Source organism: Chiloscyllium punctatum, chromosome 17 (assembly GCF_047496795.1).
Source record: "Chiloscyllium punctatum isolate Juve2018m chromosome 17, sChiPun1.3, whole genome shotgun sequence".
Lineage (NCBI taxonomy): Eukaryota > Metazoa > Chordata > Chondrichthyes > Orectolobiformes > Hemiscylliidae > Chiloscyllium > Chiloscyllium punctatum.
In genome coordinates this window covers 49955931-51062296 of record NC_092755.1, presented here as the reverse complement: position 1 = coordinate 51062296, position 1106366 = coordinate 49955931, and the positions used below count along the sequence as shown (strand labels likewise).

At 42.0% G+C, this 1106366-nt stretch overlaps 7 protein-coding genes, 1 long non-coding RNA gene and 5 other non-coding genes across 19 annotated transcripts; 8 read left to right on the top strand and 5 right to left on the bottom strand.

Moving 5' to 3' along the window:
• Window positions 1-62137: 62137 nt before the first annotated feature.
• On the bottom strand, window positions 62138-123651 carry rab35b (RAB35, member RAS oncogene family b). Of its 2 annotated transcripts, XM_072587107.1 has the most exons (6): window positions 123473-123651; window positions 102522-102572; window positions 98186-98309; window positions 68786-68910; window positions 64468-64592; window positions 62138-64375 (listed from the first exon to the last, which is right to left on the bottom strand). In XM_072587107.1, exons 1-6 carry the CDS (start codon window positions 123522-123524, stop codon window positions 64247-64249), a joined length of 606 nt encoding a protein of 201 aa, XP_072443208.1. In that variant the 5' UTR covers window positions 123525-123651; the 3' UTR covers window positions 62138-64246. The 2 variants fall into 2 exon arrangements, with proteins under 2 accessions (XP_072443208.1, XP_072443209.1); XM_072587108.1 differs by lacking the exon at window positions 64468-64592.
• Window positions 123652-133648: 9997 nt separating this feature from the next.
• gcn1 (GCN1 activator of EIF2AK4) lies at window positions 133649-260782 on the bottom strand. Of its 2 annotated transcripts, XM_072587104.1 has the most exons (58): window positions 260723-260782; window positions 249991-250093; window positions 248541-248604; window positions 244907-245038; window positions 243038-243146; window positions 240352-240450; window positions 239335-239469; window positions 238167-238235; window positions 236718-236826; window positions 234303-234377; window positions 233899-234027; window positions 232232-232282; window positions 227872-227970; window positions 225788-225961; window positions 223060-223212; window positions 221896-221988; window positions 219012-219075; window positions 218305-218464; window positions 217184-217373; window positions 211934-212058; window positions 208520-208698; window positions 206499-206592; window positions 205936-206049; window positions 201067-201265; window positions 199614-199769; window positions 199053-199231; window positions 195490-195570; window positions 191472-191615; window positions 189394-189521; window positions 188471-188660; window positions 187696-187766; window positions 185980-186145; window positions 185204-185398; window positions 183989-184235; window positions 182220-182341; window positions 181846-181960; window positions 180673-180852; window positions 175611-175831; window positions 175248-175316; window positions 174747-174885; window positions 172952-173148; window positions 170854-170996; window positions 168601-168718; window positions 167168-167383; window positions 162494-162658; window positions 161093-161254; window positions 160297-160389; window positions 156083-156226; window positions 155422-155691; window positions 155016-155129; window positions 153732-153962; window positions 147870-148063; window positions 146806-146920; window positions 146444-146540; window positions 142712-142860; window positions 135708-135815; window positions 135026-135244; window positions 133649-134079 (listed from the first exon to the last, which is right to left on the bottom strand). In XM_072587104.1, exons 1-58 carry the CDS (start codon window positions 260738-260740, stop codon window positions 133954-133956), a joined length of 8001 nt encoding a protein of 2666 aa, XP_072443205.1. In that variant the 5' UTR covers window positions 260741-260782; the 3' UTR covers window positions 133649-133953. The 2 variants fall into 2 exon arrangements, with proteins under 2 accessions (XP_072443205.1, XP_072443206.1); XM_072587105.1 differs by lacking the exon at window positions 260723-260782 and having other exon boundaries at window positions 248581-248604.
• Window positions 260783-270141: 9359 nt separating this feature from the next.
• LOC140487686 (phospholipase A2, minor isoenzyme-like) lies at window positions 270142-283483 on the top strand. The gene is made up of 4 exons (XM_072586957.1): window positions 270142-270350; window positions 273656-273812; window positions 276820-276947; window positions 283334-283483. The coding sequence occupies exons 1-4, from the start codon at window positions 270317-270319 to the stop codon at window positions 283453-283455; spliced, it is 441 nt and encodes a 146-aa protein (XP_072443058.1). The 5' UTR covers window positions 270142-270316; the 3' UTR covers window positions 283456-283483.
• A 9343-nt stretch (window positions 283484-292826) lies between these two features.
• Window positions 292827-312997, top strand: LOC140487643 (phospholipase A2, minor isoenzyme-like). The gene is made up of 5 exons (XM_072586930.1): window positions 292827-292860; window positions 303137-303299; window positions 308987-309111; window positions 312688-312774; window positions 312879-312997. Exons 1-5 carry the CDS (start codon window positions 292827-292829, stop codon window positions 312995-312997), a joined length of 528 nt encoding a protein of 175 aa, XP_072443031.1.
• A 21923-nt stretch (window positions 312998-334920) lies between these two features.
• rab36 (RAB36, member RAS oncogene family) lies at window positions 334921-406999 on the bottom strand. 5 transcript variants are annotated; one of them, XR_011962945.1, is made up of 11 exons: window positions 379539-379700; window positions 373829-373920; window positions 371452-371517; window positions 370623-370724; window positions 368879-368943; window positions 368735-368786; window positions 362309-362390; window positions 347060-347150; window positions 337703-337822; window positions 336707-336854; window positions 334921-335727 (listed from the first exon to the last, which is right to left on the bottom strand). XR_011962945.1 is itself a non-coding variant. In XM_072587102.1 (11 exons), exons 2-11 carry the CDS (start codon window positions 379280-379282, stop codon window positions 336790-336792), a joined length of 801 nt encoding a protein of 266 aa, XP_072443203.1. In that variant the 5' UTR covers window positions 379283-379325; window positions 406981-406999; the 3' UTR covers window positions 336631-336789. The 5 variants fall into 5 exon arrangements, 4 of the variants coding, with proteins under 4 accessions (XP_072443203.1, XP_072443202.1, XP_072443204.1 ...); XM_072587102.1 differs by lacking the exons at window positions 334921-335727; window positions 379539-379700 and adding exons at window positions 379217-379325; window positions 406981-406999 and having other exon boundaries at window positions 336631-336854; XM_072587101.1 differs by lacking the exons at window positions 334921-335727; window positions 379539-379700 and adding exons at window positions 379217-379325; window positions 397997-398177 and having other exon boundaries at window positions 336631-336854.
• A 64-nt stretch (window positions 407000-407063) lies between these two features.
• rsph14 (radial spoke head 14 homolog) lies at window positions 407064-1078837 on the top strand. Its single transcript, XM_072587099.1, has 6 exons — window positions 407064-407359; window positions 424945-425047; window positions 454937-455055; window positions 1049087-1049312; window positions 1058606-1058742; window positions 1077816-1078837. Exons 1-6 carry the CDS (start codon window positions 407161-407163, stop codon window positions 1078052-1078054), a joined length of 1023 nt encoding a protein of 340 aa, XP_072443200.1. The 5' UTR covers window positions 407064-407160; the 3' UTR covers window positions 1078055-1078837.
• Window positions 522626-786060, bottom strand: gnaz (guanine nucleotide binding protein (G protein), alpha z polypeptide). The gene is made up of 3 exons (XM_072587097.1): window positions 785688-786060; window positions 697412-698628; window positions 522626-525427 (listed from the first exon to the last, which is right to left on the bottom strand). Exons 2-3 carry the CDS (start codon window positions 698132-698134, stop codon window positions 525083-525085), a joined length of 1068 nt encoding a protein of 355 aa, XP_072443198.1. The 5' UTR covers window positions 698135-698628; window positions 785688-786060; the 3' UTR covers window positions 522626-525082.
• On the bottom strand, window positions 959122-992736 carry LOC140487818 (uncharacterized). Its single transcript, XR_011962946.1, has 3 exons — window positions 992526-992736; window positions 963393-963517; window positions 959122-960346 (listed from the first exon to the last, which is right to left on the bottom strand). It is a non-coding gene; the product is annotated as an uncharacterized lncRNA (long non-coding RNA).
• Window positions 1078838-1094944: 16107 nt separating the features above from the next.
• Window positions 1094945-1095064, top strand: trnal-caa (transfer RNA leucine (anticodon CAA)). Its single transcript has 2 exons — window positions 1094945-1094982; window positions 1095019-1095064. It is a non-coding gene; the product is annotated as a tRNA-Leu (tRNA).
• A 1487-nt stretch (window positions 1095065-1096551) lies between these two features.
• Window positions 1096552-1096671, top strand: trnal-caa (transfer RNA leucine (anticodon CAA)). The gene is made up of 2 exons: window positions 1096552-1096589; window positions 1096626-1096671. It is a non-coding gene; the product is annotated as a tRNA-Leu (tRNA).
• Window positions 1096672-1098244: 1573 nt separating this feature from the next.
• On the top strand, window positions 1098245-1098364 carry trnal-uaa (transfer RNA leucine (anticodon UAA)). The gene is made up of 2 exons: window positions 1098245-1098282; window positions 1098319-1098364. It is a non-coding gene; the product is annotated as a tRNA-Leu (tRNA).
• Window positions 1098365-1099925: 1561 nt separating this feature from the next.
• trnal-uaa (transfer RNA leucine (anticodon UAA)) lies at window positions 1099926-1100045 on the top strand. Its single transcript has 2 exons — window positions 1099926-1099963; window positions 1100000-1100045. It is a non-coding gene; the product is annotated as a tRNA-Leu (tRNA).
• Window positions 1100046-1103743: 3698 nt separating this feature from the next.
• On the top strand, window positions 1103744-1103863 carry trnal-caa (transfer RNA leucine (anticodon CAA)). The gene is made up of 2 exons: window positions 1103744-1103781; window positions 1103818-1103863. It is a non-coding gene; the product is annotated as a tRNA-Leu (tRNA).
• Window positions 1103864-1106366: the final 2503 nt, after the last annotated feature.

Here is a 1106366-nt window from a genome sequence, read left to right as displayed (position 1 = left end):
GAATCCACCTTTTTTTGATATGACTACTAACTCTATTCTGAATAATTGTTTCGAGAATCTTCCCAATAATGAAGTCAAACTGGTTCAAATTCAACTTGGTAAATATTGAGCAATAATTCAGATGTCATGTGGTCATGAAAGTGGATTTGTGAAATGGACAGCTATCTGACAAATGTGAAGTGATCCACTGTGGAAGAAACAATATGGAGAGGCAACATAATCAAAATTTTAAGGGTCATGCAAGAGCAGAGTATTCTGGGTTTGTGCATTCACAATTTTTTAAAGATTGTAGAGTAAATTGATAAGCCTGTTCAGAAAGCATTTGGGATACTAAGTAAATATTGATTGCAAAAACCAGGAAGTCTTTACCTTTGCAAACCTCTGGTTCAGCTCCAGTTAGAACTATTGTTACAATTCTGAACACTGGACTTTAGGAAAAATGATATAGTCTTAGTGATGAGGTGGAGGTGCTGGTGTTGATCTGGGGTGGACAAAATAAAATGTCACGCAACACCAGGTTATAGTCCAACAGGTTTATTTAAAATCACAAAGTTTTGGAGCAACACTCCTTTGTCAGGTACAGTGAGAGAGGCCTCACCGAGACAGGGTTTCTCGGCAGAGAGATCAAAGGATTGTGCAATTGATGTAATGGAGTGAACAAACCTAAAATGACTGAGGGAAAACTCCTTTGGAAAAGAGATGCAAGTTTCAATTGATTAAGATGCAAATTCAGAATCTGTTTCAAATCACTGCCCCAAGATAATTATATTGTACAATTCAGTGTCAGACCTGAGAAGGTTGGGAAGTTGGGCAGATCTGATTCACTGGGATATAGATACACTGGCAGACACAAAGATGTCTTGTGGACACACAGAATGAGAAATACCAGAATAAATTCAAGGGGATAACATCAAAATGTTAAACAGGAAACACAACTTAAACATCTTCACAGTTTCAGAAACATCAATGACTTGCTGACTTTCCTTAAATATTTAGGTTATTGTCATGAAACTGATTCCAAACTGTTTCCATTTTATTTATTTTCACTTTTTTCTTCAATGTCTTGAGAACATTGATTAATATGTTTTTGCAAAGTGACTCAGAAGTTTTTCCCTGGTAGGGAAGCACATCACTCATCAGATTACACATTCATAATCGCTCAATTGGGATGAACTTCAAGCTTGAGTCAGAAGATGTTGACTTCAAATTTTATCCAAGGACCTAAGCACTTAGGGCATGATGCACAGTAGGAGGTGATAGCCTACAATTGAGATAATAAACTGATATAATGTCTGTCTTTTCTGGCCGTGATGTGTTGGTGGATTTAAAAGAAGAGCAAGGAATTCTCTCATGTTCTGGTTAACTCTGCTCACTCAGCCAACACCAACAGAAAACAGGCTAACTATTTATTTCATTTGCTGCTTGTGAGTTGACATAGTTACTTACAGGGTGAAGAGTTCACTGTCTCATTCACTGGCACATGTGGGGAAAACTGGGATATGAGCAAGCACAAGAATGTGCTGGGGACAGAGAGATGGACAAACATACGATCAGCAGGGTTGAGCACAGAATCATAAAATTGTTACAGCATAGAAAGAGGCCATTCTGTCCAACATGTTTGCGCTGACTCTCCAAAGGAGCAATATACCTCGTGCTACCTTCTGACTTCTTAGAATCATAGAATTCCTACAGTGCAAAAAGAGGCCATTCAGCCTAACCAGTCTGTACAGACCCACCAAAGAGCATGCCACTCATTTTTTTTTACCATGGCTAATCCACCTAGCATACACATCCCTGGACACTTTAGCATGTCCAATATACCTGTGCTGCATATCTTTGGACTGTGGGAGGAAACCAGAGCACCCAACAGAAACCTCAAGGAGACACAGGAAGAATGCACAGTCTCCATAAAGAACCCAGGTCCATGGTATTGTGAGGCAGCAGGGCTAACCACTGTGCCACTCACTTATCTTTTTCTTGTTCAGCTTCAGGTTCATGGAGAAAACTCTGTACAGCAGTCATACTAGATTTTGAATAAAAACCAAAAGAACTGTGGATACTGTAAATCAAACAAAAGCAGAAGTTGCTGGAAACGTTCAGCAGGTCTGGCAGTCTGTGAAGAGAAATCAAAGTTAACATTTTGGGTCAGATGATGCTTCCTCAGAGCTGCTTCACTTACCAGTAATCATCCTTTGCTTTGAAGGTAGTTGTTATGACACGGGTAAACACCGCCCCCCCCCCCCCCCCCCCCACTTAATTTAAACCAGCAACACAGAAAAGATTTATCCTGTGCAGTAATCTGTGAAAATTTGAGAGAGGTCAAGAGCTATTTAAAGTAAAAATTAACAACTTTATAATTAACTAACAACTATTTACAACTCCTTCCTCTAACCTATCTTTTATTTTCTACTTTCCTGTCTATAATAATAGTCTGACAAAACCCCCAAGGAAGATTTACCAAAAGTTCAAATTTCAAAACCAGGCAGCTGTCGAATCCTCCCTCTGTAGATTTTCTTCTTCTTAGGGATTTCTGTTTCACAGGTCATTGATAGATAAAGGTACCTTTAAGAGAGCTGAATTTTGGGTAGTCTGTACATGCTGCTGGCTTGACAGTTCTCCCCCAACTGTTCAATTTGTTTAATATTTATACCACAAAGCATTGGATTGTTTCGTTGATTTTAATATTGTCAACATACTAAATTCAAACTTGATTTTGGGGTATAATATAAACTGATTGGCCAAATTTGAATTTGTTTTTTTGTCTCACAGCAACTCAGCCAGTGCTAGCTGCTGGACTAAATGCTAGATTGTAAATTCTCCAGCTCTCTGTGTGCTTGCTTAGTCCTTCACTCTCTTAAAAGTACAGTACACTTATACACCTTCACAACACTTACCCCCTTACGAAAAAAATGAACCATCATAATGAAAAGATGGCTTCACTTTTTTTCTATTCCTTAAACGCATTACCCTAACATACAGATAAATTTAATCTAAGTTCACTGTAACTTCTTCCCACACATTGGATAGATGCATCTTATCAGTTAAAACCGCGATAACGCATCTGTGATTTCATTTTTATGACCACAACATCTACGATTTTTAAATTAAAAGTCTGTAACATAAGACTCCAATGAAATAGTCTCATATTCTTGTCTTTAAAGCATTCTAAGAATGTAAGAGGATTGTGATTCACGTACACAAGCATCTCCAACACATTGTTCATGACATGCACATTAAAATGTTGTAAGGCCAGTACCAAACTCAAACTCAATCGTGGAGTATTTCTTCTGCTGGATGTTGAGTTTCTTCAAAAAGTAACCAACTGGCAGTTCAATCTCATCCTCATCTTCCTGTAAGAGTACAGCTCCAACTCTAATGTCACTAGCATTGATGGCATCTTTAAAAGTTTTGAAAAGTTTGGTGTAGCTAAAACTAGTTTGGTGGTTAATATTGATTTCAAACAATCGAATGCCTCCTGGTATTGTTCTGTCCATCGAAACTTTGTATTCTTCTTCAGCAAATCGTTTAACAGTGCCATGATACTACTGAAGTTTGGAACAAACTTCCGATAGAATCTGCTGAGTCCTATGAACCAAAGCACCTCTTTCTTCGAATTGGTCATGGAAATTCCTCTATGGCCTTCGTCTTTGTGTTCCATACGGTCAACCTTCCATGACCATGTTATGTCCCAAGAACGTCATATCTGCTTTTGCAAATTCAGTTTTATTTAAGTTTATTACCAGTTTTGCTTCTCATAGTCATACAAAGAGCTCTGCCAACTGTACCATGTGATCTTTCCAGGTCTTACTAAAGATCACTATATTGTCTAAATAGACTGCACAGTTTGTTAACCCAGCCACAACTCTGTTCACTCTGTTTATGGGTCTTTGGAATGTAGCCAGTGTGTTCTTGATTCCAAAGGAAAATCACTTTAAATAGATGTAGCCCATTTGGGGTTACAAACGCAGAAATTTCTTTTGCTGTCTTGGCTAAAGGTACCTGCCACTCACCATGCATTAAGTCCAACTCTGTGATGTAACTTGCTTGTCCGACTTTGTCAACACAGTCCTCCAATCTAGGAATTGAATATGAGTCCGATTTTGTAACGGCATTGACTATCTGATAATCCCCACAGAATTGTTGACTCCCATCCGTTTGGGAAGTAAGATAATCGGCGAACTCCACTCACTCTGGCTTGGTTCGATGATACCCTCGAGCATGGCCTCCACCTCCTTCTGGATCTATCTGGCTTTGAAAGGATTAAGCCAATAGAGGTGTTGTTTTATAGGAGCAGTATTCCCTATGTCTGCTTCATGTACAATAACATTAGTCCTCCCCATCTGATTCTTTCATATGTCCTTATACTGCAGTAACAAATCTTTCACCTGCATTCTACGCTCTTGAGACACATAGCTTACTAACCTATCTCACTCCTCAAGGACTTCTTCATTTTTTAATCTATTTTGAGGCACATCAAAATCCACATCATCTGGATTTGATTCCTCACTCTGTGGGGCAGTAACTAACACCACTTTCTTCGGTTCTTTCTCTCTTGTATAATATGGTTTCAAAACGTCCACATAACATACCCAATACCTTTTATTTCTATCTGGCATTGTTACTAGATAGTTCACCTGACTGAATTTTTTCTCAATTTGATAGAGACTGCTAAACCTCGCTTTTAAGGAATCTCCTATCACTGGTTACAGTACTAACACGTCATCCCCTCTGGAAAACATCAGAGTGTCAGAGCTTTTATCTGCCACCTGCTTCATACAATGCTGTGCCCTCTTTAGATGCTATTTAGCTAACTCACCTACTCTATTTAATCTCTCCCTCACCTCTGATACATAATCTAATACATAATCCGACTTTGGTCCTGTCAATGTTTCTTTAATTTTAAAGGGTCCAAATATTAACTCAAACTGTGTAGGTTTGTTTGGGGCATCTCTAATGGAAAACAGTACGAATGGGATACCTTTATCCCAATCATTCGGTAATCCTGACAGTACGCTGTCAACATGGTCTTCAAGGTCTGATGCCACCTTTCTAAAGCTCGCTGGAATTCAGGATGATACGCACTGGATTTAAAGTGCTGCATGCCTAAGATATCCATAACCTCCTTAAACAGCCTAGCAGTAAAATTTGACCCTTGGTCCGATTGAATCTCTCTGGATAGCCCATACTGTGTGAAGAAAGCTACAACTCTTCTACTACCCTTGTTACCTTGGTACTCATAATGGAATTGCCTCCGAAAATCTGGTAGATAGTTCCATTATGGTTAACAAGTACTGGTTCCCACTTTTAGTTCTTGGGAGGGGACCTACACAATCAATTATAACCTGTGTGAAAGGAATTGGCAACAAAGATGCTGGTTTTACTACAGCCTGTGACTTACCTACCATTTGGCATGTGTGACACATATGGCAACTGTTAACCACACCCTTATGCATTCCAGGCCAATAAAAATGTTTTTGTACCATAGCCTGAGTCTTTCATACCCCTAAGTGACCTGCTACAGGTAGTTCATGTGTTAGCCGTAACACTTCCTGTCTGTATGCTACCAACAACACAATCTCGTGTACTTCGGCCCATTTCTCCTCTGCACTGACCTGCCATGGTCTCCATTTCCGTCTTAGGATTCTATCTTATAGCTAATTACCCTCTGGAATATTCTCTACCTCCTTTTTGGAGTATGCAACCACATACATATCTTTTATTGTCATGTCTCACTGTTGCAAGCCTCTTAGCCTTTCAGGAGTAAACACTTCTGTCTGACCCTCTGCCTGTTCAGGTTTTTCCTGCACCATTACATCAAACAGGGTGTCTGCTAACTGAACCTCAACTCCTTCATCTTTCTCTTTACTTTTTACTTCGTGCTATGACTTTTGATTGTGGGATCTGGTTACCACACAATCTGGGAAAATACCAGGATGTTTCTGTTTTAATCCCTCAGTGTCTTTTCTTCCTTGGGCTTCTCCACAACAGGGGGTGTCACCCTCACCTTGGATCCTACCAAACCATTCCCAAGAACAAACTGAATTCCTGGAATTGACACTCTGTCAATCACTCCGACTGCAACTTCCCCAGTCTTAAGTCGGTACTCCAACCTGATCTTACATAGGAGAATGCTAATTTCTGTCCATTTATCCCACAAATTACCACACTCTTGGGTAACAGATCAGAAAGAGTGCATATTCGCTCATCCCTCACTATCAACGACTGGTTAGATCCTGTATTTCTCAAAATTATCTTCTCCCCCTTCTCCCCCTGTTCTTTCCAAGTAAACTCTACCCACAGAGGTGAATTCTTTGTAGAGATCAGGTGCTAACTCCATACTCAGCCTGCTTAGGCTGTGCACTCTCCTGCAGCTCCTCGGCTCTTTTTGGGGTCTGCTTTACTACCTTCACTTATGCCACGGGATTTTCCCACAGTTCCTTTCTTTAACTTGGTAGTGTGGAAGAGCAGAGGGATCTTGGTGTCCATGTACACAGATCTCTGAAAGTTGCCACCCAGGTAAATAGTGCAGTGAGGAAGGCATATGGCGTACTGGCTTTTATTGGTAGAGGAATTGAGTTCCGGAGTCCTGAGGTCATGCTACAGTTGTATAAGACTCTGGTGCGGCCGCATCTGGAATATTGTGTGCAGTTTTGGTCGCCATACTATAGGAAGGATGTGGAGGCACTGGAACGGGTGCAGAGGAAGTTTACCAGGATGTTGCCTGGTATGGTAGGAAGATCCTATGAGGAAAGGCTGAGGCACTTGGGGTTGTTTTCATTGGAGAAAAGAAGGTTTAGGGGTGACTTGATAGAGGTGTACAAGATGATTAGGGGGTTAGATAGGGTTGACAGTGAGAACCTTTTTCCACGTATGGAGTCAGCTATTACAAGGGGGCATAGCTTTAAATTAAGGGGGGGTAGATATAGGACTGATGTTAGGGGTAGGTTCTTCACTCAGCGAGTCGTAAGTTCATGGAATGCCCTGCCAGTAGCAGTGGTGGACTCTCCCTCTTTATGGGTATTTAAGCAGGCATTGGATAGGTATATGGAGGATAGTGGGTTAGTGTAGGTTAGGTGGGCTTTGATCGGTGCAACATCGAGGGCCGAAGGGCCTGTACTGCGCTGTATTCTTCTATGTTCTATGTTAACAACCAGCATTGCGACTTTACATGTCTCACTTTACCGCAGTGGAAACACGAGGTATTTCACCTCCTTTCCAACCTCTTGGGCTTGTTTTCTTTCCTGTGGTAAATTCACCAGTGCTGTCTACTTTTGGTTTTGGAGTGTAGGATCTCACCTTCTCCCAACTTCTACCCATCACAGGACAAAATTCTGGCTGGACCCTTGTCTTAGGCACAAACGTGTTTTCATCTGCTAATTGTGCTGTTCTTCTCACTTCCTGAACTTGCTGTTCTTTCACGTGAATTCTTACCATCTCTGGAAGTGATTTTTTAAAAGTTCCTCCAGCAGAATAATCTCTTGTAGAGCCTCAAGGGTCCTATCTATTTTCAAAGCACCCACCTATCCATCAAAATTACTATGTTTAATTTTTTTGATTTCAACATAAGTCTGATCTGGTTTCTCCTTTATGTGTCTGAACCACTGTCTATATGCTTCTGGTACCAATTCATAAGCACTTAAAATAGCTTGTTTGACCTCTTCATAATCTCTTGACCCCTCATCTGACAGAGCAGCAAATATGTCACTAGCTCTGCCTCCCAGAATTACCCATAAATCCTCAGACCACTCCATCTGCCTCGCCAATTTTTCAATAAACATCTTTCTCATCAAAATGTGGAAGAGTTTTGACATATTTGTATATCTCACTACCATCTCTTTTCATCTCCATCCTGCTGACTTGACTTTGCTTACTAAGTTGCAACTTCTCAAGTTCAAATTCTTTCTCTTTTTGTCTCTCCCTTCTTATCTCTCTCCTTGCTGAATTAAAACCTTCTCTCTTTTTCCTCTCTCTCTCCTCTCTTGGCGTCTCTTTTATTTATCTTTTATAACTCCATTCTCCTCAATTATAATTTAAGTTTTCCTACCTCTACTGTACTTGTCTGTTTCTCTAACAGACCTAAGTGTTTGAGTAACTCCTTTGTAATTTCAACTTTACTTTAGATATGGAGGTGCCAGTGTTAGGCTGGGGTGTACAAAGTTAAAAATCACACAACACCAGGTTATAATCCAGCAAGTATATTTGAAAGCACTAGCTTTCAGAGCGCTGCTTCTTCATCAGGTAGTTTTGGCCTTTTGTCCTTGGTTAAACCCAAATCTAACTTCTTTGCTAATTCTAAAATTATGGCCATTTTCTTTCCTTCTAAACTTCTTTGGCAAATTTGAGAATCATCTTCAAATCCCAGACCTCTTCAGCAATTTTAAGTGCCATTTCTCTCTCTTCTAATTTAATCAACAGCAAGTCACCGAAATTAAACAAATTATCTCACCTATTTTTTATTTAAAGATCTAGGACACTAACCTGTAAGTGTTTAAATATGCTGGGAGTTTTTGTACCCCCAAATGTATTCAAATGTGTCTAAACCAGTTCAAATCCTGACGGCGAGCCCCCAAACTATTATGACATGGGTAAACCCCAATTCCACCGCCCACTTACTTTAAATCAGCAACACAGAAAAGATTTATCCCATGCAGTAATCTGTGAAAATTTGAAAGGCCAAAAACTATTTAAAGCAAAAATCAACAACTTTATTTCTTAAAGTATAATAGAGAATAATTAACTAACAACTATTTCCAACTCCTTCCTCTAACCTACCTTTTACTTTCCCTTCTATAATACTAATGCAATAAAACCCCCAAATAAGATTTTCAAAATCAGGCAGCTGTCGAATCTTCCCTTTGTATATTCCTCTGTAGATTTTCTTCTTCTTAGAGATTTCTGTTTCACAGGTCATTGATAGATAAAGATACATTTCAGAGAGTTGTATTTCGGGTAGCCTGTACATGATGGTGGCTTGGCAGTTCTCCCCCAACTGTTCAATTTGTTTATACTTTTCAATATTTATACCCCAAAGCATCGGATCATTTCATTGGGTTTTAATATTGTCAATATGCTAAATTCGAATTTGATTGGAGGTTGGTATTTTGGGGTATAATTTAAACTGATTGGCCAAATTCAAATTTGATTTTTTTTTGTCTCACAGCAACTCAGCCCGTGTTAGTTGCTGGACCAAATGTTACATTGTAAATTCTCCAGCACTCTCTGTGCTTGCTAAGTCCTTTACTCTCTTAAAGGTACAATACACTCCTACACCTTCATGGCAGTAATGAAAATATTTGCATTTCAAGTTATGCCAGAATCCCGTTGATGGTTGTTATGCAGTATTAAGATCTTTTTGAAGCTTCAAACACTGAGCTCTTTGGAGAAAATATTCTTACAGTTTTCCAGGTTTGTTTTACTGGCACCATACTGCGCATCTTTTAGCTTCTTGTTTACTCCCTTGTTTTCCAGCTCTTCTATCTTGCCTTTCAGGCTGGCCATAAGTCAGACATTCAATCCTGTAACATGTTGTTATTCTCCTGCAAATTGCATCTGCAACTCTTAGCTTGCAACCCCAGCTCTCAAGACAACATTCTGTCCTGTGCTGTGACTTTATTGAAACTGGCTGCAACTGGTGCTTCATGGTACAGGTCAAATAATTATAGCATGCTGGGTTACACATTGGTGTAGATTGTGCTTCTATCCCAAACACTGATGGTTGATTACCTTGGTGTTTCAATTCTTTGCTGGTGTACTAAAACCCAGATCAGAATTTACAAAGTGACAAAAGAAAGCACTCACTGACTGGGTGCAGCAACATTAACAATTATAATCTGGGACCCTGCATCTACTGGGATGAAGTAAGCATAATGTTGCTGTATGATTTTTTTCTAGTAAGCAAGTGCTTATGCTGTGTCTGTACATGATATAGGAATGTGTGATGTCAACATGCACAGTGAAGAAAAACATATTCCAAGTTATCCCATTATCTACCTCTCCAAAGCCAGTGGAGACAAGTTAAATGAAGCAGCTATTTTATGGGCAACAAATATTTCTTGATCATATACTTATAGGCTGTAGGAAAGCATCCAAGGAGCAGGAGAATCGACGTTTCAGGCATGAGCCCTTCTTCAGGCTCATGCCTGAAACGTCGATTCTCCTGCTCCTTGGATGCTGTCTGACCTGCTGAGCTTTTCCAGCAACACAATTTCAGCTCTGATCTCCAGCATCTGCAGTCCTCACTTTCTCCTAGGCTGTAGAAAAGCCAAAGCATCATATCCCAACACCAATTTCAGCCATGATATACATAAGTTGGATTGATAAAAATAATTCCTAATTTTTCCTGATTCCTCAGATCAATGCAGGTAAGATAAATTCTCGAGTAACAACCTCTATAGACTACTCTGTATTGTCATTTTAACCACAGCCTAGTTTAGTTTAGAATTCTCTCTCTCCTCTTAGAGGTAAACATGTTGTGGGTTCAAGTCCATTCCAACTGTGGAGCACACCTTTGAAACTGACAATACTACTTTACTGAGGGAATACTGTAATATCACAGTTGCCACCTTTAAGTTGAATTAGATTTTAAGTTAGGGCCCATTTGTCTAACAAGTAGTTAGATACAAGAGCAGGGAATTCTCCTAATATTGTGGCAAATGCTCCTCCTTCACTATCAAACAAACAATTAATGGATAATTTGTTTTTTAAGGAATCCTGTTGAATAAATTGAATCTCACTGTTGCTTACCTGACAACCACTTCAAAAGAGAATTCATTGGAACTGAAGTGCTTGAGGACACAATAAACTGCTTCTCCCATCATTCTCATTTCCTTAACTGTATCAGCTCTCACATACCTTATCCTTGTCTTGAAATTCAGGTAAGCTCCTTTTTTAACTCACATTGAATCTGCCTACTTTTATACATCTGTAAGATTTTACTTCATGGTAACAGAAATCAATAGGAGACTTAAACTCTGTATAAATATCCACAAAGTCAAAAACAAATGATAAAATAGGAACCCCTAGGTTCATTTGTGACCCAGGTTCAGTAATATTGCAGTTGAGTAAAAATGTATATCCAAGTCCTCCTAGAAAGACTAGAATGCAAAATATAGGCTGGGTTTCTAGTGCTATTAAGAAATGTTATATTTCACCAATGCTTTTCTCAATCTTCCTCATTGCACCTATACTGTTCTATATCTTCCTTACTGCACCCTATATCCTTGAAGCTTCCTATAGAGCGAATCTTCTCTACAGGATGAGCAAGAATCTGCTCAACTCAAGTTGCCTCGGTTCCAGATCCAAGACCACCCCAAACTCAGTCATCAAGCTGCAACATACGATATTCACATGAAAATGCATGAGAAAACAGGCTTTAGGCTCAACATCTAGAAGAGATCAGTCCTCTATCAGATCGCTCCCGCTGTCCAACAAGTCCTTTTAGCGAGGGAAAACATCTATGATGAAATTGAGCATTGTCTTCAAGTAGCCTTTGAGGACAAAGACCTCAAACCTGGCAACAACCTCATTGTCAACAGAGCAGTAGTGTTCACTGCCCTTCTGTATGTAATAAAGACATGGACAATGTAGACATCTACAAAAAAATCATCAATAATGCCCACACAAAAGCTTGCAAATCCAAAAGCAGGTTGGGCACTTCAACATCGGTATCCTTTCAGGACAACATTTCATTCGAGTCACTGGTTTCTATTGGTAATTAGCTGTGATGGGCAGGCCACGTCAGATGTCCGCCACAAGACTCTCAAAACAAGTTATTTACTCTGAGCTCTGTTCCAGCAAACAGTAGAAGAAGGTAGAGAAAATGGTTCAAAGATGTCCTCAAAGGTTCTCTGAATAAATGCAGAATCCCCATCGACTCATGGGAGTCTTTTACCAAGGTTACCCAAACTGGAGAAGAATACCTGCAAAGGTACCAACCATCTCAAGCATCTCGAACAGGCCCAGGTGTAGCCTCAGTGCAAACAGTAGGAGAATGTGGAAACCAAAGCATTCACCCACTACTTCCTCCAACACCTCCCCCTAGTGGCAGGAAGTGCAGATCTAACATTGAGCTGTTCATCTCAGGACTCACAACTCTAGAGTTATCATCCAGTAAGGGGCTGCCTAAAAAAAGAATGTGAATACTCTTGCAGCTGAGCAAGAAGGTTGTGTGTTCACGTCCCACTCCATAGACTAGAGTGCAAAACTAGGTAAATGATCCTATGTTAGAAGTGACATCTTTCAAATAGGACACTAAACTGAGATCCTGATTTCCCTTTCAGATCATAACAAAGTTGAAAAGTCGGAGGGGTGTCCTACCCAATAATCTGGACAATACTTGTCTATTCAAACACCACAAATCTCCCAGATTATCTGGATGTTGCTATATTTTTAATGGTAGTTCGTTATATAAAATTGGCTGTTGCATTTTCTACAGCTAAGTAAACTTAAAAGTATACCAGTAGTTGTAAAGAGTTTTGTGTATGTTCTGAGATTGTGAAAAATGAGATATCAATTGTGAGTTTGATATTTTTCTTTCTTATGAAATAACAAAGATCAAAAGCATGGGTCTGTTAAATGTATTATCAATTTGTTCAGGAAACAGGACCCCAGTAAAATGCTACTTGTCAGTTATAGTTCAATAGCCAAAAGCTACCTCTATGTGAACAGTTCCCCCTTAATAACCAAGTGATGGTGGGGGATGGAGAGTGAGTAATTGTATTGGCCACACTGCTGCTACTGTTTACTTTGGCTCAATAAGCACTTGCTAGACCCGTTGGGCTTTTACAATAATATAACATCTTTAATGGTTAATATTTTGGTGAATTACAACAAGTTTTGGACTCTCAATTGTTAAGTTGCTTCTCTAGGAACAGAGGACTTGAAGATAATACCCAGTTAATTTACACACAGTAAAAACCCGCAAATAACAAGAGATAAATAACCATGATTGTTTTTGTAGACTTTGCAGAATAAATATCAACTAGACGTCATTAAGGTTTAACATAAAAGGATATTTGAGGAAATATATCAATAAAAAGCTTATGCATTTTCCTAAGCAGGCAGCTTCATTTCTCTGGAATAGACATCAACCTGAAAGCAGGTGAGAAAATATTTCCTTCACCCATTTCAGATGACACTGAATTTGCAAGTCATTAGTCCAATGACCTGATAAAGGTACTATATTCAGAGGTTTACTAACAAACCAGCATTGATTTTCAGTCTGCATTTCGTTTGGCTGCAGATTCTGCTCTAAAGGTGGAACTTTGTGCTGTTCCCGGTAGCAGGAAGTAAGATGAGCAAGGGTAATTAATTGCATGGGAGACCAGATCCCATGGCGGAATAGATTTTTGCAAGTTGATCTTGACAAGTGTCAAAAATCCCTTTTATTCACATGTTGATCTTATGCATGCTCATTTAAATGCCAACTCACTGAAATTAATTTTCAATTATTATTTATTCTTTCGTGGGATAAAAGTATCACTGGACCAACACTTGTAGTTCATCTCCAATGACCTTTGAACTCAGTAGCTAGGACAAACCAGAGGGCAATGTAAGAGTCAGTTACATTGCTATGGGGAGTGACATGTAGGCTGGACCGGGTAAAAATGGCAGATGTCCCCAAGTGACATAGCATCATAGATATAGACAGCATGGAAACTAATGCTTTGGTCCAATTCATCCATGTCAACCAGATATTCTAAACTGAACTAGTCCCATTTTCCAGCATGTGGCCAATATCCCTCTAAGCCCTTCCTATTCAAGTACCCATCCACCACCTGCTGTGTGAGCAAGTTGCCTCTCAGGACCTTTTAAATCTTTCTACCTCTCACCTCTCACTAACACCAGGTGGCCATGGTGAAGTAGGCAGCATATGGGCTCCTGTGCCCAGACTTGTCCTCTTTGTCTGCATGTTTTTTCTTTTTCTTTTCCTTCTAACCCTTCTTTTTCCTCAAATTTACCTGACAAAGAGCTCTTCGGCAGGAGGCAGCTTTGATGAGCTCCAGAGTGGCAATGGCATCTTCAGAGGCAACACGGCTACAGAGTCGAATGGTTGACCTGTGAAGCAGGACTCTCGTTTCCATGTGAAGTGGCCCCCCTGGTGGCATCATGGCATGCCTGGAAGCCCAGAGCAGGACTCTGGCAGCGGCATGGCTTGGGCTGGAAAGTCTGAGTGGGATGCTGGTGGCAGCACAATGTCAGCTGGGAGGCTCAGAGCAATACTCTGGCAGTAGCATGCTATAACCCTGGAGAAGGAAAAGTTGAATTCTCTTTAAGTTATTTTTTTAAATTTCATTCTAAGTTAATGTGAATGGCACCTATGTATGGGTGACAGTACACATTTTTCACCATATTTTATATTGAATACACTTGATAATAAAGGATATTCTATATTCTGAAACCTATGCCCTCTAGTTTTGGACTAGATTACCCTGAGAAAGAGATCTTGGCTATTCACCCTAACCTTGCCTCTCATGATTTTATGAACCTCTATAAGGTCACCCCTCAACCTCCGACACTGCAGAGAAAAAAAGCCCCAGCCTCTCCCAATAGTTCAAACCTTCCCAATCCCAGCAACATCCTTGTGAATCTTTTCTGAACCCTTTCAAGTTTCACAACATCTTTCTTATGGCAGGGAGACCAGAATTGAGCACAGTATTCTAAAAGTGGCCTAGCCAATATCCTGTCAAGCCCACAACACGACATCCGAACTCCTATACTCAGTGCACTGACCGATGAAGACATGTGCAAAACATAAGACTATAAGACATAGCAGTGGAAATCAGGCCATTCAGCCCATCAAATCTACTCTGCCATTTAATCATGGCTGATGGGCATTTCAACTCCACTTACACCCACTCTCCCCGTAGCCCTTAATTTCTTGCGAGATCAAGAATTTATCAATCTCTGCCTTGAAGACATTCAACGTCCCAGCCTCCACTGCAGTCTGTGGCAATGAATTCCACAGGCCCACCACTATCTGGCTGAAGAAATGTCTCCTCATTTCTGTTCTAGACTGACCCCCCTCTAATTCTAAGGTTGTGCCCACGTGTCCTACTCTCCCTGCCTAATGGAAACAACTTTCAAGCGCCCACTCTTTCTATGCCATGCATTATCTTGTAAGTTTCTATTAGATCTCCCTTCGACCTTCTAAACTCTAATGAATACAATCCCAAGATCCTCACCCATTCATCATATGTTAGGCCTACCATTCCAGGGATCATCCGTGTGAATCTCCGCTGGACACGCTCCGGTGCCAGTATGTCCTTCCTGATGCGTGGGGCCCAAAATTGGACACAGTATTCTAAATGGGGCCCAACTAGAGCTTTATAAAGTCTCAGAAGCACTTCGCTGCTTTTATATTCTAACCCTCTTGCGATAAATGATGACATGACATTTGCTTTCTTAATCATGGACTCAGCCTACAAGTTAACTTTCAGGGAATCCTGGATGAGCACTCCTAGATCCCTTTGTACTTTGTTTTATGAATTTTCTTACCGTTTACAAAATTGTCCATGCCTGTATTCTTTTTTTCAAAATGTAAGACCTCGCATTTGCTCACGTTGAATTTAATCAGCATTTCCTGGACCACTCTCCTAAACTGTCTAAATCTTTCTGCAACCTCCCCACCTGTCTGTCCACCTAACTTAATATCATTGGCAAACTTTGCCAGTGTGAGCCCAGTCCCTTCATCAAGATCATTAATATATAAAGTGAACATCTGCAGTCTCAACACTGAACCCTGTGGGATACCACTCATCACCGGCTGCCATTCTGAAAAAGAATCTTTTATCCCAACTCTCTGCCTTCTGTCAGACAGCCAATCCTCAATCCATGCTAGTAGCTCACCTCAAACACCATGGGCCCTCACCTTATTCAGCAGCCTCTCATGAGGCACCTTATCAAAGGCCTTTTGGAAGTCTAGATAGATACCTGGTCTAACTTACTTGTTACCTCTTCAAAGAATTCTAACAGGCACGACCTCCCTTTACTAAATCCATGCTGACTTGTTCTAATCCAACTCTTCACTTTCAAGAATTTAGAAATCTCATACTTAATGCTGGATTCTAGAATTTTACCAACAACCAAGTCTAGGCTAATCGGCCTATAATTTTCCATCTTTTGTCTTGATCCTTTCTTGAACAAGGGGGTTACAACAACGATTTTCCAATCATCTGGGACTTTCCCTGACTGCAGTGATTTTTGAAAGATCACAACCAATGCCTCCGCTATTTCCTCAGCCACCTCCCTCAGAACTCTAGGATGTAGCCCATTGGGGCTGGGAAATTTATCAATTTTTAGACCTTTAAGCTTTTCTAACACTTTCTCTTTTGTAATGGCTACTATACTCAACTCTGCCCCCTGACTCTCCTTAATTGTTGGCATATTACTCATGTCTTCCACTGTGAAGACTGACACAAAGTACTTGTTATGTTCTTCAGCTTTTCCTAACATCGCAGCACTAGCCTTCCTGCATCAATTTGGAGTGGCCTAATGTCTACTTTTGCAGGTAGGATGAGTCATTGGTGTACTCCATGAGCTTTCTAAAGGCAAATCCATGTAATTATGAGTCATTGACATGAGAACTATCCTCAGGTGTGTTTTTCTGTTTATGGAAGAGGCCACAGGGCAACAATTTTGCTGCATAACTCAGCAAATCCCAGCAAGGTTGGCAGCTGGAGTAAAATGTGAGATGAAAGGTGTTTGCTGTCTAAGGGATAAATGTAAGGAGAACTGCAAAGAAAATACTGAACAGATTGATCCCTGACATTTGGCCACATCTATTATCATATGGATATGAGGCCATGACATGTAAACCCTGCAGTTCTACTAGCTATGGTACAGTGAGGTGTTGCTGGACTGTGAGGCCACCTTTGTGCCTGTCATACCTCCTGTGAGGAGGAAGCAAACAAACAGGCTGATGCAATGCTTCTGCTTGCAATGAGTCACCTGCATGGGTGACTTTAATCATGGCATCAGGACCTTTGGTGGTGAGAGGAAAAAGCAAAGTCATGGACTTTATCCCCACCACTGCTGCAAGATTTGCCAAGCCCATGTATGCTGAAATCAATTGAAGACTGTATAATTGCATGAGCAAAGTCAAATTACCCCTGAGCAGAAGTGGCACTGACTTCCATTCTCAACACAAGCTTACACTGTATAATCGAAGATATCGCCCAAAGTAGATAATCAGATAGAAATGTACTGCTATCTGTATTTGTGAAAATACAGTAAAATGTGCATAAGTTGTCACAAAAACAGCACCATTTAATTACATAAAATATATATTGATAGAAATGAGACAGAGTTAAGACAAATATCATTTTTTGTTCATTCCATGGCCTCTTGGTTTCATGAACCAGCCGCCACAAGGAGTGAGGCCTTCTCCAACTTAGGAGGAGCGGGTCCTGTCCAGCTGCTGAGGACCAAGGGCCTATCAAAACTGCAGAGGATTGTGGCCTGTTGAAACTGCTAAAGTATGGGATTGATGAGAATTTAATTGCTTTGTGTAAAATATTCCTTTCCTGTCGCCAAACTGTTGCCAATGCTACAGACAAACCAAAGGGGTTTGCCATGTGCTGAACAGAGGCAATGCTCAAACATTACTGCCAGAGGATATGTTGTGTATAACGGTACAACATTAATAATCAGTTACATTTTAATCCGAAAATCTAAAATATTTGTTTTCTCATTTAATGTAACATTGTCTCTCTGTGAAAATCAAGTATTAGTTAACCGATTACAGATTTGTACAGAGTGCTTAGTGGCGTTACCACTATGTTTCTGTGAATTTATTTGCATATAAACATTGAACAGTACAGTATGGTACAGGCCCTTTGGCCCTTGATGTTGTGCCAACCTTTTATCCTACTCTTAAGATCAGAGTAACCTACATACCCTTCATTTTACTATTTTCCATGTGCCAATTCAAGAGTCGCTTAAATGTCCCTAACGTATCTGGCGCTACTACCACTGCTGGCAGTGCATTCCGCGCACCCATCACTCTGTGTAAAGAACCTACCTCTGACATCTCCCCTAAACCTTCTTCCAATCACCTTAAAATGATGCCACCTTGTGATAGCCATTTCCACCCTGAGAAAAAATCTCTGACTATCCACTCCATCCATGTCTCTCATCATCTTGTACATCTCTATCAAGTTACCTCTCATTCTTCTTCGCTCCGATGAGAAAAGCCCGAGATCCATCAACCTTTCTTCATAAGACATGCCCTCCAGTCCAGGCAGCATCCTGGTATATCTCATCTACACCCTCTCTAAAGCTTCCACATCTTTCTGATAATGAGGTGACCAGAACTGAGCACAGTATTCCAAGTGTGGCCTAACCAGGGCTCTATAGAGCTGCAGAAAACCTCACAGCTCTTAAACTCAATCTCCTGCTAATGAAAGTCAATATATTATATGCCTTCTTAACAACCTTATCAACTTGGGTGGCTACTTTGAGGGATCTATGGACAAGGATCCCAAGATCCCTCTGTTTCTCCACACTGCCAAGAATCTTGCCTTTAACCATGTATTCTGCATTCAAATTCAACCTTCCAAAGTGAATTACTTCACAACTTTCAAGGTTGAACTCCATCTGCCACTTCTCAGCCCAGGTCTGCATCCTGTCAATGTCCTGTTGCAACCTACAGTAGCCCTCCACACTATCCACAACTCCATCAACCTTCTTGTTATTGGCAAACTTACCAACCCACCCTTCCACTTCCTCACCCAAGTCATTTATAAAAATCACAAAGAGCAGAGGTCCCAGAACTGATCCCTGTGGAACACACTGGTCACCAAGCTCCAGGCTGAATAATTTCCACCTACCACCACTGTCTGTCTTCTATGGGCCAGCCAATTCTGTATTCAGACAGCTAGATTTCCCTGTATCCCATGCCTCCATGAACCTTATCAAACGCCTTGCTAAAATCCATGTACACCACATCCACTGGTCTACCATCTTCAATGTGTTTTGTCACATCCTCAAAGAATTCAATAAGGTTTGTGAGACATGACCTGCCCCTCACAAAGCCTTTGCTGACTACGTCTAATCAAACTATGATTAATCATAAATGCTGTCTCTCAGAATCCTCTCCAATAAGATGTAAAACTGACTGGTCTGTAATTCCCAGGATTATCCCAATTCCCTTTCTTGAACATGGGAATAACATTTGCCACCCTCCAATCATCTGACATTAGTCCAGTGGACAATGAAGAAGCAAAGATCATTGCCAAAAGTGCAGCAATTTCTTCCCTTTTTTCCTGTAGTAACCTAGGGTTAATCCCATCTGGTCCAGGGGATTTATCTTTCCTCGTGTATTTCAAAATTTTCAGCACATCCTTCTTCTTAACATCAACCTTTTCGAGCATATCAGTTTGTTTCACGATGTCCTCAGAAACGTCAAGGGCCCTTTCAGTAGTGAATACTGAAGCAAAGTATTCATTAAGGACCTCCCTTACCTCCTCTAACTCCAGACTCAAGTTTCCTCCACGCTCCCTAATTGGCTCTACCCTCACCTGACCATCCTCTTGTTCCTCCCATAAATGTAGAATGCTTTAGGATTTTTCTTAATCCAACCTGCTAAAGCTTTTTTATTCCCCCTTCTAGCTCTCCTGAGTCTATTCTTCAGTTCCTTCCGGGCTACCTTGTAATCCTCTAAAACACTGTCTGATCCTTGCCTCCTCAACCTTAAGTAAGCTTCCTTCTTCCTCTTGACTAGGTGTTCCATATCCCTTGTCACCCAAGGTTCCTTCACCCTACTATTCCTTCCTTGCCTCAGTGGGACAAACCTGTCCAGCATTATCACCAGTGCTCCCTAAACAACCTCCACATTTCTGAGATGCATTTCCCTGAGAACATTTATTCCCAATTTAGGCTTCCCAGTTCTTGCCTAATAGCATTGTAATTCCCCCACTCCCCTAATTAAATACTTTCCCATAACATCTGCTCCTTCCGTCTCCACGAATATAGTAAAGGCCAGGGGGTTGTGATCACTATCACTGAAATAGTCTCCCACTGAGAAATCTGACACCTGGCATGGTTTGTTGCCAAGCACCAAATCTAATATGGCCTCCTGACATTTTCAGAAACTGCTTGTGCATGATAACGTTGTGCATCATATTCTCCTCAACTGTTACTCTTATCCAGTACACAGCAATGAGTTATATCATGGCCAAAATAGGGGTTAGATCTTCCAGGCCTACCAGAGCTTTTCAAAGAATGGGTGGGAGAACCTAATTGGGCAAGAGTCAAAAATTCTGTCTCCTGACAGCAAGTTAAAGTTTTGATGTTAAGTTCTAGAACATTTTAGGTGGATCTGTTTTCTTGATCTTCATTGAAAGGAACCTTTTTTGCATTCCTATATGTCAGGAATAATCATTGACACCCCATCCTGCTGGAATTACATTTACATGTGCAATCTTGTTCACTAAAAATGAGAAACACCTGTTCATAAATCTAACCATATATTCTTGACGTGTACCTGGCAGGGTAGACTGCTTTCACCAAGCTGCAGTGAATAAAAGCTTATTCACTAACTTGTTTCCCACATAACCAAGCCATTTCTTTGTGCAAACACTTGCATTGCAAGGGGTGAAGTCTGATCAGGTCAGCCAGCATGAGAAGTCTTGGTCATATGTAACTTGTAAGGGATGAAGCCTCTCCATGTTGATCAGCTCTTGAGAAGTCACAGTCATTTGTAGTCTGCCTCTTGTAGTTAAACACTGGCAGAGTAAGGGGTAAAACCTCTGTGTTCAACAGTTCATGAGAAGTCTCAGTCATATGTAACCTGCTCTCTTAGTTAAATGCTTTTATTGGTAGGACACCAGCTGGCCCAAGAGAGGTACTCACATAGCAAACTTACCTAAGGCAGGCAAGCAGGATTCAACATAAAAGAGGAATCAACTTAAATGTTGGATTAACCTAAAAGAGAATCAGTTTAAAAGGGGGATTAATCAAAAAAGTTGTGTGGTTTGGGGGGAGGGGGGGGGGGGGAGGGGAAACCACTTAAAAGGAGATTTGCAGAAAAGATGGATAAAAAGATGGGCTGGTTGGAAATGAAAGGTAAGGAATGTAATTTAAAGGGCATGATTGTCAGAGGCACTGGACACTGGGGAATGGATGGAGCAAACTAGGATGCAGAGGAGACAGTAACTCATTGGGGGGAAAGGAAGGATGACAGCTGCACACTAAGGATGTGGAACAATAAGAGGTATTTAAGTATGATGGAAATGGAGAAAAGTGGTGGAACTGAATAGTCCCTGTCACCCATAAGCCAGCTTTAGAGATGATGTGTGTGCTTGGGGATGGATGTTGCAGACAGGGTACAGAGCAGGTTTGTCATTCACTGTTGTTGAGAGTGTCTGTTGGTATTTATAAATACGGGCAGCCTTTCAGGAGCTAAGATGGGATATGAACAACTGTCCATTCATAATAAATTTAGCACAACATCAGGAACTTGGAGAATTCTTTGCTTGAAAAACTTCTAAAGGCCCGACATCTGGTCAATAAACTAAAATTCAAAACTGAAGGATTTTCTAACACAGCATCACTTGAAAGATTGAAGGCTGCTTTATTTGTTAGCTTGGAAGGCATTACAGAGGTTCAGTGTGTACTGTACAAGCAGGCAATTTTTTTTTTGATTGCACATCATTCTGAATTATTTATATTAAGTTTCCCTGCAATTTTTTAGGTGATCATTACTCACCATACTCAATCTCTTTATGCCCTTTACTGTGATTTTATTCATGACTTTCTTGCTTTCCTTCTTGGTCACTAGTTTCCATTCCTTGGAAATCATCACATCCATGTTCAGACAACTTGTGTCTTATTTAAGAAGAGTGAGAGAGATAAACTAGGAAATTATGGGTCTAAAAACCTACTGTTAGGTGTGGGGAAGTTACAAGAATCTATTTTTAGAGGTACAATACTGATCATTTGCACGAATATAAGCTGATCATAGAGAGAGAGATTACATGGACTTGTAAAGAGCAAGTCATGTCTAATGAACAAGTTGAATTTTTTGAGGAGGATGCTAATATGGTAGACAAGGGAGTATCTGTGGATATTATTTATGTGGACTTCCGAAAGTATTTAAAAAGGTTTTACATAAAATGTTGTTAACAAAGATGGGACTACACTAAACAAAGGTAATCTGTTCATGGATGGAGAATTGATTCTGGAGTAGGAAAGAAGGAATATGGTTAATGAATATATATTCGAATGAACACGCTGTGACTAGTGGTATTCCCCAGATTTCAATACTTACACCTGAGCTTTTCATTGGATTTATAAACGATTTAAATGCAGGAACAGGGAGACAATGATCCAAATTTGATATTACCAAGGTAGGTGTCAAAATGAATAGAATAGCATAGAGCAGAAAATTCAAAAGGGGATGATAGGATATGCCTGTCCCCTCTCTTTATTCCACCAGTATCTTCAATCAAAGGATCACCCACTGCCATTTCTGCAATCTCCAGGACAATGCAACCATCAAACACATCTTCTCCTTCCCTCCCCTGTCAGCCTTTTAAAGGAACCATTCGTAGAGTCACACAACTTGGAAACAAACCTTTTGGTCCAACTCCAGTTTCCGGCAAGATGTTGGCAGAGTAAGACTCTCCTGCTGGAGCTCCTCCGCTCTGCCTGTTCTTTTTCTTTCTATTTTTTTCTTCCTCTCTTTTTCCCACTGTTAGCCCCGGAGGTGAATCCTGGAGCAGCAGCAGGCGTGAGGAGTGAGTGCTGGAGCAGCATGGGCAGTGAGTCCCTGATCAGCATGGGAGCAAGTCCTGGAACAGTGCACAAGCAGCGAGTCCCAGAACAGCATGGGCTGTGAGCCCTGGAGCAGCACACAGGCGGGGAATCCTGGAGGAGCATGGGCTCTGGTCCTGGGACTTGCCTTGGAGCAGCTGAGTGCTGGTATGGAGTGGACTGGTGGTTCGGAGTGGAACGGGGAAGACTGCTGGATTAGGGTCTGGTATGGGCAGTCAGACCACGTGTGGAGATCCTGTGCTGAGCTACTCCAACGTAATGTTTATTTGAATTTTTTTTAACCTGACTATAATGTCAATCCTTTAATGATGTCTTATTTCTAATTTTATTTTTTATTCCTCTTTTGTATCCAAGATTTGTATCTAGATACTTGTACCTAAGGTGGCGCCAGAAGAGGCAGACACTACAAAAGCTTTTCATTGTACTTCTACAATGGAGTACACGTGACAATAAAGGATATTCTATTCTAAACAAACTGGTCCACGCTGACCAAGTTTCCCAAACTAAACTAGTCCCACTTGTTTGTGTTTGGTCCATATTCCTCTAAACCTTTCCTATTCATGTACCTTCCCAAATGTCTTTTAAATGTTGTAAATGTACCTGCATTTACCACTTCCTCTGACAGTTCATTGCACATAGAACCACCCTCTGTGTGAAAAAGTTGCCCGCCAGGTCCCTTTTAAATCTTTCTCTTCTCACCTTAAAAATACGCCCCTACTTTGGAACTCCCCCAACCTTTGCTATTCACCTTATCTATGTCCCTTATGATTTTATAAATCTCCATAAATCTTTAATACCGATATTCCAGTGAAAAACATCTCAGCCTATCCAGCGTATTCTTATAACTCAAACTTTTTTTTAACTTTCAAAAATATACTTTATTCATAAAAAATATTTTGATGATCTGTACAATTGGTCATGCCATACATACGTCAACATCTTTGCATACAGAGATTGAGTAATAATTCATATATATAGATCTGTATGTTTACTTTCCATATGTTTAGCTGAGGTGTCAGCGGAGCCCACTTACTGCGTGGGCCCCCTGTTCTTTGGCAGGCAGACATTACACGGTGGTCTTTCCCCACCGCGCATTGGTGGCAGCTGCCCCAAGCTTCAGCGCAACCCACAACACGTAGTCCTGGACCTTGGAATGTACCGGTCTGCAACACTCAGTCGGGGTCAGCTCCTTCAGCTGGAAGATCAACAAGTTTTGGACAGACCAAAGAGCGTCTTTGACTGAGTTGATGATCCTCCAGGCACAGTTGATGTTCATCTCGGTGTGAGTCGTGGGGAACAGGCCGTAGAGCATGGAGTCCCGCATCATGGAGCTGCTCAGGACGAACCTCGACAAACACCACTGCATTCATCTCCAGACTTCCTTTGCGTAGGTACATTCCAGAAGGAGGTGTGTGACAGTCTCGTCCCCTCCGCAGCTGCTTCGAGGGCAGCGTGCGGTGCGGCTAAGAGTCCGGGCGTGCATAAAGGATCTCACAGGCAGAGCCCTTCTCACCACCAGCCAAGCCATGTCTTGGTGCTTGTTGGAAAGTTCTGGCGATGAGGCATTCTGCCAAATGACTTAGACAATCTGCTCAGGGAACTGCTCGACAGGATCCGCCCTCTCCTTTTCCCGAAGGGACTCAAGGACACTACGTGCTGACCACTTCCTGATGGACTTGTGGTCAAAAGTGCTTTTCTTCATAAATTTCTCTACAAAGAACAGGTGATATGGAATGGTCCAACTACTTGGAGCGTTCCGCGGCAGCGAGGCCAGGCCCATCCTTCGCAACACCGGGGATAGGTAGAGCCTCAGTACGTAGTGACACTTTGTGTTGTGTACCGGGGATCCAGCCACACACAAAGGTGGCCATCAGGGTGTGGGTGACATTGGGTGTGTTTTTTCCCCCATTGCCCAGAGATTTGTACATCGAGTCCCTTCGGACCCTGGCCATCTTTGATCTCCATACAAAATGGAAGATGGCCCGGGTGACTGCGACGGCACAGGTTCTGGGAATAGGCCAGACCTGTGTCACATATAACAACAGTGACAGTGCCTCACAGCTGATGACCAGGTTTTTACCCACGATGATGAGCGATTGTAGCTTCCATCTGCCTAGTTTCTGCCTCACATTTTTGATATGCTCTCCCCAAGACTTGGCGCACGCCCCAGCCCCTCCGAACCAAATACCCAGCACCTTCAGGTGGTCAGTCCTGACGGTGAAGGGGATGGAGGATTGGTTGGCCCAGTTCCTGAAGAGCATGGCCTCACTCTTGCTTCGGTTGACCTTGGCTCCCGAGATCCGTTTGAACTGGTCACATATGCACAATACTCTGTGCACGGACAGTGGATCTGAGCAGAAAACGGCGACATCATCCATGTACAGGGAGGCCTTAACCTGTAGGCCCCCGCTGCCAGAATAGTCACCCCTCTCAGGCTCGCATCCTTCCTGATGGACTAGGCAAATGGCTCTATACAGCACACAAACAAGGCAGGAGAGAGAGGGCAGCCCTGCCTGACTCCAAATTTGACTGGGAAACTGTCTGATTCCCACCCATTGATGGAGACTGCACTGACAATGTTGGTGTAGAGCAATCTGATCCAATTGCAGATTCCCTCCCCAAAGCCCATTTTGGAGAGAACATCTCTCATATACATGTGTGATATCCTGTCAAAGGCTTTCTCCTGGTCCAGGCTGATGAGGCAGGTGTCCAGCCCCCTGTCCTGCACGTAGGCGATTGTATCCCTGAGGAGTGCGAGACTCTCAGCGATCTTTCTGCCTGGTTTGGTCAGGGTGGATCACTGAACCCAGAGCAGACCTGACCTGGTTGGCAATGATCTTGCCAAGATTTTGTAATCTGCATTTAATAGTGAGATTGGTCTCCAATTTCTGATTTCCTCCCTCACCCCCTTCCGCTTGTAGAATGAGGGTGATGATGCCTTTCCTCATGGATTCACTCATGGTGCAAATAGAGCTGAGTATGGTGAAATCATCAATGAACATTCCCACATGACTTTATGTTATTTGTTGATGCCAAAACATTGAATGTATTCAAGAGGCAGCTAGATATAGCATTTGGGATGAATGGGATGAAAGGTTATGGAAAGAAAGCAGGATTAGGCTATTGAGTTGGACGATCAGCCATGATCATGATGAATGGCAGAGCAAGCTCAAAGGGCTGAATGGCCTCATCCTGCTCCTATCTTCTATGTTTCTTACAATGGAGGAAAAATCATTAATTGAGCAGCTGAAGATGGTTGAGCGAAGGACACTACCCTGAGGAGCTCCTGCTGAGATATCCTGGGGCAAAGATGATTGACCTTCAACAACTGCAACCATTTTCCTTGGTACCAGGCAGTAGTCCAAACAGTGAAAAGCTTTCCCTTGATCCTGTTGATTTCAATTACATTCAGGCTTTTTCATGAAAGAGTCAGTGAAATGCTGCCTTACTGTCAGAAACAATCACTCTGACTCCCCTCTCAAATTCAGCTCTTTAAAAACATAGAAAATAGTAGCAAGAGTATGCCCTTTGGCCTTTTGCCATTCAGCCTGATCCACCTGTCATTATAATCATAACTGATCATTCAACTCAATCGCCTGTTCCTGACCTTCTCTCATATAATTTGAACCCTTAATTCCAAGTGCTAAATTCAATTCCTTCTTGAATCATACAATGTTTGGGCCTCAACTGCTTTCTATGGTATTGAATTCCACAGGATCCCTATTCTCTGTGTGAATAAATTTCTCATAATTTCAGTCCCAGATGGGTTACCCAATATTGTTAAACAGTGACCACTGATTCTAGACACCCCAGTCATCAGGAACACCCTCCTTGCATCTACCCTGTCTAGTATTGTTAGAAGTTTATAGGTTTCAATGAGATCCACCCTCATTTTTGTGAACACCAGCAAATATTATCTTAACTGATTCAACCTTTTCTCATATGTTAGTCCTGCCATCCTAGAAATCAACCTGGTAAACCATGACTGCAATCCCTTTGTAGCAAGAGCATCCTTCCTCAGATAAAGAAAACCAAAATTGCACACGGTATTCCAGGTCTAGTCTCACCAAGGCTCTGTATAATTGCAGCCACACATCCATACTCCTATACACAAAACCTCTTGCTATGAAGGCCTTCTTTAGCTTTGGATTAGTGGTGCTGGAAGAGCACAGCAGTTCAGGCAGCATCTGAGGAGCAGCAAAATTCTTTAGCACCTGCTGCACCTGAATGCTTACCTTTAGCTGCTAGTGCACAAGGACACCCAGATTTAATTGCACATGTTTGGATTAAGGGATGAGGTTTGGAATTAAGTGGCCCTGCTGGAACCCAATGTGTGCATTGATTAGTTGGTTGTTGTGAAGCTGCTTGAAAGCATTGTAAAAAAAACTCTATAACTTTGATTGAGAGTAGACTGATGGGAGCATAACTGGCTGTATCAGATCTGTTCTCACCTTTGTAGACTAGATAAAGATGGGCAATTTTTCAAATTGCCTGTTCCCCAATCTTTGCTGTTACAGGAACAGAGACAATCTGCATGTGAGTTACATGGTCAGAGTTAGAGATAGATAACTGTGACTGAGTTACATTTATAGAAATAGGTAGGTGGGAGTGGATTACAAGGATAGTAACAGACAGCTGAGCTTGAGTTACAGGGATGTTGTGATGATAACGACACTTTTAAGAGGTGTATTTTATCCCTTTTTTTTAAAAGAGAGGTTTTATGTCAGAGGTGTCACGCTATCTGTTGAAAGCCTTAATGGCTTGGTTTTTTTTAAAGTTGGAACAATAGGAGCAGCCAGAATGGATGGGCCAAGTTCCCAAAGAACCAAGGAATTTTTAGTTAAAATGTCTTCAGTAGCAGTTGCTGATTCTTGAAGCTAGGTGGAAGCTACAGTATATCACTCCCTGCTTCTTTCTCTCTCTCTGTCTCAGTTTTTCTCTTGATGTTTTTCCTCCTTGACTGGAGAATTGCCTCTGAGACAATTTGTTTTTCTGAACTTGCCTTTGTCAAGGGTGTGTTTATGGGACATTACAATATTGGAAAAGTTACTGTTTAGTAATGAAATAAGCAATTAATTTGTTAAGTTCTCCCATAAAATTAAGTTATTCCAATTTCTTCTTTCTTTTGTTGTACTTTAACTATAATATATGAATAAAGTGTGTTTTGTTTCAAATTTGATGGTCTGACCAATCAAATTGCATAAGAAACCGTTAGGATCTAAGCTATCTTCTTAAGATATTTTGAGGGAGTTTGTCTGATCATAACAATAGACATAGATGATTAGGAGTGAATTATTTTGAAATTAGTGCATTCTGCCAGTGTGATTGCTCAAGTGCCTAAAGTCGTTAAATCATAGAATCTGTAGAGTGTGGAAACACGTTCACATGAACCTTCTGAAGATTATCCCAGCCAGACCCATTCCCCTACTTTACACTTCTCCTGACTAATGCACCTAATCTACACATCCCTGAACACTATGGGCAATTTATCATGGCCAATTCTAATGCACCTAACCTACACATCTTTGAACAGTATCAGGAAACTGGAGCACCCACAGGGAGAATGTGCAAACTCTACACAGACAGTTGCCCTTGGCTGAAATCGAACCTGGGTCCTTGGTGCTGTGAGGCAGCATCACTAACCACTGAGCCCATTGTGCTGTACCCCCCAGGTAACTTCTAGTATCATAGGGCTTATTTTAAGACATGTCAATGAGGATTGGCAATATTGTCATTTGCTTGATGCCTATGGTTTTATGGAAGTTGAAAACTGTCTGAAAATTGATAATCAGTCTGGGAGTCCTGTACCTGGAAAGATTTACCAGTGCTTAACTTCCAACCCATATCTAGAATAGAAATCTAATATCCCATAGATAATCCAGAAAGAGAAAATTTTCAAATAACACAATCCATCACCACTAAATATTGCCACAGGATATTGATGATTTATAAATGTACAAAGTGGTGTGTCTTACGTGTGCCTACATTTGATGTAGTAATAGCAACAGCAAGCACTTCCTGCAGTTAACTTTTCAAAATACCTCATACCCTTTCCTAGTTTTAATTCAAAAGTACTCAAATTTTGCAATTCTGAGTTACAGTGACTAAAGCAGATATATCACAGAAATCATGAAACTAAAATGAGGATTAGGCTAATGGGGATATATGATTCAGATACTCATCTAGTAGTACTGAGAAATGTCAAATGTTCACCACCCATTCTCAGCGGACATGAAGAAGCAATATAAAGAGAGGCTAGGGCCCGTACCTAATGCAGTACACTGATAACCAGTAGCAGCAAGACAAAACTTGCACACATTGGCCAATATTTCTGATCTTTGGGTCTCCCAAGTATAGTCCTGAAGACTAAGGTAAGGCAGCTTATTATTGCGTTGAGGTGATCTAACTGTACTTTTCAGAGCTTTGATGAGAGATTAAGAGAAGGCTTTCTGTTGTGGTGAAGGGTTTAATTGTCAGGGGTCTACTTGTATCAAAGTTTTTCCTTTTTCCTTCTGACCTCATGCTTTCCTATTTGAGGTTCTGTGGTGCCCAGCCAGATATAAATTGACAAGCAACTTTGATTAAAAATAATCTCTCTCACCTGAGAAATTACATTGAATTGGAATACTCAACTTCATTTGCTAGCCTAGCCAGCAATGTGGACAATAGAAAGAAGGTGCCAACATTTGGAAAGACTGTGTGTATTTTTGACTTTGCTGCTATAAAAGCATTAACTGGTGTCACTGTGTTAAACTTCTGACAGTTAGTTGGTGAAGGAGGAAATCAGAAGTCAATCTTTATTCAGGTTTTAGATTATTTACCAAGTGAAACATTGCAAATACAATTCCAAACTCTAAGTCAATTACCAGTATCAATTAATAACTCTTTATACTATTATGCTCTGTTTGGTAAAGTTGATAAGAATCATATGAGAAATGCTGTATAAACATTATGGTTTATGAGGTTTCTGCACACAGATATTCCCTTTTGCAAATAATGGGCAATGTTGGAAGGCTTACGTAGAATTGTATTATGAGCTCTCTTTCCATTGTCAACAATATCCTAGAGTGGGACTTGAATCTGGACTTTCTGACACAGAGGAAAGGATGCTATCCACTAATCTCTTTTAAATTAGAACAGCAATGCATTCGTCCATAATGATGTATTGAAACATCCGAGAGGTAAACCACCTGAAAATTTGGCAGAGGTGGGACATATTCTCAAGTCACTATTCAATTAATGTCCCCACCTATACACATCTGAACTTAATGTATGCAATTAACATACATATTGGTATTGAGGGATCTGTAGCTGACTCCACCACTTCTTTCTGCACCACCGCAGAAACGTCTAGCCCATGCTACTGAGATCACATGACACATTTTAGGACAAAGCTGTGTTATTTACTGGGATTTAACCCTGTGATGGTATATGGGATGTATTATTAAAGTTATTTTAAATCATGACAAGATCTGGAAAGATTGGAAGAAACATGGCTGAGCATGAGAAATAACCTTATTAGATTGTATTTTTACCATACTGTATCATTTGAAGGCTATTCTTTGGATAATTTATGGTTTTGTACGAGTAAAGATAGGATTGTAATTTAGTATACGTGACTTTTATATATTTTAATTAACTTATTTTAGAGTTTGGATTTTGAATTGGTGTCAAATGGGCTTTGGTCTGTGTGTATGAGGGTTTAATGATTAACTGATCAGTATTTCTGGAGTCTGTTTTTTTATACCAGTAAGAGAGAAAGAGAGCTCCTGATGTAATAATGGGCATTTGAAGAGTTTTAGGAGTAAACAGAGTAAATACCGAAGAGCATTAGAGTTGAGAGTGTGGTGCTAGAAAAGCACAGCAGGTCAGACAGCATCCAAGGAGCAGGAAAATCAACATTTTGGGCAAAAGCCCTTCATCAGGAATGAACAGCGTTAGCCTGATTGAAGAATTGGGGATTGATTTATTTTGTTACTTAGGGATAAACCCACAGCTTGAAAAGCTTTTACTTTTCAGTTTTGCATTGGGTCCTGGTTGAAGTTGAATGTATGAAGCAGTGAAAATTAGGAAAATGGTTCCCTTAGTGCAAGGATTTTAGTTGAAAGCTCCAGATCAGAAGTATTTGGTCAGAACCCAGAAGGGAATATTTGAAGTGAAGGGAATTTAAGTTATGTGACTAATCAAGAAAAAGCCTATTAAACTCGCAAGACTATGAATTAGAAGCAGCAGTTAAATCAAAACTATATTTTTGATGCAAAAGGGAACTCTCTGGTATTTGAGTACTATAAAGTGATGATATCGGGATAGTATTTACTGCGTGTTTTGAAATCTTTCAAGCTGTGTTTTATGTAAATAGTTTGGGTATTCTATCTTATCTTCATTTTGTTTCAGTCAAACTTCTATTTTATTGTTAAAACAAAATATGCCATTTTGTATGTTTGTGTTTCCATGAAAGACCACCTTATCAATAAAATGAGTGTGACCTATGAAGCCAGACTTCAGTCTGAGATCTATTTTGTCAAGTAATAACATCAGCTGGGATCATGACAGCACCCAGGGTTCCTAATTGACAAGGAGATGAAATAACCATTAGCTTCAGTATAAACATGCTCAGTATTCAGCAATAGCTCAGTGGCATAACTGCAAAGCTCCACTGGTTATGATCTTTCGATGTTCCTAAATTCTACAATCATCCAAATGGATTAGCAGTTAGCAAAAATAGTGGTATTGCTATTTCTATAGAGGTGTTGCATTTGCTAACTTCTAATCCACTGGGATGACTGTAGAATCTAGGGAATTTTGGAAGATCATAACCAGTGGAGTTTTGCAGTACAGCAGATTATTATAACTGTGGAAAGATATAAAAGAAACCTAAGGGGCAACTTTTTCACGCAGAGGGTGGTACGTGTATGGAATGAGCTGCCAGAGGATGTGGTAGAGGCTGGTATAATTGTAACATTTAAGAGGCATTTGGATGGATATATGAATAGGAAGGGTTTGGAGGGATATGGGCCGGGTGCTGGCAGGTGGGACTAGATTGGGTTGGACTATCTGGTTGGCATAGATGGGTTGGACCGAAGGGTCTGTTTCCATGCTGTACATCTCTATGACTCTATGAGAATCTTTGGAATTCAAAGGTTTTGGATGTACTCCATCTTTGAATATATTTAAGGCTGAGAAGACAGACATTTGATCTCTCAGGGAATCAGGAATATGGGAAGCAAGGAAGAAAGTGAAGTAGAAGATGATTGTATTAAAGGTTAGAGCAAATTCTAGGGACCAGATCTCTGGGTAGCGTCAATAGATTTCTGATGTTAGTACCACATTGCAGGGATCAGAAACTATGCCAAGGATTCACCTACAGACTGTCATGTGTCTCAGAAAAGAAATTCTAAAAATCAACAGACATGGATCAAAGCGTAGCCAGAAAACAATATTCTGAGTCACTGGAGTTTGATCTAACAGTTATTTTTAAGAAGTGATCCTGAATTTGAGGTTTCTTCTGTAAAGTGGTTGTATTGTAGTGAATCTCTCCCTTTAAAGATCGTCATTCATCAAGAGATCTAGCTCCTTTGTCATAAGCAACCAAATTTCCTTGTAGATAAAAGAAAGTTGAAAGGTAACAGCTTCCAAGTGGGGCATGGATAGGATAAATAGACAAAGTCTTTTCCCTGGAGTCGGGGTGTCCAGAACTAGAGGGCATAGGTTTAGGGTGAGAGAGGAAAGATGTAAAAGAGACCTAAGGGGCAACATTTTCATGCAGAGGGTGGTACGTGTATGGAATGAGCTCCAGAGGAAGTGGTGGAGGCTGGTACAATTGCAACATTTAAGAGGCATTTGGATGGGTATATGAATAGGAAGGGTTTGGAGGGATATGGGCCGGGTGCTGGCAGGTGGGACTAGATTAGGTTGGGATATCCGGTCGGCATGGACGGATTGGGCCGAAGGGTCTGTTTCCGTGCTGTACATCTCCAAGACTCTGTGATTCTAAATGGCTTGACAGGGTAAATGTGAACCAGGAATAGAACCAATAAGCAAACCCCAACCAAAACTGCCAGTGAAAACTGGGAAGAATGTATTGGCTTAAAGAGTTGAGTAAATATTGATCATGAAAAGGGTGGAGAATGGCAGGTCAGCTATGAAAAGGGACAGTTGAACACCATATAAGTTTATGATATTTGAGTTGCTAAAACTGTTAAAATATCATTGATGGGAGCAGTAGATCATACTGGAATTGTGGGAATGGAGTTAAACTCTTATACTCCATTTGCTTTTGGGTTGAGGATGGGTCTTGAAACTAAAGGAAATAACAAAATCTTGCATTTGCAGCTTTGAAGACAGAGAAAGGAAGTGGCTCTAGAAATAATGGATGAATTGATGGTCATCTTCCAGGAGTCTATAGATTCTGGAACAGTCCCTGCAGATTGGAGGGTAGCTAATGTCACTCCAATATTCAAAAGGGATGTAGAGAAAAAATAGAGAATTATAGACCAGTAAGCCTAACACCGGTAGAAGGGAAAATTCTCGAATCCATTATCAAAGACTTCAAGTGAAACATTTAAAAAACAGTGACAGGATCAGACAGAGTCAGCATGGATTTGTGAAGGGGAAATCATGCTTGACAAATCTGTTGAATTTTATGAAGTTGTAACTAGTAGAGTTGACAAGGGGGAGCCAGTCAACGTGGTATATTTGGATTTTCAGAAAGCGTTTGACAAAGAAATTATTGTGCAAGATTAAAGCACATGGGAATTGGGGAAAGTGTATTGAGATGGATAGAAGATTGGTTGGCAGAGAGGAAACAACGAGTAGGGATTCATGGGTCCTTTTCAAATTGACAGGCAGTAACTAGTGGGATGCCACAGGGATCAGTGCTGGGACCTCAGCTATTCATAATATATATTAATGATTTGGATGGGGGAACAAAACGTAACACCTCAAACTTTGTAGATGAAACCAGGTTGGGTGGGAGGGTGAACTGTTATGGGGATGCAGAGATCCTTCAGCATGATCTGGACAGATTGGGTGAATGGGCAAATCAGTGGCAGATGCAGTATAATTTGGATAAATGTGAGGTTATTCACTTTGGAAGCAAAAATAAGGTGGCAGATTACTACCTGAGTGGCTGTACATTGGGAGAGGGGAGTGTGCAGTGGGACCTGAGTATCCTTGTGCACCATTCGCTGAAGGTGAGCATATAGGTGCAGCAGGTGGTGAAGAAGGCAAATGGTATGTTGGCTTTCACTGAGAGAGGTTGAGTACAGGAGCAGGGATGTGTTGTTGCAGTTATTCAGGGCCTTGGTAAGGCCACATCAAGAATAATGTGTACAACTCTGATCTCCTCTTCTGATGAAGGATGCTCTTGCTCTTTGGTGGATGTGGAAGGCTCCTTTAGGGTCTTGGATAGAGGTGAGGGAGGTGGTGTGGGCATAGGTTTTACAGTTTCTGCGGTGGTAGGGGAAAGTGCCAGGAAGGGAGGGTGGGTTGTAGGGGGGCGTGGACCTGACCAGGTAGTCACGGAGGGAACGGTCTTTGCAGAAGGCGGAAAGGGGTGGGGAGGGAAATATATCCCTGGTGGTGGGGTCTGTTTGGAGGTGGCAGAAATGTCGGCGAATGATTTGGTTTATGCGAACGTTGGTAGGGTGGAAGGTGAGCACCAGGGGCGTTCTGTCCTTGTTACGTTTGGAGGGGTGGGGTCTGAGGGCGGAGGTGTGGGATGTGGATGAGATGCGTTGGAGGGCATCTTTAACCACGTGGGAAGGGAAATTGTGGTCTCTAAAGAAGGAGGCCATCTGGTGTGTTCTGTGGTGGAACTGGTCCTCCTGGGAACAGATACGGCGGAGGTGGAGGATTTGGGAATACGGGATGGCATTTGTGCAAGAGGTAGGGTGGAAAGAGGTGTAATCCGGGTAGCTGTAGGAGTCGGTGGGTTTGTAAAAAATGTCAGTGTCAAGTCGGTCATCATTAATGGAGATGGAGAGGTCCAGGAATGGGAGGGAGGTGTCAGAGATGGTCCAGGTAAATTTAAGGTCAGGGTGGAATGTGTTGGTGAAGTTGATGAATTGCTCAACCTCCTCGCGGGAGCACGAGGTGGTGCCGATGCAGTCATCAATGTAGCGGAGGAAGAGGTGGGGAGTGGTGCCGGTGTAATTAAGGAAGATCAACTGCTCTATGTAGCCAACAAAGAGACAGGCATAGCTGGGGCCCATACACGTGCCCATGGCTACCCCTTTGGTCTGGAGGAAGTGGGAGGATTCAAAGGAGAAATTGTTAAGGGTGAGGACCAGTTAGGCCAAATGAATGAGAGTGTCGGTGGAAGGGTACTGTTGGGGACGTCTGGAGAGGAAAAAACAGAGGGCTTGGAGGCCCTGGTCATGGCGGATGGAGGTGTAGAGGGATTGGATATCCATGGTGAAGATGAGGCGTTGGGGGCTGGGGAAACGGAAGTCTTGGAGGAGGTGGAGGGCGTGGGTGGTGTCTCGAACATATGTGGGGAGTTCCTGGACTAGGGGGGAATAGGACAGTGTCGAGGGAGGTAGAGATGAGTTCAGTGGGGCAGGAGCATGCTGAGACAATGGGTCGGCCAGGCTGGTCAGGCTTGTGCATCTTGGGAAGGAGGTAGAACCGGGCAGTGCGGGGTTCCTGGACTATGAGGTGGGAAGCTATGGGTGGGAGATCTCCTGAGGTGATGAGGTTCTGTATGGTCTGGGAGATGATGGTTTGGTGGTGGGGTCATGGTCGAGGGGGCAGTAGGAAGAGGTGTCCTCGAGTTGGTGTTTGGCTTCAGCGGTGTAGAGGTCAGTGCGCCAGTGCGCCCCCTTTATCCGCTGGCTTGATGGGGAGGTTGGCGGTGTAGAGGTCAGTCCCCAGCGTTGAAGGTCCTGCCTTATTTTCTCTAATAAGTGTACGTAATTGGCTTTATATAGCTGACCAAATACTGGAGTAATAAAAATACTTAAGTACAGAAAACCTTCTAGTGACTATCGTAAGGGAAAGCAAGATCCGTCCGGTAAATTGGATATACTGGCAAGGCCTCCCACTGGCATAGCCTCAGTTTTCATAAAATTGATTTTGTAACCGGAGAACATACTGAATAGAGTGACCACTTGAATTAAGCAGGGCCCGATCCAACCCTTGAAGCTGTTATATTAGGGTCAGTTCGTATAGCTTCCGCTAGTGGTTCAATCACTAGCGTAAATAATATTGGTGAGAGAGGACATCCCTGGCGACAGCCCCTGCCAATGCTAAAGCTATCTGAACTTAAACTGTTGGTGATCACCGCTGTTTTGGGATTATATAATACTGAAACCCCTTTAGTAAAGACTTCTCCAACACCGAACCTTTCCAACGTACAAAAAAGATATGGCCTTTCTACCCGTTCAAATGCCTTCTCTGCATCCACGGAGACAACCAAACCTGTTGGCAGGCTTATATCATATTTAAGATCCTTCTCATGTTATTAGTTGACCTGCAACCCTTTATAAATCCCATCTGGTCCTCTTTTATAATGAATGGTAAAACCCTCTCCACTCTTAAAATTCTTTCAAAAACGTTAGCATTAAAATCCACATTTAACAAGGATATGGGTCTATATGAAGAGCAGTCTTCTGGGGCCTTTCCCTTCTTAAGAATGAGAGAAATATTTGCTTCTCTCAACAAAGGTGGGGAGGTAGCCCTGACTATGTGAGTAATTATACATATTGAGGAGTGGCCTGGCCAGCTCCCCTATAAATTCTTTATAGAACTCAACCTGGAATCTGTCTGGCCCAGCTGCTTTACCACTCTGAAGCTATCTAACCGCATCCTGTACTTCCTGGGTTGTCAAGGGGGCATTCAAGATCGATGCCTGCTCTGAGGTTAGGCCCGGAAGGGCCAAATGTTTAAAGAAAGACTCCATCTTCCCAGTTCTATCCTCTCAGTCCTGCGACTTATACACTTCAGAAAGTTCTATTTGAAGGCTGTATTGATCTTTTTATGGTCACTAGTCAGGGTACCAGCACTTTCTGTAATGGACATAATGGCTTGGGGAGTCTTTTTCTTTCTGGCAAGGTACACTAGATATCTGCCAGGCTTGTCACTGTATTCAAATAATCTCTACTTCGTGAATAATATTTCCCTCTTTGCAGTTTGGATAAGTGCGGTATTCAAGGCTGCCCTAAGAGCTGTGATCCTCTGTAGCTTAGTAATGGAGGGCCTATCAACATACGCAATTTCAGCTGCCTTCAGGTGGGCCTTGAGTAGGCGCTGTTGCTCTCCCTTTGGACTCTTCCAGGTCACAGAATATGAGATGACCAAGCTTTGCACATATGCCTCAGTGGTCTCCCACATCAAAGGGTTACCTAGCCGTACCAGAGTTAAGATCCAGAAGGTTTTGAATTCCTGCGAAAAGTACTTTATAAACTTGCTATCCTTCAATAAGAAAGGATCCAAACGCGAATGGCGGGGGCCTATCCCATCATCCCTAGTCTTGACTACCATATATACTGCGGCATGATCAGAAATAGTTATATTGCCTATTTGACAAGACAGTATCGAATTCAAAAGGGGGGGGGGGGGGGGGGGGGGGGGCAAAAAACATAGCAATTCTGGTATGGCACTTGTGTGGGTGAGAATAGAAAGTAAAGTCTCTAGCCTGAGGATGAAGACACCTCCACCCCTCTACTAGTCCTAGGTCCTTGTTCAGATCCACTCGTTGCCTAGATCTCAGAGATATACCTGCAGTGCTCCTAGGTATCTTATCCACCTCTGGGTCAATCATACATTGTATAGCTGACCCCAAAAGCCATTAACTTAGAGAACACTTCCGTTACAAATTTAAAGGGTGTGCCGGGGACAATAAAGATTCAAAAGCCCGTATTCCTCTCCGTATATTAGGGCTTTGATCAATATATACCGTCCAGACTCATCTTTGATCTGGCTTAACATTTGGAAAGGAAGATTCTTCCGAATAAGAATGGCTACTCTCCTACTTTTTGAGCTGAAAGATGAAAAGAATGCCAGATCAAACCCACCCTGTTGTAGCTCAGAGTGTTCCTTATCAAGTAGCTGTGTCTCCTGTAAGAGAGCTATATCAACCCTTTCCTTTTTAAAGCTTGATAATATCTTTTTCCTTTTGATTGGCGAATGGCTCCCCTTGACATTCCAGGTGCACCACCTAAGCGAATGGCTAGCTATGATTGTCCAGACAAGCCCAAGATGCCTCAGGAGGAAGAACCCCACCCAAAAGACATTGAGTAAAGACCATAGAAAATTCACATTAAAAAAATGTTTTAAACATTTGAATCAATACAATTAAGAACTACTCCTATAGTTGGGGCGGTATGGGTGGCACAATGGTTAGCACTGTTGCCTCACACCGCCAGAGACCCGGGATCAATTCCCGCCTCAGATGACTCTCTGTGCAGAGTTTGCACGTTCTCTCAGTGTCTGTGTGGGTTTCCTCCGAGTGCTCTGATTTTCTCCCACAATCCAAAAAAAAAAGTGTGCAGGTTAGGTGAATTGGCCATGTTAAATTGCCCGTAGTGTTAGGTGAAGGGGTCTGGGTGGGTTGTGCTTCGATGGGTCGGTGTGGCCTTGCTGGGCTGAAGGACCTGTTTCCACACCAAGTAATCTAATCTAACCTAAAAAATAACACAAAACATATTTAAGATGAGACTGTCGCCCTTGCTCCCAGGGGGCATTACTACCTACCAATAACCCCACCATAACCTCAACCTCTCTCAGCTAGGGCCCTGCCCTCAGCCCAGGCATTACAAAATGGAGCAAATAAATTCAAGTGTCTTATAAAACAGGAGTTAAAAGTGAGTGACCCACCCCATAGCCTGGACACGTTTAATAAAAACAATACAAAACAGAAATATATAAAGTTACAAAATTACAATCCCAACAAGTATTAGGCAACTAAATAAGAAAACCCCATTCTAGAAAAAACCTCCCCCACAAATCAGATAAGCTGCACAAGCTATAAAAAGGAGTAAAGAACTAGCTTCCCCCCCCCCCCCGCCCACCCCCCCCCGCCCCCGCCCGCCCCCCCCCCTGCCCCCCCCCCCTGCCCCCCCCCCCCCCGCCCCCCCCCCCCCGCCCGCCCCCCCCCCCCCCCGCCCCGCCCCCCCCCCTGCCCCCCCCCTGCCCCCCCCGCCCCCCCCCTGCCCCCCCCCTGCCCCCCCCCGCCCCCCCCCCCCCCCCCCCCCCCCCCGCCCCCCCCCCCCCCCCCCCCTTCTCTCTCCCTTCCTGGGCCCATATACCCTCTTTGGATGCTCATGGGGAAAAAAAAAAATTCCAATATCCTCACTTTCTGCAGTAGGAAAATATTTTAGTGCGTTGGGTTTCTGGAACTGCACCCTCTATACATACACGCACATATAGCAGAGGTCTGTTGGGTTGGCATGGGCTTATTATGGAACAAATCCCTTTGAACTTTTTCAAGAATAAGGTGCACCGAAAACAGAAATTTTAAAAATAATATCTAGCAACCCTTTTTGGACTACTTGGATGCAGATTTGTCTGCCATTTTAACTAGGACTTTTGTGTAGCCAAGACGTCTGCTTCAATGGACTTGATGTCTTTGAAGGAAGAACTCTAACTATTCTGTTTGCAATTGTTAGTGCTCTCAGAGGTCAAAAGCTAATGTTTTGTTGTGCTGAGCTGTTTTGCGTGTTTATTTATTCATTAAACTACCTTTATTGATTTGTCTGTTTTGCATATGGGTGTAATTGGGTTTTGATTGTATCATCATTGTTTTTTTTCTTTATTTTGTTGTTATATGTATAGAGAATAACGTTTGCTGGTGTTGTAATTTATCTTGCTTTTTAAAAAAAAATTTGGTTTTGTAAGAAAGAAAAATTTAATAAAAAATATCTATAAAGAAGTATTTGGTCAAACACGCAATGTGTGGCTGGAGAAAGGCTATGCTGGATTGGGTAGAGATTAACAGGTTTTGTTCCCAGAGGGAAACTGAATCAGTTGTAATTATTACAATAATCTGGAAGTCCGGGTTGGTTTCTCTACATCCACAGCCAGCCCTTAAATTAGCAGACTCTATTCAATTCAATTCCAGCAATTATGGTATTGGGATTGAAGATTTACTTGACTATGATGCGTTGGCATGGTGGCTCAGTGGATAGCACTGCTGTCCAATGCACCAGGGATTCAGGTTCGATTCCAGGCTTAGGCAACTGTCTGGAGAATGTGCAAACTCCCTACAGTGGCTGTGGGGTTTCTGCAGGGTGCTCTAATTTCCACTTACAGTCCACAGTTGTGCAGCTTATATGGCTTGGCCATGTTAAATTGCCCCAGTGTAAAGGGATATGCAGGTTAGCCATGGTAAATGTGGGGGGGACTTGGGTCTGCATGGGATGCTCCCCAGAGGGTTGGTGCTGACCCGAACAGCCTACTTCAGCACTTAAAAGTCCTTATGGTATACAAGGGAGTAGAATCTCTGTAGAGATCTGGTAATAACTTTAGAAAAATCTGGAGAAACATTCTAACATTTCAGCAACTCACCAAGACTTCAACTGTATCCTCCTAACATGCAACCTCGAATTTATAAGATAATTAAAATCGACAGTCACATAACACCACTACTCGGTGTGAGATCACTTCTAAAGTCCACACCATCTAACTTGGAACTAAATCACTGTACCTTAACTATCAAAATACTGTGACTAACTTTACTAACTGCATAATGATTATATTTATACCACGTAATCTGTAGCAGTTCAAAGAGGCAGCTCACCACCAGCTTCTCTGGGGCAGTTAGGGATTGGCAATAAATGCTGGCCTAGCCAGCAATGCCTATGTTCCAATCACTGCAGACTTTGCCTGTTAGCCTGGGTCAGTGCAGTGGAAGCCTATAGTCCAGGCATTGGAAATGAAAACTGGAGAAAAACACTTGTTCCAGGCTTTATCTAATTTATTTAATTTATAAATCTAATTTATTTCTGAACTCAAAAGAAACATTCACACATTAAATGTTGGCACAGACGTTAAGGTTGGTTTGTGGATATTGTGATACTCAAAATTTTGTAGCAGATGTTTTCACTACAGGGTGAGGGTAATGGTATGGGACATGAGCTGAAAGCACAAAGCAGAACTAAGACTTCCTCCACATGCTCATTTTTCTGCAGGAGCACATTTTTAGTTTCCCACTGCAAAAGTCCACTTCAAACAGTGTAGGAAATAATGGACACTCCCTTTATCCATTGTCTTTACTGTGACTCAGTCATACAGACTACTGTGACAACGAGCATTTCTCATTCTTCTAACATAGTAAAACATTTGATGGAGCAAACTTTGATTCAAGCACAAAGATACAAGAACTGGCAACTGCTGTTACAATATAACACAATAATATCAATGTATTTTCTTTACAGTAATGACTTTGATGCCAGTCGGACACCCCAGCACACTGCAGCCATTCATCCGGTTTCATCAATAATATCTACGATCCCCACTATGCTGCTGTTAATCTGGCCATCAAGTTACCAGTGCTGAGGCACATACATGATGGCAGAGCGCTCTTGGATTATGAAAACGTGTTGGTTGCCTGTCTGTCTCCACGCCAACATCTTGTGATCTAATACTGGCTTGGACCAGAGATCAGACTGCTGTCTGGGAACTTTTCTGTGGCAACATTTAAATGAAACTGGCGACTCCTAGTCAGCCAAAATGAAACTGCTTTGATGTGGGAATGTGATACAATATATCCTACATCTGAGTTCAAATGCAGAGGCCAGAGGCCATTCAATCCAAGTGATCTTTGCTGGTATTTATATTTCAACCAAGCCTCCTCAAACCAGAGATTCTCCCATCCTGCATGTCCTTCTGTTCCTTTCTTGCTCATGTACTTACCCAACTTTCTCTTTAATTTTTAAATTTATATACCTAGTATTTGATGCTTTTAAATTAATTTTGCAATTGTGACTTTACCTGCCTTGTCTAATTACTTGGATTTGAAGTTTTTGTTTGAAAAAAAAATTTAAATCTGTTGAATTGGTACTTCACACTCTTACCTGACCAGGTATTGGATACAGAGGTCAGTACACTTAAGCTAATGTTACGTAAAGTGCTCAAAGAAGAGGTCAGAAACAAAATTGGCATCTCCTCCAAAAAGCTATTGAGGCTTTAGAGTCAGCTAAAAATCTCAAATCAAAGTGAGTGTTGAACTTTTGAGAAAGTGGAGAGAAGTGGTACACAGGTGGGTGAGCGGAGACTGGTCGAATATCTGTAGAATGTCTGTCTGCACATGGGAGCTCATCCCACGGGAATGGCAACAGCATTGCACCAGACAGGATCCAGAAATTAGGACATTATCATAACTCACTTTAGAGAATGAAATAAACAGCAACAGGCATAAACTAAGTCAATAAAACAAGGCTGACAGAATAAACTGGCAGAAGGTACTGCAAATGAGGTGGGCAGCAACTGAGCTTTTAAGGAATTGGAACAGAAAGCCAGGGTCCAACTTCAATGCCAAATTGTCCATGTCTGTGATACAGTATTTGCAGATAGCTGATGATAAGCCAAGAGATAAGTATTAGGTAAGGTGCTAATGAGAAGTGTGAATTGTCGATTGAGTTGGCAATGAAGCAAAGATCCCGGATTCTGCAGGATCAAGGGTTGGGTATGTTGGTTGGGGAGGGGGTTCACAGTTTAAAAAAAAAAGAGGAGGGAGGCTCACCACAAATTGAAATTGTTAAACTAAAATGCGAGTTCTGAAGGCTGTAAGGTATGTCAGCTGAAGATTCCTCCAGCTTGCACTGAGCTTCAGTGGAGCACTGCAGCAGGTTGGAGAAAGACAGGTTTGAATGTGGATGCTAACACTAGATATTGAAAATAACTGGGATTTTTCAGAAGGTCCCTCAGCCATTACCCTATTACACTTTGCACTGTTGTTATGGACTAGGCCAGATTACTCAAAACATTCTTAAACAGGCAGCCCAGACTGTAACTTCGCAATTTGTTTCAGTGAGCGTACAGTGAAAATTACCTGGAGTAAGTTAGCTCGGTTGACTACCAGGTTTTAAAACAGAAAAATTTATTTGCAAAGTTATAGAATGAAACAAAGAATATGACATAGAATACCCACAGACCTCAGTCTATTCAAGCTAGACTTAATTATGCTGTTCTGAAAATACACAATGGTCCAAATAAACAAACCCCTCAAACAGAATGAAAACAAAACAAAGGCCTACAGGTTGAAGTTAGAAGGGCAGAAGGAGAGAGATTCTAGCAGCCGGTTTCCACACAGCCCACTGCTGAACTGAACAAAACAAGACATCAGCTTTCAGGACTGACCGCGCTCCTTTCGTTATACAGGTTACTTCTAAATCATGAAAGCTGTGGCCTAAAGTCTCAACTGTTTACGAATAAACAAAAAGCCTCGCAGTAAACCCTTTCATCTCTGTACCAAATCAGTCGATTCGGAGCCCAGACTGCTTTACGACCCTTCTGAGAAATAATCCAGTAAAGAAACACAGCATCCTTGAGAAAACGGAACAGCTTTTAGAGGAAAACAAAAGGACCAGCTTTGTGAAAGCACGGACGTTGTGCTAGTAGTGCTGTCTTACTAGTTGATGCCCTGGATCCCAATGCAAAACATAACAGGCAAGTCCATTCATGGAGCTAAATAGATTAAACCTCCAAGCTTTTTGCACCTTTTTTGCTGCTTAATGAAATTCCAGCATGTGGTATTTTAGGTGTTAGAGATTATTTCCTCCAATTCCAGGAACAACAATTACTGTTTTATATGCTGTTACATTGTTTTGGAACATTGGAGAAAAAAAAAGTCAAAACAACAGCAGTTTTAAAAATGGAGAAGGAAGCACATGAGGAGGGAGAGACAGTGACAGGGAGGGGAGGGAGGGAGGGACAGTGACAGGGAGGGAGAGACGGAGAGACAGTGACAGGGAGGGAGGGAGGAACCAACCCACATTGCTAACTGACAGAGTTAGCAGTTCCTGTCTTTGGTGTTGAATTCATGTATCACTGGACATCGGAATGAGTTTGGGAAAATTAACAGTGGAATGCACATGATCTTGGAGGAACCTGTTGGGAGAGGTCACAGCACAGAAACAGTTAAGTGGATGTTTTAAGTGTGGTCTTAAAATAAGTCTGCAATAGGGAGTGGGTTCTTTCTTGAGCTATGTCTCTTGATTAAACTTAAAATATAAGCCATAAGTTTTCATTTAACCTGGAGCAGTGTTTTTTTTAAGAGGAATAAGTCAGTGCTATTTTCTGGGTCTGTGGATTGAAAGAAGCAAAAATAGCCCATAGTAATATGCTCCTCTTGTTGGATGTGGGAGATTAGGGAGAGTTTACGGGTTACTGAGTATTATATCTGCAATAAATCCGCTGGTTGCGAATCTTAACAGATCAAATGGATCGATTGGAGAGGCAGTTAGAGGCAATGAGGAAGTTACAAGAGCAAGGGGGTGTGATGGATGGTAGTTATAGGAAGGGGGGAAAAGTCTCAGATATAGTCACATAGATGGTTAACTCCAGAAAAGGCAAGAAAGATAGGCAGTTAGTACAGAAGTCTGCTGTGGGTATCCCTATTTCAAACAAGTATGCAGTTTTAGAAAATTTCGGGGGTGATGGACTCTCAGGAGAATGTAGCACGCACAGCCAAGTTTCAGGTATTGAGACTAGATCTAATGTAATGAGAGGTACGTCAGGTTCCAGGCGATCTTAGGGGACTCTCTAGTCAGAGGTACAGATAGACGTTTCTGTGGCCAGCAGTGAAAAATCAATGGTGTGTTGCTTCCCTGTTGCCAGGATCAAGGATGTCTCAGAGAGGGTGCAGAATGTTCTCCGGCAGGGGGGGGGGGGGGGGGGAAAGAAGGGCCAGCAAGAGGTCATTGTCCACATTGGAACCAATGACATAGGAAGGGAAAAGGTTGAGATTCTGAAGGGTGATTACAGAGAATTAGGCAGAAATTTTAAAGGGAGGTTCTTAAGAGTAGTAATATCTGGATTACTCCCAGTGAGGAGCAAGAATAGGAGGATAGAGCAGATGAATGCATGGTTGAGGAGCTGGTGTATGGGAGAAGGATTCACATTGGAAGCTGTTTTGGGGTATAAGTGACCTGCACAAGAAGGACAGATTGCACCGAAATTGGAAGGGGACTAATATACTGTCAGGGAGATTTGCAGGAGCTGCTCAGGAGGAATTAAACTAAGGTGGGGGGTGTGGGTGGGGCCCAGGGAGATAGTGAGGAAAGAGATCAATCTGAGACTGGTACAGTTGAGAACAAAGGCAAGTCAAACAGTCAGAGCAGGCAGGGACAAAGCAGAGAACAAGGTAGGACTAATATAAACTACATTTATTTCGATGCAAGGGGCCTAACAGGGAAGGCAGATGAACTCAGGGCATGGTTAGGAACATGGGACTAGGATATCATAGCAATTACAGAAACATGGCTCAGGGATGGGCAGGACTGGCAGCTTAATGTTCCAGGATACAAATGATACAGGAAGGACAGAAAGGGAGGCAAGAGAGGAGGGGGAGTGGCATTTTTGGTAAGGGATAGCATTACAGCTGTGCTGAGGGAGGATATTCTTGGAAATACATCCAGGGAAGTTATTTGGGTGGAACTGACAAATAAGAAAGGGATGATCACCTTATTAGGATTGTATTATAGACCCCCTAATAGTCAGAGGGAAATTGAGAAACAAATTTGTAAGGAGATCTCAGCTATCTGTAAGAATAATAGGGTGATTATGGTAGGGGATTTTAACTTTCCAAACAGACTGGGACTGCCATTGTGTTAAGGGTTTAGATGGAGAGGAATTTGTTAAGTCAGTACAAGAAAATTTTCTGATTCAGGTGCAAAACATGACCTGCTCTTGGGAAATAAGGCATGGAAAATAAAGAGCATGAAGGCATGGGAAGGGTTAAAGCATGAAGACCACTGGCAATCTGTGGTCTGGGGAAGGCAGGAGGGGATAACCACAGTGGAACATTCTTACACCAATTAGCAGAGTATGGTTAAGGCTGAAAGGTCACTATGGCGAGATGAGATAACAGTTAGTAGAGCTAGTTTCCCTGTTGAGGGTCATTATGGCAGGATTGGGACCACAAATATTTGAGACATGACATTAAAATATCTAATTAATAGTTAGTAGAGTTAGCTTGAGACAGGAGACTATTGCAATGGATGGAATAGCTAAATATCTATCATGACAGGTTAGTCTGGAATGGAAGATCACTGTAGCAGAGGTGATAATAAATATCCTACCGTATCATTAGAATAACATTAAGTTAATAACATAAAAAGATAATGGGAACTAACATCACTGGTTTATTGTGTAGCTAGAGTGTGGTACTTTGATTAATATAGTTGCACATGCTGATAAGCTAACAGAAACATGATAAAAAAAGAGAAAAAAACCACAGACCCTGAGGTTCGTGGGCATTCAAGAATCTGCTTTCTCAGTGTCACGGTTTTTTGTTTGCAAATAAAAGACCTTCTTCTTGAAGAACTTTCTGCGTCTCCTGGTGATTCTCTACATTTTCTCCACAACAAAGACAGGGCAGGTGACGGCGGTGTCAGTGGGGGAGCACTTTCTCCACAACAAAGACAGGGCAGGTGACGGAGGTGTCAGTGGGGGAGCACTTTCTCCACAACAAAGACAGGGCAGGTGACGGAGGTGTCAGTGGGGGAGCACTTTCTCCACAACAAAGACAGGGCAGGTGACGGAGGTGTCAGTGGGGGAGCACTTTGGGGTTAGAGACTGTAATTCTATTCGCTTTAAAAACAGTGATGGAAAAAGATAGACCAGAACTAAAAGTTGAAATAGTTCTAAATTGGAGGAAGGCCAATTTTGATGGTATTGGGCAACTTTCTAAAGCTGACTGGGGGCAGATGTTCACAGGTAAAGGAACAGCTAGAAAATGAAGCCTTCAGAAAGGAGATAACAAGAATCCAGAGATAGTATATTCCTGTTAGGATGATAGGGAAGGCTGGTAGGTGTTGGGAATGCCGGATGACTAAAGAAATTGAAAGTTTGGTTAAGAAAAGGAAGGAAGCATATGTCATGTATAGACAGGATAGATCAAATGAATCCTTAGAGTACAAAGGAAGGAGGAGTATTCTTAAGAGGGAAATCAGGAGGGCAAAAAGGGGACATGAGATAGCAAACAGAATTAAGGAGAATCCAAAGGGTTTTTACAAATACATTCAGGACAAAAGGATAACTAAGGGCAGTTTAAGGCCCCTCAAAGATCAGCAATGCGGCCATTGTGCAGGAGATGAGGGAGATACTAAACGAGCATTGTGCGTCAATGTTTACTGTGAAAAAGGTCATGGAAGATATAGACTGCCAGGAAATAGATGGTGACATCATGAAAAATGTCCATATTACACAGGAGGAAGTGCTGGAGGTTTTGAATTACATAAACGCGGATAACTCTCCAGGACCTGATCAGGTGTACCCTGGAACTCTGTGGGAAGCGATTGCTGGGCCCCATGCTGAGATATTTGTATCATAGATAGTCACAGGTGAGGTGCCCCAAGACTGGAGGCTGGCAAACGTGGTGCCACTGTTAAGATAGGTGGAAGGACAAGTCCAGGAACTATAGACCAGTGAGCCTGACGTTGGTGACAGGCAAGTTTAATAGAATAGAATCCCTATAATATGGAAATAGCCCCCTGTGGCCCAACAAATTCACACCAACCCTCCAAAGAGTATCCCATCCAGACCTATTCCCCTACCCTATTATTCTACATCTCCCCTGACTAATGCACCTAACCTACACGTCCTTGAACACTATGGGCAATTTAGCTTGGCCAATTCACCTAAACTGCACATCTTTGGGCGGTGGGAGGAAATTGGAGTACGCGGAGGAAACCCATGCAGATACAGGGAGAACGTGCAAACTCCACACTGACAGTCATCCAAGGCTGGAATCGAACCCCGGTCCCTGGCACTGTGAGGCAGCAGTGCTACCCACTGAGCCACCGTGAATCCTGAGGGACAAGATGTACATGTATTTGGAAAGGCAAGGATTAGGGATAGTCAACATGGCTTTGTGCATGGGAAATCATGTCTCACAAACTGGATTAAGTTTTTTGAAGTCATAACAAAGAGGATTGATGGGGGTGAGAAGTAGATGTGATCTAGATGGACTTCAGTAAGGCGTTCGACAAGGTTCCCCATGGGAGACTGGTTAACCAGGTTAGATCTCATGGAATACAGGGAGAACTAGCCATTTGGACACTGAACTGGCTCAAAAGGTAGAAGACACAGGGTAGTGGTGGTGGAGGGTTGTTTTACAGATTGGAGGCCTGTGATCAATGGAGTGCCACAAGGATCGGTCCTGGGTCTACTACTTTTCATCATTTATATAAATGATGTGGTTGTGAGCATAAGAGGTATACCTAGTAAGTTTGCAGTTGACACCAAAATTGGAGGTGTAGTGGGCAGTGAAGAAGGTTACCTCAGATTACAATGGAATCTTGATCAGATGGGCCAATGGGCTGAGGAGTTTAATTTAGATAAGTGTGAGGTGCTGCATTTTGGGAAAGCAAATCTTAGCAGGACTTAAGATCCTTAATGGTAAGGTCCTAGAGAGTGTTGCTGAACAAAGAGACCTTGGAGTGCAAGTTCATAACTCTTTGAAAGTGGAGTCACAGGCAGATAGGATAGTGAAGGCCGTGTTTGGTATGCTTTCCCTTATTGGTCAGAGTATTGAGTACAGGAGCTGTGAGGTTATGTTATGGCTGTACAGGACATTTTGTTGGAATATTGTGTGCAATTCTGGTCTCCTGCTTATCAGAGAGATATTGCGAAACTTGAAGGGATTCAGAAAAGATTTACAAGGATGTTGCCAGGGTTGGAGGATTTCAGCTATAGCGAGAGGTTGAATAACCTGGGGCTGTTTTCCCTGGAGCATCAGAGGCTGAGGGGTGACCTTATAGAGGTTAGGGCATAGGTTTAGGGTGAGAAGGGAAAGATATAAGAGAGGCCTAAGGGGCAACCTTTTTACACAGGGGATGGTAGGTGTATGGAATTAGCTGCCAAAGTGGTGGAGGCTAGTACAATTACAACATTTAAAGGCATCCGGATAGTATATGAATAGGAAGGGTTTAGAGGGCTAAAGGGCCAAGTGCCTGCAGGTGGGACTAGATTGGGTTGGAATAGCTGGTCGGCATGGACGGGTTGGACCAAAGGGTCTGATTCTGTGCTATACATTTCTATGATGCTGAGTGGCACATAGTGCATTACTGCCACCAGCTGGTGGCTACCTGCACTTGCAGCAGGCTGTCCAACTCAATATTAAAATAATCGGTGAAAATTGTTTTGAAAAACTAAACCGCAATGGCCTTTGAACGTATAATGACTGCAATTTCACCTACCCTTGTCAATGAACACACGGAGTAGCAATTTACTGAAGGCAAGTGTAAAGGGATGAAGCCAAACAGAGTGGAGAGTGTGGTACTGGAAAAGCACAGCAGGTCAGGCAGTATCCGAGCAGCAGGAGAATTGACATTTTAGGCATAAGCCTTTCATCAGGAATGAGGCTTGTGGGCCGGCGGGGGGTGCTGAGAGATAAATTGGGGTGGTGGGGTGGCTGGAGAAGGTAGCAGAGAGTGAGAGTTAGATGAAGGTGGGGGGGGGGGGGGGGGGAGAAGGCGATAGGTCGGAGAGGAGGGTGGAGTGGATGGATGGGTGGGAAAGGTGATGGACAGGTCAGGAGGGCAGTGTCAAGTTGGAGGCTTGGGACTGGGATAATTTGGGTAGAGGGAACATGAGGAAAATGTTGAAATCCACATTGATCCTGTGTGGTTGCAGGGTCCCAAGGCGGAATGTGAGGGGTTCTTCCTTCAGACGTCAGTTAGTAAGGGTTTGGCGATGGAGGAAGCCCAAGACCTGCATGTCCTTGATGGAGTGAGAGAGGGAGTTGAAGTGTTCAGCTATGGGGGGAGTGGGGTTGGTTGATGCGGGTGTCCCAGAGATGTTCTCTGGGATGATCCACAAGTAGGCAACCTGTCTCCCGGATGTAGAGGAGACCACACTTGGTGCAGCTGATACAGTCAATGACATTGGTGGCGGCATAGGTAAATTTTCTGTCTGATGTGGAAGGATCCTTTGAGACCTTGGATGGAGGAGAGGCAAGTGGTGTGGGCACAGGTTTGCACTTCCTGAGGTGACAAGGCTCCAGGAGTGGGATGTGGGCTGGTGGGGGGTGGTGAGGTGTGGACCTGACAAGGGAGTCATGGAGGGAATGGTCTCACCGGAATGCTGATAGAGATGGGAAAGGGGATATCTTTCTGGTGGTGAGGTGCGTTTGTCGGTGGCAAAGGATGATGCGATGGTGGGGTGGAAAGTGAGGACCAGGGGAGTGATGTCTTTGTTGCGTTGGGAGGGGGGAGAAAAGGGCAGTGGTGCGGGAAGTGCAGATGTGCTGGAGGTCATTGTCGACCATGTAGGAAGGGAAGTTGCAACCTTGGAAGGAGGCGGCCATCTGGAAATTTCCAAGGTGGAATTGGTCTTCCTGGGAACAGATGCTGCAGAGGCAGACAGATAGGGAATATGGGATGACTTTTTTTTAAAGAAAATAGGGTGGGAGGTGGGGTGGTCTAGGTAGCTGTGGGAGTCGGTGGGCTTGTAGTAGATGTCTGTGGTTAGTTGGTCGCTGGAGATGGAGAGGGAATTGTCCAGGTGAATTTGAGGTCGGGTAGAAGGTGTTGGTAAAGTTGATGTACTGTTCAACCTCCTTGTGGGAGCATGAGGCGACACCGATACAGTCATCAACTTAGAGGAGGAACAGGTGGGGAGTGGTGCTGGTGTAACTGGGGAAGATGGACTGTTCCACATACTCGACAAAGGGGCAGGCTAGCTGGGTCTCATGCGGGTGCCCATAGCTACCCCTTTGGTTTGGAGGAAGTGGGAGGATTGGAAGGAGAAGTTGTTAAAGACTGAGTAGAGGAACGCTTTGGAAGGCTGGTTCCACACCTTACTTTACATTGCCAATTAAGTCTCTTGTGTTCACAGCATTCCAAACATAACCTATTCCTTTTAATTGGTCGCAAATCAGGGAATCCCATTAGTGGGAACGTTTTACCTATTTCGGGGTGCTTCAAGAACATTTATTTTAAAAACACACAAAAAAAAACTTAGCTTTACTCCAGGGAGGCTCCTGCTGCAACTGAAGAGTGGAACAGTTACTTGGGAATATAAAGTGCTGGAGAAACTCAGCAGATTTGGCAGCATCTGTGGAGAGAATAACAGAATTAACACTAAAATTCTCGTCACTTTGTCAATCTAGTGTCAGCCAAATTAAGAGTGTCCTGCCCAGCACATTTACTGATTTTGGAGTGATTAGTACTTCGATGTTGGGCCTTTCAGCTTGGAGGAAGCTTTTTTTCTTGACTCTGGGTTTCACTGGAAAGTCATGGAACATTCACATGGAACATTTCACTGGAACATTCATGGTCCTTCTCCAGTGCATGGAGAAGCCTCCTGTCAACTTAAATCATGAGGACTATAGAATTAGTTCATCACAAAGTTATAATAAGAAAGTCCTTCGGGATTTTACAAATCACTTTACAGCCAAAAATAATTTGAGCTCAAAGTTTAAACATAGGAATCAACAGCCAATCCAAACTCTGCCAAATCTATGAAAAAGCCATAAACTAAAAATAGATTATTCTGGTTAAGTCATTTGAGGGATACCAGGTCCCCTCTTCTGTGACACTCAAACTTGCAGCAGAGAAAAACAAATTGGGCAGTTGCACCTGTTTCACAGTTTCACTCTTTGATTGAGCAAATTTCTTTAGTCTCACGTGGTTTTAGTTTGCAACACCAAATTTGAGGGAACAGGAGTATGCCATTTAACTAGAGCATGGCACATCATCTACTTCAATGCCAATACCCATAATATCCCATAGTCCTCAAAATGCCCCATCTCTAGAAAATGACTAAATAGCTAACATCTGTGAAAATGGTAATGAAATGAGCTATGTTGTTTCACATTGAACATTCCAAACATCACAAACTCAGTGAATGAATTCCACTTTACAAAAGACTGGGATTAACCACTAAAAAAGGCACAGGACTCAGGGAAGATATTATTAAACTGGAAAGAGGACAGAAGAAATTTACAAGGATGTTGGCAGGACTCAATGGTTTGAGTTATAGGGAGAGGTTGGACAGGCTAGAGCGTTTTTCTTTACAGCGCAGGAGATTGAAGGGGGATCTTATAGCAGTGTATAAGATCATGAGAGGCATGGATAGGGGGAATGCATGCACTCAATCTTTTTCCCAGGGTTGGGAAATTGAAGACTAGTAGGCATCAGTTTAAGCTTAGAGGAGAAAGAATAAAAGGGAACCTTAAGGACAACTTTTTTTTTTACACACAGAGGGTGGTACGCATATGGGATGAGCTACCACTGGAAGTGGTTGAGGTGGGTACATTAACAACATTTAAGAGATGTTTGAACAAATACATGGATAGGAAAGGTTTGGAGGAATATGGGCCAAGTGCTGGGAAATGGGGTTAGCATGGATGGACATTTTAGTTGGCATGGACCAGTTGGGGCTGAAGGGCCTTTCTCCATGCTGCAGAACTCTTTGAAGACGCAAGGAGGTTTTGAATTTCTAAAAGTTAGTATTGGCAATGGCAAGCAGTGAGCTGATACCGGGGCAAGACTCAAGTTTTCAGATGCAGCCTTTAAAATTTCCAACTTCTTGTCCTTGTTCAAAGTGGAACCTTTGCTTGGCAATTGGTGACAAGGGCTTTTACCACAGAGTTAGGAGAATGGAACGGAGCTCAGTGAATTTGGAATGATTGGTCAGAGAAGAAATGGTCAAGATGGTTCCAGTACTTCATTAAACCAACAATAGACAAATATTTTTAGGTGATGTCGACAAAAGGCAGTTGTAAGTTTAGCAATTAGCTACCACAGACAATATGGGCTGAATGATCATTTCGGCGCTCTGGCTTATGTTTTGTCTTCGGAACTACCCAGTAAGGACTAGGAGAAGACAAATCAGCTTTAAACACTGGGAGTTTTGGAGTAGATACATATGTAGGGGAGATGGTAGTGATGTGGTCACATCATTGGACTAGCAATTCAGAGGATCAGGCTAACGCTTGGGGGCATGGGCTCAAAATCCATCATGGCAACTGATGGAACTGAATTCCATTGATAATTCTGGAATTGAAAACTAGCCATTAGTTTCATGGTAAAACAGTTTTTAAAAATCGTAGATTATTGCAATGACCCACCTGGATCACTAATATAGTGTAGGAAGGAAATCTGTCTGTCTGTCTTATCTTGTCTGCAACATAATTCCATTCCCACTACAATGTGGTTGACTCTTAGCCCTCTACAATGGTCTGGGCAAGCCAAGCAGCTTGAGGGCAATGAAGGATGGGGGACAAATTTTTCCAATGACTCCCACGTCCCTTGGAAGAATAAAGAGGGTCAGATGGAGTTGCTGTGCATTAAGTAGGCTGAAATGGAGTGGATTGTCCAGCCTTTCAGGGGACAAAAAGGAGAAACCCAAGAGATGTAGACTGATCCAACAGGGTGCAAGCCAAGATTGGCAGCAAAAAAAGTTCAAGGATGAAGAGTGCTGTAGGGGAGTGATGAACAATTGAAAATAGAGTTTCTGAGGGAGAACTCAGATGGTGACAGGGTAGAGAAGTTGAGAAGAGATAAAACTCATTCAAGTAATGGTGACAGCATAATGCAAACCGATTAGATTAGATTACTTACAGTGTGGAAACAGGCCCTTCGGCCCAACAAGTCCACACCGCCCCGCCGAAGCGCAACCCACACATACCCCTACATCTACCCCTTCCCTAACACTACGGGCAATTTAACATGGCCAATTCACCTGACCTGCACATCTTTGGACTGTGGGAGGAAACCGGAGCACCCGGAGGAAACCCACGCAGACACAGGGAGAATGTGCAAACTCCACACAGTCAGTCGCCTGAGGCGGGAATTGAACCCGGGTCTCTGGCGCTGTGAGGCAGCAGTGCTAACCACTGTGCCACCATGCCGCCCTTAACAGAAGGTCAGACCAAAACTTTGTTTTTCAGACCTAACTGTTAAAGAATGTTCAAGATTTTTTTGCTTCATCTGAAAAGGTAAAGATGTCATCACACCACTGGACCAAAAGGTTGCGCTCTCATTGGAGAAGGACAACAGAGTGTAACCTGATGGTCTCCATGCCTCAGATAATGAAGTGAACAATCCTTCTGAGAAGGACAATCGTTCATGGTAACCTCAACCAATGCAGAATTGAAGGCATACTGCTGGATGTTAGTCTGCATCACACACCAGCTGTCCAGATAATAGTTAACTGACCCTTTCTCAGGGAGACAGGCAGGCAGGGAAACAGAGACAGTGTCTGCGTGTGTATGGGGGTAGGGGGTGGAACAACAGTGTTCGGCAAAAATATAAAAATGTTGGCTAGCCACAGGAGGAACAGTGTGGTCAATTCTCCCCCAAACCCCAACACCACAGCAGATTTACCTTCCTCCTTGCAGCAGTTCAACGCAGCAACTCACCACTAAGGGTGAGCAGTAGATTCTGGTCCAGCTGACATTGCCCACGCCCCTCTAATAATAAATAAATAAAATTCTGGGCACTGAACTTTAGGAATGATGTCAAAATCTTGGAGATATTGCAGAAAGTTATCCTTTGAAATTAAGTAAAATGTCTAGCTTCCACTGGCAGATGGCTCAGGCACCAGAGAAAACAGAAATATTGGCAAAAAAGGACCAGAGGAGACATGAGAAAATAATTGTACAAAAAGCAACACAATCTGGAAAGGACTGCTTGAAAAAAGTGTGGTGGAAGAAGTTAGTTAAAAATCAGAAGAGAATCAGAAAAATACTTGAAGAAAAATAACGATTCAGATAAGAAGTGATGAGAGCTTAAATTATTTTTCCTCTATTAAAGATGCAGCCCAATAAGCCAAATGGTTGCAAATTTTGTACGATTCAATGATACATTCATCACTGAAGTTGACAAAAGCCCTTCGGCCCATCGCCCCTACATTGGAATTAGAATAGTTATGTTGTTTTTGCCCATTTTGCAGCACTTAGCCCATAACCTTGAATGCCTTGGCATTGCAAGTGCACATCTAAATACTTCTTCAATATTGAGTGTCTCTCTTACAGGCAATGGCTTCGACATTTCCACCACTGAGTGAAAAAGATTTAAAGATACAGGGCAGTAGGTTTAGAGGATAAACTACACCCTATGGTCATTGATCCCTTCACCAATGGCGAAGTTTCTTCCTGTCTCTATCTCTCAATTTTATACATCTCAATCTCCTTTAAGAAAACCAAATCTAGACTGACCAATCTCTCTTCATAACTAAAACACTCCAGCCCAGGCAACATCCTGGTAAATCTCCTCAGCACTCTCTCAGACGTGATTCCAGAACTGCACAACCAGTTGGGAATGGTGATGGATAATTAAACAACACATTGGAGGCGGCACAAATATTCCCAACCTCAATGATGGAGGAGCCCAACACATCCGTGGAAAAGATAAGGCTGAAGCATTTGCAGCAATATCTTCGGCTAAGTGTATGATGCATCTCAACCTCCTCCAGTGGTCCTCAGCATTGCAGATGGCAGAGTTTAATTCATTCCATATGACATCAATGGAGGGAGTGGAGACTGCAAATGTTATAGGCTCTGATAACATTTCAGCAATAATACTGAAGACTTGTGCTTCAGAACTTGCTGCTCCCCTAGCCAAACTCTTCCAGTACAGTTACAACATTGTTATCTATCCAACAATGTAGAAAATTGCCCAGGTATGTCCTGTACATAAAAAGCAGAACAAATCCAGCCTGGCCAAGTGCTGCCCCATCAATCTATGCTCAATCCTCAGTAAAGTGATGGAAGAGTCACCAACAGGGTTATCAAGCAGCATCTGCTCAGCAATAACCTGCTTAGTGATGCCCAGTTTAGGTTCCGCCAGGGCCACTCAGCTCCTGACCTTATTGCAGCCTTGGTTCAAATATGGACAAAAAAAAAAGAGCTGAATTCCAGAGGGGAGGTAAAAGTGACATCAAGGTTGCATTTGACTGAATATAGCATCAAGGAGCCCTAGCAAAACTGGAATCCATGAGTATTATGGGGCAAACTCTTTGCTGGTTAGAGTCATAACTGTCACATTGGAAGGTGGTCATGGTTGGTGGAGTTCAGACATCTCAATCCAGAACATTTCTGCAGGAGTTACTCAGAATAGTATCCTAGGCCCAACCATCTTTAGCTGCTTCATCAATGACCCTCCCTCCATAAAAGGTTAAAAGTGCAACAAAATCTAGACAACATCCAGGCTTGGGTTGACAAGTGGCAAGTAACATTGATGCCACACAAGTGCCAGGCAATGACCACTTCCAACAACCACCTAACCACTACCCCTTGATGTTAACTGTTACCACTGACTCCCCAACTATCAACATCCTGGGGGTTACTACCATTGGTCAGAAACCAAACTGGACCCACCAAACATTGGTTTCAAGAGCAGGTCAGAAGCTAGGAAGAATATTGCAAGTAACGCAGCTCTTTACTCCCCAAAGCCGGTCCACCATCTACAAGGTGAAAGTCAGGAGATAGAATACTTCCTACTTGCCTAGATGGATACAGCTCAACACCACTCAAGAAGCTGGATACCATCCAAGAAAAAGCAGCTTGCTTCATTGGCACTACGTTCATAAACATCCCCTCCTTCCACCACTAAGGCACAGGATCAGCAGTGTGGAGTGCAGAAATTCAAAGATCCTCAGACAGCAACTTCCAAACCCACAATAACTTCCATCTGGAAGAACGATGGCAGCAGGTACATGGGAATCCCACCACCTGCAAGTTCCCCTCCAAACCACTCACCATCCGGACTTGGAAATATATCACTGTCCCTCCTCTGCTGCTGGGTCAAAATTCTGGAAATTCCCTCCCTCAGGACGTTGTGCGTCAACCTACTGGTTGACTGCAGCAGTTCAAGGAGGCAGCTCACCACCACGTTCTCAAGTATAACTAGGGATGGGCAATACATGGTGGACAGCCACAAATTATTAAAAAGCTTGTAGCCCAAGGATCCTTGACAAGTGAGCTATTTAATAGTATGTACCAATCATGTGCATTGCAAGAAAAAGATTGCGAATTATTTAATATTATTTCCCCGAGTATTAGAACCTAAATATTAGACTTCCCTAGCTGGTGTTAGGGATAAAAGATGTTGGACAGCATCTTAAATTACCACTACTAGGGAAAATTGGGATATACAAACCTAATTTGGGGCTATAGTATATCAGGGTCTAACTCAACAGCTAAACATCACTCACCTTTGCTGTAAGCCACCTTGCACCTACGAGACTAAAAAGCAATTTGCTTCCTTAGAGAGTCTGGTGAACATGAAAGAGTTAAGTTTTGCAATCAGCTTTGCTTTCTGCTGCAAGGATATTTGATGTGGCACAGGCTGGTGGATGCAGGAACATGGTAATAGTCAGTTATTGCCCCAAATGTGCAAGGTGGTGGTGAAAAGTGCTTTATTTTTCATATTGGTAAGATGTAACAAGTTGTGTACCTTAATGATCAGTGTGCTGGGACCTTAACTCTTTACAATTTATAAAAATGACCCCAATGATTGGACAGAAGGTATAGTTAGCAAATTTGTTGATTTGAGATAGGCGAGAAGGCAAGTTGAGAAGATGGTGTAGGGAGGCTACAAAAAAAAATTACAGACAGCTTAAGAGCACACAGATGTGACAAATTGAATATAATCTGAGAAAATGTGAAATTGTCCGCTGTTGCAGGAAAAAACAACATTGGATCTAAATGGGGAGAGATTAGAGCGCTCTGGGATGCTGGGTGTCCTAGCGCACAAGGGATAAAAATGTTCGTATGCAGGTAATTAGGAAAGCTAATACAACATAATTTATCCTGTGGGGAATGGAATACAGAAGTAGAGAGGTTATGTTTCAGACATAACAGGTCACTTGTGAGACCTCATCTGTATACAGTCTATAGTACTGATCACCTTATTTAAGGAGAATGAATGCAAATATGTTGGAAGCAACTTAGAGAAGGTTTAACAGATTAATACCTGGAATGTGCAGGTTATATTATGAGGAAACGTTGAGCAGACCAGGCTTTTAAAACTAGTGGAAGTTCAGAAGAGGAGGTGAATTGGTTGAAACATACAAGATGTTGAGGAATCTTGAAAAGTTGGACGTGGAGATATTGGTTATATAATGGGAGAATCCACAGCTAGGAGGTCACCATTTAAAATTTAGGGGGCATGCATTTAAAACAGACTAGATGATTTCCTTCCCCACCCCCCAGTCAGAAGGTTGAGTTCTTTGGATCTCTTCCTTAAAAATATGGTGGAAGAGGAGTCCTTGAACTTTCTTCACTGTAAAGGTGGAAAGACCGTTGGAAAGCAAAGAGGGTGAAAGGTTATCAAGAGTAAGCAGGAACAAGGGTTTATAGTTACAAATAGATCAGTCATTATCTTATTAAATGACTTATATGCCTGGTTTGTAGATTTGCCCTCTGGTTCCGAGGAATGGTGCATTCTCCTAAATCTTTCAATGTAACAAAGACAATTGGGCAGCTTGGACACAAATTTGTATACATCTTCCTTGACTCGTGAATGCCAATTCAATCATAGTAAAATGCTTTTAAAATTAATTAGATGCTTGACGCTCTTTAGAAGGCCTTCAGAAATGCTGCGAATTCCCTTGAAATAGTCTTTCCTAAGACTGCAATTAGATTTCACTAATCCTATATTTTATTCTTCTCTCATGCTGTCTGCTCTGAAGCCCACACTGGAGTCAGAGACATTTTGCAAACAAACTTACATCAGAGAACCAAGTTGATTAGCAAAATTTGCACTAGTTCCAAACCATTTGATTTTACTATTAACTTGTTACCAACTCATGTGAAGAGATACATACATCATTCAGCTGCAAACACACTGAAAAAGATGGTACCAAGAGAACTCACCACGCTTCAAACCCAAGACTACTACAATTTAGAAGGACAAGGGCAGCAGATACGCTGGCACACCACCCCACCTGCAAGCTCTGTCAAGCCACTCTAGACTTGGGAGACAAATTGCTGTTCCTTTAGAGTCACTGGGTCAAAATCCTGGAATTCTCTCCAGGATTTGTTGGTGTCTTTCACCAAATGGACTGCAACGGTTTGAGAGGTGGCACTCTCTCAACACTCCCTTCATGGGCAACTAGGCAATTAAATGCTGGCCGATACTCACTAATAGGATGTGGGCAATAAGAAAGGGAATCCAAAACAAGATGCACAGTAAAGGCACACACACACAGGGTTACATAAGATGAGATTGCTGTATAAGTCTAGATGACCACCCAAAATGACTGAAGTCAACCTGCCTGTGCACTTCCAAGTTAATTTACATATTACACTGTCATCACCATGCATTCCCAGCAGCGGTATAAGTTATCGGTTCAGCAGGATGTCAACAGCCACGAGACACCAGCAACTTAAAAACCCAATAAAATGACACACATAGTACACAGAAGTTTTAAACCTGGTGTGTGTTTTAGGTGAAAATAAACAAATCTTTAAGCCTTCCTAAAACCGTACAATGAAACAAATATGAGACAGGAAAAAAAAACCAAGAGACTTGACAATGCAAGAGATGCACATGACATGAACACTGTCACATGATAGAGGACATGCATTTTCCAATGCTGCCCATGCACTTCTAGAGGGAACATGCAAATTTAACCAAGGTTCATTTACACAAGACAGAGAAGCATAGTCGCAGCCCTTGTTTATTCCCAACAGGTAGCAGGCAAACCCTACTGTTTATCATTTCCCAGATGTTAATTATCAGACTAGTGCTTAAGCTGTTTTAGGGCTATTTTGACCAGTTCAGCTGATGTCAGCTTTCACCTCCATCCACCCCCATGCTCCAACCACTAGGCCCTGCGTTGCTCATTTTAGTTTAAAAATAGCGAGACTTTTGGACCAAAAGTCAGCTGATACATTTGCTTGTGACACATCCTTTACTAAAAAGTGTTAAATTTCTGGAAAACCGGTAAAGTCACAAACAGTAACAATTCAGGAACTCAAAAATTGAATAGCAGCACGTGTGTGAAAGTTGCTTGCGTGAGTCATGGACCTAAAGCAATATTCCTCACTGAGTGGCAACTTAGGAATTATTTTATGAACTCACCTTAGAAGTCCATCAAATGTTATAGTATTTAATGGTAAGTTGGGTATTTACTTCAACATACCTGCAGTAGATAGTGGGGCCTGTTCTTGTAAGTAGATTATCCTATGTCAATTTTAATTATTGTCAAAGTACAATTAACACCTGGCCACAAATATTTTGTGGGCACACAATACAAATCTGAAGTATGGTAATAAATACAGAAATGACATGCAGATGTTTGAAGAATTCATTTACATGGAAAACACTATACATTTAGAAATAACTGTAGACAGCAAATGCAAAACCACATGCACACTCAAACAGTTGCAAACCTGACCATATTACAAGTCCCATATACAGGAATAAGGAAATGGAGTTACCACCTTGATTCCTGATGAAGGGCTCCTGCCCGAAACGTCGATTTTTCTGCTCCTCGGATGCTGCCTGACCTGCTGTCCAGCACCACTCTAATCTTACCACCTTGAAGGGCAACTAGGGATTGGAATAAACCCTGGCCTGGCAGCAATGTCCACATACTCTGAATGAATTAAAGGAGTAAGTTAAGCACATGTACCAGGTGCACCAATGGATACAGACAAAGCACACAATATGCAAAGATTACAATCCTTGAAAGTTTGTTGGGTGCAGTTTATGTTGATTCACAAATACCTTTTTGTTGTGCTGTACCTGTGGGGGAATGCTTGTGAGCAGCCTGTGCATGATTGCTATATATGCACACAGCTTAAAAGGAATCACTTAAAACAAGAAATAGCTTATGTGTAAGGCATCTACACAATGTTAATGACAATATAAACACAGACATAAAGAAAAGGTTTCAGTTAACAGTTTCCAGAGTGCTTGTATGTATTCAGATGTGCACACACACATGCAAATACAGTAATGAGTTGTGCTCACAACCATGAATTGGGAACATGTACAATATACATTAATTTGTGGTGTATATGCAAGAGTCAAATAAGGCTGGAGTTTAAGAATATGCAAATACATTTATCAAGCACAACTCTTGCACATACAAAGCATCAATAAAAAGATTTTTTTTTAAAATCAACCTGTTTGGATGAATTATGATACCGCTGGAGCAGCTCGGACTGAAATTGGGTCTTCTGGCTCAGAGTTACATTCCCATTGCACCACGAGACTCCTCATCAGTAATAAATACATAGATACACAAACAATGCATCCACGCTCTAACAAAGTTTGTGTACCAGTCTCTGAAGACTGGAACAAAGTATGCCCACTTGGGGTCTTCATGTACAAGATTTTTGAATCAGAATCCCTACAGTGGGGAAGCAGCTCGCTGCCTGAACTGCTGTGCTCTTCCAGCACCACTAATCCAGTAAGCAGGCTTTTCAGCCTATCGCATCCACACCAACCATCCCAACAGCACCCCAACAAGATCCACCCCTCTCATCCTGTCCCTGTAACCCTGACTACTTCAAGAAAATTACAGAATGAGGCAGCCATTTGGCCTATTATTCCGGTGTCCGCTCTGAGTGATTCAATTAGTCCCATTCTGCTGATGATTCCCTCAAAGCCTTGCAAATTTTTCCATTTCCAAGTTCATCACATTGCATACACCACTTTCAGACAGTGTAATTCAGATTATAATGCAACTAATTTTCTTTTCTCTGCTGGTCACCTCAGGTTGTTTTATCAATTACGGTCAATCTGTGCTGTGTGATTACAGAATCTTCTGCCATCTCATTTCTTCAAAATCCTTCATGATTCTTGAACATAATGAAATCTTCAGTTCAACTCTCTGAAGAAAAAGAGCACCACCCGAGTTTCATTTCTAATTTCTCCCCAAAAATAAAGCCTTTCACCCAGTTACTATTCTAATAAATCTCTGCAAACTCAAAGACAGATGTCCTTCCTAAAGTGTGGTGCTCAGGTATTGGCCATAGTGGTCCAAGTAAGGAATTCAATACCTAAACATCTCAGTTACTTAGCAACAAATTCACTTTTGCACTTGCCCAGGCATCTTAGGGCAAATAACTGCAGAGGTATAAAGCAAGTTGAAGAAAATTAGCAGACACCCATAACCATGCTGTGTGTGGATGGAAGTTACACATACAGGAAGTGCACACGCACTCAGGTAAGCACATCCCACATGCATGTGGCACGATAAGGGTATGTGAGGAACATAGGACATTGCAGCTTGCACCACATTTTGCAACAATTTCCGTGTTTTAATACATAATTGTCATTACGAACAGTTGCATAACCAAATGCCACAAGATTTCAGATATTAAGGTACATCTTTGAACAGAAGGGATTCCACAATAACACCTTGCAAAGTAGGTCTTCTCTTTTGATGTCCACTGTGTAGACAAAGAGTACATTTTCTTTAAAACTGTCAGTAAACAGTAATTTTTTTAAAATAATAGTTATTTAAGTTGCTTTTATTCAACAGCCTGTTAAAAAATATTGGCATCCACTATTCCCAATCAAGTACTTGCCTGGTTAGGTACACAGTTTTGAACCAAGGTAGAACTCCCAGTGCAGCGACCAATGAGGCTTCAACCTCCCTCCAGTTAGCCCTTTCCATTCCCCACACTGGCAAACCACATGACACAAATCTTTTCATTTAATAATAATTAGCAGTCAATTTTGGGCAGTTTTGTGTTGCAGATTCCACCCATTCAGATTGCACTGTGAACTCAAATCCAGTGTTCATCCACCTCCCCAGCAGGATTGGCTGACTTTCCACGCAGATCAGGTGATAATGGGTCAGTATATATTTTGTGGGGTGCCGTGTTCAAAGCTATTAAATATTGGTGCTGGGGAAAAATGACTTTCCTTTCAGTGACTGTGTCAACATTAAACAGATCAGGTTGGATACAAAGTACAGCTCTCCATATTTCTCCCTCTAGCGCTCCAAACTCCGGTAACAGCAAAGGCAGAGCAAAGCTCCCTCGATTCTGCTCCAGTCTTAGCACAGCAATCCACATTTCAAGTTGGCCATTTTAACTATTTCCCAGCCAATTGGTGGCTTCGCAGGCTAGAGCTGCAAAACTAATGAAGCAGTAGGGCTGGACCAATGTAAAATGGATTGGGGTTGCCAGAAATCTCTCCACACAAGGCCCCTCAGACCTCGCAGTACAAATTTTGACTCCAGCCATGTGGTCTAGGTATAAACTCTTGTTCCAGTGGCGAAAGACCATTGGACAAGCTAGAGACGAAAAATATGCATTTCAGTATGCAATAACCCCCATGTTGTAATGTGTGCAGTTATTGTGTGGTGGGACTCAGACTTTGTGCTGTTTGCAGTGAGACACCATCACAAATCAATCACCTGCTTCCAGGCTGAAGGACTGAGGTTTAAACACAAACCAAGTTAACATACATGATCAACAAGCTTTTTAAAAACCATGTTCATTCACCTTGCTTTTTTAAATTTTAAACGTCTCCCCCCACCCCCCCCTCCCCCAGTTTATACTTCTCCCCATCTGTTATAGAAAAAGGCTAGTTACTATTCCACACAAGGTAAATGCCAACCAAAATTTCTGGACCCCCTTTCAGTATAAATAGCAGAGTAGTTAGTTAATTAATTGATGGTAAAAAAAAAGTTCAAACGCAAAAAGGGACTCTTGAATACCATTCATAAAACACCTAGTCCAGTGGTGAGCCCTCGCCCCTTCATCTCTTCAAAACGGTTAGCTTAAACTCCCCCTCCACCATCAGCCCCAAACAAACTATAAATCAGGTAATGTCAAGGGGAATCAAATGCAGGGAACAATAAGGGAATGGAAGGAGCAAGTGGCGTTATGTCAATGTTAGTCAGTAGCTTGATTCAAAGAATTCTGCTTTCTTAAAAATAAAAATAAGCGAAGAACGAAGGTGATTCATGATTTCTTGGCATCTGAAAGTATTAGGCAAAGCGTCGATGAAAACAAGTGGCATTAGAAGCTGAAAGGTGTAAGTCATGTGCAGGGTTTTTAAAACCCATGGGTGAGTCAAGTCACATGATCTTCGAGACACCCACACAAAATCAAACTGGAATGAGACGATCAAATCCAATCTTGGCACTGAGCTACATCGGCGCAGTCACTTTCATACAGGGTGAAAAATAATTCAGAAGCTGAAATCTGGGAGCAAAACCACTGAGCTGGCAAGATCCCACATCTGCTGTTGTACGTTATCCTTCCAGCCTGGGAGTGGGGATTGGGGGATGGTGTGTGGAAAGAAAAAAATGTCCATTTTTGACTTCATGATATACAAGTCCAAGTGAAAGGGACTGTTCATTGCAAAGAAGTCTTTTTTGTTGTTGTTCCTCGTTAGCAACACTTTCTCTTCTTTTTACTATTTTTGGATAGTTTGATGACATCATTCTGCTGCTGTTGCTGCTGTTTGGCTAAGTTCTCTTTCTTGGCCCGCAGAACTAGCTCCGTGATGCAGTTGAACATCTGTAAAAGGAACAGAGATGATGAGCCTGATGCACACGAGTGGAGCAGGACAAAGGAGAGCAGACAAGGAAAACAGACCAAAGGCAGCCTACCTCTTCAACGTTGAGGTTCTCCTTCGCACTAGTTTCAAAAAGCTGAATGCCCATCTGTTCTGCAAATTTCTGTGCGTCGTTGGTCTCCACCACTTTGCGAGCTGGGTCATCATTCTTGTTGCCAACTGAAATAGAAGCAAAAGCTCAAATCATTCCTGACAAAGGAAGCTACGCCGAGAATCATGCAGTGATGCAGGATTCAAAACACGCCTTATTGCCAGAGAACTCATTGCAAGTATCTGAACGAACAGTGAAGAATTCCAAAAAACATAAAATTGCTGGAGGAGCTCAGCAAGTGCAACAGCATTTGTGGAGAGAGAAACACAGAGTGTAAAGTTTCAAGCTCAATTCCACTTCTTCATAAATGGAAGGGGGATAGGAAAGTAATGGGCTTTATACTGTAGGAAATAGAGGAGCAAGTAATACAGATCGTCCCCTCTCCCGGCCTCCAACCCAATTAAACAAACATTCTAAAGACTACCATTGAGCAGAAACCAAAGCGGACTGTCAGTATAAATACAGTGGCTACACGAGCAGGTTACAGATGATGAATACTGCAGTATATAACTCACCACCTGACTCTCCAAAGCTTGTCCACCATCTACAAGGCACAAGTCAGGAGTGCGCCTGAATGGGTGCAGGTCCAACAACACTCAAGAAACTGGATACCATCCAGGACAAAGAAACCCACTTGATTGGCACATCCACAAACAAACATTCACTCCCTCCATGACTGATGCTCAAGTAGGATGTGTGTATACCATCTTCAAGAGGCACTGCAGAAATTCATCAAGGCTCCGGAGACAGCACCAACCAAACCCAGGACCACTTCCATTGAGAAAGACTGTACTTTTTGGGTTTCAATACTCAGATGTTTTTACTTTAAGATGCTATTTTTCAAAAAAAAAGTGGGCAAAGTTGAGGAAAGCAAGAGCTCTAAATGCCGCAAAACTCTAAAGCCAGTTCCAAGCTGTTTAGAAAAGAAAGAGTAGGTGTAAGGTTTGCACCTTTACTCTGCAAAAATCCATCACCACTACAGAAACAGCAAGTAGTAGCTACACTGCAATCACAGGCAAGATATATGTATGACTGGATTGGCTGAAAAAAATCAGAACAAGTCCAATCCCTCAAAGCCTCAATCTTCAACATCAAAGCTCGCATCAAAACCAGCAATGAGGACATCCAAACACACTGGCATGTGGGATAGTGGACCAGTTGCTGCGTAAAATGAGAACCTATCAACTTGGCATTTTCAGCAGAGATGCGGTGGACAGACTATGGACAAACTAGCTGTGAAGACATGATGATCCTGCATTTTATACAAGAACACTGTTCCAATCGAATTGGCCTCAATGGACATCAGTACGTTACTGTATCACAACGCACAGAAAGTCATTGTCGTGCAAGTTTAAGCACCACAACATAAAAGACACAAAAAGGTGGGCGTGTGTGAGAGAGAGTGAGAGAGAGGAAGTATTTTAGCAATTGATTGCAGGACACACTCCACCAGACAAACTCGAGCTAATTGACCAGTAACCTCAATGCTAAGCTTGATGACAACTAGCAAGGACTGAATAGTGATCGGGCCCCAGGAATCAACAAACTCACTCATTTCAAAACAAACATCTGTTGGTCTTTTGAAGCATCGATGTGTCCAGCAGTGGGAACACCTTAGTCAAACTCAAGGTCATTCACAAGTGACTTGGAGGTCGCCAGATGGCAACGCGCTGAACAGGACTGACTACATATTATTGAATGTAGGCCATCCCTACAAGATGTCAAGATGTTAACACAGGATCGTACTGCCACTTTCCGTTAGCCAAGATCCTCCTGAAGCTGAGGATAACCACAATCACAAAAGACAAGATGGCTATTTGCAATGCAGAATTTAAAAAGGATATGGATAGTTGAGCTGATCCTCTCCAACAAACCTGAAGCACTAGTGAGGACAATATTACATACAGTTGAGAACCTTCCAAAAAAAAAAAGGGTACGAGATGGAGAGTGCACAAGTTACCCATCAAGTTGAGAAGAACCAACAAGATTGATGGATCACCAAACCAACATGGAACTGGACTGATGAAAGCAAGCTCAAGAGCAGAAGGGCCCAGGAAAATATAGTGTCAAGCAAAGACAGTGCAATAAAGAGAAGTACAGAAAACTGGATAAAGCTGTGAAGAACTGCAAGAAAGGAAAAAAACCAAAGGTGGGCAATGCGATAAGAAAATGAGGGATGCATAAGCAGCAGAATGTTGGAATAACTTCAAGATGCTGTACAGGATCATTGTCTAGCTGTAGCTCCATGCGCAAATTCAATGACTGCACCTCACCAAGTGAAAGTCCGCCTGGGAGAAATGGCCCAAAATCATCCACAGAGCTACCGAGAGCCTGAAGAATAAGATACCTACAGGTAGAACTCCTGAAACATGATTAAAACACTTAACAGAACTCTCAGACCCAATTAACAAGACTTTGAGATGGATGACTGGACGAGGGGCAGAGGAAGACACAAAAAAAGGGGAAGATGGAAACTTCACTATAACCTTAGTCAGTGCAGGAAGTGAATCAACTCTGTTGGCATCACCCCCATCACAAAGCAACTGAACTAATCAAATTTCACATTGTATTCTCAAACAGAACGAGAACAGAAGTAAATAGTTGCCTTCGAGAGGAACAGGAAGGTTTCAGATTTCACAAATCACATATCATGTTGGGAGTCAATCTTTATGCATCATAGACCATTGCATAAAGCAATGGAAGCCACTCAATTAATTTCTAAAAGGCTTTCGATAGCATCTATCATCATTACTTTAGTACAACTCAAGATAGTATGGCATCCCAGAGTACTGTATGAACATATTCAAAACATTATCCCATATTTCAATTTCTGCATCCAGACCAGCATGGTCACCAAGGACTCCAACATCAGATGTACAATAGAAATGCATACTCTCGCATTCCTTTCCCTTCTGGTTCTTGATTTTATCATGAAGGCAGCATTACAGCAAATTTAGATTTGAACTATAAGGCAATAAGAGATGCAGATTTGGGCATATTGTGACAAGTCGACAGGCCTGGATTTCACAAATGACCATCAACCTGTTAGGTGACAAATCACACGCATTCCAAGGGGAGAGTAGTGGCACCAAATTTGGTCTATACACCAGCCAAGAGAAGATATTGATGACTGGATTGCAATAAGACCCTTCCATCATCTCTGGGGCAAACTAAGGGTGTCAATTCCTTCCCCTCTCTAGGGAGCAACATCTTTGGTAATGGAATTGTCGAAACCAGCATCCACAACATGCATCAACAAATCAACATTAGTTTTTTCGAAAGGTTCCAAGCAGTCTGGTCAACCAAAACCAAAAAGACAGCCATGAAACTGTAGCTCTACATGTCCATTGTTATTGTAACTATAAGATATGCTATTTCTCTTCAGTACAGCTGAAGGTCTTCCTTAAATATAACTTCACAAAGTCTTCTTTGGCCAACGCAGTAATCTTTTCCCATTTGTTAATAACCATTCAAGTGCCACTGCAGGGCATTCACCCAGTATACAAGATCTCTCCTGCCAGTCTGTTTGTCTGTCAAAATGTTGCACAAACACCTGTACCCATTCCTCAACACATCCATACAGGTGATGTCTCTCCAAGTACCGCCCAAGGTATTGGATAGGCAGTACTAATGGAAGCACTTTTGCGACAACTTTGTTCTCTTTAATTTCTCAGTGGCATAGTTTACGGTTAGAATAACAATGGACATGTAGAGCTGTGGTTTTATGGCTATCTTTATGGTGTTGATTGTCCAGACTGCATGGAGCCGTTGGAAAACCATTGTTGATTTATGTTAGAATATAGAATCACTACAGCGCGGAAATAGACGCTTCAGCGCAATCAGCCTTTTTGGTACTGCACTGTTTGTTGAAGACTCTTGTTCACCTGCAAAAAAGTGCACTTCTTTTAAAAGGGACCATTGATCAACTATGGCTTGTTTGTCTGGATTGAGGACTCTTGTGGCATGGCAGTGTCCCTACCCCCGGTTCAGAATGCCTGTGTTCAAGTTCTACCTGCATCAGAAGTATGTTATAAACAAGTCTCAATAGGGTGATTTAAAAAAATTATATAAATTTTAGATTTATGTGGGAGCACGGCCACATGTCAGTTAAAAGGGAATGCTGCTTAAGAGAGTGAAGATTGAGTGACAAACACTCATTACCTGATGGGTTAGGAATAAGATTGGCATGCAGAGTTAAGGGCTGAATCATCTGGTAATCTCCAGATGAGAGACTGGGACACAGTGGCAACTTTATACATACCTAGTATCCGACACACATCATCACAATTCTGGTTTATTTCATGTAACCATCGCTTGACGTTTACAAAGGATTCTGCACTGGTCACATCATATACTACTATAACCCCATGCGTGCCTCGGTAGTACCTGCCAAATAAGAAGAGGTAAAAATTACAAAGACGTGGATTGATTTTGATGCTGTCAATAAGCTCATACACCTTTGGTAGAGTCAATTTGAGGGTTCATATAGCCCTCACTTGCTCCTATTCCTTCTAGAGTCATAGAGGTTTACAGCATGGACATGCCGCACAGTTTTCACAATTAATCTAATCCTATTTGTGTTTGGTCCATATCCCTACATAACTAACCCATCCATACACCTGCCCAAATGTTTGTTAAAATGATAAAATTGTATTCTCCTCCACCACCGCCTGTGTTCATTTATATCCAAATGACAATAAAATGTAATATAGAGATTCAAATCTCATCTATCTTGAACTTCAACCCTTCAAACAAAACATAATCCAGACTGACATTGCAGTGTGGCGGGGGGGAGGGAGAGATGCAATATCAGAAATTTTATTTCACAGGCATGATGTTAAAGCCTCACATGCTGATATAAAAGATCCCATGTTTGAAGATCAGAGCTTGCCTCACGTCAAGGACAACATTTATTGCTCAGCACATTTCATCAATGCTGTTTGTGGGACTCTACTATTCTAAATGCCTTGCCTACTAGTATCACAACACTGAGGAGGGTTCAAAATGACTGAGACCTCTAAGTGCTTTGCAGCCTAAGTTGTGTAAGGCATTCTTGAATGCAAGTCTCTTCTTTAATATGAAAAGGCTCCAAACTAAATCAACACTTCTAATTCAGTTTCAAATTCCTTTTATTGGTTCTTACATTTTGTTTCAATACTGAAAAATTTTATTGACAGATTTCTTGATGGAATCTATGATAAAGCAAAATAATTACAGTACCTTAACTGTCATCATGGACATCTTGGGACAATACATAATCCTGCACTATGTCAGAGTTATGACAATGTCTGAACTTTACAAATCCCAGCAATCCAAAAGAAGGGGTAGACTAGCAAAGATTAGATTCTCTGCAGTGTGGAAACAGGGCCTTCAGCTCAACAAGTCCACACCGACCCTCAGAAGAGTAACCCACCTAGACCCATTTCCCTCTGACTGATGCACCTAACACTATGGGCAATTTAGCATTGCCAGTTCACCTGACCTGCACATCTTTGGACTGTGGGAGGAAACCGGAGGAAACCCACACAGACACAGGGAGAATGTCTGTGTGGAGTTGCACAGTCGCCAGGAGGCTGAAATTGAATCTGGAACCCTGGTGCTATGAGGCAGCAGTGCTAACCACTGAGCCACCATGCTGCCAGTAAGGGCACCCTTGAAATAAAGTTATGATACAAAGTGTCATATGCCTTGAACAAGGTTAAAGCAAGTATTTTTGACTTAGAAATCTATAAGTTGCTTTTGCTCAAGGATCTCAGCATATTCAGCTTCTGTACATTCTCAGCCTGAACAGCAGCAAGTAGACTGGAGGTATTTCTGTAATGGAGTTGCTGAAAGCACATACACCAGCCACTGTAGCAATGTTCAAATAGATGTGAACACCAGATGGCATGAAGGTTCACTGGTTAACACTGCTGCCATACCAGGGACCCGGGTTTGATTCCACCCTCAGGTGACTGACTAACTGGAATCTAGCACGCTCCGGTTTTCTCCCAAATCCAAAACATACAGATTAGGTGGGTTGGCCATGCTAAATTGCCCACTGTCCAGGACGTGCAGGTGAGGTGGTTTAGCCATGGGAAATGCAGGGATACAGGGATATGGTAGGGGGCTAGGTGGGATGGTTTATCGAAATCATAGAATCCCTACAGTTTGGGAACAGGCCCTTCGGCCCAGCAAGTTCACACCAACCCTCCAAAGAGCATCCTACCCAGCCTAACTACATTTATCCCCGACGAATGAACCTAACCTACACGTCCCTGAACACTATGGGCAATTTAGCACAGCCAATTAACCTAATCTGCACATCTTTGAATTGTGGGAGGAAACCCACGCAGACACACAGAATGTGCAAACTCCACACACAGTTCCCCGAGACTGCAATCGAACCAGGGTCCCTGGCGCTGTGAGGCAGCAGTGCTAACCACTGAGCCACCATGCTGCTCCAAGTGGGGAGTCTATGTCCTACTTCTACACTTTAGGGATTCTATGATTCTAGATGACTATATACTTGGATATGAGTCAGGTGTTAGTTTATACAAAGGTACAGAAGAGGACAGAGTATCCTTGAAATATTTTATATAATCCCAGCAATAGGAGCATCTCAGATGGTACTCTGGTATTGTGCATCATGGTACAATACTGACTCGTGCAAACCAAATGGCCCTAGAAATGGCTCTTGGTCAGTGCTGAGTTAGCTCATCTGCATGGAAGTGGCAGCAGAGAATCTGCAACGTCTATCAGTCAGTGCCCATAACTCAGGGAGCTTGTGTTGGTTTCAGGTTGCTTTCTTTTATATTAAAAAACGACCTAAAAAACAAATTTCAGCAAATTAAACAGATTAATGCTGATATGCTGCTGAAAGAAAAGAAAAAAGAGATTCTAATTAATTTTTCAGTAAGTAAGTGTTTACTGAAGTCTCCAAACAAGTTGAGGAAGGGAATCCCACTCTGCCACAGCTTGACTAAGTAATAATGAGTCATAGGGCAGCTGACTCACACTGCATGTGAGGAAAGAAACAAGGGTCTAATGTTGCACTGCTTAGCTGACAAGCAGGAATTAGCAATTCAGCCTCTTAAAGACTGTTCCACAGTATTAATTTGATCTTGTTTGCCTGTATCTTATCCATTGACATGTCTTTTAGACCACAAGATTGCAAAACATAGGAGCAGGAATAGTCTATTCAGCCCATCGAGTCTACTTCAATCATTTCAAACCACTGTTGATCAGATAATTTTTAGATTAGATTACTTACAGTGTGGAAAAATGCCCTTCGGCCCAACAAGTCCACACCAATCCTCCGAAGAGCAACCCACCCACACCCATTCCCCTACATTTACCCCTTCACCTAACATTACAGGCAATTTAACATAGCCAATTCACTTAACCTGCACATTTTTGGACCGTGGGAGGAAATCCTCGTAGACATGGGGAGAATTGCAAACTCCACACAGACATTTGCCTGAGGCGGGAATTAAACCCGGGTCTCTGACGCTGTGAGACAGCAGCGCTAACCACTTCTTAGGATAAATCAAGGTTACCACGTATTCACCATCTGCCATTTCTCGTATCATCCGCGAACCTACTGATCATCCCTCCTACTGTCAAATCTAAATTGTCTACATATATCACAAACAGCAAGGGCCCCACTGTACACGCACTTCCAGTAACAAAAACACTCAATCATCACTCTCTGGTTGGGTGACAGGAAGCAATTCGTCAAAGTTTCCTTGGATCCCATGGGCACTTCCTTTTACTATCAGTCTACCACACGGACCTTACCAAAAGCCTTGTAGAAATCCAAGTAGGTTACATCAAATGCGTTGCCTTCATTAGCGCACCTGGTTACCCCTTTAAAAACTCAGTCAAGTTGGTCAGATAGGACCTCTCCTTAACAAAACCATGCAGCCTATTCTTGGTAAATCCCTCCAAGTGCTGATTAATTCTGTTCTTCAGAATTGTTTCCAACAGTTCATCCATCACGGAGATTCGAATACCTGGTGTAGTTTTAGCAAGATTTGTTTAGTTTTATACTTCATTCCCTTTGAATGAAAAGTCAATGGAATATTGGCCTGCCCTGGTACCTGATTAACTCATATGCTGACTTGTTATTTATGAATGAGGGCTCCAAACTTCTTTGGAGCTATACCTATAACTTTCTCATTTAAATGATTGTCAGGGAGGATATGATCTGACTAAGTGCATAATCTCATTTTCCCACATGAGATTTCATCAACCAAAGTTTTTTTGCCCACTCACTTAACCTTATTTATATTCCTCTGCAGACTCCTCATCCTCAGGACATGCATTCCAATCCACTTGCTTCATCCACAAACTTAGCTTTAGTATACTCACAACCATCATCTAACTCGTCAATATATAAAATGATTATAGTACCACCACTGATCCTTGAGGCACTCCATTAGATACAGGTTACTTTATCTCCACTCCCTTCGATTAGTTAGCCAATCCTCTATCCATGCTAACTATACAAACTATACTAAGTAGCCTAATGCATGGTACTTTTCATAGAATCCCTACAGTGTGGAAACAGGCCATTTGGCCCAACAAGTCCACACCGACTCTCCAAAAAAAAAGTAACCCAGCCAGACCCATTCCCTACCCTATTATTCTACATTTCCCCTGACTAAATGTACCTAACCTAAACATCCCAAATTACTACGGGCAAAAGCCTTTTGGAAATTCAAATATATTTACATAAATGTCAGCTGTTCCTCTGTGCATCCTGATGAAGGCCTTGTGCTCGAACAGTCGACTCTCCCACTCCTCGTATGCTGCCTGATTGGCTGTGCTTTTCCAGCACCACACTTCTTGCCTCTGTATATCCTGCTTGGTATTTCCCGAAAATGGTTCAATAAAATATTACCCAGCACCTACGGGGTGGCACGGTGGCTTAGTGGTTAGCATTGCTGCCTCACAGTGCCAGGGACCCAGGTTCAATTCCCGCCTCGGGCGCCTGTGTGGAGTTTGCACATTCTCCCAGTGTCTGCTTTGGTTTCCTCCAGTCTCCTCCCACAATCCAAAGATGTGCAGGTTAGGTGAATTGGCCATGTTAAATTGCCCATAGTGTTAGGTATAGGGAAATGGGTCTGGGTGGGTTGCTCCCCTGGAGGGTCAGTGTGGGCGTGTTGGGCCGAAGGGCCTGTTTCCACACTGTAGGGAATCGAATCTAATCTAATCTATGGGACCAGGAGTGTACTGGTTGATCAAATATTCCAGAAAATCAGGTTTATAAGATCATGAGGAGCATGGATAAGATGAATAGACAAGGTCTTGCTCCAGGTTGGGTGAGTCCAGAACCAGAGGGCATAGATTTAGGGTGAGAGGGGGAAAAGATATAAAAAAAAAAGGGACCTAAGGGGCAAAGTTTTCACGCAGAGAGTGATGCGTGTATGGAATGAGGTGCCAGAGGAAGGGAAGGAGACTGGCATGATTACAACATTTAAAAGGCACCTGGATAGGTACATGAATAAGTAGTATTTAGATTGGTTTGGGCCACGTGCTGGCAAAATTAATTTAGGATATCTGGTTGACAAGGGCAAGGTGGACCGAAGGGTCTGTTTCTGTGCTGCACATCTCCATGGCTCTATGAGGTCCACAATCAATGTAAAAAGACAGAAAGTTATAGAAAATCCCCAGGATACTATGAAGTCACTCCTCAGCCTCTGATGGTCCAGGGAAAATAGCCCCAGCCTATTCAGCCTCTCATGATAGTTCAAAACACCCTCCCCACCAAAACCCTGGCAACATCCTTGTTCATCTTTTCTGAACCCTTCCAAGTTTCACAGCAAAGTTCGAAGTATTTAAGGAAAATTGACTTGAAACTGAATCAACTGTTGATAACCCTAACCCTATTGACAGAGGTAAAGACATTTAAAATAATAAAATCGGACAGAACAATAAAGAAAACTTTGTGGTATTTGAGGTACATAATGCTTGCCAATTCAAAGCAAAAAGCTCTGCTATTACATCTGTAAATGGACTCTACCAAGTTGGTAGAGTCTTTATATATCTTTTATATATTAAGCAAGCTGGCCTATATTTACCATTTTTCGTCTCTTGCTTTTTTGAAAAAGGGTGTTACATGGCAGTTTTCTAATCCTCTAGGACTTAAGAACATAAGGATTCTCGAAAGATCTCTACATTGCATGATAACCTCACTCCAGAAAAATACAACAACAATCACGAAGTTTTAATTAAACCCTAGCATCTACAACACCTTGTGGAAGAGATTTCCACCACTTTTCCAGATGAAATGCCTCTAGATTTCATTCTTGAACAGTCTAGTTCCAATTTTAAAGATTGTGCGCTATTATTCTGTACTCAACTGGACACAGAAAGGCTATGTATTTTAAAATGGTTTAGCTGAATTTTCACCAGATTGGTTAAGTGAAAGCTGGTATCATGCCAATAGTTCAATTTGGTATCTGAAAGACTGCACCTGCACTGACACGGATCATCCACAGGGTGCTGCTTCTGAATTTAACAATGGACATCATTTTTAAGATGCCTAGACTAAATGCTAAATAATGTAAGTGCACATCACCTAAGTCACAACCAGATTAGAAATGCATTCGAATTGTACAAGTATAGACCGATACTACAGTCTGTGCTCAGGGTGATGCCATCTTTCTGATGAGGACATTAAACTGAGACACCATCTCCGGTGGAAATAAAAGACCCCATACTTCAAAAAGAACAAGGCCAATAACTATCCTTCAACAAACAATACTAAAACAGATTGCCCTGTGTTACCATGCAGTTAATGGGAATTTGCTGTTTGTAGAATGCAGTGTTTTTTTTACAAACGTGACCATATTCCAAAAGTACTTTATTAGCTGTACAATAAGGTTGCCACAGAAATGTTAGACCTTTCTTTCAAGGCCTTCTTTTATCTACAAATTTATAATCACCAAAGGCACAAGTGATTAGAACCCAATCCTGAAGGAGCATAGTGTAGAAGAATTTTCAACGCAGACATTTCCACAGTGATCAAATTAAAAACATTTTGGTTCACAACTTTTGATCGCAATTAAAACTTCAACTTTTTTTAATCTAGTTTCCAATTAAGCATATCTCAGTAATCAAGAAACAAAACTGAGTTCACGGAGGAAACCACAAAGTCTGAGCATATATTCTGCACACCACCGATCTACATCATTTGGCACGTTCAATGAACAGAAAACCCGTCCTTGCAATCGACCACATTCATCACTAAATGGAGTCCAGACAAAACAACAGATCACTGCAGATAACTCTACACTGCAGAGGCCTCAAAAGTAAACTAAAACATTTGGGCGCACACACTGCAGGTATATCCTCAAAGTTAATGCCTGGACACAGCAGGAGTCTCCAGTATAAATTAGTTCTTGGACACAATGGAGGTCTGCATGTTGTTATCTGTCTCACCATTGACACATGGTGAATGTCACAAAATTATTGCATTTCTACGATAGATAAGAATCATACTTGGCTATTTATGGGTAGTATTGATGACTAACTTGATGATAATTGAGGAAGAGGACAGAGTCAATATTCAGTTTCCTGGTTTGACTGCACTGAAGTGTTGCACCCCACCCACTTTGCTTTCCCCACGAGGAAAGAGAGCTACAAGAATGATTTCTGTTTTAAAGAACCCCAGGTAACTTGATAATTTGAAAGATGGAGTTATTTATTTAGTTTACTTTGAGCAGCATAAATCCCTATCAGCTTGCCTCAAGTTTCTAAAATAAATATAAAGGGTTGGATAGCACCAATAAATTAGCACTGCTGCCTCACAGCATCATTGACTCAGGTTCAATTCCAACCAGAGGTGATTGTGTAGAGTTTGCACATTCTCCCTGCGTCTACATAGGTTTACTCCAGGTGCTCCGGTTTCCTCTCACGATCCAAAGACGTGCAAGTTAGATGAATTGGCCATGCTACGTTGCTCAGAGTGTTCAGGTATGTGTAGGTTATGTACATTAGTCAGAAGAAATGTACAAGTAGTAAGGTAGTGGAATGGATCTGGAGGAGATACTCTTCGGAAGGTCAGTGTAGACTCGTTTCCACACTGTAGGGATTCTATGAAATTATTCTAGATTAATAGTTTGGGAAGGACCAGGGATATGAGCCTGAAAAGTCATCTCATTTCTCATCTATTCCTCCTCTTGTGTAGTTCAGCCTTGAAGAATAGCAAGCTCCTGCCATGCGTTTCAAGCTGATGTAGTGAGTGTATCTTCAAGAGGGAGGCAAACCACCTCTGGACTGGGACAAAGATTACTTCATCTCAAAAAGAAGGAATTTAACATGCCATTTCCCTGGATTTATTTGGGTTGCCCAAATTTGGGGTGGTGGGCAAAAGGAATTTTCTAGGGATTTTTCCTACCTTCACTGCCCCTGGATTTTTGGATTCTTCAGGAAAACACTCCTTTTGTCAACAAGACGACATCTTCCAAGCCAATGTTTATATTAGAAGACTACACTATACACAATGGTGGGTAAAAACACAGCACTAGAGGAAGAATGGATTGCAGCTACAGATGAGTTATGATGAGTGAATAGTCTCAGTTTTTCCTTTTTTTATTAAGGAAACAGACAGAGGGTTAAATGCAGGTTTGACCTGGTTAGTACAGATTTTGGGGGAAGGTGGGATTAAAGCACAGAACAAGGAAGCAAAAGTTTTCCATGTACTTTCTGGTGTTTAACTAATCGGTTGAGGGTGGGTAGGCCTTGGAGAATCTGGGAACACATCACAAAGCAATTTGTTTGGCAATAGAAATACAAAGTCAAGACTTGGTGCAAGAAAAGCACAGCAGGTCAGGCAGCATCAGAGGAGCGAGAGAATCGCATTTCGGGCATAGGCCCTTCATCAGGAATGAATAGAAATACAAAGACCATGAAAATGAAACATAAAAAGGATAATGAACAAGAATTGTAAAAGGGATTTGAAAATAAACATACAGATAAAGGCTCATTTACTTGCAGTACTTGATAGCTTACTGTGCATATTGATAGGTGCTAATAAAAGGTTTTTATTTTGGTACCATGGAGGAGGTACCATAGACACAGATTACTCTTAGCTATGCTAGCAACCGGCAAGGATTCATTCTTTCTAATCTGTGTCTGACATACGTGAAAGCTGAACGAGGAAGTAAAAGGTTTGTGGCGACAGAGATGCAGAATCCTAACTTCAGTCACTTTTGAACAGGATTAATGTTACTGCAACTCAGAACGAACTACAAAGAATCTTAAGCAGTGAGTAAAAGAACTGAAAAGGAAGCAATAATAAATAACAGCAATCACTGTACCTATGATCTCTGGATTATAAGGATTTAAATTGTTACAAACCTGCTTTAATTTGGAAATGTACACCAAGGTTAGTACATACCTTTCTTCTTGCCCCAGTATTTCCCCAAAACCTTCTTTAAAAGTGAACTATACGAACTTAGACGTGTGAGTTGAATGGCCTGCTTCTGTGTTGTACATGTTACATCTGTTAGGACGAAAGCTCGGGTTTTCTTTTCAACAGATCCGGCTATTGTTCATCAGCTGACTTCACAGGCCACTGCACAGGCACAGGCCTCATTGTTCGCGAAATAACAACCTCTGACCCTATTCCTCAGGAATGAGAGGTTTCAATTTTACAAGCTGGCAGCTCTCAACAGTTAGCAGAGAAAGTGCCATGATATTGGAACCACATCCCATTGGATTTAAAAACTCACTTGTCTGTTGCAAAATTCAATATATTTGCCATATTTTGATTTTTACATAATGCTCAGCTAAACATTAGCCTTTACTGCAAGATACTAACAGAGGAAATAACTACTCAAATATTATGCATTGGAATCAGTAAAGGGCAGACAGTGGTGGTATGATTAAAGAAAAACAAAGGCTCAGTACTGCATAAAGCGGTCAGTCATCAATGGCACTGCAGTTCAAAACAATTTTAGGATCACTGTTCAAGTCATTAACTTGCAGAGTTCAGGCACTTAATGATAATATCAACAATAAATTGAGATTTAAAGAAAACTAATCTGGTGCTTCTGATGTCAGAAACACCTGATAACTTTTGCTCCTAGGAGGGACTGGCCAAGGGCCAGAAAATAGCCGTCACTTCCTGATAGCCTAACAGGACCAGGACCAGTGGCAAAACAACATACATGCTCAGTGGTAAAATTGGCACATGTACAGAGGTGGTACATGGTACTAAAAATATAAACAAGAGCTGGTAGCAAATTAGCATTTGCAAAAAGTGGTCATCAGCTCAGAGCAGGACATTTAGGAACCCCACATGTCTGCTTGAATGCTGCTGACATGCTATTCCAAGTATTAATAAAAGATTTTAAGCGAATCTTGAAAAGATAAAAGCAAATAAGATTTTGAAAAACAAAAGCAGGTCATATGCACATGCACTGAGTCTTTCTTAGCATGCTCGCTCAGTATTCTGAAAAAGGTCCCCTACAAGCCACTCACCATACTGACTTGGAAATACATCACCTCAAGTGTCAGTCAAACTCCTGGAACTCCTCTCAAATAGCATTTGTGGGTCTACCTACAATACATGGACTGCAATGGTTCAAAGCAGCAGCTCATCATCATCTTCAAGGTACAAGGGACAGGTCATGAATGCAGCCCCAGCCAACGACACCTGAGAATGTGTATAGGGTATAAGCAGGCAGGAAAAAAAAAAGTTGAGCTTTGAGTTTTGTGAAATAAGAGGTTCGGCTGAGCATGACTCAGATCAGATAAGCACTTAGTTAACAATGGGGTTCTGGAGGCAAGGGTAATGGGTTAACAAGGTGAAAAAGCAGTCTATAATGGAAGCATTCAGTATGCAAGGTCAGCTAACAATGGGAAAAATGTCCATTGTATGAATTCAGTTAACAAGGTTAAGAACATTTATTGTATAACAGTAAAGGGCTTGATCTCTGCTATTGATCCTTGTTGATTGTAATGGTCACCCAATTAATATGTATGTTGCCTTATCTAGATGCTCCTCCCTGTAAAATGACTATGTAGTTCACGGAGAAACTGTTGTTCCAGAGAAGACAGCGAACTCATGTTCTGATTGAGCCCTTCTCATTCCAGATGAAGGGCTTATGCCCGAAATGTCAATTCTCCTGCTCCCCGGATGCTGCGCTTTTCCAGCAATACACTTGTGTCTGATCATTTTGCTTCAACTGAGGGGCGAACGGGATGACACACCAACGTCCCACAGGTGAATAAAATAAAACCCCAACAGATGTCCAGAGATTGTTAAATGTGGAAACTGAACAAAGCTCATCTGTAAGGCTCAATCTCTGCTGGGTCACATAACTGATACCTGCAGACCAATTTCACATTTTCAAGTGGCCACTTGGCAATAATCTCTGCAGACATGTCTCCACAGATACACACATTTAATGAAGATGGCATCCCGGAGCAAGCTTTTACAAACCTATCATTTACATTTGTGCAGTATCCAAAAATATCCCTTTAAACAGTACACTAAAAATACTTTCCTCACAGGTTTAAGGGCAGTGTGATGTTAACACTTGGACTGCAAATAGAGGTAGCTCCAGGAAGGAGCTCTCATAAACACAGTTTAAAATGTAGTCAACTTCAATAACCTCTTCAGGTTTTCATCCCAATACTTCTGGTTTGGGACTAACTCCTTACTTTAAAGGTGACCTACTTTAACTACAAGCTCCCCTCCTTTGCAGCACAGTTCTTATACACCCATAGAACATAGAACATAGAACAATACAGCACAGAACAGGCCCTTCGGCCCACGATGTTGTGCCGAACTTCTATCGTAGATTAAGCACCCATCCATGTACCTATCCAAATGCCGCTTAAAGGTCGCCAATGATTCTGACTCTACCACTCCCACAGGCAGCGCATTCCATGCCCCCACCACTCTCTGGGTAAAGAACCCACCCCTGACATCTCCCCTATACCTTCCACCCTTCACCTTAAATTTATGTCCCCTTGTAACACTCTGTTGTACCCGGGGAAAAAGTTTCTGACTGTCTACTCTGTCTATTCCTCTGATCATCTTATAAACCTCTATCAAGTCACCCCTCATCCTTCGCCGTTCCAACGAGAAAAGGCCGAGAACTCTCAACCTATCCTCGTACGACCTACTCTCCATTCCAGGCAACATCCTGGTAAATCTTCTCTGCACCCTCTCCAAAGCTTCCACATCTTTCCTAAAGTGAGGTGGCCAGAACTGCACACAGTACTCCAACTGTGGCCTAACCAAAGTGCTGTACAGCTGCAACATCACTTCACGACTCTTGAATTCAATCCCTCTGCTAATGAACGATAATACTCCATAGGCCTTCTTACAAACTCTATCCACCTGAGTGGCAACCTTCAAAGATCTATGTACATAGACCCCAAGATCCCTCTGTTCCTCCACCTGACCAAGAACCCTACCATTAACCCTGTATTCCGCATTCTTATTTGTTCTTCCAAAATGGACAACCTCACACTTGGCAGGGTTGAACTCCATCTGCCACTCCTCAGCCCAGCTCTGCATCATATCTAAGTCCCTCTGCAGCCGACAACAGCCCTCCTCACTGTCCACAACTCCACCTATCTTTGTATCATCTGCAAATTTACTGACCCACCCTTCAACTCCCTCATCTAAGTCATTAATAAAAATTACAAACAGCAGAGGACCCAGAACTGATCCCTGCGGAACTCCACTTGTAACTGGGCTCCATGCTGAATATTTACCATCAACCACCACTCTCTGACTTCGACCGGTTAGCCAGTTTTCTATCCAATTGGCCAAATTTCCCACTATCCCATGCCTCCTGACTTTCCGCATAAGCCTACCATGGGGAACCTTATCAAATGCCTTACTAAAATCCATGTACACTACATCCACTGCTCTACCCTCATCCACATCCATCTTTCATCCAAAGGGCTTCATAGAACTGCCAAGCTCTTGGCGCTTTCTCCAAGATAAAACAACCTCAGCCTTGAAATTTCTAATTAAAAAAAATACACTAAGGGCTTAATTGCATACTTTGGGACTTTACAACCTAGCAAACAAAAGTCAATAAGGCTGCAAAGAGGGTCCCAAAATTATTATAAAAGAAATCACTATTGCTACAGAAAACTTAAAGTTACTTATTAACTTCAGACACAATGCACAATTACTAACCTAAAATTCAAAAGTCAACTTAAAATAAATGACAAGATTTGTGTGAATCAAACAGTTCACATCATATTTTACAACTCTAATGCACTAAATGATCAGGTAACAGCGAGATGTTTTGCTATCCACCATCTTGTTTTGACAAAATGAAAACCTCGCTATAAAATTAAGCCAAACAGTAGGGAAATCAAACAATGCTACGATAGAACAAGAACTTTTTAATCCCAGAATCCCTCACCTAAAATTTCATGTGCTTTACTATCCCAATTATTGGCACATTACAGATACCACATAGCATATAATTTAGGCAATTAAGTTGGCTGATATGGGCCTCACAGACTCTGCTGAGTGCATATATCCAATCGTAACTCTGATTGCCACCTTCATAGGATCTATTAAACATTAGCAAGACCAAAAATATACAAGTCATTCTGGTATGATGCGTACTTCATCAACATGAAATGGCTATGAAATGTGACGAATTGTGGATGCTGTTTGGCTATCACAATCTTCTACAGCGTGATTTTCAATAGTGTGAAGTTACAAAGGAATGCAACAGTTGCGTTATAGCAGAATGACTTATACAGATCAGCTAAAACCAGAAACTCCACACCCTTTCTTACTAATTTCAATTCCTACCCTGACAATACATACTGCCTCTCACCCACACTGAGCTTTGAAGCCAATATTCAGGCCATCTCCAAAAGTACCCACTTCTCTGCAAAAGTACCTCAGCCAAGCTCTCATCCATTTAGTCACTTTAAGGTTTGATTTATCTAATACTTCTCTCACTGCCCTCCAAGCCAATAAAAACTCAAAACTTATCTGAAATTCTACTGCCACATCATTTGCATACAAAATTTCTTATTTACTATCCTTGTTCTTATTGGCTCACTGTTTGATGCCAAAGGACCATTAAATAAATTTCCAATTTGAATTAACAACTTCGAAATGAAGATTTGCTGACTTCCCACTAGATGAGATGGGGAAGTAAAATTGGAAGTGGCAGTGAAGAAACTGCAGAACGATAAAAGCAAAGCACTAATTTGGAAAACGTAGGGGGTGATGGATTCTCAGGGGAACATAGCACGAAAAGCCAAGTTTCTGGTATTGAGACTGGCTCTAATGCAACGAAGGATATGCCGGCTTCCAAGAGATCAATTGTGTTAGGGGATTCTGTAATCAGAGGTACAGACAGACGTTTCTGTGGCCAGCAGAGAAAAAGCAGAAGAATGGTGTGTTGTTTCCTTGGTGCCAGGATCAAGGATGTCTCAGAGAGGGTGCAGAATGCTCTCATGGGGGAAGAGGGGCCAGCAGGCAGTCATTGTCCACATTGGAACCAATGATGCAGGAAGGGAAAAGGTTGAGATTCTGAAGGGAGATTACAGAGAGTTAGGCAGGAATTTAAAAAGGAGGTCCTCAAGGGTAGTAATATCTGGATTATTCCCAGTGCTACGAGCTAGTGAGGGCAGGAATAGGAGGATAGAGCAGATGAATGCATGGCTGAGGAGCTGGTGTATGGGAGAAGGATTCACATTTTTGGACCATTGGAATCTGTTCTGGGGTAGAAGTGACCTGTACAAGGAGGACGGATTGCACCTAAATTGGAAGGGAAATTTGCTAGAACTGCTTGGGAGGATTTAAACTCAATGTGGAGGGGGGGGTCACGTATAGACAGGATAGATTGAGTGAATCCTTAGAGTACAAAGAAAGTAGTATACTTAAAAGGAGTATACTTAAAAGGGAAATCAGGACGACAAAACGGGGACATGAGATAGCTTTGGCAAATAAAATTAAAAGGAGAATCCAAAAGGGTTTTTACAAATATGTTAAGGACAAAAGGGTAACTAGGGAGAGAATAGGGCCCCTCAAAGATCAGCAAGGTAGCCTTTGTGTGGAGCCACAGAAAAATGGGGGAGATACTAAATGAATATTTTGCATCAGTATTTACTGTGGAAAAGGATATGGAAGATATAGACTGCTGGGAAATAGATGGCGACATTGCAAAATGTCCAGATCACACAGAGGGGGAAGTGCTGGATGTCTTGAAATGGTTAAAAGTGGATAAATCCCCAGGACCTGATCAGGTGTACCCAAGAACTCTGTGGGAAGCTAGAGAAGTGATTGCTGGGCCTCTTGCTGAGATATTTGTATCATCGATAGTCACAGGTGAGGTGCCGGAAGACTCGAAGTTGGCAAACGTGGTGCCACTGTTTAAAAACGGTGATAAAGACAAGCCAGGGAACTATAGACCGGTGAGCCTGACCTCGGTGGTGGGCAAGTTGTTGGAGAGAATCCTGAGGGACAGGATGTACACTTATTTGGAAAGGCAAGGACTGATTTGGGATAGTCAACATGGCTTTGTGAGTGGGAAATCATGTCTCCAAACTTGATTGAGTTTTTTGAAGTAACAAAGATGATTGACGAGGACAAAGCAGTAGATGTGATCAATATGGATTTCAGTAAGGCGTTCAACAAGGTTCCCCATGGGAGACTGATTAGCAAGGTTAGATCTCATGGAATACAAGGAGAACTAACCATTTGGATACAGAACTGGCTCTAAGGTAGAAGACAGAGGGTGGTGGTGGAGGGTTGTTTTTCAGACTGGAGGCCTGTGACCAGTGGAGTGCCACAAGGATTGGTGCTGGGTCCACTACTTTTTGTCATTTACATAAATGATTTGGATGCGAGCATAAGAGGTACAGTTGGTAAGTTTGCAGATGACACCAAAATTGGATGTGTAGTGGATAGCAAGGGTTACCTTAGATTACAACAGGATCTGGACCAGATGGGCCAATGGGCTGAGAATTGGCAGATGGAGTTTAATTCAAATAAATGGGAGGTGCTGCATTTTGGGAAAGCTAATCTTAGCAGGACTTATACACTTAATGGTAAGGTCCTAGGGAGTGTTGCTGAATAAAGAGACCTTGGAGTGCAGGTTCATAGCTCCTTGAAGGTGGAGTCGTCGCAGGTAGATAGGATAGTGAAGAAGGCATTTGGTATGCTTTCCTTTATTGGTCAGAGTATTGAGTATAGGAGTTGGGAGGTCATGTTGCAACTATACAGGACATTGGTCAGGCCACTGTTGGAATATTGCATGCAATTCTGGTCTCCTTCCTATCGGAAAGATGTTGTGAAACTTGAAAGGGTTCAGAAAAGATTTACAAGGATGTTGCCAGGGTTGGAGGATCTGAACTACAGGGAGAGGCTGAACAGGCTGGGGGCTGTTTTCCCTGGAGCGGAGGCTGAGGGGTGACCTTATAGAGGATTACAAAATTATGAGGGGCATGGATAGGATAAATAGACAAAGTCTTTTCCCTGGGATCAGGAAGTCCAGAACTAAAGGGCATAGGTTTAGGGTGAGAGGGGAAAGATATAAAAGAGACCTAAGGGGCAGAGGGTGGTACATGTATGGAATGAGCTGCCAGAGGATGTGGTGGAGGCTGGCACAACTGCAACATTTAAGAGGCATCCGGATGGGTATATGAATAGGAAGGGTTTGGAGGGATATGGGCCGGGTGCTGGCAGGTGGGACTAGATTGGGTTAGGATATCTGGTCGGCATGGACTGAAGGGTTTGTTTCCATGCTGTACATCTCTATGATTCTATGACACTATGGATACTGGAAATCTGAAATAGTAATAATTCCTGGAGTAATTCAGTAGGCCTGGAATCTTCTGTCAAAAAAAAAGTTAAGTTGAGCCCAATATGACTCTTCTGGAAGCAGCATATGGGACTTAACACTTATTATCTGCCAGATTTATGGAAAGAGAGAGAGAAAAAAAGAGAAAGAGAAAGAGAAAGAGAAAGAGAAAGAGAAAGAGAAAGAGAAAGAGAAAGAGAAAGAGAAAGAGAAAGAGAAAGAGAAAGAGAGAGAGAGAAAGAGAGAAAGAGAGAGAGACTCCCAGTTGATTATAATCGTACTGCAAGGCTTCTTCCAAGGATGACCACCTTGAAGTTCTCCTCCTCCCTCGACAAGGATATCTGAGTCTCTCTCTCACCGCACCCCCCAGGATTCCTGATGAAGAGCTCATGCTCAAAATGTCGACTCTTCTACTCCTCAGATGCTGCCCGGCCAGTTGTGCTTTTCCAGCACCACGCTTTTCAACTCATCCTTCATAGTCAATAGGTCTAATGATTGCACATCAAATAAAATAGGGACAGGTCTGCAACTTCAATACTGCCTTTATAGCTCAAATCATCAGGGCTGAACACAAGGCAGTCAAAATAAAGCAAAAGCTCCAAGTTACGAAAAACAAAAACAAGTGTAACTTTTAGTTTTTTTGGCCCATAGGCAGCTTCTGTGAGGGAGTCTCATGGAGGGACAAAAAATTAGTTAAGAAGGAGTAGCAAAGATAAATCGAGACCAATATTATGTATGCTGTGAAAATGCATAATGGAAACATATGTTTCAATAAACAAGAGGAAATTTGAAAATGTTCTTCATAGAGATCTATTAATACATGGAAAGGACCATTGGAGTAGATGCAAAAATTAAGGAAATTAGGGTGTTGAAACGGGGCAAAATGTCATCCAGAACTAAAACAAAATGGGCTGAATGGCTTTCCCGATAATTAAAACAACCATTTTAAAAAAAAGTAATAATGTCACTTGTATTTTTTTTACAAAAGAAATACAATGGAAAGTGCTTAACGTGCTGTACCGTGGCACCTATTAATAACAAAAGGCATAGATAAGAGATAGAAAAAAACCAAGTCCATCTTAATTACCTGTGATCATAACACTAAAACAGATGGGGACTAAAACTGCCCTAATATTACTAACTGTTCCAATTGTCCTAGTGTTATTAAACATTCCAAGTATTATAAATCAGACAAGATGACTATGTCAATAAGAGCAAAATACTGTTGTTTCAAGAAATCTGAAGTAAAAAAACAAAAAAAATGCCAGAGAAACTCTGCTTTGGCAGCATCTCTAATGAGAGAAAGAGTCTACTATAACTACTCTTCTTTAGATTATCAGGCATGCATAACAACTATTCGCAAGGAAGATTCCTGCAATCTGAAACATGTTCTATTTTTTACAAATGAAGCAATCAAAACATTTTGCTGAGGCAATCCAAGATGGCAGCAATCTAGGAAGATTGCACTGCAGAGCACCTGTAGCCCAGTTTGCAGGATCCTCTGACTCAATTTCCTAATAGGTCCTTATAAAAGAGCTCTCAAAATCTCGTGAGATGTTGGGTTAGCAGATAGAGAAGCTGGCCCCTATTTCTATCATGCTGCAGAAGCACGAACAGCAGCTGGGAGACCTGGAGAAAAGGACAGATGAGGGAAAATGCGGAATCACAGTGGTGGAGGCTGATACCAATTCCTCCAAGGATAGGATGTAGGCCCTGGAGAGGCAAGTCCAAAATTTGCTTGAGCAGGCTGATGACCTAGAGAACAGGGCAGAAGAAAAATAAATTCAGATCAGCGGTCTACTGGAGGGAAAGTGAGCGGCATGTGGAATTTGTTGAGGACTGGTTGCCAAAATTCCTTATCTTGGAGGCTGGAATGTGAGGCTTGAAGATTAAGGGGGCTCGCTGGGTCAAGGCACGGAGGTCAAGTCTGGACCAACATACTCATCCTATTTTGATGCAGTTTCATTACTATAGAGATAAGGAGAGAATTGTGGAAGCTTCCAGAATCCAGGAGAAAGATCCCAAGACACTAGTTTACGAGGGCTCTAAGATCACGTCCGTGCAGACTTCTCAGCGGTGGTGATCTGGAAAAGAAATCCTATGACAGCATCAAGAAAAGACTGAGGGAGCTCAGGATCCAGTACGGAGGTATCCGGCGGTGCCTTGGATCACCTTAGATGGGTGTGTACATCTCTTTGACAAGTCGGAGACGAGACTTTGTGGACAAATTAACTTAATCTGAACAATTTAGTATGTACAAATAGTAGCATTGTTTGAGTATGTCTCTACTTTTGTTTAAATAGTCTGGTTGGGGCTTTCTTTTCCGTTCTTTTAAAATTGGTAATAATCTGGACTAAACTATGTTCGGAGGCAATTGAGATGTGGACTTTCAATTTCTAAATTCAATTATACCAAAAGGATGAATCAAGTACTTATGCTGAAAGAAACAAAAGGTTTCTTTGTTCACATTGTTATTCCATGGTGTATTTTCTTTCTTTTCTGCTAGTGTTTGTGGTGCAGCTCTAGCTAGAAGAGAAAATGGTTAGGATGGCTAGATGCCTACTTATGGGCAGTTTATGCCTGGTTCAGGTAATTAAATGGCAGCAGGATGGGAAGTTGGGTTTTGGGATGTGTAGGTGTCCCCTTTGGGCAGGGAGTGAGTTTCCCCATTCAGCGCCATTGGTGCTTTATATGTTGTTTTGTTTTCTGGTTTTTGTTGTACATAATCTTTGATAGCTCTGTAGGTTTGTTAACAGCTGTGATGGTTTTAGTTTATGTAGTTTTTACATTCGATGCATCTTGCGATACTAAGGCTCAACAATTTGTAAGTTGAGCTCCTCCTCTCTGAAATCAAAATGTTGCTGCAGAATGTTATGGCTAATGACTTGATTAAATGATGTACCCGAAATATCACCAATTAAGAGGAAAAATGTATTCTCAAGTCTTAGAAAGGAAAAGATGGATATTGCTTTATTACAGGAGACACACTTAGATGATAGGGAGCATTTGAAACTACAGCAGAATGGCTTTGATCGGGTTTACTTTTCATCTTTTAATACCAGAAGTGAGTAGCTATATTGGTTAAGAGGATTCTCCCATTTAAGTTACTAGAGTGTGTTAAAGACACACATAGGTTTGTAATCCTCAAAGCGCTGATAAATGGGAAGAATATGGTGTTTGGAATGTTAACTGCCCTCCAGCCCATCCCCTCAAATTTCTGGTAGCTGCGCTCTCTAAATTGATCAGACTAGATTCCTGGCATTTCATTATAGGAGGGCAAGATTTTAATTGTTGTGTGGAACCCACGGTAGACAGGTTTCTCAAAACCACCCCCCCACCCAATACCCTCTGTACAAACTAAACAATTAGCGGATCGGTGTGTGAAGTTAGGATTGGTGGATATGTGGAGGAGTCTCCACCTTACAGGCAGGGATTTTATGCTTTTTTCTTCCCCAATCCACACAGCTGTCACATCGGGATTGGTTTTTCTGACCCCTGTGGCAACCCTGCACTTGGTGGCATCTTGTACGATTGGTAATATAACTATCTCCGATCATGCTCCAGTGTACCTGTTGGTGAAGACTAATGACGCTCTAGTGGATTAGAGGCACTGGCTAATGGATCCCTAAGGATAATAAGCTTGTGGAGTACTTCTGTAAGAATGTCTAGGGCATTCCTAGATGTTAATTCAGGCTTGGTTAGTAGCCAGTTTGGGAAACTACCATAGCCTATGCCTAGGGGTTAGTTATCTCCTACTCCACAAGTAGGAAGCGGCAGAAGAGAGTGTGCAGCAACGTCTCCTTAAAGCACGGTTGAAGGCAGCTGAGAAGGCTTACTTTCACAGGCCCTCACTGGCCAAGCTACAGAGGATGACGGTGCTGCGGTCTGCATTGAATTCTGTGCTTACACAGACAGCAAAGAGGGAGCTTACTTTCCCAAAACAAACGGTTATATGAGCAGAGTGACAAACTGGACAAGTACATAACATATCTTGCCAGGAAAAGGAGTGCCCCTCAAGCACTGGCAAGGGTCTGGGAACCTAACATGTGACTGCAAAAAGATTAATGCAGCATTCCAGAGGTTTTACTGAATTATACCAATAGAAGGGTTGAGGAGAGGTAGGCCAAGAAAAAGTCCTTTTTCAGGGATCTGGAGCTCCCAGATGTGACCCCTGAACAAGAGTTTTTTTCCCCAATGCCCCCTTATCAGAGAAAGAGGTGCAGGAGACTGTGAAGCATCTGCAGAGTGGAAGGGTGTGCGGTCCTGATGGACCTCCCAGTGAATTCTATAAGGAATTTATAAGCATAATGTCAGGCCTGATGCTCAACATGCTCAACGACTTGTACAGTCATGATAGTCTCCCGCTATCACGAAGGGGCGCCAATATTTCACTTATTCTTAAAAAAGGGAAGGTTCCGGAGAACTGTGCTTCTTACAGGCCCATTTCATTGTTAAATATTGACTTTAAAATCCTCTCCACGACTCTTGCGTTAAGGCTGGAGACAGTGTTAACTTCTATTGTTAAAGACGACCAGACGGGCTTCATAAAGCGCCACAAATCCTTCAATAGTGTTAGGAGGCTGCTTAATTTAATTCAAGCTTGTCAACAACAGTCAACACAGGGATTGGTGATTTCTCTAGATGCAGAGAAGGCATTTGACTCAGTTGAGTGGCCATACCCTTTTTATGCTCTTGAGCAGTTTGGCTTGGGTGAAGCCTTTATAAGATAAGTAAAGATTCTCTACAGTGACCCTCTCACTGCAGTCGTTACCAATGGGGTATGATCCAGCAATTTTTAGGGGCAACAGACAGGACTGTCCTCTTTAGCCATTGCTTTTTACATTGGTGATTGAATCGCTGGTGGAGGCCATTCGTAGACATCCCAATAGGCTGCAGAAGTAGGGACAAAATTACACAAGATTTTGTTGTACGTGGACCATTTCCTCATTTTTTTGGCAAATCCAGCAGTTTTGACGCCTTGCCTGATACAATGCATCAGCTCATTTAGCACCTTTTCAGGGTACAAGATTAATTTTGCAAAATCAGAAGTCTTACAAAGCTACTAGGTGTTGAGGGCAAATCGCGATTCCCATTTATGTGATCATGGTTGGTGGTGGGGGAGGGTTATGTATTTGGGCATATTCATCACTCCAGTTCTTGAATGATTGTTTAAAGCTAATTTTGTTCAATTAATCAACAAAATCAAACTAGACCTTGAAAGATGGTCTCATGGTTAGGCCGGGTAGCTCTGATCAAGATGAATATTCTCTGTCTCCCCCCCCCCCCCCCAATTTGTTGTACCCTTACACTGTTGTTGTACAATCTCCCCTTGATTTTCGATAAGCAAATGTTCAAGAGACTGAACAGCTGGTTCAAATCTTTTATTTGGCATCATAAGCAGCCCCTTATTAAATTGGCTAAACTGCAACTGCCTCACAGACTGGAGGGAATGGATCTCCCAGACATGAAAAACTGTCAACTAAGCTCGCTTTTGTCTTACGTGAGTGATTAGAGGACCCTTTTTCAATATGGTTAGATATCGAAACCTCTCACCCAAAGTGTCCCCTTACTAGTTTGCTGTTTGTGAATAAAATGAGGACAGTTAAGGAATATTGCCATATCCCAATAGTTCTCAATACTGTTAAAGCATGGAGGGCAACTTGGCAGAAGGAAGGCAATGTTGGCAAAATATCTTTTCTTACACCTACAGTGGGTATGCCAGGTTTTCAGTTGGAGATGATGGATTCAGGAAGCCTACGGGTGTCTCTTGCATGGGTGATTTATTGGAGGGAGACACAATGATATCTTTTGATCAGTTAGCGTGGAATTACAAGCTATCTGGCTGGGACCGCTTACTTTTTTCAAGTTGGGAATTTTATTCAAAAAGACTGCACTTTTGACTGATCCCGACAAATCCGACAGAGAGGAGGGTGCTCAGTGCTAAGAGTACACTTTCTGTCAGCACTTTGTACCATCAAATGGGGGGGGGAAGAAATGCCCCCTCAGATGATTTTGATCGACTCTGCAGGGTGTGTGGAAGAGAGAACTAGGCATTGAAGTCTCCTCAGAGAGGTGGGAAGTTATTTGGGAAAATGCAACAAAGGTATCAATTTGCAATAGGGCCCATGCTTTACAGTTGAAGATTCTCCACAGGGTCGAGTTGGCTCCAGATAGTTTGTCAAAATTTAAACTAGGAGGTATCTTCAACATGCCAAGTGTAAAGTTAGTACGGGCACTCCAACCCATTGTCTCTGGTCCTGTGGTAGGCTTCAAACATACTCTAGCGCTGTGGCAGGTGAAATGGAGGGGATTTTGGGTGTAAGGGTGGAGAAGGACCAGATTGCTCTTCTCCTTGGCCAGCCCCAGTGTATTTCCTGTAAAAGCGCATAAAAAATAACTTTTCAGCATTTTCACCTTCTGTACAAGAAAGAATATCTTGCTAGGTTGGGTGCGTGAAAATCCCCCAGGGTTGGCATAAGATTGCTAGGGAGCATATCCCCTTGAATTTTCTTACAAGCATGGTACACCACAAAACTGAATATCTATAAGTGGGAGCCCTTTTAGGAATACCTGGACACAGGTTTGTTTGCCACACTAATAAGGGCTTTTATATAGCCGTAATGATTGTGCTTTACGAGTCCAATATCCAAGAGGGGGAACTGTGCACGTATGCTAAAATTAATGCTCTTGATATTAGAGTTAGTGTTTTGTTTTGCTGAGCTGCATTTTTATTTATTAGTTTGCTGTTAATTTATATATTTAGTTAAGTAATTAATTGGAGTTTTAAAATATTTTTATATTTATACATTTGAGTATTAGTCTTTTTGGCATTATTTGTATTGTTTTTGAACTTGCTGTCATATTTAAAAATCTATTTTTTAAAACTTTGCTAAAGTGGCAGCAGACACATTCCTACTTTCAGTTCAACTTGAAAAGAACTGAACCCAGCTCAGGCCCTAATGTACATGTACTTTACCATATACAACCAAACTGTGACTAATAATTACAGCCTGTGTTATTGAAATTTAAAGTAAACCTAACAGTTCAATGATTTTTAAAAACTAAATCTTCATTTGCTATTCTGGATAACTTTCTAACTCCATTCCTAGCCTGAACACTAATGTAGAAGATGAAGGGTCGGCCCAGCGACTGGCTGGAGTCAGCAGAATGCACGCCAGAGGAGAGTGAACTTCCTGTAACTGCACAAGTGTGGTTATCATCAGCGGATGTCTACGTTAGGGAGTGCCTTTGAACCCATTGTGGAAAATGAGAATGAAGTGTCTGCGAGTCTGATAACAGAAAGTGCTGAAACTCTTTTTGAAGCAACTAAATGGTAAGCTTATCATTTGCACTAAAATAGGAAAAATATGAAATAGGCCAATTAGAATTTGAATTACTCACCTCTGAATTACTGCATCTTGCCCAAGAGAGAAACTTAAATGCAAAAGAATGACAGAAAATAGTGCCCACTACCACCACAAATACACTGCATGAACACCAAGAAACTGATACCTCACTGCAAGATTAACTATGATCATCTTAGAGGACAGTTGTCTTCAATGCATTTTGATACTAATCAGCCTGAATTTGCAGGACCACATTTGTACGTAAGAACTTTTACACAAATTTCATCTAGGTTATCCATTTCCTCTTGCTAGATGAGACAGAGGAAGGCAGTAATCAGTATTCGTTATCTACAAGATATTTTGATACACATGCATTCTAATAATTCAGTAAATAGTTGTGAAAATGCTGCTTTCCATTTTTGTGTTATGACTATGTTCAAGCTACTTGAGTATATCAGATGGATTAATTCTGAACCAAAGAATGCCTCAAAGCTAGTTTAGAATGCCCTTAACTCCCCGTGTGATTGTTCAGTTACCTTTCTGCTGTTATTCTCCAGCAGGAGTTCAATGGTAGCACTCTTGCCTCAGTATGAAGAAGAGTTATTACGTTTCTATTTGTGTGATTGTGTCGTGGAACAGGACAACATTACAACAATCTCAACAATTCAAAAGTATTAATGAGCTGTCAATTGCTTTAGTACATATGGAGGTTCATGGCACTAAGATTTTGCTTTCCAGTTTTTATATTTTATTCCACAACTCCTATCAAAAGGCACAGCTAAACACACCTTTGTACAAGATCTTTGGTGGTGGGGTCCTTTTATAGGTGGCTTAAGTAGCTGAGGATGATGCGGTGTATACAGAGGTTGGTGGGATGGAAGGTGAGAACCAAGGCGGGTTCTGTCCCTGTTGCATTGAGAGGGGTGGGTTGAGGGCGAAAGTGCGGGAATTGGAGGAAATGCGCTGGAGGGCATCATCGGCCACGTGGGAGGGAAAATTGCAATCTCTGAAGGAGGAGGCCATCTGGAATTTTCTACGGTGGAATTGGTCATCCTGGGAACAGGTGCAACAGAGGTGGAGGAATTAGGAATAGGGGATGGTGTTTTTGCAGGAGATAGGGTGGGAGGTGGTTTAGTCTAGGTAGCTGTGGGAGTTGGTGGGCTTGTAATGGATGTCTATGGTTAGTCAGTCGTCTGAGACGGAGGTGTCCAGGATGAGGAGGGAGATGTCAGAGATGGTCCAGGTGAATTTGAGGTCAGGGTGAAAGGTGTTAGTGGTGAAGTTGATGAACCGTTCAACCTCCCTGTGGGAGCACGAGGTAGCACCGATACAGTCATCAACGTAGAGGAGGAACAAACAGGGGGTGGTGGCGGTGTAGCTGTGGAACATGGATTGTTCCACATATCCAGCAAACAGACAGGCATTGCTGGGTCCCATGGCTATCCCTTTGGTTTGGAGGAAGTGGGAAGATTGGAAGGAGAAGTTGTTAAGTAAACGTCAGGTAATGTGGAAGAAGGGGAAACTCCCCCTACATTCCTTATGAAGGGGTTATGTCCGAAACGTAGATTCTCCTACTCCTTGGATGCTGCTTGACCTGTGCTTTTCCAGCACCACACTCGTGATTCTGAGCTCCAGCATCTTCAGTCCTCACTTTCTCCTCCTGACTGGAGGGATGTTGCCATAAACAATGCACCAGGGAACAATAAATTGCCAAGCTGGAGTTAAATTCAAACCAGGCAAAAGTTAATCTTGATTGGTTTAGGCACTGCCATGGAAGAACACACTAAGGAATGACTGTCTCTCAGAACTGTGGGTTAGTTGAGAAAAACTGCAATGACAGACCCTGAGAGGGAATATATGCAAGTCTTATTGATAGTCTGAAGTGGGTTGTCCGTGTAATACTCAGCACATTCAGGGTTGTTTAGAATATTAACAGAAATTGCTGGAAAATTCAGCAGGCGTGGCAGCATCTGTGGGGAGAAACCACAGCTAACAAAGTATGCCAACCTCATTTTGAACATGTTGTTCAATTGCAGACTCAATGTTGGACACTTGACTTTCACAAGCTCAGAGTAGTTGAATACAGTCAGTCAATGTTCTGCCTGTTGCAAACTGCCAGAGACTGGTTTGATACGATCTGCCACAACAGGAATTCTTGTGATATCATGCCATAAAAGGATTCTAATATCATCTTTGTGGCTAGTTTCAGTAACAGTAACTATAATAACTATTAAAAATGCACATAGATCACTAATGGTCTTTAGTGAAAGAAAATTTGTCATCCTTATCTGGTTTGGTCTATATATGATTTTTGACTCATAGTAATGAGTGTGACTCTTGATTGCCCTCTGAAACGGCCTGGCAAGCCACTCAATTCAAATGTAATTAGGGATAAGCAACAAATTCTGATCTTGCCAGAGACATCCACAACCTATTAACGAATAAAATGATAACATACATGCTGTCACCAGTGAACACGCTTATAAAACTTTTACTCCAAAAACTGGCTACAAAAAAAATTACAAAAATACACCACTTTTTCTTTCAAACTGAGTGCCCCTGTCAGAAGGCACTTTTACAGATACTAGATTAGAGAGGTAGACAATGGAAACCGCAAACAGCAAATTTTAAAAAAGATGTCACAAAACAATGCTGGCAGCAGTTTGACTTGACTGTAAGAACTAGTTTCATTCTAACTTCAAATATCCTGTCCAGGTGAACTGCAGTGATGTCACAAAACCAAAGCCACAGTATGTTAGCGAATCAGGCGTTACAATGCTGAGATAAAGTAGGATGATATTCTAAATAAAAAGTGAATGCCACCCAACGCAATACAATGTCACCATTGTTTCAGATGACCATAGAGAAAGAGAAAAGAGAAAAAGTGAGGGGGATGGAGGGAGAGGAAAACAAGAGAGAAAAGAATGATAGCACGAGTGAGACAACTGGTGGTTTAACTGGAGGGTCACCATGCCTCAGGCCATAGATGAGGTTGTAAAGCAGAAACCAAATCCTTGTTAAAATAGATAAACCAACCATGATACAGTAAATATAACTATATGTACAGAAGACAAGACAAGACTAAGAGATCAAACAGTTCCTAATACAGTATGCAGAGCACAAAACTTCAAAATTAAGAGATTGATACAGACTGCAAGTTGAATGCATCATACGAAGATTCCACGAAGACATAGACCAATAGTCTCGCCAACTCAATTTTTTTTTTAAAACCTTAACACTCTTGAATTATAATCTTGTGTTGCTAAAATCTTATATCTGCTTATGAATGTCTGCAGAAGGAAATGCAGCTTGATTAAAGTATCTTATTTAGCTGACTCAGAGTCCAGAAGTGGCAGCATATCTCTCACGTTAGAGCTATGCCATTTGAGTAGTGACATCAGAAAGCATTTCTTCAAATAGTGGATATCAGTAGTCTCTCCCCAAAAAGCTAGAGACTAGATTAAATTATAAAATTTAATCATGGAAATTTATGATTTTTAGGCAAGAGTATTAAAAGGACTATGAAACCAAACACAGCAAGACAAAGTTAAAGATCTTTTTGACTGTTTTACTATTCTCACAGCACTGATCCCATCATGTTACATAATATCCATTATGGAGTACAAATGATTCTAGAGAGAGTTGCAGTATGAAAGTGCCAAGACTAGTGTACATAAAGCAATGGATTAGAACATTAAAATATTTCCAGGAATAAACTTTAAGAAGAGTTGATAGATATGAGCCATATGTATTCTGGAAAAGCTTCAATCCTCAACAAAAAAAAAAATCAGAAGCTATATATTCTTCAATCTCCATAATCTTCCCAATTGAAGATCATTGACCTAATAGAAGTCCATATATAAAAGTTCGAGGAAGGGTAACTCAACCTGAAACATTAACTGATTTCTCTCTACAGATGCTGCCAGATCTGCTGAGCTTTTCCAGCAATTTGTTTTAGCTTCTGACTTACAGCATCTGCAGTTCTTTGTTTTTAAAAATAAAAAGGTCCAGTTTTCACACAGTTTATTTAAAGATTATTTCTAGGTCACTGCAGAATACACAATATTCAACAAACTGCAAAACGTTTCTGCATTTATACACATTGGCTTTAAAAGAACTGGCTCGAAGGTAGAAGACAGAGGGTAGTGCTGCAGGGTTGTTTTTCCAGACTGGAGGCATGTGACCAGTGGAGTGCCACAAGGATTGGCGCTGGGTCCACTGCTTTTTGTCATTTATATAAAATGATTTGGATATGAACATAGGAGGTACAGTTAGTAAGACACCAAAATTGAAGGTGTACCGGACAGCGATGAAGGTTACCCCAGAGTGTAACAGGATCTTGATCAATGGGCTGAGGAGTGGCAGATGAAGTTTAATTTAGATAAATGCGAGGTGCTGCAGAGGAAGTCGTGGAGGTTAGTACAATTTGCAGCATTTAAAAAAAGGCATCTGGATGGGTATATGAATAGGAAGGATTTGGAGGGATATGGGCCAAGTGCTGGCAAATGGGATTAGGTTAGGATATCTGATTGGGATGGACAAGTTGGACCGAAGGGTCTGTTTCCATACTGTACATCTCTCGAGGTCTAAAGTGTTAGAACCCAAGCTAATAACTACTGGAAAGAATCAACTTGGAGCCTCAACACAGTCTTGTCATGTCTCTCAGTTCCAAAAATATAAGGAACGTATCAGGTGAATCTCTGGGAAGCGAGGGCGACAGTTTCTATCTGCTGCGTTTTATTTAGTCAGCCACAGAATCAGTTTTACCAGGTTATTCTCATTGCCATGGAAGGACAAGGTGACAGTTGAAATTGGGAAACAGATTTCCCACAGTACTCAGATCCTACTATACAGTTACCAAATTCTCACTAAAGACTGTCCATCACAAGCAAAGCATAATCAAGACGTGTCAGTTGATAAAAAGCAACTGCTTGGTTTTAATACGCACTTACGCTGAGCCTCTAATAGTTGCATACACCATTGGAACAGTTCCAATTTGGTCAAAAATCTCCAAACGTGTGAAAATGCACAAATAACAAGGCTGCAGAGGCAAGTGGCTGAGTATTCAATTGTAAGGGAACTTTTTCCTATGATTTAGGAATACAAATCACACTACATGTTCAGATAAGCTCACTGGCAACTGGCAAGGATCAAAACAAGATTCCCAAGAGCACCTATTGCATATTCAATCACATGCTCAAAACACTACAAGTAGTTTCTCTTGCCAGAAAGACAGGCTTTAACCATTTAAAAGCTTCCACGTGGAAATGGGCACACCCAACTTGTAAACTATGACAGAACTAATTGTTTCATCTCAAGAATTTTCTTGGGTTTTCTCTGCACAGTAAGCCAGACACAGACAGACAATCACACAATGATTCCCAAGCCTGTACTTTGGCCAGAGACTCTTCAACTAAAGTAAACAAATATGCTGTTGACTGCTCCATTAAATGGCCTTCAAATAAGAATTTCAGGAGCAAAAGATATTAGACATGAGATGAGATAAGTGAAAGGGGGACTCACGTGGAGGTGATGGTTCGAAATCGTTCTTGCCCAGCTGTATCCCAGATCTGCAATTTTACTTTCTCTCCATTGATTTCCACAGTTCTTATCTTAAAATCTACTCCTATCGTAGTAATATAGCTGCCTGTGAACATAAAAGGAAAAGCAGTATAATTGCTCAACATTAAGTACAAGGAGGAATGTTCTCACTTATGCAGTAAACAGAGATGGCCCTTAGCATGGAACGCAAACTAGCCTTGGGCAACACATTCTTAAATTTCAAAATAAACCTGAAGTGAGGAATTAGGCCTTTTATTCAGCCTCTTCAGAATGTGGCAGGATTTTTCATTAAGTGTTGAGTTTATATAAACGAGAGCTCCATTTTCCCCATGTACCGCACAGAACAGGCTTGAACCATTAAAAAATAACCAAAATTGGACTTCTGATAGCAAACCAAGGCAACAATCCACTGTGGCTACACAAAGAACCAGAAATAACTGAGCAGATACTAGGCTGGACATTATGTAGGGAGAGATATTCAGTTCACCTCAACATTTCCTGCCAATGTAGAGTTCCTCCCAGCAATAAGAACATGTTCCTCTATCTCAGCAGGCCAGAGAAATGGATGATCAGGAAGAGGAAGGAAATGCCAACATGGTGTATCTTTAGTCTGCATCTGTTAAAATTATCCAAAGATCTTTTGACTATATGATACAATTTCCAGAGAATGTGTACCAGGACTGACAAGACTCAAATGGAAGAGAGAAAAAAAAATTACTCCCCAAATATCAGCACAAACAATTAGGTATAGGAAGCATTGAGAAGAAACAATATAATACATCAAAGGATCACTTAACTCATTCTAGTACATTATAGTATTTGTTGTAAAAGCAGATTTTTCCTTTTTTGGGGAATGGTGTGGGGCCAAAAGGAAAAGAGAAGGGAGAAAATTGGCAAAAAAAGGATAAAATTACAAGTGACAGAATTCACTCAAAACTAAACCTATAATTGCCCCTTCCTGTACATTACAGACTCTGATGGAGGTGGTTTGTAAAAGCATACATCGTAGTTTCCTGCGTGTGGGAGTATAAAGCAGTGAGCAAGTGCTAGTATCAAAAACGCACTAATTGTACAGACTAATGTGCTTACAACATGACAATGTCAGTCATGTGTGACCTCTACAGTGCGAATGTGTGTTTAAGTGCGTCTCTAACTGAGGTCAAGCAATGTCGCAGCATGGTCTCAAGAGGAAGGTTAAGCTCATAGCCCAAACACTGATCAAGTAGCTATTAGTAAATTTCACTCACACAGTACAAGAGATTTGAATGCAGCAAGACCAGGTCTTGAACCAAGATCCCACCCTTCAGATACCCCATTCCAATAGCACAGGTAGTTAGATCTCCTGCTATACACAGTATTTTTAAAAAGTCAAACCTGTTCTCATTGTCATTTTCTAATCCTACATCAGAACGACTGCATTGCAAAAGTACTTGGATGAGCTGCAAAGAGCTTTCTGAGAAGTTTTTATATAGATGCAAGCACTTGTTTGGTGTTGGTTCATGTTCATTGATGACTGCACGTTTTAACATACTCAACTCAGACTTTGATCGCCACAGACAAGATTTAAAAAAAATCACAAAACACTAGGTTACAGCCCAACAGGTTTATTTGGAAGTACTAGCTTTCAGAACGCTGCTCCTTCATCAGGTAACTTCACCAACCCCAGTCCAACACCTGCACTTCCACATCAAGATTTAAAAGAAATAGAAGTCCTATCAGCCAGTTCAGGTGTGAAAGATCCCATGACAGTATTTCAGAAGAGAAGCAGTATGTTCTTTCAGTACTATTGCCAACACAATACCATCTTCCGCCTAGGTAGCCTACAGCCTGGAGGAGTCAATGTCTCCAATTTCAAATAACCTCCCTTCCCACCCCCCAACTCCCTTCCATTCCTCTGATCAAACCTTCCTTCCAGCTACCAACTGGATTAATTCCTTCTAATCGACCAACCAAGTCATACCCTGTATCTGTGTTTACCTCTCCCTATCTCACCACCCCACCCCCACCCCTCTTACACCCCAACCACAGTCGTGAAGAATGGTTACACCCAAAGCATTTACTTCTCCACCTCCTGATGCTGCCTGGCTTGCTGGGTTCTTCCATCAAAGTTTCACCTGCACATCCACTAATATCATTTATTGTATCCGTTGCTCCCGATGTGGTCTCCTCTACATTGGGGAGACTGGGCGCCTCCTAGCAGAGCGCTTTAGGGAACATCTCTGAGACACTCGCACCAATCAACCAAACCGCCCCGTGGCCCAACATTTCAACTCCCCCTCCCACGCTGCCAAGGACATGGAGGTCTTGGGCCTCCTTCACCGCCGCTCCCTCACCACCAGACGCCTGGAGGAAGAACGCCTCATCTTCCACCTCGGAACACTTCAACCCCAGGGCATCAATGTGGACTTCAACAGTTTCCTCATTTCCCCTTCCCCCACCTCATCCTAGTTTCAAACTTCCAGCTCAGTAACTGTCCCCTTGACTTGTCCGGACTTGTCCGACCTGCCTATCTTCTTTTCCACCTATCCACTCCACCCTCTCCTCCTTGACCTATCACCTTCATCTCCTCCCCCACTCACCCATTGTACTCTATGCTACTCTCTCCCCACCCCCACCCTCCTCTAGCTTATCTCTCCACGCTTCAGGCTCACTGCCTTTATTCCTGATGAAGGGCTTTTGCCCGAAACGTCGATTTCGCTGCTCGTTGGATGCTGCCTGAACTGCTGTGCTCTTCCAGCACCACTAATCCAGTCTTCCAGCTTCCTGCTTGTTTACCTAGGATTCCAGCATCTGCAGTTTTTGTCTCAATTACTCCTCAAACTGGCTTTCATCATCTCATGAATATCTGTGCTCCTTTCTGGCTTGTTACACATACTGTACTTTTTTTGAAAAAAAAGTATTTCAATGGCATTAATACCCTTGTAATGGAATGTTGTGATAATGAAAAGCATTCTAGAAAGTCTTCTTGTGTCATGCACGTTGTAAGAGATTCATTGTCAAAAATAAAATGGAACTACATAGAGAGGACAATGATGTGCGTGGATGGCTAACAAGTACTCACAGTAATTTAGAGTTCAAAGTTCCTGAGCTTTCTAAAAAAATTCTAAGGACAGCCACACCCAGCAAGTTAATTGTCACAAACTGGCATAAACTATGGGTTTCTCACTCAACGTACTTCCTCACAGTTGTGTACACACAAGTTTCATGTCACCAGGACAACTTAATTAGCTAGAAGCGATTGCAACTCAGTACAATAGCAGAAGTGAGTAGGTGATAATTTCAAAAGCATTGTAGCTCGAGAAGAATAAGGATCCAGCAATGGACTAGAGTGAGTGAATGCAATGGAAACTGATGAAACAATTTACTTTCCATGTCTTGATTACTCAGTTAAAGAACAAAAAAAAGAAAAGCACTTAGTTATATAGTGTCCCCAATGTCCCAAGAATTAGAAAGTATAATCACTTTTGTGACGTAGGAATCCCAGCAGCCAAATGGAGCACAATATGCACTAAATAGTAATGTGTAAATGACTAAATAATCTTTTTGTGTTACAGACTGACAGAAAAATAATGGCCAGGACAATCAAGCAGGATCAGATTCCTCTTCAGAATAGTACAGTGGTCATTTTTGTTTATCTAAGAAGGTAAACTGAGGTGTCTCAGTACTTTTTCTCCTCCATATTCTTTCATGGAACATGGACACGTCTGGCAAGATTAGACATATGCTGACCATCCCTAAATTGCCCAAAGACTGAAGAGCCTTGCTCAGCCACTTCAGAAGGCAGTTAAGAGTCAACCACATCGCTGTCTGGGAGTATAGAATTGCTTACAGATGAGAAAGAAATCCACTTTGAAAAAAAAGATTTAAATCAATGAAACGAATGAGATTTTTAAATTATGAAAAGATAGTAGACTAATGGCACAATTACTGAGACTAGCTTTATTTTCCAGATTCATTAACAGAATTTAAATGCTACCATCTGCAGTAGTGGGATTTGAACCCATGCACGTAGAGCATTAGTCTGAGTCTATAGCTCAGTGGCTTCATCACTACACTTCTGTTACACTAGAGAGTCTCAGCTTGTTTGCGAACTCAAGTTATAGTGCGACTTTAAATTCACATCTTGTTATTCAGAGAAGATGCATTACCATGAGCCATGGCTAGCAATAAACAGAGGACTAGGAAGAGAAAGACACTTTGTAAAACAAATCATGAGAACAGAATTGTTCCAAGATAAAACAGTACATAAATCAGCGAAATTCACAAATATCAACATTACATACAAAAGGGTGCTTACCAGAAAAGGTGTTATCTGCGAATCGCAGCAGCAGACTGCTTTTCCCCACACCTGCAAAGACAGAGCAGGACAGTCAAGAGGACAGTACTTGATCAAATCAAAACAGTACACTTACTGGAATGATAAATTCACTGATAAACCCTCATCCAATTACAATGTGGGAGAGGGCTGAAGCAAGATTACAAAAGGTTCAATACATCACAAGTGAAAACATACAAGTACATAGCTCAGCAAAAATAAACTTTACAATAACAAGCGTGAAAGGAAACTTCATTTTTGCACCATTTCCATGGTGACAAACACGTGCCATGAAAAAGCAAAATCTGGAAGTTGGCAATAGACGAGAGACAATGCTAATCAGCTGTGGACTGGCAGGGAGCACGTGCTGCAAATTATCCAAAAACCAGTATCCAAAAGGATGGATATCTAAGAGACAGTACAAAAAAAAAGTGCCTTTCCATTCTCAATAATAAGAGTGCTGTTTGGGACCTAATAAATGTTTTTTGCTAGTTTCAGGGGAGATTAAAACAGTGAGCCAACTACAAACAAATTATGCTCATGTAAAAGCATGAAGAGAATAACAAAAACAAAACAGTGGAAACACTCAGCAGGTTTGGCAGAACTTTTGGAGGAGGGTCAGTGGGCTGGAAATTTTAACTCTGCTTTCTCTCCGTAGATGCGGTCAGACTTCCTGAGTTTCTCCAGTAATTTATGTTTTTGTTTCACATTTCTAGCATCTACAGATTTTTGGTTTTTTTAAGAGAATGTCACAATGACATTTATTAAAAAGTGAAATAACGAGGTGCCATTTTCACAGCTCTCCCGTATGTGTTGAGTATTTGAAAACGTTTGGATTTCTCATGTAGGAGAAAACAGCTTAAATGTCATTCAATGCATGTGTGATTTCATAGTACTAATGTCTAAACATGAAAAACAATGGTAATGTAAAGCATTTTGGAAGGAAGGTCCTGGGAGTGCAGTAAAGCATTATAAATGCAAAATGCTGTCTAACAAACAAGCCGAGCAGTCACCTTGATTAAAAACAATAAAGTGTAACATCTCCAGCTCAGGAAAGAGAAGCCAAATCAAATCTCCAGGAAGTGCGTGCTTTATTTGCCAAAATGTAGACTAGAATTGAAATGGCTCATCACATAGGATGTGAACCTGCTATCACAACGATTTCCAGCATACACACATTTTTCACTTTGCCATTTTACCAAAAGGAAATCTCTTCAATCCAGGACCAACAAAATGATCCTTCGCCAGGGAATACTCATTGCTGTCACTTCTTTGAACTCACCCAAGTGTAATCACTGTTGCAGGTCAGAGAAAGTGGGGGCTGCAGATGCTGGAAATCAGAGTTGAAAAGTATGGTGCTAGAAAAGCACAGCCGGTCAGGTAGTATCCAAGGAGGAGGAGAATCGACGTTTCAGGCATAAGCCCTTCATAATGGCTGACGAAGGGCTTTTGCCTGAAACATCATTCTCCTGCTCCTTGGATGCTGCCTGACCGGCTGTGCTTCACTACCACAGGTTGCAAGTTTTTCACTTGTGCACTAGAAATTGTGTTTAATGTATATCAGTGGATAACAACAAGTCACAGAATCTGAATTGAAACCGCACAGATCACCTGACATCGATTTAGGCACTGGAACAGGCAGAGGCAGGGACAGTCTTGTCAACCCTGCAATGTCTTCCTTACTAAGGTCTGGAGGCTAGTGCCAAAATTGGTAGAACTGTCTCAGAGTAGTCAAGCAATAGCCTTACATAAATCACACACTCTTAGTCGTACCTTACAATGCCCCAGACACCACCACCAACACCCTTGGATATGTCCTTTCCCACCGGCAGGACAGACCCAGCAGAGGTGGCAGCACAGGGGTATACAGGTGTGAGAGTGTTGCCCTGGAAATCCTCAACATTGAGTCGATGAAGTCTTATGGCTTCAGGTTAAAACATGGTCAAGGAAAGCTCCTGCTGATTATCACGTACTGTCCTCCCAATGCTGATGATTCGGTACTCCATGCTGAACAACACTTGGGAGGGAACAGGGAGGATAGCAATGGAACAAACTGTACTCTGGATGGGGGATTTCAAATGTCCACCACCAAGAGTGGCTCAGCAACAATACTACTGATTGAGCTGCTCAGCTAGGTATGCAGGTGGTGGGGAGGGAACAAATGAACGAACAAAGAGAAAAAGAAAACATACCTGACTTTATCCTTACCAATCTGCTGGTTGCAGATGCATCTACCCACAACAGTGAGACTGACCACCGCACAGTCCTTGTGCAGACAAAGTCCTACCTTCACATTAAGAATAACCTTCATCATATTGTGTGGCACTATCACCGTACTAAATGGGACAGACTTTTGAACAGACTGGGCATCAGTGTCATTAACAGCACCAGAATTGTACTCTAGCACTAACTGTAATCTCAGTCCAGGATATTCCCCACTCAACCATTAGCATCTAGCCAGGGAATCAACCCTGGTTTAATGAAGCAGCACCAGGTATACCTGAAGATGAGGTGTCAACATGACAAGTTACCAAATGCGACTATTGACGGGCCAAACAGGGTAATTAACAAATGACAGACAGAGCTAAGCAATCCTACAATCAATGGATGTGATTTAAGCTCTGCAATCCTGCCACATCTAGTCACGAATGGTGGTGGATAATTAAACAGCTCACTGGAGGAGGTGGCTCCACAAATTTCCCCATCCTTAATGATGGAAGAACCCGGCACATCAGTGCAAAAGGAAAGGCTGAAGCTTCAGCAGCAACCTTCAGCCGGAAGGACTGAGTGGATGACCCATCTCAGCCTCCTTCAGTGGTCCCCAGCATTACAAATACCAGCTTCAATTCAATTCACTTTATGTGATATCAAGAAACGGTTGGAAACACTGGACGTGGCAAAGGCGATGGGCTCAGACAACATTTCAGCAATAGTACTAAGGCTTATGCTCCAGAACTTCCACTCCCCGAACCAAGCTCTTCCCATACACAGTTACAACACTGGTATCTACCTGACAATGCAGAAAATTCCCAGGTATGTCCTGTACATAAAAACCGGACAAATCCAACCCAACCAATTTACTGCCATGAGGAGAGACATGGAAGGTGTTATCACTGATACCAAGCAGTATCTGCTCAGTGATGTCCAGTTTGGGCTCTGCCAGGGAAGCAGCTCCTAATCTCAATACAGCCTTCGTTCAAACATGAACAAAAGAACTGAATTGCAGAGGTAAGGGGAGAGTACAGCCCTTGACAGCCAGACTGCATTCAACCAAGTGTGGCATCAAGGAGCCTAGCAAAACTAGAATCAATGAGTATTAGGGGCAACCTCTCCAGTGGTTGGATTCATACCTGGTATATAGAAAGATGGTGGTGGTTGTTGGAGGTCAGTCATCTCAGGCTCCAGGACATCTCTGCAACAGTTCATCAGAGTAAGGTCCTAGGCCCAACCATCTTCAGCTGCTTCACAATGACCTTCCCTCCATCATAAAGTCAGAAGTGGGAATGTTCACTGATTACTGCACAGTCTGCAGCGCCATTTGCAACATCTCATATAGTAAAGCAGCCCATGTTAAAATGCAACAAGATCTGGACAATATCCAGGCTTAGACTGACAAGTGGAAAGCAACATTCACACCAAAGCAAATGCCAGGCTCTGACCATCACTAATCTAACCATCACCCTTTGACATTCAATGGTGTTACCACTAGTAAATCCACCCCACTGGCAATGTCTTGAGGTTTACCATTGACCAAAAACTCAATTGGACTCACCACATAAACACAGTGGCCATGAAAGCAGAGACTAGGAATACTGGAACAAGTCAGTCACCTCCTAGTTCACCAAAACCTGTTCACTATCTACAAGGCCCAAGTCAGGAGTGGATGGAATGCTACCCACTTGCCTAAAGGAGTGCAATTCCAACAACACTCAAGAAGCCTTACACCATCCAGGACAAAACATCCTGCTCGATTAGCACTACTTCCACAAGCATTCACCAGAGACTCAGAAGTGTGTACTTATCTACAAGATGCACTGCAGAAATTCAAAGATCCTTAGACAGCATCTTCCAAACCCATGCCGACTTCCATCTAGAAGGGGAAAGTGCAGCAGATACATGGGAATACCAACACCTGCATGTTTCCATCCAAGCCACTAACCATCCTGACTTGGAAATATATTGCCATTCCTTCACTGTTGCTGGGTCAAATTCCTGGAATTCCCTCCCTAATAGCATTGTGGGTCAACCCACAGAAGGTGGATTGCAGCAGTTCGGGAAGATAGCTCACCACCACCTTCAAGGGCAACTAGGGACATGCAGTAAATGTTGGCCAGCAAATGAGCCCACATTCCACAAATAAAAAGAACAGACAGCTGCTTAACAGTGAACACTTAATATGACATTAAATAGATTCACTATTTCAAAATTACACAAGTTGCTAAGTTCGCGGTTGTTGGGACACAACAGACCGTGGATTAGATGTTGTAGCTAAGGACTTAAACAATAAAATCCGAAGTCGCAGAAGACAGACAATCAAAATATCAGCAACATTTTTACTAGCACAGAAAGTTAATCAGTTTATAGCAACTGAATCTTAAAATACAATTGTTCTCTTCAGACTTTTCCAATTCCAAATGCTCCGTTAACCATCATTTGCTCACAACAAGCCACAAGAAAATTTTAAACTAGATTAGGAAAAACACATTTCAAACAGCAGATATGCTCTGGGAAACTAATTATGTTGAGACTGGGCTTTCCCCATTTTAAAAATGTAAAATCAGGAGAAGAGTTCTGAACCCAAGATTTTCAACCGTGATAAGCTCATTCCATATCTTATTTTGTAAGAAAATAATCAAAACCATCATCATCAGCAGTCCCTTGCAGGCAAGGATGACTCTCTTCCACTCTCAGAAGTCCACTGACGGCTGTACAGATGATGCAGGTACCGCAGGCTTTATTGCACTTAAGAGTCATAGAGATGTACTGCACAGAAAACAGACCCTTTGGTCTAACTTGTCCATGCTGACCAGATATCCTTGGTTAATCTAGTACCATTTGCCAGCACTTGGTCTATATCCCTTTAAACCCTTCCTATTCATATTCCCATTCAGATCCTTTTAAGTGTTGTCATTGCACCAGCCTCCACCACTTCCTCTGGCAGCTCATTCCATACATACACCACCCCCTGCATGAAAATGTTGGCCCTTAGATCCTTTTTAAAAATCTTTCCCCTCTCACCTTAAACCTATGCTCTCTAGTTTTGGATTTCCCTACCCTGGGCAAAGGACCTTGGCTATTCACCCTAACCATGCCACTCATGATTTTATAAACCTCGCTGACATTTCAAGGAAAATAGCGCCAGCCTATTCAACTTCTCCCTGTAAAACAAACTCTTCAATCCTGGAAAAATCCCTGTCAAATCTTTTCTGAATCCTTTCAAGTTTCACAAAATCTTTCCTATAGCAGTAGGCCAGAATTGAACACAGTATTCCAAATGTGCCCTAATTAAAGTCCTGTGCAGCAGCAAAATGACCTCCCAAAACCTATACTCCATGTACTGACCAATAAAGGCAAGCATACCAGACACCCTCTTCACTACCCAGTCTACCCATGACTCCTCTTGCAAGGAACTAAGAATCTGCATCCCAAAAAGTTTCTTTGTTTGGCAACAATCTCCAGGTCCTAACCGTTAAACACACTAGTGCTGTCCTGATTTGCCCTTCCAAAATGCAGCACTTCACATTTATCTAACTTAAACTCCATCTGCCACTCCTCAACCCATCTGATCAAGGTCCCATTGTACGAAGGTAATCTTCACTGTTCACTTGACCAATTTTGGTGTCATTTGCAAATTTATTAAGCATACCTCCTATATTCATATCCAGGTCATTTAGATTAGACTCCCAGTGTGGAAACGGGCCCTTCGGCCCAACAAATCCACACTGACCCTCCGAAGAGTAACCCACCCAGACCCATTTCCCTCGGACTAATGCACCTAACACTGTGGGCAATTTAGCATGACCAATTTGCCTGACCTGCACATCTTTGGACCATGGGAGGAAACCGGAGCACCTGGAGGAAACCCACGCAGACACGGGGAGAATGTGCAAACCCCACAGAGACAGTCGCCAGAGGCTGGAATCGAACCTGGAACCCTGGTGCTGTGAGGCAGCAGTGCTAACCACTGAGCCACCGTGCCGCCCATAAATGACAAAAAGCAGTGGGCCCAGCAACAATCCTTGTGACACACCGGTCCAGTCTGAATAGTAACCCTCCATCACCATCCTGTCTCCCATCTTCAAACCAATTTTATATCCAAAAATAGCTAATTCTCCCTGTATTTTGTGATCTCACCTTGCTAATTAGTCTACCATATGGAAACTTGTCAAACACCTTGCTGAAGTCCATATAGATCAAATCCACTCTGCCCCTATCAATCCTCCCTTGTTACTTCATCAAAAAGTGAGTCATGATTCCCCACACATAAAGCCCTGTTGATTATCCCTAATCAGTCCATGCCTTTCCAAATAGACATAAATCCTGTCTCTCAGGATTCCCTCCAACAATATGCCCACCAATGGTACAAGGGTCTATAGTTTCCTGGTTATCACTTACCACCTTTCTTATACAATGGCATCACATTAGCCAACCTCCATTCTGCCACTACCACACCTGTGGTTATCAACAATACAGATATCTCAGCAAGGAGCTCAGCAATCACTTCCCTAGCTTCTCAAAAAGTTTAGGTACATCTCAGGGATTTATCCACCTTTACATGTTAAGACGTTTTGGCCTCATTTCCATTTAGCACCTCTGGAACATTTATCCATGTTAAAAGATATGAAAAGAGGCAGCAGAAAGGTCATCATCCAGAAACATTAATTCTGTTTTGCTCCACATATGCTGTCTGACCTGAACATTTACAACATTTTCTGTTCTTACTTGGTAGATGATATATAAAAATTACTTTCTTCACTGCCAAAACTAAGATTTAAATCTGGGCGTTGTGTGTGTGTGTAAAAATGGGCCTAACATGGGACAGATGGTGGTTGTGGGAAGGGGTATTCGTGTGGCAGCATGCTGGTTTTGCTATTTTCACAGGCGTCCACTTTATCCCCCATGTGAAAGTCTCGAGGTGGTTGATGCCTTCCCTGAAGCTCCTGCTCCACATTGGACAGTCTTGGGCCAGTGATTCCCAGGTGTCTGTGGAAATGCCACACTTTGCCAGTGAGACCTTGAAGGTATCAGTGAAGCACTTCCTCCATTTACCTGGGGGTCATCCAGCATTTCAAAGTGGGAGCACAGCACCTGCTTGGGGAGTCTAGTATCTGTGCCCAGCCCATTGTAGCCACCAAAAACACTAAATGGGGCGCAGATGAGTTAAAGGACGATGGAGGCTTTGTTTTGGTACTTGTACGTATTGATGAGGTTCATGTCTGAAGTATGCTTCAAAGGGTTGCTGCATCTTAACTTCTTTTGGCACAACCCTGAAGCAGCTGATGACAGTTTATAAACTCTGATTTTTAACGTTTTCTCCAAAAAAAAAGGGGCCATTAGTTTTGAAAATGTTCAGTGCTCTTTCTCGGAGGGTGAAAACATTAACATGCTGAAATGTACGTTGCTTACTTTGTGACGTTTCATTTGCTGACAGAGCTTGTTCTGCTCAAGATGCATTAGCTCCTTGTTGGTTAATGCTCTGTTGAAAGGCTCCAGCATCATCTTGAAGTTAATTTGATCCACTTCAGAATATCTTACTTGGTTGGCCATACCACCGTATTTGATTCAATTTGCTTACCGAAGCTGTAAACAGACTGAATGGCTTCAGAAGATCTTTCACCACACTGTTTTTGGTTAACCATTTCCCATATTTATTCACATGTCGCATCTAATTTTGTTTGAGATATTCATAGGATGAGAGTCTTTATCGCCCACCTGGAACTACCCTCGGAAGTAGTGGTGGGAGTTGCTTTCTGGACTGTAGTCCATGGGAGTGTACAGATACCCAAGGTGCTGTTTGGAGGGAGTTCCAAGATATTGACCCAATGACATTGAAGGAACAGTTCAAAGACAGGATGGTGTGTGGCTCTGATGAGAACCTGCAGGTGGTGCTCCCATACATCTGCTGCTTCATCCTTCTCAGTGGTAAATGTCAAGACTTTGGTACAGGCTATCGAGGGGCCATGGTGAATTGCTATGGTACATCTTGCAAATGGTGCACACTGCTGTTACTGTACAGTGCTGGAGGTAGTGAACTTTGATGGTGATGGATAGGGTGCCAATCAGTGTTGCTTTTCCCAGAAAGGTATTAACCTTGAGTATTGTTGGAACGGAAACTAGTAAAATCTAGTATGGGTAACTTTCATAGCACTTTGGCCATTAACCTTTGTGTTGTTTTTATTATTCTTGATGATGCAAACAGTTGTTAACAGAAGTCCAAGTGAACTTGTAATGTCTCCTGCATCATCACATCATAGCACTTCTAATATTGTATCTAGCCATCGTGCCAAATTTACTCACTTATTACAGGGCAAAATAATTAAGCAAAAAGCAATGGCAGCTAACATACCTTGAACAATTAGTGCATGTGCAGAATCTTGCTACTTGCGTGCCTTCTCAAAATACCCTGTGGACATGTACAGAATGTTGTACAAATTGAATAATATTTTTTAAGGACCTTCACAGACAACCTTCATTTAGTCCAGGACCTTACACTTCATCCACATCAAGAATATAGATCAATAATTTTGCTAACCATTTTGTAACAGTTGTAACTGGGATATGTGGAAAAAGTGTTAGTAATTTGTTAACTACTCAGTAATGAAACTAAGCTATTCAAAGTTACAAACAGGGTTTGATGTACATATATGTTACCTATGTCTATTAGTGGCAAGTATCATGCCCTTCATTCTTTAGTTGCTCAGCTTCCAAAAGCAGAGTTGTCGTCATTATCTACTGAAGGTGGCGACGAATCAAGGATAAATTACCCATCACTGCCACTTCAGACTTCTATGTTAACATGCGAGCAAGTAAATTCGGCAGTGGCTTTCAACACTTTATGAAAAAGATCCAGTTTAAAAAATACAGCCTATAATGGAGCATTACTCCGGTTAAAATGTTAATTTAATTTTGCTTCACTGTTGAGCTGGCCAGTTTTGGAAAAAGAATTAACCAACTGATGCCAGGGAAGTATTATTTACAATGGGCTTCAAATCAGAGTAACGAGTTTATAATGGTGTTACAGCCAAGGGTAGGATAGAGACAATATGCCAAGAGTTACAAAAATTCAATTCTACCGCTGAATAAGAATGTTAACTACTTCTATCCCCATAGATGCTGCCAGATCGGAATCTCTCCAGCTTGTTTTTATTTCATTTCTTGTCCTGGTTGTTTTTTTTTTGATGGTAGTTAATAGCAATCTTGGGGGATGCTGCTGTCAAAGCACTGGTTAGGTGCTGGGGTGCATCTAGCTGATAGCATAGCAATTGCGAATATTTAGGCCAATGCGTAAAGCACTAACAAACAAACAGCCATACACTGGACAGTGTTGGCACACTGAGATAAATGAGCAGAGTATTCTGATCTAAACTTTGCAGATGGCAAAGGTGCTTTGGGGAGTTAGAAGGAGAGCCAAGTCCCAGAACGTGGAAGTGGGGGCTTGGCAATGATAATGCCATTAAAATCACCAGGCAAGTGGTTTATATTCTCTCTTTAGATTATCTGTCTAATCTTCCTAGATTATAGGCTCATTAAGTCACTGAAACTTTTGTGGCAAAAATGTTGCTACTACTTGGCAGTCTAAGCCTGGATGTTGTCCAGGTCTTGCTGGATGCAGACACAGATTTCTGCAAATGGAGCTGACACTAAACAGCAGAAAGTATCCCAATTTCTGACTTGATGGAGAGAATGCCGTTGATTAAGCAGCTAAATATAGTTAGCAGAGGATGTCATGAAACATAACTTCAGCTACAATACCCTGCATTCATGACCACTAACTTCTAACTACCATAACTGTCATTTTTCTCCTTACCCCTTATTTCACAAATCTCCAGGGCATCTAATCCAGCCAAACGCTGCCTTACCAAAAGGCAATTATTCATTCTCATTTCACCTCACAAAGTTGGTTCTCTTGTTTGGATGGCAGTAGAGAAATCCAGAGCAAGTGGCGCTGGCAGAATCTAAGTCTAAATCTTGTGCATCAACAGAATTGCTACATGACCATTTTAGATGGAGGAAAAGCACTCGTCAAGATTGCCTCCTTTTTCTTTAAACCCCCAATCCACCTCATTCTGGTCCTCTTTCACTGCAGCTTAGAAGTTAGACACAATTTTCACTGTTGTTACCAGTTCCTCCTACAGCTGATCATAAGACAGCTATCATTCAAACTTGTTCCCACGCGCCAAACGAGAGAAGCATTAAACAATTAACCTCAAGACCATTTCAATGCCACCTCATTGGGAGTTCCTGTTCTGTTCCTGCGCACAATCCCTTTTTTTTGGATCTAACATGCAATGATTATGGTAATAAGGGAGGAAAGCAATTACTTGTGTGTTTGCATATTTCGGACATGTAGAAAGGTTTATGCCCGAAATGTCGATTCTCCTGCTCCTTGGATGCTGCCTGACCTGCTGCACTTTTCCAGCAACACATTTTTTCAGCTCTGATCTCCAGCATCTGCAGTCCTCACTTTCTCCTGTTTGCATATTTGGACAACACAAGTTATATTTAAACCACTTTTTAAAAAAAAAAGTGACATTATTCTGGCAGTTATGTCTTCCACAACATTTTCAGCTGAAATATGGTGTGCTTTAACAAACATTCCAAAGCATTTGAACTTCCTCACCTGCCTCAACCTCCCTTTGGGAGTATCCTACAAAATCTCATTCAAAATTAAATAAAACTAAAAAGTGACCTGCAACAGTCCAAGTCAAAACTGGAGGAAGCCAGCAGTGGAGTAACATTGCTGACCACTCAAAGAATGTGAACATTTTCCAAGCTGACTATGTGGGGGTTTACCTTGTCACTTTAAAAAAAAGTGAGATTTTTGAGTAATAACTAAAATAGGTTAACATTGCACCTTTTATTTTCAATTTGTGCTCCTCTCAAATGATCTTTTAGCCACTATTTTCCTGTTTTCCTTTGTCTCATACATTCACCGATAGTCCACTACTCAGGCTTCGTTTACCTGGTGTTCATTTTATTGAATCGCATCACTGAACTCTGAGGTCAGTCAGCTCAGTTGGCTAGACAGTTGGTTTGCAGCACAATCTATTAGAAATAAGGTGACTTCACCATTGCAAAATCCTTCCAGCTCACTCCAATTAAAATCCTGTCAATAACCTCTATTTTGCATTTCATAGAACATAGAACAATACAGCGCAGTACAGGCCCTTCGGCCCTCGATGTTGCGCCGACCGAAGCCTACCTAACCTGCACTAGCACAATAACCTCCATATGCTTATCCAATGCCCGCTTGAATGACCATAAAGAGGGAGAGTCCACCACTGATACTGGCAGGGCATTCCATGAACTCACAACCCGCTGAGTAAAGAATCTACCCCTAACATCTGTCCTATACCAACCTCCCCTTAATTTAAAGCTGTGTCCCCTAGTAACAGCTGACTCCATACGCGGAAAAAGGTTCTCACTATCAACCCTGTCTAAACCCCTAATCATCTTGTACACCTCTATCAAATCTCCCCTAAACCTTCTTTTCTCCAATGAGAACAGCCCCAAGTGCCTCAGCCTCTCCTCATACGATCTTCCTACCATGCCAGGCAACATCCTGGTAAACCTCCTCTGCACCCGTTCCAGTGCCTCCACATCCTTCCTATAGTATGGCGACCAAAACTATACACAATACTCCAGATAAGGCCGCACCAGAATCTTATACAACTGCAACATGACCTCAGGACTCTGGAACTTAATTCCTCTACCAATAAAGCCCAGTATGCCATATGCCTTCTTCACAGCACTATTTACCTGGGTGGCAACTTTCAGAGATCTGTGTACATGGACACCAAGATCCCGCTGCTCATCCACACTACCAAGTAGCCTACCATTAGCCCAGTAATCCATCTTCTTGTTACTCCTACCAAAGTGAATGACTTCACACTTAGCTACATTGAACTCCATTTCACTACAACACTGTGGCAGTGCCTGGCAGATTTATAATTTATTTTCATACCAGACCCCTACCCGACATTCAATACCTCAGGGCTGGTAAGTGACTTGTGACCAGGCCTCTAGACAGGATCAATTCTTTACAATCCCCGAAGCACTTGGCTCTTCCCTTGTATGATTTGAACAGAGGGACTGATTGCTAAACACGATTGTTAAACATGTTGATAACAAAAGATAGGTAGGAAAGTAAGTTGTGAAGGGGATGCAAGAAAAGGATTATAGATAGGTTAAGTAAGTAGGTTACAGGAGTACTCAGCAGGAGTACAATGAGGGAAAAGGCGATTTTGTGCACATTAACAAAGCAAACAAAAAAAACTTAAAGAGAGAGAAACGGTAGAACTGTGAGGTACAAAAGGAATCTGGGTGTCCTGGGACAAGAATCAAAAAAAGTTTAAGCAGGTATAACAAGTGGCAGGAATCAAACTGAACATCGTCATTTATTGCAAGGGTGATGGAATGTACAATTAGGGCCTTTTACTACAGTTGTAAAGAGTGCTTGGGAGACCATATTTAAAGTTGTGTTCCCAATCTTGGCCTCTTTACCCAAAAGAGCATTATACACAGTTCAGAGGAGGTTCAATCGACTGATCCCTGGGCTGAGGAGTTTATCTTAGGAGGAAAGGTTGGACAGGTTGGGCCTGCACCTGCTGGAGCCAAGATAACAGATCTTAAAAAAAAATTTGGAGTGAGCATTAATGACATAGTCATCAACGATTGCCCATCCCAAACTGAATCGGGTGCCATGCTAGGCCATTTTAGAGGACAGTTAAGAGCCAACCACATTGCTACAGATGTCAAGGCACAGCTATTTAAAGTAGAGAGATACTACAGAACAGATAATGATGGCAGATTTTCTTCCCTCGAGCACATCACTGAACATTAGTGATCTAATAGAAAAATAGAAGGTCCTATAGAAAATGAGAATCTGATGAATTAGTAATGCAGAATAAGACTATGGCAGATGAATTGAACAAATGTTTAGCATCAGTCTTCATGAGAGACAATACAAGCAGCATCCTGGAAATAAATGTACATCAGTAATTGAAAGACAGGGAGTAACTCAAGAAAATCACAATTATCAGGGAAGCAGAACTGAGTAAATTGTTGGAACTGCAAGTTTGCAAGACCCCAGGGCCTGGTGGATTTCATCCTCAGGTCTTTAAAATGTAGCTAGTGGAATAGTTGACATGATGGTTTCAATTTACCAACACTTATTAGATTTAAGGAAGTCTCCTTTAGATTGGAAAATTGCTAAAGTAATTCCTTTATTCAAAAAGAGAGGAGACAGAAAAACAGAAAATTACAGACCAGTTAGTTTAATATCTCCACTGGGGGAACATAGTTGAAACTAAAGACATTATAACAGAGCACTCGGATAAGTTCAAGGTAATCAGGCAAGTCAACATGGTTTTGTCAAAAGGAAATGTCTAATTTATTGTGTTCTTTGAAGGAGTAACTTGCATTGTGGAGAAAGGGCAACCAGTGGATATATTATACTTAAGAGTTCCAACAGGTACTTGAGATTGAAAGATTGTGGAAAATAAAAGCTCACGGTGTAGATGGATAGAAGATTGGCTGACTAAGAGTAGGAATAAGTGGATCTTTTCCAGATTAGAGGTTGGTGCCTCAAATCTTTACAACAATGATTCCAACAAACGACAAGTAAGAATGTGAAATGGACATACGGAACTTACAGAAGGAATATAGATAGATCACGTGTGGATAAAGATGTGGGAAGCAGAGAATAAATGTGAGTCTATTTCAACAAAAAGACATTTTAAAAATATTGTTTGTGCAGGGATTGCAATGCTCTGATATGCAGAGACATGGGTGTTTAATGCATGAATCACAAAGTTAATAGGCAGGTACAGCAACTAATCAGAAAAGTTAATGGAGTGCAGCTTTCTTTGTAAGGGAAATTGAATTCAAGGTGATAATGCTTCACTTATACAGGACATTAGTGAGGCCATATATGGAATATGGTGTACAGTACTGGTCACAGTACGTATGGGAAGGATGCTAATGTATTGGAAGCAATTCAGAGAAGCTTTACTAGACCTTGGAAGAAGTGGATTGCCTTATAAAGAAAGGCTAGGCTTGTATCCTCTGCAGTTTAGAAATGTCAATGATGACTTAATTGAAACTTATAGCTCTCGAGGGGGCTTGATTGGGTGGATGTGGACAATCTTCAGGTGCTAAACCCAAAAGTTTCCTGTCATCTAATTGTTGTTTTCAGATTATTCTCCTCCTGTTTTTAAATAGTGGCTATTCTGCACTCAGCTGGAGACAAAGGCATCCCTCCACACAAGATTAATCAAATGACTGACAATCTTTTCAGAATAAAACTTCTCATTTGGTTTTTTTTAATATATAACTAGCAAAACAGCCAATCCATCTCCAATCTACTTCTCCTGTCCCTGCTTCCAATAAAAGAACATTTGTTGCAGCTTTAACCATGAACCATGATGATCGAAAAACTCAATGCACTGGAGTTTCAACGTGTTTTAGATTTAAAGCCATATTGCAAAGCCTTTAGTTATTCAGCACGCATCATATATATTGCAATAGTGTTGATAGGAGTGCAAGAGGAGTAATCACAGGCAATTCCTGATGAAGAGCTTATGCTCGAAACACTCTCCTGCTGCTCGGATGCTGCCTGACTGGCTCTGCTTTTCCAGCAACACACTCTTCGACTTTGATCTTCAGCACCTGCAGTCATCACTTTCTTTCAGATTTATATACACTTCTATTCTGATGACAACTCACCTCAAATAGTTCCCATTGCCAGTGACAGGTCAGGCATTACCAGACATAGCTGTAGTACAGCTGAAATATAGCTTTTTCTCTGGAGTCCACTCACATTTGGAATGACTAGCTTGAACTGCGCCGATGCTCCTCCCCAACCTCCCATCCCTTCAAAAATTTAAGTAGATGTGACAACAATTTCCACCACGTCTACCCCATACTTTATTGAAACCCTGGCAACACAGTTACTGCATACTCTGCTGGATGGGTACAGAATTGCCATTTCAAACAAGAACTGTGTTTTAGACTTGAAATAGTATTGCTATCAGGATATGAGCTGCACTGCCAAGTCTGAATTCATTGGGGTGATGGGCATTCTTCTGTCATGGTTTGATAAATGCCATCTGCAAGTGAATGCAAGACTTGAAATCAAACTTGAAGTCATTGGTATGGCTCTGGAGTCAACATAGAGCTAGTCCAAGCAAGGACAGCAAGCAAGGTTCCTTCCCTACAGGTTCTTAGTGACCCAGTTGGGTTTTTTAACAACAGTTTCACTTCAGAAACACAAACTGAATTGAACCAGCTTCATTGATTTACATTAAAAAAAAATTCACCTTCTTAAATTGGCATGGTGGGATTGGAAAACATTCTCTATTATTAATTCAGTAACAATCACCAGCACTGAGCAAAGAGTTGCAGGATAAACTAGACAGTGTTTCAAATAAATTAATCTTGGCCCACAAAGCTGCATGGTAGCAAGTGTGCACGCTGTGTTTTACACTGCTTCAGGTTTAACAGGTCTTACAGTTTTACACGATTCAGAGCAAGCTGCTCACCAGAAACAGAATTTCCTGTAAAGGTTCACATCACTGGGGCATCAAGGTTCGTCACTGACCCCAATGAACTAAGATCAAACATTTCTGCAGAAGTTACAATATTCAAACAGTTTCAATAAAAGTTACAAATAATAGCAGTACACTATCCCTGCTCAACCTGTCTGTAGCCTTTACCACGGTTGACCACAACATCCTTCAAAGCCACTTGCTAGCTGAGTGGAACTGCTCTCATTTCATGTCATGACTTTAGTCAGAGAATCTTCTACAGTGGCTTCTCTTCTCGTGATATTACCTCAGGAGATGTCTAAAGGAGATGGCGCCTTACATGGCATGTCTCAGCGACAAGATAAAACAGAGTCAAGTTCCACAAGTATACTGCTAACATCAGCCTCTATCTCCTCTTCCCCCACTCCCCCCCCCCAAACCCCCAGCACTCACCCTCCCAAACCCTGCAAAATGGATAAAGTGACCAGACGGCTGGAGGAAGAACACCTTATCTTCCGCCACGGGACCCTCCAACCATACAGGATCAATGTGGATTTCAGCAGTTTTCTCATTCTCCTCCCCCCCCCCCCCACTTCCAACTTGGCACCACCCTCTTGAATGGGCCTACCTATTCATCTTCCTTCCCACCTATCTGCTCCACCCTGCTCTCTGACCTATCATTTTCACCCCCACCTTCAACTACCTACTGCAATCCCAGCTGCCTTCTCCCCAGCCCCACCCATTTATCTCTCAGACCCCCAGCCTACAAGCCCCAGGGCTTATGCCTGAAACGTCAAGTCTCCTGCTCCTCGGATGCTGCCTGACCGGCTGTGTTTTTCGAGCACAACACTCTTCAACCCTGGAAAATGTCTTGCTTGACAACTAGTTCTGGATAAGTTGAGATTTCCTCCATTTAACTATTAAAAGATTCTGGATGCAGGTTTGCTTGCTGAGCTGGAAGGTTCGTTTTCAGATTATGTTTCGTCACTATACTAGGTAACATCTGTGAACCTCCAGATGAAGCACTGGTGGCATGGCCCGCTTTCTATTTATGTGTTTAGGTTTCCTTGGATTGGTGATGTCATTTCTTGTTCTTTTTCTCAGGGGGTGGGAAATGGGATCCAAGTCAAATGTGTTTGTTGATAGAGTTCCAGAACTCTAATAATAAATTTACGATTAAATAAAAAGATCAAGAATTGGTGAGAAGTTCCCATCTCTGAAATATTTGACCATTCCTTGTGCACCTTTCATTACAAAAGTCAGTGCTCACTCTTTCTGCACAAGTAGTCTAATTTTAAGACTCTCTGAAACAGGGTGGATTGGTATTCTGGACATTCTCTCTCACTTGCTGACATCCTGCTGCTATCTCACACACACTGGGAAAAGATGGGGTTGGGGGTGATGTGTAAAACACAGATAACCCCTTAAACAAAAAGTTCTGAAAAAGGGTCACTGGACCTGAAACCTTAACGTCTCTTCACAGATACTGCTAGGCCTGTGGAACTTTTCCAGCAATCTCTTTTTGTTTCTGATTTACAGCAACTTCTTTCAGCTTTTATACACAGATGACCCCCAGGATGCCTTCACTGACACAAACTCTCTCAATATATGGACTCTTACAAACACCGACTCTACCATAGGAAGTCAAGGAAGCAGATCTACAGATTCCATTCCCAGGTCCCCTCAAACTCTGGCCTTGTCTTTTGACTCAACAGCTCAATGGTACTCAATCCACTGCTTTTACTGATCAAAATCAATTACCTAGACTTGGCTGCATAGAGCAGATTTTCAAAACATTTCAAGTGACAAAACTTGGATGTATATTCATCTATGGGAGGATAGTGATAAACAAGCTGGCAAAATGCATGGACACAGGCAGGCAAAATATAATGCAGGTAGACAAGATGGCATGAAGATGAGAAGAGGCAAAAACAAACTGAACTAAGGTAGTGTAGGAATAGAAATACATGGCAGTTAATACGTACAAATTGCTGATGGCAACAGGACACATGAGACAGCAGTTAACAAAAGGTGTTCAAGATCCTCAGTTTTAATAAATAAAGGCATAAAATCTGATGAACTTTCATATATACTGGCCCAGCATCAACTGCAAACACTTCAGAAAGGATTCAAAGACTAAGTGCAGACAAACATTTACAAGTATGGCTCCAAGGTTGAAGGACTATAATTAAGTGGATAGACTAGAGAAGCTGCATCTTTTCTCTTTAGCAGAGAGGATTCAGAAGAATTTGATACAGGTATTCAAAATCATGAGGAATCTAGACAGTAGAGAAGATAAACTGTCCCACTGATGGGAAATGGGATTAAAAGTTAAATGGTTGTTTTTGACTGGCTGGGCTGAAGGACCTTTCTTCTGTGCTATAGATCTCCATGACTCGATAGCAAAAGGAATTGAGTCTAAGAAGAAACCAATTTAAGCTGATTGTAATTTTGCTGTTGGTTCCTTTACCAAAGACTTTATTCCCCTCCCCAACACATCAAGTGGTTAGGATCTAGGTTGCAATTCCTAAGTGTGTAATGGAGGCAGATTCAACTGTGACATTCTAAAAAGGATCAGATGAATACAAAAGGAGAGAGAAAAAAAAAGGGGACAGTGAACTAAGCTGGAAGCTAGTTTGCAGGAAGTCAGGTCAGCTCATGACAAGTGGCATCACTCTCCACAGTAATGATTCCAGAATTCACTTATACTATTCCTGGTGTTGCTTATACTCATCAACATACAAGCACAATCATCAGTTTCTAACACTTACTGAGACTACCACACTTAACCCATATCCAGACTACTTTACAATTACTGTTGCGCACATAAACATACATAACCAAAATCCCTGTGTCAAAGTTCAACCAGTTGATCAGATATTTACACAATTCCCTCCCAGATCTCTCTCCTTTGTATACTGGCCCTATTTCTAGTCACACACCATGCTGGTATATCTGCTTCATCCCAAGGCACAACCCCAAGTCCCCTAACAGTCACTCCCCTCCCTTGCTTGCCTTTAACCATCTTTCCCCATGCCCCAACCCACAAACTCCTCCCTTACCTGTGCTCCCCCATCCCTGCTCTGTAGACTGCCCCCCTACCCACCCCAGCTGCCCACCTCCTCCTCACCCTCAGGTTACCTGAGCCTGCCTAACCCCTGAACCCCCCCCCAGCCTCTACCCTCAGGCTGCCCCCCCACCCCCTACCCTCAGGCTCCCCCCCCCCCCCTCCCCTACCCTCAGGCTCCCCCCCCCCCTCCCCTACCCCCTACCCTCAGGCTCCCTCCCCTCCCCTACTCTCTACCCTGAGGCTCCCCCCCCCCCCCCCCACTCCCCTACCCCCTACCCTCAGGCTCTCCCCCCCCACTCCCCTACCCTCTACCCTCAGGCTCCCCCCCCCTTCCCTCTACCCTCAGGCTCCCCCTCCCCTCCCCTCTACCCTCAGGCTCCCCCCCCCTCCACCCTCAGGCTCCCCCCCCCCTCCCCTCTACCCTCAGGCTCTTCCCCCCCCCCCCTCCCCTCTACCCTCAGGCTCTTCCCCCCCCCCTCCCCTCTGGCTCTTCCCCCACCCCTCCCCTCTACCCTCAGGCTCTTCCCCCCCCCATCCCCTCTACCCTCAGGCTCCCCCCACCTTCCCTCTACCCTCAGGCTCACCCCCCCTTCCCTCTACCCTCTACTCTCAGGCTCCCCCCCCCCTCCCCTACCCTCTACTCTCAGGCTCCCCCCCCCCCTCCCCTATCCTCTACCCTCAGGCTCCCCCCCCCCCCCCTCCCCTATCCTCTACCCTCAGGCTCCCCCCCCCCCCCCCTCCCCTATCCTCTACCCTCAGGCTCCCCCCCCCCCTCCCCTACCCTCTACCCTCAGGCTCCCCCCCCCCCCTCCCCTACCCTCTACCCTCAGGCTCCCCCCCCCCCCCCCTACCCTCTACCCTCAGGCTCCCCTCCCCTCCCCTCAGGCTCCCCCCCCCTCCCCTCAGGCTCCCCCCCCCTCCCCTACCCTCAAGCTTCCCCCCTCCCCTCCCCTACCCCCTACCCTCAGGCTCCCCCCCCCTCCAACTCCCCCCCCCTCCAACTCCCCCCCCCCTCCAACTCCCCCCCCCCTCCAACTCCCCCCCCCCCTCCCTTACCCTCAGGATCCCCCCCCCCACCCCTCCCCCTCCCCTACCCTCACCCTCAGGCTCCCCCCCCACCCCTCCCCCTCCCCTACCCTCAGGCTCCCCCCCCTCCCCTCAGGCTCCCCCCCCGCCCTCCCCTACCCCCTACCCTCAGGCTCCCCCCCCCCTCCCCTACCCTCAGGCTCTCTCCCCCCCCCCCCTCCCCTACCCTCAGGCTCTCCCCCCCCCCCCTACCCCACCCTCAGGCTCCCCCCCCCCCTACCCCCTACCCTCAGGCTCTCCCCCCCCCCCCCTACCCCCTACCCCCTACCCTCAGGCTCTCCCCCCCCCCCTACCCCCTACCCCCTACCCTCAGGCTCTCCCCCCCCCCCTACCCCCTACCCCCTACCCTCAGGCTCTCCCCCCCCCCCTACCCCCTACCCCCTACCCGCAGGCTCTCCCCCCCCCCCCCCTACCCCCTACCCCCTACCCTCAGGCTCTCCCCCCCCCCCTACCCCCTACCCCCTACCCTCAGGCTCTCCCCCCCCCCCCTACCCCCTACCCCCTACCCTCAGGCTCTCCCCCCCCCCCTACCCCCTACCCCCTACCCTCAGGCTCTCCCCCCCCCCCCTACCCCCTACCCCCTACCCTCAGGCTTCCCCCCCCCCCCTCCCCCCCTCCCCTCAGGCTCCCCCCCCCCCTCCCCCCTACCCTCAGGCTCCCCCCCCCCCTCCCCCCTACCCTCAGGCTCCCCCCCCCCCCCCTCCCCCCTACCCTCAGGCTCCCCCCCCCCCTCCCCCCTACCCTCAGGCTCCCCCCCTCCCCTACCCCCTACCCTCAGGCTCCCCCCCCCCCCTCCCCTACCCCCTACTTCAGGAGCTCAGTAATCTCCAGCCCGCCACCCCGGCTATTTTCTCGGCCCAAAAGTCAACTTCTGACAAAAGGAGGAGAGTGCCCGTGCGCTCGGCTGCGGCCTGGCTGCCTCTAGCTCCCCTTTCTCGGGCCGTGCGGACACCAGTATCGGGGCCTTGGGCCCGGCCTGTTTCCTGTCGCTGTCGCCGACGCCGCGCTCGGTTTCCCCGCCTGTTCCTTACCGCTGTCTCCGATGATGAGCAGCTTAAAGAGATGATCATAATCCCTGGCCATGACAGCGGCGCTGAGCGGACACCTCGCTCGGTTCAGTCTCTCAGTGGCGGCGCCGCTTCCTCCGGCTGTTTGTGCAGGGCGGCTGCGACTATCCGGCTCCCGCTAGGATCGGCTCTTTCCGGAACCTCTCGAGTACGATCCGCGAATACCCGCCCACCCGCCTTCCGGAAATAGCCCCGGCCCCCTTCATCTCGGCTTTTTCCGGCTCCGTCTCTCCGACGCTCAGGCGTTCGGCTCTTTCCGGCTCCGTCTCTCCGACGCTCAGGCGTTCGGCTCTTTCCGGCTCCGTCTCTCCGACGCTCAGGCGTTCGGCTCTTTCCGGCGACGATGTGCCCCGTAGGTTCGTTTTTTCCCTCTTCTGCTTGGCTTATTCCTGTGGGGTCTTGGAGCATCTGGCTGAGATACTGAGATTCCTGCTGGAAGTGATGTTTTCTGAGACTGTGATCTTTCCCAGGAAATCAGATGTGGGTTTTACGGTTACTCTGGAACACTGTAGGTCACTCATCCTACACAGACCCTGCTGGATTTCTGCAAGAGAAAAACCAGCTGGTTCCACTCCCAGTCCCACCACCTTGACCTTGTACCTCTGAAGCTATTTTCTCTTCAACTCCACTTCCAATTAACTTTTGAACTGAATCTGCTAACACCATCTTAAATGCAGGCAATGCAATCCATAAGAGACAGGAACAGATAGATGTTTGGCCCCTCAAATCTACTTTATGATACCCCTACTCATTAAGAATCTACCTATCTGAGTCTTACAAGGACTCTGCATCCACAGTACTCTGTGGCAAGGAACTTCAAAGATTCTCAACCCTCTGAGAGAAGAAATTACTCCTCACCTGAGGAGTAGCTTGGCACCCCTTCGTTCTGAAACTATACTCTCTGGCCCTCGACACTCTTATGAGGGAAACATGCTCCCAACAATTACCCTGTCAAGCCACCTAGAATAGAATAGAATGTGGAAGTGTGGAAACAGGCCATTTGGCCCAACAAGTCCACACTGACTCTGAAGAGCATCCCACCCAGACTCATCCCCCACAACCTATCTCTGCATTTCTCATGGCTAATCCACCTAACCTACACCTCCCTGGACACTATGGGCAATTTAGCATGGCCAGTCCACCTGATCTGTATGTCTTTGGACTGGAGAGGAAAACCCATGCAGACGGGAAGATTCAACAGGTATCTGGGGGCAAACTCTCCAGTGATTGGAATCATGGGTTGAGTGTGTGGTGCTGGAAAGGCACAGCAGGTCAGGCAGCATCCAAGGAGCAGGAAACTGATGAAGGGCTTGTGCCCAAAATATCAATTCTCCTGCTCCTCAGATGCTGCCTGACCTGCTGTGCTTTTCCAGCACCACACTCTAGACTCTGATCTCCAGCATCTGCAATTCTCAGTTTCTCCTAGGTGATTGGCATCATACCTGACACATAGGAAGATGGTTGTGATTGTTGGAGGTCAGTCACCTCAGCTCCAGCACACCTCTGCAGGAGTTCCTCAGGGTAGTGTCCTCAGCCCAACCATCTTCAGCTGCTTCATCAATGACCTTCCCTCCATCAGAAGGTCAGAACTGAGGATATTTGCTAATGACCGCACAATGTTCAGCACCACTCGCGACTCCTCATATACTGAAGCAGTCCATGTTCAAACACAAGATCTGGACAATATCTAGGCTCGGGCTGATAAGTGACAAATAACATTTATGCCACTCAAATGCCAGGCTATGACCATCACGAGTAAGAGACAATCTAACCACCACCCCTTGGCATTTAATGGTGTTACCGTCACTGAGTCCTACACTATCAACATCCTGGGGGTTATCATTGACCAGAAACTTAATTGGACACACCATGTAAACACAGTGGCTACAAGAGCAGGTCAGCAGTTCGGAAGACTACAGGAAGTAACTCACCTCCTGACTCCTCAAAGCCTGTCCACCATCTACAAGGCACAAGTCAAGAGTGTGATGGAATACTGCTCACTTGCCTGGATGAGCACAGCCCCACCAACACTCAAGAAGCTTGACACCATCCAGGACAAAGCAGCCTGCTTGATTGGCACCACATTCACAAGCATCCACTCCCTCCATCGGGATGCTCAGTAGCAGCAGTTTGTACTATCTACAAGATGCACAGTACTAATTCCCCAAAGATCCTCATACAGCACCTTCCAAACTCACAACCACTTCCATTTAGAAGGATAAGGGCAGCAGATATATGGGCACACCACCACCTTCAAGTTCCCCTTCAAGCTACTCACTATCCTGACTTGGAAATGTACCACTGATCCTTCACTGTAACTGTCCAGGTCAAAATCTTGGAATTCTCTCCTTAATAGCATTGCAGGTCAACCCACGGCGAGTGGACTGCAGTGGTTCAAGAAGGCTAACTACCACCTTCTCAAGGGCAACTAGGGATAGGCAAGAAATGCTGGCCAGCCAGGGATGCCCATATGCCACAAGATGAATAAAAATGTTTAAAAATGGGGAGAATGTACAAAATCTGTACAGTTACCTAAGGTTGGCATTGAACCCAGATCCCTAGTACTGTAAGGTAGCTGTGCTAACCACTAAATCAAAGAATCCTATATGTTTCAATAAGATCACCTCTCATTCTTCTAAAATCCAGTCACTAGAGTCCCAATCTGTTAATTTATACTCATAAGACCACTGCTCCATAACAGGGATCATCTTTCTGAACCTTCCGTCATCTGTCTCCAATGAAATAAAGTTGTTCCTTAAATAAGGGGACCAAAAATGCTCACAATTTGCCAAAATCTCCACCTCTGATGAAGAGTCATTGAGTGCATCCAATGTTAGCTTGCTCTCTCTCCTTGACTGCTGCCTGACTCATTGTGATCTCCAGCATTTGTTGTTTTCAGAACAATTCTCCAAATGTGGTTTCACCAGCTCCTTGTACAGTTACAGTCAGATTTCCCCACCCTTTATACTCCAACCCCCATGAAAAAACAGCCAACATTCAATTATCCTTCCTGACTTCCTGCCTCAGTTCTATGCTAACTTTTTTTGTACATAACTACCCCCAAATCCTTTACATTTCAACTTTCTGCCATTTTTCTCCATTTAAATAATACTATTCTTTTGTTCTCTCTTTCCATTTGAATAATGTCACATCTTCCCACATTACATTCCATTTGCCAAAGTTTTGCCCACTTATTTAACCTGTCAATATCTGTCTGTAAACTGTTTGTATCCTTCTCGCAATTTGCTTTTCCACCTATCTTTGTGTCTGCAAATTTGGCTGTATTGCATTTGCTTTGTTCCTCCAAGTCATTAATATATATTGCAAACAGTTGTATCCCCACTGGTTGCCGTGGAATCCCAGGTCACCAACCTGAAAAAGAACACTTTATTCTGTTTCCTATCCATTAGCCAATTCTCTATCCATGCTAATATACTTAAAGGTGTTTTAGACAATTTAGTTGAGTGCATACAATGTGGCTAAATGTGAATTGTGGATGTATAAAGGCATCTGGGTTTATTAATAAATAAGACAGGTAGATACAGCAATCAGTTGGGAAAGGCAGTGGTATACTAGTCCTCATTGCAAGCTGATTTGAGTTCAGAAGTAGGGACGTCTTCCTGTATTCTTATAGAAGCTTGGCAAGACCACACCTGGAGCATTGCGTGCAATTTTGGTTTCCCTATCTAAGAAACAATATAATTGACATAGAGGTAGTGCAGCAGAGGTTCACTAGACTGATACCAAACACAGAGGGATTGCCCTTTGAGGAGAGATTGGTACGATTGGGCCTGTATTCAGCACAGTTGAGAAGGATGACAGAGGATCTGATTGAAATGTATAAAATTCTAACAGCACTGTACAGAATAAATGCAGGGAGGATGCTTTCCCTGGTTAGGGGGTCAAGAACCATGCGAAACAGTCTCAGGTTAGAGGATTAGACAATTTTGGATTGAGATGAGGAGAAATATCTTCACTCAAATGTAGAGCACCTGTGAAATACTCTACCACAGAAAGCAGTGCAAGTTAAGTCACTGAAATATTCAAAAAAGATTTTCTGTTAGACTTTAAAAACATATGGGGCACGGGGAGAGAATAGGAATAAAGCATCGAGACAGGATCGTCATGAACATATTGAATGAGGATCAGGCTCCTATGTTTTGACATTAAGAGTGAATGGATCCTGTTTTCATTTGTTAAAATTGCTCAATCTTATGGTGCAGTGGTAGTGTCCCTCCTTGACCCAGTTCAAGTCCCACCTGTTCCAGGGATGTAATAAATCTCTGAACAGGTTGATTACAGTCACAGAGCAATGCAGCATAGAAACAGAACCTTCAGTCCAACTTGTCTATGCCGACCAGATATCCTAAATTTATCTAGTCCCATTTGCCAGCATTTGGCCCATATCCCTCTAATCTCTTCCTATTCATATAACCATCCAGATGCCTTTTAAATATTGCAATTGTTCCAGCCTCCATCACTTCATCTGGCAACTTGTTTCATACATGTACCACCCTCTGTGTGAAAAAGTTGCCCCTTAGGTCCCTTTTAAATCTTTCCCCTCTTATGTTACTCCTCTGCCCTCTAGTTTTGGACTCCCCTACCCTGGGGAAAAGACTTTGGCCGTTCACACTACCCATGCCTCTCATGATTTTATAAACTTCTAGAAGGTCACCCTTCAGCCTCCATTGCCTCAGGGAAAATAACCCTAGCCCATTCAGCCTCTCCCCAAAGCACAAACCCGCCAACCCCTGGCAAGACCTTTGCAAATCAGAGTCCTTTCAAGTTTCACAATATCCTTCCTATAGCTTTTCTAGCTTGGAGAAAATAACATATGGGTTGAAATACTATATTGTACATGTATTCTTCATTGAAATAAGATGTATTATAAAATAAATTATTAAATATAAAGTAAATACTATAGTCAGGAACTCCAGGATTAGAAAATATCAAAAACTTCTCACTATTCCAGGATTAACTCAGAATATTGAGATAACTCCAGTTTTGTTTTTGTGAACTGCACCCTTGAACTCCTCTTCCTTACCATTCCTCCCTATCCAGTCATAGACAGAGAATCAGGTTCTCTTCCCACTTCTGAAATGTCAGCTTTGGTATCTCCCTAGGGTCTACTCATGGTCTCCTCATACTTCAAATTCACACAGTCCTCGACAATAGCCTCCAAAACAAGCATCAGCTTTCACACACAAGCTGATTACATTCAAATATTAAGGAAGTATGAATTTTCATAATGCTTTTCACTATCATCACATGTTTACTCACTTTTGAGCTTTTCTCAACTATTTCTAAATTGCCACATTACCCATCAAATATATGAGCAGAAATTTCCTTCTATTAAATATTGAAAGAGTAAAGCTTTTTGTTTTTGGTCACCACTGCAAACCTGTTCCCTAATCACCGATTCCAGACTTTTACCTGGCAATTTTTCCTGACTTTGGTGCCATTTTTGACCTTGTGATGAACTTTTAATCACATTTCCATACCGTCACCAAGATTACTTATATCCACCTCTGCAAAGCATGACCTGGATGCATTCAAGCTGAGATAAACACTCATCTGTACATTGTGTTGTTTAAAAATAACCAAATTAAGGACTATAGATATTTCACTTCGAAAGATAAATTGGAATAATGAAGTTTGGACTACAATATTGCAGAGAATGAACTAGTCTTAGTCATATAACTTGAAGGAAAAAGTGTATTTTTTGGTCACTAATTGGTTACAAAAAAACATTTGTTTTTATTTTGAAAATACATTTTTGTACTTTTGTTTCTTTGAACAAAAAAGGATATGCCCAGCAATTTGTGGATTGGTTTAAGTACAGTTTATCATGGGCCCAAGAGCAATTTGGATATGGATAGAGTCATATAGAATCATACAAAACTGAAACAGACCCTACACCCAAAACCTCAACCTGAGCTACAAATCTTCTCAAAACTCACTCAGACCCTTCAGTCCAACCATTCAATGCCAAACATAAACCTAAACTAAACTAGTCCTACCTGCCTGCTCCTGGCCCATAGCCCTCCAAACCTTTCCTATTCATGTACTTATCTTTCAGTGTCTTTTAAACATTGGAACTATGCCCGCATCCACCATTTCCTCAGGAAGTTAATTCTACACGCAAACCACCCTCTGTTAGAACAAATGGCTCTCGTGTCTTTTTTAAATTTCTCTCCTCCTACCTTAACAATGTCCCCTACTCTTGAATCCCCCTATCCTAGTGAAACGATATCTACCACTAACTGTATCTATATCCCTCATGACTTTATTAACCACCTAAGGTTACCTCTCAACCTCCAACACTCCAGTGAAAGAAGTACCAGCCTACCCAGCCTTAAAATCCTGAAGCTAGTGAGTTAACTCCCCTTTTCTTGTGTGGAAACTTAGTAACTCAGATTTTGCAAAAAGATAGAACTACTGACCCAGGTGATGACCTAGGTACAAATGACTGGTGATTTGTTTGAGAATTGCTGCAGTTGACAACATGTTATCACTAGGTGAAAGCGAGGACTGCAGATGCTGGAGATCAGAGTCAAGATTAGAGTGGTGCTGGAAAAAGGCAGCATCCGAGGAGCAGGAAAATCTATGTTTCGGGCAAAAGCACTTCATCAGCAATGGTTCCTGCCCGAAACGTCAATTTTCCTGCTCCTCGGATGCTGCCTGACCCACTGTGTTTTTTCAGCACCATTCTAATCTTGAATGTTTTATCATTGCCATGAAACAAAAAAAATTCCCGTGAGAAAGTCACCTCATTCCATCTATCTTTATTTGGAATTTGATTAACAAACTTCAGGCTTTTTTGCCCCACAATATTCCTGGGGAAAAAAATGGTTTGTCTCATCTATCCCATGTGTGAATGAGTGTGCTTTCATTTTGGATTTAAAATCGGGATAGTTTAATTTTGCACTTTAATAATTTCTTTGCTACATTACAGAAAGTTTATCACAAACAAGCTTTTGTTTTGTTCAATGATGAAACCTCATCAGTTTAGATAGTGTCACAGTTAGGCATTAAAGAGACTAATATTTAAAATTTGTGATGTCAACTGGAATGGTGGGATATGATTTCCAGTGCACTATTCCCAGAGTTGTGACAATTATTACAAAAATTTCACTGACTCCACCCATTTGGACTCATCCAAAACCTTGCGCCTATGTCCTAATTCACATCAAGCCTCAGTCACCCATTACTGTTCTGACTTACATTGGATCCCAGTTAAACATTGCCTTAACCCTTTATAATTCTCATCCCCACTTTTAAAAATGTCTCCATAGCATAACCGTATTTCTGGAATCTTCTCTAGCCCTCTTAGATATCAACTCTCCATCAGTTCTAGCCTCTTGAATTCGCCCAATTTTATTTGCGGCACCACTGGTGGCATGTTTTCAGCTAACTGTCAAAGCTCCAGCATTTTCTTCCTGAACTACTTCACTTCTGTACATCCCTTTCTTCCTGTCAATTGCATCTTGACCAAGGTTTTAGCAAGCTACCGTAATGACAGACATTAAATTGGCATCACATATTGTTTGATAACACATTGCTAAAATAACAAATAATGTTTATATAATATTGCACAAAGTTATTCTTTGAAAGATGGTAATAAACTTTACAAACACCTTCCCCATCTTTACCGGAGTAAATCTGAGATAGTGCACGGAAAACCAAAATGCTGGAAACCAGTGGGTCAGGCAGCATCCACGGGGACAGCGCAAGCTACCATTTCAAGTCTGGATGACTCTTCATCAGAGCTGACATGAAGCATGGAGGAGGCAGCGCTTATGCAAAAGTGGGTGAGTGCTAGGGGAGAGAGGCTGCTGATAGGGCAAATTAAGTGATTGAAACAGGAGAATAGCAGAACAATACGTGTCTAACTGCCAAACTGGAAAGAACAGAATGCTGAAGAAAATCAGGTCTAGCAGTATTTGTGGAGAAATATATGTTTCAAGTCTGGTATGACTATTTCTCTGAGTATTCTGAAATAGTCATACTGGACTCAAAATGTTAACTGCTTCTCTCTCCAGATACTGCCAAACTGGCTGAGTTTCTCCAGCATTCTGTTTGTTGACTTCTTAATGGTTTATGGCACCTTGCTGCATGCAAATTGGCTCTGAAGTGATTTGGATGTCCCAAGACTGTAAAAGGCATTTATTTTCCTCGCTGTTATTTTGTTGGATTCATGTCAGTGGAGTGAAGTCTGTTGGAAGGTCAAGGCCAAAGATTTCTCAGATTAGTTGCTGTATTGTAAAGTCTATTTTGTTAGTGATGATTTTATTTTGGTCCATCATCCCTACCTTGTTTGGGGTTCGGTTAGTTCAGTTGGCTGGTTTACGAAGTGGAAAGACACCAATACCGTGGGTTCAGTTCCCGCACCAGGTGAGGTTACCATGGAGCTCTCAACCTCTCCTAAGGTATGGTGACCCTCAGTTTAATCTTAGTACCAGCTGTCTCTTTCTCTAATGAGAGCATCTTATAGGTCTCTGGGACTATGTTAACTTACCTTTTACTGGTTAGGTATGTAAATTAGATTAGACTGGACAGATTTTGCTATCATTTTTGCCATATTAGGTAAAGGAAATCCAACTCTCACAAGTTTTCATTATTTTCTTATTTGTTTCAGTAATTATTTTCTTGCCCTGACTTCATAAAGAGACAACTTAATTTATGGTGAAGATTAGATTAGATTCCCTCCAGTGTGGAAACAGGCACTTCAGTCCAACAAGTCCATACCAAACTTCCGAAGACCCATTCCCCTACCCTATTATTCATCCCTGACTAACACACCTAACACTATTTAGCATAACCAATTCACCTGACCTGCACATTTTTGGATTGTGGGAGGAAACCGGAGCACTCTGAGGAAACCCATGCAGACACAGGGAGAAAGTGCAAACTCCACACATACAGTCGCCCAGGGTGGGAATCGAACCTAGGTCCCTAGTGCTGTGAGGCAGCAGTGCTAATCACTGAGCCACTGTGCCATTAAATGTAAAAACTAGCAGCCAACCCATTCATCCAAAGATGTGTTAATTTTACAGTCAGAATGTAGTGGAATTTTGCAAGCAACACCTACGATTATATCATTGGAGATTGAATTTCCCTTTCCTGCATTGTGGCTGTTGAATCATCTGTGCAGTGGACAACAGGGAAAATTGGAAGAAAACAAATGGCCTAATTGCAGTCCTAAAAATGTGTTGCTAGAAAAGCGCAGCAGGTCAGGCAGCATCCAAGGAACAGGAGAATCGATGTTTCGGGCATAAGCCCTTCTGCAGGAATGAGGAAAGTGTGTCCAGCAGGCTAAGATAAAAGATAGGGAGGAGGGACTTGGGGGAGGGGTGTTGGAAATGCGATAGGTGGAAGGAGGTCAAGGTGAGGGTGATAGGCCGGAGTGGGGGTGGGGGCAGAGAGGTCAGGAAGAAGATTGCAGGTTAGGAAGGCGGTGCTGAGTTTGAGGGATTTGACTGAGACAAGGTGGGGGGAGGGGAAATGAGGAAACTGGAGAAATCTGAGTTCATCCCTTGTGGTTGGAGGGTTCCTAGGCGGAAGATGAGGCGCTCTTCCTCCAAGCGTCGTGTTGCTATGGTCTGGCGATGAAGGAGTCCAAGGACCTGCATGTCCTTGGTGGAGTGGGAGGGGGAGTTGAAGTGTTGGGCTACGGGGTGGTTGGGTTGGTTGGTCCGGGTGTCCCAGAGGTGTTATCTGAAACGTTCTGCAAGTAGGCGGCCTGTCTCCCCAATATAGAGGCCACATCGGGTGCAGCGGATGCAATAGTGGACCCAAAACACAGTCACAGCTGTATCCACACAGTCAATAGTATAGCCTGTACAAATTGGTCGAGTACTGATGATTGACTCCTTTTTGATTTAGCCAATAAATATTGGATATGCCCAGTATCAGAAGCAATGATCAGTTAGCCTGATCTAAACCCATTGATCATGTTACCCTTATTTATTGCCACATGTGTTGATACAAAACTGCAGTTAGGACAGATCCCATGGATTAGTTTCTCTTTGCTGACAGAAGACTATAGCCGTGTCCGTGCATATGCGTGCAAAAATAAGTTGAAGTGATTCCAGAACAGAGATCATTCACAGACCACAAAGGAAGTTGAGTACACAAGAGTCTGAGTCAGAGTCAAAGTTTTATTAAATCTTTATGTTTTTGAAGGCATGTGTGCTGTCACTCTCTGGTTCTTTAAATCCAGGTCCCTTGCACTACCATTAATACTTGCTACTGGAAACCCTTGTGTCATGACACCACCATGTCTTGGTTCACTTCTCTCACAAATTAAGTGCAGCAATGCTAACAGAGAATCATGTCCAATTCCAACAGCCCGCCGGAATGGTGACTGCACTTTCAAACAAATTAAAAATTAAAACTTTTCACGTGAAGATGGTTCGCCAAAAAAGCCATTCAATTCTTCAACGTCATGTCAGAATAGTGTCATCGACCTGTTCTGTTGAGTCTGCCTGTCCGGCAAGTTTCTTCAAAGACCGCCGATAGCTTTCAGCCAATAGATCCAGACTAGCAGTATCAAGAATTTTGGAAACATTCTAAATTTTAAGAAAAAAAAAGTAAGTTTCATTTTCAGTTTTAAGCATGTGTACCAGTGTACTGGCGAGACTGCAACTACAGTACTGTGTACAGTACTGGTCACCATAATTAAGGAAGGATGTTAATGTGTCGGAAGTGGTTATGGAAGATTTACAAGACTAATAGCTGGAATGAGTGGATTGGTTTATGAGGAAAGGCCACACCAGCTCGGCCTGTATCCTCTTGAATTTAGAAGGGTCAGAAGTCACTGGGGAATGCAAACTGAATTAATTAAATAAAATCAGGAATAAAAAAGATAGTAATAGCAATGCTGACCAAAGAGCCACCGGATTCATTGGTATCTTTTGGGAAATAGTTACCCAGCCTGGCCTGTCATTCCAGATTCCTTACTACCTTCTGAAATAGTCCAGGAAGCCACTCAGTTGTATTTTGGCTCTGTCACCAAGGGGAATTAGGAATGGTCAATAAAGGGTGACCTTGCCAAGAACACCCACATCCCACAAATAGACAAACCTTATTGTAACTTACATCTGCATTTCAGAGCAATATTGAAGATTTAAATTGGGTAGCAATATGCTGAAGACACTTAAGCCTTTTACCCTGGCTTCTGAATCCAGACTGAACATATTTTGAGGAGAAAGCCTTGTTAGGGTTAGGAAAGCTCTGCGTTGAAATCAGTGTTTTCCTGTCTAGAATGGCTGGTCATTGGAACGGACCTAGAACAGGGCTGCAAACCTTGAATCTGTCACTTTTGTCCAAAATCAAAGACCAATCAATGTGACAAAAAGGAAGTCTCATGTGACCAACTTGACCTAAAAGCAGAACCGTGACTCAGTGCATCACCATTAAAAAAGCATTTCAAAGAACACGTTGGAATCATTTGTAATTGCAAACACAAACAAAGCAATGATCCCCATATAAAATACTATTAAATATTCCACATACCTGATACAACTCTTCTCCTTCCCTTAACCTGAGCAAGCTGACTATGGCCTGCTCGCTGTATGCTCTGACACTGGTGTTTTTGTCTTTTGTATTATCGAGCAAAGCTTTCAGAATCGGTTTGATTGTCTGAGGGTCAAGTGGGTTCGAAGTTTCTTTATTCACTAACCAGACCATTTTCTCTGCAACTAATTTCATGTCACTTGATGAATTCTGTAAATTCTGTATGAGGAGAGTTAGTGGGTTATGTGCAAGATCAATAGACAAATAAACAGACAGAAGACCATTTTACACTATTTGTATTTATACCATCTTTGATATTCTATAAAGGTCTATAGTTAGCTTCCTGTTTCCAACTGCATGTTGCCCCTTGATGATAGCATTCCAAATTAGTCAGGTTTTTTCATATATGCTGACCCAAACTATCCATCACCATTTCACATGACTTCTCCACTGTTTGTGGAGTGTAATATTGCCTGTCTGATATCTAGGAAGAGATGAGGAAAAATTTCCTCCAACTAAGTATCGGGAATACCAAAACCATTGCATTTGATTTGTTCCATAATCCTCACTCCTCAGAAACTGAGTCAGAACTAGACAAGCATACTGATGAGGCTATCTACTTCCACCAATATCAACAGCAACCCTTCTGAATAATATTCTGACTAGGTGTGTTTAGGCTTACCTTCACCAGCAATGAGATGAGTTTTGGAGACACTGTTCCACCCTCAGCCTGAACTTGGTGTTTCATCAGGAAACCCATGGCTCGGATTCCACTTGTGGCAATGGGAATCTATAGCATAAAATAAAATGATGTTACACTTTTAATTTCATGATCAGATGAATATTAAATCTCTTGGTCTCTTGATCCTGATGACGTTTACCATAATGAATTGCAATATGCAAAAACAAAAAGATGTGCATTTCTTCAGATCCTTACTTTAAACAAATATTTCATTAACCTGTCTTGGAAAGTAAGAAACACCTCACACCCATGGAAACCACTGATCTCATTTCCTGGCTGTGAACAGCCAGAAATGCAAACAGACTCAAGCAAGGAGATTTGTTTGGAACAGGAGAGGATGTGAATTCAAACAGACATCAGAGAGAGAGAGAAAGCTGTGAATGAAAAGCAGCTGGTCCCATTGAGCATTCCATTCCACCATCAAACCAACCCCACCCCTAACATGAAACCTTTTACTGAGACAAGACATTCAAAAGGATAGTTAGAAGACACCCAAAGTCAAGGGGAAGGCAACACACTGATGTGTTAAATATTCTTCGACATTATGGAATTGTACAAGTATAATTATACCATAATTGGGACCTTATTGGGAAATAAAGCAGTTAACAATTCATTTTCTAGTGTTCTCTCAACAAGGATTTACTTGGTCCACCATGAGAAAACCACAAGTATCTAGTCCAGATGCTAAAGCGAACCTATCAGGTTATAGCTGGTCTGTGTATGCTGACTCATACAAATGTAAGATGGTCTCACAATCTGCTTCCAAATTGACGGTCATCACTTACTCCAAGTTGCCCTGTCAGGCCTTGATTTGTGACAGACCTCTAATACTACTGGCCAAGAACATCTTTCAAATGACGAGTTGTCAGAACAAATTCCTCAGCTGTATTGGAAGTGCATTACACAGAATGAGAAGTTATGCCATATTGGGAGGCAGAGGCATTTAGAAACCAGTTGCTAGAGAGAATTTGTTGCTCTCAAGTGTAAATCCTAAAGCCAGTATACAGAGGAACCCAGATTATCTGAATACCAAGTATCCAAAAATTGGATTATTGGAAAGGAGATCTTGAGGCCCTGATAGAAACATGCCATCAAAGACGTGTTTCCAACAGAGATCGTGTCTTTGTTTACAGTGATTAAACAGGCACCGTCTCCAAATGTCTGACTGCTCGCCCTCTCTCTCTCTCCCACACATTTTCCCTGGGGTGCTACAGAGGGGTGTCGGGGACAGGGCTCTGGGGGGCAGGTGGGGGCTCACGTGCTGTGTGTTGGGGGCAGGGTCTCGCACGCTATGTGCTTCTGCAGTCTCCTGAACGGGGAGCAGACTTTTAAAACTCCGGCCCCAGAGGAAAGACATTTAATCGATTATCTGAATGAAATAGTGCCCGCCTATCTTGTTCAGATAATTGAGGTTCCCCTGTAGACTGGTTATCTAGATATTGGTAAAATTTAGTGATGGGCTATGTTCAAAGGCTTGATACTTCAGCTGCTGGTTAAATTCTGGATCATAGAGAACAGGATTCATCGATGAGAGTAAATGCAATTAATGATAATTATAAATTAGGAGGTGAAAGGCCAAGAGAACTTGGTAAAGTTACAATAAATGGGGAAGTGATACCAAGTAACCTGATGAGCTTCAGGCTGATCCCTGGATCCTGAGGGATTTCATCTTAGGCTCTTAAAAAAGATGCCTAGTGAGGTGCAGATGTACTGATGTTCACTTTCCAAAATTCACTGGATTCTGGAAATATTACGCTGTTCAACAAAAGAAGCAGAAACCAGGAAACACTTATTGTGAGGAGGGTGTTAAAATCACTAAAGGGTTTTTGGTTGGGCAGTTAAAAAGAGCAAGGTAACCAAGAGGAGTCAGCATGGTTTTGTGAAATCATATTTAACTAGCCTATTAAAAAGTTCTTTAAAAAATGTTTATAGATTTCTTTAAAAAATCTATATAGATAAGATTATTTTGTACTGTACTTCAATTTCCAGAAGACATTTGACAAGGTGCTACATAAAAGGTTATTGTACAAAATAATAACTCACAGTATCTGGAGCATCATTTTACATGGATAGAAGATTGGCTGGCAGAAATCAGACAGTATACATCAACGGGTCTTTTTCTGATTGGCAAGATGAGACAAATGCAGCCCCCGCAGAGGTCTGAAGCTGGGGACAGGACCTGAGATGGGTTGGCTGCATCAGGGCCTCATAACAGTGGCCCTGAAGATCCAGGGTGACTGCTATGCTCAGGGGGTCAGTGGCAGAGGTCAGGGCCCTGAGCCAAGAGCAGAACTGGGGTCCATTATTCCTGACCCTGACTTAGGCTGGGTCCTCAGTTTTGTACCATTTATGACAATAACTTGGATGATGGGAATGAAGGCATTGGTAACCTGGAGATGACAGAAGATAGGTAGGAAAGTATATTGTGAAGAGAGAATAATGAGATTCCAGGTGGATTGGATAGGTCAGGTAAAAATCAGGCAGTTGGGAGTATAATGTGGGAGAATGTGAAGTTGTTCACTTTGACTGGGAGAATGAAAAGAAAAGTGGCATATTACTTAAAACAGGAGAATTTCAATGTCAAGGGATCTAGGTGTTGTAGTGCAGGGGTCACAAAGTTAGTATGCGGGGAGAGCAATTAAGGTGGCCAATGGAATTCCATCCTTTAATCCAATGGCTACTGAACGAATCTGACAGAAGATAAAAAAGTTTGAAAACACCTAACAACAGATTCAAGATCAGCTTCCTTCCGGCTGTTATCAGACATATGAACGGACTGCTCATATTATAGTTGATCTTTCTCTGCACCTTCTCTGTAGCTGTTACACCATAATCTGTGTTCTGTTCTATTACTCTGATGTATTTATGTAAGGTATGATTTGTCTGGTTCGCAAGCAAAACAATACTTTTGACTGTTTCTCAGCACATATGACCATGATAAATCAATTCAGAAAGTTATTACGTTTCAGTCATACGAGCATTGGTGAACCACATCTAGAATACGTATACCACTTTGGTCCCCTTAAGGAAGGTGTAAATGTGTTGGTAGCAGTTCAGAGGATATTTGCTAGAGTGACACCTGGAATGAGTGGTATGTCTTAGGAGGATATGTTGGACAGACTAGGCATATTTCTGCTGGAATTTAAAAGAGTGACTCAGTTGAAGAACCTAATTGTCTTGACAAAGTGGACAGAGAAAGGATGTTTGCTTTTGTGGGTGCATCCAGAACTAGGGGCACTATTTAAAAATTGCGTGTCACCCTTTTTGGATAAAGATGGGGAAAATTATTTCCTTTGAAGATTGTGCAACTTTGGAACCTCTTCCAGAAGGTAATAGAAACAGGGTTATTGAATATTTTTTAGATAGTTTTGTTCCCTTGCATGACAAGAATCCAAGGTTACCAAGACAAAATGGGAATGTGGGATTCAAAACACAAATCAGCCATGATGGTACTGAATGACAGATGAAGTGAATGGGCCCTAATGCCTTACTCCATTTGTTTGTGCAACTGAATCCCAATAGGAAAAGTAATCTTGTTAGATTTAAAACTCAGCTGTTATTGAGGGAGTTTAGAGTCTAGACTCAGTTTAGAGTATTGAGCTAGATTGGAGACTAAATACTTTTCATAAAAAAGCTTTTGCAAGATGGGTAATTGGGTTGTCTTGTAATTCTAAAAGTTACTAGATTTCGAAGTATTTAGATAGTTAAATTTTGCACTATATGGGAGAAGTTCAAGTTTGGTGGGCTAATGTGGATTTCTAGATGAATTACACTTGGATAAATGTCTTAAGTTGTGGTTATGCAAATTTGTGGTGGAATAGGAATTTGTTACATAAAGGAGATGGAGGGTTTCTAGAAGACACATACCAACAGTTGAGTCTCTCCACAGTTAGAGAAAGTGACAAAGAATAGATTAAAATGCACTGCCATCCCATTAGACCGAGAAACATGAAGCAATGCAGGAGAGAGAATACTTCCTTGGTAAAGGTTTCCAAAACTGAAATTTTTTTTATACTCAAGAATTTGAGAAGAGCAGCCAAAGGTAATATCATTCTGCCTTGGAAAAGATGTTGCCAATTGCAGAAACAACGATTGTGGAATATTCTTTAGGGAGAAGACAAATTCACCTCACGACCTGGGAAACTTCTTGGTAATCAACTTGTTTCTTTAAAGCCAATGATCGCTATTGAACATTGAATACATAATTGATTCAGTAATTCGTAACCAGATCAGCCTGGACCACACCAAGCACTCACTTTTAAGATAAATTCTCGTCACTGTGATCAAATTCCCCCATTATTTTGTCCCTCCTCATTCCTGTAACCTCCTTCAGATCTACAATTTGTAGAGAGCTCTACGTTCCTTGGGGCTATCCTGCATTCACGTTTCCCATATCACATCAGCTTGTGCTAAGGCTGTGCTCTGAATTTGCCTCCCAAGATTCATCCACCCCTCTCCTCATTTAAGGCATTCCTCAAAGAGTAACTTGCTTGAAAAAACATTTGGTGACAGTTTCCTCAGAGCCCATTTCTGTCTAATTATGCTCCCAGGGAAAATCCTCAGGATGTTTTACTACAATAAAGTTGCTGGTGCTAGCTTGTAACTTTAAAAGCAAATCCAAAACAACATGATGATTTTCAGGATGCGACAAGATAGCAGAAGTATTTGAAAGCATACAAGGGTTCAACAAGGGAATCAAATGATGCAGGAAAGAACAAGATTCAGTCATTTCAAAGCAGATTATACATCGCAAGTCTGGTCTGGGTGTTAATACACATCAAGATGGAGACTTCACAGCTCTATGGTCAGACTCAGACTTGTTTTTCAGATTCCCATTCAAGAGGATAGAAGAAATCCTAAAGGACTATTTGAGTAGCAGAGTACCTGACCACCTTAGTGCCCTGTCCATTGTTCTTCACTCAAACCAGTAACAAAGAATCAGACTTAACTAGGCGTTTTTTTTTGTTTGTGGAACTTTGCTGCATGGAAATAAATCATTAAACCAATGTGTATCAGAAATCCGTCTCTTGAGCATCCCTAATTTTAATTGTTTCATCCTAGTGGCTAGGCCTTCAGATACCTCAGCATTAATCATGCTCCCAGGGAAAATCCTCAGGATGTTTTACTACAACAAAGTTGCAAGTTGCTGGTGTTAGTTTGTAACTTTAAAATTAAATCCAAAACAACATGATGATTTTCAGGACACGACAAGACAGAAGTATTTGAAAAGCATCTCTGGAATTCTGTCCCTAAACATTTCTGGTTCACATCCCTCTTTTAAAACACTTTAAAACTCACCTCCGTGACCCAAGTTTTAGCTCATCTGCCTAATATCTTTTGTAGCTCAGTGTCCTACTTTGTTTTAGGATACTCCTGTGAAGTGTCTTGGACGTCTTATTACGTTAAAGGCAGTAAATAAATGCAACCTGTTGTTAACTAAACAATTTTTGGAAGGTTTAAATTAATACGGTAAAGAAAATGAAAAGAAAACTTGAGGAGACTGGGACATAGGATCGTGGACAATTTAAAAGAGTTAACCCAGATCATGATAGGTTGTAAAATGAACTTAGATAGAAGACAAAAGAGAGAAATTGGCAACAAAGGAATCTAAATTTAAATTTGTATTAATGTACAGAATATGCAATTGGGGAACCAAAAAACTTGCAGGAAATAAACAATGTCATGACATAATGGCAATAACTGAAATGTAATGGTGGCTGGGTCAGGATTAGGAAGTAAGTTGTTCGGAGTATAATAATTGGGCAGGAGAGGGATGGAAGTGGATGGATGATTGCTTTAGAAATCCTATCTCTGCACTAATAAGGTAAATTGGAAGGAGCAAAAGAACAATAAACATAGGCAGTCTAGATGTACATTACAAGTTGCAAACAATAAATTGGAGATGGAACATGAACAAATTTTTACTAAATGAGAAATACATACATCGGCAAAAAAAATATAATTGGCGAATTTAAGCAGCTAAAACCCGACTGGGATATGGAAAGTACAATGAAAACAAAGAGGCTATTTCTGGACTGTTTTCAGAATTGTATCCTCAGTCAATACGTTGCTATTCCAACAAAGAAGATACCTTGTTCTGGCTTAATAAAGTAAACCAAGTAGGTTTACTAAAATATTTTTGAGGACTGAATAACTATTATAAATTAAATCCAGCTCAAGAAAACAAAAACTTGCAAATCAAATGGAAAATTATTTTAAGAGGAGGAAGAAACCTTATCCATGTGAAACTAGAAGGAAAAATTGTATATGCATCAATGATGCTAAGTATTGAGACAAGGAATAGGGAAAGGTACAAATCTAAGTGCATCAAAAAAAATTGAATATCAGGTCAAAACAATGGTGTGACTTGCTCAAAATTTAAACTAAATAAATTAGCACTGGTAGGACACAACAGTGTAATACATGAAATTTAATAAAAAAATTTAAAATGCTAATAACATAAAACAATGAAAACTTAAAAAAACAGGAAAATTGTATATTATACACAGTAATTATATATAGCACTGTATAACATATTCTGGAAGAAAAAGGAGAAGGAAATAAAACAAACAACAAGATTTTAAATGAGGAACAGAAGGCCCTGAATATCCAGGTACACAAGTTATTATAAATTAAAGGAATTAAATTAAATAAATTATAACTGAAAGGAGAAAGAAAACACAATCCTTGAAATTATGTCTAAGACAAATATAATATGCGCAAAAAATTACTGTTGAAGTGTAATAGTCATGAAATTAGAACAGTGTGTGCAGATTTCAGCACCCAATTTAAACAAAGAAAATCAAATCAACGGGAAATATTCACCACTGATAACAGACGATGAAGAATTTGGGTTTTCTTCCCATTAGAGAAGCTACCAAGATGAACTGACTGAGGTCAAAGAGGATTTAACAAGCACAAAGTAAATGAGTAGTGCTGCTTACCCTGTCTGCTGTAGCACTGGCAATAATCATGTCCAGTACGCTGGTGTTGTATTCAGGTGTGCAGAGCTTGCTTGGGGCCACTTTCATTGCAACCGAGAGCGCTACACTTCTTCCATGCCTCACCATCCAATCAATACCTGATACATCAGCTGCAAAACAAAATTGTAATTTCAATAATGTGGCTCTCAGAAGAGTTACCCTGTGCCTAGCAGAAACATCTTTGGTTGACCGTCAGACACAAAAACAGCATCTGGAGTACACGATATTTACAAACGCAATGCTACATTTGACTTTAAATTGAGTATTCAATTTAGTCGCCTCTAGGATCTTTCCAAAGATGTACTACATCAATGTTTACAGCTTGTTTCAATCTAGCCAGGGGAGAATTTAACTTGTTTTTCCAAATTTACTCTTTAAAGCCAATTTGCCCATCCCTCATTGTTCTCAAGCTGAGTGACTTGTTGTCGGTGTGGAATTGAGAGATAGCCAAGCCAAACCAAGTAATTTATGTATATTGTGTAAAGTAGTAAGCCAGGTGGGTTTTTATGACTAGAGATAGTTTTATGTTCACTGTTGCTGAATGTAATTTTTAATAGCAAATTCTATTAATTGAATATAAATTTCACCAGTTGAGTTTGATGGGATTTGAACTTGTCTCCAGAATATTATTAATCTAGTGACAAAACTACAAGGTTGCCACACCCCTGTGGTTGCACCACTTGTTCAAAAATGGCCTGTTTTCCATTCATGGAGATATACAGACAGAAGAGTTGATTCCAGATGGCAGGTGATGGTGACTGCCCTTCACATCAGTGGGAATAGTGGAAAGATCTCTGTATTGGTTGGATTTATATCAAGCACAAAGGAAAATAACTGCTGTTGCTGGAAGTCAATAACATCACCCCAGGAGATCTGTGCAGGAGTTTCTCAGTCCTGTATTGTCCTTCGTGCAAACATCTTCAGGTGCTTCAATAGTGACCACCTCTCTATCACAAACTCAGGAGGTGGAATGACATTTCTGAATTCCCCCTCATTCAGTTTCATGGGATGGGGGGTTGGGAGTGGAGGTGGAGGCGGAGGCTTATCATTGACCAGTAATACTTGATGTGATTTTTCTTTGATTTGATAGCCAAGATTCTTTTTGCCTACATATGAGACTTGCAATTGAACTCTGTAGCATGTCAGTCCCTGAGTGCAACTGATATCTCAAATGGTGGTTAGAGCCTTAAAATAACCATTGGATGCAAGAATTGAGTGGCTGGATGCAGAGCTCCAATTCATCATTTTTTTAAATACGTAAATCCTAAGCTCTGAAATTCCCTCCCTAACCCTCCCCATTTTTTTGTGTACTTAGTTAAACCATACTTATTTCAGAGACCTGAAAGTTGTACTCTTAAAATTGAGGCAGTAGAGAGGATGCAGAGAAGATTTACAAGGATGATGTCAGCAAAACCTGCATATTCATATTAAGAAAGTGCATGTTCCCCATTCTTGGAAAAAGCAGGCGGAGGGGCTTACCTGATGAGCATGTTTAAAAGTGATCAAAAATTGGCATGGGATATTCTTCCGCTACAATTCTACATTCAGATATAGGTACATCGGCATAACAGATAGGGTGATGAAGACGGCGTTGGGCATGCTTGCCTTTATTGGTCAGTGCATTGAGTAGGGATGTCATGTTGCAGCTGTGCAGGACATTGATTAGACCACTTTTGGAATAGTGTGTTCAATTTTGGTCTCCCTCTCATAGGCAAGATGTTCTTCAACTTGAAAGGGTGTAGACAAGACTTAAAAGCATGTTGCTGCGATTGGAGGGTTTGAGCTACATGAAGAGGCTAAACAGGCTGGGGCTATTTTCCCTGGAACATCAGAGGCTGAGGGGTGACCTTATATAGAGGTTTATAAAGTCATGAGGGGCATGAATAGGTGAACAGCTAAGGTCTTTTTCCCAGGGGAGGGGAGCCCAAAACTACAGGACATTGATTTAAGGTGACAGGGGAAGAGATTTACAAGGAACCTGAGGGGCAAATTTTTCATGCACAGGGTAGTGAGCGTTTGGAGCGAGCTGCTGGAGGAAGTGGTGGAGGCTGGTACAAATACAACATTTAAAAGGCATCTGTGGGGTAGATGAATAGGGAGGGTTGAGAGAGATATGGGCCAAATGCTGTCAAATGGCACTAAATCAAGTTAAGAGATCTGGTCAGCATAGACAAGGCAGACAAAGGGTCTGTTTTCATGCTATACAAGTCTATTACTCTATGATATACATATACTCTTCACTGATCCTCGTCTTGCTGGTGGAACACAATAACTTTAAATAGTGACAGAATTGAACTTCTCAGTGTTGATATGAGGAAGATCATGCAGCATGATCCAAAAGTATAGATAATGAGGCAGAAAACCTTTGTTTCATCCGCACCTTTACTTTCAAACATGAAGTCATCACTTTCTCCTGAACACTTCTGGTGATCTTGAAGAACACAGATTTCCTTATTTCAGCACAATATTCAATATAATTCTACATATAATTTGATTCAAATGTTAAATGTTAAAGCTGTAAAATATTTTACAAATCTAGCTTTTGATAGAAAATGTGAGATAATGAACACTGTATCAAGAAAATAGGCAATACACTCATTTTAATTGTTTTGTAAGTGAGTGATAAGAGCACTACCAGAATTCCGCTTTCAGAAAGCAGAGGAGGTAACTTTGAAGAGTTGACTGAATTTCTTTCGGTAACTTTGTCCTTGCTCTCCAGTACAGAATTGGAGCATATTCTACAAGCAAAGATGATACGAGGAAAGATTTTTCGCAACTGCATAACATCCCAAAGCAATTTACAGCCAAATAAGTATGCTTGAAATAAAGTCACTGCTGTAATGCAGAAAATGCAGAAGTCAATTTGCATACAGCAAGCTCCTACAAACCCAAAGCTCCCAGCCTCATTCCTGATGAAGGTCTTTTGTCCCAAATGTTGATTTTCTTGGTCCTGGGATGCTGCCTGACCTGCTGTGCTTTTCCAGCACCACACTCTAAGCTCCTACACGGTTATATGATAATAATAATAATAATACATTTGCTTGCAAGGGTGAGCTGTGGAATGGAGTTTGGCCAGGCCACGAGTCTGAGCTCCTTACTCATTTTCTAATATCGCATTTCAGTGAGGGGGAAAGGGAATTGGGGAAAACAAAAATCAAGACTATACCAAGGTGGCATAAGTAGGATTTCACCAAATCTACAACATAACAAGATCTGTGGTTTTATTTATGCACCATATAAAGGTCTTCTCCTCTCAGGTCCTTTCATATAACCTCATCAGATTTCACCTCTTGTGCTCATCCAGTTTCCCCTTACATTCATGGATGCTATTTGCCTCAAACACTCTTTGGGGCAATGTAGCAAGTTTCATATACTAACCAGTCATTGGTAAATAAGTTACCAAATTTCCTACTGGATTTATTTGTGACTATATTGTTTAAGCCCAGAAGTATTTTCTTCACATTTCCCTTGTGAAGTCCACCATTTCATTAGCCCCGTAACTTCTTTTCTTAACCTACGAAGAAACAGCCCCAGTCAGCAGCAATTGAATAATCACTCAATTCTTGTTTTATCTGTGAATCTTTTTGGCACCTTCTCCAATAACTCTATACAGACCAGATGGTATACACTTAGCCAGTGTAGTCTAACCAATACTCAGATTGCACCACTGCAGTAATGTTGCGTATTACTTACCCAAAAGGTGATTTTTTAGAATAATACTGAGTTCATCATCTGGCAAGTATGCACACAGCTCCCCTAAACAACCAGCTGAGGCCATGCGTGTTGCATCCTGAGAAGAGGAGACAGGTCATTAGGAATTATATAAACTACAGGATAGCAAAAAATCAATTGCTGGTTACTCAGTCAGCAACATCAGAGCACGTGATTTGTCATATTTCTCATCCTTTGTAATGCGATATATTCAGCAGGTCACACTACTCTGAAACTGACTTTGAGGCCACACAAGTATCACTTTCGTGCAAGAGTAGATCACTTGGTCTATTTATTGCACAGTAGTGAGTGAATCTAAATATGTGAATGTACTGTTTCCATACCTCATCATGTCCCAACATTCCCAATAACAGAGTGGTGGTGTTTTTTCGGATTGTTCCATCTACCTTGGCACCAGCACCCTGAATAACAAAACGCAGTGCCTGAAGAAGGGTCTCTCTGAAAACAGAAATAATATTTGTAATAATGCAGACTAGCTGAACTCTGAAAATAAAACCTTCTCTGCTAACACTTACGTTCAGATAATCGGAAGATATATAAACCCTGAATAAACAGGATACCAATTGTTCCAATGGTCTTCATTAGAAGACAGCAGACAAAATACTCTTATGCAAGGGCTCAACTGTAACAGATTATCAGGACGATAACTAAGTGCTCTTCCTCATTTTTTTGTACATCATTGCTCACGCAAATAAATACTGTCACCTAACCAAACAGTGTCCTATAAGAACTTAACAACTTACAGCAATATAGATCCACAATTCATTTGTTCATCTCTCAGTCTCAATGTATCGATACACTCTATTTCAGATGACTACAAACTTGGATTTAGATTAGATTCCCTACAGTATAGAAATAGGCCCTATGGCCCAACAAGTCCACACCAACCCTCTGAAGAGTAACCCACCCAGACCCATTCCCCTACTCTACATTTCCCCCTGACTAATGCACCTAACACTATGGCCAATTTACCTGACCTGCACATCTTTAGATTGTGGGAGGAAACTGGAGCATCTGAAGGAAACCCACGCAGACACGGGAAGATTATGCAAACTCTGGAATCGAACCAGAGTCCCTGGTGCTGAGAGGCAGCAGTGCTAACCACTGCGCCACTATGCCGCCCCAGTGGCATGGGTTATTTTACAATTGCTCCAACATTTCAATTTACCTCTCTCCTTATCATATAGACACGTGCTCATGCACAATCCTAAATGTTTGTACTGATCTTGTATATAGTATCGGATGCTCAATAAAGGAGTGGCCTAGATGTCTTCACTTCTATTTGATTGGACATTTCAGGCTGCACAAGAAATCAGTTACACCTTGAGCAGTAATACAAATAAGGTTTCCAAAGGGACTCACTCTCCCTCTGATTTGTGATACATACCTCACACTAGAATCATCTGCGCTTCGCACAAGATTCAGAAGTTCAGTAAATAGCGGGTCCACCTTGGTGTGAATAATGATCAGATTCCCAAGAGCCTCTGCTGCTTTCAGGCGGACAGAACGATTTGTATCAGACAGCGCCTTTGTGAAAGTAGTTTGCAATTGTGGAAGGAAGGGCTTCAGGGCAATTCCCACCTACACACAGCAAAACAGAAAAAGAAACACGACAATTAAATGAAAGCTGGAAGTTGTACTCCAGTTAATATACTGATGGTGATTATTAGACTATGTTGTACAGGTAGCTCTTCTATAACGCGACGATTGTGTTCTTGTGCAACCCTGTGTTATAGAAAAATCGCGCTTTAGAAACAATGCTTGAAATGTCGGTGATGTAATCGTGTTACAGCCAACCCACGCTTTAAAGGTTCATGCTTTAGAAACAGTGTTCCCAATTCGTCAATCGCATTATAGCAAAGTCACGTTAACGATACGCAGGGAACGACCTGTACACCCTTCAAAGAAACTTTACAATGCTTCAGTACTAGCCAACATGTGAAAAGAAGAATGCTCAGTGGAGAATAAGATCATTGAGGAGCTGAAGACATCACAAAATCTGGAGGCTACTCTTTTTATTAAAGATGTTTTAACAGAGGATGGAAGAGGATCAGGAAATTATTCCCTGATGCTGGTGGAGACAGAATTCCTCATTAAATTTAAAACAAAAGATACTTTGGCATGCATTTTAAGTACCATAACCTACAGGACTACATACCAAGAGCTGAAAAGTAACATTTGACCGGATCTCTATGTGCAAGCTTGCATGGGAAAAGATCTGCAAAGTCACTGTGAAAGTGGGGTGTTTGTTAAGAAAGGCAGTGCAACTGTTATAACTCAGTCAGTGCACTCTGGTACCAGGGTTCCTTTGGCACCTGGAATCCCATTTTGGGAAGCCCTGTCTTACACTGTGTACTCTTATCCTGCAAAGAAATCTGTGCCATTTTATGAAGTGTGTTTTTGGAAATCAAACCTATAGCACATCTATAGATTCCCCATTATCTAGCTTGCTTGTTATTTCTTCAAAATCCAATAAATTAAACATGATGTCCCTTTCGTTAAAACACGTCACCTCTGCTGGATCACAATATAATTTTGTCAGCATTCTCCAAAATCTCCTTCATTATAACAGAGGTTAGGCCAACTCATTTACACTGTTTTGCTCCTTAACTCCCTTGTTTCTTGGCTCTATAAGTTACAGCTTAAAGAATCTGTTCCAAATACATCATTGGCCTCATTTTCCAGACTATCTTTGCCAATCTGACTTACCCAATCTCCATGAGGATTAAAGTTACCCATGATTATTGCAGTACCTTCTTCCAAACTCATTTATTTCTTCCTGTGTATCGTGCCCAATGGTGTAATTACTGTTAGGGGGTCACTGCCACAGTGAATGTTTACCTTTCCCGTTCCTTCTGTTTTCACAAACTAGCTTTTTCTCAAATATGACTTTTATTATACCATGAAGAGTGTTCTGGTGAGTCATATAACTAGGGTGGTCTAGGAGGCTTTAAACTAAATTGTTGGGCAGCAGGGATAATGTGAAGAGATGTAATAGCAACTAGGTAATAAAGCAGGGTAGTGATTTGGGAATGACAGCTAGAGTATGGCAGCGAGTATAAACTAAAGTGTGCACCACCAGACAAGGCCAGGAATTGCAAAACTACTACCGTGACAGAGCTAAAGTCTGGGTATTTTAACATGTTGAGCATACGTAACAAAATGGAAGAACTGTTATCAAAGGTCAAATTAAATATGTATGACTTGATAGCAATATAGAGGTACGGTTGCAGAGACCAAAGGTGAGACCTAAATATTGAAAGATATTTGACATCTAGAAGATGGGAAGCTAGTAAAAAGCGGTGGCAATTAAATTAATTAGTACATTAGTGAGTGAGCTCTAATTAAAGAAATACAATATCTTTAAAAAAAGGTGGATGGCTAGTGTAATCACTATGCAAACACCAGAGAACTTCTAACAATACAGGTCGTTCTGCTTTAATGCGCATTTCATTAATGCGAATGCACTATAACACGATTGACAAATTGTGGATACTATTTCTAAAGCACTAACTTTTAAAGTGTGTATTAGTTATAATGTGATTCCAACCCCATTAGTTTAAATGGTGCTGCTATTATGCAATTTTCTTATAACACGGGATTGCATCAGAATGGAACTACTGCATTATAGCAGAACCGAATGTATGTAAACTTTTTAAAAATGTCCTGTCAAATCTAATATATTTGATACAATTATTTGTGGTTGTACAATAAGTTTATATTAACGAGGTGAGGGAAGTGGAGTGGGAAGAATGTGTAATGATTCTGAATGATTACAATGTGAATGACAGGAGGTCATTGCTCCTCCATTCCTAAAAAAATGAGGGAGAGAGAATTGGGTCTTCAAGGCAAAAGCTAGAATGATTTAAGAACAGCAGGAGATAAAATGTAGTGTGGCATTTGCTGACTTGACATTAAAAAGAAAGCATGGAATATATTCCATGTACTTGAGCACACTCAGTTTGTTTGAAAGAATTGGATAAACATATAGATGACAATGGAATAGTGCAGGTTAGATGGGCTTTAGTTTGGTTTCACAGGTCGGTGCAACATCAAGGGCCTGTACTGTGCTGAAATGTTCTATGTTCTAAGTCAAAGACTGTCCTCTGCTGTTGTAGACTCCACAAATCAATGGTAACAAATGCAGCAATCTTTTAAGCTTTAGAATTTAATATTCTTATAAAAATGTATTTGTATGATACAATATAGTCAACATAATCTCAGAGAGAGACAGACAGACACAGAGACAGACAGGCAAGGAGACAATAGGCCAACTAGCTTGACATTTGTTGGATGGAATGTGTTAGAATTGATCATTAAACGGATTATAGCTCCAAACCTAAAGAGTTTCAAATTAGTCAAGAAGAGTCAGCATGTTTTGTTTTGAGAAAGAAGGTCTTGTTTAACCAGTTTATTGGAGATTTTAGAAGGAATACACAATGCAATGAAAGGGAAATCGAACCCACAGAGGTACAACTTTGGTTTTCCAGAAAACATTCAATGAAGCATTCAGCAAAGGTTATTGCAAAAAAAGTATCACAATATGGGAGGAACATGTTAAAATGGACAGAATATTGGCTAGCTTGCAGAAAATAGGGAATAAGTATGCATCAGTCTTCATTGAGTTGTCAGGATATGAGGAGTGGGTTCCCTCAAGAACCTGGGCTGGGGCCTCAACTTTTTACTATTTATATTGTAATGAAGAGAGTGAAAGACTTGGCAAGTACACCGAAGGCTGGAGAATTTACAAAGTAACATTTGATTCAGAACAAACAGCACTTGCTGAGTTGCTATGAGACAAAAATACAAATTTGAATTTAGCCAATCTGTTTAAATTGTACCTCGAAAAATATCAAACTCCAATCCAATTTGAATTTAGTATATTGAGCATTTTAAAAGCCAATGGCACAATCTAATGCTTTAGAGGTATAAGGCCGTGGAAAATTGAAAAGTTGAGAGGAGAACTGCCAAGCCCAGCATGTAAACAGATTGCTTGAAAAACAGCAATCTTAAAAGTACCTTTTCAATCAGTAACCTGTCATGCAGAAATTCCTAAGAAAAAGAAATGAAAACACAAAGATCTGAATAGAAACACGAAAACAGCCTGGTTTAGAGATAAGAAGTGTGGCTTTGTAAATCTCAATTGGGAGTTTTATCGGACTAATATATAGAAAGGAAGGTAAAAGATAGGTTAGAGGAAGAAATTGTAAATCGTGGTTAGTTAATTATTCTCTTTAGTTAATTATACTTTAGGAAATAAAGATGTTAACTTTTACTTTAAATAGTTCTTGGTCACTCGGATTTTTACAGATTACTGCACAGGATAAATCTTTTCTGTGTTGCTGGTGTAAATTAAGCAGGAGGGTTTACCCAGTGTCGTAACAACATCAATGACTTAGACGAGGCATGACTTAGCATGGCAGTTAAATTCACAGATGAGAACAACCTAGGAAGGAAAGTTTGTTGTGAAGGAGGCATAAAGAGCTTGAAGATAGAGATACTTGTTTGAGTGGCCAAAAATCTGGCAGATGGAGTGTGAAGAAAACAAGTGCTATGTTGGTCACTTTGGTAGGAAGAATGTAGAGTCATAGAAATGTACAGCACGGAAACAGACTCTTCAGTCCAACTCATCCATGCTAACCAGATATCCTAAATTAATAAGTCCCATTTGCCGACACTTGGTCCACATCCGTCTAAACCCTTTCAATTCATGTACCCATCCAGATACCTTTTAAATTTTGCATTTGTACCAGTCTCCTACCACTTTCTCTAGCAGTTCATTCCAAACACGCACCACCCTTTGCGTGAAAACGTTGCCCCTTAAGTCCCTTTTATATCTTTCCCCTCTCACCCTAGACCTATGCCCTCTAGTTATGAACACCCCCAACACAGGGAAAAGACTTTGTCTATTTATCCTATCCATGCCCCTCATGATCTTATAAACCTTTATAAGATCATCCCTCAGCATCCGACTATTCAGCCTCTCCCTATAACTCAAACCCTGGCAACATCCTTATAAATCTTTTCTGAACGCTTTCAAGTTTCACAGCATCCTTCCTATGGGTAGGAGACTAGGATTACACACAATATTCCAAAAGTGGCCTAACCAATGTCCGGTATGGCTGTAACATGACTTCCCAATCCCTATATTCAATGCACTGACCAATAAAGGAAAGAATACTAATCTCCTCCGTCACTATCCTATCCACCTGAACCTGTACTTTCAAGGAGCTATGAACCTGCACTCCAATGTCTCTTTGGTCAGCAATACACCCTAGAACTTACCATTAAGTGTATAAGTCCTGCCCTAATTTGCCTTTCCAAAATGCAGCACCTCACATTAAATTTCCAAATTAAAATGTCATTTGATCAAGATCCCGTTGTACTCTAAAAGCAGAGTATTATTTCAATGGAGAAAGACTGAGGAATTCCAGGGGGCAGAGGGATTTCAATGTTCCAGTGAACGAGTCACAAATAGTTAGTGTCATGCATGTACAGCACGTCATCAAAAAGGCTAACAGATGCTATCCTTTATTAAAAGGAGGACTGAACGTGAAAGAACATTGTGCTTCAGTTTTATAGGGCATTGTTGAAACCACATTTCAAATACTGTGTTCAATTTTGGTTTCCTTAAGGAAAAATGTAAAGCACTGGAGGTGGCTCATTAGATTAATTCTTAAAATGGAATTTATGAGGGTGGATTCAAAAGGCTGTACTTGTTTCTGCTGGAGTTTAGACGAGTGAGAGGTACATGACTCCAATATACAAGATTAGAGATTTATTATTCTCAAACAGGGTGGAGTACCTTTGGAACACTCTGCCTCAAAAGGTATGTGGGATCATTAAATAATTTTTTAAGGCTGACGTAGTAGATTTATGTCAGGCAAGGGAGTAAAGGTTAGAGGTTATTGGAGGGAAAGGGAATGTGCAATTCCAACAATCTGGATCTTACTGAATAGCAGAAGAGACTTGAAGGATTGAATGGTCTATTTCTGCTCATATGCAGCTCATACATCATTAATATCCTCTTTCATGTATTAGCTATAGTTTATCTTCCTGGTCCAAATATGGAATTTCTCATCATCCTCGGAAATATTCAAAAGTAACATTACTTGCTTTCTGTAACAGCTTCTTCATTTCTTATACCATAACAACAACAGCACATTGTCTCTCAACATATGGGATTAGGTGGTGACTAAAATGGGGAGGCGTATCGCACACACTCCGCATTTAAGACTCTTGTTTTTACCTTGCTAAGCAGCAAACTGAGGGTTTCTAAGAGAGCCACTTTCACATTCCAGCTGAACCGGTCACCTAGGATACGGATGAGAGGTCCAGTGATGTTAACTACAGACGGTCGCAGCGCCTCTGCGGATGTTAGCTTGATAACAAGGCCTAGGGCCTTAGCAGCCTCCTCTTTTTGCTCGGGGTTTCCTGTCAATACACCCTCTCTCAGAACAGGCAGGATCGAAGTAACACCCTGCAACAAAACATGATGTTGATTCGAGACAACGAACATTTATTTGCTACATCAGTACCCTGGTCATGCACTCAACTTATTTTAATTACATTTACCATATTTTACATGACCAAATGCCTCTCGTAGGATTTAAACATGGTACCCTGCATGATTTCGTGAGAATGAGTGCTAAAACATGACAGGATTGTATACTGAGATTTAACTAATCAGGAGGAAAATCACAGTAGTCTGATTCTTGAACATTCTGGCCATGAACCCCATCTCCAGTCTTTTCCCCTCTCAATGCCCTGTTCCTTGAAGTTATGTAAGCAGCTTCATTTTTGTATCAATTATCAATTCCAGGCCGCAGTTATCCTTGATTGATCTTTCTCCCCCTGCCAGATTCCATTCCAAAATATTGATGCAGTAACTCACAATTCCCCAAATTTCTCCACTTCTTTACATGTTAAGAATTTATTTCTGTGCAGCTTTCAGTAGATCCTGTTATTGTGCACTTCTCCAGTGCACACCAAATATATAGTGATAAGCAAACATTTCATTTGCATTCATTATTCTAGGAGAATTACCCACAGTATATCTGGAGTTAACTGAATACAGCCCATTTCCCATTCATCACTGTGGCTCATGGTTGCACTGTTGCCTCTGCATCATAGGTTCAAGACCCACTGCACGGCCATTAGTATGAAATCATGTCTGCGAAACTGAGTATTATACTGATAAAGTATTGTTTTACAAATGAGATGTTATTTGGATGTGTTGGTTGTTCTCTTAGATAAATTCTGAAGTCCTATTTTGAAGAATAGCAGTGAGCTTTGTTGTTTAACCCTCAATCTACTTCACAAAACAGATCAGTTTGCTCACGACCAGTGTTTGTGGCAGTGTGGCATATGCAAACCGGCTGTTGCATTTCCAACGTTTGTGACAGGGATGACTTTTTGTTGGCTGTAAAATATTTCTGGATGTCATAATATTGTGAGAGATGCTCTGTAAAGTTTCTATCTCATTTGCAATAATGGAATGCATTAACGTGACCCCAGCCATAAATTCGCTTACCTTCTTGGGAATGCAGAATCCCAGCAGATGTTCCCCTTTGGTCTCAGCAGCTGCTGCACGGATATCTCTGTGCAGATCATCCACAAGTGATAACTGGCTTCCAGCATCCAATTTCTATTGGGGGTGGGGGGAGAGAAAGAAAATTACATAAATTTAAAAGTGCTAGCCAGTGGAGATTTTCTTAAAATCCACAATAAAATGCCAAAGATATAGTGTCAGTAGAACTTATGATTTTAAATTAGGTTTTTCTTCATGGTGAATACTCCACTGGAATACTGAACGGACCCAGCAGTGTGCCAAAGGTGAATGATTAATTCTCTGGTCATTGATGTCCATTGTTAAACTTCAACACAATATAAATACCTCCGGGTTTAGCAGCTACCATCCACACAGAGACAGTTAGTACCTTGGTTATTGCATTCAAAGCATCCCAACTCTCATTCAGGACAGTCTCATCTGTGTCATTGAGCAATCTGATCAATCCAGACATCAGGTTCCTGACATGGGCAAAATAGTCAACTTTGGTCTTCGAACAGTAAGCGTTGATGATTGTTGCTGCAGCTTTGCGCATCCCAACATCTGGGTTCCTTGTTGCCTCCAGCAAATCCTCTAGGATGACCCTTTGACCAACCTCATCCCCCACAGACAGAATCACTGAGTGACAATTAGCCAGCTCCTACAGGAAAGGAAAATATCTCATTAGGTGGGATGATAAAATGTTGAGAGCTAACACAGGCACCAAAGGAAAAGGATAGGAAATGTATCAGCCTATCATGGGACTACATTATGAACAAATTCCTATAGCAACTGCTATGTTATTAAAGCTGTTTGATAAAATGGGTTAAACATGTGTGTTATTAATGGGGCTTTTTTTGAAACCTTTAGGCGGGATAATGATGTCCACACAAGAACCTTTAAAATAATTTTGCTATGCAACTGAATGTCTACATAAAGTAAGTCCCAGAACTTGCAGAACTGTGGCTCTATGGAAACAAGCCATGCATTTGCTATTCACTGACAGTGGCAGAAGATTGCACCATTTGTGTTATCTTCCTACTCTCTCTCACCTCTTCCTCTTCGCTGGTTCCCATCTTGTTCTTCAGTGCAGTCATCACTGCGGGCAGGATCACATTGAGGTGGCGAGTCAACGCATCGCCTGCCACCGAAGACAAGAAAGCTAGCACCCGGGTGTTAACTGGTGGCGTTATAAGCTGCAGAGAATAAGAGAAATGGGTGAATGAAAGAGACTTTTTTTGGTTGTGTAAGCTTCCAAACTACTGTCTGTCTGTACTGATAGGAATGGGAATGCCCAACTGTGCCAAGCTTTTATTAAATGCAGAAGTTTCTGGGTTGGAGTAGAGACAGGAATCTAGAATCATAAGAATGGATACAGCACAGAAGGATGTCCTTAGGCCCGACAACCTTTTACAATTTATATAAATCTCAGATGGAAAAACTGAAAACATAGTCCTAAATTTGTTGATGACAGATAGTTAGGAAAGTAGTGATGATGATAAAAGGAGGGTATATAGATTTGGACAGAGTAAGTGAGTAGGTAAAGACCTGGCAATTGAGTATAATGTGGTAAAATGTGAGATTGTCCATTTTGACAGGAATGCTTTTGTATAAATTATCTAAATAGTGAGAGATTACAGATTGTTGAGATGCAGAGAGACTTGGTGCCTGAATTTGTGAATCTTAAAAAAGGCTACTATGCACGCACAGAAAGTAATTAGGAAAGTTAACAGAATGTCATTGTTTAATGTCAGCAGAATTGAATACAACAAAAAGGAAGTTCTGGTTCAGCCAAATAAGGTATTGGTGAGACCAAATCTGAAGTACTGTGTACAGTATTGGTCTCCTTATTCAAGGAAGGATGTAAATGTACTGGAAACAATTTGCTAGGCCAACACCTCGAATAAGGGGAGTTTGTTGAATGGGGAAAGTTTGGACAGGTTAGGCTTATATCTGATGGAATTTAGAACATTATGAGGTGACTTGTAGAAAAAGCCAGAACTAAGGATCACTCAAGACAGAGAAAAAGAGTATATTTTTCTCAGAGTGAGGAGTATTGGCATTGTATTCCTGACAGTCAGTGGAAGGAGTGTCCTTGAATATTTTTAAGGAAGAGGGAATTAGATCATGGAGTCATAGAGATGTACAGCATGGAAACAGACCCTTTGGTCCAACTCGCCCATGCCGACCAGATATCCTAAACCTAACCTAGTCCCATTTGCCAGCACTTGGCCCATATCCTTTCCTATTCAAATACCCATCCAGACTCATTTTAAATGTGGTAATTGTACCAGCTTCCACTACTTTCTCTGGCAGTTTATACCAGACACACACCAACCTCTGCATGAAAATGTTGCCCCTTAGGTCCCTTTTATATCTTTCCCCTCTCACCCTAAACCTATGCCCTCTCGTTCTGGACTCTCCCACCCCAGGGAAGAGACTTTGTCTATTTATCCTATCCACACCCCTCATGATTTTATAAACCTCTATAAAGGTCGCCCCTTAGCCTCTGATGCACCAGGAAAAACAGCCTCAATCTATTTAGCTTCTCCCTATGGCTCAAATCTCCAACCCTGGCAACATCCTTGAAAATCTTTGAGCCCTTTCAAGTTTCACATCATCTTTCCGGTAGCAAGGAGACCAAAATTGTGTGCAATATTCCAAAAGTGAATGTCTTATAGCCTATAACTGCATATAGGAGAAAGTGAGGACTGCAGATGCTGTATATAGCCTAAGGAATGTCCTATACAGCCACAACATGACCGCACAACTCCTTTACTCAGCACTCTGACCAATAAAAGAAAGCATACCAAACGCCTTCTTCACTATCCTACCTACCTGCAACTCCACTTTCAAGGAGCGATGAACCTGCACTCCAAGGTCTCTGAGTTCAGCAATACTCCCAAGGACCTTTACCATTAAATGTATAATTCCTGCTCTGATTTGCTTTTCCAAAATGCAGCATCTTGCATTTATCTAAATTAATCTCCATCTGCCACTCCTCAGCCCACTGGCCCATCTGATCAAGATCCCATTGTACTCCAAGGTAACCTTCTTCGCTGTCCACATCTGGATAGTAGTAACAGGATAGGGTCAGAGTCAGCATGGATTTATGAAGGGAAAATCATGCTTGACTAATCTTCTGGAATTTTTTGAGGATGTAACTCTGAAGATGGACGAGGGAGATCCAGTAGATGTAGTGTACCTGGGCTTTCAGAAAGCTTTTGATAAAGTCCCACGTAGGAGGTTAGTGAGCAAAATTAGGGCGCATGGTATTGGGGGCAAAGTACTAACTTGGATTGAAAGTTGGTTGGCTGATAGGAAACAAAGAGTAGTGATAAACGGCTCCCTTTCGGAATGGCAGGCAGTGACCAGTGGAGTACCGCAGGGATCAGTACTGGGACCGCAGCTTTTTACAATATATGTTAATGATCTAGATGATGGTATTAGTAATAACATTAGCAAATTTGCTGATGATACTAAGCTGGGTGGAAGGGTGAAATGTGAGGAGGATGTTAGGAGATTATAGGGTGACCTGGACAGGTTAGGTGAGTGGTCAGATGCATGGCAGATGCAGTTTAATGTGGATAAATGTATGGTTACCCAATTTGGTGGCAAGAACAGGAAGGCAGATTACTACCTAAATGGAATTAATTTAGGTAAAGGGGCAGTACAAAGAGATCTGGGTGTTCTTGCACACCAGTCAATGAAGATAAGCATGCAGGTACAGCAGGTAGTGAAGAGGGCTAATAGTATGCTGGCCTTTATAACAAGAGGGATTGAGTATAGAAGTAAAGAGGTTCTTCTGCAGCTGTACAGGGCCCTGGTGAGACCACACCTCGAGTACTGTGTGCAGTTCTGGTCTCCAAATTTGAGGAAAGACATTCTGGCTATTGAGGGAGTGCAGTGTAGGTTCACAAGGTCAATTCCTGGAATGGCGGGACTATCTTACGCTGAAAGACTGGAGCGACTGGGCTTGTATACCCTTGAGTTTAAAAGGCAGAGAGGATCTGACTGAGACATGAGATTATTAAAGGATTGGATACTCTGGAGGCAGGAAACACGTTTCCGCTGATGGGTGAGTGCCGAACCAGAAGTCACAGCTTAAAAATACGGGGTAGACCATTTAGGTCAGAGATAAGGAGAAACTTTTTCACCCAGAGAGTGGTGGCTGTGTGGAATGCTCTGCCCCAGAGGGCAGTGGAGGCCCAGTCTCTGGATTCATTTAAGAAAGAGTTGGATAGAGCTCTCAAGGATAGTGGAATCAAGGGTTATGGAGATAAGGCAGGAACAGGATACTGATTAAGGATGATCAGCCATGATCATATTGAATGGTGGTGTAGGCTCGAAGGGCAGAATGGCCTACTCCTGCACCTATTGTCACTACACCTCCCATTTTGGTGTCATTGGCAAACTTACTGACTATATCTCCTATGTTCACATCCAAATTATTTAATCATTTATATAAATCACGAAAAGCAGTGGACCCAGAGCAATCCTTGTGGCACACCACTGGTCACAGGTCTCCAGTCTGAAAAGCTCCTTGATAAGAAGTGGCTAAAACATTATTGGGGGTCATCATAGAATCATACAACACAGAAGAAGCCTTTTGCCCACTGAGTCTGTAGCACCGAAACAAAACACTTCTACTAGTACAACTATCCTGCACCAGACCCATAGCCTCGACTGTTATGTATTTTTTTAAAAGGTTGAGAATTGGAGGAAATGTGGAGTAATCAGATTAGCCATGATTTTATTGAGCAGCAAGACAGGCTCAAGGGGTCAAGTGGTTTACTCCTCTTCATGCTGTGCTTGTTCATGTGTATTTGCTCTAGGAATGCACCCCGGTGCCAGCGGTTGTATGTGCACAATAAGTTTGGATACAGAACATCACCTGGGGACAATCTTTTAACCATCACTTCGCCAAAGCATTTTTAAGTTAACACTGCAGTATTTTCATTTTATTTTTGATTTTTTGCTGATGTGTGTTAGTTTATTTTAGAAAGGTAGTTATGTTTATACTCTCAGAAAGTTGCATGATATATGGTACTGAGGCTATTCCCAAAATTACTCTCCATCCGTTACTGATGGAGCTCGTATTTTCCATTCAGAAAATTTTATTTGTCAAAGATCTTGTACAGAATGTCCCTTTTGGTTATTTCTTTCACTGGATGGTCAAATGCACAGCAATATAAAGTACACTCTCAAAGCAGTAGTCTTGTTAAATGCCCAAGCTTTGTATTGTATTTATATACTGGCTATGTACCTTTGGCACTAGGTAGGGAAGAACAAAACGACTCTTCACTCCCATCACTTGCTTCAATCCATCCAGAGCAAAATCTGACATTTCCTCATTGTTCTGCAAAGAGCATGATAGTTAATGATCCAACTACAAATGCACACAATAATTTGCATTTATATAGCATCATACAATCCTTATAGTGCGGAAGCAGCTCATTTAGCCCGTTGAGTACACACCAACCCTCTGAACAGCACCCCACCCAAACCCAGACCCACTCCCACAGTCTTATCTCCATAACTCATCACTTCCCACAGCTAATCAACCTAATCTACACTTCCCTGGACACGATGGAAAATTTCACATGATCAATCCACCTGATCTGCACATTTGGACTGTGGGAGGAAACTGGAGCACTGGGAAAAAACCCACGCAGACAGGGGGAGAATGTGCAAACTTACTGAGGCACTGTGCCTTTAAAACTGAAACTGCCAAGGCAGTTTGTAGCAATTTTAAACAAAACCTGACACCAAGCAACAAAAGGAGACATTAGGAAAAACATTTGATTGTTTTATCAAATAGCTAGGTAAATGGAATGTAAGGAAGCTGACTAGGTTTGGGAACCCAACCAGTCAAAATGAACTCTTTAATACAGGTTACACGTAAGGCTCAGAACCTCATCCCAACATTTCACAGTCACCCAGTTTGTCCTGATCTTGTCATCTTTAAAACAAGAAGTCAGGGTGACTTGAGGACGCTTGGAGTTTGGTTTGAGATTTTAAAAGGAAATTCTAATCTAACGTCCTCTCCTCCAAACACTCACAAGCTGTTCCAGCAGGAATGGCAGAATGTCATCTAATGCCTGGTATCCAATTGTTGAGTGAAGCTGTTCAAAAGTCTTGGATGCAGCCTCTCGAACTTCTTCAAGTGGGTCACAGAGGGCCTTCCGTACTGTGGGAACGAGAGACTCGGAGAAGACAAGCACCTAGCATCAGAGGCAAAAACAGGCTGAATCAGCATAAATTAAACAATCAAATCAGAGCTAGGGTTAGTTGGTGAAAGCGGAGAGGATGGACACCACACTGCCGAGCCACTAAGTACATATCAAACATTCTACACCCTCAACTCCATCTCTTGCCAACACAGCTCTCTGCATTCATCTCTTCAATTTGCTTGTACTGCATTCACTTACTAATAGAAAACCATTTAAACTAGCACTTCCGCAGCTTTTCATCATTATTTGAAGTTAAATTAGCATTCTTTAATACATTAAACATTATATGCTCATTTACTTACACCAACAAAAAGGTTCTTAAGACACAGTGGTAGTGTCCCTACCTCTGAGCTAAGTGGTCCAGGTTCAAGTCCCACATATCCCGAAGGTGAGAAGGTTGATTAGAAAATATCTATACCAATGAAAACAGTTGTGTTTCTAGAGCAAATTTAACCTAGTAAAATATTACAAGGAACTTCGTAGAATTGACCAATCAAAAACGTTTTACTGAGGTATGAGGACTTATCTCTTTAAATCCTCTTTGGTCAAGTCTAAAGCTTATCTTAAAAGGAGTAAGAGGTAGTTTAGGGAGGAATTATAGTGGGTAGTGACTTTGATGGTAGAATGATTAAATTTGGGAATACACCACAGGCTAGAATTTAATGCTGTTTAAACAGGTTAAACAATGAATAGTTAAATGGAGCAAATTACTGCAGATACTGGACTCTATGAAAATAACAAATGTTGGAAATCACAGTGGGTCAGGCAGCATCCATGGAGAGAGAGCAAGTTAACACTTCAAATGTAGATGACTCTTCCTCATATCTGATGAAGAGTCATCTAGACTCAAAATGTTAGCTTACTCTCTCTCCACGGATGCTGCCTGACCCACGTATGATATCCAGCAATTATTGTCAATAGTTACATGGATTGTCATTCAAATCTAAGTCAACACTTGAGAGGAGAGATGAGAGTAGAGACCAAACAGGAAGAATGACAGGGGTGAGACAGCAATGGTTTTACTGGGGAGGTGGCGATGGTGTGATTGAGCAGGGTACCTGTTAGTGTGTAAAATACGTGCCTCAGATGACTCTTCCCCAGTTACTTTAGAAAATTCACTTATTACCTGCAAAGTCAACACTACTTCTGTAACCTGGAAGCTTCTAGATATGAAAGTGACACAGTATGACTGTGCAAGCTCAAAACTTCCAAGTACAATGAGTTACTTACCGCATCTTTGCTGGTTGACTTCATGATCTCACTGAGACCAATACAGACTCCCTGTCGCTCATCACTCTTGTCTGACTTTAGCCCTGCTTCCAAGATTGGAATGATCTCTGGCAAAATCTTTTCTCCCAGCTTTCGCACAAGATCACCCAGTGTCCTTGCAGCAATCTAGAGGGAGAAAGTTCATCAAACGTTTAGGAGGAAATCCTATTTGGTTTAAGATTTGACAGAAAATTTATACTTTAAACATAATGTGCTTTTCAGAATGGTTAAATATCCCTGTATAACCTACAATATATGGAGTACAAAGTGGCACATCCACAGGCTATACCAATAGACAACTAATTGAGCCTGTTTGTCATGGGCTTCTGGAATAATTTGATGTACAGGGTTGTGTGCAGGGACAGTGCCATTAACCTAATCATCTAACTGGCTCATAGTATAATAATTGTCTGTCATAGCTATGTTCTACAGTTTAGGACCTTTTTGATTGCTCAGATTCCAATACCATCCATAACTGAAACAGGTTGTAAGGTTATGTGAAATACATGTATCAACAGTAGCACCTAACATGGAGCAAATCAGAAGCCATTTTATTCACAGATACAAATTCTGAATGGGAATAGAGAATCACAGAAAAAGCTAAAAATAACTCAAATTTGGCAGCAGTGGAGAGAGAAACATTGTAAAATATTTCAGACTGATGAACTTCCATTGGAAAAAAATTGGATAGCAGGCAAAGTTGGCTCACACAATTAGCAATTTCATGTGTTCAATATTTTGGTTGATGAGAGAGAGCCGCATAGGCAAATAGAGTCACAGATATGTACATCACAGAAATAGATCCATGCCGGCCAGATATCCTAAATTAATCTCGGCCCATTTGCCAGCACTTGGCCCACATCACTGTATTCATATCCAAATGCCTTTTAAATGTTGCAATTGTACCAGCCTCCACCACTTCCTCTGGCAGCTCACTCCATACACGCACCACCCTCTGTGTGAAAAGGTTGCCCCTTAGATTCCTTTTAAATCTTCCTCCTCTCACCCTAGACCTATACCTTTTAGTTCTGGACTCCCCAACCCAGGGAAAAGACCTTGTCCACTTACCCCACATGATTTTATAAACTTCTATAAGGTCACGCCTCAGCCTCCAATGCGCCAGCCCCAGTCTATTCAGCCTCTCCCTACAGCTCAAACCCTCCAATCCTGGCAACATTCCTGTAAATCTTTTCTGAACCCTTTCAAGTTTCACAACATCCTTCCGATAGCAGGAAGACCAGAATTCCACACAATATTCCAAAAGCAGCCTAACCAATTTCCTGTACAGCCGCAACATGACCTCCCAACTCCTGTGGTCGATGCACTGACCAATAAAGGAAAGCGTACTAAATGCCTTCTTCATTACACTGAGACTCCACTTTCAAGGAGCTATGAACTTGTACTACAAGGTCTCTTTGTTCACCAGCACCCTCCAGGACCATTAAGTATGTAAGTCCTGCCCCTGATTTCCCTTACCAAAATACAGCATATCACATTTATCTAAATTAAACCTTCATTTGCCACTCCTCGGCTCATCTGATCAAGATCCCATTGTACTGTCGGTAACCTTATTTAAACAACTTTTTAAAATCAGACAAGACCAACTATGTAACACAGAAGTAAACATACCACCGTATGTCGACAAATTACTCAGTGCAGGACCAATGCCCTTTCAATTTATTGAGGTGCTTAAAGTTGGAATGAGATTATCATTCTGAAATGAGTAATAACTAAAAGGATGATGATCAATGTAATATTGCTCCAGTACAAGAGCATGACACCTGCTTATGGTGACTCATTTGTGTACTTGCTCATGTTTGCTTGTTGCTCGGTAGCACATTGCATTCATCTTTTTTTTAAAATCTTGCGTCAGTGTGACATCTTCACTCAACATCTGTTATAATTCTGCAATATTTCTCATGCCAAAATCATAGCCTGGATGCAGTCTGGTGGAGACAGTCACTGACAGATTGAAGAGTAGAGAAGCCAAATGCTAACTGCAGCTAGTGGCAATAGCTTCACTTGATAATTCAATCACCACCCTTGGATTTTGTGGTTTTTCAATTAGTTCTGGTCCTTTTTCTCTCAAAGCTCTCCCTAACCCTTTCAAATGCTTATTACACAGCCAGGATGGTACTTATTTAGACACCTATCGCAAAAGACAACATTCCATTGGCTGATACTGAATTTTGAGATATCTAATATCTGGATCTTTCTCCTTTGTTCCACTTCTAGTGTCAGGAAACCAATCAACAAGCAGTCAAATTATTCATTTGTCAGCCCTGACATTAGGTACTGCAGAAAACTGTTTGGTTATGGATACAGAGAAGGAGGGGTTTGTGTGGAACTTGGTCCTCCCTCACTCAATGAGTGTAAACATGTACTTTCTGACATAAGTCAATAGATAGCGAGCAGGAACTGTAATCCTGGTTCATTTTTTTCCAGCCAATCTGCTCAAAGGCTAATGATATCATCTCTATGTCATGGTTGAAACCAGCTTATTCATCACAAAGAAAGAAGAAGTGAACAGTACCAGAACTGACCAGTTCAGGTATTTAGTGGATTAACATAGTAAGCCCCAGCAGCAGCCTTATACATCTTCAGTTTATGTTGTTACGTTATTATCAGAAAGTCAGTTTCCAGGTAGAAACCTGGCTTGATAGTTAAAATCAGAACAAATCATAATATGATCTAAATGGTCTCTCGCTGAAATATAAACATATAGTGTTGCATATTTTGATTTAACAATTAAAGAGAAGTTCATTAACAAAAGAACAAAGATTAAATACATCAAGCTATTCTACTTATAATACAAATTTAAAGATGTTTAAACATACACAGTGAATGTGAAATACATCTCAAAATCTCAAAACACACCTTTAAAATTGCAAAAGAAACAAAACAGCTTTCGTATTGTGCCCAAAACGCACCCCTGGTACAGTACTCAAACATTGCTCATACAACGATTGCACTAGAGTCTCTGCATCCAATACCTCAGTCAAGCTTAATCACTTCTGACATCAATTTTTAGATTAGAACTGAAGATAGCTTCTTCCTGGATATATCAGTCACCTGCTTAAATGTACTCAACTTTAAGAAACCGATTCAAGGTTTTATTCCAATATTTCTGCTTTGGGACCAACATGAACTCTTAACTCCAAAGTAACCTAATTCACTATATATTCTTCACTTCTCAGGAGCATGGGTCTATCCAGTCATTCTATTCCCAGGACTTGGCTACTCAAAATTGAACCCCAAATTTCTCTGAGCTTCTGGTGCTTCTCTTAAGCTTGAAATAAAAGCACCAATCACGAGGACCTATTATTCACCTTGCGAACTGTAAAACAAGCTAAAATAAACAAATGTCCATCAGTTGTGCACAAACCATTCACTCTAACGCCTGGCCTCAAACAGTTTTGAAAGAAGTCATCATGACTTCAGAAATAATTACAAGTTAATTGTTAACTTCAGACACACAGAAAATTCACCAATTTTGGCTTAAAAACCAGAAACCTAAACTTACAATTTAAACAAAAAAAAAAGTCCACAATGTAATTGAGATATTGAAACTCTTTTTGGATATTTACATTTGGAGAGCTGACATATTTGTTATTCATTAAACCTTTACTGCTTGTTCAAAGAGAGACTCAAGATTCTCTAAGCCACCACTACAAGTCTCAATATCTACAGTTCAGAGACCACCTTATTTAAATTGTTTGTTTGGGGCTTAAATTCCAATAGCCTCAAAAGAGTCTCTCCTGACTGTTAAGTTTTAAACATTCACACAGTGCAAATACATGGTGACTGTCGTGTAAATACATCCTGCTTTCTTTCTTTTATAACTTAAATTATTTATTCAAAGTCCTCCTGACTGCAAAGATTCCCTTGATAACTAAGATTTTCTCGTTGTTCACTGGGCTCAATAACTATCCTGAAAGTGAAGAGCTCATTAATGTGGCCTCATGTTAATGAGACAGATATTTTCTGATATTTCCATTTAGACTGATTTTTCAAACAAACAAAATCACATTTATTTGAAAGAGGTTGAAGTTTGACTCAAATTTATTGTGTTGCAGCTTTATCACACATGGAGTTTGTGATTTGTGCTTCTTTGTTTGTGTCAGAGTTGGATTAGTGTTAAGTCTGGTGTCATGGCATGATTAAATCCTTTCCATCCAGTTCATGATTGTGTTCTGACTGGGTTACAATGCAGTGGGCATGGCAATAACCATGCAGAGTCATGAGCCATCTTTTTATGGAGAATTGCAGCTGAGGAAACAACTAATGTATTTGAATAAAGCATTAGAAGGAATTATTCTAGTTAATTTTAATGAATTTTAAAATGTACACAATGATTTCATGCTGTGGCTATTTTAAACAGTGTGTGTGTCAAATGCTTCTCTGCAAATCAATTTGATAACAGTTAAATAAACCTTGCTCTCCAATAAAAGGGGTGAGGGAATTACTTATAGAAGTTGCATTTGAAGATGGCAGGTTGTTAATACACCCATTTGGCTACCCCTCAAGTAAACTGGACGAGAGAAATTAAGCACATATCAATCTTTCTATAGATTTCCCTTCAGCATTCTTTGACCAGTTTAATCTAACTTTTGAGTGCAAAATATTCCAACTCACCGTCCTCTTGTCAGCACAGGTACTGGCCAAGAAACCCAGTAACAGAGTGAAGAGTGTTGGCAGGATTTCCCGCAGTGTTCGTGGTGTATTTGAAACAACAATCTTCCAGACGTGTAGTGAGGCTTGACGCACCACCAGCTGGGTGTCAGAACGACCCATGTAGAGACCAGCAAGCACACGATTTCGCCTCTCAAGACCAAGTGCACCAATAATAGCCTGAAAGTATTATCACCAGGTCAGATTCTATGTAAAACCCAAAACTGAATATTTTGCAAAGAAACAGGTAATTCTGCCCACTTGGCCTGCAGTTTTTATGCTTCATATTAGCTCTCATCTAGCTTTTTCTTATGTCATCAGCATAAGATTAGATTAGATTACATTACAGTGTGGAAACAGGCCCTTCAGCCCAACAAGTCCACACCGACCCGCCGAAGCACAACCCACCCATACCCCTACATTTACCCCTTACCTAACACTGCGGGCAATTTAGCATGGCCAATTCACCTGACCTGCACATCTTTGGACTGTGGGAGGAAACCGGAGGAAACCCACGCAGACACGGGGAGAATGTGCAAACTCCACACAGTCAGTCGACTGAGGCGGGAATTGAACCCAGGTCTCTGGCGCTGAGAGGCAGCAGTGCTAACCACTGTGCCACCGTGCCACCCTCTAGAGTCCTTCATATATTTATGTAGGTCCCTTTACATATATGTATGCTAGATGAATCAATAACTCCACGTTCATCATTTCCACATCTCTTTGGAAAAAGGTATTTCTCCTGAAAATTTTATTACATCAATTAGAAACAATGTTATAGTTGAGGATTAAAAAGAGAAAGGTCTGGCAGTATCTGTGGAGAGAGAAACAGAGTTAATGCTTTGAGTATGTTATGACTTCTTCAGAACATAACAGGTTTGAAATGTTGGTCTCGGTCTCTTTACAGATGCTGCCAGACTTGCCAAGCTTTTCCAGCATTTTTCTCTTTTACTGTAGTTGTGGATCCTAGTTTTGAACTGCCCATAAGCAGAAACATATTCGCTCAGCTTACCACATCAAATCCCTCCATAACTGTAACACTATCGACAGAATGATGCCTCAGCCTTCTGTTTTCCCTGAGAGAGAAGCATCAGCCTGTTCAGTTGTTGTATAGATAAGCTTACTTCTTTATGTCATTGAAGGGACATAACATCTGAGCAGGTTTGTTAAGTCAACAAAACCCTTGAAGCAGGTCCTCACGTTAAATCATTCCAAAGGTCCAGGACATGTTAAGTGGGTCTAAACCAACTTGATATTGGAAGGATTGACACTGAATGGTCAGTAAACAGAGGTTCATATTCTGAGCTAATATACGTCCAATTGTATTAATGGAAGATGCTGGACATTTATCAAAATGCATGCCCCAAACAGCAGCTGTGCCAATTTCAAGCCCTTACCTTATTGGACTGCGCAGTGCCAAAGTTGTCATCTTCTGAGGCAGTCTCTGTTGTCATTTTGCCAGTCACTCCTGAAACGTGGAAAAGCAAGTCTCCCAGCAGTTGGACTGAACTGAACCTAAAAACCAAACCAAAGAAGAATAAAACACCTTATATTACTAATTTGTTTAACACAATTCAGTCTTCACCACAAAAAAAAAGAAATAACAAGGAAATGGTGGAGATGGAGAAGAAAACTGGGGCCAAACGAGCACGTGGGCTTTACCCAGGGTTTACAAAAATCTTGTTCCAAAAGCAAGCTCTCAACATTGTTAAAGACACAGATATCAGTGATGTATTAGGAAACAAGAGAAATTGCACACGATCCAAATCTGACATAACCAAAGGGTTAGAACAGATGGAACATATTCAGTGATTGAAAAGAACTATACCAAAAGTAGGAAGGTTAACATATTTCCTTGTAATACAAATGAATCAAGGCAGTATTGAACAGGTGCTGACTCCAATCTCAACACTGGAGAGACAATTTCAAAGTGTCTGTGTTCTTCAACGTGCTCTTCAGTCACAGATGTCCTCCAAAGCCTACGCAGGAGGAGATGGGAGGCAGTCAGACTTTGACTGCCTTCATTCCAGCAGCAATGTTACACTTCAAAAGCATTGCACAATTTGCATATTGTCTTGAGGCTTCTAGTTCCGGAGTTTGAATTGCAGCTGGGCAACAGTCCCTTCTCCTTGCCAAGTAGGAGAATAGCAAAGTAAATTAGTGGTGACAGTTTTGACCTATCAGCCACAGCACAAATTAATGATGACAATTGCTCCTATGCTGGTTTTAACAGGCTTACCCCCAATGCTGGAATACACTAAAGCAACCGCAGAAGTTTCAAACAGTTGAATCTTTACAAGAAAGGGTATTAAGTCTTATCAGATACAGTGATCTGCACCTATCAAACTAACAGCCTACCTATATCACACAAGGAGAAGAGGCCTGATCAACTCAGATTCAGATACAAAATCAGCAGAATTTTTTCCTTGGCTGAGTTGATAGGAAAACTCCAACTTGAGCACATGTCCAGCTTATAGAGTAGTAGCAAATTATACAGATGCTGGAATCTGTACTGAAAATAAAAAATGTTGGACATCACAGCAGGTCAGGCAGTATCCATGGAGAGAAAGCAAGCTAACATTTTGAGTCTAGATGATTCTTCATTCGAGCTGTCAGCATTTCTTGTTTTCAGTTCAATTTAATGAAGTTTGCAAATGGAACCCATGGGAGGAACTCTTAAATGGATAACTCGATTATCATTTTTCCTCTTCCCACTGGATGATGAGTATTGTTTGTATTTCTATAATGAATAAATAATGTTCAGAAATCTGGGAACATGTCCTTTCAAATCTGTGCACCAAGAGTGAGAATGTCAGGTGAAAAGTGCAAGGTTACTTTTAGGCCACTAACTGGGGGGGGAGCTGGAATGCAAAAGGGAGGCTTCAAGTGTCAGATCTCATCTGCATCTCAGCACTGTATTCAAACTTGGACAGCACACGTCAAAGTCGTGACCTTTGGTGGTGCACATGAGATGTTGGGGCTTAAAGGATTAAGTTATTATGGCAAGGCATATAAGCAGCTTATTTCTTTGATTGACGTCCAGGCATTTGAAATATCAAAATAAAAGTAAAGTGTACGTCAGGAAAAGTTATACTTTCTGGTGAAGGAATCTAGAAGAATGGGACACGATCTTAAAATTAGAGCTGGTTAGTCAAGAGTGAAACCACATAGGACAACAGAAATCTCAAAAACTCTCTCCTCTGGATTATAGGACAAATGGAGCTCTCAAGGCCCAGAATGGGACAGATTTTTGTTTGATAAGGGTATCAAATGATGTGGACACAAGGTGAATAAATAGCTCTTACGGTACAGATAAGCCATGATTTAACTGGTTGGTAGAGTAAAGTCAAGGGGCTGAGTGGTCACTTTCTGTCCATAAATTCCCAGAAACAGTTATGGCACAGGAAACCTTGTCTCATTATTAAATAAGAAATGCACAGGGCATTTATTCATAACTTCCCAATTTGTAAACTTGTTCACCTTTAAACTGTCATGCACAAGCCGTACACAAGAATCATGGCCACTCCTCTCCATTTTCAAAACATCGTGAAATATGTATTTCCTTTATAGAAAGTATGATTTGAAATTAACAGTTACAATAAACTCTAACACAAGTGCTAGTCTAACATTAAGTACAAAATCCTTGATACCTGATCCGCCAGTTATCATCAAACAATCCCTGCTCCAGCTCTGGGAGCAGCAGTGCTATGGCAGTCTCTGCATACATGCTTATAATTCGCTGTCCAGCACGCAGGGCAGTATCACGAACAAATTCGTTCTCATCTGCAAGAGCCTATACAAAGCAATTTATATTAGTTAAAAATATATAAGACTTCACTGTCATTATCATCCTGCTGATACATTCATGCTGTAGTCTGTGCCTGACATTTGATCTCAACGCAACCACTTTTACACTTCAGCAGGAACTGGTTTCAACTTCTTGGCAAAACTAAGGAAGTGCTCATGTAACAGGTTCTCCTATTGTGCAGAATCACTGACGGCAAGATAATGCATGAACTCTTATGCATGGAGTAGAGCTGCTCCCCTGTGTGATACCATACCATCTCCCACAGACAATTCAAAATTTTTTATAAGGAGTTACACTGAAGTGCATGGACTGCTCAAACGTAGCAGTGACTTTAATTACAAAAAAACCCCACAGACCAGTGATGAAACAAGTGCCCACTTAATCTGTTGAAGGAGAGAGGAATGCTGGGCTGGACAATGACATCACTCCTTTTGTTTTTTTTTAAAATATACACAACAACCCAGAGACAGGATCATAACAGATCTTAAGTACACAGAAGATCTGCACAATTTTGCAATGTAACACTGAATCAATTTGGAAGCACTGCTGTCCAACAAGTGAGGGTGTAAACATTAACTTTCTCCCTGAAGCGGTCCTCATCTCTCTTCAGTACAGGTTAATACCTGCTAAAATGTGAAGCTTTTTTTTTGTAAAAGCGCAGCTTAAAATGTGAAGACAATTACCTTTTGAAGTTACCCAAAGAGGGCAGAAAAACAACTCAAAATGTGAATTTTTAAACAATCAAAACCAACAATGAGGTCATGAAAGATGTGAAAACTTTAAAAATCTGAACACTGCAAAGCAGGTTGAACATCTTAGTCAGCCTAACCCACTGGAAACTTTAAAAATCTGAACACTGCAAAGCAGGTTGAACATCTTAGTCAGCCTAACCCACTGGTCTTTGAGTATTAAAAAGCACCCATTCAGTAACTTCAAAAAGTATGCTCACGTTTTACAAAAAAAAAGTGTTTTCTCTCTTTAGATCAAATTAACCTGTGCTGTCTATGCAAGAGGCAAGTTTTAGATTAAAATGTCAAGTTACTTAAGTTACAACAATCATGGCTGAAATAATTGACCTCAATAAAGGATCATCCAACCACATTATGGACTTATCAAGAAATACACTGCAATGAAGGACATTTCTCTTTCGTCATAGTTCTTACTGAAGTATTAAAATCTAACTGCATGTTCACTCAAATATTCACCCACAAGTGAAGGGAATATGTTAAAAAGAGCGCAATAGTTCTCCTCCAGTCGTTGTTGACACTCATGCACCATTTGCTAACAGATGATGTAGGTAGGCCGCATTCATCTGCCTCCCTCAAAAGTATGGATTTAAGTAAAAAAAAAATCTTAGGACAAAGCCTTAATCAATTCAATCACTTCACCTCTTTCTCCCATGTAAACCAATGCAGCCCTCATAGCAAACTGATATATATTAACAAGCCTGAAGACCATGTATGATGGATGGCAAAACCAGCTGAACCAATATTTCCATTTTCCAACTTCCTCCCATAGTTGAATGCAACCCCTGATTGATGCTGCTTAAAGACCAGAATTTGCCTGAAAACAGCAGTGCTTTTAAATCTCCAAGTATTGACCTGGTGGGCTAAATAAGTTTTACACATTTCCTACAATGAAGGTAATTGATTTTTAGATACAGGTAAGATACTTACCTGGGATAAGTGCCGTGTCAGCGTGGGTTTCCTTCCACAGTCCAAAGATGTGCAGGTTAAGTGAATTGGTCATGCTAAATTGCCTGTAGTGTTAGGTGAAGGGGTAAATGTAGGGGGGTGGATTACTCTTCAGAGGGTTGGTGTGGACTTGTTGGGCCGAAGGGCCTGTTTCCACACTGTAAGTAATCTAATCTAATCTAATCTAAAAGTACAGATAGAACAAGGAATGGCAACTGTTTCATCAATTTAGAACTGGCATTTTACCTTCAGAATGCAAGGTATGATGGGTCCTACATATGCTGTGAACTTATTTCCAAAGGTCACAGGCAGGTAGATGAACATCATCATGTAACCGTCACGGACATGTGGGGCAATCTCCACCTTGCTGGCAGTGGCCACAATATCTGGCATGAGTTTTTCCAGCTTTTCAACTCCGAGTCCAGCCATTACTTCAGCCAGGCCTGAAATGCAAAAGGAAGGTATTAAAAACTTGATGGCTTTGCCTTCAGAATTTTGTGCAGTTTTATCATAGGATTTTAAATTGTATCTAGAGTTCCAACAATATGTTAAAAAGAGTATGAAAATTCACCAATCATACTGACAACAAGTTGAATGTTAAATTTCCCGAAGTTAGTGTGACCTTCCTGTGGCAATGTAAATGTTCGATTCTCAAATGACTGAAACTCAAAATGGAACACTGTTCCTGGACAACGATGCAGGGATGAACACTTCTGCACTAAAGCCTTAGTTCTCATATCACATTCTAAAGTTTATCTCAGGCTAGATAATGAGAGGTTTCCTGGGTTAGGAGTCTAGAACTAAGTCCCATGATAAAGGGTTGCTCATTTATGACAGTGATAATACAGTTATTGACTCAGCAGGTCATGAATATTTTAAGTTTTCTACCAAAGGCAGTAGATGCTCAGTCAATGAGCAAATTCAAGGCTGATATCAATTGATTCTCCTAGATTCCAAAAATCTATGGAAATAGGTATCGGACAGCAATGCGGAATTGAAGTCAAAGATCAATCATGACCTTACAGAGGGACACAGCAGCGTCATGAAGCTTTACAGGCCACTTCAGCATCTACTTTGTATGTTACATCCATAAGGAAGATCTTGTGTCAACAATGCTCAAGAATTCATCCATGACAACATTGTGGTGCCGAGTGAGAGGGGTGCAGAGAACTTCTAGCCTCTAGCCATTGCTGTATGTCAAGAATTGTTTAGCAAAACCATTGGGTCATGCATGAAAAGAAAGCAGACTGAATGTGCAGGGTAGATATATCAACATCACCTGTGTTCTTCCAGAGAAACAATAAAAGAGTGCTTGATGTGGGAGAGGGTCCAGCTAAGTACTTGTAGGGCTTGAAACCAGATGCTGATTGCATTTTATGTCAAGAACAAAAAATGCAGATGAATTGTCAACTGCCAGCATAAGCTTTGATTAATTGATAAAGCAGATTGAACCACTGCTGACCACCAAATCATAGCTCAAACATTTGAGAAATCTTTTCAAATAAAATATGGAATAATTCATGAGCAAAAAGCAAGATTGATGCAAGTTCAAGTCAAATTCTGTTCACTTCCTAATTGGAGACAAACTTCATGATGACAATTTAACAGAAAATTACCTGATAACTTAGATAAATGGGGATGGGGTGGGGAGGGAGGGACAGAGGGAGGAATACTGAGGGAGAAAGAATCGTGAAAATCTGAGAGAAACAGCAGGTGCTGAAAGTCAACTTTAGGAGGATGTCACAATGGCCTAAAGACAACCTCTTGGCCACAGGCACCAGACAAGCAGAACAAACCATTCTGTTCGCTAAAATAAACTTTTCAAAGTTTCTGTTCTATAAAATTGAGCTTTTCTGAAACAAAGTTCTTATAACATTGAACACAATTAAAGTTGGAAAGAAATTATTCGCAATTAACTGTTTCCTTGTCTGGCGTCAAGAAAATTACTGCTGACATGCCTTTGTACATGTGGCTGAAATATGGTCTCCAGTTAATCAGCTACTATAAGAACTTCCTCTTTTGGAAGTTCTGGCCTCCTCACCTTGGGCAGCACCAGATCGATCAACCGAGCTCTGCTCTGAAGCCAGCATCTCCATAAGCCAAGGTAGCAGGTCATCAAAACACGACTCGCCCATTCCTTTCACCATTGCCCCCAGAGCCTTTGCTGATACTGTACGAACCTGTCACATGACAGAACTGCATGAACTTGAGCACTAACTAAAACATTTCAAGTTTGTGCTTGATCTAACAGCATTAGTGTTTGCAAATTGAAAAAAGTATACAGGTTTAGTTGAAGCAACTACAATTCATCATGGCTCAGCATCAGACTGATGGGTCAGGGTCAGCCACTGAGAGCAGCTCCAAATGTTGGATGGCTTCAAAGTAGTCCTCGCTGTCAGCCATGAGCCAAGACAGATCAAATCCTCAGTTGCTAATGCTTCTATTTGTCACAAACAATATTTTTAACTGTTAGTCTGAAATTGGTTCCACGTCACTAAACAAAGCCAGGGTTAGGTTAACTGGAGACAGTAAATATTCTTACCTCTGGAACAGGGTCTAGCAGAGATAGCTTCAATCCAGGCATCACACTGGGCAGATATGGTGCAAGATCCTGGAATCATATCAATGGGAAGAAGTCAACAATTCTGATTTGATGATAAACCTCATTTCACTTATTCGTTAACCTTGGCACTTAACAGTGTCTCTCCCATCATGGCATGTAATGGTTGTGATTTGTTTTGGATTAACAGGTTAAAATCTATCTTGCAGCTCCAAGTATATATCTGACCGAGCCACTGGATTACACATGTCTATTGTGCTGTAATTAATTGAAATTAAATAATTTTCAATAATACAGGAGAATGAGGAAGGACATGTTCATCATCTGCAACATCACAAGCTTTACCTTCTGGTCAGTAAGGGAATACATATTCCCAATAATTTGAGCTGCCATCTTACGGGTATCGGTAGATCGATCCTGGAATGCTCTTTGTACAATGGGCATTATCAGAGCCAAAGACGGTGCATCAATAAAGTGGACAAATTTGGTATCAAGCAGAGTCTGAAGGCACAGCTGTGTCCGCCTGGATGGGTCCGTCAGAGCATCCAATAGAACAGGCGTGATTGCTGGATAAACAATTTAAAATATTACTTCAGTTCTGTGCATTGCTTTCATTAGAATGAGAAAGTTAAGCAAACTAAATTGCTCTTTATATAGTTCATAGTCACTAGTATTGAAAACATCAGACAAAGGACTGTATTTTGGGACAGGCACTACTCAACTATCAGACAAAAACAGAAAATCATCTTATTGTTAAACAAAAAAGTGCTGGTATACTCAGTAGGTCTGCCAGCATCCACCAGAGAAAGAGTTTGATCTTTCAGGTCAGTAACCTACCAAAAGGCAGGATGAAAGGTCACAATTGTGAAATAGTAACTTAATTTCTCTCTTCCCGAATGCTGCTAGGCTGGCTAAGCATTTCAGTTTAGATCTCCAGCATTGACAGTACTTTGTTTTTGTTCATGTTTAATAGATATAATCTTGCTTGTGGAAACTAAGTGCAGTTTCTGTTTATCCAACGGATTTAACACTCAACGCTGAGACACAGCCCTTTACAGCATCCACAGTTCTTTGTTTTCAAATCCACTGACTCCCACAGCTACCTTGACTACACCTTCCCCCACCCCTCATCCTGTAAAAATGCAATCCCTTACTCCCAATTCCTCCACCTCTGCTGTACCTGCTTGCAGGAGGAACAATTCTACCCCAGCTGTCCTCCTATTTCAAGGACCACAACTTCCCCTCCCATGCGATCAACAATGCCCTCTGTGATCAATGCATCTCTTCCACTTCCCGCACCTCCGCTCTCTAACCTCACCCCTCCAACTGCAACAAGGATGGAAGCCCCCTGCTTCTATCAGTCCTCACTTTCCACCCCACGAGTCTCCAGATTATCGCATTATCCTCTGCCGTTTTCGCTACCTAGAGTCAGACCCCCAGCACCAAAGATACATTTCCCTCCCTAGCCTATTGGCGGTCTGCAGAGACCATTGCCTCCGCAGCTCCCCTGTTGTTAGGTCCAAACCCCCCACCAAACCACCCTCCACCTTCCCCTGCAGCTGCATGAGTTGTAAAACCTGTGCCTTCATCTGCCCCCTAACCTCCGTCCAAGGCCTGAAAGGATCATTTCAAATCCAGCAGAGATTTTGTTGCACATCCATCCACCTCATCTACTGTGCCCATTGCTCTTGACGTTGTCGCCTCTACATTGGCGAGACCGTGCATCAACTTGCAGAGCAGTTCAGGGAATATCTCTGGTCTGCATGCACAGAACAACCCCACCTCCCTGTAGCCAACCACTTCAACTGCCTGAACTCTCACTCCCACAAGGGCATAGAAATCCTGGGCCTCCTACACACCAAATCAAAGCCACATACCAGTGGAGGAAGAGCACCTCACCTTCCACTTTGGGACCCTTCACCAGTTTCCAAATCTCACCAGCCCCCACCTCATCCTAGATCCAGCCCTCCAATTTGGCACCGCCCTGTTGACCTGTCCTATATGTTCATCTTCCTTCCCACCTATCCGCTCCACCCTCCCCACCGACCTATCACAATTACCTCCAATCTGCATCCACCTATCGCCTTCCCACCTACCTTCTCCCCAGCTCCACCCCCAACACCTATATATCTCTCAGCCCCCTTCCCATTCCACATTCTTGATGAAGGGCTTATGCCTGAAACATCAATTCTCCTGCTTCTTGGATGCTGCCTGACCTGCTGTGCTTTTCCAGAGCCACACTTTTCAACCTATCATGCTCTATGCCAAGTGATAAACACCTCCCTGGTCTAATTCCACTTTCCAGCATTTGGTCCATAGCTTTGCATGGTACAGCACTTGAGGTGCATATCCAGACACCCTTTAAATAGGTCCAGGGTTTCTGCCTCAACTACCCTGTCAGTCACTTTCTGAGTGAAACCATTTTGCATCATCTCTCTCTCATATTTCAATCAACTATTTTAAATCTGGCACCTAGTCTCATCTTTCTGTGTAGATAAATATGCCCTACCCATCCAGGCCCCTAAACCGAACACCTTCACATCTCAATCAGACCACCATTCAACCTTCTTTGTTACAAGGAGAATACCACAATTTATCGAAATTTTCCTCTCAGCTGCATTTTTCCAGGCCTGTCAAACAACTTCTTAAATCCCCTTTCCAGTGCAATTACATCCTTTCTGCAGTGAGATGACCAGAATTGCAGAGTCCTCAAAATGTGGCCTATCTACTGATTTGTACAGTAGCAACAAACGCTCTTTACTTTTATATTCTTTACTCATAAAAGAAAGGATTTCAAATGCTTTCTCAATTACCTTATTGACCAGCCCTGCTGCCTTCAGGGGTCGGTGAACATTCACTCCAAGGATCCTAATTTCCTCTACCCCTCCCAACATTCTCCTATTCATTGTCTATTTCTTTGCCTTGTTTGACCTCCCCAAAAGCATCACCTCACTTCTCTAGGTAGAATTTCATTTACCACTTCTATGCTTACCTGACCAGATCTGTGATTCCTTCCTGCAGTCTACACCTATCCTCTTCACTATCAACCACACGGCCAACTTTTGTGTCGTCTGCAAATTCTTTTCATTACCACTCTCCACTTTTACATCCAAATTGTTAATATACATTTCACAAAGCAGGGAACGTGGCACTGAACCCTCTGGCAAATTTGCCAATTGCAAAAGCTATCAACAATTGCCTCTTGTTTCCTGTCATTGGGCAATCTTGGATCTAGCTTGCTATGTTCCCATGGGCCTTGCTAAAATCTGTGTGGACCATGCCAACTGCACTACCCTGACCAATTCTCCCTGTTACTTCCTCCAATATTCAATCTAATCAGTCACTTAGTTCAAGCATGATCTTTCCTTAATAGGTCCTGCTGACTACTCTCCATGTTCTGTAAGCGACAATTTAAGTTGTTTACAAAATTGGTTCCAATAATTTGTTCTGAGGTTAAACTGGTTGGCCTGTTGTTATTAATAGGTTACTCACTCCTTTTTTAAACATGGATACAACACTAGCAGCCCTCCAATTACTCAGCACTGCATCTGTACTCTGTCAGAATTGAAAAATAACGACCAGACTTTGCACTGCTTCCTTCCTGTGCTTTCTCCACAATCTGAGATACACTGCACCTGGCCTTGCTGGTTAATACACTTTCAAGGATGCTTAATCCCCTGACACTCACTCATCCCCTACAATTAGCATATCCAATAATTTAGTTTTCCATCATAACTAAAACGTTTGTATTAGCTCTCTTTTGCGGAGACAGAGAAGCATCAACAAAAAACGACATCTGCCTCCAGATGTAGCTTACCCTTTTTGGTATTTTATGAGCATTATTCTTTCCTTACTCTTATCCTGATATGCTAATAAAACTTCTTTTGATTCTCTTTGACTTTGCTTGCCAAACTTTGTTTTTCTAAATTTCTTTCTGATTTCACCCTCCACCCAAATACATAAATGTTGATCTGTTCGCCGAGTTGGGAATTTGTGTTGCAAACGTTTCACAGGAGGCTCCCAAGCACTGAGGATGTCACCTAGACAGGGGACGAAAAGTTTGCAACACAAATTCCCAGCTCGCCGAAGAGAACCACAACAACGAGCACCCGAGCTACAAATCTTCTCCCAAACTTTGAACATAAATGTTGAGTAACAGATAGAAGAAATAGAGTTTTTTTTAAAAACCACACTGTGGTAGGGGTCTGGAACCCACTCCCTGGAAGGGTGGGAGAGACAGAAACTCTCATCATATTTAAAAGGTGCCTGGAACTGCAAACAAGCCTACAGACCAACAGCTGTAAGGTGGGAAAAGATAACGCTGTTGGCTGGTCAGACTGGATGGGGAGAATGGCCTCCTTCTACCCTGTGAATGCATAGGAATAGGAGTAGGCCATTCAGCGCCTCAAGCCTGTTCTGCCATTCAGTGATTTGTGGCCTAACTCCATATACCTGCCCTTTGGCCTATATCTCGTAATATCTTTGCTTAGACACAATTTATCTGTTTCCGATTTAAAATTACTAACTGATCCAGCATCTACTGTCACTAGTGGAAGAGAGTTCCAACCAACTGCCACCCTTTGTGCTTCCTAACATCTGTCTGAAATGGTCTGGCTCTTATTCTCAGACTATGCCCCCTAATTCTAGAATCCCTAACCAGTGCACATAGCTCATCTTTATCAACCTTTTCTATGATTCCATTTCTATTCGACACTTTGTGTAAAAAGAAAGATTGCCCAAATGTGTTAAGAACATTGCCAAAAGTGGAAGGGGGAAATTAATCACAAAATAAGATGTATTCCAAATTAGCCCAGTTAAGCAGTGCAAAGGGATGACACGACTTTCCCAAGATAACACCAACAATGCATAATGCACCAGATTATTCTAGGTAGGATGTAGTTCTGTATTTTTTAAACAAATTTGTTTTGCATTATGCATGAGAAAATTTTCCGGAGGGAATAGGGTATATAGTTTAAGAAATACAGTAAACTTTTATTAACCAGCACCTATGGGACCAGGAGTGTACTGGCTGATCAAAAGATCCACAGAATCAAATGTTAAAAACACACACTAAGTAATTGAGATGTAATGCAAGGGGTATTTACATCACTGTTATACTTTATTTCCAGTATAAATCACGTAAACTTTGCCTTAAAAAAACTTATGGGCAGAGAGCCTTCTCATTTGCACCCTCAACTGACTATGTGGATATTGTGGAGATAGCAATATGACAATAAACCTACAGTATTTGAGGTAGACACCCAGTATTTGAGGTATATAGTTTTTGCTGGTTTATTGAGACTGTCGGTTAGAACAAAGTTTGCAGTCTATAACCTGACGCCTAGTAGATGATGATTGACATGGGTCATCAATTTTCTACATTCAATGCCTTGCACAGCATACTCACCTAGGATCTCAGGGTTTCTGATGACTGAACCAATCTGCCGCAGGGCTTGTTGTCCTGCTTTCTGCACCTTCACATGAGAGTCAGTCAGCACTTCAGTCAGTTTAGGCACGATGCTTGGCAGGCAGGATGACAGCTGCTTGGGAGCACAGTATGCCATAGCACCCAGTAATTCCACAGAACCTAAAGGTACAGAAACAGACAGTTCAAGGGTGCATCTTGGCAAAGATTTGTCCAGCTACCAAAGTCATACAAGCTCAAACAGAACAAGTATGTTATTCATCTCAGATACAGATACCTTCAATACAGATTTGCATTTGGTGCACTAGGAAATTAAGATAGGAATATCATCTTAGACTCCAATAACTTAGGTGGGTTTTGGGAGATTGTGATTAGAAACGCATCCAGAAATTAGTCAATTTTAATTTCTAATCAGTTTAGAGTTACAAGACAGTAGGAAATAACAGAGAAATGGGTGGCATGGTGGCTCAGTAGCTATCACTGCTGCCTCACAGTGCCAGGGACCTGGGTTCAACTCCACACTCGGGCAACTGTCTGCGTGGAATTTGCATATTCTCCCAGCGTTTGTGTGGGTTTTCACCAAGTGCTCCGGGTTCCTCCAACAGTCTGAGATGTGCAGGTTAGGTGGACTGGCCATGCTGATGCCCAGTGTCCAAGGATGTGCAGGGTTGGTGGATTAGCCATGGAAAACTGAGGGTTACAGGAAGAGAGTGGGGGTGGGGTCAGTCTGGTTGGGAAGCTCTTCGGAGGGTTGGTGTGGATACAATGTGCCTAATAGCCTGCTTTCCATGCAGTGCAGATGCTATGGATCAATGAACTGCACATCACGCTGGCTGTCCTCTGTCGGCTGTTGGAGCCACTTCATGATCAGGAATGGATAGGAGCGTAGGGAGACCCAAGAGTTCCTTAGAGAGTCCAGAAGAACATTCCTAATGCTCCTGCTTCCACAGGAAAAGTAAAAAGATAACCTAACCATTTGGACTTCTTCTAGCTCGAAATCCAGCCAGACAGTCAGGTTAAAATTGCAAGTAGGGGGCAAATGACATCAAGTGACTCCAAGATTGATGCATAACCTGGACAACTTTAGCAGATCATCGGTCCAGTTCATGGCAAGCCAATAGAATTAAAGCAGCTCCTTAGTGTTTGGCCAAATACCTGCTTTAGTTCTCCAAGACTCCTCTTCTAGAGCAACCAGCAGTGAAGGCAATACTAGCTTCACACCATGGGCACTCAGATTACGCATGACTGCCTTTGCAGTGTCATCAGATGCCTGTAGAGAAAACAAGTTGCAGACATGGATATTAGTAACTTTGAAAGCTGCGGAGTAAAGCAACAGTAGAACCAAGTTATACCACTTCTCTATAGAGAAAACTGATGTTGTTTCATCTGTAACCTTTACATAGTTCATAAAAGTGCCTCAAATTAGGTCTGTATTTTGGATATTTAATCACACGAGCTATGCATAAAAATTGACAATTTACAGAAAGTCACTTTCATATAGCGTAGACATGAATACAATATGCACTGACCTCTCGGACATACTGGTTTCCATCCCCAAAACATAAGAGCAAGTGAGGGAGTATGTGTACTACGTACGGTTCGAAGAGTTTTCCCAGCATATTGCACAACATTTCAAAGGCAAAGAGAGCACCTACCAAGGAATTTGAAACAGAGTAAATGCTTCTGCCGGAAAAATACCAAAATAAGAAAGTGAAAAATAGGGACAAAAAGACGACAACGGATTGGGTGAAATACAGTTTAGCTTGCACTTGACTGTATTTAGCATTATCTATAAATTAAAGCTGGTTTTCAGGGATGTTGCCAAAGGCATTTACAAACAGTTCTTCTACAATGCGATGGTTGCGTCTTAGGCAAGCCCGTGTTATAGAGAAAAAAAAAAATCGCACAGTAGAAAGAGCACAAAGTGTTGGTGATGTAATTGCATTACAACCAACCAACATTTTAAAAGTTTGCATTTTAGAAACGTTCCCAATTCATCAATCTCGTTACTGTGAATTTGCATTGACAAAACTTAGGTTATCGCGTAACAACCTGTACAATTAACCCTATACTGAATCTGAAGAACTGAAGTTACTGCAGTGATACTGCTAAGTTAAGACCAAATACAACATAAATCTACTTTATTTAAGAGGGATCTTATCGCACAGTGGTAACGTCCCTACCTCTGGACAAATCCTATCAGTTCCAGATGTTTGTCATAATACTTTCTAATCAACTGATTCAGAGATTTTTTTTATGGGAAGCAATGGCCTAGAAATATTGTCACTAGTTTAATAATCCAAAGAAGTGTTCAAATCCCGGTGTTTTGGGGCCTTCCTGGTGCATGTAGTAGTATCCCTACCCCTCGACTGGGAGGCCCGGATTCAATTCCCACAAGAAGAGTGTATAACCACATTTTTGAACAGATTGATTAGAAAAATAAGTTAAATTTTATAAAATCTTCTTTGAGACGGAGTGCAAATATCCACTGACATTTAAGCACAGGAAGTGGCCATACTGACCATTGTGTCGGCCACTGTTAATTCCTCACTTCAGCCAGCCATTGTTGTGCCATTTATGAAGCATATTTCTCTAAAACCCTCTTTAACAATGATCAAACCAGTTTCAGCAGGAATTTACAGCAATGCAGTCCCATATTCTAACAACACTATATAAAGAAAATCTAACCCGCTTTTCAGGCTTCTACTGTTTGTTGGAAACATAGGATCCTTGTTACCAGCCAGCGTGACTCGGTTTTTGTTACCTGTTCTAAAGCTCCTTGGTAACTGAAATTTTTTTTTTTAAAAAGCAGTTCTCCACTCAAACATCTCTCCCTTTCCATTCAAAAATATAGTTACTGATCGATGGAACTTCATCAACAAACATAAATGCTATTGACACTGAATGTGTTCTAAAACTGGGGAATGATGCTGTGGAGAACACAAGAGATGGACTAAGCAAAGTAAAGTTACACACTGCTGCACCAAAAGGACAAAATGTTGGATTACATGATAAACACATGAAAATAAAAATGATTTCCCCAGTCAGCTTCCAGTGAGATTGCAGTCATTGGGCCAAACCTTTCTCAATAACGTCTCGTACACAACAGGAATGAAGAGATGACTGACCTCTGTATAGAGCAGTGCTGCTGTTACATGGATGTGAAGATGAGCAAGTGACAACATACTTGGAGCTAACGAGCTTGCAAAGACCTTTGATGTTGTGGGTATTGTTTCTATCACCTTGTTATTATTCAATACAGTTTTTAACTTTAGAAATAGACAGATGCTCATCTCACCTTCCCGCCTCCGGAAGTTCTTCTTGTCCTGAATGGCATCAGTTAACGTTACCATTATTTCCTGTTGCTTCAGGGAGAGAATGCCCAATCCTTTCACCAGCCCAGCCAGCCCATATGCTGCCCCCTTCCGCTCAGCATATTTATCTGACTCTAACAGCAGCTGCAGCAGCTTCTGAACCATTCCAGAGGCATCATCTTTGATGGCAGGAACCAGTGGTGGTAAACAGCTGGCAACTGACTCCTGAACCTGTTGCACCAAGAACATTCACTTCAGTCCGGAAAACTACATTAAACATTCCAAGAGGTTCAAAAAAAAGTGCGATGTTGGAAAAGCCCAGCCGGTCAGGCAGCATCTGAGGAGCAGTAGGTTGAAGAGCTTATCGACTCGCCTGCTCCTCGGATGCTGCCCGACTGGCTGTGCTTTTCGAGCACCCCACTTTTTGGCTCTGACCTCCAGCATCTGCAGTCCTCCCTTTGTCCGTTCCAAAAGGTTCTGCCACCAATACATCTCATACTTTCCACCAATAACTTCATTTTTAAAAGAAAAGCTCAGTTATATAAAATGGGTTGCTCCAAAAAGTATCTTTCATGACTTTGGTGGGTCCCAAAGCACTTTATAACCACTCCAGTACTTTTGAAATGAAACTAAAATACTGAACATGCTGGAAATCTGAAACAAAAACAGGAGAATGCGGAAAAAACTTAGAAGATCTGGCAGTATTTGTGAACTTCTGAAGAGGAGTTATGACAGACTTGAAATGTTAACTCTTTCTGTCTCTGCAGATACTGTCAGACCTGCTGAGTTTCTCTAGCATTCTCTGTTTTGTTTAAGTACTTCTGAAATATGGTCACTGACGTAGGAAACACAGGGGCAATTTGCACCATAGCAAGATTCCACAAATGATGCAACATCTGACAATAAATATCGATCAAGATACCAGTAAGAACGTCCATCTTTTCTTTGAAGAGTGTCAGGAGATCTTTTACACTCACCCAAAGACAAACTAGGCATTGTTTTCATGCTTTATTCAAAAGATGGCATGTGACAGTAGGGCATTCTCTCAGTATTACAGTGGTGCATTAGGCTAGATTATGTACTGCTGCCTCTCAATTAGGAGTTGAACCCAGGACTCTGGCAAGAATGCTACCGCTGAGCCCAGGACTATCCCACTGTCTGAGTATTTTTGAAAGCATTTTGATAGTTGAGCACATTACCTGTTGAGAAGGTGTGGAGAGAGCAGTGATGAGCTTTGCCACAATGGGTTTCACTTTGGGATCACTCTTGTCTAAATGCTTTGCCAGTGAACCCATGAGAATGACAACACTCTGTCTCACAGCATCATAGCTAGCATCGTTCGGTGCATTCCGCAGGAATTCTTCAAATACCGGGAGGAGTGAACTAACGTTATCCTAGGGGAGGAAGGTACAGTACAAGTGTTGGAAATGATTTGTGATTTGCTAGATTTCTGTTATATTGTAAACAGAACCAATAAACTAATTGTTAACATCCAAGAAGGTTTGCTCCGTGTTTAAATATTGAAAAATGACCACAGCAAATTCTACTGACAGCTAGATAATCATATCTTTTGAAAATGCAATGCTGGCTGAGATATAAATTTTGATCAGAGCTCCTCTGTTTTTCTTAAATAAGGTGATGGACAGATGGAGTGCTCTTTCACTATTACACTGGACTGTCAGCCTAGACTCGGGTTTAAGTCCCTGTAGTGGGATCTGAATCTACATCCTTCTGACGCAGAAATGAGAATTCTCCCAACTGAGCCACATCAAACAGTTGCTCCAAGTGCTCTTAATTTCCTGGCTTATGGCACCATTGCTGCCTACAACATTGCTGAGAAGTACCAGTTCTTAATACAAGACTCTAAACAGTAATTTGTTAAAAATTAATTATTCACCACAGGTTATACACAATTAAACTAGCATGACTCAAAAGCCACAAAAACAAAGCTATTTTGGAGAGCAGACAGACCTACCTTTCCATGGGTGTTCAGTGCAGACAGAGCTGCATCCAACATGCACTTCCTGACTTCTGGGTGACGGTCATTTAATGCTTCAGGTACAAAGAATTGGAACAGCAGCTTTATCTGCGATCCATCCAAATATTGGGAAAGATTGTTCAAAGCCAGAGCAATCCCACACCTTCAATATAAATATACTTTCATTATATAAACAGTATGAAACTGCCCTCACGTTTGCAATCCACTGACTAAAGTACTGTCAAACCACTTTAAGTAAATTTGCATAACTCCCCAAATGGAGAGGAGTTAAATGCAACTGGTGCAGAATTCTGACACAGAGACCAACGGGCCGAACTTGCACTGGTTATGATCATTGGTCTTGTAAAAGGGAAAATATGACCTCAACATGAACAGTCTACAGCTGCTCCTAAGTTTGTAATGCAAGTAAAAGGGCTCCTGTACTGCAGTGGTAATACCCAGGCCAGGCAGGGGACAAGTCTCACCCGCTCCAGAGGTGTGCTCTGACATATCTGAACAGGTTGATTACAGAGTCGGTCAGCCTGTGAAGCCTGGAGGGGGACTCTCGCATCTACATGGAGTAGGGACTCTGGTGGTGGCACAGCGTGGGCTGGTGTTGATCGGAGGGGGGATCCTGGTGTCAGCAGGGTGTGGGCTGGTGTTGATCGGAGGGGGGATCCTGGTGACGAGAGGCATGTGGGCTGGTGTTGATCGGAGCGGGGATCCTGGTGACGGCAAGGTGAGGGCTGGTGTTGATCAGAGTGGGGATCCTAGTGTCGGCACGGTATGGGCTGGTGTTGATCAGAGGGGGGATCCTGGTGACGAGAGGTGTGTGGGCTGGTGTTGATCAGTGTGGGGATCCTGGTGACGGCAAGGTGAGGGCTGGTGTTGATCAGAGTGGGGATCCTGGTGACGAGAGGCATGTGGGCTGGTGTTGATCGGAGCGGGGATCCTAGTGTCGGCACGGTATGGGCTGGTGTTGATCAGAGGGGGGATCCTAGTGTCGGCACGGTATGGGCTGGTGTTGATCGGAGTGGGCTCCTGGTGGTGGCACAGTGTGGGCTGGTGTTGATCAGAGCGGGGATCCTGATGAAGCCTGGAGTGGGACTGTAGCAATAGAGAAGGAAAACTTGGACTCCCTACGTTATCTGCATTTTTCATTTTATTTTAAGTTAAATGAGAATGGCATCTACACATAGCGACAGTACACGTTTCACTATTTTTATATTGAAATCACATGACAATAATTGATTCAATTCGATTCAAACTGACTCAATTTAATTCAATAAATTATTGAGAATTTAGCTCAGCAACAATAGTTTCTCCAGTCAAATATCTTATCCATGATGATTACCTTGCACATTAAAGAATAATCATTGGGTTACTGGAAGGAAGCATGTAGCAATGGAACTGATGACCTCCAAATCACACAGCATCTTTACTTGGGCACATGCTGTCATTGCACTAAGGCTGCTGCGTCAAAAAATCAAAGATCTCCCAATCCTAAGTAGGCTACTGATCACACAGTGTTAGGGGCAACAAAAAGTTAGCCCTCTCAGTGGCACTTACATTCCAAAGATTCTAAACGCAGCTCAAACTGAGCTCTCAGGGACAAGAGGGAGTTCAAGAAGGGGAGAATAGAGGGGGGCTTTGGAGGAAAAATATAGCATTTCATTTCAGCTAGCTTTTACCATCAAATTCTCAATACAGCACCTGGCTTCCCACTGATCAGGTGGAGATTCCGATATTACTCGACCAAGGGCATCTAAGACTGGCGGTGGCCTCTGAACAGAACAAAAACAATTAGTTCCTGGTAATTACTAATAAACCCAAGTACTACACAGGGAAATAATAAGTGTGCAAAGAGTGCAAGAAACATAGAAACAAGTGTTCCCAAACAGTTTCCTCCTGTATTTTACTGAACTAGAAAATAACATGCACTGCAGACAAATCCTAACAGTGAGGAGAGTTCCCACAACCTTAGACCTTTGTGCAAATGAATTGACATGGCTTAATCTTCTTTTGTGAAACTTTAAATCTTAATTCCTTGTTTTGTTCCACTTGCGATCATGTGTGCCTGATCAACACTTCTCTAATTTTAAAGAAATTAATTTGAAAGGATATTGGAAATTAACATAGGTCATTTAAACTTGTTCCTTGTGCTCCATTACATGGAACATACACTTTCTTCTTTGACTTGAGCTATTCCTTGACTGGCTACAAACTTTAACTCTTCAATATGTTGTCTGCTCCCCATTACACGAAGAACTAGCATCCTCTTTTAGCTTTGATCAAACCTATATAAGCTTCTACTGTTGCCAAGTTCTCTTCAGCATGCTCTGCAGAGCTAGCTACAAACATATCAACTGTTCCACTCATTCCTTTCCCTACTGTAAGTTAGTATTGATATAACTCCAGCAGTCTTGGCTTCAAATTTGCCCAAAAGCCTGGGCATCTTTTTCCCTGCACTTTTCCAAAGTGAACTTACGTAAAGCTTCTCCTGATAAATTTCAATCAGCTTGGCCATCACTTCGGCAGCCTGGGTCTGATACTGGGCCACGGCGTTAGACAGGGCTGCTGCTCCTGCTTGGCGGATGGCATCCTCGTGGTATATCACATCTTTAATCAGCAATGAACACAGGTTTGGCTGGAGCTCCAACCCCATTGTACTCCACAACCTAAAAAGATTACAAAGATGGATTAATGGACAAACAGAAAGGCAGACAGTGTATAGAGTTCTAAGTCAGATGTGGAAACAGGAAAGCTGTAGCTCCATTATTTCTTTTTGACAATTTAATGCTCTCTCAAAGGTATCAACACAAGCCAAAGAATTATACCATAGGTACCAGTTCCTTCCAGTACCTCACCAATGTCCAATTTTCGGGTGAGAGTTGTGGCTGAGTATTGGCGGGACACGTAATTGAAGGAAGCAGGACAGCCAATCTAATCTCCTCACCTCATCAACTGTCCTCTGACTCTCATATGACTAGATGGTGATCACAAGGAGCAGGAATGCTGCTATCTTTACAACCCACCCTGCTGTAGCCTATTGCTATGCTCTCAGTAAACTAACCCAAGTACAAATCTGCATTTCATTCAAGTCATTTCATGCATAGCTTAGTGGTGCATTCTCACTGCACACGTTATTATATTCTTTCAATTATTTACCACATGGCAGACAACAGTACTGAAATTAAAATAACCACTTTGTTAAAAGCAACACTTCACTTGTTATGCATTCTCAATTTATCTGAGGAAAAAGATATTAAATGGGTTTGACAATAACTGGAACTTTCAATTTCCTCTAATCATGCAAAGATATATCATTTAACAAACTAGACTATGAAGTTCACATTAACTTCCTCAAACTGTTAAATCGCCCAGTATTTCACAAATAAACTGATCCCTTACTGTTTAGCCTGCAATCTCGTCTCCTCGTCCACATCAAACTGGGAAACCCACAATCGGCGCAGTAAGTTCAATCCATTCTTCTCATCACTATCTGGGGTCGGCAACACCATGTTCATCTCCAACAGACCCTGCAAAACAACCAGAGACATAGGATAACTCCCATCATTTTGATAGCTAGTCTCTTTTGTCAAGAGAAATTGACTGACATTATCATTACATCATGCAAACACAGGCGATTACAGGAGTAGAACTTCACAGTGACTCGACAGCAGTTAGACTCACACGAGTGTGAGAAGAATGTGTTTTCCCAAGTGGCGGAGTCGTACCTGCAGATGAGATATTAAAGAGGGGTCACATTGCCTTCTTGGATGGACACAAAAGATTCCATTGTACCTTTTCAAAAAACAAACAGAGGAGCTCTTTTCTTATCACTCAACCAAAATCACTAACAGATTTTAATTAGGTATTCGCACATTTCTGTTTGAGGGACCTTGCTGTGAACCCATTGACTTCTAACTATATATGGGGTAACCAAAGTATTGCTTTAGATATAATGAGAGATCCTGCAGGCATTGAAAGGTGCAGTAGAAATGCACACTTTTCCTTCACTGCAGATAATCCAGCCAATCACAGAAAGAATCTGCCAGAGGAAGACACCAAAAACTTAAAAGCATGAACAAACTGGATGATACCCCCCTCAATTTTTTTAAATAGGGTTTGTTCTAAACAATGCCCCGAAAACTACAGACAGAATATAGTACTCAGTTGGAAATGCACTAAACACAAACAGCAGGTGAAAACTACTTCCAATTCAATGCAAGTAGGGAGGAATGTGAGATAGTGGTGGGTCTAAGATAACATCACAAATAACAAGACAATAAATTCAAAATCAGTAGAAAGGCACTCTCAAACTCAGACAAAAACATTTCTGGCCTCTCGTCCTTCCTCTCCTGTTGCCTCACTATTGGCAGTTGTGCTTTCAGCTTATTGGACCTCAATCTCTGGAATTCCTTCCCATAACTTTTCTGCTTCTTCACATGCTTCTGAAGACTTTCCCCAAAATCTGTGTGGCTCACCAGCGTTTGGTGACAATCCTAAATTCGCTTTTGACAGGGCTGTCATTTTAAAAGAACACCTTTGGCACCTTTTCTACAATGAACACCCTCTTAATATGTCCTGCATAAAGTTGTTGATGCAGAAAACAATGATAGAACAAGGACTGTACTAGATTTAGCTAAATAATCATATTAGAACATTCACTTTTAATAAAACAAGAATGTAAGGTCTTGGTGCTGCCTTGTCAACAGCTTTGAGTTTAACCTTGAATATACTGGCATATAATGAAGGTGATGCACAAGTAGAATGAATGTCAGAGAATTAAGATCATACCCACAGTAAGTAACCTAATATTTACCCTGACTCATTTACACTCCACAAATATAGATGCACCAAAATAGTACAATAGAAAATACGACAAGTCACTCTTACAAGCAAAGCAGTGCCAAGGCACTTGCTCCATCTTGTGAAGCCAGCAGTGATTACTCATGACACACTGCTCCAGACCACTGCCTTGGTGATGTCAAACAAAAGCAACGTACAGTTAGGCATACTTTAAAATAGAAATATGTGCAAAGCTGCTTCACAGAGGTGCAACCAAATCAAAACTGTCCGAGAGATTAGGAGAAGTGACCAAAAGCTTGGTTAAAGCACTGGATTGTATCTAAGGGCCTAGATATTGTTACTCTGCTTACACTTCAAAAGCACTTAAACAACTGAAGCACTTTGGATGTTGGTCTGTTTTGAAACAATAAGAGATTAAATGAGATGTTAAGGGTGGGAATACCAGATTGCTAGACCAAGACAGTCATTAAGGGTGACGGAACAAATATGGAGTTGGAGAATTCTTGGAAGACTCCACAGCAGGGGATAAGGAAGAGGTGAGGTGTGATTGGTAACTGAATGCCTTGATACAAACATACAATTCCAGACACTGTGAAACAAGGAACTAGTGCAGCAAGCCAACTCTTGACCCGTATCCATCTGCTACTTGATGGACATATTTATGGCAAATCTTTTACCCTTAGAGCAGCATCTCGCACTGCAGAACATGGTGACAGTAAAGCTTGCAACAAGACATCAATCTCCTCCTGTTCAGCGTATGCACACCCTTCCTCACCACTGCTGCTGGCACATAACGAAGTCAGTGTATTTGAAGATAGCACCTAGAAAAACAGACGCAATTTAAATATTTCTTAAATAATGGAGATCCAAATGCATTCTTTCAATTTACCTGTTGCTTTTCTGCAGCTATGAACCTCTGTGGCAATCATGTTACTTATTTTACACAAACAGTGCCTAAGAACGTGCAAACCTAGTATCAACACAGTTGCTCACTTAGCTTATTAATAACACACTTACTCAATGAGTCAAAGATCATGGGCTCAAATCTGACAACAGGAAGATTTACAGTAATATAGATTGACACCAAAGCAACACAGAGGGCAAGTGCAACACGATAACAGTTGCCGTTGTTTAAATGAGTTAAACTGGTGCCCTAAATAACCACTCAGCTGGATGCAAAATGCTCCAAGGCATCATTCAAAGAATAGCAGGATGCTCTTGGCAACCTTGTGAATAAATATCCCTCAACCACTATGAAGTAGATTATCTAGTTCCAAGTAACGCTTATTGGACTCGAAAGTCAACTCTTGTTCCTCTTGACACATTTGCTGCCAGACCTGCTGAGCTGAGCCTGTCTAACAGATCGGAGATTCTGGTTTCCTGTGTGGACGAGGGCAGATTCTGTGGAGAGTACAAGAGCTTGAGGAAAGACAAATACAGTTGTCAACAAGATAATACAATCAGGGGAAGAGACATTGTTCTGTGTGGCTAGGATCCCACAATCTGCCTGGTGCCTGGGTTATGGGAAGCTCATCCAGGCTGTAGAGTTACTTGGAATGGCAGAGGAAAGATCCAGTTGTCGTGGTCTATGTAGGTACTGACTACATCGGTAGAAAGAGACTTTTCCAAGGGAATATGAGCAGCTCAGGGCTCAATTAAAAACCAGAACCAAAAAAGGTAATCTTTGGATTACCATGTCAGCCACGAGCTAATTGTCAGATTCAATAAGGTTAAAGAAATAAACGTGTGGCTCAAAAATTGGTGTGGAGAAATGGGTTTGAAATCATGGTACATTGGCACTAGTCCTGGGGGAAGGAGGAAGCTTTTCCAATGGGATGGGCTCCAGCAAAAACCAGGCTGGATCCAGAGTCCTGACAAATTGCATATCTAAGGCTAGGGATAGGGCTTTATCAAAACAGTTAAAGGGGAGGAGGGCTCAGGAGAGCTTACTAAAGTTTTTGGAACAAGTCATAAGACAGAGTATGGGAAGGGTCAGAAATCTAATTTCAGGCAAAGCAGGTAAGGGGACAAATGAGAAATAGGGGCAGTCAATAAAGTACTGAGGGAGTTGTATTTATGTGCGCACAATATACGAAACAAGGTAAGTGAGCTTGTAGGGTAGACGGAAATTGGTGGATACAATGCTGTGGCACATCACAGAGACATGGCTGCAAGAGGACCAGTGCTGGAACTAAATATCCAAGGATATGTCTCCAATCAGGACAGGCAGATGAGCAGAAGGGATGGGATTATCTTGTTAGTAAGGAATCAAATTAAATCGATAGCAGGCTGGGATATAGGGTTAGCAAAATCTGTATGGGTAGAGTTGGGGAACTGCAAAGGACAAAACACCTCAATGGAAGTTATGTACAGGTTTCCTAGTAGTAATCAGGATGTTCAAGGTTTGTGTAAAGATGTGTCGCTTGGGTGCAAGTTGCTGTAGTTGTGGGTATGTTCGTTGAGCTGGGAAATTGATTTGGAAATGTTTCGTCCCCTGTCTAGGTGACATCTTCAATGCTTTGCAACCTTCTGTGAAGCACTGCTGAACTGTCTCTTCTGGAATTTATTTGGTTCCATTCCTGTTGTTTCCGGTTGCTCATTCTGGTGGCCGGTATATTGGGTCTAGGTCTATGTGTTTGTTGATGGAGTCTGTGGATGACTGCCTGTTCCCATTGTGTGCAAGACTAACATAATTTAGAAGATTCCATGCAAAGACTGCACAAAAGCACTATATAGGACAAACAGGCAGGCAACTAATAATCCTCATCCACGAACACTAACTAGCCACGATCAACTCCCCCTCATAGCTATATGTACAGATGACAAGGACCACAAATTCAACACAACCATCATAGGACAAGCTAAACAGAAGACAGCCAGAGAATTTCTACAAAGCATGGCACTCATTCACAGACTCCATTAACAAGCACATTGACCTAGACCCAACATACCGGCCACTACAATGCACAATCGGAACTGGCAACTGGAAGCAGCAGGAACCGAACCAAATAATTCCAGAAGACACAGTACAGCAGTACTTCACAGGAGGCTCCAAAGCTCTGAAGATGCCACCTAGACAAGGGACGAAATATCTGCAAATCAACTTCCCAGCTCGGCGAACATAACTACAACTACAGTAATCAGATTTTGGGGCAGAAAATTCATCTTGAGATAGAAAAAGTACGTAATGAAGACACGATTACAATAAACATGAGGTGACTTGAATTGGACTGAGAAAATCAGGTCGGCAATGGATCCCAAGAAAAGGAATTCGTGGAATGTCTACAAGATGGCTCATCTGGAGCAACTTATAGTAGAGTCAATTAGGGAATAGACAATTCTGGATTTGATATAGGAGGTGACAGACTTAATTAGGGAGCTTAATGTAAAAGAACCCCTGGGGGACAGTGACCATAATATGATAGAATTCACCTAACAGCTTGAGAGGGAGAAGGTTGAATCAGATTTACTGGTATTACACTTGAATAAAGGTAACTACAAAGACATGAGGGAGGCACTTGACCAGAGTTGATGGGAAGGGAAGTTGGTGGAGCAGCAACAGCAGGACTTCCAGGGGTTAATTTGGCGAGCACAGCAGAAACTCCTTCAGAAAGAAGAAATATCCTAAGGGAAACTAAGGGGAAGATGAGGCAACCATGGCTGACCAGTGAAGAGAGGGATAACATAAAAACAAAAGAAAAAGCACGCAATGCAATGATGATTAGTGGGAAGCCAGAAGATTGAGAAGCCTTTAAAAACCAGTAGAGGACAACTATAAACCAATAAGGGGGTGGTAGAAGATAAAACATGAGGGTACACTAATTATAATATAAAAGAATATTGCAAATATTTTTAGAAGAGATATAATAGGTATGAGAGAGGCAAGAATGAACATTAAATTCTTGGAAAATGAGGCTGGAGGAGGAGTAGAGGGCAACAAAGAAATAGCGGAGCAACTGTATGGGTACTCTGCATCAGTTTTATGGTAGAGAACACGAACAGCACACCAAAACTTCAAGAGTCAGGGCGGGGGAGGGGGGTGGGGGAGGGGGGGGGGGGGGTGTAGTGGCCATCACAAAGGAGAAGGTGCTGAGGAAGCTGAAAGGTTTGAAGACGGATGAATCACCCGGACCTGATGTACCACACCCCAGAGATCTAAAGTAAACAGCTGAGGAGATGGTGGCAGCGTTATTTCAGGAATCACTTTAGGGTCCCAATGAACTGGAAAAGGGCTAATGTTTAAGAAGGGAGGGAGGCTGAAGAGAGGAAATGGGGATTTACAACAGGCCAGGATGAAAAATCATAAACTATGAAAACGGAAACCTCATGGAGAAGAGTGAAAGGCAGCCAGAAATTCCAATTAAAGAAACCTTGATGAGATAAAGTGCAAATGCACTTCAAAAGTGTCCTCGGCAAAAGGGAGGTCTACAATGTTGGAGATTAGAGTCAAGTGCATGGTGCTGAAAAAGCACAGCAGGTCAGGCAGCATCCAAGGAGCAGGAGAATTGATGTTTTGGGCAAAAGCCCTTCATCATTCCTGCTCCTCTGATGCTGCCTGACCTGCTGTGCTTTTCTAGCACCACCCTTTCGACTTCAAAAAGTGTCCATCAGTAATAAAAACAAAATACACAGAATGAACAAATAAACATCAGTGTTATCCCTCACCTTACAAAAGGAGGGAGGAACAGATTTTACCTGGAGTCGTGGTGAACCTGTGGCAATTACTCTGGTCAGTAGCAGGAGCATCTCCATCCGTGGCAGCAGCTCAGGACCAGCCTGTCAAAACAACTCCGTTTCATTTCACTGCTCAAACACTCCATTTGCTATTAGTGATTGCCACGTAGCCATGATCTTCAGTCATGGACAGCTCTGGCACTCAGTCATAAAAATGTACAGCATGGAAACAGACCCCTCAATCGAATTCATCCATACCAACCAGATATCCTCAACTAATCTAATCTCTTCAGCCAGCACTCGGCCCACATCCCTCTAAACCCTTCCTATTCATTTATCCATCCAGATGCTTTTTAAATGTTGTTAAATGTACCAGCCTCCACAACTTCCTCTGGGATCTCATTCCATACATGCAACAGCCTGGATGAAAAGGTTGCCCCTTAGATCCCCTTTAAATCGTTCCCCCTCTCCCCTTAACCCTATGCTCTCCAGTTTTGGACTCACCCACCCTGGGGAAAAGACCTTGCCCAATCACTCTATCCACACGCCTCATGATTTTGTAAGGTCATCCTTCAGCCTCCGACGCTCCAAGGAAAACAGCCCCAGCCTGTTCAGCCTCTCCCTATAGCTCAAACCCTCCACCCTTGCAACATCTTTGTAAATCTTTTCTGAACCCTTTCAAGTTCACAACATCCTTCCTATAGGAGGGAGACTAGAATTGCACACAATATTCCAAAAGCAGCCTAACCAATGTCCTGTACAGCTGCAACAGGACCTTCCAACTCCTGTACTCAATACTCTGACCAATAAAGGAAAGCATACCAAGCACCTTCTTCACTATCTTACCTACCTGCAACTCCACTTTCGAGGAACTATGAACCTGAACTCCAAGGTGTCTGTTCAGCAACACTCTCCAGGACTTTACCATTAAGTGTATAAGTCCTGCCCTGATTTGCCTTTCCAAAATGTAGCACCTCACATTTATCTAAATTATAAACTCCATCCGCCACTCCTTGGCCATCAACTCATCTGATCAAGATCCCATTTAACTCTGAGGTAACCTTCTTTGCTGGTGTCTTCGACTATGTATTGTGGCACCCCCAGGCTTGCCACTAGGGCGTCAAGTCTGGTTGGCTGCACTTCAGCAAGTAGACAGCATACTCCAGATTTAGGTTTGCTATGCTTTGCCCACACAAACGGGCAGCTGTAGGGTTCTGTGGCACCCCACAGATCCTGGTAACCTGCCACAATAGCTCACTTGTCTTCATCAATCTTTGCTCAAATTATGCCATTTGTTCATTTGTCACATTCATCAAGTCCACACAATACGTCAAGTTCCAAAAACAGTTATTTCCTATTTACCTTTAAAATTCCTTTAATCTAACTTTTCTCCCTGAAATCCTTTCCTCTCTTCCATTGTTGGCTTCGCCATTTGCATTTTTAAGTAACTTTTCCCATGTTACCTTCCCTCTCATCATTATTTACTCTTTTCTTCCCTCATCAGCCCAATTCTTCCATTGACTTTTTTTCATTTGTTTTCAACACAATTAGCTCGGAGATAGAATCGACTCAAATTCATGGGACTGGTTGCCCTGTGAGTAAATGAGCTGGGGCAGACTCGGGTCAGTCCTAGGGCATCTCCAATGAAACACTGCATCATCTTACAAGCCCTCCCTCTCACTGAACACAAAATCAAGTGAGGCACAGTCAATGGACATTCCAGTTTCAGGCAAAGAGATCCAATCAAAATAGTGAGGGGTCAATTTTGGTAGAATCCTGATCTAAATGACTACTCAACTTTATCCTACAAATCTTTACTTCCCTGCATATCACTTCTGATGAAACCCTTGCCCCAAACAAAGAAATTACTTTCTGTCTAAAGGCTTGTAAGAAAGCCACATTCACATTAATAAGAGGATAACATTTCCATACTTTGCACATTTAGTACTCCATTCATTGGAATACAAATTGCATCGCACAGCTCTACCAGACATTGAGAAAGATTTGGGTTGCAAATGCCAAGTGGTAGTTATGGTCTTCAATCTGTTCCAGGGAATTCCTTCATGTTACCAGTATACAAGTGGACAGAACACATACTATATCTGTAGAGGAAAAACAACAAAAATGAATCTATTCATAGATTCCCTACTGTATGGAAGCAGGCTATTCGGCCCATCAAGTCTACACTGACCCTTTGAAAAGCATCCCACCCAGACCCCACCTTATCCCTGTAACCCTTCATTTCCCATGGCTAACCCATTTAGCCTGCACATCCCTGGTTATTATGGGCAATTTAGCATGGCCAATCCACCTTACCTGCACATCTTTGGACTGTGGCAGGACCTGGAGGAAACCCACGAAACAGGGGGAGAATGTGCAAACTTCACACTGCCTAAGGTTTAGAATCACACCTGGGTCCCTGGTTCTGTGAAGCAGCAGTGCTAACTACTGAGCTATTCCTTCACTTGTTTTCACTTTTAAAGATACTTTTGGTCAGAGACCCAGAAATCCCAAGACCGGGAATTCATCATGTTCCTAGAAGCAGGCAGAAGATGCTTTCACTTCTCAAATTCTTGCACGGCTACTGGTCAGCCCAAGTTCAAGCAAGTTTGGTTTGGAATCAGGCACGCCACTACAACGGAGGTTTGTCAGTGAACCCCACTATTCAGTCTGCTATCCCTGGAACAAGCCAGACAAGACCTAACAGAACACTGTCATCCAAATGTGCTCACTCCAGAAGTGGGGAGCCCTGGAGATGCTCTTTTCTGAGGTGTGTGAAAGTCCCGTTATTGAATATATTCAATGAGACAGAGATTGATAGATTTATAGGCATTAAATAGATCAAAGGAAATTGGGATTGTACGGAAAAATGACTGAGGTAAATCAACCTAACTTAGTTAAATGGGGTGAAATGGCCTACTCCTGCTCCTTTTTCCTATGTTTCTATGTTCCAAATATTCTAATTGCAACTTGGTATGGCAAAACGGTGAATACTGCAGCCAGAAGACCACCACACTGGAAGCAGCAAAAGCAAGGCTACACAACAATCCTAGAAATACCTGCTGACTAAGCAGATCACAGGGCCCGCTTATCACAGAATTCACCCCTCCTGGATTTTTTACACTAACTCAAATTTAATTGCAAATGGTACACCTCTTTAGTGTGGCAAAGTAACACCATAAATAGGTGCATGAATCATCTGTGTACGTGACTACACTCAGAATTTAAGGGATCCCAGTATATACTCAGCTCTCAGGTGAAGGAACTCAGCAAGTCTATCATGAGACAACAGCTTGCTCCAGAGGGAAAAAAAAGAGCTACCTTCTGACATCTAGTCTAGACGCAGTCTGACATAACTTGAAATTGTGATGTTGTCTTCCCCAACAGACTGAATGGGAATCAACAGAAACTCAGTTTGTTTCACAACTTTGTCAAACAATTTCAGTATCCAAAGTGTGCAGAGACATATCAACAACATTCTCCTGTTGAATAAAATAACAAGACAAGACAGTGGCTTTACAAAGTACAATGATAATACATTCTTATACAAGTCAAAGATTAATGGTCAAAAACACAAATATTACCTCATCTATCAATTGAGAGCTGTCAGTTGCTGATCTCAGCTGAGCATGCTCATTGATCACTTGGAGTGCCTGAATCAGCATCCCCTCCTTTTCTTCATTGTCATTGATTGTATCAGTCAAGACCATTTTTAAGAGGGGGAAGCAATAAGCAAATGCTGGAGCAGTGAGCGGTCTGACATCTGCAAGAAGCAATACAAACAGTAATATTCACTTAAAGGCAACCTTTCTAATATTTTAACTCCCAACAAAAAATATAAATGGAATTTCTTCAAACAACCAGAAACCACGAGTGCAAAGAAACATTGTCACAGCAACTAAACACAAATTGGAAACAAATCAACAAAGGAAGCAAAATAAAATGACTAAAAAGAAATCAAAATTCTGTAAAACAGAGCAAAATTCAACAAGCAGGTGATTTAAAGATTACATTGCGGAGTTTTCCAATGGGATTTTTAAATAAAGATTCAAATTCCCTCAAACCTGAACTCATCATAGTCAATGAGCAATAAGCACAAGGGATATGACAAGATGATGTAATTTCACTTCATTTGAATGACATACCAGCCTCAACCTTGCCTGTACGGTTCGCCACAGTAAGTGAACGCAGCAGACAGACAGCACGGGCGGTCGCAGTTAGAAGTTCTTCCTGGCACCAAGCTTCATCCAAATCACATGCAGGTTTCAATAGCCGAAGCGTCACATGGCCAATTAGGGAACCTAAATCATTGACAGAACATAAGGTCACCTTCTCATTGAATTATGCTTTCATGCTATACACCCAGTAGTGAAATGCATTCTCCCCAAGCAGCTACTTCAGCAGAATGCACATGCCTTTTATTAACTTGACTATTCCAAAGGCATATAAAGAAAATAGTTAGTTATTTTTGATGGTTAAGACCTAGACAAAAAGCTTATTCCTGGGAATCCACTTTGGGATACACTGCCTGAGAAAACCACCAATACTTTTCAAGAAATTTAGAGAAAATCCAATGTTATTGAATTGACTAAGATTTTTAGGTCAAGGGAGAAAAGCCTGTGAAAGGATTTTACGACACTGTCTTTGTGATTTAGTACAATACTTAAATGAAAAGACCCAGACTATTCGATGAATAGATACGGTTATGATTTTGAATGATACCGAAAGGATTAATGCATTTAGAATGCTTAAAAAATTGTACAGATCTGTTGCAGAATTTGATTGGCCTTGCTCCAGTTTAGCAAGGGATGATCCCTGGAATGGGCCTAACATACCACAAACAGCTGAGGATCATGGGATTGTATTCATTAGAGTTTAGAAGGTGGAGGTGAGATCTAATTGAAACCTACAAGATAACGCATGGCTTAGAAAAGGTGGAGCTGAAAATGTGTTGCTGGAAAAGCACAGCAGGTCAGGTAGCATCCAAGGAACAGGAGAATCGACATTTCGGGCTAGAAGGGCTTATGCTCGAAACGTCGATTCTCCTGCTCCTTGGATGCTGCGCTTTTCCAGCAACATATTTTCAGCTCTGATCTCCAGCATCTGCAGTCCTCACTTTCTCCTTAGAAAAGGTGGATGCTGGTAAGTTGTTTCCGTCAGCTGGGGAGCCTTAGAATGGGCACAGCCTTAGAATTAGTGGGGGTCAATTTAGAAGGGAAATGAGGAGACATTTCTTCAGCGAGAGTGTGTTGGGCCTGTGGAATTCATTGCCAACGAGGGCAGTGGAGGCTGGGACGTTAAATGTCTTCAAGGCAGAGACTGATAAATTCTTTATCGCGCAAGTAATTAAGGGCTATAGGGAGAGTGCGAGTAAGTGGAGTTGAAATGCCCATCAGCCATGATTAAATTGCAGAGTGGACTCGACGGGCTGAATGGCCTTATTTTCAGTCCTATGTCTTATGGTCTTAAGCACATGTTAAACTGCTCCATGGTTATCTACTTTCTGCTTGCCTCATGAGGCAGCAAATAATTCAAGAGACAACAAATGCACTGTACAATAACCAAAGTAGAGTTTAAAATCATGCAGCAGATAATTACCTAGGTTTTTTAGATCTGCTGGCAAGATACATGTACCCATTGCCAAGAAGGTATCCTTAAGCCTGGGAGCTACAAGTGGTGATTGGAAGAGTGGGAGGAATGAGCGGATCAGAGTAGGAATCTGCTGTGACAAACCAAGTGGGTTCTTTTTGATGATGGCATTCAGAACATTCAGAGCGGATTGCAAATCCTCATCCAACTGTGGGCAGACAACAGAACAGAACAGCATTTCTTTAATAATAGCTTATTTAGATACAGTCAAACATTAGGCAAATAATGACAATAAATTCCTTGCAATAAATGCCAAAATGCCATTTACCCTCCTTATTCCCTGCATACCTGGCTACTAGCTTTCTGTTATTCATGCACGAGGACACCCTGATCCTTTTGCACTGAAGCACTGTGAAGTTTCTCTGTTTAGATCATGGATATATGTTCCCTTTGTATTTGTCTGACCAAAGTGGATAACCTCATCCACATTAAACTCCATTTGCCAAATTTTGATCTGTTCACTTCACCTATTCATATCCATTTATAAATTTCTTCTGTTTACATTGCAACTAACTTTTCCACTATTTTAGTGTCAAATGCAAATTTGGCTATTGTACATTCTGTCCCTGCATCAAAGTCATTAATATAGATTGTAAATAGTTGGGGCCCAAGGACCAAACCCTGTGGCATCCCAGTAGTTACATCTTGCCAAACATATAAATACCCATTTATCCTAACTCTACTTTGTTGGTTATTCAAATGCCCCATCCAAGCTAATAAATTATCCCAACTCCATGTGATCTTAACTCATGTATTAGCAGTTTTTCACTGCATCTTATCAAGTGCCTTCTGAAAGTCCAGATATACTGTATCTGCAGAATCCCCTTTATTCACCTTGCATGTTACATCTTTGAAGAATTCCAGCAAATTAGAATTATCCTTCATGCCACTCTTTCTTGGGTTGCATTATGACTTTCCGAATATCCTGTCATTACTTCCTTCATAATGGATTCTAACAATTTCCCAATGATATAATGTTAACTAACTACTACTTAGTTTCCTACTTGCTGCCTCCCTCCCTTTTTGAAGAAGGGCATTATTTTTCCAACTCACTGACCTTTTTCACATCCAGGCAATTGTGGAATGTTGTAACCAAGGGATCCACTATCTCTGCTGCTTCCTTTAAGGACCTAGAATGTAGGCCAATGGGCTTTGGGGACTTTTTGTACTCCATTCTCTTGGAACGGAAGTTCAACATTCCACTTACCTTTCCAAATACCTGCTGAACTTGAACATTAGCTTTTTATGACTTAGGGACGAGAACCCCTAAACCTTTTTGTGCCATAATTTTCTGCAGTCTTTTTCCATTTAAATAAAATTCAGCTCCTCTATTCTTAATACCAAGTGCATAATATCACGTTTTCTCCAAATGATATTTTGCAAAGTTTAGCCTAACTTGCTTAGCCTGTCTTATTTCCCCGCAGATCCTTTATGTCATTCTCACCACTTGCTTGTCCACCTATTTTTGTGCCAATCACAAACGTGGCTATAGTACACTCTCTTCTGTCATCCAAGTCATTTATAAATATTGTAAATTACTGCAGCCATAGGACTGATCCCAACGTCACTCCACTAGTTACAGGTTGCCATCTTGAAAATGCTCTCCTTATCCCATTTGTCTGTTTTTGATCAGTGTATTAGAATAGATAGAGGTCTGATAACTATTTCCAGTTGCCTAAGGTGTGGAACCTTAAAAGCCTCTGGAAATCCAATTACATTCAGATCTACAACTTCCCCCTTCTTTTTGATCATGGTTATTACCACATCAAAGAACCTTAATATATTTATCAGACATTATTTTCCCTTCATGAAGCCAACTGACTTTACTTGATCATATTATGTATTTCTAAATGCTGTACTATTCCATTCTTTATATTGACACTTTCCCAGTGACAGATGTTAAACTAACTGGTCTATCGTTAACATTTTGTTTTGACTCAATTCCTTTTTGAATATGGATGGTACATTGGCAGTTTTCCAATCATCTGGAACTTTTCCAGAAGCTAAGGCTTCTTGGAAAATTACTACCTATGTATTTATGATCTCTGTAGCTACTTTTTTTTTAGATTCTAGGATGCATTCCATCAGGTCTAGGGGCCTTATTGGTCTATAGCCCCATTAATTTCCTTAGTTCATTTTCTTTAGTGATCATCATTGCACTTAGATTCCCTACAATGTGGAAACAGGCCCTTTGGCCCAACAAGTCCACTCTGACCCGCCGAAGCACAACCCACCCAGACCCATTCCCCTATATTTACCCCTTCTCCTAACACTACGGGCAATTTAGCATGGCCAATTCACCTAACCTGCACATTTTTGGATTGTGGGAGGAAACCGACGCAAACATGGGGAGAATATGCAAACTCCGCGCAGAGTGTCGCCTGAGGCGGGAATTGAACCCGGGTCTCTGGCGCTGTGAGGCAGCAATGCTAACTACTGTGCCACCATGCCGCCCACCATCAACTTGTGTAGTATGATTAGATTCTCTACAGTGTAGAAACAGGCCCTTCGGCCCAACCAGTCCACACCGACCCTCCGAAGAGTAACCCACCCAGACCCATTTCCCTCTGACTAATGCACCTAACACTACGGGCAATTTAGCATGGCCAATTCACCTGACCTGCACATCTTTGGACTGTGGGAGGAAACCCACGCAGACACAGGGAGAATGTGCAAACTCCACACAGACTGTCACCCGAGGCTGGAATTGAACCTGGGACCCTGGTGCTGTGAGGCAGCAGTGCTAACCACTGAGCTAAAATCTGGCACTTATTTCCTCTCTTCCTTCTGCTCCTTAAGTACTTAGTATTTTTGGAATGCTATTAGTGCCTTCTATCATGAAGATGGATGCAAAGTATACCTTCAACTCCTCTACTATTTCCTGCTTTCCCATTATTACTTCCTCAGTCTTATTCCCTCATGGGTTGATGTTCAGTTTGGTCCCCTATTCCTTTTTATATTTCTTTTCTTTATTCATTCACAGGATGAGTGCATTGCTGGCTTGTCAGCATTTCTTGTCCATCCCTAATTACCCAGAAGGCAGTTAAGCGTCAACCACGTTGCTGTGGGTCTGGAGTCACATGTAGATGGGTTTTTCCAACAATCAACAATTAGATTCTTAATTCCAGATATTTAGTGAGCTCAAATGCCACCATTTGCTGTGGTGGGATTCGAACCTGGGTGCTGAAGATGTTAACAGTCCAGCGATAATACCACTAGGCCATCACCTCCCTCTTTAGATATTTCAAGAAGCTCTTGCTGTCCATCTTGCAAGTTCACCCTCAAAGTTTATCAGCTTCCTCATTTTTCTTTGGTCTTCTTCGGTTTTTTTTCAAAACTCACCCAATGCTCAGGCTTACTATTAATTTTTGTCACATCGTACGTTTCTTCTTTTAATGTGGTGCTATCCTTCACTTCCCTGGTGAAAGGGTTTGCTCACCCCTTTCCTAGAATCCTTCTTTCTCACTGAGATAAATCCTTGTTGTAAGCCTTGAATATTGTCATTGTCATTACAACACTGCCATTGCCCCTCAACTATCTATGTTGCTGAACTCCTTTCTTAGTCCACTCCAGCAAGCTCTACACTCATTTCTTTGTAACCACCCCTGCTTATGTTTAGTACTAGTCACTTCCAAACCAAGTTTCTGCCATCTTATGGCCAATGTTTCCGAAGGAGTCTTTTACTCTGACATCATTTATTAAACCTGCCTTTTTACACACCCCTAGGTCCAAAATAATGAGATTCCTGGTTGGATCCACAACATATTGTTCTGGAAATCTACTTCGAGTACACGGTCTGAATTCTTCCTCATGGCTACCTCTGCCAATCTGACTTTTGCGATTTATTTGAATAGCATGGTGGCTCAGTGATTAGCACGGCTGCCTCACAGCACCAGGGTCCCAGGTTCGATTTCAGCCTCGGGCGACTGTCTGTGGGGAGTTTGCACATTCTCCCAGTGTCTGCGTGGATTTCCTCCGGGTGCTCCGGTTTCCTCCCACAGTCCAAAGATGTGCAGGTCAGGTGAATTGGCCATGCTAAATTGCCCATAGTGTTCGGTGCATTAGAGAGAAATGGGTCTGGGTGGGTTACACTTCTGAGGGTCAGTGTGGACTGGTTGGACCAAAGGGTCTGTTCCCACACTGTAGGGAATCTAATCTAATCATTAAAGTCACCCTTGTTTAATGCACATAGCAGCCTTTTGAAACAGTAGAGTGTTTAAAAAGGTTTTGACAGATGTTCTGACCTGGCTATAAAACCACAGTTTTAAAACAGACAACACAGACACAGTCTTCTCTTAACTTTGTCCTGTTTGGCAATTTAGTGCTTTAATGTTATAAAGTTATTGGTGCTGGAAATCTTGTTGAATGTTGAAAGATTGCTTTTTAAAAAAAACAATGTGCACTGCAGTGCCTGACCCAAATTGATGCCATTTTGGTGCAACCTCTCCTACTCTGACTTGAGCAGCTCCCAGCAGCCAGCCTTCCAACTTTTGACCATTGCCCATGACTTGTACCGGGGAACCTCCACTGCCCACTAGAGCTGTCACGCTGCAGATACCTCCTGAAGACTCCAGGTTTTTTTTTGAAGAAAGAAATCATGAGTAGAAAGCTCAATATAGCTCCAGTACTCTGTCATCCCACAATGTCAAATGTAATCACCATGTTGCCTCCCTAGAACTGATCACACGAATAGGGTGCATATGAATTAATTCCTTGCCTTTTGAGGAAACGAAAAATTATCCAAAATTAAACATTTTAGAACTAAAGTATCTGTAAAAGCAAGACTTTGGTTCTGGTGGTATTGGAGTTTCTCTGTACCTGCTGAAGTTGCTTCCTGATCATAGACTCTTTCTCCAGCTGACACTGCAGGAGTTCCTTCTGTTTGTTGCTCAGCTGCACCTCGTCCTTCAGACCTTTCTTCTTTTTAATCTCCTATCACAAATGGTTTTATTTTGAAACAATGTTAGAATGTGCAGTGACACACCAATTAATTACAAATGAAAGGTAGTCTATATTTAACAAGCTGCTTTTTAAAGCCACGAAATTTATAATTAGAACTGGATGTTAATAAAACACTTCCCACATATTCACAGTGTTTATTGTATCTGATATTTTGTCTGTTTGATATCAGCAAAATATCTCAGTGCAAGTCATAATAATGGAAAATTAACAAAACCTATTTCAGAGAGTTTATGAGAAATTGCGTTAAAAGTTGACAGCATTTTGAATTTGTTTTTGATATGAGGCCCTGGTTTATTCCAATGATGAATACAAATTCACATTGTAGGGTAGGCTTGTGAGAGGAAAGCAGAGTTATTTATGCTATGTAAAGAAAGAAAATTACATAGCAGGCTAAGAGTTATAAATAAATTGTTAATTACCTCCTTAAGTTCCATGTCAATGATTTGCTCCTTAAAGGAATAAGCTTTATTTTCCCGTTTCAGATTGGCTTTCTTTGTGGTTTCTTGCTGTGCACTAGTACAGAATAGAAAGAATCCTCAAAACTTACAAACACACAAATTGGCCAGAAGAAAAAGATCAACCATCAAAACATCTATTCCACAACCCATCCTGGGGGCTACCAGTTACCAGAAAATGGTACACATTGTTGCTACTGAGCGTCAATAACAGAGGATGTGAATGTAGTGCCAGTGAAGTGGCTGCTTTGTCTTAGATAGCATCAAGCTTCTTGCGTTGTTGCAGCTCAACCTATCCAGGTAAGTGGAGAATATTCCATCACATTCCTGACATGTGCCTTGTAGATGGTGGACATGCTTGGGGAGTTAGGAGGTTCTCAATGTGAGAGCAAATAAGCAAACCTCCAATTAATGTTAACCATGGAATTTGAGAACACATTTACAACACTGCAGACAAAATAAATCAAATATAACAAAATATTGATTTCTGTAATTGGTACAGTTTAAGTTTAGGCAGGACAAATGCATTCTTAAAACAAGCTTCTGCAAGCTGCATATGAGAGAAGTAAAAGGTTCTATCGTAGTCAGCCAATATAATAGACGCGAGGTGTTGTATTTTGGAAAGGCAAATCAGGTCCTGGGGAGCATTGCTGAACAAAGAGACCTTGGAATGCAGATTCACAGCTCCTTGACAGTGGAATCGCAGATAGATAGGATAATGAAAACGACGCTTTATTGGTCAGTGCATTGACTATAGGAGTTGGAAGGTTACGTTATGGCTGTACATGACATTGGTTACGCCACTTTTGGAATACTGCATGCGATTCCGGTTTCCCTCGTATAGGATGTTGTGAAACTTTAAAGGGCTCAGAAAAGATTTAGAAGGATATTATCAGGGTTGGAGGGATTTGAGCTTAGCGACAGGCTGAATTGGCTCAGGTTGTTTTCCCTGGAACGTTGCAGGCTGAGGGGTGACCTTATAAAATCATGAGGGACATGGATAGGATGAATGGAAAAGGCCTTTTCCCCAGAGTGGGGGAGTCCAGAATTAGAGGGCATAGGTTTAAGGTGAGAGGGGAAAGATGTAAAGGGGACCTAAGGGGCAACTCTTTCACACAGAGGGTGGTACGTGTATGGAATGAGCTGCCAGAGGAAATTGTGGAGGCTGGTACAATTACAATATTTAAAAACCATTTGGATTGGTATAGGAATAGGAAAGATTTGGAGGGACATGGGCAAAATGCTGGCAAAGGGGACTAGATTAATTTAGGATATCTGGTCAGCATGGACGGATTTGACTGAAGGGTCTATTTCCATGCTGTACAGCTCTATAACTCTATGTACCTGGCAGACTTAGCGCATTATTCAGAATAGTTTGTCCTGCATCAGTTCTCCACATTTCTATGCCTTTAAATAAAGTTGTTAGGGTTTTTGGGGCAAAGTGACAGTATTCCTTTCTCTGAACCAGTGGGCATGAGTTCAAGTCCCACCTGCTCCAGGAACATGAAAAAGCATCTCTGAAAGATACCTCAAACAAACATAGTTGTTTGGTGGACTGAACACCTTAAATGGAATGACAACAGGTAGACTGACTGGAAGACATAAATTATCCTTCTTTATTAAACTGTTCGAGCGAGATGCCCACAGGTTGACAGCAACAAACACTTCAAGGTGTGAACTGTTATATATTAGAGCAGCATTGCTCCTCAAAGAGGTAGAAGCAAACTCTGCAACCAAAAATAACAGCTGCACCAGCAACTTTTAAAGCAAATTGGGACAAAAGCCCAAGACTTTATTATTATACCTCACTTTACTCATGGCAAAGAAGAAAATGACATAAAACCTTGTTGAAATGGTTGTCAAGCACAGATATTGATTTCTAAAGGTCCATTCAATGTTACTTCCCTATCTACTTTGACAAACTCCTAATATTTTGTCCACACTGAGTAAGTATGTGAAATAATGACCTATCCATGATGACTTACATTTGGATGAGGGACTTGTCGTACAGCTCTCCCTCAGGAACCAGCATGATCTTATACTCCTCATTAGTCACTTGATGGAAAGCAGGATTTCCAAACATGCTTGCAACCAGGCCACTCACATGTGGCAATACAACTGATGAAGCAAAGACAGACATGGAGGCCACAGCATTTATAATGGCCTATGAAACAAGTAGAACAGTCAAATTAAACCTGTGCTTGCTGCCACCAAAAAATACTTTTTTTTTAAAACCAGAATTTATGCTTGATAACCATTTTCATTTAGTAACCATGTTCCTACAAACCCCCATTTCCTTTCTTCCCCAGCATTTGCAGTCTTCCTGGGCTCCAAGTTCCAATTTCTCTGCATAAGGCTCTACCTTTCCACCTCTTACGCCATAAGACACTGTGTAAAACCCACCTCTATGATCAAGCAGTTGGTCACTTGTCTGAATGCCTCCTTTGGCTCAGTGTCAACCTTATTTACATATTCTACAATTTATATTGTAAAGAACCATAGGACGTTTTGCTACATTAAAATTCCAAGTAAATGCAAATTTTTGCCGTAATGCTGAATACTGTTGTAACTTCCACATAAAGAATTGACTATTTTAGCAAATTGCTAGGTTAGATGACTTTCAAAAAGTATTAAGTAAAAGGACAAGGAAGTGTTAGGTTGATGACAATCTTTTGCTGGGAATAATTTTCTGTTTATAAGTTTGACTTACATGAATACTTCTTGCAAACCACTGCATAAAGAGCATTGCTTTTTTGTCAATCTTTCTGTTCAAAGATACAGGTTAAAAAGCAGGAGGAGGGGCAAAGTATACAGATGACCAAATTCAAAGTTGGAAATTAATAGGTTATCAATAAGTAACTCACCATGGCTCCTTTGACAGCATATTCAAACTGTCAGCCTCTACCACTTACAAGGACAGGGCAACTAAAACATGGGAACACTAAGTATTCCCTCCAAACCTCTCACCACCCTGACTTGGAACTATATCGCCGCTCTTTCACTGTTGCCAAATTAACTGCACTGTCTCCCTAAAAAGCACTGGGGTCTCCCGATGCTCCCTCCCTCTGGCAGCAGGTCAAGAAGGCAACTCACCCCCACCTTCTCCAGGGCAATTAGGAATGGGCAATAAATGCTCACCTTGCCAGCAACATCCACAATACACAATCAAATTTAACACTTTATTACATGTTAACTAGTCATTTCATTGATGTGCAGTTGGAGGGAATTGGTGTGTGTAAAACTGGCCAGGTCAAATCTGCACCACAGTGATTGCACATTAAAAAGTTATGAATTATCTGGGCTGTGTTGAGGACACAAAGGATAAGAGTCATACAGTCCTACAGCATAGAGTCAGGCCCCTTGGTCCAAACTAGTCCATGCCAGCCACGCTAACCCCATTTCCCTGCACTTGGCACATATCCATCTAAACCCTTCCTATCCATGTATTTGTCCAAATGTCTTTTAAATGTTGTTAATGTCCCCGCCTCGGCCACTTCCACTGGCAGCTTCTGTGTTTTAAAAAAAAATTGCCCCTCAGGTTCCCTTTTATTCTTTCCCCTCTAACCTTAAACTGATGCCCTCCAGTCCTCGATTCCCTAACCCTGGGGAAAAAGATTGAGTGCATTCACTCTATCCATGCCTCTCATGATCTTATACACTTCTATAAGATCCCCCCCTTCAGTCTCCTACCTCAAAAGAAAAAAGTCCTAGCTTGTCCAACCCCTCCATATAATTCAGACCCCCGAGTCCTGGCAATATCCTTGTAAATCTCTTCTGCACTCTTTCCAGTTTAATAACATCCTTCCTATAGCAAGGTGACCAAAAGTGAACACAATACGCAAGTGCGGCCACACAAATGTCCTGTGCAACTGCAACATAACTTCACAGCTTCTACGCTCAATGCCCTGGCTGATGAAGGCCAGTGTGTCAAAAGTCTTCTTCACTGCCCTGCCTAGCTGTGACTCCACTTTTAGAGAACTATGCACCTGAATTCCAAGGGCCTACTATGCATCATGAAACTCTGACCTTGGTTCGACTTTCAAAATGCAAGACCTCTCACAAATCTATATTAAACTCTATTTACCATTTCTCAGCCAACTCCCCCAGCTCATCAAGGTCCTGCTGCAATTTCTGATAACCTTGCTCACTGTTCATGATACTGCCTATTTCAGTGTCATTTGCAAACTTACTAACAGACAGTTCTAAATGATTCTTCTCCTGCCAACTTAAGAGTCAGTTAGGGCTTAGTGCCAAATGTTATCCTTGCTATAATGTCCCCAGGCAATGGGAAAAAAAAATGTACTGAGCCAGCAACTTCATATACTGTGAAAAGCATAATATGATGGACATTGTAAATTTGAAACAAAGAAAAAATGAAAAACACCCTCCAGGTTAGATAGCATCCATGGAGAGAGAAACAGAGTTAAGTCTGTGAGCTTTCTATCTGGGAAAATTTAATTATGTAAAAGGATGAAGAGTGGGTGGGACACAGACAAAACCAATGCCTGTGACCTAATATTTATGTCACTCAGGGATTAGTGATAATAGTATGGAAAAGAATTTGTCAGTACATAAAACACATAGATATTCCAATTTTAGTCAGTTTAATGAAATAGCATTCAATCGTATAAGAAAATTGAAATACTGGAACGAAGTTCTGAACATTCACTCTATTACTCTAAGTGATTGGGAAGTAAGGTAGAATGAATGGTGAAAAATTAGGTCAGAAATGCACAAGTTATTTAATACATCACTTATAACTCCTAAACTTACTCGTACAGAGAAAGAAGTTAAGAAAAAAGACCACACAATTTGCTGCAGGAAATCCTGACAGCCAAACAACCTTGAATCAATTGATGTTCTACACATTGGTAACCATGTTATGCTGATCCTGTCTGACTGCATTCAGTTAATGATTAGATTAGATTATCTACAGTGTGGAAACAGGCCCTTCGACTCAACAAGTTCACACCGACCCTTCAAAGAGTAACCTATCCAGACCTATTTCCCTCTGACTAATGTTATAGACAATTTAGCATGGTCAATTCACCTAACCTGCACATCTTTGGACTGTGGGAGAAAACCGGAACACCCAGAGGAAATCCACGTAGACACGAGGAGAATGCGCAAACTCCACAGACAGTCACCCGAATTGAACCCGGGTCCCTGGCGCTGTGAGGCAGCAATGCTAACCACTGAGCCACTGTGTCGTTCCCGCGGTTTCTATTTATGTTCCTGCTTCCAAATAGACCTGTTGGACTTTAATCTGGTGTTGTGATTTTTAACTTTGTACACCCCAGTCCAACACCTGCATCTTCAAATCTGGATTACTGGCATTTATAATATTTTTTTAAAAATTACAAAAAGAGTCAGACCACAAAACAGTCACATTTACTTACTTGGTTTTTGACAGACTGGGCGGTGACACTGGGCAGGATGTCACTCAGATGCTTTTTAACAAACTCAGCAGGGTCCAACTTCAGTCTGAGGAGAACAGCCAACCACAGTCCTGTTTGAGCAGCCTCTGCAAAACAAAAGTGTCAGTGTCATTGGGAACAGGCAAGAGAACCTGCCTGAAGGTGTGAATTATAAAGTCCAACTCATTTCACCTTCATATGAACTATGATCCTCCATACCGCAGAATAAGATCAGTTGCATTTGTATCCATACATACGGTAACTTCACCTATTTGTTCTCTGTACTCAAGTATATACTGCTGTACAGCCAAAAATCTATTTTCTTATGAATAAACTCAAGAAAATTCCAATAAGGAACCATCATTGTATAAACTGGGCCAAGAATAGGTCCAAAAGAAGAGCTGGCAATTCAACAACTCTGCTTAAGAACACAAACACACCATTATGTCTCTGAGCATTAGTCAACATTAAATAAAGAAGATTACAATTTAGTGATTTTATTTATGGTAACAGAACAGCCGAAGAAGAATCTAACTTAAACGGTACTGATATTTATGGATGAGACCCAAAAATCAATTCTCAGTGGGAGCAGCAAATCTACAGCAGCATTGCTAGCTTCAGCTAATTGAGAAACATAGAAACAAAATGGCTTTAACACTGGAACTCCGATCTAGTTTGTGAAGCTCAAAATCCAAAAAAGCCTCAAAAATGAGATCAACGTTTTAATAAATCTGAAAAGTAACTCAATCAATTGATTGTTGAGAGACCATAGCAGGAGTAGGGGAAGGGAGAGATAAGAAAAAGGAAACCAGGGTGTTCTTTAGGCTTTAAATACAATGAGATGAGAGGATATGGACAATTTTGATGAATGGAAATAGATATTATGGGTCGAGTTGTCAGCATTTGTTTATGCATTTCTTGAGGTTTACTGGGTTGCATGGTAGGGTTGTGACACTGGTATTCTCTATTGAAGGTATGTGCACAGAGTTCAAGCAGCTGGAGACTTAATAGGCTACCATCAAGGCCACCTCGCAAAATTGTTAGCCTTCACTGTCATTATTTCTCTGAAACTGACAGCAACTTTGAACTGACAAATAATTAAACATGAAAATCCAGAAAATACTGTGTAGCGATGCTTGCTATTCTTCTTTTATTGTTGTGGTTGTGTTCCACAACAACGAGCACCCGAGCTACAAATCTTCTCCCAAACATTGAATTCTTCTTTTATTTTTCTCAATTTTTGGTGGAGCTGCGAGTTGAGGTTAGGGCTACTTTGACCAACTGTATGCTTTAAACAAAAGCAAAATGTTTGTTGCTGCCCTGATCTAGAAGATAACGTAACTTTTAACCTGAGGAACACTATGGACAATTCAACACTGTATATTGCCATGTCCATGGGTGACAACTGGTTGAATGTGGAGTTGATCAATTGGGGCGGCACAGTGGCTAGCACTGCTGCCTCAGAGCCAGGGACCTGGGTTCAATTCTTTCCTCGGGCGACTGTCTGTGTGGAGTTTACACATTCTCCCAGCGTCTGTGTGGGTTTCCTCTGGGTGCTCCGGTTTCCTTCCACAGTCCAAAACTGTGCAGGTCAGGTAAATTGGTCATGCTAAATTGCTCTATAGTGTTAGGTGCATCAGTCAGGGATAAATACGGTGAATGGGTCTGGGTGGGTTACTCTTCGGAGGGTCGGAGTGGACTTGTTGGGCCAAAGGGCCTATTTCCATCCCCTAGGGGATCTAATCTGATCAATTGAGGGAGGAACAATGCTAACTATCCATAAACAGATAATATTGATTAAAGAAAGAAAAAGGAGGGAGTAAGCTGGTTTTGATCAGTTTTGGCATGTGCAGAATGATTTTTGGAAGCTTCAGGATTGGCTGCTAAGTTTTACTCTCTCTAGTTGTCTGGCCAGTTAAAGATTTGCTGAATGTTCTGAGAAAAGTATCCCTGTCTACAATAAATAGATATACTGAGCTGTCTACATTCATCAGTGGCTTTGAAATTAGATATATAGTTAGGTGCCTGTGCATTATCTCAGGATTTGAAAGCTTGGCATCCATGGCAAATCATAATTCTTTTCTTTTGCATTTATTCCTTAACTTTGTAAGTCTGCCTGTATGACAGTGGGGTTTTGATTAAAGAAGATTGGGTTTAGATTAAAGATATTAATTAGATTAGCTTATTATTTAACTTTATCCTGCTAAAGTTGCAGTTTTCGTAATAAATTGTTAATTTCTTTTTAAGGTATAAACATTGTGTCAAAAATCTATTATTCATAGAGTCTGGCTAGGAACAATTGGTCAAATTTTGAGGGTCACTGACCATGTCAATTTCATTGTGTTACTAATACATCGACAGGAAGGCTGATTTGATTTGCTTTCTTTTGGTCCTAACAATTATTAATGATTCTAACCTTCAACAGAGACTGTTGTTGAAATCCCTGTATACTACAATTAATTAGAAATCACCAAACTTTCAATATTCTCTAATAGCGACACACTGTATATACACTTGAAAAGACTATATCTTATTGAATGAGGCGTAATTGGATTTTGAATAGTTTACCAAGTTCACAATGTGCATGGATCTTATCCTGCATGATGACATTATTGCTGCTGGGACTCAAGAGATTCTCTTGACTTGGCCCAAGATTCAAACTAACATTGTGGTGTGAATTTTCTCTCACAGAGATCACTTGACTTTTGTGCGCAGCATTCATGGAAAGCTGTGCTCAATGCCATCATTTCAGTTTTGACTTTGATTGTAAGATCTGGGCTATTAAATGACAAAGATGGACAGCACGCAAACAGACCCTTCGGTCCAACTTGACCATACCGGTCAGATACCCTTAATTAATCTAGTCCCATTTGCCAACACTTGGCCCATATCTCTCTAAACCCTTCTTATTCATATACCCAGTCAGATGCCTTTTAAATGTTGCACTTGCACCAGCCTCTACCACTTCCGCAGGCAGCTCATCTCATACACGCACCACCCTTTGCGTCAAACAATAAAACCTGTTTCCCAGACTCTGCTATTGCTGAGAATACATACTGTTGTCAGGCAATATGACAAGTTCTGGAGTGACCAGCTCCTGCTTTTGAGCATCTCCACATGTTACATTGTTCCTGACCCGTGAGAATGTTCTGAAGATAGAAGGGATTTGGGTCTATGCATATACTATAATAAAATCTTGGCCTGAGTTTATACAACATGCAACATTACCCAGTTTATAATCGGTGTAAGCTTTTGTATGTAACAGCATTGTCTAATGTACAAATGTCATTGTCACTGTCTTGTCATATGTGGAACTGGGATTTGAGGTTTGTCCTCATCTCTCTGTAAAATGGTTGAATGGTAGGGTTTGGGGCTTAGCTTTGCTGCTCCTCTCCCTTTGTAAAATTGCTGTCTTGTGTGTACAGCTGTAAATGTTTTTTGTAAACTGTTTGTAATTTGTTTAATAAAAGAAACAGGAGATTCAAAAAAAATATAATCTGTGTCGCCATTGCTTATAAAAAAGTAAATGCTTAGACCAAATGCTTACCTGTTCCCTAGACCTGTTGTGCATGTGGAAACAAAATCAGCTTCCCACATTTTTCCTTCACCACTAAAAATGCCATCAGGACTACTGGCACAGGTCGAATTTTCAAGTGATTTTGAAATATTCTAACAGAGAAAATAAAATGTGTCGCAATGTGCGTATTTCACGCCATTAAAAAAAAACAAAGAACTGAAGATGCTGGAAATCAGAAACAAAATCAGAAATTGTTATAAAATCTCAGGTCTGGCAGCATCTGTGGAGAGAAAGCAGCGTTTTCTTTCTTCCCGGGATGTGGTGAGAACAGCTGTTTCAGGAATGTTGTATGTCACGTAGATACCTGTGATCCTGTGCGGATTCAAAATAGCAAGGATGAAACTTGAGACAGAATCCACATCGGGCAAATCTGAGCCAGAGGCAGTCACTGAGGAAGGTGATATGGCTGTGGAAGTGAGTTTTGTCAAGTTTGGGTTCTGAAGGAGGGTCACTGGACTTGAAACATTAACTCTGCTTTCTCTCCACACATGCCACAAGATCTGCTGAGTTTTTCCAGCAATTTATAATTTTGTTTCATGCCATAAAATTTATCTTTGGGGGTGATGTAATAATAATTGCTATCATTGAGTGGTTAATTATATTCAGATGGGTATTAACTAGGAAACCACCTCAGCTCACACAGAAATATATTACAGCTGGGAGGGTCTTGTGGTACAGAGTCAGGGTCAAAATCCCAAATTGCCTTGGAAGTATGCCATGGAATGTTGGAATAGGTTAATTAAAAAGTAATTAAACTATCATTTATAATTGGGACAGGATGAAGAAGGGACTCTCTTTTGTTGAACACAGTACAAAATATTTGAGACTATAAACAGAAGCTTGTAGGCGAATAGAGACTCCAGTATTCCTTTCACCAAGTGATAGAGTCTTGACACACAGTGAGAAGCATCATAATCTATGACAGATATCTCCAGTATCAACTTCTAACTGATGGGGCTATGAAATTTGATCCTTAAACAAATCCATCAAACAGTAAACATGGATGAGTCACCAAACCAAACAACTTGGGTACAAAAGTGAGGCCAAAACTAGTGAATGTGTAAATTTTTATACATTTAAAATTGTCACTCAGCTATCCTGCTAAGAATATAGCTCAGTAGAGAAAAGTCATGATCAAATAGATCCGTCAGTGAGAAAGAAATGAACTGTACAGAAAACAGCAATTAACATGGTTGGTATGCAGCAGAAATGCTACTGTAATTTCAGCAATCTATGGTAAATCAAGAGTCTGAAGCTATTACTGTCAGGTTAGTACTGGGAAAAGACACTTCAAATGTTAGCCCTTTTTCACTCTGGCTTAAAAACGTGAAAATTACTTGGTGAAAACTAAAGAATAATAAATTGCTTCCGCTGCTCAGTAAGACAGACAAAGGAGGCAAAAACAATTAGAATTACTCAAACAGCTATAGGGAAACAAATTCTTTGAACAGAGCATAGTTGAAATACAGAATTCATTGCCACAAACCAATAACATCAGAAGATGGGTATTAGACCAGATGGCTCTTAGAACAAATGCTGGCATAAACATCTTGGGAAGACTGTGTCAACTGCTTATATTTCACTTAACAAGCCAATGAAGTTTCAAGCAATAAAGTTAGTGACATGCTTCAGAACAATTTAAGACTTTCTTTTACCTATAGAAGGGTGATGTGCCACAAACACTATTTTTCTGGCCAATTTCTCAGCCTCGTTGACATCATTCTCCAATCCTGGGATACTTGTTATCACACATAATGCCTCTAGCAGCACTCTGGGTGGAACGTAGGACCTGCCGGCTTCTGTTGGTTCACCCGATTCAGTCACCAACCCCTCCTGAGGAAGAATCTAGTGGAAAGACATTATTTCTTTGATTTGTGTTTTAATGCAGTAAATTTGAGCTTTACCAGCAACATGACAGCATCCATGCAATTCACTACAGACCACTGTCAAAATAAGTATTGACATAATGTTAGTTTATAATAGCTACTCACATGTAGAGAGCTTTACAGGGCTCTCCACACTGCTCCATAATCTTTCAGGTAGTTAATGAATCAAAGAAAATATTCTTTCCTATCAAAGAATTTTCATCTGAAGGCCCAAATCTAGACATGAGTTTGCAATATATGAATGTCCAATATGTAGTAGTTAAAAAAACCCACAAAATGGAAGTTAATTTAGGTGAGTTTCATACCTAAATTTACATAAGACCCCAGGATCATCTAAACTATGATATATATATGCCTCAAGGAATCACCACTTCACGTTGTTGTTTTCTGGGGAGGTGGCATGGGAGGAGGAGTAAATTCTCTAGCACACATCTTTTGAGTTTATCTTGGGTGCGACAACTTTACTCTTACAATCAAAGGCATTCACTCAGTGGACTTATCAGTTGGTGCTCAAAGGTTAATTTTGGGGGCAGGCAAGAATTGACAGGAAATTATACACTTGATCTTATCAAATATAGAAAGAGTGGAGTATTTTATCCAGTATCACAGATAGTCACAAATCTATTAACATTGAAAATGGTTCAAGTGATCACTGTCAAGAGTGTGGTGCTGGAAAAGCACAGCAGGTCAGGCAGCATCCAAGGAACAGGAGAATCGATGTTTCGGGTGTAAGCCCTTCATCAGGGATTACTGTGGCTAGCTTGATTATACTAGCTTGAAGTGCAGAATTGCATGTCCTTTAGATTTTCAACTAATATTCCAAAATTGTTAAAAGAAGAGCATACCAGATGATCTATGTAAACTTGTCTTCACTAAAAGAAATGACAGACCTTGTGGGTGCTCAGAATGATTTGGAGCTCTTCCAGTAGCCCATATGCTAGCTTAACACCACCGAGAGATGACAGTAACTTCCTGACTGTCTGCTGAGCCTGTTTCCGAACTCGCCACGTTTTACTCAGCAGCACAACAACGAGGGCTTTGTGGTACATCCTGCAAATAGCAAAGATCACATAATTTGCAATGAAGGATGCATCACCTAGCATATTAACACACTCAAAATGATCTTAGAAGCAACTATAGCACAAAGATCAGATTACAACATAAATTTATGGGTTGTTACTTAAAACCTATGCTAATCACAAACTTTTATCTTAAGGAGCATTTCATGAAATTAAAAACAAGATTTCAGAAACAATTCAGTACAATTAAGTTTGAAAATGCATCTATTGGAGTTGCCAATTGATCACTGCGGGGTCTTGAGACATTTGATATAGCTTCAGAATCTACACTCATTCGACATACTCTTTATTCACCATTTTTTCAAATAGAAATGTCAACTGTGACTACACAAGATTGTGTGTGCGTATACATCGTGCCTGCTTTGGATGGAAGTAATTCACAGTTCCTTGAACATTTAGAAGTTCTGGACTTCTGTGTAGGAACACTCATTAACTTACTATCCAGCTACAGATATACAAACAGCTCACACTGGTGGACACAGAAGAATGCAACATGTGAAAGTGAAATTATTACGTACTGGCCCTTGATTTCTGGAAGGTCTAAAAGCAGTCTCTCAGTGAGTTGCAACACTGTGCAAAGAGCTGTGGAGCAAGGAAAAATAATCAATAATGTAAAATCAACACAGCTGCAAATACTTGGGTGCCCTCATGCATGAATCACACAAGGTTAGTATGCAGGCACAGTATGTAATTTGGAAAGCAAAGAACTAATTTATGACAAGGGGAGCTGAATACACAAGGAAGGAGGCTATTATCCAGTTATACAGAGTACTGGTGAGACAATCTAGAATACTGTACACATTAGTGATAACTATTTAAGAAATGAGATAAATACATTGGAAGCAGTTCAGAGGAGCTTTCTAGATACATACTTGGAATGGGTTGGTTGGTTTATGAGAAAAAGGTTAGACAGGCTGGGCCTGTATCGAGTGGCATTCAGAAGAGCAAGGTACAAATTCATGGAAACATACAAGATTGGCACAGCGGCTCAGTGGTTAGTACTGCTGCCTCACAGCACCAGGGTCCCAGGTTCAATTCCAGCCTTGGGTGACTGCCTGTGTGGAGTTTGCACACTGTCCCCGTGTCTGCGTGGGTTTCCTCAGGTCCTCCGGTTTCTTCCCACAGTCCAGGGTGAACATGGAGAGCCTTTTTTTTAAAAGGGTGGACAGGGAGAGTCTTTTTCAAAGTATGGTGATGGCAAGCATGAGGGAGCATAGTTTTAAATTGAGGGGTCATAGATATTGGACAGATGTCAGAGGTAGTTTATTTACTCAGAGAGTAGTAAGGGTATGGAATGCTTTGCCTGCAACGGTAGTAGATTCGCCAACTTTTAAGTACATTTAAGTCGTCATTGGACAAGCATATGGACATACATGGAATAGTGTAGTTTAGATGGGCTTTAGATTGGTATGATAGGTCGGCGCAACATCGAGGGCCTAAGGGCCTGTACTGTGCTGTAATGTTCTATGTTTGATGCGTGGATCCACAGATTCAATCAATAAGCACATCGACCTGGACCCAATATACCGACCACTGCAATGGAAAGCTGGAACTGACAACCGGAAGTGGCAGATTCAAACCACTACAAATGCAGGAGGAAAGATCACAGAAGCACTTCACAGGAGGCTCCCAAGCACTGAGGATGTCACCTAGACAGGGGACGAAACGTCTGCAATACGAACTCCCAGCTCGGCGAACAGAACCACAACAATGAGCACCCGAGCTACAAATCTTCTCACAAACTGGGAATCACTGCTTAAAAATCGGAGATTAGGCGAAAAGATAGTGGAGGTAGAATCCTTGAACAATTTTAAGGCAAAAATAGAAAGATTCTTATAAAGCAAGAGTTCAAAGATTATTGGGGTAGGCAGAATTCAGTTTTGAAGTTACAATCTGATCAGCCCTGATCTTTTTGAATGGCAGAGTAGGGATGAGGGGTTAAATGGTCTGCTCTTAATTCACACATTTGTATGTTTCATTTAGGCTGCAACTACTCTCTTGGAAATATGCATATAAAATATGTAGCTCTAATTTCAGAGAGTACTTTGGCGTACTTCAATTTGCACATTACTTATACCATTGAAGAAAGGTTTACCTCATTATGTTGTTTGAGGCAGTCAAAACAGGGAAACAAAAGGGGTACAAAGAAAGGTCTCAAAGGGAAGATAGGAGCTGCAAGGAGTTGAAAACAAATTTAATTTTTCTGAAAAGGAATGCTCACAATTAATTCCTTGTAAATTAACATAGTGTTTCTAGATTAAAGCTGCAGGAGCTGATGAGCTCCAATATGAGCCAAATGTGGATACTATCTGTTAAATACCTTGTGTGCACCCCGTAGGAGTTGCCCATTGAGAGTTTGCCCGTTACCTGCCATTAGTTTCATTACATTTCTCATCACTGATTTCAGTCATCATACCGTAGTGATTTATTTTCTAGTCTCAAATTCACTGTCTATCCCAAATGCACTGTAGTTTTTTTACCTGATCAGAAACATCATATGGACATATGTTTTGGAAGTCTAAAGGTCGAAGAGTGCCTGGTTGATGTGACATTCTCAAAGACAGCAAATCAGGTAAAAACCACTTTTTAAACTCATTAGTTCTCTAACTAAATTACTATTATAGAAGCGATACTCCATCAACATGCCTATTAGAATAGCTTTGAATGATTTTATGTTAGACTGTTGGGACTATTCAGTGTCAGTTTGAACATACGCTCCTATATTTACCAGCTTCTACTCTTGCAGAAGTTCAACAACACCTTCCAATTCTTACTTCATGTCAACCAGTTACAAGAACTTCAACACTCCATTAATGCCCAACCTACCCATAAATAAAACAATTTGATTGCATGACAACTCTACAAGCTTTTAAAACAGCATGCAAACTATTTCACCCTGATTACACAGGCAATCTCCCAGTAATAAACTGTACCCCTGTGTGGTGACACTATCAATTAACTCAGTATGATTTGCAACAATACAAATGCAAGTTGTTATTGTTATTTTCATGTGTTTGGACTGCTGGTTAAACAGAAATATGAATATGGCTCCTTCATAACTAAGAAATATGTTGGGCTGTGCAAAACCACCCTGTTATATTAAGTTATAGTTTCTGCAACTGTCTTTCAGCTTGCGTATCTGAGTAGTTTTGCAATGTGTCATTTTGCTGGATTCAGACAGAGAGAGAGAGAGAGAGAAGGGGATGGGTACAGCTCTTCTCAATTCACTTGAACACATGTTGGTTCCATTGTGGCATCACAATGGATTACTGAGGAGATGCTACCATGGTGGATCTGACTACTCATTTAATTGGCACAAACAGCAAAATATTAATACTGTTCAGAACTAACAGGACAGTGCAAGTAACTAAACATTGCTCATCATAAATTACAGGCACTCACCATCCTCAGAAGCAAGGGAAAGGAACTTTTCAGAGGCAAAAAATTGTTTCTTCTCATCTAGAACTAACGGCCAGAAAGTTGTCAACTTGGACTCTGGAAGTAAAGTTAACACAGCATAAATAACTTCCAGCTTAAAGCGATGTTCTTCTACAATTGTCTTCAATTACATTATCCTGACAAATGAAGTGCTGATTTAAAGATACCCAACATCCAGTGGAGTGGATTGTTAAGGTCCCTTTTCTATTTTACAATAAAATTTGGTTTCAGTAGCCCCAGTGTTAATCTTCTCTCTTTGCTTGATCGTTGATTCTTTGACCATTATGGGCACTTAAGTGTGTTACAGAAACAGAAGTGGACATGCTACTGAACAAAAAAACTCCTGAGGTGGTGACACAAACACAGTTGTTGCACAAAAGACCAAACATACGTAGTCACATCAATGGATTCCACTCCCTCAGTGGTGTGGGCAGCACGGTGGCAATGGTTGGTGCTGTGAGGCAACAGTGCTAGAGACCCAGGTTCAATTCCCGACTCAGGTGACTGACTGTGTGGAGTTTGCACGTTCTCCCCGTGTCTGCGTGGGGGTGCTCCGGTTTCCTCCCACAGTCCAAAGATGTGCAGGCCAGGTGAATTGGCCATGCTAAATTGCCTATAGTGTTAGGTAAAGGGGTAAATGTAGGGGAATGGGTGGGTTGCGCTTCGGTGGGTCGGTGTGGACTTGTTGGGCCGAAGGGCCTATTTCCACACTAAGTAATCTAATCTAATCTAATCTAAATTTGACTCTTCATCATTGCAGTATTAAGGGAGGCTGCAACTACTCTCTTGGAAATATGCAAATAAAATATGTAGCACAACATGAAGAAAAGCATGGGAACTCTGCCAATGCTCTGGTCAACATTTATGGTTCAACCAACATCATACAAATTGATTTCTATCAGTTCTGTTTCTGAAAGATGCTGTGTATCTCTACATTTAAACAGTGACTACACTTCAAAAAATAATATTGACTAAATCATTTTAGAACATGGTGGAGCTGTGAAATTGCTACATAAATGTAAATTCTTTGTTCAATATGAATTGTATCCAAAATAAACCACCTGTACAGAAAAAGGCTAGAATGCTAAATTCAGTTCTTGTGGTGCCAAAGATGAGGAATCTTCTTACCAACTGCTGTGTCCACTAAAGATAGTCTGCAGATCAGAACAGCAGCTGCAACACCTTCTGCTACGATGGGAATTTGGGTACTCTGTGAGGGCACCTTTTCGACAGTCTGCAGGAACAGCGGCAACAGTTCTAACGCTTGAAGTAAAGTGTCGCCTGATTGGGTGAAAAGATGATCACTCAACCGTGAATGAGAATGCAGTTGCTTATTTTATTTTTTTAAAGAACTATCAGACAGTGCAGGAGATCAGTGAAAATAACATGTTTAAGAAAACAATCCAAACCAACAGAAGGCACACACATAAATGCACCATAATGAGAAATATTACTAAACCATGTACACCTTTGTGACTTCAACTTTTAAATGAAGTTGAATTGTTATGCTCAAACAAAACAGCTTGAGAACCATTGAGAACAAATCTCTAGGAACTTGGTGTCTTTGAAAGGCTGTTGATTCCTTCTTCCCTTATTTGCACCAACATGTGAAAATCAATGTCTTCCAAAGATTTTGATGGAACTAAATAATCATGATCACTTCATAGGCCAGAGGAATATTAAGTGTAGCATTATTGTGCACACTTGAGTGCAGTAAGAAAGACTGAAGCAGCAAACAAAAAGGTTTGGTGAATAATTTGTTATCCATATAGTAATATGGCTACATTGAAGATTATGCACCAACATTTTTATAAAATGCTAAACAATGCCAGCTTAAGGCAAGAGGCCTATCCAATTGTGATAGTTTCTTCCATCACATTTTTGCAGGAGTAAAGTACTTGGCAATCTTGATATCTTTTTCACTTTTAAGAGGGCATAACTGTTATTTACTTGATTAGTAATTCAGAGTCCTAAAATAGTAACACAGAAAATGAACATAGAAATCCTTAAGGACTTAAATTCAGTTTACAAACCTAGAAATCAAAAGAAAAAAGTACTTTGAATGTTTTAGGCTTGTCATAAAAATGAACTTGGAACAAGACCTGCCATTCATACCTGGTCTGACATATACCACACCCACATTAATGTGACTTGACACTTCCCTTTCAGTAGCTTAGCAAGAAACTCAAGTTGCATGCCTATAATGGCTCAGTTGGCAGCACTCTCGCTTGCTTCTCAATGATTGTCGGATTCAGGTCCCACTCCAAGTTTTGATATTAAAATCGAGGCTTCAATGTAGCATGAGGAGGGCGGCATGGATGGTACTGTCATATTTTACGTAAGACGTTAAACAAAGGCCCTACTTCTTTCACAAGTGGATACTAATGCCTTCACAACACTATTTTGAACAGCAGGATTGTTAGTCCTGGTATCCCGATCAATATTTATTCCTTAATCTACATTACAAAAACAGCTCGGAAATTTCATTTTGCTGTCTGAATGTTTAGGGTGCACACATTGGCTAGAACATTGGCTATGTTTCAAAAGTATTTCAGTGGATATTGATAAAAGGTCGAAAAAGATGTTATACAAATGTAATAAAGCTACAAACAAAAAGGCATACAACTATTAGGGCAACAAGAGATAGAAACAAATGCTATCCTAAGTTAGAAAGTTCATTAAAGTTCCAAGTTATGAAATTGATAACTGCTCATTAATGAGTACAGTAACCTGTGCTTCAACTATATGTTCTGTCTGAAGGGTCAGTGGAAAGCCTGAGATTCTATATTCCACCTTAACGTGTTAAAACTTGTACCATATTCACACAATTGAGCGATTTGGGAAGCAGTGTTACAGCAACCTGCACCATTTGTGCCGCATTAAATAAAGATTTTTTTTGGCATCACTAGCAAGGTCAGCATTTCTGTTCATCCATAAAAGTTCTTGAACTTAACTACTTCTTGGGCCATTTTAGGGGGCAGTTAAGAATCAACCACATTGCCGTGGACCTTGACTCACATAGTAAAGATTGCCAGATAGGTTTGTTTTCCCACAAGTTCTATGGTCATCAATACGACCACTCGCCTTTGAGATTTTACTACTCAAATTTAAATTCCAGCAACTGGCGTGGTAGAATTTGAACCCATGCCCCTGGGGCATTAGCCTGGGCCTCTGGATTATCAGTCCAGTACTATTACTACTAGTCACCATCTCTCCACAGTACAGATGGAGCTAAGGAAGCTATAATTCTCATCCAGAAGGGGATTGGGTCATTGGTCCACTCTGGTCACTGAAGCCTGGTTTTCGGAACTGGTTTCCAGATTCTGCAGGGCTCTCCATGCTATTACTTGGCAGTGTATCTCAGTTAAGTGTATTTAAGCTCAGAGCCTCATTAAGTGCTGTCAGGCTCTGGTTGAGGCTAGAGAATCGAGTTTATAACGTCCTCCTTAGTGCCTGTTGATGTGAAAATAGAGAACGATTTCTACAGCCACAAGCAACTGTACAGAGGGTAGCACATCATCACTTGCTGTAAAAAAAAATCCATCAAGTTCTTTCATGTCACTTAGGAAAGGAAACTCCATACCCACAGCAATGTGACTGACTCTTAACTGCTTTCTGAAATGACCAAGCAAATGACTTAGTTCAATGGCAATTTGTGAAGGGCAGCAAATGCTGGCAGTGCAGGCTATGCCAAAGATTATAAAGACCATACAGACAATATAATTGTTGAGCACAAAATCACTTTAGACTCGACTACTGAACCCAGAAAAGGATTTCCAACCATCACATTATCAGGAGACATCAAGTGGCACCAACAGATGCAAACAAAAAGATTTTTTTATGCAACTATACTCACCACGGAATGAGACTAGCATACATTGCAGGTAAGCGTGTCTGATGGCAGACGTTGAGGTTTTCAGAGTGAAAGCCTTCTTGAACCATTCTATCAGTTTCTTGGGAATCTCAGTTGTGAACTTGCTGCACCAGAGTGCAAGGATGGAGATGGCATGAAGCAAAGTGCCCTCATGAACTTCAGGAAAACATAGACCATGTTGTAAATATAAGCTCAGATACATTAGATAGACTCTCCTACACTTAGAAAATCTATAACAGTTGCAAAGTCTATTCAACATTCCTGAAATGACTCCAAGGCTTTGAACTTCACTATCCAATAAAAATACCCATTCTAAAGTTTAAAATATTCAAGGCGAGATTCCTGACATCAGCCCTATACATTTTTCAGTTTGAAATCACACTCCTATCCTACTTGCTTCTCACGCGTCAGTCACCCAAGGGAGTTAGAGTGGAGTCTTCCATTTTTAAAAAAATCCCTTTTCAATAAGTCAAGGCAGTAGAAAAGCATGGCAGACAGACAGAGAGGATCTCAAATTTATTTCTTGAATTCTACGCTGCTCCACTGATGAAACCCAAGATACATGACGAGAAACTACTGCAGCAATGTATGCTTATGCAGAATGGTCACTAGAGAGAGACACAAACCAAGAAATGTAATCACATTATGTTTAGAATTGAAAATATATCGTTTGATACTTTATCGTTTCTTTGACTCTTTTGATTTGCAGAGAAATATAACTTCGTCAACAGGAACAGTTTATGAATTCTTCTGTACCAACTACCACTGGGCACTTTGTTGTCCATATTGGATTCTCTCCCTTTACTTCTAGTTTCTTTCAAGCCCCAATCCTATCTTCACAGTGGGGCAAACTACAGTAGAAGCGCATGCCTTAAGAGTTGACTATTTACTACAAATACCTTCATGTTCTAATGCTGTATGTGATAAGGAGCGTGGATTATGATTATCTGCAGATTTCTTTTGTGGAGAAAGTTCTTGGCCAACACATTTATGATCAATGCATTGCAAAATCACACATACAAAGCATTCAGCTTAATGTTGGTCACATCACACTGCAGAAAGGACACATGTGGATTGTACAGTGTCAAAAGAATAAAAACATAATTCACCCCAAATTACAAGGTGAGGAACTGTTGGGAATAATTAAACAAGCCACGAGCCACAAAATCTAAAGAATCACAATCAAACCAAAGTACTTCAGATAATGACATGATTCATCACCAAGATAAAAATAGAACATTGTTTGGAAGTCAAACGCATAGCACCAGAGGAAATAACTTTAAATTATTGAGGAAGAAATGTAAAAAAACATAGCCACCTGTTTCTATTCAGTCTCTCAAGCTTCTTCCATTACACTGTTTGACCATGATTGATCTGCATACTCCTCAATAATCTAACCCAACAAACAGACCTCATTTTTGAGATTTTCAGTGGTTTCTCCCAAACCACCAGCCTCAACCTCACTTTGGGCGAGTGAGTTCTTCTCCTGACATATCCAGTACTCCTGATGTGGAGTGTTTGCTGATTTTACTCCTGAACAGCCTGGCTATAATTATAAAGGTGACCGATAGTTCAGGGGTTCTTATTACAGAAGGAATAATTTCTCTTTCTATTCAGCCTCTCCATTTTTCAGCTTAGGCACCTCAAGCAGATCTTTGCGCAAGAAAGTATTGACAGAGGAACCTCGATTAACCAAATATCGGAATATCTGGCAAGATTTCAAGGTGCTGATGCTTGGCTAAACTATGGTATCCAGCATTTGATTATCCGGAATTTGAGCAACGGAACGAAATATTCCCCACCTGTGTCCTTCAGATAATCGAAGTTCCTCTGTATATGAAATAATGAGCAACACACTACGGAATAATATGCAACAGATAAGAATGGAGGAAAATACTGATGCATTCAAACTTAAGTTGGACTCTGAGCTACTAGTTTTAGGACATCAGAGGGGTGAGCTGAGGCATTCTTTTATCCCAAACTGTTCTTGCAAGTAAAAAGGATGCAAAAATTATTTTGCCAAATTTATAACAGCATTTGAGATTTAGAGAACTGAAGCCACTCACCTTCTTGTTGCAGGAAGGGGATGAAGAGCTCAGCGACTGTACCACTCAGGGTTTGACTTGAAATACCACCGACTGTATGGTGACTGCAGCTTCCAATGCCTGTGCAGAAGAACAACGTTTAATGAACACAACTCTACACATTCTGACAATACATGGAATATACAACACCTAACATACATTTTTAGACAAAACATTTGTGTTAAGAGCACAATATCTGCTGCCTTTATATTCAACATCCTATATGTTAAGGCCCCTAAGGAGCATATCATTCTGAAAAAAATGTTAAGAGATTCAAAAGCAACTGTGGATTGCAACAGGGGATACTGGAAGTCCATGCACAAAGGCAGGGAGTTCTCAGCTGACAGCAGCATTTACATTATAAAGGCTCTTTGGATCAAACAATTTTATTTATAAGTGTATACCTTCATGTGATGTGAGCTTCAGTGGCTGAACCAGCATTTACTGCCCATCCTGAAATACCCTAAGGAGGTGGCAGTGAGCTTCTTTTTTTGAACCACTGCAGTCCATGTGCGTGCAGGCACTCACAACATATTATTAGGGAGGGAGTTCCCGAATTTTGATCCAGTGATACTGAAAGAACGGTTTTATATTTCCAAACCAGAACATTAAGTGGCTTGGAGGGAACATACAGGTGGTGGTTTCCAATGCATCTGCTGTCCTTGACCGTCTAGATGGAAGCGTGGGGGGTGGGGGTGGTGTGTGTGTGTGTGTGTGTGTGTTGGGAAGGAGCTCTCAAAGAAACTTTGGTAAATTTCTGCATTACATCTTGTAATGGTTGCTGCCACTGAGCATCAGCAGTGGAGGGAATTAAGTGCTGCTTTGCTATAGATGGTGTCAAATTTCTTGTGTTGGAGTTGCACTCATCCAAGCAAAGGAGGAGAATTCCATCACATTCCTGATTTATGCCTTAGATGATGGATAGGCATTTGGAATTCAAGAGTAAGTTATTCGCTGCAGGGATCCTACACTATGACCTGCTCTTGCAGCCAATATTTATATGGTGAGTCCAGTTCAGTTTCTGGTCAATGCAGTATCCAGGATGTTGATAGTGGGTGAATTCAGCAAAGGCAATGCCACTGAATGTCAAGGATCAATGATTAGAATATTTGTTGCAGGTGGCCAATGCCCAGCATTGTGCACACAAATGATACTTGCCATATGACAGCCAAGCCTAAATTTTGCCCAGGTCTTATTGCATTTGAATCTGAACTGCTTCAGTACTTGAAGGTCATGAATGGTCCTGAACACTGTGCAATCATGTGCAACCATCCCCATCCTGATCTTATGATGAAGGGAAGGTTATTGATGGAGTAGCTGAAGATGGTTGAGACTAGGACACCCTGAGGAACTCCCTACTGAGATGTTCTGGAGCTGAGGAAAATGGCTTCCAACAACAACAATAACCAGCTTCCTTTGAGCTCAGTATGATTCAAACCAACAAAGAGCTTCCTCACTAATTCTCACGGATTCCAATTTTGCTAGGACTCTTTGTTGTCACACTTAGTCAAATCTGGCCTTAGAATCATAGTATCTCTACAGTGTGGGAAGAGACCCTTCAGCCCAACAAGTCCACAATGGCCCTCTGAAGAGTATCCCACCCAGACCCATTCCCCTACCCTATTATTCTACATTTCCCCCCAACTAAGGCACGTAACCTACACGTTCCTGAACACCATGGGCAATTTAGCACAGCCAATTCACCTGACCTGCACATCTTTGGACTGTGGGTGGAAATCAGAGCACCCAGAGGAAACCCACACAGACACAGGGAGAATGTCTGTGTGGAGTTTGCATAGTCGCCCGAGGCTGGAATCGAACCAGAGTGTCCGTGGCACTGTGAGATAGCAGTGCTAACCACTGAGCCACCATGCCACCTCCGTAGCCTTGATCGCACCTCTGGAGTTCAGCTCTTTAACTGCTTTGAACCAAAGCTGGAATGGGGTCAGGAGTGAAGTAAACTGTCAGTGAATAGATTATTGTTAAGTAAGTGCTGTTTTATAGCACTGTTGCCACCCAGTTCCATCACTTTACTTATGATTGAGAGGGGACTGATGGGGTGGTAGTTGGATTTGCTCTGCTTTGTGTGGATAATTATCTGCATCGCCGAGATGTCGCCACTGCTGTAGCTGTAATGGAACAACTTGGCTAGGGGTGTGACAAATTTTGGAGCACAAGCCTTCAGTAGCATTTTGTCAGAATGATGTCAAGGCCCAAGGCCTTTCCTGTTGTCAATACCTTTAATCATTTCTTGATTTCACATGGAGCGATAGTCCTACATCTATGATGCTATTGATTTCTGGAGGAGGCCAAGATTCACTCAGCATTTCAGGTTGAAGATGGATGCCTTTTCTTTTGCACTGACATGCCGGGCTCCTCCAGCATTGAAGGTGGGGAAATTTATACAGCCTCTTCCTCCAGTGAGTTATTTAAATGCCCATCTCCATCCTGATGTGGATACATCAAGACTGCAGAGCTTCGATTCTGAGGAAGGGTCACTTGACCTGAAATGTCAACTCTGATTTCTCTCCATCGATGCTATCAGACCAATTGAGCTTTTCCAGCAATTTGTTTTTTGTTCTGATCTAATTGGTCAGTTGTGGAATTGCTCAACCATGTCTATCATTTACTGCTTATGCTGCTTGGTATGCAAACTGCCAAATTGCAACTTCTCCTGGCCTGTCCTTCTGCACACTATATTGAACCAGGGATAATCCCATGTTGATGGCAATGGCAGAATGTGAGATATGCTAGGCATCATGTTACAAATTGTGATTGAGTCCAATTCTACTGATGATGGTCCACAGCATCTCATGGATGCCCAGTCTTGAATTGCTGGATCTGATTGAAATCTATCCCATTTAGCAGTGGTAGTGCTATGCATGACGGACAACAGCCACTGTGTGAAGACTGAACTTAGTCTTCACAAGATCTGTGCAGTAATAACTCCTACTGATACAGATGCACTTGTGGCAGGTAGACTGGGGAGGATGAGGTTAAGTAATATTTCTCTCCCTCTCATGTTGGTTCCATCACTGCTGCTACGTACCCAGTTCAGCAGCCATGTCTTTTAGAACTCAACCAGTTTGGTCAAAAGTAATGCTGCTAAGTCACACCTGGTGATGTAGCCTCCATCCAGAGTATGGATGTATGCCTTTGGAACCTTCATTTCCTCCTCCAAATAGTGTTCAACATAAATATCATCCAGGGTGGAGGGAAATCAGCAAGAAGATTCCTTGCCCATGTTTCACCTAATACCATGAGACTTCATGTGGTCCAGAGTCAACATTGAGGACTCCCAACTCCTTCCCACTTTATACCACTGTGCCATCACCTCTGATGGTTCGTCCTGCTGATGGGACGGGACATGCCCAGGGATGGTGGTGGTGCTGTCACAAGTACTACCTAAAAGGTACAACTGTATAGTATGATGATGTCAGTCTACGAGATAGCTACAATTTTGACATTAGTCCCCAGGTGAGGAGGACTTTGCAGGGTTGACTAGGCTGAATTGGCTATTGTTGTTTCTGGTACTGGGACAATGCCAGGTGATCTGTCTGTTGTTGAGACTTTTTAGTGCTGGATTCTAGGCCATTTCAGAGGACAGTGAAGACCAACCATATTGCTATGAACCTGAAATCACTTTCAGGACAGGTAACAACAACAAATTTCTTTCCCCAAAAGACATTAAGTAAACTAGATGGATTGACAATGGTTCCATGGTCATCATTAGACTTTTAATCCCAGACTTGCTTTAGAATTCAAATTACACCACCTGCTGAACCCTGATCCACAGAGCATTACTTGGCCTTCTGGGTTACGAGAAACAAGACCACTACATCATCTCCTCTCTCTTTCTCAAACGCTCATAATGAGTTCTAAAATAATATAACAATTAAACAAAAGGCTTGAATAAATTATGCAAAGTTTTTACAAAATGTTAACAGGAAGAATAACATCTTAAAACTAAACTAACAATTCAGGTTACTGACAGATTTGCCAGCATTTCATTGTTAGTACTCAGCAGGCTGAGACTTCGAAAGGTAGACCACAGCACTCACATTAGTGCCTCCTTGGTGTTGACAGAAAGCATTGCCTGCAGAGGTAAGTTGAACTCAAACTAATTTGTGAAAGAACCTTGGATAAAAATTTGCTCTGTACTCTCAGTGCAACAGAATTCTGAACTACTCTATTTGACTTCTATGTAGTTATGCACAAAAACACTCCAATTCAGGAAACAACGTCTCAGCAATATGTCCATTTTCTTCTACAATTACTAGAAACTGTATGCACAGGTTTCTGGTTTTCTTCAATTTTATTTCAAGTGATTTAAATCACCAACCTGACAGCACACTTATCTTCTGTGATACAGCAGTCAGCTTGCCCTCAGAACCTAGAGGAAAATATAAATGACAGTGAGAAGTTAGCAGCCATTACCAAGTATCTGTTCAATAAATATACATTTATAGAAGGCATTTAACAACCCAGAGGCCCAAGGTAATTAGTGAAGAATAAACTATTTTTGAAATGTAATCATGGCTCTAATGTCAGAAAATGCAGCAGCCAATTGTACAAACAATACCACAGCCAGCAATGTGATGAATGAACATGCAAACTGTTTGAGATTGTATTCAAGACACCAAAATAATTCTCTTGCTCCTCTCCACATATTACATTAGAATCTTTCACATCCACCTGAGGCGCAGGCATGATCTCACCCAGTTGTTACATCATACATTCAAGATATAGAATGCTTGTGTGTCTTCTCTGAGTGCCGAATTACAAGTTTCTCGCCAAATGCCCTCACACAGAATAGAAAACTGAAGATATCTGGAAATACTCTATCCAAAAAATTCTTCTTTCACTACCTGCAAACACAGGATACATTTTGTACGCAAGCAGATACACAGTGACATTCATTACCACTGGTAACATAATATACTTCATGGGCACAGACAACTTTGAATAAGAAGTTGTGTAATGAAGTGCATCGAGAAAGTGAGGAATTATCAGGGCCGTGTTAGGGAAAATACTGAGGGTGGAATGATATGGTTCTGCATGTTGTGTATGGTCATGAAGTGGAGGGGCAGCCGTCGTTGAAGTTGATTTTTAAAAAAAATTGCAAGAGTATTGGAATAATGACAAATTGGGGATGTACAAAATTTTAAAATGGTGTTAGTGTGCAGAAAACAGTGAAATAACCCACACACTGGAGTCAAAATATCAAAGACAACATTAGAAGGAATAGTAGACAAGAAATATTATAGCAAAAAGAAGAAAGGAAAAGGTCTTCAAAAATGCAGAATAAGTAGAGACTAAAGGAAAGAAATGGGAGGGCAAAAAAAAGGCAAAAACGAGCAACTTGCATTTAAAAAAAGAGACACCATGGGAAACTGCATGACAGAGTTTAAAATAAAACAAGAACAGGACTTGCAAAAACAAGGTGGTGACTGGGTTTGAAAATGGCAGGAATCAAAAAGTGAACTCGAAAGGAGTTCGATGAAACATATGATAAAATAAAGTACCACAGATTTGGATGTTTAAGAAAATAAATGGAGAAAGATATAGGCAGAATTGAGAATCAGGATTGAAAGTCTTGTACAGTGTTGCAAGACAAAAGGTAGTAAGGGATAAAACTGAGAAAAACAAACACAGATAGCAACAGAAATAAGGTGAATGATAACCCAAGCCCAGAAGCAGTAAGGCCAGAAAATCTTACTGGAAAAGAATTCAGCTGGACCTGAGCCCTTAGGCACGTTATGTTGAGAGCACCGTTATCACATGACCCTTTTGCGGCAATAAATGGTGCAAGGAATTTTGTGCTATTACAGCAGCACCTAACTATCATGTCAAATTAGACAGCCAAAATTAGTCTTACATTAAAATGAATGAGAAGGGACAAATGTGACATAAATAGCATAAGCGTTACTTCCCTTGTCAGGCACATACGCCTAGATAAAAATGCGCACACATTCAAAATTTCCTGGATTTCTGTTCCAAAAGACGTACCCCCAAGAATGGCAAAGAGATGTCTGACAAGAGATTCAGCAGCCGTCTGATCACTGCATTGATGGGTTAAGTTACGTAAAGCTGTAACAGCCTCGTCCATCAGTTGTGCATTGTTAGACTTCAATTGGCCTGTGGTAGGGAAAAGAAAGTAGTAAACCGGGATAATCAAATTGAAACAAATTTCCTGCAACAATCCAATGCTATAATTTAAAAAAAAATGCTTGTCTAATTAATTTATCCCTTTATGATTTAAAAAATATTTGGACAATGATCCAGAAATATACAAAATAATTACAAACAGATCACAATTAAATTTAACAATGTTGAAAATCTATGCAATTTTTTCATTTATTATTATAAGAAGAGAGGACAACTCATTACATAGCTCTCTATTTCACACTTACTTGCAAGGCCTTTGGCAATGTCCATTGCATACTGGCTAAGGTCAAGGGTTACTGAAGATAATAGGTAGGAGATCGCTGTGAAAAAAAAAGTCAATCAGTAATTGCCAAACAAAGAAAAATTCAATCCATCACTTCCCTCAGCAGTAGTTTCAGCAACAGTGTAGAAGTGAAAGAAAGACTTGCATTTATATACCACCTTTCATAACTGCAGGATGTCCCAAAGTGTTTCACACTTAAAGTACACCACATTGTGATTATGTATGAAAGACAACAGCAATTTACGCACAGCAAGCTCCTGGTAAACAAATTGCGACCACAAACAGATACTCTGTTTTTGTTGATTAAGTGATATCTGAAGGATACATATGAGCCAAGACATCAGGGAACACACCCTGATTAACCTTTAGTAAATAATACCTTGGGGTTTTGTGCATCATCATAAGGGAGCATCATAGCATTAACATTTCTGAAATAAGGAATATCCGACAACACAACATCCCCTTGGTACTACGTTGGAAGATCAACCTAGAGTTTAGGTTCACAATCTTCTGACCACTGGGGAGTGTGCAATTAACACAGCCATGATTGTTACATTATAAGGGTTACTTAAAACATCATGACACTGCATCACTTCAAACAACATGTGAAATTTTAACTCCTGGTCTATGCCAAGTTAGCTATCTTCCATGGATGTAATGGCATATTTTGATACGGGCCGCAGCCAATTATTCAACTCAAATCCTAATGCATACTGAATATGCCTTAAATTTAAATTTTCGATCCCCAATTTTTGCCCCCCCCACATTGCTGCACAACTTCTTACAAGAATGGGATCAGATGCCAGAACCATGGAGACTGGAGCTGTTTGCCCAAAACTATTATGGTGCTTCCACAAATTTACTTAGTGCTTTTTCTAGCAGGTCCAAAGCCTACTCAGGGATGCAGCTTGAAGTAACTCAGCAGTCGAGTCAAAGCCTCAGGCATCACAGCCAATGAAGCAATGTTGACCACTACCACCACTCACAGAACTTCCAGGCAATAATCCTAGACCTCTTAAACCCACTTCCAAAAATTAATGGTTTTCCTTCCATAGAACAATATTGACTCTTCCAAATCTCACAATGATTCTCTAAATACAGTAAAGTCCTCATTTGCATGTATGCGCTTCATGAATTTGCTTATTCATGTAATACTTACTGTACACCACTTTTGCCAAGTGAGAATCTAATCTTTCCTCTTTTAAACTTTGGATAGGTAAAGAAATTCATGAAGTAGAAGTGTGCACAATCACAGAGGATGGTGTTTGCTGTTTGTGAAAACCATTCATTGCGGCATTTGCCAGAAATGCATGCCGTGCATACAGCAGGACTTTAATGCATTCTGCTATAACCCCCTTAAAATGGATTCCAGCAATTTATCATGACTGATGTTAGGCTAACATAGCCTAGCTTTCTGCCTCTCTCTCTTTCCTTAAATAATGGTGTTGTGTTCACAACTTCTCGATTTGTTGAAACAATTGTAAAATCGAAGGAATTCTGAAAGAGTATAACCAATGTCAATACAATGTCTGTAGGCATTTCTTTTGAGATCCTTCAGTGCAGGCCATTCAAATCTTGGGAACTCGTCAGCTTTAGGTCTTAATACTTCCCACCTCCTTATTCCTGGTGCTGGCAATTATTTTAAATTCCACCCACTCTTTCAGCATTTGATTTTCTAATGTTTTTTAGGAAATTTCCTCAGTGAAGACAGACACAGATTACCTGTTCAAAGCCTCCGTGATTTCCTGGTTTTTGCAATATCAGTTGCCTGGACTTGCTCGCTACAGGATCAATACTAGTTTTAATTACTCTTTCTCCATTTAATTGTTGAAACAGATTAGCAGCTCGCTTTCTCTCATATTCTACTTCCACTTTGTAGTGTGTGACCGCTGCATGGAATCTTTCAGACAGTGGTATCTTGATGTGTCCGTTTTCAGCCTTTTAGGTGGTAACGGTTATAGATTTAGAGGCATGCTATTGATGATTTGCTGCAGTGCATGTTGTAGATGGTTCACACCATACACTGGCGCCAGAGACTGTGAATGTTGAAGTTGGTGGGTTGGGTGCCAGCCAAGTATATATTTTTTCTTGAATGGTGTCAAAATTCTTAGATGCAGTTGGAACTCCAGTGATTCAGGCAAATGGTGATCATTTCTGACTTGTGCTTTGTAGACACGGCCAGAGTTTAGCAAGTCAGATGAATTACACTCAGAATTTCCAGCTTGCAACCTGGTCTTGTAGCCAGTATTTGCATGGCTGGTCTAGTAAAGTTTCTGAGATACCAGAGGACTGATTATACTCAATAACTATAGCTAGAGAAGAGAAAGATTGGAAGCATAAAATATCAACAATGCAGGTCAACTTGCACCTCACTTACTTTCAATTACATTCTCTGGGCTACGCAGGATAGATTTATGCATAGTAGGGAGCAGAGAGCTCTTGAACTCTTCATGGGACACATGGCGAAGCAGTGGTTCACAGCGTTCCTGTGAAAGCAAAACAGGAAAGCACCTCCAGCATTCATTATTTGAGCATTAAATGAGACAAAATGTATATTTCTTTCATTATGTTATGTGGCCACATTTTAACTAGCACCACATTGAATTCCTTGGAATTAATCCTATTCCCAAACTGACTCAGTGAATCTTTCTAATAAGTAGAAAGATTCTACTTTTGTTACGTGACCAGAGCAGCAGTTTCAACCAACGTATCTACAGAGACCCTAAATGGACAACTGAACGGCAGAGAATGGTGTTATGACTCATTGAGATAGTGCTCTGGAAGTTGAATCCGGGCATTCCTGGAGTCGTCACAAAAGTAAAAAATGTTATAAAATATCTAAAGATCCCCTATTTACCTGACTTTCAGACCCAGACCGATACAAAGTGAAGTAAACAAGGATTACTATTTAATGAAAGTAATTAGCTGGGGTAAACAGCTATAAGCTGGACGGCACAGCGGCTAGCACTGCTGCCTCACAGCACCAGGAACCTAGCTATGGTTGCAGCCTTGGGCAACTGTGTGTGGAGTTTGTACATTCTCCCAGTGCCTGCATGGGTTTCCTCTGGGTGTTCCAGTTTCCTCCCACAATCCAAAGATTTGCAGGTTAGGTAAATTGGCCAAGCTGAATTGCCCACAGTGTTCAGGGATGTGCAGGTTAGGTGCATTTGTCAGGGCTAAAACATAGGGTAGGGGAATGGGTCTGAGTGGGTTACTGTGTGGAGGGTCAATCTGGACTTGTTGGGCCGAAGGGACTGTTTCCACACTGTACGCATTCTACGCACTAGAAGCTGTTAGCATTTAACACTAGCAATTAAAACTCCACCTTACACACACAGGCAAAAACACAGGAAAAATTGATTATTGGTCAGAGGAGATAAACTGGAAAGACAGTTCAATAGTCTTTCTTCCCATGTTCTGATGTTGAAATGACACTTATGATTCTTCTGCTGGATAACATGTTGTTTCAATAGTCCTTCTGTGGATGCTTTCACTTATTGGTAAGAGACAAAAGGTGACCAGTCCACATCTAAAATGTCTCTGACTTATCAGTCAAAAGTCACAACTTAAAACAACTGTTGCAGGAAAAATAACCAGTTTTCTTTGGGTTTACAGTAAGTTTTGTCTGCAGAGAACAGAGAGGCCACTCCTGAGTGGGTGAAGAACTGAACACTTTACTTTCTCTGTAACTTGGTCCCAGTTCCAAACTGCTCGTTGCTAAGAACCAGTCCACAGTTTTTCTTTTAAAACAAGGACTATAGAAACCATGTGCTCATTTTATTTAAATTCTTGTAAACTTTCTAAATGACTTTAAATTGCTGCTCACCAGAAGATATTTTGGAGGTTTGGTCTTGCTCATCAGCACCGTCTTCATGTAGAGATCTAACATCTGATTCTGTAAAACAGTTAAGAGGAGAAGCGGTCAGCCTTTGTCCAGGAAAATCGAATAATGCATCGATCATTTGGAAATTATCTCAATGTAGACAAGATGAACCTGTGGCACCAGTATAATGGCATCCCTTCAAGTTCAAAATGCCTTGGGACACACCAGTTGCATCACGCTGTGCTAGATGACATACCTACCTTGAAGGCAACAACGTACAGGCAATTTCCTTAAGTGCACCGGCCAAATTTTTGACAGGCCACACATACTTGGACGTAAGAGGGCCATTTGAATGCAATCTGTGATGTGATTTTCAGGATGCAGTGTAGCTTAGGGAAAACTACAGCTCAGATGTACCAGAATGATGCTGCAGCTGAATGGATATTTAAGGATGGCCAGGTGCAACCACTCGCTTGCACTCCCTTGAACACAGAATATTAAGAGATGATCTAATTGAGGTATTTACAATAAATGTTTTTTTAAATTGGCATGGTGGATTGAGAGAAAGCATTTCCTCTGGAGCATGGTGCATTAACTTAAAGGTTCAAGCTTGTTCATTCAGAAATAATGTCATGAAGCACTCCTTCAGACAAAGCAAGTGGACGTCTAAAACTCTTTCCTCTCCAAATCTATTTGAGTGCTAAAGGAAAACTAAAGTGAAATTGATTAAAAGTTAAAAAAAATTAAGCTAATGGAATTAAGGGATAAGTCAATTGAGAATTAACTGATTATCAACTGAAGAATCAGAGCTCTACAGTTCCTATAAAGCTCTCAATCATTAAAATCTCTTCAAATCCATTTAAGTTCCTAAAATCAAAGCAAAATACTGCAGATACTGGAAATCCTAAACAAAAAGTTCAGGTAACCTGCAGCAGCTGAGGAAAAGAGTTAGTGTTTTCTGTCAAATATAACTTCTTCACACATGTTTTTAACACTTTCTGCTTGTATTCCTGTCGAGACCTCTCTGCCCGCATTGGTTCAGCAGGATTAAGTCATTATTAATAAGGGGTAAGCTATGATTAAAATGGTTCCATAATGCAGAACCATTTTATCCAAAACATTACAGTGCAAAGTTCTCTAAAAATCTGGAAAGCAAAGATAGGTTAAATACCTTATGCTTGTTGATGGTGGCGATATCTTTCTGGTCTGTACAGTACTGCACTAAAACTCCTAGCATTGCTAAATGGAGTGGGTTTGGTTCCAGACTCACTGTTGTTGCCAAATACTGCTGTGCAAGATCTGGGTTCTGTGAAGAGAAGTAGAAGATAAAGGTAAAATGGATCAGGCACCAGATTGACAAGCCGCACAACGGATCTGTAGTGCTCAAGAATGCTCTCCCTTGTACAGATATTTGAGACTGGGACTAAGTGAACCAGTGCATTGCACATCCATTAGCAAGGTCAGATTTTGTTGGACTCATTTTAGAATTGAATCTCATACAGGGTGACTGGTTCCAGGCACTAGATGATGCAGCTGGATTATAAATGGGAGATAGTTTTCCTCATATGGCTGCCATCTTTCGAAAGAATCCCAAAAACATTATTTAATCATTTTCCTAACCTACTTTGCTATCTTCAACAACTTGTGCACATATACCTGCAGGTCTTGTTTTTCTGTGCTGCCTGAAGAACTGTATATGTTATTTATTATTATCATTGACAGTGAACTGCTTTGAAAAATCCTGAGCTTGTGAAGGATGCTATCTAATTGCAAGTCAGTGTTCTTTTCCACAATTCGAGAAAATTATCTCAGTGAAAACTGAACTCCAAATGTAACTATCAAATCAAAACATTCATTCCCCAACTTTTGCCACACTTTGACCAATAGAAGATTCAAAATGTAGAAACTCATTTAGTGGCAGTATTTCATCATGTTATGTCTATCACAATAACGATGAAAAATATAAAAGCCAAAAACCATATCTGTCCACAGAAATTTCACTTCTTTCATCATTTCAGCTCTATCCAGCTTTTCTCAAAGATAATCTTGTGTACAATACAGTCACAAGTTGTTGCTCACTGAATTCTCATGACTCTGCTTCACACTTTTTCTCAGTTCATTCTGCAGTTATTAACCTGCCCCTTGATCCAGGCATCATTCCATACCACTGACTCCATCTTTTCCTTACCTCTTTCCATAGATGTTTGAGTTTCTTCAGGACCCCATTCACTGTATGCTTGTTACCACCACCCATAACCTCCATTAAGAGCAGGCACTGTACATCTACCTGTTAGGAAACACAAGATGATGCAGTTTGATCACTGTCAGTTGAATTTTCACTGTCCACACCAGATGTATTCAACTGTGCATCTGAAAGTCCACCTAGGAGACTGAATTTATCCTTGCAACTTTCTAATTTGATTCTGGCTTGAGCTCCTCCAGCTTCTTGTCAATTAGAGACTGAACAGGGGAACCATACAGAGAGAGATGGCATGGGTGAGGTACTATGAGAGCAAAAAAAGTCAAAATGGAAGAACTGGCTGTTGAGACAGAGGATGGAACAACAATGACAAAATGATAAAAGGGTGATTACACTTAAATGATGTTAAGTCACCAGGACCAGATGGGATGCATGTGATGGCATAATCATCCAATCCACTTTTAGTGGTGGTAGAGGGTTGTAGGATTGAAAATTTTACATCTCTGCTCATATAAATACTATAGCAATAAACTAAAGAGATCTTTGTTCAAGAACAATAATCTGAATAAAACTAATAAAACGGTCACTTGGACAAGGATGAATTAATTACAGAAAGCCAACATTGATCTGTTAATTCTGAAAGGTTGCAAGAACACAGAACAGGGGCTAAGTATTAAAAAAAAGTGAAGTCAGCAGGAAGATTGAAATGTGGTTAAAATATATATAGGATCCTTGGATTTATAAACTGATGCATTACATCAACAAAGAATTTATGAAAAACCTCTATCAACTACTGATTTTGCTTTAACTGAAGTATTATGTCCAAGATTAGGCACTGCATTTTAAGGCATTTTAAGGTGGTCAGAAAAAAAAAGGTTCCAGATTGGCGAAAGTGGGACTGTACTCTTGAAAATAAGGTCTGGGGAGATTTTGTAGCATTGTTAAAAATCATGAAGGGTCTGAGCAGTTTAAAGGAGGAGAAAATGCTTCTAATATCTAGAATTTAAGAACACAGATTTGACATGATTGTCAAAGGAACTAATGGTGACGAGGAAAAACTCTTTCATGCAGAGAATGGTTAAGATCTGGACTACATTGCCCAAGATTGTGGTGGGAGCAAATTCAATCATGGCTTTCAAAAAGAACTGGTTAAGCTGGGTGGCACAGTGGTTAGCACTGCTGCCTCAATTCCCGCCTCAGTCAACTATGTGTGTGGAGTTTGCACATTCTCCCAGTGTCTGCGTGGGTTTTCTCTGGTTGCTCCGGTTTTCTTCCACGGTCCAAAGATGTGCAGGTTAGGTGAATTGGCCATGCTAAATTGCCTGTAGTGTTAGGTGAAGGAGTAAATGTAGGGGGGTGGGTCGCTCTTCGGAGGGTCGGTGTGGACTTGTTGGGCCGAAGGCCTGTTTCCACACTAGGTAATCTAATCTAAGCTCCTGTAGAGAGAAAATTTGCTCTGGGGAAATTGCAAGGAAATGGAACTGGCCTTGCAGAGAGTTAATATAAACATCACGGGTCAAGTGGTCCCTACTTATTCTATAATCGTTTTGTTATTCACTACTCTCAGGTTTCTGCAGTTTGTCTAATCACTCTACCACCTGATACCCTTGAACCACGCAGTTTTTAACATTCATTTATGAGATGTGTGTGTGTGTCGCTGGCTGACCAGCATTTATTGCCCATCCTTATAGTTACCCTTGAGAAGGTTATGGTGAGCTGTCTTCCTGAACCAGTGCAGTCCATCTACTATGGGTTGACCCACAATGCCATTAGGGAAAGAAGTCCAAGATTTTGATCCAGTGACAGTGAAGGAACAGCAATATATTTCTAAGTCAGGATGATGAGTGGCTTAAAGGGGAACTTAAAGGTGGTGGTGTTCCCACATATCTGCTGCCTTTATCCTTCGAGGTGGAAGAGGTCATGGGTTTGGAAGGTATTGTCTGCGGATCTTTGGTGAATTTCTGAAGTGCATCTTGTAGATATTAGGCAACATTCTTGCCTGTGATTCAGAAGATTCAGTTCAGATCCTATGCCATAGGCATATTCTGATCAAGCACTCTGCTTGAGTACAGGAAATGCTGCATTGTCATAAGTGCCATCATTTGGATGTGATGTGAAAGCAAGGTCCTTTCTGCTCTCATCTGGACTACTAAGAGAGTAGGTGAGCTCTGACTATTAGCCATCATTGTACCTTAATAAGGATTTGCCCCATTTTTATAGATGGAAGCTATTCTAATGGATGGATCAAATGAGAAATGATAAAACAAATAGGAAGGCTGACGTTTCAGTCAGGAAGCAAAGCAATCCTTTTCAAACTTTGCAAGAAACCAGCAGCTTTAGGAACTCGAAATGTAATATGGAAAACTCTCTGTGCCCATTTCCTGTGCAATCTGTGTACTTCCCACTCTACCATAAGGTCCATCTCACCTTAACTCCCTCTGATGTCATACAACAAGCTTTTACTTTGCTCCCTTCCAAAATGAAATATGTGCAAAAATGCTGATCATTTACACATTTTATTTAATTCATCCAGCCCAAGCTGCCTTCCTTACAGACGAAGATTCAACAAGCTGCAGTATCATTTTTTGTATATTTTCTCAATGTTGCACTAACCCCAATCTTTGCTTCAATAGCCATAAGCAAAAATCAGCCACTTCTATACCCTGATACTCACCAACTTTATCCAAATCTCGGTTGCTTGTTTTTCAGGGGTTGCGAATGCTGTCTTGACCAGCAGTAATGTCCAGTTGAGAGCAAGGGATGCTGCTGAGGCACTGCTTTTACTGTTGAGAGAGAAAGGGTAGGAGCGCATACTTAGATGTTAACGACTTTAGATTACTACAATCTCATAATTGAAAAGGAATTCTCAAAAATAACCCGAACAGAAATTGATACATCCAAAGCCCCCTTCTCTCAGCATATCATTGGGTATGGCGGATGCTGGTTGTTATCACACGCTCCCTGGTCTGGTCCCTCTGCAATTCCTATCCATGACAGACTTATTGATCTTTTTGCCTCCACTCAGAGCTGTGGGGTTATAATGGAGCTGGGAATCTCTTTTCTCTACCCCAAAGGAAAGTAACAAAATAACTTCTTTTGCAAATTTCCCCTGCCAAACAAGAATTATCTACTTCAGGCTTCAAAATATTCAATGGCATCACTAGAATTGGAAGTCTCTGCCTCAGGAGCAAAGTCATGCAACCCTCACTCAAGACAGAGGTAAGAGTGAAAAATCATTTCATTGAAGATCCTGAATGATCTTGACAAGGTGAGCATGGAAAGCATTTTTACTCTTGCAGCTGAATCCAGAAGATAGGTGACACTCTTAAAATTAGGGTTGACTTTTAGGACAACAATGAGAACACTTTTATTTTCTCTCTCAGAAGCTTGTGCAGCTTGGAATTCTGAATCTCAGAGGGCAGTGAAGGCAGGGTCATTGAATACTTTTCAGTCAGAGATAGTCAGACACTTGATATGTGACAGAATTAAATGCTATTCATTGTAAATATGGAATTTGGAACAGAAGCCATTATTGATAGTGGAGCTAACTTGAAGTAGAGAATGACTTCCTACTGATCCCAATTCACAAACAGGATTATACTATTTCCACATTGTAAATCAAGGGATCCAATTAACTTTTAAATGGAATCCCAGAACCTCCTGACCCAGAATGGGTTCTTTCAGACATCACATTAGTGTCTGCTGATTGAAAGGGCTGATTATTTCCAATAATCATCTTGCAATCCAATGTATATACACACATGTCCAGAGCTCTCTGTACCACCAAATGGACAGCAGGTCCTTAAGACAGTACCATTTGGAATTGTGGCCCTCTGGAATGATCTGATCTAGAGACACCATTATCTGTCAGAGATTGCACCTCAGACAAAAAAAAACACAAATGTCTTTTACGCAGCCAGCATCTCTATAGAAGTGGGGATTTTCTGGACAACTACAACCAACAAATCTCAATTAGAGACAGAGAGTTTCAATGTCTAGCTCAGACCCATTGAAGTGATTACTGCAGTAATCAATTATGATTTGATTCACCAATAAGGCCAAACATTCCTCAAATAAATGACACTTGCTGAATTTTGCTACTGTTCAATGTAAATTAATATTTAGTATAAATATATCCAGTTATAATAAGTTAAAACTAACACAATTCAGTTTGATCAATCAGTTCTGAAGCTATGTAACTGATTCACAACCTATAACCCTCTGATAGACACATATCCAGCATCAAGCCTGGCTCAATGTGTTCAGTTTTAGTAGCGGTTTCCACATCAATTGGTTATGTGTAGTATATGACAGAGGTTAGAGATCTACAATTTGCAGTGCGAAGTGCAACATGTCCTAAGGCCACATGATGCTCCATTTCTGCTTTGTCTCAATTCTATTTTGATCAATTAACCATAAAGACTATGGAACCTCCAATTCAGAACATGATCTATCCACAACTATCATTAAACCTACTCTGGTAAACGGAGGAAAGCAGTTGTAAAACTCTACGCAAGTCTGTGGCATTCGCCTTTCATTATACCTTGGATTGCTATTCTTACAAGTGATCCCTGTCGACTGCAGGCATTGCACCAGGTGTTTTGTTGTTGCCTCAGCATGACTTTCAACCAGTTGCTGAATTACTGTCTGAAGGGCTCTTTGTGATGTTGCATCCCTGTCAAATGATAGCAAAACAAATAGTTAATTCCAATACTTTTCATAAGCCTTATTATTCAGCAACCTAACTGCAAGGCAAAGACTGATATGGTTAAAAGGATTATATTTATCTGCATCTTGGGAGTTACTGATCCATATCACTTCAAATGTTCAGAGGGACCATTAAAGAGCAAGGTTAGAATATGAACAAAGAACGCTTTGCAGAACCAAGCCTTAGATATATTATTGAATAGTATATGTGAAATCTGCAGCTAATCTCCTTCTACCTCACTTTTGAATCCTTAATGTTGCAATTCATAGCAAGAATTTGGCAGCACCAATATTCATCACCTTAAGCTTGGTTTAAAAGAAAACTGTCTTTTGGAGTAAGGAGAATTGAGAAAAGTAGTTTGCTTGCATTGATAGTCAGAGAACCAAGATATGGCTGGGTTTTCCACGCAAAGATACTGGACCATAATCTGCCAAGATACGGACGTCTGTTTAAAATTGTTGGTCTGACAAGTTCCTGAAAATGTAAGCTGCTAATGTCGCAGTAAGGAAAAACAAAAATCAGGAACCAGAGTGAAGTGGGGAAGCAACTCATTAAATCGCTTTAAACAACCAGATTGAAAGATTGTGAAATGATCAAGGATTGAGAAGGAAGTATAGAATAGATGGGATGAATTAAAGGTACAATTTGATAAACAAAAAGAAATAAAGAGATGGGAGGAAAGATTAGATTGATAGAGAGAAAGACATAGATAGAAAGGTAAAATCAAGTTTACAGATCTCCAGCAATTAAGACTTGAAGAAGTGAGATTCCTGTATTGCAACAGCTCAATTTCAGGGCTAGAAAGATTGATTGGCAATAATTTAAAAATATATTATGCTGTTTAAAAGGGTCATCAGATGGAAATGAACAAACCTAACTTTCAGTGGCAAGTTTCATTCAGTGAAGCAAAGACACCTCTGGATATCTGAATTTAACTATGCAATGCCATTTGCAAACAAGTAACAATGAGAACCATTAGCCTCACTACTGATTTGATACTATATTCTACCCAGAACAACCCTCCCTTACTGACCCCCAATCAAGCTTGGTGAGAATAAGAATAATGCAGGCAGTACTGCTTGCTGGGCAGAATCAACATGGGGAGCAGAGAGATGAAGATCAGCAGATCCCCTTCGGGCGATCCATGCTTCCAAAGATCTGAGACAGGCTCCCAGAAATTAAGATGACATTTGATACAAGCAATAAAACGGATGTTGGTTTATTGCACCAGTTTGATGAGTCACTGGACATGTGCATTGCTTTTAAGAAGGGAGTTCAGGATTTTGACCCAAGTGAAAGAATGGCAGTAGCATTCCAAATAAGGGTGGTGTGTGAATTAGAGGGGAACTTGTAAATGACATCATTCTTATGCACATTTCCATATTATTCCCATGCATTTTTAATCCTCTGGGTGGCAGAAATCAGAGGTTTGAAAGGAATTGCTATAAAAAAAGCCTCAACAAGCTGCTGCAGTGCCTCTTGCAAATGGTACAAACTGTAGTCACAATACGTTAGTGAAAGGAGTAAGATGGTGGTGGATGTCAATCAAGCTGCTGCTTTGTGCTGGGCAATTTCAAACATCTTAAGTGTTGTTGGAGCTACACCCATCCAGCTAAGTGCACAGTATTCAAACACATTCCTGACTTCTGTCTTGTAAATGTTGGGCCAGCTTAGGTGAGTCAGTCACCGACTTAATTAACACAGAATTCCTAACCTCTGATCTGTTCTTGTTATCATATTATTTATTTCACTGGTTCAGTTAAATTTCGGATCAAAGGTGAACACCACGGTGTTGGTGATGGGGAATTCAACAATAGTAATGCTGCTGAATTTTAAAAGAAAGTGGTTAGCTTATCTCTTATTGCAGACTGTCACTGTCTGGCATTTATGTGGTACAAATGTTAGTTGCCACTTAACTACGCAAGCATGAATGTTACAGAGGAACCTTGATTATCTGAATATCAATTATCCGATGATGATTTCAAGATCCTACATCAAAGAGGTAAGTGTATTTGATTTACCTACACTGAAGAACATGTGAAAACACTGGCAAAAACAAAGAAACATAAGCATCTCAAGAATCAGTGACTGGACAGTTTTTTTAGGTAAGGGTTGTTACACAGCCCTTTGCAAAAATAAGTGTTTTAGAATATTGTATTCCCCTCACTTTACCAAACCGTCCATGAAAAAAATGGCAGAGAACGTTAACACATGCGCAAGGTGATGTTTCTATCTTTTTGTCGTGAGACTGAGTTCCTGGAAATTGATAAATGCTCTTGCAATCATAGCAGCTGTTTGGGACCTTGTTTAATACGGTCTCCACCACTTCTTGCCAAATGCTAACTACTGTTGCATTTTTAAAAAGTTTTCTCGCATTATCATTGCTTTATTTTATTCATCATGTGAAATCGGTGTCCTCTTGTGCTCAATACATTAAAATTATATTTAACAAATTCTCTGGTTGAGCACACTATTAGATCAGCATGGCTTCCCTCCTTTCAGGTAAAATCGATTATCTGAATAATCAATTATCCAAGTGAAACAGTGCCTGCCCACCTCAATTGGAATATCAAAGCTCCTCTGTATTGAAGTCTTAAAGCACGGACTACTTCAATATCTGAAGAGTTGTGAATAGTACTGAATATTGTGTCATCAGTGGACATCCATTCTTCTGATCATATAACAGAGGGAAGATCATCTTCTAGAATTCATCTTTTTTTGTTGAGATTTAGACTCAAAATGTAAATAAATCCCAGAACAGCAATGCTGACAGCTAGACATTGCAGGAAACCTGATTTTAAATTCTAGTGTTGTAGTTTCAGACTTTGAAATCACTTTGTAAACACTCTTTGCAATTAAATCAGGTCTCAGTAAAACTGAATGAAACTGACGCCTTACGACACAAACCCAAATGCTTCACTATCATCATTTAGGGAAAAACAGCCTGCCATCCTCCCATGGTATAGCCTATAAGGTACTGCAGATCCACACCAAAATGTTTTACTCTTATATCAAAGTAAAAACAAAAAACTGCAGATGCTGGAGATCCGAAATAAAAACATTGGACTGAAAACTAACTAATCCTGCCAAACCTGCTGAGTTGTTCCAGCACTTTTTGTTTTATTCTTAACATCTATCTAAAGTGGCAAGGCAAACTACTCAGACTTAATCACTACCCTCTCAAAGACAATTAGGAACAATAATTTCCATCATGCACATATCATTTTTAACGAAGTTTGAATAGGACAGCAGAGGTGGACTAAGGATGAGTAAAAATGGCAATGGTGAGCTGATGATGGTGAGACAGAGTAACAACACATATCTTTGCAAAATTATAGAACAAGGAATGCACTCAAATTGCAAACACATTAGGAATAAAACAGTGAACCTACAGTTACATTAGCTCCAGTTGTTGGTGCAGTAACTCCAGAAGGAAATATATTATTTGAACCAAAATTCTGGTACTAACCTGTAGCGATGTAGAGTCAAGCAGAAAAGTTTGCACAAACCTTTCACAGCAGCATCAGGTAGATCTGAATGGACAGATAAGCAGCTGTTACACAGCAATAAACATAGGGATAGTTGCTAAAGAATAAAGTTCCCCATCCCTTCATCTATGTTAACATACTTTCAAAAAAATCTTTCAAGGCCAGAATTCAATGCCCATCCCTAATTGCCCCAGAATTGCATATCTTACTGATAAATTTCATAGAGTCACATAGATAAGGACAGCAGAATTTCTTGCCTACAAAACAAAACCAGATGGGTTCTTAAGACAAATCAAAGATAGTTCTGTGATCACTATTTTATAGAATTTAAATTCTCCCAATTGCTGGGGTGGGATTGGATACTGTATTCTTAGAACATTAAGCTAAGCCTCTAGATAACTAGCCTAATAACATTATCATAGTATCACTGTCACTCTCCACTCCCTGCAAACTAAATGTCCTGTCGATGGTATGAAATACTCTCAAGCATGAGACAGAATTGACATATCATGCATCAGAATTGAAAAAACCTTCAGCTAAGCCTCAATCTTTCGCACATGCAGGCACAGTGGAAAAAATCCAAACCCACTGACTCTGTGGGTAGTATTCAGACTTCTGAATTACAGGTTCATAGATTTTCACTTCACTGGAGCCTTCAGTGCTTGGTTATTTAGGTCAACAGCATTATTCAAAGAGCAGGTGATTTCTCCAAGGACCCTAACTAGTAACAGTCTTCACCCAACAGTGACAAAGCAGGTTATTTGGCCACTTATCTGATTGCTCTGCACAAGGCAATCATTATGTCTCTTTATTTTATACTGGTGAAACACTTCACTGGTCAGTTTGGGATGTGCTGACTGATGAAAGACATTATTTAAATATGTTATTTTTGCAAACACAGAAGATTGAAGACTAAATGTAGAATGGATCAACAGAGAGCAGAAATTGCATTTATAGAATGCTTTCAGCCATAGACTGGAGAGAAAAAAAAACAAGACAAGAAACCCAGCAACAGAGTTCCCTCATCTGCTGTCCATAGACTCCCTGATCGTTTGACCGCCTGTTATCCACTAGTCTGGCTTTCTGCCCAAATTTTTCCTGCAGGCAGACGTCTGGCCACCACTCAAATCAGCATATTGCTGACCTGCACTTTATCACATCATAGCAGAGTTCAATGCAGCATTAACAAGCAGCTCTCAACTGAGACACTACAGCAGGCTTCAATAAAGACTAGAACAGAGCTCACTTCAAAACTCAATATGATGCCACAAAGCTCTGGGAGACAGTAAGATACTTTCAAGCAGGGTGCACCAGATTTTCACCAAAGAACGTAGAACAGCTAGACATTCAAAATGACAATTTCATTTTGTCCCAATGTAAAATGCTAGGATGCTTGGGCACCATAGGGATGAATCAATTCAGCAGGCATACCTTTTCCGATAACACAGTTCCCCAGTTCCGAAAGTATCTGTTGCCTCTCCTTCACACTGGCTGTAGTGACTTTCGCAGCAAACCTCCTAAGGGTGTCTGAAACCTGTAAGTCAATCACACGGTTCTCACTCTTCATGCTACTAATTAAATTATTCAACTTACCCCACAGTATTCTGTTACGTTTACGTTTCACAGGGGTAGCATGCTGGAAATCCACTACTCCTGGAGCCATTGCAAAAGATGAAGATTTTAACAAGAACATAGAATTTCCCCAATTTACCAGTCTTTTAGGCTCAACTTGACAAAAGGACATAGACCAGGTTTCTGTATTTAACAAGAATTCACACAATTAACTGATTACATTCACAGGGCGTAGAATATAGGAGCAGGGAAGTCTTGTTGTAACATTGGAGAGCGTAGAAAACTCTTAACCCACTTATAAAACAGAAAGCTGCTTCTTTACCTTCCATCTCCTGGTACTTTCAGTTTTTGCAGAAGGCACAGGGTGACTGGTTCACATTTATAAAGATCTCTGCCTTATTAAAAGTAACAGCTTACAGTTGGAAAAGGGAAATAAATGGTCACCTTCAGGCTCAAATGCTTTTTACTGCAGAGAGAAACGGAACCTTCTTTTCCAGAGGTCTGATAATTTCTACCTAAACCTTCAGATCCAAGCTGATCAGCTACCTATGTGTCAACTGCAGCTGTTAGTTGGCAGGAAGCCTTTGTCATCAATAATTGATCACTAACCGACACATTCCCTTGTCTCCAGCTTGTCTGTAACAAGGCTTTCCTCATTGAAATAAGAGCGGTGTAAGTAGCACTTACGATCCGTCAGGTAACTTGCTTTTAAAAAGCGCAACCACCTTTCAACAATCCTTGGCTTTAAGACCAGTTCTTTCTCATTTCAGTCCACAACCAAAACAACAGACAAAATACAGATACAGTCTTTACAATTCCAAATGTTTTACACTTACTTCCAAAGAGACTATTGGTTCTATTACTATCTCTAGCTTACCATTAATAGATCTAACACAGGAGTGAAGAGGAACAGCTCTGTCAACATTAACAAAGGGCATCAAGATGCACTGGTACTGAACCCCACATTCCAGAAATGTCTGATCCCTTACGCATACTGAATTAGCTCATATAAATAGTGAAAAAAGGACAAAATTGATCTTAAACCACAGCCTGGCAAGGTGAAAATTTGGGAAGTGCATTTTATCTCAGCTCTGAGTTTGAACTTGTCTGGACTCAGATGCAAGTACACTCACGTGAGAAAGGTACCTGAATAAAGCTTAGTTGCATTGCCCTACATAGGTGCCTATTTTCAGAGACTGCTGAAAGGGCAAAATTAAGAAATCAAACAGGACCTCTGAAATGGCTGAATTGTTAAGATTTAGACAAAACGATTTTTGAAAATGCAGTTCCAATAAAAATTAATAGCGGAAAGAGATAATTTAGCCATTTAAATAGATGCCAGGCTGTAATTGGAGCTACCTACAAACGTCTTCGAAGTCCTCCAACAGCACCATGCTTTCTTCAGTAATCGAATTTTCTGCTACATGATGCGACCAGCTCAGAAACAATCTACTCCATATTGTGACAAATCTTTGATGCAAACTTGACCTGTACTTAAGAAGCTTACATCTTTCCCCAAACCGCTTATAAATATTTGGTTGAACTTAAAAGAAAGTAGTTACTAAAGTTCTGCATTACAAAGGTTAGGGTTTTGCATCGTGCCTGTATTTGCTTTTCCACAGCATCTAATTCGTTTCCTCAACATTTTTTTCTACAGATTTGCAATTTCCTTCTGAATTTTTCCAATGATATTTGGAAAGCCATTCGGTATTCTGCTCTCACCACCCTTTCAAGCAGTGTATAAAGCAAATTGTCATCTCCTATTCAGTCCTTTTACTAGTTGCTTTGAATCTATGACCTCTGTTAGCAAGTCTTCAGACAATGGAAACAATTTCTCTTTAGTTCTGAAAACTGTTCATGATTTTGAAGGATACTACTTAATCTATTTAAACTTTCTTGAACTGAGGAGCACAATTCCAGCTTCTCAGTAATCTCTCAATATAATGAATATCCTTCATCCCAGTATGATTCGAGTAAATCCCTTCCAAAGCCTTGACATCCTTTCTGAAATGTGACACTCAAAATCAGACACCATACTCCAATAGTCTAACCTTTGCTTTTAACCTCCATTTGGCTATTTACAAAGCCAAGAATCCCATGTATCCTATCACCTTGTCATATCAGCTTCCAAAGTGTACCCCAATTCCCATGGCTCCTGCAATGCTTTTTAAAATTGTATCATTATTTTACATCACACTTCCTTATTTTACCTTTCAAACTGTACCATTTCAAAACTGCATTAAATTTCTTTTGTCATGCATCTGTTAATCTCAGCAATCTGCACAACCTCCCTAAATCTGCTGCCATCCTGCCCATCGTTTGCTTCATTTCCCAAAATTGTGTCATCTTAAAACCCAGAAGTGATGGAGTATGTTCAAATCCAGGATATTTACAAAAATTAGAAAAGCAGCCATCCCAAGATAAGTGGATAAATTTTGTGTGATGAATAAATTTGATATACTGATCAAGGTCAAGTCTTGGGCCCAGTCATGAGAACTGTGTGGTGGTAGTGTCACGACCTTTGAATCAGATGATCCAGGTTCAAGTCCTACCCAGAGGTGTGTCACAACATGTCTGAACAGGTTGAGTAAAATAATCTCTCTAAATTTACAGCAATTCCAAATGTGGGAATGCTGGAATACCCTTCAGTAAGGCACATTTCCACACACATCCTCCCCCTTCAGGATTATGATGGTATAATATTAAAATACTCCATGCAAGAAGTAAGAATTAAATTTCCAAACCTATTTTAGCTCAAAATCTGAAGCACAGAAACAAGTCATTACATGGAGATGGCAGTTCAATATGATAGTAGTTAAAAACAAAGTGTTGCACAGAACTTCAATCTTAATTCAACACTCTCCTTCCACTGCCAGTGTAAAGAGGTTCTACTGTGCATCTGAGAGATACATTGCAGCAACTCACCAAGGTTTTGTCAACAAAAACTTTCCAGACGTACAATCCCTATGCCTAGAAGGACAAGAATAACAGAAGCACAACTGCCTCCAACTCACGCAACACAAGGATAGGTAAATAATTAATCTCTACACCACAGTCATTACATAAGGAGGTCACTTGGCCCATCATATCTACATCAGCTTTCTGAATCCAGAAAGTCCTAGCCCCCTCTATACCTGTCACTCTGTATTGATCCATTTCCATTTCTAGCACCCAGAGTTCCACATCATTAGCAGTCACTGCATAAATAGCATATACTGGAAATATATTGCCAACCCTTTATTGGTATAAATTCGACATTTTGGGACCTCTTTCTATCTTCACTATCTATTCCCCAACAGTTCAAGAACGAAACAAGAACAAAATGCTATGAATGTTGACAATGTAAAATTAAACTATAAAACACTGGAAATACTCAGCCTGACAGCGTTGGTGGAGAGAGGGTTCACACTTTAAAAAAAAATGTTTATTCACAGGATGAATACATCACTGGCTAGACCAGCATTTATTGCCCAGACAGTAGTTAAGAGTCAACCACATTGCAATAGGCCTGGAGTTACATGTGGTCCAGACCAGGTAAGGATGGCAATTTCCTTCCCTGAAGGACATTCGTGAACGAGATGGGTTTTTCCAACAACTGACAATAGTTACATGGTCATCATTATACTCTTAACCCCCAATTTGTATTGAAAACAAATTCCACCATTTCCTGTGGCAGGTCCTCAGAACACTACCTGGGTCTCTGGATTAACAATCCAGTGAGGTCATTACCTCCCCAATGTTTCAGCCTGAGACTTTTCTTTAGGATGCTCATTGCCACATTCCAAAAACCAAACAGAGATGGGTAATCTCTGGTCTTGCCAGTAAATCCCACATTCATGAATGAATGAAAGAGAATTTACGAAAACCAGCTGGTTAAAAGAATGGGAAGCATGCTGTTCATACCATTGAAGGTCACATAAAGGACTTGTTTTCTGCTGGGTGCCAAGTCAGATTAACTGTGTTCATTAAGACTTGGTGCTAAATCGGCAAGGTGCATGCATGGATCAGCCAATGGTAACAGATTGAAGCAAAACAAAAACAGCCAAGATTTGCATCCCTCATCACTATCCAGGGGCGCATGCTGAGGGTGTACATATGGATATCAGGTCAATGACCCATGATATAAACAGGCTCTGTCATCAACATATAATGGCTCATCCATTACAAAATAATCACTTGAGTGAGGCACCAATAGGAGATTAGTAGCTGTTAAATTGCACTCCAGCAAAAAAAGAGCATCAGACATGATAGAACTATTTTCAAAGGTAAACATTTGGTAATCTTCACTTTAGCCACGTTGTTACTCATCCACATTTGAGCCAAGTTGACCCTTCTGAATTCTGTGACTCAGCTTTACAGTAAATCCTATTTTAAACACAAACATCTCTAGGAACGCAATGCCTCAGTCTTATTAAGGCAAAGTTGTAAGCACACACAAAATGGTGCTGGAAGTTCAGAGGACGTACAGCACAATTTGGGGCAGTGCGGTAGCCCAGTGGTCAGCACTGCTGCTTCACAGCGCCAGGGACCCGGGTTCAACTCCAGTCTCGGGCAACTGTCTGTGTGGAATTTGCAAATTCTCCCTATGACTGCATGGGTATTCTCCAGGTGGTCTGATTTCATCCCACAGTCCAAATATGTGCAGGTTAGATGAATTGGCTATGCTAAATTGCCCATGGTGTTCAGGGATATGTGGCTAGGTGTGTAAGTTAGGGGAAATGTAGAGTAATAGGGTAGGGGAATGGCTCTGGGTGGGATACTCTTTGGAGGGTCGGTGTGGACTTGTTGGGCCATTTCCACACTTTTATAGAACCACAGAATCCCTACAAAGTTGATAAGCCAAGCAATCCTGATTGGACAGTATATCAGCAATTTAAAAGACATACAAGGGTATGGAAGGAGAAGCACAGGATTTGCCAACCTACATGTAACATGAGCTTACACTGAAGTCAAAGTTAACATATAAACAGAAATGATAGATGCATGCATAATCCCTGCACCAGAGTCATTACAGCACACAACGAGGCTATTTGGCTACTCCCATCCAATGCCAGCTCTTCTGAGTCCAATTCCCCTCTATGTCTAATGCCCTGCAAGTTTATTCCTTTCCACCGGGTCTAATTTCTTTCTGAAATTGATCCATTTCCAGTTCTAGCATCTCGAGTTCCAGAACATTAACATTCACTGCGTAAACAAGTTCTTCTCAACAGACCTCCCACATCTCTTCCTGAAACCTTAAACTGGTGTGTCCGAGCCATTATGCCAGAAGGTAATGGCAACAGCTTGTCTTTATCTACCTTTCCTAATTCTGTCAGAAATCTTTGTGCATGAACGCAGCACACACATTAGAACTTTGATTTTCAGTTCTCAAGAAGAGTCATATTCAACTCAAAGCATTCTCTCTTTTTCGCTGCACAGATGCTGCCAGAACAGCTGACTAATTCCAGCACATTGCTTTTATTCAACTTTTATATTGCTTTTATATTCAGTATTTCCAAAATGCCAAAATGCACTGCCTCACACTTCTCCGAATTAAATTCCAACTATCACTTGTTTGTCCATTCTGGTCTGTCAACTTACTGCTGCAGTCAATTAGTATCATCCTCACTTTGAACGTAGATCCAAGTTTGACATCATCAGTAAATTTTAAAGTTTGATTTTATATATTCATATTCAAGTCATTTATGAATGTCAGAAAAGTGATTCTACTACAAGCTCTTGGAGATAACTGCTGTCTATCATCACTTCGACTGAACTGCAAACATTTGACTCCCTGCTGTGTGTCCTGAAAGTCCATTTTTATCCAAGGCCGGCACTAACTCTCCCAACCAATGAGCTTTGGTTTTATTAATCAGCTCTTAACGTGGTGCTTTGTCAGAAGTTTTATAAAAGTCTGTATAGACAACAACCATCAAGAAATCCAATTTGTTAAATCAAACACTATCTGCCTTTTACACGTTCATGCTGGATCACTTCAAGAAACTCAAACACTTACAATTTATTTCCCTTATTGATCCTGAAACCGTACTCAGCACAGTGCTAAAGTGTCTAACCTGTGGCTATTAAGAAGTCCTTATATGCTTTCTGAATGAAGGCATTATATTATCCACTTCTCAGCTTTTGGCACCCCATCACCCATTGTTCCATTTCAGTTTTCCTCATCTGTCATTGGTTCCATTTTACCCTGACTACAGTCAATAGCACATACAGCACGGAAACAGATGCTTCGGTCTATGCTGACCAGCTGTCCTAAATTAATCTAGTCCCACCTGCCAGCATTTGACCCATATCCCTCTAAACCTTTCCTTTCATGTACCCATCCAGGTGCCTTTTCAATGTTGTAATTGAACCAGCTTCCACTACTTCCTTTGGTAGCTCTTTCCCCACACGCACCACCCTCAATATGAAAACGGTGCCTATTAGGTCCCTTTTAACTCTTTCCCCTTTCATCTTAAACCTATGCCCTCTGATTTTGGACTGTCTTATCCTGGGGAAAAAACCTTGACTATTCACCCAATCCATGCCCCTCATGATTTTATACAAGATCCCTACTCATTGAAGTTAGTCCTCTTCTAATGTAGAACTTGTGCTTTAGATTGCTCATTGCTGTTTTCCATTAATAAACCAAATCTCAAGATATGTCAACCTACCCCATTTTCATTCCTTCACTACCTTTTCTGAACACTGTGTCCTAGATTATTAAGTGCTCAGTCATCACCATTTTTCCATTATTTCCAGCCCATTACAGTCCAATAATGCTATTTCAGCTCGTGTCTCGCCAACCTCATTTTCTACACATCCATTCTAAAGCTGCCCTAATAGTCCCTGCAATCTTTCTTAGTCTGCTCCTAGCTAGTGTAGTTCTAATAGCACTCCATGGACACAATCTTTTTACACATTTAATTCCTCTTTCCTGCATCTGTATGTTGGTCTCCACCAATATGCTAATTTATTTCAAACTCTCCTAATCTCATGAATTTCCCATGTCAGCATTGGACAAATGTTCCTCCAAATAAATGCCTCTTGGTCTAGAACTGATCCCAATACCTCAAAAGTCTAAACCCTCTTATTCCAATTTGCATTACCACATGCACTGGAAGCAATCCAGGTCCTTTGATGTGACAGTGATACTCCTTTTTAACTTCCTCCCCAGCTCTTCAAAATCTGACCACAGGACCTCAATTCCTACCCTTTCTATCACATTTACACCCATGTATACCACATCTTTTGCTCACTCCCTTTCCACTGCACACTTTCCATGATGTTCTCTTGACTCAGCCTAATGTACAGTCTCAAAGCCCAGGGTCTCTCTTGTCACCTCTCTCACATAGAGAACTGTCTACTACAGCATATATTTGTCCTTTTCCCAACCAGTTTTCTGGCCCAGGTTTATCATTCCTACACTTCATCCCAGATTCGCTATGACACATTCACCCATCTCCAAGATGTATATCCTTGCTACTCTCCTCCCCAATTCCAACCCAGTGTATACCCTCATCCTTTCCTCTTCTGAGAGTGAGTATCTTTGGGCGGCACAATGGTTACCACTGCTGCCTCACAGCGCCAGGGACCCAGGTTCAATTCCCGCCTCGAGCAATTGTCCGTGTGGAGTTTGCACATCCTCCCTGTGTCTGCGTGGGTTTCCTCCCACAGTTCAAAGATGTGCAGGTTATATGAATTGGCCATGCCACATTGTCCACAGCGTGAGGTGAGAGGGTAAACGTAGGGGAATGGGTCTGGGTGGGTTGCTCTTTGGAGGGTCGGTGTGGACTTGTTTCCACACTGTACGTAATCTATTTTCTGACTGACTAGATAAGGAGTGGAGCTGGAAAAGCCACAGCAGGTCAAGCAGCGTTAGAGGAGGAGCGGGGTCGAAGTTTCGGATCGGAACCTTTCATCAGGACTGGGGGAGGGAAGGGGATCTATGAGGTAGATAGAGGGAGGGTGTGGGGCTAGGGGACGGATGGGTGGGATGGCGATACGGTAGGTCAGGGGGAGGAGGAGGAGGAGGAGGAGGAAATGTTACACCTGAAAATAGAACCCTACAGCTTTCAAATCATCCCAGGCCCAGCCCTCCGTCTCCATCCCACACACCTAACCTGACCTTACCTGTCCATCATCCTTCCCACCTATCCGCTCCCCATTCCCACTTACCTATCACAGCCACTATCCACCTATCACCATCCCATCCACCTTTCTCCCTCAGCCCCATCCCCTCTCTATTTATCTCACAGCCTCCTCCCTCTCTCCCAGGCTCTGACCTGAAATGTCAATTCTCCTCCTCCTTTGATGCTACTTGACCTATGCTCCACTCTGACCCACCTGCATCTGCAGTTCTCACTATCTCCATATCTATGATAGCATGATGAACATGCCATGTACATGAGTTAGACTATAGAAAGAAAGAATTACATATCCGGTTTAATCTTTTACCCTGACTTATTTGCTCTGGTGACAATTGTCTAGCTATCTGTAGATTCATTCGCAGTATATCAAGTATGTTCTGTATCTTGTCGAGCTCAACATATTTCACACCTTCAGGACTGTTGGACCTTAGAATGTTAAGCAGTGTTCAGAAGGAATAACATGACTCACAAGTTGGCTTGCTGCACAGTGTGTGTAATTCTGGTCTCCTTTCTATCAGAAGGATGTTGTGATATTTGAAAGGGCTCAGAAAAGATTTATAAGGATGTTGCCAGAGTTGGAGGATTTGAGCAATAGGGAGAGGTTGAACAGGCTGGGGCTGTTTTCCCTGGAGCATTGGAAGCTGAGGGGTGACCTTATAGAAGTTTAGGAAATCATGAGGGGCATGGATAGGATAAATAGACAGAGTGGGAGTGTTCAGAACTAGAGAGCAGAGGTTAGGGTGAGAGCAGGAAGATATAAAAGGGAAGTAAGGGGCAACTTTTTCACACAAAGGGTGGTGCATATATGGAATGAGCTGCCAGAGGATGTGAAGGAGATTGGGACAATTACAGCATTTAAAAGGCATCTGGATGGGTACATGAATAGGCAGGTTTTAGAAGGGTAATGGGCCAAATGCTGGCAAATGGAACTAGATTAAGTTAGGATATTTGGTTGACATGGACAAGTTGGACTGAAGGGTCTGTTTCGGTGCTGTACGTTTCTATGACTCTATGATCTGGTAATGGTCCTGCATTCAACTAGTTCTCACCTGGAGCTGTGGAAAGTTTTCAGCAAGCAACTACAGTAACACCTCAATAAACTGCTTCAATAGGCAGAATTAAACAGCTGAGGGTAGCCAATGGATCCCCAACCCATGGCAACTTAGAGATTTAGTTACTCCAATATGTGACAATGGATTACTGCAGACAAGGCAGATGAGCCCAATCAAAGGTCCAGTAGTTTTGAAGGTGGGTTGGCATTCTGTTGTGGAACATATAGCTCAACAAGATACAGAAAATGTCCTGATCAACCCACTGATTTTAGATTTATTTCTACAATTATAGATTTATGATGCCACTGTGAGGAGATAGGTCAAACGAGAGAATCAGGCTGAAAATGCCCACCTTTCCCTCAGTACAAACCAATATACACACACAAGTCATGTTCATCATGGGCAGCACGGTGGCTCAGTGGTTAGCACTGCTACCTCACAGCACCAGGGTCCCAGGTTCAATTCCAGCCTCGGGTGACTATCTGTATGGAGTTTGCACATTCTCCCCGTGTCTGCGTGGGTTTCCTCTGGGTGCTCGAGTTTCCTCCCAGAGTCCAAAGATGTGCAGGTCAGGTGAATTGGCCATGCTAAATTGTCCATACTGTTAGGTGTTCCAGTCAGAGGGAAATGGGTCTGAGTGGGTTACTTTTTGGAGGGTTGGTGTGGACTTGTTGGGCCGAAGGGCCTGTTTCCACACTGTAGGGAATCTAATCCAAACAAAACCTTCCGGTCAGCCTCACAACTGATTTCGGCTTAGCAAGTCCAACACTCACCTACCAAACCAAATTTTATGTGCACAGCTGGACTTTTTATAGCAAATTGACTAAATTGTGCAGGTGACAGGGTCTTGGCAAATGTCCAGACCAAACTGTTCTAAGGAAGCGCTGATGTAGACTTTGACTTCTAGAAAAATCTCAGCCAAGATCACTCCCCTAACGCTGCAAACTCAGCGTCGAAACGACACCAGAAACAGAAAGGACCCCAAGGAGTGAAAATGCCCAGCCAGCAACTCATCCAAAACAATCTGAAGTGCCTGGGTCTTCATGCTGCAGCACATTCTCAGAACTGATCAGCATCTCTAATCACCAACATGCCCCTGGAAACCGCACCAAATGCCCTCGATGATGTACATGGTCATCATCACCTCCAATGACCAACAGATGCCTCTAACCTCCCAGTGAGCGCGCTCCTAACCCTCAGGGTAACAGCTATCATTCTAATTCTTCTCTCCCCCAGAGTTCTGAGAGTGCCCACCCACTGCCTCCGCTATCTCTAACTCAGACCCCCACCCCCCTCTCCCAGATCAATGTCGCCCCACAACCCGAGGTGCCTGTTCGTCGATTCCCAGCGCGAACCCGGTTCCTGTCCACGCAGGCCCAACACAAGCCCAAGCTCCGCTCCGCCAGCACAGACCTGCGTGTCCGTCGCCATTTTCCACAACACGCCGGAAGAGGAAAAGGTACCGCTTCCGGGTTAGCTATCCAGCCTGTGGAAGGGGCGGGGCCGCAGCGGTTGCCTGGGAAGCCCGGTCACTAGGCAACGGCTCAGCTGCGCCCCAGCAGCATCAGGACCAGCATCTGGCTGTCACTCAGCCACCACTATCTCCACCCAATACCCCAATTCAGGATAAATATAAAATCCAGTACTCTGGAAGCCTCCAAATTGTTTTTCAAATGGCTTTATACCCTCAACTGTCCCTAAATCTGAAATCTTCTCTCCAGCCCCCCCGACCCTCAACCACAAAACTGAGTTCAACATCAACTGGGGGCAAAATCTGTGCAAAGGGCAAAGATGCTGCTGCCTTCTATTACTTTCCTTTCTGTTTATATTTTTTTGGGATGTGGGGGATCACTGACGAGGCTGGTATTTGTTGTCCATTCCTAAATGTGCTTGAACTGAGTGTGTTGCTGGGCCATTTCAGAGGGCAGTTAAGAGTCAACCGCATTACAATGGATCTGGAGTCACATATAGGCCAGATAAGGATACCAGATTATCCTCAGTACAGGTTAGTGAAACAGATTTATTTTATAACAATCAATTGTAGTACTCATGGCACCATTATTGAGACTCACTCCAGATTTATTAATTGACTTTAAATTCCATCAGCTGCCATGGTAGGAATTCAGTTTATGTCTGCAGAGCATCAGCCTGAGTATCTGGATTGCTAATCCAGTGACAATATCACCATGCCACAATTTGCTTTTTCTTGCAACCTGGAGAGAAATCTGAGCCAGTAAGTGTTTAGCACTTTTATCCACTACTTGTGCAAGCTAGTGTAAAGAAAAGGAAACCAAACTTACAACAGACTAAATCTGACACATAAAGAAGCTGTCTGATTTACAGTAAGATACGGTGGAACCTGCAGTATGGTAGTAGGATTTTATGATTAGCATGACTTTCCAACTCTCCACCTTGTAACTCTCCCCCTCAGAGATATTGAGCTTGAATGTGAGTTGGTGTCTCTCCACCACATAAGGCAGAGCACAGCACCAAAACAGTCTGCTCCAGACTTTGGTATCATCTTGTAGATAAATATAGGTTCAGAACAAGGTTGGAGAGATGGATAGTGTGCAGAGTAAGTCAGTATTTCCTATATAACCCTATTTTAACACTTGAAATTGACATGATCCGCGATTCAACAAAATAAACAGCATGAAAGCAATATAGTAACATGTATAATTATAGTAAGTATATAATTATTGAACTTTGGATCATCATTTAATCCATCATATAAATATGTAAATCAGTGCTTTTAAAGTACTTTGTAAAATTGTACTGTGTGCTCACTAGTCCATTACTTCATCTAAGGCACCTAAGCTCATGAACCTTGATCAGAAAGCAGAAGAAGCAAAGGTTGAAATTCTTGACATGGCTGACTTGGAGCGCATGTCATTCTTCAAAGCCAACAGGACAAGACTGTGCTTCGTCAGGCCACAGCTCAACAGTGGAGACATTGTACTGGGTTCGTGGCTGGGGCTGGATTTCCAGACTTAGTAATGTTGGTGTGGGATGGTGGGTGGTTGGAAAGTTTACAAACTGTTTCTCTGTTTCTGTGACACCAGTTGAGGGCACAAGTCATGATTTGGAAACTGCTGGAGTAAGAGAAACCACAGAAACTGATCTGAACAGGTATAACACACTTCCTACGTATAAACCTAAGGATATAGACTACTGGAAAGATAGAATGTGGACCATGATATCTTGGTACAGGAGGTTATTGAAAGGCATGAGGTGGGTGAGCCTCAAAGGCTTTATTCCTTTTCATTGTGGGATGGGCTGATTTATTTTATGCTCCCACCATTTGTTGACTTTATGTGAGACAAGATGCATTTTCCATGTTTGTCAAAGGCTTTTGTTTTGTTCATTGACAAACGGATCATTGTTTCATTGAAAAGAACATTTACATTAAAAAGGGGGAAGGACTAGGCCCCATTTGACCCCCACAGACATGCTTTGTCTTTCAAAAAGTTATGATCTTTAAACATACAGATACCGAAATACATAGCCTCAGCGCCATCTTCCCGCACTATCTTCATATCCTTTCATTTCCTCAATATCCAAAAACATATTGATGTCTATATTGACTATACTCAATGACTAGCACAGAGAATTTCAATAATTCAATAACCTTGCACCCTTAATTTCTAGGGGTCATGTATTTTCTTTAAATGTCTGGCTCCCTTATATTGTTTTGCACAGCTTCACACACACGGTACCTTGAATGGACTGACTTGTAAGCAAACTGCTGGTTGTTGCACAGCTTACACAGAACATTAGTCTTGAGCTAAGACATTTCTCCTCATCTCACATTAATTCTTGGAATCGATGCATTTCTGGCAAAGTCAGCATTTATTGTCCATTTACAAATACTCTCGAGGAGATAGTGGCAAGCCACTTTCTTGAATACAATTCAATGGCTTCTGAGGACAATTAAGAGTCAGATACATTGCTGTGAATCTGGATTCACATATAGATCAAACCATAAAGGGGTGTAAGTGAACCAGAACTAGATAATCCAATTGTCTCAGAGCCAACATTACTGAAATTATCCTTATTTTATTCCAGATTTATTCATCTTTTATCTTACAATTCTGAAGGAGTCACTATATCCAAATTATTAGTCTGTCTTTTCTCTGTACATTGACTGATGTCTGCACATTTCTAGCGCTTTCAATGCATTTACTTCAAATTTTTGACTTAGGTGTTTTCATTTTTGTCTTGCATTGTTTTCATTAGCTCTTTGCAATAATTGTAATCCAACATCTACCAGCAGAGGGCTGTGTCACACCAAGCTGTACACCAAATATAATAGGTGCTGGTCTGGTGCTGTCCTCCAGTGGCATTTATAGGAATGTTGCACATTTATGGTACATACAGGATCTAATCATGGTCTGGTGTCAAACTTGAAATTCATTAAGGAAGAAAGGGAAGATCACACAGGATAGTGAAAAGTCAACAAGGTAGACATGAAGAGAGAAGAGGTCAGAAATAAGATGAGGAAGAAGGGGTTTTGGCTGAAATAACATTCAGGAGTTGCTGGAGCTTCCATTCTTTATTGCCTGTAATGAAGAGAATAAACATTATGTGGCTCCTGTCTAATAAACTGAGAAAGAGTGAGACCAATGACAGTTGAGGCATGAATTTAACTGTTGCTTCTCTCAAAATGAATTGGTAGTGTTGTAGCTAGGAGAAAATTACCACAGATGTTGGATTGTTCATTGAAAATAAAAACTACTGAAAATCACTGTGAGTCAGGCAGCATACGTGGAGAGAGAGCAAGCTAACGTTTTATGTCATCCAGACTCAAACCCTTAGCTTGCTCTTTCTCCATGGATGCTGCCTGACCTGCTGTTATTTCAGCAATTTTTGTTTTCAGTTGTGTTGTAGCTAGTTTGGTGGTGTATACTGCCTAATTAGTAACTACTAACAGTGTTAAGTACTTATATGTGGCAACACGGGGGGGGTTTATTTTAGAATGGAATCATGAACACCATCTCTCTCCTCTCCATCAAAGCTGGATGAGGGAAAGTCTCTGTAGAAGCAATGAGCTGATGACTGGCTCCCTCACCCTCTATGTGCCTGATCAGCACAGTCCAAATTCTGCAACTATCAACAAATCAAAACTCATTTGAAATATAAAATGCAGTGACTGCTGAGCTCCTGCACCAAATTCTCCTCACCTTCTCCTGTCTTGTACTCACTAGATAGGTGCTGCATATGATTTAGTATTGTTTCAAGATCCCGGGTTTGAACCCTGATTGTGCTGAGTCTAAACGGTGGTTGATCTAATTCACTTCAATAACGAAGCACCATGAAGTGCTTTACGACACTTTCACTACATGAAGGCTATGTCAGGAGCAATGAACAATATGCTGGCACCATCTGTTAAATTCACAGAGAGATCAGAAAGTCTACCCTTGGCAAGTAATGAATGGAAGTTTTTGATGTGTTCGTACTGAGACCAGTGGAAGAAAATGATCATAAAGAGTTGTAGCCCATGTTATCTGAAAATGGATACATATGAAATGGAAATTGCAGCCAAGGGAAGTTACTGACTTGACCTTAACATGCAGACTAATTAATCTATTTGTAGGCTTTCTTTTGCCAAGTACTTAATAATTAAGATAAAATCATGACATTGACAATGCTGTCATGTGCTTCCTTCTTTTAAAAGAGACCAAGGTTAGAATGCTGATATGAAAGAGTTAGTGATCCACCCTTACTTGAAGTGTCCTAATATTAACTATTCTCATCAGCTAATTATAATTGCTGAGTCATATATCCAAGTACAGCAAAGAAGTGAAAGTATGCAATAGAAGTGTTTCTTCAACTTGCATATTATCATTATCCTTTATTTTTCTTTTCTTCATTTCGCAAAAAAAGTAATGTTGTCCTCAGATAACCAACCCTTCTCCAACTCTCTCCTGTCAGAAACTTTGTCATTAATATATTGCATTCTTCCTTCCAAACTATATGTCCCCTGAACTTTCTTCCTGCTAATCAAAACTCATCCGTGAGCTAGAAAGATACCACAGAATCTCTATAGTATAGAAGCAGACCATTCAGGCCATTGAGTCCACACCGACCCTCCATACAGCATCCCACCCCATATCTGTAACCTTGCATTTCCCACGGTTAATCCCCCTAGCCTGCACATCCCTAGACACCACTGTCAATTTAACATGGCCTGCACATCTTTGGATTGTGGGAGGAAACCTATGCAGACAAGGGGAGAATGTGTAAATTCCACAAAGACAGTCAGCCAAGGTACTGTGAAGCACCAGTGCTAAACACTGAGCCACCATGCCATCCTAGAAAGTGAAAAGAGTTAATTAGAGATTGGTGCGGAGCATCAAGATAGGCATTGATCAGGCATAATTCCTATTTCAGAGCTGCATATTCAATGCAATTGCTGTGCCAAGATCCCTTCCTAATAACATTGTGGATGAATCCAGACTACAAGGACTGCAGCAGTTCTAGGTGGCAGCTTGCTGCTACCACTATCTCAAAGTCATTTTGCGGTGGACAATAAGTGCTGGCATGGCCTGAGATGCCTACAGCCCGTGAAAGATACTTTTCAAAATCTTTTGCAAAAGGACTTGTTTCACACCAGAGTGACTGACAATCTCAGAATATCCTCTTCTATTTCCAGCTAATTAGACTTCAGTACCTCATCATCTGGGACAGCCTGGCAATCCAAATGACAACTGACTGTTTCTGCTCCAAGTCAATGAGCCTGGTAAAACTGGAACTCAGATCCATGGCAATGCAGTTGGAAAGAAGGAAGATTTTTCTCTCCAGATATCAATATGTCAGGCAACTATGTATGGCTCTATATAAAACTTGTATTTCCTGTGTATTTGCAGCTTTATATATACACAAACTAATGAATTAGGAGTAGGAGGAGGCCACTCAGTCTGTTGAATCTGCTCTGATAATCAATAAGGTCTGATTAATTGATCTACCCACTTCCCTTCCATTCCCTTACTTATCAAGAATCTATTTACCACTGCCTTAAAATAAATTCAAGGACTTGTTTCCCTGCCTTTACAGGAAGAGAGTTTTAAAGACTCCCAACCATCTATGAGTAAAACTTTCTCCTTGACCCTGTCATAATGGGCTTTTTAAAAACAGTGACCCCTAGTTCTGGGATTCTTCCGATGGACAAAACACCATTTCTCATGCATCTTCCAATCAGGTCACCTCTTGTACTTCTAAGCTCCAGCAGATATAATCCTAGCTTGTACAACATTTTCTCATAGGACCTCTCACCCATTCCAGATACGAGTTTAATAAACTTTCTCTGAATTGTTACCAATACCCGGTATAATTGAAATATAACCTCCCTGTTTTGTATTCAGTTACCTTCAGAATAAACAGGACCATTATTATTTCTGAGTTACTTTCTGTATTAATCTTTTGTGACTTGTACATGAGAAGACCCAGACCACCCCAGTATCTCAGAGCTCTGCAATCTGTCACTATTAAGATAAAAATGCTTATTGTTATTTTTCCAAAATAGACAAATTCATGCTTTCCCACATTATGCTCCATTTGCCATAAAGTCCCAATCTGTGTTATCCTGCAATCATTTCTTTATTATTGCTAGCATTTCGTATTTATTCTCTGTTTTTTTTGTGTTTTTAATCTGTGTTTATCTTTGCTTTTTGAATGCTATGTGCCTTTAATTTTGTCATATCATTATTTTTGTAACCTTTACCTTTATCTGTTGATTTCCTCTTCAGTTTGTAATTTCTATCTTTTCCTGTCACAGTCAGCTTATCATTTGCCATCTTAGTACCTTTTCCTCATGACTTATCTGTATTCTGATATACCACATTTGCCATGACTTAATCCTTTGCCCTCACTATTTAGTTTAAAATTCTCTCTATTTCTCTGATTATATACCTCACTAGAACACTGGTCCCAATATGCTTCACTTGTAAGCAGTTACAGAAGTACAGGAGGGTTTCCTGACACAATATGTAGATAGGCCAACAAGAGGTGAGGCCATACTGGATTTGGTTCTGGGTAACAAACCAGGCCAGGTGTTAGAATTAGAGGTAGGTGAGCACTTTGGGGACAGTGACCACAATCCGGTGACTTTTACTTTAGTGATGGAGAGGGATAAGTGTGCACTGCAGGGCAAGAGTTATAGCTGGGGGGCAGGGAAATTATGATGCGGTGAGGCATGACTTAGGATGCGTGGCTTGGAAAAGTAGGCTTCAAGGCAAGGGCATAATTGATATGTGCAGCTTGTTCAAGGAGCAACTATTGAGTGTCCTTGATAAGTATGTACCTGTCAGGCAGGGAGGAAAGGGTCATGTGAGGGAGCCGTGGTTTAATAAGGAATTGGAATCCCTTGTTAAATGGAAGAAGGTGACCTATGTAAAGATGAGGCGTGAAGGTTCAATTGGGGCGATTGAGAGTTATAAGGTAGCCAGGAAGGACCTGAAGAGAGAGCTAAGAGCAGCAAGGAGGGGACATGAAAGGTCCTTAGTTGGTAGGATTAGGGAAAATCCTAAGGCTTTCTATAAGTATGTCAGGAATAAAAGAATGACTAGGGTAGGAATAGGTCCAGTCAAGGATAGTAGTGGGAAGTTGCGTGTGGAGGCTGAAGAGATTGGGGAGATACTGAATGAATACTTTTCGTCAGTATTCACTCAGGAACAGGACATTGTTGCCGATGTGAATACTGAGTCACAATTAAGTAGAATGGATGGCTTTGAGGTATGTAGGGAAGAGGTGTTGGAAATTCTGGAAAGGGTGAAAATAGATAAGTCCCCTGGGCCTGATGGCATTCATCCTAGGATTCTCTGGGAAGCAAGGGAGGAGATTGCAGAGCCATTGGCCTTGATTTTTATGTCCTCGTTGTCTACAGGAATAGTGCCAGAAGACTGGAGGATAGCAAATGTGGTTCCCTTGTTCAAGAAGGGGAGTAGGGATAACCCTAGTAACTATAGGCCGGTGAGTCTCACTTCTGTTGTGGGCAGAGTCTTGGAAAGAATTGTAAGGGATAGGATTTCTGAACATCTGGATAGGAATAATGTGATCAAGGATAGTCAGCATGGTTTTGTGAAGGGCAGGTCGTGCCTCACAAACCTTATTGAATTCTTTGAGGAGGTGACTAAGGAGGTGGACGAGGGGAAAGCGGTAGATGTGGTGTATATGGATTTTAGTAAGGCATTTGATAAGGTTCCCCATGGTAGGCTACTGCAAAAAATACGGAGGTATGGCATTGAGGGTGAGTTGGAGGTTTGGATTAGGAATTGGCTGGCTGGCAGAAAACAGAGGGTAGTAGTTGATGGTAAAGGTTCATCTTGGAGTGCCGTTACTAGCGGTGTTCCGCAAGGATCTGTTTTGGGACCATTGCTGTTTGTCATTTTTATAAATGACTTGGAGGAGGGGTTAGAAGGCTGGGTGAGCAAGTTTGCGGATGATACAAAAGTCAGAGGAGTTGTTGACAGTGAGGAAGGATGTGGCAGGTTACAGCGGGATATAGATAAGCTGCAGAGCTTGGCAGAAAGGTGGCAAATGGAGTTCAATGTAGGTAAGTGTGAGGTGATTCACTTTGGTAAGAGTAACAAGAAGGTGGGGTACTGGGCTAATGGTCAGATACTTGGTAGTGTGGATGAGCAGAGGGATCCTGGTGTCCATGTACACAGATCTTTGAAAGTTGCCACCCAGGTAAATAGTGCGGTGAAGAAGGCATATGGTGTACTGGCTTTTATTGGTAGAGGAATTGAGTTCTGGAGTCCTGAGGTCATGTTGCAGTTGTATAAGACTCTGGTGCAGCCTTATCTAGAGTATTGTGTGCAGTTTTGGTCGCCATACTATAGGAAGGATGTGGAGGCACTGGAATGGGTGCAGAGGAGGTTTACCAGGATGTTGCCTGGTATGGTGGGAAGGTCGTATGAGGAAAGGCTGAGGCACTTGGGGCTGTTTTCATTGGAGAAAAGAAGATTTAGGGGTGACTTGATAGAGGTGTACAAGATGATTAGGGGTTTAGATAGGGTTGACCGTGAGAACCTTTTTCCACGTATGGAGTCAGCTATTACAAGGGGGCATAGCTTTAAATTAAGCGGTGGTAGGTATAGGACAGATGTTAGGGGTAGGTTCTTTACTCAGCGAGTCGTGAGTTCATGGAATGCCCTGCCAGTAACAGTGGTGGACTCTCCCTCTTTATGGGCATTTAAGCGGGCATTGGATAGGCATATGGAGGATAGTGGGCTAGTGTAGGATAGGTGGGCTTGGATCGGCACAACATCGAGGGCCAAAGGGCCTGTACTGCACTGTATTCTTCTATGTTCTACGTTCTATGCTCTATGTACAGCTCTCACTTTCCCTAGCATTTGTGACGGTCCCTCACAAACTGCAGCTCACTTCAACCATAACTAGTCTCCTCATTTCTCTGAGTATTTAAGCAACAGGCACCATTCAGGATTCAAGGTGGTGAATTAATGACCTCTTCCCATCAGTCAATTGAAGTAGTGACAGGTCATAGGTATACTGCTTGCAATTACACTGGTTGTATTGTGTTGACACTGTGACATGCTGAAGCACATTGGAATGTCTTGAGGACATGAACTGCACTTTCTTCTTTTAATAATTGCAGTTATGATGTTTCAGGTTTACAGGTTGAAATTATACTGGGTGACGATATGAGGGTCTTACTGGTGGAGGTAATACTGGTTGAACCTGTATTAGCTCAGGTTATGCTTTTCAAGATAACAATCGTTCAAGTTACAAAGTGAGATCTGACAGCAGCTATTGGTCATACAGCAATTATTTGCTGTTGCTTAGCAAATTGAACTTCATTAAACTGTCAACATAGATTTGATTAGTTTGTCCTCTCACTGTCTGTGAAGGGGTCCACCTGTCCAGCCAGCTTCTGGTTTGATTACACAGGGTCTTTTGAACTCTGAAGGTCAACATTTAGGTATAAAGTTTGAGCCTCTGGGCTCCTCCCTTGCGGTCTACAATTCAGTTGCAACACAAGAGGGGAGTATGTGGTGCCTGCTCTTCATTTTTTTCTTTGCTGGTAAGAAATGCAGAGTATTGTGTTTTATATAATTATAAGCAATAACATTTGTCTAAATGTCTTTTTCAAAGAAAACTGTTGAGTGCAACAGCAATTTGAATTTATAGCACCCAGCAGTAAAAATGTCCTAAGATGCTTTACAGGAGTGGTATCAAGCAAACTGCAACATCAAGACACATAAGGAGATATTAGAGCAGAAGATCTAATGCTTGATCAAGAGGTAAGTTTTAGGCTGTAACTTAAAGACATGAGAGAGAAATGTGAGACAAAAAATATTAGAAAGGTAATTCTATACCTTAGGATCCCAGGAGCTGAAGGCTTAGTAAAGCAATGAGAATCAGAGATTTGCAAGGGATCAGAATTGTTGCAGCACAGAGATCTTGCAGGTTTGTATGGCAGGAAGAGTTAAAAAACATAAGAAGGGTGAGGAGGAATTTGAATACCTGGATGTGAATTTTATAATCAAGGTGGTGCTGGAACAGGAGCCAATGCAGGTCAGTGAGTACATGGGTGATAACTGAACATATTTACTGTGAAACAAGCGACAGGCAGAAGAGTTTTGGATTAGCTCAAGTTTACAGAAAGTGCAAAATGGGGGCCTATAGGTATTACTGATGTGTTTCAGCAACAGATGAGCTGTTGCAGGTTTAGGTGTAGGCATTATTTAACAGAAGAGGTAGGTGCATTTGGTTATAGGACAGATTTAGAGTTGGAAGCTTATATCAAAGTCAGGTAGGATGCTAAGGTTGCAATCAATTTGGTTTGGTGTCAGAGACTGACTAAGGAGTAGGATGTAGTCAGTGGCTCGGGAACAGCTCTTGTGGTGGGACCAAGGCAATGGATTTCTACTTTCCAATATTTAATTAGAAAATATTTATGTTCCTTCAATACTGGATAAGGGCTATGCCAAATTCGAGACAGTGGAGGGATTGAAAGAGAATGGTGAAGCTGAGTGTTGTCTGTATTTAATTTCAACCTGAACATGATACATGATGTTGTTGACAAATGGCATCCTATAGATGAGAGGTAACCGGAGGCCACAGATCTTTGGAGAGTTCTTCGGCGTGTAGGCATGCGAAGAGTAGCCATTGGAGGGGATTCTCTTTAGTACTGTTGGATAGATAGAAATGGAACCATATAGATAAATGTCAACAACCTATAGATATAGGTAGCTTTTTATATTAGTTAGGGAACTGGACTTCCAATGTTCTCCACTTGTCTCGGTAAGATTGATAATATTTGAGTACACCTTTACGGCTCCTGACCACTCTCTGGTGTATTGATGTTTGAACTGAGACAGTGGTTGTTGGCTGATTAATATGCCACATACATACACCTGTGCCAGATACCCAAAAATAAAACAGGAAATTCAGGAGAAACTCAGCATGTCTGACAGTATCTATGAAGGGAGATCTCCAGTACCTGCTGTATTTTGGTTTTATTTTATTGTGTATGATACCATTCTGATGCTAATAAACATATGCTTGGATCAACCAAATAGGGTAGTCATCACAGAATCCAGGCCAAACACAGACACTGCAGTGTTACTGCTGCTGCATCAGATGTGATCAGCACACTCAGCCCAAAAGAATCGCCAAATCCACTCTGGCCAGTCTGATCCAACACTGCAAACCACAGTGCATTAACATATTGAATCATGACCGAAGTTCAAAACAACAATGTTGATATTTTATTGTAAAGGCGCCACCCAGGTTGATTGGGTTGTTAAGAAGGCATACCATGTGTTAGCTTTTATTGTTAGAGGGATTTGAGTTTCAGAGCTATGTGGTCATACTGCAGCTGTACAAAACTCTGGTGCGGCTGTACTTGGAGTATTGCGTACAGTTCTGGTCGCCGCATTACAGAAAGGATGTGGAAGCATTGGAAAGGGTGCAGAGGGGATTTACCAGGATGTTGACTGGTATGGAGGGAAGATCTTATAAGGAAAGGCTGAGATACTTGAGGCAGTTTTCGTTTGAGAGAAGAAGGTTAAGAGATGACGTGCAGTCCACAAGGATCAGTGCTGGGTCCACTACTTTTCATCATGGGCGGCACTGTGGCACAGTGGTTAGCGCCAGAGACCCGGGTTCAATTCCAGCCTCAGGCACATTCTCCCCGTGTCTGCATGGGTTTCTCCGGGTGCTCTGATTTCCTCCCATAGTCCAAAAATGTGCAGGTTAGGTGAATTGGCCATGCTAAATTGCCCGTAGTGTTTGGTGAAGGGATAAATGTAGGGGAATGGGTCTGGGTGAGTTGCTCTTCAGAGGGACTTGTTGGGCCAAAGGGCCTGTTTTCACACTGTAAGTAACTGTCAATCTTGTCTCAAACATTATTACCTCTAAATCAGAGGACTCCATTTCCATGTGTATATAATCCAGGCTGAGACACCAGTGTAGCACTGTCAGAGGTTCCATTTCTTTGGATGAGGCCCTGGGTGCTGAATGTAAAGAAAAGTAGCCGAGTTCTTTCTGCTATATTGGCAAACAGTTCGTCCTCAATATCATCCCTGAAGCACTTTATTTTATTCATTCATGGGCTGTGGCTGTCACATGCTGGGCCAGCATTTATTCCCTGTAGTTAGCTACTCTTGAGAAGATGGTGTGAGCTGCCTTCTCAAACTGCTGAAGTACATTTGGTGAAGGTACATGCACAATACTGTGAGAGATTTCCAGGAGTTTGACACTGAAGGAATGTCAATATATTTCCAAATCAGGATGGTGAGTTCACCATTCCTTCAGTATTGGAGGTAACTTGTTGGCAATATTCCCATAAGTCTGCTGACCTTGTCCTTCTTAATTTAGTGGCTCTGAAAGGTGCTATCTAAGTAGCCTTGGTAAATTATCTGGTTATTATCTAAACTATTATTTATGGGATCATGCTGTGCTGAAATTAGTCACTGTGCTTCCCTATAATATTGAGTACAAATAATTAGCTGTAAAAATACAGGGGATACCTTAAGACCATGAGTCATCGAATCATAAAGGATGTTGTAGAAGTATAGGTTCGGCATTCTTTGAAATCAGGTGAAAACAATGACTGCAGATGCTGGAAACCAGATTCTGGATTAGTGGTGCTGGAAGAGCACAGCAGTTCAGGCAGCACGCCAGGAGCAGTAAAATCGATGTTTCGGGCAAAAGCCCTTCATCTATTCCTGATGAAGGGCTTTTGCCCGAAACATCGATTTTACTGCTCCTCGGATGCTGCCTGAACTGCTGTGCTCTTCCAGCACCACTAATCCAGATTATTTGAAATCACACTCCTCAATGTGGAGGATATTCAAGCTAGTTGTCTATTCTGTATTTCAGGTGCTCGAGGAGAAAGTTTTCAGCCCAATGCCATTTGGCAGTTCCGTAACATGATCAAGTGTGCTGTTCCGAACAGCCATCCTGTGTTTGACTACAGTGATTATGGGTGTTACTGTGGATTTGGAGGGACTGGAACTCCAGTTGATGAACTGGACAGGTAACATAAGCTCTTCTGTTTACCTGGGATGGGGAATGAAAGATTAAAAATCTGAATAAAATGTAACTGGAAATTCAATTAAACTCCCTAACTAAATGTCAGTCAACGCTGTCAGAAGAATGGGTGAAATATCTGAGTTTTTAAAAATTAATTCTTGGGATATGGACATCACAAGCATGATCAAGACCTGTCTCTAAATACCCTTGAGAATCATGATTTGGAGATGCCGGTGTTGGGCTGGGGTGTACAAAATTAAAAATCACACAACATCAGATTTTAGTCCAACAGGTTTAATTGGAAGCACTAGCTTTCGGAGGGCTGCTCCTTCATCAGTTGGTTGCGGAGTATAAGATTGTAAGACACAGAATTTATAGCAGAAGTTTAAGTTACATCACACTGTAAACTTCTGCTATAAATTCTGTGTCTTACAATCTTATACTCCACAACCACCTGACGAAGGAGCAGCGCTCCGAAAGCTAGTGCTTCCAATTAAATCTGTTGGACTAAAATCTGATGTTGTGTGACTTTTAACTTTGTACATCCCCATCCAACACTTGTATCTCTATATCCTGATTATATTCAGAGTCGAAAGGCTTATCAACAGCCTTCCACCATACCGCCAATCGAGACCTTTAAGTAGGCAATGAATTCCCATTTAAGAATCTCATTCCACCATTGCTGAAAATCACTCAGCAGCAGCTGTGGGGATTGCCATGTAAAATGACTGAAAATAAAATATCGTTGGAGCTGCTGATATCCTTCTCGGGGATTAGGTGGTGATGCAGTGTCTTTAGTTCAAGGGCACTCAGTATTTGAAGGATTCTAACATTGGGGAAGGATGGGTCCCACTGAGAGACTGAACTTGCTGCCAACTGCCCCCACCCCACTTCCCATTTCCATTTCCGTCTTGCCATCATTCAACTGTGGTCTGGATTCCTCAATGATTCTCTACTTTGAGTGCTGTTGAGCTCTTCACTTGACAGTGTGTAGGGCCTTACCTTGGTTAAAACCAAATTGTATGTGATTGTCTAACAAAGCCGTGGTTGTAAAGTGTACTTTTTTGAAACCCGAACTTTTCATGGACTTCACAAATAAAACTGTAGAGTATAAAAGCCAAGTGGATTTGCTAAATCTACACAGAACATTTCGATAAAAGAATGGCAGATGCTGTAGATCTGAAATACACAAAAACAGAAACTGCTAGAGAAACACAGATTTGGAAGCATCTGTGGAGAGAAAACAGTTAACGTTTCGAGTCCAGTGACCGTCCTTCAGATCAATTCAACCTCATTTTAACAATGGTTTCCAATTCCTTGCAGCTGAAGGGTGTGAGGGCAAGAAATAAAGAGGTGATGGGGAGTTTAAAAAGGGCATGGAAACAGGTAAAGCACTAAGGTTCTTGATTTCTCTCCCTGACTGGAGGGTGAGACCCTCATCTCCATTAAATATTAATCATCGCTTGTTTATACTCTGATTTTCTTCCTTCATCCCTTAAAGTTATTCAATGATACTTACGTACCTGGTATCAGTGGTCATTCTTCATATGTACTCGTCTGTTCCCTTCTAATATTTGTTACTTGTCCTGCAGAGAGGAGAATATCAGTTGGCATTGAGACAACAGACTGCAAGCTCTCCTTCTATACTATAGCCATGGAATCGGTTTTAGGTACATTCCACAGCTTGAGCATTAGCCTCAGCTGGTCCTCCAGAGTAGGAGGACTAAGTATTGCACTGTTGGAGGTAATAGACACAAGGGAAATATCAGCAGAAGTAGACCATACAGCTATTTGAGTCTACTCTGTCATTCGATACAATCATGACTTATGCTCTGCCTGAAGTCTCCCACCTGCTCCCCATATCTCTTGGTTTCTTGAGAGATCTACAATGTGGCAGGACCCCTACCATTGGGCCACAAGGCTTCAGAAGTATTTCAGAACATGTCTGAGCAGTGTGATTCATTTTTTAAAAAAGTCTGGTCAACAGCTTAAATGCATTCAGTTGTTTGTTAAAAGTTGATGAAGAACAGAGGGTGAGGCACTTGTGGTCAAGAGTGTGGTGCTGGAAAAACACAGCCGTTCAGGCAGCATCCGAGGAGCAGGAGAATCAATGTTTTAGGCCGGAGCCCTTCGTCAGGAATGAGGCTTGTGGGTCAGGGCTTAGAGATAAATGGGAGGGGGTGGGGTCGGTGGGAGGTAGCTGGGAAAGCAATAGGTGGATGAAGGTGAGGGAGAAGGTGATAGGTCAGAAGGAGCAGTGATCGACGGGTCCAGAGGACAGTGCCGAGTTGGAGGCTGGGGACTGGGATAAAAAAGGGGGGTGGGGGTGGGGTGGGGGGAGGCGAAATGAGGAAGCTGTTGAAATCCACATTTATCCTGTGTGGTTGCAGGGTCCCAAGGTGAATTATGAGGCGTTCCTCCTCCAGGCATCAGGTGGTAACAGTTTGGCGGTGGAGGAGCCCAGGACCTGCATGTCCTTGACGGAGTGGGAGGGGGATTTGAAATGTTCAGCCACGGGGCAGGTGGGGTTGGTGGGTGTGGATGGCCCAGAGATGTATTCTGAAACAATCTGCAAGAAAGTGTCTTGTCTCCCCGATGTAGAGGAGACCCAATGTCATCTACTGCATCCATTGCAAATAGGATTATTATAATCTGAATCCAGAATTCATATACAAATAGCTTTTGACAGCACTGGGCAACATTGGGTCATTGAGATGAAGGGAATTGTGGACACTAAAATGTACTGCAGCTCCACACAATAATAGGATATGGCAATGACGATGCTACTCAGAAACTTTTTTTTCCAGAATTTATTAATTCTAAATTATTTTCAACCACTTTGTGGCTAAGTACCATTTGTGGACATATGAACCTAATTGTTCAATCCAGATGCCTGAGAACTGAGAATGAAGATTGGAATCTGAAACTAGAATTTGGCTGCTGATTGGTTAAAGATTCAGAGGGACTGTATTCACAGTGACTAAAATGATTCTGTCTCTGTACTAATCCAGTTGCTGCCAGATCCATGATCACTGCTATGGAGGAGCCAGCAAGATTAAGGAATGCCGGCCAATCTATGACAACCCTTACATCAAATTGTACAAATACTCCTGCTCGAGTGACACGATCACTTGTGGCCGTAAGTATTCTTCACTTAGACTTCTGTAATTCCTACTTCAAACTGTCACAGAGGTAGGTTGCCTCCGAGCAGTTGGCCAAAAGGTTGTCTAAAAATTGGACACTTTTGTAATTTTTGTAATGTAAACAATTTTAATTGGCTCAAATAATTTTAACTAGACAATTTAGCAAAGTGCTGCAATGATAGAGCATGGTTCCAGACAGTAATCCATCTTGCTGCTTCACAGCCCCATGATCCTGCACTCCAAATGACCCTTGACCCCATTCTGACAAAAACTACCTGTCCCATAATCCTGTAATAAACAAAATCGAGCTTGGCCACATTTTGCCAGGTTGCCAGTTTTGTAACACACTCTCAGTATTTTCCTGAGCATCAAGTCCTCACCAATGGGCCATCCTTCAGATGTGAGGCTCTCCTGTGAAGCTGTTTGATCAGGGAGGCATCACATTTATGTCCAATGTTAGCCTCACTTGAGGTCTAATTACTGGCTAATGATTAGGAGCATGGGTCCCAGTTGGATTTTCCTTTCCTGTGTTCAGGTTGCAGAGGCACTTTATAATTCAAGTTTCTTAGACCTCAGAATAGTCATCAGTGGCATATCCTGGCTGATGAGGGCTGAGCACATTTCACCATACAGTGAGACATGCTGGACATGGATAACAGGGGACATATCTGTATCATACATCAATATTCAGACTCTACATGTGCAGCAACTTGGAGTGTAGGTGCTGCACTGGCTGATTGATTACCCAAAATGATCAAGAAGAGAGTGACTACAGTGTCACACCACCCTTTCAAACCTGGACCTGTGTCAAACACTAAACTTCACATGATATTCAGCATAGACCGTCATAACACTTAATGATAGATGAGGGTCTGTTTCCATGCTGTACATCTCTATGACTCTATGAATCAAACCCGTGGTTCACAGAGGACCCTCGGAACTATGAATAATGGTAATCCTTCACCCAGGAGTGACTTTTTGTACTTCTTTTGCTACTAATGTCAACATTGTTGAGGTACTAAAGTTCCATTTGCAAGCACCAAAGGCATGTAGGAAATCAATCTTGATAATGGTTAGATATGAATCCAGAAACTCAGCTAATGTTTGTGGGACCCTGGTTCGAATCCTGACAGGGCAAATGATGGAAATTATATCTGGAATTAAGAATTTATTGACGACCATTAAACCATTATCAACTATCAGGAAAAACTCACCTGGCTCACTAACATCCTTAAGGGAATAAAATCTGCCATCTTCACCTGATCTGGTCTACATGTGATTCCAGACCCGCAACGTGGTTGACTCTCAATTGCCCTCTGAAATAGCCTAGCAAGCCACTCAGTTCAAGGGCAATTAGGGATAGGCAATAAATACCAGCAGCCAGTGATGCCCAAGTCCTGCAAGTTAATTTTAAAAATCTGTTAATTGGCACGTCGGAGGGGAGATGAGGAAACTGTTGAAATCGATACTGATGCCGTGCGGTTGGAGCATCCCAAGACGGAAGAAGAGGCATTCTTCCTCCAGCCGTCGGGTGGCTTGGATTTTGGCGGTGGAGGAGGCCCAGCAGTTGCATGTCCTTGGTGGAGTGGGAGGGGCATTGAAGTGGTCAGCCACAGGGTGATAGGTATGTTGGGTGCGAGTGTCCCAGAGATGTTCCCTGAAACATTCCACGAATTGGCGTCCTGTCTCCCCAGTGTAGAAGAGACCACATAGAGAGCAATGGACATGGTAGGTGTTTGGATGTGCAGGAAAATCTCTGCTGGATGTGGAAGGATCCTTTGGGGCCTTGGACAGAGGTAACGGGAGGAGATGTGGGTACAGGTTTTACACTTCTTGCAGCGACAAGGGAAGGTGCCGGGAATGGAGGGTGGGTTGGTGAGGGGTGTGGACCTAACAAGGGAGTCACGGATGGCGTGGTCTCTGTTGAATGCTGATAGGGGTGGGGCTGGAAATATATCTCAGGTGGTGGGGTCTGATTGTAGGTGGCAGAAATGGCGGTGGATAATACGCTGTATCTGGAGATTAGGTGAGGACTGGGGGGGTTGTGGGGTGGGGGGTTCTATGCTTGTTGCGGTTGGAGGGATGGGGTTCAAGGACGGAGGTGTGCGAAGTAGAGGAGATGTGCTGGAGGGCAAATTGCCATTCTTGAAATAGGAGGCCATCTGGGATTTTCTGGAGTGGAATTGTTCCTCCTGGGAGCAGATACAATGGAGGCATAGGAATTGGGTGTTAGGGATAACTGACAGCAGCAGTCATGGAAGTTGTACTCCAAAGGCTAACATTTACTAAGAAGCTGGTAAGAGGCATAGCGAGAACTATGTACACTGGGGAAAGAGAAAAAGCCAGCCATACTGAGAAGAGACAGAAATCTTGGGAAAGAGGCTCTATAGGAAATGTGTGAAGTTCACTTTACAAAAGACCATGCAGGGAAAGAAAGGGAATGTAAAATAAAAGTTCTTGCTGCTCAAAAACTAACATTGCTGTAACTGCGCATAGTCTCCATAATTAGCATATCCCCTGCTCAAAGATAATACACCAAATTGTGAAGTGCCATATTTTTCCATCAGCATGGTTCAGGCTTTCTGCAATAGGTAGGCATCACAGATTCTGGGATATGTTTGGAATAAATAATAATATTTTGATATAAATTGGTAAGATTTCTTTGGAATTTGATTCTTATTACTGTACGTTTTGGGGGCTACCTGCACTGACTTTGTTTCCTCTGATTATTTTTAAAATAATGGAAAAAGGAATATTGCTGGCAGCAAATTACCCAAACCAGAAAAGGATAGGGTTTTGGATGAGTGGGCTGCCACGGTACTGAGCATGAACTTCTTTACCGGCCTTTCAGTTGTTCAGGCTGAAATGACAATCATGGCAGTGTTTGAATTCAAAGTCTCAGCTTTGTAAAGGACATCTGCTGTACATCTGACCCCACAAACCAACTGGAAAATTCAAAGCACACCCTGATCAATGGCCCGAGCTGGATTTTTAATTATCTTAATGAATTATCCTCCACTTCTGGAGATAGCCATTCCTCATCCTATCTGACTTCCAGGACCATGATGGGGATCCATCTCTCCAACTAGCATAGGAAATTTCACACCTATTCCAACACGAAGGCCAAAATCCTGCCCCCTGCATCTGTTAGACCTATTTAATCAAAGCCATTCATTTCTCACTGTACTAATAATTCATAATAATTCACCTATTTTGTGATGAATACTTCACACATTCAGACTTAATGACTTTAGCTTCACCTTTATATTTTCCTGATATCACTTTGGAACACTTTGAAGCTGAAGGCAATGTACTCATGGAAAATAAGGATTAAATTTTAGCATCCGTCTATTCAGAACGATTTATTTTTCTGCTCCTGTTCTTCCAGCTGATATGGAACCTTGTAACCTATGAATTTGATTCCAGAATGTTTGACAGGAGTTTAGAAAATTGTGGTTTTGTGGGAGGATTTTCACTCAGCTCTAGATGTTGTTTTCCATGTTTATATAACACCCAACTTTGATAAATTCATAACATTAAGAAGTACACTTCACTGAAATAACAGCAACTCCAACAGCATTCTCATCGAGGAATGGGGAACCTTACAAATTACCCAGTAAAATATCATAATAAATAACATCACTGTACTCAACTTTTTTTTACAAATATATTTCCATCTTCTCCAAATTTCCTGTTCTTGTTAACCACTGAGAGATTATAGATAACACAGAAAATGTTCCAAATACACTTTAGATCTTTTACTATTTGAAAAGATGGATTAATGTTCAAGTTGAAAATTGTTCAGCTGAGCTTGGAATTTGAAGATAGCATGGCCCTATGTGATGGCTATTGTTCAACACATGGGACTGCGGACTCCTTTCATGGACAGAGTTAAAAATCACACAACAACAGGTTATAGTCCAACAGGTTTATTTGGAGGCACTAGCTTTCGAAGCGCTGCTTCTTCATCAGGTGGTTATAAAGCAGGATCATAAAACACAGAATTTATAGCAAAAGATTACAGTGTCATACAGCTGCAATGAAAAATTGGACAATCCTAGATTAAGTATTTCATTTTATAGAATGGGTTTGTTAGTTTCTGTTCTTTAATATGTAAATCCCAGAACTTCTTTTAAGTCATATTCTCAAGATAACTTCAGGTTTTATAACAAAAGATACCATCTCAACTCAGACGATGCATTAAAGGTATGAGGTTAAAGTCTGTCTTTATACCAATCTTGAGTCACTCCAGGTGACCATCCTCCAAGGCCGACTTTGGCACAGGCAACAACGCAAAGTGGCCGAGCAGAGGCTGACAGCCAAGTTTGGTACCCATGAGGATGGCCTCAACCGGGATTTTGGGTTCATGTAACACTGGTGAACCCACTGCACGATACACTCTCTCTCTCACACACACACACACACACATATGCACACATACACTCACACTAACGCAGGCCCTCTCTCATACTTACACATATACACCCCCTGCACTCACACCCATGCTTATACCCCATTACACTCACACCCATACTTTACCAAGCTTGTACATACGCAAGCACCCACTCTCTCACATGCATTCACATGCGCAAACTCACTCTGTCTCTCTCTCTCCTGCATGCACACACACATGTTTATGGGGTGAATTTATATTTGCAGAATTATATTTGCATATACTTTCTATTTTGCTCAAAAATATATAATCGACAGTCAATCCGGGTAATATCTTGTAAATTACACTTTAGAAAGAGAATCAGTCTGACTCAAGATTAGGATATAGACAGACTTTAATCTCACACTTTTAATGCATTGTCTGAGCTGAGATGGTACCTTCTGTTATAAAACCTTAAGCTATCTTGAGAATGTGACTTTAAAAAAGTTCTGGGATTTACATATTAAAGAACCAAAACTAACAAACCCATTCTAAAAGGTAAAAGACTTTATCTAGGATTGTCCAATATATCATTTCAACTGCATGACACTAATCTTTTGTTATAAATTTTGCACCTTATGGTTCTGCTCCACAACCACCTGATGAAGAAGCAGTGCTTTGAAAGCTAGTGCCTCCAAATAAACCTGTTGGACTATAACCTGGTGTTATGTGAGTTTTAACTTTGTGAAAGTGAGTACTGCAGATGCTGGAGATCAGAATCAAGACTGGAGTGGTCAGGCAGCAGATCAAGCAGCATCCAAGAAGCAGGAAAGCCCTTCCTGATGAAGGGCTTTTGCCTGAAACATTGATTTTCCTGCTCCTCGGATGCTGCCTGACCTGCTGTGCTTTTCCAGCACCATTTTAATCTTGACTCTGAGTTTTTTTTATAAAGATTTTTATTGAAAAGCTTTGTAAAATCTTTTACAAAACATTTATATATAAAGAAAACAAAAACACCATTGAAACAGAAAAAAACAGTACAAAAAACAAGGCCATAACATAGCACCATTGTTACTAAACAACCACTATTCTACCAAAACAAACCTGTCTACTTAACTAAAACTAAACTACAAACATATTAAATAAATACTAGCTTAAATTACATTCAAGTTACTTAAATTATATAATGTCTTACTACTTTGTTCTGTCTTACTCATCACACCTCCACTGAGGCTCCCATCCCTGGGAGGACCCCGTATAGTACCCATATTCTTTTCCTTCCAGTTGTCCACCCTAGTCCAACACTGGCTTCTCCAAATCCTTTCATGGAGAGATTGTAAGTTTGTTTGCAATATTTTAATAGGTATTCAGATGGCTTGATATGGATGAGAAATTGTCAATGGTGATATTATTCAGTGAGTGATGGGTATTTTTTCTGTGTTCTTTTCATGGAATGTTAGTGTTGCTAGAAAGGTCTTTGCTTGCTGTCTATCCCTAATAGCTGTTGAACTGAATGGATTGCTAGGCCAGAATGGTATATTTCCTTCCCTAAAGTATATTAGTGAACCAGGTAGGTTTTTACAACAACAAAATATAACTGTCATGCTTCCCATCACCGAGCCAAGCTTTATATTCCAGATTTATTAATGAAAGCTAAATCCCACCAGATACCGTGTGGGCTTTGAACACACATCACCAGAGTTCTTGTTAGTGATATCAGTGACATTACCACAACAGTATCATCTCCATGAGGGCCTGAGCAGTCTTTTCCTGTTCCAAATAATCATTCTTAAAGGCCTACACCTCATCTCAATAGAAATGAAAATATGCATACAGTCTCCTTTGTGTCTCAGACACTTAACAAGACAGATAAATGTAACATCTTTTGTGTTTGACTAGTTTGTATTCTGGACAATCAGTGACAGCAGACCTTACACCAAATGAAACTGGCCTCTGTATAAGGGCTTATTTCAAAGTGGTTTAGAAATTGTTTCTTTCTTTCTTCCACAGCTGATAACAGTCCCTGTGAAGCCTATATCTGCGAGTGTGATCGGCAGGCAGCCATGTGCTTTGCTGAAGCCCCATATAATGAAGAATATAAACATCTGGACACAGAGAAGCACTGTGTCTAAAATAGTATACTATCACATGGTGAAGAAGAAAAATAAAGTTTGATCTCACTTAGTTTTCTATTCCACTTCTTGTATACAGTAAAGCTCTACTCACACACTCCAGGAAGGTTAACTAAACAATTTCAGAATCTCAAAATAAAACTGAGAAGCAGCCCTGAATAAACCCAAGACCTCTGATTTACAGTGACTGAGTAGGCCAGAATACCTTTTCATTAATTTGAATGTCAGGGTTTTTATTTTGGTTTGTGTATCACATTCCACGTTTCGATTTAAATTTATACAAATCCTGTTCCCAGAGAACTGATGCAGTCCCAAAGTAAACAGAGTTGTCAACTGTACAGCATAACTACTGTTGATTCACATCAAACTCGGAAAAGCTAGAGTGAATGAAAGATACTATTCTGTGTCAGCTGCTGTCTGGCTTGCCATGTGACTCACTGCACTATATTTCTAGCCTGAGTTCTATTTTGAAACATTTCTGAAGATGCATCACAGTCTGAAACTATCAAATCATCTATATGATGCTGTTAACTACCAGTAGAAAATTCTTCAAACTCGCGCATTTGATTATTTCCCCAATATAAGCTGATTTTCAGAGGCCACTAGATATAGTTATTGCATTTCTGTGCAATGCAGACACTTGGTTATCATGTCATTGTGGAAGATGTGAAAAGAGAATTAAAAAACAACTTAAAATAAAAGGATAGAAGGAAAAATAACTGGTGAGGATTATAAATATGCAGAAATAAAGATTTACATTTGTATGACATTTTGTATAACTGCAGGAGTTTAAAGGCATTAAGGTTCTTCTGAAGTGTTGTAATGTAGGAAATGCAGCAACCAATTCACACACAGCAAGCTCCTCCAAATAGTAAATAAGTAGATAATCAGGTGATGGGGGCAATTTTCCTTTAACACTTTTGTCCATTTTGACCCACATTAACAAAGTATATTTGTAAAATAAATTCAGTGCAACAGAATAATCTTACATTTAGCAAAATAGATTAATATTCAGAATTATTCTAAAGATTTCATAAACATCACCAGGAACAAGTCAGTACTTTCCTGACACTGTGTTTAGAAATTGATTAAGCAACAAGTACTCATTAAGTATTTATAAATTATTGTGCACCACAGAAGCTGAATGAACACTTCAGGCCACATTGTCCCAACACCACCCCTGCCTCCCCCCAACCACATACAATACTATAATTCCCCTATGCTTTTACTGCTAGCTGTATTTGTACACTTTAAATACCATGGAGGGTTTAAAATTATAGATACGCTCAGAAAACATTACCCTGGCACACTGAGCTAAATTAGCCTGGAGCTCTACAACAAGTACTCCTGTAACACCAGCTATTTGTGTTTGTGTGGGGTTTTTGGACCTATGCATTTGTGGGATCGATCAGTTTTTCCCTAAAAGAATGTTCAACCTGCATTGGCATATAAGAAAGCAAAAAGCCAGCTGCTAGCTGTAAATTACCATCAGGAAAGACTAACTTTTTGTTTCAGAAAAGGGAAGCCTGATAGACGTTTTGAAATTATGTGTATAATGCTGTACATAGAAAGAAAACATTTCCACTTGTGAAGGACACTAAATGTAGGAGGCTTAAATAAAGATAGTTGCTAATAAATCCCGTAGGGAATTCAGGAGAATCTTCTTAAACCAGTGTGGGTATATGGTTAGAATGTGACATTTACAACCGCATGGAATAATTGAGGTGAATAGCGTTGATAAATTTAAGGGAAAGCTAGATAAACACGAGGCAGAAAGGAATAGCGGATTATGCTAATAGGTTAAGTGATGGATCGCAGAAGAGCCTTCATATCGATCACAAATCCTAGTACAGATCAGTTAGGCTAATCAGAGATCTGTTAAGGTAAATGGCTTGTTGTCAAATTATGGAAATCTAAATTGGAAAGATGGTAGCATAGTGATACTGCGACTGGACTAGTCATCCAGAGACTGAGGGAGAAAGTGAGGTCTGCAGATGCTGGAGATCAGACTTGAGAGTGTGGTGCTGGAAATGCACAGCAGGTCAGGCAGCATCCGAGGAGCAGGAGAATTGACGTTTCGGGCTGGAGCTCTTCATCAGGAATGAGGCTGGGAGCCTCCGGAGTGGAGAGATAAAAGAGAGGGGGGTGGGGATGGGGAGAAGGTAGCTAAGAGTGCAGTAGGTGGATGGAGGTAGCAATAAAGGTGATAGGTCAAAGAGGAGTGTGGAGCGGATATTTGGAAAGGAAGATTGACAGGTGGGACAGATCATGAGGACGGTGCTAAGCTGAAAGGTTGGAACTGGGGTAAGGTGGGGGGAGGGAAAATGAGAAAACTGGTGAAGTTCACATTGATGTCCTGGGGTTGAAGGGTCCCGAGGCAGAAGATAAGGTGTTTTTCCTCCAGGCATCGTGCGGTGAGGGAGCGGTGATGGAGGAGGCCCAGGACTTGCATGTCCTCGGCAGAGTGGGAGGGGGAGTTGAAATGTTTGGCCACGGGGTGGTGGGATTGATTGCTGTGGGTGTCCCAGAGATGGTCCCTAAAGCGCTCTGCAAGAAGGCATCTAGTCTCCCCAGTACAGAGGAGAACGCATCGGGTGTAACGGATACAATAAATTACATGGATGGATGTGCAGGTGAAACTTTGGTGGATGTGGAAGGCTTTTTGGGACCTTGAATGGAGATGTGTGGGGAGGTGTGGGCTCACGTTTTGCAATTCCTGCGGTGACAGGAAAATGTGCCAGGAGGGGAGGGTAGCTTGTTAGGGGGTGTGGACCTGACCAGGTAGTTGCAGAGGGAACGGTCTTTGCAGAAAGCAGAAAGGGGTGGGGAGGGAAATATATCCCTGGTGGTGGGATCCATTTGTAGGTGGTGGAAATGTCAGCAGATGATGTGATTTATGCGAAGGTTGGGAGGGTGGAAGGTGAGGACCAGGGGCGTTCTGTCCTTGTTGTGGTTGGAGGGGTGGGGTTCGAGGGCAGAGGTGTGGGATGTGGATGAGATGCATTGGAGAGCATCTTCAACCACGTGGGAGGGAAAATTTCGGTCTTTAAAGAAGGAGGCCATCTGGTGTGTTCTGTGGTGGAACTGGTCATTCTGGGAGCAGATGCGGCAGAGGCAGAGGAATTGGGAATACGGGATAGCATTTTTACGGGAGGTAGAGTGGGCGGAGGTGTAATCCAGGTAGTTGTGGGAGTCAGTGGGATTGTAAAAAATGTCAGTGTTGAGTCGGTCCTCGTGGATGGATGTAGAAAGGTCTAGGAAGGGGAGGGAGGTGTCAGAGATGGTCCAGGTGAATTTGAGGTTGGAGTAGAATGTGTTTGTGAAAATGATTAACTGTTTGACCTCCTTGTCAGAGCATGAGGTGGCACCGATGCAGTCATCAACGTAGCGGAGGAAGAAGTGGGGAGTGGTGACGGTGTAACTCCGGAACATGGACTGTTCTACGTAACCGACAAAGAGGCAGGCATAGCTGGGCCCATACGGGGGCCCATGGCTACCCCTTTCACCTGGGGGAAGTGGGAGGATTGGAAGGAGGAATTGGAAGGGTACTGGTGGGGACGTTGGAAGAGAAAGAAATGGAGAGCTTGGAGTCCCTGGTCATGGCAGATGGAAGTGTAGAGGGATTGGATGTCCATGGTGAAGATGACACATTGAGGGCCAGGGAAACGGACATCTTGGAGGAGGTAGAGGGCGTGGGTGGTGTCCTGAACATATGTGGGGATGTACCTTCCCATCCCATATGCTTTCCACAAAGACCGTTCCCTCCTTGACTACCTGGTCAGGTCCACGCCCCCTAACAACCCACCCTCCCCTCCTGGCACCTTCCCCTGTCACCGCAGGAATAGCAAAACCTGCGCCTACACCTCCCCCCTCACCTCCATTAAAGGCCCCAAAGGAACCTTCCACATCCATTAAAGTTTCACCTGCACTTCCACAAATGTCATTTATTATATCTGTTGCTCCTGTTGCAGTCTCCTCTACACTGGGGAGATTGGACGCTTTCTCGCAGAGTGCTTTAGAGAACACCTCTGGGACACCCGCACTAATCAAACCCCACCACCCCGTGGCCAAGCATTTCAACTCCCCCTCCCACTCTGCCGAGGACATGCAGGTCCTGGGCCTCCTGCATTTCAACTCCCTCACCACCCATCGACTGCGGAAGAACGCCTTATCTTCCGCCATGGGACCCTTCAACCCAGGACATCAATGTGGACTTCACCAGTTTCCTCACTTTCCCTCCCCCCACCTTACCCCAGTTCCAACCTTTCAGCTCAGCACCGTCCTCATGACCTGTTCCACCCGTCAATCTTCCTTCCCACTTATCTGCTCCACCTTACCCCCACCTCCAGCCACCTATTGCACTCTTTGCTACCTTCTCTCCAGCCCCACCCCCCTCCCATTTATCTCTCCACCCTGGAGGCTCCCTTCCTCATTCCTGATTAAGAGCTCTGACCCGAAACATCATTTCTCCTTCTCCTCGGATACTGCCTGACCTGCTGTGCTTTTCCAGCAACACACCCTCGATTCAGAGACCCAGTCTAATGTTCTGGGCACATAGGTTGGAATCTCACCATAACAAATGATTAAATTTGAATCACTGAAAATGTGGAATTAAAAGCGATCATGTTGATCACTGTTGATTGTCGTAAAAATCCAGCTGGTTTACTAATATCCTTTAGGGAAGGAAATCTGTCATCCTCACCTAGTCAGAACTACATGTCACCCCAGACACACAGCAAAGTTGTTCACTCTTAACTACTCTTGGAACTGGGCCTACCAAGCCATTCAGTGCGATTAGCAATAGGGATTGGTAATAAATGGTGACTCGGCCTGCCATGTGAACATTCTGCAAATGATTTTTTAAAAAAAATCTTGGACCAGGAAACCACTCTCATCCTCACTCTCTAAACTTTCCCATTGTCAGATGCGTTACATTAAAATAAATCAAAAATTGCACAGAAACGTAGGAATTGCTTGATGAGAGGTCCACTTAGTTTGCCTTCTACCATCCATTAGAATGTGTGTTACAACACTATGATATTAAGTCCAACAAACATGATTTTTTCTTATTATTCAGTCTTCCAACTTCACGTCCCTCAATTCTTCTTCTAGATTGTTTATTCATTCCTAAAATCTGGGCATTATTGGCAAGCGCAGTATTTAATGCTAAGCCCCAACTGACCACGTTGATGATGAGCCACTTTCTTGAACGACTCCAGCTGGAGTTCTATAGGTACACTGCAGTGCTGTCAGGAACAGTGGAACAGGAGTAGACCATTCAATCATCGAGCTTCTTCCACTATTTGATACAATAATGGCCGATTGAACATTTCATTGCCTTTTATCAAACTATTTTCATAGACCTTTATGCCATTGGTTTTTAGAAATCTATCAGTCTCTATTTTAAACATACTCAAAGGTAGAGCTTCGACAAGCCCTCTGGGATAGAGTATTTCAAAAGTCACAACCCTCTAAGTACAAAGAATTCTTAGTTCTCAATGGCATTCCCTTTATTTTTAAACATGCCTTCACTTCTAACCAGGAAAATATTTTATCTGAATTCACCCTCTCTATTTCTTTAAGTGCTTTATAAGTTAATGAGATTCCTTTCATTCTTTGAAAATCTAAGATTACAGGGACAGTTTGCTCAATCTCTCATTGCAGGACAGATGTTAGAGAGAGACCTCCAGGTATCTGATGCAGTGGTTACAACTTACAGTGATGGTGGTCTCATGTTAGTGCTGCTGCTATTGTCCTTCTCGTTTAGAGGTTTGGAAAGTACTGTTAAAGAAATTGTGTGTGTAGCTGCAGTGCAAGTCATTGAAGATGGCAGGGCAGGTTGGCAGCATGATTAATAAACCATATAACATTCTAGGTTTAATTAATTAATAATGTTATACTAGACTTATAAAAGACAAAAGATCAACGTCAGCTCAAGTATTGAGTCCAGTTCTGAGTACTGCATATTACGAAGAATGTGATTGATTGGATTGATTGATTGTTATCATGTATGGAGATACAGTGAAAAGAATTGTTTTGCATGCTATACAGGGAGATCATACCTGCGATGATGCTTTCACTTTTACAACATTATTTTGTCCTTGGGTTTTTTTTAAGAGAGGTCGTAAAGGAAGAGGTGCCGAGAAGTCTTCGGAGAGCATGGTTTAACATTGACAGGGGAGTGGCCAGTTCTCCCATTCAGGTTTTTTCTGGTTTAGTTTAACTGTAGCAGTCACTAGATGCTGGAATCCAGGAAGGTTGCAAGCTTCAGCAAACGATTCCTGACTGACTTTCTCTCAAAATCTCTTTGAATGTTATTCCCTTCTGCCTGGAAGAATCTGTGTTTCAATTTACCTTTTTGCCAAGGAATGTGTTCATGGGATATAACAGGATTGGAACAGTTCCTTAGTTAATTTGGTGTATCAGGTTGGTTAAGTTTTCCAATAATTATTATAAATTCCATTTTCTTTTGTTCGTGTTTCCACTGTAGTGTTTAAATAAATTCTGATTTGTTTATAGCCGAGTGGTTTGACCAGCTGCATCACATCTAGGATATCCACTTCATATCTGCGTTTATAATAAGAAAATGTTAGGATCTAGGCTACCTTCTTAAAATATTTTCATTATAGTAGATTACTTACAGTGTGGAAACAGGCCCTTCAGCCCAACAAGTCCACACCGCCCCACCGAAGCGCAACCCGCCCCATACCCCTAACCTAACACAATGCGCAATTTAGCATGGCCAATTCACCTGACCTGCACATCTTTGGACTGTGGGAGGAAACCGGAGCACCCGGAGGAAACCCACGCAACACGGGGAGAATATGCAAACTCCACACAGTCACCTGAGGTGGGAATTGAACCCGGGTCTCTGGTGCTGTGAGGCAGCAGTGCTAACCACTGTGCCACCGTGCCGCCCACAATTTTGAGAGGGTCTAGCCTGGTCCACAACATACCATACAAAGTGCAAAACAGACTGCAGAATATGGTTGACAGCTGCAGAGAGAGAGAGAGAGAGAGAGATCAGAATTAACATTTGAGAAGTTTGTTCAAAAATCTAATAACAACAGGGAAGAAGCTGTTCTTGAATCTATTCATACATGAAGGCAATAGTGAGAATGCAGAAGTGGTTGAGGTGTATGTCACAAAAATAGGTGAGAAGGCAAGTGGTGTGGATGACGCAAAGAGTCTACAAAGGGATGTAGACAGGTTAAATGAGTGGGCAGAAACTTGGCAGATGGAATATAATTTGGGAAAATATGACATTATGTATTTTGGCAGGAAGACTAGAGGAACTGAATATTATTTACATGGAGAAAGTGACAGCACATAAATAACAAAGAAACTAGCATACAAATTCAGTAGGTATTAGGAAAGGTAAATAGAATTTTGGCATTTGTTACAAAGGCAATGGAATGTAAAAATAGGGAAGTCTTGCTATAAATATACAAGGTACTAGTTTGATCACACTTGGAGTACTGTCAACAGCATTTACCTCCCTTATCTAAATTCAGGTCAAGAGGAAAGTCTTTTACTAAATTTCATCAATACCCATTCTGTTGAGAAATGCATCAGCTGTGGGAATAGGCATGAATCTTATCAATGTTTAGGGTTTTAAAAGTATTTGTGCATACAGATTAACATCTGCAAACTTTCAGGGGCTTCGATTGATTTTTCACCACTAAACTAACGGACTGTGGGAGCAGGGTAAAAGCTGAAACTCTGGTTGCAGGAAAAATCAGTTTGAAAATAATCTGAGGTGGATTGATTATATTTGAGGACTCCACATTTCTTTCATTTCAAATCAGTTTTGAACTAAATTTGTTTATTCAGTTCATTAATTTCACTCAAAAGTCAATAGAACAGTGGATTGAATTATCAGTGAGGAGTACATAGAATAAATGGGTTCAAGAGACATTTATATGCATTGTTTTGCTGAAATCATACTTGAATATTGTTACAATTGTTCCTCAAGATAATGTTCTCAACCTCAGCTACTTCACTCTGTCATATGGTCATTAAAGACAAGATGTTGGAAAATCAGGTAAAATGTAGTAGGAAAATAAAAGCCATTGCTTAAGTGTTCTGAATACAATTAGATAGGTGGAAGTAGAACAATGTGAAACCATTCACTTGGAACTGGATGGTAAGGGGAGGTATTGGAACAAGATGACAAGGGAAACCATCTTAAATACCACAGAGAGAGTGAGAATGAGGGAGAAAATGCATCACAATCAAATCAAGCTCCTTCCTTGAACATTTAGTGCGAATTTACTCCTAAACTGATCATGTACAAGGAGCTGCAAATCCCCTTTTGACTCATTTGGTGCTACACTTCCACTGGATGGATGAACTTGTGAAAGTTCAAGCTCTCAATGGCTGCCTTCTATCGATGGTTTAGGAAATCTTCAAGTGGTACTAATCTCCCTTTGCTTCAGTTGTCAGTATGACTGAATTATTGCCTCACAACTTGACAACTTCCTGTGCTTATGCCTCCATACTCTAAATCACAGATTGGTAATACTGTGACAGTTACCAAACTCACCTGGTATGAACTCCGAGCATCAGGATTGTGTGGGCTGGTGAGCCCAGTTGGTTAGGTATCCTGAATGTGATGCAGAATGTTGTCAACGGCACAGTTTCAATCCCTGTACTAACTGTGGTGGTTTTATCAATGCCCTGCCTTTTCATGTTGCCCCAGCTTGTGGAGTACTGACTTGTGAGCTCCATGCAATCAATTGATGCCTATGGACCTTTGGGACTATGATGACCGAACTGGACTATCATGATCCTACAGTGGTAAACACCGTATTCTGTATTAGGTCCTACCCACCCAATCCAAATGATGTTCATTTTGAACGTTCAACTGGTAGAGTTGGTGTCACTGTCGGGAAGTTCTTTACATTGATGCCTGACAGAATGATGCAAAATACAGCTACAATGATCTGCCAATATAATCGATCAATTTACTTACAGGAGGCATATTGAGAAGGTCATTTTGCCTTCGCCTTTGTACCTGCTTTTACACAAATCACCAGTACTGACACAAAATTCTCAACTCTATATCGACTACTTTTGTTCTAAATGCAATCTGAATCTAGCCAAGGTTCACCTCACATGTCTGTCACTCTTGCCTTACCAATTCCCATTTCACCAGGCTTCGCACACATTGTGAAATCCTGTACCTTCTGTTATCAGGCTTCAATTTGTAAAATATATTTTAGTTCAAAGTTTCCACTGTTAATTTGAGAATGTTCCATCTGTAATTTACAACCAAGGTACATGCTCTCAAGGTCAAAACAGGGGCAGATTGGGGTATAAATCTAATGGCTCTGAGCAAAGCATCCTTGAAGTTTGGAAGTGAATCGAAAATGCGATCCTTGATACTTATTGCGCTGCTTGCAGGTATGTTAAAAAAACAGTGCCCATTACAATAAGTGGAATGAGAGAATACTGTTAACTTTCCTAGCTTTTGTGAGATCATTGAGGCAGGAATAATGTTTCAAACCTTTGATTGAACATTAGCAATAGTTGTATTGTACTCTTCATTGCCATCTGTTATAAGTAGAAAATACCAGTTTTTAAACACAGGCTTAAAATGTTGAAAGCAGAGTTGTTCATGTCAAGTGGACCAGATGCATTTAAAGCAGGACAAATAGCTATTTATTTTGGTATATCTGAGTATTTACAAATGTGCCATAAATGTGCAATGTACGGGTGCAACTACACAATAAAGAGCATTTTTTTCCCAATGTGACCCCATATTGAGGCTTGAAAATTGCTGCCAGCCCTCATTAAGAGTAGGGTAGGGGGTCTGTGAAAGTAGAAGTGAAAGTAGCTGTTATAACTTAGTCCAAGCCCCACAGCAGGCATTGCTGCTTCAGCATTCGGGACACCAAACTTAAGCTACAACCCCTTTTGGAGTCCTGATCCCCACTTTGGGAATATCTGTTATAGAGTACAGCTTAAACTTTATTCATGTCTGGATCTGTATAGCCCACATATGTGTCAATGCGAGCTCCTGGGAACCCAGATTACAGTTTACACAAATAGTGGAAGGCAAGACTGGAACAAACTTCAAGAAACAAGAGTGTGATGCCGGAAAAGCACAGCAGGTCAGGCAGACTCCGAGGGGCAGGAGAATTGATGTTTTGGGCATAAGCTCTTCATCAGGCATGAGGCTTGTGGGCTGGGGTCTGAGAGATAAATGGGAGGGGGTTGGGGTTGGGAGGAAGGTAGCTGAAAAAGTGATAAGTAGATGAAGGTGAGGGAGAAAGGGGCAGGGAGGGGGTGCGGGTGGATCAGATAAATGGGAAAGGTGATGGACAGGTCAAGAGGGCGGTGCCAAGTTGGAGGCTTGGGACTGAAATAATGTGGGGGGTGGGGGCAGGGGAAATGAAGAAACTGTTGAAATCCACATTTATCCTGTGTGATTGCAGGGTCCCAAGGCATAATATGAGGCGTCGGGTGATAAGGGTTTGGCGGTGGAGGAGGCCCAGGATCTGCATGTCCTTGACGGAGTGTTCAGCCATGGGGTGGTGGGGTTGGTGGGTGCGGGTGTCCCAGAGATGTTCTCTGAAACGATCCACAAGAAAGCGTCCTGTCTCCCAATGTAGAGGAGACCATGCAGGGTGCAACGTATATAGTAGATGACATTGGTAGAGGTTCAGGTAAATTTCTGTCGGATGTGTAAGGATCCTTTGGGGCCTTGGACGGAGGTAAGGGGAGTGGTGTGGGTGCAGGTTTTGCACTTCCTGCGGTGGCAGGGAAAGGTGCCAGGAATGTGGGTGTGGGCTGGTGGGGTGGTGGACCTGACGAGGGAATCATGGAGGGAATTGTTTCTCCTGGTCCTCACCTTCCACCCTACCCAGAATCCCCCTGATCTTCACCTTCCATCCCACCAATCTCTGCATGCATCATATCATCCTCTGCCTCTTCTGCAACCTCTAAACAGACCCCACCACCAGAGATATACTTCCCTCACCACTCCTATCAGCATTGCAGAGAGACCATTCCCTCTGCAACTCCCTCGTCAGGTCCACAACACCACCCCCCCCACCCCCCCACCACTCCTGGCACCCAGCCCTGCCACCACAGGAAGTGCAAAACTGCAGCACACCACTCCCCTCATCTCTGTACAAGGCCTCAAGGGATCCTTCCACATCTGACAGAAATTTACCTGTACCTTTACCAATGTCATCTACTGTATCCATTGCACCCAGTGTGGTCTCCTCTACTTCGGGCAGACAGGATGCCTTCTTGCGGATCGTTTCAGAGAATGTCTGAAACAGTGACTGAACTAAACAAAGACTTAATGGGAATTCAGTGAATAAATCTGAAAAACAAAGCTAGTCTCAGTAATGGTGACCATCATCAATTGTTGTAAAAACCAATCTGTTCACTAATTTCCTTCTGGTAAGAAAATCTGCCATCCTTACTTGACTACGTGTGACTCCAGACCCACAAGCAATGCAGTTGACTCTTCACTGTCCAGTACAATGGCTGAGCAAGCTTCTCAGATTAAAGGCAATCAAGAACGGGCAACAAATAATGGTCTTGCCAGTGACATCTATGGAAGAAAATGTGGGGAATAGGGAGATTTCTTGAGAACCTCTGTGAGTGGATCCATGTATTTCTCCGCTATTGTCCGCACCTTTATCCATGAGAATCTTGCATTTTTCGGTTGTGGATCTGGCGGTCAGTTCTTTTTTGCTCAGCAAGTACTCCTTCCTTCCCATCAGCTACTGTCTGTGGCTGAAGCACTATCTCGAGCTCAGCGTCAAAACAGCTCCCAACCCCACATTCATGGTATTCTATGCCCAAAACAAAAACAGAAAGTGCTGGAGAAACTCAACAGATCTCGTAGCGTCTGTGGAGAGAAAAAAAGCAGAATTAACATTTCAAGTCCAGTGATCCATCATATCCTAAGACCACCTACTTCCCCTTTTGTAATTTTTTTCCATTCCCATCCCTCAATCTCAACCCTCTGAAAATTTCATTTGTCCTTTCAGACTCAGCTACTCCTAGCATTTCTTAGCCAATCTCCATCTTCCTTTCAACTCACTCCCAAACCCCAAATAAACCAACAACTGGATGTTGGAGATCTGAAAGAAAAACAGAAACTGCTGGAGAAACTCAGCCAGTCCGGCAGCATCTGCAGAGAGAGAAACAGAGCTAACATTTCAAGTCCAGTGTGACTCTTCTTCAAAATTTGTATCAAATACAACAACTACTACTACATATATTTATGTGGCACCTTTGACATTAATAATCTTCACAGGAACATTATAAAACAAAGTTTGGCAGTGAGCCACATATTCCATCAGATTATTAAAAGCTTGGTTAAAGAGGTAAATTTCAAGGAGTGTACTAAAGGAGCAAAGTGAGGCAGAGAAATAGTGAAATGTAGAAATGGGATTCACAACTTAGGGCTGAGACAATGATCGGAATTAAGTTTGTGTCTAAAGCGAGAAGAGCGCAGACATCTCAGAGATCCAGGGGGTTAGAAATGATTTCAGAGATAGGGAGGAGAGAGGCTATTAAGCATTTGAAAACTGGGCTGAGAATTTTACAATCAAGGCTTTAATTGACCAGGAGGGAATGTAGGTCTGTAAACATGGGATAACACAACTTTGTGGGAGCTAGGATGGGGGCAGCAGCATTCTGGAAGATTTCAATTTCATAAAGGATATAATTTGGGAGACCAACTCAGTGTGCATTCAAGTCTAGAGATAATAAGGCCATCAATGAGGGGTTTAGTAGCAGATGTGCTGATGCAGGCAAAGATAGGGAGGTAGGAATAAACAGACTTAGTCACGGCACAAATATGTGGACAAAAGCTAATTTTGGGGTCAAATATAAACACCAAATTGCAAATAGTCTGCCTTATTCTCACACAATTGATAGGGAAAGGGTCAGAATCAACTGTATAGGAAAGTATGAGGTGAAAATATAAGTATGTAAATGAGTAAGACGGGTAGGTTGAGGGTCAATGGCGAGCAGAGGGATTGGTGGGGACCAGAGGGAATTTAAGTGGTGAGACTGCATTGGTAGGAATCAGGGGTCGAGGGAGTTGGGTGTCAGAGAAGAGTTAAAGGATCAGTAAGGGTGCTTGGTTTTGAGGAAGGAAACTAGGGTGGATTCTGGTGGTGAGGTAAGATCAGGGCAGTGTTGGAGCACCTACCAAGAAGAGTAGTCAGAGGGCCAGAGGTAGTTGGTGGGGATCAGTATTGTAGTCACTCAGCAGTTTGACATGGTTTTAATTTGTCTAATATTTCTTGAGCAACTGTCCTGATAGGTCAGTCAGAGCTTCAATTCTCTCCATTCTAACTCAGAGCCAGAAGCCATGTTGGCTTCTGAGAGTTGGAGAATTGTCCATTGGAAGTTTAACCTTCCCAGGCATTCCCACAGATTCAATACCTGGACTCCAAGAGATCTTGATATTTATCGTTGGGGGTTATATCTGTAACTACAATCTTCCCGAAACTTAATTGGAGAAAATTTCTGCTCATCCAGTTGTGAATGTCAAATAATCTGATGATTTAGTAACAGTGAAGGAGTTAAGGAGAGTTGTTGGGGAGGTGGAGTTGGGAGTTGTCAATATACATATAAAATGTTGTGTTTTGAAATGATCTCACAGAGAGGCAACATGTTGATGAGAAATGGAAAGGGGCCAAGAACACCAGGGGACACCAGAGGTAAAGTTGGGGGCAGGAAGAGGAGCCACTGCAAATGATACACTGGCTATGACCAAATAAATAGGAATGGAAGAAGGAAAGAGGAGTCCCACTCAGCAGGACAAAAGTGGCAAGAAATTGGTCAAGAAGGATAGTGAGAGATGATTTATCATTGTCACAGTCATGTAGGATGTCATGACTGACTTTGATAAGAGCCACTTTGTTCCTATAGCAGGGGCACAAACCTGATTGGAGAGATTCAAACATGAGATCACAGATTTGGGAGGTTGATACCACGACTTTGAAGAGAAAAGGAAGTTTCGAGGTAGGACAGCAGTTTGCAAGGACAAAGCATGGTTCAAAAGTTCTTTGTTTAAGGAGAGGGATAATGACAGCAGATATAGGGAAGGGAAGACAATATCTAAGGAAAGGGAACCATTAAAAGTACTGGTGAACATGGGACTGCGAGTCCAGATTGGGTGGTCAGCGGTTTAATGGGAATAGAGGTGAGGGAGCAAGAGATGAATCTGATGGACAGGTTGAACTCAGAGAGGGCATGAGGGGAACTAGAGAAAGGTGTGAGTTCAGGCTAAAGTGGGGAGCTTCAAAGAACGTTTGGCCTGGTAAGCTATTGGAAGGTAGGGAAGTGACTGGGGCTACTGATCAGATGATCTTGATATTGATGACAAAGAAATCCTTGAATACCTTATACTTATTATTGACATATGGTTGAGGGGGAAGAATCTAAAAGAAGATTCTGTTATTATTATGGTCAGTTTGCATTGTGGCTCATTTGCTGTATTATTGTTAACAATCTGTCAATTAATTCTTAAAGATTTGAAACTAGACATGACTATTTGCTCGGCAATACTTAATATATTTGTAACAGATTCTTATGTCTGCAACTATAGTCAATACTCACTCATTTAATGTGGTTATTAATATTTCTGTTAAAATAATGGACAGAGGGATGTCATAAAAATGTATATTGTGCTCTCTTATGATTTTGCAAGCAAGTTTTCAGATTCTGGAAGTGAAAATTAAATGGTTAACAGCTGATTATGTTACAAGGAAACATGCACTTACTTTAAATATCATTATCATTGATACAAACTTCCTTCTAACTGTGAGCTGGCAGTATGTTCTCGATTGCAGTCTAATATGCCATTCTGCATGACCTCTACTGAAGTCTTTAAGAATGTCAATGACTTAACAAAGTATCAATAATCATACCCCACTGTTCGACAGCCATCACAAAATGTATAACTGTATAGAATCCAATGAGATGAACAAAATGACCCATTTAAAAACTGTGAGAACTGTGGATGCTGTAGATCAAAAATCAAAACAAAAGTTGTTGGAAATAGGTCTGGCAGCAGATGTGAAGAGAAATCAAAGTTAACATTTCGGGTCTGGTGACCTTTCCTCAGAACTGAGCTTAACGTTGGTTTGTCGTCACAAGTGCTGCCAGACCTGCTGAGCTTTTCCAGCAACTTCTGTTTTTGTTTTTAAAATGACCCATTTACCCTGGCTGACTGGTACTCAGGACAAAAGCAATACACACCAGACATCATCAATTACAGGGAAAAGAAACTATTTATTGTAACACACTTAACTTTAACAAAAGCAGAGAAAAGAAAAGATTGTGAATTTATGCAAATTAAACGGTACCTCTGCAAAACCATATACAGACTGAAGGGACTCTGATGGTATACTGCCAGCGTTCCCTCCCTTTGAGCCAGAAGGTCCCTTCAGAGGTGTGCCCTAACTGAACAGATTGATTTAAAGATAGCGACACACACATTCAATCCTGATTAAGGCTGACAAAGACAAATGGTTTATCCCAATATTATGGATTGAAAAATAATACAGAAAGGGTAAACACAATTTAGAAGATCAAAAGTCCACCACAAGGTAGAAAATTATTTTCTGACAATCCTTTTGATTACGTCAGTTGGGACATGCTGTCCATAAGACCATAAGACATAGGAGCGGAAGTAAGGCCATTCGGCCCATCGAGTCCACTCTGCCATTTAATCATGGCTGCTGGGCATTTCAACTCCACTTACCCGCATTCTCCCTGTAGCCCTTAATTCCTTGTGACATCAAGAATTTATCAATCTCTGCCTTGAAGACATTTAGCGTCCCGGCCTCCACTGCACTCGCGGCAATGAATTCCACGGGCCCACCACTCTCTGGCTGAAGAAATGTCTCCGCATTTCTGTCTGAATTGACCCCCTCTAATTCTAAGGCTGTGCCCACGGGTCCTAGTCTCCTCGCCTAACGGAAACAATTTCCTAGCATCCACCCTTTCCAAGCCATGTATTATCTTATAAGTTTCTATTAGATCTCCCCTTAACCTTCTAAACTCCAATGAATACAATCCCAGGATCCTCAGCCATTCCTCATATGTTAGACCTACTATTCCAGGAATCATCCATGTGAATCTCCGCTGGACACGCTCCAGTACCAGTATGTCCCTCCTGAGGTGTGGGGACCAAAACTGGACACAGTACTCCAAATGGGGCCTAACCAGAGCTTTATAAAGTCTCAGTAGCACATCGCTGCTTTTATATTCCAACCCTCTTGAGATAAATGACAACATTGCATTCACCTTCTTAATCACGGATTCAACCTGCATGTTTACCTTTAGAGAATCCTGGACTAGCACTCCCAGATCCCTTTGTACTTTGGCTTTATGAATTTTCTCACTGTTTAGAAAGTAGTCCATGCATGTATTCTTTTTTTCCAAAGTGCAAGACCTCGCATTTGCTCACATTGAATTCCATCAGCCATTTCCTGGACCACTCTCCCAAACTGTCTAGATCCTTCTACAGCCTCCCCACTTCCTTAGTACTGCCTGCCTGCCCACCTAACTTTGTGTCATCGGCAAACATCAATAGAATGCCCCCAGTCCCTTCATCCAGATCATTAATATATAAGGCGAACAGCTGCGACCCCAACACTGAACCCTGTGGGACACCGCTTGTCACCGGCTGCCATTCTGAAAAAGAACCTTTTATCCCAACTCTCTGCCTTCTGTCAGACAGCCAATCCTCAATCCATGCCAGTAGCTCACCTTGAACACCATGGGCCCTCACCTTGCTCAGCAGCCTCCCGTGTGGCTCCTTATCAAAGGCCTTTTGGAGGTCTAGATAGACCACATCCACTGGGTTTCCCTGGTCTAACCTACTTGTCACCTCTTCAAAGAATTCTAACAGATTTGTCAGGCACGACCTCCCCTTACTAATCCATGTTGACTTGTTCTAATCTGAAGAAGGGCTCATGCCCAAAACGTCGATTCTCCTGTTCCTTGGATGCTGCCTGACCTGCTGTGCTTTTCCAGCAACACATTTTCAGCTCTGATCTCCAGCATCTGCAGTCCTCACTTTCTCCTTGTTCTAATCTGACCCTGCTCTTCCAAGAATTTAGAAACGTCATCCTTAATGATGGATTCTAGAATTTTACCAACAACCGAGGTTAGGCTAATTGGCTTATAATTTTCCATCTTTTGTCTTGATCCTTTCTTGAACAAGGGTGTTACAACAGCGATCTTCCAATCATCCGGGACTTTCCCTGACTCCAGTGACTTTTGAAAGATCTCAACTAACGCCTCCGCTATTTCCTCAGCCACCTCCCTCAGAACTCTAGGATGTAGCCCATCGGGGCCAGGAGATTTATCAATTTTAAGACCTTTTGGCTTTTCTAGAACTTTCTCTTTTGTAATGGCAACCATACTCAACTCAGCCCCCTGACTCCCTTTAATTGTTGGGATATTGCTCATGTCTTCCACTGTGAAAACTGATGCAAAGTACTTATTAAGTTCTCCAGCTATTTCCTTATCTCCAATCACTGGCCTTCCAGCATCAGTTTGAAGTGGCCCAATGTCTACTTTTGCCTGTCATTTGTTTCTTATGTGTTGAAAGAAACTTTTACTATCATTTCTAATATTACTGGCTAGCCTACCTTTATATTTGATCCTCTCCTTCCTTATTTCTCTCTTTGTTATCCTCTGTTTGTTTTTGTAGCCTTCCCAATCTTCTGATTTCCCAGTGCTCTTGGCCATTTTATAGGATCTCTCTTTTTCTTTGATACATTTCCTGACTTCCTTTGTCAGCCATGGCTGTCTAATCCCTCCCCGGATAATCTTTCTTTTCTTGGGGATGAACCTCTGTACAGTGTCCTCAATTATACCCACAAACTCCTGCCACTTTTGCTCTACTGTCTTCCCGGTTAGCCTCTGCTTCCAGTCTATTTTCGTCAGTTCCTCTCTCATGCCCTCATGATTACCTTTATTTAACTGTAACACCATTACATCCGATTTTGCCTTCTCTCTTTCAAACTGCAGACTGAACTCTACCATATTATGATCGCTGCTTCCTAAGTGTTCCCTTACTTTAAGATCTTTTATAAAGTCTGGTTCACTACATAGCACTATGTCCCGAATAGCCTGCTCCCTTGTGGGCTCTATGACAAGCTGTTCCAAAAAGCCATCCTGTAAGCATTCCATGAATTCCCTTTCTTTGGATCCACTGGCAACATTATTTACCCAGTCCACCTGCACACTGATGTCCCCCATGATCACCATGACCTTGCCTTTCTGACATGCCTTCTCTATTTCCCGGTACATGTTGCGCCCCTGGTCCTGACCACTGTTAGGAGGTCCCATTATGGTTTTTTTGCCTTTGTGGTTCCTCAATTCCACCCACACAGACTCCACATCATCCAACCCTATGTCATTCAGTGCCATAGATTTAATTTCGTTCTTAACTAACAAGGCCACCCCGCCCCCCTGCCCACCTCCCTGTCTTTTCAATAAGTTGTAAATCCTTGGATGTTTAACTGCCAGTCCTGAACCCCCTGCAACATGTCTCTGTGATGCCTACCACATCATAATCATTCACGATGATCTGTGCCATTAGTTCATCTACTTTGTTCTGAATGCTATGAGCCTTAATGCTAACTTTCTTATCATTAGAGATATTGGAAGTCATAAGATGTCCTAAGTTATCCTTCCATTTTGTTGCATTCCTAGTCTGCCTCAAGCTTAAATCCACCAACACACATGCTATCCTGCTGCTTATCTTTCCATTTAACTCCATACTCCCTGTCGCTTTCACTTTCCCTTCCCCCAACTCAGAAGTTTAAAGTCCTACTGACCACCCTACTTATCCTCTTCGCTAGAACATTGGTACCAGATTGGTTCAGGTGGTACAGATCCCTCCAGTTCCAAAACTGATGCCAATGCTCCATGAAATGGAATCCCTCTTTCCCACACCAATCCCTTAGCCACGTGTTTACTTCCCTAATTTTCTTATCCCAATGCCAATTGGCACGTGTCGTCTGTAGGATGTTGGCCATTCTTTGATTTAATGGTTGATCAGGCGGACCTAGGTTTTTTTTGTGTATGAATTCTTTAAGCTTTCTTAGTTTTCTATCTTTTCTCCAGATGAAGTGAGAATGAGAGTGACATGGGCACTTTCTGTCTGCAGGCTCTGGACATTGCTTCTCTTCTGCTGCTCTTGGCTCTCACAGCTTTTTATCACTCTACAGCTCAACCAGAGAGCTGTTGTCAGGCAGAATCCTTGACTCAAAAGAGTCTTAGTACTATTGAATCTTGAGTTTTTCCTCTTACTGCTTTAAAAAGTGAACAATTGTGTTGCATAGCTCAGCAATATATGCAAGTAGCAGAACTTGCCTGCTATTCCAGTTATAGCAGTCCAACTTCCATTTCAGATTACAGTCCTAATAATGGAAAAATATGTGATCTCTTAGATGCTGTATGTTGAGAAAATTTACTTCATTATCTATAACTCACCTATGTTCATTTGCACATCCCTGGAAAAAAAGGCTGACACTAATTTTCATTCATTAGTGAATGAGTTCTATAAAAAGGGAAAAGTTTTACTATAAGTTGGAAGGAATCAAAATTGGCTTGGTTGCTAATCTAAATATGAACAGCTGCAGTTTTTAAAATATTAATATTTATTTGTGTCTCTCCACAGCTGTTGCAAGCGCAAGCATGTCACCTTATGCTATCTGGCAGTTCAGGAAGATGATTATGTGTGTGATTCCCGGCAGTTCTCCCATTTTGGATTACAATGGATACGGATGTAACTGTGGATTTGGTGGTTCTGAGTCTGAAAAATATGTTGATGAATTAGACAAGTACGTCCATTAATACCAATATTTAACAGTCGATATACTGTGAGTTGCTGGCTATTAGGTTTCTTTTATTCATTCAGGGTACATGAGCTCTGCCAGCTCAGCCAGCATTTATTGCCCATCCTTAATTGCCCTTGAGAAGATGGGGGTGAACTGCCACCCTGAATCGCTGAAGTCTATTTGATGCGGTTACACACACAATGCAGTTAGGGAGGGAATTCCAGGTTTTTTACTGAGTTGTATTATCCAGCTAGTGGACCGTATTTCAATACACTCCTGACTTGAGGTGAATTAACCCCAGGGAAATCCAAATTCTTTACCTGCTCTTTTAGCCACAGGATTTATATGGCTTGCCATGTTCAGTTTTTAGTCAATTGTAATCCCCATGTTGTTTAAATTTTCTCTTGTTGCAGATGGTCATTGCTTGGCACTCGTGTGACATGAATATAATCTGCTACTATTTTGTAATTTTGGGACCTTGGCCACAAATTCCATAAAGTTTAATAAGTTTTAAAATTCTCAATAATAATTAAGTGTAAAATTTTCTCCCATCTTTTCTAAACTCTGCACTTTCCAATTCAGAAATCTAATTATGTTCCTCAAAGTAGATTTATAAGATGCCACTCCTGCTGAATTCTATGGGAACGCTTGTGAAGTTACTAGGATAGCACTGTGTGGGTGCAATACAATGTGATTTGATTATTTTTATATTTGGTTTGGAATGTTTGTTTGTGTAGGCTTTTATACTTATACAGTGTTCAAGGTGACACTGTAATAGAGGAAAAGGAAATGTAGGACTTTTGGTGCATGGACAATTGGGATTGCATTTACTTTTATCACAGTAGGACATACACTTCATGGACAGCATCAATAGACAGGAGCTATCGAGGTTGCCTGTTCTTGACTTCTTCCTCCTGCTCCTCTCCAGCTATTCGTCATATAGCTGGTCTCAAACACAGTATGAGGTTATGCAGCACACAGCTGACCATCACAGCTCTGCTCAGTACTATTGGATTGTTCCAGATTGATTGTGGCACAGAAGCAATGTTGCACTAGGCTACTGACCATCTCTGTCACAATTCTTGTCGTAGTATAGCTTTCACTGTATACCGGTGGGAATTGTATATAGGAGTCATCTACTGTGTTATCAGCAGATAGTCCTTGTCACCGAATATCGACCTTTGGTTTGTGAAGGTGGCTCAAAGGTAGATAACAGAGTGGACTCCTGCAGAATAAGGGCGTAAAGACTGCTGCAGGATATCAGGTATTGACCTGCATGACTCTGTGCATTTGGTTGCGCATGATTACCGAGGCAGCAGTATCTTTCATGGTTATAGTACATCTTAGCGTTAACATGCAATGCCCATTAAGTATTTTGTGTGCTGTCAATGGCAACAAGAGGAAAGCCTCAGTCCACATACTACTGTCTGACAAGAGAAGATGAAATATATACTACTGCCTTTTGACAGAGACCTCCCTCACACAACAAGATAAAAAACTGTAAGATATTGTCTAGAAAACAGGCACGATACAGCAGATTTTGTGCCATGAGAGGAGAGTACTTAAAGATAAGAAATAGAATCAACCCATGAGGGGCTAAAGCATCTTATTAACAAAGTTCATTAAGTCACAGGACATTCAGATAAGGCAAAACTTTCATGGACCTTTACAATGTGTTATACCTGACTGGCATGAATTTACAGAATATCCAGAACTAAAGAAATTAGAGGAAAGCCAATAGTGCAAAGAACTCTCAAGTCACAGTTCTTTGATTATCCTTGATTGGGAAAATTATTTCACAGAATATTAATCAAGAGGTGTTTCATGCACTGAATAACTACCTCAGCATTTATAATACAACAAAGCAATGATGTATCCTGACTAATACACAGATCCATCGATATGCTCTGCTTCTACACAGAATTCATCATTTGGGTAAGGAAGCACATTTAATATCATATATTGAGGTAGAGATGAAGGTACTAGATGATCAAAAGCATGCTTGGAAATAGGTTTCAAGGTGGGTCTTGAAGGAGGACTGAGTGGTGGAGAGCAAGGAAATTTCTCCCAGCATCCTGACCAATCCTTACCACTCAAATTAAATTCACTAAAACAGATTTACTTGGTCATAATGTACATAATTTTGTGGATCTTCCTGTGCATAAATTGGCTGTCAGAATTCTTATAACTATAACCAACTTTAAAAAGAAGTAATTATTTAACTGTAAAAATGGTTTAGGATCCCCTTGGAGTAAGAAAGCTGACATATCATATATGTTACCTTTGTCTCTAACCAATATTAAAAAACGGACAGAAATCTCCTATTTATCAGAGAGCTCTGTTACACAATGTTTGGTTATGGGAAAAATGTAACTTAGAAATACTGAAAATGTCAATACTCCTAAAGGTGGAGGAAATATGATGTAGATATCTCCTCAACCCTTCGTCACATCATCAATGAATGATAGAGAAGTCATTGTCAATTACCTAAGAACAAAGAACAAAGAAATTTACAGCCCAGGAGTAGGCCCTTTGGCCCTCCAAGCCTGTGCCGATCCAAATCCACGGTCTAAACCTATTGGCCAATTCTTCTACTCCCCACCTACTCATGCATCTGTCCAGATGCACATTAAATGAATCTACCGTGCCTGCCTCTACTACCTCTGTGTGCAACTCATTCCAGGCACCTACCACTTTCCGTATATATCTCCCTTACACTTTTCACCTCTCACCTTGAATGTGTGACCTCTTGTTATTGAATCGCTCATCCTGGGAAAAAGCTTATTTTTATCCACCCTATCTATACCCTTCATGATTTTGTACACCTCAATCAGGTCTCTCCTCAATCTCCTTTTTTCTAATGAAAACAGTCCTAACCTACTCAACCTCTCTTCATAGCTAGCATACCAGGCAACATCCCCATAAACCTTCTCTGCACCCTCTCCAAAGTGTCCACATCCTTTTGGTAATGTGGCGACCAAAACTGTACAGAGTATTCTAAATGCGGCCAAACCAAAGTCTTGTACAATTTTAACATGACCTGCCAGCTCTCATACTCAATACCCCGTCCGATGAAGGCAATCATACCATAAGCCTTCTTGACCACTCTATCTACCTGTGCAGTCACCTTCAGGGTACAATGGACCTGAACTTCCAGATTTCTCTGCTCACCAGCTTTTCCCAAGGCTCTTCCGTTTACAGATTCTGGATTAGAGTGGTGCTGGAAAAGCACAGCAGTTCAGGCAGCATCTGAGGAGCAGTAAGATCGATGTTTCAGGCAAAAGCCTTTCATCTTCTGTTTACAGTCTAGTTCACATTAGAATTAGACTTCACAAAATGTATCACCTCACATTTGCCTGGATTGAACGCCATCTGGCACTTCTCCGCCCAACCCTCCAGACTATCTAAATTCTCCTGTACTCTTTGACAGTCCACTATGCGTTCTGCTACTCCACCAATCTTCACGTCATCTGCAAACTTACTGATCAGATCAACAATGCCCTCTTCCAGATCATTTATGCATATCACAAACAACATGGCCCCAGCACTGAGCCCTGTGGAACACCACTGGTCACTTTTCTCCATTTTGAGAAACTGCCTTCAACTACTACTCTCTGTCTCCTGTTGTTCAACCAGTTCTTTATCCACCTAGCTAGAACACCCTGCACACCATGTGACTTCACTTTCTCCATTAGTTTACCATGGGGAATCTTATCAAATGCCTTACTAAAGTCCGTGTATATGACACCTACAGCCCTTCCTTCATCTATCAATTTGGTCATTTCCTCAAAGAACTGTATTAAGTTGGTAAGGCACGATCTCCCCTGTACAAAACCATGTTGTTTATCACTGATAAGCCCATTCTTTTCCAAATATAAATGGACTTTATCCCCCAGTACTTTCTCCAGCAACTTTCCCACCACTGACGTCAGGCTCACTGATCTGGAGTTACCTGGAATATCCCTACTACCCTTCTTGTACAGAGGGACAGCATTAGTAACCCTCCAGTCCTCTGGCACTTCACCGTTTAAGGATGTTACAAAGATATCTGTCAGGGTCCCAGCTATTTCCTCTCTCGCCTCCCTCAGCAACCTGGGATAGATCCCATCCAGTTCTGGGGATTTGTCCATCTTAATATCCTTTAGCCTTCCCTCCTTAAGTCAATGTGATCCAGAGTAAACAAACTTCTATCTCTAATTTCAACATCCATCATGTCCCTCTCCTCAGTGAACACTGATGCAAACTAATCATTGAGAGTCTCACCCATTTTCTCAGGTTTGACACACAACCTTCCTTTCTCATCCTTTTGTGGACCAACCCTTTCTCTAGTTATCCTCTTGTTTGTTATATATGAATAAAGGCCCTGAGATCCTCCTTAATTCTGCTCACTGAAGTTATTTCATGACCACTTTTAGCCTGTTTGATTCCTCATTTAAGATTGGTCCTACTCTCCTGATTTTCCTCCAAAGCCTGTTCTATTCTTAGCTGCCTGGACCTTATGTACGCTTCCCTTTTCCTTTTGGCTACTCGCACAATTTCTCCTGTCATCCACAGTTCACAAATCTTGCCTTTCCTATCCCTTGTTTCCAAAAGGACATGCCTATCCTGCACTACCTTCAACCTATCTTTGAAAGCCTTCCACATATCAAATGTGGACTTCCCTTCAAATAGCTCTGTCCGATCTACATTTCCCAGCTCCTACCGAATTTTGACATAATTGGCTTGGCCCAGTTTAGTATTCTTCCCCTAGGACCACGCTCATCTTTGTCTCCAAGTTTTCTAAAACTTACAGAATTGTGGTCACTATTACTAAAGAAATCCCCCAATGCAACTTCTACCACCTGGCCTGGCTCATTCCCCAACACCAGGTCCAATATGGCCCTTTCCCTTGTCGGACTACTGACATACTGCTCTAGGAAATTTTCCTGGATGCTCCTTACAAATTCTTCCCCATCCAGACCTCTGACACTAAGTGTATACCAGTCAATGTTGGGAAAATTAAAATCTCCCATCATCACCACCCTGTTGCCTCTACATCTTCCCATAACCTATTTACCTATTTGCTCTTCTACCTCACGCTCACTGTTGGGAGACATATAGTACAGCCCCTATAATGTAACTTTGCCCTTCTTAGTTCTCAGCTCTACCCATAGTGCCTCACTGCTCAAGCCCTCCATAGTGTCCTCCTTTAGCACAACCGTGATATCATCCCTGACCAGCAATGCAACTCCTCCCCCACCCCCCTTTACTTCCCTCACTGTCCTCTCTGAAGCATCTATATCCTGGAACATTTAGTTGCCAATCATGCCCTTCCTTCAATGAAGTCTCTGTGATCGCAATAATGTCATACTCCCAGGCATGAATCCAAGCCCTAAGTTTATCTGTCTCACCCACTATACTGCTTGCATTAAAGTAAATGCACTTCAGGAGGCCAGATCTTTTGTGTTCGTCTGCTCTCTGCCTACTCTTCCCCCTGGTAATGCTAACTTCATGATCCTTTCAGTCTCTTTCCACCTTACTGTCTACGAGTCTTCTCTTCTGGTTCCCAGTCCCCTGCCACATTTGTTTAAAATCTCTCCAACAGCTGTAGCAAAATCTCGCCCAACCTGATGCAACGAGTCAATCTCCTTGCAACTATTCACTCCACTATTACTAACACCGTATTCAATCATTTTTTCTTTCCATTCTAGGTGCTGCTTGAATCATGATAAATGCTACAGGTGGGCAAAGGATCGGCACTGCAGAGATTATATAGATAGCCCATACATTGAACATTATTCTTATTCTTGCTCTGGGGAAGAAATCACCTGCAGCAGTGAGTATCCAAGAATTACATTTCTATAGAAATTAGCATTACCAATCTTCAGTGATGACATGTTGAAGACATGTTAAACATATCTTTGATGCTGCAAAAGCAAATATCAGAGTTATGGCTTTCCAAACATTTGTTCATATGAACATGGAGAATATAAATTGTATGTGGGGTTCTCACATGGTGAGAGATTTTTAAAAATTCAAACAAGGAACATGGATATCAGATGGCTATCCTTAATTGCCCAGAGGCAGTAAGAGTCAACCATGTTGTTGTAGTGTGGAGTCACATGCAGACCAGACAAAATTTCAGATTTTCAATTTGAGATTAATAGATTTTTTTTGTCAATCAAAGGTGATTAAGACTAATATATGGACCCAGGCTGCAGATCAACTTGGGATCTTACTGAATGGCAGGACATGCTGAACAGGCATGTTTTAGTGTTCGTATAATTGACCTTTATAGGGTAGAAGCATCTACAGATATCAATTTATTTGAAATTTCAACCAGTTATTTCCCAAGATAGATCAATAGTTTCAGGTAGCCAATTAGTGGAAGACTTTGTCAATCGTCTTTGTTGATGGTTCTTCAAAAAATTTTGGAAGAAAAATTAGTGAACAGATTTCAAATTATAACAAAATAACTTGTACTTATATAATGCTTTTAGCACAATAAAATTCCCCAATACATTTCACAGAAGCATTATAATTATAATATGACACCAACTTGCATAAGGCAATATTAGGGTTAATGACCAAAGGTTTGATCAAAGACATAGATTTGAATGAATGTTGTACCAGGGGAACAAGAGTTACATAGAACATAGAACAGTACAGCACAAGGATTGGCCAACTTGGGCCCATCACCCGAGAAGCAGGTGAGTTGACATTTCGGGCATAAGTGCTTCACCAGGAATGTGGAGGGGGGAAGGCGCTGAGAGATAAATAGGAGGGTGGGCTGGGGCTGGAGGGAAGGTAACTGGGAAGGCAATAGGAGATGCAGGTTGGGAGTGATAGTGATGGGTTGGAGAGGAGTAGGGAGCAGATAGATGGGAAGGAAAATGGACAGGGAGGACAGGTCAAGAGGGTGGTGCCAAGTTGGAGGGTTGGATCTGAGATGAGGTGTGGAGAAGTGAAATTAGGAAACTAGTGAAGTTGATGTTGATGCTGTGTGGTTGAAGGGTCCCAAGACAGAAGATGAGTTCTTCCTCCAGTTGCATTTGGTAGTGGATGTGGCCCAGGACTTCCATGTCCCTGACGGAGTGGGAGGGGGAGTTGAAATGATCGAGTGTCCCAGAGATGTTCTCTGAAATATCCTGTGAGTTGGCATCCTTCTCTCCAATGTAAAGAAGATCACAATGTGCAGGAAAATCTCTGCCAGATATGAAAGATCCTATTAGGCCTTGGACAGAGTTGAGGGGGGAGGTGTGGTTGCGGCTTTTACACCTCTTGCAGTGGCAAGGGTGTGGAGAGTGGACCTAATGGGGTGCGTGGACCTAATGAAGGAGTCACAGAGGGAATGATCTCTGCAGAACGCTGATAGAGGTGTGGAGACAAATATATCTCTGGTGTTGGGGGAAATGGTGCCAACGTTTCAGGGAACAGGCTGCCTGACCTGCTGTGCTTTCTCCCTGCCACACGTTTCGACTCTGATCTCCAGTATCTGCAGTCCTTATTCTCACCTTTGGCCCATCATGTCTGTGCTAACTATGATGCCACTGAAAATTAATCCTATCTGCCTGCATATGGTCCATATCCCTCCATTTCCTGTCTTTCATGTGTTTGTCTTAAGCTTTGCTTACATATCTGCTTCTACCAGCTCCTCTGGCAGCATATTTCAGGCACTTACTCTGTGTAAAAAACCTGCTTCGCACATCTCCCTTAAACGTTTCCTCTCATCTCAAACCTATGCCCTTAAGTATGTGATATTTCCACCCTTGGAAAAGGACTCCGACTATCCACTCTCTCCATGCTTCTTATAATTTTATATACTTCTATCAGGTTGCCCATCAGCATCTGATGCTCTGGCGAAAACGATCCAAGTTTTGCATACGCTGCAATCCAGGCAACATTTGGTAAACCTCTATTTCACCCTCTTGAAAAACAGTTGGACCTCAGGATCTATCCTGCCATTAACTGTATTCTTTCCTTTTGCGCTTAACCTCCCAAGATGTATCACTTCATACTTGTCCATTAAACTCCATCTGCCATTTTTCTACCCAACTTTCCCATTGATTTATATCCTACTGTATCCTTTGATAACCTTCCTCACTATCCACAATTGCACCAATTTTTGAGTCATCTGCCAATTTATTAATCAGACCACCTACATTTTCATCTAAATGGCTTATATGTATTGCAAACAAGACAGATCCCAGCATTGATTCTTGTGGAACACCACTGATTTCTAGTCAGGAAAACACCTCTCCAGAGCAACCTTTTGCAACCACGACCAAGCCAATCTTGTATCAATTTGCAAATCTGCCTGGAACAGATACAACTTAATATTTTGAACAAGCATTACATGAGAGACCTTGTCAAATGACAGTTAGAGAAGTTGAGGGAGGGAATACTGGAGCTTAAGGATTTGGCAACTGAAGTATTGGCCACCGATGGGGATTCTTGAAGTATAAGATTAGTGTAGACCAGATAACTGAGAGGGTTGTGGAGTTGGAAGTGATTATACATATAGGGAGGGCAAGAATCATGGAGGGATTAGAAAACTTGTATGAAAATGTTTTGCTAAAGCATCACTGAACTGATAGTCAAACAGATCAGACAGCACAGATAATGAGGTGAATGGGACTTGGTACAAGAACATAATCAGAGTTTTGGATCACCTCCAGTTTAAGGAGAATAGGATGTGGGAGGGCAGCCAGGACTCTGTTGGAATTGTCAAGTCTAGAGGTAACATACACATAAATAAAGGAAGGAGCACTGAAAGTGGCAGGATTCCAGCTAGGCATGCAGATCTTCCTTGAGACTTTCCCACCATAAAAAGGTACAATTCTAAAGACAGAGCAGGAGCAGAGAAGACTGGAGATAAGTGTACCCAAATCAGATTCAAACTACAGTTGGAAAATGTATATGGCTCCTGTGTTTAATTAAGAAGAGACATAGGGTACAAAAATAAGAAATATACGTCTATAAAAAAAATGGCTTGGCCTCAAGTGACTGTTCTGGGCAATAAACTTTAGGAAGGATGTGAAGATATTAGAGAAAGTGTGGAAAAGATTAATTGAAATGGTTCCAAGGATGACCAACTTCACTTATGGTCACAGATTGGAAAAGGTTTGTCCATTTTCCTTCAAGAAGACAAGGGAGATTTGTTGAAGAATTTCAAAATCAAACATCTGGATAGAATAGGTAGAGAGAAAATCTATGAGTTAGTAGATTAATTGAGAACTAGAGGACACCAGTTTAAGGTGAATAACAAAAGAAGCAATAGTGACTAGAGGAAAAATGGTTTTACACTGGAAGTGGTAAGGATCTGGAATACACTGTTTCCAACTGTTATCCACTGAAACCTACTTTGCCATCAAGTGGGTATCCTTAATTGCTGTTTGGTTTGCTTTGTAAGACTTGCTGATGAGGCTCATGAGCAATAGTCACTTGGATGATGAGGTACCAGATGATACACACCTGGGTCACCGGTTTTCAGGAGAAGGTGAGAATGTTTTAAAGAGGCCAGATGAAGCATCTGCCCTCTCTTGATGACTATGTATAGTGCTGTAGGTAAAATAATGTAAAATATCTATGTTTCTTTTGCAGGCAAGAATAATCCCTGTGAGAGCGATATTTGTAACTGTGATCGTACAGCAGCTCTCTGCTTTGCTGAATCTAAATATAACTCTGACAACAAAAATGTGGACAGGGACCTACTCTGCTGAAAGTAGTTGTCAAATCAGAGAGAAGAAAAAATATTAAAGTTTTCTTCATTGTTTTGTTGTCTCTTTTGGAAATCATATTACAACCACAGAAAGAAAAATAAAACTGTATTACACTGGGATCCTGATAGCTGCTAAAATTGACTAAAATCTAAATGATTATGGAGTCATAGAGTTGTACAGCACAGAAATAGATCTTTCAATCCAACCAGTCCATGCCAAACATAATCCCAAACTAAACTATCCCACCTGCCTGCTCCTGGCCCATATCCCCCCTAACCTTTCCTATTCATGCACTTATCCAAATGTCTTTTAAGCGTTGTAATTGTACCCACATCTACCATTTCCTCAGGAAGTTCATTCCACAAGTGAACCGCCTCCGTGTAAAAATGTTGCCCCTCATGTCTTTTTTAAATCTTTCTTCTCTCACCTTAAAAATGTGCCTCCTGGTCTTGAAATCCCCCGTCCCAGAGAAAAGACAACCACCATTAACTTCACCAATACCCCTCATTATTTTATAATCTCCTGCACTCCAGTGAAAAATGTCCCAGCCTATCCAAACTTTCTTTATAATGCAGACCTTCCATAGCTGGCAACATCCTGGTAAAGGTCTCTGACCCTCTCCAGCATAATATCTTTCCTATAACTTGGTGACCAGAATTGGACACAATATTCCAAAAGAGGCCTCGCAATGTCCTGTACAACCTTAACATAACTTCCCAACTCCTACACTCAAAGGACTGAACAATGAAGATAAGTGTGCCAAACGCCTTTTTAACCATCCTGTCTATGTGTGATGCAATCTTCAAAGAATTATGTACCTGGACCCTGAAATCCCTCTGATCTATAACACTGTCCAAGGGCCCATCATTAATTGTATAAGCCCTACCCTTGTTTGTTATACCAAAATGCAAAACATTACATTAATCCAGATTGAACTCCATCTGCCATTTTTCAGCCCACTGACCCATCTGATCAAGATCCCTTTGTCATCTTAGAAAACCTTAACTGTCCACTATGCTACCAAGTTTGGTGTCATTCGCAAACTTGCTAGCCTACCTTCTATATGCTCATCCAAATCACTTATCTAAATGACAGGCAAAAAGGGACCCAGAACCGATCCCTGTGGAACATCGCTGGTGACAGGTCTCCAGCCCGAAAAACAACAGTCCACCACCACTCTTTGTTTCCTGCCAGTAAGCCAATTATGTATCCAATTGCAAGCTCACCCTGAATCCCATGTGACCTAACTTTACTGATTAGTCTGTCACATGTAAACTTGTTGAAGGCTTTACTGAAGTACTTTGTCCTCGTCAATCTTTTTGGTGACTTCCTCAAAAAACTCAATCAAATTTGTGAGACAATTTTTCTCAATCAAAAACCATGCTGAGTATCTCCAAACAATTCTTGTCTCTTTAAATGTCCATGAATCCTATCTTTTATAATCACCTCCAACAATTTACCTACAACCGATGTCAGACTCACAGGTCTGTAGTTCCCTGGTTTCTCCTTACAACCTTTGTAGGGACAAATGATTAAACCTGTATAAGATAGCAATATGTACTCCATATGCAATTATCTCCGATATATTGTCAATTCCACAGTCTTTCCTCATTTAATACAGATTCCATGATTCATGATCCTGGATCTACTCTGATTTTCCTTATTGGCACAATAAGAAACCCACAGTCTGCAATGGTCAGATCTGGTCATTTTATGATCAGATATGTATTGTTCTGTCAATCCCACAAACTCTGACATAAAATATTTATGGTCCTAGATTTATGTAGATGATCAGTTGACTCCTAATACATAATGTCTTGAACAGATCAAAGAAAATACACATTTGTAATTTAAGTGATAGAGACAGAATTGATCCAAATAAAAATTAGAAAAATGGAATAAGGAAATCAAACAGCATAGTGCAGCAGTACCGAGCACATTTTTCAGATGCCCCAGTTAGTAGTGCCTTGAGATATTTTTCTATGTTGAAGGAATTGCAACTGTAAGTTCCTCTTTGTTCTTAATTGTTCTTCATCACAATAACCATCTATATTTACCCAGATCATATTAATGTGATTTAAAAAAAAAATATTTATCCCCTTTGCCAGTCACAGCAAATCTGTGTCTTGTTATTGATGCTTTTCCCCCTCGAGGCTGTTCACTTTGCTCACTCTATCAAAACACTTCATGATTTTGAACAACTCTATCAAATTTCCAGTCTTTCCTTATAGTAAAAGGTCACTCAGGACAGATATGATTCAAATTCTTAAAGTTACATATCAGCCTAAAGTGTGGTGCCCATCACTGGCAACAATATCCCAAGTGGGGATGATAGCTCCCTTGCGTTTGTAAAGTGTCCAGCTGTTTTAAAGCTGAGGATCACACAAGGCCTTGTAGCTGCCTTCACATTTTATTGCCTTCATATTTTACTTGACCTTTTATCATCCCACTTAAAAGGATCTGTATACGTAGATCTTCAGGCCTCTGAAAAACTACTTTTTTAAATATTTCCTCACACTCAAACCAAAATAAATAATTGCACCCTGCTCCACAAAATTTGATGTGCCAATGTTAGCCTAATTCCTTCGTAAGTCTGTTGCTATCTTCTTCAATATTTACTGGTTATTTCACACATCTTTACCATATACCATACATGTTTTGTTTCATCAAACAGTGGTCCCCACAAAGGTATCACTGCACTTTTCCCTCTGGTCTCAACAACAACAAACACTACTACTTTTTCTTTTCTGTCTCTTGTCAAATTCACAACAATTTTACTTCAGTTTTACGACTGAAAACATCATTGCAGGAGATGCTAGAAAGCAAACAAGCCAGAGAACTCTGTGAAATCCAAATCTTGCTCCCAGACTCTGGAATTCCATCCCCAAAATCTCTCTGCCTGTCTTCACTTTCCCCCAACAATAAACACTTAATGCCTAGTTAAAGGTGAAATTCTGAAGACACTGAAAATTTGAAATTAAAACAAAGTGCTGGAGAAACTAACCAGATCTGGCAGCATCTCTGGAGAGAGAAACAGAGTGAATATTTCAAGTTAAATGTGACTTCTTCAGAACTCAGCTTCTGCCCTAATCTTAGCTGTAGGGAAATGGCTCAGGGACTGGATGGTGCTGGAAAACTGGCACTCCAGCTGTTGACATAAAATTACACACCAGGTTGCCTCCAGGTTTTCACTCCCATGTCAGATGCCAGGACGACCTGTTGCTACTCTACTGGAAAAGAATTTACAGACAGCAGTCTGTAAATCATCTCAATCTGGTTACACACTGGCACACACAGAAAGCAAACATTGTTATTTTATAATGTTAAACTAACAAGAGCAGAATCCTACTACTGTTCAACCCATCCTTATACATTTCATTTCTTTTTCATCAAAATTGCTAATTTGACAAAAAAATGCCTGAAGTTCTGGCTCAAATAGCTGCTTTGGCATTAACTGGATTTCCAAACTGACAGCGGAGTCTAACAGAGCAAGAAATCTGCTCAGTAGCAAACACGGGAATAGGAGTGATGAGAGAAACCCATGACAGCAGGGGCAGAGGGGCTGACATTGCAATCTTGGAACTCGCAACCCTAAGCTGCAGTTCATGACTCCAAATAGATTTCCTCTACCAAATTTGAGAAGCGCTGGCATAAGTTCCATCTGGAATGTTCCTCTAAGAATGAAATTAAGAAATTTTCTCCCACATCATGTCACTGAACCTTCGGATTATTGTAAATTGGCAATGGGTCCAGGGAAGAGATAGATAAAAACAAAGAAGCATTGAAGATAGGAGCCGGAGAAGACCATGTAAGCCCTTGACCCTGCTCTGCTAGTTACTCTGGTCATGGACTCCCTACCATTGGGAACATGCTCCCCGCAGCTAACCTGTCTAGTCCCGTTAGAATTTTAAAGGTTTCTATGAGATTCTGGCTTGTTTTTCTAAACTCAAATGAATGCAATCCTAGCTGAATAAATCTCTCCTCATACGTCAATCCTGCCATCCAGGGAATCAATTAGGTAAACTTTTGCTGCTCTCCATCTACAGCAAGAATATCCTTCCTCAGGTAAGGAAATCAAAACTACATCCAATATTCCAGGCATGGCCTCACCAATGTCTTGTTTCATGCAGCAGGAAAATAGAATTTTCTTGCTATCAAAGCTGACGTACAGTTTTCCTCCTTTACTGCCTGTTGTACCTCTGCACTTACTTTCAGTGACTGGTGCTCGAGGACACACAAGTTTAATTGAACATTCCCCTCTCTCATTTTTAAGCCAGTTAAAAAATAATCTAACTTCTAACTTTTGCTACCAAAGTGGACAACCACACGTTCATCCTCATTGCACTGCGTCTGCCATACATTCACCCACTCAGTACAAAGTTTCAAATGATAGGTGTGTGCTAGCAGCATTGAACCATTCAGGTCTGCATGTGATAAAGACCAAGTTATTAAGCACCTAAATATTTAAAAGACACATTTAAAGGCATCACAGTGATATAAGTATAAATGATATTAGAATAACTAATGGCTATCTTAGTGCAATTGCTGCCAGATTCTTAATGTTCAGACACAGGATAGGTATTTTTAGATTAGATTAGATTACTTACAGTGTGGAAGCTGGCCCTTCGGCCCAACAAGTCCACACCGACCCACCACCCACCCAGACCCATTCCCCTACATTTACCCCTTCACCTAACACTATGGGCAATTTAGCATGGCCAGTTCACCTAACCTGCACACTTTTGGACTGTGGGAGGAAACCGGAGCACTGGAGGAAACCCATGCAGACACGAGGAGAATGTGCAGACTTCACACAGTCAGTCGCCTGAGGTGGGAATTGAACCTGCGCCACCGTGCCACCCTTGTATGACACATTTCATTTTACACCCTGATAATCAAGGCATGAACAGAACTTGGAGATTAGATGAAACCCAAGTCCAAGAGGTAAGACAACATGTCACTAGTTTTCCCTAATTCCCAGTTAAACAATTTCCTTTCATTACAATGACTGGAATTCCCTTAATGATACCAATTCTTGAGACTGCTTCCTGGGAAAAGGCATTACTATCAAAAAATTATTGTAAATATCATTGATACATTTACAGTGATTATGTCACAATCTTTAATCAGTGGGATGTGCATATTTATATCAGAGATGTAACTACTGGAATCACCATTGTAAAGTAATGAGACAATATCAGAATGTGTAATGACGTTGACAACAAAGTCCTGATTATATTAAACACATAGATGGAAAGCTGTTCCTTTTAGGTTACAGCAATCAATGTATTTGCACGGCATTATATTAAGATTCAAATTTATTTAATTCATAATTCTAATGTATCAAAGCCATTTCTATCATTTCTTGGCCCATTTGAAAAATTTACAACGAACTTTGTTTGAAAATATGTTTTCATGCTTAAATGTTTATGAGGGTAAATAACCCAATATGCAGGTCGGAGTAAAAGTCACCCTTCTGTATTCAAGTCGACAGCGAAGTCAACACTTAAAGTACAAATAAATAATTTAACAAAGGTTCCAACATGTTGAATTTAATTCTGTTTCTATTCCTTTTAAGCTGATACAACTTCATGCTAAATTAAAAGGAAAGTACAATTTACATAAACCAATTTGAATATTGCAATAATTTCATAAGTAAGCAAAATAAACATACCAGTAATTCCAGTATACAACTAGCCTTGGTGAATTGCAAGGTGAAAATGGACAAGTTCAGTGGATGAATGTTCAGTGAACATATTTCAAGATATATACACTTTGTGCTACATAAATGTCCCATCAATGTAGATGCTTTTGTCATGAGATTAGCAATTTATAAAAAGCACCTGCTTGATTTCTGTTGAAGGTGAAGGTGTGGGCTGTCCTGAGCACTGTTGTCGCAGGGAGGTATAGGGGAGGGCTGTCCTAGAGGTGGCTGGAAGGTGCACAAGGTGGTCTGAGGGCCAGATGGTGCGTAGGGACAGACTGAGAACCAGGAGGCAGGTAGGCCATCCTAAGCACTGTTGTCCTGGAAAGGTATTGAGACAGGCTGACCTAGAGGTGACCAGAAGGTGCATGGCAGACTGAGAGGTAGGTGGTGCGTAGGGGTGGTTCGGAAAGCCAAAAGTGGGTAGGGCGTCCTAATCGCCATCATCCTGGAATGGTAACGGGACAGGCTCTTCTAGAGGTGGCCTGATGGTGTGTCAGGGCTGACCAAGAGCCAGAAGTGGTGAAGTTGTGGGCTGCCTGAGAGTGGCTGGAATGTGGGAGGGGTGGGCTGTTTGCTGGTTTACCAGGGGTGTCTGTGTGATATACACTGTTCTGTTACTCGGTTGAGTGGACTGTTTATGTGACTGTCTATTGTTTCCTCTTCGATAGTATAAGATGGGATTTGGGGCTCATCTGCATTTCCCTGTGAATTGATTGTACGGTGGGGTTTGGGGTTTGGCTTTGCCCCCCTTTTCTCCTGTAAATTGCTGTTTATTGTTGACTGTTTGAATTTTTGTACAGTTTAATAAACAAACTGTGGGCGGCACGGTGGCACAGTGGTGTGGGCGGCACGGTGGCACAGTGGTTAGCACTGTTGCCTCACAGTGCCAGAGACCTGGGTTCAATTCCCACCTCAGGCGACTGACTGTGTGGAGTTTGCACATTCTCCCAGTGTCTGCGTGTGCTCCGGTTTCCTCCTACAATCCAAAAAATGTGCAGGTTAGGTGAATAGGCCATGCTAAATTGCCCGTAGTGTTAGGTGAAGGGGTAAATGTAGGGGAATGGGTATGGGTGGGTTACGCTTCGGCGGGTCGGTGTGGACTTGTTAGGCTGAAGGGCTTGTTTCCACACTGTAAGTAATCTAATCTAATCTAATCAAGTAATCTAAAAAAAATATAACCAGGAGATCAGAATCTCCTCAGTTGAGTGGACTGACTTTGAGCTGGCTGGCCACAGCCAGTATACCGTGCACAAGTAAATAAAGTGTGGTGCTGAAAAAGCACAAAAGGCTGACTTGGTGACGGGATACCAGCTTCTGTGCAGTTATTTCACACTGGAATCAGGGAGAATCCCAGAAGATTGGAAAATGGCAAATGTAACATCCCTGTTTAAGAAGGGAGGGAGGCAGATGACAGGAAATTTTAGGCCAGTTAGTCTGACCTCAATCATTTGTAAGATTTTAGAGACCATCATTAATAATGAGATTGTGCAATACTTGCAAGTACATGGTATAGTAGGGCTGAGTCGACACAGCTTTCTTCAAGGGGAGGTCATGTCTGACAAACCTGTTAGCATTCTTTGAAGACGTAAAATGCAAGTTGGATGAAGAGCCAGATCTATTTGGATTTCCAGAAGTCCTCACAAGAGGCTGTTAAATAAGAGCCCATGGTGTTAGGGTAAGGTATGACATGGATAAAGAATTGTCTAACTGCCCGAAGGCAGAGAGTGAGAATAAAGGGCTATTTTTCAGGATGACAGACTGTGACTAGTGGAGTTCCGAAGGGGCAATGTTGGGACGATCTAGATGAAGGAACTGTGGGAAATGTTGCTAAGTTTGAAGATGACACAAAGATAGGTGGAGGGACAGATAGTGTTGGGGAAGCTGCAGAAGGACTTTGACAAGCTAGGACAGGAGGGAAAGAGGTAGCAGATGGAATATAACGTGGGAAAGTGTGAGGTTATGCACTTGGGTAGGAAGAAGAGAGTTATTAACTATTTTATAAATGGGGAGAGGTTTCAGAGATCTGAAATACAAAGGGACTTTCGAGTCCTAGTTCAGGATTCTGTCAAGGTTAACATGCAGGTTTCAATTTGGACACGGCCAGTAACCCGACCATTCTTTGGGAGATGGCTAAGGCTAATGCCAGGGGGATCATCGTTTCTTATTCTGCTAGTCAGAAACAACAGAAGTGGGAGCAACAATGCCTGCTTGAGTCGTGGTTAAAGACTGCTGATAAGACATCATTGGTTAAGTTGCAGTGGGGTATGGCTCTTCAGTCTACCTTGAACTCTGTGCTTACACAGACAGCAAGGAAGTAACACTCCTTTGCTAAACAGCGATAGTTTGAACATGGTGACAAGCCAGGTAGATACCTAGCGTATCTTGCTAGGAGAAAAAAATGCCCCCCAATCCATTATCTCGATCAGGGATGGGAATGGGATAGTCACTTATGACTCTAAAAAGATCAATGCAGCATTTCAGAAATTTATTTTGAGCTATACCAGTCTGAGCGTTGTGAGGATGGATGGGCTAAGATGGAGCCTTCCTTTAAGAACTTGGATCTTCCAAGTGTCACTCCTGAATAAGCGTATGTTTTTAAAGCCCCTTTAACAGTACAGGCAGTACAGGAGGCTGTGAGACAGATATAGAGTAGGAAGGCACCTGGCCCTGATGGTCTCCCCAGTGAGATTGAAAAGGAACTTATAAGCTTATTGTTGGGACCAATGTTGGACAAGTATAATGACTCGTTCAGCCATGATTGTCTTCCACCATCCATGAGAGAGGCAATATTTCTCTCATTCTTAAGAAGGGGAAGACTCCAGAGGAATGTGCCTCTTATAGGACCATCTCACTTCTAATGTCTGATTTCAAAATTTTGTACAAGGCTCTCGTGTTAAGATTGGAAACTTTGCTGCCTTTCACTGTTAGGTACGATCAGGCTGGTTTCATAAAAGGCCGTAGATTCTCTAATAATGTCAGGAAGTTGCTGAATATGATCAAAGCTTGTCAGCAACATTCGGTTCAATGGTTGGTGGTCTCCTTAGACACAGAAAAAGCATTTGATCGGGTCAAGTGGCCATACCTTTTTTACATCATTGAGCGATTTGGATTGGGGGAGGTTCTTATCAAGTGGGCAAGAGTCGTTTATGCTGATCCTCTGGCGGCAATGGTGTGAGTTCTAGTAATTTTGATATTTGTAGGGGCAGTTGGCAAGGCTGTCCCCTTTCGCCATTACATTGGTGATTGAGTTGCTGGCAGATGTGATCCTTAGGGATACTAATATAGCCACCCCGAAAGTAGGATGTAAGTCGCATAAGATCTCATTATATGCAGATGATGTTCTGGTTTTTCTGTTGAATCCAAAGGTTTCAGTATTCCATCTTATACAATGCATTAACTCGTTTGGCTCCTTTTTGGGCTACATGATTAATTTCGCAAAATTGGAGGCTATGCCTATAGAGGGTCTTTGGAGACCCTCTGGAGAATATCTGAGGTGGATATGTTCTCCTTCAAATGGTCACAGGTGGGTTTTTCTTTTTAAGCATCTTTATTACTCTAGTCTTTGATTGGTTGTTTGAGGTGAACTTTGCCCACTTACTAGACAGGATTAAGCAAGATTTTCAGCGATGGGAAGTGCTTCCAATATCCTGGCTAGGCCAGGTAGCTCTTATCAAAATGAATATTTCTCTCCTGTTTGCTCTATCCTGTATGAATGCTCCCTTTGATTTTCTCAAGACAAATATTCCAGAGATTTAATGAAATATTTAGTTTTTTTTATTTGGTGCTGTAGGCAGCCTCTTATCAAACTGTCAAAACTCCAGTTATCTCATGGATTGTGGGGAGAGGATATTAGAAGTACTAATTAAGTAACATTTATCGTTTGTAAGTGATTGGGCCTGTAAAGACCCAGCAACAATGCGGCTAGATATTGAGACCTCCCAGATAAAATGTCCCCTCCTCAGCCTTTTATTCTTAAATAAATGAAGATGCCATAATCCGATTGTTATTAATACTGTTAAGGCATGGAGGATCATGCAGCAGAGGGAGGGCAATATGTCCAAAACATTATTTCTTACCCCTATAGTGGACTTGCTGGGTTTTCAACCCAGAGTGATGGACCCTAGATTTTAATTCTGGGCGGCTCAGGGAATCTCCTGTTTGGGCAAATTATTTGAAGGTGCAATAATGATGTACTTTGAACAAATAATTGGTAAATATGGTCTAGTTAACAAAGATCTTTTCCGCTTTTCTCAGGTCTGCCATGGTTGCCTCATCATCTTTGTACCATGCTTCTTTTTCCTCGGGATGAATCTCTGCTGTATCTCCTGATTCCTGAAGAAGGGCTTATGCCCGAAATGTCAATTCTCCTGTTCCTTTGATGCTACCTGACCTGCTGCGCTTTTCCAGCAACACATTTTTAAGCTCTGTATCTCCTGAATTACTTGCAGAAACTCCTGCCACTGCTGTTCCACTGTCTTTCCTGCTAGGGTCCTCTCCCAGTCAATTCTACCCAGCTCCTCCCTCATGCCTCTGTAGTTTCCTTTATTCAGCTGTAATAACCATTACCTCTGATTCGATCCTCTCCCTCTCAAAATGCAGAGTAAATCCAATCATGTTATGATCATTGCCTCCTAAGGGTTTTTCACCTTAAACTCCCTTATCAAATCGCCTCTTTGCACAACACTAAACCCGTATTGCCTGTTCCCTAGTGAGCTTCACCACAAACGGCTCCAAAAAGCCATCTCGTAGACACTCCACAAATTCTTTTCATAGAGTCATAGAGCCATAGAGATATACAGACGGAAACAGACCCTTCGGTCCAACCCGTCCACGCCGACCAGATATCCCAACCCAATCTAATCCCACCTGCCAGCACCCGACCCATATCCCTCCAAACCCTTCCTATTCAAATACCCATCCAAATGCTTCTTAAATGTTGCAATTGTACCAGCCGCCACCACATCCTCTGGCAGCTCATTCCATACATGTACCATCCACTGCGTGAAAATGTTGCCCCTTAGGTCTCTTTTATATCTTTCCCCTCTCACCGTAAACCTATGCCCTCTAGTTCTGGACTCCCCAATCCCAGGGAGAAGACTTTGTCTATTTATCCTATCCATGCCCCTCATGATTTTGTAAACCTCTATAAGGTCACCCCTCAGCCTCCGACGCTCCAGTGAAAATAGTCCCAGCTTGTTCAGCCTCTCCCTATAACTCAAATCCTCCAACCCTGGCAACATTCTTGTAAATCTTTTCCGAACCTTTTCAAGTTTCACAACATCTTTCCAATAGGAAGGAGACCAGACTTGCACGCAATATTCCAACAGTGGCCTAACCAATGTCCTGTACAGCCGCAACATGACCTCCCAACTCCTGTACTCAATACTCTGACCAATAAAGGAAAGCATACCAAATGCTGCCTTCACTATCCTATCTACCTGCAACTCCAATTTCAAAGAGCTATGAACCTGCACTCCAAGGTCTCTTTGTTCAGCAACACTCCCTAGGACCTTACCATTAAGTGTATAAGTCCTGCTAAGATTTGCTTTCCCAAAGTGCAGCACCTCGCATTTATCTGAATTAAACTTCATCTGCCACTTCTCAGCCCATTGTCCCATCTGGTCCAGATCCTGTTGTAATCTGAGGTCATCCTTTTCGCTGTCCACTACACCTCCAATTTTGGTGTCATCTGCAAACTTACTAACTGTACCTCTCATGCTCGCATCCAAATCATTTATGTAAATGACAAAAAGTAGAGGACCCAGCACCGATCCTTGTGGCACTCCACTGGTCACAGGCCTCCAGTCTGAAAAACAATCCTCCACCACCACCCTCTGTCTTCTACCTTTTGAGCCAGTTCTGTATCCAAATGGCTAGTTCTCCTTGTATTCCATGAGATCTAACCTTGCTAATCAGTCTCCCATGGGGACCCTTGTCGAACACCTTACTGAAGTCCATGGAGATCACATCTACTGCTCTGCCCTCATCAATCTTCTTTGTTATTTCTTCAAAAAACTCAATCAAGTTTGTGAGACATGATTTCTCATGCACAAAGCCATGTTGACTATCCCTAATCAGTCCTTGTCTTTCCAAATACATGTACATCCTGTCCCTCAGGATTCCCTCTAACAACTTGCCCACCGCTGAGGTCAGGCTCACCGGTTTATAGTTCCCTGGCTTATCTTTACCATCCTTCTTAAACAGTGGCACCATGTTTGCCAACCTCCAGTCCTCCGACTCCTCACCTGTGACTATCGATGATACAAATATCTCAGCAAGAGGCCCAGCAATCACTTCTCTAGCTTCCCACAGAGTTCTCGGGTACACCTGATCAGGTCCTTGGGATTTATCCACCTTTAACTGTTTCAAGACATCCAGCACTTCCTCCTCTTATTTCTTGCAATCCAGTAAAAACCTGATTTTCCCAGTCCACCTGCATATTGAAATTCCCCATGATCACTGTAGCTTTGCCTTTCCTGCACATCTTTTCTATGTCCTGATGTATCTTGTTCCCCAGCTCCTGACTACTATTTGGAGACCTGTACTTAACATCAATTCTGGTTTTTTTTAACCTTTTCAATTCCTCAATTCTACTCACACAGATTCTACACCACCTGACCCCACTTCACTTCTTACTATTGACTTAATTTCATTTCTGACTAATAAGGCAACCTCACCCCCTCTGCTCACCTGCCTATCTTTTCAATAGGATGTATAACCATGAATATTCAGCTCTCAATCCTGATTCCCTTGCAGCCACGTCTCTGTGATGCCCACCACGTCATAACTGTCAATTTCAATTTACGCCACAAGCTCATTTACCTTCTTCCTTAGACTGCATGCATTCAGATTTAACACCTTTAGTGCTGTATTAACTGTCTCTCCTCTCATTGTCATTTGTTTATCCAGTGTGCTGGAAGCTTGTTTGCTTGCCCTTTCCAAATATTCTGTCCTATTTGTGTCTGTGCTGGGGATTTTAATAACCTCTCCTTAGTTCTGCACGCTTACCTTTACTTCAGTTTTCCTAATTTCCCCGATAATTGACCCCACCCACTATTTTGTTTAAAGCCCTGCCTCCAGCACTAATTATGGGATTTGCTATGACTCTGGTCCCAGCACAGTTCAGATGAAGCCTGTCTCTTCAGAACAGGTCCCTTCTGCCCCAGCACTGGTGCCAATGTCCCATGAATTCAAACCCATTTCTCTCACACCAATCTTTGAGTCACCCATTTACCTGCTTAATCTTATTGACCTTGTGCCAATTAGCTCATGGCTCAGGTAGTAATCCAGAGATTATTACCTTTTGGTTATGCTTTATAATTTAGCTCCTAGCTGTTCATACTCCTTTAGCAGAATCTCTGCCCCAGTTTTATCCATGTCGTTGGGAACCTACATGGACCACAAAACAACCCTAATAATTATTGACCAGTGAACCTTACTTTGGTTGTAGGTAAAGTTTTAGAGAGGATTATAAGAGATAGGATTTATGATCATCTCGAAAGGAATAATTTGATTAGGGATAGTCAATATGTTTTTGTGAAGGGTAGGTTGTGCCTCACAAACCTTATTGACTTCTTTGAGAAGGTGATCAAACAGGTGGATGAGGGTAAAGCAATTGATGTACGGTACAGAGGAACCTCGATTATTTGAATACCAATTATTTGAAAATCGGATTATCCGAAGGAGATCTCGAGGTCCTGATGGAAACATTATAGCAAAGACGTGTTTCCAACAGTGAACAGTTTACAGTGATTAAACAGGCACCATCTCCAAATGGCTGACTGCCCGCCCTCCCCCTCTCCCCACATTTTCCCTGAAGTTCTACAGAGAGGTGTACCCTAAACTCCTGTTCCCCACATAATCTCTCCAACATTGTTCTGTACAGGGCAAATGTGGAACCTGTCAAAAGGTTGCAGTAAAAAGTTATGTGTGTGGCTGTGGCTGTGTGTGTGTGCGCGCGTGGGCATGCTATTTGGAGACTTACTCACAAAGGCAGCTGCAGCAGTCTTGTTGTTGGTGTACAGTCCAGCTGCCCTGGAGGGGGGGTGTGTGTCTATGGGGTTGGGAGGCAGGCGAGCGGATTTGGGGTGGGGGGAGGTGTTGCACATGGTTGGGGGCGGGGGCGGTGTTGCACAGGGTTGGTTGGGGGTGGGGGGAGGTGTTGCACATGGTTGGGGGTGGTGTTGCACAGGGTTGGTTGGGGGTGGGGGGAGGTGTTGCACGGGGTTCGGGGTGTGGGGCAGAGTTGGGGGTGGGAGAGGTGTTGCATGGGGTGTGGGGGCAGACTAGAGCGGGGGCATGGTGTTGGGGGTGGGGCGGGCTGCTGCACTGGGTTGGGGGCAGGGGGCGGTGTTGGGGGTGGGGGGAGGTGTAGCACAGGGTGGTGGTGGGGTGCAGTGTTGGGGGCGGACAGCGCCGGGGTTGGAGTTGGGGATTGGGTTTTGCGCGCTGTGTGCTTCTGCAGTTTCCTGAATAGGGAGCAGACTTTTAAAACTCTGAGCCCCAGAGGAAAGGTATTTAATCAATTAACCGAATAATAGATTATCCAAATGAAACAGTGCCCGCTCATCACGTTTGGATATCGAGGTTCCCCTGCATATGGATTTCAGTCAAGTGTTTGATAAAGTTCCCACAGTAGACAATTGCAGAAAATATGTAAGTATGGGAGTGAGGGTGATTTAGCGGTTTGGATCAGAAATTGGCTAGCTGAAAGAGGGTGTTGGTTGATGGGAATTGTTCATCCTGGAGTTCAGTTACTCGTGGTGTACCACAAGGTTCTGTTTAGGGGCCACTGCTGTTTGTCAATTTTATAACTGACCTGGATGAGGGCATAGAAGGGTGATTTAGTAAATTTGTGGATGACACTAAGGTGGGAGGAGTTGTGGAAAATGCCGAAGGATGTTGCAGGTTACAGAAAGATATCAATAAGCTGCAGAGCTGAGCTAAGAGGTAGAAAATGGAGTTTAATGCAGAAAAATGTGAGGTGATTTACTTTGGAAGGAGTAACAGGAATACAGAGTACTGGGCTAATGGTAAAATTCTTGACAGTGTGGATGAGCAGAGAGATCTTGGTGTCCATGTACATAGATCCCTGAAAGTTGTCACCCATATTGATTGGGTTGGTAAGAAGGCATTTGGTGTGTTAGCTTTTATGGCTAGTGGGATTGAGTTTCAGAGCCATGAGTTCATGTTGCAGCTGTACAAAACTCTGGTGCGGCCGCATTTGGAGTATTGCGTAAAGTTCTGGTTGCTGCATTATAGGAAGGATGAGGAAGCATTGGAAAGGGTGCAGAAGAGATTTACCAGGATGTTGCCTGGGATGGAGGTAAGGTCTTATGAGAAAAGGCAGAGGGACTTGAGGCTGTTTTCTTTAGAGAGAAGGCTGAGAGATGACTTAATAGAGACATACAAGATGATCAGAGGATTAGGTAGGGTGGGCATCCTTTTTCCTCAGATGGTGATGGCTGGCATGAGGGGGCATAACTTTAAATTGAGGGGTGATAGGTATAGGATGGAGGTCAGAGGTAGGTTCTTTACTTTGAGAGTAGTAAGGGCATGGAATGCCCTGCCTGCAACAGTAGCAGAGTCACCAACTTTAAGGGCATTTAAATGGTCATTGCATAAACATACGGATGATAATGGAATAGTGTAAGTTAGATGGGCTTCAGATTGGTTTCACAGGTCGAGGCTGTAATGTTCTATGTTCTACTCCAAGTTCTTCCGCAGCCTAGATGAGATTTCCTGAACCCGAGCACCAGGCAGGCAACACAACCTTCGGGACTCTTGGTTACAGAGAACAGTGTCTATGCCTCCAACCATACTATCTCCAATTACAACGACATTTCTCTTCTCCCAACCCCCACGTGAATGACTCCCTGCACTGCAGTGCTGCGGTCAGTCGGCTCATCCTTCCTGCAGTCCCCATTCCCATTCATACAGAGAGCAAAACTCTTGAACCTGTTGGACAAGGACAGGGGCTGAGACTCTTGCAACTCTACCTCCTGGATCCCTCTACCTGCTTCACTCAACCACAGCCTCCTGTCCCTGACCACTGGCTGAATTTGAATTAGTTAATTGAAGGGGTGTGACTGTCTCCTGAAACACAGCATCCAGGTAACTCTCCCCCTCCCTGATGAGTCACAACGTTTGAAGCTCAGACTCCAGCGCATCAACTCTGAGCCGGAGTTCTTCCAGCAACTAACATTTTCCACAGACACTGGGAACCAGAGTGGGGTCCACCAGCTCCCACATCACACAGGAACAACACATCACCTGACCCTCCATGCTTACTTTATTTAATTAGTTTTGAAGTTTCTAAAAAAAATTAACTTTTGTATCTGCTTATGCAAATTGTAACCAATAAATTAACAGATTCAATTTAACATGGAATCAAATTTCGCAGACTCCTTAGTAAGCAATAAAATCACTGCCCTACTGTGATGTCACTTTTCAGGTTCCCCCTCAGAATCACTTACCTTCCCAGACTGCTCTCAGTTTGCTCCTGCTCAGCTCTGGTCCCAAAGTGAAGGCCCCAAATCCACGAGGTAAGTTTTTATAATCTCTTAACCTTCCCAGACTGCTGTTTGCTCCCCCTCAACTCCAGCCCTGAACTACTATCTCTGCCACCAACAAATTTTGCAGTAGCACGTCTCTCTATCCACTTTTTAAATATCAAAAATATATTTTATTCATAGAAATCTTTGGTACATGTACAGTTGATGATGCCGTACTTCAGAGAACAAATTGAGTTGTTGATGTTCACAATCTCTATGTTTACCGTCAACCTCTTGGCAGTTAGTTGAGGCGACATCAGGGCCCAATTACTGAATGGATGCCCATTATTCTTCAGCAGAAGGACCTTACACAGTGATCTTCCCCACTGTGCATTGGCGACAGCAGTCCCAAGGGTCAGCATGTCTCATAGCAATAGTCCTGGACCTTGGAATGTGCCAGTCTGCAACACTCAGTCAGGGTCAACTCCTTCAACTGGAAGACAGTGTAAGAAATGGGGAAGGGTGTTGTTTTTGCAGATATAGAAAAGCAAGAGTGTGTATGTGCAGAAAGGGGTACAGGGAAAGATATCAGCTAGGCAAGCATTAGGCAAGTATCTTTATCTTTAATGAATAATTGTGGATAATTAAATACTAACTTTTGTGCAGAATTATTAAAGCAAACAATTCTTTTAAATAATAGTCTCAGCAAAATAGCTGAGACAGCTGAAACGCATAAACCAAGCATGAAAAGATACATTGTTAAACGTATGTTCAAGAATGGAATGTACCTATGAACAATGGAAGATGTTACAAGCAAAGTAAAAGAACATCAAGAGACAAGTTTAGCCTTATGTCAGCACTTACAGAGGGAAAGGTTGCCAACTTGGAGAAAAGGGGGCAATAAGGGCGGAGCGCAGTTGGGTAGTAGTAGAATACAATAAGAAAGATTGGGTAATGTAAGAGTCGGGAAAGGTGACCTTACGCAGCTCAAATGTATAACTGTGTGTACTAGTGTGAATGTTCATTGCTCATTTGCTTCTGCATTTGATGCCCTTTCTTGCAAGATCGTAGAATAAATTGTCTTGTTTCCAGTTTTGGTGGTCTCGTCTAAATTTTATTAAATTTATTTCTAATACCAGCAAGTATCGGGTAGACCAAAGAGTATCTTTTACCGAGTTGATGATCCTCCAAGCACAGTTGATGTGCGTCCCTGGGAACAGACCGTTGAGCAGAGTCCCACGTCATGGAGCTGCTCAGGATGAACCTTGACAAACACCACTGCGTATCTCTCCGTGCTTCCTTTGTATAGAGACATTCCAGAAGGAGGTGTGTGACAGTCTCATCCCCTTCACAGCCATTTTGAGGGCAGCGTGTTGTGGCGCTGTGCTGGGAGTTCGGGCATGCATAAAGGATCTCACAGGCAGAGCCCTTCTCACTACCTGCCAAGCCATGTCCTTTTGCTTGTTGGAAAGTCCTAGCGATGAGGCATTCTGCCAAATGACTTCAAGACATTCCACCCCGACATTAAATTCACCTGGACCATCTCTGACACCTCCCCCCCCCCCACTTCCTGGACCTCCCCATCCCCATCAATGATGACCGACTTACTCTGACATTTTTTACAAGCCTACCGACTCCAGCAGCTACCTGGATTACACCTCCTCTCACCCTACTTCCTGCAAAAATACTATCCCGTATTCCCAATTCCTCCGACTCCGCCGTATCTCCTCCCAGGAGGACCAGTTCCACCACAGAACACACCAGATGGCCTCCTTCTTTAAAAACCATAATTTCCCTTCTCGCGTGGTTGAAGATGTCCTCCAATGCATCTTATCCATATCCCGCACCTCTGCCCTCCAACCGCAAAAAGGACAGAGCCCCCCAGTCTTCACCTTGCATCCCACCAACTTCCGCATAAACCACATCATCCGCTGACATTTCCGCCACCTATAAATGGACCCCATCTCCAGGGATATATTTTCCTCCCCACCCCTATCCGCTTTCCGCAAAGACCTTTCCCTCTGTGACTACCTGGTCAGGTCCATGCCCCCTCAACAACCCACCCTCCCCTGCTAGCACCTTCCCCTGCCACCGCAGTAATTGCAAAACCTGAGCCCACACCTCCCCCTCCTCATCTCCATCCAAGGCCCCAAAGGAGCCTTCCACATTCATCAAAGTTTCACCTGTATATCCACCAATGTCATTTATTGTATCCATTGCTCCCGATGCGGTCTCATTTACAGTGGGGAGACTGGACGCCTTCTCACAGAGCACTTTAGGGAACATTTCCGGGACACCCACACCAATCAACCCCACCTCCCTGTGGCCGAACATTTCGACTCCCCCTCCCATTCTGTCGAGAACATGCAGGTCCTGGGCCTCGTCCACTGCCACTCCCTCACCATCCGACACCTGGAGGAAGAACGCCTCACCTTCCGCCTCGGAATACTTCAACCCCAGGGTCTCAATGTGGACTTCACCAGTTTCCTCATTTCCCCTCCCCCACCTTACCCCAGCTCCAACCTGCCAGCTCAGCACCATCCTTATGACCTGTCCTACCTGCCAATCTTCCTTCCCATTTAGTTGCTCCACCCTCCTCTCTGACCTGTCACCTTCATCCCCACCTCCATCCACCTATTGCACACTTAGCTACCTTCTCTCCAGCCCCACCCCCCTCCCATTTATCTCTCCACCTCGGAGGCTCCCTTCCTCATTCCTGATGAAGGGCTTTTGCCCGAAATGTCGATTTTCATGCTCCTCGGATGCTGCCCGACCTGCTGTGCTTTTCCAGCACGTTTCTAATCTTGACTCTGATCACCAGCATCTGCAGTCCTCACTTTCGCCTAAATGACTTTGACAGTCTACTCAGGGAACTGCTCGACAGGATCCCCTCTGTCCTTTTCCCGTAGGATCTCAAGGACACTACGTGCTGACCATTTCCTAATGGACTTGTGGTCAAAGGTGTTTTCCTTCACAAATTTCTCCACGAAAGACAGATGATACGGAAGAGTCCAACTATTTGGAGAATTCTGCGACAGTGCGGCCAGGTCCATCCTTTGCAACACCGGGGACAGGTAGAACCTCAGTACGTAGTGACATTTGGTGTTTGCATACCGGGGATTCACGCACAGCTTGATGCAGCCACACACAAAGGTGGCCATCAGGGTGAGGGTACTGTTGGGTATGTTTTTTCCTCCTTTGTCTAGATCTTTATACATTGTGTCCCTTCCGACACAGTCCATCTTTGATCTCCACATGAAGTGAAAGACGGTCTGGGTGACTATGGCGGCACAGGCTCGGGGAATAGGCCAGACCTGCATCATATACAACAACACCGACAGTACCTAACACCCGATAACCAGGTTTTTACCCATGATAGAGAGCGTCCGGTGCACGCCTCAGCCCCTTCAAACCAAATACCCAGCACCTTCAGGTGGTCTGTCCTGACAATGAAGGAGATAGAGGATTGGTTGGCCCAGTTTCCAAAGAGCAAAGCCTTGCTCTTGCCTCGATTTACCTTGGCCCCTGAGGCCCATTCAAACTAGTCATAGATGCATACGAGTCTGTACACAGACTGCGGATCAGAGCAGAAAGTGGCAATGTCATTCATGCACAGGGAGGTCTTAAACTGTAGACCCCCATTGCCAGGAATAGTCACCCCTCTCAGGCTCGCTTCTTTCCTATTGGACTTGGCAAATGGCTCTACAAAAGCACACAAACAAAGCAGGAGAGAGAGGGCAGTCCTGTGTGACTCCAGATCTGATTCGAAAGCTTTCTGATTCCCACCCATTGATTGAGACTGCACTGACAATAATGGTGTAAAGCAACAATTGCAGATTCCCTCCACAAAGCCTATTTTGGACAGAACATCTCTCATGTATGTGTGCGATATCGCTTTCTCCTGGTCCAGGCTGATAAAATAAGTGTCCACTCCCCTGTTCTGCACGTAGGCGGTCGTATTCCTGAGGAGTGAGAGACTCTCAGCGGTCTTCCTGCCTGGTACAGTATAGGTTTGGTTGGGGTGAATCACCAATCCCAGAGCAGACCTGACCCAGTTGGCAATGACCTTTGACAAGATTTTGTAATCCACATTTAACAATGAGATTAATCACCAATTTCAAAGTTCCTCCCTCTCCCCCTTCTCCTTGTAGATGAGGGTAATGATGCCATTCCTCATGGATTCACTCATGGTATCTGCCAGAAGCATACTGACATACATCTCCAGTAGGTCCTGGCTAATCAAGTCCCATAGTGCAGAATAGAACTCAACAGGTAAGCCATCATCACTTCCTGGAGCTTTATTCTTTCAAAGGACTCGAGGGCTTTGGTCAGCTCAACCAGAGACAGCGGCTGGTCCAGCCTCTCTCACACGCTACTGTCCAAGACCTGTGTGATGGAGGACAGGAACAACTGGGAGGCCACACTGTCAATGGGCTTTGTGTCATACAGACTGGCATAGAAGAATGTGCTGATCCTCATGGTGGCAGACTGAGATGACATTACGGAGCCATCTTCTTCCTTCAGGCTGCTGAGCACAGAGTTCTCCTTGTGAACCTTCTGGAGCAGAGTCTGGACTGGAAGATTATCTTGCAGGCCTCTGAGGCAAACAGTGAGGCTTGCTGGCCCTTCACCTCCTGGAAGTCCTCTGTGACATCGATCCCCATCGTCTGCAGCAGGAACAGGTTCTGCATAGTCTCCTGAAGTTTGGGCAGTTTTCCCCATCTCTCCTCGCTTTCTGAACACCTTTGAGGATGAAGAACCTTTTGGTGTTCCCTTTTACCGTTTCCCACCAGTCCACTGGAGACTCAAAGAGGGGCTTCACTGTTCTCCAACCTGTGTAATCCCTTTTGAGCTCCTCAATGTGTTCTGGGGTCAACAATTTCGTGTTCAGCTTCCACATTCCCTTGCCAACCCACTGCTCATCCTGTAGGTAACAGTCGGCCAGCAGGAGACAGTGGTCAGAGAAGAATACCGGCTTGATGTCGGTGGATCTGACTGAGAATGTGTGGGACACATACAGGTAATCCATATTAGCTGTTCGACACTAGCAATGTTGAATTTCTCAAGTAAAACTTTCTTGAAAACTTATGAAGGATGCAATCACCTACTCAATAATGGAGTAATCCTAAAGCAATAAAGCTCTGGAGATGGTTAGACTGTTACAGTAAGGCTCTTGAATTATTTTTTTAAAAGGTTTTTAGCTTTTGAGCTCACTTTGTGTTCTTAAAAGAGCAGAGGAAAATTACTCTTTCCCTGAAAATAGAATAAATCTGCCATTTTTTTCTTTCCATTTTTAACATCGTCACCAGGGACTTTTCCAATTTACAAAATCTCCAACTTTTACTGAAAATTTTCCAGGTTTCAAAATTGTTTTTGGTAAAATGGGTCTATTTTCACTCATAAAACAGCTTCTGTCCAGCAGTTCGAATTCAGTTTTGCTGTAAACATTCAGTCTAAACAGTTTCTGTTTTCTGGGAATGTCTGCTTGCTTTTTGTTTTAAAAGCATATTTCACAGAAGTTGTACTCACAGCTCTTTAGAGTTGTGTATAATTTCCTTTTACTGTTTCCCTTTGGACATCTAGTGGGTTTTGTATAGAATTGCATTTGCTGTTGCTCTTCAGGCTTTAAACAGTAATGCCCACTGCTGGTCACCATGTCACGTTAACTGCATTGAACTAAGAATCAACCATTCCTCAGGAAACAATTAATTTTGTGACTGAGTTTATTTAAAATATAAAATTAACATAACAGCAGACCAAATAATTTCACTGTCATGCACATTCAGTCAGAGTAACTGACAGTTGGTGTTTCAGCCTTATATATACACAGCACCTGATGTCCTTGAAGATAAATGTACATAGATACACCTCACTACCCTTTACTGAAAGTCTGTTACCTTTGAATTTTGCATCAATCAAATCAGAGGTGAATGTCTGAAGACAAGTCCAAAGACATTGGTAGTGATACAGGGAGGGAACGTTGCACAATTTGGACCAGAATCCAAATCTTGTCTGGAATCACATTGTTACTCAGGTCACCCCTTGGAGGTCTGGCAGTGTCAACAGATCAATCTAGATTCAGAGGACAGAACTTTGTGTGTGTGTGTGTGTGTGTGTGTGTGTGTGTGTGTGTGTGTGTTTTGTGTTGGGGCGGGGCTATGAGGAAAACAGATCAGCAAGCCTGTTTTCATATCTAATTTTCATATCTAATTTGTCTGACTAAGTAGCATAAATTGAATTCAGTGGAGGAGTTAACACAGCAATATTTTGGATAAAACTCTATCAGTGTCAACTAAAACAGTCTTTGTGCCTTAGATTTATTGCTGGCCAGGAATTCTATGTTTCTATGATATGTTTTCAAATCTTATTCTATGCATTCATTGCAAAAAGAAAAATAATCCAATATCTCTATCAAAGTCATTCTTTAATTAAGCAACTAGCCAGAAAAACAATTCAAGCTACCTCCTCCTAATTTGGGATTTCTCTCTCCTTCTTCAAGTAGAATAGCCCAGGTCTCCCTAGCAGTTCTCCTAGATGCAAGGATAAAGCTTAGGATTTATCATTGAAGAGGAAAAGGCATCAACCTTTGACCACCTTATCAGTCACAGACATAGACCTCTTACATGCCATAATCTCTTAACTCTAAACACATTTGGTACATAAAACAGGAAATTCCTATTTTGACTGACCACAAAAGATTAATGCCAGCACTGGGGATTGAAGATTAGGATTGCTTAATAATTAATAGTTCCATTCAGAGGCTTTCACTTTTAATGTTCACTTGTCTTCACCCCAAAAAATGTTAAAGATCCCTTGACATCCTCAGAGTTCCAGTTTTGGATCCTGATCATTGAAATAGTTTTGTTAATAATAAAAAATTATATGCTCATATTTTATAAAAAAAACACAATGATCTCAAGGATCTTGATCAATTTAGCAAATAACTACTGTTTCACACAAGGGTAATTTAGAAAAAAATTATTTTTATAGGCATTAAGGCACACTGAAGTGTTTGACGTTAGTGGTATTAGCAACTAAATAATCCTTAATCCAAATTAATAAATAACACCATCAGTGGCATTTATCTCAGATAAGTTTGTTTTGTACATTTTTATTAAATCAATACAATTTGTCCTTTACCCTAAAAAATTATTAATGTCCTTTCTAAAAGGCCCACTTCAACCCAAAACTCAATTTCTGTTCAGAGTCCTGGTGTTATGGAGTTTCTAGTTATTCTAGGTTTTTCTATTTACATAAACCATCTGAACTCAACCCGACATCAGGCTGCAGTCTATGTATTATGCTTGGATTAGTGGTGCTGGAAGAGCACAGCAGTTCAGGCAGCATCCAAGTAGCTTCGAAATCGACGTTTCGGGCAAAAGGCCTGATGAAGGGCTTTTGCCCAAAACGTCGATTTCGAAGCTACTTGGATGCTGCCTGGACTGCTGTGCTCTTCCAGCACCGCTAATCCAGAATCTGGTTTCCAGCATCTGCAGTTATTGTTTTTACCTCATGTATTATGCTTGCCAATACTATGGTATGTGAACCAAATAGAGGATTGACCAGTGTTACGAAATGCTGTATATTTAATTTCAGCAGCAGCCAGTGGTGGAATTGATCCTGCTTTCCGAGTACTCAGCTGTAACTTTATCCATTCCTGTATTTTTAGAAGAAAAAAATTCGCAAATTTACATTTTGAGTTTTTCTCTTTGTTAAAAGCTTAGTGGCCATTACTGTATTTTGTCCCCTCCTTAAATCAATATTCTTACTTTATCTCATTTACTCCTAGGTTGATCAGATTAATACCCCGTTTCTGAGAAACATTCTTCTGAAGCTCTCCTCAAGCAGTTATGTTAAGAGACAGAAGGAGTAGTTTGCTTTATCATTAGATTCTTCCCACACTATCCCCACATCCCATTCTATCTTTATATTTAGAAAAAAGCCAAGTCTGCAGTTTATAGCTTATTGACAGAGAAAGCTGCAAAACCCAGCCCTGCTGCATCATGGTAGAATCTGTTGCTATCACACATGTATTGGCAAATACTGGTAACTCAAAGACTTGCAACACATCTGTTTGAACTCGCTTACCAGTCAAACCATAAGTAAAATTGATAGAAACCATCACTCAAAGAATCTGAGAAGACTGATCAACTTATCATTGGGAAAGATATTTCAGTAATTTCTTTGGATGTGGGCATTACTTATAAGATCAGCATTTATTGGTGACCCCTAATTTCCCTCAAGAAGATCGTGATGAGCCAACATTTTGAACCACTGCATTCTATTTTTCTCAGAGAAATGTGGGTGGGTGTTGGGAATGGGTGGGAGAATGAAATTATGAACTAGTAACAGCCTGTAAAAAGTGAGACAGTAACAGACATGAATCCTTAACAAAAACCAATTTGCCTTCCCAGGTAATGGTCAAAACTTCCAATTTAGAACTTTTAGAAATCGTAACCTGAGTACACTTGTGTAAAATTCCAATAGATTCCAATAAATACTTACGGATTGTGTTACCCTCACCAATCTTTGCACAGGGAAAGTCATTTCTTTCCAGTTCTTTCAGTAAAGATGCTTCAAATGCCAAGGCTGCCACTCTGAAGAAGAATTCTCTGACATTTTCACCTATGGGAAGAATTATACTGCAAGTTCAATTCTAACAAGATGTTCTCCCAATTTAATTCAAAGTACTGCACGGCTTATGTTTAATTACCTTGTATATTGATTGTACTAGCCACAGTAATTTATAAACTTAAAGTACAATTCCACACATCCCATACACCTTGAAGGTCACCAGCTGCAAATGCAGAGCATATCTATTGTATGTCTACCAGTCAAAACGATAGGCATGTTCCATGAACTACTATTGGTAGAGACGGATCTTGCAACTAAAAGTGAGGATTAGGCTAAGTGAATTCAGTCTGTTTTTACCAGAACCAATTTGGCTGCTTCAGCCATCTGTATATCTTTCCCTATCACCCATCCAATGGTTCCTTGGTTTTCTTTGTTAGATACACCTCTGTACATAGTTAACACAGTTGGCTGGACAGCTGGTTTGTGTTGCAGAATGATGCCAAAAGTGTGGGTTCCACTCCTGTACTGGCTGAGGTCACCATGAAGGGCCCATCTTCTCAACCTCACCTCTTGACTGAGGTGTAGTGACCCTCAGGTTAAACCATTTGTTGCCTTTCTCTCTCTCTCTAAAGAGAGTGTGGGACTATGGCAACTTTACCTTTTAGTAACATGAGACCTATTCCCAACTTTACCTTTTAGTAACATTAGACCTCTTCTGACTGTACTAAACCACCATTTTTGCCTGTCTTGGACCTTCTGTATTGGCATTACCTGTTTCCAAAATCCAGTTCATGCAACATTGCAGCACAATAACAGAAAATCTAGCTGACTGTTCTAACTCTTTGGCAGAGTTATTCAATTAGTCTCTCTCTCTTGCTGTTCCCTAACAAACCTGAATTTTTTTCTCTCTGCAAGTATTTATACAATTCCCTGTTAAAGGCTTGACTGTACAGAACTTGCCCATTGCCAAAAAAAGATATATTTTGTTGAATTTTTCTTGTTTTTTCTTTCATCAAGACATTCACAAGAAATACCAATGCAGGAGGAATAATCTTTTGAACTTGCAAAAACTACGTTCCCAATCATTTTTCCTACCACTGAGGTTTGTGCATGGCAGTGACTTCCAGGGAAGTTGAAGTCAAAGTGTCAGAATGTAGATTGGCACGTGCAGAATCTCTGAGGGCTGCGCAACCAAAGGTAGTCAATAAGGTATTCTAAATAAGGCTTCTTAATAATAAGATAAGAGAGTTGGGGTAATGGGAGAATTTTCAGAATGGCAATCTGTAATTAATGGAGTGCCATAGGAATCAATGCTGGGACCAAAATTATTTACAATGTACATCAATGACTTTGGAAGATCCCTGGTATGGAGGGACTGTCTTCTGTCCAAAGCTTACATAGGTTGAGACTCCACTTGAGTTGAGATGGATGAAAGGTGATCACATTGAAACATATAGATTTCTTAAGGGGCAACTTCTGAGAGGTTGTTTCCCCTGATGAGAGAGTTTAGAACCAGAGGGCATAGTCTCAGTATAAAAGGGTACCAATTTAAGACTGAAATGAAGAGCAATTTCTTTTCTCAGAGTCTTTGGAACTTCTTGTCACAGAGAGCTGTGGGGACAGAGTCCCTGTGTATATTTAAGGCAAAGATACATAGATTCTTGATTAGTCAGGGAATTGAGGGTTATGGGGAAGGGCAGGAAAGTGGATGTGAGGAATGATGGATCAGCCATTGCTCAATTGAATAGTGGAGCAGGCTCCAGAGGCCAAATGGCCTATTTCTGACCTTATTTCTTATGGTTTTATAGATGAAGGAAGAGAATGTATTTTGTGGATGACACAAAAATAAGTGGGAAAGCAAATTGTGAACATGACACATGGCATTTAACAGACGGAAATGGTCATGGTAAATGATCAGCAAAAAAGACTTGAACGATGGAATATAATGTGGGAAAATATATAGAGACACCAATCTATGCCAGATTTAAGCCCAAACTAAACTAGTCCCACCTGCCTATACCTGTTCCAGATCCCTCCAAATCGTTCCTATTCATGTAACTATTCAAATGTCTTTTAAACATTGTAATTGTACTTTCTGAGGACGTGCATTCCACACGTGAACCACCATCTGTGTAAAAAAAAATTGCCTCCTATGTCTCCTCTCACCTTAAGAATAGCAAAGCTGAAAAAGATTGCAGAGAGATTTGGAGTTCTAGTGAATGAATCCCTAGGCTAGCATCTAAGTTCAGTAGGTAATAGGGAAGGAAAATGGAATGTTAGCCTTTATTACAAGGGGAATGAAGTATAAATATAGGAAGGTCTTGCTTAAATTTTCCAAGACATGGGCCAGACCACAGGTGGCATACTGAAAACAGTTTTGATTCCCTTATCTAAGGAAAGGTGTACTGGCATTACAGGCAGTCCAGAGAAGGTTCACTTGATTGATCTTGGGTATGGAAGGATTTTCTTTAGAGGAAAGATTGAGTAGTTTGGGCTTGTACTCATGCGGAATTTAGAATAAAGAGGAGTCCTTAATAAAACATAAGTTTCTTAGGAGACTTGACAGAGTTACACTAGAGGTTGTTTCTCCATGTGGAAGACCAAAGGCATACTCTTGGAGTGAGGGGTCACCCATTTAAGGTAGAGATAAAGAGGAATTTCTTCTCTTAGAAGGTAGTCAATCTGCGGAATTCTTTACTGCTTCTTAGTTCAGTATATTCAAGACTGACAGTGAGACTTTCAATCAGTAAGGGAATCAAGTGTTACGAGATGAAGGAAGGAAAGTGAAGTTGAGGATTATCAGAATAGCCTTGATCTCTTTCAGCAGATTCAATAGCTTACTTCTGCATCTACACCTGATTGTCTTAATTATATTATACTAAAAGGGAAGAGACTGTTGATTGTTTTGCAAGTGGACTCTGATTGGTAGAGGTATTGTCATGGAGAATGCACCAGTTAGATGATGACTGACAGTTAACTATCAAGCTTTTGTTGAAATTTAAACCAGGCATTGCCCTGAGAAATTAACAAGAGAATTGCTGGCTGTGACCTGTTTTGTGAGTTGAAACAAGCTCATTGACATTACATGTTCTTCCTGTTTGCAAAGAACAAGGCTCTGTGTATTACTATACGTAACTTCCAACATGGGCAAGTGTACCACACTCAGCCTGACTGACATTCTTGTATTAGTAGTCAGTATAATTCTTAGGGATTCAGGATTATTTAGTGCAGATTTCCCAATTACAGAACCAGCTTACTTTGAGAGTTTTGGTATCCTGGGTAGCATATTTCTGGTGATGGCCAATTGAGAGACCATTACTATAGTTGCTATACAGTTAAGAACAGTGGCCTCACTCACAAAGCTGCCAGCATGATCAGAGATCCAGCAGTTCAGCAGCACCAACACTAGTGCAATTGATATCATGTGCAATCATTCTCCCTGCTGATCTGGTATTCAGCCTTTTTGTCCATGTTTTGATCAAGACAGTAATGAGACCTGAAGCTGAGTCACGCTGGTAGACTTAAAAGTTAAGACTGATGTGGTAAAATCCCAGAACTTTATTCTATTCCAGCCTTAGGATCACTAAGCTTTGTTTATCACAGGATGCTTCCACTGTTTAACATGAATGTAATCCTAATTTAACTTCACTGGATTGATATTTTATTTTTATATATGGCTGGTGCAGCACCTGGAATTTCTCCTGCATTATTCATTTAACCAAATTTGATTTTCTAGCTTAATGGTAATGGTAGAATGGTGGATAGGCTGGGCCAATAAATTGAAGATTGTGGCTCACGTTTGTTTAGTGAAGCTGCCACATCACCCATCTGGGGTGCGCCTCATCTGCCACACCTTCCCCTGCAACCAGAAAAGATACAAAACCTGCCAGTCACCCCACCCCACCTCCATCCAGGGCCCCAAACAGTCTTTCCAAGTGAGACAGAGGTTACCCACTTCTCCTGCAACCTAGTTTACTGCATCAGGTGTTCCTGTGGTCTTCTCTACATCGTGGAGATCAAACGTAAACACCGGAATGGCTCACCGAGCATCTCAGCCGGGTCCGCAGGGGCCAACTGGACCTCCCAGTCACTGTCCATTTCAATTCCCCTAACCACTCCCTTTCTGACATCATCATCCTTGGTCTCTTCCACTGCCAAAACAAACCACAGCTCTTATTGGAGGAATAACACCTTATCTTCTGCCTGGACACTCTACATCCTGGAGGACTCAACATTGAGTTCTCCAATTTCAAAAAACCTCCTTCCCCATTCCCCAACTCCCTTCCCAGCCCTCCCACTGCTTCCTGCCACCAACCAGATTCATTCCTCCCATTGACCAACCAGGTCTTACCCTCTACCTGTCTTCCCACTTCACCATCCTGCCTCCGCCTCTCTCTTTATCTGCAGAGGCCTCACCTTCCCCCACATCCACCCCCAATCCTGAAGGAGGGTTACACCCGAAACGTCGATTTCTCCACCTACTGATGCTGGCTGTGTTCTTCCAGCCTCCTGCCTGTCTACTACAGGTAAAATATGGCTGAAGTGGGATGAAGTATTTAACTGTTCAATTAGGACAACGGCCACCTGATGTGCCACTGAGCCCATGTTAAGTGAAAGACAGGTCAGGGGCAGGACAGGCCACAACCTTTAAGCCCTTTCCTTCAAACCCATCAGTAAGGAACCGCAAAATTATACACAATGTATTGGGAATTGCCTGTAAATATGCGTCTTGGATGTCTTCTGAGTGAAATATACAACTGGGAATCTTTGGTTAATAAACATTGAGACTTACCAAACACACACAGACACGTGAACGTACAGTGTTTTTTTTTGAATATTTGGAAAATAGGAGCAAAATAATGAGACAAATAATACAGAATGCAGAAATTGGGCACAGTTACAGCAGTGACAGGAACCCAGCATTATCATGGACTGAGCCATTCCAACATGCTTACTAAATGACTTAAAAAGCACAACGCATCAGGGAAAGAAATGTTTACTAACACAACGCTCCTTTGAGGAGCAAATGACCCAATTACTATGAATCAATCATGCAATTGCGAATGATTTTAATTTCAAAATCAGCTACTGCTGAAGTTATGGCAAGAGACTGGGAAAATCTCGGTGGAATTTCAGAGAACTTGTGGTGTTCTTTGGGAATTGGGAATTAGAAAAATATTCCTATGGCTCTGAAATTTGAAACTCCTTTTCAGGCAGTCACAAAGCTCCCCAGTATGTACCGGAATTGTGTGACCATTCCAGGCATCTGTACATCTTTGGAATGTCATAGCCTCTGTATAAATAGTTTTATAATCTGTTTCACACGATTTGTTTGTGAATCATACTCCTCAAATTTTGCTTATATACATACAAATCTTTGAGATCTTTGTCCCCTCCAATTCCAGCTTAGTGCTTCCCTGATTTTAACATCTCTACGATTGGCAGCTGTGCCTTCAACTGAGTTGACCCTAAACTTGGGAATTTCATTCCTAAACCTCTCTGCTTCTCTCTTCTCTTTTAAAATGCTTCTTAAAAACTATCTTGTTATCTCAGCTTTTGGTCATAGAGTCATACAGCATAGAAATAGATCTTTCAGTACAACCAGTTCATGCTGACCATAATCCGAAATTAAACTAGTCCAAATTGTCTGTGCTTGGGACATATCCTTTCAAACATTTCTTATTCATGTACTTATTGATTGATTTTATGGAGGCATGACTAGAGTGAAAAGCTTTGTTGACAAGCAGTGCAGACAGATCATACTAGGCAAGGATATACAGAAGGAGAAAGTGAGGACTGCAGAAGCTGGAGATCAGAGCTGAAAATGTGTTGCTGGAAAAGTGCAGGTAAGGAGCAGGAGAATCGACGTTTCGGGGATGAGCCCTTCTTCAGGAATGAGGAGAGTGTGCCAAGCAGGCTAAGATAAAAGGTAGGGAGGAGGAACTTGGGGGAGGGGCATTAGAAATGCGATAGGTGGAAGGAGGTTAAGGTGAGGGTGATAGGCCGGAGTGGGGGTGGGGGCGGAGAGGTCAGGAAGAAGATTGCAGATTAGGAAGGCGGTGCTGAGTTCGAGGGTTGGGACTGAAACAAGGTGGGGGGAGGGGAAATGAGGAAACTGGAGAAATCTGAGTTCATCCCTTGTGGTTGGAAGGTTCCTAGGTGGAAAATGAGACGCTCTTCCTCCAGCCGTCGTGTTGCAATGGTCTGGCGATGGAGGAGTCCAAGGAGGGGAGTTGAAGTGTTGAGCCACGGGGTGGTTGGGTTGGTTGGTCCGGGTGTTCCAGAGGTGTTCTCTGAAACTTCTGCAAGTAGGCGGCCTGTCTCCCCAATATAGAGGAGGCCACATCGGGTGCAGCGGATGCAGTAATGATGTGTGTGGAGGTACAGGTGAATTTGTGGCGGATATGGAAGGATCCCTTGGGGCCTTGGAGGGAAGTAAAGGGGGAGGTGTGGGTGCAAGTTTTGCATTTCTTGCGGTTGCAGGGGAAGGTGCCGGGAGTGAAGGTTGGGTTGGTGGGGGGTGTGGACCTGACAAGGGAGTCACGGAGGGAGTGGTCTTTTCGGAATGCTGATAGGGGAGGGGAGGGAAATATATCCCTGGTGGTGGGGTCCGTTTGCGAAAGTGACGATGGATGATATGCTGTATATGGAGGTTGGTGGGGTGGTAGGTGAGGACCAGTGGGGTTCTGTCCTGGTGGCGATTGGAGGGGCATGGCTCAAGGGCAGAGGAGTGGGAAGTTGAGGAGATGTGGTGGAGAGCATGGTCGATCACATCTGGGGGGAAATTGCGGTCTTTGAAGAAGGAGGCCATCTGGGTTGACATCTAGGTAACTCTATAAAATCTAACTGGATAGTATCAAAAGGTGCACTCAGCAAGGGAGTTTCACTAGGATTGTACTTTTGACAAATTAAGCAATTTGGAGCTGCTTATTTTGCTTTTTCTGACAGGTGGGGATTCCACCAAGCTTGGAGAATTCTGACCACCATTCCCTCTTACCTACATGCGTGTGTGTATGAACATATTCAACTTGAATAGGCAGAAGTGAGTCAGGCTGACATGTCTGTCCTACTGGCGTAACCCAAAGCTTTGTAACCCTGTGAGCAGATGTGGCGGAGACGAAGGAATTGGGAATATGGGATGGCATTTTTACAGGGGGCAGGGTGGGAGGAGGTGTAATCTAGCTAGCTGTGGGAGTTGGTCGGTTTATAGTAAATGTCCGTGTTGATTCGGTCGCCTGAGATAGAAATGGAGGGGTCTAGGAAGGGGGAGGGAGGAGTCTGAGACGGTCCAGGTAAATTTGAGGCCGAGGTGGCAAGTGTTGGTAAAGTGGATGAACTGTTCAACCTCCTCGTGGGAGCACGAGGCAGCGCCATTATAGTCATCGATGTAGCGAAGGAAAAGGTGGGGGGTGGTGCCAGTGTAGCTGCGGAAGATGGACTGTTCCACATATCATATGAAGAGGCAGGCATAGCTGGGGCCCATGCGGGTGCCCATGGCTACTCCTTTGGTTTGGAGGAAGTGGAAAGAGAAGTTGTTCAGAGTGAGGACCAGTTCAGTCAGTCGAAGGAGGGTGTCAGTGAAGGGTACTGGTTGGAATGTGGGAAAGGAAGAAGCGGAGGGCTTTGAGTCCTTCATGATAGGGGATGGAGGTGTATAGGGACTGGATGTCCATGGTGAAGATAAGGTGTTGGAGACTAGGGAAGCAAAAATCATGGAGGAAGTGGAGGGCGTGGGTGGTGTCCCGAACGTAGGTGGGGAGTTCTTGGACTAAGGGGGATAGGACCGTGTCAAGGTATGCAGAGATGAGTTCGGTGGGGCAGGAGCAGGCTGAGACAATGGGTCGGCGGGGGCAGTCAGGTTTGTGGATTTTGGGCGGGAGGTAGAAACGGGCGGTGCGGGGTTGTGGGACTATGAGGTTGGAGGCGGTGGGTGGGAGATCCCCTGAGGTGATGAGGTTATGGATGGTCTGGGAGATGATGGTTTGGTGGTGGGAGGTGGGATCATGGTCAAGGGGGCAGTAGGAGGAGGTGTCCGCGAGCTGGCGTTTAGCCTCAGTGGGGTAAAGGTTGGTGCGCCAAACTACCACTACGCCTCCCTTGTCTGCTGGTTTGATAGTGAGGTTGGGGTTGGAACGGAGGGAGTGGAGGGCTGCACATTCCGAGGGTGAGAGGTTGGAGTGGGTGAGATGGGTGGAGAGGTTGAGGCAGTTAATGTCGCGGCAGCAGTTGGCTATGAAGAGATTGAGGACAGGTAAGAGACCAGCACGCAGTGTCCAGGTGGATGGGGTGTGTTGGAGGTGAGAGAAGGGGTCGTCAGAGGGTGGGTGAGAATCCTGGTTGAAGAAGTAGGCGCAGAGGCAAAGACGGCGGAAGAATTGTTCGATGTCTTGCCGCGTGTTGAACTCGTTAATCTGAGCGCGCAGGGGAATGAAGGTGAGGCCTCTGCTGAGAACTGATCTTTCATCCTCAGAGAAGGGTAGTTCTGGAGGGATGGTGAAAACACGGCAGGGCTGGGAGCTAGGACCTGGTGTGGGGCTGGAGCTGGGAGTGGGGGAGGGAATATCGTGGCAAAGTTGGTGGGGGCGGAAGTGACGTCATGGCTCGCGGCAGCGGTTGCTGCCACGGGCGCTGCAGGATATACAGAACACAGGGTGTAAAAAAAACTTAGAGGCACACAGGTTATATTGCACATGGTGTGTGCTAGATGAGATCAACGTTAGCAAGATCAGCATTATTTGAGGCTAGACATTCATTAGTCCAGTAACAGCCAGGAAGAAGCTGTTCCTGAGCCTGCTGGTGTGTGCTCAAGCTTCAGTATCTTCTGCCTGACAGATTGGTCTTTGATGATGTTGGCAGCCTTTCCATGGAACAGTGGACGGAAAGCTGGCTTCCATGATGGCCTGGGCTGTGCACACAACTTTTTGTAGTTTCTTACGATCCTGGGCAGAGTAGTTGCCATACCAGGCTAATATGCACCTGGACAGAATGATTTCAATGGTGCATCTGTAGACATTGGTGAGGGTCCTTATGGATATGCTAAATTTTTTTAGCTGCCTGAGAAAGAGGTGTTGTTGTGCCTTCTTGACTGTCGCTTCTATTCAAATGCCTTTTCAATGTTGTCTTTGATATGCTCTCATGTGACTCAAAAATATTTTAAATAACCATTTTAAAAATTTTGAGACATTTTGAATCATATGTTAATACTATATAAATACAAAATGTCATTTGAATGTGCATGTGTGGTTGTGGTCCACAGGCACAACTGCTAATGCTTTTCTAAACACTCACCTGTTTTAGAAGACACAGCCCAATACTCTGCTTGCATCTCAGTAGCTACCTTAATGGCATCAGCTTCTGTTCGTTCATATTCAGCCTGCGACTGGTACGTAAACACAAACAATGACACAGAGTTACATAAGGAATTATTGGTCAATGACAAAATCTATCAGGTCGGTTTTAAGGGATGTCTTAAAAGCAAGTGAGGTGGTGGGAGTGTTAGGAAGAGTGCAAGGCCAATGTAACTGAGGTTATGGCCGTCAGTAGTGGAGCAATTAAAATTGGGAATGCTCAAGAGGCCAGAATTAGATAAGTACTGATATTTTGGAGGAGGAATTACAGTCACACTGAGGATAGAGGCCATGGAAGGATTTGAAAATATTTGGTCAGATGGTTCAGAAGAGAAAATAGTAGGTGAATCATGAGACTTGGTACAAGTTAGGATATAAACAGAAAGACCAGCTATCTTATATAAAAATCAAAGAAGCAAGAGCAATTGTAGGCTATTTTGCCCCCAGTGTCTATTTATCCATTAAATAAGATCATAGCTGATCTGACTGTGGTCTTAGTCAACTTTCCTACCTCCCCATCAATTCAATCCCCACCATCTACCTCCGCGTCCACTCCTCTACATGCCAAAGAATAATCCATGAATCCACTATCAATCTGTCCAAGCTACCTGTTCATTGACAATAAATTGTTAGTCCAATACAATCAAACATTCAAACACAAGCAGCTTCCCTTACAGGGTATCTGGGACATTTATCATAAAAACAAGCAATTGTTTATTTCCTTAATAAATCAGATTAAGGAATCCTTGACAAGCAGTGGCTAACCTGAACTGTAAAGTGCCAGTTATAATAATGACTTCCATGGCAAAACAGATAAATTTAAAAAAACATAGGATTGAGAGACAGAAAGAAAAAAAGTTACACTTTTAAAAAAATGCCCAACCATAAAAGCTGAAGGAATGAAACTTCATATTCTTTGAAATATCAGGGAGGTTGTAATTGAGCAGTAATTAAAACCTAGTACATTGTCAAGAGGGCACTTAGATTAGAATGGCCTTAACCTCATTTTACATGGTGAGCTCAATTTATATTCCTAATGTCAGCAATGTTCACCTTAAACTGCACAGATGTGAGGGAGCACAGCAATCTGGAATATACTACACAGTGTAACAAACAAACTGCATTTCACCACCCTTTTAAGTATATTCTCATGTGCAGAACAATCTTAGTGTGCTGGTTAAGTAGGCTGCCTTGTCCTGAATGTTACTTATCATCTGGAGTGCTGCCGCTTACATTGAGTATTCAAATATATTGCTGACTTGTACTTGTAGATAGCAGAGAAGGTTTGAGGAGTCAGGAGATAAGGTACAGTGATAAAACTGCAGAATTCTCATCCTTTCATCTGCTCTTGTCGTCACTGCATGTGATTGGTTGAGGTAATTTCGGCTGCAACATCAGGAAACACCTCATCCTCCTGTTTATGCTCATATTATTTTCATTGCTACATCTTGCAGTCAAGGATAGGTGTTCGTGAAAATGAACATGCAGGTCGTAATGTGATTATCTCACACTTGTTCAATGTAATACGGGCAGTCTATCCACTAAACAGATGCTCTGTGATTTAACGGAGACATGCATTGGCACATTTCTCACTGGCACCATTTAAATGAACCTACAGTGCTTAAAACTAATTAGCAACTTGTAGATGAGAGGTGGAATTAACATACGATGATGCATCAAGGCACAAGTGCACTGCAGACAAGTTCAAGGAAAAGGATAGCAAGAAAGTGTGGTTGCACAAATCGGCCTGATGAAATGAGGTCAGATAAGAACTTCAATGTGCAAGATTAAAGAAAAAGACAATGTAATACTTTGGCAGGATTTCTAGTGTACAAAGTGTTTGCTTGTGATATCAAGTGAATGGTCATGAGCCTGGCAGGGATTTGGCACACAATTTTGGGCAGAGATTAAGCCATCCTGTCCAGCATGAATGTGGTGGCCAACTCTGTTTGTATATTTGTAGACCCAACCGTAAAATGACGGATGTTTCAGGTTACATTGCAGTGCGTGGAGTTTTCACCAAATATCCAACACTCAGGAAGCCATGCAAGCTCACTGTGTTGCCAATATAACTCTGGATATCAAAAGGGTCTTCCAGGCTCTTGCAGATTAGTGATCTTCCCTCCAGCGAATTACTAGGAATGGCAGTGAATCTATAGAACACAAGACTGTTGTTTTCATTTAGGAGAACAACATTTGTAGTCCCACCGCTCCCACTCATTCAGGGCCTGTGTCACTATCTATCCATCCATCAGCTCAGATACTGCACACTACTATGAGCTTTTGTAGTCTGAAGCAAGCCTTCTAGGTCCAGAAATGCTCCAGACTTGACCGACTCTTGGGAAATAAGGCAGGGCAGGTGACTGAGGTGTCAGTGGGGGAGCACTTTGGGGCCAGCGACCATAATTCTATTCGTTTTAAAATAGTGATGGAAAAGGATAGACCAGATCTAAAGGTTGAAGTTCTGCATTGGAGAAAAGCCAATTTTGATGGGATTAGGCAAGAACTTTTGAAAGCTGATTGGAGGCAGATGTTCGCAGGTAAAGGGACGGCTGGAAAATGGGAAGCCTTCAGAAATGAGATAACAAGAATCCAGAAAAAGTATATTCCTGTCAGGGTGAAAGGAAAGGCTGGTAGGTGTAGGGAATGCTGGATGACTACAGAAATTGAGGGTTTGGTTAAGAAAAAAATGGAAGCATATGTCAGGTACAGACAAGGTAGATCGAGTGAATCCTTAGAAGAGTATAAAGGAAGTAGGAGTATACTTAAGAGGGAAATCAGGAGGGCAAAAGGGGACATGAGGTAGCTTTGGCAAATAGAATTAAGGAGAATCCAAAGGGTTTTTACAAATATGTTAAGGACAAAAGGGTAATTAGGGAGAGAATAGGGCCCCTCAAAGATCAACAAGGCAGCCTTTGTGTGGAGCCCCAGAACACAGGGGAAATACTAAATGAATATTTTGCATCAGTATTTACTGTGGAAAAGGATATGGAAGATATAGACTGTAGGGAAATAGATGGTGACATCTTGCAAAATGTCCAGATTACAGAGGAGGAAGTGCTGGATGTCTTGAAACGGGTAAAGGTGGATAAATCCCCAGGACCTGATCAGGTGTACCTGAGAACTCTGTGGGAAGCTAGAGAAGTGATTGCTGGGCCTCTTGCTGTGATATTTGTATCATGGATAGTCACAAGTGAGGTGCCGGAAGACTGGAGGTTGGCTAACGTGGTGCCACTGTTTAAGAAGGGCGGTAAAGACAAACCAGGGAACTATAGACCGGTGAGTCTGACCTCAGTGGTGGGCATGTTGTTGGAGGGAATCCTGAGGGACAGGATGTACATGTATTTGGAAAGGCAAGGACTGATTCGGGACAGTCAACATGGCTTTATGCGTGGGAAATCATGACTCACAAACTTGATTGAGTTATTTGAAGAGGTGACAAAGAGGATTGAAGAGGGCAGAGCAGTAGATGTGATCTATATGGACTTCAGTAAGGCATTCAACAAGGTTCCCCATAGGAGACTGATTAGCAAGGTTAGAACTCATGTAGTACTGGGGGAACTAGCCATTTGGATACAGAACTGGCTCAAAGGTAGAAGACAGAGGGTGGTGGTGGAGGGTTGTTTTTCAGACTTGGAGGCCTGTGACCAGTGGAGAGCCACAAGGATCGGTGCTGGGTCCTCTACTTTTTGTCATTTACATAAATGATTTGGATGCGAGCAGAAGAGGTACAGTTAGTAAGTTTGCAGATGACACCAAAATGGGTGGTGTAGTGGACAGCGAAGAGGGTGACCTCAGATTAGAACAGGATCTGGACCAGATGAGCCAATGGGCTTAGACGAGGCAGATGGAGTTTAATTCGGATAAATGCGAGGTGCTGTATTTTGGGAAAGCAAATCTTAGCAGGACTTATACACTTAATGGTAAGGTCCTAGAGAGTGTTGCTGAACAAAGAGACCTTGGAGTGCAGGTTTATAGCTCCTTGAAAGTGGAGTCGCAGGTAGATAGGATAGTGAAGACGGCGTTTGGTATGCTTTCCTTTATTGGTCAGAGTATGGAGTACAGGGGTTGGGAGGTCATGTTGTGGGTGTACAGGACATTGGTTAGGCCACTGTTGGAATATTGCATGCAATTCTGGTCTCCTTCCTATCAGAAAGATGTTGTGAAACTTGAAAGGGTTCAGAAAAGATTTACAAGAATGTTGCCAGGGTTGGAGGATTTGAGTTATAGGGAGAGGCTGAACAGGCTGGGGCTGTTTTCCCTGGAGCGTCGGAGGCTGAGGGGTGAGCTTATAGAGGTTTACAAAATTATGAAGAGTATGGATAGGGTAAAGAGGCAAAGTCTTTTCCGTGGGGTCTGGGAGTCCAGAACTAGAGGGCATAGGTTTAGGGGGAGAGGGGAAAAATATAAAAGAGACCTAAGGGGTAACTTTTTCACGTAGAGGATGGTACGTGTATGGAATGAGCTGCCAGAGATGTGGTGGAGGCTGGTACAATTGCAACATTTAAGAGGCATTTGGATGGGTATATGAATAGGAAGGGTCTGGAGGGATATGGGCCAGGTGCTGGCAGGTGGGACTAGATTGGGTTGGGACATCTGGTCGGCATGGACCGAAGGGTCTGTTTCCATGCTGTACATTTCTGTGACTCTATGAGATCCTTCAATGAAAATTAGTAGTATTCCATTAGCCAAGCCATGAACACTGGGATAGTATCTTGTAAGTGTATTAAGACAAGTAAAGGCACACACAAGCAACAACTAAGAGAATGCCCAAGGGTGATAAGTTTAATTTTGAATTAAATATGGCATGGTTTATGTTTGGTTTCAGAATGTGTATTTTGTGATTTTTAAAATTCTTAACATTTTATCATTGTGACCAGCAAAAGAACAAAGAACAAAGGAAAAGTACAGCACAGGAACAGGCCCTTTAAGCCTGTGCCAATCATCAAAAACAAACCTTCTCCTCCCATTCGGTCTGTATCCCTCTATTCCCTCCCTATTCATGTAACCATTCAGATACCTCTTAAATGCTGGTAATGTGCCTGCTTCCACCACCTCTTCTGGCAGTGTATTCCAGGCTCCCACTACTCTCTGGGTGAAACACTTCCCTCATAAGTCTCCTTTAAACTTTCCCCTCACACCTTGAACCTGTGTCCCCTTGTGGGGTGCTTCAATGTTGGGAGAAAGTCTCTGACTATCCACCCTATCTCTGTCTCCCATAATGTTTTTGACCTCTATCAGGTCTCCTCTCAGCCACCGTCTTTCCAGTGAAAACAACCCTTGTCTCTAACCTTTCTCCGTAGTCAATGCTCCCAAGACCAGGTAATATCATGGTGAACCCTCACTGCACTCTCTCCAAAGCTTTCACGTCTTTCTGGTAGCGTGGTGACCAAAGCTGCACAGAATACTCCAAATGCAGCCTTACAAAGGTTATGTTTAGCTGCAATAGCGTTTGCCAACTCTTGTACTCCATGCACCTGCCAATGAAGGCAAGCATGCCATATGCCTTCTTAATCACCTGGGCCAACTGTGTTGCCACTTTTAGGGAGCTGCATGCCCAGATCTGTTCCTTGGGGTTCTGCCATTTACAGAATAATTCACATCTAAATTTGATCCTCCAAAATGCATCATCTTGCAGGTGTATGGATTAATTTCCATCTGCAATTTCTGTGACCAAGTTGCCGATCTATCTCTAGCCTGTTGTATCCTTTCACAATCATCAGCACTTTCAGCAACTCCACCAATCTTGGTATCATCTCCAAACTTACTAATCAGACCATCCACACCTTCCTTCAAACCACTTGTATATACTACAAACAACAGAGGCCCTAAGTGTGATTCCTCTGGAACATCATAGTTATCAGACTCCATTCTGAAAAACTACACTTCCACCTCCATCCTCTGTCTTTTATGACCAAGCTAGTTTTGTATCCATCTAGCCAGCCCACCTGAAATCCCATACAATTTTAGTTTTTGTACTAATCTGCCATGTGGGACTTTCTCAAATGCCTGACTAAAGTCCATGTAATCCACACCACTTATCTCATCAATTATCTTTGTCACCTCTTCAAAAAGATTCAATCAGGTTGGTGAGGCATGACCTTCCCCGTACAAAACCATGCTGCCTGTCACTAACTAGTCTATTTTCTTCCAAACGTTCATATGTCTAGTCCCTCAGTATCTTCTCCAAGAGCTTCCCCACCACAGACATCAGGCTCACCGGCCTATAATTTCCTGGATTACCCCTGCTTCCTTTCTTAAACAAGGGAACAACATTGGCTTGTCTCCAGTCCTCTGGAACCTTGTCTGTGGTCAAAGATGATGTGAAGATATCTGCTAATGCCCCAGCTATTTCTTCCCTTGCTGGAGGAGTGGAGAAGTTGCATTGCTGGTAAGGGAGAATACCACAGCTGTGCTGAAGGAAGGCATTATGGAGAACTTGAGCAGTGAAGCAATATCGGCAGAGCTCAGAAATAGGAAGGGTGTTGAAACAATGTTGGGGGTGTACTACAGACCTCCCAACAGTGAGCAGGAGGTAGAGGTATAAAAATGTAAACAGATTATGGAAAGATGTAGGAGCAACAGGGTGGTTTTAATTTTCCCAACATTGACTGAGATTCATTTAGTGTTAGAGGTCTAGATGGAGCAGAATTTGTAAGGAGCATCCAGGAGGGTTTTACAGGGCAGTATGTAAATAGTCCAACTCGGAAGGGGCCATGCTGGACCTGGTGTTAGGGAATGAGCCTGGCCAGGTGGTTGAAGTTTCAGTAGGGGATTACTTTGGGAATAGTGATCACAGTTCTGTAAGTTTTACAATACTCATGGACAAAGACAAGAGTGGTCCTAAAGGCAGAGTACTAAACTGGGGTAAGGCCAACTATAGCAAAATTCGGCAGGAGCTGGGGAATATGGATTGGGAGCAACTGTTTGAGAGTAAATCCACATTTGATATGTGGGAGGCTTTTAAAGAGAGGTTGATTAGAATGCAGGACAGACATGACCCTGTGAAAATGAGGGATAGAAATGGCAAAATTAGAAAACCATAGATGACTGGTGAAATTGTGAGACTAGTTAAGAGGAAAAAGGAAGCATACATAAAGTCTAGACGACTGAAAACAGATGAAGCTTTGGAAGAATATTGGGAAAGTAGAACCAAGCTGAAATGAGGAATTAAGAGGGCTAAAAAGTGTCATGAGATATCTTTAGCAAACTGGATTAAGAAAAATCCTAAAGCTTTTTATTCATACATAAAGGAGCAAGAGGGTATCTTGAGGAAGGGTTGGCCCATTCAAGGATGCATGGAGTCAGAGAAAATGAGTGAGATTCTTAATGAGTACTTTGCATCAGTATTCACAGAGGAGAGGGACACGATGAATGTTGAGGTTAGGGATAGATGTTTGATTACTCTAGGTCAAGTTGGCATAAGGAAGGAAGAAGTGTTGGGTATTCTAAAAAGCATTATGGGTAGACAAGTCCCCAGGTTTGAATGGGATCTATCCCAGGTTACTGAGGGAAGCAAGACAGGAAATAGCTGGGGCCTTAACAGATATCTTTGCAGCATCCTTGAACATGGGTGAGGTCCTGGAGGACTGGAGAATTGCTAATGTTGTCCCCATATTTAAGAAATGTAGCAGGGATAAACCAGGTAATTATAGACAAGTGGGCCTGACATCAATGGTAGGGAAGCTGCTGGAGAAGATACTGAGGGATAGGACCTATTTACATTTTGAAGAAATTTGGCTTATCAGGGAAGATCATGTCTTACCAACTGAATAGAATTTTTTGTGGAAGTGACCAAGTTGATTGATGAGGGAAGGGCTGTAGATACATGGACTTCAGTAAGGCTTTTGTTAAGGTTCCCCACAGTAGGCTGATGGAGAAAGTAAAGTTGCATGGGGTCAAGGGTGTACTAGCTAGATGGACAGAGTGTTGGCTGAGCAGCAGAAGACAGAGAGTAATTGTGCGAGGGAGTTTCTCAGAATGGAGGACTGACCAGTGGTGTTCCACAGGGATCAATGTTGTGACCACTGTTGTTTGTGATATACATTAATGATCAGGAGGAAGGTATAGGTGGTCTGATTAGCAAGTCTGCAGATGACACCAAGATTGGTGGAGTAGCAGATAGTGAAGGGCACTGTCAGAGAATGCAGCAGAATATAGATAGATTGGAGAGTCGGGTGCAGAAATGGCAGTTGGAATTCAATCCAGGCAAGTGTGAGGTGATGCATTTTGGAAGATCCGATTCAAGAATGAACTATTACGGTAAATGGAAAAGCCCCGAAGAAAATTGATGTACAGAGAGATCGGAGTGTTCAGGTCCATTGTACCCTGAAGGTGGCAACACAGGTCAATAAAGTGGTCAAGGAAGCATATGGCATGCTTTCCTTCATCGGATGGGGTACTGAGTAGAAGAGTTGGCAAGTCATGTTACAGTTGTATAGGACTTTGGCTCAGGCCACATTTGGAATACTGCACACCGTTCTGGTCGCCACATTACCAAAAGGATGTGAATGCTTTGGAGAGGGTGCAGAGGAGGTTCACTAAGATGTTGCCTGGTATGGAGGGCATTAGCTATGAAGAGAGGTTGAGTAGATTAGGATTTTTTCATTAAAAAGATAGAGGTTGAGGGGTGACCTGATTGAGGTCTACAAAATCATGAGTGGTATAGACAGGGTGGATAGCAAGAAGCTTTTTCCCAGATGGGGAGACTCAATTACTCGGGGCCACGAGTTCAAGGTGAGAGGGGAAATGTTTAAGGGATACATGGGTGGAAAATTCTTTACCCATAGGGTGGTGTGTGCCTGGAATGCATTATCAGCAGAGGAGGTGGAGGCAGGCATGATAGTGTCATTTAAGATGTATCTAGACAGATGCATGAACAGGCAGGGAGCAGAGGGATACAGATCCTTAGAAAATAAGCGACAGGTTTAGATAGAGGATCTGGATCAGTGCAGGCTTGGAGGGCCAAAGGGCCTGTTCCTGTCATGTAATTTCTTTTGTTCTTTGTTCTCTCGCAGCAACCTAGGCTGGATCCCATCTGGCCCTGGGGACCTATCAATCTTAATACAATTTAGGATACCCAAAACTTCCTCCTTCAATATATTCTCTGGATTATTTGCACTCATCCCTGACTTCAACATCAGTCATGTCCTTGGTGAATACTGATAAAAATTACTCATTAAGGACCTCTCCCACTTCCTGTCCGTCCTTTGTCCTCGAGTGGATTTACTCTTTTCCTTGCTACCCTTTTTTTCTAATATATGCATAGAAAGCCTCGGGATTCTCCTTGACCCAGTTTGCCAAAGCATTTCATGGTGTTATTTAGCCTTCTTAATTGTGCATTTAAGTTCCTTCCTAATTTCCCTGTAGTCCTCCAGGGCTTTGTCAGTTTGTAGCTGCCTAGCCCGATAATGTTTCCCTTTTCCTTTTGACTAAGCTTACAATTTTGCTGGACATCCGTAACAAGTGGCTTCAGTGAACATCTCTGGTCTGCATGCACCAAACAACCCCACCACCTTGGGGCCAACCACTTCAACTCTTCCTACAACTCACCCAAGGACGTGCAAATCCTGAGCCTCCTTCACCACCAAATCAAAGCCACCTGCCAACTGGAGGAAGAACGCCTCATCTTCAGAGGGAATGGTCTATGCAGAATGCAGATAGGGGAAGTTAGGGAAATATATTTTTGGTGATGAGGGTTCCTGAAGTTATGGTAACTAAGTCCAAAAGGCTCTCCTACTGAAACATCAATCACCTGTCCTGGCTCATTTCCTAATAGTGAGTCTAGTATGGTTGGATTGTCAACATACTGTTTCAAAAAGCCCTCCTGGACACATCTAACAAATTGCTCTCCATCCGAGCCTTTGGCTGTAAGGGAATTCCAGTCAATAAGAGGAAAGTTGAAGTCACCCACCACAACTACCCTGCTTTTCACACCTTTCCAGTATCTGACTACTCTGTCTCCCATGGGCAGTTGGGAGGGCTATAGAAAAACTCCCAACATTGTGGTTTCACCCTTCATGTTCCTGAGCTCCACCCATAAGGTCTTACAGCAAGATCCCTCCAATTGCATACTCCCTCAACACAACTGTGATGTGATCCTTAATCAGCAATACAACTCCCCCACCCCTTTTATTTCCCTTTCTGTCCCATCCAGAACAGCGATACCCTGGAATGTTAAGCTAGGAGAAAATGAGGCTGCAGACGCTGGAGAGTCAGAATCAAAAGGCATGGTGCTAGAAAGGCACAGCAGGTTAAGCAGCATCCCAGGAGCAGGAGAGTCGATGTTTCAGGCATAAGCCCTTCATCAGGAATATGTGGAGGGGGTCTGCCAGATAAATAGGGGGAGTGAGGGTGGGGCAGGGAAAGGTAGGTAGAAAGGTGATACGTGGTTGCAGGCAGGAGGTAATTGTGAAAGGTTGGTGGAGAGGATGGAGAAGATAGGTGGGAAGGAAGATGGACAGGTAGGACAGGTCAAGAGGGTATTGCCGAGTTGGAGCATTGGATCTGGGATGAGGTGGGGGGAGGAGAGATTTCGAAACTGGTGAAGTCAAGGTTGATGCCATGTGGCTGTTGGGTCCTGAGGCAGAAGATGAGGTATTCTTCCTCCAGTTGGCGAGTGGCTTTGATTTGGTGGTGGAGGAGGCCCTGGATTTGCACATCCTTGTGGGATTGTGAGGGAGAGTTGAAGTGGTTGGCCATAGGGCAGTGGGGTTGTTTGGTGCGTGCAGAATAGAGATGTTCTTTGAAACCACTCCGCAAGTTGGCATCCTGTCGCCCCAATGTAGAGAAGGCCACATCGAGAGCAACGTTTGCAGCAAATGAGGTGAGTGAATGTGCAGGAAAATATCTGCTGGATTTGAAATGATCCTTTGTCCAAGGCCAGACATGAAAGAGCTATGGGTGCAGGCTTTACACTGCATGCAGTGGCAGGGGAAAGTGCTGGGTTTAGAGGGTGGGTTAGTTGCAGGAGTTGTGGTCCTAACGAGGGAGCCACAGAGGGAAAGGTCTCTGCAGAATGCAGATCGGGGAGGGAAATTTATTTTTGGTGTTGGGGTCTAACAGTAGGTGACAAAAATGTTGGAGGATAATGCACTGTATCTGGAGATTAGTGGGGTGGAAAGTGAGGACCAGCAGGGTTCTATTCTTGTTGCGGCTGGAAGGATGAGGTTCAAGGGCAGAGGTGTGGCAAGTGGAGGAAATGCGATTGAGGCCATTGTTGATCTTGTGGGAGGGGAAATTGCAGTCCTTGAAATAGGAGGACACCTGGAATTGCTATAGTGGAATTGCTCCTCTCAGAAGAAAATATGGCAAAGACAGAGGAATTAGGAGTAAGGGATCATGTTTTTTAATAGGAGATGGGGTGGGTGGAGGTGTAGTCAAGGTAGCTGTTTGAAATAGATATCCGCATTGAGTTAGTCACCGGAGACAGAGATGGAGAGGTCCTGGAAGGGGAGGGGGGTGTCGGAGATGGTCCACGTGAACTTGAGGTCAGGGCAGAAAGTGTTGGTAAAGTTGATGAACTGCTCAACCTCCTTGCGGGAGCACGAGGTGGCACCAATATAGTCAATGTGGTGGAGAAAAAGGTGGGAATGGTGCCAGTGTAATTCCAGAAGAGGGACTGTTCCATTGGCTGGGGCCAATGTGGTGTCCATGGCTTCCTCTCTGGTCTGGAGGAAGAGAGAGGATTCGAAGGAGAAGTTGTTGAGGGTGAGGACTGGTTCCACCAATTGAATGAGGGCATCAGTGGAGGGGGACTGGTTGGGTCAGCCGGAGGGGAAGAAACGGAGGGCTTGTAGGCCTTCGCCACGAGGGATTTTGGTGTATAGGGACTGAATTTTCATTGTGAAGAGGAGGTATTGGGGGCCAGGGAATTGGAAGCCTTGGAGGATGTGGAGAGTGTGGGTAGTGTCCCAGACATATGTGGGGAGTGTCCCAGACATATGTGGGGAGTTCATGGACCTAGGGGGACAGGACAGAGTCGAGATATGAGGAGATGAGTTCAGTGGGGCAGGAGCAGGCGGAGACAAACATTTGGGGGGGCAGTCAGGTTTGTGGATTTTTGTAAGCGGTAGAACTAGGCGGAGTTGGAAGCTATGAGGTTGGAGGCTGTGGATGGGAGATCCCTTGAGGTGATGAGGTTGTGGATAGTTTGGGAGATGATGGTTTGGTGATGAAAGGTGGGGGTCATGGTCAAGGGGACCTTAGGAAGAGGTGTCAGCAAGTTGGCATCTGGCTTCAGCAAGATAGAAGTCGCTGTTCCATTCTACTACTGTACTCCACCTTGTCAGCTGGTTTAATGGTGAGGTTGGGGTTCGAGTGGAGGGCTGCGCGTTGCAAGGGTAAGAGGTTTGAGTGGGTGAGGGGGGTGGACAGTTTGAGGCGGTCAATGTCGCGATGGCAGTTGGAGATAAAGAGGTCAAGGGAGTGTAAGGGGCCAGGATGGGATGTCCAAAAGGAGGGAGTATGTTGGATTCAGGACAAGGGGGTCTTTGGAGGGTGGGTGCGAGTCACAATTGAAAAGTAAGGGCAGAGGCAGAGGCAGCAGAAGAACACTTCAATATCACAGCGCATACAGAATTCGTTGACATGGGGGCAGAATGAGATGAAGGTAAGACCCTTACTGAGGACTGACCATTCATCCTCAGTGAAGGAGAGGTCTCAGGAGGATAGGAATGGTAAACTGCCAGTCCTGTCCCTCCTTTAACCATGTCTACATAATGGCAATAATATAATTCCATGCAGTAATTCATGCTCTTAGTTCATCTGTCTTACTGCAAAGAACTGGCACTGAAACAACAGGTTGAATAACCTTCTGTGCTGTAGCCATTTTGATTTGTGTTATATAAACTGGCTTAACTGTATGAAAAATCTAATTGTTGGAGTTTCTTTTGAGAAATTCTTGAATACACAGTTATTTCTGGATAGTATGGAGGCATGAATTCTCTTGGATGTTCACACTGAACATATGAATGACAGGGCAAAACAAGAAAATTTCAAGAATTAAAAGCAGAAGTTGCAAAAGAAAGGTCACTCTTGGGGAAAGTGCAACATTGATCAGCAGCCAAAATAGCACAGGCAGTGGGTACATTGAAAATTTTAGGAACAGAACAATAGTTAATCAACTTATTTTAAAAATTTAGAAAATACAAAATGTAACTGCCATAAATGTTACTAATGGCTGTAAATTTATTATTTAAACACTTTATTTTACTATGTATATTACGTTTAAGTCTGTAGGAAACTAGAGACTTGGCATGTGGCCTCTTGTGAACAGGTGGTAAACAGAAGTTGAAGGTAAAGTTGTGAGAAAAAGTGGAAATTCTTAATTAAAGAATGGAAGGATAAAGCCAATAGTAAGTGGAAAAATATCTTATGGTCCAGTTGGAGGAATAATGCATGTGATACAGGATAGAGGAATGGTCAGCAGATGGAACTCCCAAAAGCTGGGAGATGTTAAAAGCTGCGTGTGAATGGGTGGATGGGAGACGAAAAAGGGAACAGGGGAAACACTGTATGGACACGAAGGCTGAGGAAGATAAAAAAAGGTTTAAAGCAACAGCACTGTAAGAAGAATCTAAGTTTGACTTGGGATCCCAAGCCTATGTCTGGTGTACCGACAGTATTTGAGGAAAGGGATGACACTGATAGGGATGAGGAATGGGGATTTTATCCCAGATACCCACTGAACTCTGAACATCTCCTGGTAGTCCCTGCACACCCCAGATTCTAAACTTCCCTTTTACTCTGAAGATGAAGGGTCTGGTATCGTCACTGGGTTCATGGGGTTGAGGTGTGGCCACAGGTTTTATACCTCTTGCAGTGGCAAGGGAAGTTGCTGGGAGTGGAAGGTGGGTTGATGGGAGGTGTAGATCGAATGGGGGAGTTGAGGAAGAAAGGGTCTCTGTGGAATGCTGATAAGGGTGGGAATGGAAATATATCTCTGGTGGGGAGGTCTGGCTGTAGGTGGCGGAAATGGTGGAGGATGATGCATTGTATCCAGAGATTGGTGGGGTGGAAGGTGAGGACCAGGGGGTTTCTATCCTTGTTACGGTTGGAGGGTTGTCATTCAAGGGCAGAGATGCGGGAAGTGGAGGAGATGTGCTGGAGGGCATTGTTGACCACTTGGGAGGGAAAATTGAAGTAGGAGGCTGTCTGTAATGTTCTGGAGTGAAATTGCTCCTCTTGGGAGCAGATACTGTACAGGCAGAGGAATTTGGGAGTAAGGGATAGCATATTTACCGGGAGGGGAAGGGGGTTTGGTATATAGTCCAGGTAGCTGTGGGAGTCTGTCTTGAAGTAGATGTCTGTGTTCAGTTGGTCGCCGGAAATGGAGAAGGACAGGTCGAGGGAGGGGAGGGAGGTGTTCGACATGGTCCAGGTGAACTTGAGCTCAGGGTGGAAGGTGTTTGTGAAGTTGAAGTTGATGAACTGTTCAACCTCCTCATGGGAGCACGAGGTGGCACCGAGACAGTCATTAATGTAGCAGAGGAAAAGGTGGGGAATAGTGCTGGTGTAACTGTGGAAAATGGGCTGTTTCATGTACCCAACAAAGAGGCAGGCATAGCTGGGCCCATGAGGGTACCTCTGACTACCTCTTTGGTCAGTAGGAAGTGGGAGGATTCGAAGGAGAAGTTGTTGAGGGTGAGGACCAGTTCAGCCAATTTAATGTGTGTTGGTGGAGGGGTACTGGTTGGGTTGGCAGGATAGGAAGAAACTGAGGGCTTGGAGACGTTCGTCATGGCGGATGGACGTCCATCGTGAAGATGAGGCATTGGGGGCTGGGGAACCAAATGTCATGGAGGAGGTGGAGGGTGTGGGTGGTCTCCCAAATGTATATGGGGAGTTCCTGGACCAAAGTGGACAGGACGGTGTCAAGGCATGAGGAGATAAGTTTGGTGGTGCAGGAGCAGGCGGAAACGTTGGGTTGACTGGGGTAGTCAGTTTTGTGAATTTTAGTTCAGAAGGAGAACCGGGTGGTGTGGGGTACTGGGACTATGAGGCTGTGTATGGGATATCCCCTGGGGTGATGAGGTTGTGGATGGTCTGGGAGATAGTGGTTTGGTGATGGGAGATTAGGTCATGCTTGAGGGGGCGGTAGGAGGAGGTGTCCATGAGTCGGCGAGGGCTTCAGTGGTGTACAGGTCCATTTGCCAAACTACAATTTACAATGGAAATTATTATTACTCACCAAAACGTCTTTCTTGCAGCCAACAAGAAATATGGTACTTAAACCCTGTTCATTTTCCATTCGTGCATCCTCTAGCCACTGTCTGCAGCAAAAAAGAATATTGTTATCTTTTAGAAAATATTAAAGGGAGTAGCCAAAATTGCAGGTATCAGGAATTTAAGTTACCCTGTATATTGAAAAGTCATGGGTTATATACTTATTCTCACTGCAAAATTAAAGACTGAGTTATTGTAATTGACAATCTTCAGGTAATGATGGCTGGGGGTGGGGCAAACTTATTCACTTCATAATGGAAGTTGAAGAAGTCAGAAGTAAGAAATCAAATGAAGACAATGTGCAGAGACTGACTGCAAATATTTCAGTTTATATTTAAGTGGGTTCACACAGCACTACTGCATGTTTTTACAGAGTCATAGAGATGTTCAGCATGGAAACAGACCCTTCGGTCCAACCCGTCCATGCCGACCAGATATCCCAACCCAATCTAGCCCCACCTGCCAGTACCCGGCCCATATCCTTCCAAATCCTTCCTATTCATATGCCCACCCAAATGCCTCTTAAATGTTGCAATTGTACCAGCCTCCACCACATCCTCTGGCAGCTCATTCCATACACGTACCACCCTCTACGTGAAAGGGTTGCCCCTTAGGTCTCTTTTATATTTTTCCCCTCTCCCCCTAAACCTATGCCCTCTAGTTCTGGACTCCCCGACCCCAGGGAAAAGACTTTGTCTATTTATCCTATCCATTTCCCTCATAATTTTGTAAACCTCTATAAGGTCACCCCTCAGCCTCCGACGCTCCAGGGAAAACAGCCCCAGCCTGTTCAGCCTCTCCCTATAACTCAAATCCTCCAACCCTGGCAACATCCTTGTAAATTTTTTCTGAACCCTTTCAAGTTTCACAACATCTTTCTGATAGGAAGGAGACCAGAATTGCCTGCAATATTCCAACAGTGGCCTAACCAATGTCCTGTACACCCACAACGTGATCTCCCAACTCCATACTCAATACTCTGACCAATAAAGGAAAGCATACCAAACGCCGCCTTCACTATCCTATCTACCTGCGACTCCACTTTCAAGGAGCTATGAACCTGCACTCCAAGGTCTCTTTGATCAGCAACACTCTCTCGGACCTTACCATTAAGTGTATAACTTCTGCTAAGATTTACTTTCCCAAAATGCAGCACCTCAGATTTATCTGAATTAAGCTCCAATAGCCATTTCTCAGCCCATTGGCCCATCTGGTCCAGATCCTGTTTTAATCTGAGGTCACCCTCTTCGCTGTCCACTACACCTCCAATTTTGGTGTCATCTACAAACTTACTAACTGTACCTCTTATGCTCGCATCCAAATCATTTATGTAAATGACAAAAAGTAGAGGACCCAGCACCGATCCTTGTGGTACTCCACTGGTCACAGGCCTCCAGTCTGAAAAACAACCCTCCACCACCACACTCTATCTTCTATCTTTGAGCTAGTTCTGTATCCAAATGGCTAGTTCTCCCTTTATTCCACGAGTTCTAACCTTGCTAACCAGTCTCCCATGGGGAACCTTGTCGTACACTTTACTGAAGTCCATCTTGATCACATCTACTGCTCTGCCCTCATCAATCTTCTTTGTTACTTCTTCAAAAAAACTCAATCAAGTTTGTGAGACATGATTTCTCACGCTCAAAGCCATGTTGACTATCCCAAATCACTCCTTGCCTTTCCAAATTCATGTACATCCTGTCCCTCAGGATTTTCTCCAACAACTTGCCCACCACCGAGGTCAGGCTCACCGGTCTATAGTTCCCTGGCTTGTCTTTACCGCCCTTCTTCAACAGTGGCACCACGTTTGCCAACCTCCAGTCATCCGGCACCTCACCTGTGACTATCAATGATAAAAGTATCTCAGCAAGAGGCCCAGCAATCACTTCTCTAGCTTCCCACAGAGTTCTCAGGTACACCTGATCAAGTCCTGGGGATTTATCCACCTTTACCCATTTCAAGACATCCAGCACCTCCTCCTCTGTAATCTGGACATTTTGCATGATGTCACCATCTATTTCCCTACAGTCTATATCTTCCATATCCTTTTCCACAGTAAATACTGATGCAAAATATTCATTTAGTATCTCCCCCTTTTTCTGTGGTTTCACTCAAAGGCTGTGGTTTCACTCATGTCACTCTACAGGTGACCCTAATATACTATACACACACACACACTCTCTCTCTCTCTCACACACACACACACACACACACAGATCTAAGGAGTGAATTTGCATTTGCAGAATTGTATTTGAAGATACATTCTACTCTACTCAGAAAGCACACAATCTGCAGGCAGTCAATCCATGTAACATTTTATAAGTTCCTACTTTGGAAATTGAACCAGTCTATTGGGATACAGAGAAGCTCTAACCTCTCACCTTTAATGCATTGTCTGAGCTGAGATGTCACCTTTTTATAAAATCTTAAGTTATCTTGAGAATATGATTTAAAAGAAGTTCTGGGATTTACATATTAATGAACTGAAACCTGCAACCCATTCTCAAAAGCTGAAAGTCTTAACAGCAATCTAGGTTTGTTCAATATATTGTTTCAGTTGCATGACAAGGTAATCTTTTGCTATAAATTCTGTGTCTTATGATCCTGCTCCACAGCTACCTGATGAAAGTGAAAGCTAGTGCGTACTTTTAAATAAACCTGTTGGACGACAGCCTGGTGTTGTGTGATTTTTAACTGTGTATAAAGTATAAGCTAATAAAGTCACTTATTAGTTTGTACATGAATAAAGCAGATTAATTTAATAAATTAGCTATATATTTAAGTGTGTGTCTTCCTTAATCATTTTGTTTGGACTTTAAAGCGCCTGTTAAATACTTTCAGTACTTTTAAACAAGACTTTGCTATTCTGTTTCTTCTTCTGTGGACAACTGAATATTTATCCACATTATACTGCAAATGTAACGTATTTGCCACTCACTCAATTAGCTTAAATCACCCTGAAGCTTGTTTATGTTCTTCTCACAACTTTCAATCTGACCTTTGGGAATATTATTCTTGAACCCCTATCAAAATTGTTGATATATTTTGAATGAATAATTAGGGGCCCAAGTAATGATATGTGTGGTACCCTACCCATCATCACTTTCCACTCGAAAAATAATCTATTTATTCTTACTCTGTTTCTGGTCAAATGATTTCTAAATGCATACCAGTATATTGCCATCAATTTCATGTGCTTTGTTTTTGCACTATAACCTCTTATGTGGGACATCAAAAAACTTTCTGAAAATCCAAGTAGATCACAACATTTGGAGGTTTCTCATCTTTCTGTTAGTTACTTCTTCAAGAAACTCCCATAGGTTTGTCAAACACAATTTCCTTTTCAAAAATCTACATTGACTTAGTGTAACACCATTAGTATTTTCCAAGCCTCCTGTTTTCAAATTTCTTATGCATGGCTTTAGCATTTTCCCTATAACTGATATTAGACTAATCGTTCTGTAATTCCCAATTATCTCCCTTCTTCCTTTTTTAAACAGCAGGGTTACATTTGCCACCCTCCAATCTGATGAGGCTGTTCTAAACACTACAGGATTGTGGAAGATGACAAAGGCCACATGCAGTATTTTCATGACCAGCACATTAGCACCCTGGCATATAAATCATCAATGGGCCTAGAGATTTATCAGCTTTCAGTGCCATTAATTTTTCCAGTACTTTCAAGCACACATTAACTTCTCTCATACTGAAGACCTTTTCTCCCCTAGCACTCTAGGAGAACAAAAGTAGCTGTGTAATTACTCTGCCAATTCCTTGTTCTCCATTATTCTCCTTTTTCACGGTGAGGGGGATAGGAGAGGAGATCAAAAGCTTGGCTTAAATGACATGCTAATTTAGAATTGTAAGTTAGCTGGTTCTGTTCTTATTGGAGCATGTACTGTGAATATCTGTCTTGTTTTGTTTTATTCATTGAAAGGATGTTGGCATCACTGGCTGGGCCAACATTTATTGCTTAACCCGAATTGCCTTTGAGAAGATAATGGTGAGCTGCTTTCTTGAATTGCTGCATTTCATATGCTATGGTTAGACCCACAATGCCATTAGGGAGAGATTTACGGAATTTTGACACAGCAACACTGAAAGAACAATGATACTTATCCAAATCAGGATTGAGAATGGCTTGGAAGGGAACTTGCAGGTGGTGGTGCTGCCATGTATTTGCTGCCCATATCCTTTGAGATGGAAGGGGTAGTGTGTTTGGAAGTTGTTGTTTAAAACAATGATGGAAACATTTAGTTCCTAATTTAAATTTTAACTACAACAGATTCATCCATGGCTTTCCCTTCTTCATCTCTTGCCTCCCCCCCCCGCCACAAGAAATGCATCTTAACAGGTGCACTAAACCTATAGAGGTAGGAATCAAGTTATTAAGTCACCACAGATTATAAGTTCACAAGGAGCAGAATTAGGCCGTTCAGCCCATCAAGTCTGCTCCACCATTCGATCATTGCTGATATGCTCCTCACCCCATTTTCTCATATTCCTTCAACCGATTACCAATTAAAAATCTGTCTAACTCCTTAAATTTACTCACTGGCCCAGCATCCACCACACTTTGGGGTAGTTAATTCTAAAGATCCACAACTCTTTGGGAGTAGTAGTACCTCCTCAACTCTGTTTTAAATTTGCTGCCCCTTATCCTAAGTAGTAGCATCTGCTCCACGTTTATTTTATCCATACGTTTTATAATCTTGAATACCTTAGTTTGATCTCCCTTTATTCTTCTAAATTTCAGACAGTATAAACCTAAACTGTTCAATCTCTCTTTATATGACAAACCCCCTCATCTCAGATCGATCTAGAGAATCTCTTCTGAACTGCCTCCAATGTCACTACATCTTTCCTCAAGTAAGGGGACCAAAACTGTACACAATATCCAGGTGTTGTCTCATCAATACCTTGTACGGTTGCAACAATACTTCCTTACTTTATATTCTATTCCCCTAGCTGTAAAAGCCAACATTCCATTTGCTTTCTTTATCTCCAGTACCTGCATGCTAGTTTTCTGTGACTCATGAATGAGTACACCTATTTGGGGTTATTTGGGATTGATGGATACCCTTGGTTTGCCCACTGTTGGGAGTCCTGTGATGAATTTTTGTAGATGCTGTAGAACTTGAGCTTGTCCACTTGTCAGTAAAGAAGTGAAAAACATTAAATCATTCACAGAGGAAGAGACTGCAGGATGCTGCAATACCATGTGTTCTTGTACATGAATCACAAAAAGTAGCATGCAGATACAGTATGTAGTTCGGAAGACAAAATAGTTGTTCTGAAGAGGAGTCATATTGGACTCAAAACATTAACTGTTTTTCTCTCCACAAATGTTGTCAGACCTGCTAAGTTTTTCCAACATTTTCTATGTTTATTTTAGACAAATGCAATGTTGACATTTATTACAAAGAAACTAAAGGTTAATAATAAGGAAGTGCTGCTCACTGTACAGGAGAAACTGCACTCGGAGTACTGTGTAAAGTTCAGTTGCCTTACATAAAGAAGGATATCATTGCAGTTTGGAAAGGTTTCACTTAGATCATTCCAATGATGAAAGTGCTGTCTTATGAGAAAAGGTTGAACAGATTTGGCCTACACTCAATGAAGTGCAGAAGAATGAGAAGTGACCTTATTGAAACATTTAAAACTTTGAGAGATTTTACAGCATGGATGTTGAGAAGATGTCTCGTGGATCTAGAACTTGGGGTCACAGTTAAAAAAAGGGACATCCCATTTATGACAGAGATGAAGAGAATTTTTTTCTCTTGGAGGGATGTTAGTATTTGGAATTCTTTACTCCTGAGAGGATTGGAAGCTGAGTCATTAAATAAATTTTAAGCTGACAGATTTATCATTTACAGGATAGTCAAGGGTTATAGGGGTCCGGAAAGAATTTGGGGTCAAATCCACAATCAGGTCACCGATGGTAGCCCTTGCTTCATGGGATGAATAGCTTACTCTTACAGGCATTTCTTATAAAGCAAGATGGCAATGCTGGTGTTGAATTTGGAATGGTCCATATTCGGCCTTTTAATATTCTGTCCTGCATCGTGGTTGGACTTTGTGGATTTGAATTCATGGATTATCTTATCTGTTTTTATGATGGCATTTCCTCCAGTGAGGATTTCAAATACACTTCCTCCAGGGAAACAATCCTTGAAGTGGCATTTAACATACACCTGGCACATGGCATTGGCCAATTATGGGTAGTCTCGCTTTGGTTATAGGTTTTACTATAAGTCTCCAATAAAAACAAACACAGAATGGCTGGAATATAATAACTACAATAAGGACATCATACATTGAAGTAAATGACTGAAGAACTGAAAATAAGATTCGATATCTCCATATACTGATTAAAAAAAACAGGACTTACTTTGTGTGTTCCAGAGTTTGGATGTCAGCCAAGTCAAAGGCTATTATAATGACTGGAAACAAAATTTTAAAAGATGATCAAAACATTGATATTTTGGAAGTCCACAATGATAGTTGTGTTTTGCTTGCACTAATCTGCTCTTACCTTCAGTACCTCGATAATATGCAGAGGCAATACATTTGAATTTCTCCTGCCCCGCTGTGTCCCAACTAAAGTCAATAGAAATATAATCAAATCAATCCTTTGAAAGAAACATACTCCAAACTGAAAAGATTCAGTTTTATTCTGGTTTAGCCACATTAAAATATCTGAATTTTCTTGCATTGCTCTGCTATTGCATTGAACCATTGGACTCTTACTCATGGTATACAGAAAGGAAATACAAAACAATAAATAGGTCTGAAAAGTTTCACCTTGTTGGGGCCAAGGACTTAAATCAATGCTTAAGCATAGATATACGTAAAGGATACCCCTTGTTTGCATTCAGAGTTTTCAAACCAGGGAGGGTAAAGGCGTCCGTTCACACTGCTCCAAAACAATCGAGGAAATCATTCTTGCTTATAAAGAATTTTACTTGTGATGCATGGAACTCTATGTGCTATTTCAGAAAATCAATGCTAACAGGAAATGACTTTCTTTTATGAAGTTATTTTCAGAATCAGAGTATACTATATAATCAGAATCAGAGACATTATATAACCAATTAAATATTTTTGAAACGTTGTAATGTTGGGAACACTTGTGTACAGTAATAATAGCAGTTAATATTCAAACTAGATTGGGTCCACATATTCTACTAAAGTCACACAGTTTGCGGATGGTAACAAGTAGTTATACTCCAGTTTTCAGATGGTGCAGATATCTCTATACCAGCTCCCTAAAGTCATGATAATTATACCTGATCTATACAGATGCACATATTGCTGCTATGCAACAAACTGTCTTAATATCTAAGAAGTGTCTCTTAAAATAACTGTATGGTGGTGTGTCCTTTGATCACCAGATAGGCACAAGAAAAGTAAAGACCAAGGAAGATTTGTGGCAACAAACTATCCCAAACAACCCATACTCAGTATCACTTAGTGGTCATATTTACTACCTTTACAAGGTACCAGGAGTGTTCATCTGGCAAAATACTAAAAGCACAGCAGTCAATTTGTTCACAGTAAGGTCTCTTAACACCAATGTGATAATGAACAGAGAATCTGTTTTTCTTTTTGATTGAGGGATAAACATTGTTCAGGACACTATGAGAACTCCACTACTTCATTAGAATTAATGGGATAGTGACAACATGGGTACAAAGTTAATTGAGTAACAAGAATAGTGGTGAACAGTTGTTCTCAGGGCAGGGGAAAGGCATACAAAAGAGTTCCTGTATTAGGACCACTACTTTTCTTGATATACATTAATTATCTAAATTGAAGAACATAAAAAAATATAATGAATAGGAGTGGGAGTAACCTGAATTACAATTGCTCCAACAGCTAGAGACAAACCAATGTTGGGGCCAAAAGTAGTAGGACTCCTGATTTGCTCAAGCATATTCATAGGTCAAGGATACCCTTTGTTTATTCTTCTCAATCTGGTGGTTAGTGCCCTTTGTGCCATAAGTGTGTACAAGATTTCTGCTCAGAAGTTTGGGGACTGGTAAACAGGCACTACGCAGGACCATTTCTGGGATATACTGTCTGCCTTAGCACTAAATCTGACTGGGCATTGTTCACTGCAGTCACAGTGACTGAGAGAAGAAACAGCAGACACATCTCATAGTTAAAAGAATATATCTATGTGAAAACATTTAACATTCAATCTTGCGCATTTTAAGACTAAAACAGGTAACTTTATTTTAAAGTTCTAGTATGAGTTTTTTTTACTATGTGCTCACATTTGTAGATTGTATGGAATTCCACCAACTTCAAACCTCTCAATTTCAAAATCAACTCCAATTGTAGCCTTGTAGTCTCGGTCAAACACATTTTTACAAAATCTGAAATTTAGGAAAATCATAATAAATATTACTTCAATAAAATGTAACAGCCTCACTAAAAGAACATAGACAGTTTCAAGTATTAACATTATAAAGGACGAATGAGATTGCATAGGTGTACCAAATTTGATATAAATTACTTGCTTACAGTCAAATAATTCATCACACACAGGAAGATATCCAAGAATGGAATCCCCTCTTTCAAGGCAGAAGGCCAGGATTGTGTTTGCTCAAAGGATTCAGCCTTCAATGTGAGATCCTTCCTTTTGCTGGAATGTTCCTTCCATTGGGCGAATCCTCCTCTTCATGTATCTTCTCCTCTTCCCATTTTTTACTTCTTCTAAAATGTGACAATCTCCTGTAATATGGCTCTTTCATACAGAGGTTAGACACCTCCTCTACCTGTGCTGACAAGGTCAGTGGGGAAGCATGTAGGCCTTTAGTGATATGTAACATAGTTTTGAGAGTTCCTCCCACAGTCAAACTTGGAAATGTTGCGTGTGTTAAGGTGGGGTGGAAATTGGACATGAGTTGCCATAGGGGTGTGGTAATTAATGAGCTGAGTTTGGTAAGATAGAGTAATAAATCTATCTAGGTCTCAAAGCAAATATCTCCTCAAAGAACCTGACACAACTTGGACATTTTCAAAACAAAACTTAACGTTCAGACCATTAGATTTTCCTCAGACTGAGTTTATCATAATTAATGAAGATTAATAAATACTCACCTATTAATAAGACATGTTTTCCCCACATAGAGGTCCCCAACCATCACCACCTTTGACATTTTGAGTCTGTTGGGGCAATTGACATAAAAAAGTTTCACTATGTTAAGTGATTTTAGTTCATGCTTTTACCTTCCATTCTCTATCTTTGATCTCCCCCATTTCCACTTTCCTTACACCCATACAATAGGTCACTTTGCCTTTACACATCTCCCAACAGCAGAATGGTTTCCAGAAATTGTTCCTTTTAATTGTGTCACTGAGCAACCCCCTTCAATTTCTTCTCAGCTCTGCCCTTACAAAGCACACTGCAAATTATTGTTTAACAATATACTAGTATTAATATTTTAGCAAAACTATGATAGACATAAACCTTCCTAGATATTGATTTAAAAAAAAAGGTACTCCCCAATTTTACTTAAGTAATGTCATTCACTTCAGTGTCAGACTCATGAAATGAAACAAACTTGAAAGAGTAAAGCTATTCAAGTGAAGTGTGACTTTGGTGTTCAGTGGTCTATTTCAGCTTTTAACTGTTAATTTGAAATACTTTGATGATGTTAGTAACCCCACTGCTGGTATGATGGCCATAAGTAGTCCATTTTATGGCAAGGAATCATGTATAGCCATAAGAGATTACCAACATTAAACCATCTTTTATTTGAAATTGTAGGGGTATTCAAAGATAACAAAACAGGAATCAGACAGAGATTGAAAGTTTTTTTGTCAGCCATGGAAGCTTGCCTATGTTGACTTCCAGTGTCGCAGTGTCTTTAAAATTTGCAAACTCGTTTTCAAATCCTTCTTTCCCTTTCCTGATTTCTATACTGTCTTCCAACCTTCTGATGTATCTAGGAACTGCTAATTCAGGCCTCTTGTGCACTTTCTAACTGCGCCATCATTTACTATCTAGGTGCCAAGCTCAGAATTTAACTCCCTAAACCTCTCGGTCACTCTACCTTACCTTTCTCCTCGAAGATGCTTCTTAAAACCTACCTCTTTGAACAAGCTTTTGGTCATCTGATCTAGGTTCTCCTTATGTGGCTCAGTGTCTTTTGTGTTTTATAATGCTCTTGTGAAATGTGTTCAGATGTTTCATTACATTAGAAGTGCTATATAAAAAGTTATTGTTAATTTAAGAATTAGGCCTGGTCAATGAGAAAAGAAAAAAACCAAAAACTTAAGTATTCTGCACAGTTAATTTTCATTGCATACAAATCAAAACAGAACTTTGGAAGGCGACGTCAGTGTAAGGATCATCCACAAAGAAAGCTTCTGAATGGTCAGAGAGACAGTCAATTCCAGATCTCAGAAACAAAAGGAGAATTTGCTAAGCTTAAGGACCATCCAAACCTGTGTAGTGATTGTAATGAAGTCAGCAGGTGGACCTCACAGAGTACGAGTTCCTGATTGGGGCTGTTAATCTGGTCCAATAGAAACCCTGGCTAACAGATTTTTTAAAAAGTGTCACTCTTTGAAAGGGAAGTTCTACCGCAAGCTCTTGTGTGTTACAAGCTGCCTGTATCCTACGCAATGTTGAAGGAAACTTATTCAGTGCTAAAACACCCTAGGAGGCACTCCAAGAAAAAGGACTGGCCTATGTCCTCACACTCAGAGTGGAGGCATGTACTGATTGTAATGGGGTCAGCCAGGTGGACCTCACAGAATATGAGCTCCCTGATAGGGGAACGGTCCAATTTGGGACCCACAGCTGATTGATTAAAAAAAAAGGAATGTCAGACATTCTGACACTCTGAAAGCTCGTTCTGAGGGAACTGGATCGGTGTCAAGGACTTTCCATGTGAAAATAAAGGGCGATATGGTGAAGGAATACCGATTTCTGTGGAGTTACTGCAACCTCCATTAAATATTTTCGACAAAAAAAAGAGAATTTTTGCTAGAGATACTCAAAAGGAGAAGTTGGTAAGCATTGAGTCTTACATTACAGAAAACTCGTCAGCACATCTTGCCTGTTCTGGCTCTTTCAAAGAGCTATTGAATAAGTTCAACTTCTTTGCTCTTCACAATAGTTCTGCAATTTTAGACCCTTCAAGATAGAGATACATATATATTTAACCGAGCATATAAAACTGCCGTTCTGGAATTCATAACCTAGTCACACTATCCTATCAGCATAATATGAGCCTCTTGTTCCTTAAAGATATTCATTACTCAAAGCTCCCATTTATTCAATAGAGTAATTGTTGAGCAGGTATTGCCTCCAGATGCTAAAAGAAAAGAAGGGATTCATCAGCTAATGCCTTTCGTTAAAATTTTGTGGTCTCTATGCGACAACAGAAGGACACTGTATCCCTTGTTTAAATATGACCTCCAAAAAACTAGCTGAACTAAATTTCATTTCATATCTCAAATTACTTACCCAACATTTCTGGTTTGTCGCTCGTGGCAGGCATTTTTAACTTGAATGTGGAACTGATCTTTAAATTGGAGACAGGCTTCAGGTATGTAACACTGCAACAATATTAAAAACTGACTGTTGTCATTGACCGTTTAGCTAATTAAGGAATAGATACATAGAGTCATTCACATAGTCAGGTAGCTATCAGCTAGTGTCCTAATTCAGATTATTCAGCAAGGTTATTTTTAACTTTAGCCACCCATGTTTAACTACTCCAATGGAACATGATGTTAGTAACAAAATCTGAAATCTCTATTCTTTTCTGACAGTACAGCCAGTTACTTTGAGTGGCCTATCATGGATCAGTTGGTAACACTCTTGCTTCTGAAACAAAGTTCCAGTTTCAAGTCCAGGTTCAGAATTTGAGCAGAAAGCTCAAGACTGACACTCCAGTGTAGCACTGTTGGAGATACTTTCTTTCATATGTTATAACGATGCTCCATCCATTTTCAGGTATAGTTAAAGATCGATTTTGAAGAAATGCTGGAGTTATCTCTTCTGTTCCAATTAATATTTATCTTTCAACAACACCACAAATACAGATTAGCTGATCACTGTCACATTTCTGTTTATAGAAGTGAGCTGTGGGAAACTGGCAGATCAAGGATTAAACATCACAGTCCATAACTGCTTGATAAGCATGCATGTCAATGACATGCATCCTATATCCGTCCCAGTTAAATATTGCATATACGCACACTATCTTGCAACTGGTACAACTTGCAAAGCATGAAGTTGCTCTCATGTATTTGTTCACTTATTCCATTTGATGCTGAGGCCTGCAATCTAAATTCCTCTCCACTCACACACTTAAGTAGTTGATGAGACCCAGCTAGCCCTGAAGACAAAGTATTACTTACCGCTGTAAAGTAAAGCAGATTATTCATCCATTTTCTGCACCGGACTCAGGTTCTGGTGTGGACCACATTTCTTTTAACCTGTGCTGCAAGCTTCATCCAGGCCACCTTGCTCAGATGGGAGTGCCATCCCACTGTTGCTTCTGAGAACTGGACCTCCTGCCATTCCTTGATAGTCTGGAGGATAACCTACAGTGGTGCAGCACTGAACTGTGGAGCCTCTTTTTGTCTGCTCTGGGGCACGACTGATGATGGTAGCACCAATGGCTTCCTGGACTTTGAACCTTTTGTGAGATAATAGCAGAGGCTTCAACTTTCTGCTAGTCCCTGCTGAATGATTTGCCATGTTCCTCAACTATGCATAGCTAATTTGTGTACTGCCAAGTAATCACTTGTGACGAGCTGTCTCATCTGTGAATGAAAGTGTGGGACATATCCAGTCCCATCACTGACAACCACATCCAATAGAAGATTCTGCCCAGTAGGTCAGTAAACCTTACCTCTTCTGCCAGGCACAAATCTTCATCCCTTTATCTTTACATTTACATTTATTAACAGGCAGTATTAAGAAAAAAAAAATCCAAGCTGACTACATGAGATTAGCGAGACGACAAGATACCCTCTCTGTGCAAAGTTCAGTCTGGTTAGTTTCACCATCAGCAATCACTCGCTAATGAGTCTGATTGTCCACCTAGGAAGTTTTCTGTCACTAGTCTTGAGCTTGGTGGGTCCTTGATGGGCCTGCATTTGTGACCTCACATTTGGTTGATGTTTCTGGGAGGTGGAAGTGGTCCCTTGTCCTTGAAATGTTGGCCTTTCTTTCTCGGGTTCCTTTTCTGGTTCCTTTTCTATACTTCCTCTTATTGATGGTGTTTTAAAAGAATTGTGTCCCTTCATGCAGGAGTTTCCACTAAGTTGGTTTCTTCTTAACAAGGGTTTCCTTTGTATTTATATCTATGTCAAATTTCCTGAGAGAAGCCTTTAGGGAGTCTTTGAATCACCTCCATTGTCTTCCTCCTGTTCCAGTGCCTTCCTTGAGCTTTGCTTTGACAGTTGGACACAGGCATCCTCAGCACATTGCTGATCCAGCAAAATTGGTTTTGCGCTACCATGACTTCAATCTGGTACTGTTGGCTGCTTAAAGGACATTAATGTTAGTACAACTGTTCTCCCAGGTGATGGTATTCCGAAAGGGTCTTGTAATGGCATCTATACGCAGTCCAAGTTTTGGAGCCATATAGCAAAGTCAGGAAAGATGACTGTCTTATACACAAGCATCTTGATATCAGCATGGACGTCACATTCAGAGAATCTCCTTCGATGGCACTTGCAAATTGGACGTGATGTTGACTCTCCAAATCAATGTCAGTCTTAGGTGAGTGAAATCTTGCACAGAATTGTGGGAAAATGGTCATATGGAACTTAAAGAAACTGGAGAAAAAGGGAAATGTTCCATATTTGGGGGCCTTTCTCAGTTGATCCTAATGAAAGGATGAACCAGAACTTGACCAGGGATGGGTTGGTAAAGGACGTGAATAATCTGGAGGTTGAGACTCAGGACCATTCAGCCTCAAAGTGAGCATTGCAGCTACACTTGGTACACTTCTGACTTTTTTCTCATTTATTTCCCATAATAAGGGAACAGAGACTAATGTTTTGGCATACTTCTGCAAAGGCATTAAGCAAGGTTCAAAGAATAATTTCTTTCTTCTTGGATTTCAACCGGTTGAGGTTGCAAGGTTTTCTTTCCAACCTGTAAATAATGTCCACACCACTGGGAGGCCTGTTCTTGACAAAATGAAGACGATAAGATTAAGAACTCTAGTGATGAAGATGAGAAAAAAGTGGGGCCAATGTCACATCCTTGCTTGACTCCTGTCTTGATCTCAACCGATGATGTTATATTACAACTGGTGAGAACCATCACCAGTATCTTATCATGGAGGAGAAGGAGGATGTTGATAAGTTTCACTGGACAAGATTTTGACAGGATCTTCCATAGTACATCCCCATTGACTGAGTCAAAAACCGTGATTGGGTAAACAAAAGCTATAGAGTGGTTGGTGTTGTTTCTGGCATTTCTTTTAGAGTAATCAAGCTGTGAAAATCATGACCATCGTTCCAAGGTCTGTTTGGATTTCACATTGACTAATGAAGGATTTCCTCAGAGACTGGGAGAAGGAGCCTTATGAGGATTTGGGTGATAATTTCCCAATAATTGAGAGTAGGGAGATTCTTCGGTAATTTCCACAGTCCACTTTGTTTCCTTTCTTGAAGTTAGTGGCGAATGTGGCAGCATCTCTGAGATCAGCATTGATTTCTTCTTTGTCCAAGATTTTCAGGAACAGTTGATGGAGATGACAGGTGAGCTCTACTCCTCAACGTTTGGAAATCCTCACTGGAATCCACTCTTGCAGCTTTTCCATTCTTCATGTGTCTAATGATGACTGCAACTTCTGCCACATTAACTGGGAGTCCAAGATCATCTTTGATTGGGGAATGCCTCAAACATGTCCTTGTTAACAACTGGAATTTTTGAAGTATTCTCTCCATCAGCTGCTATTTGCTCGGTCTCTCAAAAAAAAGAGTGCCATCCTTACTCCACACTGGTTTGAGGTGAAGGGTGTTGGGTCAGTATATTGCCTTGGTGATACTGAAGAAACTGCTGCCGTTCTGCTAGTCAGCAAGGAGTGGCAGTTCCTGAGCCTTCTCAATCCACCATTTGTTCTTGATTTCCCTCCTTTTTATTTGTAACTTCATCTTTGTTTGAGGAATTCTACTTCTCATCTCAGTAGTGATGTTGTTTTGCCAGGCATGAAGAGCTCACCTCTTCTTAATAATAAGGTCTTAGGTGATGATGTCATTCTCTGCAGACCAGTCTTGCTAATTTGTCTTATAGCCAACGATTTCTTCACATGATGATTATCTTCAGCTCTTTCCATATTTCCTCCACTCCATTAAAATGAACTTTTTTGGAGATTTTGGTGAAGACATTGTTGGAAGTACGCCAGCCTTCTTGGCTCTTGAAGCTGCTCAAATTTGAGATTTTTATGATTTATTTCTTCATCTTCAGCTGTTTCTAGTGGCCCTTCATGGATATTGAAGAACCAATGAGCCAGTGGTCTGTCCAGTAGTTATCTGTACCAGTCATTGCTTTGATAATGAAGACATCCTTTTGGTCTCAGGATTGAGCAATGATGCAGTTAATCATATGGTGCTGCTTTGATTGTGGAGACCTCCAAGAAGTCTTGAACTTGTCTTTTTGGCGGTGATAGCTGGCTAGTGTTCTGCACTGTCAGTGAGCAAGAAAAGTCCACCTGGAGTTGCAGCTCTTGACTCTTTCTTTTCTGATGGTTCCTTCCCAGAGTTGGGCATCCTTTCCAATCCTGGTGTTCAAGTTCCCAAAGATGATAATTTTATCTTCCTTAGAGTGATGGCAAGTGTGGAGTCCACATTCCCCTCACACTTATACTTTGAAACCAGGAGACAATGGCTCAGTGTCATTATCACTGGACTTTTTAATTCAGGTATTGTTCTGGGAACCCATGTTTGAATTCTGTCATGCCAGGTGGTGAAATTGAATTCAGTTTTTGAAAAAAACTACTGGAATTAAGAATCTAATGATTATCAATTTCCGTTGATTGGTGGAAAAACAATCTGGTTTACTAATGTTCTTTTAGGACAAAATCGGTCGTCCTCATCTGATCTAGCCTAATGTGACCCACACCAACAGCAATGTGGTTAACTGTTAACTGCCTCTGGGGCAATCAGAGATGAGCAATAAATGCCAAGCTAGCGAACAACGCCCACATCCCGTGAATGAATACGCAAAAAAACTGAGTTCCTCACCTTAACTCCCTAAAGTTAAATCAGCAATGCCATTAATATCACTAAACCACAATTTCTCTATTAGCTGATATTGATTCAGTTACCTTCAAAAATGTTAATTTGATTCATAACTTTTACCTAGAACAGGTACCAAATTAGGACTATCTATAGAATTAAAATGTAGAATGCTTTTTTTAAAAAACCAGATGTTTGGAGCTCAATATTAAATTTTCAAAATAATTAAGCTAAACAATGAAAAACATGTTTGGCTGATTTAAAATTGCATTGTAGTTGTTCATGACATTTTGGAAGGATAGGAATGCTGGGGTTGACTTGGGGTGGGAAGCAGAATAAGCGACACCTAACTACTCATTCTAGACTTAACGAATCTCCAATCGAACTAATGTCAGTTCCTTACTTCCAGAAATCAACACAGCTGCAGCATTCTCATTCAAGCTTTCAGTTCTCAGAGACTACCCGAGTCTCTAGTTACTCCTGATGCTACCAGCATTAACAAGATAAATCCAGCTGTCACTGTACAACATTTATATCGCAGGCCATATCAATCTTATCTCAACCAGAAACACGTCACCTCCCGCACCAGATACACTGCAACATTTGAGAGACAGAGACAACGTTAAAACTATCAAAGACAAATCGTGACCTTGGGAAATTTGGAAATGATTCGGTCCCTGCTAACTGGTGGGGCATGTAAGATCCCGTTGCTCATCCTTTTTCCACTCGATGTGAAATGCTTCCGATTATTTTTCTGCCTTAAATCGAGAGAGAGAGATTAGTAAGAGCAAGCAGCAATTCTTATCCATGCAGTTCGCGCACAGAGGAAGCAGGGCATTTTCAGTAGGAGGATGCACCAACTCCGGTCTCAGCATGGGGGGGGTGCGCAAAGGCAACGACACTAGCTAACCTCTTACTAATCTGAAAGCATTAAAGAAAGGTTATCGGATTCAACATCAGCGCTAACTTACCAACTCCCAACACAGCCACCTGTTGCAGTTTCTACGGCAACAGGCGTCTCGGTCGCTTCCAACGTTGACGTCAGGAGAGGAGGAGCTTTTCTTAACTCTTGTATGATTTTTTCTTACTGGATTCGAAATGCTGAATTTTTCCAGCATTTCAGGTTTCTAGCATCCACAATATTTTGATTTTAGAAACATAGAAAATTAGTGCTCCAATGTCCCATTCGCTTTCTCTCTACAGTATACCCCTGGATTTCTTTAACAGCCAAGAGCCACATTCAGCTCCCTCTTGAACATGTCTAATGAACTGGTCGCGACGGCTTCCTGTGGGAGAGAATTCCACAGGTTCACAACTCTCTGAGTGAAGTTAAAAATCACACAACACCAGGTTGTAGTCCAACAGGTTTAATTGGAAGCACACTAGCTTTCGAAGCGTCGCTCCTTCATCAGGTGATTGTGTGATTTTTAACTTTGTACACCCCAGTCCAACACCGGCATCTCCAAACTCTGAGTGAAGAAATTCTTCCTCACCTTATTCCTGAATGGCTTACCCAGACTTCAGGAACATTCTTCCTGCATCTAGCCTGTCCAGTCTCATTAGGATTGTATATGTTTCTATGCGAGTTCCCCTCATTTTTCTAAATTCCAGCAAGTACAAGCCCAGTCGATCCACTCTTTCTACATATGCCAGGCCTGCCATCCCAGGAGTCAGTCTGGTGAACCTTCGCTGTACTCCCTCAAAAGTGAGAATGTCCTTCCTCAGACTAGGAGACCAAAACTGCACAATACTCAAGGCATGGCCTCACCAAGGCTCTGTATAACTGCAGCAAGACATCCTTATTCTGATACGCAAATCCTCTTGCTATTGTTACAAAGTCAAAAGAAAGTATGGTCACTTTAAGAGAGAAGGGGCTTTTTTCTGAGCTGAGAGATTGTGACAGAACATCTGTGACCAACTGACAGGTGCAGAAAATTGTTGGTATGTAACAATCAGCTTGAGGTTGTGTTCTGATGTTAAGGCAACTGGATTTGAATTTAACCAATTAATTTAAATTATACTCAGGATACCAAAATTCAATTGAATTTGAATTTGATTGTCTTGACAACATCGGAACAATGATAGGATATGAGCCGTGGGTGTAAAAAAAGAACATTTTGAAATTTAGTCAGAGCTAACTGTCCATCGAACGTGAAAGCACATATCACCTGAAAGAATTCTCAAAAGAAATCTCTCAAACGGCACCATCTATTAAAGGACCAAGGAATTTTATACAAAGACACTTGCAGTAAAAAAAAATTCATAGAAGACAGACCAGGGAGAAAACTGCAGAATTGGAAGGACAGAAGGAAACAGCAGATTTGGAAGGATGGAAGGAAGCAGCAGATTTGGAAGACAGGAAGGAAGAAAGGCAGCATAAAAGACTGAATAGACTTTGAGAGATTAAGTTAATTTTTAATGATTGTGTTACTAGAGCTGCATTTTATAAAGTTGGGGTCAGATAGTGATTAGTTTAGAAAAAGGGGGCTTGGCTTTGTTAATAGTTTTTGTTTCGTATTCACTGTTAAGAGTTAGGAAAATAAATTGTTATTTTTCCTTTAAACACTGGCAATCAGGAGTTTTCTTTCACTCACAATACATTTTTAACAAATTATGACGCCAGGTTATCTGGGTGTTTTAGTTTTAATTAGCAGAGAGGTTCGACCTCCGCGTCGTAACATTATGAAGGCCAACATGCCACTAGGTTTCCTCACTGCTTGCTGAGCCTGCATGCCAACCTTCATTGCATCTCACCTTTTCCTAAACTGCCACCATTCAGATAATAATCTGCCTTCCTGTTTTTGCAACCAAACTGGATAAATGTGCATTTATCCATATTATATTGTGCTTAGAGGCAGTGAATGTGAGATTGTAAGATCATAAATAAGCATTTTGCATTGGATTTCATCCAGGAAAAGGATATGGAGGATAGTGAAATTTGTGGGGAGCATGCTAATATGCTAGAGCATTTTGAGATCAAGAAAGAAGTGATGTTGGATCTCTTGAAGACCATTAACATGGATAAGTTCCCAGGGATCAATGGCATCTATCCCAGGTTACTGAGAGAGGCAAAAGAGGAGATTGCTGGTGCTTTGACCAAGATCTTTGTATCCTCGCTAGCCACTGGAGAGGTCCTGGAGGAGTGGATAGTAGCTAATGTTGTTCCTCTGTTCAAGAAGGGAAATAGGGAGACTTCAGTTAACTACAGGGAAGTGAGTCTCACATAAGTGGTTGGAAAGCTATTGGAGAGAATCCTTAGGGATAGAATTAATGCACATTTGGAAAAACATGACCTAATTAGAGATAGTCAGCATGGCTTTGTGCAGGGCAGATGCCTGCCTTGAAGAGGTTTTCCTCCTCTCTCTACAAGAATCTCAGGGAGTCCCTCTCCCACTGCAACTCCCAGGTCATTTCCTCTGCCCTGAAGTTCTTCAACCATGTCCTGAAACAGACTTGCTACCACAGCCACATTTGCTTCCTCAGTGCCTGCCTCTGTAACCAACTCATCCCACAAGGACTCCAGACCACCTTTAAACCAGCAGAGTTCAGATCCGAACAGGACAAACAGTACAGGCTACAGATTCAAAAACACCAGCAATGGTTCTCCTTCAAGATCCTCCACTCCACGCTCGCAGCAATGCACTGTCACCTAACCTCTCTACAGTCAGCCCTGCCTCAGCTGAGGGTCACACTCTCTCAGAACTGCAAAGGACCCCTTCTGTAATACTTCCTCAGGAGAATTCATACTCTCAACAAACAGTATTTCAACTCCGTCTCAAACATCAAAATCTGTAAGTACATCAAACTTTTATCTATCCACCTCCATAACCAGTGCTCCTCAAACATTCCAGAAGATTCCCCCAGCCTCTGGAACTGTTCGGACACCATTAGCCATGAGGCTGGTGCAGCCACCATCCCCACGCAGATTGATAACATCACTTCCACCCCCATTATGGCCACTTTCACAGCCACTTCTGCCCCCTCACAATTCCTCATGCACCACACGTGACATCACTTCCGCCCCTCACACCATCGCTGATGTCACACACTCAGTGACTTCCGCCCCCAATACTACCGAGTTTGCCACCACTTCAGCCCCGACCAACGCCACTCACCTGCATTCTGCTGACATGCCCCCCACAGATCCCACTGTCACCATCCCTGCCCCCCAGAACCCTGAGGGGAAAACCACCCCTGCTCTTGACTCCACCCCCATTCCCCCCACCACCACACCCACTCAGTTACAGGCTCCGTCCCCACTCCAAACTTCACACCCACACCAGATCCCAGCTCCCAGCCCTGCCGGGTTTTCACCATCCCTCCAGACCTCCCCCTCACTGAGGACGAACAATCAGTCCTCAGCAAAGGACTCATCTTCATCCCCCTCTGCCCACGCATCAATGAATTTAATACACGCCGTGATGTCGAACACTTCTTCCGCCGCCTCTGCCTCCGAGCTTACTTTCACAATCAGGACTCCTGCCCACCTTCCGAGGACCCCTTCGCCCACCTTCAACACACTCCATCCACCTGGACATCCCATGCTGGCCTATTACCCGCCCTCGACCTCTTCATTTCCAACTGCTGCTGGGACATTAACTGCCTCAACCTGCCTACCCCCCCTCCCCCACTCCAACCTCTCACCCTCACAACACGCTGCCCCCCACTCCCTCTGCTCCAATCCCGACCTCACCATCAAGCCAGCAGATAAAGGGGGCACAGTGGTAGTCTGGCGCACCGACCTCTACGCCACTGAAGCCAGATGCCAACTCGAGGACACCTCTTCCTACCGCCCCCTCGACCATGACCCCACCTCCCCCATCACCAAACCATCATTTCCCAGACTATACAGAACCTCATCACCTCAAGAGATCTCCCACCCACAGCTTCCAACCTCATAGTCCAGGAAGCCCGCACTGCCCGGTTCTACCTTCTTCCCAAGATCCACAAGCCTGACCACCCTGGCCGACCCATTGTCTCAGCATGCTCCTGCCCCACTGAACTCATTTCTACTTACCTCGACACTGTCCTATCCCCCCTAGTCCAGGAGCTCCCCACATACGTTCGAGACAACATCCATGCCCTCCACCTCCTCCAAGACTTCCGTTTCCCCGGCCCCCAACGCCTCATCTTCACCATGGATATCTAGTCCCTCTACACCTCCATCCGCCATGACCAGGGCCTCCAAGCCCTCTGTTTCTTCCTCTCCCGATGTCCCTAACAGTACCCTTCCACTGACACTCTCATTCGTTTGACCGAACTGGTCCTGACCCTTAACAATTTCTCCTTCGAATCCTGGGCCCCAGCTATGCCTGTCTCTTTGTTGGCTATGTAGAACAGTCCATCTTCCGTAATTACACAGCACCACTCCCCACCTCTTCCTCCGCTACATCGATGACTGCATTGGCGCCACCTCATGTTCCCGCGAGGAGGTTGAGCAATTCATCAACTTCACCAACACATTCCACCCTGACTTTAAATTTACCTGGATCTCTGACACCTCCCTCCCTCCCTGGACCTCTCCATCTCCATTAATGACGACCGACTTGACACTGACATTTTTTACAAACCCGACTCCCACAGCTACCTGGATTACACCTCTTCCCATCCTACCTCCTGCAAAAATGCCATCCCATATTCCCAATTCCTCCACCTCCGCTGCATCTGCTCCCAGGAGGACCAGTTCCACCACAGAACACACCAGATGGCCTCCTTCTTTAGAGACCACAATTTCCCTTCCCATGTGGTTAAAGATGCCCCCCAACACATCTCGTCCACATCCCGCACCTCCGCCCTCAGACCCCACCCCTCCAACCGTAACAAGGACAGAAACCCCCGGTGCTCACCTTCCACCCTACCAACCTTTGCATAAACCAAATCATCCGCCAACATTTCTGCTATCTCCAAAAAGACCCCACCCCCCACCAGGGATATATTTCCCTCCCCACCCCTTTCCGCCTTCCGCAAAGACCGTTCCCTCCGTGACTACCTGGTCAGGTCCAGGTCCCCCTACAACCCACTCTTCCGTCCTGGCACCTTCCCCTGCCACCGCAGGAATTGCAAAACCTGCGCCCACACCTCCTCCCTCACCTCCATCCAAGGCCCTAAAGGAGCCTTCCACATTCATCAAGGTTTTACCTGCATATCCACCAATTTCATTTATTGTATCCATTGCTCCCGATGCGGTCTCCTCAACATTGGGGAGACTGGACACCTCCTAGCAGAGCGTTTTAGGGAACATCTCTGGGACACCCATACCAATCAACCCCACTGCCCTGTGGCCCAACATTTCAACTCCCCCTCCCACTCTGCCGAGGACATGGAGGTCCTGGGCCTCCTTCACCGCCGCTCCCTCACCACCCGACGCCTGGAGGAAGAACGCCTCATCTTCTGCCTCGGAACACTTCAACCCCAGGGCATCAATGTGGTCTTCAACAGTTTCCTCATTTCCACTTCCCCCAGCTCACCCCAGTTCCAAATTTCCAGCTCAGCACTGTCCCCATGACTTGTCCTACCTGCCTATCTTCTTTTCCACCTATCCACTCCACCCTCCTCTCTGACCTATCACCTTCATCCCCACCCCCACTCACCTATTGTACTCTATGTTACTTTCTCCCCATCCCCACCCTCCTCTCATTTATCTCTCTACCCTTCAGGCACTCTGCCTGTATTCCTGATGAAAGGCTTTTGCCCGAAACGTTGATTCTACTGCTCCTCGGATGCTGCCTGAACTGCTGTGCTTTTCCAGCACCACTAATCCAGAAGCAGGGCAGATCATGTCTTACTAACTTGATAGAATTTTTCGAGGAGGTGACAAAGGTGATTGATGAGAGTAAAGCAATGGATGTTGTTTATGTGGATTTTAGTAAGGTTTTCATCAAGGTCCCTCATGGTAAAATCATCCAGAAGATTAAGATGTATCAGAGCCAAGGGGATCAAACCATGTGGATTCAGACTTGGCTTGTCATAGAAGACAGAGGCTAGTGGTAGAAGAGTGTTTTTTAGGCTCGAGGTCTACAATCATGGCATCCTGCAGGGATTCATACTGTGACCCCTGCTGTTTGTGATGACATCGATGAAAATGCAAACGTGTGGGTTAGTAAGTTTGCAGATTGAACAAAGATTGGTGGAGATGTGGATAATGTAGAAGGTTGTTAAATGATACACTGGGATATAGATCAGTTGCAGATGTGGGTGGAGAAATGGCAGGTGGAGTGTAATCTGGGTAAGTGTGAGGTGCTGCACTTTGGGAGATCAAATGTCAAGGAAAACTATACAGTTACTGGCAGGACTCAGAACAGCATTGATGTATAGAAGGATCTCGGGTTTTAAGTCCATAGCTCCCTGAAAGTAGCCAAGCAAGTAGATAGGTTGGTAAAGAAGGCATATGGTATGCTCGCCTTTATTGGTCAGGGAGTTAAGTACAAGAGCCAGAACATCATCTTGCAGCTTTATAAGACTTTGGTTAGGCCACCCTTAGAGTACGGTGTTCATTTCTGGTCGCCACATTATACGAGGGACATGGAGGCTTTGGAGAGGGTGCAGAAAAGGTTTAGCAGGATGCTGCCTGGATTAGAGAGTATGAGCTATAAAGCGAGTCTAGAAAAACTTGGGTTGTTTTCACTTGAGCAGCGGAGGCTGAGGGGGACTTGATAGAAGTCTATAAAATTAATAGATGCATAAATAGGGTTGATGATCAGAATTTTTTTCCCAGAGTTGAAATGTCAAATACAAGGGAACATGCATTTAAGGTGAGGGGGGCGGGGAGTTCAAAGAAGACGTAAGGAACAAGATTTTTACACAGAGAGTGGTAGGAGTCTGGAACGCACTGCCAGGGATAGTGGTGGAGGCAAATACAATAGTGGCATTCAAGAGACTTTTAGATAAGCACATAAATGTGCAAGGAATGAAGGGACATGGGCAAATAGCAGGCAGAAGGGATTAGTTTGATTTGGTGTCATGTTTGGCACAACATTGCGGGCCAATGGGCACATTCCATGCTGTACAGTTCTATGGTTTATATTGCATTTGCCAAGTATTTGCCCATTCAGTCAGACTGTCCAAGTCACCCTGCAGCCTCTTAACAACCTCCTCACAGAACACACTACCACCCAGCTTAGTGTCATCTGCAAATTTGGAGATATGGCTTTCAATTTCATTGTCCAAATCATTGATGTATATTGTGAACAGTTGGGGTCCCAACATTGAACCCTGCAGCCACCCCAATCATCCTTGCCTACCACTCTGAAAATGGCCTGTTTATTCCAACTCTCTGCTTACCGTCTGCCCACCAGTTCTCTAATATGTCAATACTTTACTTCAGATACTATGAGCTTTAATTTTCCTTTGAGAGTCTGTGGACAAGCACCCCAAGATCCCTCTGTTCCTCTGAGCTTGATAGTGCCTTGCTGTTCATTCCGGTACTCCTTTAATTTGTTCTTTCTTCCACAGCGTTACTTCACATTCATCAGGAGGAAATTCCATATGCCACTGATCTGCCCTTCCTCCTATAACTTAATATGCTCATCCTCACTGTAAACCACCCAACCATTCTCTGTGTTATCCACAAACTTACTTATCCTACACCCCACATTTTAACTGCATAATTTACAAATATCACAAACCTTAAGGGACCCAGCACACGGCATTCCGATCACACAATCTTCTATCACCGCACTCTGTCTCCTATCACCAAGCCAGTTTGCCAACTCCCCCTTGATACCATGAGCTTTTACCTTCTTTAACAGTTTCCCCTGTGGGACCTTGTCAATTACCTTGCTAAAATCCATATAAACTATATCAACTGCCCTACTCTCATCCAAATATTTGGTCAACTCCTCAAATAATTCCACTAGATTCGTTAGGCATGACTTTCCGCTGGCAAAGTAATGCTGACTATCCCTGATCAAACTTTACCTCTCTAAATGGAAATAAATTTTCACCAATAGTTTCCCTATCACTGATGTTAGACTCAGTGGTATACAGTGGTCTGGCCTATCTCCTGTACCTTTCTTGTAAAATGGAACCACAGAAGGTGTCCTCCAGTCTTCTGGGACCTCCACTGTGGCCAGAGATGAATTGGGATTAGGGTCCTTGTAATTTCCTCACTTGTCTCTCACAGTAGCCTGGGAAAAAAAAGTCATCTGAACAGGGGAATTATCCATCTTTAAATCTGCCAAGAACTTCAATACCACCTCGCTTCTTATATCAATTGCATAAGAACTTCACAGTCCATCTTCTCGAGTTCCGTACTTGCATCCTCCTTCTCTCAAAAAATGTCAGATATGGAATACCTATTTAACACTCTGCTAATGTTCACTGATTTGCCTCCTAGGTCCCTAATAGGCCCTATTCTTTCACTGGTTATTTTCTTCCCTTTGATATAATTTGAAAACAGATATCCCCCAATCTTATCTTCCAGCAAGATACCCTTTCTTTTTCTCCTAATTGCCTTCTTGCAGTCCCCATGCACTTTCCATACTCCTCTAGGGTCTCTGTTGTTTTGCTCCCTTTGTACACGTTGGATAACCCTCTTTTCCTTTTTGTGCAGTCCTGAATATCCCTAGACATTTATGGCTTTCTGGGCTTATTGCTCCTACATTTCACCTTAAAGAGGACAAATGGATCTGTAGAACCACAGCCGCAATTTTCGAATAGAGTTACCTCTTCTGTCTGTTTACGGTATTAGTAAAAGTGTGCTATGTTCTACCTTCATTTTCTTTCATTACTTATGGCCTTCTGGAACATAAGGAGTACTTGGGCTCAGAGGGACCATAGTGCAAATCATTGCTTGCCACAACAACATGACAGTATCATCAGGTTCCTGATTGAAGGGCTTTTGCCGGAAACATCAACTTTCCTGCTCCTCGGATGCTGCCTGACCTGCTGTGCTTTTCCAGCACCACACTCGACTCTGAAGGTATCATCAAACAGGGCTGGCTGGGCCAAGGGTCTTTAAATAAAGGAAATGATAACAGTGTAGCAGGAGATTGTGACATGAGAATCTTGGACACCAAGGTATGCCTGTAAGGGTCATGAACAGTAGAGTACAAATCTACAATAGGCATGGTGGGGGCCACAAACTACCTTTCCTTAAACAATCTTTTCATGATTTATTAGGTTTCTTTTATGTTGGCCACCATTCTGTGCTCATACTCCCTCTTTGCCCCTCTTATTCCTTTTTTAGACCTCTTATGTACCTTCTGTCTTATAGTTATGTTCATATTAGTGAACTTCTTTCTAGGTGTTGATGGAAATGTTATTCATTTGGCACAGGCAGCCTTAACTGATGGCTGACTCAACTTCACTCTGCGATGCAATACATAACTGATTAACTTCAGGGTACACAAATTACTAACTCCAGGAAAAATGGAAAGCATAAATGAATTGTTCAGAACGATTGAGGTCAAATATGCTGCAAATAAAGTACAGAAACCAGGCAAACATGTAGCACAGTAGCAAGTTATTTGTTACTACCTTCAAGAGAATTTATTATGTTTAAAAATTGTATGCTGCGACTTGCGGATGTTTTAAATTCTATCAAATGTGGCTCAACAACAGAGATGTTATTTCTTAAAAGTAGGTTAGAATTATAGATTGCTTGAAATATCAGAATGAGTTGTATACTTTCACCATAAGGTCTTTTAGTTTGCTTTGGAGTAGAGATACAGTTGTCTGTAGGTGAACTGCTTCCTGTGCCATCCATTTAAGACTGTTTACTATATTGTTGCAACCATATTGATAATTGCAAAATCAAACTGAGAACATAAAACACTCATATTCCTTATTTTACTCACTTTTCTATAGTTAAGGATGGGTTTATTTGTATTAGAGGCAGTGCAATTAAGGTTAATTAGATTAGTGAATAACTTCAGACTTCCCCACAGGTTACCTTTATCTACCCTAACAGTTACCATTGGCAAGAGGAGGAAAATGTAGCCATGCAAATCAAAAGCATCTGGCAAGGCAACTATTCTGACAATCATAACCACAGTGGAACAGAGTATACAAGCATTAATAAAAAACAACAAATAGAGACAAAGGGAGAATAACAGGTAATATGGCAAAATTTATGGGTCTTTACTTGAACGTGAGTAGTATGCGAAACAAAATAAATGAATTAAAGGCACAAATAGATTATCTTGAGTATGATCTTGTAGCCATTAAGGAGACATGTTGCAAGGAGGTCAAAGCTGGAACTGAACATTCAGGAGTACTGTATACGACCTTTTGAAAGGACAGGCTAGAAGAGAAAAGTGGTAAAGTAACTTTATTAATGAGGAATGATCTTGGATCAAATGATATAGAATCCATATGGATGAAGGTAGGAAGTAGTATGTAGAATAATTTAAAGGTAATCAGATAGGAAAAGTCTATAGCATCCCCCCTCTTAGAAACTGTTCTGTAGGACAGAGAATGAGTAAACGTCATTTATCTTGAGTGACTTTAATCTTCATGCATAGGTTTCACAGACGTACATTGGGAGAAATCAAATTGGCAGAGGTAGCAAGGAAGAATGCTTACAGTGCATTCAGGATGTTTCCAATATGTTGTGCATTCCAACCACGAGCAGGCTGTTTTGGATCTGATAATGTGGAATGAGGCAGGTTTAATGACTGATCTCAGAATAACTACCTGGACTGTGAAGTTCCCTGTTTCTTTCTCAATTTTCAATTAGCTGTTCCAGAATTTACTGACTCATTGTAGGCCCATCCACTATCACTGCTTTCATCTCTTAGAACCCTTGGGTATGGAGCATTAAGTCCTGGGAATTTTCCTGATAAAGTCCCTTGAGTTTCTCCAATACTTTTTCTCTGCTGATATTAATAACCTAATTTCCTCATTCTTATTATCCCCAAGGTTACACTCTGGGAAAACTGAGGAGGAACTGACTCTAGGGCACAAAGATTTTAAAGTTTGTTTTGGTTAGATTTGGCAAGATGTGCCCAGTGATCGATCCAGATGTCATAGCTCCTGCTCACCAGTCCCTGAGAGCTCACAGCGATTTCCTGACTGTAAGACAGCAGTATACATAGCATCATTGATAACTTATAAGCATAGTTCATCATCTGACCACAACTATACAGTGGGCGAGTGGGAGTCTACAACATCTCATGCAAATGAGGGAGACAGCATTCTCCTAATGGCATATTTTTTTGCACTCCACGGGTCAAACTGGCAAGCAACACAATGACAGTGATTGAGCATGCTTGGACTCTAGGGAAACCCGCAGCCTGTTCACTTTATTGTTACATTTTAAAGAGTTGGCTCTTGGTTTGGCCAGAGTTGCAAGACACTATCATATTGGAGATTTAGAAATGAGAGTCTGACATGAAGTGAAAATATCTCAAAATCCCAAGATCAGAAGATGCATGACAACTTAACCCAACACTCCCCCATTGGCTTGCCTTGCAACAAACTGTTGGTGTATAAACTGTCATCTCCATAATTCATGTCGCTAAAGCATCTGTTGACAGTAGTCAAAATAACTCCACAGAGGCCAGTATCCCATAACCAAATCACCCTTAATTTACATATGGGGCGGCCCTGACATTGATCCAGCTCCTTCAGAGCCAGCTCTCAGAGTGAACATAATGTTTGATACTCCTGTTCTTATCTGTCAGCCAGGGCCACTGATTTGACCAGATGAACAACCTCTAATCAGGGAACTCATACTGATGACCACCTGGCTGACCTCATTACAATCACTGCAGTGATGAATTATCATAATTACTTTCTCAGATGTCTCCACTAGGGCCAGCCATTCTAGAAGTGTCAAATGTGGAAGAAACCTCAGAGCCTGTACATCTATCCATGCAATACTCAAACCTCCACAGGTCCTTGGGTGTGTTACAGATAATGACATGGTGTGAAATGCACATCATTTCAAGGCAGGAATATATGGGATAGGCAGAGTCAGCTCTGACAAACCCCTTGGAGAATGGTGGTCAGTCGCAGCCTTGCACATTAGAGACTCTACTTGGAGAATCAATGCGAGATGAGTGGCCACACGTTGAAGTTACCTGAGTCATGAGATGAGAATGGAAGAGTCCACTTTTCTTATGTGTTCCACTGTGTCTTATTCATAGAATCATAGAACCTTTACCGTATGGAAACAGGTCATTTGGCCCAACAAGTCCACACCGACCCTTTGAAGAGTATCCCACCCAGACCTATCCCTTACCCTATTACTCTACATCTCCCCTGACTAATGCACCTAATCTACACATCCCTGAACATTATGGGCAATCTAGCATGGCCAATTCACCTAACCTGCACATCTTTGGACGGTGGGAGGAAACCGGAGCACCCGGAGGAAACCCATGCAGACAGGGGAGAATGCGCAAACTGCACATAGACAGTCACCTGAGGCTGGAATTGAACCCAGGTCCCTGGTGCTGTGATTCGGCAGTGCTAACCACTGAGCCATGGTGCTGTCCCTCAGCATATGAATTTCACTATTGATGGATGGGTCACTTTCTTGGAGAAACATATGCATCATCACTCTGAGTGACTGCAGGAACAATGTTTTGAACTTTGGAATGCAGCCGAAAATCTGTAATATTGACCAGTCAGTGGCACATGTGGTGCACAAAGCATGGACTGATCCAGCTGTCCACGCTGATAGTTCCCTCCAAAGTTTCCTGAAAGGGCTGATGTGGCAACATTCAGAGACAAGGGAACCAGCTCTCGTGAGACTTTGTCATCATCCATCCACCTTTGTGGTCCCTCTGATGAACAAAGTATCTGTACAGTTACGTCCATTGATAGAGGCTGCTCCTGCAGTGATGCTGGTGCAACACCCTTTGGAAATGTCCCTCCTTAGTAGCTCTATGAGGAGATTGACCACAGTGGTAATCTCAGTCTCAGACAGGGGGCTCAAAAGCTGCAGCCTCTACCTTACCTTCAGCCACAGTGTTAGGAGCAGTAGTGAGCCTGGACCACTGAATTTGGGGGCTTCAGTTAGCATTTGCCATATTTTGGATGGAGTACGACATAAAAAAAACAAGGTTTTCAACCGCTTATGCCATTTCTGCGGATGTTTTCCCAAACCTTTTTCAAAGGTGTGGGAGAAATAAATAGAGGTCTGAGTGATGTGGGTGATGGTGAAATCTGTGACAGAATCACACAAAATGTCTAGCAAAGCCTATGTCAATATCAGGAACAACTTGCTGCATTGTTTGTGCATTTGTCTAGCAGTAAGATTAATTTTCTTACCAGGCAGGAAGGATAGCCGATTATGGGTGTCTATAGTTTGTTAAATGCATTATTAATGCTGCAACTTGTACTCTTTTCCATCTTACCAAATAAGTGATATGTCAAGAATTCTTAACATGGAAGTCAGGGTGGGTAACTGGTGATGTCAGCTCTCTACTGGCTGCAACTACCCTCCATGCTGCTCAGCACTAAACTACATTGCAGGACATGATCAATGGTCACAAGCCACACACACCCCTCATGCACTGACACTGGTGAGTGGCATCAGCCAACCCCACTCAACCATCATGGTATTTCTCCAATTCACTTTTAGACTGCTTAGGAAGCACAGACTTGCATTGTATGCACACTTGCAACTAGAATTGAAAGGCTGCTGTAAGGATGTGTTAAGCAAAGGCACAGGCACTACATCATGGATTGAACCAGGCTGCATCTCACTTCTACTCACATCTGTCCGGGGATGGAGGCGAGTGGGATAGGGTTGTCTTGCTGTGCAGCACACCTAGATATTACATCTAACACCTACAGCACATGCCAACTGCTTGCACGGCAAATGTACTGCATGTTTATTCACCAAAATGGCCATGTCAGAAACTGGGCAGAAGGGTTCCTTCAGTCTAGGTAAGGGCCTTGTCCGTCAGGAGATCATGGGCACAGTCTGTACACAGTCCAGGCATTAGGCCATGATCAGTCATCCACTAAAGTCACTCATGATCAGGGAATCTGATGACTGCAGTCAGTCCAGGGAATGGGCAATGGTCCATTCTGTATGTCCAGCACATACACGTCAGCCAATTGCACTTTGTCATTCGGGGATCTGTGAAGACATTGGACAGGGATCTGGTCAGTCATGTCCAACAGATCCTTGTCATGGTGAGTTAGAGTTCCAGGTTAAATAATGTCTGGGGTCCTGTCACAATGATCAGTAAGGAGAGAGCAAAGATGGAGGGCAGTAGTAGCTGTAGGTTCATTGACAAAATGGGTGGTGGAATCAAGGCCAGGGATGGGGTAAACACAAGGTATGTGGAAAGTAGGCTGGACAGCACTGGATTTGAAAGGGGGGTTATTGGCAGTGACCACCACCTTGGCCTTCATAGAGGAGCACAGAAGACCAGAGTGTACTGTTGGTGCTCAGATTAGGGAAGTCAGCTGAAGGTAAAGTTCAATGTGGTAAGTTTCCATTCGTGAGGAGGTGGGAAATTGGATGGGAATGGGATCAAGTCCAATTTGTTATAAAGGTGTGTAATAATATCTCTGAACAGGTTTCGAAAATTTAAAGAAAATATCTACTTCAAGAAAAATATCCATTGACGTCCTCAAGTTGGGATGACTGATCTCCAAAAACCACAAAAATTTTTCTTTATGCTAGGAATGACTTCAAGCAGTGGAGAGTTTTGACTCTAGTTTTGCACAGGTTCTTTGATGCCACACTTAGTCAAATGTAGGCTTGATGTCAAATTTGACCTGATCTCATTGCTAAACCTGGCAACTCAAGTGGATTCAGCATTCATTAGCTCTGAGGATGAACTACAGAAGTGAGTCATGCTTGCTGTTGCTGCAAAATAAAACATAACTCTAAATTTTCTTGCCTTATGTCCATTTTTCCGCAAAGGACATCACTGCCAGTCCACCTGATCAAACTTACCATGAAATTCAGCTGCTTGCTCAGGGATCGATCCTATTTTACACACAGCCTTACTCCTTGGCCTTCATCATCATCATGCCCACCCTCACCTGCAGGATGCTGTACATCCTGGAGTCTGAGCAGCCTTTAAAACATAAATGGGCCTTGCTAAGGTCCTGAAGAAGGGCTTATGCCCGAAATGTCGATTCTCCTGCTCCTTAGATGCTGCCTGGCCTGCTGCGCTTTTCCAGCAACACATTTTTCAGCTCTTGCTAAGGTCCCACCCATCTCCATTCTGATCAAACTTAATTCTGTCCTCCCCTCTATACCCCCAAAACCAGAAGATGAAGCTGGCATTCAACTTGCCTTTGATTAGTTTCTACAGCAAGCCATTCTTCCATCAATACACCCATCTTTCTGGTCCCTAAACCAGGATGTCCTAAATGATGGGTGCCCTGTTGCCTATTATTCTACTAAGCTCAACCCTGTTGCTCAGGGATGTCTTCCTGCACCCAGATTCTCCCTGCCATCCATACTATGGTTTTGGCTGCCTCTAATATAACTTTACATCAAAATGTAGAAGTCTGTACCTCGCATTCTGCAGTATTCTTGCTTACCTCTAAATGTACTCAACACATCACTGCGGCTCATCTAAGTCGCTATGAGATTTCATTACTTCAGAATCAGCTTCTCTCCTTTAAATATTGTTCCAACATTAAGTGCTTCTAATGTCACTATAGGCAACAATACTGCTGATGCAGCTGCTAAGAAAGCAGCTTTGGATGTAGGTTTCCTCGCTGAGCTGAAAGGTTCATTTCCAGACGTTTCGTTACCTTACTAGGTAACATCTTCAGTGGACCTCATGCAAAGCAATGCTGAAAATTCCTGCTTTCTATTTATATTTTTAGGTTTCTTTGGGTTGGTGACGTCATTTCCTGTGGTGAAGTCACTTCCGGTTCCTTTTCTCAGGGGGTGGTAGATGGGGTCGAACTCGATGTGTTTGTTGATAGCTTTCCGGTTGGAATGCCATGCTTCTAGGAATTCTTGTGCGTGTCTTTGTTTGGCTTGTCCTACATCCAAACCTACATCCAAAGCCTCAACTTGAGCTACAAATCTTCCCAAAACTCACTAAGAAAACAGCTTTTGAGCAAAAAGACATGGTTACTCAAATGACGAATAGGAAACCAAAGAGAGATTGTATTTCCTCTTTTGACACCCCAACCATGCCTGACCTAGAGCAGATATGGACTCATTGGGGGATGCCTCTGATGAGGAAAAACAAAGATGCATGAACCATGGTTGTTATGTAAGTATTACAATAAGCTTTGGGTTACGCCAGTAGGACAGAAATGTCAGCCCGACTCACTTCTGCCTATTCTAATTGAATATGTTCATACACACACGCATGTAGGTAAGAGGGAATGGTGGTCAGAATTCTCCAAGCTTGGTGGAATCCCCACCTGTCAGTAAAAGCAAAACAAGCAGCTCCAAATTGCTTAATTTGTCAAAAGTACAATCCTAGTGAAACTCCCTTGCTGAGTGCACCTTTTGATACTATCCAGTTAGATTTTATAGAGTTACCTAGATGTCATTGTTATAAATATTGCTTAGTGATAATCGATGTATTTAGTAAATGGATTCAAGTTTATCCCAGTACTGACTACACAGCAACAACTACTTGTAAAGTTCTGTTAACGGAAGTCATACCCAGATTTGGAATACAAATAACTGTCTCTTCTGATAATGGCTCTCACTTCTGTGTGGAGCTAAACAAGGAGCTAAGTAAGAGTTTGAATATGATTAAAAAATTCCATTGTGCCAAGCATCCCTAAGAAATTGTTAAAAGAGCCAATGGTACCTTAAAAGGTCAGCTAAGCAAGTTAGTAGAAGGAACAGGCCCTTAATTGGCTGCAAGTACTCCCAATTTCCCTTTTTAATATGAGAACCATGACACAGAAAAAGACGGGACTCTCAGCAGCAGAACTGATATATGGAAAGCTCCTGAGGACTCCCTGGTCTGCATCATTAACTGCCCAACACCCTGTTGATGTGCACGTCATGGCAGAAGAAATGCACAGGTACCTGATTAAGCTAACCAAAGCATTGGGGTCCTATCATCAACAGGTCAAAGAAGCCTATCAAATATCAGGAAAGGAAGAAGAAAGAGTTCCAATGTTTAAAAACATTAACCCTGGTGACGACGTACTATTGAAACACTTTAATCATGAAAAATTGGGCTCCTGCTGGAAAGATCCTTATCAAGTTCTTTTGACAACCTAAACTGCAGCAAACGTATAAGGACATTCAACATGGATCTACAAAGAACATTGCAAACTTGCATCCCCCTCACAGTCTTAGTGTTAGTACAGATACAGGCATCCAATGGAAACCTAACCCAAGTACAAGCACCCAAATGTAACCAACCCATCTGTGACATCTCAGACCGGCTAAAACTCCAATGTGACTGTATAACTGAAACCTGTACTAATACCATTGGAAGTCATGAATGCAGCTGCCTAGCTGAAACTCATTTAAACTATTCACATTATATATCCAAACATCACTCTTCACCTGATTGTCATCCTCACAATACTTCTATGCCAGTCATCATGAGGTGGCACAATTCCACAACCTCATCTGCTCCATCAACCAAAAACTGTTACTTTGAAAGGTTTGTCTGTTCCCCTCTCAAAATGAGCTGTACAGATTGCAGTATTGAGCACAGAAACCAAAATCACCAAATCCTAAGGCACTTATTGCCATGAGACTGACCACCTATACTTTCTTGACAGAATGCTCTGCTATCTGATCTACCGCCACTGACAGAAATACCATTACACGTTTCCTGTATTCAGTAGCTACTGTAATTAACAAGACAAGCCGGAAAGATGAAGAAAGACCAAAAATACTATGCACTCCCAATCTTCTTTCTGTTACTAATGGTTTCTTCATTCGAGCTAAACCCCCTGATCTAGGTTTAATCTGATCACTCTTCCATCATTCTGATGTACAGTGTATAAATAGGACTCACCCACTTATGCAATCCCTCATTTGTGATGGAAAAACCCATTCAGTAGAAGATGCATGTCGCTGTGTGAAGTGCACTAACAAACCTGAAGGATTCAACATTAACGTTGTTCCACTGTTAGAATGGTCCATTGAAAGACTTTCCAGTACCCACGAAATGAGGCAAGTGAAACAAAAACTATGTAAAATTATTATCAAAGACACTAGTCGTACTCCTGCTCTCCATCCGTTTATACACTTGGACAACCGAATGTTTGATAGCACCCACTGTTTACAAGATTCAGCTCTCGCTCTGAGTGGACTCGTCATTCACTCACTGAAGTGCACCCTTGGAACTCCTTTTAGCTTTCATTAGCTATGTGAAAACAAAACCTTCCCATATTTATCCAATGACTGGTACGGACGTTGTGCCCTAACATACACCCAATCACTTTTTACCCTCCACTATGAAGTACTTCCAGTAGATGATGAATGGAACGCCCACCAACATGTGAATCAGTATGGAACAAAAAGTAGAGGAAAAACAAAACAGGACTTACACAACCTTTTCCATCAACAAACCTGGTGGTCTGATGAGAGGTCTTATTCTTGGCTGGGGTGTTGAGATGGCCCTCGATCAGATGAGTGACCTTGCATATGACATTGAAAAACCCGCCAAGTCAACTGCCCACGCTTTGAAGCTGGTGTACAGGAAACCCAGATGATGACGCTTCAGAATCGGCTAGTGCTAGATTTCCTCCTTGTTCAGTCATTGGCCTGCAATGTTGCACCTTTAGATTAGATTACTTTTTTAGATTAGATTCCTTACTTACAGTGTGGAAACAGGCCCTTTGGCCCAACAGGTCCACACCGACCCGCTGAAGCGCAACCCACCCAGACCCATTCCCCTACATTTACCCCTTCACCTAACACTACGGGCAATTTAGCATGGACAATTCACCTAACCTGCACATTTTTAGACTTGTGGGAGGAAACCGGAGCACCTGGAGGAAACCCACACAGACACGGGGAGAATGTGAAAACTCCACACAGTCAGTCACCTGAGGCGGGAATTGAACCCGGGCAGCAGTGCTAACCACCGTGCCACCCACCTACATCGATGATTTCTCAAAACGGGTCAAGACACAGGGAAAATACCTGCCCACCACTGTCTAATTTATGTGGATGGAGTGTTACTTGCTGGCTATGGTCGCTGTGCTGATGGATCGTGTAGGACATACTGATAGCTCTTGGTCTCATCCAATGAGTTTATATTGTCATCGGTTATGCATGAAACGGACCGTACATTGCTTTTTTCCAAAGCCAAAGTGGAATCTGGTTAATTGACCCTTGTCTACCCCTGTACCTCCATCCCCAAACTTCCATGCTGAAATCCACTATCTTTCAGACTTTGCTCTTTCAGATGATGACTTGCCAAAGGAGGCACTTCACTTATTAAGAATACAAATCGATTAAATGGACTAATTATACTTGTATAAACTACGTAGTTGTCATGAAATGACAAAAGGAGGAACTGAGAAAGTCCAATGCTTTAAAACTTGTCCTTAAACATTTAGACTAAAATGTAATTTTGAATAATAGAACACATTTGCTGCACACTAGGAAATAGACAGGCATGGAGGGTAAGACAATTAAGGACATTTGCCTTAACATCAGTGAACCTGTATAGGACACCGAGTGATAACATTTACAGCTGTTCCTTTGTGAAATTAATAACAATGTTTGAATCTGACCTCGAAGCGAAACTCGGTATCAATTATTATCCTTCATTATTATCAGTCTAGTTCAGAACATGCAGTGCTTTTGTTAACTTTTTGTGTTTGTGACAGTACAGCCTTTGTAAACCTGTGTATAAATGTAGTCTATTTGTGATAGTACAACACAGTAGCCTGCCAGGGCTCTTGAAGGAAGAGTGATGTCCTACTCTCCTGAGTTATTACAATTCAGTTAGCCTGGCTTATAGGTATCAGTGATATGTTGTAACAGTGGTGCTATTAGTAAATGAAGGGGATGATTAAATTAAACTAAACTGTCTGTAAGAGTTTTTTTTTATTCCAGACTACCAAAGGTGTGATCTCCCGGACGAACCGAGAGAGGCTTATAGGTTGAGTTCATAAGGAGTTCCCTGGGCCGTCTCAAATCTGTACTTAATCACACCGAACACAAATTACATTTCCTCTTGTGCTCATCAACAGTTATTTGCTCAGAGGAATGTCACTTACTTCTGATAATTTAATCTAAATTTCGGTTGTGATAAATATTTACTACTTTAGTTGGATCATTTGTTACGATGCCCACAAAAATTCCTGGTGATTTTACACACTTTATTATCACACTTGTTGAACATTATTCAAAGGCCAAATCAGTTTCTAGTTTATTTACAATTAAAAATAATTCAGTGCAACAAAATCTCAAAGGCAGGACAGTATATAGCAATCCAATTCGATTGACTGTTTGAAGAACGTCAATAATTCTTCATGTTACTTTTCGCAAGCTCTTAAAATGAAAATCTCGGATGAGAACTGCTTACAGATCCCTGAGTTATAAGAAAGATTTTTGACCAGATAACTGAAACATTAATAGTGTTTACACTTCTGAAGATAACAAGATAATCAATGATAACTGCTGTATTTCTCATTTAAATAGTCTGACAAACAATTCGCAATTACTATTTTGTCTAACACTGCATTCAATAATATTTTAATTTTTTTTGAAAAACTCATCCAATTTGAAGATACCTCTTGCACAAAATTGTGCTCTTAGTGAAGAGAATGACTTCCTTTTAAAACTTTGATTATTTAACTATATTAACTATACCTGAAGGAAAATCGGTTAACTCCCAAAAATGAGTGTGGAGATCACTGCATGTATTTACCTGCACTCATTCAATGTATTGCAGGATGCAATAGAAAACAGTGGTAATTGAGGCTTAACATATTTATTCTGTGCAGTAGTATCTTAGTTTTACTTAATGCTCCTGAAAAACAGTCAGTACTGGTGGAAAGGGAGATGAATTTTGGCTGCAAGCCATGGTGGATATCAATTGAAAACTGAATTGGACCTGCATTGCTTTGAACACTATCTGAACAGAGAAAACTAATGTTTTCAAACATAATACTGAAGGTCTTGTGAAAGAAGTAGAGAAAGAGTGCTAGGCCTTTTCTCATTGGAACGGCAAAGGATGAGGGGTGACTTGATAGAGGTTTATAAGATGATCAGGGGAATAGATAGAGTAGACAGTCAGAAACTTTTTCCCTGGGTATAACAGAGTGTTACAAGGCGACATAAATTTAAGGTGAATGGTGGAAGGTATAGGCGGGATGTCAGGGGTAGATTCTTTACCCAGAGAGTGGTGGGGGCATGGAATGCACTGCCCGTGGGAGTGGCAGAGTCAGAATCATTGGTGACCTTTAAGCGGCAATTGGATAGGTACATGGATAGGTGCTTAAGCTAGGACAAATGTTCGGCACAACCTTGTGGGCCAAAGGGCCTGTTCTGTGCTGTATTGTTCTATGTTCTATGTAAATGTCCGTACCACAGACAGGGAAAGTATCGGCGCAGGATAGCCACCAAACAGATTGCTAGCAGTATTTGCTAAGATTGGATACAGCATAATTTCTGTCAGAAGGGCATTGCACTGTAAGATTCCATTTTTGATTTGGAGATGCCGGTGTTGGACTGGTGTGTACAAAGTTAAAAAATCACACAATACCAGGTTATAGTCGAACAGGTTTAATTGGAAGCACTAGCTTTCGGAGCGCTGCTCCTTCATCCAGTGGTTGACCTGATGAAGGAGCAGTGCTCCGAAACCTAATGCTTCCAATTAAACCTGTCCAACTATAAACTGGTGTTGTGTGATTTTTAACTTTGATGCCATTTTTGGTTAATAGAGTTGGGTAGCATCTAAATATGTGTGCCACAGACTGGATTGACTTGTCCTAAAATTTCATTTTTGACATGCATTTCTTTGAATACCATTTTGAATATTTCAGTTATGCTATATATGGTCAAATCTGCTGCCTTGTCCTTCTAGGTGGCAGAGGTCACTGGTTTGAAGGTGCTGTTGGAGGCTTGCTGAATCTTGTATTGCACTGGAGGTGCTAGACATTGTTGTCATTACCAGTGACGCAGGGAATGAATGTTCAAAAAGGTGGATGGAGTGTTAATCAAAGTAGTTGTTCTGTCTTGGATGGTTCTAAGCTTCCCGAGTGGGATTGGAACTATATTCATCTGTGCGTTCCATCACTTGTGCCTTGTGGATGGTGGGTGGGCTTTGTGGAATCACAAGGTGAGTTGTTCACCACAGTATTTCCAGCCTTTGGACCTGCTCTTGTAGCCAGTGTATATATGACTAGTTCAGTTGAGTTTCTGGTCAGTGGTGATGCTCAGGAGGTTTTATGTTAGAAGATTCAAAAATGGCAATGTTTTTAAACATCAATGGAAAATGGTTGATTCTCTCTTGATGGAGACTGTTACGGAAGATTACATGTTTTAAAAAAAAAGGTCTTTGAAAGAATATTGCTAAAATGTAATTTTTGCTTTTCTATTTTGATGAAAGAAGATTGATCACTTTTGGAAAACACAATTACTAGTTGGTTGGCTGCGTTTTATAGACCAAAGGCTTTTCCTTCGTAGCCCAGTGCTATGGATTTTGATTTTGTCAGTCAATGTTACATGGAGCAGTGCTGACCCCACACTGACTGCAATGGATAAAATGCAGTCAGGTTCAGTACTGTGGAAACATGTGACTGAACGTTTCTGCTGAGGGTTGAGGGGACAAGTTACCATTGAGACAGATTATCTCTTTGTACATAAACTGTCTGTGGCTCATCCCAGAGATTAAAGGAAACATCATTTATACTTTTTACAGAATGGGGTAACTTACAATTCTAGTGTCAAGGTTTTTTCCTCTGGCAGACATTTTGTGACAATTCATGACACAGTAGCTAGTGTTACACTCTCATCAAGAGGTACACAAATTGTCTAGTTGATTTTGAGAAATTTCTGGAATATTACCACTAATTCTGGTCATGTGATTATAGCAGCCAACTTTATTGGGCTGTTTAATGTGTTTTTTTTCAAATATTCGCTAAATATTCACTAGATATAGCTATGTACTAAAGTTGGTTTCTAATCTGTCATGACAGATGATCAATACCTGACACAAGTCTGGTGGGAATGATACTTGCTATTTACCATGCCTGAATATTGTCAAGATCTTGCTGTGCACTTAGCTACAGGATTCTTCAGCATTTGAAGTGTTACAAATCATACTGCAAACAGTGCAATTATCAGAGAATATCCACACTTCTGACCTTATGATATAGGAAAGGTCTTTGAGATCCATTAGCTTTTCATCCTCTATATTTCTCCAACACCACTTCTCTGCTGGTCACTCTGCTGTGTTATTTATCTCATGTTTCTTATTCTTGTTTTCCCTTTGGATACTCTCAATTGCTGGTACATAATTTGCAGTTATTCTGTGAAGACAGACACAAAGGACATATGGGAGCTGGGAAGCAGGCAGATGACTTTGTAAAATAGAGTCCTGAAGAAGGGTTACACCCAAAATATCAACTTTTCTACCTCCTGATGCTACCTGGCTTGCTGTGTTCTTCCATCCTCCTGCCTATCTACCATTTTACATATAGCAGAGAAAGTGTCATGAGGATCATGTTTGCTCAATTTGCAGCCTGGTAGGTTAAGATCCTGCAGACTGTTAGTTGGTGAAAAGTGGGAAGTGCTTTATGCCCTCCAATGCCAATTGGAGTCTCATGTCCTTTCTTGATAACTTATGGCCGTTGTGTCAATTTAAAAACTGTGGTGTCCAGGAAATCTAAGCTGACCGTCTCTATTGTAGCTTTAAGTTTAATCATGAGTCGGTATTTACTGATGAATTCTTCTGAGTCTGTGAGTTAAAATATCCAAAATATCAACACAAATACAGAAGGAAATATTAATGTCTCCTCCCACTCATGTAGTGAGATTGAAAATGTCATCACTGAAATTGAAAAAGTAGCCCTCAGACCTTTGAATATCGGAGTTGGGATGTTATGTTGAGGATATATAGGATGTTGGTGAGGCCTCTTCTGGAATACTGTGTCCAGTTCTGGTCACCCTGTTATAGGAAGGACATTATTAAGCTGGTGAGAGTTCAGAAGAGATTTACCAGGATGTTGCTGGGAATGGAGGGTTTGAGTTATAAAGGAAGGATGGATGGACTAGGACTTTTTTTAACTGGAGCATAGAAGGTTGAGAGGTGACCTTATTTTAAGAATAATAAGGGGTATATATAAGATGAATAGTAGGTGTCTTTTCCCTAGGGTGGGGAATTTCAAGACTAAGGGACATATTTTTAACAAGAGAAGAGAAAGATTAAAAAAAGATATGAGAGGCAATTGTTTTACGCAGAGAGTGGTTTGTGTGTGGAAGAACAACATTTAAAAGACATTTGGATGAGTACAAGTAAGAAATGTTTGGAGGGATATGGGCCAAATGCAGGCAGGTGGGACCAGTTTAGTTTGGGATTATGTTCGGCATGGACTGGTTGGACTGAAGGGTCTGTTTCTGTGCTTTATGATCTATGACTATAATCTTCAAGAAGAATTCTCAAAACAAAATATTTTGACCATGTTCTGTGAGGACTCAAAAATGCTTACTATCATTTTCACTCTTTGTCAATATCCATTATACTGTAATTATTATACTGTCATGGTGGAAAGATAAGCATTTATGAGGAGTAACAGATGTCACATATGTTTTAAAAATAAGTAAATGCGCAACGACATTTGTGACAAGTTCAAAGAGGATTTGAATTGCAAGAAGTGTCATATTCCAAATAATATATGTGTCATACTCAGATTAGATTAGACAGGCTACCACTAGGGACCATCATGTTATTGAGCTGTGCCTGTTTCTAACAATATAGATGACACCTGGAAGATTTGTTCCTAAAGTCACCAATTTTCTATGTGGGGAATCTGCAGAAAGAGCTGATGTGCACTCAGATAACTGTTGTATGACAATTTCAAAGAATGTCAGGTAGCTATATAATGGTACCATTAAAAGAAATATTTTCTATGCATAAACAGACATGTTAAGTACCTGTAGTTAGTCCATTAGTACCAAAAGTATAGGAAGATATTAAATGAAATATTCTGAAACATTTTACTTGAAGTTCTGATATTATCTGCCAAAATTTATCAGTATTCCTGGGTCATCCTCAAATACATGGTGTCTTCCTAAACTGCATTGCCTTTAAAGTTGCCAAAGGCATCAAACCTGTCGAGGTGAAGGTCTGTCAGGTGATGGATAGACTCGATGTTCTGGACTGGAATCATTGGTAATGCAACTGATGGCTTTGACACCTTGTGATAATATTCAGATCCATGTAAATGGATCAAAGGTCCGTCGTTTTCAATGATGTCAAGGTTTCAGGTGTTCATCTATATCATTTTTACATTGGTACTTAAAATGGAGAATGGAATATTCCAACATGGAATGTTGGACCTGTTCTAAGCAATTAGTTTGTCTTGTGTGGACTGCATAGCATTGCACCAATTCAGCGACTGCACCAAGTGTCAGAATTGTAAAGGAATGATATTTGTAATAGCATAAGTGTCAATTTTGGCACTGGTAATATATTGTCCATTCCTTTTGTGGTATATCAGTTGGGTGGAGGTATCGGCTTCAACTTTTCTGGTAGCCTCCATGTACTATTTGATTGTGGTCAGCAGGCTGTAAGGTTGTGGTTACCTCTTTGACTTTGTTGGCATGCTCATGTGCACATGTAGTACTTTTTATACTTTGGCATTGTACCTTGTTTGGTTGGTCCTTCACATGCTGTTGTGGAACATTGTGCTGTACTTGGGGTTTATCTGTGCAATTGGATTTCTACACACCGATGTACTCTTATGGATGAAAGCTTGCAAATGCCACAAAATGCTGTAGTTTTTTGATGCATGGGACAAGCCACATCTCATGCAAGATTTGGATGTTCTACTGACCCCGTCGATGATTGTGATAGATGTTCCAGAGACAAACACTTGCAGTTGATGTTGGCCTGCAAGTATGTATCCTTCTCCTACAAGTGTCAATTGTCTACTCTTTGGGTTTGTCCAAAATGATTTTCTGAAGAATTTGATGGGTATAAAGGTAATAACCAGTTTCACAAGTCTTTCAGCTAAGTTAGCTTTTGTGAAATTATATACTGTAGCTTTGTGACAACAATTGCACATGAATTGGTCAATCATTTCAATTGACTGTGGGCAATACATGATCTCAAACTTGTATATCCTGAAACAGACTTGATTTTTAAATTAATCTTATAAAAAATCTGAAAATGCTTTTCAGAATATCTAGTCAGTGTCAAACATATCAGAAGATTTTTATTCTTCTTAACTCTTCAGTGCCCAAAGAGAGGATGTTTGACAGCTTGATTTTGTCAGTTACCTGCTGATCCAAAAAGATTAAAAACAACTTAAATTCTGATAGAATGAAAATGGATTACCGGTCCATAATTATGTGTTTTCTTTCTACATTCTGCTCTTTAAAATGCCAGTGTAAGAATCTGCAATGCAGGATGGGGCTTTTCTGTGTTTTTGTTACCTTCTTTAATCTTTTTTTTAATGCAGCTTTAAATATTGCTGTTTTCAAGTCTTTTCAGCACTTTTTAATTGGATCAGCAGCCTTTCAGATTTGTTTATTTTTAAAGATAGAGAGATCAAGAGTATTCACTGTGCTTCCAAGTGCAGCGATAATAATTGGAGACTGGTGAGGAGTTAAAGCTACAAACAGGGAAGTCTCTGATGGTGACTTGAGACCTGTGCAGATGAACAGCTGTCAGAACTCTACAGGTCGACTAGGCAGCACTCATAATTTAAGAGTGAAAGATTCCATCTGGATTAACCATGGGAAGTTAGCACTCAACCTCCACCAGCTGAAATCTGTTGTTTGGAGGTCAGGAACATAGTAATGTTATCATGCTGGAGTTGGAGCTAAGGTAAATAGTTTAAAAGTTTAATAAGTTTTTAACATTTGATTAAGATTTAATGAGGAATAAAACAACCCTGTTTTACAACCTTTGTGCGATCAGAGTGTTTGAATTATGCACAAATTGATTTTAGGTAAGTATAATCATCCGTCCAGGGAGCAATTGGGTCCTGAACAGGAGTCTCCTAACTCAGAGATAGGGACACTACCATTGCACCATAAAAAAACTCTCAGTATTGGATTTTGTACTGTGTTGTTCCATCTCGTTTCCCAACACCTACAACTTAAAAGCCCTACCTTGATGTTAATCTTTTTCAAGGTTAGCCCTCCCAACCCCCACAATTTGTAACCTCCTTCACTCCCACAAATGTCCTCCCTTTCTGACCATGACAATTGCCCATCATTCGGCACTAAAAGAATGGACGCCCTCAACCCTCCTTATTTTTGATCACAGTCTTTTATGTCACGACATTGTGTTGCACTTGGGACGTTCTCCTGTGTTAAATGAGGCTGTCCAAAGTAGATTTTGTGACTGATGTTGGCGACCCACTTACCTGTGAGGTGCAGTGTTGATTGCAGGTGCCTTGGGCAGGAGTAGGCCTCGGGCGTTGCTATGGCAACTGAGCCAAGCCGCGAGCCGAGCTTTCAAACTTTCGCCTGTGAAACGTCGGAGCGCGAGCTCGACTCCTCTGCGCCCCCGGAACTTCCCCTTTTGTTAAAGTAGGTGTGAGGACATGGCTCACACCAGAATTTCTGCCAAGTACCCTCCTCACATCGACCCGACCAAAGCGCCCATTGCCTTCGGGGACCGCGCTTTGCCCAAACTGAAGCGGGAGCTGGCGAATCCCGAGCTCCTGGTCCGGCAACGTGCCCTCATGGCTCTGTGTGACCTGCTGCACGACCCCGAGTTGGCTTACTCGGCGGTCGAGGTCGGTAAGTGAAGACCCTCTTCACTTGTTGCACAGCACACACTTAAAACAGAAGGTACCAGACAAGTTTAGAGGAGTTACAAGGCGCTCGGGAAGTTGGATCTATCAACATGGCCATGTTTGCTATATCCCTTATCTTAGGTGCTCAGTGAACGTGACTTACGTAAATACATTTTAACACTATCTATCTATTATGATAATAGGTATCTATCATAAACTGAAAATAATTGTGTTTTCCTGGACATAGGTTTGGCAATCAAGGTATGTAAGCACTAATAAATAAAAACTAATACTTGGAAATTAACTATTGGATCAACTCCATTTTGAAGTAGAAGACATGTCAAACCAATTGGCCTCATTCGCTATGTTGTTTTCCTTCTGGAACAAAAATTGAGGCCAACTCTCAGGCTGTTGCTTCAGGTTCCCTGACTTTCCATTCAATCCTAAGCCTTCCGTCTCACTGGAGACAATTTTCCTTCTGTGACAAAATACATGCTACTGTGATGCCAACCTTTTCAGTTTCAATTCTATACCTCCAACCCAAATCCATCAGCATTCCTGTTACCCTCTCAGGTTGACATCCTATATACACATTCTGATGGAACCTCTGCTGAATGTTTTATTGAGCATCCAGTTATCATCCGTAATACCTCCAGCTAATTAGGGTCTCATTACTTTTAGGATTGGACTTTCCAAAACTGCTGCTTCAATCCCTCACAAATAACAGTTGCCCTAGAATTTTGTAACTTGAGTATTCTCCTGCATTGAATGACATCCACTAAGCACTCTTGTCCTTCCACAATTTCCAGTTTTCAAATCCTTAGGATATCCTATTAGAAGAATTTCAGAACGTAAGAGGACTCCTAGCAATGCAAATTAAATGCAAACAGAGGTTTTTTGGAATCCTCTTGGATGCAGATCACAATATCCGAATGAAAAACTGGCACTAACTACTTTCCAAGTTGGTGGTATTAAAATGCACTGTCAAGGAAAACAGGCTGCACAAAATGAAGAAAGATTACAGGGAATATTGCCAGTCAGAAGTTATATATGCAATGGAAATTGGCAAGCAATATATTGATAAAACTATGATTAGTTATTTGCTGTTGCATCTCTTTAATCCTATAATTTTGAATGTCAGAGACCTTTAAGCACGAGACCTTTCAGTATAAAAGAGAAATAAAACGCTGTGGTGGTAGGGTGGAAGCACAACATTCAATAAAAATTTTAAAGTGTAATTTATAATAATAAGCTACACAAAAACAGAATTATATTTTTAAAATTCACTCGTGGGATGTTTGCTGTGCTGGCTGGGCCAGCATTTATTACTCAACCGTTGGGTTGCCCTTGAGAAGGTGGGAATGAGCTCTTTCCTGTGGTCTTTTGTTCATTGATTACCTTCCATTGAACCTGCAATATTTGAGACCATGACGAAGAACAGAAATCGAACATTGGCCTATTAAATCTGCCCACCATTCAATGAGACCACAACTATAATCTTCAACTCTAATTACCTGTCTTTTCCCACTTCCTTACTGATTAAGAGTCTCTCTGTTTCAGTCTTGAATATTCTTAATGACCAAATCTCAACAGCCCTCTGTGGTTAAAAAATCTATATGTTCACTAACCTCTGAGAGAAGTAACCCTCTTCATCTCTGTCTTGAATGAGTGACCCTTTACTCAGAGATCATATCCTCTCTCATACAAGGGGAAACAATCTTTATGCAATTATACTGTCAAGTCCTCAAAGAATCTTCAGTCTTTCTAAAAAGTCACCTCTCATTCTCCTAAACTTCAATAGTATAGGGCCAACCTACTGAACCTTTCCTCATAAAACAATCCCTCCATACCCAGAATTAATCTAGAGAGCTTTCTCTGGACTGCCTCCAGTGCCGTTATATCTTTCCTTAGATAAACGGATCAAACCTGTTTGCAGTATTGTAGGTGTGGTCTGATTTTTGCTTGTATAGTTTTATTTAGCAAGACTTCCCAAATTTTATACTCAATACCCTTTGAAATAAAGATCAAGATTTCATTTGCCTTCACAGTTACCTTTTCATGATTCATGCATGAGGACCCCCAAATCACTGTGTTGCAGCTTTCTGCAGTCTTTCTCCATTTAAACAATATTCAGCTCCTCCAGCATTCCTGTCAAAGTGCATAACGTCACATTTTCCCACATGATATTCATATTGCTAAGTTTTTAAGTTATTAACTGTCACTATATCTTTGTAGACTCAGTGTTATCCTCACCACTTGTCTTCCCACTTTTTTTTGTGTTATCTGCAAACGTGGCAATAATACATTCATTTCCATTGTCCAAGTCATTAATTGTAAATAATTGACACCTTAACTGATATTCTAAGTTCTGATGCTTATCTTCAAGTTCACACTCCCAAATTTTACCTGCAGATACCAGGACAGAAAAAAATGCATGTTTCAGCATTTTTCATTTTCTATTTCAAACTTACCAAAACCGATATAGTGTCAAAAACTGCTGAAATAACTCAGCAGCTCTGGTAGCATCTTTGGTGAGAAAGCTGAGGTAACATTTTGGGTCCAGAGACCCTGAGTTCTGAAGAAGGGTCACTGGACCTGAAATGTTAACTGTGCTTTCTCTCTGCAAATGCTGTCAGACTTGCTGATATTTTCCAGCACTTCCTGTTTTTGTTTCTGATTTCCAGAATCTGCAGTTATTGTTTTTATGTTTAAATCTGATATAGTGTTTGTATGAAGACACATCATTTTTAAAAACACTTATATTGAAGTGCTATTACTGATTTCCTCATTCAAATGTGACTGATTTTCCAGACACTTGCTTTGGAGAGTTCCTGTTTCTATTTGTAATGTTATCTCTCTTAATTCTCTAGTTTTCATTGCTTAAAATAATTGACCTCCTTTGGTGATACTGATGCACCAAAAAGTTAAATGTACAATGTTATATGCAGTTAACTGTGTATATTTTATGCTCATTATTCCACTGCTCATTTACCTTTGCTATGTATTTCTAATTTTACAATAACCGGGAAGAAAATGTTGAAGACCCCATTCTATCTTCCTAACACTGGAAATACTGTATTTGCTGACCACAAATGAAAGAACTCCAAAGAGGCTGCCATTCTATCACCAAATCATCCTTTATTTGCACCTGCATAATTCTTGACATTCTCACCATTAGCAACTCTGTTGGAGCAATCCCTGTAGTTGCATGAAGGGTGGCCCTGTAATCAAATAGGAACCCGGGCAATTTGGTATCTAGTGAAGCTGTAAGCTGTTTCGTTAAGCCTGCCTTCAAAGTTTGGTCTCCTTCTGCTAGACCATAGGATGATGGATGGCATGAAGCTGTTCTTCTGTGATGAATACTATTCAACTTCAGGAAATTCTGAAATTTCCTGCTAGAATACCATGGCCCATTATCTGTGAACAATACTTACAGGAGTGTGTGTATTGCAATAAATGCATGCAGTTTTTCTATCATCGTTGCCGTGTTTGAACTTTATGCACATCCAACCGTGAATGAACCTGGTGGAGTTCAGCCATTATCTGACAGCAACCTTTGCTCAGAACATTCAATCTTGGCCCCATGATAATATGCCATCATCTACTGTGATCTGGCCTCTCTGGTTCAAGAGATTTAAAAGGTTTCAATTCTGGTTGTGATGACCCTTTGGTGTCCCCCATTGCCACCAGTTGTTTCAGTTTTGCCATGAATGGATTTTTCTGTGTCCAAATCTGAAATTGTCGGCTGTGACTAGAAATATGTCCAAAAAATTTAAAACCATTACAGACTTTTCCAGTCACAGTACCACTGGCAGTATATTTACCAGTGGGAGGTGGCTGAGTACATCCACATTTGCTACCTGGCCTCCCAGACAGTGTTCCAATTTGTAATTAAGCACATTTAGAATTAGAGTCCACCACTGAATTTGGCCTGAAGCTACGGGCAGCGCTGACTTGTCCTCTTTAAGTAGACCCAGCTGAAGTTATTACAAAGTTATGTCGAAATTGGTGGAACACCCCTACTCCTAATTTGACGGCCAAACATTCCTCTTTATGCCCATATAAATGATCTGCATTAGTTGAAGTCCTGGATGCATACACTTTTGAGCATTACTCTCCATTTGGCCATCAAATTGTACCCCAGTGCCATACTGGGAGATATTGCATGTCACTACCAGATCTTGCTTGAGATCAAAGTGTGCCAACACCTTAGAGGATGTATCTTCACTTTCCTGAAAGATAAGGCTTGGCCATTTCCAAGGCTGACCCATTTTTAAGAGTTGAAGCAAAAGTGCAAATTTAGAGGCCAAGTTATGCATGAACTTTGTGTAATAATTCCCTAACTGAAGGAAAGACCTAAGCTCTGGTGGAAAATTGAAGCCAGGCACCTTTGATCCCCCTCACTTTGTCTTTCAATGGGTGTAATCAGTTTTGTCAACTTTGTAGCCCTTGAGATGCCTGGCGCACACATTATTTTTCCTTCTAAACTTTATACCTGCTTGGGAGAAATGTCTAGTGACTATGTCCAAGTTCTCTAACTGCTCATTACTGTCTTGCCTGTTATTAGCACATTATCTGGATAAATGGCAACCTGGGGTAGATCTTGTAAACTGTTCTCCACCATCATATATTAGTACCAACTCTTATAGGTATTATTGTGTAGTTCTGGGAATCCTGATCTAACTGCAATTACAAGTATGCATAGCTCATATCCAGCTTTGTGAAGGACAACCTCCTGCCAGCTTTGCATATAAATCCTGTATGTGAGGGATTGGATATTTATCCAGTTGTGAAAAGCAGTTTACCATTTGCTTAAAATCTCCACAAAGGGGAACTGACCCATTGGACTTCACAATCAGTATTACCTGTGCTGTCCTCCCTGCAAACTGGATTAGTTTAATGCTTCCTTTGCTTTCTAGCTTTTGATTTCTTCCTCTATTTTAGCCTGTTAGGTAAATTATACTTGGTGGGCCGTGCAGAATTGTGGATTGCTTCCCAGTCAACCTGCAAGCTGGCCTTGGTTCCTTTGACAGTCCCTAGACCTTCCTGAAAAGCTTCTTGGTATTTAATTAGCACTTCACTCAGGCAGACATTTTCAAATCGAAAAATGTGGAGCCAATCTTTTGTGAATCTGTCTCAACCAATTTCACTCCATCAATCCTGGGCCCGAGCCTTTTGCTCCAATCAATGGTAACTCAACTGGCTGCTTCTCCTAAGAGACCGGAGCCAAAGTTGTTCCCCCTAATCTGTACAGGTTCCTTGTACTGTATATGTTCTCAGTCTCGCCAAGATCTTGCACAAACATAAGTGTTGAAGTCCTGAGTGAATTTTGTTAAAGACTGGTTCTGTGATCACTGAAATGGCTGCGCTACTATCAACGTCCATTAAAAGCAGGTGACCATTTAACCAGATGTTTATTTTGAGTGGTTCTGATTTGGATGTTGCAAAGTAATTTAACTCTTCCAAACCAGATATAGGCAGCCTTTCCACAGTGTGCTGTCTCCTGAATACTGGTGTATTAGTTCTCTTATTCTATTTAAGTCTATTGGGACTCTTTTGCTGTTTCAAGTCAGCATACCAGCAGCAACTACAACCGCTTGCCGGTCCAGATCCTGAAGAAGATTTTTAATCATTTGTCCAAGGCTTGGCTTTACTTTGGGGCTTTGCCATGGGCTGACCTAGAGTCCCTTTGTTCAGGATGTGTCCTGAATGAGGCTATGCAATTGCCTGCAATCAGGTGGTGTTCCCCAAGCTCAGTCAGCCTGGTAAGGGTGTTCCATTAGAATAACCTGCAACACATATACTCCACTTGCCGCATTTTCAAATGATAATGCACGTTGTAGCGCCTGTTTGAAGTCAAGTTGGGCTGTAGCAATAAATGCTTTTGCATAGTTACACCATTGAACTCACATACCAAATAGTGTCTCAGCATCTCATTAAGGTTTAAGTTAGAGTCACATGCATATGCCAGTTGCCTTAACCTAGTCAAAAATCCTGACACAGATTCCCCTGTAGCATCTCAGAATTAGAGGAGACGTAGGATCATAACATTCCTTAACTAAACCCGTCAACTCTTGAAAGATTTTAGTACCTGGTGCCTCAGGGGAAGTTAGGTTCCTAATAAGCAAAATTGCTGAGGGTCCACGAGCTGTCAGGAGAGTTACTTGTTGCTTTTCATCTGCCTGAATGTCATTTGCCCAGAAAAGATAATGCATTCTTTCTACATATTGGGCCCAGTCTTCGATGGCAGGATCGATTGGGTCAAACTTCCCAAATTATGACAAGATGCCAGAAATGCTTATCCTAACTCAAAGTTGTCTGTTGTATTTCTTCAGGTGTGTGTTTTTCTCTTGTCGCTACTGAAATAACTGCGCAGAGGCAGGTATTCCATCAACCAGTCGCCCTTTATTTACACATGGAAAGACCTTGACACTGATCCATCTTCCTCAGTGTCAGTTCTCAGAATGAACAGAAACTTTGACACTCCTGTCTATATCTGTCATCTAGAGCTCCCTGATTGGACCAGATTAACAGCCCCAGTCAGGGAACTCATATTCTACGAGATCCACCTGACTGACCTCATTATAATCATGACAACAAGATGTATCTTTTTCTGGAAAATGGCCTTCTAAAATTGCTATCCATCTTATCATCCAGTGGTCACCCCAATGTACAGATCATTAACATGTACTTTGGAATTACAGTTTTTTGGTGGATTTTCTGTAAAGTCTCATACAAACCCAATGGGCACAAAAAACAAAAAGTTTCTTTATATATTAAGAATCAAACTGGATGAAAGATATTTTGGTCCTCTTGTGACAAAAGTTACTTGGGAATAGAAGAAGAACAAATGAAAATTGGAAAGAGCAAGCATATATTTTTATAGTTGTGCTTCAAAATGTCCACAGCTCAAAAAAATTATCTTTCTGTCCTAACCAACATGATTATATGTGAAGTAAGAAGAGAGAGAAAGTGGTATTATTGATTTTTACAGGATAACACCTTGGTACTGCATATTTGTTAAGCTGGAACTGACAAAGCATGTGTACTAGGATAGGACAGATGACATAGGCTGAATGTGACACAGATATTTGAGTTTCATAAGATCATGATAAATACAAGGTAAAGAAAAAAATCTTTGGAATGTTGGCAGACAAGTGATATGGTAGAAACTTCTCTCATGATCTCCCATCAAACAGGACAGTGGACATCAAAAGTGTAACAAATATCTGGTCACAAGAAGATCCACTCTGCTTCTGTTTTGGTGTGTTCTGACAGCGAAATTAATTTTTAGATAAAACAACACCAATTTTGAAATTGCACATGGAATTTTTTGGCCATGCTTATCTGACTGGTGAAAGTGTGGTAGGTGAATCCAAGTGGCCTCGTTTAAAGAAAACATCCCTATCAGGTGATATGTTGTTCCTGCATGATGTAGGAGCTGGTGGACCCCTTTGTGGTTCCCAGTGACCATGTCTGTAATAAATGTTGGTGGCTGGAAGAACTCCAGCGCAGAGTGAATGAGCTGGAGTCAGACCTTGAAACATTGTGACACATCAGGGAGGGGGAGAATTACCTGGGTGTTGTGTTTTATGAGACAGTCACACCCCTTAGACTAACTAACTTGAATTCAGCCAGTGGTGAGGGACAGGAGGGTATGGTTGTGAGTGAGGTAGGTAAAGGGATCCAGGAGGTAGAGTTGCAAGAGCCTCAGCTTCCATCCTTGTCCAACAGGTTCAAGAGTTTTGCTCCCTGTGTGGACGGGGCTGCAGGGAGGATGAGCCGACTGACAGAAGTACAATGATGCAGGGAGCCATTCAATTTGGGGATGAGAAAAAAATGTTGTTATAATTGGGGATAGTAAACTTAGAGGCACAGACACTGTTCTCTGTGACCAGGATTGAGAGTCCCAAAGGTTGTGTTGCCTGCCTGGTGCTTGGGTCCAGGATGTCTCATCTTGGCTGCAGAGGAACTTGCAGGCGGAGGGTAAAGATCCAGTGGTTGTGGTCCATGAGGGTACCAACAACATGGATAAAGCTGGGGCAGAGGTTCTGCTAAAGGAGTATGAACAGCTAGGAGCTAAATTAGAAAGCAGAACCAAAAAGATAATAATCTCTGGATTACTACCTGAGCCATGAGCTGATTGGCACAAGGTCAATAAGATTAAGCAGGTAAATGCATGGCTCAAAGATTGGTGTGAGAGAAATGGATTTGAATTCATGGGACATTGGCACCAGTGCAGGAGCAGAAGGGACCTGTTCCAATTGGACAGTCTTTATCTGAACTGTGCTGGGACCAGAGTCCTAATGAATAGCTTAACTAGGGCTGTAGACAGAGCTTTAAACTAAAAAAAAGTCAGGGGTGGGGGTGCTCAGTTATAGGGGAAATTAGAAAACTTGAATTAAAGGAGGAGGTAAGCGTGCAGAACTCAGGACAGATCATTAAAATCTCCAGCACAGACACAAATAGGACAGAGTGTATGGAAAGGGTTAGCAATCAAACTTCAAGCACACTGGACAAACGAATAACAATGAGAAGAGGGATGGTTAATACAGCACTGAAGGTGTGATATCTGAATGCATGCAGTATAAGAAAATTGTGTTGCAGATCAAAATTGACAGGTATGACATAATGGGCATATGGAGATGTGGCTATTGGGGATCATGATTGAGGGCTGAATATTGAAGGATATGCATCTTATTGAAAAGATAGGCAGGTGAGCAGAGAGGTTGCCTTATTAGTCAGAAATAAAATTAAATCAATAGTAAGAAGTGAAGTGGGGTCAGATGGTGTAGAATCTGTGTGGATAGAATTGAGGAGTTGCAAAGGTAAAACAAAACATAGTTGGAGTTATGTACAAGCCTCCAAATAGTAGTCAGGAGCTGGGGCGCAAATTACACCAGGAGATAGAAAAGATGTGCAGGAAAGGCAAAGTTACAGTGATCAAGGGGGATTTCAATATACAGGTGGACTGGGAAAATCAAATTAGTAGTGGATTGCAAGAAAAGGAATTTGTGGAGTGTCTACGAGATGGCTTTTTGGAGCAGCTTATGGTGGAGCCCACTAGGGACAGGCAATACTAGATTTAGTCTTGTGCAGTGAGGCAGACTTGATGAGGGAGCTTAAGGTGAAGGAATCCAGAGGAGGCACTTAATGTAATTATTGCATTTACTCTGCAATTTGAGAGGAAGAGGATAGAAACAAAGGTAACGGTATCACAGCTGAATAAAGGCAACCACAGAGGCATGAGGGAGGAGCTGGGTGGAATTGACTGGGAGAGGAGCCGAGCAGGAAAGACAGTGGAACAGTAATGGTGGGTGTTTCTGAGAGTAATTCAGGAGACACAGCAGAGATTCATCCTGAGGAAAAAGAAGCATGGTACAGGGAGGATGAGGCAACCATGGCTGACGAGGGAAGTCAGGGATAGCATAAAAATGATAAAGGAAACATATCATGTGGTGAAGGGCAATGGGAAACCAGAGGATTGGGAAGCTTGCAAAGACCAACAGAGGGCCACAAAAAAAGAATTAAGGAGGGAGAAGATTAAATATGAGGGTAAGCTTGTCACTAATATAAAAGAAGACTGTAAGAGTTTCTTTAGACATATAAAGGGCAAAAGAGAGGCAAAAGTGGACATTGAACCACTGAAAAATGATGCTGGAGAGATAGTAGTGGGGAATAAAGAAATGGTTGAGGAACTGAATAATTACTTTGCGACAGTCTTCCCAGTGGAGGACTCGAGTAAAATCTCAAAAACTCAAGAGCGAAAGGGAGCAGAGCTAAGTATAGTGGCCATCACCAAGGAGAAGGTGCTAAAAAAATTTAATGGCCTGAAGGTGGATAAATCACCGGGACCAGCTGGACTACAACCCAGAGTTCGAAGGGAGATAACTGAAAAGATAGTGGTGATTTTTCAGGAATTGCTAGAATTAGGTAGAGTCCCAGAGGACTGGAAACCTGCTAATGTGACACCACTGTTTAAAAAGGGAATAAGGCAAAGGAAGAAAAATTAAAGACTGGTTAGCCTAGCCTCGGTGGTGTGTAAGATTCTGGAATCCATTGTGAAGGATGAGACTTCTGAATACTTGGAAGTGTATGGTAAAATAGGGCAAAGTAAGCATTGTTTCATCAAGGGGAGTTCATGCCGGAGAAATCTGCTAGAATTCTTTGAGTAAGTAACGAGCAAGTTAGACCAAGTAAAGCCAATGGATATTATCTACCTGGACTTTAAGGTCTTTGACAAGGTGCCCCACAGGAGGCTATTAAGTAAGATAAGGGCCCATGGTGTTAGAGGCAAGGTGCTAGCATGGATAGAAGCTTGGCTGTTTGGCAGAAATCAGAGGGTGGGGATAAAAGGGTCCTTCTCAAGATGGCAGCCGGTGACAACTGTGTTCCGCAAATGTTGGGACCACAACTTTTCACTTTATACATTAACAATCAAGATGAAAGAACTGAGGGCATTCTAGCTAAGTTTGCAGATGATACAAAAATAAAAGTCACACAACACCAGGTTCTAGTCCAACAGGTTTATTTGGAAGTAGTAGCTTTCAAAGTGCTGCTTCTTCATCAGGTAAAGGGACTGATAGCATTGAGGAGGTGGGGAGGCTGCAGAAGGATTTGGACAGGTTAAGAGAGTGGGCAAAGAACTGGCAGATAGAGTACAATGTGTGAAAGTGTGAGGTCATGCACTTTGGTAGGAAGAGTAGAAGTATGAACTATTTTCTAAATAGGGAGAAAATCAGAAGTCTGATGTGCAAAGAGATTTAGGAGTTCTAGTCCAGGATTCTCTCAAGGTAAACTTGCAGGTTGAATCAGTAGTTATGAAGACAAATATTTTGAGAATACTTGGAAAAAAATGCAGGCGTGTACTTCCGAGGCTCTATAAGGCTCTGGTCAGACCACATTTGGAGTATTGTGCGCAGTTTTGGGCCCATATCTCAGGAAGGACATATTGGCCCTGGAGTGTGTTCAGAGGAGGTTCATGAAACTGATCCCATGAATGGAAAGCATAACATATAAGGCATGTTTGGGGTCTCTGGGTTTGTACTTGATGGAGTTTCGGAGGATAAGGGGGATCTAATTGAAACATACAGAATATTGAATGGGCTGGACAGAGTAGATGTTGGAAAGATGTTTCCATTGGTAGGAGAGACTAGGACTTGAGGGCATAGTCTTCGAGTAAATGGAAGACCTTTTAGAATGGAGATAAGGAGAAACTAGAGAGTGGCGAATCTATGGAATTCATTGCCACAGGAGGCTTTGGAGGCCAGGTCATTGAATATATTTAAGACTGAGATAGATAGGTTCTTGAGTATCAAGGATTGCAGGGAGAAAGCAAGAGAATGGGGCTGAGAAACTCACCAGCCATGAATGGCCTAATTTCTGCTCCTGTGTCCTATGGTGTATCAGTTTGTGACCATGACTAGATACACATAATAGGCCCTATAAAGTGAGGTTGTGGATTTGAAGATGTGCCTTGCTGCGCTTTCAGGGAGCCTGAGATTCCACATATCTTGGAGTTTTCAGTAAACAACCATGTAAAGCATTCATATTTGATGAGTGAAGTGAATGGGTCCAAGTCATGATCAATATTGACAGGGTGAATGAAGCTGCTCAACATTTTTCATGTGTAGTTACAGGGTGAAAGATTCATGACAATGACTAAAACACAACACATTTATACAGTTAATCAGAAATTTGTTCTCAGCAGTGTCTTTGATTACAGTGAAGCAGATGAAGTAAGTGAGATTTCATATAATAGAAGTGATAATGAGTGTACCAGTAGCAGTGGGGACATTTTGAGATTCTGTGATAGTTAAGGCTTTTTGCTATATTGATGGTTTTTTTTTGTCCAGAATGGTAAATATGAATTAGAAAAGCCTATATGTAGAGAAATTTTTTGTCTGAGTATTTTCACAATTGTGGTATTCCTTGTGCCCCACTATGGTCTGGCAAATATTTTTTAAGGATTCTTTTTTTCTTTCATGTAACGTGCATAGATCTGGCTTGTGGTGTCCATTTATCATTGTGATTATATTTTCTATGTTTTGTTATCAAGGGTCAATAAGATCCATTCGTCGAAACTGCCAATTCCTTGCCACTGTATGGGTGCCTTTAATGACTTTGATCCACGGCTCTGTCAATTAAATGTGGTGTGCTCCTGTGAGTTACATGATTAGTTACAATTTATGACATTGCTCGAAAGTGACACAACCAGAATAATTAATTGATTATTATTTAGCAATGAATGTGCTTAAAATTTCTCTGTTACTTAAATAGTGATGATAATTTGTGATCAATAAAAATTATGAGAACATATTGATAATCTTATAACTCAATACAGATTGTATGACTTTTAGCTTCATTGAACATATAAATTTGGAGAAAATTTCTATATGATGCTTGAAAGGAATAATCTTTAAATTAATTTTGCATATCATTTTCAACATTCAGTGTGAAAGTAATTTCCAGCTGCTCTTCCTCATTCCTGGAATGATGGCCTTGTAGAGTTATAAAGTTATACAGCAGGGAAACAAACTGTTTGGTCCAACACATCCATGTTGACCAAGTTTCCCAAATTAAACGAGTCCCACTCGTCTGCGTTTGGTCCATATCCCTTTAAACCTTTCCTATTCATATACCTGTCCAAATGTCTTTCAAATGTAATTATCCCTACATTTACCACTTCCTCTGGCAGTTCATTCCACATACGAACTACCCTTGGTGTGAAAAGATTGCCCCTCAAAGCAACCAAAACAAGGGACATAGTTTAAGAATATAAAAGGCCTCCTTTTTAAGGCAGAGATGAGAAAAGGCTTATTTCCTCAAAGTGTGGAATTCTGTTCCCAGAAAGTAGTGGAGGACTTATTTATTAATAAATTTATTCAAGACAAAGTTAGATATTTTTGATAGACAAAGGAGTCAAGAGTTATGAGGTGCTGAAAGAAAACTGGAGCCAAGATCACAAAGGTTATCCTGTTGAATGATGAAGCAGACTTCAAGGGCTGAATGACCTACTCCTGCTCCTGGATCCTATATTCCTACACACACTTGGTATATTTTTCTGAATATATAGTCTCAGTGAGGACCCTCAATGAGCGTTCATTCATTATTTTCCAATTGGCATTGTTAATGAGTGAGGCTTCCCACCTAGCATAGGGTGGCATGCTGGCTCAGTAGTTAGCACTGCTGCCCCCACAACTCCTGGAACCCGTGTTCGATTCCAACCTTGGGTGACTGTGTGGAGTTTGTACATTCTCCCCTTGTCTGTGTGGGTTTCCTCCGGGTGCTTTGGTTTCCTCCTACAATCCAAAGATGTGCAGGTTAGGTGAATTGGCCATGCTAAATTGCCCATAGTGTTCAAGGATGTGTAGGTTTGGTGCATTAATCAGGGGTAAATATAGGATAATAGGGTAGGGGAATGGGTGTGGGTGGGGTACTCTTTGGATGGTCGGTGTGGACTTGTTGGGCTGAAGTTTCCACACTGTATGAATTCTATAATTCTATATTAACATTTGTTCAGTAAATTAAGTTCCCATATTGTGCATTGAGAATTGGTACTTCAAACCTGGATAGGTTTGAGAAAACTTTTTAATAATTCTTGTAGAGCACAAAAGAAAGCTATTGAAGGAAACCAAGTTTGCACAATATTTCTCCCTCTTTATTCTTGGAAATGCCATAAAATAGAATGGTGTTTAGAGAATTCAAATTATGTGGATGATAAATAATCAGGAACAAGAGCCATCATTTTCAGGATCAATTTCAGCTCATTTAACCACCAGGATGGATTGTTGTGGTTCTGTTTGCCGAGCTGGGAATTTGTGTTGCAGAAGTTTCATCCCCTGTCTAGGTGACATCCTCAGTGCTTGGGAACCTCCTGTGAAGCGCTTCTGTGATGTTTCCTCCGGCATTTATAGTGGTTTGAATCTGCCGCTTCCGGTTGTCAGTTCCAGCTGTCCATTGCAGTGGTCGGTATATTGGGTCCAGGTCTATGTGCTTATTGATTGAATCTGTGGATGAGTGCCATGCCTCTAGGAATTCCCTGGCTGTTCTCTGTTTGGCTTGTCCTATAATAGTAGTGTTGTCCCAGTCGAATTCATGTTGCTTGTCATCTGCATGTGTGGCTACTAAGGATAGCTGGTCGTGTCATTTCGTGGCTAGTTGGTGTTCATGGATGCGGATCGTTAGCTGTCTTCCTGTTTGTCCTATGTAGTGTTTTGTGCAGTCCTTGCATGGGATTTTGTACACTACATTGGTTTTGCTCATGCTGGGTATCGGGTACTTCGTTCGGGTGAGTTGTTGTCTGAGCGTGGCTGTTAGTTTGTGTGCTGTTATGAGTCCTAGTGGTCGCAGTAGTCTGGCTGTCAGTTCGGAAATGCTCTTGATGTATGGTAGTGTGGCTAGTCCTTTGGGTTGCGGCATGTCCTCATTCCGTTGTCTTTCCCTTAGGCATCTGTTGATGAAACTGCGCGGGTATCTGTTTTTGGCGAATACATTGTATAGGTGTTCCTCTTCCTCTTGATCATTAAACAAATTATCATACAATGAAGGTATTTTGTAGTAAGTCTCTTAAGGATAAATTTCCACTATGACTTTGATGCGAAGTATAACATAAAGAAAGAGTCTCAGACAAATTTGAGTTGCAGTCAGATTGGACAATAAGATTTGATTTATGCTAGATGTTCTTTAAATTCAGGAGTTCAGCTGAGCACTTTGAAATAAATGGTGTAACGGTTTGGAAACGTAAGATTGACATTTCTCTGGGGGAATACAGCCTCTGTTGAGGAAAAAAAAGAGGAATTAAGATTGACAACATGAGAATCTATCCTAGGAGGAGGCTTTGACCTTTCTTTCTTAATTAAAGGAATATGTTGACCCTACTTCCATTTTATGAACCAGCAGCTGTGCCTCAGCTCTGTGAAGAAAGCTTTTTAATTAATGTACTAAGTTGACTTCCATTCTGTCGTCAGCTCTCGGGCAACATTTTCACTTCCTTCAACCTCTTCACCACTGACTTTTGACAAGATGCAGTGGAGAATTTGACTAACGGTTTTCTGTCCTCACTACCCTAACTACATTTTATCAGATTTCCAAATGCACAGTTTAGCAATTCCTCACAGTTCATAAACTTTTCCATACCCCCTCCCCTCGAGCAGAATAGCGTTGCAATTTTCTGAAGTGCCTGACTTTCCAAAAGATAGTTTAAAGCTGGTACTTTGCTCATTTCCTACATGATGTAATTGGAAAGTTGGACCTGCTGGAAAAACTCAGCAGGTCAGGCAGCATCGGAAGAGCAGGACTGTCGATGTTTCAGGCATAAGCCCTTCATCAGGATCCCTTCTTGATGAAGGGCTTATGCCCGAAGCATGACTCCCTTGCTCCTTGGATGCTGCCTGACCAGCTGGGCATTTCCAGCGCCACACTTTTCAACTTTGATTCTCCTGCACCTGCAGTCCTGCTTTCTCCTAATTGGAAAGATGTGCCATTCATGAATTTTCAATTTGATCGCAATTAACACAATTAAAATTCACCACTCACCATGGGTAGCATAGTGGCTGTGGGTGGCATGGAGGCTCAGTGCTGCCTCACAGCGCAAGGGACCCAGATTCAATTCCACCCTCATGTGATTCTGTGTGGAGTTTGCACATGCTCCCTGTGGCTGCATAGATCTCTTTCGATTTCCACCCACAGCCCAAAGATTCAAGGAGCTATGAACCTGCACTCCAAGGTCTCTTTGTTCAGCAATACTCCCTCGGACCTTACCTTTAAGTGTATAAGTCCTGCGAAGATTTGCTTTCCCAAAATGTAGCACCTTGCATTTATCTGAATTAAACTCCATCTGCCACTTCTCAGCCCATTGGCCCATCTAGTCCAGATCCTTTTGTAATCTGAATTAACCCTCTTCGCTGTCCACTACACCTCCAATTTTGGTGTCATCTGCAAACTTACTAACTGTACCTCTTATGCTCGCATCCAAATCATTTATGTAAATGACAAAAAGTAGAGGACCCAGCACGGATTTTTGTGGCACTTCACTGGTCACAAGCCTCCTGTCTGAAAAACAGCCCTCCACCACTACCCTCTGTCTTCTACTTTGAGCCAGTTCTGTATCCAAATGGCTAGTTCTCCCTGTATTCCATGAGACCTAACCTTGCTAATCATTCTCCCATGGGGAACCTTGTCGAACGCCGTACTGAAGTCCATATAGATCACATCTACTGCTCTGCCCTCGTCAATCTTCTAGGTAGATAGGATAGTGAAGAAGGCGTTTGGTATGCTTTCCTTTATTGGTCATAGTATCGAGTACAGGAGTTGGGAGGTCATGTTGCGGCTGTACAGGACATTGGTTAGGCCACTGTTGGAATATTGCGTGCAATTCTGGTCTCCTTCCTATCGAAAAGACGTTGTGAAACTTGAAAGGGTTCAGAAAAGATTTACAAGGATGTTGCCAGGGTTGGAGGATTTGAGCTATAGGGAGAGGTTGAACAGGCTGGAGCTGTTTCCCCTGGAGCATCAGAGGCTGAAGGGTGACCACATTGAGGTTTACAAAATTATGAGGGGCAAGGATAGGATAAATAGACAAAGTCTTTTCCCTGGGGTCGGTGAGTCCAGAACTAGAGGGCATAGGTTTAGGGTGAGAGGGGAAAGATATAAAAAGGAGCTAATGGGCAACTTTTTCACCCAGAGGGTGGTATGTGTATGGAATGAGCTGACAGAGGATGTGGCGGAGGCTGGTACAATTGCAACATTTAAGAGACATTTGGATGGGTATATGAATAGGAAGGGTTTGGAGGGATATGGGCCAGGTGCTGGCAGGTGGGGATATCTGGTTGGCATGGACAGGTTCCATGCTGTACATCTCTATGACTCTATGTGCAGGGTAGGTGGATTGGCCATGGGAAATGCAAGGTTACAGGGATGGGGTAGTAGGGTGGGTCTGGGTAGAATGCTTTTCAGAGGATGGATGAGGACTTGATGGGCTGAATGGCCTGATTTGACATTGTAAGATTCTATGATTCAATGGCACACTATTATTCAGGTTGACTGATCTTGGGATACAGTGCACATTCAATGTTGGAAGTCATTGATGCTCGCAGGGTCTGCATTATTTCATTTGCAATGAAGTGGTGGACATATTGCAATTCTGGGTTTCATTTTTATAAATACCTTACTCTACTCCAAGCATCTGTGTAAAATTCATTTAAGTCTGCTATCATTGATATGTATTAGAGATCCGTTAATTTTTCCCAGCTTATCAGGGCTGCGATAATTATGACAATTTTATTTTTTCATTCATGCTTTGAAATCATTTACATTTTACTTAGGCAATGTGTGCAACCTATGTTTCTGGCCACTGTATATTTTTTCAGCTAAGATATTAAGTGTGGACCACCTTAAATGAAGGCATAGCCTAAATACTGTACAGGTGAAACTAGTTTAGTTTGGGATTATGTTTGGTTTGGACTCATTGGACCGAAGTCTCTGTTTCCATGATGTATGACTGTATAAATATGCTGTAAATTCATTTTATAGATTATAATATAGGAATTTAGCTGGAAAGTGAATGGTGAATTTTTTTGTTTCCTTCAGGCTGTTTGGAGAACTTAAAACTTCTTTTGAAGGATGAGGATGCTACAGTTCGTCGCAAGACCACTGAAATTTTCTATATTTTGGTTACACATAGTATTGGAAGGTAAGAGAATCTCTTAAAGGAGCTGACAAACCACAACAGACTATTAATTAAATAATGCTTTGAAAAGATTTTATGAAATAAGAGTCAGCATGTATAGGTTACCAAAGTCAATAGGCAAAAAACTACAAATGCCATCTCCATCCAGAAAAAAACAGTAGATGTTTTGGATGGAACACTTTTTTTTTGGAATTTCAATATTCTGTGCAGAATATAGAGAGATTGAGAAATTTAAGGTGAATGTTCCAGCATTTAAGACTGAAGCAGCTGAAGGCGCAGCCACCAACAATGGAGTAATTAAAATTCAGGATACCAAAGAGACCATAATTAGAGGAGTGCAAATATCCAGAATAATCATAGAAGAGATTACAAAATTCTAAAACAGGATTCTAAAACTAGAATGAGAATTTTAAAGTTGAATATGGGAGCCAATATAGTTTAGCAAGCCCAAGGAGATATCTGAATGTGATTTGTTGGTGAGTTAGGATGTGGGTGGTATAATTTTGGATGACCTTAAATTTGCAGAGGGTAGAATGTGGGAGTACATGGAATAATAAAGAGATTGGATCTGCATGGCTGAAGATTTCAGCAACAGGTCAATTGAAACAGAGTAAAGTCAAGTAATGTTGCTTAAGTGGAAATAGGCTGTCTTAGTGACTACACTGATCTGTGGTTGAAAACTCAATTAGGAGGTAAGAAAGCTCAAGTAGGAGGTATGTTACTTGAGAAGATTATAAGAAATAAGATATATTTGCATTTGGAAAGACAGGGTTTGATTAGGAGTAGTTAACATGGCTTTGTGCCTGTGAGATTATGCCTCCCAAATTTGTTGGAGTTCTTCGATGAAGTGACCGGGAAAGTTGATGAGGGCAAAGTGATAGATGTAATCTATATGGATTTCAGTAAGGCCTTTGATAAGGTTCCACATGGTAGGCTGCTCTGGAAGATTACGTCCTGTATGGAATGAGCTGCCAGAGGAAGTGGTGGAGGCTGGTATAATTGCAACATTAAAAAGGGGATTTGGATGGGTATATGAATAGGAAGGGTTTGGAGGGATTTGGGTTGGGTGCTGGCAGGTTGGACTAGATTGGATTGGGATATCTTGTTGGCATGAATGAGTTGGACCGAAAGGTCTGTATTCCATGCTGTACATCTCTATGACTCTATCCCGTGGAATCCAGGAGGAGCTGGCAAATTGGATACATAATTGGCTTGACTGGAGGAAGCAGAGGGTAATAGTCTCTTATACAATGATTGGATAGAGGGGTGAAGAATAAGAAGTCAGCCACGCAATGGCCACTTGGGGACCTCATTCCTTCTCCAATGCAACAATACATGCAGCGAGGGAAAGTAGAAGGATGCAGCCAATTTGGCAGGTTTCACTGCATGAATAAAGATGGAGTGCAAAGAAGCTGTCTCCTTTTGATGTTGATCCCTGTGCAGATTGGCAGGGTCAATGCCAAAGATGGGTCAAACTGTAAGTATCTCTCTTAATACCATCAAAAAGCTGATTTTACCCACCCTCGTTGGGGTCTTCAATTCCTCCTTGACCAAAATGCTTGGGCTTACCTTGATGTCCATCTAGCCATGTTTTTCTTTCCTGGGAACTGCACTTCATAGAGCAATCTTATTTCTCAGCTAGTTTAGCCACTAGCTACACTTGCATTTATGTAGCCCCCTGTATGATCTCAGTATCAAAAGCACTTTACAACTGATGAAGTACTTTTAAAGTACTTAACTGTGTAATGTAGGAAATATTAATTGATATACATAGGTTTTCCTGGTATTTGAAAAGTATAAGTTTCAGATCTAGAAAGTAACTCAAGGGTTACATAAGCATTCAATACCTTACTATGTCCTATTTGATACCTGAGGTTAAAAGTTGAGACAGACCTTACACTTAGGACTCAATTGGATGTAAAGATGTCAAATCCCTGGGAAATGGGAGGAAGTATGTGGTGGTGACGGGGGTGGGGGGGAGTTTTAACTCTTAAGAATAGTTGAGATAGTTGAATGGTTAAAATAATTAATTAGGTCTTGACTGCAACCTAACTCTAATTCATCTGTTTCCTGTTTAATGGAAGCATATTTGGGTGTTTGAGATATTGTGTTTTAGGTTATCTTTACTAACTCACTCAGCAGCTCCCCATATTCATTAATACCAGGTTCCTGTTCGTTCATTCATAACCCTTTACTAACCCATTGTTTATTATAGCACGGTTTCATTCATTCATTTACAAAACCGTGTTTTGTAGTAAATTTTACGAACACAATATGGACTAAAATTAAAACATCCCTTGAACCTTAAATTCTTATTAGACCTACTTCTATATCATAGTCATGATTTGAAGGTGCCGGTGTTGGACTGGAGTGTAGAAAGTTAAAAATCACACAACACCAGGTTAAACATGCAGGTTGAGTCCGTGATTAAGAAAGCGAATGCAATGTTGTCTCTTATCTCAAGAGGGTTGGAATATAAAAGCAGAGATGTACTACTAAGACTTTATAAAGCTCTGGTTAGGCCCCATTTGGAGTACTGTGTCCAGTTTTGGTCCCCACACCTCAGGAAGGACATACTGGCACTGGAACGTGTCCAGCGGAGATTCACACGGATGATCCCTGGAATGACAGGTCTAGCATATGAGGAACGGCTGAGGATACTGGGATTGTATTCGTTGGAGTTTAGAAGATTAAGGGGAGACTTAATAGAGACGTACAAAATAATACATGGCTTAGAAAAGGTGGATGCTAGGAAATTGTTTCCGTTAGGCGAGGAGACTAGGACCCGTGGACACAGCCTTAGAATTAGAGGGGGTCATTTCAGAACAGAAATGCGGAGACATTTCTTCAGCCAGAGAGTGGTGGGCCTGTGGAATTCATTGCCACGGAGTGCAGTGGAAGCCGGGACGCTAAATGTCTTCAAGGCCGAGATTGATAGATTCTTGTTGTCTAGAGGAATTAAGGGCTACGGGGAGAACGCTGGTAAGTGGAGCTGAAATGCGCATCAGCCATGATTGAATGGCGGAGTTGACTCGATGGGCCGAATGGCCTTACTTCCACTCCCATGTCTTATGGTCTTATGGTCTTATACTTCAACAGGTTTATTTGGAAGCACTAGCTTTCGGAGCTCTGCTCTTTCATCAGGTGTTTGTGGAGTATAAGATATTAAGACACAGAATTTATAGCAATAGTTTACAGTGTGATGTAACTGAAATTATATATTGGAAAAGACCTGGCATGTTGGTTTCAGTTCTTTCATATGTAAATTCCAGAACTTTTTAAAAGTTACATTCTCAAGTGAACTTTAGCAATCAGTGCCATATTGGTCCAGGTAATGTATTAAAGGTGTGAGGTGCCTGTGTGAGGCTGTCTGTGCCCCAATGTTCACCTTCAATGCATTATCTGGGCCAACATGGCACTGTAAACTATTGCTATAAATTCTGTGTCCTACGATCTTATACTCCACAACCACCTGATGAAGGAGAAGTGCTCTGAAATCTAGTGCTTCCAAATAAACCTGTTGGATAATAACCTGGTGTTGTGTGATTTTTAAGCCTATTTCTACATCAAAAGTTACCTCTGAATAGGTGTCACTATCGTAAACAATACCATCCCCATCAAATCTCTACGAAAGATTATAATATTAATCAGCCCTTACCAACCGTCTCTCAGACCTGAATAGATTACAGAGCACCAAACATTTTCCCCAATTAGTATGTACTTGTTAAATACCTTTTATCTGGGCCGTTAGCCCTTTATGAAGCTAACTGTCAAAACAGCGCTTATGTGAAATTGAATGAATGAATTAAATTCACACCAGTAAATAGTAAACAAATGGAGTCATAGAGATGTACAGCATGGAAACAGACCCTTCGGTCTAACCTGTCCATGCCGACCAGATATCGCGACCCAATGTAGTCCCACCTGCCAGCTCCCGGCCCATGTCCCTCCAAACCCTTCCTATTCATATACCCATCCAAATGCCTTTTAAATGTTGCAATTGTACCAGCCTCCACCCCTTCCTCTGGCAGCTATCAGCCATAATTGTAGATCCTTGGAAATGGAAAAATATGAGTGCAACTGTCACATCGACAGCCACTGAGATTGGATGGCCACCCATTTCTACATGTCGCAATACACTTCTACATATAGGTCCAGTATTTTTCACAAACGTTTACTAACTTAAAAGACAAATGTGGACGGCACGGTGGCACGGTGGTTAGCACTGCTGCTTCACAGTGCCAGAGACCCGGGTTCAATTCCTGCCTCAGGTGACTGACTGTGTGGAGTTTGCACATTCTTCCCGTGTCTGCGTGGGTTTCCTCTGGGTGCTCTGGTTTCCTCCCACAGTGCAAAAATGTGCAGGTTAGGTGAATTGGCCATGCTAAATTGCCTGTAGTGTTAGGTGCAGGGATAAATGTAGGGGAATGGTCTGGATGGGTGCGCTTCGGCGGGTCGGTGTGGACTTGTTGGGCTGAAGGGCCTGTTTCCACACTGTAAGTAATCTAATCTAATCAAAAGACAAAAGGACTAACACCGCTTAATTATACAAGCAGATCAGACAGACACTCTTAATCCTACCAGGCGTAGCAGCCACCACTTAGCACATAGGGTCATAGATTTCTTCAGCACAGAGACAGGCCCTTCAGCCCAAACTGGACAGAAGCCACTCAAACCTTTATATACTATAGATAAAACAATGTAACACCATAGTAATGGAATGTTACGTAAGAACTGTTTATAAATAGGCTATTGTAAGAACTGTATTTCAGGATCCTATTGCAACCTCAAACTTGTGCTACTGCAATTGCTGAATAAAAGAGAGAGTGTGTTTGTGTGTGGAAGCAGGAGAGAGTGTGTGTGTGCGCATGTAAGATTGTGTGTGTGTTTGTTTGATTGATAGTGTCTGCGTGAGTATGATAGAGTATATCATATGTGTATCTAAACGATATGCCTGTGAGAGGGATACAGACAGATTCTAATTCTAAGTGATCAAAGACTTAACAGCAGTCTAGGTTTCTTCAATACATGACAGCAGTTGTATGACACTTAGATCTTTTACTATAAATTCTGTGTCATATGATTCCACCCTACTAGTCACCTGATGAAGGAGCAGCATTCCGAAAGCTTGTATTTTCAAATAAACCTATTGGACTACAGTCTGGTGTTTTGTGATTTTTAACTAAGTGTAACCTGCATGCTAAACTTGGTTGGAATATATGTGGTATGTAGTTGTTTGTGCAATTTTCCTTTGGAGATGTTCATAAAGTGTTCTTAAGTGGATCATTACGTTGGTTTAGTTTTAGTGTCTTCAGTATCTTTCCTGGGCTTCAGTGAAATAGAGGTGCGATTCAGATACTAATCAAATGGGTATTTAAAGGTCTGCTTGCTCCACCTGAAGAAAAGTTTGCTATTACTTATTCTATCTTAAATCCCAGTCCCTCTGATGAATGTTTCACAGAGTTCTTCTATGGACACAACATTTCCCAAATTTGAAGACTTAAAGATGATGTTGGATGCATTTTCTGCACATCTGAAGAAAATTATCATCCACAACAGCTATGGTGTCCTGTGATGGGATCAACGTGTGTAGGAGGAAGTTCCATAGGGGAGATGTATACAGCAGTGAGGTAAAACTCGCGGGAAAAAGTACCCATTTCACAGGCTTTACAGTTGGACACTCAGCTTCTCTTGGAAGACCATGATTGCACAGATTGAGCCTCTCAAAATCACAAGGGGCTTAGATAAGATAAATAACCAAAGTGTTTCTCCAGGTGTGGGTAGTCTAAAACTGGAGGGCATAGGTTTAAAGTGAGAAGGGAAAGATTTAAATGTACCTGAGGGGTGCATATATGGAATGACCTGCCAGAGGAAGTGGTAGATACAGGTACAATTGCAACATTCTAAAGACATTTGGATAGGAAAAGTTTAGAGGGAAATGGGCCAAATGTAGGTAAATAGAAGTGGTTCAGTTCAGGCAACCTGGTTGACATGGCCAAGTTGGGCCAAAGGGCCTCATTTCATGCTGTATAACTCTGTCTGTCTGTATCAGGAGTTGGCATTCATCTGTAGCTGACCTGCTACTTGATAAGTCTGGCAAATTACAAAATGGTGCAAAACTTGCCTTTATCCTCAATTTATTAACCTATGGTTCCTATCAGGGTACAGTATTGGGTCAGTTATCATAGTCTTGGGATTAGGTTGACATTCCGATGCAATACAGAGGGAATGCTCCTCTACTGGAGATGCTATTGGATGCAACAGTAAACCTAGGTCTGGTCTGGTCTGGTCTCTCAGGTGGACAATATGAACATCCCCTTACACGATTTCAAGGAATTTTCCAGTTACCTGGAAATCAGGTTATCAGGAAATCAGTCATCTATAATTGACATCTCTACAAATAGATTATCTGCTCATTAATTGATCAGTGTCTGTGGGGGTCTTGCTGTAGAAAAATTGGCAATATGTTTCCTACATTACAATAGTGGGCAGATGTTTTCTTCATAGGTTTCAGGATCCTGCTTTGTTTCACAAATGGGGTTCAAAAGCCTGCAATATTTGGGAAAAGGTCACTGATATGGGATCTTCCCTGAATTGGACAATTGATGAACAGCGTAGGAGCGCACTGTCTAATTAAGGACAGTGGACAACCTTTTGAAATTGGAGGGTCAAGAGAAGGCCTTCCAGGTTTGAAAGCAGTGGCAAAATGCCTTTCAAAGCAAATGAGGACAGAGTGTCCCAGGATACTTTTTAAAAATGTAAATAAAAAAATAGCTGAGGCAGCTTGGTTACTATTGTGGGTGAAACCCCTCCGGAGATTAGCTGTGACTGCAGATGAAACCTGGCAGGTTGGGAGGTCATCTATGTCTGCCTGAAATGGTTGTCCCATGATCTGCCACCAGAAGGCTGCCTCCAGGTAACCTTTACAGTTCCTGAACATCTGGAGGCTAACTGGAAAATTCTTGTAGACTTCCATCAATAAGGCTAAATAGGCCTTTAATTGCTTGCTTATTGAAGGTATCCCAGCTGTTCCTCCCATTTTGCCTTTAGGAAATTAATTCAGACTGAAATGAAGTCTGAATTGGTTTGCTAACAGGTGGTACAAAATTCCATTTCCATTTCCACCTCTCTCAAGATCCAAAAATGTAAACAAGTAATCATACTTCAAAAGTATTTCAGGAAATCACGAGGCTGTGAAAGGTACTGTATATAAAAATACGCAAGTCTTTCTTTTAGATTTCACACACACAAGGATAAAGCAAGTGACCAATAGATTGTTTACCACTTAAAATTCACTCTAGTGACATTCACAAGGGTGAGTAATCACTCAGATTAGCCTGTCTGGCTGGTCATGTACAGATACTGGTACCATTGATTATATTGACATCTTGACACCAATCAAGAAATTTTATAATCTTGCCACAGGAAAATCAGATTGGCAGTGGACCCCAAGAAAACTAATTCTAGAATGTCTGCGAGATTTTTTTTTGGAGTAGTTTGTGGTAGAGCTGACTAGGAAACAGGCAATTCTGGATTTGGTGATATGTAATGTTGCAGACCTGATTAGAGAGATTAAGTTGAAGGAACCCCTGAGGGGCAGTGACCATAATATGATAGAATTCACCCTTCAATTTGAGAGGGAGAAGCTGAAATCAATGTAATGGTATTACAATTGATTAAATATAACGACAAAAACATGAATGAGGAGCTGGCCAGAATTGATTGGAAGGGAATCTAGGAAGGATGATGGTGGAGTAACAGTGGCAGGGGTTTCTGGGGTAATCCGGGCGGCATAGCAAAAAACCATCCCAAAGAAGAAAAAACATACTAAGGGGAGGCAACCAAGGGAAATCAGGTAAGCATGAAGGTAAAAGAAAAAGCATACGTGTGGTGAAGATTAGTGGAAAGTCTTTAAAAACCAACAGAGGACAAGTGAAAAAGGAATAAAGGGAGAGAAGGTAAAATAGCTAGTATAAAAATATGAAGGTAAGCTAACTAGTAATACGAAAGAAGATTGTGAAAGTTTTTTTTAGATATATAAAGGTAAGAGAGAGAAAAAGGTGGATTGGAACACTGAAAAATGAGGTTGTAGAAGTAATAACAGCAAGCAAAGAAATGGTGGATGAGTTGAATAGGTACTTTGCATCAGTCCTCACAGTCGAAGACACCAGTAGCATCCCAGAACTTCAAGAGCGGTGGGGGCAGAAGTGAGTGTAATGGCAATCACTAAGGAGAAGGTACTGGGGAAGATGAAAGGTCTGAAGTGGATAAATCTCCCAGACTAGTTGTATGACACCCCAGAGTTCTGAAAGAGATTGTGGAGGCATTGGTGCTGATCTTTCAGGAATCAGTGGAGTTGAGGAGAGTCTCAGAGGACTGGAAAAAGGATAATGTAACATCCCTGTTTAAGAAGGTAGGGAGGCAGAAGGCTGGGAAATTATTGGCTGGTTAGTCTGACTTTGGTTGTTGGTAAGATTTTAGAGTCCACTATTAAAGGTGAGTTTGCGGACTACTTGGAATTGCATGGTAAAATAGGACTGAGTCAGCATGTCATGTCTGATAAATCTGTTAGAATTCTTTGAAGAGGTGACAAGGAAGTTAAAGAAAGAAGAGCTGGTTGATGTGATCTATTTGGATTCCCAGAAGGCCTTTGACAAAGAGCTCATAGGAGGCTGCTAAATAAAATTTGTTAGGGCAAGGTACTGGCATGGGTAGAGGATTGGCTGACTGTCAAAAAGCAGAGAGTGGCGAAAGTGGGGGTCTTTTTCTTGATGGCATCTGGTGACTTGTGGAGTTCTGCAGGTGTCAGTGTTGGGGCCACAACAATTCACCTTATATATTATTGATCAGAATAAAAGAACTGAGATTTGCTCAGTTTGCAGATAAGGTGTGGAGGCGCCGGTGTTGGACTGGGGTGGACAAGTCAGAAATCACATGACACCATGTTATTACCAGCAGGTCTATTTGATACCACAAGCTTTGAGAGTGCTACTCCTTTGTCAGGTGAAGTACTTCACCTGCTGAAGGAACAGTACTCTTAAAGCTTTTGATTTCAAATAAACCCGTTGGACTATAATCTGGTGTCAGGAAACAAAGCTAGGTGATGGGACAGGTAGTGTTGAGGAAGTGGGAAGGTTCCTGAAGAACTTGGACAGGCTAGGAGAGTGGGCAAAGAGTGGCAGATGGAATACAATGTGGGAAAATATTATGCACTTTGGTTGAAAGAATACGGGTATAGAATGATTAAATGGGGAAAGGCTTCAGAAATTTGACTAAGGAGTCCAAGTCCAAAGTTAACTTCTGTTAAGGTTGATGTGTAGGTTTAGTTGGCAGTGAGGAAGGCAAATTTAATGCTGGTATTCATTTCGAAAAGGCTGGAATACAAGAGCAGAGATGTACTGCAGAGTCTGTATAAAGTTTTGGATTAGTGGTCAAATGGCCTAATTCTGCACCTGTACCTTATTGTCTATATCTTATAGTTTATACATCAAGGCCAGCGATTCCCATAATCCATGAAAGTTATAAAGAAAGTACTGAGTAGCCACTTCAATTAATTTAATTTTTAAAAATCTATTATTTGAGGCTGTGATTTTCTAGTCAGTCTCCAGGTCTCTTGAGGTGGTGGAGAATGATAAGAGTTTTGTTAGTGGTTACCATACTAGTAATCCAGTGGCCTACAAAATGCTGCAAAGACAGAGTTTACATTCCACCTTGACAGCTGCAGGACTTAAATTCAATTCATTAATAATTCTGATATAAAAGCTCTTATCAATAAGGGTAACCATCCAACTACTGGATTATCATAAAAATTCAATGTAACCAAAGTCCCACACGCTTCCTGCTTATGTTCTGGGTACATAGGAAGTATGGTTAGTGTGGTTTGCACATGACACCAAAATTGGAGGTGTAGTGGACAGTGAAGAAGGTTAGAGCTGAAAATGTGTTGCTGGAAAAGCGCAGCAGGTCAGGCAGCATCCAAGGAACAGGAGAATCGACGTTTTGGGCATGAGCCCTTCTTCAGGCTCATGCCCGAAACGTCGATTGTCCTACTCCTTGGATGCTGCCTGGCCTGCTGCGCTTTTCCAGCAACACATTTTCAGCTCTGATCTCCAGCATCTGCAGTCCTCACTTTCTCTTCCAGTGAAGAAGGTTACCTGAGAGTACATGGGATCTCGATCAAATGGGCCAATGGGCTGAAGAATGGCAGATGGAGTATAATTTCGATAAATGTAAGATGTTGCATTTTGGAAAGGCAAATCAGGGCAGGAGTTATGCACTTAAATGATAAGGTCCTGGGGAGTGTTACTGAACAAAGAGACCTTGGAGTGCTGATTCATAGTTCCTTGAAAGTGGAGTTGCAGGTAGTTAGGTAGTGAAGAAGACATTTGGTATGCTTGTCTTTATTCATCAGTGCATTGAGTATAAGAGTTGGGAGGTCATGTTGTGGCTGAACAGGACATTTGTTATGCTACTTTTGAAATGCTGTGTGCAATTCTGGTCTCCCTCCTATAGAAAGGATGTTGTGAAACTTGAAAGGGGCAACATTTTCACGTAGAGAGGAGTGTATGTAGGGAATGAGCTGTGAGGGGAAGTGGTGGAGGCTGGTACAATTACAACATTTAAAAGGCATATGGATAGGTACATGAATAGGAAGGGTGTAGGGGAAAATTGGCCAAATGTTGGCAGATGGGACTAGATTGATTTAGGATATCTGGTCATAATGGACAAATTGGACTGAAGGGTCTGTTTCCATGTTGTATAGCTCTATGACACTATGATTCTATGACAGGGTTGGTGGTAATTTGTGAGAATTCCAACCACGAATAGAGTTTACTCATAGGCAGATTTAAGCATCCATCTCAAATGAATCAATACAGGCCATGATTAGGGAGATGTTTACCATATTAAGTAGGATGAGACACACCTTATCCGTAGCTTTGCATCTCATTACTTTTTTCTCAAAAAAATCTATATAGCACATTAGGACTGATGTGCTGGCTAAGGAAAGGGATGGTAACAAAAAGGAAACATTGAAATGGGACCTCCAATCAAAGTGTTTCCAATTTTTAGCCTTTGTCACCACCCACGTCAGCCAGTGCATATCCTTATTTCCAGATGATTAAATTCATACCTGCACAAGCACAGGAGCAACAATCTTTGACAGGGTCTTCTGGGGCTCTAAATGCAAATAAATCATCTGGACCAGATGAATTAAATCTTAGGCTATTAAAGAAAGCCAGGATATAGAGGATGTTCTGGGGATCATTTTTCAGTCCTGTTAGGTGAGGTACCAGAGGATTGGAGGTCAGTGAAAATTGTAACCACTATTCAAAAAGTGCATGAGGGATAATGCCAAATAATTATAGATTGATCAGTTTGAATTGACGGTTTCCATATTAACCACCAACTGGACAGCAAATTCAAGATATTCACCACCGTTTTCCTCACGACTGCTTCAATCCTACTGCCAATCACTTAAAATCTGTGCCCACCTAGTAATTGACCACTCTGCTTGTGGAACCAGTTTTGTAATGTGCTGTTGAAGGAGGCTTGGTTAGTTGGGACTGTGCATTGGTAATGTTATTGGATTTCATGGAGAGATGTTAAATGTTCTTTTGTTCTTTTGCCATTGCCTAGCATTTTTGTATCATGTATGTTACTGACTATTTATTAGCCCAAGCCTGAATACTTCTAGGTCTTGCTGTGTATGGGCACAGACTAAGGAGTTGCAAATTGTATTGGAAGCTGTAAATATTAGCAAATGTCCCCACTTCTGATTGAGGGAGGGAAGGCCATTGATGAAACAGCTGAAAATTGTAGACCCTAGGTCACTACCCTGAGGAGGTCCTGCAGTGATCTCTTGGGACTAAAATAGCAGAACCACTTTACTTTGTACTAAGTAGGACAGTTTTCCCCCAGATTCCATTGGTTTCAATTTAGCTTTGATTGCTCGATGTCACACTTGGTTAAAATGCTGCCTTAATGTAAAGTGTTGTCATTCTCACTTCACCTCTGAAGTTCAACACTTCTGTCCATGTTTATGCGAAGATTATAATCAGGTCAGGAGTCAAGTCATCCCAAAAGACCAGCAAGGAACAAAGTTAAAAATCACATAACACCAGGTTATGGTCCAACAGGTGTATTTGCTTTCGGAGCAGTGCTCCTTCATCTGTGAAACAGGATTGTAAGACACAGAATTTATAGCAAAATATTACAGTGTCGTGCAGCTGAAATGATATATTGAATAAACCTAGAGTGGTGTTAAGTCTTTCAGTTTTTTAGAATGGTTTGCAGGTTTCATTCATCTTTCAGAATTGGGAAAAGGTTACTACTATATGATGACACTTTGTAGCGTTGACAGCACATTCTGTAATTTTGCTAATGGTTAGGAGTGAACTGATGATACAATAATTCACTGGATTATTTGTGCTCCTATAATGGTAAGGTCCTGGGGAGTGTTGCTGAACAAAGATACCTTGGAGTGCAGGTTCATAGTTCCTTGAAAGTGGAGTCGCAGGTAGATTGGACAGTGAAGGAGGCATTTGATATGCTTTCCTTTATTGGTCAGAGCATTGAGTATGGGAGTTGGGATGTCATGTTGTGACTGTGCAGGACATTGGTTAGACCACTTTTGAAAGATTGTGTGCAGTTCTGGTCTCCCTCCTAACAGAAGGATATTATGAAACTTGAAAGGGTTCAGAAAAGATTGACAAGGATGTTGCCAGGGTTGGAGGGTTTGAACTATAGGGAGAGGCTGAATAGGCTGGGGCTGTTTTCTGTGGAGCATCAGAGGCTAAGGGGTGACCTTATTGAGGTTTATAAAATCATGAGTGACATGGATAATGTAAATAGACAAGGTCTTTTTTCTGGGTTGGGAGATTTCAGAGCTAGAGGGCATAGGTTTAGGGTGACAGGGGAAAGATTTAAAGGGGGCCTTGGGGGATCTTTTTCACGCAGAGGGTGGTACGTGTATGGAATGATCTGCCGGTGGAAGTGGTGGAGGCTGGTACAGTTGTAACATTTAAAAGGCATCTGTTTGAATATATGAATAGGAAGGTTTTAGAGGAATATGGGCTGGATGCTGGTAAATGGGACTAGATTTATTTAGGATATTTGGTTGTCATTGATGAGTTGGACTGAAGGATCTGTTTCTGTGCTGTACATCTCTGTGATTCTATTTGTGGACAAGAAATGCCTTTTCATTTGGGTAGTAGATAGTACTGTATTTCTGCTGGAACTAGAAACATGGTTGGGTCTGGAGAACAAGTTTTTCTGTGTAGATATTGTGATATCTGGCACTTTCAGCCTTTTGTTTATATTTTGAAGAGTGAATTGACTTAATTGAGACATATAGGATAATCAGAGGATTAGAGAGGGTGGACAATGAGTCTTTTTCTTCAGATGGTGATGGCTAGCACGAGGGCACATAGCTTTAAATTGAGGGGTGATAGATATAGGACAGATGTAGTTTCTTTACTCAGAGTGGTAGGGGCATGGAACATACTGTCTGCAACAGTAGTAGACCTGTTTACTTTAAATGTACTTAAATAGTCATTGGATAAACATATGGATGAAAATGGAATAGTGTTGGATAGATAGGCTTCAGACTGGTTCCACAGGTTAGCGTAACATTGAGGCTGAAGGGCATGCACTGCGCTGTAATGTTCTATGAATTGGCTGAGGGCTGACAATTGTGATTTTGGATACCTTACTCCTAAGCCAAGATGGATATCTTACTTGGCACTTCTGGTTGAAGATAATTCCAAATGAATTAGCTTTGCCTTTGTGATTCTGGGATATATGTGAAACCTCCTCCACAAAATTAGCCACTGATGATATAAAGTGATTGTGTATTCTTCAGAGGTATTTGTTATTCTGGCACAATGATATAGTTTCACCTCCCATTGAGAAGGATGCAAATACAGCACTTGTCCCAGGGGTTTGTCCTCTACATTTGTTTGCTGAACTATTTGTGCTCTCCAGTCCTTATCTGTCCCTTGCATTTTGTACTCTCTTGGCCTACAAGTGGCACTGTAATTTATTATGGTAATTGCTCAGTAAATGTAGTGTGCTTGGGGAAGATGGTAATGAAATAGATGAATCACATTGTATTTAAGATTTAGGGTGATTGCTAATGATGGTGAATGACTGGGGAGGCAATGAACTACATAGAAAGTAAAGGCTTAGTGCTACTCAAAATTATCCCTTTAAGGCTCGCGAATTGAGTTGCACACACTGAAAAGTCCCTAAATACCTGCAGGGTTAATAGTTCTCTTGCTGTACCCCTTTTCTGTATGCTCATTCTATATCTGCAAAAACAACACTTTACCCCATTTCTAACAATTCCCCCATTTCTTTTCTTAACCATTTGTTGTTTTTGCAATCTTATTTTCTGCCCTCTTTTCACCCTATGGTGTCGAGGTTCACAATCTAGTCATTTCTGTCCTTCTAAGTTTGTACCATTATTGGTTGTTCTCCTCCCAAAGACATTACCAGCTTAGTCATTATCCATTTTAACACGTTAAACCCGATCAGTAAACCTACAATTATTAGTAGCACATAAATGCCAAAATTCACTAACCATTTTCCCACCCGGTCAATCTCCAGTTACCCCATCCCAATCCCTATCCTTCATCTTTTCGGAGTTCATCTCCAATTTCTCTTATATTGCCTTATCTTCCACTATGGAAGAAGTGTCTGGGATGAAGATGCAACATTCTTTACCAATCAGAGCACAGGTTCCCCCTTTTTCGGCCAAACGATAGTCTAAAGCCATTCGATTCTGTAAAGCTGTCAGTCTTGTGGCAATCATTTTAGTGGTTATGGCTGATATTTGGGATTGAGTTTCTCCCATCGCGCCGGTGGTATCATTAATTAAATTTTCAAGGGCAGCTGCTAGTTTTTGTATTTCCACCCCTGCCCTTGTAGTGGAAAGGTGTAGCATCATTCTGATTACAGAAACAGGTGGTATTCACTGCTCCTTTCAATGGGGAAATTCTAAGACTATCAATAGCGCCCTGATTTTTCGGGGCTGGCCTTGGGAACCATCCCGCAAAGTTATATTTGCTCCTTTAAGATCTCCACTTTGTATTATTTGAACCCACATCAAATTATTGTACATCGTATACTTCTTTTTTAGTGATCGGTATTACTGATGTGGGGATTCCAGATTCGCCATGGTGTGGGACCTCTGCACAGACCCAATAGTCGGCAAGTCCCTCTTGTTTAGCATAATTCTGGCATAGCGTAGTGAAGTGATTTTTCCCACTTCCTTGAATAGTTAGCACTACTAACATTACAATACCAAACCAGTATCTACCCATCTCTGAAGCCTGCCTACTGTCCTGTCTTAACCTTTTAGGTGTCAGGGAGAGGTGAGTCCACACAGCCCTTACAATCAATAACTACACAAACATTAAAAGAGTCTTTTGTCTCAGTTCATTCTTTCTTTCTTAACTTTCAGAGGGTTGTCTACAGGATGAGCGTGCCATTCCACCTTTGGGGGTTCACAGGACCTTTAATGCGAGTGTGATGACTCCACCCTTTCTCAGCAGTCCGAATAGCTGTTTCACTAGTTAGGAGGGTTAGGAATGGTCCCTCCCAGCTCAGGTGCAGTTTGGTATCTTTCCAGGTCTTGATCAGGACCTAATCACCTGGGTGTATTCGATGTACTGCAAACTCGAGTGGCAGTGTCTGTACCAACAGGCCTTTAATCCTAAGAATAGACAAAGAAGAGCCGAGCGCCACAATATAGTTCTTTAAAAACTTATCATTGAACTCTGACCAGCTGTTACACAGTCTTTCAGCCTCGATAATGCTTCCCTCTATCCTGTCCACTACAGTATATTCATTGTGCTTTTTACCCTCAATCATCTGGGAGGACCCGTCGATAAACAACCGAGCTTTCGCATGCAACGGTACGTCTCTTGAGTTCATTCGCACTTTAGTCTGATATTCAGTAATATCAAGGCAGTCATGTTCTGGATTGCCAGGGGCCACCCCCCCTCTCTCTGCCACAGAAATGCAGCTGGATTCAAGCAACTGTGTGACTAACACAAGGTCATCCTGTTCTATTAAGATTGTCTCATATTTCAAGATCCTAGAGTCTGTGAGCCATTGTCCCGCATTCCGATTTAAGAATTCTTTGCCTTTTACTCCAGAAACCTTGAGACCTTTGTTAGTTAATTTAACACCGCTAGGTCTAAAGCTTAGAGATGATCGTGCTGCTCCCGTATCCACTAAAAACACTGATTCCTCTCCTTCAGGTCCCACCTTTAAATTTATCAAGGGTTCCCGGTAAGTCTCAGGAGGAGGGAACCCCTGACTCCCCTAATCTTCATCAAAAATCATCAATGATACCGCTTCTCTTTGTCGTCCTAACGTTGGACATTGTCTTTTAAAATATCCTGTTTTTCCCAAAGCCGCCTCGGCAACAAGGGGAAACTAGAGATCGCCGAAATCAGCGAGGTGCACCTTCTCCGTTTCTCCAAGAATGCCGAGCGACCGGAGCTTGGGATCCCGGAACGAGCCCCCAAATCTGTTCGAAACAAAATTCAATAAAATTTAGACGGGACCAGCAAAACTGGAAACAAGACAGTTTATTACGAACTTGCAAGTAAGGGCTTCAATTGCATAAGCAAATGAGCAAACTAGAACTTAGGTTAGTGTACAGTTATACCCTTTGAGCTGAGTGAGGTCATCTCTCCAGACTCCTAATTACCAATCTCTCTTGCTGTACCAGACCACTGCCCAGCTGCACTCCACCCTTATTACTTCCCCCTTCCCCAGGTTGGCAACCTTCCTTTCTATAAATGCTGACACATACATTTATTTTGTCAAGATCTGGTTTAACATTTTGTATCAATTCTGCTGGTACATAACTTGTATCATTTTGTATAGCTCAAGCATTTCGGTTATCTCAGCTTTTTGCTGAAAGCATAATTTTACAAAAAGAACTTTTTGTTTTTCGTAATTACACACCAAAGTTAGTATTTAATTAACCACAATTATACACTGAAAAGTCCCTAAATACCTGCAGGGTTAATAGTTCTCTTGCTGTACCCCTTTTCTGTATGCTTTTTCTATATCTGCAAAAACAACACTTTACCCCATTTCTAACAGCAGCATGTATACCCAAAGCAGAATAAGGCAGAGTTGCAAAGTTGTGTAAACACAGCACGTGAAGTCCTTAAAAGTGATCTTTCTTAAAAGCAAGTTACACATACAACAAGACCATGAGGAGTTAGCAAAGCTCTGTACTTGTTACCAATTTTATGTTAGAATGTTTCAGTAGCAGTAATAACAAAGTATTAAAAAAAAATTATAAAAGTCAAATTAAAATAACCAGGAATGATGAGTGAGATCAGGATGGGTAAGAGAAAAGCCAGTCAACTATAATATTGTCATTCATGGGAAGATGGGCAGTGCTAGATTTCCAATGGAACATAGAACCTCACAGTTGAACTGACACATGATTCAAATTTTCCAGAAGCAAAAGCCTGTATAACAGATATAGTTGAAAGTAGATTTAGCCGTATTTCTCATAGTTTTATAAGTTTAAACAACTTATGCTATCTAATGTTGTTAATGTCAGTTATCTAGGGTTTTAACCAAAATAGAACTCAACAGTTTTCAATAGTCTCATGCACTGATCTCAGCATTAATTGAAAATCAATGACTCTGTAACACATTCCATTAAGTAACTCTTTTCATCAATTGTTTGTCATTCAAGCTGTTGCATGACTCAAATTGCATCTATTTATACCTACGACTTTCTTAATTGCCTGTAAATTTTGATTTGTATCAATAAATAAAAAGTTAACGCATAATTTAGTGTTTGACTTCTTGAATTAATCAAAGAAGGAGAATTTAATTCATGCAATAAATTATAGTTATCAGAAGGTTTGTGAAATTGAGTGCAATATTTACTGTGAACTTCATGTTATAAGGCAGTCTGGCAAATGATTTAGATATAATTCATTTCCAGATGTAAAATTGTGTTGTAAATCCCTGACAGTTTCTTACTGAGAACTGAACTAAAAGATTAAACATTTATCTGATTACTTGAATTATTTTTGTCTGGATATCTAAATCCCATGTTTGCTACATGAAGGTGAAAATCCTCATTCTCGTGTTTATATCAAATTATCACCCTTCTCCTCCCCATCATTGTAAATCAAACCTTTCAGAACCCTCCTTTGTCTGACTCTGCCCTTTTATGCTCCACCAGTTCAGTCATAGTTAGCAGGACTGTCAGCTGCCCATCCTCTGGAACTCCCTTCTAATCTTTCCACCTTTCTGTTCTTTTTAAAGGCTATCTCTGCACTTCTTTCATCTACGGCCCTTCCTAATATCTGTTTCTTTGGTACAGTGTCCTTTTTAAAACTTATGTCCCTTGTAGCACTGGAATGTTTTTTCTGCGTTAAAAGCTCTGTAACTTATTAATATTCTCCTTCATCCTGATAAAAACAGTATAGAAGGCGGAGTGGGACCATTCAGCGCGAGCGATTTGGCGTGGTCTGTTTGGCGCAGCCTGTTTTGTTGCAGACCCATTTAGGCGCAGATATTCGGTAGTCATCAACGAAAATCAACATAATAGTAGAATTATTAAATGGGTAGTTTCCAGTAGTTTGTAGTTATTATTAAAATAACTAGTCATCAAAGAAAAACAACTGTAGAGGGAACTTAAGTGATTAACGAGTGCCTAGAAAATTCTTCGGAACAATGCCTAACAACAGAGCACTGAAGAAAATGGTTTGTAGGACTAGGAAAGAAATTGCTGCTCACCCAGTAAATCCAAGAAATTTAGAAGAACTTGTAATTCCAGATAGCTTTAAAACATATTCTGTTAATGAATATAATGAAGAATAATTTTTGCTAGCCGACAGCGGTAGCACCACCTGCAGAATTCTTATATTTGGAAGAAAAAGGAATGCCGAGTTTCTGAAACAATCAAAAAAGTTATATGCTGGTGGAACATTCAAAATTTCCCCACCTCTATTTTCACAAGTTTATGTTATTTTAAGGGAAATACATAAAGGTGTGTTCCCACTGTTGTATGCTTTACTCCCAAATACGTTACGAACAGCATATGATAAATTAATTGAAATGGTTCTGGAAATACAGCCTGAGTGCCGCCCTGACATTATCAACTGTAACTTTGAACTTGTACATCTCATAGCAGGGCACGATATTCCGTTGAAATTAAAGAAATTCAGGGAATTAAATGGGTTATTTTCTTTTTTGTAGAAATTTTGAGGAACCATGGTTAGGAGTGGACTAATCACAGACTAAATGCAGTTGATACACAAATAACTACAAACTACTGGAAACTACCCATTTAATAATTCTACTTTTATGTTGATTTTCGTTGATGATAACTGTATATCTGCGCCAAATTAGTTCTGCGCCTAAATGGATCTGCGGCAAAATAGGCTGCGCCAAATGGTCCTAAATCCCATAGAAGGTCAAAGGTGGAGAGATCAGGATGGCAATGTGGTAGAGAACTGAAGCAGTAACTTGGGTGTGCACTTGCTGAAAAAGTGGAGGCATTTTGAAAATCGGTAATACAGTTTGTATTTTGCTTCTGTAATTTGTGATGGCATGTGAAATAAGTATTTAGAATCTTAAAATTGGTGTTGAGGGAGGCAAATGAACAGTTGTACTATTTCCTCCACTTATATGTAAAGCTGTCAGGTGAAAGACTACAGGTTAGTTTGGGTGATGAAAATTTTAACCAGGTTGATGCATAGGAAACCTTTTCTGCAGAAGGGCAGTATTTAATAGTAATTGATAATTTATTGTCTCTCTCTGTGAAACCATTCTGAAAAGTGACATTTAAAACATACATATTTTAGGAAAGATTTCACTCCTGTGTCAACTAAAGACAATATTACCACATTTCTTGGTGTAGATTATATATAGAAGGCCTTTATTTTGTGGTTGACTTTACAAATCTGTTTTCAATGAATTTATAGAGTCAAAGAGATGTACAGCATGCAAACAGACCCTTCGGTCCAACCATCCATGCTGACCAGATATCCCAACCCAATCTAGTCCCATCTGCCAGCACCCAGCCCATATCCTTCCAAGTCAATGACAAAAAATAACATCTGTGCAGCATATATGGAAGATCTTGACCATTTCTAATAAGTGAGAACTTATCATCCTTTTTGCTAACATTCACCAGTATTCCATTGCTGCATCTCCTACCCTGAATATTTTGGGGGTCAGATTATGTGATTTGACTAGAACTTTATATGGTCAAGCCAAAAATATTTCACTTTACAAAGTAGGTCAGGGCGAGTTATTCTGCAGTAAATGCCACACTTCCTGCATTCCACCACCTGTAAATCACTAGTTAAAGTGTGATGGAAAATTCTCCATTTTCCTGGATGAGTGTACCTCCAACAATACTTTTAAGTTCTAAACTGTCCAAATCATAACAACCAGCTTACCAGGTACTCAATCAAGTGCTTAAAATACTCATTCTGTTACTGGTGAGCTATAGCGACATTGCAGCAATTTGTGAAAGTTTCTTTTACAGCAACTCCTAGCGTGCGGCCTCTACCAGCAAGAAAGACATGCTAATGCTGCTACCTCCAAGTTTATCTCCTCATAGCTATATATCATCCTCACTTGAATATATATAAAAATCATTCTTTCGTTATTGCTGTGAGGAGGATCTGGGTGTCCTCATGAGTGAATTGCAGAAAACTAATATGCAGTACAGAAGGATATAAGGAAGGCAAATGGAATTTTGGCATACGTTGCTAAAGATATAGATAATACAAGTAGTGAAACATTGCTGCAACTGCATAAGGCATTTGTGAGACAGCATCTGCAATACTGAATATAATTTCGGTCCTTTTACTTGAGGAGGTGTTAGGTTCTTTTTCCTGAGGTTTTACACACGAGATGCAACTTGTGCACACCAACTTCTGCAAGCAGTTACAGTTATTAAAGCCTGTACAGGCTAGGTAACCCCCTTTGACACTCTCCGCAGGCGTGCGAAATCGAGTCAAAAGAGGCCTCGAACGAAGGAAACACACCGCCTGTGTACAGGTCAGTTGGCAATGCTCACAGGTACTCTGGCTGCTCCCCTTGCCCAAAGCCACATGTTACCCCCAGGTACAATGGTTGGATGAGGTCATCCTCTAAGATAATGTAAATGTATATGCCCTAATACCGGGGAATCGTTATGAAAATGATTTCCTGACTCCATGATTCCTCAAGACATTATAGGTGTGATATGCTTCAGTATCGGGAGATGATCGCGCAAATGAATTTGAGTAGCTGAGGATGGCTATGAATGCATTTCTGATTGGAAGGGACTGAATGAGAGTTTAATTTGATAATAGCAATAGAATAGTAGTAAATGTATGCCCAAATGAAGTGCATGAATGTTCTGCGTGAATGTTGCTCCCACCCACTTCCAGAATGTTCAGCTGCTGGAGAAAGACAGTACAGTTTAACCCTTTAGCATTAATGTCCAGAGAGATCGTACAATTTTTGTTTTAACATAGCATTTCACCCTTTTATCATGCCATGATAACCACCTAGAAGACATGAGCAGCTTTCATAAGACTCTGACAGCCAGCATTTAAACAGGTTATTGACACACAACATGCAATGATTATAACAACAAAAAATTTTAGTCCATGCAATAGATAGTGTTTGTAAAATCCTCCCATGTGGAAAAAAAAGTTCACCATTAAAGTTCTTAAATCCACAGTCCTTAGTGACCACTCCACCCACTCCAAGTTGAGTGGAAACTAGCCAGTTATCCAAAATCTCCTTCAGTAAAGTCCAACCTAAAAACAAAATCCAGTCTGTCCTTACATACCACTCCACGGAAAAATCTGAATTCTTGGATAAGGGCAGTTAAATACTTAACAAAACTGACAACACTTCCATCCTTATGGAGATGCTTCACATGGGGGATACCAACACATCCGAGCGTGAAATGCAGCAGTTGCAGACGCAGCAGCAGGCTAGGTGAATGCAGCATTCTTTGCTGCTTCTGCTCCGCTGTTAAATGTAACAAAGCCAACTGGCTCTTTAGATGTTAGATTGATCAGTGAACCTTCATATTGCTTAAATGATTGAAAGAGAAGGTAAAGCTCACGTGGTTTAATGTCCAGAGGAAGCATCACTGTTCTAGCTTGTTCACTTTTCATGCTCATGACTGGGGAGCTGATTGAATCTGTTGGATCAGGTTGTGGAGGACCAGGTGGTGGTCCGAAAGTACACTTAGTCTTTAGAGTTTCTCCATTCACAGATTATGTTAACTGCTGAAAGTATCTCTGCATTTCCTCTCTTATTCCTTCCTTGCCAAGGTGGTTATCAGTATGAAGACAGTCACACATTTAACTACACTAAATTGTGTCTGCCTATGTCAGCACTGTCAGTCATCTTGAAGTCTGTTACTTTGTTCGCTATTTATGTTATTATCAAATTTTATGTTATCCATAAACTTCTAAATTGTACTGCCTAAACAATTCAGTCAATTATCAACAACAATCACTGATCCTAAAATCAAACGGGGGACCCCATTCAGGTTAGTCAAAAATCGTTTTCATTTAACAAATTGATACTTGGCTATTGTGAAAGCTGTCAGGAAAAGTATTTCAAAATTCTGGAACAACAAGAAAACAACAAAATGTTTCCTGTGCTTGAGCCATTGAAGAGGCAGTTTCAGTTCAGATTTAAATCTCAAATATTTATGGGAAATAAATGCAGAATATATTAAAATATGTTCTCCAAATGAAACTTCCCAAATAAAACAGTCAGAATTCCACTGGCAACTTTGGTAGAGATCAAAATTCTTTGAATTTGCAATATGAAGGGGGCCTATGAAATCTTAACAATAATTGACAGAACTTAAGCAGTTCAGCCTCAAGTTTGAATATTCTCTAAAATCTTAACAAAACATCAAAATTAAAATGCACTCTTCTTTTTGTGAACACTCTGCTTTAAAAAAAACAGCAAAGATATTTTAGTACAATACTCTCATCTGACTAAAGCATGACTATTCACACACTTGTCCTTAGCCTAGAGACTGAGACTCCCACAACAAAAACCTGGAGAAAGCTTCCCTGGTAGTCAATGCACTTCACTGTTGGGATCTGAGTGGACTGGCCCCACTTTCTCCCCCTTTTCCCGGTGATGCCATGTTGTCCTAAAAGTACTTCTAAGGGGAGATGTGGGGGATAAAGGTGATAACTTTAAGAAGTACCAAATTCTGTTTAGATGTTTTTCTTTGAAGTTCCTAACTTTCTAACTTTTGCCAGGGGACCTTAACCCCTTTCTCACTTTACTTCTCACTGGGACTTGACTCCCTTTTCTTACTCTATATGTCGAGAGTAAGAGAGAGAGAGAGAGATCAAGATGAATCTTAGTTTGTGGGCCCATCCGTCTCACGCAACCATCACTCAGACGATTGCTTATTCAGTCCACCTGGAAGTCCTTTTATGTTGGAGTCCCACCCCTACCATATGCTAGGTTCTTTTCCCAAGGCTTCACATACGAGATGCAATTCGCACACACCAACATCTGTGAAAAGTTAAAGTTTATTAAAGCCTGTATGAGGTAGATGACCCCCTTTGACCCTTCTCGCAGGTATGCGAAGTCGAGTCAAAAGAGGCCTCGAACAAAGGAAACACATCCCTTTTATATGGGTCAGTTGGTAATGCTCACAGATACTCCAGCCACTCCGTACTCCCCTCCCATATAACCACATGTTACCCCAGATACAATTGTGGGATAAGGTCATCCTCGGAGATAATGTAAATATAAATGCCCTAATCCTGGAGAATCGTTATGCAAGATTCCCAAGAGAATGTAGATGTGATATGCTTTAGTATTGAGGGATGATCACGCAAATGAGTTTGATTGGCTGGGACTGGCTACGAAAGCATTTCTGAATTGAAGGGACTGAATGAGAGTTTAATTTGATAAAAGCAAGAGAATAGTAGTAAATGGTTGCCCAAATGAAATGTGAGTCATCCATATTCCTGCATGAATGTCGCCCCCACCCACTTCCCGAATGTTCAGCTGCTGGAGAAGGACAGTACAGTTTAACTCTTTAACATTACATTATTGTTCAGAGAGATAGTAGAATTTAATCTTCTAACATTACAGAAGGACATAGTTATGTTGGAAGCCGTTCTGAAGAGGTTCGTAAAATTTGAGTTCAAAGGTAAGGAATTTGTCTCATGAAAAGAGATTGAGCAGTTCAGGCCTTTACTCATGAGTTTAGAAGAACGAGAGAAGATCTAATTGAGGTATATAAGACGCTAAAGAGGATTGACAAAGTCAGTGTATAAAAGATGTTTCCTCAAGTTAGGCAATCAATAATGAGAAATCATAGTTTTAGGATAAAGTGTAGCAGATTTAAAACAGAGAGGAAGAGAAATTACTTTTCTCAAAGGGTTGTGAATCTGTGGAATTCATGACCTCAGGGTGCAGTGGACCTTCTGGGACATTGAGTGAATTTAAGCAATGGATTGAAGGGAGAGTGGGCAGAGAAGTGGAGTTGAAGCAGATATTGAGATCACCCATAATTATATCAAATATTGGGACAGGCTCAAGAGGTTGAATTTCTTACTCCTGCTCTTAGCTCTTAATGTTTCATGTCCAGTATGAACTGGGTTCCAAAGAAGACTCATACTGGACTTGAAACATTAACTCTGTTTCTCTCTCTGCAGATGCTGCCAGACCTCTCAGTGTCTCTACCACTTCCTGTTCTTTTCAGATTTCCAGCATCTGTATTTTGCTTTTATTCATTTTTAAACAACCGAGTCAGACATGTTATGACACCTCTCAAGAATAGGTGGGACTTGAACCCAGGTCTTCAAGCCTAGAGATAGAGACACTACTAGTGCACTACAAACCCCCCCTTTATATTGTTTTTATATAACTCCTGAGGTAATCGAGAATGGTGATACTTACTGCACTTTGTACTTCAGAGCTGGGTTTCCTGGTGGGCAGTGTTTAGAGTCATAGAGATGTACAGTATGGAAACAGACCCTTCGGTCCAACCTGTCCATGCCGACCAGATATCCCAATCCAATCTAGTCCCACCTGCCAGCACCTGGCCCATATCCCTCCAAACCCTTCCTATTCATATACACATCCAAATGCCTCTTAAATGTTGCAATTGTACCATCATCCACCACTTCCTCCGGCAGCTCATTCCATACCTGTGCCACCCTCTGTGTGAAAATGTTGCTCCTTCGGTCTCTTTAATATCTTTCCCCTCTTACCCTAAACCGATGTCCTCTAGTTCTGGACTCCCTGACCCCAGGGAAGACTTTTCCTCTTTACCCTATCCATGCCCCTCATAATTTTGTAAACATCTATAAGGTCACCCCTCAGCCTCTGACGCTCCAGGCAAAACAGCCTGTTCAGCCTCTCCCTATAGCTCAAATCCTCCAATCCTGACAATCTTTTCTGAACCCTTTCAAGTTTCACAGCATCTTTCTGGAGGAAGGAGACCAGAATTGCACGCAATATTCCAACAGTGGCCTAACCAATGTCCTGTACAGCCGCAACATGACCTCCCAACTCCTGTACTCAATACTCTGACCAATAAAGGAAAGCATACTAAACGCCGCCTTCACTATCCTATCTATCTGCGACTCCATTTTCAAGGAGCTATGAACCTGCACTCCAAGGTCTCTTTGTTCAGCAACGCTCCCTAGGACCTTACCATTAAGTGTATAAGTCCTGTTCTGATTTGCTTTCCCAAAATGCAGTACTTCGCATTTATCTGAGTTAAACTCAATCTGCCAATTCTCAGCCCTTTGGCCCATCTGGTCCAGATCCTGTTGTAATCTGAGGTAACCCTTTTTGCTGTCCACTACACCTCCAATTTTGGTGTCATCTGCAAACTTACTAACTGTACCTCTTGTGCTCGCATCCAAATCATTTATGTAAATGACAAAAAGTAGAGGACCCAGCACTGATCCTTGTGGCACTCCACTGGTCACAAGCCTCCAGTCTGAAAAACAACCCTCCACCACCACCCTCTGTCTTCTACCCTTGAGCCAGTTCTGTATCCAAATGGCTAGTTCTCCCTGTATTCCATGAGATCTAATCTTGCTAATCAGACTCCCATGGGAAACCTTGTCGAATGCCTTACTGAAGTCCGTATAGATCACATCTACCGCTCTGCCTTCATCAATCCTCTTTGTTACTTCTTCAAAAAACTCAATCACGTTGTTAGTAAGTTTTAGTTTGTTATTTGGGCCGTTACAGAAATTGGTGGTGGGTGTTCAAAATAAAACAGAAAGAGATGCTATTAGGCATCTTATACCTTATTTATGAGGAGCAGGAGAGTCAACGTTTGAAGGACTTATGCCTGAAACGTTGACTCTCCTGAGCCTTGGATGCTGCCTGGCTTGCTGTGCTTTTCTAGCACCACACATTTCGACTGTGTCATAACAACTTTAAACACATTGATTAGAAAATATCTAAAACAGAAAGAGTTGAGTTCTTTTCCTGATGGCCTGTCTCTCCTCCTTGATTGTTCCCTTATTTTTGTTTTGCGTTTTGTTACACTGCCTTTGATAGATAGTCATTATCTTTGGATGATGTGTTAATTTGCTAATTGGATGTCTGGGAATATTTTACATATTAAAAATAAAAGCTGTGTGCTTCCCAGTGAGGGTTAGCACGTGGACATGGGGGATGTTATGGATCAGACCAAATCCCTCTGAAAATATTCAAATATCGTCTAGATTCTAACTTTTTCTTAGTTTAAAGGTAACTGTAATGTATTGCATTCCAGGTGCAATTTATTGGTCAAGCTGCCGGATTTAAAGCCAAGCTCACTTTATTCATCCACTATAGTTAAAATACAACAAAAGAAAGAAGGAAGTGGAATAATTTAACTCTACTGGAAAATTTACCAGAATAATAGATACAGTAACTATTATGAATTAACTGTTCGATTATAGTAACATTCATAAACACAACCTTGGCAAAAGGCAAACTCAGCTTATTTCACATGCGACTCGAGTAGCAGGCAGAGAACCCCCAGTTTTTGCCTGTAACCAAGAGAAGGAAGAAATAACTTTCACTTCTTCAAGACCTCAACAACTGCTGAAAGCTAAACTAAAAATCCTGATTCTGTGGGTGGAAGCTTGACCATACCCATTCGGGCTGCTTTTATTGTTCCAACTATAAAAAAAACCCCAAGGCTTCACAAGTTGTTTATCTTCTCATAGACCACTTGACACCTGTCCCCCAATCTCTGTCTGAAAGAAACCCAGAACAAAATGCACCTCTTAAAGCCACAATATCGTCACAAAGGGAGAAATGGAATCTGTGTTTGTGCCAAATAATAGATCTACAATAAAACCCTTGTTGATCTCAGAAAATATTTTGCTGCCTAATTCAACATACTGATAGCAATCTGTTAAACGCAGAAGATTCCTGAAGATCAGAAATAGGCAGCACTACACTTGGAAAAGACTAATGAGTACAGAACAGCCTTGAAGCTGCAGTCACTATTTTATAAAGCTTGCAACCACTTTACATGTTATCTTATATGGCAAGGGGGATGGAGTATAAAAGCTGGGAAATTTTTATAACAGTTGTACAGGGCATTGGTGAGGGTGCTTGGATAACTAGGTTGATTCCTAGGATAAAGATGTTGTATTACAAGGCAAGATTGAACATAGAACGTAGAAAAGTACAGCACAGAACAGTCCCTTTGGCCCAAAATATTGTGCCGAGGTTTAATCCTAATTTAAAATATAATAACTTAACCTAAGCACCCGTCAACTCATTGCTGTCCATGTGCCTGTCCAGCAGTCGTTTAAGTATCCCTAATGGCTGTGCTTCCACCACCACCACTGGCAACCTATTCCTTGCATTCACAACTCTCTGTGTAAAGAACCTACTTCTGACATCTCCTCTATATCTTTCCCCTAATATCTTAAAACTATGACCCCTCATATCCGTCAATCCTGCCCTGGGGAAGAGTCTCTGGCTATTGACTCTATCTATTCCTCTCATTATCTTTTATACCTCGATCAGGTCACCTCTCTTCCTCCTTCTCTCCAGAGAGAAAGGTCCAAGCTTAGTCAACCTCTCTTCATAAGGCAAGCCCTTCAGTCCAGGCAGCATTCTGGTAAACCTTCTTTGCATCTTCTCCAAAGCCTCTGTATCTTTCCTATAGTAGGGAGCCCAGAACTGGACACAATATTCCAAGTGTGGTCTCACCAGGGACTTGTAGAGCTCTAGCAAAATCTCGCGGCTCTTAAACTCGATCCCCCTGTTAATGAAAGCCAAAACTCCATATGCTTTCTTCGCAACCCTATCCACTTGGGTAGCAACTTTGAGGGATCTATGTACGTACATACCCAGATCCCTCTGTTTCTCCACACTACCTAGAATCCTGTCTTTAATCCTATATTCAGTGTTCGAGTTCGGCCTTCCAAAATGCATCACTTCGCATTTATTGAGGTTGAACTCTATCTGCCATTTCTCAGCCCAGCTCTGCATCCTGTCTATGTTGCACTGCAGCCTGCAATAGCCCTCGATACTATTGACAACACCTCCAACCTTTGTGTCATCTGCAAATGTACTAACCCATCCCTCAACCTCCGCGTCCAAGTCATTTATAAAAACTACGAAGAGCAGAGACCCAAGAACAAAGCCCAGCGGGGCCCCACTCAACACTGACCTCCAGGCAGAATACTTTCCATCGACAGCCACTCTCTGCCTTCTGTCAACCAACCAATTCTGAATCCAGATAGCCAAATCTCCCTGTATTCCATACTTCCTGACTTTATGAATGAGCATGTGGGGATATATTCATTGGATTTTACAAGAATGAGAGGTAATCTTATTGAAACATATAATTTAGAACTGAGGAAAACATTTTACAAATAAGGATTCTTTAGTTTGAGTTGGCAATGAGGACGAATTTCTCTCAGTATTGGTTGTGCCTTTTTGAATTCTCTTTCACAAAGAACAGTGGAGTTGGTACATTGAGTATATTCAATGCTGATTTTTGATCGACAAAGCAGTCAAGGTTTATGGGGGCTGACAGAAAAGTGAAGTTAAGGCAATAATAGATCACTCATGATCATTTTGAATGTTGAAACAGGTTTGATGGAATGAATGGCCTACTCTTTAAGATCTTGTATTTTACAATACAGTGCTGGCTGGTGCAGAAACCAAGGAAACCCAAATGATGGGATTCTCATTTGTTGTCATTTTCCAACATGCAGGGAAGGAGTGAGTAGTTGCAACCCTGGTGGAAATGTTGGAATGGAGGTCTAGGATGGAATGGTGAGAGGATGATTGACAAAACTGGCTGAATTCCTCCCCTTCTGTGTTGCTGTCCTGCTCCAATTTGTAGACTATCGAGGGAGGACAATCCTGACTTTAGCTGTGTTCCCTTGTAATATTCTTCATATTGAAATATTTCTATTTGATTATATCATGAAAAAGGAACAGCGACAATGGCTTGAGACATGCTACCATGCTTCCTTTCAGATACAAAAGCAAATGATAAGAATTACTGAACAGTGCACAAAATAAAACTGTGCTGTAGCCACATTGTATGTGTGAAAGCCATTCTGAAAGTCATAGAGATTTCTCCAAACTGAAAATAGCTGAACACAATGCTGGAATTTTAAAATAATTCCAGTGAATATAGGTACACTTTCTTTCTGGTAAACCTATGATGCATATAAGTTAACTGCTTATGAAGCATTACAAATAAAATGTTATTGTGTCTCTATGAAATATTATCTAATTACGAGAAAATGTCTTTATATTTTCAGTGATAAGCAGGTAACAGCTAAACTTGTGTTTATATCAAGTTTGTTGTATATTGTTTTTATTCTTATTTACTCTTTGCTTTCTTTTCTTCAGGTTTGCATTTTTGGAAAATGATGTCATTATTCCACTGTCTGAGCTGCTTAATGATCCTGAGGACATCTGCCGCAAAAACTTGCACATGGTTTTGGAGATGTTCTCGCAAATCCCTGCAGGTAGGAATATAAATGTAACAGACTGAATAGAAAAGGTGTATTGAGAAAAGGAATAAATATTGTTAGTATCATCTATGCTCTTAAAATTTGACACACAACTTTTATTGTTTGGGAAATTGATATTTCCAGTGCCGAATTAATATTTCAACTTCCCTAAAACTGGATAGTGTTACTAATGGTATGCATCATTCCAGTATTATCCGCTAACAACATTTAATTCTTAGATGGAAAACTAAAATTTGTGTGTTTTGTTTCTTGCTCTGCCTGCTGATCCCCATATGACCTACTGAATTATTGAGGATGGTTAGTTGTGACCAATTATTTTCTCATGATTGAGGAAGATGGCACAGATTGGTAGATACTGCTGTAGCGTCTGAAGTGTGATTATATCACATGGCTATAACGTTGTTATATTTTTCCATGGATCGTTCAGGCATGTTTTGGTGGATAGTATGACAAGTATGAGCAATTTGGAATGAATTGCTTTATTAAATGGATCAGTTGTACTTGTGACAATTCTTGCCTTTTGAGTAGCAAAACCCTTCTTTTTGAAATTTGCACACATTTACCTAAGCTTTTGCACCATAAAAACAAAAGATTCTTTATCTCCTATGCATTTGAATAAAAGAAACAAAAGAGCAATGAGAGGCCATAGATATTTTTTAAAACACTGAAGCTGTGAATACAGCTTGCTTTTTTAAAGGTTAGGTTGAAATTGTGATAAAACTATATTCTTGCATTTGTGTGGGTCTGGAATTGAAGAACGATTATGCAACATCTATTTCCCATTATTTATAGAGTTATTACTGGAGTGAACAAGAAAGGAATTGTATTGGCCTTTTAAAGCTGTGAGGATTTGATAGAATCTATAGAAAATAAAAGTTACTTTTGCTTGGGTAACCATCGATGTGGTAAGTTGGGTGGATGCTGGAGTGGAACATAAACATCCACATGAACTGGTTGAGTCAAATGACCTGTTTCTGTGTCTTACCTCCTGTGTAATACTATATAAGTAAATAAAATCTAGAAAAAGGGGGAGTTTGCAGATATGAAAAGCACTGAAAGAAAACAGCACATATTTGTGTTTGAAACAGATGTCACTTAATTTTATTTCAAATTTCCAGCATCCTTTAATATTTTATTTTTGTTGTCATGTAATCAATACCATTTTTCATCCTTTAAGGAAAAACAACCTTGATTATTTGAAGCAGAGGAATTTCTAAGTTGATGAAGAGAGGGTGGGTTCAGTGTGATCAGTTTTGGATTTCTCTTATAAAGCTCAATGAAATGTTGGCCATTATCAACTTTTATGGTGTTGTGAATATTTGTATGGCTCAGTTGTTTGTGTTTGATTTCTGTGCAATTACATCAAAGTTCACCCAAATTGTCATAAATGCATGTCTGTGTCTTATAGTTAGGAAGAACTGAACTCAACAGATAAATCAATAGATTCACCATTTGAGTCAAGCATTTGAGATGGTGATTGCAAGCTGTGAATCACAAGGCTCTAGCAGTTATGTGCTTGAAACAGGAGATGAAAATATATCTAAACTAGATTTCATTTCCAGTAAATACAGTTTAGTTTGTATAAAAAAAACTTAAACATATATTTTGCACAAAATAACATCACAAATGCCTTCTGAAATAAGTCGAAAAGGTATTCCCAAATTGAGAACTGTAAGCTCTACAAGAAGTTATTCTTATGTATAGGTATGTTAGCAGTGCATGATTGTAAATTTGATAACACTGTATTTAATATTCAGTTTTTAAAGAATTCTATATACAAGCAGTATTATATCAGTATTATATCTACAGTATGAATATCTCTGTACAGAATGAAGAACTAACTATATAACTGCTTTGAATTTGCAGTTTTTAAATAACGTCCTATTTAGCTTATTGGTATATAAAAGCCCAGTTGTCCCACAACCACTGTGAACTAATATCGTTAATTGAAATTGACCACATGTTGAGAGGTTTACCTATGTTTTTGCTAATTCTTTTATGGGATTGTATCGTTTGCAAGATTAACAAGTTGCCCTTGAGGAGGTGGTGAGTATCGGTACACTCAGAATGCTGTGAGAAAGGGAGTTCTAGGATTTGCATCCAGCAACAGTGAACGAAGGTTGAAATTGTCCCAAGTCACAGTGGCTTGGTAGGAAACATCTGGATCACATTCTCACACGTCTGCTGCCCTTGCCCCTCTTGGTGATAGAGATTGTATGTTTGCAAGGTACTGTTGTATGTGATTGGAGAGCTGTTATGGTGTATCCTCATTCAGCTACAACTGTAGCAGTGATGTGGCAATCTGTTTTGTCCTGAATGGTGTTAAATGTCTTGATTGTTCTTGGAACTATACACATTCCATCACATTCCTCATTTGCTTTTTGTAAATTGTAGGTAGATATTGCAAAACAGGAAGTGTGTAACTTGAAGCAGAATTTGTAGCCTCTGATTTACTATTGCAGCCACAATATTAAAATGGCCTGTCCAGTTCAGATTCTGGTCAATAATAACTTTCCAAGATGTTGACAGTGGGAGATTCAGTGATGGAAATATGATTAAGTGCCAAGGGGAGATTGTTAGATTCTTCTAGTTTGTAGATGGCCATTGCTTGGCACTTTTGTGGCACGAATATTGTTTGCCACTTATCAGCTCATGCCAAAATGGTGTTCAGGTTTTGAAGTACAGTATATTTTGTTATTCTTGGTGAGAAGTGATATGTCAACTCCCTTCTTTTAAGTGCACTTGGTTAGCTACAACAATTTTTAATTTTTTTGTAGCTTACATCTATCACACTTCAATTCAAATGTAAGTTTGCTTGATTAAAAAAATGAATTAGCCAATATGGTTTTCTTGAGTGAAAGGAAAGAAATGATATTATCTACTAAACCCAAGAAAATAATACAATGTGACATCAAGCACAGGATAAAGTTTTGAAAAAAGGGAGGAGGTACAGCACAATAGGATGATAAAGAATATGTAGTTTAAATAATCCTCAGAGTTCTTAATTGTTAAAATTGTTCCCGAGACTGTGGCTGTTTAGTTTGTCTTATGTTCTCAGCAGTAGTGAAATCTGTAAAATGCTGAGCTTCTTGGATATTTTTCTGATTTGTTTAATCAGTGGTACTGACTTTTGACATATTGAAAAGAAAACGAGAGGGGGGTCTTCCTCCTTGCTGTTACCAATTCATATCCTTTCTCTCTCTTTGTTGCTTTGAGTGTCCAACTATCTCTCTAACCGAACCGGTCACATTTCCTACAGAGATAGTTGTTAGGGATACTAGAATGTTCCTATATTTGGAATGAGGAGCACACCACCTCCCTTACTTCCATCTCTGCCCCTTTACACTAAGACAAAGAACAGAATCTTATCTTGCCTTTCACTCATTGCTGATTGCCTTCCTCACTGAACCCACCCCCTGTCCCCCCGGCGGGCGGGTTGCTTCCTGCTAAGCAGGTACTGAAATATAATGCATTTGCATTCCTAAATCTGGTTCCATTGTATTTCCAATCTGGATAGCTATATGCTACCTTTTCATGTCTAATATGTGCAATTTCTCATACAAGCGTAAATTAAAACAGGAGACATGAGTTTCTTAACACATTAATCAATTGACTGGTTTCAATTACTTCCATCTCCCCACTGCTTTGAATCCCACCCCCCTGCCGGACTAGTTTAAGCCATTGCAATTAGCTCTAGCATATCTTCCCACCAAGATATTGGTCCCCTCCAGTTCAGGTATATCCCGTCCCTCTTTTTTGGGTTACCACAGAAGAGATCCCAATGATTCAAAAATCTAACTTCTGCTCCCTGAACCAGCTATCAAGCCATGCATTTATCCGCTACATCCTTCTATGACTACACCCGCCAATGCATGTATTCCACAATTTACTACCCTTGAGGTTCTGCATTTTAATCTTCTGTCTGTCTCCCTATAACCACTCTTCAGGACTTCATCTCTTTTCCTATCTGTGTTGTTGTTACCACCAAGTACAACAATCAATGGCTACTCACCTTCTTTTATAAATTTACTGCAACCACTGAGAGACATCCATGACCCTGGCACCAGGGAGGCAACACACCATCCTAGAGTCTTGACTGCAGCCACAGAAATGCCTGTTTGTGCCCCTGACTAGTGAGTGTCATACAACTAATGCTTGCTTGGACTTTGTCTGACCCTGGTCTCCAGCAGAGCCTGTTGTGGTGCCACTGGACTGCCTTCTGCTGATGTACTCCCTGAGAGACTATTGCTCCCAACAGTATCCAGAACAGTAGACCTACTAGAGAGGGGAATAGCCACAGGACACTCCTGCACTATCTGCCTGCCTCTCCTGGTGGTCATCCATCTACCTGACTGAATCCATAATGTGACCGTATCACTGTAATTATCTATCTAGCAATCACACTGTCTACCCCCTGTATGCTCTTCAGTGTGTCCAACTGTCTCTCCAACTGAACCGGTCACATGCCCTACAGACATAGTTGTCAGGGATACTAGAATGTTCCCATATCTGGAATGAGGAGCACACCACCTCCCTTACTTCCATCTCTGCCCCTTTACACTCAGACAAAGAACAGAATCTTATCTTGCCTTTCACTCATTGATTGCCTTCCTCACTGAACCCATCCCCTGCACCCCCCACCCCCGGCGGGCGGGTTGCTTCCTGGCAAGGGAAACTCCAGTTTCAAACATCCGCTGCCTTGCTTGCCTTGTGGGAAAGGTTTCCAGAGTAAACCTGGAGGAAAACTCCAGAGCCGCAGTCCCAAAGGCGGTTCATCATTACATACAACCTCATTCTGGCAGCTCCTGCGACGCCGCTGGTACCAACTGTAATGGCATTGCAGTTCCTTTGGATTAGTCAGTGTCGTGGAGAGGGGGAACATGCTTCATGGGCAACAGCATGTTCCCCATGCCATACCGCCTAGGCTTGCATCCTACCACCACTGCACTTGGAGAGGACACTCCGACTTCGCCTGCAATGTCAACACAATACTAGATTGGCGTAGAGCGTGACGCCAGGGGTTGCTCAAGATGGTAGGAAGGATTTTTGGATCCCACTGGATAGCTATTGTCTGCCTCAAGTTGGGAAGCCCCCAGCCAGGAAGTGCTGTCCCACCACAATCTGCTATTCTCATGGCGTGCATGGGGATTAGGAATTATCGGAACAGCAAATTGTAAACACCACACCAAGCAACAAAAGAAAACAACAAAAGAAAACAACAAAAGAGACCAGCTCTAAAATTGGGAAGTTGGAACATCCAGACAATGATGACCAGCCTCTCAGAAAACCTCCAGGACATCAGCGACTCGAGGAAATCAGCTGTCATAAATAACGAGCTCAAGAGATTCAATGTCGCGCTCCAAGAAACAAGGCTAGCAGAGGCGGGCTCACTGAAAGAGAAGGACTACACATTTTACTGGCTCGGAAAGGGCTGTGATGACCCCAGAGAGCACGGAGTTGGCTTTGCAGTAAAGAACAGTCTGATGAACATGGTAGAACCAGGCATCAATGGTTCAGAGCAATTTATGAGTCTTTGCTTCAACACCACCGCAGGCCCAGTTACCCTTGTCAGCGTGAATGCCCCAACACTGCCCTCCATGGCAGACACAAAGGATGAGCTGTATGACAATCTTGCACCCCTCATGAGCAGCATCCCTAGGAAGGTGAAACTTGTTCTTTTGGGCAACTTCAACACCAGAGTGGGTGCAGCCTACTTATGGCCTTCCTGTCTTGGGCATTTTGGTGTGGGCAAAATGAATGAGAATGGACAGTGACTGTTCAAGCTGTGCCATTACCACAATTGTGTATCACTAACTCCTACTTCCAGACAAAGCCTGAGCACAAAGTTTCCTGGAGACAGCCGCGCTCAAAGCATTGGCACCAACTTGATCTGATCGTAGTTAGGTGCGTTGCCATCAAACATGTTCTCCATGCATGCTCTTATGATAGTGTGGACTGTGACACAGACCACTCTTAGTGTGTTGCAAGATTAGGTGCAACCTAAGAGATTCCATCGCACTAAGTAACAGGGGAACCCTTGCATCAACGTCAGCAAGATGTCCCAGCCAGACCTTGCATAATAGTTCTCAAAGGCTTTCAAGAGAGAATTCAGTGCCTCGTGACACAGACGCTCTGCCACAGAGAAGTGGGAAACCTTGCAGGATACCATGTACCACACATCTTTGGCTATCTTTGGGAAGAAGACCTGCAAGACAAATGACTGATTTGAGGCCAGGGCAACCAAGATGATCCCCGTCGTTGAAGCCAAGTGTGTTGCCCTAGCTGAGTACAAGCGGTCAGCTTGCAGGAGGAACCTGCAGATTCTCAGGGCTGCCAGGAACAAGTTACAGCAGACTGCTAGGCATTGTGCTAACGAGTACTGGATACAGACAATCAAGGAAATTCAAGTGGCTGTTATAACAGGGAACATTAGTGGAATGTACAATGGCATCAAGAAGGCAGTAGGACCAGCTCAGAGTAAGACAGCCCCCCTCAAATAATCTACGGGGGAAGTAATCACAAAGGCCAGCAGATAGAGAGGTATGTTGAACACTACTCTGATCTCTACTCCAGTGAGTATACCATGTCCACTTCAGCACTTGATTCTGTCACGTGCTTGCCGACTATGGAACGAGCTAGATGCAGAGCCATCAGCAAGGCCATTGACAGCCTGGCCTCAGGTAAGGCCCTCGGTAGCAACGGGATTCTTGATCTGATCAACTGCTGCAAGACTAGCTTACTGTTCACATTGCATGAAGTCTTGCCAGTGCTAGCAAGAAGGAGCTGTACCACAGGAGCTGTACCATGAGGGATGCCAAGATCATTGACCTCTCCAAGAACAAGGATGAGAGAAGCGACTGCAACAACTACAAGGCATATCTCTCCTCAACACTATCAGCAAAGTCTTTGCTCTGGTCATCTTGACTTGCCTGCAGAAACTGCCTGAATATGTATACTCAGAGTCACAGTGTGGCTTCTGAGCTAAAAGGTCAACAATAGACGTGATCTTCTCCGTTCGCCAAGTGCAGAGAACAGAAAATGCCCTTGTATGTTGCTTTCATCAACTTCAGCAAGGCATTCGACCTGGTCAGCAGAATCAGCCTTTTCAAGGTTCTCTTAAAAATTGGCTGCCCACCGAAATTGCTGAGCATAATAGAATCCTTTCATAGTAATGTGAAGGGGAAAGTATAGTTCATTGGCAGCTCTTCTGAGCCCTTCAATATCTGCAGCAGCGTCAAACAAAGGCTGTGTCCTCACTTCCACACTCTTTGGGATTTCTTTTGCTGTGCTCCTGAAACATGCCTTTGGCACTGCAATGGAGGGGATTTACCCATACACTAGATCAGACAGCAGGGTCTTCAACCTGGCCCACCTTAGAGCCAAGACAAAGTATGTGTGGCACGCATCAGGGACATGCTGTTTGTCAATGATGCTGCAGTTGCAACACACACCCAGCAGGAACTCCAGTTACTGATAGACCGTCTCTCTCACGCTTGCAAGGATCTCAGGCTGACTGTCAGTCTGAAGAAGACGAGCATCCTGGGACAGGACACAGTGGCACCGCCGCTCATCACCATTAATGACTACAAACTCGGTGTCATCCATCAGTTTACTTATCTTGGCATTACCATCACTAATAACCTCTCCTTGGACACAGAGATCAACAAGAGCATCGGGAAAGCAGCCTCAACGTTTGCTCGCCTCACGACTCGAGTATGGACAAATCTAAAACTGACAGTGAAGACAAAAATGTCCACACCTGTGTCATAAGCACACTGCTGTATGGCAGTGAAACATGGACTACATATGCCAGACAGGAAAGAAGACTGAACATCTTCCACTTGAGGAATATCCACCTTATCTTGGGCATATCCTGGCAAGACAGTGTGTCCAAAGCAGTGGTCCTAGCTTGCGCTGGCCTTCCCAGCATGTACACTCTGCTCACTGACTGGGCCATGTCCACCACATGGAGGACGGCTGCATCCCAACGGATATCCTCTATGGAGAGCTTGCATCCGGGAAGAGACCCATTGGGCGTCCTGAGCTGTGCTACAAGGACTTCTGCATGAGGGACATGAAGGCACTTGATACTGTTATGGAGTTCTGGGAAGGGCTTGCAGCTGACGGCATGAGATGAAGAAGCACGTTGAAGCAATATGTCATCATGGATAGAGCCAAGAAATTCTAAGGGTAGAAAGACCATAATGGGAGTTATCTCCAGGCCTCCAAACAGTAGCCTGGGTGTAGTGTGTAAATTGAATAAGGAGCTGAAATAGGCCTATCGCAAAGATATTACTACAGTTGTTATGGGGGATTTCAACATGCAGGTAGACTGGGAGAATCAGGATGGTACTGGACCCCAAGAAAGGGAGTTTGTGGCGTGCCTCCGAGATGGATTCTTTAGAACAGCTTGTGCTGGAGTATACCAGGGAGAAAGCAATTCTGGATCTGGTGTTGTACAATGAACCGGATTTGATCAGGGACCTCGTAGTAAAGGAGCCATTAGGAGATAGTGACCACAATACAATAAGCTTTAATCTGCACTGTGAAGGGAGAGGGTAGAATTGGAAGTGACAATATTTCAGTTGAATAAGGAGAACTATGGAGCTATGAGGGAGGAGCTGGCCAAAGTTCAATGGTGCAATACCCTAGCAGAGATGGCAGTGGAACAACAATGGCAGGTATTTCTGGGTATAATGCAGAAGATGCAGGGTCAGTTCATTCTAAAAAGGAAGAAAGATCCTATGAGGAGGCAGGGGTGGCTGTGGCTGATGAGGGAAGTTAAGGATCATATAAAGACAAAAGGGAAAATGTATAACATAGCAAAGATGAGTGGGAAATTGGAGGACTGGGAAGCTTAACTAAAATGGAAATATGCAAAGAAAAAATAAGGTACGAAGGTAAACTGGCCAAAAATATAAAGGAGGATAGCAAAGGTTTTTTTAGGTATGTGAAAAAAATGGTTAAGACTAAAATTGGGTCCTTGAAGACAGAAACGGGTGAATTTATTATGGGGAACAAAGAAATGGCGGAAGAGTTGAATTGGTACTTTAGATCTGTCTTCACTGGGGAAGACATGAGCAATCTCCCAGATGTAATAGTGGTTGAAGGACCTGAACTGAAGGGAATTTAAATTAGGCAGGAAATGGTGTTGGAAAGACTGTTAGGTCAGAAGGCTGATAAGACCCCAGGACCTGATGGTCTGCATCCCAGGGTACTGAAGGAGGTGGCCGTAGAAATCGTGGGTGCATTGGTGATCATTCTCCAATGTTCTATAGATTCAGGATCAGTTCCTGTGGATTGGAGGGTGGCTAAAGTTGTCCCACTTTTTAAGAAAGGAGGGAGAGAGAAAACAGAGAATTATAGACCAGTTAGTCTGACCTCAGTGGTGGGAAAAATGCTGGAGTCAATTATGAAGGACGAAATTACGACACAACTGGATAGCAGTAACAGGATAGGTCAGAGTTAGCATGGATTTATGAAGGGGAAATCATGCTTGACTAATCTTCTGGAATATTTTGAGGATGTAACTCTTAAGATGGACAAGGGAGATCCAGTGGATGTAGTATGCCTGGACTTTCAGAAAGCCTTTGATAAAGTCCCACATAGGAGGTTAGTGAGCAAAATTAGGGCACATGGTATTCGGGCCAAAATACTGACATGGATTGAAAATTGGTTGGCTGACAGGAATGGCAGGTGGTGCCGCAGGGATCTGTGCTGGGTCTGCAGCTTTTTACAATGTACATTAGTGATATAGATGAAGGTATTAAAAGCACTAGTAGCAAATTTGCTGATGACACAAAGCTGGGTAGCACAGTGAAATGTGAGGAGGATATTAGGAGAATACAGGGTGACCTGGACAGGCTAGGTGAGTGGACGGATGCATGGCAGATGCAGTTTAATGTGGATAAATATGTGGTTATCCACTTTGGTGGCAAGAACAGGAAGGCAGATTACTACCTAAATGGAGTCAAGTTAGGTAAAGGGGCAGTACAACGAGACCTAGGTATTCTTGTACATCAGTCAATGAAAGCAAACATGCAGGTACAGCAGGCAGTGAAGAAAGCTAATAGCATACTGGCCTTCATAACAAGAGGAATTGAGTATAGAAGCAAAGAGGTCCTTCTGCAGCTGTACAGGGCCCTGGTGAGACCGCACCTGGAATATTGTGCGCAGTTTTGGTCTCCAAATTTGAGAAAAGACATTCTGACTATTGAGGGAGTGCAGTGTAGATTCACGAGGTCAATTCCCGGAATTGCGGGACTATCTTACACTGAAAGATTGGAGCGACTGGGCTTGTATACGCTTAAGTTTAGAAGGATGAGAGGGGATCTGATTGAGATGTATAAGATTATTAGAGGATTGGACACTCTGGAGGCAGGAAGCATGTTTCCGCTGATGGGTGAGTCCCAAACCAGAGGACACAGTTTAAAAATAAGGGGTAGGCCACTTAGAACAGAGTTGAGGAGAAATTTCTCACCCAGAGAGTGGTGGGTGTGTGGAATGCTCTCCTCCAGAAGGCTGTGGAGGCCAAGTCTCTCGATACTTTCAAGAAAGAGTTGGGTAGAGCTCTTCAGGATAATGAAATCAAGGGTTATGGGGATAAGGCAGGAACAGGATACTGATTGAGGGTGGTCAGCCATGATCATAATGAATGGTGATGCTGGCTCGAAGGGCAGAATGGCATACTCCTGCACCTATTGTCTATTGTCGATACCTCCAAACAGGGGAAAAGAACCTAATGAGCACTGCAACAGACAAACCGGCATGAAGGGAGGAGTGTAGAATTTGAGCAGATCAACAACCACATACAGATATGACTTCTGCGATCGGGACTGTCACTCCAGCACTGGTCTCTACAGTCACAAGCGATGTTGCTTCAGGGAAGCAGGAAGCCAGAACAACGAGGATGTAACCCATGGTCAGCCATAACCGAAAGGTACCTCACATTTTTTTAAGAGGTGACCAAAAAAGTAGATGAGGGCTGAGGGAGGACAGTACAGCGTAATCAGCAGGAGGTGTTCTTGCTCATGTTTAACCTGAAGCCATGAGAATTCATGGAGTCCAGAGCCAATGTTGATGACTCCCTGGGCAACTCCCTTCCAACTGTGTATCACTGTGCCTGCACCTCTGTTGGGTTTGCCCTGCTAGTGGGACAGGACATATCCAGGGAAGGTGATGGTAGTGTCTGGGACATTTGTTGTAATTTTTGATTCAACGAGTGTGACTAAGTAAGGCTGTTGCTTGACTAGTCTGTGAGTTAGCTTTCCCAATTTTGGTACTAACCCCCAGATGTTAGTAAGGAGGATTTTGCAATGTTATAAATGCTGTTTCTACCATTGTCTTTTCTGGTATCTAGGTCAATGCTGGGTAGTCCATCCAGTTTCATTCTTTTGTTGAGACTTTGTTGTGATTTGTACAACTGAATGGCTTGCTGGACATTTCGGAGGGCAGTTGAGAGTCAACCACATTGCTGCAGATCTGGAGTCACATGTAGTCCAGACATGTTGGACATGACAGATTTCTTTCCTTGAAGAACATTAGTGAGCCAAATAGTTTTATCCAACAGTCAAGAATATTTCATGGTCATCAGTAGATTTTTATTTCCAGATTTTCTTTAATTGAATTCAAATTCCAGCATCCCCATACCCAAACCCCATCTCGTTCCCTAGCCCACCCCCTTTCCACTCTCATTTCCCTCTCACAGTGACTCCCCCCCCCCCCAACCTTTGCCTCCACTTCAATGGGTTCTGTGCCCGCCACAATATGGAACTCCTCTTTTGTTACCTCCGCCTCTGCCTCCATGCCTTCTTCTTTGACAAAGACTCCCAACCACCCTCCAAGGAACCCAACTCTGGCCTCCAACCTTCCTCTTCCAATTGGCTCTTACTTATCTTTGACTTCTTTATTGCAAACTAACAACACAATGTCAGCTGCCTCGAATTATCCACTCTCCCCTCACCCACTCCAACCTCACTCCCCCTGAACATGCAATGCACATTCCCTCCACACCAGTCCCGATTTCACCACCAAACCTGCTGACAAAGACATGGCTGTGGTATTCTTGAGGACTGACCTCAATGTTGCAGAGACCAAATGTCTGGTACCATGTCCTACCTCTCCTTTGATCACGACCTCACTATGGCCCAATAGGCCACCATCACCCACACTGTCCATGACCTCATCGCCTCCAGTGATCTCCCTTCCACCGCCTCCAATCTCATAGACCCTAGCCCTGCACTACCTGGTTCTACCTGCTCCCCAAGATCCACAAGTCCAACTACCCTGGACAACCTGTCGACCTGCATGCTCCTGCCAACTGAGCTCATTTCTTCTAACCTGGACTCCATTCTCTCCCCCTTTTCCAGGCACTTCCCATCTACATCCGGTACACCAACTACGCCCTCCACTTCTTCGGAAACTTCCATTTCCCCGACACTCAGAGCTCCTCCAAATCCAGGGGGTGGCATAGGCCCTAGTTGTGCCTGCCTATTTGTCCGCCATGTTGAGCAATCCCTCTTCAGCACATACACAGGTACTGTTCCCCAACTCTTCCACCATTACATTGATGACTGCATTGATGCTGAATGCTGCACTTGGGCTGAACTGGAGCAATTCATCGACTTCACCAACAACTTGCACCATGCCCTTAAATTCACTTAGTCTGTCTTGAACATCTCACTTCCCTTTCTTGACTTCTCTGCTTCCATCTCCGGTGACAGTTTATGGATTGACATTTACAATAAACCCGCACACACTCCCATAACAACCTGGACTACACTTCCTCCCACCCCACATCCTGCAGAAACTCTGTCCTGTTTTCCCAATTCCTCTATCTCCGTTGTGTCTGCTTTGACGGGGAGACATTCCACTCCCAAGCATCCCAGATATCCAACTATTCATGCTTTCCCCTCCTCTGTCATCCAGGCAGCTTTCCATTGCACCTCGTCCATTTCTACTCCACTGCTCTAAACTTCCCTCCCCCCTCCAAACATAATGAAGACAGGGTCCCCCTTGTCTTCCCTTGCCACCCCAGTAGTCATTGCATCAATGTATCACCTTCAAATACTTCCGCCAACTCCACCTCAACCCCACCAGCAAGAACATCTTCCATCCCTACCCCTCTCTACCTTCCAAAAGGACCATTCCCTTTGTCAGTCCTTGGTTCACGCCACTCTCCCCACCAACCTCCCCAACTCCCCTGGACCTGACGAGGGAGTCACGGAGGGAGTGGTCTTTTCGGAACGCTGATAGGGGAGGGAAGGGAAATATATCCCTGGTGGTGGGGTCCGTTTGGAGGTGGCGGAAATGACGGCGGATGATACGCTGTACATGGAGGTTGGTGGGGTGGTAGGTGAGGACCAGTGGGGTTCTGTCCTGGTGGCGGTTGGAGGGGCGGGGCTCAAGGGCGGAGGAGCGGGAAGTGGAAGAGATGCGGTGGAGGGCATCGTCGACCACGTCTGGAGGGAATTTGCGGTCCTTGAAGAAGGAGGCCATCTGGGTTGTACAGTTTTGGAACTGGTCCTCCTGGGAGCAGATGCATCGGAGACGAAGGAATTGGGAATATGGGATGACATTTTTACAGGGGGCAGGGTGGGAGGAGGTGTAGTCTAGGTAGCTGTGGGAGTCGGTCAGTTTATAGTAAATGTCCGTGTTGATTCGGTCGCCTGAGATAGAAATGGAAAGATCTAGGAAGGGGAGGGAGGAGTCTGAGACGGTCCAGGTGAATTTGAGGTTGGGGTGGAAGGTGTTGATAAAGTGGATGAACTGTTCAACCTCCTCGTGGGAGCACGAGGCAGCGCCGATACAGTCATCGATGTAGCGGAGGAAAAGGTGGGAGGCGGTGTCAGTGTAGCTGCGGAAGATGGACTGTTCCACATATCCAACGAACAGGCAGGCATAGCTGGGGCCCATGTGGGTGCCCATGGCTACTCCTTTGGTTTGGAGGAAGTGGGAGGATTGGAAAGAGAAGTTGTTCAGGGTGAGGACCAGTTCAGTCAGTCGAAGGAGGGTGTCAGTGAAGGGTACTGGTTGGTACGGCGGGAAAGGAAGAAGCGGAGGGCTTTGAGTCCTTCGTGATGGGGGATGGAGGTGTACAGGGACTGGATGTCCATGGTGAAGATAAGGTGTTGGAGACCGGGGAAGCGAAAATCATGGAGGAGGTGGAGGGCATGGGTGGTGTCTCGAACGTAGGTGGGGAGTTCTTGGACTAATGGGGACAGGACTGTGTCGAGGTATGCAGAAATGAGTTCGGTGGGGCAGGAGCAGGCTGAGACAATGGGTCGGCCGGGTCAGTCAGGTTTGTGGATTTTGGGCGGGAGGTAGAAACGGGCGGTGCGGGGTTGTGGGACTATGAGGTTGGAGGCGGTGGATGGGAGATCCCCTGAGGTGATGAGGTTATGGATGGTCTGGGAGATGATGGTTTGGTGGTGGGAGGTGGGGTCATGGTCAAGGGGGCAGTAGGAGGAGGTGTCATGGTCAAAGGGGCAGTAGGAGGATGTGTCATGGTCAAGGGGGCAGTAACCATCATCTCCCAGACCATCCATAACCTCATCACCTCAGGGGATCTCCCATCCACCGCCTCCAACCTCATAGTCCCACAACCCCGCACCGCCCATTTCTACCTCCTGCCCAAAATCCACAAACCTGACTGCCCCGGCCAACCCATTGTAAAGCACACCCCCCACCAACCCAACCTCCACTCCCGGCACCTTCCCCTGCAACCGCAAGAAATGCAAACCTTGCGCCCACACCTCCCCTCTTACTTCCCTCCAAGGCCCCAAGGGATACTTCCATATCCGCCACAAATTCACCTGCACCTCCATACACATCATCTATTGCATCCGCTGCACCTGATGTGGCCTCCTCTATATTGGGGAGACAGGCCGCCTACTTGCGGAACGTTTCAGAGAACACCTCTGGGACACCCGGACCAACCAACCCAACCACCCCGTAGCTCAACACTTCAACTCCCCCTCCCACTCCACCAAGGACATGCAGGTCCTTGGACTCCTCCATCGCCAGACCATAGCAACACGACGGTTGGAGGAAGAGCGCCTCATCTTCCGCCTAGGAACCCTCCAACCACAAGGGATGAACTCAGATTTCTCCAGTTTCCTCATTTCCCCTCCCCCCACCTTGTCTCAGTCAAATCCCTCAAACTCAGCACCGCCTTCCTAACCTGCAATCTTCTTCCTGACCTCTCCGCCCCTACCCACTCCGGCCTATCACCCTCACCTTGACCTCCTTCCACCTATCACATTTCCAACGCCCCTCCCCCAAGTCCCTCCTCCCTACCTTTTATCTTAGCCTGCTGGACACACTGTCCTCATTCCTGAAGAAGGGCTTATGCCTGAAACGTCGATTCTCCTGTTCCTTGGATGCTGCCTGACCTGTTGCGCTTTTCCAGCAACACATTTTCAGCTCTGATCTCCAGCATCTGCAGTCCTCACTTTCTCCTCATAGATCTCTGGATTACTAATCTAGTTACTGTACCATTGCACCATTTCTTCCTCTTGTTCCTCATTTGGCTTAAAAGCGGGTGATGCCTGATGTCTTACCAACTCTGTTGTAATATGTGGATAGGTTGGGAGTGGGTGGGAAGGTGACCAACATTTTATTTTATCTGCCCCACCTGCTTTCATGTATGATGTTACATGGGCTGAACAATTCACTGCTGTATTTCTTGTGGGCACAATATCTCTTTTCAACTATCAGTTTTAATGAGGTCATCAATATTTCTTGTTCAAAGAACCTTAAAATCTTTATGGAAATGAAGAACAAGTGGAACTCTTCATCATGTTTATTTTCTTAAAGTACAGGTGAGGAAAATTTAAAACATTAAACTTATCCAGTTCCAGATGAAATGCCCAATATTTTTCGAAGTTAATTTAGATAGTTGGTGTTTTGAAACATTTTAAAAGTTAAGTTCCTGTTTCTTACTCTGAATGTTTTATTGGGATCAAGTTTATTCTAACTGCCATTTCAGTAGTTATGATAGCAGTCTCAAGAGTCATATTAATTGGAACCATACTGTTAGTGATGTTTCTGATACCTGTGATCATAGATGGTCCAATACTCAATCTGATTTCAAACCAAGTTTATGCCTCTGAAATTCATTTTTGTAGCATAATATGCCAGTAGGTGGTGCATAGCATTAGATTTTGAAACTGTATTCAGTATTAAAGCTGTGAATGTTTATAGTGGTCATTCAATTGTTCAATCTCCATTGTTAAATCCTTTTTGTTTTATTTTTGAGAATGCTCTGGTTCAAAAAGGATTTCTTTTTATTTCTTCCAACTATCAATTTACTAGAGATACCACATTAATTACGGTAAACCTCGTCTGTATTAAAATTCTAATATAACAGATTGTGTATGGTTTGCCCATTAGTATAATACAGCAGATTTAGTAAAGCATGTTATGAAATGATTAACATGTAGCAATATTAAATTAGTGAAAAGGAAAAAGACAGGCATCACAAGTATAAGTACTTCTATGGGAAATCAGTTAGCTCAGTTGCCAAATGGTTGGTTTGTTAGGCAGTGTGATACCAACAGCATGGGTTCCAATTCCCATCAAAGGACTCTCCTTCTCAACTTCTTCCCTTCCTGAGGCAGGTTAAACCACCACCAGTCGTCTCTCTGTCTAATGAGAGAGCAGTCCTATGATCTGATAAAGCTATGGCAACTTTACTTCTAACTGAAATAACATTTACTAATAATGTTCAAACTTACTATATCTCCAGTGATCTTCACAATGCCCCAGCTTTCGCAGTCAGTGGTAAAGAGACGTGCTTGCTGCTGACCTCGAAGAATGCTTTCCAAGAAGACCATACTAATCATCCACAGATCTTTGTGAATAATTCAGTGACTGATATATGTCTGTTTTCCTCAATTTTTATCTTTTTGGACTCACCCCTTACTTCTAATCTGCATGTCTGTATGTTGTGTTTTCTCATGTTTACTAATTAATAAACCCACTGTTTGTTACATCAACAAAGCCTGGTTTAAATTGGCTTGTTGTAAAACTTCAATTAATTTGGGTCTATTCCACTTTGTGTGGTATCCTTATTGTTTCTTAATTCCATCCAAGTAGTTGCTTGTAACTTCACTGTCTGATTGTCATGCATGCTTTGACCATTGTAATTCTCATGATGCATCTTTGTTACCCATGGTGAATTTGTCAGTGGGAGAGTGTAATCTGCAGGATCCAAAGGATAAGAGTGAAGAAAACAAATTCCAAATTAAAGCCTGAAATAAAATCAGAAGATACTGGGAAAGTACAGTAACTCTGTGAACATTTTTAAAGGGATAATAAAACAGCTAACTGGTATAAATCATCTAACTTGATTTTTGTGACATAAAATAGTCTACTAAATTGGCAAGGTGAGTTTTTTTCCATTTCACATACATTTTGACCATAAGACATAGGAGCAGAAATGAGACCATTCAGCCCATCAAGTCTACTCTGCCACCCAATGTTGGCTGATAGATTTCTCAACCCCATTCTCCCGCTTTCTTCCCATTACCTGATCCCCTTGACAATTTCAAACCTAATATATTCAATGACCTGGCCTCCACAGACTTCTGTAGCAGTGAATTCCATATATTTACCACTCTGGCTGAAGAAGTTTCTTGTTATCTTGGTTCTAAAGGGTCTTCCCTTTGCTCTAAGGCTGTGCCCTCAGGTCTTAGTCTCTCCTACCAATGGAAACATCTTCCCAACATCCACGCTGTCCAGGCCATTCAATATTTTGTAAGTTTCAATTAGATCCTCCCTCATCTTTCTAAGGTTCATCGAGCATAGACCCAGAGTCCTCAAATGTTCCTCATATGTGAAGCTTTTCATTCCTGGGACCATTCTCGTTAACCTCCACTAAACTTGCTCCAGGGCCAATACATCTTTGGTGAGATATGGGACTCAAAGCTGCATACAATACTCCAAATGTGGTCTGACATTATCCAGCCTCAGATGTACACCCCTGCTTTTATATTCAAGTGCTCTCAAATAAGTGCCATCGTTGTATTTGCCTTCCTAACTACTGACTCAACCTGCAAGTTTACCTGGATTAGAACTCTCAAGTCTCTTTGCACTTCAGACTTCTGAATTTTCTCCCCATTTAGAAAATAATCCATGCCTCCATTCTTCCTACCGAAGTGCATGACCTCACACTTTCCCACATTGTACTCCAACTACTACCTCTTTGCCCATTCTCCTAAGCTGTTCAAATCCTTCTGAGTCTCCCCGCCTCCTCAGTGCCACCTGTCCTTTTGCAAACCTAGCCAGAATGCCCTCAGTCCCGTCATCTAGATCATTAATATGAAAAGTTGTGGTCCCAACACTGAGCCTTGCGGAACAACACTTGTCACTGGCTGCCAACCTGAGAAGGACTCTTTTATCCCCGCTCTCTGCTTTCTGCCAGACAGCCAGGCTTCTATCCATGCTAGCACCTTGCCTCTAACACCATGGGCCCTTTATCTTACTCAGCAGCCTCCTATGCGTCACCTTGTCAAATGCCTTCTTGAAGTCCAGGTAGGTAATATCCATTGGCTCTCCTTGGTCAATGCTTGTTACTTCCTCAAATAATTTGGGCAGATTTGTCAGGCATGATACCCTCTTGATGAAACCATGCTGACTTTGCCCTATTTTTCCATACACGTTCAAGTATTTAGTAATCTCATCTTTCACAATGGACTCGAGGATTTTACCCATGACCAACATTAGGCTAATCGGTCTATAATTTAGCATCTTATGCCTTATTCATTTTTTAAACAGGGTGTCATGTTAGCAAATTTCCAGTCCTCTGGGAACCTCCCTGACTCTAGTGATTCCCGAAAGATCACCACTAATGCATCCACTAGTCGATAATACTGTTTTTTTCTATCTTTGCCTCCAAACTGTGCAATTTTTAGTCCATACAAATTGTGCCGTGCCAGGTTCATTGACCTTACTGCAATGTTTGACCCCGAGCTTACAGACTTAGAATCATTGAGTCCTACAGTAGGGAGACAGGCCCTTAGGCCTAAGCTGTTCCATGCTGACCAAGATGTCCATTCATGCTAACCCCATTTCCCTGTACTTGGCCCATATCCTTTTCAGCCTTTCCTATCCATGTATTTGTCCAAATGCCTTTTAAAGGTTGTTAATCTACCAGCCTCAACCACTTCTGCTGGTAGCTCATTCCATCCTCTGTGTAAAAAACGTTGCCCCTCAGGTTCCCTTTTGTTCTTTCCCCCCTTATCTTAAACTGATGCCCTCTAGTCCTTGATTCCCCAATCCTGGGAAGAAGACCGAGTGCACCCAATCCATGCCTCTCATGATCTTATACATTTCTTTAGGATCCCCCCTCAGTTTCCTATGCGCTAAAGAAAAAAGTCCAAGTTTGTCCAATCTCCCCCTATAACACAGACCGTTGAGTCCTGGCAACATCCTTGTAAATTTCTTCTGCACTCTTTCCAGTTTACTAGCATCCTTCCAACTGCAAGATTATCAATACTGAATGTAATATTCCAAGTGTGGCCTCACCAACATACTATGCAACTGCAACATAACTTCCCAACTTCTATACTCAATGCCCTGACTTGAAGGTCAGTGTGCCAAAAACTCTCTTTACTGCCCTACCTACCTGTGGTTCCCTTTTCAGAAAATTGTGCACCTGAACTCCAAGGTCCGTCTGTTCCACTACACTCCTTACCATTGATCATGAAACTCCTACCTTGGTTTGATTTTCCAAAATGCAAGACCTCACACGAATCTATATGAAACTCCTTTTGCCATTTCTTGGCTCACTACCCCTGCTGATCAAGGTCCTGCCGCAATTTCAGATAACCTTGCTAACTGTCCACAATACTGCCTATTTTAGTGTCATCTGCAAACTTACTAATCATGCCTTGTACATTCTCGTCCAAAACATTAATATAGATAACAAACTGTAATGGGCCCAGCACCGTCCCCTGAGGCACTCCACTAGTCACAAACCTCCAGTCCAACAAGCACCCTTCCACTATTGTCCTTTGCTTCTTATCATCAAGCCAATCATGTATCCAATTTTCCAGCTCCCCCAGATTCCATTTGATCTAACCTTCCAGACCAGCGTACCATGTCAAACCTTATCAAAGGCCTTACTGAAATCCATATAGACTACATTTACTGCCCTGCCCTCATCAACCTTCCTGGTCACTTCATCAAAGACTCTAACAAATTTGTGAGGCATGAACTCGCACACACAGATTTATTGGTAGCAGAGTAAGTAGTAAGACTTTGGCTGGAGGAGCTTCAGAGAGCAGTGGCTCAGCAAAATGTACAGGTAAGCTCAGATAAATTCCTTTTAACTTTCGTCTTTAGTCTTACAACGGTTGAGAAGGTAGTTAGGGTAGTCGCACGTTCCTCCTGCAGGATGTGGGAGCCCAGGGAGACTTCCATTGTCCCTGATGACTACTTGTGTGGGAAAATGCATGCAGCTGCAGCTCCTGGGAGACTTTGTTAGAGAGCTGAAGCTGAATGCACTCAGGATCATAGATAAGAGTTTTAGTGAGGTGGTCACACCTAAGGTGCAGGCAGAAAGTAGCTGGGTGACCATCAGGAAAGACTAAGGGAGTGGGCAGAGAGTGCAGGAATCCTGTGTGACCATTCTCATTGAAAACAAGTGTTCCGTTTTGGATACTGTTGGGGAGGATGACTGTTCAGGGGAAAGTAGCAGTAGCCAGATTGATGGCGCTAAGACTGGCTCTGGGGCACAGTTGGAAAGGATAAACAGGACCTTAGTGATAGGATACTCAATAATTAGGGGCACAGGCAGGAGATTCTGTGGCCACAAACAGGAATCCAGGATGGTATGTTGCTCCCCAGGTGCCAGTGCCCAGGATGTCTCCGAATGGCTGCAGAATGTTCTCAAGGGAGACAGTGAGCAGCTAGTAGTCATGGCACAAGTGACATAGGTCCAAATAGGAATGAGGTCCTGCAGAATGATGATAGAGAGCGAAGAAAAAAGTTAAAAACCAGGACCTCATCGGTGGTAATCTTCAGATTACTTCCAGTGCCACATGCCAGTGAGGGTAAGAACAGGAGGATATGACAGATGAATGTATAACTAAATAATTGGTGCAGGGGGCAGGGATTCCGATTTTTAGATGATTGGGATCTTTTCTGGGGCAGAGATTCAAGAGGGATGGGTTGCACTTGAACTGGAGGGCGACCAATATCTTGGCGACTAGGTTTGCTAGTGCTACAGGGAAGGGTTTAAAGTAGATTGGTAGTGGAGTGGGATCCTCAATAGCAGGGAGGGAAGTGCAAGGCTGGAAGGGAGATACAGTAGTCAGAAATAGTAAGTTGAAGAAACAGGTCAGGCTGGAACACGACAGGGAGCAACGAGCACCTGTTGAATTAAATTGCATCTATTTCAATGCAAGAGAGCTGACAGATTAGGCTGATGAACTCAAGGCGTGGATAGGTACGTAGGACTGGGATATTATAGCTATTAAAGAAACATGGCTAAGGGAAGGACAGGACTGGCAGCTTAATGTGCCACGGTATGGGTACTTTAAGCGGGACAGAAGTGGTGGAAATACGGTGGGGGAAATTTCATTTTTGATTAAGGCAAGTATCACAGCAGTAATCAGAGATGAACTAACTGAAGGATCATCCAGTGAGGCTTTGTGGGAGGAGCTGAGAAATAAGAAGGGAATGGTGACGTTATTGTGGTTATACTATAGGCTCCCAAATAGTTCAATGGGAATTAGAGGAACAAATATGCAGGGAGATGGGAGAGACTTACAGGAGCAATAGGGTTGTTATAGTAGGGAATTTTAATTTTCCTAACACAGTCTGAGACTGTTATAACATTAAGGGCTTAGATGGGATAAATTTTGTTTAATGCGTTCAGGAAAGTTCAAGCAGTATATAGAGGGCCCTATTCAGGAAGGGGCAAAACTCGACCAACTCTTGGGAAATAGAGCAGGACAGGTAACTGAGGTGACAGTGGGGGAGCATTTTTGGATCAGTCATTATAGTTCTATTCATTTTAAAATAGTTATGGAGAGGGACAAAACTGGTCCACAGGTTCAAGTTTGAAATTAGGGCAATATGAATTTTGATGGAATTAGACAGAAGCTTGCAAAGGTTGATTGTAGTTTAGGGGTTTGCAGCAAAGGGATCTCCGGCAAGTGGGAGGCCTTTAAAAGTGAGATAGCTAGAGTTCAAGGTCAATATGTTCCTGTGGGGGTGAAGGGCAAGGTTGGTAGGAATAGGGAACCCTGGATGACAAGAGATATTGAGGCTTTGACCAGAAAAAAAAGAAGGCATTGCTAAGGTACAGGCTGCTGGGATCAAGGGAATCCCTAAAGGTATATAATGGATACAGGAGTTTACTGCGGAAGGAAATCAGGAGGATGAAAATGGGGCATGAGATAGCCTTGGCTGAAAAGATTAGAGTGAATCCAAAGAGGTCCTTTAAGTACATTAAAGGAAAAAAAACTGTAGAGAGAATAGGACCTCTCAAGGACCAAAGTGAACATGTATGTGTTGAAATACAGAAGATGAGCAAGGTTCTGAATGAGTATTTCTCCTCTGTGTTTACCACAGAGAAAGACATGAAGACATGGTAACTTGGGGAAGTTAGTGGTGATATCTAGGGGACAGTCTATATCACAGTAGAGGAGATGTTGGATGTATTAGAATGTATGAAGGTGGATAGATCTCCTGGTCCTGATCAGAGATATCCAAGAACACTGCAAGAAGCTAGAGAAGAAATTGCCTGGGTCCTGGCTGATATTTTTGCATCATCGTTAGCCACAGGTGAGGTCCCGTTGTCTTTAGGAACTTGAGCCAGGGGCAATAGAATGAGTGCCAAATGAGTGAAACATAAAGAAAACAAGTTTTCCATGGATTCTTTTTTTTTTGAAAATTATTTTGGGCTTTGGACTATTTTTGAGTGAGAATCAGTTTAGCTCAGTTGGCTGGATTATTGGTTTACAGAGCAGTGTGATACCAACAGCATGGATTCAATTCCCAACACTGGTTTAAGGTTAACCACGAAGGACTCTCCTTCTCAATCTTTTCCCTTGCATGATGTCTGGTGGCTCTCAGGTTAAATCATGACCAGTCTAATGAGAAAGTGGCCCATATGGTCCGATAAGATTATGGTGACGCAACAAGGACATTTTTGAGTTATGGGTTCCTATAATTATGCTTGACCCTGATTTATTTACCTCAGTCAGAAGTCATCATCATTATTGGTAGGAGAGATAAATCATTTTATTTTTCAAGAACTGTGATGGGATGACATTGCATTAGAAATACTTTGTCTTCCTTTTCCATGGTAACATTCTCCTTCAACATTTTGAAACAAGATCTCTTTGCCTTCTATCCTTTAATAACACCACAGCACCAAAACAAAAAAGTCAAAATGACATCTGCAGGTTATTAAAGCTATAACAGTAGAGGCTGTAGCCATTGAAATACTATGGTCTCTATAAACCAATTCAGCATAATAAATCATTCATGTGACGTACAACTGAGGTAACAGTATCAAAGCATTTTTTTGACTAGTGCAGCTGCTCAGTTGCAGTGAATAAAGATGTTTTTCTACACATCCTGCTACATTTTTAAAATTCACTCTGTGCTTGTTTTTTTTAAAAATATTGATGATGGGCATCATCCTGATCATCTTGACGTTTTATTTGTTAGTTGGCTAGCAAAACAACATGGATGGCAAATTATGGAAGAATTAGCCATTGCAAATCAGCATACTGTGGGGCACAGACAAATGTTTGTGACTCAGCAAGACATCAGGATGTTGTGTTGTCTGCCTGGTGCCAGGGTCAAGGATATCTCACAGAGAGTGCAGGTTATTCTGAAACGGGAGCGTGATCAACAAGGAGGTCTTTGTGCATGTTACTATTAACAACATAGGTAGGGAAACAGGGAGGGAATTTCTGTGAAAATATAAAAAATCCCACCCAATTTACTTCAAGCCTGCCAACTTCCAGTTTTAACTGAGGCAGGACAGGGATTTGCCAACCAAATAAGAAGTCACTTTTTGAACAGTAACGTTTGTGTCTCAGACACTATCTCCATTTTAGGTTTAACTCTGGCCAACTATGTTTCTGGGAACCTTGGGGAATGTAGCAGTTAAACAAAGGCAAAAATAATCGTGTCACTCCCTCACTGTTTAGGGGTCAACAGAGTAGGAAGCCCAATCTACTATTTTCCCCCTCCAGTATTCCACACCTCTCCAACTCTCTTGGAAAATGAGTTGTTTGAGTTCTGAAAAAGAATTATATCGATCTCGAAATGTTAACTGTTTCCCTCAACACAGATGCTGCTAGACCTGCTGAGTCTCTCCAGCATTCTCTTTGTGCTTGTTTTCAGTTTTCCAGCATCCACAGTATTTTGCCTTTATAGGACAAACATATTTCACAACCCACAACTGCTGCTTTTCTCCACCGTTTACTATTTGTTTCAATAACTTATAATGGATTTCCTGTTATTTTGATCTTTCTGTTTAAAAGGTCTAAATTTTACCAAAATATTTCTAAGCTAAGTCAATTTCAGGAGGTTTCATGGAGGGTTTCTCTTTGTAAGTCAGGTCAAGAGCTGCCAGCCAGGAACTGCCTTTTATAGTGCACATAGCAGAACAAAAATGAAAAAGTAAAGCTTCTGAGAGACAAAGGTGGCATGGGTTACAAATAGAAGCTCACATTAGTAAATGTACTGTAATAAAAGGGAAATGCGGTGGATGCTGGAAGCCTGAAACAAAAACAGAATATGCTGGAGCAACTCAACAGATCTGGCAAGTTCTGCAGAGCGAGAAACACAGGTACTGTTTTGAGGCACTTAAACTCAGGAACATGGACAAAGGGTTGTGTGATGTAGTCATAGAGATGTATAGCATGAAAACAGACCCTTCGGTCCAACCCATCCATGCTGACCAGTTATCCCAATCCAATCTAGCCCCACCTGCCAGCCCAAATCCTTCCAAACCCTTCCTATTCATATACCCATCCAAATGCCTTTTAAATGTTGCAATTGTACTAGCCTCCACCACTTCCTCTGGCAGCTATCAGCCATAATTGTAGATCCTTGGAAATGAAAAAAAATTAGTGCAACTGTCACATCGACAGCCACTGATATTGGATGGCCACCCACTTCTACATGTCACAAGACCCACTCAAACAGTTGGCATGTTGTGCTGTCCTTAGAACAACCTCTATCTGTGGTGGCAGCGGCAATTCTCTCACTGGAGAAAATAGCATTGAGGTCAATAGATTCTTAATGTTCTGTACCCCCTAAGCATCCTAAGGGGACCATCAGCTGCAGCTTTTTCATATGAAAGCTGTTCAGATGATGGGGAATGCTTTAGATCCTGGGCTGACTAATGCATTTATTGCTTTTAAATTTCGCTGTGCCATTAGAGCACATGGCTGCAATGACAATAACCCCTACTGTCACTGGATCTCCATTTGATGTGGTTCCAATGAACCTGTGTGGGCAATATCAGAAACAGAACAGTTTCCTAGTTATGTGAGTAGTCAGTATTTGCATTGCATACAAATGACAATTTAGCACAGTCTTCCATATGGTGGGGCATAGAAGGACATGATAAGAAAGGCTATGGACAATGTTCTTCCTAATTTTCTTTCTGGCTTTGCAGGCCTCAGCTCTGTGTGTGACAGCAACTTCTGGGACTGGAAGTCAGTGCCACACTCAGATCATGACGTATGGAACCTAGGTGTGCGTAACCACATAACTTAGAGAATTGACCATGGAATGCTTACATTTGGACTTTTGATATAGGAGACCTCATTACAATGTATGAAGCAGGATTACTGAAAAGTTGTCCCCAACCTCTTGCATTACTCAAAGGCAGCATTGCATTTTGATCAATACTTACAGTTTAAGGTGAAAGGAAATGACCTTGAATCATCATCATGAATTGTGGCTCAAAAGTGACACTTTTAAGTTCACCTTTGTTGATTTTTGCTTCATGTAATGATCCATATCCACATAGTTGGACACTACGTTTATTTCATAGGCAGAGTGCTATGATTAAAGATGTGGTAAACCTGTGTTGTGTAGATGCCTGATCAATGCAATGGCCCCTTCAAGGGCCTTACATTGCTCACGATTACAGCCTGCATGTACAAAGTAAAAATATCACTTTCTATGCCTATTCTGCATGTGGTTACGGGCATTTGCCATTTCCACTGCACAATTGCAATTTGAATGAGAATGGAAGCTAACAAACATTGTGCTTTGCAGAGTTAGTTGTGGGCTCAGCCAGGCAATCAAAGAGCTCCCTGACACCTCTTATGTTTCTTTTCCCTGCTGACCCCATCGGACTTTCACATGCTATCACTCAACTCTCTCACTTAAGTCTTCATTGCACAAATTTACCCCTCGAGCTCCGGCACTTCAGCTTAGCAAATCAACCATTGTGCTACACTACTTTGCCATCAAAGCTGGGGTGATTGTGACCATCAACAATCCTCCCAATCCCCGAAGTAAACTATATCCCTTAATATCCTGTTGTCTTCCACCCTGATATGCTGAGTTCCCCCTTCACAATTATTGTCCGCTCTGCTTTTGCAGCATGAAGCCTCAGTTTCCACAGTTGACTCCCCAGCTTCTCTACCACATAATAATAAGCCTGCTTGGCTTTCAGGGAGCAGACACCTAGGACTGACTGTGGCCTAGCCTGTCTGACTTCAACAGACATCTGGACTGCTGAGCGACTGAGGTCCTGAATGATCTCTCTGCAGCTTCTTGACTGACTTAATTGCAAATCCCTGGACTGGTTGGACTGGTTGCACTGGACCTTCAAAATTGACCACGGCACACTTCTGTGGTTGTATGGAACCCCTGATCTTGATCACCCCAAGCTGCCAACTGTCCACATCTAAGCCCCTGGATTAGATTGGATGCTGCCTTTTACTCACTGCAGGGAGATTCCCCTGACTGATGACCCCCTCTTTTAAGTATTACTCCCTCAAGATTGTGAAGCATTGCATTTTGGCTGAAACACATTCAATGTGCTTCCCACAAAGACTATTAGCACGTCCTGAAGTTGTGATATTGATGTAGTGCAATATCGTTTGGTGACATTTTCACTCCTTTAATTGATCACTGATGAAAACAGCGAGAAGCTCCTGGCTTGATGTCTATGGTAATCAGCAAGGCACAACACACCAGCAGATAGAAAAGGTGTGTGAGAAAGGCAAAGCAAGGCTACAGTGAGCATAGGAGATTTCAATATGTAGGTGAACTGGGAAAATCAAGTTGGTAGTGGATCGCAAGAAAAGAAATTTGCAGAATGTTTACAAGATGGCTTTTTGGAGCAGCTTGTGATGGAGCCCACTGGGGAACAGGCAATTCTGGATTTAGTGTTGTTCAATGAGGCAGACTTAATAAGGGAGTCCCTGGACGGCACGGTGGCACAGTGGTTAGCACTGCTGCCTCACAGCGCCAGAGACCCGGGTTAATTCCTGCCTCAGGTGACTGACTGTGTGGAGTTTGCACGTTCTCCCCGTGTCTGCGTGGGTTTCCTCCGGGTGCTCCGGTTTCCTCCCACAGTCCAAAAATGTGCAGGTTAGGTGAATTGGCCAAGTTAAATTGCCCGTCGTGTTAGGTGAAGGGGTAAATGTAGGGGAATGGGTCTGGGTGGGTTACGCTTCGGCGGGTCGGTGTGGACTTGTTGGGCCGAAGGGCCTGTTTCCACACTGAGTAATCTAATCTAATCTAATCAAGGGAGTTTAAGGTGAAAGAACCCTTAGGAGGCAGTGATTGTAATGTGATTGAATTTACTCTGCAATTTGCAAGGGAGAAAGTTAATTAGATGTAATGGGATTACAATTGAATAAAGGCAACTACAGAGACATGAGGGAGGAGTTGATCAAAATTGACTGGGAGAGGAGCCGAACAGGAAAGACAGTGGAACAGCAATGGCAAGAGTTTTTGGGAGTATTTCAGGAGACACAACAAAAATTAATCCCCAAGAAAAAGATGCATATTAAAGGGAAGATGAGGCGATCATAGTTGACAAGGGAAGTTAGGGACAGCATAAAAGCAAAAGAGAAAACACATAATGCAGTGAAGGGCAGTGGGAAACCAGATGATTAGGAAGCCTGCATAGACCAACAGAGGTCAACGAGAAAAGAAATAAGGAGGGAGAAGATTAAAAATGAGGGTAAACTAGCCAGTAATATAAAAGAAGATTGCAGGAGTGTATTTAGATGTATAAAGGGCAAAAGAGAGGCAAAAGTGGCTGCTGGAATACGATGCTGGAGAAGTAGTAATAAGGAACAAAGAAATGGCTCAGGAACTGATTAAATAGTTTACATCAGTCTTTGTGGTGGAAGGCACGGATACCATCCCAAAAATTCAAGAGAGTCGGGGGCAGAGCTGCATATGATGGCCATCACAAAAGAGAAGAAAAACTGACAGGTCTGAAGGTGGATAAATCACCTGGACCAGATAGATGTGCTATAACCCAGAGTTCTGAAGGGGCTAGCTGAAGAGATAGAGGCTTTAGTGGTGATCTTTCAGGAATCACTGGAGTCAGGGAGGTCCCAGAGGACTGGAAAGTTGCTAATATAATCCTTGCTCCCTCCCACCCCCCGCCCCGTTTACAAAGGGAGTAAAGCAAAAGATGGGAAGTTATTGGCTGATTAGTCTGACCTCAGACTTTGGTAAGATTTTGGAGTCCATTGTAAATGATGAGATTTCTGAACACTTGGAAGTGCTTGGTAAAACAGGCAAAGTCAGCATGATTCCATCAAGGAAAAGTCATGTGTGACAAATCTGTTATAATTCTTTGAGGAAGTAATGAGCAGGTTAGACCAGTGGATATTATCTACCTGGTCTTCAAGAAGATCTTTGACAAGGTGCCGCACAGGAGGCTACTGAGTAAGATAAGGGCCCATAGTGTCAGAGGAAAGGTACTAGGATGGATAGAAGCTTGGCTGTCTGACAGAAAGCAGAGAATGGGGATAAAAGAGTCCTTCTCAGGATGGCAGTCATGACTGGTGGTGTTCTGCAAGGTTCAGTGTTGTGACCACAACTTTTCATTTTATACATTAATGATTGAGATTAAGGAACTGAGGGCATTCTGGTTACGTTTGCAGACAACATAAAGATAGGTGGAGATTCAGGTGGTATTGAGGAGGTGGAGAGGCTTCAGAAGGATTGAGACAGGTTAGGAGAGTGGGTAAAGAAGTGACAGATGAAATACAACATGGGAAAGTGTGAGACAGTGCACTTAGGAAGAATAGAGGCATGGATTATTTTCTAAATGGGGCGAAAATTCAGAAATCTGAAGTGCGAAGGAATTTGTGAGTCCTAGTCCAGGTATCTCTTCAGGTAACCTTGTAAGTTGAGTAGGTTGTTGGGAAAAAGTACAATGTTGGCATTTATTTTGAGAGGACTAGAATAGAAAAGCAGGGATATACTTCTGAAACTTTAAAAAAAGTTCTGGTCAGACCACATTTAGAGTATTGTGAGCAATTTTGGGCCCCATCCTTCAGGAAAGATGTACAGGCCTTGGAGTGGGTCCAGAGAAAGTTCACGAGAATGATTCCAAGAATTAAAGGCTTAACATATCTGAAATGTTTAAGGACTCTGGGTCTGTACTTGATGGAATTTAGAAGGATGAGGGAGAATCTAATTGAAACTTACAGACTACTGAACAGCCTGGACAGAGTGGATGTTGAAAAGATGTTTTCTTTGGTGGAAGAGGCTGGGACCTAAGAGTAAAGGTCCCAGCCTCAGAGTAAAGGAAAGACCCTTTAGAACGGAGATAAGGAGAAACCTTTTCAACCAAAGAGTGGTGAATCTATGGAATTCAGTGCCACAAAAAGCTGTGGAGGCCAGGTCATTGAGGTATATTTAAGAAAGAGATACATAGGTCCTTGGTGGTCAAGGGGATCAATAGTTACGGGGAGAAAGCAGGAGAATAGGGTTTAGAAACATATCAGCCATGCTTGAATGGTGGAGCAGACTCGATGGGCTGAATGGCCTAATTTCTGTTCCTCTGTTTTATGGTCTAAGTATTGTGAGCCTGTAATTTCTGAATGAGGTGGGGAAGCACAAAGGCAAGGCATGACATGGTAATAGATGCTGTACATGTCAAATAGGCGCAAGGTAGTGAGCACTGAGTAAGTAAATGAGAAGCTCTGAGATGTACCAGGCTCCAACCTATGACATAGATGCTTGTTCCTGCATGCAAAGTGTCCTAGTAGCAACATTACAATGGGAGATCCTTTGTGTTCCAAAGTGCAGCATTGAAATGGAGAACTTTATTCTAAGTGAATCGGGAATTTGCCATGAGGATGTGGTGAGGCTGGTACATCTCTGATGGCAACATTTGTGGGTGGAGAGTATGTAGGCACTCACTGCCAGTAGAATGTAACTTGAGATATTTGGATTGCAGTCCAAAATGGAGGCCTGAAGTAGCAAACAGTGAGCTGGAGTTACCAGATGCCAGTTCTGACTTTCCTGTCAAGAATTGTTGCTGTCCAAACTCTAGAATATGTGGGATAATAGGAAACTACACATAAATGAGGTGAGATTAGGAATTAATGAAATGATAATGCACGCAAACAAGCTTTTCGATGTTCACTGTAGAAACCTTGGTGACAAAATAAGTTTGTGTTCTCCTCAACATCAAGATTCTCATCTTTCTTATCTCACCATTGTCCACATAGTCCATGTCTGAGAAGGTTCAACCCAAAATTTTTATGATTTTTTAAAGTGATTATCATATTTAATTTAAAATATGTATTGCTAATTCTCTCAACATTTGCTTGTTCTTACAACTGATGCATATGTTTAATTTGAAATTTGTAAAACGTATGGAACTCCTCATCTGAATCATTGTTTGCTTTTAAATCAGGGGCATTTATTATACAAGCTGGCTGCCATATATCTTAATCATATACCTATTCTTAAACATATCATCAACATAATTGAATGTTCAATGCTTAATGATGGTTATTTCCCTGTATCTACTTTCAAAGCTTAAGTGCCATTTCATGATGTCTTTCACATCACAATGGAATAATATGGCAAATAATAATTACAGTGAAGCCAGACGCAGTATCATGGCAACTAGGTATTTCACAAGCTTCTATTTTTTGGGCATATTCTTGGAAGAAAATTTAAAATAGGTGTAGTTTTCATATATGAATAAAGATACAAGATTATATCCTGCTGCTACTAGAAACAGTGGGATAACTTTGTGAATAAACCATATGCGATGCACAGAAACCCATAAGGAGTAAGCTTCAGAAATATCACTCACCTTATTCTTTAACAATTTGTGAACATTCTGTGCTTTTTCTCAGCATATTTTCAGGCAAATAAGTGGAAGCAAGCATTATTAAACACTAATAGACAAAAGTCACTTATTTTAGAGATTTAATTAAATCTTTAAAAACCCTTGAAATGTCGTTTTAAGTGTTAAAAAGTCAAAATAATTTTGATTTATGTTCCATTCTGGGTGATCAAACACTTGATCCCAGCTTCTGCTATGTGGGGATATATAACTTTTGGGTGGGATCACAGAATGGACAGTATTGCAGACAGGATTGCATGGCTACTTGTATAATGTTCGATTGCAGAGGGATGTTTGGAGGGACTCTCAGTTGTACCCCAGCTGGTTGCACTGTCCAAGTGTTGAGGCTATCAATGAGGAAGATGAGAATGCTACCACTTATGGGGATCTCTCTAACTGAGGGACCAACTGTGCAGCAGGGTTCGGTGATGGAGACTCTCCCTTCAACCATTCGTTCGGGGCAGTCTCTGGAAATCTCCCTATTGGCACTTGCACAATGAAGACAACTATCGTGTGCATTGCATCTGCAAGCTAAAGCAAATGATCAGTCTGCCTTTATTTCCTCTGAGGCCATAAGGTGAAAACTGTGCAGAAGTGACTGAGAGTGGAGGTCACAATGTCAAGGAGAGTACTAATTGGGTCACTGGGTGTCTTATCACATGTCCCTGAGCATTTTTGATCTTTTCGAGCATCTTTTGATGTGTGAATACTGACATATGAAGCCTGATGTGTGAACTTCTTTTGATAGGGAAAAAGCAATGAAGTGGTGAAGGGGAACAAGGGCCCATGAATCATGATAGTGGAAGCTCTGGGCCAGTGGTTTCCAAACTTTTCAAGAACACAGCACACTTCAATCAGACAAGCAATTCCATGCTATACCCACCTTTAGTAGCTGAATTGCTTGCTCATAAACATCACATTTACTTCTATTGTACTTGCATTACTATGATTATGGTCTTACCAGAAATGTTTGTAATATAGCCAAAACAACAAACTAAAGAAACGTTTGTGTCAAATCAACTGGAAAAAAATAGTGTCTTCAACTGTGAGCACAGATGCATTTCCAAAATCTGCTCAACTATTTTTAACTATTCATAGTCCTAAATCTGTTCCACAAGTACTGAATATCTTTGTTAGCATTAGCTTCTTTTGTCTCATTTTACTATCAACAAAATAACACAGAGTCACCATTGCTCAGTTTCTGTGGTCACTTGTAAAAACTATTAGGTCATCTCAATTTTGCCATTGGCAGACTGTATGTGCATTTTAGAAATGTTCACATTTTAGAATTGAAAGACAGATACCTCACTTTTAATTTGATGATAAATGTTTACCAGTTTTATGAATCATAATTTTGGTTGGATAGAATATTATTTAAAATGGAACAATGTTTGCTTTACATTGATTTTCACCATCATTGTACAAACTTTCATGGCGCACTAGGATAGTTCTCACAACACACAAGTTGAAAACCACTGCTCTTGGTGCATGTACATCCTTCATTAATGGCAGGAGTGGAACTGTTCCTCTTTGCGTCTTTCAAACTGCATTTCATACGGTGTTGTTCCTCCCGAATCAGAGGGACATGGTTGAAATTAATTAATTGATCCTTATATCAATGTTATCCTGATGAGCTCTTCAAACTTTTACCAGGCTCAGCCACCTTTCCATGCAGCTGGGGTAGCTCTATGTTTTTAATATCACCTCCTACTACTCTTCTACATCTGCTCTTCCTCTTCCTCCAGTGAACTATCCAGTTTCACCCTCATGTTATTGAGAGCACGGGAACAAAATCCTTTGATAACTTAGCAGGTTATTGCTAAGCAGGTGCTGTTTGATAACACTGTTGATGGCATCTTCCAACATTTTACTGATGATCAAGAGAAGACTGATGGGACAATAATTTGCTGAGTTAGATTTGTCCTGCTTTTTGTGTATGGACATACCTGGGCCACTATCCACATTGTTTGGTTGATGCCAGTGATGTGACCGTATTGGAACAACTTGGCTAGAAGAATGACAAGCTATGGAGCACAATTCTTCACTTCTGTCATTGGAATGTTGTCAGGGCCCATAACCTTTGCAGTATCCAGTGCTTTCCATTAGAGTTATAGAGTCATGGAGATGTACAGCATGGAAACATACCCTTTGGTCCAACTCATCCATGCCGACCAGATATCCTAAGTTAATCTGGTACTATTTGCCAGCACTTGGCCCATATCCCTCTTAACCTTTCCTATTCATATACTCATCCAGATGTCATTTAAATGTTGTACCAGCCTCCACCACTTCCTCTGGCAGTTTATTCCATATATGCACTACCCTCTTCATGAAAAATGTTGCCTCTTAGGTCCTTTTTAAATCTTTCCCCTCTCACCCTAAACCTATGCCTTGTAGTTTTGGACTCCTCCACCCCAGGGAAAAGGCCTTGTCTATTTACCCTATCCATGCCCCTCATGATTTCTGATATCATGTGGAGTAAATTGAATTGGCTGAACACTGACACCTGTGATGCTGTGAACCACTGGAGCAGACTAAGATGGATCATCCAATTGGAACTTCGGCCTGAAGATTACTGTTATGTGTTGGGTTCTTCTGTCATTGAGGATGGGGATATTTGTGGAGCCTCCTCCTTCAGTCGTTGTTTAATTGTCCACTGCCATTCACAACTAGATGTGGCAGGACTGCAGAGCTTAGAACTGATTGTGAGATCGCTTAGCTCTGTCTTTCACTTGATGCTAATGTTGTTTGGCATGCAAGTCGACCTGTGTGGTAGCTGCACCAGATTGACACCTCATCTTTAGGTATGCCTGGTGATGCTTCTGGTATGCTGTCTTCCCAGATTCTCCATTGAACTAGGGATGATCCCCTCAAAATGGTTGAATGGGGATTTGCCAGGCCATGAGTTTCCAGATTGTTTTGGAGTACAGTTCTGTTGCTATTGATGGCCCACAGGACCTCATGGATGCCCAGTCTTTAGTTGGAGGGTATTTTCAATGTGAAAGCAGACGATCCTTTCCACAAGGATTGTATGGCGGTCCCTGTTACTGATAGTGCCATGGACAGATACATCTGCAGTGGTCAGATTGTGAAGGATGAAGTCAAGTATGTTTTTCCCTTTTGTTGCTACCCTTATCACCTGTTGCAGAGCCAGTCTAGCAGCTATGCCTTGTAGGACCTAATGGCTCGTGTTATTGCCAAGCCATTGTTCTTGGTGGACATTGAAATCTCCCACCCAGAATACATTTTGCACCCTTGCCACCCTCAATACTTCCTCCAAGTGTTGCTCAACATATTGGAGCACTGATTCATCAGCCAAGGGAGCACAGTACGTGGTGATCAGCAGGAGGTTTCCTTATCTGTGTTTAACCTGAAACCATGAGATTTCATGTGGTCTGCAATTAATGTTGAGAACTCCCAGGGTAACTCCCTCCCAATGTATACCAGTGTGCTGCCGCCTTTGCTGGGTCTAACCTCCTGCTGATGGGACAGCACATATCCAGGATGGTGAGGGTTGTGTCTGTAAAGTATGATTCTAAGATTATGATTACATCAGGCTCTTGCTGTAGTGTCTCCAGACATTACTGAGGAGGATTTAGCAGGGTTGCCAGGGATGTTTCAGCCGTTGTCTTTTCCAGAGGTTGATGCCAGATGGTCTATCTGATATAATTTCTTTGTTGAGAGTTTGTAGTGATTGATACAACTGAATGGTTTGCTAGGCTATTTTAGAAGGCAGTTAAGAGTGAACTACATTGCTATGTGTCTGGAGTAGATAGACAGGTAAAGATAGCAGGTTTCCTTCCCTGAAAGACATTAGTAAGCAAGATGGGTTTTTCTGATAATCAAGAATGATTTTGTGATTACCAGTAGATTCTTAATTCCAGATTTTTAAAAACTGAATTCAAATGCCACCATCTGCCATGATGGAATTTGAACCCAGGCTCCCCCTCCAGAACATTATCTGAGTTTCTGGATTATGAAACCTAGAAAAGACTTCAACTCTGTTGTGTTCCTTGGTGTTGGAACCCTTTTCGGTGTGCATCGCCTTCTCGTCCGCCGGGTGTAATCCATCCTTGTTATATCAAAGTGTGTTAGCTTGTTTCCTTCTATTGAAATACTTAATAAGATAATGTATTATTTAATCACTAATTATCAACTGTTCCAATGTAGGCAGCATCCCATAAACACACCCTTGGCAAAGGCAATTCAGCAACCCATTATTATTTTCATGTGTCCTGTAGGAAGAAACATGAAAGAAACAATCTGCCCCTTTTAATTTTAAAGGGAAAGACTCTAAGACTTCACTTTAGCAGTAGAGAACTCAAGCTTTCTACTCCAGCAGCCAGCAAAAATCACCAACTAACTGAAAGTAAAGTTAAAGTCCTTTAGGGTCTGTGTGAACTTGACCCTGCCCACTCATGATTCTTCACACCTGCTTGTGGTGAACCTTTGAAGACAATTGGCAAAATTTTACTAAGCAGGTATCTGACCCCACTCATTAAGCCAAGCAACAGTTCTATAAAGAAAAGTTGTAATTTATTTTAAAAAATACACAATTTGTAATTGCTTCTGAGCATATTTGAAAAGCATAACTTGATGATTATCTTTAGAAAGGCAGGATTAGCACAGTCACTTGTTAAATGATGTTCACTGCAAAATGTTTGTTGAATAAGTAGTTATTGATCCAGGGTATTAATGGAAATTATGTACCTGTTCCACTATTTAAGGCGAATTTAAATTGTGGTTTTGTTACTGGTCCTGTTATTGTGAGTGCCAATCCTACTTTACCATTGACCATGTGAATTTCCTGTCACGAAATGACTTGGCTGTTGATAAGGTATTGTTGTCTTCAATCATTTTGGGAAAATCCATTGACCTTGTTGAAAGTGAAATTGTACAGAGATAGCTAATAAGCATGAAAGACCCAATAGTTTTTTTGTTGTACCTTGCTACTAAGATTAGTATTTTGTGTCCTTAGAGTCAGACACTTGGCCTGCTAATTTAAAAATGACATCCTAGTAACACACTAAAATGTTAATGACAGTTAGAGATGATATAAAACCACCTAATTAAAAAGTGCAGAAACAGTATCCAAGCAATTAGGAAAATAAACTAGTAACAGTAGTCAAAACTAAAATATGAGAAAATATGCTTTAAAAGAGGGTGCGAAGACTGAGACTAATGCCAACTCTATAGAGTTGCAAGGAAACATACGTAAATAAAGTTACAAGATGAAGAGGCAAATGTTTTCAATGGAATAGGAATTAACAAAGCTTGAATGCAGTGGGTGATACAAAAGCAAATAAAAACAAAAAAACTTTGGAACATTAACAAAGTTAATGCATTAAAATTAATATTAACCATTCTAAGCTGAACATTGACATAATCTTAACAAAGTCCTTAAAGCAGCTAAAGGAGGTTTTACTAAACAGAGAAATGAACTGCTTGTATAAAAAGATGCAGTATTAAATCTTGTTTCAGAAAAGAAAACCAAAAGTTTAAATCGGATAAGAACGCAAAGTCAAGAAAGATCCAGATATATACCTGATAATATGAATTCACTTATGTTGAAGGACATCTTGGTTACTTTTTTCTCAGGCTTGGACATTAAATAAACATGAAGATGCCTAGGAAATGGTAGAACTCAGGCTGGATTGTATGGGATGGGGGTGGGATGGACTGCTTGCTCCTTAGAGTCATAGAGATGTACAGCATGGAAACAGACCCTTCGGTCCAACCCGTCCATGCTGACCAGATATCCCAACCCAATCTAGTCCCACCTGCCAGCACCTGGCCCATATCCCTCCAAACCCTTCCTATTCATATACCCATCCAAATGCCTCTTAAATGTTGCAATTGTACCAGACTCCACCACTTCCTCTGGCAGCTCATTCCATACATGTACCACCTTTGTGTTGCCCCGTACGTCTCTTTGATATCTTTCCCCTCTCACCCTAAACCTATGCCCTCTAGTTCTGGATTCCCTGACCCCAGGGAAAAGACTTTGCCTATTTACCCTATCCATGCTCCTCATAATTTTGTAAACCTCTATAAGGTCACCCCTCAGCCTCCGACACTCCAGGGAAAACAGCCCCAGCCTGTTCAGCCTCTCCCTATAGCTCAAATCCTCCAACCCTGGCAACATCCTTGTAAATCTTTTCTGAACCCTTTCAAGTTTCACAACATCTTTCCGATAGGAAGGAGACCAGAATTACTCGCAATATTCCAACAGTGGCCTAACCAATGTCCTGTACAGCCGCAACATGACCTCCCAACTCCTGTACTCAATGCTCTGACCAATAAAGGAAAGCATACCAAATGTCTTCTTCACTATCCTATCTACCTGCGACTCCACTTGGAGGAAAGTTCAATTTTAAACTAGCTGTCATTTGAAAAGCCTGCCCCACAGCAATAACACTCTGTTGGTGGCTTAAAGAAGCTACATCAGACTTCTGTTTCACCGGAAAGGATGCGCATCATTTCAGAGCTTCTGGCCCACCTGTTTTGCTGGAGCTCCTGCAGATCCAGGCAGTATCAGCATTCCTTAATGGATGCTGCTGGGACTGCAAGGGCAAAAAGGGGTTGGACACCCTAGGTACGTGATAGGAGGATGGTTTTGAAGGACAGGTGTGAAAGAATAACAGGAGGGTAATGTCTGAGCTAGGTGGTATCCATATGTGCACAGAGCAACCATGAATCACATGTCTCGTTCTCACCTTTTCACCAATGTTATGTAAAAAAAAGTGGATTTTGAACTCATGCCCATCCTACATGCCCATCCTACTGGTTACTTTAAGCAACCTGATTAGATATTTTGTGACAAACATTTGGGGTAAGTGGAACTTGACCCCAAGCTTCTGGCTGTCAAATTACCACTGCTGCACAATAATCAGCCATTTCAGGCTCCCAGTAAGCTTCTGAATGGTCAGACCTGTGGCTATCATAATGTGGAGTGCAGATTGTGGCTGGGCAGGAAGAGATTAGGATGGTGACCTAGTATATTTTGTTTCCCCTTCTCTTGCTGTAAACCTGTTTTGTGGGCACCTGTAAAATGCAGGCTCAGGCGTTATACAAATAAACACAGTGGTTCAGAGTTAGTATTTCAGACAGCGGAAATGTTGGTGTCAATTTTATGTCTAGCTTTAAAAGAGAACAAATAAAATTGACAAATCCAGATTTTAAGAAAGACTAGGAGATTTCAGCTTGGATTCTAATTAATAGCCACCAGTCCACCAATACCAAAAACCAGATGGTTTATTAGCTAACAGTAGTGTTGTTCTTCACAAAGTTTTGTACCAACAAACTGTAAAACCTTTGGACTTTTCTAGAATACTAATCCAGGGTCTTAATGGTACAATACATTGTTAAAAAAGCAACATGCAGAGAACAAATCCTAGGTATTGGAATCCAAAGACTTGTATTTCTCAATACATAGGTATTGAGATTGGAATGAGGTCAGACAGATGGATGTCATAGAATATGAGTTCCCTGATTGGGGCTATTATCTTGGTCCAATCAGGGAGTCCTAACTGACAGATGAACAGGAGTCCCCTCCAACTCTGTTTTGATTTAGTCCCTCCCCTCCCCTTCACTGTTTTGATCACACAGCATTGCCCTTTGATGTGAAGAGCACTGCTTGTCACTGGCCACTTGGGTGTTTTCCTCTCTTGAGAGTTGGATCAGTGTGAGTGTGAGTGCGCACGTGCAAGGACTCTCCTCCTTGAAGAGGACTGTCCCTGGACCAGCTGCCCCACATTGAGAGAGAGGAAGGAAGAAGAAGGAAGGAAGGAAGGAAGGAAGGAAGAAGAAGAGGAGGAGGCAGAAGCAGAAGGAGGTGAGAGCTTTTGAGTCTGGGACCTACTTTTGGAGCTGCAGCCTGGGCCTCACCCAGGTCAAGGCAGTGTTGCTGCTGACCTGGGCCCACTCCCACTGCTGGTCTCTGGGACCCCGCCCGGACCTGCTTCAGCTGTTGCTGCCTGGGACTTGCCTTGGGGCCCCTCCCAGGACCTTCACCACTGCTGCTGTTATTAGAGGCCTACCTCCACTGCTGCTGCCTGGGACTCAATTTTGGGGCTGCCTGGGACTTGCCTTGGGGACCCTCCCCAACAGGCCTGCCCCCCATCGTTGCAAACAAGGGCCTGCCTAGGACTTGCCAGAGGCCTGCCTCCACCACTGCTGCCTGGGACTCACCTTGGGCCCCTCTCCACAACCTCCACCACTGCTGCTGCCCTGGGGACCCTCCCCAACAGGTCTGCTCCCCACCGTTGCGACCAAGGGCCTACCTGAGACTTGCCGGAGGCCTGCTGTTGCCTGAGGCTGGTCTCCACCGTCGCTGCCTGGGACTCGGCTTGGGTGACTCGCCTTGGGCACATCCCCAGGACTTCCGCCACTGCTGCTGCCAGAGGCCTACTAACATCTAGCACCAGAGTATGGTGAGCCCGAAGGTCGCGGGGCCCAGCCGCACCTACGCCGGTGTAGCCGCTGCCTTAGGCTCGGCTGTCCCAACCCCGGCCGCAACCTCAACCCCCTTCAGGCACCTAACCAAACGTCTGGGGGTCAAGGCCTATCCCCACCCCAATATGTCCATCGAGCCCTGCAGCAAGGCCATGGCTAGTGTGGTCGGCCCACTGGCCATCGTCGCTGCGGCCTGGATGTACGGGAAGGCCGTGTTTTTCCTGAAGACCGAGCAGGTGGTCCACCTGTCCGTGGAGAAGAGGCTCACTGTGGGCGGGACACATTTGCCTGTCGGCCCTTTGGAGGTTACGGCCCAGAGGGTCGTGATCTCCAACGTCCCGCCTTTCATTACCAGTGAGCTCTTTCTTCCCCACCTCAACACCTTGGGGGAGATCCGGTCAGGTGTCCAACCGCTCCTGCTCGGTCTTAAGGACCCCACCTTCCGACACATATACTCCTTCTGACGCCAGGTGTTCATTTGCCTGACCCGGGAGGAGGTCACAGAGGGCTCTTTCACCTTCCTCCACAAGGGCGCGGCCTACCGCGCCTTCTGGACGGCAGACAGTGTACGGTGCCACCTGTGCCGCAAGGTGGGGCACTTAAGAAAAACTGTCCCACCCAGAAGGAGCGTCTAAATGCCGGAGAGCTGTCTCTTTCTTGGCGCAGGGCAGTCATTATCCTCGCTCCTCCCTCCCAGACTGTTTTTCCAGGGGCCTTGGCCCTGGGGGAGGACCTTTTCCCCGAGGAGCCGGGCGTCCCGTTGTTGGGAGAGGAGCGGGGCCCCGAGCCTCTGCTGCCCGACGACCTGAACTTGGGGCGTTCCGGGAAGGGGTGCGCCGAGGAAGGGATGATGTCGCTGGGGGTTTGAGGCCAGTTGGCGGTGCCGGACCAGTCCCCATCCTTTCGGTGGGGGAGGGCTCATGACTGAGGGCGACCTCCCGGAGGAGGGTTCGGGATCGGTGGCGGACACCGGGGACCATGCAGAATCTGTCTGCCTGGGCTCGACGTGAATGAGCAAAAGCGAGCCAGGAACTTCCTGGGGGCACTCCTGGTGAGGGCGAGGGACTTCTGTGCCCCTCCCCCGGCCTCCCAGTAAATGTATATAACTGTTTTTAACTGTACTGGTGGTGATTGCACAACACTTCCGACATGAAGACAACTATAGCCAGCCTCAACATCAACGGCAGCAGGGAGTCACAGCGCAGATTCCAGACCCTCTCGGTCCTTCGGGACGGACGGTATGCGGTGTGCTTCCTGCAAGAAACCTATACTACCCCGGGAGACGAAGCCACCTGGCTCCTAGAGTGGCGGGGGGGGGGGGGGGGGGGTCTACATGAGTCACCTCATCTGCAGATCTAGCGGGGTGGCTATCGTGTTGGCCTGCATTTTCAGCCGGAGATCTTGGGGGTCAGGGAGCCCTTGCCAGGCCGTTTGCTTCACCTTGCAGTTCGGCTGGGGGGGCGTGGTGCTTCACTTGGTGAACGTCTACGCTCCCCTGGCCGGGCCGAGGCAATCGAGCTTCTTCGGAGAAGTGTCCACTTCACCTTCGTGAGGCCTGGGGTCAGAGCGTCTGGAATCGACTGCATGTACGTTTCGCGGGCGTATGCCTCCTGTTTTCCAAAGGCCTCCACGCGGCAGGTGTCGTGCACGGACCATCACCTGGTGTGGGCGGAACTCCTTCCATTCAGCGCCAGGCTCGACTCCGCGTACTGGCACTTTAACAACCTGCTGCTGGAGGACGAGCGGTTCCGGAACTCGTTTCGTCGTTTCTGGGCTGGCTGGAGAAGGAAGCAGGGAAGCTTCCCCTCCCTGAGGCTATGGTGGGACGTGGGCAAGGCTCACGTCCGCGTCTTCTGTCAGGAGTACGCGAGGGGGTCGATGAAGAGGCGGAAATCCAGGATCAGGGAATTGGAGAGGGAGATGCTCAACCTGGAGTCACGTCTCGGTTAGCCCGACGCAGACCCGGCCCTGCGCGGGGCGTACGAAGAGAAGAAGGCCGCACTCCCGTACCTGCAGCTTGTCGGGGCTTGGGGCGCGTACGTGAGGTCGCGCATCCAGCTCCTCCAGGACCTGGACCGCGGCTGCCCCTTCTTCTACTCGCTGGAAAAAAGGCGTGGCACCCGTCAGCAGCTCCTTGTGCTGCTGACCGATGACGGGTCCCTCGTCTCGGATCCGGAGGGCATCAGGGCCCACGTCCGAAACTATTACATGGCTCTGTTCTCTCTGGATCCGTCCAGCAAGGATGCTCGCAGAGTTCTGTGGGAGGAACTGCTGCAGCTCAGCCCGGAGGACACTGGAAGGCTCGACGCTCCCGTCAATTTAGAGGAGCTGACCGGCGCCCTCGACCGGCTCTCCAGGGGCAAAACCCTGTGGCTGGATGGGCTGACTGTGGAGTTCTTCAGGGCATTCTGGGATGTCCTGGGGAGCGTCTAAATGCCGGAGAGCTGTCCCTTTCTTGGTGCAGGGCAGTCATCATCCTGCTGCCAAAGAAGGGGGACCTTCGTTCTTTGAAGAACTGGCGTCCGGTCTCCCTCCTCAGCACGGACTACAAAATCTTTGCCAGGGTGTTGTCTTCTCGCCTGGCTTCCGTGCTGGCCCACATGATTCACCCAGACCAGTCCTACACGGTCCCGGGCCGGAGGATACACGACAACGTCCACCTGGTCCGGGACCTGATCCATTTCTGTCGACGGGCTGGTCTGCCGAGCGCCTTCCTGTCTCTCGACCAGGAGAAGGCATTCGACAGGGTCGATCACGAGTACCTGCTCGGGACTCTGCGGGCATTCGGGTTTGGGACGCAGTTCGTCGCCCGGATCCGACTTTTGTACACCGCCGCAGAGTGTCTGGTTAAAGTTAACAGGTCCCTGACGGCGCCCCTTCGCTTCGGGAGAGGAGTGCGTCAAGGTTGCCCCCTGTCCGGCCAGCTGTATTCCCTGTGCGTGGAGTCTTTCCTACGCCTCTTGTGGAGGAGGTTGTCGGGGCTGGTTCTGCGCGGCGCGGGCACAGGGGTGGTCCTCTCGGCCTATGCTGACAACGTGCTCCTCACTTTTGCTGACCTGGAGAAGATGCGTGAGTGCCAGGCCGTGTACTCTGCAGCGTCTTCCGCCAGGATCAACTGGGTCAAATGTTCCAGACTACGGTCGGTCCGTGGCGACCTCTGCCGGAGGAATTACGGAGGGATTCAGCTGGAGTACCACCCATCTCCTCTACCTGGGGGTCTACCTCAGCCCGGCTGAAGAATCCTGGCCGGCCAACTGACAGGAGCTGGAGGCCAAAGTCTTGGCTCGCCTAGGCTGCTGGACAGGACTGCCCCGAGTGCTATCTTACAGGAGTCGAGCGCTGGTCATAAACCAGCTGGTGGCCGCCATGCTGTGGTACTGGCTGGTCACTTTGGACCCTCCTCCTGGCTTTGTCACTGACATCCAGAGAACGTTGGTCGACTTCTTCTGGGACAAAAAGATGCACTGGGTCGCTGCGCAGGTCCTGAGTCTCCCTATTGAGGAGGGCAGTCAGTCACTGGTGTCCATCCGCACCCAGGTCGCTACGTTCCGCCTTCAGATCTTGCAGCGATACCTTTACGTCGAGCCTCCTCCTCGGTGGTGCACCCTGGCGATGTATTTTTCCGTTAGGTGCGTAACCTCAATTACGACACGCAGCTCCTGTTCATCGACTGTGACGGTTTGGAGGCCGCCCTCAAGACGCTGCCTGTCTTTTAACAGGACCTGATCACTGTTTGGAACATGGTCGAATCGCGTCGCGCCTACCCTCCGGCAGGAGTAGCAGCTGTTGTCAGGGAGTCGTTGCTCAGGAATCTGCACCTCCGTACTCGTGGGTTCGAGTGGCTGTCGGAGGGGAGGGCCGTGGCGGTGAGGATGACCAGGATCGGGGACGTGCTGGGTGCTGGAGGCCTGGGCTGGATGCTGCCGCAGGACATAGCAAGCAGGGCAGCGGTAGACGTCCGGTACGTGGCCAACGCCATCCGACGTCTTAAAACGGCGGGTCTCGGACCCGACGTAGTGCACCAGTTGGAGGACGCTTAGGTGTGCGGTGGAATCCCGTCTGCGCTCATCCCAGCCCGGACAGAATTTCACATTGGCCCCAAGGTCCCGTACTTCCCACGGGAGCCTGTGCCCCACAACCTGAGCCGCCTCCGGAATTTTAATTTTGTTCCCTTCCAGGGGGTAAAAAGGCGGGCCCTGTATAGACTGCTGCTGCACACTGTCCACCTCTTCTCCCTCATCCAACGTACAGACAAGCCTTGGCGTGCCCATTTGCCACCAGGCGGTGGGGATCCCCATTGGAAGGCTCTCTACGTGGGCGTCCTCCTCCTTTCTCTCGGGGATTTGGGGTGGAAGGTGTGGTAGTTCACGGACTCCCAGCCCAACTGCTTGTTCTGTGGTGCTCTGGAGTCCGTGGACCACGTGTATAGTGGGTGTGGGCGTTTGCACTCCCTTTTTGATTTTTTTTAAAAACCTCCTCCTCTGCTTTTGGTTGCACTTCAGTCCCACGCTCCTGATCTTCGGGCATCCGGTACGGAAGAGGGAGGGCAGGACTGAAGACCTCCTCGTGGGTCTGCTCCTGGGCCTGGCCAAACTGGCCATCAACAGGTCCAGGCAGCGGGCCGTGGAGGGGGTCATTGGGGCTGACTGCCTGCCCCTCTTCCGCGGTTACGTTAGAGCCCATGTGTCCTTGGAGAAGGAGCACGTGGTGTCCATCAACACCCTGGAGTTGTTCAGGGAGAGGTGGGCGCCTCAGGGAGTGGAGTGCATTATTTCTCCCTCCAACTCTATTTTGATCTAGTTCTGCCCTCCCCCTTCACTGTTTGATCACACAGCATTGCCTTTTGATGTGAAGGGCACTGCTTTTCCCTGGCCACTCGGGTGTTTCCTTTCTTCCTGGTGGTGGAAATTGAATAAAGATTCGTTCGCCTTGTGTCTCTCACTGTTGCACACACACAACATAGGTGCTGGGGAAAAAATAAGCACTACCGCAGTTAGATGGTAGTGTGGGGGTTTTATTAAAAGAAAAAGAAAAAAAAATGAACAGGAGTGTCAGAGGTTCTAGAAGCTGGCTCTGAGCTAGTTGGGTCAGTGTCATGTACAATGCATCTGTAAATAAAGGGTGACTTGGTGACAGGATACCAGGCTTCATGGTGTTATTTCAATAAGTAAATGCTGTTTTGACAGATCTTGATACCACTTCCATTTATATTAAAAATTATGCATGTTATGAGTTGAAACAATGTGATTGCGGATGCTCTTTCAAGAGTCCAAAGAGGTGGTAAAAATGTCTTCAAACAAGGTTTTCAGTACAGCCAATCAATTTTCATCTACTTATGGTCCCATTACCACCTGTTTTTCTCCTTGCCTTACCATTATCAATTCTTTTGTCTGCTTGTCTTTCTTTCCTTCTGGACTCTGACTCCACCTTAATTGCTTAATCCTTTACACCCCATATCCTAAGTATATATGCCACCATTTTCTAGCTACAGTCAGTTCTGAAGAAAGGTCACTAGACTTAAAATGTTCATTCTGCTTTCTCTTCTTAAATGCTGTCAGACTTGCTGAGTTTCTCCAGAAAATTCTGATTTTGTTTATTTTATGAGAGTAAGGATGCTATGCTTCATTTACATGGTACATTAATGAGACCACAAGTCTCACACTGCACAGTTCAGTTTCCTTATTTAAGGAAAGATGGAAATGCATTGTAGGTGGTTCAGAGGACATTCACTGCTAGATTAATGGTTGGACTGAGCAGATTGCCATATAAGGAAAGATTGAACTTTCTTTCACTGTAACTTCAAAGAGTGGGAGGTGACTTGATCGAAATATATAAAATCCTGGAAGATCTCGACAAGTGGATTTGTAAAGGATGTTTTGTCTTGTGGGTGACTCCAGAACTTAAACTCAGGGTTTTCCCTTTACGGACTAGGTGAGGAGAAATGTTTTCTCTCATTAAGGTGTGCAATTTTGCAAATCTCTGCCTCAGCAGGTGGTGGCGGTGGGCCTCATTTAATATTTTTAAGGCAGAGGTGGATAGATTCTTGTTTGGTGAGGGAACCAAGGTTAGTTCAGTGAAAGTCATCGGGCTGCAGTAGTGAATTGGGCAGCTTCTCGGTTAATTCAGTTGGCTGAATGGCTGGTTTGTGATGCAGTGTGACACCAACAATGCAAGTTCAGTTCCCATGCTGGATCCCATACTGTGAAATCCTGACCTTCTCACCCTTGCGCTTCATCTGAGGTGTGGTGACCTTTAGGTTAAACTCACCACCAGTCATCTCTCTCTATTGAGATCTTCTGGGATTATGTTGACCTGAAGGGGATTGGTTCACTCACTTTGCTGGATTTGTTGTGGTGCAAAGAGATGCCAACAGCTCGAAGTCAGTTCCTGTACCACTTGAGGTCGACGTGGAGTTCATGCCTTCTCAACCTTGCCCCACATCTTAGGCATGATGACTGTCAGATTTAACTACCTCCTGTTGTCTCTCTCTAATGAGAGAACAACCCACTGGCAATTTACCTTTACCAAAGGTATTGGGAGTTCATGGGAAACACATAGATTAGCCATGATCTTATTGAATGGTAGCTTGGGGTGAGGGGAGTGGGGAGCACTGCCTTTACTTTGCATGTACTGTATTTGTTATTTATTGTTTTCTGCCAGCTTAAATAGTGGTTAAATAGGATTGAATGAGATGTGTGACCTGAGACTTGAATTGACGAGAATACAGAAATGATTATATGTTTTATGTTCAATATTTAAATTAATAAACTCATTATAGATTACTGTATATGGACCAGTAATGCTAAAATAGAAGTTGGCTGATTTAGAATGTTAAACACTCTTCTAAAATATTATATGTGGGAGCAATATTTATTATTGGTCTGCAGTGAAACAATGTTTTTCAGGATACATTGCTGAACAAAGAGAAACAGGCTGAAATAGTAAATTAATGATCTGATTAGAATAAAATATGCTCATCAATTAAAAATTTCTATTTCATATTAAACTTGTAAAAAATAATTAAATGTGTTTGTGCAGAAGTTAAAATAGATCAGGCTGTTACGTATTCCCTTGGCAAGAGAATGTTCTAAATATTTCTGCATTTGATGGATACAAAGGATATTATTGTGATCATAGAGTATAAGTCAATCTTTGAAGTCTCCAAAACTTCTTTCAAAAACAGAGGTCCACCTACATGCTGAGTATGAAATATGAACCACTATTGTGGTGGTCACCATTTTGAGATGTGAAAGGAAATACAGTAATTTGTGTTTGATGCATTTTATTCAATTAATTCATTCTACGAAAATACTTGCTCCCAATCAAAGGCCTTTTTACCATCAAATTAATTTTTGGAATCTAATGTAAGGAGTTCATCAAATTGAATTTAAGCCTGTCTTGCTATGGCATCATCATAAGAATCGCATTCTGGAAAAGATATTTCAGTTTCATTATCATGAAACTTTATAATAAATTATCACCTCATTTCATTGAATTGGATATTCAACATTGTTTGAATGATCCAATGACACTAGTAGCATCCCATGTTCTGATGATAAAATTGTACAAACATGAAGTGAGGTAACACTCATGTTTCCATTTGGGTGAACATTTTTTCTCCACCAACTAGCTATTCCAGTTAAATGTGATAGAGCCATAGAGTTATCAAGTTGTATAGCATGGAAAAAGACCCTTTGATCCAACTGGTCCATGCCAACCTAAGTTCATCTAGTCCCATCATTCGACCCATGTCCCTTTAAACCATTCCTATTCATGTACCCATCCAGATACCTTTTAAATGTTGTAATTATACCATCCTCCACCACTTCCAATGGTAGCTCATTCCATACACACACCACCCTCTGCATGAAGAAGTTATCCCTTAGGTCCCTTTTAAATCTTTCTTTTCACCTTAAACCTGTGCCCTCTACTTTCGGATTCTCCCACTTTGGGAAGAGGACCTTGGGCCTATCTATGGCCCTCATGATTTTATAAGCCTTTATAATGTCACCCCTCAGCCTCCAATGCTCCAGGGAAGATAGCTCCAGCCTATTCAGCCTCTTCCTATAGTTTAAACCCTCTGACCCGGCAACATCCTGTAAATCTTTTCTGAACCCTTTCAAGTTTCACAACATTTTTCCCTACAGCAGGCCGACCAAAATTAAATGTAGTTTTCCAAAAGTGGTCTAACCAATGTCTGTACAGCTACTTGTGTGAGGCACACATCTTAAGGCTGATTTATGGACATTAGACCACCCTAATTCAGTTTGGATGTTATTTCTTGAAATGCCCCTTTTAATCTCATTAGTTATTTGTGATCTAAACATGTCCTGCACTAATGAGCTGCATTGTCTGCATAGGTCACCAGAACCCTATTCCACACATTATCAATCTACAACGTTACTGCATCTCAGTTATTTTCATGGATATACATAGAAACATTTCCATGGAACCCAATTCCTGGCAAACTTTAACATTTGAAGATTAGCATTGGTTTGATTTTTGTTCACTGCTGTGAATTGTGTCTTCTTTGAGCCCTATGATTTTCCACAGAATTGTCTTTGAACCTTTCTACACCATGCTTCAGCTGATTATGAGACCTAATAAAGTCTTTTGATAATCTTTGAACTATCTTTGTCTTCTGCCACAATGCGATTCATTTTTTTCCTTAAAGTGGCTTTACCTAGCTGTAATTTTGAAATCCTTGCTGAAGTCAGGGTCCACTTCAGTGTGTATAAACATCCTCCATTCTGGTATTGATAGAACCATTTTGACAATTTTCTGGGACACATTCCGAAACATGTTTCTTAAGATCAGGACAATGACTAGTCCTGCCTCTAAATAGTACATTTGCTATTAGAATGAATTCCTTCTGCTTTGATTCTAACACCAGATTTTTCCCTAGCTCAAAATTCCATCAATTCAGCAGTTATTTCATGATTTAGGGTGTAGGTTTGCTCACTGAGCTGTAGGTTTGATATCCAGACGTTTCATTACCTGGCTAGGTAACATCATCAGTGGCGACCTCCAAGTGAAGCGAAGCTGTTGTCTCCTGCTTTCTATTTATATGTTTGTCCTGGATGGGGTTCCTGGGGTTTGTGGTGATGTCATTTCCTGTTCGTTTTCTGAGGGGTTGATAGATCTATGTGTTTGTTTACGGTGTTGTGTTGGAGTGCCAGGCCTCTAGGAATTCTCTGGCATGTCCATCAAACCAAAGATCTGGGTCCGCTACGTAGATGACACCTTTGTCATCACAAAATGAAACAAGATAGAAGAGACATTTACATCATCAACAACACCCTCACGGCATAAAGTTCACCAAGGAGGAAGAAACCGACAATAAACTCGCATTCCTGGACATCACAGTCGAAAGAAAGGACAACGGAGAACTACAAACCTGCATATACAGAAAACTGACAAACACTGATCAAATACTTAACTACACCAGCAACCATCCCAACACACACAAATGAAGCTGTATCAGAACATTATTCCAACGAGCCACCACACACTGCAGCACAGACGAACTTCAGAAAACAGAGGAGACGGATACTCAAAAAATACAGTCCGCAGATTCCTCAAGAACAAACCACGACAAGCAGACCAAACACAGCCAGAAACCCTAACCACCTTACCATACATCAAAGAAGTTTCAGAAATGACAGCCAGACTACTAAGACTCCTCAGAATTCTAGTAGCACACAAACCCACCAACACTCTCAAACAAAAACTAGCAAACTTAAAAAAAGACCCAGCACAACCCATGGACAAAACCAACATCATCTACAAAATTCCATGCAAGGACTACCACAAACACTACGTAGGACAAACAGGAAGAAAATTAGCCACCAGGATACACGAACACCAGCTAGCCATAAAAAGACACGATCCTCTCTCCCTCGTAGCCCGACACATGGATGAAAAAAAACACCAATTCGACTGGGACAACACATCTATCCTGGGACAGGCTAAGCCAAGACATGCCAGAGAATTCCTGGAGGCCTGGCACTCCATCCACAACACCGTAAACAAACACATAGATCTAGATACCATCTATCAACCCCTCAGAAAATGAACAGGAAATGACATAACCACAAACCCCAGGAACCCCCATCCAGGAGAAAGATATAAATAGAAAGCAGGAGACAACAGCTTCGCTTCACTTGGAGGTCACCACTGATGATGTTTCCTAGCCAGGTAATGAAACGTCTGGATATCAAACCTACAGCTCAGCGAGTAAACCTCAACTTGAGCTACAAACCTTCACAAACCTTGCATCATTTCATGAGTTAGCATGTTACAGCTTTTAACTTGAAAATAGTTTCTGGCTTAACTTATTTATTGGTGTAATGTTAAAAGATTAAATTGTACTATTTCTCTGGACATTAATGTAATGTCATAGGGTTAAACTGTATTGTCATTCGCCAGAAGCTGAACATTCTGAAAGTGGATGAGGATGACATTCATGCAGGAATGTGGATGACTCCCACTTCATTTGGGCAGCCATTTACTATTACTCTTCTGTTGTTATCAAATTAAACTCTCAGTCCCTTCGATTCAGAAATACTTTCATAGCCGTCCCCCAAAGTTAGAACATATAACACCCACATTGTCTTGGGGAATCACGGAGTCAGGACATCAATTGCATAATGATTCCCCAAGATTACAGCATTTACATTTACATTATCTCCGAGGATGACATCGTTTTACCATTGTACCTGGGGTAATGTGGTTGTGGGGTGGGGGTAGTATCTGTGAGCATTACCAATTGACCTGTATAGAGGGGATGTGTTTCCTTTGTTCAGGGCCACTTTTAACTCGACTTTGCATGCCTGCGAGAAGGGTCAAAGGGGTCACCTCACTTGTGCAAATTTTAATAAACTTTAACTGTTTGCAGCTGTTGGTGTGTGCGAATTGCATCTTGTGTGTGGAACTTTGGGAAAAGAAATTAACATATGGTGGCGGGGTGGGATTCCAACATACATGGAGCTTCCAGGTGGACTGAATAAGTGATTGTCTGTGTGTTGGTTGCATGAGGTAGATGGGCTGACAAGATAAGGTTCACCTTGATTTCTCTCTGTCTCTCTCTCTCTCTAATCTTAACACTCAGTCGACCCCTTGTCTGCTGGGACAATGCAGTCGACCCCTTGTCTGCTGGGACACTGCAATGACGGAATCTTTGACGTAACTCTCACATTTGCACACCAACGAGTCGCTTTGCACTAAAAAGGATTTTGATTGGGGTTAGAGTCCCCAGGGTTTTGATTGGGGTTAGAGACCCCAGGGTTTCAATTGGGGTTAGAGTCCCCAGATATATAGAGTAAGAAAAGGGGTTCGAGACCCTGTGAGATGTAAAGTGAGAAAGGGGTTTATGTCCCCTGGAAAAAGGAATTTGGATTCCTCTAGTGGCGAGGTTTGAGGCTCTGGAGCATAAAAACAGGTTAGAAACCAGGAACTTCAAAGAAAAACATCTAAACAAAATTTGGTACTTTTTAAAGTTATCGCCTTTGTTCCTCACTCCTCCCCTTAGAAGTGCTTTTGGGATGGCATGGCATCACCGGAAAAAGGGGAGAATGCGGAGCCGGTCCATTTGGATCCTGATACTAAAGTACATTAACTGCCAGGGAAGTTTTGTCCGGGTTTTGGTTGTGGGAGTCTCAGTTTCTGGGCTGTGGACGTGACTCTCTGAGTCTTTGTTCTGGGGAACGGGAGTGGCTTGGTCTGCAGCGCCATGTAGTCTGCTGTGAGGGTCTTCCTTTTTATAAGTGTAATTTCAGCGAGAGAATGCGAAAAAAATGCTGAAATTAAGATTGTACTAGTACTTGGGTCAAAAAAGGGAGTTTCAATATAAGTTATGCTATACTGCAAGTGTTTCATATTTAAATATTTTGGTTTGTTAAAATACTGGTTCAGAAAATCCTGAAGAAGGGCTTATGCCTGAAACTTCGATTCTCCTGTTCTTTGGATGCTGCCTGACCTGCTGCGCTTTTCCAGCAACACATTTTTCAGCTCAGAAAATCTTTTGCCTTGTTTGAATCAGGATTTCAATTCAGTGTGTTTTGTGGGCTATGTTAGAAGACAGATTTTGTTTCTACATTGAAATTGTACAATATTAGGTCCTTTTAAAAATGATCATACTTGTAACCTTAAAACAAATTGATTGAGGACCTTCAGCCCCTGATTTCTTTGAAATTCTACAATGCCTGTTTCAAAAAACAATTGTCAGTGGTCATGCTTTAGCCAGATGAGAGTATTGTGTTAAAATATCTGCTGATTTTTTTAAATGTAGTGTTCACAAAAAGAACAGTGTGTTTTAATTTTGATGTTTTGTTAAGATTTTGGAGAATATTAGAACATGAGACTGAGCAGTTTAAATTATGTCAATTATTGTCAAGACTTCATTGGCCCCCTTCATATTGCAAATTCAAAGAATGTTGATCACTTACAAAGTTACTACTATAATTCTGACTGTTTTATTTGGGAAGTTCTACTTGGAGAACATATTTTAATATATTCTGCATTTGTTTCCCATGAATATTTGAGGTTTAAATCTGAACTGAAACTGCCTCTTCAATTGCCAAAGTACAGGAAACATTTTGTTGTTTTCTCGCTGTTCCAGATTTTCCTAATAGCTTTCACATTGGCCAAGTATTAATTTGTTAAAGGAAAATAATTTTTGAATAACCTGAATGGGGTCCCCCGAGGATTTGATTTTAGGACAATTGATTGTTGTTCATAAGTGACTGAATTGTTTAGGCAGTACAGTTTAGAAATTTATGGATTGTATAAAACTTAATAATGTCATAAGTAGTCAACAGTACAGTTTAACCCTTTCACATTATATTAATGTGCAGAGAGATTTAACCTTTTAATATTACATTCCACTCTTTTATCATCCCATGATAACCACCTAGATGACACTAGCAGCTTTCATAAGACTCTGACAGCCAGTATTTAAGCAAGTTATTGACACACAACATGTGTCAATATAACTGAGAATGTTGAAATAGGCAGAAAAATTTAGTGTAGTTAAATGTCTGACTGTCTTCATACTGATAACCACCTTGACAAGGAAGGAATGAGAGAGGAAATGCAGAGATACTTTCAGCTGCTAATATCATCTCTAGAGTTTCTCCATTCACAGGTAAAGCATGCCTTCGGATCACCGTCCACTCCTCCACAACCTGGTCCAATGGATTCAATCAAATCCCCAGTCACGAGCACGAAAAGTGAAGAAGCTAACGACAGTGAAGAGGAGTCAGTGGTCTTCCTATGGACATTAAACCAAGTGAGTTTTACGTGGTCTTTCGACCATTTAAGGGATATGAAGGTTCAATGATCAAGGTAACATCATAACAGCCAGTTGGCTTTGTTACATTTGACAGCAGAGTGGGAGGAGAAACAGCAAAGAATGCTGCGTTCACCTAGCCTGCTGCTGCATCTGCAGCTGCCGCACTTCACGCTCGGATGTGTTGGTATCCCCCATCTGAAGCATCTCCATAAGGATGGAAGTGTTGTCAGTTTTGTTGAGTATTTAACTACCCTCATCCAAAAATTCACATTTCTCCGTGGAACGGTGCACAAGGACAGACTGGAGTTTGTTTTCAGGTTGGACTTTACTGAAGGAGATTTTGGATGGAATGGTCACTAAGATCTGTGGATTTAATGGTGAACTTTTTTTTTCCACGTGGGAGAATTCTGCAAATTCTATTTACTGCATGGACTAGAATTTTTTTGTTGTTATAATCATTGCATGTTGTGTGTCAATAACTTGCTTAAATACTGGCTGTCAGATTCTTATGAAAGCTGCTAGTGTCATCTAGGTGGTTATCATGGGATGATAAAAGGGTGGAATGTAATATTAAAAGGTTAAATTGTACTATCTCTCTGGACATTAATATAATGTGAAAGGGTTAAACTGTACTGTCTTTCTCCAGAAGCTGAGCATTCTGGAAGTGGATGGGACAACATTCATGCAGGAATGTGGATGACTCCCACTTCATTTGGACAGCCATTTACTACTACTGTCCTGCTATTATCAAATTAAACTTTCATTCAGTCTCTTCGATTCAGAAATGCTTTCATAGCCATCCCCAGAAAGTGAGGACATATCACACCTATATTGTTATGGGGAATCACTTAGTCAGGAAATCGTTTGCATACTGATTCCCTAGGATTAGGGTATTTACATTTACATTATCTCTGAGGATGACCTCATCTACCATTGTACATGGGGTAACGTGATTATGAGGGGGGAGTGGCCAGACTACTTGTAAGCATTACCAACTGACCTGTGTAAAGGGGATGTGTTTCCTTTGTTCAGGGCCTCTTTTGACTCGACTTCGCATGCCTGCTAGGAGGGTCAAAGTGGGTCACCTCACTTGTGCAGGCTTTAATAAACTTTAACTGTTTGCAGCCGTTGGTGTGCGCGAATTGCATCTCGTATGTGAAAACTCGGGAAAAGAACGTAACATTGGAGCACTCATTTCTTAGTCTTTCATTATATGTGGCCTGCTCTGTGTGGATGTCTCTTTAATTTTGGAATACCTTTGCAACATTTCCAGCTAGATGCTTTGTATCTAGTTATACACATTTGTTGAGTGAAAAATTAAACCAGACTAGTAGTAAACAGCATTTCATGGCTGAAATGGTTGCATTATAGATATTTTCTAAGCAGCCTGTTCTGAGATGTTATTACATACCTCTAGAACAGATGGGATTTGAACCCGGATTTCCCATTCCACAGGTAGGAACTTATATAAGTCTTCTAAGTTGCCTTATATGCTGAATATATGGAAAAACATCGGATTTGGGACCAAAATAATTCTGTTCTTTTGAACACTGGACTGATTTACATGCCATGATCTATGGTAAATAAGGTGACTTATGGGTTTAGAAAATTAAGTTATGAAGCCCAACTTGAAAAAGTGAATTGTTTTCCATGGAGTCAGCTTTGGCACTAAGGATGTTGTTTGTAGTTGTTGAAAGTTGATCATCTAATGTAATGACATTTTGGGAGTTTCTTCGAGTCACCTTAGGTCCACTGACCCTCAGCTGCTTCATGAATGACCTTCTTTCCAGCATAATGTCAGAAATGGGAATGTTTTCTAATAACAGTGCGGTGTTCACTACAATTTATAACTCCTAGTTAACGAAACAATAGTTTCTGCATGCAGGCTGTTCAGATAACATTCAGGCTTGGGCTGATAGTGACATTTGTGCTAGATATGTTTCAAGCAATGACCATCTCCAAAACTCTGAACTTTTCTTGACATTCAATGGTATTATCATTACTGAATCAACCACCATCAATATAGTATAGGGGTCACCATTCAGCAAAAAGTTAACCAGATCAGCCAGATGAATATTGTAGCTGCAAGTGCAGGTTAGTATTTGGGTATTCTTCAACAAGTGACTTACATTCTAATTTCCAAAATCCTTCTGCCATTTGGAAGAAGCAAATCTGGAAGTCTGCAAATAATGGAGCAGCTTCCACTTGCCAAGGTGAATGCTGCCCCAACAACACACAAGAAACTTGTCATCAAATCCAGTTTCAATGCACCCATTCTCTGCTTGATTATTCATTTCCTCCATCACCTAAAAGAACAAGGAACGCAGGAGCAAGTGAACACTATATTTCCTCTAAGTGACACATCATACTGAGTTAGAAGTATATTGCTGTTCCTTCACCTGGATGCTGAATTTTCTCAGCCTCTGAACAATGTGGCTAATGATTAAATTGGGAAAGTATGATGGGATTGGTAAAATGAGATTCTTTATGTCCAGGAAAAGAAGTCTGATTTTGGAACTAATGTTTGAATGGTGAGTTGAGAATCTCACTAGAAAGCAGAGAGAGACTGAATTGCATACATTAACATCTTACTAGTAGCTAAGTTTAAAAATCCTATATGCACGTGTGTCGGAGAGAAACTAGATGCCAACAATTCCTGACATGAAAGACAGAACAGCTATTTGGCAGTTCCAGCTCATCTTTTGCTCCTCCAGGCTTCCAACTTGGGATGCGGTCCCCAATATCTCCTGCAACTACCTGTGACCTTATTAATAGATTGGCATCAGACACACTGTAGTCTCAGTATTTTTCATGGCACATTTCTGACACTTAGAATACAGTTCTCCACTTCAACATTGCCCGGTGGCTCAGTGGTTAGCGCTGCTGCTTCACAGCGGCAGGGACCCGGGTTCAATTCCCGCCTCAAGCAACTGTCTGTGTGGAGTTTGCACATTCTCCCCGTGTCTGCGTGGGTTTCTCCCGGTGCTCCGGTTTCCTCCTGCAGTCTAAAGATGTGCAGGTCACATGAATTGGCCATGCTAAATTGCCCGTAGTGTTAGGTGCATTAATCAGGGTTAATGTAGGGGAATGGGTCTGGGTGGGTTGCTGTTCGGAGGGTTGATGTGGACTTGTTGGGCCGAAGGGCCTGTTTCCACACTGTAGGTAATCTAATCTAATCTAATCTAAAACATTGCACTTTGGAATTCACTGTCTTGCTGCTGTCAGGCCTATTTGCATGCAGCAATAAACACCCAGCTCATAGATTGGAGCCAAGTGGATCTCAGGGGTCCTTGCTTGCTCTCTTTGCACTCAATCACTCTGTGAGTACTTGCATGCTTACTGCATCTCTGCCTTCTTTGTTGTTTTGCACTTTTGTGCTTCATGGTATTGCTTTTCCTTTTTAGCACAGACACAAAGTCAGGCAGCTTGTCAGATCGTCAGCAGTAATCAGTCAAAGCGTTGGACATGTTACTGTACAGTACCATGCTCAAGCTCACACCTTTATCATGTACCAGGATCGTACGTGAAGAACACATTGCATGTTCTTCAAACAATGGCCATGTTTCAAAGTCAAATTGGAGTAGTCCATTCAAATCAGGGAGACAGCCTTCACTCATGGGCTATGGTATAATAAGACAAAGATATCATCTGATTGCCATTTGGCAGCTTCGACATTGTCAGTTGGCTGTTTGGGATATCCTTTATCACTACAGTCTAGAGAATGGGCCATGGACAATCCTGCAGGTCTGATTCAACTGGTTCAGGGATTAGTGATGAATTAGTTGAGGAGCTGCACAGAGTTTATGGTGTGTTCACTCAACAATTGTGGCTGTCTTTCCAAGTCATTTGAACCTCTCACCCTCAGAGAAAAAAAACACTCATTCCACCCAATCCATGGTAAGTCGATGCAGTCTGTTCACTGAAAGCCAGGGAGGGGGTAGTTATTAGGGGCCACTATTGTGGTGGGATGCTGGGTAAGACAATTATGGGGATGGAGGCACTGTTTTGGAATGCAGAAGGGATACTAATTGTGAATTGGAAGCAACTCAACATATATGGGTGGGAGTCAATAACACATAAGAGGATGCAGGGTACTGAGGGAGGTGGATCATTGGTGGTCATCATCACTCTGGACTTCAATGGATGGACAGTGTATGTCTATGTTTGACTTACTGAAGTGCATGGGGAGATAAGCATAAACACATTAGGTGGGAATGTGGAAAATTCAAAGCCGATGGAATTGGCAGGCAGTGCAAAGAAGAATGAAACATGAAGCTTTGGGGGTCTCCTTGCCTGAGAGACTGACCCTTTGACTCACTCTACCAAATATAACCTTCAGTGTCTTCCATCCTCATCCAAGTCATAAATGGAAATCAAAATGGCTGCCACCATGCGTGGAATGGGTGGAATGAGTGTTTTTTTTCTCTGAGGGTGAGAGGTTCACTTTTGAGCAATGTGGTGCCCTTCAAAAGGTAGTAGCAATAAAAGGACACACACAGTACAGGTGAAGATATCTCTTATCATAATATTGAATGTGTATCTCATGCATTGACTAACTATATCAACCGATACGAAGTTAGGTGGACAGGCAGGTAGTACTGAGGAAGTGGGGAGGCTACAGAAGGATCTAGACAGGTTGGGAGAGTGGTCCAGGAAATGGCTGATGGAATTTAACGTGAGCAAGTGCGAGGTCTTGCACTTTGGCAAAAAGAATAAAAGCATGGACTACTTTCTAAATGGTGAGAAACTTAATAAAGCCAAAGCACAAAGGGATCTGGGAGTGCTAGTCGAGGATTCTCTAAAGGTAAACATGCAGGTTGAGTCTGTGATTAAGAAAGCGAATGCAATGTTGTCTCTTATCTCAAGAGGGTTGGAATATAAAAGCAGAGATGTACTACTAAGACTTTATAAAGCTCTGGTTAGGCCCCATTTGGAGTACTGTGTCCAGTTTTGGTCCCCACACCTCAGGAAGGACATACTGGCACTGGAACGTGTCCAGCGGAGATTCACACGGATGATCCCTGGAATGACAGGTCTAGCATATGAGGAACGGCTGAGGATACTGGGATTGTATTCGTTGGAGTTTAGAAGATTAAGGGGAGACTTAATAGAGACGTACAAAATAATACATGGCTTTGAAAAGGTGGATGCTAGAAAATTGTTTCTGTTAGGCGAGGAGACTAGGACCCGTGGACACAGCCTTAGAATTAGAGGGGGTCATTTCAGAACGGAAATGCGGAGACATTTCTTCAGCCAGAGAGTGGTGGGCCTGTGGAATTCATTGCCACGGAGTGCAGTGGAAGCTGGGACGCTAAATGTCTTCAAGGCCGAGATTGATAGATTCTTGTTGTCTAGAGGAATTAAGGGCTACGGGGAGAACGCTGGCAAGTGGAGCTGAAATGCGCATCAGCCATGATTGAATGGCGGAGTGGACTCGATGGGCCGAATGGCCTTACTTCCACTCCTATGTCTTATGGTCTAACCAAAACTCATGGTAAAAAGCACTCTTGACCACAACATTCAACATTACAAATCAACCTTATAAGTGGACGTAAGGCACAGGTAAGGTATTGCAGGATGAAAGGATTCACCCAGTTTCCAAATAGCAAACATCTTCAAAGTTTCCAAAGCCTGTGAAAGATGCAGGTCCTGATCACTTCACACCATCAAAAATCTGTACCATTATCTTACATGTATTTTGCCTTTCTTCGATAGTGTAGGAGTTGGAGGTGGTGGGAGACATTCTCGTTATTGCTGGTCCATGTGCAGTCTTCAGTTATATATTTGCTAAAAGGCTTGAGCAACAGATTTCTGAATCGAGGCAGTGCTGTGCAACATCCATGCATCCTACTTCCTATCAGGTGCCTCTGTGTCCCTATGTTGGAGGATGCGTGTCAAATTTTATTTGTGTGTTCTATGACTACTGAATAATCACATTTTTGAGGAGCTGCTTTGTTTCTGAGATTGCCCACTTCAACTTATTGGAACCATCCCTCACAGATCCAGGCACAGAAGATGTGGTCATTCCTGTGGCCGCTGGTTCAAGGGCTGCTACACGAACAGGTGAGGAATGTATATATCAGGAAGACCAGGACCAGCATCAACCTACAACAATAGGCATCCTCATGATGCGGCCAAGATGCAGCAAAGATGCAAGAGAGCTACAGTTGTACATCTTCCATGGAATGCAATGTAAATGAGAGAAAATCACTAACGCTATATTCTGTCCAGAAGTGGCAGTCAGAACACCGTATAATGCTGTCCAGAGTATCTGTGATGTAACATCTTCTTTTGCTGAGGCCACCAAGTGTATAGGATGGCCCCAAGCGGGTTTGCTTGCATCTCTGGGGCTTCATAGAGATGAAAAGAGGACACTGCTTGATCCTTGCAATCTCTGCTCCAGACAACTGAAGGATGTACCAAAGTTGTGGGATGGACAGTTGCGGTCTGTGGGAGCTGCACCGGTGCTGCAACATTACTGTGGCAAGTAAGATCATGGAACAGCATCTTAAAGTGCAGCAGCTTGAGATAAGCAACACAGGCAGGACTTCATTTTGAACCTTATTCAATGGAACTGAGTTGCTTGAAGTAATCTTTCACTAACTATAAATATTTTGATACTGCTGAGGCCAGCATCCCATTTTTTTTATGCCAGCTGCAAATGCAGCTTAACAGTAATATCTTTCTATGTTGATTAATAAAAATTAATATTACGCAACATCTGATGTTTCCTTATTCAATCACACCAGGGTTTCAAGCTAGCATTGTCAGCCAAGGTTAGAATATTGTGTGATGCTAAGGATGACCTGCCTGTCTACTTTCATTTTTGTAGTTTTGCAGAGGTGGCATAGACTCACACAGCTGATGATATCAAATGAACATATATTTACAATGAAATATCATCCATACCATCTGTGGTGTCCTTATTACTTGTTCTTTTCCTTTCCCACCTGCTGTATCTGCGTGCAGCACCAGTGCACACTAGAATGTAGCTAGCCATATAGCAGACCATATTGGTTTTGGAGGTTTGGTTGAGTAACCCTGATCGTTTTGAGGCATGGCACGGTGAATGGTGTTGGTGATGGTGGTAGGAAGGTGCAGGGTTGTGGCTAGAGGACCCAGGCATCCTGAGTATGCTCTGCCCAGATGCAGGTTCACCTTCCTTAGCTTAAGTTCCCGAATGTTGAGAGTGTTGAAGTAGAGAGCCCAGCCACCTTTGGAGTGTCCTGAGAGGAGACTTTGGGGAGACCTGTGTGTGGTTTCTCCTCTGGCTGGGGCAAAGTCACTTAACCCCTGTTGTTTTGCTGTTGGTGATGAGGACGAACTGCTGGAGTGATGGAGTGCAGGTCTTTGCATTTATCTGGGAAACAGTGTGTGTGTGTTGGACTTGGGACTCCACAGCAGCCTCGAACTGTTCGTGGAGGCAATCAGATTTTTGAATGCCAGAGGCAACTTAGTACAGATCGTGTTGATCCACCTCTTCAACCTTTGCGTCAATTTGCCCAGTGCCTTTGACAAAACTGCCTGCTCATGCTGCATCTGCTTATGCATTGATATAAAGTTATTAATAGCTGACACGATGAGATCCTTTCCTGCCTTGGGGTGAGCAGGTGACTTGTTTCTGCCAGTCCTCTGATTCCAGCCCTCTGAATGCCAGTGATTTATGACATTTCTGCCTTGATCAACTGGGGAGATATGGCAGTGAAGTGCTCATCAGAATGTGCTACTGACTTACACGAGCTAAGGTAGTCACCCAGATATCTCTATGTGAGCTGATAGAAAATGTAGGAGAAAGTGTCAGGTTTCCTCTGAGGGCTCTGGAGCTTATTCCTTAGAGTATGGAAGAGGAAATGACCAGTCATGAGGGACTAGTCCTTTAACGGATATGACCATAACGATGCCACTAGTGCCTGCTGTAGACAAGATAATGGGTTGCAAATAGGGGTTGAAATTTGTCCATGTTAAGATTACATTCACAATGGCATCAGTGCTTGACAATTTGACAATTAATCTTACTAGGTGACAGGGACATGGAGGTGTTGGCATCACATGAACAATCATGGTCTTTTTCCATTAGGGCAAGTATGCTGGCCTCATAGGGGATGAGGTGACAAATGCTGGGCACCCCATCACACATCTTTACTTTCTCTACTCAGTTGTGAGATGTTTTCTTTTGCAGTGAGACAAAGGGCGAGTGATATGAAATTGACTGGCGTAGCTTTGTGAAGGTGGCTGAAAGATGGTGGATTTTCCCAAGTGAGTGAGTAAGCAGCATCAATGACATTGTTGGTCTCTGGGATTGGGTGAGCGAAAACAAGTAATGGAAGAAGCTACTTGCAACAGTTTAAGTAGTAGACTATGAGCCTTTATGGATGTGGGCACAGTAGCAGAGTTAGAGTGACTGTGAGTAGCAGAAAGAAGACAGTGGCACTTCTACGCGTGGAGCACAGAAGGTCACTATCCTGTTTCCTGCATTGCTGGGCATTTCTCCATACTATCAAAACTACAACTGTCATGGTGGCATCCTCAGATCAGACTGGCAAGATCTGGTGCCATAGTCTCCTCTGGCGGTCCTGAAAAAAGACAGTGTCCTTCCTCTCCACAAACTCCTCTGACATCACCTCCAAGTCCCTGTCAGTAATTCAGAGTCAGCTGGCCTCTATTGATGATCTACAGGCAATTTTTCCAACACTGCAGCTGTGAAAGATACTTTCTAACTGACAGCGCTTGACCTGGTGCACAACTGGCTGTTGTGGTGTGTATCACAGAAAGTCCTTGCCACTGCTAAGGACATGTTAGCCCAATCAGAGCATCATAATTGCTGATAATGATCTGAGCAGTTTAAAATTCTGAGAGAAAACCTGCTAGGACTCATGGAGAGGCACCTGGTCGATTTTTTGTGGAAGCTACACTGTAATGTCTTTCTGAAATTTCCTACCTTACTGTAATGTCAACCATTTAATGATGTTCTATTCTTAAGTTATTTTTCAACTCTAAGTAATACAAGTATCCAAGAATTGTACTGAGGTACTTGTACCTAAGATGTCGCCACAAAAAGGCAGGCATTGTAAAAGCTTTTCACTGTACTCCGACAATGGAGTATATGTGACAATAAATATATGTTCTGTTCTATATTTAGGTCAAAAACCTGGAATTCTCTTCATTCTTCTTCTTAAAGTCATTTAGGGTAAGCGATAAATGCTTGCATACCTCATCCAATGAATGAAATAAAAAGATCTAGAGGAAACATAATAGGTATAATAGTATAATTAAAACAAGTTGATACTGATCATAAAGGTAAAGGACATAACCACAAAATTAACAGGCAAACTATGAGATTAAAAACTGTACCTCCCATTGAATTGAACAAATTCCTTATAAAAGCTTGAAGTATTTTGTTCAGTATTCATCTCTTTTAAAAGGAGTGAAACATCTGTTTCTAAATTAGAGTGAATGAGGATCAGGATAAACACAGATAATGAAATAATTTGTACATATCAATAATTTCTGCATTGCTGGGATTACTGTCCTTCTGTCCTTCTGCTGTCCATCTTTTACTGGAAGAACCCCCTCCCCTCCAACCTATTTTCCCATTAGTTTATCTCATGTGGATAATAGATTACTGATGGGAATTCCTGCCACAAATTGCCCCACCCTCAATGCCATAGCCTCACTTTGACATCTCAATAATGCTGCTGAAGGAACACTAAAACAAGTGATAGTTCAGTAGTCCAAAGCAGAAGGTCTCGAAAGATCAAGAGAAATGGCAAGCAATTGATGAAGGTCAGATTGTCATTTCTCTCCATGCAGTATACTCAAGGGCATAACTATCATTTCCAAGGCCTGCCGCCAACTCCCTCAAACTAATCTGGGAATTGACATTAATTGGGGTTGCAGGATAGAAGTCCACAGAGGACAGAGGCAACTTCCACTTATTACTTGTATATGCAGCTTTAGAAGGAATATCAAAGACGGCACCACCGGGAGAGAGCGGGGAGAGGAAAAGATGCAATTGTGAGGTGAGTTGTTAATAAGTGTCATTTGATTCATTTTCATGATTCTGTGTTTTTACTGGATTTCTGTTAGCAACTTGTTAACCAACATGTCATTTGAGGAACATGAGTGCCAGTTAAATAGGATAGATTCTATTTGGAATCAGGAAGGGTAGGAAAGTGTCAGAATCCCAATCATGAGGGATTTTGGGTAGATGAGGATCTCATGTTGGTCTGCAAATTGATTGGATGATAATCCCTATATACACTGATCATTGGGGATATGACAATGATCCAAGAGGACTTAATCACATGGGAAGAGTACTTCGATAATGAATCAGAAGCAGATTATGGAGGAGGGAGGATTTAGTGTTGGCTGAGTGAGGAAGGGCAGTGATTATCAGGGAGATTAGACATTATTGGGAAAGGTGTATTGTATGGCCATTGAACTAGGTTAGCTTGTTATGATTGGACAAAACTCTCCTCTTTTTCTTAGTATTCAGTGTTTTAAAGACACTGGCTTTCGAGATTCAACCCTTTTTCCTTACTTTAAACTGCTGAGCTTCACAAGAAACCTGGTCAACATGCATAGTTTACAAAAAAGTTATTAATATAAAGAAGCCACTTTACAGTACATTATAATAGTGGTATCTACATACTGTCAAATGTTAATTTCCATTAGCTAATTGAAACCTCTAATGGAGAAAACGTTTTTTGAAAAAAGAAACAGATCAGGGGATTACCTCAGAGTACAACATGATCTTAATCAGATGGGCCAACGAGCCAAGGAGTGGCAGATGGAGTTTAATTTAAATAAATGTGAAGCGCTGGATTTTGGAAAGGCAAATTGGTGCACCACTTATACACTAATGGTAAGGTCCTGGGGAGTGTTGCTGAATGAAGAGATCTTAGAGTAAAAGTTCATAGCTTCTTAAAAGTAGAGTTGAAGGTAGATAGGATAGTGAAGGAGGTGTTTGGTATGCTGCCTTTATTGGTCAGAGCATTTAGTTTGGAGTTGGGAGGTCATGTTATAGAGTCATAGAGATGTACGGCACGGAAGCAGACCCTTTGGTCCAACTCATCCATGCTGACCAGATATCCCAACCCAATCTAGTCCCACCTGCTAGCACCTGACCCATATCTGTCCAAACCCTTCCTACTCATATACCCATCCAGATGCCTTTTAAATTGTTGCAATTGCACTAGCCTCCACTACTTCCTGTGGCAGCTCATTCCATACATGTACCACCCTCTGTGTGAAAAGGTTGCCCCTTAGTCTCTTTTATATCTTTCCCCTCTCACCCTAAACCTATGCCCTCTAGTTCTGGACTCCCTGACCCCAGGGAAAAGACTTTGTCTATTTATCCCCATGATTTTATAAACCTCTAAAAGGTCACCTCTCAGCATCTGATACTCCAGGAATAACAGCCCTAGCCTATTCAACCTCTCCCTATAGCTCAAATCCTCCAACCCTGGCTACACCCTTGTAAATCTTTTCTGAACCCTTGCAAGTTTCACAACATCTTTCCGATAGGAAGGAGACCAGAATTGCATGCAATATTCCAATCAATATCCTGTACATCTGCAACATGACCTCCCAACTCCTGTACTCAGTACTCTGACCAATAAAGGAAAGCATACCAAACGCATTCTTCACTATCCCATCTACGTGCAACTCCACTTTCAAGGAGCTATGAACCTGCACTCCAAGGTCTCTTTGTTCAGCAACACTCCCTAGGACCTTACCATTAAATTTGCTAAGATTTGCTTTCCCAAAATGCAGCACCTCACATTTATCTGAATTAAACTCCATCTGCCACTTCTCAGCCCATTGGCCCATCTGGTCCAGATCCTGTTGTAATCTGAGGTAACCTTCTTCGCTGTCCACTATACCTCCAATTTTGGTGTCATCTGCAAACTTACTAACTGTACCTCTTATGTTCACATCCAAATCATTTATATAAATGATGAAAAGTAGTGGACCCAGCACCGATCCTTGTGGCACTCCACTGGTCACAGGCCTCCAGTCTGAAAAATAATCCTCCAGCACCACCCTCTGTCTTCTACCTTTGAGCCAGTTCTGTGTCCAAATGGCTAGTTCTCCCTATATTCAGTGAGATCTAACCTTACTAACCAGTCTCCCATGGGGAACCTTGTCGAACGCCTTCCTGAAGTCCATATAGATCGTATCTACCACTCTGCCCTCATCAGTTCTCTTTGTTACTTCTTCAAAAAACTCAATCAAGTTTGTGAGACATAATTTTCCATGCATAAAGCCATGTTGGCTATCCCTAATCAGTCCTTGCCTTCCCAAATACATGTGCATCCTGTCCCTCAGTATTTCCTCCAACAACTTGCCCACTACAGATGTCAGGATCACTGAACTATCTATAGTTCCTTAGTTTGTCCTTACCATCTTTCTTAAACAGTGGAACCATGTTAGCCAACCTCCAGTCTTCCAGCACCTCACCTGTGACTATCGATGATACAAATATCTCAGTAAGAGGCCCAGCAATCACTTCTCTAACTTCCCACAGAGTTCTAGGGTACACCTGATCAAGTCCTGGGGATTTATCCATTTTTATGCATTTCAAGACATTCAACACTTCCTGCTGTGTAATGTGGACATTTTGCAAGATGTCACCATCCATTTTCCTAAATTCTATATCTTCCATGTCCTTTTCCACAGTAAATACTGACACAAAATACTCGTTTAGTATCTGCCCCATCTCCTGCAGCTCCACACAAAGACCGTCTTGCTGATCTTTGAGGGGCCCTATTCTCTCCCTAGTTACCCTTTTGTCCTTAATGTATTTGTAAAAACCCTTTGGATTCTCCTTAACTCTATTTGCCAAAGCTATCTCATGTCCCCTTTTTGTCGTCCTGATTTCTCTCTTCAGTGTATTCCTACTGCCTTTATACTCTTCTAAGGATTCACTCGATCTATCCTGTCTATGCCTGACATATGCTTCCTTCTTTTTCTGAACCAAACCCTCAATTTCTTTAGTCATCCAGCATTCCCTATACCTACCAACCTTCCCTTTCGCCCTAAAAGAAATATACTTTCTCCGTACTCTCGTTACCTCATTTCTGAAGACTTCCCATTTTCCAGCCTTCCCTTTACCTGTGAACGTCTGCCCCCCCATCAGGTTTTGAAAGTTCTTGCCTAATACCGTCAAAATTGGCCTTTCTCCGATTTAGAACTTCCACTGTAAGATCTGGTCTATCTTTTTCTGTCACTATTTTAAAATTAACAGAATTATGGTCGTTGGCCTCAAATTGCTCCCCCACTGACACCTCAGTCACCTGCCCTGCCTTATTTCCCATGAGTAGGTCAAGTTTTGCACCTTCTCTAGTAGGTACATCGACATACTGAATCAGAAACTTTTCTTGTACATATTTAACAAATTCCTTTCCATCTAAACCCTTAACGTAATGGCAGTCCCAGTCTATGTTTGGAAAGTTAAAACGTTATGGCTGGAAAGGACATTAGTTGGGCCACTTTTAGAACACTACATACACTTTTGGTCTCCCTGCTATAAGAAGGGTATTGTAAATCTTGAAAGGGTTCAGAAAATATTTATAAGGATGCTCTGAGGAAGTGTCACTAGACCTGAAATGCTTACTTTGATTTCTCTGCACAGATGCTGCCAGACCTGCTAAGCTTTTCTAGCAACTTCTATTTTTGTTACAAGGGTGTTGCCAGGGTTGGAAGGTTGAACTGTACGGAAAGGTTGAATAGACTGGGCTATTTTCCCTGGAGCATCAGAGGCTGAGGGGTGACCTGATAGAGGTTTATAAAATCATGAGCGGCATGGATAGGATAAATAGACAATGTCATTTCCCTGGGCTGGGGGAGTCCAAACTAGAGGGCATGGATTTAAGGGGAGAGGAGAAAGATTTAAATGGGACCTTTTCATGCAGTGGATGGTGTGCATTGCCAGAGGAAGTGGTGGAGGCTTGTACAATTACAACATTTAAAAGGCATTTGGATGGGTATATGAATAGAAAGAGTATCGAGGGATATGGGCCAAATGCTGGCTGTTGGGACTAGATTAATTTAAGATATCTGGTTGGCATGGACGAGTTGTATTGAAGGGTCTGTTTGCATGCTATACAGCACTATGATTCTTTGAGATCAAAAATTTGCAGTGGTCAACTACCACAGATTGAGGCAAGCTTTACTAGATCCATGTGGAATTAACAAAACTGCCTGAACTGAATTGATATTTTTTATCTAGACACATCAAAACTAAGCAACTGAGTCAATGTCAAGAAATTCACATCTTCTGTTTAATGTCCATATTGGGAGAGCTTTGCCTGACAGTCTGCCAGCATGACAAACAATGGAGTTTGACTCTGGAATACGCACTGAACTATATTTGAACAGCTAAATTTGTGCAGTAGAGCAGAGAACTGTAAAAATGAATTTGCAGCAAGAGCTGGAACTCCCTCTCTCCCTGCCTGTTTCTTTCGTCATCTTAGAAAACAGCACCCAGTTAAAAAAAACATGGAAAAGCAATAATTCACCAAAAACTTGATGATATCTATAGGTTCTTTTCCAGCTGCATATGTGAGTCAACAATTAACCAACTGTGGTCTCAGGATTGAAATCTAACACCTCAGACTCTAAGGACTTTTAAACTGCATTAGCATATTTCTCCCTGTCTCCCACTGTTAAGCTTAATACAGTATGTGTCTGTCTTTGATTTTTTTATTATTTAGTAAATACTGAATTCCTCTTTTGTTCACTCAAGACAATCTAGGCAGTTGTCGTCTTCATTTTTAAGTGAACTATAATCAAAGTGGGATAGTTGCATGCTAAATGGAAATAAAAATATTTGTTGAGACCAGCTGAGGAGTGTTAAAAAGACAAGAGCCCATTCCCCTTCCTCATATGTTGTAGCACATATTTAACCACTTTCTATTAGTAGTTAGTTGTTTGCCCCCTTTCCTAGTTCTGTTAAAGTCTGAAGTAAGTAGGTTTGGAGTGGCTTCAATTCCTATTTCAGATGTTTTGCATTTTAACATCTGATCCTATCCCAACCACCCATATTCTGGAATTTAAGATTCACCTAAGGCTTCTGAATGTCAGCTTTTCCAATTTGAGGTTCTTGAAAAGTTGATGGATGATTTATTTTTGAATATTTTAAAAACAAGCTGAAAAAAGTCAAAGTATTGAGCAAGGTTTAAACAAAAAGTGCAAGCAATGAACAAATTTGTAAAGAGTTGGACAAATGATCTGAAATTGAATTGGTAAAAAAAATGACTGTTTCCTTGTTACTTTAAACTGGGAATGAATGCGATTGTCTAGATGTAGTTCATTGCTCAATGAACCTAACAATCAAAGACCATATCACTGAGACACAAGTTCTAGCCAATTAAAAATGTGGTTTGAGTGTTATTTAATCTTCTCTGCTTAATTTGGGAAAATGAATTGAATTGTGTTCCTTTCTTCATTTTGTGTAAATAGGGCTATTTTTTATAAAGTGATTTTCTAATCAACCCGTTCAAACCCGTTCTGGAGTAGGGGAGGCTTGAACCTGGGTTTTCTGGATCAGAGGTAGGAACACTACCACTGCATCATAAAAGTTCAATTTTTAAAAATATATTTACTGCTATGGAATAAAGATCAGATGTGTTCTTCTACAGTGGGTGATCTGTACCTACAGATTACTGCACAGGCACTGAAGCCAATACTTGCCTCTGTGTATTTCAATTAAATGATATATTTCATGCTCAGACATTGTTTTTACACCTTGGATGAAAATTACACTGATGAATGCCATGAAGTAAAATCTGTTTTCCAAATTATTAAAGGTACATATTATCATAAATCATCTTCACAATGATGGATATCACGCATTTTACAACTAATATCATTCATTTTATTTCATTTCTTCAAGTGAACAGCTTTTAAAATGTGTCTCAAAGCCCTTAACTGCAGATTCACATACTAGCCTTTGTTTATGAGTTAATCATCTTCATTTCAGAATGTGCTTTATATTTTTAATGTATTTACATACTCCTGTCATGTGAATGTTGCACGAAAAATGAAAGTAAAATCGCATTTTGGTCTTAGTTACCAGTGTATCTTTTGGCCATCAAAAACTGTCTTTATCAATTGAACAAGTTGGGATATTTCATAGTAATGTCAGAACAGTTTATATACCATCAAAACTGCCTCCACTGGTTCTTTATTGTTTCCATTTTCTAGCCAAAATAAGAAAAAGTCTGCAGAGCATAACAATTTCAATAGTTTTGATGTTGTTCTTTTTGCTCTTCCCTGTAGAATTTCTATACTAAATTTGTGGAATTGGATTAGTCAGACATTTCCATTGCAGTGAGGCCAGTATGATATGATGATGGTATCAATTGTTTGAACAAGGATGTAGAATTCAGAACAAAAGTGGAGGACGAAACGATACACATGTCATTTATATCTGGGAAATTAAATGTTCATTTAAAAAAAAACTTTCATCAACATTGTTTCTTATTTACAAGGAACCAAAGAATAAGTGGCTCCTTTTTTAGCTAAAGGAGAGGAAAATAACAGTTGCCTTGCGTTTGTCTTATTTTTGATATGGCGTACAGCAAATTCAGATTTTGGTTTTGCAGATTGCAAGTTTGATGTCAGGATTGGCAGAGAGCTCACTAATTCACTGCAAATAATCTATAGTTCAGTCGTGTCAGATAAAAAGGACATGTTACATCAGAGATCACAGTGTTTCTCATGATTCCATACTGGAACTCACGATGCTGGATTGTGAATCACTCGAATATTAGTGAATTAGTAAAGCTATTCAGTGCAGTAGTTTGGCTGTCATCCAGTTATCGTTATTGTGGTAATTTTCCTCACTCTATTTTTCTGCCAAATCCAGCATTTCTTCCATGTAGTTTATTCTTGACCTCCTGAATCCCTGTGTGGATTTTGTTCAGTTGTAGTTGGAATATTCTCTAGCAGAGCCCAATATATTTCAAGTTATTTTGTATTATCACATCAGTAACTGCATCAAAAACAAACTGGATGTTACTGGTGTCTGTGGCACATGTAAAGTGGGAGTAGATTTCCTTTGTTTCCTTGTTGCGGTTCAGGTCCTCGAATTGCCGCTGAATATAGACAGCAGCCTCTTCATATGTGTTCTGACCCTTGTACTCTGGGAAACATACCGTCAATGGAATTCGTTTGATCTTTTCTGCAAGGAGATCTTTCTTGTTCAGAAATAGGATGAGTGAGGTGTTGATAAACCAGTTGTTGTTGCAGATAGAATCAAAGAGACGCAAGCTTTCAGCCATTCGACTCTGAAACAAAAATGGTAATAGAATGGTTAAAAGCTGAAGATATTCTTTGTAATGGGAAGTAAATATGGAATTGAAGTTAGTCATTTTCCTAAAAGAATACAGACGAAGATTTTGTTCTCAATATGCTATGCACTTTTCTTTGCTATATTTGCCTTCAGCCATGCTGTGATAATTATTGCATATTACTTTAATGTTGCATAGTTATTTTCAATGCATGATTCTTAGAATCACGTTGGGCGGCACGGTGGCACAGTGGTTAGCACTGTTGCCTCACAGCGCCAAAGACATGGGTTCAATTCCCGCCTCAGGTGACAGTCTGTGTGGAGTTTGCACATTCTCCCCGTGTCTGCATGGGTTTCTTCCGGGTGTTCCGGTTTCCTCCCATAGTCCAAAAATGTGCAGGTTAGGTGAATTGGCCATGCTAAATTGCCTGTAGTGTTAGGTGAAAGGGTAAGCGTAGGGGAATAGGTCTGGGTGGGTTGTGCTTCGCGGGTCAGTGTGGACCTGTTGGGCCGAAGGGCCTGTTTCCACACTGTAAGTAATCTAATCTAATCACAGTTTGATAATAAAGAGGGTGACTGGTTTAATGCAGCAATTGACTTTAATTGACTTGTTATCTCTACGCAAACACTATATTTCTATGTATAGCATTTTGCAAACGTGCAGCATGTGGCAAGGTCGAGTAGAAATTTGAGATTACTTGCACTTGTCACATAGTTGTTTTTATAATAAGTTATGAATGAATTGATAAAGCATGGAGCTAGAAAAAGCACAGGAGGTCAGGCAGTGTCTGAGGAGCAGTGAAGTTGACATTTCAGTTCATCTCAGCCCAGGTGAAAGGTTCTGACCCCCCGCCCCCCCCCCCCCCCCCCCGGCTCTTCACATGCTGCTTGACCTGCTGCACTTTTTCCAGCTTCACACTTTATTGACTCTGACTTTCCAACAAGAAGTAACCCATTCTAGGTTTTGTTCCTTCAATGTCTCAGCTGCTGGTCTGTTCGGTAGAGAGAGTATTTTATAAGATACATAAATGATTGGGTTGTCCAATCCAGGTAAGTGATTAGATTATATCTGGAAACCCCACTCTCAACCATGATCTAAGTGGTTATATCCAATGGTCTTTCTCCATGCACTTCTACAGCCAAATAAATGTCTGCATGCTGTTAGTAGAATAGGTAATGTAACTCATACACATTCCCCTCAGGTCATTGCATTTGGTCTTTTTTTGCAGGCAGGTGTACTTCATCTCAATGGTGCTGGAATGTGGAAGGTACAATGATGTAAATTGTGTAGTCATGTTTGGTTATAAACTTAAGTTACCTTAGTACCTATGTTGTAAAAAAAAATAAGGTTTTCTTCAAAAACCTTGTTTGATATAAAGCAGGTTTTCATGACAAATAAAACAAATGTAAATTCCAGTCATAATTTGTTTTGTGACATCATCAACATTTGAACTTGCAAACTGAGACCAGCAGTTTGAACTGAGCCTTGGACTTGATATCAATGTATCCAGTTGCTTGGAGTCAATACCTGTAATACATCTTGACCCTGATCTGTTTTAGGTGAGGCCAGAGTATTTCAAATATTGAAAGCTCATGATTATTCAGACCACTTTGACAGATAGTGTGTTTGATTTATTTGAGCTTCTCGATGAGATATTGCTTATCGGAGTCAAAACTAGCACAAAGGAATAAATTAAAATCAGTACACACTGTCGGTCAATTCTTAACAAAGCCTGTGAAGGAGGATCATGGCCTAAGTTGAGAATTAAGGTATAGCACATTTATGTTGGGAAATCAAAGTTGCTTCGAAAGGAAATGAAACAAAAAGATGAATATTCTGTCCATTGTTTGGGATGAATTAGTTTGCATTTGTTTGTTTTTGCTGTTATAGGAGGCATGTAGTCATTTTACAAAGGCTAGGATTATTGTTTTTATTCCATCAAATGCATTCCAAAATACTAACCAGTTTTAAAGAAAAAATGTGGGATGATGGGGAAAGAGCAGGGCAATGGAATTAGTTGGAAAATTCTATCAAAAAGCCTGGCACAGACACTCTAGTCTGAATGGCCTCCTTCTTTGCTTCTATAATTCCAGATGTATCATCAGTTTGGCCACATTAGCCTTTTCCAAGTTCTGCATATTGATAGTTTGGAGAAACAAATCAAGATATGTACACATTCATGGTGTCACATATGCTATAGGAGGATATATTGTTTTACTCTGAAAAATCTATTATATAAGTAGGCAATGTGCAGTGCAAGTTAATTCTGGCTATGAGAGATCCACTTATAGGATGACAGGTTGAAATTTATGACAAAGAAAGTTACACGTGTAAATATTTAATTTTCTCAGAAAACTTTCTTTGTCATAAATTTCAACCTGTCATCCTATAAGTGGATCTCTCATGGCCATAATTAACATGCACTGCACATTGCCTACTTATAGAATAGATTTTTCAGAGTTGTAACAATATATCCTAACTTTAGCATATGTGACATCATAAATGTGTACATATCTTGATTTGTTTCTCCAAACTATCAATATGCAGAACTTGGAAAAGGCTGATGTGGCCAAACTGATGATACATACTAATAGTCAATTTATTACTCTTAACATAGAAAATAGAACAGGGAGTAGACCAGTTGGCCCTTTCAGCCTGCTTCACTAATCAATACGATCATGGCTGATTATCCAGTACCCATTTCCAGTACCCTGTTCCTGCTTTCTCCCCATACTCTTCAATTTTTTAAATTCATTTGTGGGATGTGGACATTGCTGACAGGCCAGCATTTATTGTTCGTCCCTTGTTGCCCTTAAGAAGGTGGTTGTGAGCTGCCTTCTTGAACCACTGCAGTCCACTTGCCATAAGTTGACCCACAATGGCATTAGGCATGGAATTCCAGGACTTTGACCTGGATGGTGACAGTGAAGGATAATAATATATTTCCAAGTCAGGATAGTGAGTGCCTTGGAGAGGAACTTGAAGATGGTAGTGTTTCCACATTTCTGCTGCCCTTATCCTTTGAGATGGAAGTGGCCATGGATGGTGCTATCTGAGGATCTTTGATGAATTTCTGCAGTGCATCTTGTAATCATACATATTATTGGTAATGAGCATTGGTGGTGGAGGGAGTGGATATTTGTGGAAGTAGTGCCAATCAAGTGTGTTGCTTTGTCCTGAATGGTGTTAATTTGGCCCTGAGAACCATATCTAACTCCAGCTTGAAAGCATTCAATATTTTGGCTTCAACTCCTTTCTGTTGGAGAGAATTCCACAGGCTCACCATTTTCTGTATGAAGAAACTTCTTATCTCAATCCTAAATGGGAAATGACCTAAAAACAATAATCCTATGTGATCACTGGGAACATCCTGCATATCTCGTCCTATTAGAATTTTATAGGTTTATATGAGAAGCCACCCCCATTCTTATAAACCAGTGAATATATATAACTGATCTAGTCTCTCATCATATATCAGTCCTGCCATCCCAAAGAATAGTCTGGTAAACCTTCATTGCATTTCCTCTATTGGCAGAAATCCTTCCTCAGATTAAGAGACCAAAATTGCACATAGTACTCCAGGTGTGGTCTCACCAAGGCCATGTACAGTGATCCCTGCTTAATGACAAAAGGAAAATAATGATCTATAACTTCATATATTTTCCTTGTATTTGTATACATTATAATTGAAATTTTCAGAAACTAATTGGGGATGAATGTCGAATAATGGGACTATTCTTCACAAAAAAATGTAAAATACTTAAATAAGGCAATCGTTTGAGGCAATATTTTTTCCAGTCCCTGAAAATGTGGTTCATGGATGTACCGCTGCTGCTAATATGAGGTAGATGAATGGAAATCATTTAAAAAGCAGATTTCTGGCTATGTAAAGTATCTTATTTCGCAAATAGACAAAAAAGACACAAAACTGCATATAAAATCAAAAGTTCTTAACAATAGTAAAGTACAGTACAGAGTCCACTCAACCAACATAAGTATCATAGAGCAATGACATTAATTTCATTTCCCTCTTTCACCATAGCTAATATTTTATTCCTTCAAGTATAATTATCGAATTCTCTTTTGAATGTTTTATTGAAGCTGTTCTCACCAACCTTACAGCTGATGCATTCCAGATCACAACCCGCTGTGTTTAAAAAAAAAGTTCCCTCCTGTTGCTTCTGATTCTTTTGCCAAACACCTGAATCTGTCTTCTCTGGTTATGGATACTTTAGCTGTTGGAAACAGTTTCTCCTTATATTCTGTATGAAAACAGTTGAACATCTTTGTAACATTGTCTCTTGCTCTGCTTTATAATGTACAACTCTAATTTCTCTATTCTGTCTGCTTAACTAATGAGTGTCATTACTGATATGATTCTAGTAAGTCTTCTGCAATTTTGCAAGATTCTTGTTGAATGTATACGATTTGTGACCTACAACTGCAGTTGAAATGAATAGATGGAACAAATTGCTGAGTTTTCACCTGCTGATTTGAGCAGATTGTTGTGTGAGTGCCTTGTAGAACTTTTCATCTAACTCAGATGCCATAATTAAATATTTATGACTGATAACGAATGGTATAGCAGCATGACTTTATAGCAAAAATAATTTTCATTAACAATTGTGATGATGGATATGGCTTTCTTTAAAGCCTGAAAAAATTAGGTATCAAGAAGATGTGACTAAATGCAACAGTTCTGTCCTATTTTCACTGCCACATTTCACATCAACTATTTTCATTTTATCCTGTAATCTCTACTCTCAACAATCATACCCATTTGTCTTTGAACTCATTTATAACATTTGCTTAAATTATTTACAATGTTAATTTGATTCTCAACTCAATTTTTGATAAAATAAGCTCTGTGTAAGTTACCTTTCTCACTTAACATTTAGAGTCGAAAAATGTGGCGCTGGAAAAAGCACAGCAGGTCAGCATCCAAGAAACAGGAGAGTCAACATTTTGGGCATAAGCCCTTCATCAGGAATGTGGAGGGGGAAGGAGGTTGAGAGATAAATAGGGGATTGGGGGTGGAGCTGTGGGGAACGTAGGTGGGATGGCGATAGGTGGATGCAGATAGGAAGTGAGTGTGATAGATTAGTGGGGAGGGTGGAGTGGATAGGTGGGAAGGAATATGGACAGGTAGGCCAGGTCACGAGGGTGGTGCTGAGTTAGATCTGGGATGAGTTGCAGGGAGAAGAGATTAGGAAACTAGTGAAATTGATGTTGATGCTGTGTGGTTGAAAGGTCCCAAGGGAGAAGATGAGGCAATCTTCCTCCAGTTGGTGAGTGCATTTGATTTGACATTGGAGGAGGCTCAGGATTTGTATGTACTTTGGGAATTGGGAGGGGGAATTGAAGTGGTTGGCCACAGGGCAATGGGCTGTTTGGTGTGAGCTGACCAGAGATGTTCTCCGAACTGCTCCACGAGTTGATGCTGAATCTCCCCAGTGTAGCCCATATTCAAATTTGCTGGTATTAGCAGTGATGGTCCTCTGGGTTTTGTCTATGCGACTCGCACTAAACTCTGTCGTATGTGCAGGATTGGACTCTGCCATCAATGTATCAGCTGTTATGGGGTATGGGGTGGTTTGACAAATGGATAGGAGTGGGAATGTACTGAACAAAGACCTCATTTTTGTCTTCCCTTTCTTCATGTTCCTTCTTTGGCTTAGTTGAACTCCCTTGTTTGCAAAGAGCTGGACAACACTTTGCTGCACTTTATTCAGATTTGAACAGCCAGTGAAAGGTCCTCCATCCTTCTCATGCTGTCAGACTGAGAGTGCAGATCATGATCAAGCCTTGATCAAGGCTTGCCTGCACTCGACTTTATATCTAATGCAGGCAAGCATTCTTTCTTTAGAGATAGAAATCAGAGCAAAGGTCTGAGACATCATGACATTTATATTTGAGGTGAATTCCTCCAATTTCTCTCTATAGTTTCTCTTACTTTTCCAGAATAGTTTTCTTTGTTAATGATCTTTGAAGATCAACAAGTGTGTCCTCTAAGCACTTTGGCAGGTACTTTCCATGACTCGCCTGGTCTCCAACAACTACTCGTATATGATGTGTGAGTCACCATGTGAAAGTATAGTTACCTGCTTTGGAGATCCCATTAAAGTTTGTGTGTCTGAGCTAGTTGAAGGTGCAAATGTTTTCATGTTCTTTTGTTAAATTGCACAACCTCCTATGGGAAGTCTTCAGCCCTCCAGCATCACACAATTCATGCTTATTAGACTTTTGGGAGGTGAGAGACATGAAGTGAAACTGATATGCTAAAAGCAAAATTAGCAGGGCATTGGATCATAGTATTTTAGCAGCTGTTGACATCAAATGTGTATTGTCTGCTATGTGGCTTTGTAATATCTCATTCTGACATAAGATTACTCTCCATTGCTAATAGCTGTGAATTCCAAGAATCTTGTCAGTTTTTAGTGTTTTGTTTCTGCAGCAATCAGAATGCAGTTCTTTGCTCTTCCCTGATCATTGACGCTCTCTTGTCCTGCATGGAGAGAAAGAAGAGAATTGTGAATGTGAGAAATGGACTATGTTGAGAGGCTGAAATAGCAACTTTTTTGAAGGATAACTGTGAGGCATGAGTGAAATGGAAATAACATGTGGGTGAGGTTGTTTTTTGTTTGTTGTTCAATTGTGGGGTGTGGATGTGTTGGCATCTTTATCCATTCCTAATTGCTTTTGAAAATGTGTTGATGAGCTTTCTTCCTAATGGCTACAATCATCTTGTGTAGGTAGACTCACAATTTTGTGAGGGAAGGTTTGAAGATTCGGTGATGATAAATTTGTTGAACGTTATGGAAAAATGGTTAGATTATTCTTGTTGGAGATGATCATTGCCTAGCAGTTGTGTAGTGATAGGTTGTGCCACTTATCACCCAAATGTTGTTGAGTTCTTGCTGCATGCAAGCATGGCCTGCTTCAGTATCAGAAGGGTTACGAATGGAATTGAACATTGTGTAATTGTTAGCATTTCCCCTTTTGACCTTATGGTGGGTGGCAGACTTTTAACAATTGAAGATTGTAGCTGAAGACAATTCGCAGAAAATATTTTCTTGAGGAACTCCTGCAGCAATGTCCTGTGCCTGAGTTGTTTGGCCTCCAAACTGCAGACATTACCATTTGTGCCAGGTATGACTCCAGCTAATGGAGAGTTTTCGTCTTCATTTCCACAGACTTCAAATTTACTGGGGATCATCAATGTCACACTTGGTCAAATGCTGCCTTGGATCAAGGGCAGTCACTCCTCACTTCTGGAATTCAGCTCCTTGGTTTATGTTTGGATCAAGTCAATGCTGTAATGAGGTCTAGAGTCAAGTGGTCCTATTAGAACCGAAGTGAACAATGGTGAGCATGTCATTGTTTAAAAGTGCTGCTTTGAAGCACTTTTTATGACAACTCCCATTACTTCGCTGACTATTGAGAGTAGATTGATGAAGTGTGGTTGACTAGATTTGATTTGTCCTGCTATTTATGTATATGACATAATTTGGGTAATTTTTCACATTGTGTAATACTAGCATTTCTGTGACAATGCTGGAAGAGCTTGGCTGGAATGTAGCTAGCTCCAGAGCATAATTTTTCAGACACTATAGCAATAAGAAAATTACAAAGAGTAGACAGTGGTACTGTGATAGATGTAATTTGTCTGGATTTTCAAAAGGCCATTGAAAATTTCTTGGACAAAAGGAGACTGAGAGAGATTTTATAAGAGGTGTAAAAGTCTATGACATATTGAATGAACTATGCAAAGAAAAGCTGTTTCCATTTGGATGAGGGTTAAAGCAGTAAGAGTCACAGTTATAGGATTTTAGGGAAAAGAAGTGGAGTGGGAATGTGAGGAGGTTTTTATGCATTGAGAGGTAAGAATTTAAAAGTCTCTGCTTCCATCTGTAGTGAAAGCAGCGATGACAAATAATTTCAGAAGGAACTTTGTTGGATACTCAAAGAAGCTAAACTCTCAGGCTCACTGGGACAAGGCAGGAGGGTGGCACTAATTGAACTGCTTGACAGAAAGTTAGATTGGATCACTTGAATCAAATGGCCTCCTGTGCCAAAATGATGCTATGTGCCTACGATGCTAAATGCCTCAATTGTATAATTAATAAGACCTGAGAATGTAGAGTCAGAGGGCAAGCAGCAGAATGGATTACTAAGGTAAAAACAATGCTGCAGATGCTGGAAATCAGATTCTGGATTAGTGGTGCTGGAAGAGCACAGCAGTTCAGGCAGCATCCAAGTGAAGCTACTTGGATGCTGCCTGAACTGCTGTGCTCTTCCAGCACCACTAATCCAGAATGGATTACTAGCTGACTTCAAGACAGAAAGCAGAGAGTGTCAGGAATGAATGGTAGAATATAATGTTTTTCAGGATAGAATAGAAATTTATTGTCATGTGTACTTTAACATGAAAAATACAGTGAAAAGTTTTTATAGAATTATAGAATCCCTACAGTGTGAAAACAGGCCTTTTGGCCCAACAAGTCAACACCGACCCTCCAAAGAGTCACCCACCCAGACCCATTCCCCTACCCCCTAATGTCCTATCTTTATCCCTGATTAATGCACTTAGCCTACACATGCCTGAACACCTTGGGCAATTTAGCATGACCAGTTCACCTAACCTGCACTTCACTGGGCTGTGGGAGGCAACCGGAGTAATCAGAGGAAACCCATGCAGACACAGGGAGAATGTGCAAACTCCTTTTATAGATCGTCCTACCACAGAGCTCACTTTAATGACAGAAGTCATACATAATAATTTTTAAAAAGTAAAACTGAGGCAAAGTTCATCACAGTTCAAGATCAGTGTGATAGGTAGGTTTGCTGAGCCTCCTTCTATTACTTTAATGGACCCTGTCACTCCAAACTGGATTCAACAAGACTGCAAAGTGTTGATTGGGCCATTATCAGTTATGGCTGCCTTGATGAGGATGTGTGAAAATGTTTTGGGAGAGGAATTGAAAGCAGTGTTGGTCTGAGAAATGCCATAATAGATTATGGAAATCAAACTCAAGGCTTAGCTCTTGATATGTGTGAGCACATAGGAGCAGTTTTGGATGATCTTCCGGGAGCAGAGGGTAGAATGAAGGAGACCTGCTTGGAGTACCTTAGAATGGTTGGGTCCAGAGTTAATAAATACATGAATGGGTGTTCCAGCAACAGATGGTTGAGAGATGGGAAAAGTTGAGTGATTTTTATGGCGGACATAGTGAAACTGCTAACATGAGGTTAGAAGTTCTTCTAGGCACCAGATATGAAACTAAGGTTGCCATAAACTAAATATCAGAAGACCAAGGAGAGGATTTTGGATTGGATACTCAAAACAAAGGTTTCACCCTTGGTATTTATTTGATTGAAATTTTTCCTAATCTACTACTGAATGTTGGATGAGCAGCCAGATAATTTAATAACTATGAAGGAATTGAGAAAGATGGTAGTGAGGTACAACTGGATGTTTTCAGCATATATGTGAAAACTAGTGCTGTGTTTTCAGATGATGTCACCAAGGAGCAGCAGGTCGGTGAGAACTGGAGGGTTGTAAGATAGATCCTTGGGGTACACCAGTACAGACACACTGGGCTGAATGGCTTTCCTCTGCATCAAAACAAACTTGTGTCTTAGAGGTAATGAATAGAAAGAGAAACTATTCTGTAGCACATAGAACATAGACCAGTACAGCACAGTACAGACCCTTCGGCCCTCGATGTTGTGCCGGCCTTTTATTCAACTCTAAGATCTGACTAACCCACATACCTTTCATTGTACTATCTTCCGTGCGCCTATTCAAGAATCGTTTAAATGTCCCTAATGTATCTGTGACTCTACTACCACTGCAGGCAGCCACCGCTTTGTGTAAAGAACCTACCTCTGACATCTCCCCTAAACCTTCCTCCAATTGCCTTAAACTTATGCCCTCTTGTGATAGACGTTACCGTCATGGGAAAAATGTCTATTAGATAGATAAGAGTGGAATCCACTGTTCGACCCACCTGACAGCAGTGGTGGAGCATTGGAGGAAGATATGTGATCAACTGTGTCAAAGACTTCAGACAAATCACCTTTGTCATAGTCAGATAGCATGTGACTTATGTCTTTGATAAAAGACATTTGAGGCAGCAGAGACAGAAACCTGATTGAAAGGATTCAAACGTGAAGTTCTAGAAAAGATGGGAACAGATTTGGGAGACAATAAAACATTTGAGGACTTTCAGTATTAATTGAAGTAGTACAAATTTTGCAAGACTAAAGCTGTTAAAATGAATTCAAGTTATAACTATTCAAGTTATAAAGTGAGAATGACAGATGCTGGAGATTAGAGTCAATATTAGAGTGTTGCTGGAAAAGCACAGCAGGTCAGGCAGCATCTGAGGAGCAGGAAAATCAATGTTTCGGCAAAAGCCCTTCATTCTGATGAAGGACTTTTGTCCAAAACGTCAATTTTCCTGCTCCTTGGATGCTGCCTGACCTGCTGTGCTTTTCCAACACCACTCTAATCTTTACTGGTATATGTGGTCTGCCTTGTTCATTGTCTACTGATGCTTCATCCTGAGCTGTTTCCTTCAGGGTCATTGTCAGTTTACTATTGTCCTCAACTCTAGGGTAAGAGTGAGGAGGCAGATCCCAGCATAACCTCAGCCAAAGTAGGAATTGATCTGCTGCTGTCAAATTATCCTGAACAAAATGCTAACCATCCAGCCAGCTGAGCTATCTGGCCTCGTTTTTATGCACTACTGTGAAAATTAACTTTTTAGGTAATGTCTTGTCTCCTTGTGCAATATTTTATCATTATCAGGGTTTGAACAAAGAAACATGGTTTAGTGTAACACAAAACAAGCTGAATATATCAGGTTTATCTCCAGAAAATCACTATTTAAATATTTGGAGAATATTTGGATCTAGGCCAAATAAGTTTCTAACAAGATACTTATATTTATTAACTTGACAAGCTAAAATTTGAATTTATAGTCAGTTTGAACACTAATTTTAGTTCACATACGAAATATGTCTTATGTGACTAGCTATGTGACATTGAACTATAAATCTGAATAAAGTGCAGCAAAGTGTTGTCCAGCTCTTTGCAAACAAGGGAGTTCAACTAAGCCAAAGAAGGTATATGAAGAAAGGGAAGACAAAAGTGAGGTATTTTTTCAGTACATTCCCACTCCTATCCATTTGTCAAACCACCCCATACCCCATAAGAGCTGATACATTGATGGCAGAGTCCAATCCTGCACATATGGCAGAGTTTAGTGCGAGTTGCATAGACAAAACCCAGAGGACAATCACTGCTAATACCAGCAAATTTGAATATGGGCTACACTGGGGAGATTCGGCATCAACTGGTAGAGCAGTTTGGAGAACATCTCTGGTCAGCTCGCATCAAACAGCCTATTGCCCTGTGGCCAACCACTTCAATTCCCCCTCCCAATTCCCAAAGTACATACAAATCCTGAGCCTCCTCCAACTATGAATAACTAGCTATGTGACATTGAACTATAAATGGAAAATTAAACCTCAAGGAAGCTAACTGCTGATATTTTGAATTCAAAGCTGTGTTTCACATAACTAAGGTTAGCACTGCAGCCTCACAGCGCCAGAGACCCAGGTTCAATTCCCGCCTCTGTGTGGAATTTGCACGTTCTTCCCGTGTCTGCGTGGGTTTCCTCCAGGTGTTCCGGTTTCCTCCCACAATCCAAAAAAATGTGCAGGTTAGGTGAATTGGCCATGCTAAATTGCCCATAGTGTTAGGTGAAGGGGTAAATGTAGGGGAATGGGTCTGGGTGGGTTGCGCTTCGGCAGGTCAGTGTGGACTTGTTGGGCTGAAGGGCCTGTTTCCACACTGTAATCTAATCTAAAAAAAATCTAATCTATTTAATTAATGGATAATCAGTTTCCTAACATTATTAACTATTGAGCAAGTAGAATGTTCAGCTATAACACATTCAGTTCTTAAAATCTTCTGTTATTTTGAGAAATGGCTGTACTGTGGAACTGGGCCTCAGATTCAGAATCAGTGTGCCATTGCTGAATTCTAAGACACAACTTCAGCCCTACCTGCTTTGCAGTAACTAGTTTTCAGTGCCTATAAGACTTACCCATTAATATTTCAAACTCTTCCTACAGACTTTGACTTGTTGTTTTTATGGAGGAGGGTATAAGAGAAATATAGTAACAAGAGGGGAGTGCATAGTTCAGGGTAATATACTGTTATCTGCAGCTAAAACAGAGAGACTTGAAGGGCGTGTTGCCAACTTGATTCCAAAATTCGTGACATCTTTTCTGGAATAGACAGAAACTTGGAGGGGAAGGATTCAGCTGTGAAGTCCACATTGATACCATTAGGTAGGATTAGGAAAGTTATTTTGAGGGATTACAAGTATTTTGGGCTAAATTAAATTGCAAAATTACAAAGGTAATAATTGTCCAGATTACTACCTGAGCCATGTGAAAATTAGCATAGGATAAATCGGATTAGAAAGGTAAATGTGTAGCTAAAAGATTGACTTTGGAGAAATGGGGGTTATTGGTGAACAGCGTGGATCTATTCCCTAAAGTGGGGGAGTTCAAAACTAGGGGACATGTTCTTCAGGTGAGAGGAGAAAGATTAAAACGGACCTGAAGGTCAACTGTTTCATATAGAGGGTATTCGTTTGTGGAATAATCTGCCAGATGAAGTGGTAGATGCATATAATTCAAAAGACATTTGGATAGGAACATGAATAGGAAAGGTTTAGAGGGATAGGGTTCATATACAGACAAGTAGGACTAGCTTAGTTTGAAAAACTTGATTGACATGGACAAGTTGGACCAAAGAATCAGTTTCTGTGCTGTATGACTCTATAAAAAGTTCTAATTTCTTCACTGTATATTGCAACCATATCACCTTTCTGGGATGCGGAGGTTACTGCTATAGTCTCCCAAATTGCCCAGTAAAGCAATTTAAGCTCTCTATTGATCATTAGCTTTGAAATTTGCTCAACCCATCATTTCCTCAAGGCAGGAAGCCCTCTGTCTGATGGAGAAAATATACATAAATGATAGCATAAACAGGTTTTTTCAACAGAGTATATTATTTACTTAATATCTAAAATGCCTCTGATGCAGCACTATGGTTTGAGTAGCTACTTTCAATATTACAAATTATGAATTTTCAGCTGCAAATTCAGGTGTGTAGTGCAATGATTTAGAAGGCAATGCAAATATCATTAAGGGGACCTATGCTTTTTGCTTCTTGAAGTATAAAACACTGGGGACAGCTGCATCAAATATGAATGTCTTAAAATCTAGAGTCTTTTTTACTGTGATCACAGAAAAATTGGATCCTAGATTACTAGATTCCCTACAGAGTGGAAACAGGCCCTTCGGCCCAACAAGGCAAAAGTGAGGACTGCAGATGCTGGAAACCAGAATTAAGATCAGAGTGGTGCTGGAAAAGCACAGCTGTCAGGCAGCATCCAAGGAGCAGGAAAATCGATGTTTTGGGCAAAAGTCCTTCATCAGGAGTAGAGGCAGGAAGCATCCAGGGTGGAGAGATAAATGGGGGTTACTGGGGAGAAGGTAGCAAAGAGTAAAATAGGTGAATGGGGGTGGGGATGGAGGTGATAGGTCAGAGAGGAGGGTGGGGGAAGGTGGCAAAGAGTAAAATAGGTGAATGGGGGTGGGGATGGAGGTGATAGGTCAGAGGGGAGGGTGGGTGAAGGTAGCAAAGAGTACAATGGGTGAATGGGGGTGGGGATGGAGGTGATAGGTCAGAGGGGAGGGTGGAGCAGATAGGTGGGAAGGGAAATTGGCAGGTAGGGCAGGTCATGAGGACAGTGCTGAGCTGGAAGGTTGGAACTGGGGTAAGGTTGGGGAGGAGGGGAAATGAGGAGGCCCAACAAGTCCACACCAACCCTCCGAAGAGTAACCCACCCATTCCCATTTCCCTCTGACTAATGCACCTAACACTATGGACAATTTAGCATGGCCAATTCACCTGACCTGCACATCTTTGGACTGTGCAAGCACCCGGAGGAATTGCACACAGACACTGGGAGAATGTGCAAACTCTACATAGACAATCACCCGAGGCTGAAATCGAACCTGGGACTCTGATGCTGTGAGGCAGCTGTGCTAACCACTGAGCCACCATGCCGCCCCATTGATTGGGTTTTCACAAATTTACAAGATATTTACAGCACAAAAACAGGCCAGTTGGAGCACATTGGTAATTTTGCTGCATACAAGTCTCCTCTGACCCTCAACATCTAACCCTCACATCAACATTTTCTTCTATTCTTTTCCTCCTCATACTTATCCAGCTTCTCCTTGAGTGCAGCCTTGCTGTTCACCTCAGCTGCTCTCATTAGTAGTAATGTTCCACATTGTAAACACTCTCTCTGTAGGACTTCTCTTGAGTTCCATATTGGATTTGGAATTACTTATTTTCTGTTTATAATCTGATCTAATTTTCTTCCCACACGCATGTAGATACACCTTCTCTATGACTACCCTGTCAGATCTTTTCCAAATGTTGAGACCTCTCATAGGTCATCCTCAAATCTCTCTTTTCGCTAAGGGAATGGAGCCTTCTCCTTCTTCAATCTATCTTAATGGGTTCTGATATAATTCTAGTAAATCAATTTTGCACTTTCTCCAATGTTTCTATCCTTTTTCCTAACATGGAAAACAGAAATGTGCACTAGACTAAAACCATTCAGTGTTTTACTATTGGAGGTGAAGCAGGAGAGGACTCCTTCCTGATGATCTATTTCATTAACAATGCTGTGTCTGCAGTTTGGGGTGGGGGAAGGCAGGTTTCCATGGCTGTCACAGCAGACAAATAAAAACGTACCTTGTGCAAATTGAATTCTGAAGTGCCTATTAAGAAGAGCCTTTTCAGATTAGTTCATTAAATAAAACATTTCTATCCAGTTTACCATGACTTTAAACCTGACTGAGTAGTGTTAGGACGATTATTTAATGTTAATTCTTCATATTATTTTCACTTGATGCTAATTTCATGTTATTCAGAAGACATGTTCCCTCTGGATAATATAATTTGAATGTAATTTACTATATGTGTAAGTTTTTCAAAGAGCATTGATTAAGCATAATGTTTAAATATCTCAGAATATTAGCAGTGTCAAATGAAACGTCACAATTTTAATATGCATAACTCATATTTCCTCTGATGTTACCTGTTTAGTAATAGTTTAAACCAACAATATTGCCCATTTAGATTTTGTCATTCAAGATCAAAAAACAGTAGATGTTATTCCAGTATTTACACAAACAATAAATCAGTGCATAATCTAATGGTATTATCTCTTTAAAAACTTGCCTTTCTAATTCACTTTAGCCTCCTCATGATATTCCAAAGTGCTTCACAGTTACTTACTCACTTTCAATGTATAGTTACTGTTGATATCCACTGTTTGTTGAGAGTCATGTTGCAATGAAATAGATTGCCAATTTGTTAAATAAAATGGAGTAGTTGTGCAAGTGCTGAAATATAGGGCTGAATCTTAGGTTTTCTTTGGCTAAGTCTGAGTTGCACTGTGTTAGCTGGAAGATTTTTGCAGTGAAGCTGAGCAGGTTTTCTTGCCCTATCTTACCAAATGCCTCTCATTAATTATCTACTACCTCGGTATCTCTCACATTTAGTTTCTGCCACATTCTGAGCATGCACTGTGCCCAGAACGTCTCGTCATTCATTTGATATCCCCCAAGACTGGCATTCCTCATGTTTGCACCATCTTTGAAATGTAATTGCACCTGGATGAGCACTGGCATTCCAAAGCTGCCCTGCCTATTGACAGACAGAGTCAGAACAGAGCAGAGAATGTAAAGATGGTACTGCCTTTCTCTGGAGATTTTGGTGGATAGGGTGGTGCAAAGCAGAGGAGTCGTCTTTCTGGAGGACTGGCAGAGCCATCTTGATTTGAGTTTGCCATCCAGGGCAATGTAGTCTCCACTGTGCAGAGGAACAGCCTGTTATGTAAAAGGAGGATTGATGACCTTCTGCACTCCATCATGGTAAGTGCCACATTCTCATCTCTACCATCTCATACTCACCCTATCTATGCTACTGCACCCATCTCCCCCCAAGGCTTATGTCCCACAATGTTCGCTGTTGCCTACAAAACATCTCACCTTTCAATTTCTCATACCACTAATGCTGGATGTCCTCCCAGCCACCTCACTCCTTTGGAACAACTCACTTTTTACCCTCCACATGCACCAGGGTAACAGTCATGGCACCCACTCTGACCTCTAATTTTTGCCCTTTTCTTATTTCAGGAAAGGGCAGTATATAACTAGGCAAAGAGAGCCCATATGGGGATGAGATTAAGGTAGGTAATCATATCCATGTCCTCAGCCTCCCCAAGAAGAGAATCCTGTCCCTTGCAGGAAAAAAAGACTGACACCCCCGTTTCTGCAGGGATGCAAAATAAGCAAGTACCACCCCAGTTGCTACTACCACTCGGGTAATAAACTTTGCCGTCAGTCTTAATCATTATGCACCACTTCTAACCATGATGCCTCCTCCCTTTTGTCTAGCAGCCTCCTGATGACATCAACAGAGAAGTGTCTGACTGTGGGAGAACCACTGCCCAAGAGTTCAGAAGAGGCACCGTCAAGCATCCATGGGAATTGAAGGCATAGAAAGTGTGCGTACACAGTCTGGTGAGCATCTCACAGTGAGAACTCCACAGATGGCCAAAAAGAAATGACCTAGGCAGCTCATATTGAGGACTGCCAGAAAGTGGCCTCCCGCTCAGCCCCAGGCAGGAAATGATCCTGTCATTACTGCAGTCACAGACTCCATGCAAATACAGAGGGAGCAGCAGTTGTGGGAGACAGGCATATGAAATGCAATCATCCTCATCACCCAGAATTTGCAACAATGCAGTGAGTCATACCACTGCCATGGAGAGACAGGGCTAGCAACTCCTACAGCCACTGAAAAAGCACACATATTTTCAGTCGAATGACACTGCCATTGGTCACCAGGATCAAAGGTAATGCTGCAGGGAGACTGTAAGTCTTGAAATGAGTCCAGGTGCCTTCTCTTCACAAGCAGACAGGGCAGTGCCAGGAGGCACACAGCCAAAGTTGAAAACCACACAGGTCCCTTGGATTTTCCACTTAGAACATTGCAGAGGTAGCCAATGCTCCACCTTCACCTTGCCTGCAGCGGAATCAATAGAATTATTGTGCTGCATTCACTGAACTGCAGACATCTGACTGGGAACCCACCATGCCACTGGATGCTTGACTATGGCCAATGCCTTTGTCTGGTATGGGAGACTGCCCTTGACCGATACCTTCATTGATAGGTGCCTCTATTGATGAACCACTTGCCTTACAGTTGGATACATAGTTGTCTACTTGCTGCAGTCTGTTTGTCTGGGTGAAATTGACGTAGCGATGTGCTGTACAGCAGAATGTGCACCCCTTAGACTAAGGACTGCTGACAGAAGGGTAGTCTGCCTGGTTCTGCGATTCTCGGTAAAAACAATGACTGCAGATGCTGGAAACCAGATTCTGGAATGGTGGTGCTGAAAGAGCACAGCACTTCAGGCAGCATCCGAGGAGAGTAAAATCGATGTTTCGGGCAAAAGCCCTTCATCAGGAATAAAGGCAGTGAGCCTGAAGCGTGGATAGATAAGCTAGAGGAGGGTGGGGGTGGGGAGAAAGTAGCATAGAGTACAATGGTGAGTGGGGGAGGGGATGAAGGTGATAGGTCAGGGGCAGGGGGAGGGTGGAGTGGATAGGTGGAAAAGGAGATAGACAGGTAGGACAAGTCATGGGGACAATGCTGAGCTGGAAGTTTGGAACTAGGGTGAGGTGGGGGAAGGGAAAATGAGGAAACTGTTGAAGTCCACATTGATGCCCTGGGGTTGAAGTGTTCCAAGGCGGAAGATGAGGCGTTCTTCCTCCAGGCGTCTGGTGGTGAGGGAGCAGCGGTGAAGGAGGCCCAGGACCCCCATGTCCTCGGCAGAGTGGGAGGGGAAGTTAAAATGTTGGGCCACGGGGCGGTGTGGTTGATTGGTGCGGGTGTCCCGGAGATGTTCCCGAAAGTGCTCTGTTTGGAGGCATCCAGTCTCCCCAATGTAGAGGAGACCGCATCGGGAGCAATGGATACAATAAATGATATTGGTGGATGTGCAAGTAAAACTTTGATGGATGTGGAAGGCTCCTTTAGGGCCTTGGATGAAGGTGAGGGAGGAGGTGTGGGCGCAGGTTTTGCAGTTCCTGCAGTGGCAGGGGAAGGTGCCGGGATGGGAGGGTGGGTTATAGGGGGGCGTGGACCTGACCAGGTAGTCACGGAGGGAATGGTCTTTGCAGAAGGCGGAAAGGGATGGAAGGGAAATATATCCCTGGTGGTGGGGTCTTTTTGGAGGTGGCGGAAATGTTGGCGGATGATTTGGTTTATTCGAAGGTTGGCAGGGTGGAAGGTGAGCACCAGGGGCGTGCTGTCCTTGTTACGGTTGGAGGGGTGGGGATCTGAGGGCGGAGGTGCGGGATGTGGACGAGATGCATTGAGGGCATCTTTAACCACATGGGAAGGGAAATTGCGGTCTCTAAAGAAGGAGGCCATCTGGTGTGTTCTGTGGTGGAACTGGTCCTCCTGGGAGCAGATACGGTGGAGGTGGAGGAATTGGGAATACGGGATGGCATTTTTGCAAGAGGTAGGGTGGGAAGAGTTGTAATCCAGGTAGCTGTGGGAGTCGGTGGGTTTGTAAAAAATGTCAGTGTCAAGTCGGTCGTCATTAATGGAGATGGAGAGGTCCAGGAAGGGGAGAGAGGTGTCAGAGATGGTCCAGGTAAATTTAAGGTCAGGGTGGAATGTGTTGGTGAAGTTGATGAATTGCTCAACCTCCTCGCGGGAGCATGAGGTGGCGCCAATGCAGTCATCAATGTAGCGGAGGAAGAGGTGGGGAGTGGTGCTGGTGTAATTACAGAAGATTGACTGTTCTATGTAGCCAGCAAAGAGACAGGCATAGCTGGGGCCCATACGTGTGCCCATGGCTACCCCTTTGGTCTGGAGGAAGTGGGAGGATTCGAAGGAGAAATTGGTAAGGGTGAGGACCAGTTTGTCCAAACGAATGAGAGTGTCGGTGGAAGGGTACTGTTGAGGATGTCGGGAGAGGAAAAAACGGAGGACTTGGAGGCCCTGGTCATGGCGGATGGAGGTGTAGAGGGATATCCATGGTGAAGATAAGGCGTTGGGGGCCGGGGAAACGGAAGTCTTGGAGGAGGTGGAGGGCGTGGGTGGTGTCTCGAACGTATGTGGGGAGTTCCTGGACTAGGGGGGATAGGACAGTGTCGAGGTAGGTAGTGATGAGTTCAGTGGGGCAGGAGCATGCTGAGACAATGGGTCGGCCAGGGTGGTCAGGCTTGTGGATCTTGGGAAGGAGGTAGAACCTGGCAGTGCGGGGTTCTCGGACTATGAAGTTGGAAGCTGTGGGTTGGAGATCTCCTGAGGTGATGGGGTTCTGTATGGTTTGGGAGATGATGGTTTGATGATGGGGGAGTGGGGTCATGGTCGAGGGGGGGGGGGGTAGGAAGAGGTGTCCTTGACTTGCCGTTTGGCTTCAGCGGTGTAGAGATCAGTGCGCCAGATTACCACTGTGCCCCCTTTATCTGCTGGCTTGAGGGTGAGGTTGGGATTGGAGGGCTGCGTGTTGTGAGGGTGAGAGGTTGGAGTGGGGGAGGGGAGTAGACAGGTTGAGGCAGTTAATGTCCTGGTGACAGTTGGAAATGAAGAGGTCGAGGGCAGGTAATAGGCCAGCGCAGGGTGTCCAGGTGGATGCAGTGTAGTGGAAGGTGGGAGGGAGTCCTGATTGTGAAAGTAAGCTTGGAGGCGGAGGCAGCGGAGGAAGTGTTCGACGTCACGGCACGTATCAAATTCATTGATGCGTGGACGGAGGGGGATGAGGGTGAGTCCTTTGCTGAGGACTGATCGTTCGTCCTCAATGAGGGGAAGGTCTGGAGGGATGGTGAAAACTCGGCAGGGCTGGGATCTGGTGTGGGTGTAGAGCTGGGAGTGGGGGCGGAGCCAGTAACTGGAGTGGGTGTGATAGTGTGGGGATTGGGGGTGGTTCTGCGATTCTGCTAATTGGCATGGCATGGCAAATTAAGGCCAGGCAAGGATGCTGTGAACAAGCAGATAAGCCTAAGTGACCGAGCCCCTAAGAGAGTTATTGACCATCTCTGAGGTGTAGCTTTGTTCAGTCTGTGAACTAGATGCCTGTCCAAGTGCACAAATGTAGTAATTGTAACAAGGTCAGCCAGGTGGACCTCACAGAATATGAGCCCTGCCTGATGGATGTAAACACGAGTGTCAGAAAAACTGATGATCTGAGGGAACTGACCAATGTCAAGGACGTCACATGTATACATAAAGGGTGACTTGGTGACAGATACCAGCCTCTCTGAAGTTATCTCAGTGGTGACAAGAGTGGGATACGTTCCTGCAGAAATTCACTCACAACAGTCTTCTTTGAGTTGAAGTAAGCATTTCTGGCATCATGCTGTTATTTGGGAAGCTTGAGTCGTTTGACCATGACTGTTGAAGACTGGGCCCAATATGTGCAAAGAATGTGTTATCTTTTCCAGGCAAGTAACAAACACTTGCATTCTATTAGCTTCTCTTCTTACTTTCTGCACAGGCATACTATCCTTTTACAATTCGTGCACGAGGAGACCCAGATCCCTTTGCATCTCTGAGTTCTACAATCTTGTGCAATTTAAATTATATGCTTTTGTTTTATTCTTCCTGCTAAAATTTACAATTTTACACTTTCCCTTATTATATTCCATCTGCCAGATCTTTTCCTACAGATTTAACTTATCCGTTTGTAGTTTCCATACGTCCTCATACTTTTCTATCTATCTTTGTCTCATCAGCAAATTTGACAACCATACCCCTCATACTCTTCATCCAGATCATTTATATAAAATATAAAAAGTTGACTTCCTCCCACTGATCTCACTGGTGCACAGCTTGTTATATTTTGCCAACCAGAAAAAGATATATTCATGCATACTGATTGTTTCCTGTTGGCTAGAGGATCTTTTATTGATGCCAATTTGTCACCCCTAACCACTCTTAAAAGTGATTTCTTGCCTTTTTCATTCCTCATCTCTCCCTAAACCACTTCCTTATCTTGGTTTCCTGATCTTAGAGTATTCTCTCTCTTGTGGTAAACCTAAATTAGTTAATAGAAACGATTCTCCATTCTTTCCTAACTTTCTTAGCTTCCATATGTCCTGTACCCTTCAATATTCAGGTCCCCAATTCCTGTTATCCTGCAGTAACATGTGCATAATTCCTGCCTGATTGTAGTTATTTATTTTGTGTCGTAAACATTTCTGTCTAAGTTCACATGAAATAGAATTATGACTTCCTGTTATGGACAAGGGCATTCTTTACGATCACATATACCATCTGGTTTATTGAAATTCCCAAGAAACAGCAGGTTCTCGCAAGTCTTGGTGTTGGAATAAGTGTAAACTGCTCTCTTCCACCAGCTTATACATTTTGAAAGTTGTTGTCATTGTGTGACCCACAGGAAGCGCTTCCAACAAGTTTCTGCTCATAATCTCTCTGTATGTGTGCAAATAATTTATAATTTTAGTCCAATTTGGAAATTTCACCATGCAATATGCCACAAAGCAGATGATGCTGAGCAGACAGGTGGGTGCTGTTAATTAGTTCCTGCTATATCAATAGTCCATTTACCTTTCTGTTGTCCCTGAGATTCACTTGCACAAATACCAGGAAAGCAATCAGATAATAACTGAATTATTTCCCCCATGAACTGATCATGGGGGAAGCAACATTTTATCAGTCAGTAAGCAATTGAACCAGCAATTGTATGTGCTAGAATATTACATCATCTGTAAAACATACAATGTACTGATATTAAAATGCATAATATTGTTTGCTTTAAGTAGCATTTAATTGGCTATAAAGTTCTTTGTGATGTTTGAAAAGCCTTGTATAAATTCATTTTACTGCACACTAAACACAGTGTTGAACTGATATTTGACTGGTTCATCATCAGTGTTTCAGCAAAGATTAAAGACTAAACTGCTGCTTACAAAGAGTCATGAGCTAAAAATTGACTTGCTTTGTTTTTGCCGTGTCCAAGATTACAGCTTAGAGCTAAGTATAAATTGCATTGCTTCAGCACTCAGCAGAAGATACTGAGGGATAGGATCTACTTACATTTGCAAGAAAATTGACTTATCAGTGATAGTCAGCATGGTTTTGTGCAGGGAATGTCATGTTTTATCAACTTAATAGAATTCTTTGAGGAAGTGACAAAGTTGATTGATGAGGTTAGGGCTGTAGGTGTTACATACATGGACTTCAGTAAGGCATTTGGTAAGGTTCCCAATGGTAGGCTGATGGAGAAAGTGAAGTTGCATGGGATCCAGGATGTACTAACTAGATGGATAGAGAACTGGCTGGGCAACAGGAAACAGTAGTAGAAGGGAGTTTCTCAAAATGGAGAACTGTGGCCAGTGGTGTTCCACAAGGATCCATGCTGGGTCCACTGTTGTTTGTGATATACATAAATGATCTGGACAAAGGTATAGCTGGTCTGAATCGCAAATTTGCAGATTACACTAAGATTGGTAGAGTAGCAGATAGTGGAGGGGACTGTCAGAGAATACAGCAGCAAATGGAAGAGCCCTGGGGAAAATTGAAAAGATCTGGGTGTTCAGGTCCATTGTATCCTGAAGGTGGCAACGCAGGTCAATAGAGTGATCAAGAAGGCATACAGCATGCTTTCCTTCAGATGGGGTATTGAGTACAAGAGTTGGCGGTCATGTTACAGTTTTATAGGTCTTTGGTTCAGCCACATTACTGCGTACAGTTCTGGTTGCCCCATACCAGAAGAATGTGGATGCTTTGAAGAGGGTGCAGAGAAGGTTCACCAGGATGTTGCCTGGTATGGAGGATGCTAGCTATAAAGAGAAATTGAGTAGATTAGGATTATTTTCATTAGAATGATGGAGGTTGACGGATGACCTTATTGTGGTCTACAAAATCATGAGAGCTAGAGACAGCGAGGATAGCAAGAAGATTTTTCCCAGAGTGGGGAACTCAATTACTAGGGGGTCACGGGTTCATAGTGAGAGGGGAAAGATTTAAGGGAAATATGCGTGGAAAGTTCTTTATGCAGAAGGTAGCGGGTACCTGGAATGCATTGTCAGCGGAGGTGGTAGAGGCAGGCATGACAGTGTCATTTAAGATGTATCTAGACACATACATGAATGGGCAGGGAGCAGAGGGATACTTGGAAAATAGGCAACAAGTTTAGAAAGAGGATCTGGATTGGCACAGGCTTGGAGGGCCAAAGTCTGTGATTTCCTTTGTTCTTTGTTCAGAAAGTCAAACAACTTATACAGAAAGCACATGGCAGAATGAGCATTCTATTCTGAAAGGCAGTTTGTATTACTTATTTTTAATTTGCTGCTTTTTATGTAGTTGCAAGGGACGATTTAAAAAAAACCTTATGAAGATCTACAAAGCAAGTGAAATTACTTTCTTCCACAGCTTTGAAGAAGGTCTGTTGACCAAAGAACAATGCCTAATCCATATCTTTTTAAAATTCCTTTCCAAATGTTTATTTGTGAATGTTTATTTTGCCATTTTAAATCCTAATGTGGACACTGTTTCCATATCCCATCTTGTCCTTTTCTCTGTTATCTCCTCCAGCCCCACAACCCTCCGGTATTTTTGCATTCCTCTAATTCTGTCCTTTTGTCATTTTCAATTATAATTGCTGCATTTTCAAGAGCTATGCCTTTAGTTGCCTCGGCTCCAAGAACTGAAATTCTCTCTATATCTCTGCACAAATTTATATCCTTTTCCTGCTTTAAGACATTCAAGAACAGCTTCTTCTCTGCTGTTTATTAGACTGCTGAATTCTCTAATTTCAAATCTAATCTTGATTTTGCTTTTGTACACCTCCTGTAACCTCACTCTGTCTAAATATCCTATGATCTGTATGTCCTTGTTGGCTATGATCTGCTTGTACCACTCACAAAACAAAACTTTTCACTGTACTTAGGTACATGTGACAACAATAAATCAAATCAAATCATTCCTTAAACCAGACCTCTTTGATCAAGCTTTTGGTCATCTAACCTGATATCTACTGAAGTAACCCTGTATAATATTTATTTTATAACACTCTTATGTAACTCTTTGAGACAATCAATTTTGTTCATAGTGCTATATAAATAAAAGTTGTTATTTCTTTTGATAATGCTTTTAGAATTATGCGCGGGTCCCTCAATATCAGGCTCTCTGTAATCAAAAGCTCTTGCCTAGTTGGAGGATGTATCGTTGGGAAGAGGGGCACTACTTCATAATCCTTGCATCTGATCCCACTGCACTCCTCCACCTATGACTTTCACTCACAATTCAGGCTTTTCGTTAATGTTATTATTGCCTCAGAAGCACCATCTATGATCATAACCCGACCCTGTTCTTCAAGGTCAAATGAGGAAAAGATTTCAGTGAGGTCTTACAGAACTGTCTACACACTGGTGAAACAGATTGTGATGGCATAGCATTATTTATTTTAGGCTATTTTACAAGATAATTTTGTGATTATTGCAGCATTTTAAATAAGGTTAGATCTCATGATAAATATAACATAATGTTGATACAAACTATTCTGTTCCGATAGTGTTCTTAAAATGCTATTCTGGTTTCTTACACTTCACTGATTTTAATTGCTTTACAGTTAGAGATTATGCCTTCAGCTCATTGGGTGCAAGCATCTGCAAATCCATCCATATGCCTCTGTACCTCTTTTGTCCTTTCCCTCCATCCCTTTTGACCCTTATGGCACCCAGTCATAGTCATACAGCATGGAAACAGACCCTTCAGTCCAACTAGGTTATGCCAACCATGTTCCCAAACTAAACTAGTCCTACTTGCCTGCATTTGGTCCATATCCCTCCAAACCTTTCCTATTCATGTACTTATTCAAATGCCTTTTAAATGTTTTAACTGTACCTGCATTCACCACTTACTCTGGCAGTTCATTCTACACTTGACCCACTCTGAGTAAAAACGTTTTCCTTCATGTCCTTTTTAAAACTTTCTCATCTCACCTTAAAAATATGCCCAGTAGTTTGAACCTCTCAATCCTAGGGAAAAAGATCCTTGCTATTCACCTTGTCTATGCCCCTAAAATGGCTATAAAATCACCCATCAATATCCTGCATTCCATGAAGAAAATCCCAGCCTATCCAATCTATTTTTATAACTCAAAACCTCTATTCCCAGCAATGTCCTGGTAAATATTTTCTGAACCCTCTCCTATTTAATAATATTTTTCCTATAGCAGGGCGACCAGAACTGTACACAGTACTCCAAAAGTGGCTTCATCAATGTCCTGTATAACCTGAACATGATAGCCCAACTCCTATACTCAAAGGTCTGAGCAATGAAGACAAGTATACTAATCGCATTCTGAACCATCCTCTGCACCTGCCTTGCAAATTTCAAAGAATTATGTACCTGAAACCCTATGTCTCTCTGTTCTACAGCACTAAACAGGGCCTTACCATTAATAATTTAAGCTGTGCCCTTGTTTGTTATACCAAAACTCTATAACTTGCATTTATTCAAATTAAATTCCATCTGCCACTCCTCAACCCATTGACTCAATTGACCAAGATCTTCTAATAATCTTAGATAACTTTCTTTACTGTTCACTTTAAAGGCACAACATCAGCCATCCTCCAGTCCTCCAGCACCTCACTTGTGGATATGAAGAATACAGATATTTCTCCTTAAAACCAGTTTCTTTGATTAATATTCTGATCATATGTCCTAGTACCTCCATGCCCGGGTGTCAAGGTTTGAATGATAACACTCCCTTGGAGTGCTTTGAGTCGTCTTATTAAAGGCACTATATAAATGCTAATTATTGTTGCTGCTATGGAAGCTCTCACAGCGCCAAAGTGCTTCTTTCAATGTCCTTCAATAACGAATATTAAAATATATCTAATATTTGTTTTCTGGCTGACCCTCAGAGCGAGGGTAATATTTGCCACAGATCACAGCCAGTGGCAAAAAAGAGCATGTAGAATCTTTTAACCTATGTAGGTTGTTGCGCTACAGATATCACATAGTTCTGGCTGACCAGGAGCCAACTCTGCTCTTACTGACTGTATTTAGCTTACTGGAAGGATTTGCAGGTTGATAATCAACATTTTTAGGCATGTTATGAATGCAGCTTCATTGACCATAAAGTTCTGGAGTGGAACATGAGCCCAGAACTTCTGGTTCAGCGACTTGCTGCACTACACGTCCTCATCATCTCATAAATTTAGTGCTCGACACACAGAGATTTCTTTAATTGGTTGGTGACCTTGCTAAACTGATGCAAGCATCGAATGACAAAATCCATGACGGATTATATCAGTAAACATCTTTAAAACAATCCAGGGAGTTAATGTGAGTGAATATAAAATTACAGACTGCATACTTATACTACTATTGTTTTATTTAGGCAAGGCTCCACAGTAGGTGGAAGAGAGCCTGGGCTTGTTTGGCTACGATATCTGAAATGGTAGATGCTTTGCTGATATCTATACTCATATAAAGAATGGGCACTTGATTGAGATTCTGTAAGACTGTTTCTGATAATGAAACATATATTTCAGATTTCATTTCAGGAAAGCAGAATAATAGGAGAGAAACAGAAACATAATTGAAAGACAGTTGTTGAACTGAAGACTTTTCATTGACTCTGTTCTCTTTTTGTATACTGCAATGAATCAGACAAAATTGGCACTTTTTTAAAAATTGGAAACTGTAAATACATAATATTTGACAAACAGATGGGTGGCACAGAGACTCAGTGGTTAGCACTGCTGCCTCACAGTGACTTGGACCCAGGTTCGATTCCAGCCTTGAGTGATTGTCCATGTGGGGAATTTGTATGTTCTCTCCTGCGTGGGTTTCCTCCGGGTGCTGTGGTTTCTTCCCACAATCCAAAGATGTGCAGCCTAGGTGGATTAGCCTTAGGAAATGCAGGGTGTAGGTGTAATGAGTGGGATGCTCTTCGGAGGGTGCATGTGGAGTTGATAGGCCAAATGTCCTGCTTCCTCACTGTAGGGATTCTATGGTTCCAACAGACGAATGTTTGAATAAGCTACTAATCATGGGGAAAACCTTGCATTGCTCACTGTCTTATAAACTATAACACTTAAGAATCTTTTTGTTATTATTTTGAGTAATCAAAAATTCAGTTAATAATTATGTAACTGAAAGAAACAGTTCACATTTTAGCATAACAAAGTTAGGATTAGAATTACTGTTAATTACTTAATCATAACAGCATTGTTTAATAAGAAGAATATGAGGAAGCCAAATATGAGGAAAACTATGGACATAAGAACATAAAAAATAAAACAGGAATCAAGTTACTCGCCCCTAAAGTTTCCTCTGCCGCTCAGTGAGATAATGGCGATCTTCTCCATTTTCCTGCATTATTTTCGTATACTTTGGCGTTCTTAATAGACAAAGATCTATTGATCACAGCCTTGAACATATGCTGAGCTTTGGGTAAGAGAATTCCAAAGATTCACTGACATCTCAGAGATGAAATGCCTTCCTATCTCAGTTGTAAATGGCCTATCCCTGGTTCTAGACCCCACAGCTTTGGGAGTTATCTTTCCTCTTGGTACCCTGTCAATCTTTGTAAAAGTTTTGATAGTTAAATGCAATCACCCTTATTCTTTTAAACTTCATGAATATAAGCCTAGTTTATTTAATATTTCCTCATAGAATTATCCGTCCATTCCAGGAATTAGTTTGGTGAGCCTAAATTGTCTTCCCTCTATGGCAATGTACCTTTCCTTAGGAGAAATTTTCACACAGCATTTCAAGTGTGGTATCACGAAGTCTCTATCTATATACAAAAATATTCGATTACAGCAATAAAGGTCAATGTAATTTTTGCCTTCTTAATTATCTGCTGTACTTGCATGTTAACTTTCAGTGATTATGAATAAGGACATCCAAGGCTCTTTGATGTTCATCAATTTCCAGCCTCTTACAGTTTTATAAAATCTGTTGTTTTTCCTACCAAAGTGGATCACTTCACTTTCTTCACATTGTTTTCCATCTGCCAAATTTGTGTCTACTCATTTGGCACCTTAAAATCCCCTTAAAGCTTCTTTGTATTCTCTTAACACACTTTTTCTAGTTTTGTGTCAACTACAAGTTTGGAAATATCACATTTAATCATCACACTCAAATTATTGATTTAAATTGTGAATAGCTGGAACCAAATTACTAATCCTTGTGATACTTCTGTAGTCATGGCCTGCCAATCTGAAAATGACCCATGTCAAAACACTTCAGAAAATCTAAATATTCTAATCCACTGATTCGCTTTTATATACCCTAGATCCTCAAAAGGTTCCAATAGGTTTATCAACATGCTCTTTCTTTCATAACTTCATCTTGATTCTTCCCATACATTCTATTATTTTCTAGGTGTCCTGGTCTAACATCTTTTTATTACATATGCTAGCAGTTTTACTATACTGATGTTATGCTAACAGATCTGAAGTCCATTTTCTTTTCATCCTTTCCTAAACAGCAGGGTTACGAGTGCAAACTTCCAATCTACTGGGACCATTCTAGAAACTATAGAATTTTGTAAGATGATCAACAGTGCTTCCACTATTTCTATAGCTACCTCCTTCATTGTTCCCCTGGTTGTACCACATTACCACTTTTAAAAATATTTTCTCATTGTCTGTTATGGTGTAGAACCTACATTAACTCCTTACAAAACAAGACTGTAAGGGGATGGAATTATGGACAGGGAAATCCCCTGCTAATAGTTGGGTACTTGAGTTTCCAGTAGATATTTTAAAAATTATTTGTTCATGAGATGTGGAAGATATTGGCTAAATCATTATGTATTGCCCATCCCTAATTACCTGGCTGTAGGTTTGCTCGCTGAGCTGGAAGGTTTGCTTTCAGATGTTTCATCACCATACTAGGTAACATCTTCAGTGAGCCTCCGGATGAAGCACTGGTGGTGTAGCCCGCTTTTTATTTATGTGTTTGGGTTTCCTTGGGTTGGTGATGTCATTTCCTGTGGTGACATCATTCCCTGTTCTTTTTGTCAGGGGGTGGTAAATGGGATCCAAGTCAATGTGTTTGTTGATAAGGAAGGACACCACTTCGACTGGGACAACACATCCACCCTCGGACAAGCCAAACAGAGACACGCATGAGAATTCATAGACACATGGCATTGAACTCTATCAACAAACACATTGATTTGGATCCCATTTACCACCCCATGAGAAAAAGAACAGAAAATTTAATCACCATAGGAAATGATGTCGCCACAGGAAATGACATCACCAACCCAAGGAAACCCAAAAACATAAATAGAAAGCAGGCTACACCACCAGTGCTTCATCCGGAGGCTCACTGAAGATGTTACCTAGTATGGTGTCGAAACGTCTGAAAACGAACCTTCCAGCTAAGCATGCAAACCTACATCCAGAATCTCAACCTGAGCTACAAATTTTCTCCAAACTTGCTAATCCCTGATTATCATTGAGGGGTGTTGGTGAGCTGACTTCTTGAACCAGTTTTTGCAGTGGGAACCCACACAATGGGGAAGTTCTAGGATTTTGAGTCAGTGATAATGAAGGAACAACAAAACAGACTCCACGATCAGGATGGAATGTGAATTGGAGAAGAACTTGCAAATAATGGTGTTATCATGTATCTTCTAGCTTTGTCTTTCTGGGTAGCAGAGTTCTCAGCTTTTGAAGGTACTATTGAAGATGCAAAGGTGATTATTGCAATACATATGTGTTTTATAGCTAAAAGGCATATTGACATTGGTGAATAGGGTGCCAATCAAGCAAGGTAAAAACAATGACTGCAGATGCTGAAAACCAAATACTGAATTAGTGGTGCTGGAAGAGCACAGCAGTTCAGGCAGTATCCAACGAGCAGCCAATCAAGCAAGTTGCTTTGTCCTGTATGGTGTTGAGTTTCTTAGATATACAAGTCATAAATGGAGTTTTTCATCACACTTCTGATTTGTACCTTGCAGATGGTGGACAGGCTTTGGGGAGAGAAGAGGTGTGCTACCAAACATAGAAATCTCAGCCTTTGATCTGCTCTTATAGGCACAAAATTTATATGACTGGTCCATTCAATTTCTGGTCAATGCTAACTCCAGGATGTTGGTAGTGGGGGATTCAGTGATTTGCGATTCAATGTCGACAGGTGATGATTAGATTCTTTCTTGTTGGAAATGCTTATTGCCCAGTACTTGTATCATGTGAATGTTATTTGCCAATTAGGCTATGCTTGGATATTGATCAGTTCTTGTTGCATATGGATAGCCTTCTTCAGTATCGAAAGGATCGAAGGTATTGCCAAACATTCTGCAATCATCAGCAAACATACCCACTTCTGTCCTTATGATGAAGGGAAAATCATTTGACAAAGCAGCTCAAAAATGGTTGGATCTAGGATACTTACCTGAGGAACTCCTGCGGAGATGTCCTAGGACTGAGATGATCGGCCTCCAACAACTACAGCCACAACAGCGTAAAGGATGCATTAAAAGATATGGCAATCTTATGTATAAACACTTTGACAATCCAGTAAAGGTTACCTAGTATGTATTTTGGTACTTGGATACTTATGGTTACAGTTATACTAAGTGCACACTATTATAGGAGATCATGGCACATAAATGTGGACAAGCCCATTGTGAAGGTAAATAACATATGTGCACTTACGTAATAAGGTCCAAAACAAAATTGAGCTTATTTTCATTAGCCTGCATAAGTTAATAGAGTTTGAGTCACTTTGCCCAGTGAAGTATGTTTGAAGATTGGACTTCTGAAATGTTAGCTGTGGCCATCAGTTTAGTGAGCAAAACCGACTACTAGAGATGAAAGGGAGACTTGTGTAACAGTAAAATTCCTCTGCAATTATTTAATCTTCACCTGAGCGCTTTTGGGAACTATACCTGTTCTCAGTACATAAGAGTTTTGTTTGATATACCTGGGTGCTTAGGTGAGAATCCCATAGCTGCTTTGGAATATATTTAAATTTGCCCTATAAAGTTGCTCCACCCCAAATTCATACTTTGCTTCCCTGAATTATGCACATATTGCACTATATATGTCATACAGTTTTCTGGCGTAAATCTTTCAAATATAGCAACAATTAAGCAAGGCTTATGGAAAAGGCCTAACCTTATGTCCTTAGCTATTGAAATGATAAGAAGGCATCTTTTTTCTGACTGTTCGCTGAATCCTGATTGAGCTTTGATGCTAGTAAATGGGGACTTTGAGGGACTGTCTTCCGTCACTAAGTTAAATTAATATTTAAGTTTCATGATAATTGTACTATACTTTATAAATCTTAGCTTTGCATGATTTTATTGTACTGATCTCAAACCGTTTGCATTATTATAACTGGTGTAAATTTTGCCACCAAGTTGCAATGGCTGTTTTGCCTTTTACCATTTTGATAATGGATTATTCTTAAGCTATGTGACTAAACCTTCATAAATAAACCAAGCAAATTATCTTCTCAATTTTTTGAACTTGCTTTGAAATTTCTAAGTATAATATTTCATTTTATGGATGGAAAGGAAGAAGAAAATTCAATAGCAAGGAACAATGCATAAAATACTGACAGGAAAATGATATCCAACAATTATAAAGTGGCGCAAGTAATAAAGATTGTAATTAAACCTAATTTATCTTGTTGCCTTTTGAGTATGCTCCTGTCTAATGTAAGACCTACTCTGCACTCAAAATGTTGTCTAATGTCTTGTTTTTTCCTTGACCTGCTGTGAGTCCTTTAGAGCCATCTCCTGTTTTGTATTTGTTTTGATACAATTTCTTCATTCTGAGTGTGCTGATTCATGTGATACTGCTCTTTGAGTGCCAGTAGCTCTATAGGACATTGTCCAGGTTGTGATTCTTCAAGGGTGAAATTTTGTCAGATTTTTAGTGGTTCTTCACCCAAGGTAGACCTGAAATGCTGGAGTCAAATGTAATATCACAAATGAAGTAAGAACACTGTTGATATATTGCACCTGAAATAAACACATACAATGCTGGAGAAAGTAAACAGGTTTTGAAGCATCTGTGAAGAGAGACCCAGAGTTAATGTTTTGTGTCTGATATGACTCTACTTCAGAAACATGCTGAGTTTCTCCAGCATTCTCTATGTTTGTTTCAGATTTCCAGTATCTGCAGTATTTTGCCTTTATTAGATATCGAACCTGTTGATCCCTTTCCTGATTAAATGTAATCCCTCAGTTCAGGAAAGGACTGAGGAAAGAAACAGGGAACTGTTAATCTTCCATGAAAATAATGGAGAATAATAGAACCTAATTTTAGGGACTTGCAAACAGAGCATTTGAAAATCACTATGATTAGGCAGAGTCAACACATAAAAATTAGGACCAGGATTATGCCACCAAGCCCCTTGAGCCTGCTCTATGATTCAGTAAGATCATGATTAATCTGATGATTCTACATTCCTGTCTATTCCCAATAATCTTTCAACCCTTTCCTTATTAAAAATCTAATTCTGTCTTAAACATATTCAAAGACTTCACTTCCACTATCTTTTGAGGAATTTTTAAAACGTGTGCATGAATTATGACAGTTACTTATTTCTGTCTGGTGCAAATATAAAACACCATGAGTTACAAATGAAATTAGGATAATGTTAGATCCAAGAAGAGACTTATAAAATTTGTCAGAACAGCAGCAATCCCAAGGATTAGGAGCATTTTAGAATTCTGCAAAAGAGGGCAAAACTTTGATCAAGAGGAGGAAAGCAGAGTGAGTAATTTTGCAGAAATTGATTAATAAACACAAATATACAGTCCTTACAGACAGAAGCTAGGAAACTTAAAATGGAGAACAAAGAAATGGCAGAAGAATTTAACAAATACTTTGGTTCTTTCTTCGCAACGAGGACACATGTAAACTTCCAAAAACATTAGGGAATCAAATGTCTAATCAAGGAAATCAGTTTTAATAAGTAAAAAGTGACATTAATTAGATTTAAGGCAGACAAATCACCGGGATCATCTACATTTCAAGTACTGAAGGAAATGACTCTGGAAACACCACATGAATTGGTGGTCATTTTCCAAACTTCTGTAGACTCTGCAGCAGTTCCTACAAGTTGGAGAATGGCAAATGTAACCCCACTATTTAGAAAGGTAAAGAAAAAAACAGAGGATGACAGAATGAGATCTTATTGTGGTGAAGCTACAACAAAGGACTTCATGCATGCAAAGAATCAAAGTAGCCACCTCAAGATAGCTATTCTACATCCAGTCATGAATGAGAGTGGACAATTAAACTACTAACTGGAGTAGAGGCTTCACAAACATCCCCAGTCCGAATGATAGGGGAGCCGAGTGCATTAGTGCAAAACAACAAGGTTGAAGCATTTGCAACCACCTTCAGCTTCATGAGCCATTATAGCCACCTTTTGAGGTCCTCCAGCAACACGGATCCTCAGTCTTCAGACAATTTGGTTGAGTCCATGTCATATGAAGTGTGATAATGCAGCTTCTTTAACAAGGTTATGTTATCCTTGGTTTTTTTCGCAAGAGATTGTAAAGACACAGGCTCCGAAATGGCTATGGTTGGTTTACTTGAAGAAACGTTTAAGTTTTTAAAAAAACAAACACTTGTACAATGAAAGGGGACTGGCCGGTTCTCGCAGCTCAGCTTTTCTTTGGTTTTGTTTGGTTTTAGCAAGCAGTCAGTTGTGAATGTTTTGGACCCAAAGAAGCAGGTCCACACTGATCTCTCTCTGACATCTCTCCTGTAAGGATTTTTTCCTTTTTTTGCAAAGGGGTGTTTATGGGGATTATAGCAAATATTTGGAACCACATCATTAAATTGGGATAATCTGTTGGGTTTTTGGATAGATTAAGTTATTCTGTATTCAGTTCTCTTTTGTTTGTGTTTCATTTGATAATCTTGCAAATAAATGCTGTTTTATTTAAAACTAAACGGTTGAGCCAGCTGTATCACTCCTGGAATATCCACTATACATCTGCTTAAAACAATAGCTTAGTTAGGGTCCGGGGTACTTTCTTGAAATGTTTTGAGCGGGTCTGGCCTGGTCCACAACAGAAGGAATGGTTGGAAATTACTGTACTCAACCCTGAGAATCTTTGGCCTGTAGCACTAAAGTGTTGTGCTTCAGAAACTGTAAATTGGCATCTATCTGGCAAAATGAAACATTGCTCAGGCATATTCTGTTCACAAAAAAAAATCCAAAACAGTCAATTACTGCCCCATCAGTCTACTTTTAATTGTCAGCAAAGTATTGAAATATGTCATTAACAATGCCATCAAGGTACATTTATTAGCAAAAACCTGCTCATCTACAAAACACGGTAATGAATGTGATACAATACTCTCAACTTGCCTTGATGAATGCAGGTCCAACAAAAGAAGTTTGATGCCATCCCGGCAAAGTAGCCTACTTGATTAGTTCACCTTACTTTTCTTAAACAACCCCTTGAGACTCAGGATGACATTCTTTCTCTTGGCAGTGTGGCCTGAGTTGACTAAATAGTCCAATGCTGAATCTGTACACCCTGCCACAGTGGTCCTGGTGATGATTGAAAGTGGATGGGTCAGATGCTCAGGTTTTTGCATACCCCTACTGCAGGACGTCCACCTGTGCCTTTGGAGATGCTTGGCCCAATTGCAGTTGCTTCATCTCTAGTTTGGGTGGTCTTGGGTAAAAGATTCCCTTGAGTCGATAAGGATATTGCATTTCTTCATGAAAAGGATGTTCTTGAAGCATTTTCTCTCATCTCCCGGTATCACTTCATGTGACAGAGCTTATAGTAGAGAACTTATTTTGGAAATTTTGCGTCAGGCAATTTGGCATACAGCTGACTGACAGTAACCAGTGCCTTGATGTTAGGAAATGTTAACCTGAGAGACTGATAATAGAGAACTCATATTACCATTGGATTTGTAGGATTTTGCAGAAGAATACTGATGATTAAGGATTGGGATGAATGCTGTATGTTGTCTTTGCCTCCGACTTATACAAATGGCAGGCAACACTGCTACCCACACCCCCCTCCCCCAGAACTTAGTGCTAGGTTTGATGTTCTCCCAGTAGTTAAATGCTGTGCACAGTGGAGGCAATACTGAGTTTCATCATTGATGTCTGCCTCCCTGAGAGGAAGCTTACAAGATTTGAGAATTCATCCATATTGTCCAGTGTCTCACTGTGCATTTTGACAGTCAGGAGATAATGTTGCTTAGGGCATCTGAATGATAAACATTCCCTCCTTCACTATCAGCAACCAGTGGCAGCAATGTGTATCAACATCAAGATACACTGAATTAACTAGCTAAGGTTCCTTTGGCATCAACTTCCAAACTTACACCAAGAAAAACAAGGACAGTACACACATGGGAACACAACAGCCTGCAGTTTCTCCAAAAAGTTGCATAGCATGCTGATTTGGGATTATATTGCTGCCCTATCACTATTACTGGGTCAATATCCTGGAACTCCCATCCTGGCAGCACTGCAGGGAGATAAACAGTAGAAAAAATGCATGAAAAGAAGTTAATTATAGGAAGAATATATTGTGGGTGTGGCTCTGGTTTCAAGCAGCGTTTTAGTTTTTGGTTAGAATAAACATGTTTCAGGAACCATCACTTTCAAGCTGAATCCAGTTAAAATTCTGGGTAATGGCTGAAAGGATGTAAAGCTATTGATAACTAAACATTAGCAAGACTTATACGCTTAATGGTAAGGTTCCTAGGGAGTGTTGCTGAACAAAGAGACTTTGGAGTGCAGGTTCATAGCTCCTTGAAAGTGGAGTTGCGGGGTAGATAGGATAGTGAAGAAGGCGTTTGGAATGTTTTCCTTTATTGGTCAGAGTATTGGGTACAGGAGTTGGGAAGTCATGTTGCGGCTGTACAGGACATTGGTTAGGGCACTGTTGGAATATTGCGTGCAATTCTGGTCTCCTTCCTAGCAGAAAGGTGTTGTGAAACTTGAAAGGGTTCAGAAAAGATTTACAAGGATGATGCCAGGGTTGGAGGATCTGAGCTACAGGGAGAGGCCGAACAGGCTGGGGCTGTTTTCCCTGGAGCGTCAGAGGCTGAGGGGTGACCTTATAGAGGTTTACAAAATTATGAGGGGCATGGATAGGGTTAATAGGCAAAGTCTTTTCCCTGGGGTTGGGGAGTCCAGAACTAGACTGCATAGGTTTAGGGTGAGAGGGGAAAGAATGAAAAGAGACCTATGGGGCAACTTTTTCACACAGAGGGTGGTATGTGTATGGAATGAGCTGCCAGAGGAAGTGGTGGAGGCTGGTACAATTGCAACATTTAAGAGGCATCTGGATGGGTATATGAATAATTGGGATTTGGAGGGATATGGGCCGGGTGCTGGCAGGTGGGACTAGATTGGGTTGGGATATCTGGTCGGCATGGACGGGTTGGACCGAAGGGTCTGTTTCCATGCTGTACATCTCTATGACTATAGGACTGCACTAACATTTACCTTTAAAACAGAAATTGTTGGAAAAACTCAACAAGTCTGGCAGCATCTGTGGAGAGAAAGCACAGTTAATGTGGGTTCAGTGATTCTTCTTCAGAATCCATTGTCTTTACAAATGCTACTAGACCGGCTGAGTTTTTCCAGCAGTTTCTATTTTTGTTTCTGATTTCCAACATCCCGTGTTTATTTTGCACTAACATTGAGTTGTGCTGCTGGGATTGTCAAGTTTGGAAAGAGAGAGAGAGAGGGAGAATTTTAGCTACAATACTCTTGAAGTAAAAACTGGATTGGAACTGGAGGAGTTCTGACCTAAGGTGTGAAACTAGGAACCCACATCCTTAGAAAATTAGATGACATTTAAAGAACCAATTTTGCAGGAATTAAACATAAGACCCAAGAAACCTCAGTCCTTGTATATATCAGTGATACTCAATCAAGTTGTTTATCGTCTCATTTTTATAAATTATTTAAATGGGCTTATTGTGTAGTTGGGTGTAGAAGAGAAGTTGAGTGAAGAAGTTTGGTTGAAGTATTCATGTTCGTTGTACTTTAAAATAACCTACTCTTAAAAAGATAGAGTGCAAGTTATTTGTATTCACCTTCTTTCATTTTCATGCAGAACATTTTTTTGTTTTAATCTGTGAACTTTGCAGCATCATTCTTTTAGTAATTACCCAAGGTTTTAATTTTCTTCACTGAGATAACAATATGAATGCAAATTATTCATTGATCAAAATTAAACTAGTTCATCCTCAACTTTCATTCACTAGCAAGTCCAATCGTCCACCAAGAAATTCTGCATCACTGGTGTCATGCATTCTGTGAGTCCTTGCGTGGCTGATGAGCCCAATTCCAGATCCACATGCCCAACCATGCATTTGACAGGTGCTTCCAGGAGATGTAATTCATCCTTGGCATGAAAATGTTGGCTTTCCTTTCTTCTAATCCTTTTCTGTACTTCCTCTTGCCAACAGTTGTCCTTGAAGAATTATGTCCCTTTGTACAGGTCATTTCTCCAAGTTGGTTTCTTCAGACTGCGGGTAGATAGGCCCGCTGGATATGGTTTTCCTGCCAAGTTGGTGAAGGAACAGACTATTTTGAGGGCACCTTTCTACCCCCTTCCCTGTGTGGGGTAGCAGAGTGGATCCTTAAGAGGGCTCCTCAGTCATGAAGAAAATTACCGAAATGCTCTTTTGTTCCTATTCCATGAGTGAAATGACTGAACCAAACTCCACCATAATGTGCAGGTCTGAAGTAGGATCTCACAATCCTGTCCCCATTATCTCTAGCTGACTGCTGCAGGGTATGTGTTGTGTGTGTATCTGGGTGGGTGTTGAATTCCTCTGTGTAGATGCCTGAAATACAAGACATCTTTTGACAAGGTAATGCCATTGCACTTCAGCAGACAGACGGTCCTTGACAGAAGGTAGATGGCCAAGAAACTTTGATAACTGGAAATCACCTTAACAGCCTTCATCCACCAAAGCAGCCACTGAAGACTCATTTTGGACTGCACTTTTTCTGGTTCTGATCCTCCGCTCTGATTTTACCATCGTGGGTGGTCCTGCCAGGAGTTGAGAACTCCTGACAACATTGGTTTTGGGATCAACAGAACACTCAAACCTCGATATTGCTACAAGGTGGCAATCCATGAAATGGTACAAAGCAAAGAACAAAGAAAATTTACAGCCCAGGAACAGGCCCTTCGGCCCTCCAAGCCTGAGCCGATCCAAATCCACTGTCTAAACCTATTGCCCAATTCCTAAGGATCTGTATCCCTCTGCACCCCCCCTCCCACCTACTCCTGCATCTCTCCAGATGCAACTTAAATGAATCTACTGTGCCTGCTTCTACTACGTCTGCTGGCAATGCGTTCCAGGCAACTACCATCCTCTGTGTAAAGTACTTTCCACATGTAACCCCCTCTTAAACTTTTCACCTCTCACCTTTAATGCGAGACCTCTCGTTATTGAATCCCTCACCCTGGGAAAAGCTTATCTCTATCTACCCTGTTGATACCCTTCATGATTTTGCAGACCTCAATCAGGTCCCCCCTCAATCTCCCTTTTTTCTAATGAAAACAATCCTAACCTACTCAACCTCTCTTCATAGCTAGCACCCTCCATACCAGGCAACATCCTTGTAAACCTTCTCTGCACCCTTTCCAAAGCATCCACAACCTTTTGGTAATGTGGCGACCAGAACTGTACACAGTATTCTAAATGCGGCCGAACCAAAGTCATGTACAATTTGAACATGACCTGCCAGCTCTTATACTCAATACTCCATCCGATGAAGGCAAGCATATCATATGCCTTATTGACCACTCTATCCACTCTATCCAGGGTACAATGGACCTGAACTCCCAGATCTCTCTGCTCACCAGCTTTTCCCAAGGCTCTTCCATTTACAGTATAATTCACTGTATAATTAGACTTCCCAAAATGCGTCACCTCACATTTGCCCAGATTGAACTCCATCTGCCACTTCTCTGCCCAACTCTCCAGTCTATGTTCTCCTGTATCCTTTGACAGTCCCCTATGCTTTCTGCTACTCCACCAATCTTCACGTCATCTGCAAATTTACTGATCAGATCAACAATGCCCTCTTCCAGATCATTTATGTATATCACAAACAACAGTGGCCCCAGCACTGAGCCCTGTGGAACACCACTGGTCACCTTTCTCCATTTTGAAAAAACTGTCTTCAACTACTACTCTCTGTCTCCTGTTGTTCAACCAGTTCTTTATCCACCTAGTTAGAACACCCTGCACACCATGTGACTTCACTTTCTCTATTAGTTTACCATGGGGAACCTTATCAAATGCCTTACTGAAGTCCATGTACATGACATCTACAGCCTTTCCTTCATCTATAACTTGATCACTTCCTCAAAGGACTCTATTAAGTTGGTAAGGCATGATCTCTCCCGCACAAAACCATATTGCCTATCACTGATATTCCAAATATAAATAGATTTTATCCCTCAGTACTTTCTCCAGCAACTTTCTCACCACTGACGTCTGGCTCACTCACCTGTAGTTACCTGGAATATCCCTACTGCCCTTCTTGTACGGGGGACAACATTAGCAACCCTCCAATCCTCCGGCATCTCACCTGTGTTTAAGGATGCTACAAAGATATTAAATGTGGGCTTCCCTTCAAATAGCTATTCCCAATCCACATTTCCCAGCTCCTGCCCAATTTTGATATAATTGGCCTTGGCCAGTTTAGTATTCTTTCCTTAGGACCACTCTCATCTTTGTCTACGAGTATTCTAAAACTTAGAGTTGTGGTCACTATTACCAAAGAAATCCCCCAGCACAACTTCTACCACCTGGTCCTGGCTCATTCCCTAACACCGGGCCCAATATGGCCCCTTCCCCCGTCGGACTATTGACATGCTACTCTAGAAAACTCTCCTGGGTGCTTCTTACAAATTCTGCCCCATCCAGACCTCTGACACTAAGTGTATCCCTCCATAGTGTCCTCTTTTAGCACAGCCGTGATATCATCCCTGACCAGCAATGCAACTCCTCCCCCAATTTTACTTCTCTCCCTGTCCTGTCTTAAGCATCTATATCCCAGAATATTTAGTTACCAATCATGCCCTTCCTTCAACCAAATCTCTGTGATCACAGTAATGTCATACTCCCAGGCACAATTCCAAGCCATAAGTTCATCTGCCTTACCCACTGCAGAGGAATCTCAATTATCCAAACATCAATTATCTGAATACCGGATTATCTGAAGGAGATCTTGAGGTCCTGATAGAAATGTTACATCAAAGACATGTTTTCACCACTGATCGCGTCTTTTGTTTACAGTGATTAAAGGTGAACTCGGCTTACAGAAATGCTGCCGGGAACAGTCCTGGATGTTGATGGAAGCCCAGGCACCATCTCCAAATGACTGATCTCCTGCCCACTCTCTCTCCCCCCACACTTTCCCTGGACTTCTACATTTCCCCAGATAATCTCTCCAAAATTGTCCTGTACAGGGCAAAGGTGGAACCTGTCAAAACGTTGCAGTAAGAAGTTGTGTGTGTAGGTGTTTGTGTGAGAGTGTGTGTGTGTGTGTGTGCGCGCGCGCGTTCTATTTGGAGACTCCCCCCTCTTCCCCCCCCCAAAAGACAGCAGCAGTGTCAGTCTCCTTGTTGGTGTCCAGTCCGGCTGCCCTGGAGAGATGGTGGGGATGGATGGGGCAATGGTTTTGGATGGGATGGGGACGGGGCGGGGCGGACTGGGGTCAGTACTGGATGGGGTTGGCGGGTGGGGGTGGGGGCAAACGGGGCCAGTGTTGGTCAGGGTTTGGGGCAAACGGGGGCGGTGTTGGTCAGGGTTGGGGGCGGGTGTGGGGGCGGACAGGGGGGCGATGTTAGTTGGGGTTGGGGGCGGGGGTGGGTCAGATGGGGCGGTTTTCGACAGGGTTGGGGGCGGACGGGGTGGTGTTGGATGGGGTTGGAGGCGGGGTGGGGGCGGATGAGGGTGGTGTTGGACGGGATTGGTGGGCAGACGGAAATGGTGTTGGTGTTGATGTTGAATGGGGTTGGGGTGTGTTGGGGAACAGTGTTGGGAGCGGGGTGGGGGAGGACAGGGGGCGGTGTTAGTTGGGGTTGAGGGCGGGTTTGGTTCAGACTGGGGTGGTTTTGGACAGGGGTGGGGTGGGGGCAAATGGAGCAGTGTTGGGGGTGGGTGTGGGGGCGGATGGGGTGTGGTGTTGGATGAGGGTTGGGGGCAGGGTGGGGGTGGACAAGGCAGTGGTGGACAGGGTTTGGGGGCATGGGTGAGGGCAGTCTGGAGGTGGGGCAGACAGCAGGGGTAGGTTTGAACAGGGTTGAGGGGGCGGGGGCTCGCTTGCGGTTTGCTACTGCCTAGTCTCCTCAACCGGGGAGGGGTGGGGGCGGACCTAAAAGAAAACTTGGAGCCCCAGAGGAAAGTCATTGAATCAATTAACCGACTAATCGATTATCCAAATGAAATATCACCTGCCCATCCCATTTGGATATTCGAGATTCCTCTGTATTTTACTTGCATTAAAGTAAGTGCACTTAAGGCTGCCAGTTCTTTTGCATTCATCTGCTCTCTGCCTACTCTTCATGATCCTTACAGTCACTAGTTTCCACCTCACTGTTTACTAGTCTTCTCTTCTGGTTCCCAGCCCCCTGCCACATTGGTTTAAATTAGGTAAACTCTAGTAAATCTGGACTAAAGCAGCCACTGATAGTATTGGCTCATTGTTCCCCTCTGTTACCAGTTCCCCACCACCCAATTGGCACGTGTGGTGCAATTTACGTTTTGATCAAATAATGTAGTCTTACAAAGGCATGGGCTATGGCGAGAAATTGGAATTGTACAAAACATCTAGCAAGACATTTTTCAACATTGGGACAAACTTGTTGACTTTTGTAACTGAGTTCCAGATGTCAAGACAAGATTTTTGCTAGGCAGTAACGAGTTGTCTATTAAGGATTATTGCTTGTTAATTATCTTATTAAGTGCAAATCTCACCACAATAATATACAGGTTTCTATCCTCTTATCCGCCACAAGCAAACAAGACATCAATAGCTTTCACCATAGAGACTTCAGCCCACTGCTTGCCCCAAAAATCCTCCATATTGGACAGCAGGACTCAAAATATCAGGTCTCACTCCACGGGTATCAATCATTCACACTCTATATCTGTGGACTTTGGCCTGCCTCTAAGAACACTCATGGCACATATCTGATCCATCTACAATACACTTATGTATTTCAGTCCTGCACTTGCAGGGCATACTCGCAACCATCATTCCAATACTGCAGCAAGGACACTTTGCGTTCAGCTTGTGGACTAGACCAAGATACATTCCAGGGCTATTAGCTTGCTGTCTTAGCGCTTACTCACTTTGAGGCTACCAAGATCCTTACAGCATCCTTGTAATTCATTTTGCCCCTCAGCCAGAGACACCAGGCTGACAATGTTGCTGTACTGCTTTGGCATATAGTGCATACACAAATGCAGGAAGATTGTCATGGTTGTCAGCATGTTAAGTCAAAGGAAACAGTCTTCAGTCAGAGGTCTGGTACAATCTGTATCTATGCTGTCATAATTCTTAAGAATAATGTCCATAATTACATTATCTTTCAATCTTCTTAACTCGAGGTAATACAGGCCTTATTTATTCTGTCATTAGACAAAGTCATCATCCCAGGAACCAGTCTAGTGAACCTTTGTTGCATTCCATCAATGAAAGTATGCACTTCCTTGGATAAGAAGATCAAGACTGTATATAATGTATGCTTCAGGTGTGACCTTAGCAATGCAGCATCAATTTTGGGAAGAGTTATTTATGGTTATACTCCAATCCCTTTTTCACAAATGTTAACACACCATTGACCTTCCTAATTGCTTGCTGTAACTACATAGGTATGTGAATACAATTAATGTAGTGTAACTAAGTAAATGTCTAAGTTTTCTGTCATTTGTTTGACTCACACTTATCATTTTGAAATTGTGCCCTTCACTCCCAAGTCTAGGTTGTAATTGCAGATCAAGAGAAGCAGTGGTTTGAACACTGACCCCACTGCTCATCTTATTTTCATTCTGTAATACATCTGTTCATTGCTGCTTTCTATTTCCTGCAAATCAGTCAACTTTATCTCACTATTCACCAAAAGCTTTCTGACAATAACGGCCAAACTGACTCCTCTGTTTGTTCAGTTTATCTTAATACCATTTTGAATCTGTGGTATCTGTGTTGCTGTTGGGCTTGTTCCAGGTTGAGCAACATGAGCTTCTCCCATTTTGCAGTAAAGCTGACGGAAGGGAAGTTCAGGTCAAGATGAATAAAAGAGGCATGAATGACTTTGACATGTTGGATGATTATGGCCAATGCCTCTGTAATTTCCTCTCTTACATTCCTCAGTCTCCTTGGGTGTATCACATCCAGCTAGTCTTTATCAATTTCGGCCCATTTAGTGTATCAGTTAATTTCTCCTTCACTGGGACTTTGACAGCATTTGTTTCTTGGTAAAGACAGATGCAATGTACTCATACCTCCAGTATTGATTTGTGTTTTGGTGCCTAATCTCTATTCCCTTCATAATGGTCTGTGCTGAGGAAAATACAGTTGATCTTGCTGATAGTCATGGTGCTGTTGGTATCTCTGTTGCTGGTGGGCTTGTTCTAGGTTGAGCAACATGAGCTTCACCCATTTTGCAGTAAAGCTGATGGAAGGGAAGTTCAGGTAAAGGTGAATATAAGAGGCATGAATGACTTTGATATGTTGGAAACAGCTATTCAGCTATGAAGGCACTCTTACATCAAATCCTGTGACCACAAGTCTTTTCACACAGACAGGGAAGCAGCTGTGTTGCTTCAGTTTTCAATTTTGCAGTACACTCGACTTGTTAAGCCTGGGGCAAGTGAACACTTGTACAATGCTGTGAGAAATAGATTAAAATCTGAACTAACTGCCTCCCAGAACATATTTATGAACAGAGCCTGTAGAAGATGAAATCATGTAGGGTTTACAACACACCAATATTTCCATGGGATTTAAATCCCTGTCCATACCAAACCTGTTCTCTCTTGTCTGTTAAAAGTATACCTAAGTATTGCATTGTTTTCATGAGATCGAGATGACCAAGATTGTTTTTGTCTGTACCTTCAAAACTCTGCAGGCAACTGCTGGCATGGACTCCCTATTTTCCATCCCATGCATGCCGCACAGATATCAGCCATTATCAAATCTCACCCAGGAGCATCTGAAATTGTCTCCAGTTTCAGCTCACTGGAATTCCTGCAGCCAAAGTCTTGAGCTTCTGGTTTAGTGCCTGCAGCTTGACTATTGGATATAAATGGCAGCTTGGCTTTAAAATACACTGGGCTCTTTCCCACTGAACAACTAGCTGGTACACTTACTGTCAAATATCAACTCTATCCTTGTATCTCTCTTTCAGTTGGCCTCTTCCCAAACAGCAAAGCGAGAATTTATTTTATTCCATTGATGTACTTAATTCCGAACAAACCACCTGTATGGTTCATGGTTCTAAACAAGAGGTGATTTTAAAAATTATTTCATGGGATGTAAATGTTGCTGGCAAGACCATAAGTTGTTGTCAGTCCCTAATTGTCCTTCCAATGGAGTGTCTTGTTTGGTCATTTCATTAAGACAATCACATTGTTGTGGGGAACAGATCAGGTAAGAATTACAGATTCACTTTTGTAATGTGAATTAGATGGGGTATTTAATGATAATCACTAATACTGACACCATTATTGAGGATTTACTTTGCACTATCCTTTTTGTGTTGGGATTTGAACTCATGCTTGTTGAAGATGAGCACGGGCCTCTGGACTATTAGTTTAGTTTTAGCACTGCCACCATCTTCCCATACTTTGCAATTTAGCACTTTTTCATCTTGATGACAAATGTACTTTTTCTGATGAAACTTGTCAATATTTCAATTCAATTATTTTTTAACGTTGCTAATATTTTGATAGGAGCATCTGTGAAAAGGTTGCTGAATGTCAAATCTTTTTACATGCCTAAGTTCCCTTCTAGTAGATTGGCCAATTTAGCTTGATGGATTTTTTAAAGCAATTTCTGGCATAGCTGAATTATTAAATGCTTCAAAGTGTTGAACAGTGTAATTTGACCAAGATGCAGATGTTTAATATAATTGCTATTTGGAAGAGGTATATGTAATTAAGCCAGTGTGATTATAGACAGTCTTAAAGAGTTTATATTCCTGCAATTCAGTGTCTAAGGTCATTAGTTAAATTGGAAGGTAATTGCAAATGAAGCGACTTGTTGATAGCCTGTATGATGAAATCATCTTTGGAAGGGTCATAAAGTTAGTATCTTAATTAGTAAATGGAGAAAGTAGTACTACTTTCATTACAGTCAGTTTGTGATACTGTTTGTTCTTCAGTTCCTATTTTAACTAAGTGATCCAGAACTCCTGGAGCCATATGGAAAAACTGCCATGGTCCAATTCAATTTGTAATGAATATATGTGAGGTCAAAGTCATCTCTTTAATTATTGTCATTTTGAATGTTACTTTCAGTACAGTTCACAGGTTGTGATGTCTTTAAATCTTTGCCTCCATTGTAAAAAAATGTGTATACTAAGATTAATTTTACACATGACTCAATGACGTGCTTTTGGAACATATTGTGCAAAATAAAAATACTCAGCATTAGAAGTATTAATCATGTTTTGATCTGAAACATCTCCAAATAGTTTGAAGAAAATAAAAAGGAGTGTAGGGAAGTGAGATGTAAGTGGGAAAAAGAATAATAAGGAAGACCTGTGATAGGCTGGAAGGCAGGAGAGATTGTATGACAGAAGGGTTAACAATGTGAGACTAAAGGTAATAGTATTTGGATAAATAGGATGTGTCTGAGGTGTGAATAGCAGCATCATAGAAACCATCCAAATCAAAACTATGTAGAATTTCACTATTGTTTCCAGCACACCAACTATATTACTCATTCTACATCTGTTTTTGCTGTTCTTCTCCAAACATATTCCCATCTCTGGGATGCTCTTTACCCTTGAAACTTTCCAGACAGATACCTGCCGCTAGCACAGCAGTGCAACATCCCTATTAAAGGCATACTTTATATATTTGGCAGCATTCTGTTTCACTGTATCTGTTCCTTGTCAACCTTTCTGTAGTCATTGACTACATCATTCTTCTCAAAAAACTTCTCATCTGCTGTCCAGCGTATTACCAGTTCTTCTTGGTTTCACTTTTATCTATTTAGTCATAGCTACAATAGCTCTCACAATCATTTTTATTCCTGCCTATGCACCATTACTCTGAACTCAACATCCAATCTTGAAAGAGCTACAAATTTTGAGAATTAAAGAAGGTCAAACTCTTTATTTTTGAATCCCACTGCAAATTCACCACTGATTCCATCCCATTTCTCAGTCAACTGGTACATCATAAAGATCACTCATTCCCAATTCTGTAAACCTGCCTACCTCTGGCCTGCCTCAACACTCTCCTTTTTGTATGCTGACTAAACTGAACTGATGTTTTCCTAGCCAATAACTGGCTTGCTGTGTTCTTCCAGCCTCTGCCCCAGTCCTGAAGAAGGGTTACACCCGAAACATTGCCTTTACCCCTCCTGTTGCTACCTGGCTTGCTGCGTTCTTCCAGCATACTGTTTGCCTACCTTGGACTCCAGCATCTGCAGTTTGTTTTGTCTCTAATTAACTACTATTGGCAAACATTAGCTTGTCAAACACTCTATTACCCGTATCTTTACTACCAATGTTATAGATTCATAGAGATGTACAGCATGGAAACAGACCTTTCGGTCCAACCTGTCCACGCTGACCAGATATCCCAACCCAATCTAGTCCGACCTGCCAGCACCCGGCTCATATCCCTCTAAACCCTTCCTATTCATATACCCATCCAAATGCCTCTTAAATGTTGCAATTGTACCAGCCTCCACCACTTCCTCTGGCAGCTCATTCCATACACGTACCACCCTCTGCGTGAAAACGTTGTTCCTTATATCTTTCCCCTCTCACCCTAAACCTATGCCTTCCAGTTCTGGACTCCCCGACCCTGGGGAAAAGACTTTGTCTATCCTATCCATGCCCCTCATAATTTTGTAAACCTCTATAAGGTCACCCGTCAGCCTCTGACGCTCCAGGGAAAACAGCCCCAATCTGTTCAGCCTCTCTCTATAACTCAAATCCTCCAACCCTGGCAACATCCTTGTAAATCTTTTCTGAACCTTTTCAAGTTTCACAACATCTTTCTGATAGGAAGGAGACCAGACTTGCACGCAATATTCCAACAGTGGCCTAACCAATGTCCTGTACAGCCGCAACATGACCTCCCAACTCCTGTACTCAATACTCTGACCAATAAAGGAAAGCCTTCTTCACTATCCTATCTACCTGTGACTCCACTTTCAAGTAGCTATGAACCTGCACTCCAAGGTCTCTTTGTTCAGCAACACTCCCTAGGACCTTACCATTAAGTGTAAAAGTCCTGCTAAAATTTGCTTTCCCAAAATGCAGCACCTTGCATTTATTTGAATTAAACTCCATCTGCCACTTCTCAGCCCGTTGGCCCATCTGATCCAGATCCTGTTGTAATCTGAGGTGACCTTCTTCACTGTCCACTACACCTCCAATTTTGGTGTCATCTGCAAACTTACTAACTGTACCTCTTATGCTTGCATCCAAATCATTTATGTAAATGACAAAAAGTAGAGGATTTGCAGAGGGACCTGCAGAGGACCCAGCACCGATCCTTGTGGCAATCCACTAGTCACAGGTCTCCAGTCTGAAAAACAACCCTCCACCACCACCCTCTGTCTTCTACCTTTGAGCCAGTTCTGTATCCAAATGGCTAGTTCTCCCTTCACCCTTCACCCTGTCCTGCCTGACCTACATTGACACTGGCTGCTGTAACACCTCTAGTTTAAAATTTCTGTCCTAATGTTTAAATCCCTTCATTGATCCATTTTTGCTTCCATTTATGAGATATAACAAGACCAGCATCTGTTGTCCATCACTAAATTGTCTTGAGTTGCTGACTATAATCACCTTTTGAATCTCTGCATTCCAGATTGTGAGTGTGCATCCACAATACTATTAGTGAGTAAGTTCCAAGGTTTTAATGCAGATGATGAAGGAACAGTGCTGTGAAGATAAGCTTTGTAAGAATGAATTTACTGACTGCAAATTGAATTTTCATGGAAGCGCATGGCAATTGGACTGAAACCAGGATTCTGGTCAATTAGTAGCTCGCAAATTGGACAATTGAAAAGTAACCTATGTTATGATTCTTTGGCAGTCAGTGCTAAAACACTCTTTGCATATTGGCAAAGCTAAGCATTTCCTAGTAATAGCCTAGTTGTATTATCATGAGACTATCAATCCAAAAATGCAGCTAATGGCAGTTGGTGGAATTTGAATTCAATAAAAAGGTCTGGAATTAAGAATCTACACATGACCATGAAACCATTGTCGATTGTCAGAAAATGCCATCTGGTTCACTAATATCCTCCAGGGAAGGAAATTCGCCATCCTCACCTGGTCTGGTCGACCTGTGACTCCAGACCCACTTGCAATTTGGTGACCCTCAACTGCCACTCACTAAGCCACTCAGTTATAAAGTCTCAACACAGAAATGAAACTGGACAGACCACCTGGCATCAAATAGGAACTGGAAAAGACAGTGGCAGAAACATAAATGTGTCAACTCTGCAAAGTTCTGCTTCTTAACATCTGGAGGTTAGGGTCAAAACTGGGAGAGTTGTCTCATTGACAAGTCAAACAACAGCACAATATAGTCATACTCACTGAACCATACCTGTTCCAGACACTACCATCACTATCCATGGATATATCATATCCCACCAACAGGACAGACCCATCAGAGATGGTGGTATAGTGGTATACAATCAGAAGAGAGTTGCACTTAGTCCTCAAATTGACTCTAGACCTCATGAAGTGTCACGGATTCCAGTTAAATATGGGCAATGAAAGTTCTGCTGATTACGATATACTGTCCTCTCTCTGCTAATGAATCAATATTCCTCTATGCTGAACAACATTTGGAGAAAGCACTGACGGTGACAAGGGTGCAAAATGTACTTTGTGTGATGGATTTCAATGTCCACCACCAAGAGTGCTTGGCAGCTGCATTACTGCTGTAGATTTAAGCCTTTCCATATTTTGGAAATTAATTGAAGGTCTGGAACTCTGGACTGGGTTGTCTGTGGTCACGTTCTTTACATTTACACAATTTTTATAAAATAGGGTCAGACCTCTCTTTTAGGGATACTTGAACCTGCATAAGATTGCAACCAGTCTTGTCCCCATTTCCTATAATTTGGTCTGCTACAGGTGGCTGTTGACGGTCAGCTGCCTCTGCAAAATACAACAGTACAGAGCATGAGCTCCTAATGAACTTTTTAATAGAAAATGGTCATTAATCATGGGCAAGTTCACACATGTCTATTGTCAGTATTGGAAATGGAGGCAGTAGAACAGGAATGAAACCTAAAAGTGCTGAAGAAACTCCATTGTTCTGGCAGCGTCTGTGAAGAGAGAAGCAGAGCTAATATTTTGAGTGTGATATGTGCAAATGAGTGCCATAGCACTGACTGCCAAACAGTCATTGTGTGGCCTACTTTTCGATTGGCCAGCCTTCCTTTCCAGTTCTGAAAAGGTGTCATATTGGTGTCAAATGTTTCATTGTCCAAAGATGCCGCCAGTTTCTCTTTTCATTTTGGTACATAATCGATGTTCCTTAAGCAATATCTTTTGTGCATTTGATGGAATTGTAGTGTGGTCTAGATATAGAACAAGGCCACTGCTTGGCAGTTTATTTGATCATAGTATTTTTTGTGCAGTGGCATGAATTCATGTCTGGATGGAATGTATTTGTTGCGTTCATCAATAATGTGCAGACATTGACTGTCCTCGTACACCTATGGGATTCTGTGCAACATTCAGAGCTCGATCAACGATTTTGATCCTGCCTGGTTTCATGTAAGACTGACATTTGTATGCTTTTCATATGGGGCTCAATTAATGTACTTACATTGTTTCTCTGTCAGTTTGTGTCTGTGAGAAAACAGTGTGTGTTTGTGTGTATAGGGTTCTGAGGCTGAAATCCCATTAAAGTTGTTAATGAATCAAATTCTGAATGATTTTTCAAGGACAACACAGTTTTGGTAGCATCACAAAGAATGTCCAGGATGTGAGCATCCCAGCTGTTTGAAAGAGATGGCTCATGAAATATACTGTGCTGACCATAATAGGAAACTCCAGATCTTCCTTTCCGTTGTGCTTTTAAGATGTTATTTTTTACTTGGCAAGCACTATAAAACTGTTAACTTTTATAATTATTGAGAAACAACACAATTTCTACATAAAGATATTTGTAAGAGCCAGTACTTAGCAACTAATATCATGTTCTGTGTTCTACAGTCCTTTTAAACAACTGACTCCAGCAAATAGTCATCAAAGATACCCAGCTCTGGATAGTTAGATACATTGTTCATGGCGTTGATGCTAATACTTCGCTTGTGACCATTGAAAGGCTTGCAGATTGCTCCATTAAAATTACATCCAATCTTTTGATAAAGTAATATCAGCACTAACTACTCTGCCTAGTGGTATTAAGTCTTATAGTCATTTCAATTTTAAATGCAATTTAAAGGTCTTGTGTCCAATGCCCTGGTGACCTGGTAGTTAAGTGTAGTGTACTTGTGCAACTGAATCACATTTAATTGGAAGGTCTCTGCTTAAAGCTTTAGCCTATTGCTGATTTAGTTTGGTTACAATGTGGACACTGCAAACAATTTTTATTTCTATTGAGTGAAGTTAGCTAGCAAATCACTTCATTTCTCATGAGTTCTGAGGAAGGGTCACTGGACTCAATACATTAAACTTGCTGTCTGTCCACGGATGCTGTCTTACCTGCTGAGTTTCTCCAGTAATTTCTGTTTTTGTTTTAGGTTTCTAGCATCTGCAGTTCTTTGTTTTAAATCACTTACATGACATATTACATTGTCATATTCAGCTCTATTCATTCATTGTCACCATGGTTTTACTGATTTTTCAAATGTTTTTACATTACTTTTAAATTTTTGATATTATGGATTAACAGTATTTTAAAAAACTTTTTCTCATATCACTTTCCCTAAAACCCCTCATCACAATCGTCTTTTTTTTTCAAACATTCAGACTTATCTAGGTTAGGCTTTGACTTGTGCCAGTTTGTCTTTGCCAAGTAATCATTCTTAATAGGTGATCTTAGAAACTAAGGTGTTCTTTTACAACATTAGGGCAGTAATCTATTACATGATTAGATGGTATGCTATCCTGTCTCAAGCTAGTCATTTAACTTAATTATTGGTAAGAACAGCAATCAGCCCTGTCTTCTACTCAGTCTCAAAAGTCTCAATCTCATTACAAAGCAAACTGTCCAGTGTACATCCATTATCCTGAAAACTCATGATGGCTGATGAAGAAACTGAAACGGAAGGTGACAGCTGCTGAAAGATTATACTTGGATACAAGAAAAGTGCTTGATATCCATCATTTAGTACTTAAAAGAATTAGGTTGCAGAGAAGCAAAAAGGTACTCTAAAATGTTGCACACCAAGCTTCTTGTGCTACTGTTGACTGCATTTGATCAAGAGGATGATTCCACTGCATTCAAATATCTTAAAATGATTTGTGCTACTCACTGAGTTAATTGAAATAGGCATGACATGTAATGTTGGTTCAAATCATTACTAAACACTTACTGAACGCTGGCTGATTTGTTTTAGAAAAAGTGGATGTGAGTAACTTTGGAGCTGATTTGAAGAGAAAGGAAGCATTGGGTCATGGAGTTGCTTTGAAGTTGAGGTGACTCTAAGATGGTATGATGGAAACTTAGAACCAGCTTTGTGGGGGATCTTGGTAATCTGTACTTGATCCATTACTCCAGACCAACCGTAATGTGGTTGACTCCAATTCCCTTTTGAAATGGCTGGGCAAGCCATTCAGTTGTATCAACTGCTAAAAAGGAAACAAGGAATGAAAACACACAGATTACCTGGTATTGACTAAGGCGCCAGAAAGGACAGTGGCAAGCACAGTCCTGTTGACCCTATCCTCCTTGCTAATATCAGGAGGCTAGTGCTAGAATTGACAGAACTATCTCATAGACTAGTCAAACAACAGCCTGAAATAGTCATACTTCACAGAATCATAATGTTGCAGAAAACACTATTGTCATTCCTAGTATGTCCAGTTCCACTTGTGGCACAATGATCTACAGTTGGATGGTCTGCAGTTGGGAAGGAGTGGTCCTGGAATCCTCGTGTTGACACTGGACCCCATGAAGTCTCATGGGATCACGTTAAATTTGTGCTGATGAATGAATACTCCTCCATGTTGAGGATATTGAGGTTGGTGAAAGAGTGCAAGAATAAAATTTGGGTGGGGGCCTTCAATACTTGCCATCAAGAATGGCAACCACCAAGGACTAAGCTGGTTGAGTCTAAAAGGATATAACTGCAAGACTGGGTCTGCATGAGGGAACTAACAAACGGGAAAGACAAACTTGACCTCATCCTCACCAAACTGCCTACCACAAATGCAAGTGCCCATGACTGTATCAGTAAGAATGACCACTGCGCAGCCCTGGCGGAGACGAAGTCCTGTCTGAACGCTGAGGATATCCTCTATCATGTTACATATCATTAAATGGATAGATTTTGAACAGATCTACAGCTCATGATTGGGCAGCAATGAGATGCAATGGGTTCCTCATGGTAGACTGGTTAGTAAGGTGTTAGATCACATGGAATACAGGGAGAACTAGCCAGTTGGATACAGAACTGGCTCAAAGGTAGAAGGCAGAGGATGGTGGTGGTGGTGGAGGGTTGCTTTTCAGACTGGAGGCCTGTGACCAGTGGTGTGCCACAATGGTCAGTGCTGTGTCCACTGCTTTTTGTCATTTATATAAACGATTTGGATGTGAACATAGGAAGTATAGTTACTAATTTTACAGATGACACCAAAATTGAAGGCATGGTGGATCACAAAGAAGGTTATCTCAAAGTACAATGTGAGCTTGATCAAATGAGCCAATGGGCTGAGGAGTGGCAGATGGAGTTTAATTTAGATTAATGTGAGTTGCTCATTTCGAAAAAGCAAATCAGGACAGGACTTATACACTTAATGGTAAGGTCCTGGGAGTGTTGCTGAACAAAGAGACCTTGCAATGCAGGTTCATAGTTCTTTGAAAGTTTTGTCATATGTAGATAGGATAGTGAAGAAGGTGTTTGGTATGCTTTCTTTTATTGGTCAGAGCATTGAGTACAGGAGTTGGGAGGTCATGCTCCTGTTTGTCCTATGTAGTGTTTACATAGGACACTACATAGGACAAACAGGAAGACAGCTAACGATCTACATCCATGAACACCAACTAGCCACGAAACGACACGACCAGCTATCCTTAGTAGCCACACACGCAGATGACAAGCAACATGAATTCGACTGGGACAATACTACTATTATAGGGCAAGCCAAACAGAGAACAGCCAGGGAATTCCTAGAGGCATGGCATTCATCCACAGATTCTATCAACAAACACATCGACCTGGACCCAATATACCGGCCACTACAGCGGGCTGGAACTGACAACCGGAAGCGGCAGAGACAAGCCACTATAAATGCCGGAGGAAACATCACAGAAGCACTTCATAGGAGGCTCCCAAGCACTGAGGATGTCACCTAGACAGGGGACAAAACGTTTGCAACACAAATTCCCAGCTCAGCGAACAGAACCACAACAATGAGCACCTGAGCTACAAATCTTCTCCCAAACTTTGAAGATTTAAAAGGGACCTAAGGGGTAACTTTTTTATGCAGAGGGTGGTGTGTGTATGGAATGAGCTGCCAGAAGAAGTGGTGGAGGCTGGTACAATTGCAACATTTAAAAGACATCTGGATGGGTATATGAATAGGAAGGGTTTAGAGGGATTAACCCTGGTTCAATGGAGAGCGCAGGAGGGCTTGCCAGGAGCAGCACTAAGCAAATCAAAAAATGAGGTGTCAACCTGGTGAAGCTCCAAAATGGACTACTTGTGGTCAAAAAATATGATTGAACCAGCGATAGACAGAATCAAGTGATTCTAACATCAGATCCAATCTCACTAGTCCTACCAAATCTTGTCATGATTTGTGGTGGACAATTAAGTAATTTGTTAGAGGAGGAGGCTACACAAACTTCCTCTTCCTAAATGATGAAAGAGCTGAGAACATTAGTGGTAAAGATAATACTGAAGGATTCGCAACAATCTTCAGCCAAAAGTGTTGAGTGGATGGTTTTTCTCAGCCTCCTCGAGAGGTCCCCAGCATCACATGCCAGTCAATTCAATTCACTCACTTGATATCAAAAAACAGTTGGAGACACTGGTTATTGTAAAGAATGTGGGCCCTGACAGCATTCCATCTATAATACTGAAGACCTGTGCTCTAGAACCTGCCATATCCCTAGCCAAGATGTTCCAGAACAGCTACAGCACTGTCAACTACCTGACAATGTGAAACATTGCCCAGTTTTGTCCTGTACACAAAAAGCAGGACAAATCCAACCCAGCCAATCACTGCCCCATCAATCTAATCTTGATCATTGGTAAAGTTACATCATCATTGTGACAATGTTGTACAGTCACAGAGAGGTACAGTACAAAAAAGCCCTTTGGTCCTTCTTGACCACGTCGGTCAAAAACAACTACCTAAATATTTTTGTCCCATGCTGCTATCAAATCGACTTGCTTAGCAATATGTTGTGTCCTGACATTGTTTGGATTCTGCCAGGGCACTCAGCTGCTGGCCTATTTAGAGACTTAGTCCAAATATAGACAAAGCAGATGAGATGAAAGTGACAGCCCCAACAATAAAGCTACATTTGACAAAATCTGGCATCAAGGAGCCCTCAAAACAGTAACCAATAGGAATTAGTTGGAAAACTATTCCCTGAGTCATACCTTGCACAAAGAAAGATGGTTGTGGTGGTTGGAGGGCAGTCATCTCTGCTCCAGGTTGCTTCTGCAGGAGCTCCTCAGAGTAACATCCTCAACTGAACCATCTTCAGCTGCTTTATCAATGAGCTCCCCTCCATCATAAGGTCAGAAGTGGGGATGTTTGCAAATGACTGCACAATGAGGAATCGCAAATGGTGCTGAACAGGTACTGAAGTAGTTTATGTCCAGATGCAAAAAGATCTGGACAATATCTTAGCTTTGATGGATTGACAAGTAGCAAGTAACATCTTTGTCAAACAAATGTCAGGAACTGACCATCTCCAACAAGAGAAAATCTAACTATTGTTTCTTTTGACATTCAATAGTATCACCATCTCTGAATCCCCCACTATCCCACGGTCCAGAAACTGAACTGGATGAACCATATAAGTACTGTGGCTACAAGTGCAAGGGAGAGGCTAGGAATCGTGTTGTGTAACTATGTTCTTGACTGCCTAGTACCTGTTCAGCATCTACGAGGCACAAGTCAAGCGTGGGATAGAATACTCCCCAATTGCTTGGATGAATGGCAGCTCCAAAAGTACTCAAGCAGATTGACATCATTCAGAACAAGGCTGCCCGTTTTGATTGGCTGCCACAAGCATTCAGTTCCTCCACCACCTCTGCTCAGTAACAGTAGTGTGTACTATCTACAATATGCAATGTAAAGATTCACCAAGGGTCCTAAGACAGCACTTTCTGAACCCATGATCACTACCATCTCGGAGGGCATGTAGCCTCAGAAGGTATGTGGCACCACCACCACTTGCAAGTTCTCTTCCAAAACACTCAGCATTGACAGTGGGAAGTATTTTGGCATTCCTTCAGTGTTGCTGAATCAAAATCTTGGAACTCCCTTCCTTATGGGTCTATCTATAGCAAATGGATTGCAATAAATCAAGAAGGCAGCTCACCACCACCACAGGCACCAGGGATGTGCAAAATCCCATGAGTGAATAAAAAAGATTAGACTTCAGAAAGTGACTGTGCCATGAGAATTTGAATAGGAAAAGTTTCAGATCTTACTACACCATTTAATTATAACAGCGTCATATGGTAAATTAAACAGAGAAATACAAAACACATATTCACTGCATTTCAGATTGGGTATCTTACTCACTTTCATTCAAACTACACTCACCAGGAGTGTAAAGTATTTTACTAATTGCCATATCATCTGCATTAGCAAAATGAAATGTGAGAATGGTATAAAGTCAACTCCACAAATGGCTCCCAGATACAGAAAACATTGGTAAAATGTATATTAACTAGATGTGTAGGGTTGAAAATATAGTTGATAAACCCTATATATGGTTTAGCATCCTCCACAATGGTTTGATATCAGATTGATGAGGAATAAATCTATACTACACTCTTCTGGAGTTGATGGGACCTCAACCTGCACCTGCAGACTCCGAGGTAGGAACACTACCACTGTGCCACAAAAGTCTTTAATAGTTTGATATATTACCACTATGTAACGCATTCCAGACAATGTTTTTCTCAATGCTGCATAAGGCAATAATTAATTGTTGTGTTCCAATTTAAAATAAAACTAACACCAAATTTAGATGGACAAGGCTTTTGTTTAGACGAAGGTTTCCCACCATGGAACTGAAAGATGCAGGAGTTGAACTCTACTCCTGATAGTCTCAGAGTACAAACAGCCAGCAGGATTCTCGTACCTGAGGTTACAATCCCCAGCCCCCTCTATGGATCGAGTGAGCCTTTAAAATCTTTTTACCATGTAGGATTAGTTGACTATGTCAATTAGCAGAAAGACTGTTACAGCTGCTGAAGGAATGTTCCTACGTCAACCTCTGAAATTGCTGATGTGTTTGTTAATCCTTTCACTTCACATTCGAAGAGTTGTGAAGCCAGTGGTCTCAAATGAGAGTGTGAAGAATTTGAAAAACTTTTAAATCTCATTACTATTTAATATGAAGTTACAAAACAATGATCTTTACTACAACTTCTGTGACACTGTGATTTGCTTCAGTTTTTGTTGCTGAGAGCAAAATCAAATGAAACTTCTTCTCGAGCCTGATATGCATTTCAACTTGTTGACATGGTTCAAGGCAGTTGCATTATTTATAATACAAGAGATAGCAAGGACTGTAGATGCTGGAGAAGTCAGAGTCAGTAAAGTGTGGTGCTGGAAAAAGCACAGCAGGTCAGCCAGCATCTGAGGACAAGAGTTGATATTTCAGGTTTCGTTTTTGATATTTTTATTGAAATAAAATGATTATTTATAAAATTATAAAGTAACAACAACAATAAACCAATGAAAAACATTATATATATGACAGAAAAAACAAGAAGCAACAATACAAACAAAACACAACTATACCCATGTGCAAGATGAACAATCAGTAAATGCAATTAATAACCAAATAAATAAAACCGCTCAGCACAATGAAACATTAGCTCCCGACCTCTGAGAGCATTGCGTATTATACATGAATTTATTCGAATCAAATTCACTAAATCAGACTGTAATGGCTACACAAAAGCCCTAGTTAAGATGGCAGATAAATCTACCTCCAAATAGTCCAAAAAGGGCCACCATATCTTATAATAATTTTCAGTTTTTGGTGTACCATATTCGTAAGAAGTCCAAAGGAATATGTTCCATGATGAGTCTACACCAACCGGGGAAGGGGGGGAAGGTTTTCAGAGACCCAACACATCAAAATTTTTTTCCTCGCACAGAAAGTGAGAATATTAAAAAGATTTTTCCCATGAGTGTCTTAAGAAGATAAGTTGGATAGGCCCAGGAGAAGATAGTCCTTCTTAACTTCTATCACCAAGACAGTCTCTTTTACTCCTGCCACAGCACTCCAATATCTGTGGAGCCTGCGGTAAGACTACAGACAATGAATGGGAGTACCGATACTTATTTTGCACTTATGACACAATGAAGATACTCCCATCTTACATTTTGCGAGACGGTCTGGGGCAAAATAGACCCTATGCAGAATCTTTAGCTACATAGCATGGGTGTTATTATAGATCAAAATCTTATTAGCATTTTCACAAATGTCCTCTCATGTCTCCATAGAGATCTCAACCCCTAGCTCTCTCTCCCAGACCCCAAAAAAACACTCAATGTCATGATGTACAGCACGGAAACAGACCCTTCGATCCAACTCGTCCATGCCGACCAGATAACCCAACCCAATCTAGTCCCACCTGCCAGCACCTGGCCAATATCCCTTCAAACCCTTCCTCTTCATATAGCCATTCGGATGCCTTTTAAATGTTGCAATTGTACTAGCCTCCACCACTTCCGCTGGCAGCACATTCCATACATGTACCTCTGCGTCTTCTGAAAGATCACCCCCTAACATATGATAAAGAGTACTAACAAAGAGTACTTTTAGCATGAAGCACCCTCTTCTCCATGTCTTATCTGTAGGAGTCGGTCAAAAGCGTAGTCCCTTTTTGAACAAAATCCCTGACCTCAAAAAGAAACAAGAAAGGTCTTTGCTAGCTAAACCATACTTCCGGGTTATTTGGTCAAAGGACACCATTATTTCGCCATCAAATAAATCACCCAAACAGGAGATTCCCCTAGCTGCCCAAAGTTTAAACCTGGGGTCCAATATCCCTGGCTGAAAACCTAGCATACCAACTATAGGGGTAAGAAAAAATATTTTCGATATGTTACCCTCACTCTGCCGCATTGCCCTTCACGCTTTGACAGTATTAATAATTTTCAGATTACGACAATATTCCGTAACTGTCTTCATTTTATCTAAGAACAACAGGCTAATGAGGAGACATTTTGCCTGGGAAACCTCAATATCTAGCTATATTGACTAAAAGAATACAAAAGGGAACATAGTTCATATCTTTTAATATCTGGGAGGTTCACTCCCCCAACCCATGGGGCAACTGCAATTTAGTCAGTTCAATACGAGGCCACCCACGGTGCCAGATAAAGGAATCAACCTTTAAGCCTCTGGAATGTCTGCCTAGGAAAAATGAAGGGGAGCATTCACATAGGGTATAGCAAACAGAGAAGGACATTCATTTTAATAAGAGCTACTCGGCCTAGCCAGGATATTGGAAGTGCCTCCCATCGTTGAAGATCTTGCTTAATCCTGTCAAGCAAATGGACACAACTGGCCTTAAACAACTGATCAAAGACAGGAGTAAAAAGATACCTAAATAAAGAAACACCTCCCCCCGTGACCATTTAAAGGGGAACCGTGATTCACCCTCCACATCAGATATTCTCCTAATATCCCTCCCACCCCCCCACCCCCGGATTACTATAGAGCCCACCTAATAAAAACCTCCCCTAAACCAAATTGTTCAAGGTATAATGAAGATATGGCCACTCAACCCAATCAAATGCCTTTTCTCAGTCCAAGCAGATCACTAATCCCTGAACCGACTGCTGCTGACACACTTGAATCATATTCAGTAACCTCCTGACATTATTGGAGGATCTACAGCCTTTTATAAAACCGGTTTGGGCGTCTTTAACTATGGAAGGCAGCACAGTTTTCAAGGTGGACTGAAGAGCTGTAACCCGCTGCAGCTGAGCCACTGACAGCCTATCAAAATATGCCTTCTCAGCTGTCTTTAGCCTCGCCTCAAGCTGCTCCCCCTTCTGGCATTTCTGACTGGCAGAATAAGAAATAATTATCCCCTTGGCATAAGCCTTAGCATTCACCCAAAGAATAGATGGGTTACTGGCTGTATCCGAATTGGTGGCTAAAAATACCATACATTCAAAAGCAAATATTCAATTAACTTACTGTCCTTAAGAATAAAGGGATCCATTCACCAGTGCTGAGAGCATGTACATTGCCCTTAACCTCAATCTATCAATATACTGCAGCATGCTCAGAAATAGTAATATTTCTAATTGTACAAGTTGTTACTAAATCCAAGGATAATACAGTGGTTAGGAAATCCTAGTTAAACACTTGTGAAAAAACATAAAGTCCCTACCCATGGGGTGGAGACGTCTCCAGACATCCACCAATCCTAATTCCGCACATAAGTCCACGATTTGTTTAGATTGTAAAGAAAGTGTTGAGGGACCTCGAGGCATTCTATCCACCGCAGGATTCATAAGGCAATTAAAGTCTTCCCCTATAATAATCTGCCATTGTATAAGAGTCATCAGTTTGGAGAATGCATCTATCTAAAATTTAAGGGGATGCACCAGGGGACAATAAACATTCAAAATATCACACTCATTGAGCCATAGAGATGTACAGCATAGAAACAGACCCTTTGGTCCAACTCGTCCATGCCGACCAGATATCCCAACCCAATCTAGTCCCACCTGCCAGCACCTGGCCCATATCCCTCCTGTTTATGTACCCATCCAAATACTTTTAAACTGTTGCAATTGTACCAGCCTCCACCACTTCCCTGGCAGCTCATTCCATACATGTACCACCCTCTGCGTGAAAAAGTTGTCCCTTAGGTCTCTTTTATATCTTTCCCCTCTCATCCTAAACCTATGCCCTCTAATTCTGGACTCCCCGGCCCGAGGAAAAAGACTTTGTCTATTTATCCTATCCATGCCCCTCATAATTTTGTAAACGTCTATAAGATCACCCCTCAGCCTCTGACACTCCAGGGAAAACAACCCCAGCCTGTTCAGCCTCTCCCTATAACTCAAATCCTCCAACCCTGGCAACATCATTGTAAATCTTTTCTGATCCCTTTCAAGTTTCACAATATCTTTCCGATAGGAAGGAAACCAGAATTGCACGCAATATTATAACAGTGGCCTAACCAATGTCCTGTACAGCCGCAACATGATGTCCCAACTCCTGTACTCAGTACTCTGACCAATAAAGGAAAGCATCGCAAATGCCTTCTTCACTATTCTATCTACCTGTGACTCCACTTTCATGGAGCTATGAACCTGCACTCAAAGGTTTCTTTGTTAAGCAACACTCTCTAGGACCTTACCATTAAGTGTACAAGTCCTGCTAAAATTTGCAAATGAAAAACTGCCCAGACTCATCTTTAATCTGATCGAGCAAATTAAATGGAAGATTCTTCCTACTCCTAGTGTTGAATGAGGAGAAATACATCTGATCAAACCCACTTTACTGCAATTTCAGATGTTCCTTATTATCCAGGTGAGTCTCCTGTGAAAGGGTAATGTCCACCCTCTACTTTCTAAGACTAGAAAGCACCTTTCTCCTCTTAACTGGTGAATGGCTCCCTCTAATCTTCCACCGTCCCTGTAACTGTAGAGTTGCAGTAGGACCATGTGAGGGTGCTGGTCCGAAACAGGCCTACGCACCATAACCCGATGTGTCCCCTCAACTTTCACCCGGCCTGATGCAAGAAATCGCAGCAGCCAGTTCACAAAGAAACTCACTGGTTGTTAACCTTCTACTCCCTCCAGCAGCCCCATGTTGCAGAGATTTTTTTTTTGTCTAGCTCTGTTCTCGAGGTCGTTGACTTGTTCTGCTTCTCGAGAGCTTAAATCCTTTCCTTTGAAGAGTCGATCATGGTCTCTGAAGCTGCGGTCCTTCGTTCAACCTCCTCCATTCAGCATCCAAGGCCTTCCAGCTACTCCTCATGCTTGTGAAGCATGGCCAAAATTGGGTCCAGCCTACCATGGAACTTCTGCTTGATTGACGATTTGATCATTTCTTGTAGTTTTGCAAACTCCGCAGCCAGGGTCTGATGGATGAGTGACTGACAGATTAGTGGAGGGGGCTGCAGGTGCGGCTGTGGGCTTGTCCGACATCTCCGTGAGTGTCCTGTTTGTTAGGACTTACTCAAACCTCCACCTTTTGTCATATTTCTTTAATAGAACAGATGTTGTAAAAATTTGTATAGATTCTATAGCTCTATAAATGCCGAATTTCACAAAAGTATCAGGTGTGGAGGGTGAAAGTGCTACTTTGCCTGAGCAGAGATGCAGAGGTCAGCAAGGCAGATCTTTCAGATCGCCGCCATCTTGGATCCCCACAACATTTTGGATTAACCCTTTGTCAGGACCGGGGAGGGGGAAAAGGGCTTAGAAATAAATAGGGGAGGAGTTAATGGGGCTGGGGGAAAGGTAGTTGGGATGGTGATAAGTGAACAAAGGTAGGAGATGATTGTGATAGGTCAGTGGGAAGTGTGGACTGGATAGGAGAGAAGGAAGATGGATAGGTAGAAGATGAATAGGATCGAGCGGGTGGAGTCGAGTTCGTGGATTGGATCTGGGATGGGCTGGAGGGAGGGGAGATTTGGAAATTAGTGAGTTCAATGTTGAGGCCATGTGGTTGTAAGCTTCCGAGGTGGAAAATGAGGTGTACCTCCTTGAGTTTGCAGGTCACCCTGTTTGGCAATGGAGGAGGCCCAGAATGAACATGTCTTGGTGGTAGTGGGGAGAGGAGATGAAATGGATGGTTACAGGAAGGTGGGGTTGGTGGTGCATACAGACCAGAGATGTTCCTGAACTCTTCCGCAAGTTTGCTGTCAGTCTCTCCAATGTAGAGGAGATCACATCGAGAGCAATGGATGGAATGAATGACGTTCAAGGATGTGCGAGTAAATCTCTGTGGAATGATTCTTTGGGGCCTTGGATGGAGGCGGGTGGGGCAGTGTAGGCACAGATTTTGCACCGCTTACAGCAGCAGAGGAATATGTCAAGTGTGGATAGGGCATTAGTGAGGAGTGTGGACCTCTTGAGGGGGTCACGGAGGGAAGTGTCCCTACAAAATGCAGATAGGGGTGTGAGGGAAATATATTTTTGGTGGTGGTGTCTGACTGTAGGTGGCAAAAACAGTGGAGGATAAAACACTGGATTTAGAGATTAGTTTGGTGGAATGTGAAGACGAGGGACATTCTATCCTTGTTGTGGTTGGAGCAAAAAAAGGACTTCCTGGGGTGGAATTGCTCATCTTGGGAGCAGATATGGCAGAGGTGGAGGAATTGGGAGTGATGGAATCATGTTTTTATAGGAAGGGGGTTGAAGGTAGCTGTGGGAGTTGATGGGTTTGAAGTAGATGTCAGTGTTACTCAGTTGCCAGAGATGGAGATGAAGAGGTCCAGGAAGGGGAGGAGTTGTTGGAGATGGTCCAGGTGAATTTGAGGTTAGGATGGAAGATATTAGTGTAGTGGATAAACTGCTCAAGGTCCTCGTGGGAGCTGGAGGCAGCGCCAATACAGTCATCAATGCAGCAGAGGAAAAGATGGGGGATGGTGCCAGTGTAGCTATGGAAGAGGGACTATGAGGTTGAAAGCTGAGGAAGGGAGATCACCTAAGGTGATGAGATTATGAATGGTCTTGGACATGATGGTTTGGTGATGAGATGTGGGGGTGGTGGTTGAGGGTGCAGTAGGAGGAGGTGTCAGTGAGTTGGTGTCTGATCTCAGGAATGTAGAATTCAGTGTACCCTTCATCACCACACCTCCCTTGTTGGCTGGTTTAATAGTGAGGTTGGGGTTCGAGCAGAGGGAGTGAGGGCTGCATGTTGTGAGGGCAGAAGGTTGGAGTGGGTGAGAGGGGTGGAGAGATTAAGGTGGTTAATGTCTCAACGCCAATATAGATAAAGAGGTCGAGGGAGGATTAGTGGCCAACAAAGAGTGTCCAGAAAAAGGGGTCTTTGGAGGGTGGATGGGAGTTGTGATTGAAAAAGTAGGCACAGAGGCGAGGGCAATGGAAAATGAGTTCAATGGTGTGGCGCATGCAGAATTCACTGACATCGGGCATAGTGCGATAAAGGTGCGTCTTTTGCTGAGGACTGACCATTTGTCTACAGTAAGGAGGAGGTCTGGGGGAATAGGCTGAGTGTGAGCTAGAGTTGGGGTTGGGAGTGGGAGTGGAGTGGCACCTCAGAGTTCTCCGTTTCTTCTCTTTCGCCAACACACGCAGTTGCCCTCCAACGACACTCATCTGAAACAACTTCTCCTTCAATTCTCCCACTTCCTACAAACCAGAGGGGTGGCTGTAGGTATCCGCATGGGTTCCAGCTATGCCTGCCTCTTCGTAGGATACATGGAAGAATTCATCTTCCACAGCTACCTGCCACCATCTCCAACTTCCCACAAGAAACTTGAACAGTTCATCTACTACACCAACACCTTGACCTCAAATTCACCCGGACCATCTCTGACAGGTCCCTCCCCTTCCTGGACCTCTCCGTCTCCATCTTGGTGACCGACTTAATACTGACATCTACTTCAAACCCACCAACTCACACAGCTACTTTGATTACACCTCCTCCCACCCTTTCTCCTGCAAAAATGCGATCCCTTCTTCCAATTCTTCCGCCTCTGCCACATCTGCTCCCAGGATGAGTGATTCCACTCTTGGACATTCCAGATGTCCTCTTATTTCCAAGACTATAATTTCTCCTCCCCTATAATCAATGATGCCCTCAATTACATCTCCTCCATTTCCCACACCTCTGCCCTCAAGCTCCACCCTCCCCCACCTCTACCACTGCAATAAGTAGAGAATCCCCCGTACCTCACATTCCACTCCACTAATCTCCAAATCCAGCATATTATCCTGTGCCATTTTTGCCACCTACTGTCCCTGTAGACCCCACCACCAAAAATATATTTTGCTCCCCACCCCTATCAGCATTCCTTAGTGACTCTTCCCTCTGAACCTCCCTCGTTAGGTCCACAGTCCCCACCAATGCCCTATTTACATCTGGCACCTTCCCCTGCCACCGTAAGAGGTACAAAACATGTGCCCACACCCCTCCTCGCTTCCTTCCAAGGCCCCAAAGAATCATTCCACATCCAGCAGAGATTTACTTGCATATCCTCAAACCTCATCCGTTACTGCATCCGTTCATCTCGATGTAGTCTTCTCTACAGCAGAGAGACTGACAACAAACTTGCAGAAGGGTTCAGGGAACATCTCTGGTCTGTATGCACCAACCAACCCCACCTTCCTGTACTAATCCATTTCAACACCTCTTCCCACTACTGCCATGACATGTCTGTTCTGGGCCTCCTCCACCGCCAAACAGGTTGACCTGCAAACTGGAGGAGGAACACCTCATCTTCCACTTCAGAAGCCTATTGAATGCACGAGTTTTCAAATCTCCCCACCCCATCTTAGATCCAACCCTCCGACCTAGCTCCGCCGTCTTGATCCAATCTACCTGTCCATCTTTCTTCCAATCTATCCGCTCTGCACTTCCCACTGATCTAGCAAAATCACCTCTTACCTTTGCTCACCTATTGCCATCCCAACTACATTTCCCCTGTTTATTTCCTAGTACCCTTACCCCTCCCCACTCCTGATGCAGAGTTAAGCCCGAAACTTCAACTCTCTTGCTCCTCAGATGCTGGCTGACCTGCTGTGCTTTTCCCAACACCATACTTTATTGACCATGACTTCTTTAGCATCGGCAGTCCTTGCTATTTTCTGTATTATAAATAATTGCAACTGCCTTGTATCACATCAGCAAGCTGAAATGCTGATCAGGCTCGAGAAGAAGTTTCATTTGGTTTTCCTCTCAGCAACAAAAACTGAAGCAAATCACAGTGTCACAGAAGTTGTAGCAAAAATCATTATTCACTCATGGGATATGGGCATAGTTGGCTGGGCCAGTATTTTTTACGCATCCCTGATGCCTGTGGTGGTGGTGGTGGTGAGCTGCCTTCTTGAACCACTGCAATCCATTTGCTATAGATTGACTCATAGGGAACAGAGTTCCAAGATCTTGACTCAGCAACACAGAAGGAATACCAAAATATTTCCCAGTGTAGACGCTGAGTGTCTTGGAGGAGAACTTGCAAGTGGTGGTGGTATCATATATCTTCTGCCCCTATCTTCAAAAATGGTAGTGATCGTGGGTTGAGAAGGTGCTGTCTTGGTGAATTCTTTTCACTGCATATTGTCGATAATACACACTGCTGCAACTGAGCAAAGGTGGTGGAGGAACTGAATGTTTGTGGTTGTGGTGCCATTCAAAATGGGCTACTTTGCTTTGAATGATGTCAAACTTCTTGAGTGTTTTTGGATCTGCATTCATCCAAGCAAGTGGGGAGTATTTTATTCCACTCTTGACTTGTGCTTCGTAGATGGTGAACAGGCACTAGGCAGTCAGGAACGGAGTTACACACAACACAATTCCTAGCCTCTCACTTGTTGCCCTTGTAGTCACAGTACTTATATGGCTCATCAAGTTCAGTTTCTGGTCCATGTAACCCCCAAGATAGAGATAGTGGAGGAATTCAGAGATGGTGATACTATTGAATGTCAAAAGAAACAATAGTTTGATTTTCAGTTGTTGGAGACAGTCACTTCTTGGCATTTATTTGACAAAGATGTTGCTTGTTACTTGTCAACCCAAAACGAGATATTGCCCAGATCTTTTTGCATCTGGGCATGAACTACTTTAGTATCTGTTCAGCACCATTTGCGATTCTTCATTGTGCAGTCACTTGCAAACATCCCCACTTTCTGACCTTATGATGGAGGGGAGCTCATTGATAAAGCAGCTGAAGATCGTTGAACTGAAAACGCTACCCTGAGGAGCTCCTGCAGAAGCAACCTGGAGCAGAGATGGCTGTCCTCCAACCACCACAACCATCTTCCTTTGTGCTCAGTACAACTCCAATCAGTGAAGAGGTTTTCCCTTAAACCCCATTGGTTACTGTTTTGAGGGCTCCTTGATGCCAGATTTTGTCAAATGTAGCCTTATTGTCAGGGCTGTCATTCTCACCTCGAAAATTATTGGTTGTGGGGTATAGGGGCTGTGTGGTTTACTAGCATTAGAAGAGGAAGATTCCTACTTATCCTAGTCAAACAAAAATAATGATAAAATCATATACTTTTCCAGCCATTATCTCCTTTTATCTGCCGCCTTTCCTGAGGCCAGGTAAATCCAATAGATCAATTAAAGATTGAAAACAGAGATGCACGGCCTCCTTCAAAAGCTTTCAATGGCCGCTTCACCTTTTGATAGTAGACTCGTTGCACTTGAACCCATCTCCAATAAAACTGAAAGTAAGATTGGCAGGTTGGGATCAGGTTTGACATTTTTCAAAATTTGACTTCACACCTGTCTCATGGATTTGAAATTGCTTTGATATAATTCGATTGGGGCTCTGGTGGAACATCAAATAACTGATTAGCTGGTCCAAACATGTCTAATTTTTCCTTACACTTATTTCTCAGTTTGAAGTTTATAACATTATTGAAAGACACAATTTGTCTGGACTTCCTCTCCCCTGCTGTCACACCCAACCAATTTCAGTTGATAGGTAAGAGCTCACCTCTTCAAAATGATGAAAATCTGAGAAATCAGATAATATGGCTCTAAGTATGTACTGTTTAATGTTGACATTGGCAACCATACAAACTAATACAATATGTTTTCACCACCAAGGTGTCAAATTGACTTTGAACTGCTGTGCAAAGGCTAATTTTCTTTACATGTTTGAGGCTTGCTGACAACTATGACAAGCTTTCTTCTGTTGTGTCAGTGCTAAATAGCAAGGCATGACAGAAGTGGTATAAACCTGGTATTTTTGCCCGACTGGACAAAGCACAAAAGCCAAGGAAAGACAATGCAAGGCAAGGATGCTCTCAGCATTGAATTAAGTTCATTGTCACATGTACTCACACAAGTACAGTGAAAAGTTTTCAGCGCCATCTTAGGTAAAGTTGCTAGGTACAGCATCTTGGTGCAAAGCAGAAAAGTAAAAAAAAAGTTAAACACCCTTCTTACTAAAATGTCGAAAAACATAGAAACACCATTAACAGTTCAACAACACAGTCCAAAAATGCTTTGCCTTGCTGAGGCTTGCACTCCTCACAAGGGCTCAATCTTGCCCCTACCTCTGTGTTGGGCTGCCTGCTCCCACTCTGCTTTCCATGTTGAGTTTTCTTGACATTTTGCTTGTTTGGAAAGTTTGGTAATAAAGGAATTTGATTATTAATGAGGCTACTTGGGCTGAGAACAAGGAGCTTACCAAATTTTAATCACATCAATTGGCACCTCACCGCTGCATACTGAGAATTTCATGCCTCTTGTGAAATGGATAAAGGAGAAGGAGCAAGATGCTCCTGACCTTGACATAACTGTTGCTTCGTCCAACTCTGCCACATATCTTGTGACAGTCCATATCGCTCGAGTCCCCATAAGACTTTACTTTTTATCTTTTCCTTCAGGATATATTTTTCTGATTATTAGAATTTAAAAATTATGTTGATCATAGATGGCACATTGTACATCAATCTTAATTGCAATGGCTTCACCCCATATCGTGGTTTTAAGCAGTGTCTTGCAAAGTCTGTTAGCGGCTCCTCGTTTGAAACATTTTTATATCAGATTTCTTGCTGATTTTCTTGGAAGCCCATTGGAATGGTGAAGAACAGTTGTCATGTTTGTGGGAAAACAATCCTTCTTTTTCTTTTTTCTAGTGGTTCCTTCTATTCCTGAAGGTACTGACCCTTGAATCTTGTTTAGGTAAGAATTTAACTTGTAAGCTTAAACAAAGAGTGTTGGCAGACTGTTCAATCATAGAGGAACCTGAACTGGCAAATTGAATGTCATATTTATCTTTAAGTTCTTTAAATGTGCAAAACACTAGTTTTATTTGCCATTGGAAAGTATTGCATAGATTGTTAGTTTCAAACCAAGTAAAAACAGTAATGACAACAGGAAATGTGACTTTAACAAGAATTTAAGATACCATTCTGTCAGTTCAACAAAGAAATGATTGGGCATGGTGAGAAAATCAGATCCTAATTCACTAGGTTTATTTTACTCTGTTGGCGTAGACTAAATATTCCCCTTTTCAGAAATTATTGATTTTGACAGCTATTTGGAAGATATTTACTTAGTCGACTCTAGGTGCTGCGCTCTTTTTAATGATCATTTTTATTGACCTTTAAATGCATTATTTCAAGTTTTTCCCCTAATTCTACGATGTAACTAAGATCCTTAGACCATCGAAGCAAAGAAAATATGAGTAGACATAGGCCATTTGGCTCATTTGAACCTGCTCAACAGGCTTTAGTACGATCATGGTGGATCCTCTATCACAACCTTTTATCCTTTTTGATGCCTTAAGTGTCTAGAAATCTATTTCCTTTTTTAAATAAGACTTCCACTGGCTTATGTGGTATAGAGTTCCACAATTTCTGGGTCTGGGTGGGATGCTCTTCATAGGGCTGGTGCAGACTCAATGGGCCAAATGCCTCTATCTGCACTGTAGGGATTTTATGATTCCAAAGGTTTTGAAACATATAGGAAAAAGTCCCATTAATCTCTTTACAGTACCCAACCAGAGAGAATATTCTGATCTATCACTTCTGCAGGGCTTAATTTAACTAAGGTTTCAACTCCCAATATTGAGAATCTGATAGTCTCTTCCTGGACCCTTCATAGAATTGAGTTTTTTAAACTTTCTCAACTTCAAATAACCCCTTCAGGATTTTAATAAAACATTTCTGGTCAGGAAGTTTTACAAAACTCATTGCACTGAGCTCATCTCTTTATTAACATTTCTTAAGAACCACTATTTTCTTTGGCCAAGCCCCTGCAAACCTGCCAAACTGAAACTAATAAAAATCTTTTTTGTCCAACTTGTTGGTGTTTCTCCAATGGGAAAATGAAAAGGATCTAACAGTGAACTTTAAAGAGAAGTTTGATGCACAAATGTTTGCTTTGTTTGCTCATAAAATTTTCCCAATATAAATAAAATTCCAATACTGTTCAGGAGGCCTTCTTCTGGTACTGTGTTTTAAAAGAAAGCACAATGGCTACAGAAAGACAAGTTAATTACAGCTAGTTCATACACAGAAATAATTTATATTAAATTGATATGTTGGGCTGCATGGTGGTTCAGTAGTTGGCACTGCTATTTCACAGTGCCAGGGACCTGGGTTTGATTCCAGCCTTGTTTAACTGTCTGTGTGGAGTTTGCACACTCTCTCTGGATGGTCCAGTTTCCTCCCAAAGGCCAAAGACGTGCAGATTAGGTGGACTGGCTGTCTTAAATTGCCCATAGTGTCCAGGGATGTGCAGGCTAGGTGGGTTAGCTAAGGCAAATGTGAGGTTATGAAGAGTCATCTAGACTTGAAACATTAGCTTGCTGTCTCTCCATGGATGCGGTCTGACTTGCTGTGATCTCCAGCATTTGTTGTTTTCAGTAAAAATTCCAGAATCTGCAGTAATTTGCTCCTACATTAGGATTATAGGGATCGTGTAAGAGGCTAAGTCTGGGTGGGATGAACTTCGGAGTTTTGGTGTGGACTCGATGGGCTGAATGGCCTCTTTCTTCACTAAGAATTCTATGATTCTAAAGTACAGAGAAATCACACACTTTAATTTCTTTTGTTTGCTATGTTTGGACCACTCTTCCTGTTATATATTTTTGCCAAAAGGAATGCGTAACTGTTGCAATGCATGCATTTGTTCCTTTAAATATTAGTTGTTGCCTAACCTGTCATGTCTTTTTATGGTCACCAACTCCCTGCTCATATCTTTTGTAGTTTGCTTTGTTTAGATTTAGGACTTGGTTTTTGATTGGCTACTTTGCTATCCAGCTCATGGGAGAATTCCATCATGTTATGGTCATTCTGGTTATACAATTATTCCCAGAATTACAAATGAATACATGCCAATAATGGTGAGGGAAATGAAATGTCAAAAGCTAGACTGTGTTTCTGGATTGAGATTTCTGGCGTTTTGTCTGTGATCTTTGGTTCTCATTCATCAATCCTACTCCTGTCAACTCTAAAGCTAGGTGAGTTGTTCCACCCCCTTCCCCAAAATGTATTGTGATATCTGGTCCCTTTCATATGTATACATGGTTAATTGCAGCTCAGAGGAGTCATGAACCATGTGCAGTCCATAGTGCAGAGCCAAAATATATAGTCATAGAGTCACCCGCTCTTGAAATTTAGAGGCTTTGAACTACAGAAAAACATATCATTTCAATTTCAGTAATTAGGTATTGTATTAAAAGTTCTTTATTATTTACTAGTGCAGTAAAACATAAAGATGTATCCTGCAAATATTAGTTGGTTGTTACACTGATCAACATCTCATAATGGTTGAGATGCATTTAAGCACTTTTTCCCATTGGTTAAAGTACTAGGATTCATTCAAACCTAAATAAAACAGTGCTTGGGAACTTTAAATGACACAATCTAAAGTGGTTTGAATTTGTAACAGTAAAGAAAAACTGGTCTGCAATTTTCACTTAAGGAAACAAGAAACAGACACCTGTTCCTGTGCTGCTTTGACTGACACAATATCTTACGTAGCCTTCTATTTATGCAGCTTGAATTGGCTTCCAAGTACACATTTTCAAGGGTTTATTTTGACAACTGAGATCATTATGCATGTTTGGCTGAATTTCAAATACTGGCAAACCACTTATCTCAGCAGCAGTTGTGTAGGCAGTTTGATTGCCAGTTATAAGATGTTACAATGGGATTTTCTGTCATTATGAATAATAAATCGTATTTGTTTTTACAACAGATTGAGCACTGGTGAGGTTTTAACTTTGAGTGGTTCTGAGGTTTTATTTATGTATCATATATGGTTGCCTGTTAATTCTATTGAATCCTTAAAAGTTCAATTTTCTTCAAAAACATGGCTCTTGAGGTCACCTATAGTGGATACTGGATGAATATCTTCAATTATACATTGGTGACATGAAAGGGAAATGGTACATTTGAGGGGTGGGGAATTAACAGGACATGGGATTTATGAGGGGCATGAAGTATTTGGTGATTTCCTGATTCAAAATTTCTGCTTCCTCCATGAAATACCGATTCCTTGTCCTTTTATGGTTTTGTTACTACAGCTTTATTAAAATTCACACTATACTGTAAATAGAATTATAATTAGAAAAAGAAAACAAATTATAGCATAAGGTCACAAATAAACTTAAAAATCACACAGGTTATTAGTCCAACAGGTTTAATTGGAAGCACACTGTTGGACTATAAGCTGGTGTTGTGTGATTTCTAACTTTGTACACCCCAGTCCAACACCGGCATTTCCAAATCATGACAAATAAACTTGTCATCATTATTTAGAATACCTGCCACACATCTCCTAATTTATTTTGATAGTTAGATTTGGTTTAAGTAATAACATGGGAAGGTGAGACTAGTTTAGTTTGAGGACATGGTTGGCGTGGACTAGTTGCACCAAAGATGCAACTATTTCAATGCTGCATGACTCTGTCATTTTGACTTTGCCATTCAAGTAAAAATAAAAATGTGATAAACGTGATTAGTTCAATCAAAGGAAGTAAGGAAAACTGCTGATGTTATATTGGGTGGAATCTTATGGTTTTCCCTGAAGAAAATAGCAGGGCAAGTGGTGGAACCTAACTGAGTAGAAGGCCAAAAATATGCTTCTGAATGGCTGGATAAAACTAAATTATTAAGTTTAGGGACATTTGATGGTGGGTTCAAGCTTCCTGACATGTATTTGCTAATTTAAAGGCAATTCAAAGATAATAATCATTAAGTTCCCTTTCCCAATTTACTTATTGGTGAACAATGCATACCTTTAGATTCCTGACTACATAAACAGTCGATTCTGGGATAACACACGTTTCTTCAACGCGAATTGGCTCTAACACGATTGAAGAATTTAGACCACTATTTGTAAAACACAAACTTCCCTTATCTGAATTGGCTATGATGTGATACTGGTCCCATTGGTTTAAATGATCCTGCTATTACGAGATGTTCTTATATTGTGGGATTGTACAGGAACAGAACTATCGCATTATATCAGAACAGAATGTAACTCTCACACACACAGGAGATGAGCCTGTCAGCTTGCTAGAGTTCATATGAGTAGCTGCTATTCTTTCTTCCCATGGGAAACATTATTTAATGACGCAGTTATTGAGAGGGTGGAGATGGAGAGGCTGACTGAGGAATGGAGGAAGTCCAGGGCAGCAAACCTGGGACCAGGAAGCTGACCAAGGGAGGGGAGGTAATCTCGCTGAAGGAGGCACTAGATTCAAAGGGAGGCTTATTGAGGAAGGCAGGGAGTCGTAAGAGGAAGATTTACTGAAGAAGACAGGGAGTACGAAGGTGAGAGACTAGCGAGGGAAGCCTGTAGTCTGGGGCATGAAGTTCACCCTGGCAGGATGGTGAGCTTATGGAAGGAATGTAGTGTCGGAAAGGCCATTGTGTCTTGGGTGTTGGGATGGCAGGGCAGGGATGGTAGCAGAAATAGTCCAAGGGAATAGGTTCTTGCTTATTGAACTGAGTATTGGGAAGTGGAGAAAACAGTGACAGTCAGAAAGGAAGTAGAATGCTTTCAAGTAACAACAGCACAACTGTTGGGTAGAGAATGCAGTCATGGGTAGGACAAAATAGTTGGTAACAGAAGTGTCAAGGCTGACCAAGGGATAGCAACAAAATAGCAACTATCCCTCACAGTAGGAAAGAAGACATGTAGATGGTGATGGTTATTGTTTCAAGGTTAACAAGGAGAAATGGTTATATTGACCTGGACTTACACCAGGGAAAAATGAGGACTACAGATGCTGGAGATCAGAGCTGAAAATGTATTGCTGGAAAAGCGCAGCAGGTCGGGCAGCATCCAAGGAGCAGGAGAATCGACGTTTCGGGCATGAGCCCTTCTTCAGGAATGAGGAAAGTGTGCCCAGCAGGCTAAGATAAAAGGTAGGGAGGAGGGACTTGGGGGAGGGGCGTTGGAAATGTGATAATCACATTTCCAACGCCCCTCCCCAAGTCCCTCCTCCCTACCTTTTATCTTAGCCTGCTGGGCACACTTTCCTCATTCCTGAAGAAGGGCTCATGCCCGAAACGTCGATTCTCCTGCTCCTTGGATGCTGCCCCACCTGCTGCGCTTTTCCAGCAACACATTTTCAGCTCTGGACTTACACCAAGTAGGCATAACCTAGGATTCTTTTAAAAATGGCTGGCAGATTCTGATTCTGAGATTCTTGATCCGATTCCTGGGTTTGCGATTTTGAGAAATGATTTTTAAGTGTGCAGGCTAGTTTGACTTGTAAGCTACATGTCAACTCCCAATCTGGCGGGTTCCATTGTAGAGATAGGCATGGTTTTCCCCTTTGCAACTTTCATGGAGTTGGCCCAATTTTTTAAAAAGCCATAGTTCGTGGCACCTTGGTTGTCATGAATCATTGCCTATATGAGGAAAACGTTTGAAAAGTAGGTTTAAAAAGTTGACCTCATGCCATGCTTCGTTCCCTTCCCTCATATAGTCCCTCATGTATCCATGCCAAACCTTACAAACAGTATCTATGGCCCCTCTTGTCCCTGGTTATGCCTAGCTATGATGTTTCCATGCTCATTTACCCACTAAACAATTTTTAAAGTCATAAACCTTACAGTGTCAACATTGTGGGTATGTCTGTCGAAAAACAACTTTAAAAAAGTCAGCCATTAAAAACCTTCCACTATGTTTCAAAGAAATCACTCCTTTCTACGACAGGACTTTTGGTCAATCATCCAAACACTTTAAAGGTTCAATACCTGGAACTGCATGCACATGAATCTTTTTAACCTTGTGTAAATAGGAAAAATTGACAACAGACATCAGGTAATTACTGGTTGTCAAACGAACAAAGGTTCAGCAATGGAATGCATATCTAGATCAGTATTTATTGTGGAAAAGAATATGGTAGATATAGACTGTAGGGAAATAGATGGTGACATGTTATAAAATGTCCATATTACAGAGGAGGAAGTGCTGAATGTCTTGAAACGGGTAAACGTGGATAAATCCCCAAGACCTGATCAGGTGTACCCTCAAACTCTGTGGGAAGCTAGAGAAGTGATTGCTGGGGCTCTTGCTGAGATATTTGTATCATTGTTAGTCACAGGTGAGGTGCTGGAAGACTGGAGGTTGGCTAACGTGGTGCCACTGTTTAAGAAGGGTAGTAAAGACAAGCCAGGGAACTATAGACCAGTGAGCCTGACGTCGGTGGTAGGCAAGTTGTTGGAGGGAATCCTGAGGGACAGGATGTACATGTATTTGGAAAGGCAAGGACTGATTAGGGACAGTCAAGATGGCTTTATGCATGGGAAATCATGTCTCAAAAACTTGATTGAGTTTTTTGAAGAAGTAACAAAGAGGACTGACTAGGGCAGAGCGGTAGATACGATCTATATGGACTTCAGTAAGGCATTCGACAAGGTTTCCCATGGGAGACTGATTAGCAATGTTAGATCTCACAGAATACAGGAAGAAGTAGCCATTTGGATACAGAACTGGCTCAAAGGTAGAAGACAGAGGGTGGTGGTGGAGGGTTGTTTTTCAAACTGGAGGCCTGTGACCAGTGGAGTGCCACAAGGATCAGTGCTGGGTCCTTTTGTCATTTACATAACTGATTTGGATGCGAGCATAAGAGGTACAGTTAGTAAGTTTGCAGAGTTGTAGTGGACAGCGAAGAGGGTTACCTCAGATTACAACAGGATCTTGACCAGATGGGCCAATGGGCTGAGAAGTAGCAGATGGAGTTTAATTCAGATAAATGCGAGGTGCTGCATTTTGGGAAAGCAAATCTTAGCAGGACTTATACACTTAATAGTAGGGTCCTAGGGAGTGTTGCTGAACAAAGAGACTTTGGAGTGCAGGTTCATAGCTCCTTGAAAGTGGAGTTGCAGGTAGATAGGATAGTGAAGAAGGCATTTCGTATGCTTTCCTTTATTGGTCAGAGTATTGAGTACAGGAGTTGGCACGTCATGTTGCAGCTGTACAGGACATTGGTTAGCCCACTGTTGGAATATTGCGTGCTATTCTGGTCTCCTGATGCCATCCGTGGGAAACAGGGCCTTCTGCTGATGCCAGTTTGTCTGTAGGAAGACTTGCAGTGAGATATAAAACATGGAACTATGTGACCCCTCTGTAATCCCTCGTTCTTCACAGTGGTAACTGACAGATGAGAGAATACAATGGTGGGGGGCAGGTGGAGGGAGGGTAATCGCACGTTAAAACAAACAAAGAGGGAGCAGGTGAAGAGAAGATTTATGCACCTCCAGAACCAAGCATGAGAAATGAACAGCAATGTTCCTGGCTTAAAACCTGTCTGGGTGTCCTGTAATAATAAATGGGCCAGTCTCACAACACAAGAACTCTTAAGTATTTTAAACTGCAATGTCTGCACCAAAACTGTTAAAAATAAATAATACAAGTTTCTGTGAATATTTTAAAAAGAAGAGTTGTCAAAAAATGTGTTGGACGTATAGAAAGTGAGCCTAAAGAGTTAATATTAGAAAATAAAGAGATGGAAAATGCATTTACTTAGTATTTTGCATTGGTCTTGAATTTAGAAGATTCAAGTGACATCCCAGAACAGCAATAAATGAGTAAAATGGTAGGGTGGAAAAAAAGTCAGGAAAATCACAATCACTAGAGAAGTGGTACTAAGTAAATTATTGGATCTGCAAGCTAGCAAATCAACAGTTCCAGATGCACTTCATATTAGGATTTTATGTATTGATTTTTGTTAAATTTCCAAAATTCCCTTGACTTGAAGATGAATCCAATAGTTGGAAGAAAGTAAATGTAATTTCCTTACTTAAAAAGGAGGAAGAAAGCAGGAAACAACAGGCCAATTAGCTGAATACTTGTCACAGGAGGAAAGTTAAAAACTGTTATTAAATAAAAGCACTTAGATTGGTAATCAGACAAGATCAACATGAAAGAGAAATAATGTTTGACCAATCCATTGGAGTTCTTTGAGGAGGTAATGTAAGCTATGGGGTTAAAATTATTATATTTAGATTTCCAGAAAGCATTTGATAAAATGTCACATCAAAAGTTATTATGAAATGTAAACGCTCATGGTGAAGGGGGTAGCACAGATTTGCTACTTACTCTCCTCAATGGCATTTTTATCTCTGAATTCGAGATTCCCTTGACTTGGCGCCAGATGAAATCCAAACCACAGAGATACTTCTTTGTCAGCAGCTTGTTTGAGATTAGAATGAATGCTGTTGCTTTGGTGCCGATATCAAAATTTGGACAAATACCCCCTTATATGTCTTGATGTAAGTTTTGTTTAACAGCTCTGAAATTCCTTGGGAATTTTTTAAACTACTTTAAAGATTCTCTATAAATATTGTTTCCAGAGGATTAGAGCCTTTATCCAGGATTTGGTCACTGAAGTTTCCCAATTCCAAAATGCAGTTTTTTTTTCCTGTTAGTTTACTGCTGACAATATGCACTTTAAAAGGCACGTGTTGCTTAAGTCCAAAGTTAGCTTATAAGTTTGTGAAATTGAGTTCAATGCAACATAATTTGCCTCAACCACTCACCATGTACTGAATTCCACATTCTAAGTCTCGTATTAAAAGCGAAGTTAAAGATAACACTGCACCAGGTTATAGTCCAACAGGTTTAATTGGAAGCACTAGCTTTCGGAGCACTGCTCCTTCATCATAACCACCTGATGAAGGAGAGTGCTGTTTAGAAGTGCATAAAGAATGTCATTACTCAGTGCAAAATATTTGGAATAACAAAGACAGCGAGCCAACAAAGAAGTTAAATCTGAGGTTAGCTTATTGTATAATATGGTGCTTTCTGTTTAGTATATAAAAATGAAAACTTTTTGTCTTTTTGACATTAACTTCTAACCTAGTATTGTTCTGCAAAATGTATTTTCCAAAAAAATGTGGAACTTCATGAAAAGCATGATGGTCATTTTAGTGAATAAATACACTTACCAATATAAGAAATCTAAGTGTTTTTATGCATTGTCACTCTCTTTTACCAGAGCAGCATGAAACCTTTTGCTTTTTCATTTTCTCCTGGCCTCCAAATTATTGCAAACCCTCCCAGTTATTCTTCCTGCCCCTTCCCCTATCCATCGTTCTATCTTTCTTTAATTCTGATGAAAAGTCATTAACCTCAAATATTAACTCCGTTTTATCCATAGTTGCCACCTCACTTGCTGGGATTTTCCAGCATCTATGTTCCCATTTCAGATTTCTAGCACCTTTGTATTTTGCCTTTGTATTAAAGGTTTTGGGATTTGGATGAGGCGAGTGTTAGAATAGAAATGAAAAATAGTAAAGGGCTTATGGTGAATGCGTATATCAGTGGTCTGGTCAGGGAAATGCTTGCTCCTCGTTCCCATATCCTACTCTTGTTAACAGACCATTTATATTGTGGAATTAACTGTGATCTTATCATTTATAAAACTTCAGCAATTTCAAATTGTTGTACTATGTGCACAGACTCAATAGCCAAACATAGAACATAGGTAGACAACCATCTGCAGTTTTTCTGTCTCAAACATAGAACAGTACAGCACAATATAGGCCCTTTGGCCTTTGATGTTGTGCTGATCTTTCATCCTACTTTAAGATCAAACTAACCTACACACTCTTCATTTTACTATCATCCATGTGCCTATCCAAGAGTCACTTAAATGTACCTAATGTGTCTGACTCGACTACCATTGCTGGCAGTGCATTCCACACACTTAACACTCTTGTGTAAAGAACCTACCTCTGACATCTCCCCTAAACCTTCCTCCAATCATCTTTCTGCCCCCTCGTGATAGCCATTTCCGCCCTAGGAAAACATAGAGACTAAAACTTTATCTATGCCTCTCATCATCTTGTACACCTCTATCAAGTCACCTCTCATCCTTCTTCACTCCAATGAGAAAAGCCCTAGCTTCCTTATCCTTTCTTCCTAAGACATGCCCTCCACTCCTTGCAGCATCCTTGTAAATCTCCTTTGCACCCTCTTTAAAACTTCTACTTCCTTCCTATAATGAGGTGGCCAGAATTGAACACAATATTCCAAGTGTGATCTAACCAGCATAACTTCGCAGCTATTAAACTCAGTTCCCTTGCTAATGAAAGCCAACAGATCGTATGCCTTCTTAACGACCCTATCAACTTGGGTGGCAACTTTGAGGGATCAGTGGATGTGGACCCCAAGATCCCTCTGTTCCTCCACACTGTCAAGAATCCCACCTTTAACACTGTAATCTGCAATCAATATTTGACCTTCCAAAATGAATCACTTCACACTTTTCCAGGTTAAACTCTATCTGCCATGTCTCAGCCCAGCTTTGCATCCTGTCAATGTCCTGTTGCGACCTCCAACAGCCCTCCACACTATCCACAATTCCACCAATCTTCGTGTCATCGGCAAACCTTACTAACCCACTCTTCCACTTCCCTTCCGCTTCCACTTCCAAGTCATTTATAAAAATCACAAAGAGCAATGGTCCCAGAACCACTCTGTGGAACACCACTGGTCACTGAGCTCCAGGCTGAATACTTTCTATCTTTTACCACCCTCTATCTTCTATGGGCCAATTCTGTATCCAGACAGCCAAATTTCCCTGTATCCCAGGCCTCCTTACCTTCTAAATGAGCCTACCATGGGGAACCTTATCAAATGCCTTGCTCAAATCCCTGAACACCATATCCACTGCTCTACCTTCATCAATGTGTTTTATTGCATCATCAAAGAATTCAATAAGGCTTGTGAGGCATGACTTGCCCCTCACAAAGCCATGCTGACTATCTCTAATTAAACTATGCTTTTCCAAATAATCATAAATCCCGTCTCTCAAAATCTTCTTCAGTAATTTGCCCACCACCGACGTAAGAGTGACTGGTCTGTAATTTCCAGGGTTATTCCTATTCCCTTTCTTGAACAATGAAATAACATTTGCCACCCTCCAATCACAGTGGACAGTGAGGATGCAAAGATCATCGCCAGCAATCTCTTCCCTGCTTCCTGTAGTAACCTAGGGTATATCCCATCTGGCCCAAGGAACTTATCTATCTTCACGTTTTTCTAAATTTCCAGCACATCCTTCTACTTAACATCACCCCGTTCAAGCATATCAGCCTGCTTCCACGCTGTCCTCACAAACGACAAGCTCTCTTTCAGTAGTGAGTACTGAAGCAAAATATTCATTAAGGACCTCCCCAACCTCTTCAGACTCCAGGTACAAGTTCCCTCCACTATCCCTGATCAGCCCTACCCTCATTCTGGCCATCTGCTTTCTCCTCACTTACCTTGGGGTTTTCCTTAAAATACCTGCCAAGGCTTTTTCATGCCCTCTTTTAGCTCTGCCAAGTCCATTCTTCAGTTCCTCCCTGGCTATCTGCAACCCTGTAGAACCCTATTTGATCCTTGCTTCCTCCACCTTAAGTAAGCTTCCTTTTTCATCTTGATTAGATGTTCCACATCTATTGTCATTCAAGGTTCCTTCACTCTACGATCCCTTCCTTGCCTCAGTGGGACAAACCAATGCAGCACTCGTAACAAGTGCTCCCCACACAACCTCCACATTTCTGTCATGCATTTCCCTGAGAATATCTGTTCCCCATTTATGCTCCACAGTTCCTGCCTAATAGCATTGTATTTCCTCCTTCCCCAATTAAATTCTTTCCCATACCGTCTGCTCCTATCCCTCTCCATGACTATAGTAAAGGCCAACCAAATTATAACTTTAAACTAACAGCATCCATATGATCTTGCATATTCTCCAATACTAAAACACTAGACTTGGAACTATCTCCACTGATATCAGATCAACGTAAGTTAGAACTCTTTAAAAATTAAATTTATTGAACGGGTGGATCAAAACTCAGGAAACCTTTTGCCAAAAACAAAATGGTGCAACTCCAAAAGTAACTTGGAGCATTTACCCTGCAGTAATAGGGAGAGTAAACATAGACAGGTATGTTTATTGTTGTTAGCTTAGTGTCTGGCTTGTTTTATTTATAAGATGCGTATGAAAAATTGAGACCTGAACCACAAGGGAGAAAGATAACTACAAATTTGCAAGAATATAGAAACTACAACAACACTGCAAATGGTTAAATCAAGAAGAATTATCAATCCAAATGCATATAGAGGATCATAAATGGATCAGGATGAAATATACAGTTGGAAAATCTGTGTTGGAACATTCCAATTTCATTGTGATTGATAGGTTCTTGCTGAGATGGGTATGTTTATTGGTTATCTTGTAAGGGTTTGAATAAGGTTTCCAACTACTTTGGTTGGCTATCTTTTTCAAAGGTTTTGTGAAAACCTCACACTGTGTTGTCTACTGAATGGTAAACAGATGAAAATTGATCTTCCTTGTTTCTATATCTACTGTTGTTGTATGATGTTTGCATGGGAAACGGAACACAGGAAGAGACACAAGAGTGTCAGTAACACAATGCAATTTGATGATCTGGTTAAATAAAGGGCTGAACTATAGCTGAAACTCACTTACATTAGAATCACACAAACTTACACCACAGAAGGATGCTATACCCATGCTGGCTTCTCACCATTGTTCTTAGTGCAAAGGTGTCAAGGCGGCAACATCTATGTCCTTATATGTTGAATATCATTCGACTTTAGGAAATACTCATTTTCCCTGCTGGTAAATGATGACCAACACTTCCGAGAATGCATGTATTGCAAAAGACATCCAGCTATTTTGAGTGGGCATCCACAATGACTAAGAACATGTAGCCCATGAGAGGAGCTGCGCAGTTGATGTGTAATCAAGTCCAGGGTTTACCTGTCCATTCCCACCAATGTAGGGGAGCTGCTGGCAGTAGGTTGTGTTCTTGAAGCCACGCTGGGCACAGCCCTGCCAATGTAGCTATGTCTGCATCCAATCCTGGTCACCAGACATAACTTCTTGCCAACATCTTCACTTTGGAAACCCCTGGGTGATCCGATCTTGCAGTGATTGTTGCTTGGGTCAATCACTCTTGCTCCACATAGTAATATGCTCTTCTGTGCTGTGAGCTGGTCTCTCTGGGCCCAAAAAGGTTTCAATTCTGGTTGTGATGGCCTTTTGGTTTCCCTCATTAGCACCACCTATTTCAGTTCTCCATCCAAAGTCAGATATTGTCAGTTGTGACTGGAAGTGTGCCCAGAAAATTTAAAACTACTATGGACTCTTCCAATGGCAGTACCACCGCTGGTGCATCTGCCAGTGGGAGGTGGCTCAATGCATCCACATTTGGTACTAGGCTTATCTGAAGGTGTTCCAACTTGTAATTACGTGCATTTTAGAATTAGAGCACATGGCTGAATTCAGCATGAAGCTATGGGTGGCACTACCTTGTCCTCTTTAAGTAAACCTAACGTATGGCTAACATGGCTAGCTACCTGCTTTATTTTACAGGCTGTCCTACTTTCATGTACACCAGTGGAGATCTGTTGAAATTCAGCCTAAGGTTCTGGATTCAAACTCCACTCATTGATTCTTGTGCCCTAGTCAATGCTGACAAACTCCAGTGTGGCGTTTGAGGGAAGACTGCACTGCTAAAGGTGCATTCTTTTGGATGAAACTTCAAACTGCGATCTGTCTGCCTGCATGGGTGGATGTAAAAGATTGTGTGACACTATTTCAAGCAAGAGCATATGAGTAAGTGTCCTGCCATCTATCAATATCGCAAGAACAGATGTTCAGGTTATCATCATATTGCTGTTTGTGTACACATTAGATACTGTGTATCCCATATTGCAACAATAACTACACTTCATTGGCTATAAAATGTTTTGAGATGTCCAGTGGTTGTGGAAAGCATTATGTCAATGCAAATCATAGAGTCATACAGCACAGAAATATCCTTTGATCCAACTCATCCGTGCTGACCTAGTCCCATTTGCAGGATTTGGCCCATGACCCTCTAGGGAAAGTGGGGACTGCAGATGCTGGAGATCAGAACTGAAAATCTGTTGCTGGAAAAGCGCAGGTCAGGCAGCATCCAAGGAGCAGGAGACTCGACGTTTCGGGCATGAGCCCTTCTTCAGGAATCCTGAAGAAGGACTCATGCCCGAAACGTCGATTCTCCTGTTCCTTGGATGCTGCCTGACCTGCTGCGCTTTTCCAGCAACACATTTTCAGCTATGACCCTCTAAACCTTTCCTATTCATATACCTGTCCAGATGCCTTCTAAGTGTTGAAATTGTACACACCTCCACCGCTTCTTCTGGCAGCTTGTTCCATACATGCATCATCCTCCAAATGAAAAAGTTACCCATCAGGTCCTTTTCCAATCTTTCCCCTATCACTTTAAACTTATGCCCTGATGTCTCTACTCTATGAAAAAGACCTTGGCTAGTCATCCTATTCATGCCCCTCATGATTTAAGCCTTCCCGTTTTTCATCATCTGTGTATAATGACCCATTGGCCAGACAGAATTTTTTTCCACAATCTACTCAATGAAAATCTCTCATCATCTTGCAAACCTCATTACCATCTTTGTTCCAAGGAGGTCAGTCCTTTTTTTCCCCCCAATGTGAGCTTATTATTGGTATCTTTTATCTTTAGTATCATCCCACAAACCTCCCCTGTATCCTTGCGAAGGCAGTAAATAGAATATTGCAACACTTGCTATTGAATCGGTTGTCCTGTTTCTTCAATTCCAGCATACCAGGTTGTAGCCTTGCTTGTTGTTTCCATTCCAGTTTTAAGATACAGATTGGCAAATGTAGAAGACTTGGTTCCCAGAGCTATCCACTTACCTGGAAATAATTCAAGAATGAGCTGTGCCAAAACCACAGGGAAAAAAAAAATTAAATCCCACCTTGTCAACGTGTCCATTTCATAGAGTGCAACCTTTCAGTGAAGGCATTAGTAGTTTGACATCTTATGACTAACAGCTGAATTGCAATTCTCAGAAACTATTAGGAAACCATTTTTTTCCCTTTTTCAACAAAGCTGGATAATTCATTGAGCTTGGAGTGACACCGCTGGGAATGAGTGGCCTCTGCATATTATAATGTAATTTGCTTGACTGCTCACAGATCTAGTTGTCATGGAAACTGCAAAGACCCATTCAGTACCTGCTTAGCTATTTGTGTGAGAGTTTCTGAGCGGTTTCCAGCACCTCATCAAGCAGCACAGCATATTACACAGAATTCACATTAAACAAATCATGTGTAATCAGACTAGATTTGAACTGAGGAGCAAGTGGGATTAACAAATTCATTTGAATGGCTCTAACCCTTTCTAGTTTCGGTTTGGTCACCCTACTTAACTGCCTGGCACTCAGTTCATTATGAGCTGCAATTTCCTCAAATAAATATATTGACATATCCACATTATCTTTAATCTTGAGCATAAATTCTCTTCCCTCACCATCAATTTTACTGCCCTCACTCACTCTCTGGACAGTATCGCAGGATGCACCATATTGTTTGCATCCTTTACATTCTTTATGATTGTAAACTGGAACGTCCTAATATTGCTCCATTCTGCCCCGACCTTAGCTATCTGCTGTTGAAACTCATATCCATACCCTTTATTTCCTCCTTCTGGTGATTGGAACCAGGTGGATCTTATTGACTATGAGATCTTTGATTGGGGTTGTTAACCTGGTCCAATCAGGGAATACTCCCTGACCAAAATAAACAGGGGATTTTTCACTGTGTCTCACACCTGCACACACAACATGGGTGCTGGGAAAATACAAAAATAAAAAAAAGGAGTGTCAGAGGCTCTGCTCACTCAGAGCTGGCTCTTGAGGGAGCTGGACCTCTGTTCAAGGACTCTCTTGATTGTTAAAAAGAAAAGAACCAGAGTGTCAGATATCCTTTCACTCAGAGCTGACTCTTGAGGGAGCTGGACCAGTGTGTGTGTGTAAAGAAAGAATAGAAACAGGAGTCCTCTCTTTGTTGATAAGAGCACTTACTTTTAAAAAAAACAGGGGATTGGGATTTGGGGTTTGTCATCATTTCCCTGAAAACTCGTTGAATGGTTGGGTTTGGGGCCTGGCTTTGCCATTCCTCTCCCTTGTAAAATTGCTGTTTCTTCGTATACAGCTGTTAATGTTAACTGTTATGTAAAAAAATACACAAGCAGTGCCATATAACTGCAGATTTCAGTGGTTCATGGACTCCCAGTCCTACTGTTATTTTGTGGTGCTATGAAATCCGTGGATCCTGTATATATTTGTTTATACTCATTTTCAGTTATCTTTGTTATGTTTTTAGTTTCACTTCACGTTCCTGATCTTTGGGCATCTTGTGTGGAGGGGAGTAGGCAGGTCAGATGACCACCTCGTGGGTCTGCTCCTTGGCCTGGCCAGGCTGGCCATTAACAGGTCCAAGCAGCTGGCCGTGGAGGTGGTTGGCTCTGCTGACTGCCAGCCCCTCTTCTGTTGTTATGTTTGAACCTGGGTGCCCATGGAGAGAGAGCGCACGGTTTCCACTGATGTTCTTGAAGCCTTTAGGGAGAGGTAGGCACTGCAATGGGTGTAGTGCTTTATTTCCCCCTCCAACTCTATTTTCATTTAATCCCTACCCTCCCTTTTTAACTTTTTCACGTAATCATTGCTCTTCTCAGGCTTTGTTAGTTAACGGTTCACTGGCCACATGGCTGGTGGAAATGTTGAACGAAGTTCTTACACAATGGTGTCTTTTTTTACTGAGTCATTGCACACACAACCATGAGTGCTGTTGAGAAAAAATAAGCACTTCATCTGCCCAGGTGGTAGTGTGGAGGATGAAGAGAGAGAAAAAAAAAGAGGAAAAATTTTAAGGGATTTAGAATCTCCTCAGTTTAAGGACTGACTCTGAGTTGGCTGGCCCCACAGCTAGTGTACTTTGTACATGTAAGTAAAGGGTAACTTGGTGACGGGATACCAGTCTCTGTGCAGTTATTTCACTCCTCCTTGGCTATATTTGATTGTTCTCCCAGCTGGTCTCTCATCTTTCAAACCTCCTCCACAAAATTTAGCTCATTCTAAACTCTGCTTCCCATATCTTACCGTATATATTCGTGTAAAAGTCCACTTTTTTAGAGTCTTATTCAAAGTTCAATTTATTGTGTTGACTAATACATGGGCACTAGTTTTGAGGGGCTGAAATTCCTGCTGCAGTTCAAAATACCGTATTATTAGCAGAAGTTGATTTGATCATTCAACTAATCTCGGGTAAAGAGGAAAAACACATTGAATTATGGTAAAGGTAATTACCGGATGAAAGCAAGAGAAACATAAATGAATTACAGTAAGTAAATTTTATTTATACATAACAGTACAAAAATTTAACATGTCAAAGAATCATTGAAATCCTGCAAAATCACACTGTTCAACATTGTCATGCTGTGGTATTTATTAAAATCTGAATGTGTAAGCATCTTGAACTTTCCCACCAAATTCTTCCATTTCCCTCCCATTTACTCATTTGTTATGAACTTCAGCAACATTAACAAATTTGTCAAAGAATTAAAGATATATGTCGCTAATATATCTCACTTTTATTCAGATATAATGGCACAATTGAAATGATTAACTTTTAACTATATTAACTTTTGGATGTATAGTGAACAAAGTGTGATAAGTACTGATAGACTTAGTACTGGTCTGAATGAATGAGTGAATTAAAATATGCTTAGTAAACCAAGTGGGCTACCAGTAAGTAGAGTTATGAATGAATGAATGAGTGAAGAAACGCAATATAGTACACAAAGAGCGATGAGTAGAATTACCGGTATGAATGAATGAATGCAATTTCATTTAAGTGCGTTAATGGGCACATACAGTTTCCTTTGTAAGAGATTTATAATATGATATAGTAGGGTCGACTTTTACATGAGATATATGGGAAATAAAGATTTTTTTGACCAAAAATAAGGGATTGACTTTTACATGAGATTGACATTTACACGAGTATATACAGTAATTCACACCAGGTCTTGTTCACTTGTCACTCCTATGCTCACTGATCTGTCTTGGCTCTCAACATGGCTTAGTAATAGGTCAAATTTAAAATTGATTCTCGTGTATGCCCTCCATGTCCTAGCTCTGTCATAACTTTCTGCTCCTTTCAAAGCCAAATCTTTAGTCACCATGCCTAATACTGTTTCATATTTTGTACTATGCCATGTTGTGTCTGACACTCTCCTGTGAAGTGCCTTGCCATGTTTTCTACTTCAAAGTTGTCACATAAATACAACTTTTGTTATTAAAGATTTAAGCAGTATCCTCTAATTTATATGTAGCAAGAATATATTATTATTTGGCAGTTGTCATTGGACATGTATTTCCAAACAGTTCAACTCTTGATTTTCAAAACTCATACATTCTTGTCATTGTTCCTCAGCTCATTTTAAATGGCAGTTTTTAAGTAGATTGATATTGAATTCACTTTTTGAAACCAACTTAGTTTACTGGATGTGTTTTGATTATTTATCTCTTTGAAGGCTTTGATATTTTTTTCCTGGGGTATGTACTTCCATGGTGCCTCACCAAATCACTAATTCTCCATATGCAACCCTGGACAGTGAAAGTAGGCATGTTGTTTGACCAAGAAAAGGTGGATGTTATGGATGATTCCAATCCTATCCCCATGAGCAGTCATGGGACCCTGACTGATTTCCATTCCCTGACTAAGGGCTTGAGATTTTTTTGAGCATTCCCTACTAACAAATTTGCTTCTCAGAAAAGTCAATTTAGAGGAAGCAAGGGTTTAACATTTGATATTGCACCCAATTTACAGGTGCAATGTGGCAGATGGCAAGATAGCCACCATATTAACCTGCATCGAAAGAGTCATTTTGTTTGTTGATCAACCTGTTGCCTTTTTAATCCCTTCATATATTTCCCTGTTTCCTTTATCAAAGAACATCTGGATGTAACTAGTGTTCATGATGCACCCTTGGCACTATACTGGACTTTATGATGAGCTACTTTAAATGTATTCAGAGCTTTCCTGCTCATATCTATCTTGTAATTAATAAGAATGGCTGGATTCGATGATGACTTCCGTCACAATGAGGTTAGCCTCACATCAGTAAGTACTTTTCCATTCTTGCTTCCCCTGTGTTAAGTGTGGTATTTTATTAATGTCTTGGCAATGACTTGTTTATTTTAAATAGGATATAATTATCATTGAAATAATGCTGAAAAATAGGAAAATTGTTGGTCAGCCTCCCAATTCCCGTGTCCCATCCTTCTGCTTATTTGTATGCAACCTACTATGAAGCATAATTTCCAATAAGGTGCTTCTGATAGTTAAAAACCATGTGATGGAGCTTGGCAGTCTTAAGCAAAGAGTTTGTGTACTGCACAAAAAATAGCTACAATTTAAAAGCTAAATTGAGCACAGTTAATGTATACTCCATTTAAAATAATAGCACTGGAGAAAAAGAATGAGCTTTGTTCTATATATTTGGAAGTAACTTAAGTGACTGTGACAATTATTAAAATTTGTGAAAGAAATTACATAAACCCTTGGTGTTTATCTATATCAAATGACCACTAAAAGTACATACGATGACATTAACTTGGAACTAATTGAAATTATATTATTTATGGTCATCAACTCCACTCTTGGTGGGTTGGGAAATGCCTCTCAAGGTGATAGATTCATGAATTCATTGATTTAACTAAACTGATTTTACAAGAAAAAGTATATTTAAAGAAGCTGTACACCATAATCAATGACCATGGATACACTGAAAAATTTCCTTTAACAAAATGTAGAAATTCACATTAAACCACTCTGCACCTAAAAGTGATAGAAAGTTATGATGAGATTTTGAGTGGGGCTTTCACCAACAGCTCTGAGTAATAAAACCATAAGACTATAAGACATCGGAGTGGAAGGAAGGTCATTCGGCCCATTGAGTCCACTCCGCCTTCAATCATGGCTGATGGGCATTTCAAGGCCACTTACCTGCACTCTCCCCATATCCCTTAATTTCTTGCGAGATTAAGAATTTATTAATCTCTGCCTTGAAGACATTTAATGTCCCAGCCTCCACTGTTCTCTGTGGCATTGAATTCCACAGGCCACCACTCTCTGGCTGAAGAAATGTCTCCTCATTTCTGTTCGAAATTGAGCCCCTCTGATTCTAAGGCTGTGCCCACGGGTCCTAGTATCCCTGCCTGATGGAAACAATTTCCCAGCGTCCCCCCTTTCTAAGCCATGCATTATCTTCTAAGTTTTTATTAGATCTCCCCTCAACCTTCTGAACCCTAACGAATGCAATCCGGTATCCTCAACCATTCATCATATGTTAGGCCCCTCATTCCAGGGATCATCTGTGTGAATCTCTGCTGGACACGCTCCAGTGCCAGTATGTCCTTGCTGAGGGATGGGGCCTAAAAGTGGACACAGTATTCCAAATGGGGCCTAACCAGAGCTTGATAAAGTATCAGTAGCAGCACACTGCTTTTACATTCCAACCCTCTTGAAATAAATGACAACATTACATTTGCTTTCTGAACCATGGACTCAACTTGCAAATCAACCTTTAGAGAATCCAGTACTAGCACTCCCAGATCCATTTGTACTTTGGCTTTATGAATTTTCTCGCTGTTTATAAAATAGTCCATGCCTGTATTCTTTTTTCCAAAGTGCAAGACCTCACATTTGCCTGCGTTGAATTTCATCAGCCATTTCTTGAACTATTCTCCTAAACTATATAAATCTTTCTGTAGCCTCCTCACCTCCTCAGATCTACCTGCCTGTCCACCTAACTTCACATCATCAGCAAACTTGGCCAGAATGCCCCCAGTCTCTTAATTTGAAAACAGGCCATTTGGCCCAACAAGTCCACACCAACACTCTGAAGAGTAACCCACCCAGACCCATTATTTACCCCTGACTAATGCACCTAACATTATGGGCAATTTAGCACAGCCAATTCACATGGTTTGCACATCTTTAGATTGTGGGAGGAAACCAGAACAGCCAGAGGAAACCCAAGCAGACACAGGGAGAATGTGCAGTCTCCACACAGACAGTCACCTGAGGCAGGAATTGAACCCGGGTCCCTGACGCTGTGAGGCAATAGTGCTAACCACTCAGCTACTGCATGATCCAACCTGAAATGGTTTTTTACCTGCTCAGTCACCTCCTGTACATTTCCAGCATTTACAATTACTCTTAAGTTTGCAGGAATTTATTTTTATCTCTGCTGTTTACAAGCTGTTCTCAGTGTCAGACCACTGCTTTTATGATCAACTCTTTATTCTGACATGCTGTTGGTACAGTACCAAAGTAACCATTGTTTGATGACAAAAAATGATTTAGAAAATGTTTTCAAAGAGATTCCTGTATTTAAGTATTCCAACCATTCTTGCTGTTTGAAACCCGTAGGCTACATTTCCAGCACAATAACCTTTTCAACATTTTCTCTGAAAGGAAGTTTACAAAGTGTGAATATTTACTTAAAGTCCTTTAAAGTTACAAAAAGAATTCAATATAACATTTCATTTGTATGAATTCTATCCAAGATATTGGCTTGAATCTTACCACAGACTTTGGGACTCCAAAGTCAGGACAAATAACAGGCCCTGACTGTAACCTTGCTGATAGCAAGCCTGGCTTGGTAGTTTTATTGGAGTTGGCTGCAAATTGATGATGAGCTCCCAGGTGGTCAATTAAAGATGGCAGGCTGGTTCCTGATGCAGGCAGCCCTTTCAGAAAGCTTGCAGTTCTCAAGCCTCAGCATTCCCGTCACTAGAGATGGTCACTGCTGAGGCAGGCAGGATACTTTGAGTTTTCTTAGTGATTGGTGTTAATTTAATGGGTGAATAAAAAGTGGGAATGGGTAGAACTCGTAAAAAAGGAGCTGCAAGGCTGACTGTTGCCCTTAACAGGTTTTGTACTTAAGTTAATCAATTAGGAAACAAGTGTGATTTACTGGTGTGGCCAATATATGAAAAATTACTGGAGATGATTTAGTGATAGGAAGAAGAGGAGGAGATAGACAGATTTCTAATTAGTAATAGATTGAAGGGTTCTGGAGAGTGGGCAGGAAAGTGGAGTTGAGGCCAAGATGAGATCAACCATGGTTGTATTAAATGGCAGACCTTGCTTGAGAGGTTGAAATCTGTCCTGTAGCCACCCAATTTGCACTTGCTAACTTGATGCTTTACTCTCATATCAGTTGGGCAGTTGGTTATCAAATTCTAAATAGAGTTATATGATATCTGGTTGGTGTCAAAGAACAAAGAGTGTGGAGTGGAGAAGGGCATATGGCTGGCTGTTAATGTTTGCTCCACTCCCCTCTGCTTGTAAAAATCCACACCCAGTTTTTAAAAAAATATTTTTTCTTGGCATCTTTCTTAGAAGGAAGTTACCTTGAGAGACTCCTCTGTTTTTATTTAGTAGTTTAGTTGAATGCCTTGAAAACCGATGTGCTCATTTTAAGAGTAAATCATGATCTAACATGACATTCGTTACATTGATGGCTGCTGTCTGGCACAAGCTTGACATTCCTTTAATAATCGATGGAATCTATTTATCGAGAGGAGAGCATCATTGGAAAAAGCAGGTTTCTGTAATAGTGATTGATCAAAATTTCTTGATGTCCTTTATCTCGCATCACAACAATTCTACAATGCAGTGACATCAATGCACTTATTTCTATGCAGTTTGAATCCAATTCTGGAAATTTTTGTGACATTTCTGTCCATCTGTACCACATTAAATATTGGAATCATAATTTCAAATCCATTCCATTATTTTTGTGATGTGGAATTCAGCGTTTAACATTCCAAACATCTCAGTTATGCCTTCTACATAATCTACAATTGCACAGTAAGTTCTGAAAATCATGCATATTCATTGTATTAGAGAGCTTTTCTTAAAAAAAAGTAGTGATACACTTTTAATTCCGATTTTGAGTTTCTACAAGCATGCATGGTAGTATTTAATACAGCTTTACAGTAAAGCTAAAACTTCAGATTGTTGTAGTGGAATGCTAGAATAATTACAAGCCCCTTTATGACCTACTATTATACATATCACAGGAACGGTTTTATTAGAGGCATTTCAATACCGAGAATTCTTTGAGCCATTTGCAATGAAACCTGCATGATGAAATGTAGTTACCTTATGAATTTTGCTCTGTATGTAGCTTATTTTCAAGTATATGAAGTATCTTAGACAGTGTTACCTTTGATACATGTTTGGATTTGAGGTTATATATCATGGGCACCAACAAGTGGGTTTCTAGTTGGGTCTCAGGTTGTGAAGAAAGTAATAGAAGAAGCAGGTAGAGATTATGAGAATAGACTGGAAGCCAAGATAAAACAGAATCCAAATGTTTTCTTTTGGCATATAAATAATGAAAGGGCATTAAGAGGAAGACTGGGGCCAATTCAGGATCAAAGGGGATTCACACATTGATACCGAGGACATAGCTATTATAACAAGTGAATATGTTGAAAGTGTCCTCTCAAAGGAAGAAAATTATATTGAAGACATAGTAGAGGAAGAAGCTGCTGAGATACTGGGAGGACTAAAAATGAGTAAAGAGTACATACTAAAAAGGCTAGCTTAAATGTGAAGTTAATAAGTCACCAGCAACTCTATGAAATGCACCTGGGTATACTGAGCTAAGGAACAGTAGAAATAATTAATGCATCAGACATAATCTGCCACCTTTGAGATACTGGGTGGTGCCAAAAGATTGGATAATTGCAAATGTTACAACTTTTGACAGAATGGTAGGCGCAGTAAATGCAGACAGACAGTCACTTTAATGTTCTGGTGCTTTTAGAATTAACAGTTTGTGAAAAAAAAATAACAGCCATTAAGAATAATGTACATTAATTCAGGAAAGCCAACATAGATTTGTTGAAGTGAAATTACAGCTAACTAACTTTATTGAATATTTGAAAAGAGAATTGCAGTATATAAACTTGATGAGGTTCCATATTAAGGGCTTGTCAGCAAAGCCTGTGGAATCAAAGGGGGAGTGGTAGCACAGACATAAGTTGGCTAAGTGACAGAAATCAGTGGTTTGTTTGTTAGACTTGAGTGGAGTGGGTTTAACTTGGAAATGGTACTAAGATCACTGCCTTTCCTGATCTATAGCAATAATCTAGACCTGGGTCTAGAAGGGAGAATATCAAAGTCTGTAGATGACATAAAACTTGGTAGTATTGTGAACTGTAAAGAGGATTGTGATAGACTCCGAGAGGGAAAGTCAATGAGCAGGAAAGGAATGGGCAGTCACATGGAAAATTTACATGCAGAGAAGTTTGAAATGATACTTTTTTTTGTATGAAAATGAGAAGAGGCAATACAAAATAAAGGATATAACTCAAAAGCAGAGGGATCTGGGGATTATTGTGAAGTAGCCATTGAAAGTAGCAGACAGGTTTATAAAATGATTAATAAGACATAGGACCTGGGCCTTATAAACAGGAACATAACTTAGATTAGATTACAATACAGCATGGAAACAGACCCTTCGGCCCAACAAGTCCACACCGACCCGCCACCCACCCATGTCCCTACATTTACCCCTTACCTAACACTGCGGGCAATTTAGCATGGCCAATTCACCTGACCTGCACATCTTTGGACTGTGGGAGGAAACCCACACAGACACGGGGAGAACATGCAAACTCCACACAGTCAGTTGCCTGAGGCAGGAATTGAACCTAGGTCTCAGGCGCTGTGAGGCAGCAGTGCTAACCACTGTGCCACCGTGCCGCCCACAAACTTAGTAACAAAAGGAATTTATAGTGAATGTTAAAAAAAAACTGGCTTTGCCTCAACTGATATATTTTGTCCAATACTGGGCTCTATGCCTTTAGGGCTGAATCTTATATTCTTTTGGCTAAATTCAAGTTGCTTTGGAAAATTTTTTGATTTGAGATCTAGCACTTTTCCCTCACCCTATCTTATCAAGCTCATCACATTAATTATCTATTCCATCCTTATGGCATCCCTCATGTCAATTTTCAGCCTCATCTTACCACATGCTGTTCCTGGAAACAATTGCCAATTAGCGGATATCCCAGAAATTACTAGTCGCCCGTTTGCCTGTCTGTGCCACCTTTAAAAGCCCACTGTGTACCTGACATGCACTGTCACTTCAGAGATCTCTGAATGGTTCCTGACATTTGCCCAGAATATGGCAATGGGAAATCGGTCTCCTGCTGTGCGAGCTGAGACCTGGAGGCTCTGCTGGACAGAGTGGTGCACAGGCAAGACTTCGTTTTCTCAGAACCAGTAGTGGGGGACATGATAACTGACCACATAGATTGGGTTCTGGAGACACCACCCAAGTCTGTGCAGTCTCAACTGTCTGGAGAAATGCTAAGCACTGTATGTAGAAGATCAATAACCTTCTCTACTTTGCGAGTGCAAATCCCACCAGCTTCACTCTGATACCTCACATTATCTCTGTTCCCGTACCCACATCTCTCCAAGGTCCATGCTGTACCATTCCCATTACTGCCTGCAACATCTTCCCTTACTTACTGTCACTCACTCCAATGCCCAAAACCACTAATCTTACATGCCATTAGCTTTACCTATTCACTCTGGACTCCTCCCCATCTGCACCAAATGTAACACCTATGCCACCCGTGTCCATCTCCCTAAGTATCTGCCTCTCTGCTTCCTTCCTGGAATGAATCAATGTACAATAGGACAGAAAGACTCAAAACGGGTAATAGACTGCCTGACATTAGGCTCCTCACCACTTAGGTGAATAGCATCCTGATTCTAAGCTGCTGCGCTGGCATTGAGGCTTCTTTCACTTGTTGTGCTGGGACTTTTTGAGCAAAGGCTAGCCCCTTGACTTAACTGAGGCCTGTTGACAACTGTGAGAAGCTTTCTACCTTTGTGACTGCACTAAAAAGCAGGGCAAGACACAAGTAAGATAGCCTCTTGACATCTCTGGCTGCAATGGCAACTCTTGATGTAATACTGCAATAAGGTCACTGTGATCAGGAACACACACCCAGATCAAGCTACTTTTCCAGGCTTTTTGCTTGTTGTCATGGTACTCATTTACTCCGAGCCTAACTGGTTGCTCGCAGAATCCCTGTTTTGTTACCTTACCTTTTTGCATTTGCCCCCTCAGCCAGAGATAAGAGGCTATCTTACTTGTGTCTTGCCCTGCTTACTGTGTTCTTCTAGCCTCCTGCCTGTGTATTTTGGATTCTTGCGTCTGCAGTTTTTTCGTCTCCAACCCGAGATGTAGCATTGAAATGCATAAAAGGGGAAACAATTTCTCTCTCTACCCTTAATAAGCCTCTAAGAATTTTATAAGACTTTAATTAGAACTCATCTCATTTCAGCTGTAGTCTGACTAGTACCTTATATAGTTTTAGCAAAACCTCCTCACTTTTATTCTCCATTCCATTGAAATAAAGGCCTACATTCCACTTGCCTTCCCTATTATCTGCTGAACTTTGGATGCCAGCTTCTTGGAATGTATTCACTAAGACTCTGAAATCCTGTTGTAGTAAAGCTTTCTGCAGTATTCCCATTTAATTAATATTTACTTCTTCTATTCTTCATGCAAAGGAGGAGGAGTGTGTCTATGCATATGGAGTGAAATTTAATTCCCAACCAGGAATGGGCCGGAGGAAGTGACTGCGACACAGAAGCAAGTGGGAAGGCATGGGGTGGAGAGTCTTTGCCTTCCCAACCTCATCCCTCCAGCCAATTATGTTTGAATTGGGGAAGGCCAGGAGGTGATTGAGGTTCTTCCTATGCCTCAGTGTTTTGTATTCCCCCAACTCAGGGAAGAGACTTTGTCTATTTATCATATCCATGCCCTGCATGATATTATAAACCTCTATAAAGTCACCTCTCAGGCTCTGACGCTCCTAGGGAAAACAGCCCCAGCCTATTCAACAGCTCAAATCCTCCAGCCCTGGCAACTTCCTTGTAAATCCTTTCTGAACCCTTTCAAGTTTCACAACAACCTTCCAATAGGAAGGAGACTCTAATTGCATGCAATATTCCAAAAGTGGCCTAACCAATGTCCTGTACAACTGCAACACGACTTCCTAACTCCTGTACTCAATACTCTGACCAATAAAGGAAAGCATACCAAATGCCTGCTTCACTATCCTATCTACCTGCGACTCCACTTTCAAGGAGCTATGAACCTGCACTCCAAGTCTCTTTGTTCAGCAACAGTCCCCAGGACCTTACCATTGAGTATACAAGTCCTGCTAAGATTTGCCGTCCCAAAATGCAGCACCTCATATTTATTTAAATTAAACTCCATCTGCTACTTCTCAGCCCATTGGCCTATCTGATCAAGATCCCGTTGTAATCTGAGGAAACCTTCTTCGCTGTCCACTACACCTCCAACTTTGATGTCATCTGCAAACTTACTAACTATACCTATTATGCCCACATCCAAATCATTTATATAAATGACAAAAAGTAGTGGACCCAGAAGCAATCCTTGTGGCATTCCACTGGTCACAGGCCTCCAGTTTGAAAAATAACCCTCCACCACCATCCTTTGCCTTCTACCTTTGAGCCAGTTTTGCATCCAAATGGCTAGTTCTCCCTGTATTCCATGAGATCTAACCTTGCTAACCAGTCTCCCATGGGCAGCCTTGTCAAACGCCTTACTGAATTCCATATAGATCATGACCATCACTCTGCCCTCATCAATCCTCTTTGTTACTTCTTCAAAAAACTCAATCAAGTTTGTGAGACATGATTTCCCATGCACGAAGCCATGTTGACTATTCCTAATCAGTCCTTGCCTTTCCAAATACATGTACATCCTGTCCCTCAGGATTCCCTCCAACAACTTGCCCATCACCGATGTCAGGCTCACTGGTCTATAGTTCCCTGGCTTGTCCTTACTACCCTTTTTAAACAGTGGCACCATATTAGCCAACCTTCAGTCTTCTGGCACTTCACCTGTGACTATCGATGATCACAAATATCTCAGTAAGAGGCCCAGCAATCACTTCCCTAGCTTCTCACAGACTTCTAGGGTACACCTGATCAGGTCCTAGGGATTTATCCACTTTTATGTGTTTCAAGACATCCAGCACTTCCCCCTCTGTAATATGGATATTTTTCAAGATCACCATTCTGTCACCATCTATTTCCCTACATTCTATATCTTCCATGTCCTTTTCCACAGTAAACACTGATGCAAAATGCTTGTTTAGTATCTCTCCCATCTCCTGCAGCTCCTCACAAAGGCCTCCTTGCTGATCTTTGAGGGACCCTATTCTCTCCCGAGTTATCCTTTTGTCCTTAATGTATTTGTAAAAACCCTTTGGATTCACCTTTCCCATATTCGCCAAAGTTATCTCATGTCCCCTTTTTGCCCTCCTGATTTATCTCTTAAGTATACTCCTACTGTCTTTATACTCTTCTAAAGATTACCTTGATCTATCTTGTCTATACCTGACATATACTTCCTTCTTTTCCTTAACCAAACTCTCAATTTCTTTAGTCATCCAGTATTCCTTATACCTACCAGGCTTTCCTTTCACCCTAACAGGAATATACTGGACTCTCGTTATGTCTTTTCTGAAGGCTTCCCATTTTCCAGCCATCCCTTTACCTGCAAACATCTGCCCCCAATTAGCTTTTGGAAGTTCTTGCCTAATACCATCAAAATTGGCCTTCCTCCAATTTAGAACTTCAACTTTTTGATCTGGTCTATCTTTTTCCATCACTATTTTAAAACTAATAGAATTATGATTGCTGGCCCCAAAGTGCTCTGCCACTGACATCTCAATCACTTGCCCTGCCTTATTTCACAAGAGTAGGTCAAGTTTTGCACCTTCTCTAGTAGGTACATCTACATATTGACATACTTAACAAACTTCTCTCTATCTAAACCCTTAACACTATGGCAGTCCCAGTCTATGTTTGGAAAGTTAAAATCCCTTACCATAACCACACTATTATTCTTACAGATAGCTGAGATCTCCTGACAAATTTGTTTCTCAATTTCCCTCTGACTATTTGGGGGTGTACAATACAATCCCAATAAGGTGACCATCCCTTTCTTATTTCTCAGTTCCACTCAAATAACCTCCTTGGATATATTTCGTTGAATATCCTCCCTCAGTACAGCTGTAATGCTATCCCTTATGAATAACGCCACTCCGCCTTCTCTTTGCCTCCCTTTCTGTCCTTCCTGTTGCATTTGTATCCTGGAACATTAAGCTGCCAGTCCTGTTCATCCCTGAGCCACGTTTCTGTAATTGCTATGATATCCCAATCCCATGTTCCTAACCATGCCCTGAGTTCATCTGCCTTCCCTGTTAGGCCTCTTGCATTGAAATAAATGCAGTTTAATTTATCAGTCCTACCTTGTTCTCTGCTTTGTCCCTGCCTGTTTGGACTGTTTGACTCACCCCTTTTCCCAACTATACCAGTCTCGTAGATTTCTTGATCAGTAAAGCCTTGACTCTTTGCCTTTAAAGTCACAGATGCCTTGAACGTAGGTTGTTGATTGACTAACACTTAGTCCTATTGAAACTTCTAAAAAGGCTGTTGCAAGGTTGCTAATGTTGTAGCCATTATATTCAGCCCATGGGATTGAACTACCCTTTTATTCCACTAGATTCCAATATACGTGAGCATGATTTTCACACTGCCTTTTCAATTTAGTTGTCCTGATTTGATTATTCACAAGTTCCCTTATCTTGCACATGTCCTTTATTTGCCTTTCACTATTTTGTGATATTATTACTTCTGTTGCGTAACAATTTCCTGTCTCCGTTCTCCACCTAATCATTGACATTGTATTCATTTTATTCTCTTGAGAAAGTAATTTATTTTTGCTGTATTTTCCTTGCTCTGTTCAACCATATCTTCTAGTTTTGATGAAGTACCATGCCTGAAATGTTAGCATTAATCCTTTCTTTACAGATACTCCCCAACATACTGAGCTTTTCCAGCATTTCTTGTTTTTGTTGCAGATTTTCTGCACTTTTGACTATTATGTGAGCTTGAGGGGTTGAGAGAGACACACACACAAATCTGGCAACTTACCAAACAATTAACTTATTGAATAATTATTAGGAAGTCAAAAGATATTATTTTGAAATGATACATTCCTTCTAATATACAACTCAATCCCAGACTTTATTGATTAATGTTATATAGTATGTTAGAAGAACATATTAATCTATTTAAGGGAAATGCTATATATTCAATTTCTTGAAATGAATCCAAAATATTTTAATTGTCTTGTGACCACATATCCAACTTATTTCTGCACACTTTACAGCTTTGTATGGTTTTCCCCCATTCCCATATCCTAACAAAATCTTTAGAATAGTGTCTGATACCTAAACCAACTCATGGAAAATCTACTAGAACACTGGTTCATAGGCTTATATTGTCACTCAATCATATCAAAAAGAAATGTATTTATTAAGTGCTTTTTAGGTCATCAAAACATCCCAAAGGATTTCACAGTATTTTGTGTGTTGAAATGTGCTAATCAAAGTCATTGCAGCTCTAAACACAATTAATTTGGAAACAATTTGACTGAGTTTCCTTCAGCCAGCCAAATGGGTTAGGATACATACCCACCTACATGATACTACCACAAACCTTCTACTTTTTCGATGGGAAGCGTTAACTGTGTGGCGGGTTTAGAATAGTATCCCTACTCTATTAGGCTGATCATTTTTAGAGAAAAATAATGTGTTACTGCAATATTTAAAATGCAAAAGCTGCTGAAACAAAGACATGCTTTTCGTAAGAGAAAAAAAAATCAGAAGGAGGAGTAACCTTGGAAGTGGGAAGAACTCCCAGATTTTCATATTTATTGGTTCAAATGTTTATGACCACTGGAACCTGACAAAATGAGGTCCACATAAGACAGGTACAGACACTATAGAGAGTTGTGACTGATGTAATCTGTGTAGTGAAGGTGTCCCTAAGTAGCAGCAACCATAATATGATTGAATTTTACATTCCGTTTGTGGTAGAGAGAATGGGTCCCAATACGAGTAATTTAAACTTAAGTACAAATATTCATATAAGGAACAGGACTAGGCTCCTCAACTCATTCAAAAGGCATTTGATAAAGTTTGACTCCAAAGATTATTGGAGAAAGTAGTTGATCATGGTATAAGGTTAACAGGTGCCAATCGACAGATGATTGGCTAGCTAACAGGAAACAGTGAGTAAGCATAAATTGGTCATTTTCTGGTTGTCAAGACACAGCAAAGGTATGCCATATGGATCAATGCTGGAGCTTCAATTTTATTACAATTTATATAAACAACTTAGATGAAGAGATGGAACTAATTGTTAAATTTTCTGAAGGCACAAGCTGGATAAAAAAGTTAATTATGAAGAAGACGTAAGGAAGCTATAACAAAGGTTAAGTAGACACAAAGCTTTGGCAAATAGATTATAATGTTGGAAAATATGAAACTGTAAATTTTGGCAGGCAGAATAAGAAAAAAAAACATGTTATCTAAATGATGAAAGATTGAAGAACTCTGGAGTATGAATCGCGCAAGGTTAGTAATCAGGTGTAGCAAGTAATTAGGAAAGCTAATAGAATGTTACTGTTTATTGTGTGGGGAATTTGGATGATGAGTGACTTGGAAGGGAACATGCAAGTGGTGGTGTTCCCATACATCTGCTGTCTTCTAAATGGTAGTGACCAAGGCTTCAGAAAATGCTATCTAAGGAGCCTATCTGGAGTGATGAGTACAGTATTTGTTTCCTTACTTAAGGAAGGATGTAAATGAAAGCAGTTGATGGGACATTTACTAGTCTAATACTAATCCTAATGCATAGGTTATTTTTTGAGGAAATATTGGACTGGTTAGACTCATGTTGCAGAAACATAGAAAAGAGAGAGTTGACTTGATCGAAACATATAAGATCCAAATGGGTCTTGACAGGGTGTAGGTGGAAAGGATGTTTCCTCTGATGGAAGAATCTATAACTAGAAATCGCAATTTAAAAATAAATAATCATCTACTGAAACAGATAAGGAGAATGTTTTTCTCAGAGGTCATGAGTCTTTGGAACGCTGCTTCTTCACTGCCTTTTGTGGAAGAATCTTGAATACGTTTAAGGCAGAGGTAGATAAATTATTGAGAAGGAAGGGTATGAAAGGCTTTTGGGCTACATGATAATGTTATATTAGTCATGAGTTTTTTGAAAGGCAGAGCTGGTTTGAAGGGCCAAGTGGCTTACTTCTGCTACTAATTCATATGATTGTAACTTTCATTTCTCAATAGACTGCAAAATAATCCTAGAGGAGGTTTAATGACATCATCACTAAGCTAAATGCAGGCACAAATCCCTTTGCCCATTAGAAATGTTGTTAGATGCATGACTAATCTCCATGCATACCATGTCCTCCGTGTACAAATTACTGAGTGAATGGAATGTGGCAATATTCTGAAAAATATATCTGGAATCACTAATGTATCTCTTAACCACGATATCTCTATCCATAAAAGAAAATGTGTATGTATTCCTAATGCTCTAAATCTCTTCAAATACTGCTGTTAAGCCACCTGAAAGTGAGCATTTTTTTATAATGGAAATTCAGGCTCTTAAGTGCTACTGAAGATTTTGCAATAGGGTGATTGGACTGAGATTTGGGTCAATAATGATATTTAAACTTGGCTTGAAGTAACATAATATGCATTAGTGCTGATTTGAATGAAAAGTTAAGCTTTTCAGAGGGAGATTTATAGAAAATATTTCATCTCAGTAAAGAGCTGTTGACTTTCACATCACTCATGCTTGATTTCTGGTTGAATAGCACGTAGATACAAAATACAATGAGAACTTTCTGTACAAGAAAAGTGATATTGTGCTAATAATCATTGTATTTTCTGTTTTACATTTAATACTGCATTGTAATTAAACTAGTGAAGAAAGACTGATCCTCCTATTGTTGATTGTTCTTTCAACCATACTTTGACTAGTCAATCAAATATATTATTAAATCTGGGAGTCATTATGCATCTTTTTCTGGCTATATGTTCACACCTCCCATCATTGTCCTCCATTGTCACCTGATGAAGGAGCGTCGCTCCGAAAGCTAGTGTGCTTCCAATTAAACCTGTTGGACTATAACCTGGTGTTGTGTGATTTTTAACTAAGTTTTAAAGTGTCATTGTTCTGCGTCTCTCAGCCTGTTAAAGGCAATGTGAAGCTTCTCAATAATATATCTTTAGGAGCTGCTGGTTTGCTTCTCTTCATAATTTCTCTGTGCTGAGCACAGAGCATATTGGAAATGAAGTAAAAACAATGACTGCAGATGCTGTAAACCAGATTCTGGATTAGTGGTGCTGGAAGAGCACAGCAGCTCAGGCAGCATCCAAGAAGCAGCGAAATCGACGTTTCGGGCAAAAGCCCTTCATCAGGAATAAAGGCAGTGAGCCTGAAGCGTGGAGAGATAAGCTAGAGGAGGGTGGGGGTGGGGAGAAAGTAGCATAGAGTACAATGGGTGAGTGGGGGAGGGGATGAAGGTGATAGGTCAGGGAGGAGATGGTGGAGTGGATCGGTGGAAAGGAGATAGGCAGGTAGGACGAGTTCGGACAAGTCATGGGAAAAGGCAAGTAGGACAAGTCCGGACAAGTCATGGGGACAGTGCTGAGCTGGAAGTTTGGAACTAGGGTGAGATGGGGGAAGGGGAAATGAGGAAACTGGTGAAGTCCACATTGATGCCCTGGGGTTGAAGTGTTCCGAGGTGGAAGATGAGGCGTTCTTCCTCCAGGCGTGTGGTGGTGAGGGAGTGGCGGCGAAGGAGGCCCAGGACCTCCATGTCCTCAGCAGAGTGGGAGGGGGAGTTGAAATGTTGGGCCACGGGGTGGTGTGGTTGATTGGTGCGGTTGTCCCGGAGATGTTCCCGAAAGCGCTGTGCTAGGAGGCGCCCAGTCTCCCCAATGTAGAGGAGACCGATTGGGAGCAATGGATACAATAAATGATATTAGTGGATGTGCAAGTAAAACTTTGATGGATGTGGAAGGCTCCTTTAGGGCCTTGGATAGAGGTGAGGGAGGAGGTGTGGGCGCAGGTTTTACAGTTCCTGCGGTGGCAAGGGAAAGCGCCAGGATTGGAGGGTGGGTTGTTTGGGGGCCATGGTCCTGACCAGGTAGTCACGGAGGGAACGGTCTTTGCGGAAGGCGGAAAGGGGTGGGGAGGGAAATATATCCCTGGTGGTGGGGTCTTTTTGGAAGTGGCGGAAATGTCGGCAGATGATTTGGTTTATGCGAAGGTTGGTAGGGTGGAAGGTGAGCACCAGGGGTGTTCTGTCCTTGTTACGGTTGGAGGGGTGGGGTCTGAGGGCGGAGGTGCGGGATGTGGACGAGATGCATTGGAGGGCATCTTTAACCACGTGGGAAGGGAAATTGCGGTCTCTAAAGAAGGAGGCCATCTGGTGTGTTCTGTGGTGGAACTGGTCCTCCTGGGAGCAGATACGGTGGAGGCGGAGGAATTGGGAATACGGGATGGCATTTTTGCAAGAGGTAGGGTGGGAAGAGTTGTAATCCAGGTAGCTGTGGGAGTCGGTGGGTTTGTAAAAAATGTCAGTGTCAAGTCGGTCGTAATTAATGGAGATGGAGAGGTCCAGGAAGGGGAGGGAGGTGTCAGAGATGGTCCAGGTAAATTTAAGGTCAGGGTGGAATGTGTTGGTGAAGTTGATGAATTGCTCAACCTCCTCGCGGGAGCACGAGGCCAATGCAGTCATCAATGTAGCGGAGGAAGAGGTGGGGAGTGGTGCCGGTGTAATTAATGAAGACCAACTGCTCTACGTAGCCAACAAAGAAACAAGCATAGCTGGGGCCCATACGTGTGCCCATGGCTACACCTTTGGTCTGGAGGAAGTGGGAAGATTCAAAGGACAAATTGTTAAGGGTGAGGATCAGTTCAGCCAAATGAATGAGAGTGTCGGTGGAAGGGTACTGTTGGGGACGTCTGGAGAGGAAAAGATGGAGGGCTTGGAGGCCCTGGTCATGGCAGATGGAGGTGTAGAGGGATTGGATATCCATGGTGAAGATGAGGTGTTGGGGGCCGGGGAAACGGAAGTCTTGGAGGAGGTGGAGGGCGTGGGTGGTGTCTCGAACGTATGTGGGGAGTTCCTGGACTAGGGGGATAGAACAGTGTCAAGGGAGGTAGAGATGAGTTCAGTGGGGAAGGAGCATGCTGAGACAATGGGTCAGCCAGGTTGGTCAGGCTTGTGGATCTTGGGAAGGAGGTAGAACCAGGCAGTGCGGGGTTTCTGGACTATGAGGTTGGAAGCTGTGGGTGGGAGATCTCCTGAGGTGATGAGGTTCTGTATGGTCTGGGAGATGATGGTTTGGTGATGGGGGGGGTGGGGTCATGGTCGAGGGGGCAGTAGGAAGAGGTGTCCTCGAGTTGGTGTTTGGCTTCAGCGGTGTAGAGGTCAGTGCCCCAGACTACCACTGCACCGCCTTTATCTGCTGGCTTGATGGTGAGGTTGGGATTGGAGCAGAGGGATTGGAGGGCTGCGCGTTGTGAGGGTGAGAGGTTGGAGTGGGATGGGGGTAGACAGGTTGAGGCGGTTAATGTCCTGGCGGCAGTTGGAAATGAAGAGGTCGAGGGCGGGTAATAGGCCAGCGCGGGGTGTCCAGGTGGATGCAGTGTGTTTGAGGTGGGCGAAGGGGTCCACGGAAGGTGGGAGGGAGTCCTGATTGTGAAAGTAAGCTCGGAGGCGGAGGCAACGGAAGAATTGTTCGACGTCACGGCGTGTATTAAATTCATTGATGTGTGGACAGAGGGAGATGAGGGTGAGTCCTTTGCTGAGGACTGATCGTTTATCCTCAGTGCGGGGGAGGTCTGGAGGGATGGTGAAAACTCGGCAGGGCTGGGAGCTGGGAGCTGGGATCGGAGGCGGTACCTGTAACTGGAGTGGGTGTGATGGTGGGGGGAATGGGGGTGGAGTCATGAGCAGGGGTAGTGTTCCCCTCAGGGTTCTGGGGGGTGGGGATAAGGCTCACATCTTTTGAGGCCACATTTCCATAACACCACAGCAACCCAATTATGCTGTCTTACAAAGCCAATGATTTTCAAGTCCACTTAAGGATGGACAGATGTCATATTATTTTATCATTTCAATTGAGCATTTAATCATAAATCATGTCACATAAAAGGTATAAACTATACATGGATGCTTTCAATGGGAGCTTACTAGACCATCCAAAAATGTTTTTAACCTTTCACTCTACATCCTCAAAAAGATGTCTTTTGAAGTGTTGAGTTTAAATATAACAAGCTAGATTTCATCAGTCGTGAATACATTGCCAAAATAAAGCCAAAACTACACTGTCCCCTACCTATGAAACCCTAGCACGAAATAGCCAAAGTCTCATGGTGGACTTAGACCTTCTACTGGTGGACTATTTAGAGGGAGGAGAGAAAACATAATATTTCTGCACAAGCTCAGAGGTAGGATATGCACCAGAAAACTGTAACAAAGTTAAGCCATGCATCTGAGCAATAGATGGAGGTAGCCAACACATGTTTAAAGTCTTCCAGGCCTGTTGCATCAGAGAATAAGATGGTGTGTTGCATCAGTGTATTCCCAATTCCTCCGCCTCCACTGTATCTGCTCCCAGGAGGACCACCATAGAACACACCAGATGGCCTCCTCCTTTAAAGATCGTAATTGTGGTTGAAGATGTCTTCCAATGCATCTCATCCATGTCCTGCACCTCCGCCTTCAAACCCCACCCCTCCAACCACAACAAGGACAGAACCCCCGGTCCTCACCTTCCACGCCACCAACCTCCGGATAAACGGCATCATTCGCCAACATTTCCGCTAATTACAAATGGACCCCACCTTCAGGGATATATTTTCTTCCCTACTCCTATCCACTTTCCGCAAAGACCATTCCCTCCGCGAGTACCTGGTCAGGTCCATCCCCACCACCCCACCCACCCCTCCCAACAACCCACCCTTCCCTCCTGGCACCTTCCCTGCCACTACAGGAATTGCAAAACCTGCGCCCACACCTCCATCCAAGGCTCCAAAGGAGCCTTCCACATCCATCAAAGGTTCACCTGCACTTCCACAAATGTTATTTATTGTATCCATTGCTCCCGTTGTGGTCTCCTTTACACTGGGGAGACTGGACGCCTTCTCACAGAGCGCTTTACGGAACATTTCCAGGACACCCACACCAATCAACCCCACCGCTCCGTGACCAAACATTTCAACTCCACCTCCCACTCTGCCGAGGACATGCAGGTCCTGGGCCTCCTCCACCATCACTTCCTCACTGCCTGACGCCTGGAAGAAGACGCCTCATTTTCCACCTCAGGACACTTCAACCTCAGGGTATCAATGTGGACTTCACCAATTTCCTCATTTTCCCTCCCCCCATTTTATCCCAATTCCAACCTGCCAGCTTAGCACCATCCTCATGACCTGTCCCACCTGCCAATCTTCCTTCCCACCTATCCACTCCATCCTCCTCTCCGACCTATCACCTTCATCCCCACTTCCATCCAACTACTGCACTTTTAGTTACCTTCTCCCCAGCCCCACCCCCTCCCAATTATCTCTCTACCCTGGAGGCTCCCAGCCTCATTCTGCTTAAGGGCTCCTGCCCAAAACGTTGATTTTCCTGCTCCTTGGATACTGCCTGACCTGCTGTGCTTTTCCAGCACCATTCTAATCTTAACTCTGATCTGCAGTCCTCACTTTTGCCTCAGCGAGAAACCCTCCTCATTTAAGCATACCTGGATCTACAAGGTTAATAGAAGGTAGGAACAGAATGGGAAGCTATTGGGCAGTATTTTAAATTCTCAAACAGTATTTTCATGAGGCAATCTGTTAAAAATGGTAGATTAGTCTGCACCTGCCCCGAAATGAACACTAGCCATTTTGCCGTGTACCTATTATGAAGTTAGTTTTTAACCAAGGGCTCAATTCTCTGATATTTTAAAGGGGTGCTCCTTATTTTAATTGTTCACATCTTGTCCTTTAAGAGATTCTAGGATGATCTATGGGAGACTGAGACTGGGAATCTTTTCTATTATTTTTGTGTGAGCCTACTCACTATGGCTAATGGCTACTCAAGGGAAGTTATGATCACCAGCACTACCATCCCCTGTCACCAGGATGACCAGAATGCATACTAATGTAACATCCAACACCTGTTTAAATAAACACACAAACTCAGACAAAATTATAGTTTAAAGAGTCTTTAATTAGATTGCACACTGTAGTGGTTATTTTAAATGAATTAGAGGAATATTCTAAAAACAATATTTTTTTTCTTATAACTTGTTTAAGGTATTTAAAGGGTGTTTTTTAAACTTGCTAGTTGGACAGAAAATGACCATTGTGGATCAGCTGCCTGTTTTGGAAATCACCTGGGTTTCAATGCCACTGATCTCAATAGAAATGAGAATTGGAAGGGTTTCATAATGGTTCATCTATCGCTTTAAGAAAATTTGCATGGGTAAGAAGGTTTCTTGTCTGAATAGTACTTATATCCATTGTCTCTTCCATGGAAGTACGAGTATCTAATTTGATTTAGTGTGTTCTTGTTGGAGCTGAGTATTTTTGTATGTTGTAGCACAGATCTATGGATCAGACATTTGAGGAAGACGATAGCATACATTCAGTCCTGTATAAGGACATGGCCTATTTCTGAAAACTTGAATGGAAATCAGCTCTTAGTCAGTTATTTCACAGTAATGAAATTAGAAATTAACTTCTAACCTGAATGAATTAGTGAGAAAAACAGTAAAATACAGTGAAAGCTTTTTCACTATTGCTACGATTTGATGCTATTTTGAGTACTTTTAAGAATAAGAAAAATAAACAGCTTAAGAACAGCCCGTCAGTCCTGAGTCATTATCATCAACACCTTTTTGTAAACATTCAAATGAAGTCATGGTTACATCTCAGAACCTGCCACTGTCTGAAATAATTCTCTTAAAAGCTAAAAAGTTATATTTATACTGTAATGCTGCATAGGCTAAATTGTCAGATTTAATTTTCTTAAGGACAAATAGTGCATGGAGGATTGTCAGGCCCCATTGTGTAGAGAATCATGTCAGGAGTATGTCATTGTTGGGACATACACTGAATGTTTTAACTGTTTAACTGCCTAATTCTGTCATGGGCCTAAAGTTTTTTTTTGTTGGACGGTATCATAACCACATCACAAGGGCAAAGCTAAGTCCTATATCAGTGCACTTTCCCTTAATACCCACTTATACCCATTGCACAAGCAATTCTTTAAATTAGAGAGCAGGTTGGATGTCATCTCAGTGAGGCCACACTTAGAATCTAAACATTGTGTAGTTCTAAACCAAAACCAAAATACTACGAACACTAGAAGTACAAACAATAAGTCACAGAGAAACTGAGTAGGTCTGTGGAGAGAGAAATAGTTAACATCGCGTCAAATATGACTCTTCCGTGAAACTGAAGAGATGGGTGGTGAAGAGGTCTGTTTTATATTATGGGGAGGAGCACATAGAATTGAAGGGAAAGTTAGGGGGCAAACAAGATACTCTAGGAGAAGTAGTGACTTACTTGTACTTCTGTCAATCGAGTCTACTAGAATCATACGGTCTTACAGCACGGAAACAGACTCTGGTTCAAACAGTCCATGCTGACCATAATCCCAAACTACACCTGTATTTATAGTTGCTGCTCTCATTGTAGACTCTGCCCCTTCCCTTCCCTGCCACCCCACATAGTGTCTGGCTTTCTTGTTTTTGTTATCAGCAGGGCTGACCTTTATTCTGCATTCACACTTAATACTAACCCCTTCTCTGGACTGCTCCCTCTGCTGTAAAATCATTACCAGTTCCTTTGCCTTTTCTTTATGCGACAGCTGTGACAACTGTGACCTTTAATCTTGCTCAGCCTTTAACCTTCCCTTAAGCTTCCTTTCTGTAGGAGCCGAGAGATAAGAAACCAGTGCTTGTGATCAAGTTAGGGAGCACTAGCTAATATTTAAAGAGAAATATGAACAGCTTGTTTTAATTAATAGGACTATTCCATAAAATTTCATGATTTTTTAAGAAAAGTACAAACTTTCCTGTCGCTAAAAGATTTAAATAAAATAAATGCTGTTAATTTAACAGCAAGCATTATAACTATGTATGTTATGCACTCACAGTTGCCTGGTTTCTGCTCCTTTTCTACAATTAAGCTTAATTCTGAAAACCACAAATTATAGTTGAAACAAAAAAGTATAATATAAAACACATTAACTAGATATGTACAATACTGGTTGCTGAAATTGTGGACTGGGTTAATTTGAAAGATGGTCTACATCATAACTCATTCATTGGAGAAGGAAAAAGATGTGAACTTGATTGAAGTCTTTTGAACTGTTCTTGTGTGGAGAATTTAGATCCAGCAATGCATTTCTGCAAGTTACAGGGGCCGAGGCTTGGGGAATACATTTTGAAGCTAAGTGTATTGTTGTCTATTTCAATGTGAAAAGCTCAGCTGCAGCCTTCATTGAACTAACTTTTTTGACACATCCCCAATAGAGGGGGCAACTGTAGTGATTGTAATGAGGTCAACCAGGTGGACCTCAGATGGCACAGTGGTTAGCACTGCTGCCTCACAGCGCCAGGGATTCAGGTTCGATTCCCACCTCAGGCAACTGTTTGTGTGGAGTTTGCACATGCTCCCCGTGTCTGCGTGGGTTTCCTCCGGGTGCTCCGGTTTCCTCCCACAGTCCTAAAATGTGCAGGTTAGGTGAATTGGCCATGCTAAGTTGCCCGTAGTGTTAGGTGAAGGGGTAAATGTAGGGGAACGGGTCAGGGTGGGTTGCTTTTCAGAGGGTTGGTGTGGACTTGTTGGGCTGAAGGGCCTGTTTCCACAGTGTAAGTAATCTAATCTAATCAAAAAAATGAGCTGCCTGATTGTGGCATTTAATCTGGTCCTGAATGACTGATAAAAATGTGAGTGTCAAATATATGACACTCTGATAGCTGGATCAGTGTCAAAGACTTTCCAGACGTAAATAAATTGTGACTTAGTAACGGGATATTGGCCTCCGTGGATTTATTTCAGTAATGGGCAATATCCAAGGCCAATAGACCAAAACAGTCGGTTCTTGCAGTATATTTCTTCTTCTAGACTGCTTTTATAAAAAGGTTGTTATAATTGTTGACCTAGTTGGAACTGAAAATAGATTTTACAAAATGAGTGGATGAATTCCTTTTGCAAGGAAAGATGCCTGACAAGGAAACTGATGGACAGTTTGGAACAACACTAATTATAACAATGGGGTCTACTTCAGGAAATAAAAAGCCCACACTCTTAACCATTGAAATATTTAACTTGGTTTATCTCCCTCATTTTCCAATGCTTTAGTCCTTTAAGTATGTTCCCCAGTTAAAAAAGTAAAATTGTGCCAGGAGAATTAAAAATTAGAGCTTGGAATGCTGACAAAAACATGACAAAACATTTAACTATTACGTAGAGTCATAGAGATGTACAGCTTGGAAACAGACCCTTTGGTCCAACCCGTCCATGCCGACCAGATATCCCAACCCAATCTAGTCCCACATGCCAGCACCCGGCCCATATCCCTCCAAACCATTCCAATTCATATACCCATCCAAATGCCTCTTAAATGTTGCAATTGTACCAGCCTCCTCCACTCCCTCTGGCAGCTCACTCCATACACATACCACCCTCTGTGTGAAAAAGTTGCCCCTTAGGTCTCTTTTATATCTTTCCCCTCTCACTTAAACCTATGCCCTCTACTTCAAGACTCCCCGACCCCAGGGAAAAGATTTTGTCTATTTATCCTATCCATGCCCCTCATGACTTTGTAAACCTCTATAAGGTCACCCCTCAACCTCCGACGCTCCAGGAAAAACAGCCCCAGCCTGCTCAGCCTCTCCCTATATGACATAAATTTAAACCATTTCATCTTTATGACAAATAAGATGTTTTGATTCTGTGGATTGAAGGACAGTTTTTCTGCCTACATGGGCTTCCTTCAAAGAATCCAGTTATAGAACCAGATACATCAAGAAATCAACGTGGTTTCTTTGGCCAGTGCAGCCACACAAAAGATTGTTATGATTGCTGAATTAGGGTTGTGCTTTCACTCTAAACACTGAGCTTCACAGGATTTCTCTGTTGGATGTGGGACTAACCAGACCCAGACCTTACTAAGTTGTCAGTAATTACAGTTGCTGTTGATAAATTACTGTAAACTCTACATGCTTGAAAGAAGCTGACTGATTCTACAAACAGCAGAGAAATTAATTTGAACATGCCTGTGTCTGTGAAGATTGTTTGACAGAGTAAAAGATCATTCACTCCAATACATCCACCATAAACACTATCTAGTCAGTTCCTTTATTCTGCCCATTTCACAGAAAGGCAGACTTATTGATTGTGATTTTCTAAATTTCCATTTTAAATTTTTCCAACTTGGGCCACTTGCTGGGAGTACAGAAGCAGAATCAACAGTTAAAGCAGATAATCTGGTAATTTATTTTAGTGCTGTTTGTAGGGTCTTGCTGCATACAAATTAGCTGCTGTGTTTCATTACAATAGTGACAATGCTTCAAAAACACTTTGTTAGCTGTAAAGTGCTTAGCAATATCTTGAGATTCTTAAGAGTGCCAATATGATGCAAGCCTGTCCTTTCTTTAACTCTCCTCTTGCTACATAAAGCTAGGTAGCTGAAGGCCAAGTCAAATTTAAAGCTCTTCGATACTCCTACAGGAGTGGTTGGGAGAAAACAAATTCCAGCATTTACTCTGCAAATAATATGAATCCAAGTCAAAATGTTGATATCGGGCTAGAAAATCTGGACCTTTCCAAACATTCAATGTATTTATCATAAAGATGAAAATGTGTTTTCCAGTGCTTTGGAAGCACTAAACTCTGGTAAATAAAGCAAAGAAACCACTTCTGACATTCAGACCACAGGACAAATTTCTGGCAACTGGGCAGTTTCAATGACATTGTATTCCAAACATTAGTTTAAACAGGGTAGCATGTTGTAAACTTGGCTGAAGGCATACATTTTATTCAGGGGAGGACAATGCTATTTCTAAGTCAGAAAGTGCACTTTCAAAAACTTGAATAGACAAAACTGATAAAAATGCAGAGCCATATACCAGTCTTGTGATTAAACAATGAACTTAAAATCATATTTATTCAGACAAGAAAGCAGAATTCTGTCAGTGTTCTTGTCTTTGTCCAACATCACCAAAAAGCAGATCAATAGACACTAACCTTCTAGTCATTTGTGAGATTATACATAAATAGTAACATTCACAAGAACCCTCAAAGCATTAACAGAATGTTATTCATTCTCGTGATGTGCTTAGGAATGTTTTTGTGACACAATAAATAATTATATGAATGCAGGTGTTTACTTCCCATGTACTAAATAGAACACAGAACAATATCAAAAAAAGGAATCATAAAGGAAGAGTTCAGTGTTGTTCTGGAATTAAGTTCGGACTTCCATTTATTATATTACTTAGTGCATTATCCATTTCTGTAAATGTCCCTTATAAGCGTAGAGAATAAACCCATTTAATTTTCACCAATGTTTTAAACACAAGCTGATATTTACTCACTTTGCTTGTAGACAACATTTATTTTACTTATTTTTGTTTTCATATTTGCATTTCTGTTTGAGTCTCTGGGAACATACAATATATATTTTTCATTTTAATTTTTTAATGCTTTAATTAAATTAACTAAATCAGACACAAGTGTTTCTTTCCCATGACATGCATTAAATAAAAATGGGCTGTATTTTCCTCTTACTGGGAATTTGAAGTGAAAAAATAAGGGCATGATTAAAGCTTACTACACTGAAATCATTTTGAGCAAAAAAAATTCAAATTATTCAATTGTTAAAATGAAGCAATTTAATCAAAACCAGTTTTGTCTTTCTTGTGCTGAACAACACTTAATTAATTGGTAATTTGAATGAAGTATTTAACACTAAGAAGAAAATCCAAGATTTAGCTTAAATCATTATAAGGAAGAGTGTCAACTTAAAAAAGCCTCATCAACATCAAAAATGAATTACTGTTATAATGATAATTCTTGATAGTTATCAAAATAAGATTCACAAGAGCAGCTCATTGGTATGAAAGTAGAGTGTAACCAACTGGAGATGGAGGGCAGCATGAAACGTACTTGGAACAAAATTGGATAAACCTGAAAACAGACAAAGTGATTTCAATGCAAGATTACTCTGCAGCCTTTTAGGAAAATGCACATCAACTTTGTGTTGCCTGCTCATTAAAATTATTTCTGCCTACAGCCAATGCTAACTACACTTCATTGACTTCACATGTCAGTCATTTAATGCTAGCCTGCACCTCTTAAACAAAAAGTTTATTGTGGCTTCTAGAGGTACTGAAATCAATGGGAATAATGCTCTGCAAAAACCAACAATAGAAGCTTTTGAGAGAGTGAGCTTAAGGTTTATGGTCATGGTAATGGAAAGGAAGAGAGATATCTGTATTCATATGAGGGCAGGATGCCTTCGAGATACATGATAAGCAATGGGGAACAGATAACTGTGAAGGACAATGCTAGTCCTATCAAATGTCAAATTCTATCAACTCAACCACTAGCTTTAACCATTTCTAAATTTAACATAACCCCAATTTTCAACTACCAAGAATCTCCATCAATCAGGATACATACCTGACATTCAGGTGTTTTAGCATGATTGCAAGTCTCTCACACACATCTCTCAGTTTACACATGTCAAGTTACTCAATCATGACAGAACATATTGTACAATCTAACAAAGGCGATTAAATTAATTTTGATTTTAAATGATGTGATTTAATTTGTAAATTTGATTAAAAATATATTTTGTGTGGGCACTCTTTTTTTGGCCAAGAGAACAGTAATGCTCAATGACAGAAGGAAGTTAAGTATTGTTGGATCTACTGGTAAACAGAAATTATGGTTGAGGTAACTTGTATCACATTTAAAGTAGTCCTTCAAATTGCCACTGTCTCTTCAGAAATGGTAAAAGGAAATAGAAACCATGACAGAAGATATACAATGAACAGACAAGCATTAGATCAGATATGAATAACTAGTAATGTTTAAAAAAACAAACAGAATTCAAGTCACTGTATCTGAATGTGCATAGCACTTGCAAAAAGATTGAGGATTTCAATGCACAAATTTAAGTAAATTGGTGGACATGGCTACAGTGAGACCAAGATTGTAAATTGAATGTCGGAGGATATTCAGCATTTGAGAGATGGGCAAAGAGGAAAAGGAGTAGGATAACACTCTTAATAGAAGTCAAGAACAATACATCATTAAGAGAAGATCTTAGATCAAAAAATAAAGTTATTAGGCTGAATCTTTTTTCATGTCTAAATATCAGTTTCATTGTGTTTCTTGGAGGGTTTCTCACCAGGAGGTCTTAGCAAGATCTCCTGCAGTATCTTACCAAACTTGCCTCATTAGAATAGAATAGAAATTTATTGTCACGTGTACTTTTACTTGAAAAATACTGTGAAAAGTTTTATAAATCATCCCACTATGGTGCCTACATCAAAGACAGACGGCGTACATAATAAAAAGTAAAATGAAGACAAAGTTCATCACAGGGCTCAGGGAAAACTGATTTAAGAACGATGTAATATCCTGAAAATGCAGGTGGGTCGAGACTGCCATGTCAGGCTGTTGAATACTAGACCGGAGGCCTCTGCTGAAGAAGACTGCCATGCCCAGCTGACACCACTATTCCTGGATGAGACTGCCTTCCAGGTTTCTGGAATACTTGGATGTTGAAGACAAAAGTCCTCCACATGGTGACGAGACATCCATGCCAGGACAAGACCGCCAAGCTGGAAAACTGACACACTGGGGGACTGTCACACCAGGAGACTGCCATGCTGGGCCAAGACTGCCTTTCTCCTTCTTCAAGTGCCTGGGCCTTGCTGCAGACTCAGAGCCTCAGCCTAACCTGTGAATCTGGGCTGGGGGAGTCAGTCCGGTACCTGTTCCTTGCTTACTGGGAGACCCCACGCTAGGGTGGAGCCAGATCAGCTCGTCCTACCATTATTGCCGCTGCCAGCGGAAGAAAGAGATCAAAAGTGAAAAGGAGGAAACAAAAACAGAAAGCAAATCGATGGAAGCAGACCATCCCTGGGCTCCGACACCCTGCTGACTCTGCTGCCATCAAGCCTGTATCTAAGTACTTAACTCATGCCTATGGCTCCTCTTTAGCTGAACTCAAGCCCCATTCTACCCCTCATGGTTCCTAGAACAACTTATTACATCTAGGATATCCAAGAATTGACCAGCATCCTTGACAACAATGCCATCTACAAAAGAACAAAGCATATCCAGACAAACTCTACACAGTTCCTGACATTTGTTGCCAATGTGGCAGGGAAGGGAAAATTCATGGCCTGCTTTGCAGGTAGGAATATGGAGATCCCAATAGATGGACTAGTGCACAAGCAGGATGTCCTATTCCCCTAAAGCCAGCAGAGGAGATCATGATACCAAACCATGCCAGCTAGGTTTGACATTGCCTCTCAGGTCAGCGCATTCAGGGTGGGTTGAGAAATATACAGCAATGTAAGAAGTCAATGACACTAAGTGCCATCACCTTCTCTGCAATACCACACATTCTACCTATCTGTTTCTGTATCATTTCCCACAAGAGCTTATGCTCTCCCCTCTCACTATTTTACTGCAGTACCTTCTCTCCCTTTCTGTCACCTACCCAAACCCTGACACCATCAACCCTGTATGCTATCTGCACTGCCTAGTCGCTTGCTTGGGGATACCTCCCTACATGTACCAAATGTAATGACTGTGCAAGCACTTCCATCTCCTGCAATACCTGCTTCTGTCATTCCACGGGGAAAAACAACCTACAACATTGCATTAAAAAAAATGAATACACGTGATGGGTTGCCTAACATTTAACTCCCCATCCCTAATGGGGAGAGGATTCTGACTTTGCTGTCCCCGAGTAGCCAACTGACCATTTCCAATCTCCTAAACTGCTATCAAAGGCCACCTGACTTACTGTGCTGGGAAGCCCCTGACTGAAAGCAATCTCCCTTCATCTGTCTGAGGACTGCTGACAGCTATGATAAGCTTCCTGGCTTTGTGTCTGCACAGAAATACAGCAGTACTGAGTCAAAAAGTGTGGTGCTGGAAAAGCACAGCAGGTCAGGCAGCATCTGAGCAGCAGGAGAGTTAATGTTTTGGGCATAGGCCCTTTATCAGGAATGTGGAGAGGGAAGGGGCCTGAGAGATAAATAGGGGGGTGGGATGGTGATAGGTGGATACAGATGGGAGTTAAGTGTGAAAGGTCAGTGGGGAGAGTGGAGCAGATAGGTGGGAAGGAAGATGCACAACTAGGACAGGTCAAGAGGATGGTGCCGGGTTGGATCTGGGAGGAGGTGGGGGGGAGGGGAGATTTGGAAACTGGTGAAGTCAATGTTGATGCTTTGTGGTTGTAGGGTCCCGAGGCTGATAATGAGGCATTCTTCCTCCAGTTGGCCCGTGGCTTTGATTCAGCGGTGGAAGAGGCCAAGGATTCGCATGTCCTTGTGGTACTGAGGGAGAGTTGAAGTGTTTGGCTACAGGGCGGTCGGGTTGTTTGGTGCATGCAGACCAGAGATGTTCCCTGAAATGCTCTGCAAGTTGGCGTCCTCTCCCCAATGTGTAGAGGAGACCGTATCGTGAGCAACTGATGCAGTAGATGAGGTGCGTGGAAATGCAGAAAAACCTCTGCTGGATTTGAAATGATCCTTTAGGGCCTTGGACAGAGGTGAGGGAGGGAGTTGTGGGCACAGGTTTTGCACCTTGTGCGGTGGCAGGGAAGGTGTCAGAGGCTGGGTGGGGAGGACGTGCAAATAATGGGGGATGGAATGATATGTGCAGAACATAGGGTGGGATGGGAAATATATTTTTGGTGGTTTGATTGTAGGTGGCGAAAATTACGGAGAATAATGAATTGTATCCGGAGATTCGTGAGGTGGAAGGTGAGGACCAGGGCTTCTATTCTTGTTGCAGTTGGAGGGGTAAGGTTTGAGGGTGGAGGTGCAGGAAGTGGAGGAGATGCAATAATGGGTTTGGCTGGAGTACTGAGAATCAGGCATCTCTAGTTGCGGGAAAAGCAGAAAAATGCAATGCAAGGCAAGACAAGGCAGTGATGCTGTGAGCATCCATGAAGGTTCAGAGTGAGTATCAAGAGTGCAAGTGAACAGCCTGACATGTAGCCTGGTACAGTCTGATTTTGTGCACGTTCTTGACCACAATGTCCTTCCTGCAGCATTACACAAAATTAAGTGGCACCCTGAAATGCAGTTCAAAAGCATCCTTTAAGTGGATTATAGTTGTGCCATGAGAGTTCTTAGAGGCTAGCAATGTCAAATGCCAATGTGTATAGATATGGTATGTGGGATGGCTGGTGCTGATGGAGAATGCCCTGAGATGTTGGTGTCTAGTGTACAACATGGAGGCTGAGGTCTTTTGGAGCAAGCTGAAAGTTGGGTACCTCCTCTGACTTCCATATCAAGAATTCTCAGCATCTAATTTGTTTGTGGCGTATATTGGGATAGGAAATTGCACATTAGTGTGGTGAGATGTGCAGTACTAGGTCATTAACAAGCAATAATGCCCTTGTATAGGCAACTCACCACTCCCCAGCAAGAATCTTGCCTTGATGCCCAGAAATTAGTTAAAATATGCAGCAAGTTCAGACAGGCCTCACCAGACTTCTAGCATGATACTGCCACATTTTTGTCACAGTTCATGCTGTTCAAGCCCTGAGAAGATTCCACCCATAGAATCAGTTTGGACAGTGCTAACACTGGGGCAAGGAAGCTGACAAGAGGTAGCAGACATTGGTGGGAGTTGTTTATAGATAACCAAAACACAGTAGTAATCCTGATTTGATAGTAAACCTCAAATTAGAAATCGTTGTAATGTGAGTGATACATGGAGTATGTATGAAATAGATTTCTGGATTTACATTATGTTGACGAGCCAAATAGGGATTGGCTATTTTGGTTTAAGTATTATGTAATGAGAAATTCGATCCCGTACAGTGTGGAAACAGGCCATTTGGCCCAACAAGTGCACACCAACCCTCCAGACCCACTTTACTCTGACTAATGCATCTAACACTATGGGCAATTTAGTATGGCCAATCCACCTGACCTCCACATCTTTAGATTGTGGGAGGAAACTGGAGCACCTAGAGGAAACCCATGCAAACACAGGGAGAAGGTGCAAGCTTGACACAGCTCGAGGCTGGAATCAAACCCAGGTCCCTGGTGCTGTGAGGCTGCAGCACTAACCACTGAGCCACCATGCCACCCTAATTCATAAAGGTACAAAAGGACGTTAGAGAGAAATGACAGGTGATTATTTAACCTGAAAGTCACCTTGCCTCATACAAGGGAAGAGCCAGGACTTTCATAGTAACCTCAACTTATACAGGAATTGAAGCTACACTGTTGGCGTTACTCTGCATTCCAAACTTGCTGTCTAGCTAATTGACCTCCTGGTTATTAATGACCTTGCTCTAAAAGAGTCTTTGGGAAATTTTGACCATAATATCATAGAATAGCATATTAGATTTGAATGTGACATAGTTCATTCTGAAATGATGGTCTTAAATCTGAAGAAGGAAACTAAAGGTCAGGGGAGAAATCTGCAATGGTGGATAGGTAAAATATGCTAAACAATTTGATGGTAGTACAAGCTATGGCTAATACTTAAAGGAATACTATATGAAAATTGCAACATTTAAAAGGCGTTTGGATGGGTATATGAATAGGAAGGGTTTGGAGGGATATGGGCCGGGTGCTGGCAGGTGGGACTAGATTGGGTTGGGATATCTGGTCGGCATGGACGGGTTGGACCAAAGGGTCTGTTTCCATGCTGTACATCTCTATGACTCTATCTACATTCCCTTACAGGACAAATAGAAGAAATTAACAATTGCATTAGATGAAAGGAGGTGGTTTATAAGGATGCCATAAAAAGTGGTAAGCCTGAGGACTGGAGCAATTTGAAATCCAGCAAAGGAGAACCAAGAAATAGGCATGTAGACAGCAGAAAGCCAAAATTGCCCCATTAGGTCTTAATCTGATTGCAATTCGATGCCATGTAATTATTTCAGGCAAATTTAATGGAGTTATCTGGCCAATATTTATCCCTTAACCAAGACATAATCTGGTCTTTATCACACTGCTGTCTGAGTTTCTGTTGTGCAAAATGGCTGTAACATTTCCTGTAATAGTGACCACGTTTCACAAGTATTTAATTGATTGATTGTAAATATCTAAAGGTTTTGCAAAACTAAGTGAAAGTAATTATTTTCAGACTTTTTTTTTATTAATGTGAATGCATTTAATTTATATTTTATTACTCATTCCTTCCATTTTTATTTTGATAGCTATCCCCTCCTATTTTATGACTCCAGTTCAACAACTATGAGATGATGTTGCTCAAGCTATGGACACTAACTGCAGATATGATTGTCTGGGATTGCAATAAAGTTTATAAACTTCAATTTTGCAGTTATAATATATCACGTTTTCTCTGATGTTTTCTCCAACCTTACTTATTTGTTTATTAAATTAGAAACTGTTTCACTGAAGCCAGTCACAGGTTCCTAGTTTAGAGACCTAGGAAAATAACTCATCATCTGCTGGAGGTAAAGCAAATGAATAAAACAATAGGTCCTACTTCCTCTTCTCCACAAAATTCCCAACTTTAGTACTTTGTCTATAAAACACTTGGTTTCCTTCTCACACCATATTTCATATTCTTTCCAGTAACAAGCATTTCCCAGTGTTAATCAGGTGCATTATGTGATTATTTTTTCATTCTTGAGAAATGAGGATGGACAGTATTTTTCTCCATCTCTTGGAAACGGTGGTGAGCCACCTCCGTGTCTACCACAGTCCATTTCAACTAAGCATTACCACGTACTGTTCGAGTGAAGTATAAGTTACTAGATTTTCCGACAGCCAACAATGAAGAAACAATGATATATTCTTAACTCAGGGTGTGTTAATTGCAAGAGAACTTTCAGGTGATCTCATTTCTGTGCAGCACTGTCTTTGTCCATTTAGGTGGTAGAAGTCATGGTTTGGGACTATGAAAGAAACCTTGACCAAATATTGTCATGCATCTTGTAGAAGGTACACATCACAGCCATGGTAGACTTTAGGTGGAATTAGTGAATGTTTGAGGTAGATAGGATGACAGACTGCTTTGTCCTGGATTGTCAAGCTTCTTGAATGCACTATGAAATGTATCCATCTGGGCAAGTGTTGAATATTCAATCATCACACACACCTGACTTGTGCCCTGTAGGCTTCTGCTTTGGAGAGTCAGGAAGTGAGTTACACTCCCGCAGAATTTCTAGCTACTCGTGACCACAGTACAGAACAACCTCAGTTATCCAGACGAGACGGGTGGGGCGTATTTTGTTTGGTAACTGTTCAGGGTTCTCGTGGTGGCGGCAATAGCAGGAACAGAGTCCCGTGGCAACCCTGTTCCTGCTGCCACTGCCAGCCCAGGCTGCCTGCTCTCGCTGTGCTTTTATTTAAATTTAATAAAATTTTTATGGGACCTTCAGATTTTGTTCAGATTATCCAAAATTCAGTATTTGATGTTTGGATAACTGAGATTGTCCTGCATTTATATGGCTAGTCCATTTTAGTTTCTGGCTAGTGTTAACTCCAGGGATGTTGATGATTGGGGAATTTAACAATAGTAATACCTATGAGGTATGGTTAGTACGTTTGCAGAGGACACCAAAATTGGAAACAGAGGACAGTGACAAAAATTGCCTGAGTGTCATGGGACCTTGATAGTTAGGCCAATGAGCTAAGGAGTCGCAGATGGAGTTTAATTTAGATAAATGTGAGGTGCTGCATTTTGGAAAGGCATATTAGGTCTGGACTTGTACACTTAATAGTATGGTCCTGGGGACTGTTACTTGTTGTGGACCAGGCCAGACCCACTCAAATTATTTGAAGAAGGTAGCCCAAACCCTAACTTTTATATTTTAAAGACAGATGTAAAGTGGATATTGCAGGAGTGATGCAAATGGTCAAACCACTTGGCTTTAAGCAAAACAGAATTTACTTACACACTATGGTTGAAATACAAACAAAAGAAAATAAACTTAGAATAACTTTTTTGAAAACCCAACCAACTCAAATCGGAATTTAACAAAGCTATTCCAATTCCTGCAACATCCCTTAAATATACCCCTTTGCAAATGATAAATTCAAACATGGGTTCTTACAGGCAGGAGAGATTTCAGAGAGAAAGTTCAGGCAAGACCTCTGTTGAAACATGAAACCTCTTTTCATTGTAGCTGCTTCTCTAGGTCCCAGCAGTTTTCTGACTCACTACTGAAAACTAAACCAAACTCTAGAAAACCTGAACTGGGTCAATTGGCTACTCCTCTTTCATTGTACAATTGTATCTTTAAAAAAAGGGCTTCTCTGATTGTTGACTTAGGCTGTATCTGTTAGTCACTTCCAGACATATCAGTACCTTTGCCTTTACAACTCCTCTTGGAAATAAACCAAGGACAAAATAACCTTGTTAAAGTGGCAGCATTGTCACTTATTGAACAAAGAGACCTTGGAGTACAGGTTCATAATTTCTTGAAAGTGGAGCCGCAAGTAGATAGGATAGTGAAGACTATGTTTGGTATGCTTGCCTTTATTAGTCAGTGCATTGAGTATGGGAGTTGAGGTCACATTGCAGCTGTACAGGATATAAGTTAGGCCATTACTGGAATATTGTGTGCGATTTTGGTCTCTCTACTATAGAAGGATGTTGTGAAACTTGAAAGGGTTCAGAAAAGATTTTACAAGGATGTTGCCAGGGTTGGAGGATTTGAGCTAGAGGAGAGGCTGAATAGGCTGGGGCTGTTTTCCTTGGAGCGTCGGAGGCTGAGGGGTGATCTGACAAAGGTTTGTAAAATCATGATAGGTATGGATAGGGTGAATTGACAAGGTCTTTTACCCAGGGTGGGGAATCAAAACTAGAGGGCATAGGTTTAAGGTGAGAGGGAAAGATATATAAAAGGGACCTAATGGGCACCATTTTCATGCAGAGGGTGGTGTGTGTATGGAATGAGCTGCCAGAGAAAGTGGTGAGGCTGGCACAATAACATTTAAAAGGCATTTGGATGGATATATGAATTGGAAGGGTTGAGGGGGATATAGGCCAAATGCTGGCAAATGGGACTAGATTAATTTAGGATATCTGTCAGCATAGATGAGTTGAACCTAAGGGTCTATGATACAGAATGACAAGTGAGATAATGATATTCTCTGGCACTTGCAAATTTCGAGTGTTGCTTGCAAAACCCAGGCCATGTTTTGCTTAAAATCTCAAATATGGATGAGGAAAGGCCCTGGTCTCTCTTTCTCATTTTTAAGCCATTATGTTTTAATTTGATGTGTTTTTTGAAGTCATATTTCACTAGTCGGTCTTATTTTCGTGTCTTGTTAAACCTCTTAGCAAAATCATAAATTACATCCTATATGACTGTAAAAAAAGTAAATTTGCCCATGTTTTTATTCTTGCCCTGTCTGCTGCTGCCTTTGACGTGATTGACTACTCCTTCTAGCATGTGGTTCTTTTTTATGGGCTAATCATGGCTAGTTTCTCACTTGAGGTAGTTTCTCCCTCTCTGCCCCTGTGCTGTTGTCTCGGGATTCTGCCATTAATTATTTTTTTTTCCTATTTCTCATCTATATGCTGCCTCTTACAGTTAACATGTACACTAATGACAATAGCTCCATCTCATCATCACCTTCCTTGATTCCTCTATTAAATGACTGCCTATCTACATTCAACACTGTATGAGCAATATTAGTGTCACACTTCACCGGCAAAACAGCTTCTCAATTAATATACCATTAGAGTTTCTCTATGTATGAACATTGATAATAGGAGCAGATGCAGACCATTTGGCTGCTTAAGCTTGCTCCACCATTCAGTACAATCATGGTTGATCTGTTTGTATTTCTGATGTTTCAATCTTCCACTGAGAACCTTTGAATCTCTTGCTTAACAAGAATCTATCCATTCAGCCTTAGTAAATTTAATGATTCCACTTCTATCATCTTCTGAGGCAGGAGTTCCAAAATCACAAATTTCTTCTCACCTCTGTCCTAAAGGGTTGACCCCTAATTTTAAAACAGTACTTGCTCATTCATATTGATTATTTCTAAGTCTATACCATCACCTAATTTCAAGGCCCACTTACATAAGAACTTACCTCATGGATTTGCAGCCTTCACTTCAGGACTGGAGCTGAGCAGGGGCAAATGGAGAGCAGCCTGGGAAGGTAAGAGTTTGATTCTGAAGGTTTCAACTAAGGGGGAAACTGTGATTTGATTGGCTAATTAAGGGGTCTGCTAAATTTGAATTTATTGGTTCAAGTTGAGCAAATAAGCAGATAATATAAAAAATGTTAAAAATAAAAAATCAAAATGAATTAAATAAAAACATTTTATATAAAATAAGGATGGAGGGTAAGATATGTTGTTTTTGCATGATGTAGGAGCTGGTGGACCCCATCATGGTTCCCAGTGACCATGTCTCTACTAAATGTTTGCTGGAAGAACTCCAGCTCAGAATCAATGAGCTGGAGTTGGAGTTTCAAACATTGCGAAAAATCAGGGAGGGGACGAGTTACCTGGAAGCTGTGTTTCAGGAGACAGTCACACCCCTTTGACTAACTAAGTTAAATTTGACCAGTGGTGAGAGATAGGAGGGTGTAGCTGTGAGACAGACAGGTAGAGAGATCCAGGAGGTAGAGTTGCAAGAGCCTCAGCCCCTGACCTTGGCCGACAGGTTCAAGAGTTTTGCTCTCTGTATGAATGGGAACTGCAGGGAGGATGAGCCAACTGTCCACAGCACTGCGGTGCAGGGAACCATTCAAGTGGGGTTGAGAAGAGAAATGTTGTAATTAGTATGTGGAGGTGCCGGTGTTGGATGGGGTGGACAAAGTTAAAAATCACAACACGAGGTTATAGTCCAATGGGTTTATTTGGAAGTTACCTGATGAAGCATTGGCACTCTAAAAAGCTAGTACTTCCAAATAAACCTGTTGGACTATAACCTGGTGTTGTGATTTTTAACATTGTATTTGGGGATATTATGTTTAGAGGCAGAGAGAGTTCTCTGTGACCAGGATCGAGAGTTCCGAGGATTTTGTTGCCAGCCTGGTGCTCTGATTCGGAATATCTCATCTGGACTGCCAAGGAGAAGTTGGAGTGGGAGGGTAAAGATTCAGTGGTAATGGTCCACGCAGGTACCAATGACATAGATAAAACTAGGACAGAGGTTTTGCTTCGGGAGTGTGAACAGCTAGGAGCTAAATTTAAAAGGCAAACCAAAAATCCCTGGATTACTACCTGAGCCACGAGCAGGTAAGATTAAGCAGGTAAATGCGTGGCTTAAAGATTGGTGTGAGAAAAATGGTTTGAATTCATGGGACATTGACATGGTACAGGGAAAGATGGGACCTGTCCTGATGGGACAGTCCTCATCTGATCTGTGCTGCTTAAGCTTGTACTCATGGAGTTTAGAAGAATGAGAGAAGACCTTAGACTCTTAGGAGACTTGACAGGGTAGATGAAAAAAGATTATTTATCTTGTGGGAGAATCCAGAATCAGAGGGTATGATCTAAGAGTAAGTGATCACCAATTTAAAATTTACTACAGAGAGCTGTTGAGTCTGGCCATCAAGTATGTTCAAGACTGTGTCATAGTAATTTAATCAGTAAGAGAATCAAGTGTCATGGGGAAAAGGCATGAAAGTGAAGTTGAGGATTATCAGATTAACCATGATCTCATTGGCAGAGCAAACTCAATGGGATGCATATTCCACTTATGCTCCTCATTTTATGGTTATCTTTCTTCTATAGTTAGTGCAAAATTATTTCTAAATGTTCATATTTTGTTTTAATCCAGTTACATTTCAGTTTAAAAAGTTTACAATGTTTTAATTATAACTAGAATGAGGTAGTGTGAATCATTGATAAGTCAAAGTAATTCTTAATAAAATTGAAGAAACAGCAGCAAGGTGGATCTCTGACTGGAGGTCAAAAATGGTGTACTGAAAGTGAGATGAATGGTGCCAATAGTGGAGAACCAGGAGGAGGAAAAACCAGAGTATAAGCTAATTTTAGGAGAAAGTGAGGACTGCAGATGCTGGAGACCTATCACAATCACCTCCTACCTGCATCCACCTATCGCCATACCACCGACCCTCCCCTCAGCCCCACCTATTTATCTCTCAGCACCCTTCCCCTCCACATTCCTGGTGAAGGGCTTATGCCCAAACCATTGACTGTCCTGCTCCTCGGATGCTGCCTGATCTGCTGCACATTTTCCAGCGCCACACTTTTTGACTCTGACTCTCCAGCATCTGCAGTCTCACTTTCTCCATTATTTTTAAGAACAGGAAAAGAGTTTTATCCAATTTTATTCCTCATTATACATTGTTAAGACAGATGATTTGGTAATTATCACAATACTGTGCGTTCTCACTGTTAACAGATTGACTGCAGTCTTTCCTACCTTATAACTGATTGCATTGCTAAAACTAGTTCACTGACACCTTTATTTTCAACTATGTAGACAACAGAGATTGGGGAGGGGTGCTGCACTGCCATCCAGTGTAATTACAGCATGACACCACAATTGGATTTGGCATTATAAAATGTTAATGTAAGGTTCTGTTATTATAAATGCATCAGTAGAGAGAGAACTGCTCAAGCATTGTAGCACGCTAGGGGCCATGTCAGCAGAAAGTGTATGCCACAGGAGAAATACTGTCAAGCAATACCCTGACAATCATTTTCATAGAATTATACCATATAGACAGTATCCCATCACCACCATTACCTTCCATAGGTATTTCCTGTCCCAGAGGTGGTGACACAATCAGGAGGGAGTTGCTGTGGGAATTCACAACATTGACTCTAGTGATCATGAAGTGTCATTGCATCAGATCAAACGCACTCTGCTAAATAATCACCTCTCTCTCATACTCCTTCATGGTGAACACCCAGAGGAAGCAGAGCATGGTAATGGCACTCTGGGTGGAAAACTTCAAGATACACAATCAAGAGTGGCTCAGCAGTGCCACCAATGACCAAGCTGGTTGAGCCCTAAAGGAAATAGCTCCTAGACTGGGACTGAAGCAGTTGGTGTGGGAACCAAGAAGAGGGAAAATTATACTTAGCCTCATTCTCACTAATCTGCCTTCCAAAGGTGCATTGTCCATGACTGTATCAGTGGGAGTGAGTCCCTGTGGAGGTGAAGTTCAGCTTTCACATTGAAAATATTCCTCATTGTATTATTTGACACTGCCATTGCGCTAAATTGGATAGATTCCAAAAAGATATAGCAACTTGAGTGTGGCCATCTATGAAGCTCTGTAGGCCATCAGCAACAGCAGAATTGTATTCAACATAATTTGTGACCTCATGGTCTGAAATATCCATGGCTCTAGCATTATCATCAAGCCAGGAGAACAATTCTGGTTCAATCAATACTGCAGGAGCTATGTCAGAAGCAAAGCCAGTCATACATAAAAATGAGGAGTCAACATCTTGAACTATAAACCCAGGCCTATCTACATGCCAAACAGAATAAGCAGTGAATTAGATTAAAGGTCTGCAATCCTGCCACATCCAGTCATAAGTGATGGTGGGCAACTAAATAACTCACTGGAGGAGGGATGCTTCACAAATATTCCCATCCTCCATGACTGGGAGCAGGGGGTGCTGAGTGCACCAGTGCAAAAATCTTCAGCAAGAAGTGCTGAATGAATGATCCACTTTGCCCACCTCTGCAGTCGTCAGCATCACAGATGCCAGTTTTCAGCTAATTTGATTAACTCCATATGATATCAAGAAACTGCTGGAAACACTTGATATTGCAAAAGTCATGGTTCCTGACAGTATTCCAGTAATAGTACTGAAGGTTTGTGCTCCAGAATTTACCATCCCTCTAGCCAAACTATTTAAATATATCTATAATTCTGGCAATTATCCAGCAACTTAGAAAATTGCAGAAATATGTCTTATACACAAAAAAAGGACAAATCAACCTTGCATATTTACTCTTGATGATCAGTAAAGTGATCATCAAACAGTGCTATCAAGTAGAACTTGATAAGCAAAAATCTGCTAAGTGATGCTTAGTTTAGATGAGTCAGGACTACTTAGCTTTTTATTTTGTGTGGCTTTTTTTCAAATGTGGATGAAAGGGCAGAACTCCATAGGCAAGGTGAGACCCTTAACATTAAGACTGTATTTAATAAAGTTTAGCATCAAGAGGTGTTATGCTGTAGGTCCTAGCATCATTAGCTATTTCATCAATATCCTGCCTTCCATCATAAAGTTAAAACTGTGCAATCGGCGGCGAACATCTCCAATGTTCAGCACCAACCTTGAATCATCAGGTACTGAAGAAATCCCTTTCAAATGCAGCAAGACCGAGACAATATTCAGGCTTGTCTGTTAAGTGGCAAGTACTACCTCATAAGCATCACGTAATGAGCATCTCCAACAAGAGAGAATCTAACAATTGTCCTTTGACATTCAATGACATTACCATCGCTGAATGCCCACCATTAAAATCCCGGGAGTTACATTTGACCAGAAACTGAACAGGACCAGCCATTTAAGTACGGAGGCTACAATAGCAGGTCAGCAGTCAAGAATCCTGCAGCGGATAACTCATCTCCTGATTCCCAAAGCCTTTCTACCATCTTTAAGGCACTAATCAGGTGTGTGATGGAGTACTTCAAGTGTCTGGATGGGTGCAGCTCAAGCAGCACTCAAGAAACTTGAGACACCACCCAGGGCAAAGCAGCATATTTTATTGACACCACATGTACAAAAATTCACTCCATCCACCACCAACATGCAGTAGGGGCAATGTGTACTATCTATACGATTCAGTGCAGAAATCATCAAGGTTTCTTCAAAGCACCTTTAAAACCAACAAGAAGGACAAGGGCACAGACACATGGAATATCACAACCTACAAGCACCCATCCAAGCCATTCATCATCCTCACTTGGAAAAATATTGCTTTTCCTTCACTGTCGGTGGATCAAAATCCTAGAATATCTTTTCCTAAGTATGTCTCCCTTAAATGGTCTGCAGGGGTTCAAGATGGCAGCTCACCACCACCTTCTCAAGGGCAATTAGGGGATGGGCAATAAATATGGGTACAGCAAGTGATGCCCACATCCCCTAAAGGAATGAAAACATTCAAATATACAGACATTAAGCACTAATAGTTCCCCACCCAAGACTGAAACATCACTCAGCTGTTCAGTCACTGAACATAAATATCAGAGGAATCGAATCAATGTGCATACTAATCACATTAAATTTAGGATAAATAGACAAAGTCTTTTCGCTGGGTGGCGGTGTCCAGAACTAGAGGGCATAGGTTTAGGGTGAGAGGGCAAAGATATAAAAGAGACCTAAGAGGCAACTTTTTCACGCAGAGGGTGGTACGTGTATGGAATGAGCTGCCAGAGGAAGTGGTGGAGGCTGGTACAATTGCAACATTTAAAAGGCATCTGGATGGGTATATGAATAGGAACGGTTTGGAGGGATATGGGCCGGGTGCTGGCAGGTGGGACTAGATTGGATTGGTTATCTGGTTGGCATGGACAGGTTGGATCGAAGGGTCTGTTTCCGTGCTGTACATCTCTATAACTCTGACTTTCATTTGTTGAAATGCTAGTCCCAGTTAAAGTGTAGCAATTAAAATATATACAATAACATAACAGAAATTTGATTTTGTCTCATAGTATTTCCACTTAAATTATTAAATTAATTATTTCCTAATTTGCATTTTATTGAAAAGTTTATTAGAGGAAATGATAAAGAAAATAATACTTAAGCATAGCTTTTAAAAGCTGCAGAAAAGATCATGAAAGGTATAGCTATAGCAATATTTCAGGGTGCCATTACACAGTTGTTGCTAATTTATCAATACAATTATGACTCCTGTTCCAATAATATGACGCATGTTGTCATCCCTGCTATTCATCAATCAGACAAGTAATATTTATTCATATTATGACAGACTGTCAGCTAAATCTCTTTGAGCTAAAAAGATTCCAATTTGCATTTCAAGAACTGCTGGCTCTTATTGCTATTTAGTATAGTTCTGGCAGAACACATTGATTGAAACAGATTTTGATGATATTCACAACAGAGCTATTGGCAAATCATACCCCTGGTGCTGCTGATTCCACACATGCTCATCACCAAAGTAGCAAATGAAACTTAAATTTGATAGAAAGTGAACATGTGCTCCTCGAGGGAAGAGGGAATGCTGAGCAGGAATACCTGCAGTCAGGCCACAGAATGTTGAAGACTAATATTTGGCATTGATGAGATGTTGTTATTTTTTCAGATTCACTTGCCTTGTTTGTAGTATTACTAAGGAAACCTGATAAGGCAAAGGTGCACACTGTAAGAATGTAGCTTTTGCGATTTGTGTAAATTGTAATCAAAACAATAAATAGAAACTCTCACATATTAGGAAGATCAATCTGAATCTCTATTCTGCTGCCTGACTTCATAAACCAGCAGTGAAATGGTATGTTTAGACATGTATTGTACAAGCAATGAACAAGATTGTTCTAAAATACATTTTTAATAATGGCATAAATCATTCATCGTGAAAGCAGAGAAGTACATGGCAGCTTTTCACTTTGGTATATAGTATATCTAATTAACAGCAAAAAAAGGAAGTTAATTTCTTTTGAATTATTAAGTATCCCAGTTGAATCTACAAAGTAAAGACAGGCTAAATGTAGACTGACTGCTGAGAAACAGGGTTGAAAGTCTGATACTAGTAGGTGGGCAGTTCGATACCACAGGAAAAGACACTCATCTGTTCGGCCTGGTCCTCACAATTGCCCATTACACCCACCCCACAGTCCTGAAGAAGAGTTGCACCCAAAATGTCAACTTCTCCACCTCCAGATGCTGCCTGGTTTGCTGTAATCTTCTAGCCTCCTGTTTGTCTGCCTTGGATTCCAGCATCTGCAGTTTTCTTTTCTCCTCACAATTGCAATAGCAATATATATGTGGTTTGATGTGGGAGAAACAAGATTACAGGTAAAAATCCCTGGCTAATTTGGAGATAGAAACCTGGGATATTCCCCTCCAACCTATGCGCACAACCACATTTAGCCTGGGAAATCACTCTGTCACTAAATTCTTCGCAGTTTTTAACTTTTATAAGAAGGGCTATCGACCTAAGTCAGAAATGGTCCAACTCTGAGTTGAAGCAATTCAGCAAGTTGAAATGACAATCTGTTCCAGTGTTTCAAAGTTTTCTAGAAAAAGAACCACCCAACATCAAACTAAATTTGTCCTTACAAAACGTAGAATTGGAACAGGCTATCAACTGGAAGAGAAACTACCATCTTCATCATCTTAATCATCTTACAAACTTTGAGCAAATGTCCTAGGTCTTTTAGCCTATCTTGATAACTAAGGTGCTTTAAACTGTAAGTTAGGTTAGCAGCTTTTGCAAAAGATAAATTTCATCCAGCATGGACAAAGTCTTGGACAAATTAAAATAGTATGTTTTGTGATTAACACATCCAGAATGTCAGCCTATCCATCCTCCTAAACTTGTTTTATCATTCAGTAAGTTCATGGCTTATTTGTATCTAACTCCATTTAGCTGCCTTCGTTTCATATCATATTATATCCATATCTAGCAAAATCTATCAATTTCATGTTTAAAATGATTAATTACATAGAATTTATAAAATATTTTCCCTATACAGGAACATGCCTTGCATCTAATGACACCATGTCAGTGTTTGTTTCATTTGAGTGTCTTTACTTCTTGTTTCGTCTTAATTGACCATTGTAATTATTTGTTCTCTTTGCTGTCATGTGCTTGCCGAACTTCACCTTAAATAGGTCTATACTATTTGTGTTGTCAAACTGAACATGGCATTCTCAGAGTGGAGTAACCAAGGTTGAACTCCGGTTCAGCATAACAGTAGTGATCTTAGCTGTTGTCCTTATGGAATTCCACTTTGTAGTCATGACAGTATCCACCAGTTATCTGGCACTACATATTAAGTATGAGTGTTTAAGTTATTAAATGGGAGTGGTGATTCCCTAGATTCTTTTAAAATATATGAATGTAATGCCTCTCCAACAGGAATTATCTCTTTTAATTGTTTGTTCAATATATCCTGTTCTCTTAAATACAATTATCTCAGACATTACTTGTGTCGTCATTTAATGTCACATCTGTTCTATCTCTCTGGTAAATATCAAAGCAAAACAATTATTTAATATTTCTTTTCTTTTCGTTACCTGTTACCCTATCTGTTCTTTAATGGCCTTTTTCTCAATTCACCGTTCTTTATTTATTCATATACCAGTGAATCATTTTACAGCTTTGTTTTATGTTGCTTGCTAATTCAATTTCATAATTCCTCCTTACCTCTTTTTTATTTCTTTCTTAATCTCTTTGTAATCTCTCTTATTGTATATTATTATGATGTCTATGTACTTAATGGATGTCTCTTAATCCTTAGTTATTCCCTATGGTCTAATCATTTGTGGAATTCCATTAGTGTTTAACTTATTCTTTACTTTTAGGAAAATATATTCCCTACACTATATTGAAAGTCAAGGTAAATAATTTCCACTGTTTTTCGCCAAAATAGTTGCCTAGTTTATTTTCACAAGTTCTATTCTCAGTCCCTCAAAGGTAGTTTCACTCCAGTCCATTAACCTAGTTTATGTCTGTTCTGTACTGTGCAGTTAATAGGTTTTAGTCAGAATCAAGAACATAGGAACTCAATGAAACAACAGGGACATTTTTATTCTGAAGCTGTGCACTCAGCTGTCAAAGCTTGAACAACTCGGAACAAGCCCTTGAGCCAGACTGACCACTCACCAGTGTCATGTGATTCACCTCTTAAAGGCACACTGTCCCAATATCGCATGCACCAGCTATAATGAAACTTCAACAATGTCCATCTCTAACAGCACCTTAAAGTATAAGGTGTTAGGTGTTAATGTATGAGGTGTTAGCAATTCTGGAAAGTGTAAAAATAGATAAGTCCCCTGGGCTGGATGGGATTTATCCTAGGATTCTCTGGGAAGCCAGGGAGGAGATTGCCATGCCTTTGGTTTTGATCTTTATGTCATCATTGTCTACAGGAATAGTGTCAGAAGACTGGAGAATAGCAAATGTTATTCACTTGTTCAAGAAGGGAAGTAAAGACAATCCTGGAAATTATAGACCTGTGAGCCTTACTTCGGTTGTAGGTAAAGTATTGGAAAGGGTCATAAGAGATAGGATTTATAATTGTCTGGAGAGGAATAAGTTGATTAGGGATAGTCAACACAGTTTTTTGAAGGGTAAGTCGTGCCTCACAAACCTTATTGAGTTCTTTGAGAAGGTGACCAAAACAGGTGGATGAGGGTAAAGAGGTTGATATGGTGTATATGAACCTGGATGAGGGCATAGAAGGATGGGTTAGTAAATTTGTGGATGACATTAAAGTTGGTAGAGTTGTAGATAGTGAAAAAGGATGTTGTAGGTTACAGAGATACATAGATAAGCTGCAGAGCTGGGCTGAGAGGTGGCAAATGGAGTTTAATGCAGAAAAGTGTGAGGTGATTCACTTTGGAAGGAGTAACTGGAATGCAGAGTACTGGGCTACTGGATTCTTGGTAGTGTAGATGAGCAGAGAAAGCTCTATGTCCAGGTGCATTGATCCTTGAAAGGTGCCACCCAGGTTGATAGGGTTGTTAAGAAGCCATACGGTGTATTAGCTTTTATTGGTAGAGGGACTGAGTTTCGGAACCAAGACTCTGGTCCGGCCACATTTGGAATATTGCATACAGTTCTGGTCACTGCGTTATAGGGAGAATGTGGGAGCTTTGGAAAGGGTTCAGAGGAGATTTACTCGGACGTTTCCTGGTATGGAGGAAAGGTCTTACGAGGAAAGACTGAGAGACTTGCTAGTCAATCATATTAAGAGTTAAGGAGACAAAGAGTGGAAATGAGGTTAGGATGCTGATCTATATTAAATCATGATGGGCATGGATATGATAAATAGACAAGATCTTTTCCCTCTGGTGGGGGAATCCAGAACTAGAGGGCATAGGTTTAGGGTGAAAGGGGAAAGATATAAAAGGGACCGAAGGGGCAGCTTTTTCAGGCAGAGTGTATGGGACTAGATTGGGTTGAGATATTTGGTCGGGATGGATGAGTTGGACCGAAGGATCTGTTTCTGTGCTGTACTTCTCTATGACTCTATGACTTGAGGCTGTTTTAATTAGAGAGAAGAAGGTTGATAAGGGACTTAATTGAGACACATAAGATAATCAGAGGGTAAGATAGGTTGGATAGTGAGAGCCTTTTTCCTCGGATGGCAATGGCTAGCACGAGGGGACATAGCTTTAAAATGAAGGGTGATAGATATAGGACAGATGTCAGAGGTGTTTCTTTACTCAGAAAGTCGTAGGGGCATGGAACACATTGCCTGCAACATTAGTAGACTCACCAACTTTAAGGGCATTTAAATGGTCATTGGATAGGCACATGGACACATATGGAATAGTGTAGGTTAGAGGGGTTTCAGATTGGTTCCACGGATTGGCGCATCAAGGGCCAAAGTGTCTGTACTGTGCTGTTATGTTCTATAGTAGATACGGTCATTTGCTGAAATGTTGCCTTACTCTTACTTCTATTACGTGCTCTGGTTAATTTTCCATTGCTAGATCCAAGTGAAAATCTTCTCCTTTGGACTTTTGCACATATTGGGTTAGAAAGGAGTTCTGTGTGCACCCCTAGCTCCTTAACCCACCTTTCAGTCCAATTAATACTGGGGGAGTTGGGATCTCCCATGATTATTATTCTATGTTTTAACATTGCCTAATTTTAATTAATTTATTTCTTTTAACCCATCCCCATCACTTCCAGTTTTAGTGATATGTAGTCTTCATTTGTCAATATGATTGATCCTTTATTAACTTTTATCTATCCATGTGGATTTTGTTTTGGCTTACTGATAGCTATGCCCCTTTTTTATATTGTTACTGCGCTATCTAAAATAATCCTCATTTTCTCTCTCTGTTTTTCTTATAATGTTTGCTATGATGTTGTGGTTCTGTTCGCTGAGCTGGGAACTCGTGTTGCAGACGTTTTGTCCCCTGTCTAGGTGACATCCTCAGTGCTTGGGAGCCTCCTGTGAAGCGCTTCTGTGATGTTTCCTCCGGCATTTATCGTGATTTGTATCTGCCGCTTCCGGTTGTCAGTTCCAGCTGTCCACTGCAATGGCCGGTATATTGGGTCCAGGTCGATGTGCTTATTGATTGAATCTGTGGACGAGTGCCATGCCTCTAGGAATTTCCTGGCTGTTCTCTGTTTGGCTTGTCCTATAATAGTAGTGTTGTCCCAGTCGAATTCATATTGCTTGTCATCTGAGTGTATGGCTACTAAGGTCATGTCGTTTCGTGGCTAGTTGGTGTTCATGGATGCGGATTGTTGGCTGTCTTCCTGTTTGTCCTATGTAGAGTTTTGTGCAGTCCTTGCATGGGATTTTGTACACTACATTGGTTTTGCTCATGCTGGTTATCAGGTCCTTCGTCCTGGTGAGTTGTTGTCTGAGAGTGTCTGTTGGTTTGTGTGCTGTTATGAGTACTAGCGGTCGCAGTAGTCTGGCTGTCAGTTCAGAAATGTTTTTGATGTCTGGTAGTGTGGCTAGTCCTTTGGGTTGCGGCATGTCCTCATTCCGTTGTCTTTCCCTTAGGCATCTGTTGATGAATTTGCACGGGTATCCGTTTTTGGCGAATACATTGTATAGGTGTTCTTCTTCCTCTTTTTGCAGTTCTGGTGTATTGCAGTGCATTGTGGCTCTTTTGAATAGTGTCTTGATGCAACTTCTTTTGTGTGTGTTGAGGTGGTGGCTTTCGTAGTTTAGGACTTGGTCTTTGTGTGTGGCTTTCCTGTATACCTTTGTTGTGAATTCTCCGTTCGGTGTTCTCTGTACCATCACGTTTAGGAATGGGAGTGGGTTGTCCTTTTCTTCCTCTCTAGCGAATCTGATTCCTGTGAGTGTGGCGTTGATGATCCGGTGTGTGTTCTCTATTTCTGTGTTTTTAATGATTACAAAGGTATCATCTACATATCTGACCCAGCGTTTGGGTTGAGTTTGCGGTAAGACTGCTTGTTCTAACCTTTGCATTACCGCTTCTGCTATGAGTCCAGAGATCGGTGAGCCCATGGGCGTGCCATTGATTTGTTCATATATTTGGTTGTTGAATGTGAAGTGTGTTGTGAGGCACAGGTCCAGTAGTTTGAGTATGCCGTCTTTGTTGATAGGTTCCCCGTCTTGTTGTCTGTTCTGTATGTCCAGCAGGTTGGCTATTGTTTCTCTGGCTAGGGTTTTGTCAATAGAGGTGAACAGTGCTGTTACATCGAATGAGACCATAGTTTCTTCCTTGTCTATGTGTATATTTCTGATGATGTCCAAGAATTCCTGTGTTGACTGTATAGATTGTCTGGATCCGCTGATCAGGTGTTTCAGTTTCTGCTGTAGTTCTTTAGCCAGTTTGTGTGATGGTGTCCCTGGTAGTGATACTGTGGGTCTGAGTGGGATGTCTGGTTTGTGCACTTTAGGTAGTCCATAGAATCTGGGGGTGTTGTTGCTTTCAGGTTTCATTCTCTGAAAGTCAAACCTGGTTAGCTGACAAGCAACATGAGTTCGACTGGGACAACATTCTTCAACAACAACGAGCACCCGAGCAAATCTTCTCCCAAACGTAGTTTGCTATGATCTCAGCTGATGTTATTAATGACAAGTCAGATCCTGGACTAAAATCTGACTTGAGATTTTTAAAAATTTAACTTGCTGGTACTTCAATGAATACTAGCAAGCACTGCTGGCCATTGTGTTTTAGCAATAAAACAGAAGTTTGTTACAAAACAAAATGTCAATAAAAAAGAATTTCAAAACGTTCAGCAAAATAAATCCTATCTATCCCAATTACATCACTTTACAACCTTTAACTATCAGAAAGCAATCCCCTCTCTAATACTGTAAGTTTCACTTAACAGATTCTTTCAATTCCTAATATTGAGAGCTTCACAGCCCCTTCCTTGATTAATCACACAATTGAGCTTAACCTTATTTCAAACAACGCCTTTAGGGTTCGAACTAAACATATCTGGCCTGGAATTTTGAAAATAAAATTATGAAACTGAAATAACCTATTTCCTCACTCTTTAGAACGAATTCCTTTCTCCAAACGAATTCCTTTCTCCAGGAGAAACTATGTACATTTAACCCCAGAGTCGAGAGTGTGTTGCTGGAAAAGCTTGCATGTCAAGCAACGAGTGCCCTATGGGATTTTCCAACTAGTTACCTTCCATAGGATAGGTATTGATGACAAAGCAATGATTATAAGTAAAATAAAAGTACCTGAAAGTGATTTAATCTATTCCCTTAGATTTCTGAAATTTCCACATTCGGATATGTTTACCTTGAATGAGTGGGTTTCATCAGCTCTAAAGCAAGCTACAAGATGTGAATCACATAAGATTGTAACGTTTATCTTTTTAAGTCAAGGAAGAGAACTTCATTCATTTTTTACATTGAATATTCAGTAGAATTGCAGCAGACCACAGGAGGAACTGTTCAGTGAAACTAAAGGATGCATCTACAAGAAAAGCCTGTACTGTTAAAATGCCATGCTAAGTTGCATGGAAATGTTTTACACCCAGCAAAATTATATACACAGGGTTTCTGGATTCCTCATTTGTGTATCCATTGGATTTGTGATTGGCATGCATTTGGTGAAGCACGAATGTGATCAGACGGGAGCTTATGGAAATTGAACTACAGCCTTTAAAACAATGTGCAACTTCTGACTTACAGTTAATTTCATTGCATGTCTTAATCTTTTCCTGGTACTTTGTAAGATGGCTTACTTTGGAGGAAATAACTCGCCAAAAGCGGAACAGGGCAAAGAAGGCAAGCAAAGGATAAATTGCACAGGATCAAATTTGCAAGCCCTCATTGAGGAATATGAGAAGTTGAGAGTACACAGAGAGGTTTGAGAAACCTGCTAGAAATGCCTCACATCACCCCAGATAAGCATCACCATCACATCATTTAGGATAGCTAAATAAAAGCGGCATACTGCAGAGTCCCTCCAAAATTGATCCTTTTTCTTTTCAAATATATACTTTATTCATCAAAACAATCTTTATATACATACGCAATCACTAGAGCAATTCGGTTCTGTACAGACTTTGCATTTCAAGAAAAATAAACCTCGCAATTGACCTTCCCTGCCGTTGCAAAGGCCGAAGGCCTTTTTCTGCATGAGGCCTTTTTCTGACTTATGCAGGACACTATTTATATTTGTTTTGTGGCAATGAGGAAGTCTGACAACTAAACAGACCCTGTTATACTTTGGCAGAATGACCTTAGATTATGGCATTTCTCCATTGTGCCCTGGTGGCAGCTTTCCCAAGCTTTATTGTGTCCCTCAGCACATCGTACTAGACCTTGGAAGTGCCAGTCTGCAACATTTGGATTTTGGAAGACCAGTTTTTGGGAAACCAAAGAACATCTTTCACTGTGTTGATGGTCGTCCAGGCATTGTTGATGTTTATTTCGGTGTGTGTCCTGGGGAACAAACTCTAGAGCACAGAGTTCTACATCATGCAGCTGCTTGGCACAAACCTTGGTACTACATCTTTTTCTGGACGTTCTCTGCAAAGGCACATTTCAGAAAGAGCTCTTTGGTAGTCCCTACCCACCCGCAGGGTAGAGTGCAGTGGTGCAGATAATCCAGGTGTACATCAAAGATCTCATAAGTAGTGCCCATCTCACCATAGCCAAATCATATCTTGGTGCTTGTTGGAAAGTGCTGGCATTAACATATTCTGCGCGATGACTTTGATGGTCTTCTCAGGGAACCAAGTGACAGGATCCACCCTCTGCTTTTCCCACAGGGTCTCGAGGACACTACATGCTGACCACCTCCTGATGTACTTGTGGTCAAAGATGCATGCTTCTCTGCAAATTTCTCCATGAAGGACAGTACGGTCCAACTACTTGGAGCATTCAGCAGTGCCGAGGCCAATCCATTCCTTAGCAACATCAGGAATAGGCAGAACCTCAATAGGTAGTGGCAGTTGTTGTTTGTGTACCTAAGATCTACTCTCAGCTTGATGCAGCTGCTCACAAATGTGGCCATCAGGATGAAAGTGGCATTGTGCACTTCCTTCTCCACTCCCCTCCAAACCCCACCCTTATCTGGAGCTTTTGTATGGTGTCTTTGCAGACGTGGTCCACCTGAAACTTCCAGATGAAGTAGAAGTGCGACTGTGCAGATTCGGGGAATGGGCCAGACTTGTGCCATGTACAACAACAGAGAGAGTACTTCGCACCTGATGACCAGGTTTTTACTCACAATGGAGAGGGAACAGTACTCCCAAAAGCCCAGTTACTGCCTCACTTGGCGATATGTTCCTCCCACGTTTTTGCACAAGCCCCAATCCCTTCGAACTACATTCTTAGCACCTTCAGATAGTCTGTCCTGACTGTGAAGAACATGACCTCCCTCTTGCCTTGATTTACATTGGGTCTTGGGGCCAGTTTGAAAGGGTCACAGATGCTCATGAGTCTGCACACTGATAGCAGAACCGAGCAGAAAACGAAGACGTCACCAATGTACAGGGAGACTTTGATCTGAGGCCCTTGCTACCTAGAATAGTACTCCTCTCAGACTCACATCCTTGATGGACTTGGCAAAAGGCCCTATACAACACACAAATAAAGCAGGAGAGAGTGGGCACCCTTTCCCGACTCTTGATCTGATCAGGAAACATTCTGATTCCCAGACTGCATTATTGATGTTGGTGCAGAGCAGTTGGATCAAATTGCAATTCCCTCCCCCAAGCCCATCTTGGACAGCACGTCCCAATGTAGGTGTGCGATGTCCTGTCAAAGGCCTTCTCATGGTCCAGGCTGATAAGGCAGGCATCCATCTCTGTGTCCTACACATTGGTGATCATATCCCTGAAGAGTAAGAAGCTCTCAGAGATCTTCCTACTCGGTACAGCACGGGTCTGGTCAGAGTGAGTCACCAATCCCACAGCAAACCTGACCCGGTTGGCGATGGCCTTCAACAGGACTTTATAATATATATTCAGCAGTGAAATTGGTTGCCACTTTCATCTCACTGTTCCCCTTCCAATGGTAGATGAGGGTGATGACATCTTTCCTCATGGATTCGCACATGGTACCTTCCAGAAGCATACTGTTGTACACCTTGTTATGAAGTTGAAGATGTGTACTGTAACTTTAAGAGAGAGAGAGGGAGAATGCTGTTCTGAACTGAGAGCTTACACACACCTGTGCATATGACTAGGCGGCAGAGTATATTGGAAAATTGAAAATATGTAACATTTGACTGTGAAATGGATACCTGAGTTTTGGTTTCTGTTTTGACAATAATTCAATTTTAACCAGTTTAAATTATGTCCTACTATACTAAAACCCAATCAAGTTTGAATTTATTGTTTTGTCAGCATCAAACCAATGAGACGATCTGATGTTGGGGGTGTAAGAATGTGGACGTTTTGAAAATTGGTCAGAGAGCAACTGCCATAGAGAGAGACATTGGATAGCTAATTGCCCATCTAACATTTTGTTCTCAAAGAAATAAGAAAACACTCTATCAAAGGTACCTTTTCAGTGAAACATACTCACATTAAAAAGAAAGAAGAGACCCAGGGAGATCAGCAGCTGGAAGAGTGGAGACACAGAAGAAGACAGAGACTGTGTGGGTTTGAAATTAAGTTGATATAATTTAACTAAGTGTCTTATTGGAACAGTACATTGTTAGAGTTGGAGGCAGATAGTAAGCAGTTAAGAGAAAGGGGAGGGGCTTAGATTTGTGAATAGTTTTTGTTCAATGTTCACTTTTAGAGTTAGAAAATAAATTGATGTTATTTTCTTTAAATAGTGGAATTTGGGAGTTTTCTGGCCCTCATATTTTAACAGATTATGAGGTGAGGTGAGCTTTTCTAGGTGTTTGGTTTAATTAACAGAAGGGTTTGCCTCCATGTTGTAACAGATTGGGGCTCGTGGTCCAAGATTTCAGCAGGTTTAGATAGATCCAGTCTGGGATTTGGACAGATTTGAACCAATTTGGGGTACAAAAGACCCCAGCAGATTTAAACACTTGCCGATTAGTGACCCAGATCTTTAAGTAAAACTTACGTGAGAAATTAGTTTAATTTTGGTTACTTGGTGTTGATTAAATTAAATGGCTCTTAACATTGCTAAAGAGGTTCTGGGTTTGAAGATGCTTCCCAAATTTGCCAAGAAAGACAGAGGAAGGACATACCTTTAGAATTAGCAAATAGATTAGAATTGGAATTAACCAGAAACAAAAGGACAACCAAAATTGTAATGGAATTGGTCAAGCACTTAGGTGTATTAGAGAAACAGACAAGTGAAGTAGAGTTAGAAACACTTAAATTATAGTTGAGGCAAATGGAGTTAGAAGATAAAGAAAGGGAAAGAAGAGCAATGTTAGAGGAAAACGAAAGGGAGAGAAGGTTCTTAGCTGAGGATAAAGAGAGAGAAGAAAGAGAAAGAGGGGAAAAAGAAAGGGAGAGAAGGTTCTTAGCTGAGCAAAACGAAAGAGAGAGAATTTGAACTTTAGAAGATGCAAATTAGTCAGGAAAATCAAGATGGAGGTGAAAAGAGAAGATAGTGATGTATATAAATATGTTAAAACATTGCCACATTTTGATGTGAAGGATGGCACCGCCTTCTTTATTTCATCTGAAAAATTGGCTAGGCAGATGCATTGGCCAGACAACTTGTGGGTAATGCTAGTTCAGACTAAGTTGGTACACAGGGCTAGTGAGATATTTGCAGCACTGTCAGATGAGGGGTCAAGTGATTATGCAGATGTCAAAAAGGCGATTTTGACTGCTTATGAATTGGTACCAGCAGTGTATAGACAGTGGTTTAGAAACATAAAGAAGGAACCAGGTCAGATTTATGTTGAGTTTGGAAGAACTAAACATAGCAATTTTGATGGGTGCGGGCCTTAAAAATAGATAAGACGTATGAGGCTCGAAGAGAGATTATTCTGCTGGAGGAGTTTAAAAACTCACTTCCAGAGATGATAATTTATGTGGTTCAAGAAGTGAGAAGACCGGCGGAGATGGTGGATGATATACATTGGTGCATAAGGTGAAATTTAGCTTCCAACAGGAATTTCATCCTGTGAGGGATAGAAATTGGGAGAAGGGGAGATCCTTCACTACAAAGCAAAAAGAGTAGAGCACACTGGGAATAGTTTACCACAGGTGAAAAATGAAACCCGAGGGGGTGAAAAGAAGGTGAAAGGCCTCAAGTGTTTCCACTGTGGTAAGTCATAGTGCTGGTCATTGAAGGAAGGCACTGTGGGAAAAGAGGCTAAGCCAGTGGGATTAGTAGAAATAGCAAAGGAAACTCCAATAAAAGTCAAGGAGCTGCAGCAGAGTGCACAGCCTAGGTAGGGGCTGGGTATTGGGTTAGTACCTGATCTCTATAAAGACGTTACCTCTGTGGATAAAGTTTATTCAGGAAGAACAGCGGGTGAAAGAAAAGATGTTACAATTTTGAGAGATACGGGAGCTAATTAGTCTGTAATAGTAAGAGATGAAAGTAGTTGCACTCTTTCTGACATGTTACATTAGTAATTTGTGGAATAGACGGATAAACATTTAGCGTTCTCCTGTATAAGATCAGGTTGGAAAGTCAAACCAAGACTTTGGGAGTGATTGACAGTGTCAGTTCCAGGAATACAGTTTGTTCTTGGGGAAAGTTTAGCAGGATCCAAGGTGGGAGTGACATGTCTTGTTGTAGAGAAGCCAAAGGAAAACCAGGGAACTGAGGAGTTAAAAATCAAATAGCCTGGAATTATTTCAGACTATGTAGTAACAAGATCCCACTGTCATAAGTCACAGCAAGAAGGAAAAACTAAACAGAAAGATGAAGGACTTGAGATTCAGTTAGTTGACACCCTGTTTGATGTAATGGTGCAGGAAAAGCCTGAACAGGTAGATGTTTAGGCAGAGGTGTTTAGTCCTGAAAGCTTAATGGACTTACAACAGAAAGATGAGACAATAGATGCATACTCAGAAAGGGAATCAGAATGTATTATCTTAAATTTAGAATCCTAGAAGGAAAGTGGAGACCACAGCAGGTTAATGCAGAGGAGAAATGGGCAGATATGCATTAGATTGTGTTGCCAGTCACATACAGACAGGATGTGCTACAGGTAGAACATGAATTACCAGTAGATCATTTAGGTGTGAGGAAGACTGAGGCTAAGGTAGAAAAGTACTTCTATTGGCCTGGTCTGCACAAGAATGTGGTTAAATATTACCATACATGTTATATGTGCCAAATGATAGGTAAGCCACAGGCAGTAATAAAACCAGTACCTTTGTTGCCAATTACTGCATTTGAAGAACCTTTTATGCGGGTTATAATTGATTGTGTAGGTCCACTTCCTAAAACTAAAAGTGGGAACCAATATTTGCTAACCATAATGGGTGTATCTACCAGATTTCTGGAGGCAATTCCATTATGGAGTATCAAGGCAAAAAGGGTGGTGGAGGAATTAGTAGCTGTCTTTACCGGGTATGGGCTTCCAAGTGAGGTTCAGTCAGTCCAAGGGTCTAATTTTACTGCTAGGTTGTTTAAGGAAGTCATAGATAGCTTTGACATACAGCATTTTAAATCAAGTGCGTACCATCCTGAATCCCAGGAAGCCTTGGAATAGTGGCATCAGACCCCAAAGTCCATGTTAAGAGCATACTGTCAGGATTCCCCGAATGATTGGGATAAAGGTATCCCATTTGTATTGTTTGCCATTATTGATGTCCCAAATGAATCTACTCAGTTTACTCCCTCTGGGTTAATATTCGGACATGAAGTGAGAGGGCCTTTGAAATTAATTAAATAAAAATTGATAGGACCGCAGTCAGAGATCTCACACTTTACCAGTAGTCAGAGATTCCTTCAAAGCCAAGTTTAGTTGTCCCTATCAAATTGATAAAAAATTGAGTCACATAAACTATGTAAAGATGCTGGATAGAAAAAACTGTATTGGGAATGTCAAGTGAATATGTTGAAACCTTACTATAATAGAAACAGGGAACTGGAGAAACAGGTGTTAGTTATTGCCCCAGAGTGTGAGGAATCAAACCAGATGTTGTGGAGTTTTTGTGCCTCAAAATATAGTTAAATAATGAGGAAGTCTTTGAGGTGGGGGATAGGTTCGTGAGGTATCTATCTCAGGAGCAAAGAACCGAGTTGAAAGGTATGTTGCAGTAGTATGCAGAAATATGTAGGAATAAGATGGGGAGGTCTACTACTATTGTGCATGAGATGGAAGTAGGGAATGCTGTTCTGATAAAACAACATCTCTACAGGCTTAATCCTCTCAAAGCCCCACAGGTCCAGAAGAAGGATGCGATGCTCAATGAAGATATCATTGATCTGAGTCAGAGCGAGTGGAGTTCACAGTCATGTTAGATCCCAAACCTCATGGGACTCAATGATTTTGTGTGGACTATTGGAAGGTCAAAGCCGTAACAAAATTGGATTCCTATCCAATACCAAGATTGGAGGACTGTATAGAGAAAGTTGGTCAAGCCAGTTACATCACAATGTTGGACTTACTGTGTAATCCAGAGAAAACGAAAGCAGTTTCTGTATTTGTATTGCCACATGGACTATGTCAATTCAACGTGATGCCCTTTGGAATGAAGAACGCACCAGCCACATTCCAAAGACTCATGAACAGAGTTGTGGCTGGATTAACAAATTGTGCAGTTTATCTGTTTGATGTTGTGATCTTTAGTGAGTCATGGAAAGATCTTTGAACAACTATGAGAAGCAAACCTAGTAATAAACTTAAAGAAAACAGAATTCACGAAGGCAGAGGTGACATTCTTGGGACATAATATCGGACATGGAAGGTTGGCCCCAAGGAACATGAAGACAAAAGCCATCAAGAAATTCCCATGACCATCCTTGAAGAAAAAGATGCTTCAATGTTTGGACTAAGTGGATTCTGCCAGGAGTTTGTTCTGTGGCACCACTAATAGATTTACTAAAGAAGAACACAAAAGTTTGGTGGACAGGACAATGCCAGGCATTTGAGAATTTAAAAGCCATGCTAACCACCGCACCAGTTTTAGCTATACCAATTTTTTTGAAGCACTTCAAAATTGCAAACAATGCTCGCGATATAGGAGTTGGAGCTGTACTACAACAGGAAAATTATGGAATTGAACAGCCAATTGGCTTCTTTACAAAGAAACTCAATACCCAACAGAAAAAAAATACTCTATCATCAAAAAAGAATAATTGAATTTGGTACAGGCCTTACAACATTTTAATGTTTATGTGACAAACAACGTGTCAGAGACAGTTGTGTACATGGATCACAATTCTCTTACATTCTTGGAAAGATTTAAAGAGAAACATATGAGACTATTTAATTGGAGTCTTATGTTACAGACTTTTAACTTACAAATTATACATGTTGCAGGACGTAAAAATGTGATAGCAGATGCCTTATCGCGAATTTAAAGGAAAAAGTGTAGATCAGATTTGACTGATTCCAGTGTTTTCTATGTGTGCAGAAATTAATACAAAAAATATAATTTAGATTAATTACATATGTATTACATATGTATTTCATTGTAATGGGATTAAAAATTTGAGAAAAATAGAATGAAGCCATCTTCTCATAATGATGGTTCATTTTTTTTCTTGGGGGGGGGGGGAAGTGTTGTGAAATTGAAACAGTCAACTGTATTTTTAAGAGACAGAGAATGCTGTTCTGAACTGAGAGCTGTGTATATGACTAAATTGCAGACCCGGAGTGTACAGAAAATTGAAAATATGTAACATTTGGCTGTGAAATGTATACCTGAGTTTTGGTTGCTATTTTAGCAACAATTTAAATTTAACCAGTATAAATTATGCCCCAGGATACAAATACACAATCAAGTTTGAATTTATTGTTTTATCAACATTAAACCAATGAGATAATCTGATGTTGGGGGTATAAGATTGCAGACATTTTAGAAATTGATCAGAGAGAATCTGCCATAGAGAGAGAAACTGGAGAGCTTATTGCCCACCTAACAACTTGCTCACAAAGAAATGAGAAAATACTCTCGACCAAAGGTATCTTTTCATGTGAAACATACTTGCAGTAAAAAGAAAGAAGACGGCCCAGGGAGATTAGCAGTTTGAAGAGTGGAGACAAAGAAGAAGACAGAGACTGTGTGGTTTTGAAATTAAGTTGATCTAATTATAATAAATGTCTTACTGGAATAGTATATTGTTATAGAGTTGGAGGCAGATAATAAGCAGTTAAGAGAAAGGGGGGCTTAGATTTGTGAATAGTTTTTGTTTAATGTCCACTTTTAGGTTAGAAAATAAATTGATGTTATTTTCTTTAAATAGTGGAATTTGGGAGTTGTCTCGATCTCATATTTTAACAGATTATGAGGTGAGGTGAGCTTTTCTGGGTGTTTGGTTTAATTAACAGAGGGGTAAGCCGTACATCTCTGGGAGTTTTATGTTTTTCTAAGGACTTGAGTGCCTTGGTCAGCTCATCCAGATTTAACTGCTAGTTCAGCCTCCAGTATGTGCTGTCATCTAAGACCTCCATTGTAGTGGACAGGAATGTCTGGGAGGATGTGATGTCTGTGTGCTTTATTAGATTACATTACATTACAGTGTGGAAACAGGCCCTTCTGCCCAACAAGTCCACACCGACCCGCCGAAGCGCAACCCACCCATACCCCTGCATTTACCCCTTACCTAACACTAGGGGCAATTTAGCATGGCCAATTCACCTGACCTGCATATCTTTAGACTGTGGGAGGAAACCGGAGCACCCGGAGGAAACCCACGCAGACACGGGGAGAACGTGCAAACTCCACACAGTCAGTCGCCTGAGGCGGGAATTGAACCCAGGTCTCTGGCGCTGTGAGGCAACAGTGCTAACCACTGTGCCACCGTGTCACCCGTGTCATATAATTTGGCATAGGAGGATTTGCTGATCCTCAGGATGTCTGACAGGGATAATGTTATTGAGCCATCTACCTCCTTTAATCTGCTGAGCACAGAGCTCACCTTATGCACCTTCTGGAAGAAGAAACAGGCGCACAACCCATCCTGCTCCATGGTCTGGACCCTGGACTGGAAGATTATCTTGGAGACTTCCAAGGCAAAGCGCGAGGCTTGATGGATTTTCACCTCCATGGAGATCTTTCATAATATCGACTCCCATTGTCTGCAGCAGGTCTAGGTTCTGCATGCTTTTCTGGAGTTTGGACAGTTTTCCCTATATCTGTCTTGCCTTCTGAACACCTGCGAGGATAAATAACCTCTTGATGTTCTCCTTGACTATTTCTCACCAGTCCGCTGGAGACTCAGAGGGTCAACAGTTTCACATTCAGCTTCCGCATACTTTTGCTGACCTGCTGGTCATCCTGTAGATGACAGTCACCCAACAGGAAGCAGTGGTCAGAGAAGAACACTGGCTTGATGTTGGTGGATCTGACCAAAAATGTCTGGGGCACTAACAGGAGATCTATCCTTGAACAGTTCGACCTGCCTGGCCATGATCAGGTGTATCTACACTGTGCTTTGTCTGCAAGGGTGCTGAAGAGATTGTGCAGCTTGGTAAAGGTCTTTTAACTGTTTCCATCAGAGATCTGGAAATGGCATCCAGTTTTCTGTCAGTCTCTCCAGACTGTCTATCTGCTTTGATAATGCTTTGAAGTCACTGGCCAGAATGACTGTTCTGGATGTTGCCACCAGCAATGGGAGCTGGTGCAGGATGGTCAGCCACCAGGGCATTCAGGGGAGCATTTCTGTACATAGCTTCTGCTATTGTGAGATGCCCGTCCATCACCGGCATAACCTTGGATATCATGAACTTGCCTCCTCACAGCAGAATACCCAAGTCAGAGGAACGGCAATTGCTTCCTCCCTACATAAATGAGGGACCGTGGGCCTATAAATTCAACCATTTCCTATAGGTTTGGTATCCCACAGTCCTGCAGAAATAGGAGATCTCCTTTGATGTTGGACAGGCAAGCCAATGCGGAGACACACCGTGCAATAGATTTAACACTATACACGTTAATATTGGCAATTTTAAAACTGACCAAGCAGAGATAGCATGTTTTTATGACTGATAGTCCTCTTGATGCTCAAAGTATGGAAACACATGCCTCTTTGCAGCACTCTTCTTGCACTCATCCCTTGTTTACCAATAATCTCCTTCAATCACAACTCATACCTAATATTCTTAACTTCACCTCACCTTCACAGAATTAGCATTGCTGCAAACTCTTCCAAAAAGCATGCCTCACCATGTCAAATAACTGGTAACTTGAGACGTTTCCCTCAAAATTTCCAAAGCCCATGTGTTGTGTTTTTGAAAACCCCATAGGGAAAATTGCTTCTGTACCAAAGGCAGTTTCACCTTTACACATGCAGCTGCTTCCATGGATCACAGAAATGCAATTTACAACCCGCCCCCTGTGAAATCAGTTGTTAAATGCTGATATATGTCTTTCTTACAATTTCCTGCCAAGTTAGGATTCCGGTAGTACACCATAAAGCATATATTAAACCCACAACATAATTTGCTATTATTTGGAGATGCCAATGTCAGACTGGGGCGTACAAAGTTAAAAATCACACACCAGGTTATAGACCAACAGGTTTAATTGGAAGCACTAACTTTCGGAGCGCTGCTCCTTCATAAGGTAGTTGTGAAGGAACAGTGCTTCGAAAGCTAGTGCTTCCAATTAAACCTGTTAGGCTATAACCTGGTGTTGTGTGATTTTTAATTTGCCATTGTTTACTTATGACAACTAACAATGTCATTTCACCATTAAAATGTGGACACATTTCTGTTGTGTCCACTCAAGTAAGCTATCAGGTACTGATGTTCTCACCATCTGCACATTAAAACTCTAAGAAATGGATTTAGACCGCCCTACCAACCAAATGTCTTGTATATTTCAGTCTCAAAAGGAGTTGAGTAACTAAAGATATTTAATCAAATGGCTTGTGCTTAAAATTATTATTATTCTAGAATTCTGGATGAAAAATAGAAACTTGAAAATTAATGTTGAGATTCATATAACATATCAGTGCTGTTCAGTCATGCTACGATATTTGGTTTCCACCACTAGACGTTATGGCAGTACCACAGTTAAATTAATTTTCACCAGTTGGTTAGATTTTTCGTAGGGTTTCTCCAGGTTCTGACCTTGTAATTTTTAATTTCACATGTGAATTCAATAAGTCCTGGCACAAATTGATTGAGTTTTACAGAAACACAACAGAGTACTAGGTAGAGTTATTAAACCAAAGTCAAAGATTAATCTGATCACTGTTTTAATACTGCAACTTGGCCTCTCGAGTTTGATTTTTTTCTTCATAATATTAATATTTAATACTAACTGAAGGCAGGGATGTGGAGATTAGTGAAGGGTTGCTATTCCTTGCTTTTCTTTACGCTGCTCATGTGACACACTTATACTGCTGTGCCTTCAGTGTCACTGGGTCAAAATTTTGAAACTCCTCTCCTAACAGCTCTTTAGGTATGGCTTACCACACATTTTCAAGGGCAAATAAGTATACACAATAAATACCAGCGATGTTCACATCCAATGAATGAATACTTTTTAAAAATCCCATGATTAGAGTCGTATTTTAGAAGTTTGATTGTTTTGTTCTCAATGGAAGTACTTTGTTTTAAAACGTAACTTAATCCCAATGATCATGGACTGTGGTTTTTATTTCTAAATCATATTTCTCAGAAAACTCTGAATTGTCTGGTTCTCTTTCCCCTTTAAAGTGGAATGGTGAGAGGTGACTTATGTACTTATATATAGGTCAAATTTTGAAGATGGTTTTTTAAAGCTGAAATTAGGGGGTTGACTTATACATCAGGTATTGTTTTTGAAGGACTGGAAATCATGCCGTAGTTTGAAACATGCCGTATTATTAGCAGAAGTCGATTTGACCACAGAACCAATCCTGGGGAAAGAAGAATCCTAAATAGTTACTGAATCCTAATCTTCTACTGTCCATCTTCCTGCCAGGTCTGAGTCAGGAACCCAAATTTTCCTCAATTTGCTGCTTTCTCTGATACAGTACATGGAGTTCCAATCCTTCTGTGATGGTTGGGTGGGTGGGCTCCTTGCCCACAGACCACAGCATTGATTGGTTTGCATTCTGCCAATCAAGCAGGTGGGTGTTCTGATGGTAGGCAATGATCTCATTGGAGATAGGTGACCGGCACTGCCTCCCAGCCACGCACCTGTGCAGGGCCGTACTGATGGAACGCGCTGGAGGTTCATAGCCTAGCCCCGAATGTTGGTGGGGAGGGAGGAGAGGCGAAGAAGTGGGGGGGGGGGTGGCAGCGAGAGAGGCCACAGGGGGAGTTGGGGGCAGCCCTGTTACACAGCAGCTCACTCAACATAATGTGCTTGAATTAAAGAAATAAACTGCACACCCACACTATTATTCTAATTGTAAATTAACTTAGAATAATTACAGCAACACTGATTAATACAAAATTGGATTTTAAAAGAGGAACAATATATCCCTTAAAATCCTCTACATGAGTGGATTTAATGTTATTCCTGATATTGTTTTGGAACTGAACAAAGCAGTATAATGAAATGTCAAAGAATTAAAGATATACTGGTATGTAGCTAATATATCTCACTTTTATTCAAATATAATGGCACAAGAATAATGATTAACTTTTTAACGATATTAACGTTTGGACGTATAGGGAACAAAGTGCAATAAGTACCGAAAGACTTAGTACCAGTCTGAATGAATGAATGAATGAATGAAAACGTGTTGTAGTAAACTAAGTGCGGTAAGTAGAGTTATGAATAAATGAATAGAGATGTGAACAAAGAGCGATGAGTAGAGTTACCAGTCTAAATGAATGAATGAATCAAAATGTACTGTAGTAAACCAGGTGCGGTAAGTAGAGTTATGAATGGATAGAGAGTGACATACCAGTAGTAAACAAAGAGCGATGAGTAGAGTTACTGGTATTAATGAATGAATGAATGAATGAATGCAATTTCATTTAAGTGGGTTAATGGGAACATGACTTATTTTCTTCATTAAGCAGATATTTTATGAAAAATATATGAAATTTCAGCAAAATAAGTTTATGGGACCATGCAATTTCCTTTGTAAGAAGTTTATAATGTGATATTTACACAGTCGACTTATACACAAGATATATGGAAAATACAAGATTTTTTGGCCAAAAATAAGGGGTCAACTTATACATAAGATCGACCTATACATGAGTACATAAGGTATTTGAAGTCTTCAAAATTTTAAAAGGCTCTGCACAAATATATACAGAGGGCTGAATGTTATGTTATTTTGGCTCAGTGCAATCTTTGAGAATTTGGAGGGCTTTCTTCCAGGAGGCTCAGCAAGATTTCTTGCCATATCCTACCAAATGCACCTCATCTACTCTGCTGCATGATATCCATCACATCAAATTCTATCCCCATCTTACCATAAGCCAGTCCTAGAAGAATTTGCCACTCATCAAATATTCACCAACAAGTAGCCCTGAGATACAGCGTGGTTCAATCTGTGAGCTGGTGCCTGTTCCTGTGTGTCAGATATCTTTGCAAAAGCCTTTTGATGCTAGTTGTAGGCGACCCTGCAATGGAGCTCTGTGCTGCCTAGCAGCCTACTAGAAAGATGCCTACTGGAGAGGTGCCATGATTGTTATAAACATTTGGTAAATGCCAGACTCTAATGTCCTTAGATGAGGAGTGCATGTGACTGCTGACTGTGTCCTGAGATCCTGTTTGGTCCTAAGCAAAATAGAGATCCTTTGGAGCAAACAGCAAGCTGAAGTTGCCAAATATCTGCTCTGATTCCCATGTTGAGATTTCTTAATGTCGAGTTTGTTTGGTGTATTTGATCAGAAAGGAAGCTGAATATTAACTAGGTGAGTTAGGCTGTTAAACAAGCAAGAGTCCTGATTAATTGGCAAATTTTCACTGCCTAGCATGAAACTTGTTACTTTGCACAGCAGAGGCCTAAAAGATGGAGCGGGAAGCTCCTGACATCGAGATAGACCATGCCATAGCTCTGTCCCACTCTGCCGCAAATCTGACTATAGCCTACTCAGACTTTGATAAGATTCTCCTGGGAGGTAATGTTTTCTTCTTTGTTGGAGACCAAAACTATAGGCCATCAATATAAAATAGTCATGAAGAATCAGAGAATTCAGAAAAAAAACTTTTTAACCCAGAGAATGGCATCAATGTGGAATTTGTCATCACAGGAAGTGATTGAGAGAAACAGAATTAAGGAAAGACTGGATTCAGAATACCAAGATTAAAGGTATCAGAAAAGTTATGCTAATAAAGGTTGAGGCGGAAGTGTAGAAGGAAGCCCAAACAGAACCATTTTTAATGGCCAGTTTTGGTGCTGCGAATGTTATCTAGTTCTACGTGTATGTTGGTCTGTGGAAATGATAAAACTCTGTTGTATAGCCATTTATCTCATTATCAGATCCTTTAGACAGGATGGCTCCTGTTCATTTTCATTTTCAAACTTATACCACAAAGTAGGAGGCGCAATGCCCACTTCTTTAATTAAGTCTATTGCAGAATCACCATGATGAGGAAGAGGGCATGTGAGTCCTCGTACTGGCTACAGATACAAAGAGACAAAGGATCACATTAACATTCAAAATGTCTGTGTTAAATGAAAAACTATGGCACTCATGTCAGAAGCTAAAATGCCACAATCTTTGTTACAGAGTTAGATATAGTCTTGAAAGAAAGGTCAAACTAAAAAAGAGCTAAGCGTACTATTGGAACTATGGATGTGGTTTATCATTTCATTCCATTGTTTTAAAGATTCTAATAAGATTGAACTAAATGGTAATTGTTCTGGCTGTTAATCTGTATCCACTTCCTGTATGAAGTAAAGTACCTTCACAATCCATATCTGGCCTTGTTTTTGCAAGTGATGTATATTACAATATTGACTCCACTACAAAAGTATTTAATTGGCTGCGAAGAACTTTGGCGTGCCGATGGTCATGAAAAGCTCTATACAAATGAAAGATCATTTTACTCCCATCCAGCTTTCATAAGATTGTAGTACAAATGTAAGTGCTGACGCAAGAGGCAGAATATTTTATTTATTCATTTGTGTGTTGTGGGCATTACTGGCTGCTGATTTATTACCAATCCCTAGTTGCCCTTGAGAAGTTGGTGGTGAGCTGCCTTCTTGAACTGCTGCTGTCTACCTGCAATAGGCTGACCCACAATGCCATTTGGGAGCAAACTCCAGGATTTTGACCCAACAACAGTGAAAGAACGGCAATATATTTCCAAGTCAGGATGGTGAGTAGGTTGGAGGGGAAATTGACGGTGGCGGTGTTCCCATATCTTCTTGTCCTTCTAGATGAATGTGGTCGTAGGTTTGGAAGATGCTATCTGAGGATCTTTGGTGAATTTTTGCAGTGTATCTTGTATATTTTTCACACTGCTGCTACTGAGTGTTGGTGATGGAGGGAGTGGATGCTTGTGGATATAGTGCCTATCAAAGCAAGCTGCTTTGTCCTGGAGGATGTCAAGTTTCTTGAGTGTTGTTGGGGCTGTTCCCATCCAGGCAAATGTGAAGTACTCCATCATAACCCTGACTTGTGCCTTCTAGATGGTAGACAGTCTTTGGTGAGTCAGGAGGTGTGTTACTTGACGCAATATTCCTAGCCTCGAATCTGTTCTTATAGCCACTGTGTTTTTGTGCTGAGTTTCTGGTCAATGATAACTCCCAGGATATTGACTGTGGGGGATTTTGTTATGGCAGCACCATTGAATATCAAGGGGCGGTGGTTAGGTTGTCTCTGATTGGTGATCGTCATAGCCTGACATTTGTGTGGCATGAATGTTAATTGCCATTTGTTAGCCCATCTGATTTTGTCCAGATCTTGTTGCAAATGGACCTGAACTGCTTCAGTATCCAAGGAGTCACAAATAGTGCTGAACATTGTGGAATCATTAGTGAAGATCCCCACTTCTGACCTTATGACAGAGGGAAGGTCATTGATGAAGCAGTTGAAGGTGGTTGGACCCAGGACACTATGCTGAGGAACACGTGCAGAGATGCCTGGACTTCCAACAGTGACAACATCTTCCTATTTATATGGTATGACTTCAACAACTGAAAGTTTGCCCTCTGATACTTACTGATTCCAGTTTTGCTAGGGGTCTTTGATGCCACACTTGGTTATATGTAACCTTGAATTCGAGGCCTGTCACTATTACCTCCAGTTCCAATCACAGGGGAGACATTAATGGAATACGTTATAGTCAGATATTGGGAGTAAATATATATGTAGAAGATGCTAAGACCACATACAGGGCACTGCGGTAATTGAGAAAAGAAATAAGCAAAATTTTAAAACAACCAACAAGAAAATGCAGGTACCAATTTCTTTACAAGTCATTCTGTTATTGTGGTTCTGTTCGCAGAGCTGGGAATTTGTGTTGCAAACATTTCGTCCCCTGTCTAGGTGACATCCTCAGTGCTTGGGAGCCTCCTGTGAAGCGCTTCTGTGATGTTTCCTCCGGCATTTATAGTGATTTGTATCTGCCGCTTCCGGTTGTCAGTTCCAGCTGTCCGCTGCGGTGGCCAGTATATTGGGTCCAGGTCAATGTGTTTGTTGATAGAATCTGTGGATGAGTGCCATGCCTCTAGGAATTCCCTGGCTGTTCTCTATTTGGCTTGTCCTATAATCGTAGTGTTGTCCCAGTCGAATTCATGTTGCTTGTCATCTGCGTGTGTGGCTACTAAGGATAGCTGGTCGTGTCGTTTCGTGGCTAGTTGGTGTTCGTGTATATGGATCGTTAGCTGTCTTCCTGTTTGTCCTATGTAGTGTTTTGTGCAGTCCTTGCATGGGATTTTGTACACTACATTGGTTTTGCTCATGCTGGGTATCGGGTCCTTTGTCCTGGTGAGTTGTTGTCTGAGAGTGGCTGTTGGTTTGTGTGTTGTTATGAGTCCTAGTGGTCGCAGTAGTCTGGCTGTCAGTTCATAAATGCTCCTGATGTATGGTAGTGTGGCTAGTCCTTTGGGTTGCGGCATGTCCTCGTTCCATTGTCTTTCCCTTAGGCATCTGTTGATGAAATTGCGCGGGTATCCATTTTTGGCGAATACATTGTATAGGTGTTCTTCTTCCTCTTTTTGCAGTTCTGGTGTGCTGCAGTGCGTTGTGGCCCTTTTGAATAGTGTCTTGATGCAACTTCGTTTGTGTGTGTTGAGGTGGTTGCTTTCATAGTTCAGGACTTGGTCTGTGTGTGTGGCTTTCCTGTATACCTTTGTGGTGAATTCTCCGTTCGGTGTTCTCTGTACCATCACATCTAGGAATGGGAGTTGGTTATCCTTTTCTTCCTCTCTCGTGAATCGGATTTCTGTGAGTGTGGCGTTGATGATCCGGTGTGTGTTCTCTATTTCTGTGTTTTTAATGATTACAAAGGTGTCATCCACAGATCTGACCCAGAGTTTGGGCTGAATTTGCGGTAAGACTGTTTGTTCTAATCTTTGCATTACTGCTTCTGCTATGAGTCCAGAGATCGGTGAGCCCATGGGTGTTCCGTTGATTTGTTCGTATATCTGGTTGTTGAATGTGAAGTGTGTGTTGAGGCACAGGTCCAGTAGTTTAAGTATGCCGTCTTTGTTGATAGGTTCAATGTCCTGTTGTCTGTTCTGTATGTCCAGCAGGTTGGCTATTGTTTCTCTGGGTAGGGTTTTGTCGATAGAGGTGAACAGTGCCGTTTACAGCAGAGGTGAACTGACAGCCAGACTACTGCGACCATTAGGTCTCATAACAGCACACAAACCAACAGCCACTCTCAGACAACAACTCACCAGAACGAAGGACCCGATACCCAGCATGAGCAAAACCAATGTAGTGTACAAAATCCCATGCAAGGACTGCACAAAAACACTACATCGGACAACGAGCACCCGAGCTACAAATCTTCTCCCAACCTTTGATCATTCCGTTATAACACATGTTTTGTTAACACAAATTCACTGTAATGCGATTATCCAATTTGGAACACTGTTTCTAAAATGCGAACTTTGAAAATGTATTGGCTATAATGCGATTACATTGCCAGCACTTTTAGCGCTGTTTCTAAAGTGCCATTTTTTTATAATGCAGAGTTGCACAAGAACACAACTGTCATGTTATATAAGAACTACCTGTATCTCAAACTTCCTTGTGTGTTGAAACTTAACAGACATATATTTGTTCAATTTTAGTTTTAATGAGATGCATTGATTGAATTGCAGTAACTGGACAAGAGGATCCAATCCTTTGCTCCTGCTGTATTGTGACAGGATTTAGAATGGAAAATTATGGATTACTTTAGACATTGAAAATTACAACATTTTCACATTTAACACTGTAATATATGAATCTGAAAACAAGCAGAACTGCTGCCCATTCTTACATTTCTCTGACTCTCCCTTATTCTCTATTCTGTCTACTTTTTTTGTCACTATAGTCATTCCTGCCTTTTGTTCTGTTACAATATTCTCACATCCTACTTTATAAATCAGTCACCCACCACAACAGCCATGTAATAGCATTTTGCTGAATTCTGGTTTTTGTAATGACACATGTTCATGTGCAATAAACTACTCTCAATCCTTCCCGTTGTAATGCTTAATCTTTTTGTTGAATGTATTTTTGTCAAGATAGGAGCTATCACAGGAGTTTGGGTAAATGCACAATAGGCGAGCATGTTGTACTTAAAGTTCCATAACCTATGTTGAAATCAAGCACATACTGGTGTGTTTGATAAAACCCACATGGTGAGTTAAGTGTAATTTGTCAATGAAGGCTGCAAAAGTCCTGTGTGGTTTGAATCAATATCGTTCCTCGCATACATGGCCTCACAGACAAAGCTGCACAAATCTCAGCACAATTTGGCATTCTATTCAGAGAGACCATAATGATTGCTTGTGTGGGGAATAAAGACGTTCATACCAGAGAACTGCTTTTTAGAGGCACAAAGAGGAAAATGGAAGGCTTGTAGGTGAACAATAGTGTTCTTTTCCCTAGCACTGGAATTCCGCAGATTGAGTAAATCAGATTCATCAAAACAGCACAAAATAGAAATGTTAGTTCTGAGAAACATTATTTTACTAGTTATACCTAAGGATGCTAATATTAAGTAATATTTTAATTTATCCTCAGGATAAGAACATTGTTGGTGCAGTTAGAATTCATTATTCATACCTAATTGCCTCAAAAATATCAACGAAAGCCAAGAATTACCTCCTGGCTAAAATGCATATTGGAACACACTTACTAACATCAATATAATTAGTTCTCATCTGCCATAAAAACAATTTCCAGTCTTTAAAATGATCAGCGTAAACCTCAGCTAACGAATGGAAATATTATTTCAAAACATTGGCACAAGGATGCTAATGTTGGCACCGAAGTCCATACCTGACTACAAAAACTCCAGTTCAGTCTTTCAAGATAAGACCTTCTAATTGCATTATACTCTGCATTCACTTTTTTTAAAAGATGGACTCTGTATACTGAAAGTTCAATCAGAGGGTCAGCAGCACTGGCAGTATGGCAACCTCACCAGATGGGTTGCTCACAGGACAGCAGGTCCATTGGGACAGAGCGGAACCCCTGTGTAGGAACCCTACTCACTGCAGTGTATGCAGTCTCCAGCTCTGATGACCCCTTCCTACCAAATCCATACATGATGAGGGGCTGCAATATCAACTCTAACTGGAATCTTAACCAGTGCAATTGGTTGTCTGGCTCTGTGGAGTAGGCACTTTCCCCTGCCACCGCAGGAACTGTAAAACCTGTGCCCACACCTCCTCCCTCACCTCCATCCAAGGCCCTAAAGGAGCCTTCCACATCCATCAAAGTTTCACCTGCACATCCACCAATATCATTTATTGTATCCGTTGCTCCCGATGTGGTCTCCTCTACATTGGGGAGACTGGGCGCCTCCTAGCAGAGCGCTTTAGGGAACATCTCTGAGACACCCGCACCAATCAACCAAACCGCCCTGTGGCCCAACATTTCAACTCCCCCTCCCACTCTGCCGAGGACATGGAGGTCCTGGGCCTCCTTCACCGCCGCTCCCTCACCACCAGACGCCTGGAGGAAGAACGCCTCATCTTCCGCCTCGGAACACTTCAACCCCAGGGCATCAATGTGGACTTCAACAGCTTCCTCATTTCCCCTTCCCCCACCTCATCCTAGTTTCAAACTTCCAGCTCAGTTACTGTCTCCTTGACTTGTCCGACCTGCCTATCTTCTTTTCCACCTATCCACTCCACCCTCTCCTCCTTGACCTATCACCTTCATCTCCTCCCCGACTCACCCATTGTACTCTATGCTACTCTCTCCCCACCCCCACCCTCCTCTAGCTTATCTCTTCATGCTTCAGGCTCACTGCCTTTATTCCTGATGAAGGGCTTTTGCCCAAAACGTTGATTTCGCTGCTCGTTGGATGCTGCCTGAACTGCTGTGCTCTTCCAGCACCACTAATCCAGTATTTGGTTTTCAGCATCTGCAGTCATTGTTTTTACCTCTGTGGAGTAGGCAGCTGACCTAATCCCTAGTCTGCCCTGGAAAGTTCTGATATGGTTTCCCCACTTATACCAGTTCCTCTGCCTCCAGGTCCAGCTTCACCGGGCTGGGAAAATTCAACGCTATTTACAAATTGGTTAACAGTTTAATATACACATTATTGATGACTTAAGAGGCTTAATGTAATACATGTAGCAGCAATCTTTGTTCTTTTGTTTTTGAAGCTGAGAATACGACCCAATTGTTATTCAGGTTCAAACTTGAAAAGAAAAACTGCACTGTGATTCAGAAATATATTTCTGTATTCTACATTCTTCATTCCCCCACTGGCAATCAGCAAAGTCAAAAATCACAAGATCATAGCCATAAAATTATAAAACATAACAGCAGGAAAGAGGCTATTCTGCCATTGAGTTTTCTCCACCTTTTGAAAAGATCATGGCTGATCTGGTTGTAGGTTTAACTATCCATTCCTACCTACCTCCTGTAGATTTTGGCTCGATAGTTGATCAAATCTCTGTCTCACTCAGCATTGAACCTAAGCTACATTTACCAATTTGATTCCTTTAATCTTTATGAAGATTAGAACCGTCCATAATTATTGCAGTATCATTCATAAATCCTCATTATTTCTTGATTTATACTTTGTCCTACAAATTTGCTACAGTCAAACTGCTTCTACAGTGACTTCTTTGCCATTTCTTATCTTTACCTGAACTGATTCCACATTTGAATCCTCCAAATCAAGATCATTCCTCACAAGTGTACTAATCTCATCTTGTATTAACAGAGTTATCCCACCTTCTCCTGTCATTCCAAAATGACAAATAGTCTTGAATACGTAGATCCAGGATTGTGATCACTTTGCAGCCAAGTCTTTGTCATGTTTTTCATGCTCATTCATTTCTATTTGTGCTAGCAACAATTCACCTGGTTAAGAATGCTACAGACATTTAGAGCTTTCAGATCTGTCTTTTTACCGTTTTCCCTAATCTGACATAATTTCCTGTGCACACTTATGTTTGTAAGCTCTGTCCATTCTAGTCACACTCTGCATATTATTATCTGTATCATTATTATGCGCTATTGCCTTGTCCTTTCTCCTTAACTCTTCTAAACTCACCCCACATCATCTGATATCCCCCCTGCCACCCTACAGTAAAATTCATATTTTCCCAGTGCTGGTCCTGATGCCTCATCACTGGTAACCCATTTCTCCCACACCAATGTTGAGCCACATATTGAACTCTCTAATCTTGTTTACCCTATGCCAATTTGCTCGTGGCTGAAGAGCTTTGAGGTCAGAAGTCACGCAACACCGAGTTATAATCGAACAAGTTTATTTGAAATCACAAGGTTTCGGAGTATCAGAAGGGGCAGTGCTTAGAAAGCTTGTGATTTCAAATAAACCTGTTGGATTATAACCTGGAGTTGAGTAACTTCTGACCTTGTCCAATCCAGTCCAACACCAGCAACTCCACATCATAGAGGTTTGAGTATTGTTAAAAAATAATATATTTTTTCATCTTGCACTCAGGGCAATACTGAAGAATAGCAATTCAAATGGAAAGCTAACATTGATACTGCATGAGAAAAGAGTGTTGAAAATAACAAGCTGGTGATCATAGTGGGTCAGACAGCATCCATGGAGAGACAGCAAGCTAACGAGTGATCAGCTTTGATGAAGAGTCATCTAGGCTTGAAACATGAGCTTGCTCTCTCTCTCTATGGATGCTGGTGACCCGCTGTGATCTCAGTTGTCTTCAGTACAGATTCTAGCATCTGCAGTAAACTGCTCCTACAGAAAAAAATGGTTGGTAAGTAAATTCTGATTGGTAGAGGCATTGTCATGAAGAATGCACCAATTAATGATTATTATGAGTTAACTGACTGGTTTTGTTTTAATTTTAAACCAGGTACAGTAACTCTGATTAGTCAGGGACTTGCAGGTATGATATAAATATGATAGAAGCAGAACATTTTATCTTAATGTGGATATGAAGCAACTTTTGTATCTGTCCAGAAGATATCATCCACTCTGGAAATCCTGTTAGTGGGAATGAACTTTAGAATCTATAGCCAGATCCGGTTTGAATAACTATGTTTCCTGCATTCTTTAGTGGAGAAGCTTTCTTTTAACTTTTTCAATAACCTCATGACATTTTCTATATTGCTATTGGGTAGAATGTCACATAGGCTAATTAATTAGCTAACTGAGACCCTTTTTCCCAAAGTCTACCACAATTTGGTGGTAGTTCAGAGATTAAATGAGGGATCGCTCGAAGAGTGCAGTGAAAATACCAGATTTTCTAGTAGTCTCCTAGGAGCAGAGAACTCAGATTATCAAACGCTTTGTGCTTGATCGAAAAACAAGCACTGGGGCTGGGACTGTCCACCGAAAGCCAGCCTCCTGCCTTTATCACTAAAATTCTCCGCCCCTTATGACTTCCACCTAGAAATCTCCATCTCATCCTCAGTCATATTTGGCCCAAATATCATTGATAATCCTGGACCTCTGATTCATGTGTATTTGCTGCTTGCTGATGAACAGCTACAGCCTCTGATTGGGATTCTGTCACTAGGTCTTGAGTCTTATGGAAAGCCAGTTCATATCATTGCCTTCCTCCATGGAACTGATGGGAGTTTCCTGCCAGTTCTACAATTGATATGTGAGGCTATTGGGTGATTAAATCTTCCCAAATGCACCCTTAGCAAACTACTGCAATTCTGTAAAATGCTAACATAATACCTTCCATAATAGTCAATGAATAATATTGTGCAACATATAAAATGGAATAAGGGCTCTTGTGGTACAGTGGTAGTGCCCCACCTCTGAGCCAGGAGGTTCAAGTTTTACCTGCTAATAACATCTCTGAAAAGATTGATTAGAAAATATCTTTAAAACTGGAGTTCCATCCACTGAGTTACTCACCCAACAAATTATAGCCAGTGAATCAGAGATAAATATTTAGCTTGTCGTATTTATTTAAATACAGATTTTTTCAAAATGATAATTCCAGTAAGTTGCTAATTCTCTACATATTGAATACTTATATTTAATTGGCTATTTAATCCAGGTAACAGTGGTTCTGCCTGCCAGCTGCAGAACCAAGTGCAGTACTTACACTGACCAGTGGCGGACCTCATCCCAGATTAAGGACACAGAAGTAGAAGCCCCACTCCCAAGACTGCTGACCAATCAGACATCAGTAGCTGCAAGTAACATAAGCAGGGGAGTGGTAGTAGGTATATGCTGTTGGCAATGTCCCAATCAGTACCCCAGGAATACCACATTGCATTTTGGGGTCCCAGCACACTGAGTCCCACTCTCACTGCTAATTGAACACCAGTGATGGTACGATGAGGCCCTGAAATTAGCATTTGTTGGAACATAAATGAGAAGACAGCATCCTTCTTTCCAAATAAATGCTCCCTGCCTCCAAAGCTGCCTCAGGGAGGGGATTAAATTCCACCAATTGTATCCACCTGTTTCTATCTGCACAGGATTGCTACAAATAGAGGATATACAACAGGTAATAGAAAAGTAAAGGACAGAGTATTTTCTATTTTGAAAGCCCCAAGGACATCTCTGTATTGTGCAGGAATGAATAACTGGTAATTTTCTCCTAAACCAGCAAGTCTCACAAATAGAAGCAGGAGTAAATTATTCAGTCAGTCAAGCATGTTCTGCCATTTAATTACAACATGGTTGATCTGTTCCTAATGTTCCTTTCCAACTCTTCATAAATACTGTAAGGCCATTGACGACTTCCTAATCTAGGTGGACAATTACTGAATCAAGGCAATTCTGGAAGATCAAGACTGGAACATTTGCATTTGTTTTCACTTCTAATACTCTGGAAACCATCAGATTTTACAGATTTGTCAGTCTTAGTTTTTTTTTCATCACCAATCTTTATTAATATTAAATCTAGTTAGTTCCTTGCCTTGATTCATTTTGATTTTACTATCTCTTCCTCCATTATGAAAAGCAGCAGGATTTTAAGATTTCTGTTGGGGTGAGGGAAGCGGAATGGGATTCAAAGGAAGCATTAAATGGCTAATTAGCAGCAGGAAGGCAGTGGCTTTTGTTCTCTGGTGTCTGGGGTTAGGAAAGCAGGGAGAAGAAGGGTCAGGTCTCGGCCTTAAACTGGCAAAGTGGTCTTGGCCATCAGCTTAAAGCCCCTTGCATTTTCACATTTATTACATTAACTTTAGAAAAAAGTTTAATATTAGTTACTCTTTTTCATCAGTGGATTCTGTTGCTATACACAATAGTTGGGTTTGCAGTCCTTTCTCTGTGTATTTGAATGACTTCCTCCAGCTTGGTGCAAATTGCTCTATGTGTAAATTTTATGCAACCCCTGAAAAGTTGAATGAACAATGTAAAGTTGAAGCCAATTGTTTCTTTAAGAAGCTCAGTTACGTAATTTGATTTTCATATTGTGCAGCAAGCATTCACTTGCTCCCATAATATCAGGGACTGGCAATAATGATGTTGGATTGCTGACCAGACAGTAACATGCTGTATTTTACATAATGAACAGAGTGACTGTATAAACCGGCTATATGTAATTATTCAACAACTCACCATTCTTTTATTTTCAATTATGGTTATCATCTGTCCTTGTTTTTAAGAGGACCATACCCCATACTTGGTCACTGTCTTTCCTTAAATATACTTGCAGGAAACCTAAATACCATCCTTGCTAATTTCCAACTTTTTTTTCTCCTGCAGTCCTTTTTGTCAGCTTTCTTTGCTGGTCTTGATATCTTTCTCAGTTTGCCACTATTTTATGCATTTGTATAGGCTCATTTTGTTTGGCTTTGGACAATTTCCTTCTACTAATAAGGGTACTTAATTATACAAAGGATTTTTCAGGCATATGTACAGATTTTGCATTTTAAGAAATACTTCGTTGAACTAAACTCCCAATTTTCATTTGTGGTTTTTAAATCATTTATGATACACAATTTACTATGGTTAGCAGCTGCCTCATTCCTTCAAATTCAACCTTTAATATCTTGAATTGCAATTCCTATCTCCCTCTCAAGCCTAATATTGAATTAAGTTAGGTTATGGACATTGTCAGATTACAATATTGTTGACTCATTAATTCTCAATGCATCTAGTTTGGTCTGTCCTACTGTTGGTTCAAGAATGTACTGTGTCCAAACAATGTCAAATGGAAACATCAGGTGCCTTTTGGACTTAAGCTTCTTTCAGTCTACGTAAAAATGATACTTTCCATTATAATCAATTTATTTTTGAATTAAGTTTTTTTTCTGTTATAGCAAAATCAGAATATAATTGTTAAAGTTGATATGCTTGTCTGTGCAAGGATAAATACTTCTGTTGTTGGGTCTCAGACTTGATTACTAGGTTTTAGAAGGCTTTCAATTTGACAGATGCTACCAGTAGGTCTAAAATTATTACTTCTACAAACTTGTAGGACAGGAGTAATAAGGAAAATAAACTTTTCAATGAAAATATCAAATTTTCATTTATAGCCTAGTTTTGTGTTTATAGCTATCCCTGCAATGCAGCAACATTAGAACCGAATTAACAATTGAATTATTTTATAGTGTGGTTTCTAGGATTGCCAATTGTATTGAATGTGTAACTGAGAGAAAATCTGAGTGGATCTGGTTCCCAATTTCCATACATATGCTGCCTGAAATTAATATTAGGTTGTATAGGAGCAATTTGTCCTTTAAGATTTAAGTGGGAAATCAGTAGAATTAGAAGACCAGTACATTTTCTTAGGTGCTGGTAAGATTATAAAGTACTTTCAAAAAGGCATATACATACTTCCAATCATAAGTGATTTATGCTAGGAGGTGTGAATTTTTCAACAAAAAAATGTACAGGTATAAAGTTAGCAATAACTTGTGTTTAGCTGTACAAGACATCGGAAGGGCCACATTTGGAATATCACATACAGTTCTGGTTACCCTGCTACAGGAAGGATGTTATTAAACTGGAAAGAGTGCAAAAAAAGATTTGCAAGAATGTTACCAATGTCTTAGTTATAAGGAGAGGCTGGATACGCTGCAACATTTTTCCCTGGAGTGTAGGAAGCTGTGGTCTTATAGAGATTTATAAAATCATGAGCGGCATATATAAGGTGAATAGTCAAGGTCTTTTCCCAAGGTAGGGGAGTCCAAAATGAGAAGTCCTAGATTTAAGGTGAGAGGGGCAACATTTTCACACACAGTGTAGTGCATATATGGAACAAGCTACCCAAGGATATGGTAGAGACTGGTACAGTTACAACATTTGAAAGGCATTTGAACAGGTACATGGATAGGAAAGGTTTAGAGGGATATGGGCCAAACACAAGCAAATGGGACTAGTTATCTTTAGGAAACCTGCTCAGCTTGGGTGAGTTGGACAAAGGGCCTTTTTTTCCCTGCTGTATGACTATGACTGTAATTATTCCTTTGAATTTTACTCAAAGCATTTCATAGTAGCATTCCAAAAAACAATAATGATCTTGAATTTAATAAGGTAAGATTTAAGGAAGAAACTGAAGTGGTGAAAGATGCTGGCGATTCCAAAGTTTGGGGCCAAGGCAAATGAAAGTGCCGCCACCATACAGCAATTAAAATCAGGGAGACACAACACACTGCAATTAGAGGAACCTAGCATTTCAGATGATTGAGAAGCAGAAGGAGATTAGAGATGGGGACAGGTCATGGAAGGGTTTTAATACAAAGATAAGAATTTTAAAATCTGTTGTTGCTTGACTGGGAACCAATATAGATCAACAAATCCAAAGATGATAAGTGAATGGCACTTGGTGAGAGTTAGGGCACAGGTAGCAGAATTTTAGATGACTCAAGTTTATGGAGGGTTGAGTGTCAGAAATCATACAGTTACATGTTGGAATTTTCAAGTTTTAACAGCAGATGAATTGAGACTGGGTAAAGTCATGCAATATTCTGGAGATGGCAATAGGCAATCTTAGTGATTAGGTACAAAAATGAGGCCTGAGGTTATTTTCCCTACGAAGTCTCATACCCTGTGTACTCCAACTTGCCCAGAATCCAGTTTAACTCCCCATATTTAATTACTACTTTCTTGCAATTAACTGAGTGAAATTCTCCGTCCTTGTATTTTCTTGTCTCGTCAACATTTCTTAACATTGCCCTTGTTTAGTTTTAAGATCCTAAGTTTTATATTGTCACCATTTTAAAACCAGATCCCAGCTAACTGACTCTAATTTCCATGAATGTATGGGTCTGTGCTGGATATTCTCTCAGTTGAGTGGCTCTGTTCATTCTCCAAATGGATCTTACTTGCACTCCAGTCAGGAGACCATCCTTAATACCGAGTTAAACAACCACCATGACATAGGGATCATAAAACTGATTCTCAATTTTAATTTGGAATAGGGCAATGGGGGTTTGAAACAGGCAATGAACTGTCTGGATTACAAACCTGAAACCCAGAAGATTTAAGCAATTTGGCCTGATTTAAATGCCTATGAGAAAGTGAGGACTGCAGATGCTGGAGATCAGAGTCGAAAAGTGTGGCGCTGGAAAAGCACAGTGGGTCTGATTCTTGCACCCAAGTGTCCCATTTCTTCCATACTAAGTCCTTAAATGGTTTATTGATGCTAACATGGCTGCACCATGCTTGTAAGGCCTTCAGGATTCATTGCAATGTCAGTATTGTTAGCTTGAAGTTCACTGATAACATTTTTCACTCAGTGATTTGAACATATCCCAAACTAGTAAATTCTTTTCCTTTTTAAGTCCACCTGATTGCACATTTCAGACCTCCCTAATCCAAGTCTTGCAGCAACCTTCATCCATCCACCCTCTTTTGTGGACGAGGACAACAATGCTTTTCAGAAATTTCTGTTTGGGCAGAGTTTTCCACTTAAAAATCACCATAGGCTTTAACTTTATTCCATCTGCCATACAACCAAGTACCAACAATGAATCGGCTCCTTTCATGGCCACTAATCTTAAGCGAAACTGTTTTTGCTCCAATCTTCTCCACAGTTCTGTTCCCTAGCATATCAAAGTTCATTGGGGCTTCGTCCATGTTGCCGATGCATGAGAGCCTGTACCCATTTTCTTCTGACTTCCGATTACAAAGCAATGGAACCCAATTAACATGTCATTAAGTTCTGCTGGTAGACGTTGAGCAATCTTGGTTTTCTGTCTAAGCACTACCTTTTCATAAAACCTACTGCATCATTCAGCATTGGCTTTGAAATCACTGAATCCATCTTTTTTTGCTTCGTTTTCGGTGCGTATTCTTATATATTATTGAGTCACTATGCTTCTGTTCTGATGGCACTGAATTACCCAGTCAGCAATCTTTTCTTCTAGTTGTGGCCACTTGTTCAGCTTTCCTCAGTTGGCATACTTCTATTTTGGCATAGCCTTTAACTGCGTAGCTTTTTCCCTCCAATCTCAGAAAGACAGAACTCCCTTGCAGCTATGCTATTGTTGTTTTTCTCTGCAACTTCAATAACTTTTAGTTGAAACTGTGCTGCATACTTGTTTCTTTGTGATGCCATTTTGTCAGAAAAATTTGGAGGAGTTTTACTCCAAATTCAGAGCACAATTGTATGTGACGCCTACTTATAAGAAACTGAGACAACAGCAGGAAGGCAAGGTTGAGGGCTGCCATAAGGTACCATAGATATTTGTATGTGTAGGTCAAATATACTTACTTATGTAATATTTACATACATATATACAGAATGCAGTATAATCTTGATTATCTGAACAAGACGGGCAGCGAGTATTTTGTTCGGATAACTCATTGTTTGGATAACTGATCTGATTGTAAACTCGTGGTAATTTACGAGCGCCGGTTATTCAAACATGCCTCGATTATCAGGCAATACACGCCAGAATTGTCGTTTAACTGATAACTGATCTGATCATAAACAAGCAGAAATTTGGGTGCCGGTTATCGAACATGCCTCAGTTATCCAGCAATGCATGCCATAATGCTGTTTAACTGATAAGTGAATGCTGAGTTGCCTAATGCCATTTTTATGGGACCTTGAGATCTTGTTCAGATAATCTGAAAGTCGGAAATTGATGTACAGATAATTGAAGTTGTACTGTATGTATGATTTAATGATTTGAAAATCACATTGCGCAAATATATACTGGCACGTGTAACATGGGATGACCCAGGTATTGCATTTGAATCAAAACTGTGCAACTCATGCCCTTTAAGGCTGCATATTTGGTCAGCCAGAGACCCGTCAAAAACTAGGGTCAACTTATACATGAGGTATACGAAAAATACCAGAACTTTTGGCCAAAATAAGGGGTCTACTTATACGTGAGATCAATCTATACACGAGTACATATTGAGAAGATTAAGAAGTTTCTTCTATTATGCTAATAAAAAGGCTATGGTGTAAATCTACATTTTGCTGATTATGTCTGAGTTGCACTGAGTTTTTCTGTCTTGTCATATCTGACTAAACCTGCCTCATTCACTACCTACCGTGCCACCATGCTAGATGTCATGTCCGTTTTGAGCCTCATCTTACCACGTGCCATTCCCGGGACAACTTTCCACTCAGCAAATATCCTGGTATCTACTGTATTCCCTTGTGCCCGCACCATCATTGAAAGCCCTGAGCTACACTGGCCAAGCACTGTCAGTCTGGAGCTGCCCTGCATGGTTCCAGATATTTGCCTTGGACATGTAACCAAAGGATGCCATGCTTCGTGGGCAGGAACCTGAAGGTGGTGAAGATGCTAGATCAGGTGGTGAAGATGCAGGATTTCATCCTCCCCCAGGACCAATGGGGGTACATGACCATGCCATGCCACCCAGGTTAAAAAAATTCAGCCATCCAAATGAATGCCCAGGATTGTAGGAAGAAGGTCAATGAACTCTTCCATTACACTAGTGTAGGTGCCACTATCTTATCTCTTACATTCGCTCCATCTCTGCTCTTATAGCTACCTCCCACCAACACTTATGTTCTCACTATTGCCTGCAAAATCTTCCCACACTTGTTCCCATCCACCCTAAGCTTTGACATCGTTAACCCTGAATGCCCTCTGCATTGCCTACTCACTTGCTTGGGACACCTTATCACCTGCACACACTTTTATCTCCCGTAATACCTGCGCCTCTCTCATTCCAGGAGAAAATACCCCACAATAGGGCAGAAAGATTGAAGGTGGGGTGGACTGCCTGACATTCAACTCCTCACCACTTATGTGGCGATCATAGTAACTCCACATTGACTTGCTGTGTTAACATCCCTGACTGAAGGCTTAAGTGAGTTAGTACTATGATAGCAAGCAAAGAGCAATAAAATCCATATTGCACAATTAGTTGTTGGTGCAGCATTAAAGTAAAGAGCATTCTGTAAGTGCATCAAAGCTGTGTCATGAGGGTTCTTAGAGGCAGGGGCATATCAAATGTCATTTGTTTTGTAGGTGTGCGGTGCATGTGGCAGGTGCCCATGCAATGTGCCCTGAGATGTTCATGCTTGGTGTCCAACATGGATGTCCTTTTGAGTTGACAGCAATCTTAATTTGTCAGGTACTTGTTATGATTTCCACATCAAGTTTTTGCAACATATAGATTGTTTAGCACATTTGATAAGATAGAAAGCTGAGGCAAGTTGAGCCGTTAACAGGGTGTTTACCAAGACATAATCTCTTTAATTGGTAACTTGCTGTTGCAAAATGAGAAACTCACCACGCCGCTTGTTAAAAACATAAAAAAGAGTGAGACGCTCCTGATGCCGAGATGGGCCTCGCCAGATTTCGCATCTAATTCTGCCACAAATCCTGTTAGAGCCCATGTCACTCAGACCCTGGTAAGATTCTGCCCAATATGATTGCGATTATGCAAACTAATCTCAATGGAAACCTAATGTTAACCTAATAAGCACAATTAAAATTGCCCCAAATGGGTTTTTGTGGTGCAGTGATATTGTCCTTGCCTCTGGTCCAGAAGATTTGGGTTCAAGTCCTAACTGCTCATTCACTTAAGCCTTCAGTCAGGGATGCCAGCACAGCAAGTCAATATTAAGCTCTCATTTCCAGAGAGTTGGATACTGATAATCATAATATCTCTGAACAAATTGATTTTAAAATTATGTACCACAGTACGTGAATCCTCATCATTGTTTTGAATTAACTTTTAAGATAATTTATTTGTCTTGTGTTTTTATATGAATGGTCATGTCACACATCCCAAGTTTTCATAACTTTTCAGTCATTTACAAATTGAGATTTGAATTATTTTGGATATTTTTAAAGTGATAATTTAAAGGATGTTATTGTAAATTGAACAAACGGTCCTTAAAGGCATTGCTGTTGATATTGCTGAAAGAATCATAGGATCCCTACAGTGTGGAAGCGGGCCATTTGGCCTATTGAGTCCCCACCGACTCTCGAGAGCATCCCACCCAGACCTTCCATCATATTTCCATCACCCAGTCCTTCCAAAACCATTTGCACCTCAGGGCAGAACAGTAAGATAAGATTTGTGGAGGTTTCATGATATGTTCTGAAATGTCTTTAACACCTCTGTGAAATTACATTATTTTGTGCATCTTCAAATTTTTATAACTAATAAACAAAAATGTTCAAAGAAAGTTTTTTAAAAATGGCTTCAGGAAATTGCATTTTAATTTCTGAAGACTTAAGGACAATCTTGGAGGATTGGCAATCAATCCAACATGTTAATTTTAAAACATAGTCTTGTTTTGAAAACCTAACAAGTTTCACCCACAAAAATGTGAATGATATATTTGTATCTTATGCTGTTTAATGCAGCCATTTTTCTAACACCAGTCTTTTCTCTGGCCATCCCTTTTCCATGTCAATATTATTGCCTTTTGTTAAGCCACTATGCACCAGCATTCTTTTACCAATACCCTCTGCCTTTTCCCTGCTACCAGTAACATCTGTAAAACCTTTCCCCACAACTGTGCCTTCATTCTAATCTATCCATTAATCTCCATTTACCATATGTCCTTCCTCCTTACTGTAATTGCTCATGAGATATATGTGAGAAGAACTGTACAGCTAAAATGTTTGGAATTATCCTGACCTTTTAGCTGAGGATGTAGATACAATTAACTTGGAAGAAAGGAAACACCTAATGTATTACGGTTATGTTTCTTTTCTTTTAGTTTTGTTACATCATTAATAAACAAAATAAATTGCCTTGTGGTATGGACACTGATATCGTGGGTTAAAAGGTGAAAGTGGGTACTGCAGATGCTGGAGATCAGAGCCAAGAGTGTGGTGCTGGAAAAGCACAGTAGGTCAGGCAGTATCAGAGAAGCAGGAAAATCGATGTTTCAGGCAAAAGCCCTTCATCAGGAATTAGCTTTTGCCCAAAACATCGATTTTCCTGCTTCTCTGATTCTGCCTGACTTGCTGTGCTTTTCCAGCACCACACTCATGACACTGATATAGTGGGTTAGGGAGTCTCCTTCAGTGTGGACATTTCTATTATTCTATCATGGGATCATAACTGCAATAAATCAGTGTCATGTATCTGGTTAGCCACAAAGGTTGAAAAATATCATGCACTGACTATCTTTCATTCCCTCAATTTCTTTTTCTACTATGTATCTTCCCAGTTCTCTTTGATTTAATAGCATTATCTTCCTCCACTACATTGCCAGCTCTGTACTAAATATCACACTCTACAAAAGTAATTAGTAAAACTAGTACTGGAGATTTTCTGTGTATGGAGAGCTATTAACAAAAACACATATGGAACTGCACATTGGTACACTTGGCATGTTGCCAAAACGCAAAGATTAAACTTTAACAGATATATGTAACCAGTTGAACTACAATCATTTGGTGATTTCTGACAGCTTTTGCATTAAATGATCATTTGTTGTTCACGATACAAATTACATGGACAAAGTACCATCAAGGGCTTCAATACTCATCAAATAACTCTTGATTTATGTAAGTTGGGACTGCCACGTACAGCAGCATTTGGTTACCAGGCTTTAAGAGCTGATTAGCTGGTTGCTGGGAAATGAGAGATAGTCACTATACTGCTCTGAGAAACTGGCACTATAGCAACCAGAGACTTTGGAAAAGCCATGGCTAAGCAAATGGCTTGGTGGTGGTGGGTGGGGGGTGGAAAGAATTGGAAGGAGACAGGGACAAGAAATCATCTGTATATATACATACATTCTGTAAAACAGTCTTGGCCTCCAATGGTTATTGTAGCAAATTGATCATAGTTTAATCCCTCACAAAACCTCATGCATTTCAGTAACCATAGCAATAGTTACAGCAATGTGTTGTACTAAAGCTCAGCTGACTCAGTTATCTCTGTTCATCTGGCAAATAGAGCATGAAATATTTGATAAAAAAACTAAGTGTGCAAATTAACACTTTAGCTGAAAGCTAAGGTGTTGTACCTCTGGCTTTGAATCAATCATTCTGGACAAAAAAATTAATTCAAAATAACTTCATAGAATAATCTTTCTTTTATGCAATAATGTTTCAAGGTGTGTAGCAATGGCACACACCTGAAAGAGAAAAATTGTACTCTAAATATTCTGGAAACAATTAAAATATATAATAATTCATTAACTTAAAATGTCTAACTTCAAATATTGTCTTTTAGTGCATTATTTGTTAAGGTGCTGCAGTGAAGTTCATGATAATTTTGTTTTTGCACATGCAGAACTCAGGCGTTTATTACAAGTAGAATAACAACAGATATGAGGCTTCAGGGTTCAAGTGAAGTTCAGGGAATGTCAGGCTTTTTTCAGCAAAACACAGTCTCAAATGTGCAGCTTTTATTCCTTCAACTTTAAGCCAATAATTTTGAAATACAAAACCTTAACTAAACTGCATCCTGTCCATTTAAAACACAGTCTTTTGATCATGCTTGTTTGCAGAAGTAGTAAGAATTGAGTATATGGTTGAAGCAATGTGATTGGTTGAAAGCTGCATATTTTGACTATCCTCAGGATGTTTGAGGAAACTATCAGAAGAAACTTCAGACATCCCCTTCAGTATTGTGACAACTGAGCCCTCATTGCTGTTGTTGGACAAAGGCAGCAACTGATTCTAATACTTAAAAAGTATGACAGCTTACACAGTAGCTTAAACTACAAATTAATCATAATAGACATCTATCTAAAGTAAGACAGAGAAATTAATCCTTAATTTTTGGTCCATTCCAGAAAGCAGTATAATTATCAAACTAACATTAAAATTATAAACAGTTACAAAAATTGTACATAATGGAGCAGACCACAGGAATTACTTGTGATGGTTATCAAATGAAAGATCTAGAAAAAACACCCACCCAGAAAAAAAAGGGCATTTACTTACTGTCTGATTATCTTCATATAGTTTCAGGTCATATCCACTCAGCTCCACGCAGAAAATTATTGCTGTAACCCCTTCAAAACAGTGAATCCATTTCTTCCGTTCAGACCGCTGTCCTCCTACATCCACCATTTTAAATGTCAGCTCCTTAAAAGTAAACTTGTTTTCCACTATGCCAGTGGTCATATCTCTTGACCGCAGAATGTCCTCTACTGTTGGGATGTAGTCGGATGCTGCAATTCTGTCAAGGTCATTCAGGTAGTAGGCTGCATTGTCTTCCAAGTGGTACTCGTTGGACCGGCAAAAGCACTCCTGGACACCTGGGTCACCCCATAGGCGCTTCATTACCCCTAACAGTTCTGGTGTGATCTCCCCTTTGCTTTCAGCAGGTCCAGTCAGGGCAAAGAGCTGAACAGCATCATAGGCTCTGTCAGGATTGTGGAATTCTATTTTGAGGGTAGCTAGTGCGCGGATGATACGTGTGAGAGAGTCGATAGCATTGTAGATAATGAGGGGCTTGTATTCCTTGCATGCCTCCAAGTTGAACCCGCCACTGTGGATAATTTTCATCTGTTTCACAATGGTGCTCTTGCCAGAGTTGCTGGTCCCCAGCAGCAGGAGTTTGATCTCGCGACGCTGGCGCTGACTTTCTGAGCGCAGGTGCCGATCAATCCGCCTTGAGCGCCGAGCTGCCTCCTTCTCTTCAGAGCTTTGACGACATCCCATGTTCCTTCCGTTGCAGTTGCCTGTACTTCTCGAAAGCAACTGTGATTGCTGCAGTAGGCTTTTGTCAGGTGTGCTGTGTACTTCACACAAAAGTAAAAGCTGTGCCAGATGATCAAACAGGTAAGTACCAATTCAGTCAATCCCAGCAGGGGTGAGCGAAGAAGTGCAGCATCCACTGATAGGTCCTCAATTCAGCAGATGTCATGGCATTCCCCTCCTTTATACAAGAAAGATGGCTCATTCCTGTTGATGGAATACTTTTCCCTTTTCTGAAATGCAGTTTGTGTCTTTAAATTTCTGTTCCACCCCGACATCATTATTTAGTATCCATCCTTTTTAGAGATGATAGATATATTTAGGTGATCACAGTTCCCACTTACTTATCTCTGTCTCTTTCTTGGATTTCGTGTTAAGTGTACAGAAGAAATGCACAGTTCTTTGCTTCTGTTACTTCAAACCTGAACAGTGTGTATAACCATCAGTGACCAATTTATCTGCCAAACAAAGCAAAGTGAATCATTAGGACTGCTTTTCCTGTAGGTGATGAACTGACATGGTGACTATTTGAAAGAGAACAATAGGCTGTAAATTATTTACGTGCTTTATTAATCCCACAATAGAAAGCTGGTGAATTTTTAAATTGTATAAGTGATCTATTCTTGCAAATTCCATGGCTTCAAAAAGTACCTTTTTGTGTTCAGCTGAGACTGCTTCCTTTAATTGATACATTACTGAATTGCTTGATATAGTTACCTCTAAGATTGGATGCACTATATGAATTACAGCTGTGAATGTGGGTCTGTATCCAAGTTACACATGTTGTATTGAGTGAGTCACTTATATAGACACTGACCCATTATGAACTGAACAAGCCTGATTTTGAGCTTCACTGCTAGTGACTGAATTAAAAGTCTTTACAATGTTATGACATTACAGGAATGGGTTGTCAAGTATATTCAAGGCTGAGAGGGTTGATTTTAACCAGGTTTCAGGTGGTGAGGAGTGTGAAGAGGTCAAGTTCAAACTCAAACCATTGATTGCAGTTTAATGTCTGGATCAAAATGTTCAATGCCAGGTTATTTTAGCAGCTCAGCCTCAGAAACATGCTGCGACTAGTTGCCTGTTCAAAGTAGATAGAACACAGCAATGCATTACTAGGCTGCTTAGAGATCCAGAGTAAGTGAGGACTGGAGAGTCAGAGTCGAAAAGTGTGGCACTGGAAAAGCACAGCAAGTCAGGAAGCATCTGAGGAGCAGAGAGAGTCGACATTTCGGACATAAATCCTGATGAATGGCTTATGCCCAAACCGTTGACCCTCCTGCTTCTCGGATGCTGCCTGACCTGCTGTGCTTTTCAGCGCCACACCTTTCGATTCTCCTTAGAGATCCAGTCTAGAGCAGTTCTCCAGCAAGCAGGTAAATCATGGATGATGCGCATGAGAGAGTTGATAACATTATAGGTAGTGGAAGTAATTTGTGAAGAGAGGGAGTGTTTAAGCCAACAGAAACCACAGATATGAGGTCTGGAGAATGCCCTAAGCCCCACTGAGGAAGATTTGACTTCCCCACAGAGGGGTGCTTCTGTCTACAGACCTGATTTAGCATGGTGCGAAACCTACTGTGGTTCCTCCACTCATACCTCAATTAAAATGTAACCAGATCCTGTTGAAATAGTAGGACCCTATTTGCACATGTTCACAATGTTTCTGCCTTTATTAAGCAACTGTCTCAGTTCCCACAGAATCTGTGCATCAAAATGGGCAATGCCAGGTAGAGGTTAGGTTCCGAGCAGATAAGGAACGGACTTATTTTTGTTGAGAGTGTAGGGTAAAAACCAAGCCATCATCTATAATTCTTAGATCACCATATAGTGATATTATGAATATAAATGATTGTATGATATTAAAATTTAAATGAAATGTGTTTTCAACAACAAATCTTAATGTTCATCTAGGATATCAAATAATACTTTTAAAAAAGCACGACATTTCTTCAATGTATTTAACCATTCCCTGCTTTAATTCTGATCTATCTATAAAAAGGATTTTGTTCCTTCTTTCTGAAGTGAAAAATCGCAGAATTTCATTTGCTGTGGTCATGTCATAAGCAAGACAGCGATCAATATTGATGAACAATCAGCATTCACTATCACATATCAATGGGGGAAATCTCTGAGATCTGGCATGTGAAGTTTAAAAAGACACAATTTTTAGACAAATACAATTTTTTTTTCTGTAAAAATACTACTGTTGTGGAGGATGTTTGATATCTTTCACCCACTCATGATCTTGCAGTAACTCATTTGAATTTAATAATACTCTCTCTTTTGAAATTGCTTTTTTTTAACCACATTGTGCATTTTCATGGGTTTATTTATTTTGATACAGAGCAGATGGTTCAACTGTTTTAATCCCCATTATAAAAGCTATTTGGTTGATTTGTTAAGGTAAGCAAAGAAAAACGAAAACACAACTATTGTCATATGTTCTATTCATGGAACAAGTTCAAATTGTACGCATAGTTTCCTGTATAAATAAAATTGCTCTCCCCTCAAAAAGTGATTGAACATTCAAATAATAATCTCGGGCTCAAATTTGACAAGTCATTTGGCTGGCCTGGACTCGAAGCCCACATATAAAACACATCCATTAGCCAAGTATTAGTTAATTGTCGGCTCTTATTAAGTGATTCTCCCTACTGATTTGGGTACATCAGGAGCAGTGAAGTAGAGAGTTAACAACATAACAAGGAAAATTACTGGTGCATAAAGTTTTCAGTGTAAGGATTAGCTACTTGCAGCACCAGTCATGAACAGAAATGCTTGCAGCCAAAGTGATAAGCTTGACTTCAGACATTGAACAAAATGGCAACTGATCAAATTGTACATTGTCCCATCATTGCTGTCTCTAGAGAACAGGGTTTAGCACCAAACTGATGATTCATCAAAATTAATTTCAATGCACATTACTTTGTGTTTGTGCATCTCTCTTTTTTTAATCTGATGGAAATTTTCAGTTGGTTAGATAGGGAGACCAAATCAAACTCCATAGCTGAACTCAAAACTAATGATTTTTTATTTTTTTAAAACAAAATCCCTCAATTGATACATTGTTTAAAAACTCTCAAACCATAATTATGATAAAGTTTGGGAGAAGATTTGCAGCTCGGGTGCTCGTTGTTGTGGTTCTGTTCGCCGAGCTGGGAATTTGTCTTGCAAACGTTTCGTCCCCTGTCTAGGTGGCATCCTCAGTGCTTGGGAGCCTCCTGTGAAGCGCTTCTGTGCTGTTTCCTCCGGCATTTATAGTGGTCTGTCTCTGCCGTTTCCGGTTGTCAGTTCCAGCTGTCCGCTGTAGCGGCCGGTATATTGGGTTCAGGTCGATGTGTTTGTTGATAGAATCTGTGGATGAGTGCCATGCCTCTAGGAATTCCCTGGCTGTTCTCTGTTTGGCTTGCCCTATACAAGGTATTCGCCAAAAACGGATACCCTCGCAATTTCATCAACAGATGCCTAAGGGAGAGACAACGGAACGAGGACATGCCGCAACCCAAAGGACTAGCCACACTACCATACATCAGGAGCATTTCTGAACTGACAGCCAGACTACTGCGACCACTAGGACTCATAACAACACACAAACCAACAGCCACGCTCAGACAACAACTCACCAGAACGAAGGACCCGATACCCAACATGAGCAAAACCAATGTAGTGTACAAAATCCCATGCAAGGACTGCACAAAACACTACATCGGACAAACAGGAAGACAGTTAACGATCCGTATACACGAACACCAACTAGCCACGAAACAACACGACCAGCTATCCTTAGTAGCCACACACACAGACGACAAGCAACATGAGTTCGACTGGGACAACACTACCATTATAGGGCAAGCCAAACAGAGAACAGCCAGGGAATTCCTAGAGGAAACAGCACAGAAGCACTTCACAGGAGGCTCCCAAGCACTGAGGATGTCACCTAGACAGGGGACAAAACGTTTGCAACACAAATTCCCAGCTCGGCGAACAGAACCACAACATTATTATGATACTTTCCTTTGCAACGACAGTGGCCATGCTTCCAAAGAAATACCTAATTTGTTGTAAAGACATCTTAAGATTATGATAGGCAGTATCTGAATATACCTTCTTCTTTTGTACTTTCTACATTTCAGTTTTTCAATAAAGTCACCTGAACTAATATTTTAAATTCCCTCCTCCTCAGTGATCTACATGGAATGAAGAGTCTGATCTATTCAATGCTGAGTACAAAACAACCTTTTGTCCAGCTATTTTTCTCACCTATCAGTGCAAGTGAATAAAAACCATTCCTCTGATATAAAGCTGTTTTTAGGACCAAAAGATCCAAATGTCCTGCAACATTATCATCCCACAAGGAGGTGCAGCTGGTGTACAGAGACTTACTCCCGTTAGAATATCAAATAAAGCCTAGCCAGCAGCCGTGTATTAAATAATGATGTTGTAATTTGATTTGTTTTATATAATCTATATTTTTACGATGTTCTGCCTGCTATTTGATCTTTAACATAGTTCTTACTGTCTGCACTTCAGCTGTAGCTCTCTTCAAAAAACTCCAAAGGATTGTCATGTTTTGTCAAAGGCAGCAGATTCACTAATTTTGCATCAATTTCTGAAAAAAAAACCAAATTAAACATCTCTTCAGATCTATGGGATTGGAGGGATAGTCTTCCTTGTGTTTAATTAAACATTGTGTTAAATAGGTTTCTGCATTAATTTCTCCCATGGCTGAGATAGCTATACCTTCACTCAACTTTATTCTGCAGTGCACCACAAAGATAGCCATCACAGGCTTGCCATCAGAACAGAGTTAAAAATCACACAACACCAGTCCAACAGGTTTAATTGGAAGCACTAGCTTTCGGAGTTCCTTCATCAGGTGGTCATCAGAACAGGGAGTGGTAGTATTGGCCGTATTTGTTGGGGGATGTGTGACGTTATTGTTGGCAATGTTTGGTGAATGATGTAATGTGTATGTTCTGAAATGGTTCATGGAGATATAAGAATAGAAGTAGGCCATGTTATATCTGTAATTTTCAATGAATCTGGTTGCATCTCTTTATCCCTTTTCTATGTATGCAAGAAAGGATTCACTCCTGGGTGAGCTGCACCAGTAGACTTCCCGCATTAACAGATATTGTCCACATTTTCACAAAAGCTATGGCATTGGAGATGGAACTACCTGTTTATGGTTATGATGTTTTATTATTTAAGCAACCAGCCCACCAAGGGACTTCTAATTCAACAGCCCAGATTTTTTGGGAGATGCTAATTAAGATTTTCTGTGTTTTTATGTTTATTATTTCTGATTTTGTAAGCATTGTTTAAACTTAAAAAATGAAATGGGTTTGGAAGATAATGATCTTTGGAAAGACTTGAAAAGACAGTCAGGATATTTCTCGGTCAATGGCTCTATCCAATATCGCTAATTGAGCTTCTTTACAGTAGTAGGGCTCTGCAAATCTTTTCAGCCACATGCCTGGATGAGATCATTAGCACTCCCTTGTTATATATTTTAAATTGTTAACATAAACACAGAGAGAAAATAGGAAGGGTGCTACTTTTGTGTTTTTTAAAAACAATGTGTTAATGTTGACCTGCTTTAAAGTTGACAGCAATCTGTCAAAAGATTCTTTAAAATCTCTTCATTGTAATACTGACCTCCGTTAAATTTGTCACCGCTTTCTTTCCACCTAAGGAAAACCGCTTTCTGTCACTGAGGCAGCAGCTGAACAAATTTGAAGTGAAGTGACCTTCAGGTCATTGCTGACGTCATTTTAATTGACAGGAGAACATTTGTTTATAAAATGTTTGCTGGCATACATCAAAAACCTAAGAACAGAAGAATCCTTTCAAAATAGTTCAAACTTGCATTAGCAACATGAACATTTTGGAATGTATGTTTCAGTTGATGAATACTTTTAAAACCCCATTTTCCAAGTCAACATTTATAGAGAGCCAAACGTTATACTTTTAGAATTGTTGCGGTTCCTTTTACTTTAGTGTCTCCTAGTACTTCATTTCATGTGCACATTAGACTAATGCTGGTACCCATGAGTGAGAAGATTTGTCCTGTGTGCATTATTCTCACAAATTGCTGTGATTAGGAAGGAAGCCAAAGGAAAGAGCAGAGGTGCCTTCTGGAAGGAATGAAGAGGCATTTAGTCTGGTATTGCATATCTCCTGGTGCCAATTTTAGCTCAGTTTGCATTGGTTATTTTTTTCAAGAATTTATGTCACATTTTATTGACATATATGGGGCAGTGTAACTGCTTCTCCTTTAGTGTGATCTCCAATCATACTCGAAACATTGTGGGCTTTTATCTAATTCATCAACCTTCTGAGGCAGGCAGTCGCATATCTCAATTTCTCAAGTCATCTGTTGAAGCACTGGGATATCCATCTAACTTTCCATTATGAAACTCTGCCTGGTTATATTTTACCATTAACAATGCCCCCCGACTACACTTGAGTATTTAAAGGGCGGCACTGTGGCTCAGTGGTTAGCAATGCTGCCACACAGTGCCAAGGATCGGGTTCGATTCCTGCCTCGGACGACTGTCTGTGTGGAGTTTGTACATTCTCCCTGTGTCTGCGTGGGTTTCCTCCCACAATCCAAAGATGTGCAAGTTAGGTGAAATTACCCATAGTGTTAGGTGCATTAGTCAGGGTTAAATATAGGGTAGGGGAATGGGTCTGGGTGGGTTACTCTTTGGAGGGTCGGTGTGGGCTTGTTGGGCCAAATGGCCTGTTTTCATACTGTACAGTCTGGTCTAAAATTTGATCAGTTAAGCCTTTGTCTTCATAAAAATCAAAATCCCCTGATATATATCCTGTTCCCTTTTAAAGAAACTAATGAAGTATAAGCTACATTCGATGGAGGTTTTGCCACATACCTTTTACTTAGATACAATGGGGACTAATTTTGCCAGAGCTGTCAGTTATGTAGGTATTTATGTTGCTCATAAGTCTCCTCCTACCTTTCCTCCTGGAACTCTATCATAAATTTTATATGTGTTGAGTGTCATTCCTTAGAATAACTCTTACAAATTCTCTCACTTCAAAATACTGTAGATAATATTAACATGGAATTTAGTTAGCTGAGGTGCCAGGACTGATCCTAGTTATAGACTTCTAACTGAAAGTGCTGCAATTAGATATCTTCTGTTTAGAGATACATGCTTCCACGGACGATAGAACATGAACATGGGCCTGCTAGTCGAGAGATAGGAACATATCACTGCACCATAAGACCCATTAAAAATGCTCTATTTATCATTTACTGTGAGCTGTCCCTTAGCCAATCCTTTATCCATACACATATGTTACTAATTCCATCCATCCTTAGCTTCCATATTAATGTGCATGTGACAATTTATTAAATACTTTTACTAATCTAAGCATACTATACCTACAAGATCCCCAGCATAGAGGACCCTCGGGGTAAGGGGGGCATTGGGAGACTGAGGTTATGAGGGGTGAGGTTTAGGAGGCATGAGGACAGTGTTTGAACTTGGCTGCTATTCCCAAGGTCTGTGGAGGGTCTTCTAATCAGCTTAACAATCTCGCCCCATATCATTTCAGCTTCTTGACCTTCTGAACTGAGGTAATTTCTTGCCACAGTCCTTACTTCATTTCTTCAGTCCTCCTCATTTTTCCATTTTGTTTATCTTTTCGAAATGCAATGTCTAGTGAAATATTTATTTCCCAATCTTGTCACCATTCAAACCTTTCTGCCTGTTCTACTAATCGTTGTTAATCTGGTTGTGGTCTCAGCTCTGTTTTTCTCTCCGCACCCAATAACCCTTTACTCACTATCACAAATCTATCTAAATTAGGGATCACTCTTTTTAAGATAGTGATGAGGAAAATCTTATTCTTTCAGAAGGCGGTGTAACTTCAGAATTCTCTGTTTCAGAATGCAGTGGAAGTACAGTCATTGAATATTTTTAAGGCAAAGATTCTTGTTAGGCAAGGCAATCAAAGATTATCGGGGTAGATGAGAAAGTGGAATTTTAAAGACAATAAGTTCAGCCATGATGTCATTGAATGGTGGAGCAGAAGGGAAGTCTTCTAGTTCATATTATTGTAACCAGATTCTAGGCAAGATTCTCAAGTCTGTTACAGTTCTAAACGAGCACCCCAAATCATAAAGCTCTCATGTGAGGAAGGATATTCTAACTCCCTTTGTTTATTCATCCACCCTCCTCGGTTTTTCGCAACAAAGTTAATTTAAAAAGATCCCTTCCTTTCTCTATACATGTCTTCCAGACCCAACTGAAGTTATGTTTTAAAATGAGCCAATTTAAACTGTCTTTCTTGAAGTAGCAAAAAGAGTGAGTTTGTTCTTTACTAAATTGAAGAGGAAATGATAACATAACATAACATAATATACTGTTTAAACTAAAAGGTGAATCCAAAAAAAATTAAAATACGTATCAGTCTCTGAATTGTTTGCGAAGAACACGTATGAAGATGTTGCGTCCATTATTGGTTGGCCCCAATAAAATTGACTTTGGCAGTTGTGCAGTTGATTTTGAGATTCATGGTTTTGCAGTTGGTGGACATTTTGGTGTTCTGACTCTTCGACAGTGACTGTATTTAGCATTCAGAGTCAGAAAAAGCCTTTCCCTTTGTTTAACCTGCAGTGCAGAGCGATTTAAAATGGCTCTTCTACATTTATTGGCTTGGACATAGAAGATAGGGTAGCTGTGGAGGACTGTTTTTATGATAAGAGGTTTATTACCAAGTGGTGTCCACAAGGACCAGTGTTGGGAACGCTGTTGTTTGTAATATGTATAAATGATTTGGATGAAAATGTGGGTGGCCTGATTAGTAAGTTTGTATATGACATGAAAATTGATGGAGTTATGGATAGTGAGGAATGTTATCAAAGGATGCAGTAGGATATAGACTAGTTGGAAAGTTAAGTGGAGAAATGGCAGATGGAGTTTAATGCAGCCGTGTGTAAGGTGATGCATCTTGGGAGGTCAAATGCAAGAGGAAAGTATACAGTAAAAAGCAGGACACTTAGGAGCATTGCTATATGGAGGGTTCTTGGGATGCAAGTCCATAACTCTATGAAAGAGGCAAAGTCAATGAGGTGGTAAAGAAGGCTTATGACATGCTCGCCTTCATCGATCAATCTGTTGAATATAAAAGTTAGTGAGTCATGTTGTAGCAGTGTAAGACTGGGTGCAATTCTGGTCACCACACTATAAGAAGGATGTGAAGTCTTTGGACCGGAGTATAGTAGCTATAAGGAGAGGTTGGACAAACTTGGATTGTTTTCACTAGAGCGCCAAAGGCTGAGGGGCAACCTAGAAGTATATAAAATTATGGGAGGCATGGATAGGGTGGATAGTTGGAGTCTTTTTCCCAGGTAAATGTCAAATACTAGGGAGCTTAGGTTTAAAGTGAGAGGGGAATGTTTAGAGGAGATGTGGGAGGAAAGTTTTTATTACAAAGAATGTAAGTGCATGTAACACTCTGCCAGGGGAGGTGGTAGAAGTAAATATGACGGAAACATTTAAGAGGCATTTAGATAGACACATGAATGGACAGGGAAAACCACATTGGTTTAGAAAGGCATCATGGTCAGAACATGGTGGACCGAAGGGCCTGTTCTTGTGCTGTACTGTTCTGTGTGCCACATCACACACCAGGATGCCTGGCTAATAACACACACATAGACTAGTGTTATATTTAGTTTTTAATCCCTTTATAGTAAATTCCTAGAGGGTAACACAAACATGTCTGTAAGAGGTAATTTTCTGCTGAGAGGGATGGGCCAGTCAGACCCTTTTTATCTCTTCCCATCAAGTCTCTCACTGTTGGAAGTTTTCTTGACACTTTACAGGTGCAACATTGCATAGCTTTTGCAGAGGACATTGCCAGACAATCACTGAATTTGGATCAGGATTTTTTTTGTGTAGCAATTCTCTTTTTTAAAAAAAATCACATTTTGGAATTCAAAGTAAAATAAAGTGTTTCTAAGTACTTTGGAACCTGATCCATCATTTTAACAATCGTTATGTTTGTATGTAACTCAGCCTTGAATAAAGTTCCAGCCTCCTTCCTGTGGCAAAGAATACACATGCTACATACCCTGAGGAAGCAAAGAAGTTCTCCTCATCCCTGGGGTTGAGGAGGGATTTTTAAATTACATCCCCTTGGTTTTAGTCTTATGCACAAGAGGGAAACTTCCTCCTGAAACCCAACCTATACAGCCACCACACAATTTTATCAGTTTCATTAAGATCAGCTCTCATTCTGCCACAATCCAGTGGTTTTAGGCCCAATCTGTTCAACCTTTCTTCATACAAGGAATGAATCAAGTGACCCCTTTCTGAACTGCTTTTAAAGCAATTATATATTTTTCGAAATAATTTTTTATGTAGAGTTCATCTATCCAGTTATGAATGCTTTTGGTTTCCAGATAAAGAGCCATTATATTTATTTTAATACCACCATTCTTTGTATGGACATGGTTCACTGATATGCTATTGTCATGACCACAGATCACAAACCCAGATTACCAATGGACAATTTGAACTGGTAATTTCAACATGTGTTTTTTTTCAAAAGGGGACTGCTACAGCCAAACAAATGGATTGTGGATTTAAATTCAGAAACTGTCTGGAGAGGGTGGGGTGGGGGGGAGAGAGAGAGAGAGAGAGACAGTAAAACTGCTAACATGATGGAAGGAAAGAAGCTGTCTGAGTGAGAGACAAGTTCTCTTTCAAGAACACACAAGGTCAAGGATTAAAAGCCAGCTTCTCACAGGCTTGTGTGTGTAGTGGAAGAAAGTGTGCCAGTGGGCGAAGATGCTTGTACATTCTGGTCTGGGTTTGTGAGCTATGAAGATCACAATTGAATACTATTCACCAGTCTCTCCTGCATTGCATGCAAAGGATTATATTACTTTGAGTGCCAAAAGTCAGCAAATCAATCAAAAGGAAACAGGACAAAAAAGAATTTTAATCAACTGTAAATCCAAGATTCTGAAAATGGACTGGATGTTTTTCTGTTGGCTACCAAGACTCAGCCAATGAGTTCATTGGTTTTACTCCATTTGAACTGGTTTACAGCACCAAGGAAAAGGCTACAAGAAGCTACTCAAAGAAATGTTTTTAGAACAGAAGGAGGATTCTCCATTTTAGATGATGTAGCAGAGTTTCGAGAGTAATCTTTGTAACCAGTGAAATGGCCTGAAAACACTTGAAACACTCCCAGGCAGTGATGAAAAAACAGGCAGACAAGCATGTAATGCCTCGAAACCTCCATCCAAGGGACTACATCTGAGTCCTCTTACCAATATAAGGTGAACCCTCAAATGACTAAATCAGTGACCCATTTGGAGTAGTGCAGAAAGTTGGGGAAGGGAATAATATGACTCTAGATCAAGGCAAGAAGCAGAGTAAGAATAATCAGTTGTCAGAGAGTGGAATTGAACAGGACAAGAACAGGGCTGGTCCAAATAGACAGTTGGTGAGTGAAACAATAGCTAAACAATCAACTCCTCTCAAAGAGGACATGTTTTAGGTACATTCAAAGTATTTCTTCATACAAGAATGGTATGATGTACAAACCAAGAGCCCCTTGGATGATAAAAGAGATAGAAATTAAGTTAAGGAAGAAACAGGGTGCTTAGGACAGGTGTCAGGCAGTAAATACTTGAGAGCCAAGCTGAAAACAGAAGGACCAGAAGTGAGGTGAAAAAGCAAAGGAGGATTTTGTAAAAGGACTGGTAACTAACATAAAAGGCAATTTTCAGTCTTCTGTAAATACACTGACAGCAAAAAGGTGATAAAAAGATGTGAAGCTGACTAAGGAGCAAAAAAGAGATTTATATGAGGGGGCAAGAGGTATGACTGAAGTGTTAAGTTAATATTCTGCATCTGCCTTTACCTATGAGGCAGATGTGCCCAACTTATGGTGTCAGAGGAGGAAACTCAGTTATTAGGAGAGTTTAAAATTGATAAGGAGATGGTATCAGATAAGCAGTCAGTATTTAAAGTTGATAAAGTACCATCACAGGATAAGATGCACCCAAAGATATTGAAGGAAGTGAAAGTGGATTTTTAGCATGTACTAAATTTTTGCTTCTACCTAAGCTTACTTTTCTAGACTCAGCCAATATCAGTTCTATCAGTTCTGTCTCTCCTATATCCACATCATGCCTAACTCATGTAATACATTCAGGTGTATTTCTACAAGTTATCTCATACTTTCTCCATAGTCTTACAAAATCCTTCCTTTCTCTTTTTTCTTTTTTCTCTTAATCTGGGAACTGTACTGATATTTTTGTGTTAGGTAATCGAATCGTAGGAGGTTCACTTAAAGAAAAGCTGACCTTTTCTTCCACCACATTAATGTTCTTTAGGGAAAGAAACTGCAGTCTTTACCTTGTCTGGCGTATATGTGACTTCAGACCCACAGCAATGTGGTTGACTCTTAACTGCCCTCTGGGCAATTAGGAGCAATGAATGCTGGCCAGCCAGCAACACCTTCATCCATAAATGAAATTTTTAAAAAACTCTCATTATCTCATCATTTTCCACTACTCTTCATACCTGACACACTTGCTCCTCCTTATTCTCTTGCCTACAATAATACCTTTTCAGCACCTTTAGGTGACATAATTGATTCTAGTTCAGTCAGGAATATTTATCAATAAATCACTTCACAAACCCTTCTAAACTACTTTATATGGACCACGAATTTCAATTTCTAAGGTTCATCTTGTAAAAGCGACAATACCAATCATTTCATGTCCCACCTGAAACACACATTGCTGAATGCTTATTCGTCCAATTTTTCATTTTTAGCTGTGAAACTTTAAATGTATCTGTGCTACTTAAATGCACCTGTGAGTTCCTTCTACATGGACACGTAATCCAACACTCAGGATTTGTCTTTCTCATTCAAGACCTCCTCCCTAATCAGTTTTAATGGATGTCTAATCTCATGACCATGAACCAACTCAAATGGGCTAAATCTCATGTTTCATTTCAAGAACCACTGGTAGCAAATAATAAAACATCTAATCTTTTGACTGAATTTTGTTGGTACTCATGACCATATATCTTAATCATCGTTTTAAGAATCTGACTTTACGTCTCCAAAGCTCCCTGCATCTCAAATGATATGCAATTGACTTCAAATAGTTTATTTCCAAGCTGCTATTGATTTCGTTAAAGCTTTAGATAAGAAGTCAGAACTCTGATTAATCGGTGTCTCAAATAGTAGTCTATTACAAGTTTTAAAAAAAGCATAAATTCTTCCACTACCCTAGTTGTAATTGTAAGGATATACTAATGTTTACGTTCATTTTTGGTTACAGTCCTACAACAATACACTCACAGCTGTAAGTATCAAAAGTGCTGGTCTGATTACAAATTGAAGTATTCCTACCACTTGACATGCATGACATGTTCACAAAACTGCACTATATTTTTATGAAGTCATGGCCATATAAAGAACTGTTTATCAATGCCTGCGTTTTCTGTATTCCTATATGCCCTGCCATAGGAACCACATCGGCTATTCACAAAATCTCATAGTATCTGGGTGATAGAACTACTTTATGAAAAACTGTCAATTCTTTGCCTGCATGTCAGTGAGGATGTCTCCACTTCCTCACAAAGTCCTGCCAGCTGCAGGAAATCCTTTGCCATTTCTACTGCCATGCCTTAAATGCAGTATTTAACCTCTGCTTTCCTTCACCTGTATTATTGACCAATATCGCATCCAAATCCTCATTGCCTCTGTTTGCAATCCAATCCAATCTGATCTAATCCAGATCCAAATCTTGATGGAGCCCCAAACCACTCATTGGGTTGGCACGCCGTAAATCAAGCTCTGCTTGTCCTGGAGTCAAAAGAAATATTAAAGCTTCTTTAAGGTCTGTACAATACCTGAATTTGTAGGGTAGTGATTAATGGCTCCATTTCGGAATGGCAGGCAGTGACCAGTGGGGTACCGCAGGGATCCGTGCTGGGACCGCAGCTTTTTACAATATATGTAAATGATATAGAAGATGGTATCAGCAATAACATTAGCAAATTTGCTGATGATACAAAGCTGGGTGGTAGGGTGAAATGTGATGAGGATGTTAGGGGATTACAGGGTGACCTGGACAAGTTAGGTGAATGGGCAGATGCATGGCAGATGCAGTTTAATGTGGATAAATGTCTGGTTATCTACTTTGGTGGCAAGAACAGGAAGGCAGATTACTACCTCAATGGTATCAAATTAGGTAAAGGGGCTGTTCAGAGAGATCTGGGTGTTCTTGTCCACCAGTCAATGAAGGCAAGCATGCAGGTACAGCAGGTCGTGAAGAAGGCTAATAGCATGCTGGCCTTCATAACAAGAGGAATTGAGTATAAAAGCAAAGAGGTGCTTCTGCAGCTGTACAGGGCCCTGGTGAGACCACACCTGGAGTACTGTGTACAGTTCTGGTCTCCAAATTTGAGGAAAGACATTCTGGCTATTGAGGGAGTACAGCGTAGGTTCACGAGGTCAATTCCTGGAATGGCAGGATTGCCTTACACGGAAAGACTGAAGCGACTGGGCTTGTATACCCTTGAGTTTAGAAGACTGAGAGGGGATCTGATTGAAACGTATAGGATTATGAAAGGATTGGACACTCTGGCAGGAGGAAACATATTTCCGCTGATGGGGGAGTGCCGAACCAGAGGACACAACTTAAAAATACGGGGTAGACCATTTAGGACAGAGATGAGGAGAAACTACTTCACCCAGAGAGTGGTGGCTGTGTGGAATGCTCTGCCCCAGAGGGCAGTGGAGGCCCAGTCTCTGGATTCATTTAAGAAAGAATTGGATAGAGCTCTTAAAGATAGTGGAGTCAAGGGTTATGGAGATAAGGCTGGAACAGGATACTGATTGGGAATGATCAGCCATGATCATATTGAATGGCGGTGCAGGCTCGAAGGGCTGAATGGCCTACTCCTGCATCTATTGTCTATTGTCTATTGTCTATTGCCTGACCTTGAGACCAAGGTTGAAAGAAAGTTGGACCTGGTTTCTGCTCTAACCAAGAATTATTATTTATTACAAGTAATTATAACAAGAAAAACTGAAAAGTAATTTAAGTGGTTTTTGCTTCCTAGTTCTGATGTTGAGATAATCCTTCTTCAGCTGGCTAGAGCTTCTTGTTGTTCAGATGTCTTCCTCTGGGTTTTTCCACTGGTTTGTCAGAAGTACAGAGTGACTGATTCATTTAGAAATTGTCTCTAATTTATCAATTCAAAAGTAATGGCTCACAGCAACTGCTATAGTGAAGGTAGCTAGTTTTTTTCAAATTTCAACCGAGTTTTTGACTGCAGAGAACAGGCAGATCCTTAGCTGGGAGAAGATCTACACAATCTTCTCTTTCCCTGTGTGACTTGTTTCTAGCTCAGCCACCCAAAGACCAATCACCCAAGTTGTTGTCTCTGTGATTGAAAACTGTCACTAGTCCATAGACAGATCATTTTTTTGTAACCAATAAAAGCTGCATCAGTACACATTCTTGGCTCCAGATCACCTGGAATCTGAACTTCAATTACTGCTTGTTCAAATAATTGTTGACAATACATATCATGGTGTCAGCTTACTTGCTTTCAAAACTGCAGCCACTCTATCAAATACTGTTTTTATAAAACAGTCCTTTCTCATTTCAGTCCGAATTTTTAAAACATAAAAGAATGTGAAAGTGTTTTGCATAATAAGCAAGAATGAGGTGAGAATTTTTGTTTTACACAGTGAGTTGTAAGGATGTGAAATGCACTGCTGGAAGTATGCTGGAGGCAGGTTCATTAACATTCAAGCAAGCATTGGATTACTATTTAAATAGAAACAATGTAGAGGGTCGGGGAAAAGGCAGGAGCGTGGCACTAAGTTAAAATGCTTAAGAGCTGATGGAGACACAGTGGGCTGAATGGTCTTCTGCACTGTAGCATATCTGTAATTCTGTGAAACACTGTAATATCAATTCAAAAAAAGCAATATAATTGCAGAGAAGGGAAAACAAACAGTTAACACTCTATCTAATTGCCACTGATCTAGAGGCTGATAGTCACAATAGGGATGAACTAGAAGGAGATGTGCTTGAGGTTCACATTGAAATCCCTACTACCTAACTAACCAATATAGAAATACTGCTAAACTTCAACTCCTTCTTTGCCCAACCAGGTGCAGAGCAGCAAACAGATTTATTAAAACTGATCGCTGAATTTAAGTGGTAACGCAGAGACAAACAGCATTTTGTCTACACTACCTCTACATGATGTGGATGCGGGAGAATCCCCTTCCATAGGCAATAGCTCTGTCCACTACATCCAGGAAAGTTGGTCCAGGTTCAGGATGGGATTAACTACAGGTTGGAGCACCAAATAATAGCGGTAGTTGGAACTCTACAATTGTGCTCATGTGGATGGCCTCACATAGCTCTGCACTCTTGACCAAAAGGTTAGTGCGGCGACTAGAGCCAATTCCTACCCCATACTCCAACTGAACACTTGCATAGATGGTGCACATAAAGCACCTTGGGCACTGAATTCAGCCCAGTTGAACTGGAGTTCATCCATGGAATACCTCTCTTTTTGCTGAGTAGGATTATCAATGTCCCAAGGATCAACACTCAGTCTTCCCAAAACCTCTTTTCCTGTCATGCATTTAAAAATGTAATTTACATGACCCAATACTAATTGGTGCATGACTGATGTGACAACCCAGATATTCAACATTTAATTTGGACCATAGTTTATCAAACTCTTTCAGCAAGACATTATTCCTACTCTGCCTATGCCACCATGTTCAATTCTAGGAGGTATCTTTAACCCTGGCACCTGACAAGTAACACAACGTTTGGAAGTGTTCATCACAAATACCGAGAACAACATATATTTCCCCTGACAACTCTATCCCCAATGACCACCACATTCTTCAACAATCCATTGCACTTGAATGTCTTTGAACTGTACAGTGCTATTGTTAGCTTGTCCAACAGTTGTTCTTCTTATTCATACCACATATTAAACTGTTTTAATAACCTATATATACTACCGTCATAACATATCATTAAGTTATTCCATCAAATAACTAATTAAATTTACAAATTGTTTTTCACAAATCAGTGTTAGCAATATTTAATTAGTCAATGTCTTGCTATATGCTATCCAACTAAGAAGCGTTCTTCATCACCATGCTGCTTTTGCCATGATCAGATCTCATTTAATGAAATCTCATATTCTGAGAAGTCAAAGAAATGTTACTATTGTCAATTCCACTGTAATTGCAATATATAAAACTAAAATTAACTAAATTCTAGGGAGTGCATTACATTATTTTTAACTTTTTAGCATAAGAACACCTTCAGAACTAGACTGCATAGGTTTAGGGTGAAAGGGATAAAATTTAAAAGGGACATAAAGGGCAACTTTCTCAGGCAGAAGGTGGTGCGTGTGTGGAATAAGCTGCTAGAGGAAGTGATGGTGGCTGGTACAATTACAGTATTTAAAAAGCATCTGGCTAGGTATATGAATAGGAAGGGTTTGAAGGGATATGGACCCAGTGCTGGGAAATGGGACTAGATTAGGTTAGGATATCTGGTCGGCATGGACAAGTTGGACTGAAGAGTCTGTTTCCGTGTTGTAAATCTCTAAGATTCTGTGACTCTCAGTGGTGAGACTCTCTTTTATGTGGTATTGTGAAACATTCAACAAACATATTCTGCCCTCTCAAGACTAACCAATTTGGTATCTGACTTCCTGGTACTTTTAATCCAGCTGCTTGAATTTGCATCAGTGACAAGGCCATAAAATATAGGACCAGAATTAGATCCAGGATCCAAAACTGCTCACAGTGTTCCAAATGCAGTTTGACCAGTACTTTGTACTACTAAGGGTTTATTTCTCTCTGTTGTATTTTAGTCCTCTTGAAATGAGTACTAACATTGCATTTGCCTGTCTAAATACCAAATAACCTGCATGTTAACCTTAAGACTAGGATGCCCAAGTTCCTTTGTGCTTCAGATTTCTGAAGTCTTTCCCCGTTTAGAAAATAATCTATATCTTTATTCTTCCAACCAAAGTGCATAATGTTCCCATGTTGTATTCCATCTAACACTTCTTTGCCCACTCTCCTACCCTGTCCAAGTCCCTCTGCAGTTTCCCTGCTACTTTCCTATCCAACACTAACCGCCAACACTATCTTTGTGTCATTTACAAACTTAGCAACAATGCCCTCAGTTCCTTGATTGTTAATGTAAAATGGCAATAGTTGTGGTTCCAACAGTGACCCCTGGCTGCCATCCTATAAAAACCCCTTTATCCCCACTCTCTGCCTTCTGCCAGATATCCTCTATCCATGCCACTGCCTTTCCCTTAACATCACAAACATCTGAAACTGAACCTTTTAGCTCAGTGAGCAAAGTCACATCCAGGGGCTCTTGTCTTATTTAGCAGTCCCATGTGTGACACCTTGTTAAAGGCCTTCTGGAAATTCAAAAAAAATCATGTCCACTGGCCCCCCTTTGTCTAACTTGCTCATTATCTGTTTTAAGAATTCTAACAGCTTTGTAAGGCAAGACCTCCCCTTGATGAAGCCGTGCTGACTCTGTCCTGTTTTACCATGCACTTCCAAATATTCCACAGTCTTATCCTTGATAATAGACTCTAAACTACCAAGGTCAGGTTGACTGGCCTATAATTTCCTGTCTTCTGCCTCCTTCTCTTCTTAAATAGGAGTATTAAATTAGTCATTTTCCAGACCTCCGGGACCCTCCCTTACTCCGAGAGACACCCTCAATACCTCTAGAATCTCCTCAGCTATTTCCTTTAGAACTCTGGGGTGTAGTCCACCTTCAGATCTTTCAGCTTCCCCAGCACTTTCTCCTTAGAGATGGCCACTACATTCATCTCTGGCACTTGACTCTCTTGAAGTTCTGGTATGCTGCTGATGTCTTCGACTGTGAAAACTGATGCAAAGTACCTATTCAATTCCTCTGTCCTTTCTTTGTTCCCTATTACTACTTCTCCAGCCTCATTTTCCAGTGGTCCAATGTACACTCTTGCCTCTCTCTTACCTTTTGTGCATCTCAAAAATGTCTTCTTCCATATTACTAGCTAGCTTACTTCCACATTTCATCTTCTCCCCCTTATGCTTCTTTAAGTTATCTGCTGTTTTTTAAAGGCTTTCCAATCCTCTGGCTTCCCACTAATCTTTATGAGCAGTTTAAATTATAATGACAGGCTGAATAGGCGAGGATTTTTTCCCTTGGAGCATAGAAGATTGAGGGGTGACCTAAAGGTGGTTAAAAAATCATGAGGAGCATAGATAAGGTAACTAACATAGATAAGGCTAGGAGAGTGCAAAATTAGAGGGTACAATTTTAAGATAAGAGGGGAACGATTTAAAAGAGACCTGAGGGACAACCTTTTCACACAGAGGGTGGTTGTATGTGAAATGAACTGCCAGAGGAAGTGGTATATGAAGGTACAGTTACAACGTTTAAAACTCACTTGGACGGTTATATAAATAGGAAAGATTTCAATGGAAAAGGGCCAAACGCAGGCAAATGGGACTAGTTTAGTTTGGGAAAACTGGTTGACATAGACTGAAAGGTCTGTTTCTGTGCAGTATAACTCTATGACTAACAAAATTAAAATCGGTATAGTTTTTAGAACATCTGTAATATCAGTAAACACATGCTTCACTTGGTCACAGGATATCAATTTTTTGAACTACTAATTTGGTAGACATATTAACCTTTTGAAAATAAATATCATCTCTGTTAAAATAGCAGATAGAGGAATGTCACACAAATACACTACCATTAGAATTGTTGCCAAACATTCTTTCGAGGCAACAGTCTCTTTAAAATGTTTGACAACTTCTTTCCTTGAAAATAAGAAAGCAATATATATATCACTTTTATCACAGAGACTGTGCAAACAAATGGTGCAATCATACTTTGAGGAAAATGTTACATCATTGCATGTATTTTTGAATAAGCATGGAAAATGAAATGCAGATTATTTTATGAATGCTAGAGTCCTGTGATCTTGATTTTGTCTTTGCTATGCTGTTTTTCTTTTATTTATCTGCTGATGGTCTTGATCTTGGGTAAGCCTGACAGCACAGTTATCATTTGATTCTGAATACTTGGAGCAGATCCGACAGTGATGAGGAGTGCATTGTGCTGCAGTCTAAATGGCACCAATTTTATTGATATTTCAAATAAGAGGTTCTGATTTTAGTTGGACCATGGTATGCTTTCAATAAGTAATAATGGAATGTTTCAGAGATAATAACTGGTATTAAAAGAATTGGAGATTTAGGATATAATGGTGTTTTCAGCTTTATGTTTTTGTTGTCATGAGTCAGGATGTCTCTGTAATTAATAAGAGGTTTTATCATTTAGAATCCTAAGGAAGTTTCCATATCTAACAGCTGACTTTATTCTGGCAGCTCTTTTCCTTTTTATTGATAAATGCAGGAACAGTAAATTACAATATGTATAATTCAGAGGCTTAAACTAGTGAGCTGAAAATGACAGCTGAGAAGTTTAAATTCAGTTGAGTACATAAATCTGGGATAAAAATTAGTAGAGTAATCATAATACTGCTAGACTGTTGTACTGCTAGACTGGTCACTAATGCCTTTTAGTGAAGGAAATCTGCAGTCCTTTCTTGTCCAGACTATGTGAGATCCTAAAAATAACAGCACAGTCGTTGATACTTAATTTCACTCTGAAATGGCCTAAAAAGTTATTCATTTGTATCAAATCATTGCAAGAAAGAATAGAAATAAAATTACTCACATTAACCTAGGTACTGGATTTGAACCCAACAAGGGAACAAATGGTCCAGTTGACTTGCAAATTCCTCCTTACTAATTGATGGGGACTTGTGTCAAAACAATGAGAGGTAAAAACAATGACTACAGATGCTGGAAACCACTCCAAAAAGACCCCACCACCAGGGATATATTTCCCTCCCCAACCCTTTCCGCCTTCCGCAAAGACCGTTCCCTCCGTGACTACCTGGTCAGGTCCACGCCCCCCCTACAACCCACCCTCCCATCCTGTCACCTTCCCCTGCCACCGCAGGAATTGTAAAACCTGCGCCCACATCTCCTCTCACCTCCATCCAAGCCCCTAAAGGAGGCTTCCACATCCATCAAAGTTTTTCTTGCACATCCACTAATATTATTTATTGTATCTGTTGCTCCCGATGCGGTCTCCTCTACATTGGGGAGACTGGATGCCTCCTAGCAGAGCGCTTTAGAGAACATCTCCAGGACACCCGCACCAATCAACCACACCGCCCTGTGGCCCAACATTTCAACTCCCCCTCCTTCACCGCCGCTCCCTCACCACCAGACGCCTGGAGGAAGAACGCCTCATCTTCTGCCTCGGAACACTTCAACCCCAGAGTATCAATGTGGACTTCAACAGTTTCCTCATTTCCCCTTCCCCCACCTCACCCTAGTTCCAAACTTCCAGCTCAGCACTGTCCCCTTGACTTGTCCTACCTGCCTATCTTCTTTTCCACCTATCCACTCCACCCTCCTCCCTGACCTATCACCTTCACCCCCTCCCCCACTCACCTATTGTACTCTATGCTACTTTCTCCCCACCCTCCTCTAGCTTATCTTTCCACACTTCAGGCTCTCTGCCTTTATTCCTGATGAAGGGCTTTTGCCCGAAACGTCGATTTTACTGCTCCTTGGGTACTGCCTGAACTGCTGTGCTCTTCCAGCACCACTAATCCAGAATCAAAATAATAAGAGTCCATCTCCCAATGTGGGCATATTGCAATGTGATGAAAAATAAAACAATTAATGGAAGAAATGTTCCATAAGTATTTCCATCCTTAAAGATTGTGGAGCCCAGCATGCGAATGCAAAAACAATGTTGAAAGTTTTGCAACATTCTTCAGCTAGGGATGCCAAATTATATACCATTTTGGCCTTTGCTTGTGCTTCGTAGTATCATATCAATTTTTAACCATTTTGATTGACCACACATGAAATGAAGAGAAAGCGAAGGTTATTGAATGCTGAAAAAGCTATAGGCCCCAACAACCCACTGCAGCACTAAAAGTGAGCTCCAGAACTCCATGCCTTTATATAGTAAACTTAGTAGATAGGAGCTGGAAGAGACCATTTGGTCCTTTGAGCCTGCTCCACCATTCATCATGATCATAGCTGACCTTCCAACTCAATAGCCTAATCTTGCTTTCTCCCATAACCTTTGATCCTATTCGCCCCAAGTGCTTTATGTAGCCACCTCTTGAATCCATTCAATGTTTTGGCATCAACAACTTCCTGTGGTAATGAATTCCATAGGCTCACCATTCCTTAGGAGAAGAAATGTCTCCTCATCTCCATCTGATATGGTTCACCCCGAATACTCAGACTGTGACCCTTGGTTCTAGACACACCCACCATTGGGAACATCCTCCCTGCATTCGCCCTGTATCAGTCCTGGTTGAATTTTATAAGTTCTGGATGTAGGTTTGCTCACTGAGCTGGAAGGTTCATTTCCAAATGTTTCGTCACCCTACTAGGTAACACCTTCAGTGGGCCTCCAGGCGAAGCACTGCTGATGACTCCTGCTTTTTATTTATATGTTTGGGTTTCTTTGGGTTGGTGATACATTGGAGGCCCACTGAAAATGTTACCTAGTAGGGTGACTAAATGTCTGGAAATGAAACTTCTAGCTCAGCGAGCAAACCTACATCCAGAACCTCAACCTGAGCTACAAATCTTCTCAAAACTCGCTAATTTTATTAGTCTCTGTGAGATCCCCCCTTATTCATCTGAATTCGAGTGAAAACAATCCCAACCTAGGCAATCTCTCCTCATATGTCAGTCCTGCCCTCCTAGAATCAGCCTGGTAAGCCTTTGCTGCACTCTCTTGAGAGTAAGACCATCCTTCCTCAGAAAAGGAGACCGATGCTGCACACAATATTCCAGGTGTGGCCTCATCAAGGCCCTGTATAACTGCAACAACACATCCCTGCTCCTGTACACAACCTCTCGCAATGAAGGCCAGCATAACATTTGCCTTCTTCACCACCTGCTGCACCTGTATGCTCACCTTCAGTGAATGGTGCACAAGGATACTCAGGTCCCACTGCACACTCCCCTCTCCCAATGTACAGCCACTCAGGTAGTAATCTGTCGTCTTCTTTTTACTTCCAAAGTGAACAATCTCATATTTATCCAAATTATACTGAATCTGCCACTGAATTGTCCCTGTCCAGATCATGCTGTAGGATCTCTGCATACTCGTCACTGTTCACCCTCCCACCCAACTTGGTATCATCTGCAAACTTTGAGGTGTAATATTTTGTTCCCTTATCTAAATCATTAATACATATTGTGAATACATATTGGGGTCCAGCACCGATCCCTGTGGCACCCCATTAGTTACTGGCTGCCAATTTGACAAGGACCCCATTAATTCCTAATTTGTTTTCTCTCTGCCAAACAGTTTTCTATCCATCTCAATACACTTCTCCTAATCCTATATGCTTTAATCTTGCACAATAATCTCTATGTGGTACTTTGTCAAACGCTGTCTGAATGTCTAAATATACCACATGGTCTGGCTTCCCCATGTCAACTCTACTAGTTACATCTTCATAGAATTCCAACAGATTTGTCAAGCATAATTTCCCCTTCATAAATCCATGCTGACGCTGTCTGATTCTGCAACTGCTTTCTAAATGCTCCACTATAAAGTCCTTGATAATTGATTTGATAATTTTTCCCACTACCAATGTTAGGCTTACTGGTCTATAATTCCCTTTTTTTCTCTCTACTTCCCTTTTTAAATACTAGAGTGACATTAGCTACGCTCCAATCTAGTAGTGACTGTTCCAGAGTCTTTAGAATCCTGGAAGATGGCCACCAATGCACCCACTATTTCTACAGCCACTTCCTGAAGTACTCTGGGATGTAGATTATCAGGCCCTGAGGATTTATTCACCTTCAATTTTCCCAGCAACATTTCTCTTCTAACACTGATCTCCCTATGTTCTTCCCTCTCACTAAATCTTGCATTCTCGAAATTTCTGATATCTGATTTGTGTCCTCTTCTGTGAAGACAGAACCAAAGTATGTATTCAGTTGCTCAGTCATTTCTGTGTCCCCTATTATGCATTCCCCTATTTCTGACATTTGTCTTCACCAATCTCTTTCTCTTCACGCACATATAGAAACTTTACTAAGCTATTTCAGGTACAGCAACAACACTAAGCAACAAACTAGAAAATTGTCCCATTATTTCCTGTTCACATAGTGTAAATCCAATTTTACCTTTATCACACACGGGACTAAAAGATAGTGACCTCTGGATTACTCCAAGTCCAAATAATAGAGTAGAAGTAGGACAATATGGAAGGTTGATGCATGGCTATCTTAGTACCGGAGAAAGATTCTTATGACTGAAAGACCTGTTAATGATGAACAGATTGCACCTGAAAAGAGCTTTTGGCAAGGTTTTTCAAAAAGGTTAATTGGTGGTGATGGTTTATATTAAACTAGCGGAGGATTGGGCACCAAGATGTATTACTCTAAGTAAAATGTACAGAGGACTGGGAAAAACTGATTACGAAATAACACATTAGGTATTGTTATAGAGAATACTTGAAGGCTTAATCTGGGTTTGGAGTGATTGTATGTAAATATGTAAAACATGATTAATAATATTGGTGAACTGTTAGTCAAAAATCGATTTGGTAATATTATACTGTGCTAGTAACTGAGAAGAACTGAAAGGGAAGTATAAAATCATGAGTGAATTCATTGTTAGATGTTGCAAAGAAAGGGAAATAAAGGGAGGAAAGGAAAGTTAGATCAAGGAGAGTAAAAAGGCTGAAAGAGAAAGTAGAAATATTTTACATTTTCTATCTTTGAATCTCAAACAATAATTTAAACATGAAAAAATGAGAATTCACGTTTGTGATAGTTAATTTTCAATTCAGAGAAATTGATTAGCAATAATCAGCACTGTTCACATCATTTAAGGAAATTGATATAATGTCGCAAGTCTAATTTGTACCTACCAATCAAATTACTTCATGATAGTCAGTTCATTTCAAGGTTGAGACTGATAGTGAGATGTCATTTTTATGAAACTCGTGTGCAGCAAGCACCTTGAATTTTGAGGTGTTTGCATTTAACTTTGCACCTGTCTGTTGTTGAAATTGCTGTACCATTTATGTCATTGGCTCACCAATATTTTAACAGAAAATTCTTTCCCAATATCTTACAAAAATGACGAGCAATGATTATTACATTAAAAGATGTGATAGCAGCAAGAACTCAGAGATTGTTGTTTGGAAGAAGAATGCTGGTTAGGGGTCTGGAAAAGCTATGTCTGTTTAATTGTTATTCATTCTTGGGAAGTGAATATTACTTAGCTTGACCGACATTTGTTTTTCATCCTTAATATCCCTTGAGAATGTGGAACTGAGCTGCCTTTTTGAAGTGCTGCAGTCTATATATTTTTCAATAATATAGAGTCATATAAATCTACAGCACAGAAAAAGACCCTTCATCCTATCGGGTCAAAAACAACCACCTAACCATTCTAATCCTAATATCGAGCATTTGGCCCATAATCTTGTATGCACTAGCATGGCAAGTGCAATTTAAATACTTCTTAAATGTTATGAGGGTTTTTGCCTTTATCACTCTTAAACAGTGAGTTCCAGACTCCCTCTGGATGGAAAGGTCTTTCCTCACATCTCCTCTAAACCTTCTGCTCCTAACCTTAGATCTGTGACTCCTGGTAATTGATCCCACTATCAATAGTTTGATCCAACTGAGTAGGGTACTGGGCTATTTCATATGGTAGTTACAAGTTATTGCTGCAGGTCTGGAGTCATGATTAGGCCAAATCAGGGAAAGTAAGCTGTTTGCCTCCCCTAAAGAACACTTCATGAACTAAACTGATTTTTTTTCCAACAATTCATTTGCTTCATGATCATTATTTTAGCATTATGATTAGCATTTTATAATAGATTTATTAATTTATTGGATTTCTGACATGGTGGGATTTGAATTCATAACTCCAGAGAATGAGTGCAGAAATATGGATTACTCACAGTAGTATTACCACTATCCTTTTTTCTCTTCATATTGCTATATTCTGCTTTTTTAAAAAACAGAAAATATTTTCTTTTGAATATTATAGCAAATACAAAACCAAACAATTCAAACCAATGTTAAAAAACAACCTCACTAATTACATAGATAGATAAATAACTAATGACTAAGCTAAAAAAGGAAAATCTTAACAATAATAATAGCAATAATACATCTCAGCGAAACAAAGTAGTACCCTCAGCACTCGACACCCTCTTCTCCATGTCAGACCTAGAAGTGTAGTCTCTTTTTGTATGAAGTTTCTAATTTAAAAGAAACAAAAGAGATCCCTACTGGACAATTTATATTTTCGAGCCAACTGGTCAAAAGACATCAGTATGTCCCCTTTGAATAAATCACCCAGACAAGACACGCCCCTAGTTGCCCATAGTTTAAACCCAGAGTCCATCATCCCTGGCTGAAAGCCCGGAATAAGCGAACGTGAGGATTGCAGATGCTGGAGATCAGAGTCAAGATTAGAGTGGTGCTGGGAAAGCACAGCAGGTCAGGCAGCATCCGAGGAGCACGAAAATCGACATTTCGGGCAAAAACCCTTCATCATTCCTGATGAAGGGTTCACTCCTGATGAAGGACTTTTGCCCGAAACGTTGATTCTCCTGCTCCTCGGATGCTGCCTGACCTTCTGTGCTTTTTCAGCACCACTCTAATCTTGAAAGCCCAGCATACCAACTATGGGTGTAAAAAATGATGTTTTGGCAGAATTGCCCTCACCCTGACGCATTGCCCTCCACGCCTTGACAGTATTGATGACTATTGGACTATGGCAATATTCCTTAACTGTTTTTATTTTGTCCAGGAACAGCAGGCTAATAAGGGGGCATCTTGCCTCAGATGCTTCGATGTCCAACCAAAGTGAGTGAGTGTTCCTCAGGGCCCAATCATTCAAGTAAGATAGCCACGAGCTTAACTGATTAGTTTCTGATATCTGGGAGACCCACTTCTCCTAGTCTGTAAAGTAACTGCAATTTAGTCAGTTTAATAAGGGGTTGCTTGTGATATCGGATAAAAGAACTGAATCAGCTGTTCAGTCTTCTAGATATTTGCTTAGTAAAAAGCAAAGGAAGCATTCTCATCAGATACAACAGGCAGCGCAAAATGTTCATTTTAATGAGGGCTATCCAACCTAACCAAGAGATCGGAAGCGTCTCCCATCTACAAAGGTCCTGTTTGATTCTATCGAATAAATGGGCAAACTTGGCTTTAAATAGCCAGTCAAAAATGGGAGTAATAAATATATCTAAGTAGAGAAAGCCCCCCTGCGACTAACTAAAGGGGAACCGAGATCCACCCTCAGGATCAGACACTCTCAGGAGACCACCTATAGGCATGGTCTCTGATTTTGCAAAATTTATCTTATAGCCCAAGGAACCACCAAATATATTGATGCATTATATCAGGTGTGGCATTAAGACTGTTGGGTTTGATAAGAAGACAAGAACGTCATCCACATAGTGTGACCTAATGTGACTTCATCCCCACTTGTGGAGCGGTTATATTGGGATTCCTGCGTATTGCCTCTGCAAGCGGTTTGATCACCAATGTGAAAAGCAATGGTGACATGGGACAGCCTTGTTGACTGCCCCTACAAATATTAAAATTGCTTGATCATACACAATTGGTGAAGACCGCGTCAAGAGGATCATTATACAAAACCTCCACCCACCTGATGAAGATCTCTCCCAGGCCAAACCATTTCAACGTATGAAAAAGATGTAGCCGCTCGACCCTGTCAAATGCCTTTTCCGTATCTAAGGAGATCACCAATCACTGTACCAATTGCTGTTGACATACAGCATGTTATCATGTTAAGTAATCTCCTGACATTATCCATTGATCTACGACCTTTTATGAACCCCGTCTGGTCCTCCTTAATAATAGAGGGTAGTACAGTTTCTTGCCTTCATGCCAGTGTCTTAGATAGGGTCTTGAGGTCGACATTCGGGAGTGAAATGGGCTTATAGGAAGCACAGTCCTCTGGGGGCTTTCCCTTTTCTAAGAATGAGAGAGATGTTCACCTCTCTTAGAGATGGTGGGAAGAGGAAATGATTATGTGAATCATTAATCGTACTAAACATTGGCCCTGACAATATTCTTATAAATTCTTTCCATTCTGGAGCTGCCTCACAGCCTCCTGCACCTCTTGCTCAGACAACGGGGCATTGAGGAGTGACTCTTCTTCAGGGGTCACTCCTGCAAAGTCCAACTTCTTAAAAAAAAGACTCCATCCTAACCCGCCCACTCTCACAGCTTTCAGATTGTTATAATTCAAAGTAAAATTTCTGGAATGTTACATTAATCCTTTTAGAATCGTAGGTTAAATTTCCGGTGTCTTCTCTGATCGAGGTAATGGCTTGGAAGGCACTCCTTTTCCTCGCAAGGTATGCTAGGTACTTGCCCAGCTTATCCCCATGCTCAAACAGCTTTTGATTTGCAAATGTAAGCTCCCTCTTGGCTGTCTGTGTGAGCATGGAGTTCAGTGTAGACTGAAGTGCTGTGTTCCTCTGCAGATTAACCAGCGAGGGCCTGTCAAAGCATACCTTTTCAGCTACTTCCAGACACGTCTCAACCAAGCGATGCTACTCACCCATCTGCTGCTTCTTACTGGTGAATAGGAAACCCCGGCATAGGCTTAAGCTGTTTCCCATCGAATGGAAGGGTACTGGCCGAGCCTGAATTAGAGTCACAGAGATGTACAGCATGGAAACAGACCCTTCGGTCCAACCTGTCCACACCGACGAGATATCCCAACCTAATCCTGAACTCAGTCGAAAGGGATTCAATAAACTTGCTATCCTTGAGGATGAAGGAGTCCAGTCACCAGTGCCTCAAGCCTACTACAGTATCCTTACTCTTAACCATTAAATACACTGGGGCGTGATTGGAAATAGTGATATTGCCAATTGTTCATGATGTCACCGAGCCCTGATGTGTTGCAGGATTTAGAAAAGGATCAATCCTGATGTGACATTTATTGGCTTCAAAAAGAACATGAAGTAGGGTGCCAGTAGGGTGAAGGTGCCTCCAAACATCTACCAACCCCAATTCAGCACACAAATCCCTTAATTGTTTACATTGCAAAGAAGATATCAGCGGGCATTTGGGCAATCTGTCTACTGTAGGGTCTATGAGACAATTGACATCACCTCCTACAATAATATGTTGAGATACAAAGTTAACCAGTCTAGAAAGTGCATCTGTTAAGAATTTAAGGGGGTGGGATGGGGGTCAATAAACATTTAAGATCCCGTATTCTTCCCCACGTATCAAACCTTTAAAGATTATAAATCTCCTGTGTGTGTCTTTGATGCACTCTTAAAAACTTAAATGGCAGATTCTTTCTAACTAAAATGGCCATCCCTCTAATCCTCGTATTGAAGGATGAAAAATAAAACTGATCATACCCATTCTGTTGCAGCTTCAAATGCTCTGCATAATCCAAGTGTGTTTCTTGTAATAAGGCAACATCCACCCTCTCCCTTTGAAGGCTGGAAAGTACCTTCTTCCTCTTGACAGGCGAATAAATCCCCTTTATATCCCGGGTACACCATAGAGTCATAGAGATGTACAGCATGGAAACAGAACCTTCGGTCCAACCCATCCATGCCGACCAGATATCCCAACCCAATCTAGTCCCACCTGCCAGCACCCGGCCCATATCCCTCCAAACCCTTCCTATTCATATACCCATCCGGATGCCTCTTAAATGTTGCAAATGTACCGGCCTCCACCACATCCTCTAGCAGCTCATTCCATACATGTTTTACCCTCTGCGAGAAAACGTTGCTCCTTAGGTCTCTTTTATATCTTTCCCCTCTCACCCTAAACCCTCTAGTTCTGGACTCCCTGACCCCAGGGAAAAGACTTTGTCTATTTACCCTATCCATGCCCCTCATAATTTTGTAAACCTCTATAAGGTCACCCCTCAGCCTCTGATACTCCAGGGAAAACAGCCCCAGCCTGTTCAGCCTCTCCCTGTAGCTCAGATTCTCCAACTCTGGCAACATCCTTGTAAATCTTTTCTGAACCCTTTCAAGTTTCACAACATCTTTCCGATAGGAAGGAGACCTGAATTGCATGCAATATTCCAACAGTGGCCTAACCAATGTCCTGTACAGCTGCAACATGATCTCCTAACTCCTATACGCAATACTCTGACCAATAAAGGAAAGCATACCAAATGCCTTCTTCACTATCCTATCTAGCTGCGACTCCACTTTCAAGGAGCTATGAACCTGCACTCCAAGGTCTCTTTGTTCAGCAACACTCTCTCGGACATAACCATTAAGTGTATAAGTCCTGCTAAGATTTGCTTTCCCAAAATGCAGCACCTCGCATTTATCTGAATTAAACTCCATCTGCCACTTCTCAGCCCATTGGCCCATCTGGTCCAGATCCTGTTGTAATCTGAGGGAACCCTCTTCACTGTCCACTACATCTCCAATTTTAGTGTCATCTGCAAACTTAACAACTGTACCTCTTATGCTCGCATCCAAATCATTTATGTAAATGTCAAAAAGTAGGGGGCCCAGCACCGATCCTTGTGGCACTCCACTGATCACAGGCCTCCAGTCTGAAAAACAACCATCCACCACCACCCTCTGTCTTCTACCTTTGAGCCAGTTCTGTATCCAAATGGCTAGTTCTCCCTGTAACCTTGCTAATTAGTCTCCCGTGGGGAACCTTGTTGAATGCCTTACTAAAGTCCATATAGATCACATCTACTGCTCTGCCCTCATCAATCTTCTTTGTTACTTCTTCAAAAAACTCAATCAAGTTTGTGAGACATGATTTCCCACACACAAAGCCATATTGACTTTTATCCCAAATCAGTCCTTGCCTTTCCAAATACATGTACACCCTGTCCCTTAGGATTCCCTCCAACAACTTGCCCACCACCGAGGTCAGGCTCACCGGTCTATAGTTCCCTGGCTTGTCTTTACCACCCTTCTTAAACAGTGGCACCACGTTTGCCAACTTCCAGTCTTCCAGCACCTCACCTGTGACTATTGATGATACAAATATCTCAGCAAGAGGCCCAGCAATCACTTCTCTAGCTTCCCACAGAGTTCTTGGGTACACCTGATCAGGTCTTGGGGATTTATTCACCTTTAACCATTTCAAGACAATCCAGCACCACTTCCTCTGTAATCTGGACATTTTGCAAGATGTCACCATCTATTTCCCTACAGTCTATATCTTCCATATCCTTTTCCACAGTAAATACTGATGCAAAATATTCATTTAGTATCTCCCCCATTTTTTTTTGTGGCTCCACACAAAGGCTGCTTGCTGCTCTTTGAGGGGCCCTATTTTCTCCCTAGTTACCCTTTTGTCCTTAATATATTTGTAAAAACCCTTTGGATTCTCCTTAATTCTATTTGCCAAATCTATCTCATGTCCCCGTTTTGCCCTCCTGATTAGCTATAACCCTCTACAGCACCATTTAGACTCCAGAGAGGAAGAATCCGAACTACAGATCACTGAGCTTGAATGCAAAAAAATTCACAAATCCCAAAAACTACACAGACTAATATAAGTATAACCAACAACTCTACAAAACTTACAAAGACTATATACAGCAAAAACAGAAAAACAAAGTATTGGCAAAGGCACTGATTGGAGGAATTTACTTCCCATTCAAAGGGGGTACTTACCATCCTACAATCCTACTAACTATGCTAACCACCCTCTCAACTCCTGCCAGCAAGGGTCGCACCACATACACTGACCACCCGATAGAGAAAATAAAAAGCCAAGAGCAAGGGTAGTACTATAGATAAGTAAACTAAAAATAAATATGTCACCCATCCCTTAACATAACTTAGAAATTAAAGACAAATACTCCATCCATCCTGGATACCATTTCACGCAATTTATTACCAGAAAGGAGACTCCACCAGGTCCTTTTTAAAGAAGAACAAAACTGAACAGCTCTGTCCTCTACGCCTATTCGGCCATTCAAGTTAAGTCAACGTGTCCACAAATTTCTTCGCTTTCTGTGGTGAGTCAAAGAAATGTATGGATCGATTATGACTGATCTGAAGCACCGCTGGATATCTTAAAGAATACTGGATCACAAGCTCTCTCAATCTCCTCTTGACGCCATTGTACGACTTCCTTTTCCGGACCACTATTGCCAAGAAATAAAAATGACCGTGGAGCCACGACATACCAATGCCCTCGGGTCTTTCGGAGACATGGATAGAGCAGGGACAGGAATGGTTGTTGCAGGTTCCAGGATTTAGATGTTTCAGTAAGAACAGAGAAGATGGTAAAAGAGGGGGAGATGTGGCATTGTTGGTCAAGGACAGTATTACAGTTGCAGAAAGGATGTTTGGGGACTCGTCAACTGAGGTAGTATGAGCTGAGGTTAGAAACAGGAAAGGAGAGGTCACCCTGTTGGGAGTTTTCTACAGGCCTCCGAATAGTTCCAGAGATGTAGAGGAAAGGATAGCAAAGATGATTCTCGATAGGAGTGAGAGAGACAGGGTAGTTGTCATGGGGGACTTCAACTTTCCAAATATTGACTGGGAACACGATAGTACGAGGACTATAGATGGGTCAGGTTTTGTCCAGTGTGTGCAGGAGGGCTTCCTGACACGTATGGAGACAGGCCAACAAGGGGCGAAGCCACATTAGATTTGGTACTAGGTAATGAGCCCGGCCAGGTGTTAGACTTGGAAGTAGGTGAGCACTTTGATGATAGCGATCAAAATTCTGTTATGTCTACTTTAGTGATAGAAAGGGATAGGTGTATACTACTGGGCAAGAGTTACAGCTGGGGGAAAGGCAATTGCGATGCGATTAGGCAAGATTTAGGAAGCATAGGATGGAGAAGGAAACTGCGGGAGATGGGCACATTAGAAATGTGGAGCTTGTTCAAGGAAAAGCTCCTGTGTGTCCTAGATAAGTATGTGCCTGTCAGGCAGGGAGGAAGCTGTAGAGCACGGGAGCCGTGGTTTACGAAGGAAGTGGAATCTCTGGTCAAGAGGAAGAATTAGGATAAGATGTGAAGGCTCATTTAGGGCGCTTGAGGGTTACAAGGTATCCAGGAAAGACCTAAAGAGAGAGCTCAGAAGAGCCAGGAGGAGACATGAGAAGTTGTTGGCGGATAAGATCAGGGTAAACCCTAAGGCTTTCTATAGGTATTTAAGGAATAAAAGAATGACAAGAGTAAGATTAGGGCCAATCAAGGATAGTAGTGGGAAGTTGTGTGTGGAGACAGAGGAGATAGGGGAAGTACGTAATGAATATTTTTTTGACAGTAATCACTCTAGAAAACAACAATGTTGTCAAGGAGAATACTGAGATACAGGCTATTAGAGTGATTGAGGTTCACAAGGAAGAGGTATTAGAAATCCTGCAGAGTGTGAAAATAGATAAGTCCCCGGGCCGGATGGGATTTATCCTAGGATCCTCTGGGAAGCCAGGGAGGAGATTGCTGAGCCTTTGGCATTGATCTTTAAATCGTTATTGTCTACAGGAATAGTGCCAGAAGACTGGAGGATAGCAAATGTTATTCCCCTGTTCAAGAAGGGGAGTAAAGACAACCCAGGTAATTATAGACCAGTGAGCCTTACTTCAGTTGTTGGTAAAGTGTTGGAAAAGGTTATAAGAGATAGGATTTATAATCATCTAGAAAAGAATAGTTTGATTAGGGATAGTCAGCACAGTTTTGTGAAGGGTAGGTCGTGCCTCACAAACCTTTATTGAGTTCTTTGAGAAGGTGACCAAACAGGTAGATGAGAGTAAACCAGTTGATGTGGTGTATGTGGATTTCAGCAAGGCGTTCAATAAGGTTCCCCACAGTAGGCTATTGTACAAAATGCGGAAGAATGGGATTATGAGAGATATAGCAGTTTGGATCAGTAATTGGCTTGCTGAAAGAAGACAGAGGGTGGTGGTTGATGGGAAATGTTCAACCTGGAGTCCAGTCACCAGTGTGTACCGCAAGAGTTGGTGTTGGGTCCACTGCTGTTCGTCATTTTTATAAACGACCTGGATGAGGGCGTAGAAGGATGGGTCAGTAAATTTGCAGACGACACTAAGGTCGGTGGGGTTGTGGATAGTGACGAAGGATGTTGTAGGTTACAGAGAGACATAGATAAGCTGCAGAGCTGGGCTGAGAGATGGCAAATGGAGTTTAATACAGACAAGTTTGAGGTGACTCACTTTGGTTGGAGTAACAGGAATGCAAAGTATTGGGCTAATGTTAAGATTCTTGGTAGTGTAGATGAGCAGAGAGATCTCGGTGTCCAGGTACACAGATCCTTGAAAGTTGCCACCCAGGTTGACAGGATTGTTAAGAAGGCATACAGTGTTTTAGCTTTTATTAATAGAGGGATCAAGTTCCGGAACCATGAAGTTATGCTGCAGCTGTACAAAACTCTGGTGCAGCCGCACTTGGAGTATTGTGTACAGTTCTGGTCACCGCATTATAAGAAGGATGTGGAAGCTTTGGAAAGGGTGCAGAGGAGATTTCCTAGGATGTTGCCTGGTATGGAGGGAAGGTCTTACGAGGAAAGGCTGAGGGACTTGAGGCTGTTTTCATTAGAGAGAAGAAGGTTGAGAGGTGACTTAATAGAGACATATAAGATAATCAGAGGGTTAGATAGGGTGGACAGGGAGAGCCTTTTTCCAAGTATCGTGATGGCGAGCACGAAGGGGCATAGCTTTAAATTGAGGGGTGATAGATATAGGACAGATGTCAGAGGTAGTTTTTTTACTCAGAGAGTAGTAAAGGTATGGGATGCTTTGCCTGTAACGGCAGTAGATTCGCTAAATTTAAGTACATTTAAGTCGTCATTGGACAAGCATATGGACATACATGGAATAGTATAGGTTAGATTGGCTTCAGATTGTTATGACAGATCGGCGCAACATCGAGGGCCAAAGGGCCTGTACTGCGCTGTAACGTTCTATGTTCTATGTCCCTCTCCGGGTTGTAGAGGCTTCCAAGCTTCTGCTTGTCTTTATAATGATGGAACCTTACCAGACAGGGTGTGGGCGCTGATCTGAACCTGGCTTTTATGCTGCGATCCGGTGGGCTCTTTCAAATGTTACCCTTCCCTTCTCAACCTCCAAACCAAGGAATTCTGTGAACCACTTCTCAAAGAACTCCACTGGCTGCTCACTTTCTGTCCCCTCCGGTAGGCCAACTACGCACGGGTTCCTTCTTCTGCATCTGTAATTGAGATCATCCACCAGATCCAACAGACCCCAGACCTCTGTTTCCAGGGCTTCAATCCAGCTCTTGGATGAGTCAGTCTCTGCCACTACCTCTGCAGCCCAGCACTCGAGCTCATTGGTCCTTTTACTTCAGTCTTGTGGCATAGCAGATACAGGATTTGCTTCCCAGGGACCTTGTGAGATTTGGCCAGCTCCTCAACCAGGTTCTGGTGAGTAAGCTAGCCTGCTGCTTCAGTGGGCTGAGCTGAGGTCATGGCCTTGGGCAAGCTTCCTTCTTTTTTCAGCATTCTCCAGCTGTAAGGTCAAAGGTAAGTCAATTTTTTTGGGTTTCTAGCTTCTTTACTGTGTTTTTACTCACAGTAAAGTGTATAGGATGGGTTCTAGCTCTGTTGGGTCGGTGTTGCAGTGCAGAGCCCAGCAAACGCGATCTTAACAGGGTGCCACCATCTTGGATTTCTCACTATATTCTGTTTAATGCCTGCCTGGAACTTTTGATTGTGATTTGATTTACTATTGTCACATGTACTGAAGTACAGTGAAAAGTATTGTTTTGTGCGCTAATCAGACACATTATTCCTTACATTATGGGTAATAGAACAGAATACGGAATGTAATGTTATAACTACGGAGAAGATGCAGAGAAAGATCAACTGTAATATATAATACACCGGTGCCACATAACACTGCATACTCAGTCTCTTACTATACTCCTTATACACTCGTGACTATGTGGGCAAATTCAGCTATAAATCCATTTACAAATTTCTTAATAACACCACTGTCATGGCTCGGATCTCAAACAATGATGAGAAGAGTACAAGAAAGAGATAGAGAGCTGAGTGACATAGTGCAAATCTCTCCCTCAATGTCAGCAAAAGAAAGGAGCTGGTCATCGACTTCAGGAAGTGGAGTGGAGGACGTGCCCCTGTCTGTATCAGTGGTGCTGAGGTAGAGGTGGTAAAGAGTCATAGAGTCATAGAGATGTACAGCACAGAAACAGACTCTTCAGTCCATGCTGACTAGATATCCTAAAGTAATCTAATCCCATTTGCTAGCAATTTGCCCATATCCCTCTAACCCCTTCCTATTCATAGTGCCATCCAGATGCCTCTTAAATGTTGTAATTGTACCAGCCTCCACCAATTTTTCTGGCAACTCATTACATACATACAACATCCTCTGTATGAAAACTTTGCCCCTGAGGGACCTTTTAAATGTTTCCCCTCTCGCCCTACACCTGTACCCTCTAGTTCTAGACACCCCCACCCCAGGGAAAAGACCTTGTCTATTTACCCTATCCATGACCCTCATGATTTTATAAAGTCACCCCTCAGCCTCTAATGCTCCAGGGAAAACAGTCCAAACTTATTCAGTCTCTCCATAAAGTTCAAACCCTTCAACCCTGGCAACATTCTTGTAAATCTCTTCTGAGTGCTTTTAAATTTCACAACATCTTTCTGATAGGAGGGAAATCAGAATTGCAGACAATATTCCAAAAGTGGCCTAATCAATGTCCTGTACAGCTGCAACATGATCTCCCAACTCCTATACTCGATGCTCTGATCAATAAAGGCAAGCATACCAAATGTGTTTTTCACTATCCTATCTACCTGTGACTTTACTTTCAAGGAACAATGAACCTGCTCTCCAACGTCTCTTTGTTCAGCAACATTCCCCAGGCCCTTATCATTAAGTATACAACTTCTGCCCTAATTTGCCTTTCCAAAATGCAACACCTCATATTTTTCTAAATTAAACTCCATCTGCCACTCCTGAGCTCCATTCACTCATCTGATAAAGATCCCATTACACTCTGAGGTAACCTTCTTTGCTGTCCACTACACCTAGAAGAAAGTGAGGACTGCAGATGCTGGAGAACAGAGCTTAAAAATGTGTTGCTGGAAAAGCGCAGCAGGTCAGGCAGCATCAAAGGAGAAGGAGAATCGACGTTTCGGGCATAGGCCCTTCTTCAGGAATGAGGAGGGTGTGCCAAGCAGGCTAAGATAAAAGGTAGGGAAGAGGGACTTGGGGGAGGGGCGTTGGGAATACGATTGGTGGAAGGAGGTTAAGGTGAGGGTGATAGGCCGGAGAGGGGGTGGTGGTGGGGGTGGAGTTGTGGGCGCAAGTTTTGCATTTTTTGCGGTTGCAGGGGAAGGTGCCAGGAGTGGAGGTTGGGTTGGTGGGGGGTGTGAATCTGACAAGGGAGTCGCGGAGGGAGTGGTCTTTCCGGAACACTGGTAGGGGTGGGGAGGGAAATATATCCTTGGTGGTGGGGTTCGTTTGGAGGTGGCGGAAATGACAAAGGATGATCCGATGTATCTGGAGGTTGGTGGGGTGGTAGGTGAGGACTAGTGGAGTTCTGCCCTGGTGGTGATTGGAGGAGCAGGGTTCAAGGGTGGAGGAGCGGGAAGTGGAGGAGATGCGGTGGAGAGCATCGTCAACCACGTCTGAGGGGAAATTACGGTCTTTGAAGAAGGAGGCCATCTGGGTTGTTCGGTATTGGAATTGATCCTCCTGGGAGCAGATGTGGCAAAGGCGAAGGAATTGGGAATATGGGATAACCTCCAATTTTGGTGTCATTTGCATACTTACTAACTATATCTCCTATGTTCACATCCAAATCATTTATGTAAATTACAAAATGCAGTAGATCCAGCACCAATCCTTGTAGTATACCTGGTCACAAGACTCCAGTCTGAAAGGCAACCCTCCACCACCATTCTCTGTCTTCTACTTTCAAGCCGGTGCTGTATCCAAATGGCCAGTTTTCCCTGTATTCCATGTGATCTAACCTTGCTAACCCATCTACCATGAGGAACCTTGTCGAACGCCTTATAGATCATGTCCATCGCACTGCCTTCTTCAAAAAACTCAATTAAGTTAGTGAGACATGATTTCCCATGCATAAAGCCATGTTGACTGTCCCTAAAAAGTCCTTTTCCTTTTTAAATACATATAAATCCTGTCCCATAGGATTCCCTCCAACAACTTGCCCACCAATGATGTCAGGCTCACTGGTCTATAGTTCCCTGGCTTTTCCTTACCACCTTTCTTAAATAGTAGCACCACATTAACCAACCTCACCCGTGACTATCAATGATACAAACATCATAACAAGGGGCCCAGCAATCACTTTCCTAGCTTCCCACAGAGTTCTAGGGTACACCTAATAGGTCCTGGGGATTTATCCACCTTTGTGTGTTTTGAGACATCCAGCATCTGGAATATGGACATTTTTCAAGCTGTCAATATCGATTTTCCCCACATTCTATATCTTCCATGTCCTTTTCCACAGTAAACAATGATGCAAAATACTAATTTTAAATTGCCCCCACCTCCTGCGGTTCTAAACATAGGCTGCCTTCTGATCTTTGAGGGGCCCTATTCTCTCCCTGATTACCCTTTTGTCCAGTCAAGAAAGCAAACCAATGTCTCTACTTCCTCAGAAGGCTAAGAAAATTTTGCACATCTACAATGATTATTACCAATTTTTATAGAAGTGCCAAAGAAACCATCATTTCCAGATGTATCACAGCTGGCTCTAACAACTACTCTGCCCAATACTGCAAGAAATTACAGTTGTGAACACACTCCAGTCCATTACAGAAACCAGCCTTTCTTCCATTGTTCTGTCTGCGCTTCCTACTGCCTCAGGAAAACAGAATCACAGACCCCTCTCACTCCTGTTATACTCTCTTCCACCCTCTTCTATCGGGAAGAAGATACAAAAGTTTGAAAACATGCTTGAAAATAGATTTAAGAATGGCTTCTTCCCTGCTGTTACCAGACTTATGAATGTATCTCATATATTAGAATTGATCTTTCTCTGCACCTTCTCTGTAGCTGTAGGCTATCTTCTGCATTCTGTTCTATTACTCTGATGTACTTACGCAAGGTATGATTTGTCTGGTTAGCATGTAAAATAATACTTTTCACTGTATTTTGGCACGTGCCAAAAATAAATCAAATCAAATGAAAACATTCATAGCCACTTCAGAAAAGCGCACTGTAGGTACGGGCGGCATGGTGGCACAGTGGTTAGCACTGCTGCCTCACAGCACCTGAGACCCCAGGTTCAATTCCCAACTCAGGCGACTGACTGTGTGGAGTTTGCACCTTTTCCCCGTGTCTGTGTGGGTTTCCTTCGGGTGCTCCGGTTTCCTCCCACAGTCCAAAACTGTGCAGGTCAGGTGAATTGGCCATGCTAAATTGCCCGTAGTGTTAGGTAAGGGGTAAATGTAGGGGCATGGGTGGGTTGCAGGTCGGTGTGAACTTGCTGGGCCGAAGGGCCTGTTTCCACGCTGTAATGTAATCTAATCTAAAGGTACTAGGAGTTTCAAACTATATTATGCATTCAAGTCTTTCACTAATGATAAAGATAAAAGAAAATTTAAGTCAAGTAAATTTCTGCATCAAGGAAGTTTGACTAAATTCCGTAGTGTGGAAGCAGGCCCTTCGGCCCAAGTCCACACCAGCCCACCAAAGAGTAACCCAACCCCCTCTGGCTAATGCACCTAACACTATGGACAACTTAGCATGGCCAATTTACCTGACCTGCACATCTTTGGACTGTGGGAGGATACCCCCACAGACACAGGGAGAACATGTAAACTCCACACAGACAGTCTGCCAAGGCTGGAATTAAGCCTGGGTCCCTCGTCCTGATACGTAGGAGTGCTAACCACTGAGCCACTGTGTCACCCCAAGTACTTTCCTGCATCTATAGGCTCAAGCTCTCTTCGTGATTCCTGCTGCTTCTTCACAAGCACAATGAAAAGATAAGTAAATACCAAGTTACAGTCCTTGTGTGGTCACAGTGTGGCAGAGATTTTGGGCTATCACTTGTCAGGTTTCAGTGTGTTCTGCAACAACTGAAGCGAAGGTTTTTGCAAATTGTAATAGTTTCATTTCAAGTAGAAGTCTGATTACATTTATACACAGAATTCCTGGATTTCTTAGTTTTTTAAAATATATATCCATGTAATACAAATGTCAAGTTTACTATTTATGTACACAATTTATGCATTATGTTTTTATGTCATTTTTCTTACTCATCTGTCTCATATTCCTTTCCTTCCCCAGTAATTTCTGTTTTTAACACTGTTTTCTGCTCTATATCTACCCTACAACAATTCCATACTTCTGTTTCTCCTTTTTTTGTTCCTGCTTCTTGACTTTCTTTTCCCCTTTGCCTCTCACGTTATTTTTCTGATGACTTTCTGCTGTTTTCTGCTGCATCAGCCTGAAGAAATTTAAAATTGCCAGATTACCTCTGGATTCTGTCTCTGCTTTTCCATTTCCCACCTGACCTGGTTGCCTGCCTCTGTAAATGTCTAATGGCCTTGATCTTTCACTCACAACTAGAGTCAAAGACTATCCCTGACTCCTTGCCATTCAGCTCACAACCCACTGGAGTTTGAAAGCAAACTACAATAATTAAAGAGAACGGGCTGCACATTGCAAGAGATGTTGGTTGAACAAAGCACAAAGAAGTCCTTCAGGTTGGAAATGCTACTGAAGATTTTGAATTGATCCATGATATAAAATAATAAGTTGGCCCAATTAATTAAAATAGTGGATTGTTAAAAAGTAGAGGTCAGGGCAAAATTTTGGGTTCAATTGCATGTTTGAGTGGGTTAAGCTGACTGCACCTGCATTAATAGTTGGGAAACTGTTTAGTTTGTACATCCCATAAAATTCTGAAAATCCTCAGCAGGCTCTGTGGAGAGAAAGGTAGAGTTAACTTTTCAAATCCAATATGACTCTTCAGACAGTTACTTTATTTCTTCTCCACAGATGTTACCAGACTGTGGAGGTTTTCCAGATTTGTAAATTTACCTTGTAAACAAAAATTAGCATTCCCTGAACCTTTGACTTTTCAGATAGCAGAATATCCTGTGAATGTTATAATTTTGAACACCTCAATTTGTCATATCTGCTCCAAGGGGAATAAACCCAATTTCTCTAATATTTTCTTATATCTAAAATCCCTCATTCCCAAATTTATTCTAGTATTGCTCTGTCCAGTGCTTTAACATCCTTTCCTTTAAAAAGTGGCCAGAACTGAACACAGCACTCCAAATGGAGTATGACCAATAATTTGTAGAGGTGTCGCATCACTTCCTTGCTTTTATACTCTATGCCTCTATTTATAAATCTATTTATAAACTTTCTCAATAACTGTTTCAATTTGCCTGACCATCTTTAGAGACTCATGGATGTGAACCCTGAGGTCTCTCTGCTCCTGTAATCCTCTCAAAGTTTACCATTGAGGCAGTTTGTCTCTCCATGTTTCTTCCGCCAAAATGCATTATCTTAAATTTCTCTGCATTGAATTTCATCTGCCAGGTCAACGTGTCAATGTCCCTCTGAAATCGCTCAGCTTCATCCTCACAATTCACTTTCTCCCTAGCTTGGCATCATCTGCAAATTTAGAGATTTTGCTCTCAACACCCATCTCAAATTCATTTAAATCAGAAAAAGCAGGATCCCACCATCAACCCTGGGGTACACCACTTGCCAAAGAGCTCAGTTAAATTTGTCAGACATGATCTGTCCTTGACAAAACCATTTGACTGTCTGGTATTAACTTATTTTTCTTTAAGTGTATATTTATCTTATTCTGTATTCTAGTCCTCATCAGTTTTCTCACTATTAATGTCAAGCTGATAGGTCTGTAGTTTCCTGGGTTATCCTTTGCCCCTTTCTTAAACAACTTTCAAGACTAGGGGAGCATATTTTTAAGGTGAAAGGAGAGAGATTTAAAAAAGACATAAAAGGCAATTTTTTTACACAGAGGGTGGTTTGCGTGTGGAATGAACTTCCTGAGAAAGTGGTGGATGCAGGTACAATTACAGCGTTTAAAAGACATTTGGATAGATACATAAATAGGAAAGATTTGGAGGGATATGGGTCAGGAGCAGGCAGGTGGTACTAGTTTAGTTTGGGATTATTTTCAGGATGGACTGTTTGGACTGAAGGGTCTGTTTCTGTGCTGTATGACTCTATGACCCTCCAGCAGTGTCACATTTACAGTCTTCAAGTCCCAAGGACTGATCCCATGTTCAGATAGGCCTGGAAACTTTCTGATAATGCCTGTACAATTTTGTACTGTCACAATTTGCTTCTTTATCTGTCTCAGAAATCTAGGATATATCCGATCAAGACCTAGTGACTTCTCCATGTGGAATGTTGTCAGATTTGTTAGCACCTGTTCTTTATCTATCTCTGTACTGCTCAGTTGCTCAATACCCACCATTTTCAACTAGGTTATTGTCATCATTTTCTAATTTGGTAAAAACAGAAGTATTCATTTAGTACCTCTGCCATATCCATTGCTTCAGTGACTACCTTAACTGGCCTGAAAGCAGCTTACCCTGCTTGTGCCTTATAGGTACCATTCTATCCTTCACTAATCTTTTACTATTAATGTTCAAAGAATATTTTTCTATTTGTTTGAGTGTAGCCTGCCATGTTTTCCTCATGCTTTATTCCAGCCATCATCTCACTTCTTCCTGATTTCTATTGCTCGTATTATTCCAGTATGTATCATAATTCCTCCTTTTCCTTCATTAGTTTCTCATCAATATCTTTAGTTATCCAGAGTTTTCTAGCTTTGGATACCCCATATTTATTTGTACTTAGCTTGCACTCTATTCATCTCTATCTTGAAAGTCTCCAATTTTTCATCCACTGTTTTATTCATCAAAGTGCATTTCCAATCATCGTTTTGCAGTTCAACTCTTAGACCCCTAAAAGTTGCCCTTTTCCTGTCTGGGATCTTAATCCTTGACTGATTTTTATCATTTTCCAACTTAATCTTATTGTATTATGATCGGTATTTCCAAATGCTCTCCCACTCTGTTCTCCACTTGGCCGACCTCATTTCCTAAGACCAGATCCAGCACAACTTCCTCCTTGATAGGACAGGAAATATCCTGTTCCAGAAATTTCTACATGCCCACATTACAGGAATTTCTCCCCTCCCATGCTCCACACTCTTCTATCCAATCATCCCTCAGGTAATTGAAAGCATTAACCTGTCCTATAGGTTTCCCAAATTTGCCTACAAATGTTCTCTTCTTCTTCCTCCTCCTCTCCACTACTTGGATGTCTGTAATATATACCCACTTCCCACCTCCAAACATGTAAATTCTAACTAAGGGATGCATTTCATTCAAAGATATATGATAATATTTTTGACCAAGACTGCTACACCTCCTCCCTTTTCATCTGCTCTGTTGCTATTAAAAACCTTAAGCTCAGGCTGTTAAGTATCCGATCCTGTTCTGACTTGAGCCACGTTTCTGTCAGAACTACTACAGCATATACCCAAGAACAATTTCTGCTTCCAGTTCCCTAACTTTGTTCACTGTACTCTGCATTTACAATCATACAATTTAGCCCTGACCTTGCTCCTTGCCCTTTGTTCACTGTCAACACTCAAGCCTTACCTCACTACTTTTTTTCCTTTTCTTCCTTCCCTTTCTGTTTTGCCCTCACTGGTACTTTCAAAACTAGAGAGAGAGTGAAAACTTCCGAATGTGGAGATCAGAGTCAAAAAATGTGGTGCTGGAAAAGCACAGCAAGTCAGACATCACTTGAGGAGCAGGAGAGTTGACATTTTGGGTATAAGCCCTTCATCAGGAATATTGAGGGGAGAAGGGAGCTGAGAGATAAATAGGAGGTTGGGGGTGTGCCTTGGGAGGAAGATAGCTGGTATGGTGATAGTTAGGTGCAGGTGGGGGGTGATGGTGATAGATCGGAGGGGAGGGTGGAGTGGATAGGTGAGAAGGAAGATGGATAGGTAGGAACGTTCAAGAGGATGGTGCCAAGTTGAAGGGTTGAATCTGGGATGAAGTGTGGGAGGGAAATCTACCTTAGGCCCACACTCACCCACCTCCACCAACCCCCCCCCAAACTGCCCCCACCAACCCAATCTCCACTCCCGGCACCTTCCCGTGCCGTTACAACCTGCTCCCAACCACCAACACACCCCCCGCCCCCAGAGCCCCCCTGCCCCCCACCCCCCCATCCGTCCATGGCCCCAAAGGATCCTTCCACATCCAGCAGAGATTTTCATGCACATCCAAACACCACACCTACTGTGTCCGTTGCTCTCGATGTGGTTTCCTCTACACTGGGGAGACAGGACGCCAACTCGCAGAACATGGAACATCTCTGGGACACACGCACACAACAACCCCACTACCCTGTGGCCGACCACTTCAACTCCTCCTCATCCCTCATCTTCTGCCTTGGGATGCTCCAGCCACATGGCATCAAGTCTATTTCATCACTTTCCTCAGCTTCCCTCCCACACTTCATCCCAGATTCAACCCTTCAACTTGGCACCATCCTCTTGAACGTTCCTACCTATCCATCTTCCTTCCCACCTATCCACTCCACCCTCCCCTCCAATCTATCACCATCACCCCCCCACCTGCACCTAACTATCGCCTTACTAGCTACCTTCCTCCCAAGGCACACCCCCAACCTCCTATTTATCTCTCAGCTCCCTTCTCCCCTCAATATTCCTGATGAAGGGCTTATACCCAAAATGTCAACTCTCCTGCTCAAGTGATGCCTGACTTGCTGTGCTTTTCCAGCACCACATTTTTCGACTCTGATCTCCACATTCGGAAGTTTTCACATCCTCTCTAGTTTTGAAAGTACCAGTGAGGGTAAAACAGAAAGGGAAGGAAGAAAAGGAAAAAAAGTAGTGAGGTAAGGCTTGATGGTTGACAGTCGTTGGCAAATGTCCTCAAATGTGCACATTAGCTCCAGACTGTCAGCGCTTGATTGGGTGTACAGTTGCCTTTTAAATATGGCACTGGCACCAGGGATCCCAGGATATCCTGACTGTGGCAAGTAATTCCTCTAATGGTGAGGGGTATGATCTAGCTAGCATTGTATGATAGAAGTGCAATAACTCCACAGAGGCCAATATCCTCTCACCAAGTCACCCTTTATTTGCACGTGGAGAGTCCATGACCTCAGATCCACCTACCTCAGAGCCAGTTGTCAGAGTAAACACGATTTCTGACACTCTTTTTCTTATCTGGCAGCCAGGCCTCCCTGATTAGAATAGATTATCAGCCCCAAACAGGGAACTCACATTCTATGAGGTGCATCTGGCTTGCAATCATGCGGGGATGATATCTATTTTGAACTCTGTTTACTTGATGAATGTCTCCCACTGCTCTGACACTGATTAACCTTCAACTAATTGATTCTGGTCTGTGTTTTTCCAAATTACATCTCAGCTTAGTAAAATTGGTCTCTCAATGTAATGTTTTGCTCTTGGTCTTTCTCTATCTCTATAGAGCCATCGAGATGTATAGCACAGAAACGGACCTTTCGGTCCAACCCATCCATGCTGACCAGTTATTCCAACCTAATCTAGTCCCACTTGCCAGCATCCGACCCGTATCCCTCCAAACCCTTCCTATTCATATACCCATCCAAATGCCTTTTAATTGTTGTAATTGTACCAGTCTCCACCACTTCCTCTCTCAGCTCATTCCATACACATAGCACCCACAGTGTGAAAACAATTGCCCCTTAGGTCTGTTTTTTGTCTTTCCCATCTCACCTTAAACCTATGCCCTCTAGCTCTGGACTCTCCCACCCCTGGGAAAAGACTTTATTTATTTATCCTATCCATGCCCCTCATGATTTTATAAACCTCTATAAGGTCACCCCTCAGCCTCTGATGCTCCAGGGAAAATAGTCCCAGCCTATTTAACCTCTCCCTATAGCTCAAATCCTACAACCCTGGCAACATCCTTGTAACTCTTTTCTGAATCCTTTCAGGTTTCACAACATCTTTCCAAAAGGAAGAAGACCAGAATTACACACAATATTCTGAAGTGGCCTAACCAATGTCCTGTACAGCCACAACATGACCTCCCAACTCCTATACTCAATGCTGTGACCAATAAAGAAAAGCATATCAAATGCCTTCTTCACTGTCCTATCTACATGCGACACAATTTTCCAGGAACTAAGAACCTGCACAGCAAGGTCTCTTTGTTCAGCGACACTCCCAATGATCTTACCATTAAGTCGTGCTAAGATTTGCTTTTCCAAAATGCAGTACCTTGCATTTATCTAAATTAAACTCTATCTTCAACTTCTTAGCCCATTGACCCATCCAATCAAGATCCCATTGTACTCCGAGGTAACCTTCTTCACTGTCCACTACACCTCCAATTTTGGTGTCATCTGCAAACTTACTAACTGTACTTTGTCTATTCACATCCAAATCATTTATATACATGACAAAATGCAGTAGAACCAGCATAGAACCTTGTGACACAGTACTGGCCTCTAGTCTGAAAGGCAACTTTCACCACCACCCTCTGTCTTCTGCCTTTCACCCAGTTCTGTATCCAAATGGCTAATTCTTCCTGTATTCCATGAGCTCTAACCTTGCTAACCAGTCTGCCATGAGAAACCTTGTCAAATGCCTCACTGAGAGGCTTGGATGTAGAGAAGACATTTCCACTAGCAGGGGAGACTAAGACCCAAGATCACAGCCTCAGAGCAAAAGGATGACTGTTTAGAACTGAAATGATGAAGAATTTCTTCAGTCAGAGAATGGTGAATCTGTGGAACACATTGCTGCAAAAGGCTGTGGAGGCCAAGTCATGGATTGCACTAAAGACAGAGATAGATAGTCTCTATCTATCTCTATCTGATTGGTAAAAGAATCTAGGGTTCTGGGGAGAAGGCAGGAGGATGGTGTTGAGAAACATATCAGCCATAATCGAATGGCAGAGCAGACTTGATGGGCTGAATGGTCTATTTCTGTTCCTATGTCTTGTTATTTCACAACTTAATCCCTTTTGCAATCATGTCTTCTTTGAAATATAGTGGGCTGACAGTCTCAAAAGCACATTATTTAATGCTGACACCTCAATTAATCTTACAAAACAGTAAGATTTGTTAATAGCAACAATTTCAGATGAATGCAAATTCATGGGAACATTAGTTTAAATTATTTATGTGGTTCCCAAGACTCTCTGTTATGTACCTATGTAGCCTAAAAAGATGAAAGCTTGCTCAGGATTATATCCAGTGTTAAGATGCTTGCTAAGCAAATGATTGCTTGTGCAGATACATATTATAGTTGGTGTTCTGTTCTTATTAAAGCAAGTTTGTTTTGCTTCTGCATAATAGCAATGTCCCCTTGTCATGCATGTTGTAATATTTTAGATAATCTATGCTGGATTGCATAGCATACCTGCCCGGGGATAGTGTTAGCCTTGCACATGTTCCCTTGGGTTCAAGCTCTACTCAAGAGATTTGAGCTTCCAAGCTTATGCTCCAGTACACCATTATGGGGCCACACTGTTGGAGGTGATGTTTCTTTTAGATGAGTAATTAAAAAGGGAAATGTCCAACTGTTCAAGTGAACATGTAAAATTCCATGGTGACATTTGAAGAAGGGCAGAGGTGTTTTTCCAATATCATGTTCAACATTTATCTGTGAACCAGATCACCAAAACAAATTATTTAGTTTGTGAGAGTTTGGCGCTCACAAATTGGTGGGCATGTTTACCTACATAGCAATTACATTTCAAAAAACAAAACGCTGGTAACTACTGAACAATGCAGAAATTGCCCAGTTAGGCACGGCCCACAAAAAGAAACCAAAATGCTACACAAGCATTTACCATCCCATTGGTCTACTGATCATCTGCCAAGTCTTGGAAGGGTACTAAGTGACACTGTTTAGCAATAACCTGCTCGCTAACTTTCAGTTTGGGTTCCACTACAGCCACTCAACTACTAATATCACTTCAGCATTGACCTAAGCATGGACAAAATAGCTGAAGTTGAGAGCTGATGTCAGAATGATTGTCCTTAACATCAAAAGCAACATTTGACTGAACATCAAGGAGCCCTAGCAAAAGTAGATTCAATGGAAATCACCACTTTCCATTGGTCAGAGCCATACCTAGCACAAAGGAAAATGATTGTGGTTGTTGAAATTCAATTATCTCTGTAGGGGTTCCTCAGGATAGTGTCCTAGACTGAACCATGTTCACCTGCTTCATAATGACCTTCTTTTCATCATAAGGAAAGGAAAGGTACCTTCTCTGATGATTGGTCAATGTTAAGCACCATTCACAACTCCTCAGATACTGAAGCAGTCTGTATCTATGTGCGACATGGCCAGATCAACTTATAAAGTGGCAAGTAATATTTGTGCCATATCAGGCAATGACCATCTCAGACAAGAGAATCTCAACATCAATCTTAATGTTCAGTGGTATTATTGTCATTAAATCCCTTAATACCAATTCTCTTGAGTATTACCATTGACCAGAAACTACATACACCCACATTATCTACTGCATCCATTGCTCTCTATGTGGTGTCCTCTATATCAGGGAGACAGAATGCCAACTCTAGGAGTGTTTCAGGGGCCATCTCTCGGACTCCTGCATCAAACAACTGCACCCCCCACCCCAACTGCCCTGTGGCCAGCCACTTCCACTCCCCATTCCACACCCAAGGACATGCAAGTCCTGGACCTCCTCCACCACCAAATCAAAGCCACCCACCAACTGGAGGAAGAATGCCTCATTTTATGCCTCAGGAGCCGACAGCCACACGGCCTCAACATTGACTTCACCAATTTCTAAAGCTCCCCTGCCCCCTCCTCATCCCAGAACCAACCCTAACTCGGCACCATCCTCTTGACCTGTCCATCTTCATTCCCACCTATCTGCTCCATCCTCCCCACCGACCTACCACAATTATCTCCCACCTGCATCTACCTATTGCCTTTCCACCTACCTTCCCTCCCAGCCCTACTACCACTGCTCTATTTACTTCTCAGCCCCCTTCCCCCTCCACATTCCTGATGATGGACTTATGCCCGAAATGTCAACTGCTCCTGCTCCTCAGATGCTGCCTGACCTACTGTTCTTTTCCAGCACCACACTTTTCGACTTTGACTCCGCAGCATCTGCAGTCCTCACTTTCTCCTAGTTGCAGACATTAAACTGGACAAGGCATATGAATGCTGTGGCTGCAACAGGATATCACCATCTGACTTGGAACAATATCATTTCTCTGCTGTTGTTGGATCAGAATCCTGGAATTCCCTCCCGAACAAAATTGAAAGTATACCTACTACTTATGGATTACAGCTATTCAAGAAGGCAATTCACCTCTGCTATGTCAAAGACAATTAAGAATGAATACGAAATGCTGGCCTAGCCAGTGATACCAAAATTTCATGAGCAAATAAATTATGAAAATAAATATTTATTTGGTGTGAAGGAGTTTAGGCTCCCTGAGAAAGTAAGGACAGATATTTGTTTCTTGATAGTTTACTTTTTCCCTTTCAGGACCAGTAGGCAGAAAGGGATTGGCCAGTGGTATAGCCTATCTTAATTACAGTACTTATATCTAACAGCCACAACTGGCAGTAGAGTAATGGGAAAAGGAGCAGTGAATAGCTATATAGGGAAAATAAAGTACACCCTGAAATAAATAATAGACTCTCTGGCTCAACATGTTGTTATCAAATTAGATTCTTCTTTGGTACAAATACTAACCTGGACTTATATACATCACATGCTTCAACTGGACACTAAGTTCCAGGAATACATTTCAGTTGCTGAGATTCAGTATGGGGCAAGACCCAATTATATTATTTGAGGACCTAATAAACTTAACATGCAAACTTTCAGTATTATTCACTACATTGTGTTATCATAATGATATATGGCAAGTAATACACAGTGCCCAATGCTGATCAGTACTACGGTGTCAGCTATTGAAACACAAAAGTCAGATATTCAGTCCTGTAAGACTGTTCCACTATTCAATTAAATCCTGGCTGATTTGTTCCTCACCTCCACTTATCTGCCTTAGTTTCATATCTCCTAATACTTTTGTCTAACAGAAATACATCAGTTCAGTTTTGAAATGCTCAATAAACCCTTGCATCTATGGCTTTTTGCAGAGTGGGGGAGGATTTCTCAGATTTACAGAAGAATTTTCTCATGACATAATTCCTGAACAGCCTAGCTCTAAGTTTCATGTTCTGGTCACTTGCTCTCCTGTAACATTAGTTTCTCTCTTTTTACCATGTAAAATCCTTTAATCATCTTAAACACTATGATTAGACCACACATTAATCTTCTGTCTTGCATGGAATGCAAACATAATTTCATGAGCCATTTTCATCCTGGTACCATCTTTGAGAAGGCTGCGCCCCTCCAAAGCCAATAAATTCTTGCTCAGGTGCCCAGCATTGAATGTAGCTCCCTTGATGAAGAGTACTCTATTGCGTCATTTCCCTAATATCATAAATTATTGAAAAGAAAATAAGGGATCAGTTGTATATGAAATACAGGCACATCTTGAACCTTCACTCTGTTAACAATCATTTAGCAATGCTTCCCAACTGATTTACAGATTTAAAGCATTGTTGACAATTTAATTCACAGAAGTATCTGCAATCTTTCTCATTATATTTTTAGTGACAGCACACCAACAGAGTGTTAGGAGTTGACCTTCTGACCAAAGGCTGTCATCAGGAACATCGGGTGAATTTTAATTTGGAAGGATATGTTGGATATTAAAAGCACCACAATTAATAGTGTTTCTAGAAGCTGCTGAAATCTCCTGATTACCACATTAAATTACAGCGTGCTGTGCTGAATGCAAGAAATACCCTCTGGGAGAGGTGGGATGTCAATTTCAGTATGATGATTGTGCAATTGTAGTGATATCAACGTGGGCTTTGGATCTTTTCTGTAGATGCATGGGTTTCATAAGATTCCTGAAACTCACCAATAAAAATAAGACAAGAACACAATGGCAAATTAGGTGTTGAAGGCACAGCAGATAAAATGCCAATAACCCTACAGCTATTTTCTTGTCTGTTTGTATGCAAGGCTTTGTTTCCAATCTATAACCTGTCGATATCCCACAGCAGGCTCTTCATCACCTGCCTTCTACCATATTTTTGTATCATCTGCAAATGGAACCATTTACTTTCCACGTCCAAGTTATTACTTTATATTATAAATAATTGCAGCCTCATCGCCCCTTTGGGGCGGCACGGTGGCACAGTGGTTAGCACTGCTGCCTCACAGTACCAGAGACCCGGGTTCAATTCCTGCCTCAGGCAACTGACTGTGTGAAGTTTGCACGTTCTCCCCGTGTCTGCGTGGGTTTCCTCCGGGTGCTCCGATTTCCTCCCACAGTCCAGAGATGTGCAGATCAGGTGAATTGGCCATGCTAAATTGCCCATAGTGTTAGGTAAGGGGTAAATGTAGGGGTATGGGTGGGTTGCGCTTCGGCGGGGCGGTGTGGACTTGTTGGGCCGAAGGGCCTGTTTCCACACTGTAAGTAATCTATCTAATCACTGATATTTGTAGCACACCACCAGTCACAGATTGTCACCCTGAAAATGCACTCTTATCTCTACTCTGTCTTATATTAGTTAGCCAATCCTCTATCCATTTTAATTGCTACCTCTAACACCATGTTCTATTATCTTATTGAATAGCCTAATATGCAATACTTTATCAAAAGCCATCCAGCAATCCAAATTTATTACATCCACTGCTTCCCGTTTACCTGTCTTGTATGTTACAAGATATCCGGCTCCTTCTGGAACTCTGTCTGAGACATTCGAAGAATTTTGCACAAGCAGAGCAGAAATCCATAAGGCAAGTGACATTTCTCTATGGGACAGGAATGTTGCTGGCAAGCCCTCCTTAATTGTTTTTGATTTGATTTGATTTATTACTATCATGTGCACCAAGTTACAGTGGAAAGTGTTGTCTCAAGTGCTGGTCAGGCAAATCATAGTATATAAGTGCTGCAGGATAACAGAATAGAGTGCAGGATACAGTGTTAAAGCTGCTGAGAAGGTGCAGTGAGAGATCAGCATTAAAATTAAAAAGGTTCATTCAAAAGTCTGATAACAATAGAGAAGAAGCTGTTCCTGATCTGTTCATACATGCATATAAATTTTATATCTTCTGCCCAACAGAAGACAGTAGAAGGCAGTATAACAAGGTTGGAGGGTTCTTAGATTACGTTTCTTTTAGTCTTCGGAAGAGCATTGCTATACCGCACCGTGATGCATCAAGATAGGATATTTTCTATGGTGCATCTATAACAAAGATGAACATCTATAAAAGTGGTGATGAATCATCTTCTTGAACCACTGCAATCTATATGGAATGCTGATGACTAATTTGACAGGACAGGCAAATATGTAAACTTTGTTACCCAACGATGCCAGTCACAATAGGTGAGTGCTTGGGTTTGCAGCTCTAGCTCGCTTGACATCATTTGTGCATCGATTATGCATGTGGTAATTAAGGAAACCAAAGATGACATTGTTAAAAATCACACACCAGGTTATAGTCCAACAGGTTTAATTGGAAGCACACTAGCTTTCGGAGCGACGCTCCTTCATCAGGTGATTGTGGACAGGTTAGGATTGTATTCACTGGAGTTGAGAAGAATGAGGAAGGTCTCATAGAAACCTATAAATTCTAACAGGACTAGACAGGATAAATGCAGGAAAGCTGTTCTCAATGACCAGGGCATGCAGAATTGGGGGTCACAGTTTAGGGATACAGGGAAAGTCATTTAGCACTGGGAAAAGGAGAATTCTTTTCGCCCAGAGCTTAGCGAGCCTATGGAAAAATTCTCCCACAGACAGTGTTTGAGTCTAAAACGTTGAATGCTTTCATGCAGGAATTAAGTATGGTTCTTAGAGCTAAAAGGATGATAGGGTATGGAGAGAAAGTGGGAACAGAGTATAGACAGTCATGATGGTATTGAATGGTGGAGCAGGCTTGAAGGATCAAATAGCCTACTCCCACTCCTATGTTCTAATTTATGTTCTGTCAACTGTAGGAGTTTCCATTCTTTCAAAGTGCCGCTCACATGTAACCACAAAAAGAGGCTTATGTATGAGTGCACAAGATTCGCAAGCAGCTGCCGTAATGCTTTCGTCCTATGGCATCCATTCTCTCTGATTTCTCTGTACATTGAAATGTAACTGATGAACGCAATGTGATGTAAAGTTGAACGTAGTTGAATAAACCTTCCAGGTATGATGATGCACATCATGTACTTGGAGAGATCCGGAGAAACCTTTCAACATAGATCAACCACAATCTCCTGAATCGTCTCCTGGTGCATCTTAATAATTGTGATGTTGTGAATAGTCACAATGTGTTGTATTCTGCACAATATCGTGAACACCATGATTTGAATCTGTAGAAAGAACAAGTTGCACAGCACAGAGTCTCTTTGGACAATTCTGAGGAGACAGAGGAGAAATGCTTGTGCTCGAGACACCAGCAATGATATTTATTACCACCCAAAATATTCTCTTTAATTCAAGGTTCAGTTGATTCCATCATTCCATCCATCTAATACTTACATCTCTGTTCAGCTTCTGCCCACATAAAGCAGTCTGAAAACAAGCTAGTATCCCTTTCACAGCCTCCCACTGTGCAGTGTCATTTCTTATCAGGCATCATAAGTGTCCAAAAAGAAAGTGAGGACTGCAGATGCTGGAGATCAGAGCTGAAAATGTGTTGCTGGAAAAGCGCAGCAGGTCAGGCAGCATCCAAGGAGCAGGAGAATCGACGTTTCGGAAGGGCTCATTCCCGAAACGTCGATTCTGCTGCTCCTTGGATACTGCCTGACCTGCTGCGCTTTTCCAGCAACACATTTTCAGCATCATAAGTGTCCAGGCCAGGCAGCAACCAAAACAGACAATATTAGGAACTATTGGAAATAAATAATGTTGAAGTGACTCAAAAATTAAGACTATAAAATCAGGAGTAGGCCATTCATCTCTACAAGCCTGTTGCACCATTCAATAAGATCATGGGTGTTCCACCATTCAATATGATCATAGCTGATCTGCCTCAGGCCTGAATTCCTCTTACATGCCAAACCCTCAATTCCTTTATATGTCAAACATCTATCTACTTCCTCTTGAAATACTTTTGGTGAACTAGCCTCCATAACTCTCTGGGGCAGAGAATTCCAGACATTCGTGACTTACCAAGAAAATAAATTGTCTTGCATATCAGTTTGAAATGAATATTCCCTCATTCTACAACAATGTCTCCTGGTTTAACATTTCCTCATTCATGGGAACATCTTCTCAACATTTGCCCTGTCAAACCCCTTCAGAATCTCGCATATTTCAGTAATATCACCCCATATCCTTCTAAATTGTCATGAATAAAGACCTAGGAGAGAGTGAGGACTGCAGATGCTGGAAATCAGATTCAAAAAGTGCGGTGCTGGAAAAGCACAGCCGATCAGGCAGCATCCGAGCAGCAGGAGAGTTGACATTTCGAGCGTAAGCTCTTCATCAGAAATCTTCGACTCTCCTGCTCCTCGAATGCTGCCTAACCAACTGTGCTTTTCCAGCACCATTCTTTTTGACTCTGAATAAAGACCTAACCTGTTTAGTCAGTAAGCCAACCCCGTCATTCCTGGAATCAGCATAGTGAATCTCTTTTTTTTAAAAACAGAGACTAAAACTGTTCTCAGTATTCCAGGTGTTGCTTCAAAAATGCCTTGTATAGTTGTAAAAAACTTCCTGATTTTAAAATTCCAGCCCCAAGCAATATGCGCCACAATTCTACTTCTCTTCATAATTGTTGGCTGCACTGCATGCTAACATTTTTGTGTTTCATGCAAAACAACAGCCAGATCTGTCTCTTTTGCACTTTTTAGAATCTCTTTATTTAAATAGTAATCTGTCTATTCTTCCTACCAATGTCCATAGAGACATAGAGTCATATAGCATGGAAACAGACCCTTTGGTCCAACCTGTGTGTGCCAACCATAATCACAAATTAAACTGCCTGCCCTCGGCACATATCTCTCCAAATATTTCTTATCCATGTACCTATCCAAATATCTTTTAAACATTGTAACTGTACACACATCCACCAGTTCCTCTGGAGGTTCACTCCACACATGTACCACTGTCCATGTAAAAAGGTTTCCCCCATGTCTTTATTAAATATTTCTCCTCTCACTTTAAAAATATGCCTCCTAGTCTTGCAATCCCTTAGTTTAGGAAAAAGCCAACTATCATTCACTTAATCTATACCCCTCATTATTTTATAAACCTCTCTAAGGTCATTCCTCAATCTCCGACACTCCCGTGAATAAAGTCCCAGCCTATCCATATCTCCTGATAATTCAAATCCTCTATTACCAGCAACATCACGCTAAATCTCTTCTGAATCTTCTCCAGCTCAATAATATCCTTCCTATAACAGGGCAAATGGAACTGGACACAATACTACAGAAGAAGCTTCACCGGTGTCCTGTACAACCTCAACATGACTTCCCAACTCCTATACTCAAAATATGAGCACTGAAGGCTAGCTTGCTAAACACCTTCTTAACTACCCTGTCTCTATGTGATGCAAACTTCAAAGAATTATTTACCTGAATCCCTGGGTCTCCTTGTTCAACAATCCAGGCCTTTTTCAATATATAATTTCAGTTACATCACACTGTAAACTTTTGCTATAAATTCTGTGTCTTACAATCTTATACTACACAACCAACTGATGAAGGAGCAGTGCCCTGAAAGCTAGTGCTTCGAATTAAACCTGTTGGACTATAACCTGGCATTGTGTGATTTTTAACTTTGTTCTACAATGTTACCCAAGATCCGACTTCTGATTGTATAAGTCTTCCCCTTGTTTGTTTTACCAAAATGTAATACTTTGCATTTATCCAAATGATTTGGATGTGAACATAACAGGTATAGTTTGTAAGTTTGCAGATGACACCAAAATTGGTAGTATCGTGGACAGTGAAGAAGGTTACCTCAGATTACAATGGGATCGTGATCAGATGGGCCAATGGGCTGAGGAGTGGCAGATGGAGTTGAATTTAGATCAACGTGAGGTGCTGCATTTTGGGAAAGCAAATCTTAGCAGGACTTATACACTTACTGGTAAGATCCTAGGGAGTGTTGCTGAACAAAGAGACCTTGGAGTGCAGGTTCATAGCTCCTTGAAAGTGGAGTCACAGGTAGATAGGATAGTGAAGAAGGCATTTGGTATGCTTTCCTTTATTGGTCAGAGTATTGAGTACAGGAGTTGGGAGGTCATGTTGTGGCTGTACAGGACATTGGTTGGGTCACTGTTGGAATATTCTGATCTCCTTCCTATCGGAAAGATGTTGTGAAACTTGAAAGGGTTCAGAAAATATTTACAAGGATGTTGCCAGGGTTGGAGGATTTGAGTTATAGGGAAAGGTTGAACAGGCTGGGGCTGTTTTCCCTGGAGCTTCGGAGGCTGAGAGGTGACCTTATAGAGGTTTACAAAATCATGGGGGGCATGGATAGGATAATTATCAAAGTCTTTTCCCTGGGGTGGGGAAGTCCCGAACTAGAGGGCATAGGTTTAGGGTGAGAGGGGAAAGACATAAAAGAAACCTAAGGTCAATGTTTTCACACAGAGGGTGGTACGTGTATGGAATGAGCTGCCAGAGTAAGTGGTGGAGACTGGTACAATTACAACAATTAAAAGGCATCTGGATTGGTATATGAATAGGAAGGGATATGGGCCAGGTGCGACTAGATTGGGTTGGGATATCTGGTTGGCATGGACTAGTTGGAGCGAAGGGTCTGCTTCCGTTCTGTACATCTCTATGACTCTATAAACTCCATTTGCCACTCTTCAGCCCATTGACCTGATTGATCAAGTTCTCTTTGTAATCTTAGATAACCTTCTTCACTGTCCACGATACTACCAATTTTGGTGTCATCTGCAAACTTAATAACCAAGCCTTCTATATTCTCATCTAAATCATTTATATAAATGACAAACAAAAGTGGTCTCTGCGCCAATCCCTGTGGAACACTGCTGGCAACAGGCCTCCAGTCTGAAAAACAACCCTCCTCCATCATTTTCTGTCTCCTGCCATTAAGCCAATTTTGTATTGAATTGGCAAGCTCACCTTGAATCTCATGTGATCTAACTTTACTGATTAGTCTACCATGCAGAACCTTGTCAAAGGCTTTACTGAAGTCCAGTAAACAATGTCAACCACTCTGCCCTCCTCAACTTCTTGGTTATTTCCCTACATTCTTTAGCCTCCACTCTTTCTCCACAGTAAAAACTGATGTGAAATATTCATTTAATATCTCTCCCATCTTCTGAGTTTCAACACAAAGACAATATCTTCGAACTTTACGGGGCCCTACTCTCTCTCTCTAGTTGCTCTTTTGCTCTTAATGTACTTATGGAATCTCTTTTTATTATTTGCCATAGCCTCTCTTTGCCTTCCTGAGAGAGATTAATTTGAACCCAGTTGTCTATATCTTTTTTTTATTCTTGACTAGAACCTCAATTTCTTTATTCAATCATTGTTCACTAATCCTACCAGCCTTACCTTTCATTCCAACAGGAACACAATGACTCTGAACTCCCGTTATCAGAATTTTGAAAGCCTCTCACTTATCAGACATCCCTTTACCTGGGAACAGTCTGCTCCAATCAATTTTTGAAAGTGCTTGCCTCATACCACTAAAATTTGCCTTACTCCAAGTCAAAATTTTAATTTTTATGAAGGCATGACTTCAGTTTCCAATGTACCAAAACTCCTACATTCCTACAGAACATCTCCTGCCCCGCCAACTTCATTCCATTTAATTAATTAATTTGATATGAAATACTTTGAGAATAAATTTCTTAACTGTACTTTTCAACTTTAATGACATCTGATTTAAACTATTTGGCCAATCAAAAAATCAAAAGAGATATAAAAGAAATACCAACCAAGCAGCTGCTTTCTTTCCTGTTGTATTGCACTTTCGTTAATGACAGTGACGACCTTATTGAGAGAGAGATATGGATGGGATAATATTTATTCTTCCACCATCTGGGATTTGGCATTTATGAATGAATGAATAAGTGAATTAATGAATGATTTCATCGTTACATATTCTAGGAAGATATAGTGACAAATGTTTTGTCACCACAATCTGGCACCATTTTGAGTTACAAAAAGAAAAGGAAGAAATTACTTAGAGTTCATCTTCTGTTCAAATTGGGTCTCAAGCAAGGTTCCAGAGCTTCTGTGAATTCTCTACAAGGTGTTTCGAGCCTCAAGGAGTCCCAGGAGACCCCAGCTCTGTGGCTGCCACTGCCTCACCGACACTGCCAACGGTCCCCACTCTGGGCACCACTGACACTGCAGCTGATGCCCCGCGCTGACATGAGTCCAGACTCCAGGCCTACCACAGCCAGGAGCCTCTGCTTCGAGCAGCACCGCAGCACTGCAGTCATACTGCAGCCAGGAGTCCCTAATAATCTTTGCTTTAATTTTTGAGCAAACAGACCTGACAAAAAATGGATCTACTTCGCCATTACCTTACTGAAATAATGGGTGTTTCTTCAATCTACACCCAGGGGCTGTTGATCACCTCTGACTTAGCAAACATTTTAAAATGACAATTGATGCTACTGGTTTAGAGATTTTATTATAAGATGATGAATTGAAGCCAGTTGGGTACTTTTTTTAAGAGGTTGAACAAGCATTAAAAGAAATACTCAACGATGAAAAATGAAACTTTTGGATTCTTATTGACTCTTAAATATTTCTAGATTTATGTCCATCATGACCACAACTCATTTATACTGACCATTATCTCTTGCCTTTTGGAGGAAAATTTAAAACTCAAAAATGTAGATTGTTTGTTGGACTTGTTAATTCAACGTTATAATATAAGAACTGGTTATATCACTGGAAACAATTATGTAATTGTAGAATAATTATTACAAATGTAATGATGCTGAAATAGTTTCTACATTAAGAGGTGGTAATAAATTATATAAATCTTTATATAATGAAAAAGAATGAATGAATATATTTTTTTCTTTGTTTTATATATGCCATGTAACATGGTAATGAACACATTTGAAATGTCATTTCAACTTCCAAGGTTGAAGACAATTTGGAAACACATGTATGTATAGATTATGAGAACGGGAAAATGAACATTTGAACATTACTGTGTTGCAAAGAATTTATTATATGATTGCTTTCAACTGGAAAGTCAAAAGGTTAAAGCATACCACAGTCACTATTTATTGTCTACAAAAAAATTGACTTTGAAAAGCAGTGTTCAGCAAAGTTTTCGAGAGCGAAAGGGTAGAATTTTATTGCTTTAATTCCTGAGCAAATAGATCTGAGAAACCCAAAACAATCTGTCCTCTACACTGAGGTAATGATTTTTCCTTGCTCTTCCATTCATAATTGCTCTGCAGAGCTGTGAGTGCATGTCTATGTAGGTATATGTACCTTGCCTTGTCTGTGTATAAATGTGTGCACATTTGGGATTATTTTGGGATTTAGTTAACTTAGTAGCTTAGTTAATAATCAGTTTGCCACATATTACATCTTCACCATTTAGTTTAATCTCTGCAGGCTGTGGATTGAATACAATACTATATTTACATGTTCAGCTGGTGATTTGGATTGAAATGAATTCTGTATCTTCAGAATTGTTTTGTTGAAGATGTCCAATCATGTATTCTATTTGGCCTATCTCAAAATTAAATCTATCAGCCAATATTCTTTTTCCTATAATTTCTTCCTAATTTGATTATTTACTTGTCTTATTGGAAAGCTTTTGAGGACTGTGGTATCACAATGCTAGTGGATTCTCGCTTCAATATATCAATACTGTTTCATTTTCCTTGTGTTACAGTATTAACCATTAAGGGCTGCTTCTTTCTTGTTGATCTTTCTATAAGGTTGTCTTGAGGCTTGTCTAGAGTAGCTACAGCTAACAATTGTCTGAGTTAATAAGTGGTATGTAAAATTCACGCCAGCGATTTCGCAAACAATGGCCATCTCAAACAAGAGAGAATTTAACCTTGTACCTAAACCTTCAACAATATCATCATTTCCCCTCCATCAACATTGTGAGGGTTACCACTGACCAGAAACTGAACTCGACTCACCATATAAATACTGTAACTACAAGGAATTGTGCTGTAAGTGATGAATATTCTAATTCCCTGAAGTCTTCTACCATTTGCAAAGCCCAAGTTAAGATTGTGGTGGAATACTCTCCACTTGTTTGGATGAGTACAGCTCCAGTGTCACTTAATAATCTTGACTCCATATGAGAAAAGGTAGTCTGCTTGATTGGCATCCTAGCCAATAGCTCAAACATTTTCTCCCTTCAGCATCAGTGCATAGTGGCAACAGAGTGTATCATCTACAAGATGGACTTCAGTGACTCACCAAGCTGCTTTGAAACCCCCAAATCTCTACCACGCAGATGGGAACTCCACTGCATGCAGACGCCCTCCAAACCACATGCTGTCCTAATTCCTACCTATATTACATTTTTTCAATATCATTGGGAACTATCCCAAAACTCCCTTCTTAACAACACTCTGGAGGGTGCCCATCCCAGATGGACTGCAGCAATTGAAGTAGGCCAGTCATAGCCACCTTTTTTTACATTTTAGGGACAGGCAACAAAAGCTAGCTTTGCCAGTGATGCCTACATTATGTGAAAAATTAGAAGAAAACCAGAATTATGCTGGTGTGTATGGTTCTTTTGATCACTTTCTACCAATATTTCATCTGATCCCATCTGCATATCATTCTCTTTCTTTCAATCTCATGTGAATTTTTAGATTTGCCTTAAAAGCATCTATGCTATTCACCTAATCAGTTAATGTGGATGTGATCTCAACCACTATGTGGTTAAGTAAGTCCCTCCTGAATTTGGTACTGTGTTTAGCAGTGAATGTTTAGATTTATGGCAATGAGTTTTGGACACCTCACAAGTGGAAAACCCTTCCTTAATTTTAAAGACTCCCATTAGGTCACTCTTAGCCTTCTGTTTATTGCAGAAAGGAGCTGATTACAAATTTGTGGTTGACTCTTTACTGCCCTCAGGACAATTAGAAATAGGCAATAAATGCTGGCCTATCCAATGATACCTTCATCCCATGAATGAATTTAAAAAAACTGATATTGCTGTTACAAACATTCTCTGTTACATAACAGTATTTTTATGCTAATAATTCAGAAATGTATGGAACCCCTGTCATATCCAAAACAGTATAATTTATGAATTAGTAAAGAAAACCATTTATGCAAATTCTTTAGAGCATGAGCTAGGCATTTACAAAATACAATTGTAGGCAGACTGTGTCTTGCTTTTCTTGAATTACTGCTCACTCAGTTCTCTTAGTTTTTCTTAGTTTGGAGCCATATTGTTTCAGTGATGTGATGCATGTTTCAGTCAGGATGTTGGCAGAATCACTACAATCACAGGACTGTTGTATTTAATATTTAACATGTGATATTTCTATTTATGGGTTTAGTTCAAGAAGCTATATACCAACTACTACGCTGAATCAGTTGAGTGGTGATAATCTGTGATCGATGTAACATTTTTGAAAAGAAATAATTAGGACCTTTCATCTTTCTTCATAAATTTTGGTTTGATGGTAATGTATTTTTGTGGCTTTAACATCATGAAATTGGGTTGAAATTTGTGAAAAACATTTATGACTTAAGAGTGTATTGCACACATAAAACAAGAGCTTGTATTTCTATAGCATTTAATACATTCCAAAGTGATGCAAGATTTTGTATAATTGAGCTATTTTGAAGAAGTGTATTGATGACAGTGTAGGCTTTTTGGTACTTTAATGACATAAAATCAGTCATAGAAAACTATTTTTATAAAAAAATACAATCTTTTCAGTAGTGAAGAAACTCATGTGACAGTTAAAATTTCAATGTCTTAATACTGTAAAAACTCTCTCAAAGGAAGTCTGGCTTCAATAAAATTCCAACCTTTTGATTAGGAGTAGCCAACTCGAAAGTTGGCTGAACCTTCTGAACTTTGAAAATTATCAGGCAGAGGGACCATTTTCAGATGCAACTGTGCTCAGTACAGCAGAGCCTTCATTTGTGATTGCATGGGATTCAGTACCTGCATCCATGGTTGCCGCACACTTAAGGACTGCAAGCAAGCAAAGTGTATGGGAGAGCTAATCAATGCCCATGACATGAGAGTGGAAAGGGAAATTCACAGAAGATTGGCTGTTCTTTATCCTGAACACTTTCCATTGCTACAATCTCTATGAAATACTGGCCTGCATTCTTGGATGACTGTTTACTTTCCATTTTGGCAAGTAAATATCAAGCCAGTGAGACTTTATGTTGTACTCATGTCCTGTGTACTGCCCAATTAAGCACACTGTCATGAAAAAATAATAAATGCTCCACTTCACACCTTGGACCATAAAATGTTGTGTAACGCTGAAGATGACTAGGTATAGCACCTTCAATCTTATAGTTGCAGCTAGACAGACATCTGCTACCTATTTCCCTCAAGGTGCTAGAGATCACAGGCTTGAAACATGCTTTAATGGAGTGCTAGTCAAGCCACCTGCTTTATGCTGGATCATGTCAAGCTTCTTGAATGTTGTTGGAACTGCAGTCATCCAGGCAAATGGGGAGCATTCCATCACACTCCTGATTGTGCCTTGGACAGATATTGAGTGACAGGAGGTGAGTTACCTGCCACAGAGCTCTTAGTCTCTGACCTGCTTTCGTGGTCACAGTATTTTCATGCTAATCCAGTTCAGTACCTGGTCAATGGTAACTCTCAGGATTTTGATAGTGGAAGATTCAGTGATAGTAATGTCAATGAAAGTGAAGGAGCGATGATTAGATCCTCTCTTGCTGATGATGGTCACTATTGTCAGTAGGATTATAAAAAAGAAATCAAGAATTTGCAAAACAAAATACATTTTATGAGATTAGTGGTTTCAAACACTGAAGTCAGAAAGAAAGAAAATTGAAAAAGTGAAGGCAGTCATGCTAATGGAAGAATTCCAAAATAGTATTCCAGTAAACCTTAAATCTTATTTGGATGAGTATCAGGTATCAAAGCTCTGGGAAGCATCATTTCTGGCAGATATCTATTATATTTCATGCAGGCAACAGTTACATGTGGGGAAATAGTGTTATGTTTTGGAAACAAAGCGAAGGACCTCCAAAATCGTAAAGGAAAAACTAGAACCTAAATGTGATATAAAGATAAGGATATGCTTCTACTGGATAAGGATAAGACTGGACAAATGAAGCCAATTTCTGAAAGTTAAAGGAGACACCAATTGCAGCAGGAAGAACTACTCAGGAATTCTCAGAGAAAGAACGAATGTAAATGGGTGTGAGTAGTATGAGTAGAATACGTTCCACTGAAACCTTTGAGGATGGATTATTTGACTCACAGCAGTGAAGAACCTTTTTTCCTTGATTATTGATAAAGGGAATTAGACTGCTGGAGGGCTGTACAGGACATTGGTTCAGCCACTGTTGGAATATTGTGTGCAATTCTGGTCTCCTTCCTATCGGAAGGATGTTGTGAAACTTGGAAGGGTTCAGAAAAGATTTACAAGGATGTTTCCAGGGTTGGAGAATTTGAGGTATAGGGAGAGGCTGAATAGGCTGGGGCTGTTTTCCTTGGAGCATTGAAGCCTGTGAGGTGACCTCATAGACGTTTATTAAATCATGAGGGGCATGGATAGGATAAATAGACAAAGTCTTTTCTCTGAGGTGGGGGAGTCCAGAACTAAAGGGCATAGTTTTAGGGTGAGAGGGGAAAGATATAAGAGACCTAAGGGGCAACTTTTTCACGCAGAGGGCAGTGCATGTATGGAATGAGCAGCCAGAGGATGTGGTGGAGGCTGGTACAACTGCAACATTTAAAAGGCATCTGGATGTGTATATAAATGGGAAGAGTTTACAGGGATTTGGGCTGGGTGCTGGCAAATGGGACTAGAATAGGTTGGGATATCTGGTCGGTGTGAACGAGTTTGACCGAAGAGTCTGTTTCCAAGCTGTAAATCACTGTGACTCTAAGAGGTATTTCCTTAATCTTCTGATCAAAGAGGTAAACTAGTGAAGTTACTGAGAGGCATTGAAGCAAACTAATCACTAATGCTGGCTGATAATAGAATTTGCCATCCACAGGAGTTACGAAGAAGGTATTATTTGGAGGTATACAACTATCATCGCAATAAGATTATAGAAAGCCTTTGTAAATGGAGATGTTAAAGTCAGAACAGTGTGTTAAATCCCTACAGAAGAAATCCTATTTTTTCTTGGAAATTATTTGGTTGATTCAATTATATTGGCTTCTCTGAGGCTAATGGAACAACAAGTAGAAGTAAATTAAACTGAAATGTTATAGGAAAAACATTTAGTATTATTATCTGCATTGTGACTAGGTCTCGGATTCATAGACTCTTTTACTTCCTCCCAAATTCCATGCAAAAGTGAGATGATTTGGAAACTCTGTTTTCTGACACTGTTTTAAAAGCTTAAATAAAAATGATGAAGGTAAAGAGACTGAGGCTGACATGTTTAGTCCATCCTCTTGAATAAAGATTCAACAGATGGATCCTGAATTGCTAGTACTGTATCAATTAGCCCACTCAGACATTTAATATCTGATTGTTGTTATTTAAATGACAATGCGTTAATGAGGGAGTGGAGACCACCTTAAACACTAGATGATTTTTTGGGGATTAAGAAACCGCAGGGTAAAATACTAAATCGTATTTATTGGTGAGGGTTACATTAAGATATAGTGAAATTTGCCAGATATGTCACATGTACATATCAGTTATGTCAGATAGTGTGAACCACCAAACATTATTTAAATCGCCACTTTTAATTCTGATACTAGCTGTCAAAAAATCATTTATCAGAGTCTTCATATCTTTTGGGACTAGGAGAAAGTGAGGGCTGCAGATGGTGGAGATCAGAGTCAAAAAGTGTGGCACTGAAAAAGCACAGCAGGTCAGGCAGCATCCGAGGAGCAGGAGAGTTGAAGGGCTTATGACTGAAATGTCGACCATCCTGCTCCTAGGACATCTCATAGGACTCCAAGCTTAAGTCAGGAGTGGGAATCAGTATTGTTTAACAAATATGGATCCTTGAACAAGATTTCCTGAGGCAGTGTCTTGGTGGAAAATTACATTTTTTTTACAACATATGGATTACCCAAAGAAATCCAATCAGATCAGGGTTCAGTGTTATGTCACAAATATTCAAAGACAGAATGAATAGTTTGGAATAAAACAATTTATGTCTTCCATTTATTATCCATAATCTCAAGAAGCATTGAAAAATTGCATCCAACTTTAAAGACCATGATTAAAGCTTATCATAAGAATGTCCTAATTATTGGGATGTAGGACTTGTTACTGTTTATCATTAGAGAAACCCCAAATAGGTCTTTCGGATTCAGGGTTGAATCTTACAGTTTTTTTGGCTAAATGTAAGTTGTGTCAGGTTTGGTGGAGGGATTCTTACCACAATGTGTTTTCTTGCTGTATTTTGGCAAGTTTATTGTAATAATTGGTGAATTTCACGTCTAATTTCCATCCCTTCTTGCCACACACCATTCCTGAAGCAACTCACCATTCAGCTGAGATCACGGAACTGACCAGCAACCCTGACATCGACACAATATTTAAAAAGTTGATGCACCCCTGGACAAACCTTCTAAGTCCGGAGCTGCCCTGCACGGTTCCTGGCAAGCAGGGGAAATTGATGTCTTGCTTTGTGGGCATGATCCTTGTGCACCTGCTAAGCAGGGTAGCGAGCAGACAGGACTTCTGCTTCACCAGGATCATCAGTAGTGGCCACGGCACTGAAGCGTGCCAGCTTGGTCTGAGCTACTAGCCAGTCTCAGCATTCTGGAGGAATGCCCATGCTGTCAGAAGAATGTCAATATCCTTCTTCACTCTGCCAGTGTATATGCCACCATCTGCTTCTAATCCCTTGCAATCACTCTAGTTCTGTTACTGGATTCAACTCTTGCCATTGCTCTCCATGTTGCCTGAAATATATTCCTCACTCATCATCACCCACCCCAGACTCTGAGACCACTCTGCATGCCCAATGTGCAACCTACTCATCTGCTTGGAACATAACAGCAGTTGTGCTACTCGCATTTTCTATAATATCTGCTTCTCTCTTATACCAGCAGCAAAATAGTTCCAAATAAGGAAGGGTGCAGTGTTCCTTTGCTGCAGAATTGTAATGATAGCTGTTGGTGCAACATGAGGTGTTAAATTGAAGTGCAAAAATGTACTATAAGTGGATCAGAAATGTGCCATAAGAGTTCATAGAGACTTGCCAATCTCTGTGGATGTAGGGTACATGTGGATAATGTCTATGGAGCATACCCAAAATGTGGTCGCCCAGTGTCCAAAACGGAGGTCTTCAGGATGCAAGTGTTGGGTTCAACTTGCCAAGCACCTGCTCCAACTTCAATGTCTAGTTTTCTAATGAATACTTTGCATTGCAAGTTTGTTAAGATCAAGATCCATGACTTGAATTTTTAACAAAGCATTTAACAAGCAATAATGAATATCAATTGGGAACTCACCACTGCCATTTGAAAACAGTGTTCAAGGTGCAGTGAGCTTATTTCAATGTCAAGAGTCAGAACACAGGTATTTACAGTGTTAATAGAAATAGGGAGTGAAATAAAATATCAGAACAATTCGAAAACTGTTGTTAATGATGTTAATGTTCTGAGTGTGTTACCCATAAAACAACATCCTTGCATACTTAACCCAGTGAAATCAGCTCAAGTAAAAGAAGACTATAAGTTCATGATGGACTATTACAGCATTGAACCATGTCATAGTAGCTAGAGCTCACCTATTGTGATGGTGCTGAAACCAGATGGATCAACAAAGGTTGTGTTTCAGTTAATGCAAAGCTAACACTGTAAATAATTCATACCTGATGCCATGACTGGAATATTGCATTGAGAGAATTGGCCAAGAAGAATTTGTTATAAAGATTGACTTGTTAAAAGAACATTGGCAAGTTGCATTGACTGAAAGAACCAAAGCAGTTTTTGTAACACTAGATAAACTTTATGTATGTAAACTCACGCTATTATGGATGAAGAGAACAGCAGCGACCTTTCCATGATTATCCTGCAAGGGCATAGAAGGATTATACATCTGGTAATTATAGACCATTGAGCCTTAATTTGGTTGTGGGTAAAATGTTAAAAATGTTCTAACAGATAGGAGTTATAATCATCTAGAGAGGAATAAGTTGATTAGGGATAGTCAACACAGTTTTGTGAAGGGTAGGTCGTGCCTCACAAACCTGATTGAGTTCTTTGAGATGGTGGCCAAACAGGTGGATGAGGGTAAAGCGGTTGATGTGGTGTATATGGATGTTAGGAAGGTGTTTGATAAGGTTCCCCATGGTAGGCTATTGCACAAAATACGGAAGCATGGGATTGAGGGTGATTTAGCGGTTTGGATCAGACATTGGCTAACTGAACAAAGACAGAGGGTGGTGTTTGATGGAAATGTTCATCCTGGAGTTCATTTACTAGTGGTGTACCACAAGGATCTGTTTTGGGGCCACTGCTGTTTGTCATTTTTATAAAATGACCTAGATGAGGGCGTAGAAGGATGGGTTATTAAATTTGCAGATGACAGTAAGGACAGTGGAGTTGTGGACAGTGCTGAAGGATGTTGTAGGTTACAGATGGACATAGATAAGCTGCAGAGGTGGGCTGAGAGGTGACAAATGGAGTTTAATGAGGAAAAGTGAGAGGTTATTCACTTTGGAAGGAGCGACAGGAATAAAGAGGACTGGGCTAATGGTAAGGTTCTTGGTAGTGTAGATGAGCAGAGAGATCTCTGGATCCATATACATAGATCCACCCAGGTTTTTAAGGGGTGTTAAGAAGGCATACGGTATGTTAGCTTTTATTGGTACAGGGATTGAGTTTTGGAGCCACGAGGTCATGTTGCAGCTCTACGGCCACACTTGGTGTATTGCATTTAGTTCTGGTCACAGCATTATAGGAAGAATGTGGAAGCTTTAGAAAGCATACAGAGGAGATTTACGAGGATCTTGCTTGGTATGGAAGGAAGTTCTTATGAGGGAAGGCTGAGGGACCTGAGACTATTTTCATGAGAGGGAAGAAGGTTGAGAGGTGACTTAATTGAGACATATAAGATAGTCAGAGGGTTAGATAGGGTGGACAGTGAGAGCTTTTTTCCTCGGATGGTGATGGCTAGCACGAGGGGATATAGCTTTAAATTGAGGGGTGATAGATATAGGACAGATGTCAGAGGTAGGTTCTTTATTCAGAAATGGTAGGGTCATGGAATGCACTGCCTGCAACAATAGTAAACTCTCCAACTTTAAGGGCATGTAAATGGTCATTGGATAAACATATGGATGAAAATGGAATAGTATAGGAAAGATATGCCTCAGATTGGTTCCACACATCGGCGTAACATAGAGAGCCAAAGGGCCTGTACTGCATTGTAATGTTCTATATTCTATCTGTGTTATCTATATTGATGATTTGGTTGTGTTCAAACTTTGACAAACTATTTAATAAATTGCATCGACCATTCATAATAAATTTGACTAAAAGTGAATTTGCCAAAGCGAAAGTATTTTATTTCAGTCGAATGGTGGGACATGGTTGAGAAGTGCATGGAGAAGGAATTTCCTGTGCTTAACACAAAATGTGAAATATTGTGATATTTTGGCATGAGTAATTTTATGGGGAATTAATTCCAAATTTTCGTACTGTAGCAGCTGCTTTGACCAGTTTGTTAAAGAAAGGCAAAGAAATTTGAATGGACAAAAGAATGTCAAGTGTGTTTTGGCAAGTTAAAGGTTGATCTGACTACTGCGCTGGTTTTAACAATAATATTAGAAGTAATTTATAATGGCTGTGGATGCCAATAACATCAATGTTGGTACTGTGTTGTTGCAGAAAATTGAGATAGGAATCTCAAGGCCATTCAGTTATTTTTCAAAGTAATTAAATGAGTACCAACTGAAATACTCAATGATGGCGAAAGAGATGTTGAACGTGGTCTTCCACAAAACTTTGAAATACACAAGTCCAACAACACTGCAAGAATTGTTATTTATAACTCCAGTTTTCTTTTGGACAGACTTCATGATAAGAATTTAAGTCTGTTTTCTTGGTGTTTAATGTTACAACCATACAATCTAAAACATATTCACCTTATTGGAAATGATATTATTATAGTGGACAGTTTGTATCACATAGCACATCAACAGGAAATATGCAAGGAGACGAATGCAATGATTAAAATGGACTCATGGAAAAATTGATGATATGAAAATCATTGTGTGTTTGATATATTATTAACATAACAATAAAACATAATTAGGAAACATTGGAAGTTTTAATAGAAAGTAGAGATGCCTCTTAAAGATATATTTTCATTTTTTTAGCTGGAGGAGTTGGGATAGGCTTAGGGTAAATTATGAGTATATTGCTATTTTTTGGAACTTGGATTCAAAACTGGAAGAAAAATAAATTTAATTTTCAGTTTCATGAGGTGCCTTTTGTTTTAACAGAGGTCAGAAAGTCACTTTTGGTTGTTGACTAAAGGCAGCTTTTCCAAGAAAGCATGTTGCTTAAGTTTAATTACTTAAGCAGCTACTTTGGAGGTTAGTTACTGAATATGATACAGAAAGTCTTCAGACTGTGGGAGTTGCTAAAACTCTCCAGGCCATCAGAGCTGGAAAATGTCTTCAGGCTATCAGAGCTGAAAAGAAGTGTTTAAGCTGTTTCAGAGTCCAAGGAGAAGGGCTAGAAAAAAATACTTGTGTAAGAAATTAAAGGGTTAAGGAGCAATAATTCACTGGGATTGAGTGACTAGAAGGGTATCGCTGTGAAAAAGGTCAAATCTTTCTTTTTGCTACATTTCTAAATTTATATAGCTTTGTATTTCATTCTTTTCATTTGTGTAATAAACTTGTGATCTTTTGTTAAAGGAGCATTGGTAGTTCCATGTGAATATATTCAGCAAATGACCACCAAACAGCAAAGATAAAACTCATAAGCCAGTTTCACTCTGAGATTTAACTTGTCCAATAATACTACCAGCTGGTAGTCTAATGTCAACATAATCTTATTAAATGAAAATGCGTGCATGAAAAGTCCATTGCTATACTCTAGCTCCTTTTTAGAACATTAAAGATAGAACAGTACAGGTCCTTCAGCCCTTGATGTTGTGCCAACCTTTTATTTGACTCTAAGACCAAACTAACCTATACACTCTTCACTTTACTATCAACTATGTGCCTATCCAAGAGTCGCTTAAATGTCCCTAATGCATCTATCTCCACTAGCATTTCTGGCAGTGCATTCCATGCACCCACTACGCTCAGAATAACGATTCTTTATGGCACGGTGGCTTAGTGGTTAGCATTGCTGCCTCATAGCGCTAGGGATCCAGGTTCAATTCCAGCCTCGGGCGACTGTCTCTGTGAAGTTTGCACATTCCCCCTGTATCTGCGTGGGTTTCCTCCAGGTGCTCCAGTTTCCTCCTACAGTCCAAAGATGTGCAGGTTAGGTGAATTGGCCATGCTAAATTGCCAATTGTGTTCAGGGATGTGTAAGTTAGGTGCATTAATCAGGAGTAGTGTAAATTAATAGAGTAGGGGAATGGGTCTAGGTGGGATACTCTTTGGAGGGTTGGTGTGGACTTAAGAGTCATAGAGATGTACAGCAAGGAGACAGACCCTTCGGTCCAACTCGTCCATGCCAACCAGATATCCTAACCTAATCTAGTCCCATTTTCCAGCACTTGTCCCATATCCTGCTAAACTCTTCCTATTCATACATCCATCCAGATGCTTTTTAAATGCTGTAATTGTACCAATCTCCACTACTTCATCTGGCAGCTCTCTCCATACACTTTACCACCCTCTGCATGAATACATTGCCCCTTAGGTCCCTTTTATATCTTTCTCCTCTCACCCTAAACCTATGCCCTCTAGTTCTGCACTCCCCCACCTCAGGGAAAAGACTTTGTCTATTTATCTTATCCATGTCCCTCATTATTTTATAAACCTCTATAAGGTCACCCCTCAGCCTCTGACGCTCCAGGGAAAACAGTCCCAGCCGATTCAGCCTCTCCCTGTAGCTCAACTCCTTCAACCCTGGCAACATCCTTGTAAATCATTTCTGAATTCTTTCAAGTTTCATAATATTGTTCCAATAGGAAGGAGACCAGAATTGCACACAATGTTCCAAAAATGGCATAACCAATGTCCTGTACAGCTGCAACATGACCTCCCAACTCCTATATTCAATGCTCTGACCAATAAAGGAAAGCATACTAAATGCCTTCTTCACTATCCTATCTACCTCCAACTTACTTTCAAGGAACTATGAACCTGCACAGTCCACCTCTGCACTCTGTCAATGTCCCATTGCAACCTACAACAGCCCTCAACACTAACCTAACCTTTGTGTCATCCTCAATTCTCTCTGCCCCCCTCAATTCTCTTTGTTATTTCTTCAAAAAGCTCAATCAAGTTCGTGAGACATAATTTCTCATGCACAAAGCCATGCTGACTATCCCCTAATTAGTCCTTGCCTTTCCAAATACATGTAAATCCTATCCCTCAGGATTCCCTGAACAGCTTGCCCACCATTGATGCCAGGCTCACCAGTCTATAGTTCCCTGGCTTGTCCTTACGACTTTTCTTAAATAGCGGCACCACATTAGCCAACCTCCAGTCTTCCGGCATCTCACCTGTGACTATCAATGATACAAATATCTCAGCAAGGGGCCCAGCAATCACTTCCCTAACTTCCTACAGGTTCTAGGGTACACCTGATCAGGTCCTTGGCATTTATCCACTTTCATGCATTTCAAGACAACTAGCACCTCCTCCTTTCTAATATGGACATTGTTTTGAGATGTCACCATCTATTTCCCCACATTCCATATCTTCCATCTCCTTTTCCACAGTAAACACTGATGCAAAATACTCTCCCCCAACTCCTGCGACTCCACACATAGGCTGCTTTGCTGATCTTTGAGGGGCCCTATTCCGTCCCTAGTTACCTTTTTGTCATTAATATATTTACAAAAAAAACCCTTTGGATTCTCCTTAAACCTATTTGCCAAAGCTGTCTCATGCCCCTTTTTTTGCCTTTCTGATTTCCCTCTTAAGTATACTCCTACTGCCTTTATACACTTCTTGTTGGGCCTAATGGCCTGTTTCCACACTGTAGGGATTCTATGAACCTACCTCTGATATCTCCCCTAAACTTTCCTCTAATTACCTTAAAGTTACACCCCCTCGTGATAACTATTTCAGCCCTGGAAAAAAGTATCTGGCTATCTACTCAATCTATGCCTTTCCTCATCTTGTTCACCTCTATCAAGGTACCTGCCATCCTTCTTCACTCCAATGAGAAAAGCCCGAGCTTCCTCAACCTTGCTTCGCAAGACATGCCCTCTAGTCCAGGCAACATCCTGGAAAATCTTCTCTGCATTCTCTCTAAAGCTTACACATCCTTCCTATAATGAGGCAACCAGAACTGAACACAATATTTCAAGCGTGGTCTAACTAGACCTTTACAGAGCTGCAGCATAACCTTGCAGCTCTTAAACTCAATCCCCTGCTAATTAAAGCCGACGCATACGCCTTCTTAAAAACCCTATCAACTTGGGTGACAACTTTGAGGGATCAATGGACATAGACACCAAGACCCCTCTGTTCCTCTACACTGCCAAAAATCCTGACTTCAACCTTGTAAACTGCATTCAAATTCAATCTTCCAAAATGAATCACTTCACACTTTTCCAGGTTAAACTCCATCTTCCACTTTTCAGTCCACCTCTGCACCCTGTCAATGTCCCATTGCAACCTACAACAGCCCTCCATACTAACCTAACCTTTGTGTCATCAGCAACTTACTAACCAAACCTTACACTTCCTCTTCCAAATCACTTATAAAAATCACGAAGAGCAGAGGTCCCAGAACAGATCCCTGTGGTACACCACTGGTCACTGAACTCCAGACTGAATACTTTCCATCTACCACCATTCCCGGTTTTCCATGGGCTAGCCAATTCTGTATCTAAACAGCTAAATTTCCGTGTATCCCATGACTGCATATTTTCTGAATGAGTCTACCATGGGGAACCTTCTCAAACACATTGTTAAAAGCCATATGCACCACATGCCCTGCTCTCCTTCATCAATATTTTTTGTCACATCCTCAGAATTCGATAAGGCTTGTGAGGCATGCCTTGCTCCTCACAAAGCCATGCTGACTATCTCTAATCAAGCTTGCTTTTCCAAATGATCATAAATCCTGTCTCTCAGAATCCTCTCCAATAATTTGCCCACCACTGACATAAAGTGACTGGTCTGTAATTCCCAGAGTTATTCCTATTCCCTTTCTTGAACAAGGGAATAACATTTGCTAACCTCCAATCATCTCATACTACTCCAGTGGACAGTGAGAATGCAATAATCATTGCCAAAGGTGCAGCAATCTCTTTACTCACTTCCCATAGCAACCTTAGGTATACCCCATCTGGCCCAGGGGACTTTTCTATCCTTATGTTTTTCAAAATTTCCAGCACATTCTCCTTCTTAACATCAACGTATTCGAGCATATTAGCCTGTTTCACACTATCCTCACAAATGACAAGATCCCTCTCACTGGAGAATACTGAAGCAAAATATTCATTAAAGACCCCCCCACCTCCTCTGACTCCAGGCACAAGTTCCCTCCACCATCCTTGATTGGCCCTACCCTCACTGGCCATCCACTTGTTTCTTCACGTAAGTGTGGAATGTCTTGGGGGTTTTCCTTAATCCTAACCACCAAGGCTTTCTCATGTCCCCTTCCAGCCCTCCTAAGTCCATTCCTCAGTTCCTTCCTGGCTACCTTGTAACCTTCTAAAGCCTGTCTGACCCTTGCTTCCTCACCCTTTAATAATCTTCTATCTTCCTCTTGACTAGGTGTTCCTCATGGTAAAAACAATGACTGCAGATGCTGGAAACCAGATTCTGGATTAGAGTGGTGCTGGAAAAGCACAGCAGTTCAGACAGCATCCAAGGAGCAGGAAAATCGATGTTTCGGGCAAAAGCCCTTCATCAGGAATACAGGCAGAGTGCCTGAAGGGTGGAGAGATAAATGAGAGGAGGGTGGGGGTAGGGAGAAGGTAGCATAGAGTATAATAGGTGAGTGGGGGAGGGGATGAAGGTGATAGGTCGGGGAGGAGGGTGGGGGAAGGTAGCAAAGAGTACAATGGGTGGATGGGGTAGGGATGAAGGTGATAGATCAGAGAGGAGGGTGGAGTCGATAGGTGGAAAGGAAGATAGGCAGGTAGGACAAGTCCGGACAAGTCATGGGGACATTGCTGAGCTGGAAGTTTGGAACTAGGGTGAGGTGGGGGAAGGGGAAATGAGGAAACTAGTGAAGCCCACATTGATGCCCTGGGGTTGAAGTGTTCCGAGGCGGAAGATGAGGTGTTCTTCCTCCAGGCATCGGGCGATGAGGGAGCGACAGTGAAGGAGGCCCAGGACCTCCATGTCCTCGGCAGAGTGGGAGGGGGAATTGAAATGTTGGGCCACAGGGCGGTGTAGTTGATTGGTGCGGGTGTCCCAGAGATGTTCCCTAAAGTGCTCTGCTAGGAGGCGTCCAGTCTCCCCAGTGTACAGACCACATCGGGAGCAACGGATACAATAAATGAAATTGGTGGATGTGCAGGTAAAGCTTTGATGGATGTGGAAGGCTCCTTTAGGGCCTTGGATGGAGGTGAAGGAGGAGGTGTGGGCGCAGGTTTTTCAATTCCTGCGGTGGCAGGGGAAGGTGCCAGGATGGGAGGGTGGGTTGTTGGGGGGCATGGACCTGACCAGGTAGTCACAGAGGGAATGGTCTTTGCGGAAGGCGGAAAGGGGTAGGGAGGGAAATATATCCCTGGTGGTGGGATCTGTTTGGAGGTGGCAGAAATGTCGGCGGATGATTTGATTTATGCAAAGGTTGGTAGGGTGGAAGCTGAGCACCAGGGGGGTTCTGTCCTTGTTACGGTTGGAGGGGTGGGGTCTGAGGGCAGAGGTGCGGGATGTGGACGAGATAGGTTGGAGGGCATCTTTAACCACGTGGGAAGGGAAATTGCGGTCTCTAAAGAAGGAGGCCATCTGGTGTGTTCTGTGGTGGAACTGGTCCTCCTGGGAGCAGATACGGCGGAGGAATTGGGAATACGGGATGGCATTTTTGCAGGAGGTAGGGTGGGAAGAGGTATAATCCAGGTAGCTGTGGGAGTCGGTGGGTTTGTAAAAAATATCGGTGACTAGTCAGTCGTCATTAATGGAGATGGAGAGGTCAAGGAAGGGGAGGGAAGTGTTAGAGATGGTCCAGGTAAATTTAAGGTCAGGGTGGAATGTGTTGGTGAAGATGTTCCTCATCTCTTGTCATCTAAAGTTCCTTCACTGTATCATCCCTTCCTTGCCTCAGTGGGACAAACCTATCCAACACTCGCTGCAAGTACTTCCTAAACAACCTCCACATTTCTGTCATGCATCTCTCTGATAATATCTGCTCCCAATTTATGCTTCATAGTCCAAGCCTAATAGCATTGTAATTCCCCCTCCCCTAATTAAATACTTTCCTATACCGTCTGCTTCTATCCCTCTCCATGCCTATAGTAAAGGTCAGGGAGCTGTGATCATATCACCAAATCACCAAAATCACTAAGAGTTCTGACACCTGTCCTGGTTCTTTGCCAAGCGCCAAATCCAATATGGCGTTCCCTTCTATTCAGCCTATCTATATATTGAGTCAGGAATCCTTCCTGGACACACCTGACAAAATCTGCTCCATCCAAACTATTTGCACTAAGGAGGTTCCAATCCATATTAGGGAAGTTGAAGTCACCCATGACAACAACCCTGTTACTCCTACACCTTTCCAAAATCTGCCTCCCACTGCCCCCATCCGCTCCTCCCTGTCTCTGTTGCTATTGAGCAGTCTATAGAAAATTCCAAATAAAGTGACTGTTTCTGACTTCCATCCATACTGATTCAGTCGAGCAACCTTCCTTGACAACCTCCCTTTCTGCAGCTGTGATACTATCCCTTATTAACAATGCCACTCCCCCACCTCTTTTACCCTCCTCCCTATTCCTTTTGAATAAACCCTTGACAAAAACCATTGACAATCCCTGCTCCCTGCTCTGAGGGTGAAGTTATGGTTGCTGGAGGTGGCAGAAGTTCAGTGAAATCACCTTTACTGAAGTGGAGACATCTACCAACTTGCTCCTGCTAAGTTCAGGCAGAAGATTTATTCCCTAAGCACACTGGGCAGATGTAAGAACATAAACCCCTGAACACTGAATAATCATTCCTACTCCTGTGATATCCAAGTCTCTGTAATGGCCACAACATCATAGTTTCAAGTACTGTCCATGCTTTAAGTTCATCACTTTTATTCTTGACACTTCTTGCATTAAAATGGACACACTTTAACCCATCACACTGACTGCAACTTTGTCCTATCAACTGTCTATCCTTACTCACAGACTCTCTGCACACAGTATCTGCATGTTCACCAGTTACCCCATCCTCTGATCCGGAGCTGTGGTTCCCATCCCTCTACCAAGCTAGTTTAAACTCTCTCAAAGAGCTGTATCAAACCTCCTGCCCAGGATATCGGCACCCTTCCAGTTCAGGTTCAACCCACCCTCCTTGTACAGGTCCCACCTTCCCCAGAAGGTATCCCAATGATCCACATATCTGAAACCTTCCCTCCTACACCAGCTCTGCAGACATGTGTTCAGCTGCACTCGCTCTCTGTTCCAAGTCTTACTAGCCTATGGCACTCCTGAGATTATTACTCTGCTTTTTCTGACTTTTAGCTTCCAACCTAACTCCCTATACTCACTTTTCAGGTCCTCATTCCTTTTCCTAGTTATGTTGTGGTACCGATATATAGCACGACTTCTGGTGGCTAACCTGCCCCCTTCAGAATTCTGTCAATACGATTCCTGACCCTGGTACCCAGGAAGCAACATACCATCTAGGGGTCTCGTTTTCAGAATCTCCTGTCTATTCCTCTAACCGTTGACTCTCCTATCACTGCTATTTCTTATCACAATTTCTTATGTTCTTCTATTTTTATATTCTAATATGTACCCAGTGTGCTTAGGGAATAAATCTTCTGCCTGAACTCAGTAGGTACAAGCTGGTAGATGTCTCCACTTCAGTACAGGTGATTTCACTGAACCTCTTGCACCATAACCTTCTGCCACCTCCAGCAACCATAACTTTACCCTCAGAGCAGGGAGTGGATTACATTGTCAATGGCTTTGGATGGGATCATAGCCATGGTCTTTTATGTATCAAGTTTCATTCAGATAGTAGCAGACAATATTTGCTTATTGCAACAGTGATGTTTCTTAGGCCTTGAGATAGCTGAATATGTTTCTGTTTTGCAGAGAAAAGCAGGTGGAGTGTGCATCTGACTTTGTGAAGATTTCAGGTTTCCTCGTGTGCAGAATGCCTTTGACTGAGAAGTTGACCTGTTATCTAAATGGGAAGAGACTTCAGGGTGCTATGTTACAGAGGGATCAGGTTGTCCTCATTCATGAGTCACAAGTAATAAAGAAAATGAATGGAATGTTGGCTTTTATAGATAAAGAAATCGAATATAAAGGTAAGGAAGTACTATTGCAACCATACAAGGCATTGATGAGACCGTACCTGGAGGATTGTGCACAGTTTTGGTCCCTTATTTGAGGAAAGATGTAGTGGTATTGGAGGTGTTCAAAGGAGGTTCACTAGGATCATCCCAGAGATAAGGTGTTTGTCATATGAAGAGAGGTTGAACAGTTTGGGTCTATACTCTGTGGAACTTAGAAGAATGAGGGGAGGTCAAATTGAGGCGTTCAAGACGATAAAAGGCGGAGATAAAATAGATGTGGAGTGGATGCTTCCTCTTGTGGGGCATTCGAGGACAAGAGATCATAGTCTTAGGATAAGGGGTAGTAAATTAACAAAAAGAGTTGAGGAGAAACTACTTAAACAAGGGGTTGTGAATCTGTGGAATTCACTACCCCAAAGTGCAGTGGATGCTGGGACAATGGATAAATTTAAGGAGGAGTTAGACAGATCTTTAATTGATAATGGATTGAAGGGGTTATGGGGAGAAGGCAGGAAAATGGGGGCGAGGAACATATCAGGCATGATCAAATAGTGGAGTAGATTTGATGGGCCAATTGGCCTAATTTTCCTATATCTTATGAACTTATGACTGCATACATGTTGCATGTGGGTGTTATAATGTCTACTGTGAAATGCAATGCAACCAAAATGATCCACTCTCTCAATATCCAATTGATACATAACTATACTCAGTGCATCTGGCAAGTTAGTGCCTGGTAACATGACAGCAGTCATGATATCTTCATTCAGTAATTCATTATGCTTTCGGTATTTGAGCAACCTTAACCTACTAGAGGTATCTAATGCATGCCAGGGGCCATCTTTTGATTACATGATTCATGACTCTGGTGTATAACTCATGCACACCTCATCAGAATGCATGTCATGAATACTTTGCTGCCATACAGAATGACTTTGCAGATTATTAGATTGATTAAGTAATGATTCACTCATTGGACCACTCTCAAGACACCCTGCAGAACTTAGCTAGGCATGTGTCAAGATTCATGGTCATGTGCTAAATGCTGACCTGCCTTGCTATCATGAGGGCATAGCCCACACTATCTGTATGGAAACTAGCTGAAGAGGAGGAGGAGGAGGAGAACGGAATGACAAAACGATGGGGTGATCAAAACAGCCCCTTTCTAGTCAGTCACCTGACTACAAAACCAGTAAAGACAATCCCAGTGGCTCTCAGACCAAAGTCCCATGCTGTAAACCTCCCCCTGTCACTGACCATCGCACTGTTCTCTTGATCACATTTCAAAATAAAAGCTAGCAAGAAATAAACATTCTAAACTAAATGTATATATTTTTATTGGATCAATTAGTCATGCCAGTGCATTCTCTATTGTGTGCCTTCGACAATCCTTGTACTCCTATGCGTGGATAGTCAAGCAACTTCAGCATGGGTGCTGGACAGCTGCTGACTGTTAGTGGAGGTGTCTGCAGATAGCCTATAAGAATGACTCGAAGCAGCTCTAGCCCTCGAATACTTACATTGGGCTACAGCATCTCAGCATTGATGGTGACAGTCTTGAGTTGGTTGCTTGCAGCACCAGCAATTTTCCTGAAGGAGCTTCCCCTCCAACACTTAGCCCCTTAATTTTGTTAAAGGTTTCTTTCTGTACCAGATGAAGGCTATCTCCACACTAGCCCCTGTTTTAGGTGGCACTGAGGCTGAGGCTGCAGAACTGACAACCCTCCGAATAGGATGCCAGAAATAGTGGCAACTACTTAATTGGGTACTGCCCATGAACTTCAGGGAGACTTCCTGTTCCAGGGAGAAAAATATCCTCCTGATTTCAGGCTGTCTGCTATCACTCAAATTCTGTTCTATTGCTCGAACAAGCTGTCATTCCAGCACCCAGCTGCCGTTGATACAACTTTATTACAAAGGGGAATGACTGTTACTGGCTGATTTTTCGCTGCAGTACAATCAAGTAATACCTGGAGTTCACTTCATGGTAATCAAAATTGAGAACCTTGTTTTGTTTGGTATTATTTTGGATAAACAATCTGATCTCATTACTCCAGTTGAGATCAGCTAAGTTGCTTCAGTTTATGGGACTGAACCTGAGACTTTCCTATCTCCATAGCTTAGAATGATGTGCACTTAACACTGAATCTCAATAATATGCCAAATAGATTTAACAATGGACATCAGCTAGAGAGACAACAGAAGCCCTGAATCATCTAGCCAATCAGAAGCTAGCAATTCTGTTGAATGGCATACCACTGGGAAGGTGGTATTTGCTGCAGATACAACACTCACCCAAAGCCATAGAATTGTCTGGTTCTCACACCATAGGTAAAAGTGATGGTGGCAGGTGTTTGTATGGTAGGGATAGTGAAGTGGATTGATATCACTTTGTGCCTTTAAATGAGGGGATCCCCTCTGGAAACCTACAAGCAATTCCAACAGATTATTGTTGTCGTGCTACCTGCATGTGGAGTCCACTTTCTATCAATGGATTAATATTTGTGCTGATGGGATGAGGTTTTTAAGCAGGCATTAATTGCCCACTAATGAGGCTAAGTTGGCTACAGGGTCAGGTGGGAAGAGCACCCACATGGCCTTAAGTAGAGGATAGGAATTAGCTGGAATCCCCACTCTCCACCCTACCTCCTGATTACGTGCTTCTCATAGCCAAATTCGCCACAGGAGGGCACAGGATTCTGCGAAATATCTTTTTGTTTTCCCTGGTATTGATTGCATGTTCACTGTTTAATAAACAATTAGTCCTAACAAAAAATTGTATTTTAAATGCATTCATGGGAATGAATGTATGTGCATTTTGGAGCACTTTTGTTGTAACTAAATATTGCTATGGAATTGAAACAAATGATATATATCAATTGCTGCTTTGCCTGTAATGCATTAAAAGCATTGCTCTGATGAATGCTCAGACAATACATGCTAAAAACTTGATAATGTTAGACTTCAGCGGTCCTCATCCCTGAATGATGAGTGCTAGATATATTGGGCCTTGGGCCAAATTTAGTTGGCCCCCACCATGTTCACATTAGCAATGTCTGGTATCCAGATGAGGATGTCAGAATGGTGAATTAGCTCATGGACCAGAGTGTTGCATGGTAGGGATCGTGAAGTGGATTGATATCACTTTGTGCCTTTAAATGAGGGGATCCTCCCCCAACATTGGCATGGGAGACCGATGGATGGGAATTGAGGCTCAGGAGAGGAGGCCCAGTGAAAAATCAAGACAGGAAGCTGTGTAATTGAATCGGTGTTAGGAGAATAAGCCATAGGGGACAATTGGGCTTTGTGAGTTGTGGCAATTCGTCAAGAACACCAGCAGCTTACATTCATATAAATAATTTTTCTTTATTGATGCACATGACAGCCCAATCCTGCTTTTTCAGATTAAAATCTATGTTGACTGCCTCTAGGCAACCAGTTTAGGGTGAGAGACCCAAACAGTGTTTGACCCTTTATTCACATGAAAAAGACCTGTTTCAGGTGTGAGTAAAGGAGATCTTCCCTTTGCAATATTCCATTTTGTGGTGGGCATACTTCCAGTTGGGAATGTGCTTACGTTTCCTGCCTGCCAGAGGACATAAAATTGGGTGCCAAAACAGTGGTAAATGCTCATTACTTGCCTACACCTGCAGGAGTTTGACTTATGGTGGGAGAGCCATTGGGCATAATGGGGCATAATGAGCAGGAAATCACTGCTACAAAGATCAATATGCAGGTCCACAAATGTTAAGGTGACAATACTCTATTCCATTGTGTTCACTGCAACTACTTCCAGCTGCTATTGTGTTGCACCACTTTCTGTTTTGTGATCATTCTAACCTGCCCTATCACTAATAATCTTGGGCAGGAGTCATACGACACCAGGTTATAGTCCAACAGGCTTATTTGAATCACAAGCTCTCTTTACCTGATGATGGGGCAGTGCTCTGAAAGTTTGTGATTTCAAATAAACCTGTTGGACTATTACTTGGTGTCATGTGACTTCTGACCTTGTCCACCGCCAGCACCTCCACATCATATCGTGGCAACAGGCCCTTCGGCCCAACACGTCCATACTGACCCTCTGAAGAGTAACCCACCCAGACCCATTCACTTACCTTATTGTCCACCTTCACCCCTAACTAATGCACCGAGCCTACACATCCCTGAACACTCTGGGCAATTTAGTATGGCCAATTCACCTAATCTGCACATTTTTGGATTGTGGGAGGAAACCGGAGCACCCGGAGGAAACTCAGGGAGAATGTGCAAACTCCACACAGACAGTCACCCGAGGCTGGAATCGAACCCAGGTCCTTGGAGCTGTGAGACAGCATTGCTAACCAGTGAGCCACTGTGTGAATGAGTAATAACCTTGAAATTCCAGCATTTTTAGGAGGTTCTGCTGCCAGAGTCACAGGTGGAAACTGGATTAACATGCATGGAATTTCAGGGCTGCGAGTGTTCTGTGAAGTTTCTACTCAGAGTAGTTTGTTTAGCTGAGTCAAATGTTGTATTCGTTCTGAACAAGTTGAACAATCTGCCAAAGCATCACAGAGTTAATGACTTCTTTTAAGCTTTCCAGTTCCACCATTTTTCTTTTAACCTTGATATAATGACAGAATTTGAATGTAAAGTTATAAACAGTGACTTCTTGCTTGAACTTTTTTTCACAAGGGAGAAGGAGATTACGAGGGAAAATGAAATAAGGACAGTCAAGCTCAGGATATAAATTTAAGCAAGCTATTTAACTTAGATTTTGTGAAACTCATTTGAGGATATAATTACCAAGTTAAAATACCTGAATCAAGATTCTTTTCCCCATCACAACTATTGCGGTTTCAAAAACTACAAGTCCAGTAAAAACAGCCAACATAAGGTTGCCTCGATGCATTCAAAAAAATTTAATACTTTTCCATTACTAAATGAACATGAAGTTGTCTTCTTTGAAGATAAAAAATTTTCTGGAAATTTCATGGGGTATGTTACGTGATCAACCCTTTTGTCAGAGTTGAATAGATTGCATTCTAATGCTACATGTATAGTCCAATAATTGTTTGACAACAGTTCATTTTGATAAGAGTAAGAGCAACCGGGACAAAGTTATATGTTTATTCAGAAAAGGCAGAGTTCTGTTGTGCAAATTTAAACTTTGTGGTTGCAAGTAAAATTCTCAATGTTAGAAAATTGCCAATTAAATAATTGCTGTAAAACTTAAAGATGATTTAGCAAACAATTTGGTTACTTTTTGCCACTTTCCTCTTCACAAAAATACAATAAGCTTTTTCTGCTGTATGGAAACACACAACTGGTTATTATGAGTAGAATGTTATACTCCCTTGGTGTAAGCTGAGGGAGGGGAGTATCTAAAATAATGTGTCATGGTAGTGGAATTTGTTTAACATCTGCCATTCCTATTGGTATTTCACCTGTGGCAGGGTAGGCATTGAGTGGACTGATTGCTCTTTGCCAATTGATGTCCTTAGGTGGCCATTTCATCGCTGCCAACACTGGGATTTTCCTGCAGCAGTAAAGGCTCATGCTAAGTGTCCAGATGCCAGCAATGGCCATGCTGGATGGGAATGAGGTTTGTTTCTAGCTCCATTTTCAGAGGTACCCCAGGTATTCATCCCAAACCCCACATTGTAACAGTCCCTCTCCCTCACCCTGTCATAGCCTTTGTCTGGATTCTCATGTCTCCACATTTTCAAGTGATTCCCTGCATGCCCTGTTGTTGCCACTACTCCTAGTGGTGCTGCTGATTCAAGATAGGCAGCTCTCACAGACGCAAGTTCCTCTTAATTGTGGGAAGAAGTCTCAACTCAAATCAATAAAAGGAAGAAGACAATAAAATGGTTAAAATTCACACAACATCAGGTTATAGTCCAACAGGTTTAATTGGTAGCATACTAGCTTTTGGAGCGACGGTCCTTCATCAGGTGATAGTGGAGGACACAATTCTAAGGCACAGAATTTATAGCAAAAATTTACAGTGTGATGTAACTGAAATTTTTCAATGTATAATTTCAGTTACGTCACATTGTAAATTTTTGCTACAAATTCTGTGTCTTAGAATTGTGTCCTCCGCTATCACCTGATGTTGTGTGATTTTTAACTTTGTACATCCCAGTCCAACACCAGCATCTCCAAATCATAAAATGGTTAGCGGCCTAACTCTAATCCTGAATTTTATGCTGGGGTGAGGAGCCCATGTTCCTGTGTAAACTTTTGACTCGCTGTTCAACTACAGAAAGAGATAAAGAGCATCACAGCCTGGCATTATATATTGGCACATCCTGGCTGTGTTCCTTTCTCTAATCCAGGATGAGTAAGGCCATGGTGACAGGAATAGGCCAATCATCCCATCATGCCATTCTCATTCCATTACTCACAACTGATGTTTCGTATCTCCATCTGGATGTTTTCTAATCCTTAACACTCTTCACCTGAAAAAGCCTACTGACTTCAATTTTAAATATTTACATTGACACGAGCCTCAGTATATTTTGAGGGAGAGAGTTCAACATTTCAACTACCATCAGTTTCCTACAAGGTATAATTTTAATTTTTAAGTGTTTCCCTTTGTCCTGGACCACCATGGCAGAAGAGATTGCTTTTTTCCATCCATCCTAACAATTCCTTTAATCATTTTAAGAACTTAGATCATCCTTAATCTTCTTTGCTTTAGGAAATATAATTGTAGTTTGTGTGATCTGCTCACCCTTTTAGTTCTGATATAATACTGATCAATTTACCCTGTACCCTTCAATATCAGTTTTATCACAACTGCTACTCAGCTGGCTGAGACTGGCTAACCCAGCACATACTGGGGCTGATGCTAGAACCCTCCCAGGTTTTACACTCAACTCCTCCAGAGTAAATGTGCTGAGCCACAAGCATTTACTGATTTATAATCTGTAATTTCAACATGTGAAAATTGGAACTGGAGGAGTTGCAGGATCCATGTGAATTAATATTCCACTTTATCACAACAATGATTAAACACCTGGTCATAAAACATAACTGTTGTACATTTGTGATGTGCCGTTTGTGCCACAACTCTTTTTGATGTCTTGATTTGTAACTGAAAAATGTTCTACAAAAACTTCGCCATAACACTATTTACCTGGCGGAGTAGAATTGGGCAGTGGGGTGCTGAGGTCAGTAAGGAATCTTACCAATATTTATCAGTTTTATGTTGGTTATAGCTTTCATTGGAAGATTTTAGTTGTCATGATAGGGTTAGTGTCCTAGTCACTATTAATAAAAACTTGCTTTATATTTCTTATTTATGAATTGAATTTAAATTCCACCAGCTGGTGTGGTGGGATTTTAACCCAGTGTCTTGTTGGGTGCCAAAGATGAGTTATATCAGACTCAAAATATTAATTCTATTTCTTTCTCTACAGATGCTGCTCGACCTGTTTCTCCAGCAAATACTGTTTTATTTCAAACTTTCAACATATACAATATTTTGTTTTTATTGACATCTTGGTTCATTGTCTGACAATAGGACTTGAACACATTTCATTTATTATCAGATTACCTGGTTCTTTCAGATTAATTTTTTTTATCATGTTCTGAATCATTTCCCTTCCCTTTTCATTCTTGAAGAATTGTACTTTAACTGAGAATGTTCATGAGCATTAACAAAGCCCTGCCTTCAAAATTAACTACAGGCAAATGTGCAAAATGTATGTCGACTTGTCCTTATTATTTCTTTCACACCTTCATGTCCTTTTTTAATGCAGCAAAGTCTAACCACATTAACCGCATTTCTCAGACAGCTAAATGGGAGCTTCACTGCTTTCACCATTAAAAAAAATACATCTTTTATAACATGTAAACTAGAATTTAATTGCATGCCAGTACAAATGTTTCATCGGTAATTCTCTTTTTTAAATTGAGGTACTCTCCATTTGGTTATAGCTTTCATTGGGAGATTTTAGTTGTCATGCTAGGGTTAGTGTCCTAGTCACTATTAATAAAAACTTGCTTTATATTTCTTATTTATGAATTGAATTTAAATTCCACCATGCTGAGCCTCCTGCTTTTACAGCTTTGCAAGTAAAGATATCAGAAGCACAGTTATTTTGTGACAGGCATTTCAAGGGTGGATCCACAATAAAGCACAGGCAAACTCACTCCATGGTTAAAACCATTACTTGCCACCTTTCCCTAATGAATTGAAGTCCTGTGTTTATATGAAATACACCTTTTGCAGTACAGCAAGGTAAATAAAATTTGATCAACTGCCTGGCAATGGGCCAAAGCATCAGACACACCTGGGACATGAATTTGTGTCAACCAAGATGCAAAATGTGTGCTTAAACAGCTTAATTATTGGAACACAGAGTAAACTATTGACCCACATTACAGAATAATTGTCACTTTGCATTCCCATTCAAATCCTGATTTCAAAAATTCTCTGTGTGATTGACAAATACACCTTAGGTCAAACATTTTGTGGTAACAGAATACAGTTCGCAGACAACATGAAGAGATATTAGTAAAACCTGTTCCACCGTTTAAAGCCTGCTTGTTGACAGCAATTGTGCCGATGCAATGGTCACATGCTATCTTGCTTTTCCGATTGCAGATGCAATTCTTGCAAGCAGAGATGCTGACAGTAGTTTCATATAAAGTGGGAAGTTTAATTTTAATGCTTAAATTGTCTTATTCAACCTTCAGGTAGGATGTGGTAGTGTTTAAAGAGCATCACAATCTGGAACCACAATCTGGATCCCTACCTCAATAGATGTCCAACCACAGAAGGGTTGAGCTTCATCTGTTTCTGTGCGAGCTACACTCAGTATGCACCTATTGAAATTCTGGCACTGAATCTTACAAGAAAACAGGCAAAAACAATCTCAATTCAGATACCCTGTAGATGACATCATTATAATAAATGAAACAGGAGCTGACTACTGGATGCTCACAGGCAGTGCAAAATAGCATACATTTCCCTAGGGTCTTCTATTCCTTCGGTCTGTCATAAATGAAATGGCATTGGGAACAAATGCTGTCCTATCCTCTTTATAATGAAGCCCACATACTCTGCAGGTTAGAAATACTATCAATAATATTCAGTAAAATGTAGCAAAAAGCTAATATTATTCTTTTTTATTCTTTTCTCAATGTCATTTTTCTACAAGAGAAACACCCTTTAAACTGGGTCATATATTTCTTTAGATTAGTAAATGAAATCATTGCTTATGAAAAACATTACAAGAATTATAGCTGAACACTCTCAGAATTATTAGAGTGATATTTAATCATTCATAAGTGCATGGCACTGCAGTCCGAGGGTCCTTGAATACCATTGATATCCAGATCAATTTCCCTCATCCTCACTCCCAATCCATTCAACACTTTTTCGAACACTCTGCTGCAAATTATTTATGGGGAATTGATGGCAGCAAGCCAAGTTTCACAGACCAGTAGATGGACCAAAAAAAATCCTTTATTTGAAAGTACAGCAGATCCACAAGAGAGCACAGCAAGAGGGTGAGTGTATTGAGCAAAAGACAGGAGAGCTCCACTTACCCCTGCGTGCTTCAGCAGTCAGCTTCTTGTCATGACGGGCTGTTTTGTGTACACACACTGTTAAGAGTGCCTCCCTGTCCTTCACAGCAGCATCAGTGCCTGCCGCGGGAGGAAGCCAGGATCACTGCAGTAGTGTCGAAGACAGATCCCAGCAGCTAGCAGCACTCTTCTTTTTCCCTTTCTTCTCCCTGGTTCCTCCAGAATGTGTATGGGTGTGATTTGATTAGAGTGCAGTAATCAAGCTGTCGTGTCTGTGTGTGTGTGTGTGTGTGGAAGGAATGGAGGGGGGGGGGGGTGAATGAGGGGGGCGTGGGTAGGTCCACGCCAACACCAGCCACAGAGCTAATATTCGTTTTGACAGGAAGGCTTGAGCAGTCCTTGCTGAGACCCACTCACAGCAGCTACAGTAGCACAGCTGATCTGTTTGAGGTGCGCGCTTACAGAAAATCACAATGTCCCCCGATTGGCTGCCAGTGGAGGATGCTGTCTGGACTGCCATTACTACTGGCAAATCAATTGCTTGCTGCCTGCTCCATAGCTGTTCAGGGAAAAGGGGAGTATTTAGAAATGATAACTACAATCGATCAGTATTTCTATCCTTAGTTAATACGACACCTGCACCAACAAAAATATCACATAGGTGTGAATCCCTTTGATGATTAAAAGTAACAATAGGTAAAACAGTGTTAGAACTCATCTTGTCCAAATATTGTTAGCTTTTTATCTGGGTGGTGCAGTGTATATTGGCATCCTCTCGCTGTGAGCAGGACTGACATTCCAGTAAGGCAGAGAAGCACAAAGCTGTGTCTGTTAGAAACACATTGCCAGCATGGGGGATATTTTTCCCAATTATTCTACTGTTTGGCTTTGCTCCATGCTGTTGATTCATAATAAAAAGTTCCAGTAATGTTTTACATTGCTAAAGTGTATTTGTGTGATTTCTGGCTGATGCCCTGAATAGCTGCATTGCAAAGCTGATGGGAAAATTTTCTGCTTAGTAGTACCCTTTTTATAAATCTCAAAATTGCCATTGATATAATTTTATTTTTCTTTTTGTCTTGTGGACAGCACAGATCCACACTACAATACAATCAGAGCCTCCATTTGAGGTTTGGCAGGCTGTGCAAATTGATTCAGCTTTTGCACGCCCTTAGGCTCAGGTTCTTTCCCTAGTCGTTATTGCCTTTAAGTGCAGTATTATCATGTTTGCACTCCTGGTATGTGGGTCCTTTCCAATCTCCCACCAGTTGTTGCCATTAAGGGGAGCTATGTGGAACTGCGGAGAAACAACAACAACTTGCATTTATATAGTGCTGTTGACATGGTTAAAAATCCCAAGGCATTTCATAGGAGCATTATCAAGCAAAATTTGACGTTAAGCCACATAATTAGAGCAGATGTCTATTTGGGTCAATTTGTGCTATTGCTCCAAAGAATTGACCAGCTTCCTGCTGAAACTACAATGGAAATTCAAAAGATGGAAGCACGAAAAAATAATTGGAAGATTGCAAAGATCTCCAAGTATTGTAGAGCTGCTGGAGACTATTAGAGATAGGGAGAGCAAGGCCAAAGAGGGACTTGGGAACAAGAATGAGAAGTTTTCAATTTAGGCCTTGTCGAACTGGGAGCCAATATAGATCATAGAACATGTGGCATGATGGGTGAAAGGGAATTGATGCAAGTTAGGGCAATGGAATTTTGAAATAGCTCAAACTTGGGAGGTTGGCCAAGAAAACATTTGAATCATCCATTTGAAGTTAACAAAGGTGTGAATGAGGGTTTCACCAAGAATTGAGCTGAGGCAAGGATGATGTCAGGTCATGATAGAAATGAAATAGATGATCCTGATAATGTAACATAAGATAAGTAACATAAACTTTGTTTTAGTTTATTGCAACACAAAGTGTGTGAAGTTTTGTTCAGCCTTAGATAGCTATTGGGAAAAGGGATAGTGCACCTGGTGCCTCATTGTGGGTAGGGGCACTAGCATGGGTACATTATGCTATGGGCAGCATGGTAACTCAGTGGTTAGCACTGCTCCCTCACAGCACCAGGGACCCGACTCCAGCCTCGGGCGACTGTCTGTGTGGAGTTTGTATGTCCTCCCTGTGTCTATGATGGTTTCCTCCAGGTGCTTCAGTTTCCTCCTACAATCCAAAGATGTTAGGTGAATTGGTCATGCTAAATTGCCCGTAGTGTTCACGGATGTGTAGGTTAGGGGTAAATGTAGAGTAATAGGCTTGGAGAATGGGTTTGGGTGGGTGACTGTTTGGAGGGTTGGTGTGTACTTGTTGGGTCAAATGGCCTGTATACACACTGTAGGAATTCTATGATATAGAGACACCTAAAGCATCAGGAATGGTTGATCTTTATACTATTTGAGGTCTTGGACAAGAAATTTTCATGGGTCATTGGGGATGTTGCATTTCTTCATGGCTGAGTTTGATCCCAGCCAGACAAGTGCTTCGCACTGCTTAAAATCAGGCATTTAAATAGGTTTAGGGGAATGCAGCGTTGGAGCTGGGGAGAGGATGGGGGCATGGTAATGGATGGAGTGGAGAGTGTGAGAAGAAAATGTAACTTCCATCCATGATGCTTTGACTTTTAAGGTGAAAATATTAGTGAAGGTTTGTTTTTTGAGGTAATTTGGTAAATTACTGTATCTATTCAAAGAAGGAAGAGGGGTTGGTCACCTGTACATAACCTACAAGAGCTTAAGGGCCTACTGTTCCATCTAGATCTGCAAGATGGCCAACAAATATGCCATAAGCTGCAGAAATTAAAGCCTCTGCAAACAACGAGAAGAAATATCCATTTCCATGAAGGATTCACTCAAAATGTGTTTGAAGTGAGAGCATTTCTCATACTTCCACCTCACCAAAAATAATGCTTGAGAAACTCAAATTCAACAAGAAGGAGGTCAGAACATTGTCAGTTTTTACAACAAGTCGTGCAGTCTCACATGAGGACAAGGGTGGTGCTACCAGTGGTCAATAAACACATGGCTATATTGATTTCTATGTGACTTGATCAGTCCAGACAGCAATAAGTTATATAGTAAATGTCACCCAATGCGCCATTAATGTCTATTTCTTCGTACACAGCCCCTCAAGACTAAGGATGACTCTCTTTTCAACTCCAAGCTAAATAAACAGTCCAATTCTGGATCCTCTCTCCCCACCACAGGTAGACCAGGCATGTTTGAAGAAGTGGGTCGGTAGGGTGTTTGGAGTTTTGCCCACACACTCCACTGCTTGTTCTTGGTCTCCACCTAGAGATGCTTGAAACAGTTGGCACCTTTGGAGATGATTCTTCTTTTGTCTGGGCAGTCTTGGACAAGAAATTTCCATTGGTCACTGGGGATGTTGCATTTCTTTGAGGCTGAGTTTGCTGTTCCCAGCCACACAAGGGCTATGTGCCACTTAAGTTCTGAACTTTGAATTCTGGGCAATTAGGGATGGGCAATAAATGCTGACCTAGCTAAAGATGCCCACATCCTGTGAATGAATAAAAAAAAAGTTAAAATGACCTTCCTGTGGTGGATAGCAGGAAGTCCCCTTTCTACACTTGATGCCTTTTCTTGAAGATGATCACAATTTACAGCATCCACTTTACTTCTTCCAGAGAGATGAGGTCATGTATTTGTGCTAAGAATGCTTTTCTACTATATTTCAGAACAAATTATATCAGCGGCAATTATATCAGAGGCCTTATTGGTCCTCAGCTGTTGGATGGCCTTTTCAACCTCATGTCAGGCTGGTGTTATGCTGAGGTTATTATGGATAGCATGCTGTTAGATGTGGTCAAGGCCACTCATGTCAAGGATGGAAGTTTGATTGAGGAGAAGTGCTCTTTCCAATGACCACTGATTGGACCTCTGTCCTTGATTCCTTCATTCCAACTCCGTTGAGGTAGGACCTTTGGTGCTTGGCCCATAGAAGGTCCTGACTGTGCTGAAGAATCAACGGACATTATTGTTGCTGCTGAGTTGCTGAATTTCCAGTGCTTTTTCTACTTACGTTCTTTGGGTTGTGAGTTTTCTTTGTTAGACCTTAGCCTCAAAATGTCTGTTTACCTTTTCGCTTTTCTTCAAAATTTGGATGTGCTCCCACTTCAGGTGTACCTTGTACTTGGCGTTTAGTAGCTTCTAGGTTGCCTGGTTGTTCTTGTCAAACCAGTCTTGATATTTCCTAGTTGAGAAATCAGAGACTCCTTGCAAGTACTGCTGACAATGAATTTGATGGCAGACCACACATTGTGGACATTCTATGGTTCTTGTTCATTGGAACTTGAAAGACATACAGCCACTAGAAACATTGTGGAGAAAACTATCAAAGTTTGTAAGCAATGATTTCCCTCCCAAAATCACTTGGGAAGAGCTCTGCATTCACTGCAACAAAATCATCTTGAGGAGATAGCTATTACCACTGGGAACCTGGGCTTTCTTGGGAAGGAGGAGGAGAAGAAAGTGGAGGAGGCAGGAAGCAATTTGGAACCCTTCACTCCAGAAGGACTATCTGAGAGCACCTGCTCTGACTGTCCTACCCTTTGGGAGTCCTTCCCCACCATGGACACCATTCCCCGACTTACAATCCAACTAAAAAGTCGCATCAGTGTCGTCTTGGTCAGTGGCCTATATTAGAAGCTGCTACCATCCAAAAATAAATCAATTTCTTTAAACAGCAATGAGATAACAACCTTCTGTATTTCTTTTAGTGCCACTTTTCCATGTTCCTTTGCCTGTTGCAGTGCTCCTATGCAGCGCTACACCAGTGTGTAGTGTGCCTGCTGACATTTAGTGGGTGAGACCACTGATGGTCTTGCAGTACAGCATCAAGCATCTCTGTACATAAAAGACCTAGCTTCGATGGCACCACCTTGTCATTGGAGTAGTAGTCTGGACCTCAGAGAGACAGCAACAAGGGCAATGACAGTGGTTGGAACATGAATCCTGGCAACCTGAACATGCTCAACAGTGCCACAGTTGCACCATTTTTGTATAAGAGGCAGCAGAGCTCTCTTTCAGTCACTGAAGCTTCCATTTAATGACAAGAGAAGGCCCTTAAGAGCTGAAGATGAGCTGGAATATGTGCTAACCTCTCATACTCTGCAGCCCCTGACAAACAGCCAGCTAGTCAGTAATGTGAATCATATTCATCTGCACACAGAAAAAAGGAAAATAAGATGGCAGCACAAAATCTGCATTCTGCCTGCCTCAGCAGGATAGATCGCAATTCATAATCTCCATGCTTGAAAATGCATGCAAATTTAGATCCAATTGTTTACTCTTTTTTTATATCAAAACTATGCCTTCTGAATGTGTCACATTCTTAAAGCATCTTTAAATATTCCAATTAGTCATCTCAGAACTTAAAGCTACCTCAGTGGAGTGAAAGTCAGACCGTTTCTAATCATGGGCACATGATTCTGAATTCAACATTACCAGGCAGGCAGTGAAGTTTAAATAATCTCCAAAAATTACTATTTCTGAGCTCCAGCTGTAATATGCTGTTCAAGTCAAAACCTGTCTGTTTTCAAACGAAATGATGCCATTTTGAAAGCAGTTGTTTCTCAGGCATACTGGATACATGGATTTGACTACTCTCTCTATATTAGACATCTTAATTTTTGTTCTGTGTGTGAAGCCCCGAGATAACTTGAGTTCCTCCTTCTGTGTAACTATCCATAAACTGAGTGCCCAGTCCACTGAACATTTCTTGCTGTGGCCCTATCAGCTTTCTACAATAACCTGCCCTCAAAGTCAACTCTGCACAAGAACGAGCACTTCAAGTTCATTATGACCCTTCATCAAAGTTCTGATGAAGGTTCACTGATCAGAAATGTTAATATTAGGAGAAAAGGACTTATGCTTGAAATGATGGCTCTCCTGCTCCTTGGATGCTGCCTGACCTGCTGTGCTTTTCCAGTGCCACACTTCTTGACTGAAACGTTAACATGTTTGTTTCCACAGATACTGCCTGACCTGCTGAGTATTTCTAGAATTTTCTATTTTTATTTCCGTTCTCCAACATCTGCAGTATTTTGTTTTTATTCAATTGTGTAGAAATTTATCTTGATAAATATTGTAAAATGGACAGGATCACATCAACTGCCTGTTCAGTGGAATTTATTGGATCTGAATGTCACGTGGGGAGTATAAAAAGCAGGCTTTGTGATCCTATTGAAGGTAAACCTCTAAACCGTAGAGGTTCTTAGAACAGAGGTAGTTAAGTGGAGGTGATCAAAACAATGAGGGGGTCTTGGTGCCAATCTCTGACATAATACTTCCAAGGCTGAAATTAAATAACAGTACATCTTCAGGAAAGCTGGGTTTGGAGTGACGAATTTTCAACACCTAAAATGTTGTATCATATTGATGGAGGAGCAGTAAGAAGCCACTGTTTTAAGTGGCAAACGCGTCAGTACTCACAGGATGCAGTTTTAAGATGACTGACAAAGGAATGAGAGACAATATGAGAGTATGTTTTATTACCTATTCAGTGATGTCTAAAAGAGTGGTGGAAGCAGATTCTTTGTAACTTTTAAAATATAATTGTATGAGTGTTTCATAGACAAATACTTATGGGGCTACAAGAAAGAGTAAAAGAATGAGACTAATTGAATAACTCCATCAAAGAGACAACACAGATACAACGAGCCAAATGGCTTCTTTTTTTGCTATATTGGAAAAGCTGAAGTAGTCCTTTTTAGAGATGGTTGGGAGGCATTTGGTGAAGACGTTCAAAATCAGTAAGGGCCTGTTCAGAGTAAATAGAGTGAAACTTAGTGGAAGAATTGAGTTTAATTTAGATAAGTGTGAGGTGCTGCATTTTGGAAAGGCAAATCAGGGGAAGACTTATCCACTTAATGGTAAGGTCCTAGGGAATGTTGCTGAACCAAGAAACCTTGGAGTGCAGGTTTATAGTTCATTGAAAGTGGAGTCACAGGGAGGTAGTATAGTGAAGAAGGTATTTGGAATGCTTGCCTTTATTGACCGGTGCATAGAATTGGTGCAGAGAATGCAACATTGATTTGGCCACTATTAGAGTACTGCATGCAATTCTGGTCTCCCTCCTAATAGGAAGGATGTTGGGAAACTTGAAAGAGCTCAGAAAAGATATGCAAGGATGTTGCCAGGGTTGCAGCGGGCTGCAACACGAGGCTGAAGACCCGGGAGGTTTTTTTCCCTGGAGCATTGGAGGCTGTGATGTGATCTTACAGAGGTTTATAAAATCATGAGGGGCATGGATAGGATAAATAGGCAAAGTCTTTTCCTTTGGGTGGGGGAGTCCAAAACTAGAGGGCATAGGTTTAAGGTGAGGGAGGAAAGATACAAAGAGGGACCTAAGGGACAACGTTTTCATGCAGGTGGTGCATGTATGGAATGAGCTGCCAAAGGAACTGGTGGAGGCAGGTATAATTACAGCATTTAAAAGACATCTGGATTGATCTATGAATAGAAGCAGTTTAGAGGGATGTGGGACGAGATTGATATAAAATACCTGCTCACCATGGACAAATTGGACTGAAGGGTCTGTTTTTGTGCTGTATATCTCTATATCTCTAATTGGGGACCAGGAAACATTGATATATCCAACAAAACTCAAGAAGCTTGAATACACCCAGGATAAAGCAGTGCACTTTATCAAAATTATATTTACTGCCTCAAATGTTCACTCATGCACCATTGGAGGTGAGCGTACCATTTTAAAATGCACTACCGCAACTTGTCAGAAGTCGTTCAGAAGGACTTTCCAAATCCTTGACTCCTGCCATCTAGATGGCAGGTTCATAGGAACAGCATGTCTACCAAGTCACAAAGCATCCTGAATTGGAACTATATCACATTCCTTCACTGTCATTGGGTCAGAATCCTGAAATTCCCTTCCTAATAGCACTGTGAATGGACCAACTCCTCATGGACAGCAGCTGTTCAAGAAGACAGATCACCATCACCTTCTCAAGAACATTTAGGGATGAGAAACAAATGCTGGCATAGGCATTGATGCTTACATAACATGAAAGCATAAAAAAAAGTGAATGACATTAGATCAAATTTGAGGAAATGCTTTTTTGATATGCATGTGGTTAGTATCTGAAATACACTCCCTGAGAATGTGCTGGAGACAAATTAAATCACAGGTTCAAAGTAGAATTGGATTATTGTATAAAGAGACAAAAATGCAGGGCTGTGGGGAAAACACGGGGAGAGATTAGCTGAGTTGCTTTTAGAGTCATAGAGATGTATAGCATGGCCTGTCCATGCAGACCAGATATCCCAACCCGATCTAATCCCACCTGCCAGCACCCGGTCCATATCCCTCCAAACCCTTCCTATTCATATACCCATCCAAATGCCTCTTAAATGTTGCAATTGTACTAGCGTCCACCACATCCTCTGGCAGCTCATTCCATACACGTACCACCCTCTGCATGAAAACGTTGTCCCTTAGATCTCTTTTATGTCTTTCCCCTCTTATCCTAAACCTATGCCCTATAGTTCTGGACTCCCCGACCCTAGGGAAAAGACTTTGTCTATTTATCCTATCCATGCCCCTTATAATTTTGTAAACCTCTATAAGGTCACCCCTCAGCCTCCAACGCTCCAGGGACAACAGCCCCAGCCTGTTCAGCCTCTCCCTATAACTCAAATCCTCCAACCCTGGCAATATCCTTGTAAGTCTTTTTTTAACCCTTTCAAGTTTCACAACATCTTTCCGATAGGAAGGAGACCAGAATTGCATGCAGTATTCCAACAGTGGCCTAACCAATGTCCTGTACAGCCGCAACATGACCTCCCAACTCCTGTACTCAATACTCTTGACCAATAAAAGAAAGCATACCAAATGCCCTCTTCACTATCCTATCCACCTGCAACTCCACTTTCAAGGAGTTATGAACCTGCACTCCAAGGTCTCTTTGTTCAGCAACACTCCCTAGGACCTTACCATTAAGTGTATAAGTCCTGCTAAGATTTGATTTCCCAAAATGCAGCACCTCACATTTATCTGAATTAAACTCCATCTGCCACTTCTCAGCCCATTGGCCCATCTGGTCCAGATCCTGTTGTAATCTGAGGTAACCCTCTTCGCTGTCCACTGCACCTCCAATTTTGGTATCATCTGCAAACTTATTAACTGTACCTCTTATGCTCGCATCCAAATCATTTATGTAAATGTCAAAAAGTAGAGGGTCCAGCACCAATCCTTGTGGCACTCCACTGGTCACAGGCCTCCAGTCTGAAAAACAACCCTCTACCACCACCCTCTGTCTTCTACCTTTGAGCCAGTTCTGTATCCAAATGGCTAATTCTCCCTGTATTCCATGAGATCTAACCTTGCTAATCAGTCTCCCGTGGGGAACCTTGTCGAACGCCTTACTGAAGTCCATATAGATCATATGTACTGCTCTGCCCTCATCAATCTTCTTTGTTACTTCTTCAAAAAACTCAATCAAGTTTGTGAGACATGATTTCCCACACACAAAGCCATGTTGACTATCCCGAATCAGTTCTTGCCCTTCCAAATACATGTACATCCTGTCCCTCAGGATTTTCTCCAACAACTTGCCCACCACCGAGGTCAGGCTCACCGGTCTATAGTTCCCTGGTTTGTCTTTACCGCCCTTCGTAAACAGTGGCACCACGTTTGCCAACCTCCAGTCTTCTGGCACCTCACCTGTGACTATCGATGATACAAATATCTCAGCAAGAGGCCCAGCAATCACTTCTCTAGCTTCCCACAGAGTTCTCGGGTACACCTGATCAGGTCCTGGGGATTTATCCACCTTTAACCGTTTCAAGACATCCAGCACCTCCTCCTCTGTAATCTGGACATTTTGCAAGATGTCACCATCTAGTTCCCTACAGTCTATATCTTCTATATCCTTTTCCACAGTAAATACTGATGCAAAATATTCATTTAGTATCTCCCCCATTTTCTGTGGCTTCACACAAAGGCCACCTTGCTGATCTTTGTGGGGCCCTATTCTCTCCCTAGTTACCCTTTTGTCCTTATATTTGTAAAAACCCTTTGGATTCTCCTGAATTCTATTTGCCAAAGCTATCTCATGACCCCTTTTTGCCCTCCTGATTTCCCTCTTAAGTATACTCCTACTTCCTTTATACTCTTCTAAGGATTCACTCGATCTATCCTGTCCAAACCTGACATATCCTTCCTTCTTTTTCTTAACCAAACCCTCAATTTCTTTAGTCATCCAGCATTCCCTATACCTACCAGCCTTCCCTTTCACCCTGACAGGAATATACTTTCTCTGGATTCTTGTTATCTCATTTCTGAAGGCTTCCCATTTTCCAGCCATCTCTTTACCTGTGAACATCTGCCTCCAATCAGCTTTCGAACATTCTTGCCTAATACCGTCAAAATTGGCCTTTCTCCAATTTAGAACTTCAACTTTTAGATCTGGTCTATCCTTTTCCGTCACTATTTTAAAACAAATAGAATTATGGTCGCTAGCCCCAAAGTGCTCCCCCACTGACACCTCAGTCACCTGCCCTGCCTTATTTCCCAAGAGTAGGTCAAGGTTTGCACCTTCTCTAGTAGGTACATCCACATACTGAATCAGAAAATTGTCTTCTACACACTTAAGAAATTCCTCTCCGTCTAAACCTTTAACACTATGGCAGTCCAGTCGATGTTTGGAAAGTTAAAATCCCCTACCATAACTGCCCTATTATTCTTACAGTTAGCTGAGATCTCCTTACAAGTTTGTTTCTCAATTTCTGTCTGAATATTAGGGGGTGTATAATACAATCCCACTAAGGTGATCATCCCTTTCTTATTTCTCAGTTCCACCCAAATAACTTCCCTGGATGTATTCCCGGGAATATCCTCCCTCAGCACAGCTGTAGTGCTATCCCTTATGAAAAATGCCACTCCCCCTCCCCTGTTGCCTCCCTTTCTATCCTTCCTGTAGCATTTGTATCCTGGAACATTAAGCTACCAGTCTGCCCATCCCTGAGCCATGTTTCTGTAATTGCTTTGATATCCCAAGTGGAGAAAGTGAGGACTGCAGATGCTGGAGATCAGAGCTGAAAATGTGTTGCTGGAAAAGTGCAGCAGGTCAGGCAGCCTCCAAGGAACAGGAGAATCGATGTTTTGGGCATAAGCCCTTCTTCAGGAATGAGGAAAGTGTGTCCAGCAGGCTAAGATAAAAGGTAGGGAGGAGGGACTTGGGGGAGGGGCGTTGGAAATGCGATAGGTGGAGGGAGGTCAAGGTGAGGGTGATAGGCCGGAGTGGGGTGGGGGGCGGAGAGGTCAGGAAGAAGATTGCAGAAGAGTGGACGTTGGGTTGGTGGGGGGTGTGGACCTGATGAGGGATTCAGCAGGCTAAGATAAAAGGTAGGGAGGAGGGACTTTCCAGCAGGCTAAGATAAAGGGTAGGAAGGAGGGACCACCACCCCACCAACCCAACCTCCACTCCTGGCACCTTCCCCTGCAACCGCAAGAAATGCAAAACTTGCACCCACACCTCCCCCCTTACTTCCCTCCAAGGCCCCAAGGGATACTTCCATATCCGCCACAAATTCACCTGCACCTCCACACACATCATCTATTGCATCCGCTGCACCTGATGTGGCCTCCTCTATTTTGGGGAAATAGGCCGCCTACTTGCGGAACGTTTCAGAGAACACCTCTGGGACACCCGGACCAACCAACCCAACCACCCCGTAGCCCAACACTTCAACTCCCCCTCCCACTCCACCAAGGACATGCATGTCCTTGGACTCCTCCATCGCCAGACCATGGCAACACGACGGTTGGAGGAAGAGCGCCTCATCTTCCGCCTGGGAACCCTCCAACCACAAGGGATGAACTCAGATTTCTCCAGTTTCCTCATTTCCCCTCCCCCCACCTTGTCTCAGTCAAATCCCTCGAACTCAGCACCGCCTTCCTAACCTGCAATCTTCTTCCTGACCTCTCCGCCCCCACCCCACTCCGGCCTATCACCCTCACCTTGACCTCTCTCCAACTATCACATTCCCAACACTGCTCCCCCAAGTCCCTCCTCCCTACCTTTTATCTTAGCCTGCTGGACACACTTTCCTCATTCCTGAAGAAGGGCTTATGCCCGAAACGTCGATTCTCCTGTTCCTTGGATGCTGCCTGACCTGCTGCACTTTTCCAGCAACACATTTTCAGCTCTGATATCCCAGTCCCATGTTTGCAGAGAGCTGGCACATACATGAGCTGAATAGACTCCTGTGCTGTAAACACTATAATCCCGTCTATAATTCTATGATTCTAGAGTATTAGCTATGAATAATCAGTTATCTTAGCCCTCCCTCCTACAATTTCTCCCAACCATCTCCTGAAAGCATCAACACATTGCTTGGATGGATGGGTGCAGGGTTGCTGGCTGCCTGTTGGTACCTTGGGGAGCTTAAGAAACAAGTTTAATCCTTGTTCTCCCGGATTCAATGCATGAATATTGCTTCGGCTCACAGATAAGTCTCAAGATAATTTCTCTTAGATTTGGATAATTGCCTATTGAATTTTGGAAAAGGAGGGCACCTCAGTCTTATTGATTGTGCAATCTTTGTTATTTAGGAACTCAAGGATGATACTTGTGCCCTGGAGGAGCTCAAGCTGTTGCTCCTTGAGCAACAACTAGTGTTGCTGCAGTTGTCAGCAAGCCTCAGAGCTACATTCATAACCACTTTTCAGCAAGTGGTCTCCCCGTAGCCTAAGACTTGACAGAAGGAGAGGAAATGGATCACTGCCAGACAGAAAGGGGAAGACAGGCAGCAGTCTCCTTGGTGCATCTTGCTGTCAGAACAGTATTCAGTTCTGGTTCGTGGTACAATTATGATTCCTCTTGGAAGGACAGGCAGAGCCGAGTCCAGGCACCAAAGATGGTTCGGGTAGAGGGTGAGGTTTGCAGATGGAAGATGCTATGAAGGTTTTTATATTTAATATTGTTTAAGGACCTGGGTCTTAAAGGGTTAATTTATTTAAAGTTTTATGGAAATACATGGAGGGGTTTCCTTAAAAGCGCTCAATGGCAGTTCATTGTGGACATTAGAGATTTTCTTTTAACAAGGCTTCTAGTAAATTACATGATTGATGATAACTACTTGCTTTGCTTAGACCTTTGCTTTTTTTTTAAACCCCTGCCTGGATTGATGAGGTCCTTCTTTTACCTTGTTCAGTTGGACGGAAGCTTGCTAAGAACAAGTTAACTTGGAAAGAAACCTGATCAGAACAATTTGATTTGGAAGAAATCTTGCTATTCACTGATCCCTCTCATTTCTGAAAACAAAACCCACTTCATGTGTTCAGGGTGAAATCTACTTGTTCTTCTGAAAGAGTAATTGAAGAAATATCTTAAGATTGTATTTTCAGATTAAGCTGTGCCTTCAAGACTTCAGAGATAGCCATGATTAGCAACTTGACCTCATGTGCCATAGTCGCAGAGCAACTGATTCCGATTTTATATGTTATCCTTTTACCTCCATGAATAACGCATTGATCAAAGTACTTTCTTTCTCAGAAAGCCAATCTCTGCAGAGAAATCTGTTTCGCTCATATGCTCTTGAATAATATGTGTGTTTATGTTTATTTTTGGGAATGTATAGAGGGTAAAAATTTTATGCTTTCCTTTACTGACTCTGTCTGTTAATGTATGTTTATTGAATAAATTTTGTTTTGATAATAAACCATAATTGTGTTTATTAAGAAATCTAGTTGATAGATCTTTTTGATCTGATGTACATAATACTGTATATTTAATTGGATCGTCTTGTAGCTGGGAGAAGTATTTTTGTTTTATGTTGTGACCTGAGGTGTAGCAGGACTAAAGCAATGGTGTACTTCCCCAGCCTCGGTCATAACAGAGGTTAGAAAACAGTCATTGTAGGAAATTCAATGGAGAATCATCCAGTTTCTCTGTGACTACAGATGTGATTCCAGTTTGCCTTTTTAATATCAGAGACAAAGATGTAATTGAGCAGCTTTAGGGCATCCTAAATTGCAGTAGGTGAGAAACCATAGATTGTGATTGATATTGCTACCATTGACATAGGTAGAGAGAGGAGTGAGATCTTGCTGAAAGTTTCTTTAAAACTAGAAAAGAAATTAATAAGCAGGGCCTCAAAGTTAGTGTGGCAGCTCGCGACTGCTCAAGTAAAGCAAAAGTATTAAAAAGAAAAGCCAGAAATACAAGCACAGCAACTAAAATAAACAGGACACAGAAATTGGCCAAAAAACAATGTATACTGGGAATACCTCAGCTAAGGCATGTAGACACACAGAGACAATTCTGGCTGGAGACAGGCCCTTCAAGCCCAGACAACTGAAAATCAGAGAGGCACCAGCACACATTAACAAGTGTAGAAGGGCAGTTCAACATTTCCTGACAAACAAAACTAGATGCATGGGGCAGACATCTCTCAGTAAAACAAATGCCCAAGTGCATTTTCTGGGACAAAAAAACAGACATCCAGTCCCCAAAGCAGACACATCAAAAGCTATTAACAATATTTCAAGGTGATAAAACCAATTAACTTGATGCCCCAATTGATCAAGTCCTTGGAAAATTCTAGAAGTTGGCCAGAAAAGTATAAGAAGCCAACCCTGGCAAGGCTGAAAGGAACCCCCTACTTTCCTGCTTACCCAGAGGCTTTTGTGGACACAGCAAATACAGAGAGAGAGAGAGAGAGAGAGAGAGAGAGGAGCAGACCCAAGAATGTGATGAACCATGATGGTTAGGAGTATCTGGGAAGTATTTAAGTTTCTAACGACTTGAGTGATTACAAGCGGAGTTTTTAAAGTTAAAACTGTAAAGGTTTAATACTTAATAAAAACCAAAAGAATTGCAAATGCTGGAAATCAGAAACAAAAAATAAAAATTGCTGGAAAAGGTCAACAGGTCTGGCAGCATCTGTGGAGAGAAATCAGAGGTAACATTTTGGGTTGAGTGACCCTTCCTCAGAACCTTGGGAAAAGGTCACTCAACCCAAAATATTAACTCTAAATTGTTTAGTGATGTCTAGAGGTGAATGCATGATTGTGTTTTATTGGTATCTGAAATTTATATAGAAAAAAAGTTGCCATTCACTTTGGAAGAGTTTGGAAACATACAGAATCCCATCTTTAGGGATTGAGTTTCCTTAACCAACCCTCCTGTTGTTTTCTAATCTAACCATAACTGCTTCTGTTTTCTGTGTTTCTGTCTCTACCTTAAACATTCATGTGTTGAGTGATAAAGGTTCTGAAGAAAAAAATACAATAGACAAAGGGTTGGAGAGTAGAGTGAGAACAATCTCAGTACACAGAACAGAGCTATCGCTCCAAAGACTAATAGCACATTGGGTGGCGTATATTCTGGTAGAACCCAATGAATAGGGGCTGGGGGTGAGGTTGGGGGCAGGGCATTGATTACAACAATTGTGGGACAGACAACATAAGATACTAGTGAGTGTAATTTATTTTATTCGTTCTCAGGATGTGGGCTTTCATTGGCTAGGCCAGAATTGTTTCTTCTTCTAAATTGCCCATGAAAAATAGCAGTCGAATTTTCAAGGTGATGAACCACAAATGAGACTTGTGGACTAGTGCAAACAGTGAAAGTAAGAAATCTCAGTGAAAGTACTGATACTAGGTCTGTAAATGACTAAAAAGGGTGGTAAAGGCAAAAACTCTTTCTCATCACATTTTAACAATGTACTTGGATGTACACTTGAAGCACTGCAACCTACGGGCAATGAAGCAAGAGCTGGAAAGTGAGATTAAATTGGAAAGCTCTTGTCTAGACTTATCTGATTTTCTGTTATTTTGATTGCAGAAATCCTGAATAACAATCAGAAAGAAGAACTTGACTCTTTCTTCACTTTCATAATCTTCGAATGCCTTGCAAATTGTCAAGCTCTTACAGCTGTCTTGCACAATCAGAAACTATCACCTTCTTTCTCATGTAGGTCCTGTGATATGGTCTTGTGCCTATCCCTTTGGGCAGCTCTGTTTGACTGAACACAGCACTCCTTTGTAATGCTTTTATTCCTCTCCAGAAATAAACACTCAGCTAAATATACAGGGAAGCACTGTTGGTGCTAAGTTATTAAAGCAAAATATCAACTGGGCACAGTCTGTTGTAAACACAAGTGCATCGAAAGACATTCATAGAGTCATAGAGATGTACAGCAAGAAAACAGACCCTTCGGTCCAACCCATCCATGCCGACCAGATATCCTAACCTAATCTAGTCCCACTTGCCAGCACCTGGCCCATATCCCTCCAAACCCTTCCTATTCATATACCCATTCCGATGCCTTTTAAATGTTGCAGTTGTACTAGCCTCCACCACTTCCTCTGGCAGCTCATTTCATACACGTACCACCCTTTGCTTGAAATAATTGCCTCTTAGGTCTCTTTTATATCTTTATCCTCTCACTCTAAACCTACACCCTCCAATTCTGGACTCCCCCTACCCCAGGAAAAATACTTTGTCTATTTATCCTATCCGTGTTCCTCACGATCTTATAAATCTCTATAAGGTCACCCCTCAGTCTCCGATGCTCCAGGGAAAACAGCCCTAGCCTATTCAGCCTCTCACTATAGCTCAAATCCTCCAACCCTGGCAACATCCTTGCAAATCTTTTCTGAACCTTTTCAAGTTTCACAACATCCTTCCGATAGGAAGGAGACCAGAATTGCATACAATATTCCAAAAGTGGCCTAACCAATGTTCTGTACAGCCGCAACATGACCTCCCAACCCCTGTACTCAATACTCTGACCAATAAAGGAAAGCATACCAAACACCTTCTTCACTATCCTATCTACCTGCGACTCTACTTTCAAGGAGAGATGAACCTGCACTCCAAGGTCTCTTTGTTCAGCAACACTTCCTAGGACCTTACTATTAAGTGTATAAGTCCTGCTAAGATTTGCTTTCCCAAAATGCAACACCTCGCATTTATCTGAATTAAACTCCATCTGCTACTTCTCAGCCCGTTGGCCCATCTGATTACGATCCTATTATAATCTGAGGTAACCCTCTTCGCTGTTCCACTACACCTCCAATTTTGGTGTCATCTGCAAACTTACTAACTGTACCTCTTATGCTCGCATCCAAATCATTTATGTAAATGACAAAAAGTAGAGGGCCTAGCATCGATCCTTGTGGCACTCCTCTGGTCACAGGCCTCCAGTCTGAAAAACAACCCTCCACCACCACCCTCTGTCTTCTACCTTTGAGCCAGTTCTGTATCCAAATGGCTAGTTCTCCCTGTATTCCGTGAGATCTAACCTTGCTAACCAGTCTCCCATGGGGAACCTTGTCAAACGCCTTCCTGAAGTCCACATAGATCACATCTACCGCTCTGACCTCATCAATCCTCTTTGTTACTTCTTCAAAAAACTCAATCAAGTTTGTGAGCCATGGTTTTCCACGCACAAAGCCATGTTGAGTATCCCTAACCAGTCCTTGCCTTTTCAAATACATGTGAATCCTGTCTTCAGATTCCCTCCAGCAACTTGCCGACCATTTACATCAGGTCTATAGTTCGCTGGCTTGACCTTACCACCTTTCTTAAATAGTGGCACCATATTAGCCAACCTCTAGTCTTCTGGCACCTCACCTGTGACTATTGATGATACAAACATCTCAGCAAGGGGCACAGCAATCACTTTCCTGGCTTTCCACAGAGTTCTAGGGTACACCTGATCAGGTCCTAGGGAATTATCCACTTTTATGCGTTCAAGACATCCAGCACTTCCTCCACTGTAATATTTTTCAAGATGTCATTGTCTATTTCCCTACATTCTACATCTTCCATGTGCTTTTCCACAGTAAACACTGATGCAAAATACTCACTTAGTATCTTCCCCATCTCCTGTGCGTCCACAAAAAGACCACCTTGCTGATCTTTGAGAGGCCCTATTCTCTCCCTAGTTACCCTTTTGTCCTTAATGTATTTGTAAAAGCCTTTTGGATCCTCCTTCTTTGCCAAAGCTATCTCATGTCCCTTTTTTTGCCCTCTTGATTTCCCTCTTAAGTATACTCCTGTGGCCTTTATACTCTTCTAAGGATTCACTCGATCTATCCTGTCTATACTTGATATATGCTTCCTTCTTTTTCTGAACTAAACCCTCAATTTCTTTAGTCATCCAGCATTCCCTATACTATCAGCCTTTCTTTTCACCCTAACAGGAATATACTTTCTCTGGATTCTTGTTATCTCATTTCTGAAGGTTTTTCCAGCTGCCCCTCTACCTGCGAACACCTGCCCCCAATCAGCTTTTGAAAGTTCTTGCCTAATACCATCAAAATTGGTCTTTCTGCAATTTAGAAGTTCATCTTTTAGATCTGGTCTATCCTTTTCCATCACTATTTTAAAACTAATAGAATTATAGTTGCTGGCTGCAAAGTGCTCCCCCATTGACATCTCAGTTGCCTTATTTTCCAAGAGTAGGTTAAGTTTTGCCCTTCTCTAGTAGGTACATCCACATACTGAATCAGAAAATTGTCTTGTACACATTTAACAAATTACTGTTCATCTAAACCCTTAACACTGTGGCAGTCCCAGCCTATGTTTGGAAAGTTAAAATCTCCTACCTTGACCATCCTACTATTCTTACAGATAACTGAGATCTCCTTACAAATTTGTTTCTCAATTTCCCTCTGACTATTAGGGAGTGTATAATACAATCCCAATAAGGTGATCGTCCCTTTCTTATTTCTAAGTTCTAGCCAAATAACTTTCCTGGGCGTATTTCTGGGAATATCCTCCCTCAGTACATCTGTAATGCTATCCCTTATCAAAAATGCCACTCCCCTCCTCTCTTGCCTCCCTTTCTGTCCTTCCGGTAGCATTTGTGTTCTGGAACATTAAGTTGCCAGTCCTGTCCATCCCTGAGCCACGTTTCTGTCATTGCTATGATCTCCCAGTCTGATGTTTCTAACGATGCCCTGAGTTCATCTGCCTTCCCTGTTAGGCCTCTTGCGTTGAAATAAATGCAGTTTAACTTATCAGTCCTACCTTGTTCTCTGTTTTGTTCTAGCCTGCCCTGACTGTTTGACTTGCTCCTTTTCCCAACTGTACCAGTCTCAGATTGATCTCTTTCCTCACTATCTCCCTGGGTCCCACCCCCCACCCCCACCCCCACCTTACTAGTTTAAATCCTCCCGAGCAGCTCTAGCAAATCTCCCTGCCAGTAATTTAGTCCCCTTCCAATTCAGGTGCAATCCGTCCTTCTTGTACAGGTCACTTCTCTCCCAGAAATGATTCCAATGATACAAAAATGTGAATCCTTCTCCCATAACCAGCTCCTCAGCCATGCATACATCTGCTCTATCCTCCTATTCCTACCCTCACCAGCTTGTAGCACTGGGAATAATCCAGATATTGCTACTCTTGAGGAACTCCTTTTTAAATTTCTGCCTAACTCTCTACATTCTCCCTTCAGAATCTCATCCTTTTCCCTTCCTAAGTCATTGGTTCCAGTGTGTACAATAACCTCCTGCTGGGCCCTCTCCACTTTGAGAACATTCTGCACCCTCTCTGAGACACCCTTGATTCTGGCACCAGTGAGGCAACACACCATGCATGACATATTAAAATAAATGGATCAGTTTTCATTGAGGATTGGGAACTGAGAATTTGTCTTACACATGGTATGGCACTGAAGTGAAATTCTGGTGAATAAAGGTCACTCTACTTTGACATTGCTGAGGCACTGCATTTAACAGTCAAACGTCCATCATTGCCCTTCCCACTCAAAATCGAGCTGCCCGCTGCAATACTATACTGGGTGTGGAACATCCATGCCTAATTGGGAGGAACTCCAACCATGGGAAGTTGGCTGGCAGCCCTGTATATCCAGCAGCACCAGAACTGAGTAATGGTCACTGCTGGGATTACAGGTAGATTCTGAGGAAGAGGTGGCATGGAACCCAGACTTCAGGTAAATCTGAGATGGTGATATGAGTGCTGGCTTTTAGGCTAGGGTGAGGTGGCTTAGGGCACAGGGCATACGGCACATCCGCCAAGTAAGTACCATCTTCCTGCCCAACAGCAACCCCAACAGTGACCTCCAACTTTCCTTTCCATCTGTGGCAATAGTTGTTGAGGATGAATCTTACATGGCTGTTATTTGATCTTGTATTTAAGGGTCTCAGAAAATCCTATTAGCTGATGGGCTGCCTGATACCTTCCCCAGTCACTGTTAAATGGAAGACTCATCAGGATGGATGGGAAGCATCTTTGGATGTCCCAGCATGGGGATGTTAAATACAGCCTGGGTCAACTAGCTTTTTGTACAAGATGATTTTTCTGTTCCAACTGTGCTATTGGGACACCCCACATTTAGCATGAGTGACGCAGCTTTCATGTATATTTCATGAAGTATCAAATAATATTTGTTCAAGGGTTTGTTTTAAGATTTTCTCAGGGGCTACTTCTTGGCTTTCAGGGTTTTTAAAAAAATCTCACTAACTCATTATTAGGTGATGCGGTCACATCGTAATTATAGCTTCTGTATTTATGTCGGTAGAACAGGTATTGGGACTCATCCAGAAGCAGAATTAGAATAATTCATCGATATCCTCAATAATAATCAACTCTCCATTGAATTTAAAGCTACAGCACACAAGGAAAACATTAACTTCTCAAGCACCACAGCATTTAATTGACACAAGACAATTAACATAAGTTAACAACAGGAGTTTTTTTTCAAGATAACTGAAATAAACAAAATGTCATCACCCAAACACACCTTTCATAAACAGATGAGGATATAGCTAATGCATTTCCACTGCCTATGCACAAAGCTAGAATATTTCAACCATGATGTTATTACCCTTCTTTACTGCACCTCACACCTCAATCTCAATTTTAAATACAACAGTTGGGACAATTTTCATTACAAGAGCATCGACTGCAATTTTCTCCTTAGAGTACTTGTTATACTTATGCAGCTTATTCAGAGGTTTCACATTCATTTGCAAGGAATTTGTTCTCTCAGTAGTTTTGAGTTTTCCCAGCTGCAACTTAGCTGAATATTCCTTTGCTGTCAGATTTTAAGATGTTCCTTCTTTCCAGCCACCCCCACTGCCACTGCAGCATCTGTCTCCCCCACTCCTTTGCATCATTCTTATGCCCTCCCCCACCATTTTGGAGCAACTTCCTCAACACTCCATTGGCCTCAAGCCTTAGACAAAGAAGACAAACCTCCCTACTCTAGGACAAAGGCCACCCACTTCTCCACCTAGGCTCACGAGCGAACTTGTCAGCAGCAAGAAAAATAACAGCCTGTGCTTGGTGGTGCAGCTTCTTACTAATCTGTCTCTCCTATATGGGGGGGGGGGGGGGGTCTTTTCTTTGATTGGTTGTTCCTCCATGTTTGCATTTTCCTGTCTTCCTTGGGGCTTTCTAGACCAGATGTATTTATTACTTAATGTATTTTGAATGCTGTATCTCATGTACATTTTAGCAGCATAAACAGATCTACCAAAAGGGTCAGCTGCTTGAATCTATTCAGTGAAGACTAGGAGACAATAAGAGAAAGTAGGAATGGGGCTGGTCTCTCACTAGAGAAAGGTGGCTGTGGTTATTTAACCTGAGATTCGCCATGTGTGAGGTGAGGTAGAGGTTGCGAAAGAGACTCCTTCATCATAACCTCAGCCAGTGCAGGAATTGAAACCGTGGTGTTTGTGTCACTTTGCATCGCAAAGTAGCCTTCCAGCCAACTGACCTCCCCCCCATAAAAGGAAAATAAAACACAGCGGAAACAGGAAATCATAAAGTGAAATTATCTTCCACATCATCTTAATGTTCTGTTTTCTTAGTTTGGTTGTCCATACCTTCTGTTGCCAATCCAGGTTAGTCTAGAAGAACATTAATAACTAAGATTCTTATTAGCTCATACTAGTAATAGATCTACTTGTGTTAATCTCTATTGAGATGAGGTAGGAGGTCTCGTCACACAGTGGTAGTTCCTTACTTGGTGTTAGAATTTCCAGATTCAAATCTCATATTAGGACTTGTTGGCCATAGAAGGGCATTCAGGTTGAACAGATCACACAGGTTGAATATTAACCTGGAATTCCTTCCAGTACACATAATGGTAGATGGTAAGAGTTGGAGAATCTCTTGGTCAGCCATCCTGCAAAAGACAGTGGCAAACTACTGCACTATCTTTTCTCTAAATATGGACAATTCCAATGGAAGTCCTGGCTCAATCCTCAGAAACACAAATAAGAGAAAAGACAAACGGATAGTGAGATAAGGCAGTAAGACATCTCTTTGAATTGAAGTTGAAACAAATTGTCTCAATTAATTGAATTAATAAGCATTTGAATAAAAAGATTTCTAAAGTATATAAGCAAGCCAATTCTGCAAACGTGAGTGATCAGGTAGCTAGTTGGGCAGTGGTTCAGTGGTTTGCACTGCTGTCTCACAGCACCAGGGGCCTGGGTTTGATTCCAGCCTCGTTGACTATCTGTGTGGAGTTTGCACATTCACCTCTGTCTGCATGGGTTTCCTCTGGGTGCTCTGGTAAAATGTATAGTAGAATAGGGGAATGGGTCTGGGTGGGTTACTCTTCAGAGGATCAGTGTGGACTTGTTGGGCTGAAAGGTCTGTTTCCATACTGTAGGGATTCTAGATTCTATATTCTAAAGTGGATTAGGAAAGTAGATTAACAAGTATGACAGTAGAGAAGCAATGGCAAATGTTGTCAGAAGGGAATTAGATATTTATTTAGAAAGGAACAAGGTACAGGTTTATGGGGAAATAATGGGAGAATTACACTAAATGAGATATTCATTCGGAAAACCCATACAGACATGATGGGCTAAATAGTCTCCTTCTGTGCTGAAACAGTTCTGTTTTGTATGTAAATTTACTCATTGAGCTTGAAGGTTTGTTATTCTGTGAAGTATTTTGTGTCAATCTTTGCAATTGAAGACATAAAGAAAATATTGGAAGTACGGCAGACCAAAGATCTAGGGAGATTAGGAACTGAAAGTAATTAATACTCACAAACAATGAGTTGTGGGTGATGTCTAGGGACTAAAAGTTAACAAATCTCCTATATCTTATGGCCTACATCCATTTTAAAAGAGGTAGCTTCAGAGATTGTGGATGTAAAGGTTTTGATATTCCAGAATTCCCTGGATTTTTGTTGATAGGGGTGGTGCACGGGAGGAGCATGGATTTTAACATAGCAAAGACCCATTCCTGGGATGAAGGGCTTGTTTTATGAAGAAATATTGAAAAGTTGCATCTGTCCACTGGAATTTAGAAGAATGAAGTGACCTTATTAAAATGCATAGATCTTAGAGATGTGATAAGAGGCGTGTAATTTAAATATATTAATATCATCATTAGAGTTTGGATTCTAAAATAGTGACTGAGAGTTATTGAGGACTGCAGATGCTGGAGATCAGATTCGAAAAGTGTGGTGCTGGAAAAGCGCAGCAGGTCAGGCAGCATCCGAGGAGCAGAAGAATCGATGTTTCGAGCATAAGCCCTTCAGGATGCTGCCTGACTTGCTGTGCCTTTCCAGTGCCACACTTTTCAGTTCTAAAGTAGTCGCCTATGGGGGGGGGGATACTTCTCTGAAGAGTTAAAAAAAAAACTAGGTCAATCTGTCCTTCTGGAACAAGACCTTGATCAGTATATGTTAGAGAGCAGGGACTCCCAGGAATGTTCATGGAAAATCGTTTTTACTGTGGTGGTTTATGAAAGGTGGGGTAAATATTGAAGGCTATTAATTGTTTTTTTGATTGGGATCATCAAGAATTGCTTTTAACATTTTATTTTAGGAATCCCAAGATAAAATGCTAAGGGCAGTTTGTAAAAGATCTGATTAGCATCAGAAGCAATTATAATTTTCTCTCCTAGAAATGAGTGTTAGTCAAGAAAAAAAGTTATCTCATTATAAAGGTTTAGTTTATGAAACTACCAGATCATAGAATCTTAGAATCCCTACATCGAGTCCACATCGACCTTCTGAAGACTATCCTACCCAGCCCGAGTCCCCTCCCCTATCTCTGTAACCCTACATTTCCCACCGTTAATTCATATAACTTGCACATCCCTGGGCACTTTCAGCAATGTAGCATAGCCAGTCTACCTAACCTGTACATCTTTGGACTCAGGAGTGTTTGCTCTAAAATCTGCTGAGCTTTCATGTAAGATGACTTCACAGTTCACCAGAAAGAACTGGAGATAATCAATTAAGTTGAACTTAATGATTATTGAGTTAATTTGGATGGGTAATTTCCCTGGGTCTGAGTCTCTGTAACAGATAGCATTGGAAAACAGGATGAGTCTTTATTTTGCTATGTGTTTTAAGATCTTTCAAATTGCTTTCTCCATTTACATGGAGACAAAAAAAACTGCAGATACTGGAATCCAAAGTAGACAGGCAGGAGGCTGGAAGAACACAGCAAACCAGGCAGCATCAGGAGGGGGAGAATTCGATGTTTTGGGTGTAACCCTTCTTCAGGACTGGGGTGGGTGTAAGGGGAGCTGTGGATAAAGGGGGTGACGGGGGACAGGGTGGTGAAGTGGGAATAGGTGGAGATGGGTAAACAGAAGAAAACCCCCAATTCACCATCAAACCATCAAACCTGCTGAAAAGGCGGGGCAGTAGTCTGGAGAAGGACCTCAATGTCGCAGAGGCCGAACGCCAACTCTCTGACATAACATCCTACCTCTCCCTTGCCCACAACCCCACTGTGACCAATCAGGCCAAAATCACTCGCACTGTCCAGGCCATCATTGCCTCCGGTGATCTCCCCTCCACTATCTCCAAGATCCACAAGCCCGACCACCCTGGCTCACCCATCATCTCTGAATGCTCCTGCCCCATCCAACTGATCTCGTCCTACATCGACCCCATCCTCTCCCCCTTGGTTCAGTCACTTCCCACCTACATCCGCAACACCAAACATACCCTCCATCTCTTCAGTAACTTCCAGATCCCTGGCCCCAAGCGCTTTATTTTCACTATGGACATGCAGTCCTTATACATATCCATCCAAACTCCACAAGGATGGCCTCCAGGCCCTCAGCTTCTTTCTCTCCAACAGACGCATCTAGTCCCCCTTAATCGATACCCTCCTCCATCTCGCCTAACTAGTCCTCACCCTTAATAACTTTCCCTTTAACTCTTCCCATTTCCTCCAAATCCAGGGAGTGGCTATGGGCACCGAGATGGGCCTTAGCTACGTCTGCCACTTTGTTGGCTCTGTCGAACAATCCCTCTTCAGTACCTACACAGGCTCTGTGCCCCAACTCTTCTGCCGTTACATCGATGACTACATCAGTTCAGCATCCTGCACCCAGGCTGAACTGGAGCAGTTCATTGACCTCGCCCACAACTTCCACCCTGCTCCATCTCGGAAACCTCCCTCTCCTTTCTTGGCCTCTCTGTTTCCATCTCCGGCGACAGTCTCCAGACAGATGTTTGTTACAAACCCACAGACTCCCATAACTACCTGGACGAAACCTCCTCCCCAGTATCCTGCAAGAACTCCATCCCGTTCTCCCAATTCTTCCACCTTCGTTGCATGTGCTCGGATGAGGAGACATTCTACTCGCAAGCAGCCCAGATGTCCACCTATTTTAACCAACATGCTTTTCCCCCTCTGTCATCCAGACAGCCCTCCACCAGAATACCTCCATTCCCTGTTCCACTGCTCTAAATCCCTCCCATGATGTAATAAAGACAGAGACCCCTTGTTCACGCCTACCATCCCACCAGTCTCTGCATCCAACGCATCATCCTTAAATACTTCTACCAACTCCAACTAGATTCCACCACCAAGAACATCTTCCCCGCCCTACCCCTCTCTGCCTTCCAAAAGGACCATTGTGCCAGTGCCCCCACCAAACCCCCCGAACCCCCAGGTACCTTCCTTGCAGCCGGAATAGATGTAAAACCTGCCAGTACACTACCTCCCTCACCTCCATCCAGAGCCCCACACCATCCTTCCAGGTGAGACAGAGGTTCACCTGTGTCTCTTCCAACCTAGTTTACTGCAACAGGTGCTCCTGGTGTGGTCTTCTTTACATCGGGGAAACCAAACGTCAACTTAGGGAACTGTTCGCTGAGCATAGCAGCCAAGTTCACAAGGGCTGACCGGACCTTCCAGTCACCGCCCAGTTCAATTCCCCCAACCACTCCCTTTCTGACATGACCATCCTTGGCCTCCTCCATTGCCACAATGAACCAAACCGCAAATTGGAGGAACAACACCTCATTTTCTGCCTGGGCAGCCTACAGCCCAGAGGACTCAACACTGAGTTCTCCAATTTCAAATAACCTCCCTTCCCATCTCCTGACTCCCTTCCCAGCCCCTTCCCCTCCCTTCCACTGCTTCCTGCCACCAACCAGGTTTATTCTTCCCATTGACCAATCAGGTCATACCCTCTACCTGTCTTCACCTATCCCCACTTCACCACCCTGTCTCTGCCACCCACTTTATCTGTAGCTCTCCCTACACCCACCGTGAAGAAGGGTTACACCCAAAATGTCGACTTCTCCACCTCCTGATGCTATTTGGCTTGCTGTAACCTTCCAGCCTCCTGCCTGTCTACTTCTCCATTTACACAGTTTATTTTTCTGTTTTATCTTGTAATATGCTTTGATCTTTTGAACAAACTCCTCACTTTCATGTGTATTTGTATCACATTAAATAGAATTTGATTTATGAAGCCACATTTCATTCTGGGATCTGATTTTTCCATTAGCACCATTACCTCGGATCATAAGAAGGGGACTGGATAAGGAGGATATCATGAGATTGTTTCCTCTTGTGGATGAGACTAAAAACAGGGCATGTACAGGGTACTTTAAGAATTAGAGCTCTCTGTTTTAAGACAGAGATAAAGAGAATTTCCATTTACCGGTCATAGAGTCATAGAGTCCAAGTATGACAGGCCCTCTGGCCCAAACTGGTCCCTGCCGACCAAAATGTCCACTCACGCTAACCCCATATCCCTGCACTTGGCCCATATTCTTCTAAACCTTTCCTATCCATGTATTTGTCCAAATGCCTTTGAAATATTAATAATGTATCCACCTTAATCACTTCCATTTCACTTCTACTGGCAGCTCATTCCACGTGGGTAGCACCCTCTGCCTAAAAAAGTTGCCTTTCCACTTCCCTTTTATTCTTTCCCCTCTAACCTTAAACAGTACCCTCTAATCCTTGTTTCTCTAACCCTGGGAAAAAGACTGAATGTATTTACCCTATCCATGCCTCACATGATCTTATACACTTATATAAGATTCCCCCTCAGTATCCTGTGCCCTAAAGAAAAGTCCTAGCTTGTCCAACCTCTCACTATAACTCAGGCCCCTAAGTACTGGCAACATTCTTGTAAATTGCTTCTCCACTTTTTCCAATAAGGGCTGCTAGAGTGTGGAAATCGCTTCCCCTGCAAGTAGGAGAGTTTGGATCAATAGATTTATTCAATGTAGGATGAGACAGATTTTTGATAGACGACGGAGTCAAGGATTCTGGGGAGCAGACAGGAAAGTGGATCTCAGACCACAGTCAGACCAACCATGATTTTATTGAATGGTGGAGCAGGCTATCAGGGCTAAACAGCCTATTCCTGCTCCTAAATCTTATATGACTACATAATTCCTATGATTCCAATGATATTTTCTTTTAATCTTTTTGCAGCCATGCCTTGGAAATAAATTTTAAATTGTTGGATTCTTCAGCACAAACTTGGGAGAGGTGCCAACTGAAAACTAAGAGCTGAGAGAATCACAGAACTTTACAGTACCAAAAGAGGCTTCTTGGCCCATCATACCTGTGAAGACTCTTTGAAAGAACCATCCACTTATTACTATTTCCTTGCACTTTTATCAAAGCACTATGCATTTCTTTATCTTTCTCATATATTTAACTACATCCCTTTTTTTATGGTTTATTTAATCATTTCTTTCTGATTCCATGTTCAGTGTCTGAACACCTCATAACTGTTCTTTTGCTGATGCTCTTAAACTTTCTTTACCCACTCATCAGACAGGAGATTTTCTTAATTTACTTAATCAAAACTTCTCATTGTTTTGGACACATTCACGAGTCTGCTTCTTAACCTGCCTCTTCTAATGAAAAGGATCCCAATTTCTCTAATCTTTCTCCATAACAAAGACTTGCATCCTTGCCATCTTCCGCCCACACCCTTGCTCTCGTCTCTACAAGATGCACTACAAAAATTCACCAAAGATCCTCAGACAGCACCTTCCAAACCCAAAACCACTTCCATCTAGAAGGACAAGGGCAACAGATATATGGGAACACCACCACCTTCAAGTTCCCTTCCAAGCCACTCACCATCCTGACTTGGAAATATATCACTGTTTCTTCACTGTCGCTGGGTCAAAATCCTGTAATTCCCTCCCTAACGGCATTGTAGATCAATCCACAGCAGGTAGACTGCAGTGGTTCAAGGAGGCAGTTACCGCCACCTTCTCAAGGGCAACTAAGGACAGACAATAAATGCTAATCAGCCAGCAACACCCACATCCCACAGAATTAATTAATTTTAAGGAAGTCCTGCCTGCAGTAAGGCAAACAGGACTAGACATAATAGTCCAGTTTTGGTTAACCAGTGTTACATACAGCTTTAACATTGTCTCCTTCTTGTTGTATTTTATGTACTTACATGTAAAACATGTTTAGCAGCTTTATCAATTTGGCCTCAACCTTTGGAGATGTAAATGCTTCTCTGCTCCTTTTAAAGATTTATCTTTTCATGTATGTGTCATTTCCACATTTCCCTCACCCACGCTAAAATGAAATAATGAGAGTGAGCTGCTTTACAGTATCTAGCCTGTTAAGCCAAGGTCCTGTTTGTCATACTCAGGTGAATGTTAAACTTCCGAAGGCACTATTCAAACAGTGCTACTGACTAATGTCCCTCCTTTGCCAATATCACAAAGAACAAGTCTCTGTCAGCTCACTGTCATTTGTGTGTGACTTTACAGCAATATTCCGTTAAATGTCATTTTGCTTTATTTGTCAATAACAAGCTGTGTCTATCCAAATCCTTATTTGTGGGGGGAAATGCAACTTCCTTGGGGTGCAAAGTAAAAAAGAAATGCTGGTAGGATGACCAGTTGACTATGATCTGGCCAGTGCCCCTTGCTGAAGTTAAATTTCATTTCCTGTCTGTTGAACCAATTGAATTTAAGTAGTGAATGAAAGAGCAGCAGAAGGTTTACACAGCTTTCCCAATGCTCCCAATCACAGTGATCACTCGGTGCTGATTCACCTAATTATATTTGCTGCGGTACATTGTTTAAACCTTCAAAGATCATTGGTACACATTTTAATGTTAAGTGTGCAAACAAGGAACTATGTAATAATATCTGTGTAATATTTCTCATCAAACCAAGTAAATAAAGGCCAGCACAGGTCACTGAGTAACAAATTCTGTGCCATATGCTACACTGTGCTAATATGTTGGCCATGGCTTTGACGTATCAGTTGCCTCTGAGTCAGATGTTTGTCGGTTAATCTTCAACTCCAGAGGTTTGAACACAGAATCCAGATGGATATTCCACTGCAGTATTGAGTTTCCCACAACCTTTTGGAAGAGGTATTACACTGAGGCCCTCTCTGCTCCCTCAGGTTAAAAAAGAAGAGCTCATGATATTATTCACAGAAGAGTAGGGAAGAAATCCTTGATGTTGTGGATAATATTTATTCTTCAAACAACATACAGTCAGTTCTTCTATAATGCAATGGTTACAATCTTGTGCAACCCTGCTGTTATGATATGGGGTTAAACCACCCCCCAGCTAATTTAAACCAGTGACCCAAAGTTGATTTAACCCGTGCTATAATCTGTTAAAATTCAAGAGGCCAAGCACTATCCCAAAGGTCATGATTTAAAGTAAAAATTAACAACTTTATTTTTTAAAAGTCTAACAAAGAATAATTAACTCACAACTATTTACAACTTCTTTCTGTAATCTATCTTTTACTTTCCCTTTTATAGTATTGGTCTGATAAAACCCATGATTAAGATTTACCAAAAACGTCAAACTTCAAAACCAGCCAGCTGTCAAATCTTCTCTTTGTATCTTTCTCAGTCTTCATTTCTTCTTCTTAGGGTTACTGTTTTACAGGTTGTTGATAGATAAAGGCACCTTTAAGATAGCTATTCTGTGGGCAGTATGCATGTGTTGGTGGCTTGGCAGTTCTCCTCCAACTGTTCATTTTTTTTCAGTTTTATACCCTAAAGCATCGGATCGTTTCATTGATCTTAATATTGTCAAAATACCAAATTCAAACCTGAATGGAGTTTAGTATCTTGTGGCTGCAGAAAGGCAGTTCGAGGGAGAACTGCCTTTGGAGGTAGTATGGGCTGAAGTCAGAAATAAGAAAGGTGCAGTCACCTTGTTGGGTGTTTACTATAGGCCCCCCAATAGCAGCAGAGATGTAGAGAAACAGATTGGGAAACAGATTTTGGAAAGGTGCAGAAGCCACAGGGTAGTGGTCAAGGGCGATTTCAACTTCCCAAATATTGATTGGAACCTCTTTAGATCAAGTAGATTGGACAGGGCGGTGTTTGTGCAGTGTGTCCATGAAGCTTTTCTAACGCAGTATGTAGATTGTCCGACCAGAGGGGAGGCCATATTGGATTTGGTACTTGGTAACGAACCGGGACAAGTGATGGGCTTGTTAGTGGGTGAGCATTTTGGTGATGGTGACCACAATTCTGTGACTTTCACCTTGGTTATGGAGAGAGATAGGGGTGTGCAACAGGGTAAGTTTTACAATTGGGGGAAGGGTAAATACGATGCTGCAAGACAGGATCAGAGGAACATAAGTTGGGAGCATAGGCTGTCAGGGAAGGATGTCGTTGAAATGTGGAACTTTTTCAAGGAACAGATACGACGTGCCCTTGATATGTATGTACCTGTCAGGCAGGAAAGAGATGGTCGTGTGAGGAATCCTTGGTTGACGAGGGAGGTTGAATGTCTTGTAAAGAGGAAGAAGGAGGCTTACATAAGGTTGAGGAAACAAGGTTCAGACAGAGCGTTGGAGGGATACAGGATAGCCAGGAGGGAGCTGAAGAAAGGGATTAGGAGAGCTAAGAGAGGGCATGAAAAATCTTTGGTGGGTAGGATCAAGGGTAACCCCAAGGCCTTTTATGCTTATGTGAGAAACATCAGAATGATGAGAACGAGGGTAGGTCCGATCAAGGACAGTAGTGGGAGACTGTGTATTGAGTCGGAAGAGATAGGAGAGGTCTTGAACGAGTACTTTTCTTCAGTATTTACAAATGAGAGGGACCGTATTGTTGAAGAGGAGAGTATGAAACGGACTGGTAAGCTAGAGGAGATACTTGTTAGGAAGGAAGATGTGTTGGGCATTTTGAAAAAACTTGAGGATAGACAAGCCCCCTGGGCCTGACAGGATATATCCTAGGATTATGTGGGAAGCAAGAGAGGAAATTGCAGAGCCGTTGGCAATGATCTTTTCGTCTTCACTGTCAACAGGGGTGGTACCAGGGGACTGGAGAGTGGCGAATGTTGTGCCCCTGTTCAAAAAAGGGAATAGGGATAACCCCGGGAATTACAGGCCAGTTAGTCTTACTTCGGTGGTAGGCAAAGTAATGGAAAGGGTACTGAGGGATAGGATTTATGAGTATCTGGAAAGACACTGCTTGATTAGGGACAGCCAGCACGGATTTGTGAAGGGTAGGTCTTGCCTTACAAGTCTTATTGAATTCTTTGAGGAGGTGACCAAGCACGTGGATGAGGGTAGAGCAGTGGATGTAGTGTACATGGATTTTAGTAAGGCATTTAATAAGGTTCCCCATGGTAGGCTTATGCAGAAAGTCAGGAGGCATGGAATAGTGGGAAATTTGGCCAGTTGGATAGAGAACTGGCTAACCGGTCGAAGTCAGAGAGTGGTGGTAGATGGTAAATATTCAGCCTGGAGCCCAGTTACAAGTGGAGTTCCACAGGGATCAGTTCTGAGTCCTCTGCTGTTTGTAATTTTTATTAATGACTTGGAAGAGGGAGTCAAAGGGTGAGTCAGTAAATTTGCAGACAATACGAAGATTGGTGGAGTTGTGGATAGTGAGGAGGGCTGTTGTCAGCTGCAAAGGGACTTAGATATGATGCAGAGCTGGGCTGAGGAGTGGCAGATGGAGTTCAACCCTGTCAAATAAGAATGCGGAATACAGGGTTAACGGTAGGGTTCTTAGTAAGGTGGAGGAGCAGAGAGATCTTGGGGTCTATGTTCATAGCTGTTTGAAAGTTGCCATCTTTCTCTAGCTACCATCAGTTCTGAAGGAGGGTCCTGTGGTGATGTCATTTCCTGTTCTTTTTCTCAGGGGGTAGTGCATGGGGTCTAACTCGATGTGTTTGTTGATATAAATTAGATACAAATAGATACAAAGAGAAGATTCGACAGCTGGCTGGTTTTGAAGTTTGAAGTTGTTGGTAAATCGTAATCATGGGTTTTATCGGACCAATACTGTAGAAGGGAAAGTAAAAGACAGATTACAGAAAGGAGTTGTAAATAGTTGTTAGTTAATTATTTTTTGTTAGACTTTTAAAAAAATGTTGTTAATTTTTACTTTAAAATGCAACCATAGAAGGTGCAAAACCTGCCCATTTATATCCTCCCTCCTCATTATCCAAGGCCTCAGACATATCTTCCAGATAAAGCAGCAAATTAGCAACACTTCATTCGATCTGGTCTACTGTATTCACTGATCATGATGCGGATCTCCTCTACATTGGGCCTGCAAAACATAGGTTAGGTAACCGCTTTGTGCAATACCTATGTTCTGTCTGTAAAAAATGACCCCAAGTTTCCAGTTGCCTGCCACTTCAACATACCACCGTGCTGCCACACCACCATTTCTGTCTCAGGCCTGCTGCAGTGTTCCAGTGAGGCTCAGCACAAGCTGGAAGAACAACATCTTATTTTCCACTTGGGAATCCTACAGCCTTCAGGATTCAAATTCAATAATTTTAGAATGTGTATACCAGCTTCCTTCCATTCCTTTGCCACGCCGATACCCTGTCATGACATGGGGTGCTTTCAGCACAGCGAACCCATTTTCATTAACTTATGTCTTCATTATCAGCGTTTCTTTTTCCCTGACATGTATCGTCGTCTCTTTGTCTCCCTGACTGTTGTTCATGCTCTCTGGCCTCCATCTCCACCTGCTCGCTTCTCATCCTCACCCACCCCCTACCATCTTTCTCTAGCTACGATCAGTTCTGAAGGAGGGTCACTGGATTTGAAACACTAACTTTGCTTTCTCTCCACAGATGTAACTAAACCTGCTGAGGTTCTTCAGCAATGTCTGTTTTTGCAACTGATTCCATATGCTGTTGTTGCAGACATACTGGAAGCTGGAAAATGTGATCCTTAGGTGACTCATGACAATCCTGCAATGGACAAAGAAATTCATGAAAGTAGTCTGTTCTTTTTAAGAAGAGCAGTGTGCAGTTATTTCCTGGTAATGTTCCCTGGCAGCTCATCACTGTTACCTGGACTTTTGAGCAAAATGCCATTTTTTAGCACTGCTTCCTCACAGCACCAGGGACCCGGGTTCAATTCCTGCCTCGGGCGACTGTCTGTGTGGAGTTTGCACATTCTTCCCGTGTCTGCATGGGCTTCTTCCGGGTGCACCGGTTTCCTCTCACAATCTAAAGATGTGCAAGTTAGGTGATTTGGCCATGCTAAATCGTCCATAGTGTTCAGGAATGTGTAGGTTAGGTGCATTAGTCAGAGATAAAGGTAAGGGAATGGGCCTGGGTGGGCTACTCTTTCGGAGGATCAGTGTGGACTTGTTGGGCTGAAGGACCTGTTTCCATGTAGTAGGGATTCTATGATGATGATTTTCAAATAACAGATCGCAAGGTGGGCTGCAATAGCACAAAGCATGTGTGTGTCTACGTTGAGTAGCAGGATCTGTCTGTGATTCCAGTTTCCAATGTTTTGACGAATCCTACCTTAAGGTCAGCTCGCGATACAATTTCATTATTAATAGATCCTGTATAAAACTGCAGGCACATAGGCACCTCTTGTGATAGAATAATATTTTTCAGTTTGTGCAGTGGTTTATCAGAACTGTGATCTAAAGGAATAAGAATTGAGTGTCTTTAGATGATCATTGCAATCACCACAATCCATTGTAATCCAGCATGGTGAGCAGTAACATTTCACTGATGTAGTTTTGTAAAATCTAAAATTTATATATGTCAGCAACAAGGGAATAAATCATCATTAGTATAAAAATAATACATCTTACAAGCATGAACAACATGGTCATCTCCACCATACGAGTAGTGCTCATAACATTACTGTGTAGGTGAATGGAAAAACTGTTCATTTGATCGATAGAGTAGGTAATCAGTAACCTAATTAGTGGTCTTTCTTTCTTGCTACATGCCTGAAAGCATTGATGTGGGACTAAAGGTTACTGTAGTAAAAAATTAACATAAAAAAGAACGCAATTATCAGCAGATTTTTAATTCTTCGTGAGACGCGAGGGTTGTTGACAGGTGAAGTATTTATTACCTATCCTGAATTATTGAGAAGGTTGTGAGCCACTTTCTTGAAATGCTGCAGTCTTTCTGATTTGACTCTTCTATAAGAATCTATTACAGCTGAGGAACTCAGTAAGGTGGTTAAAAATCTATCTGGTGTTTGTAGACAGGGACCGCAGATTTCTGGGTGGGCTTTTACTGAACAATATTAGCTTTCAGTTCAGATTTATTAGTTGAATTTATGTGCTACCAGTTGCTTTAGTGGCATTTGAACACTTTTCTCTGGATTGTGAGTCTTTGCTTCTGGATTACTAACTAATCTAGTGGCAGTGACATTGTGCTACTAACCCCTCCTGCATTTATTTATATGTGACAGTAAATCATAGTGCATCAAGGAGAGTGATCACAATTACAACAATTTAACCATTTCTTTAGAAGAATTACAATTCTCCTCTTTATGAACTTGATGTTCATAAGATGTGTTCGCAATTCTCCTTTAACTTGAAGGGAGATTCAAGTTAAGGAATGATTCCTGTACCTAAATGATGAGGCTCAAGCAGCTTCCACTGTTAAACCTCAAGCCTCAGTTCCATTAAGTTAGTGACCAGTGGAGGTTGCCATGTAACAAAGCAGGAGCTTTGGTAAGTGAGAAAAGGAAGCAACTGGGCCATGCGGGGAACATTGGTTATGGTGAGGACGTAACCAAGTGAACTGCATTCTTTTACCATGGGGCTTGAAGATCTCACTCACTTGCTTCCTTACCATTTTCATGAGAGGCCTAACAAATGCTCCTTTTAATGACTGACTGTAAGCTTGATTTGAGATGCTAGTTGGACTGGGGTGTACAAATTTAAAAATCACACAACAGGTTTATTTGGAAGCACTAGCTTTTGGAGTGCAGCTCCTTCATCAGGTGGTTGTGGAGTATAAGATCAGAGGACATAGAATTTATAGCAAAGGTTTACAGTGTGATGGAACTGACATTATATATTGAAAAAGACCTGGATTGTTTGTTAAGTCTCTCATATTTTAGTTGGTTTCATGATTTGGAGATGCCGATTTTGGACTGGGGTGTATAAAGTTAAAAATCACACAACACCAGGTTATAGTCCAGCAGGTTTATTTGGAAGCACTAGCTTTCGGAGCGTCGTGGGTGTGGATTCTCAAGTGAACTTTCTAAAGTTACATTCTCAACTGAACTTTAACAATTGGTGTCACGTCAGCCCAGATAATGCATTTAAGCTGTGAGGTGCCCTGTGTAAGACTGTCTGTGCCACAATGTTCAGATTGATTCTAATCTAAAAAACAGATTTACAGATTCTTACATGGATCCGTGCAGTTTTTGAGCAAAATAAAATGTAATTCTGCAAGTACAAATTCACCCCACAATCTCCTACAGACCCATACACCCACGCAGACCCTCTCTTATACACAAGCTGTCTTTCATACGCTCATACATACACTCCTACACTCAAACGCACACATGCACCCTCTCACAGACTTATACCCCTTTATACTCACAGACTGTCTCACAGACACTCATAACCACCTCACCTCCACACCCACATGCACACACACATATGTTTGTGGGGTGAATTTTTACTTGCAGAATTACATTTTATTTTGCTCAAAAACTGCATGAATCCATGTAAGATTCTGTAAATCTGTTTTTTAGATTAGAATTAGTCTGAACATTGTGGTACAGACAGCGTCACTCAGGGCACCTCTCACCTTCAATGCATTATCTGGGCTGACATGACACCAATTGTTGTAGTTCACTTGAGAAAGTAACTTTAAAAAAGTTCTGTGATTTACATATGAAAGAACTGAAACCAACATGTTCATTCAAAAAGATGAGAGACTTAACAAACAATCCAGGTCTTTTTCAATACATCATTTCAGTTACATCAGGCTGTAAACGGTTGCTATAACGTTTGAGTCTTACAATCTTATACTCCACAATGACCTGAAGGGGCAGTGCTTCAAAAGCTCCAAATAAAACTGTTGGACTACTGGGTAGCACGGTGGCCCAGTGGTTAGCACTGCTGCCTCACAGCACCAGGGTCCCAGGTTTGATCCCAGCCTTGGGCAACTGCGTGCATGGAGTTTGCACATTCTCCCCTTGTCTGTGTGGGTTTCCTCTGGGTGCTCCGGTATCCTCCCATAATCCAAAGATGTGCAGGCCAGGTGAATTGGCCATGCTAAATTGCCCATAGTGTTAGATGCATTAGTCAGAGGGGTTGAGTTACTCTTTGGAGAGTTAATGTGGACTTGTTGGGTCGAAGGGACTGTTTCCACACTGTAGGGAATCTAATCATTACCTGGTATTGTGTGATTTAAGACTATAAGCTCATATGGGGTGGTCCTGATTGTACTGTCTGTGTCAGGACAAAATAATCATGCTAAATTGGGCCTAAATATGCTCTGTATTTGCATAATCAGATTACCCTAATCGCCAACTTTCGACAATCTGACATGTGTCTCACTTCCCACTTGTTTAGAACATCCATTTTCAAGGCTGCCTGATGAAGGATGTGGGGTTGTTTGTTGAGTTTCTTGATCACCATCCATGTAGCTAATGGACAGATTCTGAAGAATGATCAGACTGTTGGCACTTTCTCAAATACAGAATGTAAATGTGACTTTGCTATACATGATGAAGAGAACAGTATTGGAATTCTTCTGTTCAAGGAGGTAGCTCATTCCTATAATCAGATCTTTTACTGTGAATGCTCCCTGACTAATCACAGTACTGACACTTCTATTTTTTTAATGTAAAGTTTAAAAGAATGCCAAGGAGGGAAGAAATTTTTAGAAAATAATTTCAACTGAAGTTATATTGATTGGGCATAGTCACAATAAATCTAGAATACACAACTACTACACTTGCTTTATCAAGAAGTGACAAATACCTCACAAGATTAAATTATTTACTTAGACTATCAGATGAAAGATATTTACTTTCAGAATAAAAGGATTTTATTTTGATCACTCTTTTCTACAACACCAATCATTGAGGTTCCAAATGAAATTGCACAACTCCTTCCACAAATTCTCACCATAGCACTCTGGGAAGGGCTGCAAAACTAGTGAGGACTGCGGTTCATGCTACAATCCTTAATTGCTTTTACAGTGTATGAAGTAAGAAAAGACGTGCAAGTCATGCTCAAATGTGAGCCCAAATTGATGCCCAGTACAGCTTTGTGATCACTCCATCTCCTGCTGGAGGAGCTAAGCCAAAACATATTTAGAGTATCTCTTAACTAGAAGAAGGGTTAATACCTGAAATGCTGACTTCTCCACCTCCTGATGCTGCCTGGCTTGCTGTATTCTTCCAGGCCCCTGTTTGTCTACTTATCGCTTAATCTTGGTTTGGAAAAGCATTGGACTTCCTCTCCAACAATTATGAATTATCAACTAATGGAAGCAGTGGTGTCATTAGACCAGAAATCCAAGCTAATGTTCTGGGGACATGGGTTTGAATCTTACCATAGCACATGGTGAAACTTAAATCCAATTCCTAAATCTGGAATCAAAAGCCAGTTTAATGGCAACCATGTAAATGTTATTGTAAAAACTGTTTGGTTTGCAAATGCCCTTTATGGAAGGAAAATCTGCCATCCTTGCCTGGTCTCACTTACATGTGACTCCAAATCCCCAGCAATATAGTTGCATTTGAAATAGCTCTACAAGATATTTAGTTGTGGAGAAAGTGAGGACTGCAGATGCTGGAGATCAGAGCTGAAAAATGTGTTGCTGGAAAAGCGCAGCAGGTCAGGCAGCATCCAAGGAGCAGGAGAATCGACATTTCGGGCATAAGCCCTTCTTCATTCCTGAACGTCAATTCTCCTGCTCCTTGGATGCTGCCTGACCTGCTGCGCTTTTCCAGCAAGATATTTAGTTGTACCTAACGGAAACAAATTCTAATAAAACAAATGAAACTGGATGGACCACGTAGTCTTGACTCTGTGAAATCCTTCTTCCTAACATTTGAGGGCTTGTGCAAAAATGTGGGAGAACTGACCCACAGATTAGTGAAGCAACTGCTTGACATTTCCATCTTTATAGAATCTTATTTGATAGACAATTACCAGGTTCCACCATTACCAGAGGTATACAATCGGGAAGGAGCTGCTGTCAGGGTCCTCAACATTTGACTCCAGACTCAACGACGTCTCATGGCATTCAGTCAAACATGTGCAAGGAAATCACCTGCTGGTTACTACCTATACCACCTCTCTTCAGCTGATGAATCAGTTCGCCTACATGTTGAAAACCATGAGGAGAAAACACTGAGGGTAGCAAAGGCACAGAATATATTCTGGGTGAGGACTTCAAGGTTCATCACCAAGATTGGCTTGGCAACAGCACTACTGAACACACTGGACAAGTCCTAAGGAACATAGTATCTGTACTGGGTCTGCAGCAGGTGATGAGTGAACTAATGAGAGAGAAAAAGTAATTCATCTTGACCTCAGGGATAGCAGATGCAAGATGCATTGGGCACTGTTGGTCATGAGCATCAGCAGAATTGGGTGTCATTGCTGGAAAGAGTTACTGTTGAAGGTAAGGAATGGAGTGCCAAACAAGTGGTCTGCTTCCTGGGTTGTGTCCAGCTTCTTGAGTATTATTGGAGCTACATCTGTTCAGGCAAGTGGAAGGTATTCTATCACACTCCTGACTGATGCTTTGTGCATCTGGGATTGTCTCACTAATGGTGACTGTGACAACTGCAGTAAACTGTTGTAAAAACAAATCTGGTTCACTATTTGAGTAGGGAAGTCTAGCTGCCATTTAAAATAGAGTCAAAACACAGCCTTCCATGGGAAAGAGTAAGCATTCTGTTTTTATACTATTCATATTGGGGAGTAAGAGGCTGGATTTCTATGAGACAGACTGCCCCAAAATGTACCTTCATTCAGACGTATCTGCTCTAGGTGTAACTCTAGACCCATAGAAATGTGATTGCTTCTTAAATGCCTCCTGAAATGTTCTAACTCGCCACTCCATTCAAGAGCAATCAGGGATGGGCAACAAATGTTGACCGTACCTACATCCCATGAAAGAACTTTAAGAACCTGCTTCCCTTTACTTTCTCTTGACAGGCTATTGAACTTCTTCACTGTGTAACAGTGTTGGGTCTAGGGCAGGAGGTGCTGACAGTGGAACAAAAGCACAGAAAAATAGAAACAAGGAGCAGGAGTAGGTCATTCAGCCTTTCACACTTGCCTCATCATTCATTATGATCATGGCTGATCATCAGCTCAGTTCCCTGTTCCCACTTTCATCCCATACCCTTTAATCCCTTCAGCTATAAGAATGATATCTTTCTTGTTGAAAACATTCAATGTTGGGTCTTGATCGCTTTCTGTGGCAGAGAACTTCACAGGCTCACCACTCTCAGCGTGAAGAAATTTCTCGTCATCTTAGACCTAAATATTCAATCTCGTACCCTTAAACTGTGATCTCTGGTCATAGGATGTGTCAAACTGCAAAAGTCATCTATTTCCACAGTGGCATTGTTCATTATTCTCTCTGGAGAAACCAAGACTACCTTGCTTAATCACAGAAACCAAAACTTCAATAAAAAGTCTTGCAGTTTGTAGGTTCAGCACTAAAGAAGATCTAGCCTCAGACAGTGAAGCACAAAGTGCTTAATGAACTTTAAATGAAGGAAAGATAAAAGTTTACAGTTCTGACCTGAAAGCAGCTTTCGCATTAGTCATACCAACTGAACTGTTATGCGTGACAAGCATTTCTTTCATTTTCTATTAAATTAAGGATTATTATTCAGAACTCTTCTCTAAATTCTAATCAAAACACAATTTTCTCTATGCTTATTAGTTATAGTTGTTTCTGAGTTTTAATTGCAAATATAATTAAATGAAATGCAGCTAATGTGACTATTTAGAATAAATGTCAAAACATAAAAGACCCCTGCTCTGAGTCACAATCGGTCTATTCAATTCTCTCCATTGTTCTAGCTATGTTCAGCTGTATTATTAAACTTCATTGACTATCGTTGTCAGAGATTAAATCGTTTACACAGGCTTCTCACATAAGCATAGATAGACAACAAGAATATTTTTACAAATGTTTCAACACATTTTTGTATTCACTCATGGGATGTTGACTTTGTTGGCAAGACTGGTGCAAAATATCTGCTTAACCCCTCTCCCACTTCCTTGTTCCCATAACTATTTTCCCAAGTTCATTTTCTAAGAGGCCAAAATTTACAATGACCCCTCTCTTCCTTTTTGTATATTTTTAAAAACTTTTATTGTCAATTTTTATATTCCTAACTAGTTTGCCCTCGCAGTCTACTTTTTCTCTTTTTTTTGCCTTTTTAATCCACTTTTGCTGGATTTTGAACTTATCCCTGTTTTCAAGTCCCTTTTGCCTTCTTCCATGCTTTTTCTTTCAATGTTATACTCTCCCTAAATTCCTTGGTTAGCCATGGCTGGTTTATCCCTCTCTTAGAATCTTTGCTCCTTACTGAGATGCATTCTTGCAGACAGCCAAGAGTTACCTCTTAAATGTCAGCCACTGCTTGTTTATTTTCATTCCTGCTAATCTATCCACCCACTTCACTTTAGCTAACTCTATCCTCATTTCATTATAATTCCCTTTATTCAAGTTAATTATGGTTGTTTCCAACTCAACTTTCTTATTCTCAAACTGAATAGTAAATTCTATCATTTTATGTTCATGATTTCATAGGAGATCTTTTAGCCTGAGGTCATTTATAAAATCTACCTCATTACTCAAGATCTAAGATGGCTGCTACCTGGTTGGCTGCATGACATATTTGCTCCAGGAAACCATTCCGAAAGTACCCTTTGAATTTGTTGTAGTCCCTAGTCTTTCCAATTTTATTAACCCAATCAACATGAGAATGAAAGTCACCCATAATTATTTCTATATTCTTTTCCTTCCCTTCTGTCTTTCTGAAAGGTCAAATATCCTTGAATGTTAAATTCCCAGTTTTGATCTCCTTGTAACCATATTACTGCAATGACCAAGTGATCATACTTATTTACCTTGATTTGCACTGTCAGTTCATCAGTCTTATTCCAAATGTTTTGTGCATTCAATTACAAAGCCTTTAAGTTTGTTCTATTATCAAATTTGCTTACACTTTTATGGTTCCTTGGTGCGATATGAGATTCATATATTCTGTCTCTTCCTTTTATTTTCTGGTAACAGACATCATTGTCACTAACCTGCAATCCTACCGTCTCCTTTATCTTTGATTTTCTAATCTTCCATGCAACTCAACCCCACCAACTATTTAATTTAAAGCCCTATCCATGGCCCTAGTTATACAATTCAACTGGGCTCTGGTCCCAACATGTTTCACAGAGTCATAGAGCTGTACAGCACAGAAACTGATTCTTTGGTCTAACTCAACCATGCCAACCAGATATCCTAAATTAATCTAATCCCATTTGCCAGCACTTGACCCATATCCCTCTAAACTCTTCCTATTCATATACCCATCTGGATGCCTTTTCAAAGTTGTAATTGTACCAGCCTCCACCACATCCTCTGGCATCTCATTCTGTATGTGCACCACTTGCTGTGTGAGAAAGTTGCCCCTCAGGTCTCTTTCAAATCTTTCCCCCTCACCTTAAACCTATGCCCTCCAGTTTTGGAGTCCCCATCCTGGGGAGAAGACCTTGCCTATTCACCTTATCCAGGCACATTGTGATTTTATAAATCTCTATAAAGACACCCCTCAGCCTCCAACACTCTGAGAAAATAGCCCCAACCTACTCAGCCTCTCCCTATAGCTCAAACCCTCCAATCTTGGCACCATTCTTGTAAATCTTTTCTGGAACCTTTCAAGTTTCACAACATCCTTCCTATAGGAGGGAGACAAGAATTGCACACAATATTCCAAAGGTGGTCTAACCAATATCCTGTACAGCCACAACATGACCTCCCAACTCCTATACTCAATGCACTGACTAATAAAGGCAAGCATACCAAATGCCTTCTTCACTATCCTGTCTACCTGGGACTCCACTTTCAAGGAACTATGAACCTGTACCCATTTCATTTCCATTCAGCAATACTCCCCAGGACCTTATTATTAAGTGTATAATTCCTGCCCTGATTTGCTTTTCCAAAATGGAGCACCTCACATTTATCTAAATTAAATTCCATTTGCCAGTCCTCGGCTCATTGGCCCATCTGATCAAGGTACCGTTGTACTCTGAGCTAACCTTCTTCACATTCCACTATACCTCCAATTTTGGTGACATCTGCAAACTTACTAACCCATGTTCACATCCAAGTCATTATATAAATGACGAAAAGTAGTGGACTCAGCACCGATCCTTGCAGCACATCGGCAGTCACAGGCCTCCAGTCTGAAAAGCAACCTTACACTCCAGCCTCTGTATTTTACCTTCGAGTCAGTTCTGCAGTCAAATGGTTAGTTCTCCCTATATTCCATGTGATCTAACCTTGCTAAACAGTCTACTGTGAGGAACCTTATCAAATGCCTTACTAAAGTCCATATAGATCACATCCACTGCTGTGCCCCCATCAATCCTCTTCATTACTTCTTCAAAAAACTCAGTCAAATTAGTGAGACATGATTTCCTGTGCACAAAGCCATGTTGACTATCCCTAATCAGTTTGTGCCTTTTCAAATATATGTAAACCCTGTCCCTCATGATTCCCTCAACAACTTGTTCACCCCTGATGTCAGACTCACAAGTCTATAGTTCACTGGCTTTTCCTTACCACCTTTCTTAAATAGTGGCACCACATTAGCCAATCTCCAGTCTTTTGGCACCTATCAATGATGAAAATATCTCAGCAAGGGGCCCAGCAATCACACACTATCTTCCCACAGAGTTCTCGGGTATACTTGATCAGGTCCGGGGAAATTATCCACCTTTATGTGTTTTCAGACATCTAGCACATCGTCCTCTGTATTCAATATGTCACTATTTATCTCTCCATATTCTCTATCTTTCATACCCTTCTCCACAGTAAACACTAATGCAAAATACTCATTAATTATTTCCCCCATCTCTTCCGGTTCCACACATAGGCAGCCTTGCTGATCTTTAAGGGGCCTATTATCTCCCTTGTTACCCTTTTGTTCAAATGCATTTGTAGAAACTCTTTGGATTCTCCTTAACCCTATTTGCCAAAGCTATCTCATGTCCCCTTTTTGCCCTCCTGATTTCCCTCTTAAGCATGCTCCAGTGCCTTAATACTCTTCCAGGGATTCACTCGATCCTTGCTGACCTTGCTGAAACCTGACATATGTTTCCTTCTTATTCTTGATGAAAACCTCAATTTCTCTAGTCATCCAGCATTTCCTGCACCTACTAGCCTTGCCCTTCACCCTAACAGGAGCACATAGTCTCTGGACTCCTGTTATTTCATTTTTGAAGGCTTCCCATTTTCTACCCATACCTTTGCATGTGAATATCTGTCTCCACACAACTTTTATTCAGATGGAGTCCATCCCTTCAGGACAGTTCTCTCCTTCCCCAGTATTGATGCCAGTGTCCAATGAATTTAAACTGTCTCCAACCACAATCTTTGAGCCAGTCTTTATCTCTGGAGATAATTATCTTTTTGATTCTGCTTTTTAATTTAGCTCTGAGTTGCTCATATTCCCTCAGCAGAACCTCTTTCCTATTTCTACCTATATCATTGGTATCTAGGTGGACCACTACACCTGGATCTTTTCCCTCCAACACCAAGTTCTTCTGCATCCCAGATGAGATATCTTGAACCCAAAACCAGGCAAGCAACACAGCTTTTGGCACTGTTGGACCAGGCCACAGTGTACAGAGTTCATATGGCTGGTCTAGTTCAATTTCTGGACAATGCTAACCCCAAAGATGTTGGTAGAGGGGAATTCTGTGAAGGTGAATATAAGTCATCAAATGCAAGGGGCCATGATTAGATTGTCTATTGTCGGTAATGATCATTGCCTAGCATTTGTGTAATGTTAATATTACTTGCCACTTATCAGCTCAACCCTAATTGCTATCCAGGTCTTGCTGCTTATGGACATGGGCTACTTCAATATCTGAGGATTCACAAATTGTGCTGAACATTGTGCAACCATCTGTGAACAGCCTCATCTTTGTCCTTATGATGGAGAGAAAATCATTGATGTGTATCGGTGAGCAGGTTGTTGCTAACTACTTGCCACTTGATGACAATGTCAACAACACCTTCCGTTACTTTGCTCATGATAGAGAAGAAGCTGATGGACTGTAATTGGCTGAATTGGACTTATCTGTTTTTTGTTGACATGACACACTTGGGCTCGTTCCCATATCATTAGGTAGCTTTATAGGTGTATTGGAACAGGTTGGCTGAAGGCAAAGCGATTTCTGGAGCACAAGTCTTCAGTACTATTGTTGGAATGGTGTCATAGACCACAGCTTTTGCAGTATCAAGAGCCTTATGTTGGTTCTTGATATTAGGAGCAGTGAATTGGCTGAAGATTGGCATCTGTGATGCTGAGAATCTCAGTAGGAGGTGAAATGGATTATCAACTCAACACGAATGGCTGAAGATGGTTACAAGTGTTAGAGCCTTCTCTTTTGAACCAATGTTCTGGACTGTCCCATCATTGAGAATAGGGAGGTTTGTACAGCCTTCTCATGTACCAGTGAATATGATTGGGAATGTCAGAACTGCAGAGCTATGATCTGATTCACTAGTTGTGTGTTTTCTTCGTTTTGACCAAAGCATGATGGTTCCACTGTTTGGTGTGCATGTAGTCCTTATCAGGTTTATGTCTGATTTTCTGTTATGTCTGGCCTTGCTCCCAGCATTTAATCAATTGTAGAGATAGGAATGTGCCGGGCAATGTTTGTACTGTCATTTTAATGAGGTCTGGAGCTGATTAGTCTTAGAATCCAAACTGGCCATCAGTGAGCAGGTTATTGGTGAGTAAATGCCACTTCATAAAATTGTAGCATTCCTTGCCATCACTTAATTGAGAATAGACTGGTAGGACAGTAATTGGCCAGATTGGATATGTTCTGTGTTTTACAGATTGGAAATATATGGGCAATTTTCCATTTAAAAATCATATTGAGTCAATAATTTTATTCAAACCTTTACTTTCAAAGCTTAATTTATGCTACAGACTTTACATTGAATAATAACTACACAGCTTACTTGGACAGCTGATGATATTTGAAACAATATGATTAGCTATTTGTCTTTACTTTTAAAGGCGAATTTTGCTTAGGCTTAACTCAGCATTTCAAATTCATTGGTACTTCTCATTGAAAGTTTATCCAGGCACTTGAATTGCTTCAGTTATTAAATTGTCTACCTTTTCAGTTGTGAAATGTCATTGCTTGATTAATATAAAACTTCATCTCATGAGTGTGACGTAACAAATAGAAAAATGGTGTTTGCTTTATATAGTTATCAAAGGACGTCTGCTGAAAGCTTGCGTGTGTGAAGTCTGGGTGAAAATGAGATCAGGCTCATCTCTAGGATTGAATCTCTAGCACAACCAACATGTTCTGTCTAAGCCTGCACGTGGAGACTGGCTAATTCAGATACTTGAAGCTCGCTGAGAAAGATAAGTGATTTCCCACTGGTGATAAATTAGAAAGCAATCCTCAATATTGTTGATTTTTCTCTGATGAGTATTTGAAGATGAGGATACTACAGAGCTTTATTCTTGAATATTACTTCGAGTCTTCTCAGCCCAACATTTCGATAAATGTTGGAAGCAGTTTTTTTCACAGATATGTAATGGATTATTGTCGCCTTTTATCCATTCGTAGCCGAAAAGTGTAAATGGTCCCCTGTCACACCCCTGTCCCACTTATCTGTTCAGGCAGATAAAACAGTTCAATTAATGCAGAAACTTGCCCTACGGTCCTTTAACAATCATAGTTTTCAGAATAACTTGGCAGATTTAGCAGATTTACAATGTCATGTGCACACACCATTGATTTTTCTTCCCACTGAAAGATTTCCTGAAATGTGTTCTCACTGGATAGTCACAGAAAATTAACCCCATTTTAGTTTCAATTAAATTAAAGATGGGACCATTGAGTCATTTGCAAATTGAATAATTATTGTTTTGACTAAATAACTTAGTGACAAATTTGTCAGTTTTTTTCACTATCGAGAAATGATATTCCTTGAACAATGGGTGACATTTTACCAGAACCAACAAATGAAATTAATGTATAAACTGAGGATGTTAGCTGCCAATCTGGGCAGCAGTGGATAAAGGACTCCAGGGGAGTGGTGGAAAGTGGAGTCCCATGTGCTGAGAGCTATCAGCCAATCAGACACAGACCAAAGGCAGAGGAGGGGGTTTGTGAGGGGTTAGGGAATCAGCAGCAAAGATATGCGAGCAATAAATGATGGCACAGGAACATGATGTCCAAACACTTTGTACTGAATGTACCTCTGAGATAATTCAAGTGTCAGACTGAGTGTACATGTATGAAGGGTAATGTGTGGTGAATACAGCCGTGTCTATAGATATTTTCTTTGTGAATTTCCAGAAAATGTTCCAAAAGAGATTTCACATTGGATAATTGTTGAATAAGTGGTATTTATTTTGTAATTTGGATTGGGATCAAAACAAACTCCTGGACAAGATTGGATCATTTTAATACATTGAAGAGGAATCTTATAGATTAACTGCCCTGTATTCTATGTTTTTTTCTCTCTCACTATCTCTCAGATTACATGCCTCTGGGTGTATTCAGAATGTCCATTTTGTTTATTTTATCCTGTCTGCCATTTTTTATGTTTGCAGAATAAGGTCACTTTGAAGATCATTCAGGAATGAAGTTAAGAGGCTCTTTTTCACCCAAAAAAAATCAAATCTGAAATTCTTTTCCCCAAAACCCTGTGAGTGCTGGAATAATTAGAACTTTTAAGATTAAGGCCGGTGGAGGTTATGAGGAATATGGATTAAAGGTGGGCAAATCAAGTTTAAAAATAATCTAATGAGCTTGGGGGACTGAATGCCCCAATTGTGTTCTCTGTTTCTCAGGTCCTATTCCTTGACCATAGCTGGGAAATTCACTACAGATCACATAATGAAAGTTTCTTGAAAATTGGGATGTTTCCGTAACCACTGCAATGCTAATTTAAATCAGGATGTGAAGTTGAGAAGTTACCCTCACGAGTGTATCTCATGTTTAAAATCAGGTGTGGTATTTAACACAGTCTGCTTACCAATATTCACAATCTGGAATGGTGAATTGATTAAGTTGTATAGCTGTATTCCTTCATAAGTAAGTTTAAGAGTCGACTTCATTGCATATGATAACGTGTTTAATAAGGTTCCCCCATGGTAGCCCATTCAGAAAGGAAGGAGGCATGGGATACAGGGAAATTTGGCTGTCTGGATACAGAATTGGCTGTCCCATAGAAGACAGAGGATGGTAGTAGATGGAAAATATTCAACCTGGAGCTTGGTGACCAGTGGTGTTCTACAGGGATCTGTTCTGGAACCTCTGCTCTTTGTGATTTTTATAACTGACATGGATGAGGACCTGGAAGGGTGTGTGACTAAGTTTGCTGATGACACAAAGGTTGGTGGAGTTGTGGATAGTGTGGAGGGCTGTTGTAGATTGTAACGAGACATTGACAGGTTGCAGAACTGGAGACAAAAACAAACTGCAGATGCTGGAATCCAGAGTAGACAAGCAGGAGGCTGGAAGAACACAGCAAGCCAGGCAGCATCAGGAGGTGGAGAAGTCAATGTTTCAGGTGTGACCTTTCTTCAAGTCCTAAGGAAGGAATCCGCCCAAAATATTGACTTCTCCACCTCCTGAGTATGCAGAGCTGTACTGAGAAGTGGCAGATGGAGTTCAAGATGGAGAAGTGTGAAGTGATTCACTTTGGAAGACTGAATTTGAATGCAGACCACAGGGTTAAAGGCAGGATTCTTGGCAGTGTGGAGGAACAGAGGGATCTTGGAGTCTACGTCCAACAATCTCTCAAAGTTACCACCCAAGTTGATATGGTTGTTAAGAAGGTGTATGGTGTGTTGGCTTTCATTAGTGGGGGACAGAGTTTAAGAGCCGCGAGGTTATGCTGCAGTTCTATAAAGCCCTGGTTTGACTACACTTGCAATATTATGCTCAGTTCTAGTCATCTAATTATATGAAGGATGTGGAACCTTTAGGAAGGATGCAGAGGGGATTTACTAGGATGCTGCCTGGACTGGAGGGCGTGTCTTATGAAGAAAGGTTGAGAGAGCTAGGGCTTTTCTCATTGGAACAAAGAAGGATGAAGAGTGATTTGATAGAGGTGTACAAGATGATGAGAGGCATAGATAGAGTGAATAGACAGAGACCTTTTTCCAGGGCGGAAATGGCCATCACAAGGGGGCATAATTTTAAGTTGTTTGGAGGCTGGTTTAGGGGAGATGTCAGAGTTTGAGTCTTTACACAAAGAGTGGTGGACGTGTGAAATGTATTGCCAGTGTTGGTAGTAGAGTCAGATACATTAGGAATATTTAAGTGACTCCTGGATAGGCACGTGGATGATAGTAAAATGAAGGGTACGTAGGTTAGTTTAATCTTAAGATAAGATGAAAGATCAGCATAATATCGAGGGATGAAGGGCCTGTACTATGCTGTACTGTTCTATGTTCTATGTTGCATGTTCAATTTCACAACTCACTTGCAAAGAAAATTGATAACATGTCAACACTATTAAACATATGTTACCAAAAGCACTGCTTGATTAAATTTCAGAGAATAGGTTATAGCACAGAAAGAAGCCATTCAACCCATCATGTCTGTGCCAACTCTGAAAGGGTAGGTTATCTAATTTTTTAACCCAGTTTAGGTTCTGCCAGGGGACACACAGCTTCCGACCTCATTACTGTCTTAGCCTAAATCTGCAGAAAAAACGCTGTATTGTGGAGGTGAGTTGAGAGTGACAGCCCTTGACATCAAGCCACATTTGCATCAGGCAGCTTTAACAAAACTGGAATCAGTAGGAACTGGGGGAAACTCTCCTCTGGTTGAAGCCATATCTGGCTCATAGGAAGATGGTTGTGATTGTTGGAGGTCAGTCACCTTCACCATTTACAATGCACAATCAGAAATATGATGGAATACTTCCCACCTGCCCAGATGAATGCAGCTCCAACAACGCTCCAACAATACTGAATAAACTTGACACCATCCAGGATAAGGAGCATGCTCGATTGGCACCACATTCATTCTCCCCACTACCAATGCTGAGTAGTACCATCTACATGATATATTGCAGAAATTCACCAAAGGTCCTTAGACAGCACCCTCCAAACCCACAAGCATTTCCATCAAGAAGGGCAAAGACAGCAGATACATAGGAATACCACAACTGCATGTTGCCCTCCAAGCCACTCACCATCCTTATTTGTAAATATATCACTGTTCCTTTACTTTTGCTGCGTCAAAATCCTGGAATTCCCTAACAACATTGTTGGTGCACCCATAGCAGATGGACTGCAGCAGTTTAAGAAGGCAGCTCACCACCATTTTCTCAAGGGCAACTAGAGACGTCCAATACATGCTGGCCCAGCGAGCAATGTCCGTGTCCCACATGTGAATTTTAAAACAAATACCATCTCTTCCCCACCTTGTCGCGCTGCAGACTTTCTTCTTCAGATAATTATCCAATTCCCTTTCGAAAGCCGTAATTGAGTCTGCTTCCACCACAGTCTCAGGCAGCTCATTCCAGATCCTAAACTTTCACACTATAAAAAGGCCTTTCCTCTTGCCCTGCTTTTATTCCCAATACCTTTAAACCTGTTCCATCTGGTTCTCAAATCTTTTGTCAACAGGAAGAGATTCTCCCTAAACAAAAAAAAATTGCTGATGCTGGAAACCAGAAACAAAAACACAAATTGCTGGAAAAACTGCAGGTCTGGCAGCATTTGTGGAGAGAAGGCAGAGTTAACATTTCTTCAGAACTAGATTCTCTCTATCAATCCTGTCCAGACCCCACATCATTTTGAACCCTTGTATCAAATCCTCCCTAAATTTTCTCTTCTCCAAAGAGAATAGCCCAACATAACTGAGGTTCCTCAATCCAGGTGCCATTCTCGTGAATCATTTCTGCATCCTCTCTAATACCTTTACATCTCTTCTAAAGTGTATTGTGATTGAACGCAGTGCTGCTGAGGTTGAATTGTCATGTAGTGTTATTGGTAATATTTAGGGAGGTCAAGAGTGTAGTGCTGGAAAAGGTCCGACAGCATCCAAGGAGCAGGAAAATCGACATTTCGGGCAAAAGCTCTTCATCAGGAATTTTGCGTGACACATCGACTTTCCTGCTCCTCAGATGCTGCCTGACCTGCTGTGCTTTTCCAGCACCACACTCTTGACTCTAATCTCCAGCATTTGCAGTGCTCACTTTCGCCTATATTTAGGGAGGTGACAAGCATATCACCTGATTTTGGGAAAGTTGTCAAGACATGTGCATTGTCTCTTTTAGGGATGACCTAGCAAATTAACTGCCCTGCACTTGGTCATTAACTGGCCAGTGTTGGGCCTAATTCCCTGAGGACCCCAGGGGGAGAATTCCTTCCTCTTGAGAGGTGCCAGCCAATCAGAGGCTGATAGCTATCAGTTCTTATATGAAAACAAAATGCTGTGGATGCTGGAGAGTTGAAATAACAACAGAAATTGCTGGAAATACCCAACAGATTTGGCAACACCAATGGAGAGCGAAACAGTGTTAATGTTTCAAGTGCAATATGATTATTTTTACACATTTGAAGAAAAGTCATTGAACACAAAATGTTAACTCATTCTCTACAGATGGTTCCAGAACTGCTGTTTTTTCAGTATTTTCTTTTTTTTTCAGTTCTTGTTGGTTATCAATGCCATGGAATGTCATGGTTGCTGTTGGCACTGCACCGAGTTCTGGGTTCAGCACTGAATCCCATGCCAAATGGTATATGAGGACTGAATTAGGGACACGGGGAAGGAGATGCTGACCCGGGGGTGTGGTGTTAACAGAAAGGGCAGAGTGTGTGGCTCTCAGCAGACTGGGTCTCTCAATCAGGCATTGAATGTCTAACAACAAGGGCACTCCTCTCAGGAATCCAAGGCCCCGGGTTTCCTATATGGCTCCCCCCATGACAACAAATCTGCCTACTGCTGGCTTAATATCATCAGCAGCAGGAACTTGGCATTAATTGCCATTTAAGGGCCTCAGTTAGGAACCTTCAGTTTTCCTTGAACCTTCTCACCCTGGAATAAATTCTGGAAGAGGCGGAATGTGGCAGTTTGCCTATGTGCCACCCACCTGCCCAATTAGATGCCCTTCCCACCTTGCATTAATTAGCATTAGATATATTAGTTACATTGTATAGTTCCTTCGCTTCACAAGTAGCAGTAATGGTTGATTTCACTTCATTTCACAACTCACTTGTCAAAGAAAATTGGTAATGCTCCATCACTAATGAACATATGTCATCAAATGCAGTGCTTGATTGCCTGTGTGTCTGAATCCCAGGAAGGATTTTGTTGCTTGACTATGTCACATATCATGCTGCAATACAGCAATTCACCGCAGTCTGACCTTGTGGATAAGTTATTTACCTGTCACCAGTGACGCACAGACAATTTACTCCGGTAATTACTCAAACAAACAAGGTGACATTTAACCTAACAATGACATAGCTACCTTATCTAAATAATTCACCTAGAAATAATATTTAACAAAAAAGCTTCACCAGTGGATTAATATTTACTTATATTACTTATTAATTGATGAATGTTACAACCAGTTCTTGTGATTTTGGATGAAATTTTCAATCCTATTGTACTGTATTCAAAATATGAAAATAGTGCACATTGAATTTCACATCCTAACTTATACAGAGTTAAGAATATTGTCAAACCTATTACTATAGGTTTATTTTGTGTTTTGAAATTTATAAAACACTACTTTTTTTCATGTTCATTTCAACTTTCTCCTTTTTACCTGAATCTCCAACCGTCCAAATTCTATAAGCAGCACCGACTACCAGGCTTAAGTGTCCATTTTACATGGCTAGATACACATGCAGACCAGTTGGGAAATTAAATGTAGACGCTGAAAAATACATCATAATGAGCTATGTTGAAAGAATTGCTTTAGAAAATAAAAGATTATTTTTCAAGCTAAGAGTCAGATACATAGTGACAGATAGAAGTAATGCTGTTTCATTCATGCCAGGGCAGGAGAAAAATAAATTTGTTAGACCAGATCAATTAAGTATGTTCACAGTTTGCATAAGCTAGCAGTATTGTTTTATAAGGCATCATAATGGTGCGTCTGAGTACATGAAGCTGCAGCTAGTCTTTTTGTTTTAGAACATAGAACATAGAACAGTACAGCACAGAACAGGCCCTTCAGTCCACGATGTTGTGCCGACCACTGATCCTCATGTATGCACCCTCAAATTTCTGTGACCATATGCATGTCCAGTAGTCTCTTAAATGTCCCCAATGACCTTGCTTCCACAACTGCTGCTGGCAATGCATTCCATGCTCTCACAACTCTCTGTGTAAAGAACCCGCCTCTGACATCCCCTCTATACTTTCCTCCAACCCGCTTAAAACTATGACCCCTCGTGTTAGCCATTTCTGCCCTGGGAAATAGTCTCTGGCTATTGACTCTATCTATGCCTCTCATTATCTTATATACCTCAATTGAGTCCCCTCTCCTCCTCCTTTTCTCCAATGAGAAAAGTCCGAGCTCAGTCAACCTCTCTTCATAAGATAATCCCTCCAGTCCAGGCAGCATCCCGGTAAACCTCCTCTGAACCCTCTCCAAAGCATCCACATCTTTCCTATAATAGGGCGACCAGAACTGGACGCAGTATTCCAAGTGCGGTCTAACCAAAGTTTTATAGAGCTGCAACAAGATCTCACGACTCTTAAACTCAATCCCCCTGTTAATGAAAACCAAAACACCATATGCTTTCTTAACAACCCTGTCCACTTGGGTGGCCATTTTAAGGGATCTATGTACCTGCACACCAAGATCCCCATGTTCCTCCACACTGCCAAGAATCCTATCCTTAATCCTGTACTCAACTTTCAAATTCGACCTTCCAAAATGCATCACCTCGCATTTATCCAGGTTGACCTCCATCTGCCACCTCTCAGCCTGTCTCTGCATCCTGTCAATGTCCCGCTGCAGCCTACAACAGCCCTCTATACTGTCAACAACACCTCCAACCTTTGTGTCATCTGCAAACTTGCTGACCCATCCTTCAATCCCCTCATCCATGTCATTAATAAAAATTACAAACAGTAGAGGCCCAAGGACCACTCATCACTGACTTCCAGGCAGAATATTTTCCTTCTACTACCACTCACTGTCTTCTGTTGGCCAGCCAATTCTGTATCCAGACAGCTAAGTTCCCCTGTATCCCATTCGTCCTGACCTTTTGAATGAGCCTACCATGGAGAACCTTATCAAATGCCTTGCTGAAGTCCATATACACCACATCCACAGCTCGACCCTCATCAACTTTTCTAGTCACATCCTCAAAGAACTCGATAAGGTTTGTGAGGCATGACCTGCCCCTCACAAAGCCATGCTGACTGCATTTAATCAAGCCATGCTCTTCCAGATGGTCATAAATCCTATCCCTCAGAATCCTTTCTAACACCTTGCAGATGACAGACGTGAGACTTACTGGTCTGTAATTGCCGGGGATTTCCCTATTTCCTTTCTTGAAGAGAGGAATTACATTTGCCTCTCTCCAGTCCTCAGGTACGACTCCAGTGGAGAGCGAGGATGCAAAGATCTTCGCAAGTGGCAAAACAATTGCATTTCTCGTTTCCCAAAGCAGCCGAGGACAAGTCTGGTCTGGGCCTGGCGACTTGTCAATCTTAATGTTTGACAAAACTTTCAGCACATCAGCTTCCTCTATCTCTATCCATTCCAGAATGCACACCTGATCTTCAAAGGTTTCATTCACTACAAAGTTTGTTTCTTTCATAAAGACAAAGCAAAAAACTCATTTAGGGCTTCCCCTACCTCCTCAGACTCCACAAGTTCCCTCTGCTATCCCTGATCGGCCCTACTCTTTCTTTGACCATTCTCTTATTCCTCTCAAGTGTAAAATGCCTTTGTGTTCTCCCTAATCTGTTCTGCCAAGCCTTTCTCGTGCCCCCTCCTGGCTCTCCTCAGACCATTTTTGAGCTCCTTCCTCGCCTGCCTGTAATCCTCTAGAGCTGAGCTTGACCCTAGCTTCCTCCACCTTATGTAAGCTACCTTTTTCCTTTTGACGAGAAGCTCCACTGCTCTCGTCATGCAAGGTTCCTTTATCTTACCCCTTCTTGCCTATCTCAGAGGAACATATTTATTCATCACTCACAACAACTGTTCCTTAAACAATCTCCACATGTCTATAGTGCCTTTACCATGGAACAATTGCTCTCAATCCATGCTTCCTAACTCATGTCTAATCGTATCATAGTTTCCTCTTCCCCGATTAAATATCCTCCCATTTTGCCTAATCCTCTCCTTCTCCATAGCTAAGTAGAATATGAGGCAGTTGTGGTCACTATCACCAAAATGCTCTCCCACCACAAGATCGGATACCTGCCCCAGCTCGTTGCCGAGCACCAAGTCTAGAATGGCCTCTCCCCTCATCGGCCTGTCAACGTACTGAGTTAGGAAACCCTCCTGAACACACCTTACAAAAACAGCTCCATACAAATCTTCTGCTCGAAGGAGGTTCCAATCAATATTGGGAAAGTTAAAGTCACCCATTACAACAATCCTACTACGTCCACATGTTTCCAAAATCTGACGACCTATGCTTTCTTCAACCTCCCTGCTGCTATTGGGGGGCCTGTAGTAAACCCCTAACGAGGTGACTGCTCCCTTGCTGTTCCTAATTTCCACCCATACTGACTCGGTCGGCAGATCTTCCTCGACAATGGAAGCTTCTGTAGCTGTGGTACCCTCTCTGATTACTAGTGCTACACCCCCTCCTCTTTTTCCCCCCCTCCCTATTCTTTTTAAATGCTCTAAACCCTGGAACATCCAGCAACCATTCCTGCCCCTGAGAAACCCATGTCTCTGTTATGGCCACAACATCATAGCATCAGGTACTGATCCATGCTCTAAGTTCGTCACTTTTATTCCTGATACTCCTTGCGTTAAAGCAAACACACTTTAACTGATCCCTTGGTTCCTTCCCAGGAAAATCCTTCCCACTACTGGTCTACCTCTTACTATTGCCTCATCTTCATCAACTCTCACCTCCAGTATACAGCTCAGGTTCCCACCCCCCTGCTATTTAGGAGCACATAAAGTCAGCCAGACCTAGGACTAAGTGTGTTTAGTTCGCTGGTTAATTTATTTTGTACGTATCTAATTTATTTTATAGTTGCATTAAACTGAAATCTGCAGTTTAAATTCTATAGTTGCCAACCTTAAACAGGACTTAAACAAGGCTCCGTGTGAAAGAACTTAAACTAGATCCTCATTAAGTGAATCAGATATGCCTCTTCTCTTGCATGCTCAGTCGCACTAAGTATTCTAGTTTTCTGTGCTGTTGAATATGACCAACAGTCACGTATGGGAGTTGTTATTAAGGGAGTGAAGGGGAAGAAGAGAAAAAGGTGTTGTGTTGCTCCCACTTTGCCTAATAATTTTCAGCTTCATGATTTGATTCTTAATGGAAAATGGAAAATAAGGAAATAATGGATGAATTGAGTAAGTATTTTACAACAGGATATAAGTAACATGCCAGGTGATACATCAGGAAATGGAATGGAGGGAGGAACACAGGAAAATCACAATCACCAAAGAAGTAGTACAGAGTAAATTCTTGGATTATGCAGATAGAGAAGTGCCTAGGTCCTGATGGATTTTGTCCTAGGATCTTAAAAGAAATGGTTAGCGAGATGGTTTGGTTCATTGGTTTTAATTTTCCAAAATCCCTTGATTCAAGAATGGTCCCTTTAGATTGAAAGGCAGTGAATGTAACTCCTTTATTCAAAAAGAGAGAAAGACAGAAAAAGAAACTAAGGCCAGTTAACTCAATAGCTGTCATAAGGAAATTGTTAGAAGCTATTATTAAAGAAGTAATAGCAGAGAACTTGGATAGGTTCAAGATAATCAGGTAAAATCAACTTGGTTTTGTGAAAGGGAAATCATGTCTGATCAATCTTTTGGAGGTCTTTGAGGAGATAACATGTTGTGAATAACAGAGGTATCATCTTTTCAATGAAACATGAAACCATCTGTTCCCTCAGATATAATTAAAAAATGTCAATGATACATCTTGGAGTAAAATTGGGGTTTCACCCACATAATCTGTCTAAATCAACATCAGACGAATCAATGTCATGGTGCTGTTTGTGAGATTTGCTGTGGGTAATTTTGTTGCTGTATTCCCTATGTTACTACAGCATTATGTGTCAAAACCACTACATTGACTATAAAATGCTTTATGGAAGGTGCCATACAAATGCAAACCATTCTTTCAGATCAGCTATGATCTACTTGACTTGAGGGGAGGTGCAGGGGAGTATTGGTTCAAGGAAGAAAGTGGTTGAATTGTGTTCCCATGTTCCTGCAAATATACATGATGGAAATGTAGACTAACATACTACAAAGTTTTGCTTTATAAAGTACAGCTTAATATAGATTCCATTCTAGTTTCTCTGTGTAAATATGCACTTCTACAATTTCTCTTGGTTGCCATGGACATTGGTATCAAGGCCCAGTATCAGCCTTAAAGAGGCATGTCATTGCAAACAGGACTCTGACTGAGATAAGTAACAACATACACACATATATATATATATATATATATATATATAGAGCATAGACATAGAACATAGAAAAATACGGCGCAGTACAGGCCCTTCGGCCCTCGATGTTGCGCCGACCGAAGCCTACCTAACCTACACTAGCCCAATAACCTCCATATGCTTATCCAATGCCCGCTTGAATGACCATAAAGAGGGAGAGTCCACCACTGATACTGGCAGGGCATTCCATGAACTTACAACCCGCTGAGTAAAGAATCTACCCCTAACATCTGTCCTATACCTACCACCCCTTAATTTAAAGCTGTGTCCCCTAGTAACAGCTGACTCCATACGCGGAAAAAGGTTCTCACTGTCAACCCTATCTAAACCCCTAATCATCTTGTACACCTCTATCAAATCTCCCCTAAACCTTCTTTTCTCCAATGAGAACAACCCCAAGTGCCTCAGCCTCTCCTCATACGATCTTCCTACCATACCAGGCAACATCCTGGTAAACCTCCTCTGCACCCGTTCCAGTGCCTCCACATCCTTCCTATAGTATGGCGACCAAAACTGTACACAATACTCCAGATAAGGCCGCACCAGAGTCTTATACAACTGCAACATGACCTCAGGACTCCGGAACTCAATTCCTCTACCAATAAAGCCCAGTACACCATATGCCTTCTTCACAGCACTATTTACCTGGGTGGCAACTTTCAGAGATCTGTGTACATGGACACCAAGATCCCTCTGTTCATCCACACTACCAAGTAGCCTACCATTAGCCCAGTACCCTATCTTCTTGTTACTCCTACCAAAGTGAATGACTTCACACTTAGCTACATTGAACTCCATTTGCCACCTTTCTGCCCAGCTCTGCAACTTATCTGTATCCCGCTGTAACCTGCCACATCCTTCTTCGCTGTCCACCACTCCACCGACTTTCGTATCATCCTGTCTTCTGGATATATATATATACAACACTCTGAAAGAAAACAATTCCTCTTTAATTGCATCTTAAATGTAAGTGTTGTGTGTATATATATACACACACACTTAGAGGGTGGCACGGTGGCACAGTGGTTAGCACTGCTGCCTCACAGCGCCAGAGACCCGGGTTCAATTCCCGCGTCAGACGACTGAGTTTGCACGTTCTCCCTGTGACTGCGTGGGTTTCCTCCCACAGTCCAAAGATGTGCAGGTCAGGTGAATTGGCCATGCTAAATTGCCCGTAATGTTAGGTAAGGGTAAATGTAGGGGTATGGGTGGGTTGCGCTTTGGCGGGTCAGTGTGGACTTGTTGGGCCGAAGGGCCTGTTTTCACACTGTAATGTAATCTAATCTAATCAAAATGTCCCTACCTTTATGCCACTGGACCTGAGTTCAAGTCTCATCTACTTCAAAGGCGTATAATAACATCTCTGAATGGGTTGATTAGTGACTATTTAGATATATGCAGTTCAGGTATAGTACCAAGATTGTCGAGTGAGTTCCAGAAGACAGGATTTGGAGGAAACACAGTGCTCAAGTGAAAAAGGAACAAATGCTGGTAGAATTTCATGAGAGAGAATTTACTTGCTGAAACTAAATATTTTAATTCCAGCAGTTGCTAGATCCAGAATTCATAAAGATACTGTGCCAATGCTCAGCATCAATAGTTCTTGCAGTTTTTTAAAATAATGTGATAAATAACCTGTACAGTTTTGAAGCACGTCCTTGAACCATGTCCAGAAGAGGATGGAACCGATAACTGTGCCATTCTGCTTGATTGCCTGGCCAAGCAGCAGACTACCAGAGATAGTTTGACCACTCTCAGCGAACAGAAAATTCCACTTGTGGAAGAGATTACCACTGGGGGGACACAGTTTAGAAACGAAGGGTCGTACACTTAAGATGCAATTAAAGAGGAATTGTTTTCTTTCAGAGTGTTGTAAGTCTTTGGAACTATGTTGCCAAGAGCGTAGTGGGGGTAGAGTCTTTGAATACTTTGAAGGCAGATGCAGTCGTATTCATGATCAACAAAAGGGTCATGGGTTATTGAGCAAGATTAACCATGATCATATTCAATGGCAGAGCAGGCGAGAGGAGCTGAATGGCCTGCTCCTCCTCACACTCTCTAACCCTCTGAATTGGCTCAGACTCACTCTATTTAGCAAGATTAAATGTTCAAGAATAATTTCCATCACCACTTAGTCTTCTCAAGATTCACCTTGCTGTGGAACCAGATAAATACAATTGGAGAGATATAAGAGACTGGAATTGGAAGAATGGAGTATTCTTCAAGTATTTTAGGGCTGGAAGAGCTTACAGAAATTGGAAGCAGTGAGACAATGCCTGACAATGGTATATCTTGTTTTTGATTTTATAACTGCTTTGATTCCAATTTAGGAACATATGTCTGCCTCTTCAGCACTGCAGTAGAGTGCCAGCCTAGATGGTGAATTGAAGTTTCTGAAGTGAGACTTGAATCTGTAACTGTCTGATTCAAAGGATAGGTACCACCACTGAGACACTTTGCTAGGAAGTGTTTGAATCTTCAGTCAAGAGGGAAGCAATATTGGGATGAAACAAAAAAAAAGCAAATTAATCAGGGATAAAGAAGATTAAGGGGATTGGTTAGCTCAGTTGACTGGCTGACTGGTTTGCAATGCAGAGTGACACCAACAGTATGGGTTCAATTCCCACAGCAGCTGAGGCTACTGTGACCTTCTCAAACTTCACCCCTTTCCTGAGGCATATTAACCCTTAGGTTAAGCCCATCGTGTTATAATGAGAGTGTAGCCAATATGGTCCTCTGGAGCTGTGTTGACTTTACATCATAAAGAAGAGGGATATTTGATGTAATGATTGATTGTATCTGATGCACAGTCTCATTAACAAACAAAATAAAAATGAGGGTTGTTCTATTATAAAATTGTCAGAGTTTGTTAATATGCAGCACACAACAGGAGTGGAGTAGATTGTTCCGAACTATTTAGTAAAGAAACCACAAAAGTTACAAAGAGTATTTGAAAGTTTATTCCATCTTTAGATTTTGCACATAAAAAAGGTCAGTTCAGCAACTTCCTTATAATATCTATTAATTACTGATTAACCCAAGCTGACTTGTGAGCACATCACTTATGAAGGACAATCTTACAGAGAACATGCTGGCTGGAATTTAAAGATAGAATTATACAATAAGCTTGTGTGCTCAGTAAAATAAATTAAGAACAAGTAAATACGATGGTTAAGAAGCATAATGCAAGTTTTCCTTTATATCTGAAGCATTAAATATAAGAGCAGTGAGGCTACTCTAGAAATATATAAAATAACTGGTTTGACCATAGCTTGAGAACAGTTCTGATCACCACATTGTAGGACAAATGAAACTTTCTTGAAGAGAGTGAAATGGAAATTGGTGAAGATGTTGCTCGAACTGGAGAATTTTCACTCTGATTGGATAGGCTAGGTTGTTTTCCTTGAAACAAATGAGACTCAGTGGTCGTTTAGTTGAGTGTATAAAGTTATGAGGGACCTAGGTTGCAGAAATATGGATGACCTATTTACCTTAGTAGAGGGATCAAAAATCAAATGCCATAAATTTAAAGTGGATGGTAGATGGACAAAAAGCAACATGAGTAACATTGCTGTCAATCAGAGATGGTAGCTATCCTAAACTCTACCTAATAGGGCACTAGAGGTAAAAACTCTCACTACATTTAAAAGGTATTAGGAGATGTACTTGAAGAGCTTTGAACAGCAGCTGATAGACCTCGTACAGCAGGGACAATTTAGGCTGGGTAGCTCTTTATCAACCACTTGAACATGATGGGATGAATAGATTCCTTTGGTGTCATAAATTTTCTGTTATTCTGGCAAAACCTTATGCCTCATGTGAAATGCTCTATCGGTTTTATAAATGCAGGTTCCTTTAAGGGTCAAACAGTACAACTCCAGAGCTGATTGCGAGCAGGTGATACTCATTTGACTTTGTATTTAAGAGGTGGGTTTAGGCATAGGTGATTACTGATGGCTGTTAATTGTTAACAAAAAAAAAATGGTGATTTGATGTTAGTTAGTTAGTTTCTGGATAAAGAAAGAAACAAAAGATGTGGGTTTTAGATTTTAAAACAAGGTGGATTTTATACCCATCTTTGATGGCTTGCATTGCCCTGAATGAGCTTTTCATGTAAATTAATTGAGTGGAAAATCCAGATGATGGTTAACAGATGAAAAGAAAATCCACAGGTAATTTGGTGATGGGACAAAAAAGGAAAGAGCTGTGTTCAGTCTGGCTTTAGTACCACAATCAGTCAGCACATGGTACTAATATGAAACTAAAGAGGCATGTAAATTGCTGAGGTTAGGAGTTCAACCTCCCCAAGAGTAACTTTTCTCCCCAAGAGTATCTTTGGTGTCATTGCTATGCCCTTCATGGGCTTTGCATATAGATTGGTTATTAATTGTAAGTATCAGTGATTTGTGATTTATGTTAACAGGTGAAAAGTAATACAGCTGATTTAATCATACAATAAAAACATATCCTGGATATAAAAAGCTAGACTTAAGAAAGGTGAGCATCATTGGCTGAAGTGCATGATCTTCCCCTCCAAGACCTGTCCGCCTTCTACTTTTATTATTGTGACGCTCCCCCAGTGAACAGTGCTTGTTGTTTACTTGGTAATGTGGGTGATTTGGTGGTAGGTTTTGACAGAAATTGCTAGGTTCTTTCTTCACAATGTTTCTGAACAAGTTGATTTAAAAATAAAGGTTGACTTCGTGGGCATGTAGTTGTCTTTGAGTGGTTATTTGGGATTCCTGACGCAAATTTGGCGTGATATGGTCCAGGTGCTTGTAGTTGAGACTAGATTGGGTTGGGATAGCTGGTCAGCATGGACAAGTTGGACCGAAGGGTCTGTTTCTGTGCTGTATATCTCTATGACTGTATGACTGTATGACTCTAAGACTCTAAATTAAATTTGAGGTTTCTCAATCACATTCCTCTCCATCTCTAATTTGGACCTTGTTCTCAGAGTTAATTATCAGAGACTTTAAACAAAAGAGCTGGGTTCTATTATAATTTGATAATGTGTGATTGGGTTATTTGATACTGAAAGAAAAGCTGAGTTCTTCTCTCGTGGAAGTTTGGCTTCTGGGCAGGGAAAGATGGAAACCTTGTTTGTGCTAAATTATAGCTTTACAGTAAAACCGTTTTAAATCTCTAAAGTATTTAGATGCCTAATTCTGTTCAACATGCCCTACTTTGAATTAAATTGGCTTGAATAAAAGTATGGCCAAACAATAAGTTGATTTTGCACCTTTGTTTTGCAAGGCACTCGTGTTATTTAATTTAGTAGAATCAAGCATTCAGTTAATATTATAAACAGTTTGTACTGTACACAGATGACTGAATGCTAAAAATAGTACCATTAAGGCACATTATAAAAGTATTTTCACAAAAGTTTCCAAAACAGAGTTTTACTTCAATTCAAAGTCACAGTACCCATAGGTAATGAAGGCTGACATCATTCTGAAAGTCACCATTTATTGATGTACTGTACATGTGTAAAATGTCGATTGGTGAAATGTCAGCATTTGATAAATTGATTGCAATAGCAAGCTATTAGTCACAGTATTTAACAGCAAACCTATCTGAAAGCCAAGGCCAGTTATCTATTTAATGTTCAAGTGTTGTACATTCTACCTTTAGGTTATGGTTTTGTAATAGCATAGTAACATCAAAACGCAAATGATGCTAGATTTTCATTGGCACACCTGGAAGTGCTATGTTATTTTGTACAAATATATCTGTCCATTGAAATTTGAAAGCAGCATTTGCCTTTATGTAATCTGAGATTGGCCTGATGGTTATTTATAAACAAAAAAAATTGCATTTATATAGCATCATTTGGGATATCCTAATGCAATTTATAGCCAATTAAGTATTTTTGCAATACAGGAAACTGCACCTAATTTGCCCCCACACCAAACCATGCCAGCCTTGGCTATGTTGTCTCTGCCACCTTGAGGAATTCCTAGATGTGTAGGAAGGTCAATGAATTTTTCCACTCCGCCAGTGTGTCACCACCTCCTTTTTGATAACTCTTACCCTCCTTCTGCTACTGTACCCACTAAGGCTTATGTTCTACCATTCTCTATATTGCCTGAAACATCTTCCTGACTCCCCTTTAGGCCCTAACACAGGCCCTGTGTACGGCCTACTTATTCACTTAGGACACTACTCCACTACAAATAGTAATAATTGTGCTATCAACTTTTCCATAATACCTGCCCCTCTCTCATTCCATGAGGCAAGCAGCCCACAGTAAAGCAGAAAGAGTAAAGACACATCGTGTGCTGCCGATCATTCAGTTCCTCACCTCTTATGAGAACAGGATTGTAACTGACCACTCTAAGCAGTGCCTGGATTGGTATCAGACACTGCCCTTGTCTCACTCTGCTGGAAACTCATGAGCAAAGGCCTGATGACATTAAAGGAAAGCTTCTGGGCTTTTGTCTGCACTAAACAGCTTGGCAAAACAGTGGTATTGTGAACATGGAACAATGGCTAAGTTGACAAAGTGCAAAAAGGTAGGGTCAAAGTGAGTGAGCACTGCGGTAGCAAGTGAATAGCACAGAGACATAGCATTGAATTGTAAAAGCTTCCTGGAAGAGGGTTGGAATGTGCCTTGAGGTTTCTTAGAGGTTGGAACATGTCGGGTGTTAATGTCTGTGGATGTGAGATGTATGTGGACAGTGTCCATGGAACACCCCTGAGATGTTAGTGCCTAGTGTCCAACATGGAGAGCCATGAAGTTGCAAGGTGCTCACTTTGGTTTCCTTGTTGAGTTTTCCTGAATTGAGGTTGTTTGGCAAGATAGGATGCTGATTAATAATAAGACAAGTTGTTATTAGTAAGGCTTTTAACAATAGATAATGACCGTTATGTGGTAACTCTCCACTGCCTAGTGAGAATCTTGCCACACCACTTGTGGAAGCAGAAAAGAAGGCATGAGTTGCTCCCAACATCAAGATGGGCCTGACCACACTTTTATCCAGTCATGCCATAGCCCACATTCACTCAGATCCCTATGAAGGTCTGCACCATGTTTTTAAACAAATAAAGATAATTAGCATGTTGCATTAAGCTGAGAGTTACTACTGATCAATCTTTAATATGTTTCATACTTGGCCATCTTCATCTTCACACCTGGTAGGAAAATGGGATGTTGGTGGTAGTGGGGGTGGGTGGGAAGAAGGATGGAAATAATCTGTTTCTACATGCATGTTGCCATAATTGTATAGAATGACGTTGTATAGAAAAAGACCATTTGGTCACTATCTTTGAGCAACTGTTTCTCCATAGGCTTGCAAAATTTTCCCTATTAAGCAGAAATTTTGAAAGTTACTATTGAGTCTGCTTTCAAGTGCTGCCCCCCCCCCCCCCCCCAAAAATCAATTCAGGCTGTGCATTCCAGGTCATAGTAATTTGCTGAGTGAAAACTATTGTTATCTAGACTCCCACGCTTCTTCAAATCTTTTAAATTTAGCACTCCACTTTCCTGACTTACCTGCAGTTTATCACTCTCTCTCTCTCTCTCACTCTCTCTCAATTTCCAATTGATACTTTCCCAATAGAATGCGATCGAGTGGCTAATTATTTCCCTCCCTCAGCTACAAGATACAAACAGACCAGCCAAAAGAAGAAGGAAATCCCTAGTGATTATGGCAGACTTCAAATAGATGCTGCAACTTAATGAATGCCTTTGTACATTAGGGAGTTCAGTAATCCTCAGTGGAAAGAATGCAGCTAAATCCTACTTGTGATGCTGTGCAATCCATTTATACTGGCCAGACTCCATAAAACCGTTCAGATTAATGAAAAGTCACAGAACCAGAAAGTTGTGTGTTGGTGAAGATAGCAAAAAGTCAAATGGGTCTAAATGTTCGAGAGAGAAGCTATATAATGTAATATTAGTGACAGTAGCACTGCAGTTAGGTTATTACTGGTTTGATGGAATGAATCGAAGATTGGTGTGTCAATCTGAAGCTGGCAAACCTTCCCTTTTTTTTTTACATGATTAACTTCCATAATGCCAAAATAATTTTGGTATTTTCTACTTCTTGGTGTATTAAAACTTGAAAAAGCTGACAACTAAATGAGATTAACAATTACTGTATTTAATTGCACCATATTTCTCTGTCTATACAGGTCCCTGACTCTGGTTTTTGAGTTTTGCAGCATGAAAGCTAATGAACAGTGAATATGTGTGTACCCCACACTGCCCCCACACCTTGTTCACATTGTTGCATGAACCTGCATTGTCCCAGATTCCATAATTGCCCCAGGTCTGTTTTGACTCACTGGATCTCAGCTTCGATAGTGGTAAGTGTATGGCTATTCAGGGTCTTGGGTTAGAGAGGCAAAATATTGGTTAGCGTTTTATTGTTTTTGAACAGCCTCTACTCAGAAATTACATTAGTGCTCATAGATGATTTAGGATTAGACTTGGTGATAAGAAAAAGTCTCCATAATCCCAGAGGGCCATAAGGCAGCTCTATCATTAGAGAGGGATGTCTGGTGGTGGGTTAACCTTGGGTGAGAAGAGAGGTTGAGAAGGAGAGTCCTTCATGATAACCTTGGCTGTTGTGGGCACTGAACCCATGCTGACAATATCATGCTACGTTGCAAACCATCCATCTAGCTGACTGAGAGAAAGTGAGGACTGTAGATGCTGGAGGTCAAAGTCAAAATGTGTGGCACTGGAAAAGCACAGCAGGTCAGGCAGCATCTGTGGAGCAGGATAATTGATGTTACGAGCATAAGCTCTTCATCAGGAATGAAGAGTTTATGCTCAATGTTGAATATCCTGCTCCTCAGATGCTACCTGACCTGTTATGCTTTTCCAGCGCCACACTTTTTGAATCTAGCCAACTGAACTAACAACCCCCACTTGGTGGTAGGTCAATGCACTTTTTTAAAAAAAAGGTAGCTGGTTTTAAGAGGGGAAGGGAGAAAATTAGTGATCAAACTTGGTCCTAAACAGCTCTGAACAGATATTTTGTGTTGCATTAAGCAATTTAAAATACTTTATCACTTTAAATATCCTACTTAATCATTGTTCGTGTAAGTTCATCTCCAATGCCATCATAAATAGTTGCATCAGTTGAAGAAATTGGGGCAAAAATTGTTCTTGTCTAATGAAATAACTCCACAGAGGTTGGTATCCTCTCATGAAGTCACCATTTATACACATGTGCATAGTACTTGACACGTCCAGCCTACTCAGTGCCAGGCTGCAGAGTGAACAGACCGTCTGAAAATCCTTTGGTTAATATCCTGAAACAGTGAACTCCTATTCTACGAGATACACCTGGCCAAGCTCATTACAATTCCTATGCTTGGTTTTTAAGTTCATATCCAGTGGTGTGCATTCAACTCACACTCAAATCAGGAGGTCAGTCAGGAAATTGGGACTCCGATCTCCTTTACACTAAATGGGTGAATTACAGATTTTCTTGCCTAGATAGCTTGCTTGTTTTAAACAGATGAATGCCAGTCTGTTTGCCTTAACAGCAGTGATTCTATGCAGATTATGGTAGTGGGGGAGATAAGACTTTGGGGTTGGTTCCTGCTCTGCTCATTGTTATCTGATTTCTTTTTTAGAAGGTGGGTATTCAGTTCCAAGTATGACCAAAGTGTTTAACAGCAGGAGCTTTATTACAAATGATTTGGAGATGCCGGTGATGGACTGGGGTGTACAAAGTTACAAGTCACACAACACCAGGTTATAGTCAAACAGGTTTAATTAGAAGCACACTAGCTTTCGGAGCAACGGTCCTTCATCAGGTGAAGGAGCGTCGTTCCAAAAGCTAGTGTGCTTCTAATTAAGCCTGTTGGACTATAACCTGGTGTTGTGTGATTTTTAACTTTATTACGAAGTTAGTTACTCTACAGACATCAAGGTTAGACTAAATTGTTTCATGCCCAAAATGGCCAATGACAGCATAATTGCATCAGGTAATCAGACACTTAAAGTGACAGTCCACCTTACTTTTGCAAATAAACAACATTCCTCCTCTTAGGTCTCAGAGATCTGGTCATTTTTCTTATTGGCTTTAAACTGTGTGGCATTTTAGGTGTATGAGGGACATCACCTGTCGTCTTCTCATGAGGTAACTGAATGTTTGGAGTTTTGCACAGTACCTTAGTAATCTCCACTAAGGTACTAGCTCCCTCAGATGCTCCAGTTATTATTTAGCCCTCCGATATATCCAGCTCTCTATTTATTTGGTGCAATTACTTGTAAATCTTCAATTAATATTATCCCTGATACATTCATTCTGATTGCCAAGAGTTGATATGTATGTCTTCTCCACATTACATCATCTCTTGACTATGGTGTAGGAGACTAGTCCAACTGCCACAAAGTTGGCTGCTATCTACTTCTCACCAGGGGCATAATTCCTTGCCAACACTTCTTGACTTTTTTTGGAAACCATCTATTTAGTTTTGCACACTCATTGGAAAATCTGATTCTGTTGTTTTCTGTCAACAATGTCTTTTGTCATGGATAGTTTCTGCAAATTAAATGTTCTGTGCAACTGACACCTTACCATGAACCAAGTCGGAGAACAGTGAGTCGTCAAGTGGGTTCACCATAAAATGTGAGAAATGATTACTCCCACTCCTTTTGGTGAATCATCACATGCCGGTTGTAATGGTAACTTTGAGTCAAAATTCTTAAAGACTTAGGAGTTTAGCAAAGCCTTTTTGGCTTAAATTCTTGTTTTGGAAATAAATTACGCAATGGCATGAGAATGGTTGCAAGATTTGGGAGACAAACCTGCCGTAGTAATTTAGTACGCCCAAAAATGATCGTAGTTGATGTATATTTGTAGGTGCCAGTGCCTTGGTTATGCTTTTACTTTTGAAGGAGACTTGTGTAGTCCCTTAGCATCATTGACATGGCCTAAATATTCAATGGACAATTTAAAAAAATTCACATTAGTCTTGCCTCACTCTTAAGCAATAACCTTCAAGTCTATGCAGAATAGCATCTAAATTATGGAGAGGTTCTTCTTTATTTCTCCCCATGACAAAAAGATCATCCAGATAAGACTGGAGTTCTTTCAATTCACTTAGAAACTGATTCATGACACATTAGAATAACGCAAGTGCAGATGTATGAGATGCTAAAATGTAAGAGTCTTGTATTTGAGTAGTCCCCTATGTATTATAATCATCACATATTTCCATGATTCAGGATCTACACTCAGGTGGGGAGAAGCTTGACTAAAAATCTGACCTTTAGCTAGTCTAACAAGTAGATAATTGATTAAAGGCAAAGGTTATGGCTCAACATGTAGTAATGGATTAATAGTAACCTTACAATCACTGCTGATCCATCTTCTACCTGAATTCCTTTGGTCTGACAGCCTCTGAGAATCTGAGTGTTGGTATGCAACAAGAACAGCTGACTCCTTTGTTGTGTCAAACTTTAAAAATTGTATTTAACTTTGAATTAGATTCCAGTTGAGTTTCCCGCCCTATAATAAGCGGTCATGTGGGCTGGTCTCCGAACAGATCCTGGAGGAGGTCACAATCCCCAATACAAACTACTCCATGTTACCTTGAATTCAAGGAAACAGTTTGTCAAAATACAACAATAATAATGTAATCCACAAATGAATTTGGACCTCATTCCATGGCATTGGGGAGTTTCAAACTATATCTTACATGGATGGGCTTTTGTGGATGAGATTTTGTGCCATTTCGGGCTTTATTTTTAAAATCATAGAATCCCTACAGTGTGAAAGCAGGCCATTCAGCCCATGAAGCTTCAAGAATCCTCCAAAGAACATCCCACCCAGATTCACCCTATCCCTGTACCTTCACATTCCCTATGGCTAGTCCACCTAGCCTGCCCATCTTTTGACTGTATGAAGAAACCAGAGCACCTGGAAGACATGAAGTGAATATGCAAACTCCAAACTGGCAGTTGCCCAAGTGTGGAATTGGATACAAGTCCCTGATGCTGTGAGGCAGCAATGCGAACCACTGAGCCACCGTGCCAGTTGTCCTGGGCAGCTACAGAACCAATTTATCACCTCTTACTTGAATTCAGAGGAATTCTGCATGAGCAGCATCTTGGGCTACTCCAGACTCAATCACAAACCTTGAACCACTCCAAACTTTTGTAATTTAAAAAGGAAACTGATCAATTCATGACATTAAATCCTATTTTAAGTTAGGCTCTAAAAGTTATCTCTCTTTCATGCATTTTATTTAGTAGTGTGTTTTTGTTCAAAATAAAACAATTGTTACTGCTTTTTAATGGAGTAATTTGTTTGTAATTCATTTCAATATTATACCTTTCAATGAAATTTCTGCCAGCAGACAGTATACAAACTCAATTTCAGAGATTTGCCAATCGTCCATTTATATAAGGGAATATGCCACATTTAATACAGGATTTAAGGATTAAGTATACTGAGCTTCAGAACAGTCTATGAAAAACACTATAATCTTCCAACAGTTCTATAATTCCTCCACTCAGTTACTCAGAGATAAATTCTCATGAAGTTAATTCTGCAGTTATGAACATCTGTGGCTTGGCTAACAGTACTGACCATGGATTAATCTTGGGCACTACTTGGTCTGTTTAGTTTACTCCTACACTGGACAGTTTACTTACTAACAGAAGCAAAGGGAAGAGCTCCTGATATTTTCCATATTAATATTTCACATACATACTTAAAAATGATTAATTTTGTTAATTTTACATGTTACTGTTTTAAGCCTTCTCTCAATTTTGTCCTTTGAAAGGCAACTACAATGTTTTTCAAAGTAACATGAATCTTATGTTTTCAGAATGGGTTTGTAAAAGTTAAGTTTTTAAAAGGTAGCTTTGTATCAGTGATTTACAATAAGGCTGACAGACACATAACAAAGCTTGCAGTAAACAACTTTTGTTTTCAAGTCACATTGGAAATACAGTGCTTGAGGGCTTTCAGTTTATAGGGAGAATCAAACACATTCCTGGATATTTGGGAAGTATTTTAGGTGTTGAAACCTGGCTGCTGTGTTAATATCTCTGGGCTAATTATATCTGTTAATGATTTATTACACAGTCAGCAGGTGTAGCAAGTGGCTAATGGAACCTTTGGTGACTTCTGTGACAGATTGTTGCTCAAATGGTGTGAACATTGGCCCCAGAACTACCTCAAAAACATCAGACTTGTTATTGAAGGTAGCCAAAAGCAAACATAGCAACAGGCTTTAATTTATTGAACAACCTACAATTGGGTGGTGTTTTAATTTTGTAAATATGTGTTGTGATACATAGACTTATGTAGAACTTATAGTACAAAAAGACCATAAGTGGGTTCAGTGCATGGTCATATTCCACATGATCCTCCTACAACCTCTCTTCATCCAATTCTATTAGCATAACTTGCTATTCCTTTCCCCATTATGTACCCAACTAGCTTCCTCTTAAGTGTATCTCTCCAATTTGTCTCAACTACTCCTTGTGATACCCAGTTTCACACACTGAACACACTCCGATTAATGAGATTCCTCTCAATTCCTTAGTAGATTTATTAGTGACTATCTTATATTTCTGATACCTGATACCTGGTTTTAAGTGAAAATGTTTCTCCTAAGTCTGAAAAAACATGAAAGGCAAAATAATGGAGCAAGGTGATACGGAGCAATAGGAATGAAGAAGGAAATCAGCCAATGGCGCAGAGTGAGGATAAAGGAACATTCACCCTATTATGTGGTGATACACCACAGAAAAAGAGGATTATGTTAATTGTGCTTGTGTTTACAGAGAAAAAAGACATTTGGCCAATTCCATCTGTGTCACTTTTTAACAGTAGCTCTTGATTAGCCCCACGACCCTATTTGGGAACGTAGGAGTAGGAGTAGGAGTAGGAGTAGGAGTAGGAGTAGGAGTAGGAGTAGGAGTAGGAGTAGGAGTAGGAGTAGGAGTAGGAGTAGGAGTAGGAGTAGGAGTAGGAGTAGGAGTAGGAGTAGGAGTAGGAGTAGGAGTAGGAGTAGGAGTAGGAGTAGGAGTAGGAGTAGGAGTAGGAGTAGGAGTAGGAGTAGGAGTAGGAGTAGGAGTAGGAGTAGGAGTAGGAGTAGGAGTAGGAGTAGGAGTAGGAGTAGGAGTAGGAGTAGGAGTAGGAGTAGGAGTAGGAGTAGGAGTAGGAGTAGGAGTAGGAGTAGGAGTAGGAGTAGGAGTAGGAGTAGGAGTAGGAGTAGGAGTAGGAGTAGGAGTAGGAGTAGGAGTAGGAGTAGGAGTAGGAGTAGGAGTAGGAGTAGGAGTAGGAGTAGGAGTAGGAGTAGGAGTAGGAGTAGGAGTAGGAGTAGGAGTAGGAGTAGGAGTAGGAGTAGGAGTAGGAGTAGGAGTAGGAGTAGGAGTAGGAGTAGGAGTAGGAGTAGGAGTAGGAGTAGGAGTAGGAGTAGGAGTAGGAGTAGGAGTAGGAGTAGGAGTAGGAGTAGGAGTAGGAGTAGGAGTAGGAGTAGGAGTAGGAGTAGGAGTAGGAGTAGGAGTAGGAGTAGGAGTAGGAGTAGGAGTAGGAGTAGGAGTAGGAGTAGGAGTAGGAGTAGGAGTAGGAGTAGGAGTAGGAGTAGGAGTAGGAGTAGGAGTAGGAGTAGGAGTAGGAGTAGGAGTAGGAGTAGGAGTAGGAGTAGGAGTAGGAGTAGGAGTAGGAGTAGGAGTAGGAGCCCTTTGAATCTGTTCTGCCATTCCAGATCATCTACCTCAACGATTTTATCAGAGAGTACATAAAGCTCAGAAATAGGCCTTTCAGTCCAACTCCTCCCATACTAACCAGGTTTCCCAAACCAAACTAGTCCCACTTGTCTGTATTTGGCCCACATCCCTCTAAGCCTTTCCCAATAAAGTATCTGTCCAAATGTGTTTTAAACTTTGTAACTGCACCTGCATCCACACTTCCTCTGGCAGTTCATTCCACATATGAACCACTCTCTGTGTGAAAAAGTTGACCCTCCAGTCACTTTTAAATCTTTATCCTCTCACCTTAAACCTATGCCCTCTAGTTTTTGAATTAACTATCATTGGGAAAAGATCTTTGCTATTCACCATATCTATGTCCCTCATGATTTTGGAGCAGCAGTCCCAGAGCTAGTGCTTCTAAATAAACCTGTTTGACTATAACCTGGTGTTGTATGATCTTTAACATGACTTTAAACACCTCTATAAGGGCCCCCCTCAACTTCCTACACTCCAGTCAAAAACATCCCAGCCTATCCAGCTTCTCCTTATAACTCAAACCAGACCTGGCAACATCCTTGTAGATCTTTTCTGAACCCTCTGCAATTTAATAATATCCTTCCTGTATTCTCTTGTTATTCCCATATCCCTAGTAACTAGAAATTATTGACTAGAAATCTATCACTTTCTCTCTCAGGCGATTGCTGAGCCCCTATATCCATCTGTGGTAGAGAATTCCAAAAATTCATCATTGTCTGAGTGAAGGATCTCAGCCTAAGTAGTTTGCTTTTTATTCTGAGACTGTGCTTCTTGGTTCTAGACCTCACAGCCAACGGAACATTCATTTCTACATCTGTTGTGTGTGTCCCTGTTAAGAATTTCTATAAGACCACCTCTCTTTTGTTTAAATTCCACAGAATACAGGCTCAGTGTCCTCAACATTTCCTCATGGGATAGTCCCACCATCTCCAGGAATCAGTCTGGTGAACCAGCATTGCACTCCCTTAATGGATAAGATATCCTTTTTAGGCAAAAATACCAAAATTGCACTCCGTTTACCTTATGTGGTCTCGCAAGTGATGACCGAGTGAGGACATTCCTGGTGAAGGGCTTATGCCCAAAACTTGACTCTCCTGCACCTTGGGTGCTGTCTGACCTGCTGTGCTTTTCCAGTGCCATACTTTTTGACTCTGATCTCCAGCATCTGCCGAGCTCAATTTCTCTCATTAGTGACCTATACATTTGAAGCAAGACTTTGTTTCTCCTTTACTCAAATTTTCTTATACCGTCTGACTTCTGAATTGTTTATTGCACCCACAAGATAACTTTCAGTGATTTATGACAAAGATAGAGGTCTCTTTGGACACCAACACTTTCCAGTCTCTCATCAATTAAGAAGTCCTCTGCTCTTTGGTTTGTTCCAAATGATAACCTCAGACTTAGCTTCATTATAATCCATCTACATGTTCTTGCCCACTCACTCAGTCTGTCTAAATCATCTTGATGCCTCTTTACATCCTCTTCACAACTCTTCTTCCCACCAAGTTTTGTACCGTCTTCAAATTTGTAAATATCATAATTGGTCCCCATGTTCAACTAATTGATATAGATTGTGAACATCTGGGGCCCAATCACTGATCCTTGCAGTACCCCACGAGTCACAGCCTGCCAACCTGCGAAAGACCCATTTATTCCTACTCTTTGCTTTCTGCCTGTTGAGCAACCCTAACTCATGCTTATACATTATTCCAAATCCCAAGTGCTTCTAGTTTGTTTATTCCTTCCTGGGTGGGAGTTTACCAAAACCCTCGTGAAAATCCAAATTCACAATAACCACTGGCTTCTCCTCATCAACTGTGCTCATAACATTCAAAAAACTCTAATCAGGTTTCAAACAATTTCCTTTCATAAATTCATAAATCAGACAATTACTTTCTAAATCTCCAATATGTGTTCTACGTTTTTATGTAGAAATCAAATTTTCTTGACTCGTGCTGGGAACTCTGCCTCAGTGAAAGAGCAATGAGCCTGAAAGATGTTTTTTTGATACAATTGATTCCCAGCTGAGTCCAATCTTATCATTACCAAACTTTTCACATATATCCACATCAAGCTGAACTGATTGGACAGTGATCAGGGGTTAACACCTTTTGGCTGATTCGTCCACTCCAGTGCCATGACTATTAATAAAACATTGCTGTCTGAACTATGCTAACAATTGTAAAGCTTAAGTCAATCCTCGTCCCACCTTCAAAACTCTCACTGCCACACCAGAGTCCTTTCCAGAGCTGAGTAGCTCAAAACTGTACAGTTTTAAACACAAACAGGTGTGTTTGTAGATAGGATAATTTCAAGTTTGATCTGCCAGTGAACTGAACTAAATATTAGATTACATTCTTACATTTACAGTAGCTGTAAATAATGTATACATGGTAGTGATTTTATTTCCAAGAAAATAGTCAAGAAAATGCTATCGTGTTTGAAGGTGACTGTGCATGATGTAGAACAAATTATATTACTGATTTTAGATCCATGCCTTTAAGTCCAATTAGGTGTGTGCAATAAAAACCAGTTTAGTACAGACTGGTAGTTCTGTTTTTACAGTGAGTTGCAGAAAAATATATTTCTCTTTAGATAAATGCAATGATTGGTCTCATTTCACCAAAAACAGATGACCTAGAAATATAGCAAAGTACAAATTCGCACTGTTCTTTTGCCAGCTAGAAACTATTCCACTATGGGGGTGGAGGGTAGGGGTGAATGGAGTGCTCGCTGTATGGTGATGGAACTCTGCCCCAGGCCATGTGTGAAGGTCAATGATTCGTCATGGGGACAGAAGCTGGTCTGCTTGAAGAGCAGTGGAAATATCACAGGCTGCCCTGAAATCAAGTACTTCAACTAGTGACTTGGATGAAACATAGTGACAGCCTCCAAAGTATTGATAGCAGAGAGAAATACAAACACTGAACCACAACTAATTAAAGTCTCAAATTAACACAAAAATAATGTGACAATCTACATTTTCTAACTATTTTGATTTTTTTTTCGCAGTATATGTTACATTTTGATGATCTTGTGTCCTAACTTCCATCCTCATTATCTTGGATCACAGAGTATATCAAAGCAGTTATTTTGGATTCCGTTAAATGTGGTTAAGAGAAGATTCAACAACCGCAATTTGCTTAAATGTAAATGTTTATTAGGTAATAATAATGATAATAGTGATAAATGGAAAAGAAAGGATAAAAAAGCGATAAGTTTCACACCCTTTTGCCGGTTGGGGACCACTCAGTTGAGGTCTGGAGTCTTAGGTTTGTCCCTGGCACCATTTGCAATCCCGAGGTGAAGTCCAACTCTTGGGATGAAACTCTCTCTCTCTCTTATACAGTATAACAAAGGGCCAGCACAGATAAACAAATAGTGAAGACAAACTGCTTGCTAGTACAGAAAATATTGATTGTGCTGTCTGTAGCATGTATGGGGATGTTCAAGGTGATTCAAGGTCATGCAGCTGTCGAATATCATCAACAATTTTAGCCCTTCAGCCCATCATTTGTGAACCATTGAAAAGATCTGACCCTTTATCTTCTGTTTACAAAAGGATGCAACTGACTCTTCTTTTCAAAGAGTGCCACTTAGAGACTACTGAATGCCAGTTTGTGCTCTTGTTTAAATTTCTCAATGCCTTCATGTCACCATCATGCTTCTAATTTCTGACCTGGAGCTGTACATGCAATGCTGTGGCTGTATCCATCTAGATTTTGTACAGCTCACTCAGTTCTTTCTCTTTCTTTCTTTAATTCAAATTGATTTTCTCAAAATATTTTGGCATTTATTTTCTGTATAACATTTGGGTTTTACTTATAAACACCTGTTGGGACCCAGAAAGTCTAAAAGCGTCACGTTATTAATGCTCCAGGGAAATACCATTGACTAGAAACTGAACTCCACTCAGTGTGGCTTTAAGAGTAGGTTACAGGTGCTGTGGCAAGAAATTCACTGCCTGACTCCACAAAACCTGTCCACCATCTACAAGTCAGATGTGTGATGGAATATTTCTCACTTGCCTCAATGGGTGCCTCTCTCTAGTAACACACAAGAAACCTGACACCATGCAGCATAAGGCAGCCCACTTGACTGTTACCATCACCAAGGCTATCACAGTTAACGTTCATCAGCACACAGGGGCAGCAGTGGGTATCACAAAAGCTTCTTTGACAGCACTTTTCTTTTACTCATTCATGGAATTTATTGCCCATCCCTAATGGCCCAGAGGCCAGTTCAGAGTCAATCTTAGGATCTGGAGTCACACGTAGGCCAGACCAGGTAAGGATGGCAGTTTGCTTCTGTAAAGGATATTATTGAACCAGATGGGTTTCTTTTCCGATGATCAGTAATGGATTTGTGGTTGCTATTGGACGCTTGAGTACCAGATTTTTATTGAATTCAAATCCACAATCTGCTGTAGCAAGATTCAAACCTGGATTTCCAGAACATTATCTGGGTCTCTGGATTATCAGTCTAGTGATAATACCACAAGGCTATCACTTCCACATAATTTCTACTTTCCAGGCCTACAACCTTGACCACCTAAAAAGACAAGGGTAGCAGAACCATGGGAACACCAAGATCCCCTCCAAGACACTGATCATCCTGACCTGGAATATATCACCATTGTTTCATTTTTGGTTGAAACCCTGCAATTCCCTTCTTAACAGCATTGTGGATGTACCTACACCACGTGCGGCAGCTCACCACCATCTTCTTCAGGGCATATAGGGATGGCCATTAAGTGCAGGTCTACTCAGCAATGTCCACATCCTGCAATTGAATTTTTTTTAAAAAATTAGACACAGATACTGGAGCTTTCTTTCATGGAGATGTTAAAAATATGTGTGGCAGCATGATCTAATGTTGGATCAGTCATGGAGTACTGAGTGATGAAGCATTCTGGGGATGCAGTTAGGCTTGTCCAGGGCAACATAGTTCCTAAATCATAATCATACAACAATATTAAACATTGAAAATCAAACCCGTTCCTCATTGATATTACATGCTCTTTTGAAATCATGGTCTTGGACTTCCGTGGGGTTTGGGTGACTTCTTAATATGACTTCAGTGGGAAACAAATGAAGTCTCCAGGAAACCAGCTATTTACTGCATATGCCAGAAAAACACACTGGCGTTTTAGGGTTCACGTCTCTTCCAGGTTGATATCTTGGCAAGAGTTATTGAATGAAACTGTTTTTCGCGGATATTCACAGTACAAACGTTTACATGGATAATAAAAATCTTTGTTCATTCAACATGTTTCTAAGTGTCCCTTTGGAAATGAAGAGAGGAAAGAATTCTTCAGCATGTATTTCAGTTCAAATTGCTGGGGGCAATTTTATCTATCATCCCCGAACAAAGGCACAATGGCAAGGTAATGACTAATGAAAAGGTCATTTGAGCCTGTTATTCATTCTGTTATATTAAAACTTTTTTTTAATTCCAGAATATTTGTCTGCACTGCTCAATATGGAAATTGATTCCAAAATTTATTCAAGGTAAATTTTGAACAGCAACTTGAAAATTACCTTTTATTGATTTGAGGATGTGTCCCTTTTTCTATTCAAGTAAATAATTGTATGTATTATGGCACATTACCTTTTATCTATACCTCTTTTATCTCCATCAAATCACCTCTCCAAAGATTTCCATTCTCAGCTGGTAATCTCAGGCTCCTCCGATATTTCCTTGTAATTCAGACGGTTTGTGACCGAGTGCTGTATTTTCATTCAAGAGGCAGGTAGCAGGAGTCAGACATTTTTAAACTGCCTTGTCAGAAAGTACCTGTAAAGGCAGATTTTTCGCTCTGGGACTGGAGATAACTCGCGTCAGATCCATTGTTTAGAGAAGGAGATTGGAGGCAGTGACAAGGATTGCTGGGTGCTGAGGCAGTCTGGTAGATGTTCTGGGACTTTGCTTAAAAAGACCGACCAGTGCTCATCCCTTACACTCCTGCACCACTTCTCTCATACTCTCCATAGCTCCTCATGCCCTCTATGCCAACTTATGCCCCTCTCCCAACCTCCAGGGCCCCTCATACTTCCGGCATATCCCAATTACCCTTGATATGTTCTAGGCCAACCTATGGCACTTTCATTCTCATTCATCCTGTGAGAATTCTGTACATTGTGGTGTCAATAAATGTTGTGTAGCTTACAAAGAAAGAACTGTTAATCAAACAGGGTTTTCCCTTGGGCAAAATGGTTTTAACAGGCTAATGGATACCTGGACTATCAGCCAAGAATGCATAATAAACCGATAACACAGAAGTTTTCATCCCAGGTCTTGCCCTATCCCACTATCCCTGTTGTGTACAGTCAGTAGGAGCATCCTTGGGATTCATCAGCATTGAATTGGGCCCTATGAAGTTTCATGGTATCAGGTTAAATGGACAAAGAAGTCTGTAGCTGATTCCTACCTCATTTGATGAATCAATGCTCACCATGTTGAAGTCAGGGCAGCACTGACACAGAAAGTAGTCTGAGTGCAGAAATTCAAGCCCATTATTAATTGTGGCTCAGCAGCACCAGAACTAGTTGAGTTCTGAAAGGCGTAGCTTCCAGACTGAGCCTACAACTAATGATAAGACAGAAAAAATCCTTTTGTTAAACTTCACTAATCTACTTAGAGTCATAGAGGTGCTCAGCAAGAATACAGACCCTTTGGTCCAACTTGTCCACGTCGACCAGATATCCTAATATAATCTGCTCTCATTTGCCAGCACTTGGCCCATATCCCTCTAAACTCTTCCTAATTATATACACATCTAGATACCTTTTTAAATGCTGTAATTGTACCAGCCTCCACTACTTCCTCTGGTAGCTCATTCGATATGCACACCAGTCTCTGCGTGAAAAAGTTGCCCCTTAGGGCCTTTTTATATCTTTCCCCTCTCACCCTAAACCGATGCCATCTAGTTCTGGACTCCCCCACCCCAGGGAAAAGACTATGTCTATTTATCCTATCTATGTCCCTCAAGATTTTATAAACTTCTATAAGGTCACCCCTCAGCCTCCGATGCTCCAGGGAAAACCCCCAGCCGTTTCAGCCTCTTCCTATAACTCAAATCCCCCAACTCTGGTAACATCCTTGTAAATCTTTTCTAGACACTTTCAGGTTTCATAACAACCTTCCGATAGGAAGGAAACCAGAATTGCACGCAATATTCCAAAAGCTTCCTAACCAATGTCTTGTGCAGCCGCAACATGACCCCTCCCCCCACCCCCCACCCCCCCACCCCCCCCGCCCGCCCAACCAACTCCTATACTCAATGCTCTGACCAACAAAGCAAAGCATACCAACCACCACTATCCATGAATCTGTTCATGATACTATTGAATGGAGTTACCATTGCACAGTCCTTGTGGAGACCAAGTCCCATCTACACTCTATACTCAGCATGCTTCATTTTGCTTGATACTGGAGCCACTCTAACTGTGATAGGTGCAGAACTGGTCTTACAACTCACAACTGGACATCCATGAGGTGTGCAATTCATCAACAGAGGCAGAATTGTATTCAACCACAATCTGTAATGTCATGGTCCAATACATTCCCCGATCTATCATTACCACCAAACTGCGGGACCAAAGCTGATTTGAATTCCAGTATCGGAGAGCATGCCAGGAGCAGCATCAGCTTTATCTAATAATGAGGTGGTGGTGAAACTGAAACACATGGCAACATGTTAAACAGCAGATCCCACAACTAATGGAACAGATAATATTTCTGTAATTCTGCAAACTTTCATTGAAAATGGTGATAAACAATGAGATAATTACATTAGATGGACTGCAGCAGTTCCAGGAGACATCTCACTGCCACCTTCTCCAGGGCAGTTAGGGGTAGACAGCAAAATGCTTGTTCAGTAGGTGGCAATCACATGTCATAAATGAATAAAAGAAATTTGGGAGTTGCAGGATGGAGAATATTGTGCTGGACCGCTCATCTTCATGTGAGAAGGTCTTCAAGTCTAATGGACATCCAGAGACTGACAGAAATATGATTTGGCACCGCCAATAACTGGTCTTCAGGTGAGCTGTGGCCAAGGCCATGATGATGCTTGGTAATGTGTGCTCCTATTTGTGGGTGGAAGCAGCAGGCATTGCTGTTTGTGTTACTAAATGTATTTACCCAAGTAATCCAACATGATATGTGCTGTGAAGGGAACAGAGATTTCCAAAAGTAAGCACAGAGCTGTAGAGCCTTTGAATTTGCTGTACAGCCCAGGAATAAACTCTCCAGCTGTCACTGTTGACAGTGCTACTGTAATGAATGATAGATGTGTTGAAACTTTTTCATTCAGGATGTTGCATCACTTAACCTTTCTTCAAGTCAGGGAAGGTGTTGTAAAGACCCATGCTGAATTTTATTGAGATCTCAAGAGACTAGTAAAAGAATGGAACACTCAATGAGTCGCACCACTTTAATCTTCCTTCAAGCCACCAGTTGAAACTGTTCCATTTCAATACTTATTCAAACCTTTCCAATCCTTACACACTGCACTTGTATTACAACTGTAATCAGGAATATTAGCAATGACTGTTCTTCCAATCAGCGCAGAGATTAATTTGTCAGAAACCACGTTTCCATGTTGCATTTTCACGAATTCTAACATATTTGTAAAGCTTAGAAATATTGGTAATAAAAAGCTGAATACTAATAAGGTAAATTGGGCTAGTTGATGGCACGGTGGCTCAGGTGTTAGCACTGCTGCCTCACAGCGCCAGAGACCTGGGTTTGATTCCACCCTTGGGTGACTGTGTGGAGTTTTCACATTCTCCCTGTGTCTGCATGGGTTTTTTTGTGTGTGCTCCAGTTTCCTGCCACAGTACACCTTTCTGAGATTCCTATAATGTTCTACTTGCATATGAAGTCTCTGTCAAACATTCCAGCTGATCAAAGTTCTACCCCCGATTTGAGAGCCTGCTTATTCTTCAATGTGTAATCAGGGGGTCTCTTTGCTGACCAGCACCAGATTCATGACAAACTGTGTGATTGTTTTGTTCCTCAAGGTTTTAGCCATGCTGTGAATGTTGAATTTATTGAGAGCCCCTTCTTTCCCCAACAAGGTGTTGGGGTACTTGCTTTGAATCTGCTACAATTTGTGGTGATGGTGAGATGGTAATGGAGCGGTTTTTTGGTGACATAGTATTGGAGCAGGTTGTTGGTGAGATGATATTGGAGCAGTTTGTTGGTGAGATTGTATTGGAGCGGGTTGTTGGTGAGATGGTATTGGACTGCGTTGCTAGTGAGATGGTATGGGAATGGTTTGTTGGTGAGATGGTATTGGAGCGTTGTTGCTGAGGTGGTATTGGAGTGTTGTTAGTGAGATGGTATTGGAGCAGGCTATTAGTGAGGTGATATTGAAGTAGTTTGCTGACAAATTGTATTGGAGCAGATTATCCGTGAAATGATATTTGAGCAGGGTATTGGTGAGATGGGTATTGGAGCAGTTTGTTTGTGAAACGGTAGTTGAGCAGGTTGTGAGTAAATGGTAGTGGAGCAAGTTGTTAGTGAAATGGTTTTGCTTCATAATGTTGATGATTTCACATTCAGTTTTTGGTAAATCAGCACTTGATTGGACCAGATTAAACAACCATATATTGTGACAGAGGTCCTTTCTGACAGTGAAACCGTCTTCAACATGGCCACAAGGTGTTTAGGAAAATAAATGACAGTTTGCCTTAACCAATTAACACATCTGACTCCACTGCATGAGCTGAAGTAAATGTACATTGTGAGGAGAACAATCTGTGACAACTGTTTGCTTTCAGCTGTTAACTTTTACCTGACAAGCTTTGTGGCCTTAGATGTTAACTCTTTGCATGCCAATTTTAAAAGCAGAAATATTATTAGTTAAAAAATTCAATACATACAAAAATAAATCAACATTATCATGCAAGTAGTGCTGTAAAGCTCAGTGCCTGCAGCTGCTTAAAGATACAGGCCACCCCTCCAGTGTCAATGTAATGTCTAATTCTGTCACTGTCAAGCTGTCATTGACCTGTATCTTTTGCAGACATAAAAATTGCATGTCTCCCAGTACCACTGGATGCTGTCAGTGGTTGTGCTCTTAGCATCCAGCATTGGTAATGGATATGCAAATGAAGATATCACTCTAATGGAATGAATTTAACAGAATATGATGGGACGTGACGGCCAGTGGTGTTATCACTAGATTGTTAATCCAGGTAATTTTCTAGGGACATGGGTAGATAGTGGAATTTGGATTCAATAAAAATGTCTGGAATCTAATGATGACTGCGAATCCATCATTGATTATGGGGAAAAGCCCATCTCGTTCACTAATGTCCTTTCGGGAAGGAAACTGCCATCCTTACTTGGTGACTCCAGACCAATAGCAATTTGATTGATTCTTAACTGCCTTCTGAGCAATTAGGATGGGCAATATGCCGCCCTCATCCTATGAATGAGTTAAAATAAATGCACAGTTTGGAAGGCATTGTGTGGAAAACCAGAAGATGGTTATTGATGCAGAATACATTTGGTATTAATGCAACATGTCTCCCTAAAAGTGAACAAGGGAAAACATAGAATATTTAGCATCACTCATCAAAGAGAACAATTGAACAATAGCAAACTCTTGGAATGTGAACTGCAAAATTAACTTCTTATCCAATAATCTCTGCTATTAGTTTGGGAAGACCTTTAATGACCAGTTCCTGGGAAAGGCTTCTCAATTTAATATGTTTCTAGACAAGATACCTCGAATTATCAAGCTTCTGGATGAGGAAAGATGAACTGGGCTTCTCTTCTTTACTCACTTGGTCATGTCGGTTGGTCACAGCAAAGTTATTAAAAAGGAACCCCTCCCTCATTGATACGTTTTGCCCTGACCCAACTTAACTTATGCTTTAAAAGGGACCAATATAATCAGGCTTTCATTGTTTAATGAAAGAGTGAGTTTACGAGTTACCATCTGCAAGAAGAAATAATAACACACCACACATACACAAGGCTAGAAATGTAAAGTGAGTCCAGAAAAGATAAAAGTTAAAACTTATAAAGGTCAGTCTCTGAGTTGTTTGTGAAGAGTAGGTTGTGAACAGTTCATTTTGAGATTCTTGGCCTTGCAGGCTAGCTGAAATTCTTTTGTCCACTTTCTCTTTGATTGGTTTGCTAGCTGCCTTCCAACAATCAGAGTGAGAACCTTGCAATGAAAGGATGACTACTGGATTGTTCTTTGACTGTGACTTTCACAGCACACTGATGCTTGAACCCAGGCTAAAACATAAATGTACCTCAATCCACTAGCACACACAGACCACAGTTTAAACTTGCTTCTGTTTCTTTTTCTGTTCTTAATGCCCAAGTCCCAGTGGGCTGAACCTTATTGGAAATCAGTTTTGATTTTTGAAAAGTTTAACAGAGGGTTTCTGTCTGTGAGGCATAACAGGTTTTCTGATGTTACCGCTCAACTCACCTCATCAACTATGTACCATGTCTCCTTCATGTGCTACTCATCGTGTTCTTCTACACACTCGAAGTGAAAGTACTTCCCACTGTCAGGGTCTTTTGGGATCCCTGGCACTTTGAATCCTAGCTGTGCACCGATGAGTTGTTGGCAGTCCTGAGTTGCCCTTCACTGTGCACATGGGGGTACTGTAACCACACATGACTGCTGGTCCGGGCACATAGGCAGCACAGCTGACACTTAGTTGTTCATGCAACTGCACGTTTGTATATCTATCGATATATAAGCACCAAGCTACACAATTTGCCTGTCCTAAATCACATCCCAGCTTACGACCCTGCCTATGTCAATGCTATCCTTCCCCCAAAGTTCCCATATATTCCAGCATGTGAGACACCACATACCGGAAAGCCTTCACATGCTTCAAACCATTGACTTTTATTCAGCAGCAGCAAAAGTGAACAAAATAAAATACACGGAAGCTACATTTGGCATTAAGAACAGAAACAGATTGCCTGCCTTCGAGTACCACCATATTTATCATCAATGAGTAATCCTTGTACCCCACACATTTGTTGGGACTTCGTGTCAATTAAGTCCCATCTGATTTGTTGCATTTGATGCAACTGTGCTCTATCGTGCAGAAGGTGATAGTCTTCCTGCTCAATGTCCTCATCTTCCTCCTTGAAGACAGCTGTCACTCTCTCAGATTTTCAGAATCTGTCACATTCCCCCCCTTGCCTGCTCCAGTTCTGCAGAGCACATTGTATTGGGATTATGTGGTACTTTCTATCTGGAGACAATGGATCTGCATGATGAATGGGCTGCATCATGTCTACGCTGTGCCTCAGTCAAAGGGGTTGTCAAACTTAATCATCAGTCATGAGCACAGAGGAGAGCCCATCGATACTTGTATCCATCCCTGTGAGGCATCTTGAAATGCAGCAGGAACATGAGAATTCTCAAGGACACCATTATGGCAGCTCCCAGGATGCCTGGTGTAGACTTGTAATCTGGCTTGCACACTGATAGAATGGGACCCTTTTATGTTGATGAACTCCATAATGAAATGCCATCTCAACACAACATGTGTACAGTCCATCATGTCCTGTACCTTGGGAGACAGCTATGTTGCCAAAGCCATACATTCAGGCTGCAGCACTGACCTAGTCATGAGGAAAAGGCATAAAGCAGTGTGGTCCAGCACAAATTGCATTGGTACCAGCCTTGATACATTTGTGGCTCCTTGGAAGGAGCTAGTGGCATTAAAATTTCAAAACAACTGTCACCTTGACGGTCACTGGAATCAGATGGCCACCCATTCCTTCATATTGCAGTTCTTGCTCCAGCATCTGGTATAGTTCTGGGAAGGTGGCCCAGGAAATCCTCAGGCTGTGGAAATACTCTTCTCTCACTCAATTGGAGGAAGTTGCACTGAGGACAAAAGACTCTAACCCTTCTGATACTCCTGCGTATTCTGATGGACCTTCAGTTGTGACCTCCTTATATGGAAGCTGTTCGACATCCACAGGAGGTTGCTGCTGATCCTGTGCTTGCTGACACATCTGTTCCCCATCCATTTACCTTTGATGCACCACAGTAACAGTGATGATAACACCTTTTATGAATGAAAACATCAGTCACATTTGCAATTAATCCTTTGAGGGGCATTTAAAAGCAGAACAAGTCCTTAGTAATGCAAAAAGTCAGCATTCTCATTGGTCACGAATAACAGTTATAGCATAGGCTTCCATAAAGTGCAACAAGGAACATGTTGACATAGGACATCATTTTGATGAGTGTACCAGCGGTCATGTCACAATGAGATAGAAGGAGATTGTAAGTGCTGTGTAAACACTTAGATTTTATCCTCACAGTCCCACATCACCTAAGCAAAATGACTTTACATAGAAGAGCATGTTGGTGAATACTTAAAGTTCATAAGTTCAAGGTGAGTAGGAATCAATTCCAAGTCCCCTGTGCAGCTAATGAAATCTCACATTATCTTTGTACTTTGTGGTTGTCACTTTAAAATCACCTGTGATTACTTTTGCTTCACAGAGATGATGATCTTAAATCTGCAATGACCCAATTTTATGGTCAAGATTGCCAGTATTTGTATCCAACACAGTCGGACAATATTTACAAGTGACTTTAACATGTAACGCGAAAGTAACCGATTAATGCAGTTCCTCCTTGAAGGGGCTGACATTGTCCACAAGGGGACCCTGTATTTGAGACAAAAAATAACCACTGACTCTGCTCAGTCTGGGTGTGTTTGCAAGAATTTTCAGTTTGCCTGAGTTGCAAGTTGTGCCTGGTAAGCAAGATGCCCCCTCCATTTCCCTTTTGTCCTGACACTGCATGGCCAGCCCATCACTACTGACCTTCACATGTTCCCATCCGGCACTGGATTTACATTTGTAGCTGTTACCATTACCCTTATCCTCGGTCCTATAGTTTAGTCTTGCATACCATCATGCTTCACATTCTCCTTGTTTAGGTCACCTTGACAGTGACTATTGACTAATATGGGCACCATGTACATTGTACTCCAGCAATTGCCTCACTGACTTCCCTAGAAGAGGCATGGCCCCTGATAACCCCAAGATTGATCCCAAGAATGATTGTGCCCCCCTCTGGACTCACTTGTGAGCAACTCCTTAACTGATTTTCCATGAATCCTGTGAAATTATGGACCTGCTGGACTGACCGTGACTGTAGTGAAACTGACCTCCTAACCCTGACTGCCCCAAGTGGGCAACTGATCCAACTCCTGGGGCTGAGATTGGTCAATGCCTTTGACTTAATGTACACAGATCCCTGACTGATGGCAGCTTCCTCTGGCCTGATTGAGATTACTCCTCTTTGAGACATGGTGAACGTTTTAGATGTGCGATTGACGTAGCACAGTGCAGTGCAGCAATATGTCCACCCCTTGACTGTTAACCATAGAAGCTGTCTGGCTTGTATCTACAGCAAGTAACACAGCAAGATAGAAATACTGTGAGCTTTCAAAGTGTGGCTAAGGGGAAGAAGCATCAAAAGGCAAGGCAGGGATGCTATGATAACCAAAGCAGGCACAAAGTGAGTGAGTGCTGCATGATCACTGTAGTATAAGTGGATCAGAGGTTTGCCATGAGGGTGTGGTAAAGCTGGTACATGCTGAGTGCCAAGGTCTGTGGATGGGGAATGTGTGTAGTCTTTGCCCATGGTGTATGCCCCATGATGTTGGTGCTTGGTGTCCAAGATAATAGTCAGGTGGAGCAAACTATGAGCTGGAGTTGCCAAGTAACATTTCATGTCAGGGATTGTGAATATCTAGTTTCTATCCATCAGTTGAGAGAATAGGAAACTGCATGTAATGGGGCAAAATTAACTAATAAGAGGGGCTAATGCATGCAAATAGCCTCTCATTTCTCACTGGCAAGAATCTAGTTTTCTCCATGCAAAGTTTGGTTGGAAAATTAGATTTTTGTTCCACTCATCTAGAAACTCCCTACTGGCCATCTCATGTGATTTTCTCCACTTTCTTGTCATGGCCCACATCATTCAAGGCCTGGAAAGATTACACCCTATGTAACATTGAAAAGGGAAAATGCAAACATGCCTCTCACCCAGACTGCTTCACCATTTGAGATGCTCATAGGAGCTTACAGTTCAGTTTCTAGTGCATTAGTCCCTTGAAGCTTCCTTGATATTGCAGGCATGGCAGTGTTCCTCTCCATGATGGCGTAACTGAAATTACATCTGTAGTCATCTTTTGACTGCATATTGATCTGCTTAAAAAAAAGTGTTGCATTTTAAAGTTCAATACCCCCACATGTGATCCAGGGTTAAGATTTGTGGCCATGACAAAGTCAACGTTAATACTTGTGAAGAACAGAATACAGCTAGAGTCTATGGGGGATGCAACTTTTCTGTAGTCATGAATTATCAGGTAGAATGAATATTAGAAAACAAAAACAGAATACTTTGAAAAGGTCCAACACATCAGCAGCAGCAGTGATTTAACAGTTAAAATGTGAACTGTTCCTCTCTCTGCCAGACTTGCTGAGTATCCCCAGCATTTTTTGCTTTTGCTTCAGATATCCAATGTCCACAATGTTTGTTTTATGTTTAAATGTAATCCTCAACTTGTGAAAATGATTGCGCAATTTTTGAACGAAGTGTGAATTGCCATTCAATCCCCTGTTTTGTAATGACATCATTTCATTTTTAATTGCATGAGTGTGCCAGATTTGGATGCTTTGAAACTATGACAGAATAAGCAATGGCTGAAACATCAGGTTAAATCCCTAAAAGCAAACCATTCTGTGCAATTGAACAAATGTCAGAAGCGCAACCTAAATTTCTCATACAGTGAGTCAATTTTAATTTGCAGTTGACCACTAATGCATCTTTGTCTGGCAAAGCAGTGCACAGTGTGTGGCCCACTAGAACAGGAGTCTTACTGAGGATGATGCATGTAAAAAAGATCAGATGAGTTAATACTTTATGCAAATAAACACTTTACACAAAAAATGTGAATAGATTAAAATAGATTCTGCTTTCACGGGATATTTAGACTCTTATGACAGAGTGTTAAGTGAATGTGGTTATGTATTTGTGCAGTGTGCCTTTATTTTTGGTGTTGTGGCAGGTGTTTGCCCTGCTTTGATGCTTACTGTAAGTATTACTTTGAATGAGACAGGGGATATCAGTCTTCCAGTTCAGCTCCTATACATATTCGAATGAGCAGGATGGACAATAACAGCAACAGTTTACTAAATGACATAACATTGTTCAAAAGTCATTTTACAAGTGCAACAACTTTACTGAATGTTTCAAATGCAAATAATAAAAGGAAAAATCATGAAATTGGATTAAAACGTCTCTTGTGTTTGCAATCTTTTGGCAAATTAGTTTTTAAATCTGTCACTTACTAACAACTGGATGAAAAATCATAAAGATCTCTGGAGAAATCTCTTCTCAAGATAATAGGCCAGGGACCTGAGCAGAATTTCCAATGTTTCACATCCACCTGAGAAGGCCTACAGGGGTTCAGTTCAATATCACATTGGAAAGATGGCAGCCCAGATTTTTGCAGAGTTTATAAAAGGCTGATCTTTTTTTTCCCGTGGGAAAGAGGGTGAGTCATGAAGCACACAGGGCAGAATTGTCAGTTACCTGGGCTATTTTAATTCAGTGTATATAACAAATATATGTAAATACACAAGGAATGTCACATTTGTAAACTGTCAAGTTACGTAAATCCCCACCTTTTAAAGTTTAAAGAAAAAAAAACCGCCTGCCTTTGTCTGATTAAAAGAATTGTTCCAAACAATTTGAAAGCTGTTGGCAGCACTTGCCCATTATGGCAGCATTTTTACTCGTGTACTTCTATAACCTTTTGTTATCTCAGTGGGGGCCTATAAATTCACAGTTTGATTAACATCTCAAAGAGGATTAATGTAAAGTTACATCCTTAATGTAAAGTTATGAATGCAAATGCTTCTTTTTATAAGTAACTAAGTACCTGTGAAGATTTGAATGTATTGAATGGGTTTTCATGATTGACTATTTATTTTAAATACGGTAAATCTATAATAGATACTTAGAACTTTATTCCATCTGAGAGTGATTCTTGAGGTCTGCCTGTGATGAAATGACATCTGGTCTTGGAATGTCAACATTCATGTCACTCAGTTGCCAGAAAGTGACTATGTCAAACACAAGAAAAAAATTCATCTCCCCAGAGATGTAACAAGCAAAGTGAATAATTGGGCTGCTGTCATTGGAGTATATTTGGACTTTCAGCAGTTATTTGATAAGGTGCCACACAAAAGGTTATTGCATAAATTATGATCACATGAGGTTGGGGCAAAATGTTAGTTTCGATAGAGGATTGGCTAGCCAATAGAAAGCAGAGAGTTAGACTAAATGGGTCTTTTTCTGGTTGACAAGCTGTAATTAGTGTGGTGTCACAAGGTTCAGTCTTCAGACTGCAACTATTTATAATCTACATTAATGACTTGGAGGCAGGCAGAAAATTTGCTGTAGGTAAATAGGTAGGAAAGTTGCAATGAAGAAATAAGAAACTCTAAAATGGATTTGGATAATTAGGTGAATGGATCAAAATATGGCAGATGGACTTTAACATGGACAAGTGTGAAATATCCAATTTGGTTAGAAGGAAGAAAAAAGCAACTTATTAACTAAATGGAGAGAAACATTAAAACTCTTCTGTGGGGAGGGTTCTGGGTATCCTCTTGCATGAATCACAGAAAGCTGATTTGCACGTACAGCAGGTAATAAGGAGAGCAAATGGCAATTTGGCACTTGTTGCTGAAGGAATGGAGTATAAAATTAGGGAATGTTATTGTAGCTGTGCAAGTCATGGAAGAGACTGGATCTGGAGTACTGCATACAATTGGTCCCCTTACTTGAGAAATGATGTAATTGCTTTGGCGGCAATTCAGAGAAGATTTACTTGATTAGTTCTAGAGATGAAGGACTTGGTTTTATGCAGAGAGGTACAGCAATTTAGGTCTATAATCAATAGAGTTTAGAAGAACAACAGGAGACTTATTTGATATATATGAGATGGTAAAGGGTATTGACAGAGTAGGTACAGAGCAGATGCTTCCTCATGTGGGACAGTCAAATGATCTATTTCAGTGATTTGGATGAGAATGAATTAGGCATGATTAGTAAATTTGCTGATGACACTAAAGTAGGCAGTATCATGGACAGTGAGGAAGGTTCTCAGAAAATGCAGCAGGACCTTTATCAGCTGGGGAAGTGGGTTGAGAAATGGCAAATGGAGTTTAATATAGGTAAGTGTGAAGTCTTGCATTTTGGAAAGTCAAATCAAGGTAGGAGTTTCATGGTGAATGGTAGGGCCTTAAGGAGTGTAGTGAAACAGAGGGATCTTGGAGTTCAGGTTCACAGTTCTCTGAAAGTGGAGTCACAGGTAGACAGAGCAAGAAGAAGGCTTTTGGCACACTAGTATAGAAGTTGAGAAGTTATGTTGCAGTTATACAGGACATTGGTGGGCCACACTTGTAGTGTGGTGACATCTTGGAAAATGTCTGTACTACAGAGGAGGAAGTGCTGGATGTCTTGAAATGCATAAAAGTGGATAGACGTGGGGGTATAGCTCAGTGGTAGAGCATTTGACTGCAGATCAAGAGGTCCCCAATTCAAATCTGGGTGCCCCCTTTATAGGGCGGAATGGTGGCTCAGTGGTTAGCACTGCTGCCTCATAGCATCAGGGTCCTGGGTTTGATTCCCGCCTGTCTGTGTGGAGTTTGCACTTTCTCCCCGTGTCTGCGTGGGTTTCCTCCGGGTGCTCCTGTTTCCTCCCACGATCCAAGGATGTATAGGTCAGGTGAATTGGCCATGCTAAATTGCCCACAATGTTAGGTGTGTTAGTCAGGGGTAAATGTAGGGGAATGGGTTTGGGTGAGTTTCTCTTCAGAGGGGTGGTGTGGACTGGTTGGGCTGAAGGGCCTGTTTCCACACTGTAGTGAATCTAATGTAATCCCCAGGACCTGATCAGGTGTACCCTAGAACTCTGTGGGAAGCTAGGGAAGTGATTGCTGGGCCTCTTGCTAAGATATTTGTAACATCGATAGTCACAGGTGAGGTGCCGGAAGACTGGAGGCTGGCTAACATGGTGCCACTCTTTAAGAAGGGTGGTAAGGACAAACCAAGGAACTATAGACCGGTGAGCCTGACATCGGTGGTGGGCAAGTTGTTGGAGGGAATCCTGAGGGACAGGATGTACATGTATTTGGAAAGGCAAGGACTGATTAGGGATAGTCAACATGGCTTTGTGCGTGGGAAATCATGTCTCACAAACTTGATCGAGTTTTTGAAAAAGTAAGAAAGAGGATTGATGAGGGCAGAGCAGTAGATGTGATCTTTATGGACTTCAGTAAGGCGTTTGACAAGGTTCCTCATGGGAGAGGAAGATTAGCAAGATTAGATCTCATGGAATACAGGGAGAACTAGCCATTTGGATACAGAACTAGCTCAAAGGTAGAAGACAGAGGGTGGTGGTGGAGGGTTGTTTTTCAGACTGGAGGCCTGTGACCAGTGGAGTGCCACAAGGATTGGTGCTGGGTCCCTCTACTTTTCACCATTTATAAAAATGATTTGGATGTAAGCATAAGAGGTACAGTTAGTAAGTTTGGTGATGACACCAAAATTGGAGGTGTAGTGGACAGCGAAGAAGGTTACCTCAGATTACAACACGATCTTGATCAGATGGGCCAATGGACTGAAAAGTGGCAGATGGAGTTTAATTCAGATAAATGTGAGATGCTGATTTTGGGAAATCAAATCTTAGCAGGACTTATACACTTAATGTTAAAGTCCTAGGGAGTGTTGCTGAACAAAGAGATCTTGGAGTGCAGGTTCATAGCTCCTTGAAAGTGGAATCTCAGGTAGATAGGATAGTGAAGAAGGCAGTTGGTATGCTTTCCTTTATTGGTCAGAGTATTGAGTACAGGAGTTGGGAGGTCATGTTGCAGCTGTACTGGACGTTGCTTAGGCCACTGTTGGAGTATTGCTTGCAATTCTGGTCTTGTTCCTATCAGAAAGATGTTGTGAAACTTGAAAGGGTTCAGAAAAGATTTACAAGGATGGAGGGTTGGAGGATTTGAGCTGTAGGGAGAGTTTGAATAGGCTAGGGCTGGAGTGTTGGAGGCTGAGGGGTGACTTTATAGACGTTTATAAAATCATGAGGGGCATGGATAAGATAAATAGACAAATCTTGTCCCTGGGGTTGCGGTGGGGGGGGGTCCAGAACTAGAGGGTATAGCTTTAGGGTGAGAGGGGAAAGATATAGAAGAGACCTAAGGGGCAATGTTTTCACTCAGAGGGTGGTATGTATATAGAATGAGCTGCCAGAGGAAGTAGTGGAGGCTGGTACAATTGCAGCATTTAAAAGGCATTTGGATGGGTATGTGAAAAGGAAGGATTTTGAGGGATATGGGCCAGGTGCTGGCAGGTGGGACTAGATTGGATTGGGATATCTAGTCGGCATGGACGAATTGGACCGAAGGGTCTGTTTCTGTGCTAATGTTTCTAATAACTTTTCTCAAAGGGTCATGAATCTGTAGAACTCACCACTGTAGAGTATAGTGGATGCTGGAACACTGAATAATTTTAAGAAGGAGATTGACAGATTTTTAATTAATAAAGGATTAAAGAGTTTTGAGGGGCGGACAAAGAGGTGGAGTTGAGGCCAGGATGTGATAGTTCAGCCAAGATCATATTAAATGGTAGAGCAAGCTTGATGGGCTGAATTGCCTCCTCCTGCTCCCAATTCATATGTTCTAATGTTCTTGGCATTCAATGGCATTATTGCTGAACGTCCCCACTGCAAAAACCCTGAGGTTATCATTCACCAGAAACTGAACTGAACCAGCCATGTAAATTTTGTAGCAACAAAAACAGGTCAGAAATTAGGAATTATGCAGCAAATAACTTCCCCACTGACTTTCCTAAAGGCCAGTAAATGAATTATAGGTCAGGATTGTGGTGGAATACACTCTATTTGCAATGCCCTCCATCTCCAATGAGTGCAGCTGCAATAATATTCACGTAGCTTGACAGTATTGAAGACATAGCAGCGGATTTGTTTGGCAATTCATTCATCACCTTCAACATGTACACCCACTACTGTTACACAGTAGCAGCAGTATTTGCCATCAAGATGCACTGCAGTAATTCCCCAATGCTCCTTTGACACCGCCTCCCAAACTCACAACTTCTACCATTGAGGAGAGCAAGGGCAGTAGATGCATAGAAACACTGTCACCTGCAAGATCCCCTCCAAGCCACACTTGACTTGGAACTACTAAACTGTTACTATACTTTTACTGAATCAAAATCCTGGAATCCTCTTCCTAACAGCACTGTTGATGTATCTCCCCATCACGGATTACATTTGTTAATGATTGTGACTCACCACCACCTTCTCAAGGACAATTAGGAATTGGCAGTAAATGCTGGTCATTGACTCCCATAGTCCTTGAAAGATTTTCTTTTAGAAAAAAAAATATACAGAAGGATGGTGGGTTGGCATGAGTGGCACTAAAATGACATAAGGTACCATAGGACTGAAAGGGAGTTTGTGTGTTGGGAATGCTTTGTGTAGGGGCCATCTGGGTCCATTTAGATGAATGGGGTGTGTGAGCATTATTAGAGACTTTTAGGGGTTAGTTGGCTTTTGGATTGGCATGTTATTGGGGGATTAGGACTGGGTGAGGGTGGGGGTTGGGGGGCAGGTTGAGAGACCGTGTGAGGTGAGGGCTTAGGGGCCTAATATTTAATGAAGCAACTATGAAAAAGCCTTAAGAATACCAAGGTGGAATTAGACTTTGGGGCAGAGGGGGATCTGACAGATGTTATGTGGGGCATGGAAAGGGTGATTAGAAAACAGCTGAACCCTTTAATCGAAGGGAGAAAAAAGATGCGTACATAAGGTCTAGGCAACTGAAGACAGAAGAAGCTTTGGAAGAATATCGGGAATGTAGGACCAATCTGATACAAGGAATTAAGAGGGCTAAAAGGGGTCATGAGATATCCTTAGCAACCAGGGTTAAGGAAAATCCCAAAGCTTTTTATTCATATATTAGGAGCAAGAGGGTAACTAGAGAAAGGGTTGGCCCACACAAGGACAAAGAAGGAAAGTTATGCACGGAGTCAAAGAAAATGCGTGAGATTCTTAATGAGAACTTTGCATTGGTATTCACTGAGGAGAGGGACATGTCGAATGCTGAGGTTAGGGATAGACTTTTGATTACTCTGGGTCAAGTCGGCATAAGGAGGGAGCAAGTGTTGGGTATTCTAAAAAACATTAAGGTGGATAAGTCCGCAGGTCCAGATGGGATCTATCCCAGGTTATTGAGGGAAGCGAGAGAGGAAGTAACTGGGCTTAACAGATATTCTTGCAGCATTCTTGAACATGGGTGAGGTCCCTAAGGACTGGAGAATTGCTAATGGTGTCCCTTTGTTTAAGAAGGGCCAATAACAGAGGGGCATCATTTTAGGATGAAAGATAGGAGGTTCAGAGGGGATTTGAGGAAAACCTTTTTCACTCGCAGGTTGGTGGGGATCTGGATTAAACTTCTAGGGAGGTTAGTTGGGGCAGGAAACTTCATAATTTCTAAAAGGTATGTGGATGAGCACTTGAAATGTCATAACATTCAAGGCTAAAGTCCTAGTGATAGAAGGTGGGATTAAATATATTTAGTGTAGTTTTGGTGGTGCAGACTTAATGGACTGAAGGGCTTCTTCTGTACTGTATGATCCTATAATTCTATGTTTCTAAACACACCCATTTCAGCAGCCTGGGTCCACATCTCCAGTCTCCAATCTGAGGAGTGTGCATTGCCTTCTGAGCTGTAGCATTGAAAGGTAATTCCTGGAGGGAGGATCCAACTGTCCTCCTTACAGTTTCTCCAAGTGGGTTGGGGCAGGGTTGAGAGAGGGGTGAAAGGAGGTTAGTGTTGTTAGCCTCCAGTTAAAATTACACCAACAGATTAGCAGTAGCCCCATATCTCCCCAGTGCATTAATATTTGAATAGAAACTTCTGCTAGAAAGCAAGCATTTGCCCAAATTGCATAGGATTTACAAAAATTATAGAAAAATACTAAAATGAGCCATTCAGCCTACCTGGTCAATGCCAACATTTATGCACTGGGTCTGAACTTCCTTGCACACTTCCTCACCTAATTTTATCAATAAAACCTTTGTTTCCTTTCTCTCACATGTGTTTATCGAATGTCTCTTTGAAGACTTCAATACTGTGAAACTCAATCTCACATGAATGCAACTTCAATATTTTCACCACCTTCTGGGTGTATGATGTTCCTTCTGAATTCCTTATTGGATTTATGAGTGACCGGCTAGTACTTGTGCCACTAATAGGTTAAAGATTTTTTTGCCTTGGGTTTGGTAAAGGTCTTTCACTTAAAGAATAAAAATGAAGATTGAAAATAAAGCTGCAGTCCCCACAAATTAATCACCTACCTCTTGTCCTGTGACCTCAGTCTTTCATTGTATTTTGTTGATTTACGGTCCATTTTTGAGTCTGTAATGCCATCGTCTCAGCTGCTATTGTATTTATATATCTCCAGTTCTCTCCTGCATTGCTTAGGTCTCTGTTGTTGCTGCTGCCATACTGTTTATAAATCTTCAGTCCTCTGCCATGATACTCTGATCTCTGTTGTGACTCTAGTGCTTATGTATTGTTAATACTCTCCATGCTGCTCTAATCTGCCCAAACTGTTTTACCAAAGTGAACTTAGCTCAAGTTTTCACTCAAATGACTTAATAAATTTTCATAAATTTAAAGCCCTCTGTGAACCAACTGATTGAGCAGTGATTTGGAATGTAAGAGTCAATTATTTCCTCTTGTGTTAAATGTTTTCTTGAAATTACTATGATGTTATTTTAATTTGGTGTTGTTTTAATCTATCCAAAGTTATTACTTTAATTACTGGATTCATCGTGACCATGTACCTGTGACCTCAGATCAATGTTTACTTCAAGGCCTCTTATTTCCATTTTTTTTGGTCATGCCTTCTTGCTGTGGTTGAACTGAGCTGCCAGTATTTTTTTTTAACTTCTCACTTTCCCATTCTAGATTACTTCACTATTTTAACATTTCCCCTGGCCCACCAGGGATTTTAAGCTTTATTCATAGCAACTCCTATGTCTGTTCGCTCATCACTAAATTCTGACTTGGGATTTCTCCCACAGATCACTGCTTTATGTTGCAGTCTGGACCTGCTTTGGAATTACTAATTCTCCTTCTCCAGAGAGCTGCTAACTCTGCTGTTGAAATGTATCTCTTCCCAAGTCAGAAATACATTTACCATTTGCTGAAGTATTCTTCCTTTGAGAATTGCCACAAAAGTTTCTTCTATAGGGTGCTTAAATCTTTAACTATTGACAGTGCTGTATGAGTAGGTAACTCAAAGCTGCGTCTAAAGATCTCACACTGCTGCTCAGCATGTTGTAGAAGCATCCAAATCAAATCCCCACCATTGCCTACCTTGTTGTATGGACAGAGCTAGGTTACTACGTTGTATAAGTTGTTGCTCATGACAAAGGCTGCTGCCACAATCCCAGTGAGCCTGTACAATCTAGTGTGAGGGGGGTGGGAGTGAACCACATCCTGATCGAACTAGAAGAGTTTCTTGTCACTAACAAGACATGGCTTACTGTATACTAGCAACAATCGTGTACACTCATGTACTGATCTGGCCAGTTGTGGGCTTCCCAAGCCATTGAGCACCTGAGATAGGAGAAACTCAAGCCTTGAAAGTTCCCAGCTAATTAGAGGCTGGCAGCTCTCCCCTAATAGCAATACAACTGGGAGCTGCTGGTGATACTCCAAAGTCTTCATCAAGGATTGTTTCTGGATCCCTGGAGACAGGACCTGGTGAAATGGGCATCACAGAGAGGGGATCACTAACAAATGGGTCAGGGGTGCCAGATGAAAGGGTAGGGAAGTGGCTATCAAAAGCCCCCCAGCTTCTCAATGCTGGGTCTCTTGATTGGCCTCTGAGTGCCTGTTAATGAGGGACCTGACCCCCACCCACAAGAAGCCCCAGTAGTTATTGCTCGACAGCTTACTGACATGTAAGGGGAGCTTGCAAGTCCCCTTAAATGCCTGAATCATCATTAAACCCTGGTGGGTAATTAGCTGTAAATGAATTGGCAGTGAACCACTTGCAGATTTACAGACTGACAATCAACTCGTTTTGCCGCGTTGTGAACGCACATTCCATGTTCGACAAGCCCTTTAGTGGGTCTCAAACTTACGATGCAGAAGCCAGAGAATGCCACCCACAATGCCACTGGTCACCGATTACTCTAACTTTACAAATGAACAATGAAAGAAGACTGATTAGTAATCAAATCAGTGAAGTCTCCTGCATTAAAAAAATGTTCTGTTAGGATGCATAAATGATGCCCTTGCATATATTTCAAATATAACAGTTGTTATCCTCCTTTCAAACACATAAGGAAACAGAAGACCAAATCAACCTGGTTGTCATAGAGATTGACACATTCAGTATCTTATTATTACACTTAATGCAGTCTGTGGAGTTTTTGTAGCAAAATTGAAGAATAAATGCTAAAGAGAGAACCACATGTAATTGTGAAATATTAGGAACAGCAATTGTTGTGCAGTTAAGTCATTTATATTGAAATTAATGATGGTAAAGAGGGTGTCCTTTCTCATTCTTATCTCAACTTTCAATCATTGTTTATTTCAGCTGTTTTAATGGAGACAAAGTAAGGATCGTACTCTATGTTAATGGCAGGAGTCATAGTTGTTAAACATGTAAACTTGGCTTGCTCTGGCTTCATGCTGCACTCTGTGTCATTGATCTTGACTTTAGTCTCTGTCCGTGCCATCCAAACCCACTTCTACAACTGGTGGTAAAGCATTCCAGCTATTCAGTCTGGTAGTCTCTGTATAAATTCTTTCTCCTATTCCCCAGAGGTCTTGCATTCTACCAAATTACTTCACTGCTTGCCGATATTTACGTTTGCTACACAAGTGAAGGTAACCTGTCTCATAATTCCCGATATTTTCTAAATGATTTATTTAGGGATGTTATTACACACTTCTGGCATATGTGAGACTTGAACCTGGGTCTCCTGGATCACTGCACCATAAGAACTCTTACTATCACATAGTAAGTGAGGGAGAAAGTGAGGACTGCAGATGCTGGAGATCAGAGTCGAGAGTGTGGTAGGAAATCCTGATGAAGGGCTTATGGCAGAAACATCGATTCTCCAGCTCCTTGGATGCTGCCTGACCTGCTGTGCTTTTCCAGCAACACACTCTCAACTACTATCACATGTAGTCTGTTTGCTTCCATTTGAAACAATTTGTACAATTAACTACATTAACCATCGTGTTATCACAACAGTGGATTTACTTGTGGCTCAAATTTAATTATTTTATGGCCAGCAGATTGACAGAAGGTTAAGGCTTGTTGCAAAGTTTTTTTTAATTATGACAATAGAACAGCTCCAATGTTCAACGAATAAAGTGAACAAATTGTAAAGAAAACCTTTGTTAATGTTACATTCATCCAGAACTAATGCATTAATACTCAAAGGAAATTGTCTTCTCTTCTTCCCTACTTTCTTTTCAATTGCATTTTCAGTGTTGCTTTATTTCTATCTGGTACACCAAGTTCTGTTTATTCTATTCCTTGTTAGACCATAAGAAATAAAAGCAGAAATATAGGCTGTTTAGCCCATTGAGGTCTGTTCCGCCATTCAATGAGATTAAGCTGACCTGTAATCCTCAATTCCAATTTCCTGCCTTTCCCCCATAACCTTTGATTCCTTTATTGATTGAGAGTATGTCCATCTCATCCTTGAAAATGCTTAATGATATAGGCTCAACAGCCCTCATCAGTAAAGAATTCCATAGATTCATTATCATCTGAAGAAGAAATTCCTCCTCATCTCTGTCTTAAACGAGAGATCCTTTACACTGAGATTATGCCACCTGCTGCTTCTGTGGAGGCAAATGTGATGGTCGCAGACACTAATTTCCCCTTCCCTCTGATTCTGGTCCACGTACCACCCACTCACCTTCAGACTCCATCATCTCTGTCCTTGTCTCCAGCTGTCCAAATGCTCCCAAGCCTTGATTTCCTTTTGACAATGGTATCCCCACCTTGCTGCACTGACCGGTCCTTGAATAGATGGACCTCCACGATTGTAATTGATCTTGGCTTTTGACCAATGTTGACGTGAAGTCGAGAAGTTCCTAGACATGAGAGATGTACAGCACAGAAACTGACCCTTTGGTCCAACTTGCCCATGCCGACCAGACATCCTAACCTAATCTAGTCCCATTTGTCAGCACTTGGCCCAGATCCCTCTAAACCCTTCCTATTCATATACCCATCCCTTTTAGATGCTGTAATTGTACCATCCTCACTCATTCCATGCATGCACCACTTTTTGCGTGAAAAGTTGTCCCTTAAGTCCCTTTTAAATCTTTCCCCTCTACCTTAAACCTATGCCCTCTAGTTCTGGACTTGCCCAACCTAGGGGATAGATCTTGTCTGTTTAACTTATCCATGCCCTTCATAATTTTATAAAGATCTATCAGGTTACTGACGCTCCAGGGAAAACAGCCCCAGCCTGTTCAGCCTCTCCCTATAGCTCAAACCCTCCAACCCTGACAACATCCTTGTAAATCTTTTCTGAACCTTTTCAAGTTTCACAACATCCTTCCTTTAGGAGGTAGACCAGAATTGCACACACAATACCAAAAGTAGCCTAACCAATATTCTGTACAGCCACAGCATGATCTCCAACTTGTATACTCAATGCTCTGACCAATAAAGGAAGTGTACTAAATATCTTCTTCACTATCCTATCCATCTGCAATTCTACTGTCAAAGAACTATGAAGACTCTATGACTCTATGACTGACCAGATATGTAATTGCTGTCTTTACAGCTCTCCAACCAAAGATATGTGACTTGTTTGACTGCTCCTACTGGTCCTACAGGACTGACTGCTGAACACGCCCTGGACTGGACAGGGACAGATTTCCTGAATGCGAGCATCCCAAATGGATGATTGACTGACTGTGGCCAAGCACCTGGACTGTGTGCTGACTGTGCCTTTGACTGATGTTTGAGAACCCCTCACTGACAGTGGCCCTCACATTCTTGGACCGAGGACCTGTCTCCACCAATGGGTGGGTGGGGGGGCAAGGGCTATTTGGTTGAATAAGTGTGCATTATATTTGCTGCGCAGGCAATTGACACATGTTTTAGGTGTTAGATTGGTATCTTAGTGTACCTGACATCAATATGTCACCATCCCCATCCCAGGGATAGATCCCTATTGACAAGCAATCTGTGTGTCTGTGTTTATCCGCATCTCAAATCACACTACTGATAATCCTTTTGTATCACTGTAGCCCCAACACACTAACGGGCACCATACGGTAAGGCTTGGATTCTGCAGATATGGAAGTAGGTGTTAAGCAAGTCAGCAAGCAACCCTAAATGCAGCCTGATTCAATACTTGAGTTGTGTGCATGTTCCTGCATGCAAAATGTCCCTCAGCAGCCTTTCAATGCTGGTTGCTGATGTGACCTGCAATGCGAGTCTGAGATTCTTAAATGGCCTGCAAATATATTGGAAAACAGCCATGATGGTCATGAGAGTTTCGCATACGCTGGATGTCAGTGTTTGTGGATGAAGACTGCATGTGCCTGGTGTCCTGTGTCAGGATCATGTCCTGAGATGCAGATTGGTGTAAGCAACATGGAGATCCCTTGGAACAACTCGAGAACCAGAGGACCAGTTCCACCACAGAACACACCAGATAGCCTCCTTCTTTAAAGACGACAATTTTCCCTCCCACCAGGGACATATTTCCCTCCCCACCCCTATCTGCTTTCGGTAAAGACCATTTCCTCCATGGACTACCTCATCAGGTCCACGCCCCCCCAGCAACCTACCCTCCCCTCCCAGCACCTTCCGCTGCCACTGCAGGAATTGCAAAACCTGTGTCCACAACTCTCCTCTCCCCTCCTCACCTCCATCCAAGGCCCCAAAGGAGCCTTACACATCCATCAAAGTTTCACCTGCACTTCCACACGTCATTTACTGTATCCGTTGCTCCTGACACGGTCTCCTCTACATTGGGGAGACAGGACGCCTACTTGCAGAGCGCTTCAGAGAACATCTCCCAGACACCCACACCAAACACTTCAACTCTGCTGAGGACATGCAGGTCCTGGGCATCCTCCTTCACCACTCCCTTAGCACCCCACGCCTGGATGAAGAACCCCCATATCTTCCACCTCGGGACCTTCCAACCCCATGGCATCAATGTGGATTTCACCAGTTTCCTCATTTCCCCTCCCCCCACCTTATTCCAGTTCCAACCTTCCAGCTCAGTACCATCCTCATGACCTGTCCTACCTGTCCATCTTCCTTCCCACCTATCCACTCCACCCTCCTCTCCACCCTATCACCTTCACCCCCACCTCCACCCACCTATTGTGCTCTCAGCTACCTTCTCCCCAGCCCCACCTTCCCTCCCATTTATCTCACCACCTCAAGGCTCCCAACCTCATTCCTTATTAAGGGCTTTTGCCCAAAACGTAAATTCTCCTGCTCCTCAAATGCTGCCTAATCTGCTGTACTTTTCCAGCACCAGACTTTCGGCTCTAATCTCCAGCATCCGCAGTCCTCACTTTCACCCAGAGAACTGAAGATGTCAACCATCCACTCTGGTTTCCACATTATGTTTTCTTAACATCTACCATGTTTGCATGTTTAATTTGACAGCTGACTATTAATGAGGCAGGTTAGATCTTCAGCAAGGCAATAATTCCCCCCTAATTGGCCACCCATTGCAGATTGGGAGAGACTGGCTACCCCTGATGTCAGAAGCATAAATGTCGGAGTAAGATGTTCCCAACATTGAGATAGGCCTCTTTGGACTTCTCATGCAATTTTGCTACAACTCTTGCCATATTCCATGGCACCCTAGACCCTTGTAAGATTCCACCATTAGCATTTTTGGGAAACTATTACTGTCCTCCATCCTGAAGACTGATGCAACTGATTTATTCAACGCTGCCATTTCTTGGTTCTCCATTGTTATTTCATGTGTCTTGTTCTCTGGGGGACCTTTGCTCACTTTGGCTTCTCTCATATATTTAAAGAAGCTTTTATTGTCTGTCATTATATTACTTGCTAGCTTGCCCTCATAGTTTACTTTATCCCTCATCATTGTTATTTTGGTTATCTTTTATTGACTTTTAGAACTTTATCAATCTTCCCGTTTGCCATTAATCTTTGTCATATTGTATGATTTTTCTTTCAATTTGTTAATGTCCTTAACTTCCCGAGGTAACCAGGGTCAGTGTATTCAACTTTTCTGCTAAATTCCTTTATTAATGCTTTCAAGCCAACCCTGCCCTCATCCCTATGTAATTACCCAGACTTAAGTTCAACGCAATTGTTTCGAACAAAAGTTTCTCACTGTCAAACTGTTCGTTAAATTCTAACATGTTATAGTCAGCGTTCCCAACAGAATCTTTACACAGAAATCATTTATTAAACCTGCCTCATTATCGATGACCAGATTCAAAAGAGCCTGGTCCCTGGTTAGATCCACAATGTAGCATTCTAGGAAACTGTCCTGAACTGTTCAGTTGCATTTAATGCATTGTCCCAGATGTTTATGGCAATGATGAAGAATGTGCTTCTGCTTCTGATTGCCTATTATTGAATGGATGAATGTGTGTTGAACAACCCAGTCATTTTATTCTTGCATTTTTATGCCTCATCTCTGCCTTTCTTAGATGTAAGATGTGCTTCATCTTTGCAGTAGTTGATTCTTCATTGGTTTCCAATCATCTCAGTGACTCTTGGAGTATGAAATGACTGTGGGATAATGGAACTGGCTCTCTCTCAGCATCGTCTTCACCATTCTGTAAGAATGACAGACACGTGACATGCTCTCCTATCCATCATCTTGTTGTATGGCATTGGCTAGGTAAAGAAACCTGCAGTACTTACAGAAAGCCTTTGCTGCATTTTGCTGCTTTCTGTCTCTTAAAATTGGCTGGCAAGTCAGTGCCTTTGAAGGGAAACCTACACTTGTGTGTCAAATTCACTGTGTTCAGCTAATTGAAGAAATCAACTTCACAGGGTGAAAAAGACAGATGCAGACTGGCTCTGCATTTATTAAATCCTGTCTTCCAGCTCAGATTAAAATCAGCACCGCGTCAATGAGTGGGATTCATTTGTAAAAATGTGATCACTAGTTTTCTCGTAGTTTTAATCTAGCAGTAACTACATCAAAATGGTGATGTTAATGATGTCCATAGTTACTGGAACAGATAACATATGAACATGTGGCTTTGTTGCTTAGAAGCATGAGTAATGAGAAATCAGAAAGTCAAATTGTTTAGCTTGCAACAGAGAAGCTTAAGAGAATCAACCTGCTTTTATATTCTATCCTATTATTCAACCCAGTGATCCGGCATAGTTTTTTAATTATCTTCTCAACTTCTTATACTTTCAAAGATTTGTGTATACAGTTCTGTTACTCTAACCTCTTTGAATATTTACTTACATTGTGTTTATTTATTTCTTCTTGCTTCCCTTTATTTTGTTTAATGAATATATCATTTCATACTTCTGCGTTGTTGGATAAAAATCCTGGAATGCCCTCATTAAAGGTATTCTGGGTGATCCTCCACCACAGTATACCCCAAAGGTTGCAGTGGTTCAAGGAGGTAGCTCATCATCATCCTGTCCAGAGCAGTGATAACACAGGAATGTATCTTAGGTGGACAAAAGCAGTCTGATGAAATAGGCAGACATGAGCAGACAGATGAAATTGAATGGAGGGCAACGTTTTTAATTTGTTCAAGGGAATGTGGACTACACTATCTAGGCCAACATTTCTACACATCCCTTGTAGCCCTAGATATGGTGTCTCTGCCCCGTCCCTCCTTTTTTGTTCCTAATCTGTCTTACTGTCCCTTTCACTGTATTTATTTCTATTTGTTTATAAAAGACTTGGGCTCTATTTTATGTTCACAACAAATCTATTCTCAGCCTCTTGTTGCTCCCAATTCCCCTCTTAAATATCCTTTGTGCTCTTTATTCTTAACAACAGTCAGTTGGTCCTCATTTAGTTCACCTTATCTTCTTCAAGACCTTCCTCAAGGCAATCTTAACATTTTTTCATGTCATTAAATGTGGTGCCCAGGTGGCCAAAATACTGCTACTGGGTCCTAACCAGTGTTGAGAAAGATTGAACATACCTTCCTTGCTTTTGTTCTGTATACTACCTTTATAAAACAAAGGGTTTAATATGTATTTTAACACCTTTTTCACCTGGTAAAATCTCTGCTCTTCCATTATCCTTAAACTTGTACAAATTCTTGCTAACCATGTGGAAGAGAAAGCAATGGGTTGTCAGCCAGTTTGTGTTTTAGATGTTTGCCTGTTAAAATCTGGATTGAAACCTCCTGAACTAATTTCAGTTCAGGATCTTTACAACTGGCAGAGAGAACACTTTAATTGCATTAGTCTGTTGCTCAATCCAAATCCAAACCACCCCATTTCTTCAAGCGATATTTCATTTCAGTGTATTGTGCTAACTACAATGAAAACGTATGAGTTGGAAGCTTTATCAAATTTTAATCAATTTTCTGTATAATACGATGGTTTTAAATGCAATGATGAAACAGCCTGCTATTCGTCTTTTTCCGATGGTTGCAATCAATATAAACAATATTAATAAGGGAGTGATATTTTGTCTTTATGCATTGAATGGTTAAGATTCGGGCTGGACTGACTGAAAGAGTGCTTGGAGCAGATTGCTTTGTCATACATATACATGAAAGGAAGAAACAAACTGAAGTATGGGGTAAGAACAACGGGGTTAATTGACAGTTTAAAAAGCTGATGTCATCATGTAAGCTCAGAAAGTTTCCTTCCTTGCAATATATCTTAAGATTCAATAAATTTTGAATTTCGACCATCGCGTTACCTTGAAGTCTGTGATTAGATTGTTCATTTCAATCTGTTTCATTCTTTTTTTTAACAGACTGCCCAGGTCACAAGTTACAAATGACATATCATTTTCATCTCCATTGAAACCTATGCAATGTCACAATACAGTACCAATTCTTTATGAGGATATTTTCCTGAGGCAAATATTTATTCTCATCACCATCTCCTTTTGTTGTTGAAACTCTTGAGTGTCTAAGGATTGATCCTTTTGTTCACATTGTATGATTTTGCATCCAAATCTAGTCTTGTTGCATGAAATGCATTGTAATTTTCTCCCCAGGGTGGATTTAATAATCTCAATATTTCCTGTGCTACAACCAGTTATGCTTATAAACTAATGCAGGCGCTGCTGCATTTTCTGTGTATTAAAAATAAGTTAGTAGGTATAATGATGGGCTGGAGCAGAGGCAACTGTGACCAGGACAGATGTCTCCCTAATTGAGCCCTACATTTTGATGTAGGAGCATAAAGAGCTTGGAGACAATACACTCTCATATGAATGACCAGTTCACAACATTCTCATAATCTGTTGCATACTGACAATTATGGGTTTATTAAATGCAAGTTAAATTCCAAATCTGAGACTGACCTGCAGTACTTATTTCCTCCTTTTGCAACCTTTCTTTCATCAATGGCTTCCCTGCCTTGTAAGAGATCCAAGTGCCAGAAATATGGCTGAACTAGTGTCTTTCCAGTTGAAGGAGTCAGTCGTATGGAAGACAGATTACATTGCTTTTCAGATCTGATGTTGAACCAAAATCATTGTCACCTGAGATTTAAAAGTCCCATAATACCTTTTCACAGAAGAGGTTCTTCATTGAAGGAAGTTCTTCATTGTGCTGGCCAATTTTATCCCTCAGCCAATATCACGTAATCAAAGAATTATTATGGTGCAGGAGGATCTCAGGACTCATCATGACTGCGCCTGCTTTCTGAATAAGCAGTACAATTTATTGCCATTCTCCTGTCTTTCTGCAAAACCCTGAACATTGTTTCTGTTTAAGTAATCATCTGATGTCCTCTTGAATTCCTTAATTTAACCTGCCACCACTTCCAGGTAGTGTTTTCAAGACCCTAATCCATTTCCTTCTTTTGCAAATTACTTTATATCTATGCTCTCTCATTTTTGATTCATTTATGAGAAGGAACTATGTCTTCGGATCTACTCTGTCCAGCTCCCTCATAATTTTTAAAATAAATTTCCTTCGAAACTCCTCTTAGCTTTCTTCTCTCCAAGGGAAATGGGCCCAACTTCTCCAGTCTATTCACATGACTGAAGCTTTTTTGCCAGAACCATTCCCATAAACCTTTTCTGCAATCTGTCCAAAGTGTTAACGTCGTTCCTAGCTGAGGTCTAACTAGTGTCTTATACAAGTCCGACATAACCTCTCGGTTCTTGAACTCCATATCCCTATTAATAAAACTTTGGATACTGTATGCTATATTTACTGCTTGCTACTGCAACTTTTAGTGATTTATTCACATATAGATTTGTTGTTTTGATTAGACCCTGGATGAGTTTCCCCAGGATCCCCAGGGTAGTAAAGTGGCTTAGTGGTTAACACAGCTTCCTTACAGTGCCAGGGACCCAGTTTCGATTCCAGCCTTGGATAACTGTCTGTTTGAAGTTTTCATATTCTCCCCATGTCCACATAGGTTTCCTCCTACAGTCTAAAGGACATTTAGAACATAGAACATTGCAGCGCAGTGCAGACCCTTTAGCCCTTGATGTTGCGCCGACTTCTAAAACCAATCTGAAGCCCATCTAACCTACACTATTCCATTATCCATATGTTTATCCAATGTCTATTTAAAAGCCCTGAAAGTTGGCAAATCTACTACTGTTGTATGCAGGGCGTTCCATGCCCTTACTACTCTCTGAGTAAAGAACCTACCTCTGACATCTGTCCTGTATCTATCATGCCGCAATTTAAAGCTATGTCCCCTCGTGCTAGCCATCACCATCCGAGGAAAAAGGCTCTCACTGTCCACCCTGTCTAATCCTCTGATCATCTTATAGGTCTCTATTAAGTCACCTCTCAACCATCTCTCTACCAAAAACAACCTCAAGTCCATCAGCCCTTCCTCTTAAGACCTTCCCTCCATATCAGGCAACACCCTGGTAAATCTCCTCTGCACCCTTTCCGTTGCTTTCATATTCATCCTATAATGTGGTGAGCAGAACTGTATGCAATACTTCAAATGCGGCCACACCAGAGTTTTGTACAGCTGCAGCACGACCTCATAGTTCCAAAACCCAATCCCTCTACCAGGAAAAACTAACACACTGTACGCCTTCTTAAAATCCTATCAACCCAGGTGGCAACTTTCAGGGATCTATGCACATGGACACCGAGATCTCTTTGTTCATCCATTCTACCAAGAGTCTTACCATTAGCCCAGTACTCTGTATTCCTTTTACTCCTTCCAAAGTGAATCAGCTCATACTTTTCCATATTAAACTCCATTTGCCATCTCTCAACCCAGCTCTGTAGCTCATCTATGTCCCTCTGGAAGCTGCAACATCCTTCAGCATTGTCTACAAATCCACTGATGTTAGTGTCATCTGCAAATTTACTAACTCATCCTTCTACACCCTCGTGCAGGTCATTTATACAAATGACAAACAGCAGTGGCCCCAAAGCAGATCTTTCCAGTACACCACTAGTAACTGAACTCCAGGATGAACATTTCCCATTAACTACCACTCTCTGTCATCTTACAACTAGCCAGTTTCTGAACCAAACTGCTAAATTACCTTCAATCCCATCCCTCCCTATTTTCTGCAAAAGCTATCGCAGGGAACCTTATCAAGTGTTTTACTGAAATCTATATACACCACATCAACCGCTTTACCCTCATCCACCTGTTTGGTCACCTTCTCAAAGAACTCAATAAGGTTTGTGAGGCACGGCCTACCCTTCACAAAACTGTGTTGACTATCCCTAATCAAATTATTCCTTTCTAGATTATTATAAGGTTTGTGAAGGTTTGTAGCTCAGGTTGAGGTTTAGGGTGTAGGTTTGCTCGCTGAGCTGTAGGTTTGATATCCAGACGTTTCATTACCTGGCCAGGTAACAGACGAACTTCGAAAAACAGAGGAGAACCACCTATACGACGTATTCAAGAAGAATGGATACTCAAAAAACACACTGCGCAGATTCCTCAAGAACAAACCATGACAAGCATACAAAACACAGCCAGAAACCCTAACCACCTTACTATATATCAAAGAAGTTTCAGAAATGACAGCCAGACTACTGAGACCCCTCGGAATCCTAGTAGCACACAAACCCACCAACACTCTCAAACAAAAATTAACAAACTTAAAAGACCCAGTACAACCCATGTACAAAACCAACGTCATCTATAAAATTCCATGCAAGGACTGCCACAAACACTACGTAGGACAAGCAGGAAGAAAGTTAGCCACCAGGATTCATGAACACCAGCTAGCCACAAAAAGACACTACCCTCTCTCCCTCATAGCCCTACACACAGATGAAAAAAAAACACCATTTCGACTGGGACAACACATCTATCCTGAGACAGGCTAAGCAAAGACATGCCAGAGAATTCCTAGAGGCCTGGCACTCCAACCACAACGTCATAAACAAGCACATAGATCTAGATGCCATCTATCAACCCCTCAGAAAATGAACAGGAAATGACATCACCACAAACTCCAGGAACCCCATCCAGGAGAAAGATATAAATAGAAAGCAGGAGACAACAGCTTCGCTTCACTTGGAGGTCGCCACTGATGATGTTACCTAGCCAGGTAATGAAACATCTGGATATCAAACCTACAGCTCAGCGAGCAAACCTACACCCTAGATTATTATAAATCCTATGTCTTGTAATCCTTTCCAACACTTTACCCACAATTGCAGTAAGGCTGACTGGTCTATGATTATCAATCTCCTCCCTAGCTTCCCAGAGAATCCTAACAAAAATCCCATCTGGCCCAGGGGACTTATCTGTTTTCACACTTTCCAGAATTGCCAACACCACCTCCTTATGAACTTCATTCCCGTCTAGTCTAATAACCTGTATCTCCATATTCTCCTTGACGACATTGTCTTTTTCCTGTGTGAATACTGATGAAAAATATTCATTTAGCACCTCTTCATATCCTTGGACTCCACGCACAACTTCCCACTACTGTCTTTGACTGGCTCTAATCTTACTCTCATCATTCTTTTATTCCTGATATGCCTATAGAAAGCTTTAGCATTTTCCTTGATCCTATCTGCCAAAGACTTCTCATGTCCCCTCCTGGCTCTTCTTAGCTCTTTAGGTCCTAACTTGTAACTCTCAAGCACCCTAACTGAGCCTTCACGTTTCATCTTTACATAAGGCTCCTTCTTCCTCTTGACAAGAGATTCAACTTCTTTAGTAAACCACGGTTCCCTTGCTCAACCACTTCCTCCCTGCTTGACAAGTATTTACTTATCAAGGACACGCAGTAGGTGTTCCTTGAACAAACTCCACATTTCAGTTGTGTCTATCTCCTGCAGTTTCCTTTCCCATCTTACACATCCTAAATCTTGCCTAATCACATCATAATTGCCTTTCCCCCACCTGTAACTCTTGCCCTGTGGTATATACCTGTCCCTTTCTATCACTAAAGATGTGCATATTCGGTGGATTAACCATGATCATAGTGTGCAGAGATGTGCAAGATAGATGGATTAGCCATGGTAAATGTGGGGTTAAAGGAATAGGGTGAGGGGATGTGTCTGGATGAGATGTTCTTCAAAGGGTTGATGTAGATCTAATAGGCTGATTGGCCTCTATCTGCACTGTAGGAATTCTATGATTCTAGGTGATTATCATTGCAGCAAGATACCTGAAATTGTTAAACTCCCAGGGGATGAAACATAAAATGGCTTCCCTGCTTTATTCATCCACCCACTTCGATGGTCGTGACAGAATTATTTTAAGAAGGATCCTTTCAGCCCTAAATGAATTACTGTTTTAAAAGGAGCCAATTTAACTAGGTTTTCTTGAATTAACAAAAGAATGAGTTTGTTAGTTATTCAGTTCAAAAGAAGGCATAACGTAATGTAGATATAGACTGATTAGGAATAAGAAGTCAGTCCAAAAAGATAAATGTGAAATTGGTCAGTCTCTTTGTGTGATTTATGGAGAGTAGGTAGTGGGATGTTGATATTTGAACAGCTGTTTTCATGATTCTTGGCTTTTGTACATTAGGTGAAATGCTTTTGCCTGTTTCCTTTTGATTGTAGTTGGTTGGCAACAGAGAGCAAGAGAGTCCTTCTTGACCTATGTCTTTTTGACTGACTTGATAGCTAGTTATATTTTAGCACTCAAAGTTAGAGGGAGCCCTTTTACTCTAGGGGTGGCTAGCAATTAGTTCTTCAACTGTGGCCTTCATGACACACGAGCACTCAAATGTAGGCTAGTACACATGGACCTCTGTTCACTAGCGTATCTCATCCACTAGTACATCTCCTTTTGTGTGTTCTCATTGATCAGGGTTTCAATTGCTTTTTAACCCCTTTGTTTGTTATTCCTGGCAGGACAAAACACCAAAGATGTCTGCAAGAGATGGCTTTCTGCTGTGCAGAGGAAGAGATAATCAACTTTCTTATGATCTCTTCCCATTGTCTCTCTCTCTCTCTTTCTCTCTGTTTGAACTTTCCCTGACAGTCGACAAACCCAACATTCCATGGCTCCTCCATAGGACTTGGCCAGACAGTGACTGAACTTACATCAACAGATATTCAAAATGGCAGTGCTGGCAGGGTAGGGAACTCCTGAGCTCACCCATTCTCAACTAGCCACTTCCTTCCTTATTCTTTTCATTTTCTTTCTTCTTTACCTCATCTTCTTCCTGTCAGTGGTGGCAGAGAAAGTGACATCTCTGAGGAGGGCAGCAAGCAGGACTGTTGCTGAGTTGGATATGGAGGCCTGGCCTGGCAGCAGAGCCAAGGGACTCCTGGTTGCAGTAGACCCAGAACGGAGACTCTGGCATTGGTGACGCGGCAGCTGCAGTGGCGAAACTGTGGTATGCCCAAAGCGGGGACTCCTGGTGACATCAAAGCAGCAGCCTGGCCAGGGACTCCTGGTTACAGTTGTGGTAGGCTTGGAGTTATCAACGAGGTGGCGGCGGCAGTGGAGCTGGTGCCTTTTGGTTGCAGCACAAGGGTGAGTTCAGCACAGGACTTGATATCAGCATCCATGGTGACTTTGGCAAGGTGGGCCCAGTGATGGAGAGATGGCATCTGAAGAGTGATGACTCCAACATTGGTGGGTCCGGCGCAGTCAGGAAAGTGACACAGGTGTGTTAGTGAGCCAGCTCAGGGCCCAGGACTCATGGCAGAGGCAGCAGAATGAAGTTAGACTCTCCTTTTATTCTTAAATGCTGGTTTGTGGCAACAGTTGAAGCTTTTCAGTGCAATTTACCCTTCTATTCACTGTAAATTATAAGTGACAATAAATCATTCAATTCAATTCAGACTTTTTCTTTGGATTGTGGCAGTGCTCTTTTAAAAAATACATTTTGGAATCAAAAATTAACAGCATCCATAATATTTGGTGTTCAGATCTATTGTCTTGCTACTTCTGCCCACCCTTTATTCACTAGGACTGATTATCCCATTGCTATTTGTGATAGCTTGCTGGAAACCCAAGCTAAAGCCCACATGTTACTAGTTTAAACTCCAACTAAAGGATATTCACACACCTTACATCACACAAAATTGCTGGGATGTCAGAGCAGAATTATACTGATGTCAGAGCAGTATTGCTGTGATTCTGGAGCAATATTGCAATGTTGTCAAAGCAGTAGTGCTGTGATGTCAAAGCAGAGCTATTTCTACATGACAAGCCTTCACAAACAGCAATGTGATAAACAACCACATAATGAGAAGTGGTTTGTGATTCTTTTGCATCAATCTGAGAAGGCAGAGGGAAGTTCAGTTTTATCATCAAATTGTGCAGCAATCTCTCAACATTCAGTACATGCAAGAGTGCCCAACTCTGCACAGTCAGTTCAATCTGGCTGGCAAGAAATACGTAGCTTTATTAGAGTGGGTCATTTGCTCTGTTGGATGAATATAAAAGTGCCATTAATGTGAATCGGGGAGGATTTTCTTGCAGTTGCCTGTGGTTTCTTCAATGCTCAATAAGCATCCTTCATATTTTAAAACCATCGCTATTCTATCCAAACTCTATGAAACATATTATGTTCATCTTGTCTGTGTTTATTTGAAATGTCAGTGACGTCAATGCATAGGCTAAATGTACTGCTTGAAACAAGAACCAATTTTTTCTGCTTTTTGTGCTGTATAATGTTTTGTGATTGTCGGAGGGAGATCATTAATGTTCTGTGTCTCTGAGTCAGCTAAAATGAGTCAGTCCTGCTTTGTCCAGCTGTCTCTATAATCTCCAACTCTGCTTTGCTCTCCATGAATAAACAAACATGCAGACTAATCATTACCTCGAACCAGCGACACTGGTTTTAAGTGCAGTCATCTCCTCTCACCTCACCATACCTTTAGCCAATCAGGTGTCAGGTTCTGGGATTCTCTCCCTAAGCTTCTCACGTTCCAGCTTCTCCATTAATACCTCCTTTACTGCTGCTAACATCTCCTTTGGCTTGCTGTGTATGGCTTTGCCTCTGTAGATCCCTTGAGAGTGTTTGCTAAGGTCTTCCTAATTATGATATAGTGCGATATAAATGATACACATGTTTTGTGTATTAGAATGTAAACATGAACAGCTAATAAAATTGTAAGCAGTTTGGGGAGGGGACTATGATGTGATGGGTTGGGAATGATGTACAGAGATGGGCATGATTGAGAAAGAGTTGGTTATTGTGGGAGAAGTTACTGTCAGGAGAGAAGGTAATGATTATGTAAGGAAGCAATGGGGCTCAGTTCCGGTTAGGATGAGTGGTGCAATGAGGAGACAGGGCAAGATCATAGGAATCAGATTTTAGGGAATGATCTGGAGACAAGATAATCAAGAAAGAGGATTGTGTATGGAAGGGGGTATTATTCAAGAGAGAGAATGATTGGGATGGGGGAACAGGATGAGCAAAATGTGAATGAGGGTGTGGTTAGGGAGAGATGAGCAAAATCAGAGTAGAGAAGGCTATTCAGGAGGGAAGGAAAATTAGGAAAGTAAGGAATAATCAGGGAAGATCAGGAGGTGTGGGTGATCAGGGCATAGAGGAGATTATTACAGAGGGAAATCAGAGGAGGGTGGCAGTTGGATGAGTGGGGTAGATTGCAATGCAGATGGCAGTTGGGAGAGAGGAGAATGAATGAGATTAAGGCAAGGTGTGGGGTTGTGGTTTTAGGGATGCAATTTGTGGCTGGCAGCAGCCCATGGTCTTGATGTGGAATTCGGAGAATCTCCCAGCACCATGTGCAGGTTAGGGTTCATAATCTTGTATGTTTAATGGCTTGTAGAGTGTTCTTTTCAGGTATCACCAATTGGGCTGGATACCTGAAGGTCCTCAGCTTGTTCTGCACAGCTCATAGTTTTGTAAAGGGGCACCAAACATCTTGGTGTAACACCTTTTTCAGGCATTGTCCTGGGCACACCTTTTGATGTTAATATCAATGTGATGGCCAGTGTGCTTTGACACAGATTGTTTACACACTACCCACGACGCTAGACATCTTGGTGTTAGTTTTGTGCAGATAATAAAGGAGTTGTATTCTTGAAGTTTGAGATGTTTTTCCGTGGAAATAAAATGACACTCAGTCTCTTCAGAGTACAAATGCAAGAGATGTTGAAATAAAGAGACCAGAAAATCTACAAGTACTGAAACAAATACTCAGCAGCATGCAAGTTTCTGGCATGTTTCTGTGGTGACTCCAGGGTCTGTTGAGGGTGTGCTAGGAGCTATCGTGGTTACATAGGGGACTAGTGAAGGCACAATTTAATTTATAATCGTACTTCTTTTTGTAAGAAATGAGAAATCTGGGCGTTACTCCCATTCTTCCTCCTGGTAGATGCAAGAATTGAAAAGGCTGGAGAGAGTGTTGATGAACAACTCACACTCACATCTTAAGATGTCACTTAAACCCCTGATAAACTACTTTTTTGTAAACAAATTCAAACTTCTGTTTCTAATATATGTGCAAACATTTAAATGACTACATTTGGATCCTTCTCATGCTCTAAATAATTCTGTGGAAACATTTGGGGTTCTTCATTAGAATAATAATATTCATTTCAGCTTTGTGATAAAAAAAATGTGAAAGCTGCTTGAATATAGAGCTCTGAACCATTCTGAAATAGCTTTGCTGTTTGCTGCTAACTCTCCATCAGTTTTCATCTCAGTTTCACAGGCAGTGTAGGTGGAGTTCAGAAATATCTAACAGATGTCGATGAATAAATAGCACCAGAACCTCACTGCACTAAAAAAAGTTGATAACAAGTGGTAAAGAAAAAGGCAGTTTAACCACGTGGGTGGAAATTGTCGTCAGAGCTCTGATATCCTATTGAGAAATTTACCTGAATCCTTGCAGTTCAACCCCAGCAACTGTAACAATAAAGTCTAAGCTGATCATGCAGGGCAGTACTGAGGGAGTATTGCACTGTCAGAAGTATGGTCCTTTGAGTAAGAAATTCAGTTGGTTCTCCACTGACTTTCCCTTAGAGAAGATGGGGCAATGATTTAAGTTCTCATCTGAGAGAAGTCAACACGCTCAGTGCTTCACTCTAGTGACAATGTGATTTTGTGCTTGTCTCTTCTCTTTATAAGGCTGTTTATATTCCATATTGTAACATTCCACAGGCTGCTACAGTTCTAAACACTCTCCCAGGCTTAATATTTTAAAAGTTTAGATATCGTACCCATCAGAAAATCTCATGCAGTTCCCTATTGTCCCAAAGGAATATTGAAATATATATTTTCTAATGTTTCTTACCCACAGCTCGGACAGTTCAGGAGGGGTGGGATATTGACCAATGCCCCTTTTCCAGACCTGCCTTGATACCATCCTAAACCAAGGAGGATTGGAAGGAAATGACTGCAGTTCGGTAATCATACCGCTTATGCAAAACAAGCAAAACCTTCTTAGCTGCAGCTGGTGTTTTCACCCAGACAAGTACATGCCAGTGTGGGAAAACACTCCCAGAGTGTTGAAACCTGATGATGGATGTTCTGAATCAGCAGCTAGCAAAGTGGCCCAGAAATGACTGAGTGACAATAGGAAACAAATGCTTAAAGTGCTTGTATTATGTGACTTTGTCCACTATTTGAATACAGGCATTGTTAACCTGTTTAATGGTTAAAGCCTAATATCAATGAGACTTTGACAGCGTTTCCCAAACCCACGGCCTCTGCCACCTAAAAGGACAAGAGCAGAAGATGTTTGTGAACGCACCACCTATAAATTGTTCTCCAAGTCACACACCATCTTGATGTGGCACTATTTTACAGTCTCTTCATTGTCACTGGGTCAAAATACTGGAAATCCCTTCTTACCAGCCTTTGTGAGTGTTCATGAACAAGATGGACTGCAGCAATTCAAGAAGGTAGCTCACCATCATTGTTTCATAGACAATTAGGAGCAGGAAATAAATGTTGGTTGTGCGAGCAATGCCTGCATCCCATAACTGATCATTTTCTTTGAATGGAAAAGTTTTGTTATGTAAAAATGATGAGGTAGAAATTCAAAGCCTGTTAGAATGGGACAGTGTACCATTTAAGCTCTGTCACTGTGCATTCAAGCAGCAATCTAGGATGTATCATACTACATGCAGGATATGTGCATATGCTTGGCTGTGTGCCAATTTTAGAGGGAGCACACAGTGCATCAAATGGGTTGCACATAAGAAATGGAAAATAGCTGCTGGACTGGCAATATAGTATCAGTTGTCAGTTTTATATCTGCAATACTCAGACCAATGGAAAACAATCAGGTGGGATATTTAACATCCAGAAGATGCAAGACTGCCTGTTTATAGATTATTATTGCTTGCAACTGTTTCTGTGTTTTAGTAACTAGGGTATGTAGCTAGAAACTAACCTCTCTGAACCAAAAATAATTTACTGGCAGGAAGCAGGCAGTTGCTCTTTTGTAAATGTGATCCAGCTTTATGGGTTTAGATGATGGAGGGAAGAAAATGAGGTGATGTGCTTTGAAGTGTAAAAGAGTTGTAACAGCTGGGCCATGTCAGCAGTAAAAATAATCAGGCAAGCTGCACCTGAAATTGTTCCTCATTTCAATTGACAAAATGTATTTTAGTTTTTTCTCTGCGCAGAGTAAAATTGTCTCCTGTTCAGAAATAATTTGACATTGATATATAGTAACAACTAAGCAATGATTGACTGCAGTCAGCTAATTAAATGTTACTATGATAAGATATAATTTAATCTAGATTCAGTGAAATTTATTAGCTAATCTATTGGCTGCCCGGCACTCGACACTAAATGTGAGAAGATATGTGAACATTACATTGTCTATTTCTCATTAGATTCTTTTACCTATTGCTCGGTGACTAAATTCTCAAAAGTACCCAGAAATGTCCAAATCCAGATGAATGCAGACGATGCAAACAGACTTGTGTATATAAAAGTTTGCATTTTCTGTAATGTCCAACTTGAAATGACAGGGAATGTACTTTTTGATATTTTATGGGCAAAATACATTTTTGTAAAGCAAAAGGCACTTTCTGTCCGGAATATACCTTTACAAACTATGAAGAGAACTTTGATCTTTCTTCATCAATCAGTTGTAACCACTGAACCCAGCTTCCCTGTAGAGGACAGCTAACACACTTATAAGGGAATGAAAGTCACAATCCTCATGGCCAGTGGCATGCAGTTGCCACACCGAATTAATGTTTAACAAACTCATATCATAAAATTATTCAAGAGTAGCCAGGAGCAGAGAGGTACGTTTTTCTGTTCCTGTGCAGTGGACTATGAGAACATTTAAGCTGCAAATACAGGAACATTGAGTAGAGGGAGAACAACAGTGCATTTGTGACTGAGAGAGAATAGCAGGGCCTTTGTATCTGAGAGAGAACAACAGTGCCGTTGTATCTGAGAGAGCGCAGCAGTGCTTTTGTATCTGGACAAGTCGAGCAGTGTCTGTGTATCAGAGAGAGTACAACAGTGCCTGTGTATCTGAGGGAGGACAGCAGTGCCTGTGTATCTGAGAGAGGGCAGCAATGCCTGTATATCTGAGAGAGAACAGCAGTGGCTCTGTATCAGAGAGAGAACAGCAGTGCTTGTGAATCTGAAGGAGAACAGCAGTGCCTGTGTATTTGATGGAGAATAGCAGTCAGTGTTTATTTGAGAGAGAACAGCAATACTTCTGTATCTGAAAGGGAACAGAAGTGACTGTGTATCTGAGAGAGAGCAGCAGTGCCTGTGAATCTGAGGGAGAACAGCAGTGCCTTTGTATCTGAGAGAGAAGAACAGTGCCTGTGTATTGGTGAGAGAACAGCATTGCCTGTGTATCAGAGAGAGAACAACAGTGCTTGTGTATTTGAGAGGGAACATCAGTGCATTGTATCTGAGAGACAACAGCAGTACCTGTGTATCAGAGAGAGAACAGCAGTACTTTGGATCTGAGATAGAACAGAGAGAGTAAACAGCAGAGTCTGTGTATCTAAGAGAGAACATCAGTGCCTGTGTATTTGAGGGAAAACAGCAGTGCCTGTGTATTTGAGGGAGAACAGCAGTGCCTGTGTATTTGAGGGAGAACAGCATACAGTTTTTAACTGAGAGAGAACAGCAGTGAGTGTGTATCAGAGAATACAGCGATGCCTCTGATACAGAGAGTGAACAACAGTGCCTGTGTATCGGAGAGAGAACAGCAGTGCCATTGTATCTGAGAGAGAACAGCAGTGCCTGTGTATCTGAGAGAGAACAGCAGTGCCTGTGTATCTGAGAGAGAACAGCAGTGCCATTGTATCTGAGAGAGAACAGCAGTGCCTGTGTATCTGAGAGAGAACAGCAGTGCTTTGGTATTTGAGAGAGAACAGCAGTGCCTGTGTATCTGAGAGAGAACAGCAGTGCCTTGGTATTTGAGAGAGAACAGTAGTGCCTGTGTATCAAAGAGAGAACAGTAGTGCCTGTGTATCTGAGTGAGAACAGCAGTGCCTTCGTATCTGAGAGACAACTGCAAAGCCTCTTTATCAGAGGGAGAACAGCAGAACTTGTGTATTGGTGAGAGAACAACAGTGCATGGATATCTGAGAGAGAACATCAGCGCCTTTGTATCTCAGGTAGAACAGCAGTGCCTGAGTGTCTGAGAGAGAACAGCAATGCCTCTGTATCTGAGAGAGAAGAGCAGTGCCTCTGTATCTGAGAAAGAACAGCAGTGCCTCTGTATCAGATATAGAACAACAGTGCTTGTGTATGTGAGAGGGAACAGCAGTGCCTTTGTACATGAGAGAGAACAGCACTGCCTTTGTATCTGAGTGACAATGTTAGTACCCTTGTAACTGAGAGAGAACAGCAGTGCCTTTGTATCTGAGAGAACTGCAATGCATCTTTATCAGAGGGAGAACAGCAGTGCATATGTATCGGAGAGAGATCAGCAGTGCCTTTGTATCTGAGAGAGAACAGCACTGCCTGTGTATTTGAGTGAGAACATTAACACCCTTGTAACTGGGAGAGAACAGCAGTCCCTTTGTATCTGAGAGAGAACTGCACTGCATCTTTATCAGAGGGAGAACAGCAGTGCATGTGTATCGGAGAGAGAGCAGCAGTGCTGGTGTATATTAGAGAGAACAGCCATGCCTGTGTATCTGAGAGAGAACAGCAATGTCTCTGTCTCAGAAAAAAAACTGCAGTGCTTGTATGTATGAGAGAGAATAGCAGTGCCTGTGTATCTAAGAGAGAACAGCAGTGCCAGTGCATCTGAGGGAGAACAGCAGTGCATTTGTGACTGAGAGAAAGCAGCAGTGCTTTTGTATCTGGAAAAGTCCAGCAATGCCTGTGTATCTGAGACAAAATAGTAGTGTCTGTGTATCTGAGACAGAATAGCAGTGCCTTTGTATCTGAGAGAGAACAGCAGTGCTTTTGTATCTGGACAAGTCGAGCAGTGCCTGTGTATCTGAGAGAGAACAGCAATGCCTCTGTATCTGAGAGAGAAGAGCAGTGCATGTTTATCTGAGAGAGAACAGCAGTGCCTGTGTATCTGAGAGAGAACAGCAGTGCTTGTGTATCTGAGAGTGATCAGCAGTGCCTGTGTAATCTTCTAAATGGATAAAAGATCAGCCAGGCTCCATTAGGTGTGTGTAATCCTTGCTACCCAGTTCTATATTTTCACTGTACTCAAGTAATACAATTGCCTCATTTGTTAGAACAGGGGAATGAACTCTTACATCAATAGTGATTTGTAACAGAGAATGCTACAATTGAAGACTAGCTGTATAACTGTAAGCATTTTCTAACTGCTTAAATTATTTTTGGGTTTACTTTACCTTTTTGACCTCTTACTACAACATTATTAATCAATCGAAGAAATTTAGTACTATTTACCTTGTCATAGCCATTTATAATCTTGACCATTACCAGCTTGCCCCTTATCCTTCTGAGGTCGAGTGATAGAACCCAATCTTCTCAAGTCTCTCTATGTTGCATTGCAACTACTGTCTGAGAGAATTTACACTTTATCTTTTCCTTTCTTTCAAAACCTTGCTACACTGGAGTGCCTGAATTGGTGCACAGTGCAGCAAATAATAAGGTACAGGTCATTCTGCTTTAGCGCGCATTTTGTTAGCACGAATTGACTATAACGCAATTGACAAATAGGCAATGCTGTTCCTAAAGGGTGAACTTTTACAATATATTGGCTATAATGCGATTGCATCATCAACAGTTAAGTGTTACTTTTATTGTGCAATCTTTATATAGCGTGGAGTCACACAAGAACACAACCATTGTGTTGTAGAAGAACTACCTTTATTTACAAGCTTAGCACTTTTTTTGGCCCTTTGTATTCAATGTCTTTTGTTGTAATACGGAAAGTCTGCCTTCACTTTTCTTTCATGGGATGTGGTGTCATTGGCTGGACTAGCATTTTATGTCCTTCATCAATTACCTTTGAGACGATTGTGGAGTGCTGCCTCATTGGACGTTTGTAGCTCCTGCTCAGAATGAGAGGTAGACAAGCAGGAGGCTGGAAGAACACAGGAAGCCAGGCAAAATCAGGAGGTGCCGAAGTCAACGTTTCAGGTGTAACCCTTCTTCAGGGCTGGGGGTGGGTGTAAGGGGAGCTGCAGATAAAGGGGTGGGTGGCAGAGTGGTGATGTGGGGATAGGTGAACACAGGTAGAGGGTACCACCTGGTTGGTGGCTGGAAGGAAGAGTTGATGAGAGGAGTGGAAAGGAGGGGGATGGGCTGAAAAGGGAGTCAGGTGATGGGAAGGGAGGTTATTTGAAATTGGAGAACTCAATGTTGAGTCCTCCGGGCTGTAGGCTGCCCAGGCGGAAGATGAGGTGTTGTTCCACCAATTTGAGGTATGATTCGCTGTGGTAATGGATGAGGCCAAATAGGAATACAGGAGCCTCAACCCTTGACCTTGTCTAACTGGTTTGAGATTCTTTGTTCCCTGTGTAGATAAGAGCAGGGGCTATTGGGAGAAATTATATCAGCATTGGAAATCAAGACAAAGAATAAGTCAGGGTAGAAATTAGAAATAGCAAGGGAAAGAAATCCCTGGTTAGAGTAAACTATAGTTCCCCAAACAGTAGTTCTGCAGTGAGGCACAGTATAAACTAAAAAAATACTAGGGTCTTGTAAGAAAGGTAACAATCATGGGTGATTTTAATATGCATACAGACTGGATTAACCAAATTGGCAAGGGTAGCCTTGACAGAGTTTATTGAATGTATTAGAGATTGTTTCTTGGAGCAATGTGTTGGAAAACTAACTAAGGATCAGGCTATTCTGGATTTGGTTTAGTGTAGTGAGTTAAGATTAACTAATGATAGTAAAGGATTCTCTAGGGAAGAGTGATCATGGCATGCTGGAATTTCAAATCCAGTTGGAGGATGAGAAATCCCATATTAGAATATCGGAGTTAAACAAAGGTAAGCGCATGGCCATGAGGACAGATCTGATCTTAGAAACCAGACAGTAAGGATAAAAGTGGATTGCACACACCAGAAATGGCAGTCAATCACTGGCTGATTCTTAAAGGAAGTGGCAGCAGAGATAGTGGATTGTTATAGCATTCCAAATTTTCCTAAATGAGGACAACATTCCAATGGATTTTAAAAAATGCTAATGTAGCACCCTTATTCAAAAGAAATAAAGCCAGAAAATTCAAACTATCGACCAGTTAGTTTATCATGAGTCATTGAGAAATTGTTAGAGTTCGTTATTAAGGAGATAATAACAGGACATTTAGAAAGTCAAAATCAGAGTCAGCATGGTTTTATGAAGGGTAAACCATGTTTGATCAATTTATTAGAATTCATTGAAGATGTAACAAGCAATATGGAAAATGGTGATCCTGTGAGCATTCTATACCTGGACTTCCAAAGGGTATTTGATAAGATGCCACATAAAAGATAATTCCACAAGGCAAGATCACGTGGGATTGGGGTAATTTGTCAGTTTGGATATAGGACAGGATAAATGGATCTTTTTCTGGTTGGCAAGGTGTAACTAGTGGGATGTCTCAGGACTTGGTCCTCAGGCCCCAACTATTTACAATCTGTATTAACAACTTGGATGCCAGGTTAGGAAGTACTATAAAAATGTACAGATAGCACTACAATAAGTCAGTTGCAATGAAGTAATAAGAACTTTACAAATGGATTGGATAGATTTGGGGGAATGGGTCAAAATTTGGCAGACAGAGTTTAATGTGGGCAAACATGAGGTCACCCATTTTGGCTGAAGAAATAGAAAGGCAACTTATTATCTAAATAGAGAGAAAGTTCAGAGTGCTTTTGTACAGGGGGACCTGGGTGTCCTCAGCATGAATCACAGAAAACTAGTATGCAGTAGGCAATAAGGAAGCCAAGTAAAATTTTTGGCATTTATTGCTAAAGGGATAGAATATAAAAGTAGGGAAATGTTGCTGTAACTGTACAAGCCATTAGTGAGACCACACCTGGAGTATTGCTTACAACTTTGTATTGGAGGCAGTCAGAGGAGGTTCACTAAATTGATTCCAGTGATGAGAGATTTGTCTTATGAAGACAGATTGAGCAGTTTATGCCTATACTGTCTGGAGTTTAGAAGAATGAGAGGATATCTGTTTGAAGTATTTAAGATACTAAAGGGGATTGACAAAGTTGAGGTAGAAAGGATGTTTCTTCATGTGGGCCAAACTAGAATGAGAGTCATAGTTTCAGGCTAATGGGGAGCATATTTAAAATAAAGATGAAGAGAAATTACTTCTCTCAAAGGGTCGTGAATCTGTGAAATTCATTGCTGCATAGTGCGATGAATGCTGGGACATTGAATAAATTTAAGGAGAAGAGAAGACAGATGTTTAATTAGAAATGGGTTGAAGGGTTATGGGGAAGAGACAGGAAAGCAGAGTTGAGGCCAAGATGAGATCAGCTATGATCATATTAAATGATGGAGCAGGTTCGATGGGCTAAGTTATTTACTCCTGCTCCTAGTTCTTATATTTTTAGTGCCCTAGGCCCAACATCTTCAGTTGCTTCAGTGATCCTCTCTCCATTATAAGTCACAAGTGGGTTTGCTGATGATTGTACGTTGTTTAGTGCCATTCATGACTCATCAGATACTGAAGAAGTTCAATGTCCAAATACCGCAAGGCCTGGATAATATCCAGGTTTGAACTGACAAGTGGCAAATAAATAACATTCTTGCCAAATAAGTGCCAGGCAATAACCATCTCCAACAAGAGAGAATCTAATGATCGTCCCTTGACATTCAATAACGTCTTTATCACTGAACCTCCTGCTATCAATATCCTGGTGATTACCATTGACCAGAAATTGAACTGAGCGAGCCACGTGAACCTGTGACCACCAGAGTAGATCAGAAGCTAGGAATGCTGCAGTGAGTAAAGCACCTCCTGACTCCCAAAGTCTGCCCACCTTCCAAAGGCATGAGTCTGGAATGTGGTGAAATACTCCCCACTTGTCTGTGTTATGGATCAGATCAAACCCCCTCAAAATATTCCGAAGACAGTCTAGATCCTAACCTTTTCTTATTTTCAAAGTAAATATAAGGTTTTGCTTTCCAGATGTAATTCAATTGTTCAAACTACTGGATTTAAAGCAAAACAAACTTTTTTCATCCACTATAGTTAAAATACAGCAAAAGACCAAAGGAATTGGAATACCTGAACTCTATTGGAAAACTTACCAGAATAATAAATACAGTAACTATTACAAATTAACTGTTCCAATATAGTTACATCCCATAAACACACTCTTGGCAAAAAATAAATTCAGAAAACAAATTATCCCACATGCATCTCCAGTAGCAGGAAGAGAACCTCCCAGCTTTTGGCTGTAACCGAGAGAGAGAAAAAGTGGCTTCCATTTCTTTAAGATCCCAATAGCAATTGCTGAAAGCTTGAACTAGAAATCTTGGTTCTGTATGAGCTTGACCACACCCATTCAGGCTGCTTCTATTATTCCAATTTCTTTTAAAAAATCGCAAAGCCTCACTAGCTATTTACTTTAGTGGCTCTGGTAGACTACTCGCACCCTTTGCCTTAAAACCTCTTTTCAAAGAAAACTAGGATAAAATCACCTCTTAAAGGCACAGTATTGTCACACCTGGATGAGTGGAACTTTAGAAGCTTGACACGATCCAGGAGCAAGCAACCTACTTGATTGTCACCACATCCACAAACACATCCACAAAAGAGTTGGAAACAGTGTATTCCAGATCCTTACTTCCAGATCTCTTTACTTCAGTAGCATCAGTGTATACCACCTACAAGATGCCCTGCAGAAATACCCAAAGCTCCCTAGACAGCACTTTCCAACCCATGACCACAACCAGCTAGAAGGTAAAGGGCAGCAGATACATGGGAACGCTATCACCTGAAAATTCCTGTCCACGCTACTCACCATCTTGACTTGGAAATATGTTGCCATTCCTTCAGTGTTGTTGGGTCAAAATCCTGGAACACTGTACCTAATAGCATGGGTCTACCTTCACCAGATGGACTGCCACAGTTCAAGAAGGTAGCTCTCCATCAACTTCTTAAGGGCAACTAATGATGGGTAATAAATACTAGCCCTGCCACTGATGCCCAGATACCATGAATTAATAAAAAAAAGGATCCCATCTAATGAACTATTGTAGTTCTCTCTCTTAGGGATATATTTTCTTTCTTGGATAAGGAGACTAAAAGTGTACACAGTCATCCAGATATTATCTATCAAGGCCTTATGCTCTTTCATAAGACTTATTTACTCCATGTTCTTAATAATAAAAGCTAGCATACCATCTGTTTCCAATTTTCTTGAGCTAACAGTGTTTCTATTATTATTCTGCTGCTCTCTTACTTATAGGCTGAAGTCACAAGTTTGCTAAGTACTGTTTGAAGACATCTTGGTGAGTTACAGCAGTGTATCTTGTGGATTGTACATTCTGTTGCGTCCTGACATCAATCTTCTTGATGTGGTTTGCCTGCACTCATCCAGGCCAGTGGAGAGCATTCTAAGCGACTCCTGCCTTGTACCTATAAGTGATTGTGACACTGGGGAGTCAAAAGATGAGTGGGCATGTAGAATTCCTAGCCCTTGAGCTGCTGTTTTTGTGACAGTATTTATTTAGCTTGTCCAGCTGATTTTTTAAAATCAGTTATCACTGTCAAGATATTGATGACGAGGGATCCACAGAAACTAACTTTCTTGCGTATTAGGGGAAAATGCTTAGCTTCTCTTCTGGGGCAATCATTGTCATTATGTGTATCAAATGTCACTTATCAGCCCAAAACTGAATGTTATCAAGGTCTGCATTGGGCGGCACATATGCTTCAGTAGCTGAAGAATTCTGGTTGCTGCCAAATATTTTACATAAGTACTTCTAATCTTATGATAGAGGGAAGATCACTGATGAAGTCAGTGAAGGTGGTTTGGCCTCAGATACTGCCCTGAGTAACTCCTGTAGCGATGACTTGGAAAAGGATAGCAAATCCACCAAGCTACAATATATTTTAAATTAACATGCTACTGATCCAGATATTGCAAAAGCAAGACTTTTAGTGAATATGTTAATTTTTCATCGACTTTGAACCATAGCTTTATTCACATAAGATTTATGTAAGATGAAAGTTTTGGATCAGCTAACAAACAAGTACATTCCTTAGGAATAGAATGCATTAATCCCAAAATGTTCAACAAAATCAGGGAAGAGAGTTGTGAGGCACTATAATCATACTGAAGAGTCAGCAGACACCTAGAAGATAGCAGTAGTTTGGAACCAGAATACATAAGTTGTTGTTAAAAAAAAATTTTTAAAATGACAATATTAGACTCATTAGTCCCACCTCTATTCTACATAAAATAAAGGAATTGGTTATCTAACTACCAGTACAGTAACCATCATCATTGCCTAATTGCCATACTGAAAGGTGTTGGAGAGTATAACCATCCAACCTCAATGTTCTCCAGGTTTAACATTAATAAGTCCATTATGAGCAAGCTGTAGAGTCCACAAGAAGTTCTGTTGACCAACACTTGTAACGTCAAGCACAGCCAGATACTACCAGCTGGGCTAGCTAGATCTGGGGCTGGTAAAATGACAAAGTTGACCACACCTGGGATTGTTCAGATGCCCATGTAATAATCCAGTTAGCAGCATGGCTTGATAAGATCCTGCTTGAGCATGCTCCTCAACCTTGGTAACAAATGATAACTTGTGGCATCCCTATGATATATTGTGAATTCTAAAAAGTGTTTGACAGAAATGCACAAGAAAGGCTATTAATTAAACTCAGAATTGTGGAAAATCAGGGTAAATGGATAAGAAAGACATTATTTAAAGAAGTATTGAATGCGACAGTGGTGATGGGATTTTTCGAGTTAGGGAGCCAAGCTGGACTGAAGGGATTTCTTCATCTATAATTATCTCATTGTGATTTAGTGATATTAGGCAGCATGAAGGAACTGGCTGCTTGCCATTTGCCCATTCCCACAATGATTTTAGCTTCTCTCATCTCCTTACCAGGGAAGGAAACTATTGGTGCAGTGAACAACATTAGACAATCGTGATAAGCCATTTGACGAATGTTGATTGCGAAATGTTAAATTCTTTTGGAGATTTGCTGTAAGATGTTTTAAGTGTGTTTTAAGAAGGGAGAAACCTGTGTGTGTATACATATATATTACTCCTTATCAGGTTTCTCAGATATATACAAAAGCAATTCCTATCCAATACATTACTTTGAAATGCAGTGATTGTTGTGTTGTAAGCTAAGATTTATTGAACATGGGCGAAGTCTGAATAATTAAGATTGCTTCTGCTGTACAGTATTCAGTAAAATGAAAGTGTGACTTGCCTACAAATTACCACAAAAAAGGTTTTAAAACCTTTATAAAACTGCACTCAGGTTATTGAAATGCTAGAGCTCCAAGTTATTCCTCTAATCAGGATTTTAGCTGAACAAAAAACAAAGCAAAATGCATTGAATGCTGGAGATCTGAAATATAAAAAGCAGGTTTGCAGCTTTAGCCACTTTTTAGCTTAACAAATTGATCTATGGTTCCAGATGGGGTGCGAAATAACATTGTTACACTATGTTTTTACTAAGTATTTTGTTAACATTCTGAATATACGCAATAGACAGAAATAGTGTGATTGATTAAAATGATTTGAAGATATCTTTGAAGACATTTTTTACAAAATGTCACAATCATGCCTTTTTGAATTCTGTAGATGGATCTCAGTGAGAGATCCACAGTTAAATGAAAAGGATATTTAAACCACTTATAGATAAATATATATGATTTATAAAAAGCAGAGACATTTTGAAAATCATTACCAATAATTGCACAGATAGTTGAATTTTTAGAGTCAATTGCCAACCTCCTAAAAAGATTCAGCACTGGTGAAACATATCAGAACAATGACATAACCCATAATGATTAGAAAGATGGTTTGTGAAGAAGAAACTGGAATAATGAAAGGTGCTGGGAAAACATTAATAATACTGCCATAAATGTGGTTACTCTTGATTTATGACCCTTGATCAAATGGAGAAGCACTGGAGCATTCATGCAAACGTACATCACAGAAAACGTTAGTAAATCTGTAGTCGGACCCAAGCTATTCTCTTGATTGGTTGGGGGAAGGGATCAGGCATAAGATGCTCAATTTAAAAAAAAGCAAATCACTTATTATATTAGACTTTTGCATATCAATTGCTTCCCTTTTCTCTCATCTTTTCAATTTCCTTGTTTCTTCTCTCCACCCATCTGTCACCTCCATTCTTCTTATTCCTGCCCTCCTCACTCTTTTTCCTACTTTCCGCTCATCTCTATCCACCCAGAATTTTGTATCATCTCTTTTTCTCTCCGGTTCATACCTCTCCTCTTCACTCTTTTCTTTTCCGCTCTTCATGAATCTGTTCTCCTCTTGCCTCCCCTCTATTGTCTCAATGTTTCCCTCCATTCTCCTTGCCTCACCCCTCCTCCTTCTTCACCTCTCCCTTCTCTTCTCCTCCATTGAAGATTTTGACTTCATCTGAGTCTGTAGTTCCATAAACATAGGCCATCTGGTACCTTAATGGACCAGCGAGAGGATGCTGCAGGATTACTTGACTCTCAGGGACATTACATTTGAGCCTAGTTCTTTTCCCATTTGATATCCTGTGAACATGTTCCAACAGGAGTAGCAGTTAAGAATCAAGAATCACACAATCATAAAATGGCTGGAGGTCTTTTGGCTAGACATGACACTTCGACGCTCTGAAAGACTAATTTAGCGAATGCTACTCCCTATTCTTTCTATGCAGCCCTGGAAAATGTGACCCTTCAGATAACTTGCCCCCAGTTCCCTTTAGTAGCCACCATTGATGCTTTGAGAGTGTGGTGCTGGAAAAGCACAGCAGGATCAGGCAGCATCTGAGGAGTAGGAGAATCTATGTTTCGGGCATAAGCCCTTCATCAGGAAATCCAGATGAAGGGCTTACGCCCGAAACGTCGATTCTCCTGCTCCTCGGATGCTGCCTGACCCTGCTGTGCTTTTCCAGCACCACACTCTTGTCTCTGATCTCCAGCATCTGCAGACCTCACTTTCTCCACAACTGATCCTTCCTTCATCACACTAGCTAGAAGAGCCTTTGTGTTCATAACCACTTGCTGTGTAAATGTTATTTCTCATGTCTCTGTTGGTTCCGAAGCTAATCACTTTTGAGTCAGTGCCCTCTGATTGTTGATTTTTTTCACAAATGAAAACAGTTTCATTTTATTGTAAAGCCCAGTTGAGGAGGAGTGCTCAGCTGCTGTCATTTTCAAACCCTCTTGTCTGGTCATCACAAATTTTTTTTTTAGCATGTGGCTATCACACTTCAATTAAACGAGTGAACAAGATCAAAGTGAAGAAGAGCCAATTCCAAGGTTTTCTTGAGTAAAAAGAGTTGAGTTTTATTAAATGTGATATAAATAAGAACACATGATATCTAACACTTGCACACATCACAGTTCAAAAACTTAATCAGGAAAGGTGGGGAAGAGGGTGTCTTTTCATATGGGAAAGCACAGACAGTTACTGTTAAAAGTTGTCAGAGTTCTTGATTTGTCAGCATCAAATCTGAGTTGCAGTAGTTTAGCTGTTGTTCTGTTTCCTCAGGAGTGGAAAAGTCTGCAGATAACCATGATTTCTCAATGAATAGTAAGTTTTACAAGTAGCATTATCACCAGCTCTGGTTTCTGAGTTTGACAGAGAGAGAGTTTTCAATACCCTTGCTGTTGTCAGTTGCTTTCTCCTACTGTTTGTGCAAAGTTTGTTGTTGATGTACTCATTCCTTTATGGATTCTGGTATCTGTGTCATTGTTTCATTTAAAGCTAGATAATTGTATGTGACGTGTCTTCTTTCAAAATATGAATTTATTATGTATGTATTAGTAAAGCAAATGATGTGAATTTCTTGACATCTTGCTGAGTTTCAGAGCCTCTGGATTAAAATGGTAATCTTGACAGAACTGGTTTTGTTTATTCTATGTACATTACCTGAGTTAGCCAGGTGATTACAGCAGTGTCCCTCTTAAAACTACTTTTAGTTCATGAAAATCTTAGACATTAAATTCAAATGATAGTTGAATGTCGATAGTTTGTTTTCACTTTAGTTGCAACACTGTTCTGTCCAGACCGTTCATGATTGTGAACTCTCAAATGTTGTTTTAATCTTCTCTTCTCAAGGAGAACAATCCCAGCTTTTGCAAACTATCCATTAACTTAGTTAAAAATCACACAACACCAGGTTATAGTCCAACAGGTTTAATTGGAAGCACTAGCTTTTGAAGTGCTGCTCCTTCATCAGGTAGTTGTGACCACCTGATGAAGGAGCGACGCTCTGAAAGCTAGTGCTTCCAATTAAACCTGTCGGACTATAACCTGGTGTTGTGTGATTTTTAACTTTGTACACCCCAGTCCAACAAGGCATCTCCAAATCATGACTATCCAGTAACTGAACTTAATCATGCCAAAAAACATTTCTGCACCCTCTCTAAACTCTTCACACCTTCCCGAAGTGTGGTGCCCCGGACATCTTCAACCTCTCCCTGCAGCAGGCCACTGTCCCTGCCTGTTTCAAGGGGCCAACATCCTCCCTGTGCCTGAGAAGGCTCATGCAGCATGTCTCAATGACTACCGCCCGGTGGCCCTAACGTCGGTGGTCATGAAGTGCTTTGAAAGGCTGCTCATGGCATTCATCAACTTCAGCCTCCCCACTACTCTTGACCCACTCCAAATGGCCTATCAGACCAACAGATCCATATCACTTCCCTTCACTCCTTCCTTGAACATTTTGACACTAAGAACAGCTATGTAAGAATTCTACTCATTGACTACAGTTCAGCCTTCAACACAGCCTCCAGACACAGTTTCCAAGAGCTGGAGCTGAAAATAAAGGGGAAAAGACGGGAAAATCATAGTGCACTACACCTTCAATTATCAATATATTTTCATTCAGTTAATCACAGATTCCGTGATAGTGGTGATTCCAGGAGGACCATCAGCTGTTGCTACCGGAAGTACAAAAGCTGGGAGAATACTTCTCTATGTAATATTCTGAACAAGGCTGTGTCAGTGAGAAAATACGCCACTTGTTGTCACTAACCTGTCATGAGAAAGATGCCCCACTGTTAATCCTCATTCTCTATTGGGATAGCTTGGCTAAGCTGAGTGATGGTGGGGCCACTACATGGGATACATTTGAAGAATGTAATCATGTTCCATTAAATACAACCTCCTGTGTGTATGGCAGTCTATTAGACTGTTTAACTTTCTCCATAAAAGAAAAGAGCAAATAAAATGTGAAAGTAATACTTCATTCCTGGTGGCTCAGTGGTTAGCACTGCTGCCCCACAGTGCGAGGAACCCAGTTTTGATTCCACCCTTGGAAGTCTGTGTGGAGTTTGCACATTCTCCCTGTGTCTGTATTGGGTTTCCTCCCACAATCCAAAGATGTGCAGATTAGATGATTTGGCCATGCTAAATTGCCCGTAGTGTTCAGGGATGTGTAGGTTAGGTGCATTAGTCAGGGGTAAATGTAGAGTAATAGGGTAGGGGAGTGGGTTTGGGTGGGATACTCTGAGGGTCGGTGTGGACTTGTTGGGTTGAAGGGCCTGTTTCCACACTGTAGGGATTATAGTTCTAGTTCTATTCTCCCCTCGAGACTGATTACGAGACTTAGTGATCTCGGATTAAGCCCCACTCTCTGCAACTGGATCCTCAGTTTCCTGACCCACAGGTCACAATCAGTGAAGATTGGGGACAATATTTTATCCTCACTAACACTCAACACTGGAGCCCCCCCCCCAGGGATGCGTACTCAGCCCCCTACTGTACTCACTGTATACCCACAACTGCATCACCAAATACCAGACTAATGCCATTTACAAGTTCGCTAATGACACCACCATAGTCGGTCGAATCTCAGCTGGCGATGAAACAGACTACAGATGGGAGGTGGAACACCTGAAAAAATGGTGGACTGAGAACAACCGAGCTCTCAATGCCAGCAAAACCAAGGAACTCATTATTGACTTTCGGTGGGATGTTACTCAATGAGTGGAGAATGTCAAGCTCCTAGGGGTGGTCATCCAGAACAAGCTTTCTTGGACCTTCATGTGGATGCACTGGTTACAAAGGCCCAGGCATCTGAGGAAATTTGGCATGATGGTAAATACCCTTGCCAACTTTTATAGCTATGCCATCGAGAGCATTTTGTCTGCATGTATCACTACCTGGTATGGCACCTGTGTCATTCAAGATTGGAGATGGTTAGAGAGTGGTGAACTCGGCCTGGACAATCACAAAGGCCAACATCCCATCTATAGAGTTCACCTACCAGGCCCGCTGTCAAGGAAAGGCCACCAGCATTCTTCAAGATCCAACCCTCCCCCCCCCCCCCCACCCCCCACCCTCCCCCGGCAATGTTTTTCTACAACCTCTACCATCGGGGAGAAGGTTCAGAAGCCTGAACACACGCATCAGCCGGTTTCGAAACAGTTTCTACCCAACAGTTGTCAGAATCCTGAATGGACTCACAAACTCTTAGCATTCATTTTTGTTTTTGCCTCTGCTTGTCTATGATTTACTTATCTATGCTCCTTCATGATGTGATCTGCCTGGGGAAGACACAAGCAATCTCCCTGAGGTAACAGTGGCTGAAGGACCTGAACTTAAGGGAATTTCTATTTGCCAGGATTTGGTGTTGGAGAGACTGTTAGGTCTGAAGGTTGATAAGTCTCCGGGACCTGATGGCCTGCATCCCAGGGTACTGAAGGAGGTGGCTCGGGAAATTGTGGATGCGCTGGTGATTATTTTCCAGAGTTCAATAGAATCGGGGTCGGTTCCTGAGGATTGGAGGTCGGCTAATGTTGTGCCACTTTTTAAGAAGGGTGGGCGGGAGAAAGCAGGAAATTATAGACCAGTTAGTCTGACCTCAGTGGTGGGAAAGATGCTGGAGTCTATTATAAAGAATGAAATTACGGCACATCTGGATAATAGTAACAGGATAGGACAGAGTCAGCATGGATTTATGAAGGGGAAATCATGCTTGACTAATCTTCTTGAATTTTTTGAGGATGTAACTCGGAAGATGGACGAGGGAGATCCAGTGGATGTAGTGTACCTGGACTTTCAGAAAGCTTTTGATAAAGTCCCACATAAGAGGTTAGTGAGTAAAATTAGGGCGCACGGGATTGGGGGCAAAGTACTAGATTGGATAGAGAATTGGTTGGCTAATAGGAAACAAAGGGTAGTGATTAACGGCTCCATTTCGGAATGGCAGGCAGTGACCAGTGGGGTACTGCAGGGATCCGTGCTGGGACCGCAGCTTTTTACAATATATGTAAATGATATAGAAGATGGTATCAGCAATAACATTAGCAAATTTGCTGATGACACAAAGCTAGGTGGTAGGGTGAAATGTGATGAGGATGTTAGGGGATTACAGGGTGACCTGGACAAGTTAGGTGAGTGGGCAGATGCATGGCAGATGCAGTTTAATGTGGATAAATGTCTGGTTATCCACTTTGGTGGCAAGAACAGGAAGGCAGATTACTACCTCAATGGTATCAAATTAGGTAAAGGGGCTGTTCAGAGAGATCTGGGTGTTCTTGTCCACCAGTCAATGAAGGCAAGCATGCAGGTACAGCAGGTCGTGAAGAAGGCTAATAGCATGCTGGCCTTCATAACAAGAGGGATTGAGTATAGAAGCAAAGAGGTGCTTCTGCAGCTGTACAGGGCCCTGGTGAGACCACACCTGGAGTACTGTGTACAGTTCTGGTCTCCAAATTTGAGGAAAGACATTCTGGCTATTGAGGGAGTGCAGCGTAGGTTCACGAGGTCAATTCCTGGAATGGCAGGATTGCCTTACACGGAAAGACTGAAGCGACTGGGCTTGTATACCCTTGAGTTTAGAAGACTGAGAGGGGATCTGATTGAAACGTATAGGATTATGAAAGAACTGGACACTCTGGCAGGAGGGAACATATTTCCGTTGATGGGGGAATGCCGAACCAGAGGACACAACTTAAAAATACGGGGTAGACCATTTAGGACAGAGATGAGGAGAAACTACTTCACCCAGAGAGTGGTGGCTGTGTGGAATGCTCTGCCCCAGAGGGCAGTGGAGGCCCAGTCTCTGGATTCATTTAAGAAAGAATTGGATAGAGCTCTTAAAGATAGTGGAGTCAAGGGGTATGGAGATAAGGCTGGAACAGGATACTGATTAGGAATGATCAGCCATGATCATATTGAATGGCGGTGCAGGCTCGAAGGGCAGAATGGCCTACTCCTGCATCTATTGTCTATTGCTTGCAAGGCAAAGCTTTTCACACATGACAATAAATTCAATTCAATTCAATTCCAAAATTGCTCCAGTTGAGGTGAAATAACTCTTATAACTCTCTTCTAATAGTCCATTTATGAAGCCTAGGACCCAGAATGCCTTTTTAACCACTTTCTCAACCGGCTTGACCAACATCAAAATACACACACCCTCCCACACCCCAACCCCCAGCCCTGGTCTCTCTGTTCCTGTACTCCCTTTGAAATACTTTCCTTTGTTTTAGTTTGCCTCTCCTATTCATCATGGATCGCTCCACATTCCTTTGCATTAAACTTCATCCACCATGCCTTCACTTCTGTGTATCTGTAAATTTTGAAACTGTGTCCTGTACATCTAAGTTTGCGTCATTAATATATATTGAGAAAATTAGTGATGCGCATATTGATCCCAAGGGAATCCCTCAGTTAGGAAAACAATCAATAACCCCTAATTTCTGCTACCACTCAGCTGACTTAGTGCTATGCCATCACCATCCCTTTCATTCCATGGGCTTTGACTTTGCTATTAAGCCTACCACTGCCTTTTGGAAGATATGCGCAATATGTAAATTACATTACCCTCATCAACCCTCTCTGCCACCTTATCAAAAAATTCAAAGCAACTCAGTTAAACTCAGTATATTTAATCAAATTATGGCTTGGTCTTCTGCAACTAATGTATGCCTGCACAATTGATCATTGAAGTTGTCTTACAGTATAATTTCTAAACGTTTTCCCATCGCTGAATTAAACTGTCTGGCCTGTAGTTGCTGGCCTTAATCTTAAATCCTCTTTTGACAAAGGGTATACCATTTATAATTCTAAATTCTCTAACACTGCTCTCCCCACCCCAGCGTCTGAAGCAGATTGGAAGATTATGACCAATGTCTCAACAATTCCACCATTATATCACATCAAATCTTATTGATTTACCAACCGTTAAGCTTTCTAATCCTGTTAATCAATTTTTAGTCCATGAAGTAACTTCAGTTCTTCCCTTGGACTGTGATTTTCACAGCATTTTCCTTCTTGGTAAAGACAAATGTAAAATATTCAAACCCTCAGCCATGCCTCTACCTCCATGTGTAGTTCCCAATTTTAATGCCTGTTTGGCCCTAACCTTCCCCTATGTTCCATTCACTATTTATTTTTCTATCAAAAACCTCTGAATTCCTCTTTTTTGCACACTCACTCTTTGCCCCTTTTATTACCTTCTTCACTTCTCCTGAGAAAGTTGTATTTTCACCCAGTTTTCACGTACATTAGCAACCTGAAATCTGCACCTTTCTATTTCATCTTACACTTTGTCTCTTAGGTCATCCAGAGAGCTCTGACCTTGTTGTCATATCTTTTCCCATCTTAGGAATGTGCCTTTACTGGACCTGAACGATCTCCATTTACAGGTAGGCCATTCACGTTTCTCTGGCCAATCTTGACTCAAATTTACTTAGGCCAGATCCTTTCTCATCCATTCTTCAGTTATGCATTGTTACTCTGAATTGCTTATTTTCCAAAGCTAATCTGAGCCTCGTGATAGGATCAGGAACTCTCTCTGATGGTCCCATTGCAATTTATAGCCAAAGGTCCCATTGTTTTGGTTGCCGAGGAGATACAGTGAACCTGGGACCTTCTGAGCTAGATTGGTATGGCAACAAAGTGGGAAGCTTTAGAGTAGAAATGGCAGTGTCAGTTAAGAGAGGTGGAAAAGATAAATGGAAATGCAATGATAGATTCTGAATTCTTTGACAAATTATGGAATTTCTATTTGGTTTTAGCTGTGAAGGCATACTAAACGTTATGTGGATTAGTTTGGTGAAAGCACAGAAATAATACCAAGTGGAACAAGTGTACTAAGATAGATCTTTTTGGAAGCTTGGTTTTAGCAGTTTCTCAAATACCACACTGTACATTATGGCTAGATAAACAGATATTTTTAATCAGTAAGGGAATCAAAGGATTATGGGAAAAAGGCAGCAAAGTGGAGTTGAGCATTGTCCTGCCATCCATGATCTTATTAAATGGCAGAACAGACCCATTGGGCCAAATGTAATTCTTCTTCTCCCCCTATGACTTATGATCTTAAGGTTCTGGTGGAGTTGGTCCAGAATGGGCAGCACGGTGGCACAGTGGTTAGCACTGCTGCCTCACAGCGCCAGAGACCCGGGTTCAATTCCCGCCTCAGGCGACTGACTGTGTGGAGTTTGCACATTCTCCCCGTGTCTGCGTGGGTTTCCTCCGGGTGCTCCCGTTTCCTCCCACACTCCAAAGATGTGCGGGTCAGGTGAATTGGCCATGCTAAATTGCCCGTAGTGTTAGGTAAGGGGTAGATGTAGGTGTATGGGTGGGTTGCGCTTCGGCGGGTCAGTGTGGACTTGTTGGGCCGAAGGGCCTGTTTCCACACTGTAAGTCATCTAATTTCTAAAAAAAGAGGTGGGATGTCCTTCACTTGTAGGGAAGGAATAGGTCCCACTTGCTCTCCTCCTCCTCCTCACTCTGTTGTCGGCGGTGCTAGTCCACCTGGCCATATATCTATTTTCATTTCTCTGACAAGCCCAAGGGAACCATAATAAAATGCTGCTGATCAAGTACTCACTTTCTCATGGTGGAGTGACACACCACTTACTGCTTTTTTATATGACGTCCTGAGAGAATTTTCTTGAAGAATAAAGTTGCTTTGGCATTGTTTAACAAAATGACCCAGAAAGTGTCCCAATGAGTTTCAGATATTCTGTTCAAATCTCTAGCAGTCAGCGAGCCATGGATACTGAACAGGTAACAGTGATGAAAACGTTTGGGTACTAACACCTTGTGGCTGGGATAGAAAGCTCCTCTCTGTGGTAGTCCAGAGGTATTTTAGTAGTCGGTATTGAATGATGAGCTATGAATAAATCTCAGCAAAAGATGCTATTGTTTTTGATAGTTGGGATACAATTTTTTATATCGTAGTAGCTACATACAGCTTGTAATAACTCTTAGGCACATCAGCCATTGGGGCATTATGCCAGACAGCTGAACCACCCAGTACTGTTCTGGACCACCCAATGTTCCACTCAGTCGCTGCATTGTATATCAGAATGGGCGGGACTTCACCATAGATCCCAGATTAACCCTTTCATTCTTATTACCTTATACAACACAGCAAAGGTTAAAACTGCTCAAAATGTTCTACAGTGCAAATGTTCTTTTCAGTTGGTTGGCACGGAGGTGTAAGGATATGAAGAAGCACAGAGCTTATGCAGGGCATTGGGTATGAAGGGGCTGGGGTATGAGGGACATGGAGGTATAAAGGGATATGATTTTTTTTATGCGACCACAACAGCTTCTGAAGAAACCAAAAATAAGTCGCAAAGAACCAAGGCAGATTTTCTAACCAGCTTGGCTTGGCACTCACCTGCCCCTGTACTAGACTATGATCTACCTCACTATCCTGGCCACTACTTCTCAGACGGAAAGCTAGATTGAATGGTGCTCTCTAATCTGAAGTGGGCCCACTCAGAATTTCCCATGGCTAATCCACCTAGCCTGCACATTATGGGCAATTTAGCATGGCCAACTCACCTAACCTGCACATCTTTGGACTGTGGGAGGAAACCCACATAGATATGGGAGAATATGCAAACTCCACACAGTCAATCATCAGAGAATGGAATCAAACCCAGATCCCTGATGCTGTGAGGCAGCAGTGCTAACCACTTAGCCACTGGATTGCCTCACTTGCAGTAATGTGCATCAGGCACCCAAAGTTCCTTTATTCCTCATATCTGTCTCCCACCTCCATCTCCACCTCACCCAGTGTGGCTATGATCACAATTAGGGAGCATCTGGAGACTCCCAGAAGAAAGCCCTCAGAATTCAGAAACTTTTCTTCTTCCTGACACTCCCCAAAGCAAAATGGCACTGCCCCATCTAGTGGCTATTCTAAGTACTGCTAGAACAGACACCCTTGGATTAAAGGCCAAAATGGAACCTGGAACGTGTCTATGCATTTTATCTCTTTCCAATGTTGACCAGGCTGTCCAGTATTTCCAAATCCTCTTTCTTTATTTCTGATGGCAAGCATATGCCTTTTATCTATTTTAAGACAACTTTAAAAATTAAGGCATTGAGGAAAAGGCCCAAGTAATGCAGGCCCAGGGCCCAGGAATGAAAAGGGAAAAATGCATAAGTCAACAAGTCATGATGCCTATCTTGGATCTTGAAAAGAAGGATAGAATGTTGAGGATGACGGTGAAAGGCATCTGTTGATCATCTCACAGGGCACTGAATGATCCAGATTGAACATAGTATTGTCTGTGAGGTGAGTTTGGTACCTATGATCCTTGAAAATCCAAGACTGGAAAGGAAGCCATTTTAGATTTGTTAAATTTGTTCAGCTTTAATTTTTCTCCTTGTCTTTAGTTTTCTCCTTGCTGAGCGATGTCCCTAGCTGAGGGTCCAGTGCTCTGGCAGTGCCATTCTTCATCCAAAATCCTAGCTGAGTGATCCAACTATCGATTAATTTGGATTCTTTTTGTCTTGATCCTTCACATTGATGAGCATTCTCTCCTATACTGTCCCCCATTTCTCTTGCAGCACTCAAGGATCAGATGGTAGCTAAAGTTCTGGGTTCCAGTTTCTCTCCACTGACAGGCAAATGCAATAATTAGCCACTGTAACTTTTAACTCAATAATAGCATACTTATTCCCTAATCCCAAGCTCCTAGCAACAAAATAATTGAGCTCTTGGCCTGGTGTAAAACTCACAGGAAGCAATCGTGAGCTGCTGCTGTGCTATTTCAAATCCATTGCACCTGGTAAATGCTGCACCAGGCCAGAGGAGTATGAGCAATCAGCCTTGAATCGCGGGATCAACTTTATCCAAAAGGAAATTTTGCATTTACAGCACCCATCATCACCTCAGAACATCCAAATGATTTTCAGCTACTAAAGTACTTCTGTATCACCACACACCTAGAAAGGAAACTGAACAACCTATTTGCACACAGCCAAGTCCCAAAAACAGCAAGCATATAAATGACCAGAGAATCTGAGTCAGTGATGCTGGTTGAAGGATAACTAACTATTGGCCAGGGCACCTACCCTGCTTTCACATTGAATAGGATCTCTTGTACTTACCTGAAAGGCCAGACAAAGCTTTGGTTTAACTTTTCACCAAAATATGGCACCTTCAACAGGGCACACTTCCTCTTCACAGCCCTGGCAAATCAATCCAGTTATGAAAAGAGGTCTCTAGACGGGGAGAAGGGGTCTCTGAATCCACAACCTGCTGATTCATTTGTGAGAGAGCTACCTACAGAGTCAAAACTCATACATGATCTTAAGATCTATTCAGAAACTTAACTGATTTAAGGGAAAAATCGAATTCTGGAAATTTAAAACCAAAGTAGAAAATGCTGCAACTACACAAGAAGTCTGTCAGCTATTGAAAAAGATAAAAACACATAAATGGATTTGGTTGAGATCTGTTATCAGAATTTCATGTCCCATCGTGACTCAGATCATTCACTATTCTTTTTGATTACAAGATGTTGATGGATGCACGTCCTTAAATTTTCCATTGGTGTTTTTCCAAACTCCAACTGGTTAGAAAAGAAAACCCAGCAAAAGATCGAGGCTGTCTTTGAGGGATATTTCACCTAAAGTCTACCAGAATTAGGACCTGAAATCAAAGATTCTTCTGCAGAAATTTCCACTTATTATAATTGATATAAGCACCTTTCCAATCCAGCGGCACTTTGCAATTGCATAATCCTTCTTATCTAGTGAGCACCTCAGTCTTTTTTGTAATGGATGTGGACACAGATAGTGACAGAAAGAAGACCTAGGCTAAAAGAAGAACTGGGAAGATGGTGGTATAATGATGATGTTACTGGACTAGTGATTAAGGGACTTAGGCTAATGCATTGAGGATAGGGGTTCAAGTACACCATGTCAGGTGGTAGAGATTAAATATAATTCATTAATATATTTATAAATTCCAGAATTTTCCCAGTAATGGTACCAAGGAACTAGCATTGATTATTATAAAAATGTTGAGTAAAGGAATCTGCCATCCTTACTCAGCCTAGCCTATTTCTGTCTCTAGACCCACAACAACATTCTTGACTCATAGTGGCCCTGAGTGGTGCCAGATGAATCAGAGGGAGTAATACCAGATGGACGATCCAGCATTGATTTCAGCGCCAGAAACAACAATGGCACACTCGCTGTGTCAAGTCCACAAAATCTATCTTACTCACATCTAGGGGCCTGGGCAAAATTTAGAGAGCTCTTCTGAGACGAGTCGAGCAGAAAAATAGAAATTGCTGAAGAAACTGACCAGGTCTGGCAGCATCTGTGGTAAGAAAACTGAGTGAATATTTCAAGTCCAGTGACTCTTCAGCTTGACACAGTCACACTCAAACAGTGTGATGCTGGAAAAGCACATACAGTCAGGCGGCATCTGAGGAGCAGGAGAGTCAATGCTTTGAGCATAAGCTCTTCATCAGGAATGCACATTCCTGATGAAGAGGTTATGCTTGAAATGTTGATTTTCCTGCTCCTCGGATGCTGCCTGACCGGATGTGCTTTCCCAGTACCGCGTTTTTTGATCTGATCTACAGTATCTGCAGTACTCACTTCCTCAGTCAAACTCATCCTATCGTACCTTGCGGCCAATATGCCAGGTACCACAATTATCAATCCCATTGTCCCAACAGCAGAACATACCTACCACAGGTGATGGTGCAGTTGGAACAGGCTTACCCCAGTAGCGTTTAATATTGACTCCATGAAATTTGATGTCAGAAGGTCAAGCCTGGGCAAAAAAAGCCTCCTGCTGATTACAATGTACTGCACCTCTTCCAGCAGAATAATCAATAATTTTTCATGTTGCTCAGTACTTAGAGGTAGCACTGAGGCTAGCAAAGTCACAGGATGTTGTGTGGGAGAGCTCAACAGCCGTCACTGGCAGTGCTTGCTGGGCCCTGACTGCGAGATTGGACTTGTGGTAAGTGGTGATCGACTAACAAGGGAAAAAACATGTTAGAGCTGAGCCTCAACAAACTACCTGTTGCAAAATTATCTGACCATCACAGTGTAGGTAAGCAGTGACCACTGCACAACATTTGTGAAGTTAAAGTCCTCACTCCACACTAAGCTTAGCCTACGTTGTGTAATTTGGTACTACCACTACATTAAAAGAGACGGATTCATGGTATCCATGAGGCACTGTGTGAGAGCAGCAGCAGAATTATATTCAACTACAATCATATATAAACCTCAGGCCCAGCATATTTCACATTCTACTATTATCATTAATCCAGGAGATCAACCCAACTTCATTAAGAAGTGTGGAAGGGCATGCCAAAAGCAAAAACAGGCAAATGTAGGATCTGGTGAAGCTACAACACAGAACTACTTGTGTGTCAAACAGCAGAAGCAGCACATGATAGTCAGAGCTAAGAAACCTAACGCGCAGTGGATCACATCAGTAATCTATAGTCCTGCTGCCTTCAGTCTGAATGATGAATGATGTTGTTCAATTCAGCAACTAACTGGAGGAGACACTGCACAGATATTCCCATCTTCAGTGATGGGGAAGCCCAATTATTCAATGCAAAGGATAAGGCTGAAGCATTCACAGCAATTACAAGCAGAAGTACTGAGTTGACAATCCATCTTGGCCTCCTCCAGTGGTCCCCAGCATCACAGATGCTAGTCTTCAGCCAATTCAATTCATTCCACGTGAAATCAAGAAATGGTTGTGGACAAAGGCAGCAGATGCACAGGTACATTGCCACCTGAAAGTTCTGTCCAAGCTGCACGCCGTTGTGACCTGTAACTTTGTTGCAATTCCTTCATTGTTACTAGTTTAAAGCCCTGGAAACCCCTTCATAAAAGCACAGTGAGTGGGAAATACTTCACCGCATGGACTGCAGTGGTTCAGGATGGTGGCTCACCGTGACCTTCTCAAAAGAAAGCAACATTCACATCCCATGAAAGAACTGAAAATGAAAACTGCAGTTTAGGAGTCTTTAGCCATTCAGGAGGCTAAGAGGTTGGCAATCTTAATAAGATATCTTTTAAAGGTAGTCAAAAATGTAATATCTAAAGTATTGCTGTTATTACAGCCAGACCCCATTGAGGATCTCCAGATTAGTCTGGTTCCACGTGGGATACTTGAATTTTGTAACGTTCCCAGCTGAGGACGTTACAACTCTCCTGTGATGTGCCTTGGGACTTTTTACTACATTAAAAATGCTACCTAAATACAAGTTACTGTTGTTGTAGATTTAAATTTCATTGTCAGGGAAGTAATCTGCTGGAGAAACCATGTTTTATGAAATCCACTTGATTTCGATACTGTTGAAATCGATGGATTGAGAATTGGGGTGTATTGTCCAAAGGTGGGTAATCTCCCCTGAGAAATTGCTACTCATAGAGACTTAGAACTGTGAAGCACAGAAACAGACCCTTCTGTCCAACTCGTCCATGCTGACCAAATATTCTAAATTAATTTAGTCCCATTTGCCAGCACTTGGCCCATATCCCTCTAAACGCTTCCTATTCATATACCCATCCAGATGTGTAATTGTTCCAGTCCCCATCACTTCCTCTGGCAGCTCATTCCATACATGCACCGCATTTTGCATGAAAAAATTACCCCTTAGGTCCCTTTTAAATCTTTCCCTTCTTACCTTAAACCTATGCACTCTAGTTCTGGACTTGCCCAATCCAGGGAAAAGACATTGTCTGTTTAACCTATCCATGCCGTTCACGATTTTATAAACATCAGGTCACCCCTCAGCCTCTGGTGCTCCAGGGAAAACAGCTCCAGCCTATTCAGCCTCTCCCTATAGCTCAAACACTCCAACCCTGGCAACATCCTATTAAACCTTCTCTGAACTCTTTCAATTTTCACAACATCCTTCCTTTAGGAGGGAGACCAGAATTGCACACAATATTCCAAAAGTGGCCGAACCATTATCCTTTACAGCCGCAGCATGACCTCCAACTCATATCCTCAGTGCTCTGACCAATAAAAGAAATCATACTAAATACCTTCTTCACTATCCTATCTACCTGTGACTCTACTTTCAAGGAGCTATGAACCTGCACTCCAAGATCTTTGTTCCACAACACTTCCTAGGACCTTACCATTAAGTGTATAAGACCTGCCCTGCTTTGCCTTTCCAGCATCTCATATTTATCTAAATTAAACTCCATCTGCCACTCCTTGGCCCATTGGCCCATCTGATCAAGATCCCATTGTACTCTGAGGTAACTTTCTTTGCTCCACCTCCAATTGTAATGTTATCTGTAATCTTACTAATTATGCCTCTTATGCTCACATCCAAATCATTTATAAAAATGACAAAAAGCAGTGGACCCAGCACCAATTGATTTTTCTCCTGGAAGTCTGTTTAAATGTCTACTTAAAATAATATGGCAATCTTTCATCCAGTAAGGTGATTACTAATAATGTTAAATATTAATCAAGCAACACAATGCTGCCATGGCACTCAATATAGTGTATCTGTATCATATGGGACCAACTGTGCTGACAGGCATGTGTGAAACCATTCAGAGGTAAAATAGTTTTAAAATGACTCAAAAATATAATTAATAGTTGCTTACTGTTTGCAAGTTTTAATATGAAATAAAGAAGACCATTTATCACATTGAATCAGTTGTTTGTCCTAACTTGAGGCTCGTGTACAGACATCTGTGGGACTTCACCCATCACGTCCTGCCATTAGACCATGACTCATTCATGCATACAGTTATTTCTTCAATAATACGATAGTTGTGTTCCTGTGCGACCTTCGCTATACATAAATCATGCTATACAGATATTCTTAGTGTTGGTGATGTAATCACATTATAGCCAACACATACTTTAAAAGTATGTTTTAGAAACAGCATTCCCTATTCACCCAATTGCTTTATAGTCAATTTGCTTTAACCAAAACATCCGTTATAGCAGAATTGACTGTACTGCTTTCTACCAGCCAATCTACCATCCGTTCTATGTTACTAACTACACCATGCACTTATTTTCTACACTAGCCTTTGAGCTGGTACTTTATTAAGAATTTGCAGGAAATCTTAGTACATCTACAGGCTTACCTTTATCTACAATGCAAGTTACTCCTTCAAAGAACTCCAATAAATTGATTAAACATGATTTCCCTCTGTTGTAACAACACTGATTCTTCCCAAATACTTGAGTTTTTCTAATTGTGCAGCTATCGTCTCTTTAATTGATTCTAATATCTTTCAAAAGACATCAAGGTAACTGGTCTATAGTTTCCTGTTTTCTGGCTCCTTTCCTTCTCAAAATAAGGGATTATTTTGCTACTTTCTAGTCAGATGAAACATTTCCTGACCCTTGGACATTTGGGAAAATGATCACCAATGCATCTACCTCACTTCGGGATAGGTGGTGCCAATGTCACTAGACTAGTAATGCAGAATTCCACACCCATGACATGGTAAAATTTGAGTAAAAGCTAGCCTAATGGAAACCAATGTAACCACTGGTGATTGTCAAAAACTTAGCAGACAACTTCTCTCAAAGAGTAAGTGCCATTGTCTCTCTTGCTAATTTGGCAATTGTTCCAACTCCTTTTGGATCATGAACAAATTTCACCACCCGACTCCCTCAAGCTTGACCCCCAGCTACAAAGCATAGATCAGGAGTGTGATGGATGAGTTCAGCTCCAACAATAATTAAGAAGTTTCATACTATCCAGGACTGAGAAGTCTGCTTGATTGGCATCACTTTCAAACATTAACTCTCTCCTTCACTGATGCTCAGTAACAGAATGGGTGCTATCTGCAATACGTACAGCAGAAATTCACCAGAGTTACTTAGAAGTGCTACTTACTGCTAATATCTGGAAGGAGATACATGGGAATACCTCAGCTGCAAATGGAAACCATTGTTGACTGTAAAAGAAAGTCAGGTTCATTAATATCTTTTGGGGAAGGAAAACTGGTCAGATTTGTAATTTTCCTGACCCCATTGTACGTAGGTACAATTTTGAGGTATATATCACTCCTTAACAACCCATCATTGTGACAAGCAAAAGAATCAATTGGTAAGCTACAGCCCTAGGCCATAGTTTGCTGTCATTGCCTTGAAAATATTTGCTGGATGTGACGGAATTTGCAAGTAATGAGAATTAATGTTTATGTCCAGTCATCAGAAATATACCAATATATACAGTCAACTTAATAGAACAACAGTTTGAGGCATTCATTGCTGAAGAATGTAACACTTTGTTGAGTCTGTTTTGGATAGTGTTTCTGTTCTGGTCATTACAATAAAGGGAAATTGTGAATACCTGGAAAAGATATAGTAGGGCCTTTAAGCTGGTGTGATACCAAGGGATAGCTTAGAAATTAAAGTTAACTGATTTAAAAACGTTAAAGATAAACCCTGTGAAGAAGTGGAATATGCTTAACACTTAAAATAACAATGGTAGAATGAGGACATGGCTGTCAATTAGTAAAAATTCAGATTTAATCTGCTGGGCAGCTCCGTATCACAATTATCAATAGCTAGGATAGTCTGAAGGCAAGCAAACGACTGGAGTTATGTGTTGGATAATGAGGGGGCTCATCTCTCTGGAAGGACGACAAAAGATCAGTGAAATACGATCTGAAATTAAAGTCGCAGGCACTAGAGTTCATTAATATATTAGACTCATTTAAACAGTTGGTTTTCATCATCAGCTTTGGCAATGAAGGGATGTTTTTGGGAAGTTCACAATTCACTTTTCATTCCTTTGCAATTAAGCAGGCTGCTGCAAAACAGTGTGAACATTTTCTGAATCTCATGCAAGCACTGTTAAACTCCTCTACATAAGTTGGCACCCCTTCAAAACTTGCGAATATTTCTGGATGAATATATAGTAGCAAATATACAATCTGTGGTTGAATCCTTGGCACAATTCAGTAATCTTTTTGGAAAATGAGCTGATCCTGTTTCCTGTGAATGAGGTACTGACAAGGTTTTAGGTTTTGTAAGTTGTTGTGGGGTTTGGAGGGGTGGGCTGGGTGAGCAGATTGAAGTATCAGAGTACAGTATTTTCTACAATTGATAACAAATCCATTAAATTTTTTCTCCATTAACAGTTAAAGTCATAGAGATGTACAGCATGGAAACAGACCCTTCAGTCCAACTCGTCCATGCTGACCAGATATCCCAGCCCAATCTAGTCCTGTCTGCCAGCACCTAGCCCATATCTCTCCAAACCCTTCCTATTCATATACCCATCCAGGTGCCTTTTAAATACTGTAATTGTACCAGCCTCCACCACTTCCTCTGACAACTCATTCCATACACGTACCACCCTCTGTGTGAAAAGGTTACCCCTTAGGTCTCTTTTATATCTTTCCCCTCTCACCCTAAACCTATGCCGTCTAGTTCTGGACTCCCCCACCCCAGGGAAAAGACTTTGACTATTTATCCTATCCATTATGATTTTATAAACCTCTATAAGGTCACCCTCAACCTCTGATGCTCCAGGGAAAACAGCCCCAGCCTATTCAACCTCTCCCAACAGCTCAAATCCTCCAACCCTGGCAACATCCTTGTAAATATTTTCTAAACCCTTCCAGGTTTCATAACATCCTTCCGATAAGAAGGAGACCAGTTAAACTGACCTTGGTAATGTGGAATGCCAAAAACTTGGACATCAGTAAAATGAGTATTTAAGACATCCAAATATATAAAACCATGAAACACCTGCAAAGAATTGCGTGGTTTTATGTAATAAAATTTCTGAAAGAAGTTGCAAAGAGATCAATTTAGTTATAATACAATTTTTTCTTAATCCATATTGTCAATTATTGAATCCAAGTTTTGCTCTTTTCAGTCTTCTGTGTACATGTCATTACCTCAGTAAGAAAGGTAGACAAATGGGAAAGATATATTGATCTTTCAGATTTAATTACTGCTGTATGAATTTAAAGGCAGTTACCATAATTCATACCACCTCCACTGAACTGAACTCTATTATCCTCAGTAATCCACTTCATTCATATTCACAATATTCAGATGTCATGTGTCCACCTTTCTGAAACATTGTTTCATTCTGAATACCCTGATCCCAAATTCTATTTGAATTTTTTTTTGAAGCCATGAGCATTTACTATACAATATTTTACATGTTCTTAATGGAAGTGGAGCAAATACAGAGTCTGCTTTCCGCAAGAGTTAATTATTGCAACTTGAAGTGAAGTTTATATATTTTGTCATCTTAAGTGAGATCAGATGTCAACCACGTTTTGGATGAAGGGGTTTCTACATTTGACAATTTGATTTCAATAAATAATAAAAATTGAATGCTGTTACAAATTTTATGTTTAGTTTGCAACATTGATTATTCTTCATGGGATTACCAATTTTTCCAGATTACCTCATCATCAATTATATCCAATCTTAGCCATATGATTCAGCTATGTCCATAAATTCCAACCCCAAAAACTACCTACAAACAAAATAACAGTTTAAGTAATTGATCTTTAAAAACAATCCTCAAACAGTAATGAATTAGCAATGACAATAGCATGCAGTATGTGTGCACATGTACTAAGAAGTAACTGAAAGTGCAAATTATTCGACACGTAAGAGTCTGCATTAAGTTTTTATGATGAGCATCCATAATTTTAGACACAAAGTTATGGTATCTCAATTGCAGGTCGTTCCTACAACAATTACCCACTGCCATGAACTGCAAGTGTACAGAAAACAATGCCATTCTCATTTATTAAACATCAAGAAGAAATTATTCAAATAATTATAACTTGCTCATTCTGAATTCCAAGCAATGTGTTAAGCAAATTTTCCATTTACTGAGCAGGAATGATACATTAAACAAGCAAATAGTAAATAATTTTGTACATGGTTAAACCAAGATAGATTTGATCTTCGGGGCAGGGGGTGCAGATTGGATAAGTAATAAGTCAATTAGGGCTTTTGCCCAAAACGTCGATTCTCCTGTTCCTTAGATGCTGCCTGGCCTGCTGCGCTTTTCCAGCAACACATTTGCGGCTCTAATAAGACAATTACTCAATCACACGACATTTTGTTGTACTATCACATGCTGGTGCCATTTCCCATACCATGAATTGCAATCAGTCCTACTATTTGATTAAATGAACACACTGCCCATTTGTCCACGGAAATATCTTTGCAACTGCTTGTTTAAAAGAGTTTCTTCATATTGACTTTATGCCATTGGATCTAACTTGGATACTATTCCATAAATAGTGATAATTTGGTGGTATCTCAATAAGCCATTCTTGTTGTGTGACTCTTTACCTAAGTGGGGATTCAGAACTGTGGTGGGGGTCAGGAGGTGGGGATAATGGAGAGACAGACAAATCCAAACCTGTCCTCCTCTGACATGCACCGAAATAAAATGTGCTAAATAGCTCATTGATAGCTAATGGTTCAGAGTAATTTCAACTTACTTTTTTTTCTGATTTCAATGTGATTTTCTGCAATAATAAATCAGATGATGTAAATGAAAATGGAAATCATGCAAAGATTTGGCATGCTTATTCTTGTATGGTACAGAGAGAAATGTATTGATGCCCATGTTTTATTTCTGTAAATTCTCAGCTCTAAGCCAACTTGTACGAGGACATTGTAGTTCTCAGCCCACCTGCTGGGACCCTGTGAATGGAAATGTTGCCCACAGTGTCTGCATTGTCAATCCAATTCACAAAGTCACTCAGGGGATGCTGGAAGCATAAAACATCAACTGAAACACAGTCCTGAGCAGTAAGACAGCATAGAACGACACAGGAATCACTCACAGTCAACATCTCACCCCCACTAATGCTCATTAGGAAGGGACTAGGATAGAAAACAACAGGCAATTTGTTTTAATATTTCCAAAGTAGGTGTTATGTGCTGCAGTGGGTACCACCTTTTTCTACCTCTGGGCCCGAAAGTCTGGATCAAGGTCCTATTTCAAGACTTGTTGGTCATGGAAGGTGCATTCATATCATGGCCAAACAGACTGCTTGTTAGAGATCAAAGAGCTGTACAAGTTGGGCAGTGTGTAGAGTTAAGCTTAAGTCACTATCTCAAAAGGATAGTTCTGGTATCTCCAGGAACTGACTATTAATCCTCAGGAGCACATATCACTGGAGAAACATTTTTAAAAAGCGGTGTCTTTTTCTAAGTTTTCTTTGAACACCTTTTGTTGATTATTTGCAGAGGCAATGGAAAGGAAGTCTTTATGATGGGATGGGGCAGTTCATGATGGGAGGTCAGTTGATGAAACGTCCAGAATTATATCCCAACAGAACTGGGACTCTCGGCTAAGCACCAGAAACTGTTGATGAGGTTGTGGTTCATGAGGGCCAATTGGTTTGTGCAGGGATCTCCAACAGTGAGAGCTATCCTGGGTTACATGATGTTGGAAATGTGACTAAGTCTATCTTGAAGTAACAAGGAAAGGAAGCTCATCCACTAGACAGTCAACACTGAAATTCAAAGATGAAGTTACAAAATGAAGATCAAAATGGTGGACATGGGAATTTTCCTTAAGACAAGTGCACAATTTTATAGCAACCAAAAATGATCTATTGGCTTTCAGTTCATGTGCAGATATGATCCAAAAATTGCAAGACTGTCCTCAAAGGCATGAACAATGCAAACACTCACAGGAGGAGTATTTAGCAGAACTACTCAATTTGAATACATGCACTTGCTTGGGAATCTGCCACAACATTCAGTCAGAAGTGAACGAGATGATGACCCATTGATTGACAAAGTGATAATTGCTGCCAACCACATGAAAAACAACAAAACTTCTGGTCCTTTTAATTCCACTGAAGACCTGAAACTCAACAGAGATGCACTGTTCCCTTAGATACATGCCCTCCTTATGAACCTCTGACAAAATGAAGAATTTCTGAGTGGTCTTAGTGGCATCAGGCTATTCACACATCTTTGAGGAAGAATACTTCTTGAACTATAACAACAAGAGAGATGTAATACTCCTCTCAAATGTTGACAAAGCCCTAAGTAGATTACTACTTGATCATATTTCATTAATTGCCAAGAAGGTCCTTGCAGTTTTCTGACCCATCAATGAAACAATCATCATGATTGTCATATTGCATTCACTTTAGGAAAAGTGTAGAGACCAGAACATCCCTTTTTACATAGTTTATTTGATCTCATGAAAAGCTTCACAAGATTGAGCTGCTCTTTGAAAGACACTGCAGCGTTATGTTCAAAACATCATATATGACAATATACATATAACAGTTCTGTACAAAACTTCATCTCTGATCCCTTCCCTGTCAAAACATATGCCAAACATTGGTGGCTCATTGCAGCAACATTATTTTCTGTAATTCCTGCAGCAACAGTCCAGCTTACCATTGACAGAACCCCCTCAGACATGGTGATAATTTATTGCACTGATGGTAAACTCTCACTCTTAACAACTGATAACAAAAGCAGGACAAAATAGCTCCTGAAGGAGAACTACAGATTCCTGACAGTTTAGTGTTCACCCTTTAAGAAGAGATTCCACCAAATTAATTCATTCACCAAGGTCCATGAAAGCATGAGACTCACACTGAAGATGAGGAAAACCAAAGTCCTCCACCAGCTCATACCAAATATATCAAAATCATGCTTTCATTTGAAATAAATAAGAAAGGTTTGGAAAATGCCCTCTGCTTCCTATATTAGAAGCTATTTATCCAAAAGAAACTGTCATTGATGAAGCGGTTTAACACCAATGTGCTCACTGAGTCTTTGGTAAGTAAGTTACTTCCTCATGTTTTCAAGAATCACGATGTCAGACCTGCCACTAACTTCAGGTCTATCAGGTCGTAATTGTCCACACATTTCTATAGGATGCTGAAATTTGTACAATTTTTAGATACTAGTTCAAGAACAACCTCATCAATACTGCCTTAGAAAGATCTTGCAAATCAATTGGGAGGACAAAAGAACAAGAAACTGTTTCTCCAAGAAACAGACATGCCAGTTATAAACGCCACGATACTATCACATCAATTGGGATGGACAGGGCATGTTATCAGAATGCCTGACTCAGGACTGACCAATTAGGTCCTGTACTCAAAGTTACATTAGGGACCCTGTTTCCTAGGCTCCAAATCAAACATTTCAAAGAAAATCTCAAAGCCTCCAATAAAGTTTGCTCTATTCACATCAACGCATTAACATTAATGTTAACAACATGTCCAGATGCCTGGCATGACCAAAACGGTGAATCTTCATCAACTACTGGGTAAGAACAGTGAGGGACATTGAAGGAGATGGCAACTGCTTAAAACAGAGCATCAGCTCTGTTGGCCCACAACCAGTGTCTTGTGTACAGCTGCAAAACTAAGATAGGGTTCATCAGCTAACTATAAAACTACAACCAATGCTGACCCCTCATTTCCGTTATTGACAGCAGCGTGTACCTACGGGGCAGACTCTCAGCTCTTTTTGTGCCTGTAGCAAGTGAAACTTTATTTTTCTTTCTCTTGATTATTTTGTGATGTGTTCTGACTTACTTTACATTGTTATCAGTGTTCTTTTGGATAGCTTTTGTAGAATATGGGTTATTTCCATTGGCTTGGCTGTAGTGATTGTAAAGAGGTCAGCCAGCTGCACATTGGACTATATGAGTTCCCTGATTGGGGCTGTTAATCTGGTCCAATCAGGGAGTGTTGGCTGACAGAATCTGACACTCTGGGATCTGACTCTCAGGAGGCTGAGCCAGAGTCAAGGTAAATAAAGGGTGACTTGGTGACAGGATATCGGCCTCTGTGGATTTCATCCCTTTATATCTATTCCCTGAGCAAAGACACTGTTGTTCATTGAAAGATCCATCATTTGCTCAGCTGTGGTTCAAAGGTGGGTGAGGTGTCAGCACAGAGACAGCTTCAATCTTAATTTAACAGAACTGTGTTTATTGTATGCTCCTGCATATAGAAAACATTTACCAGAAATCAATTTGAATCTACATATTCAACCTATTTAAAATGAAGTGAAACAGGTGTGAAAAATGGGTCTTCAATAAAAAGTAACATAGATCAGACATAAGATAATAAGTTTGTTCCCTGTGCTCCTGTTTAGATATTACATTGGAACAGAATGTCCAACATAACTCTACAATAGAGCAATGATGGTCTTGATGATAATGATGCCTCTGCAGGTCTCCTTCACTGCCTTCAGTGAGATATCTCTGCAAAGAAATAGTGCAAAGGACATTCACCTTCTGGATGTGATTGGCTTGCTGTCATACTTACAATAGGAGACAAGGAGACCAAGAAGACTTTGAACATATTGACATGAATTGTATATCTATCACAATGTCTGAATGGGGTTTTCTTTGTAGTAATGGCTGATTCATTTAAATTAAAAAAGCCTTTCTTGCCATGATCAGTGCAGATGGTCCAATCAGGGAGCGTTGGCTGACAGAATCTGACACTCTTCATTGCACCTGTGAATATGGATCTGGTGGCACAAACCATGGCATATTGTTTATGTCCATGGAATTCTCCTCATAGCCATTTTGTACAGCTATGTAAAACTGCAACTCCAGCATTGTCACAAGATACAAACCTGGAGGACTTGAGGACTGCAGATGCTGGAGATCAAAGTCAAGAGTGTGTTGTTGGGAAAGCGCAGCAGGTCAGGCAGCATCCAAGGAGCAGGAGAATTGGCATTCCTGATAAAGGGCTTATACTCGACATGTCGATTCTCCTTCTCCTCGGATGATGCTTGACCTGCTGTGCTTTCCAAGCAACACACTCTCGACAAGATAGAAACCCATCTGGTTGTGATATGTAGACTATTCTGGTCATTATCCTATTGTTAGCTTTTTGTTCACGGGCCATTATACTTAATCAGGTTTGGATAGAGCTCCAGGAGTGCAGACTTCACCAGCAGAGACTGGAGGGTGAACCATCACGCAGGCAATTACCTGGCATGTATCCCTAATATAATCCCTGTAACTACTGAATGTCCATGTTACAGAACATTTAACTAAAGGCATTTCCCACGAAGCCTGAATGTATTTTTAATGCCACCATCTCCTCCAAAATACATTTTCCACTCTTCAAGCACTGTGGAGATCTCACAATTCTGCCAGCATTAATGCAAGTAATTTGAAATGGTGTCAGAGGGGGATGGGGAGGATAATGGCAAGAAGGGTGGCCTGAAGCCATACTTTCAGCAATTGAAACAGAAAGAATATGATGAACAGAATGGAATAGCAATTTATTATCAAGTGCATTTTCACAAAAAAAATGAAAAGCATCATCATTCGCCACACCATGACACCCAAAGTAATAACAGAAATCGTAAATTAGATGGAAAAGATGTAAAAGTTCATCACGGTTTAACTAATGGCTCCTGGGTTCAGGGTACTCAGGAACACTGGGCCAAAAGCGCCATGCAGGGCCAGGCCAGGCCAAGAATGCTGCACTAGGCTGAGACTGCCCCACCACACTGAGATGAGACCTCCACATGGGGCTGTCGAATGACCCAGAAGCTTCTTCTGAAGCAAGGAGAAAACCGCCATGAAACAGTGTCTAGGACTAGACCTGCACACTGAGCTGTAGGAATACCTAGACACTGTCTCTGAAGCAAGGACGAGACCTCTGTGCTGGGACTACACCTTCATGACAGTTTGCTCGAATACACAGAAGTTGTCGAACAAGACCTCTTCGATGGGCTGAGACCTCCACACTGGGAGAGACCGCTGTTCCTGGATAAGACCGCCACACTGGGAGAGACCGCTGTTGCTGGATAAGACCGCCATTCCCGGATAAGATCGCCACACTGGGAAAGACCGCCGTTCCTGGATAAGACCTCCACACTGGGAGAGACCGCCATTCCTGGATAAGACCGCCACACTGGGAGAGACCACTGTTCCCGGATAAGACCGTCACACTGGGAAAGACCGACATTCCTGGATAAGACCGCCACACTGGGAGAGACCACTGTTCCAGGATAAGACCGTCACACTGGGAAAGACCGCTGTTCCTGGATAAGAACGCCACACTGGGAGAGACCGCCATTCCTGGATAAGATCGCCACACTGGGAAAGACCGCTGTTTCTGGATAAGATCGCCACACTGGGAGAGACCGCCATTCCTGGATAAGACCGCAACACTGGGAGAGACCGCCATTCCTGGAAAAGACCGCCACACTGGGAAAGACCGCCATTCCTGGATAAGACCACCACACTGGGAAAGACCGCTGTTCCTGGATAAGATCGCCACACTGGGAGAGACCGCTGTTCCTGGATAAGACTGCCACACTGGGAGAGACCGCCATTCCTGGATAAGACCACCACACTGGGAAAGACCGCTGTTCCTGGATAAGACCGCCACACTGGGAGAGACCGCCATTCCTGGATAAGACCACCACACTGGGAAAGACCGCTGTTCCTGGATAAGATCGCCACACTGGGAGAGACCTCCGTTCCTGGATAAGACCGCCACACTGGGAGAGACCGCCATTCCTGGATAAGACCGCCACACTGGGAGAGACCGCCATTCCTGGATAAGACCGCCACACTGGGAGAGACCGCCATTCCTGGATAAGACAGCCACACTGGGAGAGACCGCCATTCCTGGAAAAGACTGCCATTCCTGGATAAGACAGCCACGCTGGGAGAGACCGCCATTCCTGGAAAAGACCGCCATTCCTGGATAAGACCGCCACACTGGGAGAGACCGCCATTCCTGGATAAGACCGCCACACTGGGAGAGACCGCTGTTCCTGGATAAGACCGCCACACTGGGAGAGACCACTGTTGCTGGATAAGATCGCCACACTGGGAGAGACAGCCATTCCTGGAAAAGACCGCCACACTGGGAAAGACCACCATTCCTGGATAAGACCGCCACACTGGGAAAGACCACCATTCCTGGATAAGACCGCCACACTGGGAAAGACCGCCATTCCTGGATAAGACCGCCATTCCTGGATAAGACCGCCACACTGGGAGAGACCGCCATTCCTGGATAAGACCGCCACACTGGGAGAGACCACTGTTCCTGGATAAGATCGCCACACTGGGAAAGGCCGCCCTTCCTGGATAAGACCGCCACACTGGGAGAGACCGCCATTCCTGGATAAGACCGCCACACTGGGAAAGACCGCTGTTCCTGGATAAGATCGCCACACTGGGAAAGACCGCTGTTCCTGGATAAGATCGCCACACTGGGAGAGACAGCTGTTCCTGGATAAGATCGCCACACTGGGAAAGACCGCCCTTCCTGGATAAGACCGCCACACTGGGAAAGACCGCTGTTCCTGGATAAGATCGCCACACTGGGAGAGACCGCTGTTCCTGGATAAGACCGCCACACTGGGAGAGACCACCATTCCTGGATAAGACCGCCACACTGGGAAAGACCGCCACACTGGGAGAGACCACTGTTCCTGAATAAGATCGCCACACTGGGAAAGACCGCTGTTGCTGGATAAGACCGCCACACTGGAAGAGACCGCCATTCCTGGATAAGACCGCCACACTGGGATAGACCGCTGTTGCTGGATAAGACCGCCACACTGGGACAGACCGCCATTCCTGGATAAGACCACCACACTGGGAAATACCGCTGTTCCTGGATAAGATCGCCACACTGGGAGAGACCGCCGTTCCTGGATAAGACCGCCATTCCTGGATAAGACCGCCACACTGGGAGAGACCGCCATTCCTGGATAAGACCCCCACACTGGGAAAGACCGCTGTTCCTGGATAAGACCGCCACACTGGGAGAGACCACTGTTCCTGGATAAGACCGCCACACTGGGAAAGACCGCTGTTCCTGGATAAGACTGCCACACTGGGAGAGACCGCCATTCCTGGATAAGACCGCCACACTGGGAGAGACCGCCATTCCTGGATAAGACTGCCACACTGGGAAAGACCGCCATTCCTGGAAAAGACCGCCACACTGGGAAAGACCGCCATTCCTGGATAAGACCGCCACACTGGGAGAGACCACTGTTCCTGGATAAGACCGCTACACTGGGAGAGACAGCCGTTCCTGGATAAGACCGCCATTCCTGGATAGGGCTGCCACACTGGGAGAGACCGCCATTCCTGGATAAGACCGCCACACTGGTGATTGCCGTGACAGGTGTACACCACCTTTCCAGGTCTTTGGAAACCACCTCATGGCTGGGCCTGGGCCAAGATAAGACAACCTTCTGCCAAAGTTGTTAAAAGAAGGTGATGTACAAGAATAAATGGAAACGTTAAAAGAAGCACAGAAAGAGAAAAAAAGGTAAAGCAGACAGTGTAGGCTCCTGGGCTGAGGAGACAGCACTTGGCACCTGCTAATCCACCGCCATCTGGAAACTCACAGAAACTGAAAGGAGTGGTGAGTGGCTGCTGCATTAGGATGAATACAGATGGATGCTCACCAAGAGAATACCATTTCCATCTGACTGGGTGCCAATTACTTTTAATCTCTTTTGCTTTACCTTCTAGGGAAAGGAGGTCTGACCGTGAAAGACTCCTAAGTAGTGAAGTTTCACAGTCAAAGTTGAAGAATATCACTACTCAATTGCAATATCTTGAAATTTTAGAGCTGTGTTTTCAATTGTAGGGCAAAGAAGTAAATGAAGACTATAGAGGATGCATTTACTTCTTCACTGGACTCACTCAACAACTGCAAAGAACCAACAGTAATTTTTGTTGCTTTCGCTTGAGGAGGATTCACTGTCAGGATTGCTGGGACTATATCTAGAGTCATGCAAAATATTCTGGATGCCAAGACAAATAGCAGAAGCTTATCCAGTGACTCTAGCTGTTTTTTTTTACATTGTGTGGAGAGCATTTATTTGGCTGAAGACTGGAATCTGTGATACTGGGAATCTGAAGAGGTAGCTGAGATGCTTCATCCACTCTGAACTTCTGGCTGCAGTTTGTTGCAAATATGTCAGTATTATAATTTCCACTGATGGTCTGAACTCCCCCATCATTGAGGATGGAGATATTGCTATAGACTCCTTCTGAAGTAAGTTGTTTCATTATCCATAACCATTCATGTTCATGTGTGCCAGGGTTACAAAGCTGAGATCTGAACCGTTAGTTGTGGACTAGCTTAACCTTGCCTATAACTTGCTGCTTATGTGGTATGGCACAACAGTCCTGTGTTGTAGTTTCAAGACTAATGCCTCATTTTTCTTATGCTGTTTACGGTAGATTGGCAAGAACCCTAGTGATAGTACATGGTCAAAAAGTGACCTACCAGATAGTGAATGCAGAGGCTGTAACACACTGATGTCTTTGTGCCTATTATCCATTGTCAGCTAAATTCACATTATTTTCACTCTTCTTGTGTTCCTTGATGGTGTTGTCATCTATCCTGACATTTAGTATGACACCTTGCTTAGCAGTTGGCATTTTAGCAAATAAGTTAAATCTACGTTAAATTGGTGCAAATTTTGGAAGGATTGTAAGGTATTATTAAGATCTTATTATTTATAGATTATTTTCTAATCAGCCTGTTCAGACGTGATGTCTCTGGAGCAGGTAGGATTTTAACCTGGGGCATCTGGAACACTACCACTGTGCCACAAAACCTTTATTTTCAGGAAGAGATCACAAGCTGTTCACACGCTTCACATTTTAATAAGGAAATCACAATTTTAACCGGTGCTACCGAGAAAAACAGTAATCATACTCATCACTGCCAAGCTGTTGAAATCAGCAAAGCAAAAAAAAACTCAATCCGATTCCCACTATTCTAGCACTGCACTTTGAGAGGTGTGATGTGAGGGAGAGAATCAGCTATTAGGTTTTGATGAATCATTGGGTTTGTTGCCAAGTTAGGCAATTCTGCATTGAAAATTTTACTTTTGTCCTGTTTAAGACTTTCTTTTGTCTTTCTTTGTATCTGCTTTTACTGACTGCGTGTTTCTGACATTCTTGGATTATACTTGGTTTTCCCATGTTCACTTGCTACATCAACTTTAGGTATAAAACTAACAAACTAAAAAGGTCAAGTGACCAGAGTAAAGACAGTGCATGAGTTTTAAATAATAAACCACTTTGAATGTAGTATAGTTTAAATTATTCGATACTCTCAACACAAAACAATTTGAAGCAAGTGGAGACCTAAGAAATAGATGCAGAAATAGGCTTGCGGACTTATTTCATTCAGTAAGATAAAGGCTGATCTTTAATCCCAACTATATTTCCTGCCAAACCCCTCTTTTTGACCCCGGTCACCTTTTAGAATCAAAACATTAGAGATACTTAATGACTGAACATCTGTAGTCCTCAGGGATAGAAAATACCAAAGATGAAATTTCTGTTCACCTAAGCTGTAAAAGTCCAAACCCTTGAGACTAATTCTCCTTTGTCTGGACTCTGAGCCACCGTCAAGCTCTCTAAGTGTGCCATATGTTTCAATGACATCACCTCTCATCTCCTTAACATGGAAAGTGTAGACCCATTTGACTCAATATCTTCTCATAGGACAAGGCTCTCATCGCAGGAAATAATCTAGTGAATCTCTTCACAAAAATGTGTGCAGATGTCGTTGAACACAATTCATTCCTTAATGATGAATAGCTTCTGGGGAATTCAAAGCTGTTGACTGTCAAGATAAACAGAGCTGAAAATGTGTTGCTGGAAAAGCGCAGCAGGTCAGGCAGCATCCAAGGAGCAGGAGAATCCATGTTTCAGGCGTGAGCCCTCCTTCCGAATCCTGTCAAGATAAACGGTCTGATTCCTTCTTATTAGAGATGCTCATTGCCTGACGCTTGTGCAAAAGCCGTTTACAAGCCCGAACATGAATGTGGTACAGGGTTTGTTACATGCAGATATAGACTGAGGAGGTCACCTAGACAGGGGACGAAACGTCTGCAACACAAATTCCCAGCTTGGCGAACAGAACCACAACAGCAGATATAAACTGCTTGAGGAGTTGTAAATTAAACTGAAAACTATGCAATCATCAGTAATCATCCCCACTTGTGATCTTACTTTGGAAACAAGATTATTAATGAAACAACGGAAGTTAGTTTTACTTAAGAAACAACCCTTAGGAAACCCTGCAGCAATGTCCTAAGAATATGATGATTGACCTCGAACAGCTACAACCATTTTCCTGTGTGCTAGGTATGAATCCATAATTGGAGCAGTTGCCTTCAGTTTTGCTTGAGTTCCTTGATGCCACATGCTGCCTTTATGCCAAGGGCTGCCATTCTCACCTGACTTTTAGTACCCAACTATTTTGCCCATTTTAAATCCAGGCTGTAATTAGGTATAGACCTGTATGACCCTAGCAGAATCTTGACCACTGGTTATTAATATGTAAATGTTGTCTTATAACATTTTTGATGACACATTCTATCACTTTGCTGATGGGTGAGAGTAGTGGGAAGAATTAATGAAACTAGATTTTCCCTGCTTTTTGTAAACAAGACATACTTGCACCATTTGCCTAAGCCACTGCTCTGTCACCACATCTCCATCATTCACTACCACCAATCTCTTCCCGTGATAAACTCTCTACAACATCTCTCATCCCTTAACATAGAGAGTATAAACCCAAACACCTTTTGGCGTTTTCTGAGAAGTGACTGCAAAGCATTATTGGCCTCAATGTTAACAGTGAGGCAAAAAAATCTCTGGAGAATCTGATAGTGAGTAATGCTTCTTCATATTTTCAGAAGGCCCTGCCTATGATAATGTGGGGATATGAGGGGTCGGAAGCAACATCAGTGGGCTCAGTGATTGTTAACTGTTCTCCCATCTGCTTTCCTCCAGACAGAGGCAGTTAAAATCAGGGCTTTTGAGATCTACCGTATTGGGGAAATATTTAACATTAGTGGAATGTCAATTATTTGGCATTAGTTTAATAGCGACTGCCTTGTAATCCATGCTCCTGATTGCTTTGGACTGAAATAACTGGAATACAAGCAGCTTTGTCATGACATGCCAAAGAAATACTTTGAAGTGTAGTTGCTGTTGTGATGTGGATATGTAATCTATTTTAACAATGTTAACTCAAGAATCAATATCAGCTTGGATATCAGGGAGAATCCCTGCCCTACTTTGAAATAGTGCCATCTTTTGCATCACCTGAAATTTTAAATGTCTTTGACACAAAGTGCTGTCTTGGTTTGAAGAATGACTTGCCTTTGTATGACAAGTTTCATGCCCATAAGCCTTCCCAAAGCACTTTACTTTCAATGTTTTGTATTATTATAACTTTTGTCAGGACATTACAGACTGTGAGGTGCTACTGGTTGTTTGACTAGATTTTATTTCTAAAGCCTCTGGAGTGGGATTTGAACCAGCACCTTACTGACAGCGCAACATACTGAGCAGGCCTGTACCTTCACAATCCATATAATATCATTAAATGAAAATGAATCACAAGGAATATTTGTAATTGTAATTATTTTATGATAACTTGGAATTTTAAAAGAGTTCCAGATGGTAAGATTGTGATAAGGATTTCAGTCAGACAACGTTACCCAATTTATTACATTGTTAGTAATAAAGCAGATGCAGAGTTTCCACGCTCTTCTGTTCTTTGTGGATAAGCCATGCAGATTCTTTCTTTGTTGACAAGATTCTTTTCTTAACTCCTGACATGGACTGAAGTATTGATCATCATAATCTGTTGGTCTTCTACAGTACTGGGTATTTATGTCCCACTTCCCCAAGAGTGCAAAATAACATGGTGTAGGTTTGGATCCATATTGAACAATCGATCTCCCAAAATCCACACTCACCTCTCTGTTGTAACCCATGTTGTTTAGGAAGAGGTTATGTCTACTTCAATCAATCTTCTTGCTTTCTTAAGGATGAACTGGAGATACAGGAGACAAGGAAGATGTCACCTGGGCAGAGAAAGGTAAAAGAAGAATGGAAAAACGTGGATGAAATCCAGAAGAGTTTTATTGAGTTACTAGACAAAGGTTATTTCTTCTGATTTGGTAACTTTAACTTTTGATAACCTTTAACAAGGTTATTTTATCTGTGGTTAATTTTTTCAAGAGAGGTTGTAAAGGCCGAGGTACCGAATTGTTTACTTTAACAATGGCAGGGGAGTGGCCAATTCTCCCGGGTTCAGCTTTTTTATCTAATTTGGTTTAGTTGTAGCAGAGAAACTGCTGGAAGGTGTAGCAGAAGCTGTTACGTTGCAAAATGGTTCCATGCTTCAGCAGATGATTCTTGACTGGCTGCTCTCTCTGAATTCTCTCCTGCCTGTAAGAACCTGTGTTTGAATTTGTCTTTGGCCAAGGGATGTGTTGATGATGTGATGTCGTGGGAATTGAAACAGCTCCTTGGTTAAGTTGCAGTATCGAGTCAGTTAAGTTTTACAAACATTAAGTTATTCTAAATTATATTTTCTTTCATTCATGTTTCAACTGCAGTGCTTAAATAAATTTTGTTTTGCTTAAAGCTGACTAGTTTGAGCAACTGCATCATGCCTGGAATATCCACATCTTTTCTTAAAATAAGAAAAGTTAGGGTCTAGGCTATCTTCTTAAACATATTTTGCGGGAGTCTGACCTGGTTCAGAACAACATTAGAAGTGTTTTTATATTGTTTCCATTTGGATGGTAGGAACTTGGATCAATGAGTCACTGATCAGCAGTAGCACACTGACATCTATTCTCTGGAGCCTTGTGCCCGATGTCTGAGCCCAAATGCTGTTGAGCTGCAGAAAGCTGAGAACCAAGTAGCAGTTCACAGAATCACAGTACGCAGAGCTACTGAACTGACACAAAATTATTTAATTCACTTTCAGATGGAAGGGCTCGGGAGGTATAGAGAGTGGCAAATTGTCTCACTGGCATTACACGGAATGAGGCTAGTGCTAAGCCAGTTTGCTCAAGACAGAATAAAGTGAAGGAAAGGAGTCATACTGGATTCAAACTCAGTTTCTCTCTCTGTATTGTGATGATGCTTCCCCTTTAACAAGGTTATTTTGTTCTTGGGTTTTTTTTAAGCGAGATTGTAAAAGCAGAGGTGCAGAAATGTCTTGGTGAGAGTTTAGTTTAACAATGACAGGGGAGTGGTCAGTTCTCCCAGTTCAGGTTTTTTCCACTTTCTTTTAGTTGCAGTGAGAAGCTGCTACATTGCAGAAGTGTTCCAAGCTTCAGCAGATGGTTATTGACTGGCTTTCACTCTAAAATCTCTTTGGACGTTGTTTCCTCCTGCCCATGAGAACCTGTGTTTGAATTTACCTTTTGCCGAAAGGTGTGTTTATCAGGTGTTGCAGAAATTCAAATAGCTCCTTAGTTAAGTTGCCATATCAAGTCGCTTGAGTTTTCAAATAGTTAAGTTGTTCTAAATTCTGTTTTCTTTTGTTGACATTTCAACTGTGGTCTTTAAATAAATTCTGTTTTGCTTAAAGCCGAGTGGTTTGGTCAGCTGCATCACATGTGGAATAGCCACTTTATATCTGCCTTTGATAGAAGAAAAAGTTAGGGTCTAGGCTACCTTCTTAAAATATTTTGAGGGGGTCTAGCCTGGTCCATAACAGACTATGGGCTTGGTTGGGATTTATTTCATTGTTCCAATTTGGGATTAGAGTTGTTGGACACAAGGTGGTGATAGATGTTAATGTCTTTTGTTCCAGGTGTTGAATTTGGTTGGTTTAAGCAGTGCTTGGTATCGTAATGGCTCTTTCAGTCACTCAGAGCTTTTTCAGGGTGGAAGAAATGACTCTGGGGGCTTGACAAAGCAAGGCCAAGCTGCTGGAATTAGCAGACAAGCTGGAATTGAAGTTGCCTTCCTCGTAAGAGAAGGAGAGGTAATTGCAGTAATAACTCAGCTTTTAAATTTGCTGGAAACACCATCAAAACCTTTGGAAATGGCTAAAATTCAATTGAAAATGAAGCAGCTTAAGTTAGAGGCAAAAGCAAAAGAAAGAGAAAATGAAATGAAACAGTTTGAACTATGATTAAAAGCAAAGGAAAGAGAAAAAGGACAAATCACCCCAGCACAACAAAAAGAACAGAATCACTTCAGCAGAACAAAAAGAAAAGGAGAGGAAAGTCCCAGAAGAAGAAAGGGAAGAAAGAGAGGGAGGAAAGGGAGAAAGAGAGAGAGTTTGAACTTCATAAATAGGCACTTAGACAGGAAAGTTGGTTTTCATGGGTGAAGGTGAAAGTAGAAGGTAGGCTTAGTGCGGAAGAGGATGAGCAAACCCAGCAGAGCCAAAGACCTGATGCGGATCTGTTTAAATATGTCCAAGCATTGCCTACGTTTATGAGAAAAATGTAGAAGCCTTTTTCATCTCATTTGAGAAGGTGGCTAAACAAATGAAGTGGACAGTGACCATGTGGGTTTTGTTGATCCTGGTAGGATGGGCATGAGGTATTCGCATCATTATCAGAGGAGGTATCTGGGGAGTATGAGGAGGTGAAGCCATCTTAAGTGCATATAAGCTTGTGCCAGAAGCCTACAGACAACATTTCAGGAATCTAACGAAGGACGCTGGTCAAACTTACATTGAATTTAGAAGGATCAAACAAAGTAATTTTGATAGGTTGATAAGGGCATTAAAAATAGAGCAAATGTATGATGCTCTTAAAGAGACAATTATTTTGGAGGAATTCAAAAATTCACTTCCTGAAGCAATGAGACCTCATGGAAGAGCAGAGAGTTAAAATGGCAAAATTAGCAGCTGAAATGGCTGATGATTATGAGTTGGTTCATAAGTCAAAGTTGGGCTTCTGACATCAATTTCAATCCAGGGGGGATAGGAATTGGGGAAAAGAGAAATCCTCATATCAGAAGGGAAAAGTAGATCTCAGAGAAAATCATAAAGATAACTTACCACAGGGTTAAAAGGAAACTGATGAAGGGCACAGAGAAGTTAAAAAGTTCTGGTGTTTTCACTGCAACAGAATAGGCCACATGAAATCACAGTGTTGGCAAGTTAGAAAAAAACGCTGAGAACTCGGATATAGGAAAACAGGATAAGCCAGTGATTTTTGTTGAATTGGTAAAGGAAAGCACAGTGGAAGCTGCACCTGAATGTACAACCTGAGGTTGGTCAGAGGTTGGTTAATGAGGAAGTGCCAGATGTTCTTAAATCATGTACTTGTGATGGTAAGGTTTACTCACATAGGCCAGGAGCGGCAGGTAAAAAGGTTACTGTATTAAGTGATGCGGTGTTATGGACCAGTCCAGATCACCTAAAAACATTTCAAGCAAATAGCCCGGGACCTAACTTTGCTCGTTGTTTTGAGCAGGTGTAAAGTGGATATTCCAGGATTGATGCAGCTGGTCCAATCATTTAGTTTTAAACAAAATCAAATTTATTTTCAAGATTACTGAATGAAACACAAAAGAGAACAGAATAACTTAACCTATCCAAAAACCCAGCAGACTATCCCAACTTAATGATATTGTTCCAAATTCCTGCAACAATCCCCATAAACACCCCTCGGCAAAAAAGGTAAAGTCAAACACAGGGTTTTACAGCTGAGAGAGAGATGGCAGAGAGATTCAGCATGGAACACCCTCTTCCTGTTTTTTTGACCAGCAGTCTCAAAACTGACTGACTGCTAAAATCCAAACCCAACCAAATCAAAGAAAAACCAAACTGGGAGAACTGGCCACTCCCTTTTCATTGGACAAGTGTTTTTTTTTAAACTTGAAAGCCTTTTGCCTGAGACAGTATCTGTTAGCTGTAATCAAACTGGGCCTAAAACCCTTCAAACCTAGACCATTCGAAATCGCTGCTTTTGCAACCTCTCTGAAAAGAAACCACGGATAGCATAACCTTGTTAAAGAAGCAGCATCGTCATAACGGGATCATGTCAATGTTGAGAGATGAGGAGGTATGTAACTCTGAAGGACTATTGGCAGAAAAAAGTGCTAGTATGTGGAATTCATGGTGAGACAAGAAGTGCTCAATCATGTGACGTGAGGTTAGTGTGTCCAGTGAAAAGTGGAGTAGTGGTGGTAGGAGTACTGGAAGAATTCTTGACTCCAGGAATGCAATTTGACCTTGCTAATGATATAGCTGGGTCACAGGTAGGAGTGTTACCTACTGTGGTTGAAAAACCAGTGGAAAATCAGGCAACTGAGGTGTTACAGGAAGCGTATGCTGGGTTTTGCTTACTGTGTGGTAATGAGGTCACAAAGTCACCAGTTGAAACAGGAGGAGAAATTGAAAAATAAAGGCAAGGAAGTTGAAGTGGAATGATCAGAGATCATGTTTGATCAAATATTTGAGACAAAACAGCTGCAGGTGGAGGACAAAGTGGCTATTTTTAGCTCGGGTAAGTTAACTGAGTTGCAACAAAACTGAAGCAATTGTATCAAAAAGCATACGTGGAAGATGAATCTGAATTTATCCCTGAGTGCTACTATCTTGAAAATGATGTCTTATTGAGGAAATGGAAATCATCACATATTCAGACAGATGAGAAGTGGGCAGAAGTTCATAAAGTAGTATTACCAGTAGGTTATGGAAAGGAGGGGTTTCTTTAGATTAGATTCCCTACAGTATGGAAACAGTCCACACCGACCCTCTGAAGAGTAACCCATCGAGACCCATTTCCCTACATTTATCGCTGACTAATGTACCTAACACTATGGGCAATTTCACATGGCCAATTTACCTAACCTGCGCATACTTGGATTGTGGGAGGAAACCGAAGCACCCGGAGGAAACCCAGGCAGACACGGGGAGAATGTGCAAACTCCACACAGTCACCCAAGATGGGAATTGAATGTGGGTCCCTGATGCTGTGAGGCAGCAGTGCTAACCACTGAGCCACTGGGCCGACCCATTACTGTTAACGCATGAACTACTAGTAGAAGGTCGTTTAGAGGTAAGAAAAGCTCAAATTAAAATTCAAAATCATTCTTACAGGCCTGGACTACACAAGGATGTAGTTGAATTTTGCCAGACATGTCAGGTAATTGGAAAATCGCAGGCAGTAATAAAACCCGGCCCTTTAACACCCATTCTTGCATTTGAGGAACCTTTTACAAGAGTCTTAATTGAATGCATAGGACCCTTACTTAAAACAAAATGTGGGAATCAGTATTTGTTCACAATAACAGATGTGTCCACTGGATTTCCAGAGGCCTTTCCTTCACACAATATTGCAGCTAAAAGAATTGGGGAACAGTTGCTCATGTTTTTCACTAGATATGGACTGTCCATGGAGATACAATCCAATCAAGGGTCAATTTTTACATCAAAATTATTCAAGGAAGTTATGGATAGTTTAGGAATAAAAGATTCAAATCCACTGTGTACCATCCAGAATTGGAGGGAGAGCTAGAAAGGTGTCATCAGATGTTTATAGTCAAGTCAATCCAGATGATTAGGATATTTGTATTCTTGTTGCCATTAGAGATGCATCAAATGAATCTACCAAATTCAGTCTATTTGAATTAGCTTTTGGGCATGAAGTAAGAGGCACACTTAAATTGAATAAGGAAACATTGGTGAGTCAGAATTCACAGCCCACATATTTGGACTATGTGTCACATTTTAGGAAACAGTTAAATAGAGCAGGGGATTTGGCTAGATGGAATTTAAAAATATCACACCATACAATGAAACAGGAAACAGACAAGAAATCAAAAACTTGGAAGTTTGCTAACAAAGTTAAACTGTCAGTGTTACTTCCAGTGATAGGTGAACCTTTAAAAGCAAGGTTTCTTGGATCTTATCAAGTCAACAGGAGATTGGGTGAGGTGAACTATTTGATTAGAATTCCAGACAGAAAGAAATCTCAGAGAGTGTGTCATGTGAGTATGCTCAAAATACTTTTTAATAGGGAAGGAAAGCAAAAGGTTACAACACAGAGTGAAGAATCAAGTTCAGAGGATTCTGAATTGGACATTTCTCAAATTGAGTTGGACCATGAGGAAGTTGTCAAAAATTAGGATAAACATTGAGTTACCTTCCAGAGGTAAATTGAAATGACCTGACAGAGTTATTACTCTCATATGGGGAAATATATGGGGATGAGCTCGGAAGTATGATTCTAATTATGCATGATGTAGATATAGGAAATGCAGTTCCAATTAAGCAACATCCTTATAGATTTAACCCTCTAAAGTTGGCACAGGTTAAAAGGAGATTTAACGCATGCTCCAAGATGACATAATCAAAATGAGTTATTGTGACTGGATCTCAACATAGTAATGGTGCTAAAATGAGATGGTACCCAACTGTTATGTGTGGCCTATTGCAATGTCAATGCAGTTACAAAGTTTGATTTATATCTAATTCCACATTTGGAAGACTGTATTGAAAAAGGGAGAGAAGCAACTTATATTTCTGACTTGTACTTGCTCAGACAATACTGGCAAGTACCTTTATCCGAAAGAGTGAAGACCATTTCAGCTTTCATAATAATGAATGGATTGTGTCAATTTAAAGTCATGCCATCTGGTATGAAAAATGCACCAACCACTTTCAAAGACTAACCAATAAATTAATTACTGGATTACCCAATTGTGTGGCATACATGGATGACTTGGTGATTTTCAGTCACATATAGAAGGAACATTTGCAGCATTTGTCAGAATTGTTTGATCGAATTCAGGAGGCAGGCTGGCTGATAAACCTGGCTAAGAGTGAATTCACCAAAGCCCAAGTCACGGCCCTCGGCCATATTATTGGACATGGACAGATGGCCCCATAGAATGTGAAAACAAAGGTAATTGGAGGGTTTCCCAAACCATCGACGAGGAGAGCAGGACTATGATTCCTGGGATTGAGTGGGTTTATCAAAATTCAAACCGAATTTTAGCAGTGTGGCTGCTCCACACTCTGAATTAGTAAAGATATGCAAATGGTTTCAGTGGACAGCAGACTGTTAACAGGCATTTGACAGCCTGAAAGCTGTGTTAACCACTGCCCCAGTATTAGCCACACCTAATTATGCAAAGCCATTCAAGGTGGCTATCGATGTGAGTGGTGTGGGTGTTGGTGCTGTGCTCTGAAAGAAGATGACGAAAAGATAGAAAGACCTTTCGTACATTTCTCCAGGAAATTGAACATTCATCAACAGAAATATTCAACAATTGAGAAGAAGGCTTTGAGCTTGGTGTTGGCGTTACAACATTTCAACATTTATGTTGCCAGTAATGTGCCTCAGACAACCATATGTGCTGATTGTAACCCATTAAAGTTTTTGGAGAAATTTATGGACAAAAATTCCACACTGTTTAGATGGAGCTTATTATCACAGCCATTCAATTTGAAAATTATACATGTGGCAGGACGAGAAAACATCATTGCCGACACATTATTGAGACTTAGAAGAAAAATTGAAGCGTTCAGTGGCAGGAGTAAATGTACTGAAATAGAATGTGGTCGTGTATGTTTTCATGGTTACAGTCAATGCAATGTATATGTATTGTAGTGTACTAACAGAGTAAGCTTAAGGGGTTTAAAATGAAGCCATCTTTGTATTTTGATGGTTCAATTTTTAAGGGGGAAGATTGATGATGCTTCCCCCTTAACAAGGTTATTTTGTCCTTGGGTTTTATTTGAGAGGTTGTAAAGGCAGAGGTGCCAAAATATCTGGGCAAGAACCTAGTTTAACAAATGCAGGTGAGTGGTAAGTTCTTCCAGTTCCGTTTTTTTCAAGTTTCCTTTAGTTGCAACAGTGAGAAACTGCTGCAGTGCAGAAAATATCCAAGCTTCAGCAGATGGTGCCTGACCGGCCTTTTCTTTGAAATCCCTTTGGAAGTTGTTTCCTCCTGCCTGTAAGAACCTATTTTTGAATTTATCTTTTGCCAAGGAGTGCGTTTACAGGGTGTTGAGGGAATTGGAACAGCTCCTTAGTTAAGTTGCTATATCGAGTCAGTTGAGTTTTAAAGTAGTTAAGTTATTCTAAATTCTGTTTTCTTTTGTTCATGTAGCAACTGTAGTGTTTAACTAAATTCTGTTTAGCTTAAAGCTGAATGCTTTGACCACCTGCATCATCACACCTGGAATATGCAGTGCACACCTGCCTTTAAAATAAGAAAAAGTTAGGGTCTAGGCTACCTCCTTAAAACATTTTGAGGGACTCTGGCCTGGTCCATTAAAACAGATGCTGCCAGACCTACTGAGTGCTGCAGCTCTTTCTATTTTTGTTACAGGAAACTTGATTCTGCTCCTGGTTGATCTGCATATTGACTTGGGAATGCTTGGAGGCAACATTTGGTAGAAGTGCTTTTCTTAGTCAGAACTCTAGTCTATTATGAATGGATGGGGAGCCACAAAAGTATTATCAGCAGCCATGAGCTAATTGAGAACACACACGGGACTGAATGGCCCAACCATGTTGTCATAATAAGCGTTAAAACATGTGCCTTGAATGACCATTGAGAATGTTTCCAGATGAGTCACTCAAATGTCCTTGGGATATTCCCTTGCTTGATAGTTTAACACGTGTTTGCTTTACATTACACTTGGGTTCCTTTGTGCTCTCTGCTAATCGTTAACTCAGTAATCCACAAATGTTCGTCCCCTGCAGAGATGAACCTTGCGTCTGCAACATGCAGAGTGACGCCAGCTGGCTGCTGATCTGGAAAGCTCCATTTCTCTTTCACATTCGCAGCAGAGCCCGAGACTCTGGCCGTGGTGCTGAACAACGGGGCTCTCTGATGCTGACGGCTTTATTGCTCTGATTTAGGCTCGTGGTTTACAGACGGATGTCAGCTTGTTTCCCAAAGTGCCTCTCTATTCTGTCACACTGTCAGTCTCTGGGGAGAAAATTGCAGTTAATGTTTATTACAAGATTACAGTTCAGCACAATAATTGATGGCAAATGCTGCTCACAGCTGAGGTCCATGTCCAGAGATAACGATTGTTGGTTCGATCAATATTTGTATCTTTTTTATTTGTTCATTGACTATAGGCGTGACTGACACGGCCAGTATTTGTTATTCCGAACAAAAAGATATTACTGGAAATGCTGAGCAGGTCTAACAGCACCTGTGGAGAGAAATCAGAATTAACATTTCGGGTCCAGTGACCCTTCTCCAGACGGATCCAAAACGGATGCTTCCAAATCTGCTGACATTTTCCAGCAATTTCTGTTTTTGTTTCTGACTTCCAGCATCCACAGTTCTTTCTGTTTTTTTTATTTTGTTATTCCTAATTGGCCTTCAGAAGGTGGCAATTGTTGAAGTCCAAGTGCTTTCACAACAATGTTAGGAAGGAAATTCCATCATTTTGACGACAGTGGAGGATCAGTGATGCAGTTCCAAATCAGGATGGTGTGTGGTTTAGAGGGGGGCTTGAAGCTGGTGGTGTTTCCAAATATCTGATGTCTTTGTCCTTCTAGGTGGTACAAGTCACAAATTCAAAAAGTGCTGTTGAGGAGTCAAAATCAATTCGTACAATGTCACAGAATCACAGAATTGTTACTGTGCAGAGGAAGCCATTGGCTTATAGTGCCTGCACTGGCTTATTAAATGAAGACATATACAGTGCACATTGCATATGGTAGGCATTCCTGCTGCTACGTACTCATATTGGAAGGAGTAAGTGTTTGAAGTTGTGGACCAGGTACAGATCACAGTGGGCTATTTTGTCCTGAATGGTTTTGAGCCTCTTGGAGTGTTGGAGCCGCAGTCGTCCAGGCAAGTGGAGAGTATTCCATCACACTCCTAATTCAGGCCTTGAAAATTGTTAAGACACTTTGGGAGTCAGGAGGTGAGGTATTGCTGCAGAATTCACAGTCTCTGACTTGTTCTTGTAGCCACAGTATTTATATGGCTGATCCAGTCAGTTTCTGGTCAACGGTAACTCCCAGGCTGTTGAGAATACAGAATACAGAATTCAGGAGGTTATGGTGTTAAATGTCAAAGGGAGATGGTTAGATTCTCTCTGGTTAAAGATTGCCATGTCATTGGTGTTTAATACATGTACATGTTATTTGCCACTTATCAGCTCAAACCTCCTTTTGTCCAGGTCTAGTCACATGTGGGCATGGACAACTTCTGAGGAGTGGTGAATAGCACTGAACACTGAGCCATTAATGTAAAAAACCCACTTCTGAGTTGACCATTTTAGCTGTTTCACAAACAAATTGCTCTAACCTTTGAGTATAGGAGTTGGGATTTCATGTTGAGGTTGTACAGGATGTTGGTGAGGTCTCTTCTGGAGTACTGCATTTAGTTCTGATTGTCCTGTTATAGGAAGGATATTATTGAACTAAAGAGGGTTCAGAAAATATATTGCTTGGACTGGAAGGTTTGAGATGTAAAAGTAAACTGGAAAGACTGGCATGTTTTTCACTGAGTGTTGAAGGTTGAGGGGGTGATTAGAAACATAGAGACATAGAGATGTACAGCACGGAAACAGACCCTTCGGTCTAACTCGTCCATGCCGACTAGATATCCCAATCCAATCTAGTCCCACCTGCCAGCACCTGGCCCATATCCCTCAAAATCCTTCCTTTTCATATACCCATCCAAACACCTTTTAAATGTTGCAATTGTACCAGCCTCCACCACTTCCTATGGCAGCTCATTCCATATACACACCACCCTCTGAGTGAAAACGTTGCCTCTTAGATCTCTTTTATATCTTTCCCCTCTCACCCTAAACCTATGCTCTCTAGTTCTGGATTCCCCCACCCCAGGGACAAGATTTTGTCTATTTATCCTATCCATGCCCCTCATGATTTCATAAACGTCTATAAAGTCACCCCTCAGCCTCCGACGATCCAGCCCTAGCCTATTCAACCTCTCCCTATAGCTCGATCTTACTGAGGTTTATAAAATCATGATGGGCACAGGTCATGTGAATGACAAGGGTCTTTTCCCAAGGATGTGGAATTCAAAACTAAGGGACAGGTTGTTAAGGTGAGAGGAAAAAGAATTAAAAAGGATAGGAGGGACAACTTTTTTATACAGTAGTTCAAGTGTGGAATGAACTGCCAGTACAGTTACAACATTTAAAAGACATTTGGATAAGTTCATGAATAGGAAAGGTTTGGAGGGATTTGGGCCAAGTGTAGGCAGGTGGGACTAATTTAGTTTGGGAACATGGTTTTGTTGGGCTGAATGGTCTGTTTCCATGTTATATGACTCGATGACTCTATGTAGAGTAGGCAGGTTCAGTATTCAGGATACATTGTTGTACTTGGCCAAAATAACATTAGAATCCTAACTGCATCAGATTTACATGCCCACATTTGTTGAAATGCTGATCACTGACTGTTAAATCAGTATTCATCTGAAAGTCTCAGTGGGTACGTCTCTAGACAGCCATTAGTAACATAGGCAAAAGTGTTTTCTACTATTTTAATGATTGCAATAAATTATGCACACACCTATTTGTATGTTAGTGGTGGGATTGTGCACTTTTGCTCCTGATGCAACACCCTGCCTGCCCGGGACAGCCGACTACACCATCCAATTGACCATCTAATATAACCTACACCCATTCATCCTGACTGTGACAAGGTCAGTGCTCTGTTGGATCATCATCCCATGTAATAATCTAGCTTTCGGCTTTATTTTGGTGTTGAAGGCTCGAGTAACCTATTGCTCCGCTTGTCCAGAGGCCATGATACGTTTTCTTGACTCCACCATCTGAGCTTTCTCATTACTGAGATATGATTAATTGCTAATTTGGAAATTGTACATTTGTGGCTGTTATTGGTCAAATGTATTTTCTCATTTAATTGGTTCCAGCTGTTGGTATTAGAGCCAGCAGCAACTGAAAATGTAAATTCAGTAAAATATAGATGATAGATTTTGTTAATAAGTGACCTCTTACTACAGATGAAAAATTTAGTAATTAGAACTATATAGCATGCTAAGTATAATTAAATAATGCAAAAAAGTGTTAAGTAATATGTTTACACTTGACACAAAATATATCAATTTTTTTCAAACAATTTTACGAATGTGCTAAGCATTATTAGTCTACAGATTTTACCTCATGGGATTCATGCTGTAGCCATGACCAACTCCTCCCATAGCACCCAGTGTTCCTTCATTCTCTCCATCTAGGTTTTCTTCCTAGATGTTTTCATATTGTTCACAACTTAGATGCTATTTAACCCATGACTGCTAACAGGTCCAGGGAAATGACTGACTGCCTGGCGTGTTCTTACTGAAGTTGTCAGACCACACACATGCAATGTTGAAACAAATATCAAAAAAACAGATTTCATCCTTTGTTTATGAATGTGGCATTGGCCTCCGGTGTCATTCTTAGCTCACTGATAGAAACTTACACCTCTGAGTTAGAATTTTGGGCAAAATTGTGTCTTGGCAACCAGGTAGAGAGCTAGTGAGAGTCCCCACGCTACCTTATTTACTGGAAGGCTGCCAGTATTACAAGCCAATCAGGCAGTTATCAGGCCAGTCTTTCCATGGGATTACAACCCCAGGGGAAATCCTGCCTTCTGAGAGTTGCTGGCTATTTGAGTTGGCAGCTATTTGACTGCCAGTGCCACTAGAGAGATGGTGCTTGCTGTTAGAACAACAAAGACCTGTGGCATTGACCCCAGGCTACAGTGAGTATTGGCAGGAGTCAGGAAGCAGGGTTCTGCCATGGGAGAGGAAAGTGTAGCCAGGTGGCAGCCAGGGCAGGGGAGTGACTCTTAGTAGGTCCAATGCAAAGTCCCTTGAATAGGCATTGAGTTCCTTTGAACATTTAATTCCTGGGAGTCAAAAGCATTGCTTTTGTATCTTATGCACAAATAGGATAACTATCTGGGAACGTGGCTGATTCATGATCAGATTGAATGCCTTGAAGCACATTGCAACCTATATTTATACTTTTCATAACCGATATAATTGATTGACAAATTGATTGATTTATTGTCACATGTGCCAAAGTACAGTGAAAACCTTTGTTTACAAGCAATCCAGACAGATCAAAGTAAGCAAGGATGTATAGAATAAGAGATTTAAACAGAGGTATACAGGTTCCATTGCACAGGGGGTACAAGACAGATCAATATTAGCAAGATCAGCATTATTTGAGGCTGGGGGTCCATTCAGTAGTCTAAAAAACAGCCAGTTAGAAGCTGTCCCTGAATCTGCTATAGGGTGTTTTCAGGCTTTTGTATTTTCTGCCTGACTGAAGAGGTTGTAGGAGATCATTACCAGACTACAAAGGGTCTTTGAAATTGTTGGCAGCCTTACTGCATTAGTGAGCCATGTAAATAGAGTCCATGTATAGAAGGTGGGCTTCTGTGATGCTCTGGGCTATGCACACTACCTTCTGCAGTTTCCTATGGTCCTGGGTAGAGCAGTTGCCATCCCAGGCTGTTATGCACCCAGATATTATACTTTAAGTGGTTCATCTGTAGAAGTTGGTGCGAGTCTTTATGGACATGTTGAATCTCCTGAGCTGTTTGAGGAAGAAGAGGCATTGTTGTGTCTTCTTGACTGTCGCAATTACATGGGAAGACCAGGACAGGTTGTCGGTTATCTCTCCGAGAAACTTGACACCCTCCAACCTTTCGACCTCTGTTCTATTGATGAGGGTGTGTTCTTCTCCTTTCTTACAAAAGTCAATAACCAGTTCTTTAGTTTTTCCAATGTTGAGAGACAGGTTGTTCTCATTGCAACATGTCACTAAAGCTTCTATTTCCCTTCTGTATTATGACTCACCGTTGTTAGATATCCATCCTACTATGGCGGTGTCATCAGTGAACTTATAGATGGCGGTCATTCAGAATTTGGTAACACAGTTGTGGATGTACAGGGAGTACAGTAGAAGGCTGAGGACACATCCTTGGTGGGGGGGAGCGGTCCCATGTGGAGTGTTATTGTGGAGGAGGTGCAGTTACCTGCCCTCACTGATTGCAGACCGTGGGTCAGAAAGCTGGCGATCCAGTTGCAGAGGGTGGAGTTGAGACCAAGGTCACGGAGTTTTGAGATCAGTCAGTAGGAAGCAATGGTGTTGAAGGCGGAGCTGTAGTCAGTGAGTAGGAGTCTGATATAAGTGCCCTTGTTGCCCACATGCTTCAGGGATGAGTGCAGGGCAAGGAATCTGGCATCTGCTGTGGACCTGTTATGCCGGTAGGCAAACTGTACGGGATTAAGGCAGGCTGGGAGACTGGAGTTGATGTGGGCCATGCCTGGCTTTCTACCATGTATCCGACCCATCTGCTGCCATGGCAACACACCCATCTTGGAATATCTCTGTAAAACAAAAGATAAAATCAAACATAATTTGAGGTGGCATGAATGTTTCAGTCGCTAAGAGGGTGCAAGTAATTGTATTGTGTACATTTAACAAAACAATCAATGATGGAAGCTGTTTAATAGGAAGGAATTATGAAAAGGAAATTTCTTTGAGACACTGGGGTACTGAGCTCTGAATACAAAGTGTGTTAAATTAATTTTTTGAGTGAGAAGTAACATTATTTGAATGCCAAATTAAAAAACATCATTAGATGAAATATTACAAAGTTACAACCTTTCAACCTTTCTTTGCTATAGGTTTCAGTTTTTATTGATACAGTCATCTAAGGAGAGACAGTGTCTGAGGCAAATGCCAGTGTACTTAGTTTTTAAGTTTCTAATTGAGAATTTTGGTTAGGGGTGTGACTGTTTTCTTTAGTTTAACCTTTGCTTTACGTTCGTAGGAATACAAGACACTGGGGTGAACTTTCTATTTTTGAGGCTAAGTGTGAAGGTGGACCTAATAATGGGTGACAGTACTGCGTGAGGGTGTGTCAGGTTTTCCCATGCAATTATGTTCTCCTCAGATCATTAAATATTCACGAGAAAAGCCAACTTTTGTTGGAGGAAGGTCAATACACACACACACACACACACACACACACACACACACACACACACACACACACACACACACACACACACACACACACACACACAAAGGTCCGTAAGTCCAGTCCTCTATTCTGAACGCTTCATGCTCCAATGATCTTGAAGGAGCCAAGTAACTGAAGAAGTTTGTTCTCATTACAACATGGAGTTTTTCCTGCCTATTACCCACCTCATACATACACAGCCATGTTTACAAACAGTGTTTGGGAACATGTTTCTCATTTGACTGGCAAGGTTGTACCCATGAATGTAATTTCAGTTGGTGAAGGTATTAATGAGTATTCACTAGTGAATACAATACAGGTTCTTGAAAGGTCAGTAACATTGGCCTTTCTGAAAGCTTCTGAGTCATAGAGTCATAGAGATGTACAGCATGAAAACAGACCCTTCAGTCCAACCTGTCCATGCCGACCAGATATCCCAACCCAATCTAGTCCCACCTGCCAGCACCCGGCCCATATCCCTCCAAACCCTTCCTATTCATATACCCATCCAGATGCCTCTTAAATGTTGCAATTGTACCAACCTCCACCACTTTCTCTGGCAGCTCATTCCATACACGTACCACCCTCTGTGTGAAAAGGTTGCCCCTTAGGTTTCTTTTATATCTTTCACCTCTCACCCTAAACCTATGCCCTCTAGTTCTGGACTCCCCAAATACAGGGAAAAGACTTTGCCTATTTACCCTATCCATGCCCCTCATGATTTTGTAAACCTCTATAAGGTCACCCCTCAGCCTCCAAAGCTTCAGGGAAAACATCCCCAGCCTGTTCAGCCTCTCCCTGTACCTCAGATCCTCCAACCCTGGCAACATCCTTGTAAATCTTTTCAGAACCCTTTCAAGTTTCACAACATCTTTCCAATAGGAAGGAGACCAGATTTGCACGTAATACTCTAACAGTGGCTTAACCAATGTCGTATACAGCCGCAACATGACCTCCCAACTCCTGTACTCGATACTCTGACCAATAAAAGAAAGCATACCAAACGCCTTCTTCACTATCCTATCTACCTGCGACTCCACTTTCAGGGAGCTATGAACCTGCACTTCAAGGTCTCTTTGTTCAGCCACACTCCCTAGGACCTTACCCTTAAGTACGTAAGTCCTGCTAAGATTTGCTTTCCCAAAATGCAGCACCTCGCATTTATCTGAATTAAACTCCATCTGCCATTTCTCAGCCCATTGGCCCATCTGGTCCAGATCCTGTTGTAATCTGAGGTAACCCTCTTCGTTGTCCACTACACCTCCAATTTTGGTGTCATCTGCAAACTTACTAACTGTATCTCTTATGCTCGCATCCAAATCATTTATGTAAATGACAAAAAGTAGAGGGCCCAGCACTGATCCTTGTGGCACTCCACTGGTCACAGGCCTCCAGTCTGAAAAACAACCCTCCACCACCACCCTCTGTCTTCTACCATTGAGCTAATTCTGCATTCAAATGGCTAGTTCTCCCTGTATTCTGTGAGATCTAACCTTGCTAACCAGTCTCCCATGGGGAACCTTGTCGAACGCCTTACTGAAGTCCATATAGATCACATCTACTGCTCTGCCCTCATTAATCCTTTTTGTTACATCAAAAAACTCAATCAAGTTTGTGAGACATGATTTCCCACGCAGAAAGCCATATTGACTATCCCTAATCGGTCCTTTCCTTTCCAAATCCATGTACATCCTGTCCCTCAGGATTCCCTCCAACAACTTGCCCACCACCGACGTCAGGCTCACCGGTCTATAGTTCCCTGGCTTGTCTTTACCGCCCTTCTTCAACAGTGGCACCACGTTAGCCAGCCTCCAGTCTTCCGGCACCTCACCTGTGACTATTGATGATACAAATATCTCAGCAAGAGGCCCAGCAATCACTTCTTTAGCTTCCCACAGAGTTCTCGGGTGCACCTGATCAGGTTCTGGAGATTTATCCACCTGTCATCAAAATACACACTGCCGCTGTCATTTGAATTAGGACCTAAAATTGTTCTATGCTGAAAATGAAAATCAAAAAGAATTGACGATAAAAGGGACAAAATTAAATTATATAAAAAGCTAAGTATTGTCCCAGTTCACACTTGAACACAGCCATTCTGTTATTGCGTACATGTTAAGCTCTCATATATCCATTTGTGTTAATGATACACCTGCCCTTCTGGAATGCTAATCTGGAAGTCACAGATGTCTGACTTACACATTTTCTAACTGCAGGCAATGGTTTGGGACAGACTGCTTAATATTCGTGGTTTCAATCTTATCTTGAGGTGCTCAGTGAATCCTGAGTTTCCTGTTACAAAGTGTGGAGGTGACTGGACTATTGAATTTGAAACTTTCATTGAAAATTGTGAAATGTTCCCTAAGGGGAACAATTTCTGAGAACATAATAGCAAAACTTTAACTCACTGTTGGGAGAAGAAGTAGGTCATTCAGTCCATTTCACCATTCAGCATGATCTTGCCTGATCCTCTAGATCAACTCCATTCTCCTGCTCTCTCCCCATACTTCTTGATGCTTTTGTCTCTGGTAAACTATTAAGACCATAAGATACAGAAACAGAAATTAGGCTATTCAGTCTATTGAGTCTGCTCCGCCAATGAATCATGATTGGTAAGTTTCTCAACCTCATTCTCTCGCTTTTTCCCTGTAACCCTTGACCGCCTTGATACTCAAGAACCTATCTATCTCAGTCTTAAATATACTCAACGATCTGGCCTCCACAGCCTTGTGTGGCAATGAATTCAACAATTCCCCACTCTTTGGCTGAAGAAGTGTCTCCTTATCTCCGTTCGAAAAGGTCTTCTCTTTACTCTAAGGCTATGCTCTTTGGTCCTAGTCTCTCCTACCATTGGAAACACCTTCCCAATATCTACCTGGTCCAGGCCATTCAGTATTCTATATGTTTCAATTAGATCCCCCCCCATCCTTCTAAAGCCCAGAGCCATCAAATGTTCCTCATATTTTTCCTTCCTGTTTCTCATCTCCAGTTTTTCATTCCTGAAACTATTCTTGTGAATGTCCTCTGAACACATTCCAGGGCCAGGACACCCTTCCTGAGATATGGGGCGAAAGACTGTGCACAATACTCCAAATGTGGTCTGATCAGAGCCTTATAGAGCCTCAGAAATACATCCCTGCTTTTGTATTCAAGTCCTCTCAAAATAAAGAACGTATTTGCATTTGCCTTCCTAACTACTGGCTCAACCTGCAACTTTCCCTTGAGAGAATCCTGGACTAGAGATCCCAAGTCTCTTTGCACTTCAGACTTCTGAATTTTCTCCCCATTTAGAAAATAATCCATGTGTCTATTCTTCCTACCAAAGTGCATGACCTCACACTTTCCCACATTGTACTCCATCTGCCACTTCTTTGCCCACTCTCCTAACCTGTCCAAATTCTTCTGCAGCCTCCCTGCCTCCTCAATGATACCTGTCCCACTACCTATCTTGGTATTGTCTGCCAACTTTAGCCAGAATACCCTCAGTTCCTTCATCTGGATCGTTAATGAATAAAGTGAAAAGTTGTGGTCCCAACACTGAGCCTTGCAGAACACCACTTGTCACTGACTGCCAACCTGAGAAGAACCCTTTTATCTCCACTCTCTGCTTTCTGCCAGACAGCCAGGCTTCTATCCATGCTAGCACCTTGCCTCTAACACCATGGGCCCTTTATCTTACTCAGCAGCCTCCTGTGTGGCACCTTGACAAAGGCCTTCCTGAAACCCAGGTAGATAACATCCATTAGCTTTACCTAGTCTAAAAGAATTTTAGAAAGTTTGTCAGGCATGACCTTCCCTTGATGAAACCATGCTGATTTTGCCCTATTTTACCAAACACCTCCAAATCTTCAGAAATCTCATCCTTCACAATGGATTCCAGGATCTTACACATGACCGAGGTTAGATTAATCGGTCTGTAATTTCCGCCTTTTGCCTTATTCTCTTTTTCAACAGCGGTGTCATCTTAGTGATTTTCCAGTCCTCTGGGACCTTCCCTGACTCTAGCGATTCCTGAAAGATCGCCACTAATGCCTCTGCTATCTGTTTTACTTTCTTAGAGTAACTTGTTTGCACCAACCAGATATCCTAAGCTGATCTCATACCATTTGCCAACATTTGGCCCATATCCCTCTAAACCCTTCCTATTCATGGACCCATTCAGATGCCTTCTAAATGTTGTAATTGCACTCACTGCAAGTTAAGAAATGGTTTGAATTACCTCAAGTTTATAGAAACTGGAAAACAAGCCTCCGGTACGTTGATTTTGCTGGGTCTCGAGATAACAAAGTAATGAATGGGGCTTTCAGCAGCAGATAAGTGAGAGAGGGGTTACGTCAGATGAAAAAACAGAGGTAGAAACTGCCAGGGATTGTGGGGGGCACAAATATGAGTTCAGAAGCTCATCATGGGAGCATACCTATGACCAAGACTTTGAATGGACTGACCATTAGCCAGGAGAGGAATGGGGTCAGTTGAAACTGAGAGATCATGCACTTTGGTAGGAAGAATACAGGCAGGCATAGACTGTTTTCTAAACAGGGAAAGGCTTCAAAGATCTGAAGCACAAGGGACTTAAAAGGTCTCATTCAGGATTCTCTCAAGGTTAGCATGCAGATTCAGTTGGCAGTCAGAAAGGTAAATGCAATGTTTGCGTTGATTTTGAGATGGTTAGAGTACATCAGCAGGAATGTACTGCTGACGCTGTAAAATGCTCCAGTCGGACCGCAGTTGGAATACTGAGAGCAGCTTTCGGCCCCTTATCTAAGTCAGAGTACACTGGTCTTGGAGGGGGTTTAGATGAGGTTTATGAGAAGAGTGCCAGGAATGAAGGGCTTGTCATCTGAGGAACAGTTGAGGACTCCAGGTCTCCTTTTAATGGAAATTAGAAGGATGTGAGGTATGAAGCTTACAGAATACTGAGAAGCTTGGATAGAGTGGATGTGGAGAAGATGTTTTCTACTAGTAGAAGACAAAAGGAAATGAAGGCACACCCTCAGATGTAGGGAAAACCCTTTAGAACTGAAATGAGGAGAAATTCCTTCAGCCAGAGGAGGCCAAGTCATCGAGTGTATTTAAGAAAAAATAGTTAGCTATTTGATTAATACAGAGATCAAAGGTTGTAGGGAGAAAACAGGTGGAAGGGGCTGAGAAACATGCCTCCTGTGATCCAAAGGTGGAGCAGAGTTGATGGGTTGAATGGCCTAATGCTGTTCCTATATCTTATGGTCTTATGAAGAGGAAATGGAGTTTGGAACAGGAGCAGGGACAAAAAATGATGGCTTAGTTAATGCAATTTAATTATTTACTTGGAGGAATGGGTTAAAGAATCTCCAGACACTAATAGATGTTTTATTATTTAATTAAATAGGTAGATTATTCTTCAGTATCTGAGATACAATTATACCCACAGATCATATCCAATTAACTCTGATGTTACAATAACAGGCCGTGCCTGAGAATCTGTGATACCATTATAACCATGGATGGTGCCCTAGTAACATTCAATTCAGCTTACAGACTGTGCCCTAGTAACTTCTGATAATATAAAACAATGCCAGAGCCAGAGATTTTGCGATATTCCCATTAGTAACTGAATTATTCTGATATATTCACCCACTATCTGTGATAACATTATATAATTTTAGTTGGCACACCTAATATCTCTGATATTCGTATGCTCACAGATGGTGCCTAGTAACCAATTGTAATCAGAGGCAGTGCCCTACTATCTGTGATGTTGTTAAACCCATTGATGTTACCCAATTACCTGTGTTGCAATTGAACTCACAGACAGTACCATACTGACAATGATACTTTTTTAATTAATAGGACAGTACCTGTGGTGGGTATACTATTAATCCACAGAAAATGCCTGGCAACTGAGAGATATTACAACACAGAGAAATGCCCATCCAGCCGATACCAATTCTCTGTAGGGTAATGTAATCATTGGGAATTGTCATTAAATATCATTAAATAAACATTAAACATATTCATTGACTTGGTCTCCACAGTTTTCTGTGGCAGAAAATTCCATAGGTTCACCACTGTCTGAAATTTCTCTTCATCTCAATCCAAAATGGCCTACCCTGTATCTTGAGATTATGACCTCTTATGACTTCTCACCCACTGGCTAGGGAAAACATCATCCTTGCCTTCAGTCTGTGCTGTCCTGTCATAATTACAAATGCTTCACAATCCCCTCTTATTTTTCTATACTGCAGTGAATACAAACCCAATCTCTCATCTCTCCTCATACATAACGCCAGGTGGGCCTGGATAATTCTGCCCACTGTTTTTAAACTATGTTTGCTGTACTACTATCAAAGGACAAGGGAAGCAAAAGGTACTGCAACACAGTGAGTTTCCTATTTGATATTGATCACGGAACTATTCAATTATTCATCTTAATGGAGGCCACTCAACCCATCCCTATGCCATCCCTTTGAAAGAGCAATCTTTTCCCAAAGTCCAATGATTTATTTTTCATTCGACTACTTAGAGATTACTTCCCTTTTGTAAGTTACCGCTTCCACCACAGAATATATTTCAGATTTGAAAAAATTGTCACAGTACTGCTGTGCTTACACTCCTGGTAAGGTCACAGGCACAGTGCTAATCTAGAGTGCAATATGGATCAAAACCTAAGACTGGCAGTCAGTTTTATAAAGCATCAGAAACCTAAAGTGTACAGAAACATTACATTAACTATTTAAACCTCCAGCACAGTATGGGAGAATACTAATGGGAAAAAGTGGTTTTTGCTTGTGGGCAAATGTTGAGCATTAATGAATTGTTTAAGATACGGCTGTCCTTCATGTTTGTGGGAATAGCATCATTAGTAATTCCCACATTCTCAGTATATCACCATCATACAATATCAACTAGGTCATTATGGTCTGAATTTATTACAGACAGCCAGGTAAAAGGAGGTTCTAGTCTGACATTTCAAAAACAAAATAATCATAGAATGGTTACAGAACAGAAGGAGACTGTTGCAAGCTGTAAAACTGTCTTTCCTCATGTCATCTTTCTTTGCCATTCACCTTCAATCAGTTCTCTCTGATTCTTGCCCTTTCCATCAATGGAGGCAGTTTCTCCCTATATGGGTTATCTAAATTCTGCACAATTTTGATCACGTCCATCAGATGGCCTCCCAATCTTCTCTTGTCCAAGAGAAACAATCCACACTTCATATAGCTGAAGTTTCTCAATCATGGACAGTTCTCAGAGATCCTTTCTACACTAATTCTTAATCTGACACAACCTCTCTGAAATGAAGCTCAGAATTATACACAATGCTTAAGTTGAGCCTGGACCAATGTATGTAAAGAAAAATCGAAAGAACTGTGCAGACTGTAAATCAGAAACAAAAAAACAGAAATTGCTGGAAAAGCTCAGCAGATCTGGCAGCATCTGTGGAGAGAAATCAGAATTAACGTTTCAGGTCAAGTGACCCTTCCTCTCTCCTCAAAGTTAATGTTTCTGTCTGAGCTGCAATATTTGTAAAGGTTCATTGTAATCTATTTCCTTTTGACTCTTTGCCTTTATTTATTAAGTCTAGGATCCCATATGCCTTTCACCAACATGCTTGGTCTCCTTTTTGATTCCCAATCAGCCCCTTCCCCCTCTCCAAATACTCCCCTTTTATTGTTTATGTGCCTATGAAAGTCTTTTGGACGCTCTTTTATGTTCGTTGCCTGTCTCTTCTCATACTTTCCCTTTGCCTCTTTTATTTACTTTTTCACTTGCTCTCCAAAATGTCTGGGATTCAGCCTAATTCTCCCTTGTATTACCAGCCTGACATCTTTCAAGTATGCCCTCTTTCTTTTTATTACACACTCTCTCTTTAGCTATGGAAAGCTAGCTTTGCTTCATCTATATTTCCCCCTTGTGAAATGTATCTCCTCTTCTCTTTAAAGCCAGTTTATTTATTTGCTTCAAATTTGTCTGCCAATCTTTGATTCCTGCTTACCAGGGATGAATCTATTCTCACCCACTTAAAATGCTCTCCTCAATTAATTATTTTTGCCCTCAATCGCTTCTTGTACTGTTCCATAGCAAAGCTAAACTTATGACACAATTGTAGCTGCCTAAATGATCCTCTCCTAACAACTAATCCACTGGACCTACCTCAGAACCAGAGTCGAGAATGTGGTGCTGGAAAAGCACCGCAGGTCAGGCAGCATCAGAGGAGCAGGAGAATAGATGTTTCGGCCGGAGCCCTTCATCAGGAATGACATTGATTCCCCTGCTCCTCGGATGCTGCCTGACCGGCTGTGCTTTTCCGGCAACACACTCTCGACTCTGATTTCCAGCATCTGCAAACCTCACTTTCTCCTATCTCAGAACCAGATCCAGCAATGCCTCCTTACTGTTTCAGTTAGAATTGTACTGATCTAGAAAATTCTCCCAAACATACTTGAGAAATTCTCCCCCTCTCTGTCCTCTACACTATTATTATTCCAGGTATATTTGGAAAATTAAAGTTCCTTATTGTATATACTACATACATTCTGCATCTCTTTAACTTCTGTGAAAGTGTGTTCGTCAATGATTTTCCTGTACACCAATGACTTTTTGAATACACCCAGAATTATAGTAGTATTTCAATTTGTTTCTTAACTCAAATGCAAATATTGTCCTACCTATGGCATCCCTCTCTCCAGCATTGTAATTTTTTTAATTCACTCGTGAGAAGTGGCCATTGCTGGCTGGTCAGCATTTATTGCCCAGCCCTAGGTGCCTTGAGAAGGAGGTGGTAATCTGCCTTATTGAACTGCTCTAGTCTATGTGCTTTAGGTTGACCCACAATGCCCTTAGGGAGGGAATGCCAGGATTTTGACACAGTGACAGTTTTGGAACGGTGATATATTTCCATGTCAGGATAGTGAGTGACTTGGAGAAGTGGTATTGCTATTCCATGTATCTGCTGTCCTTGTCCTTTTAGATGAAAGTGGTCCTGGAATTAGAAAGTGCTATCTAAGGATCTTTGGTGAATTTCTGCAGTGCATCTTTTAGATAATACATACTGCTGCTACTGAGCGTTAGTGGTGAATGGAGTAGATGCTTGTAGAGGTAGTGTCAATCAGCTATCCAGGCAAGTGGGAAGTATTCCATTCTGACTTGTGCCTTATAGATGGTCGGCAGCCTTTGGGGAGCCAGGAGATGCATATCTTGCAACAGTATTCCAGTTCAGTTTCTGGTCAATGGTAATCCCAAGGATATTGATAATTGGAGATTCAGTGATGTTAAAGGGTGGTAGTTACATTCCCTATTTCTGACCTAATGATAGAGGGAAGGTCACTTATAAAGCAGCTGAAGATGGATGGTCAAGAAAATTATCTTGAGGAACTCCTGTAGATATGTCGTAGAGTTGAGATGACTGACCTTCATCAACCATGGCCATCTTTCCATGCACCAGGAATGACTCCAACCAGTGGAGAGTTTGCCCTCTCTGGTTTCCATTGATTCCATTGTTGCTAGGGCTGCTTCTCAAGGCAACTGGGGACAGGCAATAAATACTGGGCAGCCAGTGATATCCACATCCCATGAGTGAATAAAAAAATTACTATGCTGGAGAGAAGGATGCTTTAGATAGGACAATAATCATTACATTTGAGTTCAGAAATAAATAGAAATTCTAATTCTTTGTGTATTCAAAAGGTTACTGATGCACAGGAAAATCATTGAGGAACAAATTTTCACAGAAATTAAAAAGATGCAGAACATACATAGTAGATACAATCAGGAACTCAGTCGAGTGCGGCCTTGATGTCAAGAGCTGTCACTCTCACTCCATCTCTGGAGTTCAGCTCTTTTGATGTTTGATCGGTGCTGCTAATAATACTGTTGATGATGCCTTCCATTACTTTACTGGCAATCTAGAGTAGACTGTATTCAATGACAGGATGGTATGGGCCAGGTTGGATTAGTCCTGCTTTTTGTGTACATGACATACCCGGCTAATTTCCCACATTGTTTGCTAGCTGCCATTGTTCTAATTGTACTGGAAGAGCTTGGCTAGGGGAATGCAAGTTCTGGAGCACAAGTCTTCAGTACAATTGCTGGAATGTTATCAGGGCCCATAGCCATTGCAGCTTCCAGTGCCTGTAACTGTTTCTTGATATCACATGGGGTGAATTGAATTGGCTCAAGACGATGCTGGGGACTACTGAAGGAGGCCGAGATGTATCATCCACTTGGTACTTCTGGTTGAAGATTGCTGCGAATGCTTCTGCCTTAGCTTTGGCACTGATGTTTTAGGCTCTTCCACCTTTGAGGATTGGGATGTTTATGAAACCTTCTCCTGCTGTGAATTGTTTCTTCTTAATCAATAATACAACTCTTTCCCCTTTGTTGCTGTGGGTCTCCTTTATCAACATGACATCATATTTACATGTGACTATTTGTGTCTGTGATCAACAAACCTATTTTACCATATTTTGTGCATTTAAACTAATTAGCATCAGTTCCACAGCCAATGCTTTAGTCTGCCTATTTAGAAGAACAAACTTAAAACGCAAAGATACTTAACCTGTAAAGAACTGGTTGCATTTGCTAATGACAAATGAATTTCATTGATCCCGAATCTTTGCCAGTGACTGATTAATCCACTGCAGGAACAAGGGTGGTAAAACTCATCCCTGTATTGCAATGGTTTTTCAGAGCTATGAGTAAAACTTTGGTGTTAAAATAGCATCAGCAGCTTGCACCCATGCATCTGGTGCATACGATACTAGCTGCATTTTGATGAAGATGTAAAGTAGGCAGATTGTGATGAGAGTCAACTTGTAATGCTGATTTCTTTTGCCAATGTTGCCACAAGCATTGTCTCCTAAATATGCACATCACAGGCATTAGCGTCACATGAATGCATTAACTATCACCAGCGCTATATAACCACATCATCAGCTACTTTCAGATTAGTTGTTGAATGGTTTTTACGAGAGATTGTTGTGATTGTGAGGTTTCCCAGGATTTTCTAATGTTGTGAATGTCTACAGGAAGTAGACTGATTGGTGGTGTGATTTCAAAGATACTGCAAAAAACCAGTTGCTCCTTGATATGTGGACAGTAATGCCAGTAAAACAGACCTTTACAAGTGTATATGTCTACTCCATAAATTTGTGACTCACACATTGCCTCTTATGGTCCTTAGAACAGCAGAAATATGGTCGTTTTGAACTCAGCTAACTTCCTGCTGAGTTATGATCCCAACCCGCGAGATTATCATGGAGGTTCACAAAGTGGAAACATGCCCTTTGGCCCAACTTGTTCATATTGTCCAGATTTCACAATTGATCTAGTCTCATTGGACTGCATTTGGTTCGTGTGCCGCCATACCTATCCCATCTATGTACCCATCCAAATGTTTCTTAAATGACAAAACTGTACTCACCTCACCTCTGGCAGCCTGTTCCACACAATCACCACCCACTGTGTGAAAAACGCTGCCCCTCTGGACCCTTTTATATATCTCCCTGCTCACCTTAAACCTGTGCCCTCTAGTTTAAAACTCCCCTACCCTGGGAAAAAGCTGTTGGCTATCTACCTTATCTATACCTTTCATAATCTTATAGACCTCAATAAGGTCACCCCTCAATCTCCTATGCTGCAGGAAAAAGAATCCGAGAAATCCAGACTTTCCTTATAACTCAAACCTTCCAGTCCAGGTAGCATCCTAGTAAATCTTTTTTGCACTCATTCTAGTTTAATAATATTCTTTCTGGAGCAAGGTGACCAGACAGCATGCAGTACGCTAAATGTGGTCTTACCAATGTCTGGTACAGCTGCAAGAAGACATCCCAATTCCTATACACAGTGCTCTGACCGATGAAAACAAGCATGCCAAAAGCATTCTTTACCACACTATTTACCTGTGACTCCATTTTCAAGGAGCTATGAACCTTTTCCCCTAGATCTCTTTGTTCTAAAACACTCCCCAGGGCCCTACCATTGATTATGTAAGTCTGCCCTGGTTTGACCTATCAAAGTACAACACCTTGCATTTAGCTAAATTAAACTCCATCTGCCACTCCTCAGTCCACTGACCCAATTGACCAAGATCTCACTGTATTCGCAGACAACTTTCTTCAGTGTCCATTCTACAACCAACCTTGGTGTCATCCACAAACTTACTAACCATACTTCCTAAATTATCATCCAAATAAGTTGTGTAAATGACAAATAGTACTGGATCCAGCATTGATCCCTGTGGTACACGGATAGTCATAGGCCTCCAGTTTGAAAAACAACTCTAAGACCACCATCTGTCTTCTACCTTCAAGCCAATTTTGTATCAAATTGGCTAGTCCTCTCTGGATCTCATCAGATTTAACCTTACTCAACAACCCACCATGCAGTACCTTGTCAAAGGCATCGGTAAAGGCCATATACACAATGTCTACCACATTGGTCTTATTACTTCCTTGGTCACCCCTTCAAAAATCTCAATCAAATTTATGAGACACGATTTCTCACACACAAAGCTATGCTCATTATCCCAGATGAGTCCTTGCCTCTCCAACTGTCTGTAGATTCAGTCTCTCAGCATCCACCCTAACAACTTACCCACCAAAGATGTTAGACTCACCAGTCTGCAGTTCCCAGGCATTTCCCTGCACCCTTTCTTAAATAATGGCGCAACATTAGCCACCCTCCAAACTTTGGACACTTCAATTGTGGCTATCGATGATACAAATATCCTCCCTATCGTGCCACAAAGTCCTGAGATACACTTCATCAGTTTGTGGGGATTTATCTATCTTAATGTGTTTAAGACTTTCAGCACCTCCTCCTCTGTATTGTGGACTTTCTTCAAGACACCACAATTTCCCCAGTTTCTGTAAAAACCAGGCCTTTCTCGATGGTAAATACTGGTAAGAAATATTCATTCAGTATCTCAACAATCTCTTGTGGCTCGGAGCAGAGACAACCTTGCTGATCTTTAAGGAGCCCTACTCACTCCCTATTTACTCTTTTGCCCTTCATGTACTTGCAGAATCTGTTTGGATTCTCCTTTACCTTAATTTGTCAAAGTCATCTCATGTCCCCTTTTAGCCCTCCTGATTTCTCCCAAGTTTAGTCAAGGAATTCACTTGATCCCAACTACCTATACATGTCATATGCCTCCTTTTTCTTGACCAGAGCCATAATAACTCGAATCATCCAGGGTTCCCTATTCCTGCCAGCCTTACGCTTCACTTTAACAGCAATATGCTGGCCCTGAATTCTAATTAACTCACTTTGGAAAACCTCCCACTTACCAGATGTCCCTCTGCCTGCAAACAGCCTTCCCCAATCAACTTTTGAAAGTTCCTGTTTAAGACCGTCAAAATTGGCCTTGCCCCAATTTAGAACTTTAACTTGTGCAGCAGACCTATCCTTTTTCATAGCTATTTTAAAACTAATGGAATTATGGCCACCAGTCCCAAAGTGCTCCCCTACTAACACTTCCATCACTTGCCTTATTTTCTAAGAAGAGGTCAAGTTTTGCCCCTTCTCTGGCAGACCCATCTTCATACTACATGAGAAATTCTTCCTGAACACAATTAACAAATTTTTCTTCATCCAAGCCCTTAATACTATGGCAGTCCAAGTCGATGTTAAGGAAGTTAGAAGCCCCTACTGTTACAACCCTATTACTCTTACAGTTAACTGCAATCTCCTATATGCTGCCTTGCTGGATATTGGGGGGCCTATAGTACAATGCTATCAAAGTGATCTCCCCCTTTTTTATTTCTCAGTTCTATCCATTTAGACCCAGTGAATGAACCTTCAAGAATGTCTTCTGTCAGTACTGCCATGATGTTCTTCCTCATCACAAACACAACTCCCCCTCTTCTCTTGCCTTCCCTTCAATCTGTCCCCCAGAACACCCATCTGCCAGTCCTGTCTCTCCCTTGGCTATGTTTCTGTAAATGTCGTAAAATCACAGTGCTATGGATACCCATCCATATCCTGAATTCATTTGCCTTCTCTATCAGGCCTCTTGCAATGAAATAAATGCAGTTCTACCCAGTTTCCCCTTGCTTCCTGCCTTGCTCTTGCCTGCCCTGTCTAATACCAAGATTACCAACATGGCCTTTACTATTTAATTTACTCTCATTAACTTGCTCTTTCATCTCCCTAATGATTTGGGTCCCACCCCCATGTCAGACTGGTTTAAACCCTCGTGAGTGGCTCTACAAACCTCCCCACCAGGATATTGGTCCTCCTCCAGTTTAGGTGCAAACTGCCCCTCGATCCCAGAAAAGATCACAAAGATTCAAGATTCGTTACCCCTACCACAGAGTTCATCCAAGGATTGTGGTTCATTGTCAGACAAATAGATTGAAAGCACAGATTCACTTGAGGGACCAGGAGAGGTATTGATAAGGTAGAAAGGAATGTGGCCTATGTACATACACATTTTCAGATAATGTAACCAAAAGGCAAAAAGAGAATAGATCCTTGGAGGCTCCAGGGGTTAACAGTGTTGCAGAAGGTGTGCCATGACTGGAAAAGTAACATTGGAACCAAAAGACACCGTTGTACTTAACTGGACAACAGAGGCAAATTGTCTGTGTTGACTATGTCAAAGGCTACAGAGAGGTAGAGAAGAACAAACCGGGATAATAATTGATGGCCAAAGTAAACAAGACAGTGACTGTGAATTTAGTTAAAGCCCTTTCAGTGCTCTGACAGTGGCAGAAACTTGATTAGAGTGAATAAATCTGGGAAAGATGGGCATGAATTTGAGAAGTGATGACAAATTCAATAACTCTTAAGAGGCAAAGGAGTTTGTGTTGTGTTGGTATGCTGCATGGAGAGGAGGCAAAGGGTCTGATTTTGGAGAGAGGTTTGATGACAGTGGTTTTGAAAGGTGAAGGGCAGATCCTGAGGAGAAGGAACCATTGCAATGTCAGGCAATGTGAGATGAGGCCAGGAAAGGATATTTGTGGCCAACAATCTAGTGAGATTTGTGCAGATGTAAAAATGGTACAGTGGTATATATTGTTTATTGTAGGTGCTATTGTGGTGCATTGGGTAGCGTTCCCTGGGCCAGAGTCTCCAAGTCACACCACAGGACTTGTGGCCAGGAAGTGTCATAATGCAGCTAAACTCATTTACTGATCAGTAAATACTTCTGTTATGTCTATGGCAGACTGTAAGTATGGGACAGTTTCTCAGTTAGCCAGAACCATGTGGTAGCTGCAATGTCACACCCTCCCCAGCTTTAAAGCCACTAGCAGGACTTTGCCATGAGTATGTGTCATCCTCATTCTGAGGGACCAACATTATTATAAGCAATAATAATAATGCTTATTATTCATATGGACGTATCCCTGAGTATTTGGAGATGGATATATATGTGGACCAATAAATATGGCTATATTGTATCCAGGTATTGGATAGACACCAGAACAGTGAACAGCTTGAATTTGATGATTTAGCTGCCTGGAGATGAAAAACATTCAAATGATTTTGTCATTGTGAGTAGCTGCTGGAAATACAATGATGCTGTTTCAGTGTAGTTATTGAACCTGTGGGGTTTGTCTATGCTGCACTCGATATGTTGGTTATGAAATTCACTGGTTATGTCCCACTTGTGATTTCTGATAACTGTTTGTAATATAAAAGAAAATACTGGAGTACAATGAAGGTAGATTGAACACAGCGAAAGTAATGACTGCGATCTAACAAGGCAATGAATCTAATGTTGTAAATGCTTTGTTCCCTAGCCTGTAACAGGTCTCATAACATTCTAGAGGCCTAACAACTAGAAAACTAACCGCACTATTATGGCTGTTTCAAAGAAAATAGCTTGGTTTCAATGTAATAGAGATAAAGATTCAATTAAATTGAAAAAGATTTTGTACTGCAAATTTTTTTGTCATTTACATAAATGATTTGGATGCGAGCATAAGAGGAACAGTTAGTAAGTTTGCAGATGACACCAAAATTGGAGGTGTAGTGGACAGCGAAGAGGGTTACCTCAGATTACAACAAGATCTGGACTAGATGGGCCAATGGGCTGAGAAATGGCAGATGGAGTTTAATTCAGATAAATGCGAGGTGCTGCATTTTGGGAAAGCAAATCTTAGCAGGACTTATACACTTAATGGTAAGGTCTGAGGGAGTGTTGCTGAACAAAGAGACCTTGAAGTGCAGGTTCATAGCTCCTTGAAAGTGGAGTTGCAGGTAGATAGGATAGTGATGAAGGTGCTTTCCTTTATTGGTCAGAGTATTGAGTACAGGAGTTGGGAGGTCATGTTGCGGCTGTACAGGACATTGGTTAGGCCACTGTTGAAATATTGCGTGCAATTCTGGTCTCCTTCCTATTGGAAAGATGTTGTGAAACTTGAAAGGGTTCAGAAAAGATTTACAAGGATGTTGCCAGGGCTGGAGGATCTGAGCTACAGGGAGAGACTGAACAGGCTGGGGCTGTTTTCCCTGGAGTGTCGGAGGCTGAGGGGTGACCTTATAGAGGTTTATAAAATTATGAGGGGCATGGATAGGATAAATAGGCAAAATCTTTTCCCTGTGTTTGGGGAGTCCAGAACTAGAGGGCATAGGTTTAGGGTGAGAGGGGAAAGATATAAAAGAGACCTAAGGGGCAGCTTTTTCACACAGAGGGTGGTACATGTATGGAATGAGCTGCCAGAGGATGTGGTGGAGGCTGGTACAATTGTAACATTTAAGAGGCATTTGGATGGGGGTATATGAATAGGAAGGGTTTGGAGAGATGTGGGCCGGGTGCTGGCAGGTGGGACCAGGCTGGGTTGGGATATCTGGTCGGCATGGACGGGTTGGACCAAAGGGTCTGTTTCCGTGCTGTACATCTCCATGACTCTATGACTAGTGAAGGTAAACCTTGATAATAATTCCCAGGCAAGTTTTTAAAATAAGAAACTTCTTTACACCCAACATTCCTTGTCTGCCATTTTATATACAACATGTGAAGTGAATGGTTTATGGTGATGGGACAGTTCACCTGTTTGCGTTGTTTACTGCATTTATTGCTGAAGTGCAGATGGTGCCCATTCATCTGAAGATCAGAGCTGTTGTTCGGAAATGTAGCAGTGGATGAAGAAAGCAGATGTACAATAAATACTAAAACATTGCTGAAGCATGGAGTTCCATCTGGATAAGAAGGCAGCAGTTAAAGGAGACTGAAAGCTCCTTAAACACCAGTTTAAGATAGTGGTGAATATCAAACCCAGTTGGAAAGGTACTTTTTAATAAATATGTTCAAAATAGATAAATGTTTAAAAAACACAACAATTCCTGAAGGATCATGAGAAGGACACCATATTTGCAGGCCAAAGGTGGTAGACATTTTACACAACTCCTTTACATCAACTCTCAGAGTAAAAACTGCAAACTGTCATCTGAATACAGACATGATTTTTTTAGGAAGAGAGAAGGAAGTTTTAAGAATGTTGGACATTACAAATAAGGAACTAATGAACAGGCCAAGATCACTAAAAGAGGTCAAGTCACCAGAATAAGATGGACTGCGTGCTAAAATGCTTACAAGGCCAAAACTACTGACAATTCATAGTGATTAAACCATTACACTTTCTAATGCTAGTGATTTACCTGATACAGCCCTTATCTCCACTCTCTTAACTAACATAGGTTTAAGGGCTCCAAACTGCCAGATCTGGCTACATCACTGTTAGGTCCTTCTTCCATCTACTGATGTTACTCAATAGTACAGAATCTCTCCAAAGTCCTTGAATATGCTGTTGTCCTATCTTTGATCTAATCTGACATGGAACTCCATATTTGAATTCCTCCAATCAGGTTTCTGCCCTGGCCTAAGTAATAAAATCTTTCTTATCAAAGTAACAAATGAAATCCTGTGTGATTGTGAGAATAGGAAGCTACCCTTTCTTTTTCTTTGTGAACTGCCTGTAGAATTTGACACTTTCAGCTATCCTTCCCTACCTCTTCTCTTTTTCACCTTCATCACCTGCAAAACCTTCTCTTCCCATTTCAGCACCATTACCTCTGGAGTTCCAAAGAATCCCTCCTTTGTCCCTTCCTGTTTCTCAGCTACATGCTGCCCTTCGACAACGTCATCTCAAAATTAGAATGTAGCATACTAGTAATGGTATTGAACTGTTTTATTTTTGAGATGATAATACACCCCGTGAATAAGAAGGTATTTCTCCAATGTAGCTAGGTTTTCCAGCCTTTGACTTTGAATGAGTGACCAATCTAACCCGATTAATCGATATTATTAGTTGGGAGTCTGTGGCCTCTCATGCCAAATATCACCACAGTTGCAACTGTAAGAGGTAAATCACAGAAACTATTCCAGAGGAGCATCAGGCTAACCAAACTGGTCACCTGGGCCTCTTGTCTATTTCATCCATCAACATTTTCTTAAAAAATAATTTCAGGTTTACGTCCCCTGCTGGCAAAAACAACATTGTGAGGAATGCAGGAATATTTTTTCACCCAGGTTAGAACAAAATGTCAATCAGCTAGTTTGTTTACATAAAACATAAGCCAAAATTATACTGTTGGGTCAGGTGGAAAATACAGATTATGACAAGACAAAAACTCCGGCTGTAATAATTCATGGTGTTTATTGTAATATGGAGCTTCTTGCAGCATAGCAGCAATCGCAGAGAATTAGCTTTCTGGAATCTTGTATACTTTTCCTTACATTCACAGATTTCAGACAAGGAATAGCATGTACACCTTTAAAGACCCACAAACTGTGCAAGAAGATGACAGAATTTAACCATGCTCTCGTTGTTCCTAACAGCATGAGCTGCTGAATGGCTGTTCCTATTTTTGTTCATGCTGGCTAGATTCTATGCAATCCCACCCTTCCCCAACGCCACCACCACCACCGCCACCCAACTCCAAACAAAGGGTGGTAGAACTCTTCAGATAAATGTTCTGCCTTCCCATAACCATCCTGCCAATCCTGACCTGTCTTCCATTTTAGGGCAGGCCACCCACCCTTGGCCTAATTGAGGCTTTTAAGTCATCAACTAATGGCCACTTTGCTGTGTTACCCACAGCAAGTGAAAGTTCAGGCCCAGTGGGACGCCTAGAAACTTTCACTGCATGGACTAGTGTCAGATAAGAAGGGGGAGTATCTCCTTTGACAGGTTCTCTATTTCGATGGGAACTGTCCTCCTCCAGACACGTCTCCCGCCAGAATTTGAACCTACCCACCTTAATCCACTCTCTACTCCAGCCCTCTCACCCTCTTGCTGACATCTACCAACTATGCCACATCAATATACTTCATCCAATCAGACTGGCCAGCGGCTGAGGCATGACTTCCTCCTCCAGATGGAAATTGATCTTAAACATTTAATTTTGATATGATTTACTTTAAACATTTAGTATTTCCAGCGAATAGTGGATGCAGAGTATCTAGCTTTTGAGCAGTCTCACAACAAATATTTTTTTGTCCAGGTGACAGGGAATATGCAGCATTGTAAAGTCCTCACAATGGCCACTCAAAAAATGTAATGTAACTTGTCCACTCACCATGACCTTTTCAGTGACAAACGTTTGAACTAAAAATGCCCCTTACAAGGGAGGCCCTTGTAGGGCCTCCACCCAACCACCTCCTCTAACCTTAAACACCAGGGACACATCAGGTAAGCTTCTCTTCTTTTTTACTTTCTGATAAGGGGACTAGCAGGGATGGCAGTGCAAGGAGAGGAATGTTTCTCCTTCATGATGTTTGAGGTGAGGGGTGCCATTAGTGTTTCATCCAAGTTCATCTGCAGGAAGTGCACCAACTCTCGCTCCTCCAAGACCGCGTTAGGGAACTGGAGCAGGAGCTGGATGAACTTCAGATCAGATGGGAGGCAGAGTCTGTGATAGATAAGACTTACAGGGAATTAGTAGGCAGCTGGGTAAGTGTTCGAAGGGGGATAAAACAGTCAGTGCAGAGATCCCCTGTGGTCATTCCCCTGGAAAATAAGTATACCATTTGGATATTGTTGTGGGGGGTGGAAACGACTTACCAGGGGCATGCTTTGGGGTGCAGGTCTCTGGCACAGAGTCTGTCCCTGTTGCACAGAAGGGAAGGGGGAAAAGGAGGAGAGTGTTAGTCACTGGGGTCTCAATAGTTAGAGGCTCAGATAGAAGGTTTGTTGGGAATGAAAGAGACTCATGGTTGGTGTGTTGCCACCCAGGTGCCAGGATCCGTGATGTCTCAGATAGTGTCTTTGGGGTCATGAAAGGAGAGAGTGACCCGCCCCAAGTCATGGTCCACATTGGTACCAACAACATAGGTAGAAAGATGGATAGGGATATAAGGTAGGATTTCAGGGAGCTTGGGTGGAAGTTGAGAACTAGAACAAGCAGAGTTGTTATCTTTGGTTTGTTACCCGTCCCACGTGATAGTGAGGCGAAGAACAGGGAGAGATATCAGCTAAACATGTGATTGAAAGGATGGTGCAGGTGAGAGGGTTTCAGGTATATGGATAATTGGGGCTCATTCTGGGGAAGGTGGGACCTCTACAAACAGGACGGTCTTCACTTGAACCAGAGGGGAACTAATATCCTGGATGGAAAATTTGCGAGTGCTATTCAGGTGGGTTTAAACTAGCTCAGCAGGGGGTTGGGAACCTGAGGTGTAGTTCCAGTGCACAGGAGGATGTGAGTAGGTAGGACATGGACAGGATTGCATGGTCACAGGAATGTGCTGACAGACAGCAAGCTGGTTTGAAGTGTGTCTACTTCAATGCCAGGAGTATCCGGAATAAGGTAGGTGAGCTTGCAGCATGGATAGGTACCTGGGACTTCGATGTTGTGGCCATTTTGGAGATATGCATAGAGCAGGGTCACGAATGGATGTTGCAAGTTCCCGGGTTTAGATCTTTCATAAGATCAGGGAAGGTGGTAAAAGAGGGGGAGGTGTGGCTTTGTTAGGCAAAGACAGTATAACGGTGGCTGAAAGAACTTTTGATGAGGACTCGTCTACTGAGGTGATATGGGCTGAGGTTAGAAACAGGAGAGGAGAGGTCATACTGTTGGGAATTTTTTATCGGCCTCTGCAAATTCCAGGGATGTGGAAGAGAGGATTGGCAAAACGATTCTGGGCAGGAGTGAAGGGAACAGGGTGGTCCTTATGGGGGACTTTAACTTCCCAACATTGACTGGGAATGCTATAACTCTAGTATGTCAGATGGATCAGTTTTTCCAATGTGTGCAGTAGGGTTTCCTGACACAGTATGTCAAAGGGCCGCCAAGAGGGGAGGCCACACTGGATCTGGTGCTTGGCAATGAACCAGGCCAAGTGTTTGATTTAGTGGTAGGTGAGCACTTTGGAGAGAGTGACCATAATTCAGTTTCAGTTAGTTTTGTGATAGAAAGGGATAGGTACATGCCACTGGGCAAGAGTTATCGATGGGGCAAGGGCAATTATAATGCGATTCGGCAAGACTAGGAGGCAAAGAATGGGGTAGTAAAATGCAGGGAATGGGGACAATCGAAATGTGGAGCTGGTTTAAGGAACAGATATTGCGTGCCCTTGATTGATATGTCCCTGTCAGGCAGGGAGGAAGTGATAAGGGAAGGGAACCATGGTTTACTAAAGAAATTGTATCTCTTGTTAAGCGGAAGAGGGAGGCTTATGTGACATTGAGACACGATGGTTCAGATGAGGCAATGGAGAGTTACAGATCAGCTAGGAAGGATTTAAAGAGAGAGTTAGGAAGAGCAAGGAGGGGACATGAGCAGTCTTTAGCAGGTAGAATAAAGGAGAATCAAGGAATAAAAGGATAACTAGGGTAGGAATAGGGCCAGTCAAAAACAGAAATGGAAAGTTGTATGTGGACCCTATGGAGATTGGAGAGGTGCTCAATGAATATTTCTCATCTGTTTTCACTCAGGAAAAGGAGAATATTGTAGAGGAGAAGACTGAGATACAGGATATTAGATTAGAAAGGATCAAGGTTAGTAAGGAGGAAGTGTTAGCAATTCTAGAAGGTGTGAAAGTAGATAAGTCCCCTGGGCCGGATGGGATTTATCCGAGGATTCTCTGGGAAGTTAGGGAGGAGATAGCGGAGCCTTTGGACTTGATCTCTGAGTCGTCATTGTCTACAAGTTTAGTACCAGAGGACTGGAGGATTGCAAATGTTGTGCCCTTTTTCAAGAAGGGCATTAGAGATGGCCCAGGTAATTATAGACCAGTGAGCCTTACTTCTGTTGTAGGAAAAGTTTTAGAAAGGATAGTAAGAGATAGGATTTATAATTATCTAACAAGCAACAATATGATTGGATATAGTCAACAAGGTTACGTCAAGGGCAGGTCATGTCTCACAAACCTCATTGAGGTTTTCGAGAAGGTGACCCAAAGGATGTGGATGAGGGTAGGGCAATTGACGTGGTGTACATGGACTTCAGGAAAGCCTTTAATAAGGTTCCACATGGTAGGCTTTTGGAGAAAATGTAGAGGCATGGGATTGGGGTTGATTTGGCAGTTTGGATGAGAAACTGGCTTTCTGTAAGAAGGCAGCCAGAGGTGGTTGATGGAAAATATTCAGCCTGGAGTGCGGTGTGTCATGGAGTAGTGTGCTATAAGGATTTGTTTTGGGACCACTGCTGTTTATCATTTTAATAAGTGACTTGGATGCAGGCATAGGTGGATGAGTTAATAAGTTTGCAGATGACACTAAAGTCAGTGGAGTGGTGGACAGTGTGCAAGAATGTTGCATGTTGCAAGGGGACTTGGATAAACTGCGGATTTGGGCTGAGAGGTGGCAAATGGAATTCAGTGCAGCTAAATGTGAGGTGATTCACTTTGGGAAGAATAACAGGAAGGAAGAATACTGGGTCAATGGAAAGATTCTTGGTAATGTGGACGTGCAGAAGGATCTTGGAGTCCATGTACATAGATCCCTGAAAGTTGCCACCCAGGTTGATAGTGCTGTTAAGAAGGCATACAGTGTGTTAAGTTTTATTAGTAGACGGTTTGAGTTCCAGAGCCGTGATTAGGTTAGATTCCCTACAATGTGGAAGCAGGCCCTTCGGCCCAACAAGTCCACACCAACCCTTCGAAGAGCAACCCACCCAGACCCATCCCCCTCTGACTAATGCACCTAACACTATGGGCAATTCAAGCATAGCCATACACCTGACCTGCGCATCTTTGGACTGTGGGAGGAAACCTGATCACCCGGAGGAAACCCACACAGACACAGGGAGAATGTGCAAACTCCACACAGACAGTCACCCGAAGCGGGAATTGAACCTGGGTCCCTGATGCTGTAAGGCTGCAGTGCTCACCACTGAGTCACTGTGCCACCCCGTGATGGCATGCTGCAACTGTACAAAATGCTAGTGCGGTCTCACTTGGAATATTGTATACAGTTCTGGTTACAGGAAGAATGTGGAAACATTGGAAAGGTGCAGAGGAGCAGAATGTTGCCTGGTCTGGAGCAAAGGTGTTATGAGGAAAGGCTGAGGGACTTGGGTCTGTTCTCATTTGGAGAGAAGAAGGCGAAGAGGGGATTTAATAGAGACGTACAAGATGATCAGATGATTAGATTGGGTGGACAGTTAGAGACTTTTTCCTAGGATGATGACATCTGCTTGTACGAGGGGGCATAGCTGCAAATTGAGGGGTAATAGTTTTAAGACAGATGTCAGAGGCAGGTTCTTTACGATGATGATGGGATAGTGCGGGGCATGGGCTTAGATTAGTTCACAAGTCGGTGCAACATTGAGGACCGAAGGGCCTGTTCTGTGCTGTATTGTTCTGTGTTCTATGTTCTAAATCATTACTTGTGACTGTTCACCTCATGGATTGCTCTTGGAAAAATCATCTATGGAAGTTTTTAAAAAAAAACTTACATCAAATCTTGCACAAAATTGTGTCAGTGGATCAGTGAAAATGTCTTTCAGCATTTGCAGTGTTAAGAGTAATTCTAGACGACTCAATAACCTTGTGAATTATTCTTTCGACAGGTAGTAAAAACATCAAATTGTGCAGATGGAATAATGTAATTGCATACTGATAATTTTTCCAGAGTACTGAAGCACTCCATTATACTCTTACACTAGCTGGAGGTAGCGATTATGTGTTACGAATGTTCTTATTGTGTTAACCTTGGTGGGTCCCAGCAGTTTGTTATTCAGAGCACACACCTCTGCTTCTTCATTTTTGAGCAGCACTGTGAACCATGTCAGGAAAATGATGTTTGCGCAAGCTGGTACCTATGAGAAAGCTGCCATCCATCTTGATCCTGGTGATGTCACAGTGTTGTCATGCCTCTGGTGATGTTGAGAAAGGCGACATCAGAAGAGTTCATTAACACCACAGCACAATTGCCGAAATGGAACACTTCCTCCAGTTTTATGAATCGATAGTCTGAAGTCTGAGCTTTATTTGTAGCTTTCTGCTGGGTGTAATAAGTTGTAATCGCAGTCTCTGACTGAGTATTAGTTACCTTCCTGTGTAAATCACACCTGGCATTTAAAAGACAATGACTTACAAAGCTTTCATTTCCTTGAGTAGTGGAAATGGCCTTAGTGGAATGATAAATGATCACATTAAAAATGTCTCAACTTAATGTTTGGCTGGGCTGGAAAGCTCTCTGCAGTTCCCATAAGTGAACTTTAACCTCTTGAATTATCACATTTGCTTTTCGAATTTTCAATGCACATACTATGAAGCTGAGGAGAACATTAGTATTGCAGGAATGCACTTGCTTGAATAGTAAGAGAGCTTTATTATGCCATTTTTAGCAGGTGGTCAAACCAAATGCTTCAAAACAATTTTAACTTTAAGAAATGGCCTCTTTCTGCAGATCCTGTTATTCTTCACGATATTTTCTGCTTTCATCACCTTTGTTTTATGATTAGATTTCCTACAGTGTGGAAATAGGCCCTTCAGCCCAACCAGTCCATACCGACCCTCCGAAGAGTAACCCACCCAGACCCATTTCCCTCTAACTAATGCCCCTAACATTATGGGCAATTTAGCATGGCCAATTCACCTGAGCTGCACATCTTTGGACTGTGGGAGGAAACCCATGCAGACACGGGGAGAATGTGCAAACTCCACAGAGACAGTCACCCAAGGCTGGAATCGAACCTGGGACTCTGGTGCTGTGAGGCAGCAGTGCTAACCACTGAGCCACCATGCCACCCCAAAAGCCATGGCAAACTCTGACACAGCCCTGCTAACCACGCACGCACTCCATATGGTCAGTGTGGGGATTAAACTCACGACATTGGCATTATTAGCACCACACGCTAACCAGCTGAGCTAACCAACCAATGCCATTTTGTGTTTGTTTATTTCAAACCAATAAAGTCTGCTGTGACACAACTATTGCAGTAACTTTACGTTTTGGAAATGGGACATGCATTGTGAAAAATTGAAATCTGGAATCAGTCCCAAGTCTTTTCATTTGCTTAGACATTACATACTGTCAGAAAAGGACAGGGAATCGCCCCATTGTACGATGTATTGAAGGGAGTGCTTGTGTCTGTGTGGGGTCCCCATAGGATTCTGTTCACGCTAGTGATGGCATTTTACATTTCCCCACTGCTGTGTTTGAATATGGAGAGGGAGGGGGGTTACTTGTAAAATGTTGTGCATAGTATACACAACCACCCCTGATCCCCTGCCGTTTTACAGCAGTGGTGAAGGTTTGATTGGCCTCCCACCCATGTGTCTGTTGAGGCCATTTAATGGTGACATGAGGACCTCTTCCCACCCTGCTGCCATTTTGCCCACAGCAAGATGAGGTGCATGGTGGCTCTCTGGTTAGCACTGCTGCCTCATAGCGCCAGGGGCCCAGGTACAATTCCTGCCTCGGGCAACTGTCTGTGTGGAGTTTCCTCCGGGTACTCCAGTTCCCCCCCCACTATCCAAAGATGTACAGGTCAGATGAATTAGAGTAGAAGTGCTGGAAGAGCACAGCAGTTCAGGCAGCATCTGAGGAGCAATAAACTCGACATTTCGGGCAAAAGCCCTTCATCAGGAATAAGCTTTATTCCTGATGAAGGGCTTTTGCTCGAAACGTCGAGTTTATTGCTCCTCAGATGCTGCCTGAACTGCTGTGCTCTTCCAGCACCACTAATCCAGAATCTGGTTTCCAGCATCTGCAGTTATTGTTTTTACCTAGGTCAGGTGAATTGGCCATGCTAAATTGCTCATAGTGTTCAGGAATGTGTAGGCTAGGTGCATTAGTAGGGGTAAATGTGGGGTAAATGTAGAGTAATAGTGTAGGGGAATGGGTCTGGGTGGGTTACTCTTTGGAGGGTCAGTGTGGACTTGTTGGACTCAAGGGCCTGTTTCTAAACTGTCGGGAATCTATAGAACCTGGTAACTTTTACTGGTTGAAATGGTGTTGGGCAAGGATGTGGAGGAGGAGCTGTACTCATCTGCAACAGCACCCCCAACCAGGTCACACTTCCTTCCAACCCTCTGTCCTGAACTCACCAGATACCCTCATTACAGGAGATTGACAGCTTTACCCCACTGATATTCCACAGAAACATCGAAAATAGGAGCAGGAGTAGACCATTGGCAATCGAACCTGCTCCACCATTGAATATGATCATAACTGTTCTTGTTTTCTCCCCCAACTCAGTACCCTGTTCTTGCTTTTTTCCCCAAACCCTTTGATCCCTTTAGCCCTAAGAACTATCTCTAATTCCTTCTTGAAAGTCTTCAATGTTTGGACTTCAATCACTTTCTTTGGCAGAGAATTCCACAGGCTCACCACTCTCTGGATGGCGAAGGTTCTCCCCATCTCAGTCCTAAATGGCCTACCCCACATCCTCACACTGTGACATAAATAAAGCAAGGAACTCTGCATGCTGGAGATCTGAAACAAGAACTAAAAGAGCCGGAGAATTTCAGCAGGTCTGCCAGCATCTGTGGAAAGAGAGAGAGCGTCCAGTGGCTCCTTGTCAGACTGTTCTTTATCACCTTCTGTTTTTGTCCTTATGTGATGACCCTTGGTTCTGGACTCCTCAGTTATCAGGAACATCCTTCCTGCATTTAGCCTGTTTAGACCTGTTAGAATGGTCCTGCTGGACTTACCTGAAGTTCAATCTCCATTGACTACTGTTCTCTGGGAATTGTAATGGCCACTGCTCAAACCTGGCACTACAGAGATCCTGGCCAATCGGATTGCTTGGCAGCTCTCGAAGGTGGAAGACTGGAGTGGAGTTCTTGCTCTTAGACAGTTAATGGCCTGGTGAATGGTAACTGGCTGTATAGCAACCTGAATCCATGGGGACTTGTTCCTCCTCAACCCTTCAACTGGCAGGCTTGGCAGCCCTATCACCCGCTAAATCCTAGACCAGGTTCCTGGTTCAGTAATACCATTGAACAAGTTTTGGTTTTGAACTGCTTCTCCACAGATGGACAGAAAGACATCAGTGGTTGATTTATCCAGTGTAATGATAGCTGTGGTACTGGAAATGGTGCCTTCTATCTTCTTGACCAGGTCTGATAAGCACCCTGTGGTACAATGTAACAAGCTGCAGTCAAGTAATGTAGCCGAAAATCTGACTACCTCAGCGGTGAGAAAGTATCGGGGCACCTTTCCCTGGGAGAAAGGTCACAGGGAAATGGTTTTAAGGTCACCAAAGTATAATGGAGCGCTTCTGATTCTAATCGAGTAACTTGAGAGCCAAATTCCCACTCTTCTTTAACTTTTAATGAGTTTGTTCAGACATAGCTTTCTAAAAATGACTGCACCATCAGATATGCCAACGTGCATTCTTCAGGAGCCAGTGAACTGAAGCTAGTGGAGGCAGGAGATACTAGAGAGGTGTAAGTAAGGGGCAGTGTTAGAGTAGATGTGTGACTTGAAGCTCAACTCAAGGTCAAGCTGTGAATTGTCTCATTCATCCTCGCACAGTTGTCAAGGAGATGGATAGAATATGAGGTTAGAGAAGAGAGTTGATTGCAGGACTAAACAGAATGGCTGTGGGCTTCCCAGCATTTATTTGGTTGAAATTGCAATTTATCCCGCTCAAGATATTGTTTAAGTAATGTGTCAATTTTGAGACAATGGAATGGTTGAAAGGAATGATGAACTGGGTGTCAACTGTGGAAACTGATGCTGTGGGTCTTATGAAGGGGCAGCATGAAATCATAAATAGGAAGAAGCCAAGGATTGATGATTTGGAGTCATCAAAGACAACCTCAGCATCAAACTATAACTGCAGCAGAGGTAATGGTGGAGGACCAGGAAGAGAAGCAAGTGCAAGTGATATTCGGGCTATGACTATGGTGGATAAGAATGAAGTCAGCCAAGAGCAGTCCCACCTAGCTGAGTGTGAGAGGACATGTGTTAGAGGATGATGATGTGGTCAACTGTGTCAAAGCGTGCGAAAGCTCGAGAAGTATAAAATGGGAACTTTTGTCACAGTGGGGTAGGGGAACATTGGGTGCTCAGTTACAATGGTTTTATTTGTGAGAACCACTTTAGTAGAACAACTGCAGCTGAAATCCTGATTGGGAAAAGCCCAAAAGTGGAGTTCCAGGAAAGATGGGCACAGATTAGAGAGGTGGCAGCATGTTCAGGACGTGAGAGAAAGGAGGTTGAAACTGGGTACAGATTTCAAGGACAGAAAAATGAAGGGTTGGTATTTTGAGGAGAGGGATGATGGCAGATTTGATGGAGAGGAAGACACTATCTGAGGAGAGAAAATCATTAGCAATATTAACTAACATGGGGACCCGAATGTGGAGAAAACCCTCCCTGATTAGCAAGAATGGAATGAGGAATAATTAAAATATTCTCACTTTAATATCTAGAAACCTATCAATCATGTTCAATGACTGAACCTCCATAGCTCTTTGGGGAGAGAATTCCAAAGATTCACCACTTTGTGAATGAAGAAATTCCTCCTCATTCTCTTACTTTGAGAATGTGCCTCCGGGTTCTAGAACCTTCCCCCCCAACCTCCCCAGCCCCCCTCCCTAAACACCACTACCACCATGGGAAACTGCCTTGCTGGATCAACTGTTGAATTCTGTAATACTTTTATCATCCTCAATGCGATCACCTCTCAATATTCTAAATTCCAGAGAATACAACCTCTGATTCCTCAATCATTCTTCAAAGATTAGTACCACCATACTGGAGGTCAGCCTGGCGTATCACATTTCTGTCCTGTGGCAAGCATATCCTCCTTATTTGAGGAGACCAAACCTGTACACAGTATTCAGATGCATTCTGACAAAAGCTAATAAGCAAGTCATTTTTCCTCCTGCACTCAAAATCCTCTTGCAGTAAAAAGGTCAACATGATACTTCCCTTCCCAATTGGTTGCTGCACCCCTCAATTAGCTTTCAGTAACTTGTGAACAAGGGCAAGTCAACACTTTCTAATCCCACCCCATTCACATTTCTGCTTAAATGACCAATGTGGATAATCCAAATCCAAATCATTGTGAATAGCTGGAGCCCAGGTACTGACCATTGAGGTACCCAATTTGCAAACCTGCAAATGACTTGTGTGTTCCTACTCTCTAGTTTCTGTCTGTTAACTAATTCACAATTTATGCCAGTATATTGCCCCAAATTCTACATGTACCAATGTTGCTTAATAACTTCCTGTGTAAGACTTTAACAAGATTCTTTTGAAAATCTAAATACATCACATTTACTGCTTCACCCTTTTCTATTCTGTTCATTACATTCTCAAAAACCTTTATCAGGTTTGTTAAACATGGTTTCCCTCATAAATCCATGCTGACTCTGCCTAATTCTACAATAATTTTCTAAGTCTTTAACATATTCCTTATTATAGATTCTAGTTGTATCCACACCTACTGATGTCAACCAAACAAATCTGTCATTTCCCCATTTTCTCATTCCATCCTTTCATAAGTAATGGGATTTGTTCCAGAATATATAAAATTTTGGACAATAGCCATCAATGCATAAATTGTTATAAATTGTATATATAATAGCTATAAATTGTATCTGCATCTTAATCTTCTTTTCTTAAGTTCCTCTGTCACGACTATAATGAACTCATCCTTTATTAACTATGCTTCTCCACCTCCTTTTACCTTTGGCTGATCCTTCCTAAATGTTGAATATTTAGGTCCCAGCCTTGGCCACACTGCAGCCATAATTCCACAAGCTTTCAGAGCACTGCCCCTTCATCACTTCCATAATAGTAATTAGGTCCGATCTGTTCACTCGTATTTTTCCTACCAATTTATCTCCCTTGTTGTGAATGTGGTGTGCATTCAGATAGAGTACCATGGTTTTTGTCTTTTTTCTTATTTTTGCAATCTCGTGCTCTGAAACGTTCCGCAAGTCGGCGGCCTGTCTCCCTAATGTAGAGGAGGCCACATTGGGTGCAGCGGATGCAGTAAATGATGTGTGTGGAGGTGCAGGTGAATTTGTGGCGGATATGGAAGGATCCCTTGGGGCCTTGGAGGGAAGTAAAGGGGGAGGTGTGGGCGCAAGTTTTGCATTTCTTGCGGTTGCAGGGGAAGGTGCCGGGAGTGCCTCCCTCACTTCCCTCCAAAGCCCCAAGGGATCCTTCCATATCCATCACAAATTCACCTCTGGGACACCCACACCAACCAACCCAACCACCCCGTGGCTCAACACTTTAATTCCCCCTCCCACTCCGCCAAGGACATGCAGGTCCTTGGTCTCCTTCATCGCCAGACCATGGCAACATGACGCCTTGAGGAAGAGCGCCTTATCTTCCGCCTAGGAACCCTCCAACCACAAGGGATGAATGCAAATTTCTCCAGCTTCCTCATTTCCCCTCCCCCCACCTTTTCTCAGTCCCAACCCTCAGATTCAGCACCGCCTTCTTGTCCTGCAATCTTCTTCCCGTCCTCTCCAACCCCACCCCCTCTCCGATCCCATCACCCTCACCTTAACCTCCTTCCACCTATCGCATTCCCAACGCCCCTCCCCCAAGTCCCTCCTCCCTACCTTTTATCTTAGCCTGCTTGGCACACCTTCCTCATTCCTGAAGAAGGGCTTATGCCCAAAACGTCGATTCTCCTGCTCCTTGGATGCTGCCTGACCTGCTGCGCTTTTCCAGCAATACATTTTTCAGCTCTGATCTCCAGCATCTGCAGTCCTCACTTTCAACAGTACATCTCCCAATTTCCCTTCCACTGCTGCAAGTGCCCCACAAACGGAAACCCATTTGTTCCACACCAAAAACTGAGTCCATACGTTGAATGCTCTAATCTTATTTACCCAATTCTAGTTTGCTTATGGATCAGGTAATCATCCAGAGATTATTACTTTTGATGTTCTGTTTTTTAACGTAACCCTTAGTTGTCCGTACTCTCCCAGCATGATCTCTTTCCTGGTCCTATGTTGCTGGTACCACTTGGACCACAACTGGATCCTGTCCTTTCCTGGTGCAAATTCCTCTCCAGGCCAGAAAAGATGTCCGAACCCCTGACACCGGGTAGACAGCACAGGCGCCCAAACTCTCATTCCCGGCTACAGAGAACTGTATTGATCTCTCTGACTAAACTGGCCCCTATTGGCACAAGTCCCTATTAACTATATCACTGCACACAACGCTCCCCCGTCTCCCGCCACCAACCTTGCCAAAAACCTGTCTTAGGCTTTCTGTGCAGTGTTGTGTTCAGTTTTCTCATCCTTTCCCGAAATCTCAGTCATTTCCAGACAATCTGTAAGAACGTCAAGCCTGTTTGACAATTCCAAATGCTGGGACTCCTCCACTTGTACTTTGTCACTTTTGAGTGCAGGGCCAGTGGTTAAAATCCGCTGGAGATCTGAATCGAGATTCTCACCTGGCCCCAGCAAGAATTAAAATCAGCTCTTCTGTTTCTGTGTGGGGTAACCATGACAACTAAATATTTCTTGGCCTTAATGTCTTTTAGTTCTACGGGAAACAAATTCGAAATTTGAAGTGAGGATATTTGCCAGGTTTGGTGTGTGAGTTGAATCATTAAAGTGAGCAAGCAAGATTAGGAATTTATCTTCTAATGAGTAAGACCTTTATAATCCAGAAGCATGTTGATCTCTGATTATGTTTCAGTCCTTACTCATTGCAATAAATTGCATGCCCATCATCTGCATCAAGAAGCAATTTTAACTTCTGTTAAAATGTTGACGTGAAGCAGCAATCTGCTTTGATTAATGTTTACCGTGTCGCTTCTAATGTAATGCTGTGGATTTTTATACGATGTAGAAACTTTAAGTACTCCTGAAGCTGACATGTATTCAGGTGTCATTGCTCAAAAGCTCATGGCGTTTTGACATCCAGACAATGAATCTAATGATGAATTCCAGGGAAGCTTTTCACTGAGAAAATGGAACATTCTGGTGAAGTAACCCAAGGGAATGCGTATTTAGGGCAAGTAAGATAAACATGAGGGAAAAATTAATAAAAGGATTTTTGGTGGGTGAAATCAGTGAATTGAGAAGAACTCAAGTAGAGCATAAACATTGGCATTGATCAGCTGAGTCAAATAATTTGTTTTTGTGCTCACATAGTAAAAAGTGTTCCAGACAGTCACAGCATGTTATGCCCCACAGCCTGTCAATGGAGAATGCCCTGAGGCACCATCATTCTCATCTATCCTGAAGTCCAAACCCTACCGCTGTCCAATTACAATGTTCAGCTACTTTTGGAATGACTCCTGCTGAAAACACCCTCTAGGATATTCTGATCAACATTATGAGTTTGAAATGAGAAAAGGCTCCAATTATTGACATAAAATAGGACGCCGTATTGAGAGAGCTCCGGGTGTGTGCGCGTCACGAATGAGAATGCAGACACTGAGCTGCAAAGCAGTAGCTGCTGACACGGGACTCATTAGTTCAGCTGACGCACAGTGAAGGTCAAAAACAACGGAGGCTGCAAACAAGAGATTTGTTACAAGCTGGGGAGCTTTGAACAGCTTGTTATCTCTGCAGTACTGCAGTGTAGCCTTGATTCCTCCCAGGTCATAAAACTGTGTTTGTAGAAAATTGACAACAGATGGTGCATAGAAGCCCTTTTTTTGTTACAATTAGTACAGGTAATGTATGATGAATACTTAATATTGTGGGGCATGGGTGTGATTATTTGGCTCACCCTTAAACAGATTCAGTAGAGACATTCATTAGTGATACCATCGAGCATGGGTTTAAATGTATTTTTCAAATGCAAGTCAAAGCATTGATCATGACAGTTCAAACATTTTTCATCTCTAAATCCTTTTGTATGTTAATATAGACCGTCCCATGCAATTAATTTTGGAATCATTTGAGTTCAAAATTATACAGTGCAATATACGGACACCAATGTTTTAAATCTTCAGATTAAATTTCTCTCTTGCCGACCTTAGCAGAGATATTAAACTACTGAGCAAAAACCATAATGCAAACCTAATTATCAGCCCAGATCTTCCCATCAGGTTCGGGAATCTTATTTCCAATCCTGATTGCAGAAAAAAAACATTCTATTCACCATGGTGACAGATTGAAATTAGTGGGACACTGTTACTATTATCCAACTATCGGCAATTTTTCCAGCCAAAATTCTGAGTCTGGTTTGTCCTGAATGTGCCTGGCAAAGGAAAGCAGGGACAAATCCACTCCATACAAGAGCAGTGGTTTTTCAGGAATTCAAGGTCCCAAAGACATTTTGACAGCAACTGACAACAGATATCCGTGTATGGTGAGTGAGGAATGGGGTGGCAGCTGGAAAAGTATGGGACTGTAAGGCCAGATGAGGAGATTGAAGTGTTAAGCACATGAAGAAGCTGATAGAGTGCCAGGTAAGTGGATGCATACCTGGTAATTTGGGTGGGTTGGTGTCTGTGGGGAGTAGCAGGGATGATGTCGGTTCTAGCAGGGTCAGGTTGAGTTCAGCGGTGGAGTTTGAGGGTCTGGTTGGCAGGGGTTAGGATATGCAGATAAGGTGGTTAGATCTGGCATGGAGGAGTGGTAAAGTTAAGGGTGTCAGGGTATTAGTTCAGTCTTGGATCAGTTTAAGAGTTTCCCCGGAAGTCTTTTTTATTGGATTTCATAGAATCATACAAACTGTGTGGCCTGTGTGAAAACAGGCCATTCAACCCATTGAATCTGCACCTCTGAAGACCCTCCCAACCAGACTCACCCCTGTACCCTATCCTCATAACCCTGCATTTCCCATGGCCAATCCACCTAACCTACATATCTTTGGACTGCGGAAGGAAACCTGAGCACCTGGAAGAAGCCAAGGCAGACACAGGGAGAGTGTGCAAGCTCCAGACAGTCACCCAAGGCTGGAATTGAATCCAGGACCTAGTACTGTGAGACAGCAGTGCTAAATCACTGAGCCACTGTGTTGCCCCTGTGACTTTGTCAATAACATAACACACAACTTCTATGTACACTATTGTAATAACTATTTTTATATTGAAAGACCTAGGTCAATATCTCTATCCATGTAACCAAGGAAGCAATCACTGCACCTTTGGGGCCATTTTGTCAACTGCTGGGAATGTATCCTCGAGAAATCACTTCCTAAACCCCTCCACCTCACTAACTCACTTCTCTCCTTTAACTTACTCCTTAAAGCTCCCTCCCTCTTTGACTAAGCTTGTGCCCATCTGCCTCTCTATAATGTTTCATGGGACTCAGGCTCCAATCCTGTGAAGTGCTGTGGGATGATTTCTTTTTACAATGAAGACTATATGTCAACTGTTTTTTCGCTGTTGCTTTCCAGCAGAATGGATTTCATGTCCTGACTTAGGGATTTGTTTTTTGGTTGCTTCTTGACAATTTCTTTTCTTAACTGCCTTCAAAATCTTTGCAAAATATTCTAAAGAGTTAATGCAAGTTTCCAGCCTCACCAAAAGCTTTAGCATTTGATTTCTAATATGTACCTATTTAATTTATGGACCTACAGCTTTTAAAATTACAACTATAACAAGCTTAGTAGCTTGTCATGTGGGTCCTTAAGCAATCTCTTTGTACAGGCTGGAATTACATTGCAAGTGAGTTAGCCCCACAGAAATCACTAGTCAACTGGCTGCAACTTTGTACTAGCTATTTTAATTTAGATTGGGCTGTTAACTCAGACCCACTGTATTGGCTCCTTACTCCTAAATAGCATTTATATCTAGATATCACTTTCGAGATGATTAGCAAGATGATTCCAGTGCATGAAGCCAAGAAGAATAAAAGCAAATCCTTCTTCTTCCCAGACAGTGATGGATTTCTTGAAGATTTCAAATAGAGTCAATTTATAGTGTTTTCAAATAGTTTCTTTCACAACAGCAATGAGAGTACACTTGGTAAGCTGAAATGGCTTCAAGCGAAGAAGCAATTACCATTAATTTATTTGGGAAAAATTTCTGAGCGTTCCAAGACCCAAAAGATAACCTACCAAATCATGCCAAATAACACATAAAACCTAAACTAACATTAACATATAGTAAAGGCTGTTGGAGGTTGGGGTGGTGGGCGGTACAGGATACCTCAGGAAACATCTTGCTAACGGATGTACAAAATAAATCGAGATAAAGCACAGATGCTCACAGACGCTGTTCAAAGCTATGGCGGCTTGATGCTAAGATGCTGAATGTTATTCCTGGGAAAGGCGCTTGGCGGTGCCACTCTCAGCGTGCGCACTTTTTTTGTAAAAGCAGGTGCTAAAGTAGGTCGTTCATAAAAGCCAGTTGGCACAAAGCAAACATTTGAAAAGCAGGGAATACCTGTATCTGTTTTGATTTGCTTTGAAGGGAAAAGGTATAAGAGAAAGAATGAGCATAAACTTCAAGGATCATAAAGTTTCTGAGGCCTTGGGAACGTCACCTGTGAATAACAAATGGCCAAATCTAAATGAAGGTGATGACATTAATTAAGCAGCCTGAACATCTGATTGATTGTACTTATTAGCTCAGGGAGAAATGTTTACAAGCTTTCACCGGCAGCTAGGTCCAGAGGTAGATAAACTTTTCGACCATAGTTACAGAAACTAAATAAACGCACTGGTCATAAATGCTCAAGAAATGAACAATTCTAATAGATACATTTTGGAACGGATAAGCATAAAAATGTTACAATGATGATGATTACTATAAATAAACCATCCTAACAACACATACACATAATAATGAAACTTATGTTTTTCACATCCTCTTGATTTAAAGTGAACAATGCAGTTGGTCATCCTCTTTACACCTATAATCAGTTCTGAAGAAGGGTCACTGGACCTGAAATGTTAACTCTGCTTTCTCTCTTCAGAGCAGTCACAACACTCATGGTGAAATAATTCACAAGATTTACTTCAAGTGTTATAATGAATGGTTCTTGGAATGAAATATCTTGGAAATTTTAATTTCTAATATCAAAATGTATTTTTTAAATAAGGATTGAGACAGGCAAAAAGGTACTGTAGATGTAAATTTACTGCTTTCCAGCAAAGTCCTGTGGTGGACCCACAGAATGTCACACCTGTTGAATGGCTGGTAAACTGCAAATAGAGTGTGAGAGATGAACAGGAAGAGATAACAAGGGGACTGGCTCTCCGCAAAACAACCATCTCTCACAAACATCTTTTTTGTATTTTACCCTTCCAAGAATACACAAAAAGTGGTTAAAGATCGAATGGAATCTGATTTGTGTGTACTAGTGGAAGAAGGTGTGCTATTAGAAAAGGTTGTGCTTGTGAACTGAGGTTCGTATGCACTACCTGGGTTTGAGCACGAATGTACTGTGAAGTTCTCGGCTGAAGATCCTTGTAGTAGTCTTCTTTGCATTCCAAGTTAAATGATTCTCTCATTCTGCACACAAGACACCAGATAGCTAACAAGTCATCCTGAAGGAAACAGGACAAGAAGGATTCTCTCACTCTGAATGCTGCCAATGGTCCACTGTCAAAAGGAAATGGGACAAAAGGATTTCAACTAACCTGCAAAAGACAAGATCTCAAAGTAACTATCAATTTACTAATGTTACACTATCTACTCTTCATAAACAACCTGGAGAGTCTGATCCACATACCATTTAACTTTTATCTCTTTGGACTCACTTATTATCCCTAATCTGTGGGCATATGTGTTGCATTACTAGTTCTTTTCCTATTCAGAAACAAATTAACTCATACTTTTGTCAACTCAAGAAAACCTGGTTAAATTGGCACTTTTTAAAACATAAATTGATTTAGTTCAAAAGAAAAGCATTCACAAAGAAAGAATCCTTTTCAGACAAAACTTGTTGCAACTCATTAAGGGAGCAGGTAAACAAGGGAGGAGATACAGAAACTCCTTGGATGCTGCCTGAACTGCTGTGCTCTTCCAGCACCACTAATCCAGAATCTGGTTTCCAGTCATTGTTTTTACCCCTCCTAACCCCCTGCCCATCCCAACCCTGCTCCCGCCCCACATTTATGATGACTGGAGGTTCGCTGTCTGGAACTGTAATAACTTCAGAATCCTCTGTTTGGAATGGGTGTTACACAACTGAAGACATTCTTCCTCATTGCAATCCTAGACAGTTTACCCCTTATCCTGAGACTATGCTCTGGTGTTATAGATTCCCTGGCATGGGAAAATAATGATTGTAGCAGGGTAGGTTGAGGAAGCAATAGGCTGAGGATCCTAGGTTTCATAAATAGAAGTATAACGTCAAAGCAAGGAAAAGTCTTCACCTGGAGTAAATGTATTTGATTCTGGGCACCACACTTTAAGAAGGATGTGGAATTGTGAAAATGGATGAAGAGAAAAGGTTTACAAGAAAGGTACTGGGTATGAGGGGCTTACATTATGTAGCTACAGTTGAATTGTTGAGCTGTTCTTGCAGAGGAGAAGGTTGAGAGATTTGTTGAAAGTATTCAAACCTCTGAGGGGTTGGGACAGAGCAGATAGTGGGAAATTTGCCTTTTATTGAGAAGTTGAGAACTAGATGACACCGATTTAAGCTGAATGGCAGAAGGACCAAGCATAGCATGAGGAGAAATTGTTTTTGTACTCAGTGAATTGTCAGGCATTAGAACACCTTGCACAGGATGTATTTCAATTGCAGTTTCAAAAGATTTAGATCATTATTGGAAGATTTAAAAATATTGCAAGACTATAGCAAAATTGCAACAGAGTAGGACTAAATGAATTGCTCTTACAGAGATCAGGCAAGACATGCAGGCCAATGTTGTTGATGGGATGTGGGCATCACTGCTGTGCCAACAGTTATTGGTCATCGGAATTGTCCGTGAGAAGGGTGGTGGTGAGCTACCTTTTGAACCATTGAAATCTTTCAGGTATAGGTTCACCCCCATTGCTGCTTGGGAGGGAATTCCAGAACTTTGACCCAGCAACACTGAAGGAATGGCAATATATTTCCAAGTCAGGACAGTGAGCTGCTTGGTGGGGAGCTTCCAGATGATGATGCTGCCATGTATCTGCTGCCCTTGTCCATCTACTTGCTTACGGGGTCATGGCTTTGGAGAATGCCATTAAAGGAGCCTTGGGGCAGTGATGGCCTAGTACACTGTTAATCTAAAAGACCCAGGTCATGTTCTGCAGATATGAGTTTGAGTGCCACCATGGAAGATTGTGAAATTTGGAGGCAGTAAAAATCTGGAATTAAGAGTATAATGATGACCATGAATCCACTTCCTATTGTTGGAAAACCCTATTGTTGGTTCACTAATGTCCTTTAGGGAAGGAAACTGCCAGCCTTATCTAGTCTGGCCCACATCTGACTCTAGACCCACAGCAATGTGGTGGACTCTCAACTGTCCATTGAGCTATTAGGGATGGGCAATAAATGCTGGCCCAGCCAACACCGCCCTCATCTTGTGAATGAATAAGCCTTGGTGAGATACTTCAGTGCCACTTCTATACACAGTGTAGCTACTGAGTGTCAAGAGGTGGAGGGAATGAATAATGAAGGTGGTGGATGTGGTGTCAGTCAAACAGTCTGTTTTGTCCTGGATAGTGTTGAGCTTCTTGAGTGTTGTTGGAACTGCACTCATCCAAGCATTGCTGTTTCTGTGCTGAGCCTTTCTGGATGATTCTTTTATGATTCCAGGTTAGTGATTGAAGCAGGTACTATCTCAGCATTTAAAATATGTTAAATAGAGAAGAAATGGAATGAGGACATGGGTGAGACAGGGAAAGAAAATGGAGTAACTCTTGCTTCAGCTTAAAACTTTAATTTCTATGCAACATTCAGAACTGAGAGTTTTCCATTGCAATAGGATTAGGGGTTCCTCGGACTGCACTTTTACTCTATTCATGCTCTAAACGCAGAATGGAAATCATTGCTGTCAATTTGAAGCATTAATTGAAGGAATACCCTTTCCTTAAAGGGATAGTCAATCATTATTTCGTAGTTATTAATTCTGGAGCAGTGAAAAGGACCCAAAACCAAATCAGGTGACTTTCTAAACAGATTGTCAAGACTGTTAAAATGTTCAAATTAAGCACTCAGCAATTTGGATTAAAATTGAAGTTAAATCCAGACTCACCTTTTTTGCACAGCCCCCCCCATTCACCTCATTTCATCTTTTGGTAAATGTGACCACCCAAAGACTCTGCTAGTTCTGGGATTAACATTTCAGATCGAAATACTTTATATGTCAACTGTAAATATTTCCACAACCAATGGATCAGATCTGAGCTCTGCAGTTCTGCCACAACCTAGTTGTAAATGCTGGGGGGAAATTAAAGAACTCTGTGGAGTAAGAGTCTTCGCAAATATCCCCATTCGTCAGTGATAGAGGGAGGGGAGGCAGCACATAAATGCAAAAGATAAGGCTGAAACATTTGTAACAATCTTCAGCCAGAAGTGCTGAGTGGATGGTCCATCTCAGCTTTCTCCAGTGGTCTCCACCATCACAGCTGCCAGGCTGCAGCCAATTTTATTCAGTCCATGTGATATCAAGAAAATTCCAAAGGCACTGCATACCATCAAAGCTATGAGCCCTAACTACTTTCCAGACATCATACTGAAGACTTGTGGTCCAGATTTTGCTTCACTCCCACACTAGTTCTTCCACTATAGCTAGGTAAAATTGTGCTGGTATGTCCTGTCTACAAGAAGCAGGACAAATTCAACCTGGATAATTGCCACTCCATCGGTCTACTCTCGATCATTAATAAAGTAATGGAAGGGGTCATCAATAGAACTATCAAGCAGCACGTGCATAGCAATACCCTACTCACTGATATTCAGCTGGGGTTCTGCCAGGGCAATTCAAGCTCTTGACCTAAACACAGATTTGGTTCAAACATAGACAAAAGAGTTAAATTCTGGCGGTGGCTGTACTTGACTGAATATAACATCAAGGAACCCTAGCAAAACTAGACTCAATGGGAGCCGATGAACACACCCTCTTAGCATTCTACCAGGCACATAGGAAGATAGTTGTATTTGTTGAAGGTTGGTCAACTCGGCTCCATGATATCTCTGTAGAATTTCCTCATGGTAGCGTCCTAGGTCTAACCATCTTCAGCTGCTTCATCCATAACCTATCCCCCATCATAAGGTCCGAAATGTTCAGTATCATTTGCGACTCCTCAGATACTGAAGCAGTCCACGTCTTAATGCAGCAAGATCTGGACAATATCTAGGCTTTTTCTGACAAGTGACAAGGAACTGGAATACCACACAAATGACAGGCAATGACCATCTTCAATAAGAATTCATCTGATCATCACTCTTTGACATCCAATGGCATTACTATGACGGAATCCCTGCAATCAAAATCCTGGGGGTTCCCATTAACCAAACACTGAATTGTATTGATTATATGAATTCAGTGGCTATAAGAGCAGGTTAACAGCTAGGAATCTTGCAAATAGTAACTTATCTTCTGACTCCCAAAGCCTGTCCACCATTTACAAGACACAAGTCAGGAGTGTGATGGAATACTCCCCCCTTGCCTGACCAGTGCAGCTGCAACAATACTCAAGAAGCTTAACAGTATCCAGAGCAAATTAGCCCACTTGATGGGCACCACATCCACAAACTTCAAAGAGTGAAGACTAGATTCTTTTTTTATTTAAGATCGTTTTTGCCTGTCATTTGAGTGGTATGTCAGCTCAGTACTATTTGTCAGCCTGAGCCTCGATATTGTCCATGACTGACACTCAGTAGCAGCACTATGTACCATCTACAAATGAACTGCAGACATTTGCTAAGGTTCCTTAGGCAGCACCTTCCAAATCCTTGAACTCTATCAACTGGAAAGACAAAGATGGCAGATACATGGGAACACCACTGTGTTAAAATTCCACTCCAAGATTCTGACTTGGAAATAAATTGCCGTTCCTTCAGTGTCAGAGTCCCGACACCACGTGGGCTGCAGTGGTTCAATACAGCAACGCACCACCAGCCCTGCTAGGGCAACGAGGGATGGGCAGGAAATGATGGCCCGGTCAGCAAACTCAACATCGACTGAAGAAGAAGAATAAATAAGTAGAATATGCAGTGATTAAGGTCATAAATCATACACTCACAATTTTGTTTTGCAATACATTTCAAAATTTAACAATTTTGAGAAGTAAATGATTATAGCCACACATGTAGTGCACGATTAAAACATATCAATAAGTCTTGACTTTTAAATCAGTCTATCTTAGTGCACCAATTATAATCCTCATGCTGAAATTGAAAACCTAATTACTCGTGGGTTAGAAATATATCCCGAAGATTTATTAATTCAGGTTGTTATCTTCTCCTTTCAGTACACAGCACAATTGTTAAATATGCTATTTTGTTCATGATGAGTTGGGGTATTTAGCAAGTTGTGACTTTTAACTGTTTGAATGCAGTTGTAGTTTGAATTGGGGAAAATGATTTGCCAATCTGTCCCATACCGTAATAATTAGCACCTCTTTAAACACTTACACGCTAAGTAGGACAGAGAGAGGGTTATATTTGTCTCAGAGCATTGAGCAATGTAATCTTTAAACTGGCTCAGTGATGTGCTTATGATGAGTTCCTTTGTGCTGATTGTTTTCCTGACTGTATTGGTGTGCAATGCGGACTGAGATCTTTTGACTAACATGAAATTGGGAACACTGAACAATGTGGATGCAGCCATGGTTGAGGATGATGTGGACGCAGAGTACAGATCAGTCAGCATTGCTGGCAACTGTGAGCTTGGAAACAGATCAGCAGGGAATCGTGGGATGTGTTGAATTTTGTGTAGGCAAAAGGTATGAGGTGTGCTTGTTGCCAAGGGTGATTGGTAGAGTGAGAAATGAAAACAGGAGAGAAAGGAATCAAGCTGGGAAATAAATAAGTGAATGAACAGGACAGAGGAATACACAAATAGCTGATGCTTCAAAAGCAAGAAAAAAGACCAGCAATGGCCCAGGAGAAAGAAAACGAATCTAGTGGAAGAGGAATGGCTCAGGGCAAGAAAAGTAAAATAAGGGAACAGGAACAATGGAATGGAAAGAAGGTTAAAGAGGAATAGAGATTGATGCTTTAAAGAAGCAACTATTTTTTATTAGCCTATTTTTCTAATCAACCTGTTCAGAGATATTATTACACATCTCTGGAGGAGATGGGCCTTGAACCCAGCCCTCCTGGTCTGGGGTAGGGGACACTGCCACTGTTTAGGGGTAAGTAAAAGCAAAATACTACAGATTCTGGAAATCTGAAATAAAAACAGAAACTCAACAGGTCTGGCAGTATCTGTGGAGAGGGGGATAGAGTTTTGAGTCCGATAGACTCTTCTTCAGAGTGGATTGTTCTTGACTGGTTTCAGGGAAATTTGAATCAAACATTAAGGGGGAGGGGGAGCAGCCCCAAGTTGTGGTCCACATTGGCACCAATGACATAGGTAGGAAGAGAGATGTGGATTTAAGGCAGAAATTCAGGGAGCTAGATGGAAGCTTAGAGCTAGGACGAACAGAGTTGTTGTCTCTGGTTTGTTGCCCGTGCCACGTGCTAGTGAGGCAAGGAATAGGGGGAGAGAGGAGTTGAACATGTGGCTACAGGGATGGTGCAGGAGGGAGGGTTTTGTATTCTTGGATAATTGGGGCTCTTTCTGGGGTAGGTGGGACCTCTACAAGCAGGATGGTCTTCACCTGATCTAGAGGGATACCAATATCCTGTGGGGGGGGGGGGGGGGGGGGGGATTCGCTAAGGCTATTGGGGTGGGTTTAAACTAATCCAGCAGGGGGAATGGGAACCAAAATTGTAGTTCGAGTATAGAAAAGGTTGAGAGTAGGCAGGTCCGAAGTCAAGTTTCAGGGACGCACAATCAAGAAGTTGGTTTGAAGTGTGTTTACTTCAACGCCAGGAGCATCTGGAATAAGGTGGGTTGGTACCTGGGACTTTGATGTTGTGGCCATTTCAGAGATTTGGATAGAGCAGGGACAGGAATGGTTGTTGCAGGTTCCAGGATTCAGGTGTTTCAGTAAGAACAGAGAAGATGGTAAAAGAGGGGGAGGTGTGGCATTGTTGGTCAAGGACAGTATTACAGTTGCAGAAAGGATGTTTGGGGACTCGTCAACTGAGGTAGTATGGGCTGAGTTTAGAAACAGGAAAGGAGAGGTCACCCTGTTGGGAGTTTTCTATAGGCCTGCGAATAGTTCCAGAGATGTAGAGGAAAGGATAGCAAAGATGATTCTCAATAGGAGTGAGAGAGACAGGGTAGTTGTCATGGGGGACTTCAACTTTCCAAATATTGACTGGGAACACGATAGTATGAGGACTATAGATGGGTCAGGTATTGTCCGGTGCGTGCAGGAGGGCTTCCTGACACAGTATGTAGACAGGCCAACAAGGGGCAAAGCCACATTAGATTTGGTACTAGGTAATGAGCCCGGCCAGGTTTTAGACTTGGAAGTAGGTGAGCACTTTGATGATAGCGATCACAATTCTGTTATGTTTACTTAAGTGATAGAAAGGGATAGGTGTATACTACTGGGCAAGAGTTACAGCCGGGGGAAAGGCAATTACGATGCAATTAGGCAAGATTTAGGAAGCAAAGGATGGAGAAGGAAACTGCAGGGGATGGGCACATTAGAAATGTGGAGCTTATTCAAGGAAAAGCTCCTGTGTGTCCTAGATAAGTATGTGCCTGTCAGGCAGGGAGGAAGCTGTAGAGCGTGGGAGCCGTGGTTTACGAAGGAAGTAGAATCTCTGGTCAAGAGGAAGAATTAGGATGAGATGTGAAGGCTCATTTAGGGAGCTTGAGGGTTACAAGGTATCCAGGAAAGACCTAAAGAGAGAGCTCAGAAGAGCCAGGAGGAGACATGAGAAGTTGTTGGCGGATAGGATCAGGGTAAACCCTAAGGCTTTCTATAGGTATTTAAGGAATAAAAGAATGACAAGAGTAAGATTAGGGCCAATCAAGGATAGTAGTGGGAAGTTGTGTGTGGAGACAGAGGAGATAGGGGAAGCACTAAATGAATATTTTTCGACAGTATTCACTCTAGAAAACAACAATGTTGTCGAGGAGAATACTGAGACACAGGCTACTAGACTAGGTGTAATTGAGGTTCACAAGGAAGAGGTATTAGAAATCCTGCAGAGTGTGAAAATAAATAAGTCCCCTGGGCCGAATGGGATTTATCCTAGGATCCTCTGGGAAGCCAGGGAGGAGATTGCTGAGCCTTTAGCATTGATCTTTAAATCGTTATTGTCTACAGGAATAGCAAATGTGATTCCCCTGTTCAAGAAGGGGAGTAGAGACAACTCAGGTAATTATAGACCAGTTAGCCTTCAGTTGTTGGTAAAATGTTGGAAAAGGTTATAAGAGATAGAATTTATAATCATCTAGAAAAGAATAATTTGATTAGGGATAGTCAGCACGGTTTTGTGAAGGTCGTGCCTCACAAACCTTTATTGAGTTCTTTGAGAAGGTGACCAAACAGGTAGATGAGAGTAAACTGGTTGATGTGGTGTATATGGATTTCAGCAAGGCATTCGATAAGGTTCCCCACAGTAGGCTATTGTACAAAATGCGGAAGAATGGGATTGTGGGAGATATAGCAGTTTGGATCAGTAATTGGCTTGCTGAAAGAAGACAGAGGGTGGTGGTTGATGGGAAATGTTCATCCTGGAGTCCAGTCACCAGTGTGTACCGCAAGGGTCAGTGTTGGGTCCACTGCTGTTCGTCATTTTTATAAACGACCTGGATGAGGGCGTAGAAGGGTGGGTCAGTAAATTTGCAGACGACACTAAGGTTGGTGGAGTTGTGGTTAGTGACGAAGGATGTTGTAGGTTACAGAGAGACATAGATAAGCTGCAGAGCTGGGCTGAGATGTGGCAAATGGAGTTTAATGTGGACAAGTGTGAGGTGATTCACTTTGGTCGGAGTAACCAGAATGCAAAGTACTGGGCTAATGTTAAGATTCTTGGTAGTGTAGATGAGCAGAGAGATCTCGGTGTCCAGGTACACAGATCCTTGAAAGTTGCCACCCAGGTTGACAGGATTGTTAAGAAGGCATACAGTGTTTTAGCTTTTATTAATAGAGGGATCAAGTTCCGGAACCATGAGGTGATGCTACAGCTGTACAAGACTCTGGTGCAGCCGCACTTGGAGTATTGTGTACAGTTCTGGTCACCGCATTATAAGAAGGATATGGAAGCTTTGGAAAGGGTGCAGAGGAGATTTACCAGGATGTTACCTGGTATGGAGGGAAGGTCTTATGAGGAAAGGCTGAGGGACTTGAGGCTGTTTTCATTAGAGAGAAGAAGGTTGAGAGGTGACTTAATAGAGACATATAAGATAATCAGAGGGTTAGATAAGGTGGACAGGGAGAGCCTTTTTCCAAGTATGGTGACGGCGAGCACGAGGGGGCATAGCTTTAAATTGAGGGGAGATAGGTATAAGACAGATGTCAGAGGTAGTTTTTTTTACTCAGTAGTAAGGGCATGGAATGCTTTGCCTGCAACGATAGTAGATTCACCAACTCTAAGTACTTCTAAGTCGTCATTGGACAAGCATCTGGACGAACATGGAATAGTGTAGGTTAGGTGGGCCTCAGATTGATATGACAGGGCACAACTTTGAGGGCCGAAGGGCCTGTACTGCGCTGTAATGTTCTATCTATACATGATTTTTTTTCCCTCCATGCCCTGCATTAACAGTTGCTACTGAATCAGCAGAAGGAGGCATTCTGAGAAATAGCTAAGATGAGTTTTTTTTATTTATTCATGGGACGTGAGCATTTATTGCTCATTCATAGTTGCCCTTGAGAAGGTGGGGATGAGCTGCCTTCTTGAACCGCTGTGGTTCACCTACTGTCGGGAAATGCCCAATGCTGTTTGGAAGAGAGTTCCAGGATTTTGACTCAGTGACAATGAAGGAACAGCGATTTATTTCCAAGTCAGGATGGTGAGTGGCTGAGAGGGAATTTGCAGATGGTGATGTTCACATGTATCTTCTGCCTTTGTCCATCTAGATGGAAGTGGGTTTGTTAGGGGCTGACTGTGGATCTTTGGTGAATCTCTGCACTGTACTTTGTTATAAGCTCCTGAGTATTGGAAGTGAAGGAAGTGGATGTTTGTGGATGTGATGTAAATCAAGGCAGCTGCTTTGGCCTGGATGGTGTCAAGCCTCTTCAGTGCCTTTGGAGCTGCGCCCATCCATGCAAATGGGGAGTATTCCTTCAAACTCCTGACTTGTGCCTTATAGATGGTGGACAGGTTTTGGGAATCAGGAGGTGAGTTATTCACTACACGATTCCAAGCCTCTGACTTGGTTTTTGTTGCCACAGTTCTTATGTAGCCAGTCCACTTCAGTTTGTGGTCAATAGTATCCCTCCCCCCCAGGATGTAGATTGTGGGGGATTCAGTGTGGGTAACACCAATTAATGTCAAGGCTGATGGTTAGCCTCTTTTTGTTGATGATGGTCATTGCCTGGCACTTGTGTAGTACAAATGTTACTTGCCAGTTGTCCAGAGCTTGCTGCACTTGGACTGGGACCTTTTCGGTATCCAAGGCTTCGTATGGATTTGGGAAAAGAATGGAAGCTTAGGCTGATATATTAGCTGAAGACAAATGAGAAGAGGAATGAGAGTTTGTTGGCCACTCATGTGACAGTTTTGATGGGCATGTAATCAGGCTGGGGTCCTACCCACATTGCTCTGATAAAACATAAATCACTGAGTCCATGATCGGCCACTGAAGAGCCTCATGGTTATGTTGCTGGTATTTGTCCAGTAGCTCGTGGGGTTTTGCCATGCATGAAACCTTTAATATAAATTCCGTGGGGGTCAATTATCTGACTCCCCTGGGTCAGGGGGCTTGGTCAATGGTATTTAGTCTCTGATTGAGGGACATGACATCAGAATGGTGGGACCTGCTGAGGGCCACACCCTTTGTTCTTGTCACTGACCTCCCTCGATGGTGGCTGATCCCATCCTGCAACTCCCCGTCTCATCAGCACCCCTCTGAGGTCTGAGTCCTTATGGGTTATCCTGGCCCTGAGATAAGGTATATTACTGGCACTATCCATGCTTCCTCGATGGTGCTGAGAAGCAATAAAGAGGATGGATCTTCCTTCGGTCCATGAGATCCTGGATTGCTGTGCTTTGAATTCTTGTGTAGTGTAATGTAATTTAATGTGATCACATGACAGTTCCACTTCAGTTTCAACAAATCAAATCATTTTCAAATATATTTCATGAGGCATTGTCCTCTCTTTGGCAGTTAAAATAATTCTGTTTCTTTGCCAACCTTGTGTATTTGATTCCAGAGAACAAGCATCTTGAATTGATTCTCTTGCTATTTATCCTCTGGAGCATGTCCAGCTAGTATGATTTTATACTGATCATCAAACAGGCTAAAATCCCCAAAGACAAGGCTTCCAGCCAGTGAGTGCTCCATGACAAGGTGTGAAACCAAACACCTCAATGATAATGGTACATGTCCACATGCAGAGTATATTACTTGGTTTATGTTGACTATATAGGAAACACTTTGAAAGTCTTGCACATAGCATACTTTTGCAGGGCACTTGTAATGCAGCAATAGTGTCCCTACCTCAGAGCCAGAAGCCCCAAGTTTGAGTCCTACCTGCTCCAGAGTTTGTATAGTTACATCCCAGAGCAGTTTGAGTGAAAGTATAAGCAGTTACTGCAAGACTTTTATTTCAATCACATTATTTTCAATACATCCTTCCCCACTGAGTCAGGAAGTGCAATTCTGTTTTATTAGAGGTGCTATTTTTTTAGTTGACACGTTAAAATGAAGCACTGTCTGCCTTCCTGGTGGGTGTAAGTTCTGACTAATGTGTATCGTACAACCATCCTAAGTGACACTGGTTAATCCGTCATAAAAACTGAAAGAACTGTGGATACTGTAAGTCAGAAACAAAAGCAGAAGTTGCAGGAAAAGCTCAGCAGCTCTGGAAGCATATGTGAAGAGAAATCAAAGTTAACATTTCAGGTCCAGTGACTCTTGTTAAGATTAGATTAGATTCCCTACAGTGTGGAAACAGGCCCTTTGGCCCAACAAGTCCACACCAACACTCTGAAGAGTAATCCACTTCCCCCTGACTATCGCACCTAACACCATGGGCAATTTAGCATGGCCAGTTCACCTGACCTGCACATTTTTGGACTGTGGGAGGAAACCAGAGCACCCGGAGGAAACCCACGCAGACACGGGGAGAATGTGCAAACTCCACCCAGCCAGTCGCCCAAGGCTGGAATTGAACCTGGGTCCCTGGTGCTGTGAGGCAGCAGTGCTAGCCACCGTGCCACCTCAAACTTTGAGTTCTATTCACAGGTGCTGCCAGACCTGCTGAGTTTTTCCAGCAACTTCTGTTTTTGTTTCTGTTTAATTCATTGTTTGTCATATGAGAACCTTTGGGATGGTTCTGGAGGTATGCGTGTGACGTGTACCTATTTCTCGTATGGCCATCTCACATCGATGCTGCTGCAGACAGAGAAAGGGATAGAACAGGTCATTTATTCTGATAAATGGATTAACAGTGAAAATACAGGATGTGAAGCCATGTCATGGCCAGGCTAACAAGCAGCCTCTCCAATATGAAAACCACACATCTGGATACCCTAGGGACATCTCCATGTGCAAATTGGCTGCGATACTTATCACAAGAACAACTTTATATGCGCCTTTAGAAAGCAAACTCTCAAAAGGTGCTTTGTCAGAAGCATTATTACATAAAGATTTGTCGTGAAGGTATATAAGGGACGTTCAAGTTCAATAAAAAATACTATCTTTAAAGAAGAAAGTGGTACAGAAGTCGAGAGGTTTTAGTGGGTGAATTGCAGAGCCTGTTGGCCAGTGGTGGAGGGGTTAAATTCAGGGAAACGTACAAGGCTGGAATTAGAGGAGCAGAGATATTTCACAAGGCTATTGGATGGGGAGAGGTTACAGAGATAGGTAAGTTGCTGGAGGGATTTGAAAACAAGGGGCTGAATTTTACAGGTCGCTATTGGGTGGTTTTGAAAGTGGGGGGGCAGGTGAGCAGGCTGTAAAACCTTGTGGGTGCCTTTCCTATTCACTTTCTGCCTGGCTGCAACTTTCAGACTAGCAGAGGGTTGTCAATGAGTGGGAAGGTATTCAGGAAAGACTGATCGGGTCTAGGGTGGGTAGGGATGAGGAGTGCCTCTTTCTTTACGTGCATTTTGGATTGCTTACTATCCCCAAGATCTACTATACCAACTCCCCCTAGTTTTCCCCCTGGCCTGTGTTCCCCTCCCCTGGCCCCTTCCACATCCAAGAGTCACGTACCCTGGCACCCTGATAACCACTGATATGGCTGGCAGCTGGCTCCTGACTTTTCTTCAGGGACTGGATGCAGTTCCATGCTTGGCCAGTGCTCCTGATGGGAACCAGAGATCTGCTTGCCAATTGGATTGGTGATTGTAAGTGGGTTACCATCCCCACATGGGGCAGAAATCCTGTTACAAGCCAGTTATAAGTATTTAGATAATTAAATAGTTATGGGGCAGCCCGTCAGACTCTGTAGGTGATGGGGCAGGAAACCTACCAACCATTATAATCCTATTCAAGGATTAGCGTTTTAAAATTGAGACGTTATGTCGCCAGGACCCATTGTCAGCAAGAGCAGAATGATTGGGAAATGGAATCTGGTGTGAGTTACTACATTGACAACAGTGTTTTAGATAAAGAGTAGAATGTGTGAATTCAGTCAGGAGTGCATTCAACAATCAGGTCTACAAGGGGACATAGGCATGACTGAGGGTTTCGGCAGTAGTGGAGCTTAGACAAAGTAAGAGTCTGGTGACGGTACATTATCAAAAGCGTGATTGCACTTCAAAAGTATTTCATTGTGGGGAGGACAGCTTCTAATATGAGCCAAAAACAGAAATTGCTGGAGAAATTCAGCAAGTCTGGCAGCATCTGTGGAGAGAAAGCAAGTTCATAGACCCTTCTTCAGAATCATTATGAGGTGCTAGCAGTGGTTGGTGTGGTTTATTTGGCCTTAAATATGAAGAACATGTGAAAATGATTGTTGTGTATTGCATTTTTCACATACAGAGTGACGAGGCTGGCTATCAGAGCCTGCCACTAGACTCCATCGGTGTGGTCAGTAGATTGTTGAATATGACTCCTGGATTTTGGTTAGTGCCAGATCTGATGCTGGTTAATGCTGCCTTACCTCCTCCTCCTCCCTGCCATAAGATAAAGCTGTGATGTTGAATGTTTTCTGTAGGAAAATTAAAAGTTGAGTCTTCTGTAGGTTAGGAGAGTTGGCATGTGGCTGTTCAACTGATAGACACTGACAAAGCTATCGTGTTGTGGAAGTGGTTTACAAGTATGGCTGCGGGATTGAGCCCAGTTCTCTCCTGGTTGTCTTGGTGAACTCTTGTTTCTCTGTGTCAATGTATTTGTGCATAACCACGTATAAATGTCTGGTTCTGTACGGATGAACTATGGCTTTTGTAATTTGTAAATACAGATGTTTAAGTTGCCGCTGTCACTGATATGCCTCCTTTACTCCCAGTCAGTCCCTCATCTCCTTGCAAAAACACGCAACACACAAACAAAGGTTCACATCAGAGCAGACAATGGAAAGGCCCTGAACCAAGGGGCCACAGTGTAAAATCTCTTTGCGCCTGAACATTGAACACTTACCAAGCTCTACAGTAAAGAACCATAACTGAAGAAGAGGAAATACAATGGTGAAAACAGCTTTTGAAAAACCACTTTTAGAAGTTAAAACATCAACACAAGGACCTCCCATCAAACATGTGTTTCAAGTAGCACCTGATTGCAACACCTTTGAGTCACATTTTTCACTCAATGCTCGACCTCTCCCTCATTGTTTTTCTTGCATTTACACTTCCAGTGTACCAAATCTCAAATGCCTCATTCTCAGTTCTGTCTCTCCCTTACAGGAAAGCTACAGTAGGTCCACACTCCATTCCCGAACCAGAGCAGCTCCACCGGGTTGGTGTAAAACCCCAGACCCTCAACCAGCTCCATCTCACCAACTCAAACAAACCCCAGACCCTCAAACAACTCAGATCCCAGCTACATCTCACCAACTTGAACAAACCCCATACCCTCTCCCCAGCTCAGATCCCAGCTCCATCTCACGAGCTCAGTCAAACCCCAGACCCTCACCCAGTTCAAACAAACCCCAGACCCTTTCCCCAGCTCAGATCTCAGCTTCATCTCACCAGCTCCAACAAACCCCAGACCCTCACCTCAGCTCAGATCTCAGCTTCATCTGTCAAACTCGAACAAACCCCAGACTCTACCCCCAGCTCAGATCCCAGGACCATCTCACCAACTTGAACAAACCCCAGACCCTCTCCCCAGCTCAGATTCCAGCTCCATCTCACCAGCTCCAACATACCTCAGACCCTGTCCTCAGTTCTGATCCCAGTTCCATCTCACCAGTTCAAACAAACCCCAGTCCCTCACCAGCTCAAACAAACCCCAGACCCTTTCCCCAGCTCAGATCCCAGTTCCATCTCACCAGCTCAAACAAACCCCAGACGCTCACCCAAGCTCAGTCAGATGCTAGTACCATTTTTCCAGCTCTAGCACACTCTGTAAAAGTGTAATTAAACCGTACCACCTTCCCCCCATACTACCAAGTACAAAACCCCTAAATGTTTTAGGGATCCTCCTGATGTCCCAAAATAACAGTGGCAGCAGAAGGAAAGTCCCTTCAGAAATAGTTTAAATAGCTCTTGTCAGCTTCTTACGCCAATTCTTTTCAACTTCTGTTCTTGAGGTACTTGCAAAGCAACTGATGTGTAGTTTTTGGCGCCCTACACAATAGACAAGCCATATGCTCGGTCTGACTGCTTCTCTTAGGAAAGACAAGATGCAATGTATCCCCCCTCTGCACACAGATCCTCAGTGACCTGCTTTATGCAGGAGAAAAGAGTGAACAGAAGATGGTGGAGGTACAGTCTGCTCCATTATGGAAGGAACTGGAAAACTTTCTCATTATCAAGCAGTTTAAGAGTATTTTTCTGAGTTCTAACCCTGACAGTATTCTATAGAAGTAGAGTTTTGCATTTTGGGGTGGCATGGTGGCTCAGTGGTTAACACTGCTGCCTCACAGCACCAGGGTCCTGGGTTCGATTCCAGCCTCGGGTGACTGTCTATGTGGAGTTTGCACATTCTCCCAGTGTCTGCGTGGGTTTGCTTTGGTTTCTTCCCATAGTCCAACAATGTGTAGGTTAGGTGAATTGGCCATGCTAAATTACCCATAGTACTAGGTACATGAGGGAGATGGGTCTGGGGTGGGTTACGCTTCAGAGGGTAGGTGTGGACTGGTTGGGCTGAAGGGCCTGTTTCCGCACTGTAGGGAATCTAATCATAAATTCCTTTTACTTAGAAATCAGCATGAGATGATAAATGTAAGCAATAAGAATCTGATAGCACTGTCACCCAGTAATCACATCAACATGCACAGACTGTGTGCTTTACTTTATCTTGGAGTGATGGAAAGCAAAAAACCTCAAATGTAGAATCACTTTGGCATTGACTCAATGAAACTCTTTTCAACAGAAGTTTCCCTCACCCATGTTTGATCTTATGCAATGGCATTCCCAGTGATAAAATGCCCCAGGCAACCCTACAAGACAAAGGACTGGCCTATATCCTTGGACTCAGAGGGGGAGGGATGTCATGATTGTGATGAGGTCAGCCAGCTGGAGTTCCCTGATTGGAGCTGTTAATCTAGTCCAATCCAGGAGCCCTAGCTGATAGATAAAAAAAGGAATGTTTCCTGTCTCTCACTGTGTCTCACACCTGCACACACACACCAGGGGTGCTGGGGAAAAAAAATAAGCACTACCGTGCTTAGGCGGTAGTGTGGGGGTTAATTTAAAGAAATAAAACAGGAATGTGTGAAGGCCACACAAAAAAATTTAAAAAAAGGAATGTCAGACATTCTGACACTCTTAGAGCTGGCTCTCAGGGAACTGGATCAGTGTCATGGGCTTTCCATGTGTAAATAAAGGGTGGCTTGCTGATGGGATACTGGCCTCTGTGGAGTTATTTGTAGATCAATTGAAAAATCGGATGAAGAACTGGACAACATTCAGGCTTGAGCTGATAAGTGGCAAGTAATGTTTACCTCACACATACACCAGGGCAGTGACCATCACCCAAAAGACCAAGTCGGCCATCTCCCCGTGACATTCGAAAGCGTTACCATCCCTGAATCCTCCACTATCAACATTCTGCCCAGAATCTGAACTAGATCAGCCATATAAATTTAGTGAATGAATACAACTTCAACAATGCTCAAGAATCTCAACATCAGCCAAGCAAGACACCAAGCTCGAGAAAGCACCTCACTTGATTAGCACCCCACTCACCACCTTCAACATTCACTTCCTCCTCCACTCATTCACTTCCTGTAGGAGTGGTGGAGGCAGAAATCTTCAATGTTTAGGAAGTATCTGTCGTGCCAAAGCATACAAGGCTATGGGCCAACTGCTGTAAAATGGGATTAGAGTAATTGGGTTGTTGTTTTCAATTGACACAGACTCCTTGAGCCTAAGGCCTTTTCTTTGCATAGATCTCCATGTTTCTATGAGATCAGTGGAGCTCAGTGACTGCAGTTCACCACAACTTCTTCCACAACACTTTCCAAACTGGCGATTTCACCACCTAGGAGGACAAGGACAGCAGATACATGGGAACACCACAAGTGCCCCTCTTAAGCCACACAACACCATTCCTTCACTGTTGCTAAATCAAATTCCTTGGACCTCCTTCCCTTCATCACTTTGGGCAATAGTCCACCACATGGAACCATCAAATGGCTGCAGCACAGGAAGAGCTAATTCAGTCCATTATGCCTGTGCTGGTTTTCACTCCTCCATCTTTACCTCATAGCCTGCAAATATTTCTCTTCAGATAATTATCCTGTTCTCTTTTAAATGTCTCCACTGGATCTGCCCTCAGCACACTGACAGACTGTGCATTTCATATTGTAAACACTCGCCATGTAAAAAAGCTTTTCCTTATGTCACTGTTTCTTCTATGAAGAATCTACAGGACAGTTATGAGAGTGGTCTTGTTATATAGGGCAAAAATATAAACAACATCAAGGAGAGAGAGGCACTGACTGGATGTTAATGACATACAGATACTGGGATTGATGGGTGGAGTGATGAGATAAGACAATATAAGGACAATATAAGACAAATTCCTTCAAATCCTCCCACTTCCTCCAGACCAAAGGGGTAGCCATGGGCACCCGTATGGGCCCCAGCTATGCCTGTCTCTTTGTTGGCTACATAGAACAGTCAATCTTCCGTAGTTACACCAGCACCACTCCCCACCTCTTCCTCTGCTACATTGATGACTGCATTGGCGCCACCTCATGCTCCCGCGAGGAGGTTGAGCAATTCATCAACTTCACCAACATATTCCACCCTGACCTTAAATTTACCTGGACCATCTCTGACACCTCCCTCCCCTTCCTGGACCTCTCCATCTCCATTAATAACGACCAACTTAACAGCGACATTTTTTACAAACCCACCGACTCCCACAGCTACCTGGATTACACCTCTTCCCACCCTACCTCCAGCAAAAATGCCATCCCGTATTCCCAATTCCTCCACCTCTGCGGTACCTGCTCCCAGGAGGACCAGTTCCACCACAGAACACACCAGATGGCCTCCTTCTTTAGAGACCGCAATTTCCCTTCCCACGTGGTTAAAGATGCCCTCCAAAGCATCTCATCCACATCCCGCACCTCCACCCTCAGACCCCACCCCTCCAACCGTAACAAGGACAGAACCCTCCCTGGTGCTCACCTTGCATCCTACTAACCTTCGCATAAGCCGCATCATCCACCAACATTTCCGTCACCTACAAACGAACCCCACCACCAGGGATATATTTCCCTTCCCACCCCTATCCACCTTCCGCAAAGACCGTTCCCTCCGTGACTACCTGGTCAGGTCTATGCCCCCCAACAACACACCCTCGCGTCCTGGCACCTTCCCCTGCTACCATAGGAATTGCAAAGCCTGTGCCCACACCTCCTCCCTCACCTCCATCCAAGACCCTAAAGGAGCCTTCCACATGCATCAAAGTTTTACCTGCACATCCACCAACGTCATTTATTGTATCTGTTGCTCCTGATGCGGTCTCCTCTACATTGGGGAGACTGGGCGCCTCCTAGCAGAGCGCTTTAGGGAACATCTCTGAGACACCCGCACCAATCAACCACACCGCCCTGTGGCCTAACATTTCAATTCCCCCTCCCATTCTGCCGAGGACATGGAGGTCCTGGGCCTCCTTCACTGCTGCTCCCTCACTACCCGACGCCTGGAGGAAGAACGCCTCATCTTCCGCCTCGGAACACTTCAACCCCAGGGCATCAATGTGGACTTCAACAGTTTCCTCATTTCCCCTTCCCCCACCTCACCCCAGCTCCAAACTTCCAGCTCAGCACTGTCCCCATGACTTGTCCTACTGGCCTATCTTCCTTTCCACCAATCCACTCCACGCTCCTCACTGACCCATCACCTTCATCCCTCCCCCATTCACCCATTGTACTCTATGCTACTTTCTCCCCACTCCCACCCTCCTCTCATTTATCTCTCCACCCTTCAGGTACACTGCCTCTATTTCTGATGAAGGGGCCTTGCCGAAACGTCGATTTTCCTGCTCCTCGGATGCTGCCTGAACTGCTGTGCCTTTCCAGCACCACTCTAGTCAAGACAATATAAGGAACCAACACCTCACAGGGTCAGTGAAGCTTGTGTGAACACTGAAGTACCTGAGAAGAAGTTGACATCCTGGTGGTCATCTGTAATGGAGTGAGTGCGGGAATGTGCTGAGATAAGAAATGGAGCTATGTATGTCAGGAAGAAAGAGTAGAGGAAGTCCTAAGACAAATGAAAAGATTGACAGACTCAAAGACAGTGGGATTGGAAGAGGAATAGGTGACTGACAAGTGAAGATGGAGAAGTGAGGGGTGAACCTGCAGTGTGGTGACTCCCAGGCAAATGAAATAAGCTGGGAGAACATGCTTGCATCTTTTGCCAGTTCTCTTGAGTCAGTGACTTTTACTAGATTGCAGTAGTTTATTGAAATGACTCACCACAATCTTCTCAGAAGCAATTGCGAATGGGCAGTACACCAATACTTATATTCCAAAAACAAAAAAAGGTCTTTAATTCTTATCTGGCAGGTGGATATTTATGAGTGTCTGTCTAGACAATTTCATTGAGCAATTGGATGTCAGCTACAATGCTATGGATCTTCCATCGCCAAAGGATATTAGTAAACCAGATGGGCTGTCACAATATGGTTTCAAATTTCAGTATCTGCCTTGGTGGAGTTTGAACCATGCCCCTGAACACCTGGTCCAGTGACATTACCACTACACCATCACCTCCCCACAGGGTATAGGAAAGGAAGTACAGTGGAAAGGTCAGGCATGATCTGTTGGTATGGAGATAATATGACTAGCAGTAGACACAGATACTTGTAGAATTACTATGGGCATACTTGTCTTTGCTAGGTCACCTCCAAAGACAATAGCAATGATCCACACAGTCTGGAAATGAAGTCAGTTGTAGGTAAGACCTTGAGGTGTCGGCAGTGTGAAAGTGAACCTGTTATTTCCCCTCCACCACCCCCTCTTAAAGAAATTTTCTTCTGATCTTGATTTACTGAAGTAAATTTCATAATTTGCTCCAGTGGAATTAGAAATCTCAGCTTCTGGATGAGCAGATCAGTATCATACCCATTACACTTCCATGGTCTTATGGGAGCATGTGTCTTGGCATGTCTAATCATTGGCACAAGTACCTCTTAAAAGTAGGACATGGCACAAAACCTCTCCAGTTTCTGTTCTGCTGATTAGGACTATGTGCCACATTGACACCTCTTGTGTCTTGTTCTCGATAACTAGCTGACAGATCACAGTCACACACTGAAGACTAGAAATTGGGTGTAGTATTGTAGATTTTGTAAAAGTGACCTTCAGCGTTACAGGTGAAATGTTATAACCCACTTAGCACAGTGCACTGATTCTCAAGCGCCACTATGCCCAGGGTCACCACACAATGATGTAGTCAAAGCAAACAGAGCCCCCAACTTACCTGTCAGTTAAAATCAATTTACTAGAAAACACTGATCAGATTCCTATAATTAACAAGACTATTGTTTATTACAAATATGTAAATACTCATCACAAGTAAACAACAATGAACTATCAACATATGCCTCCATAATTAATGAATACTGTAACTCCATTTTAGAACCTCTACACGTTATAGACAGATAGAAACATTAGTTTTATGGGTAGAGGGAAAAAATTGGGAAACCCAGTTCAATAGCACCAGTCCGCAGGGGTGACTGAGGTGTTCCTTTTACTTGCCAAGATACTCTGTTATTCAACTTCCTTTCTGCAGGTTCTTTCACTTCTTCTCTGGAGGCACAGGGTGATAAGTACACTAATTACAAAATCTTTTAGTTACTGGCCAAAGGCAACAATTTATTACAACAGGTGGAAGAAAATAATTGACTTTCTTCAGGCTTCAGGTACTTTTACGACATAGAAAGAGACACACAACCTGCTCTTCCAGAAGTCTGAAGGTTTCTCCCTACATCATTCACTCCCACAGGCAGGAAGTAATCAGAGAGTTGTCACCAGACTGATGACCTTTGGGCATCCACGACTAGGCAAAAGTGAGGACTGCAGATGCTGGAAATCAGAGTCTAGGTTAGAGTGACATTGGAAAAGCACAGCAGGTGAGGCAGCATCTGAGGAGCAGGAAAGTCGACGTTTTGGGCAGAAGCCCTTCCTCAGAAATGAGGCTGGGAGCCTTTGGGGTGGAGAGATAAATGGGAGGGGGGTGGGTGGACTGGGGAGAAGGTAGCAAAGAGTACAATATGTGAATGGGAGTGGGGATGAAGGTGATAAGTCAGAGAGGAGGGTGGAGCGGATAGGTGGGAAGGAAGATTGGCAGATAGGACAGGTCATGGGGATGGTGCTGAGCTGGTTGGTGAAGGTTGGAGCTGGGGTAAGGTGGGGGGAGGGGAAATGAGGAAACTGGTGAAGTCCACATTGATGCCCTGGGGTTGCAGTGTTCCAAGGCGGAAGATGAGGCGTTCTTCCTCCAGGCGTCTGGTGGTGAGGGAGTGATGGTGAAGGAGGCCCAGGACCTCCATGTCCTCTGCAGAGTGGGAGGGGGAGTTGAAATGTTGGGCCATGGGGCAGTGGTGTTGATTGGTGTGGGTGTCCCAGAGGTGTTCCCTAAAGCACTCTGCGAGAAGGTGTCCAGTCTCCTCACTGTAAAGGAGACCGCATCGGGAGCAACGGATACAATAAATAATATTGGTGGATGTGCGATTTATGCGAAGGTTGGTAGGGTGGAAGGTGAGGACCAGGGGGGTTCTGTCCTTATTATGGTTGGAGGGGTGAGGTTTGAGGGCAGAGGTGTGGGATGTGGATGAGATGCATTGGAGGGCATCTTCAACCACATGAGAAGGGAAATTATGTTCTTTAAAGAAAGAGGCCATCTGATGTGTTCTGTGGTGGAATTGGTCCTTCTGGGAGCAGATACGGCGGAGGCAGAGGAATTGGGAATATGGGATGGCATTTTTGCAGGAGGTAGGGTGGGAAGTGGTGTACTCCAGGTAGCTGTGGGAGTTGGTGGGATTGTAAAAAATGTCAGTGTCAGGTCGGTCATCATTGATGGAGATGGAGCGGTCCAAGAAGGGGAGGGAGGTGTCAGAGATGGTCCAAATGAATTTAAGGTCAGGGTGGAATGTGTTGGTGAAGTTGAAAAACTGCTCAACCTCCTCGTGAGAGCACGAGGTGGCGCCAATGCAGTCATCAATGTAGCGGAGGAAGAGGTGGGGAGTGGTGCCGGTGTAACTATGGAAGATCAACTGTTCTATGTAGCCAACAAAGAGACAGGCATAGCTGGGGCCCATACATGTGCCCATGGCTACCCCTTTGGTCTGGAGGAAGTGGGACGATTCGAAAGAGAAATAGTTAAGGGTGAGGACCAGTTCGGCCAAACGAATGAGAGTGTCGGTGGAAGGGTACTGTTGGGGACGTCAGGAGAGGAAGAAACGGAGGGCTTGGAGGCCCTGGTCATGGCGGATGGAGGTGTAGAGGGATTGGATATCCATGGTGAAGATGAGGCATTGGGGGTCGGGGAAACGGAAGTCTTGGAGGAGGTGGAGGGCGTGGGTGGTGTCTCGAACATATGTGGGGAGTTCCTGGATGAGGGGGGATAGGACAGTATCGAGGTAGGTAGAGATGAGTTCAGTGGGGCAGGAGCATGCTGAGACAATGGGTCGCCCAGGGTGGTCAGGCTTGTGGATCTTGGGAAGGAGGTAGAAATGGGCGGTGCGGGGTTCCCAGACTACGTGGAAGCTGTGGGTGGGAAATCTCCCAAGGTGGTGAGGTTGTGTACGGTCTGGGAGATGATGTTTTGGTGATGGGGGGATGGGGGTCACGGTCGAGGGATTGGTAGGAGGAGGTATCTTCAAGTTGGTGTCTGACTTCAGTAGTGTAGAGGTCAGTGCACCAAACTACCACTACGCTTTATCTGCTGGTTTGATAGTGAGGTTGGGAGTGGATTCTGGATTAGTGGTGCTGGAAGAGCACAGCAGTTCAGGCAGCATCCGAGGAGCAGGAAAATCAACGTTTCAGGCAAAAGCCCTTCATCAAGAATAAAGGCAGTGAGCCTGAAGCATGGAGAGATAAGCTAGAGGAGGGTGGGGGTGGGGAGAGAGTAGCATAGAGTACAATGGGTGAGTGGGGGAGGGGATGAAGGTGATAGGTCAGGGAGGAGAGGGTGGAGTGGATAGGTGGAAAAGGAGATAGGCAGGTAGAACAAGTCCGGACAAGTCATGGGGACAGTGCTGAGCTGGATGTTTGGAACTAAGGTGAGGTGGGGGAAGGGGAAATGAGGAAACTGTTGAGGTCCACATTGATGCCCTGGGGTTGAAGTGTTCCGAGGCGGAAGATGAGGCGTTCTTCCTCCAGGCGTCTGGTGGTGAGGGAGCAGCAGTGAAGGAGGCCCAGGACCTCCATGTCCTCAGCAGAGTGGGAGGGGGAGTTGAAATGTTGGGCCACGGGGGGGTTTGGTTAATTGGTGCGGGTGTCCCGGAGATGTTCCCTAAAGCACTCTGCTAGGAGGCGACCAGTCTCCCCAATGTAGAGGAGACCACATCGGGAGCAACAGATACAATAAATGACATTGGTGGATGTGCAGGTAAAACTTTGATGGATGTGGAAGACTCCTTTAGGGCCTTGGATGGAGGTGAGGGAGGAGGTGTGGGCACAGGTTTTACAGTTCCTGCAGTGGCAGGGAAAAGTGCTAGGATGGGAGGGTGGGTAGTAGGGGGGCGTGGACCTGACCAGGTAGTCACGAAGGGAACGGTCTTTGCAGAAGGCGGAAAGCGGTGGGAGGGAAATATATCCCTCGTGGTGGGGTCTTTTTGGAGGTGGCAGAAATGTCGGTGGATGATTTGGTTGATGCGAAGGTTTGTAGGGTGGAAGGTGAGCACCAGGGGCGTTCTGTCCTTGTTACGATTGGAGGGTGGGGTCTGAGGGCGGCGGTGTGGGATGTGGACGAGATGCGTTGGAGGTCATCTTTAACCATGCGGGAAGGGAAATTGCGGTCTCTAAAGAAGGAGGCCATCTGGTGTGTTCTGTGGTGGAACTGGTCCTCCTGGGAGCAGATATGGTGGACCAGTCTGGGATGTGGACGAGATGCGTTGGAGGTCATCTTTAACCATGCGGGAAGGGAAATTGCGGTCTCTAAAGAAGGAGGCCATCTGGTGTGTTCTGTGGTGGAACTGGTCCTCCTGGGAGCAGATATGGTGGAGGCGGAGGAATTGGGAATATGGGATCGCATTTTTGCAAGAGATAGGGTGGGAAGAGGTGTAACCCAGGTAGCTGTGGGAGTCGGTGGGTTTGTAAAAAATGTCAGTGTCAAGTCGGTCATCATTAATGGAGATGGAGAGGTCCAGGAAGGGGAGGGAGGTGTCAGAGATGGTCCAGGTAAATTTAAGGTTGGGATTGGAGCACAGGGAGTGAAGAGCTGCACATTGTGAGGGTGAGAGGTTGGAGTGTGGGAGGGGGGTAGACAGTTGGAAGTGGTTAATGTTTCGGCGGCGGTTGCAAGAGATTGAGGGCGGGTACTAGGCCAGTATAGGGTGTCCAGGTGGATGCAGTGTGTTGGAGGCATGTGAAGAGGTCCTCAGAAGGTGGGCGGGAGTCCTGATTGTAAAAGTAAGCTCGGAGGCGGAGGCAGTGGAAGAAGTGTTTGACATCACGACGCGTATTAAATTCATTGATGCGTGAGCAGAGGGGGGCTAACAGTAAGGCCTTTGCTGAGGACTGATCATTCATCCTCAGTGAAGAGGAGGTCTAGGGGGATGTTGAAAACCCGGCAGGGCTGGGAACTAGGACCTGGTGTAGGTGTGGAGCTGGGAGTGGGGGTGGAGCCTGTAACTGGAGTGGGCATGGTGGTGGGGGAATGGGTTGGAGTCATGAACAGGGGTGATGTTCCCCTCAGGGGCCGGGGATGGTGACAGTGGAATCTGTGGGGGGCGTGTCAGCACTATGCAGGTGAGTGGCGTTGGTGGGGGTGGAAGTGGTGGCGAACACAGCAGTAGAGGGGGCAGAAGTCACTGAACGTGTGACATCAGCGATGACGTGACTATGACAATCCACGACTGGTCGAACAAACCAATCAGCTACTTGTTACTGGCCTAATCTCACTTTGTACACACACCCAGTGCCATGTAGTCCCCTGTTGCTTGCACAAAGCCTCAATGTAACCTCTGCATACGTTTGTGTCGATTGTTGTTAAAAGTGCAATAATTCCTTCCATATACTTTGGTTTTAAAACAGTCCTTGTTCCATTTTAGTCCACAAGCAAAAATGCAGAAAATAAAATGATACGATCTTTACAGAACATGGAAGAATGAGAGATTTATGGTACAGGTTCTAGCCATTTGGCCCATCGTTTCTGTAGAAGACAAGGTAAAAGTGGTGCAATTACAGAGAAGATAGGTCTCTGCTAACTGCCAATACGTATCAGAGAGAATGTCTCCTAAAACTAAATGGACGCAGTTGTTAAATTAGCTACTTAGCTAAGCACAACGAGGCTGACATCCCATTGATCCTCTGTCAGACTTACTGTGGGTTGATAGAATTCCAGGCAGAACTTGATTTTCAAACAGACAATTGACATCAGAATTTTTGTGAATATGAAAATCTTGGTCAACTCTCAGGGATAATACTGAGGATAAACTACACTGTCTTCTGAAATAGTACCACAGAATTATTTACTACGCTGGGAAGGTAGAGCGAAGGATTTGGTTTAATGTTTTCTCCAAAAGATTGCCTCTCTAATACTTCAGCATTTCCTCAGTAGCATACTGGGATGTCAGTCTGGATTAGAAGCTCGAGTGTTTTGGAATGGGGTTTAAGCACATGACCTCACTCAGAGGCGAGTGTGCTACAGTACCATACAAATACTGAAAATCTCAGGAGCAGCAATATAAGACTCATTGTGCACATTCTTTAACAACATCAGAGAGGGAAGAAGTATTCCCTTTCTCTCTAATCTGTCTGCCAGATTATAATCAGCATGTCAAAAATCTCCAGATCTGCAGTGTTGAATATTGTCAAGTGTCCTAATCAATGTGTGCACTAAACAACTAAGGTTAAGAGACTGAGAATGATTGGTTTTGAACCTAATTCGATGCTCAGTCAGAATCAGGTCAGCCAGGGAGTTGTAGGAGTATGAGCATGTGATTTCTGGTTTAGGTACAGTAAAATCAGCCAGCATTGCCACTCCTGAAACTATTTAATAAGGCTTGCTGGAACTGAGTCTGTGTGATCAGTGGGTCAGGATGGGGTGCACCTCAAGTAGTGTTGGCACTCACTGCCCAGATTGACACATTGTGGGTGATGGCATGGACCCCAAGTATTGGCTGGAAACTGGCACCTGTAAGAACATAGCCTTAGCAAGAAAACGTAAATAAATTTGTGTTCAAACAAAGCTACATTCCATTGAAGCTGAAAATGTGTTGCTGGAAAAGCGCAGCAGTTCAGGCAGCATCCAAGGACCAGGAGAATTGTCGTTTCGGGTATGAGCCCTTCTGCAGTCCTCACTTTCTCCTAGTACATTCGATTGAAGCCCTCTTGATCTCATTCACTCTGCCATTTCAAATGGAAAGAAACTAGTTTTGTGAAGTACTTTCCCTGCATCAATGTGCTGAGTTGTACGTCCCTGAACTCTTATCCACTCATCAGCTCCCAGGTCCTTTGTGAGTAAGGCAGTGCTGTTTTTGCAAAAAGCAAAATGTGCCGCTTGCGTTAGCAGCGGTTTCCCATAGCAACAAGCAAGTCTTCCTCAGTAACATTTCAGCAATCGCCTGTTTTTTAGGCGTCTACTTCTGTCTTACAATTTATTGCCTTTTTTCACAGGCTGCTGTTGACTGCCTTTAGTTTTGGCTTGTTGCTGCTTACTGAGGGTGGAGGTGTCTAAATGGGAGAAGCTCAGGCACAGCAGCCATCTTTGAGAATTCAATGTGAAACAAAACACCTGGAATATTATACACTCTGTAACATTTGAAATACATGCGAGATTTGACAGCAATTTCCTCCCGATCGGGATTGATCCTGATCCTGGATTTAGTATTGCCACCCAGCCTGCTATGATATTGCAAAAAATGGAGATTCCCATTCTCACAGGGTTTTACAATCTGGGCTCCTCGAATGGTTCGGTAAATAATGCTTTTGCCTAAAGCTGTGCTGAGTCTTTCAGATCAGGCTTGCTCTAGCTGGACTCAGCTCACTGATTGCAGCCAGGACAGTGGTACTTAGCCAGCAGAATTCACCCCACTACAGTACTGCTGCATTAAGGGAGGGGATTGGTGGGATCACTGTGAGACATCACTCCTCACAGTTATCCAGACAAGACACAGGAGGCAATCTGAAAAACCATAATCCCCACACTGTGGAACACCTTCAGCGCACCAGAAAGGAAAATGTTAATAGGACAAGAGGACAAAAACATCATTATAGTACCAGTGAGCAAAGGGCACATGACCATTATAATGAACAGATGTTGAGAAAGCACAGACACTTTTGGACAATACCGGCACCTACCAATAGATGGAGTCTGACCCAACATCGCAACTAGCCAATAGAATTACAGATACACTGAATAAATTTAAACAAACAGGACAGATAATCAAAACTGACTACTTCTGAATGAAACCAGAAGGCTGCAACATCCCTCACTTTTATGGCCTCCCCAAAGTCCATAAACCGAACATCCCACTCAGACCCATAATCTGGCTACCAGGTACACCAACACACAAACCGGCCAAGGAATTACAACCAAGACTGAAACACTTCATCAGCAGATCATTCATCCGGCCGTTCATTCGGCCCAGGAATTCTATGACAGCCTCATGAACATTAAAATTGATGAGGATGAACTCATGGTTTCATTTGAAGTCACAGTCCTATTCACCTCCATTGACATACCAATAGCCAAGGAAACAGTTGCCACACGACTAGAGGATCTAGTGACAATGAGTCCTAGCAACATTATCAGCCCATGCACCATGCTCAAGCTACTAGACCTATGCCTCAGCACCCACTATGTCTTCAATGACCAGTCGGAGGCTGAGGGGTGACCTTATAGAGGTTTACAAAATTATGAGGGGCATGGATAGGATAAATAGACAAAGTCTTTTCCCTGGGGTCGGGTAGTCCAGAACTAGAGGTCATAGGTTTAGGATGAGAGGGGAAAGATATAAAAGAGACCTAAGGGGCAACTTTTTCACGCAGAGGGTGGTACATGTATGGAATGAGCTGTCAGAGGATGTGGTGGAGGCTGGTACAATTGCAGCATTTAAGAGGCATTTGGATGGGTATATGAATAGGAAGGATATGGGCCGGCTGCTGGCAGGTGGGATTAGATTGGGTTGGGATATCTGGTCGGCACCGACGGGTTGGACCGAAGAGTCTATTACCATGCTGTACATCTCTATGGCTCTATGACATGCCAACAAGTCAATGGTACACCGTTGGACTCTCCCATCTCAGGACTAATAGCTGAAGCAGCAGGGACCTGCGTTCGATTCCGGCCTTGGGCCACTGTCTGTGTGGAGTTTGCACATCCTCCCCGTCTCTGTGTGGGTTTCCTCCAGGTGCTCCGGTTTCCTCCCACAATCTAAAGATGTGCAGGTCAGGTGAATTGGCCATGCTAAATTGGCCGTAGTGTTAGGCGCATTAGTCAGGGGTAAATACATGGTAGAGGAGTGGGTTTGGGTGGGTTACTCTTCGGATGGTTAGTGTGGACCTGTTGGGCTGAAGGGCCTGTTTCTATACTGTAGGGAATCTAATCTCACCCATCCTCTTCTACCCTCCATGCTAATTCATCAGTCTCTCACCTGACCAATGGCCTATTATAGCCCAAATTACAACTTAGAGCCATCTTCATTGGCACTACAGGGCTAAGTGCAATTCCCAAATGTGTGTAAACCCTTTCAGATCAATGCAGGGCAGGATTTACAATTTGATCTCCCCTGCTTAATGCTCCATAGCTCCTACACAGGCTGATTTACAGTGTTTCCTATACCAATGAATTCTTTTATGCTAAGAGTTGCCTTTTCATTGCCCTTCAGCACAAAGAAATGACGTCCACTTATTCATTCACATCATTGCTATCAGAAAATCTGATTACTTCTATAATCATGATACTCAGGAACTGCAATTTTGAATGCAAATCTTCAAAGGACTTTGTTTAATTGAACGTTCCTGCTGAAACTAATGTGCTTTCTTCTTTCTAATGGTCCCTTAATGCTCTCATAATATTGTTTACTCAAATTGAAAATGTTTCAGTGGTTGAGATTCAATTCTTTGAGATTGAACAATTTTATGACAAGAACACACAGAAGGTTGATGGGATTTGGTGAATCACTCATAGAATAAAAGAACAAATGACGTCAGCTGTAGAATCAATACGCTGCTGATCAGTGCATGCCTCGTGCAATTAGAAATCTCAATTGGGAGCACCGAGATTGACACCAGAGTGAACATCATCAATAGACTTCCCATTTACTTTACCATTGATTTGTGGTCTCTGGTTTGCTCCTTTGCAGCCAGTCCTAATATAACTTTCCTTGTTTGTTCTCTAGATATGAATAATGCTTTCCTTCATTACTTTCTTTTCCTATCCTCAATTTTCTTAGCTTACTTGCAGTGAGGAAACAGGCCCTTCGTCCCAACAAGTCCACACCGACCTGCTGAAGCGCAACCCACCCATACCCCTACATTTACCCCTTACCTAACACGACGGGCAATTTAGCATGGCCAATTCACCTGACCTGCACATCTTTGGACTGTGGGAGGAAACCCACGCAGACACGGGGAGAACGTGCAAACTCCACACAGTCAGTTGCCTGAGGCAGGAATTGAACCCGGGTCTCTGGCGCTGTGAGGCAGCAGTGCTAACCACTGTGCCACCGTGCCGCCCACACCACCGGTGTGCCCTAAGAAAGTGGAGTTGGGATTTTTCCTTGTACAATTGTGGTCCCATATAGTACTGGCACTGTCACAATGGTGCTGCATTGATGTTCCAGGACATTGACCTAGCAACAACGAAAGAAGGATGATATATTGTATGATCTGGAGGGTAGCTTGCAGTTTGTGGTATGCCCATGACATTTTTGCTTCCTGCTGCAGATGTGGAGAATGTTGGTGGAGTTCTGTCAAGAAACATCAGAATGTATCTGCAGGGAAATGAACTTGCATTTCAAAGCAGTTTACAGACATTGAAGAAAAATTGGAAGTGTTGCCACTGTTATAACATAGGAAATACGAAAGTCGCTTTCTGCACAGTAAACTTCTACAGACAGTAATGTGTTGCCACCAGATGCTCTATTACTTAACCAATGTTAATTGTGAGACAAATAAATAAGGATTAACAACTTGCTCTTCAAAATTGTGTCATGGGTTTTTTTTTGCATATCTGCCGAAGAAGCTAGATAGGACTCAGTTTGGCATCTCAGTTGAAAGACAGAATCACTGACAATGTAGCACCTCCTTAGTATTGCACTGGACTGTTAACCTTACCTTTTACAATCAAGTCGCTGGAGTAAAAGAGGATGTGAACCCAGAATCTTGCAACACAGAGTTGAGAGTGTGACCAACTGAACCATAACTTGCATTGCACACCCTGTACATTGTACATATTTTCAGTTTTAGTGTGTCAGAGAATGAATGACAGTGGTGGTGGGAACAAGGGTGCACTAAATAGACAAGCTGTTTTGTTCTGAATGGCTTTGAGTTTAGTCAGTGCAGTTTCAGTTGGTCATACAGATAAATGAAGGTTATTCTAAGACATGCTGACCTGATCTGGGAGGTTTAGGGGATGAGCCTTTGCAGGAAGGCAGCAAGCCATTGCTTTTCTTTTCTAGCACTTTGCAGTTATGACCAGCCCACCCTATCAGGATAATATCAATATAGAGAATTGTGGCAACAGGCACTTTGGCCCAACAAATCCACACCGATTCTCCGAAGAGTAAACCGCCCAAACCCATTCCCTCTACCTTATATTTACCCCAATTAATGCACCTAACCTACACATCCCTGAACACCGGGTAATTTAGCATGGCCAATTCACCTAATCTGCACATCTTTAGACTGTGGGAGGAAACCCATGCAGACACAGGAAGAATGTGCAACTCCACACAGACAGGCACCTGAACCTCGGAATTGAACCCAGGTCCCTGGCACTGTGAGGCAGCAGTGCTAGCCACTGTGCCACATATATTTTGTGATCTTTGCTAAAATTAAGAATTGAATTGTAAACCAATTTTATATATTTTCTAGAAAGAAATGCATTTCTTACCAATATCCATTAAACAGTTTTAAATAAACATGAAATTACAAAGGCGATAATAAAATGTTTCTTTTATGGAAATGTTAATACTAATTGTAAGCAATAAAATATTAGCATTTCAACATTGGAGGAAGCAACAGCAACTTATCAGTATTAATGTTAAAATAATATTGAAAATAATTAACAGATTGATTATTTCTAACCCTACTCTGGGAATGACTTTCTCTTTATTTATTATAGGTTTTTTAAAATCGATATTTCTTTGAAAGTTATTTATTTAAAAAGGTTATGATACACTCTTTGAGCTGGCCTGGGGTAATAGAAGCTTAATTAGTCTCTTGTGTCAGTATATTCTCTCAAAATGCAACTTTTCATAGGAATAGGAAGCAAGCTGATCTCCTAAACTGACTTCACAGGGTTAACAGACCGGAGATGGAGGCACTGGATCCACTAACAAGACTGAGATCCACCTAAGATGCAGAGCACAGGGGGCACTGATTTGTTGGCTGGCTGGGAGACGAGAGTGTGTTTAATGTAGCATGAGACCTATAGCACATGTCTAATCCTCACACTGGCTGTGAATGCTCACAGACACCTGACTCCTTCACCTTCTTCCAGACTTGTGCAGTGGTGATCCTCATTCTATATTACCAAATGTCTGCCCTTCTTTCTTTAATGGAGCACATTGCTTGCAGTACATTACCAAGAGCTCAGGGCAATCATTGTGAGGCAGTGGTCAGATTTGATACTTCCAAGGTAAAACATCCCAGTCAGCTCTCATCTACTAATAATCTACTGCTTTCTCCTCCTTTTTGAAGCCATGTAGTTGCTGGGACATATGGCCTCTTTTTGTTCTGTTCTGACTATGATTTACCAACGCATGCTTGACTGAGATTAACTTTCAATTGTAAGGAATCTTTTGCAAGTTATTTAAATCTAAAGTAGGGAAGGATTCTGGGCGATCTAAGATGGAGGATGGGAAAAATTTCTAGCTGTAACAATTGCTCCTTTTTTGAGGTATTTTAGGTGCTGGAGGTGATTTCCACAAATTGCAGAAGCAGCAAATACTGTTTTATATGCTGTTGCATTGTTTTGGAACTTTGGGGAAAACAAGTCAAAGCAGCAGCAGTTTTAAAATGGAGAAGAACAGACAAAGGAAGCACATGGTGAGGTCAGTGCAGGAGAGAGAGAGAGAAGGAAATTGACACTGCCTTTGCTGGTTGAATTCATGTGTCGCTGGACATCAGAGTGCATCTGGGAAAATTATCGAACAATGAAATTCACAACTGATCTTGGAGGAACTGTTGGACGAAACTCACAGCACAGAGTCAGATAAGTTATTCGTTGTTTTAAATGTGGCCTACAGAATGTCTGCAGTAGTGAGTAGAGTGGGTTCTTTCTTGATTATATGTTTTTCGAGATTAAACTTAAAATATAAGCCATAACTATTAATTTAACCTGGGGCAGTGTTTGTAAAGGAATAAGACAGTGTTATTTTCTGGGTCTGTAGATTGTGAAGGAGCACTGTAGAGTGATATGTACTTCTTGTCAGATGTGGGAGTTTAAAGAGAGTTTAAGGGTTACTGCGGATTATATCTTTCATAAATGCTGTTGGTTGTGAATCTTATCAGATTGAATGGATCGGTTGGAGAGACAGTTAGAAGCAATGAGGAATTTGCAACAGTAACAGTGTGTGATGGATGGCAGTTATAGGAAGGGGGGAAAGTCTCAGACACAGTCACATAGATGAGTTAACTCCAGAAAAGGTAGGCAGCTAGTGCAGGAGTCTTTTGTGGCTATTCCCATTTCAAACGAGTATGCTATTTTGGAGAATGTAGGGGGTGATGGATTCTCAGGGGAACGTAGCACAAACAGCCAAGTTTCTGGTATTGAGGCTGGGTCTAATGCAATGAGGGGTACATCAGGTTCCATGAGATCAATTGTGGTTAGGGGATTCTCTAGTCCGAGATATAGACGGGCATTTCTGTGGCCAACAGTGAAAAATCAGAATGGTGTGTTGTTCCCCTGGTGCCAGGATCAAGGATGTCTCAGAGAGGGTGCAGAATGTTCTCACGGGGGAAGAGGGGCCAGCAAGAGGTCATTGTCCATATTGGAGCCAACAACATTGGAAGAGAAAAGGTTGAGATTCTGAAGGGAGATTACAGAGGGTTAGGCAGGGAATTTAAAAAGGAGATCCTCAAGAGTAGTAATATCTGGATTGCTCCCCGTGCTACGAGCTAGTGAGGGCAGGAAAAGGAGGATAGAGCAGATGAATGCATGGCTGAGGAGCTGGTGTATGGGAGAAGGATTCATACTTTTGGATCATTGGAATATTTTTTGGAGTAGAAGTGACCTGTACAAGAAGGACGGATTGCACCTAAATTGGAAGGAGACTAATATACTGGCAGGGAGATTTGCTAGAACTGCTTGGGAGGATTTAAACTAGTGAGGTTGGGGGGGGGGGTGGGGGTTGGTGGTGGGACCCAGGGAGTTAGTGAGGAAAGAGATCGATCTTAGATGGGTACCACTGAGAACAGACGTGAGTCAAGCAGTCAGGGCAGGCAGGGACAAGATAGGACTAAGAGATTGAACTACATTTATTTCAATGCAAGGGGCCTAACAGGGAAGGCAGGTGAACTCAGGGCATGGTTAGGAACATGGAACCGGGATATCATAGCAATTACAGAAACATGGCTCAGGGATGGGCAGGACTGGCAGCTTAATGTTCCAGGATACAAATGCTACAGGAAGGATAGAAAGGGAGGCAAAGAGAGGAGGGGGAGTGGCATTTTTGATAAGGGATAGCATTACAGCTGTGCTGAGGGAGGATATTCCCGGAAATACATCCAGGGAAGTTACTTGGGTGGAACTGAGAAATAAGAAAGGGATGATCACCTTATTGGGATTGTATTATAGACCCCCTAATATTCAGAGGGAAATTGAGAAACAAACTTGTAAGGAGATCTCAGCTATCTGTAAGAATAATAGGGTGGGAATGGTAGGGGATTTTAACTTTCCAAACATAGACTGGGACTGCCATAGTGTTAAGGGTTTAGATGGAAAGGAATTTGTTAAGTGTGTACAAGACAATTTTCTGATTCAATATGTGGATGTACTTACGAGAGAAGGTGCAAAACTTGACCTACTCTTGGGAAATAAGGTAGGGCAGGTGACTGAGGTGTCAATGGGGGAGCCCTTTGGGGCTAGTCACCATAATACTATTAGATTTAAAATAGTGATGGAAAAGGATACACCAGATCTTAAAGTTGAAGTTCTAAATTGGAGAAAGACCAACTTTGACGGTATTTGGCAAGAAATTTCAAAAGCTGATTGGAGGCAGATGTTCGCAGGTGAAGGGACAACTGGAAAATGGGAAGCCTTCAGAAATGAGATAACGAGAATCTAGAGAAAGTATATTCCTGTCAGGGTGAAAAGAAAGGCTGGTAGGTATAGGGAATGCTGGATGACTAAAGAAATTGAGGGTTTGGTTAAGAAAAAGAAGGAAGCATATGTAAGGTATAAACAGGATAGATCGAGTGAATTCTTAGAAGAGTATAAAGGCAGTAGGAGTATACTTACGAGGGAAATCAGGAGGGCAAAAAGGGGACATGAGATAGCTTTGGAAAATAGAATTAAGGAGCATCCAAAAGGTTTGTACAAATATATTAAGGCCAAAAGGATAACTAGGGAGAGAATAAGGCCCCTCAAAGATCAGCAAGCCGCAGAAAATGGGAGAGATACTAAATGAGTATTTTGCATCAGTATTTACTGTGGAAAACGATATGGAAGATATAGACTGTAGGGAAACAAACTGGAGGGACATCATGCAAGATGTCCATATTACAGAGGAGGAAGTGCTGGATGTCTTGAAATGCGTAAAGGTGGATAAATCCCCAGGACCTGATCAGGTGTACCCTAGAACTCTGTGAGAAGCTAGAGAAGTGATTGCTGGGCCTCTTGCTGAGATATTTGTATCATCGATAGGCACAGGTGAGGTGCCAGAAGACTGGAGGCTGGCTAATATGGTGCCACTGTTTAAGAAGGGCGGTAAGGACATGCCAGAGAACTATAGACCAGTGAGCCTGACTTCGGTAGTGGGCAAGTTGTTGGAGGGAATCCTGAGGGACAGGATGTACATGTATTTGGAAAGGCAAGGACTGATTCGGGATAGTCAACATGGCTTTGTGCATGGGAAATCATGTCTCACAAATTTGATTGAGTTTTTTGAAGAAGTAACAAAGAGGATTGATAAGGGCAGAGCAGTAGATGTGATCTATATGGACTTCAGTAAGCTGTTCGACAAGGTTCCCCATGGGAGACTGATTAGCAACGTTAGATCTCACAGAATACAGGAAGAAGTAGCCATTTGGATACAGAACTGGCTCAAAGGTAGAAGACAGAGGGTGGTGGTGGAGGGTTGTTTTTCAGACTGGAGGCCTGTGACCAGTGGAGTGCCACAAGGATCGGTGCTGGGTCCACTACTTTTCATCATTTATATAAATGATTTGGATGTGAACATAAGAGGTACAATTAGTAAGTTTACAGATGACACCAAAATTGGAGGCGTAGTGGATGGCGAAGAGAGTTACCTCAGATTACAACAGGATCTTGACCAGATGGGCCAATGGGCTGAGAAGTAGCAGATGGAGTTTAATTCAGATAAATGCGAGGTGCTGCATTTTGGGAAAGCAAATACTAGCAGGACTTATACACTCATTGATAAGGTCCTAGGGAGTGTTGCTGAACAAAGAGACCTTGGACGGCACTTTGTGGGCAGCACGGTGGCACAGTGGTTAGCACTGCTGCCTCACAGCGCCGGAGACCCGGATTCAATTCCCGCCTCAGGCGACTGACTGTGTGGAGTTTGCACGTTCTCCCCGTGTCTGCGTGGGTTTCCTCCGGGTGCTCCGGTTTCCTCCCACAGTCACAAAGATGTGCAGGTCAGGTGAATTGGCCATGCTAAATTGCCCGTAGTGTTAGGTAAGGGGTAAATGTAGGGGTATGGGTGGGTTGCGCTTCGGCGGGTCGGTGTGGACTTGTTGGGCTGAAGGGCCTGTTTCCACACTGTAATGTAATCTAACCTGGAGTGCAGGTTCATAGCTCCTTGAAAGTGGAGTTGCAGGTAGATAAGATAGTGAAGAAGATGTTTGGTATGCTTTCTTTTATTGGTCAGAGTATTGAGTACAGGAGTTGGGAGGTCATGTTGCGGCTGTACAGAACATTGGTTCAGCTACTGTTGGAATATTGTGTGCAATTCTGGTCTCCTTCCTATCGGAAAGATGTTGTGAAAGTTGAAATGGTTCAGAAAAGATTTACAATGATGTTGCCAGGGTTGGAGGATTTGTTCCATAGGGAGAGGTTGAATAGGCTGGGGCTGTTTTCCCTGGAGTGTCGGAGGCTGAGGGGTGACCTTATAGATGTTTACAAAATTATGAGGAGAATGGATAGGATAAATAGACAAAGTCTTTTCCCTGGGGTCAGTGAGTCCAGAGTTAGAGGGCATAGGTTTAGGGTGAGAGGGGAAAGATATAAAAGAGACCTAAGGGGCAATGTTTTCACACAGAGGGTGATACGTGTATGGAATGAGCTGCCAGAGGAAGTAGTGGAGGCTGGTACAATTGCAACATTTAAGAGGCATTTGGATGGTTTTATGAATAGGAAGGGTTTGGAGGGATATGGGCAGGGTGCTGGCAGGTGGGACTAGATTGGGTTGGGATATCTGGTCAGCATGGACAGGTTGGACCGAAGGGTCTGTTTCCGTGCTGTACATCTCTCTGACTATGACTCTAAGAAAATACTAATCCTTTTTGTTTAAATAAATCAGTTTATAGGTACAACACAGTCGACCATTTAGCCACTCTGGCCAAGCCAGTTGTTATACAGAGACACTGCTGATACATGAAACAAACCATTCCCCTTTCAGATTCTGTATGCCTTCCTCCATTTGTTTCCAGGAAATTGTCTGTGACCATCCTACATTCGAGTTATATGTGAGTCAAGGGAGTTCGCCCACCCTCCTCACCCACAGTGATCAGATGAGACTCAAGTTTCTTTGTTCGCCAGTCTATTCAAGTATACACAAGCATGTATTTGAAGATAATATCCACTGAACGATGACACATTACAGTACGTCTAGATTAATTGTGCTTATCCAATCACATGACACAATCACATGGTCATGGTTGTTGGAGGTCAGTCAGATCAGCTCCAGGACATCTCTGCAGGAACTCCTCAGGGTAGTGTCCTCGGCTCAACCATCTTCAGCTGCTTCATCAATGACCTTCTCTCCAACTTAAGGTCAGAAGTGTGGATGTTTACCAATGATTTTGCAATGTTCAACACCATTTGCGACTGCACAGATACTGAAGCAGTCCATGTCCAAATGCAGCAAGATTTGGCTTGGGCTGACAGGTGGCAAGTAACATTCATGACACACAAATGCAAAGCAATGACCATCATTAATAAGAGACAATCTAACCACTACCCCTTGACATTCAATGCTGTTACCATCACTGAATCCCCTACTGATAACATCCTTGGGGTTATCATTGACCAGAAACTCATCCGGACTCACCACATCAATGCAGTGGCTACAAGAACAGGTCAGAGGTTAGGAATACTGCAGTGAATAACACACCTCCTGACTCCCCAAAGCCTGTCCACCGTCTACAAGTCACAAGTCAGGGGTGTGATGCAAAACTCCCCACTTGCCTGGATGGGGGCTGCTCCAACAACACTCAAGAAGCTTGACACCATCCAGGACAAAGCAGCTGCTTGATTGGCACCACATCCACAGGAATCCACTTCCTCCACCACCGATGCTCAGTAGCAGCAGTGTGTACCGTCTACAAGATGTACTGCAGAAATTCACCAAAGATCCTCAGACAGCACCTTCCAAATTCACGACCATTTCCATCCAGAAGGACAAGGACAGCAGATACAGGAGAACACCACCACCTTGGAGTTCCCCTCCAAGATTCTCACCATCCTGATCTGAAAACATATCACCGTTCCTTCACTGTCGCTAGGTCAATATCCTGAAATGCCTTCCCTAATGGCATTGTGGGTTAATCCACAGGACGGGGACTGCAGCAGTTCAAGAAGGGAGCTCACCCCCACCTTCTCAAGGGCAATTAGGGCCAGGCAATAAATGCTGTTTAGCCAGCAGAGCCCACATCCCACAAATGAATTTTTAAAAAAAGTCATGATGCCTGTTATCCTATTTCTTAATTCCAGAGACAGGGTGTTAGGATACAACAATCTAGTTTGTATCCACGATTCATGAATTCCTCATAGGGTCCGTAACTACATTCTTGTGGTGCAGAGAACATGCTGGTAACAGCTGTTTCTAACAGCCATGTTGTGTCTTCCACCCCTGTTATCCCTTATTGGAAACACAATTTCAAACTTTTAAGTGGAGCCAACAATCGGTCGCTGCTGTTTGGGCTCCCCTGTTCTGTGTGTGAGGCTGTGGACAGTGCTGCTGAAGACTGTCATGAGGGATGAGCCTCCCTATCAGCAATTGGCACTGATAAAAATAACAGGGAAACAGGGTTTCCTCTCACCTTTCCTTGAAGCTGATTGGGAAATTATCAGCATTATCACCAGCAGACCCATCCAACTATGGTGGGAGAACCATGTCTCGATGACAGCTGCACATTGACTTGTACTACCAAGATTCACAGAACTGTTACAACACAGAAGGAGGCCTATTGTGCCCATACCAGTTCTGTTGTCGAGTGCTAATCTCGTGCCTCTTCTCCATGTACTGCATTGTAATTCTATCCAAATAACCATCCAATGCTCTTCTTGAAAGTCCATTGAGCCTGCTGCCACTCCATTCCCAGGCAGTGTATTTTATACCCTAAAGATTCTGCTGTGAAAAAGGTTTTTCTCATATCTCCCTTGTTTTGTTTGCACATTAATTTGAATCTCTGGCGCCTTGTTCTTTTTTCTTTAACGAGCAGGAACATGAGGCTGATCTGGAGCCAGATTCCTGACTGAACTGTTTCCCCAGCATCCACCACTTTCCTTGTTGAGAAGGCAGTTTAAAATGCCCAAAACTGCATCAGAGTGCTACAAATAATTTCACAAAGCACAAGGCCAAAGGTTAAAGCCAGGGCCAAGGTCAGTACCAGAGCACAAAGAGCCCTTGGAAGATGAAAGGCCATCAATGCTAAGTCCTCAGGCATCAGACTGCATGGCCAAATGTCTGGATTGTTGCTCAGAAATCTTGTTTGCTGATTTCTGCCATGGTTCTGACAAAATTTAATTAAAATGAAACTGTAGTTATCTAGCAATCTGCAAGAACGTAAATAAAAGAAGGGGTAACATCATGAAATCTCAGCTTCAAACATGGTTTGGTGTTTACACATCAAATAGACTGAGGTTAGCAGAACCCAGCAAGTGACAGGAATCTCAGCGGAATATTAGACTCTGAAGTTTGCTGTACTATATGTTTAATTGTTGGCCTGGGTCAGAAAATCTGCAGTAACTTTGAACTTAAGAAATTGAAGCCATTATCACGAATCAACAGAAGTACAGCCACTTGCTACAAGGAATGCTGACATAAATATTTGCCAAATCATTAGTTTGATTCATCAGTGACTCAGAGCAACTGTTTAATCAAATCACGCTCAGAACTCTGCAAATAGTCATTTGTGAAATTACAAAGTCGAACAGCCCTTTCCAGTTAGGTCAGTGAGAAGCTCAAACCTAGGCACCAGTCTGGGCAAGAACCTTAACATTGGAACTCTGCTGAGAGCACATCACTGAGAATCTAAAGCTATATAAACCCAAGGCTCATCTTGCATAGCAGTTTCATTGTTACACTAATATTCTCAGAGGGAAAAGAATCACCAGAAAAGTTTGCTGTCCATCTCTCGGCTCCCAAAACCCGATGTTGTTCACTCACCTGGCCTTGAATTATTACCCAATATTCTTTTAATATTTTTTCCACACAGGCTCCCTGAGAGCTTATTTCACTTGTCCCTACCCTCTGTAAAATTGTTTAGTTGAGACTGTGATCCTCCTCAGTTGCCATGTTTGGACCCATGATCCTGGTCCTAGCATTTGTGGTAATCTCCATTACATTTTCAGATTCAGTTATTGATTCCTCTAAGCACCTTAATCATGGGAATAATGTCTTCACCCATGCCTTTGCTTGTCCTGTTTAAAAAGCCCCATATGCTTCATCCTCTGACATCTTAAACTAAACAGTAATTCTGAATATGGTTGCTCTTTTTCGCAGTGCCTCCAGGGTCTGGTACACTGAGGTGCCCAAAATTGTAGCTGGTACTTCAGATGTGGATGGATCACTACCTTCTACAGTCACATTAGTCAGGAATTGCCTTAGAACTACTCTGACTTTATTATTATGATAACTTTCACCTAAGAACAGCATAAACATTGTGTTTGCATATAAATGTGTTTTCTGCCTGAACTCCAGTGAAATTGTGGCAGTGAAGCAGGAGAAACTCCAAGAGTCTTCCCTAGATATTGTTGGCTATGATGAATTGTGCACTGGTCCTCTGTCTATACATCTGAATAAATGATTAGCTTCCTTTACCTTTCCCTGATGCTCATTGCTACTATATTGGTATCAATGATCTATCAACCAATGCCCAGCTACTGTTTGGTATTTTATTGCTCAGAAGCGGTGAGTTTGAAATATTCACATTTTTCCCCTTCCCAGAATTCCTTAACTTCCCACCTCAATCCCGTCAATTGAAGTTGGTGTCACATACAAGTTTCGACAGTTTTGTCCTTTCCATGTTATTTGAAAAAAATTTCAAACAGGAGTGCTCTTCAGTACAGATCCCAATAGCAATCCACTTATTATCCCAAAGATGACGCTGTTGCATCCATAGCCACCTTTTGTCTGCCCTGTCCTAGCCGACTTTCAATTCCTCTTACATTACAGTATCAAAAGCTTGGCTGGGATCTAAATGTTCTATTATTATTCCCTGGGATATGGACTTTGTTGTCAAGACCGGTATTTATTGGCCATTGCTAGTCATGTATTGCAAGGAGAATGTAACATAAAGGTAGTGATCTGCAACAAACAAAAACAGAAATTGCTGGTGAAACTCAGCAGGTCTGGCAGCATCTGTGGGGAAACAACAGTGACCCTTCTTCAAAATTGATAGTATCTGGGAAAAGGTGGTATTCCATCACCAAACCATCATCTCCCAGACCATCCACAACCTCATCAGCTCAGAGGGCCTCCCACCCACAAATTCCAACCTCAACGTTTGGGAACCCTGCACCACCTGATTCTACCTCCTTCCCAAGATCCACAAGCCTGACCACCCCAGCGACCCATCGTCTCAGCCTGTTCCGACCCCACCGAACTCATCTCCACCTACCTCGATACTGTCCTATCACCCCGGTCCGGGAACTCCCCACATACGTTTGGTACACACCCTCCACCTCCTCCAAGACTTTCGCTTCCCTGGTCTCCAATGCTTCATCTTCACCATGGACATCCAATCCCTCTACATCTCCATCCACCATGACCAGGGCCTCCAAGCCCTCCACTCCTTCCTCTCCTGACGTCCCCACCAGTACCCTTCCACTGACACTTTGATTCGTTTGTTTGAATTGGTCCTCACCCTCAACAATTTCTCCTTTAAATCCTCCCACTTCCTCCAGATGAAAAGTGTAGCCATAGGCACATGCATGGGTCCCAGGTATGCCTGTCTCTTTGTCGGTTACGTGGAACTGTCCATCTTCCGGAGTTACACCAGCACCATTCCCCAACTTTTCCTCCACTATATTGATGACTGCATCGGCGTCACCTTGTGCTCCCATGAGGAGATTGAACAGTTCATCAACTTCACCAACACATTCCGCCCCGACCATAACTTCACCTGAAACCAAAAAAGAAAATGCTGGAAAATCTCAGCAGATCTTTACAGATGTCTCCTGAGATTTTCCAGCATTTTCTCTTTTGGTTTCAGATTCCAGCATCCGCAGTAATTTGCTTTTATCCATAAATTCACCTGGACCATCTCAGATACCTCCCTCCCCTTCCTGGACCTCTCCATCTCCATCAACGGTGGCCAACTCAACAATCTTCTACAAACCCACCGACTCCCACAACTACCTGGATTGCACCTCCTCCCACCCTGCCTCCTGTAAAAATGCTATCCCTTATTCCCAATTCCAGCACATCTCATCCACTTCCCGCACCTCCGCCCTCGAACCCCACCACTCCAATTGCAACAAGGACAGAATCCCCCCAGTCCTCACCTTACATCCCACCACCAGATACGGTGCATTATCCTCAGCTATTTCTGCAAACGGACCCCACCACCAGAGATATATTTCCCTCCCCTCCCCTATCCACCCTCTGCAATTACCTCATCAGGTCCACATCCCTCCAACCAGCAACCCTCCCCTCCTGGCACATCCCCTGTCACCGCAGGAATTACAAAACTTGTGTCTACACCTCCCCCCCTCACCTTCGATCAAAGGCCCCAAAGGAGCCTTCCACATCCATCAAAGTTTTACCTGCACTTCCATACATGTCATTTATTGTATCCGTTGCTCCCAGTGTGGTCTCCTCTACATTGGGGAGACAGGACGCCTACTCACAGATTGTTTCAGAGAACATCTCTGGAACACCCGCACGAACCAACCCCACCCACCCCATGGCCGAACACTTCAACTACCCCTCCAACTCTGCCAAGGTCCTGAGCCTCCTCCATCACCACTCCCTAACCACCTGGTGCCTGGAGGAAGAACGCCTCATCTTCCGCCTCGAGACCCTTCAACCCCAGGTCATCAATGTGGACTTCACCAGTTTCCACATTTCCCCTCCCCCCACCTTACCCCAGTTCCAACCTTCCAGCTCAGTACCATACACATGACCCGTCCCATCTGTCCATCTTCCTTCCCACCTATCTGCCCCACCATCCTCTCTAACCTATCACCATCACCCTCCACCTCCATCCACCTATCGCAACCTCAGCTACCTTCATCCGAGCCCCACCCCCCCCCCCCCCTCCCATTTATGTCTCCAACCTAAGGGTCCCAGCATCATTCCTGATGAAGGGCATTTGTCCAAAGTGTCGATTCTCCTGCTCCTTGGATGCTGCTTGACCTGCACCACAGTCTTGACTCTAATCTCTAGAATCTGCAGTCCTTACTTTCACAAAGATGGTATTATGTTGATGATGGCAGTGAGCGGGAGTGGAGGTGAGCAGAGAGATGAAGAGGGAGCCCAGAGAGAGAGTGAGCAAAGGTGGACAGAGAGAGGCATTGTTGATAGTAAGCCGGGGGAAATAAAGAAAAGGTAGACAGGTGATTATGGCAACTATGAAAAGTTGAAAATAGGTTAGCTGTATTGAAAGAAACCTAATTCATGACAAGGCCTGGGGTGTGGGGCTGGGTAACAGACATGGAGGGAAGTGTTCATGCTGTGAAATTGTTAAACTTGTGTTGAATCCTGAAAGCTATAAGATCTTCATGCAGAAGGTGAGACAGTATTCCTCCAATGCTTTGAGCCTCACTGGAGCACTGCAGCAAGCCTGAGACCGAAATGCTGGCCACAATGGTGTGTCAAAGTGGTAGGCAGCTGGAGGGTAAGAAAAACACCAGGGAATTAGTGTAGAAAATGTGGGAGTCTATTCTAAAAGACATCAAAACAGACAACTTGAGAAGCATTAACATGATTAGACAAAACCAGTGTGGGCTAATGAAAAGGGAATCGTGCTTAATTAGTCTACTGGAGTTTTTTTTGAGGGTGTAACTGGTACATTCGATAAGGGAGAATCAGTGGATGTGGTGGATTCACAACATATAAATGACTTGGATAAGGGAACCAAATGTAATATTTCCAACTTTCCGGATGACAGAAAATATGTGGGATTGTGAATTGTGGGGAAGATGCAAGGAGGCTTCAAGGTGGTTTAGATAAGTTTAGTTTGTGGGCAAGAATGCGGCAGATGCAGTATAACATGGTTAAATGAGAAGTTGTGCACTTCAGTGTGAAAAACTGAAATCATTATTATTAAAATGATTAAATGTTGGAAGGTGTGAATGTACAAAGGGATCTAGGTGTCCTTGTGCACCATTGACAATAAGTAGACAGGAAGATGCAGAAAGCAACCTCGGTGATACTGCACCTAGAGTAGTGTGGGTGATTTTGGTCTCCTTACCTAAGAAAGGATATACTTGCCAAGAAGGAAGTATAGAGGAGGTTCACTAGACAGACATCAGGAGTGGTAGAACTATTCTATGAGGAGAGGTTGGTTCAATTCTTTAGAGTTCAGAAGGATGAAAGTATAAAATTCCAACAGGTATAGATAGACTAAACGTAGGGAGGATGTTTCCCCTGGGTGATCGGGAGACACAGTCTCAAGATACAGGATAGGCCACTTAAGACTGAAATGAGAGATCATTTCTTCAGTCAAATGGTAATGAGCCAGTGGAATTCTCGACCACAAAAAGCAATGGAAGCCATGTCACTGAATACACATGAGGAACAGGCAGTTTTTCTTGAGATATTAAAGGCACAAGGGCTATGGGCGAAAGCAGGAGTATGGCATTGAGATACAAGACCAGCCATGATCATTTTGAATGGTGGAATAGGCTCAAAGGGCTGAATGGCCTACTCCTGCTTCCAGTCTCTGTGATTGTTTGTTTGAGAAAAGGTTGGACATTCTGTGCCTCGATGTGTTGGAGGGTGGAGCAAGGGGAGATGACCTTATTGAAACATGTAAGATCCTGAAGGAATTGACAGGGCAGATGCTGGAAATGTGCTTCCCATCAATGGGGATATGAGAGCTAGAGGACTCAAGTTAAAAATAAAGCACCTCCAATTTAGATGCAGATGAGGAGGATAATTTCCCCTTCCCCAGCAGAGAAAGATAAATTGTGACCCAGACAGACATCAGAGGTTCTGAAGGGTAGGCAGCAATCAGATCAGCCATGACCTTAACCAATGGTGGAGCATTCAAGGGTCCAATGGTCCCCTCTGCTCCGAATCTGTACATTCACTGCCCCTAGCTCAAAGTCAAAGAGCTCTCTCCCAAACAGCACTGTTGTACCTATTGTACCCAGACTGCAGTGGTTCCAGGAGGCAGGTCACCACCACCTTCTCCAGGGCACTAACGAATCAGCAAGTCTTCACCAAAACTGCCCTCATCATGTGAATGAATAACTGCAATTGACAAGAAAAATGAAAATAGTCTAATTGCTCACTGTTTATCTTTCAGAAATATTCACCAGAGAGGAAGGAATAAATTCACTGTCCAATTATTTTGATGAAATTGCATGCCATACAATTGTAGTATCAATGAATATTTAAAGAAGCGAGGAGGTGTACATCCTAAATTAAGCATGTAGTCGTGCTTTCAGGTCAATGCTTGAACCCGTGTTGTTTTATCACTTACACAAATGACCTGGCTACAAACCAAATATAAACTTCTGAGCTTCACACCCAGTTCCCAAATAGGCAGCACAGCATGAACAAAGGATGCTGTGAAAGTAATTCAGAATGTTTCAGATCTGTAAATAAATTGATCAGATAAATGCATGACAAATTTGGAACAAACAGGCACCAGTTATTAGATGAAATACAGTGAAATATGTGATGAATAATGGAATGGAATTAGTACTGATAGTCTTTAAAAGGAAATGACTGTGAACACAGCATTTTCAAGTTTTGGATGATATGTAGAAGCAATTAAATAATGGTGTGAATTTAGATTCATATAGGTTATACTGACTATAGTTCAAACTAAAGGTTATTAGCACAAAATATAAGATAGTCCCCACCAAACAAGTCAGGACAAACTTTTTTACCAATCGTTGCTTATGAACTAACTGCAATAAGCAGTAGTTGAGTCAGATAGTGTAAGTGTATTTGAGGGAAATTTAACAAACAGGAGGGAAAATGGAATAGAAGAATATGTTGGTAGGATTGGATGAGGACAAATGAGAGAAGGTTTATGTGGAGCATGAACACCAACATCAATCGTTTTGGCTGAACAGCCTTGTTTCTTTCTATGCTATAGATTGTAATACACCAATTTCAGTGTACCATAACCCCTCTTCCAAGATGACCTGTAAAACATAAGCACACTAAATGCCAGGCAACAATTTCTTGGGTCATCCCTAATCTTTTAGTCCCTAATCTTTTTGAGCAAAGACTTGATGAGGATGAACAGACACAGATTTATACAAGAGACAGAGAGCAAACATCAAGATGAGTCCAAGATATTCAAGGGTAACACCATTATTTTATCAATGTGGGCGCATTAATACTTTAAGAGTTTGGGTTAAAATCTTGAATCTTGTTTTCTGTTCCTTCCCTTCCCTCACTGCTGGAGCACCAACAGTGTGGAAATGAAACCTCATTACTTCAAAATCAATTTCAAGAGGTGTTATATTAATACTTCAAAGCAAAAATATTGTAGGTGACAATTTTTAGTGAAACTATGTTTTGTATGAATTCTACTGGTTCTAACAACAGTTTTCACTGGATCTCTCAGCTTTAAATCTAATGATGGGCAATGGAATGTTGTAATTCTTTTAAGATTTGAACTTTGTGTTTTTTCTCTTTTACTTTCCTTTTTTGTGCTGAATGGGTCAACCTTTCCTTCAGTATGTTGGGACTGTTACAACCCAGGCTGGAAAGGCCCACTTGTGCAAGTTATATATATATATTGGTGTTTGGATTTGGAACTCGTGACATGTGAATTGGTTTGTGTGTGACAGTGAGTTTAATGACTAACTTCTCGGTATTTCTGGAGCCATAATTTGTTTTAAACCAGAAGGAGAGCACAAGTTCTTGGAGTGATAATGGGAATTCATTTGTATTATGAGGATTTTATGATTGGACTCAGTAAATAGTGAAAAATACTGGCCTGTTTTCAGTTCAGAAGAATTTTTTTTTACTTGAGGGGAAAAAATGATAACTTAGAAAGCTTCTGGTTTTATTTCATATAAGTGTTGGTTGAAGTTAAATGTCAGAGCACAGTTTGTCCCAGCAAAGGGCGCTCGTTCAGAACAGTTAGGAAATAGATTACAAGTTGAAGGTTTTCAGACTAAAATTATTTAATTAGAACTCTGAAGAGGTTATTTGAAGCTGAGAAAATCTAATCTCAATTGTGTGAATAATGAAAGAAGAGGCTATTAAATTCTCAAGACTGGGAATTGAAAGAAACAGTTAAGTGAAACCTCTAATGTGATAGAGAAAGGAATTCTGTCTAGCATTTGAGTATTGTAAAATTAATAATGTTGGGATAGATGGGATTATATTTTACCATATACTTTTAAATTGTTAAACTTGTACTATAGGTAAATAATTTGGTTTATTTTGCATGATATTCACTTCTGTTTTATTGTTAAAACCAAATCTGAAACATTGTGTGTTTATGTTTCAGTGGAAGACCATCTCATTAAATAAAAAAGGACAAACTGTGATCTATCAAACCAGATTTCAGTTTGAAATCTGCCTTGTCCAGTAAAGTCATCAACTTGTATTGTAATATTGGTTACAATATAAATGTAAATGTTTTATCCAGTAACCAATAATCAATTAATGCAGTATCGATATTAGATGTGGAATTAAAAGATTCATCAACCAGGTTTCTTTATTGAACAATGAAATCAGTGATTTATTGTGAAAACAGGACTTCTTTGGCAAAGATATAAAGCTTTTAAACACACATCTGGAAGTGTTATGGTATAAATATTTACCATTCTAAACAACACTCTCTCCTTCAACATACACACCAATTAAAACCAAAAATAATTCCCTGGAGGGATTAACTTCACAAAAACAGCATAATGATCAACAATTGTTAGTTCATGAAGAAAACAAGATTATGATATGAAATGTTCAAGGTGGCTTTTGATTGGAATCTTTGAGTATGTAGATGGATGGGTCACTAAATGCAAGCAGTTGTCACAGGGACTTTTAAAGGCAGTTCACTCAAAACAAGCAGACTAACTCTTTTGGCAGCTTTTCATGGCAGCAGCTGGATCCGTCTTTCATAAATCACATTGGATCCACCAAAAGAGTTTTCTCAGCAAGGCAATGGATGAACTGAGTAACTTTTTCTCTCTTGTCAGATTGTACACAGCTGAACTCCAAATTAAATCTGAAACAAGGCCATAATCCCAGGCATGAGATTTTCAGTTAATAAGTCTAAGAAATTAGCTTAAGCGCTGTGATGTCCAAGAAGTATCATTAAAAACATTGCCCAGTTTCCTGTCCAATAAAGAAAAAACAACCTGGAAAAATGTTAAGCACCCTCATAACATCACCATAATCTTTTCAGTTAAAGACTGTGCCACTGTCAAGGTCTGGGAGGAAGGAACTTCTTTAGTGGCCATTCTCTGACCTGAGTGAGTGCCCCCTCCAATCCCTGATACCAACTACACCTGCTGTTGATGTTACCATTGGAGAGATTACCCTTCTGACGCTAGAATCCTGGCTGCCCTGCCCCTGCAGAGTCATATCATTTACCATGTTTTGCAACAAATGAGCAGTAGGCCATTCAGCCTCTTGAACCCTGCTCTGCCATTCTAGATAATGGCTGATCACCTGAATCAGTGCCATATTACTGTGTTGGCCGTATGTCCTTTGATGTTATTAGTAGCTAGATATCTATCAATTTCTGTCTTGAACTGACTTAATGATTGAACTTTCACAACCCCTGGGATAGAAAATTCCAAATGTCCACTGCCCGCTGAGTGAAGAAGTTGTCTCAACATGAAGGCACACTCTTCCCCTCTTTACAGAGCCAATAATGGCCATCATTATCAATGGTGCATCAGAGGCTGCAGAGTTTCTGGCCTTCTGATTGGACTGAGTTGCTAGTTCTATGGTCAGACACAGCTTTCCAAACCTCTGATTGGTCCAAACTGCCTCTGTGAGGCAGGCCAACTTCCTCAATTGGGCAGTGGTCCCCCCCCCCCCCGTCTTTTAAATAGCCTCAAATTCTGGCATCTATTCAAGAGGGAATGGGGCCTGCGTTAAATTCTGGAGCTAGGACTTCATCAGACTTTATTTCACCCCGTTCCTTTTGCAGCTTTAATGCAGGTGATACACCAGTACAGAGGCTTTCAGAAAATAATTTGATTATGCAAAAGTGACCGTGGTATGAGCGTGCCGACCCGATTGCGCATTCTAGTTGGAGGAATGTCACCTTAACTAAACTTTAGCATTTGTTTACAGAACCAGATTTACCTTGTGAACAGATTAATGTGGCCATAAGGAATCTTTGTAAGTTACAAAAGTGAATCAAATTGAAATTAGTTAAAAATCACACAACACCAGGTTATAGACCAATAGATTTATTGGGAAGCACTAGCTTCCGGAGCGCTGCTCCTTCATCAAGTAGCTGTGATGACCTGATCAACCACCTGATGAAGGAGCAGCGCTCCGAAAGCTAGTGCTTCCAATTAAACCTGTTGGACTATAACCTGGTGTTGTGTGATTTTTTGACTTTCAAGAGTTAAAAATCAACTAGGCAAAAGCAGGGATCATTCCTGATGAAGGAGTTTTACCCGAGACGTGATTCCCCTGCTCCTCGGATGCTGCCTGACCTGCTGCGCTTTTCCACCACCACACTCTTGACTCTAATCTCCAGCATCTGCAGTCCTCACTTTCGCCAGGTTGGTTTATAACTTTGTCCACCCCAGTTCAACACCGACATCTCTAAATAAATTGAAATTAGGCATTAATCAAACATTACTTTTTACATGTTTAACTGGGCTTTTATCTTTTTTTCTGTAAAACTAACATTCATTCATTCAGAAAGTTAATTTCTTTTTAAATTTTCTTCCGTGAGTGACTTCACATTTGATCCAGTAGTGATTCACACATGGGTCTAAGCCCACATGCAGGGTCTTGCAGTATTCCCTTTGTCTTGTTGTGAACTTAAGCAATGAGTCAAGCTATTTATCCACAAGACCTGTCACAATGGAATTCCTAGAGATAGGAACATTGGGGAATACTTGGGGCTCTAGTGGTAATGTCCTTACCTCTGAATCAAGCGGCCTGGTTTCAAGTCCTACCTGCACTGTCTAACATATCTCTTATTAGAAAATATCCAGGAGACAATATTCTACAGGAGTTGTCTGTCAAAAGTTGGAAGAATACGTGAGGCAGTTGTCAACTCTTGTCCAGAAAGTCTGTGGGAAGGTAACAAGCCCATTCCCTCCTAAAAATCTAAGAACCCCTCAATACAATTTCAGCCACACCTGCAGTGCACACTCTGCCCAGTCTGCCAGGCTTTGAGCAGCCCTCACTGAAGTTTATTTTGGTGAATACAGGGGAACAAGAGTCTGCCTCCTGGGTCCCTTACAGGGTTCAGCACAGTGGCTCGGTCTTGATTTGTTCAACAGAACATCTCTGAGCCACACTGGTAACCAAGAAATGAAGGAACCTTCCACTTTCACTCTAGTCAGGTAAATAAACACTCAACACAACATCCTTCCTGCTCAGGCCCTTTGTTGAAATTTCTGATCTCCTTTGCTGTCTGAAGTTGCTTTTCATGCACTTTGTATTGTTAATGATAATGTAAAGATATTAGAACTCAGTGTATTTATCCAGAAAGTTTCCAGCTGCCCCACTCAGGCCCCTCTGTGTCTTCCATTCTTCAGAATGCACTAGTTTCTGCTGCTTTACTGTACAACTGAATTTCCAAAAAGTCCAGGTATCCTGGTCACACCAACATTAATGCCCATTCTTACTGCAGGGATCACAGGACAGTGGTCAGGAGCTTGATCTCATCCCGATTACCCTCTGCCCTATTAGGCAGTGCTGTGCAAGTTGGATTCCAACCTTCCTTACAGAACTGATTACAATATCTGCTAAATACATGCCTCAACCTCCTGCTCCTCCTCCAGGTGCTACTGCCATCGTATACGCCGGCCTGATTCCTGACCTGATTATGAAGCTGCGCACAGAGCTGGACGAGATTCAGGAGCTGATATTGAAGACGCTACACTTCTGTTTGCTTGTGGACACTAAGCACGCCCTGCACGCTGAGGGCATATCAGTGCTGAAGACCAAGCTCAAACACAGTTCTGCTCTCATCAGGAGTCTGGCTGCACAAGCTCTCATAGACATCAGGTAACATCCAAGCATTCTGCATTGATGTATTAGCGTATAAATGGACATCAGTCAAAACTCAACTATATACAATGTTGCACTGCTCCTAATTTTAACCTAACCTGCCTGGTGGAAATTATAGGATCAGACAGTGTGTACATTATTACCTCGTCTAACAAGTCACTATTGAAGTCATTAGCAAGTAATCTGTTTGTTGGAGGGCAGGGAGGGGAGAGAAGGTGGTGATATGAATTGAAGGTCACCAGCTGCCAAATAAATCAGGACAGGTTACCATTACTACCATAGAAGGTAACCATTTGGAAAGAGACCAATTGGTTCATCCTATCTGTGTCCGCTTTCGGAAGGAACTCATTCAGCGCCATGGTTTGTCTTTTCCCAACTTTCCATGGCCTCTCTGATGACTGGATGCATGACCATGACCCTTTATCTAAGTCAACAACACCTCGGCTCTCATTGTTTCTGTTGCTCCCTCTTGCTCTCTCTATCCCCTCCCTGCGGCTATTGAATGAAAGTTTCTCTGGAAATTTTACACAAGAAGCACTTTAAGCTTGTGCTTTTTATCATTAGTGCAGATATATATGGGCAGTAACTTGGATAGATTGTGTTCCTTGTTGAAAACTTCAACACCATCCTGAGGCTCCAAGAAATATCTTCCACCTGTCTCACTTGAATAATCAGTTTCCTCAGAATTAAATTGGTGCTGTTTAACTGGAAAATAAATAGGGTTTAAAATAATTCAATATAGTGCTGGAAGTACTAACAAATTTCAATAGATCAAATTAATTCTCACACCAAGGCTGTTAAATCCCAGACCAGGGTGAGTTATTGTCTACCTTATGGTTGGAATAAAAAGCATGGAGCAACTCACCCATCAGCAAGGAATCTTCCTATCTCCCAGAATAGATTAGATTACAGTGTGGAAACAGGCCCTTCAGCCCAACAAGTCCACACCGACCCACAACCCACCCATACCCCTACATTTACCCCTTACCTAACACTATGGGAAATTTAACATGGCTAATTCACCTAACCTGCACATCTTTATGACTGTGGGAGGAAACCGGAGCACCCGGAGGAAACCCACGCAGACACAGGGAGAACGTGCAAACTCCACACAGTCAGTCGCCTGAGGCAGGAATTGAACCTGGGTCTCTGGCGCTGTGAGGCAGCAGTGCTAACCACTGTGCCACCATGCCACCCACAATGTAATTGCTCAAATTTGATTTGTGTTTTCTCTGTCATTTTTTCTAAATCTCCAAAGCCTATTGCAACTCTTGCTCCATTTTAGAATATGTCAAAGTTTAGACTATTATCTGTTTCAACAAAAATCCAAGTGAATTTTGCTTTAAGGTTTCAGTGGGGTGGGATTTTGTGATTTATTTCTCTGACTGGGATCACTCTCTTCTTCAAACTGCTTCCCTCTCCATTTCCCATGGTTTAATGTGATCTTTGAAATGAAAGTCTTTGATTAAGCATTTGGTCAGCCCTACTAATATCTGTCTTGGCTAGCATCGAACATAGAACATTACAGTGCAGCACAGGCCCTTCAGCCCTTGATGTTGTGCCGACCTGTGGAACCAATCTGAAACGCATCTATCCTACACTATTCCATTCTCGTCCATATGCCTATCCAATGACTATCTAAATGCCCTTAAAGTTGGTGAGTCTACTACTATTGCAGGCAGTGCGTTCCACACCCTTACTACTCTCTGAGTAAAGAACCTACCTCTGACATCTGTCCTATATCTATCACCCCTCAATTTAAAGCTATGTCCCCTTGTGCTAGCCATCACCATCCAAGGAAAAAGGCTCTCACTGTCCACCCTATTTAACCTTCTGATTATGTTTTATGTCTCAATTAAGTCACCTCTCAACCCTCTGTCTAACAAAAACTCTCAGCCTTTCTTCATCTTACCTTCTGTCTATTATTTTTAATTACACTCTGCAAAGTATCCTTTAAGGGAGCTATGTAAGGCTTAGAGTTTATTCTGATTGTTCTTGCTGAGTCTTTTATCAAGGGCTCTTACCTCAAATGCTGCCTTACTGGTGGGCTTATTTCTGAGCAATTTGCCACATGCCAAACATTCGGTGATGAAGCTGAGTTGTATGCACAGATTACTAAAGCCAGATACTGGTGTTAATGTGCCAGTTTTGACAGGAAGTCACAGAATGCCCACCTGAAACCATTAAACTATCACCTACTAACACAACAGGGCACCTTCAGAACAGAAGGTGTAAAAATGAGGAATCAAATATATTCATCGAACAATCATGGAGGTAAGCACGAAATTAGACAGACCTATGCTGAAAGGTTTAATATCCTTAAATGTACTACTCTTAATATGTTCAAAATTATTCCTTACTCTATTAAAATGGTGCAGAAATGAACACTAGCTGAACACATTAACCTGTGTGTTACCAGAGATAATTAATCCCTCAGTATTAGTGTGTTTTATATTAAATTAATTATGATTGAATTATCTTAACCTTGATGGATTTAGAATATTAAGTGGAATATGTTATGCAGAAATGAGTTTGAAATTCTATTAGTTGTGAAGATTTTTTCACTTTTGGGGGAGAGCAGGACTAGAAGCCTTAAATATAAGACAGTAATTATCATTCCAATAGAGAATTCTGGAGAAAGTGAACCAGAGAGTGGTTAAAATGTGGAGGTTGGATCAAATGCGGTCATTGAGGCACATTGAAGAGATGTATTAAGGAGGAACTAGATACTGTAAATTGGAGGATATGCAGGTCTCATTAGATGAAGTAGAAAGGAAAAGTGTTGTGTGGAGCATAAAAACCTTGCTTGCATAAAACTTAAAGCTGTGGTAGTCCTACTAGACCATGGGGCTGTTCTCCCATTAGACAATGATAATTGGTAGTGGTTTTAACCTGAGGGCCTCCACACTGATTGGGGCTGTTAATCTGGTCCAATCAGGGAGCCCTGGCTGACAAATGTAAACAGGAGTGTCAGAGGTTCTGGCAGTCTGAGAGCTGGCTCTGAAGAGGCAGTACGATGTGGCCAGGATGCAGTTTCCAGGTAAAGTGAAGGCTTTGATAATGCGTAGTGAAGGGTAAGAGGTGTTTGGCCCCTCTCAGTGAATAGGTCAGACCTGTAACCACCTCCGCACCTCCACCCCCACTCTCCACTAAAGCATCCAGGGTATTGTCAGTGAAGGTCAGAAATGATGTCTCCCTGTTCCCCATCATTCACTCTTCCTCCTGTTCAAACTCTCTTCCCACAAAGTCACAGCCAGGTCACACCTTCCCCGTGAATGATGGTGGCTTGCTGCCTTCTGAGCTGTGCACTCACTCGACATCATGTTGAACACTGGCTGCATACCTAGATTGCACAGAGCAGTAGGCAGCAGGAAGCTATCAAAAGCAGCATGGCACAGCTTCATGCTTCCATTGCTGCATGAGCAACTTCTATCGACGGGCCTGAAGCTCAGCTTGCCACAAGGGTGGCTGCAGATGCCACTGTTCAAAGGGGCATCCAGGGCATTGCAGCAAACCATCACTTCTCCAGCTGAGTATTTGGAATGTTTAAGAGCTGCCTTTGCATTGGGTTAAAAAAAACCATAAAAGAAAATCAGGAATATCTGGAAATGACCACCTCGTCATAACAGTCCTTCATTCTGAAGTACATGAGACCAGTCTTCACCGTTACCAAGTTTGCCTGGTTTTTCTGCCTGGGCTGACAGAATGGCAGTGCCTCCCTCTCTCAGGTTGACAATGTTCTTGCTCTCACCCATATCACCCAGACCCTCAATGCTGTTGGTGACAACCATCCACGTGGTGCAATGAGATGACGCAGCGTGAGCTGCTGGAGACCACCCTCCCAGCCTATCCGCTGTCTCCTTTGTTTAGGGTCCTGCAGCCAGTGGGGTAGCGCTGCACTAGGGGTACCAGGCCTGAGAAGAAAACACAGGCTCTAAGGAAGTGCACAGTGATGACTGGTTAACGTTACTAAGCAATGGCAGGTGATTTTGTTGTCTGTAATGTTTATTTTGTGTTAATGTTGATGATTGCATTGTGACCAGGTCGATATCATTCTGGTCTATGACATAGGGAAGATGAACTGTGAGGCTGATGATGAATGGGGAGCAACTGTTGCTTTGCTGGATATTGGAGTCAGATGAGTAGTCCATGGACAACCTGGCCAGAAAGGGGTCCTGTTTGTTACCTCCTCCCCTCCTTGGTCTGTCTCTGTTTCCAGCTCCTACACGTTAGCTGGTCCATCACTGTCTACTGTCCTGGCGGGTTTGTGTACCCGAACACTTACTGCTGTGTAGGGCTCTCCCTGAGCTGTCCAGGCAGATGAAGTGTCCAATGACCACAGCGATGGGTTGCTCTCTTACATTTGCAGTACAGCTTTCATTGTTGGCATGCTGCACCTATGTGCATTGGCTGTGGAGCTGAGCCATACAGTTAGCAAATAGCCATTGTTGCCCAGAAGCCACCCTCTGTTTCATTGCAGTGGTACAAATGTAGGTGCCACAACAGACTACTGCAAAATGAAGGTACAGTAAACACTGCCAAAGCATTGGACATAGACCTGCAATGTTATGCTGCACAATGCCACACAGCCGCTGGATGTAGAGGGAAAGCAATTTGGCTGTTTTGTGAAATGTTTCCCTTCCAGCCCTGGATGCATGTACATCGTCCTTGGACAACAGAACAAAGGAGTTTGAATTGAAGTGTCACAGAGGGAGAACAAGCATTTGGAAGATGGAGCAAGGAGACGGAGGGATTTCAGTGGGAGGCTATGTCTGTTGAGGGCATTCAGCAGTTAGAGGCAATAAAACTGCTGGTATCTGAAATATACAGGCAGGAGGCTGGAAAAACACAGTAGGCCAGGCAGCATCAGGAGGGGGAGAAGACAATGTTTCAGGTGTAACCCTCCTTCAGGACTGGGGTTGGAGGGGAGGGGAGCTGCAGGTAAAGGGGGAGGGGGGGCAGGGTGGTGAAGTGGAAAGGCGGGTAGAGGGTATGACCTGGTTGGTCAATGGGAGGAATGAATCCGGTTGGTGGCAGGGAGCAGTGGAAGGGAGGGGGAGGGGCTGGGAAGGGAGTCGGGGATGGGGAGGGAGATTATTTGAAATTACAGAACTCAATGTTGAGTCCTCTGAGCTATCAGCTGCCCAGGCGAAGGATGGGGTGTTGTCCCTTCAATTTGCGATTTGGTTCGTTGTGGTAATAAAGGAGCCCAAGGATAGTGATGTCAGAAAGGGAGTGGTTGGGGGAATTGAAATGGGTGGTGACTGAAGTCCGGACCCTGAGTTTATGTTCAGTCTCCCCAATGTAGAGAAGACCACATCAGGAGCACCTGATGCAGTAAACTAATTTGGAAGGGAGGCAGGTGAACCTCTGCTTGGGGCCCTGGATGGAGATGAGGGGGTGGGTGGTGTCCCGGCAGGTCTTGCATCTTTTCTGGTTGCAAGGGAAGGTCCCTGGGGGTGCAGGGGGGGCTTGGTGGGGAGAGTGGTGCTTACCAAGTACTGTCAAAGGTAACAGTACTTGTGGAAGGCAGAGAGGGTTGGGGCGGGGAAGATGTTCTTAGTGGTGGGGTCCCGTTGGAGTTGGCGTAAGTGTTTAAGGGTGATGCATTCAATGTGGAGACTGGTGGGGTAGAATATGAGGTAAAGGGGGTTCTGTCTTTATGGCGTTGGGCAGGAGGGTTTAGAGCAGTGGAGCGGGGAATGGAGGTTGTGTGGCAGAGGGCTGTCTGGATGACAGTGAGAGGAAAAGCACCTTGTTCAAAATAGGTAGACATCTGAGATGGTTGGGAGTGGGAAGTCTCCTCATCGAAGCAGATGCGACAGAGGAGGTGGAATTGGGAGAATGAGATGGAGTTCTTGCACAATACTGGGGAGGAGGAGGTGTAGTTCAGGTAGGTATGAGAGTCTGTACGTTTGTAGTAAATGTCTGTCTGGAGACTGTCACTGGAGATGGAAATGGTGAGGTCAAGAAAGGGGAGGGAGGTGTCCGAGATGGACCAACTGAATTTGAGGATGGGGTGGAAGTTGTGGGCAAAGTCGAAGAACTGTTCCAGTTCAGTCTGGGTGCAGGACGCTGCACCAATGCAGTCATCGATGTAACAGCAGCAGAGTTGGAGCACAGTGCCTGTGTAGGTTATTTTTCCTGAACTTCATTGCGAGAAATATGCACTTTTATCAGGGTGTCCTCACTGAACTCTAGCACCACTGGCCTCAAGGCAGAGTGTCGACAGCATTGCCAATGACAATGAGAGTGACTTCCAGGTTGGAGCAAATGATACTTGCAGCATCTCCCAGTTGGCTATCCACTGTTGTGTGAGGGAGGTTTTTGCCTTGGGCTGATAAAGGGATGGTTTGACTTTTAAATGGCACTACTGTGGTCTGTGTTCATTCGAACAGTGACTTTTTATTTACAGGTGTTATACACATAGAGGTTCAGTTCTATACAAGCTCAATGTCTGCTGTCTGAGATCACTCTTCAGTTCTTCAGAGTGGCACAGTGGCTCTGTGGTTAGCACTGCTGCCTCACAGCTGCAGAGAGTTGGGTTTGATTCAGGAGTAGGGGAGGGCAACAATCCGTGTGGAGTTGGCACATTCTCCCTGTGTCTGCATGGGTTTCCTCCCACAGTCCATAGATATGCAGATTAGGTGGATTGGCCATGGGAAATACAGGTTTCAGGGATAGAGGGGGGGGGGGCGGTTGAGTCTGGTTGGGATGCACTTCAGAGGGGTTGGTGCGACTTGATTGGCAGAATGGCCTGTTTCTACACTTTAGGGAGTCTATGAAGTAGATGGGCAGCATGTATCATACGATGAAGCTGTTGTGGTTGAATAGTTGCCAGTGTATGCATATTGTAAGTTATGGAGTGAGATTTACATAATTGCTAAGAATGTGGGGTTGGAGTAATTCATGGATGTTGGGATTAAGTCCTGATTGAGGTTGTTGGTATGTAAGTGGGGTTGCAGTCATTTGAGCTGTGGGCAGTGCAGTTGGGAGGCTATGCTCAGATGACTTTGACAAACCATGTGAAAACTTTGAACTTTGTCTTTCACTACATCCACTTTTGAGGAACAACATATCTGATGCCTAATTCTATGGTTCCGAAGGAGTTAATTATAGAGTCATAGAGTCATCGAGATGTACAGCACAGAAACAGACCCTCTGGTCTAACTCGTCCATGCTGACCAAATACCCCAACCCAATCTAGTCCCACCTGCCAGCACCTGGCCCATATCCCTCCAAACCCTTCCTATTCATATACCCATCCAAATGCCTCTTAAATGTTGCAATTGTACCATCCTCCACCACATCCTCTGGCAGCTCATTCCATACACGTACCACCCTCTGTGTGAAACAGTTGCCCCTGAGGTCTCTTTTATACCTTTCCCCTCTCACCCTAAACCTATGCCCTCTAGTTCATTATCTCCACCCATTCTACTGAGGTGACGCGGTCTGCATATGGAGATAAGAAGCCCTACTCTAACTTTCAGAGGGAGTATCTGTACCTCCATCTCTAAAGTCCTCGCAATGAAACCTAACCAAACAAATCTGTTCTATTGCTATCGTGCAGTTAACCAGCTTATTATCCAAGAACAGTCCCTCTTCTATAGATGCTGTATGGTCCGCCAACTGTAACCAGATAGGTCCAAGGCAAACCAAAGACAAAGGAGGATCGGTGGTATGAAGAACCTCAAGCAACTGTTACCCAGTACCATCTGCACTCTCTTTATCGTGTGCTGTAGGCACCCTCACCAGTTGTTCTTCTTCAGTCCTCCTATCCCTTTGTCATTAGAATTGAAACCATCATATTCCAGACCCCTTCACTTCTGAAGAAGAGACACATTGGATTTGAAACATTGCTTCTGTTTCTATCCTTGTGGTGGTGGCAAATACCACAGGATACCAGAAGTGATCATCTCGGAAAGTACCCCAGCACGACCATGTTTCCTTCCTCGTGTCCCCTCAGCATGTATCCCTACCCACAATGGTGACAGCCAGCATTCCTCTCCTCCACCCCATTCACATTTAACCTTTCAGAAATCCTTGATGCACATTCTCCATCATATTTCAACAGCTCATAAAAAGACCCCAACATCTATTCCAACCTCTGGCTCCTCCCTTGAGGAAGAGCAGGTTGCCTACAAGCAGCATTTAGAATTTGGGTTATTGGCTCTCCTAGTGACAGAGCAGGGGGTGATGGTGGGAGGCGTGCGGAGAGAAGGGGCACATGCAATAATCATTTAAAGTGGCAAATTTAACATAGGAATAAAAGAAAGGCCAGCAAAACACAGCAGGTCAGCCAGAATCTGTGGAGAGAAACAGAATAGTATTTCAGCTCGATAATCTTTAATCAGAACTCAGAAAACTGGCGCTGTAAAAGTTTTGAAGCCTGTGGATGGTGGAAAGGAGCAAGAGGAATAAAGGAGAAGGTCAGGTAGAGGTCAAGAGTAGTTGAAAAACATATAGGAGACTTTAATATGCTTCTTGCATGACAATGAATGACTGGAGACTAACCATGTATCACAATTCCTTTGTATGCTTTTTAGAGCAAGCAAATTTCCCTTATTATGTAAAAACAAAATATTACAGAAGCTAGAGATCTAAAATAAAAGCAAAGTGCTTGAAAACCTCAACAGGTCTGGCAGGAGCTGTGGAGATAGAAACAGAAATAATGTTTCAAATCCAATGTGTCTCTTCTTCAGAAGTGAAGGGGTCTGGAATATGATGGTTTCAATTCTAATGACAAAGGGATAGGAGGACTGAAGAAGAACCGCTGGTGAGGGTGCCTACAGCACACGATAAAGAGAGTGCAGATGGTAGTAGAGGAAGGATATGGATGAAGAATAGGGTGTTAATAGTAGGTGAGAATGGTAGAAAACAGGTCATTTCTGCTGAGAGCAAATACATGCAAACAAAATACGGGGGTGAAGGGGTTGTCATCAAAATGGAGGACAGTATTCATGCTATGAGGTTGTTGAACTCCATATTGAGTCTTGAAGGTAGTAAACTGTCTAAACAGGAACTGCTGTTCCTCCAAGGCAGATCAGAGCTTTTCCATCATTCACACTGACAATTAATGCCTATTCGGCATTTAGATTTCTCCTCCATGAGTACTCTCTTTGTCTTTTGCTCTGGGTGCCTTCATTAGCTGTTCTACTTGCTCCTCCTTCCCCTTTGTCAACAGCGTAAACGCCATAATTTCCTCACACTTCGCACTATGTCATTGTGGTGTAAAATTGAGGAATGAGTCCATTTTGCTGCCTAAATGATGAATTTTCTTTTTTGCTCAGTGTGCCCTTGGAAGGGAAGAACAAAGTGTGTGAAGAGAAGGTGATTCCAATCCTGGTCGAGCTGCTCAGTGACCCAGAGTCTGAGGTCAGAGCTTCAGCAGCAGGAGCATTGATGTTTGCCACCATTACAACACAAGGTGAGTGACTGACAACTAGAACAGAAGGGGCATGGTGAATGGAGTGCAAATAGGCACTGCCTGGTAGGTGGATGAAGAGAAATGCATATTTGAAGGCCTGGTTTACACAATTTTGTGTTTAATCTCAGGTGACTATAATTTGAATTTGTCTGGAAGTGATAAACAAGCACCTGCACATTTTCCACTTTAACAGAGATTGAATACAATTCTCATTGTGAGCTCTGTAGAAATCAATATTAGTAGGGACGTTAAGGGTTTAGATGGAGAGGAATTTGTTAAGTGTGTACAAGAAAATTTTCTGATTCAATATGTGGATGTACTTACGAGAGAAGGTGCAAAACTTGACCTACTCTTGGGAAATAAGGCAGGGCAGGTGACTGAGGTGTCAGTGGGGGAGCACTTTGGGGCCAGCGACCATAATTCTATTAGATTTAAAATAATGATGGAAAAGGAGAGACGAGATCTAAAAGTTAAAGTTCTAAATTGGAGAAAGGCCAATTTTGGTATTAGGCAAGAACTTTCAAAAGCTGATTGGGGGCAGGTGTTCGCTGGTAAAGAGATGGCTGGAAAATGGGAAGCCTTCAGAAATGAGATAACAAGAATCTAGAGAAAGTATATTCCTGTTAGGATGATAGGGAAGGCTGGTATGTGTAGGGAATGCTGGATGACTAAAGAAATTGAGGGTTTAGTTAAGAAAAAGAAGGAAGCATATGTAAGGTATAGACAGGATAGAACGAGTGAATCCTTAGAAGAGTATAAAGGAAGGAGGAGTATACTTAAGAAGGAAATCAGGAGGGCAAAAAGAGGACATGAGATAGCTTTGGCAAATAGAATTAAGGATAATTCAAAGGGTTTTTACAGATACATTAAGGACGAAAGGTTAACTAGGGAGAGAATAGGGCCCCACAAAGATCAGCAAGGCCGCCTTTGTGTGGAGCTGCAGGAGATGGGGGAGATACTAAACGATACTTTGCATCAGTATTTACTGGTGGAAAAGGATATGGAAGGTATAGAATGTAGGGAAATAGATGGTGACATCTTGAAAATGTCCATATTACAGAAGGGGAAGTGTTGGATGTCTTGAAACGCACAAAAGTGGATAAATTCCCAGGACCTGATCAGGTGTACCCTTGAACTCTGTGGGAAGCTAGAGAAGTGATTGCTGGGCCTCTTATTGAGACATTTGTATCATCGATAGTCACAGGTGAGGTGCCGGAAGACTGGAGGTTGGCTAATGTGATGCAACTGTTTAAGAAGGGCGGTAAGGACAAGCCAGGGAACTATAGACCAGTGAGCCTGATGTCGGTGATAGGCAAGTTGTTGGAGGGAATCCTGAGGGACAGGTTGTACATGAATTTGGAATGGCAAAGAATGATTAGGGATAGTCAACATGGCTTTGTGTGTGGGAAATCGTGTCTGACAAACTTGATTGAGTTTTTTGAAGAAATAACAAAGAGGATTGATGAGGGCAGAGTGGTAGACATGATCTATATGGACTTCAGTAAGGTGTTCGACAAGGTTCCCATGGAAGACTGGTTAGCAAGGTTACATCTTGTGGAACACAGGGAGAACTAGCCATTTGGATATAGAACTGGCTCATAGGTAGAAGACAGAGGGTGGTGGTGGAGGGTTGTTTTTCAGACTGGAGGCCTTGTGGCGTGCCACAAGGATCAATTCTGGATCCACTACTTTACATCATTCATATAAATGATTTAGATGCGAGCATAAGAGGTATAGTTAGTAAGTGATGACACCAAGATTGAAGGTGTAGCGGACAGCGAAGAAGATTACCTCACATTACAACAGGATCTGGACCAGATGGGCCAATGGGCTGAGAAGTGGCAGATGGAGTTTAATTTAAATCAACGTGAGGTGCTGCATTTTGGGAAAGCGAATCTTAGCAGGACTTATACACGTAATGTTATAGACCTAAGGAGTGTTGCTGAACAAAGAGACCTTGAAGTGCAGGTTCATGGCTCTTTGAAAGTGGAGTCACTGGTAGATAGGATAGTGAAGAAGGCATTTGGTATGCTTTCCTTTATTGGTCAGAGTATTGAGTACAGGAGTTGGGAGATCATGTTGCGGCTGTACAGGACATTGGTTAGGCCACTGTTGGAATATTGTGTGCAATTCTGGTCTCCTTCCTATCGGAAAGATGTTGTGAAACTTGAAAGGATTCAGAAAAGATTTACAAGACTGTTGCCAGGCTTGAAGAATTTGAGCTATAGGGAGAGGTTGAACAGGCTGGGGCTGTTTTCCCTGGAGGGTCAGAGGCTGAGGGGTGACCTTATAGAGGTTTATAAAATCGTGAGGGGTATAGATAGGATAAATAGACGAAATGGGCATGTTCAGAACTAGACGTCATAGGTTTAGGGAGGATTGAAAAACCCGCCTCAGTGGGAGGCCACTGCTAGTATTATACTGGGGCCTTCATCAAAGCTGAATGGCTGGAGGCCTGCAGAGAGGTAACTGTGGACATGATGACTACACAGAGGGGGCAATGGAGGAAAGCTTGGGGGCTGGTGGGGGCTCAGTTATGGCAGGATTGGAATCACCTCCTCTTCACACACTTTGTTTTTCCCTTCCAAGGGCACACTGAACTCATTTAGGAGGGACCTTTCCTTCTTGGCTGCCCATCACAAGTCGGCATCAGGAAACCAGCCAGGCTGGCTGATTGACGTGGGCCTCTCCCACCACTGGTTAAATCACAATCGGATGAGCCCTTAGCTGGGAATGAAGGGCTTTAATTGTCTTAACATGTGGGCAAGCTGCCCAATTCCTTTGCAGCCAAGTCAATGGTATATTGGCAGTGGGAGCAGGGTTGGATGGGTAGGAAACACACATGCTCTGTGTTCTGACAATAACTTTATGTCAGGGTGCACTTTATTTTTCACTGTGCAGAGGTTTTAATGTTGCTGTTTCACTAGTTTCTAGAGCACTAATATGCTTCAAACTTTCTGCTCTCAAATGTTTCCTCATAGCATTCGTATAAATGTTTATTATTTCTGCTAAAATGGCACTATTCATCTTTTTAGGAACTGTTTCTTTAGTTTATATTTATCATTGTCAAGAAAATTTACATTTTGCATGTTCGATGTTGGAGAAGTGTTCTGATCTTTCTTATGAAAGGAAGCTTCCAGAAAACCCTTTTGATAAGGTCACTGGACTAGTAATTCAGAACAGCAGGTCAGGCAGCATCCAAGGAGCAGGAGAATCGATGTTTCGGGCATGAGCCCTTCTTCAGGAATGTGATAGTCCCTGCAAAAAGATAGTCCCTCTCTCACTGCACACCCCAGGTCATCTCCTCTGCCCAGAGCATTCCTGAAGAAGGGCTCATGCCCGAAACGTCGATTCTCCTGCTCCTTGGATGCTGCCTGACCTGCTGCGCTTTTCCAGCAACACATTTTCCAGCTCTGATCTCCAGCATCTGCAGTCCTCATTTTCTCCTAGTAATTCAGAACCCCAGGCTAATGCTGTGGGAGGAATGAGTTTAAATCTCGCCACGGTAGATGTTGAAGTTTGAATTCAGTAAAATTCAGGAATTTTAAAGCTAGTCAGCTGGTGTCCATGTTACAGTGTTATGTCTTATAGCCATATGTCAGTGGGAGCTTTCAGAGACATGCTTTTGTTATCAACGCTATATTATAGTGTGTGACCTGGGGGTATAAATTCCATCTTATCTTGGGTCACTTGAAGCGTGACATACTGAAGGAAGTGTGCTAGTCTTTCTAACTGAATGGCTTAATACTAGCCCAGATACTTCTGTGTCTCTGATTCTGAGCTATAGTAAATGTTCTGTTGGAAATTTCACCACTACATTACCCAATTTCTACTTTTTTTCTTATGGGAGATAACATAGTATTGCCCCATCAGATGAACAAACCCTGCTGAAAGTAAAACACACATCACAAGTAACCATTGTTGATTATCCTAAAAGCCCATCTGGTTCACTAATGTCCTTTAGGGAAGGAAATTGGCCAAATTACCTGGTCTGGTCTATATGACTCCGGAAAAATGCTTTGTAATTCACTCATGGAACATGGGCATTGCTGGCTGGGTCAGTATTTATTGCCCGTCCCTAGTTACCCGTGAGAAGGTGCTGGTGAGCTGCCTTCTTGAACCGTTGTAGTCCATGTGCTCTACGATAACCCACAATGCCCTTGGTGAGGGACTTTCAAGATATTGACCTAGCAACAGTGAAGGAATAGGGATATATCCAAGTCAGGATGGCGAGTGGTTTGGAGGGGAACTTGTGAGTGGTGGTGTTCCCATATATCTGCTGCCCTTGTCCTTCTAGATTGAAACGGTTGTGGGTTTGAAAGGCGCTGTCTGAAGATCTTTGGTGAATTTTTGCAGTGCATCTTGTGGATAGTACACACTGCTGCTACTGAGTATTGGTAGTGGAGGGAGTGGATGCTGGTGAATGTGATGCCAATCAAGTGGGCTACTTTGTCTTGGATGGTATCAGGCTTCTTGCGTGTTGTTGGAGCTGCACCCATTCAGGCAAGTGGGGAGGATTTCATCACACTCGTGACTTGTGCTTTGTAGATAGTGGACAGGCTTTAGGGGGGGGTCAGGAGGTGGGTTACTCACTGCAGTATTCCTCACCTCTGACATGCTCTTGTAGCCAGTGTGTGAATGTGGTGAGTCCAGTTGAGTTTATAGTCAATGGTAACCCCAGCATGTTAATAATAGGGATTCAGTGTTGGTAGCACCATTGATCTAGATTTAGATTTAGACCTTTATTTTCATTGTCACATGTATACAAGTACAAAATTACAGGAGTACGGTGAAAAGTGTATAATATCACAATATACAAGGCGCCAACTTAGGTACAAGTACAGAATCATAAGAACAAGGTAGAAACAAAGAACAAAGTTAAAAGTTAAACATTACAGTCATGCTTAGAATTATGTAGAAAAATAAAGAAATAAAGCGAAAAGTCAAACATTCTAGTCTTTCGAAAGTATGTAACTACCCTGGGACTGCACTTTTGACAGGGGCGCGATGTCCTCCTCTTTGCCATGCTTTACTGCCCTATCCAATGCAGAAGTCCCCACATCACCACCAAAGCAGCTGCTGCTCCTGTCTATCCACCCGGAGTATCGATTCAGAACCCTCACATTGCAACAGCTGACCGATGCTGACCACAGCTACTGCCTTCTCTACTGATCACAGAGGCCACCCTACTGTTGAAAGCCAATGTTGCCCCCACCGCCTTGAGTCCTATGCTGGGCCCACCAATGTTGAAGATGCCCCCCCCATCAAGAGGCAGTGGTTAGATTGTCTGTTATTGGTGATGGTCATGGCCTGGCGTTTGTATAGTGTGAATGTTACCGCTGCTTTTCACCCCGATCTGGATATTGTCCAGACCTTGTTGCATTTGAACATGGAATGCTTCAGTATCTGAAGCGGCACGAATAGTGTTGAACATTGTGCAATCATCAGAAAACATCCCCACTGCTGACCTTCTGCTGGAGGGAAGGTCATTGATGAAGCAGCTGAAGATGGTTGGACCGAGGACACTACCCTGAGGAACTCCTGCAGAGATGTCCTGGAGCTGAGATGACTGATATCCAACAACCACAACCATCTGCTTATGTGTCAGGTATAACTCTAACCAGTGGAGAGTTTGCCCTCCAATACCCATTAATTCCAATTTTTCCAGGGTTCACTGCAGCCTTGATATCAAGAGCCTGTCCCTCTCCCCTCCTCTCTGGAATTCAGCTCTTTTGTCCATGTTTGAACCATGACTGAATTGAACCCAAACTGGTTATTGCTGAGCAGGTGCTGCTTGACAGCCCTGTTGGTGAGCCCTTCTATCACTTTACCAACCATCGAGAGTAGAGGGATGGGGTGGTGATTGGCCAGTTTCAAACTGTCCTGTTTTTTGTGTACAGGATATACCTTGGCAATTTTCCACATTATTGGGTAGATGCCAGTGTTGTAACTTTACTGGAACAGCTTGGCTAGGGGAGCAACAAGTCTTCAGTACTATTGCTGATATATTGTCAGGGCCCATAGCCGTTGCAGCATCCAGTATCTCCAACCATTTCTTGATATCAGGTGGAGTGAATCAAATTCGCTGAAAACTGGCATCAGTGATTCTGGGAACCTCTGCAGGATGCTGAGATGGATCATCCTCTCTGGCTGAAGATAGCTGCCTCACCTTTTGCATTAATGTGCTGGGTTCTCCCATCGTTGAGAGTGGGGATAGTTGCCTGTTGCTGTTCCTGGCATGACCTCCTGTACTTTTCATTAAACCAGGCTTAATCCCCTGGCTTGATGGTAATGATCGAGTTGGGGGTATGCCAGGCCCCAAGCTTACCAATTGTGTTGATCTTTAACTTGAATGGCCCAGCGAGCCACCTGCAACCAAGTCGTATCAGAAATGATGACAAAGCCTAAAGCAAGGAATTAAACTCGACAAACCACTGACATCGACATAGGCACTAAAATTAGCAACAGCAAACTAAAGCCTGTCAACCCTCCAAAATCCTCCTTCTTACCAATGGGGGCTTGTGCCAAATGTGGGAGAGCCATCTCATAGACAAATCAAACAATAGGCTGATTTAATTATACTCACAGAATCAAACTTTACCATGTCCCAGACTATATCATCATCCTTCCTGGATAGCTGCTGGTCCACCAGCAGAACATACCCATCAGAGGTGACTGCATAGTGGTATACAGTTTGGGCAGGAGTTGCTCTGAGAGTCCTCAACATTGACTTTGGATCGCAAAGTCTCATGGACTTAGGCCAAACAGAGGAAACCTCCTGCTGGATACCATGTACTATCCTCCCTCAGCTGATGAATCAGTTGCTCCTCCAAGTTGACTGCCATTTCAAGGAAGGCTGAAGGTGGCTAGGGTACAGTGTAATCTGGATGGGGGACTTCAGTGTTCATCACCAAGAATGATTTATTACCAGTTTGACTGACTGAGCTGCTGATTACTAAAACACACAGCTGTTAGACTGGGCCTGCTGATAGTATTGGGAGGAGTGATCACCGTACAGTCCTTGTCAGGATGATGTTCCAATTTCGCAAACGGGATCGATTTCAAACTGTTCAAGCAACTGGGCATCCATGAGGTGCTCTGGACCATCAGCCACATTAGACACTCGACCAGATTCTGTCATCTCGTCATGCAACATATCAGCCAAACTACCACTACCATGAGCCAGGGACCATACTTGGTTCAATGAAGAGTTTAGGAGCAGATGCCAGACATATTAGTTGAAAATGAAGTGTAAATCTGGTGAAGCAGCAACACAGGACTATCGTTTACTCCATTCCAAACAGTACCTTGGGCCCAAGGATAGCAGCAGTTCAAGAACACAGCTCACAATCACCTTTTGAAGGGCAATTAAGATGGACGATCCATGGTGACCTAGCCAGTGATGCTTACATCCCACGAATGGTTAAAATAAAACATCCTGGCACATTACATCAGTGCTGACCACTTCCTGCTCCTGGTTGATATTTATCTTCCTCTTTGGGTTTTTTATTTGCTCTGTTGCACATTTGGTTCATTTGTTGCATTGCATTGACTATTCCAGCTCAGTCCCACATGAAAGCCATTGCATCGCACTTTTTATCATCCTACTGAAACAAGAAAATGTTGTTTCCATCTCGAAAGATTTTGCTAATTGTTCAAGTCCATTATGTAAGGTCATAAAATTAAAATGATTTGTTCAACTGAATTAAAGTACATGTTAAGTTAAAGTGGTGAGATTTAACACCATGGAGAGGACTAGTTCACGACGTCAATGGAATTTATAATTAAAATTCCAGCATATCTTTCCCTAGTGGAGCAGAAATTTCATCCAGTTAAATATCAGGACTGTCAAAGACATTGTCTTTGATTCCCACCACAAACTCTATTTCCTAACTCTGACTCCATTTCTCTGCCTAACAGTCTGAACCAGACTGTTTATTATCTTGGAGCCTTTACTGACTCTAATATGAGCTTCCGTACATCTGCACTATCACTGAGGTGGTCTACTTCCACCTCTGTAATATTGCCAGACTCCAGCCCTGTCTTAACCCACCTGCTGCTGAGACCCTAATTTCTTTACTCTTCGATTATTCCTCCACACTCCTGACTCACGTCCCACATACATCCCTCCATCGACTTGAAGTTGTTTCAAGTTTGCTACCCATGCCCTTATTTATACTAAGTCCCATTCACCCTAGATTCTAATAGTGACTTGCATACATTGTCGCTCTGACAAACAAAACTTCAACCTCACGCTGCATGTTTTCAAATCTCTCTCAGGCCTCATCCCTCCCTATCTCTCTAATCTACTCTCGCCTATCCCCATCCAAGATATTATCTTTTTCAGCATCCCATGATTTGAACTTCTCCACTAGTGATGGTTGTACCTGTAGCTGCCTAAGTTCTGGCATACTATCTTTAAACCTCTTGTATTGTGGCATAGATTCCAGACCAGATAGCCCTTTAAGACAGTTACACGACATGATGTTATGTGACATTTCACTGTAAAGGTATTGCCTTGCCTCTTGTTGCTCTCTCTATAATGGGGACTACACTTGACTGAGTGTAGTTAGTCAAGTCTGCATAATGTACAATAATGTCAGTAGGCACAGAACCCAGACAAAGTCTGTACATCTGTGATATTGTAACCTTGTAAGATGGTGTTGTAAATAAACTTCAAGCTATCTGGTTCAAGTGCTTTGCGACTTGCCAAGATTTTTGGATAGGAATATAAGGATTTACCCTCACTGGCAAGCCCTCATGTTTGGGAGTTAGATCTACATAGTTCTTACATTCCACATTCCTACCATCCAACCAAATTTGCATGATATATTGGTGGAGGGAAGGAAGAAAATTTTACAAGACCATGATCAAAGAGCATGACCAAAGAGTATGATGAAAGAATATGCAGACAGTTATTCCAACCACAGCCATGATGAACTGTACAGGTTTGAGACTCCTGGACAAATACATGGGTTTATGGACAGATGCTTTCTCATTGTGTCCAGCCTCAGTCATTTGACGTTGTAATGACTAATAGTCAAGTCCTATGAAGAAATAGATGAGATATCCGAGCTGCATGTCATCAACCACCTAACAAACAGAAGATCAACTCAGATACTGAAGATATCATGTCAAACAACAAATTCATATCTATGACAAATGATATACAGTACATGGTTGTTTGGGTGAATTCTTTACTTTGAAGAGGAGCCAATATTTCTTCTTCAATCAACATTACAACAATGAAACAGATTATCTCGTCATTATTTCATTGCTGTTTGTGGGAGTTGCCGAGCACAAACTCACTGCCACTTTTATTACATTACAGTCATGACTGCATTCCAAAGAAGCACATCATTGGCTGTGACCACTGTGAGACATCAGGCGGTGTAGGTGAAAAGGGCTACATAAATGCAAGTCTTTCATTCCTTTTTAAAGGAACTATATAAATACCAGTTGTCGGCGTTATCCAGTAGCAAACAATCCGAATTATGTTCATTGATGACAGGCATTGTTTTTTTAAACCAAGATTCCGGTTTGCACTGGGGAGTAGTGTATTGTTTTGGAAACATGTAAGTGTTCCTCCTCACCTTGTTCAGGACATTATTTCAATAGTAGAGGTACATGGACTATCAGAGCTGGGGTCTAATCACCCCACAATATCTCCAGCCAACTCTTTCTCCCTTTTCTCTGAGATTCCATTAATACGATCAAAGGAGTAGACGGCGAGAAACTGTTCCCATTGGTGGAAGGATCTAGAATGCGAGGGCACAGATTTAAAATCATTGGCAAAAGAAGCAAAGGTGGCACAAGTGAGAATGGTTCAATACAGTTTATGGGTAGGATCACTTGAGATTGTGGTGGAGTGGGATCGATTGAGGGAATTGGAGTATTATCGAAAAGAGGGCTATGAAGGTTTACAGGGAGACGTTGGGGCAATGGCACGATGTAAATTGCTCCTATAGTGAGAGAATGCGGACATGATGGGCTGCATGTGCTCATTCTAGAATGTAATAATTCAGTGATTCTGTGAACGGAAGTGTACAGAGAGATACACACATGCAGTGTGATGTAATGAAGTAAAGGAGCCCTACACTCTGCTCAACCAATATAGAATAGTCAGCCTCCTCTGACATTCTGCATTATGATCAATAGCTGACAGACCTCGCTGTTTAAAATCTAATTACTCCAGAAAAATACTGAATTCTTCTGAGAGCCCATCAATATACTCTTGCTGCCCTCAAAGTCCTGCAGCTTCATGCCTGGGTGAATGACTGACTTCAGGTCAAAGAGTTTGAATACTTGAAACATTTGATACAAGAAGGAAGAAGCAATAAACCACAGGAGATACAAATTATCATGAGATGCTCTAATTAAAGGCTATGTACAGAAAGCAGAAAAAAAGATGAAATATTTCACTGAGACCCTCAGTTCTATTTGGATCTGAAATTTACAAATAATAAAATACAATTTGCATGGGTGAATGACGCAGCCAAGGGACTCAGAGACTAATAATTGTGTTATTTCTAGCTACAGTTTCCTAGGCAGTGTACAACAGAATGAAGGTTCGTGTTTCTTCCCATGTTTACATGCCTTTATATTTCTGTCAAATTTACTTCTGATTGATCTGAATGTAATAACAAGGCTCCATCAGCGGTTCTATAGCTGGATGTCAAAGGCCTGTTTTATGCATAATAGAGACCACAATGGTCCCAAAGTCTAAGTTTGGTTTGTACTCTAACTTATCATGTTTCAATAAGGATCAACATTGAAGGAACTATGAAAGGTCTTTGTGTCACTAATTAAGTGGGTGCACCAAGCTGACAATGGGTTCGCCAAAACTGTGCTGAGCTGTGATCTCCCAAGACCTCAATGTGGTCCAATGCCTAGAATCACATGTGAAGGGTGGCCATTGTGGGCGAAGCACTGACCCCTTTGGAATTGACCGTCTAGTGACCCCTAGTGAGGTGGAGAAGGAGGAGAGTGGTTTGACTGCATAGCTATTGATGATGGAGAGATGGGGGTCTCCTAGACACTGGGTGATGGAATTAGAAACCATTCTGACTTGAAGGTAATGCTCAATAACCGTCTCTAAAGTATCAGATTTTTGAGCTGCACAAAATTCTCGCCGTTTTCCCTCAGTTGCCAGTGACATGCTTGCTATTATCATAGAATAAAACTGAGGTTGTTGACTCGCTTGCTAAGCTGGTAAGTTTGTTCGCAGATGTTTTGTCACCGTGCTAGCTAATATCATCAGTGTTACCTAGTATGGTGATGAAATGTCTGCAAACAAGCTTACCAGCTCAGTGAGCAAGCCAACAATGCCATCCACAACCTGAGTTACAAATCTTCTCAAGAACTTCGAATAGAATAACTCTCCTTCTTGTACAACAATAAGATCTCTTCTGTTGTGATTTGTCCATACGTTTGTATATCTGTGTACATCTGTATTAGATCTACCTTGGAATTTTATTTGCCATGATCTCATTGGCACAGAGTTCAGCCACGGCAAGCAGTCTGCCAATATAGAAACAGCTGCTTCTGTCGAGTTTAAGATCTGCTTCAAACCGCTGTTCTACCAAGATAATGGTCCAGAATACGTGTGGAGTTTCTTTCACCTCACTGAGGAATGTTGTCTTCACCTTTTGTTCTGTACCACTGCTGTTCTTGAGAGTGTATCTGTCATTACTTGTGCCTTGCCTGGAATATGAACTCTGATAAAGTATCTCATCATTCCAAGCCTGAATCTTTGTGTAGAGGCTTTCTGGAGTTTTCATGTGTTCACAGTAACGGTGCCAAGAGGTTATGGTCCATCATGACCTGGATTGTCAGTCCCATGAGGTCATCTATAAACCTGCCACATCCCCATGTAACTGCTCACACCTTCTTCTCTACGGTTGCATATCTGTGTTTGGTCTCAATCAAAGCTCTCAACATAAAATATACAGATTTACTTCTTCCATCAGTTTGCACTTTAACAGGATTGCTCTGATCCTGTAGATAGTGCCTTGATGCCACTATGGTGAATGAGTCTGGGTTGTAATGTGTTGACACATCAGTAGAAAGTTGCTCTCTTTAATCTTTTTGAAAGCTGCAGTCTGTTTCTGACTCCAATCCATTGCTGTCCATTCTTTAAAAGTTCTCTTATGCATCACACCAGACTGTTTAAGCTGCGGACAAATTTTCTTATTTGCCTAAGAGTTTCTGCATATAATTTACACATTTCAGTACTGGAATATTACTGATGGTCCATATCTTGGATCTACTGTGATGTCCTAGGAATTGGCATTTCGCATTTAGTGTAAAGCCTATGTTATCTAGTGCTCCAAAAGAGAAAGATTAGATTAGATTCCCTACAGCATGGAAACAGGCCCTTTGGCCCAACAAGTCCTCACTGACCCTCCGAAGAGTAACCCACCCAGACCCATTTTCCCTCTGACTAATGCACCTAATTAGCATGGCTAATTCAGCTAACCTGCACATCTTTGGATTGTGGGAGGAAACCCACGCAGACACGGGGAGAATGTGCAAACTCCACACAGACAGTCGCCCAAGGCTGGAATCAAATCTGGGTCCCTGGTGCTGTGAGGCAGCAGTGCTAACCACTGAGCCACCGTGCTGCCCCAAAGAACAATGGGCTCCATTGCAAACATGAGTGCCATGATTGTCTCAGGCCTTTGCTCTGATGGTCACTCTCTCCATGGAGGTGGACATTTCTGTGCAGAATCAAACACACTTGCCTTGACCAATGTACACTTAGTGTACATTTTACTAAAGATAATGGAGACAAACCTCACCCTGGCCATTCTGCGTTTCACTGAAGAGCAGCAAAATGCTCACAATCTCTTGGCTAACAAGGAGATGATAGTATAGGGGCACTGTCACTGGACAGTAATCCAGAGATAAAAGCTAATGCATCCCTCAGGGTAGCTGCTGGAATTGAAAAATTCAACAAGTAAAAAAAGTTTGGAATTGAAAGCTAGACTCAGTGACGGTGACCCTGAAACTATCGTTGATTATTGTACAAACTCATCTGTTTCACAAATGTCCTTTTGGGAAGGAAACTGCAGTCCTTGCCTGCTCTGGCCACATGTCTCCAGACCCACAGCAACATGGTTAACTTCTAACTATCCTCGGAAATGGGCCAGCTCATCCACAGTTCAAGGGAATAATTCAGGATGGGCAGTAAATACTGGCCTTGTCAGTGACTCCCACATTCCATGAAATGATTTTGAAAAGCAAGAGAGGCAAGATGAAGAAAAGGGATGGAGAAATAGGAATTATGTTCATGCACTGACCTTCCTCATTCCATGGCTCCACCACTCAGAGCCTCAGTTGCTGTTTTCTGCTCCGATGACTAAATCTGTCGTTGCTCAAACGTAGGGTGAGACAGTCTGGTTCATTAAACCCAGAGAACACGCACCAAGAGCATGTCAGCTGTCAGGGCATGGGAAGAAACAGCCTGCATTTACCTCTGCTGACTCTCGGGGGTAGCACCACATCGTGTTCATAGGAAAAGAGAAAGAACAGCTTTTTGAGTTGCACGGGGTGAATATTGTGTGCCGTTCTGGTCTCCCTGCTGCGAAAGGATGTTGTGAAACTTGAACGGGTTCAGCAAAGATTTATAAAGCGTGGTGCCCAGTTTGGAGAATTTGAGCTGCAGGGGGAGGCTGAATCGGCTGGGGATGTTTTCCCTGGAGTGTCAGGGACTGAGGGGTGACCTTTATAAAATCATGAGGGGTGTGGATAAGGTAAATAGACAAGGTCTTTTCCCCAGGGTAGGGGAGCCCAAAACTAGAGAACATGGTTGTAAGGTGAAGGAAAAGATTAAAAAGCGACCTAAAGGGCAACTATTTCACGCAGCGGGTGGTGTGTGTGTGTGTGTGGAATGAGCTGCCAGAGGAAGTGGTGGAGGCTGGTACAATTACAGCATTTTAAGGAGGATTTAGAGGGATCTGGGCCAAATGCTGGCAAATGGGACTAGATTCATTTAGGATATCTGGTCAGCATGGACAAGCTGGATCAAAGAGTCAGTTTCCATGCTGTAAATCTCTATCACTCTGTGATTATGTAGAATGGACATTTTACTTCAACTTTCTATTATCCAGTTGCTGTTACCTCATGAGCGGCCATTAGACTTTTGGTGAATGTTATAACAGGAGAGAATGTTACCATGGTAATGTGGGAGCAAAGATAAGCCATCCAGCCCACCAAGTCTGCCCTGCCATTCAATGAGATCATGGTCATCTGCTAATCCTCAACTCCACTTTCCTTCCTTTTTCCCCTTGATTCCCTTCCTGATTAAAAATCTGTCCAATTCAGCCTTGAACATTCAAACTGACCCAGGCTCAGCAGCCAGCTGTGGTAAAGAGTCCCACAGATTCACAACCCCATGGGAGAAGAAATTCCTTCTCATCTCTGTCTGAAATGGATGACTCTGATCTCCAGCATCTGCAGTCCTCACTTTCTCTTAGATTTCTCAAAGGTTGTGAGACCAAGCTTGAGCTTCTGGGGTTGATGTTTGATTTGTTACTGGGCTTCGTAGGTTGATTTCCCCTCTGTCCCTATATAGAAACAGGCTCATTTTCCAATAGAAGTGGAAAGCAGTGGGATATAAAACCAACTGCTGATTTGCTCTGACATGTTTTATCATCAAGCTGTTCAGAGATGTTATTACAAACCTCTGGAACAGGTGGGTCTTGAACCTGGACCTCCTCACTCAGAGATACAGACACTACCACCATGGCACTTTCTCGCAAAATCAAGATCCCCTGCTGCGTGCAGATCAAGAGGTGGAAATGAGAAATAATTAACCTGCATGGATTGTCACTTCAAACCAAGAATTTCACAAAACCCACCAGGGAATTACACACAAAGGAGTTAAGAATGAACCAGCTGAATAAATTAAGAAAAGAGTTGACAGTTTTAGGGAGGAGAGAAAGTGCACGCAAAAATATAAAGCAAAATAATTTACAGCACTGCAGTAATCGGTCGTCGCAGCGGCATGCAAGAATAATTATTAAGGCTAGTGATGCTGCCTTCTTGAATATTTTATATTTTTGCACCGTCTGGAGAGTTAATTAATAATAAACAATTTTATAATGAGGTGTAGTTACACATGATGAATGCTGGAATACAAAACCAGGGCAGGTTTGATGCTGTGGACTGTCATCAATGTGAACGCTGCAATATTCAGACTCCTATTACAGGCAAAAGAGCTGCGGATGCTGTAAATCAGAAACAAAAGCAGAAGTTACTGGCAAAGCTCAGCAGGTCTGGCAGCATCTGTGGAGAGAAATCAGAGTTAATGACTCGGGTTCGGTGACCCTTGCTCAGAATTGCGAGTTCTCTGATTTCTCTTCACAGATGTTTCTGTCTCACCCCAGTGCCCCATGTAACATAACAGCTCCTCATTGTTCAATGTGGTAAATGTCTGAAATCATTTATTTTTATTCAGCAACAGCCAAAGAGATCCAAAAAATAGTAAACAAAAGCTAAATTTGCCCAGGGAACAGTGACTTGCCTTTTGATAAGCAAGAAATTTACAGCCAATGAGTGATCACTGCTTAGCTCACATCGATGGGAACCGAGCCTCAATGAAGTCTTGTCTGGTTTGTTGCACCCAATGCTGCAGCACTCTAGCGTGCTGAAGGTGATGTTCTTCTTGCTTGATGTCTGAATCTTCCTCCTTAGTAAACAACTGCTGCTCTCCCAGCTGTTCAGCGTCCATCACATCTTTGGTTTGCCCTGCTCAAGTTGTGCAAAACAGTAAACTAGCATAATGCAGCACACTCTGTCTGGTGTCTTCTGAAAACCTCACCAGAACTAACCCAAGCATCAGAACTTCATCCCCAGCAGATCTATCATTTGCTCCTTAATGACTCTGGTCGAAGAAAAGACAGCATTGTATTTACACCCTGCCTCAGTCATCAGCTGCAGAGGGTGACCCTTGTCTCCCAGTAGCCACCCTGCTAAGGCAGCTGGCCCTCCATACAGTGGGACACGGAGGCCTCTGACAATGAGGACCATGCAATGTCTCCACATGGACCTTATTCCAATGCATACAGCCAAGTCATGTCACACAAACAAAGCAGGGGATTGTAAGTGTGGCAGGGTTACTAAGACCTTGTCCCACCCACCTCAACATCACCCAAGAAATGCCATATTGCCCAGAAGTGACAATAGAAGATGGCCATCCAGAAATCTGTTGATGAATCTAACAGAAAGTTCTTTATCCTCAGAGCTGTCAGAATGTGGAGTTTTCTAACACAAGGTGTGTTTGAAGTGAATTGTATTGAGGTATTCATGGGAAGGCCAGAATGGTATTTGAAGAGGAAAGGAGCAAAGGATGACAATGAAAGGTTTAGATGAGGAACAATGAGAGGAGCTTCAAGTGAATCATGGGCTGGTTGGGCCAAATAGACTGTTAATGTGTCATTTCTATTATCCAATCCTCATGTTTCAGCTGAGTTAATGTAGTGTCTCACCACAGGGAATCAGAACTGAACCCTGAGCAAGCACAATGACAATTTAATGCTGTTACTCATCAAAACTGACATCATTGCAGAATTGACATTAGCTACATTCGCAGATGTGCTGAGCTTTAATCATTTGAGGCTTTTCTCTCAGTGCCACATTTAAAATAAATTCCGATTACCAGGGGACATTATGCAAAGAAATGTTGTCTGGTGCTGGCACAATGGCTGTGTCATACTCCAATGGAGATGCAGTTTGTGGGTTTGGGTGGCCCACAGATGTGACTTTGAAGGAAAGGGGATGTGAAAATTTAGTTTGAGGAACTTGGCCTCCGGGAGATTTTTATCAGAGGTGGACTTTCTGCAGCAGAGGCTGTGTTGAAGGTTTTGAAAATGCCTCCCCTATTGAATGCTCTTGGCTGTGGCACCTACGGGGAGTTATGAAGCAAAATGTAACATTTTGGTCCATGGCTTTCTCCTCCATATCAATGCTCTGTCTTTTTTAGTCAGCACTCCAAAGCCTTTCAGCAACAGCTCCATGTTGAATACCGTTGTGTTTCAACCCCTCTTTCCCTCACCTTTCTCAATGACTTGCCAGCCAGCCATGCCTGCGGACTGTCCTAGTCTGACTCCTAGCTCCATGTCCTGCCTGCCATTCTTTAATGGACAGTCCACCAAGGGGCAGACTGTTAACTTGCCATTTCACGTGACATCACCCTGAGAGATGAGCCCGGCCGGCCTGTCCAATGGGCCCGATGACTGAACAATAGTAAAGGGGAGAGGATTCTGCTCCACATCACATGCAGCGAGTTGGATTTTCTATCTGACCCTTGCCAACCCAGGAAAGGCTGGTATTGCCCATCTGTCAGGTTTCAATGCAAATCCGGTGGTTTCTATGAATTGAACATTTACCCTAGAAGATAGTGAGCTATAAATCCCACACCAAGACTTACCTGTGAATCCACTGGTTGAATCATTTGATAGCTATTTGTTTTTGAACTGTCATGTGACAATTTTTTTATTGACTTGTGGGATATGGATGTCACTGACAAGACCAGCATTTATTGCCTCTGCCCAGCTAACCATGGTGGTGAGTTGCCTCCTTTAACTGCTGCAGTACATGTGCTGTACGTAGACCCACAATGCTGTTAGGAAGGAAGGATTTTGACTCAGTGACACTGAAGAAACAATGATATATTTCAAGTCAGGACGGTGAGTGGTTTGAAGGGGGAAACTTGCAGTTGGTGATGTTCCCATATATTTGCTGCCCTTGTCCTTCTAGAAGGAAGTGGTTCTAGGTTTGGAAGCTGCTGTCTGAGGATCTTTGGTGAGTTTCTGCAGTGCATCTCTGGAGCTTTAGCAGCAGAGGGAATGAATATTTGTGATGTGGTGCCAATCAAGTGAGCTGCTTTGTCCTTTATACTGTCTAATCTGTGCAGCAGAGGTATGTCATGGATAAGAAATGATCAGGGCTAGTGAACAGAGGAGTTGGTAAGTTGCATTCAAATGGTGATATTGTAAACCTTTAAGATTGACACCACAATCTTAAATCCCTGGAGCATTAGTTGCATAACATATGGTAGTGATTTTTTTTTATTTTAAGCTTTGAACTTAGAAGTGACTGGTGTTAATATTACTGATGAATATTCCCTGTCAGGTATTTTTGTGGAAGTGTTAACTTATTTAAAATGAAAACATGATACCTGTGCCAGCACATGGAGGAATGAGATACCAATGGCATTAAATGCTGATCCATTAATACTGTTAACACCAATTTCTAGACAGTGTGGTCCTGTATTTGTGCTGTCAAACACTACTAGTGAATTCAAAGTTTGTGCAAAGACTTGTAGCTCGGGTGCTCGTTGTTGTGGTTCTGTTCGCCAAGCTGGGAATTTGTGTTGCAGACGTTTCGTCCCCTTCTCGGTGACATCCTCAGTGTTTGGGAGCCTCCTGTGAAGCACTTCCATGAACACCAACTAGCCACGAAACGACACGACCAGCTATCCTTAGTAGCCACACACACAGACGACAAGCAACATGAGTTCGACTGGGACAACACTACGATTATAGGGCAAGCCAAACAGAGAACAGCCAGGGAATTCCTAGAGGCATGGCACTCATCCACAGACTCTATCAACAAACACATCGACCTGGACCCAATATACCGGCCACTGCAGCGGACAGCTGGAACTGACAACCGGAAGTGGCAGATACAAATCACGATAAATGCCGGAGGAAACATCACAGAAGCGCTTCACAGGAGGCTCCCAAGCACTGAGGATGTCACCTAGACAGGGGACGAAACGTCTGCAACACAAATTCCCAGCTCGGCCAACAGAACCACAACTACTAATGAATGTGCTTCTGGAGAGAGCAAGGAGTGGGATAAATGAGAAGGTAAAGTTGAAGAAATACTGGGTGGGTTTATTGGGCCTTAAAGGTTATTGTGTTAGTTTGAACACAAAAATTAGATGTTATGTAATTGTCAGCTGGTTGTTCTTGTGGGGTTAGTTCTGTTTGCTTTTGATCTTATAAGGCCTTTTCAGAGCACTTCCTGACCATGATGAATGACAATATCTGTGATTGGGTTCACAGGGAAATACGAGGCTCTGAAGGCAAATGTCATTCCATCCTTACTGCTCCTGGTGAATGATCCAGTAAATAAAGTGCGGCTCAATGTCATGAAGGCCATCGCAACAGTGTCTGAAACTCCGGAGGGGAGGAAAATCCTGCTGGATCATGTGGAGCTCCTACAGGGCAAACTGAAGGACCCCAGTGAGGCAGTCAGAAGGGCAGTCAAGATCACTATTGACGTCATCACCTGGAAACCCTAGGAGCATTAGTGAAAAAGTGGTAATAGTGCACTGTGGGTACCTTAGACCTGATATACTCACACCCCGTCTCCTAACCTTGCTTTCCCTCTTTTATTTTGAATTATGTTCACACTAACTTCTACGTATAATCATTCCCTCTCCATTATAGCCTGTTGTTTTTTTAGTCGGGTTCCCATTAACCTTTGCAAATTCTTCATTGTGACAAAGGCTCACTGTTCTGAAAAATGAATCCTGTTCCTCTCCCTAAAGATGCCGTTTGATCTGCTGAGCATTCTCAACACTTTCAGTCATTATTTCAGACTCCCAGCCTCTGCTCTTTGTTGTTCTGGTCTTAGTTTGCAGTTGCCATTGCTGGTATGCCGTTGTTTCCTCCTCTCAATCCTCACTCTCTCTGAAATGCTGGCTTGTACAGCTGTCATGAAGCTCTGCTTTCACCTTGTTAAACAGTGACCACCAGGAATTCTCAATCCACTTTGTTCAGAGCTGTCAAAATAATAACTTTCTTTTATTACCAATAACTGGTTGATTAAACCAATTTCTAAAGCTTTCTTTTCTTTAAATAAGGCTCTCTAATGCCGCCTGTCATTCTGCACAATCTTTTTCCAAATTCTCTTTCAAGTTTTTCCCATGTGTCTTTTTGTCTTTGTTTCATTCTCTCATGCTTACACTCTCCTTCTTGTTCCTTCTGTCCCATTTCCCATCTCTCAACGTGTTGCTGTTCTGTGCACATCATGTGTGATGAATGTGACAGGGTTGTGCTGGGTAATTTGGCTTTCTGGTAGACTGGACACAGTTTGTTAAGTTGAAATAAACTACAAATATCACTCAGGACTTGTGTGGCTTTAAGTGTGTAATTTTCTTAATTACCTAATTATTGTCACAGTGTTGATCGAATTAGTTTAAGCCAGTATGGTCTTTTCTTTTGTAGAGATTGTTGAAATGAAAGACTGCATTTGTGTTATATGCTGATACACAAGCTTAAAATGAAAAGAGACATGACAGCGTTTGGGTGTCTCCAGCTTACTTCCACAACGAAGGTCATTAAAAACAGGCAACCTGAAGGTATAGCAGAGGGCTGACAGAGAGGGCAGCAATGGCACATTACAATTAGCTCAACATCCCTGCACTGATCAAGAAATAATCTTCCTCCCGACAAGAATTGTCCTACTGTAAAATACATCCATGCAGATACGTGGGTGTGGGAGTCTGTATCAACATATCACTAAAATACGGTGCGCAGGGACAAATGAGAATTTTTAAGAGAGGCTAATAATATATTGGGTCTTCATCTCAGAATATTGGAACTCAATGATTATTCTTCAGTTACACAGAGTCACAATTAATCCCAAGTGGAACAATGCTTTCATTTTTGGACATAAACCAACAGGACAGATTTGGTTTTTGGAAGTCAGATTTAACATGGAGATTTAAAAATGAAAGCTTGAAGGATTAAATACATTATCAAGTGGCATAAATACAGGCAGCTCCATGAGTCACCGCAACAAGACTGTGCTGGTGTTTGGCACTTGCTGATTTTCAGAGGAAAAGAAAGGGTGGGAAAATTAAATGAAGAGGTCATGGCAGTCGCTATCACCAAGCCTCTTCAATTTGGCCAGGGCAGACCTGGGCGATTTTTCACATTGTTGGGTAGATGCCAGTGTTATAACTATACTGGAAGAGCTCAGCTAAAGATACAGCAAGTTCTGGAACCCAGGTCTTCATGTACTGAAAGCCCCAGTGCAGCTGACGATACAGTAATTGCCCGAAACTTCACATGGTCAATTATCCAACATGTGAAACCCTCTGAAAATGTCTCCAGCTTGGAGCTGGTATTGGAGACCTTAGAAACTCCTGACATACTCACCTTAATAGTTAGTCAGGAAATAGTGGAGGAATGAGCACCTACCCAACATTCACCTGGCTCTATACCCCCTCACCCACCTGCCCCTTACCCATTCACCTGGCTCTATACCCCCTCACCCACCTGCCCCTTACCCATTCACCTGGCTCTATACCCCTCACCCACCTGCCCCTTACCCATTCACCTGGCTCTATACCCCCTCACCCACCTGCCCCTTACCCATTCACCTGGCTCTATACCCCCTCACCCACCTGCCCCTTACCCATTCACCTGGCTCTATACCCCCTCACCCACCTGCCCCTTACCCATTCACCTGGCTCTATACCCCCTCACCCACCTGCCCCTTACCCATTCACCTGGCTCTATACCCCCTCACCCACCTGCCCCTTACCCATTCACCTGGCTCTATACCCCTCACCCACCTGCCCCTTACCCATTCACCTGGCTCTATACCCCCTCACCCACCTGCCCCTTACCCATTCACCTGGCTCTATACCCCCTCACCCACCTGCCCCTTACCCATTCACCTGGCTCTATACCCCCTCACCCACCTGCCCCTTACCCATTCACCTGGCTCTATACCCCCTCACCCACCTGCCCCTTACCCATTCACCTGGCTCTATACCCCCTCACCCACCTGCCCCTTACCCAGACATTCACCTGGCTCTATACCCCCTCACCCACCTGCCCCTTACCCAAACATTCACCTGGCACTACACACCCTCACCCACCTGCCCCTTACCCAGACATTCACTTGGCTCTATACCCCCTCACCCACCTGCCCCTTACCCAAACATTCACCTGGCACTACACACCCTCACCCACCTGCCCATTACCCATCATTCACCTGGCTCTATACCCATAGAAGTGAGGGGGGAGGTGTGGGCGCAAGTTTTGCATTTCTTGCGGTTGCAGGGGAAGGTGCTGGGAGTGGAGGTTGGGTTGGTGGGGGGTGTGGACCTGACGAGGGAGTCACGGAGGGAGTCCTCAGCAGAGGCCTCACCTTCATTCCCCTACGCTCCCAGATTAACGAGTTCAACACGCGGCGAGACATCGAACAATTTTTCCGCCGCCTTCGCCTCTGCACCTACTTCTTCAACCAGGATTCTCACCCACCCTCTGACGACCCCTTCTCTCCACCTCCAACACACCCCATCCACCTGGACACTGCGTGCTGGTCTCTTACCTGCTCTCAATCTCTTCATAGCCAACTGCTGCCACGACATTAACCGTCTCAAGCTCTCCACCCGTCTCACCCACTCCAACCTCTCACCCTCGGAACGTGCAGCCCTCCACTCCCTCCGTTCCAACTCCAACCTCACCATCAAACCGGCAGACAAGGGAGGCGGGGTAATAGTTAGGCACACCAACCTTTACCCCGCTGAGGCTAAACGCCAGCTCGTGGACACCTCCTCCTACTGCCCCCTTGACCATGACCCCACCTCCCACCACCAAACCATCATCTCCCAGACCATCCATAACCTCATCACCTCAGGGGATCTCCCATCCACCGCCTCCAACCTCATAGTCCCACAACCCCGCACCGCCCGTTTCTACCTCCCGCCCAAAATCCACAAACCTGACTGACCCGGCCGACCCATTGTCTCAGCCTGCTCCTGCCCCACCGAACTCATTTCTGCATACCTCGACACAGTCCTGTCCCCATTAGTCCAAGAACTCCCCACCTACTTTCGAGACACCACCCATGCCCTCCACCTCCTCCATGATTTTCGCTTCCCCGGTCTCCAACACCTTATCTTCACCATGGACATCCAGTCCCTATACTCCTCCATCCCCCATCACGAAGGACTCAAAGCCCTCCGCTTCTTCCTTTCCCACCGTACCAACCAGTACCCTTCCACTGACACCCTCCTTCGACCGACTGAACTGGTCCTCACCCTGAACAACTTCTCTTTCCAATCCTCCCACTTCCTCCAAACCAAAGGAGTAGCCATGGGCACCCACATGGGCCCCAGCTATGCCTGCCTGTTCATTGGATATGTGGAACAGTCCATCTTCCGCAGCTACACTGACACCGCCTCCCACCTTTTCCTCCGCTACATCGATGACTGTATCGGCGCTGCCTCGTGCTCCCACGAGGAGGTTGAACAGTTCATCCACTTTATCAACACCTTCCACCCCGACCTCAAATTCACCTGGACCGTCTCAGACTCCTCCCTCCCCTTCCTAGACCCCTCCATTTCTATCTCAGGCGACCGAATCAACACGGACATTTACTATAAACCGACCGACTCCCACAGCTACCTAGACTACACCTCCTCCCACCCTGCCCCCTGTAAAAACACCATCCCATATTCCCAATTCCTTTGTCTCCGCCGCATCTGCTCCCAGGAGGACCAGTCCAAATACCGAACAACCCAGATGGCCTCCTTCTTCAAAGACTGCAATTTCTCCCCAGACGTGATCGACCATGCCCTCCCCTGCATCTCCTCCACTTCCCACTCCTCAGCCCTTGGACCCCGCCCCTCCAGTCACCTCACCTACCACCCCACCAACCTCCATATACTTCATATCATCCGTCGTCATTTCCGCCACCTCCAAACGGACCCCACCACCAGGGATATATTTCCCTCCCCTCCCCTATCAGTGTTCCGAAAAGACCACACCCTCCATGACTCCCTCGTCAGGTCCACACCCCCCACCAACCCAACCTCCACTCCCGGCACCTTCCCCTGCAACTGCAAGAAATGCAAAACTTGTGCCCACACCTCCCCCCTTACTTCCCTCCAAGGCCCCAAGGGATCCTTCCATATCCCCCACAAATTCACCTGCACCTCCACACACATCATTTACTGCATCCGCTGCACCCAATGTGGCCTCCTCTATATTGGGGAGACAGGCCGCCTACTTGCGGAACGTTTCAGAGAACACCTCTGGGACACCCGGACCAACCAACCCAACCACTCCGTGGCTCAACACTTCAACTCCCCCTCCCACTCCACCCCCTCACCCACCTGCCCCTTACCCAAACATTCACCTGGCACTACACACCCTCACCCACCTGCCCATTACCCAGACATTCGCCTGGCTCTACACACCCTCACCCACCTGCCCATTACCCATCATTCACCTGGCTCTATACCCATAGAAGTAAGGGAGAAGGTGTGGGCACAAGTTTTGCATTTCTTGCGGTTGCAGGGGAAGGTGCCGGGAGTGGAGGTTGGGTTAGTGGGGGGTGTGGACCTGATGAGGGCGTCACGGAGGGAGTCCTCAGCAGAGGCCTCACCTTCATCCCCCTACACTTCCAGATTAACGAATTCAACACACGGCGAGACATTGAGCATTTCTTCCGCCGCCTTCGCCTCTGCGTCTACTTCTTCAACCAGGACTCCCACCCACCCTCTGATGACCCCTTCTCCATCTCCAACACACCCCATCTACCTGGACACCCCATGCTGGTCTCTTACCTGTCCTCAATCTCTTCATAGCCAACTGCCGCCACGACATTAACTGCCTCAACTTCTCCACCCGTCTCACCCACTCCAACCTCTCAACCTCGGAACATGCAGCTCTCCACTCCCTCCGTTCCAACCCCAACCTCACCATCAAACCGGCAGACAAGGGAGGTGCGGTAGTAGTTTGGCGCACCGACCTTTACCCCGCTGAGGCTAAACGCCAGCTCGTGGACTCCTCCTCCTACTGCCCCCTTGACCATGACACATCCTCCTACTGCCCCCTTGACCATGATCCCACCTCCCACCACCAAACCATCATCTCCCAGACCATCCATAACCTCATCACCTCAGGGGATCTCCCATCCACCGCCTCCAACCTCATAGTCCCACAACACCGCACCGCCCGTTTCTACCTCCTGCCCAAAATCCACAAACCTGACTGCCCCGGCCGACCCATTGTCTCAGCCTGCTCCTGCCCCACCAAACTCATCTCTGCATACCTCGACACAGTCCTGTCCCCATTAGTCCAAGAACTCCCAACCTACGTTCGGGACACCACCCACGCCCTCCACCTCCTCCATGATTTTAGCTTTTCCGGTCCCCAATGCCATATGTTCACCGTGGACATCCAAACTAAAGGAGTAGCCATGGGCACCCACATGGGCCCCAGCTATGCCTGCCTCTTCGTAGGATATGTGGAACAGTCCATCTTCCTCAGCTACACTGGCACCACCCCCCACCTTTTCCTCCGCTACATCGATGACTGTATCGGCGCTGCCTCGTGCTCCCACGAGGAGGTTGAACAGTTCATCCACTTTACCAACACCTTCCACCCCGACCTCAAATTCACCTGGACCGTCTCAGACTCCTCCCTCCCCTTCCTAGACCTCTCCAATTCTATCTCGGGCGACTGAATCAACACGGACATTTGCTATAAACCGACCGACTCCCACAGCTACCGAGACGACACCTCCTCCCATCCTGACCCCAGTAAAAACACCATCCCATATTCCCAATTCCTTTGTTTCCACCGCATCTGCTCCCAGGAGGACCAGTTCCAATACCGAACAACCCAGATGGCCTCCTTCTTCAAAGACCGCAATATCCCCCGAGACGTGATTGACGATGCTCTCCACCACATCTCCTCCACTTCTCACTCCTCCGCCCTTGAGCCCCGCCCCTCCAATCACCACCAGGACAGAACCCCACTAGTCCTCACCTACCACCCCACCAACCTCCAGATACATCATATCATCCGTCGTCATTTCCACCACCTCCAAACAGACCGCACCACCAGGGATATATTTCCCTCCCCTCCCCTATCAGCGTTCCGAAAAGACCACTCCCTCCGTGACTCCCTCCTCAGGACCACACCCCCCACCAACCCAACCTCCACTCCCGGCACCTTCCCCTGCAACCGCAAGAAATGCAAAACTTGCGCCCACACCTCCCCCCTTACTTCCCTCCAAGGCCCCAAGGGATCCTTCCATATCCCCCACAAATTCACCTGCACCTCCACACACATCATTTACTGCATCCGCTGCACCCGATGTGGCCTCCTCTATATTGGGGAGACAGGCCGCCTACTTGCAGAACGTTTCAGAGAACACCTCTGGGACACCCGGACCAACCAACCCAACCACCCCGTAGCCCAACACTTCAAGTCCCCCTCCCACTCCACCATTCACCTGGCTCTGTACCCCCTCACCCACATGCCCTATACCCAGACATTCACCTGGCTCTCTCCCCCTCACCCACCTGCCCCTTACCCAGACATTCACCTGGCTCTCTCCCCCTCACCCACCTGCCCCTTACCCAGACATTCACCTGGCTCTATTCCCCTCATCCACCTGCCCCTTGCCCAGACATTCACCAGCTCTTGACACCTTCAGCCCATCTAACACCCCACCCAGCTGCCACCTTACCCCCTCCCTTATCTTGCACACGTCGTTTCGCTCAGTAACTGTGAAAATGGCTTCAGCATCTTTAACATTGCAACACGACAGTAATTGTCATAAAAAAAGACACACTCGTACCCAACCCTCTTTTATATGAATGCTCATATAGAGTCAACGAGATATACAGCAAGGAAACAGACCCTTCGGTCCAATTTGTCGCTGCCGACCAGATATCATTTCCTAATCTAGTCCCACCTGCCAGCACCTGGCCCATATCCCTCTAACCCCTTCCTATTCATGTACCCATCCAGTTTCCTTTTCAATGTTGTAATTGTACCAGCTTCCACCACTTCCTCTGGCAGCTCGTTCCATACACGTACCACCCTCTGAGTGAAAAAGTTGCATCTTGGGTCCCTTTTAAATCTTTCCACTCTCACCCTAAACCTATCCTCTCTAGTTCTGGACTCTGCTACACTAGAAAAAGACCTTATCTATTTACCCTATCCATGCCCCTCATGATTTTATAAACCTCTATAAGGTCACCACTCAGCCTCCAACACTCCAGGGAAAACAGTCCCAGCCTATTCAATCTCTCCCGATAATTCAAACCCTCCAATCCTGGCAACATCCTTGTAAATCATCTCATCTCTACCTACCTCGACACTGTCCTATCCCCCCTAGTCCAGGAACTCCCCACATACGTTCGAGACACCACCCACGCCCTCCACCTCCTCCAAGACTTCCGTTTCCCCGGTCCCCAATGCCTCATCTTCACCATAGATATCCAATCCCTCTACACCTCCATCCGCCATGACCAGGGCCTCCAAGCCCTCCGTCTTTTCCTCTCCAGACGTCCCCAACAGTACCCTTCCACCGACACTCTCATTCATTTGGCTGAACTGGTCCTCACCCTTAACAATTTGTCCTTTGAATCCTCCCACTTCCTCCAGACCAAAGGGGTAGCCATGGGCACATGTATGGGCCCCAGCTCTGCCTGTCTCTTTGTTGGCTACGTAGAGCAGTTGATCTTCCGTAATTACACCGGCACCACTCCCCACCTCTTCCTCCGCTACATTGATGACTGCATTGGCGCCACCTCATGCTCCCGCGAGGAGGTTGAGCAATTCATCAACTTCACCAACACATTCCACCCTGACCTTAAATTTACCTGGACCATCTCGGACACCTCCCTCCCCTTCCGGGACCTCTCCATCTCCATTAATGATGACCGACTTGACACTGACATTTTTTACAAACCCACCGACTCCCACAGCTACCTGGATTACACCTCTTCCCACCCTACCTCTTGCAAAAATGCCATCCCGTATTCCCAATTCCTCCACCTCCGCCGGATCTGCTCCCAGGAGGACCAGTTCCACCATAGGACACACCAGATGGCCTCCTTCTTTAGAGACCGCAATTTCCCTTCCCACGTGGTTAAAGATGCCCTCCAATGCATCTCATCCACTTCCCACACCTCCGCCCTCAGACTCCACCCCTCGAACCGTATCAAGGACAGAACCCCCCTGGTGCTTACCTTCCACCCTACCAACCTTCGCATAAACCAAATCATCCGCCGACATTTCCGCCACTTCCAAACTGACCCCACTACTAGGGATATATTTCCCTCCCCACCCCTTTCCGCCTTCCGCAAAGACCGTTCCCTCCGTGACTACCTGGTCAGGTCCACACCCCCCTACAACCCACCCTCCCATTCTGGCACTTTCCCCTGCCACCGCAGGAACTGTAAAACCTGCACCCACACCTCCTCCCTCACCTCCATCCATGGCCCTAAAGGAGCCTTCCACATCCATCAAAGTTTTACTTGCACATCCACTAATACCATTTATTGTATCCGTTGCTCCCGATGCGGTCTCCTCTACATTGGGAAGACTGGGCACCTCCTAGCAGAGTGCTTTAGGGAACATCTCCGGGACACCCGCACCAACCAACCACACCGCCCCGTGGCCGAACATTTCAACTCCCCTCCCACTCTGCCAAGGACATGGAGGTCCTGGGCCTCCTTCACCGCTGCTCCCTCACCACCAGACGCCTGGAGGAAGAACGCCTCATCTTCCGCCTCGGAACACTTCAACCCCAGGGTATCAATGTGGACTTCAACAGTTTCCTCATTTCCCCTTCCCCCACCTCATCCTAGTTCCAAACTTCCAGCTCAGTAGCCCATGACTTGTCCTACCTGCCTATCTCCTTTTCCACCTATCCACTCCACCCTCTCCTCCCTGACCTATCCCATTCATCCCCTCCCCCACTCACCCATTGTACTCTATGCTACTCTCTCCCCACCCCCACCCTCCTCTAGCTTATCTCTCCATGCTTCAGGCTCACTGCCTTTATTCCTGATGAAGGGCTTTTGCCCGAAACGTTGATTTCGAAGCTCCTTGGATGCTGCCTGAACTGCTGTGCTCTTCCAGCACCACTAATCCAGAATCCACCCATGCACAAAGCCATGGTGACTATCCCTAATCAGTCCTTGCCTTTCCAAATACATGGACATCCTGTCCCTCAGGATTCCCTCCAACAACTTGCCCACCACTGAGGTCAGGCTCACCGGTCTATAGTTCCCTGGCTTGTCTTTACCGCCCTTCTTAAACAGTGGCACCACGTTTGCCAACCTCCAGTCTTCTGGCACCTCACCTGTGACTATCGATGATACAAATATCTGAGCAAGAGGCCCAGCAATCACTTCGCTAGCTTCCCACAGAATTCTCGGGTACACCTGATCAGGTCCTGGGGATTTATCCACCTTTATGAATTATAAGACATCCAGTACATCCTCCTCTGTAATATGGGCACTTTCCAAGATGTCACCATCTATTTCCCTACGTTCTAATTCTTCCATGTTCTTCTCCGCAGTGAAAGCAAAATACTCGTTTAGTATCTCCTGTTTCAGACCATCAAAATCGGCATTCCTCCCAGTTAGAACTTTAACTTTTAGATCCGGTTTATCTTTTTTCCATCACTATTTTAAAACTCATTTAAAACTAAACATTGTTCCAAAGTGATCCCCCACTGTCACCTCAGGAACTTGCCCTGCCTTCGTTCCCAAGATGTGGAGCAGCTGGTGTTGGACTGGAATGGACAAAGATAAAGAGCAGTGCTCCAAAAGCTAGCGCTTCCAAATAAACCTGTTGGACCATAACCTGGTGTTGTGTAATTTTTAACTTTATTTCCCAAGAGTAGGCCAAGATTGGCACCTTCTTTAGTTGATACATCCATATATCTAATCAGAGGTTTTACTTGTACACACTTAACAAATTCCTCTCCATCTAAACCCTTAACACTATGGCAGTCCCAGTCTATGTTTGGAAAGTTAAAATCTTCCACTTTTACCACCCTATTACTCTTCCAGATAATTGAAATGTTACAAATTTGTTTCTCGGTTTCTTGTTGACTACTGAGGAGTTTATAGTGCAATCCTAAAAAGGTGATCGTCCCTTTCTTATTTCTCAGTTCCACCCAAATAACTTCCCTGGATGTATACCCAGGAATATCTTCCATAACTATGGTCATAATGCTATCCCTTATCAAAAAAACACCACTCCCCCTCCTCTCTGCTCACCTCCTCCCACGTCCCCCCCCTTTCGGTCCTTCCTGTAGCATTTGTATCCTGGAACATTAAGCTGCCAGTCCTGCCCATCCCTGAGCCATGTTTCTGTAATTGTTATGATATCCCAGTCCCATGTTCCTAACCATGCCCTGAGTTCATTTGCCCCTTGCATTGAAATAAATGCAGTTTAATTTATTGGTCCTACCTTGCCCCTGCCTGCCCTGACAGTTTGACTCGCTTCTGTTCTCAGCTGTACCAGTCTCAGACTGATCTCTTTCCTCACTATCTCCCTGGGTCCCACCCCCCCCCCCCCCCCCCCCCCCCCCCCATCACCCCCCCACCCCCATCACCCCCCCACCCCCACTACTAGTTTAAATCCTCCCGAGCCACTCCAGCAATTCTCTCTGCCAGCATGTTAGTCCCCTTCCAAATTTGGTGCAATCCGACCCTCTTGTACAGGTCACTTCTACCCCAGAACAGATTCCAATGATCCAAAAATGTGAATCCTTCTCCCATACACCAGCTCCTCAGCCATGCATTCATCTGCTCTATCCTCCTATTCCTGCCCTCACTAGCTCGTAACACTGGGAATAATCCAGATATTACTACCCTTGAGGACCTCCTTTTTAAATTCCTGCCCAACTTCCTATATTCTCCCTTCAGAATCTCATCCTTTTCCCTTCCTATATTATTGGTTCCAATGTGGACAATGACCTCTTGCTGGTCCCTCTCCCCCATGAGAACATTCTGCACCCTCTCTGAGACATCCTTGATCCTGGCACCAGGGAAACAGCACACCATTCTGATATCTTGCTGTCAGCCACAGAAACGTCTGTCTGTGCCTCGGACTAGAGAGTCCCCAGTCGATCGCTTGGAACCTGACGTACCCCTCGTTACATCGGAGCCTGGCTCAGTACCAGAAACTTGGCTGTTCATGCTACATTTCACCGAGAGTCCGTCACCCCCTCCATTTTCTAAAACAGCGCACTTGTTTGAGATGGGGATAGCCAAAGAAGACTCCTTCAGCACCTGCCTTCCTCTCCAACCTTTCCTGGAGGTAACCCATCTATCTGTCTGTATCTGTGGTTTTTCTCCCTTTCTACAACAGCCATCCATCACACCCACTAGCTCCTGTAAATTCCTCATTGTCTCTAACTGCCGCTCCAATGTGATCTGACAGGATTCACAACCAAATACACTTACTGCAGATATAATCATCAGTAGCATGGAAAATCTCCCTCATCTCCCACATCTGACAGAAGGAGCACATTACTCTGCTAAAGGCCATCTTTGCACCTTAACAATCTACAGACCCAGAAAATAGGAGAGTCTTGCTGTTCTAAAAAAAAACACTACTCCAGGCCAACTTAGTACCTATGATTTATATCTTGAAAATCTAAACAAGAGACAGATCTCAATAAAACATGGAGTCAAAAAAGAACCATTCTACTTACTATTGTAGGTTTACAAAGATAAAGAACAGCAAGGTTACACTTAAAAACTATGCACTTAGCTTCTCCCATACTGTGAGCTCTCTAACACGGGTTCCCCCAGAGTCAGGTATGAATTTGATTCTGGATTCGTGGTGTTGGAAGAGCAGGCAGCATCCGAGTAGCTTCGAAATCGACGTTTCGGGCAAAAGCCCTTCATCAGGATTTCATTGTCTGTTAATTTTTCTCGGTCACTCTCCAATGTCCAGAGGTACATGAGCTCAAACAGGAAAGGCAGTAGCCGTGCAGATTCACTGCTGTGTCAGACAGCAGTCTAAGTTTCTCTCCTGTTTGATTCACTGACCGTGTGGCCTCTACCATTATCTCTCTTCGTCCTTTTAAAAGGACAGCTGTTTTGATTTTCTTTTTCCCCCCCAAAATTCCAAACCAATGCCAGAAATTCGAGGAAATCTGCTCCAACACCTAAAAATACCTCAAAAAATGGAGGAGCTCTCACAGCCACAAATTTTTTTCCCATCCTCCATCTTGGATTACCTCTGAGTCTCATCTACATATTCGTGAAACCCTAAAACTGCACTAATTTCTGCCACTGGAATCGTGATGTCGCCCTAACTCTCTCTCTCTCTCTCTCTCTCTCGTGAATTTTCTCAGCTAAAGCCAATCCTTTAAGCAGCTACCTGTGAAGAGCTACAGATCCATCTCCTCCTTCAGAGTTGAACCAGTTGGGATCTGTTCTGGATCTATCTTTAGCACAGACCAAGACCCAGACAGAGAGAGATGGTGGCCTTGTGGCATTATCGAGTCATCCAGAAACTCAGCTAATGTTCTGGGGATCTGGATTCAAATTTGAATGCGATTTTGAAAATCTGGAGTTAGGAATCTACTGATGACTGTTAAACCACTATCAATATCAGCAAAACCCCATCTAGCTCCCTAATGTCCTTCAGGGAAAGAAATCTGCCATCCTCACCTGATCTGGCCTACATGTGACTTCAGCCCCTCAGCAATGTGGTTCGCTCACAACCTCCCTCAGTCGTTCCAATCACCACAAAGTCTCAGCAAAGAAATGTAGCCAGATGGATCATCTGGCATCGAAGTAGATGCTGGAAAAGACAACAGCAGAATCAGCCCGGTCAACTCTGCAGAGTCCTCCTAACATCTGGGGGCTAGTGCCAAGACTGGCAAAGCTCTCACACTGAATAGTCAGACAATAGCCTGACTTAGTCACACTCACAAAGTCGTACCTTACAAACAATATCCCAGACTCCACCATCACCAGCCCTGGATACGTCCTGTCGCACCGGCAGGACAGACCCAGCAGAGGGGGCAGCACAGGGGGTTGCTCTGGGAGTCCTCCACATTGAATCCCGACCCCATGAAGTCTCATGGATTTAGGTCAAACGTGGGCAAGGTAACCTCCTGCTGATTACCACTTACCACGTCGTCCCTATGCTCCATGTTGAACCACACTCGGAGGAAACACTGAGGCTGGTAAGGGCACAAAATGAACTCGGGGTGGGGGATTACAATGTCCCACAGATGGAGCTGGTCGGGTCCTAAAGGACGTAGCTGCTGGACTGGGTCTGTGGCAGGTGGGGAGGGAACCAACAAGAGGGAGAAACATACGTGACCTCACCCTCCCCAATCTGCCAGCTACAGCTGGATCTGTCTGTGACAGTATCAGTTAGAGTGACCACCGCACAGTCCTTGTGGAGACAAAGTCCCACCTTCACATTGAGAATAACCTCCATCGTGTTGTGTGGCACTATCACCGTGCTCATTGGGACAGACTTCAAACCGATCCAGCAACTCAAGACTGGAGCGTCCATGAGACACTGTGGGCCACCGCCAGCAGCAGAATTATACTCCAGCACAATCTGTAACCTCATGGTCCGGCATATCCCCTACTCAACTGTTACCATCAAGCCAGGGGATCAACCCTGGTTCAATCGAGAGTGCAGGAGAGCATGCCAGGGGCACCTCCAAAATGAGCTGTCAAGCTGGTGAAACTATCAGACAAAACCCCTATAGTGTGGAAAGAACCATCCAGCCCGTCTGGTCCATATCAACCCTGCAGAGAGCATCCCACCCAGACCCATCTCCCTACCCTATCCCTGGAAGTTTACGTATCTTGTGGGAGGAAATCCACGTAGACACAGAGGGAGGATATGCAAACTCCACACAGACAGTCACCCGAGGTAGGAATCAAACCCAGGTCTACCTGGTACTGTGACGCAGCAATGTTAACCACTGAGCCACCAAACTTGCATGCTAAATAGCATCTGTAGCAGATGATTGACAAACTTAAGGCATCCCACAACCAACGGGCCAGATCTAATCCTTGCAATCCTGCCCCATCCAGTTGTGAATGATGGTGGGCAATTAAACAACTCACTGGAGGAGGAGGTGACTTCACAAGTATCCCCAGTCTCAGTGATGGAAGAGTCCAGCAGATCAGTGCCCAAGATAAGGCTGAAGCTTTCGCAGCAACCTTCAGTCAGAAGGACCGAGCGGGTCATCCATCATGGCTTCCTCCTGTCGTCTCCAATCTCACAGCTACCAGTCTCCAGCCAATTTGATTCACTCAGCCTGATGTCAGGAAATGGGTGGAAACACTGGAGGCTGTGGGCCCTGACAGCATTCCAGCAACAGTCTGAAGACCTGTGCTCCAGAATCCGCTGCTCCCAGGCTAAGCTGTTCCGGTACAATTACAGCACTGGCATCTGACCCAATAATGTGGAAAATTGCCCATGGATGACTCACACATAAAAAGCAGGACAAATCCAGCCTGGCCAATTTCAACTCCATCAGTCTCCTCTCCATCACCAGTGGAGTGATGGAAGGGCTGACCAACAGGGCTATCACACAGCACCTACTCAGCAATAACCTGCTCAGTGACGCCCAGTTCAGGCCCCCCCCAGGGTCACTCAGCTCCTGACCTCATTACAGCCTTGGGTCAAACGTGGACAAAAGGGCTGAATTCCGGAGGGGAGGGGAGAGGGACAGGCCCTTGACATCAAGGCTGCATTCGACCGAGTGTGGTATCGAGGGGCCCTCACAAACCTGGAATCAATGGGTATCAGGGGGCCAACTCTCCCAATGGTTGAAATCATATCTGACACATAGGACGATAGTTGTGGTTGGAGGGTCAGTCATCTCAGCTCCAGGACATCTCTGCAGGAGTTCCTCACGGTAGTGTCCTTGGCCCAACCATCTTCAGCTGCTTCATCAATGACCTTCCCTCCATCAGAAGGTCAGAAGTGGGGGTGTTCGCCGATGATCGCACAAGGTTCAACACCACTCGCGACTCCCCAGATACTGAAGCAGTCTATTTTCAAACACAACAAGATCTGAAAACGATCTGAGCTTGGGCTGCCCACTGGCAAGTAACATTTGTGCAATGTAAATGCCAGGCTATGACAATCTCTAATAAGAGACAATCTAGCCACCACCCTTTGGCATTCAATGGAATTGTCATCCCAGAATCCCCCACTCTCAACATCATTGACAAGAAACTCAACTGAACTCACCACAGACACACGGTGGTTACAAGAGCATGTCAGAGGTGAGGAATACTGCAGTGAGTAACTCCCCTCCTGACTCCTCAAAGCCTGGTCCCACCATCTCCAAGGCACAAGTCACGAGTGTGGTGCAATACTCCCCACTTGCTGAGCTGGGGGCTGCTCCAACAACACTTAAGGGATTTCACACCATCCAGGACAAACCAGCTCCTTGATTGACACCACATCCTCAAGCATCCACTCCCTCCCCCACCGATGCTCAGTAGCAGCAGTGTGTACTGTCTCCAAGATGCATTTCAGACCTTCACCAAAGATCCTCAGGCAGCACCTTCCAAACCCACCGCCACTTTCACCGAGAAGGATAAGGGCAGCAGATACAGGGGAACACGAACCCCTGAAAGTCCCACTTCAAGCCACTCCTGACTTGGAAGTGTATCATGTTTCTTTAGCGCCGGGTCAAAATCCTGGAATTCCCTCCCAAAGGGCATTATGAGTAAACCCTCAGCAGGTGTACTACAGCGGTCCAAGAAGGAAGCTCACTGCCACCTTCTCAAGGGCAATTCGGGACGGGCAATAAATGCTGGTCTCACCAGCGACACCCACATCCCACGGATAAGTTTAAAGAACCCTCAATGCAAAGGAGAGTGGGGCCACGCAGCAGAGTCTTGAGTGGGTGCCCAATTCCGATGAATGGCTCGAGAAGCCCAGGAAGGGGCAGGCGGTCTGTGCTGGTCAGGAAGGACACAGGGGGGACTGTGTTGTAAATGCACAACAGCTGCTTAAAACATCTCCATCACAACAAGAGGCCTCTTCTGCAGCTTTCATCTTTTGCAAGTGATCTCTTTGAAAGGCTGTGTGAATATCTGCTCAGATCCTCCTTGATAATAAATACACGCATCCTTCAATAAGGCCCAATCGCACTGAGCTAAACACCGAAATGCATATTTGCTGGTGTGAATGATGAGGAGACACTTTCACTTGCCCAGTCTCAGGTCTGAAGTTGCTTTTCTTTTCGTTTTCGTGCGAGATGGACTCAATACGACATGTGGTGAGCAGAATCGGGTCAGAGTTCTCAAGGTCACAGTCTGTAGCCATTCAGATGCAGAGCTGCAGCCTGGAAATTGATTCGATAATGGAGGGGAGAGGTGCTGCAATCTTGGCAAATGCCACAGTGTGTCAGGATGGCCGAGTGGTCAACGGTGCCAGACTCAAGGCGTGTTAATCCCTGCATCGTCTCAAGGCTAGTGAATTCTGGTCCCTTTCTAGAGGCGTGGGTTCAAATCCCACTCTTGACATTCCTATTTGGCCCAGAACAAACCTTCCCATGCAGCCAAACTTTGAGGCTTTCTCGAGATTGGTCATCGCCGTCCTCCATTTTCCAAGAGCCCAACACATCAGTGTAAATGATAAGGTGGAGGAATTTACAGCAATCTCCCACCACAATTGCCAAGTGGATGATCCATCTCAGTTTCCTCCAGTGTTTCCCAGCATCACAGATGCCAGTCTCCAGCCAATTCCATTCATTCCCTGTCAGATCAACAAACACTTGGAAATACTGGACACTGTAAAGGCCATTATACTGAAGCATTCCATGTTCAAATGCAACAAGTTCTGGACAATATCCAGGCTTGGGCTGACAATTCCCAAGTAACATTCCTGAATCACAAGTACCATGAAATGACAAGCTCCAAAAAGAGACACACACACAAACACACAGACTAACACAGGCACACACATATGGGCACACACACACACACACACACAATAGACACAAACACGCACATACACAGACACAGAAACGCACAGACATGCAAACACATACACACACTCACACAATGACACACCCCCCAACATACTCACAATGACACACACATACACACACAGACATAAACAGACACACACACACACACACACACACACACTCCCACACACATGCACAGGCAGGAACAGATACCCACACACAGTCACACACTCACACAGACACACACACACACGCACGCACACACGCACATACACGTAGACCTACAGACACATACAGACACACACACACTCACACAATCACACCCCCCCCAACATACACAGAAAGACACACTCACAATCACACAGCCACACAGCCATACACACAGAGACAAACAGGAACAAACACACATACACAGTCTCACACACACAGTCACGGACACACAGACACACACGCACTCACAAACATACAGCCACGTTCACTCATAGATGTGAGTGTATGTGTGTGTGATTGTATGTGTGTTGGAGAGTGTGTGCAATTGTCAGAATGTGTGTGTGTGTCCATCTGTCTGTCTGTGTGTGCCTGTGTGTGCGCCTATCTATGTGTGTGTATCAGAGTGAGTGCATGTGTCTGTCTGCCTGTGTGTGTCTGTCTATGTATGTGTGTGAGTGTGAATGTGTTTGTGTGTGAGACTGTGTGTGTGGGTGCGTCTGTGTGTGTGTTAGTGTGTGTGTGTGAGTGTGTGTATGATTGAGTATGTTGTGTGTGAGTGAGTGTGTGTGTGTGTGTGTGTGCATGTGTGTGTCTGTGTCCATGTGTGTTCATGTGTGAGTGTGTGTGTCTGTGAGTGTGTGTGTGTGTGTGTGTGTGTGTGAGAGAGAGAGAGAGAGAGAGAGAGAGAGAGGGCGTGTATGAGGGATTGTTGCTGAGTGTGAATGCAAGGGAGCTGCAGAAATACGGAATTGCATTTTGTGTCTGCACAAGAGCAAGGTGACTAATTGTACAGAGTGAGAAAGACATCTGGAAGGACATCTGCAGCAGCTTGTCAGGGTGGCCGAGTGGTCTAAGGCGCCAGACTCAAGGAGTGTTAGTCCTTGCTCTGCATCTGGGCTTGTGAGTTCTGGTCCCTTTCTAGGGGCGTGGGTTCAAATCCCACTCCTGACATTCCTATTTGGCCCAGAACAAACCTTCCCATGCAGCCAAACTTTGAGGCTTTCTCGAGATCGGTCATCACCGTCCTCCATTTTCCAAGAGCCCAACACATCAGTGTAAATGATAAGGTGGAGGAATTTACAGCAATCTCCCCCCACAATTGCCAAGTGGATGATCCATCTCAGTTTCCTCCAGTGTTTCCCACCATCACAGATGCCAGTCTCCAGCCAATTCCATTCATTCCCTGTCAGATCAACAAACACTTGGAAACACTGGACACTGTAAAGGCCATTATACTGAAGCATTCCATGTTCAAATGCAACAAGTTCTGGACAATATCCAGGCTTGGGCTGACAATTCCCAAGTAACATTCCTGAAACACAAGTACCATGAAATGACAAGCTCCAAAAACAGACACACAGACTAACACAGGCACACACATATGGACACACACACACACAATAGACACAAGCACGCACATTCACAGACACAGAAACGCACAGACATGCAAACACATACGCACACTCACACAATGACACACCCCCCAACAGACACACAATTACACACACACACACACACACTCACACTCGCACACACATGCACAGGCAGGAACAGATAGTCACACACTCACACAGACACACGCACGCACACACGCACATACACGTAGACATACAGACACACACACACTCACACAATCACACCCCCCCAACATACACAGAAAGACACACTCACAATCGCACAGCCACACAGCCATACACACAGAGACAAACAGGAACAAACACACATACACAGTCTCACACACACACACACAGTCACGGACACACAGACACACACGCACTCACAAACATACAGCCACGTTCACTCATAGATGTGAGTGTATGTGTGTGTGATTGTATGTGTGTTGGTGAGTGTGTGCAATTGTCAGAATGTGTGTGTGTGTCCATCTGTCTGTCTGTGTGTGCCTGTGTGTGCGCCTATCTATGTGTGTGTGTATTAGAGTGAGTGCATGTGTCTGTCTGCCTGTGTGTGTCGGTCTATGTATGTGTGTGAGTGTGAATGTGTTTGTGTGTGAGACTGTGTGTGTGGGTGCGTCTGTGTGTGTGTTAGTGTGTGTGTGAGTGTGTGTATGATTGAGTATGTTGTGTATGGAGTGTGTGTGTGTGTATGTGAGTGTGTGTGTGTGAGTGTGTGTGTGTGAGTTTGTGTGTGTGAGTGCGTTGTGTGAGTGTGTGTGTGTGTGAGTTTGTGTGTGTGTGTATGTATGTGTGTGTGTGAGTGTGTGTGCAAGTGTGTTGTGTGTGTGTTTGTGTGTGAGTGTGAGTGTGTGTGTGTGTGTGCATGTGTGTGTCTGTGTCCATGTGTGTTCATGTGTGAGTGTGTGTGAGTGTGTGTGTCTGTGAGTGTGTGTGTGTGTGTGTGTGTGTGAGAGAGAGAGAGAGAGAGAGGGCGTGTATGAGGGATTGTTGCTGAGTGTGAATGCAAGGGAGCTGCAGAAATGCGGAATTGCATTTTGTGTCTGTACAAGAGCAAGGTGACTAATTGTACAGAGTGAGAAAGACATCTGGAAGGACATCTGCAGCAGCTTGTCAGGATGGCCGAGTGGTCTAAGGCGCCAGACTTAAGGAGTGTTAGTCCTTGCTCTCCATCTGGGCTTGTGAATTCTGGTCCCTTTCTAGGGGTGCGGGTTCAAATCCCACTCCTGGCATTCCTATTTGGCCCAGAACAAATCTTCCCATGCAGCCAAACTTTGAGGCTTTCTCGAGATTGGTCATCACCGTCCTCCATTTTCCAAGAGCCCAACACATCAGTGTAAATGATAAGGTGGAGGAATTTACAGCAATCTCCCCCCACAATTGCCAAGTGGATGATCCATCTCAGTTTCCTCCAGTGTTTCCCACCATCACAGATGCCAGTCTCCAGCCAATTCCATTCATTCCCTGTCAGATCAACAAACACTTGGAAACACTGGACACTGTAAAGGCCATTATACTGAAGCATTCCATGTTCAAATGCAACAAGTTCTGGACAATATCCAGGCTTGGGCTGACAATTCCCAAGTAACATTCCTGAAACACAAGTACCATGAAATGACAAGCTCCAAAAACAGACACACAGACTAACACAGGCACACACATATGGACACACACACACACAATAGACACAAGCACGCACATTCACAGACACAGAAACGCACAGACATGCAAACACATACGCACACTCACACAATGACACACCCCCCAACAGACACACAATTACACACACACACACACACACTCACACTCGCACACACATGCACAGGCAGGAACAGATAGTCACACACTCACACAGACACACGCACGCACACACGCACATACACGTAGACATACAGACACACACACACTCACACAATCACACCCCCCCAACATACACAGAAAGACACACTCACAATCGCACAGCCACACAGCCATACACACAGAGACAAACAGGAACAAACACACATACACAGTCTCACACACACACACACAGTCACGGACACACAGACACACACGCACTCACAAACATACAGCCACGTTCACTCATAGATGTGAGTGTATGTGTGTGTGATTGTATGTGTGTTGGTGAGTGTGTGCAATTGTCAGAATGTGTGTGTGTGTCCATCTGTCTGTCTGTGTGTGCCTGTGTGTGCGCCTATCTATGTGTGTGTGTATTAGAGTGAGTGCATGTGTCTGTCTGCCTGTGTGTGTCGGTCTATGTATGTGTGTGAGTGTGAATGTGTTTGTGTGTGAGACTGTGTGTGTGGGTGCGTCTGTGTGTGTGTTAGTGTGTGTGTGAGTGTGTGTATGATTGAGTATGTTGTGTATGGAGTGTGTGTGTGTGTATGTGAGTGTGTGTGTGTGAGTGTGTGTGTGTGAGTTTGTGTGTGTGAGTGCGTTGTGTGAGTGTGTGTGTGTGTGAGTTTGTGTGTGTGTGTATGTATGTGTGTGTGTGAGTGTGTGTGCAAGTGTGTTGTGTGTGTGTTTGTGTGTGAGTGTGAGTGTGTGTGTGTGTGTCTGTGTCCATGTGTGTTCATGTGTGAGTGTGTGTGAGTGTGTGTGTCTGTGAGTGTGTGTGTGTGTGTGTGTGTGTGAGAGAGAGAGAGAGAGAGAGGGCGTGTATGAGGGATTGTTGCTGAGTGTGAATGCAAGGGAGCTGCAGAAATGCGGAATTGCATTTTGTGTCTGTACAAGAGCAAGGTGACTAATTGTACAGAGTGAGAAAGACATCTGGAAGGACATCTGCAGCAGCTTGTCAGGATGGCCGAGTGGTCTAAGGCGCCAGACTTAAGGAGTGTTAGTCCTTGCTCTCCATCTGGGCTTGTGAATTCTGGTCCCTTTCTAGGGGTGCGGGTTCAAATCCCACTCCTGGCATTCCTATTTGGCCCAGAACAAATCTTCCCATGCAGCCAAACTTTGAGGCTTTCTCGAGATTGGTCATCACCGTCCTCCATTTTCCAAGAGCCCAACACATCAGTGTAAATGATAAGGTGGAGGAATTTACAGCAATCTCCCACCACAATTGCCAAGTGGATGATCCATCTCAGTTTCCTCCAGTGTTTCCCACCATCACAGATGCCAGTCTCCAGCCAATTCCATTCATTCCCTGTCAGATCAACAAACACTTGGAAATACTGGACACTGGAAAGGCCATTATACTGAAGCATTCCATGTTCAAAGCAACAAGTTCTGGACAATATCCAGGCTTGGGCTGACAATTCCCAAGTAACATTCCTGAAACACAAGTACCATGAAATGACAAGCTCCAAAAAGAGACACACACACAAACACACAGACTAACACAGGCACACACATATGGACACACACACACACAATAGACACAAGCACGCACATTCACAGACACAGAAACGCACAGACATGCAAACACATACACACACTCACACAATGACACACCCCCCAACATACACACAATGACACACACACACACACACACACAGACATAAACAGACACACACACACACACACACACACACTCGCACACACATGCACAGGCAGGAACAGATACCCACACACAGTCACACACTCACACAGACACACGCACGCACACACGCACATACACGTAGACATACAGACACACACACACTCACACAATCACACCCCCCCAACATACACAGAAAGACACACTCACAATCACACAGCCACACAGCCATACACACAGAGACAAACAGGAACAAACACACATACACAGTCTCACACACACACACACAGTCACGGACACACAGACACACACGCACTCACAAACATACAGCCACGTTCACTCATAGATGTGAGCGTATGTGTGTGTGATTGTATGTGTGTTGGTCAGTGTGTGCAATTGTCAGAATGTGTGTGTGTGTCCATCTGTCTGTCTGTGTGTGCCTGTGTGTGCGCCTATCTTTGTGTGTGTGTATTAGAGTGAGTGCATGTGTCTGTCTGCCTGTGTGTGTCTGTCTATGTATGTGTGTGAGTGTGAATGTGTTTGTGTGTGAGACTGTATGTGTGGGTGCGTCTGTGTGTGTGTTAGTGTGTGTATGTGAGTGTGTGTGTGTGAGTTTGTGTGTGTGAGTGTGTTGTGTGAGTGTGTGTGTGTGTGAGTTTGTGTGTGTGTATGTATGTGTGTGTGTGAGTGTGTGTGCAAGTGTGTTGTGTGTGTGTTTGTGTGTGAGTGTGAGTGTGTGTGTGTGTGTGTGCATGTGTGTGTCTGTGTCCATGTGTGTTCATGTGTGAGTGTATGTGAGTGTGTTTGTATGTGAGTGTGTGTGTGTGAGTGTGTGTGTGTGAGTTTGTGTGTGTGAGTGTGTTGTGTGAGTGTGTGTGTGTGTGAGTTTGTGTGTGTGTATGTATGTGTGTGTGTGAGTGTGTGTGCATGTGTGTTGTGTGTGTGTTTGTGTGTGAGTGTGAGTGTGTGTGTGTGTGTGCATGTGTGTGTCTGTGTCCATGTGTGTTCATGTGTGAGTGTGTGTGAGTGTGTGAGAGAGAGAGAGAGAGAGAGGGCATGTATGAGTGATTGTTGCTGAGTGTGAATGCAAGGGAGCTGCAGAAATGCGGAATTGCATTTTGTGTCTGCACAAGAGCAAGGTGACTAATTGTATAGAGTGAGAAAGACATCTGGAAGGGCATCTGTGGCAGCTTGTCAGGATGGCCGAGTGGTCTAAGGCGCCAGACTCAAGGAGTGTTAGTTCTTGCTCTGCATCTGGGCTTGTGAGTTCTGGCCCCTTTCTAGGGGTGCGGGTTCAAATCCCATTCCTGTTTGGCCCAGAACAAACCTTCCCATGCAGCCAAACTTTGAGGCTTTCTCGAGATTGGTCATCGCCATCCTCCATTTTCCAAGAGCCCAACACATCAGTGTAAATGATAAGGTGGAGGAATTTACAGCAATCTCCCACCACAATTGCCAAGTGGATGATCCATCTCAGTTTCCTCCAGTGTTTCCCACCATCACAGATGCCAGTCTCCAGCCAATTCCATTCATTCCCTGTCAGATCAACAAACACTTGGAAACACTGGACACTGTAAAGGCCATTATACTGAAGCATTCCATGTTCAAATGCAACAAGTTCTGGACAATATCCAGGCTTGGGCTGACAATTCCCAAGTAACATTCCTGAATCACAAGTACCATGAAATGACAAGCTCCAAAAAGAGACACACACACAGACATTCTCATACAGAACGACATAGACACACAAACACGCACATACACAGACACAGAAACGCAAACACATACACACACTCACACAATGACACCCCCCCCAACATACACACAATGACACACACACAGACTTAAACAGAAACACACACACACTCCCACACACATGCACAGGCAGGAACAGATACACACACACAGTCACACACTCACGCAAATGCATGTAGACAACCAGACACACACACAACCACACACACCCGAACATACACAGAAAGACACACTCACAATCGCACAGCCACACAGCCATACACACAGAGGCAAACAGGAACAAACACACATACACAGTCACACACACACACACACAGTCACGCACACACAGACACACACGCACTCACAAACATACAGCCACGCTCAATCATAGATGTGAGTGTATGTGTGTGTGATTGTATGTGTGTTGGTGAGTGTGTGCAATTGTCAGAGTGTGTGTGTGTCCATCTGGCTGTCTGTGTGTGCCTGTGTGTGCGTCTATCTATGTGTGTGTGTATCAGAGTGCATGTGTCTGTCTGCCTGTGTGTGTCTATGTATGTGTGTGAGTGTGAATGTGTTTGTGTGTGCTTGTGTGTGTCTGTGTGTGTGGGTGCGTCTGTGCGTCTGTGTGTGTGTGAGTGCGTAGTGTGTGTGTGAGTGTGTGTATGATTGAGTATGTTGTGTATGGAGTGTGTGTGTGTTTGAGTTTGTGTGTGTGTGTGTGTGAGTGTGTGTATGTGTGGAGTGTACGAGTGTGAGTGTGTGTGTATGTGAACGTGTGTGTGAGTTTGTGTGTGTGAGTGTGTTGTGTGTGTGTGAGTGTGTGTGTGTTGTGTGTCTGAGTGTGTGTATGTGTGTGTGTGTGTGAGTGTGTCTCTGTGTGTCTGAGTGTGCCTATGTGTATGTGCCTGTGTGTGTGTGTGTGTGTGTGTCTGTGTGTCTGTGCGTGTCTGACTGTGTGTTTGTGTGTATCTCTGTGTGTCTGTGTGTGTCTGACTGTGTGTGTGTGTGTGTCTCTGTGTGTCTGAGTGTGTTTGCTTGTGAGTGTGTGTGTGTGTGTGTATCAGTGTGATTGAATGTGTGTTGGTGAGTGTGTGTAATTGTCAGAGTATGTGTGTGTCTTTCTGTGTATGTCTGTGTGTGCCTATGTATCTATGTGTGTCTGTGTGAGAGTGTGTGCATGTGTCTGCGTGAGTGTGTGTGTGTGCCTGTGTCCATGGGTGAGTGTGTGTGTGCGTGTGTGTGTGTGTGAGAGAGAGGGCGTGTATGAGGGATTGTTGCTGAGTGTGAATGCAAGGGAGCTGCAGAAATGCGGAATTGCATTTTGTGTCTGCACAAGAGCAAGGTGACTAATTGTACAGAGTGAGAAAGACATCTGGAAGGACATCTGCAGCAGCTTGTCAGGATGGCCGAGTGGTCTAAGGCGCCAGACTCAAGGAGTGTTAGTCTTTGCTATGCATCTGGGCTTGTGAATTCTGGTCCCTTTCTAGGGGCGCGGGTTCAAATCCCACTCCTGACATTCCTATTTGGCCCAGAACAAACCTTCCCATGCTGCCTGGTTTTGTGGCTTTCTCGAGATTGGTCATCACCATCCTCCATTTTCCAAGAGCCCAACACATCAGTGTAAATGATAAGGTGGAGGAATTTACAGCAATCTCCCACCACAATTGCCAAGTGGATGATCCATCTCAGTTTCCTCCAGTGTTTCCCACCATCACAGATGCCAGTCTCCAGCCAATTCCATTCATTCCCTGTCAGATCAACAAACACTTGGAAATACTGGACACTGTAAAGGCCATTATACTGAAGCATTCCATGTTCAAATGCAACAAGATCTGGACAATATCCAGGCTTGGGCTGACAATTCCCAAGTAACATTCCTGAAACACAAGTACCATGAAATGACAAGCTCCAAAAAGAGAGAGACACACACACACAGACTAACACAGAAACACACAGACACACACACAATAGACACAAACACGCACATACACAGACACAGAAACGTACACACTCACACAATGACACACCCCCCAACATACACACAATGACACACACACACACACACACACAGACATAAACAGACACACACACACACACACACTCGCACACACATGCACAGGCAGGAACAGATACCCACACACAGTCACACACTCACACAGACACACACACACACGCACGCACACACGCACATACACGTAGACATACAGACACATACAGACACACACACACTCACACAATCACACCCCCCCCAACATACACAGAAAGACACACTCACAATCGCACAGCCACACAGCCATACACACAGAGACAAACAGGAACAAACACACATACACAGTCTCACTCACACACACACAGTCACGCACACACAGACACACACGCACTCACAAACATACAGCCACGTTCACTCATAGATGTGAGTGTATGTGTGTGTGTGAGTGCCAGGGTTGAGGGGAAGGGTGAGAGCAGTAACAAATTAAAAATTCTATATATGAATGCACGAAGCATTAGACACAAGGTGGATGAGCTTGAGGCTCTTTTGGAAATTGGCAGATACGATATTGTGGGGATAACTGAGACGTGGCTTCATGGGGACAGGGCCTGGGAAATGAATATTCAAGGCTACACGTGCTATCGTAAGGATAGACTGACGGGCAGAGGGGGTGGGGTGGCCTTGTTGGTAAGGGAGGATATTCAGTCCCTTGCGCGGGCGGACCTAGAGTCAGGGGATGTAGAGTCAGTGTGGATAGAGCTTCGAAACACTAAGGGTAAAAAGACCCTCATGGGAGTCATCTACAGGCCCCCAAACAGTAGTCTGGATGTTGGAGGTAAGTTGAATCAGGAGCTGAAATTGGCTTGTCGCAAAGATGTTACTGCAGTTGTTATGGGGGATTTTAACATGCAGGTAGACTGGGAGAATCAGGATGGTATCGGGCCTCAAGAAAGAGACTTTGTGGAGTGCCTCAGAGATGGATTTTTAGAGCAGCTGGTGCTGGAGCCGACCAGGGAGAAGGCGATTCTGGATCTGGTATTGTGTAACGAACCAGAATTGGTCAGTGACCTCGAAGTGAAGGAGCCATTGGGAAGTAGTGACCATAATACAATAAGCTTCAATCTGCAATTTGAGAGGGAGTGGGTACAATCTGAAGTGACAATATTTCAGTTGAATAAAGGGAAATATGGAGCTATGAGGGAGCAACTGGCCAAAGTTCAATGGTTCAATACCTTAACAGGGAAGACCGTGGAGGAACAATGGCGGATATTTCTGTGTATAATGCAGAAGATGCAGGATCAGTTCATTCCTAAAAGGAAGAAAGATCCCAGGAGGAGACATGGGCGGCCATGGCTGACGAGGGAAGTAAAGAAACATATAAGGTTAAAAGAGAAAAAGTATAACTTAGCGAAGATAAGCGGAAAAACGGAGGACTGGGAAGCTTTTAAAGAACAACAGAGGATTAGTAAGAAGGAAATACGCAGAGAAAAAATGAGGTATGAAGGTAAACTGGCCAAGAATATAAAGGAGGATAGTAAAAGCTTTTTTAGGTATGTCCAAGGCAAAAAAATGGTTAGGACAAAAATTGGGCCCTTGAAGACAGAAGCAGGGGAATATATTACTGGGAACGAAGAAATGGCAGAGGAATTAAATGGGTACTTCAGATCTGTGTTCACTGGGGAAGACACAAGCAATCTCCCTGAGGTAACAGTGGCTGAAGGACCTGAACTTAAGGGAATTTCTATTTGCCAGGATTTGGTGTTGGAGAGACTGTTAGGTCTGAAGGTTGATAAGTCTCCGGGACCTGATGGCCTGCATCCCAGGGTACTGAAGGAGGTGGCTCGGGAAATCATGGATGCACTGGTGATTATTTTCCAGAGTTCAATAGAATCGGGGTCGGTTCCTGAGGATTGGAGGGCGGCTAATGTTGTGCCACTTTTTAAGAAGGGTGGGCGGGAGAAAGCAGGAAATTATAGACCAGTTAGTCTGACCTCAGTGGTGGGAAAGATGCTGGAGTCTATTATAAAGG

Coding starts and splice junctions, on each gene's coding strand:
- LOC140487686 (XM_072586957.1), top strand. CDS start 270,317: ATGTGGTGCCTGCTCTTCATTTTTTTCTTTGCTG. Junction 270,351..273,655: donor CTTCATTTTTTTCTTTGCTG/GTAAGAAATGCA, acceptor TCTGTATTTCAG/GTGCTCGAGGAGAAAGTTTT. Junction 276,948..283,333: donor TGACACGATCACTTGTGGCC/GTAAGTATTCTT, acceptor TTTCTTCCACAG/CTGATAACAGTCCCTGTGAA.
- rab36 (XM_072587100.1), bottom strand. CDS start 379,685: ATGCTGGAAAAATTCAGCATTTCGAATCCAGTAAGAAAAAATCATACA. Junction 371,518..373,828: donor CGACAAACCAGAAATGTTGG/GTAAGTAATTTG, acceptor TTGCCCCAACAG/ACTCAAAATGTCAAAGGTGG. Junction 362,391..368,734: donor CAAACTCTGGAACACACAAA/GTAAGTCCTGTT, acceptor TTTTTGCTGCAG/ACAGTGGCTAGAGGATGCAC.
- gnaz (XM_072587097.1), bottom strand. CDS start 698,134: ATGGGATGTCGTCAAAGCTCTGAAGAGAAGGAGGCAGCTCGGCGCTCA. Junction 525,428..697,411: donor TATATGAAGATAATCAGACA/GTAAGTAAATGC, acceptor TTTTTGTTTCAG/AGTCGAATGGCTGAAAGCTT.
- gcn1 (XM_072587104.1), bottom strand. Junction 218,465..219,011: donor CTTCCAGAAATCAAGGGCCA/GTACGTAATAAT, acceptor TGCTATTTGCAG/GATGTACCACAAAGCCCTCG. Junction 135,816..142,711: donor CCAGTGCTACAGCAGACAGG/GTAAGCAGCACT, acceptor TTTATGCTATAG/ATTCCCATTGCCACAAGTGG.
- rab35b (XM_072587107.1), bottom strand. CDS start 123,524: ATGGCCAGGGATTATGATCATCTCTTTAAGCTGCTCATCATCGGAGAC. Junction 68,911..98,185: donor TTTCGAACCATCACCTCCAC/GTGAGTCCCCCT, acceptor CTTATTTGGCAG/GTACTACCGAGGCACGCATG. Junction 64,376..64,467: donor AGAACCTCAACGTTGAAGAG/GTAGGCTGCCTT, acceptor TTCCTTTTACAG/ATGTTCAACTGCATCACGGA.
- LOC140487643 (XM_072586930.1), top strand. CDS start 292,827: ATGCGATCCTTGATACTTATTGCGCTGCTTGCAG. Junction 309,112..312,687: donor GGAAGAAATCACCTGCAGCA/GTGAGTATCCAA, acceptor TTGCTTTGTAAG/ACTTGCTGATGAGGCTCATG. Junction 312,775..312,878: donor TCACCGGTTTTCAGGAGAAG/GTGAGAATGTTT, acceptor TTTCTTTTGCAG/GCAAGAATAATCCCTGTGAG.
- rsph14 (XM_072587099.1), top strand. CDS start 407,161: ATGGCTCACACCAGAATTTCTGCCAAGTACCCTCCTCACATCGACCCG. Junction 407,360..424,944: donor TTACTCGGCGGTCGAGGTCG/GTAAGTGAAGAC, acceptor TGTTTCCTTCAG/GCTGTTTGGAGAACTTAAAA. Junction 1,058,743..1,077,815: donor TGCCACCATTACAACACAAG/GTGAGTGACTGA, acceptor TTGGGTTCACAG/GGAAATACGAGGCTCTGAAG.